Source organism: Cyanistes caeruleus, chromosome 1 (assembly GCF_971803275.1).
Source record: "Cyanistes caeruleus chromosome 1, bCyaCae1.hap1.1, whole genome shotgun sequence".
NCBI classification, from domain to species: Eukaryota; Metazoa; Chordata; class Aves; order Passeriformes; family Paridae; genus Cyanistes; species Cyanistes caeruleus.
The window spans coordinates 114,645,231-115,549,373 of NC_141701.1; the positions used below are offsets into that span (position 1 = coordinate 114,645,231).

The following is a 904,143-nucleotide window of genomic DNA, read 5'->3' on the forward strand; positions in this document are numbered from 1 at the left end:
TGTTTCAGGGTTGCTGCTTAATCTAATAGCTTCTTTTTAATTCCCCACCCCCCTGTTATTAAAAATGTTCCTGTTATAATCTCAGCATCTGACAGTGAAGGCAACAGTTAACAAGGCCCAAATCTGGCAGTGTGTCAGCTCAGGAACTCCCTCCAGCCTGCAAATACAACTCCACCCACTCACATTTTCAGAAGAGGAGCCTGGTGCCAAGGCAGCGCTGGCAAGGTGGTGGCTGGGGAAATCAGTATTTGGTTCTGGCTTCTTTGATTTCTGAAGCTGCCTATGAACAACCGTGTTCTTTCTTCCTTTTTGAGTCAAACCTCACTTTGATGGCTGGAAGGTTTCCTCATTGCCTGTTTCTAAGATTAAATCTCTGATTTACTTTTAGAAACCAAAATCAGTAACGCTAGTGTCCAACTGAAACCAGCAAACTTGCCTCATGTAAAGTTCTGACTAAGAGGAAGGGTCTGGCTCTCACTAAGAATAATTCTCGGTAGTCTTGTGGCTTAAAGGTGTTTTGAAGCAGCTCACAGGGGTGAGAATTTAATCTGTCCATCCCTCCTGGCTCCTGGCATATGGGATGCACTTCCAGCGTGTGTGAAGATACTGGGAAAGAGGAGGGGAAAAGCCTTATGGAGTACTCGCAGGCATCTTCACCCACCCCAACTGCCCAGTGGAGGTTATGGCTGTTCTAAATCCACCTGGTCCCCTGGTCTGGGAAGGGCTAAAGCCTTTACCCTAGATGTAAAGCTCTGTTCCTCTCTGCCTGTGTGGTGGTCGCCTTCTGCCCTGCCTCATAGATGTACCTCTCAGCTCACAGCTGCAGCCCACAATACAGGCACAGTCTCTGCTCAGAAGTACAGATGTGTTTTGTCCCAAGGTCTAACCGTGCTCCACAGTTTATAGGGCCCTATGAATGGCCTTGATGGATTTTAGAGATGGGAGTGGGCAGGCCAGAATTTGGATTTTTTGGAAAACATCTACCCAGTGGTACCTGAGCCGTGCCAGATTTCCCTGGCTGGGCTGCAAACTGTGCAAGCACACACTGCTGTCTCTCAGACTTTTGCTTAGGCTTTAGTGCAAGCCCACAGATGAAGTACTGCATTCTTTACTCCCACCTCCAGTGTTAAATGAATAGCTGCTTGACTCATTGTACTCTATGCAGAGTTTTAATTAATCACTTCAGTTCCAGGAGTGAGCCTCTCTCCCCAGCCTGCTTCCCTGTGTGTCAACACCCCTGTGTCCTCCCCACCCTAGTCTAATGGCTTAGACCATCTTCCATTCGTTTCCAGGGCCTGCCAGGAGTGGGAAGTCACAAAAGGACACAGTTGAAATTTTCCTATGCCTGGGGTTCATTTTCACCTCAAATGGTGTTCCTCTTGTTCCCTAATAGCCTACAGCTCTCAGCTCATATTCAGGAGAGGCCTGAAACCAATTTCTCCCTTACTCCCCCCTGCTCAGTGATTGTTGGCTCAGGTTTGTAAACAAGACAACAGCTACACTCCTCAAGTAGCTGGTTCAGTTTCTTCAGAATGTACCCTACCTCTGGAAAAGTGAGAGGAAGCTCTTGGACCTGTTCTATTCAGCTTCACTGTGTAATTGGGCTCTAACCCATGTCAGACCCAAGGGTAGATCCACAGTGATTGCCTGTTGTCTGGCAACACTGATTGGTGATGATTTCTCAGCAGAGCTTTCACTTGAAAAACTTAATTCCTTCTTAAAGTGCTCTCACGATGCTGTGTGCAAAGATGAGCTTCAGTAGCGTCCACAGCATATACACTTCTGAATGTGGCTCTCCCATCCCTCGTGCCTCATGCAAAGTTCTGCTCTTCCTCCTGCTCTACAGAGACACACTGCATCTAGAATGCAGAGATGGGGAGAACCTGCACAAAATTTTTCTGACTACAGTGCATGTGGTGCCCTCTCTCAACACTAGACTGCATTCCCTCTTCCTCTGTGACTCAGGGGCAGGTTTACAGTCTGAAAAATTCTGTTTTCTCCTTATATCCCAAGCCCTTTGAGTTAAACCATGACAAAGGAAGATACAGAGATTGCAAAGGAACAAGGGATTTTCTTGTAATTTCAGCATTTATTTCCTTCTTAAAGATGCAGTTGTATAAAATAAGTGATGTCCTGGCAAAGGCTAGTGTTATGCTGTGCCAGACAATTTTATCACCCTAGCCCATGAAGGCTCTAGTGTACAACATAAAGCTGCTTTGCTTTCCAACATGCCAGGTTTTCTTCAGTGCCAGGCCTCCCTTGGCGGCGCCAAGGAGTTTTCCTTGGGAATTAGCCCCTCTTCAGCATCCTTCCGCCCTGCCGCAGGTACCGCGGGTGCCGAGCCGGAGCCGCCCCGAGCAGAGCCGGGCAGGGCGGCACCGTCTCGGCGACAGGAGGGGGAGCTCGCAGCGCGCCGCCTTTAATCGGAGAATTCATTTAGCAACGCTGCAAAATCACCACTGCGGCTGAGATGTCCAAAGGGCCTTTCTCCACACCTCCTCCCCCACCCCCTACAAAAACAAAGAGGAAAAAAAAAAAAAAAAAGAAAAGGAATAAGGGGAGTTTATTCTGGGGTTCAGGTTAGGATGGAGAATGAAATCAAATTAAAAGGGAGGTGAGAGGCAATGCAGCTGCCAGGAAGTGATGGAGAGGATGGATCTTAATATATATTTGTGGTGCTAGCAGTGAGGAGTAAGATGCTCCCAGCAGACAGTAACACCTCTCCTCTGGCAGACCGGGAACAGAACAGTGAACCAGGTTCACTGCTGGTGTAGGCTCCTCAGTTCCACTGAGCCATCAAGAGTGGAGCCCACTTACACTGGCACTGAACACAGTTGTGTATGTGCTAGGAGACCTGTGAAGAGAGCAAAACTCATGCCAGTAGAAAAGCCTTTGTTTCCAGAAGTGAGGCAGAAAAGCATCAGCTACCAGTGTCAACATAAAACCACAAAATCTCCTCTGGAATATGAATTCAAGAAAAGGGCACTCAAGTCTGTGCTGTTACGTGGAGTAACAGGGGCAGAATTTGGGTTCATGCACAAATTTCCTGCCACACCTTTTGGCCTGACCCCAGGCTCAGCTCAAGCTAACATCAGGCTTCTCAAAGTTAGGGTGCTTTTCTGAAAAATTCCTCTCAAACTTGCAGGCACCACCGTTTACTTCTTTTGCTTTTGCTATTTTTACTCTTTTCTCCGAGAAGTCAACTGAAGGCAGAATCTGGGGGAAATTCCTCACTTGCCAAAGCACCTTCCTGAAGACATTTCTTCCCAAGAATGCAGAGGAAATTGCAGCTTGCAGAATGCATCTGTCCAGACAAACCTACCATCAGTTATTATGGATCTAAGCCCCAAGGAAAACCAAACTGTGCTGGTTTCACAGCAGCAGTGGGAGCAGGATTCCATGGTGGTAGGACCAAGCCCTGCCTGCCCTCGTGCACAGCCTGCTGGTGCAGTACGGCATCTAAAAGAGTTTTTGCAGTAGTTTTCCTACTGCAGACAGCCCTGAAGAAAGTTAATCTCTTAATATTGTAGTGCTCAATTGGAGAGAGATTTCTTTTATGGCTTCCCCTTAGTGTCTGTATAATTCTCCTGTATAAAATCCATGAAAATTCCCGAAGTTGATATCTGGCAATCTCTCATGAGATAGCTTTTTAAGGTAAAGTATCCCCCTCCTTATCTATAAGCGCATGACCCTCATTATTAGTGCAAGCTGCACTAATACGACTATGACTAGTAAAAAAGAGCTTACCTCTTGACCTAGAGGAGACAGAACCTAGAGAGATCAAACGATATAGTGCCAAATTAAATAATTTCCTGATGAGCTCTCAAAGATAGAGGGTTGCATCTTCCCTTGCTGTGGGAAAGGAGCAGGTTCTCTGCAGGCACAGAAAGCTTTCTACAGATACAGCCCTGTGATACATTTAAACAGAATGAACCTCATTCTTAAACCTATCTAAAAATGTTAGTAGAATCATGAACACTGACCTTAAAATGAAAAATGATTTGCAACCTTTGCAGAGGTGTCTTTATCATAGTGCCATATTTTAAAGTATTTTATCCACTCAGCTACACAATCTTACCATTCATTTGCAGTTGTCATTTTACCTACAAAAGAGTTCACTTAATATCCCCCAAAGCAAGAGAAATGTAACGAGTATTACAAGAGGAAAATTATTACTGGTATATTATATAGAAAGGCTGTAAAGTTCAAACAGAGGCAGTTGTGTGTGCACACTACTATTCATGCAAATTACGCTTAATAGTTTAACGCTGCATTAAATTTTGCCTTCTGAATAAAAATGCTTCTTTAGTTATTTTTCTAATAATCTATGTAACTTTGGGGAACTAATTAAGGCAAACCATTTCCAATGTGCCTGTTTAGCTGCCTCTATCAAGTGGCTTGGTTTTTAAAAGTGCTGACTACCGAAGCTATAGTAAATATTTTGCATCCCTCACCACTTGGTAATTTTTATGTAGTCATTATAAATTTAGGAGCCCAATGTCAGCTACCTATGTGATACTTTTGGTTTAATTATTTACCTGTAAGACCAGAGCTCCCAGTAAGAAAATTAAATCTAAGAAACATTTCTAGTAAGCTTACTTCTCCTTCCCTTTCCCCGCTTCTGCTCTAGTAAAAGATGCCAGCCTAGAAGACCTCCAATGTAAAGGTGTTTCTGTAGATGCAGGAAAATGCTGATATTGCTTCTTGATTGCAAGAGGAGCGTGTGACACATAATTAATCCACATATGGACAAGGATGTCTTCCAAGAGTGAAAATGGAAAACTAATCAAGAGCACATATGACACACTGGATCCAACACACATGCTTCCCTAGGACTTCTTGGCTGCTTCACATCTGGCTGGCTTGGAGTGCAGGCAGAGCAGCACACGACTGCCTGCCTGCTTTCATGGAGATGATTGCTGGTCTGAAGCCTGGCTTTGCCTGCAAGGCTTCAGTTTCATCAGCTCAGTGAGTGCTATGGCATTGTTTATCTTGCCCGGACTAGGGTTTTGAGTGCATTCATTTGCTTCCAGTCAACTAACAGTATCCAAAACAAATGTTTTGAATCCCAAGCCTTTGACTTGGTGTATATACAGGTTTTGTGCTGATGTAACTAACAAAAGTTCTAGCATAAATTTTAAAACTTTTTAATTTATTTTTTTTTAAATCTAGGGACATATCCCAGAGAAGAAAATCTCTGCTGGCATCTGACTTAAAAACTGCATATGGAGACTTTATTTTGACTTTATTTTATATTTGATACAGATGATGAATTCTCATTGACTTTAGCAGAGGATCTGCTTTAGAAAGGATGGAGGTGTCATGTTTTATAGTGCTGTGTTGGCTACTGGAAGCAGCTGTGCTTTCCAGTCACAGGGAGAATTACTGAGGTCTCAAACAGGGTGCTGAGGTTCCCATGGCTGACCACCTCTGGAAAAGTTTAGATTTGGTTTCCCAGGAACTTATATCTTTCCTCAAAATGTAGATGAACAGGAAGACAAACTAATTCTTCATTCCTGGATGCCATATGTTATATAAAGATTTACAGAGCTGTTCATAGCAAGTGCTTTGGTTATGCTGTTTACTGCTTCAGGGAGACACCAAGTAAGACTTTTATATTCCTCTCCCATAATATTTAATGAGCAATATTTATGCTTATGTCAGAGATATGCTTTGAGCCGTGATTATTGTCTGCAATTTTACACTCTAATATGATGTCCAACTTCAATACTTACTGTTATGAGTCGCCATTATGAGTCAGTGGTCCTTGTCATCTGCTCTTGCAAAACGTAGAGAGTGGTTATGGTTTAGGAAGATGAAAAGACCTGTGAATGTGAGTAGTGAATTATGAAACTGTTGAATATTTGTGTCCTGAATCTGAAGAGCTGCTAACCAAAGCAACATACCTACAATATATACATAACACACAAGTGAAAATGCACACATGCACACACACAGAAACAGTACAGGTATGGAGACAAAAATTCAACTCTGTATGTGTGTCCTGAATCACATATACTAAAATAAATCTCGACCACATTGTCTCAAGAGCATCCCATAAATAGAAAGGTGCTCAGACATGTTTGACCCTGCTAGCAGGGTACCATGTTTCAGCTGCTCTGTAATACCTCACTGAATACCTCACTCATCAGGCAGGCTGCCTCCCTTGTACAACGGGCCAAGGGGATGGGCACAGTCTCCCATCTCCTTGTAATGAAGGCAGGAGTCTGAGCTCTGTTTCTGAGGGAAAGAGATGACCCAAGGCTAATTCAATGAATATGTAAGGGACAAGATCTTGGTGTGGCCAAAATGCTGTAAAGGTATCCAAATGGAAATTTGCATCACCTCAAGACAAGGACTGATGTACTTTGAAAACCAGGAGCCTTAATGAAACAAGGCATTGTGTATCTTTGAATATCTGTTATCTGTTACAGGTCAGATTCAATCAGCACTTCGAAATGCAATTGATAGGCAAAGATTGAAAAGGTACTTCAGGCTTCCCTCAAATATTCATCTTAGTAGAACTGTGAGGCACAAAACTTTCACTGATATCTTTGCACAGAGGCTTTTAATCCTTCTCATGGCAAGATGGAAGGAAAGGAAGGCAAAGAGTGAGCAACACGCATGCACAGGTTCGTGAGAGGGGGAGGGAGGGGGGTGAGTGTCAAGGAAATTGTCAAATCCAGAAAAAAAATCTATCAAAAAGGGCTTTCACAGTAGCTCTCTTGGGGAGAGCAGTTCTTCAAGCAAGTTCTCTTGGGGCTGAATCACACAATTCATTAGAGACAATTGGTGGGTAAAATAGTAGCAATGATCTTTGCAAAAGAAAGGTCCAATTTCCACTTCCCATTTTGTCATAAACTGTCAGGAAGTGTTACACACTGCTATTAAACAGCTGTTGCTGTTCTTCTTAAAGATGGGTGATGTAATGCTGGTAGAGAGTCTTGCTCTCAGGAGATCTGTGAAACGGGATGGAAATACCTCTGACCCCCACTCCATAGTGCTGTGAAATCTTAATTGCCCCAGTTTTCCTTCTGAATTCAAGAAATTCCATTTTGTTCCCTGGGGCATTCCTGGGCTGGATTTTAACATGTTTCTTGCAGGGTTCTGTCACCAGCAACTGTCACTTTGAATGGTTCCAGGTCTGGGTGAGGAGGCAGTGGAGAAACAGGAAAAAGGATGGTGGGAGAGGAGATTATGGTCATTCAACTAATCAAAGCAAGTTTTTTAATAGCTAGTCCTAGGTACTACTTCAGCATGCTTTTTTTTGACTGATGGCAGGCAACAGTTGTGTAGTGACATCTACACTCTGTTAGGATATTTGGAAAGGAATTAAGACTGCACTTTTAACAGGGTCTCACTAACTCTTAACGACATCCTTCTGACTGACTCCAGCATAGATGAAAACAGAACCAGTCCTTAGGCTTACAAAAAGCTCACACATTACTGAATTAATATTTTTCATGTAATTAAAGCTGGCAGAGTGTTGGTGCTACCTCAGAGAGAACTGAATCAGTATCTAGTCACTTTGGTCCACGTTCCTGCTGCTCTTCAGACAGCCAAATGACAGTAAGATGGAGGAGCTGTGATGGATGTGTTGCAAAAAGCACTAGAGTACAAGATGGGGGAAGAGGAAAGCAATTCCCTGCTTCAAAGCACCACTCAGCAAAGACTTCTAACTCAGTGGTGCAGCTGAGGCTGTCAGCCCACATTTGATGGAGATGGTTTGGATGGCTACACTGATGGAGATGGTTTGGATGGCTACACTGAGCTGTTCAGTGTTCACTCCACTACATGAGCCCAGCTGATGCTGTGAGGCTTGTATACCTGTGTCACCATCCGTGCTGTCAACCCACTGCCAAAGGGTCCCAGCTGGCAGAACAGTCCTCCTGCTCAGGTTATCCTACCTGCAGCAGCTGGAGAGTGTCTTTTGCTGCAAGGCATCACTAGGCACATGAGTGTCCCACTGGAGGTGAATCTTGTGGGAAATTGCAGCAGACAGCCTTGTTCTATAACAAACTCAGCATCTCCTGGGTTTGTGTACTGAGAAGACATTTTTGTGCTTGTATGCAGATAGTAGGTGTTACTTTGCAAGGGTTTATATTTTAAGGTGTCTTAGGTTGCAATGCAAGATGTAACCAAAAGTTTGTATTCTATTACCATCTGTTAAAACCAGGTGGGGCAATGTTCTTTATCTCTTCCATGACCCATCCTCCCTCCAGAGGGTTATCTGCTGTTAATGGGTCATTGAGTCTCACTGCATGACTGATAAAATTACATCATCCCATTGGGAGATGCTCCACCCAGGAGGAGGAGCCAAGCATTCCTACCTGGATATAATCTGAGCCTTGGAACACCACAGTCACCCTTTCTGCACTGGATTCCCAGAAGAAGACTGTACCCATCTACACCACCACCGGACCTTTAGAGGAAAACCACACCCTTCTACAGGATCACTGCTTCAACAGAACTACACCTGTCACTCCAGGAGAGCTGCAGCCAGCACTTAATGATACTGCCACCAACACCCTGACCAACAGGGCGTCAAGTTGTATCCTGACTCCGTCAGTGGTTTTTCCTACTACTGCATTTTTATTTTAATTTTCCTAATGAAGAACTGTTATTCCTATTCCCATATCTTTGAGACAATATCTGAGAACCCCTTGATTTCAAAACTATAATAATTCAGAGAGGGAGGGGGTTTACATGTTTGCATTTCAAGGGAGGCTCCTGCCTTCCTTAGCAGACACTTGTCTCACAGTCATTGGTTTACATGAACTGCCAAATCAGATGCTCCTTTCATCACAAAGCTGCAAAGGAGCTATTACTGGGACATCTTTACCACTGATCCAGTACAGCAGCAGATTGTGCAAGCTGAGACCCTTAAGAGGAAAGAGCTCTTACCTTCTACTTTCACTGAAGACAATGTCTATTTCCACACTGGATCAAATGCCAGTGGGAAGAGCCAGAATTTTCAGGCTTCTCAGAGGAATATTATAAACAAAACAGAGTAAAAGCAAAGGTGTATAAAATGCCTTGACAGTGCCTTTTAAGAGAGTTGCCATGTGTTATTTTAGCCAAGTCTTTATTCTTTTCTACTTAATGTTATGTGCTAAAGTTCTCAAAACTGCTGGCAATACTCAGTGGAATAATTTTAGCGCAACCTTAATAGAATGAGCAGAATAAAGAATTGTTCAAATATATTGTAGCAAGATAGCTTTTTAATAGAACAAGTTATTCAAAACACTGATGGCTAGGGCTTGTGAATGGAAAAAATCTCCCCTGTGTTTAATTACTCCAGCCTGTCTTTATTTCCTTTGTATAATTCTAAACACTGTTCACTTGTGCTGGATGTAGTCCAGATGGAAAGTTGGTATTTGTTCAACGATGTGTCTTATTCACAGACTGGAGATCCAAACTGGATGACTACAGCCAACCATCCTATCTGACCTCCCACATAATGTAGGTTATGCCATTCCATCCTGCAAAACCTGCAGTGGAAGAAATTACTCTTTGCCACTATTCCGGATTCAGGAAAGCATTTCTATTTAGAGCAGCACTTAAGCACATACTTAATTTTAATGATATGCTTAATTCCAATTTAAATATGCAGTGAAGTGCAACTTTTGAGTCTGCACCTTTATGAGCAAACATTATGGGGTCCAGTAACTTGGTCATACTGAAAAGTGTACTTTATGATTCGCAAAGCGATGTTAAACCTGAAGAGTTTATTCAGAAAAGTCAGATGGCTCTCTCATGTGACCTCTAGAGAGGTCACTTTTGTTTGGGGATTTTCAGGCCAATGGGGCTGCAGTGGTGTTGCCATTTGCAGTATGAAGCTGCTCAGGAAATATAAGTGATATGCCTTTTCATTTTACTTAGTAGAAAGGATATATGAATCAATAATATTTCATTAATTCAGTAACAACCTCTGTTAAACCTCTCAAAAGACAAGAAAGAAGAGGAGCTGATTTTGTCTTAATTTCCAAGGTTTTTTTCACTTGCTTGGGGAATGGAGAAAATCTCTGCTGCACCATAATACCCTACCTAATTGAGCTCTTAGATTAATGTTTAAACTTCATTTGCAAGTCCATTACCAAATCTAATCAGTTACAAAGGTACCATTAAGGAAAGGATTTTTTTTTTTTCAAATCCACTTCTAATTCACATTTCCCCTCACAACTGTCCAAGGCGCTGGCAGTGGCTGCAAGAATTGTGTTATAGATATTGTACTTATACCAGGAGGGAAAAAGAAACTACAGATTATTTTCAGTGGAGATAATAATATACAAAATTACATGAAGTTCATATGCTGTTATGAGCCTAAAAGGGATTGGTTAAATCTTGAATCTACTGAAACTTTCAATTATCAAAGAAAAACAATACTAATGTTCAGCCTCTTTTAAAGTGACGATACGACCTTTGAGAAGGTGTTAGATTGATTGCACTGAAGGCTTTTCCCTAGATCCATTACCTGCAAGACATGTGCAGCATTATCCACAGCTTCTTCCCGTGAAGCTCAAATCCTGGCACAGCCCAGAAATTTCAGGTCTGCTTAATTTTCAGTGCTCATGTAGTTCTCAGCCTTGTTGCTGACAAATGTTCTTCACATTCAAAGTGAAATGTTCCTTTTGAGCTGCACATCAGAACAGGACCACCAACTTCTCAGTACTTGGGATTGCAGGCAATATAAATGCTAACACACGGCTGACCTGACCAAAGCTGAATGGGTGACTTCGAGCCAAAGACTGTCTCTCCCATTACCTAATCCCTGAGACATCCAGACTCCCATCCTCATCAGCACTTAAAAAAAAAAAAAATTTGACTTTATTTTTATAACTGTTCTCAGAAGACAAACAAAGCTAAAATTAAGATCAAGAAATGAGCATTATGATACTACACAGACACCACTGCTTTCAGGCAAATCAAAATTTTGCTGTTGTGTCTGTGTAATTGGGGAAAGCTCTGCCTACCCAGGGTGGTCGGGCTGAGCTTTGGAAGGCAGGGCTATTTAGAGGTAGCTGATAACAGTCAGGGGTTTAGTGACCTCTTCTAAATCTCCTGATGCATATATTCATTTCCTAATCCCTATGCACTCTTTGCAGCCTGCTTACCACATCAGCCTAGTAATCTCTACGGAAAGCAGTGATTGGGAAGGAGTTTTGCAGAGTGCTGAGAGAAAGTAACCTTATTGCTACAGTAAAGATAATATCGTGCTGTGATGGCTTGCCCACTAAAACAAGGTAAACTTCTGCTGGTCAAAAGTTCTCTGATTGTGGATGAGAGAGGCCTTTCCACCAGGCTTCTTGTCTTAAGAAGCACATAGCATAAAACTGGAAACTCTAAGGTCTCTCCCATGCTGTATCACCTGCTGCGTGCCCTTCGGCTTCCCTCTTAGCATCACTTCTCTGATTCGACAGAAACAGCAATGATAATTGTTGTGTTAGCACTTACCTTGGTAGAGCACTTACCTTGGAGATCTGTGGATAAAAAAAGCGCTGTGTAAGTACTTCTGCAATGATATGCTGCTGCCTTTCTGTCTCCACGTGCAGAAAAGAACAAGAGCAAAGAACAAAAAGAGAAGCAGGTAAGAATGATTAATAAATATGCAGCTTACGATGGCCTCTCTCCCCAGATAAATGTAATAGCGACAATGAATGCAGAGGAGGAGAGGGGCCAGCGCAGGGCAGGAATGAAAGTGTAGACAATGCCAGTATTATATCCACAGATCTTTGTCTCCATGGACTTCAGTCACCGCTGTATGCTTGAAGCTGGTCAGAAGAATCCCCAGCAGAGGTATCTGACTACACGCCCTTAACGCAGGATCACTCTGCCTGCTTTAAACATGAATTAAAAGGAGTGAGGAAGAGCCTCAGGGTGCAACGTCAACAAGATCCAAACTACTTGACATTCTCGTTCTGAAATGCCAGCTCTTAAATTATCAAGGCCTTTTTTCTCTCCTTCTTTTCCCCTAAGAGCTCTGTATTTCCCCATGTAACAGTGTGCAAACATTTTATCAGCAAACACCAAGGGGGTGGGGTGGGGTGTGTGTGTGTGTGTGTGTGAAAAATCGGCTATCTAGAACTGATAAAGCAATTTGGCACAGACGCAGCAGCCATCACTTTTAAATGGCTATGGGCTTTCCTAGGTTTAACAAGTTGCTGGGATGAAATTCTGGGGCCTGGCTGCTCTGAGGGTGGAGGGATGCTGTGCTAGCTCGCCCTGTGACAATCCTGCTTGCTCCAGTGCCTGTGCTGGTGGGACTGTGCCCTAATGAAAGGGGTTATGCTGCCCTGCCTATAGCAAGAGCCCGTGACACTGAGCTAACAGCATGCTTGGGACCATTACTTAAGTGATAATCTCACTGCTCCTTTGTTTTATGAGGCAATAATCTAATTCCCATGTGCATAAAACCAGGCCAAAGGGTAAATAGTTTGTTATAATGAGGGAACAACATTAAGACTGATGAAAACTAGAGGTCAGTGTTATTATTTCTGTTATGACACCCATTCATTTAATAATCCTTCTGTTCATATCCTAACAGCAGGGATCTATGTCCTGGCTTTTCAAGGCAGTATCTGTCCCCTAATAAAGGCAGATATAATCCTGCTGTCTCTCGTATCTAACTCAGCTCGCTCTCGATGTGGTTCCTCATTACAATCACATCTGAGAGACTCCCAACGTGGCTGTGTGGAGAAGGACCAGAGACACTAAAGAGACATTATCTGCATGGCCTCGAGGTACCAGTGGCAGCCTTGGGAACTCATCGCAGGTTTTCTCTTTCACGATGAGCTCCCCACTTAGAGGCTTCTCCTTCTTTACTGCTGCATCTTCCCCTCCCCTCAAAGCATCTACTCTCTGCTGACAGTTTACCATTCCCAGCTGGGAAAATATTCCCAGTATGTGTTAGAACATCAGTGAAGCATTTCTACAGATTTGTTTTGGTTTGGTTTGTTTTGCTTTTTTTAGAGAGAAAATAGTATCACAGTTGGTCTACTTAGAATGGATCTGAACATAGCAATATTACTGGGTGTACTTAATCACAGAATAAAATAAGTAGTGTCAGGCTCTCTGAATGGGAAAAGTTTCCATGTGTATGAAGTATATATAATGATATGTATAATTCTGTAAACCATCTAAATAAATAAAATATTTTTATACAGACACTTATTATAACATACAATCTGCAAGTATCCTGGATCCACCCATCTTATTCTCTTGTCACCCAGTCAGTCACTCCTGTTAGGTAAATTCCTTCTTCACCTTACTACTGTCACATATTCTTCTGTCTGTGGAGTGTATATATATATAGTTATTATTAGTATTGCTACCATCATTATTTTTATTACTTATGATGCTGTGCTGGCTAGGAGAGACAATATACTGGAATAATCTACATGGAACATATTTTTTTTTCACATCAGCTGTGGGAAAGAACATTATTACAAAAGCAGATGGGTGATAGAAAACACCAGTAGATGAATATGGGCCTTATTGTATGTTTTCTAACTCATTTAATGTACAGTATTCAGTATTAATGCCACTTACACAAAACACAAAACAAAAAAAACCCAACCAAACAAACACAAAAAACCCACAAACCAAAAAATTCTTACTGATATTAATAGTGAGAAAATTTGACTTACAGTTCCAGTGAAATCAGCAGAAGTAGAGCTGGCTCTAATGGCCCATATCCAAGATCTTTGCTTAAACATATTTTTTTCATGTGGTTCTAAAGACCAAGCTTTCAAGAGGTTTGGTGATACAGAGAGGCAGGTAAGACAGACAGAAAAGATAGTTTTAGAAAATGGCATTTTTATTATAGGAGCTAAATGGAAACTACTAGAATTAATTTCTTTCAGGTCTTCTAGAATATTGCCTCTTGGTTTTGGGGGAAATAAGGAAGTTGAAAAACAAAATTATTTGGTACTGGTATGGTAAAACCAGATTTTATAATGGAATTCAACTGTCTCTCAGTTGTGGAAAAGATACTATATCTACAGAATAATCCAAATCTTGGCAAAATATAACTTGTTGGGTGGTTTATTTTAAAAAAATAAAAATTCTTACAGAGTGCACAGTTTGAACCAATGTAGATAGGCTTCCCTGCTGTGCATCCAGATCAATGCTAACGTAGCTGAAGTCCATTCTATTGACCAGAAGTGGATACCAGACAGCTGCATAATGACTGACTGAATGTCAGTGAATCTGATAAAACTTCTACTCAAAAAACTCCATGGAGACTCCTGTTAATTTTAATGGTCTTTCGACTGGGCTTAGTATTGACTATTTGTCACAGATAATAATGGGAATCCCCAGATTATTTGTTTCATTTGCTAAGTGAATGAAGACATTTGTTTAAGCAAAAGTTGAAAGCATACATTTTGGGTTAAGAAAATAAAGAAAATCTGTTTTCCAAGCCTGTTGGTAGGAGAGAATTTAGCAATGGAAATCCTCACTCCCCAAAACTAAATTAATTTCTTGCTCTCTAATATTATTAATAAAGAGTAAAATTATAACTAAAGTAGCAATCTTCTGGATGTTAGAAGCATCCTCCACTCCTCCCTAAATGCCAAAAGCACCAGTCCATCCTTTCCCAGTTGACAATATCCTATAGTATGGGAATCCATTTGATTCACCAATGCACAGAACTTAAGGTGAAAAGGGATCATTAGACATTTGGCATAGCCTTCTCTGCATCACAGACCATTAAATGCCTTGCAGTTATGTCTGTAATGAAGCCAATAATTTGCATTTGGCAAAGGCACAGTCTGATTTGAGGATGCCATGAGACAGAGAATGACTTGTTCCTTTTGGTCATGTGTTCCAATGGTTGATCACCTTCACTACAAAAAAGCTTCACTACAAAACAAACAAACAAACAAAACCCTTACTTACTTGGTTTGAACTTGCCTGGCATTAATTTTCAGCCATTAGTCCTTACTACAGTCTTCTCCACTAGGCTGGGGAGCACTTCTATTTTCTGCCTACAACAAAGGTACTTTGTGCTATAATTCAGTGCCTTTGATATGCTTTACAACAAGCTAAAGCACTAAGCCCTTGCATCTCTTGCTGCAAAGATTTCTCTCCTTTTGGATTTCTTCCAAGTACCCTTTAAACCCATGGACACCAAAACCAGATGTTTCTTTCCAATATAACTTGCCCCAGTGTTCTACCCAGAAAATCACTCAGTCCTGCACAGTAATCATCAGTTTAGAAGTCCCACAGTAAGACTGCTCATGTTTTATCACACAATTGCCTTTGGAGTCCATGCTGAGCTGCTTTTCTGCTATAATCATTTTCAGGTCCATTCTTCTACAGGATGAAGTCTATAACTTTGGCTTGATTCCATGCTGCTAAATGAATTGCTTTACATTTCACTGCATAAACCCACATTTTGTCAGAATGATCCAGGATTGCTAAGATCTTGGTCAGTTTGTATGAGTGGTCTGTACTAATAATTGTCTTTATGTCATCTGAAAATTTTATTAGCAGTGACTTTATATTAATTTCCAGGGCATTATTTTAAAGATGTTGAATGCCCTTGATCCTAATGCTGATGCTTACAAAAACCCAATTGAAGCCCCTCAATACCATTTTATGCAGTTATTATTACTTTTTGAACTCTTAGTAGTGTTTTCCCCAGTCTACTGTAAGCTAACTCTGTGGAAATCGTATAATGTCAAATTTAAACAAAATGGCATGAAGCACTATGTCAAACAGCTGGTAAAAATAACTGCATAGCTATAACACATTCGGTTTGCTTGACCTGTTTTCCACATCTTTTGGTTGGTAATTATTATATTTTGGCCCTCTGATTCATTATAAATTGAGCCTTGTAACATAATATTCTTTTTTTCTTCCCACTGAGACCTGTACACCATGTGGTGACCCTGGAACCTTAGGGTGGCATCTGCTAATGACCAACACAACAGCTATGCAACTTATTGTCTGATATATATATGCAAGCCTAATAAAGGCCAAATCTCATGCATAAAATGTATTCATAAAACTTCTGTAAAAGCCAGCTTTGTAGCAAGTGACCTCACAGGTGCTCCTGAAGATCAGGCACAGCTTACCATATAACACCTGAGAGCACAAGGTACTGTTGCAAACGTCTGGGGAGCCAGCCAGGACTGTGGCTTGTGTGGTCTTGAGGTGCTTGGAGTTGCTAGCACAGGCCCAAGCTGCAAAACTGGGACAAACTATCCTGCATCACACCAGCACCCCTTCCAGCATCCACAACAGGCAGGACCATGGGAGCACTCGGGTAGCTCTCTCCTCCCAGTGACAAGAAGTTTTCTTCAGCTCCTCTCAGTATGTTTGGGTGGGGTTTTCTGCCTCTGTACTGCTTGACACAGTTGTGTATTAAGTACTGGCTGGCACTTTTCAGAAGGGCTAATGTGATGTTTGCTCTCTCTCTCTCATGCATTCATCCCAAAAATAAATGACACAAAAAATTAGCATTAAAAATAACAAGGTGCCCGAAGACATTAATGCCTTTATTAAACTGTATACACATCATAAGACATACAAGCAGTACTCACTGGCAATTGACAGTATCTTTTGTCCTGTCCTATCTACAAGTCATTGCAATTCTGAGTCTCAATTTCCCCAATTTGTATACACCCAATAAACAGCCATTAGCACCTGGTGTATTTTTATTCTGTGCCTGAGAACAAAAACGTAGTGATAAAAATAGAAAATCCCCACTAGGAAACAAACACTGATGCTATTTAGCATTCTGAATAAAAACAGAACTTGTTGGAACCCTACAAGTATAGATAGCTGATGTGCCAAGAGTACATAATGAGCCTTCCTGAGCTCAGTCAAGGTTTTCCTGGTTTAGCTGGATAGAGCAAAGCTTACTTTTTTTCTTATTACATGTATTTATTCAACATGAGTATCCTATTAAAATTGCCTGGATCAGGATTCTGATTTGTTTGCAGTGCCACTGGTGAAGAAGCTCTACCTTGAAATTATGCCTGAAGTGTGGTGGTAGAAACTCACCAAAGGGTAGAGCACCTCCTGAGGACATGTGTGGTAGCAGGACTGTTGTAAAATACAACATGTAGTTCCACAGATGAAAAAACAAGAAAGCCCAGTGTTTCAGATCAGGGATGATGAAGGGCCCTGTTTTACAGCTGAATGACACAGAGAGTTTATGATCCAGATGATGATGGACAGAACAGGAAATACTGAAAGACAGTACTGTAGTCATCAGCCTCGCTACCGGAGGTGCTGCGAGCTTGTTTCTCCACTGCCAGACTTTTTTGTGTTAGGCAACACAGCTTTTTGTACTTTTACAGAAAATAAAAGCAGCAATATGGTATTGCAAGGTCAGCTGCAGCCATATATGTTATCAGTGGTTATCTGGAAACACATGAGGCAGCAATGTCTTTCCTCACATCAGCTCAGAGCTGCCTTCTCGTGTAAAAATGGCTTGCACACGAGGAGCTGAGAGCGGGTTTATCTTTCTGTCCCTCCGTGCAATTCTTTCATGAATTGTTCAGCCTTATGTCTCAAAGAGTAGCTCCTGCAAAGTTGGTCTGTTCCCATGAATAGTTCTGAAAGCGATGGAAGTGAAGGTGCCACCGTGGGAAGCACCATCCCTGCACCTTCTGCAGGTTTTAAAGGAGGTGTTGGACCAACAGTTTAGAGGCCAGAGAAAGGACTGGTGATGGTTTTCTCCAGCTCTTTTGTGACTTGTCCAGCACACAGAGCAAGGAGGAAAACAAGAACATCTACCAGGCAAGATGTGGACTAGATCTGTCTGGTGTTGGTCCTAGTACAGGTTGTCTCCAAATAGCAGAAATACCCTCCTGCCTCCATTTCTCTGCCTCTGTAGGAGCTCACTCTTTGCAACAGACTAAAAAAAAAAGTTTTAAGGCAGGATAGTCGCCCTCCTTTGATGGGTGGTACAAGGAGCCTGGCAGGTGTGAGAGCTGCAGCTCCTGCTGAGCTGCATCTGTCCCCAGAGGTGAGGCAGGAGGCAGGTGCTGGAGCTGCTGGTGTGGGCAGCCCATGGTTTCTGTAGGTGTGCAGCCTGTGCAGGGACTGCTGCCACAAATTCTTTTCATGGGAGGGACAGGAAATGGTGTTTCTGTAGCGCGGTGGAAAGCAAACCATTCACTGCTGCCGGGGTTTCATCTTCTCACAAATAAGATCTTTGTTTAGAAATGTGGCTTTGTAGTTCTGTGAGAACCGGTAGAGTTCCACTTCCAGGAAGATATTAATGATTAACCATAAATAAGTAAAGAAGGATGAGACCTTTGTGGTGTCTGCTGAGAGATAGCAGTAATTTTGTCATAGCTGACAAAAATCCCAAGCCTGTGGCCTGTGAGTGCTTAGTTCAAACTTTCACTTACCCAAAATCAAGGCACATGTCACATTGTTATTCTCAAAATTTAACCAGAAAATTTCTTTCCTCCCTTCAATACATAACCCTGGGGATTCTTACCCCAAACCTCCCCTGAAGCAGATCAAGGGGTAAGGACTCAGATTTGCCCAGATTCATGAAACTTGGCTGCAAAGTTTATTAATGTTTCCAAGGTAGGAATTAATATCTGTTCTTCCTCCTTGTTCCTTCTCCACCAGCACCAGCTGCTACAATGTGTATTGCCTTATAAAACACTTTCTGCTGGATTCTGGTGCCCTCAGGTGCCCTTCTCCTCCCCCATCTTCCCAGATGAACACCTGTGAGAGGCAGATGGTACAGCTAATCCAAAATATATTTCTTGAGTCCATGTAGAGAAGCTGCCAAGCTGCTGATTTTTTGGCACCGTGCCTTGTGGCATCCATGGCTGGTGAGAGACGCAGATGCTGCCTGAAAATAGCTGAAGAGGAAATTCTCCCAGTGTCTCCGGAGGCCCAGGAAAGGCGGCGGCTGCTGCTGCTGCAGGGTTCATGGGCAGATGTCCCACTGGAATCCTTGCTGGGAATGCCTTGTGAGCAGAGCTCCTTCTCTCATGTCTTAATCATCCCTTCCTCCAGCTCCTCTCCAAGGCGCTCCATGGGCACTGCCTTTCCTTCTCACACTGAACTGTGGGAGGCCATTTCTGGTTGGACATGGCCTGGCAAAAGAAGGAAATGTGTCTGCATAAAGCTGGGAGCTGTTGTTGGGAGCTGTTGTTGGGAGCTGTTGTTTCTGCCTGCAGACTTTGTGTCCACGCACACTCAGAGACTCCAGCAACAGACATCTGTTCAACAGAAACTCTGTTCACTTGTTCTCAGAAAAGATAAGCACTGGCACATATTTATGTCTGCCAGGGGTATATAATAGTCACCCTCTTAACCACTGAGCTTTGTCAGAGTGGTTGCACACGTAAGAGAGGGAAACTCCTCAGCAGCCAGCACCCCCAGCCCTCTGAGCTGCAGTTACAGGGTCTCTGGGACAAACCACCACCAGGAGTAGTTCAGCTCCTTCCTGACAGGAGAAGTGCTTTTCCAATATGTGGTTGTGCCTGGGAAGTAGCCTGGTTGCCACATGAATAAATGAACTCTGTGGTAGGATTCATGCCCAGGCACAGCCACGGTACCCCCCTGACATTCAGATATTCATCAGGGCCCATCACAACTGAAGCTGGAGGCCAGCAGTCATCAGGAAAAGGGGCTGACACCAGTGTACCAGCACATAAGACAAATAAAAAATACCAGAGAGTCAAGATACTGTGCTCTTCCTATTATGTGGGGCTTCAGGGCAGCACAAGTCCTTGCACTACCTGCCTGGTTCTGAAAGGCACATTCTTATTGCCCAGGATCTACCAAACGCTTTGAAAGGAAAGCACAGTTCTGAAGGGGATAATGGTCATTGGCAGCAAGGAAAAGGAACAACTAAGATGAAAAAGGCATGTCAGTGTTGGAAAGGGTGTGGTTTGCTCCAGTATATTTTGAGAAACTGGAGGAAAATGATACATTTCTTTTCACTATTTATTCTTGACAAGTTCTATAGCCTTAAGACCTGTAACTCAGGGTCTAAGCTCCTTAATTTCCAGTATTCAATTCTTTTATTCACATTTTGCAGAAAAATACCTCTTGCTCCTTTCCCCCTCTTCCTCCTCCTCCAAAACCAGAGCACTACACTCAGCTCCTTAAAAACACAGGGGTACCTAACCCCTCTGGGATCAAATAGGCTTAACCTGATTTAGGTGCCTAAATACCTTTGAGGATCTAGGTGTTAATCAGCTCATTTAATGAGCTACTGTAGTCAAAATGCACAAACAAGATCTTAAAAGCCAGTGGCTCTGAGACCTGGTGCAGAACAGGCTCTCCAAATCTAGACACCAAGGCAAAGGGCCAGGGAAAATCTCAAAAAGTTGTGCTGAGATGGATGTGGGTATCTCACTTCCAAAGCACAAATGCTGTGTCTGCATTGGGTGATGCAGTAACAATCAAAAAAGAGAAGTATCTGCAGCAGACCTGCTTTCTGCATTCCCTGTAAGGCAGCAGACCTGCCTCTGTCTTCAGAAGGAACCTGCTTCCTTGCTGAAGAGCAAGCGATCCAGAAGCAGGGAGACACCACGGAGAATTGCAGCTGTGCCAGTGCAGCTTTGGGAAAATCCTTCTTCCCATTAAAGGACAAAAGTAACAAATCAACATCAGCCACAAGCAACTCAGTATAGAGGCTCAAAGGAACTCACAGCTGTGGCTGCTTCTGCTGCCTTACCACAGAATGGAAAAGAAGCTCCCTCTTAAAAATAATAATGCTATTCTCATTACCACAGGGTTTGCACACTAAACCCACTCTTGTACAGAATATAACTGCACTGGGTACTCTATGAACAGAAAACAAAATTAAAAAGAAGAAGAAAAGGTGCCTTTTGGCTGGAGAAGTTTCAAAGAAGAATAGATGGTGCTATAAGCAACAAGAGGCAGTATTGCTGCTGCAGCAGCTCAAACATCAAGAAATCTCGGCTGTGGGTTTGGTAAAGTTTCATAAGAAGAGACAGGGAGAAATTTTAGTAGGAAAATGAGATTGCTTCTTTGGCAGTTTATAGGCAGCCTTTGGGTATAAAAATGTAGATGATGAGGGCTAAATAGTGCTATGCTATGAACTGTGGCAGTGCCATCCCCAAGTCTCAGTGAGGGCTCTGCTCTCCTGAGCAGATGGTGGCTGAGCACGAAGGCACAGACATGCAAGGTAGCACCCAGCCTCTCCAGGAACCCACTTATCTTGCTCAGGAGGTCTGACACAACCATACACACATGATTCATGCTTGGGCTGCTTTGTTGAAATGCAAACAAGTGTTATAAAAATACGAGATAGTCCTCCATGCCTTTCACAGAGGATCTTGGCTTTGGTCATATAAGAAATCAAAATTTTATATTATTTTATATTATTCAGCATTTCACTGCCTCTGGATTGGCTGATGTATCTCAGGAGCCTTTTCTAACAGTCATATTGGGCTGGGGAACCATGGGCCCATGACTTAAAATAGTCCTGCACTGTGATAACAGTTTTCACTGTGAGTTCATCTAGGAAAAGCCATTTCTTGGTATTATCACATAGAAGGGTGCACTGTTATTAAGTTATGTGTGTGACCTTGGAAAATGAAGGGGTAATTTAACAACATCTAATGCAGGAGCTGATTTCCACAATAATTGAGACAGGTGACAGTAGTAATAGTTATCCATGGTGAGTCAAACTCCTGGATTTACTTTCTCAAAGAAATGTTGAATGAGCTAGAGAAAGGAACGGAAGCAAAGAATTGGCTCCACAGCTGGCAGAGATGTCTGGTGCTTCTCTGTGTTCCTCAGGAGGGACAGGGGTGTAGAGGCTGTTTAATAAGGATTGCAACATCACAGGAGGCAACAGAGAGCCCTTCTGTCTAACCACAGCACGACCCTTCAGCATTGCCTGCTGAGCCTGAAGACACCTCACTTTAACCCAGGACAGAGCACACTCCCCTGCCACAGTGGTCATCAGGCCACCATACCCATATATCCATCCAGGGTACTGCAGCAGCTTCTGCAGGATACAACAGAAGGGGCAGAGGGAGTTGGGATAGCCACAGCTTGAGAAATGGCAGCTCTTGGAGGAGCTGACGCTTCTGCGTTATTCAAGTGGCAGTTCCCAGGGCTAGGGCTGTGCTGGGTTTCGGCAGCAGGCCTCCTTCAGCTGTTTTAGAAATCCTTGCATATTTCACAGATTTCTCCCCATTCAAGTCAGCACCAGTGTCCACTCCAGCCCTTCTCTTGCTCTAAGTGATGTGAGAATGCTCAGACCAACAGATCAGAAGAGTAAATGGCAGCAAGCACCTTTCCCTGGGCACCTGGGGAAGCACCATTACACCTGACCAGGTTCCAGACCATACTCCAAGCTATTGCTCTCTGTAAAAGACCTACTCATTTCAAGACTTCTAACCCAACCCTCAACTCTTCTGACACCGCAGCTTGGATGAGAAGCACCTGTTCCTTCAGCAGCCAAATCCTGCTGGACAGCCTGATTCCCTGCTTGCTGGGGTGGCAGGATTCCTCAGGTTTGGGAGGTACCTGAAGAGCAGTTTAGCACTTCTACAAATTCTGCAAAATATTGGTGCAGGAGCAAGGCTGAACTCTTGGAATCAAGAAGAGCTGAGGACTAAGCCTGAAAAGACATCTTTAGAGGGCAGGTATATTAAAAACATGTCCCGTCTGCACTTTCAGGAAAATAGCCTCCTTTCAAGATCATCCTCCATGGTTTCTTTTTCATTCTAGCAGTGCTCAGGGTGTTAGGTAAATGTCACAGCACTTCCAGTGAAAAGAGGCATTAGTGCAAATCATAATCAGGCCTGAGAATTCAAATTCTCCCTCCAGGTGCATCGCTGTGACCCTGGCTCCAAGGCAGGGGAGCACTGCTCCAAGCATAAAATGGGGAGTTCTCTGAGGTCAATATGGATTAGAAATTCAGCTCGAGCCCCACACAGCTGCCCTGCAATCAGTATGGGAATCCCTGCTTGCATATTCACCTTTTAGGTTAGCTTTCACTGTAATTAATTTCCTTTCATAATCTCCATTTCATGTGTACCAGCACCAGATCCTGAGATGAAGTAGATCAGCAGTGATCCATTGCCATTAAGTGAGTGGCATTATTTTATAGCTGTTGAGGGGAATGGCCCCTGGCCATTAATTTTGCCTTTCTCCTCTCTCCTGACAGGAATAATCTCTTTTAGAATTTGAGACTAAATAAAATATCACCCCTTGGATAGCTGAGTGCTGTAATTCCCTCCTGGCCTCCACTTCTGCTTGCTGCCCGTGGAGATGAAGAGCGCTGAGCACCTGGCAGGATCAGCCCCTTGGGTGGCTCAGTGGCTGTGCCAGCCCCCTAATTCTGGGGTAATGATAATAATCGGGCTCGCATCAAGTGTTGACACATATTTATTAATTGCAAGGTGCGTCTGGCTCTGCACTTTGCTAAGACAAACACTGGCAGAACAATGTGCACAGAGGATGCTGGAAGCCATCCAGCCATGTGTCAGCAGCAGCTGAGAGGGGAGGAAATTGCTAACTGTCCCACACAAGGAGGCAGGGCGCTCAAAATCCGTCTGGAGATGGAAGGAACTCCTTTTCTCCGGTTCAGCTTTCCTTTTGGAGAAACCTTTCCTGCTGCACCACGAAGCCCCTGACCTCGCCGCGGCCCCAGCGGCTTGCGACACAAGACCAAGATGACACAATTGGAGCCAGGCTCTGTGCCAGGGCTGGCAGTGATTTAGTGACGTTCCTAGAGAGAGCAGGGGGAGGAAGGCCCTGGCCCACAAGCTGAAGGTTGTTTGAGCAGAGTCATATATTTAAGGTAGGAATCACATGAATCCCAGAGCGGTAGGAAGGGAAGGCAGCTTGCCTGCCTGCCTGCCTGCCTGCTTGCCTGTGGAGTGACTTATCCTACAGAGATAAAGTGCTGTGTGCTCAAGGGAGAAACCAGCAATGAGACTGGGACAGAGAGGAGCTTTCATTCTTACTTTTAATACTAAAATAACAAGTGATTACACTGAATTTATTTACTGGTCTGTAAATGGGGCCCAGTGACTCACTCCTTTTAGTGCTTTCCCTTATCAGTGATAAAGTTACTCTCTCTTGTGAGCAACTACTTTCCTTCCTTTTCCTTCAGCCTGAGGATTTACATAGAGCAATACCAGATAAGCAAAGACAGTGCAAGACAGCTCACGGAGTTTATACCTCAGCTTTGGTTGAGTTATGCCTGGCAAAACTGCAGCTAGCTTGAATGAGTCTGTGGGTTCTTCCTCACTGTGCCTCTGCCTGCTTCCCCACACAGCTGAGAGCACTTTGAAGCTGTGCTTGCACTTGTCACTTAGAGCAATTTTCAAAGTCCACTTAACTTATCTGCCCTGTCATAGCCATGACCAGCGTGGCACTAATCCGGATGTTCAAGAAATTACAGTTACTCACAGTTGTCTGAATCAGCGAAGAGGAGAAACTTCCTTTCTCATTTTAAGTAGTTTCTATACGTCTAGAGACGTGTTACAGAAACAGAAACTATACCTGATAAAGTGCCAGCATTAATCCATTTGATGTATTTAAGTGTGGCTGTTTAACAGCAACATATCAAGTTAATGTGATACTGATGGAATAAGAAATGGCATCAGAGGGTTTCAAAAGATTTCTTATCACAAGGAAAAAAAAAGGGATTTTGACTTCCCACTTCATTTCTCAGTGAATGAAAACACCTTTGCTATTTACATTATTTACTGTTTACCGTAGTAGAGTCACTACTGAAAATCAAAGTGATTTGCAGAGCCCTGCCAGTTCTTTTTATATCTCCTTTGCTGACTCAATAAACATCTGACACTCTAGTATTGTAACTAAGTGTACTGATTCTGCCCTCATTGAAAACATCTTTCTAAGAGAAAGGAATTGTTCCTCTTCTGCTTAAAAATGTGATTTGTCTGGCGAAGCATTTGTAAAAGCTTTTCCCCCCCAGTGTTGCTGTGGCAATTGTAAGCAGTTAGGCTTGTACAGTAACTTGAGAAGCTCTCTGAAATCTTCTGATATGCAAATACATTGCTGTATACATGGCAAAGAAGAGTTTTGGGCACATTTACATGAAACAGAGTTGCAGTAACAAACTATTCCCTTATATGCCACTTTGAAACAAAACTTGATCCTGAAAAATGATGCAAAGTAAATATGCCAAAAAGCCTGTGGTAGTAAGGAAACGGTTCTGAGTGCAGACCAGTTTCTCCTCATACAGCCATCCTTAAATAAAATAAAGCAGGGCTGAAGCCAAGGAGAACGAGCAAGGTGCAGCAAAAGAAGGTATCCTGGTAGCAGCTGGCAAGGACGGGCCTTTCATGTCTCACCCATCACTTGGCAGAATCAAACTGGATGGATGTCCCAATGGGAAAAGGTGGCCTTCCAGTCTGCAGAGGACACATTGCATCTGGTCCATATCTGCTCTTACATACAAATTCAGGCAGGGATAAGAGAACAGGAAACCAGAAAGAACAGTCTAATGCAACACCACTATGGTGCTCTTGGATGGCAGCCATAGGCAAGTCTTCCAGGTAAGCATGGAACACAAAGGAATTTATGAGCACATAAATCATAGGAGCTGAGGATGGGAAAGGCCACAGGAAGACTAGTCAATGCAGGCCTGTTTTCTACAGGGAATTTCCCAATTGACAGTTTTAAGAATTTCAAACAACAGGGCTTTAACTTTCCTTTGGAAACAATTCAAGGTGTTTAGGGACCTATCAGAACCTTTCATCATCTCCGTGTGTTTCATAAGACTAACACTATATATATTCCTAGCAGCTCTTCCTGCAGGCTTTTGGATTCAGATTTCTTTTTTTGCTGTTTATTGCAGGCTTATTCTACACTGAAGCAAGCCCAGAAGTGGAGGTGGTCACTTCAGATTTTCCTGCACTGCAAGTTTCCCCATATTTCCTCAGGTAAACAGAGTCAATAGGAAGCGGTGCTGTGAAAGGTCCCTGGGTGAACAACCTGGGTTACAGTGAATTGGGGAAATGTATTAAAACAATGGAACAAGAAAGCCTGCATGTAGCATCGTTGTGGGATGGCTGCAATTGTTGCAATGTAATGCAGTCTGTGCAGCAGGTCCCTAAGATTTGAGCCACTTCCACAATTTACTCCTAGGAACTAGGCTGAGTTTCAATAAGGCAGATCACATCTTCAAAAGGCTTTGCTGGTCTCCACTAGGGAGGCTGTTCATCATAAGCTACTCCACAACAGATTCCCATAGAAGAAAGAAAGGGCCCACAGAAAGATTGAGGAAACCACCTCTGCACCATCTGAGAGTAAGACTGTTAGAACAGGAACAGAGACCTACCTGCATTTAAATTCCACTTTGTGTTCTCTGTAGAGATGAATAGAGTCTGTTGGCATTTTGCAATGACTGTGAGGAATTTTAGTGGTTAATTATATCCTCTGTTTCTTGCCTTGCTATCTCTTTGCACATTTGCACAAGTCCTGAAAGGAGTTTACTGTTCAAGTGCCTAGGCTCTGGGCCAGGAGCAGTGCCTAGATAGAACGCTGTGAAACATCTCCTCGTGTGCTGTGATAAAATGCTTGGGGACATACTATAAAGAGCTATGAGTATGCCTGCAAAGTCATGGAACGTTATGTCATCGGTCCTGCGAGCGCCGCAAGGTTGTGATCTCAGAGCAGGCTCTCAGCCAGGGTGGGAGAGTAACAAATCTAGACAGCAATAAGCATTCAAGGACTGTGTCACTATTAGATGGCTGTACATTTCAACTGGCTGGGCCCAGGGTGGGACAGAGGTGGTTGGCCAGAATGTGCAGGTTAGTGCAGTAAGAGAAGTGGGGCAGTAGCACAGTGGGTGAGAAGAAGGAAAGGGTGAAAAGCAGGTGACAGCAGTGGTGGCACAGTGGCAGGACAGGGGGAGGCCCACGGAAGATTCCCAAGGCAGTGATGCACTTAACCATTTCTTCTTGCCCTGGGCTGGTTACTTGCTATTGGTGTGTGAGAGGGAAGAGAGTGGTGTGCCACTGTGGTGTGCCAGGTGAGATCAGAAAGGGAGGGAAAAAGGGGATTTGGGGTGTGATAGTTAAGCCATAACTGGAGGAAGAGGGCTTGTGATAGCCTATGATTTGTATGAATTGATCACCACCCTTCACCTTCCCTTTCACATCAGTCTCACCACCAATCTAAATTAAAATGCTAATAGAATGTAAAGGAGAACAGACACTTTCTACTGAGGTCCCTTTTCCTGGTCTGGCAGTCTGCATATCCACGCCTGTGCACAATCTCCCTCTCCACGTGACTCTCCCTCCTGTGTTACAGGGAAATCCTTGCCTACAAGCAGGGGTGCCCTTGGGGCCCAGCCTTTGAGGCTGTTCCCTGAAACCCTGGCCAGGTAAGGGGAGAAGGGCAATATAGTTAGCTGAGATAGAAAGCAGTAAACACATCCAGCACTGAAATGAAAGAAGGGATTTACCTCCTAGCTTTCTTCCGTATAGCACAATTCTCTGGCCAGCTCTCACCAGATACCCTGCCAGTCCCAAAGTATTCTGCAGTCCTGACTAACCTGAGGCAATCATAGTATAACATAGTTTAGTAGTAATGATCCGTGACAAAGCCCCCTCTCACCCATCAGAATTAGGCAGGTAGCACAAACCCTGCCAGAATCTGACTTTTTTCTTTACAAAGCACTTCACCTCCAAGCTCCTGATTGAGAGTTACAAGGTGCCCTGACATGTTCTTGCTCCAACAGTTCATTAGCCGTGTCTTTCCACAATGATTGCTGTATTGCAGTATTTCTTCAGGGCATCCTGGCTCTTCCCAGGAGACAAGGAGATGCAGGATCAGCAGTGGGGCGGTGCATCAGGCAGCGCAGTCGTGTCCACAGCGGAGCTTTGCTGCTGATTCCAGCAGATTGCAGTCAGGAGAGAGCTGCACTTGAGTGCAAGCCGGCACTGAAACACAGGCTTGGCCATCTGGCCAACCTGATTGCAAATGGATGTGCAGGTACTGATCCATTTTGGCATGACACAAAAGAGAGTGGGAGGGCAACTGGAGGCCAGTCAAAGCAGCTGAGAGGCGTTAATCCTCGCTCACAGTGCTTTATTAGTGAGCAGAGCACAGACTCCAGCGTCCAGTTTTCCAGACCCACTGGAAACTGCATTGTGTGGGTGCAGGGGATTTCTGTGAGGCTAGAGCTTGCTGGCAGTCTTGTGCCAACAGGCTCTGACAGTAACAGCAAGCGTGGGAGATAGGAAGCATGCTGTTAATTTCTGTGAGTTTCCCGAGACCGGGTCCTTCCTCTGGGTTTTTTGCCCTCCTCCCTGGTACTGGATCACAGTGACTCCTTTGGAGCAAATTCTGTCCTTTCAAATGAGTGTGAACACAGTGGCTTGAAGATCTGGTTTGGATAACCTCATCTGCACACTCAGCTATTCACAGGGAGGTCCTTCCTTGCTTACCTGTCAGCCTGTACTAATCTCTCTGCCTGATTATCTGTGTCACAGTGGCAGAGAAACATGTGATGTGGCAGGAAAGGGTTAACTTGTTGGGGGGGCGGGGGTGGATTGCAGGCAGAAGGGAGGAGCAGGGCAGTATTTCGGTATTAACATGCAGCTGGTTAATGCAGCTGAATAGCCCTGGCTCAGCTGTTACCTTTCTCAAAGCCAATGGCAAATGATGAAAAACCGTGGTAATATCTATTAAAAGTTTGTGGAAGGGGCCTGCTCAGTGGGAGCTTTTCTATCTCACATACAAGTGATGATTTAGAACAGAGAAAGATCCCCTCGAGGGGATTTTGTGAACCATGCAATGCTAATTAACTCCATTGTTGTATTTTGTTTTGAACATAAGAGTCCCTCTGGGATTGCAGCTCTCCTTCCTCCTGCAATAGATTTCCATTTTGCACCACTGTATAAAATCTTCTCCACATCCCATCAGCAAAAGGGATTAACAATAGGGAGAAGCATATGTGCATAGTTTTATGGGGTTCTAGGGAGGAATGTCTCTCCCTTCACCTCCCAGAAGCACTCACAATGAGGGTCATTCTGTACATCCTTGTTTTTGCTGTTTCTTTAACCTTGAATTAAGAACAAGTGTACATCAGGCCCCGGGTAGCATCTCCCTTTGATCTTTAGCAAATTCAAACCACTTCCGAACATGCTGTGCTAGAGTTTGTTTTAGTGGTTGGATTGTTCGGGCAGAAATGCAAAAGTTAAAAAAAAAAAAAAAAAAAAAAAAGAAAAAAAAGAAAACCAAAACCCAGCCCCACCAAAAAAAAAAAAATCAACAAAAGCCATCAACACCAAGAGTGGAAGCACTGATGAATGAATGATTTGCTCACATACAGTACATTCTGAAAGGAAAGCAAGAGATTAAAAGCTCTCATCTGTTTGAAGCCCTGACTGGCTTGTGCCAACAATGTTCAGGAGAAATTTCACTCCCTCTGTGTTGAATCAGCTCTTCATGTTCTGGACTTCTGCTGTCCCACTTCAGTTTGCCTCAGTTTGCCCCAACCCTCTTCTCTCTGCTCACTCCTTTTGTATTGAACAAAGTGGATCCTGACCGGCCCTGGTGCTCTGGCTATTAAAATTTAGCAGCAACTTCAATAAAGTCAGAACAAGAACAAGAAATACATCTTTCAAGTGAATCAAATGACTTCTTTAATTTCTCAACTTCAGTCTCTGGTCTCCCTCCACTCTGAGAAAGATGTCTTGATATTCTCTACTCTCCACTGCCTTAAGTTTCAGCTTTGTACAGCCCAAAATTTACGGAGTGTTGATTGCTGCTTTAAGCAATTCTGTTGTTTCATGGTAAGAAATATTAGCAAGCTGTCCCAGGGGATTGGCTATTAGTGCACTGGAGTCTCACTTTTGTCTTCTGGATGGTACTGGACTGCACTGGGAGCTACCTGCCACCAGCTGTAATGGAAATTTTGCATAAATTTGACTAAGAGAAGCAGAGATTTGCAAGTAAAGAGACTTTTCTGTGCACCTTATAACACCGTAAATTCTTAAGTCTTGATTTTTATTTCATCCTCAAATATATTTAATTATAATCAGGGTGATTTTTGAGTCCTCTGAATGAACAACTGGACAGATGCTTAACAGCATCTCCAGGAGTGTAAATAACATGAGACATAGAGGAGCCCAAGCACTACTGCCTTTGCACTCAGGTCCCTGAGGGCATGACTGCTGCCTCCAGACCCAGGCAGAGCTGCTGTCCATCTTAGACGCTGCAGCTCAGCAGAGACCCTTCCCTCCCATCACATCTTCAGTCGGCTAAGCACAATCCTGTGCATATTAAACAGCTTTATCAGGAATCCTGTGGGGATGTTCATTGAGGCACCACCCTTTGTGGCATTGGTATAGACTGATGAAATAAAATTTTTTGTGTAAAACTTCCTGTTCTCCCTGCAACATCCCTCGATTTACTGCCAACTCCTTTTTTGCTTTCCAAAAGGAGGGGAATAAATTAAAAATATTTATACTGCCTCTACCCCAAAACTTCCAGCAGCACCATAGACAGAGGGGTTTTCTCTTGGAGTAGTGCATTCAGTGATCCCCCTGTAGAAGGTGCTCCTGACACCCTTTTTGCTCAAATGTTATGATACTGTCTTATGCTGTAGGCTCTTGAGGATTATTACTACATCCGTTGTAGCTATCACTGTAGTGATAGAGCATTTTAGTGTGTGTAAAGCAACATACTGAAGGGACATTGAGAGTCATTCTTTCTAAAAATGCTGCCTAGTCTTTTCTGCTTGAGTGTTACAGGTCCATCTAAATATATATTTTTCTCCTTTTCTTTGTGGTCCCTTTATACAAATTGACAGAATCAAAAAGGCAAAATTCAAGGGGAGGGTCTTGCCTTGCTCTTGCCTTTGCTAAATCCTTAGCTTGCTTCAAACACACATAGTGCTTTAGTGACCTCAACTTCTTCTCACTCACATTTGTACAAAAGGTTTACCCCACCCCACATCCAGGGGAGGAATGGTAAGAGCCATCCCATTTTTGAGAAGCATTTCCATTGCTGTGGTCTCATTAGGATCTAATTTGCCAAATCCTGCTGCTTTTTTTTAACCTTCTAGTTTATATAGCTACAAAGGGAAATTTCTGTGAACAGAAAACAATCCCACAAGTCACATTTTTCTAGTCCACTCTCTAAGCAGGTCTTCCTTTATCACTTGCTGACTGCTGACTTGTAAATGAGCAGGAGGGGAGAGCAGGGAAGGCTCTGCCAGCATGCTCCTCATCCTGCCAGCCTGACATGTCTTATGGGGACACCAAATGCCATGGGAGAAACAGAGCCCTTTGTTGACTTCTGAGACCACAGCAAGCCACAGAGCAGTGAAGGTTTTCCTCAGACAGAGGGAGTGTATTTTGGCTGGAGCTACTCCTGCTCCTGGTGCCATGAAGGCATCAAACCCCCCACCCTTTCTCTCCCAGGCTAAGTACAGAAGACAGTTGAGCTCCCAGAAGTTTCCCAGGCAAGTTTCATTGCCTCTTGGAGTTTTGCAGCACAGCTCTTGATGAGTTATCACATCAGCCCAGAGAGGTCCCCACCAGCTTCTCTGGGGCTCTGCAAGAGGCTGCACATCTCCAGTGTGCAACCCACAGCACGGCCTGCCCACCTTTGGTTTCCTTCTTTCAGCACCATCATGGAAATATTTCTGTAGTTTCCACAGTACAGATGCATAATGCCAATCTCTATTTGTCCTCTGGAACATATGATTTTCCACACTCTGCTAGAATGGGTGAGCAGCAGCTCTACTGCTTGAGCAGCTTCTGTGGACTGTTAGGAAGAAGCTGGATACAGAGAAGGGAGCACAAGGAAGGTGGAAGCTTATTTCACAGCCCCTGAGCTTTCTTCCAGGTAGTTTCTGAGCTTTGCATTTGCATGTGAACATCTTCCCCTATCAGACAGGAATGAGTGGAAGGGTAGCTAACCCTGCACATCACACTGGGTACTTGCAAATGCTATTTTAACGTGTCCCTACTCTTCCCTGTCTTGCCCTAATATTTGCAGCAGATAATTTTTAAAGCCTAAATAACATAGGCTTGTGACTGAACATGCTTTTTCAGAGCTAAACTCCATCCTGTCCCTGAGTTATTCCTTAGTCCCAGTTGCCCTTGTTAAATCCTCAGGAGAACAGGGCAGAGGTTCAACCTCCAAGTCTCACAGCCTGGACACAAAGCCCAGCGGTCACTCCCACATGCCTGGGGGCTCTGGGGTCTCCTGTATCACACATAAATACAGGCCTCTGCCTTTCTCTGTCCCCATTCCACTCCACTGTCATGAATCAAGCCCAGATTTTTATTGTTTTTTCCCAGAATAGCGGTGCCCTGCCTGGTGCTGGCTGCCCCACAGAACTCCTCCAGGTCAGGTCCCTGAAGCGCCCAAAGTCTCCCACTCAGCTGCCAGCCAAGTGACAGGAGGCAGAGGAGGGTGTCATGCCAGGATGCATTTCAAAGCACAAGAGCCCTTGTTTTAAGTCTGTGCAACAACCTTTCTCCCACATGACTGGCGAAAAAGCTTTTAAAATTAATTTGCATAATTGGATCTTTAATTCTCTTTAAATGGGAACCAAAATGGCACTGTTCTCAACAAAAAAGACTTTCACAAAAGCCAAAGGATTGGTTGCAAGGTGGAGATGTGTTACTGAGCTGAAACTAAGCCCAGATAAAAGATAATTAGGCAGACTGAACAAAATTCTGCATACAGACAGAGGGGAAAGTCTGAGGTAACAGCATGGACTTCATGAAAATTACTTCACATTCATGTCAGCATAACTGAGCCTTGGTCTGCAGTAACTACTTTAATTTTTCAGTTCTGTGGTTAATTAGCACCCCTTTTCATTAATGTGTTTTTTTTTTTTAATTCAAGAATTTATTAGATTAATAAACACTGCAGACATTTTTGTAACAGCAGGGCAAAAGTTCTGTTTGTGCAAAAGACCGAGACACCATTTGAGTCAATCTGACTGTGATCATTTAATTCAGTGGAAATTTTGGCCCACTGAGATACTATTAAGAGACCTGTGCATAGAAAACCAGAAAGAGTTCAGCTAGTAAAAAGCTATTTTCATGTGCTTGTAGATGAAAAGCAACCTTTCTAATGAAGAGCAATGTATTTTATCTCTCATCCCTCCCTGAATTACATGTGCAGATTTATATGGTGTTTTTACCTTAAAAAAAAAAAAAAAAAAGGCAATTTTAGCATATATAATCTACCACACGTGTTTCTGAAGAGCTGTTTTTATTGTTAAAAATATCCAAATGGCAAGGTACAAACCTATTCCATAAAAGAGCTCAGTTTTCTCCCCCTGCTTGCAACAACCCATTCTTTAATCGGATACAAAGAAGCTCCATTGGTGTCCTCTTCTCACCGGGGCTTTTAGTTACCGGAAGCCTGAGCACCAGCTGAAGGCATATGGCCATGACTTCCTTAGCCTTTGCTTTAAAATAATAGTGAAACAGAAACAGAGGAGCTGGGACAAGCTGGAAGAATACAAATGGAAGGTCTCAGTGACTTGTCAGTCCTCCTGGGTGCTCCATCACTGCTTGTGCCATGGAAACGCAGTCCAGGCAGCAGGAGAGCTCACAGCTAAATTCTGCTCATGGGTAGCCCGGTCTAAATCCAGAGTGACACCACCAGAGCCACTGACTTAACTGGGATTTTTGTCTGGGCAACCACAATGCCTGAAGAAATAAGACATAGCTGGACTGCCAGGAATAAAGCTGAGCTGTCAAGGTTAGTTGCAAGTAAGTAATGCTGCTTCGATCAATTTTAAATAGTTTACAGCTTTCACAGATATCAGTATTGCCCTTTTTTTTTTGGGGGGGTGGTGTACTTTTAAAAAAAACATTGTAGGAATAAAAACTGTGCTGCTATAAATTAGAAAATCCTCATGAAATACAGTGAGAGCAACACATTCCACACTGTGGCACCATGGATGTGATCTGTTTTACGAAACACTTGGCTTTATGTTTAATGAAGGGAGCCTGTTGAAGGATTGCAGACCTGGAGGGCACACTAGATTTGTTGTTTTATTGGGTTCTGGATTATGTACTTCTCCTTTTGCTTTTGGATTATATACTCTCCTTTTGCAGATATGCTTTTGCTGCATATCTGACAACATGTGCCATTCCATTCAAAACTGAATGGGCTGGGGGAAGGAGGGGAGAAAAAATAATTTATGAAGTACTGGAGCACTTTATTTTCTACCTTTTGATAGTAAGTGTTAAGGAAAAAAAAAATGTTGTCGTTTTGTCTAAACTAGAAACAGAAACAAATGGAAAGAAAAATGGAATTTAAGCAGATAGAGAAGAACAATTACTCCCCACAAGCATAGGGAAGGAATTGTTAGAAGTACTTTAGTACACTCACCAACATCCAGTTCATTGAAACCATGCCATTTAGATGCAGCAAAAAATCCTCCATTACATCAGGGCGAGATCTTTAAAACACTTCCTGCAGGATGAATTGGAGGCACTTGCCATCCCACATGGGATAATTTACACTTTATGGTGTCAGAAACTGCACGGCTATGATCAGAGTGCTTACAGTCATGTGCTTGATGCTCCATCTCTGGAACCACCTGGAACTAGTGAGTAAAGGGCACTGCTGGGGCTGGCATTTGCTGCCCATCCTCATCCAGCACCACGGTAGGACTGCCAGAAGGCAGAAGAACACCTCAAAGTGTTAGAGAATTCCTCTTTAACACTGGCTGCCCGTGGGGAGGTGTCCTCACCACATTAATATTATTTTGGATTTTGTGATCTGGCAACCAGTGCTACTCCATTTCAAGTTTGCCCAGGTCCCCTTTGTCAGAAAACTGCTCTTTCTGGACATGTCCCAGCAACCTCTTGACATCAGGTTAGCAAGCTGTGCTGTTTAGCCTACCGATGTAGGAGTGAGATTTCAGGCAAAAAGTGATGAACTGGAATCTGGAGCTCAGGAACAGGAAGGGCTGGATCATCCCTTCCATCAACAGCTCACATAGGTGTAACATGAGGCCGTATGTCTAAAATGTGATTCAAAACACCCCTCAAGACATCCAGGGCCCCTGCCTGTACACTGAGGAGCTGTCAGAACGATCTCACAGAAAATACGAACAACAAAAGCGGGCTCCAAAATCCTTTCCCAGCCCCAAACTTTAGCATTGGAGGATGGCTGCAGGAAGGTTCACTTCTTGTAGTTTGTGTTTCATAATCCCAGGCTGACCCCTGGAAGACGTAGAAACCTCCTTCAGCCTTTAACATTATAACCTTCCACTTAAGACATTGATTTGAGATACACAGGGACTTGGGCTTATCTCCCTTTAAAGGAGGGACTTCTTCAAACTCCCTCAGAAAGGGGCTAGAAATTTAAGGAATAGGTGGGAGTGAGGACAGGGTATCCTTCTCTTAATAGTCTAGCACTGTGTGGCAATGAACACAAGCTCACAGAGTTGCAGCTAAGCAGAAAGGGGCATTAATCCCCATCTCCTCTCTTAGGTCACTGATTAGGACATTACAAATTGAATACAAATTGCTCTTCAGCCCTTCTTCTCAACCCCTGCCCACACCTGAGCCTGCTCACCTCTGCAGAGTATCATGGATTTTGTGCATTTGGTGGTTTGGTGCTAGCAAAGCACTTAACACTGGCAGGACTTTGCTAGTAATGGCTTTGGTTGGAGTGCTTTAAGCCTGTTGCACAATTATGGCACTCTGGTTCCATGACATCACCACCTCAGCTGGCAATTCTGCATGCTTCCTGCCCTCTCCTTGAGCCCCTTGGAGAACAACACCTTTTAAACTGTTTGGTATGAGTATTCTGCACAGGCTCCAAGATATTAGCAGTTGGATTTTCTCACTCCCCCACAGTGCAAATATCCTTTTATTAGCTGTTAGAGCTACTGGATATGCTGATGACAATGTCATAACAAAACTCCAGCACTAGTTCAATTAACAGACCCCATATTTACAGCCTTTAGTCTTGGATATATAAATAGACTAAGGCTATGGAGATCAAAGATTTTCCCCTCACTATAGCTGCCAAAGAATAATCAGTGAAGAAGTTGGCCAGGCAGAAATGTGGGGGTCTCCTCTCTGGTGGTCTAGGCTTCTCTTTGGCAGGGAATGTGTGCACCTTTCTGCAGAGATGGGTGTCCATCCCCTGGGATCACCCATAGGGGAACATCCTGCACTTTTAATGGTAGAGGCAGATTTCAGTTTTAAATCCATGCCACTTTTTTCCCCATGAGCTCAGAATAATAAGCTGTGACTCTTCAGTGAGAAAACCCAACACATTTCAACATTTCTCAGAAAACATTCAGAGAATGTCCCAGACACAGGGAGTCTTGTTTATAATTGCTGCCAGGCTGATAAATCCTGGTGACAGAGTCATCTATATATATACATTAAAAAAAAAATATTTCCAGTAGCACAGGAAAACTGTGCAATACCAAACTATCATCACCTTCCTATAGACAAAACATTTATAGTTTATTGCCAGGAGGACTCTGGCTACAAAGCCTTTCCCTGGACCAGAGTGGACTGACCTTTTGCAGTAGGCACAATAAGACAGCAAACACGGCTGAGCTGTCAGAACTTCTGCAATAACCCCAAATCCCTTTTGACAAGGGGAATCAAAAGCACACAACTCTCCACCACCTCCTAATAATGCCCATGACCTCAACAGTGCCTTACAAATTTACTACATAGTTTGAGAGTTAGGTGCAACACCTGCTTCCTGGCAGCAGCCATTTGTTTTCCTCTGGATAGGTTCTTGGGAATCTCACATCTAGCTCTCCAAGCATCAAGTAAGAGAGCTTTCATTTCCTATCATGCTGTCCTAATACAACCTGTCCAAGAAGCCTCGTGGATATGACAGCAGCGAAGAGCTTGACAACTTCCTCCTAAATAACACCCTCCCACTCTGCGTTGTGCTCTATGGTTCGTTCCTCACTGGGTATTTTAGGAATTCTGTACATGCAGCTGAAAGTGTGTAGTCTTATTTAAGAGTCAAAGCGCATGGCACTTACTCCTATCACCTTTAGAGGTACTGCTTAATAAAGAAGCAACTCAGAGAATGCTCCAAACAAACCTGAAATGGGTATAGTTGCTTTTCCCTCTGTAGTATTCGCACACATATATATATATACATACATAATAGAAATATTTAGGTTGGAAAAGACCTTAATTGAGTTCAATTGAGTTCAACCATTATCCTAGCACCAATGTGTTCACCACCAAACCATGTCCCCAAGTGCTATATTCACGTGCCTTTTGGACACTTCCAGGCTTTTTGATTCCATCACTTTCCAAGGCAGCCTATTTCAATGCCTGACCATCCTTTCAGTGAAGACATTTTCCTTAATACATATCTATATATCTATATATCTATATATCCTGCTGTATCACATTAAGGAGTTTAGCAACTGGTCCTTGCAACTATGTAGCTTACTATAAAAGCAGCAATCCGTTCAAACCTCTTGCTTGATTTGTATCAAAAAGAGACCTTTTTTTTTTTTATTTCATATAAGTTCACTAATAGGGGGAGTGAAAAAAAAAAAAAAAGATAAGGAAAAAATGGGAACAAGCCAGATATTGAATCATGTTGGGAAGACACCAGCCGTGGGTGGTGGACATGAAATGTAAGTCCACGTTTAGAACCAGGTACCATTGCCTAAGCCACAGCACATGTGTTCAGCTGTCAGCTCTAAGGGAGTTTAAAATCAAAAGGCACTTTAGGCTTTTTGGGTTTAACTGCTATTTAAATTGGTTTAAAGTGTTACGGAGATATTTGAGTTCCACAGATCCCTAAAAGTCCCTAAGTGCTCACTATGTTAGTTTGCTCAGTGTCTTCCTTACACCCAAACCCTTCCTGTGCTTCAGTCATTCCTCTGCCTATACGATGGGATCCTTTGCAAAATCATCCTGAGCTCAAATAATTTCATTAAATAACTGGATATGACTTCTCTCCTTAGAAAACAAATGCAAACTCGTTCCAAAGAGGGTAGGAGTTCTTCCATGTGTCTTTGATTCAGGCAGTGAAATCCTAAGTAGAAGGCAGCCTTCTCTGTTTCACATTTTTTGTTGGCAAAGTAGAAAATTCTCCATTCAGCACGCAGATTTTCTGCAGTTTGCTTAGACACTAAGTCTCCATCTGCTCTACCAGGGTTGTAAACCTCTTGGCTTGGGTTCTGCTAGTCCTTTACTACCCTTGCCTCCTTCCCTTATCTGAGGGCAAGAAACAAATTGTAGAATCATTTGGGTTGGAAAGGACCTCTAAGACCATTCAGTCCAACTGTAAACTCACCACTGTCAAGTCCACCACTAAACCATGCAAAATGCACATTAAGTATTCAGTTCCTGTCTGCAAAAAGAATTTCAATTAAAATAAACAAAATTGCCGAACAAAAGCGAGGATAATAGCATTTTGTTGCTGCACAGCAGGGCTATGAAGGTAAGTAAAGATTCTGATGTTGGAGTAAAGGGAGATGTATCTGTTCCCTAGATTGATGCACTCAATTTAAAAATGTAAACCCAAAAGATGACTGTGACTGTACATGTTTCCCTCCTCCACCCCAGACAATTGAATCCGTTTACCTAGGGTTTGATCAAGTTACAGCACAAAAAATCCTATTTAAAAACAAGGCACTCCTCCTTTTTACTCACATCTTAATGCTTTACAAAGCAAAACTCCAGACACTTTGTGAGTCACATATCACTACCAAATAAGTTGCAGTCATTGAATAGTGCCTCATAAAGGAGGCAGGAAACAGGAAAAGCTCAAAATAAAGCTGTTTGTAAATTAAAGAACTGAGGGAAAGAATGGATAGGAAATGAGTCCCTTATTTCTTCAAAATTATTCTGATTAATGAGGAGAAAGATCAATAGCCTATCTGCAGCTGCCATGGGGAAGACAGGGTGAAGAGTGAATCCAGATCCAAGTATCCCCGTGGTGCCAACACATCACATTCTGCACAGGCTCAATATAATGAGCTGCAGGGTGAGATCTCATGCGACTGCACTACTTTACCTGTCTGTCCATTCAGTTCCTCATTACAGCTCGATGTGCTCAGTTACAGGGTACCAAAAGGAGAGATGTATGGCATAGATTTGTGAGTAGTCAGAGAAAGGATTGCTTTCATTCCTGTAGGGCTGCTTTCCTCCTGCTGTAACAAGAGCCCCAGACACTCCAGGCTTCCTCCTGCACTGCTGCTGCATGCAGCTCGGAAAGTCATGTGTACAGCGTTTCCACAACATGGGGCAACATCTCCAGCCCCACAGCACACTGAAGACAGCAGAACATTCCCACTGACAGTTTTGGATTTTGTTTTTGAGTCAACCCCTAAACGAAACACCTCAGATATCGCTGCTTCCTTTATTAATGTTTGGTTTGGGGACTTTGTAATTATGTTTAGCAGCTTTTGTGGGCCAACAGATTCCAAGGCAAGATGACCTGGCAGGATGCTGAGGTCATTTCCACTGTTTTTGGAGTGCTGTGTAAGGAGAGAATGACTGCTTTTTGGATGGAGACCCTGGGTGAAACAAGGCAAGGCATCGTGCTCCCATCCCCTTTGGCTTACCCCAGAAAAAGGGAGAAAGTACCCAGCACTATTTCATTAAGGTTTTGGCATGGCCCTTAATGGCATTTGTGGTAGTTACAGGCACAAAGGAAGCATTTATCCCCAGTTGTTTTTCCCATCTGCAGCCATTCATTTGCAGATTTGCCCAGAGATCAATTCACACTGGCAAGAGAGATAAGAGGGACCCCTGACGCTGGATTTGAGAGATTACAGCAGCCGGGCTGCTCCAAGGACAATTACAGAGCAGCAGAAGGGTGCTGTGGTTTTGAGCATCCCCCAACACGAGCATCCCCTGACCCAGGCACCCCAGAAACGCTATCACAGTGGACCTGCTTGCTCCAGGCTCCGCAGAGAGATGCTGCACACCAGCGCCCAGATGCAGCCAGGGAGGGATTCCTCCTTTCTACAGCAACTGGGCGCAGACAAAGCAACACACGGAGAAAAGCTAGTGCCAAAAATCATTACCGATACACATTTGTAAGACAGAACTCGGTTTCCACTCCCAGCTCTCCAGAAGACATGGTCTCTCTTTTGGCATAACCCTGCTCTGAAGGGGGTGGCAATCAAAGGGCTTTTAGCAGAAACCTCTTAGCAAGGGGTGCTGCTCCCGCAGCCACAGGAGTGACTAGCAGTCAATGGGACACAGTTCTTGAAAGACCTGCCTCCTTGGCTATAAATACTTTCAACATTTAAAAATGCTTGATGTGAGTGTTTGTGAAATCAAGGGAAACAGCTATACAATGCTCATATTTAGATTCACTGAAGAAAATATTTTCATTTGGTACTTAACTGTATCCTTACACTTGGGCTTAAGCCACCCCTAAAATTGGCTCAGGCTGCCACAAAACAACAGCTTAAACCAATTTAATTGCTGTCTGCTGCAGACTTCCCACCCCTGGCTGCACATTCCCCATCTTCTTTCTTAGGCCAGCTCTCGTGCTTGTCCAGCCCTGCTCTGAGCCATTTGGGCACGCAAGCCAGACACACACCCTCGACACCCTAAAACACACCCTTCTGACTCAACCCCAGGTCAGCTGCACACCAAAGCCAAAGGTGAAAAGAAAGGCGTGGAATTGCTCACTTGAGGCAGGGTGGGAGCACGAGGTTCAGGATAGGACATCTCATCCCCGTAGTCCTGCTCCCTCCACCTCTGCCCAGGCTGTTTCATCCCATCCCGAGCTAAATTATCTCAAATTTAACCTGACCCTCCTCCCTAAGACACAGACACACACAGAGAGACACACACATGTTTCTGCAAGGTCATTAAATCCACTCAGCTCAGCAAGGGTCTTAACCAGCATGGAAATGCATGGCTGGAGGTGAGAAGGGATTCTCCCTTTCAACACTGGGGAGTCATTAGATCATCTAAGCAGCGCTGTCAAGCCCTATCCTCGGGCTTCTGCATGCATTTGAATCCCTGTTACCTTCAAATCCGGGCTAGAGAATTAGAGACAAAGCTTTAAACTGAAGAGAATCGAAGAGCAGAGCAATAACCATGCTTCCTAGGGAAGGCTCCTGCAACCTTGGCCTTGGGGCAGCTGTTCTTCCTGGTCGTTCTAATAGCCCTGTTTTAGTACAAGGATACCAAGGACTAAGTCAGACCTTTCTGGAGGAGATATAAGTCAATTTACAGGAAATTGAAAGACACCCTAAGTAGCCAGAACGTAATAAAAATAAATGCAAAGGGTAAAAAAAGAAAAAACAAACAAACAAACAAACAAAAAAAAACCCAAGAAAGAAAAAGCAAAAAAGCAAAGCCCTACAGCAAAAAGACAACCAAGATTTTTGACAGGATACCCTCCACCCAGTCTGGATTTACCAGTGTTTGTGACATAGACAGAGTCTTAAATATGAAGATAAGTGCTCATCTGTAAAGAAGTTTTCTCATATATTATGCAGCACTGTCTCTTCCACACTTCATATACATCAGTCTGTACCTATAAATAGAAATTACGTCTCATGTACATTATCATATATTACAACCTCTGACGATGTGGTAAAGGAAAGGAAATAAGCAAAGTGTGCTTCACCAGATCATGCAAACTCCACAGAGCTTTGGTTAGTCAGCTTCAGGCAAAGAGGGGCTGGAAATAGTACAAAAACATGTGGAAAAGTGAAAGGATGAGACAAAAGACAGTAATGGGTTTGTTGCATAACAAACAAAAGTAATCCTGTGGAGAGGCTAGAAGACCTAAAAGAATCCTTGCAGCTTAAAACGGGAGTATTGCACAAAGTGGCACAGCGTAAGTAGGGAGAAGAGGCCAGAGCAGATCTGCTGGGCAGCACTGGGAGGAAGAAGACAGGATCCCTGCAGTGCTGAGGCCAAATCCAGAGTCAAACCCCAACTTCCAGTCTGAAAGACAGGGCCCTGCACTGTTGATTGCTTTCCTCTTTCAGAATGTGTCACCTCTGCATTGCTGGAGGGGGTTTTTCCCCTTCAAAAAAAGAAGAAAAATTTTCATTCTCATGCATTTTTATGAACTGATGAAATATCTTCACAACTTGTTCTCATCAGTGTTTACTTGTTTAGTATTTCAGCTTGACCACTGTGCCTACGGAGCTAATGAGCCATGACTGGCAATACAATTAAAGATAGATTTGATGGCATCCTGGCAGACAAAAGTGTTTTAATTAAACTGAAAGAAAATTGTTGTTTATGGGCCAAGAGCCCATACTGAATAGACAAAAGTAAGCCTTTTGATAGGAAAAATCAGTGCCACATCTAAGGGATGGGGAAACTGAGGTTTAAATCTTGGCTCTAGCAGCCTTCCAGCACAGCCCATTACTTTGGGCCAAGGGCATGTTTTGACTTGTCTTTTGGAAAATGTGGAGAGTTCAGTCTCAGCCACCCTGGAACTTTCTGGCTATTTTCACAAGGGAGGGCTGAGCAGAGCCCAAAGGAAGCTCCGCACTGGTTAGCATCAGTGCCACTTCCTAGTCCTCCCCACATACTTCATTTAACAGTAAAACTCAGAGCTCAGCTGTTTAAAGGCCAAGCTAAATCTGAAACAGCCAGGGTTACACTGAAAACCACAAGGTTTATAAAAAGCAGTTCCCTCTCTCACCCTGTTAAGGCTCAAACAAATAGCAAAACTTGCTTTGACTTTCCTAAGAGTAATGTTGAAGCCTTCAGGTTTGCTATTTTAATCAACTTCAATTACTTCTCACTGGCTTTTGAAAATACTATAGTTTTGAGCATTGCTTGAGGAGATTTTGGAGAGAGAAAGAATGGTAATGAATCAATTTCTCTAAGGCAGAATTATCACATATAGGCATTTCAAGGCCAGGTAGTAGCTTCCCCTACTGAAGTTGTGCAATACTTTGCACTTAAATACTATATTATCACTTGCTTCACTTTGTTTTACTGCTTGGTCTGAAAGCTCTCACTGGATGCCACAAGTTAATCAAGAAGATATTTTTTCTGGTTTTATTCAAGGGGTTCCCTTTTTTTATCCTTGACAGAAAAAAACCAAAAAAAACCCCAAAAATAAAAAAATTACCAACAACCCTCCCCCCCCAAAACCAAAAAATAAACAAACAAACCTAACTAAAAAACCAAACCAAACCAAACAAAAACCCACAAAAAACCAAAAAACAAGCAAAAAAATCCACCAAAAAGGAAAAAAAAACCCCAAACCAAAACAAAAAACCCAAACAAAACCAAAAAAGAAAAGAAGGAAAAATAAACAGGGAAAAAAATGTTTAGTATTAACAGTATATACCTCCACAGGTGTAATGGTATACATTATATCTGGAGTCTGACAAGACAATGACTCTTGAAGTCTATGAAAGACATGAGAAAATGAAAGTTACAAGACTGACAGCGTAGCCCATCTGAGTTCACTGGGAATGAAACATGTACGGGCAGAAGAACATTTACACAAGAACTGAAGTTGATTCAAGGCCATCAATGCCTCCCAGTGATTATCTCGCTTTCAATTCAGATTTAAAAGCTACGGTGCTTTGCAGGTCTCTCATACTTTCTCTGGGTGTCCTTTAAGCTGCAGGTAAATCCCTCCCATTTACAGTCAGCTTTCACCTGAAACAGAAAATACATCCTACGGTTTTATCAACTGTCTTGTAAGAACTGAGGCACCTCCCTGGCTCCAGTTGCTGAAACAAAACAGCTTTTTATTCTGCAAAAGGGCTCTTACATAGAAATACTCATAGTCCTTTTTCTTTTTTCCCTCGTGTGGCACCAGAGGTCAGAAGCATTGGTACCTCCAGTCCCCAACCCCGGATGACACTGTTGCCTAAACACACATTCAGAATACATGGTTTTAGTTGAAGTCAACTCAGGAAGAACAGGAACACACTTAAGCTCAGAGAACTAGTCTATAAAAACCAAAAAGGAAACTAAAAAACATTGCAGGCCAATTTCAATAAACAGAAATGGAATCATGCCATCAAGCAGCTCTCCTTAACCTCAAGGAGGAGTCCCACTCACCCTGGCTCAGCAACCAGCTCAGTCATGGTCTATGCCTGACCTGGTCAGCACAGAAAGTCTTCAGCCCTTGCCCACTCCCCATCCTGCTTCCACCTCCAGGGCTGCCTGTGGTGGCCACCAGACCCAGAGGACAGAAGCTCTCTGGAGCTCACTCCTTCACTTCCAGATCTCCTAGAGCACCAGAGCCAGGCTGAACACAACGAGTAGTAAATCAACACCTCTCTGCTTGCGCTACTAATGACACCCCGGATTACTAGCACTTAATTGAATTTACTTTTCAGCCTGTTTTTCACATTTTGCTTTTCAATCAGCTGAGACAATAAAAATCAATTCCTGTAGGGCAATTTAATTTAGGTTTACAGGGTATTTTATATTCAGATTTTCAGTGTTGCAAATTTTTTTGTGTGGCAAATCTGTGTAGGACTGTTTCTTAAATACTTCTCTGAAATTAAAATAAATCCATACTTTAAGTGAGTGTAGCACTTTAACAAGCCAAATACTTAAAAATCAAGTAAATATGTAGGAAAAACAACATAATGGATGAAAGTTATTTGGCCAGCTGAAGCAGATTGGTTAGAGAGATCTCATACATATGCAGAAAATACAGTTACATGTATAAATATTTGGAGGATTGGTGACACAGATAAATAGTTAATAACTTTTTTCCTGATAAATTTTATATTAGATTTGTTACAAAATACTGTTGAAATTTTCCTCTCTGGGCAAAACCACCTACCACATTAAAGGTCTTGTTTGTGAACAAACACCTTCACGTGCCGAGCTTTGTGGATCAAGGATGGCTGTGCACATCCACAGGCTGTGTGTAAGTCACAGTGCATGAATTTAGCTATGGGGCAGGCTGGTTTGAGACTGTGCATGGGTCTTTGTGGTTGCCCTCCCGCTCAGGAAGGGCGGAGGAAGGGAAAAAGGGAAGTAATTTCAGCCACTACTTAGCACCCTACCACTTCCCTGGAGAACAATTGAGTCTAATATTAATTTTACTTTTCCCAAATGATTTGATGAAGACACGGAGGTGTTTTTCATCTTCTCCTAGCTGATGGGCTTTGCTGCTTTCTGGGAGCAGCTATGTTTATTTGGAGGAACAGGTATTTAAAAGACAAGTATTTAGTGTTAGGAAGTTCAGCCTGAGGAATTATTTTCCTTTAGCAGATTTAAATATTTCTATTAATTTTCTATTAATAATTTCCATTAATCATTATTATTCAACTGTGCAATAGCACATATGGATTAAGCAACTAATGTTTCAATATGTTTCTCTCTTAGTGGACAAGGCAAGTCTATAAATTTCAGGGCTGTGTACTAGGTGTCTAGTGGAAGTGTCTTGTTCCTGTTTTACCATGGTGTAGGGCAACACTAGACAGGGAAAGGTTGCTCTGTACTTTGGCATAATCATTTATGACTGGAAGATGACACTTTGATCCTTAATTCACCTATTCAGACAAGTATACTTCTGCTAGTTCTACTGCACATTTCGACTGATATTTACCCCTTTTTGAATTCCTAAGAACCATTAGTTGCTGTTAGCATTATTTTTTAAATTTCACCTTCTGCATTGATGGAAACAGCCTTGTGGGCAGCACTGAAGGTGGATGTGCTTTCACCCAACACCACATCATTTGGGGCACTTAGAGGTTTAACCAAACCCTCTTTGGTCTTGGAGGTGCCAGCATGTGTCCAGAGCAGGGATATGTATATTAAAATTGCAACAATACACACACTTATCTGCTCCTGGGGCTTGACAGGGGACAGGCAGAGGAAAGAGGAGAGGAAAGGATGTATATATATAGTTGGAGGAAATTTGTAGTGCATGAATGCAGTGTTTATTTTTCCAATTACTTTTTGTTTCTTAGTGTTTGCATCTCTTGTCCTTCTGCCTTCAGAGTTTCAGTGGCACCTCTGAAAATTAGAGTGGTTACACCTGACAGCTCCAACCAGCACATTAGCAGGGCCAGAGAGACTACTGGCATTTTTTTGTTTGCAGATTTCACTCAATCTTTTACTCAAATTGAAAGGAAGAAGTTACAAATAGGATTATGTTTTTAAGAGAAGTCTGCACGTGCCACACTGCAAAAGAAATAGTCTTCTTCTTCCACTAGAAAATTATTGATCAAAGTTATTCCAATCTGCATTTATTTTAAATAGATAAAATGGCAAATGTACATGGTAATGAAATATAATGTTTCATGATGTATATTATGAAATAGAAGAGAATGAGATTATTTCTTTAAGCCTATCAATTATTAAATTATCATTAAAATGTATGTATATAAATAATTCTATGAGACTTTCTGATTAGATTACCTTGATATGACAGAATACATATATTAAGGAAAATGTCTTTGATGCTTTGCAATAAGGATTTAAATTCTAAGTAGATTTCAAGAAGATCTTCTTTTGAAACAGCAGCAAGAGGTAATGGGTGGACAATACTTAATGAAGCAGAACAGGAAACAGGAGCGACTTTTTAATTTACTCAGTTAGTTTCCTGTGTAAAAGATGATCAAGTTACCACCACACAGATTTTTTTGGGGGAAGTTGCATTAGATTTTCAATATTCAAGGCATTTCATACAAACTGTTTTGCTACTGCTTGCAATGCTGGAAGACCAAAGGAGAGTGCTGTTGAGAACTCTGAGATCAGCAAATCTGCAGAGAGAGGATTTGTCCCTTAGTTTAAGTGCTGAGCACCAGGAAGACTACATTCTCTTCCACATAGAGGAGAATTAATCAGGTTTTCATCTCTCTTTTTGCAAAGATGGCAGCAATCTCTAGTGCTGGGGTGGATTTTCCCTTCTTCAGTGAGATGCTGGAGCACCACACTGAGACAGTGCTGGGCTGTGAGCAGCCTGGAGCAAAGGTGACTGGTGTTTGCTGGGCTAAACAAGGGGTTTGGGTGCCTGAAGCCTGAGTGAAGAAGAAGATGTAGGAAATGGGGAGCAGCAGAGAGGAGCAGGGATGAAGGCTGCATGTGGTCTAAAGGACAAAGGAAACAGGATTTTTGCAGATCCCTGGCACTGAGCACTGATTACTAGAGAATTGTTCATACAACAGAGAGCTGTCCAAGAAATGTAAATGGAAGAGTTTGAAGGTGGGCAAGGGCACAGTTCAGCTGTGCTATCTGCAAGGTGTTTCCAAAGCTGGTGAGCAAAGCACTTCCCTTGCCCTGTTTATGACAAGTGAAGAAAGGAGCAGGCCTGTATTGAAATATGTGTGGTAGGAGCCCCATTCATGTGAAGAGGCTCCATTCAGGGCCTTACAAAGGCTATGAGTCAACTGCAAAGAAAGGAGGCATTTCACAGAGACTGAAGTGTGACCCTTTGTTTTCCCTGACCCCAAGGTCCTCAGTGACACAAAAGGGGACCCCAGCACTGATTCTGCAGCAACAAATGCCTGTTGTGAGTGAGTGTATTTGAGGAGCAGTGACAAAAAAGAATGACCCGAGGTTCTTGTTTCCAGCCCTTGTTTCCCAAGGGACTGTCAAGGAGGGAGTCCTCTGTGCAGCCTGACTGAAGGTGTGCAGATGAAGGTGCTGGAAGGCTCTTCCTAGTGGATGCATTTCCCTTGAAAACCTCTCCTGAAATGCATGATCTGATCATCCACATGAACTATTAGGACACCAGGATAATGAGGTTTTTTGGACTTTGCCCTGCGAAGTCTATAGAAATTAATATTTTTTTTAGCTGTTACGTGAAGTGGGGTTTTCCTAATTTAGGACTGGCGAGGGATTAGTGTGTTTTAGTAGTCCTGCCTTTGTTTTAACCTTCCAATAGTCCGTGGCTACTTTCCTTCACAATCAAAGTAGACATAAAAGGGATGTTTTGCTTTGCTCTTTTCATTATTCCAGAGAGCTGCAAGTCCCTATTAAAGTTCACGATGGAATTAGGGTGCAGAATGATGGATTTAAAGGTATCATAAAACTCTTCCTGGTAAGTAGTAGCCCCCAAATATATTCCAGTTGTGACCTGAGAGAGGCTGCTGAAGGCATCCCAAGCAGCCATGCATTGGCTCTGCATATCCTTTGAGCTGAGGAAATTCATTTGCATATGGATACCATGCTAAGGAGGCCAGCCCGGATTTCATTACTGCTAATGATGTGTGTGGGAGAAGTGATTTAGTTTATAGCCAGTGCCAGGCGTGGCACAATGAGGAAGTACTTAATTCATACAAAGCTCCTTCTTGCTTCTAAGACCTAAAAATCAGGGGACTTCAAGCAGCTCCAGTGTTACAGACGTGATGTCTTCATGACCATGAATAGAGCTGTGACTGAGGCAAGGGAAGGAGGGAGAAGGAAACATCAAGATGATGCCATGGAGGAAAGGATAGGAGGAGAAATGAAAGGGAATGAAAAGCAGAAGAGAAGAAGGACCAATGGAGAATGAAAAAAAACCCATCAGGGAGAACTGGCTCTGCAGGAACTGTGGCTGCCAAGGCTGGATGTTTGGACTTCGGAGGTGACAGAATTTCCACTGGGTCTTTGCTACATAGATTTTACAACTCAAAATGCAGGCCTGTGGTAAGATGTCCATCTTCAGAGACAAGTTTCTGAGAACTGGAAAGGAGAAAAGGCACCCCAGGATACCACTGGAGCTGGAGCAGATAAGAGTTGCTGCACTCCTTCCTGCTCCACTGGAGCCACCTCTGCTTTCCTGTTCTAACAGACATGGGCTCAGACACGGGGGACTGGAGAGGGGCCTGGGGACAGACTCTTGGCATCTGCTTCAGGGCTTGAAGGCACTACTATGCTCAGGCAGCTTCAGGAAGAGGTATTTGAACTGGGATCAGTGTCTTGGGTGGCCTCTCAGCTGTGAGTAACAAATTCATCAAGCAGAAGAAAGGATCCAGAAAGAAGGACTGGGTGAGTGAGGGGAATAAATCAGGGGGATTAAGGCACACTGCACCAACAAATTGAAAGCATGCACTGCCCCCAGGAATTTAAAAGGTTGAGAAGGCTTCAAGGAGGAGCCCAGTTCAGGGATTTAGGGTCCCAACCCCTCTGGTGTTTTATACTCCCCTGCTATCACTGCACAGGGTAGCAGGGAGGAAGGGCTGTGAGCTGCTATCCATTGCTTGGGCACGGGATCTGCCCATACACTTGCAGCCCATAATATGAAAACCTGAACAAAGATCTTTCAAGAGGAATTACTCCTGCCTTATTCATGGCACAGCAGCTGGCTGTAATGAATTTTAACTGTTTGGCTGCAATCACCCACAATGCATGCAATCAAAAGGGTTATGGCCCTGCTCACTCCTGCAGCAGCCTGGAAATGCTATCTCCAAAAACACAGGATGGGTTTGGGAACCTTGATTTATGCATTGTCGTTCTGCAATTTTCTGAAGAGGGAAATCATCTGGTCAGTTGGACAGGGGGATGTGAACGCCACTTCAGCAATCCATGAATGGGGAATGCAGTTCAGAGAGCTCCCTGATTTCTGCTTCATCTGACTTGAACTCAAAGGCTATGGAACAGTGACATTTAGCTGGGGTTGCTGGAAATTAAACATTGTTTACTTGATATTGCAGTTGAATTCAGAACAGCTGTAAGATGTCTTTAAAGAACAAGCCCCAGCTTTAGCATTTGTGTGTCCCTGAGAAAATACTGAAGTTTGCTGAACTGATGGCCTTTGCATGTGGTTTTAGGCCAACTGTATGCTCTTGAATGTTTTAGCATGTGCAAGTCACTTGAAGATCTTCATACCCAGCTCTCTGAAAACACAGACTTCGCCAACTAGAAGAAATGAGAAAGATGGTTTATCATAAAAGAAGCAGCAGGAGTCAGCTAAATTTAAAGAGGATCTGAAGAGCAAAGGTGAGACATAACAAAGTGCAATTATTTCCTAGATCCAGGAAAAACGAAAAAAAGGAGAAAAAGAGATTATGCCAAAGCATTTTTACTGGGCCTCTATTGGCAGACTATATTGTGTTGGGGATGGCTCATTTCTCCTCAGCAACAACAGCAGGTTTTAAATAATGCTTCATATTTCCCAGGTTTAGCAGATGAAGAAAAGTAATTACTTGGGAGGCAAATAGAGCAGATTTGCAAACAGAAGAGAATGTTTTATGGCCAGACTTGCAAAGATTTGGCTCCTGCAGATGCCAGAAGACTCTGCATCTGCTTTAATCAATGTGGGTTGGTCCTTGCTCATTATTTCTTTGAGATCCTCATGGTTCCTACGGCAGTAATTTTATATTATCCAGGACAATGCGACTGACAATGCCCCTTCACAGAGTGGGCAACTTACCTGCAAATTCAAAGTGCACAGCTTTTGAAACTGTAATAATGTCTGGTTCAGAGAAGTCTGGGTTCTGTACTTTGCTTGTGTTTGAAATGCCATTGTTCTTTCATGCCTGTATTTAGGACCCATTGGCCTCAAAATGTTGTATGGCTGGGCTTGTAAACACGTGGCTTCTACAGACACCAGAAGACTCTATTTGCTTTGATCAAGAGAGTCTGATTATTTCTTTGAGATCCCTGTGGTTCTTGGGGTGGTAGTTATAAACCACCTACAACTACATCAGCGTTCAGCTTTTCTTCATGCAGAGGGCAACTCACCAGCAGATTGAAGCTGAATGTCTGCTCAGTTTATTAGCAAATGACCAAGATAGAAAAACAAAAGAGCCTGGAAATGCTGAGCAATGCAGTGGTGGGTGTAGAGGCCCTGTGGTGTCACCTTGACTGCTTTAGTTTTCATGCCGGTTGAACTGAGCTGGAGTGTGATGGGATCTGGTCTCCCTCTGTGTTTATAGCGACCCTGCAGGAATGCATCTTCTTTAAGATAAGATCTTCTTTAAACATAAGAGGCAAGGAGAGAGGGGAGAGGGCAAGCAAGCAGTGTGTATAGCATCTCTAACGTTTAATTATATGAGACAGGGATTTTCCAATATGCCTTGCAACACAAAGAACATCCAGCTATCAGCATCACAGTATATATTTTCTAAATCACAACACCCACACATTTCCTTAGCCAAGTAGAAGTTTTCCCTCCATGGCTGCATATCTAAAATTAGCCTGAAGGTCAAATCTGAATAGAAATACCCTTATCATTGAATGTGCTGGGAATGATTGGTGCAGTGGGCTCAATTTTCCCATCGAAAACCTTAATTTATTTTTTTTTTAAATAACAGTTTGCTTTTACAGTCAAAGAGCTTGGAGAAAGGCAAAATGAAGCCTGCTGTATAAAATCAACATCAATATTCTGCTTTCACTGCAAGGCTATTTTTATTGCCAACTATTTTAAATGTAACAAGATGGATCTAGTGAAGCCACAGTGTAAAAGATGCAGCAAGAGGCTTCTGAATAGCAAGGCTGAGCACAGACATGTGAAAGAAAGGTCTTGAAATTTGGAAGATGTTTGTATATGAAGAAAGACACAATGAAGAATTCCAAGTTAAGAAATGCACTGTTGGGAAGAAGTGAATAGTTCAGGTCTAAAAATAGTTTTTTAACCTGCAGTTGTATTACGTGAGGACTAAGCAGCCTGTGCTGCGTAAATGCAAAAGCACCGCCCTGCAAGAAGTGCATTTATCAGCCACAGTGTTTTATTGAGTGCTTTAATAATACAAGTGTACATCAACTGATCCACAGTCAAAAGTGGCAGGTCCCTAAGAAATTTACAAGCACTTTTTTTTTGTTGTTTTTTAAGTAAATCAAAATACATATTAATTTGTTCAATGCAATAGCCTTTCGTGTGGGAAACAGAAGGCTAGTGATAAACACAGTCTTAGTAATGCACAGTGATTCTTGATTTTAAGCTTTTATACAAAACTTGTTCCCAGTAGCATGCACCCACCATTAAAGACTTCAGTACAAAAAAATAACCCTAAACACTACATTTAAGTAGAAACGAGATATAATTCTGAATTTGCTTGTTTTCCCCAAAACCACATGAAAGAAAAAAAAAACAAAACAAACCAACCCCACACATTAATACAAAGCTTTCTGATAAAGCTCTATACTATTACAGATCCAACATTCTTTGCACTGATAACCAAAATTCCCTGTCTACATTTGAGGGAAACAACTTTCAAGTTAACAGAACAAAAAAAAAAAAAAAAACCAAAAAAACAAACCCAGAACAAATAAAAATAAAAATCAACCGAAACGAAACAAAAAAGGAAGTAAGGACAACCTTTTGTCACAAAATGGTTCAAAATTGAATAAAAAATAAGAATGAAGGGAAGGGCTATTGATGCACTTAGTGAATGTGCTTGCACAGGTCCAGCAAATCCTAGAGGAGGTTCCTATGTGGCGTATCGCTTGGTCCACTGTCTGGCCATTCTGTCGTGCTCTGCTCTGTTGGTCATGTACTGAGTGGCAATGCTTCCAACCAGGGGGTCAGCTGAAAAGGAAACACAAGCCGTGAAACACCCGTCAGCCTCGGGAGGATGAAAAAGCTATTTCAGATCCACATTTGTTCGGTTCTCTTAGGTCTCACTGCAAGAACAAGGTGCCTACGTGTACCAGCCTTGTTTTCAAAGCATGGGAGGAAGGAGATGAAGGGGGAGATGGATGGCAATTAGCTATACATGTCTCGTAAACATATAACTGAAACAATTTTTGAAAGCTCTACCTCACAAAAAAAAAAGTTCCGATAATTTTATTTTAGGCTAAAACTCACCTTCAGATGATGTAATTTATTTATGGCATTAGACTCCCACAACTATTCATATTCTCACCTAAGAAGAGGACTACCTCTAATTGTATTACCAGGTTGAATGCTGTTTTGTTTTTTTAAAAGTACTTTTAGTTTCAAAGCATAAAGCAATGTAAGCAGTTAGGGCAGCAAGTGTTTTCAAAGCAACAGAAGTTAATTCCAAATTTTGAGATTTGTTAATCTATGGGATTGAGATTTATTTAATTTATGGGATCTTTCTGAGCATTCCTATGGCCAGAATGCTGCATGATATAGTCTGGATCTATGAATGACTCCACAATTAATTAATCAAAACAAATCAATCCCCTTAAAAAAAAAAATCCAAGACAAGACATTTCTGTAAGTGACTGCATTTCATCAACATTTTTCTTTTTCTGACAACGTTTTTCTCTTCTCTATTTAAGCAGACAAAATTTATAGTTTCTCCCTTTTTTTGAGGGGAACCCATTCTCTTGGTATTTCTGCTGTAGCAGTACATGTTCTGAGATTGTACCATGCGAGTCCAGAGGCACTGATACCACACTTTTCCCCGACTTAGGACAGATGAATATGACTTCTTGTGAAAGCCAGGTAATAATCAGCTTTGTTGCTGTCTGAAGATGGTGCCATTGAACAATATGAATATCAGCTTTCTCGGTGCAGTTGTAATCTGAGTGTGGTGCTTGCACTATTAACCACCCAAATTCCCAGGAGAAGATGTCAGGCCTTCTGTCAAGCAGAGTAAATCTGGGCTTTTTTCTTTGGTTGTTGATGATAAGATAGGGGAAAAACATGTTGCCTTAGCCAAAATCGTTTGATTGGCTGACTGCCAATCTCACTGAATATCAGTGAGTAATATCTAATAAAAAAAAATTCCTTTGCTTTCCATGCATAACCTCCACTTTCAGGAAGAGCCTGTGATTTGAATGTTAAGTTTTCACCTTCTAAATTAGTAAGACAAGCTATCACTGTGACTGCAGTGCACTAAGTCCCTGTAGTCTCAGTCTTGCAAACACTTACTGCATGTGCTTGCCTTTAATATCTTAATATATCCAGAGGAGGTCACTGAGGCCTGGACTTGATTATTTTTACATGCATATGTGTGGAAGAAGTGTATCTGGTCAAAGACAGAGTTTAAAAGTTGTAGACTAGAAAGTATATCACCTTTAACTCCACAGCCAGGGAGAAAAACTGTTAGGGGATTATCAGAGGGATTTTGTCCTGTGCAAGTAGGAGATTAACAGTCTACAGGTGCTTAAGTAGCAAAAAGTTATTTGTAGCTGGAATGAGGTTTGAGAAGCCCTGCAGGGCAAGTGGGGAACCTGAGCAATAGGAAAGGGCAACATTTCTCTTTGCAAAGGATTTCTCTAAATAGCAACAGGGAAACCTTGTCGTAGTGCAGTGGTAGCCTGGGGATGAGCGTGAGAGCACTGCTGCAAATTCCCACATCCTCCTCAGACACAAGCCCCTGCCCAAAGAAACACTTCCACAGACTCGTGGAGAAATGGAGACTAAGGGTTAAAAATTTGCAGCATATCCTGGTTTTCATGCTTGTAGGGGAGGGTGGGGTTTGGCCCCTGAGGCATCTGGCTGGGAAGGGTTGCAGGAATATCACAGCATTATGATCTGGAATGCAGCAAGTTCTTATTGAGGTCTAGTGTGTATTTAAAGTGATGGCTCTGAGATCTTTATAAAACCTTGTACGAGTCAGTGAACAGTGATGTGCTGTAGTAAAGTTATCTAGTTCAAATCTGGAAGATTTTTTATGTGCAGGATGAATGTTTCTGCAACAGCATGTCTTTCACATTGAGAGCTGTAAATTGATTTCCTTGATATACTGCAAGGGTACTGAGGATCACATCATCATCTCCAAAGCTGGATGATAATTAGAATGTTTGGTTTCCTGGTGTGGGGTTTCATCTATATCTCCTTTTAGGAACAAGAAAGTATTTCAACAACATACATCTTTACAAGGCTTAGGAAGGCACAGGCTCTTCTGCTCAGCCCCTCCCAGCATGGGAGGGTTCTCCTTTCCTTTGGGGTGAGAGAATCAGTGAGAGGCACTCTTGGTAAGGTGTGGAAATCTGTTCAAGTCCACTAATGTAAAGAACTGGGCTGATTATTTATCCATATGTTCAAGCCTCTGTGGTGTTTTGTTTGGTAGTTGAAAGAGTGGAGGTGATGGCCTGCAAGATGTCTGAGGTCTACAAAGCTTTATGTTGTAGGTGTGTAAATTCCTGCTGAGTGACCTGAGAATCAACTATCAATCATCTCAGGTGTTTCCTCCAAGCCAGGGTCTGCCTCCATTGGTATCTGCCTGTATGAAGCAGGATTGTGGAAGCAAAGAGAGGTCCTTGCTTGCTGTAGCATGAGCAGGACCAGCTGCATCCACAGCCAGCTGCCAAGCAAACATTACTAAAAGGTACTTTCAGTAATTACAGCAATGACATTGGTTTTTCTCAGTGTGGCTGTGTGTTTTGTTGGTTATAACAATATTGAATAAAAACGCAAAGCCACAGTTTGGGAAAGCCACTTGCTTATTTGAGAGCAAGGAATTTATTTCAAGGAATAGAAAAATAGTTATTGACAGCGAGGCTCAGCTATTTCACATCTCTGTCAGAGAGTCTGGAGGTGTGTCACACGTAGATATTTATGAGGACTTTAAAAAGGACACTTCAATAGGTGTTTGAAGAACTGGCTTATTTTAGCAGCTGCTGTGAAGCCATAAAGCCATCAGGAGGCACAACTGCTTTGTTTGGGAAGCCAGGACAGCTGGTGAGGAGGGAAATTTAAACCTCAGACCAGAGCCACCCAAGCAGGGGCGCACTGGCCAGTTTGAAGCAGCACGCTGCATTTGTGCCACAGGATGTAAGGACAGTGTGTGTGAGCTCCAGAAACGCCACTGGCCTCTCCCTGCATCTGTGTGGGCAGCTCCAGCCAGCAGGTCCAAGGAGACACATCTCTCAACACTTTGTGAGTCACCGCTGCCACGTAATTCACCGTGACAGACCATAACACAGAGATTACAAGATAAATTGAAGCATCTTAATTAGAACAATTAAAAGATTTAACTCCCAACATGCACAAGCCTTTGTTATAGTGCCCAAGTCTTACAAAATAGCACAAAATATGAGGAAGAAATCCTACAAAATACCAAGTATGAGGAAGAAACAATGGTCTCCACTTACCCCTCTAAGCTAGGTAGCACATGGCTGAGCACCACCTGGTGCTCAGCTGGGCTGCACTGTTTAAGGATTATTGTGAAATATCCATTAGTAAGGCCAAATATGTATTTATAAAACAACCGCTGCATAATCTATCTAATTAAGAGATGAAAAGGAAAACTGGATCTCAAAATTCAAAGCAACATTTTTCTTTTGTTTCCATTTCTCACTACCAAAAAAATTTCTTATTTTCCATTTATATAGATCTGTGGTTTTGCTGTTGATGCTAAAAATTTATTTCTGTAACTAGTAAACTGCTTTAATTTTTACTTATTTTTTTCCCTTAAAGAAGTAGCATGATTCATCAATGAAGTCAGGGTTAGTTTCAGAATTTGACTCTAAACAGGACAGTGTCCAAATGACAATTATCAGGGGATAGGAGTATAAAGGTATGCCAGGAAAGTGTTACTGAAACAATCTAGTAAAAGAAATTAAACCCACAATAAATTAATAAAAAAAAAAGTGCATATCTATGCAACTCATGGCCTGGCAGGAGAAGTGTGCTCTTGGATCACCAGATGTGTGGTGGCTGGCCCGAGAGCTGGGATGGCACCCTCTGTGCACAGCTCCTTCCCTGTCCTGCGGGCAGGAATGGGCTTCCCAGCCTTGGGATGAGGCAGGCTGAGCCACGATCCCGTGTGGCACTGCATCCCTGGAGCAGGCTTGCAGGTGGCACTGGCTGTGACAGCCACACGCAGGGAGCACGGGAAATCGTGCTGTGCCTCACACCCTCAGCTCAGTGGAGGAGCTGCTGCGATTCTGTGGACACAGAAATCTTTTAGGCCTTCCAGTTCCTTCCAGTCCCAGACTCTGAACTCTTAAAAACCCAGCCTAAGATGCCTCCAAAACCTGTAGCTTGTGTAAAGGAAATTTTTCATCCCATCCTCTGATTAACTCCATGCAAAGTATTAACACACCAGGAATTACAGGATCAAATTTCACATCAGAGGACAATGCATGAATAACGAAAATATATTAAAAAGGCACCATATTATACAGGCAAGGAGAGAAGCTATGGTTCAGCAACAAGTTTACAAGGAAAATGTCAATCCAAAGAACTGGACTATGAAAAAAATCTTCTGGATGATCTACAGGAAGACTGCAGCTGCTAAATCTCACCTCACCATATGTAATCCTCATGTTTATATCAGAATTCATGAAATCGCCCCGTATTTATTTGGTTTTGAAAACTGGGTGAACTGGAGCTTGTCCCTAGCTTAAAAAGGTTGGATGCACTGCTCTACAATACCTTGTCATCTTCTTTTGCAGCCACTTAATATGACTGTATAAGGAAGAACATTTGTGTCTCATGTCTATTGTAAGGCTAATCAAATTTACAGTTCAATTCTAGGGAGTTAATGCTGTTGGGGATTTGGATGAGCTGAGGTTTGGTCATTACAAAATTTCAGCTGTGTTTAATGCTAGTTAAACTGCTTTATCATTCAGAAGACAGACTATAATTCTTCTTTAAAAGCTACTTTCCCCTCAAATAAATGAAAATATATTGCTACACTGTATTTTTCTCGGCTTGTATTTTTACAGCTATTTCTATGTCAGCAAATAGCAATTTCAGAGCAGAATTCATCTCCTGGGCTTTGCAATGCTCTTTTAAAAATACAGCAAACATACTCCAGTGAAATAAAACACGGAGATGGTGTGTTTAACAGCTTGATTTCAATGTGCCTTCCCCATCAACCACACAATATGCAATGAAATTCCAATCGGTAATGCCAACATGGTTAAAGAGACACACATTCAGACTTAAAACGTACATTACGGGTGTTTGTATGCATTTTATATATATTTTATGAGCATTTATAAAGTATAATTTTATTTCCATTGCTGTATTTTGTGGTTTTAATAGAGAAGAGCTGATGGAGCCAGTTATTTCACCACAAGTGGATTCTCAGAAAGATTTCTGGAGTACCTTAAAACCTAAAAAAACCCACAGCCCTGTAAAAATCTCAGTTTCTTCAGCCAAACATTTAGAATGTACTTTTTTTTCTTGGTCCAGGTTTAGATTCAGGTTTATATCAGGCTGTAAGGAGTTGGGCTCCAGCTGAAGAGCAGAATTAGAGTGGAAGAATTCCCAGAGGTTAGATGTAATTTGAAAGGTCTTATTCCTTCTCCTGAATGAAACAACTCCATACTCATAGCTGTGAGAGCACCCCACTGAGAGGCTCTACAGAACTATCTCTACTGAAAGAGCAGTCAGCAAAAATTAAATGTTTCCTTTGCTTTGGACAGGATGTGCAACATGAAACAAATAAGTAATTTTCTAGTTATTTTAACTTTAGTTACACATTTATAAGAGTTTTTGGTTTAGGGACTACTACTTTTTTTGTTTGTTTCTTTTAGGAGAGCCTCTCTTAGCAGATATTATGCTGTATTTGCTTTTAAATTAAAAAATGTGGAGTGCTTGAGCTTATTTTTCTAGGAAAAGTCAATGTGCTCTGTATGTCATCTACAAGATCCCTGCAGTAGAGTCATCTTTATAGAGCAGTACACGCAGGATTGGTTACCCTGAAACCAAGCCAACCCAGAATAAAAGTTCTTGTTTTCAGTAACTACATTTTGTTTGGTACTTTCATTGCAAATAGCAGTGCAGGACAGAATATATTCCCATACTGGCTTGCAGCGAAAGCCAAGATTTCTGAATCCAATTTTTATTGGTTTTAATATTGTACCAACCTTTAAGACCTAAAAGGCAAACTAAAAAAAAAAAAAAAAAAAAATCAGACTGGGGCAAGAGCAGAAACTAATACTTCACTGAAATACCAGTTTTCTTAACTGCAAATGCTGACAGTTTGAGTCACATCAGAACCACCCTTAAACTTAACTTAAAAAATCTTTAATATATAATTATCCTTTCTTACATTGTTTTCAGTGGTATCCAGGTTAGTGTTATAAAAAGACCAGTCAGTGAAAACTGCAATGGCAGTGTGAGACATACTATACTAAATATGTCACAGAACAATTTAGTACTCCAGGAGGAAGGGATTAAGAGAAGATGAATTGTTTGTGAGTAATTTTATTTATTGTGTCACTTTGCCTTGGGAAGTTTGCATAGTTAGCCACATATCACCTGTTTCAAACTCCTAGTGAACTCCTAGAAGACCATGTCAAGGACAGCGTGAGTCTTGACGTAGAAAATGAGATATGTGAAATGCATCATAGCATCCTTCAGTGATCTTAGAGCAGCAGCGTTGCTCTCTTTTGCTATCATCAATAATAATGCACAGACTAAGTAACTCTTTGGAGGCAGAGACAGGTGAAGTGGCACACCGAATTACTCCACTAACCTTTCCCCTCTGAAAAGAGTGCTCAAGCCCAGGGCACGAGTGAAAAGGAGTGCGGCAGCGCTAATCCCTGTTTGTGCAGCAATAAAACGAGCTCGCGGTTGGGAGCCTGATCAACACACGCGCACAAACTGGAACAACAGCGTGATTCAAGGCAGAACAAAGGGTGGTAGCAGGGCTCTGAATTGCTTTACACAGCCCACAAGCTGAACCACAATTTATTCCTGACTTTCACAAAATCACAATTTCAACTATCCACATAGAAGGTATTTAACCATCTGCACGGCTCTTTGAAACAATACAGAAGAATGATAAAGTGATCAATAAACAATGTATTAAAAAAGGAGAACAAATAAAATTAGTTGCTTCAGTAAAGAAAAATGGTTGTCACTAGAGCAGAAAGGAGCAAAATCTAGAAAGATCAAATGTCTACTAGGAAAAAAGTCAGTGAAGCTAATACCAATTTTAGGAGTTACAGTTCACAGTAGAAACCATATGATATGGTATATAATGAAGTCTGCTTCTCATTTCAGGAACTAGCTCTACAGATTTGTCTGGTCACTTCTCAACATTCAATAGAAACATTTTAATATATATAGAAAGAAATTCAAGTGGTGCCTTAGCTTCCCATCCATGAAGCTGGACTAAAGCTCTTCCATCACCCAGGCGAGGTATCTGGACACTTTTATAAATGTGGCTGTACAGATGTACATCACAAAAAAGACTGTTATCCATGACTTGACTCTAAATTTTGAGCTCCATAGAGTTGCCAGAAGTGCACTTGACTTGTGTTAAGTTTGCACAATGATTACAGTTACACAAATATTAAAGCATACGTGACTTGATTACGATGTCCAAACTGTTGTCTGGGGAAAGAATGTTAGCTATCTTCCAAAGTAAAAGAGCTCTGGGAATCTAGTTTAGGAAATATCCATTTACTAAAATACCCATTTTGTAAGCATGGAGGAAAAAATTCATTCCTCTCTTCAGACTTGTGTTTGATTGCTGTCAGGCTACCTACCACAGACCTGTGTGAAATATGAGGCTGCCTAAGAAAAAGATGTTTCAGAAATATGGAGTATTATCTGGCCCTATTTTATTAACGCAGCTCTTAAAGGAAAGTGTTGGCAGTGATTCACCTCTGTATCTTGCCAAGGGAAATCATTCTTGTTTAAAGAGAAAGGGTTTTTTTTTCCAGTCTTCAGATTTTAGCAGGATTTCTATAAACTTTACTGGCTGACTGGGAGTTAGCTGAGGCAATCATGGATCAGCGAGGCACAGTGTACTGATCTTGAAGAGTTGTCTTTAATTAAGGAAGAACATGCACCTATTAGAAGTGCCAGTATGCTGGAACAATTAAAATTCTGAAATAACACACTTCACTTTGATGCTTGGATGCGTCTCAATATTAAAAGCACAGATACATTAGCAATGTGTCTGTTCGTAATAACGAACTCAATTGAGAAGCAGTCGTTGCTATTAGAAAAAAAATTAATAAAAAGGTTTTAGTAACTGTAGAACTTAATTTGAAAGACATTACATGGCATGTGGTTTGATAAAATTTGAAGAAGTTACAGCAATATGCATTTACCTTGTGGAAGATGGCTGTGAGTGGATAATAAGAAAATCACAGCTCTCAGATCTCAACATGTTGTCAAGCAACCAAAATGCTAAGACCCATAATTAAACTGGCTTTTATCCATAGGGTCATAACTGTATTTTCAGAAAAGCACCGTGGATGTGATTTTTTTCATGTGTCTGAAGATTCACTAAGGGAGAGAGAACTATTCTGCAGGAATGCTCAGTGTGTTTGGCATTTCTTCTGTCTAAAGGTAATGGTACCAGTTTCCCTCTGGATTTGTCTCTCCTTATTTCCCACTAATCACCTCTTCCAGTCAAAGGACTGACCTATGGGTCTTACACATCCTGAGCAAACAGTTTAACCCCTAAGCAACTGTGGGCAAAGCTATTCTCTGTGACCATGCTTTGTGAGGGGTTACACATCCTATAATTATATGTACCAAAGGTAGATTGCTCTGCAAGAAAACCAGGAGGTCCTATAGGATCCACTTACCATGTGGATTCCCAGAGGACAGGGAGGGGAGGAGGTGTTACTGCATGGTCTGGTCTTTTAGACATGGAGAGAAAAATGTGTCCTAAAGCCATCTTCACTCTTAGAAGAGTGTTTGAATGTGAGCAATAGCAAAAAATCTTCGACTTAAACATACCCATTTTAGGTCAGAGATGCAGGAGACATTTGAATCCTGCTCTTGAATCTATCCCTTTATACCTTTGTTGCAACTCATCCTTAGAAAATAGAAAAGCCTACATATGCTATGAATGCTGCTTATTTTGGTTTAATCTGATTTTCCTCTTCTCGTCCTATAATCTCATTATTAATTTGTCAAATTTAAATTCAAAACTGCTATTAATAATCCCATAAAAATGTCAAAAGAATACAAGAGACCTTTATTTACAAAAGGCGGGGTTAGTGAAGAATTTTATCCCTTCTAAAGGACTACTAAATAAAACTCCTTCATAGCCCAGGGCCTGAAATCCCTTGGCAAGCTGAACATCCATTGGAACAGGAATAGGAATTTAGGTGTGCCTTGCATGAACACAGCTCTTACTGTTACTCAATACCACAAAAACCAGTCAGGCCTCTCCCTTCCCTATCTGTACAGGCAGCAACTGAGGAATCAGCAGGTGAGTGAGAAAATAACCCCATTTTAGCAAACAACTGGACTATCCACTTCTACACCAACTTCAGAACATGAATTATAATTATGCCTAATTATGAACAGGTTCTAATAGGACTAGAAGGAAAAAAACAGGTTAAACAAAATAAGTAGCACTCATCATGTAGGCAAGTTTTACTCCTGGATTAGTTGCAATGGCATTACATGGCAATGCTGAAAAAAGATTGAATTTGTGATATTTTACAGCAATAATTTCTTATTTAGTAACAGTTAAAGTAACTTTATTTGGAAATCTTATCTTTCCTGCCTGAGGGGTCACATTGACTCCACTGGCATGCCTGACTAAATGATAATCATTTTGCAAAATGATTTCAGGCATTGGCATAAGGAGTCCTAAGACTGAGCCGTAGAAAAAACGCTATACAAGGTAGAGATGAAAAAGACACGGAAGGTCATTAAGGAATTCCTTTTGCTACTGTAATATTATGTCTTACAGTGAGTTCTACTTTCATGCCACTTTATACAGCAATTTTGTCTAATCAATATTATAAAAACCCAAGCAACGAGGATTCCAGCCTCTGAGAATTTTCTGAAATTTAATTCATCTTGGAGCTGTAAATGCTCCACTCCATAGAAGGCCCTTTTTCTAAGCCTTATACAGATGGAAAATTCTACAGAGGATTTACTAATCTAAGTTCTACTTGTGTATCCCACATGAATTTGAAATCTTACAGTACAGCCCATCCTTAAATTTGGGACAATTTGCACTATATATTTTGGTATTTAAATAGCTGTCTACAACTCCATCTAATGCACCTGAACTTAATTTGCTGTGAAAATAGGGATTCTGAAACACACACTGCATATGATTTGTTTTAGTTGGTGCCTTTGCTAGATCTGCAAAACTGTAAAAAACAAACAACTGTTTCCTCTTCCCCTGCTAAATAATGTAGAAAATTAGCCATGCAAAATACGAGAGACATGTCTTGCAGCGGTGTAAATCATCTCTGAAGGTGGACTCTGAATGACTCAGGAATACTAATTTCTGAAATCTTATGCAAGAAAGCGAGAGACTAAATGATTTAATACCTAACATATCCAGGCTTATAAATTTTGCTTTTCAGGACTGACTCTACATTCTTATTGGGAATCTGTTAGCCAAATGTAGCAGGCTTCCTTTCAGGAGCTTAAAGAACGTGGAGCAGTGTGATTTCCATGGTGAAACGAAAATAATTGTATTTTAGGAACAGGAAGAATCAGTCTTAAAAATAGTTGTGCTAATTAGGGCCCTGAGGGTGGTTCTAAGGCAGTTAAAAACGTATGGCAAGAAATTTGAAAATCTGTCCTTGCCTTCATGCTAAAAAAGGTACACAGGGAAAAAGAAAATCAACAAACACACAAAACAAACCCCCACTTAGTAAAATGGAACAAAGTCTGAATGAAAAATCTGGAGTATAAAAGCTCAGCAGGACTGATGCCAGTTTACTCCGTCTGAGATCTGAGCTATTTATACTGACTGGGAATTATGAATATTAGATTAAATTATTGTGAAATTAACACGTGAAGTCTAAACTTACTGATTTTCTAGTTTTATATATTTTTTCCTTTAAATATATGCAGTTATATTAGTAAGAAAAATATATTCAATAGAATGGGTTAAGCCTGCAAGTGATGCATCCACTTCATACAACAAAAAAGATTCCAATGTGATTAAAGACATGTCTGTATTGGCAGACAAAATCTGCATGAAACAAAGAAAATACATTTAACGACTGTAAAATGTTAGAGTGTATTTTGAAAGGCAGTTTACTTTCAATCTTGGAACTCATTCAAATTAAGCTAGAAATCTGTATTTTATATATGAGAAATAACTAAGAGCTTTCTTTAAATACTTCACACTTGTTAAACATTTAACGTTGATGACTTATTTTGGTTTTGGTTCACACAAAGATTTATTATGTGCATGCACTAAATTACCTGTCTTCTCTCTGAGGTAATGGGCATAGGAAACCTCCACTGGTTGTATTTTAAATTACATGTTTGTTGGAAAGAAAATGAATTGCAACCTTTTGTGTTTGTAGCATCCATCACTCATGCAGTTTCTCAAGTACTTTTAATTTAATGATGGTTGAGCCTAAGCTTAAAGAAATTCTGTACAGAAACTTCTTGAGCAGAAATCAAGAAACTTTCAAAAGCCTGGTATGTGTATTTATCATATAGCTTTTATAAGTTTCATGTAAAAAAACCCCAAACCCAAAAGTCAGGTGTGTATTTTTCCAGCTCTACTTCCACTTCGTGGTAAGACTGTATTTTATATGTTCTAGAAACCTTTTCTGAGGAATAACAAAAATGAGGAACAGTAAAGTGTTGTGACAAGTCTCTTTTTTCTTATGAGTGCCAGTTACATCCCTTTACATTTATTTCTTGTCACAGATGTACAAAGCCTCTTTACTGATTTGGATTTTAGTCAATCTCTGATTTAATCAGATGCCATTTAATAAAGTGATGGTTGGGTATTATTATGTCTGAAGGTCAATTTTTCTCACATCTCCTTAAGCAAAAACAAATTAGGAGCAGAAGCATTATTGAAAAGGACAAGAAATCATTAACAGCATGGTCAAACCTTTTCCATTTAAGGAATGGTTGAAATCTAAGGTGATTTCTTTGAAAATGAGAAACCCCCACAAAATAAGATGTGACAGGTAATCTGGTAAAGAAGATTAAAAAAAAAAGTGTTCTTGTTTATCTTTTCCGTGGCAAGAAAGGCACACAAACAAAGCCCTACCACATTTAGCAAAAGTTAAAAGGAAGGAGATACTTCATACACCAAATTTTTAAGCACACAGAAAAAGTATAGTGTAGGAATACTAGAAGGTGATTTAGGAAACTCAAATAAGAATTAGAAAACTTGGCAGCCATGCACCACCTGAGCTACCACTGCAGAGGCTGCACTGCTCATGCTTCAGTGACATAATCTGATTGTTAGCTGTGGCTAGGGGGGAATTTCCTCTCCTGTGTATTTCTGTGTGAGTAAAGTGCTTTGAGGGATTTTTACACTTTTTTCTGAACCACTGAGGGATGAGCAGTTGCAGGCAATGTACCTGACTCAATGAGTTGTACTGGTCTTCTGCTAGAGTGACTGTACCCCTTCCAGTCATTATTCTTTGCAGAGTTCCAGACACATCAGAAATAAAAAAAAAAAGAACAGGGTAAGTGCGTGTGTGACTGGCATCTGGAGCTACAGCTAATGACTACATCATGCCTTGGATACCACAAAATCCAGATTTTATTTTTAAAAACTAATCTCTACCATTTGCTTTCTAAATTACATAAACCCACCAATTTTCTTATGTAAATATTTCCAGACACTTTTCAGAAAAAAAATATTTAAACAGACTGTAGACTTCTGAAACCATAACGGGGGGTTTAAAACTAAGTATTTCTAAACAATCTTACTTCTATAGTTGTGTTAATCTTTTTAATGATGTCTTGTGAGCTTTGAATAGCCTAAATCTAAACATGCTAAAAGCCTCTATGCTCACAAATAATGGTCTTCTACCCATAAGGTGCTGTCAAAGTGCAACTGAAAAGAGCAATGATTTAGGCCAACATCAATAGTAATCCTGATCCAAGCCTCCTCCCCCTGCACACATAATTAGGAGATATTCCAAGACATATTTTCCTGAGAACTACTAAAGGGATGACAGTTCACAAATGTTTTTCCTGCTGTTATAATAATCCCCACAGTCATGAGTTCATGTTGAGGGGACTTAGTCAACTGATAAGAACAAATCTTGTAACAGTTTCATTAGCTTTTCATGGCAAAGGAAATTAATTCTATTTCAATAAATATCTATATGCTATTTTCATAACGTGCTGCTGCCTTTCTTGCATTTACATCTGTTTAATTTAATGTTTACAGATCACGTCCACAGAGTTTAAGACATATAGGTGTACATATCTGCAAATATTTAAAGACCAGATGTATAGCAAAAGTCTCTTCCTGGCAGTGCTGAGAGGCTCCTAGTGAGACTTCAGATCTTTAAATCCCATGGGAAGTACTGAAAAACCTGCCAGCTGTCAGGCAGCAGCTTTAGGTGCCTAAATGCCTTTAACATATTGGTACTGTGTGTTCAGCTCAGAAAATGAGAAACTGTAAGTGATTCAAGCTATAGAATAAAAGTTAGCATTGTATACACACTACAGTATAACTGGTATAACACAGTATCTTTTAAAAGGAATAGAAAAAGAAAGCACTGATGAACTACCAAGAATTTGTAAATGTCAGCTCTGGATTCTCTGATATGATCAGTGCAGATATGTAAATTTACCTATGTACGTTCTGTAGAACACAGATTCTACAGAACAGGGAGTGGAACACACAGTATTTAGAGATACACAAGAACTTTCTTGCTAAAAGAACTTTGTTGCAATTGATGGGATCGCTTTGCTTATGTTTTTTTTTTTCCGCATGACAACCTCACCTTTGACGAAGTCATTCTGCACTCACTGAGAGCAGAACAAACCCCACCAGTTTTATGCTGCATTTTCCTTTCAAGATCCCTCAGGACAACTTACTAGGATGGCCTTTATGCCAAACACCCATTTTCTCTGCTCCCAGCCCAGCAGCACCGAGGCACCAGAGCAATTCCACACTGCCCTTTGTCTTTGCTAAGGCAGAGCCTCCTGAGCGAGCTCATTTTGTTTGGAGACAACTCACATCAGAGATGTAAAAAGAACAGAAAGATTATGTTGCACCTCAGAACAAACCAAAAAACATTACTCCCTGAACTGATTCCTGGTGGCTTAAACTTTCATTTACTCTGTGTTACTTGTTGCCATGCTTGAGTGACATGGCATAGAGTATTTTCCTGCTTCAGATACAAAGAAAGCATTTTCCATTGTGCTGGAACAGCTCAGAAACCTGCCCACTTCCTGACAGGAGTACGGTATACAAACTCTGAAGAAAAGGGAAAACATAGTTCCAAGCTAAAGAATATAAATAATCTCGGGCAACAGAGCAGTTTCATTGTTTACATGACCCTCTGCTGCCTACAAAAAGGATATATGGGCAAATGAGATTGTTTTGTTGTATGTCTGATAGTACTGTGTTGTGACATTGCACCTGGTAGCCTGTGGGTGCCAGGAAAGAATCAAAGCAGCAGGGCTTAGCCAGCCTCATAAAATCGAAAAAATTAATATTGTTTTGCCAACTTAAAAGTATTGCAGTAATTTTCCAGAATATTCATCACATTTGAAAAACCTGCTCAAATATGGATTATTAAAGAATGAGTATAATTTTGATGAGTATTTATAATGACTACTTATAATTTTCCTGTTTTATGTATATCTTGACGAAAATGTTCAAAAAGGAAACTAAATTTCACTAGAAACCACAACAGCATGTACTTGGGCACAGGAAAGCCCAAGAGTCCTTTCTGATAAACTGAACAAAGCTGCTGTTAAATGAGAAAGAAAAAAAATCCAGATTGGATTCTGAAGCAGTTTCTGATAGCAGCAAAATGTGAAGATTATGGCTTTAAGGAAAAAACAACAAGAATGAGGAAAATGAGAAGTGGCTCATCCGTTGAACTTGCTGTCATCCAGAGTTTCTAAATTCACTTCACAACTCAGGGTGAGGGGAAAAGAAGGAATGATAATTGGGAAGTCTAAAAAATTGCAGAAGGAACACCTGATGTGAACCAGCACTGACAGAAAGCAGCCTCTGCTCTGGGGATGCCCCAGATTAGGAGGAACACGGTACATGCCTCCTGCTAGATCGAGATAAATGAATAAGGGAGAGAAATGAAGATACATCCAGGCTGCTGAGTGGTGAGGAGCATGGAGCTGTTCTTCATTACCTAGGGCTGGGTAGCTATTTTAAAGTTTGAACATGGAAGCCAAATAGCAGAGCTGTGACCACAAGTCAGCCAAATTCCCACTCAGAGCCAAATGCTCCAGCATGGAACAGATTTTATTATTACAGCTATGTTACATTTTCCTTTATTAAGCTGCCTTGGATTTAATTTAAACCTTTTTTTTTTTTTTTGGACAGGCTAGCGTTTTCAAGTGTCACAGTAATTCTGAAAGTAGATCTTTTTTTATTGATACAGTGGACATCTATTAGTGTATTAAAATGCATGCTGGTATGGCTGGGGCTTTGCTGGCTGAAGAAGCAGAGCTATTCCTGTGGAACCTGATGCATTGATACACACTTGGTTTTTAGGTGGCTGTGGCAATCCTGGCTCTTGGTGCCCCTGTGCCAGACATGATCAGCCCAAAGAAGTGTCAGGAGCATGGAGTGTGTCAGTGGGCATCAAAGTCTGGTAGTGTCATCCAAGTCCTGGAGTGATGCATCTTCCTGAAAGGGTTAAAGTGAACCTACTCCCCTTTGCCTGGGGTGTGCAGAAGCCAATTCCAGGGGCATTGTATTGTACATTGGGTATTCCAGGTATTTCTGTCAATACCTTATGCAAATTGGTAGAGAAATGTGGAATTGCTACGAACAAACATCTTAAGCAGGAAGCTTAAGTTTCCCAAATACCAATACAAATTCAAAATGTGGAGGTGGTCAGAAAATTCTAGACAGCAGATCTATCCATGCAGCACTTGGAGGTATGAACCCTGGCTGGAGCAATTCCAACAGCTGGCTTTGGGGCTGGCTTCTGAGGGCAAACCTGCCACGGGACAGGGCAGTGGCATTGCAGCAGGACACCAACCTCCCTCCAAGAAGGTATAGTGCTCTCTGAAAGGGAAATGGGCTGAGAAATCGCTAATTCAGTTCCCTCCCTCGCATGTTGTCTGACTTAAATCTTCCCACCTACTCGTGTTTTGCAGAGGTTCTGGAAACAGCAGCAATTCCAGCAGCTTTGTAGCAGGGCAAATACCATTCAGGCTTTTAGGGCTTTTAAGATTATCTTGAAAACTCACTCTCCAAAGTGCTGTTTCAGATCCCATTGAGGATCAAAGATATGCATTAAATTACGCTATTGAATCCTTTTCTGTAAAAGATGACAGAACTGGGATTTTATACCCTCAGCATCAAGAGTACAGAATCTTGCACACCCCTAGGAAAACGATAAGGGAAAAAAAAGGAAAAAGAAAAAGAAAAAGAATAATGTGAAAACTGAATCCCATCTCTAAATTTTCTTAAATACCAGTACCTTCATGCAGGTGCATGTAAGGGTGTTAATATCTTTTGGCAGAAAGTTTTGGCAGACCTAAATCATGCCATACCACATGGATAACTTCTAATTGCAGCAGAAAAAGAACAATAGCATATTATCAAAAATTGCCTGTTACACCTACTCTGTGATAAAAACAAGAAGTTTCTGGGGAAGATAGAAGCAAAATATAAGGATGAGTCACAAAAATAAAGCTTAAAAGCATGTCTGGTGTCCCTTAGTGAGATACATAAAGATCCCCATAACCTTAGGATCTTTGACTTTGCTTATCTATGCTTAGATAAATGTAAATCATTAAAATGCACAGCCACATTACTTCATATGGGTTAACAAAGTATGAAACCATCTAGTAAATTCATGATTCATGGCAGTACTTGTAAAAAACAGCACGTCCACTTCTAACCAGGGTGCAATATATTTGAAGGCCACAGTGTACGCTGCAGAGGTTTTTTAACATAAATAGTCTACTTTTCAGATGTGCTGTGCAACTGCAGCTACTATAAAAACTGATGGGTCTCACAATGAAGTAATGTGGTGCTACTCATTTACATTTATTGTGAGGGCATGTATGCTTCAGCCTCAAACTATGTTCACAGCAAACTTTACATGTGACACTAAACTGCCTCACACTTTCTGGTGAGTTTAAAAGGTAACCAGACAAGCATCTTTACACTGATAATATGTTACTGAAGTACCTGAGGGCAGGGCAACCAGCTTGACTAGTGCTGGCCCCAGTGAAGTGGGTACTGCAGGCAGTTTTTTGAGCATATCCTTTGCCAGAGGTTATTGTCCTTGCTAGCAAATGCTTTTTCTTTCTTTGGCTCTTCCTTTTTTTTTTTTTTTTTTTTTTTTTTCCTTTTTTTTTTTTTTCCCTCCTTCCTTTTCCTCTTTTCCTTTCTCCATCATTTCACTCAATTGGGTTAAAAAGCAGACAAACAGTGAAAATGACAGGGCTAAGCCAGAAATAACCTTCAGTGGGGCTGCCAAGTGAGATAGGCACATCCAACAGGGAGCAGTAAATATTTCCACCCGGATGACGGTGATGATGAGCAGGTTAGTGTCTCTAGCTGTGCCTCACGCCCCAGTGAGCTCCAAGAGTCAGGCACATTCAGGAAGGATGAGTGCAGTGAGGATGGGCAGGGGAAGAGGAAGCCTCTCCTACAGAAGGAGGCTCAGGCCTGAGCAAATAAAGACAACGAGGTAAGAGGGTGGTTCTTCATTAGTACACCAGGAGTGAAAACCATAAAAAATGGTCACTTAAGGTATAGCGCAAAACTTGCTTAAAAACAAGTGGGTATAAAATTCCTGTGAGTCAGTTCAGGTTAGGAATGAGGCAGAGGTTTCTAAAGAGCAAAGCAAGTGAGGCTCTGTAGAGCCTTTCAGCAGTTACTCTGGCTGCAGCTGCCATCCAAGTGTTCAGCCTAATGTTTGTGGGAAAGCAATATCGTGGCTGGCCAGCTCTCAGTCTGCCACTCTCATCCTCTGTGTGCCCCCCTGGCACATCCCCATCGCAGAAGCTCACAGAGGGGCACGGCTGCCATGCAGGGAAGAGGGCCAGCAGCAGCAGCAAGGCATTTGCTTCCAGAATGTCAACTGAGGGATGAAATCACCGCTGACCGGGGAACGTGCACGTGGGAAAAATGGTAAGGAGCCAGAGCCAGAGGATGACACCAGAAGGGAAGAGGCTGGTGTGAGGGAGAGGTAGGCTTTGTTCTGATGTTCTAATCAAGGCTTAGCTGTGTGTTACTAAGCAGACATGATTCGATGTTAGGACTGTTCAGACATCGGGGATAATCAGGCCAGCCAAGTTCAGATTTTGAATGTGAAGAAGGAAACCATGCAAAGTGCTGCAGAGTTACAATTTATTTTCTCTGAAACATTTGCAAATGACATTTTTCCTGGGGCTCAATAACCTTTTGCAGGGCCAGGATGGCAATGATCAACTGAGAAAAATAAACATTCTAACCCAGATCAGCATCACCAACTCTGTAACCACAAAAAGTAACTTGCTTAGCACTTCAAACTCAGTAAAACACAAAATCTCAGAGGCCATCTGCACCTGAAAGCTCTTTAGATTAAAGCAGTGCAGGAATTTACACTCCCCAGGCTCTGCCTGAACACTTGAAGTATAGTTTATAGTTGACTTTTAGTTCAAGCAAGACAGGTTTTTGCAACTTAACATATTTTCAAAGTGGGGAGTGTCCACACACACAGAATTACTCTGCAATAACTGCCCACACAGGCCAGCCCTAGCAGTTAACACTGGAAGCAGGCATTTTCAGCACTTGAGCACAGAGCCTATGAACATTCACTCACTCACTCACTCACTCACTCACTCACTCACTCACATGCAGGTGGATGTTTCGTGGGGTTGCTTATGCACATGTCAAAATATTTACAGGACTGGAGCCCTGATTTGTAGAAAGGGATGTGTGCTGTGGCCTCGAGTACCACCTCAAAGAAAAATACTAATGTCTGGACTGGGCTAGTGTATCCCACCATCCCTCCCATCCCCCTGATACATTTGCCTCTCTCCCACTCCCAGATAACGCACACATGTTCAGTCATACACAAACCCTAGGACACCCCTTCCCCCCATGGAAAAGTCAGCCAGCTGTTACAAAATTCAGACCTTTCATTAACACAGTTTACTGGCTGATACTGCCAAGCAAAACAGAGACAATTAATAATAATCAGGACTGAAGGGTCTGAGACAGCTTATGAGTAAAGGATTGTATTAGTTGTTTAAAAAGGACAAACTTGCTCCTGCCTGGAGTGATAGGGAACAAAGGGCGGTGATGTATAGCCAGGGAGGAAAGAGACTCTCTCCGTGGCTTTTGTAGATTACTGTGTGAATGACAGGAGAGGCAGGAGCAAATACCTCTTTTCATTTGCTCAGCCTGCTGGAGAAGAATAGCAGTGCTTGCCAATGAAGCTGCAGCTGTGCTTCAGCACCGTTTAATCACTGTGTATGACTGAGGGTTAATTAGCTGCCATTCTTACTCCTATTTGTTGTTCTAATGAAGATTTGCATAAATGTAAGAGTAGGGGGTAACTGATACTTGATTCTTCGCTTCAGAGGCCAGGGTGGAAGACTCGCCCATCCTACGTGTTTATGTTTGTGGGAGATTCAATGTTGCCTTTCCATTTGACCTGACCTGCTTCTGGCTGATGAATGGTGAAAAAAGAGTTCAAAGTTGCTTATCAAATCGAGACCCCTGTTGTGTTTCTGCCTTCAGAAAGGGGCAGACTAGTTAGATTAAAAAAGGGATTAGAAAATTACACCCAGCTGACAAAGAGGAAAAAATAGATATGCGAGTTTCTGCAGCTACTAATGTGTATATATTTGTGACATATTTCAATGATATATGTATCAGTAACATGTCTTTCTATCCATCCATCCATCAATCCATCTGATGGCAAGTAACCAGTAATTTTTTAATGATATAATATCACAAAAAATAGTGGGACAGAGAGTACAACTGCAACATATTAGGCAATATGACAAAAAGCAAAGACTTGTGAATTTCTGCAAGCCTTCTGTTGTGCATCACTAACATTCGAAGTTCACTTTTAAATAAAAAGAATATCTAACATAAAACAGGCAGTTTCCAAGGAAGGTGAAAATTACTCAGCACTTCAAAAATACTTGCCATCAGTGCCTTGTAAGACTGGGATACAAATTAAGAAATTGTGTTGATTCATCAAAAAAAAGGTAAATTGTAACATGAAGCAGTGACAAAATCCAAAACTACTTCATAATTAAAGAGAAGATTTGAAAATGAAACATCATATTTTTTTTTTATTTACTGTGGTCAGGGTAATTTATGGCTGCTAACTGAAAGAGGCTAAATGGAAGAACTTCCCATTTTTGGTATGCTAACTTGTTGCACATGGCAATACGGTATGGATAACTGTTTTCAGTATTCCCCTTACACACTTATACTAAAACTGTTGTTTGACAGCATCTCTGAGGGTTTAAGATTGAGAAGGCAGAAGAAGTGAATTTCTAAATTTGAAATCACTGCTGGGAACTGTCCAGCTTACAAGATGACTGTATCCCTCCAAAGGGAGTTGGTCACAAGACAGCATGTATTTCCTGCCCCTTTCTCAATCCCTACACAGCTTTGTGGTGTCTCTACCTCTTTACCTGGTCTCTAAGACACAAGAGCAAATATTAATTTGGTTTTTATACACTTCTGTCATCTATCTGCCTATCTACAGACACTTCTGCATATTTTTGGCTAAACACTAACAGAAATCGATCTTTCAGAGAGGTTAGCAGAGAGCATTCAATCCACCTGTAAGAAATGTGCCTAAAATGGCAACACTCCATCACTCCACCTCTTAGCTGAAAGGAACGCCACAGGTTTCAATGTTCTATACAGCAACAAAACCACATGAAAATAAAAGCAGGCAATCACATTTTTGCGTGCTTTCACCTTCTTTTGAGTTTTGAAATATTTCAATATTCTTTTACAGCTTTCGATTCCGCCCCTGGTTATACCAGAATCTCACATTCCGCCTTTTTCAAAGTGATTTCTAGCCCTTTGGGCAAATTAAAAATAACATTGAAGTGTATAATAAAAAACAAACCAGCAACAACCCTCATGACATATAAACACATAATTTTTCTTCAATGACTCTTTAGTCATTTCTACATATTACAGTTTTCCAAGGCTACAGTCAGAACTATGCATTGGTAAATAGGGTAAGAGAAAGTGGAAATTACAGATCTAGTGGTCAAAGGCATAAAACAAATCTAAAAGAGCTGAGGGGAGAGGTTAAGTGCTACACTAGTTAATAAGAATGACAGCTTGCTTTGAATACTCATGCTGACTGTCCAAGATATTGAATAAACCTCATTTAAAGTAATTTTCATTATTTGTGGAGTCTGAGCTAGGCATCTATCATTGTCAGTGCTATTAATATTCTTTTCAGAGACCACATTATCAGCATATTTAAATGAAAGCTTTCCTTTTCAATATTTATTAACTCATTAATATTTCTTGGTGGTAATATCCTGGTTGTAATATCCAAATTAGTGCATACTAAGGTATTTTCTACTGATCAAACCTTCTGAATGAAAAAAAAAAAACTAAACTAAAAATGCACTTGAGCTTCTGAAATTCTGCTTTCTTTTTATACTATTTATATGAATGGCATTTAAAATTTACATTTCTGTGTATTTTCAGTAGGTACCAGTAAACCAGAGCACTGAGCAGGTATTAGTGAGCCGACCAAGAACGAGGACACAAAAGTTAATTCGTCTTACCTGGGTTACAGTCTGTGAGGAGGGAGCAGATGGAGAGGAGAACTTTAGAAATGGTTAACGCTGGACTCCAGTTGTCCTTTAAAATGTCCAGGCAGATGACGCCTTGGCTGTTAATGTTACAGTGGTAGATCCTTGTCCGGAACGTTACCTGGAAAGGACAGTGTGTCTCAGTACAACAGCGTTCGAGACAGTAATTAATAACTATAATTACACATTATTAAGCAATGAAAAATCATATGAACAAACATTCTGCTTTCCATGCTGAAATGACAGTACTCTGCTACTAAAGACTGGGCAAGACAAAATAAAGGAAATAAACTCTGCCTCTTGGGTCTGTGGCCAGCAGTGAAACTGGTTTGGGTAGGCTGAGAATGGGACACATTTCCTGAGATTCCTCCTGCCTTGGTCTTATCAATCTCATCATTTTGTACATCACCAAAAAAAAAGCTATTCCAGCCCATGATTTGGACAATGTTCATAACTCAGATCCACAGCTCTCCCACACTTTGAGAGAAGTCAGAACAAGACAGATTTTTCTGCTGTCTTCATCTGTTCATCATTTGACACAATAGATTAAGCTGTAAAAAAAAAATGCAGAGGCATCACAGTAGTGACTCCTGAAAAAATTGAAGTGAAATACTTTTGAGAAAGGCTGCTCAAATAAAACACTTTGATTTCCAAATTTTAGATGACATTTTTATTAGTAGAATTGTTCACAAACACCTTTTGGGGCTTTATAGCAGTTTATTTTTATGATTTCTGTATCTATTTTATATATGAAATTTTATTTTGTATTTTATTTATATATATGGTCCTCCAGGTGATCCTATAGGTAACAAACCAAGGAGATTATTTTAGCCCAGAATAATGTCCTCCTTCTTCAAGGTGAAATCACAAGCTTTTTATTTTAAAAGAGGGTCAGCTATGAAAGCTCACTTCATAGCTCAGAATGAATACTGGGGCTACTGGATAAGAAGGGACAATGCGAAAAAAATCCCACCTCTTGGAGGTCATCGAGGACTAATTTCTCCATCAGTTCTACCCAAATGGCAAGTCAAACCCAGATGGTTTCAACAACATGTTCATAAAATATAAAATTAAGATGTAGAATTTCAGACATCTACCTCACCAGCAACAGCCCTGCCAAGAGAGGGGCTGGGCAGGCAGGAGACAACAGCAGGCATAGGCAAAGTGCTCTTCACTCCCCTTGGGCAGTGCTAATGTAAGCTGGGAGTGCTTAAAACCCAGCTCTGCCCTACCACAGATAAATCCATGTCTGGAGAGGAATACAGACTGGTGACAGGCGTGCTGCTCTTCTGGTTTCCTTCCATTTCAGAGATCTCAGTGATCTGAGCAGGACTATCAGGCCGCTCAGCAAGCAGAACAGAATGCAAGTGAAATAATACAGTACCTGCTTTACTTCTATGAAAAATAATTATAGGAGTCATTCTCTAGCACACTGAAAAATTCTGTCCCTCTGGATTAAATCAAGAAGCTTTGACAAAATAATGGAAAGAGAAGATAGTTGATTTATGGTATTAAAACATTGCATTCAAAAAGAAATACTTTTTCTTGTAAGTACTTTTCCACAAAAATCTGGAAAAATGCTTTGGAGTCCTTTGTCATGTACCAGTGAGTTCTGTACCAAAGAACCCTACTAAGCAAGTTCATCAGTTTTTAAATGCTTCTATATCTAAAGGTATTGCTAGTTAATAGCGTAATTTGACAGTTTGCCACTCTATACCCTACATATTTGTAGATTCCTTCATTTTTCCCCTTCACTTATGGTTTTGCTTATTGTTTTCCAGCCTAAGTGCTTCAATTTTGGGACTTCAGAGAGAATTAAATATATTTCTGGCACTATGATCTCAAATGCTATAGACATATGATCTATTTTCTCATGCTCATTAGAAGCCCAAGCACATTCAGCATTTGGAAGGAAGTCTTCCGTGAGATAAAAAAGAAATCATTTAAATAATTATAATTTGGTGATAAAATTAAATGTCTGTTTACAAAGGGAAGATATTTCAAACAAGGAAGTTTACCAATGCACAAAAGCCATAAACTATTTTACACAAACTGCACATCAAAAGTGCTCAGAAAAGGAGCTGGTGTGGAGGAGCATGCTATGAATTGTAGGTGCTCATTAATTCCTCAGGTACATTAACTCCAAGAACTCTTATACTCCAGTTAGAAGCGACTAATCAGTGACTGCCTCCTAGCAGGATGTCCCAGGACTCAGGCAAACACCTGCTTAATTTTAAGTATTGAATGCTAACTTTTCAGTGCACTATTGAAATAAAGCTTATGCTTAAGTATTTTACCTCAATAAAGGCGCTCCCCTATACTTCCACAATGAAAAAATTTGAGGATTTCATTCAGTGGCATCTAAATACACCGAGTAGTAAGGTATGTGTGGTCTCACTGTATGTGGGGGAAACACTGAGTCCATCGCACAGATTAAATTAGACCCTCTAAAATATTTATAGACAGGTCAGTCTCAGCTTGTAACCTGCTTCAGAGAAGGTCATCAATCTGACTGTGTATTTTAAGTGTAACTGTTTTGCTGCCAGCAGACAGGAAAGACACTGCCACACGTTCCCCTGCCTCAGCTGCTTCTGAAGCACTGAAATAAGGACACTGGGAATTTGGCAGGATCCAAAGGCACTGAGGTGAACGGAGGTCGTTCATGTCTTTCACAAACTGTTCAATGCTCTGTTGCCATCTCAGCCTACCTGGTGGATAAATGTATCTGAGACTGCACCTGTTTGCAGCTGTTTTTAGAAAATGCTTAGACCTGAAATACAGCATTTTTTCACTATAAGTACATATTAAACCTGTGACATTGAGAAAGGCAAGATAAGACTCGCTGCTTACCACTGACAATGTTACCAACTCACCAAATATGCCAGTGCACTTAAAAATGCCTACGACAGAGGCATTGAACTATTTAAATAATCAACATATTAGTTATTTTCTAGTGACAATACATTATGTTTTATTAACTAATTTTAATATTGGAAATCAATTAATTAATGAAAAGAATCACAGTCTTTAGAATTGCAAAAGAAGCTGTATCAATGACAGCCTTAATATGCTGGAAACTGTGGCCTGAAGGTGGCAGGTAGCAGAGTTCTTACTCCAAGACAGCAGAGTACAAATGGGATGACACATTGCTTTACTCATCCATGTACTGCCTCAAATTGCTGATAATGTGGGAAGTGCTGACATGTAACTTTCTGCATCTTGTGCTTATCCTACCTACGTCATAAGGTTAAGCAGGGTCCTCCTATTGTACGTGTAAAGAGAAACCATGTGTTAATACCTTTCCAGGAGAACTGCATTTTCTTTATTGTGGTCATATTTTTACCTTTGATATCACTTAAATGTTTCCTTTAAATGGTGACCTCCAATTCCATTTATCCCCTAATGAAAACACCTAAACAATCCCATGCAGGGGCTCAAAGGAGTGTGTGGGTGTGCAGGCAAATTGACCTTCAGACAATTAAATGGTAGAGGAGCAATTTATGGGTTTTCTTGAATAATAAGTGTTCTCTATGGATTTATTCTCTTTCATTCTGGAATTTAAGGAGCATACCTAATTTCTGTTGAATAAAAATATGAGTCAGGAAAATGCAAATTATGTGAAATAGGGAAAATGTGACTACTACAGAAAACTGTGAGTATTACAAACAAACTTCCAAAAGATAATGATAAGGAATTTATATTCAATCAGTTTTGGAAGTAAACAATAATGAACTCATCTGTTATCTACTCCTGAATGCCAAACATGCAAAACTATGGCTGGCTGTTCACTGAGTAAGTTTTAGGACTGAAAAAAGACTGTTTATAAAACCTGGGAAGAGGAAACTAAAATGGATTTCAGTTGAATGATTGGAGGCAACTGGTTGAAGGCAAGGTAAGTAATTTCTGGATCTCAGAAGTTTTCTAGCATGATATAGTCTTAAGATAACTTACTATCTCTCTTTTGCATGGAGGTCTAAATACAACATTCACTATGGTGCCTGGTACACCATCACACTCACTTTCAGACTTTACTGAATTCAGTTGAAATCTTCAAAAACTTATCAGGAGGAAGAAATAATTCCCCACTTTTACAGATTACATGCCAGGAGTTACAGTGTGCCCTCAAGGTTTGCTTTCATCAGACTTTTTGGGTTTAAACCCTCACCTCCTGCTTCTCAGTCACTGGAGCCTGGTGACTGAGTAGGGAGAGAGGGAAGATGCCCAGAGCCATCAGGAGAATAAACAAGAACAACCTCCTTTTGCTCAGCTAACACTGGAAGCAGAGCTGAGATCCCAGGGCTCTCATTCCCACGATTTTGGAAGGTTCCTTTTAAAACCTTTCATTTCTTACAAGGGTGGAATCCTTCAATGAGGAGATGAAATTTCTGCCTTCCTCAAATATTCCCCAGGAGTTCTGCTTTAATAAAACTGCAGTGGCACTACCTGAAGTGGAAGAAGTTGTACTGCATACAGAAAAGGTTATATATATATATATAAATAAGATGCCATTTATGATGATATTTATAGAGCTCAGGACAGAATAAGTCATTCCCATCTCAGTTTGTTAGACTTTATGAGCAATACTTTTGTCCACTCAGAGAAAATAAAAACAAGATCGGGCCTACACTCTTCAGTCATATGAGAAAAATACTCTAAAACAATCTAAATGAAAAATGTATATAGCTCTGAATGACACAGTGTTCATGCAATAATCTTTAGATTAATTAGCACCCTTTAATTTCTTACAGAGTGCACTTAATTTACCTATGATCACTGAGGCTCCCTGTTCAAGACAGGGTGGACTATTTCCAGTTTGCTAGTACAGATTTGTACCATACACTTGAAAAATTGTTGAGCTATTTAATGATTTATCACAAAAAGTGTGTAAAAAATGACTGGCCATATGATGCTTACTATTTAAGAATGCATTTTAAGTTTATACCAAGAAATGAACTTCATCCAGTTCTCAAAACACTTGATTACATCTAATTTTACTTGGAAAAAAACAGATATAATTTATTTTATTGAAGGAAAATATATGGTATCTGCATTAGCAGGAAATAATAAACTGTAATTACGTTTGCTTGACCTACAGAGAAGTCTGATTTGCAAACTGTGCTGTGCTTCTTTGGCAAAATGCACCATGCAAGATATCAGTAGCCAAAAGTGGTAACAATTTAAATGGATATAATAGCACCCACATGAGTTAACCTTTAATATTACTGAAAATTAATCAGTATGCAATGTGAGTAATTATTCATTATATTCATTGTAATTATGAAGCTGAGTAACTATTCACAGTGTCTCAATGAACAGTATTGCAGGGGAAAAAATTGAATAAGCACAGCATCTATATTACACAAATACACTCATTCTGCACACAGATTTAACAGCAGGAAACATAAAAAGGGACCTTGATCATCTTTGATGTATCCAAGAGGGCAAATAAAAAAAAAATCAATCCTAAACGCTACAAAGTTTTCTGAAAACAAAGGAAAAGAAGGAGAGGACAGGGGAAATGGATTACTGTTTGGGTTAGGGATGTTCAGAACAAAAACAAGATGGTAATATGCCAAGCATCAAAAGCTTTCTCTGACAAAGTTACTGAATTTTTATAAAATGATTTTCATATAATCACCATAATCTTTCTTACAATTAGTAGCTCCATATGGAAAGTCAGCAAAAAAATTCTTTTATAGAGTGTAAGTTTATTTTAGATCTACTGGCCATTTAACTTTTATAAAATAAAACCTCCCTTTTGAAGTTTAAAGCATGCAGGCTATATTGTTCTATGTGTACACCTATCTCAGTCCACCAGAGTGCTCCTGCATGGTGCTCCAGGCATGAGACTTTACTCCTAGACTTTATTCCAAGAAACGGGCCTCTTCTTCCTCACCCAGTTCCAACAGCCTTTGGGTATTTAGGTACTCCATACATGAGAAGTCCTAGGCAGACTGACTTCAAAACTAGTAGTTTTTTGTCCTGATCACTTCAACTGCTCTCATTTTGTAGTAATAATGTGCATAAAATTCTTTCTCTCACATCTGTGTATATTTATCTGTGTGTATAAAAAAGGACAAGAAACAACATTGACATATTATGTATTTTTAGATCATGTGGATTTTGTGCAGTAGTGAAACATGCTTGATAAAGCACAATTACGTGGCTTCTGAAATTTCCAACAGACAAGTTGTCTTCTGAAAATATATTTGACAAGCAATATGAAAATCAATGCTGTGATGCAGAAGATATTCCCCATAAGACACCTCAACAGGCCCTCTTAAAGAGCTTCGTGTACTGGGTATTCACAGGAAATTGGAAGAAATGATAAACCACCTAAATCTTGGTGAAGGAAAACTGGAGGAATTTAGTTAGATAGAGCTGTTTGCATCAAGATTAAATAAATCAATAGAAACTACTGATATAAATTAGTGTATTGTAAACAGAGTGAATAAGGAGGCTATTCATTAGAAGAATCATTGGCAATTCAATTTGCCAATTACTAGAAGAATTATGAGATAAATTAATTTAAAGGAAATCTCAGAGATTTCTATGGTGTTGTCTTATCAAATACATATTTTGCATTCATTCACAATAAAACATAGCTATTGATTCCCTCCTCAATCTCACATATTTCTGCTCACATCTGTGTCCTCCACTTTAAAACTCTCATTCCATCATTTTAAGAGATATAACAGTTTCTCTAGCTGCCACCTGGGTTTGAGCTGTCCAGAGCCCTGTACCACTGCATGCTGGTTCAATGTCACCTGAAGACATCACAGACTCAGGATGGTTTGGATTGGAAGGGACCTGGAAGATCATCCAGTGTCAACCCTCCTGCCATGGGCAGGGACACCTTCCCCTAGAGCAGGCTGCTTAAAGCTCCATCCAACCTGGCCTTCAACTCTTCTAGGGCTGGGGCATCCCAGGGATGCAACCTATGGAACAAACTGCTTCACTGCAGGTGGTGCAAGCATGGGAACTGCACTCTGCAGCCACACACCTGGAAAGAGCTGCTCTGGGAAGAGCAGGATTGGGGCTGATCCTGCTGGCTCTGACAATGGCCTGCTGGTGGTAGGTTGTCCATTTCTCCCTCTCAAAAACTCCCCTGCATCTGATTTCTGCCTGTGAACACCCAAAGACTTCACTTGCTGGGAAAACCTGCCAACTCCGTTTATTGTCATGGATGAAGGATTCCCGGGCTGCTCTCAGCAAGAAGATGCAAATAGAAAGGCTGGGTGAGAAGAACAAGGAGGCACAGCAAAGGGGCCGCGGGAGGCAGCGCTGTGGGAATGCGCCGGGTGAGGCTCCGCCACACCATCAGCAGGAGGAGGAGGATGGGGAGGGCAGGAGGCAGCTGAAAAAAGCTGTGAGCAGCACAGCACGGCACTGAGAGCTAATAGGATGTGACAGAGGCTATGAGAGAAGTATGACGAGGCAAATGAATGTAAGGGATAAGGTTGACAGGAGACCATTGCATTTGAAGGCTCCCCTTATGATGGCAATATCTGGGAAGGGGGGAGAGAGGAGGGAGGTTGAAGCCCTGCCTGCATCAGGGTTGGAGAGATGGTAAAAAGGGGTCGATCAAATGGGCTGTACTTAAGGAGTTTTAGAGCTTCAAGTATAAATTGTATTAATAGTGATAAATGCAATTTAAAGTGCATGTCTGCCCTGTAAGGTTCATTTAGCAATGTAGGTTAGAAATACCAAGGAATGCTTATTTTTTTGCATCTACTCTTGTAAGCACTGTTTTTCTATTACACTGCAGATAAAAGTGTTCTTAACAGCCAATCACATATAAAACAAGTATGAACATGCAGAGCAGAAGCCAGGAACAAAAAGAATTACCCCTCAGACATGAGGCTGAACTTACAAAACAGGTCAAAATTGTCTACCACAGGAAAAGAATTCCACAAAAGGATGTTTAGCACTATACCACAATTACATATAAAAAAACCTGAAGAGGTCTTTAATATTGCCATTAAGATCAGACTCTATAGACACTGTGAATTATATTTAAAAAGGAAAAGGGCCTCCCTTGCAGTCCAACAGCTAATTTAAACCATCTAGGCTTTCAAGTGCTGAGAACAGGTTTTCAGTCAGTCGATAGGCATGGGAGATTTACATGGAGGAAATAAGAGTTTTCTGTTATTTTAATTTTGATTTAGAGGTGATTTAGTATATTGCAGCTTTCAAGTCCTGTGAACCAGTTTTTAGTCAGCTGAGATTAAAGTCCCTAGCAAGATTAATTGTAGAGTTGGGATTAAGAGATTCTATAAATCACTCAAATTCAAAAACAAAGCTAGCAGAATACTAGGATAATGATAGATATATCCATATTGTATCAGCCACAGCTAAATTGAATTGACACTGTAATAGACTGAACATAGTCAAATATGAGAGTATAAGTTATTAATAAAGATTATTCTTGATGAAAATCCAGACTCCACTGCAGTGACAATTCCTGGGAGGACAGTTCTCTTGAAGAGCATTCATTTTTCTACAAACACCTGTACAAAAGACTGGTATGGCTTCCTGATTTGTCAAAGCTTCCTGCTCCAGAGGGACAGTATGCAGGATAATGAAATTATTGCCTTTCCTTCAGTTGTGTAGTGTACACAAAGTTGCCGTGTTTGTACTGATGGCTAAATTTTGAAGGATCCCAGATGAAAACCTTGCAGACTTGCAGAATTCACTGATTTCTTATGTGGACTGAGGACAGAAACGGAGGTGAAATTCTTTCTGTCAGACCAGGCTGACTAAAAGATATGATACCCCCTATTGAAATGAACACCAACATATACATGTACAATCACACGTGCACACCCACAGATATACACACACATCCTCCCACAAGAGACACCTATGCATAGCTAGATCCCAAAGAAGAAGCTTTGGGGTATTGAATGGGATAGAGAGAGAGAGAGAGAGAGGGAGAGAGAGAGAGCTTTCCTCTGTTAAAGCCAAAGGGTGAACTGTATGAATCCATTAAGGATGAAAGGAAGATAGTTAGCAGGAAAAAGAAATCTCAAAGGTATTTCTAAAAAAGGTTGAGAGGGTCATTAAGCCACTGAAAAAAATGTAAGGTTATTTTCTTGGCAGGTTATCTAAGCATTTTTATTCATTCCTACTCTGAACAGGGCACAGCTTTGTCTTTTTTCCAGTCCCCTACACTACAAGGGATGTGCTGTATTTTTGGGCTGAAGTGAAACCTCACCTTGTGACCTAGATTGAAGCCTCAGCAGCATCTGGCCTTTAGCAGAAAGTGAGCTCATCACCACATCTATGCCTCTCTTTGTGTGTTCCACACCTTCCTTCTGTCTGGCATCTCATAAAACCAATGTGACGCTGAGGATGCCACTGAGAGAACGGTGATGGTGCAGCCTGCCTGCTTTCATGCTGACTCAGCCAACGAGGTGCTCAGCTCATTTCTGCAGTGCTACAGCAGCTTCCTCACAGTGGAGGCAAGGAAATATTTTTAATTGATTAGAGCCTCCCAGAAAGCCAAAGCTAATTTGTCAGTTCTCAGATGAGCTGTTCTGAAAATCGGAGCTAGGCTGGGCTGGCCCTCCATCACTCCTACTCAAGCTGAATTGGTCACACAGAGGTAAACTTTTTAGGGGAAGAACAACTCCCTCCTCTGCATGAGTGTGCTGCAATTGTGAGTGAAGCCAAATGCCACTGATTTATAAGGAAAGCAGAGCTGAAAAGGTCAGTGACCCCTGGCACAAAAAATTTGGAGTCCAGTTTCAAGGCATGTGACAAAGTTGAAATACTGAAACAGACTGACTTCAAAGGGGAAGAAATTAATAGTGTGAGAGAAAATTATACTCTGACTTACCACATGTGATGGTGAAGAGTAATTTAATTTGATACTATGCTTATAGTTTAACTTTGGAAAGACACTGACAGGTAAGGACAGACAAAAAGAAAACTATGGATCTTCAGGGGAAAGGCTTGTTGGTGCAGACTGGAAGGGAAACCTGATGACAGTGATGTGTTGCTATACAAAACCTGAAATGTGATTGGATCACACAGGAGAATTAACGTGAAAGATGGAGATAAAACTTGAAAATCTTAATACTGTTGGAGGCTACAAAGGTGAAAAAACAGAAGAAATACCTAAAAGGGAAAATTTGGATAGATGTTTTTCTTTGTTAAACAAAACCTGAATGAAAGAATGATTCACTTTCTTTTATGTGATAAAGGCAAAGCAGATTAACTATGTAGAAGAGCAAATGAAAATTACTTTGTACATTTGTTAAAAAGAAAAACCAAATTATAGGTCAAAATTGCATATCTTTACTTGTACCAGTATGGTCTCTGTTGTTTATTTAATTAATGTTTTCCAACATGCAACAGGATGCCCAGTGATCAGAACAGGCATCAACAGTGTTTACAGAAGTGATCTGGATCCTTCAGAAAATATGAAGGACTTTGTATAATACAAATCAAACAGTGGCTACACCATGAATAGATTTTAATGATGGTAGTAAAAATAAAAGACCCATGTCCAAAATCCATTTTCAGTGTATTTTTCTTATTTAAAAAATTATTTTACCCTCCTCAAGATCCATGTGTGACATACACATGCACGACAATGGAGTGCACAACACCTGAGAATAGGTAAGGAAAAGGGATCTTTCTGCAGATTTTAACACACTGTGGATTAGGCCCCTCAACAGTGACTACGTTTTGTGACATGGGAATTTGCCTTTGGAATCCCAGGCTGGATCAAGTAATTGCATCTGGAAAATATAGTTTCTGTTTCCTCCCAGGTTTTCTGTGGTCACATTTTTGGAAGATCAATTTTGACAGTACTTGTTTAAATATTTCCTTACTTCATAGTGAATGAGGGATGAAAATGGTCCACAGAAATCTCAGGAGTAATTTATGAATTCAATCATAGTGAAAAATGTGAATTAGACCCTTTCTGCTATGTTCTTACAGGGAGGTAATCTTGCCAACACTCAGGATACATTTTATGTCTTTCTCAGTACATTTCACAGTCTTGTACCTTATCCCTAGGTTTTTAAGACGATAGAGCCATAAGGAGTTAGAAAAATTAGAATATAATTACAAAGAAATCTAAAATGATCTATGCCTACAACCCTATAATCCATGTCTCTGAGCACAGCACAAAATATCACAAATCTTGTGGTGAAGTAGAAGAGATGCCAACACCCAGTGACACAGATAGCACTGTACCCTGAGGCCATGTGTTACGTTCCATCTACTCAGTACCTTTCTTTTGCCAGAAATCAGCTTGGGGAGAACACATTTAACTAGCCTTTCCCAGCTGCAATGCTGACTGGCAGCAGCTACCTTATGATAAGCAATGGTCTTCCCATGCTGCTTTATTCAAGGGATTTCCCTAACTATTTCACCTATGCATGAGTTTCATAAGGTCTGGAAAATAGGTGTAATGAAATAGCAACAGTTTGCGAGGTCATACAGCAGGACTGAAAATAGGGGTCATTTAGAGCTGTGGCTAAAGCGAATAAAGTGAGAATCCATGTGTATAACACATGCTTATGACACAGTTATATCTGACATGAGCCCCCCATGCACACACACTCATTTACAGATGACAATTTCCCTCATCATAAATACTGGCTCTTTAGTAATACAATATGGCATCATCAATTCTCTTATCCTTTATCAAGCAGTATATTTTCATATGATTTATATGCACACATTTCTTACAGTGACAACTGGCATCAAGATAAAGGCAGACAATAAAATCTATTACGAAGCAGGACAAGAACCACCTCTTCGCTTGACATTTCATTAATAAGCAATGCACAGCTGCATTACTCATATCTCAAAATAACACAGTTGCTGAGCACAACTGAGTGCAGATTGAAAAAGACTTTACCTTGTGGTGAAAAAGCAAACTGGACCTTCAACTTCTGTTTTAAAAGAGTGTCTATTGTATACCCTCCCTCAAGACTCAACAGACTCAACAGAAAGAATGACAAAAGACCTTCCTGTAAATTGGCTTTCAGAGCTAGTTCTCAGGTACTACTTCTCTTGAAGAGAACTTCAAACTCTATTTTATATGCAGTAAAGCCATTTTATCCTCTAATTAATACAGTTTTAATTTTTTTGGAGGGACTGAACGTAACCCTTGCATGGCAGCTATTGCAAACAGACTAAGACCAAGAAAGAAGTAAATAAATAAGGCTTGTTAAAACAGACCTTGTACAGACTGTGGGCTGGGCTGGGGGGAGGCAGGAAGAACAGGACAGGGGGAAGAACAGAACAACAGGACTGACCCTGGCTCAGCGTGCCCAGAGCTTTAACAAACTGAAGGAGACATTATAAAGTTTCAAATTCTTTCTTCACTGTGTAACAGCTGCCTAAATCTGAAACTCTGCCGTCAGCAAGGTGTACAACTCCTCCAACACCTCTCAGTGACATCAAGGCTTCTCTAAACTGGAGCACTAAAAGTGGGAAACAAACTGGCTCTAATACTGCTTCACTCACCCATCTTTAAGTTACTGGCTGGGAAAGTCCAATTTACAGAATGGTAAGTGCTCTGCATTCCCATCTCTCATTTGTTTCACAAAACTTTTCTTGATAATATCAGTGTTACTACTACTACTACTGTAAACATTACCACTGTGGTATTATAATTCTCTATATAAGCACTTTACCACTGTGGTATTATAATTCTCTATATAAGCACTTATATTTCAGTAATCTACTCAAAGTAATTGAATAGGAATTGGCTTCTCTCTCTTTTAATGCAATATCCTTTGATTATGAACCAACATGGCAGACCCGTACTTTCATAAATGGGTCAGAAACAGGGTAAATATTTTTGATCTCATAGTTCCTTCCATGGGGATCATCCAGACACACTCTCCAGAGTGGCAAGGTGAACCATGCACCTCTTTTTATTTTGTTTCATGGAAGACAGCCCCTTCAATTTATTTGATTTTATTAACAGCTCTGCAGGATAAATTTTCCCTGTATCTGTTTCTATAAGTGAACATGTGTGTTAAGATCTGTACTCAGTCCTCCAGAAAAGGTCTTCCAAGCATCTTGTACCTGACATTGGTAATTCCTTCCCACTGTAGGCCAGAGGATGCATTTTAGGAGGATGTTTGCCTTTTTCATAAATATATTAAGCACGTGGTTTGCAATAATCCTGTGGTCAAGCAATAAAGTCCCATTCTGACATCCTCCTCAGCAATTATTTCTACTGCTTACAGATGATGCTCTGTATTGCCACATTCCACCCATTTCTGTTTATGCAGTCTTCCTAACCACCAGATTTTTCATGTCTGACATTTCAAGTTGATCACGGTAACGATCTGTCACCTTCATGTTATTCGTACAGTTCTCTGTTTCTGGCTGGTATCATTATAGACAGCATCATAAAAAGAATCTCTAAGGATTTCTGTAAATCTCTGTCACTCCAGTTTCTTGATTTTGGTGCCATATTTCCACATTCTTCCAGAAAACTGATGTAAAGCAATTACTTATAATATCTTGCACCTGCAGATATTATATGGGGTAGTGAAATAAGTGCATATTTTTGTCTAGACAGCCATACAAGCCTGGTAAATTATATGGGTCAACAGGAAAGATTAAGTATCTTCAGCTACTTATAAAGGGTGCAACTCAGTTATAAGCACTTTTATGTTAGAAACAAATCCAGATTTAACAAACAGCCACTGGAAATCATGCAAGCTTTTTCTAAATAAATCCATATCCATTCACCTATACCAGCATCATGCAAGAAAATTTTAGCCAGTTATATAAATTCTTTCTATCAAAAGAGTCAAGTTTAAAAATTCAATATTGCTTTGAAAGTTTTATGTTTCATCCTAAAATGATATACCAACATACACATTAAAAAAAAATCAGGAGGAAAAGACTCCTATCAGACTTTGAATATCCTTCTACTAACCTTGGGTGGTTTAAAGGGATAGTCCGGTGAAAAGGTTATGTCAAGGAAGAAAACTCCACCTTCATATACAGACCCTGGAGGCCCCAGTATAGTTGACCTCCATTCATAAATGTTGTCTCCTTTGGGTCCAGCACTAAAATAGAAAACAAAAATATAACATAATAACCACATACAATCAAGGATATACTGCAGCAATTATACTCTACCAGTAGTACCCCTGGTTTTGCTGTAACACCAGAAACTAAAATTTGGTATCACGTACATTAAGTTAGTCCCCAAGAGAACATGCATCTGGTGTCCTAAGCTCTGTCAGAGAAGTGATATATTCAGCCAGGAAGAAGTATTAAAATCACATCATAAATTATTCAAATAAGCACAGAAAAATTCCCAACTGTCTTATCTCAAATATTTTAGTGGGCAGATGTGAAGTATTTACAGTGCAAGGAGACAGAGACTTTGCTGAGATGTCTTGTCACTGTCTTGCTTCACAAGCCATCCTATTTTCACCTACCTCCCCATCCACCTACCTCCTCAGTCAGCAGCAGTGTAATTACACACATTACACAGACTGTACTAAGCAGGGTACACCCAACCTTGCAGCTGCACTTGTTCCTAACCTAAGGTCTCCAGTTACGACCACAGAAGGCTGCCTTTTTTTTTCCCCCTCTCTTAAAAATAATATAAACAGGAACTGGCTTACGTTAATTATGTTAAAACCAACAGGAAGTGTTGGATTATCTTAATTCAAAGTCTTTGATTAAAAACACAGTACTGAAATACTATTTAAAATGTACAAAATGTAATCCTGTATGAAACAAGAAAAATCTCTCCTTTGTATGGTGAATTCCTGAAAAAGATGAAATAAAATACTAACTAATAAAAGTTCTTGGACATGACTCTTCTAAAAGCCAACACAGCCTCCTTTCATACAATATAATGCCTGTCCATACAAATATGTATTTTACTCAGGATGGCCTCTTAAAGCATATGTTGACTTTTTTCTGTTCACAGCCTGCTGATTACAGTCACTGATACAGGACCTGAATTTTAATTAGGATCAATTGTAATGGTGACTTCCAGATATCTGATTAATGTAGTTCAGAGGAAGGCAGTGCTGGTAGATATCTCAAAAAAGTGATGTGGTATTGTCTTAAGGCATTTCTTGTGAAACAATTCTTGTTATGTTTGCAGTGAAGGTTTCTGCAGCGTACAGGGGTTTGTGGAATCACTCTGTGTGTAGAACAGCTGAAAACTCTTGGCTGTGCTCCATGCCTCACAATGTACCCAAGGCATACAATTATTATATGACATCATGTCATGTTCACTGCTCAACTATTCGTTTTGTTCACTGCACGTTAATAAAACCCGCTTTCACCTGCAATTCCTTGGGCTCCCTTCATTAAAACTTCTGACTGCACGATTCCCTGACTACAGCTGCACAACTTAGTCCTGTGCAGAGCACTTCATTAGTCATGGTACCTACATCCATTTTCTACAATGGCTATTAATGCCTCTTGGCTTTCTAAACTACCTCGCCTTCTCAACAATAATGAGTTACAGAGACCATAACATTATGGAACATTCATTTTCTTTCAGCCATAGTAACAAAACTAGCAATTGTTTTAAAGATAAAATCTGGCTTTTTAAGTGGCACAATAGCAGAAGTGTTGCCATCCATATTTCACAGTGTCGATAATACATCAGGTTGCTAGCTGCCAAACAAATTTAATTTACCCAGTTCTCAGTTTGCATTAACCTTTGAATAATAAAGCACAGCTGAGACTGCTGTAAGAAACAAACCAGAGAATGAATAATTAAAACCACCTCCACTGCCTTTAGAAAGACCAATCCTGAGTCAACAGGGAAGGTTTAATTGTGACTGAACTAGGCATTAAGGGGCTAATTGAACTCTTTATAAGCCCAAACAAATGCAGTCCCACATCAGTGGTGTGGTATACAATGTTCACAGAAAATGAAACTCCTAAAAAAAAAAAAAAAAAGAAAAAAAAAAAGGTAGGCAATTATTTCAAATAGAAAAGACAAGAAGCAAGGCAAGTCTGAATCTTACACCAAAAAAAGCCCATAATATGTGAAAGGAATCCCTTCTCATTTTCTGCAGGAAAATGTTCTAACACTTAAAGAAGGAATTCCTCAGCTGATGCCAGCAGGTTAAAATGGAAGTGATATAAATGTCATTTGCAGAGAAATGGTTGGAAGTAACTAACAAAAGCTAGCCCTAGCTCTTTCAAAACTTATTTAGTCAGGAGGTTGGGCCCTTTCTGGATTTGAGTGAGGCTCACTGTTTTGATCAGAACTCGCTCTGATATTGGCAATTTCATACTGTATATTATTTTTATTTGTTTTGCCTATTTATTTAATTGCATTAACATTTGAAATGAGCAGTCATTAATTAGAATAGTTGGAAAACGCTCCATCTGCCAGTTGAACTGTTTCGGCACGTCCAGCTACAAGCCCAGCCTGATCACATTCTGAGGATGCTGATTACCATTAATTGAAGGTTTTCTTTGCAAATGAGAGATGAAGCTTTATTAAGTATTATTATTAATTTGAAGAATAGCTTAAATTGTATGGAGTGTGGGAAGACTGCTGTTATTGAGGCTGCCTGTTTGAGTGCTTGCTGGCAGCAGGGCTGCTCAGCCATGTGAAATACCAGCCCATGTGCACAGGCAACAGCTGGTATTAAGGGCAACAGCATGCACAAGCATCATGGTTTTTCATTTGTGCATTAATAACACAAAAAGTTTGACAGGTGTATCATCTTTGTTTTCCTTCTTTCTTAATTGTTAAGCCTTTTATTTATCCACATTACTGGCAACCCAACAGGCTTCACCAGAGAAAATTCCCACATGTGCAAGACCTCAGCCAGAGCCTTATTCTATAAGGTTTAAAATGCAAGAGGATTTAATTACCCTTCTCTCTACATGGATATCTGCCCAACACACTGAAGCCCAAATGTTTTACATTCAGTATGATTTATATTCCAGCTCTATTAAAGTCACTGGCAACCGAAGCACAGATCTCAAAGAAAGTGCACCAAACAGCTCAGTGCCTGAAGTTCTGTGATCTCTGGAAGGCCAGATTCAGATGTGCACCCTCCCTCTCAGCAAAAGGCAGGCTAAATCTGTCCTGAACCCAGCTGACCTGGGGCCAGAGCACACGCGTGCTGCCTGTGACAAACCTACTGCTACAGCAGTCACCTCCAAGGGAGAGAGACAACGGTGGCTGGGCAGCTCCAGGAGGAAGTGGATGAGCTATAAGGTGGTTAGGAGGACAGGTCTGCTGTCAGAGCAGCAGTGCAGCCTCCCAGTGTGAGCAGAGATGCTGACAGCCCAGGGACTCTGCAGGGTGGGGCAACCAAGGACCCAGCAGAGAGGTCGTAGTGTGGCTCTGGAACTGCTGTTCCCTTCGTTTCCAGTGTTACCTCCCAGGTGGGATATGTAACACAGAACCAGAGAGGTGCAGCTGAGCCCCTGGAGACTTGAAGTTATTAATGGCTTGCCAAGAGCCAGCTGTCTCTGCTGCTACTATTCCCCTACAGCTGATGAGACCCTCCACAGAATACTGTATTTCACCTCTGCGGAGGTTTGCTCAGTGGAAGAGCTGGAATAGGTGGACGTGGAGCCAGTTTTCTTCCAGAATGACATCCATATGAGTGCATGAAATCCAGGACAAAGGAGTGAAAACATGGAAAACGTGTTTTTCTTCTTTTTATTTCCCTCTCCTTTGCCTCTCCTGCATTTCAGTTCTGCCTTGGTTTCCCACAGATACTTGCAGGTGAAATGTATGGACATCAGTTACAGTTAATAGCAAAACACTTTAAATTCTACCAGAACTGAATTAACTTTGCTTTAAATATGCTCACCACATGGAGTATTTTCCATTCCCTCAATATGTTTTAGGCAGGCAGCCACTTGAAAGTACTGCTGCTAAAAACTGCTTGTCCAGTGCAATGCATTATAAACACCCAGCTTTCCCTGCATTTAAAACATCCTAAAATATTAAATGCAAAATAATGTATTAGGAGAGTTGTGTGAAAACAACAGGACCCATGAGATACACCAGATGTAAATCTATCTGGAGAAGCTATTAAAGTGCAGTTGATTTTTAGCTGTCATTTGTATACAAATGTACTTAATTTCCAGAGAATGATTTAAATAAGTGAAAATACAGAAGGTCAAAAAAATAAGAATATCTACCTCGATTATCTAGTAGTCATACAGAACAGATTAGTCAAAAAAAAAGTTATCATTTTTAATCTACCTTACATTTTTTGATGAGGGGGTTACACCCTTTCCCAGTGTCTATGACTAGAGGTAGCATGAACTTGTAGTGTATTTCTGGTAAGGCGGAAAATGAAGACTGTTTCAGTGTCTTCCCTTCTGTTCTTGGGCTCTGAAACCTTCTGGAATCCACCATTAAAGTGGATACTCTTTAACATGAAGGAAAGGCAAGCCTGTAGCATGAAATAGGTAGGATTTTAACTTCAGGGGTTTTCTAGATCTGATACATGAAGAATGCATGGCAGGGAACTGATCAGGCCAAATAAAATAGGCAAGCACATTTGTTGGAGTCCTTCCTATTCCTCAGGACTCAGAAAGAAATGGAAAGATTCTTGTGGAGTGTGTGAGTTTCTAACAGTGAGGAATAAAGCAGAACCAGGATATCATCCTAACACCCGTGAACTCACTTTCCATGGAACTGTTTATGGCAATTTACTCCTATTATTGCAGTATGTAATCTGCATTGCCTGGGCACGCAGAAACACACATCAGAACCAGGGTGCACTCCGTGGAGGATGCAGTCCCTTTCAACTAATTTCAGTAACTTACAACAGTTGGAGAAAGAAGGACACATGCAAGGCTCTTTCTCTTCCTTGTCTTTCACTGTGCAGAGCCTTGGCTTCAATGTTTAGGAGTTTTCCCCTCTGAGGAGAGAAGCTCATTAAAGAATGAACTCCATTTCTAAGTATTACAACCGTTTCTTGCAATCCCATTTCTTGCACATCTAACAGATACGCAGGAGCAGATCCTGCCTCCAGCTGCTTTCTGCCAATGCTTCTGGGAAGCCACTTGCCTAGAGGGCAAAGTGGGTACAAAAGTATCAGAAGATTGGCAAAATAATTTCAGAGCACAGCTGGTGTGGGGAGAGAAGATGGATGTGGCAAACCAGAAGACTGCAGATTCAGCTTTCAACGAGATACATCTCTTGAGAAGCAGATATGAAGCTTCATTAAAATAAACCCAGAATATTCTCTGCTCTCTGTTTTGAACACGATGCCAATGAATGAAACTTGTTATAAGCAAAAGTGTTGCTTTGGTCTGCACCATAGCTCAAGGATGATCCTGTGCTTGGGGACAACCATGAGATGAGCAGTGGGAATGAGATGTGCTGGGGAAGTGGTTGCTGGATCATCTCAATCTGGGAAGAAGCAAATCAGCAGCAGCTATGCTGATACCTCACCAGGTGATTCACACCCACCTCCACAACCCACCCAGCCCGATTCAACAAGTCCAGTAAGCCACTGCCATCTTTCTGTAACTTTGGAATGGATGCAGGCAGTAGTAGGATACAGATGGTGCCCGCAGTACAGGTTATCTGCTCCATTTCTTCTGCCCAGTACTCTCTCCTCTGCAGCCTGGAAGCCCACCTGACCCACCACCTCCAGAGCTTTTTACTCCCTTGTAATTTGCTATTATTCTTTGTAGTGCATGTATTTTCTAGTTTCTCCCTCACCCTCTCTCTGTATGGTGACAATTCATTGCTCCTTCATCATGGTGGAACCTTCCTCACTTCAGGCACATGCAGATCCCACTCCTCCTAACCCTGCTTCTTTTTCCCTCCTCAAAAGCCATCAACACATCCTGCTATTTTTTCACCTTTTTCCAGAAGTGAAGAGTGGGGTGAAAAATGGTACAGCGGTGTTTATTATTGCAGTACAGTAATTTTGTTTCCTTCCTTCCCTGGAAAATGAAGAGCAAGCAGAGTGGGAACTGCAGCAACAGTGGTGTAGGGACGGGAAAGGGAGTCACAGCTGCCTGCCCAGATGCTACAGTGATGTCAGGAGGTACTTTGGTAAATGTAGATAATAAACAGTTGCCACAGCAGCCAAAAGAATACACTTTTACAAAACAAAAACAAAGAGATAGCAACGAGCACTGAGACTGCCTGTGGCAATGGGCACTGTTGTGTGGTTAATAATACCTCTGCTATGAATAAAATTAGCAGGCTGGTCTCCAGGCAGTAAAATCAAAGAACAATTAAAGAATAAACCCTTCCAGTATTAGAGATAAGTGCTTACTTGGGCTATAATACTGATTACTTAAATTTTCCTCAAGAAATAAAGCCCCCACTTCTAGAATGCATTTTTTTCCCCCCTGAAAATCTGATGAAAATCTCCAAAATCTTCCTTTCCTATTAATCAATTAAATAATTTATTAAAACTATCATCATCTTAATTCCTTCATTTAGATGCTGCAAAGAAGTGCCATGATTAAAATGTTGGAAGATGCTCATTGTTTTACCAGTTATAATCTAGACCAAACCTAGAAAGTTTTCAGCATTAAATCTGAGGCTCAAGAGACTCTAAGTAGTCCAAGTAAATTAACCCTTTACTCTAAGTAAAAGGCAATACATATTCTATGAAAATATATATTTTCATATATTAATATAAAATATGAACATTTTAAAAGAGTTGTTCATTTTACTTGAAATACACTCAACAGTTAGTGAAAAATCTTGCCTTACCATGATGTAAGACTTGAATTTGGGTCTATGCTAGATCCAGTATTTTTGGTCACCCTCCAATATAAATGGGCATTTATGTCTTACATATGTTGGAATATCAATATTATTAGATGAGGTAAGTATGATTTTTGAGTAGGTATCTTTCATTAGACTTAATTATTTACAATGGGAACAGAGGTTGAAGTGATTGAGCCACTTGCCACTCAGAAAGGCTTTGGCAGAGAGAGACACATCAGACAAATCACTTGCACCACTTCGTTCCCACTGCGGTGAGAGAATTCAGCTGAAAATTTTGAATCAGACTTTCTTCCAGTTCTTTCAGTTTTCTGATTGAGACCATCTTTCATTAAGGAACATTTTTGGGTTTTTTTTTTGTTTTTAAAGTACTTTTAGGCAAGCAGCAAGGGAAGGAGGATATTATGACATTTTTCCTAAAGTCAGGCTGCAATTCTTTCAGTGGTTATATCCTGCTCTTATTATGTGATTTCTATTGAAGCCACTTACTGTTTTCATGTACACTTTGGAATCAATATGTTTGTGGTATACTTGACTGGAAGAACATATAGGAAAAGTTATCCCAGTGAGCTGCCAAAGGAACAATAATATATTACAGGGTATTGCTTGACATTGCTTCCTATGCTTATTAAGACCACTGGAATTCAGTATGGTACAGCATTTTTTAATTGTCAGTCTTCTGTAATTTTAGCAAGGTATTTCTAGATGTTTTTTTTATCATCCAAAGTGAGATGCAGTTTAACTTTAGGGCTTTCTGTCTCTTTCTTTCTTGCAGCAAACCTGCAGCGCACTGGGTCAATATGCCCAAAGTCTGTATGAAGAAAATCCTTTTACTTGTAATAATTTTTATCTGCCCTCCTGTCCCAGGAGCCATTAAAAATTATTGGCTGAAGCTGTGAAGCTGTGTTGTCTTTAAAATTAGTAAGTTTGGGCCACAGTATTAATATCAAATAGATTAAGACCAAAGGAAGTATCACTTAGTTGATTTTGTTATTTGCTTCTAAATAATATTGCTAAAAATTATTAGAAGTATCCCAGTGCTTTAGCAGACTGGTATTATTCAAAGAGTACTTTGATGCTTTTATTCTCCAAAGCCCTGTCCTCAGAGCATTCCTGAGATAGAAACCATCATGAAGAGAACTGCTTCTTAATGCACAAAATAGTTATTTATATTATACTATCTACAGCAATTTATTCACTGCAAACACCATTACACAGTGTATGATCACAGCATGCTGAGTATTCACAATGAGATTTTAAAAATGGCAATTTTGTTAAGTATTCTCTGCTTTGTTCAGCTGAAGAAAATTACATAAAACCCTTCACAGAAGGCTTGCCTTGCTCAGAGTAAGAAACAATCATTTGCCTCCTATTACATACCCATGGGCTCAATTCCCTTTTGCCACATCTTTTGTTTCTTTTCCTCTTAAAGTAATACCAGTATCTGAAGTTCCAGCTCTTTTAAACTACCAGAAATTGACTGTACAGTTTTAAAAAGATAAAATACTTTTTAGCCTCATTTGTCTCTATGGGAAATTATATCAAGAATAATTTGTAGCCCTATTTTAGTAAAAGAGAAAACCACAAGTAACTAGGAATAAAAAATGCAACAGAAGAATGAATAGGCTGTCCTGGGACCTTCTAACATGACCTCCAATCTTGCAAGTTGTCAAGTGATATTGTTTCCATGCTACTCCTAATTTGCTTTTCCTTGATTTTTTTTCTTTCCTGGGATTGTAATTTATTTTTCAAAATAGAACTACTTTTTAATTTCACAACATTTCCCTTTGCTGACAACAGTTGTAATTTACCATTATCTCTTCTCTACGTTAATCAGAATCCATGACATGCAACAGTGGGGTGGCACCACCAGGCACTGTATTTTTAAATTTTAAATCTAATTTAAAAGGATGAGGTGACTAAGAGCAGACAGATAACACAAAAACCCCAGAGCAGCTCGAAGATTTAAGAGGTGTAGTAGGGAAGAAAGCATTCTTTAAAACAGCACTGACTTTTTAGTTTCTGTGGAAACCTTACAGGCAATGCAGGAGGGAGAGGTAGACAGGACTAAAGCAGACCAGCTCAAACATACTAGAAAGACTTCTCATGAATGGGCAGAGCACACTGAAAGCTTTGGATTTGAAATGCATTTGATATGTTGATTTGATCACTAATAAAAAAATGATGGCAAATTCTCGCTTTTTATCAGAAATGATGAAAAATGACAAAAAAGCCACACACGATGTATTAGTGATGAATGGATCAACTGAACTTCAACTAACATGTCCTTCACTTTGAGATAATGGACTGCTGATTTCATGTCAAAAATGTTTTTAAGTTGTATCCAAAAAAGATTTTTACACTACTGTACTTTTAAAAATATTAGTGTAAAAATACTCAGCGGTAGTCAAACATTTCAGTAACTGAGAATTATTTAGACAGGATTATTTCTAATATATGGACACCCACACCTTCTGATTATTATGAATCCTACAAGCAAGGCAGTATATTGTTCAATGTCTGCATATTTTCTCTTCCTCAGAAAGCTGGTCTTGTAGCTGGCCCACTAGTCACTGAATCTTTCCCCAGCTCACAAATGATCTATCCAATGGTCTCTAAAGAAGTTTGATTTGTTTAAGACTGTAATCTTTAAGAGTCCTTAAGCAGTTGTCTAAATAAGAGCCTAGAAATTTTGAAACCTTACGTGACAAGATAATTTTGCAACTTTTTATTCTGAAGGGCCCGATTCAGAGATTTCCTTTTGTGACACTTTATAGAGACTTTAGTTTTTACACATAAGCTGCTTGTAAAACTGTTCCAAATTTATCTCAAGCATACAATACAGCTGTGTAACCCACAAGTCTGCTTGTGTCCATTTTGTAAACAGAGGAACAGGCTTGGATACAGGCCCCTCATTTCAGTGGGAGATTCACACATGCTTACACGTGAAATGCTTGCTTACACAAGGAAACAATTCTTTATTATGGCACAGATTAACTAACATGATGTTAAACACATTATAAAACAAGTCATTTCCTCCTGAGTAAACAAGCCTATAAAGCCAACAGGCACAGAAAAAGGAAATTTGATTCTGAAATCCATATACTTCAAAAGCAGATTCCTTTTATTTAGTCAATTTAGTTGAGAGGCTGTCTCATTTCTCCAGATCTCTGGTAAACAGAAGAAAACACACTTTGAAATTACTGGCAAATGGACACGTTTTCACAACATTTTCCCCTTAATTTGAAATTACTCTCTTACTTCAAATACCGAGACCAGCCACAGGTCCAAGGTGAAAGAAAGCTTGAAATGTCTCAACCCTTGCTTGAGACTGATTTCCCCCACTGCAGCCCACACTCTGACTTGTCAGAAGAAACCACCATTTATAGGCAATTTTCTTAGCAGCGTCCGAGGTATGAACTTTACACCACTTGAATGACCAGCCAAAATGAATGGGGACGTGCCAGAGTCAGACTGGGACCCAGGAATGTGGCTCCTTCTTAAACTATAGAATATTGTTGAGACTTTTTAATGTCTCTGGGGTGAGGGGTACATGTTATCTGGATACGTGACAGGTTAAAACAGAAAATTAAATATAAAGGAATTTCTTGTATTTTCATCAGTGTAATTTTCTCCTAGGATATTTTGGGAGAATCCTTAGGTTAGGAAGGGGCTTATGTAGGAAGTCTTCTGCTCTGAAGTGGCTGGAATCCTCTCAAAATCAGACCTGGAGCTACCAAGTGTTGCTACAATAGTCCCAAAAATGGTTATGCCACAGACTTCACTGTAAGACCAGGATTGTTCCAATGTGTTTTTCAGTAAAGGGGAGCTCACCTGGGGCAACTGAGGCTACATTCTTCTCAGTACACACACCTCCACGGTGCCCCATGGGTCAGAATTTCTGATTAGAAAACCATTCCTACAAATGGCTTTGTTTCATTCCTGCCTGTATTTAAAAGCAGGATTGAAAAAAAACAAGGTGGCTCTGAGAAGAATGATGGCAAAATCGGTTTAAGAAAAGGACACTTGCTTGTCATATAAAGGTCATGACAAGAGTATGGCTGGAAGGAGAAGTCCTCTGCCTGTATTCTCAGGACAGGAAGGCAAACAGCCAGTGTGCAGGTACCTGCTGGTAAAAGCAGTCTTCACCTTAGAGCTGGAGTTGAGGAACTCAGGGCTCTGTAAAATTCCTCTCAAGATTTCAGGTGCCACTTGCACTACTTCCAGGGCCTCACACATGATCTACATGAGAAATGACACCTTAGCTAATGATGAATCCACATAATTAGTAAGAGGGAACCAGCATGCTAATCTCTAAGTCATAATCAAAGACTCTGTTAAAGAAGAACTAAACATCACACTCTTAAGGCAGGGTTTTTTTATAACCACTGTGTATGTTCCCTACATCAAGATAAAATACCAACAACAGTTGAAATTGCCATTTTAATTTCCTTGGCAACAACTTGGAATCCTTACTCACACAGACAGTTTTTGCATAATAAAAATTACATTTGTATTGTTTTCTTTCCCATTTCCAGTTCCAGCTCATCTCTTTGGCTCAGCTGCTGGTGATACCTGCTCTCATCATTGTTTATTTACTCACAGTATTACTGGCTGTCTGCACTAAGTGACGAGCAGCTGGTCTTTGAGTCAGAGCTACCACGATGAGGAGAGCCGTGGAACACTACACTAGTCATGCAGAAATTCCCAATACAAAAATAACATGTGGCTTAACCTATGAACGCCAGAGCTGCATTACTTATCTTTATCATGTGCTACTGCTTATCTTTATTGTCCTAATCATGCTTGCTTAAATCTTGTGTATTCAAAGAAAGCAGCTGGAGCAAATGGCTGTGAACTACACAAGTGTTCATCCTGAGGTCTCTGGTTCAGTCCTGGCCTAGATGGCTCCTGCCCATGCTCTTTGTACTTGGAGACTCTTTGCTGGTCTCTATCTAATGAATAGTTTTGTTACAAATCTCTCAGACAAACACACCGAGTCCTAAGATTATCACTGCTGATTCCAGCCTTGCTGGCAATGGATGGAGGGGGAAACACTCTGGCTGAATGTGCCAGGTCTTGGTGGAGGCCCTGAGAATGCCACGGGAACACACGCCAGACAGCTGCCTGTTTTTACTGGCTGTTCACCCGTTAATTAGGGGTTATCTCTACTAATTGCTGCAACAATTGGTCAGGTACTCTTCACAAACACCATACTTGGTGTAAAAGCTTTAACACAAAAATGCCTTGGTCTCTGTTTTCTAATCCAGAGGGAAGGCATGGTGGAGAAAATTCAAGCCATATTACTGTTCAAATAACTTGGATATGATCAAAGTCACCAATGGTTCACCTGTACTGCTTGTGATAATTTAGTAGAAACCCAGCTGCCTGAGAAAGACTTGAAATTTACCACTTTACGTATTAAGAGGAAAAAGTGTTCCTCTGTCAGATCATACTGAATCCCAACAATGTGCATATGTATTCTTGTCACAGTTTCTGCACTTTTACTGGTTTTGATGCCTTCAAAATAATCTTTTTTAAAATTAATGTACTTGCCAATTGTACATTCTGGAAGGGAGAGCAGCTGTTTCCTCACAACTGTATGCATAGCCTTTTGAAGAAAATTTTGTTTATTAATAGTAAGTAATCTGTTTTTCATAGCTTTGCAATTTCTTAGATAATAGGGTAAAACACAATCTTCCTTTCATGTTCTCTGCATAGTGAAGAGACAGATGCAATTGCAACAGACTACTTATGCTGAGGGCAAAACTTAGTACTGCTTAATGTGACTTAATGACTAAAAAATGTGTATCATTTATAGATGACATCTAGTACTCTGCTAAGTTGTTATTATTATGGTCAATGAGTATTCTTCCCTGCTGGTTAGTAAAAGGCTTGGAATTAAATCTGTTTTTATTTTACTTGTTCAAGCAGACACACTGAAAGCAACTGAGCTACCCACATAAGAAATGCAAATGGGATTTAGTCTTTATTCCCAATCTTTTTCTAAACAGAAGCTCACATATAACAATATACATGTTAACTTGAAACACAGAACTGAGAGAAAGGGAAAAAAAAAACCTCAGGACTGAAGAAAGGCTATTTTACAGCTACATAGACATGTAAACACCTCCAGGAACTTTGCTTAATAAGGCCAGCTACTTTCAGCTATCACTTCACCGCCCATGACAATCTTTGCATGAAAACATTTTTTTCTCCCCCAGGCAACACTATCAAGTTAGTGCAGTTCCCTCGAAATACATAAATGCTGTATTTAAAATTAAATGTATAGCATATGGAGGGCTGGAGCTGTGCTCTGGAAAGCAACCCCTCACCCACCCAAAGGCACTCGGGTACACAGACATACATCCCGCCGTGAAACGTGGTAAATGTGACTGGGAAAATGTCAGAATACGGAAATTTCCTGTAGATTTTAACTCTCATCGAGACACACTCTGGTGTAAAAGCCACCACAGGGTCCACAGCTGATCTTGAATAACCTCAGAACATGATGTACACAAGGAAGAAGTCAACTCAGCAGTGTTTAATACATGAGCACTCTTCCCCTTATGGAATACATTACTCGGCTTTTCCTAATGATACTGAATTGATTTACATGTTAATTCACCAAACTAGGTTCATCCAATCCCAAAACAGAGAAACTGTGAGTGACACACAGCTTTCCTGGGAAATGAAGGCTCAGTTCTGTATACTCAAGTGTAGATCTGGGTTTCAGTGATACCAGGGATAAAACTCTCACTGACTTCAATACAGTTCACAAAAGAGAGCATTTACAAACCACTTATAAGAACATAAAATGTGCATGATGTAGTGCCTGAAATTTTAAAATCACCTATTTTTTATGAATCCTGTGGAAAAAAAGTCTTCTGTGTATAATTGTACATTCAAATTTATGTTGACCTACTTTAAATTGTTTTCAGTTTATCATGTTAGGAAAAATATTCTAAAACTGTAACCTCAGGTGACCAAAAAACCCCCACCCCAAACCTTCAAAATCAAAAAGCAGGGTATAGTGGTTTGGTCCCTGAAACCAATAAGCTTTGATCAAGATTTTTTTTTTTGTTGCAGCAGTATTTCAGAATCACATGAAAACATGAACCACACTTGTTGGCTGACTTCTATTCCCATCACTTTAGACAGAGTCTGTGTTTGTGCAGAATGATTTAAATACAATTCTCTGACATTCAGAACTGAAATGTCTGTTCCTGTGTGAATAAGAGAACTCATTAACTTGAGAAGTCTATTAACTTGTTTGACAAATCTAGATGTATTACATTTTCGGTGTACATTTCTTCATAAACTAATACTACCTATTTAAAGAATATTTATATTTTCATTTGCATTTTTACACTTTCAAGTAATTTTATCATTGATGGGGATTATTGTTGGGTTCAGGACTCAAATCTTACTACAATATAAAAAAATGAAACACTTTTACATGAACACTTTTCTGCAGAGGTAAAAGGTCAAACAGAGTAAGACTAGGCAGGAGAAAATGAATTAGTAAACTGAAGGAAAGATAATCGGTCTGGTTTCAAGGTTAACTTTCTTTTCTTTATTGCAGTGAGGTTTTTTTTTTCCTTCTTTTTTTTAACTTCTAAGAGCATTCCAATTCCATGTTCCAGCTTGCTGCGCTACTGCAGCAGAAACTACACAAATAGACAAAATGTCTAAGAATCACACCACCTTACAGAAACCCACCTCTGCCCTTCAGTCACTCCCTCTGAAAAAATACAGAGCAAAGAAATACCCTTTCTGTTGAAAATCAGGAAACTGAGGTCCTGGCAAATTGGCAGGTAAAGTATATTTATCTTCCCCAAAAACACATCTGTGTGGATAAGAGGTGCTCCCAAATGTGAGCAGCCAGCTGCCTCCCCGGATGTGACTGTAAATACTGTGTTCAAATACAGAATCATATTTACAAATAGAAATTACACACAGCATGTCCTTCAGAATCTCTCTGCCATTGTCTGCAGGTTTTTGTGGTAAAGAAATTAGCATAAACAGTGGGTAGTAAAAGTGGTTTAAAAATAATTTTACTTTTTGCAAATGAAGCAGTATTAGCAACAGCCATTGCTCTTGAGTTGAGAGTGCTGTCCTTTTTCATTCCTTACTTTGACTTCATAAACCAAATAAATATATTTTTTTTCACAGATTGAGGAAAATCTGAAAATATAAACTTTTTTTTTTTCACTTTGCAACCTTTGGAGAGCTTATCTAAGATGTCCCTATACCTTACTGTATGAATAACTTTATGACTGAGCTTCCATATATTTAAAAAAAATGACAGGAGAGATTTAATGTGGCAAGTGCCTCAAATACAATTTAAATTTATGTTTTTCAACTTAGGCAAATTAGGATTCCCCAACAACGTTACTTAAAAGTTTTGTATTGACATATCTCAAAAACATCATGTCCTTTTTTTCATCCCTTTTCATCTCTGTTTTCCTATAATAGCCTCAAGTATTTTTCATTTGTCAGCTATAAAACATTATAGTTATTCATTACATATGGCCTTGGCATACTTGTTATAGCTACCTAGGGTACATTTCAATACCAGAATACATTTCTCAGTTTAATACACTACTAATGAATCAAATAAAATCCAAGTGGTTTGGGGCTTCAGCTGACACTAACTTATTACCCCTGTAATCACATCATGAGCAGAAGTGTCTCTGTACCTTTTGCACCTGCAGTGAAACTCACCATAATGTTCTTGCTCTGTGGCTTACAATTACTTCCAAATCTCAAAAAATGTATTTTACATGTACATTGGAAGTTACTTTTTCAGGGGAGGTCATGTTATGCTAGCCACCACAGATGCCCAAAAATCAACACCCCCCAAAAAAAGCATATTCAAATATACATCCACAATTATTTTTCTGGCATTTTAAAGACAGTAGTTTGCTTCATTAAAATATTTCACACCAGTCCTCCTCACCAGAGACCGACCCAGAACCAGAAACTCCTGACTGAGGACTGGGGGCGGGCAGCCGTTCCCTTGCCAAATATATTTTCAAATCCTTTAACAACCCACGCCTAAGACATTCTTCATTCATTCAATAACATTTCTTACACAGGCACACGGAAGGGAAAAGAAAAAGGTTCGGAGCAATGCCTAGTCCTTTGCTGTGGGCTTCCCATACAAAGAAAAAGACCTGGACTTGAGGAGTGAAGGAATAGTTTTATGAAGCTGTTTCTCTGCAGTCACACATAGCAGAGCTGGCAGTCACTGCTCTACAACAGTTAAAACTTAATAATATGTTTCTAAGGGGTGATGCCAATGCAAATATTCACAGTACTATAAAGAGGAGTCATTAATTATCTTCATGTCATTACCAAATGTTAGGACCTAGTACTAAAAATACACATGGAGGTGAACAACAGTATTTTGTGCACATGAAGCTACTTAAGGACATAAGATGCTCACTACCCACGCTTCCAAGAAGCAGCTTACTGTTTCTGACAGTAAAGTGAAGAGTTATATTCTAGGAATTGAAATAAATTTCTTTAATAGCATTGTTTTTCAGCCAGTACACTACCAGAAGGCATTAATAAGGAAGGCTTATTTAGTTCTCAATTACCCAAGGATGGTGTATTTCAGAAGAGCCTTAAGAGTTTCATTTTGGATTTTCAGGGGTATTTTTGCTTTCTGTGGCTATGGAGCACGTGATAAGTACCCACAGCAGGCACAGAATACAAGACTTGTTATCAGCTCAGAGAAACATAATCAGGTTTTCATCTGTTCAGAAGTTGGAAACCAGGATGTCTTGTGTTGAACATTTGTACCTGCTGTACCACATGACAGTGGGAACCAGGTTTTAGAGCCTGGGGTGAAGAGACCCAAGCTTAGTGTGCTGTTGTAATTGGCTCTTTTTAACTACAGAAGTAGATTCAGCCTCACTTCAATACATCCTGCATGGAAAGGAAAATGAGAAAACTGACTGTGGTACCTCTAATGAGAAGCACACTTCAGCACATACTCAGATTCACTGTTTATAAGGAATCTATTTACTTTATTTAGGCAAGCAGAATCTCTGTCAATGGTCAGAATAAACACTATTTAGAGTGGAGCCATTTGTAACATACTTTAATTGGCAATTTTCCCTTGATGACTAATATACCATCCTTCATGTGAGGATTCTGCCGCTCTGTGATTTTCTGTCCCTGTATTAAGAGATATGAAAACCGATGCACAAAATACATTCTCTTAATAACACAGCTTAGAATAATGCATCCATTATCACAGGGATCACACTTGTTTTCTATAACCAGATGAATGCAACCAGAGCAAGAAAGTAAGGTAAAACACCACCAAAAAAAACCCCAAAAAAACAGTGTATTTGCCTCGGAACAGATGGCAACATGAAATTACATTTAATTTGATTATTTTTATTTTAAGAAGGCTTTTATTTTAATTTGTTCTTCTTCCTCAAATTGGGCAGTATCTGTCCCCCCCAAGGGTCTGTACTGGGACCAATATGATTTGGTATCTTCAGCAATGACACAGAGGTTGAAATTGATTGCAGCCTCAGCAGGTCTGTGGATGGCTGAAGGGGTGCAGTTGGTATGTTTTGAGGGAAGGGAAGTCATCCAGAGAGACCTTGACAGGCTCCTTGACAGGCAATGGTTTTAAACTGAAGGAGGTTAGATATAGATTGATATAAGGAAGAATGTTTTTTAAGAGGTGATGAGAATACCTTGTACAGGTTGTTCAGAGAAGCTGCTGATGCCCCATCCCTGAAGTATTCAAATCTTGGCTGGATGGGGCACTGAGCAACCTCATCTGACCAAAGATGGCCTTGCCCATGCACCCATTTGGACTAGATGATCTTTAAAGGGCCCTTTCAACCCAAACTATTCTGTGGTTCTATGAGCTGTATCATATTGTATCATATCTATCGTGTTATATCATATCAAAAAATCCACTGGACAATCATAATACATCATACTCTATTGAGAACACACACATTTCTATGATTTCGTTTCCACTAGAATAAATACCTACATTTCTTTATGTTCCCCAGCATGTTCTTACCAGGAAATATACTCTATCAAGAGTTTGTCAGTACCAACTAGAGCTGCTTGTAGCAGAATTAAAAAACGCCCCCCTCTTCTAACACATGCATACGTAAAAAAACTCTCATAAATTAATGGGACAAACAGTGTCATGATACAATTCAAAGCTGTACTGGCTTACTGAGGATTAAACTTGGCTGAGGAAGATCATTAGGAAAACAAAAGGCTACAGAAATAATTTTTTTTGAATCATGGAAGCAGATTGTAGAAGCTCACAATGAAGTAAAAATTAAATAGCTGAATAAAGATAATTAGACAAAAACTCTGTCCCAAGATCAGCACCGTCAGAATGTGATCCAATGTAAAGAAACACACACTCTAAGAGAAAAAAAGACTAAGATAAAAATTCTCCCAGGTTCAACGCAAAAGATGTTTTCCCCTTAGAGAAAACTGCATAAAAAGCTTCCTCTCTTCAGAAGAGGCAACAGAATGGAAGGGAATGAAAAGAGGCAGGTAAAAGCTCTGCATTTCCAAACATTATTCAAGGTTAGAAAATGAAAATGTTTCATTACAAGGAAAAAGACAAATCTGATCAAAGTCAGTCAACTCGCTTATTTATATCTCAGCAAACACCTTGGGTCTGCATTTTGTCAGTCTGTAGAAAGCAAAAGATTTTTCTGACCTCATAAATTGGCAAGAAATGGCTTGTGCACTGATCTATTCAGCTCAGCAGACACTTGGCACCATTTATCCTGGCTCTCACAAAATCAAATACATCTACCGCAAGGGTGATTGCTACAGAGTTTCTAAAAGTCAGGAGAAAAAAAGCCTCCTTTAAGCCACTGCTACATCACAGTGGTGTCATGCTTACCCTGGTCTAGCTGCCTGACACAGCTGAACAAAGTTCCACTGGACACACCGAGGGTCTCAGCCCTGGACACAGCAGAGATGGGTTACAGCGAGGCAGGACTTTGAAAATATTGTCAGTAATGTCATGCTAAAATATTATGGGGAGTTGACACCTTGTTTACTGCCTGGAAGTTTCACTCAGCTTCCCAATCATTTGGTGTGCAGATGTCACCACCAAAATTTGCAATACAGTGATGCATTGGCATAGAAACACCTAAAGAGAACATGTCTGAAGGTAAAGGAGGAACTGAATTTGATCTGTTAGCATATATTCACATTTCCCTTCTTCAGGAATAGCTTACTATATGAATAGGAAATAAAGAGTTTATTCATTAGGTTAAATGAGATTTTACAGTATCACATTCATTCACTCAGCTAAATATGAATGCTGGCAAGGTCTATGTATGGATTATATACTTGGACTAGACTGCAGACAGTATTTACTGCTTATTAAATTATGTTGGCTTCTTTAAAAATATGTATCTTTAAGAAACCTTTTCTAAAATTTTAGTTCTGAAGTTTAGAACTGTGCAGTCTCTCTCCCATAATGGGACTGGGTCACGCACTGATCCTGAAGCAAACATGTGGCTATGGAGAGAGCTTCTCCCACATATTGTTTCCAAAATCAGTACAACTATTTTGTATCTTCCATATGCATTACCTCTTCAGAGCACATCTAACCTCAGACTCCTTTTAACTTGGTTTTCTGTATCCTGATGTTTTCCTTTAAATAAATATTAGCACGGTCAATTGGCTCCACTACATTACTGCAACCTCTGGAGTGAGCAGGACCGGCCACTGAGCACATGCTGTGACAGCTACCCTTTTAAGCAAAAATAAAAGGCTGTCAGAAAAGACACACCTGGTTTTTATTTAAGATTTCAAATTACCTCTTCAATGGTTTCTGCTTGCTGACAAGCAAATGCATGACCTAGGAATCAGCAGCTAGAATTACCTATTTGCTGAAAGTGTGTATTTGCTGACTTAATGTGTTTATCATTTATCACATACACAGAGGAGTTGACAAATACAATCTTCTTGTCTTTAGTAATTTTGTGGAGCAAGAAATAACTCAGTTCATTCTTCTTCCTTACTTTACTTGTTCCTAACTATGGTACTGTGCCAAAAAACAGCTCACAGCTATTTCCCTTCTCCAACATACAAAGTCATAGTATAATTTCCAGCTGGCAAATAAAATGCAACATTGATTAGGAATGCAATATATTTGAAACATTTGACCTTTAAAGCACAAAAATCTTGCATTTGAAATATAGTTTGTCACATATCCACAAAGCCCTATCAAATCAGGAAACACAGATGTTAAAGCTGATTAATGATGACTTTGCAATTTCATGGTTTTGGTATATGTGTGTGATAGCCCTAACGTTGTGAAAAGAACACTGCAAAATTCTTGATTTACAAATATGTTCTACTTTGAAACCTCTTATGGAATTATGTCATATATATATATACCAATTATGTTTAACTAAGATCTGAGATTTTACCTTCAAACTGATGAAGTGCATCAAAGAAAACAACTGAGCTTGACACTGAAATACACTCTAAAATCTTTCCAGCTTCATGCTATCAATAATTGTGTCATCAACATCAAACTCTGAATTTCCTCGTATTATTTAGAAACTCATCCCACGACAAACTCTGGAACAACCTTAAAATTCCTTTCCCATGTCGAAACAAACTCATTTGTGGGCTCAGATGTTCTCTATCGAGTGCCTAACAATGACAAGCACAAAGATCCCAAAACACAGGATATGAGAAACCTTTAGTTATGTACCATTCCGTGACTTAAATTCAACTGATTTCCTCATTCTGCATAAATGTGTACTCAAATTCTATCCCTATGGGGAGGAAGACCCCATATTCAGACATTATGTTTCAGAGGTTACTACTGGGTGGAGTTAGCTCTACCCAGGACCTTCTGCATGGCTCTTGGCGGAAAAACAAAGGTGTGAAAAAGGGGAAGGCCCACAGATATGCACAGTTTTTCAGTTCTTCAGTTCTTCCCCTTGTGCTATAGGATATATATGAAATTATGGCTATGATAGTAAAAAATAAAGCAGAATAAAATTCTTCGTAGAAAGCGTATTATGCCAACAATAGGCTGAATATTATTCCCACTGAACACAGGAAAGTTGGTAGTAGAGGTTAACTGTACGATATTTGGAACATATTCTGGGAATCAGATTCTCCTCTTAGAAAATAAAAGCATTTACATTTCATCCCAATCCTGCTTTAACAAGACTGGAAAGAACTTTGTACTGATTCTAATAAAAAAACAAGCTCCTTCCAAATCTATTTTTGCATTTTGTTTAGTTGAAGGCATAAAACCACTCGCCAGTAGAGGGGGTATAGCTCAACCATTTCTCGTGCTAGAAGGGGCTGTCACAATATGAAGGAGAGGACAATATCAAGAAGAAGAGGTTGTGCAAATTTACATGCCTTTAGAAAGAGGAGCTGCAGTGGGAGAAGGGCTCCTGGAGTGCACCAGGAAAAAGCAATAGGAAAAGAAATATTAATTTCAAGCTTTTATCATTTTAATATAAGCCAACCAAAAGACAGAAAACATCACGAGTAACTACAACTGATTTCAGACTGAAAACCTCTTCTGCTAAGTATTGTAGCTCAACAGTGTAAATAGCCTACTTATTTTGAATACAGAAATTCTGTGTGTCAAAAAATTCCAGGAATAGACCCAAGCATCATGTAATTCAATGAGTTTCAGCATTACAGCAAAATAAGATGTTGATGTATTCTTCTTGAGAAATCATGGGCAAAGAACTTAATACCATTATGTGAATCCAATCTAGTTGAACTGGAACACTTGCACGACACTTTGCTATGTCCCCCCTGGTAACAGCAAGCCCTGGTGAGGAAAATTCCCTCCTAAAAAAGGGAACACACCCAAGGTCAGACAGGAGATGTGTTTATATGCTGCAGAATTCCTGGCTGCCACCAAACTAACTGCAACTAGCAAAAGGGGAATTTTTCAGATTTCCAAAAATATGCCTGAAGAATGCTGACAAATATATGAGCTGTCACTGACAGGCAAGCTCAGGCTCAGACTACCAAGAGGTCTGGGATTTTCAGTAACTATATTAGACATTTTTACATGAAGACCTCACAAATACCTTTGAGGCCAAGGTGTGGCTGCCCAGCACTTCCAAAATTAGACTCTCAGGTCATGATTCAAGAAACCTCTTTAACAAGTGCTCAATTACCAACCTAAATGCTCATGTGTTATTCTGAGCTTCAAAGTGGGACTCCAGAACTGGCAGCACCCAATGCAGGAAACACTTTTTGAATTTTCTCCAGCCCAGTAAGTGAAGCACACCTTGCAGAGCCTTCCCAGAAGGATCCTGGTCAGGTATGAATTCTGCTGAAGCTTTGTAACACTTCAGAGAAATACTCATCTTTTCTCAGACTTTGGCTGTACAGTAGTTTAAAATGAAAGAACAACCTTCTGGGATGTCCTAGAAAGTTAAAAGGCTTTGTTACAGACCAGAACAATTCATGTTTAAAAAGTGAAATACCCTGATGCTACATGTCAAACTATTCCTATACTTTAAAAGTGAAATAAATTCCAGAATTGAGTCTTACAGTCCATGGCTTCAAATGGATTTAAGGGGTGTAATTCAGGACAGCATTAGCTCTGTTGTCACCACTCAATTTGAATAGCTAAAACCAGTATGACATGGACAACCAATAGAACGGCACATCTGCTCTATTCATGTAAATGTAAGGGGCTTTATACACCTGAATTGTGTGCAATACAGGCATCAATCAGTTAAAGAAGAGAAGTGTATCTGTGCTACTAAGTTCACTTTATCTCTGTTAATGATATTCAGGGCACCCCCAAGAGGTGATTCTTTGTACAGGCCACACACACGTGATGATTGTCAACATGATGCAAACTTAGTAATAACTACTTAGAAATACTACTAATTATTAACTACTTAGAAGTAATTTTGCCCACAGGAGAGGCTCTTTTCCCAGAATACACTGCACAACCACTACACAGCTGAAGGCCTGTAAGTCTATTCTATCCGCAGAGAAACCAGAGGAAGAAAAAAGAGACAAAGAAAGAAACAGGAGAAAATACTGCAGTAAAGAATGGGATTATTTATTTTCTTGTACTAGGTAAAACAGACACAAGTTCTGCCTGAAAGTCTCTCTTCATCTCTCCAGTTGCTCCATTTTTCCCTTTCTCTCTTGTAATTGCAATATTCTCAGACAGTCCTTGCCTCTAGTAAATTGCACCTTGCAGCTCACATGCAGCCCAGAAGAGAGGGAAGAAAGACAAAGGCAGAAGACCCCACTTGACCCAAAAAAAGGTCAGACAATTTTCTGGATTTGAAAATGTGTACTCATTTTAAATTCTTCTCAAGTGCCAGGAGGCTAATTATATAATTAATGGAAAATCTGACATTAAATGAGTTAATTTTGTTCTCCTCAGTGTGGGTAACATCTAAATTTGAAATTTCCTCTCAAATTGTTAATTAATTTTTCTAATACAGACCATAATTCTCCCAAGTGAGGGAAACTGAAGGGAAACATATTTTGATCCCAGGAGCTCCACCGCCTAGCAAACTTACAGGGTCAACACTGAATGGAAGAACATCAATTTCGTTTGTAATTAAAGCAATAGGGAGAACCACGGCCAGTTTGCTGCAAAAGCTTTCCGTGACAGCTCCTGGAAAAAGCTGGGGGTAATTTGTTCAAAGGACATGTTGTGGCTTCAGGGTCTCTGGCTGTGTTCATAGCAGTCTGTATTGAAATCTGAGAGTTCTGGGTTCAGTTCCCGACTGTCAGAGGCTCCTGGGTCATCAAACAGGGCAGAGGAGTCAATTAATTTCATTATGTCTCATTTCCAGTTGTAACATGAAGATATAAAGCTCCTTTATGAGGAGGGGAGGAGAGGGAGAACAATCAATCACAAAATATTTAAGAATGAGTAACTGAAATCCTTCCCTATGAACAAAGTTAAAAAAAAACCCCAAAAAACCAAAAAAAGACTTTTTAATTAATTAAGAGAAAAAAAGATATCAGTGTATATATATATATATATATATATATATATATATATATATATATATTTCCATAAAGAAAAACCTAATTTATTTGAAAAAAACATTTTGAGTTAAAATGAAAAGAAATAATTAATGAATGAATGGCAAATTTCACCCATTTCTGCTAACTTAGGATTACTCACAAGTACAAGGATTTAAAAGAAATAAATCTGTAATTATACTGAGAATTTGTTTCACACACAGGCTGCAGTTTCCTGAATAACTTCACCTTATTTACCGCTGCTGAGAGCAGCAGTCCTGCCCTCCCTGTTGTCCGTGATTGTGTGCTCCAGCTCTCTTGTTTGTGCTGGCATCAGTGCTCGGGCAGCTGCGCAGCTGGACTGAAAATTAATCTGACTACAGAAAAAAGGTTGGTTTTTTTTTAGCTAAAGCAGCTCTCTGAAGCGACAAGCCGTGTGCTGATACAGAGAGAGGCAGCAGTGAATGGCTGACGGATAAAGGAGAGCGAGGGACAAACCCTTTCAGTGACCCCAGGGACTTAAATAGGCTTAAATCCATCATGAAACCACTTCCTCAGCCTTATCCCCACTGGCCAGAGGATCCTTTTCTATCTTTGGTGGGCGAGAGCATCTTTGCACAGACAGAAGGCTAAGGAGTTATTTCCCACAGATACTGCTTGCACACACACACACAGGAAATACAAAGATATTCAAGACCATTTGTCCTGGAATAAAACAAAGGTAAATGACATTTACAGATTCTGTCATCGCCAGGGCATCGCATGCGCTCGGCTTATGTCCCTTTTGTAATAAGCATTTTTATTTAGCAGAAAATACACGGTAACTCAATATAGCATGTCCCTAAATAACGCCAGGAAAAGATTTATTTGACTCAAATCAACAAAGTAAAAGGGATCACACATGTGACTTAATGAGGGAAAAAAAAAAGTGGTTTTGGTCCATGAAAAATAATTGGTCCAGGGAAACATTCTAGAAATAACAATCTAAATATTCCTACAAGGGATCCCCAGCATTACAATTATGAAACTTGTAACATTTTCTCCTTCTGTGTGTGTCTTTGACTGAGTGCTGATTTTAATACAAACATCACTTAGATAATCTCACACTTAATTCTGAAGAGGCGTACTTTCCTAAAATTCTTTTTGACAATAAATGTTTAGTCCTAGTAAATAATTTTACTTCTCTGATTCTGGTGAGAACTTAAAAAAAGGGTCCCTAGTGATACTAGCTGCATATTCCTTGCACATTTATAAAATATTTTGCAACCAAAGTGTTGTAGAAAGTAAAGTATCATTTCACTGAATGTCAAAACATAACTCAGTAATATCCTCAGCTTTAATTTTTAATGAGGCAAATACCACACTGATACTTCATCCTTGTCTTGATTACATTTCTAATACTCTTTTATGAGCAGCTTAAAAACAACAGAGTAAGAACAATGTCTTTATGTGCTTTAAAAGCACCAACAACTGAAATGAATCTTCTGTGTAGTCATGCTTAAATCAATTAAATAGATCCAGATCTAAGGAAAGTTCTATAATTATACTTCAATTACTACACAAGCTTTAAAAAAATAAAGTAAGAGAAAAAAAAAGCTAGAAGTTATCAGATGCTGCATCTTCCTTGTTATTACATTGAATATGCAATTTTAAAAGACATCCTATGTTAAAAGACACCAATAAGGAGTTCTTCATTTATGCCAAGTGAGCTGATCATTTTCTAATGATGAAAGTATTTCTCTGAGCAGGAACACTTAAATAGAAATGTTCACAATCTTCTTCTCCAGCTAATTAAAAGCACTTGGTCTGATTAAACATAAGTCTGAACAATGTTTTCCATCCCTATCCTTCCCCCTTCCATAATAAATTAGGGCTCTTGAGTGAGCCGAGGCTCTTGGTTTAAGTACTGACCCTAAACTAATTTTATTTTTATTATTTTAAGAGTTCTTAAAAAATATTAGCTCAAGTGAAAAATGAAGGCACGAAGTCTTTGCATGAAGGCCTAACAGATGCTGCCATCATAACACCTTAATGAATGGCCACTTGCACAGAATGGAACTGATAACATTTTGTGCTGAGCGGCCGCGTGGGCCGTTCAGTGATTGGAAGGGAATGAGCTGCCTCCCTCCACGAGATCTCTGCTCTTCCCCCTGCCACCTCTCTCCTTCATGTGCACCAGGCTAAGGCTGAGCTGAACGTGGTTGAATTAACATGCTACCTACACTTTTCCTGTTTTTATTAAATTAATTTACCTGGTTAACTTTTTTTAGTTGTAGAAAAATTAACCAAGCCCTGTCACAAAAAACAGCACTGCTATTTAAGCTATCAATAAACAGAGCTTTTAAAACAGTTTTGTTTCATGTAATAAGTGTTTGTAAACATATGTGAGAGCTGTCCTTCATTCTCTTAATGTAAAAATAAAAATGTTTTCAAATATATTGTCTTAATTTTTTTTAATGTTACCACTGTAAGTATTAAAGAAGCCAGAGTGAGACTCTGGTGAACCTTTTAGTACTTACAATGTTGTTAAATTTTTAGTGCTATGAAAAACCTTTTTGTTCAAAAGCTAAGAATTATGCATGCAGCATATTTTCAAAGGAAGCCCTAGACTGTATGAACAAAACACCACACCACCAATTTAGCTCTCTGCAAAAATAGATGTCTTAAGATCACAGTCCGCTAATGAAATCTTCTCTTAATTTTGCCCGTAGAGCTCCCATTCACATTATGCAGCCTGAGAGATGACTGAGACACAAGAAATATGATAATTATTACTTTTCATAAAAGGCAGAAAGCATAGCTGTGAGATTACCTTCTAAAATGCCTCCAGCTATCTGAATTCACAGTAGCACCTTAACAAGGGCAGAAGGTAACACCTCATAGTATCAGAGGCTGCAAGGGAAAGACAGGAGTTTAAAGGAAAACAGCAGCTCCTCTTTCTTGAATTTGCAGCCTAAAAAGTTTGAGGTAATTGTACCATTAACAGACCACGCTTAATCTCTGAAATTACTTCTGACAGATCAAACACAGAAGCTGTAAATTATCAGTAATGTCAGTAATACTTCCATTTAACTATCAGTGTATCAAACCACAAGCTCAGAGAACACAATAATAACTTGAAGATAGGAATCTAAGGAGACTCAGACTGTATATTTATTTGGTTCTCAAGTACATGGTTAAACTGCAAAGGACAAATATGCTTAGTTTTCTCAGCAATAACAGGGATACAAAAAGAGGTATATGAAAAAACTAGAACGCTGAGTGCCATAATAATTACATTTCCCAAACATTGCAGGTACAGAGCCAGATGCAAAAGAGCATTTTGAGCTGGAACATCCACATGAAGGGAACAACTGAGGGTTACTTCAGTGCAGCTACTGGAAAAAGGGGGAGTAGCCCAAAGGCTGATCTCACTTGTGCTCCAGTGCACTCTGCCTGGCTGATTGTGACCTTGAGGGAAGAACGGGACCATGTGCAGTATGGAGATGAGCAGTGCTGGAACACCTGGCTAAATCTTCTCTGCCTCAGAGAGCATCCACTGGTCTATTACTGGTCTTAAAACATTGGGATGCAAGCTTAATATTTTTGAAAAAGTTTTGTGGAACCATTTGTAAGCCTGGGAGTCTGCCCTGGTCAAAACCTGACAATTGCAATGAATTTACTCACATGTGCATTATTTTTGTACCAAGACATTTCTACTTGGAAAAGGCTTTATAAGGCACTAATGATAACTGTAGCAGTGTAGTTATTTCTTTTGCTAAAGCAAAAAACCCCACGAACATAAGGAACTTCGGTATCAGAATTAATGAACTACATGATGAAAACTGTTTTAAATAGATGTATGGATTTAATTAAAGTGATAACATTTTGTACTGTAAATAACACAAAAATAATCAATGATAACCAGCCACAATTTACCCTGTAACAAAAATAATAAACCAGGCAGTAAAACCATGTGCTATTTCAATTACTATGACTTTTGGTTTCCCCAATGTTGATACATACAATTGCTGCATTTTCAATGCTCAATGTTAAAGTCTATACAGGAGAATTAAGACCATACACTGATGTATTATTCTTCCTTCATTTTCTCTCCCATGAAGTCTCTTTGTGAAACAGGATTCTTTAAAATTGTTTCTTATCAATCAGAGCCCATGGTTTGCAATCCATACATCACATGCTGTGTAAGGTTGCTACTGTAACTTTAAATTTTTCACACCACACAATTGCAAAGTCTACATTACTACCTAACCGAACACCATATCCATTTTTAATGGATGGGACAACATCTGTCTTGCCTGCTTTTCTTCTTACAACAGAACAGTGCCTCATACAATCTGAAGCCAGTTTATTACTGGGTGACTGAGGATGTTTCCTGCATGTGTTTGGCATTATACATATGAAGGGATATGTGTCCAGCAATGCTGAGGGTCCTTGCTTCTCATCCAAAATACCTGGAGTCCACACCAAGCCTCTCAGGACCGGGTTAGATGCCTGAGGTCCCTGCCTGTGGGAGAACAGGATGCCTGAGAAAGGAATCCAGAGTAGACAGTAAGGTTGAGCTGGAAGCTGTTGAAACTAGCCAAGGAAAACACTAAGGGAAGGGTGTGCCTCAAATTCTTCTCCTTTTGCAGCTTAGGTACCCTCTTTTTTTATGGCCTGTAAGGCAGTGCTTATGTCAGCTAGGGTTTCAGAGCCTCAAATCTACCCTTACTTGTTCAGGTACCACAATTCCTCCATTTACAACCAAAACACAGTAGGTGCTCACATCTAAAATACTGCTGGAGGGTCAGAATACAGACAATGTGGAATTAATTCCTGCTTTAATTCCTTCTCTATCTTGACATAGTTTAAACCTACGTCTCACTTCCCAGCAGAATGTTCCAACCCGATTATGCTGGGGAAAACCCAGGGGTCGGAGAGAGGAAGGGGTCACTGGCCCCTTTCTGCCTTAATTGTGCCAGTGCTGCAATGAAAGCAATTTACTTAGTTACAGCAAAAGGTAAATTGCAGTAGTCTCTTGCTTTTCAGACTAAAGTTTGAAGTCTATATACTTCTACATTATATTATCCATTACTCTCATACTCCTATTCCCTTGCTATAGTCTCTTGGGATTCTTCACACTTCTGTTTAAATTCCAGGGACACACTGCTTAGCAGTGACATTCAATTAGTTCTCCACTTAATAAATAACCGTATATAATTGAATATTTTTGCAAGTATTAAACAGAGAACATATTCATTGTTAAAATTTAAAATCTTTAGTTATATGCTTGGAGCCAATGAATGACATTGTTCACACTGAAATTATATGAAAGGATTACAACATCGAATGCTTATGTTTAGAAACGGGTCGTTTGCAATTTCAGAAAATAGGTGATTTACAAAGTTTAAAATAAAATGCATGATTGCATTGTTCTAAGCATTGAGGGACTGAACAAAAGGCTTCCGCTTTCTTATCAGCATCAATTATGGCATGAGTGTGAATAATATGAATTATGATTGAATCATTACTAACCATTTTTGCATAATTTTCCACTTTCACTTCACCAATAGAACATTTTTGTAAAAGATGAAATTATATTTCTTCTAAGAGCCATAAAGAAAAACCACAGACTTGATCTGTAACAATTATCTAGAAGATACAGATGATCTCTCCGTCTCTAACAACAGTAGCTAACAGCAGTCCTGTATTTTATTTTATAGCCATCATGCCTCACACAAAGGTTTTCATCTCAGTTTTGATGAAGTTAGAGTTGGGAAAAAGTTTTTTTTCTGCAGTCTCTTAAGGTAGTCCTTCTTATGCCTCCCAGCCAGTCAGAATCTGGGGATTCAGTCAGGTCTGCCACACAAACTGGTTGCCAGCAATTTATTTGCTCTTTAGAGAAGCCACCGTAGTTGTGGAAGGAGAAGCTGGCTTGCTTTTGCCCTGTGTTACAGGGTTATACTCAGCTGCACAGAAAATTGGATAGCATCTGGTGGGAGGACAGAAATTGAGGCTCTATGTGTGTGAGAGACATAAGCAGGCTGGGCTCTGCAGCCTGTTAATGTAGGGGATGGGAGAAGAGTGATCAATCCTGTGTTAATTATGGAGCCAGCAGATCGTTCAGCAGCTAATATTTCTTTTGTCTGGAAGGTGACTTGAAACAGTGATGGCAAAGTATGATTACCATATAAACACTATACATTTCCATACCTTTCAAATATAAGCCTTAATTTGGACCAGGGAAAAAAATGAGATTAAAAGAAACTTGCACTTGAAGCATGTGATAATCAACCATCCAGAAAAAAAATGTTTGATTATATGTATTGTGTTACTTAAAGTGCTCTTTGAAGGCAGATGGGATGAAATGTATGTTTAAATATGTCAAACATGAACAAGGGATATTTTAAACAGCTCTTGTACAATGAGATGACTTAAGGGATGAGCTCATGGCCCTGTAGACTTGGGCCCTTCATTTCAGTGAGGAATACACTGAGATGCTGGACTTGGGCCACATAAATCACTCCACATATTCACATATAGGGACCAGGAACTATAGAACTTGCTACATTTTCAAGTGAAAATATTGTTTTTTTATAGAAGTTATTTAACACACTGAAAGAACCCACAGAATACAACAGGAGGAAATGCAACACAGTGTTTGATAAGGATTTCTCTCCTTCTTTGTACAGATATCTCTCCAAAGATTTTATTTTGTGAGGTTTTCTTTAGGAGTTCCTGGATTAGTAAAAAGGTTTTTAGTTTTTTTTGTCTTCTGATGTTCATATCAAAGGGACTAAAGATGCCTACAAATCACTAAACAAAATTTAATGAAGTACAATGCAGATGTTTGACTGTAAATACCTGCTATACATCTTTCAAGGAATCCTGGAAAGTAGGGGGCACTGATATTTATCAGGTTCTTATTTGTGGCAGCATTTTGACTTGAATGAAACTAAGTGAAGCATACAGTAAAGATCTGTGAGACCAAAAACTCTGTGTTATTAGTAGAAGAGCTTTTTCTATCGCATGAAAAATGAGTGACAGGTGTAAGCCTGTAACAAAAAAGATGAATGAAAAAGAGAGTTGGTTACTTAATCACCTTCCAAAAGACATTTTATATGAAGGCTCCAAATTTCTTTACACCACACAAGAGGATAAATAAAACAGCCTAGGTGAATGTTCATGCTTTTGGCATTCTTTGTAAACACTAACTGTGTTAAGATGAAACCAAAGCCCTGCCCAGTAATAATGCTTGAAGATACTCCATAGTTAATTCCAATATACCAAAAGAGAAAAAAAAATCAGTCTCTAAGAAACTTGCAGAAGTATGATATGTGTTCTACAGTCCTGCTTTACAACTCAACAAGGACAGTAAAAGGAATGCCTGATCATCAGAAGAACTGCATAAACAAACCCACTAATAATTAGTCAAGTTTACAGATAAATTAGCATAGCTTTCCTAGGGAATTCACTTGCTTCAAAAGCTCAAATTATGGCAGGTGGCTGTAGGATGCTCTCCTTTACAGACCTGTGCTACTAAATGTGTGGTTAAAATGAATTTACTTATTCTACACCTTTCATTTAGGTGGATCTACCCCAGGAATCAGATGGATTACCCTTGAACCTCCAAGAGGTGACACGGGGTCTTACTGGCCAGAGCACTACCCCCACGTATCTGGGCTCTGTAGTATTATTCAAAATAAAACAAACCCTTCCTAACCTTCCCCATGTTTAGTGTTTTTGTTTAGCATTTGACTCTGAGCATCACTTCCCTGTTGTCTTGCCATACTTGTGTGGTTCTGTGCAGACCTGCCCATCTGCAGAGTGGTGTTCCTGCAGAACATTTTTCATAGGCTGGGATGAATGGCTGTTACACAAATTGGAAGGCTTTTTATGAAGGACACCCCTTGTGGCGCTGCTTCCCACTACTGTCTGAGCACTCTTCTGATACCACAGCCAAGATGTGTAATTCTGTACTCAGCAACTACGTGCGAAGCTTTTTTCAGCTATAAGATGCACTCATTCCTTGAACTTGTGAGAGTATTTGTTTCTCTAAACCACATTTTTCCAAACAATTACTTAAGGCAGACTTAAGTCTTCAACTTTTGATATTGCTGATATGGCCATTATTAAACCTTTCCTTGAAGATGCCAGCAAACAGCCTCATCCCATCACCAACCCCACTAGCACGTGCAGCCAGAAATTCCTATCTTCATAAAGACACCTACAGTATCAGCAGTCCATGAAGATCTCTCCCTTCCCACGGTGCTAAGTATTGTCATCACCCTCACAGGTCTTGGGATGTGCAATGTGCCATGACACTTCATCCTCCATACTGCCAAGCAGTCCATGGGAATCCAGGCAGGCACAGCACAGGGAAGCGAGTTCATGCAGCCACTTGGTTTGTTCAGCCTGGAGAAGAGGAGACTGAGGGGAGACTTCATTGCTGTCCACAGGTTCCTCACAAAGGGAGGAGGAGGGGCAGGCACTGATCTCTTCTCTGTGCTAACAGACAGGACCTGAGGAAATGGCCTGAAGCTATGTCAGGGGAGTTTGGACTGAATATTAGGAAAAGGTTTCTCACCCAGAGGGTGGCTGGGCACTGGAACAGCTCCCCAGGGATGTGGTCACAGCATCAAACCTGACAGAGCTCAAGAAGCACATGAACAACACTCTCACACACATGGTGTGATTCTTGGAATATCTGGTGCAGGGCCAGGAGTTGGATTTAATGATGTTTGTGGGTCCATTCCTACTCAGCATATTCTACCATTCTATGAAAGGTAGTGCAAAAACCATGCCATACATACGTAGTATTTCTTTTTGAATAGCCTTAGATAATCTTGAAAACAACTGCCTGAACTTCTTCATCACTGTTTTCTTTTACAGACATCATGCCATACCGAGATGTAATGTGGGTTTTCTTGATATCCATTTTTCCCCATAAGTTTTTAACTGTAATGCTCAATAAATACCTAAAGTGCCAGCATGGAGTGGATTATTGCTAACATGTTGCAGGAAAATTGCACAGTGCTAAAGCTTGCAATAAAAATAAGCAGAACGCCTACTGTTAATAGACTGTAGTTAAGTGTATTAGCTGTTTTCAAAAGCATTAACTCCCACACAAATAGCAATGCTATTTTGTTCAATATATTATTATCAGACAGTGAAAATCAGTTGGGGACTATCTAAAGCCTCTATGCCCACATGTATTAAAATAAAATTGCTTCACAAAATTAGGAAATTGTGTGGGGACAGCACTTAAGGTTTTACCAGGTGTAAACAAAATAATTATTATTATTAATAATAATAATAATAATAAAATTATAAAATGACACACTACTTGTACAAATGACTCTTCCCTTTCCCCACCTGATATTCATAATCACTGAAAAGAAAATATCTGTTTCTCCACCTCTCATTTTTTATTGTATTTTCTATCTCATCAGCTGATAAGATTTCATAATTTTTAAGCTCTAGTACTTTTCCTTCACCAGAGTGGGAAAACCAATATTAGATAATAATGATACACAAGAAGAAGCAGTTGTTAATGATCCTAATGTGGCAGTGTAAGCTCTTCACAAATCTACTGATTATCCTTTTGTTTCTACTTCCTGTTCATCTGTCTCAGCAGTGACATCATGAAAATAATAATAATCTGCACCCAGATTCTCAAAGTGGTTTGCAAATATTAATTAATTGCAAACCTAATTATGCCTCTGAGACAGATTCTATGTTCCTATTGTGCTCTGGAGACCCACGTGCCTCTTTCCTTGAAGCATATTTCTTCTCCTCACAGGGCTATTCAAACCCTCCTGAAATTAAGGGGAAAAATAGGAAAAAAAAAATTTGGCAGTAGAGGGGAGGGAGAGAAGAGGGTAGTGGGGGAGGGAGAGAGAAAAGAGATGGAACAAAGCCCTCATATTTTACACTGTGTTCTACCTACCTGAATCAGGAAAGATTCTGTCTTTTCATGGCATTTTCTGTTAGTAGCAATATAATAAACACAACTATATTCTGTCCCGAGGTACTGCTATGTGGCAAAAAGTAAAAATATTACTGAAATGCCAAAAATCTGTGTTTCAATTTTACACGTTCTCAGATGACAACAGTGATCTGGCATCCAGCAAGCTCTGCTTCACACGTGGGTGCAGGTTTGGGTTTGGGCTGAGCTGCAGGGGTGCACAGTGTCACACCATTGGGGTGCTGCCACAGAACAGCTGTAAACCCCACTGCCACATCCCCCTTCTGGGGTCTTGCTGTCACAAGCTCATGTAACAAGTTTTCAACAACAACAGAAAAACATTTGACAGTGCATTTTGTAGGGAAGCTACTGACACATTTTCTTCCTTTTTGGGAAGCTTACTTTGGAATAAAGCTAGGATGTGTCCCCTTTGGAATAAATATTGCAAGAAATGCTCTTTTCACACCCCCTTTCACTATGGTGGTCCCATTTCTTAGAAAATCACTCATCACTCCCAGGGATAAAATACTGTGGGTTACCTTTTACCTCACTTCAGCATCATGGATAGTCAGGTAATTCTTCCCTGAAAGCACAATTCTTTTGACTTCAAAACATACATAAGAATTATATCAGCCCTAAAAAAGCTGCCATTTAAGCAGCTCATCCCCTTAGAATAAGAGCCAGTAGAAGAACAGGCCAATTAGAGCCAATGAAACAATTAGCATCAAAACTCTGTCACCAAATTATCTGTTTGCCCTAATGGAAATAGACATGCTTCCATAACACAGGTACTTTACCAAAGGAACAAAAATACTATGCAGTTCTCCAAATGCCTTACCAAAATTAAAACTTTCTCCTGTAAACAGCACACAGGCTGGTGCAGAGCAACACATCAAATAGAGCTCAAGTGATACTCAGGACATCGCAGGAGTGCATCTGGGATGACAAGTTTAAGATATTTTCTTTAAAATTAAAGAAATTAAAAGTGTTTGAAATCACCTGTCCTGACTAGCAGAATGCAAATACGTGGATGTTCTTTGAAAACCAGAATCTTACTTTTTCTTTTCTTCATCCAATAGCATTAAAGTACACTGCACAGAGGTCAAAAAGATTTACAAATAATGTATTAAATTAATTCTACCAAAATGTACACTCTAAAATGACTATCTGACTATAAAATGAAAGCAACATCTTGGAAATTTTGGTCAAATTTAGTACTTTGGTTTACTAATTTGGTTTCTGAGAAAATTGAGCAGATGACAGTGGTTTTGTTCCTCCTAGTATTTCTAAGTTTTGGAATTCAAAACTATGGATGTTTAAGAGGTGAAATTCATAGAAGAGGAAATAGCTGAGTGCTTTTAAGGAGTCAATAAAGAAGATAAAACAAAAGAACTCGTAGCTTTTTCACCCAGTCATCCCACATATCTTGAAGCCCATTTTTAGAATAAAAAACAATCTACAGACTTATAAATCAGAACGTAATTCTAAGAAATTGAAAGCCTGAGATCTGAAGATGTAGGATAGCTGCAGAAAGGGAACTGTAACATGCTGGCAATGATCTCTGGAGCAGCATATGGCCAGAGAAACTCTGTCTCTTACCTTTATTCACCATATGCCATTTGACTGATTAAACTGTGTTTATGCAGCAAAAAAATATTGTAAAACAACACACATAACCATAGCTCTTTACTGCACATCATCACACTCGTTTTTTTGGTGTTGTGGCAAACCACCTCCAAACTTCATGTATTTTTCTCCAGGTTTCCTCCTCCCTGCAGGCAGTTATTTTATGTTTCTGCACCTCTACAAAATAACACGCACTCTGACTGCCTTATGTTTTTGGCTTTTATATGTTTTTCAAATCCTGTACTGCATTAGTGTATAACTCTGAACACATAACTCATATAGGCTGTTAGTTAACTGCCTTCACATTTTGGTCAGACGTAACAATTCTTCCAGGACTGAGAACCAAGGACTCCCCTTTTGACATAAACAAAAGCGAATTGGGGTGGGTGGAGCAAACTGGGGGAATATGACTTAATTACCTGAAGCTGTAATTGGATAATTAACCCTTGATATGCAAACAGACCAAACTTATATCAGTTTGAAAAACTCGTGACCATCATCCCTCTTGGGTGTGGCCTCTGCAAGGCTTTTGCACTGCCCAAGGTGTATCTACTGAAGGCCTTTAATAAATGCCCACTTTATTCTCTTAATTCTGTCTAGCCTCTGCTCTAGGTAGCCTCTCTGAGGCATCACCCCAAATGGTTAAAACTGTGATCTTCCTATCTGGCTGAGTAAAATCAGCTGATACTAGAAGAGGAGGGAAGACCTCGGGATTGGGGCACTTATAAAGGTTTTGGTAATTCAACAGACTGCAAATTGCTCTCTCAGCAAGAACTGGTAGTGCCAGACCACTGTCTCATTTTCCTTTGAGAACAAGTCTCTTCTATTTTCCTTGATTTCATCACCACAATGACCAGTCAGGTGAGCACCAGATCAGCTTTCCATGCACCTTACACACCCTTACTCAATGGCTTTTCCTTTTCACCTGTACCCCATTCATCCTGTCCCAGCCATCCAGGACACCACAGCACATGTCAATAAGACAGGACCTGCTGAGAGTCAAGAGAGAAGCAGGTGTGTGTCACTGCTTTGTGTTGACACACAAAGTGTAGAGCACAGTGATGTGCTCTAACTTGCCTTAATCAACACGCAATCATTCATTTATCCAAACTCTGCCGAGCCCTACAGGCAGCCCAGTGCAGGCTGCTGCTTTTAAGCTTGGTCCTGGCACCTGGGCTGGGCACAGTGTCCCCTCTGGAGTTCTCTCAGGTAGGTCTTTTATTCATAAAAATGGCAATACTCTGTAAGAAAGCTGTGGATGGCCTGTAGATGGGAGTTGAAGTTCAATCTGCTTTACTCTGATCTGATTTTCTCATTTTCCCGAGCGAGGCAGGGATCATTCCCACCTTTCAGATGGAGGCTCTGGTGGTGCCAGGTACAGCCTGGAGTCAGCTGGGCCAGGCTTGGTAGGTACAAGTTAACGTGGAAAGACTCAGTGAAAACTAGAGCCCATCAGGACTAAGGCAGCGGGCCACAAGGAGTGTGAGAGTGACATCAGCTGTCCATACAGCTGGTTTTATTTAAACCAGGCAAAACCTCACTCTGAAATTAGTGAGTTAAGACCTTCCTACAAATGACAGAATCAGCAAACTGGGAATGACTAGTTCCAATGACTGCACTGATGGAGAACTCCTCGGTCTGACTCCGGTGCGGATTTACCATCTGCATCAGTTGACAACTGTAGCCCATTGTTAAAAACTGTTTCTAATAGCTTTGGGCCATTATTCTTTATCTTAATATCTTCCCAGACTGGGAATAATTCCTTCCTTCATCTACACAGTTACTCTGAAAGTATTTATAGATGATAATTAGGTACCTTCCTTCCATCCTACTGGGTTTCCTCTAGGCTGTAGGACTGACTTACCACTCGGAATATTATCCTATCCTTCAATCCTACTTCTAGTTAGAATAAAAAAGCAGCTTCAGATATAAAGAAAATCAGAACAGTTTCTGATATTGCAGCATCATTTATAAACAATGGAAATAAAGTCTAAAAAGGGAAAGTGACGTGAAGCTCTTTTTCCATATTCAAAAGATTTTCTTGATGGGATCTGTGAATATTCATTAAACAGGTTGAGATTTTTTGTTAGTTAACACCAGTAAAATATACAAAAGAAAAAATTGTAGAAGTTTTAATAACATTCAGCAATGAACACATTGAAGCTTTTGCTAGTTATTAAATCAGCCACAGACTTAAAAAGAAATAATTCCAAATCACTTAAGACATACCGTTGAAATGGTGAATCATAATGACTTGCTAAAATGTCTTCAAGGATACATATAATTTCAACTACACACACTTCTTGTTTCTGAATCCTAATGTCATTAATTCTCCTTCCTCTATGACTGTAAGTAATAAACCAGATTCTTATTTTACCTAGCTCTGGATTAAAAGTGGGGCATTATCCTTGAAAATGGCAATGCTAAAAGATGGCCTGAATAATCCTGATTAAAGTATTTCCCGTAGTACCACTTTATGGGCTTTTTTACAGATCTGGAATCAAATAAAACTTTGACACCATACATGAAGCTAACAAAAATTTAAAATAGGTGTACTAATCTGAAACAGGTACTTAAGAACTGGATGAAAATGTCCCTGGTACACAGAAATGAACACACAGTAGCAAAGCTAATTAGACTGTCTCTATAAAAACTTCCCCATTTCTGTTTAACACTGCCAATTTTCAGGCTATTCATAAACTATTTTTACCCTCCCTATTCCAACAAATGAAATTAGACCTCTTTTCATGCTGTCTATCAGTTAATTTGTTGATAAATTATTATTAACTATCTTTAAAAGTAGAAAACATTATTTTATTTGCACACATGTGGTAATGATATTCCTGGGTCTAGACAAATAAAATGAGAGTTAGACAAGATATGCTAGTGAACTGAATTCTGTGTTTACAAATAATATTAAGCTAAAACTGGAGAAAAGTGGTAATTCATTACAGTTAAAAAACCCCAAAATTCTACAAAAATATTTTTTTCAACCCTTTGGAAAGTGAAGCAGGGTTTCTTGCAAACTCTAGTGATACAATAAAATAATATCAAATTAAGCATTAAACTGAAATAACAGACCCATTCTAATTGAATTAAGGAATAAATAATGAAAAATCTGTTCTGTTACAAAAACATGGAAAAAAGCCTCATCTTTTTTTCTTAGGTTTAGCAAATACAACATTCTGCATGCAGGTTTGTTTCCCTGTCTCTGTGTTGTGAGACATGAGATTATTTCAGTGAGATTTACCCTGGACAAATCACAGATTCCCAATCCACTTAAACTATTAACTCTGTGGATTACATGTGTTAAGTGAAAAAACAAAACAAAACAAAACTGAGCCCTTTTGCACATAAATACAGTATTGTTTCTAAAAGCCTCACACAGTTTTCTATCAAGTGGGAGAAGGATAAGTCTCAGATCAGATCAGTTTTGGATATAAGGGTCTTTATCCAATATAATAATAACTATGTCAGATTAAGGCAGTATTATATGTATTCTTCTTTCTAAAAATTTTCAACTGCTTGTTTTTAAACCTCTTTTAAATCAACCAGCTATCCAGCTAAGACCTTCCTTTTAGCTTTCACAGTATGCAATCTTTATCTATTAGTTTTTGATGACCTGTACAACATTTAATTGATTTCATTATTTTATACAAACATATTACATGGCTATAACATAACATACACTCTACAGCCTACTTAACCTACGTGACTTATTTGTGAGTTCAAGAGAAATAGTACTATATTCAATGTAATTATAATGCAAATTGCCACGTTGATAACAAACTTATGTAACATCCTAACTGCACTGAAGTCAGGTAAATACTACTTAATTTCTCCTGTGACAGCAAAACCAGTGAAGACTCATCCAATATAAGTCTGTTCCCATCAGTTTCAAGTAGATCACCTGAATAAAGCCCATTTCTTAGGATTTGCAAAGGCAACAAGGATTTTATCATAATATTCTGTATTAAACTGATTATCTTTAGAAATCTCCCCAAATCCTTCCAGCTAGTTACATGAGACTGTTGTTAGGCTGTCCTTCCTCTGTGAAGAATTGCAGTAACTTTTTTCTGGGTTCACAATTTAGAAAAATCTACAGTGCTTTAGTTATTTTACTTTGCTTGTGTTGTTTTAAATAAAAAATTGCCTTAGGCTAAGGAACTTCTGTTCATGACAGCACAAGGTTACAAAAATTAGTCCAGAGAGTAGAAACCAGATTAAGCCTGTGTTAATCTAAATACCAGACCCCAGATATCCACTTTCACACATTTGTTTATGTATTTATCCCAGAGTAAACAAATTATTATCTTTATCAGTCATCTCCATTTTTCCTGGAGAACAGATGACACTCAGTGTAATCAACCCAAACTTGCTGTTCACAGAAATCCTACGAGAACAATGATAATGCTGTCCCTTCAAGTGCAGCAGAAACAGTATTATTTATCTGTCCTGAGCTGAGCTATAATCACCAGGAAAGCACAGGGAATGGTGCTGAGAAGTTTGTGTCACAGTGGAGATGAGCTCTGAGGGCAGAGCTGTAGCTTGTGTCAGGTTACTGATGAACAGGGGTCTGCAGTCACCGGATGGGGCCAGGATACAGGTATGGGAGAGGGGAGGAAGGTGCAGGGAAAACCAGGGAGGACAGCTCTTCCTCTGAAAGAAACTGGCTAGGAACCTGTGTAACGAGGATCACATAAGGCTCAAACATGTCTGGATTCAGTGAACAGGAAACAAAATGGATGAGATAAAGAAAAAAAGATAGCAGTTTATTTGTGAAATCGAAATTTCAGCAGTAAGGTTCTAGAATCATGCAACTGAAAGCTGTAAAATTAACATTCGTAAGCCAAAAATAAATTTTTTTGTAATAAACTGTATATGTTTTATGTAACTTCTGTGGAAAATTTTAATATAAGCTTTTATGTATAGCTCTACTGCTTCTCATTATTGTATTACCATGGAATGATAATTACTGGAAACCAAGTAATTAAAAACTCTGCCTGAAAAGAGTCTTATTTGCATCTCATTTTTATCCTTTTTTAGTCTATTTGTTAAGCATTTTTTCCTAGCTTATAGCCTTTATTTGTCCCCAAAATATTTAAAAATAATCTTGGACTAAACAAATAAACAATAGAAAACTACATGGGGGAAAAAAGAAAAGAGGCACATTTTAAAAAATTTAGACTCATCATCAGCTAAGATCTGAGAAATTTCAAGCATTCAACAAACATTTGCAGCAAGAGACCCATTGCTCAAGTTTGACTGAAGGCTACTCTTTGCCATCAACCACTTGATCTAGATCTCTTTTAATATTCCTGGCCTGAGTAAAGAATCTTCTCAGGAGTTTTGTTCTCAATATTTAAGTTATACAGTGTCATTTTCTTAAATGAATCAGCTTTAGTTTCTTCCTTCAACTAGTCTAAGATAAAAACTCCCACTTCTTCATGCATGAAGATGTTTGTATGCAGTACCATGGACATCAGACTAAATGAAATATTCTGCTGCCTAATGATTATCTCTCCTTAAAAGGTTAAACTATTTATTTGTACCTTCTATGATATCCTGCATTATTTTCTCCTAAAACTTTAAGATCGCCTAAAAAATAAATAATTTAAATTATTGTGCTTATTTGAATTTGTGGCACAAATATGCAACTATTTTAGAGGTAGGTATTTAAATTCCCTTTTTGGCTATTTCAGTGGTATTATAAAAATAAAAAGCAGCTGACTTCTGTATTACTGTAATTGTGCTTAAGTTCTTGTAATGCCAAGTTGCCAAACTGGTTGTGGTTAGTCTGACCTAGTGACACTGTTTCCTCCTGATGACTTTGTACTAGACTTTGTTCCAAAATGTTTGTATTTTTCTCTTTTCCTCATTCTTAATTTACACAAGTGAAAAGATAACAATTGTAATTAAATTGATCATGGTGTCTTCCATATATGTGTATTGGTATGCTAATAAGTTTTACACTCACCCAATGAGCATGAGAACTACTTAAATTTCTTTACTTATCTGAAGTGATAACATGTTTCACTCAAAAATGAAACGTGCCACTGAAGATAAATTTTCCAAACAAAACATTAGGTTACATGAAACCCTGTTTTTGCAAGTATATGGTTTATTAGCTCATGATGTCAAGACCTGAAGAATACAGAAACTGTAAAATGGTCCTGACTGCATCTCCATGTGACACGGTCAAAGAACTCAGAAGATAACTAACAAGGCTGGGTATTTAACCCATGGGACATTGGGCTAAAACATCCTTTTTTTTCCTCAAGTGGCAGCTATGCTCTTGCAAACCCTAAATCAGCACAAAGATTGAAAGATGTCAAAACTACTGACAGCTAAAACTGAAACCATATTAACTTTTGTTTTGTTTGCACTTAATTGGGCAATAATTTTGAAGTTTTAATTTTATTAAGTATCTTGGGAAATGGTCTTTATCTTCCTCTGTAATGATGGGAATATAATCAAACATAGTTTAAAAAAATACATCTAATAAATTATTTTTTTTTCTGCACTATCTAACTGCAACTGAAATACTCCTGGTGTGAGAAACCAAAGCAGTCACTAGCTTCTTCAGAGCTCTAGCTCCATGCTTCTTATTGCATTTAGCACTTCTGAGTAAATGCATTCAATTACATAAGTCAGAAACGCAGAGCTCAGTATCAATTTATTCTCTTTAAAAATGAGTTATTTCAGCCATTCTCTGTATATTTCCTGGTTGTTCTGTTAAACACATCATCTTTACTCTCCTGATAATTAAAAACTTCTTTACATGGTGATCCGTGTAAAATTAAACAGTTATATTACTGATTTTCCTGCAAAAAGAAGCCTTATTAAATGAAATTGCTTCAAAATACCAGTGTACCAGAAACTTAAAACCCTGTCTTGTGAAATTTAGACACTTGACATCATACTGATGAAGCTGGTAGCTTCCTGAAGCTTTTAGTAGTAGTTGCAATTGAAGCAGAGCTTGCAGAGCAAAGTTTTCAGGCTACTGAAGCAATAGGGCTCTTTGGTGTGGATTTTTTAAGATATTCAGGCACTGCTGGCCAAGGTAATTTCAGTAACATTCTGTAAAAATTTCAGTAACATTCTGTTAAACATATTCTGTTTTCAAAAATGACACATGCAGCAGTGAAAAAGATGTAAAAAGTGACACAAGCCCAACCTCACTGGAGGCTACAAACCTTTGCTGCTAAAATACTGTGTAAAAAAATTAGCAAGGCTAAAAACCAGCAGGACAACAGATTTTTGAAACATGATATCTTACTTCAGAGAAGAGATTACAGTATCTGAGCAGTAGAGTTCATTGTAGAAAAATGAAGAAATTGTGTAGCCACAACAAGGAACCAGACAAACAACTCCACATGCATGGATAGACCTGGAAGTAAATAACTGGGTTTAAGATGCCTAGATTTAATGCCTATGTCTCCCACACTCCTTGAAAAGTTCTTTTTATTGCTTTTTTATTTTTTTTTTCAATACTTCTTAATGAACATAGCTGTTATGGAAGTCGTAATTGTTATGTCCTTATGTATTTTTCCTTCTCACTGTAGTCAAGCACACAAAGCTACAGAGATGGGTGTCTTTGTAGTCCTTGGGCATCCTAGATTCCCTCAGCATCCAAAAGCTCTGCTGCTGAGAATGATTTTTTCTCAAGCATCCAACTAAGTAGGGTTGACTGACACCCTCACAATTCTAACTCCAAATATTTATGTGACATATATCCTCTTGCTAACACTAACTTATCACAGGGTAGTCCAATAGGTTTAGTACCTCATCTGTCCAGTAACTAGAGCTAAACACACTGATCTCACCAAATCCACAAGAGCTGCTTATTACTTTTCACGGAGCAGTGACAAGAGATGCAAATCAGAGACCAAGGTTCCTTTAGGTAATACAGTCATTGCATTTAATGAAAGCATGGTCCCAGTCCAAAAAGGTAACACAGTATTTTTATAAACAAACAAGTAGTGAATCATACTAATCTGAGTAAATCTCAGTGTAAATGAATCCAAAGAATCCAGTGCAAGTGGAGTTTCAAGGAAGAAAGTATTACAGAAACTGTATCAAATGCATTTTAAACTCTGCTTTACACATGTCCATTAAACTGATGAAGGCAACACATGATGAAGTCACAGGATTGCTCTGACAATCTTGAAGGATCTTACCCACTACACACAACATCCATAGAGGAAACACAATGATATACATATCAAAGGAACTAGTTTTTCCTAACCATATTGTATTTCTCATAAACATTAGTAATTCCTGTGCCTCCAAGGCTCCTGTTATGGTAATTTCTTCCCTTTGGTGAAGAGGCAACAGGTCCTGGCAAACAGATGAAAACATTACACTGCTACTTTAAATGAAACTATCACTTCTGATATAACTATGATCTCCTTTTCCCTATATATAACTGAAATTTAGGATCACAGGCATGGACCTTTTTCTGAAAATCTGGACAACAGGACTTTTTGTGGTTTCCCTTGACCATGTGGTGGAATTTGATTAGGCACAAACAGCTACCCCAAATTGTGTTTTTATGAGCCCATGAAACTATGAAAGTATTTCCAGCCTGCTTAATGAAACAACTTTTAACAAGCAAAAGAAGATAGCCGTCACGACACCACTGTGGTTGGAAAAATTGCTAAGTCAAAACAATAGTTTTTCTCATGAGTTTTACTCTCGGAATGAGTTCACGATCAATTGAGTTTTGCAGCAAGACTACAGTCTTTTTACCACACTTTATTCATTGGCACTGCAGCATTAGCACAGGTGTGAGAGACCAGGAGCACAACTACTATCACCTCACATTTAACAAGTAGGTGGCAACCGTCCCCCAAGATGTCTTTGAAGTAAACAACTTGAAGATGAGAGAGTGCTTTAAGGTGTTATCTTCTCTGCTACATCCCACAGAAACACTTCAGATGAAATGAGAATCTCCACAGGAAGGGTGTAGTAAATATAAGAATTGTTTATAAACTGACTACACCATTTCCTAAAAAAGTAAAATTCTCAATTTTGAATCTGGCCATTCTAATTTTAGAATACTGGTTTTTACATATTTACAAACAATACCCTTGCCTCACCCCTATTCTGCCCTTCCAAACCTTATTTTATTAGGCTATCTTCAGTTGTTTTTTTACTTTTGGCCATTGAGACAGAGTGGTAGTGTAAACCTGGCAAATGTTCAGGCTGCATGGGTAGGCTTTTAAATCTTGAGTTCTATAAATAACTCTTATAAGTTATAATGACTGAATTTTTATAAATTACATAGGATCCAATATAAGGAAAAATGACAACACAAAAAATGGAAGATAAATGCCACATTTATTTTTTACACAAGAATTAGCTTGCAGATCTGTTTTTCAGAGATCAAGGAAGTGCAATGTTTTGCAAGCTTAAAAAAGTAGATGCACAGGGAAGAAGGGAAACATGATTCATCTGATACTCTTCTGCCTTGTTTCATTCATCATTCAGTGCAAATCACGGTCCTCCCAGTACGGTTGTTTATTTGCTTTCTAAATACGCAGGATTAGATATCCAGAGTAAGTGCCCTTAAATGTTTGAGATAATACTGTGATAGAGAAGGGCTCACCAAGTTTACAAATCTAAATTATTTTCACTCAGCTTTTTGCTGTGTGGTAACATCTACAGATCAACTTGGAACTCCACCATGGCAGATGCACACAAGTAAGATGAATTGCTTCATCTTCCAGGGTTTATGGTTCATTTTGGAGTTAATTGTTGGTCTTTGTGGTCCTTATGAAAAAAGTCAAAGCTCAAAGGAAATAGGCATTAAAGTTTCAAGAGCTATGAAAATGAAAACATTCCTCCATAATATTTACTGTCATTGCTATATTATTTAAATCTTTTGTTTTTTACTCGATTGGACTTCTAAGGCTTTACTGATTCTCTCAGGGTTAAGAACTACACACATTTTCTCCCAACAGTTTGGGCTCAAAGCATTATGTTCCACCTGTCCATATGAATATTACATATCCATATGTGATTTCCTTTCCTTCACTTCTGTTTCCCTCTATCCCTTGGGGCAGATAATCTTAAATAAGTCTGAACAGAGAACTGAGAATGAATAATACTACTTCTCTTGAGTAGAGTACAACTTCCTTAAAAAAAAGCAAAACAAACTGTCCCCCAGTATTTTTCTCCTGTTGCTGTACAGAGCAGTTTGGACAAGGTCACCCTGTGATTTCTCCCTCTGCAAACTGACAGCAATAAGGTAATGACAAGCATAAGGAAAACATCAATAAAACAGCTATCCAGTTTTCTGGATTTTAGATGATCTGCCTACCCTGGCAGGATGGATCTTTCTCTTTTCTGCAGTAGCACCAATCTAAAGCAAGTGTATGAGGCATACATCTGAATATGAAAAGAGCAATTTCTGTATATGGTTGTAAAAAAAAAGCTAGCCAAATGCCTGTAAAAGCAGCAGGTGAGCCCAGTGTATTTAAAGATGATATAATATCTGCAGTTTATAGCATCCTATAATCCAGTTCTTAAACTATGAAATATTTAGTCTTCTAATAAGATCTCAAGGCCATAGTTATCTATTAATTAATCCATTTTAATATCTTGATTTGTGAGATAAAGAAAAAACCCCATTGCTTACTTGTGTCATGTGATACCACAAGCTTAATTAAAGCCGTTTAAAAATAAAATCCAATAGATGCCATAAAAGTGCCAGGTGTACAAGTCATTATCTCAGGAGAGAAAAACACATTTCACTGGCCATAAAAGCTTAATTTTTTTAATACCAGCACCAATAAACCTTTCAGTTTATCTGAAAATGCAGAGCGCTTGTAAAAGGTAAGCACAATGAAAGTATTATCTCGGACAATGTTTCTTCTAATGAACAAAAATGTAAAATAAACTGCAAGAGACCTCCCAGCACTGACTGAGCATAAACAACTGGAGAATGTGGCTACTGTGAACATCTGTACTTTGTGGAGAGTCAGTTTAAATGAGCCACCCATTTATCAGTTCTTCCAGAGCAATCTTATGCACTTAACATGTATTAAGGGAAAAATAGTGGTATACCAGCCTTTTCTGTAAAAAGCAACTTGGGATACTCAGTGAAGAATGATGGTAAGAACTCAAAGTCTGTTAGTATAGGTAATAAGTCTAAAGCAATTACTACCTGCTACGGAAACACTCCATTGATTTGGCCACTTAAGTTTGATAAATGGGTATCATATAGCAGAAACCATAAGAAGGAAGAAGCTCATAATACTGGCACTGAATCTTAATTTATTGTACGAATGTCAAAGTCAATATTAAAAAAAAAACAACAACAACCTGGTATTTGTGATAATGCAGGCTGCTTTCAAATGACACCCCATTCCCCCTAGCATGGCAAAATGTCAAAAGCATTAATGTTTCATTACAAACTGATTTTTCCATCAGAGAAGTTGCAATATACACCACACAATTGTCTGCAATGTAGAAAACAAGAAAAATACTTGTTATACTTATCAATTAAGATAATTTAAGAATCTTTCATATCATCTGCTGGCAACAGCCACATCCACATGCCATTAGTATTTTCACATCATCAGTTTATTTCTCCCTCTGTGATTTATAATATAGGATTCAGATGGCTGAAGGACTGAACCACAGAAATTACAATGGAAATGCTCTGCATGTAGTTGAAACAAGTTTCAAACTTGTTTCAAACTTTAACAGTCTATTGAAATACTCTTTCTTACTATTGGTTTAACTAGTAAATACCTGTAAAAAACATTCTAAAATGTGTATAGACAAATCACTGTTGGATACAGTTTCATTCAAATAATTTCTCCAAATTCTGTCTAGTACTTTAAGGACAGCAGTATGTAAAACTAGAATAAATAAAGAATTCCTAAACCTTTATGAGAAAAAGAGATTTATTTCCCCAAAAGGCACTAGACAGTTTCCAGCTCATCAGTCTTGTCTAGCAGACAAGCTCAGGATGAAAATTATGTGAAAGTGCACTGAAACAGAACATTTGAATGAACTGGCTAAATGTATGGGTCCCACATATGGGCAAACTTCTGGTTCAGTTGTTAATTTAACAACATCCCAAAATTTCCACCAAAAGTTTTGCACTCACATAATGGCCATGATTGAGGAGTATATACTCAAGATTTAAACAGATGGCTCCAATACTCTCTTCCAAAAATCAGTTCTAGAATAAACACTATTCAATAACTTTCATTGCCAAGCTGAAAGGTGATTCCTGATAAAACCACAGAATGCCTCAAAGGCTGGTGGAAAGTAAAATATTTAGATGAATTTGCAGTCAACAGGGCTTGTCCATAAGGTGCAGTGACAGTAAGAGAGGAACCCAAAGCTCATGAAAACCTAAGGGGAATCAGTAAGCATTCTCAGCACATTGCAGTGAATTTACAACTAAAAAAAAATCTAGAGAGCTGTAAGGAAAAAAACCAAACATAGAGTCAAGATCTGGAAAGTTGTGAAACTGCTGGATAGTGGACTCTAAGGGTAACTTATTTAGCAAATCAAAGTGCAATACGTATGCGAAAGCTAAAGACAGATGAATTAACATCAGAAATACACCATGAATTTTAAGTAGTGAAATTGATAATTCATTGGAATTAGTTCCCAGAGGAAGTGGCAGATTTTTCTGATGTCTTCCAGTCATAAAAAGATCTCTTTCTGGAGGACCAAGTGCGAGATCAATCCTGTGGTAAAGGTAAATGGGAGAAATGAGGGGCTGTGATGAACATGGGGTATGAATCTAAAAAAGTGAAAGCCAGAGAGCAACAGCATAAGATTCTCCTGTATCCTTTCATTTCATAGTTATAATTTAAGGTATTGACCCCATTTTCCTCTGGAGAGAAATGGATCAATAGAACAGGCTCACAAAAAGAAAATGGAGATTGGCTCTAAAATTGGTAACTAAATCTTCTAAAAGTAACAACCTGGATTCTGTGTTCTGACTGAGAATGTATTCTACAAGCAATTATAAAGTTTGATAAAACAGGAAGAGATATGAAACTTAGGGCCTGATATTTTTAGGTAACTTGAAACAAATTCAGAGGATTTTAAGACCTATTATTAATGCAGTGAAACTATTGCATGCAACATTTACACTGCTAGATCAGCAAAAAGAACCTAACTACAAACTGTTCATCGAGCCAGGGAATTATTTCAGAGTGGTTGTGACCCCCTTCACAAACCAGCAGTGCTTTGGTACAGGCTCCAAAGGAGGTAGATGTTTGAGCCATAGACAGGCCAAGAACTCCTCTAGGACACCCACAGAGAAACAGAGTGAGACAGTGAGAGTCCATACGAGCTTGGAACACCCATTGTGCGATCAACACATGAATAATGTGTGGCTTTTCCAAGATTCATTTGTCAAAGAACAAATAAAGACCACATGGAAGTACCACAGATCTCTGGATAAGTCTGACTGGAGTTCTCTCCATAGCAACTGGACTGCATGCCAGGTGACTCTCCTCTTGAGCTGGGACACCTTTTAAGGTATGAGACTTTTCTTTTGAGACTAAGAGATCCTTCCTTACCCAAAGCAGTGAGATATTTCATTTGGAGAGATCCTTGGTACGTGACTAATAGCATGGTGAATTAATATTAAAGGAAAGCATTTAGCTAATTCCATCAGCTATTAACTGTTGTCCAATTCTGACACTAAGACTGGAAGTAGGTGCACCCAAATTCCAGTGGGAGTTTAGAAAGCCATGGGGGCATATTCTGAACTCTGTGATTTGTTGAGAGGGTCTCCCTTACCCTTCTGTATCTCTGGTCTCCATGCAAATCATTCCAGCTCAATTCTAACTTGCTTTTCCTTTGTATGTTTCATCCATGTAAGAGAGTGAACTTTGCCATCAAACCTTGCTAAGCTGCACTTTTACAACATCATATTAAATTCACTTTCACTGTTACCTTTAATGGTGATTTTTTAAGTGATCTAAATCGCTCAGTTGTGAATATTGCCCTAAGAACTGGTAAACAAGTACTTGAGAGAGAGGAACAATGGTCAGATACAGCAGTGAGATATTTTTTTCCACTGCTAGTCAAAGGTCAGTAATTACACAGAAAATCTGTGAGCAATGTCACACAGCAGGTGAGGGAGGAAATGCAGTATGATTAAGAGCTCTGTTTAGGCACACTGTTTGAAAGGCCTGTCTGTTTGTCATTTCAGATAAAGTTGTTGAGGATATCACACTACAAAAAGGTCCTTTTAGAAAAAGATTCTTCTGATTTGCATCTAAAGATTAGTGTTCCATATGCCTGTAACTGAGAACACGATCATTAGAATTTCAGTCACGTTAATGAGTCTTGTAAACTCATCATCTTATGCATCAATTTTACTGCTGCTCTTCCACACAGATTAGCAGGAGGGAGAGCACTGCACAACAGACTTTGGATGCAAAGTGCCATTTTGACAAAGCCAGTGGCATCCACTGGGGCAGCCACCACTCTGTGACACCATGGGCCAGCCAGGAGTACATGGAACTCAAACCTATCCCGCAACAACAGTTCCATTTCATCCTAAAAGGGCACAAAACTCTGTATCAAGCTGCTTGAACAACCCTTATATATATATATATTCACAGTAAAAGCAGTCCAGGTACCTCACCCTAAAGATATGAATACTGATTTGTCTATCAGAAGTGCCGATGCTCTCCTAAAAGCACCTTATCTGGAACTGAGGGCACCAGATTAACAAAAAAATTTGATGAGACTTTTTTACTGGAGATGAATTTCCATACTCCTTTCATGACTCGAAAAAAAAAAAAATTACTTATAAAAAGACAAATCCCGCAACACCTTAATGAAATTTCTGTGAACTTTTTTTTTTACTAGCGTAACACTGAATACATTCTTCCATTAAAGTGCTTTAGTAAAGGAAAAAAAAAAATGGACTGACTTTTGCCTAAATAGTTTGTCCATATTTTCAAGTGGTTTTCCTAGCAGGCTGATCTAAGGCTCACTGAAGCTCATCAGATTCTTTCCTGTTCAGTTACAAGGCAGTGTGAATCCAGCCTTTCTCAATTTTGTTGGGTACTTCTGTCCTGTAACATTCTTAACCACAACACAAAGCATTGTTTAATTGTAATTTAGATTATTTTCTTGGTAACACTCTGCCTGTTATATTGAATATATTCTGGTATTTGGTGCAACTAATGCACTCTATGATATTTAAAGGATAGCTTTTAAAAGTGATTTCCTCATTCAGTTTCTCTTGGGATTTTTCTCTTTCTGCAGGACGAAGTAGATCATATTTCTCATCAGAATTCTTTATTTACATTCCCTACTATGTCAGCAGTAGCTTTCAAAAATTATTTTTACGTGACTTCAGCTTCTCTCTTTAAACGTATGATTTTCATTGTCAAATGGGAAAGGTGACTGAAATAACACAGGCTTACTCTCATGGCTATTATGCTGTTTTTCATGGTTGGAAGTACTGTAATGTTCAAGGGAGCAATTAAAATTGTTCCGCTGCGTAGTAATAAAGAATATGATTCTCAATTCAAGCGTCAGCCAAGAAGATTTTTTAAATTAAGAGAACACAGAATGTTTCGGTTTTAATATGCCATGCAGATATTTACTCTGAAAATAATAAACTTCATCATAGTTTTGAAATTCTAGCAAAGAAATTGAATTAATTTCAAATTAGAAGGTAAAACATTTGACCAACAAGATTAAAAACCTCTAAATATAAATAATGTTGTTTTAGAACTGATAAACATTTTCTTTCAGGAATATTTAATTTTATATCCCATGCCATAAATTATATTTGGTTTCAATGGCTTCACCAACCTCTTCTACACTGCCTTCTTCTACTTAGAGAAACAAATTTAATCCTATTTCTCCCATTATATATTAATGTTTACAAAAATATTGAACCCATGAGAGTTATATTTCTAGGATTCAATTTCAGTACTTGAAACAGCACTGATTCAAAGGCTTTTATAGAAATAATATGTGAAAGCATTTTGATGAAACATAACTGCTTTAGGTTTTCCCTTCAGTCCCTTCATGACACACTTAACAGTGTTTCTCACACTTTCAAAGACATCTGGTCTCCTAAGGAAAATATAGACAAAAACTGTAAAAATAAAGAATTTTGACAGGTATCAAAGAAAAGTGCAGTTAACACATGGCAAATGGTACCTCTTTACCACACACAAACCCTTTTGCAAGAACATGGTTAGAGGTTAATATAACTTGCAACACCATCCTTTCCTCTTCACCTTTTAATTACTCCCAAGCTCTCAATTTTATACAACTGCTAAGCAAACTGCTCTCCAGCTTGGCATTATGGGCACACCTAAGAGCAGGTATTGCAGAAAACTACTCTGGGCAGAGCCAGCAGGGCTGCAGAAGACCTTTATTCTGAACCATGCAACTCATAGACATTAAACCCCAAGTTTTTTCTAACTGCAATGTCAATGGGATGAAAGATGTCAGTGGGCACAGATAATAGGGAGGTTACGGATACAACAAAAGCTACAGTGGCATTACCTGATGTAGTGTGGTTGAGTTGCATGTGTTTCTCCAGTATTACTCTTTCTCTCTCCTGTTATACATATATTTTTACATATATGTTGCAATGACCTGCAAGTTATACTTTTTAACCATAAAACTAGAAACATGCTAAGAACACTGCTAGTGTAAGTCAGACTCGACATAAAATCTACTCAGGCTACCCAGGAACCACAGAGTCAAATAATTCACATATTACATTTTGTTCTGAAGAGATGAAGCAGCACTTTTCAGAGTTATCTCATTTAATTAAATCCTCCACCATTCTAATTTTGTCAGTTTTATAGAAGTAATTCTGTTCTTCGATGTAACTGTGTCTCAGAAGGAGCAGAGTGGGCACAGAGCACATCGACACTGGGATCCTGGATCCTTTTTCTTACGGTAGATATTCCTTCAGCAAGGCACTCAGCATATGCCTTTATATAAATAAGCAAGTCCTCCAACACATGCTGTACATCTACAGAGTTAATCTCTGCATCCTGCTCAAGGCACCCCCTGCCTGGGGCTGGCAGAGAGATCCAAATCTCAGGCACCTCCACAGAACTGCACATACTTGAACTGCTCTCTCCCACTTTGGTGACAGAGAAAAGAAGGGGACAGCCCAAGGAATGCCACCAGTTACTCTGCTCTGTTGTCTTTTAATTTGTGGAGCAAGAATCCCTTGCAGTGAGTGTGCATTAAAATATGCAAAAGGATGGAGAGGTAATTCACAGTAAAGAAAAAAACTTGAGGCAATTTTCTTTCTAGTATTTTAGTACTATTATGCTTTGGTATAATGTTACATAAACGAGGCTTTTGGAGAAGTATATTTTCATGTAAATAAGAGGTAGAATCCTTCAGGCATTAATTCCTATTCAAAATTTTAAAAATAAATGTGAGGGTATGAACAGAAGGGCCTTAAGACAGCCATAGCCATACTGACAGTATATATAAATTACTACTACAGAGTCAGCACACTGCATTGTAGCTTTGGCAGAGAGCTCAGAATTCCTGAACCCTGGCCCAGGGGATCAAAAGGTGAAGGTCTGAACATCTGGCTGATGGTGGGAGAGAAGATAGTTTAAGTTTCCATTCTCTTCAAGCTGGCTAATATGTCAAGCTGCATTTTCAGCACAGTAATTGATCTCTTGATTAAAACAAAGTGTTCCAGATTTTAAGGGAAAAAAAAGCACAAACCCCCATATATAAAAGAGAGACTATTTTTAAGAAGTTTGGAACTCTCAAGGCATTCAATTCTTCTATATTTAACCATGCTCAGTTTGAAAACTAAAATTAACTTTCCTGGTGTTGTGTGTTTTTTTGTTTAAGCATTCAAGGTAAATTTTATAGGTATTCTTTGCTTCAAACGCATTCAAGAATAGTATTATTTTTGCATACTCAAGTAGCTTTGTTTAGTGTTCATAAACGGCACAGAGCAAATTCAAACTGAATGTACAGCAGGGCAATTTCACACTATCTTTTTATCATTTTTTCAGTGGGTCAATTTAACAGTAGGGGAGCAAGTAACACCTATAATGAAAAAGTCCAATGGTAATGAAATAAATATAGTCTTTCATGTTTTCCTTTATAATATGATGCATGCGTATACAGAAAGTGTTACTCTGTAATTTGAGAAATAACTGCAAGACAGAGGTGTCAAAATAGTCACTGCCTAAAACAAAATATCTAATTTTCCTTCAAGCAAAACAGACAAGAGCAGTGTGAAATATAATATTCTATGCTGAGGATGAAGGCTAAAATGGGATGGAGAAACGAAAGCATTTAAAAATCTTTATAATAGGAATTAAAAATAGGTGAGAGTTGGCATACAATAAGATCCAAGTGCTAGACTAATCACTAAGAGCACAGCTGGAACAGCAAGGACAACTAAGATCTGTGTCTCTGACATTCTTGATAAAGAAGTGCTGTCTAAAATTTTTTATCCAAGAGTCCCATGCTTTACATGGTAAATGTAAAGATACCATTATGCAGAGGGCAACCAAAGCAGCACAAGGTCCTTTGACTTCTCTAGGGTCACATAATCAACCAGCTTAAGAAAAGAAAAAATCTGTCCCATATCTCTTCTTGCCTACTCTTGTAGTCTTGGGTTGTGTGTCATTCTACCCCACCTTTTAACTCATTTCAGTATGCTTAAACTCTTCTGTCAGGGCAGCCAGTGTAAAGTCTTTGGAGTATGGAAATCCTGAAAGTGAGCTTCAGAGCCTCAAACACACTCAAGCAGTTATAGACAACATAAGTAACACAGAAAACTGAAAACAACAAAATAAATCCTAAATAATGGGCTAGATAAGGTACTGCTGCTGGAATTTTGAGCCTTCTTGGACTCTTTCCTTACTGGCTGTTTCACAGTTGATGGAACTCTTCCAAAGTCTACATTAATTTCCCACATTTAACAAAGCCAGAGAAACACAGCAATGAGAAGAAAATGATACTCTTTCAAAAAACTGCAGCGTCCAAATGGCACAGCAAATGCAAGGGAGTTGGCTCTGCACTTCTCAGGCTCACTCAGGCTGACAGCAAGGAAGGTTTCAAACTGGGGATCAAACAGATGATTTCATCTGATCTGTGACAAAATGTAGAGAAGGGTACACCTACTGAAAGAAATGTTTTGGTTTTGTGTTCACTGTTCTGGTCTTGGGGTGTCTCTGTTTCTCTCAGGTTTTTATTTCCATTTTTTAAGCAAGTGAAGTACTTACTCAGAAAGATGTTTTCTTTCAGAGGTATTTTTTTTTTAAGGGATAACTGTGATAAGAGGACACTCTACTTTCTAGATATTACTAAGATCTCTTGGTTTGATTTATTCAGGTCTTTTATTCCAACCTTCAAATGACTTCTGCAGTCTCTTTGCACAGCCTCAATACAAGAAATGGAAAGCCTCACAAGTAAGAATAAACTGTCACAAGATGAAACTGAAAATTTGGAACTCAAGTTTCTCAGCCTGTGAATGACATGAAAACGCAGCCTTCCTTATCCTTGGAGACTCATTTATGTAGCTATAAATCACAGGAAAAATCTTTCAAGATGAAATATGAAAAATTACAGCAGAAAAGAATTGCTTAACACATGCATAAGAGTACGACCTGAGTCGTAATGCTGTGATTTTATCACATTTACCACATTTTTATTACATTTACCACCTGAATAAGAGTTTGTCTTTGAGGAAAAGATATTCTCTCAGAAGACATAGCTGTAATTACAACTTCTTTGAAATGAATGTTATACAAGTCCTTAGAAAGCGTTACACACAGCTAAACAATTTCTTCAGCTAATATACAACAGAGCCTGCAAGCCCCCTGGTAGATGCTGCATCAAAACATCAATTGCATGTTGCATATCCTCATGAATTTCTCTTAAAATTTGGTATCTCACTGGGAATGATCCTCTCTCTACTTTGTTCTTTCTACATGCATAAATACTGAAAGGGAGAGAGAAAGGTAGGTGGATATCCTTGGAGTATATGAACATTGTTATCTATAGCTTCGGTAAAACTTCTGTAGTAAATTACTTTAGTTATGTGAAAGTTTGCATCACTCTATCCTTCCTGTGCAAACATGTCTTGGTAACTGATCTTTTACTATAAACTGTTACACTTGTGTTATTTTTCATTAACTCTGAGCAGGATGCCCTCAGGAGCCACAAACTCCAGTTATAATTACAGCTACAGTTTTGAATATATCTCCTCATCTGTACGATGGCTTACACTGACCATCACACCAAAGATACAAGCTGAGATTTGCCATATGCTCCAAGAGAGCTCTGTGACCTCCACAGGGAGTGAGTCCAGAGGAGGGCCTGGAGCACCTCTCCTATGAGGACAGATCTTGAGAGAGTCAGGGCTGTTCAGACTGGAGAAGTGAAGGCTCTGGGGAGACCTTAGAGCACCTTCCAGTACCTAAAGGGATTGCAGAAGAACTGGAGATGTACTTCCCAGGGCAGGGGGTGGTAAGACAAGGGGTAATGGCTTTAAACTAGAAGATGGCAGATTTAGATATTAGGGGGAAATTGTTTACTGTGAGCATGGTGAGGCATTGGGATGGGCTGCCCAGAGAAGCTGTGGATACCTCCTCTCTGGAAATGTTCCAGGTGAGGTTGGATGGGGCTTTTCACCTGGTCTAGTGGAAGGTGTCTGTGTTCATGGCAGGGGGAAATAGACCATCTTTAAGGTCCCTTCCAACCCAAATCACTCTGGGTTCTACAAATAATCCCACCTTTATTACTGGCTTTGCTTTTTCTTTATTTGGTCCTTTCCAGCTGCGAAGAAGATGCACACCCTCACATAATCCTTGTCTGCCTTTGGGGAGTCCACCACTTTTTCTGGCCTTTCCCACTGAGTACCTACCTACTCCTTCAACAGGCAGCTGCACAGCTCTTGATTCCTGGCAATGTGGCAAGAATTCGTTTTTACATTATATAATGATCTAAAAATGTATCTTACTGGTTGCTTCAAATCAGCTGATACTTCACAAAATAAATTGTGTGGGCTATACTGTGGGGAGTCTTAAAGAAAAGAGCAGTAATTCCTGATAAATGCAGACAAGTTGAAGTACTTCAGATTTTAAAGCACTTTTTGGGATTTTCAGTCCCCTCTCCCATCACACAACTTTTTCATTATACTGTAAGTATTTTTTCAGTTCTTAAAAAATGACCACATTAAGTATGTGCACTTATATTTTACACATGGAAAAATCTTTGCTATATTGATATACAGGTCATTAACAGTGTTGTCTTATGGCACCCAGCCTATATCAAACACTGAGAGGAGAATCAGTGCTTTTTGAAAAGACACTGTGATCCAACACAGACAAACCCTTCTGACAGTCAGGATCTGCCTCTTCTCCTGCACATGGACAAAATCTCTCACATCCTTCTTTTAGCCTGGCAAGTACTCATAAAGAAACCACTCCTGTTAATGAATTACAGATAAAATGCAGAAGTGAAGCTTATAATATGTATTAAATACAAACCAATTTCAAATAAAATATTCTCAAATACAAACCAAATCCTACAATAGGTCCAAGTTCTTTACAGCATCTACACACGCTCTGCACTCTATTTTGCACCCTTCATGTGGACCACACAGAGCATTTCAATAAGAAAGTTCCTATCTGAACCACATACCTCCTCCTCTACAGATCTGGAAAAAATCAAGCCTTGGCTACACCTTCAGAGGGAGCATTCCTCATCCCCTTCAGCCCCAGTTTCTGCTGTCTCCTTATCCATGCTGTGCTGCTGAAGAAATCCCTGGGTAAGTACGATCACAGGGGGAGGAGAGCACGCGCAACAGTGAGCTGTGCAGCACCAGCCAGCGCCAATAAATCACATGCTCCAGGTGGACACAAGGATTGGCAAGACAACCTCAAAGAAGGTAGCTAATGTTCTGGCTTGCAAACCTGATTGTTCTGAGTATAAGCCCATTACTAGCTCCTACTATGTTGATTTATTTTCCTTATTTGCCTACCACAGGATTGTAGCACTTTCTTTCAGAGGGCACAGTTGTAGATTAAGGAAAATGCCCACGAAGCAGGACCCAACATGATTAATTAATTCTAATTTCATTCCCAGCTGGAGAGTGGTAATTTGATTGATTTTGGGTTAAAGTCAAAATCAGAAGTATCTCTGACCTCTGAAATGTTATATGGGCGATTTTTGCTAAATTAGGACTCAAATCTCCACGAGTTGGACACACATTTTGTGTGACAGATATGCTTCACAACTGATCCATTACTTAAAACAGTAAATGCAGTAAAAAATATGGTTAAGTATTTCAGTAAAGCTTAAATAACAACCATAAAACACCAGAAAAATACTGTAAAATACTCATAAGAGCTTGGTTCAAATAACAGAAACAAGAAATTAGGGCTGAGGCTTGGAACTATCAGAAAGTCCCCTAAACCCACATGAATTTCAGGGGATTGAAAGATGGTTTCAGGCTATACTTTGAATTTGGGGTCATCTATCATGAGGAAACATGTAATGAACAACATTTAGTATTAATTACACGTGAAGGTGTTGGATGTTTTTAGTTTAGTCACACAAACAAAACCGACCATGAGTAAATCTAATGTTTCAATTCATGAAATGCCAACTGGAAATCCCGCTTTGCTTATGCACCTGACCTTGCTATGCTCACGCTGCCTCTTTGCAAAACTGCTGAATGCTAATTTTTTAGCATGTTGTCCTTCAAGTGCTGCTCTAAGCCCCCCTGCTCCAGGAGCAGACGAAGCGAGCTGCTGACAAGCTGCAGCGCAGGAACCCACACAATGTGGTTAACAAACAGCCTTCTGTGAAACCACAAAGCCCAGCTAAGTCTCTGATTAAGTCAGGCAAAATCAGTATTGTTACGCCAGGATAACATCTATATCCAACTTAAGTTTTAGGCATCTCTATCTATTGGAACACAGATGTCTTGAAAAAAAATTGTACTCTCACTATGAAAATATTAGACAAAGCTAAGCCTGGCTTTGGAGAAAATTTGTAGAAGGGGAACAAAGCACCAATTAACCCCTAGGACTTGCACTTCCATTTTCTCTCCTTCCACTGCTGACTTTGAAAATCTTCCTGTTATTAAAGAAATGACAGCATCTTGTGGACACCAACAGGCAGACAAGAGAAGGTGCATTAAAATTAGATTTTGTTCAGGAAGGAAAAAATAGAAAAGGTGACACATAACTGCACGGAAGGGAAGCTGATACCAGATCAATTCATAATCTGAAGCTTTTAAAAATATTTCAATATGTAGCTTTACAGGACTTGGGCTTTGGTGACTTCCTGTTAACCAAGACTTCCTTCTGCAGTATTTCTTCCTTTTTCACCCCAACAAGATAAAACATATTATTTGAAATGTCTGAAAAATAATTGAGAACTATTTCTTAATATATGTTCTAATAAAGCTGATAAAGAAAGCTGTACTGAATTTTATAATCTAAATGCTATTCCAACACTTTACTGATTCAGTGTGGATCATGATGTATCTATCGATACTACATATTACTACCAGATGTGGTAGAATATTTGTAAAAATGCTGTTCATTTTCATGGCTTTATTTGATATATTTAATTGAGCTTTCTACATTGTAAAATACATTCTTATGGGACAACATCTTACAAATAATCAGATTAATGCTCTAACAATTTAATACGCTCACTAAGAGCAGTAGTTTTCGTAACAATCAACTAGCTCTTTGAATCCTCTTTGGGAAGTTAAAAAGACATTATTTCCATTCTTAAGATCTTTGCTATTACTCTCTCCAGACACAGACTTGCTCATAATATTAGCTATCATGAGATTAACATAATGTGCTAAAAAGGCTAATAAAATCTTTTACATGTTTTGTATTTATTATTTGAGACTATACTTTCTCTCTTTATCAACAGAGTGCTGTGACAAGGATTTGGAGAGAGGTTCTATGAATTGTCTTAAATTTTCAATGAAAGATTAAATGAGATCTGTATTCACTTATAATCTGACACCAAAGAATCTTCTTCTTGAGCTCCCTGTGTAGAAACAGCAATTTTCTGTGAGGCAATAAAGTTCCTGATGTCTAATGGAGGAGAGAGGGAGAGAACAAGAACTGTTCTTCTGCCCCCCAAGCTATTTTACACAAGCACAGCCCTGAAATGCCCAAGCTTCATTTCCTGCTCCAGTCAAGGAGTGATTATTTATACAAATCCAGGCAGTTCCCCAAGGACACAGCAAGAGTGCACCTCCCTGGAATATGCCACAGCACAGGAATTCCCCAGACATCTCAGGAAAAGGAAAGTGCAGATTCAAGCCTACTCAGGCCATAAAGGAAACTGCAAGAGTCCTTCCTGCATCTGGATGTATTCCTCCCTATTAAGGGATGAAAATAATGCCAGTTCTTCTTCTTACTCTTTTATACACATACTCCTTCATTTTTTGCTTTTCTTACAAATTCATGAAGGCAATTTTGAGAATGTTTGAAATTTTTAAAGAAAAAACAAAAGTAAATAAAAAGAAAATAAAAGAATCTGAAAACATGTATTTCAAGCTTCACCCCCTCTGCCTTCCCAAACTCTTCTCCAGCTAACATTTTTTGTTTGGGTGTGAAATTACAGATTCCCAGTGAAATCTCCCACTGTATGAACTTCCGCATCAAACATTTTTGAGTGGTTGCATTCTCTGCATGTCCGAGTATAAACACTACAAGCTTCATCCTAAAGTTCAAGTTTAGGACTATTTTTTGTGTAAATGACCAGATACGATTTTGTCCCTCATTTACAAGGAAACTGCATTCCATGCATTTACATTTACACAAATGTACAAAAAGTCCAAGACTACAGCTTTCTGGATGCTAATTCCAAAGCTCAGTGCTTCAGAGAATCCAAGCAGAGCACAAACAGCAGGCCTTACATGAGCCAGGAGATGAAATTCAAAAACCCATATTACCTATAGCTGGAGATACATTTCAACTACTAAGTTGGCTTTTCCATGATTTCCTTTGCAGACTAAATGCTTAAGGAAGTCTGGTTTTTCCAAGAAGAGAAGACTACTGCTCCATCAGATGCAAAGACGTCCTTGGCCACTCTCCCTGCCTTAGACATCAGGAGTCTTACAGCATCTATTGCATGATTAACAGAGCCACAGGCAATTGCTGGTTTTCAGAACTGCCGTAATTAACCCTGACTCCCCTTGCCACATCTTTTACCTTTGTGATCCACAGACCCAGCAAAACACTTCCAATTCCCTCCCACACCCTCAGAAGTATCTTTAAAAGGTGGCAGCTGCTAGGGTCATTCTCCTCAAAATAATCTAAATAGTGTCATGGGTATATGTACATTATTTGGTCTTGTGATGCCAAAAGTGTCATTACTCCAGGACTGGAATTCCCACAGAAAAATGCAGTTTTAGGAGGAAGCACTCTCAACATCTGCAGCATCTTCTGTCACCAGGACACAAAGCTGCCCAAGCTGGAGAGAACCACCTTCCTTCTCCCCAGTCTTTGCAGCAGTTGCTCAAATAGGAAAGAGCTCACAGATCTCTTCCCCCTTGTCTTTATGGAAGCACAAGAGAGGAGAAAACATTTTTTGCTCCTTGCCCACAGGTGAACAGAGAAAAAACCAGTGGCTGGATCCAAGCAGCTCAGACCCAATGCCTCCAGCAAGAATGTTGCCATTTTTCTCAACACAAGACAAGAACAAGCTGGCAGATTAATATTCAGACAATACTTATCCGGTGAAGCTACGGACCAAGGGACACTTATCTAACAACTTCTCCTCTTACATCAATAAACATCAGCAGTTGTACATCCACAGAGCAGACAGATATTTTCCATGAAAAGATTAATGTTACTAATTCAGTCACACATTTCTTCAACTTGTTAAATTCTATGAGGCACTTACACAGATGCATACAAATATGCCATTTACACATCAACAAAGGACCAAAGCAATTACAGAGCATTTTTAAGTGTTATAGTACATACTGTATTATGCAAGTGAGGAACAATATATCAGTCTCACTGTTCTCCTAGTAGAATATAAATGTAATATCTGTTTAATCCAGCCATTCATATCTCAGACAAATACTGTAATTACTTACTGTTGCTCTGCAATATCTTATAGCAGGATGGTATCCCTTACAACAAGTGGCAAACTATAAGCATTTATTAACACCAGCCCTGAGATATGTACATATAGCATGGTTTTAGGAACAATTCTTAACTTTAACTGCAGGACATGTATGAGAAGATCACCTGTCAGATTATTCCAGGGAAAAGAGCCTGGAGTACTGCAGATCATTAGATATGACATACTCATCACCACTGTGGCTGCAAAGAAGTAAGGGAACTGCCACAGGAGAAGCTACTACTCAGTAACAGTGTCCTACATAGGCAAAAGTAAACAAAAAAAGAATCACCCAGAGTTCAAAGAATCCTAATTAAGTTAAAAAATCAACTGCTTGGAAGATCATGAATGTCAGTTTTACTGTTTTCCATGCACTTGAATTTTCTACCCATTGTGCAGTTGTCTTCTGTACTGCATAAAGATAAACTACCTGTCTCATCACTGTATTTACACAAACATACGAAAGAATTATCCCAAGCACTTCTCTGTTCATATTTTCAGTGTATGGTTATGTGAATTTATTCTGTATTTACCACTAATTGACATGAATGTCTCATATTCACTGACTTAATGATAATCTAAGGACTTTTAGAGATAACGGCCACAAAGAAGCAAACATAAAAAACCACATGTACAACCCCAGAAGCATTTCTCACTTTCTATTTTCTTTTCTCTCTCGAGTGGATTGGGATTGAAGTAGAGTGAGGATTTACTAAAGACACTCACTGTTCTGCTAAGATGAATCATTTCACTTCACTCTCAAACCTAATTAGCAATATGTTAACGGGTGGAGAGAACAGATAACAGGCATCTAATCTGCCAAATGCTGCATCCACAGAGGCCCATTTATCTAACCTGTGTGGTGTTTGGTGAAAATCTGGACAGATTGCTAGGCCCTTAGAGAAGACAGCCTTTGTATCAGATGTGACCTTGCAGTTTCTGAAACACCAGGTTTTAAGGCCCAAGTAGTGAGTATCTGAGTATAAAACACTGAGCTCTGAGGTAACATACTAAACTGATTCACAGCAATGCATACTGTATCTACTAAAAAAAAAAATAAATCAACATTTAGGAGCCGTTACTACCATTACTTCACTGAAGTGACTAATCTCATCCAAAAATACCGAGTTCATAGTTTGGGACTTGCTTTATTTAATGTTTTAGGTAATGACCTCAGGATAAAAATAAAGATGCACTAATACATTTTCTTGAGGATACAACGTCAGTAGGTAGAGCCTTCCTAGAGAAAGAGGATTTGAATGTCCTGTGGGAAGAAATGCATGCTCTTGAAGGCCCCAGAAAGAGAACTGGGTTGAAAGTAATAGTCCAAAGGGCACATGGGACTAATAGCAAGAATTCCTGGTATATACTGGGAGCTCATTAGTTGGAAACAGCAGCCTATTTTAGTCGGCCAGAGGATGACTATGAGCTATTTAATTGAATCTGACCATGAAAAGGGCAAGGCAAGGTATTTTCATAAAGAACAAGGAGTATTCATACCATTGTATAGCCTGTACTGAGATCTCATCTGAAGTATTTTGTATCATTTCAGTTACCCATGTTCAAGAAAAAGACTTCAAATTTGAATTAGGTGCTGAACAGAACTATTACAGAGATCAAACATAGGCCTGTCTTATAGCATGACGCTGAAGGGGCTTGTTTTTTTCATGCTGAAAAATGCAGCCCAGGAAGAAAGATGATTGCTTGCAGCAAAAGCACTGGGGACAAAAGATTTGCTAAATCTATCAGAGAATGTTTGTGTTAGAACAAATGGATAGAAACTGGTTATCAATAAATTAATGATGGAAACTCAAAGGACTTTGTAGTCATTGTTACATGAATGTGGCCCTACAACAACATTCTGAAAAGAGAGACTGGGGTAGAAAAATCTGGGTGGAAAGGGGAGAAACCTAACCAGTCTATGAGAAAGACTATGATGTTGCACACCATGACCTCTAAAGTTACTTAAAATCCAATGCTTCTATGGGCTTAGCTGAAAGACCCTCATGTCTCTAAAGAGCTGACTGCAGATACAAGAAGCACAGCCCATACAGAGATTGAATTTATTTTAAACAGCATTTTTCATGCTGAACTATATTTATACTTCAAAACTGCCAGCTGTAAAACCTTAATGAGGCACAATTGCCCAGTCATATTTTCAGTACCCACAGCAGAATTATGGTGATGCAGTTCAAGATCACATTCGGTGTCACAAGCTATCTGTGTCTAAGGAGAACAAGTTGGAAGTGCTCCGCATCCAGCGGGCATGTTTGGCTTTTATATCTGGTATCTTGCTTGAAGCAGCCAGCCCATCTCAGGAAAGATTAGGACCATAAAAAAGAAGTCATCTTAACCTGTACAACAGAGGATGCTAATAGCTAGGACAATGACCTCTGGATATTTATTCTCTATTTAATTAGTTGCCTACTAAATAAAGCCACTAAATAAACCAAAGGTGAGAGAAAAAAGAAAGTTTCTCAGCTTGATACATGATAAAAAAATGATTCCCTATTAAATCATTATCATTCATTTACTCTTGCTTAAGCAGTTTTAGCAAGGGCACTTACCGTCTCCCATTATCCACGCTAAGCAATCCATATATAATTGAAATTTGATTAATGCAAATTTCCAGTACTATTTGGTTTTGTCTAACAAACGTAGTTTTTTGTGGTTTTCTATTGTCTTGCTATATAAAAGTTGTTCCAGATAAAAGATGATATCTCAAGATAGAAATAGTTTCACACAATTGTTGAATGGAGGAAGTTGTTGAGTTAGGAGCTATAGTATGGGAGGGAGAAAGAAGCCTCATGACCTCCTGTAACAGTAAGATTTCTAAAGGAGCATTTCCATAATATTGACTGAACCTTCTAACTAAAGATGTGAAGAGTTACCATCACAATGGTTAAAAGGCATCACTTAGTCAAGGTTCAAATTCAGACACCATTAGGAAACCACCTCATGTGGAAAAAGATTCATGGCAGCCTAAGCAATTTCTCTGCAAAAAGAGTTGTTCAAACTGTTGTGATGTCTGTAGAACACTTACATGAACACAACAGGAGAAGATAAGAACTCAATAATTTAGAGTAACAACAATATAATTCCTTCTAAAACAGCATGTTGGAAACACTCTGATTTTAACTCTATGGAAAGAGCTTGTTATCTCATTATTAAGCCCTGCCAGAATTAAGTAAATAATGACACAAAAACTAGAGTTCTTAATATTAATTCATATGTAAATTTTCAGTAAAATTAATCTCCACTGAAAGAGTAATTCCTCTTTGTTAGAAGAAGATACAGCATTTTTCATACACCACAAAACACTTGGATTCCTGTTATAAATGTGAAGTGAAGCAGTTCAGGCAAAACCACTCAGCACCTCCAGAATGTAAAGCCACACCACAGCGCTTCAGAACACAGTCTGAAGGCAGGAACATTTGGAGCTTCACCCAGAACAGAACAGCATATACACAGCCTGTGACTCTCTTACTGAGAGACTAATGTTTCCATGCATTAGAACACAGTAAAACATCACAAAACATTAAATTATCAAGCAAATATTAAAAATATAACCAAATAATATGCAATTTCTTCATAGATGAAGTCTCCAAGGACTATCTGAGCTATAGGCATGTGTCTCTTAAAAAGGAAGACAAAACATATCAGATAGTTTGTGTATACAACCCAGTGCCAAGCATAATTATTTTTATATACTTTAAGATCTGTGTACATGGTGAAGTTTCCTAATACACAGAGGGATGTAGAGAATGGCAATTCTGAAGTGTTAGTTTTACTCATACATAATGAGATCAAATTGTTACATTGGAAAAAATATTATTAACTTTGCTAGATTTTCCCAACTAAGGAAACTACAGGATTGTGTTAAATACATGCCTGCCTATAAAGAATTGAACTGTGAACTCACAGTAGTAGAGGTTCACCCTAAACTCCAAATTACTTTGCAATTGCAAGGGTCAAGTGATATCCTAGAATCATTACACTTTTGCCAAACTGTCTTGGCAACTTACTATTACAAACATTAAATACATTCACTTGACATAGTGATTGATGAAAATACTAATACTCAGTTTAATTACAAGAAAAATTACTCTGTCTCTTTAGGCAAGCCAGTTTCTTTTATGAAACTGAGTAATCTCAAAGTTGTTTTACAGGTTCCAATCTACATTAAAGGATCCCTTTACTTTTAGAACTACCCAAGTGTTATGTGAATAATGAATATAAAGAAAACTTGCCTCTTCCTGGTATGTCTTATATCCTCCAAAATTGTTGACATAATAATCTAATGTCCTGTCAGATGCAGGTGCTCTCCACAGCTGCCCTCTGCTTCAATCCAATTCTGTCAGCATCTCCTCATTAATCTTCAACCCACCCAGCTCACACCTTCCAGTTTTTGTTCAGTTTTCCTCCAAATAATTTTGGGCAGGACTGCCCAAACGTGTGCACAGATTAGCCAAAATATTGATTTGGGGCCAAATTAACTTGATTTTTTCAAGTTTGTCCTGCAGACCTTCCCTAGGCAGAAGGGTGGGGGGAAGAAGTGGTGAGAAAAGCTCATCAACAGCTCTGTCGAACTGCTGCTTTTCCTGAAACTTGAAAAACAGACTAGTGAACACAGAGGGAGTCAGAAAAAGAGCAAACATCTCATTTAATGGGAAAAACACAGTATACAGCTTACAATTATCCAGGCCAACTCAAAGAAGCAGAAGAATTTCTAAGAATGATAAGCTGTATTTATTTTCCCATTTGTGGTCAAAATTACTTAACCCTGCTAACTTAATTTACATTTATTTCTTATCTGTGCTTTTTTTTTTTTTTCTTCTCCTGCCTGAGCCTTTTTTCCCATTTTAATTTTAAAGCACAGCAGGGTTCCTGCCCTATTCCTAATAGCTTTCACTGACAAAAGAACACATGCCCATAATAAAATAGTGAAAAAATTATAAGCAGAAAGCAACCAAACCAAACCAAACCAGCACCCAAACATGCACGTATCTATCAGATGGGGAATTCTCATTGACTTCATCTGTGGCTAGCTTTTTCTTTGGCAGCTTTCTGTTCCCTCCAAAAGCACCAAGCTCATTTAAAACCTGACTAAGTATGTTCAGCGGTAATTCCACTTTCTGTTAGTTTCACATGGCTAATAACAGGATGTTTCCATAGAGATGACAGGGAACTCTGCAGTGGTCTGAGGAATGATGCTTGATTCACTTGAGGAATTGGTCCAAGAAAAGTGAAGTTGCAGACATTGGTGCTCCAGACAAATTGAGGCAAAAGGATAGTCCCTAATTATACCACAGGCAAGCAAGGCCCCTAAAAGAGCTTCTAGGTCAGCTGTGCTTCAGAAGAGACAATTTCTCTCTACAGCAAGATTCTCTGCCTCCTCTAGAAACTTTAAACCCTGGTGCTGTGTATATGCAGCACAATATAAAAACCCAAACAAACCAGAAAACACAGGGTGCAGCACAGGCTGCCATCAACCAGACCAGGGAGCAGCTCTGTGGAAAAGGGCCTGGGGCTGCTGGGGGACAAGCTCAATCCGAGTGATCATTGTGCTGCTGCAGCAGAGAACCAACAGCATGCTGGGCTGCATCTGCAAGGGCATCACCAGCAGAAACAAAGAAATTGTTATCCCACTCCACTCAGCACTTGTCAGGTCACACCTGAAATTCTGTGTTGAGTTTTGGTCCCTACTATACAAAAGCAACGTGGACAGGCTGGAAAGGGTCCAGTGAAAGGCCGCATCTGAGCAAAGGACTGGGCAGGCTGCCATGTGGTGAAAGACTGAGAGAGCTGTACTTTTTGAGGAAAGAAGGCTTTGGAGAGACCTTATCACCATGTTCCAGTATTTAAAGTGTGGCTACTGAGAAGGAGGAGACTTCCTTTTTACAAGAAGTCACTGTGAAAAGACATGGGGAGATTCCAATTATGCACAAGAGGAAAATTTTTCAAAATGAGAACAATCAGCCATTGCAATAATCTCTCCAGGGAAGAAGAGGCAAATTCCCCAACACTGGTCAATTTTAAGATGCAGGTGGACAAAGTGTTGGGACATCTTGTCTAGACTGTGCTTTTGCCAAGAAAGGTTGGACCATATGATCCTTGAGGTCCCTTTCCACTGGTGTTCTTCAATTCCATGAATACAGCTACAGTAGATCAGAGAGTAGTTTCTATATTCTGCCACCAGACTGCTGTACATCCATACTACTCAAAGAGCCAGGAAGTTTATAGTGCAGTGCTACAGACTGACACACACCCACAAAAACCACGTTTCTAAGTGAAATGTATCTACCCTTCTAACAAATTCCATGGTGCATCATCTACAGCCATTTTTCAGTCAGCCATTATAAAAACACAAATTTCCATCAACCTGAAACACCTGCACTTGAAATTTCATGTTAGCAACAATCTGATAACACAAGAGGAAAGGAATCATTTGTACTAATAAACAATGTAATGGAGGTGATACCATGTGTGGCTATTGTTCTTTCTAGTTGCTTTGCGAACAACTACATAAATTAAATGTTCCTTTTTTTATTATCAAATCTCTGAGCTTATGATGTGCTGTATTTTATTAGTTCAGCAGTCACATTCAAATAGTAGCTATCTAACACGATCCTTGCAATTAGTACCTTATGTACATTCTTGAACCAAATTCTTCCTCTGGGATTTAAAGAAAACCCAGGGTCTCAGGAGTCTCTCTTGTAATTCAGCTACACGCTGCACTTTTACAGCTATGCAAATTAGCTTCAAGGAAAGCTGTGATGTACAGCAAAGCAAGAGATCTGAAAATTAAAATCCTGTAGGAGAGAAAATATTTAAAATTTCCTTTACATTTTTCCTTTTGTTTGGCTAATCCCTAAAGGCATTAGGGCAGCGTGTTCCATCTTGAAAGTCCCTGTTGAATCATGTACCACTGAGCATAACTACAAATGTGATGCTTTGAGCAGCCAGATAATGGTTTTTAATTGGCTCATCATTGCAGATTTAGCCCAAAAGCACAAAAATGAATTTAGAACCAATATTAACAGGTGATAATTAAATTATGGGGTCTGCATGCTTAATATATTGGAATAAGGCAGATGAGGCAACAAAGACCATTAAGTTTAATAATGGAAATCAGTATCTACCTTAAGTACTATTTTATAACACATTAGCAATGGTTGATTAGTGTTAAATCATTAAGTAAATTTTCTTTTCTTATTGAAGCTTTTTCACTGCTTTTTCTCTTTACCTGTGTATTAGCCTGCATGCTAAACTAAGGATGCCCATTTAAACCATTGCAAATGAGCAATACACATAAGTAAACCAAATGAATTAATTAATTGTGTTGACTTGAGTACTTTGTTTCCTAAATAAGATGTTTACTTAAATAAGCTATTTTATACTCCTTAATATTAAAGCATACATAGACTGTATGAGTACTATGGGAAACTGTTTTGAACCAAAAAGTCCTAGTAAAAATATTCATCATTAAGTCTGCAAGGTCCATAAACCAGATTTACCATTCTCCCTTGCTGAATCAGAACTACCTGGGTGCACTGTTCTTACCACTGCAAGAAACAATGCCATGTACAGATTAACCCTGCATTTAATCAAAGCAACAAAAAAAACAACTTTGATAATGTCTGAGCATCAATTCAAAATCAGAAAATGCTGGTTTATGTGGGGTTCTTTTGGTTTTTTTAATTTTCTTCTCTGTGCCTTTACACCTCAGGAAAGAAGCAGGCTTTGAATTTTCCCATCTTTACACAGACTCCACCATACAGCTTTCTCTCTACCTCCACTCTTTTCTCCATTCAATTTATCTTATCTAATGCAGCACTATCTCTTCAATCTTGCAAAACTCTGTGTCTCCAAATTAAAGTTTTCATTCTGCTTGCATTTCTGCCGCTTGCCATTTCTGCAGCCTGTCTTGTCAACTTGTTCTTTCCCTTTACACCAGAGCGCTAGGGTTACTTTCTCTACTCCTGTGTCTGCCTCTTAGGCTTGAGCTCAGCAATCAGCTGCCCCTCTTTCTACTCCCACTCGGTGAGAGCTATCAAGTGCTTTAGGAAGAAACTCAGTTTTTCTGTGAGACTTTTCCCCATTTTTGAAGTCTCTCAATTCCACTTCTCTCTTCCTGCTTGAGCTTAGTTTTGACCAACACTTGTACCTTTCATGCTCTTGAGGATTTTTCGCATTCAGCCTCCATCTGAAATACCCTTCTTCAAAACCCAGCCATTCACTCTCTGTTACTTTCTTTTCCTGCCTTTTAACTTCTATCTTTCATCTGGATGGAAATATATGAATTCTGTTCCTCCCTATAAAAAAAACCCAACCAAATCCTCACCAAAGCCATAAAAACGGTCCATGAATCTTTAGCGTGAAGCAGCCATAAAGTTAATACAAAGTTACCCATTCCTTCTAGCTAACCCGAGAACATACACGAATTAAGCCATGAAGGAGAAATATGGAGCTGTAACCACCTGTTTAGGCAGCTCTGCATGAAGCTATTCAGGATCCTGGGTACCTGACTCTTTGAATGAAAGCACATACTGAGCTTGAAGGATTGAAATTATCTGTGGACCATGAACCACAAGGTTATCGCTTGCCCTCAGGGAATATATTCCATAACTCTTTTCAAAGGTGCATGGTTTATTAATACATACTTTTAAAATCCTAAGTACTGAAGCCAGATTTCTTGTAAAATGCAGAAGCTGGAGGTAAGAAGGTGGAAATGGCACTTCAGAATATGAAAATCAAAGACTTGGAGAAATTGCCCACAAGTCAAATGTGATCCGCAGAAATTTCACATGACATCACTGCCACCCTACTGGTGTTAACGTCAAATTCCAGTGGAGTGCCATGAAGCAATGAGATTATATAAAAGATTATATAACTGAACCAAAGAAACATTTTGTTTTTTTCTTAAACCCCTAAACCAATAAAACCTACGAAAAACCCCCAAGACACAAAGTCATTTCATACTGGAAGTCGATTTTTATATCCAAACAATAGGAAATTGTTGCGACACCTGGGATTTTCACCAAAGCCAAAGTAAAATAAATGCTTAATGTCCTTGATGAAGTTGTGGTGAAGGTTAAGGATTGAACAGACCCTCAATTAAAATTAAGTTTGTCGGTTGTATAAAAAAATGTTAGATACACACACGTGATTAGAACACATCCTCGTGGCTCCAAATTGTTACACTCACCCAACGAATTTTACAGCTAAGGTTTTACCATATATAAGCCCAGTGAATTGCTTTATTTTAATGCAAATCATCCCAAGAGAGTGCTCATAATATTCTGTTCTGTACCACATTTATCATACTTATAAAACATTTTTTGCAGACAATCTATTTTAGATCTGTTTTACAGATTTTTTACTGATAATATTTCTTATATATCTGCATGTAATGCCACTTGATTTTACTATCATGAGTTCAACTTGATTTTATCATCATGAGTTCAAATTTATAGGTCTTAAAGGAAGAATAAAATGATAAGGCATATATTTCAATAATCTATGAAAATTATTAAAATTTATTCCCTATAAGTCATGGTACTACAGTTTTAACATCCAGTAACTCACAACTTACCATGAATTGAAAGGAATGTCTTGCAATACCAGAAAACAGAATTTTCGGCTCTACTGATTAAGCTTACAGTGGCTTACAAAATATTGGCTCTTAGATCACTGAGTAAGGCAAAATAAGATGAAAGCATTTTAGATTTTGTTCTTCTAAATGCGTATGGTGCAGGAGAAAATAATATTCTATTTTGCAGGGTGATACTTCCACATAGCAGTGGAAATCAAAAATCAAAATGAATAGAGTCAAGAATGAAGATGAGGCAGGTAAACAGGCACTGCAAATGAAATTTATCTGATGGTTCCACATTCTGTCACAAAAATTCCACTGTCAAACACACAATTTATGCACAAAGTTGTGCATGAACTGAACATCCTTCAAAAACATGGTAATACTCAACAATGAGATGGCATTTGCATCCCACATACAGAGAAATAGAGCAGAGAAAATTAATTGCAAAAAAAGTATTTATGTATCTTTCAAAATGAACCAGTAAAAGATGAGAAACAATGTTAATTAAAGAACCTTCAGCTACTGCTTAAGAAATTCCTTTGAACTTCCAGCAGCACAATGGAAAGGTCTTTCAATGAAACTACTCTGCAGTCATTGTGCCATTCATAGGCAGAGTACCTTACATAGTACTGTGGTCTTTTGTGACCCAGCAAGAATTAACAGCATTATGGGCCCAGTAATACTTATGTGAAGTGACAGCAACACAGAACTCACTGAATTCTTCTGCAGCTTTCATTGGTTTTGACAGCAGTGTCATCTATGCTACTGAGGGAGAAACCTATCTAGTTGTCCCATGGCTTTTAAAATGCACTTTTATTCTGTGCAGAAGTCTTAAACACACAAAAAAATGTTGAATCAGCATTGCCAACTCCATGTACTCAAATAAAAATGATAAAGTAGTAACGTGTATCCATTTATTTAACTTCATTACTAACTTTTAGATGCACACTCTTTTGGTTTTCTCCGAAACTATAGGAATTAGACATCTTATTCTTCTCAAGCAAAGGCTGAACTTTTTAACTTGCATGCACATCTCCTAAAGCACTGCAGAAGCGCACACACACACACAAGAACAATTAGAGTCCAAAAAAAACATTAAGATTTGTCAACACTGTCTATACATGCACACATCTTCTCCAAAGGGAAACTGTATAATAAAGCTAAATATTAGTAGAACTTAAAACAAACAAACAAAAAACCCCAAAAAAGAAAAAAAAAAAACCAAAGAAAAAAAAAAAGTTTAAAAAAACCAGGCCAGGAGTTGTAGCAAGCAAGATTAAATCAGTAACAAATCAAGTGTCAAATAATGTGAAGTGTAGTCAGTTCTCAAGCCCAGCAAATGTGGTTCCTCTCAAATGCTGCAGAGCAACAGTGTCTCAGGTTGTTCACAAATTAATCTAATTGAATGCATTCTTTGGGCTTGCTATTCAGAAAATATGTTTTTAATTCAGAGTCAGATGTGGTAAACCTCCACACAGAACTCCTGCTTCTTCTGTGTCTGGAGCTCACAAAAATGGGAAGACTCAGGCAGACCTCAGCTTGCATGGAAGAACCTGTGAGCAGAGGCAACACTGGGCCACTCATGAAAACAGAATGTGGGATAACACATTTCACTTTGCAGAGGACAAGAGTGCTCCCAAAGCCCTTTAGTTTTGACCTCTCGACTGCAGACTTGGCTCCACAGGATCTTCCATGCAACACTGCAGGGAATGCAGAGATCCCAAACCTCCCGCAGAGCCCTCTGGCACTGAGTGCTGGAGCCAACAAAACCTTGGAGGGGAGAGTGAGCAACTACAAGGAGATGAAAGCAGCAGAGAGAAGAAGAGCTGAAGGATATATTTAGATAATCAGTGCAGATGAAGCCTCATAGATGAGACTTGAGGCCACGTGTCTCACTTGTTTTTTTTATTTAATGCCCAGATCTTGCTGTATACCATTTCTGTATACCATTTCATTTGCTGCAAACCATTTCCTTTGTGCTGTTATTCAGCTATTAATAATCTGAAACTCAAATTCATCTTCTATTATTGCTTAATATTACTATTATTGATTTATATGACACTGCCAGACAGTGAATTGAACAGACAGAGCTGATTTCAATAGAAGTTTTTATCAGAATGACAGTACATAATTATAAAATAAAACATAAGTTTTAATTTTAAAATATTAAACAAATGGAAAATGAAGTATTCATATTCACGAAAATAAAGAAGACTGCAGTTACTGCATCAAACCTTTAAAAATCATTACACTTATAAGTTTGGAAATGGAGAATCCCTGGCAGCAAAATGTGTGAAGACAGAATGTTTATTTATTAGTGTTATTTTTAAAAGGATGTTCCAAGTCAAACTCGACAGCTTGTTTACAGTGGGGTCCTGCCCAAGGGTGGCTTAAAAGATATTAAACAGGCACACACCGAGAATATCATGTTACTGTACAAGATACAAGTTTGCCTATGGCTTGATTTTACCGTGACTGATTTCTTACTTATTTTTCAGGAAGCACTAATCTGTTTTACCTTACACTCCCTCTTAAAAGAAAAAGAAATGCAAGGCAAAACCTTTCAGGTATACAAATATATCTAAAATATACACACTTATATTTCTAGCTGAATCAAATAGTGAGGTGATGCATAGAATCACCTCACATAGAATCATAGTCAAGTGACTGCTGATGTTTGCAGATGCTGAATTTATTAATAGAACATTAGCTATTTCATATTTCTAATAATTTTAATGGAAGCCAATAATTTTTGCAGATTTCTCAGTTTTCAGAATGGGTCTTGAAAGGTTGGTGATTTCATTACAGAACAGTGTTTCGTAGTGCCTCCTACCATAAAGTTTTGGAAAGGGGACAGCTTTGAGAAGGGATGAATTCCTGCAGGCAGTGCTCTTGATAACATCATTTAGGGGAGAGCTATCTCAGAAATACAGCAGCTGCTGCTGATGCTAGGAACATCAAGCTGGAAACTGAGAGTGGGCTAAAGAGAAACTAGAGTGACAAACCTGATTTAGTATTTACTTTAATTTATGAAAACTTGTCTTCAAGGAATATTTAACTCATCACACAAATATTTTCCTTATTTTACAAGCACAGAGTTTTCTTAAGAGTTTTAAAACTAATTCTCAGTAGGAAAAAGAAAAAAATACTTCAGAGAAGACAACCTCCTGACTACAGGGCCTCCAATCTGAAGTGGCCTCAAAGTAATGTTAGAGCTGCAAATTCTTAGCCATGTTTAGCTGAGCAGCATTTGGCTGACCAGAGCTTACTTGAGGTTGATTATTAAAACCTCAAGTGGAATGAAGTGAATACTTCATTCCAACACCAAGCCACATCTGCTTGCTGAACCTTCAGAGAGGACACAGGCAAAATACCTCCTAAAATATCAAGTTTAATATTAGTACTTTCTAACTTTTTGAGGTGTGGTTATGCGAAACCAAAATTCAATTTACGCAGATGATGTTACACGTGGCATATGCCAGGTAATTTTTGTGTGTCCATATGATACACACAGCTACAGCATTCAGACTGGTTGTCAACAGAACAGAACAAGTGGAAAGGAAATCACATATTTGAACTTCCAAACTACCACACCAGAATTTCCTCTTTTACTGATGCATGTCTGGAAATAATAGATGTGATGTGCAACATAAACTCCTACAGGACTTGAAAATAAAATATATATATATATGAAGCTACAGACGGTGCAAATTATATTAAAAGACATACAACAATGAATGCTGTGCACATAAGGAGTAAGTGGAAAGTTTTCAGACAAAATTTAGCCCTAAACTACTTTTTAATAAGCAACACTGAGATAAATGGGAATACACAGGTAAAAACTGAGGCATAAACCAGCCCCTTGTAGCTATGTTTGGGTTTTTTATTTGAAGCAGGATCTAATTTGCAATATTAAAACAGCATTATCCGTCATTTAGGTAACAAAGCAATCAATTTACCACCCCTCCCACCCCAATAATAATGTTTATCAAAGAATTACACAATCCAAGCTTAAAAAATGAGTTTTGCATTCTAGATCAATTTGTCAAGACAGTAATTTCTACTTTGACAATAATAAAGAGGTTTCCTGAATTACTGTTAATGTTGGCATTTAGATGGAGCAATCTTTTACAGTGCTCTGGAAGTTTACAGTGAAAACATGGCCTGACATGCCTCCATTTCAATGGTATGCTGGCACTGGTTCTCATGTTTTCCCTGCTTTTTTTGTTTCTGCCTCCAGTTTGCTAGTACAGGGAATTGATCTAGCTCAAAAATAACCTAATACGTTTTTTTTACCCTGTAACTTGGCTTAGGTCCCTGATCTGGTTCACTGCATGGCTGCACAAATACTTCTACCAACACAACCAAGGAGCTGTAAGGACTGTGTAGATCTGAACTGCAGCCAAAACCAATTACATGTCAAACTAGGGTCTACATTTGAGCAGACAATTTTAATGTACAAGACGTAAGGGATGTTGAGAGGTCTGTAAATGTTATGATTACCAGCTAGCCGATAACACTGATTTATGGTGGCTGCTGTGAGAAGAGTGTAACGGGTTAATTCAAGCCTTTATTTAAAGGGGTTGGGTACAACAGCTTCGTATGGGTCCACTTGAGAAAACAGATGTCACTAAGTTTTAAGTTCTACAGCTGTAAATGTTTCATATATATGAACTTCTCAAGTCTGTGTGAGTTCTAATAGGGAGCAGGTGATAAACACCCCAGGAACGAGGACTTACACAAAGACTTGGAGAATGAATAAAATTCCATGCTTCAGAGACAATATTAGGATGCTGATGGTGAACAGTTCAGCACAGGAGAAAATGATGACACCTTCCCCAGTGCTTTTTGCCTTTTTTTTCCTCCACTGATCACAGTTCCAAACTGCTCTCTCTAATGGGTGGGTAAGAAGCCAGGAAAGAAAAATAACCTTTTACTAAACTAACAAAATCAAAACCAACCATACAACCCCTCAACACCAAAATATCCACACAATTGCAAGCTTATGCCTTACTACCAGATACCAAAGAAACCGCACAAAAAGAGTTGGTTAATATCACTATTTACTCTCTTTCTGTCATTCATGTACTTCTCTGACAATAAAAAAAAAATAATTGGGAAAAAAAGAACACAAAGCAAATTACTTGTTCCTCATGATTTTTTTCTGCTGTGTACCTACTGTTGGGTCTAAAATGCTTTTAGGTCTAAATATGGAGGAGTTTAATGAAGGTTAACTTCAGTGTATAGAAACTAGCTTTCCTTTTCAATCAGGGGTTAAGGACATCAAGAGACAGAAGTAATTTCTGTGAAATTGCCTTTTGGATGTATCTTTCTTTTCATTTGTTCTAGAGAGAGACAAAAGCATAGCCTACCCAAGGAAAGTTATACACTAGTTCTACTCATCACCATGTCACCACGTGCTCTGTTGTGGAACAAATGTAGTCAGGTTAGAATCATGTCACAGTGAGCACTTAAAAATCATCTTAGAGCCCCAAAATAATTCTAGGGCCCAAAATAAGGAAAGAAATCATGGGCTCCTTCCCCTTGAACTAGAGAACAGCCTCTTCTCTGCAGAGAGAACAATGTACTGCTGCTCTGTGGATCTCAGGCGCTGAGCAAGTCCATGCAGGTGGCTGTGAGCTGAGGGTGTGAAATTGCAGCGCTTGTACAAAGCGAGGTGTCAGGAAATTTGCAAATTCACAGCCTCAGCTCTGCTGTGCCTGGGGCCCAAAGCCCAGTGAAGCCAGGAGGACACAGCACCGTGCAAGGTGTGTCACCTCTCCAGGAGCACTTGATCAGGATCTCAGGATCTGCTTGGGTCACAGCTGACACTCTTGGACTCCAGCTATTGTTAACTGCAATCGCTCTGCTGGCTGCCTATGACAGGAATGGATCTGAACAGAGTTTTTTCCTTTTATTAATTCTGTCTGTAGTGTGCTTTTGAAAGATAGTATTTCCTTAATCTGAAATGATCAGAGGTAGTACATCTCTGTTAGTTTCAAACGTGAGAGCCAAGATTCATGACACCATGGTTTAATGCTGCTCTTATCAGAAACCTGCAGAGATTAGAAACTGCAAGAAAAACATTGATGGACGTTTTCAGGCTTTCTGGATTAGTTTGGCATTAACTACCAGTGGCTTGCTTTCTTTGACAACTCCTTTATAATTGGGCACAGATGGATGAAAATACACTACAAACACAGTGAGATTTTCTTTAATCATTAATTTTCACTTAATTTGCCAGATGGCTTTGGTTTCTAGTGTACACTTTATTTGCTGTTGTGTCATTTGCAGGGTTTTACTTTTTTTTGGTTAAAGTTTTATGTCTCCTGAAGTCTTGATTTTGTTATTGTCTTTCAATCTCTTTCTAAAACTTAAAGAAGCTTAATTAGTCCATTTGATTATTTGATTTTTAATTTCTTGTAAGGACTTCAGTTTTCCCTCTCAGAAGCAGAAGACTTTTACACCAACAAAGTTTGAATACTTAAAGTTAAAATTTCCCAAGCTCATGTATAAAACGTGACTGTAGAAGTAGCCTTCCTAATGCTTGTGCACTGTTCATGAAAATGAGGTATGTTCATTCACCCTTTTGCATCACTTTTCCCACCTACTCTTCTCTCTGCCTCACCTTACACTGTAATGGTTGATTTCACACCCCTTTGAGAAGTTATATGAATGAAAAAATTAAATATTCTATTCAGAAAAAAAGTGTTTCTTAGAGCTGCACTTTAACTACAGTTAGGAGTGACTTCAGAAATAATTTGTGTTTCATGTCAATTAATTTCCGAGGCTATGTTTACTTTTCAGGTACGCCATGATTCTCTTTTATAAACTTTTCAAGTCATTCTCTTTAACCAGGATGCTGTTGTCTTTTTGGTTAAAAAAGAAGATGGCTGCTAAGTATGTGGAAAACCTTTTTCTGATGTTGAGTTAGGTGTATTGGAGTTTCTTGTCTTTTTATAGCCCAAGATTCACTCTGAGCCGTTACCATACATCCCCAAGGACAACGTTCTGTGAGAAATGCACTGGACACCAGGGAGGGCAGCATATGAAGAGCTTCTCATTATAGGCAAAACCAGCAGAATCTTTTAAGTGTCAAGTCTCTGATAAGCAAAAGGATTAAAGGGAATGCTAAATTTGAACCCGAGCATTTTCCTGCCATGGGGTTCTTTGCATTTACACAACCTTGGTTTGTTCATAGCGACTGTTCCTTCAATGAGGCACTTAGGAGACACTCTCTGAAGGTCATGTTATGCTTTCTGCTGATGCATTGGATGTAACATTATGCTGAACTGATGAATGAAATCAGAAAGAAGAATGGAGAAAGTGTTAAACGGATATGAAATGGAATATTCAGAAAACAGCCACAGGCAATCAGAACAGGGCAGGGATGAGTGAACAAAAGAACAAGGTTATCTACTCTCATATGTTAAAAATTCTCAGGGGGCTCTGTGTCAACCTTTAAAAAAACAAACCAGAACAATGAAGCAACAGAAACAAGAAAGGAAGAAAGGGAAAAAAAATAATCCCCATTTCTTTCCTGTCTGGAAATGTTACTTTATCTTCCGTTGCAGCAACGGATGCCTTTACAAGAACAAAAGGGAATGAACAGGAGGTATAATTAGACTTTCCAACACTTAAACAGTTACAAAACTCTTTCTTTCCCCCTGGAGAAAGATGATTCAAGTTTCTTAATACATGGTATTTAACTTAAATAATACAGGGAGCAATGCAACTACAGCAAAGGCTGAGAGCCAAGACTCTTTTTACATAGAACGGGTAGACAAAGTCATTTTGTAGAGCAGTTTGCCTGCTTAGGGATGCAGGCAGCTCTCAAAGTGAAGAACTAATCTGAACAATATCAAAACATAGAGTGCGCATTTCCATTGAGATTCCAAAGACTTCTACTGAAAATTCCCCCTTGATGTGCACTCAATAATAAGAAAACAAACTCTTCTCTGATGATTTAGAATTACAGCTATGAATCCAAGTTTCTACCGATTTTCACACAATTCCTATTTTTTCCATTTTCTTTTTGACAAAAAATAAAATCACACTAAGAAAACACTCTTAATATATATATATAATATATATATCATATATATCATATATATCATATATATAATATATAATATATAATATATAATATATATAATAACTGCTATTAAAATTCCACTAAAATGCTTCAGATCTTCAAATTAATGCTTCTGTAAAATTTAAATAATACATCAAAAGTTTTCAAATGCTATAAAGAAAAAAAACCAACAACAACAAAAAAACATTTGTATGTAGAATCCAAATGGTACAGGCAGCTGTATCAGCTGTACTACTCAAACCATGGCCTGCAGAAAACACACTGGATCCTGTTGAAATCAATGGAAGCTCCACATGCAGAACTGAGAAGAGGTTTTGGAATCACACTGCAGCTTATGGCAAATGTTTACATCATTTTAATCCCATCTGATACATTCGTGGCAGATACAGATTTCAAGGTAGGTATAAATCAAGAATAATGAGCACTAGGTGTGACACTTCAAAGAAGGAGATTAATACATGTAAGAAATGCACAAGTAAAATTAAATAGTTTGGCCTTTCTTTTAAATGAAGAGAAAAAATTTAAGGCTCAGCAAACTAAACAGAATTTTTATTTGACTAATATTAGCTTTAAATGGAATGTGTTGTTAGCAATGGCATTTAAGAAAAGGGAAAAAACAGAGTTAGTGAGGCTTAAAAACAGCAAGGGAGTAGAATATGTTCCAGTAAGAAAGCATATGAATCACAGAGAACTGCTTTCTGTTATAGCAACAAGATCAATTAGATCTGCAACAGCTGAAAACCATTAACTGCTGTTGGCTGCTGTTAGCATAATGGGTTTTTTTCTGCTCCTTATTCTGGTGTCAGTTTATCACTTTACTACCCAAACAGTTCTGCCTGAAGCCCTGGTAATCTTAAATATAGAATTGTTAGGAACAAAAGAAAATCTTCCAGCATACAAATTGAAGTATTAAATATTACTAACCTTTTTATAGATTAAACACAGCTTCAGCTGCCAAAATTGTTCAGTACAGTGTCAGAGATGTCTTTGTTTTATGTTTTCATTTTTTAATTTTGTGAGAGGCAGAGACAGTCACCTAATGTTAGTCAAGGTAATTAATTTCTAGCCAGCCATATAAGGGGGAAAAAAATTGGGGCAAGAAAAGCTTCCACAGAGCAGACAGCAACAGCACTTCTTTCTCCTCCTACTTCATGGAAAACAAGCAAAATTAAGTTAGTCAGTTCTTCTCATTGTCTCAGGTTTCCTGCACTCCCACATACTATGCCCTTGCTGCCCACAAAGTTCTGTACCACCTGGGCTTGGTCCTTTCCTCTTTCAAATTAGCAACACATCACCTTCTCTAAAACCATGCCAGCTTTCTATACAGTCTATCTATGGCACAATGTTCCTGATTCTGAGAAGAAAAAAATGGTATGTCTTTTACTATATTTTCATTTAAATATTTATAGCATAACACTCAAAGTGACAGGCGGTCTTCTAGATGAGGTTTGTTTTCTTCTGCTCATTAATGGCTCAACCTCAGGCAGCATTATTTCTGTAACTTGTCAACTCGGTTTTCTCAGCTCAGTGCTGTTCCCTTTCTTCATCATCTTGGAGGCTGCTTTTACAGGCTTTCAAATTGTTGAGTGGGAAATATCAGGAACACCACTGCTTACACCCTGGGCTAAATTAATGCCTCTTGTATGAGGAGCCATGTAAGCACGTGTTAGATTTTTTTTTTTGGTAGTGGGTGGTAGGGGAAATGAAATGCCAACGCTGATTTATGTTCTCAGAGTTCAACTGAGAGATAAGGCTGTCTGCTTCAAACAATGAGGTGTGGTTAAGAGATCCACAAGATACTACTGAACCAATGAAAAACATTTGCACAGGACATTCAGACACTAGGTTGATCTAGCCAGAGTCTGTGCAGTAAAACAGACCCCAGATTCCATGAGGAGTTTAATGGTCATGTCTGTTGGGACCTCACAGTTTAGATTCCTACACTGCCTGCAGCTTTAGAGTAAGACACCAGCAGTTTGCACAGACCTCACTAGTGGCCAACACTAGTGTGCTTGTATGACTTCCTGCAAAAGGGTCATATTTAACACCCCTCTCTCTGTCCTGGGCATGGTTATATCATGACCCCCACTGAGGAGATGGCAATAAAATCTTGTTTTCTTTATTATCTTAATCAAAATTCTCTTCTTCCTATTCTTGTGCTTTGGACAGGGGACCCTCTATGGCTAGGATGGGACTGAGAAGTACAAACACCTGAGCTGTGCTTTCAAACCCCTAACACTTATGTATTTAAAGCAATATCCCACAGCCTCTCCTCCACTGCATCATTTGGCTGCTTGGTATCATCAGAGGGTCTGAGCACTTGTAACTCAGCAGAAATTGTATGAAATTATAGGAGATAATATTGCCAAGAGCCACCTGTAAGCACAATGGGGAAACTGGTGATGAAAGACTCCATCTTACCCTTTTGTGAATGATTAATGGCACATAAATAAAAAAAGAAAAACTGCACTATTTCTCAATAAATTAACCCGTATTTCATTAGTTGTCCTAACTTACATTAAAACTTACAATGCTATAGTTTTACAGTTCAAAGCCATTTAGCATTTGCCTGTGTCTTAGAAAGGAAAATACTTAGAGAAAGTCCCTGTGCAGCTGAGGGAATGGGCTGGAGGGCAGACCAGCTGTAGATGGAGAATAATGCAATTATATCTACGGATCAGTTAAACAGCAAATTCTGTTTTCACCTCAGATGTACAGTTGTATTAATTATGAAGTGTACATTTACAACAGCCAGCCTGGAGTGTGAGCAATGTTACATTTTGTTTTTCTGAACGAGATGGATTTTTTTATAAAAACTGGAGAGTGCTTCAAAACTTTCAACATTTATCTCTCAGACCTTGGTGTGCAAGCCAATCTTGTGAAGAGGGATCTGTTCTTTCTCTTTCCTTCCTTTCTGTTACCAGGATCAGAATAAAAGAATGAAGAGGGCTGTGAAGATGGTGAAGAATCTCGAGGGGAAGCCATATGAGGAGCAGCTGAAGGCACTTGGTCTGTTCAGCCTGGAGGAGACTTGAGGAGAGACCTCATTGCAGTTACAACTTCCTCATGATGGGAAGAGGAGGGGCAGGCACTGATCTTTTCTCTCTGGTAACCAGTGACAGGACCTGAGGGAATGGCCTGAAGCTGTGTCAGGGCAGGTTTAGGTTGGATTTTAGGAAATGATTCTTCACACAGCGGATGGCTGGGCACTGGAACAGGCTCCCCAGGGAAGTGGTCACAGCACCAGCCTGGCAGAGTTCAAGAAGCACATGGACAACATTCTCAGGCACATGGTGTGACTCTTGGGGCTGTCTGGTGAAGGGCCAGGAGTTAGATTTTCAGTGTCCCTTGTGGGTCCCTTCCAGTTCAGGATAGTCTCTAATTCCATGTAGAACTGTATTTGGTAAAAGCCATTTTAAGTTTTATAATGGTTTAGCAAAACACTTTTCAAGTCAAATATTTTGAAAACATTGTTTGTGAAGCAGAGTGCAAGTAAGAAATAAAGCACAGGCAAACAAAAAGCATTTTCTCAGGAGAGAGTGTTCAAATTCAAGTGCTGACCTTAATCTCCCTGGCAGCTCATGGAATAATGCTGCCCACACTACAGAGTGGTGATGACTGTCGATTGCTCTCAGCACATGGAAAGGGACATTAGAATGCTGTTACGGACTTTCTACCCCCCTTCCAGCCTCAAAGAACATCCTCTGACTGACTAATCTGCTAGACTATACAACTTGATCAGATGTTCTATATGATCACTAGATTAGGGTAAAACCAGGAACTTGCAAAGTTGGAATCCTTCCATGTGTAGCCTTTCAAGGGCTGAAACTAACAACAGTGTAGCCTGGATAATAAGAAAGCATTTTGGACATGAATTTAATTTCAAGTTCATAATTAAACTTTAATGAAAGTTACTCTTCAGGGAGAAATCCAGGCTTTGGGCCACTAAAATGCTGCCCTACACCTCTATGCAAACTTTTATATTCTTAGCTTACAGTATTGATACAGGGTTTGATTATAACCTGTACTGTACATAAAAGAAAGAAATCACTTAAGGTCTTTGCTAAATGATGCTGTAACCAGCAATTTATGTTAGAAATTTGTATGTGATGCCATTAAGGGAAAATTATCTTATGTTTGCCACTTAAAAAAAATATTCCCCTAAAAGCAGACAGATTTTACTCTGAATGACATGTGAAATTTTACATTCCCATAGCAAAGAACTTACTAAAAGGCAACAGAATCCACAGTGCAAAACATAATAAAGAGATTTTTTTTCAGATGAAGGGAGAATTGGCTCATTTGATTAAAGGGAGCACCCGGGGACATGGTACTTAAATTTATCACTCTTTAGCAATGGTAATTTTGCCATCCTATCTAGAAGAGCAGTGCAAAGGATCTACACAAGTAAAATTTCTCTCCTTGCACCCAAAAGATTGTAATGTGTAAGTAAAAAGAGACAAGCTTGTTGAGGAAGGGAGAAATTATAACTTAACAAGGAGGCAGCCCACAGCTGTCACTCAGGAACCAGACTGGAAAATGTTCTGGTATATTATCGTTTTCTAAAAGGTTTATTTTTGTAAAACTGAGAATAATCTCAATGTCTAAAACACCAGATACCAATAGCAGGAATAAATGATTAAACAACAGTTAAAGCATGGGACCTAAATAAATACCATTTTCAGAAGTAAATTCACCTTGTTACGTTCATCTTCTTCTGTGTTTGAAATCTGTGATTCAGATTTAAAGGTAAATGAATTAAGCACAATGCTGAAGCCCTTCTAAGCATTTATAGGAAGGAAATACTAATCTTGGCTTTTAGCGTGTTTGTAGGATTTGAAAAAACCTGCAATCATAAAAGATTTTGTAAGCTGTACTCTGAGACAGGTGTGTGAAATAGCTTCATTCGTAACAACAAAACTTTTATTTCAAAACTTGACGGTATTATTTAGTTTTAGTACGTGCTTCATGAGGTACCTTACGCTAAAAAACCCCTGAGGACTTCACAGAATATCACCTGGCATTTCTCTCCATCTGTAAAAGAAGCACTATGCCAAGAGTGTCCTTCCGAGTTCCCTCCTTTGCCTGTTAGGCGGGCAGGAGGATTTCCTGAAGATGAGGATCTAGGGGTGTGGAGGGGGCCTGTGCTGAACACTGCCTTTCCTGTGAGATGAAGCTTTTTTAAAGAGAATGGTGTTGCAGACATTTTCTCTATCCTCGTGTAGTCAGGCATGGGTTTTTTTGCATGGAGAGTGTGTTGGTGGAGAATCTTCATCCCCACTTCTCACATGCTTTTTCTTGGATGTTGTCTGAGTAAAAATGAATAATTTCACTGTTGATCACTTTATTAAAGCTGCCATCTGAAATAAAGTATATGCATAATTGCAAGGCTACAGATTTAAAGAGAGAAAGCTGTAAGGAGAAAAAGGAAAGGGCTTGCTTGCCTTGGAGCTTACACCAGTATCTTGAATGGGATACAGCACCTCATCAGCAAGGGAACTGTTTCAAATCGTCTTAACTGCTTCCCAACCAAGAGGTTTTGCCATTGGAGCTGTGCCTGGTGGTGGCACAATATTTTCCACCTTAGGACTTAAACTATGACAGTGGCAGAACTTGAAAGCATAAATCAGCCTTAGTCCCATGAATGAGATCAAAGTAACATCTTCTTTTTTCTCCCTCCTTTTTTTTTAAAAAAAAAAAAATTAAAAAAATTGGCTCAAAGGCTTTGTTCTAATAGTAATAGTCATCAGAAAAGCAGAATAGCCTGATGATTACTGTTTTTTAACAGATGACTCATCCTTTGATGAATCTTGAGGGAAAAGAGCACTGGCTTTCCTGGAGTAGCTTCGGGCCTTTGTGAGTCAAGCTTCATGCACTGAGGAAGACAAATCTATGATGTTCACCACTGTGTTAGTAATGAGCGTACTGTGCATCAGCTAGCACACATTCCTTCTTGAGGCATGTATTTAAAACATATTACTTCAGCAAACATTAGATAATTAGCAGCTCTTAATTGTAGTTTAATTTCTTACCTTTTCCTGTAACTTTTAAAATCAGAAATAAAAGTAGTTTCAGTGCTTCAGAGTTGTTCCATATTGCATCAATGCACCAAACAGATCTGTCAAAAACCCAGTTAAAACGTTTTACAGTTTCCTCACTGGGCTACAAAAGGGTTAAAGAGCCAAGCCAAAAAGCCTTTAATGAAAATGCTACAATGACTTCACAACATTAGGTAACAATAAAGATAATAAAAATAAAAATTAATAAAATAATAAAGGAAGATATTCACAGATTTTCTGTGAAAACCTAAGTGACTAAGAGCACAACAGAAAGCTGGTCCAGGTAACAAGTTTGGTTTAAGATGGCACTTCAGTGGGCACACAGCACAGAGTACAACTGCACTGCCACTCTCTCAACCAAGCCTACACAGGCTCAGACATGGTTATTAAGTACATGGGAACCCAGCTTTTTACAGTGAGGAGCTCCTTGTAATAATGCAGCCCTGACATATGCAAGCCACTTTTGTGATTCAGTATGCTCCTTTAAAGATATGTGCTACACGCATGATCACAGCAAAACAGATGCACAAGTCGAAAAGTGAGAAAATGAGGGGAAAAAAGCTTTCTCGGTCATTTTAAGCTCCTACCATTGCAATTGATTTTTCAGCCCCAATATCTTCAAGATTCCCAAATCCTTTTTTCTATATTATGCTTTACAACAATCTACTACATTATTGAAATTTAATTACATTGAGGGCATATTTCATTTGTAGTAGAATTTTTCTACATATTTGCATGTACTAGTGACCATTAAAATCTGCTATGTTCTTGTAGAATTTTTCTTGTAGAATATTTCAGTTGCTATTTTGCTTGCTTGCCAATTCACCTCTTAAAGATGACAAATTAAAAAGTAGAAGCCACAACCATAAATCTGTGAGGATCTTATTGTTATCTAGGCTTTAAAAACCAGACAGTGAAGTATTTGAAAATGTTTTTTCAACTTGAAATATTACTGGAAGAAAATCTCTATGGCTTCCACTGTTCTAGCATCACTGCCTATGAAAAAATTCAGGAAATTTATCTTTACAACCACCCTGCAAGATAGGAAAACATACTATTTCTATTTTACATGAAACATAGTATGCCTATTTTATAGCAAATTAAAACACACCAAGACTAAGTAACAGGCCATACTATAAAAGAATGTGGAACAGAACTTTTGTCTTCCAAATCCCACACTAGCACTCAAATCACACAAACCTAATTGCTTCCTTGACTAGAGGTAAGTAGCAGGCAGCCGACCCAAAGGTGCACATTAGTGTTTAGTGTAGTAATCACATTTCACACAGATTTAACAATCCTGCAACTATGTTTCCCCATCAACTTAACTTACTCCTGACAAGTACCCAAATCTATAAAAAAAGCCAACCAAACTACCTCAACTATGACTCAAAGGTACAAACAGATCACATACTAACTCAGAAGGAGGACGTTAGCCTTTCCATATAATTTAAAACAAGGATTTTAGCCTTTCTAGATGATTGAATTGGGAGTTCAAATTCAGAAGTCGTCCTTTGCTTGTTCCCTCAAAAATGATGTAAGTATGTAAATATTACACTTGCTGACATCCAGTTTATCAGTTATCTACCTTCTTCTGTAAGAATAACCCTTGTTGGTCATTATGACTTCCCCAATCACTTGTGTGAATCATGCACAGTGCAAGTAATTTTCTTCCTATCAGCTTACTGATTAAGATGTTATGCAGTATAGAGCAAAGAACTGACTTCTACAGGAGCCCAATACAAAATGTACATGGTTTACAGGTGCATTGACATCCCTTTGTTTGCCGATTTCTAACTCAGTTGGAAAGCCAGATTGATTCTGTATCAGTATTTTTATATAAAAATGTTAGACAGTGCTATGTCAGGCCCTACAGAATTCTGTATCTCTCATAGTAACAGTATTCACTTTCAGCCAAAGTTTTAATCTAATAAAGATGCATGCACAGTTAAACAAATATTGATTGGTGTTACACCTCTCTTCTTTATTTCTGCATCAATGGAGACCTGCACTGCTTTACTTCACCTACAAATGATGTCAAGGACAGGCAATAATCACATCCATGATTTTTGTTAACTTTGCTTACAGACAAGAGTAAGATACTGAAGTATACAGTACTTAAAAAGAGTTACATTAAAAAGAGGGGGAAAAAGAGTAAGAACTTTGGTTGGCTTCTAATTTTGACCTAGTTTCCATGTTTCTCCAGGAATTTATGACATGCCTCACAAGGACAACAGGGCAACATTTTAATTGTTACCAGAGTAATTGCTGATGCTGTATTTGCCAAAATGGTGCAGGGAATTGTCTGAAGAGGGAAGAAAGCAAGAAGAAAGGGGAGGTGTACATTGGGAAGAGGGAGGCAGCAACTTCTTTTAAATCCTCTCTTGTCATGGAAGCAGAAACACCTCTAAGGTCAGGCTTCACAGGTTTTGGCTGTAGGCTGACTGGTCTTGCCATCTGTGACCTTGCAGAGCACTCCCATAGCTTTAACAGTGAAACTTTGCTGAAGTGGTGCAATTTCAAATGACTGAAACTCATGTGTGCATTTAAAGTGAATACGAAGTCTTTTTTTCTGAATCTTATTTCCTCGTCTTTTTGAACATGGTTTCTAAATCAAGATTCATGTAGGAAGCAACCCAATGCAAGTACTGTATTTTCAATGTATTTTAATTTTCCACATTCTGATATGTACAATTCCCAACTATGTTTTGGTTGCACCCAGACCATGGAAGAGAAGACCCAGCTGCATATTCTACAATAACTCTGCAGAATAATAAGGTAACACCTTGAAGAAACTTCAGACTGCCCTCAAATTGGCCACGTATGCTAAACACACAAAAGCTACAAACCCCTCTACACAGGAGAAATTATCAGGCCCAGCTGTGTCAAACAGAAGATAAAGAAAATACTTACAAGGATAAGATTATAAGGAATGTGAGCAGATTGTCGTCTTTCATTCAGAGTCTTATCACGGAAAAGAGGATATACTGGATGTAAGGTTGTATTTGGCTAGACTTAGACTGGCTGAATGAATATAAGCCACCGTTTCAGTTTATTTAATTTAAAAAGCAGGTCAAAGTGCTGCTTTCAACTACCTATTAATATTGAAAGGATCTTCTGGTTATTACAGTTATACTCCAAAACGTCTTCAAAGCAGTAAAACTATACTAAATCGTATGCCTCGCTGAACAAAAAGAATGATGACTAAACAATTTTTAAAAAACTTTAGAGTGCAAAAAGATCATTAATAACATTAGACTAAAAAATAACCAACTTATCCTTCCATGATATTTTCACCCAAATGCATCTGCAAAAACTTCTTCAGACTAATGGGAAAGAAATATGTCTTTCAGAAATAAATTCTTCCTGATCCTCTCTCTTCCCTTCTACCTTGGTTATGAACATCTTTCTCCTCCATATAGCAAGTTCTAATAAAATTATTAACCAAAGAGTAAAAAATTCTGGAAACTCAATTTAAATTGTGTTCTAACAAAAATAATGACAGCATTAAAATTAGTCATACACAATTAAAAAAACTACTTTTTTTTTTTAATTTGAGGAGAGATCAAAACAGGGAAGAACAAAAGTCAAATTCTAGCAAAATTATGTTTATATATATAACATATAAAAGTATGTTATTACACTACCTATTCTGTGTGTATTACATCACCTATATCTTGAGCTCCTGTAACTCAATTTCATTATGTTTTTCTGCCATTCATTCATTCTTTATTTACAGCAATTTTAAAATGGGTATAAAAAGGAAAAGAGGAAAGAGGCTCCGAATATAGAGGTTGATAAACACTTTTCCAAGTGTTGTAAGACAGACTCTTTAATTACAAGTTAGTATTAGGCTCCAGTTTTGAAAACTTGCACACTCTGTGAAAAGTGAAGAGGACTAAGTAGAGTGAACAAGTTAAGCCTAAGTTTTTGTATGATTACAACCTTATTACTATATCAGGTGGCTTTTGCTTATTTCTAAGGAACAGAAGGTTACTAGACGCTCAGTTTTGACTTTATCCAGACAAGTTTCACTATAATGAGATGTCCATCATGGTCCTCTTCACCACACCAAAACATGAGTTTGGGTTTTTTTTGGTTTTTTGGTTTTTTTTTTGAGAGAGAAAAAGAGAGCGAGAAAGAGAGAGAGAAGTGAGTATTGTTTCAACTAATTATTATTAGCTAATCAAAACGGAAATTCTCAGGCTATTAGTCATTTACATTATAAGCAGATTGCTTTGTGGAGAGAACAACTGACAAACATTTAATATTCTTGCAATAATACTGTAAGTATCTGTTTGATAACAGCAATAGTCTCATTTGTTCAATTTACAAATAATCAATAGCAACAATTTAATAATTTGCAGTAAGGAATTCTATTAAGAAAGCACCGTTTTGTGCAGAATGACAAAGGCTAGCTGTTCACAAATTAATGCTTTGCTTCAGGATTAAACATCAAGAGTTGTCCTCCAAACAAGGACAGATTTGATGGGGAGGCTGAGGGGAGTACAATGTAGCCCACGTGCTTTAGGCAATTCCCCCATCTGTATTACAGATGCATCTAGCCCTGTCCAACCCCAAACATTCTCTGTCTGAAAAGAAAAATTAAAACACTGAGCTAAGTGACTTCAAACTTATTTGCTTATTACAGGTGCAACAAAAACTCACAATCATTAAAGCATGTCATTCTCAGACAACAGAATGGGAAGCAAGCACCTTGCTAGACAAGAATGGAGTAAAATCCATCTAATTTAGTAACTACAGAAATGTGAAGCACTTAGAAAGGGCTTCAAAATATATATATTCACTTTTTCATCTGACTGAAAGGACTTGATTTGACATGGATTTGAGTGTTATGGTTGTGGTAGTGGGGGGTACAGGGAGGGTTCTGTGAGAAGCTGCTGGAAGCTTCCCCATATCTGACAGTGCCAATGCCAGCCAGCGCCAGGAGAGACCTGCTGCTGGCCCAGGCTCAGCACATCACAGAGGTGGTAGTGCCTCTTAAAAAGGGCTCCACGCTGAAGCAGGGGAACATTGTGAAGAGTGGTGCCCTGAAGAGGAAGGAGTGGCACAGACAATGTGTGATGAAATTAATTTGGCCCACATCCCCTGTCCCCCTGTACCACTGTGGGAAGGAGGCCGAGAAAATCAGGAGTGAAGCTGAGCTCAGGAAGAACAGAGGGGTGGGTGGAAGGTATTTTTAGTTTGTGGTTTAGTTTCTCATTGCCCTACTCTGATCTGATTGGTAATAGTCAATTAATTTCCCCAAGTTGAGTCTGTTTTGCCCATGATGGTAATTGGTGAGTGATCTGTCCCTGTTCATCATTATATTTTCTTTTCCTTGTCCAGTTGAGGAGCAAAGCGATAGAGCAGCTTGGTGGGGATCTGGCATCCACCCAGGTTCAATCCACCACAGACTGTTTATACATTGCTTCTTACAGTGGTAATTTTCAATATATCATCACAGCATGTAACAAACACAAAGAAAAACTATTTTCTTCATATATTTGGACTGACAAAACACTTAAATACATTATCCGAAGCAAGTTATTACTTAAGCATTAAACTAATGAGACAGTCAAAATACTGGAAAATTATAATCTCATCACAAATCAGATCACAATGTGTCTCAGCTAATTAGCAGAAGAAAAGCAGTAATAAATTACTTGTGTTTCTTGTTGGCCACTAAATCGGCTTTCAACATATTTTAAACAGTGCTAAGCATGAAACCACTGCTTCTTACCAACAAAGAGTTGTTAAAATACCAAATTTCTACTGGTTTTGAGTGTTTATTTTTGGAAAGCCCTATAGAAAATAACAAAGCTTCTTCTGAAGGGGAAGCAATGGATGTTTTCAGAACATATGACATTAGCAGCATTTATCTAACATACCTAAAAATATGGGCTGGTATGTAATAGCTGCAGACATAAAGACACTACAGAAAACACTTCCCAAGCACTTCAAGCCCAAACTCAAGGGCAGGTCCCCAAGGCATCATGAATATTCACTGAAAGTTCAGGTCTAGGACAAGGCTGGTAGCTTGGCTATCCCCAGAGGAGGGACTGTGTTTCTCATACCTCCCCAAACTGAGGGCTCTCAAATCAAATTACAGCTAAAACTTCTGCTCAGTCCAACATCTGGTGATAATCCAGGGAGTTCACTTTCACCAGCTGTCCTGTGTAAGTATTAGTCTCATTCTGTGGCTGTAGATCAGTGCAATGACCTGATTACCTCCTTGTTATTCCGTAATACAAATTTCCAGCCTTCCATTCTCATTGACTGCTTTTTACGTGATGGTGGAGAAAATGAGGCAGTAGTCTCTCAGGAGTTAAATAACCAGAGCAAGACTGCTGCTTTCAGTGACATTCACCCACTGAAGAACTGCACTGCCACGGATGAAAGCACTAAGTAAGCAGCACCTACCTTTTGGTGAATTCGGGGAAGGTGAATGAGTAACAGTTAATGTTAATCCTGATGCCGGGAACAAAAGTATCTAGTGGATTTTATTCACTCTACAGGGTAAATAAGCAGATCAGTGACACATACTTCTTACAGAGACAAAATATAGTTTGTTTGCAAACCAGAATGTTCAGAGGAAGGACATTTGTGTCTTAAAAAAAACACAAGTGAAAGTGGTTGTGGTAGAGAAAGAGCAAGAGAAAAATGTTATCATGCTGCATCACTGTAATTTCTTTTGCTGTTCAGCTTCACATTGCTTTTCAAGGGAGCAATTGCCACACTGAGCGGCACTCAGGAGAGTAAAGTCCCTAACCTGTGAATATCCCTGTGTCAGGACAAACTGAGACTGCTGAGAGATGATGACTATTACTTTTAAGCAAAGGGAATGGAAGCATTTTACAAGTTGAGTCAGAGCACTGACACACTTTCCAATGAAGGCATGCTCCCTCCCCCAGCACTTTCTACAGACTCACTCACAAAACAACAATAAATATGTCAAAAGCAAACACAGAAAACTGCTCAGTTATCAATTCAGAGTTGCAACTGCTTCCTGAAATTAATTAAAATAGCCAGACTTGCCAGCCTCATCCTTGTTAGTTTGGGTCTCCCTCCCCCGTACCACAGTATTCTCTTTATTTGCTTTCTTTTCAGTCACTTGTAGGCCAAGCATCCCCAAAAGTCTCCAAAGTGGGTTTATTTTCCTTCTCTTCTTGGGATAGAGCTGACAACGCCCCAGAAGACTTTATTTGCATCTAAAGCACAAAGACCCTTCCAAGGGTCAGCAGCGGATGGGGAGTGAGCGGTGGTTGGGGAACTCTGAGGAGGTGAGTGGTGCTGAAAGCAGAGAAGCCATTGGAACAGAAAATTCAACAGCATAGGAGAAAATACTTATTTTAGCCTTTTAAGCTGTGCTGGAAAGGGTCCTGTTGCCCCCTGCAAAGGAGTTCCCAGGGGAACAGCTCATTGTACTAGCAGTGGGAAACACGAAGGCAGGGGAAGTATGAGCTCAGATGCAGAGACAATGAGCACAAGGCTCCTTCCAGAGTGAGTCATCCAGCCTCTGGGACAGAGGAAACCGATCACTCCATAAATCAGCATCTTTTGCTAACTATCCAAGTAGTGGCACTTGGCAGTGGGGAAAGCAGCTGTTCAGTCCTTCTAACAGCTCATGGGATGATGCTGGGAATGGGAGTTAAATAGAGGTTCTGGGGAGATGACATTTGGTGACAAGCAGAGAAGGAAATAGTATAATAAGAGACTTAAAGGAATGTATTTTACATAAATAATAGGGAATGGGATCAGAGTATTCCAATAACACTAAAGGAGATTATTTCAGACTCGTGGGCCACTCATGATTTTTCTTGTAAGAGTTAATTTTTACATAATTTATGTGCCAGCAATACATAAATAACCCTGATATTTAATAGAAAGGAGAGAGCAGTTTGGAAAAAAACACGTTGGTTTGGGGGTTTTTTCCCCGCCACAAAGTTATTAGATTTTAGGTAGTGAAATTACATGCAAACTAATGGGGAAAAAGTTCCCAGTACATATTTTTCAGCTTTATTATTTCTTACACATTTAGTGTATTAGCACTCAAGAGTCTGCAGGGAGAAGTCCCTTTCCTGATGAGCACTGGTGTCCTGCCCTGCCCTGAAAAAACTGAAGAGCTTCTATTCTTATGGAAAGCAAGTAACACACCAGAACATGGAATTAAGTGATGCACTAATATTCCACTAGTTTCACTATTAATTAATCAGAGCCAATGGTTTGAGAGTAAGATATTTTAGTAGTACTTGCTGCTTTCAGTTCGTCTTACAGTCTAGTGTTTAGGAATGTCTCTTCTGAGCAATGTCTCTCATCCCTGCCTAGCCCCAGAAGGATTTGGGGTGGGAGAAAGAGGGGAAAAGTATTTTTTATTCTATTCTAGTTGGTTTTACTATTATCCTCTCAAAAAATATCAAGGATACAACATAAAGCAGCACACAGGTCTTCAATTACATTAACCAAACAAATGTGATGCAGACAGCTGAGCCACCCAAGCTCCCCTTCCATGATGAGAATCAGTCTGGGTGCTCCTGAGCTGACCTTCCACCTCCAGCTGCCTGTGGAGCCCTGCAGCTAAGCCACATGTGCAACAGTGTCAGGGAAAGACCAGGGCTACCAATACCTGGAGTTCACTGCTTCTCCAACCATCAGGGGGGCCCAGGTGCCAACTGGTCCTATTTGACCACCTTCTCAAGATCTCATGTTACTTGTGGGAGCTGAAGCAAAGGACAAGTCTTGGATCTTGTACTAGACAAAAGTTTTGAAAACCAGAAATCCTCTCCCTCTCAGACTCTTAGCAGGCAGCCATAAAAATAATTCAAGGAGGGAAAAAAAGAATAAAAAAGAAAAAAAAGAGAAGAGTGAGAGGTTAGTTTGCAAGCAATGTTATTCCTTAGAGAAATACATTCATCCATTCACCCAGAGGTGACTAAACATGCTGAAAACCATTTAACTGTTTATCTGTTGGAGTAAGGCAAAGCAGGATAGACAAAAGAAAAGATTACTTTGTCCTCTCCTCTCTTTTTCTCCAGGAAATACAATTTCCTTCGAAGAATTGAGATAGCCCACCAAAACCAGCCACTGGTCTTTCAGAAACAGAAGCCTATGGCTAACAATTCCAAGCCATTTCATTTTTGAATAACTGTATTTACAGATAAATAAAGAACAACTGTCTTGAAACCTTGAAAGCAAGAGAAGCACTCCTAATGTGAACACTGAAAGATCTATTATTTTTCCAGGAAAAAAAAAAAAAAATAAGACTGCCTTTTTCAAGAAAGACAGCTCATAAAATCATTGAGAAATCTTCCTTCTGCTGGATAAAATACTTCTTCAGCTTTGACAACTTGGAAGAACTCTAGCTGTTACAGTAAGCACAAAATAAAAGGAAAAAAAATAACCTTGAAACAAATAATCTTACTTTTAGCCTTTCACACATTCTCAATTTCTCCTACCAAGAGCAGAACAGCCTTGAGAGGATGAGCAGCAGTGTCTGAAACCATGGAAACTGTAGTTTGCCTGTTTTTCTTAAGAGTTGGGCAACAGGCCCTGTCTGAAATCTAGTTTCCACAAGGTTTTGCAATTAGAAAAGTCAAGTATGAATGCAGCAAGTTAGGGAACAAAAATAAGCAGCATTTCATACTTAATCCTAAGAGTTTCTAAATTATTATGAAATTGTTTTCAGAACCACCCTTTGAGACTCAGATTATTGGATGATCATCTCATTTTCTGGCCAAGAATGCTTGCATTTTAAAGAAAAGCATGATAATGGGCTGCATCAATTTGATACCGGTATTTTGCAAGACAGAATTTATATACCATCTTTTCTGGCAATTTCACAGTTCTCCCTTTACTCAGAATTTTTAAAGGATGGAACAATGTAGAGGATGTATCTTTTCATATTACATACACACTTTAGAGTCAGCTTAATAGACCTTTTGGTCCGTTGAATACATATATATATATGCAATTTAGTAAAGATGCTAAGATTCACAGCTCATCTACATTCCTTAGCTGACTAGACCTTAAGTGAAAAACCTTAAATTTTTCACTTTTACTCCCCAAAAACTTACCAGACATGGTGAAGGACATGTTTGGTTTTTATTTTCTTTTAAACAAAGCCACATCTTCAGGAGAAAAACTGTTCCCAGACTCAAAATATGAGCAAAGATCCAGGACCAACGAGAGAGACTCACATTCAAACACTGACCTACTTCCTATTATAGCTTTCCTCATGGCTGAAGAACACACAGTGCTTCCTCAGTAAAACTGAAATGGTGTGGCATATGCTTCTGTAGACAAATAAAATGCTGACAGGCAATGCAGTAAACTGAGCCACACCACTTTTTCCTCCTGTGAAAGCCCTTTAAACATCGGTATTACATTATTCACTCGAATAATGACTGACTACTTTATAAATGGGACAGAAAGTCAATTATTCTACACAATGCACCATCACAAGCAAGACTGTAAGATCGATGTGCCCATAGCCTATTTTACAAATACTTGAACAAAAAACAAACAAGAGAATTAAGTTCATAGCTTCTTAACACTTTCCAGAGCTGGTAATGTATGTACTGTAACTCACAAAGGCTATTTATAGAGGCGAGTTTCTGCACAGCATTCCTAGAAAATCGTTTCTATTAACCCTCGGATACCATGTTTGTTGAAGCCCTGAGGATGTGTTACAATTAAAAATCGGTGTGAAATTTCAATTTCAACAGTGTTTTTTATTACCCAGACATAAAATGCCGGTTGACACTTTGTGATTAAGATGAAACACTGAGCATCATTTGATTAAAACCAACAAAAGAGCAATAAAAACCATCACTCCTACACACCCCAGTTTTAAACACACACTGGGAGCCCCTGTCACTGGGATATGCAGCAGACATACTTGTTGAGAACCTGAACAGCATGGCTTTGACTTGCAAACGTGCAAATTTTAAAAATCAGAATTAATTTTATAGCAAAGCACTATAGGTTTAATATTATTTTTTTTCCCAACAGTTTGGAAATGAACAAAATTACTAGTATTCACTGCCTCGATTTTTTACAAATAAAATGTTTCGGGTGCTTTTTGTAAAGCAGAGCGTACCTCAGTTGTGCTATGAAAAATAACATAAGTTCTATGGAGATCCATTTGCTGGTTTATCCTAATTGTTACAGTAAAACATGTTTATTGTTTTGTTGCCTATATATAACATACTAAATCTACTTAGAGTTGCTAAATTTAGGATTATCCCTAGATGAGTATAGTAAGCCTGAAACTGAAATGATTCTAGAATGTGCTTTAAATCTCTTTAAATAACTGAAATGTATATTCATTAAACATGCTTTTCCAATGGATTACTCCTCTATTTTAAATAAATCAATAAATAAAAAATATGAATGGTGTTTATGGGTGCAACAACTACACCTAATTAGAGAAACCTTAGCAATAGCTTCTTCCTATGAATTCGCACCAGCCTTTAAAGTTGGACACAGCATGGTTACTTGTATTTAGCAAAGAAACACGCCAGAGGGAGGTTTTCTGTTATCCTGCTAAAAATACTCTGTGCTAACTGTTTTTGCCAGATACTTAAATTTCATTGTCTAAAACTACAGCAGAAATACTGTCTTCTATATTTAGGAAATTTCATTGAATAGTTCAATGAAATAGTTTATAAAAATCAGCAATAGCATTCTCTGCTGTACTGTGCTAAGCTTGCACTTAGTCTTGCATATTCAAAAAAAGGTAGCACTGAATCCAATTCTTCCTCAATAATTAAGGAGAGATCAACAAATGCATTTGATAACACAAAGTAATAAAAAAAAGACTAACAAATATTTGTGCAAAGTTAATTAAAATATTATTCAAATTCTTGAATAAAAAAGATAGTCCAACAACTCTGGGCATAGTGTATTTCCTCCAATATGAACACTTGTGTCTCATGGTGAGGCTACACCGAAGTTTCTTTTGCAAAGGTTACCAGAGTGGATTATTGATATATTAACTTTCTCATATGAAAGGCCAAGTAGAACCCAAGTGTGAAAATCTGTCATAAGAGCACATGAAATCCCAGACTATATTACTGATTCAATGCTCTGATACCAATAATTAAAAGTGAGAACTTGCAGAACGTACCGCTTGATCAGCACAGGTAATGAATTATAATTACAGAAGTGTACTTAAAAAGCATTGGTGACAATGACTAGGTGATTTGCATTTATACTCTTAAGAGTTTAATTAATAATGTGAACCTCAACCACATCCTCTTCAACATTCACAAGCTGCAGCCATTATGTGATCAGGTTGGGGAAGAGGAGCAGGCAATTCGCACCTGTAAATTTTAGCTCCCCTTTAGACCGCACCAACACACGTGGGAGTGAGCCTTGCTTTGCACTAGGGTTAGCCCAGAAGAAATAGCCCTGGCTTAGCTGGTTATAAACATGCAAACTGGAACCCTTAATAGGCAGGCTCAACCTTGTAATCAATGTATTTGTTGCAGTATAGTGGTATATGTAAAATATGCACCGAGACATAAATACATAAACATGAAATAGAATCTGCTTTAGAAATTCAGTGTAGTTGTACAAATCAGAAGATAAGCAGATAATTCAGCCATTACTGCATTCAAAGGCATTTCAGAAGGTGAAAATATAATCTGTTCAAGAAATACACAGTTTAGTTTAGTTTGAAAAACACCCACAGGGAAACTGATGATAAAAAGCAAGAACAAGTTATAACAGAGTAGATGTAGATTTCATCAGAGAAACAGATTCACTATCTGCAAATATTGTAGGTGGTTGAAGATTAGTATTTAGGAAATGTGCATTTTCAGGGTTTGCATTCCAAATGTTTTACATTTTTCCCACTAATCAATGTATTTGTAAAATAGATAATTTGCAATTAACTTAACATCTTATTGTTTCTTCATAACTAACAAATAATAATTGTTTTGGGACTAAAATTTGCACAGGCACACCTGGTAGTATGATTCATGGGAGAGCCAGAGAATAACTCAGAATCACTGGTATCTGTATTTACTCTTGGTGGCCCTTGTGGGTTTGGAAACCACTCAGGAAAATTTAGAATTGGGAAAGTCCATCAGCATTATGCTGTAAAAGAGCTATAATTTCGGAAAAAAAAACTGTCAGAGAGCAATTCTAAGTGGAGCAGTTCCAATCCAAAATGAGTAAGAAGTCAAGCTGCAGGTGGTGCAATTTGTGATGGCAAGAAAAACTGAATTTATGTCTAAAAACAAAAGACAACACTATGTTTACACACAGCATGACAGTATTATTTATTCAGTTTTCAGAAGTATGTAACTCTGAATTGACCCTATTCTGAAATCAGAAAAAAGAAATCTCTGCACTGATAATGAACTATTAGTAGATAGTCCTGATTCTGCAACTACCACAGTCAAGGTTACATGATTATAAATCTCAATTAAATTGTCTGACCATTTTTGTTGCTTCAAAGGAAATTAAGCAACAGTCATAAACCATGTGGAAAACCATGACTCAAAGGATAAAAGTAATGGCTCTTATTTTTATACATCAATTTTATTTTTATATATTTGGCTTGAAATACTATAGCCATGTTATAATATCTGACACCCTGTCCCATTGAAAGCACCTCTCTTTCTGAATCCTGGTGACAGGAGATGAGACAGTATCTAACAGAACTGAACGCCCCATCAGCAAAGAACTCCACTTTTACAGCTCCTGGGTTTTATGGAGCAGTAGTGAGAGCTTTTTACAAAGGTTTTAAATGTTAAGCATCAGCATCCAAAAATAAATGCTCATCTATTCAGAAACAATAACCAAAAAAAGCTTTAAGAAGAAAAATCATTTAAGGGTTTATTTTTAAACAGCTATTTTTAAAGTGAGCAGCCTTGACATCAGAACATTCTTCTGTCATCATAAGAAAAGGGAGTTTAATTTTGAGGGATCAAGCTGCTTGCTTTACTTTGAGTTCCGTAATTCTTCCTTTCTAAACTTAAGAAAAGCTACCAGAGTTTAACTGCTCAGTGGTAATTGACTTAAACATCTCGAGAAAATAACAATTAAAAAGGTACAAAGGGTTCCTCGCTGTACAAATACATTAAAGCAGGTAAATATGAATTCTGAATAAATGAATTTTTAATACATTCACTCTTTGAAAAGAACTCTTTTATTCTGTGTACACAAGTGTCACAAACTGTTTATGAAAACAACTGTTCTGAAAAGCAAATAAGACACTGGCAAAGACTGTGTTGTGTCCTACTTCTGTGGCTCATCTAATAGTCGATAATTCACTCCTGTACTTTGTGGTTTCACTGCCTCAGCTCAAGTACTGCAGTGTGTGGATTGAAGGGTGACCTTCAGAAAGACAATGTATCCCAATAACTTATTTCAGCCTTCATAATATCCTAAGTGGAAATACTGGTGCACAATAGCATGTGGTGACATGTGTCAACCATAGGAGAGAAGTTTAATAAAGCAGGACATGCCATGCCATAAGGAAATCTGGCTTCCATTTCTGGCTCTGATACAGCCTTTCTTTATGTGACAAATAATTTCATCTGCCTAAATTGCTTTTCCCACAGTTTAAATGAGATAGTATTTGTTTACTTTTCCAGATACTGTGAGAAATGATTTATTCATACTTGGGAAAGCATTTCAAATTTGTAAAAAGGGAGCCTTGACTGGACCTTAGCATAAAGCTGTCCTGTAGACTGGGAATAGTTCTTGTCAACAGCAAGCAGTCAGGCTCAGATTTGTTTACAGTAATTTGAAACCCCTTTCATGCAACTTCTGCCACAAATAAGAGAAAGTGTTTATTCCTGGTACAATGACATTAGCAGTCTTAATTATATGCCAACACACAAAACCAGTAACCAAATTAAATATATTGCATTAAATTTATGGCACCTCTGTGATCACTAGGACAAATATAACAGGTTTTTGTAACACCTAGATAATTTCCCATTCTACCACCAATCCCTACTTCACCTCTACAGTCCCAGAGGTCCTTTTTTACCTCCTTGGTAAAGACTTAAGGCTCAGATACAACTGCTCCAACAGTGTCCCATCCCCCACAATGGCCTGAGTGTAAGCTATGAGTAGTAGAATATAAAAATACACATAGCATTTTAAAACTCAGCTTATCAAGGCTAACAAGATTAAGGGGGCGGGGGGGGAAAACAAACCAACTTTTTTTTCTTTTTTTTTTTTTTTTTTTTTTTTTTTTTTTTTTTTTTTTTGGTGCATATGTGGAAAAAGAACCCGAGCCTGAATCACTGTCAGAAAAAACTGTCTCAGCACGTTCACTGGGGACTGGGCAGACCACAAAGGCTCCTTACACGCACATTCCATCAACCAAAAGGAAGATGGATTTGCTCATTAAATCACGTGTAAGTTATCAGTAACTGAGCTCTCAAAAAAGCCCACAAATTAAAATGACGACCTTTGAAACTCTGAATATGCCTGGTTTAACAGCTGCTAAAGAGTAAGAGCCATACAAAGAGGCTTACTGTCACGGCAGCAGTTTTACAGAACCTAATAGTGTGAATGGCCAAACCACTTCTCCTGATATCACAGTTAGGTGCTGCTAAGAGAGACAGTTTAATCCTAGATTAATTTTTATTCCAAATAATTGGAAGAAAGCTCTTGATAACAGTCTTGCACTCCTGGCAAGAATCCAGATGGTCTCAGGTAAAGTATTTATCATTCACATGGCACTTCCACCATCTATTTAGCAGAGAGCATGACTATTTTAATCAGCTGAGATTGTATTCCTGTATCAGCAGTATTACATTCACTTATTTAGAAGCTGAAACTAATATAAGTTGGTGTGATTTAATAAGGAACCATATGGTCTTGTAAAAATATAATCTAAATATTTATATATACAGTCTTTAAGAAAACCAACTAATTTTGAAAACAAACAAACAAATCTACCTCAAACAAAACTTAATTTTTTTCTTCTCTTCAATCAGGCGCTTCTGGAAGAATTGACATAATTCAAATCAGTTGACACATGTTTTCATCATCTTTAAAGGCCTTGCTTTTGCCAATGATTAACAGCACATACAGGGACGGATCAGTTTGTGTTCCTTATTTTTTTATCTGTCTAAATCCACAACTGAAGACTAAGGAAAAGAAATAGCTACAGTTTTAGTGTGCATGGGTTTTAGCTCAACGGTCAGGAAATATGGGTTCAAAATTGTTGCTGCAATTCACTAATCTCCCTAAAAAAAGTAAATGGCAAGAATTGTCAAAAGAACAAAGTGCTCACTGAAAAAGGGCAGCTCTGGTGCAAACCTGATGCTGTTAAATTATGGAGTGGCAGTAACGAAGCACAGATTGCCAACTCTTACAATTTTATTCTCAAAACCCAAAAACAACAATTAATTTTAAATTAAAAATGTATGTTACAGTCATTGAAGAGTTGCAAATACACACACCACTGAAAACACAAAGGAGAATATCAGCACAAGATGAGATCCTACAAGATGCTGTTGCTGCCTGAGGGGAAAAAAAATGGTGCTTCTTCAGAAAGAAACAATGGCCATGAGCAGCAGTGTCACAAGGTATATTAATTAATTAGTGTAACTGCTGAAAATTACTGAGTGACAAAAAAAAAAATAACCTTTCCATGAACTTTTAAGAGCCCCAAAAGAGATCGTGATGATGGATGTATCTATTTATCTTTTTTTCTGTCTCAAATGAAGACCAACAAATCCTGCACAGCCCTCCTTATGCTGTTCTTTGATTTGGTTAAAAAAATATTCTGAATTCTGTGTTGTACTAATGGTGACACATCTGGTAGCACAAAGTCATTTCAAATTCAGACAACCGAGGAAGTTGACCTCTGTGAGATGTCCTGCTTTGAAATATCACTAGATAAATCTAATACTCCCAAAATGAAAAGATGATTTCCCACCTAATTATCCACAGAGTACCTTTTTAATGTTTCTTTATCTTACTTAGATAAGAGTATTAAAATTCTGAAGAAAATAAATATTTGTCTGTGTATTAATTACAGAGAGTGAAGGGACAACCTTCATCTAAAGGATGATGTTGAACATCCTTCACTGTTTTGTGAAGAAGACAGCAGCAGAATAACTTACCATGTACCTTGAATTTAACCTGTACACACTGATTCCATAGGGAAATAAACCCACGGCATCCATGTAACAAGGGAGGTGACCAAGGGCCTGATCATAAAAGCTGGAGAAGATTTCGTTTAAGCAGCACACCCATTCACTCACTGTCCTTCCCTTCCATTATGTTTTCCATGGCTTTTCTCTACCACCCATCCAGGTTATTGCCAGGAAATAATAAAAACAAGGAAGGACCTGAAAATCCTGCAATTGATGTTCTCTTGCTTTGCATTCTGAACAGAGTAAGAAATTTTCATTCTAATTCACTGAAGTAGATTTTACATGAAACTTCAAACACTTAATTTAGAGTTATTTTACATCATCAAGCGCTTAACCTGCACCTATCAGAAAACATCCAAAGCACAGTCTTGGTGCTTAAAAGAAAATAGAGTAATTTAGAGAAAATACTAGAAACCTGTTACATTCTGGAAAGGATTTTTTTTTTAGGGTGTGGTAATGCTGGGTAGCAGAGATTAGCCTGAAGATTTTCCTCATTAAATCTCCTGCTTTAGAAAATTTTATCATTTACAGTGCTCTCTCACCTAGTAGCACCCTCCTTTCCCTCTCCCATCCAAAACAGTGTATGCTCAAAAGAAACTTCAGATGATTTAGATAACTTTAATTCTTTCTAAAAATTTCCAGATCCTTATCCATCCATTAATGGATAAAAATTTTTCTTGATTTTAGAGGCTGTGCACGCTGGCAATTTATGTTTTGTAACAATGATGAAAAATAAGATAACTGTGCCATCATTTTCGTGCTTTCTTTCCTAAGAGTGTATTTATCTGAAGAAGACTATATTGATGGATTTTTTTTTTCCTTGTTTCTTAATGTAAAATACATCAGCTGCTTTCTGTGAAAAAAATACTAGTACATCAGCAGCCAAACTCCTATGCACAACCTAGATGCTACAAATCCTTATAGAGGCAATAGGAGTGAACCAAAAAATCAGGGGGACATTTCAGTTTTAAGCTTTTGTTGATTACAAGAGGTGACAAGGTTTTGAATCAGTACAAAAACAGTAGCTGTGTCTTGTTTTGTTAGATCAACAAACTCCTAAACAATGATATGTTTTCTGAGTGTTTGAGCCGGTGATACCATCAGTTGAGAATCAGATGACTCAGAACACTGTCAATTTTGTTTGCCGACATAGTTAAGCTCACTACACTATGTCACAACTTCTGAGTAGTTTATCTACAGTAAGCCCAAAGAATGCAAACTTTATTATTAAACATTAATTGCTATGCAATTCCAAATATTTAGGAAGAAACGTCAAGTTTCAAACACACTGGAATATTTCTCATCATTGAAAACCAACCCTACAGCTGGCAGAAACATAAATTCACTATCTAAAGTAGAATTATTTGCATGAAAGACATCTTATGTCATACACAAAGCGGTGGGTTTGGGCTGACCTATCTGAGCAACTGCTGCCCTGTCCCAGTCACAGCTGCTCAAGAGGTTTTGCTGGCTGCAGCAGAGGGATGCGAGGGAGCCCAGCTGCTCCGCTGCCTCACGGAGCAGCGCGGCTCCCGCTGGAAACCACCGCTCACAGATGGCATGTGTCGCCCTGCAAGGAGCTGCACACCTCATTTCGGCCACACAGCCAGCATGGCAGGAGGCCAGTGCAGAATCTGGGAGCAAAAACACACTGCTCCTCTGTGGAGGAAGCCCAGTCCTCGGACAGGCTTCCTCCCTGGAGATCTGTCCCCTAAGATAAGACAAAACTGCCCAGTCACTGTGACTGAGCTGTGGACCCCTTCCTGCTTCAGGACCCCATGTTATTTCCCTGTTAACTATTGGTCATCTTATCCTGGTCTCAGACCATTGGCTCCTCCTCCAATTCTCCCCTTCCCTATAAAAACCCCGGCTTTTGCCCAGTTCTGGGTTAGATCATCACTGGCGCCCTTCACTGAAGCCTGCATTAAAGAACTCCAGTGGAATGCCATACGATCTCCCATCTCTTGTCTGCATCAGCAGGAGTAACCCCTGAAGGGAGCTGGCCAGCTGGTCTGAGCTGATCACTGCAAGAGCAGAAAACACTTCTAAAAGAGCTGTTCACTTGAAGCCGCAGCCCATGCTCCTAAAGGTTAGCCTTGGCTGGAAACTGCCTGGAGCTCCTGGACCACGGCTCCTTCCTGGGACGCCTATCTGGGATTGTTGCTGGCAGAGCTGGGGGTCAGAGAGACCCCCAGACTCAGCAGCAACACTTCTCTTTCCTAGGCAAGCCAAAGAAGAAATTATTCTACCACAGTTCATCAGAGAGCTGTGGATAAAAATGGAGATACCCTCCTCCAGCACCCCGAGTTCTGCCAGCCTCTGGGTTTCAGCAGTGTTGGCTCTGCCCTTATGGGGTAGCCCTATGGGTCGTGTCCTTGGTGTAACTTGCACTTCTTATATATTTTGTGTAAAAAGTTAGACTAAACATGGCAGAGAAAATATGTCAAAATAAATGTTGTGGTCTCTTAACCTTTCAGTAAGAGAGGTATGTTCGATTCTCAGGCTGCAAACCATAAGCATCACTGTAATATATGCTTCACTGATATATGTGATATTCTCCCTATACATCACTTTTTATTATAGCTGGGGAAGGGAAGGAAGCTAAAGAAAACCATTTAAAAAAAAAAAATTGCATATTTCTTTTAGCTGCTGATTTTCCTGACAATTACTAATGAAATACTTCACGGTCCTGTTCTTTTTATGTAAAATATACTCCCAAATACAACCTCTTTCTTCTTCAGCCTCCTCATTTATTTTATACACATGGACAATTGCACACTTACATCTTCCTGGTGCCTCACCAGTTTCTCTATCAGACCAATTTATGATGAAAAGCAAGGTTTTTGAGATGACAGGGATGGGGAAGACTGACAGACAGGTATGAATTGTCTATCTACCTTTTCACACTTGCCTTCATCTGCCCACCCCAATCTCCCTCTCCCTCTTTTTAATTTTTGTTTCTCTTAGAAAAATAAATGGCACACATTTCTTATTAGGCAGTATAAAAAGAAACTTACCTTTACACATCCACTCGTCTCAGAATACTCTCTTCCACAATGATAAACTGACAAATGATGAGCCTTACTTGTAAGGAATTTTCCTGCCCCTTTTACAAGTATAGATTTGTGTTCTGCCTTTCAACACCTCTAGCCTCCACCAGTGTCAAAAATGATTGATTAGCTGTTGAAATATTAATATTTTCATATCCTTTTCCATTTTGGTATTTTGAACTGATGCAAAATGAGATCACTGTCCAATTCTGTAGGTGACACATGACACAAACTGTCACATCTTCTGTTTTCCTACCTCTCGAATCAATTGTTCAAGCATGTAGCTTTTCCATCTGGACTCAAGAACAGGAGCCTCCCTTCAGATAGGGAGGGCACATTCTACTACTCTTTTTCTAATTAATTCCTTTCATTCTTTGCAATTTTTTTGCCAGATAAAGCCATCACCAAACATACTCAACTACCACTTCTCAAAGACCACTTAGACACCTGCCATTATTTTAGATATGCTGGATTCTCTAGATCAGATAAAAATATAACTCCATCTCTTTAAACACCTGCCAGCTCATATCTAGCAATCAGCCCTGCCTCCCTCCTCCTGCTCTCCAAGCACTATCCCCACCTTATCATTATGCAAACTGATAGTTCAAGCAATGTATTTTTATTTGGGTATCCTAGTTCTTTGTATTTGAATAATATCTAAAATGCATCCTTTGTCACTGGCCCATGACTTACATTTTCCCACCATTCATAAAGTATATTCCTATTTAGGATCATACCAAATTTCTTCATTGCACCTTCTGTTTCTCTGACCTTTTTCCATCTCATTTCTTTAACAAATAAAGTTTACCACATTCAAAACTGCTTAGAGTGCACCTGCAAGGATCAGCTTCCTAAGCACTCTGACTTAGCATATAACCCCCTTTTTAAGTTCCCCCCATTAACATCAGCTCCTCCATCTTACTTAAATACAAAATATTTGTCTTTGCTTCATGCCCTATTTCCACTTGACCATTATTCATCAGCTCTCATCTTCAACTGGCCAATATTACTTCCCTCCATCATTCACTTGTAATTCATTCATTCCAAATTGCCACTGTCTGGGGTGCTGGCCCATGCTCACATTTACCTGACACTGTGGTAAAGAATGTTAACTCTGTGGCATCCATTGAGGATTGCTATAAAGATGTAGTAGAACAGATCCCAACCTAATTTAAAATAATTTAAAAAATAAAAAAAATTGGCTGTTCCATGACCATTTCCTGGCTAGTCTGTCCAACTTCTTTTTTTCAGATCTGTCATTCCATAAAAAATCATCACCGATCATTTAAATCTTTCTTTTCTTTTGCATCATAGGCAGGTATGCTGTAATTGATTAGGTGACAGCCTGTGCTTACATGAGTATGAGTTCATTAAATCTTACTCATTCACCCACATCAACACCAGTTGCTTTTATTATGAAGCCTTTTCAACTGAAAAAAAGACAAGCTATTTTCACTTAAGAATTTGAAACTCACATTGTAATTGATAGGAAGTTTTTAAACCGCTTTTAAATCTTGCATATAACACTCCAAAACATTCTAGAGGGTTATGTTCACAGTATTTCACTATTACTGTATCTGTAGTCTATTATTTTGAAATATTTTAAAAGATTTTTCATAACAATCTGCAGTACTGCCTGCAGCAGTAACTCAAAATCCCTTCTTTCAATCTCGACTTAAATTTTCATTACAATTCCCACTCAGACTTACACCTTTGCATAAGGAAACGGTTTCAATGATCTTTTCATTTGTTACCTCCAGTCTGGACTATTTCAATTCACACAAGCAAAGGCAACAGGAGGCCTGTGTGGATAAACACTCAACTCCTGCCAAAACTGAAGCACAAAAAAGAAGTATGCGGTAAGTGGAAGCAGGGTTGAGATGACCCAGGAGAAATATGGGCCTTGCAGGAGTGGAGTTAGAAAAGCCAAAGCAACCCAGAGCTGCATTTGGTGCAGGTATGTGGAAGGTGAGCAGGGATTCTACATGAGCAGCAAAGGGAAGACAAAGGAAAATGTGCACTGCTGCGGAATGGACACAGCCCCTGGTCACACAGGATATCGGAAAAGCTGAGGTACTCAATGTCTTTTGCCTCTGTAAGGCACATAATACCTGCCTTCAGGAATCTGAAACTCCTGCAGCCAGGGGGTAAGTGTGGAGCAATGAAGATTTTCTCTCAGTGGAGAATGACGGGGTTAACACCCAGGTACATGGGACCAGACAGGACGTAACAAAGAGGGATGAGGGAGCTGGTTGATGTCCTTGCAAGGCCACTCTCAAAACTGTCTTTAAAAAATCACAGCAACAACTTAAGAGGTTCCTAATGACTGGAAGAAAGCAAGGTGAACTCAAGATCTCCAAGCTTCCAGAAGGACAAGGAGGAGGATCCAGGGAACCACAAGCAGTTCAGCCCCACCTTGATCCCAGCTGAACACGAACACTTTTCTGTTACAATGAGGGTGGTCTAACACTGTAACAGCTTGCACAGTGGCATTGTAGAGTCTCCATCTTTGGAGATACTCAACTAACTGGACACAACCTGCTCTAGCTGATCCTGCTTAGAGCAGAAAAGTTGGAGTAGATGATCTTCAGAGTCACAAATATTAAAACCGCTCTTCCAGACCAGCTTTCTATAGACTTATCCTGAACTCTGTATCTACCATGAGATGCTACTGGGCTTCATTTGTCAGGTCTTATGCCAAGTGTACTTCCTTCTAAAGCTCTCAGGGGACCTGACACTGGATTCAAAGGAATCTACTTCTACCAGAACAAAATGTGTTTGGTCCAGCCAATGCAGCACAAAACATGCCACAGCAAATGAACACGTTGACAGTGGAGGGAATCGGGAACAAACTTGCAAATCAAATCAGATTAAAAATGTCTTGTTAGCTTTAAAACATAGCAGATAATTGCTCCTCAGGCTGCATCGTTCCTAACATTATAAAGAATTTATGCAAAAGAATATTTTTACTTACAAATGTACCTCAAAAAGGCATTGAGAATTGGAAAAACACCACTCCATGAGAAAACTTGTTGGTATTCCAAAACTACTTAAACTGCAGTATGGAAGCAGCCAGCAGGTACTTCAAGGGGTTTGATGCTGCCTGCATCCAAAACAACTATCATGGTGGAAAAGAAGCCGGCATGGGAGGGCTGGCAGCTCTCCCATATCACTGATCACTGCAAGATTCTCTCTTCTTCATCAGGGCACATTTTGCCTGACACGGAAATCTGGGTTTGTTTTCAACTAAAGCATTAAAAAACGAGGGCAAAAATTTTAATCAAGAAACTTGAATCACATGGCCAAAGAATACCGTGTGGATTAATCACTTCTGTTCCCGTGCTTTTGTTGTTTCTGTCAGGGGCAGGAGAGTTAACAGCATATTTGGGCAAATGCAGTGAGCACGTGACAGTTGCGATGTTCTAAGAGACAACTCATGTATGTATGACCTTGTTTCACACTAAGAGTTAGATCCATATAGCTGATTTAACACTGCTACAATAAACAACAGGGATAATTTCCTGCTTTGTCTTAGGCAGCAGAAACTGGAAGCTATCTGCAGCATGAATCACAGGTTTTACAGCATTACAATCTGGGGGCATCACAACTGCAATGACTGAGCTTTCTTTCGCCTCTTATAAAGCCTTCAAAATTACTGTAAATATTTTTCAGTAAATAGGTAGCTAACACTATTGTAATTTAATAGGCCTGTTTTCAGACAGTTATTTTTTGGTTTGTATACCTACATTTTTCTTCAGAGTTCAATCAGATGTACAAAAGAAATCATTATTGAAATCATGTAACATAATAGAATCAACATAAAGCCAATGAGAACAGATATGGTGAGATTACACTTCAGCGGTGGACAAAATAACAGAATGATTTAGGAGTCAGAAAGGATGTAGTATTTCTTAAAAACAAAACAAACACCCCAGTTCCCTGATAGAAAAACCTATTAATATTTAATGCAATATTCTCCAGGCTTCTCTTTGGTTGAATTGCTAAACTTTAACAAAACCAAATTAGTATTTTCAGTGAAATAAATGTCATCTCCTATACTCTCCCAGACACTTAAAAAAAGTCTAAATGAAACTGACAGCTGTATAAAAAAACCTCATTTAATTTTCACAAAAGCTTTTAGGTCCTGTTGCAGTAAGAGATCAATATTACCTAGCTGACATAATGGTGAAATAGTTTGGTACAAAGCAAAAATATATAAGTGCAATCAAAGTAAATGAACTGTGATCATACCAGCAGGTCTAACAGAATTACCTTTAATACTGAGAATATTTATGAAGTGTAGGTGCAATTTTTCATGATAAACTTTCACTTACAGTTCAAGGCACACCAACACAACACTTTTTGATTGGTACACAAAACAGTTTGATTGAAATCATCTCACAACTGAACTTGCAATAGAAAGCAGATGAACTTCACAACCAAACAGAATGCTTTTGTCTAAAATTCTGGTTTCACATCCGCTTATTAGGACTGTCTCCTGAGTGAATTAATTAGCATTAAGGAACCACACACATTGTATCCAGTCCCACTAATAATATCTTTTAAAATAACCCTTCAGGTATCTTGGCAGACATGGCAAAATTAGTATTTAATATTTCTCCATTGAACTAATTAGCATGAACAAAAAGTATGAAATGCAGGATTTGTAAAAATATTTTCTTAAGAAACTGTATGTAATTATAGCTTTTTTCAGGCATGTGTGCCTTTTAAAATGGTACTTAATCTCTCTTCTCATATATGAAAAATGGGAAATAATAGCAGGACCTCTAAAGCTTTTCTCCTATCAATGAACTGCAGAAAACTCATCTGTATTTAATGCAATATTGCCTTTGCATTGTGCACGTATTAATTGTGCAGAAGTTGCAAGGAATTAGAGATTGCATAAGTATTTTCTATTCATCATTCACTACAGGTTCCACGTGCCAGTAATTTTAAGCGTTAACAAATAGTTTGTGTCTCTTAGAATCAAACTGATCTTTCTGATTCCACCTCTGACTGATTTGCAACATAACATAATCATGTTGGCTAGCTACCTTGCCATTATATTCATGTTTTAAGTAAAATTGTTTCTTTGCTTAAGACTAATGATAGGCAGTAATTCCCCAACAAAGGAAAGTGGCCATGACAGTAACAAAGTCACACCACAGCCCTGTGCATATTCTTTGATTTTTTGAGCCACCTGCCAGCAGAGCTCTCCAGTGGAGCACCTACAACCCTCAAGACTATTAGACAAGCAACCACTTTCCTCCTTTATAAATGTTCCTGAGTTCAGCAGGGACTATATAAATCCTCAGGAAAACATTTGTTGAGAACAAGATCCACTTTGAAAAAGAGATTTTGGCAGTGGAAGTAGGAAATATGCTACCATGCGCAGTAAAGAGCACCACAGGGAGTACACTGATGAGAAAAAAGACAAAATTAGGAAATATTTGGAATTTCCTTGCAAAAGGTTCTTCTTTGTGAGCAAGGTGACACATGCCTTGGAATAAGTATCTGCTAGTTATAAATGCCAGGAAAAAGAAAATGGAGTAATTAAGGTAGCCACAAGCAGAATACTGAATAAATTTGGGAAAAGAAAACATGGGTTTTTCTGGTTTTGGAAGTACATATTCTTGATGTTTGTTAACAATATTCCACCTGGAGTAAATGGAAAGTGGAGAGATACCTAACATGAAAAAGAAATGTTGCCTTACAGAGCAGAGGAGATAAAAACCTACTGCATTTGCAGAAGGTGTTGTTCTGGTGTTTATGTAATGAAATATAACTGGGAAGCAGAAAATAGGACAAAGGATGAAAATTCCAAACTCTCAAAAAATTTTGTCTCTTCTCATTACTCTTTACTGCTCTAATTTCAGTATAGCTTTTATTTAGAGAAGGTGGGGCATAGGGACGAAAACGAAGGGGGGGGGGGAAAAAAAGCAACACAGCAAAAGAATTTAACTTCCAAAAAATTGCAAAATCATCTACTTTTCATTTTTGCAACAGATTCTGTAAACCTAGCCAAATCCTGTGCTTAGTTAAAAACAGAACAAGCTAAAATAGATGCTGGAAACCAGGCAAGATAGCACAAAAGTGAAGCCAAACAATGAATTCATATAAAATCATGAGATATGCTTTATGAACTGCAGAATAACTCAGGATGATCTATTACCAAAATAAAGTTAGTCTTCCTAGAACACACTGAAAATAATGGTTACTGGTACTGAGGTGGTGGAATTGAACTTCCTCAGTGGTTATCTTCTGTGGTTAAAGGAAGATGTTCGCATGCCCTACCAGCAACTCATGCAGGCTATCAAGTACCTCATTGTACTCTGATATTCCATGACAGCAGATTTTAAACTAATCCTCATGAGTGTGCTTGATGTTAAATTTTATTACTGCTATCAACCTGACATTAACATTGCCATGAGGCTTTTTGAGATTTTGTGGACTATGCTCTGTGTAGCTAATCCAAGATGTTCCATTAAAACTTTCCAATTGTTAAGGCAATAAATTATAATAGAAATTCAATGTTCCAAGTTAGTCTAAGGTATGAAACATTTTCTGTGTTTTACTTACTCTCTCTTTTGCTATTTTTTTTTGCCTATACTAACTAATTTACAGTTTGGTTTTTTTGTTTGGTTTTTTTTTGGCAGTTATACTGAGCTTGCATCTCCAAAAAGAATGAAGAATGAAAAGCAAACCTGGGAAGACATCCCTCTTTCTACAAACTTCTGGAAGTAGTGGCAACCATAGAAGCCCCATTCACGCAGGCAGTCATGAAGAGCTCTGCCCAGCACTGTGTCATTCCATGGGGATGATGCAAACCTGCCTTGGCTGCCCTGACTGTTTGCAGGTGGTTAAGAAAGGAATTAAGAAAGAGCAATATTGAATGTACTCTCATTTCTGCCTATGAGCATACCTGAGCCAGCCTAGGCCACAATCTTATTTCTGACAGTGGCCTAAAGGGACGTGCACAGAAGAGATCACAGCAAGGTCACTATATAAAGTCTATTTTCCAGTGCTTTCCATTCTGCAACTGAAAGACCTTCTGCAGCAAAGGCAAGCATGGTTTCTACATGCATCATGGATGTAGCAAGAATTCATCTTCTGGGCACTTTTCCAGCCTCTCCTCAATTCCATGTGAAGTTTCAGCATTCACAGCAACTGTCAGAAAGGACTTCCCTAGCTTAAACATATTCTGTGAAACCCTCCTTAAATGAGTCAGCTGCTAATTTCACAAGCTTGTCTCTCTGAATTAATTTAATTCCAGAAGACAGAGAGTAACAGGCTTCTTCAATTCTGACCACAGTTCTGATTATGAAACCCACTTCAAATGGCCCTAAAACCCCATATATTAATATAAACAAATAATTTCACTTTTCTTGGGTCCTTATCTCTGATGTGGATCTGTTAAAAACAGCAGCACTTCCATGAGTTCTTTTTTTCATGTGAGGTTTATCCAAGACAAACTGAAATCTTGAAAACTTCTCAAAATACACAGTAAACCAGATATATTTCTCCTTCTGAGGAATATGAAAAACGTGAAGGAAAGTTTTAAACCTGGAGACTGACACAAAGAAAATACTATATAGGGTTAATATGTTGGTGTAGACAGCAGCCAGTGGGTGAATAGTTTTGCAAAAAGCTGAGAATACAGCCAAAGCATGAGTAATTGCATAATGGCTTTACTATTTACCTTATTCATTTATTTATTCACTCTGCACTGAAAGCCTGAATGTTGCCTAATTATTAAGAAAATAAAGAGACAAGCAGTACACAACATCAGTTGATTATATTTTATATATCCAGTTGCATTCTTTACATAAATATAAATTGCTTAATTGGCTAATTCAGTAGACCTTAATGTGCCATTGCTGCAAAGGTGATCAACAGGAACCTTCTTGGCAATTATCTGACAGAAAAACAAAACAGGCTGCAGATGAAACATTAATCACTTCAGTTTATCCTTTTGTCCTGTCTGTGTTGGAGGGAAACCACTAGGAAGTTAAATACAATGCTCTAAAGGCTTAAAAATGCCTTTCTTCAGACTAGGCTTCTAAATGTTCAGCCACATTCTTGTCAACTCCGCACAACAGCTTCTCCTACAAAGCTGCACTTACATGTGCAGAAGAGAATGTGTATTAGGGAAAAAATATTAGCAAGAGTATCTTATGTATTAAAAAAATTAATTTTAGAAAGATCCCAAACTAATAATGTTTAATGACAGCAGATGGTCTGATGACACAGCCTGGCTGCAGGCACCAAGTGTAGCAAGGGATCAAGAACTGAACACAGCAGAGAAGTTATGCACTTTCCCATCAGGGCAAAATGAGGAAGGAATTTGTCCACAAAGCAGTAGTAGACTGCCTGAATTATTTTAGCCTTGTGTTAATGGCTTTCAAAATCTCTTTGCTTATTTATCTTTATAGATGAAGGAACGGTGCAATGTTGCAGCCAACCAGGAGCGCTGAAGTTGAGAGCATATACATACCTGAACATCAAGGACACAGTATGACAGCAAAATTTTCAGAGCAAATGGAATTACTGAAACCATACAATTTATCCATTTATTTTTTCCTATTTTGATTAGTAACCTTCTGCCATGTTTGTAGTGAACCAGGATGGCTTTGCCATCTCTGAGAGACATGGATATTCTCCTTACATTTTTGCTCTTGGGAAAAGTTGGTATGGCAAAGGCATGTGCATTTGCTGAGTTATATTCATTTTTCTGCTAATATGGGGTTTGGACTCGGGCCTGAAAAATTAGATGTGCCATTTTGTGTAAATGCATGTTGTCAAGTTACCCACCTCTAACAGAGTATTGGAGGTAAATTCCTAGTGAAGATATAGCTGCCTAGCTTTAACAAATGAGCTTAGATATATTGATTTGAAAGGGCCTGAGACAAACTCACCCATAGCTATCTGACCACCTATCAGTGCCAGAGGAAAACAGGTCTGCATTTTACAGCAGAGCATCATAGTGAACAAATAATTTTTATCAAAGGGGAGCTCTCTCCCAGGTAGTAAGTGCCAGCAGAGAGATCAGAAGCATCTGGGGATGGTAACACCTTAAGCTGTTGCACTACAAGCTGCCAGAACTCATATGTCAGAGTCCAGAGGCAGCAGGAAGCTGCCGTCATCTCCCCAGATGCGGGTCAGACAAGATGTGAACAATTCCAGGGGCCTGAGGGATGCAGTGTCCTTTTCAAGGCTTTTCCCCACTCAACCTCTTGGCTTTCAATGTCAGTTGTGACTGAAAGCAAAAGTTAAAGATTAAGTCCTAGTAAAAGGGTTTCTCACAGCCAGATTCCTACCTCCACCCTTAAGATAGAAAAGAAAATCTAATGCAGTCCATAATAAGTCACTCATCTCTTCCCTCAGAGCTATTTTAATTAATTCTCATGAAGCAGAGCTGGTTTTAAGGAACCAGCTGGGAGCAAGCAGACTGCTGCCCAGCAGCAGGGCACCTCCTCCCCATCCCTGGCCCTGAGCTGGGAAAGGACCAGGCCCTCCAGCACTGCTGGAGCCCAGGAATTGCCAGGAGCCCAGGAGGGGCAGGCAGCACCAATAGAACAAGCCAGAAAACACCTACCGTCAGCTTGCAGCAGTCCATCAAACTGTCTAAAACAGCATCTTAAATGTCCCCAAACACATTGATGAAAATGTAACATAAATGTGCAAATATTTCAGAGGAACTAAAGTCAAAATCTCAGTAAATGCTCTGTTTTTTTGATTGGTTGCATACACCTTTTTTAAAAAAAATCAATACCTGTTTAGAATGCCTTGAGAAAAGCAGAGGAATTATAGGAGATTTATTGTGAGAATTCAGAGGATGTCCAGATTCAGAATGACTGTCTGTCATGCTACTGGGAAAGTAGGACAGATTTGCATCCTTATAATAAATAGAACAGTAAATTAAAACGACAGTATTTTTAATGCAACTTTTCTAAGACACACTTTAAATTATAGGGAGCATTCAGAAGTTCTATTCTGAAGTTAAACCCATGTAAGCAAAGATAAAAAAGAAGAGAACATAAAGTATTTCCACTCTGTCTTATTTTTTAAGCTATTTACCCTGTAAATCCATACCCTTAAATAAGCTGAATTTACACATTAGAGATTTAGCAAGTACTAGATGTTTAAAAGTCTGTTTCACTAGCACTGTGAGACACATAAACAGAGAGGTTCCCTGCTTTTGCTACCCTAATACCTTCATGAAAAACAGGAGGAAGCAACTGAATGACTGATCGCAGGTCTGGCAAAAATACATCATCTTTAAATTACACCACTTCACATCATTGTATTTTTTTACTTGACAAAGGGCACCTACTGCTAAAACATCATCTTCAGAGATGATTGTGGAGAGACAGTAACTGAACAAGTACCTGACAAATGATAAGAAGTTTGGTTGTTTGATGTAATAAAGCTGCCAGCTACAATTTGGTAATACAAAGGCAAAACAAAACCCCTGAAACTTGCAACAGAGAAGTTTAATATGGAAATGAATTAGCAAAGCCAAAGTTTTGCAACCAACTACAGCTAACAGCTAGAGTTAACTAGCATAGCACATACAGTAATGACTTTATTATCTATGTGCAATAAACACGCCAGGAAATCAGCTGCAGTGAGATACAGTGGATGTGTGTGTACAGATACACACATGCACACAATTATCAACCCTAAATGGACCACTGAAAGCGAGCATGCCCTTCCTGGCTCCCTGCTCCAATGGATGACTTTAATACCACCCAGAAGTGATGGCACTGCCAGCATCCAGGCTCTCTGGTACACCTGCTCATGACAGCAGAGTAGCAGCACAAAGGAACAGTTCCATAATTATTCTACATCTCTCCACCCCAAAAAACATGTCTGGAATCTAGTCTAACCTACAAGAGGGGTCAAGCCCCTGTCCTGGCCTTCCTTCTGTCCAAGCAGCTAAAATCAGAGGTCAAAAGCACTATAGATACATTTCTACCACAGGGACCAATGGGTAGAAGAGCAGCTTTATAGTCAATATGACGCCTTTTTCCTCTAAAAAGGTGGGAAGAACTTGCAGCCAGCCAAACCAAGCCATACCTTTAGTGTCGGGGCAATAGTTTTCCTTAATTAAAAAAAATAAATTAATAGGAAGAAAAATAAATGTCTGGAAAATGATGGAACCGAGAAACTTTGGTGAGAATTTGTGAAGTGTAACTGGAGGTTTAAAGGAAAAGGCCCAGTTATTTTAAATGAATTTATTACTTTTGGGATTGAAGAATGGATACAAACTCACATTTATGCAGAATGATGCATATATATCACTACAGCAGATACAGCACACAGCTACACAGGAATTGCCTTTGTTGTGCAGTGAAATTATGCAAACATACTAGCTTCATCTGAAGTCATTTTTTGTTATTTTTTCTTACTGCTTGAAGAGTGATTCCAGATAGAGTTAAAATTTGGTGTGTTACCTGACATATGTGATTGGTATCAGAAACAGTAAAATCTTCATAGATTAGTTAAGTAAGAAGCCAGCAGTCTGGAGTAGCAAATGGTATCATATTGAAGCTAAGGAAACACATGATTTATCAGTCAGCTATCTCTGTTATACTTCCAATTGAATCCAACTCCAATTTCACTTGTGAAGTACATGCAAAATTAGAAAGGCCTGCTTAAAAATCTCGAGATGTGCAATAATCCAAAAAAACTCCAACAAATTTAGGAGAGAAATGACTATGCAGGTAGCCCTTCCACAGGGCTGGATGGTTCCATGTGGGAATGAGAGAGTACAGAAAACTACACCACCAGGCTAGGTCCGTGTCTGGAGGCTCCCTAGCCCGTGTGACTCCTCTGCGTGCTGCCCTTTGTTCACATCCATTGCTTCCATGGTTCAGTCTGGTGCTGTGAAAGCTGTAGGCTTGGTGAGAAGGGGAGACAAAAGCCACTGCACTCAGAGTGCTCTTGTGCAGGGAATCTTCTTTCAGGTAAGAAAGGAGAGCTACTTTATACCAGTGTTAGGAAAATTCCTTTCCCCATCTATTATACAGAGTGGTTTGGGCTGGAAGGGATCGTAAAGATCATCCAGTTCCATCTCCCCTGCCATGCACAGGGACATCTTCTGCTAGACCAGGTTGCTGTTAAACCATTTCCAACCATGCATGGATGTGGCATCTACCACCTCTAAGGGCAACTTGCTCCAGTGCTTCACCAACAATTTCTTCCTTATCTGTAGTCTGAATCTGTGCTCTTTCAGTTTAAAGCTATTACCCCTTTAAGCCCCCTGTTCGTACTTAAAGGCCACAAGAGAATCTCCACAGAGCTTTCTCTTCTCCAGGCTAAACAACCCCAAGTCTCTCAATGCTCCACATGGGACAGGTGTTTCACCCCCCTGGACATACTCCAACAGGTCCTTGTCTTTCCCATGTGCAGCACTCCAGTACATCCTATACACATTTTTCCATTTTTTGTTACATTGTAGTAACACGTAGTGATACTGGGTAATTACAAATGACATTCCCCGCTTGTCTGCATCAGTTCTCACCAAATGAAATCAAAGTACTATTATAAATACGTAATTATGTTTTTAATATTGTCTCAGAAAGTATGACAGAATCCAATTACCTAAGTATGGCAGCAGGGGCTTTAGTCCTTTGGTAAGATCGCTTCTCTCAAAAGCACTAATTCTGCAACCCCTATTTGTTCAGGCAGTCAGTTTTCCATTCATTCATTTAGAGAATATACATACATATAGGTTGAATTCAGGCATAAAAATTGTAACACTAAACACAAAATGAAATTGCTGCATCACATTTTGAAACTAAGTGCATAAATGTGGTCTTTGACACGACATAACCATTCAGATACTCTCCATATAGAGTTTGAACAATCCTTTGCAAAACCAGCACTGCAATTTTAATGTCTACATTTGTTCCCTATTACCTTGTTTGATATTTGTGATACACTTAATTCAACACAGTCATAAAATTAATTCAACTTTACAAGGGTGCTTAAACCCCTACCTGAGACTAAGCTTAACAAGAAATGAGAAAAATAATGGTATGCTCAATAGAACAACTCCAGTTATTGATTGCAAGAGCATAGCTTTAAAAAATGGTACATTTAACACATTAACTAGGGTGCCATTAGTGTTATCTTGAAATCCAGTTGAACCATCAGCAGTATGACTTGCACAATGATTAAATTTAACACTTCACTTTTGAAACAACTGATTTTACTGTGATTAGCATATGAAAAAAAAAAAAAAAAAGTTGATGTAATAAGGAGGAACTCCAAACAAAGGCACTGCTGCATCACTTGACAAACAGATTTGTCAAGTGATGCAGCAGTTTGTTGCCTTCCACTATAATGACTATGTTCATTATTATACTCCCAAGACATCCTGGTATGATGAAAATTGGATAAAATCCTGTATGGACTGGTGGGCAAGGCATGATGTCTTTATCTGGAATGAATATAAGAGATGGTGAAGCTTCTCAAATTGAGCAATGTGAGAATAATACAAGGCACTGGCTCAACCACAGCCTGTACAAACCTGCCTAGAGATGGAGCTGCATGGGCTTTTACTCGAGGTTGAATGCTACCTTAAGGGCCCTGACATGCCTTGACATTCTTCTGGTATCGTCCTGGACAGAGAAGAATGTTGGGATGCTAAGGATATTCTGAGAAAAAAATAGATAATGTACTTCCATCATCCTTAGAACTTCTTTGCTTGCAGCAGGGACTGTGTGCTCTGGCCTTTGGCATTGATTCATCCTCTCTGGCATGTCTCCTGTTGACAGGAGCTCTATCTGATAATCCTTCAAGGAAAGACAACCTTAGGTGATGTTTCACAGATGCTTCAGCAGCCCTTAGCACATTTTCCCAGAGCTTCATCCTTCTGGACCCTGCATTTATGGCTCATCTCTTGAGATATGCACACAAAAAAGTTAAATAAATTGATATTTTGGGAACTACATGAAGCCCTCTGCCCGCATTTTAAGTAGGACAGAATATGCACAGCTCTACACATAACAGTGAAACACCCAGTTCACCACTTCCCTGCTGGTTTCACACTATTTACTAATTGAATAATTTTAAGGTTCAGAAAACACAATCCCACTCTATACAACATGTTGTTTTTTTACTTTCCTTCTCCTCTTGCTGTCAGTTTTTGTGGAGATTTGCCGTGCAGTTACAAGCACTCATCTGCAAAGAAAACATTCCTATCTGTTCCTTTCTTTTGTCCATGCTTTTTCTGCCTCCTGTTTTTTCCAAGATCTATTTTTGTAGCAGAGTCCCCTGACTAGTCTAACTGAGCAATCAATACTTGCTTTTGTTATTTCTTCTCCCCAAGGACGAAACTTGAAAAGTTGATTTGTACAAGCTAACTGACATCCTTTTGCCTACTGATAATCCATCTGAAATGGGATCAACATTTTTTAAGCTAAACTAAGGCAACTGCACCCTCCTCCAAAGCTTAGTAACAGTATCCATCACAAAAATTTATCCTGACGCTGTCCTGCAGGTTTTAGCTGAACAGAGAGGCAAAATACAGCAGGGGATGCACCCTGCACTCATAGAAATCTGTTAGTAAAAGTTGCATGCTGACCCTGAGAGGCCTGGCAACCCTCAGTACTGAGCAGAATAACAACCCTCAGGATTCCCAGCTAGAAAGTCAAAGCAGGGCAATATTGTGGGAAAAGAAGTAAGTAGAGAGAAACTTCAAATTACTGAAAAGGTTTTTTCCATTCTTGACATGTTTGTTTATAAGATTTGTAAATAAAATGGTATCCAAAAAATACGAATTTTTGCTAAAATGCATCTTGGCAACCTTGAGTACTGCTAGTAGTTTAAGCAAAAATACTTAATGATGTGATGGATAAGGGAACTCTTAACAATCAAAGTCACAAACAATACAATTTTGGTATTTAAAATGTTTAATTGAAAAAATTACTGGAATTTGGCTAAAATATATTATGTAGATGCTCTATTTGAAACACTGTAGAGGTTACTTTTTGGTTTTATTAGTGTGTCTTTCAGTGTACAAAAAGAAAATCAAATTATTAACATTTTCAGATCATTACTTAAATCTTTGTTTACTTTCTTCAGAATTTAAAATAACAGCATATAAAAACTGAGCACCATAGTTTTGAAAGTAAAATAGCTGCAATATGAAATGACATAATAACTATGTTACATACAGTAGGCTGCTTAAAATTGAACATGACTGAATATGCTCATTTAACATAAATGGTTGATTAAAATAGGATCCCACTCAAGAATTCTAGAACTCTGACCTGGGACTTCACAGATCTGCAAGTAAGCCAGCTGAGATTTGACTTAAACAGGGATACACAAAAATAACAGAAGTGATGCATACATTAGACATGCTACTGCAGTGTTAGTCCTGCTAAGTTTTAAGTCCTGCCTAGTAGTTTAAAGTCCTACTGCACTTTTTAGTCCTGCTATAGTTTTCATTCTCTTAAAGCACTTTGCTGGCATACATTTGGAACAATGACATCGATGTGACTACCCATGCCTATCACTCCCTGAGTCCTTGCATAGCTCCATCATAATGGTGGCAGCTTGCTGGATGGACACTGTTTTCAGTTGTAGAAGAACTCTCAGAAAGTCCAGCTGGTTAAGAAAAACACACAAAGAGAAGTCCTCACTCTGCCCCTAAGCATTTACAACCATCTTCTCATCCCCACCCCTCTCCTGGTGGCTGTTTATTTAGTGCCACAGCTGCAATCTTTCTGAGAAGAAGCTCTATGCCACACTAAGGGCAGAGCATCCCACCCTCTTTGAGAGTCAGCTACCCGAGTAAGCGTCCTGGCCACTCAAGGGAGGAATTAATTATTTAGCTGCGGTAAAAGGCCACCCAATTCTTGATACATTTTCCCAGGAGGGGAACAATTTAGCACCTTTTATGATAATACAAAGTAACTCCGATGTCCTTCTTGAAAAGTTAATGGATTTAGATAGCATGCCTTCACTGGCACTGCAAGCCATTTCTCTGTCCTTTTTTTAATAAAGCTTGAAGAACTCCGATTTTTTAGATGCCAGGACAGAACTCTTCTAATCTGTGGTGACATTTTTCCCAAGGACCAGTAAAAATGTGAACAGATGCACAATAGATTTTGTTCTCTCGTACATTAATAGATTTCCAGTAGTATTCTACAAAACAATTAACAGCTTCTTTATTCCAAATAAAAATCAGCATTTTAGCTTCAAGACTGCCACACTACTAAACTAAAAGTAATATTCTGTCACTCTGAAAGCAGAAACTTATTTTCACTTCTGTTCAGTGCCACAAGTTGAGGAACAATGTTTGACACAGTAACGATTGAGCCTTTGTTTCACAACTTTAATGTGGACTATATAGTATTTTTAAAAGAATATTTAAATTCTGCTACAGTGATCTGACCCAAATTATTACATTCTAGTTATTTTACAGATAGTTCATAGCAAAAGAAAAACCTTTCCTTTTGATGCAAGATCTACTCCCACAAGAAGCAGATTGTCAGTGTATCTCTAATTGTATTTGCTTCAATATTGGAGTGAAAATGCCACTTTCTTTAGAGGAGTAATGATCTATTCTACACATCTCCAGCATGCTGAGTTCACTATAACACATCTATTGATGAGAGCTGTTTGCTCCCATCCTTTGTCCTTTCATGTTCAGTTATTTTTTTCCCCTGGATCTTATACAAGAGATTACTGTTGTTTTCTCTGGCAATTAAAAGCTTTGTCGTCAGATATGAAGTTCTGCTATTTCTAAGACACTAAATAAATTGAGCCCACCATCCTACTAGAAAGTGTGTGATCTTTTATTTGGGGTTACATTTCCAGGATTTATTTGTCCTATCTTTGAGTCCCAACTCAATTGCCTAGAACAAAATTTGATGGTCCATGGCAACAAGGCTGTAAAAACCCACTCTTCTGAATAGCAGTGACAAGTGGAAAATGGTTTATAACCACTTTGTCACCTAACTCAATAATAGTTTTTATGAAAAATAATTATGTTTTGCAGCAAAAGTAGCTTCCTCCCTTTCTAGGGTAAAAATGCAATTTTCCAATTATGAACTTAATAACCAACTGTAAACCAGTAAGGCTGTATTCCCAAGCCTAAAGAAAATTCTATCTGGTTGCACAGAGGAGCAGAATGAAAATTAACTCTTTTTTTAAAATTGTGATTCTTTTCTTCAGCCATATGCCCAAACCAAAGTAGCAATAAGTATGTGAATCTCACCCTACCAGTGGAAAAAAACCAAACAGAAAAGCTTATCATGAGTAGTAGCAATGACTCATTGGAAAAAGAAAACTCAGGATAACCCAGATAACCCTGGGGAACTGTGTGAAAGACTTTTAAAATCCCTTTTTAAAGCAACAGCAGGCAGGCTGCAAAAGAAGCAAGCGATCTAATCCTAGCATTCAGCCTCACAAGCTCCAAAATACTTTGGACAGCCTGTTCCTTCCAGCTGCTAGAGGCAAGTGGAGCTTCAAATTCATAAGGTACTTGGTATTCAAAGACTGATAGAGAAGGCAAAAACCCTTTTGCAAAAATCTAAGCAGTAAGGAAGGAAAATCTTTAACTGTGCAGTTTCCTAAAATTTCTTTTTTGGTACAGGTAATGCATTATCTTTCAGTAATTTTAAGAAGTGGGCTAGTTATTAGCATACATTAAGTTCCTGCAGCAACTGAATTCACTGTTCTAACATGGACTTGGTATTTTTTTCTGATTTATCCTTGCAGATAAAGCAGGTTTGTTTTTTTTCCAGAGCAGGTGATACTCATGGGGGACATGGAGCGAAACATCTGCCAGCAAGTAGAGAACCTGATTAATCAATCTTTGCATCCCATACACCACTTTATCAAGTAGTCCTTTCAGAGAATATCTTCTTTCTTCTGCCTTACCAATAATAACCAAATCCTCATAAAAACACATTAGACTATCTGAACCCCTTCAATGAACCTTCCTGTGCTAGAAAGAGTAAGTCTAACGTGACCAAAATACCACACAGGTACTAGCTGAGGAAACTGCAAATAGCCAGGGCTATTCAACTCTATCCTGAACAAGGAAAAACATGGAAATACATATCTAGGTATAGCATTGCATAAGACTATATGAGATAAATGTCTGTACAAGGTTTGTTTGAATCACTGCTGTTATTTTTGTGGGGTATTTTTTGGTGTTGTTTCTGCTTTTGTAAATCTGGAGACTCAGTTTGATCCACAAGCCAATTTAATTAGGCCTTAAGACGTGAAATAACAAATGAGAATTGTAAATAACATATTTTCAACTAAGTACTTCATACAAGTATACCCCATAGGGCTCCCAGAACATCAGACTGGTAACAGTTTTATCTGTCATAACAGTGGCACAGAACACTTTCTGTTACATGGAAGGAAAGTAATCTGTAAAACTCTTGTCATTCAAAAGCAGTTTCAAAACACCCTAATGATCTGCAAGGCAGCCCTGGAGGTACCAGACTTAAAAAGAATGGCTGTGAAATGAAAAAAAAAAAATAAATCACAATAACAAAAGCATAACAAGAATAAAAAAAATTAAAAAAAAAAAAAAAAGTAAGTTTTTATAATCTGCTGCCTTTCTGGGCAATTGCTGCTTAAATACACACAGTCATAAATTACATGACTGCCAGATGCCAATGTCTACTGCAATGTTAGTAGCATTCTGCTTAAACATTTGCTTGCTCTCAGAAGCATTTCCTCTTCGTACCTGACATATTCATCAACTTACTATCTTTCCCACCTCCCTCCCCCTCAAGTATGCAGAAATACTGGAGAACTATCAACACTTTTGATGGTTCTTACTGCATGTTATTGAAATGACAGTATTTTTGAACTGCTCAAATGCTACTTTGATTTGTTTGAATGTATATTATTATTGACTCTCTTCCACCTCTGCTATAGTGATCAATGCTCATCTATTTTACAGGTCCCCAACAGCACTTTCCTGTATAATCACAAATACATTCAAAGTCACATCTCTTTCCTTGCTTACATTATATAAATGGAATTCTCTGTCATATACATAATGAAGTGCACACAGTTGTCACTGCCTGAGATGCTTCCATTATAAACCCAGCAAAGCAGCAGGAACATTGCAGCAATTGTAATATCTCGCTCCATTTGGAGCAAGAAGTTTGCTATTCTGGGAAAAAAAGAATTTAGATTTCTATAAAGTAATTCACATACTTCATTACGATTTTATTATTTATGATCACTTTTAATAATTTTCTCACCTAACTTCCTACCAATGATTTTATTCTGTTTTAGCAATGATCACAGAATCACAGAATGTCCTGGACTGGAAGGGACTTCAAAGATCATCTAGTTCCAAACTACCTGCTGTGGGCAGGGACGCCTCCCACTGGACCAGGTTGCTCAGAGCCCCATCCAACCTCGACTTGAAGAGACAGACATGAAACTGTGAATCTGAAGACATGTCAGACCACTGAAACATAAATAAGGATTTTTCCAAGCTGCAGACAACTGCATCATTCCCTCTTCTGCAAAGCTCACTTGTGCAGCAGCTCTTACTAGTCTGAGGCAGGAAAAAATAAAAACCCAGGACACTGAATACTCCACAAATCAGAGACTAACTCTTCCAATTATGAATTAAGCAATGTAAAAGACTATTTATAAAGAATTTTCCACTAAGTTTGAAAAAATTGTTCTGATGAGGAAATGATTGTTTAAGCACAGCTCAGTCTACTGTACCAGCTATGGGATGTCAGTCATCTAAGACTCGTAATCTGGAAGGGGAGGAGAGAAGGTCATACTCTTCCAATCTGCTTGCAATGTAAGAAATGCAGAAAATACAATGACAGGGCTTTAGGCTCAGTTGAAAAAGGAGGAGTTGAAATAGTCCAGCAGTAACCTGTAAAATCAAGTCTTGATGCTCTGTGGCTTCGTACTCATAACCTGAAGCAAACTAAATCATCACTGATGATGATTCAATTACAGCTTCAACAGAGGTGGGAGAAATGGAAAAAACACTGAACTGCCTAGGTCTAACAACCCAAATTTCTTGGTAAGATCAACACAACCAAATAGCAGCTTTGGAATATCAAGAAACACAGAGTCTTATATGCAAGACACAAAAATGCAGACAGTACACTCAGAATAACAACAAAATTTGATTTGGGAAGGAAGACTCAATAATGTGCCAGAAAAAAACAGCTGAACACAGGCTGGTGTTCACAACCTTACACAACAGTAGCCAAAACCTAAAAAGCTTACTGTAGAACAAGAATACTCCAGGAACTAGAATTATTTTGCTTTCAAATAGGAAGTTATGGAGATATACAAAGCAAGGAAAGTTAATGAAAAACACAAAGTAGCAACAGCAGAATCAGCATTTAACTACACTTAAAAAACCCCAAAAACCAACCCAGACTGCAATTTACCCAAAGGATAACTGAGACAAATAGCCAAGGACTATGCTTGTCCCCTTCATTAATTTGTTTCAATCAAAAGTCAGTCTTTTCAAGAAGACACGCTTTAGTTCAAACGAGAATGAACTCGGAAAATCTTAATGTCATGCGATAGGCAGAAGGTCACACTTGATGATCACAGTTGTCCCTTCTGACCTATTGATCTATGAATGAATGTTACATTAACATCTTTGAAGCCTGCATTTTATTTATTAATACTGAGAGTATTCTGTATTAAATAAAACTAAAGCAATGTGTCATAATATGGCATTTGACTTGAAAAGGACAAAGCACAAAACCCAACTATCATTACTTTGTCACATACACAAATGTTTAAAAATGTAGCTATGAAATACTTTCATTATTTTTTTTCTGCTTAAGTTATTGGGTCCTAAATGATTTAGTGGTCTTTGAATCCTGAAAGAAATATCTATATTTAAGATACACTCCCATTAATTACCAAAGGAGAATCTGAATATCATCAGTATTTGGCACTGGTGAAAGCAGAAAATCTGGTAAAGCACAATCCAAAAGAGATCTGAGATTGTGTGAGCAATGTGTAAGCTTCACTTCTCTTTGCATTAGTACTAGAAATAATGATAATTTTTATGGTACATTTTTTAGTTTCAAGATTAATACAGCTTATAAAAGAAGTTCAATATTACTCCCTGATGCATTACTATTCTGCCAGTGTACAGCTGCCAACAGTAGTTAAATCTGATTAAAGCCCCCTGCTGAGTTAATCAATCTGATAATGTCAGACATTATTAAGGAAGCATACATGATACGGTCACACTGTCTATTATCAGTGGCATGTACACCAGTGCCTTTGTCTTCACAGAGCACTGAAGCTATTTAAAACAGATAAGCATAAAAAGGATAAAAGGCATTATAAACTTTCAGTCTCAAGCATTTGTATGCTAATTCCTGCTAAAATACAGCTGTTTAATATAAGACACCTTTATTTATTTTATGGGTTTGGGGGAAGAACCAAAAACCTGAAAATTTTAGAGCTATGGAGTAAAGCTTAAGAACACTTTCCATCATTTTGAACAATGCAAACACATTTCTGTGTAAGTCAGTCTTTTTGTATTAGAATAAATTCATTTTACAGTAGCCGTTGTCTCAGTTTGAGCCATACTCATGCACAGGTCATCTAAACACTAAATGCTACTTGACCTACTCAGAAGTCAGCAGACATTACTTCAATGCTGCCATTACTCTAATACACCCTAATGCTGAAATCATTTGTGTTTCAAAGGGAGCTGCTTCTTTTCTGTTTACATTAGATTGAAAGGCAAAGCCACATCTATTTACATTGAGTTTTGGATTTCAGCACTATCAGCAAAAGTATCTATCATTAGCTCCAATGCTAATCAGCTCCTCAACCAATGAAGGTGTAACACCTGACCCAGCACAGCCCCTTTACAAAACACGTGAAACACTGCAGAGGACAGAAGGACACCCCATGTTGTTTCAGAACAGCACACATGAAGGGGGCCTGGGGAAAATAAGGGCAAAAGAAAGGTGGCCAATGACACACAAGTTGCAGCTCTAAGGAATCAGTAGCTATAGTTAGCATGAAAGACAGGTTGGGACAAACACCTCTCCTAGGACTGGTGGAAAAGCAATTCCTACCATGGCTCAGGATCCAAGAAATGTTGGAGGGTGATCTCAGTTCTACCTACAGATGATTTCCTAGGAACCCAGTGCTAGAGTCCCAATAAATACATGTAATGAAATCTCTTTGACTATTCCTGACTTGGTTCAGCACTGTAACATCAGTTATCCGCTTTATACTGCTCTCTCTTTTATTGACATCCCATATCCATCTCATGTTCATTCCAGAATGAAATAATCAGAAGCTTGCAGGACACCTACACCCGAGAATCAGAAATGGAAACCAGATCTACATTTTCTAGCAAAGAAACAAACTGCCTAAATCCTTGCTTGTTTTGGTGGGTGGTTTTTTTGTTTATTTTTGTTTGGGAGGTGGGGGGCAGGGGATGGACAGATACAGACTATTACACCACAAACTTGAAGACCAAATATACATAGTTTTGTAAAAATTCTACAAAGTATATTTCTACCCCTCTAGAAGCAGAAAATCTTTAAACTGTTATGCAATGTACATGCAGTGTATTGTGTATTTGGTCGACCCAAGTTCCCTGCAATTCAAATCAATAGCTTGCCTAGGAAGAAGAGCTCAGTTTTGATCCAGGGCAACAGTCTCTACAGACCACTCTGAAATGTATCCATATGTTTATGAATATGAAGCACTTCTCAGAACTGCAAATTACAAAAATAGAATTGAGCACCATAATATTTATTTTTCCAGTATTTTTTTCTTTTACAAGGTATTTGTGTCCCATGATTGTTTCCTAATATTTAGCAGCACTTTAATTGAAGTATATTTTTTTTTCTGCATTTAAAAATTAAAGAGAAATAAACCAAAATGCTGCTTAACTGATGGATTAACTCTAGTTCAAGAACTGAACAGGTATTTCCAGTTACAACTGTCAGAGAAAAGCCAAAGCATAAGATTTTTGAAAGACTACCGACTTATGTTTAGTCAAGGACATCTCATCCTTTTCACGCTGTCTTTTAAAAGAAAAGGCAGATTTAGCCCAAGTTAGTTGTTTGAAGAATAGTAACAAATTTTTTAAAACTTTCTACAATTTAAAAAGAAGCAGAAGTAAACCAGATGTTTACTTTTACAGAGAATCCTATTTTTCTCTTTCTCCCCTGCCCTCACAACCCCCAAAAACCCCAAACTGGGGATCAACTGGTAAAAACAGGAAACAAAAAAAAAAAGTGCCAGTAATCAACAGTTTATTTTGGGTTTGTGCCTTAGGGCTGAGTTCCCTTGGGGATTCTCTAATGTCTAATGTGGATTGTATTTGCATATTTATATTCCCACAGGGCAAAGGAATCTTCTTCATTAGTCATCTGACTTTCAAAAACTTCATATTAATTTACTGTCTCTGAAAACTCTTTTCTTCTGTCAACATTGGCTGAAATTTGGCCACTGAGGGTAGGGGACAGTACTGAGAAAGAAGAAGTGGCAGACAGGATTGACACATACACAGACAAACTGTACAAAAACACTAACCTAAAAGCACATCATCTGAGAAAGACAAAAAAATTCACACCTCTACACACACCAAAAGTAGGTAAAGAAATCTAGAACTGAGAAAACTCTTTAGTTTAATTCTAGCAAAACTGTCCCACTCACAACAGAGAGACTTAAATAGCAAGCATAATCTGAAATTCCAATTTCCTTAAAAATAATAAACACTTTGCTCTCTCATCTTCCTTCTCCAGAACATACCAAGCCCTACAATATAATACAGTTTTGTTTTGACTCTCTGTTCTGCCTTTAAATGTGGTCTATACTAACGTCATACAGCTGTATGACTTGTAAGGTGAATATTAACTCAACATACCTGACAGCTAAATTATCAACAACTGTAGGTTTGCACATATGCTCAGACACAGGGGAAGTATGCTATTAATTCCAGTCAAGCTTTTAGGAAAGTATGAGGATTGTGACAGAGGGCACTTTTATTTCTTTGGCTACAGCATACTAAAAGGTATGTCATTTATCTGTTGATCCAGAAAGATACTGCACTGTCTTCTTGTCAAAAAGATAGCTGAAAAACTTATGGAATGATCACAGTTCTGCAGGAATTAATACCCTCCTATCCTTTGACCAAAAAAATCTTGAATCTTGCCTGAATCAGGCACCTCACTGACAAAAGTCAACTGCTTTACCAGGAACCAGAGCTGAGACTACAGCCCCTCACAAAAGCACACCTTTTTTTAAAATTATTGCCTGCATAACAACAGCTCTATCAGATCTCTGAAGGGTGAAGTTCAAAGACAAACTCCATATCACTTAAAGAATGCCAGTCAGCTCACTGTCCTCCCACAGCACCTGGTATTTGGCAGTCTAAGGCACCGAACAAGAGAGAAAGTACCATGAGAATTGTCTGCTCTAGCTCTTTCCAAAACAGCAGATTGCTTAATACTGGAGGTACTTCCAAAACTCAGTTCCTTCTTAACACCGAACATATCCCTAAATAGGGACTTCTGCCTATCCAAAGGAAGTCGAGAAGTGTGTTTTGACCCTTTGTGCTGCTTGTGAGCTTATTCACTAGAGAAACTGTTGGATGAAATCGGCTCTCCTGTTCTCCAGACGATCCGTTGAATATGTGATGAAAGGGAACATGTTGCCCCCTGGCCACTGACACACAGAAGGAATAGCTACAAGGATTACAAGTGGGCTCTGAGCCATATGGTGTGTAGGCTTATTGTAGGAATTTAGCATTTTTTTAGACTCCTACTTTCCTGTCAAATTGGTTGAAATTAGCCACCGAGCTTCCTCTCTGAAGACTTTGGAAACAACATGATGATTGTATAATTTTTGCCATTGAAAAAGCAGATTAAAAATTACATAAAAATAACTTGAAAACTACATATCTGCTCATCATAAAGAAAAGAAGAGGAAGTAGTTATAGGAGGTGCTTTCACAAACTGGGATATTTATTGGAAGCTGTAGCTTTAATAAATGTGAGCCCAGCATTACAGAAATGAGCATATATTACAGCATACAAGCTTACTGCCATGAAGGTTTAAAATAGAGTTCAGAAGCTAAGCCAGTTTAAGTACATAGTAGTGCTCCATTATCCTTTCAGAGAATGGTACAGAGTACATATGACTGTCATACAAAAACATAATCTTATTTGCTATTTAGTTATTTCTAGAAATCCAATATTATGTTAGGATGTCTGCAAATATTACAAATGCTGTTTTGTGAATTAAACAACACATCAAGTAAAATAATATTATTGAGGTCTATACCTATAGATGATGAAAGGCTTCTAGCCTCCAGACAGTCATATGAAATGAATTTATTTTAAATGTATAATGACTGTATCTACTCTGTATGTTCATGTTTTATTGATACTCAGTCTGGAGAGGATATAAATTGTAAATCAGGCTTGTAGACAAAGCTGAATAAGCATAGACAGGTAAAGGGGCATAGGTAGAAACACAGCACAGTTCCTCATCCACCGATGCAAACAGAATACACTTGGCATTTCATTTCAGCTGAAAAAGTTTCATGCAGCAATCAGCTAAACAATATTATCTGTCCATCTGTAGTAGTATTCTGAATTTTTTTAATGGACTTTGTCTACCAAAACACAGTTCCCAGACTGTTCCCCATCAAAAGGTGAAGCTCAACCCCACAAACCCTATAATCAAGCTTGTTTTGCCTTTAACAGGGGTTTTTGCAATATGCCCTAGTACTCTGCATCACTCATGGTGAAGGGAGGTAATCAAGCCATCAGTTCATTCAGACCACTAAAAGGTATGCACAGGCTGTGCACTGACCTTCCAGCCTCTACTGGAACACACACAGGCACAAGTTTAAAGCTATCAACATGAATAATTCCTGGGGCATGCTATGGCCTTATACAATAGCTTGAAGGCTACCTTGGCAACTAAAGATTTCCTGATTAATACAGGATGTGTAACAACTCCAGCCATGTATGCACTTGTTACAGGCAGCTTATAGATACCAGGCATAAAGAATACTCTTTGAACAGAGTTTGGCCAAATGAAAAAAAAAAAGCAACAAAAAACCACAACACCAACCACAAAACAAACAGTACCCCCCCCCCGCCCCAAACCTAACAAATAAAAAAATTATAAAAAAACACCAAAAAACCGCAAAAACCCCAAACCATCCCAAAAATAAACACACAAAAGTAGAGGCATGCATCAACATGAGGGACAGCACAGAGCAACTGACATCCATTATATTATTCCCTATTATTGATAGTTGGAAGACACTCAGGAGAAAAAATGTCATACAGTGGGAAGTAAAGTGGACAGCAATTTAATATCAAGCACACAGGTAGTTTAATAATACCAGGGAAGAACATATCATGTCCAGACTTCTAAGCACCAAAGCAGCAGACCTGACTTGCCATCTGTGTGGTATCCCAGAGAGGGTTTGAGGGAAACAGGTGCCCATGCTGACAGTGGAGGAAGGGCTGGGAGAAATTAGGAAACAAGTTTTATGGGTTAAGCTGAAGCTTTGGGCTCAAAGCGCCAATCTGTATGCTCTGGAGTGTTCCTACACTGTTCCCTGGGCTACTGATGAGAGCACAGTGAAAAAACTGGTGTAGGGAAGAGCTCAAACTTTTTTTGAGAGGGATAACTTCTGGATTGAGAAGAGCTGATACTGGTACAGAAGTCATTGGGCAAGGGAGCAAGGGGGGATAATCAATCCATATGCAACCTTTTGGGATATGCAAGAAGCCAAGCATGCCATGTGTTTATGCAGCGTTTCTCTTTAATGTGGAAAAAAAATCCCTAAAAGAATGCTAGGATTCTTCTATAGACTGTGATCAAATCAGTTCCTGAAAGTAGTAGTAATATATTCTCTCTCAGAGAAAATAAAGTTTATTTGACTTACAATGACATTATATTATCACTGACTGATCTGGTTTAGGTTAGGGGAAAGGCTGGTATGGCAGAGACAATATTTACCACGTTCCAACCACACTCAATGGCTTGGTGAATCCTGAAACAAAAGTGATAAAGAAAACCAGAAATCTGCAAGGAAAAACAAGTAAGAAATACTGTGGATAGAAATGGTCTATTGCTCTGCCTAGACACATTTAAATAAAGAAACATCCAACAACATCATGATTACATCATGATACAGAAAGGTATGTCAGGAATCAAGTACACTCAATCAGAATTTCACTTAGGATTGAAGATGATGAATCATGAACTACAACTGAGGCAAAGAAGAGATAAAGGAAAAAAAATCACAACAGGCAGTTAGGCAGAATCAGCCAAAGACAGTTTTCCTTATGTCAGGAATAGACACAGAGAAGAACAAATGTTACTAGAATACCTTAATTTATTGACCACGGCTTTTAACTGCAGAGCATTCATCATAATTATCAGAGTCAAATAAGCTCTCTCTCACCACATGAAATGATTAAGTAGTTTGACTTCACAGTGGTAAATACAAGTGTAAATTTCTTTCAAAGCTGAACTACAAGAATATTAGGCTTAAAGAAATTAAAAAATTAACAAGAGATTCACACACTCTCCATGTTAGTAAGTAAATAAATAAATAAAATCAGGAACACTGACACTGGGGCTATGTAACTAGCACTGGTTATTTCAGGAACACAAAGTTTAATAATTGCCTTCTTCTTATTTTGTCCACACACAGTGAAATACGATACGCTGAGTGATGGTCAATAGCTCAAATTCAATTTTAACCTGTGGTAAAAATGTGACAAGATTGATAGCAATGTGCCATCCATTCTCATCAGTTACACTTAGTCCTCAGACTTCTATTATCCACAAATCCTGCTATACAATCAAAAAGAGAGAAGTACTGAATTATTTATTAAAACTGACACCATCAATTATGATCCCATATAAAGAGTCACCAAGCAGCCATTTAAAGAATTAGAGTGTACATTTTGGTAACTTTTGACCAGGTTAACAACTACTCTGGTTAGGGACCGGGTTGGAAGCTCTTCTTACATGTTTTATAGCTGGGAAGTTAAACTTGAAAAAGCATCACTTTCTGCCACTACGAAGTGGAGTCTTGTATGAAGTCTTGTATTTCTGGCCAACAAAACCCCCCAATAACTCCTTTTTCTTTTTTTTCTTCCCCTCCCCCATATCACCTTTTGGCATAATCTGACAGCTTGCAGAGGCATACCTAAAGCAACAGGCTTGTGTTTCCACATTGGAAGGCCAGCAACTCTGACCATCATCAATGCCAGGAGCCCCAGAAAATTAAATGGGGTACAGGTGCTATATCTTGTCAATCAGCTAGACCCATACACTTGGTACAAGCAAGGCAACCAGCAGCCTTGCTCCATTTCAGCACATGAAATCCCTTTTAATTTACACATGATTTTCATGAAATTTCTATCACCTTTTAACATCAGTGTGATTAAGTTCATGTTTTAAGAGACGTGAATAACTGTACTACTGTGGTGCAGAAATTCCAAACTACTAACACAACATTTCATTCAGAGGGTTACATTCCCAAAACATCCTGTCTAGACAATTATGCAAAACTGTGTCCCATTGAGGTATTCCCCAGTGTAACCTGGTGACTCTTGCTCTGAGTAAATACAGCCCAAACACACCTATGAAAGTCACTCCTTCCACAGCACCCAGCAGTAAGTGGGGAAACCTGGAAGCAATCTGACTGACAAATAATATATAACCCCTCAGATATATATGCCCAGAATGGAAAGCCTAGATTCACACTGTTTCTGTTTGGGATGGTGTATAAGACAAAGGCTGTACCTATAACAGTAAATTAAACATGCCAGGACTGCTGGCATTAAGGGCAGCTGGCTCAGAACAGCCTGTCCATACTCCCTTACCCTTTGAAGTATACAACTGTTGGGTGGCAATCTCCTTCAGTCTCCCTTCTCCCTAGGCACACTCAGAATTCGTTCACGAGAATACTGGTGGATGATGTGCAAAGCCTTGCCAGATGGTTCTAATAGGTCAGTAGTATCAATAACAACAGTCCAAAAACGCATTCTGGAGTTGATAATTCTACCCATAAAAACCTGAGTGGTGAGTCCAGAGGGTTCATCTCCCCTTTTTAACAAGAAGGGGAAAAACATGAACAAATAAACCAAGGGAGGTAACTGAAGTGTCTTGGACAAACCATGAAACACCACAAGGGATGGATATCTTGTTAACAAAAATATTAAATAGCTAGTTTTCGTAGTACTTAGGAAGAAAGAACAGAAGCTATCAGAGCAAGATGCTCTCAGCTTCAAGTACCCAAAATATTTTTGTTTGTCTTAATGCTATTGCAATTTTAGGTAATTACCATCACAAGGAACACTTTTCCCAAATTCTTGCTACTTACAACCCAGTAAAATCCCTTTGAATACACTCAGTTTGCTCCCTAATTTTCAACAGTTATTATCAACATTACATGGTTAATATAGCCCCTTTTTAGTTTCTGTGGTATGAAAAGGCCACTGCTATGTCACACGCTCTATTACTGGCATTTTTAATGATGAACAGGTATAACCACAAGGTATAAATAAAGTTTTGCTTAAACATATGACTATTTACAACATGAATGTTTATACAGGAACAAACTGGCTGCAAAGGTGCTCTTGTTAAATTTATCCTCTGGATTGGTTACTTAAAATTGGGTAACAATTTAAAAGCTATTTTCAAAAGGTTTTTCAGCAATATTTATTTCTTACATGAGGAATCATGTAGCTGTTTAGGAAGGGAAGTATCTCTTTTAAACAGTACTTGGATCATCATCAGCAGGACATCCCTCTCCTATTGTTACCCTTACCTAAAACAATGTTAAAGTTTCTCTGCCTGCTCTCACTGAACTGTAATTAAATAATAAAATTCCAACTTTAATAACAGAACTACTGGAGCAAACCACTCAAAGTCAGAAGGATTAATTCTTCAGGCTTCAATTTCAGAGGACCAATGCTTTACAGTATGGAATGGAACAAACTGTCCACAAATGAAATTAAAATGGTTTATAAAGTTAATGGACTGCAAGGAAAAACTGGGGGTTTTTTACATATATATATATATATATATATATGTACTTGATCAAATTGAAGCAAGAAAAAACAAAACCTACCAAAATGATGCAAAAACTGTATTCCAAATGGACCACTACACTTAGGCTTTTTTGAGATCTGAAGTTAGGTTTTGGTTTTGGGTATTTTTTTAAACAAAAAGTTCTGAAACAGAAGAACCATTGTTTAAAAAAACCCACATGCTCGTAAATTTTTAAACTTTACTCCTAAACTTTGTAAACTTTTAAAGATGTTTCAACACCAAATTACACATACATAATATTGACCCACATGCACTTATTTGACAGACTTCCAGATTATTTGTCAAGCAAAAAATCATCAAATAAATATATTTTTAATGTGGTCTATATGCTGAATTAATGTCTCCCAACCTTTTAGCTATACATTCCTCAGATAATTTCTTCATTGGTAAAAGATACTTCTATTTTCCATCTCAGAAAAGCCACTCCTGCCTCTTAAGAGCCATCGTCTGAAACTCTGTTCATTTGAAACAGTGCATGTGACATTACTGCAATGAGCCAATACAAGTCCAGACTTTTTATTAGTGCACTCAATGCTAGTTCTTTATGTAACCCACACAGTGCTCAATGTGTCATCAACAAGGCCTTTTTTTGAGGACTGAATACCACTGTACAGCAATTAAAGTTTAAGCATATAATTTACTCCCATTTTTTTTTTTTGTTGTTGATCTATTTGGTTATTGCTTTTAGAAGAAAATGAAAAGACCAGAATTTTTACTTCCCTCATATAAAAGAACATTTTGAGCAATAAGTGTGGAGGTTATTTAAACTATTTACTGCCATTCTGGCATGCCAGAGAGTGCGTGCTAGTGCAGACAGGGATCCTCCTTCATGCAGACCAGGACATCACTGCTAATAACAGAGGGTTGGCAATGCTGCAGGATGGCTCTGAGGTTAAGTGTTGATCGATCTCTTCCCGTATTTGGGGTTGGATGTGTCAGAGTATGTGAAGCAAGTTATAAGTTTAGGAAGGATTTCAGCTGTATCTATTTAGAATGCCTTAAGGTGCTGGCTGGCTCTTGGTTTTTATTCCAAAGGACATGGAATAAATCCAAAGGAGTCCAGTAACTTTCAAGTGTGTAAAAAAAAAAAAAAAACCCAACTAAATTGTAAAGAAGACTTCTTCAAGACTGTATATACAATTCAGTAACACAAGCAAATGGAAGCACTTAACAGTATTAAACTTCACTGTTATTAAAAGACAACTGTCAGCCACTTTCATTTATTAGGAGTCTGAGTATAAAACAGTGCAATCCAGGTGATAAAAATAGTTGCATGCTGCTCAAATGAAGTGGTTCTGTAAAATTTTCAGTCAAAGATTTAATTAGGGAATTTAAATGTCAGGCCAAAAATTAACTCGTTTCAAAAAGGGCAAAAGTTGTGCACATCCCTTCCATAGCTTCTCTTAAGTTCAGCCTTTAGTCAGTTATCTGCAAACACAAATCATATTCTGCTCCAAAAAAGAAACACTGCACCTGGTTTATAAAGGTATAACAAAAGTAAAATTTGCAATGACAATGTTTATACATTACATACAGGTAAACTCACAGAATGCCAGCCAACCACCACACATTGTCTGCTTTCAAACTGCATCTCACCTTCATTGCTTCGGCCCACAAAAAGGATAGAAACTGAAACTTAGGTTCTTTTAATGACCAACTCAAAAAAATGTTGGACTATTTACGCTTTTCAACAAGAAAAAGGAAACAAAGAACCCAACCCCAAAACCAACAAACAAATTACAATTTAATTATCACAGAATTCCAGAAACAGCAGAGGTTGACAAGGTGCTATGGAGTTCATTTTGCCCAAACCCCCAGCCAAAGTAGGGCCATCCCAGGACTGACTGTGTCCAGACTTCCTCTAAGTATTTCTGAGGATGGAAACTCTACAACCTCCCTAAGTGAGCTGTGGCAATGCTTGGTCAATCTCACAGTGAAAAAAGTGCTTTCTGACATTCAGAGAGAGCCTCCTGTGTTTCACTTAGTGCTAGTTGCTTCTTGACCTGTCACTGGGCACATCTGAAAAGAGCCTGGCTTCACCTTCTTTACACCTTCTTGGTAGTATTTATACTTCACTTGAAGAATTTATACTTCACTTCATAAGATCTCCGTGAATTCTCTCTTTTCTACAGAATTTCATCTTACAGAAGCTGTACAGCAGATGCCATCAAAAATGTTGTACAACATACATTTATCTTGCCTCCAAGATACCTTTATCTTTTGGGTTAAAGTAAGTTTCCTGTCTAATAAAATCAATGAAACCAATAAAATCTGAAGAGGTGGAGAAGTTAGCTACAATTAGTTGATATTTCCCCAACATACTACTTAGTTTTTGGACCTTCTGGTTTTTTGTTTTTTTCCTTTGGGAAGAAATAAGGAATAAAGAAGAAAAATGGACATTTATCTGAAGGCTTGCCTATGTATAAACCTCCACTGTTCAAGAAAAACACATAATTTAAGGCTACTTTTAGCTGAAATGCTCAAAAAGTTGGAAGAACATTTAGAAACAAGGTTTACACTGATTTGGTTTAAAAAACAATAGACTTAATACAACCCTAAATAAGACAGAAACTGAAGAATAAAAAAAAAATCTGGACACATTTTAATTAATATCAGTTTAAAACAAATTCAACTAATTTATCAGCTTCTGTAGCCTGCATATTTAGAAAAAGTTGATGATTCAAGTTGCTGTGTTAGGGGTATGAAAGAACATGTAGCAGAAGCTGGAAGAGCTTAAGTCTTGCAAGCCAACTGTTTTGCTAAAGGTTAAGTGAAATGGTGGGCAAAATTAATCTGTTAAACTCAGTGGAAATTTTAGGACTGAATGGCACTTACTTTTGAAAAACAGATGCTAATACACCGTCTCTCCACATATAAGCAGCAAATTTCCCTTTTTCTATTCAATAGAAAAGCATTTTTTGTTTCTTTTCGGCTTTATTTTTTGTTTCTAAACTTGCTTCCAACAAATTCAGGAAAGTAAGACTGAAAAGCAGTAACAGCAACCATTATGCAATTGAGTCTTCTCCCCATTACTTATCACACTGCACTGCTATTTCCAATTCCATTTTCTGTCAATCGATACACAGCCAGAAAGAATGCCTATTTTGTAGCCTTTGTAATTGCTACAATATAAATGCTGAAGTTACTTACCTATATCTTTGATAACCATCTGATTAAACATTTATTGTTCAAAAACAATTGTCTTTCTGACAGATATTTTTTCCTCTTTTCATTTTTGCATTAAGCAAGCTCTAATCAGTTTGGTAGTTTGTACAACACGTAGTATTCACCACGCTTCTACAACACATCCATTCAGCCCAGAAAAAAACCCCTTTCATGTGTATTTTTCTTAGTAACTCAGTGTAAATGGCTACTAAAATCTGACATTATCAGTGCCCTTTATGATAAGAAAAATGAAAGCATATCCTGAAGTAAATTAATAACCCAGCTAGACAGCTTCTGTAGTTGGACAGTCTCACATCACTGTGCTACTTAATAATCATGTCCGCGTGTTTTCTCTTTGAAACATTCTTCTGTTGCTGAGCTATAATAAACAAACCATGTATGGCTGATTATGCCACTGCACTAACAATTATGAGTTGGCCCTTTTCCATTTTGCTTGTTAAAATCTGCATTAGTCATGTGGAAAGCTACTAAGCCACACAGACTCTAAAAATGTTACAGGAACGTATTGAAGTATTTGGGACTGAAAACATGCCATTTAAGCACTTATGTTTCTTAGCCACAGGACTATAATGCATATGAAATAACAGAATTAACAAACAAGTGGTCTCTTGCCAGTTAAGTACTAAACTGTCCTCCTACAAAGTAATAATATGCAAACACCTTAGCCATGATTTTATGAATTGTCATGGAAAAAAATCATTCCGTTGACATAAACTGCTAAGGCAAGTTTATATTTACTTCTTAATGTTTTGAAAGTGACAATTCTATCATTTTACTGAGCTTTGTGCAAATTCTTGGCATATTTATAGTATAGTCTGTCTAGTAGAGTTACATCAGTTATTAATTTAGTCCAGAAATAGCATCAAATTAACATCCTAAATAATTTTAAAAGCCCCAAACAAACACCTACTTCACTGGAATATTAGCAACAAACAAATTGCTAAACATAGATCAGAAGTTTTCATGTGAATTAGGAAAAACTCAATGTGACAGTGCAGAAAAGAAAAGCAATGCAAGTATAAAGATATTTACTGCTGTGTCAAAAAAGTTCTCAAGGCTAGGAAACCCCTGCAACCAATAATTTTCAAATAGCACAGGAGGAAAAAACCAAATCCTCTCAAGGGGTAGCAGGTGGAATGAAGTGCATGTATTCCATTAAATTGAAATCTTTTGAAATCCACAATAAAATCTCAATCTGGAAGACCCTAGGATAAAAGGGGTTATGTAAATTGAATCAAGTCAGTCCCAGTTTTTGGGACAGCCCCATTGCTTTCTGGGACATAGAACTGCATTGCTGCATACATCCAGCTTCCTTCCTTAAAAAGCCATGAAGCTATCAAGAATACAAAAAAATCCAACCTTCCAACAAACAGCAATATTTGCATGTTTCTGCACTGTTTCTCTGGGTGCTGAGCTGCTGGCAATTCCCCAAGTGCAGAGGGAAAAAAAAAATAAAATTAAACTTATCTTTAAAACCACCATGAGATATGTGGAGCACAGAATAACCCTAAGAACTGGCAAATCCTGGTATGGATTGCAAACCCCTCAGGCTTGCCTATAAGGTCAGGTCACAGTGCATAAGCAGTCACATATAAGGTAATAGTACAACCGCTACAAGCAACCAGCAACATAAAAGAATTAGGATGCATTGACAAGAGGAACTCAACTTTGAAGTATTTCCCTTCAGCCCACACGCGGGGGGAGGAGGAACCCACTCGTGGTAAGTAAATAGCATGTTTTCACTACAAGGTCCATTAGTGGTATTTATATACAGCAATGACCTCATTCTTTAGCACGGTGAATAAACATGAGAGGAAAAAAAAAAATAAAGTATTTTGGTTGTGTATTTATCAGCGTTTGGGCTCATTTAAATACTACTTGAATAACAATTATCTTTCTCAGCTGAGCACAGCATCAGGTTGGCAGACTGTGCTTCACTTCTTCTCAAAGTGACAATTAACCTTGATATCAGTCTGCAAAGTGCTCTGTACTGGCAGCAGAATGAAATTATCATTATCATATAAATCATAAAGATTCTACTGAAACTGAGATAGCTGTCATCCCTCAGCTATTTGCATTCAGTAAGGAGCAAGCAGGTTGTTGTAGAACATCTTCAGAATGCGTCATCCTACAGCCACCACATTGTGGGCTTTTGAGGCTGCATTTGTAGCTACCTGAAAATGCAAGCCCCATATGTATGCCAAAAGACTCATGGTTTATATATATTATCAATTAAATATCACTTAGGGAGGTTTGTGATGCAGAAGGCCATTACACTTGAATCATGAATTTAAATCTGATTTACACTACAGTAATTCCAGACACAAATGAGATTTTCAAGTTGATTGTGTGATGCCTATTGGCTAGACAGTATTCCACAGCAATGACTCTTGTGATCACCTGACCTTATACTTTGAAATGTACTGTTTACAAACAAACAAACAAAAAGTAGCAACAAAAAAATCCCGAAAATTAACTTGGTTAATGCTGGATTAAAATTCAAAATAGCTCTCTTGCATTGACACTTAATCACTGTGTTGCGAGATTGTTGAGGAATGTACTTGGACAGCCAGAAGTGTAAGAGTTGTGTCCACAACAGCCCATTGAAATCCCGTATTACATAAATAAGTCCTCCCTTCTAGGCAGCCTGGACATGTAGGGAAGGAAGAAAATTGAGTCGTCTCCTCTAAAAATTTCCCACCTTCAAACATGTAATGACAAGTGACTGTGAAAATGTTTACAGCCATTTTTGATATGACACTTCATTTTTGTAATGTGCACACTGTGTGTCAAAGTGTTTTACTGTTCTTGCTGCTACCAACAGGACATTGCTGTGAATAAGACATGGCAGTGAAGCAAGCCCTCTTTTAGAAATAGTTTTATAGACTGACAGGTCTTATTTTATGTGTAACACAACACAAACAAACAAACAGCCAATTACAAGGAAGGACACCTTGGGTGTTGGGTTTTTACCCCCCTATACTAGAACCAAGTATTTTCTCTGAGCCAAACTACAGCAGGTCTCAGGACAGGGAGACAGAGAACCTGCTCTTTGTACCTGAGGCACAAAGTGACTGCAGGGATTGTTTTTGGCAGGCGGTGTGGCAGATTGTATGCAGGAGATACAAGAAGCCACGGCTGTGTTTCTGACCCAGCCAGCAATATGAGTTTTCGGAGAGGTGCAGTGCCAAGAAGTGCCCTCCCATGAAGTATTTTGAATGAGCAAAGCCAAGTGTGTGCCATGATGCCTACTGCAGAGAAAGGAACATATGCCAATGTAACACGGGGCAAGGTTAACTTTTCTCCTGTAATCAAAAGCCAGGCACTTCCGAGAAAGGTTGTTATGAATGCCCTGCTTTTCAAGCTATCCCACATAATGAAAACATAATGAAATAATGGGAAGGTCCACTTTCACACTGGAGTCTTTTTCAAAATTGCTGTGGAACGCTCAAGCCCAGCTAACTCCGGCCAACATTTTAACCTAGAACGCTTAATGAATCCCATCCACGGTTACTTCATATGCTGCTGCAAAACCTGGCACTGCGATTGCTGCAGTGATTCTGAAACCAATATTCCTACGAATCCACCCTGGCTGCAAGCCCCCAAATTCAGAAGGTTTTTTTAAATCCCTGTTTTGCAACCCTAAATGCCGCAGCTATGAGCTTAGCAATCAATTATTTATATCAACAAATCTGAAATTGCATACTAGGCAGACATCTAATTTTTCAGTCCTAAACTTCTCTGAAAATTAAATGTGTTACATTCCATCCATCTTCTCTGGAAGGGTTATAACATGCCTAATTTTGTAGGCAATACATATATTTATCCCATTTAGGCTACCTGAGATAGCAAATAATGAGATTGTACAGAATTTTATAATTCTCTGGATCCATCTATAATAAAATGAGCATACAGTTGACACCATATAGTTATCCCAAGCCCACTTTAATTATCTTTAACAAATATGTATCTATTTAACTCGGAAGTATAGAATCCTAAATACTGCCTTCTTATGTGTGAATAGACTAATCATAAACTAGTGTAATAATACACCTGAAAATAAAAGCCACTTTAGAATTAAAATATCTGAAAACGTAAAATCCACTTTGTTACCATAGGTTTTTTACATTACTCATAGAATTATAATATATGCAGAAGAAAATGCCCTGCTGTCATAGAAAGAATAAAATCTCCTTTGACAATTTTAAAGTTATAATAAAAAGGATAAAAATCTCTATTAGATTTATGATGTGAATATTCAGCGGTGTTTACTGTCAATACCTCTCAAACAAAAGTTAAATCAAACATCAGCTAATCTGGCAGAAATATCCCTCCTCCCCCAAAAACCAATGTGTACTAAAAATGAGGCAATCATTTTGAAAGAATGGGATTATTCACTGTTTCTCCACTGCATAACAACATTATTTTCTGATAAAAAAATATTTAATATGAAGTCACTACTGAATTTTATATAAAAAGACTGCCTACAGCAAGATAATCCAGAATAAATGTCTTTAAAAGCTTTAAAATTCTTAGAGGCTACACTAAGCTCCAAATTCCATAAAAGTTACAGTAAGATATAAATAATTTTTAAAAACCTCCATACAACATTAACACACAAACCAGAAAAAACCTTTAGAAATTTAAGTTGTCATCTGTGTTGTTAGTCCAAGAGTAATTGCTGTAACTGTATACAGCCTATTCTTCAAATATAACTCAATCTACTAAATTGAACAAAACCCCTTGTATTTCAGTATTACTTACAGAATCATCATTTTGGCCTCCACAATATTTACAACACTAAAAGTCTACAAGTGTCATGAAACTCACTTATCACTCACCTATAGCCCTCTCTAAGCACAGTATGTATCTCAAGTTAATAAAGGCCACATAAATATGGCTTTTGTGCCAAGCAGACAGTAAATTATGTATTTGACTACATATTTCTCCTTAAAAAAACAGAATGTTAACATTAATCAGAGGAAACTTCAGATTCTGGCATAAATTTGACTATCGCATAAAAGGTAATATTTAAAATACATAATGCCTTACCACACAAACACGAGCTGCCATATGTGAAGCACTGCTAAGCATGGTTTCTATTAAGCCAATACACAGTAACTGGCTTTTTTCCAAGCAGCATGGAAGTATTTAAAAACCCTGTTTAATCCAATTCCACAGCCTTGAAACAAAAATAAATTAAAGTGCTGCAAGAACTGTAAAAATGAAAAATTAAAGGCATGTAAATAAGTTGAAAAAAAAAAATTGTCGGAGAAAATGAAAACAAAGATTATTTCAAGTAGATATCTTAATTGTAATTAGTAACATTTGGCATGTTTATGATATGATTCAAAGCTGCAGCAAATTAGATACCCCAAAAAGCTTGTAACAAAGCTGCAAATGTGTAAGTACAGCATAAATAAGTTTTATTGCTCACCAAGAAAACAGCATCCAGATCAATTTCATAGTTTGCTTCCAAAGTATTGTAAAGCATGTTCTGTTCCTAGTTCACAACCTTTTAGTCCTAAACTCCAGCTTTTCTGCCAGATTTTAGAAAACAGTTTCATTAAAGTAAATCTATTAATTGTTAATCTGCACACATTCCATATATACCAAGAGCAAAAGAAAAATTACAGCATTGCCTTAGACTGTCATGACTATGCAAGAAAAAAATCCCAAAACAAAACCAACAACAACAAAAAACCAAAACAAACAAGCAGACAAACAATAAGCCCCCCCACCCCCCACCCTCCCCCAAAAAAATCAAATGCACTAAAAGTTAATATCTGTTAAAAAACCATACAATTGTGGTACTGGAACTGAGAAAGACTGGGGTTTTTTTTATTTTTTTACAAAGATTTCCAAAGGGAGGGCATTTAAGTATTACAGGGAAGAGCAGTATTCAAATTCTGCTCAAATGTGGTTTACTGAAGACAACAGTGTTAGGCAGTTACGAGATTGTGCCATTTATTGAAGAAAACAAATACTTCATTATACTGTCAGTCCCAACCAACAGACAAAATATCTTCCATTTCCCTCATTTATTCAATAATGAGCAAATTACTAAAGGGTAATGAGCTGCTAATAAAAGCATGTTTTTTACATGATTATCATGAAATGGCAGTGTCTGCTTGTTCAGTGCAATAGTACCTACTACAGTCACACTTTCAAATAATTCTTCTCTATCTAATTTCTGTAAAGAAATTAACCCTTACACACTTCTCATACTAGAAATTAGTCTACATTTAGGGGGGGGGGGAAGGAAAAACCCCACAAAAATAGCTAACTAAATATAAAATCTACACATTCAGGTATTTCTTTGCAAAGTCTCCTAGCAATGATGTAAAGTCTCAGACAAGGTAGTTTTGCTTCCCTTGCTGGCAAGCAATGATTATTTATTTAATGCACTTATTTTAGGGGTTGGGGGAAAGGGGTTTTTTTTGCATATGTGTGTGTGTGTATGTGTTTTATGAGGGCTTCATTGAGGAGATTACAAAAACATGCATATAAAATATTGGTTTTACAATATAAATAAAATTCTGGCCCACAGGAGAAACAAAACAAAACATATCTCCCACCCTAAACCAACACCTTTGTTTAGCTATTTAGGAGAAGGCAAAAGAAATGTCTGTGAAAGGTGGTCTGAAAAATTCTGAAGCTGAAAGCGTTGGGGACTGCTCTTGTACACTGTAGGAGACCGACTTACAAAGACCAGCTGCAAGTCAATATGAAACTGCTGGAAAAGAATTTCTCTGTTCAGAATTCCCCACATTAAAAGCATCAAAGTGTTTCGTTTTACTCTTGTTACAGTTCTTCACACCACCTTCCCCAACTTACAATTCAAGCCAGAGATTTAGTTATCTTCTACACTAAGCACATTGCAAATATCAAGGAACCCTCCCATGTCCATCACAGGCTGCTTTTTGAGCATTCTTCTGCCCTTTCCTGCTTCAAGGAACGTGTGATCTTCATGACCCCTCCTTATGCCCCGATCTCATTTCCCTGCTTCAGCTGCGCCATAGGATGCGCTCTGGCATCTCCCTGACCTTCCAAACCTGCGCTCACACGGTGCTTGCTGAAGTACCCTTGTTCTTCTCAAACACTACATTCTCTTTTCTTCTCCTGGGAGAGAAGTTGTCATCATTCAAAACCTGGGAGAACTGGCAGAAATCATGTGGAGGTATTGTTAAGCTGGGAGGTATTAATGGGTGTTGTCAGACAGTTCCTTACATCGTCATCACTGAGTGAAGTTGCCAGACCTGGCAGGCAGCCAGTGGCAGGTTCCCTTTACTGCCTTTCTTTTTTTTATTACCTCTCCTGCCTTCATGAAAGCTGCTAACATTTCAAGCCACCAATAGCCACAACACATCCTGAAGCTTTTGAGAGTTGCATGTAACCAATTCTAAAATTACCCCACAACCGCAAGCAATAATGCAATCAAGCAGATATTGAAAACTCAGTTTATTCAATTAAAAAAAAATGCAGTGCTCTCTAATAATTTTTAATATCAAACACAGATTTTCAAAGGTATCAGATTACTAAAAAAACTCAGCTGTATTTTAGAGGGCCTTCCAAGTGCACTGCATCTTGACACATGGAAGACCCATGAAAAGAAACATCTGTGTTATTTTTTAAAAACAGATGCTCTGTAAACAATATGACATTGAAAGGTCACTTTTACAGTGAAAATGAACAGATATATTGTAAGAAATGTTTTAATATAGTTATATGCTTCAGAGCTTAAAGCACAAATTATCGTTCTGCATTGTCTTAAAAGAAAGTAACTAAATGTATGAAAAGTTTACATATTAAAAAGTAACCTGACACTTTTCATCCAAGGTACTTCAAGGTAGCAAGGTAATAAAATCTAAAAATCTCATCAGTTAAATAAACCCCAGCCACCTAATTCAAGTGATAAAATACAGTATGGTTGCTATTATAAAATATAATCCCAGTGTGATTGTTAACTTGCATATCTTTGGGATATGTTTCTTGCTTCTTCTGAAGCAGAAAGGAACTCAAAACTAAAACAAAGCAGTTGCAGTGAACACTCAAAATTTTCAACCATGCCTATCCTTGAATGTTAATACATCATGGATTTAAAACCAACAGAATCCTGCACCCTAGTATAAACCACTTTCACGCTTATCTTTTTGACCAAGTTTTGCTATTTGCTGTAAATTCTAAAGAGACCAGGCTAAGGCATATACAATGTTCTGTGTCACATGTTCTCAAGAAAGTGACTAGCAGCAGATCAAAATAAGTCTATTCAGGCAGACAGTAAACTCCATGAGTAACACAATGGGAAGAGAGCCTGAATTCAGGCTGGAAATGTTTGCAAAGAAAAATGTTCAGAGAAAGCATTTCTTACCCCAGTTTTTCATCCTGCTCACACATTAGCATCACAGCCGTACGCCCGTGGCAACAGACTGATGCCTCCCCAAGTCAAACAATCAAAGTCACTGAGCACAATTGCAGGGTAGATACTGGCTGTACCTGCTGCTCCAGGTCCCTTCACTTCCCTCCCTCTGCATTTCAAAGCAAGGCTGACCATCTTCTCTCTCTCACAGTCTCTCCCTGATACTGTGTTTTCTGCTTTCTATTTTCTGCTCCTGACACTTGTGCCATCTCTTTAGCTTCAAAGGAGCACAAGGTAGGAGTTTAAATGTGGCCCTGAGAACAATAACTGAAATTGCTGGAATTCATGGAGTTGTGAAGATCTCAGCCTCAACATTTCAGCAAAACCAGAGTCTAAGCAGTACTAAACAGAAATGCTGGACTCCATAGCATCATTAATAACACAAGAGATATCCATGAGGCACACTGACCTCTCTCCCTAAGCCAAACTGAAAATTTCTGCCATTTCACTTGGCTCTTCTCAACATTATCCCAACAAGAACTCTTTTAAGTATTATCAGTGTGATTAGTTTTCAAAAGCAAAATACTAGAATAACATATGCAGGTTGCTTATCAGTTTTGCAGACAGTATAAAAAGCAAGAAATTAACATCATGATTCCAAACAAATGGAAGCGGTAAGACTACACACAGGATTTTAAGCTGATTGCTTTGGAATGAGAGTCATTCTGCCCACCAAGCTGCACAGTCCTTTTACAGCATATTTCTGAGCCTCAAGCATTAACTATATTGCTAGAGGATAAAAGAAATGAAATGTAAAAAACATAATAGAAATTGCAGTAAATACACAGAAAAGTGAAGAATGCTGAAAATTACACTAGGGAACACCACAAGAAAACGTGAAAGGGAAGACAGGTAATATTGGTGACTTAATAGGAAAATTTTGAGCGGTTGCTCCAAGTGGTGTCCACAGAGAGCTGCTATTCACTTCACACTGGCTCTCTTTGTTTCCAGCAGCTAAGTTCACATTGAAAGAAGCTAAAAATACATGAAATACTTTCTAAATATTATTTTCCCATATAAGCAATTGGTATAAGTTGACACAGAGATGGTGTCCTCTTGCCAGTGAAAAGGGAAATAGTATACAGTAAGTTGTATTCTATGAAATCTTTTGTCTTATGTACAATGCAGCCAAAAATATGTTTAAGTTTGAAAAGGCATTATTTTAGCTACAAATATTTCCAACTGTTCCCCTCTTTCAGTAAGCCAGTATAGGAAAATGACACTTAAATATGAGGATCTTAGCACCTGTGAGAAAAGCTATATTCTGCACTACTCAGGAGCATAATATGTTTGCCATTTCTAGCAATCAAGCTTTGGTATTTCAATGAGAGGAAAAGCAAGACAAGAGTGGCAAATGTCTACAATTTTGGTATACCATTTCCTGATAAACCAAAATTTCACAATGCTGCAGATTTAAAACATAAATGTATCTGCTTTGCATTCAGGACCCTCCTTGAGAGCAAATTCGGCTCAATACAAAAGTAAAATGGGGGGTGGGATGGGACAACACATACTGAAAAACATCCAGTTCTTTCTGTAAAATGTGAAGTATAACAGGCTTTTTTATGACATGCCTTCCTCCAAAAATAGCAATGATTACACTGCTCAACTCCCACAGCCCCCCTCCTCAGCTTGGCTTTTTTACATGTAGAACAATATACATTCTCAGTCCTGAGGAAGGAGCTGAAGTTTGTGGAGCCAAGAGGACTCTCTCTATTGCCCAGTACCCAAACTACAGAAAAGGAAGACAGGCAACTCTAATTTCTTATAGTATTAAATCTTCTTTTACAGCCGAAGTGACAGATTTTTTAGGAACTCTGAAACCCACAGCTTTCCACAGTTTTGGAAAGAAGCTGCAAGTCCCAGCAGTGATAATCTGCCAAGCCCAAGGCACATTTGTGAGCAAGACATTTTTTGCCTTCCCGACAAACACGGAGATTGTACAGTCTATTCTCTTCACAGGGATGAGGCGGGGGAAATGTTAAGATCACAGCTGCTGCGGCAGTGGAAGCTGCAGCTGCCTTGGAGCCTGCAGCGACTGTGTAGCCTACCATGCAATTGAGGCTGTGCTACAGATACTGCTCCGTTTGGGGCTTTCCTCATGAATGGCAGAAACCTGAAGCTTTGGCCTGCTGTAGTTAATGAAAAGTCTTGCAAATCATCTTGCAATACTCCACCTAAGTTCCAATTCAGCTCAACAGCCTTCCTATCAGAACTTCCTAAGTAGCTACTTAAGACAGCTGTATTCTTGAATAATACTTTCTTCACACTTTCTATTACATTTAGTTTTCAGAATTATCACATTCCTATTGCCCAGTCAGGATTTATTTTATACATGAAAGAGTACACACAGTAGGGCAAGATGGAATCACAACCATTTCAAGTAACCTACATCTGGAATGAACTTATCTTTTTGAAATATGGTTGGGATTTTTAATAGAAAAAGCTAACATGTCTTTTAACAATGACTTAAATTTCACTAAAACCAAGAAAGGATTTATCAGTACTTTAGGGTAAGATAAACTGTACAAGAACTCAGCTTTCCTCATTATTTTCAAGAGTCATGCCTGGCAGATGTATTTATTTTGTAATGTTTAACTATAATAGAAAATAGATGAAGTTCAAATGAAAACACTGTTTAGACTATGTCAACAAAACATAAAACTAAATGAAGTGATTCTGTATTGACTATAAAAACATATTTGCTAATAGTGAAGTTATGGTTATCTATCAAGATCACAACATGAAGTAATTCTGCATCTTAAGAACTGTGTTAAAGCAGCAGACACATGAAGTTAGATGTAATTTTGTGATTTTGCAAAACAGTATCATGGAGTGCACTTTATTGCTATTTCATCATTAGTGTAAATAATTCAACAAACCCAGGAAACCTCCAGCTCACTTGTCTTTTGTAAATTGCAAGTCACCAAAGGGCTTTCTACTAAGAAAGCCAATGCTTACTTTACACTTGGTAGCAAAAAAAAAAAAAAATCAAATATAATAGTATCTTGTATACTGAAACAACTGCTTTGTTATAAAGAGAAGGCTTCAGAAACTAGAAAAAATGATACTGCTGTAAAAACCTGTAAGCCTTTTACTCTCAGTTCAAAGACTTAAGCATTCTTTTACAACAGACTGAAGTTTCATATTCATCTCAGCAAATCAATCCACTAATAGGCATCAGTCATCAACACCGAAGTTAAATTTGCCACATGAAACAGCTTTGATGTGATTGAAGACTCACACACAGTCGTAAGCATGACAGAACAGCTTAGCTATTAAAATGTTTTATCCAGCAAAAAACCGTTCGTCCTAATTGACTGAAATACTCTTTGAATGCTATTATTGCCAGGCTACTTCACTAAGCAGTGCTTTGGTACATAGCCACTTGACTTGTATCTTGAGATCCAGCACAACCACATCAAATCTTATTAGAGTATTTTCTTACACATACTTTTGTCAAGAGACCAAAACAATAAAGCTGACTGTCACTTTTACTACCAGTTGCTTAGTTAATTCGATACTGAAACATACTGGGATTCATTGTAAAAGCTGCATGCAATCAGCCATTTCTATCAATCTTTCTTTTTAGTGCATTAACAGAATGAAACCTACTAACCACATCAGTCGACATGGGTTGGCAGGACTGGATGGAAGCTGTTCTTCTGCACTGAGCCCAGCCTCTCACCACAAGAGGTGCAGTAGCAGGGACTCCTTTAAACAGCAATGTGCAGCCCTGGCCCAGCTCCAACACTGACCATATGTCACAAGCTGACAGATAAGAAGCCTGAGACAGCCATCTGAAAACAACTGTATCCAGCCCCAGCCACCAGACAGTGAGGGTTTCAAGGTCTACCTCATCACTCATTTCAAAGACAATTTTAAGCACACCAGAAGTAAATATACCTGAAAAAAAAACCACAACCCACCCCTCCCAACCAAAGTAAACCAAACTAAACTAAACCAAACCAAACCACAACAAAATAAAAAACCCAAACCAAACAAGCACAGAGTCATTACCAGAAAGTCTATATGATGCTACACCTTAATTCAGGAAGTGTCCATCAAATATTGCAACTGATTGCCACAAACATAGTCAGAAAAGCACTAACATTTTGTGTCTATAACATTTTCTTCTCTCTATTATATTCACTGTGTATTAACAACTTGCAGGAGAAAGGAATCAAATATACCAAGCAACTGCCACCAAGACTAAATTTTACTGATTCAAACAAAATACCATTGATTTAGTATCTGAAATGAAGGGTGATTTGACATTTGCCCTGTATCTATTAATGCATCACAGAGTTCATCCATTTATGCCACTACTTTGGCTACCAGAACGTATGTCATATCAATTCCTTATCTGTAGGCAACATATTATCTATCACCTCTTATTCCAAAGTTACTAAATAATCAGCACAAAGGAATAGCTAAAATTTACCCCTATGCAATTTTCACAGCTCCATACATTTCATTTCCATATTCCAAATTAATAAAATCCATGTGAACTTACCTACAGTTCGGAGGAGGGTCTAATGTAATTTCTGCAAGTTCTTTCTGAATTCTTAAGAGAAAAAAAAAGGTATTATCAGGACTTTTTTAAAAATCTGTTTCTTTCAACTTTATGAACATTTCTACATCAATCAATAGTAACAAAATATAACTGTTAGAATTTCTGACTGAAAGCTGATCTATGTTTCATGAAACTGTGCAAGAATATGTAGAAGTAAAAAAACAATTATTTTCTGAAAAATTAACCTCCAATATGGAACAAATGCCATGAGCAGCCACCTAGAAAATCACATTTTTTCCATAGGTCAAGATTCTCAGCTCCTCTGCTCACTTACACACTTAATTACTAAATGTCTCATATATACCCTCCTTTTTTCTATTTCCGCTCGGACTATATATTTTATAGTTCTTGCCTTCCAGAATATTTAGGTTCTTAATGCATATTGTACTGGCAGGACAAAACCCCCTGACTCGAAATAAAACTGCCCAGAATAAGCCCACCCAGGACTTCACAGCCTCCTACATATTGAGGGGTTGGTTAGGGATCCCCCAAAGAGAAGTGCTCCAGCTCCCTGGTCCCTGGGGACCTGTGACCGGACTTTCTCTGATACCTGCCTTCTTTTTACTGATGGGACAAAATTGGGTAAATGCTATCCCAGATACAGTCTAATGAGAGCTGAGTAAAGGCAGATAAATCTCTTTCATCTGTCTATGGACTGTGCTTTTTTTCATGCCTCCTGGGAGGCAGCCCAGCCTTTGTCACTGCCTCACACTGAGCCTGCTGTCTGCCAAGGCCCCCACGTCCTTCTGAGCAGAGGTAATCCCCAGCATATATCTGAGCAAGGGGTAAGCCCTCCTCACGTACACGGTGTTCATTTGTCCTTGCTGAATTTCATGAGTTCTCTGTCAACCCTCTCCTGCAGCCTGGCCAGATTCCTCTGAGCCGCAGCCTCGCCCCTGTGTGTACAAACTGCTTGTCATCTGAAAACTTCTCAGTGTGCTCTGCCACATCCTCCAGGTCACCCATAAAGACATTACAGGCATCCTGCCAGAGTTCTTCCTCCAGGGAGAGCAACTTTGTTGTTAAGGATTTCTGGACATTCCCAGGCTGATGTTTCCCAGCCAAGTCCTTGAATACCTGATCTCTGCCACAGCTGGCAGTGGGGGCTCTTTTCCTTTACACCAGCATCTGCATGAGAGCCAGTATCTTCACCTCTGAAGAAGACTGTATCCTATTCTGCATACTTAGAGTTCCCAAAGACACTTGTAGGGATTTACAGCTCCCAAAAACTTCCAGAGTATTATACCATAAGCAGGACTGTGAATGCCACCTTCCCTATAAACTATGTCCAAATCTTTTTTTTATAGGCTACTTCAGTGCAAAAACATGAACGTTTAGGAAGAGGAAGGAAAAGAAAATTAAACATAGCCTCAGTATTTTCTTCTTGCCTTTTCCTTCACAAGATTTCATGCACAGAGCAGATTGCTATTCTTATTACTCCCTACACTAGAAAAGAAATAATACCACTCAAATTCCCGACTGGTGCTCAAGCCACAAGCCAAAGGTTCAGGTCTGACCTATACACTTTTTGCTAAAAATGATTGCTACTCATTTTGCATATAAATTCAGGTAAAGAAAATGGCTTATCAAAATAAGCATTCAGGTATACTGGCATATATAATATAAAAATGAGCTGTTTAATTCTTTATATAATGTTACAATCCAACACAATCTCACATGTTAAGGAGTCTCACAGCCACTATCAAAATTCCCCTTATGCCACTATGAATTGATTTTATGGCTATAATGAATAAATGAACCAACAGCAGTAGAAAAACTGGCCTGAACCAGAAACTCAAGCCTTTATCATTCACATTCTGAAGTAATTAGGACATACGTGGGCAAGATTTGTAGGCAGAGGTAATAATCATTTATTAAGACCTGATGAGATCATTGTAAAGACAAAAATACTCTTCCAGATGCTTAGGTTTTCTTCTAACTTCTATGCATATAAATTACAGGCAAGGCAAATGGCTTATCAAAATAAGCGTTCAGGTATATTGGCATATATAATATAAAATGCCCCTGAACGTACCAACTGCATGCACCCAATGTGGTGCCATCTGAAAACTTTAGAGGGCATTCTGCCATATCCCCCAGGTCACCCATAAAGACATTACAGGCATCCTGACAGAGTTTTAACTCCAGGGAGAGCGACTTTGTTGTTAAGGATTTCTGGACGCTCCCAGGCTGATGCTTTCAAGTCAAGTCCTTGAATACCTGATCTCTGCCACAGCTGGGTGTATATACCCTACATACACACAAACACACAAAGATAGTTCTGTAGAGAGGGAGAAATTTGATCTTTACTTCCTTTTTCTGCTTATGGAGATGTTTGTACTGCCAGCATACAGAATTTCTCCAATAAATATCATAACTTTCTTATAAAAATACAGGCACAGTCTGCTTAATCCAGCTCAAAATCATCGTAGAACACCGAAAGTCATCCCATTTTTTAATTAGTGAAGTTTAAGCACAAAAAAAATGTTGTTTTAGAGCAGTCAGCCCATATAAACAATCCTAACAAATCACAACTTTTAGGAGGGATCTTGTAACTTCTTCTGTATATTACAAAATTCTGCCATAATTTTGAAATTTATACTATCACAAATTCAAACTACAGAAAACCTAGGTTGCACAGAAACTTTAATTTTGTGGTTTATGAGCTGTTTTGCTTTTTCAGTCTTTTTTGAAGTTATAGAATGATGGCATTGCACTTTATTATAGTCAGAGACCATTCCTTTGTTTTACATATAGTAGTAAAAACAGTTAATATTTCTTGGCATTACAGTATGAGGCACATCAAGAATGGATTGACAACTTAACAACTTCAGTCCTAGATCAAAAACTTTACATTCTTCCTTCTAAATCCTAACCCACATTCCTCACATTCTGAAAACAAAATGGTCTCTCATTTTCTCCATCTGTTCTAGTTCAACCCAAAACTTCTAATGCCAAGAGCACTAAAATGGCCCTTTATCAAGTTATTGTATGATTGAGCAGACACGGACAAATCACCTTCCTACTTCAAAACGTAAAAATTGATCAGGTGGCACTGTCTGTGTTCAAAAGACATCATTGCTCTTGCAAACATCTAAGACAAAGAGATGTTTAATTCATGATTATTTTTATACAAACAAGATAAACATATTAAGACAGTATTGTCCATCAGTTGCTCCTCAGCAAGCTGTCCATGTTTATTCCCCTACACTATGGCGTCCCAAACTAAAATTAATTTATACACCTTGCACCTCTTTTGTTGCAACCTTAATTTACCTTGCATTCATGCTGAGAGCTCATTCATAAACAGTTTCTGTAGAACAGCTGACACGTAGCTTGTTCACATGTCACAGCATTCAAAGCTACAATTAAATCATCGGACAGCGTCCCAGAGAGCCTTGAACTGATGGAGACCTCCAGTGTGCAAGTGGCCCTTTGTCTGCACGTGCTCTGGCACTCGCTTCATATCCCCACTGAGCTGCCCTCAGAATCTGCCACAGCAGAGGACGTGCCTCATTTCCTTCGCTGACCACAGAGGATTCACCGCCAGAATACGCGGCCTCTGGCAAAACATTCTTTTCAGGGTCCTTTCTGGCATCTGTTTCTTTGGATTTTCTGCCTCAACAGTTATGTCAAAGAGGAAAAAACCCTCTAAATTAAAATCACTATATATACCCAGCTTATATTTAGACTAATGACATTATGGTTTACTACATACTGGACAATGGGGGTGATGGCAGGGGGTGAGGCCCTTGCTAGTAATCAAAGCCCTGGGCTGCACACATAAGACATTTAATTTGCAATGTCAGATCTGATATTTTGGTCTTAGAGAAGTCATTTGACTCTTCTTCCTCAAATATATATACACATATATAAAAAAAAATTCCCTCCATTTTACTAATAGAAAAGAACAAATACAGTTGCCTTCCAGTAATGGTGCAAAGGTTAATCTACTCATAAATTCAGAAGCATGAAAGTATACTGTGGATTTCAAATATTATTAATTCTCACAGACAACATATTTACTACTGTACCAAGCCAAAAGGGACTGAGTGTTGTTTCCTTCATGAAACAGTTCTCTAAAGCTAACAGAGATGAGAACATGTTAGAGAATTTCCTAACATTATTAATAGGAAAAGAAATAAAATAAAGGACTACATGACAATGATTTTTACCACATCCACTTTTCTAAACTACACGTCTCTCTACCCATAAAAGCTAGATTAATCAATACCTTATACCAAAGAATATACTACTTAAAAATACTTAAAAATGCAGTCACTGGCATCTATTTCAATACTAAATAAATTGTGACTGCAGAGGAAATTGATCTAAAGATGGTTAGGTTCCTACTAGAAGAAAAGAAATATTCTCGCCTACTTACTAAAAGACAGATAAATGACAAAGATATTTCTTGTAAGAAAAAGCACTCCATATTTTGCTGTCATATTCAACATGCTAAATACAATTTCCAGATTCTGTGATAAACTACTCATGTGAAAAAAAAGGCGGGGAGGGGGGGACAGGGAAAAATGCTCAGTTTTGTTGAATTTCAAACTAATTCAACTTATCACTTATTTGCTCCTCCTTAAGGCTGCAACTTCTTTGAATAATGAAAAGACTACAACTAAAGTTGTACAGTTCACAATTCATTGGAGGCACAGATATTTATTAAAAAAATGTCAGGATTGGACATAAAGGTTTAAAGATTTTCAACCAGCAATTTCAGGAGCCAAGCAAAACAATACATTTATTTGTTGAGCTACTATGTCAGCCAAGAATGGTTACACTTCTCTCAATCCAAAGGTCATGCTAAGATTTGCTACTTAAGAGGTAACAAGATGCCTGCTGTTTTCAAGGACAGCAATTCAATTCCATGTCTGAACTGTAATTGTGATATGCAGTGAGTTTCTCAATCTTGACATGTTGGGTAAGAAAGGTTGCTATTTAAGGTGATGCCCTCTGGGTGAGGAAAATTGAAGGACCGGTACACTGCACGACATATGCTGTAAGCTATTACACCTGTACAGCAGCTAGTCCTGAAGTATTAACAGAGAAGGACAGCATGTGATGGCATTCTGCCTTCTTGATGCTATCCACAGCAATGCTACCAGAAGAAACTCTGTATCTCAATACCAAAAATCTTACTCAAATAGAAATTTAAGTGGTTTCATAGAGCCTCTGTAATCAGATCACTTTGGAAAGCAGTTAAGCTGCACGAACAGTATATTCATACGTAAGACACAGGAGCAGTTTACTATTACACAAGCAAAAATCAGCCCACTGTTAAATCTTGATTTATATAAAACCTCATGCTACTGAAAATTCTTTAAAACTAACTGACTACATAAACATAAAAATGAAAAGCAAAACAGGGGTTTTCCAAATAGAGATGCACAAGCCTTCCTTCCTATATGGTAGGTATCATAATGCAATCCCAAAAATATTGCAGGTACAATTCCATATGCATGAAAAAGCTTTCCAAGTGAAAAAAATCTGATTTCCAAACTCAGGTTAGAGTCAAGTCTGTATTTGCTGGTGCTTGATGCTTTTAACAGAAATTAAGAATCCTGACCAAAACCACAACTGTGCCATGCTCTGTTTGAGCACTCTACTGATTTTAGCAGAGTTGACTCCTCTCCCTGTAATAAAGGTACCAGATTAAAGCCTTATTAATCCTGTACTATTTCTCATTCCTAATGAACTAAAATAACAATATTACTGTGAAGATATTTTATAGAGACCATTTCTAGAATACTTATCAGATATTGAGGACTTCAAGACATTTCTCCTGCCTTTATGCTACTCTTCTCCTTTCTAGCCTCTGCTTAAATTTCCGATTTAGCTTTCTTGAGACACTACTGATGAAAGCACACACACAAAACCTGTAAAATGAAAACCTGGCCAGATTGGAGAAGGTGCAATCCCAATTCTAAAACCATGACAAACTACTGAATTTTCAAAAACAAAAAAAAAAAGGAAAACAAATATGATGACACAAATAAAAACTCCCATTACTATAAAAACTGTTTCTGTCATCATTCCAGAAATTGTTACGACAACCAGCATTGCTAAAATACATTTCTCTTCAAAAATACTGTACAGATATCTACAGAACTATTTTAAGTCATGTCAGCTTTTAAAATGTATAATCAGATGTATATTTTAAAATGCATAATCAATATTACTACACATGTGAAACTAGCTTTAGAGTCTAACTGGCAAATGTACTGATGTCAGCAACTGATGGCATAATTAGTTTCAGCAGAACCATAAGCAGATATGATTAAACTTTAAAAGGTTTAAGTAATTTTATCGCTGTAAAATGCTTGTTGATAAAAGCTCTAAGCTTTGAAGATACAAAGCTAAGATTAATAGCCCAATTTCTGACATATCATTATTAATTTTTTAATAGGATAGTGTCCACAGGCCCTTGTCAGAATTGTAGCATCATTATACAGGCATTATACAAAGTTCAGAATACACAGACTGCTTTCTAAAGATGCTGGAAACTGTTTTTATGACCTTAAAAGTCATGACTAATCCAATATTCCTAATATTTAAAAAATAATAATAACAGGAAGCAGACGAAGGAGTAGAAGACCAGAAACCATAACGGCTGTGAGGATTAACTACATGAATAACACCATGGTTTGTAGTGAAAGATGGGTGGGGTTTCTTTCCCTTCTTTTCATAAAAGGAAACACAGGCAAGTTTTGCAGGCCATTCTGTAAGTGATAAAACCAGGTAATCTCCTAGTAGTGTCACAGTAGGAATGGGTGTCCAGAAAGTATTTCTCCAGGGAATTAAATAATGAAGAAAAACTAGTTGTAAAAAAGGTATCTCTAGCAGAAGAAAAGCATGACAGTACCTCAGTGGAAAGCCAAAAGATACTTTAGTTCAGAAAATAATTTAATTGGGGGACAGTTAAATTTAAAAGGGACAAATTAACAGAAAACAAAGGCTTGAATCCTGATAAGATGTATGCACACATTTATATACTATTATTTACAGACTCCTACTACATGCATCTGTTATAAATTATGGCAGCAGGGGCTTCATGCTTCTCCTTTACTACAGCACCACAGTGGTACAAAACTCCCGTGTTTTCTCTTGTAGTTTACACAGCCTTGGACTAGCAGAGAAACGAGATCTGGGAATTCTGCATCAGGACAATCTGCAGAATTGGTCTCTTGTCAGATTATTTTATGAGTGCTTTTTAACTTCAATCACTGTAATCCCACTTGCCTAGACTAACAACCCTACATGTACTAGCAAAGCAACACTAAGCTGTAAATTCCTTCTGTCTGGTCTGAGCAAGACAATCGTTATCTGGAGATGGACATGATAGCACAGAATAATTTAAATAGCTATTCTACAAACCAACCTTTCATCTCAATCAGAAAGAGGAGGGAAAATAAATGGGTATTAAGACAGATCACAGCATAAAGTAATGAAACCAACATACATTTGTTGTTCACTTGAGTGTTTTTGACCTGAACAGGGAAAATAAAAGGCAGTACTTCATGGCAATAGGTATTACAGTAGTCCTAACATGCCGAATTATTGAACTGTCTGAAATGTTTATGGCTAATTAACTGTAAGTTACACTGACAAGTTTCAACATCAGTCATACATACATATACAGAGATATATTTTATAAGGCTACAAAACTGTCTGAGTTTTATTAGCAATAAAAAAATGTCAGCTTTTATCATGCAAGCAACTATTAAAACCATGTGAAAGAGGCAAACTGACAAAGAAAGGAAAAAGTATACAGGTCTTACTGTTGTGATCAGTCTCAAAGGGCTATTACACTGATACAGTAGTGTTATAAGAAAACAATCAGAAAATGAATATACTGAGTCAATACACGGATCTGATGGCCAGTTGAAAGAAGAGAAAGGAAAAAAACAACCAGGAAGAACACTGTACCTTTTAGCGCTAGTTGACAATTTAGCAGCTGTTTTGCTTGATATTTTCCCCTCTTTTTTCTTGGGTTGAACTTGCTCCCTTTCTTGTTCCTGCTGAACACCTTCACGCTGATCTCCATCAGAGCTGCCTCCACTAGTGCTTGGACTATCATCCACTCTCTGCCCCTCTGTAGACATGGCAGATGCTGCACTGAACAAAGACAAGAAACTGAAGTTAGCTTTTTGAGAAGAAACTGCCTAATTGTATTTTTTACATGCTTAAGGAAAGAACACATGGTATGTATGTCTTTGTCTTAATAAAATTATGCCGGTTTCAGTAGTTCAGTAATCCTCATATGAAGAGTTTTGCCACAAGCATCTTAACAGTAATTCAGGAGCTGGCAATTTTAAACCCTGTATCATTGCCACCCCCCCAAAAATCCCCAACCAACCCACAAACAAAAAATACAAAATAAACACACAAACAAATCCCCCCACCAAACTCCTCATACATACATACATACATATATATATATATATATATATATATATGAGAACCAAAAGTAATTGAAGTGAGAAACATAATCCTGCAAGTGTAGAAGTATTCCCTGTGAATTACGTTTTTCAACCACTCAGCAATACCATGAGTTAGCTGTCCCATCATATGCCACCAGGTCAAATCTACCACAATTACTTAAAAACTGAGAGTTATTATTATCTTAGGACTCTCTGTTATCCCATATGAAATAAATCTGTGGGCTCATTCCAAGACTACAATGTGGGTTTCCACATTACAAAATCCACGTCTTGGCATGCTTGATGGAAACACAGAACTAAAAAGCTCTAACACAGGACTGTTTGTATTTATTAAAACAGTGAGTATGTTGGTAGAGGATATAAGGAAGTTTTTTCCTGACATTTCGTTCAGGCAACATGAGGCAACAAACTTGTCACAGAACATGAGCAGCAAGAAATCTCAGCATATTTCAGAAGTCAAGTTAATGCTTTATTCGCACACTTCTGATACTAGTTAGCTATTTTAATTTCTTCCTTCATTTTAAATAGCATAACAATATGCCGACAGATGAGGAATTACAAGCCCACTGCTACAGCTGTCATGATTTCTCAAACTCTCTAACTGTTCTAATGAAGGGCAGATGTCCATGAAAAACTCTTACTGAATTAGCATATGTGGTGGCACTGACTGATTAAAAAACCAAAACCAAACAAAAAACCCAAACCAACAAAACCAAAACCAAATCAAAACCAAACTGAAACTCAGGTCTTTCCTTTAACCCCAGATCTGTACCTTATATGCCTGTGTTATATATTCTTCTCTAGAGATTTTTAATAAAATGCACACAGGCCCAAATGTTACTTGCTTACATCTACACAATCCCCATATATCTGGGTGGTTTTCTGATCAAATCTGTCTGAACCAAGAATTTGCTCTTTCCTACACAAAGAGTTTCAAGTTGCTCTGAACTTTGACTTGCTTTCCCTCTTACCTATGTAGAGACATCACAATTAAGAACAGAACTATTCACCTTGACTATTATATGTTTTAAGACTCGCTCAAGGGAGAATAATGAGATTTCAGGCTCAGATTCAACCATGCTTGTTCTGTGGATTAAACAAAGTTCATCTCCCTGTACATATTTATGGAAAGAGACAGCAAAGGAAAAGTAAATTAATATCAATGCCAACAGGGTTATGTTGAAAAGGATGCTTTTTAAAAAGGCATAAGTGTTCTTGTTACAGAACAGAAATAAATTTACTCCTGTACTGAAAAACCCTTACCAATATCTAACACTACAGAGTAGAGGAAATAATCTCTTCAGGTATTATTGATACATCCAACTAACTTCAGGAGGAGTTAGGTCTTTTTCATCTATTTTGTGAAGCTATTTTATTTATTTTGTGAAAAAGAATTCTGGAAGTATGGCACCCCTACAAAATGTTTAGACATTAAAAGAAACAGCAAGCAATACCAAGTGATAGATATGTGACTAAAGTTTCCCTTGATCAGCTTCAGCTGTATTTTTTGTTTTATAACAGAAAAGAATATTTTCATATCTAAATATATATAAATACACAACACCTAGACTGCTCATTAAGGTAACTGAAATAATGCAGGGTTTCTGCCCTAAATTTTAAATACAAAAATTGTCCACTCCTAGAGAACAATTTCTCCTATAGTACAGCTACAACAATATATTTAACATAGTTTGTAAATTTGCACAGGCTGATGCTCAGATATTTAAATACTGGTTGTCAGATTTCAAGGTAAAAGCAGCAGAACACTTAGAGATAATAAACAACAAAAGTATCACATTCTGACAAGTCAAAATATGTAACTATAATGCAATTTTGGCAGTAAGTAACCATTTTCCTTGCTTCTACATAAAGTCAAAATACAACCTCATCTCTTTTTATAACACTTATGTTGGCCTTTATTTGCCCTAGATTTTACTTCTGAACTTTGCTTAATACATCTAATTTTGAAGTGGAAAATTCTCTCTTCACAATGTACATAGGCTTTAACACTGCAGGCCAGAAAGTTAAAAGCATATTTAATAATGCTTATATGCATAGGACATCTGCTATGAATAATCTTGACTATAAATATTACTATTATCCAAAAAACAACTGTATTCACTTCATAAGTTCAGGTTACTATCCAGCAGACAAACACTGTAACAGTAGCCCAGAGCATATAATTACTGTAACATGTAATGCCAGCATTTACAAGAGGAAAATGTTTAAATCTGTCATTTGATGTCTGGCTAGTTTGGGGGAGGGAAGATTGGCTTTTGGGTGGTTTTTTCTTTTCCTTTCTCCTTCTGTCCCTGTTCCCCCTTTCTACTCCCTCTCCTCACAGTATCTGCAATTTTAGGAAGTTTTGTTAAAGGGATGCTTGATAGTGCGGTAAAAATGTGTTTTAAGGGGCCTGAAATTAGACATTTCAAATGGGGTCAAACTTAAAAGGCACACAAACACATGAACAAGTAAGGGAATGGGGGAAAAAAATCATCTGAGAGGATGACACTGTGAAGAAAACATTTTGCAGCCACTAACACAGACAGAAATCCAAGACACTCCTTGAATCTGAAGAGCGGTAAGTGTGTTTGCAACTGTCTCCCAGAGCCATAGGGAAGACACACGATGTCCAGGTTCCCGGCTGCCAGGCTATTCTACATTCAGACGAGGGTTGCTAACCTCCCTGCTGTTGTGCAGAGAAAAATGAGCAGAGGGGACAGAGGAAGGAACGAAGGGGGACTTAAAAGTCTCTCCCTTAACGTGAGATGAATCAGCACAGAGACAGATTACAAGTGTAACTACAACTATCAATTCGAAGTGAAGAGTGTCCAAAATATTTTGCTTTTGTCAAATATATCCACTGGCACCTTCCCTTTCCTCCTCAAACTAAAAGCAAAACCAAAACAACAAGAACAAAAACAAACAAACCAGCAACAGAAACAAACAAACCAACAACAACAACAAAAAAAAAAAAAGACAAAAATACCCCGAACCACCAGTCATTATCACACATCACCAAAATAAAAATAAAAATTAAAAAAAAATATATATATAAAAAAAATCCACCACTCGGGGACAGCAAGATTCTGGCAATGTGTAGATGGGTCCCAAGGGCGGCAGAGCTAGCGATGATGTCTTTCTATAGCGCTCGTAATTTCATATAAGCCAAGATAAACTGAGTATTTCTGCAGGGTCCACCACGAACAGCAGTGGCAGCAGCCGCCTTACTTCATCTTCATTAGAAATCATAAAGGGCAGAAAGACCCCGGTCTGAGAGGGGCTCCCGGCAGGATGGGACGGGACAGGAGGGCAGCCCCGGGCTCGCACGCTCCCACGCGTGGGCACTCTCCCGTCGGGAAGCCCCCGCCGAACGGGAGCGGCTGGGGGCCACGAGCATCCCCAGAACCGCACACCCCCCGCACTCCCACGGCCGGCCGGGCGGCGGCCGGGCCAGGGTGAGAAGTAGGAGACAACCGAGGAGAGGAGGAGGAGGAGGAGGAGACTGCGAGAGGAAGACGTCGGGGGCACATGCGGGAAGGGAGAGGGTTGGGCTGCGGGGCTCCTCGGGGCGCGGGGGTGGGGGCGGGGGGAGTGCCTTTCCCGAGGGGTTCCAGCACGGGGTGCCCACCATTGCGGGGGGGTGTGTGTGGATAGCGCATCCCAGGAAGCTCGTGGGGGGGGCGGGGGTACCCCGGCGCCCGAGAGAGCCAGGGGCGCACAGAGTGCCGCGGGGACCATGCGGAGCAGGGCCAGAGGGGCGGTGGGGAGAGGGGGTGGTCGCTGCTCCCGCCCGCAGCAGGGCGAGCAGGACAAATGGACATGGAAGAGTTGCTGAAAGGGTGTGGGGGTGCTGAGGAGCAATGGAGGCTGGATGGAGCCTGGGGGAGCGGGGAGCGCCGGCAGAGATGCCGAGGTGGCCGGGGGCGGCGGGGGGGCGGCCGGGACGGTTGCTATGAAAGGGCACGGCCGAGGATGACAAGGGGGGGAAGGGGGTACCAGGCAGCACCAGGGACATGCGGAGAGGGGAGGGAAGAGGAAGATGAAGGATAAAGGTAGAGACCGAGGGTCGCAGATAAATGTGGGGGAGAGGGTGCTGCCGTGGGGGAGGGATGGCGAGCGACGGGGGGGTAGGAGCCCGGCGGGGGGAGGGGAGCCCGGCGGGGAGCTCAGCCGGGGCAGAGGTAGGTGTACCCCGGCGGAGACGGCGGGGAAAGCCGCTGCTACCTGCAGGCGAGCGCAGGTCTCTCTCTCTCTCGCTGGTGCCGGGCACAGGCTGCGGGACAATCCGTCGCGGTCGCCCCGACTCCGGCCGGGCGCGGGGCTGGAAAGGGGCTGCAGCCACTCACTGAGTCATGAGCCCGCTCCCCCGCGCTCCTGGCTCTCGGCTTCCTCTCCCCTTTCCCGTCTCTCCCGAGCAGCAGCGACGGCTGCTGCTGCTTCTCCCACCGCCGCCGCTCCTGCCCCCGCTGCCCGGAGAGAAGTGAAGCCGCTGCCGCGCGCGCGCGCGCACCTCCGCCGCCGCCTCCGCGCGCGCGCGCGCGCCCCCACCCGTCCGCCCGGCGCCGCGCGCGCGCGCCCGCCAGCCAGCCAGCCAATTATCCCGGGCGCTCGCGGGCCGCCGAGGGAGGAGCGGGAGGGCGGGGGCGCGCGCGCGCGATTTCGGCGAGGGAGCGGGGGGGGAAGTGACGGGATGGGGGGGGCGCGGGCGGGCGCGTGCCCGCGGGGCTGGCGGAGGCCGCGCGCCGCCGGGCAGGGGGGAGGGGCAAGAGGCGGCGGCGGGAGCGCGCGTTAAAGGGAAGCACCGGGGGCTGGGCGGGGTCAGCGGGGCAGAGGAAGAAGAAGGAGGAGGCGGGAGGGGATGGGGCGAGCGGGGACTTTCGGCCGGGGATTCTGGGGGGGCGGACGGAGGTGAGGGTACCCGGCCTTTCTCCCTGTCGCCGCCGGGCTGCCGTGGGCCCTCACGCCAAAGTCCGGGAGGTGGGAGGGGCGGGCCGGGACAGGGCAGGGGGCGGCGGAGGAGGCCGGTATCAACTTTCTTGGCTCTTCTCGTCTTTTTCGGCTCCTTTGTTCCCCTAGCCAGTCGCCCCCTCCCCGGTCCTGCCGGCCCGCCGCCCGCACCTCCCGGCGCCTTTGTCTCGGCGGAGCCGCAGGGAGCAGCCGGGGGGACGCGGGCGATGCCCCGGGCGGGGAGGGACGCGGTACCTGCGGAGGGGCGGTGCGAGGGCACGCCGCGCTCCCGCCGGCCTGCAGGCAGGGCCCAGGCCCGTGGCACTCGGTGGCCACACTTGGCGTTACCGTGGTAGTTTGGAGCGCTGCGTGGCATCAGCGCGGCTGGGTGGCACAAACCGCCCCCGGCCGCTGGCGGCACCGGGTGACGTGCAGCATCCCGGCTGGAGATAGGTCGCCTGATTGTGGCCAGGTAAACGAACCTCACCTCCCACGCAAGCAGGCATTGCCTCTGTGGAAAGCATCGCAGTCAGGAAGGGAAGAGGCCAAGGCAGAGCCGCACTTAAATGTTAGTTGTTTAGTGGGAATATTAACCTGGAACAAAACAAACCTCCAGCAGAACCGGCTGTCAGGTAACCCCGGCTGTGCTGGGCGGGTGAGACGCTTCTGTCCCTGTGCCGACCCTGCTGCTTTAATCTTTACATAATATGCTTAGCTGTGTTATGTAAACTATCACCTCAAACCTTTCTTCCTCTAACAGGGAATATATACCAGTCAAGGGTAAAGGGGTAATGCCGAGTCAAAATGTTTTTCCTCTTTTAACAGCTAAAGGGAATTAAATAAAAATAAAATGCATTCCACGTGCAAGAGGAAAAGTTTCTCCCTGGTTGAGCTGTGAAGTGTTGTATTTTTTCTGACTTACGGTTGAGGGGTAGGTGGAGTCTCTGCCACCAAACATACAGAAGTTGAGAACTTGAAGCATTACTGAGATATATAAGGATTAGAAACATTATTGATACCTTCTCTCATATTATATTCAGATAACATAAGTGCTTTTTGCAGTTTCCCTGTACATAAAAGTAATAATTTTCTTTGTTGAGAAATTGTTTTTAATTTACTTGGTTTATTTCCTTTTCCTATTTCTTTGCTAAATAATCCCAGTGATATTTTCACCTAAGTCTAAAAATACCACAGTCAGCTAGTTCTTCCTGTCCCATATGCATTTACAAGATATTTTCCTGCTTATGAGGGATAAAAGCTCCTAATGTAGGCTAGGTGGGTTTCTAACTGCTAGCATATGTTGACTTCTCCGAAGAACTAGTAATCAAGTAATTAATAGAATATGGTGTGTGAAAGTCCTTTAAAAAAATACAAATCTCCTGCAAATAATGCTTCTCATTGTGCTGAAAGGTGCATTGCACACTCTTGACATCATGGTGCTCTTTTCTAAAATCACTTAAACCGTGCTTTCTCCTTTCAGTCATTCAAAAATAGACCTCCTGAAAACCACACAGGAAGCGATAACATTCAATTCTAAATGATTCTTCTAACCGTATTTCCTTAATGTTGCTCTGACGGCTTAAAGGTGCCTTACAGGAGGCATACATTCGTCTGTGTTAACTCCTCAGCCTGTCTCAGGACTTCTCTTTGGTGACAGTTCATGGTGTTTCATTACAGACCTTTTCTGCTAGGGTTTGCAGGAAGCACGGAGAGAGAAGCTGAGTGAATAGCCTAATTGAGACAGGGGCAGGATGGGGCCATACAGTGTCCCAGAATCTGGGTCATAAATTCCCAGTGCCAGAATAATCAAGGGAGCGCTGAAGTGTTTCAGCACCGAGTGAGAGGTTTGAGTCATCACGAGTCAGGCCCTGATTGTTTCTTTTGGTGTGTAACCTCTGGCCCAGAGCCCTAAATGGTAGGGCTTAAATTAAGGACAGCTAAACTAGGCAGAAGGTTTGTACTGCCTTATGAATAGAACATACACACTGAGGTGTGCCCTGTTTTAAAAGCAGTGGTTTTGAATCAGCCCTACCTGTGCAGTGTAAAGAGAATAGGGCAGGGTAGTCAGCTGCTCCCATTTTTATCCTGACCTTTCTAAATAGTGTGTTTGGCCCTCAGGTATTAAAGGTTGAATAATACTGCTCAAAATCCTTTGGAAGACTTTCCTAAATTTGGATTATATAGGTTGAATCCTGGCCCTTTTGAAGAGAGGGGCAATACCCCAGTGTTAGATTTCACCCATGCTAGAGTGCTAAGACACAAAAGTTAGACCTTTTTTTTTTTTTTTTCTCCCCATGATTAGTTTTTTGTTGGTTTCTAAAAGCTGATGCTATTTACACCACAAATCACATCCAAAGCAGCATAATTTCTTTAAACCTACAGAGGCTTGGACCTTCCTTTTGGAGACACACTGGAGTTCATCTCACCTGGCACAGGCAGTCACGCTCTAAAACTGTTACAGTTAAGGACACTTCTGTTAAGGGCTCTTGATTTAGAGTGTCTGTTATAAGGACAGATATGTCAGTCAAAATCTATGAAGTTGCAGAAACCTGAGCATAGTTTCCATTTAGAGGTGTTTAATTTAAAGAAATAATAGACCTATTTAGATTTTTCAGGCTTTTTTACTTTTTGAGCTGTACTCAATTATGGTTTTATCCATTTCTTTTTAGTTAAAAACCAGGGAAATATTGTTCCATGTCAAAATAAGAAATTGGAAAAATGCAACTTTGATGTTTTTTTCTGCACTTCTATTTATTCACTACTGTTCATTCCCATTTAAAGGACATGTCATTTTTATATCGCTGTTACAGTCATTGAATGAACACCATTGTCAAGTTAAAGCTGGTAAAAAGGGTTTGGTTTTCTGAGGTAGAGAAAAGATGAGAAATCACCTCAGCTATGGTATAAGTGAAGACATAACTATCTCTCTTGTGATAGCATATCTCTCTTTCAAAACTTAAATATTTTATATTAAAAAGTGAGATGGTAATATTCATTTGTCCATGATGTGCCTGATTGTTATATCAATCTTTCCCAACCAAATCCTAATGAGCCAGTTTGTTTCATCCATCTGAACTATTATCAGCAGAAGGTTGGAGGAATGGGGACAAAGGCTCCTTTATTCGTTCTTTACCTGATTCCACTTTCCAGCTCCACAGGAGCTGTCATAGCCTGTGTTGTTCCCCCCATCTCTCCCCTGCTGGGAGTTGGGCCCCATGGGGCTGTTTGGAGAGTGGACAGCAGGCAGCTCTCAGCAGCAGGCCCTCTCTTTCCCAGTCTGGTCCTCTATCCTGAGCTGTGTTGGGGGCATAGAATGAGGAGTTTCTGCAGTAGCTTTATGCTGTTCCGGGATTCTTCACCCATAGCTGGTTTTCCTTATGCTACTATAATGGCATAAAGCTGTAAAGACCATCCAGAGGATCTAGCCTGTTCTCCATTTTTTTTTCCCTCTTTGGTAGTTCTTTCTCCTATTTGTAGATAGTTTATTCTCACACTGCATCTAATTATTTTTTTTTTTTTCCTACAAACTTGCTTTGCTTTTGTTGCCACTTGGATGAATCCCACTCTGTATGTTGGCAAATGTAAACTGAAATTCACAGGTACCCTGATCTCTGAAGTGCCAGTTGTGTCTGAAAATGCAGTATCTGAGTGATTCAGAGATCAGAAGTCTTCTTTTTGTTTCTCTTCTGTCAGCATGTAAAATAAAGTGGTGTAGCAAGGAAAATACCTGCAGCAGAAATTTAATTAGAGTTTTCAGTTAATTGTGTATGTCCTCATGACTTAAAAAATGACATCCTATATCAAGGAAAACATTGATTGAATCCTGAACACTAGGTAAGCTTATTATTCAACAATGCCTTGACAGAAATCTGTTTAAAGTATTTTCATGGCATTCTGAAGTGAAATGATTGTGTGAGCACAGAAGCAAGTTATTCTAGTTATAGCCTGACTTCTTTATTTGCTCTACAATACTGCAACCCCCCAAATCATTAGCATTTATTCACTCTAATATTTTCAGGCCATTAAATACAAAAGGAGTTGTAAGTTGTGTGGCAAACAGCTTTTAAGGTCTTTTTCATTCTAGGCTAAAAAACTAAGAATTTGCAGCTCCTCCTCCCCTTTGCTCAGAAGCAGAACAGCTCCCACTATCATTCAGCTGGAACCAGAACAAACAACTGGAACAATAACCATGTGGCATCAGAAATCCTGGTGGCTCTCAGCTGCTTTGCTATCCAGGATTGTAAAGCATAAAGATAAAACGTATTAGGAGTGAGTAGGAGGGAGGTAATAACTTGCTTCTGTGTCCTTAATGAAAGCCTGTATTTTTGTTTAGGATAGGGAATAAATTAACTGCATAATGTCCAGAACAGAGGTTTGTTTCTATGTGCTGGTTTAGAGCCTAACTTAGAGACTAACTGAAAGATAATTGCACAGGATAATTCTGTGATAGTTTCTACACAGACATTGCTGACAACTGAATCCTAGATTAAGCTGCTGCTTTAAAAATCTCATATTGCATGTACTGAAGAGAAAAATCTTTATTTCCAGAGCTAGTGTAATGCAGTGACCTGTAACTGGAAGAATTCCCTGCATTGCCTGTCTTAGTTCATCACCATATGTGGGAGAAAATGTTGAAAAGTGAAGATAGGTTAGAAAAGAAAATTGGGGTGTTTTAGGTATTATTTCCACACTCTCTTCAGCACCTCCGCATTCCTATTATTTTCTGTTGGTTTCATAACATCTTAATTCACAGGATCAGAGCTTGGTTTTCTGATTAAAGAAAATTCTGAGGATCTCTTGTGGTTCTGTTGGGAAAGTTACATCTTTACACAGAAAAAGAAGCCGTGGGCACTCGTGTTCCCTTTTAATAAAGTTAAGGTTCCAGAAGAATGTGGGCTAATGTTCTCTATGTTTAATGCACGATTAATGCATGACTAGGGAGTAGGCTCTTCATCCACCACAGTAAACCAAACCCCATAAGCAGGCTTGTTCAGTGCTGCAATAGAAATGACCAAATATATTTCAGGAACCCAGCAGACCACAATCAGTCGAAAGCAGACTGTCTGCCTCGTAGATGGTGGAAAATACCCACATGTTCCCTGCCCAGGATTCCCCCAGTGAAGTGGAAGTCCCCTGCATTAATAAGTCAGACTAGTCATATTTTGCACTTGTCTCCTGAAAGTCCCAGCCAAAGAGCCTGATTTGGGCTGTAATTGGAGGGGATGAAGGGGAATGTCTGTAGTTTGATAAACCTAAATTAGTCCTTCTGCTTTGTGGAATCTTATACACAACTGGTGCCGATACAGCAGCTGCCAGTCCGAGGACAAATAAAGGAAGAAAAAAAATCAAACATCTTTTGTCTCATCCTTAATGGTAACTATTGCAGGGAAGAAAAGGAATCTCTTGCCTATAGGTCTAGGCAGAACCTGGCAAACTTCTCTGTGCTCTTCCATAAGCTACATCTGTAGAACTTTAGGGAGCAGGAATCAAAACAGCATCTTCCTCAACTGCACAAAATGAAGTAAGCAGTGGGTGCAGCCACTTTGTGGCAGGGACACACTGTCTTAATCACACTAGAACTGTTCCCAAGGCTGCAAAGTCACGGAGAGGCAGCAGGGAGGACACAGGTGAGGCAAAAATTTTTTTTAGAAAGCTGGAAAGCACAACACAGGAACACGTACCTACTTCCTAAGTAAGCAGACCTTTGTCCTGAGTATCCTCTCCACAGTTCAGAGCCCTGAGCTGCACAAAAGTGGACTCTTGGACATCTTTGTCTTATCATCATGGGTATTTTAAAGAGTTTTGCTTGACTTCATAACTCAGTTGAGAGCCTCCATAGCTGTATTTATTCCTGTGTTTTAATCCAAGTGAACCCTTATTTAGGCATCTTATATAGGCATTTCTACCTCTGCAAAGTGGATGCTTCTTGCATTTTACTGTTACTTTTGGAAAAGTGGAAAGTAATTAGATAATCCAGCACACAGTTTCTCTTTGAATCATTTCTTTGTTTCCCCTGTGTTTGGCAAAGTTTTGGAACAGGAACCTATGGCATAGCTGAAGGCTAGGCCCACAGAGGCAATTTGATATCTGTTGCAGTTTCTAACTATTGATGCTGTAAAAGCTAGTGAAGTGCACAGTTCTCAGGGAAGGCCACACATTTCAAGGGAGATAGATTAGCAGAGCTGGATATTTAGACAGTGGAGGTTCACAAATATTTGGCTGAGTAGTTATCTACTTAACCTAGTCATCAGGAAGTGGCGGGGAGAGATGACAACGGCACAGAGTCTTCCACAAATATGGAATATTTGTGTAAGACTATATAACATACCTCTCATTGGGGCTTTAACTACAGGTAGATTTGCTGAATTGGTTGGGACATGGTGCCAGTATCACCAGTGAGTTCATGGTCTCCTGGTTCTAGCAGAAAACCCTTGCCTGTCCAGTCTGCTGACAGAGGCATCACTGATAATGTGGGAAGTAGAAATTTAATTCTGGCTGCTGCCTGAAAGGACAAAACCCTCACAGTTTGTAAGTCTTATAATTGTGTCCTAAACAGTACAGCATTTTGGTGCTTGGCTTATTTGTTCTCTCTCATTGTGTCTCTTCTCTCTAAAATATACCTACATCTTCCCTGGGTTGGAACTGAAAACGTGAGATGCCTAACAAACAGGCTAAAAGTCATTCTCTATCTTTTGATCTTTCACTCTTTTAATATTTAATGATCCCATTCAAAATGGAACAGCATTAGCAGGAGAGGTTAGGAAGTCCCCTGTCCCCTTCCCACACCACTACATGTTTTCAAAGTAGCAATGTGAGATTAAGAGCCCCTCCAGGAAAACAGGTGGCTTGTGCCTGTGTCTCTGGCATCCTCAGTCAAAGGTCTAACCACTTCACATTTTGAAAAGGTGCTTCTGCCCATGCTTTAGTGAAAGTGGGAATGCTTGCTCTGCTAGCATAACATCTGCAGGCAAGATTACAGGATCCTTAGCTGGTGAATCATGATTGTCAGGATCACAAATAGGTGTTAAATTGCTTGATGACATCAGGCCTGGGATTCTACTTGAGATCAAAGGTATGACTTAAACCAAGAAAACACCACAATCCACCACTAACTGGAAAAATACATTAAAATAACAAATTGTGTGTTACCAATTCAAACATGCTGTGCAACTGTGTGCTGATGCACTAGTGAGATTTTCAAGCATCCAGTTCAAACTAAGTGGGACAAACAGACCTAACATGAGGGGTCAGTGTCTGTGTGGACATTTTTGTTTGAAATTCCTTCTAATACAGTGGGCTCTGCTCTGCCCTGGACATTGGCAACCTCCCTTGGGATGAGGCTGACAGTCCTGGGGGTCTAACACAGACCCCTGGGCAGGGTGGGGGAGTCCCCAGGGGAGGCTGGACAAGAAGAATTGGGCTGGCAGGTGTCCTCAGGGCCCTGACACTATGTCAGTGAAACCACTTTCAGCAGCCATGTATTTTTGCTAAGAACATTTTATTTTGATTATGGACACACAGGGAGTATGATTCTAAGTATAACATTTCTAAATTTCCTAAGTTTAGTTTCCGTATAGTTATGTATACATAAATCCTGTTTTCCAGAGAAGAATTACTCTCTTGAAAAAAAAATAAATAAATGCTGCTGGTAAAAAGCAGAAATCAGTCACTCCCAGGAATGCCCACTAATTCAGCTAGATTATTATTATATTCTACAATCAGCCAGCCAGGGTTTATTATTCCTTTGAGACAATGGGAGATATAATTTGGTTTTGGAAGAGATTCAACAATAGCTTTTCCCTCCTGCACGCCGGCAGCTTGGATTGCGCTGTGTTACCGGACCAAAGTTCCCAGTGGCAGGGGATGCCAGCTAAATGGCTTGCTGTGCTACATCTCTCTTGAGGTGAAATGCCATGGAAGCTGGGAGCTGCACAGCTGCCTCGGCATCTGCTCACAGAGCCCACAGATCTGAAACAATGGGCCAGAAATTGGATGGCAATTTAAATATAATGGTCTGCCCATTACTGGTAATTAAAAATCCATTGGTAACAGCCCAGAAGGTAAGGGAGGCACGTGACACAGACACAGCTTTCCTCTCACCTGGATGGACTAGGATAGGCTTAGAAACCAGTGTAGTGCTTTTTTTCATGTGGACCTACTGCAAACTCCTTCGAAATAAATGGAAACATTTCCAGCAGCATTAATGGACTTTGGATAAAATCCTAATTGCCACTATAAAACCCTTTTTAGTGTTGCCATACATTATTTGCTGTGTATGTATTTTAATAAAACACTTCTGAATGTACCGTAGGGAATGTGCTCCTTAAAATCTGTCTGTGTTTTGAAACTCTGAAAAGGGCAAGCTCTCTGACAGGAGACTTTAGCTTTACTCTATTTCTGAAGGAAGGTTTAAAGTGCTCTTTAATTTTATAGGGAAAATAGAGAACTGTGCAAAAGTCTGTGGGTTTCTTTAGGGAGAACCTCACATGAGCATTTTCTTTATTCTGATTCATAACAGTTCTTTCCCTCAACTGTGGCTTTCATCTGGAACTCAAAATGCAAACCAAAACTGACTTAGAAGCATCAAAGCTTGGGTGATGTGGTTTCATTTACTTCACATAGTTTGATCACCAAAACATATCTATAGTCAAGTTTGCTCAAAACAGTATCTAGATTAATGCAAAAGTTAATGAATGGCATAGTAAGGCTTTTTCTAAAAATGAATTAAGTTTTGAACTTACAATGCAACTCTAAACTGTGTAGTTTTATGTGGCATCAGATTTTGTTACAAGTGTTGTGGAGTCAGTGTTTTATGGTAAAACATAGAATATAAAGTAAGAAGAGCTAAGATAACTAATGTAACTACACAAATGAGCAGCTTTTCCTCAGTTTCTCTCACAAAATGTATGTAATAGTCACATGAATGTTAAAAACTCAGGCTCCCCCTCTCCCCCTGATATTTGTATAGATTTATAAATCCTTCAGGTTGAGATGCCAAATATTAATAAAACTCTTGGAAGCATCAGTGAAAAAAGAGCTTTAATTTTCCACAGCATAGCAGTGAAGGCGACCTGAATACCATTTTTCACTCCAGGAACAGAAAAAATCCATGTCTGACATCTCAGGTTGCAGCTGCGTTCTTGCTAGCAACAAAAATGTACGCTTTTAACAATGATACGGGAAGACAGAGATCCCAAGCAAACTACAAATGATCATTGTCAGAGTTTCAGACTAAGCTGGAAGTTTCTTTTAGGTTGTTTTGTGGTCTTCTCCACAGTGAACTTCCTGTAAAGGTATCTGCACACAGCTAATGACAGGTGAAAGTGCAGTGGCTGAAGCAAAAGGAAGCACCCCGCACCTCTGCTGTCTTCTGTAGGCATCTACCTTGTAGTGGGGCAGACCAAATGGCTTCTGAACCTTGCAGTTCAGCATAAACCAAAATCGATGTTGGTTTACTGTAATAGGCCAAGCTGTGGTGGTTTAGAGCTGATTCATGAGCTGTCCAGTTCCCTGCTGTTAAGAGCAACCTCAGGGAGAAGTCTGGTAACCTCTGTAAGGATTCCTGGGAGAGGAGCAGCCAGCACTTCAACACCTTTTGTTTAGTTTGTCACTATTTACTGCAAGCTGTAGACCTCTACCTATCATTCTTTTAGTTGGGATCAAGATTGGGACCCACGTTACTCACTACTTGTAGCAAAGATTTAAGGCTTTTTGCCTCAGTGTTCTTTCCAGAGGGATCTCAGTTTAGATCCACATCTAGCCTTGCATTTCAGGGACATAGAAGAAATCAGCTAACTTCACTGTGAAGAAAAATACTATTAAAAATACTTACTTCAAAATTGTAATCAGTCAACAACATGTTTCATTTGCCAGGTATTTCCCTTCTCCATCATCTTTGTCCCTAGTGGGTATCTAAATTTTTCAGATGAAGCCTATTACTGTTTTCTTTTTATTACAATTTGTTAATATAAATACAGTGGGGTTTTTTTTCTCCAAACCACACTTCTGTCACAGTTTATGTTCTAAAGCCACTATTGCAAGGAGTTACGGAACCAAAAACACCCTGGGAGGGTATGTGCTTCAGCAAAACTTTCCTCTTCCTTTGCTTACAGTCTTTTTCAGATTTTCCATGTACACAAAGTACCAGGTAGCCTTCTGTCTGCTTCAGAGTATTCTTCACATGGATACCCTATGTGAAAGTGGAAAACCATAGCCCCTCTGACTCCTCTGTGCTTTCCTGTGACACTTCATACTTCAGTGTCTGAAGACAGGGATTACTTTCATAGCACGCCTTCTGTAGCCACTGTGACTGTTAGGACAATTCTGTATAACGCCTGCTTTCCACATGATGTTACCCTAAAAGGTTGTGATCCAAGGCAAAATGTGTCTTCTGTGAATAAGCTGTTTTATCCCTCCTATTCCTTCAGGGAACAGATGATAATGTGTTATAAATTTGACTTGTCTGTCAGCTTATGGCCTTATTCGTTAATTTATTTAGTAGCAAACAGGTTTTGGCATCTGGAATGAAGTCCACTTTCATTACCTTGAGATAATGAAGATGGGGATGAGTATTTTAAGCTTTGAAAATCCACAAAACTAAAGTAAGAAAAAGGCTCCTACAGCAAGTGGAGAAGAGGTGAACTAGGGAGAAAAAACTGTGGTGCACATCTCAGATTTAATTCTGTTTGAGTAAGCCTCCCATTGTCCTTTCTCTGCCTTTGTATTTGCTTTTTGCCTTTCTTTTTCACTTACCTTCTACTTTTTCCCTGCTTTTCTTCAAATAAGCCTTTCATACCTGAACAGCTTGCTATTTTCTCTCTTCCTTCATCCCTTTCCTTTTTCAACAACTCTATTTTTCCCTGTTGTCTCTTTACACACGTTCTTTTTCATGACTTTGTCCCTGGATAATCTTCTCTCCCCCGATCCAATCTGTTGTGAATTTTTTTTCCTTTTAGATGTGTGAACTTGTGTCTGAGTCCCTCACTTCCCAAACTGTAACCCGCAGACTGTTGGTTGATGACAAATCAGGAGGCTGTTAATCAGAGAGCTGTTCTCTTCCAGATACTGAGTATCAGAGCAACCTTCAAAGACAAAGCCTATCTAGTACTATTTCCTGCATAACTCTAGAAGTTGTTGTAACGTCATGAGGGTACAGGTCTATGCAGTTGTAAGTAAAAGCAGCTATTTATGCTCCCTGCATGAAATCTGCAAAGATGCCATCTACACTGAAAGTCAGAATTGCTAAAAATCAGAGGCAATAATTGAAATCTCAGCCCTCTCTATACTGGGACATATATTAATCTGGTAATGCCCCCTAACCTCTTATAATACAGCATATAATACATAGGTGATCTTCCTTTTTAGTTTGAACTCCTTATGATGCTCATACTTTATGGTGGCCTGTTTCATAGTTTTAGCATACCTGGAAAACTCTAGAATGAATTCAAATCATGGTAATAGCAGTCTCATTAAGGGATGATTTCAGAAGTGGAAAATATTTCCAGATTAGCAGCAGCTCCCAAAGATATTAGAAGTACTGTAAGGGGGAGATTTTGATTAAAATGGGAATAGTCTTGTCAGAAGAGAATCTTCTTTAACTATAATATTGTGGGATTATATAGACATAAACTATATATTAAACAATAAACTATACATTAGATCTGAGCTGTGTGGATCTGAAGGGCCAAAACTAAAGTAACTACCTTAGCCTTTCACTACTTTCTGCCCAAGAAAGGAAGGGCCCCAGCTCCAAGGAGGCTCTACTTCCTTCAGTGTACTCATCAGCAAACTGATCAGGTCAGCAGTATTAGAGCAATGACATTAACAAGGGCACTTGTCTCTTTGGGGCCTTTCTTCTGCTGCTCTCTGAACAATACTTGTGTGTTCTGCCCTGACCCAGGCTGTCATTTAACAGTTTAGCACAAATGCTTTGGTCCAAGGTGCTGTTTAAGTGACAAAAAGGAATGCTTTGATAAGTCAGTCTCAGTATAGAGGGAACCACTGGAATACTGAGAAAGAGTTTCCCTTAACTTTCAGCCATTAAAAAATTATTTCTTGGAGTCAGTTCACATGCAGAACAAAACCAATCTGACTAAACGCAAAATGCCAACCATATTTCCAGAATCAATGTCTTGGAATATTCTTTAATTAAATTTCAGTGAGATTCACAGAATAAGCATAGATCAAGAGGAGAATTGTTTGAAAAAGCTAGCCCCAAGTATCTTAATTGATTTATCACTACTCCTTCAACACACTTGCAAGGGGGGGATTCTCTCTGTTCTGTAGAAGAATTATTTTTAGATTTAAAAATTATATATACAAACAAAGGGCATAACTTATTTCAAGCTGAAATAGACCAGCTTTGGAAATGTGATATTATAGCAAGACTTAACCATGCTTGATTCAGCTGGGTAGTATGCCATTCCTTAGGGAATACTTCAAAGAATGACGCAGAGCAGCAGCAACTGGGAGGATACAGACAATTCACACAGACTGCATGCTTTCACACCCTTGTCTCAGATCAGCAATCCCAGATGGCAATCACCCAGAAGAGTCTCAATCTTTTCATATGCAATACTCTGCACAAAGTGGTTTAACACATAAACTCAGTAAACTCAGATGGGATTGACATTACCTTCAGTAGGCTGAGCACTCTTCTACATCCACTTACTGAAGGAAATTAGCCTGATCACTTCAGGGACAGTTCATACCTCTGTAATTAACTGTAGTACAAAGTGGCTACAAGGACACATTCCTAAACATTGTTGAGGGAGGGAGCTGGGCCTAGGAAAATAATACGCATCTCAGCATCTGGAAGGCTAGCAAATATAATAATTTACACCAGTGTAAACCTGTGAGGTTTATGTCATCATAGGTATGGTACTCTCAGTAAAGAAAATGGCGGAGTGATTTTGGCATCTCCTCCGCCAGAGTGAAGCACTCAGCTTTGCTCCCAGTGGGTATCAGTTATCAATATTTATTCCTTTATGCAGGTTAAGCCTCAGCTTTTTATTCCTATCTTACCTCAAACCTCTTGAGAATGTATTATGACAGCAGAAATAGATGCAAACGAGTGTCTAGTCTATTTTGTGAGATGAGTTGTGAAAGTAGTAAGAGTAGAAAGGATACTTTCTATAAAAAGAAGAAGAAGGTAATATTTCTCATTTTCTATCCCTTATATACAAACAAAAATTAAACAACTTTTTACCTGTTTAACCTGGCTTTTATAGATTTAGTCATCTATATTACTGTGTAATGTGATTCCACATGATTTTCTACCCCAGTGAAAAATGCATTTGTCTGTTTCTTATGGAGGGTAGTGTTTGCCTGGCATGGGTGATCCCACTGGTGTAGAGACTGAGTCCCCAAGCTAAAGCACTCTTTGGCAGCGGTCACCATTCACAGCACCACGATAATACGAATCTGTTCCCCACAGCTGTGGAGCCAGTGTGGCTTGCTCTACATCAAACATCTTTACACCATCCTCCACCGTGTCTTTACTTCCACTGAGAGGCCTCTGAAGCACAGTAATTCCTGATAATGGAATGCACATGTTAAACAGACTATTAATTAAAACAAATCTCATTATCAAAAAAGACTATTACTAATAAGGCACCACATTTTTCACATGAAAACACTGGAATTCCTCCACTGCTTTCTGGTCCTTCTAGACTGCCTCTTCATCCCATATCCTGCCACTTAAAAATAAATTTACAGTGAAAATACATTTTCTCTAATAACTTGTAACCTTTTATAAAATGATTCCATTTAAAATTCTATTTTAATCACTTTTTCACAGCAAAGAAGAGATACTAAACCATGTAATTCGTATTCATGACAGCAGGCATCATTGCATCCAGACAATGTTGGGAAAATTTTGTGAGACAGAGATAGGCAAATCAGTTATAATGGAACTTTTGTTTACTGGATTCTTCTTGTTGGATTTTAATGTCTGGACATATAACATGCATGTATAAGCTATTTTGGAATTATTTAAAATCATTTGTGGGGCTCATAAAAAAATAAATTAGTCTGACATCTGCACTTTTGGGATTAGATTAAGCTGTCTGCTCTGCCCCCTTTGTGAAGTTCAAAAGAGAAGACTAGCTAGAAATTAGCAGTTTAGGGAAAACCAACATATATAAGTTGTTGGCAAGATCCACTTAAAAATTTTAGCAAATGTCACAAGTGTTCTTTTATTCAGACTCTGAGAGGCTTTGGAGAAAAAAAGGAAAACAAGCATTAGGAAAAGCAGCAAGGAAAACAGAAGTAATTTCCAACTAGACCTTCCTTCTCCTCCTAGGTGCATTGGATTTGTTTTATTCCACGCGTGCAAATAGTGTTGGGATCATCAGAGCTCATATTTATATACTATAAACATTAGTTGCACTGTTTTGAAGCAAAGATCTTCAATCAGCCAGACCAGGTATAGTTACATCTGGGAACCCTGAACCGCTTATTTAAGCAGATAATTTTTTTCAATTCTTAAGACTGTATTCAGTTGTGTGTTCTGAGAGGAAGAGAATTAAAGGCAGAGATGCAAGAGATACTGGGTCAAATCAGATATCTTTACTAACTCAACATTTGGACAAACACACTTTGCCACTAGTACAGATTTGAAGATCTGGCCCATAACAATTCTTACAATAGTAGACTGTATTTTGTTCTTGGCAGAGCACCAAATCTAATTTACTCTGAGTTTCCAGGAGAAAAAAAAATACAAGTGTTCTGCCTCCCATTTGTTACAGCAGCATAATCAGCAGTGAACTGTCACTCTGACCAGCAGCTAAAGAACCAAAAGAGGAATGCTTGGCTCTCCCTGTGCTGCTGGGTGATGTCAGGAAATCGCTGCTGGGTGACGTCAGGACATCAGTCTCTTGAGGACAAACAGCCAGCAAGCAACCAGCCTTTGTTCTACTCTTTTTTCCCCCTCCCTCCTCTTCTGGCACAATAGCTTTAGCAGTCAGATAAAATGTTAACAAAACATCAATGTTTACATGTGTGACAATAGTTCCTCTTACCTAGGGCTTACAGGTAGGGAAGAATGGCTCCTTGGTCAGCACAGAAATGCAAGGAGCCAAAGCCAAAGGCAGCATAATGCTGGTGAAAATCTGCCCAGCTCTCCCATGGGGAGGCTCAGGAAGCCACTGCTTTTCCAAGCAGGAATAATTTGCATGTAGCAGCCCATGCACCTAGATATCTCTCAGGAGCAGAGGATCAGTGGCTGAATGCTGGCATAAAACTCACGGGACTGGTGTGAGAGTTCAAGCACCATAAATAATCAGATGTCCGGTGTTGAAGAGAGCGAGTCACCTTGCCTCCATTTTTTGAATAACACTGAGTGCCATTTTTGAAGGCAGATGTCTGATTTCTAAAAGACTGCCTACAGAACCTCAGCCTGGAGGCTGAATGCAGCTGATCAGCTGCCTCCAGCAAGGCAATGGCTCAAGTTTCTGCTAAATTTCTGCAGGCAGTTTGGAGCAGCCTGTTTTGATACTATGATATCATGATACCAAATACCATGGAGGTCCAGCACCCTTCCCCTTATTGAAGCACTGCCATTTCACTTTACTTTCTTTAAAAATAAAGTAAAAATCCCATAGAATTCTGCCACGTTTCTCTAGTTTTATGTCAGCATTATCAATTACAAAGTCTGGCACACCACCCTTTCACTGTTATGCTTTTTATGATGATTAAGCACATGTATTTTTAAGGTGAGGCTCTCTATTGTCTCTCCTATGATTTCCAATATTGGCTAGCATAAATCTTCCTGTATTGTATCTTGAGTCAGCTACTCATCTCCAAGGATAAATTACCAAGGAAGAAAGAAACGGTGAAGGAATGTACATCCCAAATCAACTTGAGGAGACAGAGTTTAAAAACACAGTAATGGAGAAGTTTCTTCACAGACAAAACCAATGAGGTGATGAAGGGTCTCATCATCTGTGGCTGTTCCCACAGGAGATTTCTTTAATTCTCCTCCAGACACATCAGAAAAAATCTTAAAAAAAGTCCTGGCCCACTGTTCAAATCAGGTTAGCTCAGCTGTGGTTTGGAGATTTGTGAATTTCTTTGCCATTTGTATGGGACACAGTTAGTCCAGGATAAAGGCATCTAATACAGAAGAGATGACCATCTGCTAAACCATAACAGATTTGTAATTCCCTGATGTAGAGCTCTGTTTTGCTTTTTGGCCTTGTACTATATAATTTTAACTGTGCAGATTTTTGAATCTTTATTGCTAATAAAAAGACAAGAGTTTCCACTGAAGCAACTCTGACTGTGTGTTCAGAATCTTTAAGTCTAGAGGCCTTTGAAGCACCGCATCACCTGGTTCATACTGCTTTGGGGTTCTAGGATTTGAGGTTTTCCACCCTGTTGCTGGTTTGGGTTATTTGGGGTTTTTTTGCTAAAGGCTGTGGGAAATTGATTAAGGCTAGTGCTGTTTAATATGTTTATTGATGATCTGGATGAAGGGATTGAGTGCACCTTCAGTAAGTTCACTGCTCACACTAAGCTGTGCAGGAGTGTTGATATGATATGCTGGAGTGTAGGAAGGCTCTGCGAAGGGATCTGGACAGGCTGGGAAAATAGGCTGAGGCTTCTGTGAGAGGTTCAACAAGACCAAGTGCCAAGTCCTGCACTTGGGTCACAACAACCCCAGGCAGTGCTACAGGCTTGGGGAGGAGCAGCTGAAAAGCTGCCTGGTGGAAAAGAACCTGAGGGTGCTGGTCCACAGCAGCTGAACACGAGCCAGCAGAGCCCAGGTGGCCAAGAAGGCCAATGGCATCCTGGCCTGTATCAGCAATGGTGTGGCCAGCAGGAGCAGGGCAGGGACTGTCCCCCTGTGCTCAGCACTGGTGAGGCCACACCTCAAATCCTGTGCTCAGTTCTGGGCTCCTCAGTACAAGAATGACATTGAGGGGCTGGAGCGTGTCCAGAGAAAGGAAATAGAGCTGGGGAAAGGTCTGGAGCACAAATCCTGTGAGGAATGTCTGAGGCAATTGGGGTTGTTCAGCCTGGAGAAAAGGAGGCTCAGGGTGACCTTACCACTCTCTCCAACTGCCTGAAAGGAGGCTGTAGTGAGATGGAGATCGAACTCTTCCAGGCAGGCAGTTACTGAACAAGAGGAAATGGCCTTAAGCTGTGCCAGGGGAGGTTCAGTTTGGGTATCAGGAAGAATTTTTTCACTGAAAGAGTGGTTAAGCTTTTAAATGAGCTGCCCCGGGAGCTGCTGGAGTCACCATCCCTGAAGGTGTTCAAGGAATGACATGGCTCTTAGTGCTAAGGTTTAGTTGGCAGGGTGGAGTTCAGTCAAAGGTTGGACTTGATGATCTTGCAGGTCCTTTCCAACCTTAATGATTCCATGATTCTAAATGCAGTTTTTCCTTGGCTCTCAGAGAGAACAAAAATTCTGTCTTATAAACTACCTTGATAAAGAATTCTGAGCACCTAAATTGTCCAATTTTATTCTTTAGTACTTATCGTTATCAGATGTAGACTGAATGGTTCCCACAGTTACCTTTTACTCTCACAAGGTTCTCATTTGACATTAGTTGTATATTTATATTAATGCAATCTTGCTGTGTGACTTTGTGTATCTTTGCATTTTGAAGACTTCAGATGAAATAGAAAAAAAAAAATGGCATTCACTCACTTTATTAGCACAGTAATCAGATTTTCAGAGTTTCACAATAACAGGAGAAGCTTGAAAAGTAATTAAGAGATTCTCAACACAGCAGGAGTTTTTGTTAAAGGAGAAAACTAATTCAGACTGTAGTTTGCAGATACAAGAGAAGCTGGGGCTGGAGTCCAAGCGACTCCTAATCTTCAAGGAAAGTAGCTGCCCTGAAAGCCGTGGGGAGGGAGAGGTCATTCATATACTTTCCCTTTCCTTTAAAAGGCAGCAAACTATTAGGAGCTTATCTAACAATTAAAACATCTGCTTCACAAAGGAAAAGCACATGTCAGCTTGCATTGCCTTGATTGAAAGGATGCATTTATTATATAAGAACTTGGAAATATAAAAAGTAGTACACGAATTTGTGTTTCTAAGGAACAAAGTTGATTTCTAAAGACTAATAACAGACTGTACATATGCCTTTGAGAAAGCACCCAAGCACATGAATGACTGTTTCCAAATGCACACTTATTTAGATGTAACCAGATCCTGTAAGTAATGTGTGTGTAAGTCAAACCGGAGATTTTGGTGATAAGCTTTGATATTATCATAACTTCCTGACATTTTCAAAACTGTGAAACTTCTAAACTTCATTTTTTCCCTGATGTATATATAGATGGTAATGAATGGCAACAAGTAACTAATTTGTAAATCTTTGCTATCTCCTACTGCTTCATGCCTCCCTTGTTACTGCTTTCCCTATCTCATCTGCCCTTTTCTGTGGCTAGCTGCCACCTCTCCTACTGCTTTGGTTCTGCAGTACAGGCACAGGTTTCTTTAATGCTTTTCAGCAGCTGTGCTTGACTTTAAACTTTTATTTTCTAAGAAAGTAGGAATTATGAAAAACTGCTTTAATAGGAAAAAAAAATTGGTGCTGCCTCTTGTGCTAAATAATGTACTGATACAATTCATAATGTGGTTTCATTTCTTTAAATGTAATAATTACCTTTTAAAATGTGCATGTGGCTTAATCTTTTTTATGGTATATGATAATGGAGGAGTTTTATATGACTCACAAGTGATGATAAGGATGTACCTTGTAGATTATTGCTCTATCACCATGCATTTGAAGAGAGCTCCCTCATGGCAGTAAAATAATAATAGGACTGATTGCCTTGTCCTGAAACCCCCTGGAAAGCACCATTCTGGGTTATTTTAGGACATAATGCAGAGATTTGTTCTCCTGTGAGCTTCTCTTAGGTGGTGAGGACATTCAGCTGACCTGTGGAGGGTATTGTGCTTAGCAGTTTGTCTAGGTCTCCTAACCCATACGAGAATCCTGTCACCCAAAAGCTGTGCCTTGGCTCTTACTTTCTCATGCTCTCTATGGCTGGAGGGAAGGAGAAATATATGGAAAGAAGCAGAAGATTAAAATACATCCTAGGAGGTCAGTGGGAAACCAGTGTGCACCCACTTCTACTTTCAGAGAAAACTGTTCTTCAGGCACGTGGCATTTCCTACAGGAATGTGTGTCTGAGCCAGCTCCACTGGAGTTTTATGGACTGACATATCTAGATTTGAGAGAGTTTCTTATACTGACCAAGTGCCATGGCATTTTTAACTTCCAACAGCCAAGAAGTCTGTATTGAGGAAGTACATTTTAAAATGCTAATAGAAACTGAAGAACAGGCAATGATTTTGTCAGAAACTTTTATTTTAAAAGCGGAACAAACCAGACAGTGGCTGTTGCAAAACATCTTTCAGGAGACTCTTGTTGCAGATGCTGACCCACAATAGGGATCAGTCATGAGGACTGGGACAGAAAACGTGACCAAATGTGAGTCAGCACATCAGCACTGTATTTGCATGTGTAATCCTCTTAATATCCATTTCAGTTACCACTATAAACCTGTACCCAGCCCATCTTTATCTCAACTATCTCAGCCTTCTAGTCACCTCAGTCTAGTGATATCTGTTTGAGCTGTAAATCACAAAATAAATATTTTTGGCACATATTTTCTTTCACAAAAGAAATATTTTAAATTTTTTTTAATTTAAAGATTTTTAAATTTTACCGGGTGTTCAGTTTATCCAGATTTGACACATCAAAGCTTTTCAAGCCAGAACCACAAATTGATGGAAAATGCACAAAGTGAGGACACGCAGTAGCATAATCATCCTTTGTCCCACGGGCAATGAAAAATGATGTGTGTGCTTTTCTAGGAGGTGCTGAGAGGAGCTCCAACTCTCATCAGTTCTTCTTTTCCTCTCCTGCCCACAGAAATTCCTGCCATGTTGCTCTGTTGCTGAACTGAGTTCCCTGCAGCCCCAAAAGAAGATTTCTACTGGTAATACTACAGAGACAAGCTGGAAGTCTGCATATTAATAATTTTAGTGATGTGGAATGCTCTCCTGAAATCATAATATCCAGATGTTCTGAGACCATGGGAAGAATCTCATGTTTATATAAACCATGTAAAAAGTTTCAAAAAAGTGAATCCTGTAGTTTCAAAATTCTTAGAAAAAGCACTCACCCCTCAGTGTCAGGCTTTTCAAACCAAAGGTTCTTATCTGTTCCAGTTAACCCCTAATTGCTGAGGTGATTTAGGGTGAATCCTCACTAAAGACTGTTTTACATGACCGGAGTGCTGGAGAGAGGTCAAGGTTTCATTGACATAATCCTATCTCAGGGTTTGCAAAAATCTGTCTTTGCTGGAGTTCAATCAGTATCCATGACTTTGATTTGAGGAGGCTGCTGTTCCAACACAATGATTCACACACACAAAAAAGTTCTATGAAAACCTGGAAGTCATTCCAGCCAGGAGTTTGGAATATCTTTTGAGTTCTCAGGGATCACTGTAGGTTTTCAGCTGTCTGGTTTAGAGGTTTTTACCTTTCAGATGTCCACTAGTTCTCCAGAAAGACCTAGAAGTTTTGAAATAATGCTTCTTCCATGCTGTTGAATACCACGTATCAAGGTGAGGGACTGTGATATCTTTATTCCAATTAATTTAAAAATGCACATATTTCTTACATGAAAAAGGTAGAGTCACACAAAGGATTGCTTTCAGTTGAGTGGTTTTTATTTTCTGCCTATAAATTTATGACATAGCTCAGAGATTACATAAGTAAATAGCTGGTAACACAGTTACAGACTATGGGAAGAGACCTGGCACAGGATAGTCCTGTGCTGCTGTTACACCTGGAATGAAACTACCTTGTGCAGAAATGCCTCACATGATGTGTAGGGGAGATGAGTCTTGGAGAAAAGGTGTCTATATATATCTGCATCCTACAAGTGATGGTTTGTGGAAACAGTGCAGGGGCTTTTAAAATATCCTGTTAATTGATTGTGCTCTCTGGAATTAGCGGGAACACTTGGTGCATAGTGAAGTTATAGTGGAATTGAGACTGGTAAATCTTCCTGTTCTCAACTGTTCCTTTTTTTTTACCCTGTAATTGGTTTATACATGATTGCCTTCATCTGCTGTCCTACCCCTCATGTGTGATTGGTATAGGAGGAGCCAGGGATGAGGAATTGCACTGTAGGCTTCCTGCAGGTGATAAGGGCAACAAGCACTTCACACAAACTTCTTTTGATGACATCTGAATGGTAGCCCATTTAGAGAAAATGCATATAACCTAGATTTAGGTTGGATATTAGGAAGAAATTCTGTACTGTGAGTGTGGTGAGGTACTGGAGCAGGTTGTGCAGAGAAGTTGTGGGTACCCCATCCCTGAAAGTGTTCAATGCCAGCTTGGATGAGACTTTGAGCAACCTGGTCTAGGGAAAGGTGTCTTAATTGTTTTTCTTTTTAAAAAGTATAATGAATGGCAGTATTCGAATTCATTAAGAATAAGATTTTCCCTTTTTGCTTCAACACCTTAATGCTAAACATTATTATATGCATAACAGCATGGTACATATTAAACAAAGAAGTTCATACTGAGTCAAATAATTTACATAATTATTAGCAAGTCTCTTTGCTAGTTGTACAACCTTTAAAAGAAACCAAAAAAAAAAAAAGTCTGAAGAGTGTAATCTCCTTTTTAAATGCTGCAGAGGCCATTTAATATTTCTGAGAATTGGGAAATCCCACTGTCTCTTTATGAGATATATCCAGAGATAATCTAAAACTGGAGTTAATTAGTGCAATGTTTATTCTGATGCTAATATTATTTTTCCACTCATAGTTCTTGTTCAGGTATATCTATTAAAGTGTTATGTGTTACTACACATCAGTTTAGACCTAATCCATCATGTTCTTATATATCCTTTTGCTTTCTGCATGCATGAAGCTTCTTTGGTTTAAATAGAAGTAGGCTTAATCAAGTGTTTAAGTGTTTACAGTGTACAATAAAGGTATAATACATAAATACTGTTTTTGCTAAAATGTGCCTCTAACATTGTTTCTTTTCCCCAGCTGTCAACCATATACTTGGTTTTATTATCACTTTATCTCAAATTATTTCAACATAGTTATCCCAAATATTTTACAGATCATATGTAAATAAAAACATTCTTCAAGTAACCTTCTTAAATTGTTGAGAGAACTTGTCACTAAATGGAGAACAATAAACAAATAAAAAGAAAACCCAATCAAACACACTTTTACAAAACCCAGGCAATGAACTATATCTCCAACATAGGTATAAGGTTCAATAATGAGTTGAGAAGGTGGATAATGAGGGACTGAAAGGCCTCTGTCCCTGTCTTTGTGCTTTTGAGGATAGCTTTGCCATAGTGTACCCAAGTATGTTTCACTGGGCACTGGGGAAGTTTGTAGGCACTGATTTCTCGCTAACTCTGGAAACCAGGCAGTGAGCTTTGGGTATCTGAAAGCTCTTTTGCCCAATTCCCTGCCATCTTGGTTAAAAATAACTTTTATTTACAGGGTTATATTTGCTTCTGGCCAGTCCATGATCTGGTTGACCCAGCAGCCAGACAGACCTTTGCATACCCAATTGAAACATTGCTAAAGGAACAAGAAACAAGAGTTACCTAAGATTGCATAGCTGCCAAAAGAAGTGAGCTTCAGGAACAAAATAGCATCCTTTCTACGACAGCTGTACCATGACCTTGCTCTAAACTGGCATGACAAGGGGCAAGGGGGACCCTCTCCACTTTTGTAGAGCAGGAGTAGCAAGAGGCTACTTTCACAGCTCTCTGCTGCAGCAGCAGGCTTTTCCCTGGAGAAGAGCACCTGGAAGGAGGGGAGGTTGTAGATAAGCCTTCCAGTCCTCACAGTCTCTCGAGTGACTGCCTGGGACCTGCCGCTGTGCTTGTCACATCCATGCTCGTCCCGAGGGGCTGCTGACAGGATCCTGAGAGCACTTTGTTCACACGCTATTGACATTCATGGTGCGCTTCTCGTTTCCCAAAGTTAATGATCCGGACTGTCTGCAGATGCGGGCAGACATCACTGCTCAGACCTGTGGTGCTGATGGGCTAGTTACAAAAAATCATGTTTTACCTAGAGTGACTAAATACATATAAGGTTTGTGAAAATTGACCTTTCTTGTTGGATGTGTTTCAGGAAACAATTTTTCACTTAATGACTGGCTTGAATTCAGGCCAAATTGGTAAGTCTGTAAGTCTGGACTAAGCAAGTAATTTTGAACAAATTATTTATTCAGTGAAGATAGCTGCTTTTCCTCACTAGTACATAGTTCATGGACAGACTGTGAAACTCTTTAACTTACTTGTAATTCAAAGTTATTCATACATTTCTTCACATAATAATTCTTGGTCTAAAACTATTTATGAAAAGATTATCAGTGCCTGCCATGAAGAGACATGAAGGAATGGAAATTATGTCTGGTTCAGAATCAGCTTGAAAATGTAGATGGATATGCTCTAACGTGAAGAAACTCTTCACTGTTCAGTGAATGTGGCTGGTTTTCCTCAAATCATTTATTTGACAGACCAGTTTTTCTGGCGTTTGACCAGCTCCATAATTCATAGAGAATTTCCCTCCCCCCTGCCCATCATTTTCCCAGCTCTGCTGAAAGCCTTGCAGCCAGACAGCTGTTGTGTATGAAATGTATATATGGCCTCATATTAGTTCCTAGTAAATAGGTACACTGGTGTGAAACCACACGTACTACCTTGGGGCCATCTTCGCAGAGGACAAAAGGACATGGACACTTGCCTGCCCACTTTGTAATAGAATTGGCCCCTCTGGTAGGAGCTGCAGTTAATAAACATTAGTATAGCAGCATGAACTTTCTGGTGTGAAGGGCAACACCTGTACCTGCTGTGCTGTCAGAACAAAGCTAGCTAGCATGCAGTACCTTTTAGCATCCCTTAGCTGCTCACAAAGAGAAAGGTGAGCAGGGAGACCTGCTCTTTCCATTCCTAATTCTGTCCTGCATCTGGGCAGAGCTCATTTGGGCATTGCTCACTGAATCCTTCAATTCTTCTGCAGAAAAGCTGGCACTGCCTGGGGTTTCTGCTTGGCGTCCCAGACCAGGACATTTATTTAAACCTTCAACTCCCTTTCCTCCAGTGGTAACATAATTCCTTTGGTTAACCCTTTGGTTCACCTCAAACCAAAGACACTGATTCCTTCCAACTCCATCATCTTTCCTCCCTTCACTCTCCACTATTCCTCTCCTGCAGCCCTCACCTTGTTCTTTTACCTGCTTCACTCCTTTTTTGGTTTTGTGATTCATAGCTTTCCTCTTTAGTCTTTGCTATTTCGGGGAGGAGGATGTCTTTCCTGGCCCCAGTTAGTGCTCCTTCAAAGTCTGGCTTTTCTTTATAACATATCCCACTTTTTTTCTTTATTTTATATTACAATGGAACCTCCAGCTGGTATTAATAATCACGAAAGGAGAGTTCCTACCCAAAGAATTTAGAATGCAGATGAATTAATTCCGCAGGTTAAAGAGACCCATCCTTTTATAAACATACAGTGTTCAAAAGCAGTAATTACAATTATTAAAAACCTGATTTGGTTGTATTAGGATTATAAGTATTAATATAAATACTGATTTAGGGAATAGACCATTTTAAAGATTCTTGCTTGCCTGTAGGTTGTTTTTATTCTGGCCTTGCAAGATTTTTAACCTATCTTCAGTGTTGCAGAACAGTAATAAAGTCAGCTATCCTGGATCTTATCTTTAATTTAAAATACCTTATTCTTTCTCACTTAGCTCTGCTTCTTTGGTTCTGGTAGCCCTCTGCAAAATAGAATAAGTATTTTCATTCAGTTCTGCAGGTGGTGAAAGACATAAAACATTAGAATGGGTCCTTTAAAACAGCTGTAAATTGAAATGATGCTTGTAAACTGAAATACTGCAGTTTTGTTCACCCTGAATTTTAAAATAGTTTCATGAGGTAATTGAGCCTTAAAGGATCTGGATTTTTTTAACTCTATTATGTTATTATGCAGTTGCCACAGGGGGAGCATATGCTTGCTGCCAAAAATCTAAAACTGGAATCTTGGATGTTAAACAGATAAGATTAAGTCATAGACTTCAGCTGTACTAGAAGCAAGCACAACATTCATCTGCAGCATGTGACAGCTATGTCCTGGAAAACTGTTTCTAGACAGACATTCTTGCCTGCTTACATAGACTGAAATAGGTCATTCTCATTCATTCAGTCTACTGAGTTTTAAGCACCTCTGTAGAACTCTTGCTTGAATGTTTTCCCCATTTTCCCAAAGTGTGGCATTACTTCTTTAAGGAGACTTGTAAATAAAGCCTTTCACCTAAGATTACTATTCTGTTAAGGATTTCTGCTGTTTTTATTGGTCACTAAAAACACACTGTGACATTTGGGTTTTAAGACTTATTTTTTCTTAATTGTATTAATGGGTTTGAGTCTATGTTGGACTACAGGTATCAGTTTGTGCACATTCTGTGTTAGATTTTATTGTGCCCTAAAACATGACAGGCAATGCGCTGAACAAAAGAAAGATATAATCACTTCCCTGAAGAATTTACTATCTGACTTTAGATTAAAAAGGAAGTAATAAACAGCAGGAGGAGATGGAGTGAGGAACTACCTCACACATTACAGCAGTAAGATCAAGCTGTTAAGCTGTTGGGGCTTGTAAACACCTCGATTGCTTAACTAAATGGTTTATTTAAAATAATTATGATCAGTGAGCCACTAATTGTAGGCACCACCAAAATGAACTCAAAAGGAGGGATTTGAATGAAAAGTTCAAATTCAGTGAACCAGAATCAGCACAGCATCTCACAAACCAGGCAGCATGAGACAGAAAAGCTTGCTGGAGAGGTAGGTAAGTGGGACATCAAGGCTGATGTCACTGTTAAGTGGAGACAGCAAACCTCTATACACAGAAAGCGTGCAGTTATGCGGGGCACTAAAGGTGAGAGCAGACAGTTTAAATCTAATGTGGTGGATAAAGGAGAGCTAGTGGACTGATTTAGAATGGATTTAAACGTCGGAGGTGTTCCAGCTGACTTGGCAAGGTCGGCACCAGTGTGTTAGGGAAAGCGTGGACCTGTCGGCAGGTGGAGCAGACTGACAGGAGAGGAGGCATGTAGCTTTCAGGGATAGACCCTGGCATGAGTGCTTATCCACTGGAGCAGAATAAAAGTCTGGAAGATTAGTTCCATAAGCACTGCTGAAGGTTTTTTACCTAGACCCCAGTCACTCATCCCTCATCACTGGAGTAGCCCACCTCTCTTCTTATCATTAATAGGCCCCCTGAGTCTCCTTCCTACAGTGTCTATCCTGAGATATGTATTGGAATGCTGTCCAAGGGCTATCTTCCAGGTTATATGTGGTTTGGTGGCACTAGTGCCCTTTGTACCAGGTAAATGTACATTGCAGCAGGTGCCGTGTTTCCTCAACATGAGGTCAAAGACTGCTCAAAAAGGTGGCTTAGACTGATCTTCACACAAAGGCAAGGCCCAGTGACAGAACTGCACTTGGACATCTTTGTCGTTCTTGTCCATAATCTGTATAACACTAATATGAAAATCATGCAGCACTAAAATGCAAACATGCAATTGCCCCATCTAAATAAAACCCACTTCAAACCACTTGTTAAAGAAGAAACTTGGATGTCCCAGATGACTTGGTTTTTGTGCTATTGCAAATCCCCGTCGTCTATACCTTGCTCTTTGATGGTCTCAAATGGTTAACATCAAGACTTTATTATGTTACTGAATCTTGTATGTTGTCAGGCAGCACCACATCGATTAAATCACACTCAGGAGAGAGCTAACCACAAAGCCATAAGCATTCTTGACAGGTCATTCTTGCTTGAGCCTGGTTTCTTCTGTATAAAGATTAAAAATCTTGTCACTGATGGTGAAGAATGAAGTACATGCAAAACAATGGAGCATCAATAACTCATAAAAGGCACTTAACAGAAGTGGCAGAATTTGAATGAGATGCTGTATACATTAAACAAAATAACACTAGTAGTAATGTTGAAGATTGAGTGTACTGTAAAATAATTTCACTAAATATTGAATGCAAGTACTAATTGACAGTGATTGTTCATTTTGGTGATGCATGAGTGTAAGAATTTTATTTTTATTCAGCACTGTACCAAACCCACCCAAATAAATCCTTTGCATTTTGCATTACTTTTTTCCTGAATATTCCCTGTTAATAGTATTTGAAATTCACACTCTCTGTTCTCCTGGGTCTGATTTTGCTCTGCTCTTTTAGAATAAAGCAATCCTAAAAGAGGCAGTCTACCTAGTAGATTTTTGACTTCCATTGTGGCACTTACTTTATTCCTTCATCTTGGTTACTGGTGTAGGCGCCTTGGCTTTGGAAAAAAGGCTATGACCAATATACATTTGCATTAGAGTTTGTTTCTACCTTCTGGCCTGCTCTAAGAAGCTGGTGTAAACTAGAGCTGCATTCTCAAGCAATGAGGAAGCAAATTGGCAGAGTTATGACTTGTTCAGAGACCTATCCTGGTAGCCAGGTAACCCTGGGGAAGAGAGTAGAAGCAGCCCAATACTTTTTATCTACCTTCTGTCTCTCCAGATTTCCATCAGGTGAACCTTGAACAGGGGAACCATTTGGGATCTGCATTTTTCCTCCTCCTAGTGCTTTTGATTCTGAACTCTCAGAAATGGTAGGCATTCCTGATGGTTGAAAGGCAGCATATGCTGGGGATCTACTTTGGGAAATAAATGGCAGTGTTGTAATAACAATATTATCATATCTCACATCATATGTGATGAGGAAAAAGAACCTAGGATTTTAGTGACAGCTCCTGAAGCTTTTGCTTTTAAGACATAGTCTTCAGCAGCTGGATTTGAATCAGGTGCCAAGATTGAAAAGAAGGCTGACAAACACAAGTGGCTTGAAATGGTGGTTTTTTGGGGGGAACTTTCAGTACAGAAATACCTTTGTTTTTATGAAATGCTAACGTAACTATGAAGCTGACTTAGCAAGCCTTATGTCTTTAGGTTTCAATTCATTATAGAGAGCTGTACACTTCCACAGGAAAAAAAAAGTGGAGCCACAAAATTGAAAACATTGGCCTACAGCTTCTTTATGATCTTTGTCTGAGAAGCAGGGCTGTCTCTCAAGGTATGTGGAAGAATTCTTACAAATACAAAGAGAAATGTGTTCTTTCTATAATTGAATAATCTTAATGACTAATATGGCCTTCCTGTTGATCTCCTATCTGAATGCAAACTCAACCTGTTCATAATTACCCTGTGCAAGCCAAAGAGTTCACAACCTGCAGTGGGAAGACTGCAGAACATGGTAAGAAGGAACCTAGGAAAACTGAGGCTGCTTCCCCACATTATTATTATTTAATACATTATTAAATTGCAGCAGTTTGAATGAAGATGCTCATAAGGCAGCTTGAATGAAGATGCTCATAAGGTTATGCTTTCTGTGTCCTTTTTAAATTGTCAAAGGATTCTGCAAAAAAAAATTGGGTAGAACGAAGTGTGCTATGTAAGATTTGCCACTAACACTTAGACAGCCTTGCTGTACTTCAGACAGGCCACCCCTCAGGCAAATTTGTGTAATCTACACAACACACAAATTCTGTGGGCATGAACACTTGCAGGGCAGGATTAAGGTGAAGATTTACACTGCTGGAGAGCAGACAGGCTGGTACTTCTAGGGTTTCTGGAGCTGTTTGGTGTATTCAGTATTTCTGGAGGATAGAGAAGCAGTTTTAAACTGTGTCCAGCCTAAAGTTTAGAGTAACAGGGGTTGTAAGTAGTCCCAGATGGACTCAGCACTTTGTTGCTGCAGGCAGGATGGTGATTTCAGGGAATACTCCTCATGGGCTGATGCAGGAATACAGGATGTGAAGGCATGAAGTATTCCAGTCCCTATTAGTTTGCAAGCCAGGGAAGGAAGAAGTGCTTTAGGGCCTTCAGAGGGATTTGCAGTACCTGTCTGATTTTTGTCTCATCCTTGGCAGAAGAGCACACAGACCCATACTATCATCTGATCTGCTGTGGGGTTGCTGTTCCACTGCTGCTAATTCTCCCTGCTCTGCACCCCTGGGGTTTACAGCTGCAGCAGCCATCCTCTGAGGAACACAGACAGCAAGGCTCTACCCCAAAGCTGCAGCTGCTGCTGTAGATGAGGCTGAGCAGTGAAGAGCATGAGCAGGCAAGGAGCTGCCATTGCCTTCTCTTCCTCAGGCTGCAGCAGATCCCTGGTTCCTCTTCCAGCCCAGCAGGCACAGCAATACTGCCGACCCCAGTGCAATGGGAACAACCTGTGTGCTAAATGTGGCCCAGCTGGACCAGACCCGGCTTGCTCAGCATAAATAGTGCTGGTTTGAAGCTCTAATTAAAACAAAGTGAGGATAATAACCTTCTGAAACCGTAGAGGGGAATCAAAACTTCAAACGAGCAATTTCAGTAAGAAGTAAAATTTGGTTTTCGTTTTTGTCCAAGCTTTTAGAAGGTGTTTGTTAGATCAAGAAAGCTATTGTGACCTAGTATTATGCCTTAAAATACTCATCCAAATAAATCCTTAGTGAATTTTAGGATCAGGAAGGACTTTTATGGCTATGAAGGAATAGATCAGCCCCAGTTCCTATTTCAAAGAAGTACCTTGGAATCAGAAAAGCAGTTTTCTGCCCCTTAAAGAAAAGAGTTATACTTGATATATTATCTAGGGAAGACTATTTGAGACAATCACATCTGACCCAGAGATGGGTGGGAAGAGAGGATTTGCAAACACAACTGAGTCATGTGTGTTGGGTGTTTGCACTGTACTAACAAAGAAAGAACCCAAATACCTGGTGCTCTGTCAGCTCTCCTCTGACTGGTGTGTTTGTGCATTTGGTGTTTTAGCAAGCAATAGGATGCAGAAGGATTGGCTGCAGAGGTTTGGGCAGGTGCTAGAATGAAGTGGGCCAACAGTGCAGTCTGGTTCATGGCTGTGTTGATATGCAAATAAAGCACAGCAAGTGATGAAATATATGTGTTGTTTCACACTGAGCCAGGTAAATCCAGTTTAAAAAAAGAGTCTGGTGGCATATTAGGTTGCTTATAGGAATAAAGTACCTACTTTGTAGTCTCACTTTCACACCGGTAATTAGCATAAAATTCCTGTTTTGGAAAACGGTTGGGTTCTGCTGAGGTTTTTTTGGAAACAAAATGAAAAGTTTCTGTGCTCCTGACTGCTGACTTATTTATTCTGTTGTTTGCATAGGATAGCTGGAAAAGGCTTTCTGCTGCATGCTGAATTTGGCTTAGGTTTAAATGTGCTTTTGCATATTTTCTTATCCTGTAACTGTAATTGCTTTCAGTGAGCCTTGATTACTGTCATCTACTGTCATACCCTAGTGCATCTGACCTGTTACAATTGCACAGTAAAATAGCACTTTGTGGAATTTTTATCTGTGTCTACAATTTTTATGTTGCAGTTGTATAATACCCTGATTGTACCCCTGATATTTTAATGCTTACTCCCTTAAAGTGGATCTTGAAAAGATCCACTGAGGCCCTGTTCCTTAGTATATTATCTGGAACGGATGAGCAAGTAGAGTGCATTTACAGGCCCACTTTTGTTTTCCTGCTTATGCCAAATCCACTTATTTTTTTCTTGGCCAGCTGTCTGAGACATAATTATCCAGAATTGTAACTATCAGACTTAGGTGAAGCTTTTATGTGGAGATCAAATGCCTTCTATTTCATAGGAAAGCTTATGCTACAGAACAGAAGAGCTCACTAGGAAGCTCTGAGTTACGTCTCTGCTCCCTTACAGGTGGGGTGATGCTCTCTCAGTTGCAGAGGGCCCTTTACTATTTTTCAATAATTTTTTTTTGTTCAACCTACCACTCGCTCATACCACAGTCCCCACCTCAATCACAGCTTTTAACTGTCTTGTCTCCTCCTGTGCCTGTTTCTGGATCTGTTTTGCTTTCCTCTTTGATGGTTCAGTATCCTCCCTCTCCCTCCACTATCTCCACTAGGACAACTTTGGATCCTGCACATGATTCACCACCATGATTTTCTCCTCCTCCTCCTTCCCTCCACAGAGCTGTGTCCCTGCCACTGCCATTATTCCTGACCCAGCACTCACCATCCGTTCTCCCTCTTCCCCTCTCATGGCCTCTCTGATGCCTAAAGTTTCAAAAATGTTTGTACCCTTCCAGTCTCTCCTCACGTCTTCCACACTTGAACCCTTTGGTCTCTTTTTCTATGACAACATGGTGGCTGGCCCCTTGAGGGCTTCTCACTACCTTTGCCCTATTTAGCTTTATTCCCAAGGGGAATAAAGTGAGTCAACCCATATAACGGGGTAGGTCATGTACCTAGATCAAACCTGGAGCTGCAGGTACAAATATGGGAAGATCTAGCTAGGAGGCCTGTTAATTAACAGTTTTTGTGTGGAGGTTCAAAGGAGCTCTGTGAGCTTTTATACTCAAATGAATTCTTCTCTACTGCCAGGTAAAGGATCTAATGATTTAAGGCTGGAGTATGCAGGCCAGTCCTGTTAGTAGAAGCTCAGCCAGACCAGAGAATAACCTAAAATCTGCTCTCACTGTTACTTGGTTTCACTTAGAATATGTATCTCTCTAAGTCATGCCTCTTCCTTGATGTTTCTTTTTGTTTTTCACTTTCATTTGGTTTGTCCCTCAAATTTAAAAGAAACCTTTATTGTAAAATGGTAACAACCTCTCCTTACATGTGTCTATTGATAAATGAACTACGTTATTTAATTAGCAATTGTCTCGCAAATAATTGAATTGAGTCACATAGATTTCAGTCAAAGGTGCTATTCAACTTGGTGTTAATTAAGGTGACTAATAAAAGAGATAAGAAAACATGAATAATGAAGTCAGTCTCTCTACCACGTCATCCACAACACTTACATGGCCTTGGTTACCTGGAGATGTAAGATGAAAAGCTCTTTTTCTCAGCCAAGGGAATCTCTGGTTGTGTTTTCCCTGGATCTGTATTTTAAGCTATCCAGGACACACTGACCCACGGTTACATTGTGCTACTGAGAGTAATTAGATTTACTTAGCTTTCCTTTTATTTGAGAGAAACTAGAATGCGATTGTGCAGGTTTTTTAATGTACTTTTAAGCACTATTTCAATCAAGCTTTTATGAGCAAGAGGTTTATTTTTATTTTTTTAATGTGAGAAAGAACTGCTAGTTTTTGAAATACTTTTTATGGGTTTCACATCAACTTCTAAAATTCTGCTTGTTTCAAAGGAGCTGCCAAATGCTGGAAAGCTTGCTTGTTCTTGCTTTCTAGTTATCCTGGCATAATACCAGATGTAAGTCTCAAATGCTGATTAAATCTCAAAGAGAAGAGAGATCCAGAATTAGTTGCTTGCAGGATGTCATACCTTTATAAACACCAGGGGAGAAATAAATTAACACATCTCAAGATGGATTATGGTAAAGGTCTAGAATACATAAATAATTGTTTAATGATGTGACATCTACATTTCCTGTATTAAACTGTATTAGCTGAATCATTAATGGAATAATTAGTTGAACCAATACAGAGAATAGGAAGTTGTTGCCCTGGTCAGGCAGGAACAAGATATAGAGCAATAGATCAGGCAACAGGACAAAATCTTAAGATCACTTTTCTTCCCTGTGGTAAAACTTGAAAGCTCTGCAAAAGAGGCACTGAGCCTGCTTTCAAGGATGGTCTCCATAGCAGCACTCTAGACTTTGGAGAAAGCTTTGTCAAGAGCTTATCTTGTCAGTTTTTACTCCTCTGTCACAACCTGCCTCTACCCACATCTGAAAAGTCGTATCTGAAACCAGGCCTTGCTCTCTGCTTGAATGAGCAATTTGCATGTCTGTACTGGACTCTTGGGTGAGAATATACTGCTGTGGCCATGGCACCTCTGCTTCCCAAGGCAGGGGCATGGCACAGGTTGACAATCTTCTGAGCTGCAGGTCATGCTAAGAACAGTGTGTCAGGAGACAAAACAAATTCATCAGCTTACCATGTATTTTATTCCTGAGAAGTCTAGTGCTTTGATGGCTGAAAAAGAACCAAATCCACCCCCCAAATCAAACCAACCACTTCCCCCTACCAAACCTCTTCTCACTGATAGAGGTCATGGTGTGTGGGGGGAAGGCTTTGTCACTGTTGATATTCCTCATGGAGTCTCTCAAAGCTCCTGACTGAAGTCTGATCTGCTATCTGTATTTGGGGCAGTCAGGAGCTAGAGCTTCACTGCCTGGGCAATAAAACAGAGAAGTCCATGAACACAAGCAAAGGCATTAGAAACCCCTCTGTTTGGGGTTCCCAGTATTACTGATATCTCTCCTGCAACAGTATTTCATTTTAAACAGCTCTTAATCCTGCCCAAGGGAGCAATGGGTATCTTGCTATATTAGCCTTCAGACTGGTTAAAGGCTTGTGTGCTGAGCCACTTTAGCTGGAAGTACACCAGCTCACTCGCCTCTTCAGACAAAACCACAAAAGCAAAGCTAGACACCAAAGCACCTACACTGTTTACAGCTGCCATCCTTGCTCAGCAGGTTTCCAGTGTTTCAGGTCTGGTATGAGTCCATAGCTGCCTTTAGAAATTGTCCCAGGCAGGCCTGGGAAGACCTTTTCCAGACATAGATCTGGAATGACTACAACTAATAATTTTGTTGGTCATGCCCAAAGCTTCTGAACTCTTCTGACCCCTGGCTGAAGAAATGCAGGCACCAGATTCTTCTCTGAATACTTCTTGGAGCTCCTTCTTGCCCTCCAGGACCTCCATTCTTCCAGGCCACAAAGTCCTGGTGATTTCTTCACAAGTCTGAAGAGGCTGGGGAGTTGAAGGGGTTTAGGTTGGCAGGGCTTAAGGCAGATACCCTGGTTACTCTTCAAGGTGTGGAAAAGAGAGGAATTGTGAGTCAAAATCAGCAGGCAGAGCACACTGGCCACTTGCAGATGCTTTAGTCAGGTTGAGAGCTCTCTTCTTGCTTTCTACTGTGGTGCCAACCAGCTGCAGCAGCAGGGAAAAGGGGAAGGAAGAGCTGTCACAAAGCACTGGCTCCTACAGCAGGCTGTGCTTGCCTGGCATCACTCCTGGCTCTGAGTCAGCTGATAGCTGAGTAAAATTAGGTCGCTCACCAACATGTTCTTGGCTTTTAGCATAATATTTGAGGTTAGGTAAATAGATGAGTGAGAGAAAGCTGGCTCTGAGAATAGAGTGCTCAATGGAAGAAGGTGTGGGTACCTTAATGTGGTTTTAGACAAGTCCTAATGGTCCTGAGGAAGTCCTGGCTATGATTACAGCTGCAGATTCATTCCTTTTGCTATGGGAGAAGCCCCCATGGGACTGCTGTGGACTGGAAGCTGGTACCTTGGGAAAAGCAGATATGCTGCCTCCAGGGGAGAGACTGGTGGGGCTGGGTGTTTGGTGAGCTGTCAGCCTGGCCACATGGTGGGATGCTCTGAGATGAGTGAAGTTTTCCTGATCCCATGACTTCTTAAGCCCTCCCCAACAACCAGAGAGAAAGGCTGCTTGGGGAAGCAACCTTTGTTGGTTGGTTCCCCCCACTCCCCCAGTTCTGAGCTGATGGTACAGCTGTTCTGCCAAAAGTGAATGTTTTTTCAGATAGGCACTAGCTGCTGTGTGAGGAACACAGATGAGAGATTTCAAGTAAGAAGTAGCATTTTAATTCAGAACAAATGCAGAAGACTGCAATATGTGTGGTATGTTCAGCACAGCTTTGAGGCTTTGCTGTCTTGTTTTTAATTATATCCTAATATGATAGCCTGCCACATTATTCATGTTCTTAATAATGGCTTGTATTGTTTAAGGAGATGCAAACAGAGAGACCCTGGGGATATACAAAGTGCAGACATTTTAAAACTGGTGAGATTCAACTACTTCAAGTGCTTGTTTATTTTAAAGAGGTATGTCTTTATCTGCAGCAAACCCAGCACCTCCCAGTCCAGGCCAAGAGAGATTTCAGTGGGACTGCATGATTCTTAGTTCAAAATCAAGGATCCATCACGTACTTGTTTGATGTAGGCTGCTACAAGATATTTTACAAAATGTTTCCGCATCATCTTTAAGCAGAAAACTTGCTCTCTATGAATAAAAATTATTTACCCTGGCAGGTTTGATATACTTTACTTATCAACCCTGACTGACAAATATCTGAGAAGAATATCTGGTGCTAGAATGCAATGCTCTTAATGGCATTTGGTGAGGAAGGTTTTATCTGCAAATCGCCTTTTTTTCTTTTCTCAAAATTAATTAATTATCTTTTAAACACCCTTATTTAATTTAACTCTTAACATGAATGAATTTCTGGAGTTCTAGTGTTCTAATGGCAAGCTGCATGAACAGGGCCTGCTCTGTGATGCTGGAGGATGGGGATAGGCTCACTTAACAGCATGGAAATTAATCTGAAAAAAAGATTATATTGTGCCAGGATTTAGAAAAGAATAGCAGATGAGAAAGAATTGGATTAGAAGGAAAGTCACGAAACAATTAGCTGAGCTAGATGATACAGAAAGAAATGTTCAAAAGGCGGTGAAGATAACTGGCTGAAAAAAAATCTATACTTAGTGGGAGAGGACATCCAGTAAACTGGAAAAAGAGAGGGTCAAGGGAGAATGCTATTAGTGTGTACATCCAGTGATAGCAAAATGACACATTTTCATACCTGACTGCTCTGAGCTCTTTTTAGTGACTGCATACAAAAGCCTTACCCTGTTAAGTGAGGCACAATCCAGGATCAATATTGTACTCACATCTAGAACTGTGTCCTGTTTACCTTGCTTTTCTAAATAATGACATTGTTTAAGTAGAATTTATTTGCAATATGTTAGTTAATTTTATGTATCAGTAATTCCTCTTAAGCAAGAAGACTAAATGCCAAAGAAAGAGGAGTGGGAGAATCTCAGTGGGAATTAGAACATAATATGGTATGTCTCAGTATCCAGACCCATCTTAAACCTTAAGATCTTTAATATCTCCATGCCTGAATATAGGGATTATCAATGATATCTGTTTCTTCATACAGTTTGGACAAAAGTGTTGTGCTCTGCTTAATAATGGCAGATACAGACTGGAATAACAGTGTGTATCATCTAAATCTGTCTTTAAAAGGAAATTATTTTTGTTACATTTGGCATCTTAACATAATTTCAGCATCTAGTTTCTTGAGAATCACAATAAATTACCTTAGTCAAAGTACAGAGTTGGGTTTTCTACTACTTTCCTTTACAGGAAATGGTTTTAAAATAATAAATTTACACCAAAAGTAATATGTAGTTAACAGTTGACTGTTTCTTCCCAAATCTGGATGTTAGTTTGGTTGTAAGGAATGAGATATCAGAAAATAGCCTGACAGATGACACCAGTTATCTGTAATTATTTTTCTCTATAAATTTAAACATTGAAGTACTTCATTCTACTTATAAAGGACCTATACCTGCAATGACCTAATTTTGTTGAGACAACATGCTTCTACTTTTTTTTTTTTTCATAAAGGATGCAAATGAAAATAAGCCTGTGCTTTAAAATTTTGCCTGAAATAGTATACAAGTTATTTCATCTGCTACTAATGGAAAATATTACAATGCCACCAGAGTGGCACAATACCAACACTGTATATTAGCTGCTGCTTACAGAGAACACCAAAATTCTCTCCAGCTCCTTGCAATACATCCTACAAGAGTGGAAGGGCATATCTCTTCCAGTTGGTCCTGGCATGAAACCCAAGACGAGACAAATGGGGAATGAATCACAGTTTGTGTTATAAATACGAGCCTGAAAATGACTCAACTGGAAAATTTCGGAGCTCAGTTTTATGCTGAAGGAAGAGTGAGTATTGCTGAGTAGACCGCTTGTGCTTAGTCACTTTACAGAGGGGTTGTGCTGTGATCGTGGTCTTGGCTTCAGACAGGCGGGGTCTCCAGTGTTATGAAAATGCCATTTTGCAAGGCAGGAGTTTCTAATCCTCTGGCATCATCTTCTGGAATCTGCTACAGCTTATTATTCTGCAGATACTGTTTTTTTATTTCCTCCTTGTCTTATAAGAAATATGACTTTTTCTTTGGCGTGTGGTGGGAATAAAGATCTGCTTTCCTGGAGCTACCTGTGGTTGAAGCGGGGTGAACTAGCTTTTTTTTTTTCCCCCTGTCTATTTTAGTCTAAGAAAGCTTCTGTAATTGTGTTAGAGGAGTAGGAGTTGCAGAAATGAAAATGTATGCAGGCTAAAGGGGAACTGAGGGGAGAACACCTTTGATTCAAGTGCTATTATTTTTGGTAAAATGTCAGACATTTATATTATGTAATACATCTATAGTATTTTGGGAAATAACATTTCATGTGAAGACAGGGAATGCCCTCTCCCTGGTAAATCTGCAGCCCTAACTGAATGATTAATGAAATCAGAGTCTGGGTATTTAACTATGTATAAAAATGATAATGTGCCAGCCTGTGTCTTGGGATAATGGAGACAGACTAGTCCTGACAGTCATCCAAAGGGATTTAATTTCCCAGACATTTAATCCAAGCTGTTTTGTGCCCTGGTCTGCACAACACTGTATTTCAATGCAATATTGTATAGCAAAGACATTACCATCTTAGAAGGTATATCATATGTGATAAGTTTTTCATTCAAGAGAGTCATAGGACAGCATCAAAATGCCATGTTGTAGAGTTTGGCTGTCATGATCAATTTGTAGAATGAAATGAGTATCTGTTTTATTTCTTGTAAATCAAAATCAACTGTGAAACTTATTTATTGCCATAGGGACCATATTTAAAATTCTGGAAGCTTCTCAGTTGATTAATTTGATCTGGGAAGTTTACAGACGGCTTGAATAGTAAATATCATCTTAGTTAAAAAAAAAATACAACTTTGGTAAGGATATATGATATAAAAACCTCCAACAAATCAGGATTCTGAGAGATGGTCAAAATCATATCAGTGAGAAGATGAATGAAATTAAATTAAGATCTTACACTGAAAATAACATTCCTATCTATAGTTCCTCACTGTGTCTTTCTACCTAGTTAAGGTCTCTAAATAGCACATAATTATAATATATACGTGTTTCTCTAGATTATTATTCTGTATAGCATTTGAAAGATAATGTATTCACTCATTTTTACACCCCATTCCTGTATCCAGGGGAGGCCTTCTCAGAAGCATAAGACACTCATAGTCTCCATACCAATTTATCAGCATATTAAAAATAACCCATTTTTTCTAACATAATCTAAAAAAAAGCTGTACTTTATTTTAGAATATGTCTTCTGATAAAGGAGCTTGATAATATGTAATTTCATTCTAGTAAAGTTTTACAAGAATAGATATTGTCTCTTTTAAATTATATTGCTCAAGAGAGCTGGCTGAAGCCTCCAGTAGAAGGTTACAAAATCAGCAAAGCTATGGAAAAGGCCAACAGCAGGAATCACAGTCCCATCCAAAACAGAAGTGATTTTAGCAAAGTATCAGAGCTCAGGCTTCTATTACTCATGTTTTGCTTACTTCCCTTATTTCCCATTGGGAAAGACACATACACAAATTTTTTTTCATTTGTGTGGCTTCTACCTTTTCCTTTATCCCTCAGTGAGCTGTGGAAAACAGGAAGGAGACCCTAACTTCTCCTTCTTAAAAAAAATACACCTCTTTGGTTTCCAAATACCTACCACAGCTCTGGTGGATTGACCTTGTCTGGATGCCAGATGCCCACAAAGCTTCTCTATCACTCCCCTTCTCAAGTGGACAGGATACAGAAAATATAATTAAAGATTCGTGAGCTGAGATAAGGACAGGGAGAGATCATTCACTGATTACCATCATGGGCAAATCAGACTGAATTTGGGGATATTAATTTAATTTATTACCGTCAAAACCAGAGCAGGATAATGACAGAAGTAAAACAACCCTTTAAAACAACTTCCCCCCACCCTCTATCTATCCATGCTCTACTTCTTCCCCCCCAGCAGCTCAGGGAGATGTGGAATGAGGGTTATGGTCTGTTCATCACACATTATTCCTGACACTGCTCAGGGAGAGGAACAACTTTCCCCTGCTGCACCATGGAGTCTCCCACAGGAGACAATTCCCCATGAACTTCTCCAGTGTGAGTTCATCCCACAGACAGCAGTTCTCCACAAAAAGGGCTGCAAACATGAGTCACTCTTCCACCAGCTGCAGTCCTGCAAGGACAGGCTGCTCCAGCGTGGGTTCCCACCAGGGTCACAAGTCCCACCAGGAAATCTGCTCCAGCATGGGCTCCTCTCTCCGTGGGTCTGCAGGTCCCTGCCAGGAGTCTGTTCCAGCACAGGCTTCCCACAGGGGCACAGCCTCCTCTCAGGCATCTTCCAGTGGGTCTCCCCCATGGGCCACAGGGGGATCTCTGCACTCCCACTGACCTCCGTGGGCTGCAGGGGGATGTCAGCTCTGGTGCCTGGAACACCTCCTGCCCTCTCTCTCCACTGACCTTGGTGTCTGTGTAGCTCTCCCCACTCATATTCTCACTCTGCTTGTCTCTGGATACAATTATCTTTGTGAAATAACTTTATTTTCCTCTTAAATCTATTATCACAGAGGTGCTATTGCCATCTCTGATTGGCTTAGCCTTGGCCAGAAGCACGTCCATCCTGGAGCCATCTGGCATTGGCTCTGCTGAATGTGGTGAGCAGCTTCTCACAGAAGCCATCCCTGGTAGCCAATAATGCCCCACTACCAAAACTTTGCCCTGCAAACTCAATACAGCAGCTCAACTCAGTCCTTCCCCCATCCCATCCCCTGTCATTTCCCACCTGAGGTGAGAAAATTGACTCTAAAACAACTCTTCTTTTTGCACAAGCTTTATATATAAGGGAAAAAAAAAAAAAAGGAAAAAAAAAAGGGGAAAAAAAAAAAAGCAGAGCTGTATCAGCTTTCCTTTGAAAGAAAAAGGAAAATAAAGCCAAAACCCCCAAGGGCATTCACAGCCAGTTCTTGTTCCCCTTTGGTGGGTGAGTTTGGTTTCACCCTTCCTTTTTCTGATTGAAGATGGGATGAAGGCTGCTGGCAGGCTGGTCTCTTCCCTGGGCCACAAAAGCAGGACCTCTTACTTTGTGACAGTATCACAAACTGATCTGGATAAAATTAAAGAAACTAATCTCTGAGAGCGAAAGCGAAGCAGGTGGCCAGTTTAGACTTCGTTTTCATCACAGTGGCGAGTATGGGGCTGTGTCTTGGATTTGTGCTGAAAACATTGTTGAAAATACCGAGATGTTTTTGACATTGCCCAGCAGGGCTTACACAGAGCCAAGACCTTTTCTGCTTGGCACTGCCATGCCAGCAAGGGGCTGAGGTTCTCAAGGCATTGTGAGGGGACACAGCCAAGACAGTGTTAGTCTTCTAACACTGTGTATGCATGTCTGGTTTAAGCCAAGGGAAAACCTCAAGCTACTTGTGAGTTTTATTAATTGATGTACAACCTCACTCCATCCCTTGCTCCAGATGTGTGTTACTAGCCACTAGGATTGTGTTTTCATCGCTCATCACACAGTGAGGTTCTGTAGCCACTCACAAACTCTGTGTTTAGAGCTCTTCATGCCAGAGTGGCTCAGGAGCCTTTTATGGTTTGACACAACACCAAGTGCAAGGACAACAGGGATCTTGGGTCTTGACATATTTAAAAGAAGAAACAACCCTGTCAAATATTGTTTTGTATCACAGAATAAAGGTGTGATATATAGTGTGTAAGTGTTGGAATTTTGTTTTCATATCAGATCTTTGAATTTTGGGGTACTTAGAGTCTGGAGGGGTAGGTGCCATTTTGTGAAAGCAGCTTTGATGCTGCATGTTATGAAAGCAACCCAGAATGATTTACTTTTCCCCCAATAATATTTTCCCCCATTCTCTAAAATAACTCATTCAGGGTGCAAGTATAAGTTTGCAATTTGCATACAGAAGCCTTTGTGTGCGCTATCAGGGTATTACTGAAAGGCTCGGCAGCCCAAGCTGGGAAATGTGATAATTGACATGTGTGACACAGTGACCTGCTCTGCTGGGAATTGTCCCAGAACCAGTTCAGCTGCTGGCTGAAGGGAAATCTCAGCCCTGGGAGATTGCTGTCTGAAGAAGGAGAATAAAACAATTGCTATTTACATAGGGATTAGGAAAAACAAATACTTTTCTGAGTTGGTTCATTCTTTTATTCATTTCAAAAGAAGGAAAACAGATAATTGTTCAAGAAATTAGATTCTTATTTCTGATATTTCTTGCTTTAATTACTGTGTGGAGCTAAAGCCAGCAATAAGGCTTCATTCATTTTCTCCTTTACATGGAGTCTGTGTTTTATCACTTACTTGGGTTCCCAAACACTTGTCACATTTCTTAAACTCAAGGTATGTCTATTATGTTGACAATTTAGAAACTATTACCCACTCCCCCACCAATATTTAACGTACTAGAAGATATTCCATTTGATAAGTACAATCACAATATTCTTAAAGGATCTTGATTGCTTTCCAGAATTCAGTTGTTTGGTTGTTTTGGGGTTTTCTCTTTGATTTTATTTATTTATTTGGTCTTCATGAATGGTTTTGGAAGGGGTCCAGGTAGAGGGATAAATATGGCAGTTCCATGTGCAGCTGTGTGTCCCACAGTGTGCTACGTCCTTGTCCATTTTGAAAATTAATCTGTCATCTAAATGATTATTTATCTCTGTTTATTGTAATAAATTTAGTTAAGCAACTTTTGCTCTAAAAATTAGAACATCCAGAAAGCTTCAGATTAGAGGCTGGAAATTAGAAAGAATCAAATGATGATGGAGAATTTAATGACTTGGGTGCCTTAGCTCTTACATATCTTCTAAGTCAGCATGGAAATATGATCTCAGGAAGGTTTTGAATGTCTGAAATCTGAGAGAACTGAAATTGAGATGAAAAAGACTTGATTTGGTAAACTTTTTCTTCCTTCCCCATCTTATGTAATTTTAGGTTAGAGGGTTTTTTTGTTGTTGTTATCGGGTTGTTTTTTTAGTAAGTGATGATAGAACACCAGGTCGGATTAGGGTCTCACTTAGAGGGGACACCTTGCAGACAATGTAATTTCCTTCGCCTGGGTTTCAAGGTAGCAATTAATCATAGCTATCACATTGATTTTCATGCAAGTTTCAAACACCTCAGACCAGGTTTAAAACCCAAAGGCTGCTCTGCATACTTGTATCGATCAAGCAGCCACAGGCTGCAATAAATTTCAGTAGCTGTAAGGTGGGAGTTGAACAACTTAATGATGTCATCACTTATTGTTACCAAACTCTCAACTACTCAGCCTTTCCTTCTGTTAGCTAAATAACTGAATGTCTGATTAAGCTGTTTTTACACGTAGGCTTTTCCCCCAGTAAATCTAATTTTCTTCTAAGCAAACTAAAATATGGCTCTGGTTCGCTTTTGTTCAGGGGTTCATTATATTGCAGAATATGAAAAAAACTTCAAGTGTGGAAAAAATGCTGCCTAAAAATTAATTGCATGGTACTTTTAATTATTGTAGTGTTACAGTTCTTTTTCCAGGTACTTATATACAATGGTTGTCAAATCCTAGATATCGGCAATAAACAATTGGCTGAAAATTGTTAACTGGAAATACACAGCAAATCTGAGATTGAGAGGGCTTAGTGAGAGTCAAGACTGACTAGCAAACTATTTGCTAAAAGATAAGAAGATAATCTATGTACATAGCGTAATATTTAACTGAACCATCCTACAAGAATGAGTCCAATCAGTGCATCATTTTTCTCAATGCAGTTTCTGAGTTCCTGGCTGCTTGCATTTCTGAAGAGAAGTAAATAAGTTAGTCATTTTTATTCTTTGTTATGAGGCAAGAAAGGATATTTTAAAAAAAATAAAATAACAGAAAATTTCAGACTTGAAACTTATCTCTCTTGCAAAGTCTGTAAACCTTAGTTGTGTAATTTTTTTGAAATATTGCTACATTCTCCAGTGCAGACTGCCTAGCAGTGACTGGAGAAATTTCTTTTTTATATATGTGAAATTGTCAAAAGTCAAAACCAAGTAAAGCTTCCCTCCTCATTTTTTATTCTGCAAACCAGAATACTATGTATGCTGAACAGTTTTTAAAGACTGAGCTCCTGTTTTTGTATCAGCTGTCCCCTTAAATATATACAGTCCCCTTACCAAGTGAAATAACCGAGTAAAAATAAACTCATTACTCTGAAAGCACTGATGGCTGCAGAAAGACTTTTAGCCCTTTAAATTGCAGGTTGAAGAAACATTACACTGAATCATTGGATCCTTAATTTTCTTTCTAAATTCTGGACGTCTTGCATGGAACTACCCAGCCACCGAAGGGTTCTTGATGTAAAGCATCATGGCTAGCTAATTACAACTGAGTTTGGTATGAAATAATAGCAAATCATTCCATTGAGAGAGCAGGAAGAAAATCTGACTGCAAGAAAACATTTGTGAAGTGTCTATTCTTCTGTAATTAGCAGTTTAGATTTTTTCTTCTTTGCGGGTTGTTGTACTGAATCTCTGATTTTGTACAGGCAGTGTCAGATCTGGTACATCTATAAGCACTCTTACTAAATACAATACATATTTATATGTAATTTCCTGAAGCTTCACTCACTCCATAATATTTAGTGTTCTTTGCAACACTTGTGCAACAAATCTAGGGGTCACCATAGTCAGCTGTGCCCTGAGTGGACCAGATCAGTGTTTTGGGTGGGGAAACCTCCTTGTGCTATTCAGCCAGAAGCATTAGAATAGCTTAGGAGCCAGGGATATGTCATGTAAATGAACTCAACCAGCTCTACTACCTATTATGCTCACAATTTCCTTCTATTCTGAGGGGCCTCATTTGGTCTAGGAATTAGTACAGCCCTAGGGCTTCTCTATTTGATTAACCAGAGCCTGGATTTGTTAAATGCCCAAACATGCTGCAAAGTCCTTTTTCCTCCTTGGAAGCTTTTGAGTAAGGATTCAAAGGTGAAAGGGTTGGAGGTTAAAGTTCTGACCTCCTCTCCTCCAAAGCCCTTCCCTTCAAGAAGGAAACAAAACAAATCACTTAAGCATGTGCCTATCTAACTCAGCATTGCCATCTCTCATCTGTTTTGTGTTGATTTTAAGGCTTTAGTTGTGTTAACTAGGATTCAAATCTTCAGCTTTAAATTTAAAACCAGTTTTAAACTACCCCATGACAGTAGTCTTTGTGGTTCTGGAGTACAGTTTGAAAATGAGTCCAGGGAAAAATAATATCTTTAAGAAAATACTGACCTATTACTTTGGAACATTGTGCTTTTCTCGAGACTTCCGAATACCTGCATTTGGCAATATCGCTAGCTGAAAACACGGGATTGCTTCCAGCAAAATAAATGGGACTTTACATGTGTTTTATAAACTTTAGTGAGTTGGGAGTTGAGAATGACTTAGGGATGGTTTTGCAAAAATGTGATGTACTACTTACAGTACAGTTTGCTAAGTGGAAAAAATAACAGTATTTTTGTATTGTGAGCGCAGTCCTTTCAACTATGTTCTGCTGTTGGGGGCCTAAGATTATTTGGCGACTTCATTACACAAAAGATCAAATTTCTCATTGCCTTCATGAAGCTGCTGAGTGATGGAGTGTCCCGAGGTCAGTGGTGGTCACAGGGAACGTGTCACATATTTGTTGGCTGGAAGTAAGATAGTTAACAAAACCCATCCATAGCTACCTATCTAGGGAAAGAGGTCCTGGGATGATGATTCAGAGTTAAGCTGTGGATTTTAATATTCCTCCTAGGATTTTTCTCTCTCCTCTGCCTGTGAGGAGGTGGTAGAGGATTGGGCAAGGGGGAGTAATGGATGAGTGGAGTGCTTTGTACTTGGCAGCGTTTACAGTCTGGGGCTGTATTTTTCTTTTCTTCAGCACACCCCCTAGGGAAGATGCCTGTATGCAGAGTATTCAATTATCTAAGCTGTCAGGAACATGCACATTGTCAAAATATAGGCTTGCAGCAGATTGCTGGTGATCTTTACAGATGGCCCAGGTCTCCTCATACCTTCAGCTTAAGCACTGGATTAATCATTTCAATCATTCACCCTAAGTGGGGTGACTTTTGGGTGTGTGTTAGACAGAGATAAATTACACTGGAAAGAGCCAGCTATGGTAGAGGTAGGGTTGCTTTTTTGGTTTTGGTTACTTTGGGTTTTGTCTGCCAGCTAATTAGGTACACTACAGCAAATAAACACACAAGATTGCTTATCTCATTCCAGGAGGTGCCAAAGACATTAAGGATGTAAATATCACCTTCAGAAAGAGAGAAATCAAGATATTGTGAATGAAAGAGCAGGAAATATCTTAGATATGTGGCTTTAGGAATATCATAGGAAATCTCCTGACTGAAAAAATGTCCATCTGCTCAACTTGAATTATCATTGTCAGTTTGAGACAAAGATGAACCAAGATATTCTCTAGCTTCTGAAGGAGGTCACTGGCAGGCTTTGAGAAAATATGTGATTTGAATTAGAGAGCTGTGAATGTGCTCAGCAGGGCTCTCTGGCTCACAGAAACTAGGTTACTTAGTGGTCCATTTTATTTTAGCATGAATAAAAATAAGCAATGTAAGTAATGGGGCTACCTTTGGGCAGAAGAATGGGGATTTGCTATAGTCCCTGCTTGTTTCCATCCAGAAGTTCCTATTACCAGCCTCCAGTATTCCTTGGAGGAAAAACTGAAAGAGATGGGCAGCACAGAGAGCAATTTGTTCTAAGCTTTCAGGAAAATTGGCAACACTCAAACTGCATCAGCATTCAAAACTGTGGAGCTGGGGATGACCTCTAAGAACAGAGTTCATAGCTGAGAGAGAGAGAGACAGAGAGTCTAAATTTGGCCACTTTCAGGTAGATAATACAGCAAACCGTGAACTTTGTGGAAGAATTTTTTATCTGTGTGTCAGCCTTTACTGTCCCCCATTAGACATTAAATAAGAGAGCAAATTCTTGCTTTACACTCTGACTTGGCAAAGCAGGTTACCTTGCATTGTTTTCAATTACTCCTATGCTGGAAGCTAATCTCTTGCTTAAGTGCTTTGCAGACTTGAACTTATGTATTTTTTTTTTTTTTTCATATTTCATTGTTACTTTCTTGTATTGTTTTTCAAGCCATCCATCAAGTACACAAGTAAGAAACCCTGGCTTCACAACCCACACACAAAGTGGATAATTCCACACAGTTTTTACATTGTGGGCTTGATTCCCCCTACAGGGTGAGCTTTTCTTCCTGAATTTGTGTACAGTTCTGCCTGTGACATCCCTTTCTCTCTATTCTTTCCAGGAGTAGGGCAAGGTGAAAGCCAGGATGGAGAGCCCTGGTAGGAACTCAGAGGCTTTTGACTATTAAATGCCTCCTTTTATCAGTAATGTGAAAGTATAGTAGGTACAGACATAATAATCTTTTCCCATCTTCCACACTGATTTTGGAGGCTGTTAAATATTTGGTTACGTTTGGAAAACATTTTGACATTCTTTGCAGAACGACACCATAGAGAAGCAAAGTACCCGTATTATTGCTTTATAAAGGAACCTTTAAACTAATGAGGCATTAATGAATAGACTGGTATGCTGAATCTTTCTCATGTAGGAAGGGTACAAAGTCATTTCACATAAATTGCAGCCCATTATTATAAATAGTTTGGCATGGGTTTCCCTAGAGGTGGAACTTCAAGCCAAATATACAGCAGCAGCTGTGGTGACACTTTGTGCAGAAACAATTCCAGGCATTGGAGGAGCTGGTATTGCAGGATAACAGCGCAGCAGCACATATTTAGAGCCATCTTAGAGCAGCAGTTCTGCTGGTTTATACTGAAGGTATGAAAAATATCTGTGTGTGCCTAAGATGAGCAGGATGAGTTCTGCTTCCCTCTCGTTTCCCAAAGATTTTGTACCCAGCTTAACCAACTACAATCACTGTATATAAGATTTTAATGATCGAGGAGTCTCCCTGAATTATACTTTTTCATTTTTGTTGGAAATTGTAAATTATTGCTGCAATACTCTCAGAAATACGACTTTCCTCTCCTACGTCTGACATTTAAGGTCAGTGCTAAACTGAAAGCCATACCAGGTATTATCTGATAACTGGTGTTCAAATTCATCCCCAAAGCATATAATTATATTTAGGTCCCCAGGAATTTTAAAAAGGTTACACAAATTACTACAAAACCAGGGAAAAAAAACTGTCTTTTTTCTGTGTGTATGTTTGCAGTGACCATTTACACTTACGTAGCTTAAAGCTTCCTACTCTACTTTCCCAACCAGCCAACAAATTACCAGCCTTTGTTTAGCATGCTGACAAATCCCTATAAATCAGTGTGTCATAGATTTGCCTGGTTTATACAGGTCAGTTCTCCCATCCTTTAAAAATTCCTACTGGCTTTATCCTTGAGACCAGTTCTGCTGAGCCTTGGTACTCTGCTTGTCCTCAGCAGGATTCCACTGTGCAAATTGATTTGAGTACCTTCAGATATTGGTGACTGGGAATGATGCCAATCAAATGCAGTACTGGGCCTCATCTGTCACTGGCAAGCCACTGGTATGCATTCTTCAAAGCAGAGGTTTTTTTCCTCCCTTGTTTCCAGAACTGAATCCCACAAAGCCCAAGTATGGGGAGTGTGCCTGTAGGTGTGGTGTAGCGGACTCAGGAGAGCAACAGTCAAGGTGGAGACTGTGCATCTTGTAAAGGTGAAGAAGGATATTTTCTTTCATTGTATCTTCTGCCTCATAAGAAAGGGGCTTGAGTATTCTTGGAACATCCATCCTTTTCTCTGCTTTGCAGGATAGTAGCTGTGTTTCTCCTTTCCTTCATCAACCTCCCAACACTCGTGCGTGTGTCAGTGTGAATATAAGTGTTATTTCACAAGCAGGATTTGGACAGACAGTAGAGATAATAGTTACTTTTTCTTCCAGCTCTCTAGTTTTTGGGAGTATCTGACTGAGAGCATTTGTTTGCTGGGTTTTTTTGGTGAAATTTAGTTTTACCTTTTCTCACCCCAATACTGGTTCCATATTTCTTGTTTAAGAATTGCTTAGTGCATTTTTTGCATAGTTTTTCTAATGCCTACCACAGGTAACATAAGCGTGTTAGTCATATTTGATACCACTTGATGGTAATGGGTACATCTGATTTCCAATTAACCTTAGTTTTGGTTTATATGCAGCCTTTAATTTTGTACTTTCAAAAAATACATGTCATTTTTGGGCTTTTCATTGAGTCTTGTGCTCTTAGGACTGAATTTGACTCTCAGGTGTTTTCCTGGTATTTTCTCAAAATCCACTGAAACTTTTTTTATTTGGAGATGAGTAGAAAATTCAGTCACCAGTCCCTATTAGCTTTTTTCCTTCACTCTTTTGAGGAGATTAATCTCTTTAAATTTGTTGCTTGAATAACATCTTGTGATTTCTTTGGTGAAGTGATATCACCTGTCATTACTGGAGATTAATGTTACTTTTTTTTGCTTAATCATTTTACTTTTCAATAGATAGATTTAATGTGCCAACACCATGAGTAAGTAACTACCAGCTTCGCCAGAAGAGTTTATCAGCTGCTTTCAGCCAGGACTGTCTGGGTGTCAGAGCTCTTAGACCACCACACCTGAATGTCCCTGACAAGTTCTTTGTCTCCCTTACCCTTATGTTTTTTCATGTAGGGGTAATTTCATTGACAATTAAGGGTATTGCATCAACATTACTGAAACATGATGTCAGGGAGTCTGGCATGTTGCACATAGCAATGCTTGTGTTTCCAGTGACAGATTATTATTTTTTTAGGGATGGCCCTGCAGCTTATGAGTAAGTCCTGGTGATGAAGCCTAAATTACAGTTTCCTGTAATTACCTGGGGATTTTTTTTTTTTCTCCTCAGCTTTCCATGTTCTCCTCAGATATCTGTCCTTCCAGTGATGCAGAAGTGGTTTTAAAAGTAACAGTGTGATCTAATTATCTGGAAATATGATTGCAAATCGTTTACTTGTAGTATCTTCAGCCATTTCTCGTTATTTTGAGGAAAGGAGAGGAGAGTTTATGGCTTTTTTAATGGGAATTGATCAAATGTGTAGTTGATAGAGATCTATCCTCAGAACTGTTGAATAAATTGTTTCATTTCCTCTCACTCATATAGAAAGATACTTTATGGATGGTGTTTGGTTTAGAGGTTGGAAATGGTTTTGCTTGATGTTGTCCTCTGTCTGCTTTTTTTATTCTTGGTATTTGTAGGACTTTGAACATAAGTGCTAAAGTGTGTATCACAAATCCAGGAGAGATTCCCAAACCACCTGAATGCCCAGGTTAAAACATTAGCAGGAATTCCTCCCTGCTTTCATCTTTTCTTTTAAAAGGAAAATCCTACTGTTCATCTGTGCAGCGATGAGTGCATACCTTAGAAAAATCCTGATGGTATTTGCACAAACTTCTGTGACAGCTTTTGGTTTGAGACACAAAGCAAGAGTTACACTCTGTCCACAGCTACAGAGGACAAGCTGCAGCACTGCACCTCCTGTCTGTAACCTGTTTGTACCTGTCAACACAGCAGCAGAGGGAGGCTGGATTATTTAAACATTTTTTAGTGCCTCTCTGTGCCTTTCCCAGGCTGTTTAATGTAGCTTTGGGTGTTCTTACAGAGAATTTGGCTCTGCTGACCATAGTTTCCATCGAGGTGTCTGAGAGGGCTTTCAGCCATACGACTGTGCTAGCACAAACATAATTTTGGGCTTCAGAAGGAGTGGTGTAATTATATGGGAGGAGGTTTGCAGGGGGTGAATGCCTGTGACTGATGGTAATGCTGGGTGCTGTGTGGGGTGGCCCCAACCACAGCAGTGTGCCCCAGCCCCACAGCCTCCCATGCCAGTGTGTGTGGGATAGACTTGGAAGAATAGATAAGAGATTAGGGACAAAAATGAGTGCACAGCCCTGAGGAGACTGCATCGAGTCCAGTGCTTCTGAGGTTGTTCTAGGGAGAAAGACGACTTGGAGCTGCTGTGGGCTGTGGCAGGGACAGGACCCTACATCCAGCTTCCTCCTTGTTGAACCTCCTAGCACTTGTGTTGAACATCCCTATTACCCCACAGCTCTAATGAGCTACATGCTCTGCTTGTGTGAAATAGCTTCCTTCCTTTGGCCTTGCTGCACTTATAAGCCTCAAGCTTTTATTCAAAACAAAGGTTGCCACTGCAAATAATTTGATGAGGAAGACTCATTTCTCGCCTGTCACCCTGACCATGCTCTTGTGCTGTGTTGTTGATTGGCTCTAAGATGGAGAAAATAAAGCCCTGAATTATCAGCAAAACACTCTCTGATATTTTAAGGGAAGAAAAGGCAATATGAGTTTTTGGAAAGTCGTGCTTCTGCTAGCCTTGCACCCGTGGGAAGAAGGGTTTTAGATGTTAGTCACAACAGGGGTGAGAAGGGTGGGCAGTGAGCTGCCTTTCTGGGCTATGCTCAGTGGGAGGGAGCCAGGAGGCATCCTCTGAGGCACCAGCTCAGCTGGAAGGCTGGGGAACAGAGCTGGGAACAAAGGAGCATCAGCCTGTGCAGACAGGGAGACAGCCAGCCCATCAGTAAAGGGATTGATTTTTCCCACCAAAAGGTCTTCTTTGTTTTTCTCTTTGCAAAAAAAAAAAGAAAAAAGAAAAACAAAATCCAACCTCCCCCCACTTATTTAAACATGATCTGTTTATTTTTTTACCTTATCCCATTGAAAATGTTTCATTTGTATTTTGAGGAAAAATATAGACGTTTCAGACAAAGTATTTTCTTTACGCACTTTCCTTTTGCTAAAACCATTTTCTGTAAGAAAGGATGTTTCTGTGCAAGGTGTGTGCATTTTTATGCATGTGAGGGAGCTTTATCTGCCTAATAAGTATGAAGGGCTGAGTGCTGTTCAGCTGGCTTCTCTGTCCTTCTGCAAAGTAGGTAGAAATCATCAATAAAAGGTAGGCTGGCCAGTGCTGCTCTGGGATGACATATGTATGCAATACTTATTGGAATTGCATGGTTCTGACCCTTAGATAAATTTGCTCCTATCATGAGTTTTTCAGAGTCATTTGTCCTCCTGGTTTGTTTTTGTTTGTTGTTTTTTTGGTTTGGTTTTTTTTTTTTGTGTGTGTGAGTTGTGGACCTTCCCTCCCTCCCTCCCTCCCTCCCTCCCTCCCTCCCTCCCTCCCTCCCTCCCTCCCTCCCTCCCTCCCTCCCTCCCTCCCTCCCTCCCTCCCTCCCTCCCTCCCCTCACAAAAGGAATTTCTTTTGCCTCAAACGTAACTATGGCATTTTACCTCACTGATAACAATGAAGGGTAATAAAGATACAACTGCAGCCTTCAAGAAAAAGATCGGTAAAATATCATTGCTTTGAAGAAATTGGTACTTGATGGATTGTACTGTAAGACTGCAAAGCTTTCTCATTTTACTTCCCTACACTCACACACACACATAAAGAAATCTTTTGAATTTCAGGATTTCTAAATTACTAAAGAATTAACTACTTACCTGGTCTTTATTTTCTATTTCAAGACCATATGCCATTCAAACAACCAAACAAAAATCGACTATATAGCTATATAGCTATTACAGCTATGTCAGCTCTTCCCCTTGACATGCTCCAGAAGCCCCCAAAGACTGGCTGATGTGTACATACATTTTTAGCAAAGACGTGGGTAAAAATAGAAGACAGTCAAGGCATTAACTACTGTTTCTCAGAAACAATTGGGCTAATTAATTGTAAATAAGGTGGCAAGGCACTACCTCGCTACATGAACTAAGGTTCAGCCACGGACCCTCCTACATGGAACTTGTACCAGAACACCTGAGACACTACTGAGCCAGTTCCAATGACACCCAGGCTGTGAGGAGAGAGCTTGGTGCCCCTAAAATTAGGGAAAAGTGGCTGACTGAAGCCATAGCAGCTCCTAAACAAGAGACTTGGGTGGAATCTGGATCTGTCATTTAGCCTTCCTGTGGATCAGTCTGTAAAAAGGTATGATTTGAGCTCTTAACTAGAGTTCCCTTCTCTGCTCTGCATCTCAGGATGATGCCTTGTACAAAAAGCTGCTGATCTTGTGTGATGCCTCTCATTATTACCATAATATATGAAAAAAATAGTGGAAGTGAGTTTACAACCTCAAGGTCAGCTTCTGCTGTAGTGCTCTCACCCCTTTGCACTGAAGTCTGCCAGGGTGTTACTGAACACAGGATTTGGCCTCTAAGGTTTCGGTGTACAATATGCACATCTTGTGCTGAGATTAAATATGAATATGTTTAAAAGTCTGCTTTCAATCCAAATTTTGAGGGCTTGCCAAAGTAGCAGAGATTGAGATAGGATCTTTTGTACTATTAATTGAAGGCTATGCTTTTATTTCTTTTAAATTTTTTTTAAAGCCTCCCTTCTGTGGTGGAAGATATCTTGCTGCTGCTTGGATTGGTTCCAAATACTGTTTTTCCCCTTTAGCTAGAGCTGCAGAATGTAGTCAGTTTGATTCCTTGCTAAGTACCTTTTGTTAAATACTGGGAATTCAGAGTTGCAGTTACCTTAAGGTGAAAGGGAAACCAGATCAAGATGCTATTAACTGCCACTAGAAAGAAAACATGCCATAACGTCATATGAGTTAATAACTCTAAGTAGCCTGTAAGATGCTGCTGTGGAATTAAATGCTTAACAATAATTCAAGAAGGGCTTACAGAAATTTAAGAACGTGGATCATTTAGTATAGCCAAAATTATGCTCCTGGCATATATGTATGACACATGAGAGCACTTACCTGGAAATTTATTACCCAGCTCTGAGCAAACAAAGCATGACCTACATTTGACTAAAGTCAGCTGTCTCTGGCTAATCCTATGGGCTTCTTTTTATTAATGTCACAATTGCTAATGTGGTATAACATTGTCATTACTGAATAGCACAGCGGGATAAGCTGCAGCTGTTATTTCTCTTTCTATACCTACTAACTCATTAAATTTGAGTTTTGGGGAATACAAATTGTAAAGATTATTCAAATTCTGATTGAGAAATAGGGCTACTGGGAAATTGGTGGCATATAAAGTAACACTTTGATTCAAGGATTTTGGTGCTTTTTTTTTATTAGGAAGATTGGGGTGTTCACAATATTTTTTTCTTCCTAGTATCTTGGCTTAAGGTCCAAATTTAACCAGAGGTAGAACATCAAGAAAAGTTATAGATATAGGGAAATTATTGTGCAGTGGGTACTATTCTTTCTGATGGAAAGGTAAAATTCGAAGCTTGTATAGTGAGAACACAGAACAAGTGAGTTTTATTCAAAGCCATCAGTAATACTCTAATCATCCCATTGTTATTTTAAATAGCATAATTTTCTCATTTAAAATACATTAAAAAATACTGGATTTAAAGACTTTTTACCTTTAAACAGATTTTTACAGTATTATATAGTGTATAGAGGCAGGTCCTTGGACTTTGGTATTTCCACAAAAACACACATGGCAGCAAGAACTGACTTCTTAAAGAGGGAATCCTTCCAATTTGTCTGCTTCAGGGCTGAAACATTGGTTTTCCTTTTTTCCTTTAATTGTGGTAGATTTTTCTGGGAGCCTTACCTCATGCTGACTCTCCTCACCCAAAGGTCTGCTTGAAAACTTACTTTAAAAAGAAATAATCTGTTTATTTCTTTATTTCTATCACCTGCATCACGGTGATGCCTGTCTGGGAGGAGCAGTGCAGGTCCAGGAGCCTCAGGGTGGGCAGCCAGCCTTGCTGACCCTTGTAAGGCTGGGCAGGAGCCAGGAGCGGGTAGGAGGAGGCATGGCTGGGGCTTTCCCACACCCCAGCTATTTCCTGCTTTCTACAAAGCCCATGGAAACTGTGTCAGCCAGCAGAGAGTTAGGTCAGTGCTCAGGGGTCAGGCCGCAGGGTGGATTTTAATGGAGCTAAGCTGATGGTTGCAGCTGAGGATGTGGCCATTAATTTCCACTCTATTGTTACAGTGAATAGTTTTACAAGCTAAATTCAGTGCATGATCTATTGCTCTATTTCAAGAGGTGTAAATCCCTCGACTTTCATAGGTGGAGCTGGGGAAAGGCAGTGGTGTTGAAGGATTAAATAAATGAAAGAATTGAGGCTGTGGGGAAGGTGAGCTGGAGTGCCCAAATATTGGTGTACGATCATACATACGATTGTGGTGAGAAACACATAGTAGTTGGGCTAATCTGGAAGCATGGATGGATCTGAATTCCCCAAATCAAGATTAAAACCTCCTGTGTTCTTCAGATAAATTGGAAAAAAAATAATCTCTTAGGCATTCATGCACTTAATTACTTTCTCTCCTCCTCCCTCCTCTGCCAACAGGAAAAAAAAAAAAAACCTGCAAACTTCCACATTCTTGTTTAAAGGGTGATGTCGGCTGTTAGGCTGTGGCTGACTGCTCCTGGGGATGGGTGGTCAGCCTACACTGGGGGATGCTTGACACTCAGTACAATAAGGAGATGGATACTCCAAGTGTTAATGAACCTAAAACATTGGGAAGCAGTATGGAGAGGAGGGGACTTGAGCTGGGATGTCATAGCTACGGAGGAGGGATAGTGCATTGAGCAGTCTTTGCAGATGAGGGATAGAATTTGGGAATTCTGTGGAACGTAATGTCTGTGATCGCTATGATCATTGTAAATACTGTTCTCTAGCCTCCTAAACTTTCCCTTTCTGGAACAGTGTTTCCTCTTGTCTTGCTCCTGTGTCTTGATTGAACCGTTTTCAGATTTCCCCAAAGTAAAGCCTTTTCCCCTGCCTGTATTCTTTTACAAATCTGGTCTTGTGTGAGCCCACCCTCTTCCCTTCAGAAAGCTTCGTCCCAGCTGCCTTCTTGATCTGCCTGTTGTTTGACCAGCTATGACTACGCTAACTTTTAAAAATTGATCTTTACAAGGGAGCCTGGGGATGAGGGAGGGTAGCATGGAGTGTAAGGGAGGAGATGCTGAGGGCTCTGGTGGAACAAGGTTGGCCCAGAGTGTGAGGAATGCAGTGTGCTCCTCTGTGCGTGCGTGATAGGAGGGGAGGCTGCGCAGGATGATTCATATGGGAAATATGCCATGACCACACTGAAAACAAAACAACATCAGCTCAGATTCTGGTGGGGTTTGCAGTGAGGAGAAATGCTTTTTACATTTTATTAGGTGGTTTGTGGTCTCTATGAATAGGCTTGAGGATTCAGCTTAATGCTTTGTGAGCTGGTGCCCACCACAGGCATTGTCGTTCCTGCAAAAGAAGGACTTGTGAGCTTAAGAATCCCTCCAGAGTATGACTTGGGAATGGGATAGCAAGTGGAAGTTCTCATTGCTCTTCTTCATGGTAAAATGAGGACTTCAGCAACATAAACATAGGATTTCTAATGCATAATACAAATAAGTGTACTCAAAAATTGTGTTAAATGTACTTAAAAGAAAAGTTAGTTGTTGGATACTTTTAAAACATAAAATGACACAGAATTTTTATAGATTATCCACATGGCTCTATGTGGAAATTAGCTTAAATGTTGCTTAAATGATATATGAATGTTCCTTTTTCTGTTTTGTTTTTGTTGTTATTTTAACTCACCCTGCTTCTCCCATTTCCTGCCTCATATTTTTATCGAAAATGGAGCAAGACCATTCCCATGCATCAAACAAAAGCAATTCGCTGATGGTCCTTGAATATAGAAACACACTCTGCCTCTGGAGTTCCATGTGGGTTTTAGGCTAAAGAAAATAGCCTGTACATATCAGTCATGATATGGGCAGGTCGACTGCCATCCTTTCCCCACCCGGACTATCCCTCTTAGAGCATTTTCTTCACCAAAGGAGTACTTTCAGATTAGCAGTTTGCTCCCTCTGTCTGTGAGAGCTGATAAAGCAAGGGCAGCAGAAGAACCAATTTGAAACCATTATTTATCCTTAGATGTAGTTTTAGAGCAATGTGTGGCTGCTCTTGAGTTGCAAATAAGATTAAAGTTACTAAGAACCGAAATCTCTGTAAGCTTTTCTTCATCTTCCTGAGAGCCAAAGCACTGACTGATCAACTTGTTTCTAGTTTGTGCACTTTCAGACTTGGGAAAATTTGTAGATATTTGGACAATTGTCTGAAAAAGGCATGAAGTTCAATGAGCTAAAAGCTTTTGGGGAGATTTCATTCTTTTTGAATAAACAAAGAATGAAAGTTGTTTTGTTTGGTTTTTTTTTGATAAGATTTTTCTAAGTTCTTGCTTTTTAGGGGGAGGAGGTAAGTTTAGTTCTCTTCCTTGCTGCCTGCTACCCACTGTGTTAGACTTTTATAAAGGCTGTGTGCCAAATGAGGAACCAATGGGCCAAGTGAGGAACTTTGGAAGTGGGCTATCCAGGCAATGCTGGGAAAGAGACTGGAAGCAGACAATACATACCTGCCCCCTGAAATATGGTTCTTTTGCTTCTAGCTTCCATGCAGGTATTTCAGGGAAGGTCACATTTTTTCTGCCACCTCTCCTCCCTTTTGTGTGGCCTAGCTGCTGCTGAAACAGCTCAGATGTGCATCCTCTGCTTGTTGATTTTCTCATGATCGTGCAGGGAAAACACCGGCAACAATTCACTAACATGCAAATAAAACCATGCAGAAACTAAGCTTTCCATTAAGAAAAAAACTTCTTCAAAACAAAGTCTCAGCTCTTCCCATAATCAACCAAAATATTTATTGAGAATATTCATTAAGTAATTTATGACATGAGTAGTGACTGTGTATACAAAACCCAAGTGAACTGAAAAGTGAGCAGTTTCACCAGTGCTTGTTAGAGTGTCAATGGAAAACAAATTGTGTGAGCTAATTAAGTCATGTGTTAGTAAATGGCACTGCTGTGTAAGCACAGGAATAGGAGAGGACACTGGCTTTCAGCACAGAATTAAACCTGACTGAACAGTATTCTGCAGCATGCAAAACAACTCGAAATGTTAAATGGTTGGGAAAAAGAAACGCGATTTGTAACTTCCTTGTACTGATGTACTTGGAATCATAAACCTTTTTCTTTTATACAAATACCATCTCTAATTTGCAGATACTCCTTTAAAAAAGCAGATAGATTCTCCCTTGCCTGCAGTTAAATATTAAAACCTCATTATCAATTTCTCAAGGAATAAGTCTGCATTATGTCTTGTTATTTCTAGCCTGACAAAGCAGAAGTTGTAAATTTTCAACATAATAAAATCCATTTTGCTAGATATTTCACCACAGGAAGGTCACTACTTTAATCAAGAGGCTATTTTCATTCATGTATGATTTTGGATAACTCCAAAGCTGAATGTTTGAAACAGCTGATCTATATTTGAACTTCAAACAGGTTTTTTGGTGAACTTGCAAATTAACTACATCGCGTTATGAAAATACCCGCTGGTGACTAAGAGAAATTACCGGAGTAATGCTGCCTTTCTTTTCCTTTCATTATCCTCTTGTCCCGTAGTGTATTACTGTATCTTTGGTAGATTTCATTTTATGTAAGAAGAAAAATGAGAGGGAAAACGCTGTGAGGAATAAAGACGTTCTTTGTTGCACACGGGAAAGATTAATGCTGGTGCTTGCCACATGGAGGAGCTCAAGTATCATGTTAGGAATTACCCTGAGCCTGGGGAGCTCCGGCAAAGCTGCTCTGGAAAAGTAACTCCTGGGATTACCTTGGCCCCATGTCTGCTCCTGGCTGTGTGGATAAGGTTGCTGCAACCCTGCAGCAGCAATGCATAAGAGAATAATTTGTTCTGTAGTAGTCCTAATACCCTTCCCCACTGTTTCACGAAGATCTCAAACCTACTTTAACTGGTGCAAACCCTGGCCATTGCTTTTCTGTGGTTTTCTAGATATGTTTCCTCAACTTCTTCTCCTGCTACAACATGTAGGACTAATTATGAGGGAAGAAAAAAAAAATGAGGTAAAAGTCCTTACTACCATACTATGCCACACCGCACTGTAGATTTAAATAATATAGATTCAACTCCAAAATCTGGCTGTACCAACATAAAGGGCCATTGGCCTGTAGCTATTTTTCAGTTTCTTTCTGACCTACAAGAGACTTTTCTTTTTCCTCTAGTACTTGCCAGTGGACAAGTTTATATGAACATCCCCAGACAGGTTCAGGAAAATCTGTCTGTGCTAGGTAGTACAACCAGCATCAGTCCCATGGCAGGTGGAGCCCCTGGGCTGGCAGTGGAGATCAGGGCAACTTTTTGTCTTAATGGATGGACCTGGGCTGAGGGCTGTGCATGTTCTGTCTGACCATCTTGATATGTCCTGGCTGGGCAGGGTGTCCCTCGTTTTGCTCGCCATGGTTATGTTCTTTTATGTAGGCTGGAAAGTGCATGTAAACTAAAAACATCAGCTCTGATGAACTAGAAGAATGAGGGAGATGTGCATCAGCAGGAGGGAGTGGATGAGAGGCTAGAGGCCTCCCATGCCACTCATTTCTTAAAGTCAGGTTTTCACAACCTGCTGGCTCATTAAACATGAGCCTTAAACAAGACCCTCAGTTTGAAGCACCAGTTTTAGGTGATCTGTGAGACTCTGCCTGAGGTGTGTGAGGAAGTGCCTGTGGGAGATGCTCACCTGGCTGCTTCTGGGGGACACAGCTGGCCACAGCAAGCTGCTGAGTGACAGGCAGGGATGGGAATGCAAAAACAATCCAAGGACCTCATCTTCCAAAACTGTAGTTTTGTGCTGATTATTTCCAATTAAAAAACAGGATTTCACTCCTTTCACAGCAACAAAATCACAACTCATGGCTTTTTTTCAGATTAATTCCTTTTGTTATCAGACTTATCTTTCTCTTCTGTTCTGAATTATTGTCAGGCTATGACTGCTCCTCTCCTTCCTAGGAAGCATAATCATTTTTTCTCACTGTAGTACCCGTGCTGTCGATAGGGTTAGAAGATCTAGCACCTTTACCGTGTTGTAGGCACACAGACGCTTCTGGGGAAAGGAGGAACCACCACCTCAGAGTCTGTGGTGCTGCTGAACTTCTTCATTTTCCAAAGCCTGAAGAGCTTTGGGGTTCTCTGGCTGCTATTGCTTCCTGCAGCTATCTCCTGAGGGAAACAGCAGCCTGGTATGCCTTGCAGGAGGAAGAGGTAGTTTAAAGTAGCCATTTTTGCTGCTTTCCTGTTTATTTTAAATTACTGTGCAGGTTTTTTGCTGCATGAAATGCTAAAACAACAAGTGTCAGTCTCCCAGAGCTGGTGATTAATGTGTATTCTGTAATGGCTTTATTTTCTGCCCAGGTCAGATCAATGAAAAAATATCTAAGTTTTAACTTTTTAAATAGCCCTGAAAGACTTTGTGTTATTGTGAACCATTGTTGGAAGGGTTAAGATAAATGACATTGGTTCCAACCAGCCTTAATTATACATTTTCCTTTTTACATTTGCCTCTGAAGCATGTTAAATTTCTTAACTTGTTTGACAGGGATGTCTCACCTTATTTCCTGAGATTTAAGGCACAGAAAAAAAGGGCTCATGACATTACTGTCTGAAACAATTCAGAGATGTGACACACTTGATGGCTGCAAGGGTAGCTGCTGCTGCTGCTGCAGGTACAATTGGAAGAGCTGGCAGTAGGAAACACGTCTAGAAATCCAAGATTCTCTTGTGAGCTAATACACCTTTCTGGTCACGTGTGTAAGTAAGCAAAATTCACTTGTAAACAGTTCAATATGATTCAAGTGTTTGGATTGGAACTAGGCTTTAGAAGGTGAATCCTGCAAAATCTACGTTTGTACTCTTGCCTTCTTTTTTCTTACCTGCTGCAATATTCGTAAATACATTGAATAAGTTAATTGGGTTAAAGGGGTTGTAAATGCTGTAACACAGCACAGAACTGGTTCTAAATTAGCAGTAATGGGTGATAAATAATCTGTTTCTGATTTGATGAAGGTAGAACATAAGAGTGTGCAGTACTGGCAATTATACACTGCAGTACACTTTAAAAGCAAATGGTATGGCAACTTTGCTGCTGATTCCAGTGAAATAATAAAAAAATAACAACTGTGGAAAATGTTCACCTTCTTTCAATTAAAATGCATGCTGTTTGTATTAAGTGCAGTAATACACTAAGTAATACATACTGTCCAAGACATGCAAGATGGTCCTAATTCCATAGATTTGGGGTGTTAGGAAGCTTATCTCAGGCTTGAGGTTTCCCTTACAGAAAGTGGAAGAGGTTAAAGTGCTCAGCTGAGTAAATAGAGGGCTTCACTTCACCTGGTAGGAATTTGCATTGGTGGAGTTGCATGGTGAATAGGAGAGAGGAGATTTTGGCTAGGAAAGTGCCTTTTGCTTCTTTTTCTTGGAAGTTTAATCTAATTAAAAGAAAAAAAGCTTTCCCAATACAAGTCTCCCATAAAAATGTAAGAACTTCATAAACCCCTCCTCTCCTTAGTTCGATCATTTAAGCAGCCCATAATGATGCTGAGGTTAAAGAAGGTCTTCAGTTCCATGCTGAAAGTCTTCAGCTGTGATAATTCTTGAGGGATCTTTCAGTGAGCAGAGTTGTGCTGACCCTCTTGAACAAGTCATTAATGAAACAGCTTTGTGATGAATAGTAGTGTGCTAATGACCTGCAGAGGGGGTTTATAGAGAAAGGCACTGGTCTCTTGGGGTCAGTATAGCTGGTATTGCATTTTTAGGTAGAATAAAGGTGTTAATACTTCAGTTGCGAGACACAGTCCATCTCAAGATGTTGAATCTCTACTGAAATCCCAACCACAGGGTCAATAACTTATTTTCGCTTAACTTACACCTCCTTTCTGAGTGCTGGATAGAACTGCAGCTGTGTGCAGCAGCCACTGAACTCATGGCTGTTAAAAATCATCCTTCTGCTTCTGCTGCTTCTGGAAGGATTTGCAAAGGCTTTTTCTTTTTTTTTTTTTTTTTAAAGTAATGTTTATAAAGGCTTTTTGTGCTCCTCAGAGGGGATCGTGAATTCAAGGCTTTCAGTTCTTACTGTGCCAAATCTGGAGTTTTCCTTCAGGCCTCCATTCTCTGGGAGTCAAGTAGTGCTGAAGAAGGACTGTTCTCCTGCCAGAGAGCCTGGCATACCTGCCACTGCACTGTGTCTGCAGCAGGTCTTGAACTCCAGTGGTTCCAGTGACTTTGAGAGAATTTCAGTGAAAATTTCAGCAGGTGCTGTGTGTCCATGGTACTATTTTCTAGTTTTGATCTTGGAAATAGAGCAGAGAAAAAGAGGCTCACATATGTCTTTTTCTCTTGAAGTTGGCCTTTATTCCCCCCCTTCATTTTCTGTTTTACCCCTCTTCTTCACATTCTAAAAATTAGGTGTTACCTTCTTTGCAGTCTTGAAAACCTGAATGATTGTAAATTTATACAGCCACTCTTCAAGAGTAAAGTAGATTGTTTTCCCCCCTCAATTTCCTACTCAGCTTTTCTGTTATTCTTCAGAATGCTGGCTGTAGAAACTGAAGAAATATAAGTAAGTGTCATTAGGGCTTGTCCCCTTTTTCATTTCACCTAGCAACATCTTTGTGTCTTCTATTCTCCATCTCCAGTCTAGGACATCCCCCAGCAAAGTAAAACATTTGCAAAATGTTGCTATTTCAGGTATTTCAAAGGTAAAGATCAAAATACCCACACCCTTCCCACAGGGAAAAAAATACTGGGGACTGGAGACTCTCTGCTTTTATGGCATGGCAGTGCTATGGGTAGAAACAGTTGCAAAGCTGAAATGGCTGTGAACTTGATGGACTCTTTTGGTGAAAACCAATTTTATCTCAGTAGTTAAATTCTCCTTCTTTCCCTATAATCCATTCTAAATTTCTTAATTCTAAGATTCTAAATAACTTATCTGACTCTCTTCAGAAGTGACTAGTGGTCTCTAGATCCTGTGGGCAGGAACATTTAAGACCTTTTCAAATGCACTTTTTTTTTTTTTTTTTTTTGTTTTTGTTTTTCTGATGCCCTAATCCACAAATTCAAGTGTCTGTGGACAGAGATGGAAATCCAGAAATTTAGAAGTGTTTTAAGTGCCCATTCCCTAACAGACTTGCATAAAGTGTACAGTAGAAGAATGAGAAAGATAAAGCTTCCATATCTGTAAAGCACCAGAAATGTATTTGAGGAGCTACCCCAGTATCTCCTAGGCTAGATGAGATAATGAATAATTAGAATATTTATGATCACTGGTGACAAGTAGGAATGATAATATTCACGAGCTGCAGTATTCAGCTTCCCTGCAGGCTGAAATGTGTATTAAAGTGGATGAAGTATGTGGAGTGCTAATACAATACATGTGGATCATTGTGGGGAGAAAAGGTTTTAAAATAACTTCTCAGTCTGCAGTTTTTCTCTTTGTCTGGGAACAAGATCTTGCTTTGCTCCCAGAAGCAAATCCTGTTTTAATGAAATGCCTTAGGAAAGCTACCTTTCAAGGTAGTGTCCTCTGTCTCCTTCTAGTGTTTATACATACTTAGAAGACATTGTGAAAAGTAATGCAGAGGAATTTTTAAACATTAATAAGACTCACTTGCTTTACTAATTGCTAAGTGGCTTTGCGTTAAACTTGTACTTTTCCACTTCAAATGCACAGCCTTTCTTTGAGCTGAGGGAAGGTATTTGCACTTTTCTAGCATGTGGTTGAGTTCCAGCCGCCCCTTTGAAGTGCCCTAATCCTCTGAGGGTCTGACACAAAGCTCAGCTGGAGCTGCACCAGGACGATTTGCAAGGTGGAGGCCACTGTAGCACTTTGGTTCAGTCTAGCAGAGGAATGGGAAAAGCCCCACAGATCCAGCCGGGAGCTCACAAAATGGGAAAGTTTTCAGTCTCCCAGTTTCATTCAGCCATTATCAAGAACTGGCTTTGTGGGTTTTCTTCTGCTAAATATTTTTCAAAACCTAGTCTCTTGTGCCTTTTTTTGGAATAGGAGTTTTCAAGAAAAACACTGTGTAGGCTGAGGGACATGCTGAAATTAGGCATTAACAATGCTGTATTATAGCTATTATGACTCTGCTTTTCAAATAGTTCCTGTCAGCCCTTGTTCAGTCAGGTTTAGTCTTTGTGTGATTCCAGTTTCCAGAAATCCAGCTTTGTATTCCCTAGATACTCTGTCAAAAATCTCCCCCTCTCCTGTCTTTTCCACTTGCTGCCTCTGAGGGTTTAGTCCTGCAAGATTTTGAATGTACTAGATATAATTAGAGTCCTCAAAAACTCTTGTGTGCATCGATTGTATTTCTCACACATTATTCTAATACATTTTTGTATTGCTCACACTATCTACTTATCATGTGCCAAGCACTTCACGTAAGACAGAGATGCCATTCCAGGTGTCTCTCCACACATTTAACAGTCAGTGGTACTCTTTTCATTCCTGAAATCACACACATACTTTGCAGCACGGGGATTGAAATGCTCGTCATTTTGCAGAATCACAATCTTGGAGAATATACGTGGTTTGAAGTTTGCTGTGCCTACCCAGGAAACACTTTGTGTGCCGATTATACAAAACAGAGAGCAAGCCCAGCATGTTCACAGTGGGCTGAGGGACTGCAGAGAGGCCTATGGCTGTAAGCTGTGCTGCAGCTCCCAGTTCCTGCCCTCAACAAATTACCCCCTACACTGAAAAGCAGAGCTCTGGGGATAGCCTGACTCTTCTTAGGACAGGAGCTAATGGTATAAGCAGCTATTTTTTCTGCGGAAGAAACAGGTGTGACAAACCCAATGCTTGGTAAATATGACAGACGAACAGACTTTTGCAGAGCAGCAATATATTGTGCTCTTTGATTGCTCACTGTTTGGCAGAGCTGTTCCAGGGAACCAGATGATTGCATGTGAGCTTTGCCTCACTGGCTCAAAACGGCTGTAATGCTCTTCTTTAATATATGGAATACTTTTGTTATATGCCGCTCCTTTGGATTTCCAATAGAAAATAATTTTTAGTGTTTCTGTGTCTACAACTTTTATAACAAGTGGTCCATAAATCCCCTCTCTAATATTGTGTAGCTCTGTAGTACTGGTGGTTTATCACAGGGATAATTTTATAACTTGTGTCACACGGGGGCTCAGGTTGTAAACTGTATGTTTGCTCGAAATCTTCAGCAGTTTGTTCTGATCCAGCTCACTGCTGCACCTCTAATCCCCTCCTGAGTATGCTTTAGAGTAAGTTGTGCAATGGAATTTTTGTATTTACCTTTACCGAGGAAAAATTTGTCCACTGAACAAATATATAGAGAAATACTATGCTGTGCTTTTATGATTTTGCTCCTGATAAGAATTTTATTCTTAACCATTGTTTCTGCTTATTGACACAACTAATTTTGATTAAAACACTGAGGTTTGCCTATCAAGAGTTGTATGTATTTACCCTGCAAGCCCAAGCACTTTTTTAAAAATGTTTTATTTTGTTTTTTGTTTTTTAATCAATTTTTAATTTTACAACTACACTGTTAGCTGATATAAGAAAAAATGCTTTCTGAAGAAAGCAAGCTTATCATTACACAGCTTATCAAGAATAAGAAATACTTATTTTTTTCTAAAACCATGTCATAGTGCTAGTTAGCTAAGGTACTGAATATGTATTAAGGGAAGGTTAACTAACATTTATGGCTAGTTCAGTGGATGTGGAGTCCTTTGGCTGTCTGTCTCCACACTACTCAAGCATAAAGCAGCTCCTTGTTTGCATCACATTACATTACATTAGTACAAAGTGCTAATCTTTAAGTACAGATTTGCATCCTTTCTGATAACAAAAGGAGAAGATAACTTTCCTTCCAAAGCATTTTGTATCTCTACACCAGTCAATTGCAAAGCTTCCCAAGGGACATCTCTTTTGTACTCTTAATGCACTCCTGGTACATCCCAGACTTTTGATACATAATCTTTTAAACTGCACAAAGAGCTTTGCTCTGTGATACTAAGTCTTCTACAGAGATGAGTCATATTTATTGCATTGGGCATATTTAAACTACTTATTCTACATATCTGTCTAAACTGATGTAGGTAAAATAGGCAGTTACTACAGACAGCCTGTAAATCTGGCATTCTTTCAAGGCCTGGAGCAATCAGCTATTGCTGGTGCAGAGTCATGGAATGAATTCTAAAATAATCAGTTTATGCCAAGTCTTTCTTAATGTACTTGCAGGTCTAGTAGCAACAGGAAAGAAAAAGATAGTGATAGCTCATCTGGGAATGATTCCATTATGTCGAATAATCTGCAGCTATACAGAAAAATATCCTGTGAGCGGGAGAGGTCTCTAGGGGTTTGCTGTGGTTTTTTAAATCTTGAAAGGAACAACTTTCTTGTCACTGACAAGGCTTTACATCAGAGAGTTGATTCAAAAAAGTGTGGCATTTATCTTAATTTTGCTCTTTTCAACTTCAGTGACACCATTTTGCAACTGAGTGGGAGTAAGATTAGAATAGTGCTGAACATCTTTGACAGGTATTTTCAAGGTGGCAATTTTCTGGCATTGCAAAGAACTCTACCTGCTTGGCACATAGAAATCATACCCTTCAGAGTAAGTCTTGGGTGTTTAATTCAGGCAGAGAAAAATTGAGAAAATTTGGAGCAAAGATTGCACATATGTTTCTCTTCTCCAGCTGTAGCGAAAAAAAATAAAATTGTATGTGTGCATGTGTGTGTACTCTTTAGATAAATATATACAGAGGTAGAACTTACCTGAGGTTATGGTGAGTTGAAAATTTTGGAGTATTGTTTCATTTTTTTTTCTCAGATGAAACTGAGTACATTCAGTCCTGCTTGGGGACCATTGATCTAGAACTGTTGCTTCCTCTAAATATAAAAAATTAAACCCATTCATTTAAAGACAGTGTCACTAGGCTTTTAAAAATTTTTTTTAGTAAAGCTTCCTACATCCCAACTTACGATTTAGAAGGAAGGTTGTCTTTTGACACTGGAGTACTTAGTCTGCTGTCACAGGTCATAGTATATTGGTTTTTGTTGTCTCTTTCTCAGCTGCTGCCATTTCTATCTTTCCTTTCTGTCCCTTAATTGAGATCCACAGGCCATTCAGCAGGAATGGGTCTAGATTAACATTTCTGTCAGTCTGGAAGTCCTGTGGTCTGGTCCTCTGTCCTCCACTGGGTCTGACAGTCGCTCCTGGTGCCTCCTTGCACAGGGCCTAGGGCTTCTTGGCCATGGCTATCCCTAAAGATATTTGGCAAGGTCTATGAGAAACTGATGGAACTGGAATGCTTCTCTGTTGTTTGACTTGGATGGTATGAGTAGCTAAGATCAGGTCTGACCCTTTCCCAGAGGTTTTAGGGATTTCAAGGTTGAGCAGTAAGGGAAGCATCAAGTCCTGAGTGTAGCTCTTGTTTGGGCTGTGCTGACCAACCCTCATGTTCCTGCATCTTTGCAGAAAGGGAAAAGAAGAGAAGATTCTCTGAGCATTACCCCCTTTCTCTACACCACCTGAAAATAGAACTGAGGGAAGTAGTGGGGGTTTCCTTCTATCCCTTGTGAAGGAAGGTTTTTAAAATAGAATTTCAAGGATACAGTGTTGGAAGTTTGGGGGACTGCTGATTGCTACTCCTAAGGAGAGACCTATAGAAACAAGTGAATTGGGGCAGACACTTTTCCAGGAGGAAACTAATAGGACTAATAGGAAACTTTAATAGGACTCTATGCCCACAAAGCAGGATTTTGCTCTCTTCTGTAAAAATTTTAATGTGACTGTGAGCTTATGAAAATCCCAGTACCAGACATGTTGAAAATTCAACAGTTTTGGGAGTTAGGTTCTTTAGGCAATACCTCCAACACCATCTAAATTTGTAACTGTGTTTGTATCTTTGTGTTTACTAGCAGATCATAAAAAAAACTCATCAAACAAACAAAACCCCCATCCTATAACAAACAAAAAAACCCAAACCCCACAAATTCAGAGACTGATAGGAAAAAAAAAAATTATGTGAAGGACAGGAGGGAATTCAAACTGCAATGAAGAATTGTTTAAATAATCCTGAAACTATAAAGTTTTCTGTCAGAGTAGCAGATGCTATAACATACAGCCCTTCCCCAATTTTTTAATGGAATGTGAAAGTGTTGGACACTCATTTGAAGGAGCTAGACACAGGAGTATAGATCTTTGTTTCAAGGAATTTGAGAATGTGTCAGACATCTCAGAGTATAAGGGGTCTTTGATGTATACTACTAAGCTTTGTACTTGAAAGAATTAAAGGATGCTGTATAGCTTTGTGTGAAAGAACTTCAAAGCACACTAAGAAGTAGTGAAAGATCTGCAGTTACTAAATTTACAGTAAAGAACCATAGTAAGTCTTCCTTTTCATGTATAATAGCAACATGATATTTATGGAGAAGGCACAAAAGATGGTGACTGAATGGATCAGTCAATGGGATATATAGAATTTTGTGTCACTTAGTGTTTGAAATCCATGAAATGGTGAGGAAACAGCCACGGCTGCTCGAGGTGCTGAGTTAACCCTGTTGCTGTGGTCTTACACATTAATTGGTTTCTGCTCTTAAAATTTTTGTGTATTTGTGTAGTTGGGTCTTGATTTTCTGCAATGACAGCTGTGTTTTCATGTTAAGCTATTAGAAGTCTGCTAGACTGTAGGGCACTGATCATACTACTGAGCTGCATCCTACACAAAGGTTTTTAGTGTTAAGGATACTCTTGCTATATCTCAAGAAAATTTCTCAAAAGACGGGGTGAGAGAGAGAAAAATCCAAGAGATTATGTGTTGTAGGAGGAAGCTGAGGAGTGTAAAAGAACACAGGACCTTAGGGTTCAATTTAAAGCCCTTAACTCCTCTAAGTCTGGCACAGATCACCAGTCACATGCTTGCTGCCAGCAGCATGCTACCATTTTTTGGTTTTTTTTCTCATTTTTTTGCCTTTTCTCATTTTTCTTTCTCTGTTTAGGGCCTGCATAAGGATACATGAAATGATGTTGCTTGAAGGGAACTAAGGGTTATCTTCAGTTTGGAGGACCACAGATCCTTGGAGACAGGAGCAGGTGGGAACCTTTGACTTGCTTTGGCTGAATTTGGATTCTGAAAGTTGTCTGACAGGTAGACTGGCACAAAATGAACTGGGTTGTGAATTTATAGTGTACTATCTACTCCATGTTAATTGCTTTTTTATACATTTTGGTATTTTGGGGGAAGTGACACCTTCTGGAGGGACCTTGAAGGGCTGGAGAAATGGGCCAATGAGAGCAGCATGACGTTCAACAAAGCCAGCTCCTGCACATGGGCTGGGGCAATCCCCAATATCAGTACAGTAGAGAGGGGTGAATGGACTGGGAGCAGCTGCGAGGAGAAGGATTTGGGAATATTCATGGATCCACAAACATTGGATATGAGGTGGCAGTGTGTGTTTGCAGCCCAGAATGCCAGCTGTGCCATGGGCTGCTTTGAAAGCAGTGTGATCAGCAGGGTGAGGGAGGTGAGGTGATTTCCCCCCTCTGCTCTGCTCTCATGAGGCACCACATGGAGCACTGCCTCAGCTCTGGGGCCCCCAGCTTAAAAAGGATGTGGACTTCTTGGACTGAGGGCCACAAAATATGGTCAAAGGGCTGGAGCACCTCTTCTATGCAGACAGAGAGTTGCGGCTCTTCAGCCTGGACTGGAGAAAGCTCCAGGGAGATTTTGTTGTGGCCTTTCAGTAGTTATAAAAGAGATGAAGAGAAACACTGAAAAGTGTTCCCCAGAGGAGCTGTGAATCCCTGGAAGTGTTTTGGCTTGGGCTTTGAGCAATGAGGTCTAGTGGAAGGTATCTCTGCCCATGGCAGGGGATTTGGACAAGGCAATCTCTAAAGGTCCCTTTCAACCCAAAGTGTTCTGTGACTCTCTATTCCTAGTACATATTAGGTGTCCCTAGGGTCTTTGTTTCCATTAGAAGTAGGATAATCCATGTTGCACAAAAGAATCCTTTGTTTCCATGTAAGTAGCGACTAGTGCACGCTCATTTCGTTCCCTGTATCCATGGCTTTTAGGCTATGCTTAAAAAAAGATGATGCTTGAAAGTATTTGGAATGAAATGAGTGTAGCCAGGAGAAGATGGCTGATGCAAGGACTGGATTAGGGGATGGGGCAGGTAGGGCTAACACAGCTGCCACTGGTAGAAGGCACTGACCATGATCATCAGTGACCATGATCAAGGCATCAGTGACCAGGAGCAGAGGAAAGCCGTGACTTGTGGGGGCTGTCAGCTGACCCAGGGAGAGAAATTTGCTATGCCAACTTAATATGCATTAACTTTGCCATCTAAAGAAGCCTTAAATGACTGAGGGAAAACCATGTACCCAGAGGAACTGTTTAGAGAGTCATTCTTCCAGATTATAAATTGGAAGAGCTAGTTTTATAATCTAGACTTTTGAAAAACTAAAATAAATTAAATCACCCCCATTTTTGCTACTTCTCCAAATGACAGCAGTATCTCATCAACTAAATCAATGTAAATGAGTGCTGACTCCATTTTTTTCCTCACTTAGCTATGAAAAGTATTGAATGTTTCTTCAGTGATGTTTTATTCAAAATTTATTCAAAACCAGCTGGAAAGAAGAGGGAGAAACTGTGGCTCCAGAGATTCACTGTCAGCTGTGCCATACATCTCCAGAGACTGCTATATCTTGCTTTGGGATCTTTGTTCTATACATAGCTGCTGGGAGCTGCCTACACTCTCATTATTCCACTGCCTTGATCCTTTTTTGTGTTCATGCGACGAATGAATGGCTAAGGTCAGTATTAGACTCAGGAGTTTGTCAGGTGGCACTGCTAAAACTTGGCAGAAGATCACCCTTCCTTCCTTCCTTTTTTGAAGATGAGATAATCCAGCAGTGCCAATATTCTTTAAATATAGAAAGAAAGATGAGGAGTCTGTAAGATCTTGCATTGTCTTTTCTTATATCTTGCAATAAATGCCATACCAAAACCATTAAGTGAGGCACAGCTGTAATTCGAATACACTTTTGCAGAGCAAGTACTTTCAAAAGTATCCATTGGAGGACACTAGAACACTATGAATCAAGAAAGTATAGAGATTCTACTTAAAAAAAAAAAAAGGAAAAAGGACACATTTCTCTTTTAAAAGGAAAAATTAAAGTAGAACATTTTTTGCTTACATAACACAGTCTGAAAATCCATTATTACTTGACAGTTTTTATCTGACTGTCACACCTTCTATAGCTCCATTACTTCTTTGTTTTTGTTTTTGAAAGTGGTGGCATGTACTCACTCTCTGAATGCTTGTATAATCACTTGTTCTAATTTTAAATAATTCTCAGATGGGCTTGAGTTTCTCTGTTCATTATTTTTTAATTATTTTGATTTTTAGTTTTTCCTTTTCAGCTTTTAATCATTTGCAAGTCTTACATTAGCTTTTGTACCTCATTTATATTTGAAATTATTATTATCCTCGCATCTTTTTGCTTACATCTCACAGAAAAGGTTTAATGAGTGACTTATCATTAGTAATGTAACTGAGATAAAATTCAGAAAACTTAGTGCTGGACTGAAGAACACTTTTGACTCAACATGGTTCTCTGGGAATGGAAGAAAAATCATTTACCCTCTCAATGACAGCATTCTACTCCTTTCTGCTCACTTCCATTGCATTCAAAATTGCAGCTGCTGAAATTACTTTTGTCCTCTGTCATTCAGAGGTTAGAAGATAACTGCATTGTATTTAAGGTTTTCTTTCTTTTTCTTTTTTTTTTCCCTCTCATTACTTCTAAGGTCTCTCACAGCTTTGAACTTTTCTCTAAGTTGTATTCACACCTGTGATAGTGAACTCAAATTTCTTCCCAACTTCTATGCCCAACTTCCATCCTATCCTTTTAAAGCAATATTTCCTTTCCACTTGAAACATACTGTGATGTGAAGCATCGCCTTGAGGTTTTCTTTTGGGATTGGTGTTTAAACACAAACCCCTTATTTATAACTTGCTTAATATCTGACTTCCATGTGAGGATATTTGGAAGACTAATGTAGGAATAAAAGTTCAGTGGGGGTAGTGAAAGAGGGAGGAAGAGAGACACAGGAGTTTTGGAGGGGACAGCACCTGCTTTCTGGTTCTACCACTCTGGTAACTTTGCAGTCCCTTTGCTGTCACATTTTTATGTTTCCTGTTTCCAGTATATATAAAGTAAATTTTGTTGCTTTTACAGTAGTTTCACAAAACTCTGGATAAAGTATTTATTCAGTGGCTGATAATGCATCAGTGATTTCCAAAGAGAAAAATAGTATGTTAAATGCTTTTTGCAAATAATTCAGTTGAATTTGGCTTTTCACTCCTTATTTTTGCATAGGGTCAAGCTCTAGTGGTAAGTATCTTTACACTTCGGTGACCTTTATACAATTCCAGCTTTAGTTCTCAGTTTAGTTTAAAGGACAAACTAATGCTTTGCAAAGTTCAGAAATCAGTGTATGTACACACATAAACCATGATCACACATGACATTTCCATTTTATTGCCCACAAATTTAACTGTGGATCATGAGCTTGAGTTAATATTTTGTGTTTCCCTTTCCCTGCTGCATTGCATGCAATGTTGTCTCTATGTTTGTGTGCAAAGCCCGCCCACTGTATTTAGTTATTTTAAATTTTAATACAATGGTGAAAAATAAGTACTTATGGGGGGAGTTTCTAAGAAAGTGGCTTCACAGTGATGTCTGATTAATTTATTCCTATCCCCTACTGTTACTCTCCTCAAATGACTTCCAGATGCCTACTCCAGGCATCAAAGCATGTAATAATAAATGGGATCAGATATTAAGTCAGAGTCTGCTATTATTCAGTAAGAGGGAGTATCTCTACCTTATTCTAGACAGTGTGATGCCACACCATCTTCTGCAATCTTACAGGGACAGCCTGCTAGGAAAGCTATTTGTCACAAGTCTTTCACACAGTGTTTATTGTGCAAAGGAGGAGGGTGAATGGATTGCCTTTGTGCTACTGAACCCCTCTGTGTGTAAGCAAAGCAGGGAAATCCCTAAGATTTAACCTGCAGTTCTGCCTGTAATGGGCCAGGTTGCTCCCCTGCCACTTGCATCACAGGTTGCCTTTCTGATCTGATTGCCTTGCTGGTTTCCCTGCCCTAAGCAATGTTTAACATTGCTCAGGTATATCAGCATGGCCCAACACTTCCAGTTAAGCAGTTCACATTTAAGGAGAAATGTGAACTGGATAATATTAAATTGAAGCCCCAAAAATCCTAAATGAATCATGTCTGAAGTTGTAAGTAGTCCCTAAAGTAATATGATATTTGAGATTAAAAAATTTAGCATGGTTCCAAGTTTATGTGACTGTTTTCTCTGAGGAGTTACTTAAGCTCTACCTTTGGGGACTATAATTATTATCCAAATTGCATAATGTCATAAAATTGTGGCAGCTTTTAGAGTCCTTTAACCTCTATTACGGCAGCTCCAGTTCTTGCTTATCTGCAATTCATCAGGTACAAATCTTAAGTGCGTTGAAGCTCACAGATGGAATTGAATTTTGTCTTTACGTTGATGATAAATTGCTAATGAATCCAATATAAGCAGCCTGAAGAAAAATGGTGACTGTCTCTGTCTTGCCACTTCTAGCCATGGACATTAATATTCAATATGACCAAGGACTTTTGTTAAAATTAAAGGCCATTTGGTTCTAATGAATGTTAGGAACATTTCTCTGCATTTGTGGTCAATGTTGTGATTGGTTTGAGTCCATTCTAAACTACCATACCCAAATTTCTCTTGCTTATGCATCAGGGGCTCCTGACATGGAAGTTTTTCTAAACCATATGTCATTAGATTAATATGAAGAAGCATACTGTCATTTTCAAAAGATCAGATGGATACCCAGAGCTGAACTGAATGCATCTCCAGCACTGTGGGGGTTAGCTGGCAAGAACCTGCTTACATAAGACAGGAAGTTGATTTCACTGGAATTTTTTACAGATTACAGCAGCCAAAACTTACAAAGTCCCTTGGAAAGGTGGAGTGCTCTTTTCTCCTTGCTGTTCTTTTGCTACCTCTAAAATAATGAGTGGTGTGTTTTATATAACAATCTCTTGTTTCAAAGTACAACCATATAGCCCAGGATGAGGGACTTAGAATTGTCAAGAGGATAAAACACTTCTTGATTTTCTTCAACTCAGTGGAACATTAGAAATGTTTTTGAATTCTTGAAAGAAATTCCTGTTCCATTAGCAGTTCTGCCACACAATCAGAAAGACATTGAGTTTTTCATGCTCCCTACTCTCTCTAGGAGGCTAGACACTATACTGGCTAAAGACCCACCTTCTAACTTTCATCCCATATTTATTTATAGTTGATTTCCTGCCTTCTGGTTCTTGCTCCACTTTGAACTTGAATTTGGGCACACAATTTCTCCCCTAGGGGTTTCACTACCACTGTCCTTTGGGGTAGCAATGCACTTCCTCAGTCTTTTTTGCCAGGTATTGTCTCAGAAAAAGAAAGATGGCAACTTGTACTTCTGACTGTGTGCCCCATCTGAGGAGAGAGTGCACACAGCAAAATCCCAGTCATGGTTCCTGTCAGGGAATGACCTTCTCTCTGCTGTCACCTTTGGAGCTATGATCTGTAGTGCTGGTTCTCAGAAGAAGCATTCTGCTGGGGAGTAAATGAAATGGTCCTCAGCACTACTGAGGGTTGGGCTTCTGGATATCTGTAAAGTGAAGAGTCATGAAAACTTTCTGCTGCAGACTTTGTACTGATTTTTAGGTGCAATGAACCATCATGTAACTGTTGGAAGGTGACTGAATCAAGCGTGTGGAATTTGAACCAGGCTCCATTGATACTAAATCTAGTGGAGTGTAAAAAGCTGCTTGTCAGATAAGAGAAAAGAGGAACCCAGTCTTCTGGAAAGGGGACAGGAAAAGTGTTGGATGATTGGATTGGTTGATGAAATGCTTATTATGAGAATTTTTGGATAGATTAATTCTATCCTAAGTACAAAAACACAAAAATGAAGTCCGTGGTACTCCCTTAAGGAGCAATTTTTCCACATTTTCCTGCCTTCCTCGAGTTACAGTTTAACTATACAACCTTGTCTTCATATAGACCTAATTCAGAGGAAGAGAGTGATTGGGTTCAGAGTTCTGACTGGACTTTTAGGTAACTTCAGGCATGGGCTTCTCAATTTTATTCCAAAAGGAAGGTCTGTGGTCTGGAAGTAATTATTCTGGATTCACTTATAACCTCTTTCTATGTAAGAAAGCCTTCACTGCTGTCAGATGCTTTATGCATCTGGAGTATTTGTATCTGGATAATCAATAATTCAAACTATTTTATAATTTATAATAATAATTAATTAATTAGAACCAAATCCTATTTTTTTCATGCAGTAGGGATGAAACTGGCTTAATGATTGTGAAATTTTACTATTTCTGGTCTTAAACAACTGGACAATGGAAAAGTGGAGACAGAAAGGGAGCAAATAAGCATGAGGTTTTGCTATTATCCTCAGACAGCATACTCTGATACAAGAAGACAGTGAGGAAAATGTATTTGTTGTAACATGCTGCTTACCACAAAATCTTACCAGCTGTGCTTTGGGCATTTCAGAGCCGGATTTCATAATTTTCCCTGTGTTCTGCAGTGGTTTTTGCTCTCCTGCTAGAGATATATTTCCTTCCTCCTGCTCCTCTGTTCTTTCTGCAGGAGCCAGGGGCATGAGGAAACTGATTTTCTGCCCTGCTGCTGCTAGTGAGTGAGAATGAGTTTCCCTTTTGTGACAGGCTGACAAAATCCAAAATATTGATTGTCATAGGTAACTGAAATCAAAGCTTGGTGTCTAGAGAGTTTTTTGGCTTAGCTGAGGCATGCTGGAAGGCTTTCTTTGGATAGGAATTAGTGCTTGCAAGGGACTGCACCCTATGCCACTCCATTGCCACCACCATTATCCTGAGACAGAATTTTTTCCTGCTGAGACTTGTTGCTCAACATCTCTACCTAAAGATCAATGCTCTAAACAAAAACATGATAAGTTTTAAATTGTAATTGTAAATTTTATCATAAATTTTTGGTTTTATTCTGATACTCTGTTTCTTGCTATTATTGTATTTGTCAATGACCAACATCAGCTGACACTATAAAGTCATAGTCTAACTTTGTGGATTTCCATCTTGACTGAAGAAATTTCAATTTAACCTTTCAGGCTGAATTCTCCTTCATTAGGCTGGAGTCTCTTATTAACTTACAGACTCTTTCCTCCATTCCACTTCCTTTAATTAACCTGTTTCTATTGTATGAACAAGAATAGATTTTGATTTATGGAAAGCTTTGTGCAATGAGGAGTTAATGTTCCCATTGTCCTTTCCTACCACTTGCAATCCCAGTGTGAGCCAGTGGTTAGTAAGTGAAGATGATAACCTGAATGCATTATGCTGGTAGCTTTGTGGAAGTAGTCAGGTACTGCTTAAAGTTGCTTTGAAATTATGCAAGATAGACCATAAAACTTACAGAGTTATTGTAATGCATTTAGTTAGTATTTAAAACAAGATCTACATTTGCATGCTTTCTTTTGGTATGTAAGTGCGCTCACCATCTGATAAGCTAGAATTGTGGAAGGTCATCTAGAGGAAGAATAGAATAAAATTTTCCCTGTCTGTGAAAACATCTGCAGATCTAAAATAAAAAATGGGAGGAGGGGGGAAGAGAGTGGAATGAACTAGAAATTCTAACAGGGACATGGGTTGCTTACAAATAAGTATAAAGCAGAACTGGGAACTGGATATCTGCAGATGATGATCATTGACTCAGGATAGATTCATTTGGGGATGCCAATATCTACTCTTAAATGGCAGTAAAAATATAAGATGTCAGTGCATACTTCTTTCAGACCTTCTGGCCCTGTAGAAGCCCATTTTTTCAGTCAGAGATGGTCGTGGTGGGATGGGGAATAAGTTTCAAACAGATTAATTTTGTGACTGAGTACTGTAGGAATATTTTGGCTCTAAGACAGGCTGCCAGCTCACCCTGGGTGATCTCAGTGGTGAATTATCTGACCTGGTGTTCACGCTGCCTGTGCCAGTGCAGCCTGGGATTGATGGTGCTGTAGAAAATGGGCCACACTTTGAGGCATCTTATCTGTGCTTTGTCTGGACCAGGTGGTGCAAAAAAAGTATCCTTATTTTAAGGCCCCTTTTCCTTATTGTTATTTCCTTGTTGTTATTGTCTGGGACCTCTGAAGACCATTATTAGAAGCAATGATTCTCCATGAAGCCTTGCTTGGCCATAATGCCACCCAAAAATGGAATGGGTGATGCTCTCACATTATTTCCAAATACAGCACTACTGGGAGTCTGAGACAGGGAATTTCTGTGGGTATTCTTGTGTAAACCAGTAATATGAATCCAACACCTGTTAAATTTTCTGGAGCCCAGAAAAATACCAGGAAAAGAAATCCTGTTCACTGAAGGCCCAGCAGCGATCTGTGCTGAGCATTTGCTGTTCTCCTGAGCATGAGGGTCTGCTTCTCTCAGAGACAGAAGCTGAGCTGCCACCCTCATTGGTGTTTTGCTCAGGTTTATTTTTCATTCTTGTAATTAGGACCTTCTGATCCCTTTGAGAATGCATAATTGAAAGCGTGTTAGCAGAGTATTTGTGATGGACGTGTATTTTGGCCAGCTTCCTAGATTCCTTTGTTCTTCTCATACCAGGAAGAGATGAAATACAGCCATATACTCTCACAGCATAATGCCCTTATTTTCCTCTATTTTCTGTTTTTTGTGAAGACCAGATATCAATATACACCCAGTCTAAACCTCTAAATATATTTAATGTAAGTAAATTGATAATACTTTGTTGAATAATTTGAATCAAGTAAATATGAGTACATCTATTAAAATCTTTCATGTAGATTCATATTGACCACTTTGCACTCAGTTTTTGTTTTCAGTTTACTATAACTAGATTGCATAGATTGGTTTCCTCTAAATTTGACCAAGCTAAGTGCTAGATTATATTATGGGCTTGAACTTTGCTTTCTGTAAACAGCTTGTAAAACATTTAGGAATAGTAGCATTATGGTGACGTTAAAAACAAAAATGTAGATCAGCCAATTTCATATAGGCAGCCCTCTTCATCTAATAAAAATTCATGAATAGTCATAAATTGCCTGTACCCTTGCTTTCATGGGGAAATAACAATGGTGTCTGCGTGTTTATCTCTGAAACAGCATCTGTAGCATGTTTGTCATTAATATAAAAAAATGAGAAGCAAAGCTCACGTGTATTTGCAAAGATGATGTTTTTACATTCCTGTCCTAATTCTGTTATTGACATTGGATGTCAATAGCAGAAGCTCTGTCACAGAAACAATTTTAAATGCATGTAAAGAGGCTAACATCCATCTTTCTTTAATTAACTTCATTTTGTATCCTGGAAAATATAGTAGGATATAGTAGACTAAGTGGACCCTGCCTAAGGAGACAGATGATGTGGCAGAAGTCCCTTTAACAATATCTATTTTATTAGAAATCTAATGGCATTTAAAACTGAAGACAAGTCTCCTCAGGAAAAGCACCTTTGGGACTGTAGATTATGCAGATGACCACCACCATGGGTTCCCAGCTGGCTTTTGGGCAGGGCCCACGGTGTGGTATGGCAGTGTGGTGTGCCCCAAGCCCTTCTCCTGCACCTCCCCTGCAGGCTTTGCTCCATCTGCTAGACTGAGCCTGAAAGGGTCCAGGGCCAATTGTGGCTAAGATGTGGGCAAGCATCCTGTATCCTCTCAGACCACCCTGTGGTTTCAGGAGCAGGCTGGGAGGACAATGGAGCTGACCCTTCCCAGATTGCACATGAGACTGTCAGCACCGCTGGGGCAGCGTGTCCTGCAAGGTTGCCTTGGGTAGGTGTCCTTCAGGAGATCAGCTGTGCTGCTCAAGCTCTGCAGCTTCAGTGAGAGCAGCCTTCCTCCCAACACCACATAAATCATAATGTACTGTAAAGGCTTTTTCTGGGGAGGCAAACCAGTGCATGGCGAGCTGGACCTTCAGGAAAAGTGGGCTGCTGCTTTAGATACACTGTCTAGCCTTCTCTGTCAGTCTGCTAATAATAATGCTTAAATATAAATAGGATATTTATAATAATGGCCAAATTGATGTTTTGCTTGGTGGCGTATAAAAAAAGTACATATAATTTAAAAGGGTAATTTATATATTACTATTATTATATTGTAGGATTATAGCACAGGGTTTGTTCTGGAGATCTCAGAAAATTCACTGTATTTGAACAGTTGATTTATGATATTTTGTAAAGCTGTGATGCCTAGATATACTGACAGCCACGCTGAGGGCACGGCTGCTTGCTCAGAAGACATCTTGTAAGGAGCAGACAGCCTTGGGGTTGCTGCTTCCTCTTGAGTACAAGAGACCAGAGCATTATGGAAGGCCTCTGTGGAATTTCTCTATCTATCTCTTTTGTTTCCAGATGTATCCTAAAAGGGGATTGCTATGTCCCTAGGGACTATTTTAAAGTAGTGATGTTTTCTCAGCCTTGGTGTGCCAGTACCTCCCCCACATTATCCCCTTTTATTGTATACACAAAAGTGTCAACCTTAAAGTGCTCATCTTGAGAATGTACAAAGATAGCTGTAATTTGTCAACAGTTTTAAAATCTCTAGGCAACTGCCTCCCTTTCCATCACATTCGCTGTAGATGTTGTTCTGCAGAATGACTTGAGGTTTTGCATACAGGGGTGCTGTGAATGGAATTCTTACAGTTAGTTATCCTGGCTTACTTTCTGCATGGAGTAGGAATTAATTGCTAATTGTAAAATGAAGTGTCTCTATAAGATGAAAGCATAAAAAAGAAGTAAGTTTCATTTGTTTATTGTACCAGGCTATCCCCACTCAGCTATCACTCATGTGCATTTAAGTTTACATTGGTGTGGTTGGTGGCTCTATGACACTATTAGTCTTACACTGTTTGATTCCTAAGAAGTCAGTTCAATAACCACAACGAGGATGGATTTTTTTGTTTGTGTTACAAACCTGTCAAGTAAAGGGATATAAAAAGTAGCAATTGCTCCCCAGGAGAAGCAGAAAGGCGGCAAAACGCCATTCAGTCTGACCTTGTGCTATTGAGCCAGGACAATATACTGCAGAAGAAAAGCTGTCAGCAGCCTATTGTGGCAAATCCTTGCTTGTCCTCAGGGTCTCACACCACTGAAAATCTGTGCCAAACAGATAACTGGCTTTCTAATCTCCCTGTTTGGCTTATTTTTGTCTGTGGCCTACTATAAAATATACTATGCCTGAAAAGGCTCAGAGTATATGCTCTGAGACCTGTCCATGAACCCTTCCTCCATAACACGAGCCAGACTGCAGCTCAGATAAAAGTATCTGTATGTTCTTGGTGACAGGGGCCACATTTCCCTTCCTGCTACATTGCACTGGCTGGAGATCATCTTGAGTTATTCTGGAAGGACCCTGATATGTGGTTCCAGAAGAATTTGGCCCTTTAGTGCCTGTTACTCTGGTTGTAACTTCTGCTGCTGTGAAATACCAAATTGTTAAGGGCAGCTTGATTAACTACTTGCTCTTCTGTGCTAATCTTGGGCAGAATTGTTGTTCCAAACACAAACTTCTATTATTTTGGCAGATGCTTCTGCTATGTAGCGCAGAGGAGACTTTTTCCTGTCATTTCCTCTCCTCTCTTCCTCATCCCCAGGCTTTTATGACCAAATACTGTGAGAGTTTAACTCCAGGACTTCATCCTTCCATAGCAGTGAGCTTGCTGTCTGATTAGGTGATGGGGGATTTTTTTCCTCCAAAACGAAGACTTTGGAAAATTAAACTGCTCAATACTTCATACTGAAGTTTTTCATGTGTTTGAGTGCTCTTTGGATAGATGGTTATGTTTACACTGTTCTATTTCTCATTGTGTGTGTAATTCATTATGTAGGCAATCATTTGGTAGGCAAAAAATAAATTCTGGGAAGGCAATGTACTATTTCAAGTCTATTAGAGTTCATACTAGAGTTCCTGATGTTCTGTTTAAAACCTGATGGTTATGCTTCTCTAGATAAGAATTTTTTGAGTTGTTAGCCCAGTGCAGGTTGAAGCAACTAGGAACCGTGCAAATGGCTTTTCTTTACCACACCTCCTTCACACACTGTTTACAAAATATCCTGAAGGTAATGCTGATTATCACTTCCTGTACATAAAGTTAAACGTGTTTGTGCCCTGCTGAATTAGGGATTTTAAGGCTCACAACCTGGTTTACATGAATCAGCACCACCAGCAAATAAACTTTTGAAAGAGTGCTTAGTATTTACTAGGAAAGATTGATTGGTACATTGGAAATGAGGTGAAGTAGTTGACAAAGTTACTTGGCATGAAGAAGAAAAGCTATATAAGCATATGTATGCAGAGTTTTTCTCAAATATACCTCCCTCCCAAACTCAAATCAGCCTGCTGTAGTTTCATCCCAGGGCTATGTGCATCTCTTGGTAACAGAAATTGCACATGTACCTGTGATCTGTCTCCACACAAAAGCCACAAAATGAAGTTTGTGGCTCCTGTGCCACTATTAGCCTCAGTTCTGCTGGAAAATTAGGCACATGGCTGATCACTAATTCTTTTCCTAATGCTGCTATTTTTTTCCCCTGGTCCACTTCCATGCTTTTCTTCTTATTAAAAAAGGTACATTTTATAAAGTAAGTATTTCTGTGTATTATCTCCCAAGGGAAGTCCATCTGTTTAATACGCTTTATCAAATACATTGTTCAGTACTCCTTACCACTCGAGCAGAGATGATTAGTTGGCATGTACATGAGATAAAAATCAAAGAGTTTAAGACATTAGCTATTTGAGAAACAGAGAGAAAAATGTAACATGAGGGGTTAATTTTTTTTTTCTTAATCTCAACGTTAATGAGCATTTAATGTGACTGTGTTATCTCTAAAGAGTAGGAACATAATGAGATAGTAAATTGGTGTGTCAAGAATTTTCTGAAGCAGAGCAATCTTTGTAACCAACTTGACTTCAGGCAAAATAGCCAAATTTCTGCCATTTGACAGTGTGTTCTGTATCAGCCAGTGATAGAAAATATCTTAGGCACTAGGAAATGTCTGTAAAGGACAGGTGAAAATGCAATCTTGAGTTAGGGAACAGGGAAAGAGTTGAGGGGTGTTTAGTGTTGTGCAGATCACATGCCTGGACCAAACTTAGTGTTGCCAAGTCAACATACAGCCCATTTCTGCCCCATCATTTACACTGTGGAGCTAAGAAGAAAAATCCAGACTGTACCTGCCCACAGGAGCTTGTACCAGCTCACGAGAATGGAGGAAAAGCCTGTGAGTAATTTTGTTGAAAGTTCTCCTCATAGCAAGCTTTTTAATTTTTCCTCACCTCCTCCAGGGAGGAACATATGTTGCTATTTCTGAAGTCCGTAATAGCCCCTGTTATGAAGGTCTAGGTAGAATTATTAAAGTAAAAGGTCTCAAAAAGTCACTCTGTGTGGCTACCAAAAAGAAAAAAATTACCTGATCAGTCTTCAAGCATTGATAAATCAGTAACACAAAGCAGTGACATTGATAGTGACACTTCACTTCAGCTGATTAAAGAGATTGAGTTTTAATGGTTAGGAAACAAGCCTTTTTTTTTTTTCCTTTCCCCCCCTCTAAATTAGCCAGGGGGCTACACTTATGCAAGGTGGAACTGGTTGTATGTGACTGGCATCATCAACAGCTCTGGATGGGGAGATTATGTTCCAGGCAGGAGACAAACATACCTATAACATCACCCAGGCCAGCCCAGGCTGCTGTGTTTGAGTCTAAATGGAGCCCTGGGTAGTGGGCAGGGCATGTGCAGGTGGTGGCCCCAGCTGAGGCTGCTCAGGGCAATCACAGCCTAGAGAAGCCTCAGGTGCTTGGATTTAAATTGTATTTAGTGGCAGGGAGGTTTGTACCGTGGAAAGATTCTGGTTAGAGCGCTCATTTTTTCCTGTGACTGTTACAGACGTGGGGAAATGCAGAGACTAGCTATAGTTCCCTGTGGATTTGCTCCAGTTCTCTTCAAAGGCAGAATGTGGTAGAGCCAGCCCCTTGAGTTCCTCAGGTAATAGTAATAGCCTTGTTTCTGTTTCAAGTGTAGCACTGCCTGGCAAAAACCTGTCCCTCTATGGGTCCTTGGGGACAGTGGGGAGTCAAGCTTGGGAGAGACCTTGTGAAACAGCTTTGCTTTGATAATTCCTTACCTGGCACAGAAAAGCAGCTGGAATACACGAGGGAAGATGTGCTTGATTGTACAAGCAGGTGCTTTCAAAACTCATCCAGAACTTTCACCTTGCTGAGTAGCTCCAATAAGGGCACCAAAGCAGAGCACATAAATTTCAGTGAATGTGATGTAATCAAGCTGAAAAAGTAATTTTTCTTTAAGTCAATAGTGTAATATCCAGGATTTAGCACGTGCAGATGCAGTATTAAAGTTCAGCAAAAGTAGTTACAGTGACCTTGAAAATGGGCCCTTCTCTGGTAAAGATATGAGCAGTGCTGTCTGAAATGACCTGCAGAGTCAGCAAATGTGTAGAAGCTGTTGGATACAGCTTTTACCTCTATAATGTACTTAGAAGTCTAATCAATAAGCCTGACTTTGGGAAATACAATCTTTTTCTCCTCCCTTTGCAACAATTATGATTTATATTCCCTCTCAAATCTGTCGAAAAATACCTTTCCTATTTTCTGAAACTTTGAAATGGTAGGTACAAGGCAACTATTTTCTTGTTATTCCCCTACTGAAACCTTTCAGCTGTATATTTTCAGTATAGTTACATGTGCTAATCCACCCCCCACTCCCCCCCACCCCTTTCTAAGTATTTCCTCAGGGCTTGTTTAACAAGGTGCTAAGGAAAAAAGCAAAATGAATCCCAACTCATGATGAGGTCTTGTTCAAAATCTGATGTTTGCAAACAAAGACTGAGGATAAAATACATGCCAGAGGCTAACTTCTTTAATGCTGATATAGATGAAAACAGACATAGGGAAACTTGGGCTTGCATGAGGTCTCTTAAAGGCAATGAGAGCCTCTTGGTAATTGTTTGCAGCTAGTGCATTGGAGATTAATGTGTTTCATGTTTGCTCCTCCTGATGCTTTAACAGGCTAGCTCAGGTGCTATGCAGCTTTGTAGGGATTCCTAGCCAGGAGCTGCACACAATCACAGCATTAGGAGTGACTTGGAAAGCTTTCAAGCTTTTTCAAAGCTTTCTACTAATGATTGCAATTGCATTGCATTCCTGTGGGCAAATAGGCTGTTGCACGACCCCATTGCAGGCTGATTACTACCATTCCCACTGTGTTAATTGCTGAAAAGCCTCCTGAGGTTTTAATGGGAATCCTTGCAGAGTAAAGTGCCAGCTAGGTGAAGAAAGGAGGCAGCCCTCTGGTAAGATCCATAACACTCAGGCACGGGATAGAGAAATTTAGGGTTAACTCGTGTTCTCCATATTTTTGCAAAAGGGTCACTCATGAGAGAAGGAAAAGGTGAAACAACTCACGCAGGGCTTGGGGATTTGGCAGCCCCTGGGTACTGCTGCAGTTGTTCGTGCAGTTGTCATATACTGTCTGGCCCTAGGCAGCACCCTATGTCAGTGAGTGTCAGTTATTAATATTTCATCTCAAGGAAGTTTCTTATCAGGACAATGTAATATTTTCCTCTGTTTTGAGATTATTCAGCCATTTTAACCTTAAAAAATAAAAAGAGGCAATAAACAGATCTACTAGGGAGAAAAATCTTCAAAGTGTGAAGATGAAATTTTATGTGGAAAATATTTATACCAGTCTCATTTTTTTATAGGTCTCCCTTTCATTTTTCTCTGAAAGGACATCAAAATGCTGAAGGTATTTTGTGACTATATCTGTACATTCTGCTGGTTCTTTGGATTTTTTTTCCCCCCTGAATTTACTTTTTTGGTGAGCACTTATTAGTATGTAAATTCACGTGCATAGGGATCATCAATCTCTGGCTCCTTAAAGCGATAAAATTGGCCTTTGTACCTATTTTAAACTTAAACAATTCTTGGATGTTTTCTCCTCTAATTCTTAACAAAGGAAATTATTTAATCATACCATTTTTTTCCCCTTAATATACTATAAGGGATTTTCTGTTTATTAATGCAAACATCTGGAAAATACTTCAGAGGTTATTTATGCTGATTTCCTTAACAAGGTTCATGTTTTAAGAACAAGTCGTGTGTTGTGAAACAACTTCTGAGTGAGTTTACCCATAGCACTCAGTCTGTTATCTTCTGAGTGCTTGCTGCTAGTCTCTTGGTGCTAACTGGAAAACAATGATCTTGGAAATGTCACAGTCTTGATACAGATTCCTAAGCTTTCTGGAACAGATTCTGCACTCTGTTTTAAGTGTGTCTGGAGTCATTGGATTTGTGCTAGTGTAGCAACCAGATACGACTGTCTCCGAGGGCCAGCTGGAACTTGTGTGCAGCCTGATTTATTAGAGGTCACATCAGTAGTAAACTTCATTATGGATCAAACAGTAAGATATTTCTAAACTATTTTGCACATGATTTTGTTAGTGTGCAGTTTGAATTCTCCCAGAGAGTGAGGACGTGGAGATTAGACTACAAAGTTCCAGTGTTATCATTGGAGACATTTACTTTGGCTCAGCAGCCTTAACTTCAGAGCAGCAATACAAAGCACTGCATGTGTATGTCTGAAGCTCAGGACTGGCTGTCTGCAACTTATATAAGTCCTGTTCACAGACTATTTGAAAACTTTTCAAATTCAAACTTTTTTGCTTTGATTTTTCTGTGGCAGCTTGTTTTAAATGGTAATTTTCTTTGGAGAGAAGGACTTGTTATTCCAATGTCGAGGTCAGGTTTCTGAGAGCAGTGACTCTCAGCTGTACCCTCCTCTGCTCCTCTCAAGAGCCATGTCATTTTGGTGAGTCAGGATAATGGCTCTTTTCCTTCAGGATCTAAGGAGGATGGAGTGATGCAGCACTGTGGTCCTATTTGTCTTTTGGATTTATTCCTGCATAAATGAAAGGGTTTCTATTAAGGTCTGTTAGTTCATGGCATTTATTGAATGGTCATTTGTGCACCATTTGTGGGTGTGTGGAAAGACTAACTGGTGTGTTGCAACTTTGGTACTGAAGACAGAATCTTAGGAGAGCCTGAGAGATGTGCTGCTGGAGTCTGCAGGTGTTTCATGCCATGTATAGGAGAAACATAACAAATGATTCTATGTAAATGCTGTTATTATTGTCAGAAAAACCTGGTACCTACAGCAGCCTTTTAAAATCTGTGTTCTGCAGGATTTTTTTTTTTTTCATTTTTTGGTACAATTCATGAATATGGATGGATGAACCCCAGACCTGGTAATGAGAAGCAGAGCCTTTCAGTATGAGATCATTACTTCAGAGATTTGCTTATGAAGCTAGTTATTACCTAGTGTAAGCTTTACTGCTGTGAAGGGACTTTCTTCGACACAGGTTTTCAGAAATAAGCTCCTTCTTTGGTCCTATATGGCTTTGTGTTCAAGCCACAGTTATTCATGTTTGAAAATGATGATGTGTTCAGTAGGAAATAAATCTGTCTCTGGAGATAGCCAACCTCATCATCTAATATTAGAGGCATCATAGCTGCTGGGGTCTGGAAGGCAAAAGAGGAAATGAACTTTTAATGTGAGTGGTGTTAAATTTTACAGGGGAACTTTGGCAAGTTGATTTTTAAAAAGAAAGCCAAATCTCCTTTTGGGTTTTGTTTCTTGTACATGCTGAAATATCACTGCTGAGTGGTGACCAAGTCTCATTTTACTGTGGTTTGTCAAGATTGGAATCCAAGAAAAGAATGGTAGTTATTTTAAAATCAGTACTTAAACCAAATCTGATGTACATAGCTTGCACTTTAAAAAGAAGCTACTTAAATTTCTTCCTAAAAATGTTGCTGTATTTTTACATATTATTTTTCTGTCAACAGCTCTCAGGAATTTATAAAGGAGACAAATGTCATAATTCTGTTTTGCAAATGGGGATCCCAAGGTTTGGGGAATAAAAAGTGTTTTCCTTGATGCCAATAAAGAGAGCTGTATCTAGTAGCTGTATCTATCTGTATCTCAAGGTGTGGGGAGGAAAAGAGTGTTTTCCTCAATGCCAATAAGGAGAGCTGTATCTGGTGTGATTGCAAGATCTAATTCTGTCACATCCATGTGAAATGCTTGGCTAGGATTTTGTGCTGTAAGTGTGAAAATGAGATCTTAAAATCAAGTGTGTTCCATCTATTGCAAGGTAAAAAATAAAAGTAATTCTCTTAGAGCTGAAATGTATCTCTTACCTTCTCTTGAAACCTGTATTTGTTTTTAGCAGACATTATCTCAACTGGTATTTAACAGTGCTGTAACTGTGATTACCTGCCTTACAGTACATAAGCATTCACTTAGTTTTATTGGCATCAAACATCTTGATTTATGCAAAACAGGTTTATCACAAGCTTTGGGCTAAAAGTCTGCAGTGAACTCCTCTTGTTTGAAAGTGCTTGAGGAAGGCATTGCATAACAGGTAGAAAAAGTATATATATTTTCTTATGGCTCTAAAAGGTGTCCTATCTCATCAGATCAACAGGACCATTTCCAGAAATATAGCCTAAGTTTTTTAACTCTGAAGAATCTTTACTGGCTTAGTGGTGTTTGGCAGCGTTTTCTTGACACTTGTGAATTCCAGGGTCTTACATTTTTAATAGATTTCTGAAGGTTATAGAACTGTATATTTCAAGTAGGGAGTTTTGCAGATAAATATCGTCTAAATTCCTGCACAGGAATCTTAGTGAAGACATAAAATAAGGTAAATTAACTTTGTCAATAAAATAGCCTTTGAACCTATAAATACTTCCTGGTAGATAGACTTTGGATAGGCAAATAATATTGATGATTGCTTCAGGGATCCTTGCAAGCTTATGGACTTCTTTTACAGAACTAAATTTAAAGTGGCCATGGAGGAATCTAGGAGTTGGTCTAGCCTGAGACCTGAGTCTTAGCTCTATGAATTCTGTAACCTAGAAATGCAAGGGTGTTGCTTTCAACTGAGCCAGGAAAACACCTTTGTTGCAAAGCTAGAATGAGGATGGCAGCCTGAGCCTTACCCAAGATCCAGGTATAGCTCTTGGTGTGATACTCCTGTTGTATCTGGTAGGCCAGTGTGAGGAGGCTGATGTGAATGAAGGCTGGTGTAGATCAGAAGGAATGGGAATGCTCATATTGTTTGGACCATGCCGGTAGTACACAGTGTTATAAGGAGAGGAAATCTTAAAGGCTGGTCAGCTTTGAGGTTTGACTACTGAATCAGCTTTAGCCATCAAAGCAGTGTTGTCTCTGTTTGGTGCTGGGTAGGCTCTTTAACAAGCAAACCCTGTGCAGTACAGGGTGTGAGAGCAAGATGTGAAAGGCTGGAGGTGTGCTCTTAGAGAGATTTGCTTCCTTTCAAAACAGAAGAATGGGAAACATCAACAGAAAAAGAGTTCATAACTAGGGATTTATTTCCTTGACCATGTGTGCTGTAATATATCTCTATTTGATCCACCTTTGAGACACTGAGGCATTCAGGAGTCCTCCTTTGCATGACTGCTCATTTGAATAAGTGAATAAGTGTTTAAGTACTTCGTGCTTTATTGCAAATATGGATATTAGGTCATGAAAAATAGTGACCTGCTTGTAATTTATTTACTGCCATTCATCAGAGACTTGAAACTTTTATGGCACAGAACAGTAGTTGGCCATAACACTACTGAAACTTATGTGGACAGAGGATCTGGCTCAGTGCCCCCAGCTGCCTGTGAATAAAAAATTAGATTAATATTGTCCAACCCTTTCCTTCTGCACTCTATTCAAGAGAAATACCTTGGCCTCTATTGTCAGTTAGCCAATTTGCCAAATGCTTGATTTTGGCATGGTGTCATTGGAGTATATATGAAGTTTTTGTTATCTTAATTCTTCCAAAATAGTCCATGTTATTCCACTCAGTAAAAGAAGGTTCAGTTTTCAACACTCTAGTGTTCTGTTAGTGAAAGGCCAGAAACTCCTAATTTGAACAGAAAAAGACCATAAATAGTAATCTATTTTTTGTTGAGCGTTTTGTTCTAGCAGGCCATGTAAAACTTGTTAATTTTCATGCATTGCTTTTTTGTCCAAGGTATCTAATTTCATAGTTTTGATTTCAGTAACTGAAAGACACTCAAAAATCTTATTTTAAAACCTCTGATTCTGCTGTTTTTGAGATCATTCAGAGTTCTTTAGCTTTGTGGTGGTGAGTACCCTTTAGCTGAACTCTGCTGTATGTTCTCTGCATCAAGCCACCATCACTGCTGAGCTTCCTGTCTCTTGGTCTTGTACCGCTGCCAGGCAGTAGAACACCCTCTCCCTCTGAGAGTTACTCAGGAGCTTCTCTCTGCCACTTCAGTTACTCTGGTGAAGCCTTCAGGTGCATCTGTTGCGTCTCTGCAGTAGCTGGAAACAGCAAGGAACAGCTTCCTTTTGCCTCTGTCACCACTGACTACAGCACAGGTCCCTCAGACTTTCTTGGCTGCTGTTTTGCTGTCAGATTTTACTGCATAACATGATTTTTTAAAAAAATACGCTTAAATAGTGAAAATCAGAGCAGCAAGGCAGTAAGGAAAACGGGTAAATGTGTGGAGGGTCAATGCATGCATGGGAAAGAATGATTAGATGAGTTCAGAAAAAGATGTGTTTGAATGACTAACATTTCACTGTGCTTCATGATCTCCTTTCTCATCCTGAATATGTCAAAGGGCTGACTATAATTAGAGAGAATCTCTTCCTGGGTAGCTAAGGGAGCCTTGTAAATATAGGATCACTCCTTTACTTACATGTTCCTTTCTAAGTCACTGATTAGACAGAATGATTTAATTCCAAATGAGGAAGATGTCACAGCTTTAGAAAGAAATGTTCCACCTTACTTCCTCCATTCTACAGTAGGACTGTTATCCCTTTTCTTCTTATACAGTATGTGTTAATGTAAATTAATTGTGTTGTATAGTACACAGACCTAGAGGTCAAAGTTAGGTCCGCCTAGGAAAAACTTTGTTGTTTTCTGGTGTTTAAGTCACTGGATGATTTTTATTTTTTAATTATTAAATGATATTTTAATTGATCTAATAGAGTAGATCCAGCTGGACTAGCTTACAATGTTCACATAGTCCAACTGCCTGACCATTTCAGGGCTGACTAGAAGTCAAAGTACAGTATTAAAATCATTTCCCAATGCCTGTTAAATACTGACAGGCATGGGACATCAACCACCTCTCTAGAAAACCTGTTCCAGTGTCTGACCACCCTCTCAGTAAATGACTGCTTCCTCATGTTCAGTCTGAACTTCTCCTGGTGCAGATTTGGGCCATTCCCATGCGTCCTATCAGCTACTCTCTCCCCACTTCCCCTTCTTGGGAAGCTGCAGAGCAATGAGGTTGCCTCTTAGTCTCTGACTCTCCAAACTAGACAATTCCAAAGTCTTTAGCTGCTCCTCACAGGACATTCAAGACCTGTTACCAGCTTTGTTGCCCTCCTCTGGACACATTCAAGGACCTCCACATCCTACTGAAACTGTGGGGCCCAGGACAGCAGGCAGTGTCTGTGGGGTGAGGCCACACCAATGCTGAGTGCAGTGGGATGGTCACCTCTGACTGGCTGGGGATGCTGTGTCTGATGCAGCCCAGGCTGGGCTTTGCTGCTGGGCTGACAGGGCTCCCTGCTGACCAGGACTCCCTTTCCTGCAGGGCTGCTCTCCAGCCACCCATCTCACAATTTATACTTGTGCCCTGTGCTACTCTCTCATGTGCAGAGTTCAGCATTTGCACTTATTAAATTTCATACTGTTAATGGTTGTCCAAATCTCTCTATATCCCTCTGCCAGGGACTCAACAGCACCTCCCAGTTTAGTATCACCAGCAGTCTCACCAAGTGTGCACTGTGCCATTAGTCATAATTTGGAATGCATACAGCTGAGGAAAGGAAGTGCACTTGTGACATGTAGCTATAAATGTAGCACTTGCATTTTTTTTATCGCTTCTTTTTCGTGTCCTGAATGCTGATGCAAGGTTTTGGGCTTAGTTTGGCATATTTTGAGGTTTTTTCCAGTAATTTTCCAGTAATCTAGGTTTAAGATTTTCTACTTGGAACTGGAAATACTTGAACTTTCTAAGGAATCATGGTGCACAGAGATTGACATCCTTGCTGTTTGCTGAAACTGCCAAAACATGAAGTTTACAGTCTGGTGCACAACTCCATTAATGTAGTCTGAAGCCTATAGGTAAATGTGAAGTATGATATTTCTACCTGTTGAATTCTAAAGAGGTGTCAAACATGATGGGAATAAATCTTATGCAAAGGTTTGTTTCTACAGGTGTCTCACTAGACATCACTGTGGGGAGATGGGGAGGAATAAAGTTTCTATCATCAATTCTTTGCTGGGAAATCTTGGGGTTTTTTTCATTAGGAGAAGCAGTGCATTTTTGAAAAGTGATCAGGAGAAAATCCAGTAACATTTGCATTCCTTGTTTCATTTGGAGAGTACAGGAAGCTTTTCTTTTAAATTGTGTTTTCATAATATGTTGAACAAAAGATTTTGTTTTGTATTATGTAATAATCTTCAGTTGAAGTAACTATGAGAATTAGCATACTTTCTTGACTAAAATTTTAAAAATGTTTTGGTAATTCTTCTGATTAAAAAAATATATATTTTCGTTATGTTTTTCTTGAAGAGGGATAAGTGGATTAATTGTGAATTTAGTACCTGCTATACTCAGTTTAAAACAAAGATTTCAATCAAAATTGAGGGGATTTACTGGAGTGAGAGTGGCAAAAAGAAGTGGCTCACCCAATTTGACATTATTGGTTATTGGTTTGTATAATGAATAAAAGATAATTGAAAAGCTGAACTAATCTTCTTCAGAAGCAGCATCTAACATATCTACAAGCTTGTTGCTTTGCTTTAGACAAGCTTAACAATTCCTTTTCTTATTTTTATTCATTTGCTTATGAATTAACGGATATATAAAAGATCATAGCATGTACTGAAAAAGGATTTTTAGATTACTTTGAGTTGTTTGATTTTTTTGCTATAGCTTCTAATATTTGAGGTCATGAGGAGTTTCACTGACACAGATTGACTTGTTCATTAAAGAAAGGCAGCAAAGCTGTCTGTAATGTAATTTGTACCTTGCTTTTCTAGAAGATGCTCTTCTGAATACTTTATATCTTGAGTTTAGCTATAGCTCTGTTCTGCTCCCTGAAGAGAGGAGAGAGTCCCTCCTAGGCTGCCAGTGACCTTTCTGGGACCATCTGCCAAATGTTTTCATCCTTTAATATCCTGAACTCTTACAGATTTGAGGCACAAACTGAAGGGATTGGTGACTATATTGTAAGAGGCAGGGTGTTAAAGGATAACAGAACTTTTCCCCATACATACTTAGTAGATTTGGAAAAAATGGGTTTTGTAGCACACAGTTGCTCAAGCTTAATGGCCCTTGTGCAAGGCTGCATGCTCTGCTCCTGCCAGACTGATGGCAGGTGCTTCTCCTCCCCTGGAGAAGGAATTCAGCTGAAACTCAGAGATGCAAGGTGCCTCTTAGGCTGCTCCCCCTTGACACAGGTTCATGAGAGAGTCTGACTTGACTCACCTGGAAAGGCATCCCATAAAAGCCCCTAACAGCCAGTGTTATCTGAGCCAGGGCAGAAGTGTTGGAGCTCAAAGCCTCCTGAATGGACTCTTGAAACAAGGGCTCCTTGTTTTCACTTCTTCCAATTCACTGGTGAGTTCCCTTCCCAATGGGTTATAATTTCTTCTGTGTTTTTTTCCAAGAACTAGTTTTATTTTGGAAATGTGTCACTCTCAAACCTGCAAAGGTTCTGGCAAGAGATGGATTTTTTTTTTTTTGTTTTCCCAAGATAATCTGAGCTTCATAATTTAGCTAATATTACTTCTTATTGGTTTTATTTTGGATTTCTTGTTAAAGCCAGAAAGTAGAAGTCAAAACTAGAACAATGCAGCCAGTTTTAATCCTGTCTATGCATTGCTAAACATCTTATTCCAGAAAGAAGCCACACATGTTCTTTATAGATACGTATTTGCCTAGAAGTCTTTCTCTTTTTCAGGTATTAGAGGGTAGTTCTCCTTGAGGGTGACTGCAGTTAAACTGAAGAACAGATTTGATTCTGAATATAGTGCTCAAGACATATAGATCATTTTTTGTCGTACAAGCCATTAAACATTCTAATACAGATTGAATTACAAAGAATTATTCCTAATTATTCCTAATCTGCATGCTGACAAATATCTGCTTAATTCCTTGAATGGCAATATTTTTTCCTAAATTTATCTTATAGAGTAAGCAAAGTTGCTCTTCAGAGTCCGTGCTTTACATACAGCAAATGTAGCCATTTCTTGGGAGCTGTCCTATTAATGAAGTAAAATATTTCAGATATTCTCTTGGCTACAACTGGGATTACTCTTCCTATACTTTTGATAGGAATATTTGACTAACAGTTGAAATATGCAGGAACTTAAACTGCCCAAGAGAAGTCTTCAATGTTTTCCAGTTATACTTTTTGCACGGAAGAAAAAAATAAAATCTGAATATTTGTAGTCCAAAGGTAGCCATATACTTAGGGAGGGGAAGGGAGGATTTTATTTTTTTTCCCAAAGGTAGTTTGTTCTTTGAAGACTTTAATTTCTTGTTTCTTTGATAATGCATCTCTGAAACAGTACTTTTCTAAAGTGATAGGCAGTGACTTGCCAAACTTACCTGAGGGTTTGGACAGGTTTCATGTAAATTATCAGTACTCTCAAGGACAATGAATACTTTGTAGTGATGAGAAAGTATAATGTGTTCTTTTTGTTTGTTTAACTCCTAAAAAAAAAAAGAAAAAGCTATTGTAACAGCTAATTTCTACATATGTATTTTTTTCCGCCTGAGCAACTGAAATACAGTGATGGAAACCCTTCATTATATTTAGGGAAAAAGGTACTAAGTTTATGGTTGATAAAATGCAGGAAACATTGAGATTTTAAAGGTTTTACTTTGAAAATGTGCTGCAGAAATGGTTCATTAGTGTAGAGCTTTACCACCAATTTTCCCTATACATTACCCTGAGATTACTGATTTGACATGCTTGATAGCATAAAATACTCGAATTAAGAAATATGAGAATGGAAGAAGACATCAAAGGTGTATCTATCTCACTTTAGCAGGCCAAACTTCTTGTGGATTGAAGGGCTTCCAGTTCTTGATGTTTAGGGGAAGAATATGAGAGTAGGCAGGCATAAAGTGAAGCTTTTTTCACTCCATCAATTGCTTTCAGCAATCTGTGGCTTAGGGACTCACCAAGTCAAAGGTTGTATCAATTTCTCCACATTTAATAGTTCTTGTAGGACTTTCTAACCTGAAGCTACCTAAAAGAAAAGATGCCCTAAAACTTACCCAAAGGCAAACAGCAGATAGCAACAGGCTTAAATCTTTTTTCTTCTTTTTTTAAAAGCATGATATTTCTTTTTGTTATTGGATGATTTTTGCAGCAAAAGCAGGCTTGACATTTCCTTCAAAGAGTTGCAAAACGGCATCATCCAGACCATGAAAAATGGCCAGTGTGAGATTGAGGGATGAGATGCTTTTGTTCAGACAGGCTACTGTTACTTGCAGAATAGTTTTTGCCACTAAGTGCAAGGAAATGAGTATTCTCAGACAAGGGAATTGGTGTGAAAGTGCTGCTTATTGCCTTTCTAAGGAACTTTTCATCTCTGCCTCTCTAGCTCAAGTTCATGGCAAGCTCTACTTAATCCTGTTTATAATTTTGTCCCTCTAGATTTCTGGTTATGCACATTTTCTTGAATTAGAGCTTCTTGAAGGAAATACTGTCTGTTTAATAGGCTTAATCTTTCCAATTTTCTTGACAAAAATAGCGCTCAATCAATCTTATAAACACTGTAAGGCAAGTGTGTGTAGTTGCACTCTTATCTTCTAGCGTAGGATGATGACCCTGTTAAAGGTTTTTCCAGGAAGCATATTCAAATTCCTACTGTTCAATTCAAAGTGCTTTTTATTAACAGCTGCTAACTTAAAATGCACTAAAAATATTTAATTTCAAAAAGAAAATGAAGTCAATGATGACTAAGGGGAATTAGGTATTTAGACCAACTAAAACTTAATAGGATTTAATTTGTTGAGAATTCTTAGCCCTGTTTCTTCAGATCAGTCTTAAGACTGATCCAAGAATGGGCAATATTGCCCAGAAGTGGTCCTTTTAAATGGAATTTCTCTTGATAACTTACAAGCAAGAGAGAGAAAATCTATTTTGTGAAATTCTGAAACTGCATTGCTGCCTCTTTTTCAAAACAAGTCATTGGTAAAAAAAAAAAAAATAGAAATATCCAGATGAAAGGAGTTTGTAACTATCCTAGTTTATAACCAGGGGATGATTAATCAGAAAAACCAGGAAGCCAACCCCCTGGGAAAGCAACATTGACTATGAGTACCATGCTGCAGAGTATGTGGGAAGTGCTTAGAAGTAATGTAAGTGGAGTCTCTTCTGGTTTCTTTCCCTCAAGGCCACGCTGGCCATTACGACGCTGCCTAATGCCATTTCTCCATTTACTTGATTTCCAGTCTGTGAAGTCTTTAAGACCAGATGCTCCAGGTCATGAGTTAGGAACAAAAATCTCTCTTGGTAGCTGTTCAGCAGCTTTATCCAAATCACCTCAGAGACACAATTCCATATTACCTTCTGCTTTTCCTCTCTGTTCTCTCCCTGCCCAACGCCTGGATGCTGCCGGGATTCACCACTTTTGGTCACGGTAGTGTGGCATCTGGTGATGGGCACTGCTCTTCCCCTGCCCTCTTGCAATCAAGGATCATGTCTCATTAGCTGGATGTAGGGAAACATTGTCACTCCACTAGTTTTGAAAGGACTGCTGATTTGAGTGAGGAGGATTTGATGTCCATTGCAAAAAGTACCTATAAGCAAGAAGCACAGACCTGGTGCTGCTTAATGTGCTAATGTGCACTATTTTCTTCCCCTTCGAAGTGAAAATTTTTTAAAATTGATTTTTTTTCAGAACAATTTCATACCATTGTTCTATTCTATATACACTTTCCAGTGGACTCAATGTTTTTGTAAGTTTATAATGTTTTCTCTAAGTTTATCAGATTAGTGAGTCACATAGTGTTATTACTTGCAAGATAAGGCCAACAAATTTAGTCACCAAAGGCCAATTTCCCCTTTCTTTTACTGCAAATTTCTACTACCCCCAAATGTGTAAATATGTTTGAGCAATAGCAAAAGGGAAATTTAACTTGGTTGTGGTTTTCTCCTTTTGCTTCCATCCAGTAGCACTCTTTATGCAGGGTCTCCTCTGAGTTTCTACTAAACTATCAGCAGTTCAGTCATGAGTAATTTTCTTAGCTTTCTGCACTGGAGAGAGTGTCCAGGGCAGTATTTCAGGTCAAGTGATTTATCTGATCTATTCTACCAGCAACCTTATCAGGCAGAGCTTTATCTTCTCTCAGTGCTGCCTTCAGAGTCAGATACTCAATACAGACAATGGATAGGATTTCTCAGGTTCTTATACAGAAAGTCTCACTTTTCTTTAATTTTTCTAATTAAAAACCTGCTTCAGAGAGTTTGAGTCTTAAACATGAGGCAGAGTTGAAAAAATGCCAATAGATTTAGGAAAAATTTATATAGTGATAAATCTTATAGATAATTAAACTTACAATAAAATTAAGTGCTTTGACTTATATTTGACTTATAAAATATCAAGGTGTTATTCTAGGAGAGCTGGGATTTTTTAACCCCCAAAAAAGCACTCAACTTTTGACCAATATATGGGCTGACCTAACTTAAGAAGATAGTTTTAAATGAGATACATTGTTTTTGAAAACTTAATACATAGGGAAATTATCCTAATAGTTTGCTGAAATAAAATTTCTGATTAGAGACAAAATATGCCAAGGACAGACTTTCTGAGTGAACTTAATGGCAGAATGATAATCTAACAGAGAAGATAAAACTTTTCTTTTATGAAAAGTGCTGTTCTGAAGGAATGGTTACACACACCTACAGAAATTCAGCAGCTGTATATTGGTCTTGTGACCATATAGCTAATGGAAGTGTATGGACAAACTGGAGAAATAAAACCCCAAATGGATACTATTAGCCACTGGAAAGTAGTTTTTTTGCAAATCTGATAAAAGGCAGTTTATCTTCTTTTAAATCACTCTGGTCTGCGGAAGGATTTTGTTTGCATCTTACTGTGTTGTCTTAAAACAGTCTCAGGAGGATAACTTAGCTGCTTCAGTACAGATTCCTAAAGAGAAGTAGTTGTCTCTTAATAGGTGATATTCTTGCATGACATAAAATATGGCACTTCATCTGCATGGTTGTATAATTTGATCCTTTGAAATACCAGAACATTAATTGTCATATATGCTGTATAGCACTGTATATTGGTCATTGAAATAGGTATCTTTAAAATTCTTTGCTCTCATTTTTTTTTCCTAACAAGTGTAACAACCCATGGCTTGCTTATTTCTATTGGCTTTGCTACTGCTCCATGATACCATGGGGTTCTTGGAGGCTCTTCTGGAGTCATTAGGTACTGAGTTAGAGCATGCCCAAGGGAATACTGTGAATCTGGATACAGCCCTGGCCATGTAACGAAGATTATCCCCATAAAATAACTGCTCTAGTATTTTCTAACCAATTTTAAAATGCTCTGGCTCTTTAGACACACTACAGGACTTTGTTGCCATAAGATTTTCCAAGCTTTTCAGGGAAACCTTCTGAAATAATTCCTTTGCCTTTAGGCTAAGTGCTTTGCTATCTACAGAATGGCAGGAAAGACTGTTGGTTTCATACTTTCACATCTCAAACATGCAATGTATCCATTTTTGAAACATTTATGCCTCAAATTCTGAATGCCTCTGGATATCACATACATGTGTATTAAAGCAAAAAACATTCTGGCTTCTGGGTGTGCCATGTATATGGTTTCCAGAGTGGATAAGCCCAGTTTCAATGTAATTTTTTCTAATTTGGGTCCTGATGGTCCAGACACATGTAACTATGTCACATGTTCTGTGACAAAGTTGCTTATTTCCACTTACATAGTTATGGGACTGCTAGCCAAAAGATGATTTTGGGAAATTTTACTCTGTGGAAATTCTCTAGAGTGATTACTTGGTTTCTGGGAGAAGAACCAAACAAACCTCTTAAAAACGGGGGTAGACAAATTGTTCTACCCTAACTCTGCTTTGCCTGTCTGGCTGAGCTCACAGATAAAGACAGAAAGGATGAAGTAAGAGTTTGTCGTGAGTTGTGTGAACTTTTTAAAACTGACAACATTTTAGTACCACTGCATTGCTTTATTGTCACAGAAGTTTGAAGACTGATTTAAAAAATATTTTTGGTAGTTTTAATGTGTTTTCAATTAAATCCTCCGTTTAGTATTACCTGGGGTTTTGTTGCTACTGATGTATGTAGTTTGGTTTTTTGTGTTGGTGTTTTTTGTTTTCAGAAGCAATAGGCAGCTGGGTTTTCAGGAATTTGCCTTTATACGGTCAACAGCTTTTTCCTGGGTAGAGAGATAACTGAAGAAGCGAATATCACACACACAAGGACTTCTTTGTTTGGAAACCTCATGCTAGATAACTTTGGATGTCTTTCTTTTGCTTTCTTTTCCCAAAAACAATCTTACACGTTCAGAATATTTTGGTGTTCTTGATTTTTAGTTAGTGACAGGTTCAAAGACACAATCTCTTCTACAGTAAAAGTGCCTCTTAAGTTTTTTCCTTATTTGTTCTTCTGACTCTGAGTTGGAAGGCTATTACTTGGTAGGATTAATTTGTTTTTCATCAGCCTTTATCTCTAGTTTTGTTAGTAATTTAAACTTTTCTTTTTTCTCCATTCCCACAAAAGTTTGGGAAATGTTTCTTCCCCCCTCCCCCCCTTTATTCATGTGAAGTATTTATTTCTGAAATAATAAGGTTTTGCTCTGGACTGCAGTAATTTATTAAGCCTTCATTATTGACCTCCCTTCAAACTTTTAAAATAAAATGTGGGCAACTTAAATTCATTGATCCAGTAACTGTTTCTGCTTAGTACTAGTCATGACAATTGGTCTGCTGTACTCTGTGTCGTGCTCAGTCTACTGACTGCCTTGTGTCCATGATCAGTAATTCAAGGTACAAAGCGGTAGTGTTGAAGCCAGGGTCTACAGATATCAAGTTCTGCTGGTGGGACATGATTTGGTACAAGTGCTTCAGTTCTAGTGTAATAAACAACAGCTTTCACATGTGACAATAGCACTGTGTAGTCCATTGTTGATAACAGATGCAAAATAAAACCCGAAATGGGAGGCAATTTTACATCCTTCCCCCATCTCCATCCCCCCCTCTAACTAGCAGATATCCTTTGTATTTCTGGAAAGTTTGTGACCTTGGCTTTTGGGTGCAAATGCATGGATAACCTTCTCTGCCCATTAATGGAACATTATGTCTGCTTTGCTGCTTCCATAAGTGTCACTTTATATAAACAGTGCATGTGCTTTATACCATGACTTTTTAAACCTGCCACTTGATGTATGAACTCATGATCAAAATGAAATCTTTGTCATATGTACATTGAAATTGTCCCATTTATGTAACCTTTGATCGTTATTGCATTATCTGAGTGCCAGTTCTACCAACTACCTAGAATAACCCTTTTGAATAACCCTTTTATCTAGCCTCTTTTTTTTTTGTGTCAGTTTTAGGTTTGATTTATTTGAGGGGCTTTTTGGAGGGATTTGTAGTACCTCACTTTCTTCTCTTAACCAAAATCCCTGAATTCAGTTTGGCTCTTTTTGGCTTTCAGGTTTTCTTAGTTTGTTTTTATTTTTTTAATACACTTTAAAATTGTGTATTACTGTTTAAAATGTTGAAGTGCAACCTTTTTAATAAAATATTGAGCATCTTATCTCAGCACTTTTTTGCCAGGTTCCATTAGAACAGCTAAAAGTTTGGGGGCTGTTTTGTATGTCATTCTCATTATTGTTTTCCACTTAGAAATTCTACTTTGTTTGAAATGGAGTGTGCCTGTGTTCTGCAGCCCTGACCTTGCAAATGTCACTTTTACTGACATATGCCCTGTATATTACAATATGTGCTCTACTGACGTTCTGGCCTTTAGGGCTATGTCTGGATTAATAAACTACGCTCCGTGGACAGAGCTGTCCTACTGGGAAGGGAGCACAGTTTAACTGTGTGGATGCAAGCTGCACTGAGAGACTTTTCCTCAGGTTCAGAGCAGGAGGCGTGCCATTTGGCTCACTAGAGCAGGCATAGCTTCTGTTTGCTCCCTGAAAGGGGCCACACAGATCACTCTTTTTGCAGCCTTAGTTTAGTAGTGCTTATAGTGCCCTACGTGGTGCTGCAAGTGTTTTTTTTTTCTACGTAACATGCCACTGTACAGGGCACTGGCCTTGCTGCTGTGGTCATGGAATTTAGTGTTCCTATCTGGCCTTACTCCCTACAGACCTTCCCCAGATGATAGAAAATTATCTCAGACAATGTTGTGGTTTGGAAAGGGAAAGTAAGGCTTCAAGGAGTTTCACAGAGAATTTGCGGTTTCATACCTGTTTAATGTGAAAGGCAATTGGAAATTGCTGCATGGCTGTGGGAGGTCTTGAGATGAGACACATGGAAAAAACATATATGACTGTGACAGGAGGGTCAGAAATGTTCCCTTTATTAATTCTGAAAAGAGAATTAGTCTCTGCAGAGGTAGAAACAGGAATAAAAGCAGATTTCAGCTGGTTTCTTTTTAAAGTGGATCTGACCATGTGATAAGTACCCATTTCTCTATGTGCTATGGCTTTGAGGGTTTTATGTCAAGATCTTGTTTCCATAGCATTGTACCTCTTTGGCTCAGTGGAATCATTGTAGATTAATTTTACGTATGAAGAAGTGACTAATAATCTATGAGAGCACTCTCCCTTAAGTAAGGGAGAAAAGATGCTCCATAATGCAGAAAGCTAATATTGCCATTGCTGTTTTGATACAGCATTAATGTACTGCCTTCTCTATAGTTATTAATGCCCTTAAAATAGATTCTATCCTCCTTGACATCTTCCATTCTGAATTTAATAGAGACTTTAATGAAATTTTATGGTAAAGCAACTTGCCAGAAGGTCAAGAAAGCCAAAAATAATACTGGGAATGTAAGTCATCTACATGTCCTTTTCTTTTTCATTTGTGATGATAGCACTTCAGGCTGGAAAATGAGCTAGAAGCTGATTACCAAAGAGATGGGGAAGGGAGGATAGGGAGGGTGGGGGTTAAAGATTTTGGAACATAGCATAAAGTGTTGAGAAACCAGTCTCTTTTGCTACAGTCTGTGAAGTTTCTATTCAATAGCTTGACAGTTATAAATGTTGTGCTGCCTTAAATGCTTTCAGAATGACTTACACAGAACCTTGTTATTGCTTATTACACAGTCCCTTGAATCTATGTTCTTGGCTGCTGATTTTTTTTTTTCCTACAGTACACTTTTCTTTCTTTAGAAAACAAAATTTTTAAGGGACTGTGTGAAATTCACAGCACTGAGCAGCAAACGTAGCCACTCAGCTTAGTCACAAATAGCTCTGTGTGGAAGCACCCAAATTTAGTTGGCTAATTGAGAGCTCTGCAGCATAGTTCATTTCTCGTCTTTCTCTTGAGTCTTTCCAAAATACCTAGATCTATTAAGGACTTGCTTCTGTGCTCACTGGGACATGAGGTCATGCACCATTCTTAAGCATTGGACTCTGGTTGCAGAAATGCAGTTTGTAAAGCATAAACCACCAAGATAAAGAGAATGTGATTTGTAAGACATAATTAAGACTGACAAAAATATGTACCTGTTACACTAGCCACTAAGAAGGAAAAAGTGCCCGTTTTCCTAAGGAATTATGTTGCAGGAGCAATGGACTGTTTATTAAGGGCAATATGGTGGTGTAGGCCTTTAGAAGGTGAAAGAAGGAATTGTATTCTGTAGCCTAAGTCTTTTGCATTAGCAAGGGCATGGCAGGCCCATGTGGGAGATGTGTGCCTCCAGCTGAGATTTCTTCTGCCTGTGTAGACTATCTATAGAAAATGCTGTGTAGAGGAAGACTAATCCACTTTCTTCTGATAGGTCTTGAGGGGATCAGCTATGGTGCTTGTGAAGTCAGTCTTAAACTGGAGTTCTGAATTGTTTGAAAAGTCTGTTTTTCTTGGTGTTGGCCACTACTTGGATTCAGCAGCATGTAGGAATACTTTGTCTTCAAAACCAAGCTTCAAGGGGTTGGGAAAGTAAGTAGTTGTATTCCTTGCTTACACAAGGTGAGAATCTTGGGGATACCCTGTGGTAACTTGGGGAGCACTGGTAGAGGCAAAGCAGATGGAGAAGCTGTCAGCTACCAGCAAACCTCTGTTATGGAGCAGTATAGATGTGTAATCAATTCTCTACACTCAAACCTTGCAGAACAGCCTCACACAAAAACCTCTATTGTTTTAGGACATCTACAAAGTGAAAAAGCAGAGACCAAATGATGTGATCTGCTCCTGGTCCATTATTATGGAGCCTGTTCTAAGATTTAGGTGTGAAGTTAAGTGGCCCATGGTAAACAAGACATGTGTATCTTCCAGACAGTGTCTGCATAGAGCATGTGTGTAAAGAGCTTGAGTAGTAAATGCAATGAACTAGTCTTCAACATGTTCATTAAAAAGAGCTTATATACTTTTCTATTGAATCTTAACAGCATTAGATGTTTTTTCTGTTGCTAATGCCATCTTATTTAAAAAATAAACCCAAATGATCAGTCTCTTGGACAGATGTCCATACAGTTCAATCTTTTGTAGAGACTGTTCCTCACCTGGATATAAGCTTTGCTGGCATCTGTTTATAGCTGCACACGTTTAACAAAGAGTTGCAGTGCTTGCACAGTAGGATTATCTTAAAAATAAGATTTTAAATGCCATTTACTCTGTCATTGATTTAGTAGGGGTAAGAGTGCAGTAGAAGTATTTTAGAATCACGTGATGGGAAGGCACAACATTTGAACAAGTAGTCTGGGCAGTATCCTGTTCACTATATTGCAGTGGGACCCATAAGATCCATAGTAGAGCGTCATCTAAGTGAACCATGAAATGGAATTCCTGTTAGTCTGACACAACATGTTTTTTTACAGCAATATACAAAATATACAGTGTTTGAGTGCAGGCGTGATCACAGATTAGTGGACAGAATCACAGCTGATCCAAAACATGGAACTACACAACATTTTAAAAATGGATTTCTGCTTTGGAAGGGGAAGAAATTTACAGTTTTATAAAAAATTGGTACAGCTGCAGACTTGACTAACTTGCTGTAAAATATTCTTTTACTGCCTGGAGGGAAAAATTTCAATAAGAATCTTGTTTCCAGAAAAATTCTGCTCCTCAGAGTAAGGATCTCTAACTGCAAATTAAGACAGGAAAAGAAGGATGTGTAATATAGCCTGATTTAAAAAAACGAAAGCTACAAAATGAAGCAAAAAAGCCTAGAAAGGAATATTGTACCATGAACCTTTTTGGTTGGGAGAATATAACTTAATATTGCATTGGAGAAAGAATATTTTTGAGGTCAAACACTCAGCCAAGATTTATCCCAATGCTGTTAGTCAGCTGGTAAAGCAAGTACAAAACAAAAACCCCTGACTGCTACCTCTTCCTTCTTTTTGGACTTTTAAGACTGCTCACATGCATAAGTGATTGGAGAAGCAGGCCCACTTCTTTTTTTTTTCTTTCCTACAATTATTATTAATTATTAATAAGGAATATTTTAAGAACTTGGTTTGGAAATTCTATTTTTGAGTGTGTGAAAGAAGCACTTGGCAGATGTAGGAGAATGGGATAGAACTTGTCTATTACAAATCTTCTTCACAGTGCCTGAGGAGAGGTCAGTTTTGTGATGCCCTTTGCCAAGAATTGTAGAGGAATGTTCCTGGACTGAGCCTAGGAATTAAGGACTATGGCCACTGTATATTTGTTCATGCATGTTCTGCTGTCTGGCACAAGGGTTATCCACTTTAATCCTCTTCCCTCCCAGAATTATTTTTATTCCTGGCAGCAGTAATCTGTGCTGATGGGACAGAGAAAACTGCAGCTCTGATAGTCAGAATAGTGGGTACAGAGCAGTGCAGATCATTAGGACAAGTTCATCAGGTACCAGAGTACTTGTGCTTCTGATATACTTGAAATCCTTGTGCTTCATATTTTGCAACTACGCTGAAAAAAATGCTGTAATCTATAAAATTTAATAAATGACTGATTTCTAGTAGCAGAGTGGACTGAGGTGTCTGATGGTCTTATATCTGAGGTAATGTGTCTCAAGACATCTGAAATTGTAAAAAACACATATTTTGGTCTCTTGACTGAAGGAGCAAATATTTCATTCTCCATAAATGGAGTAGGTAAAAAAAGTGCAGACAAATAAAAGTCCTGGTTTTGCTTCCAGAAAATGAATAAAGTTAATGCCTGTTTTGGTTCAAGGTAAGCATACAAAGTAAAAACCCTTGCCCAAGAAACCCTGAACCAAATGAAGCTATGCTTCATAATGAATAAAACTCAAGGAGAAATAAGGATTTCATGACTGTCATTTGATAATAAGTGAGCAACATTACAGATCCAGTGATCAGAACCACTCTCTGTATGTTGAGACATATTCAACATCTCCAGTTCCTGTCACAGAAAGCTTAATGTTGTATTACTCTGTCAAAACCATATTTATACCTTTTATTTCTGTAGCTGTAAATTATTTTAGCAGCAGTGAGCCCAGCAGAAATAGTTTGGTCCAAGAAGTGTATGTTGGGCTATGCATAATGGCAAATACAGTGAGTACCCTGCATTAATCCAACTGCATGGCACATGAGATATTACCACAGCTTTTTGTTTTTGTTTTAAACTCTCTTAAACAATAGCTGTCCATGGAAGCACCACACTTTTGAACACTTACAGGCTGTTCATACATGATACAAGTCTGCTGCTGTCAGATGCTGAGTGATGTCAACTGCATCAAATGCCCTTTTCACAATGTACTATATGGATGCTGCGTTCTGGTCTTATGTTTATTTGCAGTACATGCAATTGAAAACAACAAAGCTGACATTTTATACTCAGTCTTCCATATTTATTTAGTAAGGGAAAGCTTAAATTATGTGTCTTTGAAATACCTCTTCAGAGGCCACTCAGGAATATTAAGAATAAATTAAACAACATAAGACTGAAGATCTGTGACTTTGGCTTCCAGCAAAGTCAGCCTTTAAAGTCAGATCTGTATTCTGCATCTTTCCGTGAGGTGCACAGCTGGGCAATTCAGAAAGTCCAAGAGGGACTGAGGAACGGGGCCTTATCAGAAATTTACTTTCATCTGTTTGGCACTTCAATCTGTGAGACTGTATATACAGAAAGCAGATTGGTGTTTAAGCTCCCTATGGACCACAGAATATATTGCTCTTTCTGCTATCTTCAAGGACCTCAATAAGGAAAAGCTGCCAGTCTTTCTTTAGAATGATTCCTTGGAAAATAGTGTTTGAAAAGTGTGGAAGGATGACATTTTAATTCAAGGAAACGTTTCACTTCCACTTACCTATCTAATCAGTTGACTGTGCTGACTTTAGCACTGCAGTGTGTGCCAAGGAGAAGGGAATATTTGGTTTCTCCTTGAAGCCATAGTCTTTATAGTCTTGTACCTAAGAATTTTCTTTTCTGAAGCCCTCCAGCATGAATGCTGTGTAAGCTGTGAAGCAGTGCAACCACATGTAGGATGTGTGCTCATGTGAGGGACATTCCTAGGGACCCAGAACTGCTGCATAACTTGTAACAGTAATTAGGTTCATTTAATACACAGTTTTGGCAGTGTTGGTCCAGACTTTGTGCAACATTATGGGGACTATGGAAGGTGGTTTAGGGCAACACTGGGTTTACTTCTTCCCTGTAAGAAAACAGGGAGCAAAACTGTACAAAGCATGGGTTGTGTACCTGAGCCTTCGATTTTCTTATGAGAAACCAAAAGAAGTGTTAGGAGGGCTGGTGGCTGGTTTCATGATTGCCTCTTCTGGCCACTGTTTTTCAAAGCGCTCCAGTTAGTCCAAGAAATATGAGAAGAGCCAATTTAACAAGTAATTGACACAGCCTGTGCTACAGGAGAGTTATGGAGGATCCGCTGCAAATTCTGCCTGGAGCAGAACCTGGAGCCACACTGCATCAGCTTTTACTGCAAACAACTCTGCTCCAGGTGGCCACAGACTGCAATTATGTAATGAGTATGAGCAGCAGTGTGCCAGACTGTTTGGAGACAGTATTTTCTCAAGAAAAGTGGGCTTATTACTTAAATAAGCTTTCTGAAAATTATTCTGTAAAGATGCTTGGGCCTGGTTTGGTATTATGATGTATCTTATCTCACTGCAACACTTAGAGTGTTCAGACAAGTGGAAAGGCTTTCTGAAAGCTTGCCTTTTTCACTTTACAGCTCAGACATATTGGGGAAAGTTAGACATGTGCTCTGCCTCTTAGGACTTCCAAGTTGAGAGCATGAGACTGCTATGCAGTGAAACGTGACCTGATATGAGACTCATTCGGATTTATGGTATCCCACAATGCCATCCAAAATTTGTGCTGCACTTATTTTCTTCTAGCATTTTAAATCTTTATATCCCATTGAATTTGTGTCAGAGATATGAGGATTTTTTTTGTTTGAGGTAATTTGAGTCCTTCTTTAGAGGAAATGGTAAGTTTGAAATTGTATCCGTTTCCAAAATGCAGATGGAAGTTGCTGGATCATTAAAAGGGGAGAAATAAACCCCTCAACAGCAGTATTGGAGGATTGAAATATTAGGGAAAGGACTTTTCAGTTAGGTTTGGCTAAAGGATGTCTGAAAATGCAAGCAGGGCAGCTGTTTCAGATGTTTTCTCATCTCAGAAAGCAACACTCTGTGTCAGTAAAGAGGATTGTACCACAGAGATTCTATTTCATTGCAGTCTTTATCTCTTATATGAAATAACCATCCAAGAATTTTTAAAAAATATTATTTTTATTTCTCTGATCAGAAAGAGAAACAAAATGCTTCTGAAATCCTGCTGTGTAATTAGAAAAATGGCAAGGGAAGAGCTGTTCTATGTGTTACTGCTCATTTTCTGTGCATGAATGACTTATACAAAAACTCAGAAAAACCGTAAAAACTTTATATGAAGAGAAAGCTGACAGAAAACCCGAATCTGATATTTTTTGCTAATGATAAGTTGTACTTATGTCTATGAATTAGTATATTAGTGGATATAAAGTGTAATTTTAAGACCGTATGTGGATAAGGTAAACATGTAAGAAAGATCTTGGAAGCAACATTATTATGACGTCCATTCATCCATCCAGATCTATCTTTACAAAATCAAAATCTTTTAATACCCCATCTTTTTTGACCTCAGTATTTTCCTTTGACTGACTTGTTCATGGATTTATGTTTATGTTACTATAGTTTATGTTGGGTATATTTGATAAATTTGAAAATACAGTTCTGGAAAGGAGTGGAAAAGAGCAACAAGTGCAAAAATGTACTATTGATAGATCTTTAAAAAAAAAGAGTGAATGCAAATCTAAAAGAATACTTAGAATGCAGGGAAATACATTAACAACAGTGGGTAATGGAAGGTACTGTTCAGTATACGTAAGAGAGATGGCAGCAAAATGTAGGCTTTGAAAGACAGGCTTTGCCTAACTCCTGGGTTTAGCACATAATTCTAGAATCTGGTTCAGTTTTAGCTCAGATGAAGATGAGAATTTCCATAGCATCCTTTCAAAGGGAGAAAAACTTACTTTTGGGGGGCAAACCTAGAAATTTAATAAGCTGATGTTGATAAAAGCAGCTTAAACTTTCAAGAAAAGTTCTATTACACCAAAAAAATTGGAACACTTATTTCCAACTAAATTTTTATAAGGAGTACAATGAATTGTTTGTTATCACAATCCATGCTTGCAGCAGTGCAATCTAGTATAGTTGCCAAGACCTATTGGTAGAATGTGAAACTTCTTAACCTGTGAAACTAGCTAATGTGACATGTAACCACAGTAAAGACTATTTTGGTCTTAAAGAAAAAAAATAAAATCAGAAGTGAGGCTGGTAACATCTGTAGCCAAAATAGCTATACGAGGAGATACTGTTTCAGTTGCATAAGCTTGTGTTTTAATACTTAAGGACGTTGCTTCCTCTTTGCTTCCTCATTCTTGGTTCTCATCACCAAAGCCTGGCACCAGCCATGTCTCTGGTCTGTACCAGTTTTCTTGATTCTCTCTCCACTCTAGCTATGATGGGACATAATAGAAGTACCACAACTTCTAACAGTGCTCACTGTCTCCATGGCTTTTGGGGATTGTCCTGAGCTGTAGCAGGCTGTGTAAGTGTTCAGACTGATGCTGCTTGTACAAGTGGTGGAACCAATTGTCTGTTGTTCTGAATTTACCTCAGATAAAGCTATGCTTGGTTCTTTTGTAACATAAATTGAGTAATCTTCCAAAATACCTAAGGTTTCCACTTAAAAATCTGATTTTAGTTAAGTATCACTTTGTTAACCAAAAATAAGAAGAAAGTATTTTATATTTACCTCTCAACATGTTGAGACATATTTATTGCCCAGGTTTACTTTAGCAAGGATGGTATGAGAAGGCATGGTCCCACCTAGCTGTCCCAAGGTCCTGGTTGGCCCTCCAGTGGCCACTGCAACTTGCCTTTCTTCCTCTGAAATAAGGAGGAGGGAAGGATTCTTTTGGCACACAAGACTAAATTCAAATGCCTGCCTCTTGTGTCCAAATTTGATTAATGTAATACACATGCTGTGCACTGGACTAAACCTTTTAAATCAGCCTCAAGTTGATGAAAAATTACTTTGATACCTGTGGAGCCTGAGACTTTTCTGGATGCAATTCAAGATGCTGGGTTTTACCTACAGGTCCATGAATGTCCCTGGAACTTTTCCAGTTAGAAAGAAGATTTGGTTTTTCTTATCCTCAGTATGAGGAAGTAGATGCTCATGAGCTGGATCATACTTTGTTTAATGGTGTGAAAAGCTGTTAACCCCTTTTGTTGTGAAGGTAATTATTTGTGGAGAGTTGGGGAGAAATAGCAGGGAGAAGAGGAATGTGGTATGCCATTTTGTGATGAATTATTGCTGCTTATTTCCTGGTTTGCTGCATTCTCTTGGGTTTTTTCTGTTGCATCTTAAATGTACAGCTGTGCTCCAAAGACCAGATTAGCACCAATCTCTATGGCTTCCACATCTCTTCTGCTGCAGCTCCATGCAGTGATTTGAAATAAAATGGCATACATGCAAAGTGACACACAAGTGAAGTTTCTTTCTTTTTCCATTTCAAATTGAGGTGTCTGAAGAGCTCAGGCAGGTTTAAAATTCTATATAAATTTATATAATTCTATGTGGGGTTATAAATTACAGCAGAGAAACTGTATCTATAGTCTTGTTCATGTTACAAGTCTAACTTTTCTATGACTTTATAGGATTATGGGTGGGATAGGAAGGAAATCGTTAGGAAAACCTCAGCAGCGATGGAGGATCTAGTTAATATATTTGAACTATTTGGGGGATTCTTGTGCCCTGATCAGAGTTTTTTGATGGAAGTCAGTGATTTTACTGCTCTAAATATCTTACCAGCTGCAGGTTAATTCCTGCATGTGAGGATTTGTCTCTTCTGAGCATTATTTTAGCTGAGCTGTTGCCTTGTGGTGCATGAATGGCACTGTCACTCTACAGGTGGGTGGTCCTCTCTCCTCAGGAGCACTTTCACCAGCAGCCCAGTTCCTTGCTTAGCTGCTGATGCAGCCTTTCACGTGGAAGAAAATCAGAGTGAATTTAGCAATTCTAGTGAAATCATTTGGCAGAAGCTAGTTAGTTAATAACAGAGAGTTGTTGTCGTGAGCATCGTGTGGTTGGTGAATAGAGTTGTAATATATTAATTGACAGAACTGGACCATCTGCTTTTGAGTAATGTTGAATGATGAGCACAGTGGGTATGGGGTGAGGGGAAAGGAGAAAAAAAAAATACTGGTGCTCCAATATGTCTTTCTTCCTCACTTTTCCCAAAAAGAAAAATGAAAGAGCAGAGTGCATCTGAAACTCCAAATACAGATATCTAAATTAACTAAAATTATCTTAAAATGGCTATATAGACAATATTTGGATTTTATGGACATATTTCAGTTTCTGTGCTGAAAATGGACAGTGGCCTTACAGAAGGAAATTAACTCTATTTGTGTTGGTGGTGATATTTCTTTCCTGTAAATTGTTTCATGCACGCTGTCTTCATGTTTTTCAGAATGCTTTTCTAACGTGTGTGCACCATAGAGTTTGGAGACTCTAGTGGCAATTTATGCCCTGGAACTCAAGGCAACCTTCACTAAGGTAAGTGCATAAATTTTTTTGTTGCATGTTTTTCTCTAAGACTGCTGCCAGTCTGAGCAATTCAATCACCACTTCTGACCAGGAGCATGTTTTCCTTTTACAGACTGATGGTAGCACAGACACTTCATCACTCCTGTGTTCAGGTTTACTTATCTTACCAGTATTAAGTATGTTCAGAAAGCTTACTTGTCCAATATTTTTCTTGCTGCCTTTGCAGGTAAGTGACTCTCCATCCTCCCCCTCAGAAGTACTCTCTGAAGAATCCTTCACAGTTGTGGCAACTATGGGTTATGCCTAGTTGTACTTGCAGAAAATTATAACAGTTGAATATAAAGACTATTTCATATAATTTCTCTTGTCCCTCTCTATAAAGCATTCTTCTTATTCAACTGTTCTCTGTATCTCATGGGGTTTGTTTTGGTTTTTTGTTTGTTTGTTTTTGTTCTTAGTTATCCTATCTGATTTTTTTTTCCCTCCAAAAGGATACTGTGAGAAATGTGACCTTCATCTAAACCTTGCTTGGTACTGTACATCTTTTAACAGAAGCACCTGCTGTTGCTCTGGCCTTGCAGTGGATGCCAGATAGTTAAAGGGATGTACCCTTTATAACCATGATTTTTGCAGTACTCATCTAATCTGTATTTAAATGGAATTTAATGTGTCCTGCAGGGATTGACAGTACTTATCTCATATATTGTCATTAGCTTGAGACAGTAACCTTGAGGGAGGAGAAGCTTAATCAGGCTTTATTTGCTTCTGATTCTTGCTATGAAAATGTTAGGCTTTTTTGGGAGTGTGACATCCACTGCCTAATGGAGCAGGCACTGGTGTTGTGACTGGGGAGGTACTTCAGTCAAATTGTCCCATGCCAAGAGGTTCAGTACAGGGAATGATATAAACCTGAAGACAAAATTGAGGCAAATTAGCAACCCAATCCTCCCTAAAGCATAGAAGGGCAGCAGAAACCAGAGGGAAAAGAAAGGTGCTCCAGTGCAGGCAGCAGTTTTTCTCTCATAGTCCCTATCCCAAGTTTTCCTCTTCCTTCCTCTCCCTAATCCTAAACCTTCCTATTCATCCACAAATTAATTTTGTATTCAGCAAGCATAAATTGTTCATTTATTGTGAAATAAATTCACAAAAGTTCAAAAATTATGTTCATTCAGGAACACAAATGCACATTCACATTAAGTTTCTAAAATATAATCAAATGAAGTGCTTCTATGTAGTCTGTGGTTTTTTTGTTTTTTTTTTTTAGAGAGATTTTGGGCAGGAGACCAAAACTGGTGAACATATGCTTTTAATGCAGTATAGTAGCAGATGGGCAGAAACAGCCCATGGTCTCACTTGTTCTTTTGAAGTCAAATATGATACTAAGTAGCAGAAGTAAAGATAATGAGGTGAGCAATTTGGTTTATGACAAGCAGGGGAAGAAATTTGTTTTCAATTAGCCTACCAACATATGAGACCAAGGTTAAGGTATTTAAGGATATAGCACCATTTGGGTTTTAGTGCAGTTCAAAATCCCATTGTATTTTGCAACAAAAAAATAAAAAAAAAATTAAAGTGAGTGCTTTTAGGCTGGATTTGTAGTTGAGGATCATGGGAAGAGTTGCAGTAAGAAGCACTGATGCCAGATGAGTTACTCTGGGTTTGTAGGCTGGTCCATTATATGGTGTTGCTCCCATTGTCTTCAAAGACTGGCAAAGTGAAGCTTTCAGATGCTTTTCATATGTATTGGATAGTCACTTCTAGGAAAAAGTGGAGTTTATGCTAAGAACTATTCTATTTCCCATTATTAGACCTTATTCACATAACCTAAACTGCTCAAAAATAAAAGTACTTGAGTACCGAGTGTCCTTGTTCAGGGCAAATTTTGGGAGGAAGCCTCCAAAGGGGTCTCCTCTAAAAGGCAGATTTCAGTGGCCCCTTGACCAACTGGTTCATGAATAATATTAAACAATGGAACTCCTCGTTGTTCTGAAGAGATGGTAGATCCAGAGATCCAGAGTCCATTCTGTAGGTGTGGCTCCATCCAAGCTAAGAGCTGGAAGGGGCAGTGTCCAAAGGGTGCCTCTCCCCGCTGGAGTTTGCTGGCGTGGGCTCCCAGTGCTGCTCTTTTGGACTGGAGCAGAGCTGAACAGTTCTTCTGCAACTCTGAACAGTTCCCCTGAAGAAGCCACAGTCTAGGGAAATAAGTTTTGTCTCAGCTAATGAACTAGAAGCTAGCTTAAAAGCCCTGCTTTTCCCCACCCTTCTCCCTCTCTGTCCCTCTGGGCCTAGCTTAAAGCTACAGAACCCATTTCTGGCCAAAAAAACAATGGGGATGCCAGCATCATAAAGCCACCCTAGGATCCTGAGTTTTCCTATTTTATTGCATAGTGCATCGTGAAAGCTGGAAGAAATAAGTTGATTGAATGTTGTGCTATCTATACATGGTGTTCCAGGTACACAATTATTGTCAGAAATTGCTATACACTGCTTTTGACTTCACAGTAAAAGAAGACATCAGTCTAAGAAATAGTATGAAAACATCTATAGCACATCCCTTCATCCTTTCTAAGCCTCTGTGCAGCTATATTTTAAAATCCTCTGCAATTTTCCTTGATCCATCCAAGCGCACATCTTCTGAAACTACGTTTTTTTTGTTCCTGTTTCCCTTTGTGTGCTGTGATTGTACCGCAGGGGCATTCTTTGTGGCAAGAGCCACAGGATGAGGCTCTCTGCCCGGCTCACAGGACTGTCCTTCCCCTTGCACATTTGCAGGGGGCCCTGTGTGGGTCCCCTAGGATGAGCCCTATAACCTTCAGACATGCTTTGACTTCTTTGCCCTTCTCCAACCATTGTATTTGAAGTTGTGCATCAACCCACCTTCCTCAAATGTTTTTAGGGATGCTTAAGCAACACTGGAAAGTGTGTGTTGAGGTACCCATGATGGTTTGTTTGATGCTTGAATTTATGCTTTTATTGACACATTACTCTAATTAAGTCTTATACACTTTATACCTACAGTTTTAGAAGCTGAATTTTTATCTTTGAGTGTGTATGCACAGATGAGCCTTTATACAAACCTATTTGGCAGAACAAGATGTTTATATATTTACCAATGTGCATATTTTTGTACTTATAAACATTTCCTGGTCCTAAAAGACAATGTACAATATTAAGTGTGGAACTCCCCCTGGAATTTAGGGCTGGGGCACCATTCAACACCTGGATTGTTTGGCAACTGTCCCAATCACAAATGTTATTGTGTCAGGAAGCTGTGTGTGTTCCACCATTCACTCTAAAGTGAAATCCCAAGCCTGAGGATGTGCATGACACATATTATGTGGAGCTTACCTACAGCCCGCTTTGCCTCAAACTGTTGTGTTTTCCTTTTGAACTAACTAAATAATAATAAAAAAAATCTGGATATTCTGAGTAACACTAAATAGTGGTCTCCAGTTTTGTGTATATCTGTACACTATAGCACTTAATCTTTTAAATACAAGTTTTACTTTTCTCAGCATGTAATATTCGATCATGCAAAAATACCACTGAACTGGTGTAGGAATCCAAGGGGATAAGATCTTGCCACAGTGATCAGTTGTTTAATATCATGGAAGGTAAAAATCACAAAAAATGATTTTTACCTAGATGTTTAGGGTAGGGTATTTGAAGATTTCTTTTATTATACTGGTACTGTGCCATGTCCTTGTTATAAACCTCTGGAAGCACTGAAGAGTGATACAGGTTATCTTCTCAGGGCTTGCCTCTTGCTCCAAGGCCATTACTATTACTGGTTACAGACTCTTTCATGGAGGTTGGTTCTTCCAGACTTTAATAGCTCCACATCCACTTCCATATGAAATGCTTTCCCTGCAGTCCCTTTGTAGGACTAACAAGCCCAACAAACTTATTAAAGTTATGTAAAGGCTTTTCCTACAGTTCAATGAGTTCATATGGAAAAACTTAGCACTCCTTATGCTTATCACTCTTTTATTGGAAGATTTTAAACAAATGACTTCCCTGCCACTGCTGTATCCTTGAAAGTAAGAGTACAAGTGCAGGCATAATATGTAAGGAGGCAAATAAAACTTTAAAGCAGTTGTAAAGGGTACTGTACAGCTTGTTTCTCCATTGGTTGAAGTAGTGGTGTGATGGGATGGTAGGTCAGGCATCTTCTCCATGTGGTTTTTCATGAGATTGCCTCTGCACCTGTTTCTTCCCAGCCACATGACTGCAATTGGCTTCTAGGTCCTCAGAGAGATGTTACTAACACACATAATATCATTGTTACTTCTTCCTTCCTAGCTTGCTACTCTTACTGTTTTTTGAACCTTCTGCTGCTGCAAAAATACATGAGGTGCTCAAAACTTTGACAATGCAGTCAAGAGAATGCTTTGTTACCCTTGCAGTAGGGTTGTAAATAAGCCATTTGCTGTCACTCTTTGTGCATCCTACTCTTTTCCAAGGGTATATCCACCACAGCTTTAAAATCAGTGTTTATGTTTCTAACAGCATTTGAATACTTCTTGTATGTAAAAATATTTTGTGCCAGTGAGTTGACTTTTCTGGTAACTTGTAGCCTTAAGATGTATGAGTGACTATGGTTCAGGGAGGAGTCAGAAATAGTGTCCTCTGAAACAGAGAAAAATAATGGCAAGTGTGGTATTTTGGGCTTTTCTTTTGTATTTTATATTTGGAGAAAAGTTATTGTCTGAAGGAAAAAGTATTACCTTGCACTAGGGACATTATGCTCTTACAGGAGGAAAGCCATACTACATTTTGAATATATGCATGATGTTTACTTCAGTGATTGTCACAATAACCCCATTAAAAATAGGGCATAAAATAAACCATTAAAATAATATGATATGATTTTCTTTTGTTAATAATATATCCCCTAAGCTAAATCCTTGGAATTAAGTTACATGCTTTCTTCAGCAACATTTTACCTGTATAATGGTAAATTTTGCAAAAGTAAAATATAGAAACGTGAATTGTACTTGGTCATAAAACAATGAGTTCACTTGGTCTAGTCATAACTTAGCCATGAAAGATCTTTTCTTACATATATGCCTCCAAATGTTTAGATTTGTTCCAACATATTTCCTTTCAGTCCCATCTTATGGAACTTAGATTTTTAAAATTGTCCATAAAATGATATATTTCAAGAATTACACTTAGGATTTTGCAGTCCATTGAAGTTGCAGCTCTTTTCACATCTGAAGAATGTGCTGAGTGGACATAGTCCACTTATGCTTCCAGACAAGCCCTGTGTGGTCTCTTTCTGAGGAACTGGGTGAATCTGTGCAACTTTAAGTCCAGTCTAATAAGTTGCTTTTCACTGCAGGAGTCAAACTTGCTGCCTGTTTTGTTGTGTAGACTTAGTAATATCTACCTCTGCCTGATGCAGCTCGCTAGGATCCAGGTAAACCTTGTGTTCCGCCCTTTATTTTGTTTTATTAAACTAAGAAGGGATTAATTTGTAATCCCATGTGTGTTTGCAATATCAGTTGAATAATGAGACTGAGGGAAAGTAACAAGAGGGGAGAGTATTTTATCCTAGATATTTTTTACATATCTGAAGCAAAAGGTTCCCATATGGGGGAATGTATATGAGATGGAATTCCCCCAGTGATAACTGGGACTATTCTCCAAAATAGGAACATTTCTAGGCCTGTTGATGTGTCTGCCAGCTAATTTTGCATTATTTTTATTTACAGTGTTTTCTGCATACACTGTTTAGAAACTATATTCTTCAACTTCTAGAAACTATTCATTGTTTAGAGAACTGTTTCTTATGTACTTAATATTTTGAGATCTCTTTTGCAACAGCTAATCGAAAAAAAAAAAGATGGTGATCATTCTGAAAACAGTTTTCAAAACTCAACAGTTTTCAAAATACTCAAAAGCAAACTGGAAAGTCTGCATAATTTTAAAATTATAATTAAAAAATAGTATGCTGCTATTTAAGGCTGCTCAGCATTGCTCTCTAACAGGAACAAAGTTACTAAATGCATACTAGTGCATCTGTCTTCAAATGGTAACGCCAGTCCATCTTCTAGATCAGAGGAAATCTACCTTTCAATTGTGTTTTGTTACTTGTGTACATGATAAAATGTTTATACTAGTACGCATTCACTTATGAGAGTGCAATCAGCAGCATTTACAGCACTGAGACTTGAAGCTGATCTTCTGTCAGAGTCTCCATATTATTTTATGATAATGCAGCTCTTTTTAGTTCCAAAATTCTGCTCTTGTGGGTTTTTTTTCCACATAAGCTTTGTGCTCCTAGAGAACAAATAGGAAATTATAGTTATAAGCAAGTCCCCTGTGAGTTGAGTTCTAATGCTGTGATGGGATTAGATTAACTTTGCACAATTCTGATCCTCATTATGAGCCCTGTCAGAAAGCTGGATTCATGTTGTGCCATTTTCTATCCTCATTACCACTTTTGTCACAAAAATGAAATTTTTCATCTGTCATACAGGCTGGAAAAGACAGAAGCCGGCAACAGTAGTGTGATATCCTTTCTAGTGCTGTGCAGTTTGACAGGCTGTGCCTTTCTGCTTTGTTCTCTTTAATGGTTTCTCAGTCCATGTGAAGGAGAGATGGGATGGATATCCATCTCAAGGTACAATATATGATTAATAGTGTTGTCTGTATTCAGAGGTCTTCAACTTTCCAAACTGAGCTGGTTGCAAAATGAATGGCAAATATTAGAAACATTGGTACAGCTAACTGGGCCCTGCATTCATTTTCATGTGGTCTAAGAATTGAGATGATTCTAAAAATATTAAATAAACTGATTCATACCTGTGTTTCCAAAAATTCTTGATGCCTTCTGTGTGCTAGTTTCCATGTCCCAAATGGTAAAATTCTTCTATAAAAGAGATATGACCAACTGCCAGTGTTTTACAATATTTAAACTAAAATTTCCTTCTTTTAATTTATTTCTATTAATATAGTTTAATGCAAATTACCCTGCTCTATAAAACTTCTATCCTTCTTTACTGTTTATGTCAGTAGACCAAAGAAATATAGCTGTCTTTTCATTATTCTTCACGTGTTCTGTAATGAAAACTACAACAAAGGGGTTTTGGGTACATATCCTTCATTTTTATATCTCACATTTGTAATACCTCCTGACCTTCTCTATCTAGAAGAGAAAATAATTTATGTTTCTGTGTCTATATCCTCCCTGTGATGATATCCTGATCAAACTACCTGCATGATGAGAGTGTGACAGTACTGCTCCTGTAAGGACTAGCACAGAGATGCTAGGTTGCTGCATGCTGAAGTTAATAGATTTTTGCCTGAGTGAGAGCTGCTGAAGGGCAGATACCCAAAGGCCTCAGCTGTTATAAAATAAAACCTCAGAAGTGTTAATACACAGTGGTGTTTTGTAAGAATAGGGCAGGAACCACAACCTGTGCCTCTCGGAGACAGAATGTTTGGGAGAAATTTTGTTTGATACGCCCTTGTAAATAAATACCATCTGACCATTTCTTGCCCACGTTCCCCTTCTGAAATGTATTGACTGACCAAATGTCACAAAAGTGCTCTTCCCATCTGTAGTACCTTGTGAGAATCAAACACATCATACTGGGCGTTATGCAAAGGACACCAGGCTTCAAAAGTTCAGTATTTGTCCAACTGATTTCCGTAGCTAACTTGTCCTCAGCACAGTGGGTTCTTGGGAATAAACCCAGTTTTCTTGCATTTAAATGTAACATGTGTGCCTGCTTATTGAATAAAAATGTCTAAGAGCCATTCTACGGCAAGCATCAAAATATGGAAAAAAATCTCCGTTGTGCTAAATCCTTTCCTGTAAGGTCCTTTACAGAGACACAGGGTTTATAAAACATGTCTGTCAGAGCTTGTAAGTGTTATAGAAGTGCACCTTTACATGAAGACATCTGGAACGTAAAGTTCAACTAAATCACTGAAGATTCCATCTCAAATGCAATCTATTTCAATGTGACCTTACATCAGTGAGCACTTGAACTTTGCCTACTGGCAAGCAAGGTCTGACTCCAGCTCTTATCCTTTCACAGAGCTGCATAGCTTGCCCAAAGTGTTGTTTGGGATTTGTGTTGTTTTGGTTTTTTTTTTTCCTTTTGTGTTGTTTTGTCATAATGGAGTGCAGCTTCTTTTCCTGGCTGCCCTGAAGGTTTGCAGCATCACTTGGTCTGTCTTTGACCTTCCTCTTCCCACACAGGAAAATCGAGCTATTTCAGATTTTTTCAGTAGTTTTCTTAATTCAGTAACTTGCATTACAGTAAATGCAGGGATAAAACACCAAAAACAAGAACAGAAGTTAATAAAGAAATTTCACCCCAGCATTAAAACCAATTAACCTAATGTCACCTATGCTCAAAGGAAGCAAGCCAGACTACTACTCTTGTAATATATATTATTTACTCTTTACTGTGTCCTATTTAAATCATGAAGTTGAGGCAGAGGAATGTGCTTAAAAGAAGGAATTATTTGGACGTATTTCATTATAATGTATAACATCTCCTGAAAGCCTTATACTCTGTTTACTTCAGAGGTGCTATGTATAAAACAGGCAGTAAAAGCTGAGTCTGTGAAGTAATGAGGTTATACCAGGAATGACTTTTGATCCATTTTCCTTGTAGCTATTCTTGAACTATTAACCTTTTATTTTGTTTGATTGTTCAGTAAATGAAAAGGTCTTATGAAGGATCCTAATCTATCCTATCGAGTAGCTAAAATGACAAATCAGTTTTAAATCTATGCTTAAAATTAGGAAATATATAGCAGGTTGTGGGGTGGGAAAGCAGAGAAAGGAATGGTTGGTTACAGCTTGTTCAAGTGTCTCAGGGTGCCTGTAGAAAGAAATTTATTTATTTTTACTATCTCTCCCCCTGCAACAAAATAAAAGCTAATTCAAGTGTACAGTCTTCATTTGCATCTGACGTGCGATGTGTTGTATCTCAGACATGTCAGGACTTGAAGATTATTTCTGTTCCTTTTTCTTAGCTCCTTTGTCAGTCTGCAAAGTGCCCCTGGCATACTGAGAGGCACTGACAGCCTTGTTACCCTGATAATTTCCCTTCGGGAAGAGGCACATCTACTTGAAACAGTAACAGAAACACCATACCAAACAGAAGGGCAAAATCAAGCCAACACAGCAGAAATGGTTTAAGTGGCAAAATAAGAGAGAGCTTTGTCCTCTGGGGAAGCCAAGTAGATACATTTTAATTTTGTTTAGAGCTTATGGGGAAGATGTGTCTTACTAAGAACTTGTTTATTGATCCATTGGGAGAAAATCTTCAAGTACCTATTGTGTGTTACTGGACTACAGTTTTTGGCTTTGTTTCTTCAGTTTCCTAAGACTGTTTCTCTCCTTTACCCTATGGCAGATCTCATGATGGAGAGAACCCTTAGGTAAGAAAATGATCTTTGCAACATCCTATTTTCTGGCAGGATGAGGTTGGAATGTGGAGCCGCTTTTTTTTCCTTGTCCAGTTCCTGTTTTGCTGTGAGATCGAGTGTGTGGTGCAGACTCAGATTTCTCTAGGTTATAAAGCAAAACACAAAAAAAAGCACAACCAAACAGAAATCAAATTTAATATCTAATCTGCTCTCAATAGTGTGTGACTGTAGAAATAGCAACACTGTGCTGCTAGTCAGGCATGTTCCTGTAGTCGTCTCCTACCCTCCAGAATCATAATACCATGAAACCTCCTGCTTTTAATAAAACCATGGGTGAAAGTCTGTGGCTTGTTTTGAGAATGTTTAGGAATGCAGTTTTATAATCAGCTATGTTACTAGTAAGGGGACATGTTACTGAATTGAAAATCAGTTTTAGAAATTAATAATGTAGGTAAATGTCTATGCAGATTGAAAGGTTTTTTAAGCTATTGTATTTGACCCCAGAAATAATGTTGTTGCAGAAAAACAATTTAAAAATCACTGAACTCTTACATTATGCGGGGTTAAAATATGAGCTGGTTTTGCTTATTTGTCTCCACTGATGAGTCATTATTTAAGTGTTATGATTTGTAAGCTTTGTGTATATATTAAACAGCTGCTAAGTGCCCACATTAATGTGGTGCTTTGGTTGGTTATTTTTATTTTTTTACTTGCATGAATCTATTGTTACTGAATTAAGAGATGGGTTTTGCCTGCTGTACTTAATTCTCAAAGCCAGTAACATTGTCTAATCCAAACTTAATGGAAGAAGTTAGAGCAGAGTCAGGCCCTTGGAATATATACCTTCAGACTTTCTAACATTATCCTGCACACTATTTCAGAGATATAAGGAGCACATGGTTACTTACAGTCAGGGAATACATAATTCTCTTTGATTTGCTGTATATTATGAACCAGTAAAATATATTCTAGTTTGTGAAATATGTTTTAGCTGTGCAAGGCTCAAGATGGTGATGATGAAAGCCTCTACTGGAGCATTCATCGTCACAATTTGTGACAGTTGTTTTGGATGCTGCTGCCTGAATCTCTGCAGTGATTGATATGATGTGGGCTCTACCTTGATTAACTATTTGCCATCAGAGACTTTTGTTAGTAAACCAAGGTGTATCCATCTAAGTGGTTTTCTGTATCTGCAGTATAAGCTAACAACTTTGTTTTCCATTCCTATGAAGAACAGATTTTGAAAAGTGTATGATTTAGGTTAACAAGGAGTCAGAAAGAAATATTTTTCTAATTCCTATCCATTTAACACATAAAGGATCTGTGCTGGTTTCAGCTTAGGGAAGTCACTGCTTTTGGGAGCAGGCTGCAGTTGTTCCTTTTGGTTTCACTCCACATTCCCCAAGATGTGGGCCATTTGTTTTCCCCTTTGAAATTGTGCTAGAACAATATCGGAAACTGTTTGGTTCTTTAATTTTTGCCTTTGAGTATGAAAGTGTGCTCCTGTTATCAGTGTGTAGAGGAAAAAAGCAACAGTGTGAAGGCAGTGAACAGTATTTAACAACTTTTTAAATTATGCCAAATCTTTTCATAATTCCAAATCTTTCAGAGTAAAGATGATCTTTGGTTGGTGTAACATGATAGTTTAGATACTGCTAAAGAGCAATTGACGAAATCCATCATGGGGAAAAAGAATTTCATAGTGTAATATCTCTGGTTGTCAGAGTATATGAGCCAAGAGGTAATAATCACAGCTAAAGGATAGCCCTCATTTTTTGAGACGATTTTTTTTTTTTTTTTAATAGTAAAGAATAAACTGTTGCTTTGAGCAGAGAAATGCAGTAGTTGGAAGAGTTATCTGCTGCCTCCTGGTCAACAGACCATGGCAGTTTTGAATTAGATAAGCACTGATGGCTGAGACAGCTGCTTTTTGTTTGCTTGTTTATTGTTTAATGAGAACTCATTTTTCAAAGTTGGTAGTAGGAGCCCCGTAGTGTGTACAGAAACATACTGTGTATTACAGAGGACATGACTTCAGGTCAGTTTTCTTTAAATAAGTAATTAATGTGGTTTCAGTTGGAAGGAATCTTAAAAATCACCTGGTTTCAACCACCCTGCTGTGGCCTATGACCCCTTCCATTAGACAAGGTTGCTCAGACTCCCATCCAACCTGCCCTTGACACTTCCAGAGATGGGGCATCCACAACTTCTCTGGGGAACCTCTTCCACTGCCTCACAATAAAGAATTTCTTCCTAGAATCTAATCCAAACCTGCTTTCATTTTAAAACCATCACCCCATATCCTATCACTACATGCCCATAAAAAATATGGGCAATTAATACTGCTTCTAGTTACTAGAAGCTGGGGTGTATTTTGTTAATTTTTGTAAGAAAATGTCAAAATCCTTTTTCTGACATGTATTAGAAGTTTGGCCATTATGAACAGTGGCCAAACCACAATATCTTTCATGAAGTTAGAAAAGAAGTTGAAATTTTTGATCAATAAACATAAGTCATCACCTATCCTAGTTCTTTTTCAGAGAAAAAACATAGTCAGGAGTACCCAATATTGTAAAATGTCTCTACAATAAAAATGTCTTTTTATTGTAAACAAAACCATTCAATTATGTAAGAAAATAAAATAGCTTTTAGGAATCTAGAACTATGAAACTAATTGTAATAACCTCATTTGTTTTAAACTTTTTTGATACATGTGACTTGAGCACTTGTACAGGAGTTTGCATGCAAATGCTAGAAATTAACTTGAATTAAGAAAATACTGCTGTTTTGTGGTGTGGGAGAAGGATTCCTTGTCAGGAATGGGTTGGTCATGAGGTAAGTGCAGGATGCTCCCTGCTGCTGTATGTTCTTACCATCAATATTCATCCACGTTGCAATTTCCATTTCAATTCCAAACCTCAAAATTGCTGTGCTTTTGTATAATACACTGCTGGCACTAAATCATGCTACCTACTGATGTTTAGTGACCTGAATGAAATTGTTTCGATGTAATTGACTGACATCCTTTGTGTGTAGAAATAAGTCTGCTCAGCAAAGGCTAAATTATGTTTTTAAGCCATAAAAAAAGGGACTTGTCTACTTGAGATTTTGAAAAACATTGCAGGCCCATTGATTTCATCCACAAGAGGTAAAAAAAAAGTCCACAACCTTAAAAGCTGCTGCTCTAGAATTGCAGTTTACTGTTTCTCTCTGTTTTCATATTATATACTATATCTTTTCCTCTTGTGATAGGCTTCTCTGATCAACACTGTGCTGCTCTTGACTGGACATACAGCCTTAGCTCTCTTTTGGAAGTAGGTTAGGTACGGTTGCCAAAAGGAAATGCAGCATACAGCAATGGGAACGTGCAAAGTGGGTGGGTAAGGGTTGTGTGGTGAGTTGTTACAAGTCCCTGCTGCATGGAAGGCTTACTGCTTAGAGGTGCAACAGTACAGTATTTTAACCTTGTTTGGAAATGTTTGTTAGGTTAGGTTTAAATGTGCTCTGTGCTGTGTGTCTTCCTACTTTGCACCTGTACTCTCAGTGTCAGTGAAATGTGTTAGAGTTATCACATAATGTTTTGCCTTCATGAAAAAATAAATCGGCTGTCTGTTTTCTCAGCTTTAGGAGGGGACATGTATACTTTGGTCTGAGGGAAAAACACCAGAGTAAGGGGAGATGGTGAAGTTATGCCATGATTTTTATTGGCTTACTTGGGAACTAGCTAATAGTTCTATCTAAAATCTGCCCTTTGATAATTGTGTGAGCTCCTGCAGAAAACCTCAAAGTCAGTTCCTACTTGTTTTGCGCTCGGATTTTCATCATTGAGGAGAAGCTACAAACTGTTCTCAGACCTGGGTGTCTGTGGGTTCATTTCCCATGTGGCTAAACATTAGCTCTCCTCACCTGACCCCTTCATCTTGTTTGCCACTTAATTTTAGCAGGAAAACTTAAACAACTTGTACTGCTTGACACAGTTCAAAGACAAAATTATGTCCTCTGCATTAACTCCCTTTCATGACAAGAGAAATACCAGTCAGGTCTCTGGCCCTTTGACTCACAAAGTTCTCTGGATGAAATCACAACCTGTATGATTTCCTTTGCCTTCACTTTCCTTGCACCTTCTGGGTTGTTTTTATGTTGCTGAAAGGTTTTGATTTGGAAAATGCCAGGTGTCAAATCTGTGCTCCTAGTTGTAGGTTCAGATTTTTTTCCTGGCTAGGGTGAGAAAATAAGGCCTTAAAGATACCAACTTTCTTTCTACCCTCTACTAGCTTTGAGGATGACCTTCAGACTCTAGAAAAATCTTAACAAAGGAATGCTGTGAAAAATTAATATCAAAACTACCATGCATATGTGTTTTAAAAATTTATATGATGTATGATGATACCTATTTATGGTTATAAACCTTTCTATTAAAAGTGTGAAGATAATTCGTCCTGGGAATACCTTTGAATACCAATGGTAACTTCATGATTCCAACCCATATTATTTTAAAGAAATGTAAGCTGCATACATACACACCAGTGTGTGCGGTGCTGGGCAGTTCAGGTGGCAAAAATGTGGTAATCATCCAACTGAGGTGTGTTAAAACAAGCACAAGCATTTTGAAGAAAGGAAAGCCTTTCTGTTGCATGAGCCTTGGCTGAGGGAAGCAGCACATATTTCATGCCCTGAAGGATGGCTCCAAAGGGAGAAATCTGGCAGGAGCTCAAAGGCCCTGAGGAGCCTCTTGAGATTCAGGTTTATAACTTCTGCTCACTAAACATGAATCTTCTGGAAAATGCTGCACATTTTGGACCTGATGTTAGCAATGTTCCGTGGAGATAGCACACCTAATCAGTGAGTTGAAAGAAAGGGTAGGTCTGTAGCCTTGTAGCTGCATGGACAGCATTCATGGAGCAGAATGGGAAGGAGACACAGCCTCACACTCTGCACCGTAAATCTTCCACTCCTCCTTTGTGATTCTCCCCACTGTCCTTGGTTTGATTGAAGAAGCCCTCTTCTCTGTAGCCAGTGGAAACACCTTATGCTAAAAGAAAGCCAGAAGAGCCGCTGGATCTGCTCTGCTCTCCAGAGCTCTGCAATAAAGTGAGACATACTGCCTGCTGCAAAGAAAATGGTCAGTGCTCTGGTTTATTGACGCGTAGAGACAGGGGCTAAAATGTTGATGTGCAGTATTTTAAAGAAAGCTGATGATCTGAAAGTCTTCTGAAAGATACTTTATGTTAGATACTAATAAACTTACAACATAAGAAAACCTATTTTCTAAATATTCCTTTTTATCCTCAGTACCATTGTTCTTCTGAGGAGTACTTACAGGTTTTTCCAGGCTTTGGCTGTTACTTTGTTCTTGGAAAGTAATCTCAGTAGCTTTTGCATGCAGTTTGTACCCATTTAAATTATCCCCTTAACTTTGAATATGTACCTTGAATCACAATATATTTGTTACAATGTAGAGTAAAATATTTGTTTTGTGTTTCCTGTCAGGTTTTTGTTTATGATTACAGCATCACAGGCATGCAAAAATCCAAACACAACCTCATCATTCAGTCAGAAAATAATCTACTGGCAAGGTGATATGTAAGGCTATGGTTAGCTGAAATGAATCTGACTTAGAATAGTTTTTCTTCTTTTTCTTCCCCACCCTAAGAATAAGAGGTGTGCCTGGGTCTCCAACTTGCTAAAGTTTTGCAGACCATGAAAACCAAGGATGCTGGGTCAGTAGGCTTCTCTTTAAATATCTCATTATACTTTAATTGCTACTAAATATTGAGGGAGTTTGGTTTGTAGATTTGTGATTGTACAGTCCCTAAATGTCTATATATTCCCATCTGCTGCCTTTTAAATGGGATTGGAAGTCTGCATTTGTACAGTTTTCTCCATTTACCAAATTGTGTCTCTTATTTGTATCTCTTCTGTGACCTTTTCAGGAGGTGATTTTTTGACTTTTTTGCATGCATAAATATAGTTTACATTCTCCAGGCCTATTTATACATTGTTTTCTACAGCATTTCTACTGCTGTGCAATTATTGGCACTTTTTATTTTCCACCATTTAGAGACTATGTGAAAGAAAAAAGGTATAGATTTCCCTCGTTCCATCTTTCCTTGCCAGCTCCTACATAAATTGTTTTGTGTTGTGATTTTCCTAGACTTATTAATGTTTATTGATTTAAACCTATGATTCCTGTACCACTTGTTTTGTTTGATTGCTTTACTGCTACTTCATTGTGATTAAAGCTAAAAGTACCACCCTTGTACTGCTGAGTGAAATAGGCTTGTCTTCACAATTCTCTATTCCTGTCAATTGCAAGCACACACATCACTAAGAAATACACATGTCCCAGGGAAAGCAGGACATGCTCCTTCTTTACTGAATATAGGTTTCTAGAAAAATTTAGATTGACACTGTGTTATTTATTACTCAGGTGAAACCTTCATTTCTGTGAATGTGCATGGGTCCAGTGACCTCTTCTGTACAGGTGTTAACGGCTACATTTGATGTGCATGGCACCAGAATGCTCAAATTGCTTTCACCTATTTTCCCCCTTATTTTTAAGTTCCTTCTCTTTCTGCCTATCCCTCAAAGTAAAAGGATCATCCTTCCCTGGTAGGTCTTTAGCTGTCTTTTTTTTTGTGATTTGTGTCACCTAGACAGAGCAGTGGGTGAACATCCTGAAGTGTGGTCAATTAGGACATGGCAAAGTTCAGCTTGCCATAGCCAACAGAAAAAGTTGTTCAAAGCCATTTTTTCCCCCTAGCTCTCAGGTATGTTTTTGGTCTCTTGTACATCAAACCAAGCTGTAAGCATGATAGATTTTGTATGTTTTGTCATGTGCATCCAGCTTGTGGATGGGGACTTTAAAAAGGGACTTTATTGCTCACTTTCCTGCTGAAAGCTGCCTACAGATGGCAGGGAAACATGTCAGATGTGCAGCTTTCCCTTATTAGAAACCTGTATTTTTTCTTATTTTGGACCTTTTGCTTGTCTAGTACAAAAGCTGAGTCATAGAGACCCACTTTTGCAGTTAGTTTCTCGTCACATACCTGTAAAAATGCAAATGCTTGCTTTCACCCATAAGTTGTTCTGCTACCTTGGTTCATCAGCTTCCACATATAAGGTATTGGCAAGAAATGCACTGTAGGTTTTTCTTTTTCTGACCTATTTTCGTTTACTCTATAACTTGGATGCTATTGGAAAATATAGAACAATTACTCTCCTAAGAAAAAATGTCTTGGAATTGAGCTTACACAGAGAGGGTATAGCAGAACAGTGGAGAACCTAAAAATACATTATTGTGGGAAGCATTAAAGAGAAGTGAATAATTTATTTGAATGATCTTGAGGAAAGAATTTTTATGAAAATTAACTAAATCAAACAAAGTCCCTTTATCCCTCTTTGTAAATCGTTTTGTATGGTGGCAAGATCCTTTCCTTGTTCAAGATGACCTGTTTCTACTCAAATGGAAGTGAATGAGAAGACAGAGGAAAAAAAACCAAACTGATTATAGGCAAAAAGATTTCCAAAATGCCAGGGAAATGAGGATCACTTCAAGGCAATAATGAATGAAGATAGTTTTCTGTCTTCTAACCTTCTGCAGTTTAATCTATACCTGCATTCAGTGAAAAAAAGTAATCCTCGTAAAATGAGATACTGTGTGGTAAGAGTCATAAAAAAATATGATTTATAGGAAATAACAACCTTCTGAGTTATTACTTAACTTCTTTCCTTCCCCAAAAGCTGGGATTAAAAAGTAGGTCAACAAGCCTATTTAAATAGCTTATTCCACAGTGTGGTTTAAATTAGTGCTAGTGACAAGTGTATGAAGTGCTGTGCATTTTATTTTTATGGCATATTGGTTAAATTTAGAATTGTTCAAAGTGGCTGTTATACACAAGCCTCTAGGCAAATCCTCAGATCTTTCAGTCAGTGGGCTTTGTTCTTGCTTTTAAACCCATATAACGTGTTGTCACTGTGTTTGTAAACCAGGTGTTTTATCTGAACGTGCAGTTTGTGTAATGAGCATTAATGTTAGTCCAGTGTTAGAGCCTCTAGCACTAAGGAGCTACAATTTCAGCTCAAAGGGTGATGCTTTTGTATTCTCTGGGCACGTGATTCCTGTTCCTAGTTTTGTTCACAAGTCCTTCCAGAAGAGTGATTTTAATCTAGAGACAAGCTGAAACCGTTAAGTCTCACTGAACAGATCTGCCCTTGTAATGTTATTTAGTATTGATAGGTCAGGCAGCTTCCATCAGACAGATGGCCCGAGATGAAAGAGTGATTGTAGGCAAGGAAATGGCTTTTGCAGGAGCTCTGTTCTTGTTTCAAAAAGCCATTCTTTGGCTTGCAATCTCCCTCTCTGCTGCTTGAGAGCTGCCAGAAACAATTCTGGCCCTGAATTTCAGACGTACCTAGCGCCAAGGTGAGGAGAGAGGTTTCCAGCCCAGATAGAATTTTTTGTCTTTCTCCTGCTTTTGTTGCTTTGCAGCACAGGGTTCTCATCTGTGCCCTGACTGGGAAGATACCAGCACAGATGAGTGAATAATGAGGAAATCTACTCACTAGTGTTGTGACAATTGCTAAATGGAGTTTTGCTTAGATCATGTTTGTACTTATTTTATCAGCTATGGAGCTTTTTCTGAAAAGCTGTGGGAGTGAAGTGTTTGCTCAAAAGAATACTTGCAGGGACCTATTTCTGGACTGGATTCATGATTAATTTAATCAAAACCCATTTTTTTTTTCTCACTGTAAAAGTAGCTGATTAATGATTACGTCATAAGTGAGGAAACAGAAACAGGGAATAAATCAGTGTTAAATTCGAGCTTGTTCCCTTTCAGAGCTCTACATAATTCAGCTGCAGCAGCATGTCTTCAGCAGCTTTTTTTGTATCCTGCTCTCCCAGTAATGATACCCTTGTCAATCTCCTCCTGCCCTGCTCTTGTATGCCATTCTGTTTTAAGTGGGTTCTCATTCTGCTTTCATTGTGAGGTATATGAGCACCGTGCAAGTTTACGGTACATGAGGTGACTAGCATCTGTCCTATCTGCCTCATCCCTTCCCTGCCTGAAACACTAGAGACTCAGTAGGAGTGCTTTGTTTTGGTAAGATTGCTATCTGTTTATGGGAGGCAAGATAGACAGAAAAGGAGTGATTTGCATTTGGAGTGAGAATTGAGGCCATTTTTTAATAGTTCTTTGCCCCTATAGGAATTTGTCTCAGAGCCTTGTCTGACTGCTGGCAAAGCCCTGTGTTTTAAACCTCTAGTAGCTGATTGTTACACTTTTGTACTTGCATGCTCCAACTTTTTTGTCAAGTCTCTGTCCTCACTTTACTCCTGATTGTCCCATAATTGTCTCCTAATTGCAATGGGACTGAAGATCCTGAGAGAACAGGGTACCAAAAGAACTGCTGATGCAATGAAGTACTTTTCCACCCTTGCTGCTTTTCTTTCCTTTTATAATTTTGCAGTTGATGGAGAGACTTGTTGTGCTCTGAAAGTTGACACACTGACCAAGAGAAGGGAAATTAATAAGGCAAATTACTGCATATTTTCAAAGTAATTTATCAAGCGTTATTAACTATTTCATACTGAGCACTGTCCAGTCAAGGCAAAATACTTAAACCATAATAAACTTTGCTTGGCAATGACTTAAGTCGTGGGTAAGCTTTAGCTAACAGTCCACCTCCATTTGGGAAAGCACTTAAAGCACATATTTATGTTCCCTTGACTGCAGTGAATTGAAGAAAATGATTAATCAGGATGGATTTCCTGCATTGGACTTGTGTTGCAGAGATATATTAATAGGAGCTGTCACATAATACTTCTCTTTGCTCCTTACATGAAGAGTGAGAGGAGTTAGGTACAATACAGTGGGGTTACATCATGTCACAACTACTTACTAGCATAGAAAGTAATTTGAACATATATTTTGTGGGGTGAATTGATCTGGCAAAGCCTCATAAATTTCTGTAAGAAACTTAAAGAAGTACCTCTCTAAGGGCTATCCTTAAGTTATGATGCCATATTCAAATTCAGAGAACCCTTTAAGAGGTAGTTAAATTTTGAGTGCTTGAAAGGCTTAACAGCAGAAGGAATAAGCCTTTATTTGAAAAACTATTGATTCTAATTAAATTTGATGAATCTGAAAGATATTTCAGGAATACTTCCTATTTAGCATTGCAAGAGGAAATCTAAAGATGCTCTGAGAAGTTACTGCTACAACAATATTGACAAATCATTCTGTCTCAGCACTAATAGACTACTTATTCATGAGCTGAAGATGAATATCCTGTTTTCCTGTGCAAGGAAGCAGCAAGCAGACAGGTGAGAACGTGCAGAAATAATAGATTCCACAACATGGTGTGAAGGTTGACAAAAAACTCATACCTTCCCAGCACAGCAATGACCACATTGTCCTGACTGAAATTATGAAACTCCAACAGGAAGCTGAGTCAAAATTTTAACATATTGTTATAAATGAAAATTCAAAAGTGATTATACTTTATAGCAGTGGTAAAGCGGTATGAAGTAAATTTGCTTCAAACATAGCCCTATAGATTGTAGTTCAAATAGAGATTTTGGACAAATAATAAGACTTGATTGCAGTGTAATAAGCTTATTAATGAATTGCTGTCTCTCCCATAAATTCAGATACACTTTTGTTTATCTGATGTAATAGGACTGATGTATCACCAGGTACCATTCAGATCCACCACAGATATTTGCCATTTAAAACTTATTAGTCTTTCTATAGTAAATGAAAACATGTTCCACAGGTTAGGGAGATTTAATTTCCTATCTCTAAAAGCTTATTTACCTAAGATACACCCTAAAACCTGTTTCAATTTGAAGAACTAAAAATCTTGTGACTGGTATTAACTGAATTTGTGGGAGGTCCCATTTGTGACTAAAGGTTTCCTTGGGAAAAAAGGTCTAAATTAGGCAGCTGTTATTTTTTACAAGCTGGTTGGGTTTTTTTAGAAGTACCACAACAACCATATTTAATCGCTGTTTAACTGATGATTTTGCTTCCTTTTAATTATGTAATTTTCTGAGTTGCACAACCAAATTCCATGATGATCCCATTTGAGAGTTGTTCTTGAGAGACAATCATTAACACTTGTTCAGCTGTGTCTCGTTTCTCTAGGCACTTTTTCGTAATCTGGACACAATTTCTTGATGTTTATTTATGTGAATATAATTAATCTAGAAAACCAAATTAAGTAATGCTCAGTTCTCTGTGAACAGACTGAGTGAGCAAGGCTCAGGTAATTAAGTTTATTGGCGATGGGGCTACCATACATGATCCATATAGCTTTGAAATATTTGGATCTCTAAATTGATCTGTTGCTGTTCATTTTGCCTCTACTAGGTCAAAGCTTGCTTTTTGTCTCTCACAGTGCTCTCATGGTAAAAGGAAACAAATGCATTCATGCTTTAATAAACGATGAAGTTTTTTTCTTTTGCCATCATTATTAGTCTTTCAACAGAAGCGAGGCAAGCTGGGCCAGACAAATAATGTTTATTGCTACTTCTGCTGTACTGACGTGGCTCTAGGTAAAACACACTTTGGTTTTGTTTCAGCTGCTCTTGACATATGCTCCCTATCTTAATCTGCAGCCCTGGAAAGAGTCCAAATCTCATGGAGCTTGATTCTGGGGTAGAGGTTGCTAACAGGATAATGAGCTAACTTCTCTTGATATTTTTTTTTTTTTGTTTAATTGACTCCTCTTACTCCATTTTGATAGTAGGTAGATACAGCAAAATGATGCTGTGTAGTACCTGTCTTGGAAATCCAAGCAGCTCAGATTTTTCCTCATGCAGCAATTTCAGTTCGATATGCACAGATGTGGTTACTTTAAGATACATCCCACATGATACCTTCTCGTGTTCTGTGACTCTTGAAAAAGTACCGCTAAAACTTACAATTTTCATCTGGACAAATGGATTCTCTCACAGAATTGGCATGACATTAAATTTTGCACAAGGATTGTCCTTTTGTACTAAAACAGAGGGATAAAAAGAAGTACCCACAATTTTTGAAGCAGAGCATAATAATTAATTTCTTGGTGGCTCTCTTGAGAATCTAGGTATGATTCAGTCAATCTGAAAAATCTGGAAGATGATTCCCAAAGTCTTATTCCTAAATGTATTTTTAAATCCTGGCATTTTCCCCTAGCATTGGCTAAAACTGCCTGTTGTAAGCAGTCATCTGTGTTTTTGTGGTGATTTGGCAACTAACTGTTTATTGCCAATGCTTCCATCTCTGAGAACTAAGGTCAGTGCAGATGATGGACTCAATGCTCTTGATCCTCTGTAAAATCATGAGTCTTTTTTCTAGTGTAGCTAAGGCTGTGTCCCCCTAGAGATACAGGACTGAGCTTAGTCTAACTTATCTCAAATGGCTTCACTGTCCTAAATGGAGCTGCCTAAGCATGAGGGTAAAGTTACACCCAAATTCCCACAAGAAACTGGCTTAAGTTTGACCCAAGCCACTGACAATGTTCTGCAAGCAGCAAATTTCTTATCAATTCCCTGACTCATTATGGTTTCCTTTATTTTTATTTATTTATTTAAAGTGGAAATTGCTCTTTCTCTTGGAAATATCATTGCCGTAAAAAAAGTGTTACAAACTGACTTGATAATGAATTCTGGGAGGTTCAGCTATTGGTAAAAATCTGTAAATTAAAAGGATTGCAGCATTTCAAAATTCCTTTGTCAGACACTGTCTTTATTTTAAATTACATATTTTTTATTTTCCTAGATTATTACTGTCTGTACAAGAGTGATGGATAACAGAGAATGCAGTTCCCGTTAACTTAAGCTGTTACCCATAAATCCTCCAGAGATTTCTAATTAACATGAATGTTTACTAGTTTGGACTCATTATGAGAGTCTGCTCATGGTGCTCTGTATTTCTACCAGTGCAGTCCAGAGGTCCATAAATCTTCATTGCTCTGGGATTCCCAGTATGTCCCATTACCATGAAAAAGTGACATCTGATGCAAGAAGTGTAAATACTGTATAGAAGTTCAATAAAGTGTTTCATTCTTCACTGCTGAATTACGGTTTTATGGCCCATAAATAAAGCCAAACAAGGAAAACTAAAATATGAGGAATGGTTGTATATCACACATGTTATCTGGAATGAAATTGTTTCTGCTGTGGTGACAAATGTCTCACCTTCAATTTGCATTCATGTCTTGTGTTATGCCACTCTAAGGGCAGATGGTTGATGTTATAAATGGCCTCAAAGAGTAAAATGATAGATTCTGGTATCATCTAGCTTTTCATGGGACCAGTATTAGAGGGGCTTTAGAGACTAAGGGATAAAGTTTATCAGCCTGGTAAAGTTTGAGTAAAACCAATATTTTCTAGGGGACAAGTTTATATAGTTAAAAAAAAAAAAAATCAAGATTTTTGGACACAGTGCAACCCTTTCTCCCCAGAAAAACAGTATACACATTCTGAAATGATCTGCTTTGTTCAGCAGCAGCCCATGATGGGTTTTGTTGTAGTGGTACATGAATTCTCATAATTCAATTACTACAATAATTGCTTAGCAAAAGATGTGATGACAGAAGTGAAAAGAATTTCGTAGATCATCAAATCCAAGCTGCTTTGCTGAGCATGTTGGCATATCAACCTATTTATAAATGCACCAGCTCCACCAAAATTGGTTCAGATATCTTCTCTTACATACACGGGCAGAACATTCTGGATATGCATCTGTCTTATGGAGAGTCCACTCTGTGCTTATTTATAGTCTGGTTATATATATTGACTCTTGAGTCTGTACTGCATTCAACAGCTGTTTTCTCCCTCCACTGTTCTCAACACAGAGAATTCATATACAGCTATCCAAAGACTGCTGGCATTTCTCTCTTTCTTTTGGATTTTGTGCTTTTTATGTAAAATGACATTCATTCCTCTGGTCATCTTAGCCCTTCTCTGACCTCTAGTAGTCCAAATGCATCATAAAGCATGTAGCTGGAATTCGTAAGCTTAATTCTAAATAAGGTCTTACAGAGGTAATAATTGGTCCTTTGACCTCTACCATGTGTGCTGCCATAGCATTGCACTTGTCTTTATGTCTATATTTATGGTTCATGGTCACTGAAATCTGTGTTATCAGGCATTTCTGGCTACTGAACTCTGGGATTAACTCTGTGATCCACATCCCTTGCTAGAAAGTTTTGTTATGTGCCAAGACTTTGATGAGACCTAAAGCTGCCTTTCCTTTCCTAGCTGAAAGGAGGGCAAGCCCTAGTGGATAGGCAGGAGGAGATGCAGTGCACTTTGGTCATGTTCTTGGCTGTCACAGGCTGTAGGCTGCAGTGTCTGGAATGCCTACGCTTATTTTGTGAATTATTTTATCAATTATATTGAATTTATCTCACGTTCTCCATGTTTTTAATGTTGCCCTATTGTGTTATCAGTATAATTTCTAATGTTCACAACAGTACCAAGGTAACAATGTTACCAAGCAGCTTGGTAAGATTGAGATAGGTGGTTCCATCTTCATGAATCAGAAGTACAGGTGAAACCCTGAGTGGGGTAGTTCCCTATTATTGCTGGCTTGATATGAAATAATTTTAAATCTACCTCAGTCAGTGTGGGTTTTTTTTTTCTCTTTGTGTTTCTGGGCTCAGTTGGATTGATAGGAGATAGTACAGGTGGGATTTTTTGGAGCTGTCTGTTTACATCTGGAACAGAGATTTAGAATTAAGATTACTTCATTTGAAGAAGCTGGCTTCTTCCTTGGGCATAATATCTTCTGTGTAACTGTGGAAAGAGCTGCTCCAAATATCCAGTGTGTTAGTGGTCTTGGTTAACAGGAGATACCCTAAGTCTCACAGCTGTCTCTTCACTAAATTTACAGGTTAAATCAAGAGACAGTGCACTTGGCTTACACCAAAGATTGAGGTCAAGGCATATGTGCTCCGTTCTCGTTCCTGCCACAGATCTGCAGGATAAGTGTGAGTCAGATTCTGCCCTTTAGTTCCTTTGTCTATAAAACTTACGTACACATAATCAATTTAACACTCCCTGACAACTTACAATTTGAGTTCAGCCATGGCCTCTGCCTCAGGGGTTTCAAACTAAGTGACATATTCAGGTGTATTTGGCAATGCTGCAAAAATGTGGTAATTATTATAGTAAGTCAGTGAAAGATAAAAGAAATCAAATATATTCTGTATGTTCCTTCAAGTTCAGCAACTGAGAGTCAGTGAAAATGGGTTTTTTAAGGTTATTTGCAGAAAGCCTTATCTTGTGGCAGACACACTGGCTGTACCTGAGCTGAAAGACTAACCAGGCATCTGGGGTTTAGGAATCAGGAGGGTTGGGAGCAGGTCCATATTCCATTTTTATTGAGCATCTTATTCCTTTCTTCTTTCAAGAGTTTTTCAGCTTCCCTCTAGGACCAGGAGCACTAATGTGCTGCCTTCTCCTCATTGCTCACTGCCAGGAGGGTAACGAGGCCTGACTTGGAAATGCTGTGTGAGTGGCAAGCAGCTGAGCAGTCTGACTCAGGGTATCGCTGCATTACAGCACTGTAAATCTGGCAAACCTAATTACGCTCAGAGGGATAATGACAACTCCATATGGGATGGAAAATTGTTTGCATGTAGGTTTTGCTTCTTAACTCTTCTGGTCTTCCTGTAGTTAGTAGGCAGGCAGCAGCCTCCAAAGCTAACAGCAATGCTACTGCTTGTCCAGCTGGCACAGAAGATTCAACTTCACTCGAGCCAGCTGGCTATCTCTGCCTCTTGTCACCTAAGAGACTGAAATATGTCAGCCTTGAGATATGACCAGACTCCTGGAACTCACAGCTCTTTCAGGGAAAGAAACAGCATTATTAGTATAGGCTTTCCTTCAGAAATATACAAAATATTAAATACAGATATGTATGTATTTATATGCTTTATCCATCTCTGTTCATGCACAGATATTAAAACTAAAATGCATACTGAGGGAACTTCAAGCTTACACACAGAAATACAGAAAAAGAACCAGGAAATGAAGAAACAAGCTACTCTGTTTTCATTTTGATGTGACTGCCTTACTTACACTACCCTGTGTATGTGGTGGCCTTAATTATTGGTTGGATTGTTTAAATATGCAGCCAATATTGTTCCATGCTCAGAGTCATTGATACTAGGAGGATCGCAGTATTTTCATTTCCTGTGTTTTAGGATCTAATTTATTACTCTTCAAAACGGGACTAGTAGTTTTCACAGTTATTTTCCTTTCCCTAGTAAATACAAATAAATGGAGAAAGATAAAAATGGCTTTTTTAATATCATTGTTTTATAAGGAGCCCTGCTAGGCTTTGGAAGTCATATCTGGAACAATGAATTGAATGGGACATTACATTTACTGATGCTGCTGTTTGGCTGAATTGCAATTTTGCAGAGGCAGCAATGTATCAGACTGAACCATGAATCTTTCCCAAGAGAATGTAGGATTTAGAGATGACTGAAAGTGATAAAAACACAGAGAATTCCATCCATTTGAGTGTGATGCTAGGGCAATATTGATAATATCTCATTAAGGTACAGATGCTTCTTTTAATGTAAATTTCTCCAGCCAATCCTGACTAGCTGCTTTTTAATAGCATGAAAATTAAAAGGGCTTATTTTGCATCTCCCCTTTTGGCTGCTCAAAACTTAAGAAATGCTCAAATGCAACAATTTTAAAATTATCCTAGCTTGCAGAAATGAAATTAAAAGCGCTTTAAAAAGTTCTAATTGTGGATTCTTGTCTTGTATCTCATGAAGAGCAGATGTGGCAGAAAGCTCTATCTGTAGTCTGAGATGCCTACAATGCAGAAGTTTATTAAAAGCAGCAAAAGAAAACTTTCACCTCACAGAAGTAACAGATGCTGTTTATCCACTGAATGCCTACTCTTGGTGGCACTGAGTGACTTAGCTTATATTGGCTAAACCAAAAAGCCTGCATTCAAATAAACCTGAAAATAAGGCTAAATATTTAAAATTAAATTAAAAAAATTCGACTTTCTTCCAGGGTAATGAATGAGGAATGTGGCAATAAAAACACTGGATTGCACTTACTGAAAATTAACATAAATGAAGGAGGGATTTAGAGTAATTAAAAGAGAAGGGCTACAGATATTAGGTTATTATAGTCTGAACTAGTGAACTGCTACCTTTCTTGCTCCATCAGTTTTATTAGAGCAATGTCTACAGTGTTGCCTAATGGCTATTACTAGGTAACTACTCATGGCCATTGATCAAAGGAGGGGGGCTCTCAAAAAGGGTCTCAAAGGTTATCAGAGGCTCAAGGCTGCTCATCACACATTGCTCAGTGCTCTCGCCTCTTCTGAACATTTGTTATCTGCTCTGTCATTTGGGATCTGGCATCCATGGCTTGGAGTTCTTGGGAATTATACAACATCCCTTTTTATGGATGGCATCCAAACATGAGGCATCTTACTTAGCATCAAAGATCTAGTGTTATGAATAATATATGTTCAGGAGGCTGAAAATCAAGCAAAATAGATCACATGTAATTCCAAGAAAATGTCTCAAAAGCCATCGTATAAGACTCTTTTATAAGATGAATTTGGAAACTCTTGCCTACTTGGCCAAACCTATTTGTAGTAAATAAATAATGAAATGGCCTACTTAAGGTCTTTGCATCTTCTGCAAGTTTTAAATGCTTTCACTGGAGGCAATGCTTAAAGTTGCTTAGCCCAAATTAGTTGCAGTAGTTTTTCAGCCACAGTATCCTTCAAAGGCATCTGCAAAGACACATCCAGGAATGCATCCAACCATACCAAGCACTGGAGGTCTTTGATTCCAAGTAAGATGTCTCATGTTTGGATGCCAACCATAAGAAGGGATGCTGTGCAATTCCTAAGTCCTAAGAATTCCAAACCATGGATTGTATTGTGAAAGTTCTCTTTAAACCTTGTAAGTGAAATATGTCGTTGGAGGCGTAGTAATCCTCATCCCCTGAGGATTACTGGCAAACACCTTGTACTTATGGGGGTACCACACAATTTAGACAGCACAGTCAGGACATCTCTTTCATTCTAATTTGTCTTTGTATATTGTTTATAACATCCCCCCAAATAGCTTCTTGGTGTGCAATTCTTCATGCTTGTTCTACTCTCAGAAGTGAGGTTTTTTTTAAAGGATTTCAAAGAAGACCATTTTAGCTCCAGGTGTGCTGGCCGTGAAAAGGGATTGTTTTGACACACTTTTATGCTCTGGTTGCTCCAGAAGCATTTAAATCTGTGATGGGTAAGTCTTGGCCTCTCAGATAGGGTGTTACAAGCACTCAAAAACAACATTAAAAGGACATGAAGATGTAAAGTTAAGCGCCTGCCAAAAAAAATAGACGATGATAGAATGAACATTGATAGTGAATCTTTAATTCAGTCCTGCTCTGTGTATAGGTTATGACAATTTTGAATGGATAGGTCCTATTTTTTTCATGTATTATCTTTTTCTCTCTTGGTATTGTCTTTCCTTACTGGGTCTCTTATCACATTTGTCTTTCCAGATATAGTTTTCTCACCCAGTCATTCCTTGCTTTATCCTTCCAGACTTCTCATCCCTAACATTTCCTTGCACCACTTTCTTACTTCACCTTCACTACTGAATATCTGTCTGCTTTTTTTTTCACTCTGCTGTTGGCCAAGAAACATGAAGCTATAGGGAATGCCAATGACAAAATCCACATCATATTTTATATCTACTTATCTTAAGGTGCAGAGAACTGACTTCTGTATGAGAATATGTTTGGAAGTAAACTTTTGGAGGAGGGGCTAAGAGAAACCCTTCCAGACTGTTACCAAAGTCAAATGTCTCCCATAAGTTTGTCTTGCAGTTCCTTTTGTGATGCTGTGTGGTTTGGGATTTCCAGTGGGGTTTAGCTTCTTTATTTCAATTAAAGATGTGCTGAGTTTTTAAAGACTCTGTTAATAGGTGAAGTTAAGATGTTAGAAAGGTCTTTTGGAGGATGCTATCTAGAAAAAAAATTGGAGACAAAAAATATAGTTGGTATTCCTCACATATTTGTATTTCACCAAATACATGTGAACATGCTAAATCTGCTTGCAGATCCTCTGTGAAACTAAATATTCCTTTCACTCTTACTTGCCTTGTGTTCTCCATCCTTTCCTTCTATCTTTTAAATAAACTGACTCTTCTGTGGTCTCTTAAATTAGTTTATGCCTTTGGGAAATGTTGCTGTGTTTATGTGGCATCAACTGGAACAACTTTAAATTAAATTATTTTAACTTTAATTTAATTTGAAAACTTCCAGAGCTTTCTCACTGATACTGCAAAAATCTGACTTACGTTCCTAATTTTCTACACTGTGAGTAGATCTGGCTAATTTTTTCCCCAGCTGTTTAATTTGCAAAGGGGGCTGTCATTCTGTGTTAAATAAAACTGGAAAAGATGGGAGCCCAAGGAAGATCTGTGTAATGATGAAAGTTTGTTCCAGTTCAAAGCTGCTGTTGATATTGGGTGTGATCCAAAAACTCTTGATGCCAGATGCAGTGCTTCCATTGATGTAATCAAATTTCAAATCAGGGCTGGTGTGTTCAGCCCACTATTCCTTTAGCTACTGCTCTGGGAGGATGAGCTGTGCCAACAGCATTTAGAAAAACACCATTCCTAGTTGCCCTCTGCCTTAGTACTGTATGCAATAGGTACCCACTCCCAGCTGTATAAGTCACTCTGTTTCTCCCCCCAGGCATGTAATGTGAGATATTTTTTTTTTCTTTTTCAGTCTAGCCTTGCTTTTCATTCGTTTTCCTCAAGCCAGATGTGCATGGTTTTATATAATCTACAGGTGTTGTAGATCAGATCTGGGTGACTCTCGCTGCTCCTAAATTGGAGGTTCTGGCTCATTCAGCCAGGAACTGATTTCTGGATGGTCTCTTTGGACTCATTACCTGAGCCTGGACATGCTTGGTGGTCTCATCATTGGCGCTTTCTGTACTTCTACACAAAAAAAGAAAAAATATAAAAGGGAACGTGTTGAAAATCCAGGCAGTTGTATGAAAGATAATAGATTAATCAGGCTTTATAGTGAAACTGCTCTGGTATTATTGCATGTTAGAGACTCAAGGACCAAATCATGGTCTTGGCAAGCCCCACCAGAGAGTGGCTGGCCCTGGGGCTGAGAGAAGTTCCTGGGGGAGAGTCTGGAATTGCAAGTCTTCTGTTTGACTCCACTTGTCAGGGAAATGTGCCTCATTGGACAGTCTCACAGCTGAATTGATTTCTCAGTTGCCTTATGATTCATATTGCCCTTTGGTGTTGCTGATCATACTGTTTTCTTTTTTGCTTCATCTGCCTGTTTTTTCCTGGCTTTATCTGTCTCTGTACTGCTAAAAGTTCCCATTTTCTCTTCCAATTTACCTTTAGAGGGAGCAGTATGGAGACCCCTGTCAGATAATCTGTCTGCTGGTTAAAAAATGCTGCTGCCCTTAGCTAGTCAATGTCTTATATCAGCTTGGTGGGCAAAGACACAAGAATACTTCTCTTGCTGTCAGAAAAGAGCAAGTATTTCACTCTTTCCAATATGAAAGTTTTTCCTCTATGATTTTTAACAATTGTTGGTAACAGCTAAGCAGTTACAGTAAAATTTTGTTTTATGGACTGTGTACTATTTTGGGTGTTGTGCTGGTGGGTGAAGAATTTTGATATAAGGCACTTTTCTATTCTGAATCCCTTCTCCCACATACAAAAGGAGAATAAAAATGCTGGCTGGCTATCCGATATGCTTTGAAATCCACTGCTGAAAAATGTTACTTTGAAATTGGACATTATGATCTATAATTATAATCAAACCCATATGAGCATTATGTGTGAGAAGGCAGCCTGATAGCATATATGGTTGAGAGTGTAAAAAAACCCAGGAAATTCCTCCTACTTCTGTAGACAAGTAACAGTGGAGGCATTTTTAAGCACAGATATTAGCTGTTCATTGTGGTAGTAAGAGAACCTGGGGAGGTGTGTTGCTACTTGTTAAAATTCCTTCCTGCATTTAATTTCTCTGCCATGATTTTGCATTAGCATAATCCTTTGACCTAAATATGAAAATATCAGCAAAAGAATGAAAACTGAAATCAGGTTTCAGAGTTGACTGTCTTGCTGTACTTTGTGAATGGCATTAGTTGGTGGAGGTAGGGGGGACAGTAGGAATTATTCCCCCCAAAAATCAAATCTAGAATTGTACATTGGAACCAAACTTATTTTATGAAGCTACAACTTTTTGTTTGATGTATGCAATTTTTACTTGTATTGAAGAATTCTCTCCCGGACTGTGAGAACCTTGGAAGTACTTCTGGGCATTAAGTTACTTCAGGAAATCTTATCTAAACCATCAGCTTCTTACTGGCTTACAAAAGTGAAAAAGGTTTTGTTATCTTGAACAAATGCACATTGTTATTATTGATTTTAAAAGTATTTTTAGCTTGTGAACATGCCCAAAGCATAAAGTGTCAAATGTGAATCTTTGTTATTTTATGATTTCAGGTACCAGCATGCAATTCTGTAGATGAACAAGGTTTCAGATCTACCTCCAAAACTCCTGGTGCTCCTTTTGCTATTGTCACTTCCCTTGCTGATCTTGCCTGGACACCTCAAGACAGTCCAAGGACAAGATGCTGTCTAAGAGACCTGCATTATAAAGGCAGGTTCATCAAAATGAATCTCTTCTCCCTTACTAGATTTTTATTTTAGCATTAATTGGTTGCAATCCCTGGCATCAGTGCAGTAAATTTAAACCCCCTCAAATCTTTTGACATCATTTAATACTTGTTACAAAGAATACCCCATATGATTTTTTTTTTTCTTAAGGAAATGAAGGAATGTCTTTATTGTAACTGTAATGGCTCTAGCTCCTTTATTAAAGGAGAAATAAGGTTGCAAATTGCACAATTCATCAATCTGGAAATGCTTGTTCAACCTAGCTCTGTTCTCCTATTTGTCTGCATCATGATACTGGCTTATAGCATTTCACTGTCCTTGTACAAAAGCTCAGAACAAACCCTTGTTTGTACAAGTGAAGTAGATTACACTCAGTATAAATCAAGATTGTAAATTGAAGCTGAGACTATTTCTTTTTTCTGAACTACAATCCTTTCTCGTTACTGAGAATAATATTAATAATAATAACAATAATAGAGTGACTACAAGGTAAAACTGGCTTCTTTGACATTTGAAAGAGTTGTGACGATACTGTGTTACATACTTCTAATACACCTGAGGAAGTGTAAATTTCCCTCAAGGGGGATCAAGACTGCTGTAGTAACACAGCACAACCAGACTTGTTAAACACCTCTTTTAAATTCATTTTTTTTATTAGTATACTTGAGATGTTAATGGCAGAAAGCTATTTCCTCTATTAATTCACCTACTCTTTTGTGCAGGTCGCCCATCTGCACACAGCTGGAGCAGCAGTGAGAGACCAGCCCTGCAGTACACTTACTCAGAGTGGAAGGTCATCCTGGGCACAACTGTGTTTTCTGGCAAGGTGTTTGGAAACTCCTTTGAGGTACCTGTAATCAGGAGGTATGTGTCACAGCTGTAGTTCCTCTCTGTGTGCAGCAGCTCATTTCCTCTTTTGGCAGGGTCAGAGCAATCCCATCACTGGTTGATGGGCACATTCATCAGCCTTTTGTCTTAAATTTACCAGTTCCTGGGAGACTTTGCATGAGCTACCTTATTGCAACCTCACTTACTCTTTCTGAGGGTTTTCAGGTGGTGGTCTCTCCATCCACATGCGTAAGTAAGTCCCTTGTCCCCCTCCAGGGAGGCTGGTGCAGAGGGGTTTTGTGGCAGGAGCAGCGCTGCTGCTGAGCCATCAGCTGTTACCGAAGGAGACAGAATGTGGGTGGGAGAAAGGAAGAAATGACCCTGTTGTGTAGGTGGGGAACTGGGCTACAGCATTTTGCTGATTTGCCTCGCCCCTGGCAGGAAGCCAGCAGCAAGGCTGTGAACTGAGTCCAGGATGTCTGTGTCCTCCTGGCTCAGCCTTTCACTGTCAAGAACAACTGTCTCTGAGGTTTTCAGCTCCTGTTGCTCTTCTTGCTGTGCTGCAAGATATGCAGTTACAGCATTCTTGCTTAGCTGGATATACTGGCATTCTGAATATGGACTCCAATGCTTGAGAAAAACCTCAAAATATTTGAGACTGGGTTTCTAGGGCTTGGTTAACACACTTACTGGGACTCAGCCTGAGGTGTTTGTTCCTCTATATGAACTAGAGGCATTTCTTCTAGTCTTTGTTCCACAGATTGTGAATAGAAAAGGAGCAGCCCAAAGTAGAGATGTGTCAGGTGTCTGAGGAGAACTGCTGCCTAGAAGAGTCCATTTTCCCTGTGACTCTTCTACTCAACATATCTAAACTATTTAGAAGACAAGAAAAAAAAAATGTCTAAACACTTGTAAGAAATTATATCCAAAAGGAAGACTGAAAGGGATTAGGAGAAATTATTATTGAGGCTGTGATTCACTATAATGTGTTTTACAGGAGTCACTTTGCTTTATCAGTCCTTATCTTTCCACTGTTCCCCAGCCCAAGTGCTGAGAAGAACAGCTGACAAACCAACCCTTGTTTTTATTTCACTCTGTATATTGTTAATATCTCTTTAGACAGCACTGAAAATTGTACTTCAGTGTTGTCATGGTGTCAGGATTAGACTCTGATGAGCATCTGAGTTATGACCTGGATCAGCATTGTACCTTCATGTTAACCTTTTCCCCAGCTCTTTTGTTTCAGTCTCTGAAGGTTCATCAGCTTTTTTAGATGAAAGACTGTGTGGAAATTTCTTTTATCTTTAGGTAAATTCCATTCACTGGAATTCACTGAATCTAAAGCCCAGAAATTCCTTTAAATGCCAGTAACTTCAGTGATTTGTAGTTATTCTCCGCTGAATTGTCTTGTTTAAATATGACAGTAATTAACTAAGGTTTTGGTTGACCAAAGACCATTGAAATACACTTTGGGTTAGATCAGAATATTTTAAAAGGATAGACAGAACTGTTTCTTCAACTGTCTTTATGCTGATTAAAATAATTTAATTTGAAGTTGCTAGTCTTAAAAATATTCTTGAGACTCTCACACTCTTTTCCTGATAGACTTAGGAGTGATTATAATAATAAAAAAAAATAATCTTGTTGTTTTGGACCATACCTACGTGGAGGACATTATTCAGAACAAGAATGGATTAGATAATTAAGCTCCATGTAATTAACTGAATGAGAATCTCTCCTTGAAATACAAGGGTGGCATGACCTTTATGTTTGGTAAGTAAATGACCTATTGCTGACACTCATGGGAGGCAAATAATAAAAATGATACAGGTATCTTAGCCTGAAACAAAATTTCACATTTTGTCACTGTTCAAATTTAGTCTTACTGGTTTTGAATATGCCACTTGACGCAAATAATTCCTCTTTTTATACATGAAAACCCACTAGACTTTCTGGGAATTTAAGGAAGGGAAAATGACACCAGAACTTGGCTGGCCACAATGGATTCAGTAATGTTTTGGTTGTCAGATGAAACATGTTGGAAAACTTATGCAGATGTATTTTGGGTTAGGAAAATTGGTGTCCTCACCTAAAAGGAAAAAAGAAATCCTTCAGTCTTTGTTTTTGGAGCTTAAAATTGAGAACAAATTCCAGTCTATACTGAAAGATTTAGAAAATTTATGTCAGTTTAGAAAAAAAAGAAAATTATAACTACAGGAGAACACTGCAGTTATTTTTTTCATGTGTAATTCAATTGGGATTCATTGTTCAGGAAAGTCATATGATCAATAAAGTCTTGTTCTGTTTAATTATTATAGAACAACTTCAAAAATGTCTGAGCCAATTTCCCCACACTGCCTCAAACTTGGAATAGATAGAAAAAGAGTCAAGTTGATTTAATGCATAGCTATGGATGCTCATCCAGTGAGAAATGTGGAGAAGTTCTGTCAAAACCCTTGACCATGCAAAACAGGTAAGTATTAGACTACTTTGAAAAGCTGAGATTATTTTTAATGCTGGGACTAGATTTGCCTAAAGGTGCAATCAGTAAGAGACAAACGCCTTACCTCCTTAATCATGTATGTGTTGAAATGGATTACTGGCTGAAATTCAGGTCTGTGGAAGTCTGTGGAAGGCTGTTTTTGTACTGGGGCCCTGAGGGCACTGATAGACCTCAGTGACCAGCCTTACCTGGAACTTCCAGTATTAGTGTATGGCAGGGGAGAACTGGTCTCTAGCACAGCTGCAGGGATGCCCTTCCTGCCCGGAGATTCCCTTTTTGCAGAGCTCAACCCGTGTACTGGCAGCTTGGCTTGAGCTTGGACCTGTCTTATTGCCATGGCACTGCCCTCAGCTGGGCCTGGATCCACAGTTCAGGGTGGTGGACTCTGCCCACCTGGCCTTACAATTAATCATATTCTGTGGACTTGTCTTTCAGTCCATTGGCTTCACAGAGATGTTTGAATTAGATCTGATTCCCAGCCATTAAACAATCACTGCTAGGTGAGCAGGAGCACATGAACAGTGAAAACAGAATTTCTCATTTTTCTCTAGGATTTCACTTTTTTTTTTTTTTTTCACCTAATTTTCTCTCCTGAGTTTTGCTTGTGTCAAAGACTTTCTTGCAGGCCTCTTCTATTATAGATCTTCATTGCCCATATTCTAAAGACCAGATATGATCTCTTCATCTGTCTTGTGTGACTATTACTGGCTGCTGCAGCAAATCATCACAGCTTTAGATGGATATCTCTGTAATCTCTCCATGGGCTGGCCAGCAGAATCCCACTGCTCCAGTACACTGATCCTTCACATTCATCATGTGAATATTCAAGTGCTCAGATTTTTCTAATGGAAGTGCCCTGGAGAGAAGATAATGAGCTTCAAGCAAAGCAAACATTAATCTTTGGTTTTGAGGTACTTGCTGAAAACATTTAAAGTTGTGTATCTCTCTGATTTTAAAATTTCCAAGTTGAACTTGGAAAGTATTTGTCTATTTACATTAGTTGGAGAACATGGTCAATGAAGTAGTATAGTAAAGTACTTGTGTGAGGGAAATTCCAGTGGAAGTTAATTGCAGGTAATTAAGGAATAGACAAAGTATACAATAATGGATCTTAATGCCACAAAGTTAGTGAGAATTTTGTCATTGATTTCACAATGGACCAGACTTCATATAACACATATTTGACTTTACAGAGAGAAAAGTCAGTCTTTTACTGCTTAAGCCAGTTTCGTGTTACTAACCATTTGCTGAAATTGTTTTAGCAATTAAGAATGTATGAAAAAATAAATACCAGCCAGATATTGTGAGAATGTGATAATTGTCAGATTTGGCTTTGATCAATTCTACTTCTCCCATAACGGCTGGCAATACCAGTTAGTATCACTAGCTCTCTGTGGCTGAAAAAGTCAACCTGATTGATGTGACACAGTTCAGTCCAGAGAAAGATCTGCAGTCAAACACTAATCACAAAGTTAGTTATACAATGAGTCAGGGCACTGTGAAAATACTAAGCTTGCTTTTTGTGAGTGCAAGAAGTATATGCAAAATGTGCCTTCTCCTTAGGGAAGAAGCTGTAGATTTTGTAATGATGCTTTTCATTGTAAATGTTTGTTTCCAATCAATATATATATTAGAAATAGCAAAAATTCTATAAAGTTTTAAGGTTTAATTATTTCAAATCAATAGGGATGTAAAAATAAGCATAGCCCATTAATATTCTTTGGTTTTATTACACAAGAGAATTTTTTCTGATTTTTTCGTGGATTTGGAGTTTTTATGGTTGTGTTGTTTTTTTTTTTTTTTGTGAAATTAAGACCTTCAAATTTGTCTGAGTGTGAATCTGTGAGAATTTGATAAAGAGGGGAGATGTTACATGGCCCAAGGTGCAAATGGACTTCTCACTCTTCTTGAGTTGTCATACTTCATTTTACTCTTATTTAACAAAGCCTCTGGATTTTAAACTGTGGTTCATATCCAAGCTTGGGGTTCAGAACTTTGAATTATTATTCAGAACATAGAATTATTGGCAGTTGTATTTAAAAGTTTTGAAATTTGTAAGGCAAATTTCTGCAGATCTGAGGAGAGAGTGACCACAGGTAGACACAAGGCTGAAGAGGAAATGAAACCCATGAAAAGAGTGCGAAGAGTAGTGGATGTAAGCAGTGGTGGAGATGTGAGAGGAATGGGCTCTGAAAAGGCTGAGGTAAACCAAAAACCAAAGGGACAAACAGTAAATTCCTCAGGCAAATCAAATCACTGGGGATATTTGCATATATAAACTTTGGTCTTATGGGGTTATATTTTCATATTTCTAACACATGAGAATAACCATTATGCAAACTGAGAAAACTGCATATTCTGTGGTGGAAGAATCAGCTCCAGGCATCAGCTCAAGCAGAATTTACTTTTGCTAAATAAATAAAATCCAAATTAGCTGCCAAATAAAAATCATTATCACATGAGTTTCTATTAGGCTTGCTTAGTCTCTAGTGTATGGAGTAGATATGAGTAATTTATCTCACATAGCTCACACTGCCCAGCATGTGGCTGATAATGGCTTTAGGCTGGCACCAGGCAGGATCACAATGTGTGGCAAAGTCACATCTCTAGTCTGTGTATTGAGCCACTCTTGAAACCACACCTCAAATCCACAGCTGTCATTCAGCATCCTTCCTACAAAATCTTCTTGGTCTTCTGAATTCACTTACAGCAGTCATTTCACCCTTTGGATCTTCAGGCAATTTAATTCATAAAACAAACAAAACATACTGTAGATGCTTTTATAATTTTGTTTCTGTTTTTATGTTCTTTTCTTCCAGTTAGTCAAATTTCTTTCTTGCTGTATACAACTATCCATACAATGCAGAGCAGTACAATTGTAAGACCAGAGGGCAGCGAAAAGTCAAATTGTTCCCTTGTGTACATTTTTTTTACTTTTGCAGTTCAGATCCCCAGAGGGAGAAGTGTGCTATTTTCCTTTATCTCGTGTTTAATGCTAAATATAATCTACAATGCAGGGTGCTGCTGTTTTGGGGTACCTCTTCCAATTTATGTTGCAACTACTCAAAAATGATGTGAAAATGATGTACCAGCTGCTGGGAAACGATGCAAAACTCCCAGATTCATTCCAGAATATGAAAAGATGCCCCAAGTATTCCTCTCATTCATTTAAAAGGGCGTCCTTATTCATCTTGATTCCAACAAGACAAGAAATAAAGTTGGTTTGTGTGTGTCCTATTTCAGAGGCTGAGCAATGCTGGAGGGACTAATTTTTCTGCCTGCTGTAGCTCTCTTTCTTATTTTCTTAGCCAGATGTCAAACAGAAGACCGAGAAAAACTTTAGGTGCTCTCAAGAATGATGGTAATAAGGGGAGATGATGGAACATAACTGGATTGTACTCTTGCAGCTGAATTGCTATTGATTTTAGAGAATATAAAATCTCATTGCAAGACAGGCATCTCTGCAGCCCTTGGCCATGCTCTGCCACCTGCCTGCACAGGGCAGGGTGGTGCTCACAAACAGCTTTGCTCTTTCCAAGGAGATGGCTTGTGGCAGGCAATTCTGCCTTGTACACTGATACTTGCCTCTCTGTTTAGTCCTTCCCCTGTTACAACCATTAGTAGGCATTATGTTGACTTCAGATGTGTTGCATTAGAGCAGCATGGTGATGACTTTGTATTCAATACAGCAGTTTAGCACTTATTTTCATGTTTGAGGGTTCTGTTGTAGATAAGATACAGTCCCAATATAATAAAGTGGAAACTAATATAAGCCTAGAACATATTTCAGAAGCAGTTGAAATATAACTCAAATATATTTTTGATATGATTTTTTTTCTTTCTTACCTTTCACTTGTAGATGTTTTATTTTTCAAGGAAATTATATTTTTATTACCTAATTTCATTTTCCACATAAGGAAAGAACAAGAGAGAAAATATTTTTGCCAATGTTTTGCTTGTTTTCCCTACAGACAAAGAATTCTGAAAGAAAAAGGACTTAATTCTTTATCAAGAAGATAGAGCATATAGTTATTAATTATTGTACAAATTACAGCTTATCTGTAGTGTTCAGCTGCAGCAAATAACTGTGGCCGAGTTGCATTTTGTATGGCTTTATTACTATAAATCACATAGGCAGAAGGGAAATGATGGTGTTTCTGGTTTAGCTTTAATATGACCATGTACAAGAAATGTATGTTGTTTTAAATTGTTTCTTGGTATGAGTCCATCTCAGCAGAAGATGCTTCTGTTAAGAGATATTGTGTTGCTGGATAGCCCATAGATGTCTCATCAGCATATTCATGTCCTTCAGTCTTGAGAAAATATTTGTTTCCAGGCCGTACCAACACAAATTGTTTTTCTGTGCAGTGCATATATCTGCATAACTAAGGAAATATGTCACAAATAATTCTACAGGATGTAGCTTTCATTTTCTTCTGTAGTGATATCAAACACCAGTGTAATTATGAGGAGCACTGTGTAGGGATATCTTTAACTTGCAAAGACAAGGTGTCACATCTAATACAGAATGAATCTAATAGGGTAATACAGTATGACAGCAGAGAGTTCAGACTCTGCGTGCTCAGTTACACACTGGAATATGTGTTGGAACAAAGCAGGGGACAGAGTTCAGGAAGCAGAAGTCTTGTGAGATTTATAAAGCTATAAGTATAAAATTTATATTCTCCTGCCCTTTTGGTTTCGTATGTTAACAAAATTCTGGTGGCCCAGAATCTGAATTGTTTTACAGATATCTTATTGTTTTATTATTAAATCCCATGATATTAACAAGTAACTGGCTTTTATCTCCTACTTGTGTAGCCAGGTACTAGGTTGTATTAAATGTACAGGTTGCCTTCACCTTATCTTCACTTGTGATCAGATTTGTGATGCAAAATGCCATAAACATTGCATTCCAGGTTTCTTTTTCCTTCATGATTTCAAGTAATATCACAATAAAAATCCAGAAAATATGGGTGATCTGACTTCAAGGTGTGTTTTGGACCACTCTCAGTAAGGCTTTGCATGTGATCAGCCTGAACTGCTATCCCTGGCAGGCTCCAGGAACTCCATCATAGGTTCAAAAGGTTTCTGCTCCTGAGATAACTTCAATGATGTGCAGCTGAAAGAATACTTTATATTGTTATTAACAGATATGAATTAGGGAATGTATGATGCAGGCATTTAGGAGGATTGGAAAATACTAAGCAATGCTTGGATGCTTGAAGAGTTTGCACTGATTAAGTGCAGTGAGAGTTGATGCATCTCTGTTCAAGAGCCAATTTTATGAAGCTCAGCTTGACAGATAAACTTGAGATAAGCTATTTTTGCACAATATATACTGCTTGTTAAGGATGAAAAATTTTCTGATTTTCTCAGACATTTCATGTCTCAGAGATACCTTGTGAGTCAACGCAATTCTTCCTCGTGGATGATTTTTTATCATGCTTCTCATTAAAACATTCAGTACTAGAAGGGCAGGGAAGGTATCCCAAAAAAAGCTCATAACAAGATTTTGGGAAAACCAGTGAGTGAAAGGCTGTCTGCATGGTTACTTGTTGATAGCAACATCGGCACAAAGAGAGCAAGAAGGTAACATTAAGACATTTCAAGGCCAGTGTGCCAGTACTTTATAGCTGAGTCTAACTCCCCCTGTTCTTTTCTGCTAGAAAAGATACATGATCACCCCCTAGAGCAAATCACAAAAGCTAGTTTAGAGAAGTAAGATTCCTCAATCCACTTTCCTGTCTGCATGTCAGGAAAGAAAATTTTTCTGCCCTTGCAGAGCCGGAAACTCTGTTTTTTTCCCAAAAGACATAAATACTCCTGGAAAAGTTTGATTCAACAGCTTTTGCCTGCCAAGTGAAGCAATAGGTGTAACTAGGGGAGTACACAGGGCCTGGTTGTATGGCTGGGGCGCAGTCCAGAGTCTCGTGGGATGACTCTTCCTTAGGCATTACCTTCCAGAGTCCCTAGATGTAAATCTTGGAACTAGCACAGTGACCACAAACTCCTCAGTTGCTAAAGCTCTGTGTCCATCAGAAGCAGCTCTGTCAAAATGTTCCAGCATGCACTACATGGCAATGCTTTGTGGTCTGCAAACTGACCCATGGGCTGTGCTTCTGGAGCCCCTGCTCTGAGAAGGTGGTTTCTGCCAGAAGATGTTGCTTTCCAGAAAACTCATATGTAAGTAATTTCAGTATCCGAGGCCACTTATAAACAACAGGCTGTTTCTGGAAGTCCTTTTTGGTGTATGCTTTCTCACTCTGTTATCCTGGCCTCGTTCCCTCCTCCTTGATTTGTCACTTGAGAATCCACATAAAATGAAGAATGCAGGCCATTCAAAGGAAAGTTCCTGGAGCTGAAAAGGTACAGCTGTTCTGTCTCCGTTGTCTTTAAATCAGTTTCAGTTTGTTTTATAGTGCTGAGGAGAGCTAAGAACCTTAGAGAAAGTGCTGTTGACATCTGTGGCAGAGGGTACCACCCCCTTGCAACACAGGAGGAAGTATAAGCTCCTGAGAGCTGAAAGAACTGGGTGTTTTATCACTTTATGTTAAGCATATAGAGTATGGGCATGGAAGTAGCTTGAAGTCTTCAACCCTAATGCCTGCTCTTAGGACAATTTAGTATGAATTTTAACTTAATGAAGCCTCCTGGGTTTGCAGGACACCAATATGCTGTCTGATTTCACTGCTGGAAGATATCCTAACTGGTAAATTTGTATCACTGGTGTGTGTCTCAGAATGATTCTTTGCTGAAATAACATTTAATCTACTAGAAAACATTAAGCATTCCTCCTTGAGAAGGCCGCTTTCTTGTAAGTTTTACATACTGTACTTTTCAGAATTTTGAGAATTTTTCCCCCCTCATATCCACTAATTGGACACTGCAGCTGGATACAGCATGGAGAAATGAAAAGTGAAAAAATTCTATTTTAGCAGAGTTATTTATCATGAGCTCTGATGGCTGTGGGTTTGAACTCATTTAAAAATGAAATGTTGCTGCACTTTTTATTCATTACCATGCTGCTGCATATAGGATGAAATGCATCCCTAATCTCTCCTTTCTCTTGCCATCAAATTTGTAGACAGACAGACAAGCAGATGTACCATCTACACCTGAGAATAGCTTGTTGTGGGATTGTTTTGTGTCTTATTTTTGCACAGGAAGAAGATAAAAAGTGGAATATTGTGGGACCTGGGCATTCAAATATCTTTAGATACTTTTGGAAGACTCTGTCTGTGGGACTGCACCTTGAAGATGGAGCCCAACTGGTGGCAGGTTGGGTTGGCAGGAGCTCACTAGTTGGCATCAGTCAAATTTAAAGACCAAACCAGGAGCAAAAACTATGTGTGGTTAAGGATCCATTTGGAATGCTAGTCTTTATTTTCTTTTTTTTTTTTTTTTTTCTGTGCACTTATTTTTTTACCAAGTAGAGTTACTTTCTTTGATTAATAGAACACAGCAAGGTTATTTAGAACTGGAAATTTGATATCTCTACTGCATCAGACTTAACATTCATTTCAAAGACATCTCTTTATCAGGGAATGGCTTCTTAGGGCCAGCCTCAGGATTGCATTACAGCTCCTATCTGTGCTGAAACTGTTGTGTATCAGGAGGTCAGTGTAAATAGTAAAAGTCTGTAGCCTGGAATAATCAACCTGACACAGACAACCTAACCCCCACATTATAATTAGCATGCCAGGACTTAATTCCTTGCTAAAACACAGTGCTTCTTTCACTTGGGAATGTAAAAGTGCTTATAAATCTAATTAAAATTCCTATTTGAAAAAAGATGATCTAGGCTTGGAGTCTCTTGGGCACTTAAAATCTCAAATATGGAAGGGTCTGCTCTTATGCACAGGAAGATATTGATAATAGCAGATAGTTTGGCAACATTATCTAAAAAATCAATTTGTGAAATGATTTTACAAGACTATTTTTGTTTATCTTGGTCAGGCTTAATTTTCTGCCTTGAGAAATCAGCACTCTTTCAGCACTCTTCATGGAAAGGCCATTGCTGACCCTGCTGCTTTCTATTGAACTACCTCCCCCAAACAGTTAGCAAAGTTACATTTACCTTTTACTCAGCAGAAATTTCAAAGTTTCGGCCTGTCTCTAATTCCCAAACAATTACAAGAAAAACCAGCTAAGGAACAACACACAAGAACTAAACCCCCCCAATCATTCAAGCATTAAAAGTGGTCTTGGATGCAAATGCTAAAAGGGCAGAAAATGATATAAAAATATATAGAAAAAGATGTGGAACTTTCTGAAATGTTTGTCATTTACACTTGAAAGAGTCACAATGGAACTGCTGTTCTGCACTTACACTAGGCATTTCATCTGAAGACTGCAGGAAGTATTGGGGGAGTGAATTTAGTAGTACTGTAGTGTCCTCCTTCACCTTTAACAGTTTACAATAGCAGTAGGGGAAAAATTAGGGGTGGGCATTAACAGAATCCACAATGCCCTCTCCAATTTAAGCTGGCATTCTCTCTCCAATAAATGACTGGCTGGTGCCTGACCTTGCCAGACTAGCAGTAGCACATAGAAAATCATAGGTGCTGCAAAAACCTGATCTGGTAGAAAACATTATGAAATAGTAGAAAGTCTAAAACATTCTGTCAACTGGAGCCAGAGGTGCACAATGATGCTGAGGGGCCCTCATGCCAGAGCTCTAAAACATAAAAACCTATTTATATTATGGGATCATAATACCTGGCTACTTGTCTAGACCCCCCTGTATGCTCAAGGAATGGAACAGCCACTTTTATCTCACAGTTTCTGACCTGTTTTAGATGTTCCTTTTAGCACCATTAACTGAAATGGTTAGGTAGATGTTTAAAGTGAGGTGAAATTATCTCCCCAACAAAAGTAAGCACTTTGTGGTGTTACGGCTGGGCTGAAAAGAGAACTTTTGATTTAGGTCTTTTGGTTGCTGGGTAAAGACGCTAGTAAAAAGAGGGTATTAAAGTCATTATGAATTTAATGGAAGTTTCCTGAACTGCTGTGCTTAGTGCTGGACTGCAGGTGGTCTTTAGGCAATGGGCATGCTGTGAGTTGTCTCAAACAATGAGATCCTACAGGGACCAAAGCAGAGAAGAAGTGTCTTTATGTCTAGTGCTTGGACCACGGAAGATAAATATTCAGGTCCCTGGAGAGTCATAATTCTGAATGTGTAAGCACATTTTTATCTCTCTGGGACTGTGCAGTTAGGTGGCTGCTGGAATGTGAGTTTTTTTGTTTGCTTTGTGGACCCAGGATCACCAACAGTGCTGTTTTGTGTGACACTCGAGGAGTGTGGGTTTTTAGGTAGCTTGCTCTGTATGACACTGAAAGACTTTCTGGGAAAGCCTTAGCATACAGAAGATGGGAAGAGCTGTGTTGAATATATTTTGTAGCTGTTTCTTGCAGTCAGAGCAAGAATGAAATTGTCTGGTTGTCTCAGTATCTGGTGTGGACCAAATAGAGAAAGAAAATAGAGGGGAAATGGCCCAGTCTGGCTTCCTTCAGTTACTGAGACCTAATGAAGCTTTAGTGTTGCTCCTGCTGAGATCTATCAGCAGCTTTGAAGTAGCTGAAGAAATACCTTGTGTAGAACAGATATTCCCTAGAAATGCCTCCTAGTGGTTTGTAGACTGGAGTTTTATGACCTTTATGGGTGGTAGTCTGGAGACCAAAAACCTAACTCAAATTTATGCTGTAGTATTCAAACAGGTTAAAGGTGTGACACTTGCAACGTACTATGCTAAAAGCCTCTGTTCTTTCAATAGCTTCCTGCATTGTATTATGTAGATTTTTTTTGTGCTGTAGAGACTTCAGCCTGCACAACTTTCTCAAAAAGCTCCTAAAACACAAAATCTTGCATGCATTTGCAGAAGCAGCAGGTGCTGAGGAAGTGGCAGTTACTGTGCTGCCACCAATTTCAGTGGCACAGCAGGAATGGTCTTTAAGAGAGGAACTAGACTTACACTCCATGTTCTTGGGGAATATTCCCTGTTACAAAACAAAACTTCTTTCTTAGAAGGCTTAAGGTGAAGAAATAACTCCTTGCCAAGATAATGTCTGCTGCTCTTGGTTACTGGCCTCACTAGACCTTTCAGGAAAACCTTGGTTTAGGAATTGGTGGAATTAAGCACTTTGAAGAGAGTATTTTTTTAGGGAATGACTAAGCTGTGCCGTATTCAATTCCGGTCTTGGCAGCTTAAAACCATGCCTAAGTGAGGGATTTGGCAGCCCTCTAGGTTTACCCTCCCTTTCATGTATTTTTTCCGATGTCCTTTGACACATTTTGTCATCTTAACATCTGCAGAGAGAACTTAATATCTATGTACCATCTCCTGGGTAAGTAAATATGTATTTTGCAGCATGACAAGACAGTACTTCCACTAAAAGTGATCTATAGAGATGTGCTCAAAATCAAGGCACTATTAACAGGGTTGAAATACCTCTATTTAGTTTGTGTGCTCCATTTTCAGTTGTCACATACTTCTCCAAGGTTTAGACTTTTTTCTCTGAAAGAAGCATTTAAAATATCCTGGCACAGACAGGTTTTTTTTATTCTTTTTTGGTCAGTTATCTCCAATTAGGAGGCAGACAGAAGTGGTTTCTTGTGGAATTTAGGCAGCATTTACAACCTGATTAATGCATAAGTGGCTTACCACTTCCGTCTTTCTGTATTTTTATTGTCTATTATTATATTATCTATATTGTACTGCATCTAGAGATCACAGCTCTGTGAGGTTGGTGCTATACACACATGACCCTTTTCTACTGAGAAGATGCCTAGACCCACAAAGTAGAGAGAGCTGCAATGTTATCTTTTTTCTCTTTTCAGAGTTTTTGCATCCCTCACTGCCTCATTATTTTGGGACTGGGAGGAGACTGTCTTGGTCTGGGCTTGCTATACCAGGTCTCTTGTTCACTTTCTTTTGGAGTCCAAGTGGAAGATTCTTGTCAATGATAGTGTAATATTACTGACACTTTATGATTTTTTTTCATTGTTTCAATAAATTCATGTCTTAAAAAGAAAGCAGTGAGAGGGGTAACTGTTAGCACTGGAGCTGATGGCCTGGATGTTTTTGAAAGCTGGTGGCTGGGGTAGAGCTTTGGGGAAGCTCACACGGCTCTGACCTGGGTATCCTGATAATGATCAGTCCACTGAATATCAAACTCAGTCATAAAAGAGAGCAAGTGAATTTATATTAGAAAGTGTATTAACTGCATGATATTTTTCTGGGTCATTCTGAATGACATACTTTGAGAAAACCTTCTTTGATTTCATTTTTCAGAAACATTTGCTACAGCCCTCCGGTATCTTCCAGCAACTTACTGTTAGTGATTTCATCTTATGCTGTATGACTTTTCAGTAATATATTGGGAATTTTTTCTTTTATGATGGTTTTCTTTCTTGATTTTTTTTGTTGTTGTTGTTCTTCAGACTGAAGAATTCAGAGACTGGGCTTCCCTAGAGCTTCAGTGATATTATTCTCTTATTTTGCCATCACAGCTGCTAATTACATTTTCTGTCTTTTTGTAACAGAGGGATGAGCTGTTCTTTGTCCCACCAGAAGTCTGGTTTGTTTTGGTTAATTTAATACCTTTTCCACTTAAGAGAGTTTATCAGTTCCTTAAACATTCTGTTATGTTTTATTTGCTTTATTGTCTGTTTTGGTATTTAATAAGCCCGGTGCAGTGCCTTCCCAAACGATTTCCTTTGCCTTCCTTGCATACAATCTTTTTTAGCAATTAGAGAGAGTGTTTTTCATTGGTTTCCACTTGTTTGGGCCAATGGGTTCTTCCCTGCTTCTTGACTGGCACATTTTGATGCCAGCTTAGCCACATTTCCCCAGGCTGATTTTCTGTTTTCTTGTCATAGCCTTCCAGAGCTTCAAATATTTTGTAAGGTTTAGTCTTGAAGTTTGTCCTCTCTTCCTGTTGGCTTGCTTACAGGGATGCAAAGTGATTTTTCCCAAAAGCAAACTGAATTTTTAGCTGTCTAGCCATATATGTGCACTTATTATAAAAGCCTCGTAGCATCAAAGATGATTCAATTGTTGTAACAGGGCAATTTCAAGAGTCTCCCAGCTCTGCTGTTGTGGTTGACCAAGAAATGGGCACCGAGACAGACCAATGTCTATCATATGTGTGCCTGAGATGGGCTTAAATGTTGGAGTTTTTTGAAGTGGCACCCAGACAGCCTCCCTATGACCCTCATGGCAGCTGATCTTAGAGGATATTGAGTAATAGTGACAGACACACCTGGACACTAACCCATAGTGTTCCCCACCCCGAGGAAAGGAGCCAGTTCTATGTAGCAAAACAAGAAATTATAAGCAAGAAAACAAAAAGTTCATCAGCACTGAAATGAAGTTATATTCTTAAGGCATTTGTATGGCTGTGTTTCTCACCAGTGTGCTCCAGGGAATGAGGTTTGGGAAGCTAAAACACAGGCTTGTATGCATTCAAGCTTTTATGGTGCTCCTCTGAAATCCATAGCAGAATCATATCTCTTGAATACATAGTGTATGACTTGTGAGGTATACTGACCACTGGCTCAGATTTACCAGACTGAATCTTTCATCACTGTCATCCACATTCTGCCATAAATCATCACGATCCAGTCCTTACTTTGTGCACCTCTGCATGGAACACGACAGAATAAGTCTCAGGAAGAAGTTATGCTGTGTGGAGCTCCATCAGAATGGTCAAGTCACTAACCTTCTGCCAAGCTTTTGCAGGTTGCCTCTTGTGAGCTGGGTGTGCTGTTTGTTCCATGAGTTCATCTGTTACAAGCTCAGATTGTACAGTCAGATCAAAGTGCTGCATGTGGAGGATCAGTTTGCAGGACAGGCAGCATCTGTAAAGGCTTCCTGATCTGGGACTTTGTACTAACAAGTGAATGAATGCAGTCCCTTTGATCAGTTTATTTCTTCTTGTTCTTATAAACCCTTGCATTTATTTCTCCCCATGTCCATGTCTAAACATCTCGCTTGAATTTTTCTGCATGAAATGCCTGGGAGGTAAGGTTGTAGTTGAAACTTGGAGGATCGAAATGACTTTAACCAGTTTCCATAAGGCATTTGTGAGAGGACAGGGACGAAATTTAGGATTTTAGAGACTTGACACCACCAATGTTTTCATTCCAGTGCCCCAGTCGTTTGGGAGGGCTTTCCTTCTGGAGATTTGCTGTCTTGTAAGAACTTGCTTTGAGCTTCATTTAGTGCAGTCCCACAGTCCCCCTTCAAAAGGGGACATTTAAAGATGACTTTCAAACCACAGATTTTTTAATGGTCTTGTGAGTTTAACTCACATTTATGATAAAGAAACATAATGATTTCAGACTCAGATAATGGCTAAGGTTGGAAGGGACCTCTGAAGGTCACATTACCCAATCTCCCTGCTCAAGCAAGTTCACCTAGAACTGATTCTAGGCAATAGCTGGATGGTCTCTTAATATCTATGAATATAGAATTCCTTGGGTAACCTATGCCAGTGCTTGGTTGCCCTTACAGAGAAAAATGGTTATCAAATGTTCAAAGGGACATGAGATTTAATCTTGTGTTTTGGTTTGAGTTCATCACTTCTTGTCCTATCACTGTGCACCAGTGAAAAGAGCCTGGCTCTGTTGTCTTTGTAGTTTCCCTGCAGGTATTTATATGCTTTGATTAGATGCTCCTGAGCTTTTCTTTCTCCAGGCTGGACAGTCATATCTTCCCAGACTTTCCTCATGGTAGGGTTGTTTTAGTCCCTTCCTCATGTTCAAGCCCTTCTTTGGGCTTTCTCCAGCAGGTCTCCCTTGTATTGGGGATCCACAACAGGACCCAGAACTGCAGTTATCTCATCAAAGCTGAGTAGAAGGGAAGAATCACCTTCCTCAGTCTGCTGCCTAATGCAGCCTGGAATGGATACCATTAACCTTTGTTGTCGCAAGGGCAACCGTGTGGTCCTACTTTTAAGAAAGGTTTTGGGGTTGTATCTTCCCTCCTGAAGGCTGTTTGTAGGTCTGTGTTCTTAAATAAAATAACTGAGCATCTTTTGACAGAAATATTTTTTCAAAAATTTAGTACTATAAGAGTAATAAAACCTTTAGGAAAGTCTGGCAGAAAATACTTCCATTTTGTTTGTTAATTCTCTGCTTTTAATGATGCCTTAATTTCAACAGCTTTGGAGGCTCCACAATGTCTCAATTTTCAGTAGAAAAGGTATTAGAAAACTGCTTTTAAGGAATCTGTTTGAAAGTAAAATAAACATAATATTTTTTCTTTTGCTGAGCAACCAGAAATGCTACATAGCTGCAGACTGCCAAAGCCTCTCCCTCCAGAGAACATATGTAATGGTTTTTGACTTCTCCCTTGCTTTAGCCTGTTTGTATTTCAATTTTTTTATTGCATAGTGTTGTTTCAACAAAAATAACATATAGCTTATTAGGGGAATTGTCTTTATCTTTTGTGTGGCTGTGAAGGAGATGACAGAACAAGAAGTTTCACTGCCAGTCCCTCAACAGAAGTGAGAGGTAATGTCATCCTGATTATGTGGATCAGTATACATGTGGAGTGGTATACAGAGGTCTTCAAGAAGATTTTGAGATTGTACTTCTGTAGGGTGTGGTAGACATTAAAAATGCATATTCCTATTACATGCATGTTCCTATTACATCATGTATCTCTAAAAATGGGCTCTGCCAGACTGGGAAATGACATGGAAACTCCTCAATTTCAGTGTTCAGTCATTATGTTTGTATTGTTGGGGGAAAACATACCTATATACCTATATCAGTGTAGATAAACCTCAATGGTGCAATTCTGAGGACTGAGTCCTCCTGAAGGTGCCTTGTTAGCAAAACTTCAAGGCAATTGGCAGCTATGAATCTCCTGTGCCTGAACTTTAAATTGAGTACATCTGTGAAAATGACCAAATAGAAGATGAAAGAAATATTTGCAATGTTCTGAACTTTTTTTTTCTCAATAGCGATGCAAACAAAATATCCAAGTTGAACATGAGGACAGAAAAAAAGAACATTTGGAGGTGAAATTAGGAATGAAGCATAGTTCCTTGGAGACAGTGGAAAATCTCTGTTGAAGGAAGGCACTGCTGATTAGAAAGCGAGGTCAAAGAAGTGGGGTGTGAGAAGAAGTAAAAGATGGTTTCCAGGTGTTTGGGGGGTGGGGAAGGTGAGGGTGGCACAGAGAGCACAGTGCAAAGTGTTCCTGGGAAAAATTCCAGTTTGGTTTGGAAACACTTCTTAAAATCCAATGATACTTCAGGCCTCCTTCATCTGAATAAGCAGCAGGAAATCCCTCCCTCTGCCTTGAGCACTTGGCATTTCAGGCCACCCTTTCATCAGAAGGTCTGATGAAAGACCAAAAATCAGCAGGGCATTGTTGAATTCCTTGCAGCTAGAAAGGGTTTCATTGAGGTTTGAATGGAAACTTTAAGATTACTTCTTTCAGGTAGTGTCTACTCCTGTGTGCAACCCTGGGGCAGCATGAGCTGATGAGGATGCACCTCTGCTGAGGACCACAAACCAAAGCACAGGAAGCAGAAGACCTGTATCCTATTCTCATCTGTTTCTTATTTGTTTCTTAATTTTGAGTTACTTACATGAGTATGTCTCTAGAGCTTGACTTGTTTGTGTGATACATGATAGCTCCTCCATAAAGCTTACTTCACAGAGGGTGGTACTTGCAAAAGGATATTGCTGTATTGTGGTTGGTAGAGAGAAGTTAAGTGGCTTTAAGTAAATGACTGATTTCTATCCAGAGGTTTCATATGGGAGCTATTTATTACTTAGCTATTATACTACTGTTGAGTAGGAGCTTCACCTTATGGGGAGGCTTAGACTGATCTTTTTCTTTATTTCTTTCCTTCAATTTTATTCTGTTGTTAAAATCTTGATAGGCTAACAACAGACAAATAGCAAAAAATAACTGTGATATACAGCCCCAGAAAGACCCCTGTTTAAAAAAACACAAAATAAAAAAAAACCAAAACAGCAAACTCAAAATCTTTTATGATGCATTATTTACCACATAAGTTTTAAACAAAAGCACTGGATATTAACCTACTCCTTTTGCATTGGAATTTACATCCTTGTTTTAAAATTTCACCTTAAGCTGACAATTGCACCTAGCTGTAATAAATTTTCAATAAAAAATTAAATAGTTTTATAAAGAATAATTTTTATAAGAATAAAATAACAAAGGGTTATAAGTGCAATATGCTTTTCACATAGTTTGTAGAAATTGCCACTTTTAATCATAACCATATATCTTGCAAACTCTACTTGGTTTCAAATAATTTAGTGTTGCAAAATGGGTCATGAAAACTCCTTGACCTGAGAGTTTGCCGGTTTAGAGAATTGAAAATCAGGCCTAGGAAAGGCTGTTGAAATGGTATACCTAAGGGTATTGAAATGCTTATAATATATCAAATAAATTTTGTTAAGCTCACTAAGTGCAAATTCACAACGACATCAAGTTTATTTGTACAGCTTTGACTGGATGCTTTATGCAGGACAGGTTTGAAACAGCTTTCTGAGAGTAAATTCCAGTGATTTATTAAATTGGCTCTCATTCAGTGAAAGTGGTGAAAGTTTTTATGCATTCAAATCTGGGCATTGTAAGGAGATCTGTCATACTCTGACATTTGCAATAGTCACAATGTGTGCCTGCAATATGAAAAAAAGAGCTTGCCTTGTTCAACAAGGGTTTTGAAATCTCATTTGCATAGATTTTAAAGATTCATTTTGTATTAAACATTTACTCTGCTTTAATAAAAATCATAGCTAGACATCATGGATATCATTAGTGTATGCTCTCTTATTAAAAAAGTATCCCCACTTGGTACATAATGTGGAACAGAACTAGTGCTGTCTACAAGCTGACTCAGTTCAAGACTCACAATCTGACTACTGTTAAGCAGAGATTTGTATTTCTTAGCAGTTGGAAGATTCTCACTTCTCAAACTTAATTTCCCATTAAGTTTCACTTTCTAACAGGATTGAGGAGGAGCGATGCAGTTGTCTGGACACTTTTCAGAGGAAAAAGAATGAACTGCCCTCAGGAGAGGAAGTGTCTCATCAGTTTCTAGAGTTTCCTATTAACATGTGGTAGAAGGTGAATTTATTCCTTTAAGTCATATAGGTCAATGTCAGACTCAAGCAGGGCAGAATCTGGAAGGTTGAGAACTACTGATAGTACCAGTCCTATCTTATCCCGTCCTAAGGGATTGCCTTGATTCTTCCCATGAACGCTCTTGGGTCTAATCTTCACCGGCAGTCCAGCCTGTGCAATAATAAAGATTTGGGTCTGTTTGCCTATTGATGGCCCCAGAAAAATTCCTTGTTGCCAAACAGACTTGGGAAAAATGCAAAATGCAGATGTTCTTGCCACAGTGATACCACAAACCGGCTCCAGTTTCTAATCAAGACTTGGATTTAAACGGTGTTTGCAAGTTGCTTGCATTCTTACTTGCATGTATGTTGCTAGGGATAGCCTCAACCACAATGTGGCTTCCAGCCCCCAAATCCTCTCTCATGTTTTTGTCTCTTCATTGATTTTGGGAAGCTCATTTGTTTGCCCTTCTTCTATTTCTTAAGTGTATAAATATCTTTATGAAAGTTTCATATTCCAATGTGGGGTCTTTGGAGCACTTAGAATTTGTGTCATCTCTATTTTTGACTAATCTCTTTAATATTCTTGCCTTCATTTCAGCATCTGCTCTCAAGGCTTCGAAGGACATAGTGTTTTGCACTGCCTTTGAAATATACAGAGTAAAAAATGTACAAGTGATCTGTCATAGTTTGGATACTACTTTTTTAATACTGCATTTACCCATAACAAAGTTTGACAATGTACACAGGAAAAGGACAGTATAAAACTTTATTTACCTTTCTCCAGCCTCCTCATTTATTATTTCACTTTAATTTTTAAATATTTCATTTCATCTTGATAATAAGCTTAAAATTAAGCTTGACATGAAATGCACAACCTATATTATTAATATCCCATTATTTTATGGTTATACAAGTGTAGATTTGAATTGTCACTTTAAATCAGACTCTAAGTCAAAGCAAAGGCTCTAATAGACTGCTAGATCTGTATCTTCACTGGATTAGACAGTAATTTGGCAGTCTCTTCTGCTAAATGTAGTGAAATAGCTAGTTAGTGTGATATGCCCAGGCAAATCTGTTGTGTTGCATCGATGGAGACAATTCCCTGTGGCAACTGCGCTGGCAGTTGAGCTGATTCTTCTTGATACGGCTATTCAGCGTGCTCTTAATGCTGAGGAAAGAAAATGTGTTTTTAGAACCTCCTAATGTGGATGATAGGAATTGGGCTGAGAATCACTTTTGTTACCCAAGATAGCCTTCCCATATTCTTATGATATTTGTTCTTTGTAGTTTATTAATATGCCTTTACTATGGAAGGTACCTAATCAAAAATTATATTTAAAATGCATGGTATTGCTGAAAATTCTTAGTATTCAAAAAGAGTTTCCTGTACTTTGAAGGGAATAGACCCTATACTTTATAAGGACACCTGAGCTCCTTTATCTATCTTATCTTTATCTTTAAAAAATACTTTTTTTTTTCAGAAGTCCCACCATCAAGACTTCTGTACATCCAAAATGTAACTACAATATATGTGCTGGGAAACTGAGCATGCTCACTACAAAGCAAGTGCCCAAGTGCTTGATTTAGAGCTCTAGCAAAGTAGTCTTCCAAGGAGAAAAAGTGGTGTGTTAATAAAAGTCTATCTTATAAGTTAAGTGATGGTGTTATTAATACATTAATGGAGATGTAAATGTTCAGCCTGACTTGACTTTCTGGTTTGTTGAAGAAAAATCTCATTTTTAGGTGGTCAAATGTACTTGGACTGGAAATGTTTAAGAGTTGTTTTCCCATAAGTGTACATTCATTAAGGAATGTAAATGGTTTTTTGCAGGTGACATAAATTTATATACAGAAATATTTATTCAGATACCATTAAATGAAACAAAAGAAATAGAAATTACCTAGCTGGCCATGTATGTTCTGCTCAAAAGAGGCTGTCTTTAGTATGACTTTAGCACTTTTTACCCTTTTTTATTTGCAGTCCATGAATGTCAAAAATCTCCTCTTGGTACTGAAAGGTGAAGCTGAAACTGTTCTGTGTAAATATAAGTCACAAATGTCTTAATTTTCATGTATGTATTTTTTTTAATCAATCTAGATAAAAATGTGTATGTCTGTGTTCCTGTACTTCAGGTGACGTTCAAAATTGTTCAATGAATATTTAAATTTTATTTCAGAACTGCATTATAATTCTTCCAATAACAGAAAGAAAAGAGCATGGTGATGGTAAAAAGCAAATACCTTAAGAGTACTCATTACAGAAGACTTGTGTCTCTCCTGGGAGTAAAGCAGTTTTTACCTTGGAACATGAATTTTACTGAAAACAAAGCTTGTATTTCAAGAATTACTGATATTGGAAAGAGGATTATAAACCAATACCTAAAGCAATCATGTGTGACATGAAGAAAGATCTTACAGATAAATACACTGAAAGAACAATTTAATGTTGTGTTTCTCGTATTTCTTTTGCTACTTGTTCTTTCACTGAATGTTACCTCAGATCTCCCAGATATGATTATTATTTCAATCTTGGTGTCAAATTAAGAGGACAGCAAGGCAGGAAACAAGTATCATTGAACTGCTGCCTCTTGAAGGGGAAACAGAAGCAGCCAGATGCGTGTATTCTAGTCTCCTTTAAGCTGTCAGCTTTGGACTTAAAGACTTTTTGCTTTCTTGTAGTGTAAGTGCATCCTTTAAACCTCTTCAGACATCCTTGACTTCATCTACAGTGAAAATATTCAGCTATATTGATGTTCGATGAAAAAACACTCAGAACTTGCATTTTTAATTTTCTCTGTGTTAAGGATATTAGTGTCCCCATTTCAGCTGCCATGAAAGTATGCTTAGAAATCTCTTCTCTCAAACAAAAAACACTTTTTGTCAGTCTTTCTCTGGCACAACACCATTCTATAATTTCTGTGCCTTGTTCCATGGTAGCAGTCATCCATAAAGACACCACTTGGATTTTTCAACAAAATGTCACCTTTCTTCCCTGAGATGACATTGAGACACATATTATCATTTCACTCTTGAGGTCTTTCCTGTCCCATGCTGGTGAGATGCTTCAGAAACCTATACTGAAAAAGAAAGGGACAAAAAGAATAATGAACAAGTCCCTGCTCATGCATTCATTGTATTTATTTAATTTCAGTTTAAACACAGAACCTTGTAATTTCCTTAGAGGTTATGTCTCTGTTTCCTTCCACAGATTAAGTGTGAAAAGAACTAATTTGCAGCTGCTTTACTACCAGAAAGCACTCCAAAATTTGCTTTATTTTTTCCTTTTGGTGAAGATTTCTGGTTTCTTAAAAGTATTTTTACACTTGAGACTTTCCTAAGATTTTTTTCCAGGCTATCCACCCACCTTTGAAATGTCACTGTTTTTGCAGCTCTGTGACCCTGAGGAGCAGAGGGAAGTAGAGATAGAGAAGTTAGCAGGAGCATCAGCGCATGGGTCTCAAGAGTATAAGGGAGGCCCTTTCACGTAGAGATGGCTGACAAGAAAACCACTGTGTGTTCTTTAGGTTGGTAGGATTATTTTGAATTGCTGAAAGGATACAAAGTGAATTTTAACCAGGCTAGAGCTTTGTGGTGGATGAACTTTCCTGCTCCCTCTGAAGTACTGGTTCATCTGATGCTAAAGGAAAGGATTGGAGAATTGGATTGACTAGGGTGATATGGGGCCACATGATAACACAAGCTACATTTCTATAAGAGACTCTGCTGAGGCTGTGTCTTTAATGTATCTGTGGACCTGGAAAATGACACCTCTCTGTAACCATCTTTTATTAAATTATTAATATTTATTTATTTTATAAATAAAATTAATACTTTAAAAAATATTTAATTTATTAATTAAATACCACAGGCATTTAATTAACAGTGTTTCCATAACTGTAAAAAGGAATGAAATCTGTTTCCTTTTGATTCTGTGTTTTTTCTCTTTGATTTTGTTGTCTAAGGAAATGTAAGATTTCCCTTAATGTGAGGATTTAAGAGGAGTTGCCTTTTCAAGTGGGCATTTCCAGGGTTTCATGGAGTTATTAGGACCAGACAGGTCTTTCTGATCTCAGTCTTTCAGAGTCAGTTCAATTGAGTCAGTGTTCTCAATATTTATGGAGGGTAACCAATATGTAGGTGAGCACAAACAAGAAGCACCATCACACTGCAAAAACAGACAAAACTCTAACAGGAAATCTTGTGCAAATGGAGTAATTTTTATTAAAAGTTTCATAATGCTGAATATTTGGCTGGGGGGAGGAGAGCTGCAAGCATACTGACAAGTTTAACATAGAGTTTTGTACATATTCCAGTCAGCATTCTTAGGTGGATTCAGTGTCTTGTAGGGAATCTGTCTGATGTGTTTCTTTCATGTGAAGTGCTACTTACTAAAGTCACTCTTACTAAAGTCACTCTTACTAAAGTCACTCTTTTGCTCTTAGTAGGCAGGTGTTACCCTGCCTAAGTTAATTTAGTTTATTTATATTTATTTATAGTGTGTTAAGTGAGGCTAAGTGAGCAACCTATTGACTGCTTTCATTTTAGCTGAACACATATTGACTAATGATGGGATATTGAAGGCATTTGTACTTTTTTTATAGGACCTGCATGTAAACTCCAAATACGGGGTTTTTTTCCCTAAGTTGTTTTATAGAGTATCTAGTTTAAGTGTTTAGATATTTTTTCGAATGCAGTGGAAATCAATTACTTACATATTTTTGTGACATTGGTTTCTGTTATCTTACAAGTGTAATAACAATCAGTAATAATCCAACAACTCTGATGGCTCTCATCCTTTTTTCAACTGCAGGTATGGGAAATATGAACAGATATATGCTAACAGCAGAGGTTTTCATAAGTCTGTCTGTATACAATTTGTCAATGAAGTAGAAAATCAAATTTAATCTATGTATAATAAATTGAGCTAATATTCCCCAAACAAATCTTATTACTCAGGAGTGACAAAGCACTGGCTGTAGTAGCGACCTGGGCTCTGACTCACTGCAAAAGTGGCTCAGTGCCAGTTGCCAATTTTCATTTGCAAAGAGCCCTCAGAACCTCTTTCCTTCATTGGAATTATCGCTGTTTTGGCCTGACTCTGAGTGTGTTACAGTCTTGTTAAAGTTTCTCCTCTCTGCATGCACTATGGGAATAGCTTGAATGCAAAGTTAATGTTGTTGTGGGGTTTTTTTCCTATTTTCTTCTGTTCTCCACACATACCTCCTTTAAAATCCAGGACCAAATACTTATTGGCACCAGGGTCATACTATATTGCAGCCTTGTCTTCAGATGTACAGTGCCAGAGATTCATTGCTCTTTCAGCTAGTGTTATAAAAGGGAATGATGAGTTAAAATATAAAACTTTCTTTGTTATATTATGCATCCAAACTGTAAAAAGCCACTCCACACAGCTGCTTCTGCCATTTGCATATTAGCTAAAAGGTTGCCTTGGGGTTCAGCTACTGGATCAGAAATGTCTGTGCCTGGCTGTATTTTTATGACATGTTGGGTTTATCCTGCAGAAAAGTTCTTTAAGGGCAGTTTTTTCAGATAGTGATGTATTTGCCTTTTATTTAGTTGTCCATCATAGACTAGCAGCACTCTCAAACTCTGAAAAAATCAGCCCCGATTAAATGTAAATTACAACACTAAAAACATCAGCAGGATTTTAACTTTCTGGGGACTCAAAGTCCAGACTCCAAAGTGTTTAATGTGACTTGGAATGCTTCTGTACATCAAGTGAGTGTGAGATTTCATGGATTCATTTAGAAATAACTTTTGAAATGCTCATGACATTGTCAGCTTGTGGGAATAATCTTTTGGGAAATCGTCTCAATCTTCATAATGATTATATCCTTCAGTCATTGCGATTTTTAGTCACGACGGTCCCAACTAATCTTAATCTTCCCCCCTTCCCCCCCCACTTTTCCCCCTTTTCTCCCTTCTTTTTTCCCCTTTTTCCCCCCATTTTCCTCCCCTTTTCTCCCCCCATTTTCCTCCCCTTTTCTCCCCCCATTTTCCTCCCCTTTTCTCCCCCCTTTTTTCCCCTTTTCTGTCTTTTTCCCGCTTTCCCCTCTTCATAATACAATGAGTTTGTCTTCAGATGGCTGATCTTTAGGAGCACTCCTGAAATGATTTTTTTTGGAATAGTGTTCCCTGTAAAGACTGCACTTATCATCACAAGCCCTTGCCTCTGAGAAAGCTCATGCAAAAAAAAGCAGAGACTCATTGAAATCCTGCAGAGAGAAAATTCAAAAGGGGTTGGGTACAATCATTGTCTCCATTGTGCAATCACTGGCGGTATGAATTCAAGTTAAAATTCAAATGAACACTTGCAGTAATGTTCACCAATCTCACACATTTTATATAAATATGAGATATATGTTATTTATATACATGATGTAAATAGCATCAGTTTCTTAGCTCTTTTAAAATGGCTTGAAGAAATGAAGTAATCGCCTCAGCTGATGAGGCTTTGCAACATGTAATTTGCCATGGGCCCCATCATTTCTGAATGTGCTCAGATTATGTTTGATGTATTATTGAAAATGTGACTTCTTCATTTGAAATGCTTCTCTCAAACACTCAAACTCTCAAACAATAAGAACAGTCACAACAAAGAAAAGAGTGGTGAAAAGGAGTGAGAATGTCTGACAAAATAGCTAGAATAGCCATCTAATAAACACCCTGGTAAAGGAATATTTGGATAGGCTGAAGGTATTCTTTCTTTTTCTTACCTTTGCCTCCCTATATTTTGACTATTTTGCATTTTTGCCTTCTGCAGCACATTTCTAGAGGTTTGAAGGTATTTTATATATAATTTTACTGTTAAACTACTGGAAGGTTTTTTCTATATGGAGAGTTGTAATGGCTTTTTTTTTTCTCCCCACAGAGCTGTGGGGTATCCACAGACCAGATATCTTCTAGATACTCTTTACTACATCAGTAAATGCTGGGGAAAATGGGAAGCTCAGATGGGGAGAGGTGAGCCTCTGCTGCTTTTTTTGCCAAAGGTGATTCAGAAATGGAAGAGTAGCCTAGGTCACTTCAACTGATCACAGGAGTCAGTTTTGTTTCACTGGAAGTGTGTTAACCTTATTGTGATGAATACTTCCCTTTATCACCTCTTACCACCTTATTGAACTGGGTCAGCAATATTAAGTTACTCCTTTGATAACAGAATTAGGACAGTTGTAAGGGCTGAACTGGGATTTATATGGCTAAACAAGATATGATTAGTCTCTTAATCTCTGTGTTAGGGTTGACTGCGGATATTTAGCTGGGGAATTCCTTGTAGGAGATAAAGATTGGTACTTAGTCTGCTGCATTTGGTGGCAAAGCCTGCAAAAGCATCCCTGATCTCAGTAGCAGCATGATTTCACCTGGCAGAGAGTGCAAGTTACTTGCAGGTATTCTGTACTTGTTTCTGCTTGACTGTTTTGTCACTATTATCCCTCAGATATGAAGCTCAGTCTCCTCCCCTATGGTATAATGTAATAAATCATGACACGTAGTAGATTTTACACTGCTGTTGTAACTTATTGTATGCTGCTGTCATAAGCAACAGTAGCAAAACCTTTAAAGTAATGCTTGAAAAAGAAAAGAGCACAAATGAAGGTTCAGAAATAATTTCTTAAAGGAGCACTTGAGAAAGAGCAATTTTCTTACCAGCATCACCTCACTGACAGACCAGTAACGGCCCAAGAATTTGCAGCAGGAGTAGAGCTCTGTAAATGATTGCAACTCTTATTTTCTTTTTTCTTTTTAATCTGAATTTGCCCAAGATATGAAACCAAGAATCTTAAGGGACAAAGCCAAAGGAAAATGTATCTTTATTTTTCTTTTCCACAGAATTTAAACAAAGCCTGAATTGTAGTTTTATTTCAGACTGAGTAGAATGCTTTGCTTTAACAAAAAATCAAATACTAAATTTAATTTTCATTTGTGCTTAACTGTTTCTAAACAAGTAAAACATCAAAGCAAAACACATCAAGAAAATAGAGCAGTGTTAAAATTCTTAAAAAATTTGCTTGTTGCTCATCACAAAGTACATGATAAATTCTGGTCAAAGTCTCAAATGCTGCTTTTTTGAGGTTGTGTTTTTAAATAAATGTGATCTAGTCAGAGAGGAAATTATTTTATATTCTTCCCGTGATCAGGCAAAACCTTTTCTCTGGACAGTGTATTCCCTTTAGTTGCCTTATTTTCTTTCCCTTCTTGTTCTTCAGTTTGTTTTACATCTCTACAGGATCCTGTCTGGAAAACCGTGCTGTACATTTGTAATGCATAGAATCTAGTTAAGTTGAACCATAGCAAAATTAACAAAGGTCATAATAAATTTGAGATCTCTACCCTGCTGTATTGTTTTCCTCTTACATGATGTTGCTATTATTTGGATGTAGAATGCATCCATCTCAAGTTATAATCAGCTTTAGACAAAGAGACTTTCCCTATGGGGAAAAACTCCCCAGAAGAATTAGTGCACTGATTGGCAACCAGATAGTCTGGTTGATTTTACCTATTTCTTACCCTTTCTTCTCTGGTATACATATAGTATGCAACCATATTGTGCTTCATATGTTCCAGAAGGACTTTGAGATCTTCAGACAATCTTGTGTGCCCTCTTGCCTTTAGTTCTCTTACACAGAATGTGGTCATTTTGATATGACTGAAGTCACAGAACTGTCGATCATCCCAACAGCCAGGTTTGATTCACATCTGTATTTACCAAAATTAATGCATCAGAAGTTTCATTTTGCCCCATCATCCAACTCTTCTGAGAATACTGATGGCACACTAAGGCCATAGGAATGCTAAATTAATCCACTGCTGTTCTCTGGCATTTGTGAACAGTCTGCCATTAAAACATAAACTTATTCTGGCTGTACTTCTGTGCTTCTGTTATTTCTTTTCCACCTTCTTTCTCCCACTGGGATATGGTAATAAATGAAAAGGGAACATGGTTCTGAAAAATCCTCCGATCTCCCTTGCTTAAAAGGCCACAGAGAATGCTTATAAAATTCCAGTTTTTCTTTGTTCCTGTGAGCAAACCCATTAGTTTTATTTTCATGTTGATCACAATCAGTAAGAAATGAAACCTCTCCATGGAATATTAATTTGATCTAAATGAGTCCTATATTTATTAATATAACTGTATTTATATGGTTTTAAAAGGGACAGAAGATGGACTACTTGTAGAAGTCACACATAATAAAAAGTAAGAAAAAAAATATATATAGTAGGACAAGAGAAATTGCAATTAAACAGGATACTCTGTCAGCACTGACTTCAAGCCCACTGGGCAAATGGATGCCTATTTTTAGAAAATGCTTTCTTTAGGCCCAAATAACACATGCTTTAACATTGACATTGGCAATCAATACAAAATCCATCAAAATGTGAATTTACATCGATGTCTAGAAGCTCCTTCCTTAAGCTAAGCCATCTTGAGAAATTCACAAGAGGAGAGATGTTAGTTCAGAAGGTCTTTACTGTTTTTTCTACTCTTTAATAATTAAAATAAATATTCCCATGAAATCAAGTAGTAAGCAGCAGAAATTAGTGTTAAAAAGTGAAAAGGTTGGACTACATATGGTATCCCTTCCGTATCCTATTTTGTTCTGCTAATCCTGCAGATGCAGTAGAGTGGATTTTTATGGGGAGAAAAGGCAGTCAGGGGAGATGGGATTTCTAAAGAGGATTTGGCACCATTCTGGGTCTTAGATGAAGGTCAAATGTTCAGAAGAGGCCAGCATTAAGCAGCTCCAACCATGACACTTGCACACAGATTTCTCAAAGAAGTCAGTATCTTGTATGCAGTGCTAGTTCTGATAATCTTATTTGTTTTGGTGGCAAAGCTGAAGTTAAGCCCTTCTGAAAATCTGACTGCTGTAGCCAATTATGTTGACAGAAACCCAGCCAATGCATATTGAACTGTGATTCGGAATGGTCAGAAAAATGGAAATTTTATGTGTGATTCATACATAGATTTTGAAATGTTTATTTTGAGAGAAAACTGATCAGAGCTATGAGTTCTTTGCAAGGTTCTTGTGTAGCCCCCTGATTTTTAGTCAGTGCATTCTTGTCCCTGAAAGGTAGGGAGGAAAATGAGAAGCACTTCCCCGCTGGGTATAATTCTATTCTTTTGAAGAACCATGTATGAATTGATATATAAATAGTAGATATTTTAAGGGATGAGTGAGATCCAGCCCTGTTTATATGCTGGGTGTTTTACCATTAATCTCAGTAGAAGCAGCATTGATGCTAATTTTACAGTTAAAACAATTTAAAACAATGGAATACAAGTTCAATACTTCATCTAAACATAGTAAAGGTTATTCCCCTGCCTTTCCAAATAAATTAAAATTTCTGAAAGCAGTTAAAGATATTGTTACTTTAAAAGATATTGTTTCTCCAATCATACTTTCATCTATATAACTAATAATCTATATAACTTTGTGAAGAAGGCAGATATGTATGTGACCATGGCTAATTTTTCTATTGTTTTATTTAAACCAAAATATTACAGTATGTTGTTGTGTATGTATACGTACTTGGTAACAGTAATTGAAAGAGCTTGAGATAAAATTAATTTTTCTCTGACTTCATTGAAGAAAAATGTGAGAGATGTTCAATAGTGAATCATAATCCCAGCCTCCAGCACGTTTTCAGACCTGGCTGCCAGGCATTAATGGAATTTTTTCTTTTTTTTTTCAGAGTCATGAGATAGTTAAAAATATTTTCTAATATTGGCATTTACAAGACCAAAATTTTAGGGAAAAAATATTTTCAGCAACTCTACAGAAATGTTGAAATAAAAAAAAAAAAAGTGTGAGGATATAAACACCTGTGCATACACTTAAATTCCAGAAATGTTCTTTAAAAGACCTGCTGCTTACATTACTCTTTTAATGCTTTCTTTTCTTCGCAGCCAAGCAGAATGTTCATTGAAATGTTCAAGACTGGAATGAAGATGATGGTGGAAAAGTCAACTACACCATATAGGTAATATTATTGTCCACAGGAATGACATGAAAGAGAAATGAATATACCTGTTATTTGTTTTATGTCCTACACTGTATTTTTTTGCTCTGTGATTTTTCTACATAAGCTAAAGATTTCAGGGTATTCTTAATCTCATCTGGATATGCATAAACTCATTTGTGGTAGGCTGGTTGGAGAGGCTATAAAAGCATAAAAATATCCAACTTTTTCCTGTTATCCATAAATAGAGGCAATACTGTCCAGGCTTTATCTGAAGTTTGATGGGGCTTTTGTTGTTGCTTTGCTTTGGGGTTTTTTATTCTGTTTTACTTCCTAGTGTAAGATAAGTTTTTAATTATGGACTCAGTTATACCCCCATATATATGTAAGTGGTGTGCTGGTTTCTATCTAGCATGCACTTCCACTGTGACCTATTTTCATGCAGCAAACTCACTGGTTTGGTATTCATTTCTAGGTACAATGTGAAAACAGCAGCAATTTCAATCCTTGAGAAATGTGTGTTCAGGTGAATTGATAAACAGTAGCACGCTCCCATTTCAGCTAGTTTGTTGTCTAGAATGTAACAGCGACTGGTGATGTTGAATGTACTGGTATCACTTGAAAAATTCCATTTAGCACAGACCAAAGTGTAAGTGGTTCATTGAGCTAAAAAAAGAAAAAAAAGTGGAAAATTTTGCAGGCTACGGATAGTTTCTCTTTTTAACTGATAGAGTGGTGGGAGTTACTTGTTTCTGCATGGCTTTCTTGTGTCTTTCTCAGTAGTTTCTTTCTCTCCTTGCAAATTTTGGCTCGTAGCTAGCCTGCAAATATGAATTTCAATGCATAGATGTTGACTATGGCTTATATGGCCATATGTTTACTGTCTGCAACATACAGGAAAAGCTAAAAAGTATGCTAGAAACACATATTCTTAGCAAATAAACCTTTTTTCCCCCCCTTCTACTGCATTCACTGATTATCCCTCTTATTTTTCTCCTTTTTACTCTGCAAAGTAACCAGAAATGCTGATATTGGATGATTTTCCTGAACCTCAGCCAGTTATCTTAAGTTAATTATTATGGATTTTAGGCCTGTTTGCTTCTTCACAGGCAATTAAACAATATTAGAGAGTAGTCATTACAAAAGGCATCATACTCAGTCTGAATTGAGGCTCTTCTATTTTTCTTCATCACCAGAGACGTAGGAAAAAAGGATCCCACCTAGGCACACAGCACAAATATTTTGAGAGCCAAGATATTGTGTTTTTTCCACAATTCTTTCTCAATAACCACCAGAAGGAAAAAAGTTATAAGTAGATAAATATATTTGCCTGTGGATTGTATCTGTTCAGCTGATCATGTTTAGAGAGTTAGAAAACCCCATGAAATTAATCCTCTCTCCAGCCACCACCTTCATAAAACAACTAGGGAGCAATCTGAAAGAACAGTCATAGACTCTGAGTTTCATTTGCATATTCAGCAAGGTCCAGAATAAACATTAAGTAAGCCAATTCATAATATCAAGATTATCCTAGCTTTTCATTTACAGAAATACATTTTTCATTGTTTATTTTGTAAAGGAACCCTTCTAGAATTGAAAGGGAGGCATTGCTTCTTATTTCCTTACATTTTTTCAGGCTGTATTCTTTCCTACTTTTTAAAAACAAATCAGATACTGAAACTTTAGTTCTGTTTTCCAATAATATGTAAACTTTGATTGTACCTACCTTATTGAAATGCAGAAGCCATTTAGCAAAGAACAAAGGGAATTTTTAGTTTGAGTTCAGTATGAGAAGGAAAGAAGGCAGATTAAAAGATCTTTTAATGTTTCTGTGTAAAAGATTCAAAAATGGAGCTCTGCTACAAACTTGTGAAAATTATATCAAAGATTCAGAGCATTTTACAAAGCAAAGAAGTGTGAGATGCTTTTTAGATCCAGCAAGAAAACTGTAAACATTGCTTGACCATTATATATTTTGGGTGAAGGAAGAATGAACTGAAGACACTGTTTAAAATGTGAAAAGCATATATATTTAAAAATCCTTTAGAAGAACTAGCAGATGGACTATGAAGAAAGACATCTGGATCAATCTCCTTGCTTCTAAACATAACCCAGTCAAATACAGCTGGCTCTAACAAATTCTGATAAATATTTTAATCTCGGTAGGAAAATGAATGCAGTGTTGTGCAAAATGAGCATATGAGTATCAATAAGATTTTTATGTGTTAATGCCGTTCTTCTGGAGTAGAGTTTGGCAGTCAGGCCCAGTAAAGAGCCTGCCAGAGGTGTGCACATGGGGCACCAAGGGCTGCTGACAAAAATCAGATATTAGCACAGGTTGTGGGCAGGAAGAAAAGGGCTAAATGTTGACATAAACCCCCAAAATGTCTTTATTTGTATTTGCATTTGGAAGTGTTGGGCACTAGCTGCTGAGAGGTAAAGCTGTGACAGGCATGTGTGAGGACTGCAGTGGAGACAATCACAGCTGGAGAGCAGCAGTTATGTGAAATGCAGGCCTGGACACCGTGCTGGACTGGGCTATTTTGGAAGAAATCACAAGACTTAGGTCTGACATGGATGGATGAGTCCAGATATTATTCATAGATCTTGTTTAAAATAGGATTGAAAAGTGGAGGCTATTTTTTTTTCCCCTGTGACATATCACAAAGTGTGAAGGCAATCTGCATTTCCAAAGCAACTAAACCCAAATCCTACTTGATTTACCTCTTGCTTATGCAGATTAGGTCGAATATTGAAATGTTTTTGCATTTAATGTTATTTCACTTTCTTCACAGTCTTAAAATAAATAGGGGGGAGGGGGGATGTTGAAAAATATATATATAAAAATCATAATTGTGGTTTCTTTTCAATTATTTTAAATCCTTTTTCATTTATTTATGTATAAAAACCTAGATCTTTCTTCAGGTGCTCTTTCTTATTCAGCTTTTTATTTTTTAAAATAGTTTATTCAACACATTTTAACAAAAATGTAAGCTATTCTTTGAAATGTCTTACTTGAGTATATTAGGATATTCTAAGTTATCTGAAGCCTTTCACCTTACAAATGAAATAGTAAGTAGGGATTAAATTACACTGCAGTCATGTAGGTAAAGCAAGCTTAAACTTTAATACAAAAGAATCTCTAAACCCCTTTTGAAAACTTGAGCTATAACTGAATAAAATTTTATTTAAATTTTAGCATTTTTTAGGCAGTTTTTCTATCTATTCTTAAAATAATTATTAAATTAAACAAATGCATCTATATGTCTGCTCAATAAATGAAATAGTGTGTGAAGCATGTAAATGAGACACTTTTTTTTTACCATGTTCTTTACTTAAACATTCCTCTCCAAAGATAACTACAAAATAGGTCACAGTATAAAAATAGTATAGTAAGCAAGTTAAGGACTAGATTCTGTTTGCAAACTGAGTGGTATAAATCTGCCCTAACTCCATTGATTTCAATGGTTTAACTTAGATTAAACCGTGTTGCTTCTAATGACCGTGCATCTACTGTAAATAGGATACTAATTCCTCCAAAACCCTGACAGCAAGGATCATGATTTAGCTGGCAAAAGACAAGGAAGTAGAAGGAAATGTCTTCCCTCTTTCATTCCATCTGCAAACTCTACCTTGAACCCTATACTGCAGGGATGTCTGACCTTTCAAGCAGATGGATGAGATGCCACATCTCTCCTGGAGACACACAGGAGACACACTCAGCCTTTCTTTGCTGGGTAACAAAGAGTGTGCCCATCATGGAGCTGTGGCCATCCCCTACACCAGCACTGCCAGACAGACTCCAGATTCTGTTCCAGTGTACACACTCTCTGAGCTATGGGGGTGGATGAGCACTTACGTTAAGTGTGCCCAGGTTTCTGCAGCTGTGTTACGTAGAAGTCGGGACGTGCTCTTCAGGCTTAATGAACCCTTGGGGAAGTCAGTGATTGCTAGAGCAGTTGGCATTACTCATGCCCTGGTTTTTGATTATGTCTCAGGTGTCCCTGAGGACTAAGTCAAACAGTATATTAAATGATTATACAGAATGGTTCAAATAAAAAGACCATTGTAGGGCAACATCCTTGGACACCTTATGCCTAATATGCCTTATGCCTAAGCATAATCCTGCTGGAGAACTTATGCTTTAATCAAACGCTACTTCTTCCCTAGTAGGCCAAGAATGTAATAAAAAAATGGCTTTTAATGGCTTTTTTCTTTGTTTGCAACTGATGCCTTCTTCCAGGTTCAGTGCAAGTTTGATTACTACTGAAGTAATTTATTAAATATAAATTAAAACTAAGCCAAAGGTTTCAGTTCTACTGAAATTTGGCAGCTGGAAAAACACCAAGGCTAGCAACTGCCAAGCAGAGACAGTTCTGAATAGACATTTAAAACAAAAAATTAATCTCTGTCAACAAATCTTTCATAAATTATTTGGTTCAGGGCTGCTGAATCAAAATATTTTTCCCAATAACTTTGCCAAAATATAGTCTATTATTTGGAATTCCTTTCTCCTTAGAGAAGAATTCCAAAAACAAGAGAAAAGTTTTGATTCTTAATGCTTATTGCATTTATTTGGCCTTGAAATTAGGAAAAGAGGTCCAGTACCTAATTAAGCTAATTTTTTTCAAAAATCTGCCTGACTACAGAGGCTTGTGAGTGACTTCAGAGAGACCATAAGGCTTTCTCCCATAAGGCTTTCTCCCACCTAGAATTCATAAAACTGCAAGTTTAATTATTAATCTTCATTTCACAGGTATTCATAGTGATACAGTTTTATGCAACACCACCAGAATTTAGTGCAGTCGTATTATTACAGAACAGTTAAAAATTAAGCCCATTGTGCCCTTTTTACATCCTCTAAGTACTGCTGAAGAATCCCTCTTATAATTTGTCATTACCAGGAGCATTAATGCAAGTGGACAGGTTTGAATGAATAATCAGACCTTCCTGGTACTTATTCTGAAGTTCATGTGGAGGCAGTCAAAGCAGTAATACGGTGCATGGCAGACTAAGCAAAACATTCAGGACATGTCTAGGCAGAAAAATTAAATGATCATTGCACAAGAAATGGCCAAATGTCTGAAAGCTTTTTATGACAAGAAAGAGTACTGGAGTATGTGATAATTCAGATTATATTTTTTTTTTCCTGATAAAAATCTCCTTGGTGTCTTTTATATTTATCCTTGTATTCCACCACTGTGTGCTTTTTACAATCTCTTTGTTGCTGTAACGCTGGTTGATTGAAATTCTCAATTTGTAGGTCTCCTTGAACATGTTTATTCAGGGGATGGGACTTGCACAAGACAATACACTTGTGTGAGGCAATCCCATCACATCAGCCTTCATTATCATTTTTAGATTGTTTAACTGGAGTACTCATCAGTGTTGTAGATCCTGTGTTCTCGCAAAATGGCTTCGATTGTTGTGTGCTGACCTTAGATACTACATCAGCCTTAGCTTTAGTGTGATATCTGAATTAGACAAGAATCCAGTTGCCAAACCTTTAACTTTTCTGCACTAATACAATGAGATGTTTTGAGCACAGGAGCTGAGGTCTTCATATGCTTTGTGGTATTTTTTTCCCCCCTAATAACTCTTAGTTTTTAAAAAATTTAAATACCATCATTCCTACCTATTTTGAGATCCTAAGTTTATGCACATGATGCAGCTTACTGCATTGCTCTATTTCAAACAAGGGTGAAGAGTTCTGAGTTAGTTACATATTTTCCACAGCTGGATGATGTGTCTATCCATTCCCCTCTTTGACACATTGCATGCCTTTAAATCCATCATGAGTCATTTTTCTTATGTGGAGGCTAATTAACATCTTGGGAACAGATTGCTTGCTTTGTCTTGATATTTTTTGAAGTAACCAGATGCTGTAATTACTGTGTATACAGTGCTTTTTGCCTGTAGGTTGTCAGATAGCACTCCCCATCACTTTAATTAGCAGCATAAAGTAAATTTAAATAGCAAAAGATGAGACAAATTTGTTTAGAAGTCTTTGAATGTAATAGGAAGAAAGATTTGTCCTGAATGGTAGAAAATGGTAAAAAAAAAGGTAAAAAAATAAACCTGTTTCAAATAACTCATGTAAGAACATTAATTCCTTCCCTTTTTAGTGCTAATATTTACTTGAAATTCTCCTACTTTTAATGATATTCCTTTTCTTTAATTTTTACCATGTATATGCTAGTACTCTGCGTTGATTTGCTGTAAAATAGATCTAGATTTTCCATAATTATATTCCTGATGAAACCTGTATTTATTGGTCCTTGTTCTCTATCCCAGTGTCTACTTTGATTAGCTCATTCCTAGTGCTGCATTTCTTCTGATTTTTCTTGAGAAGCTGAACAAACTGGATTGGTACTAAGAAGAAAGATAGCTTATTGTTAATTACTTTTTAGGTGACAAGAAGAAATAAGCTTTCCGTGAGATCTGGTTTAAAAGGATCCACATAAAGAAGCAATGGGAAGGAGATAAACATGAAGACATTTATAAATGATGAGTCAAATCATATCACTCTGCTCCTAGCCATTATTGGTTGTTTCCTTCATAGCAGATTTACTTATGAGCACTGTCAGCTTGTCTGTATTTTAATTGGTTCTGTACACTGAATGTCCACTGTAGTGCAGCTCAGCACCTCTCAGATGAGAGGGGCTTGTTACATCAGACTTTCTGAGATCTCAACATGCTGTGTCATGCTTTAATCATCAGACTGCACTACAGCATGTTCCAAACACCTAAGGCAGATTTTGTCCTGAGAGGTATTAAAGAAAGGTAAGGAAGAAAGGATTCAATGGGATGTGTCATCCACTGAATTGCCAGACACATACACAATGAAAGGCCTTGAATTAAGGATGATACATCATATCCAAAAATAAGATGGCAGTCTTTCTTCATGTAAAGCCAATGCTTAATTTATGACAATTATAACAACTTATTTTTTTCCTTGTCGTAGTCTGCGGGTACTCAAAATATTTTTCCTATATCCATTAAACTACAATTACAATTATCAGTTACATGATGATGAATATCACAACCTTCTATCCCAGTCTTCAGCTCAGTAAGTTGTGTGTTGTACAGCTGTGACTATAACTATAAAGTGATAGAAAAATACTATGTCTGCAAAATACATTTTTTTTGTTGAGTTTTGTCCTGCATTTTTACTAGACATGGTGGACCACTAATAAATAAGAAGAGCAATATCAGTGACCTTTAAAGTCTATGTGAACTGTTTAGTAGTGTCCAGGGAACAACATAAAAATGATATTTCCAATAGGAAATCTTGTTTTATACCCTGCTCTCTGAAATCAAGAAGAGGTATAACATCAATGCTACACAAGAAATACAGAAAAAAATGGAATAGGAAAGGAACCAACCTAAAGAAACCGTAGAAGTCCAAGTATTATTAACAAGATGTAAAGTCACCCCAGGACACAAGACTTGGTGTGTGCCAAGAAAAAAATAAAGAATAAAAGAAAAGACAAGACCTTTATGTCTTGCTTTGGGTGTCTGGTTAGTTATTTTTCTGCATTTCAGGAAGCTTTTAAATGAAGAAGCTGAAAACATGCTTGTTCCTCTTATGTATTGTCTCTTTATAGATGAACATAATTTTTTTATGAGTAAAGTCAGTCCCTGTGATGTGCTGGCACTGTCAGGGGAATGATGAGCTGTGGGAAAGCGTGCAGTTCCAACAGCAGCCTCCACCTTGGGCATCAGTCAGCTAAAGAGAGTTAAAGGAAGGTTTTCCATATTTTTTGAGATTGCTGATGAGTGTGGTTAATTGTCAACACCAAAAGGTTCCAAAGTGCCGTTGCCAGACCACATTAGTGGTCTGTGGATTAAATCACTAGACCACACAATACTTAGGATGCCAGTTGCTAAGAGGAGTTGGTGGTGTGGGGATTAAGATATTTGTGGACAAAACAACCTTCTTATGGTTGTGCATGGGAAGAAGAAGTGGAGCAGGGCAATCATGCAGCAGGAAATAATAATCAGGTACAGAGAAGTCTGGGGAAGTAGGTGGAAAAAAGAATCAACAGGGAAATATGAGAAAGGACCACAAACCAGGTCTCAAGGCAGGGAAGATGGGGGAAGAAGTCCACAATAGGTGCAGGTTCTTCAGGCCTGGAATAATCCATTTAAGACAGAAATGAGGAAAGGAGACTGACATAAAGATCGTAAACAGTTGAAATGAGCTGTGTTGCCAAGGTGCATGGTAAAGGAGGAATTACAGAGAAAAGAACCTTCCTCCATCCCAGCTACACTTTGTCACTTACTCATGCTGAGTCATCACCGAGCTTATTTTACTAAACTGACACAGCCTTAACAGTAGCTGAAAGGCTGAATGGTTTTAATTTTACAATATCTTGTGATATCAGTGGGCAGAAACACAACTCACTCTACAGAGAATTTTTATGAGGTTCGGTTTCATTAATTTTTTTCCCTTAAAAGACGCAGGAGCTTTATATGCAGGATATGCCAGATGGAAAGCAGCCAGCTGGAGACCCTGAGTTTTGCCAAATTCCAGGTACTCTGACATGCTGCAAAAGAGCTGAGCAGGGACCATAAATGGCAAATAGGATGTGTTTGAAATCTACCTCAGCTCTGAACAAGCTTCAAACAATTCTGACAAATTAGCAATTTCCAAACAATAACAAGCAGCTTCTCAACCCCTCAAACCACACATCACATTTGAAAACAATTCTAGATCCATGCAGTTTCTCCTCAAGTTGGTATCAGTCAAAAGGCTGCTAGACTTAAATTTATTAGTGCCATTGCTGGCAGCCAATACTGGCTGAAGTGAAAACCCAAACTACTGTAATGCATTGCTCAAGTGTGTGGTCTAAAGATGATGAGATTATTTATCTTCTGCTAAACTCTAACAATTTCTCTGAGTGCAATTTGACCAATTTGGATGGTGCATCCCTCACAACCAAACCCCAATGCTTTTTATAAATACATCATGTTCTGGGTGATGACAGCCCTGTGTCTTGTTCCCTGTATTGTGTGTACTGCAGAGGTGGAGATAATTCTGTTCTGGACAAATAGAATGAAGATGTTGTTATCTAATATTGGTATTCTGAAGGGCAGAGGGATGGATGAATGAATGTCACTCTGGGACCTTATTTCTCTGCTGGTAAAGCAAACTAATATGGAAAATCTCATACTGCATTGTTTTTTCCCATATGTCTGTCTGGAGTTGTAGCCTTCTCTTTTACTGTCTCTTTTGCTGTCAGATTAAGTGATTATACATATATATTATGTACAGAAACATGAACTACAGAGAAATAAATGCTTCATAAAGTAATTAGTATTTTTTTATTGTTTAGAAACTGAAAAACAAGAAGGAATTTGGTAAAGTAGACAGAACATAGCTCATTTTTAGCCCATTATTCTTCTAAGAAAGCAGTAGCTGGAAATATTATTTTGCTGGGTTTTACACATTTTAAATAGCTGTAAAAGAAATTGCAATTTTTTTTGATTTCATGAATGAGTGGAGAAAACTGCTGTGAATGGTAGTAAGTCACAAGAACTAATTGTTCCAAACTTAACAGGAAAAGGTAGATGAACCATTTTGCTTTTTCTCAATATTATTTCTGCTTCATTCTATGGATGTACTACATCTAATACTCATATTCATACAAATTTTAAATATGTTCTCCACAGGTTTTAGAAAATAAAATGTAGAGGTGGAAACATTTCCTGTGAGTTTCCTGACACTCTCCATCCAGTCAGTATTATCTCTCTGATACCTGCCTGTGAAATGCCCCACTGCATCCCAGCTGAACACAAGATCACTCCTTTTTTTCCCAGTCTGAAGCTATCATTGCCACTCTACAGTCATAAACAGCAGGTTTTGGTCCAGCTGAGAGGCAGCTGCTTTGAGTGGTGGGTAAAGATCTTGCTGTACCAAGTTTGATTTCTCAGTGTCTGGCGGGTTTGGGGCAGAAGCCTCAAAGTGACAAGAAATGCTGTTTACTGTAACAAAGCAGTGCAGGCCTCCCTGTGGTTGATTGTGTCCTGCCTGGCTGGACTGGGGTGCAGCTTACCAGCTGCCACCACTGTTAAAGTAGTGACCTTCCAGCTTATGGTCCTCTGCCATCTGCCTCTCCGCTGTGCTGTGCCTTTTCTGGGCTTTAAAACAGTCTGCAGATAAGTTAATGTACCTGTCATCTTGCCCCCAGTGAGATTTGTGCCCGGTCTTCCAGCAATCTCTCCAGTAATGCTGCTCACATTTTATGGTTTTGATTCCCTCATATTATAGATTTAGTTTTATTTTTCTCTAGATATTCCCTGGGGCCAAAACAGAAGGAAGGGGAAATCTCTGCTGCAAAAGTCTTATATTTATGAAGCTTATGATGACAGGGAGGAGGAAGATCCTTAAAAATAACTCCCGTTCTTTTAAAATCTTTGTTCACATTTTAAAAGGATCCGTGGAACACAGATTTGCATCTATAAGACAAACAAACAAGAAAACCTTGTGATTTTATTAATAAAGCAGGTGGCTCATCATTCATTCCCATTTTAGCCAGGCAATCATTTTCAATGGAACCTGACATGTTCATTTTTGCCAAACATAGCAGCCCCCAAGGCCTGTTGGAAGTCACTTGAAAAAAGCTTTCTTAACACATCAGTTTTCTTTGCCAAAGCTGTAGCATCTCCTGTTTTTGTGAAGTTTTGTTTCTTTTACATCTGTATTAGTTGAGCAGCAAGCTGATGCTGGTGACATAGATTGACAAAGTAGGCTAGTTATACAACATCGGAGAACGATACATCCTGGAAGCCGTTTAGTTAGCACCTTTATATATTGGCAACTATACTTTCCTTTTTCCATTTATTGTAGGGAATTAATACTTGTGAATCTATTGGCATAATTGATGTCAGCTGGGGAATTGGAGCCACCCTTGCAAATGTGTTAATTATCACTGCAAATGATAGAAAGCACTGGGAGAAATCCAGACCTAGTTTGAATCCATTGACTTCTCTGAGCTCATAGAGTATTTTCCATGTTAAACACGTGATTTTGTTCAAAAACGCCTCCCAGACTCCTGGTTCTCATTTTATTAAGAGAGACTGTCTGCTAGCTGCCCATTAAGACACTCTGCCTGACAGAATGCATAAGCACTCATACTTTTTGAACAAGTGTGGCTATTTACTTATAGCAATGTGAGCAGAATAATAATGAGTTAAGAAACTTTGATGAAAGGCATTGCTTTTGTGGTCTTGCTTCCAGTACAGAATGAGAAGAGGATGTTTTTGGTTGAGCTCAGCTAAGGTTTTCTTATCTCAAAAAAAAAAAAAAAGAAAAAAGGCATGGATCTTTTCTCCTCCATAACCAGAGTCTCATTTCAGTCAGAGGGATGATCTGCAGATACTACATGCCTGTCAGCCTGACCTTGGTGTTAGGGCAGGTCATGGGGAAAATCATCTTGAATGCCACTATGAGACATGTGCAAGACAACCAGGAGATCAGGACCAGCCAGCATGGGTTTGTGGAAGACAGGTCCTGTTTAACTAACCTGATGTCCTTCTGTGGCAAGGTGACCTCTTAGTGGATGAGGACAGGGCTGTGAAGGCTGTCTACCTGGACTTTAGTAATGCCTTTGACACTGTGAAACTTTTATCTTTCCCCTGTGTGCAGTTTAAGCAGATGCTGTGTGGGATGAATACGGTGCTTGTGTCAGCAGGAGGCCGTGAACTCTTCCCCTGCTTCTTTCCAGATTTGGGGTGTGGGCATGGTTTGAAGGGCTCAGTAGAGTCATCACACAGCTCTTTTGATCTGTAGAGCATGACAACTCTTGTTAGACATAGCATCTGGATTTTTCCTCAAACTCTTGGTACTGCCAAAGTGAATTTTTTATGTATCATACATGGTGAGTGGGAGCCAACAATTTGCAGCAGTTCTCCCAGTCAACCTTTTACTTGTAAGAGATGCTTAGTGAGCCATAGGATGAATATTGATTCAACTTGTGAAAATCTTCCTCATTAGGAGTTGGTCTCAACAAAAGCTGGTTGGGTGTTGGAAATGTCATGTATTTTCCACAGACAGCAAATAATGTTCCTTTTTCAGCTACAAAATCAATGTGTCTGAGCTTTGCATATTAGGAGAGAACTATTAGGGGTAAACCCCTGAGGGATCATGTGTAGGACTTTCCACTTGACTCATATGCTGCTTCATCAAGAATAAATCTTGAAAATCACAAAGGTGCCTGCTATGTGAATTTAACACCCTAAATTGACAGAATAGCACTGAAAGCAAGAGCATCTTCAGGTACATGAGATATGAGTAGAGTGTAACATGAACTAGAAAGTAGAAAAAGTCTGGAAAGCTCTATTCTGAAAGAGAAATGAGTCTTGGTGTCTCATAGCAAGTGCTTGAATTCACAAGTCACTTCTGTACCAAATATACAGGAAAAAACACATCTTCAAAGTGGAGCTGTTTTTGCATCTGGCTTCTGAAATTCCTCATTTTGTGTCTAAACTTGGGTACTGAGTGCAGTGTGCATTGAGAATTTTCTTGCACAGTTTTCAGAATAATTATCATAATGAATTCAGTAACCCTCTCTTAATGTGGTTATCATTCTTCCCTGGTTTCAACAGGAAATTGTAAGTTAATTTGAGAAAAACTTTTTTTATATGTTAACATTATATAAGAGGTTCCATCTAAGGCTCAGTACTTGAAGATTTTTCCATAATCTGATAATACATGATGAAACAGGAATGCCCATGTTGGAAATACTTCAATTTGACAATGCAATGATAATTTTCTCCTGCATGAATTAAAATGAGCTTTTTTTTACAACATTATTTAGCTTGTGCTATGTCTGTTGGTTTTTCTGCAGACAAGTGTTGACATTCTGTTCCAATGTGCAGTGATCTTTTAGTTGGATACTTCAGCACTGTAAGAGCTACTAGCTATAGAAAAATATACATTTCAACTAGAAGAGAGCAATCCTAGACAATGTTATTTTTTTCATATTGTTTTGGTTGTCTGACCTGTTTTTCTTTTGTTTGGTTTTTTTCTGGTGCTGTTTTTCTTTAAAGTTGTTACTCAATGCCAGCAATTTTATAATGACAGACTCTCCCCTTTCCTGTTAGTTTATATTTAGTACTGAAAAATTTCCCACATACATATCTGTAAATTGTGAGAAATAGCCCTTTTCTACCAGGTATTATCTTTAAGTAAAATAACGATACTCTCTTTCAGCACTTGTGAAGCCACATCTGCAGTGCTGGATCCTCTTCTGAGTTACCCAATACAAGAGAGAGATGGAACTGCAGGAGAAAATCCATCAAAACGTCACTAAGATAATGAAGGAATTGGAGCTTCTCTCATATCACTAAAATATCGTATCACAAAACTGTGACTGTTCATCCTGGAGAGGATAAGGCTTAGGAGCATCTTATAAATGTGTGCAAATACCTGAAGGGAGGTCACAAAGACAACAGAGTCAGGTTCATTTCAGATGTGCCCAGTGACAAGAATCAATGGTCACAAAAGGAACGCAAGAGATTCCCTCTGAACACTAGAAAACACTGTGAGGATGATGGAATGTCAGCACAGGTTGCCCAGGCAGTTTTTGGAGTCTCTATCCTTGGAGGTGTTCAAAAGCTGTCTGAAGAGGGTTCTGGGTTGCCCTGCTCTAGGGCCCTGCATGAGAAGGGGGTTTGAGCAAGTTGACCTCCCCATTCCCTTTCTAACCTCAGCTGTTCTGTGGTTCTGTGAAATGCCAAACTTCACGATTTTGGGTTGAAAGCAAAAATCTCTGGTATCTCAGAAATACAGCCATGCTGACCTGAAATTTGGCATCACTGGAATGTTTCAGTCTTGTTTCTGTTACCCTCTTCTTTCTCAGGGCATATATGTATACATTGGTACTAAATTCTGGATTTTCAAACAGCTGTCTTTATATTCTTGATAATTGATGCAGAAGGATATTTTCTTCTTTTGCTTTACATGCAAATTCGTCCAAACATGATAAAGACATTTATCAGATGCTTATAGATGAGATAGATGCAGATTTACTGGGAGGTGCAGAGGCTACAGCCTTTCCTCTCTTGAGGTGCCTCTCGGTACAGGACACCTTAGCCTTTATGTGGAGATTTCTTTGCATCTCCCAAGTCCAAACCAGTTGAATCTATCACTTTACTTATGCTTAGCTACCTGAGACCTTCAGATCCCCAAAGTGCTGTCAGACACCTCCAGCTAGCTATTTATTCATTTAGGGTTATGGTTGGTAGTTGCACAAGCAAATGTAGTTCTCGTCTTAGAGGCTTTGCTGATTACAAGCCCTGCTTACTCACAGAAAGGTAATTTACTGCCTGCAGGGCAGGACTCGGATATACCCAAGCTTCCTGGACAGCTAAATGCATCATTCCATTCCAGTGCTCATTCACTTTCTGGCCTCTCTCAGACTGTTTGCAAAAGCACTTATCCTGCAGATGCTTACTCATGTAAGTTATAATACTCTAATCAGAAAGTAAGTGGGGCTTGGAGACATTAAGACTGGTTTGTTTTTTTTTTTAGTGAGTAAGCACTTTCAGGGCAAAACCCAAGGGCATCAGAAATGATGATAATTTTCTGCATAGTACATTGTCTATTTTTATCTTGAAGTCTGGATCTTTGCATAACTTTCTATTAAATTGTTTGAGATCTTCCCTTCCTAGATCAGTCGAAGCCCAGTAGACATTCTTATGCTTCAAAGCATTTTCTAATGACTCCCTATAAAACGAAATGAAACATTAGCCTGAATTATAGCTGTGATCTGCTTCAAAGTTCCTTTTTAAGCAGTAAATTATATCCTAGCAGTGACTGTGTCCTTTCTTCTGTCCCTCTGAATCTCACTTTAAGCTTTTCAAATAACTGCTTTAACGAAAGTTGGCATTGAGGTTCATGACTTGTCCTTTTAAAGTAAGATTGTTTACAAATGTCTTCCCAGCACCTAACAACTTACATGAAAGTGCACTTTTTCATCTCCAAGGATGAAGAAGAAAATGAAGATGTTCCTATGCAGGGTCAACTTTGTCTCGAAGACTGATAGTCATCAAAGCAAAAAACTCACTAATTTGATGAGTGGAGGACTGTGAGCTACCCAGGCAGACATTAACTGGTACGTATATGCTTGACTTGCTGCTGCTATTACCAGTCTTTTTAATAGTACTCTGACTGCCTTTAAAAGCAAGTTTCTTGTAAGAATGCTTTCATATCTCAAACAGTTCTGGTGATTTCACTCTACAGCTATTTTCTTCCTTCAGCAGTTAAACAGCCCTTATAAACTCGAACTCCAGAAACATTAAAGCAAAGGGTGATGTTTTGCCAAGCCATATGTTCTTAAATGGTGTATTTTATGAAGCTGATAATAAATACTTTAAGGCATAGTAGCTAAAAAATTCCAACCTAATGTAAGCAGGCACAGTGATTTCAACATTAACATTAGGAATTAATTTAACTGTCTATTTTCACCCAGGACTGGGTATAGTGTTCAAACAGTGTAGGTTTCATTGACATTGTATGTTGGTCTGGAATCTAGACTGAAATTGCATTTTTTCTACTCTACTCATTTTAAGAATTACTTTACTGTATTTCCAGCTTTATTGCTTTGCAGAAGTATTAAAATGCTGATTATTAAGTGTTCACTAGGTATAAAATCTTGCCTGGTATTCTATAATTTTCCTATCTCAACAACTTTTTTAAAGACATTGTTCACCTGCAAGCATTTTAATCCTCTTTTACATGAATAATAAACTTAAACCTCTAATACCTACACAATTCTACCTGAAAACACCAAACGTAGGCCATAAAATGACTGTTCAGTTGAATAATAAATTGCAATACCAGGTAATCCTTAAGTAAGCAAAGCTTTTAGTCTTTCTACTTGATATGCCAGGGAAATGTAGATAACCTCAGATAGTTAAAGTAGTGATGTTTCCTTTATGCTTGTAGAAATATGCTGCACAAATGTTGCTAATCCAAGCTTCGAGGAGAGAGCAGATAGCTTGGACTGCCAGGCCGAGTGCTGCTCTTACTCAGTCACGTTTTCTCCATCTAGAAAGTTGTTTTTGGAGGTGGCTCCTTCTGCCTTCTCTTTCCTTAGATGTGAAACAAGAAGGTTATGAATACTGATGGATTATAAATTGTTCAAAACTTTATTTTGTTCTCATTCCTTCACTGAACATCTAATTTCTCTCTCAGGAGGATGTCAGGAAGCTATAGAAATCTATAAACTATAATTTCATCATGGTCAGAATTGAGAGGGTATCATGGCATTTTTCTGACTTTGTTTTTGGCCTTCAGATAACCAGAAATTTCTATGTGAATTGCAACAATTAATAAAAAAATTTAAAATCCTTGTAAAACTTCAGATTTTTAATTTCCGCTCTTCCAAATGATGTCAACATGAAAGGGGAAAGATAGAAGGAAATGTCCCTTTCTGGCATTTTCCTCTTTAAAATAATGTGTTAAATGGAGTAATGTGTTAAAATGCTATAAGCAGACAAACCAAAGTCATTGATCAAAGGATAATTTTAATGACTGAAGGGAAATTTAAAGCATACCTGTCATTTTAACAGCATTAAAGAAGTTTCAGGAACTCTAAATCCTTAAGTTACTCATCTTTTTTTAAAAAAATCTATTTTCACCTTCAGATGCCTAAATAATGAGATTGTAAACATGCTGAAGAATTAATTATGAATTATCAGATATTAAACTTCATTCATTATCTCATGACTATATAATATTTTGTTTTCTTGTCTCATCACTGAATATATTTACTTGTGCTAGTGTATGCCAAGTCATTTCATGATACCATGGATTTTGATGGAGAGTTGTGGTAAATTTTGGGAAAGCAGAGATTGGCCTCAATATTGCAACTGTATCTTTTCTCTAAAACCTATTGAGAGATCCTTAAAAAATAGTTCTGGTCTAATTTTATCACTGGTGTAGAAATGAACAAGATATTAAGGAAATAATAGACTACTGATATTTATGAACAGGGAAAACCTACAGGGGAGCTGAAAATTATAAATATTGCTTATAACAGTAGCTAATGACTCCTCCTAAACTAATCAGAAACATTATTAAATTTTTGGACATTTAAAAATATTGTTCTAATTTGATTTTGTCCTTTGAATAATGAAATAGAGTTTTTCCCAATGTCATTCAGTTTTTTTAAATCCCCTGAACTATAAATCTATCAGTGCTACCTGCGTGACTCCAAAATCACACTGGTTGGAGTCAGAGAGGTTGAGAAAAGAAGTTGTGTTATAAAAAGAGACCAGAAAAGATGTAGAGAGAAAGATAAATACACTTAAAAAAAAAAAAAAAAAGTAAAAATTACTTGTAACTCTTGCAGATAAGAAAATTAATTTTTAAGAGTAAGAAAAGAATTCTGAAATGAAAATGTCACTAGCAATCAGTGCCAGCAAAATCCATCCAGGAAGGAAGAGGGACAGTAATTATTTGCCTCTAGTTTTGCCCATGTACAAATGCAATCTTGGTCCTCCTCCTTGGCAAATGGCACAAATCCCATTGACACTGATAGGGCCAATATTCTGCTCAGTGTCCTGATGCAAGCTTGACACAATAACCAACCAACTCACATTGTCCCCAGTAGGAATTTTGCCACTGACTTCACTGGCAGCAGTGCTGAACCTTTTGCCCTTGGGCCATGAGGCTGAAATCAATGAGATATCTGCTTTAAATTGGGTCATGTATTCCAGTGTTGTTTGTTTGGGTTTTTTTTCCCTACGACTACATCAGGGTCAGATCCATACTATGGCACAGAAGTGGAACAATCAACTCTCAGTGTACACATTAAGGTGTGCATAGATGTGATGCTGTGTTACAGATTCGATCAGTCTGAGCTTATTTTGGCTGTGATGCAATTTCCATTGTTCCCAGTGAAAAAAATAATAGAAACAATTCTGGCCTATTTTTTCTCTAGCAGAGCAAATATAGGATTTTGTAAATCAAAATAAAATAAAAAAGAACATTGTCTTGATGTTGCTTTTCAAATTTGCTTTTAAATAGTTCAACTACCATAGATTAGCAATCTGTAGTCAAAATTGGTGTTAATGAAGCTGAACACCTTGTTTGCTGTGTTAAATATTGAAATAAAAATGCTAGAAGTTAAAGACCATCTAGTACACAATAATGTGTAATTTACAGGAACATATTAGTTTTGTTTAGAAGTGAAAACTTCGATTTAATAGAACCTCTTTTCAAAGGAAAACTTAGCCTAAAGAATGCGGACCACACTTCATTTTAAAAGCCTAGGAGATGACTCACTGAGATTCTTACAAATTACACAGATATTTTAGAATGCGTTAATGAAAAAGTATTAAAATGTTGTAAGAAAAATGGCAACATTTCTAACTGTTATTCTTCTGTACACGTGTGTGTGTGTGAAAATAGACACAGAACTTGTGACATCGAACACAAAATTATCATTGTTTTTGCGTAATGATAAATCTATATTCGTTTCTGTAGCTGCAAGTGGAGCAATATTTTATAGAAATAAGTAGCATTTTAGTATTTCTGCTTGACTTTAAAGGCAATAATTGTCATTGCCATGGTTTTTTAAGTTGCACAGCATACGTTATCAAGTATTTAAGTGGTGTACTTTGACATTGTGTGTGAAGAGGAGAATATGTAGTCCAATATGATAATTATGGGGAAAAAAGCCAACCCAGCTAACAGTAAACATCTAATTTGTAAATGAAGACCCACTGGGAAAAGATAGACTAGATTGTGTGATTGGATTTTCATAGAAAACTTTTTTTTTTTAATTGCTTTTTATATTTATTTAGTTTGATTAGTTTATTTATTTTGATTAAACAGTCAGTGCTTGCAGATTGTTCTCCATTAGCAAGTGTAATTTTAATTTTTCTCTCTCTACTGAACTCATTTTTCCCTGGTCCTATGTTTTGTACTGCATTTGTATGACCTCTTTCACTTTTATTTTACAGGCAGTGGGAGAACAGATGAAATTATCTCCGTTTTCCATAAGGACACGTTAACCCTGAGCGCTGGAGCCTGATGCCGATCTCCTTGAATCAATGTGGGTTTGAACAGATAAAGATGCACAGTGCAGCATTTCACCAGCACACTGGCACAAAAGCTGTTTGCACAGCACTGCTGCACCGCTCTGAGCCTTGATCCAGCCTCATAAGTTGTGAGGCTGGGTCTCAAATTCCTTATTTTTCCTGGCTCATGGATGTGACACCAGCTCAGCTCTAGCTCACCTACCTGCTCCAAACATATGTAAAAAGTAGGAAGCTACCAAACCTAGATAAAATCTTGTTTCCTGTTGAATGAGACCATGTCATACATATCCTACAGCAAAATTGTCTTTGCAGAACACCGCTTGTGCTAACTTCAGTGGGCAGTATAATTAAAAACACGTTCGTGTCATATAGGCCTCATGTAAAGCTATGAACACCTTAAATCAGAGGGATTCCTCCAAATCTAGTCATAAAAGGATTCTCTTTCTGCCAGTGTATTCAAGAGAAGGTTTCTCTTTGCTGAAAAACATGCTCTGGCTTGAAGACATTGGCAAAGAGTGAAGTTGGGTGAGTTGAAGCTCCCTGAAACATCCTTGTAACCAGAAAGATTAATGTATAGCCTTATTTAAACCAAGGCTGGTTACCATATTCCAAAAGAGTCAAGAGTGTTATTGTTCAGATCACAATGTGTCTGCATTTGCTGCTCAGACACACAAATGTTTTTGACATGGTACCCACTCCAGATTTAGGAGGGAAATCTCACAACTTAGAGGTGAGAGCTTCTGGGATGCCTTGTTTCTTGGTAAGGAATATACATTCCCTGGAATCTTGGACAAAACACACCATTTGGTGATTCAGTACTAAGCCTGGTATTTGTGAAGTCGTGGAAGTGCTTAGACTGTGGAAAGTAAAGGGTATTCTAATGCAAAAGGAAACCCCAATTACTAGGCAAGAGGCATACAGAGCTCCAGCCTGGATCACAGAGAAGTGAATTAAGCTGTACAAGGCAAGATAAAGGCTAGGATAAGGAAAAGGATAGAGGTATTGCAATGAATAACATTACTGTGCAGGAATGTTAAATATTTGGTTGACACACATCATGAACCAAGAGATTGGCGAAATCCCTAGCTCTGGGCATCATACCTAGGAAGAGTGGCTAATATTGAAACATGGACTAATAACCTAAAGGCAAAAAGTGACCTTTTGCACAAAGGCCAAAGTCAGATTTGCAACCAAAGATTTATGTGAGAAGCACCATGTGAAAGTAGTCTCAGTTCCCCTGTGCAATGAGTGTCTGCACCTCAGTGAAATAAAAGGGTTTCTGAAAATGAGGGGGATTTATAAGCCACTGATTTTATCTAGATTCTTTCACCAGCTCTCCAAAGATGCTGCCAAAGGAATCCCAAACGGCATGGCATGAAAAGTAGAGAAAAGACTTTGGGAACTGAAAGGCCTGGTAAAAGTCTGCAGTTGTGAGGTTCTGTGACAATGCAGAAAATGAGCAGTTCTGGGTGCCTTTTGCATATTCCACATGAATGTATATATTGCAAAGACACCACTTTGTGTGGGTTTTCATTGTTCACAGACATGGCAGAATATACAGCCAGTGTATTTGCACACACACAAGTGAAAAAATAAAGCCCTAATTCATTCAAAAAAGGGAATTTGTTTCTTCCATGGGGATATCCAAGAATAAGAATTTTTGTAATTGACATTAGGGTCAACAGACCCTAACAACACCTATCAACAGACATGAAAGGATAAGGGAAATTCTTTTCTTTATAGCTGGAAGAAAATTTTCTTACAGCTTCTGTTTTAGGATTTCCTATTTCTACAGCTGGAGTTTGTACTGTTACTGACAGGTTGGGTCTAAGACAACAAGTGAATTAAAAAAAACCTTATGTGCTCAAGGGAAATTTATGGGGACACGTGTAAATGTAGTAATGATATTTATCTGTAGTTGACATATCAAAGATAAATGTCAACTTATCTATTTGTTAATGGATCTATTAAAAGCTGTGTTTATATTTTCTGTCTGTTTTTTTTTTTCCTCAAGCACTTGCACACAGATGGATTGTGCAAACAAATACTTCATTAGTCACAGGACTCGGAGCCAAGTGAACACTTTTGAGTCCAGAATAATGTCAATTAACCCGATTTAATTGCTTTCTTGATCCACCCCCACTTTTTAAACAGTTCTTTTTAGGTTTTTGTACAAGACCAGAGGGACGCTGAGTAATTCTATATGATTGAAGGACTCTATACATCCCATTTTGTTTAGAAAAATATAATCTGTGCTCTCAAAATGGCACAGCACCATGGAACATAAAGAACACAAACAACAAATCCAAAAGCTTAATCAGAATGAGTCACTGAGGCAAAGTTGGCACAAACAATCTAAGATTCCCAAGCTCAAGTGAGGTGATGAGGGGAAAAAATCCTTTCTAAATATGATAACCATTTTGTTTAAAGTGATTTTGAAGATACCTTTTTTCCCTGTTAAGAAACAGCTGCTTTTTCAGTATCAGCAGTTTAAAGAAATTTGTCTTTAAGTTGAAATAATGATTCATTATATGTATAGGAACAACATATACCTGTAAGTTTGCCACTTAGACACACAAAATAAATGTTTTCCTTGGAGAGCTTTCTGGAGTTATATAATACAAAGCAGAGGTTTTTTCTATGCCTGGCTGTATAACATAGAAAGAACTACTTAGCAGTTAATTATAATATGTGCAGTGCAAATGATCAACCTGCTCTTTTGAGGGGAAAACAAAAATTGTCTCAAACCAGAAGCTAAATCTGAATGCAGACAACAACTTAATGTTTTGTTATTTCTTAAAGACTAATAATAAAAATGTGAGTTTTCAATTTGATCTTGTATTTTCTATAAGTGAAAAATGGATGAGTTTAAAAAAAATGCATTTAATCTTGTATTTTTGTGAGCTATATTGCAACCATATGGTCAAATGTCTGACTTCCAGATGAAATTCTGTACAACAATTTCACAAGTTACAAGCCAGTAAAATATTGCCCATCAAAACCTAAAAAAGTAATATTTTCTCCTCTATTATCTCACTGGTATACATTTTATTAATCTTAGCAGGTAGATATGACATTTCTAATTAATTAGATGAAGAGGTTTTGCTGTACATTTGTTTCTGGCATGGTGTAGAGGGTTGGTCATGTGATGCCACAAGATTTTGCAAATTGATAACTGATTTTATTTTCCCTAGAGTGAAAAAATAAGGCACACTTTAAATAATATTTCTTGGGTATCAGTTATTGAGTCTATGAAAATGCTAAGGCTATAACCATTTTTATCAATGTTCTTAGTTTTTTTAAATGTTTCCAGATAAGAAAGAATTTTGAATAATAAAAACTTAAATCTGATGTTTTTACATCAACACCTAAGGATAATTTTTCATTTCAACTTTCTCAGACCCTCAACAACCCTCTTCCTATAAAAATCCATGTCATTTGAACAATTCCCATAACTGATAAAACCCCCAATTTGCCATTAATCAGACAGAACTTGCCTCTGCTGAAAAAAACCCATGAGAACAACATCTTCAATACATCTCTCTGAAGAAACATTTAATAGTTCAGTCCTTCTGAACAATGTTAAAATAATAACTTAAGCCTAAACTCTCATTTGGTTTTCTCATTATGCTCACTGAAGCTAATGGGACTATATGCATGCTTGAGCATGTACTCCAGGGTTTTCCTTACAGGCTGTAGTTCAGAGTGGCAAGGGGATAATATTTAATTGAGGAAGCAAGTTTTAGTTCAAACTTCCACCGTCACTGTTATGTCTAATAGTGAAGGAAATTATTTAAAAACTGCTGGCACTCCATCCTTATACAGCATGATCTCAAAACCACAGAATGGTCTATTACATTTTTCTGCTACTTGAAACTTGGAACATGAAAAGTTATGGGACTTTTCCCACAAATCCCTTGCTTGCAAGAACAAGCACTTACAGGATTGACCTGAAAATCCTGAAGTTCTTTCTGGGTTTTCTGGGAGCTGGGTAAAACCAGGGTCATAGAGTGCAGGCACCCAACTTGGCACCTGGTTTGTATCTAAACTCAGCCAGAATCCAGATCCAGTTAGTATGTCTGTTTAAAAAAAAACAAACAATTTAGCAGGATCCCTTGGGAGCATGTCTAAAGAGTAATGAAGAGGTGTCTGCCTCACAAATGTAGCTTGGGCCACTATTTTAAATTTAATTTCAAATTTTAAAAAAATAGGCTGAAAAAAGAAATTTCCCTTTTATTCCACAGCCTTTATATTGGATAACATACTTATGTAGGAAGTGGCAAACTCTGGTTCAAAATCCTTTATTGCCATCTAAGAATTAAAATTACATCCATTTTAGGAATGGATACTAACCATTGACCCTAAACACTTTCCAAGGATGGGGCATGTTTTCATGCTGAATTTCAGCTGATAGTAGGTCATACTTGTTTTAAGATATATAAATTCTTACATGATGAATAATTGACATATTTGTGTTGTAGGAAAAAAAAAAAAGCCAGCATCACTTCATTAGGAAGCCTTGTGGCAAGTTTTCTTTCTGCTACTTGCAGTATTTATCTATTTTACATTTTGGAGTCTCTAAATAGCTTTGTGAACTGCCAACTCTAATTCTTAATAGAGTTCACTTTGATCCGCCTTGAAGATCGGTCTGCCCATAGACACATAGCACCACATTATAAACATTTCAGTAGTGAAATGTTTATAATTTAGGTATTCCCTAATGTAGGTAATTGTGCTTTGTGTTTCATATGTGTTCATATGCATTAAGATTGTCTCCTTTTTCTTTACTGAGGCAAGTTTCCTGTTGACAGAGTTGGGAACAAAAATGAAATAAGGTAAGTTGAGCTTTGCTTCAAACTGAGTTTCTCTATATTTGATAGGAGATAGAAGATATTAACCCAACCCATGGGATGGAAACGTTAGCTAATATTTCACATGCCTTGGGTTTTTCATATTCCTACTAGGCGCTTTACATATATTGATCAAATGTTGAGTGAACCTCAGTATTATACTGTCCAAAATATTTTTAAAATATTCTCAAATCCTTTGGAGTCATTTGACTTTATCAGGTGCAGCATTTCACATGCCCTCTTTTTTTTTTTCCCCTCCACTGCAAATTATATAAATGTAGATCAAAATATGGTATGTTTTAGAAAATGTTTCCTTCCCTGTGGACAAGTACTTAATATTGCTGTTTAAGTGAAAGAAGTGATTGTAGTACAGGGTGCACCGAAGTCTAAGAGGATGTTGCATTGTTCTGTTGAACTGCTGCAGCTTTTAATATTCAGACCTTTTGTCTCAGGTCCCTTAGAGCAGTGCTGTACAGAGTTATTCAATAGGTCAAGAGGGACTCGAAGTATGTAGACTTGAATTATCAATATTTATTTATTTTTGTGTGGGTGTGCGTGTGCAGCAGTGCTGAAATGTTTCTTGAGTTTGATTTCTTAAAAAAAACCCTCATATAGCCTGGTTTATATACTTTACGTAATTTGTTTTGGCAAAATTAGATTTTTATTCCTGTATTTTGAGGTCTGGAGTGACCTAGAATGATCTTTTCTGCCATTATACCTAACACATGCCAGAGGTATCCCATGGGATTAAAAAAAACATGTTAAGAATGACTGTCTTAAAAAGTTTTAACTCCCTGATTACAGATAGGAATTGTTGCTTGGTTTATTAGCATAAAGCAAGGAATAACTAAAATGGAGACGATCTAAAAACTATTTAAGAAACAAGTAATGTATAGTGAATATAACTCTGTATCTATATAGGGAATGCCTCTGAGAGATACAGGACTATGAAATTCTGAAAGATACAACGTATTCCTGTTGAAAATTATGAGATAAAAATAGCAGAGGCAGATTTGAAACAGTTATGTGCATAGCCTTTCTTAGTTGTACTGTAGTAAAACAGAAAAAAAAAATAGGAAGACATGGATCATTATTACCAACTCTTATTGTGTTTTTTTGGTTTTTGAAAGTCGGGTAGTTCCATGGTGTGTATCTGATGCATCATGTATTTCCATATCCCTTAGTCTTGTGGCTATTAAACCTGGACCTGAAAAAAATGTATTGGGAACTCAAAGGGTGTCAAATATTAAATTGGTTTTTTATCTTTAGTCCATAGGAAAGGCAGAGTCTGGCTGTGACAGCCTAAAGCAATGCTGGGGAGGAGTGTTGCTTTCCTTTGGTCATGAGCAGGGCAGTGGCTCCCGGGAGCAGTGTGTTACACAGCTCAGCTTTGCACTGGGTAAATTAGAAGCTGATCCTTGTCTCTTGTCCCCCTTTCCTACATATTTTCTGTTTTCTTTTCTGTATTCATGCAGTACTGTGGAAACGTTGATTTTGACCGAGACTGAAAGATGAAATAGGTAAGGCCAAAATGTATCCATCAGAATTGTGCCTGGAGGTAAAGCCCCTGTTGCTGCAGAGGGAGCACGGAAGGAATGCCTGACAACAACTCTCATCTCACATTTCACACAGTTCTGGTCTCTGTCAGCCTTGAGATGTGCCAATCAACTAGACAGCACACGACCTGACATGCATCATAATTGTGAACATTAGCAGTATCTGCTTCTGACTCCAAGATGAGATTGTTTTTTGGATATGTGTATGAAGAAAAAAGCTTTCATAGAGAAAGGGAACACATTGGTCAGTCTCATTAGTAGAAGTAGAAGTCATTCTTCCACCTCTGAACCTTTTCTTCTGCAGGGCAAAAGAGCAAAGTTGCAAAAATTCTATTATTCTGAGCAAATAGGTTTCAAGGAGGCTAAATATTGTACTGTAATAGTTCTTTCTGTATCACATCAAAGAAGAAGGAAGCAGTGAGACAGAGGTGTCATGAAGTAATATTGCAATAACCTAGGAACTTGTCAGCATGTTCTGTTGGATGATCAGACCATCAGTGACAGTGTCCTGGAATTTTGCTACTGAACGTGACAGAGTTGTGTCCATCCCCTCAAATCTAAAAGATCCCTGGATACAGTATGAATCCAAAATTAAAAGGAATAGAGAATAGCTTCTGAACAGAAGTGGTTCCATTAGGAATGGGAATGTGCTTTGGTGCTAATGAAAGCACAAATAAACTTGAGAAATGATGAAAGCAGCTATGAACTTCAAAAGTTTATATGCTGACTACCAGGGGACTAACCAAATAGTCAAATAGTGCAAATAGTCAGGGATTTCCCATCCACCTAATTCCAAAGGAATTTCCTTTTTTTCATTCCATATTCTTCTTTGATGTTACATAGAAGCAGTGCACAGAATGTTTTGTTAAAGCAGTTTTTAAGTATGTATTAACAATTTAAATATTAACATAGCAATTCTTTGATAAATTAGGTGGGTATTGAAGTAGAGAGGGAAATACAGACTAAACTATATAATTTTGAGACACATCTTCAAGAACTGCAAATCTGTCTTACTCTGTTCTCTTTACCCAAAGCAACACTTTTGACTAAAAGCCAGGGAAAAGCCATATAGTGCAGTTGTGGTGAATTTAATGGGTGATTAGAGCTACAAAACTGTACGAGTTTGGTTACATTAACATGCTACTCAGTACGTAGCATAGGCTGTGTTTGATGCACTTTTGGCTACTGCAGTTAGGGCTCAATCCCACACATCAAATTTAAGCATCACTCACATAGAAGAGAGTGAAACCCTGAATTATGGTTAGAGAAACAAAGGACAAACAAACTATTCACAGCTGCTAGTACCATAAAACCTGGATGAGGTTTCCTGCAAGCTCCTGCAACCTGCCATATGCCGGAGGGATGCTACAGATATTGTGGCTGTTGGCAGGGAGATGCACAGCCAGGAGAGGTAATGCCTCATTCAGCATGTTCCTCTTGCAGCCCCTGGCAATAGGTTTTTTGCAGTTTCCTACAGAGCTGCAAATAGAAACTAAAGCTGTGTCTGACTCACTGAACCTTTAAGGAGACAGGTGAAAAAGAGCTTGCCTTTTATTTTTTTCTTTTTTTTTTCCCCCCCCTTTTTTTTTTTTTTTTTTCAGGGTGAGCTCTCGCTACAGGATAAAGATTTTATTCTAGTTAGGATATGAGAAGCCCATTTCTGCTCACAACTGTAAGGTCTTAATTCTTGGTTCAGGTGATTCTATTGTGATATTCAGTGATATTAAACTGAATTCCATTTCAGTTTGGAAAGAAGTGGAAAGGAAGATCTCTTTAACATTTTTTTTTAGCATAGCTATTTCTTTCTTAAATTCTGTGGTAATTAAAAGCTGAATTTAGCCTTTTATGACTGACCTTCTAATTCTTCCCTCAAAGATCCCTAGGCATAACTTTGCTCTATATTTATTTAAAATCCTATTCCTCAGGGTATCCAGAGGAGAAACCCTAGTAAATACCTGAGAGCAGTGTGTCCTCCTGGGATCCTGCCTCTTGTGCATCCTAAATATTATCTGTCTTTTGTTCCAGCTCTTTAGTAGCACTCCTGTTTCATTAGCTAACCTGAGGGATCAAGAAGCAGCCCTGCAATAATTCCATAGCTTTGAAAGCAGAAATTTCTTTGACATAAGCTTTATGTTTTAGTCACTTAAACACGTCTGACCTGAGATAGCAGTAAGTATTGAGTTTTTCTTTATAACTTTACAACTTTTATTTCATTCAGAAACTTCCCAGTTTGTGAGCTACTGAGTTGTGGTACCTGGGAATCTCTAAATGTTTTCTCATTGTATTAGTGATGTATTTGTACATGTAGCTTCCCCAGCCTCCTCTAAATTACATAGTGAAATACTGAAATACCTCATTCATCAACACTGGGATAAATGGACTTGAGATTACAAATCTTGCAGTTTTTCTGTATATTGGATGAAAAGACACAAAAACATGAAGACAAGTCTGTCCTACAACAAGAAGACTTTCAGAGACAGGACTATGATTCAAGTAAGTCACTCTGATCAGATTTGTGTAAAAGTTTGGGAAAAATTGACTTTTGGCAGGTTGTTCAATATGTAATGGGATTATTTAAAATTTGAGCTTCTAAAATAGTAGCTTAAATGCTCTAAGGTCAAAGTTGTATCCCATGGGCTTTCTAAATTTCCATATTTATCTGCCTGGTGTATCTATCCAGCACCTCCAATTCTTTGGGCAGGTCCTTGATTGCTTTTTGCAGTCAACTGGATCAAAGTCTATGCAGCATGAAACGTGTAGGTGCAGTTTATGAGTCGTATCTTCTGCATTGCCCATTGGAAATGTACCCCTTCACTTCCACTTGCTGGGAAACAACTTTTCTGGTAACACCAGAGTAATTACCAGGAGTAATAGCTAAAGCTACTGAGATGGGTAAAAAGCAGCGCAGGCAAGGGCATAGGGAACAAAAATGTTGCTTTTCAGTGTGACATTGTTTCACGGTTATCTATTTTTTCCCTAGTTTCTAGGAGTAGGAGAAACAATATTACACTTAAAATAAATGTTTTGGGACTTCAAGTGTACTTTAATTTTTGAATATGCAACCTAAAACTTCTACTTCGTAGATGCGAGGACCAATCACTCTTTCTGCTTCACCGAACATGATTTTAGTGGCTGTCTTTTTTGTCAGGCTTCTGGTACTAAGATCTGTCATCACTGCATGTTCTTTTTTTTGTTTGTTTTTTATGACTCTAGCTAGCCCTTGAAACCTATCCCCAGGTTTGTGAACTAACTATGAGCACAAGAAGCCAAAAATATGGCTTGTTTAAGATTAACCTTGAGGTCTGCCTCCATCAGGTCTGGTCAGCAGCAGTCTTACGGTTTTGGGCTGGTGGGGATCCCTGCTGCACTCTGTGCAGGCACAGTATTTTTGCTGGACCTGTGTGTGCATAGCTGCCCCTGGCACGTGGAAGAAATCACTCAGAAAGATTATACAGAAGATTTTAAGGCTGTGGTAGGGGTGGATACCTCTGTTGTCAAGGCAAGAGCCACCACAGCCCAACTCCTGCTCTGTGCCTTGTGTTGTAGCTGCAAGCAAAGACACCCTGCTGTTTTTCCAATTCCTCCAGCACTAGGAAGCACAGGAGGAGCCTACATTGGATGACCCAAAGCAATTCGTGAAAACAGCTGAGGCTGCTGTGAAAGAGCAAGTGGGGGGATGAATGCCGGTTCAGCTGCTTTGCTGCAGCTCTACACCTGCACAGAGCAGAGGAGGGAGGCTGCAGACAGGTAAGTTAGTGCAGTACAAAAATAAATAAAAAAAGAAAAAAAGCAAAAGATGTGCTGCTTGTTATTCAGCTTCTATGTGGTTTGTACAAAATCTCTTGTAATGCTTCCCAGCCTTGAGGCATCTTCTGGAGGGGCACAGATGCCCATGTGGAATATCAAATGGTGGTCTGCAAGGAATCAGTGTAATTTTGAGAACTACATTTCTATTCAACTAGCTTTTCTCTATTTGACCAGGTTAGGAGAAGTAGAAGTCATCAGAACAAAAATAACATAAAGAGAAAATTCATGATAATGGTAACTTATGAAGAAGTTGACACCGAATATTGGAAGGTGGGAAGGGACAGAGGCTTCTGGATTAGAGGTGAATTGGTACCTTGGTCTGAGCTGAAGCCTTCCTAATTTGAGGTCATATCCTCAGAGAGCCTGACAAGACAGCACGTACTGTGTAATTCCCTTTCCAAAGCAAGCAAGTATAATAATTTCAGCCCTGAGAACTGGTACTATTGGAAATGCTTCCAATAATATTCTTAGGTAATACAACAGATGCCTAAGCAAAAAAAGCAAGTATGGCAGTGCTCCTATTTGTGAAGGTCTGAATAAGTCTGTTCAGCAAAAGCAAAATTTGGAACACATATTCAAACCACCAGTCTGTTTTGTGCTTATGTGCAAAGAACATGTTAAACAGAGAGATATGACACCCAAATACTCATTTGCCAGTGGAAAAACAGCCCCAAGTTAATACATGAAAACTGTTGTGCATCTCCAGTGCTAAATGAGCAGGAAACATAAACAAGGCTAAACAAAAATTAGCTTGAAACCTACGATGCCCTGGTAAAGAAATGACAGTATGAAACACAGAGGTATCTCTTCAGTTTTATCGTTTTATTATATCTGCACCTTTTCAACAGAGGCTTCTCATATTATCAATTCCACCTTCTGCTGGCAAATGATGAAGCGGGATGATCTGTCAAATCATGGGTAGTACACTGAGCAATAATATTTAAGAAGACACCCGTCTCTTTCCCTCTTTAAAAAAAAAGAAAAAGAAAAATATTTAATGCTGATGATAGAAAAATCAATCTTTCAAGGAGGGGTTGCAAATACATTTTTTCAGCTGCAGAAGTTTCTGCAAAGTTACATCTTTTCACAGTGAAAAATCAAGTATGTAAGATTGGTATAAGTCCTATTTTTCTTTTTGATTTTTCTTTTTTTTTTTCTCACCTATTTATTAAGGCTGTTCTGGAATATTAAATCCGCAGAGTTTTCCTCCTCACTGATACTTTGCTTTATATGGAATATATTTTTACATAATTTAAAAATATTGCTCTCTACAAAACACTCTTATACTCTATTTTTCATTTGCATTCCAAATAATTGCTGTAGGGTTTTCTTATTCTTAGCAGAAGAAGATAGATCCCCAGATGTATTTTCTTTTCTTTTTCCTTATTCTTTCTCCCCTGTGTAAATACTCTTATAAAAGTAGATTTAACAAAAGACCATTCACTATAAAAAACTTCCTCAGCAGTGACATGATACACCACACACCCACTTGTGTAGTCTTTATCAATAACAACAGAAACAGTGTCAAGTGATAAAAATATATGTGACTTAAATCAGCCGTTTTGGGAGTATATTTATTCAAGACCCTTCAAGCAGAGATGAATAGCAGGTTTCTAAATGTGATGTTATGAGGGTAAGCAAATGAGTCATTATTTGTATTCTAGAGCAATAGAGTTGGGCAAGAACAACACTGCAAGAGGGAATAAGCAGTGGTATCTAACTGTTTATTCTATTACATCCATCACCACAGGGTGTATCTGTGCATGTGAGGTCAAGGTCAGCGATCCTTGTTCACATGAATCATTCTCAGTGCTAATGAAAAACACCCCTGATGCAGCGTGTTGGAACACCAACAGCTCCAGCAGGCTCCTGACGCTCCTGACTCACTTCTGTGAGCCAGAATTCACAGGTGAGGCACAGCGGCTGCGCTGGGGGACATCCAGGCCTTGGCATGGATGGGAGCTTAACAGGGGCTGTTGGTGGAGATTGGCATTGAGAAGAAGGAGGATAATCTTTAACTGGAGGACAAAACTGGGGGCCAGCTATGGCTCCTTTGTACCGTGGCTGTTTGAGTTTCAAAGCTGAAGAGTCTTTCAAAATGAAATATAAATTACAAAATCACAACCTGGATCTGAGTTAGTTTCCAGATAATTAAGTTTTAAAGATATGATAACAAATCCTAACCATCTTTCTCCACAACTTTCTTGAAGTCAAGGAAACAGAGATGGAATATAGTAGCACATGAAGAAGGGCTTATTTTTCTTCCCTTCTGCTCCTCATCTTTCAACCAGTGCAAATTCTGCATGCATTCCAGTGTCCCTATAGAAAGAAGAATACATTTTGTGGAAGTGCTGATCACACATATATATACATGTGTATGAAAAATTAAAAATCAACCATGGAATAACTTTTCAGGGCTGCTGCAGTGACTCCTATAATGTGATATGCAAGTGGATTTATTACTAAGGTCGCAAACAAAAGTTACGAGCGTTATGTTTCTTGCATGGCAGTGATCCTTCTACAGAAATTTCGGCGGCCCCTCGCCAAAGCCGGGGGAGGAACTCGACGGTCGGAGGAGTCCCCGGGACTCTAGCGAGGAAGAAGAGGGTGCTCCGCGGAGGTGAGGGAGGGAGGGAGGGAGGCTGTTGTCTCACCACACATGGTCTTGTGGGAAGTGGGAATCTCAGGTTGAGTTACTCATCGGTATGGAGTCAGGAGTGTGCACAACCAATGATTTTGATGGCAGGAGGTAACATACACATGTTTTTCAGGGAAGGTGCTGTAGGAGGACTTGCCGGCGGGCAGGAGGAGGTTTGTGCCGGGGGCTGTCATTTCCCAAGCGCGGAATTCTTCTGATCCCGGGAGCCCATCGCCGCCGCCTCCGATGCTCTCCCTCCCTACGGTACGAGCAGGGGGGACGGGCGCCGTCCCCAGGGCTGCTGCCGGCGCCCCGGCGAGCGGGGCGGGGGGCGCGGGGCGGCGCTGCCCGGCATGGGCGCTGCCCGCCCGCGCTGATTGACACCGGCCCGGGCGGAGGCGGCTCCGCGGGGACCGCGCTGCTCCCGCCCGCCGCCGCCGCCGGGCACCGCGTCCCGCGCTCCGCCGCCGCCCCCGCGCTCTCCCGCCGGGATCGCGGTGCCGCCCGCGGCATGGCCGGCGCGCTGGGCAGGGGGGCGGCGTGCTGGCGGATGCGGAGCGCGGCGGGCGGCAGGAAGGAGAAGCCGCCGGGCGCCAAGCCCCAGCCCCGGCACGGTAAGGGGGCGGCAGCGGCGGGGCTCGGAGGGGCGCCCGCCGAGGTGGGACGGGAGCCCCGAGGTCCGCGCGGGGCAGCCTCGAGGCCAACTTGGCTGCGACTTGTTTTAGCAGCTCGGCTCCTCTGGGGCAGGGGGGTCCCCTGGGCGCGGAGGGAGGGAGAGGAGCTCCCCGCTCCCAAATTCCGCCGAGCTCAGCCTTATGTCTTTTATTTGCCGAGGCGAAAGGAGAGGAACGGGGTTCGCGCGCGTTTTGGCATCTTGCTTTGATAGCGGCTTCTTTGATTGTTTTTGCAGAAAGCATTTGCAATCTGGCAAACGCCAGTGAACCTGAGAAGAGTCCCCGAAATCTCTTTTGGCTTTCACGATCTTAATGCCCGGAAAGCACTGTTGAAAATATTGCCCTGTGTGCTGTTGTCTCCTCCTCCCTTACTTGCTCGGGGAGACAGATGCTCTCTTGGAAGGCTAAACAGCACACAGACAGTTCTCCCAAATTCAGGTCCTGACTTTGAAGACGTAGAACGGAGTGGTGTTCCACGAACTATTGAAAACAAGTGTTGAGGTTCATGACCCTTGTGTGCTAAACACTGAATGCAATTTAGCCAGAGCCAAATCTGTCATGTACGGTTTCCTTACTGTACAGCATGCTCGGCTGTCACCGCTCTCTGATTTGAGGAACGAACCCAACTGTTTGTGGATCCGCTTGCAATGTCTGCAAATCTCACTAGAGTTTGTTCTAGCTGTGTGTTCCCTCTTGGGTTTTAAATCCACTGCTCGGGTAAGTGGGTTTGCAGAAGTCTCTGACCTAATCCTTCAAGGGTAAAGTAGCAGCTTAAGTTGTGCTTGAGTTCTGCGTCAATTTGTGTTTGTTTGTTGTTGGTTATGTTAGTCCCCAAAGTTACTTCGTGTCTTTTCCTGACAAACTAATTTGGCTAAAGAAGTAATTTGTACTTTTTACAAATTCTGAGATTGATGTAGCTCATTCGGTAATCTTGATGACAAGGGATGACAGGGAGCCTGGCATCTCAGGTGTTGGTGTTTTGAGAAGATGCTTGCTAAGAAAGTAATAAACTCGAATGCAGGTCTGAAAGAAAAGCAAACTCAGTGTTTCTTCCGTTGACTGTCACCTGGATGTTTCTGAGCTGGAGTGCTTTTGCAGCAACATCTCCTTTTCCATTTTGCTTCTTTGTGCCCCTTTCACAAGCCAAAAGAGGAAGGAGACTAAAAGTCGGAGCAAAGATTTTGTCAGTGGATGTCAAAAATACCCTCTAAAATAAATTCTGTGGAGGAAAAAAAGTGTCATCCATTTAGAGAAGAAAAGTGTTTTTTTAAAAATAATTGTAAATATTTATCCTATTAATTTTGAGTGTGATGCTGGTAGTAGGGACTCGCATATTGATGGGATTCCTGTAAGCTGTGTGTGGGTATTATGCAGTAGCTAGGCACATAGACCAAAATTCTGGATGCACTGAATTCAGTGGGAATTTTGCCACTGACCTAAGAAGAGCCAGAATTGAATCCACAGACTGTGTCGTGTGAGGTGTCGGGCCAAACTGAAAACAGTTGGCTGATTCAGCTGTGCAATTGTGGCAAAGTTTATAATCCTGCATATGCTGCTATGATTAATATATTATCATAATAGCTCTACCCTAAATTAGTTAAATTACGGAGTTATAAAATAACTTGGTTCTAATTTACCTTAAGAAAAGAGGTGTGGTATGCTTCAGTCTATCAGGATTGCTTCTTATGAGTGTTTTCTAAAGTATCATATGACACTGAATGCACCTTTAAGTAATTGCTGCAACAGCACAGAACACTGAATTACACCGAAGCCCATACACTTTGCATCCCAATTAGATTTCACCTGTAATTTAAAAATAAGCACTCTATTATATTGCCTTTGTAAAGTGAACTAGACTTAGTTGCCAGATCATTTACTAGCGTTTGACAGCTCCAAATGTAAAGTAAAAATGAAATTAGAGTAATTTGCATGCCCCTAATACTTATTGCCTGCTATAGGGAAATATTTGGGGTGAAAACCAAAGAAGTGATATTACTTTTGTATGCTTATAAAATTTTCAAAGTTATAGAAACACTCACTTCTCCAAGAATGGACTTCTAAGTAGATTTCAGCCTCTGTAAGCAGCATGGATCAATTCATCATGCAGGAACAGAGAATTTAATTAAAATGTTTAAGCTAAATCTTAAGAGGAGTTGTAAGTAAGATACACTGAAAAGTAAAATTGTAGTGTGTAAACTGCCAACAATTTTTAACTAGCAAACAGACTGAGAGATTTAACTCATTTATACCTGCTTGCATTCACTTATCAAAGTGAGGTGGGAACTTTTCACAAGAGAACTGTATGAAATACTTTCAATTTTGGGAAGCAGTATTTCTTCCTAATCTCTATTTTTGCTACAAAACCATTTCAATGGGCCACCGTCCTGCCTTGGTAACTCAACAGCACTGTTATGATTGACACCATCTGAAGACCATGCACAGTATTTCTGTGTATATTTGGATTAAGATATGTTTATTTGGGCATCACTTAAGGGTCTGAATTGGCAGGGTGCATATTGAATTGCAGCTGAGCAAACCTGCCATTTAACTGAGTCAAGTTACAAATATTTTCCGGCTTTGACATTCTTCTCACCTTTTACTTGAGGAACTGTGGAGACTTTTTTATAATTTTCTGATATTTAAAAATACAAATATGAAAATTTCCCTGTGATCTCCTATGTAGAAGTTCTTGTTTTACAGGTTTTGTGGTTTCGTACCATGTAAAGCAATATAAAGGAGAACTAGCATTTCCACTGATTGTGATCTATACATGAAATGAAGTCTTGTCAAGATTCCAGCAAAAAGTTCGAGATCCTGTTGAGATGATGAATATTAACAGTCTTGTGAAAAGTCTATTTTTAAATGATTTCATGTTTGGTTATCATTGGCAACTTACCTGTAAAATCTCCAAAGAACTTGGAAACTGACAGCTACAGCCAGAGTTCTATTACAGATTCTCTTTAGGCAGAAGATGTTAAGAAGTAACACAACAAAAAATACGTAGACAAAGTAATATTTTAGTGTACTGCTTAGGAAAACTGAAATATTTGGATGAGAAAACCTCCTCCCTTGAGGAGTAGATATGGAAAGATTGTGACTAAAAGCTGTGAAACAGAAATAAGTTTTAAATTACTTGGTACCACCAGAAATAATTTCTGGAGAGGAAGCAATGTTCTATAAAGCTATGTGAAAGTTAGTATAAAAACACCAGCGAAAAACAGCACAAGTAAATAGTACTGGATGTATGTATAGGAGTGTGTGTGTCCACATAGGTGAAGTTTTAGACAGAAAAAAATTCCTTTCAATCTATTTTTTTTTTAAAAGAGCTCACAAAATGTGCCACATTTAGGCTGGTGAGTGCAAGTCCTCTGTGCTTCAGCGAGCACAATTAAATCAGTTGGTTTTAGGCCAATATGTTGAATTATACCCAGGCAGGCTGGATAAATTAATATGAGCTCTAACAACACAGGCCTCTCTTTCACCTGGATCTGCTGACTAATTTTACTCTTCACCTGTATAGAGCTGTCACAGAATAAGACAAAAACTGTTGTTGTCTGTTTGGTGTAATGGAAAGGTTGTAGTGTGGGAAGGGTGGAAGTCAACATATTGTTGCTGCAGAGTCATGGTTTCTTCTAACTGTGTTGAACTGCTGGGAGAATGGTGAGAGAGGAAAAAAACCAAAACCCTACAAACCTGTTCATCATTCTCCTCTTGAATAATCTTGAATGTGCAAACATCCAGGTTGCTCCTGGGCTGGACTAATTCCACAGTTAACAGTAAGGAAATTAAATTGTGCTTGAGCTTTCCACTTTCAGATGTTCTCATCTTTGTACATTTCTTCTTGAAATATTCAAGAATGTGCTTCAGTATTTTCTGTTGGCTTTTCCTTTTCCTCCTTCTCTGTCTCCTGGGAAATAATGTTGTTGGTTGTATTGAGGTAGTCATAACCAGATCTTCTGTTTTGCTTGAGGGGTAGTTCTCTCACCTCACTTTTTACATGTGCCTTAGTGTAGCATTTCTAAAAGTAACTGTCTGAAATTAATATAGGTTTTATATATATATATATATGTATATGCTTAGTATAAAGGAATAAAGTTTTCTTGTTGAAGCAAGTAAACATTTTTTTCTGTGAACAGCTGGTATAATCTGCAGGTAGCTTTTAAATACTGAAACATTTTCCTAGCCTGTGTGTTCAGAATGTGTGAAGATTGATGTTATTTCTGCTTACATCTACTGACACTTTGATGCCTCAGCCACTTTTGGGGTCTCATTAGTGTGTTTACTGCGTAATGCAGATCTTGCTCTGAAGGCTTGGCTTTCCAAACAAATGGATTGGGTAAGAGTTTTGGTCTGGAGAACAAGAGGGATTGTTTCTGTGGTTGTTTCTGGTTTTTTTTTTTTTTTAATTGTTTCTTTTGTATTGTTTTTCAAATTAATTCACTGTAAAAAAAGTAATGTCCTAATAGATGCCTAGTTCATAGAAGAGGATATTTATAATACTGATAAAACCTAGCATTATAACTTCCTCAATTAGAGATAAGTAATCAGAGGTAAAAATCCACAGATCATTCTAAATTTTAATTTATGATAGAATGAAAAACCCACCATCTAGATCTTAAGAGCAGACTCCACATACAGTTTTATGATATTTATTTAAATCTAATTTTGGCACAGAAATGTAGTTAAGAAACCAAAGACTTCCATTTCATAACCAGATATATTTTTCTGACTTTTTTTTCCTTACAAACTATTTGAGTAGTTTTAGTGAGACAGAGTCTCAAGTCACCTTGCTGGGAAGTACATGATGTGATCAGAAAGGAAAAAAAAAATCACTTTCCTGATCATTTGGATTTTGCTGTTGAAAATTCTGAAGCTAGGTGAAATGATTGCTCTGACAGAACTATAGAAAGTATCTCATTTCAGTACATTCTAAAATATTTTATGTTTTGAGTAACCCTGGCTCCGGGGCATTTTATACTTGCTTCTGGAAGTTTCCAGTCCTAGTATTCAGTTTAACATCTCTGCCTTTGTCTTTCCATTTAGCCTTGCCATGTTAAAACAATGAATCATCTTGTCCATTAACTACAGTTGGAATGTCTGTTTATGCGCTGAATTTGTTTTGTCATGTTGCCTTAATAATTGATTGGAACTGTGGCAACTCCTGACTGCTTTCCCATATGAATTTGGGCTATTCCCAGTGCTGTTCTGAGCAGTAGAAGCATAAGCCATCCCCAGACCAGGAATGTCTTTACCCTCAAAGGATTTAACTTGTCTTTCTCATGAAACTGTAAGGCAGCATTTTCATTTTCTGTCCTCATGCATATGACATTGTGTAGAGGATGTAGTATTTCCTGTAACAGTTGAACAAGGAATATTGTTATTGTAGGTTCACTTTGATGCATTCTGTTTTGCTGATGGATTTTAAATTAGTGCTGATTAAAATATTGAAGCATTAAATCGCAAGTGAAACAAAACTATAGTGGCATTCTTTGAATAATTTAGAGAAGTGACATGGTGCAGAGGAAGGGGCTACAGGGCAGTGAGGCTGTGCCAGCAAATGCAAATTTGTACCTCTTGCTTTGTGAGTGGGCTTAAAGATAGCACTCTGATTGTTATTTAGGCACTGTTTTGAAAATAAATGCCCTTTTATTGAAAAGGCATTACACTGGTATTTCCTTGAGTCATTAAACAGCATTTGCTGTAACTGTGTAGAAGTATCATTGAGATTATTTTTCTTTATTTCTATGAAAAAAATCTTCGTTGCATTTGGAAGATAAGTACTGAAGGATCCATTTAATAAATAAGGCAAAAATATTCTGTAAAATGTGTTCTTTTTAAAATGGCTTTGTAGTCTTGTCTTGTGCACTGTGATATCTAAGAATATTTTTTGTGTGCTCTCTATGACCAATTTTCATTATGAATCATTCAAAAGTATCAAAAAGTAGAGATGAGGAGTAAGAATTAGTGGGTAGAAACTTCTCCTGAAGGCAGATTAAAGCAGATCTGTTAGTTTGTGATAATGAGCCCATGATCCTGTGGAAAACAGCAAGAAAAAGGAGTTGTTACAGTCAATGGCTGCATTTCACTTTGCTGCACAAACCATTCCAGTATTTTGTTCAGTACTTATTGCTCTGAAGCTCTGAAACTACAGAGCTGTCTAAACTGCTGGCATTTGTAGTGAGGGGGAGGAATGGGAGGTTGAGAAGAGATACTCCTTCTCCAGAAGTTGGATTGAGTAAATTCATGTAGTGTAGCCAGATGTCCTCATCAGTTTCATCTCCTTGGCTGATAGTCACTGTGGTTTCATGTGGGAGGTCATGGTTGTTGCTAGACAAGAAGTGGGTGTGAGTAAAATTTTTAGGAGGTAAGTGAGAGGAGGTTCTGTAATGAGAAGCTGTACGCAGAGAGATCAAGGGACCCCTGCATTACATTCATATCAGCAGGACTACAAAACAGATGAGATGCTGCATTCTGGGATGGGCAGAATGTTTCAAGACTTCTGCATAATTTTAAAATATAAGACATCTTCCTAATCAAGTCCTGACATCATTAATGTGTTCCTTACAATGTTCAAACCTGAATTAGAGGGAATGAGAACACAATATTCAATTTTTATTTAACTTAGAGGTAGGTGTGAATTTTTGGCTTTCTAGCTACTTGGAATTCCAAGATATATTCAAGCCTGTAAATCCATTTAAAAACTGGAAGAAAGTGGGTTTTTTTTAGATCACAATATGTGTTTAAGGGAAACACAGTCTTTTCCAGTCCTGATGATGTTGGGCTTCTGTATATTCTCTATAAAAGGACTGCTCCCAGTCCAGGTATTGATTTCAGTTAACACTGAAGTTGCCTGAGGGTTGGTCAGTTGTTTGTGTTAATGGTACTGCTGGGTGCAGCCTAAATTGCTTAGAGCATTTGGCCTACAAAGGCAAGTTCTAATGAAGCAAAAAACCAGTTTACCATTGTTTTTATTCACTGTGCAATCGTGGAGGATTTCTTGTTATTTTTCACTGAGAAGTGGTAATAGTCTGGTTAGAACAGAAGCATATATTGTTGGGGTTTTTGTTTGTGTGTGTAGTCTTCGTTTTCTTAATGTCCAGGCTGAAAAGCTAGTCCCAGCTCAATTACTTTAATTTTTGGGAGAGGACTATATTGCAAGTGTAAAGGTGGGAAAAGGATCACCTTACAGAAGCTGCAGTGATTGGAGTGAGATTCTGATCTTGGAAGGGTTTGATCTTGTGGGCTGCAACTGCTTGCTATACGCACCAGATCAGGGAGCTGATTTTTCAGGCTTTCTGAATTCTTCTGTTTTGGCACTTGTTCCAGAGAGTGAGTACACAAATGATCTCACAGAAGAGATGATTAAGTGATACCTGAGAGTTTTTCAGAGTTCTTAGAAGCATTGAACAGTTGTTCCATTGCAGGGAGGGCTAAGCCGAAGGTTCATCCTTGCCTAGCTTATTTTTCCTCTTATTCCTGCACCAACATGATGCCAGCTTGATAGCAGATGGACATTTTTAGCCCAAGGCTTTTGTATTCTGCAAACTCAAACTCTGTTTTATGATTTTCTTAGAATAAAAAGAGGAAAGTGGCAAAATTATTTATTGATGCATTTTGACAGTTGTATATGACTGGTTGGTGGGGGTTATATATACATATATTTTTTTTTTTTATTTTGTAAATTCTTTTTTTGATCTAGTTGAAATATTTAGTTTCAATAAGTTCTGATTGTATTCAGCACATCTAGTGAAAACCTGAGGAATACATAGAATGATTCAGGTTGGAAGGATCCTAAGGAGCATCTCTAGTGGTTTCCTGCTCTGTGTCAGCTGTGAGATCAGCTCAGGTTGCTCAGGGCTTTCTTCAATCCAACCTTGAAAACATCCAAAGCAGGAGTGTACAAAGTATGGAAACTGGCTACTTTTTCACATCAGAAAGCCAAAGAGGGCCTGATAATTTTGGAAAAGTAGGAGTTCTAGATAATGAGCATCTTCCTAGAAATAAGTCCAAGAGTAAGTGGCACTAAAATGATTCCACTGATGATCTGAAGTACCACATAATGAAAGCTGCCTTATTTTAGGATGTTCCAGAAAAGATGCTATGGAAAGCTAATAATTTGCTAAATCCATAGTGTTCTGAATAAAAGAGTTCTAACTATTCCTAGGCTTGCATCTCCTTATCTGAGTTCACCTAGAAACTTCGTTAACTTTTTGAGAAATGCAGGGGAGTACACCAGCTGTCTGTCCCTTCAGCTGTGTGCATAAATCAGAAGTGCAGGTAAGAGCTTGTGACAAGAATGGTCTTGGCAACCTGAGTAGCTGAAATGTTCCAGTGTCATTGTAGCCCAGAAGTCTCTGGTCATTATGGAAAAGAGTCTAAAAGACAATGCTTTACTGTTTATGTTTTTGGTTTTTTTTGTTGCTGGGGTGGGGACAGAGGTTGTGTGTGAGGTGTGTGTGTGTTTTTGCTTTGTTCTGTTTGGGTTTGTTTGTTTTGATTTCAGTTTTTTTTTTGATCCCCCACAAGGTCCCAGCTTTGGGACAGTAATGAGGCTGCTTGTTCTGATTTTTCAACTAGACACCCTGCTCACAGGGTGGGTGGATTTCTCTGGATGTCCCCTGTGTCTGGCTTAAGGAACTTGACAAAGAACCAGCAGCTCCACTGCACCTTTATGTTCTGGTATCTTCTTGTTTACAAGCCTGCAAGTAAATTACATAATTTTCCATCAGTATTCCTGTGTAAGAAATCTCCATGCAACATAGCCTGCATGCAGTAGTACAACCTTGCTGGTAATATATTTTCTTGATATAAAAGAATGTTTTTCTTTATGTTTTTCTTTAAAAAGCACAATATAACTTTCGGTATTAACTGCCATTGTCCCACATATCCTAATTAATTCAGCTATTTGGTATAATTAATTTGTTAATGCTTCTGCAGTCATGAAATAAGATACATTTTTCCACCAGCAGTCTCAAGGCACTAATTTTAAAAGATTGTTTAGAGGCTCTCTTTCTTTGCTTAATAATATTTTAATAAGACCTTTCATTGAGCTCTGTGGCCATTGGAGTTTTATTTTTCAAATTTTTCTCTTCCTTGTCTTGTCCTAAAGTGTTTGTTTTGTTTTTTTCTTTAAATCTGACATCTGATTTTATCTTTGTTCCAATGCTCTTAGCAGGTTTTGTTTTTAACAAGTAGATGGGTAAGAACTTCTGTCAGTACAGATATGATTCAGAAATCTTTGATCAATGCTTTTCCTTGAAGCCTACACTTCAGGTGTTAAAGCTAGAGGCAAAAGATGACTGAGAAACTAGTTTGGTAAATAGAAGTAATTTATAATTTTCCTGATGTAGGGAAAAAATAAGAACTCTATCTGCTACCAGAGTTGGGAAAATTTGGGAGTGAGTGACTTTGTAATGTAAGTCCCAAGATGGATTTCTCCCATTTCTAATATTTTACATGTTTCTTGAGAATTAGAATTTGTACTTCAACAGTTATGTGTCTATGTTTGAGAAAGGAAGCCAGTCCAGAAGGAGAAGGAACTGTGATGAACTAATAGCTTTTTCAGGATTATGCGTTCCCTGGTCATAACTTAGGGAACCCTGAATGTGGCACAGAAGAACGTGCAGAGTGAGGGGTGCCACGAGGAGCTGTCATTGTCAGAGCAGCACTGCACAGCGCGTGTCTGTGTTTACCACACTTTGTCATTTGTGTGTTTTGCTACAGAAGACGACAGCAATCACAGCAGGCACTACTGAGCAGCGTGGCTGGGAGCTCTGCTGCCATCTGTGTTAGCGCTGCCTGTTCCTGTTGTGTGCTTGCTTCCATATGTAGAGTTTAGCGCTTATAGTCTCTGCAGCCATCGGAGTAATACATCTGAAAACAGTTGTGATAATTAAAGTTGATGGCAAACAGTCATTTAAGAAGTTAATTAAGTTGTTTTCAATATATGCTCTCCGTTCTCATTTCTTTTTTCTTTGATATTTCCTACTCCTTCAGAAGCATTTCATGAGATACTACTGCTCAGTCCAAACTTGAACTCATCACTTTTGGCTTTGTACATTGTAATGGCCTCCACAGCAACCACTGTGATGCCATAAGCAGAGGGTTTGACTTCAGGTGAAGAATGTAGGCAGTAAAAGCAGAATAACCCATAAACGAAAATGTGGAAGGATAGGAGGACAGGGAAAGTGATTATTTTTGCCTTCTGTGTAGCGATACACCACCCACCCCCCGGAACATGTTTTTTTTAAAAAAAATCTTTACTGATAGCTGAAAGAAAATAAATTCTTTTAAGATGTCAGAGTAGAACTTCCATTTTAGACAGCATAATTGAAAATATATACAAGTAATGGAGTTTTATTCTGCATGAGGTTTCTTTTTTCTCTCTTTCCATTCATTTTTAAAAAATCACTTTAGTAAATCCACCGTGGGAGGATAGTTTTGCTGCTGTACTTTTCCCAGGATGCAGCAAATGAAATTGCATTTGCAGTTCACAGAGAATGAAATTAGACTTGCTCTGTCCTGATGATCCACTACTCCTACACCCAGCACATTTCTGGGAGAGACTCTTGCTATAAGAGACAGTGCCCTGACTGTACTTGCACCTGCTCCTGTGCATGAAGGAACAGGCACGGATTTGGGCCCACGTAGCCCCCAAATTAGAATTAGGCACTGTCTGGAGTGCCTCTGTGTGGGTCTGCCTGCTCCCTGAGGCGTTATTCGTGGAAGGGGAGAGTTCAAACATATCACTTTGTTTGCTTATAGGGGTTGAGATAACTTTCTGTTCTGTAATAGATCTGTACCTGCTCACAAATACCATGGTCTCAGAGGGCATCAGGCAGTAGAACGATGTCCATTTTCATCTTGCTTCATCTCACGTTCACAACACGGGTGCTGGACCCAATCAGTAGAAAGTAATTGGGAAATGCAAATCTCATTGTGGCATCTGGAAGAGTGGACTGTGATTTATTTATTTTTAGTTGGGTGGTATTGGGAACCACACACACTCCTTTTTCTTGCTGAGTAATAAAATCTTGCTCTTTAACCCTTCAGCCATCCATCTATTAGAGATTATGTGCATAAACCTTTATTTCTTGTCTTTTGTGTCTGGCCAGTTCTTTCTTCTGGGCCGTGGCTTCTCAAAAGCAGCTTCAGTTAGACAAACACTCAAATGGCTAAATGACCTTAGTGCTCATGTAGCAGCTTAAGTGCCTGTGTGCCAGACCTCACAGCAATAAGTACTTCCTTTTCTCACAGAGCAGAAATTGAATGCATATAGTGCCTATGGAGAAAAAAAATTCTCAAATAAGAGCAGAGAAAGCCCAAGGATCAGCAAGGATCTCAATTTAATATAATGCTGATCCTGTGCTCCACAAAGCTGGTTAAAAAAGGACTGAGGAGTCTTACACTTTATCTATCTATCTGTATCTATAGCTAGCTAGCTATCTATATCTATCTATGTGTATACATATATATATATATATATATATGTATATATGTATTCAACAATTCCAGCAGTTTTCATTTACATTTCAGAGGCAGGGAGGGACTGGGAGTACTCATGTCTGTAATTCAAATATTCCGATAGTCCCTCCATCTGGGTGGTTGTTCCTGTGAAACTGACTCTGTTCTCATCAATTTCATTTTTTTCATCTCAGATGAGCTTTTAATCTCCTGCTTGCTGATCCCTGGTTTATAATCAGATTTGACAGCGATAGGATGGCAGTAAATACATTGATACAAAAGCCTAACAAAGTAGAACTGCTGTTTCTCTCCTTACTCCTTGGTGAGGTAAAATTTTATTTGTGAAGTGTGAATAACTTTGAAGCATAAAGCTGTGTAGTTTCAGGCCATTTTCAGGTGGATCTGTTAACAAGTGAGAAGTTTATTCTTTCTTTCTTGAAAAAGACAAAAGGCTTATTAGTGACCTGCTTCTTAATATTTTTGGTAATGAACTTGGTGCCAACTTGACTAATTATTCTGTTTCCCCAGAGGCTGATGAGATACTTTTCAAAATAAGATCTAAAATAGTAGCTATTTGATGTGTGGATAATGATTTTCATTCCTAAATAAAGCCATTCCAGAATAATTTTAACACTGTTGATAAAAACCTTATAGTTAAGTGAATGAAAATATGTTTAATAATTGAATTTGGCAAAAAATCTGCTCATGGTTTGGGGTTTTTTCATTGTTTTGTATTCATTTGTTAGCTGCATAATTTCTGCATGTATTTTGCTTCCCATCAAAGTGGAAAAATCTTTTCTCTTTGCTTGTTAAGCCATCCTTTGCACAATCTTACAGGTCAAATTAACAGTAAAAATATTCAGAATAGAAAGTTGGAGATATATACAAAATGATGAGCATACCCAGCTTAAGTGCAAGCCGTGCCTGTGGAATAAAGCAATTTTCAAACTAAAGCTGTAACCAGTCACATTTTGTTTTAATAAAGTTTGTGGTTTTTTTTTTTTTCTTGAATAATTTTACCTGGTTGTGTTTCTCCTTTACTTTTTATGCTCTTATTTATAATTTTGGCATTATCCCATTGTAGCCTGTCTGCCTGTACTTAATCTTGGGAGGAAAAAGAATATAAATACACTGCCATATTTTATTTCTCTCTCTCACTCTTCTTTTCATGATACACTAATTTCCATGTCTTTACTGTTCCAAAAATTCTTCCCCCTTTATTCAGTTCCCATAACCTCAGTTAAATCCGAGCTTCACAGTCAGAGACAAGAATTTAAATGTGTTTTTTTCCCCCCTCCTTGCCTTTCCTTTTTAGAATTTGGTGTTCCTGCCACCTGTGTATTCAAATGTCCATCTGGCACACTACAGAGCTTTCTATTTTATACATGTGTATATATATATATGTGCTAAGATACAGATGTTAATTTTCTTTGCTTAAAGAAATTTATGGTGGTTTTCATGTACGTGAAATTATTCAGCTTTCTTCTTCACAATTGTAATGAGAGTCCAAATTGTCAGCCCAATGAGCTCCAAATTCCACACTTGCTTACATAATAGCACTGTAATTTTCATTTATGCTTGCTTTGCTTTCTCTTGGTTTTATGCCAATAAATTCAGGAAGATCAAACACAGTAAACTTTCTGGGTATAACTTTAGAGATGGAACTGAAGATTCTGAGGAATCCAAACTCCTAACTATATGCTTCAAACCTAAACTCCAATCACCTGATGTACAGAGAAGTGCAGGTGATGATTGTTGTCTTTGGAAGCTGCTGTTTTCCTTGATGTTGCTGTAGGAAGATGTTTTTGTTGTTTTGGGTACACATTAGTTAGAGAACTCTGGAAAGTTGCTGACAGAAAGGGAAAATCTGACATCTTTAGGATATTCCCACAGAGTTTGTGGGGAGTAGGGAAGGACTGCATTGGTTCTCATCGCTGGCAAATGGTAAGCACCTTTTTTTTTGGGTCATTGTTTCTGACAGCTTCATCCTGCTGCCTTTTCAGTTCTCTCTGGACATGCTGTTACAGAAAACTTTGAGAAACAGATTGAAAACTTGCATGCAGTAAATGAGCAGTACAAGTTCCTTATTAATGCTACTTTTCCTTTTGGCAAGCTTTTCAACTTCAGAGAGTATATTACTTCCCCAGCACTTAGAATTAATTTTGTATGCCTTGACAGCCAAATTATTTGCTGTAGGAGTAAACCACCACATCTGTCCCTCACTGAAGCTGAACACTTTGACTGAGCTGGTCCTACCAGCGTACAATAGCATCAAATGGTCCATGGGCCAGAAGAAAATCTTCTTTTAATAGGGAATTGCAATTTGTGTGGGCAAATACAAAGCTGAGGTGGACTTCAACAAATGGGGACGAGTCACAAATAATTCAACATTCAGGCAAAAGTGATAACCATCATTGTTCATGCCAGCATGTGGCATTTTAATTAGCTTGGAATTATGCTTTGCTGTTTTAGGTGAAAGACAGTAAAGATTTTGTCAGCTGAAAATTGCTTGAATTTTTTTCAGATATTATTACTGAAACCAACACAATACCTATAAAATCTTAAATTCTATATAATATATATTTTTATATATGCTATATCCATATATAAAATAAATATTGATGTATAAGAATAGAGTGCCTGTTGTGGAAAAGAATGTGCCCAACTCCATATGAGAGGGGATGCAGCATTGCCTGACTCAACCAGTTATAAGTGGTTTTCTGGCAGTGAGTGAAGAGCTGAATTTAATGATTTGAACATACAGGTACCTATAGGCAATGTCTGCAGAGTGGTTATTTGCATTTGAGAAATGGGAACAGGTATCCAAGGAATTTACTGAGGTAAGTTAATAGGTTTTTGAGTGTGCAGAAAGATATATGTGCTCTGGGGAAAGGTAGCATGTGACCAAATCTGAATGCACAGGGTTTGAATGTTGTAGGTACTTTGCAAAATTGCTTATCAATAGTTTATTGAGTAAACAATTTACTTTAGCAAGTGTGGAATATTGTTAAGTGATGAAATAAGAAATATGAAAGCAGTGATAAGGAGGGCGATAGCAAAGACTGTAATTAACAAAACAGTAGAATTAGGACAGCAAAACCTTCCATACAAGGTTTTATTTCCAGATAAGGAACATTCTACAACTGAGCCTGCATGAGGTGAGTAGTATATTTAAAGGTGAGATGTGGAAAAGAAGAAATATTTAACTGAACCAAAAAAGCAAAGAGGAGTATAATATACAGTGGTGAAGAGTAATGGTCATTCCAGTTCATCAGTTGAAAAAGGTATTTGACAAATGTCCTAATCACAGAATAAAACAGCAGAGACTATTTGAGTTTTCCCTTAATCAAAGCCAGGAAGCAAACGAGAATCCTGAACTAAAAGTCGTCGGATATCTCTGCTCTGCCTGTGGAAACTGACAGGTCTCCAAGTAGGGATATGATGATTTGCGAAAAACATAATTCATACAGTGAAACTGTTGCATGTTTGTATATTTATAGAATTTGTAAAACGTGGAGAAAACAGTGAGGACAGCTTTCCCACATAAAGCTGAAATCATTAGATTAGCTATTAGGATGACTAAATGAGCAACTTGTTTTAGTAGTATCTCTAAGAGGACAGAAAACGGTAGAAGACCTGCATCTTTCAATAGACCAATTAACACAGAACAAAGAGTGACTGTCAGTACTCATGAAAAATATATCTACTGAGCAGTCCAGACTGAAAGAGAGGTGTGTTGGTGTGTTTTTTTGTTGGCTTGTTCAATTTCTCTTGTAAATCCAGAAATAAGACTCTTGCATGGAGATTGTTGGGCTGCACCTGGAATTTTTGTATCTGTCAGAATATATCACTAAATAAGAATGTCTTTGGAATTATCCTGGCATTTGAGATGTTTCTAAAGGAGACTGAACCAGGCACTAGGGGAGCTCTTAGATGTTGATATTGTTGCTGCTAATGTTCTTGTTGCAAGGAAAGGAAAAGTCATGGAAGAGGCAGTAGAATACTGTGGTGTTGGATTGTGGCAACTCTTCCAGCATGCCAGGCAGTGCTTGTGTCTAAATCAGTGGATGAAAGGGAAGGGTAGCACTTGGGGGAAACCAAGGGAAGATCAGAGTAAATCCCAAGGGTGTCAGTTGTTCCAAAACTTTGTGGAAACAGCAGTGTTAGCTACACTGTGATACTTCTGAAATTCCTCAAAACAGGCACTGGCATGAAGACTGTACACGGTGGGGTTTGCTAGCAGAGTCCTTAGAGACACAGGCAGCTACAGCAGAGTAAAATTGGCAACAGACCTACTGAAAAGACCAGTGGTCAAGGTTAAAATGGCAGATCCCTGGCTGACAGGGTGTGACTGCTCACATTACTTGCCAGCCAGAAGTACAGCACAGGGATTGGCAGTGGGTTAGATAAACTGGATCCTTTATTGCCTCTGTGGCACTACCATACAGCAGGCAACATGTGGAAGTGATTCATTCCAATCTTTTATATGTGCGTCTCAGCCTCTTACCTGCTTTTCCTGTCAAAATTTCCTTCACCAGGTCATCCCAGGCTTATTAAGTACTTTCCATACCCCCCTGTATTTTCTTGTCCCACTCCCTGTCTGCTAAGCCACTCACATCCAGTAATCTTTGCCAGATTTGTGGGCGAAAAATATGTCTTCCTAGTCTGATTTACCCAAAAAGTCTTTAGCCACATTCGCAAAAAATTCCACCTGAGACAGACACTGAACAACAAAAAATGTCCTTGCAATCAAAGTTTGGCTAAATTCTAAGCTGATAATGGTGTTTTCCTGATTGGAAGTGATGGCAGCATTGATGTGCAGTGCTACCAGGGCTATTACAGTGCCTTGTAATTACACCTCTTCACACAGATTCTGCCTAAAAATTGTCAGAAGTTTGAAACACCAAATTATGCCTAGCGCTCACACCTCACATTAATAGGAGGCATTTGATAGAAAGGGACTTACTAAGATAGAAGGAAAGCAAAAATACACTCCTCTCTGACATTTGCCCACACTTAGTTATGGAAATCAAGCAAAATATGTCTAAAGGAACAAATGCATTACGTTTTTTTTCTCGTAAATGTATTGTGTGTTTGATAATGTTTGTGGGTTTTGTGTACATCTTGTGCAATACAATTTTTAAAAAAATTAAACTACTACATTGTGTGATTTTCACATGAACATGCATTGAATTTCCATTTTGAGCCTGTGTATATTTACTTGCAGGGAAAGTCATCATATACTTGAAGATGCCCAATTTATAGTCTGTTTTGGACCTCTGTCTTTAACTGAATTAAATAAATGTATATATATTACATTTGCCTTTTTATTTCAAAACCAAACAGGGAGTAGAACAACTTTGAGTAGAAAGTTTGTATCCAGAGTAGCTCTCCCACTTCAGGAAGTTTTGCTATCAAACCAAACGTGATAAAATTACACCTGAATTAGTTTGTTTGCGTGTCCTCTATTTCTCTTGCCATTCACCATTTTAAAGTGGGCACATGGCCGGTTTTTCCCCCTTGCTATTGAAATTCATGTGAAACTGGTGCAGCTGAAATCACACAATTTTAAAATTGCTATGCTTTTTACTTCTGTGTTGGTATCTATAGTAGGCCAGGGGGACTTAAACTCTCTTGAGAGTGACGAAATGTGTTCTGGCAATGTTAACACTGAAATGCAAAATTGTTGGCATATCTGGAAGCATGAAGGGAGGAATGCACTAAGGACTTAGGGCTGCTTCAAAGGAAACAAGCAGGCAAGGGAGCAAGCCAAGAAAGTACCAGTGTCAGAATATGTGCTGCCTTGCTGCCCATAGTTTGGTGAAGTTCAGGTCTAAAAGCAGGCTCATATGAGAAAAGCACCATGTTACCTGAAACATCTGTGTCTCAGATGCAGTAAGTTCATTGTGTCCTAAAGGCAGATTTAGGCCAAGCATCTTCTTTTCCCAGTTCTTGGTTCTAGATGTGCCACTGAAAGGAGCTTAAATGTGTCAGTTGTGCACAATCTTTTGCTCTGTTGTGCAGAAATCCTGTTAAGTTAGTGGGGTGAGTGGACATCCCTAGTCTCCGAACACAGAGGAGACCAAGCTAAGAATCTTTTTCTGTTTTAGTATTAAGGGCTGGTATATTTGGTTTCTGGATCAATGGAGAGAGAGAAGCCCACAGTGGATCAGGTTTGCTGTCAGGATTTGTGACCCTGTGGAAGGAACCCACACTGAAGCAGTTTGTGAAGAACTGCTGTGAAGAAGCCTGTGAGAAGGACTTGTGTTGGAGAAATTAATGAAGGACTGTCTCCCATGAGATGGACTGTCAGGCTGCAAGTAACAAGGGATGGGACCACGGTGCAATTTATGATAATTTATTGTTCAAATAAGCTAGATAAGGTATCAATCTTGAAGGCGTGAGATGTGGAGAGAAGCGACAACATAGCTCAAGGTAGTCATGGGTTTCTTCTTCACACAGCAGTACATAACATTTTGGTCCAATAGACAGTTAACATGAAACTTGTTTCTACTAATTAACCTCTCACCTTTGCTTAATTTTGCCACACTGCATCTGTCATTCAGCCAATAAACTGATAGGTCACGTACACACACACACACACAAACCTCTATTACAATTTCTAAATCTTTAGCCTACTCTATAAATCACCGTGTTACAGCTTAAAACTTTTCAGTATCATACTCCATATACTTACAACTATAGCAACATAAGCTTATAATTTTTCTACTTAATGTCTGTGTACAGACATTTTTATCATTACATTAACCCAGGCTCTTTCCAAGGCTGCAGATTGAAGTCTTCAGTATCTGTGGAAGTTTCTATTTTTCCATTTCCCACAATGGACCCCACCTTGGAGCAGGGAAGGAGTCCTTCCCTGTGGAGGGAGGAGTAGCAGAGATAGTGTGTAATGAATTGACTACAGCTCCCATTTAATATCCTCCTGTGGTAGAGAAAATGTGGAGTGAAATTGAGCCTGGGAAGAAGGCAGGGCTAGGTGGAAGGTGTTTTAAAAAAATTTGGGTTTATTTCTCATTTTCCTACTCTGATCTGATTGGTAATAAATTAGTTAATTTCCCTGAGCTGAATCTGTTTTGACTGTGACAGTAATTGGTGAATGATCTTTCCCTGTCCTTGTCTCAATTCATGAGCCTTCTGATGCATTTTTTTTCCCCTATCCAGCTGAGGAGGGAGTGATAGAGCAGCTTTGGTAGGGATCTGGCATCAAGCCAGGGTCAGCCCACCACAGCTGGGATAATTTACAAAAAATTGAGGCAAATGGGAACCAAGTTGAAAAGGGGCATTAGGGTGAGCTTGGCCAGCACTGTGACCACATTGGAAGTCTCTCATAAAGGCTGACTGGAGAAGAGCTGAAAATGGAAATGAAGACTCTCTCTTTTGGAAGTAAGGTTTTCCTGTTTTTCTGCTGGTCTAGCAAGATGAAATCATTCATACCATGGTCAGATATGTGCTAGAGAGGGAATGAGAATGCGTGGTTGGGACAAAAATGCAGGCTTGGCTGCCACAGTTAGACCTCCTTGGACTGATTAAGGCATACAGCATTAGGTGATGGGTCACTGTCCTGTAGCTGCAAACAGGGCAACAGCATCAGGCAATGTTTATGCCATATTTCCTTTTCCCATTGCCATAACACCTTTTTTTACTCCCTTGCAATTTAAGCCTTTTGGAGGCATGCCTCAGAGCAATGTGGTGATTGTGTTTGGAGTTGCACAATAAATACTATATCCTCTATTACCCACTGTTTCAATACAGAACATGCCAGGTACTGTGCCAGGGCTCTGTTTGAAAATGCTTTATGATCATCCAGGTGTTCAAAAGATAACACAGGAATGTCATCTGATACAAATGGGAGGAAAATATACATGGGCCATTTCTTGATGCTGGTATGGAGACTTGAACTTAAAAAATTAGTTTTCTTTAGAGTGTCTTGAAAGAGTTCAGGTTAGCAAGGCCATTATGGAGAAACGTCTTAAATAGCTGCTGCGAATCTGAAACTTTTTTTTAGGCAAACTCTTAAGGAGTGAGAAAGGGTAAAGAAGATGTGATTTTGATCTCTAGAGTAAATAGCAGGAGAAGGTCAAGAAAGTGCATTAGCTGAGGGAAATACCTTGAAAAAGGCAGGGTCATGCACGAAGGGCATGTGGAGAAACACAGAAATAACTCTTCATGAGACTGTAATGATGATGAACATTCCTAGAAAACTAAGTACTATGGGCTGTGATGAGGACAGGAGGACAATTAAAGATCACTGAACTATCACATTTGTCCTGTAGCATTTTACTGCCTAGGAGAGACTTGAGCTTTATGATTTATAATGTATTGAACTAACATATGACCAGTCAGAACTTTAAGCATGTTCTGCTACAGCCCTATTGCAATTTTATATTTTGCTGTTTATATTCAATTAAGAAACATTTCTGCTTCAAAAAAACATGGTAGGGCCATCTCTCTGCAATGCAGCTTCCTCTTAATGATATAAATTTCTGATGACTTCTTTATGTAAAGGCAGAGCATTAATTTTCTTACTTGCAGAAAGGAATACTTTTTGCTGCCTTTATACTCTAGATTCCAGCTGGGAGAATATGATGCAGCTCTGACCCAGATTCACGTGCCATCTGGAGTACCTTTTAGAAACACCCTTTCTCATTGTTTGTAGCATCAATAAAACCTCTTTAGCTTTGCCCCCAGTCCATTAACGAGGTTCTCAGATGTAACTGCACAGATTAAAGCAGAACACAGCTGATGTGTATGACAGAAACAGCTGTTGCTTACAAGCATCCAGCCTTGTCACCTCCAGTTCTCATTCAGTCTTACAAGTAACTAGCTCTCTTCATTAGGAGGGAGTGGAGCTGTGTTTGCAAAGCTCCTGGCCTAAGTGACTTCACTGCTCTCATGCTCCATGCTAATATAGGCTATTTAGCCAGGCTGTGAATGCCCTGGGGAAGACAAGACCTCATTTCTGGTTTTGGCCTCAGAAGTCCAGGGGTCAGGATAATGAAAGGTGTTAGTGTTCAAGCAAATCTGGAAATCTCATGTGATTTGATGTATCAGAGCAAAACTAGTTAGCTGCTTTTCACTTTGATATCAAATGGCAATGGCTCTGTTCAGCACAAGGTTAAGAAAGAGCTCTCCTGTTGATGGAGTATTTGAATGAAGGGATTTCCTACAGGAATGTTTTTTTTTGGTTTATGTGTTTTTGTGTTGCCACAGATGATCAAAGATCTAGAATGTTAATTTGGACAACAGATCCTTTTTTAGGTTATCAAGCCTCAAACTGTTGATGACTGCTAAAGATGGTCTATGAAAATTTGGAAAGTGTACCTCCCATAGGATTCCTTGCTGTTTTTATAACCCTTTCCTAGCTCATGAAACACAATGTAACTGCATAACAGTGAGGAACAGAAACTAATTGATTACTTAATGGCGGTCAGCAATGTAATGTGCATTGGAAAACTGGTGTATAATAGTGTGCTGATTTTAAAGAAATTTTTGTTGTAAGAAAAGGAAAAGCCTTTTACAGGTATCTGATATTTTACCTGTGTCACTGAATGTCAACACAAATGACTTATACTAATTTTGTAGGGCTTTTTTGTAATGCCTCTCAGATATGTATGCATTTATTTGACTTTGTTTTAGTAAAATTATCCTTCTAAAATTTAAATGAACACGTGGCAACTGTCTGGCTTTTATAAAAACAATAATGTATAAGTTTACTATCCTCAGCTGTCAGGAAGCTAACACCACCTTTGAGTAAAAACTAGGTAATATTTTGAATTTAAGATTAAGTGTTTTCCTTATAGAGTCAAGAATTGCGTGCTTTAATTTATGTTTTTCTTTTCCCCTAATTCTTCAGTATAATAAATTGAAAAACTATAATAATCTCCATGTGGAAAAACTTGAAAAAAAGAAAAAAAGCTAAATGTACTGCACTATCTTAGATTGTTTGACCTAATTTAGAGAGCTAAGGACTTCAACCTTTTGGATTAAATTCAATCAGAATTTGACATCTACCAAGCAGTGTGCCAATCATTATCTGTAAATATGAAACACCTATGAGCTAGAGTGAGGTCATTGAAGAGAAACCAAAGAGTTACAGGTCCAGTTCACTGTCAATTAGAACATGATTTGAATTTTAATGTAAATCTTCTGACATTAGCAATTGCCAGGGCTTTTCAGAGTCATGAGGCAGAAATCACTATTGCCTGCTTTCCTGCTGTAAATTATGAGATTCACACATTTGTGTCACAGTCTAGCTGAGAGAAAAACAAAGCTGAGACCATCTGAAATGAAATCATGTTGTGATTTGTGCCAGATGGGTGCCTGAAGTAATTACAATGTCAGTGCTTCTAAGTAGGGTAACGATATGGACCTAATTCTGGTCAGTCTGGAGAAATCTGTTTTGATGAACTTTCAACTCTATTTAGCTCAGACATATGTTGAAAAATAACCTAATGGGATGTTACTGCAATCTGTTTGTTCTTACCCAGGCTTTTGAATGCACTGCTGCCATAATTGTACCAGTGATGGTTTATACAAGTATTGAGACAAATGGGCTAAGGCCTATTATTTTTATACTTGGTGTGAAATCTAGAGAAATAAGCTCTTCACTTTGATACTGTGGTTTGTTATGAGCCAGATATTTGTGAATTGGGAACCTTTGTTGAATTTAATTTTTTATCAGTTAGGAAAAACCCATGATCATGGATTTGGGTATTGAAGGGGAAGCAAGAAGGAAGAAAGAAAGAAAGAATATAAACAATTAAGAGTCAAGTGCTTTCCTTCCCCTTCCCCAGGATCATCTTAACCAAAACACCTCTTCTAATCCCTCCCTAGTCTTGGCTTCCCTTATTCTCACTTCAGATTAGGTTCAGTGCTCCCCACTGCATTTGGGAAGGTGAAGAGAAGTGCAAGAAGTGGGGGGATCGTGTGCCATAAATGTATATTTTTGCTTCTCTTCATTTTACTGTTTTTCCCACTGTTCTCTTCGTGTCCTGCCTTAGAGAAGTGTTCACAGGCCAAAGTTCCCTTGGGGTGCAGCTACCCTGGCATGGTTTCCCCACAGCTGCAGTTCCTTGGGGGTGTTTCTGCCCCAGAATGGGTCACCCATGGCTGCAGTCCCTCCTGCCCAGTGTGTTCCCAGCCACATTTCCAGTGCTGTGTGTCTCGCCTCTTGTGGCTGGCACAGGCACTCTTAGACCTCCTTTAAACCTGCCTGAGGTTTTTGGGGGTGGTGGGCTGTTTATGCTGGTTTCAGAGGCTCCTGGGACCAGCTGTGGCCATCTCTGGGCTGCCCGCCACACAGGGCACCTCTGCAACACTCTTCTACCAAATCCCTGCTGTTGATGCCCAGAATGCAGCTGTAGTGCAGATTTTCCCAACCTTGTTCTCAAGTTTTAATCTGCAAAAGACTGTGTACAGAAGAACCTGCAGCCTTGTATTTTTTAAGGGTTTGGAGGAAATGGTTAACTTCAGGGAAGGGCTGTTTGATGAATAGCAGATAAATAAACAGGACTTAGTAAAAAATAATTTCTTAAATCCTAGTTGTGTGTCATAGTCCTTGTGTTTCATTGACATCAGAGTCATCTTTCACTCTTTAATAATGAGACAGCTGTATTTCCTCATGGACTCCTTTAATATGACTTCTACCAATAAGCAGACTGATCATTTATCTTAAACCTCAGCATGTTTCATGCCCTTCTTCTTCTTTTGCTGCATTTTAGTATATTATTTGCTGTTTGCTGAAACAGCCTTAGCTCACTGGAATGTAATGATTTTTCAGTGGGCTGAGGCAACAGAAAGCTTGAGCACCTGGGGACAGGGGCTCTCTTGTGTGTTCTCTCACACCCCTGGCAGCTGATAGTCTCTGTAACCTGGGATTTCAGCAAGGGTATGTGTCCAGTTTGCTGACCCAGGATACACAGCTCATGCTTTGTTTCCCACCTAAAGCTCTACAGAAGTGTCACAGCCATGTCATGAGCTGAAGACTCATCCGGTGATGCTGGGCTTTTTAATGTGTCTGTGTGAACTCTGTAGTGTTGGTTCTGAGCCTTCAGCTGCTGTCTGAAGGCTCAGAAGTGCAACGCCCTCTTGGTTAACACTTCATGTGGGTTTGAAATGCTTTTTGAGTTTGTTTTCTAATTGGTCATCATCTAAAACTTATCTTCACTTTAAAGAGGAAAACTGGGATTTGCTGGGATTTGAGTGTCTGTTTGGATCCGACATACTGAGTCGAATGCTTCTGGATGGCAGGTCTTGTGACCAATATATCCTATTCATTTGAACAGAGCACTCTATTTTAGAAATTTTCCAAGGCCTATTTTATTCAAAATGATCTATCATGCTGGCTTTACATAAGCTGAAGAAAATATCTTTTGCAAAGCTGACTGAAAGTCAGTAGACCAATTTATGTAAAAGGAGTTCGGTATTTCAATTTAAAATTATATTGAGGATGGAGGAGAAAAGGACCTTTTTGTGCTGAAAGTTAAGATGAGGACAAAAATAATTCCAGCATAATGGTCTTGCCCTGGAAAATGGGGTTTCATTAAAATCAGCCTTCAGCTGAGTCTATCAGAACTGTCAGTCACGAGAAGAGGTTGTTAGGCATGTAATTCTATGGAAAAATTGTAGGTGCACAGCCTGCCTGTTTATATCTTCCATGAAATAAATACCTCCACATTTTTTGATTTGAGAAATATGAGAATAGTTGATTTAGTCAGAAAAGCCAAAACACTGAATTTCTGAATTAAGATTCATGTAGAGAGGAATGTGCTACCTTAGTCTGAATTCTGTGAAGAGTTAAGATTGTTATCTATTAGTTTATATTGTTTTATGCCTTACAACTCATCTCTAGTGTTGTTGAGTTTGATTTCAGAGGTGATACATATGTGGGATGTTGAACATGGCTTAGTAAGCTTTAAGTGTTTTGGAGAATCTGTGACTTTGTCAAGTTGTTTGCTCCTATCAGGCTAGGAGGTTATCTGCACATGTAATCCCAAGAGCTTCTCAGATGGACAATGAAAAACCTTTTGAAATTCAACAAAGCAAGTGCAGAGTCCTGCATCTAGGGAGGAATAACCCCACGCACAGTAGAAGCTGAGGGCGGACCTGCTGGAAAGCAGGTCTGTGGTGGGGGGTCCTGGAGGACAACAAGCTGTCCATGAGCCAGCAGTGTGCCCTGGGGGCCAAAAAGGCCAAGGGAACCCTGGAGTGCATTAGGAAAAGCATTCCAGCAGAGCAAGGGAGGTGATCCTGCTCCTCTGCTCAGCTGGTGAGGCTGTGTCTGGAGTGCTGTGTCCAGTTCTGGGCTACTCAGTACAAGAGAGACATGGAGTTCCTGGGGCAAGGGGCTGTGATGTGCAGGGTACTGGAGCACCTCTCTTGGGAAAGTCTGAGCTGGGCCTGTTTAGCCTGGAGAAGGCTGAGAGGGGCCTCATGTATGCATCTGAAGGGAGAGTGCCAAGGAGCCAGGAACTTGGTGGTGCCAAGCAATAGGAGAAGAGGGAACAGACAGAAACTGAGACACAGAAAATTCCACCTGAACATGAGGAAGAATTTCTTTATTATGAAAGTGATGGAGCACTGGAACAGATTTTCCAGAGTTTTTGTAGTCTTCCTCACTGGAGATATTCAGGAACCATCTGGATACATTTCTACAATGTGCTGTAGACTGACCATGCTTGAGGAGGGACGTTGGACCCAATGACCCTCTGTGGTCATTTCCAGCCTTATCCATTCTGTGGGTCTGTGATCTTCAGGAAATTAATTATGAATAACTGCCAAAACACTTGTATCTATTATTGAAGTTGTATATATCCTAAGATGATATTTTAAAAAGATAAGTATCTCTCATAAAATTTTCTACAGTAATTGAATCAAAGGACTTTATGGGAGAGATCTTAATTATAGTATTAATGTAATATATAATAATTCTTTTTACTGTTTTACTACTCTTTCTAAATTGCTGGCTATGGCAATAATATCCTTATGAGTGAAGTGTTAATGAAATTGTGATTCCTATATAGAAGGAGAAAAATTACAAACTCAATTGTTGTCTGTGAGGGATATTTGCCATCTTTGATATATACAAATAAATGGCAGTTGCTGCTTAGCCACTTGATTTTATGTGACATGCTATCAAAATTGTTCTGGCTGTATGTAGCATAATTTCACAGAAGGTGGTGATACATTTTGGATTTAGCTTTGAGGGCTTAGGGATTGGATGCATTTCCTGATTTATTTTGGTCCATATATTCAAGCCATTAGAAAGCTCTCAAATTTATCTCTGTGTGATCTGAGGAGACACAACACCTTGGCAGTCTAAGGATGGCCCTCAACAAAAGCTCTTTGAGAGTAACATAACCAGTACATGTACTCTGGTTTCAAGAAACAAGCCGGTATGAGAAGTCGGTTTTGGTTTGTTTATTTATTTTCTTTCCCAAGGTATGGGAATCTAGATGATATTTAAGGTCCCTTCCACACCCAAACCTTTCTTTGACTCTGTGATATGGCTATATGCTGTTTTGCACACACAATATATTGTAGGTTACTTGGTCTTCAAATAAGATAGATCATTTCTTCAAAGTTTCCCAGCTGTTCCCTAACATCTGCAAGAGCTGTTAGTTTCCTAGTTGTTCCTCCTGCACCCTAATATCTGCAAACTCATCCTAAGGTGAAAATTTTCTTTGGACTAAGAACTGTAAGATGTCTCTCCATTTGCAGTGTTCTATGGACTCTTTTGACAATTCTGTGTGAAAATTTCAACGTGTAGTGTGCTTTATTCAGTGCATTGAATGCTGCTGTAGTGGGCAAAATCTATACATACCAGACTAAACTTACACAGGCAATGAGTAATGGACAAAATAACTCAGAAAAGGAGCATTTTCCTTAAGAAGAAAGGCCTCTAATAGTCTTGTCTTTCAAGAAAAGTGCAAAAATTCCTTTAAAAATTAACATCAGTGCTAAAAGAAAAACCTCATTAGATAAGTGCAATGGAGACACTGGTGTTATGGCAGAATATTGCCTTCCCTGAGTATCACCTCCTAAATATCAGCTGTTCTCTAGGTGCTAAATATTTATTTCTCCTGCTTGGGGAACATGTTATGAATTACTGCTTCTAGCTCTGCCAAAAGCTTTTTCTGCTCTATAGAGGTTTAGCTCCCCTTTTCTAAAATTTGTCTAGTTCTGGAACAAAGTCAGTTACATAAACACAGTGTTTTTGATTTGGTACTTAGATTCATGTTTTCTGTAGCTTTTCAAGTCCAATAAAGGCTTTGAGTGTCAAAAAGCTTTTATTTCCTCCAATACCTCTTAATGTGCTGATACAAGAAAAAATGATACTGTCTCTGCAAATGCTACTTCAGCTGTTCTTAACACACTTCTATTTCTTGTCCTTGTCTCACCTGGTCAGTAGCTGTAGTTGTAAAGGTTTTTGAAGGTTGTAAAGACAGATGAGTTAGGGAGGGATTAATTTCATCTCCTCTTGATGCAGCTAAATCTTCAGCCTGTAGGTCATAGTAGCCAACTAGGTTCCCTCTGTGGAAGAGGGAAACAAAGGCACAAGCAAAGGTAAATGGCATTCTTTTATTACCTAATTCTGCTGTAGGAAAACAGGAACAACATGGAGGAAAACTCCCAAAACTTTAACCCTGTCAGAATCCACCTGGTTTCTGTTCCCTTCAAAAATGTCTGATTCTGCAGCAGGGTTTCTGCTCAGGTCTTTGGGATAGCCAGGACCTGAGGGCTTTCCAAAACCCAAACCAGGGGAAGGCTCATTCCTCTCTAAGATATAGTTCAGATGAGTAAATGTAAGTACAGAAGAGAGGACACTAGAAAACTAATTACTCTCCAGGATTTAGGATTAGGATGCTGGTATTTGGTAATCAGAACAAAGTGCCATTAAAATAGCAATTTTACTGTCTAAATTAGTTGCACTTTACATCTGACTTTTTAATACTCTATTGCAGTGGACTTTACATACCAATATGTCTGCATTATGTGGCTGACATACAATTTTCAATGAAAAATGCTGCACTTAACCTCCACTTATTAATCTTTTGAGACTTTTTGTAGTCTTTCCAAAAGTGAATTACACTTGAATTTCTGTACTGGACTGTTTTAACTCATTTCTTCTTGGTCTGACTTCTAAATGTGGTAGTTCTCATTTTTTCTCTTTCTTAAAATAAACCAAAAGAAGATAAGCAAAAAATTCCAAACTTTACATACATTAAATTGAAATTCAGAGAGCTTTTACACATCTTGTAATATATTATTGCTGCAGACATTTTTTTTCAAATGCAGTATTCCAGGGTATCTCCAGTTTCTAATGGCAAATAAGTGAATTAAAACTCTGTTTTAATACATTTCAAAGAGACTTATATACTCTTCTCTACATGTGGTGTTTTCACCTGGAGCCTCAAGAAGACACCTGAGGAGATTAAAATTTGGATAAATTAATTTTAAAAGAAAAAGACTACACTAAAATATGTGTGCTTAAATGTACTAATGGTTATTGACATTTCTGTACTGTTTATTAACACCTGTGTGTGAATGCTGAGCTTTTAAGCTGTAAGTTTTCTAAAAAAAAAAGTGCCTTTTTTCCTGGTTATTGTTGGAATGTACTTCCTTGTAATACAAAGTAAAAAGTAAAGATGGGTAGGTAAGTAGCACCACAAAAGGAGAGAAAAAGAGACAGGCACTTAATCAAACTAGAGAAGATGTACTTTTGGAAATGCCACAAAGATTTGAGCTATTTTAGTTGTAAATTATTCAGTTTCTAGGCTTCCTTTCTTATTAATGCAAGTTCACCCATAGAATAGTAGCAAGGGGTCATAGCAATTTTAAGTACTTTTAACAAGTAAGTATTAGAAGCTCTGAGTGCTGTTAAAGTGTTGTATATTTTCTAAACATTATAGCTGAGAGACAAATCATACTGAAGTAGTTTTGAATACCTTTAAGTTTATACAATTCTCAAATAAAGAAATTAATTGTTTTGGCCTCCAAACACGCATTCTATCTGTCTATGTCCTATTCCATTTTAGCATAGTATAGAACTTATTAATGGCATGATTTGATCTGCAGATTTAGTCCCAAACAGAAATCTGTGCAATTTCTAGAGAAAGCTGCAAATTTTCTTGTATCCTTAGTAAGAGGTAGAAAAAAATTAACTGAGGAATTTGTGTATATTCTTAGCTGATCAACTTTTAAGGACCTCTGAGATTTTATTTAGCCAGATATATTTTATTTGGAAATTGACAGGATGCAAGATCAAATATTCTATTTCCTGTTACTCTAATGTTTAATATAGGGTTATTTTGTAGTGTGTCCAGCATATTTTTTTTCTCTGATTTAGAGTAATGTGTTATTTTGTTTTTGCATATTTCTTTGGAGAAACTGCTGGGGTTTTTGTTTTGGATTTGAGTTAGGAAAACCTTTTCACAAAAATGCTTGCTTATACACTTTTCTTATTTAGTGGTGTGAAATGTTACAGTTTAAATAACTTCTGTTATACTAATTCTTTTGAGGGAGGGATTTAAATCTTATTCACTCTTTCATTGAAATAAAAGGTAAATGGTTCAGATAGTCTATTACTAGTGTTAACATTTAAAGTAAATGAACTAGAAAATGATTAAACTAGAGAAACGGTGTCCATAGGCAATATAGCATGCGACTCTTGAAAATTGTTCATCTCTTTGTGTTTGTTATTTATTCACATCCCTCAGGAAGGTCAAGTACAATGAACTGTCTTTGAGTCAGTAAATGCACTGGAAAGAGCAGTACCTCTCAGTTCAACATAACTGGGCTTAAATTTATTCATATTCCACACCCTGCATAAAAGCATTTCATGATAACTGGGTAGTTGGCCATGGATTTGTTTTGGAATTGTTGATTCTGCACTCAAAGATCCAAAGCTAAAATTTTGCTTATGTATTCCTTGGCAAACTGTTGATAACATTGTCCACTGAGACAACATCAAGGCCTGTGAAGCTTTGGGTTGAAGGCCAAGGCATTTTTTGGGCTGTGCATATTATTGCTTTTATAACTTCTTGGAGAGCAAGGGTTTTGTTCATTACATTTGTAAATTAGTATTGCTTTCCTCCCTTATTATTATAAAAGTAATAATTACAAATATCTGTATAGTGATAAGATATTAATAAATGATTGGAGGAATTATTTTCTCATGGATTACAGAGGATATATCAAAGATGATCTCTTGGCACTCAAGTCAGAAATGTCAAATGGTCTCTTAAGTCCTTGCAATGAACATTGCAAGGTAGCCAGATCTAAAGATCACTGAAATCCAAAGGAAAAATACCTTTGTATAATGGGCTCTGGATGAATGCTGAAGAGACAAAGCTGGTACTAATACAGCACTTGCTCATCTTTCTTGAAATGTTTTCCAAGTCAATTAGCAGAGCAGCTTGTGCTGCCTGAGCTTCCAGTGTCTTGTAATGTCACTTGTACTCTGTTTTCCTTTCCCATTTTGTTAACATTTTGTGGAAAGCACAAAAATGAAAACATTTTGGGTAAGCACTCAAATCTGTTGTCACAGTTTAGATTAATTGCACTCAGCTATACAATGTGCCCTGGTATTAATAGCCAGGCATTAATTATTTGAGCTATTAAATCAGAGATTTTCTTATAGAACACTTGCAAGTGTTAAAGAATTTTTTTCCAAATGATATGAAAGCTGGATGATTAATTAAGCTTGCTGATATTCCTGTGGCAATACTATGGATGAAAGAGAACTGCATATGTGCCAGATTCATGGTGTAGGTAATTGTGGACCAAATGTTTATGTACACACAAACACTCAGTGTTGGCTCTCTGTGGCACATGGCCCCCTGCTAGTGTGTGACATGAACATCTCATGCTGCTTATTTTCTCTTGACATAGCACTACTCTGATATCACCACATCCCATGATATTCCAGAGGGAGAAAGAGGTTTGCCTGGTGGTTGATTTATCAAAACTTATAATTTATTATTATTACTACTACTATGTTATTTCTTCATTTTGTCTTGGAACAGTGAATATTTTTTTCGTTATTTTTATATGCGAAGAGTTCAGAAGTTGTTCTCCTTTCTCTTCTGTGGTTTGTTCTCATTCTGTCTCCTCTCAGACTGACTTCCCTGGCAGCCTCCCAGGAGAGTGAGGCTGAGCTGTGGGCTTCCAGCAGACTTTAGCTGAAATCATTGGGAAGTTGCAGCTCACTGAGGTTGCCACAGAGTTATTCATGCTGCTGTGGCCTGTAGGCTTTCTCTTCTGGACGAGATCCCTGTGTGTGCTGCTGCCAGTGGGCACATGGACATCCCCTGCTACCTGGTGTCTGTTGGTGTCTGAGAGAAGACCCCACGAGAAGGTTTTGGTCATACTGTCACTTACCACATTTGAATGAATCTGTTGATGCCATTGGGGCATGACAGTTACTGGGGAAAGAAAAAAATTACAGTATCTTTCCTTCTTTACTTTCTGAAATTTAAAATATCTTAGTAAACTTAATTTTATTCATTAACTTTGAAATACAGAAGATAATTTAAGTAAAATGTGGTGAAGCAGATAAGCAATAAACCCAAGTAATTTTCCTGGGTAAAATGTGAGACCACCTTCACTCTTCAATTCAAACTTCAGTCTCTGTGAACAAATCTGCCCTTGCAATCCTACCCAGGTGGCCTGGGATGCTCTTATTTACTCAAGAGCTGCAGTCTTGAAATTTTAGCAATCTTTAGGAAACGTGATGAAAGAGACTTTAACTAAATATTAAATATTGCAGAACTTGGGTATAGTCAAAAATTTCGTGATGCACAGCAGTTCCAGGTTCCATGAATGGGCAGACTGATGTGTACTGTAGCTTTATTTTAGCAAGTGGGAGATTTTTTGGTTTTTTGAGGGGGAAGGGTTTGCTTGTTTTGGTTTTAGTTTATAAATTGACTACAACAGAAAGGACTGTGGTTTTTTCCTTACATATTTTCAGGCAGATACAGTTAATTTTGTTTTGTGTCCAGTTTGATATTTTCATTTTGTCTTAGTATTGTTGATGCTCATTAATAAATGGCCATATTCATACCTGAAATAAGTGGAACAAGGGGTGGTTGGTGCCTGCTCTCCCACTGAAGTCACTCAAGCCTTCCCTCTTTCTTCCTGTCTTTCCTCTCAGCCCACTGGGCTTTGGGATTAATTATTATTTCACTGGGTGACACAGATAATCACACAAAGAGACTATTTGAGCTTTCACTGTCATGAACACTGTAGTTCATGTAGAGCTAACTGACACTTAAGTCATAATTTGAAGGTTTTTTCCAGTGCCAGAAGATAGAAGGTACATGTATTTATAATTATGCTGGTGGTAAACAGGGATATGTGGGCAAAAAGAAGTACTGCTATAACTTCTGTTGGCAGGCTTTGCAGATAGAGCTGTGGACAGATTTTGAGAATGCGGAAATACTAATGAAATCTTAATTAGGTGTGGAGTTGGCTGTTACTCCAGTACACACACCAATAAAGCCATATTTCCATTCTTTAGTGTAGCTGTGAGGATAACATATGGCCTCCAAGCTTTTAAGATTTTTTTTTTTTTTTCTGGAAACATTTATGCATCATTAATACTTAGCCCTTCTGGTAGGGAATAAAACAGCATTTACAAGCAGTCCCTTTTCTTTCTGTCTCAGCACGAAGCCTGTTGTTTGTTGAGGTGGGATGAAAATCAAGCCAGAGCTATTTAGAACATCTGTTTCAAATACTGGACATCCAGCCTATTATGCATTTTTCCTGATATAAAGTGTCACTTTCATTTAGGGTTTTTTTATGATTTTCTGATATACAGTTAATGGTTTGCAAATTACCCAGGCCTTTTGCAACAGTCTTGATGTGCAAATATGATTGCTTAATATTAAACAGGGTTTGCATTTTGGAATCCTGACTGGTCGGAACACATGTGTGTCTGTGCCTAAGGAAAAAGTTACTTTTTAGATGTATGCAAGTAAAGTGCTAATATCTGAATGAGTGTAATTTTATGCCTTGAACTTGAAAGTAGTATACTTTAGAAGAAATATTTTTCCTTGATAATCCTTTGCTTCCATGGATAGTTAGGAGTGAAAAAGCTGCTTTCTATTTTTTTTGTCTAAACAAGTGCTTTAATATTTGATTTCTTCACTGCAGAAACTGTGGATGACCTTACATTTGTACTCAGACATCCTTTGGTATTTGAGAGCCTCATTTGATAGGCTTGTCTTCATTCTGGGGAAGGAGTTTGTGGGGGATAGGTGAGATCCTTGGTGAGACTCTTCAGAGCAGTTGCTGCCTGTGCAGGTGCACTTGGAGCCCTGGCAGTCACACCAATAGGAGCAGACAGTAGATAACATCAGTCTGCAACCTTTCATTCAACCAGGACCTCAGTAAGATCCCTCTTTTCTGTACAGGTATTAAGTTCCTTGTTAAACTATGTTGAAATCAAGCAAATGATTGTTTTGATAATTTGATATTTCAGTTCTCTTGGTGCAGCTGAAATTTGATGAAGGGGAGCAACCTAGATCTAAGCTATGTGGCAGAATTTGGTTGTGCAGCATATTGATCATTCAAACTCTGTTGTAGCAGCTTAACTTTGTGGTTTCTCTTTTTTCTTTTTTTTCTTTTAATTAAATAAGCAAAATGAGATTGAAGGCTGGCATTAATTACATTACCTATTTTGATCTTGAATCCTATTTTTCCCCATTAGGTTTTGAGTTGAAAGTTTTTCTTTTGACAATACCTGAGGACCTAAATACTAACAGGAATAAACTTGGACCTTTTGTAAGAAAACAGTAGGGGTTTCTGGCATATATAAAATTTTGGAAACAGTTTGGGAGTGTTAGAATAAGCACTGGCTACTTCTGCAGAAATGATGGACAATTAAAGGTGCTGACATTTACATCATTATCTCTAAGTGTGAGATTTTATAAGATGCTGCAGCAATTTTTACTATGTTTCAGGCTTTTCCAAGTCTGTGTTGCCCTGTGTTACTCTGATTTTGCTTCTTTTTCTTCTTTTTATTTTTTTTTCCCCCCTTAGTGTCACCTGTACCACTCCATTAAATATTTAGAAAGATGATTTGAGGTTGTGTGGCCCTTCAGAAATGTACTCTGGGGCTTGTAGGGATGTATCCTGTAAGTTCCAGCAGGAACTTACAGTCCAGTCTGCCTGTAACTGCTGTAAGTTTAGCAATTATTAAAGGAGAAAAATAGGGCAGTAGGAGGATGCATTTTCTCTCCACAGGTGTGTTGTCCTAACCATTTGCAAGGAAGGAGTAGGGGGAAAATTGTACCTTGCTTAACAAAGGTGGTGTTCAAAGCTACGAGGCAGTAACTCCACAAAGTTCAAATTGCTGTCTGGAGGCATACTAATTGTCTTTTGTTCTCCAATTGAAATGTTCTTACAGTAGCTTAAAATAAAATAAGAAAGACTGAAATGTGTTGTAGCAATTGTTTGAACTCCAAAAAAGCAGGGGGGAGTACAGCAAAAGCCTGCTTTTTATGGCACGGTTGGATACCAAGGCTTTACTCTTATAAGTCTGTCTGGTCTTTCAGTTTGGTCAGAGAGTTAAGGTACTTGTACAGCTGTGAAATAATTTTGAAGTGTATGTATTTAAAATCTTCTCTGAGGACTAACCTCCTGAGGTGTGAAATTTGTTTTCTTGAGAGACCCAATGGGATACCAGTGATCCAGTGCTCCTTGAGCATCCTTTATCTCAACACAGTGCAGGCTGTATAATGCACTCAAGTCTCTTCTGCAGCAAAAAAGACACAGTTTTGAATGAGGACCGCATTTGGGCTACTTTACACAGCAGGGGCAGCTGTTTTCAGGATGCTGAAGCTCACTGTTTTTAGCAGAACATTTGGAAAGCTCTGCATCAAAGCCAGCCCAGGTACATTAGGTGTTTGGGGAAGTATCAGTAAGTGCCTTACCTGCTGTGGACTCTCTCAGTAAGTGCATCGTGTTTTCTGCTCTGCGGCACTAAGTGTGGGTGTCCTTGTGTTTTATGAATGCACATACTGAAATTCTAGTTGGCTGCTGTGTAATAGCACAAGATAGTAGAGAAATCTTGCATTTGCTGCTTTCCATGAACTGTTTTAATGTGTTCAGTCAGTTTGAGTTGCAGTATCTCACCAACTGTTCCAGTTTGCTTCAAAAATGTTACGTGCAGCACTCCCACAGCCTTTTTCTTTAGGAATGAAACTATTCCAGGCTAGTTTCAGAAGGCAAAGATGATGAAGCTGCTATAGCTTTCTTAAATACCATAACAGAGTTTGAAGAATTCTGGATTTGTATCTCTGTGTAACAGTACATTTTCCATGAAAAATGCGTTAATTATATTTGTACATTCTTGTTCTTTGTTACTGGACAGCGAGTCATTTATTCTGTCCTAGTAGTAAAGACTTCTGTATTTTGGTACTCAAAATTGTGATTTATTTTCCCTTAGTCACTTCTCAGGCTGTGTGTAGTTCACAGTATATTTTGATATCACATATGTGATAAAAACTAATAGACATCATTTGGATAGTACTGCATCCTTGTTTTTTTTTTTATTCCTTTTCATTTTTTTCCCCCTTTTGCTTTCAAAAGCAAAATGTAATAATTTTGTGCCTAGAGAAACACCAAAGTAATATGTGGAGTTTGCTGTTCTGATAATTTAACAGTGATTTTGAATGAAATTGTTCATTTTCCTCATGTATAAAATTGTGTATGAAACACAATTCCCAACCCTGTATATTATATCACTTGCAAGTCAATAGGTTTGTGTTCAATTATTCATGTTATTGTCACAGCTGAATACAAATATGGTGATTTTTGTTATGCTAATACTTCCTAGTATTCCTTCTTGGTTTTGTTATTTTTATTCAAGATGGAAAGGATTGTAACACCAAATTTGATAGAGTCGAGATATATTTTATAAAGATTCTCACAACAGTGCTTTGAGCCATTCAGAAACAAATGCACTTCTGACAGCACAGGAAAATTGAGGAGTGATCATATTTTAATGGGTGCAGGTTTTCCTAGTGTAAGGAGGAAAAAAACAGAGAAGAGAATGTCCTAATGGTCCAGATTTTAATACTGATGGTAACTGAAAGCAAGTTTGAGCACTAACATTTGTTCTCTTTGATAATTCGGCTCATTAAGTGGGACCTAAATGAAATCCTTTGGCTTTCTTGGGCAGGCAAGATACAGCAACTGAGCAATGTCTAATGTGTTTTATCCAATAACTGATGCAGAGGATGATAAATCTAGTTAAAATATATTTTCTGGCTGTAGGCAGAGAGGAAATAATTAAGATTTTTAATTATCATCTGAGAAAGAATTTATAACATGGTTAAAGTTAACTACAATTTTCTTTGAAAAAAACCCCTATGATAAGCAGGAAACGATTAAAGCATGGTTACTTGGAAACATTTAAGAAACAAAAAGCAAATTCTTTATTTATAGTTATCATAACTTTGATAGAATAAAAATCCTGGAGAGATAAAAAGATTTATCGTAGACAGATACTGATTACTCAAGTTTAAATTAAAAAACCCAACAAAACAAATTCCAAACTCAAAACAATTAAGCATTGCCAACCTAGCTCTGCATTGGGATCAGTCTGGGTAGAATATATTTAAAGTTTGTTATTGATAAATCTAACTTGGAAACTAGCTTGAAGCAAGTCCCATGAATGCAAAGCTAATCAGCTGAGAGCTGTTCTCTTGCTGAGTTCTACCAGGAAATTTTTTTGACACAAGCAGGAACTTTTTCCTTTTCCCTTTCTTTTCCTTATGTTTTAAGCTTCTTTATGAGCTGCATTCTATCATCTGTGGAACAAACTCAGTCTGATATCAGTACGATATCATGAGTTACTTGTCTGTGCCAATATTAGTGAGGCATTCAGCAACTTTTGGAATAGAATTTTGTAGTGGTAGGTCATCTTGCAAAAGAGGATATTAGCTAGCTGGAGGAGCATTGAGGGAAGAGTCTTTATTGAGCAAAAATGTATCAGGCCTGCTTTGTTAAATACAGCATATATTTTCAAAGATTTATTGTATAATTACCTTGATTGGATGAGGAAAAAGTGTCTAGAACTAATCAAAGAGCCACAATTCATTGGTTTTAATAATCATTATTTGCCCCCTTCTGAATTGCAGGTGCTTGGTTTGAGTGTAAGAATGGTGGTGCTTATCTTCATGAGCTTTGATTAATATCTAATTCTTTGCATCATGGAAGGAGCTAATCAGATATTCAATTTGCTAATCAGCTTCTCAATTTGATTAGTAATATACTAATCACTTAAGAAAATCAAATGTGACATATGTTTACGGTTTCTGACTGAAAGCTACAACCATCTTTGAGGGTGAGGAGATAGGAGGATCTTCTTAATCCTACCAGTTTGATGCAGGGTTAAGCATAAAGCAGCTGCAGCCTCTCCAGGAGTACCAGGGAGGGAAGAAAAGCCCAGGAGCAGATGCTGCAGTGCTTGCTGTTAGGGGCTGCACTTGAACTGGCGTCCCTGGTGCCTGCTGCTTTACCTAGTCAAGAGTAAAAGTGAGAAAGCAATATCCTGACTCCTCAGCTGATTATTTCTCTTTTCAATCTTGGAACTTCCCTTGGGGTGTCCCTTTAGTAGGAATTTTTTTTTTTTTTTTTTTTGACATGTTCTGACAGTGGAGAAAAACTATTTTTAGTATTTAGTGTTGCTTCAGGATAAGTGTCTCTGAGAACACGCTGACATGTGAAACATTGTCACCAGTGATGTGGGGCTTTTTCTTTGCACCCTTGATCGGCACTGCTACTCGGAGCAGTGGGACTGTTTCTCTTCACAGGAGAAGCCTTTTGTAGCCATTTTGTGCTTCCTTTATCTTTTGATGGTAAAATTCTCCCAATGAAGTTGTCAAAACTTGATTCATTGTAACTTTATATCTGTCTTTTTCCTGTTGAGTAGTGAGCAGTGCTTTGCCCCTTTTGTTGTACTTGTGTTGCCTCATTTATATTTGCTCATTTAGGATGTTCAGGCTGCATTGCTGAGCACAGACTATATTAAAAAGAGGAAGTGGTTCTTATAAACGTATTAGAAGATAACTCTATCTGCTTATCTGAAGGTTTATTAATTAATGATGCTTTCTCTGTGTTGCAAATCTGTAGGGATATTTCTGCTCTGTGTTCAAATCCATTTAGATAAATAAACCAAGGAGTAAGGTATGTTTTCTATGTGCTTCCCATTTACAATGCTGTATACATTACTGGAGCTAAGGTCAGATGAAGCATCTGCTGAGGACATGAGACCAAACTCTTTTTGTCAGAGAACTAGTTTAAATATAGGATTCAATGGACTTTATTACATTAATTAGTGCTTGGTTCACCTTTAAAAGCATCAAGTAACATTTTAATTATTGTTTAATCAATATTTAATTTCCACTTAAAAAACATTGTGCCTTCAGCTCTTAGATGGTTCCATCTCTTCACTTTTCTGTTGCCTGGCAGTATTTGAAATGGCAACTGGCTGAATATCAGTCCAAATAAGAATAAAGTACTTGTAGTTGGAGTCTGAAAGCATAATTGAGATGGTAATGATATCTAAATGTGAATGTGTTCTCTTTGTTTATCTAATGAGTAGGGAAGTGGATGTATCCCCATCTGCTTCAAGTAGGTTTAATATCAGCTGTAGCAAAACATGTGCTTTGAATCTGTATTTGACTAAAAACCAACACATGCTGACCATGTATTTGTAAAAATAAAAAACCTGGAAGCTGAATGATAAATATTGTGATTATTGCTTTTTGTGTGTCATTTTCTAAAAGCAAGCATGAGTATTGGCCTGTGGAAGATGGAAAACTATAATAAAAGTTAGGAACTGAAGTACTGAAGTGGTGGTAACCTTCACTTGCCTCTGCCTGAGGTAGTTCAGGTTTAAGTTTTATACTGCTTGCAAGCTTTCTCTAGGAAATGAATATGCAGAATACAAGGACACGTTTCAGTATTTGATGGCATCCTAACAATCCTAATTTTTCCCCCATTTTTTGGTAGTATGTGTCTAGATTGAACTTAGGCTCACCATTCTATCTTTAACTCGGATTCAAAACGTCTGTGAGTATTTGTATTTTGTTCTTTATTTTGGAGTCAGGTGACCCTCCTATGTTGAATAGGACAGAGAAAGGCATGGCAAAGCTATTAATGAAATTTCAGAAGGAAACTGCTCTTGTTCTGCTCTCTGACTGAGGAAGCCTTTGCTAAAGATGGTGTTCAGATTAATGAACTTTGATTACTTTTTTTGCCTCGATTTCCCATAAAGGATTGCATTCTTACATTAGAGCAAAGTTTGGATGCTTTGGTTTTAGGATAGTGTTAAGCCAAAGGGCTTTTGGGTTCATTCTGTGTCAAGATAAACCTTGGAAACGAGGAGAGAGTGGCTGCAGCTAAGCCAAGGCTGAGCCAGGGGCAGGCTGAGCACCGTTTTGCTTGCAGAAAAAGTATATCGCCAAGCACTGAAACAAATCCCCCTTTGCTATGAATCCATAAGAGGATATTTCTGTAGGAGTATTTGATTTCATGAATATTTAGTTTGCAATGTGTTTTGAATGCATTGTTACAATAGTTCCATCATAAATATGGCCACAGAAGGACATAAAAAGAGGATGGGGTTGGTTAACACAGAGGCAGGGGAGTGTGTTTCTTTATATATGCTCAATTAAGCCTTAGAAACTAGTAATTTATGGCCACATTGTGACACTTATGCTGACAGATGGAGTAGGATATTATGGAAAGATTCTGCCCAAGTGGCTGAGGCTGCAAGTATTTCCCCATGGATGGAAAGACACAGAGAGGATATTCTCAGTGTGATTCAGTAGTGCCTGCAAGTGTGTCAAGTCCTGGACCTTTTGACTGCAGTGTCACTGACCATGAAAAACAAACAGTTCTGTGGTTCAGCCTTCTTATTCCTTCAGCCTTTTCTGTCTGTCAGTGGGAGTGTACAGTGCTGATGCTTTTGGGATCTTTCCAAAGAGCAGAACAGCTGGGATTCAGACTTGTGCAGTGTCTTGTTACTCTCATTGGTATTTCTGGAAAAAAAAAAAAAAAGGAATTAAACCCCCCACAACCCTTAACACCAGATCTGGGCATGTGTCACATGGCTCTTTGGCAAACACTCAAAAGTGTAGTCTGCTTTCTGGCGTTCTCCTTGCACCAGTTGCCTACTGGTGCTCAAATGGTATGTGATAATGAATTTTCCCATAAGAGATGGGATGAATGAGAATGTCATAGCAACCTCCCTAATAGAAGGATAGCTTTTAATTATACTAATATACTCCTGGTCATCTAGAATAAGGAGGATATTTTCTATGGTGTCATGCTCAAAGAAATGTGAGACACACACTAGGTTGTAAATAAATCTGCCTGCTCCTTCTAAAGAGCCAGAGACAGCAATAATGGCATTCAAAATGATGCTGACATCAGCCCAGTAGTTCTTGCCACGAGTGAAAGAGCAAATAGTTGCGATTTAATTCTAATGCACCGAGATAGCCTGGAGCTAAATAATACATTTTTGTTAGTAATTATTTAGCACAATCCCAAGCTGCAAAATAAATTTGCATATGACTCGTCCCTTGAGGATTATCTTGCATAGAGGGTACATGGGAACACAGGAAGGCAAACGACTCCAAGTTGATGGTTTGTTTGCATTATTTCAACTGTTAAAATTATCAGAAGCCTTTAAATAAAAATGAAATCTAAATAAGTTACTGGTTTTAAACATTAAGGACTCCTGCATGCAATATTTAGCAATATTCCATCAAAGATATTACCTTTTTATGTGAAAAGGAATGTATGAATACAAAAGCACTTTCCTGGGTCTTTTTGTATGGAACCCCTGTGGTTGTTTCTATTAATGTTCAAATAATTGAATGCATGCAGTAGAGGCCATGTGAAATGCCTCCTCCTCTCATTCAGTAAATGGGAAAAAGTCAATTGATTACTTACAAATCTTTGTGGATCAATTCTGACATAGCTTTAAAGTGCAGCAATGGTTGTGCTGATTCTGGGATTAGCTCAGTTGGTTGGAGCAGAGTGTTAATAACAGTGATGTTGTGGGTTTGAACCCTGTCCAGGCCATTTACTGAGCAGTTGGACTCAATGGTCCTTGCAATCCCTTCCAACTCAGAATGTTCTGTGATTCTGTGTTGAACTCAGTGTAAAATGCAGCGCAGGTTTGTTCATAGGCAGTGATGTGAGTCTGTGTCTTTGTGCATAGCTGTGATCTTTGAACCTCCGTGCCTCTGAGTGAGCTGGATTGTGACCAGTGGGGCTCCTAAGGGCTGGAATTAGGAGCTCCTGGCTCTGTTGGAACGTCATCCCTCTTCATCTGTCCCTTGCTGGGCTATTGAGAGTGCTGTCCAATGGAAACATGCTGGAGAGCAGTATGCAATGCGTCTCTGGCAAATCCTGAAAATGACTGCAGTGATGAGTAACGAGTAACATTTATCCCCAACAACCTCCCTCACTGGAAAATGTTCCAAATTTACACCATTTTGCTCTTTCTTATTTTATTTTTATATCTCTGTGGTTTGATTGCTCCAAGGCAGCACTGGTTACACTAGAATTGCAGAGCTTCTCCTGTTATCCAAATAACCATGGATTGCTGCCACAGTGTGTATTTAACAGGATAGTACAAGGGCAATTTTGGGCACCTTTCTCAAATGTGGGACATTTTCCTGGCTAACAAGCATCTCTTCTATGAGGGCAGGCTAGGAGAACTGGGACTGTTCATCCTGGAGAAGAGAAAGCTCTGGCATATCTTGCCAATGTATATAAATACCAGAGGATGTAAGGGTAAAGCCAGACTCTTTTCAAATGTGCCCAGTGACAGGATGAGAGGCAGTGGGCACAAACTGATGCACAAAAGGCTCTAGGTCTGGATAACAGGAAACACTTCTTCACTGCAGAGGTGATGGAGCATCAGAACAGGTTGCCCAGAGACATTGTGGATTCTTCATCTTTGGATATATTCAAAAGTCATCTTGTCAGTGTCCTGGGCAACTGGCTGTACGTGGCCCTGCTTCAGAGGGAACTAGATGATGTCCAGAGATCCCTTCTAACCTCAGCCATTCTGAGATTCTGTGAAATCCTTAATCTGGTGTGTTATGGTTAGTAATTTTCATTTGTATGGCTTTCAGGCAAAAAAGAAGTATTAAACAGTATTAAAACAAATGTAACAGGTCTTGTTTAAACAGATGGACTGCACAAGGAGGGAAACAGTCCTTTGAGTCAGCTGGTCCTGAGGCTCTTAGTCCTCTGAGGGTAGTGAAGAAGTCATTGCTTTGGATGCCAAATAAGCTCATGTCCTAGTTTGTTGGATCTAAGAATACCCAGTATCTAGGAATGGTGGTTGCTGGCTGGTATTGGAGAGGCTGAACAGGGACCTCGTTCTGGGAATACGCACAGCCTGATCACAGCTGAGAGCTGCTGAAACTGCTGCAGTTGCTTGCAGTCCTTCCTCAGCACATGGATACACACTGACTGAAGATTAATGGGGGATTAATGATGCTTTTTTTGAAAGAAAGAACAAAGTTAAAAACAAAAGGCTGAGATGGTTCATCAGTGAAGAAAGATGAATGTGGAAAAATCTTCCCCTCTCCCTCTAATACTTCAGGCTTCAGTGATTACAGGTTAGGATAGAAGCAGCAGGATGCTGTGTGCTCAGATAGGCCCTCTCAAACTAATAGATAGGTAGCTATTATTGGCTATTATTAGCTAATAAATAGAGGCTGTTATTGATTTATAAAGTGCATCTTGACAGAGCTGTTGGAAAGTCTGGGAGTCTATTACACACCCCTGTCTAAAGCTGCAGGAGTTTGTGCCTGAAGCTACTTCCAGTGATAATTTCTCTCCAAATCAACTATCTTTTACTTAAACTGCAATCAGACTGATAATGGCTCTTTTGAGATGAATCAGCACTACCTTCATGGCAGTGTTACGTAGGTTATGCTGTGTCTTACTCAGGGTGCAGGCTGTAGGTCCCACCACCTCCTTCCTTACCTGCAGCATGACTGTCTGTTGCAGCTGACTTCTTGAATCTGAAGCAAGGCCAATGTTCTGCAGGCTGCTTGGTTCTAAATGAATATGAGCTTTTTTTAAAGAGAGCTCTTTTGTTCTTGCATACCTTCGTACGCACACTTGGTTGCAGAGTTTTCCATCTAGAGAAATGATGAGGATGCTTTTATCTTGCTGAGGCAATCTAATGTAGAACAGAGGAGAAGAATGGCAGCAGCTACAAACACTTCCTTTGATAAGCATTATTTTTATTGGTGATGCTTAAAATTTGCAAGTGGGATAATGTTTCTGTGACTTAGGTGTTAAGACTTTTAAAGCTGAATTTCATTAAGAGGAAATTTTATATTTGGGAGAAGAGCTTTTAATTTGCATTTGCTAATTTCCAATGAACTTCACTGTGGCATTCAAATATATTTTGTTTACAGTGACAAGTCAGTGCAAATGAAATTGTAAAGGTTGCCCATCTGAATGTTTTGGTTTTCAGTATTACCTCGGAGTGGCTCATTCTGAGGGAAGGGCATATGAGAGAGATTTTAGAATTTGAATCTAGTCCTGAATCATGATTCACAGTAATTAGATTATTAACAATTGCTGTAAAAGTATGTATGGTTGCATTCAGCTGTGTTCACCCTGAAGATGGCCCACTAGCAAGCAGACTGACCTTAGAAAACTCCTCCTGGGGTCAGGAAAGAGAGAAAATGTACTACATTTTAGTGTAGCACAGAAGAAAGTGGAAGCACAGTGCAGTTCAGACACCTGTATCATTATAATGGCAGTGGAAGGTTTCTTTTCATTGGCTAGCCTGGGGTTGAAGTGCTTTCCAAGAGAGTCATATTTGGGGAAAAAGGATGATAGATTGCCCTCAGATTGTTGCACTCAGGTTTTGACTCACAGTCAAAAGGGAAGACTTGGAGCTGTTCTCCATTTAATGGGGACAAGGCAGGCATGTAGAGAAAACCTGGGAGGATTTGAGGCCTGAAAATCCTAGACAACCTAATCTTCCCACAGAATAAGGACAAGAAAACATTCATTCTGGTTTGATCCTCTGTATTCAGGCTGCATGTTATCACTGACTTGGAAGTGTTGGTTTGCTGATGCTGTGCAATCACAGGACTGAAATAATTTGGCCTCATCTTTAGCAAAATCCAGGAAGATCTGAAAGCGGTTGCTCTTTATGATGGATAAATTATACACTGATTAATATTTTCTTGCACAAAATACTTGGGATTTATTGCTTTAGATATTTTGCCTGCTTGAGTTGTAACTATTTAATACTTGTGTTTTTCCTGAGAGATGCTATAATTCATGGGCTAATCAACTTTATTTTAAATGGCATGTTAGTGGATTGTCATCTAAGGCATGCTTCCTAAGTACATTATTTATTGAGAAGTATGTTGTTTCTAATCAATTACATGCCCTTGTGCATGCTGATAATGACCTCATAATTAGAGCAAAGTGCATTACATTTCAGCATGTAGTGAATAGTGCTGTAGCATTTCTGTTGACTTGCACCAAAGGTGTTAAACTTCTCTAAGATGTGGAAAAAAATTACTGAGATCTCGAGTGACATCCAGTAACCTGAGACACCAAATTCTGAAAATAGATCCAAGTGACAAATCTAATTATGAATTTTACTCATGATATTCTGCCAGAAGTCGAGGAGCTATCACAAAAAGAATTTTTTTTTTAGTGGCCTTCTTTCAAACCTTTCTTTTCAATAGTTTTGGTGAGTTCTCTGCATCTAGGCTGCAATGGAGAGCAACTGTATGGAAACATTTAGTGGCCAACACCTGGCCCTTGAGGTTCAGATAGGTGGCATCATTTATCACAGGCTGTATTGTGGGCCATGGTTATTTTGCACAAAGTGGTGACCCATTGCCTTCTCTGGCTAAAGAATAGAATTCCTCAAGTGCCTCTGCATGGCATACTGGACGGGGCTACCATCATCAAGCTATCTGCAGTTGGATTTATTATTCTGTGGCTTGACTGCTGGGGAAAAATTGAGGCACTGGAGTTGAGTTAAATGGCAAAAAGAAGGTGTTACTGCAAATATTATAAATGACTTTGTTTATTTTATAGGTGCTGCCAGATAGTAGGAACATGTGAAAATAGAAATGTGAGTTTTAATGCCTCTTGCATGCGTTTGCTATTCTGCATTTCTCTGCTGCTGTTACTTGAAGGCTGGTGCTAAAAGATTAGAGGAATAAAATTACTTCTTAGGCTAATTTTTTAAAAAACTTTTCTACCCCTACCAAAACTGCCCAGATTTAGCTATTAGTGTTTTAGAATAGCACAATCAAACAGCATTCTTAAACTGCACAACAAATCTACCTACCACATGAAGAAGAACTCTTCAAGCTTCTAGATCCAGAGCCTGGTTTCAGGTGGTGTCAGAGTAATTAGGGATATCTATATGAATTTGTATCACTGATAAATTCAGCAGACAAATTTACAACATACTTCTGAGTAACTACATTGGAAAATTCTGTTACCTCAGATAATTGTCTGCTCTCTTTTCTTGCCTGTGAAAATATAATCATGGTTGCATGGCAGATTTACTGTTGTTTACTTAGTTCTAAATGGAGCAAAAGAATGCATAGGCCTGATACAGTGCTTTTTCCCTGTGGAATGTTATTTTCTGGCCATGTAGCTTGATTGTGCCAAGGGGATTCAGAGGTGTCCAGGGCAGCTCACAGGATAATCTTGACAATGCTGCAACTGAGCTGGGCTCTCTCAACTCAGTGACAGGCAGTGTCAGACTGGGTGGTTTCCTCTTCCAGCCAAGGCAGGAACTTGTTAATCCAAGAACAGACCCAGTTATGTCCATGTGGGACAACTGCATGGCTCTTCTCTCTTCCTGGGCACTGCAGTGTGTCCTCTGGAGAGCCATACCAACCTGTGGAGAGGCTGAGGATGCTGGGTGCTGTTGGAGGTTTGCAGTGAGCTGTCTCAGCTCCCATGCACCTCCCAGTACCTGCCTGCAGCCTTTTGCTGGCTGTGCTCCACTGGGGCACATTGGTGCAGGAGGAAAATTTTAGAAGTCTGATGAAAACTGGAGACTGAGGATGAGAAGTGACAGATGATGTGTACCAAAGTAGCCTCTCCAGTTGTTCCTTGGAAATTGAAGAGTTTTGCCCAAATAATATGTTATTCTCAGTTCAAGGTCACCCTGAAAAATTAAGGCTGTGAGTGTTCTCAAATTATGGTTTGAAGCAATCTTTATTGTGGTAAAGATTTACTGTCTTTGGATATTTCAGCTGTTTCCTGCTCCAACACCGTCTCTGGGCAGCTGATATTTCAGTCATTTTTAAATACATTTCATCAAGATGCCTTTGGGATTCTCCCTGAGATTTCTTTGTAATTTCATTAAATAACTGCCTTTAGTTATCCCCAAATTTCATTTTGATTGACTTTATTAAACGGGCTTTGACTTTCCTGACATTTGAGTCGGAAAAGCTGTGCCTGGCATTTGCAAATGTTCGGGGTTTGTTTGGGTTTCTCTTTTTCTTGTTTTTCTTTTTTTTCCCCCCCCTTTGTTGACAACGCTTCCAATTCTTACTGTGCTTAGTTAGATATGAGTGCCTAGACCTGCTATCACTGTTTCCCTTTTCATCTCCATTATGTTATTTTTCTGTACCTAAAATTATCAATTTAGCTGTTTTGAGAGACTTTTGCAAAACCTGAGTTGTTTTTTATAGGTGTGTATAGATTCACACAATTAGATCTCTGCATCATGTCTGACCTGTAGTGTTGTTCATGAACAACTTTTCATAAATTTTGCGTTCTATTCTGATTTGGGGCTTTTAGACAACTTAAATGTCAGATTATTAGTTGTATGTTCTATAAAAGTGAAGAAAAAATGTAAATTTTATATGCCTGTTGAGAAACCTGATGTTTTTGAACACTGTTCTCAGCAGATCCCAAATTTAGTGAGGAACCATGGTGAAAGTGGCAGGCCATTGCTAATTAAGTTACCATGCTTTGGGCAAGCTGATTATGTGGGTTATTTAAATGGCCATTTGGGGGTACATATGTATTTTATTTCCCTGGTAAAATTTTGCAGTTAATAATAAAGCCTGAAGGGCCTTGATTTTTTTACCCCAAAAAATTAAGTAGAAAGAAATGAAATGAAGGTAAGTAAATACAAGTTCATTAAAAAAAGCTATGAAGAAAGAAAATGACTGCAGAGTATAATATGAAAAGAAAGTGGAGAACATATTAGGTAAGAGTGGTGGAGAAAAACAGTGATTTCTTTTTTTCCCCTCAATGCTAGATGGAATATCCTTATGCATCACAGTAGGAAAGGAAATGCATGTGGAGAAAAAAAGCATCTGACTACAATAAGAGATGATTCTGGGAAAATGAAGAGAAACTAAGGACTACGTCATAGCTACAGTTAGTGTGAAGATAAGAATTGTGGGCTACATCTTTTTAAATATAATGAGGCAAAGCAAATTATTTTTTGGGTTTTTTGGAATGTGTTTGGGGGTAATATCCATTAATTCATGTTCAGTGTTATTAAACAGAATTAAAGCTTTCTGAAATGTCAATTTGTAGTTAGAAATTCAGTCAATAGACATTTATTTGAAGCAATAGGTGTGTCTCTTTTTTTCTTTTAATAGTTAATCTGAAGAAAAATACTGTCACAGTAAAGAGGAATAAATGGGAAGAACTATAATTCCATTTTATACTACCTTCTGACTCTTGGCTCATTCTGGAAAGTAAGGAGATGAAGATTCAAGTTTACATCCAGAAAAATGTGCTTGGCCATATAGATAGTTTTATGGTTGCCTGTCTTGAAAATTGTCTGCTCAATTTTTTTTATTATTACTAATATTGCTATCTTATTATAAAATTCCATACCTTCCTGTGTTTTGTAAATCCAGGCTTGCAAATGTCCATACAGGACTTTTGAGATTTCCCAGGTTTTCAGAAAAGACAAACCTTTTATTTAATTTTGGCTTTACATTTTTTCAGCTGTTCTGATTTTTTTCATGTAGAATAGTAGTTCCCAAAGACAGATCTTCAATGCCTTGGCCTATGTACATAAGCAGTGGTATCTTTTGAAAGCAAGTCCAGAATTTTCTTATCTCTCTCTCTCTCTCTCTCATCGAAAATCTCTTTTGGAATTAAAGTGCTTCTGAAATTTATAGATATGATAAATACTTAAGAAGTCTATACCTAAAATTCAAGGTAGACTTTTAATAATTTTTAGCATTCTATCAAACAGCAGAGAAATGTTTTTGAAATGAATCAGATGGTTGCTATTCAGGCCTTTTCATCTTGAGACCTGCCTTTTGTTTGGGCAGTGAACAGAATTATATATATATTTTTCCACCCTCCTCTTCTAGGTGTTACAGTATAACAACTTTCCCTTTTCCCCTATTCAATATATTTTTGTTGTCTTTTTCAGTGCTGCTTTGAGGAAAAATGGTAAATATTAAATCAGATGAAAAGTGAGACAGTATTTTTCTCTTCGTGGTTATTTATTAAGTATTGTAATTCTGTGAATAAAAGCTAGAATTGAGAATGATGCTGGAAATTTGGAGAAAGATAGCAGTGATGAGAATAGCTTGATAAGTCTAGCAGTAGAACTTATTTTAGGAAATTGGTTTGATTGTCCATATCATAGAGATGAGTCTATATTGATTGTAGGAACAGGGTGCTTTTGGATTCCGATGTGGCCTGGGATGATCTTGGCGTCCCTTGGTTGCCTACACATTGTTTTGAGCTGCTCTTCAAGTTAAAACCTTGCTCTGCTGTCATCCTTACTCCGTTTTTCTATTTTTCATCCTTCTCCTGAAAACACCCCACTACGTCGTGCTAATTTAGCTGTTGAGAACACACAGATACAATAAGCTACAGTGCAATATTTTTAGTATTTCAGTAATATATTATTTATATATCACTGACACAAGCAGTGCATGGAAATTCTTTGCTGACAGCACCCTTTTCAGTCTTCTTATATTCATGCTGCAAGGATATTGTATATTTAGTTAGTGTCATTGGGATGTGAGTCAGAAATACTTTATGTTGCAATGCATTGTCTCTGTATGTTTTAACTTCATGCATTTTTTGAGTGCCTGTCTGCAGACACCCCCCACTTCCCTTTAATTTTTACAGAAAAATTTCTTCATTATCTCATAGAATCATTAACCATTACACTTTACAAGAAAATATCTTTGGGATATTCTTGTACTTTCTTTGTATTTTTGTACAAAACTAGTTCATTAGGGATACTGACTGCATTATTCCATGAAACTCTGGCAATAAAAGAAATAATGTATGTCTACCACGATTTAAATTTATAAAATTAAATCAAAATTTTTCACAAGAATGAGAAAAGGCACTATTTGATCTCTTATTCTATAAGAGAGTGACATGCTGTTGAATTTTCTTCCAGACGGTTCATTCTCTAGTGCTTACAAAGTATTGATTTACCAAAATATGGATATGATCTAGTATCAATATCCAAATGAGATGGACAAAAACTCTTTAACCATTTTAGGGTTAAAAAGTGTGTGTTTATTAACAGTTCTGGGCCAGTGCTGGGTCTCCCCTTAATACTCATGGCCCCGAGTACAGGTAAATACAGGTTTTTTATTTACAGAAATATTGAATACAAATGCGTATTCATAACCCAGTTGCCACCCATTCTCCGCTTCTCATGCTAATTAGGAAAAAAGCAATTAAGCATGTGTAGTTTGTTCCTTGAAATGGGTTGGTGGTCTTATTATGAGGGGTGGTCACAAAAGGGAGGAAGGGATATGGCTCTTCCTCGTTCTGACCTTTCTACCTTTTCAATGCAAAGTGACAAATGGACCCTTGGCTGGGCTCCTAGTTTCATGTCTTCCATGGGTTTCTGATTTGCAATTGTCTTATGTTCTTGAAGTTTCTTACCAAATTCTTTGTTCCTCATTATAAGCCCAGCTGAACAAACACAAAGTTGACAGACAATTAGTTATTAGCCAATGATTAACCTCTAATTTTAACAAAACCTTTCTATCTACCTTTAATTTTAATGAGGCCCATCTACTTATTTTAATCAGATTTAACACGGCTTATTTTCAATTAAGGCCTCAGCTTCTCTAAAATCTTAAATTCTTCTAAGTTTATGTCAGTATCTTGTAATTTAGGAGCTGTCTGCCCAGCACTGTTTTTTAAAAAAATCCAACACAAGGTTAGGAATTTTTAGGAATAAGTAGAAAACAGAGGGTCATGATGATGCTGAATGATTCCATGGTCTGTCTGCATGGTCAGTATTTGATTCTCTCAACATGAAGTAGAAATGGAGTGAACTCTGTAAAGGGCAGCAAATATGACCAAAGGTGAGCAATGACTTCTCTGCAAGGAGGGTCTAAATTGGCTCAGACTCTTTATCCTGAAAAAGGGAACTTATTTTAGAACTCTATAAAATCATAAGTGGCATGGAGAAAATTAATGTTCACTGTCTCATTCAAGAAAAGAACAAGAGTTCAGTGCATAAACCGAAGTTGCTGCAGGAAATTCCAAATAAAAATTGGCATGGATGTAAATTATGGTTGGAGAATTTAAAAGAAAATAAATCTTAGAAGCACTGTTTTAAAACAAAACAAAAAATCCTCCCAAACAGTGAAATGAACTAAAAAACACCCTCCAAAGGAAATCTCAGTGTTCCAGTCTCGAAAATCCACAAACTGTTGGAGTCTGAGGATATTCTAGGCATTCATGCTATATACTTGTTCTATTTTGAAGCTCTTCCATCCCTCTGACTTTTGTTTTTCTAGACATCCTAGGTGGACTTGGGTTATCTCTTACATTCATTCATGGTTTAAGCAGGTAGAAGAAATTTTTTAAAAAATATATTTTATTTTAAAATAATACTTGGTGAAGTATTCCTGTGTTATATCTACCAATTGTCTTATTCACTGTAGCTCAGGTTAAAGTAGTATGCTGGTATAGGAAGCTGGTTTCCCAAATTCTGCACTTCTAACAGTGATAAAATTCTTGCTACTCATATGAAAATATGCAGAAATCTGTTTTGAACTTTATGGCATTTTTTTTAAGGCTTTGTGATTTAATTTTCTGTATATATATATATTTGGAAGTAAAAGCTATAAATGTAATGGTGCAAAGCAGATACATTACAAAGAGTATATATATTTTTTTAAGAACACGAGTAGTTCTATATATTCCATTTGTATAATCCCTGCTTTTAAGTAACACTTGGTGAAGGAGTTGAATAGTTCCATTTTTCTTCCCCTTTTTCTGGCATGCTCTGTCACTATATATAAAGAAATCTCTTCAGTAGCACTTACATTGTTACTGGGAAAAAGAGATTTTCAGCTTCCCTCAGCAGAGTCACAGAGGCATGCAGCAAGGAAACCGTAAAGACCTCCAGAAGGTTTTTTGGGGGAGATGCTCTGAAAATAATTTTGGATATGTTGCTAATGTCCAGGTGTGAGTAATAGAACTCTTGGCATTGTTGAAACTGGCCTCTTTGCAGAGCTCTGGTGCAAAGTCTCTTTGTTAAGAAGGCAGCCCAGCAGATTGTGATAATCTCCCGGTCACCTTCCAGTGACAACAGAAGGACATAGAGGTATTCTGTACTTTTCCCATGGAAAGTATTTGGATTCTGTGTGATTTATTGAAGCAGTTTATCTACAAAAACAGCATTGCAAGTTTTTTAAAAATACAAGTATATAGTTATATTTTAAGATAAAACATTGACAGTGGGTCCTGTTTGGTGTTTTAGTTATTTATAGGTTCTCACTGAGTCCCTTGAGCTATGCATATAGAAATCATCTCTGCTATAAAAAGGAATGACTGGTTCCTTCCCAAGAGGCTGTTTTCATGGTACAAAGCAAAATAAAAAATTGCTTATAGTGCACATCTGTGATATTGTGTAACTTAAATTTCTCCTGCTGCTTGACATTTACTTACCCGGAGTGTAACTCAGAGAATGGTTTGTCATTGTGGTGACTTTTTTTTTTCTTTAATGAACATGAGTGTGTTAAATTTGAGTAACTGCATTAATGTGACATTGCTGAAATTTACACACATGGTGTGAGTAAATTTGAAACAACGACTCCCACAACGCTCATAACTTGTCCCTTTTCTCATGTGAGCTTGCAATGTTTTCTCTTACCCTCAGTAAGCTTGTGTGCCTTGTTAAAGACAGAATATTACTTCTCTGGTTGAATCACTGCCTTTCTTAGATACAGCTTTGGATTTTACTGAGTTTGTAATCATGTTATAATTTCCTCAGCAGTAGTTTGATGTCAGTGAAATAAATACAGTGGGAAAATTCAGAAATATCTTTCCTCAAATACGATTTTAGCTCAAATGAGGACAGCATCAGGGACTGAAATTGTGCAGAAGTTCTGGCCAAGGGAAGGTCAGTCATCAGCCTTTAATGCAGGCCAAGCAGAATTTTGTTTCTTTATTTCCAGGGCATGTTTTGACTTGACATTGTAAAATATCTCTGCTATGGGTATTTTGCAGCTCCGCTGTGTTAGGCTGTTGCACCGTGTTCCAGTAACAGGATTTCTGCTGGCACAGTGACACTATTTTCTTAGGTGAGATCAATTAACACAACATGCAAATGCTCTAGATTTAATTTAGCTGAATCTAAATGAACAGTTACGCCAGATTATCTGTGTTGGCAGGAGGGTATGAATCTTTTCCTGAGAAAAGCTCTATTGGAAATCTTTTCAGCCAGAGTCACTATAAAATTTTTGGATTAATAGCTTAAGTCTGAAACTTGCTTGAGAGAAAACAACAGATTGGGGAAGATAAGTATTGGCATATCCAAAACTTATTCTCAGAACAATGTGAACTCTTTGAAAATGCGAGTTAATCAGAACACTGTGAGTGACTGCAGGACCAACAGCTTTTTTTGTTTATGACTAAGTATAATACCTGCTTTTACTTATTTGTGTAAAATAAAGCAAAAAAAAATGTGTTTAGTTCAAGAAAGGTGCTTTATTATTCTCTTTTGGAATTTTTTCTTGCTTTGTTTCATAAATAAGCATCCTTCTAATTGGCAAAAGACAGAGTGTGGCTCTGTAATAAGAATGTTATTTTAAGGTCAGGCCCCTCAAGACAAAAAATCCTTTAGTGCTATTATTAGCAAGTCTTTTATGCAGTGGCAGAGGGCAGGATTGTGTCAGGCAGTCCACAGATGTCCACAGGTGGTTTCTTACAGTGGATACTCACAAACCTGATGTCAACTGTGTAGTTTAGCTCTACATCCCTGCAGTATTTAGGCTTCTCTTCCCCATCAAGGTGACATCTCTGCAGGTTTCTTTGCAGATCAGCAAGCAAAGAAGTATGTTGTTTTCCTGTTTAAACAAGGCAATTTTCATTGTTTTATAGTTTTCCTTTTCTTTCTTTTGTTTTTTTAGTATCTGTAGGTGCTGTATTTATTTACTTGAACTGAAAGTTTACTGCATTAAGCATATGTTTTGCTAATTGGTCTGGTATTCAGCCTGGCTGAGATAGAGCAAAAAACATAATGCTTCTTGTTTCACAGTGTGTATTTGGAGCTATCTGTGTGCATAGATTCATGAAAAATAACCTAATGCATAGGTGAATAGTGTACTTCACATATGCCAAAAACAAACAAAAGGTGCTTCATCAAGCATCCTCCAAGTAAATGAACTCTTAAGATAAAAATTTTTATCCTAAGAGAAATTTTCTTTTAATAATTTACAGAAGAGACTCATTTGAAAGTTCTTTCATGTTAATGACTTCTGTTGGTAGCACAAAGCTCCAGCATCATCAGCATTCTGCACCTAAACCTGCCATCTGCTGAGGAGCTGCCAGGTACCTTGACTCTTATCAACTTAACAGAGATTTGTTTTAAGAGAAGCTGCCTTCTTCATAAGAAGTTCAGATTGAGCCTTGACACTTAATCTAAATGCTGGAGCTAGAGGGATTTTCCTGGAGGTAATTTTGAGTGATTATTGGTTGATTAAAGTAGTTCTCTGTGTCAGTTTCAATCATGAATTGGCCTTCTATGTGCCAGAGACAAGGGTTTATCGTGCTGATGGACATTGGTGTGCAACTGAGTGTTTCTCACATAAATTGGAAAGAGCAGTTGCGTAATCCCCTTTTGCAAGCTGTAGCAAATCCCACAGGGTAGCTCTGCAGACATGTCCATCTAATGCAGTAGCACAAAGCAGCTGAAAGTTAAATACCCCTTTCACCTCCTGTTTTCACAAGGTAGAGTCATGTGTGTCAAATTTGTTGTGTATGATGCACGTCCATTTAAAAATAAATAGGCATTCTCAGTAATAAAATTTCAAATATGTCAAAAATGTAATATGACTGAATTGGATATTCATCTTATTGACTATAAACAGAAGAGCTGATTGTAACAAATACTTGATTGTTTTGGTTTTTTTTGTACTGAAATCAGAACATATCTCACTTTTAAGCCTATAATCACAGCAATAATGAACTCTTATGCCATGTTCCAAATACATTATGGTTTGATTTGTAGCAAAAGACAGGTATGACTATGGTTTTCTGCCAGCTTTGCAAGAAGGTACTCAGTTCAGAGGTAAATAAAATTTTTTAGTCCTCATTGTACCTTTGAAAAATTAGTAAGATTATGATGACATAACTAATTTAAATAAAAGAATAGTCTCACTTGCAAATCATGTATGAGAATTGTTTTTAGATTTCAGGTTTAGCATGAAATAAGAATTCTAATTTCTGGAATTTTCTCTTCAGGATTTTTTGCGATCAGTTGCTGTTAACTTAGAGTACAGAGAAGTGACCATGTAGTAATCACATTTCCATCTGCATTAACTTCATCAAGACTCTTACCTGACAGCTCTTGTTTAGTTAGATCTGTGGAGAGCTGCATATAATTTGGTGTGCCTATTTTGGATATTCATGAGTTTGCCTCCTTTTAATCTCGAGGAGCTGGTATTTGGAAAGGCACACGTCAGAAAAGATTTCTTTAGGATATAGTGGCACAGATATACAGCTTGCAAAAACAGTAAGTGAGGGGGCTGCTGGGGCTGTTATGTCGCTCCAGGGAGATCTGGCATTGGAAGGGGTCTTGTCCATGAATCCCTGTGTGAGGAAAGAGGGCCCATGGGGCTTGCTGGGGCCACCCACCTGGCACATTGACATTGGACTTGAGTGCATAGCCTGCTCCATGGTGTAGAGAAGGAAATTTCCAGAAAACCAGTGATGTCTACTGCCTTTTTCTGGATTTTCTGGATCATTTGGGGTTGCAGTGTATGTTTTTATTTTCACAGATATGTGTAAATTCTGATGTACGGTGTATAGAATCAGGAAAGATTGCCACCCGTCCTACTCATAACATCTTTCTTCAGGGAAACCTTGACTTTATATTATTCAAGTTATCTTTAAATAGGTCAACATTAATGCAAAATTAATACAAAATACATTAATACATTAATACAAAAGTATTTCTAAGCCCATATTTTCCCCAATTTCTTGATTTTACCTTTCATCATATTCTTATTTGGCATTTTTTTTCCCAGTTTCTGTAAATTGCAGCTGACATGGATTACTCCAGAGATACATAATTAAGATTCTGCTTATCATACAAGGGTGGAAAAGAAAATAATTTATTTCTTCCATTTTTCTTCTTGACTAATGTAAAATGCATTAAAGTATTAAAAGTTACATTAATTTTTTTTCTGTCTCTCTTCTTTGTACGTTATGTCATTTGTACTTAAATGTGGCTCTGGAGATTTTTTTTACCCTGAAGTTCCTGTGGAAGCGAGTACCAGGATTATGATTCAGATTTTTACATTTGTGTCACATAAATATTGGATATTCAGTAAATTCTGGTTTTACATTTTCATATTTTACATTTAATGTATTTATACAAGAATTAAATTGGCCAGTTTTGTTAGTGGGAGATGAAAGACCAAAATGTCTCTGCTGGAAATTTCAGAAATAACATTCCTGTTTTTGTAATTGAACCTTTTTATGTGTTTCTGAGCTATTACCAAGTAATAGCAGCTGATATGGGGAGGGAGAGGCTTAAGTGGGTGTAAAACCTTTTATCAAGCATTTTTTAATTTTTGATAATTTTCTGTACATTATTTAATAAAAATTGACAAACCGTATTCATGGTTTTTATGAAACTTCTCTATATTTTTGTGTTGAATTGTCCTCCATCACGTGTTGTAGATCTGAATCTTCTACTTGACTGAAACTTTCAACTGAATATTGGGGAAGAAGAGAAGTTAAAAATAATAATTTCTTTAAAAAATATTTAACTGTACTTTCCTTTCTGAAATGAAGCTAATATTAGCTACCTTAGAAAATTCCTTTGTATAGACAGCATAAGGAAATTTGGGGCACAGAAACACTTTTACAGGTTAAACCATAAATTTTTATGTATATACACTTCTCTTCTTCATCTCCTGTCCTCTGCATGATCTCTGCACTCGGAGTTCAAATGTGGTGCCATGAAGGAATAGTGATGTGCAGCTATGTTTTTTTTTAAAAAAAATTGTTATTGTTCTTTTTAGATAAATAAATGGTGACTCTATATGGAGAAAATGAGTATTCTTTTGCAAGAGTTGGCCTTATTTGTTGAAAAATGGTGATGGAGGCACACACGTATTTTAAAGTAGGCTGATCCAGGGACATGCCTTTGAAGCAGCTGTGCTGGTTCTGTTTCTGCCAGCATTGTGGTTGCTGACCACTGATGGGTGCCATAGTCATTCTGAATCTTTGAATTAATGAATATTTGAAATAGGATTAGGAAGAGGAAGGGAAAGGTCAAATTGAAAACTGCATCAATTTATGCAGTTTTTTTGTCTTAAAATAAGACAAATGAAGCATGAGGTCATGTTACATGTGAGGTTAATATTTACTTGTTCCTGCTCTTCTGTTCTGGTGGTGTTGCTTTTCCCTCAGAATGGTAATTTGTGGCTGCTACATGACCACATTTGGCAGTGTCCTGTGGAGAGGAGAATTGGATACAGCTTTCTGGTCAGGCATAAAGGAGGTTTCAAAATTGCCCTGAAAATTCAACCAAATTGAGTAAGTGGTTGTGTTGGTTAGACAAGTAACAATGAAGCTGCTAAAATAAACCAGAGCTTTTTATACTGCCCACAGTCCCATGGCACCTTTTAGGATAAAGAGAGTTAGTGCTATTCAGTTGGTCTGGAATGGTTACAGCTGTGAGATAATACTGTTGGCTCTGCAGTTTGTTCTCTAAGTCAGTATTGTACCTGGAGATGTGCTTTACTGCTTGTATCACTCAAGTGCTGCGAGAGAGAAGAGGGATGTAACTGATTTAGCAAGGATGCACTTTCAAATACAGCTATGTATTTCTCATTAACAATAAATGAATGAAAAAGGAAATTGCTTTTATTTTGCAATGCATCATTCTCTTTAGCATTATAAGCTTACTTTCAGGTATTCTTCTGAATGTGCAGATTTTTTCAGCAAAGCAATCTACTGGGAATTTACTCAATTCAAATAAATCTCTAGGCAGCAGGTTTTTGAGGCTTTATTTAAAATAAAACTTTAATGATTTTTTCCCTCATGATCTTAAAATGTTTGATATGATTCAATTTTATTTACTAGACTTAGATTTAGATGTTTCCATTGATTGCATTCTGAATCATAGTAGTTTATCAAAAAAATAACTTTTTCTCAACACAAGCTTTTGAATTACTGACTTGACTTGCCAAGATGTGTGTATTTTGAAAATGTTTCCATGCAGAATATCTCCTGATATTCATATGTTTTAAGATAGAAATCCTGAGCTGCTGACCAGAGGAAGAGTAAATGCCTAACGTGTTCTGTTCTTGCAATCTGTTGTGACCACCTTGCTGTGCTTCTCCCCACACCCGCCCAGGCTCTGAAGAAATGTGCAGAAATAATTACATAGATTAATCCTTCAAAGACCGAGCCTGGTTCTTGGATATATTAATTGCACCTTGTTAGAATTTAGTTGGTTTATTTTTGCACTAACATAATATTAGAACAGTGAGTGTATCGTGAACGTGGTATTGGGTGAATCTCTTGCATAGCTTTGGACATTTGTCCACCAAGCTGATGGGATTTGCCTTTTTTAAATAAAAAAACCCCAGAAACCTCCAACTTATCCAAACTCCAGAGACAATGATTTTTCTTGTATCTTTATGTATAATGCTTAGACTTTCAGATTTCATGGAATTCATAAGTAATTTGTCCTTTTTTTCTTTACTCCTTTTACTTCCATTTTTCAGTTGAAGATACATAAAGGATACCATAGATACAAATTTATTTTTTTTTAGGATAAGAGGAAATGGAACAGAGCAGTTCTGAGGCAGGTTCATGTTGCACATTAGGAAAAAGCTCTTCACCCAGAGAGCGATTTGTCACTGGAACAGAGTCACTGGAAGTGGTGATGCCTTCAAACCTGTCAGAGTTCCAGCATAAGGCAGTCAAGTGGTTTAGTTTTAGGTAGTCCTGTGAGGATCAAGGAGTTAGACTTGATTGTAGACTTGATGATTGTGATAGGTCCCTTTCAGCTTCAGATATTCTACGAATCCAGCTTGTGTAGAAATGGAGAGTGACAGTGGGCATAAACGCTCTTCTAATGATAAAATTGCAATACTTAGCATATTCTAATATAAGCCTTGCAAACTGAGAATCTAAGTACATGTGAAGCATCATATATTTTTAATAAAAAAGGGACAAACATGCTGAAGATTCATAACAAAAAAGAAATTACAGATTTCTCGCAGTAATTTTATCTGCAAACCAGTGTTTTAGTCAACAAAAACTGTTCAATATTCGCTTTTCCATAAGACGACAAGTAAAAAGCACAAATGTAAAAGAACTAAATGAAATATTTTCAATGAATGCTTCTTTGTTAATTTAATCTGAAGAGAATATTTTAGGCATTTTAATTTAAACTGATCTAGCTGCTCAGAGAAATATTTTGACAGGAATTCTATTCATGAATGTTTGTAATTTTCATTGTAGAACATCTGTCTGCCTTAAATCTAGTGAATTTGCTGGCAAAAATGTCATTGCAAATGAATTCTTGTAAATGGCTGGGATACCTGTAATTACTGTATCTAGTTTTAGTATAAATGCTTTATGTATTCCTTGTGTCTTCTGCACAGTAATGTGATTTAGTAAAATGAACCAGTATCTACAAGCAGGTTTCAAAGTACATTTTCCTCCATTTCCAAAATACTTTATTCCATAGCTGTCTTTAATGAGAGTAATTTCTCTGTGGTAAGTTCTTCATAAAACTAGAATATGTGCAGAATCAAAATTATTCTGAAATGCAGTATGGGTTTCAGTTATTTCAGTTTTAAACATTGAATATCAAACATACTGCTATGTACCTGAAATATGTTCTGCAGCTCACAGGATACCTGAGGCTGTAAGGCTCCCTCAGCCCCACCCCAGTCAGGTATTTTTCTACAGATTTTTGAGATCTCTCTTAAGCCTTCACAATTTCCTTTGCTCATTTGTGGCCACTTGTCTTACAGTTAAGTTTTGGTACCTTGTCATGTCTTTGGTAAGTGGAAATTTTGAGGGATAGTTTTGGAAGCTTTCTTATGGGATATATAATTGAAAATTAAATCCTGGATTGACAGATAACAGCATCTTCAGGTTCCTTGAAACTTAGATCAATGAACCATAACAACATGGATAAAAATACTGAAATTGTTCTAACTGAAAAAAGAAAAACAATTTGAAGGAGCTGTCTAGCTGTCTGAGGCTGAGCTTTAATCCTTTTAGTCACTTCAAGAACACTGTGTTTTTATTGTGTCCATGTGAGTGATGCTGAATGAACCATATGATAAGTCTATTTAAAATTACCAGATCAGTGGTAGATTTGTCCATTTCACATTGAGGACCATTGAATCACTCTCTATGTGAGTCAGAAAAAGTTGAAGTGAAAAATTAGGATCAATGTTTAAGAGAAAGATTTCTTAACAGTTATTTTTGAAATGATCAAATGCAGTTCATATTTGAATACCTCTTCAACAGAAGCCCACTCTCCCAAACTTAGAACTCATCCATACAGAAAGCAAAAGCAATAATAAAATGGATGTTTATTTCTTCCTTGCAAAAGGATGTGTATCTGCCTGCATTGCCAAGAATATCAGGAATAGTTTCAATGTCCCATCTTTAAAAATACTGGCAAATGTTGGGGAGTGAAAAGGGAAAAAGAAAACACATAGTGCACGATGTTGTTAAAAATTCCTTGAAAAAGGAATTGCAAAGGCTAAGTAGGAACTCTGTAGTGAGTGAGGGATTTTATTCTTGATTCTGTTTTGGATTCACTGGAGCTTCATTGAAAGTCTTAAAACTTTAGCTAGTGTGCTCAATCATGATGTCGCCTCATCCTTTTTGTAGGCACTGAAATTAGCCCTGCAGAAATGCATGAATATAGTTCTTGTCTTAGAGATTCTGTCAGCAAGCAAAATTGTAATTATAACTGTGTCCTGTAGCAAGTATATTATGAATCTCTAGATAAACCAAAATGCACACTGGCTTGTATTTTAATTTTATGGAGTTCTGTAGTACTGCTTCCTTGCACAGGTTGGTAGGATGTGTACACCTGCCAAATGTAACAGTTTTTTCAGCAGTCAGGATTTTGGTTGGTCTGTTTGTTTGGTGTTTTTTTATTATTTTTTGTTTGTTTTTCATTTTTTTGCAAATAAATTTTAGCTCACTCATTTGATCATTTTTCCAGGGATGTTTGTACATCACACATCTGATTGGAGTTGTTGCTGTCTAGAAAAACTCGTGATCAAATACCTCTGAGAGCTGGCTTTACATGAAATCTAAGTTGACTCTCAGTTGTACTGGATTCACTGCCCTGATGAGGAGTAGCTGATTTATTCATATGCTGCAGTATGTTTCTCTGTCAGATTTCCTCTGCACCCACTGCTCTGGTGGAACATAAGACCAGTGTAGCTTTGGTTCTTACTAATTGGTTTCTGTGAAAATGCATTTTATTTATGTTCTGCATAGCTCTCCTCAGATTCAGAATATGAAACAGTATTTTGAAATCTCAGGGTTTTTTATGGATTGGAAAGGAATACCATTGAAAAGTTGGTTTTGGGTAACCCAAAGCAAACCACTTTTACTTTCCCAATTTTTTCTCTTTGGCGTTAACTATGCTCACAACATCAAAACTTTTGGGCAAGTATAGAGATAATCAAAATATGACCCAGAAAATCTAGAAGTAAATTTTAAAAAAATAAATAACAAGCTAGTCATTCAGCTGTCAGTTTAAATTTAAACATAATGCCTGGTTCTTACTATCATGTTCTTTTTTTTGTTCAAGCATGGTGCTCCTGCACAGAGTGCTGTAACACACATTGGAGAAATGGGGTCTCCAGGCCTGGTGTGCAGTAGCCATGTTACCCATTACCTGTCACTCTCATGTCTGGTGGGGTTTTTTTTTGTTCTTTTTGTTTTGTTTTTTGTTGGTTGAAGTTTTGGGGTTTTTTTTAGTTTGGTGGTTTTGAGTTTCTTGTTGGTTTTTCTTTTTAATTTTATTTTGTTATTTTATTTGACCTTCCTTGTCAAATTTATCTTGTGTCATGACTCCGTTCCAGTGTAACAGTCCTAAATTAAATACAACTGTTGGGAGAGATTTAACTTCCATACATTCTGTGAATGAGTTCTTGTTTTCCAAATTCTTTCTGTTTTCAGTGCAAGGCTAAGCTCGTTTTTCACAAAACCTTAACAGGGAAATATGAAGGATTTTTTGATTGATGCTGTATATTTTTTGACTGACTGACTGCCAAAGAGAAGAGGGAGGTAAATCTATTTTGGAAATCTTGAGCCTGACATGGCCTTAATAGTAAGGTAGGAAGCCTTTATAAAACTATATGTATTCAAGATATAACCCATAATACAGTCCTAGTTCTAGTGATCTCTGGCAGAAGTTTGAAGCAAGGAGATTTAAGTGACCCTGAGCTGGAATGGAAATAGAAGAAAAAGTGCTTACACTGTGAGGAATTCCTACAAATATAGTCTCTGTCCTCAGGGAAGGGCAAAATACTCTTTCTTAGTAAACAAAAACAGAAAAAGTTTTCTTGACTGTGGTTTAGCCTTTCATCTTTGGAATTGTCTCAAATAATGTCATTCTTTTATTTAGTATGCTAATTACATGTTCAGCTTGCAAACTATTCCAGCATTTATAGTTTTTGCCCTAAAACTTCAACTTAATTCATTTTTCCTCATCTTGTATTTGTATGGGTGGTGATTAATATTCCTGTCTTATGGGATCTTCTTAACGGGACCTTTCTTCCCTGTGTCAATTTAATTTTGAATTTAATCTTTTCCTCTGATGTGCTTTCTGTCCCTTCATTCTTAATTAATCTGCCAGTTTATGCTGCATTCTATCATCCAATTGTTAATGGAACTAATGAAAAATATTGGACAGAGGGCACATCTGAATACAGGCTGTTAATACATATTTCTCATTTGGAGAAATCATTGTCAGTTACAGCTTGGTCAGTTTTCTCATAACTTAAGCACTATTCTCAGAGAAGTTTCACTTGGAGTTTTTTTTTACAAAATTTGCATGGGAAAAATAATGGAAAATTGTGTTAAATGGCTTTGAGAGTTAGTGCATGCTTTTCTTCTCTCCGTAAGGCCCTTTACACTGACAAAAGAGGACTTGAGGTGTTTTTTTATGACCTGTTTTTGACACTTTCATGTTGGGTCTTATTTATCTTCTTGATACATTTTAGGTGCAAAGGTTAATTATTTGGTATTCTTATGCTAATTGAAATTAAACTAGAGGAAAACTCCATAATTTCCTGTATTTTCCTGAATCCTAGCTTTTTGTTGGCAGACTTTGTATTTTCCCTTTCCTAGTTTTCTTAAAATTTAGCTACCCTCTTTGAATTCTCAAAGAAAACTGAAAACTCAGACTTCTGGGTTGTTTGGGGGTCTTCTGTTCATTGGCTGTTTTTTGTTTATTTCTGTTGTTGTTGTTTCATTTGTTTGGGTTTTTTAACCATTCCAGAGCTTTTCTGTCAGCAGACAGCAAACAGTCTTGTGGTGTTTGTACCCTAAGAGTGTTGCTTATGGGTCAAATTCATCCTGACTCCAATATTCTTTCCCCATTGTTATTTGTGGACATAATAGTGAAGAACGGAAATGAAACTTTAGACATCTGTTTCTTTGCAATATTTAGGCAAACAAGTTGTGGTGATAAGGAGAGCTAATGGAATACAAGCAAGTTTGTTTAGTGGAAAAGCTCAGCTCAACTTCTTCCATGGTTTTTCAGTGAGTGAAGGAACATTTTGTTGTGCTCTTGCTAAGAAGAAGTTCTCAGATTAAGTCACAGACGTGGGATTGTTGTAGTGTTATGAATATTGCTAATTATATTTTCACCGTATGAATTTTCTCTCTATAAGAGTGAGGCTGATTAAAACTTATTTGTGCTTCCTATGTGATGGTAATGCAAATCACTGTGGAGAACTCCCCACAGGTTTATTTCCTTCCTTTCAAGTCTGCTTTTGTTGTTGGTGCAGGGATGTGCTGAAGATTCTCTAGGGCCAAGGGCTGGCTTGGCTCAGACCCACAATCCTTTACAAGCATCAAGGGCTCAGAGATATGAGGGATATGAGTCTCATAAAGAGACTATTACCAGTATGTAAACTGCTTTAAATCCCCCTGCAGTGCACAATTGTTCGGTTTTGCTGTCCCTGGAGTGTCTGTCTTAGCTGGAGAAGTTTCCTTGCTTCAGACAAGCACCTGTTTCAAAATTGCTGGTTCCATCTTAGGCTTCTGAGTCTGCATTAAGGGCTTTGGGGACAAGCTCTTGTGTTTCCAGAGTCCTCATTTGAATGCCCCACTGTAAAAAGGACGTGTGAAATTTGGTTTCCTTTCTCTCCAGTTGTTAATTTTTCCCATGTGAATTAGGCCAATTATTGAAGCAAATGAGTGTAGTGTTTATTTAACTGGGGAGTTTAATTCATTGTCTGGTGCCCTAATTCTTTGTATTTTTCCTGACTATTTATGTTTTTCAAGAATGGTTTTCTTAGATTTGTAAAAAAACAAGAGTATACATTTGTGCTTAGTATTTGAACTCTTCCTTGCTGAGCAAGTTTAGAAGAAGCAGTTCTGTTTGATGAGGTACTAAGGTGACTCAAACCTCCGTGACTGATACATTTTGTTATGTACGCTGCACAAATTGCATGAATATGGGAACATACCATTGAGTGAAGTCATGAAGAATGTGGACAGCTTCAGCAAGCATCTGAGTATTTTCTACTCCAAATACTAGCTGAATCTATGAATTCTCTGCTGAAACAGATGTGGTACGCTGCTCCCTAAACATGGTGACAGGTTGAATGTTCTCTGTGTTGAAAATGTCCTTTGAACGTCTTGTTTCTGTTTTCCAGAAAACATGTATGAATGAAAAAGACCTGAAAAATAGTCAAAAATCCTTCATAAGGATCAAAAAGAAAAAAAAAAACCAAAAAAGTGGTTAAAAAAGATTAAAATCTGCCTTGTAGGAAGTTTTCTACAAAATTCTGCATGTGGATGTAGGTCCTTCATATAAAACAATAGACAATGAAACCACCATTATTAATACTAAATATTCACTTTCTTCTGTTAGATGTAATCTTGCTGATCCATTTCTTAAAAGCAGAAAATAGCAAACCCAAGTAATAACAAAATGTTGATTGTGAACATGCCTTTCATTTTCTTGTGACAAGTGGCACACATGAGAAGGTATGTGTGAAAAAAATTGTTTTGTGCAAAAATATGAATGTAAGTGTTCTTTCTCTTCATGTCTTAAACTTTGCTAAGGTCAAAAAAAGTTCCATGAGATACTGCATGAAATTTGATGAATTATCTGATTTGATTATATTACAAATTCTGGAAAGCTTGCCAACATCTCCTTGTATTTTATTACAGGGAACTCAATTTTGCCCATGTAACTTTCCCCTACAGTTCTGTTTAGAAAATTTCCACTTTCTTTTTTGCATGTGTATATTCTCAGCTTTCCTTTTTGCACCTTAATGGGTGTGAGCATTTCTCAGTGAGATGTTCTCCTTAGAACTATGACAGTACTGCATGCTGCCCATTGAGAAATCCTCCTCCACAAATTGAAATGAAGGAAACTAGGAAATTGAGGTAAATTATAATTACATTGTAATTAAGAATAGGGCTGAAAAATAAGATTTTCTTTCTGATGTAGAACCAACTAAGTATTCCTTAGAGGCACTAAGTTATTAACATGCTAATGAATTTTTTTTTTTTTTAATTCTGACCAAGTTGTAGCCAGCATGAAAATTGCCAGCATTGACATTTAAAAGAGTTTTTGAATTGCTAAGTGGAAAATTGAAGAGAAATTGATGTTTTACAGTAGAGTGGATCTTTGATTAAATGTTACATGCAATCACCAGTTTTCCCAAAAAGGTGTGGAGTGTAGCACACTTCAGGAAATACTGTCCTAGTATTTTATAATTTTATACTCCTTATGTGAATGTGTTTTATGGGAACACAGGTAATATTGTGCTTTGTGGGTCACTATTCCCATTTTAATATCGCTTCTTGTTCTTTCAAAAAGAGGAAGAATTGTGAATAAATTCCAGAAAGAGAAACAATGCAACTCAGACCTATGTCTCAGGTAACCATATTATTTTCAGTGAAATAGTAGGGAACTTGAATGAAACAACCAAATGAACTCTTGGTTGCAGGAGAACTCGTGTCCCATCTATAGCTGCAGGATTATACTGTGATATACAGTTAAATATTCCCAAAGTTTAGCAATTTTATCATATTTTTATAGCTTGCTTTTGTCACAGATTCAATGTGATTTCATTTGAATCTATAATTTGAGAGAAGAACTGTTCTTGCTTTTTTTGATTGGTTGGTAAATAATTATTAGAAATGCTTCTAAAAGGGCAGAAAAGGGCCCCTTGCTTGTTGGGATCCTTAGATCTACAATACCAAGGCAGAGGATGAAATATCTGTCCTTGAAACTTCCTGCAAGAACGCTCTTTGTGATCATGAAGATGCATAAAATAAGTGTTCTGATTGCTGTTGTTGACATAGAAGAATTGATGTTTACTAAGGTATGCTGGATGTCTTTGACATCTGAACATTATGAATTTAAATTTATTTTGTTTCTTTTTGGCAGCCAGTAGTGTGGATTTAATATGTTTTAAATCAAATTACTGGCTTCAGAGCAAGTTCATTAAGGACTTTGATAATGAAATATTAGAACAAGCGAACTGCATTTCAACATGAGTTAAGTCAAGCACAAGTTTAACTAGGTTCATGAACTGGACTGAATTTATTAGGCTTTCCTTATCTTCTCTTTTATGTTATTAATTGAAAGAATATGCAAATCAAATAAAAGTTCTGAGGATGTGAACCCATAGAAATTAAAGATAAATACATGGTGGCCCCTGAAGTCCTGAGTTTCAATTTCTGAAGAACAGTGATGTTCACCAGTTCTGGGCTTTTCCCCTGTGATCTGGTTGGAGATTTTCACCTATCCAATCAAATTTGATTACTAAATTAAAGGTGAAGAATTACATAAACTTTTGGAGATGGTGAGCTGATGATGAAATGCCTTGGTTCCTCATTCCTTGCCGATGAGCTGTATTTCTGTTATATAAAAACAAGAGTTAGGAAGCTGGCATGTCAGACTATCCACTTGCTGCTGTAAATCCATGTCCCTCTCTTCTCACCCTTTCCCAGGAGATTTGGGTTTTATGCCTGTGCTAGGAAACCTGCATGTCATCCTCTTCTGTCAAGTAACAGCGTTTGAAACAGTCTCTCTAGAAGTGAGCACAGATGCTATTTTTGCACAAGATCATGCTAAGTTCAGTGGTGGTATTGATTTATGTGGAGTTCAGACAACACACACTGGAAATACTGCATACAAATACAATTAAGATGAGCCTAATTCAACTTTACTAGAGTATGAACAACAAGAATTTGTTTATAAAAGTAACTTTATTTCTATTGAAGGCCTAATGTAATTCAGGTTGGGGAAGCTCCTGATGGTGTTGTTATCGCTGGGATATACTCTGTGTATGTGTGGGAGCATGTCTTGGTCTCTGGTAGGTGACATTGATGGCATTGCAAGAGGAGCTCAGTGCACCATGGAAAAGATGGTGAGGTCAGGGAATGAATGATTCATCCGCACTCAGCTCTGCCCAGGGCGCACTGGTGCCTGGTGGGGAAGGAATGACACGCGTGGGCGCCACAGATCGCGATTCCCGTTGTGCAGCCGGACGCCGATTTGTTCCAGCAGGAGTTCTGGTTAGTCCCTCTGTGCACTGGTTTTAGTTTTCAAATGTTAGGATTGTCCTTTTCTATAGGGCTGCCTGAGCTGACAAAATCCTGATTTTACCTTTGATTCCTGTGCAGGCCACTCTGGTTTTCTACATTCTCTGTGCTTGCCGAGATGAATACAGCTCTCCCTCAGCTGGGTTAAAGAAACGTCATAAAAATTCAGGTCATCCCAAACATGATACAATATTTTCCTGAATTTAACCAGTAAAACAAAATCCAGGGAGTCTAGAAGAAATAAATGAGCCAGTTGTAAATTTTATCCATAATTTTTATGGAAGAACATTTCCTGCCAAGCACCTGTACTTAATCTATTACTCAAATGCAGCTAACTTCTCACTTGTTGGGTAATTCTTAAATGTGTGGGAAGATACATCTACCTGCAGCCTGCAAAATCTGTTCCACACTGTTTTGGTAATAACATTCAGCTGTTTTGGAAAATATTACAACTTGAAAGCATTAAACAAATATTGGCAAATTAACTGAATAATTTAAGGAGCAAAGTATACTTTCAGCAATGCAGAAGAATGTGCTTAGCACATAATAGAGTAGCAGCACGTGGATTTCAAGTGCATTTAGCAGATTTAGACCATGCATTGTATTGCATGAATGCATTTGCATAAATGTCTTCATCTGATAATTTCACATTTTTAATGACTAGACTTCATGCCAGAAAATGGCCAACGCTCTCATGATTCTTTTTAAAAGTCCATGTGACTATTGAAACTACTTGCTTGTTTCCCTTATCTAATGATGTTTTTATGATTAAATAGTACTTTAATTATTATACAGTGATTGCTTATTTTAGAAATTGCAGAAATACCTATATAAGTTAGGCTAAAACAATCAACAGAGTATACTAATTGCATGTATGTATGAGTATATATATATCCACACACTATCTATCTCTCTCTATTATCTATATCTCCTCTCCTTTTTCAATTTTGTTTTCTTTTTCTTCACTGATGAACAATTAGTAGAGTGGGTTCTTGTTCTATATTGTGAAAACAGAAAGCTCTTGTCTACATGCTCAGAAATGTGACTGTTTATGGAGATAGGTAACATTAGCAAACGGCTTCCTTCTGGTTGTCTGCTTCCTTCATTACCCCTGCAAATTAGTCTGCTTCTTTCATTATCCCTGCAAAAAGTTCATATCTGAAGTATGAATTCTGCTAAGTCAGCATGAGAGGAAAGCTCAGGGTTGGAATTATATTTCATTATATTGCTTTATTCTAGAATTAACCATGTTTGATTGTACGTTTTGTCAAGGTTGCTGGTTTTTATCTCTGTGGTAAGCAGAAGGCTCCTGCAGGCAGAATAAAAGGCTCTTGGGGCATCATTTGTCAGCTAATCCCACTGTTGGAAAAATGCTCTCTCAGGAGAAGAAAATCCTATGCTGTCTTCACAGTTTTGAGGAAATATTGTGGCACTGTGAAACTTCCTCATACCTTGGGTGTTGGCTACCCTCTTTCATTTAATATTTCACCACTGGGATACTCATGCTTATTGTCAGCTTGCCTTCAGAGGAGACCCATCTACCTTCTGGTATCCTTTGATGGTTCATGTGACAGCAGGAAGAGTGATAGCTGCTTCGTTTCCTACCATAACATCCGTTAGTAGATGACTGTAGTCCTGGCTGTGACCCTTGGCTGTAATCAAGCATGCACCTGGTGGCTATCTCATGGCATTAGGTGTCCAGCACGTGGCAATCATGTGGCAGACATGTGGCAGGCATGTGCCTGACACATCATTCACATGCCAGTCGTGTGCCAAGCACATGACATTTGCACATCCATCATATGGCAATCATGAGCCTGACATTTTTGTACAAAACAGAATTTGAAATGCAGTGACTTAGCATTGCTTGGGCTGTAGGGCTCCGAGGCTGTTGCTCGTCTTTCTCATTAACGTTTTAGTTTGTGCAAGGAAATTTGAAAGACAATTATCTCTTAGTTTGATTAATTCTTAAGTAAATGAAGACCCCTGCAGAAATGCTTGGTATAAGAAGTATCCAGTAGAGATGATCACTGCTTTGGTTTGTGTATGAATTCTTCTTGTGATGAAAGTTTCAGAATTTGCTGAAGCAGCAAAAGATGGGTAATGTGGAATGAAATTCAGTCACAGTCACTTAATCAAGAGTGGTAAGGGTAGTGATCAATAAGTGAGTGATTTGTGAGAAGTAGTTGATGACAGTGAGTGCGTGTTGGTTCTAGATGTGTTTGCTGTAGGAGCAAGGCATGCTGAAGTGGGTAACACTGCTATGCTGCAAGGTAAGCCATTCCCATTTTCTTCCTGACAGTTAAAGGTGATTACAAATGGCATGATTTAGCTGGATTTAAATAATGTTGAGTAAAATAGTGATGATTCTGTCTAAACTAGGGAAATGAGAGGTAGAATGGAGTAGTCTCTTGTATGCAGTGGCTTAGGGGAAGGTCACTTGTTTGATTGTTTGGTTTTAGGCTGTGTTTTTGATGGCTTTCCTTACATGCAGCGTTCACTTTTCATATGCTTCTGTGGTGAACAAATTTAAGGTGGCACAAGGATTTCAAATGGATTGCCATTAAAATGAAGCAAAAGTCTATGAATGTCTATTGGGAGATGAATTTTGTTAACGTGGTTGCTCATAATTCAATAGTTTTTCTCCTGTTGAAGAAACTTTTCAGGGAAGAAACAATACATAGGTTTACAATTGAAGTAGTAATTTGATTTTGTTTGGGTATTATTACCTTATAGAGTTTCTCTGATTGGTCACACATACGTAGACTATTAGTCTAGTGAATTGTAGGTTTGTGAGTCATACACTCAACAATGAAGTTTTAGCTATTGTAATCTTCGTACTTTTTAATCATTAAAGGTTTCCCTTTTCTGATTTTTGTCATACGAATTCTTACTCATGCTGGTAATCCCATTAAAATTCTCTGAGACTGCTAGTGTGAATAGTCTGGTAATCTGGGTCTAAATTAATAAAGGAATCTCATTTCTATTCTTCTAGAGTACAGGTATATAAAACACTGAAAGTGCTTTAAGTGTTCTTTAACCCAAGCTGTAAAAGATCCTATAAATTTCAAAAGTGACGGTTTCTGTAATACATAGCAAGAACAGCAGAAATTATAGTGACTGCTGAGATGCTATGAATTTCCTTTAGTTAAAAGGAAGCTGGGGATCTGGTTCTGCTTTCCACGCACTGTTTTTATGCCAGTGTAATTCCACTGACTTCTCCTGATCAGCATCTGTGTAGTGTGTGTGTGTGTGTGTATATATATATATATATATATATATATGTATATATGTACATCTTGCCATTTCAGGGAAACTGATCAAGTTAGGTGTCTGAGCTTTAGTGGGAGAAGCACCATGTTGTAAAACTCTGTCAATAGCGAAAGATCACTACTACCATTGCGTTTAACTTTTCTCTAACTTCTTTAAAAAGTTAATTTAGATCAAATTTATGTACATGTCCAGTGACCTGCAGTGTTTTAGATTGAGGTGAATTGGAGAAGGTAATTCTTAGAAAAAAAACCCTTGAAATATCAGGCAGTTTAGTATTTGTCAAGTATTCTTACCCTTTGCCATGAAATTATTTTTCAAAATGAGTTAATCTTGAAAATTTCATGTATATTTTATCAGTGTCTTAAATGACTTTTACTGCTAACAAATATTTTAATGCAAAGTTGAGTCACCATTCTGAAAAAATAAGTAGCTGAGCAAATCCCAGGGATTTTTATAAACTTGTTCTATGTATAATAGAGTTTATAAGCTGCTTCATCAGATTCAGCATGCCTGAAGGAAGAAACTTCATAGATCTTCCAGGGCTTTGAATTCTACCATGCAGGACTTCTCAGGGCTTTTCAACATTTTCAGCCTACCCGACAGGTTGAGAGACGTTGCAGATGGCCAGCAGAGCTAGAAAGATTTTACACACTCAGCAGGGGAGTCGTTTTTGCAGATCACAGTGGCTGAGCAAAGTGCTCAGGCTTCTGAAAAGCAACAGCTCAGGGTCTGTGAGCGCTTGCTCATAGAGAAGTGCTGCCCTGAAGGTCTCCCAGAGAAGGCTGGAATGCTATTTTACTTTGTGTGTGTGTGGTGTTATTCCCATGCGTTCCATGATTCTTTTCCAGAAGTGCGTCCAAACATTGGAAGATGTTTCAGAAAGAAGCATTGATACTTTTTAATTATTAGCAATGGATGCTATATAAAGCCCAACAAAAAAATAACATGGTGGTGCAATCCTGAAGGTGGTGATCCAACACAACTTTGCATTGAAAAAAATGTATAAAAAGATACCGATTTCTGCAAAATTAGGAAAATCTGTTATGTTTTTGAAGGTTTTTTTTGTATTTTAACATTAGTGAGGCATAGTCATTGATTAATGTGTTGAGTAAGCTCCTGGGCCTCTCTGACAGGCTTTAAATTTTGTGGAAGATGCTCCTGGACTATGCCGTGCAGTCAGTATTTCAAACAGGGGCTGCACTTTTAGAAGCAAAGTGAAGCAGCAGTTCTTGCTTTGGAGGGGAGGTATAGGCTTGTGTTCTCTACTTTGTCCATGTTTTCCTGCATTTCCATACTTTTACTGTGGAACTATATATGTCCAAATTTCAAATAGCTAACGTATTTCAGAGATCTTGCATCAATAAACACAGAAATAATTTCCAACCCTCCTCTTACACTTAGCTTAAAAGCTATTTTCATACATGTGCCTGATAAAAAATATAAGCAAATTCTCCATAATATGCCCTGCCTTCATTTTCCACACAATTCAACAGAGAAGTGAGTTATATTCATGGGAAAGTAATGCAAGGAAAAAGCTAGTGCAATAAATATCTCATTGTACAGGACGTCCTCTTATGTCCTGATATTTTATGATGCATTTTCCTGAATTTACACTGGCACATATACTCACCCTCTGGGACTATAACAATCATGCCTTAAAAATATATTTACATTCACTAATAGTGAATCACCTGAATTTATCCCAAATAAAAAATAAATCATCCTACTTTCTGTATTCAGTAATTAGATTCCTTTTGCACATTTTTATTTTTGATGCCTAAGCAGTTCTATAAATGGGTTACATCTGGGTACTGTGATGAAAAGGTTATTAGAAATGTGACACAGACAGATAGTCCTTGTGTTAAAATAATTCCCCAGTGGCATAAGCGAAGCTCTACACTGGCCTTATGTGGCTGTAAGAAAAAATTTTAGTTGCTGCTCTGGGACGCTGTGTCATCCCAAGGAAACAAATAGGTCCAGGTCCCACAATTTGTCTTTCAGATTTTTTTAACAATGCATGCCCAGGATAGTCTGATTTGCTAGACATTATTTTTAGATCCCTAGTATTGATGAAGAGATTCAGATAAATGTGTAGTTGACGTGCAGAAACATTATCAGCTGTGGAGACAACAGCGAAGGTATTGTCTGTCGAGCCATGATAGAGAATATGCTTTTTAAGTTCCACACAATATGTTTATACTTCTCAGCTAAATTTGTAACAGCTACCCAAAAAACCACATGCTGTAATCTAGCAGAAAATATGTTCGTATTACCATGAATGCAGGGGTGAATGCAGTATTTAAAGAAAACACAATCTAAAGGTTCAAGAGTAAGATAAACAACAATAAGTTTCACAAGCACTTGCAAAAAACATCTGCTAACCTTTCCAAACACAACAGACTTTCACCTTGATGTGTTTGCATTGCTTGGAAATGATCTTCCCTCCATTAAATTCAACACTAAATGGCCCAGTGGGTGTAATGAAGCAATAACATAATAAAAAAAAAAAATCCCTATACTTGTAAATGCTGCCAGAGCTATCTGAATGTTTTATAATGAGCCTATAATCTGAAAAAAATGGTTCCTGCTGTGAAAGTATAAATGATGATATTCAAACATAAGACCTTTTCCTCAAGTTGTTTTTTTTTAAAGGAGGTATTTTTAGAACTGTGTTTAGAGAAAGGCAAAAGTAGAAGTTTTTGTTTGATTCAGAAATGTCTTCCAAAGGGGTAACTAATGGTAGCACTAAAATTGCTCTTTTGGTCTTCTATGGTTCCTGTGTTTTCAAGGTCTTTTGTTTAAAAATATCCACACAGCAATTCCCTAGAACAAATGTATAACAAAATGGAGATTGTCTTTTGGATGTTTTTATAGTAGGACCGTAGAAGGTTTGAAAATTCAAACCATAAAACTCTGAAAATCTTTGGAAATTATCTTTCAAATGACAAGAAATAATAATTTCTAAAAGTACTTAGATTAAAAAAAATGAAGGAAAACCCCACAATTTTTAGGCATTTCTCCTGAACTGAAAATAAAATAAAAAAAAAATCTTATTTTTAGTTATCTCTTGCTTGTAGCCTTTAATTTTCTCTTCCTCACTGTTATTACATTTAGTGCCAGTTTATTTTATTTCATGTCTAAAGGCTGCCTTTTTTGTGCATAACCAAGATTTTAGGGGTTGAACTGTCTTTCTAAAAATTATTATTCTTTATACTGCAATGTTTGGGTTTTTTGAGGAAAGTGGTGGTTGTTTATTTTTTTAAACAGAATTCCCACAGAGCTTATTCATGTGGTTTGCCTTTTCAGTTCTTTTCCTGTTTCATTTTGTAGATGCATTTTCATCAGCACATTGCCAAAATACTTATTTCTGAAATGCTTAATCACCAAAGAAAAAAATAGTGCCTGTGTATCTAAAGAGATAACCTATCAGAAAACTTGTCACAAACATTAACTGAAACTTAATTTTAAAAATTGCCTACTTGGATACAGTGGTAGTTAGTGATTGTATTGGAGTGTTAAAAATGGAACTTTCTTATCTGCAAAAATGAGTTGATCATTATGCCCAAACAACAATCCATGCTCTTGCTTTCTGCTGAGATAAAGTTTTGATTGGCTATTTAGGTACTGAGAAAACTAAAGATATTGAAGGTGGAAAATGGCACTTATAGGGTATCTGAATGACAGGTTGTTGCCTGATTTCACATATGGGAGCTGATCCAGAGAGACTGTAAAAAGTTATTTTTATCTATGAAATCAAAAGTAATATTCTTGTATCAGCAATGGTGTGGCCAGCAGGACCAGGGCAGTGACTGTCCCCCTGCACTGGTGAGGCCACACCTCAAATCCTGTGTTCAGTTTTGGGCCCCTCACTACAAGAGGGATATTAACTGCTGGAACATGTCCAGAGGATGGCAATAAAGCTGGTGAAGGGTCTGGAGCACAAGTGAGGAGGAGCACTGATGAGCGCTGGATGTGCTGATGAGTGTCTGGAAAACTGGTGAGGAGCAGCTGAGGGAGCTGGGATTTTTTAGTCTGGAGAAAAAGGGGCTCAGGACCTTATTGCTCTCTGCATATACTTGAGAGGGGGGTGTATCCAGATGGGGATTTGTCTCTTCTCCCTGGTAACAAGTGGTAGGAGATGTCTTCAAGTTGTGCTAGAGGTTTAGATTGGATTCATGGAAAAATTCCTTCAACAAAAGGGTTATCAAGCACTTGAACAGGCTGCCCAGGAAACTGATGGATTTGCCATTTCTGGGGGTATTTGAAAGACATGTGGATGTGGCTCTTGAGGACGTGGTTTACTGGTGGACATGGCACTGCTGGGTTAACAACTGGACTTGGTGATGTTAAAGATCTGTAACAACCTAAGGGATTCTATGATTATAATTCCCTATTCTATTTTTTCCCTTCCCTTTAAAACCTGTTCTGACTGCCTACTGTCTCAGAAACATTGCTAAACCCGAGGTATTGTCCAGCAGAGGCAGCCTGAATTGCAGTTGCATGTTTCTGTTCCTTCTTTTTGAGTTCAGTCAATTTGGACTAGTGTTGATAGGAGCTCCGAGGCTGTGAGAGCAATTTCCGTATGCAAAAATCTAGAATATGGAGAAAATCATGCACTTCAGGTTGCTTGACAGCAATGAATTTTCTTGGTAGGCAGAGCCTGCACAGCTTTGCGAGCTCTACCATTTGTTGTGTTAATTACTGCCTCAGGTACAAGGTCTGTACCACAATATACTGCTGGTGGAGAGGGAAGTGAGGAAACACAAACTGCACACCTTACCTGCATGGGAGGAGCATCCCTCTGGACATGGGTAACACACACATAACTGAACCTGTGTCTTTTCCTGGCCCTATTTTATGCAGAAATCTTTGTTTTCACAAGGACCATTTCTGAAAACAGATTGAATAAGCAGCAAATGAGGGAGTTTTGGTGGCTTTTAAGTCATCACAGTAGTGCTTCTCAGATTTTAGAAGCTGATGTTTGCAAATTAATTACTTGGCCTTTAAATAGTTTCAAACCACCCAAAGTGCTCCATTATGTTAGCACAGGCTTGAGAAATAGATATGTATTACTAGCTAATTGAATAACATATGGTGTTGATTAGTGCTTAGCTCTTTTTATAGAACTCAATTAAAAAACTGACTGCAGTATATTTTGAGACTATGAGATGTCTGTTGGTAGCTTCTGGCACGAGGGAACTGCTGAACCAAGAAATGATGAACTTTTTCTGTTTAGTCCATCTATAAGTTCCTTTAGGATCTCTTTAGTCCATGTGGCTGTGATGGGAGATAGGCTTTGGGTTTGTTCATTTGCTGCAGTATTGAAATGCAGCCTTTCCTGAAAGATTTAAGTGCTCTCCAGGCAATGCAAAACAAAAGCCCAGGCTTTTATTTTCTGTGCTTTTGCTTAAGGTATACAAATATACAATGAACCTATTTCAAACTGGTATCTATTGTTATAGGGAGGGTTCAGTTTGCAGAGATGCATTTCTCGGGAGGAGTCCTAGTACAGACACATGAAATAATAAAACCCTCCAACCCCAAATAACGTCAATCTCGTTTTGCCTCATTCCCTCTGAGCAAGAAGCATGTGTAGAAAACCTGCCTTTATTTCTTTTGCTTGATGCAGTTTTTGCTTAAGAGATTATTTTCCTCTTAGACTCCACAAAAACACCTGAGATGATGATCATTATGATCTTCTTATTATTCCCATAGATGATTGAAGTGGTGTAGCAGGTAGCAGCAGTGATCAGACTGGGAGGAGCTGGTAGGATGCAGAGAAGCAATAAACAAGAAAATAAGATGTTTTTCTCCCTGGTTTTTCTTGCCCCCCCTGCTAAGATGCCGCTTTTACTCTATTTTGTGTGGAATATTTAAAGAGAAAATATGGTAAATATTGGCTTCAAAGGTGATTTGATCTGAGCTGTATTAGGTACACAGCAAGAAGAGATACTGAGTTTTATCACTGATTAGTAATTTAGCTCTTGGGTGTATGACCTGACAAACTCTTCCTTAATTTTTAGAAGCAAGTAATTATTCTTGCTACTAAAACTCATAGTAGAAAAGCCTTCTTACAGTGTAAAACTATTTAAGTCATATGTTTTCAATATTTTCAAATATTGAAATTTATTATGTGCTATTTAGTATTTGAATTTAATCTGAATTTAATTTAGCTCAGAAAAAAAGGAGGTTCTGAAAAATCAATTGGTTTCTAAGAAGCATTTCAGGTCCCAGTAGATTCCTATTCCACAGTAGCTCTTCCACTGAAATTGTCTGTCCGTCCATCCATCCATCCATCCATCCATCCATCCATCCATCCATCCACCCACCCATCCATCCACCCATCCATCCCAGATGGGTCCTGCAGCATATCCCAAAGGTTACTCAGGTCATTTGGGAGGGATCTCTGTTTCACAGATGAAGTGCTTCCACCACCAGTGACCTTTCACCGCTTTTCTGATTAGTTCTTTTTGCTGTGTGTTTGTTCTGGCACAGCCATGATGTGCAAAATGGGCTGTTCATGACCAAGTCTCTCTGGGCTCTAAACCAAGAGCAGGTGCAACTGGGACCAGAACCAGAAAGCTACAGTGTTGGGATCATCCAGTGATAATGGGGGGGTGGAAGAAGCCAAGAATATTTTATTTTTGTATTCCTGATCCTTCCCTCAGGCTGCCCTGCCCCCACCCTCCATGTTTAAAATAGATGGCAATATTTTAGGCTTCTCCCAGGAATAAATTTCTAGAGCTAGCATTTTAGTCAGTGAGATCAATTAAAGGTTGCAAAGGCAAGTTAGCACTCATGGGCTTTTTGGTAAAGGCATCACAAGTACCCAGTGCAGCAGGGAGCTTGGAGGAGCATAACATAAATAGGAAAACTTCAGCACAGCCCAGTTTTGGGAAGGGTCCTGACACATAGTTTCACTCACAGCATGAAGAATAGTCTTAGAAGCCTGTAACCTATGTCAACTGGTGATGTCCTATTACCTGAAAGATATAGCAACAAATTTACGAAGATTTAAAAGATAAGAAGATTCCAGTTATTACCAGAGGTCCTTTTGTGTAGCTTGCTACTAACATCCCCCAAATGTGTGAAAACTGACAAGGTGAGAATAGTGATAAGTGATCAGTCTCTCTCTTTTTTTCCCCCCCTTTTTAATTTTTCTTTTCTTTTTTAAACTTTGCATTAACAACAGTTTCTTGAAAGCATTTGTTGTTATCTGTTGAAATATCAGAAAATCAGTATGATTAATATTACCTGCAGAAGTTCAGTCCTTTTAATGATTGGAGAGACATTATTGCAAGCAGAGCAAGATTTATCCCATCTAACTTGAGATCTACAGCATAGACATCTGCAACTGAAGAAGACTGCTTTTTTCTGACAACAAAACACATGAGTTTATGCTTTTGTCTGCTTCATAGTGAGATGACTTTCCATAGGCCTTCTTAGTGAAATATAAAGTGTCTAGGAATAGAATCTGGGAATGAGTAACTGAGATGCAAACACCTGCATCTTTGATGATTGCTACTTTAATGTCTTTCACAGTTTTGAAATGAAATATTAGAAATCCCTCAATACTGTAATTAGCGGACTTTGTCCTTAATTCCCTGTCCATCTTTTCTATCCTTCAGCTATTATGGGAATATATTTATTGTAGCAACCTCTTGGGAGGTAGACAAGGAGATGTGTTTTAAGATGCAAAGAATATAGGATGGTTTGGGTGGGAAGGGACCTTAGAGATCACTTAGTTCCAACTATCCTGCCATAAGAAGACAACCTTCCACTTGGCCAAATTATGCAAAGCTCCATCCAACTTGGCCTTGAACCCATCCAGGGATGGGGAGTCGACACTATTTCTCTGGGTAACTTGTTCCAGTGCTTCACCACACTTATGAAGAGGAATTTTATCTAATCTAAACACATCTTCCTTCACCTTGAGGCCATTTCCCCATGTCTTATCACTAGCCCTTGTGAAAAGTCCCTCTTCAGCCTTCTTGAACCCCCTTCAGGTACTGGAAGGTTTCTATAAAGTCACCCTGAAGCCTTCTCTTCTCCAGGTTGAGCTGGGTCATTTATCAGTGGCAAGAGGTCTGCATTGAATTCAACAGACTGAGGTACACAGTGGTCTCTGGAATTCATGTACTCTGTTGGCCTCTTCACTCTACACAGTGTGTTTGAGTATTACATACACAGGGCCAAAGTCATGGCCCAGGATGTAGCTACATTATCTAAGTCAGCAAACACCAAAAATTGTAGTTGTGCTGGTTTTCCATATGGGACAGTTTTCTACTTTACAAAGCTATAATGTCATGCAAAGTTCATTTTACTGGTAAGCATCATTGAGCCAAAATTGAGTTCAAAGCCCCAGGGAAAATAAATGTAAGCACTTCCCCAGAATGCTATTTAAATTGGCATGAAATTTTGGGATCTTGGTTGCCTTAGTTTATTCATTTCTAGTGCTCTACAGGCTTCATTAGGGCCCCTGAAATTGAGAAGCTACCTTTCTTTTATGGGGAAAACATAGTTCTCTGCAAAACTGATGACTTCAAAAGATATGTAACCAGTACAGTTGACATGAACTCTAATATGATGGCAGTGAAAGAGGTTTTCATTTTAAGTCTATCCACATATTATCAAGACAATAAGACACTGATAGCAATTAAAAATTGCTTTTAAAATTAAGTTTTTCTAACCATATTCCATGTAATTTTCCAATAGGATGAACTAAGCAGTCTTTCCTTACCAATTAAAATCACTGCCTAAACATTTTTACTCCAGAAAATGAAAATATGCAATGATGCATGCATGAGCTGAAGGCCTGTTGCTTCATGAGTTAGACTGCATGTGTATTGGCTTACACATTGGTGGATCTTTACAAGATTTTATGAAATTGATATTTTTTTTCCTGTTTCTTTAAAAACACCATTTGGAGTGGTAAATTGTATTGTAAAAGTAATTCACCAAATTATCCTCAAATATTTCCCTCTTCTTCACAACTTGCTATCTTTATTTACTTGTTCATTAAGAAATACTGAATAAGAATGACTCAGAATGTTTCAATCAGAAACTGTTTCTGTTCTTAAAAACATTTTTCTTCACATTTTCAATTTTTTTTTAAAATGGATAATTTTGAGTACTGCCATGTAATGCTGATTTTACAGCAAGTGATTTGCACAGGTTTGTAATATGCCACTTTAGTCCTTTAGCAGTGCCATTATATTTTCAGAAATCACAGTGTATCTGTAAGGAAAATGGTGATGGACTGTAGTGTATATATTTCTGTAGTATTGTATATATATAGTAATGTATATATTTCTGTATATATTTCTGAAGCTTCTGTTTTCCTAGTTGTTACCTAAACTTCAGTTATAAGTTATCCCTTTCCTGTGGGTTTGAGAGTGACATGGACATACACAAAAATCTATTGCAGCTCTGCTGTCACACACTTCTCTAAGGAAAACATATGGTAGATGTACAAATCACTTATTTCCAAGGTGGAATTTCCTTTTTTATTTTATTTTGCCATAACTGAGTGTGTTTTGTAATTTTGTTTTCTGGAATGAGATTATAATGCAAGACAGATTCTTTATGTCATAAGACTTTCAAGGATTAGACTGTTTTGACTAGAATATTAGAAGGATGTAATATAATTTTATTAGACTGCCAGCTTATGTGTGTAAATGTCTCAAAAGGAATGAGACATGCATGCACATAGCATACAATTTTTAATTTACTAGATTATATTTTCTTACAAAATCTTGTTTCATCTTGGTTGAAAAATCTGTTTAGTTATAGTAATCTTATGCCTATATGGCTAGCACTATAGCTCTAGATATATTGTTCTTGTAATTTTAAATTCATACTGCTCTCTAGTGGGGAATGCTTTCAGTGCAATAGATTATACATATATATATATATATTCATATATTCATGTACAACATGTATATAAACCAGGATTACTGAACTGTTGCTGATGTCTAGGCCAATTTGGTAAAACTATAGTGATAGCAATTTAATCCTTATACTGCTTTGACTAAAGACTGAATTTACTAATTTAAAGTATTTTAGACAGATGAATCTTTGGAACCAATAGTATCTCCAGCAAATTCCAGAAGGGCTGAGAGGTCTGTGCTTCTTCCTCAGGAGAAACCTCCTCCTTCTCTTAGGAGAAATATGCTACAGGTCTGCTATTGAAAATCATCAGGTTTTCTCCCAAGCTTCTACAGTCTTGTAATGTCTTTTGGGACATTTGTAATTTGTAGTTGAAAGTTCATCTCATCACTGTTGGTGTAGTAGCCTTATTATAATAAATAACTACTTTTATGATATTTTTTTTCCCTCTGTAATTTTGCTTTGGAAGGAAGTGTTTAGCCTGCTTTCTCATCTCTTGCTTTCAACAGCTGAAGTCCTAGATAAAGGTTGACTGTACACAGAAACTGAAATAATACTGACAGAACCAGTTGAGTAAGGTTTAAATCTACAGCAAGTGCAGAGGTCCTCTCAGACTTGAGTGTGTACTTTCTTAAATGAAATGGGCTTTAGTTAGCATAAAAGAGCACAATGCTAATTACATAGCAAGCAAATCTGAAAACTGAGATTGAAGCTGATTTGAGTATTGATAGACTTTAGATTTTCTTCTTTAGATAAATTTGTTTTTGTGATTTGATTTGAAGGCAGTAATTGTCTTTAAATCCTTGGGAGATCTGGCAAAAACGTTAAGCTGATGAAATTTAAGTCATTTGAAGCTATCTGAAGAACGATTTGCAGCATTTTGTTGTAATCAGACCCAAATCTGGGGGCTTGTTTAGTCTAGTTTGAGGCACTGAAACTTTTCTGGACCTGGCATTAAAGACCTATTTTCTTGTGTAGCTTCAATAATCTTTTTTTTTGTCTCTAGGTTGATTGATTTGTGAATTAGAGACCAAATAGTATCATCGTATTTAGGGCTGCAGTAATTTTGTCACTCAAAGTATAAATTAGATTTTTTGTGTAGACCTTCATTTATTCACTAAGTCTGGGTGAACAAGCACTTGAAAGATTTATATGGTATATAAAGGTCTCATCAAAATGCTAAGTTGGTATAACATTTGGCATTCCTTGAATAGTGAATTAGGTTTGCAGTGCTCAGAGCATTTCTTCACCTATACCATTTCTGCTCACTTTTAACTGCAGAAGCTCATGGTTATATTGGTTGCACTTGAAGTTCTGCAGATGGGCTTATCTTCTCCTCTCTGTACTTGTGGCTGTCTGATACTAGCTGAATCTAAGCTAACTGTCCTTCAATTGTAATCCTGGGTGATTAAGATAAGAAACTAATAATGTGTTTATTTGTCTTTGAATGACTCTAAATGAGAAAGTTATGAAATTATTAGACTTGGGCTTGAAAGCAATCACAGGAAGTGGGAAGAGGATGACTAGGGTTGCTAAATATTTAATAAACTCAAGGGTGAGGTCTGTGCAGTTAAGCTTGTTGAACTAATATATAAGGTGGGGGTGGTTCTTATGTTAATTATACCTTCTCCCCCTTTTTTTTCTATTGACTAAAGGGCTGTTTTGTCTAATTTTTTTTTCTCAGCTCCTGCAGTGTTTTTACCCTTTCTTGGATAAGTTATCACAGGAGACGCCACATCCAGATCTGATGGGCTCAGCCTTGGGCACTTGGCTGTGAAGTTAGTTGAGTTACGTAGAAGGACTGCAAAATATATGACTGTAAATATGTAAAAATATAAAATGCAAAAAATTAATTTCTGCCTTTTAGTGCTTTGCAGATGTCACTGTCTTGTCTATATTATTTTGTGTTCTTAGCAATTTTCTCTCATATTTTTTTTCTTCTCAGAAAATATGAAGAAGCCCTGGAGCCCCGATTTGCCAGTTGATAACCAGTCATACAATTCAGATTTCACACCTCTCCCAGACAGAGAAGGTGAGAAAGAATTAGCACCTGATGGCACAGAAGAAAAGAAGGAGAGAGAAAAGAAACACACCAATTTCACTTTGTGTAATGTCTGTAACATTCAGCTAAACTCTGCTGCTCAGGCACAAATCCACTACAATGGCAAATCCCATCAGAAGAGGTTGAAACAGCTCAGCAATGGAAATCTCAAAAGTGATAATGGTAAGCATTATAATATATAGATCTTTGCCGTGTTTTGATCTGAGAATTGCAACAATATGCACTGTGTTGATATATATGAATATAAACTTTGTTTCATTCAGACAAAAAATACTTTGAAGTTTCAGAAAAGGCTTTTGGTGACTTCAGAGTGCTGGAGGTCATCCCTAGCATGAGCATCTGGCAAATAGCTAAACATATACCATCTGTGTTATTACAAGAGTTTTCATTTTATATTTTATTTACATAATGATGTTGACTCAGATTCTTTCTCATTTCATTTGCATTTTGATGGTTTCCAGCATAATCAGTGATATTCTATATTTCACAGTCTACTAGAAAGGTTATCCTTGTTAGGGGCGTGCTTGCTTTTAATGAATGTAAGCTGGTTGTGAAATAAACTGGAACAAGTGCATTGTAACAGAAATACATTCCCAAACTCCTTTCACTTCAGCTTGCTTATTTGGGGTTCAGTCCACAGCTAGCATAAGTTTGTTTAAAGATCATGGCTGAAGTGAAACATAATTTCACTTAACATAATTTTGCTGGAGCAAAACTTATTATGACTTTAATTGATTTCATTGACAGCTTTGGGCAAAGCATTTTGTAGTAGACATATTCTTCAATCATCAGAGTGAATTATGATCCCCAAAGAAAAACACATTTGTGGCTTTTTGTACTAAGGCAGATTAGATAATAGAGGCAAGATAATAGCAATAGCTAAATGCAGTAGACACAAGAAAAAACGAATTACCACGTTTCAATTTTCTCAATTTAATTGCAGGTAGTACTCAACTCTGCTCTACCATGGGTAGCGTTGTACTGCACTGTTCTGTCTGCTTCTGTGTGCTATGTCAGAGAAATAATTGTCTTAATATGTTGTACTTAGGACTTTCAGGCTTTCTTTCTCCATATCACACGTGTTGCTTGCTATTTTGTGCCTTGAGTTACTTCCTGCCCCACCTACAGAAGGATACACAAAACAACAATCCTTAGACAGAAATTCGTATTACTTTTTTAATAGTCTCTGCTTTGTTCCCATATTAACAGTAGGGAATAACATCAAAATTTTGCCTAAATATGTTGGATGTGAGTGCTTTTCTGTGTATGAGGTGTTGCTCATTTCTCTAAAACACAACAATAAAACAGATAACACCCCCATAATATTCAAAAATCCAATTAACTGTAGTCTTTAAGTGGCAGGCAGGACTGCAGCATTTGACAATGTTCTGAGCTCAGGCTTAGAAGAAAATACTACTACCATTAGTAGGAGCTGTGGAAATGCATAAAGAAAGATTGATTTCCTAATTGATTAAAGGTGCAATGTGGTTATCCACAAATGCATTCTCTATAAAACCAAATAAACACAGTCTAATTTATTGCTATCTTTGGTTTAGGATGAATTGTTATTGTCATTATTAGCACAACAATTTTGCTAATGATAGAAAGATTTTTTTTTTTCTGCAGTTCATTTTTCCACTTTAATCCCTGATAATGAAAGAATTAGTAATTAAGCAATGCTGAAATTAGTATCAAAGAGCTTCAATCGTGGTTCAACATTTATATTCTGGAGAGGCTCGAACTAGCAGTATGGCAGCATATTTATTATTTCCTCCTTAAAAATATCCTATGTTGTGTGTAGCTGCATCCATTTGTAGTCAGAAAATAGCTGATTGATTATCTAGCTCTTTGTTTCAAAGTGCAATTATTTTGGGGGTTTATGTGAAATTTAAGGATTTTCAAATTTGGCAGATCTTTGAATATTATCAAAAGTAGTGCTCCACTGAGAAAATGATGTAGGGTAGGGTATAAGGAAGTGATTTTTCACATGTCACCAACTTCAGTTCTCTTCAACTGAAGGTTATAAATTAGAAAGACCAGTATAAAATATTTCTTGCTAGGAGTTAGAACTGAATTAGAACTGAATATTTGAGTATCCATCCTCCCTGCACTTTGAATTGAGACGCTGTTTGAGATGCCTTTTCTAAGATGAGTATAAATCATAACATGAGAATCCTTTTACCATAATTGGTTTTGTCATAACTTGTATGCCTGAAATATGGGCAATGTTTTTTTGACAAATGATTGTTTTGTTGATGAGACCCCAGCAAGCACAAGTCACATATGACCATGACTAAACAAATTATGACTTGACCATTGCAGTTCATCATGTACATGCAAATTGAGCTTTTTGAAGGTCATTGATATAACTATTACACATACACGTTGTTTTCTCAATGTATGTCAGAAAGATACTCTGTTGAAGAGAATGGTATTTCTTGTGTGGAAGTCTGTCACAAAAGGCAGCTGTTGTGCTTGATGTCCACATTAGTGAAATAATAATCCTAGAGACTAATTTCTGCTGTAAATTAAACATATGTAAATGTTCTGCTTTATGCATTATCCTCTAAGGTTTTGTCATTATAGTTACTCATTATGTCTGGACATATGAGTGAAGTATCTGTACTATGCACAAGGAAACTTAATTTCTAAATACATTGTTTCACGAACTGTACACTCTTATAGATGCCTTTGCAATGCTGGATACTTGCTTGGAACTAACATACATGGAAAGATTGGGAAAAAATATTGGAGTTGTGATTTCTCATTTTATTTCATCTCCAAATCATTCCCACAAAGCAGGATAAGTTTGTGTGTTCTGTATCACAAAAGGATAATAGAAAGGAAGGATTGGTTAATGTGAAACAAAAGCCCATGTCTTGTTCCAAAATAATTTTCAATGGACTGCTGAACAGAGGTAGGGTTCAGCTGTATTAGCATTTGACTGTGTAATTAGAGTTGTCATGCTATAGTCATCATCTTCCAGCTGTGTGAAGTAGCTTTTGTCTGTTGGATGTGAGTAACAAAATTTACTATACTTGAATATCTCTGCCTAATTTCATAAGGTAAGTTGCTTATGCACAAAGCCTGTTAACAACTACAAATACCTAATCAGTAAATAATGTGCGTTATGGGGTTAAAAGCAGTGTTTCTTTGCTGCTCTGATGGAATCTGGACTGTATTTGAATAACCAGATATACTCTGGTAAGTTTTGTTACTTGCTTATGTGTCTGTTTGGAAGCTTTACTGTACAATACCCATGTGGGTCCTTCCTGGGGCAGGGCAACCTCAGAACAGCATGCTGTGCAGCCACAAAAGGGATGTGAACCCAGTGTCTCTTGTGTCATTACTTGGTACAATGGTTTGTGATGACTTAACAGGACATAGTGAGACATCAGCATTTCTGTTACTGAACACTATGTGCTTGGGAGCAACACAATTTTCTGTGTACCTTCCTCCTAATAATTGGCTTTTATGTCTCTTAAAATGACTTCTCACACTTTCCTCATTACAACCCAGAAAATATTCTTCTTACTGGTGATTTTTTTTTGCCTTTCTGCTCTCATGTGTGCAGTACAAAGGTGAGAAGAAATCTCGGTGGAGATTTTGATTGTGTTTTGGGATTAAAAGAGGGCAAGATGCAGTTCCTATCTTGTCTGCTGGCATTGCACCACTTCTCATAAAACCCACCTGGACACTGTGGGAAATTGTTTATTCTAACTAGCAGGAGAAAAACTCATATTCCTACTGACAGAATGGAAAAATAACTGTGAACGCAAACATATAGCAGCACCAGTGAGAAAGCTGATGTTTCTAAAATTTTATGTAACCTAGAATTTCTTCTGTGCATTCTCTTGTGTAAATTGCTGAATCATCATGAGGGAATGAGGCATGGTTAGGACAAAAACCTAAAACTGCTTTCCTCTGCAATACTTCCTACAATATATTAGAGAACAAGTGGGAAAATAATGAAGGAGGTGAGCAATGTCACAAAATTAATATAATTCCTTACACTTTAAACAATGATTTCTGAACCATTATTCTTTTGAAACACAGGAGGCAGTGAGGCATTTGGTGGTGGTTTATTTATCTAGCGCTCTAAATTCATAACCCAGACCAAAGACTATCCAATTTAGTATGTTTTATTTACTATCTTTTAAACTAAACCAAACTACAACATTTTTTCACTAAGATTTCTTTAAAGTAAAATTTTATTTTATTGTCAACAAGGACATTGAGTACATTGAAAACAAGGAGCAAAAAATATCAGAGTTGAGTATATTTTTTTCCCCCTTGCTAATTTCAAAAAGCAAATTCCTTAATTCAACACTTAATATTACTTTAGAATGAATGATGATTTGATTGTTAGGTAAGGAGTATTATGAAATATGCACTAAAAATGAATGTTTATGTCCCACATTTTATTCTTTTTTTCAGCCTCATTCGGTAGTTAAATCTAGTTTCCTACAACAACTTTTGAGATGGCAGTTTCCTTAAATCTACACAATAAATTTTCTGCACACTGGTCAGAGAAAATGTTTAATCTTTCACAACTTTTCTTTTGCATCTCAATCCTTATTTTTTACTAATCTGCAGGTAAGAAATCCAGGTGATTTATCCAAACTGCTTGCAGAGTTTGCATCCCTGCACTTTTGAGTTGCTGCTTATTTTCTGTCTCTGCACTGCCGTTGCATTTTACACCTCTGCTGTCATGTTTTTTGTGATCATGGAAACTGATGGCTTTGGGGTAGACACATTTTTACTTTTAGATGGTAAACCACCAAGTTTGGGCTCTCAGGGAAGTCATCTGCTCTTTTCATTGTGTTAGCCCTCCTTTCAGAGGAACAGGATTGGATGGGATGTTGGAGAAAAGAGAAAGTGTTCAGGCAAAGTGTATTTTTCTTCAGAATAGGTGATTTTCCATTAGTTTGTTGGCAATAATTTTCAGATCAGCTTGAGATGTCCCTTGAAGTCACATATCTAGAAAACTTTTTTTTTTTTTTTTCTTTTTAAATGTCCTATTCTGATGCAGAACTTCATGGACAGTAAACAGTAAATCCAATATGTATTTTTCTCTGGTTTTAAGCTTCTAGTTTGTGGGTCATAGATGCCAGTATCTTGTAAAGCGTCACAGCAGGTTCCTTCTGGGTATTTCCCAGTGAATATTTCCCTGGATGTTACCCCTTCTGGGTAGTATCTTCCAAATGTCAAAGCTGTAGATTTCTGAACAAGTAGGACTGGCAAAGGACAGTGTGTTGTCACTTCCATTGCTTCCAAATGTAATTCTTCCTCATTTCAAAGCACTTGTCTGTTTTCATCATATTCCTATTTCAGTTAGTGAACTATTAACAGTTTCTGCTTTCAAGAGCACTTTGGCAAGCAAGGCATGCTTTTAAACCACCACTTGTATTTGCAGAATCTTTTTTCTTTTATTCAGAAAGGTATTATCACCATACAGGATGTCATAGTTCACTACAAAGTTTTATCACAAGGTGAATGAAAGAATCTTAAGAGCCAGCTCCCACTAGCTGCATGCATGATATTGATATTTCTTTTATAAGTATCATTACATCTACTTGGCTTTGTGAGTATACAGAAAGGATGAATGGATGGTAAATGTTGACAAACTCTTTATATGTGTGCAAATATCCATGTGGACTTGCTGCCTGCTATTAGAAATAAATGCAAATGGCCATTGCTAAATTTTAATACAGATTAGTTGTTGCTGTAGGATCTACAATGATTCACACAGACACGGCTTCCATGTGACAGGGAAAAAAACTGGTTTTATTCTTACAACTTCAGTATTTATAGATTTTCAGCAATGCCCAGGGATTGGATAGTTAGGTTAGCACCTCTCCAATCACACTGAGTTTTCAGGGTGACAATCAGTCACAGGAAAAGCTGGCACTGTAACCAGTTGTGGGAAAAGTTTATTGAGTGCACCTAGAAAAACTTCAATAACTGCATACAGACACATAGATAAAATATATTTTAGCAATTCCCAAAACATCCTTTTAGATTTGAGGGGGCAAATCCATAGGAGTTAAATAATTTTTCATGTGGCATATCTGGCAATTGGTCCACTGAATAGCATGAAAAAATTTAAAAAAATATAGAAGGCTATTTAAATGTGATTTTTAATTATGAATAATTCTTCAGAAGTTGAGTGATAAGTAGAAATTTATGTCTAAATATACTTAAAGTACTTTTGAAGCTCCTTATTGTTCATCAAGTGCACTGAAGGATGTTCTTATGTTTTTTGTTGTAGTTCTGGTCTCAGTTAGCAATATCCTTTCTTTTCGACTGTCTTAAATGACAAATGAATAAAATGTGCTGTTAGCAGCTTATTATCAATCAAACTGTTTAAGGCTGTGGAGAATCTCAACCATAAAGAACATCTGCCCAAGATCTAAATGAGCCTCTAACTGCAGAGTCAAAAAGTTACAAAGAATTGTTTTCTACCTGAATATAAGACTGCACAGAGTCTCTTTTAATGCCCCCCACTGTGTGGAGTGCCCTTCTTTTTACCATCTCATCCAAAGGACCTGCGGGTTTGTCCAAGAGAAATTCAACTGCGGCTGAAACAAGTTTAGAAGTGGGTCCTTTGCTGCCTTTTAGCACATGTGGAGAGGGTTTTTGAGAGCTATATGAAGACAGGGAGGAGGGAGTACTTAGAGGTGTCCTCAACAGCACACAAAGTCTGCTGTTATGTGCAGATTAGAGGGTGAAAATTGTCGTCAATCCTGTGCCTGCTTGCTACATTTAATCTTCCATACTCGCAGATCTTACTCTTCATATTCCAAATACTGTTTTCTCACAGTTTGCATGTCCTTTTTAGACATGTATAATGTCATGTTTCTAGGCCTTTATGTTGCTCCTAGGTGCGCAACTCTTTCTTCCATATTGAAAAATAACTGCCCTTTATGTCCTCAAATTTGTGTTTAAAATACCCTTGAAAAAAATGGGACATCTTTCTTTTTGAACTTAACATCAACATAGCCTCTTTCTAATTTTTTTTTTTTTTTTTTTTTTGAGGCTAGGACCTGCCATACAGCCTGTTTATCTGAATTACTTTTTCTCTCTCCTTAATACTGTGTTAGGCAAGTGACATTTTCATGTTTTAACTGTGGCGGGAGTATTGATAATCAATGCTAAATTAGCTGGATGAAGTTCAGTTACTCTGAAAGCAGTCTGTGTCCATCTGTGCTGTTTCTGAACTGTGTGAGGTGTTGGTCTGCCATTCTTTGCTTCTCCCTGAGTGTGGCACCATTCTCATTTCTGAGAACGCTGGCATTTGATCTTGTATGTACAGATAACAAACTGTTGAAACCTGTTCTGCAGGCTCTCCATTTAGTTCTGCTTATATCACTAGGTCCAATATAGATTATGATGACCATGGCTTCCATCCAGACCTTCTCAGTAACTTGTCTTCTTTTAATATGATGGGTTTTTTTTTCCCTGCACTGGCATCTGGTAGGCAACAGATCTTCTATGTGTCATGACAGCGCACTAAGTTTATCAACATTTCCCGGTATTAATTTCCTAAGAGCTGGCTTTTCCCATATTTAGTTGCTTTTCTTACTTCAAATATAGGTCTATACTCTTCAATTAAACCATAAAATGATAATTTTGTATGTCTCATGTAGCATTAATTTTTAAATTTTTTAGAATATCACAGAATTCATGCAGAACTTTTGACCTATATCTGAGTAGAAGAAAAAAACCAGCAGTTATCAAATGTGAGACAAATTTCACTACTGCTGACTTCTACTTATTTGTAGCTTTTATGTCCCCTCAGATTTAAAATTCTGTCATGTCACTGAAATATTTAGTCAACCTCTTCTCTTGACATATTTCTCAGTAGGGGAAAATATATCTCAAGATGGGAGATTAAAGACCAGTGACAGTGAAATTAACTTCAAAACCTGTTGATTTCAAGAGAAGGAGGCAAGTTCCTCACTCTGTTCAGGAAATCAGTGGTGGCTCAGTACAGTCTAATGGGAGTCCCCATGCAGACAGCATTATAGGTATATAGACATAATCAAGCTTTCCCCCCAGTTTTTCCATAAATATGAAATTAGAGAGCTGGAAAGATGCACTAATTTTAAGCAAAGCAGCTCAGTTGATGTTAAGTAATATTTTGTTTAGTAATACTTTGTTCTGTAATAAAAATTCAGATTTTAAAAATACTCATCTAGAAACTTTGTCAGGATAATATGTTTTTAAATGCAAGCCCTCCCTGGTGGGGATGATGTATAATTTATTATACAGAATATAACAAATTTTTCATTATAAAAGCAAGATTGAATGTCTCTCTTTTATAGGCTTTAGCAGCATAATGACTATTAGAACCAATATGCTGAGTCTCTCTCTGTGCTGAATTCTAAAATGTAGAAGAAAAAGAAAGTTAATGAAGAATAATTTTGTGAGCATACATTTTGTAATCTTTAAGCAATTTCATTCCTGGTGAAGTACAGTGAAAGAAAAACTGGAAATATAAAAATTACTCACTTTTGTATTTTGACTCCTGTTGGTTAGTAATTTTGTCAAAGATTATTCAGAAACTGAGTTTTCTTCTGTTGAACCTGTCCCATTTGGGAATACTTAACAACTCATCTGTCCCTTTTTGACCATGAGAACTCCATTCCTGCCTTTGATTAATTCTCAATCCATCCCAAAAGAAGTAACAATACTGTGTAAAAGTGAATAAAAATTTCCTCAGTTCACTTTTATTCCTATTCTCAAACCAAACAGATGTTTGAACCTTGACAATTTGCATTGTGAATGGATGTTTTTTCTACTTGGCAAATACAATAGAATTTTGGCTTTTTTTGGTCCACGGTCTTATCTATTCTGATGATGTCCTAGATTTTTTGTAGGATATTATTTTGATTTGCACCTTATTTTAAAATTATTATCATGGATTTATTTTTTTTTTTTAAAAATGAGTAGAAAACTTTTTTTTATTTTTTTTTATTTGGTCATCAAACTGAAGAAAACCATTACAAGACCATAGCTCTGACTCTGCTCGGCTCCATTTTCAACACGTTTGATACCGCAGCTTTGTGAAAATAGACTTGGGTGTCCTTGTGGACAAAAAGTTGAAGGGGATTCATGAACTGCAGATTGGGACAGTGCTGTGCCCAGTTTTGGGCCCCCAGGGCAGGAGAGCCATCTCATCTGTAAGGGAGTGGGTGTGGAAGAGCATCACCACCATGGTCAGGTTACCTGAGCATGCGACTCTCAAAGAGAGGCTGACAAGGCTGGATTTATTTACTGTGAAGAAAAGAAGGGCTCATGGGGAATCCTTTAGCAGTCTTCAGCTTCCTCGAGGGGTTTTTAGGTAGAAGATGGGGTATATGAAAGGGCAAAAGGGAAGCATCATCAAAGGAAGTTCTGGTTAGATATATGGATAGAAGCATTCAGAATTTCAGGGTAAAAGTGGGTAAGCATGGGAATAAGTTGATTGCTGAGGGTGTAGAAATTTTTCTATGGAGATTTTAAGAACTCAACCTGATCTAACCTTGAAATTATTTCTGCTTTAGGCTGGAGGTTAAGTAAATTCCAGAGATACCTTTCTACCTTAATTTTTCTAAGGTTCTATAGAAAATATTGGGAAAACTTGAGTTTTAAATGTTCAGAGGCCTACTTGCTTGATTTATATCAGGCAGGATCATGATATATATAGGCAAAGGCTTAGATTTTTCTTCATATCTGTGTGTTTAAAAAGGAAAAAATAACCAAGAAAATTCCACTCAGAATGTCAGGATGGTGATGGTATTTGGCAGAAGCAAAACAAATTCAGTAAATTCTGTAATCTTTGAAAGACTCTGAGATGTTAAAAGCTGTTAAAGCCTTTTTTACTACCTTTATTTTTTTTTGTCAAATTGCCTGTAGCATATACTGAGAATGCTGTTGATCCATGTTGCAGTCTGTCTAGACAGAGATTATAAAAATAAAATTCTTGTCCTCTAAAAGAGGAAATCTAGGAAAAAAGCTACCAGCATACATGGATCTTGGTTTTAGACCTTTATTTCTGTCATTAGCAGTGACAGAGGGAAGAATAGATGCTGCAGGGTGCAGTAAAGAACACCAGATGCCATCTTGATGTTTTGATATAGATGTGATCTTCATAGAAGGCCAATATTAATAACCTTTCAAACTTCCCTTTCCTTAAAATAAATTAGCTATAACCTAAACCATTGAAGATTTCGACAGTAGACTCTGTTATGTACTGGAGTGATCAAACAGCTCCTTAGAAAAATTATCCAGTAATTGATATTGAATTTTGGGGGTTTGTTTGTTTGTTTGTTTATTTTGTGCGGTTTATTCTCAGACCAGTCACATCTCATCATGAAATTAAATTATTCTTAATTGAAAACTAATTTTTTTTCTGTTAAGGGAAACATGCTTTTCTATTTACACAGCAGTAAAAGAGTTTTCCTAATGTTTTAAAATCTTGAAATATTTAGGAGGAAACACTGCCACAGTAATTCACTGTATTGTATTGATTTTGTCACTGACTCTTTTGAGGCCAGTGACCCTTGTCAAAACAAGGTGACATATGCTTGAGAAAGCTAAAGAGAAGATCCTGGAACTGTCAGGCTTTAAGAAGTACATATTATTCAGAATTGCAGTGTTGTCATTTAAAGACTTTTTACTGTGAAATAACTTCTTTCAAGAACAGTGGCAAGCCTCTCTGATCTTAGGAGCACTCCAAATTAAAAGACTGTGGAAACAAATAATGTTACAGCTAAAGAAAGAACAACTAAATTTGCTTATAGCTGGCCTAGACATTTCAGTACTATTCAAGAAAAAAAAATTAGTTTTACCAACTTATTAATTGTTTTGCAAGCCATAAGAGTTTATGTCAACAGATTGACTCTTAATTTTATTTCTTTGGGACTGTATGTCTGTTATAAATGACTTTTTGTCTCAGTACAGGCTAAATTTTTTAGTGTAGGTTAGTTTAATCTGTTGTATGCCTGTAAAATTTGTTGTAAGGTAAATAATCTGCTTTTTATTTGGTTTTTCCTTTGATGCTGCATACAGCCCATCCTACAAAACCACCTCAGTGAGTGTATTAGAGAGTCTGGCTAATTTTGAATATGTGTGCTTCTGAGTACAGTGATTATGTATTTATACACACACATGTACACTTTATTCTTAGTCTGCATAGGAATTTTTTAGCTCTTGGCTAGTTTGGCAGAAAATTCCAGTGCTGTGCCTTATAGGGAGTGCATTTGTGCACCATCTGCTGATTAGCCCAGAGTCCTGTATGGTGGTCAGCACTTTTTAATTTTTGGAAAGTGTAGTCACTGGTGGATTTTTGTTTGGTTGTTTTGTGGTTTTTTTGGTTATTGATTATTTTTTTCCTAAATTGTTGCAGCAATTAATTAATAATTAATTAATTATTAATTAATTAATAATTTTCCAAATTCCAAACTATTTTCCAAATAGTACCTGTTTATTTTCTCAAATCAGAAACCATATTTAAGATGATTTTAAGTGAAGCTCAGCAGGGATAGAATTTTTCTAATGGTCCAGAAAGATGAGTTATATTTCTTGTAACTCAGCTTTTATTATTTTTATTCACATGAAAATTTTATAATCTAGAAAACCTGCTCTTGCTTGGTATGAGGTAAGGTTTTTCCTTTCTTAAATGATTGTATTCATCAATTCAGTAAAGTCAAGAAAGCTCCTCACACATAGTATTCATATCATGATACAACTGATATAAATCAACCCTTAATATATATATATTAATATAAATCAACCCTTAGCAAGAATAGGCATTATTACTTCTGACAGATCTCTAGAATTGTGTTAGTTGTTGATAGGGTTAATGACACATCATATCTATATGCAAGACTTTTTTTTTCCTCTTGGAATATGGAGTGGTATAGTTACTATGCAGTGTTATTAAGATGTCCTTGCTATATTATAGTAAAATCTTGTATTCCTTTCTGTGGTCACTCTTTTTGAATTTCTTTGGAGAATAGTCTCCATAATATAGCTTTCTTCTTTTGCTAACTAACTGTGGCTATTTTTTGAAGTGTCATCACAGTAAGCTTGAGCATTCAACCATATCTGATCCCCAAAGTTACTGAGAAAGAGACTTGTCATCCTGACTTACTGTTTGTGAATATCCAAAGGATTTCTGGTTAATGTGTTCTGACAGAACCCTCCATGCTCCCAAGTTCACCTGCTACAAATGTTACGTTCAAATGTCCTGGCTGAAGCAGCATGTGCAAACACAAAATGGCAGAGCTGGTGAGTTAATAGAACAGTTTCTTCAGAAAGACAAGGAGTGGATGAAAATAAATGATATCTGCTTCGTCCTTTATATTCCTTCGATAATAAAGCATTTCACAACATTCTTGAAATCAGTGCAGACAGAAATAATGCACAAAGCACAGCAGGATTTTGAAATGTGCTCAGTTTGTTTATTTGGTGTAAAAATGAACCTAAGTCTCTTTTTCTCTTGATATTGTGTGAAGTTGAAAAACACCTACTGTGACCCAAAGCAGCCCTATGGGAAACACAGCATATTACCCACACTGAGGGCACTAATCTGGCCAACAGCAGCTTCCTGATGGACCAATTTGCTGTAACAATGCATCAGGTTAGGCTCATACTGTTTAATCTCACCGAAAACTTCAGAAAGCCTTGGCTCCTGTGGAGAAGTGCCCTCTTTGGTAGTAAAATGCCCTTCACAATACCCTGTGAATAGTGGCATGAACTCCTGAACAAGCTTTGCGTTTACGCAGGATGAAATGGAATCAATGCAGCGACATGAGGAGACTGGCTAATTAGGGGATAGTAGGATTTGCATGGGGTTGGTCAGTGCTTTTTCCTGATTTGATGAGAAAATTAGTAATGAAAATTAGTTTTTATAGGGTAGGATTAACTAGCAGAGGTAAAAACAAATACAGGAAATTATTATATAAATAAATACAGGAAATAAAATGAGTAAATGAACAACTGTGAGGATGACTATGGAATAGGGGAGGGAACTGTTTGTCTTGCATGTTGAAGTAATTGAAAACCTGGCAAAACATAGAATATATTTTGTTTCCTGACCATCTTGAAGCCATTAGGGAAATTAGCATAAATTTCCATAGAATTCATGTGTCACATTAATTTGAGTGCCTGGTGCATACATTTCCTACTCAGATGGTGGGCTCCTTGTGCCAGACGCCGGCAGGTTGGTGTAAATTATCCAGCAGAAGTTGGAATGTTCTTTCATTGCAAGCTGAGAAAGCAAAAGACATATGCACAAACCCAATACTCTCCCCAGATCTGCCACTCTCTCATTTCTCCCTCCTTCAAGGAGCCCAGGGAAAAGAGTTCATAGTCCTTGTCTGAGGAAAGCTTCAGTGAAATGCTTATCTGAGAACTGCTTGATTTTGAGCAAGTTAAAGATGCCAAAGTTCAACTGTGGCATTTCTCAACTTTCTGGATTCAATGATACTTTAATTTTCTGCTTTGTTTTTTCAAGTCCAGACTTTGAAAATAATGCTTCCATGCTACAAAACTTAAAAAATAAAAATTCTTAGTAACTGGAACTATGTTTCAAGAAAAGACACTTCTGCAGTGTATTTTTTACCCCAAGACAACACAATGCAAAACCAACCTTCCCACCCGACTCAGCACAAGAAAGATTTATCCCAATTTATTTAATATGTATTTTTAGCACTTAAGTACTGAGCAATAAATCACACATTTCCTCTGAGGAATCCAGTTCTCCTTGCACAGAAAGCCTTGGGTGAGCCTTGGAATTTTTCTCATAGGAACATAAAACATACCTCACTCTGTACTTTACTGGAAGAAAAAAAAGTCTCTTAGAGTATAAAAAGACCCATAGCATATTTGTTGTGTTGCAGTATCATCAGTTGTTCTTCCATCACCAGTTTAATTAGATCATGATGTGTATGGAATTTTTTAATACCATATGGTAACATTATATTTGCTATGTTGGCAGTCCTGGGGATGGGGATTCTGTTACCCTTATCACTATGTAAGGCAGATGGAATGTGAAGACCCTAGAATAATACTATGATTAGCACAAAGTACCGGTAGTATCAAAAGTTAAAATTAAGGTTTATTACTTTGTTGGGTTTTTTTTCCCTAAATTCACCTTGTAATCTGCAGCCATTTTTCTTCTTTGTTTTTCTTTGCTGATGAACCTTGGCATTCAGACATAACTTTCTCTCAAATTAAATTGTAAAGAAATAATTCCTTCACAAGCTCCCTTTCAGCTTCATTACAAACTCCTTGTATGAATACTGAAAGTGTTGGTAGCTTTATTTTCATGATGTTTATAGAATTGCTCAGAAGTTCACAGCATTTTTTTATACTTTTTCTTCTTTGTGGAGATCAAAGTAACAAGTTTTTATTGTTCAGCAATTGTTAACATACAGGACCTAATATTCCCGCAGGTATAGTAGATTCTAACATCCTTGACTTTTTGCAATTAGTAAAAAAAGCCCTGATGGGTATTTAATTTACCTGGCAGTGAACTGGTGTTTGAAGCTGCTGCTGGCAAATTCTGGAAGGGTTTTTTCTGAGTAAATGCTTGGGGGCTTGATCTGTGATTTTTTAAATGCCTTTGGGAGGTGAGATCAGATGCATAAGAATGTGATTGTGTTTATTTTCTACATGAATCCCACTGCTAGAATCCTTAGGGATTTGCTGTATCAAAGATATTTATGAGAATATTGCCCTTGGCTACAGTTTGAAAGGGAGCAATGTAGGACAGGGACAGATGAAGGGTAGGCAAGCTGGTGACTCTGGTCATAGAGAATGCTGAGAGCCTCCTAGATCTGGATACCCTTTCTGAAGCATAGCACTCAAGAAAAATAGCAGAGTGAGCAATATTCAGCAGTCACATTTCCACTTCAGGGGTTTGTTTGTGTATTACAGCTCCTGAATGTTCATAATTTCAGAAACAGCAAGGCCAGGATTAATCACACAGTGTATGGATTCAGTATATGCTGTTGTCTGTGTGTGGCCTCAGCAGGAGAGCAGGATCTTCAGGCATGTGACTATTATATTTAACTTTTGGTGTGTTATTTGTACACTTGAATTTCTGTATTCTTTAAGTTTTCCTGCTTTAAAGGAAGAAATAGGGCAAGAAAATAGCAATAAAATCTGGCAGGTTTGTCATAGGCAGTTCCTCAACGTGTCTACATTTAGGTTTCCCATGAGTAATAGGTAATAAAAATGATCAAGCAAGCATAAAGAGGGGAGAATTGTAAAACCAAGTTGCAGCTGAATTTATTTTACTGAGGATGTATTGTTCTAGTAACAAGAAGAAATTATTTGCCTTCAATTCAGCCAGGGATCTTGATGAATTACAGAGAATTGTTTGACTCGGTGATCTTAGAGGTCTTTACCAACTGAAATGATTTTATGAAGGAGCCAAAGTGCCATTTAAGCAAATTAAAAAATCTAACATTTATATTAATGTTGCTGACCAGAATATTCCCATAATCTGTTAGTAACATGCATCTGCTAATTTATAGAAGTATGTATACACATGCACATGTACCCACATACAGAGGGTTTTAATTATTTGCTGAGATAATGTATAAATCTGTGCCCCTTTAAATTTGCTGATTGAAAAATGAAGAATTCCTGCCCTTTAAATGTTCAGCTTTCACAGAGGTTACAGTAAATCTCTTAATCTCCCAAGCACTTATTCTCCTCTGTGTTTTTCACAGACATTTATCCACAGGACATTCATTTCCAATCTGTATTTAAACCCAGGAATAACTATGTGGGCTTTGAGCTATCTGCTTTCATCCACTCCTAATGGGCTCTACCACAGGAACTCTGGATGAGCTGGGGAGGGGGGAGAAAAAAAGAGATTCAAGCCATGTTCGGCTTCTATTTCAGCTTAAACTGAGTCTCTATTTATTTTTGGTGAAGAGAGCATTAAAGAAAGCAATTATTTGGGGGTGAAGGAAGGGCAGGAAAGATCCACAATAAAGGATTTATTTATTCTGGCTTTACGGAGAAGGCCAGTGTATCAGGTTTTCAGGCTTATAGTGGAACATAGTTGAATTTATCTGCTGAATGGGGTGTGAGGATTTGAAACATAGCCTGGGTTTTTGTCAAATACTCTTAGCACTGTTTTTCATGTTCCTTACAGAATTTGTAGTCCAGAATCTTGGTTGTAAATGGTAATAGATTCACACTGTTTTGTAAATATGCAGGAGCTCGAGTAGCGTTTTCCCATTATTCAGTAGATGCTTTGCAGTCAGTATGCTGAATGGCCCATTTCTGAAAGAGAAATGTAGTATTAAATTAATATGATGTTGTAAAAGGAAATACAGAAACATAGTGTTCTTTGAAGTAGTTACAATGAAACTGCCTCTTGACCTTTTGGCATTTTCTCTCCTGCACATCAAAGAATTTGTTTCACTTTAATTCAGAGTGTACTTAGGGAGGCAAAGTACTTAGGGAGGGAGATTGAAAGAAAATGTGCTGAGGAGACCTTTAATTCTGCATTTCCAGACTATGTAAATTAGCCCAAATTTGAAAACTATGCTAAGATATATCCTGAAAAATATGTGGTTATTACCCTTGAATATAAATCCTTTTAACTATGTTTTTTTCTTATTCTTCAGTTGTTTTCTTCCCATCCTATTTTCCTCTCCAGCATCATTTCTCTTCTCTCTCTCCATTCTGTGAGCCTTTCTCCAGAATACAAATCCTTCCCCTTTCTGTACAATGTGTTTTCTGACTGTTCTTTGCTAAACCAGCTTTGTTTTGGTGTTTTGGTATGACAATAAACATGCTATTTTATCAAAGGCAACTAAATAGCTTCTGGTCACTAATAGCTAGATGCATTTCTTCTTTCCTTCTTATAATATTAGATATACTTCCAGTATTATTAGTATAAAGATTTGGAGGAATGGTCATTATTTTCTGGTAAATGTGCTTAACTTTTGAGATGTTACCTTTGAAAATATTCTCAGAGGGTGATGATGAATCATTTGGTAGAAGATTTTTGTGTGTCTTTCTTAGTTGTGTGTTTTGGTCTCATGTGGAACTATAAGTGAAAATAAATAGGCTAATTAAACTGTAACGCTTAGTAAAATTCTTGCCAAATTTTTGACCCTCTTTCCTGGTGCTGGAAACTCAAATCAGCATTCATAGCACGAGTAAACTCCTGGATATATGGAGATTAGGAAAACATTTCAGGTCAGATCTTGTGAGATGCTACTTACCTCTTTCAGTTTGCATTAAGGAGCTCAGATCAAAGAGTACAGTGAGAGCAAACAATGGACTTGCACCAGCATCTTGGGCTCTCATGAGAGCACTAAAAGAGCACTGGAAAGGACTGCTGACAGTTTGAGGTTGGACTTCTTAATTTACTGATGTACATAACCTAAAGAACAGGTGATAATATGGTCTAATTAAGTGTTATCCAGCTACTTAGTTAATGACTGAGCAAATTTATTTAAAACACTCTGGTGTCAGGAAAAGGATAGCAATGAGTGTGAAACTTGCTTTTTATTTATGTATTTATTTTCCCTTCTTAAGGGACCAAATCTCTGCCCAACAGTTCTAAATATGTCTCTTCCTCAGTAAATTTATATATTGTGGGTTCTCTAACTCTTTTTTCCTACTGATTTAAGAGAATAAACAGTGGTTTGTTTAACCAGGAAAGTATTGCTTAAGACCACTATGCTTTTTAGGTTATTTAAACATGAAGCTGACATATCAGCCTGCCCAACAACTTGTTCTCACACTGCAAATTCCTAGCTAAAACTGAAAACAAACCAAAAAATATTCAAGGTGGAATAATGATAAAATCCAAAAAAAAAAAAAGGTGATCTAAAATCTGGATAACTTTGAAACAGGGGCTTTATAAACCTGGAAATCTGCTCTTTCATAAAGTGTTTGATGACTTCTTTTCAAACACAATGAGTTTTCGATCACCTCAGGTTCTTGTTTGCTGTAGAATGCTGCACGTTGCTGTTGAATGTCTGCTTCTTACCAATAGCATTTCTTAATAGAATTGACCATAGCAGTAAATGGAAATTGTGTGTAAATAGAAAAGAAACTTTTTTAAACTAGCATTTAACTTGCCAGTCATAGAGATTTATATTGATGAATGACCCATTTAAAAATCAGGTGGACTAGAGCCCAGATAATTCTCCTTCACAACTTGCTGAGTTTAGTCTTAGTGCCTTAGGACTCTGGATGTTACAGCTTTATATAAAGGAAATTCCTCCATTTATATATTTTTTTTTCAAAGTAAATTCAAGGAAATGAGATAGAGCCATGCTTGTAGGAATTGAAACCTTCACAAAACCTGATTTCTGTCTCGCTTATTGCAAAGCTGATAGGCTGAAACCCAAATTTCTGTTTCTCGATTAGAGACTTAAGTTTTAGTATTTAGCATTTAAGCTTAATTAATTTTCCCCAAATTTAATAACTGCATTTAAATTAGCCTTGTTTTGATGGCTAATTATCATGAATTTATGGCTGCCTTGACATTTCTAACACATCAATGATTACAGTGGAATCACTAAAAAAATTTAGTACATTTTAAGTTGTTTACTTATGAACTGTTTATTCATCTGCTTTATGGGAGAGCAGTGTGGCAGTAGGGACTGCAGGTCCTCAGTGTTCTGCTGTAAGAAGTAGTTTATAGCAGCTCTCATCTGGCAAATTATCCACTAGTCCAGCAGGCGTTTTCACCTACCTATTTGTAATACCAATGAGGAAATTAGTAAGTAGATAAAATTTCTCAGCCAGCCCAAATGCAGGTGTGGAATATGAAGCATTCACATGTCCTGACTCACTCAAAATCTTGCAATCAGTTTCTGGCAACCAGAACTTGAGTAAAGGATATATTATTCAGGTTTCAGTTGTCGTGGCTTGCCTGTATCACATTTACTCTCCAAATCTGACAGGTAATGCGCTTTTTCATTTTCAGCAGTCTTAAGTATTTTCACCAAAACCTGTGGTACTTCTCTTTCTTTATCCAGAGCTCCCTAATGAGAATCAATTAAATATTTAAGTATTTTGAAAAGCAGTGGTGTAAAACTTGGTTTTGTTCAGACTTTTATCCTTTAATAAGTTTCATCTGGTAATAATTTCTGACTGGCTTGTAATGTATATTAAACTTCTTAGCAGATCTATTGTCATAAATTTCTGAAGAGAACTCTGGTTATATTGATATGTTTCTAGGATTGCAGATGGAATAGTCAGCTACGTTTATTTTCTCAAACCTTGACACAGGAATACCTGCATGTCTGCTTAAGCTAATTTTTCTGTGAATTTAGTTTGAGGACTTTCTTATTCTTAAAACAGCGACAAAACAAACAACAACAACAACAAAAGCCCACCAAAGAAAGAAAACCAAATCACAGCCAACAAAACAAACTGATGTATCTCTTCCAACCCTGAATTGGACAATCCCCCAACTATAGTTAAGGAAATTTTTTTTAATGTGGTAAAAATGAAGCATTTTACTGCTCTTAGGACATCAGAATAACTTACAGCATAAATGCTATTTTATGCTATGTACATTGTGATAGCGATAATAACATAAAATTACAAATAATTCTGCAGAGAATAAGAATGGAAATTTGTAGCTACATCATTTCTTATAATGCTCAATTTATGAGATGTAAGGATAGGATTAAGAACTGGAATCTGCACAGGTTTTCAATACCAGCCATACCCATAAATTATTTTACTCCTCTGAAACGTGGTTGAACTCATCTGAGGCTGAAGTGTACATGCCAGAGTATCATGGTCAAATACTGAGGCTCATGCCAACGAGCTGTGGTTCCACACACTTCCATCAGCCATTCAGAGCTTTGTTCTCTGAGGATCTGCTGCTCCTGCACAGAGGCTTCTGTCACTGCAGTGACTTTTTGCTGTTGTTATCATCAGTTTTACATAGCCCTTTTAGCTGTAAGGGATGGATGGATTTTAAAACCATCTGCAGCTGCTATTAATATAATTTTTCAGTGTGTGTATTTCCACAAGCTTTTGGTAACAGCTGTTTGAGCAGAACTCTTTTTGATTTACTTCCTTTCTATTTAATTTTACAGTAACATTTCCTTTTTTGTTTCTTTTAGGTAATATTTGACTATCAGAAAATGTCAGTCATAAATTTAAAAATAGTCTTTTGCAAATGTCCAGTGAAGTATTTGAATTTTAAAAGAAAGTACTTAATGTACATTCTATGTCAGCAATTTAAAATCAACACAGCTTATTTCTGTCAAGAGCTTTACCAGAAGTTTGAGTGTTACTATAAAAGCTCCCTATTTTTACTTTAATTATATGTGTGTGTGTTCTTCTAGAAAATAAATTATTTACTGTAAAAGTTGTACTCAGCCTATATTTATTAGGAGATTTAAAAATACTCTTGCATTTTAACAGCTTTCTCAACAGTCATATAGTGTGGTTTATCCTTGATTACTGTTTAATGTGTATATCTAGGTAACAGAAATGCTTTCTAGTTAATGAAAAGATTATACAAACTTAGGAGGTATATAGGTTTTAATGATTAGAGAATATTGCTGCATTTGCACGTCCATGGAGAAATATTTTGCCTGATGTGCATGTCTCTTCTGTTCTGCAGGAAATACCTTCAGTCAATGTTGTTAAAAATTGGGAAATGCAGGAAAAATCACTTTAAAAACAGGTGGCTTAAAATAATGATGCTACATATATTTGGAACAATAGGATATATCTTCCCATTTTTGCATTCTAGAATGCCTCTTGGTAGTTTTATTTGAAGATAATGCTTTTCTAGACGTTTGTGGTACATTGATGTCAATTTTAACTCTTTAAACTAGAGGTAGGAGTCCCCAAGAGAAAAAGTAGCTTTCATTGTAGCCTTCATCACGACAGTATATAAGAAAAACAGAAATCTGGAAATTTGAATCTTTTCAGCAGCAACTTTTCTTTCACAAAAGTAATTTTTCTTGGACTGAAACAGTATTCCCATGCTCTAGTACATGTACGAGTGCTTGGTTAACATTCCAAGAAAGTGACAAAGATTTTTTTAATTCTTTTTTTCTCCTAATATTTTTAGGTAGTTTAATCAATCTATTTCCCATTTATACTGTGGTGAGGGAATAATGCAACATTTTCAATTAAAAGCCTTCATCATTTAGTGATGATTATGCCAGTTAAATTAGTTCTTGATGTTACAAGCTAAATTGATTGTAATTAAAGCACTTAGTAATAGGAAATAAATTGAAATCCATTTTTTTTTTCTCTCTGTAAGAAGGATTGGCATTTCTGCCAATAGGGTTATATTGATCCTTCTTCCTTTGTGGCTCACCACTTTGTCAGGCTGTTGTTTACATATTATTTGATGTTCTAGTAGTTTTCTTCTGGCATTAGGAATTTCTAAGTAGTTCACTGCTTTTTGAAGTTGTCTCCTGGAAAGGCAAGAAGTGTGGGAAGATCACTTCATGAACAGACTTTACATCTTATGTGCCAGAGCAGGACTGTGAATCTTCTAGACTGTGATCTAAAGAGAACCTCATGTTTGGAGACAAACTCTCTGTAGAGCAGTTGATGCTTTAAATGGAGATTCTTTTTTTTGAGACCAGAGTATAGGCTTTTCTTCCACTACCTTCAGTGTGCTGACTGGGTAATAAGTCTTAGGGATATGGCTTTACAAATGCAAAAAAACAGGACATTTCTGTGCTGTCTCTGAGTTCCAAAATTAATCCTCTGGCTGTGCATTCTGGTTAAGTAGCTGGTTTAAATGGCAGCACTACGGGCAGAGTATGGGCAAGAAGAAAATACTGTTTTACAGCCCAGCTTTTTAGGTTACAGCCATGATTATGACAGGCATTGCACGACTTCAGATGAAGAAACTCCCCTGGTTCAATTCTCAATACTGTTGGTAATAAAGTTTCTGGATTTAGTACTTATTTTATTTTTACTGCTAGCCAAAAGACAAAAGCATGCTCTTCCTTTCAAGTCATATTGTCTGTTTTCACCACAGGAAGTCTTGTATCTCTCTGAAAGCCAAACAAGTATTGTGGCAGGATAACTTGTTGAATATACCATCAGATGTTGCCACTTTTTTACCTTAATTCCTTAACTCCCAGCTATTGCTGGTGAACATCAACACTGAAGCAAGGGTTGATTGTTTTCCTAAATGTGACTTTGCAGCATTGCTTGTATTAGATGCTAACTTCTAGTGCTTCTTCTAGCCTGACCTGAATTTCTTGGGGATTTACAGATACATTATATTAAGGTACCAGCCAGACTACATTAAAATGAAATACAAGTCTAGCTTTTTTTGACAGGTGGAGTGCTTAACAGTTCTACTTTCTAGTCCTATTGTTTGAAAGGATCAAAAGAAGCTTGATATTCTACAACTTAGCACTATGTTGCTTTGAGGAGAAATCTATCTGTTTTCACATCATCTAAAGCCAAATAATCCATGACAAAACCAGAGAGAATAAGTCTTTCTTGCTGAAACGCTATTTGAAAGGCTAATAGTAGAACAGGAGATGCATTTCTGGAGTAAAAGATAACAGCTTGAAAATGCTGTCTTGGCTTTAGCTTAAGTAGCAAAAATGTTAAGCCACTCCAAAGACAACCTTTGATGACCCATATGCTAATATTTCCTGGCCAGCATTACTCCTGATCACAGAGGAATCTAACAAACTTCCTTGGCAGAGATTAGCATCTTCTCCTGCCACCAGTGGTCTGGGTGGGTGGGTTCATGGGAGTCCTGCACATTTTTGTGCTGTTCCACAAAGATCTGCCCTGTTGTGGTTTCATTCAAAGTGTGCTATTTTGGAATATGGCATTAATATTTGCCTCTCCAAGTTTCAAAGATGATGTAAGAATAAATATTGCAGTTTAAGAGCTTTATTTTGCTCACTAACAGAGACCTCTGCTCTAGGGGTTGTAGAAATGGACTCATAGATACGCAAGATGATTTCTGTCTTGAACCATACTTTAATCTTGTGACAGGACCATTCACATTTTGTAGTTTGTTATTCCTGCTGAGTTGCTGAATGCTCTCTTGTTAATATTCTTTTACTGTTGCTGTTTTAAGAAAAAGCTTTTCTGAAATAAAGGCTATACTTCTGTTTTTGCTAAGCTGTAGTTTCCCCATTAGTACATTTGGAAACTACCTTTTCAGAAGTATGCATTTAAGAACTACTTTTTTTGTGTACAGCTAACAGAGTTGTAAATGTCAAAATTCCCAGAAACAGCACGTAGTTTAAAAAATAAACACACAAAAAACCCCCACACCCAAACAACCAAAAAAAACCCCAACACTCAAACCCCCTTATCTGGGGAATTTAAACTAGTTACCTGCAATATTTCCAGAATATTTCTTCATCTATCACAGTGATTCTTACAAGATACACTACAGAAATGGGATCATGCTAAAGAATTGATCTCTGTGTCAGATTTTGAAAGGTAAGAGGAACTCCATGCTGAACTGCCTTGCCTGGTTTGTTTTTCAGAACATCTTCAATATGAGGAGCACGCGAAGGCTAGGTCATGGTTTATGAGAAGTCACTTGATACTGGCTTGCCATGGAATACTTGAAAGGTTTCTCTGCAGTATCACTTGCTCTGTATACTTGAAGGTGTTTTCAAAGTTATTTTTTATGCCACAGCATAACACTTACCTTGAATGCTTCCAGTGGGGATGAAAATGTTAATCTAGTGAGAATATGTTCTACTGAGAAATACAGTTTTAAGTAACATTTAGGGGACATTAGGGGAGCCTATTAACTCTGAAGAGTCTTACAAATTGCTTGCAGTCTCCTGATGAGTCTACTGGGTATACTTTTTTCATGACCTAAAATCCAAGTTCATTTCTCTTTCTCAACTAACTTAAGTCCAGACTGACCAGCATTTGACATAAATGTTGCTGCTCTCTTTAACTTCAAATCCAAATTTAATTAGGTGCAGATGCTGGAGTGAGTAATATCTTTAGTGCTCTGTTCCCACACAGTGAACCCCCATGTCACTTATAAGACATTTGATGTCTGATGTGGTTTCCTGTCGGCTTGTGGGAAATGTTTTCCTTTGAAATTAATGTCTTATGGAGGACCAGATGAGTTGCAATATGGGCCATAGGTTTCAATCTGTTGTCCTGTGCTAGAAATCTGATCTTTTTCTAAGTACCACCTCTGAGTAAATGCTGTAAGTGGAAGATACTTAAAAAGCAGAATGAATACCTCCTTGGGCTGTAAAACACTCTTTCTCTTTCATAATTATCTGTTTCCCCATAATCTGTAATCTTTCAAATCTAATAAGGTTTCTCTTGCAATTAATGGGGCTTCCTTAAAGGGGTTTGAAGAACTTCATATCAAAAGAATGAAAACTCACATAGGTACCGCATGTTCAGGTTTTGTACATGTGGAAATTTGTTAAACCTACAGTGCTTTCCATAATTTCATATGAACATTATTTTTGATAGATGAAAAGGAAAACTGCTATGTCTTTGAAGTGTGTTTATAGCAGAGAATTGTCTTAATATTTTTTCCAATTAATTAGATATATTTCTACTCAACATGGCTACTCTAAGTACACTTTTCTTATCTGAACTTTTGCTAGCTTTCCTGAGTTTGTTTCCAAGGATGGTTCATTTCCATGCAAAGGAGAAAGAGATCTTTTAATTGCAATTAGTGAAGCTGGTTTTGGCTCTTGAATATAGAATTACATGAAAATCTTCATTTTAACTTCTTTAGTACATTTTACTTATTTTTATAATTAACACCAGCTGTAGACGTTTTGCATTTTAATGCAGAAAACAGAATCCATGCATAGAAAGAAAATAATAATGCTTGTGCATTAGTTGTGATTTCCCTACACTGAGACAGCAAATTTTTTACTAGAATTAAAGAACTTTTCCATAGAATAGTTGTGCTTCAAATTGTTACACTTTTTAATTTGAGCTTTTTACTAGAAAGTCATAGTTAAATTTCCTTATGTCTGATTAGTTTGCAAAATATATGTTGAAAAGAAACATAAAATCAGTGTCCATAAATGAACAAGTTTAAAAGTGAGATTTACTTGCCTTGTTTTTGAGTGAGTCTGGAAGTGAAGACAATTGTCTTTCTCATTCAAACTGTGTGAGTATTGTGCTCCTTGGTCCAAAAAATTTTGCTAAATGTTGCCGTATTTCATACATTATAGGCACACAGATTTCGGTATAAATGGAATACCTCTGTATATATGTGTTACCTTGTGCCAAAATACAAAATGGAAATTAGGATATTGTATAACTGTACCTCAATTTGCATGTGCTACTCCCCAAGTGTGGCCTATGCTGTGATCAAAATATCCTGTACCTTTGCAGCTGTTCGTCCTTTTACAGGCTGCTCAAATGGCTTAAATTTAGTCAGCCAAGTCCCAGATGCTCTCTTTAACCAGTAATTAGAAGTATTTGTTATTATGTCAGAAACCTTCAGTTTCCAAAAAAATAATCTTAAAGATATTTCCAATTCTGAGTATAATGAGAGGTGCTTTAAATGCACTGCATTGAAAATATGATCCAAATGATTGGCTTGCTATTGAACAGCAGATCACTTTTTTTATACCTGCAGGGCTGCCCAGTTGTTCATGTTTTTATAATCATGCAGATCACAGGAAAAATTATCAGTTACAGGAAACTGCTTTTTCATTTGCACTTCTATTGAGGGTTTATTAATTATCTCAAGAACTGTAATAGCTGGTTCATAAAATAGTTTGTTTGATTTTCAGTGTACAAGTATGTTAGTGCTCTCCCTTTGTTTTGTTAAGTGCTTTGATACCTTTAAACTTTTTGTAGCTATATTTAGTTTTTTGTAGAAAAGAATTACTTTCAAATTCTGAACTCCTAAACAGCTGTTATTGCATTATTGCCAAACTGGAATTAAACTCTTCAATGTTTATAAAAGGTGGCCCTGCCCTGTTGATATCCTGGTGTTTTGTGACAGGTGCAACATAAGCAGTTTAGGGAAAAGGCCAAACCAGTGCTTGTCTGCTACTTTAAGTCTGCAAGTTTTTATGAAACTTTGTTATGTTCTAGGCTTACTATTAAACTTTAAATTTTCTTTAAAGGCATCAGCCTAGCTGAAATTTCTGAAAGGAAGCTTTGGCCACGAATCACTACCCCAGAACAGTTTTGGAACACTGCCTTTATCTAGAATTCTGTGATTTCAGTAATGACTGTGGATAGGAAGTTGAGCATTTACACTGATGGGTGATGTCAGATAGCAGTCAGCTGCCTTTATGAGAAATTTGCTTATCGTGGCTTTCTATCTGACCTGATGGGTCTTGGGTGCAAGGCTGTGCTCGCCCAGGTTTGGGTGTTCACTCCTTCCCCTGTGAGGTGTTTCATGTCCATGGGAGGGCACTGCAGCTTGTGGCACAGAGGTGGAGAAGCAGCATGGCTTTACAGACATAGCTGAAGGTAAATCCACTAAGTATCCTATGTTATTAAATTCCAAAATCAAGGAAAGTGACTTTTACTTCTTGAGAAATGTGACAAAGTTAAAGTATGGGGAGATTTCACAGTAATTTTATGCTAAGACACACTTTGCAAAAATTAAAAACAGAATATACAGGTTTATTATTTCCTTTTTTGTATTGCTAGACACTGAAAATATTTAGGACTATATATATATAAATAGTTTATCTTACCACGTCAAATTTGGAGTGGTGTACATTTATGGGACTGAAAGTGAAATGAATACATTAAATGCTCCACATCCAACCCCCCACTTTTTTTTTTCCTTAACTCATTGACAGGTGAATTAAAATAGTGATTTTTCACTCTTCCTGATTCTTGCTGAATAAAAGCAGTCTTAAAATCAAAAGCTGAAATTTAGACACTGTATGTTTAAAATATAGCAGCACCTGTAGAACTAGCTTTTCTATATGGGCAAATTAGACATAATATCATGTCCCCAACTCCCAAGGGGCTTCCAGAGCAGCACCTGGCACAATCAGTTTCCATACTATGGGGCTTTAAAACATTCTGCTGGGGTGCTATTGAAGCTAGTACCCAGATATTTCTTTCCTGGTGATTTCCTCTATTAGCTCTCCAGAGGATACGTTAAAGAGCTGAAGCTTTAAGGGCTTCATGTTTTCAAGAGCTGGGAGGATATCTAACATCAGAGTGTTATTTACACACCAACCCAACTGTTTCAATAACCAATTTATCACTGGGGAGCAGAAATGGATTTTTAAAATTTTAAGATAGATCAGCGCTCTTACTGTCTGAAAGAAAATTCATGATTCCATTGGGAAGGGGGTGCAGATACTGAGTGGTTACAGGATTTAACCCTACTAATATGATTTTATGAATCCTATAACTACCTGTTCTGCTGTACTCTGTAGTATAAAACAGGGATCTGTGTAAAAATACCAGTATTTGTGTTATCACTCCTATTAACTTAATGTAATAAAATTGTCTGATTCCTACCCTCAGACTCACAGTCTTTCGGCAGACTTAGTAAACTGCCACAAAATCCCAAAAAATCACATTATTGTCTCTCAAGAAGTAGAACAATGTCTGCATTTGTTGTGCATAGTGCCACTCTTGCTCTGTTCCAGCCAGTTAATTTTCTGCATGTGTTTATATTAATTTGGGCAGAGCAGGAAGTATTTAAGGTAATTGTCTGAAAAATCTGAAGTATTATGTTGCTGCCTGTCATTGCAATGGGATATTATTTTGGCATTTCTTTTGGTAAAATAACTAATTTGTATTAGCTGCAAGAAGGAAATGTATTCTTCTAAAGCTGTTTTTCTTACCCCAAGAGCTAGGAATTCACAGCCTCTTTCAAAGGCATCCAAAATATGCCAATCAGAGGAGTTTCATGCATTGTTTTGAAACTGAAATTTTATAATCCCATATGGAGCGATCAGGGCAAGATAGCTGCATTTAAAATCAGCAGTATGTCTCACAGCTGCAACCACACAGACCAAAGGGTATGAGGCTGCTTCCAGGGAGGTTCAGTCACCTTCTTGTAGATTGGAACTTCTTTCTGTCTCTTCTTTCTTAATTCTAGTTATTGACTGGTGAAGGCTGGAGTTTTCTCTGATTTTGTGGTTTGTCTATTTTGTCTTTTTGGTTTTGTTCCCTCCAAATAGATTCCCCATTTTTCTTTTGATTTCTGTGGACTGTTATTACATTGGGAATATGGAGGAACAGCTGACTGTGACTGCCTTGCTGTAAGAGCTGGATTTCTGCATAACCTGTCATATAGCTCAATTGAGGAGGGATACCCTAGAGGTGTTTTGTTAGTGCTGCTGCAGGGCTTTTGAAATTGTAATACAGTGTTCTCTAGAATGCTGATGAGTTTCAGTGGTAACTTCAGTACATCAGACAAGACATTTTCAGCTGTTCTTCTAAATGTGTTGCCTTATTCTTTGTGGAATTTCAGCATACAAAGGACTCTTTTAAAAAAGTAAAGAAGTGCCTGCAGTTCCACAATTCACAACATAAAAAAAAAATAAATTTGAAGGCTTTGTATCACTGCTTAACACATTTTAAGAAAGTAGAGAATGGCATAAGAAGCTGTCAGTTCCAGCATGTCAGTAATTATGGGAAGTGAAATAGGGTGAGTTCTTCAATGTGTGTCTAATACTTATCACAGATTGCTTTGTTGAGTGTGCCATCCAGAACGTTGTCTGCAGAGCAGCCTGTTGGCAATGCAGAGCCACGTGGCTAAGGGGCAGCTGCCAGAGAGGAGAAAATAAAAGGGGAGGGATATTTTGTGTTTATTTTAATTTTAAAAGTGAAAGGATGTAATGTCATAACTGTTTCATTCTGGTTAAAAGAAAATGGAGTGAGTGTCCCTAATGGGTCATGGGGAATTTATGGCATGGTGTTGAAACCAAGATCGTGACAAGCAGCACTTCACACTATGTCTGTGGAAGCAGTTATGTTTTCAAAAAGGATGTTATGCAGAAGGTCACATCTTTGCCTCCCATCAAGATCCTTCTACGATCCAGAATGCAATTTGTATTTTTAAAATTAGTATCAAATGATGACTGTCCTTAGAGTGGGATAGCTGCTATAAAAATCAGTACTTCAGTTCCTGTTTTAGAAACAATTTTTTCCCTAGTTGCAAAGTCCCTGAATGATGCTGCCCAGATACCAAGGATTTCATTCTTATACTTCCAGCTGTTTAAAGTGGAAATATTTTGAATTATTATACAACAGTTTTATCTCACACAAATGGTTTTGTTTACCTGTCGTGGTCTGCTTTGTACACCCTCATTTCAACCTACCTACAGTTATGAGTTGGTGCTAAAATAATTTCTGGAGTCAGTTATCACATCCAATCAGTTATTCTACATGATGAAATCGCTAATTTCTCCCAGCTAAATGGCTGTCAGGGTTTAACCCCAGCCAGCAACCAAATACCACACAGCAGCTCACTCTTCTCCACCAGTGGGAACCGGGAGGGAATTGGGAAGGTAAAAGCTGGGAAACTCATGAGTTGAGATAAAGACATTTTAACAGAGAAAGCAAAATCTGTGTGTGAATGCAAGCAAAGCAAGGAATTAATTCACTGATTCCCATGGGAAAGCAGGTGTTCAGCCATCTCCAGGAAAGCAGGGCCTCATCACATGTAACGGTGGCCTGGGATGAGAAACGTCATAATTTCAAATATCCCCCCATTTCTGCCTTCTTGCCCCACTTGATAGAGTGCGTATGATGCTGTATGGTTGAAAACATCCCTTTGGTCAGTTGGGATGACCTGTCCCAGGTGTTTCCCCTTATAAGATCACCCCCAGTCTCCTTCCCAGCATGGCAGCACAGAAAGCAGAAAAGGCCTTGTCTCTGCTTGTGCCCTGCTCATCAATAGCAAAAAAGATCTCTATGTCATCAACCCTGTGTTCAGCACAAATCTGAAACACAGCCACCTGCTACTCACCATGAGGAAAATTAACCCTATCCCAGCCCAAACCAGCACAATGGGGTCATAACAGTTTTGATGAAAGTGAAAACAAGACTAACAGTACCCTAGAGATGCAGTCATGTCTCCATGAAGCAAAATTTCACTCTAGTTATTCATATTTGAGTTCCTACACTTATGTCTAGAGTGCATAAATATGTCATTTTACGTATTCCAATCCTTTTGCTCTCCTTGGGGTTTGGGGTAGATATATAAATTCTTTACATCTTTGAAAAATAGTCTGATTTGATTTCTTGACCTTCACTGTTAGTACCAGATTCTGACCACTTTTGAGTGTCTGACACTTTGATTAAGTGGGTAAGTTTCTTCCTGTCACAAGGCTGTTGAGATCTTTCAGTTCCCAAGTCTGAATTCAGAAGATATTTTCCCATTGTAATATAATTTAGACCTTATACCACTGATGGTTACTACATAATGGACTCTATATTACTGGAAAATTAAATTAACATGCGATAATTCTTCAACTTATTTGCTCTTTCCTGTCCGATATGACATTCTTAATTTTTGTTTCAATATTCTGAAATATATTTATGTGTAGGAACAGCTCCATTTCTATGTTAAACATGTAGATTCTATATTTAGAGAAGTCTTTAAGGGTTCTTGCTGCACATCTACAGTTTACTTATAATACTAGAGCTTATCTGAGTTAATCATTTAATTAAACTTAGGGATTTCTTAGTACAACTGATAGATACTTTCCCTACTTTTGTATTCTAGTAAAATGGTTGAGGAAATATTTTCCCACAAAAATGCTGTAAAACAGGTATGTTTTTTTCCGTTCTCCCCCCTATTAAATGGCTTAAATTTAACATGGATTTCTTAAATTCAAGGAATAATTACATGCTTATGCTGAGTATAAAAGGCCCTTTGTATTCAGGTGAAATTTCCCTTCTGCTAGAAAGTGGAAGGAAGCCAAGCTGTCAGTGGTCACAAACTCTGAGTTTACCTGTAGCCCTATGTTACTGCTATTACCATCTTGATTCAGCATGGTTATGAAGTGCTGTAGGTCCCTCTTGAATTTGTCTATTTCTGTATGTGCCATGAATTGCATTTATTGTTTGATCCAGTTCTAGTCTGTTTGGTATCTCATTATATCTCTAGTTCAATACTTTGTTAGGTGTATCTGTAGTTTGCTTTTTGCTCTGCCATGTGATTTTATTCTGCACACATTGCAGTGGTACTGTTGTGCTCCTGCTCTTCTGTGGTGTTTGAAGTGCTGGCATGCTTATCTGAGATAACTGTTGGGTGTTGCTTTGGGACCACACCATTCTTTCATTCTTTTCTCAAACTCCACCCCCCCCCCCCCCCCCCCAAAACCACAACAAAAATCACAGGAACATATTTGGAGAATTTTTAAGTGTTCCCAGGCTCCTCATTAGTGTAGATGGTCCTGCAGAGCCCTGTGATTCTGTGGTAACAGCAAGCTGAAACTGCTCAGTGGGCTGGCAAAAATAAAGCCATGAGTCTGCCAGTGAAGTGCAGTGTGCTGTGAGTTCAGAGGTGCTGCCTCAACCAGTGGTGAGTCCAGCAGGTGAAGTGATAAAGAGGACCAAAGCATTGCTTCTTGCTGTGAGAGGATAGTTGAACTGATTTAGTTATGTCTCCAGCAGTTCACTCTTTCAAGAACTCTCCAGAGAATGAACATAACTTCCTAATCTCAAGCTTAACTAGATACAGAAAAAGAGTTCATTGTTTATTGCAATTTTTTTCTTTTTTTCTGGAAGGATGAAACCAAAATATTACTTGACTGTCTTTCATGTATATAGTTGCTGGTGTGTTTTTTATTATACTTTGTTCTCTCTGATTTATATGAATCTGCTTCATGGTCTTTGCATTAACATTTGCCAAGTAGAATGCATCTAGAAAGAACAGTTGTAGCCAAATATTTGATATATGAAAATAATTTAGAGTGGAACAAATCCATTTGTTTTTGTCTGTAGACAGAAACTGTTCATCCCCTTTAATCTTGTGATAATGCAATCTACTCTTAAATGGATAGCCTAATAGCCTAAAAGAAGGTGTCTCTGTGTTTGCTTCTCATATGGACTTGAATGAATTATGAATTTATATGTGTTTTTTTCTATTTGATGCTTATGCATAAGATTTTTAGTTTGAAGCTGCTTTCTTTGCTTGTAAGAATGTCAGCATTTAACTGGCTCTCCACTTACATTTAACACCAGAAATAATGATCAGTTTAAGTCAGACATAAATTCTGCAAAGTCTAACTTTTCCTTTGATTCTAGTGTTCTTTTTTAACTCCATGCATGCCTGTCCATAAACACTAATTTCAGTTTACTAATGGTATAAAAGTTTTGGAGTCAATCAGTAAACACGGAGTTAATAAATACAAAATCATGGCAATTGGTCACTTCTAAAAATATCTTCAAAATTATCACTTATATATACCTTAATTTTCATGAGTTTTAGGGATTTTTTAGAAGGGGAGGCTGCTAGAAATAAAGCAGAGAAAATGATAACTTAGAACCAGTGCTGTGACAATAGTTCTATAGTTTTACAACAATTTTGGGAATAAAAAAAGTCTACAGATTTAATAAAAACATTCAAATGCAAGTGTATGCATGATGTGTAGGAAGCAAGTTAATGCAGCCATTTGACACGCAGTAAAAATGTAGATTTGTAGTCAGTATGACCTCCTAGGTTAGCCGTAAAAGTTCATAAAACCCAGGTGTTGACAGCTTGTAGCTTGTACCTCATTGAAATGAATTGTATGACACACTTAATTTCACGAGCCTGTATTTTGTTCTGTTTTTCCATGGGGCCTTTTCCTCCTTCAGAGTAGTGCTTATATTTAAAAAGGAACTAAACTCTGAACTCTAAACTAAAACTGTTTTGACTTGATAGTATTTTTAATTAACATGCTTAGCAATATAGTTCAGGCATTTTTAAATTCCAAACTTGATGACAATACCAAGATCAAATCACATCTAGTTCTTATTTTTAACTGATTTGAACATGTATCACAGTATATTTTGTTGTGTCTGTGAGCTTACAGTAGAAATTAAATTTATGATTTATGGACTCAATTCATTGTGTTGGCTTCTGAGAAACAAATTACATTTCACTGTGGTCAATTTGCAGTGTAAATATATTAAGTAGGTTGTTGATACCAAGGGTTTCCAGCTGTTATGACAACAAAAGAAATTAAAGATGTCATGAGGAAGACAAAATGGGCTTCACTGGGCACCAGATACCCTTCTGCTGACTTCTGTAATTTTTGTTGCAATTTCTGCTTGTAATTGATAAGGCAGGGGGTGATTTATGGCTGATTTTAGTTGAGGAGCAAGTGGAAGGTACCAGTAGTAATCAGAAAGGGGTTGAGCAGGGAAAATTTTCATGTTTATAGCACCTTGTGCTGTATTTCTGTATGTCTGTAGAAACAGTCAAAAGTCCTGGAGGCCTCAATATTCCTTTCCACACATTTATGGTGAAGAAACCACAGAAAGTTGCTGAGAGCTTCTGCTCTTCCACGGGGAGATGGGTAGAGCTCAGGAGTCTTCAAGCACACTTGTGTTCATTACTGGTCTCTACTGATCTAATTTGGATGCTGCTTTTGGTCTCCATTCCTGCATTGACTACCTTCTATTCTAGGATGTCAGCCTCTATTAGTAAACTTCAATCTTCTTAAAAAAATGGGGGAATAATATTTTGGCGTTGTTAACCTCTTTCATTTTTTTTTTTCAGTGTCCTTCTCTGTCTTACATCCCTGCATTTTCTTTAAAGCATGACACTTCTGCTTTTTGATGTAGAAATAAGAGAAACAGACAGGAAGGGGACCAAAAATATTAAGGTCCAGTGCAAAATAGTAGAGTGGTTTAAAAAAAAAAAAAATCTAAAGAACTTGGAAAGGAAGGTAATGTTTAAGTTATTTCCCATGGGTAACATTTTCCACTTGGCAAGAAACAAGAAAAATGTAATTTGTATAATTAGACTGACAGTATAGCGTAAGACACTGTACTTTAGGCCTGATTATTCATGTGTCTCTATGGTTGGTCTCATTTGGAGTTTAAGGGTTAAAATTGTAGTTATATAACCAGCTATCTTATAACAGCTTAGCATGTGAACAACAGAGGCCAAAAATATAGATGATTGATTTAGTACCTTATTACATTACATTTGTTACAACTGTCCTAAAAAATAAACTCCATGCTGGCAAGAGGTGCCAGATTGACAGCCCTGGAATCTTATTTATCCATCAAAAGGGAATGTTTCTGACAGCAGGAGTTTGAAATCTCTCTTACTTCTTCAAAACTGAGCCTAGCAGGACTCAGTGCAGAATATAAGGAAGCAATTTTGTCCTCAAACCATTTAAGCCTTGTTTCTCTGCAGAGGCTGGGAAGTATTTGCACCACACAGGGAAGGACACAGCTGCATGAAAGGTGCTGAAGTTGTGAGCTAGAAGAGCCCAGGATTATTACTGTGTGTGTGATTGCTGACTGTGGAGCAGAGTTAGAGGGTGTCCAGAGCTGCACCTGCATCCCAACCCATGGTGCTTTTCCTGCAGAGAGTGGATTGTTCACTTGCAAAGGGACTCCTCACACAAGACCTTCAGGCTTTGGGGAGGGTGAGGGAGAGCAATAGGGGAAGAGAATAAAGGTGAGGGGTCTCCTATTATTTTCCTGTGTACATTGATGCTCTTGTGCTCTTAGTACTGTAGAGAAGTGGGCAAAACCCTTCTGCATATAGCTCACTGCAACCCAGCTGGACTTGGCTTGATTTTAAGAATAAGCATTTGTATTCTTATGTGTAAGACAGTGTATGTAACCCCTTCCTTAGCTAGTATGTTTCTGACATCATAGTTTCTTTATTGGCTGAAAAATGTTACAAATTTTGGCCTAGAATCCTGTCTTATGTCTTCTAGTGGTTTACTTCAGGGCTTCTTTTTCTGTTCAGACTCTTCTGCTTGAGTTTTGTGAGCACCTTTTTCACAGTACTTTCATCCTGCACAACACAACAGTGTGGTACACCGTCAATATGAGTTGCAACAGTGCAGTCTTTGATGTAGGTGCCTCCTGATCAATAAGCATTCTTGTAGAATGAAAACTGTGTCCAAAAAGTGTTGACAGATTGTCTTGACTCAGTCAGTGTCTGTGGAGCACGCAGGAGCTGTGCTTTGAGTAGTGTGTGTCTCTGCACAGCCTGCTGCTGTACTCATGGAATTAACTACTGGCTTTGAGTTTTGGATCCTGTCCAAGCAGAATAAAGCAGAAAAGTGAAGGAAGGAAATAAAATTCCACCAATGATTTTATCTGAGCAGCTGAAGTTTGAAAAAAGTTCAGAAGAGCTTTTAAGATTAAATTTTCAGACATGAATGGTTGAGATGTGTAGATAACATGGACTTCAGATAAAGCTTGGATGGACAGAAATGTATTTGGTTCTGTGATAATACTACAGGAGATTGATGGAAAATATTTAGATTTAATAAGGATTAGATAAAACTGCAAAATATATTAAGGCACAAATCTTAAATTGGCAGAATGGAATAGATGACTGCTGATGATAAGTTATTATTTATTTGATCTACATATCAAAAATGTGCAGAGAGCTTTTTAAAACCTAATTTTGCATTTTTCCAACAGGATTTTAAGTGAGTGCTCATTTTTACTGGAATAGAGTATCATCCAGTACATCCCAGAATCTTGACATTTCAACGTGAGCTTTACTAACACTGCAGTAGTGCCCAGGGTTTGTCTGTAATAGAAACTTGGTGTTTGAGGTACTGGAGAATAACCAGCAGATCTAAAGCAAGAATTTGTTTTATAATTTGACTCCAATCAAGAAAAGGAAAAAAAAAAAATAATAAAAGAAATCTTCTTTTTTTTCTTGCCTTTTTTTTTTTCCTGAAATGCTGCCTTTTCCATAAATACCGTCTGTCTCTCCCAGAGCTATGGTAACTTCAAAGGGTTTGTCATCATTAGCAAAGCTTGGATAGAAACAGCCAACAGGATGTGGAATGTTTGTTCAGCCTTTCTAATTCCACAAGGGACTAAACACATTTGCTATTTTGTACTGAAATACAAAAGATGGTGATATAAGATGAAGAGAGAGGATAACACAAAATATATTGCTCAATACTTTGCCCTGAATATGTCAAGGCCTTGCTAGCCATAATTGAAAGTAAGTGTAAGAGTGAGTTCAAGATTATTGATTAAATTCAAAGTTAAATGGAAACCAATTAGACTGGTTTTTTTTGACTTTTATTTGTAGTTTTTTAGCTTTCTTTGCATTAAAATGCAGCATATAATACAGAAATTGTTAAAAATAAATATTGCTTTTATTATATTAGAATGATTTATGCATAAATTTCACGTTGAAATTTCTTTTGTTCACTCTCCTCCTGAGGAAGAATTTTTGAACAATTTTAGGCACAAACCAGTAGAAAAAAAGACTGTTGAGACTTTAATTGCTCAGTGGTAAGAGTGTCTGTGAGGAGAAAAGTAAATTTTTTCAGAGAAAATTCTCTTGCTGTGAAGTAGCAATCTGAAGGGGCTCAATGAATAGTTTTTTTTCTCATTATATTCCACTGTTTAATTGGGATAATTATCCCTCAGAGTTAAAATGCTGCAGTTCTCAATGCAGCACTAGCTTTTGCAGTTTCACTTCGTTACATGTAAGCATAATGGCAATGGAAAGTGCCTCCAACTACCTGTGTAATCTTCAGAGTTATTTTGGAATGGTTCTTGTTTGCCTGCTCACTTTCCTACCTTTGTGCCAAGGGATTATCTGCTATTTTGAGTTTATTTGAAGAGGAGCTCACTGGTCCAGGTAAAGAGAAATAAAACCGTGGACATCTCTAGATACTCAGGCTGATAACTTCTAAGAAGGCTGATGGAGTGGAGAAGCCAGACATTACCCTTGCTTGGAGAAGAAAATCCAAGCTCCACAGGAACCTGGGACAGTAATAAGCAAAATAGGTTTCAGAAAAGTTATTTTTCTCTCTCTCAGAAAGAGTCGAAGAAAAATTTGTCTAGCATGGAGTCAAGAGTAAGATTATTCAGTGTGTGAAAAAAAACCACCAGTGTAACCTTAAAACTTACTTGGGTTTTTAAAAGGAGGAATACCATAACGAGTTTTTTACTGTAAAAGCTCATTATTTCTGGCTTCTTTTTTTAAACTTATGAAGAGGGAAAAAGAATCATTTTTTTTAAATCAAAAAAGGGAAAATGATTGCCTATTTAAAATTTGTTCCAGACATTTTCAAGGGGATGCCTTGATTGTGCAAAATATCAGTCATTTTTATCAAGTGAATGCTTGAATGCTAAATCATTTTGATTCTGGACAGTGTTTTAAGATATTGTTCAGTTATACTTTCATGGTGTTTTGTGATTTCTCCCTAAATAATGATTTCCCTGTTGAGTATGTTTCAAGTTTCTTGTGCATGTGAAAGTAAGCATATCTGGTTCAGTACATTAACTTCTTTGTTGGGATTTTAGAATGTAGTGCATCTGAGTTCTTTGCAATCCATAAATACTCAAATTACATTATATGAGTCATGGAGCAAAGGGGTATTTCCTCTTTTTTACAGGTAAAGGAATGAGGCACAAAGAAATTGAGAACTCACTGTTAAAGAAACTTCTGCATCTTTGCGTTCTCTGGGCTCTGTGGCAGTCACACTTCTAAACTCAGAGACTTTCACTGCTGGGACAGAGGCCCCTTCCCTGTGGGTGTCTCCAGTGACCCAACAGGTGCCCACTTGGCTCCCTCACACCCCACACTCACACAGTCAGACCAGGTTTCCCTCCCTGATTCAGCCCAGCTTTCCCAGAGCAGAGCCTCAGATGACTCTTTCCATAAAGCCATTTATTCTTGGTGCAGCAACACAGAAACAGCCCCAGCTGGTGACTCCAGGGAGGGCCCTCAGCAAAGGAAATGCAAGGATTTTTTACCCTCACTGTTTCTCTGTGCTCCAGTCTTGCCCTTCCTCCAAGTCTTTGGCTCCTGCCCCATTCCATGTCCATCTGCCTCACTGGTGTCACTGGTCTTCACCTACTTCGTTCTCCAAAAGATCAGCAGTTTCTGGCTGCTGCTGTATCTCTCAGTGTCCATTCATCTGAATGTATCTTCATTCCCTTTTTATTCCAAGGGGTTGGCATGGCCTCCTGTCTCAGGCTCCCACTCAGAGCTCAATCTGCATTTCAATCTGCATCCCAGTCTGCAGTTTGTGAGCTACCTGCACCAGTGTATCCTCAACATAGCTCCTCAAAGGGATCCTGCTATTTGAATCCCATCAATTTCACAGGGAGATAGGCACTTAAATATTCTTTTGAAAATGGTCATCTGATATATTGTGAGGAACTCACAAGAGGTCCATGGTAGACTACTGAGTTACAAACCTCAGTCTTCTAAATCTTGCCCTATTCTCCTGACTATTTCCTTACTTTTTTCTAGGGATGTTTTAACGTTTTTGATTTTGTCTCATATTTCTCAAAGACAAAGATAAAGGCTTTAGTGGTGTCTCTAAGATAGAAATAATTGGGGGTAGAGAGAGATTTAGGGGAAGCAGGGAGAAAAAAATTATTTCATATTCCCCTTATAAGTTAATTTTAATTCTGAACACTAGTCAAACTGGTAGTCTTCTGCAGAAGGGTATGCCTGAATACTTCCGTTCTTTTCAGAGTTCATTTGGCTTAAGTGTCAGGGCAATGCTTTGCCAGTGGTTAGTATACTTAGTATTTCTGTGACCATGAAGCAACCTGCTATAAATATGTTACAGCAGTTGTACATGGCTGTCTGAAGAAGTCTGTCTATGAAGATTTATTTGCAAATGTCCTTTCACCCTTTTCTTAACAAGCAGATTTCAAAGCCTGTTTATATTTTTGGCAGAGCTGAGAGCTTTCTCTCGGGGCTGCTCACATTTCAGAGAACAGGTGACTTGCATACTTTTTCTTTATAAATTATGAGTAAATTACATTTTGAGTCCAATATAGAGCAATCTTATTTGACCATGCTATTAAACATGCTTTGAATTTCTGGTTGTTGTTTATGAGTTGTTGGTGTTTGTTTTGTTGTTTGTTTTTGTTTGAGGGTTGGGATTTTGTGATTTGGGTTTTTTTGAATTTGTTTTGTTGGTTGGGTTTGTTCCTTTTTTTTTCACTCTGAGACCTCAGGAGTAATTTTACCATGCTTAAAATGATGTTTTCAAGCACAGCTTCTCTCTTCCTCTCTTCATATCTTTTGCTGTGTTTCTAATGTATTTTCTGAAGGGGATAATTCTCCTTTTTTACTTAAAATTATGTTCAGTAATTATTCCTTGTTACTAAAGGAGAACACACAATGTTTGCTAACAAATGCTACATGAACACACAGGAAATCACAAAGTATCTTATCAGTCCAAGAAAATGAACTTCTCATTTCTCAACTGATTGAACACTGTAAAACTGATTATTTTAGGATGGTTTTTGGATTGCATTAAGTCTTGAATTATTTGGATAGAACTTTGGGGAGGCAGTGTTAACAATCTGCCCTGTTTTGTGGCTCAGCGATGGAAAGAATTTGCCTTGTGGTGCCCATGGCTTAATTCCCTGTTGGAATCATCTGCTTGCCTTTGTTGAAATTATGCCAGTGGATAATTTGGCACCCTGATATTCCAGGAAGAAGTAAAATGGCTGCTGAAACCTGCTAATGTCACTGGACTTTAACCAAATATCTCTTAATGTGGGGGTGGGGAACGATAATACTTTTTAAAGGAGTGATATGTCTAACTCCAAGGTCAGACAGTGTCATTTTATATTTGTGCACCAGTCAAAAATTATTTCATAGAAGGATTAAGGCACATTAAGTGTCATTTTTATAACAGTAAGCATTAGAAATCAGAAGGCCAAACAACACAATTAAATAGAAATAAAAGAACAGGTCATGACACTGGAGCAAACTTGAAAAAAGACACTTTGTCACAATCACCTGGGAATTCGGATGCTTGCTGCAAGCTCCTCCAACTCCAGAACTTTTACATTTCACTTTAACTTTCCAGACATAATTTTTTTTCTTCCTTGTTCAGCCTCAGACCTCTCTCTAAAGGTATTGTGTCCATTCATACTGTGATTAACTCCACTGCTTCTGATTGCACACAGGCCACATTCTACCTAGGAAATGTGGCCCTGGCTGTGGGGAGAATGGCATCTCTGTGAGGGGCATGGGCGTCCAGGAGAAAGCCTTCCACAGTCCCTTCTTTCCAGTTTTCAGGATCCTCGGGCCTGGCATGATGGGATTCCTTGTCTCCCTTACCCTTTATTGTGATTGTTGCAACAGAAGCCAAAATAGGCAGGAACTAGTCCAGCAGGCCAGGCAGTTTGCTCTCTAGATGGCAGTGATCCTTCTCAGCTGATTTCTCTGCCTGAGAGGTTGCAGTCAACTCTCAAACCTGTTTTATTGCTCTTCTCCCTTTCTGCATTTTCAGAGGATGAGGAGCTGTGAGAATGCAAACTGCATCTGAAGTGTCAGAAGGGCACAGGGTGTTCAGGCCGTGTAAAATCATTTAGGAATATAATCCTAAAGCAGGAACAGGCATTGGTTCAGTGTATACTAGCTGTGGTATAGTCATGAGGGATCAGTATCACAGAGATCCCCAGACTAGCAGTTTGCCCAGAATTGCTTTTGTTTCTTGTTCAGAGCTAGTCTTCCTTATAACATGAGGATAATAGCTGTTATCCTGCAGTTTATATCTGCAGTAGCTCAGATACCAGTGCTTAATGGAAAACAGCATGCTGGCAACACTTTGATTTTAGATGACTGTAATGAAGTTATCAGTGTCTTCAGAAACTTGGAAAGAAAAACCCAGAATTATTTCTATGAAGAAGACTTTTTGTTTGTAGACTATCAAAATGATCAACATTTTCAGTATTCAAGTTTAGACCACATGTAACAAAAGTATTGATGAGTCTGATGGTGATACATAAGAAGTCCCTAAGCAGCCATTCAAACAGTGTGGGCATTAAGTAATGATATGTCTTGATAGCACACAAACACATATCATAGAAAGGAAAGGCTTTCAAGGTCTTCATGCACAGAAGCATGGATAAGTTGAGTTTTTAAAAGTGTGCAAGTAGTGTATGGCCTGAAAATAATAAAAAAAAGGTAATTTTCAAATATCTTTAGGCACAGTCTGATCATAATAAATAAATAAATGCATTAAGCTGGTTAATAGGTACCAAATCCTACTGCTGGAAGACAAATCCAGGTGTCACCAAATTCTGCTTTAGATTTTATTTTTACATGCGTGTTTTGGAGCCTTGTTCATTAACAGCTGCATGAAGAGGGTTAGAGTAAATCAGTAAGGCTAATGTGTTCAGTCCCGCCCCGGCTTATATGTGCCTGGTTCCTTCTGTGAAATAACCTTGGAATATGCTGTCCAAGACCATGTGCAAATGCTTTGCCTTTGACTCACAGAGGTTGAATCCAATACTTGATTGGTGAGCAAGAGCAAAACTTCTCTTCCTGACATCATAAGCAAATCTTGTATTTCTTGCATCCATGTAAAGTAACAAAACTCTGGGACCTCTCATATTATCTTGAACCTGTAACCTATCTCATATTTTTTTCCCACAGCTTGTCACATGTTTACCTATCTTTTAGGTCAGTCATTTAAACTGACAGTTCCTTGAAGTGTCCACCACCATATTTTGTTGTATGTGTATATATATTTCATTCAAAGGCTCATTGATCCAGATGGATCTGTAGGCTAAGTAGCTATTATGCGAATTTTAGCCTTTAGTATCCTTGAAGAATTGCTTTTTAGTAATATTGATTGGCAGCAGTTATCTGTGGAATAGTAGGTTTATATCCATGAAAAGGAGGGAAGTAATTTTTGAGACAAATCTTTGAAAGCACCGCACCCTTTTATTTTATGGAATACATTCAAGCAGCAAATCCAACATATTTTTGCTGAAATGCAGCAAAAACCATACCCAGATTCTTTGAATAATTTGCAATCCCTGCCTTGCTGTTTTCTTGGCCAGGGTGGGCACTCTGAAATGCTTCCAGATTTGTATGATTGTAAGGCCTACAATATTGTAGGCCTTATTTTCACCTGCAGTGTACATATAACTTAAATTAATTTGTTAAGGTTTTGGCAGATGTTTCAAAATAGAGAGGAAAGGGTCTGAATTTAACTGGAGCTTAAATATCTCCTCATTTACTCCATGTACTTCAAATCCTTTAAAAGTATGCTTTCCCCAGGTACCTGCCTGGGTCATCTTGCCTTGGCCTGTACTGAGCTCTGTTACTCTGCTGCGTAGCTTTACAGTTCAATTTTTATTTCAAAGCTTATGTGCTATATGACTGAGCTGTTGAAAAGAACAGAAGTTTTCTGAAACTGTTCAGGAGGTGAATCCAGACTGTGCCTCTTTCTGGTGACTGCTTAATTCAGCACAGTGTTTAACACAGCCTCCAAGAGTTCCCCTGAGCCTCAAATCAGCATCAAACTGAAAAGCAGCATGGTCAGGGTAATGCACTATGTCTCCCACAGTTTCCAAACACTTATTTTCTTTTCAACTTGTCCTCTAAACTATTGAGTCTCTAAATTGGCATCATGCTAGGTGACTTGCTTAGGAGGATACATCACTTAATAACATTAAATTGCTGATTTCTCTTAAAAGATATACAAAATAAAAGGGCACTAGACAAAAATTCAAAAGCTGTCTGACATTAATGGAGCCTACAGATGAGAAATGTGGAAATAACTGCTTGTACCATCATCATTAGCTTTGACTCTTTCACCTACCACCGTTCTTTGGAAGCAGTTAGAACTTGTGGTTTCTTGAGATGCTTTTTATATATTGTAGAAGCAAAAGGATAGGAATGCTCTGGGTTAAAATCCTTTAGTGCATTAATTGCATGGATACAATTTGAGTTTCATTGTCCAGTAGTTTAACATTAGGATGTGATGCTTTCTTACTCATGTACCTGAAACCCATGTTTACCTCAAGGTCATGAGGTTTCCCAGTTGCCCTTCTTGTCTTCCCAAAGGAAATAAATGGAAGATTGATTTCAGCTCCACTTCAGGTATAACAAGGTAATCTGTCACTGGAAGCTGAAATGAAGCCTTCTTCTATGAGAATTTTTCAGTCAGTGTTGGAAGAGGAATTGTAACCCACTGGAGATGGATGAAACTTGCTTGAGATAGCGTTTAAAAAGAATTTTTGTCGGAAAGACAGACTACAAGAAAATTTTGTTTAAATAACAGAAAAAATGGTGACTTAGCAGTAATTAAAAACATGTTTCTGAAACTATTTTTCCCCTGTGAGTTTTGGTGGGCTGTGGAAAAATACCCATATCAATTAGGAGCTCAGAAATTCTGGGTTCTCCTACTCCTTTGTATCTTGTACCTCTGAATATTAACTCCTAAGAATACTCCTATTAAACCAGTTATAAAATATATTTTTATGTGGTCCTTGTGTACTTCTGCATTAGTTTTTGTCATTTTGTTCATACCTGCCCGTATCTTACTGAGAATTAGTGAACTAGAGGCCTGTCTGTTTAGCCTCCCATTGTGCTTCTCTATTATATGTTTGCATTTTTCAAGACAGTAATATATTTCTCAGTTATATTTTGCTATTTTACCCATGTGATTATTTCCACTAGTCACAACACTCATACAGCAGTTTTGGTTCGTGTCCCTAGAGTTTAGATATACAAATAGCATTCATAGGGAAGTAGCAAAATTTTAATAACAGTTTCATGTGAAGCCCCTTCAAAAGGACTAAAGAAATTCTGTCTGACGTTTGTAAGCTGAAAATCTAGGATCTTTATGCTAATGTATGTATATTTGAATCATTAAATTCAAGGTAAAGCTATCAAGATGAATAATCTAAATTATGTTTTAGTATTCTTTCATTGATTTTATTAGGGTTTTTTTTCAGTTTTTTCTTTCATGGCTTTGACAAATGGTGGTACAAAGGGTTTTGTAATGATATGGGTCGATATGATTCTGCAGCATTTTCCTAATATTCCTTTTTATTTTCCCCCTAATGTTGCTCTTTTCGTCAGTCGCTTTACTTATTTTTGTGCTGTCACAATAAAGGTACTCCTTGCATTTTGAGACACAACAGAAGATGCTCTGCGTGTGGACAGCTGCTTGTACTTTTGTGAACTCAATTGCAAGTATTTCACACTGTTTTTTCCTGCTGTGTCCATTGCTGGCAATGAATTCAGTACTGAGTTAATCCAACTTCAATTGCCAAAGTGCTTAATTTTATCTTGAATCCTAATTTTAGTGTGCTTATTGCAACCATGCCAAGAAATGGATGTGGCAGCACTTGGGTTTGTCTAAATAATAAAAAGAGCCCATAAGTATTTTTATTTGGCACATTGAAGTAGAACTTTAAAATGGAAGTTGAATTGGTCCAAGCAGAAAAGATTCTTGATTCATGTTATTTTGTTAATGATTCTGTGCAGATATATAGGAGTTGGTACTTTACATGGGACTGAAGTATTGTTTGACTGAATAAAAATGGATGCATTGGAAAACACAGCAAGAGCACATACCTTTTATCCTCTGACACTTTGCAGCTCAGGGACTGTCAGAGCCAGAGCTGTTTTCTGGGTGTATAGCACCTTCAGAGGATTTTTTGCTTGTTCCCTGTTGGTCTTTTCAGTCCCCCTTTGAACCTATTAAATCTTTAAGCATCCACATCTCTTCTAGACCAAGAATTTCGACTGCTTAGCTCCATGTTGTATGAGGAGCCATTTTCTTTCATTCAGTCTTGCGGCTTGTTTCCTTTGAAAGGTCTTAATATTTGTGTTGGAAGATGTACTTAAACTTCTGGCATAATTTTTAGGAAGGACAATCTTTCCTCATTGTGTTCATAAGTTGTACCTTGGATAGCTGGGATAGGAAGAGAGATATATGCTCTAATCCTTTATAAATACAGATGTCCTTGCAACATCTATATGAATTAGTGTTTCATTAAGTAGAAGCTGAGAAAGGCTGTGTCACAGCTTTTAAGATGCCTAGAGACCCAGATAATAATAATTATAATGATAATAATGATTATTATAATGATAATAATACAATACACTTTTCCCAAAGCACACAATTATCTAATTCTCTGCTCTTCTCATTTTGGTTTTCTAAATACTGTGTCTTATTTGGCCATTGAGTATCTTGCTGAAAGTTTACTCCTGGCTCTAGGATGTCAGAGTAGCATCTGCAATAGTCGATCATCCTTTGTCTTGGGTACAGAGACAGGCTTTTTGACTTCTATAAGATACATTTCCATTTGGAGACAGAGTCCTGCCTTGGTCGTCAAGGCATTGCTTTCTCTGTATCCCCATAACTGAAGCAACATCTGTGTCCTGCAATAGATAAGGAGCACTCAGAAACAATAACCTCTTTTGAGTAGGAAAAAAAAAAAAAAAAGCTTCTATCCTTTTAATAAGAAACTTGTTCTGTGAATGGATCATCTCTTCCACTGGTCTAATTTTTTAAAATACTTTTACAGTGTCCAGGTATCTGGCCATTTTATAAAGTAATCTGATCATTAAACATGATATACTTGAAGACCTTTTTTCTAAGTTCATAAAGACAGAGATTCCTAAATTACTTGTGGCATAGATGATTGAATCCTATATTCAGCTTTTGTTATTCAAGATCATGTCTTAGTAGAAGTAACAGTAGCTGCTGTAATTAACATTGTAAGATAGTTTTAGTTGATTTACAGCTGTAGTTATCTGCTCCCCTTTCAGCGTGTACAGCTGAATTTTGTTTCTGAAGAAACATAAATAGGTGTTTTTTAAAAATCCCTACACATCTGTACAAGTCCTAGAAGAAGCTGTATATTTCTGAAAAAAAAAAAATTATTATGAGATTAAAATAGAGTTTATTGAGAATATTGTATTATAGTGACCTTGCCTGAATATTGACTGTTGTATAAATATTTGGAAAATAGTGTTGTACTAAAGAAGTTGCACACCTAAGAGCCACAAAAACAGTTGTTTTCAACTATGTAAGTAAATGGCTGCTTAAGGTAGAATGAATGCAGGCTTAACTTCTTCATGTATGCAAGGCATTTGTGACATAAAAAGGAGGTGGTACATTAAGTATTCACAAGGAAAGAATAATTAGGAAATTATTAAGTAAGATTAGTGGGTTATATAACAGGCCTAAATTTCTTATATTTTTAATTTTTTCTACTTTAGTAAAATGCTAAATTGTATCTTTTGGTTAGGTGCTGGCTGCAAATGGATTGATTCAGACTATCCTATCAAAGAGAGCAGAAACTGAGCGATTTCATGAGTTAGTATGGAGACAAGTGTTTACAAAGTTCGTGGTATTTCTAATCAGCACAGACCAGAGAAAGACAGTGAACTTGTACCCAAGGTTAAGAAAGGAGCTTTCCTTTTCTTTTCTACTTCACATTCTGCAGAAGTTGACAAATGGCAAAATGAGGGTTGTACTGGATTAAAGAGCAGTTCCAAAAGGGATAGCTGGAAGAAAGTATAATGACAAACTTGAAGAAGGAATAGTACTTGGGCTTGATACAATTATTAGAGTAGGGTCATCTTAAAGTTTCATTAATAAAAACATACACTATTCTATAGATCTACCATTATTTTATCAGAATCATTTTTAAATGGTGTGGAAATTTGTTCTGTGCTTTTGTGGCACTGCTGGCCATAGATGCTTTAAGACAAACTACAAATACATTTCCATTTCAGTCTGTCGTGAAAGGACACTGCAGTCTGCTTACTGGAATCCAAGGTTTCAAAGTAAAGGAATTTGATTCTTTATCTCCCAAAGGCTGACACTGTAGTTTTGAGGGTTGGTGAAGAGCATGAATTTTCTAAGATTAGGAAAAAAACATCTCTGAGAGATTAGAGGAAGAATACAGTAACCAGCCCTGCAGCTACAGACCACAGCAATTTAAATTTGTAGAACAAGCACTTCCTCATGCATGCGAGGATACTCTTGACGTAGAAATGAAAATGTTCATGAAATATTCCAGAGAAGGGAAAAATTAGAAAATAGTCTGAGCTAATTCCTTGTACATATTTTTTATGAAGAGAACAATCACAGTTTCTAATAAATGCTAAACCAATCAGAGAGACACTATTTAACAAGATTTTATTTTTTTAAATTTTCTTTGTGTGTGGGTAGTAATTATGTATTTGATCATGTCCTTGATCTTGGGCAGTCTAAAGCCTAAAATTTTCCTCTAACAGTTTTACCATGAGTGCTTTTCTTCTCTCCCTCCAGGGCATTTCAGCCTCGGTGGTCCTTCAAACTCAGTTTCTGTAATTTTTCAGAGTATGCTGCTAAAAGGAAATGTCAACTGTGTTCTCTGTTGAGGTTCATGACTGTCATATAATATTAATTTTTTAACAGTACATAAGGACACTACAGTTGAATTTAAAGGATAATCATTTTGATATAGCATCCTTCTGTCATAGCCAAGAAATCTTAACATATAGAAGGTCTTTTATCTTTTTATGAGGAAAAGAAGGACTTGGGCTTTCTCTGGTGAACCACCACATTAGTGTAGTATTGCCAAGGGGCACTATATTGTCTTTTAAAAGCAAGTTTTGCTTTTCAATGAATCATGTAAGTTGGAAAAGGCCTTTGAGATAATTGAGTCTGATCAGACATCCAATACTGTGAATTCCACCACTAAGCCATGTTCCTAAAGGCCACGTTCTCTTAGGTTTGCGTGACAAGGTCTTGGTAGTAGGGCGCTACAGGGGGAGCTTCCAGGAGGATTTGCTAGAGGCTTCCCCATATCTGACAGAATCATTTTTTATATTTTCTCTCCCCTGTCCAGCTCACTAGGGTAATGATAGAGAAGCTTTGGTGAGTGCCTAGCATCCAAGCAAGGTTAACTCATCATGCACACCTACATTATCTCAAAATTAATTTGTACCATTTATAGTGCATTCCATCCTAGTTTTTAGAAAATATTTAAAAAGTCAAGGTTCAAACTTCACTCATCTAAGGAGTTTCCCATCAAAAATATTGATCAAGCTGCACTGGAATATATAATTTAATTTCATTTTAGCTGCTTATGTGAAAGATCATAAAAAACTTGTCTTTAGTTGAAAATAGAATCTTAAAAATAATTTGAAACTTTGTGGGTCTTCTTAGTCTTACATTAATATTTTCCTTGACCAGAGAACAATTCTGTAGCCTGGTGGTGAGGCCACTCACTCCCATCTTTCAGTCACTAAATGTCAAAGCTGTTTAACAAGCTCATTCTAGTGGGCTGTGCTGAAAGGAGTGCCTGTCTCACAATGGACTGTAGGTAGTTCAGGGGTTGTAGCACTCTTCCATCAGTCTTGACAACGCAGCATCAGGATTTCTCTGAGCTAATGTTTCTGACATCCCTAAGTACTGCCCTAAGTGTTCTGGAGATATGTCTGAGCACCAGCTATCAGGTATGGGCATTATTTTTATTGCTCAATTTTGTGGTCATTGCCAGCTAAGCCTATGAAGCCATTCCCAAAACGTGGGAATGGTATTTCTGATAAAGTGTAAGGAATCTTAAGCATCAGATATTAATTTTTACCTTTGTATCCATCTGAATTATTTAGAAATACTATTTTGATGTAAATTGTTCATTAAATAAAAATCATGTGTCTGAAATTTTGTGCTGCAACTTTTCTAAAACCTACTTTTTTTCCAGCAGATCTATGCAGAGTTCCTAGAAACGGAGGTACCCAACACTAATAGGTCTTGAAAATAATTTCTTTCATGCTTAGTATATCTTGGAGTTCTTCATGGTGGTGGTGTATTAACAGTTCTTCATCTGTGCAGAAATATATGACACGTTAGTTTGAGGTTAAATCCTTCAGTTCAATCCTTAATTCATTCCTTGAAAAAGTAATGAATGAGGAATTTCATAAGATTTGCTGAAGTTCTATTCACCTGAGGTTTTTTCCCTCTTTTCTAAGATTCAGCAGGTTTCCAGAGAGGACTACATATTGTAGCACACTGTTGGCTCTTCAGGGAAAATATTTCTCCTGTGAACCCTGTAACACACTCTTTCCACTTTCAAATTCCCTAGTAGATATCTGATAGTACCTAAATCATGATTATCATTTTCTATGGAAGGCACTGTAAAGTCTCAGGCAATTTGTGACATCCACTGAGCAGCTCTTCAGCCCATCAAAACTAGTTTTGAAGGCTATTTTACTTTCCACATGTAATACAACCCCAATTCATGCTTGTGTATTCAATCAAATTATCATGAATCTTAGTACAGAGTAGGTTTTTGATGGCAAGCATATTAAATATCTATCATTTCACTGTCTTTGCTAGTAAGTCTTCTGGCTCTGGGATATATGCAATTCAGGCAAAATGAATTGAAGATTCCTAAACCCTGTGATTTTTCTCATTTTCCTATGTATAGCACAAGCATGCAATGCTATAGAATTATAGAATCATTTAGGTTGAGAAGACCTATAAGATCCTTGAGTCCAACTGTCATCCCACCACTAAACCACATCTCTAAGTACCACATCTACATACTTTTTAGATGCCTTCAGGAATGGGGACACTATCATTCCCTGGGCAGCCTGCTCCAGTGCTTGGCAACACCTTCTGTGAAGAAATTTTTCCCAGGAGCCAATCTAAACCTTCCCTGGTGCAACTTGAGGTTGCTTCCTGCTGTTTATCACTTATTATTGGGAGAAGAGACTGACTCACGCCTGCTCCAGCCTTCTTTCAGGCAGTTGTAGAGAGCAATCAGGTCCTCCTCAGCCTCCTTTTCTCCAGGATGAACAGTCCCAGCTCCCACAGCTACTCCTCATATGCCTCCTCCTAATTGCCTGTCTTTGGCAATTCTTCCCATACCTCAAAAGCTTCCCTGTAGTGAGTGGCCAAAAACTGAACACAGGGTTTGAGTTCAGTAGCGCTGACTGCAGGGGAACGATCACTGCCCTGGTCCTGCTGGCCACACGATTTCTGATAAAAGCCAGGATGCCACTGGCTTTCTTGGCCACCTGGACACACTGCTGGCTCATGTTCAGCCAACTGCTGACCAGCACCCCCAGAGAGACAGAGAGAGTCTATAAAGGCTTTTGAAAAAAGGAAATACATATTTATAGTGAAGTCTGATTTTTAATTTAAAACCAATTTCTAAACCTATAATGCTTGCTTGAGATTTATATATGCTTAAAAGGAGAAGGAAAAGGCAGTTTGTTCTTGTGAAGCCTTAGAAGACATTATGAAAACCAACTTTAATAGTGATGCAAATTCTAAAACTATGGCTAAGGACACAGAGAATGGCATTAGCTTTGCCATGTCATTGCTTAGATGAGATAAAATAAACTGTCATGTTTTGTGACCTATAAGTGGTATTAGGCATTTTATTATTTCCTTGCTATCCACTTGAGTTCTAGACCTTTATTAAAGATTGTTTACAGATGTTATTGAGTGCCACTGGGTTTATTTGTAAAGCACTGACAGGATGGCATTCATGTCCCTAAACATAAAAGAAAGAGATAATTTTTAAAATCGTGATCTAAATGCAGGAGGAAGTAGGATGGATATAAAACAAACTTGTACATTCTTTCTTGCCAAGAATCTTTCTATTTGCCATTACTTTAACAGCTTCTATCAGAGTAAATTGGAAAGGAAAAACATAAAAATATTCAATGCACAAAATGCTTCTTAGGAGTCACATTAGGCACTGCCTCTGAATATGATCTTTGTTCTGATGATGTGTTTAGTGCTTTGATATATGTTAAGGTTGTAAGGATGCTAAATGGGGGTGGAACATTTTTGATCATGGGCATCATTGCTCCTGATGAAACACTGTAGGTATGACTCAGGTACAGTGGTGCAGCCAATGTTTGTGATTTCCTTGTATATATAGCTCCTTTGTCTTCATGGCTTCTTCTTTTCCACTAATCTGCTCTTAATATGAATGTGGTAACTTCCCAAGAGCTTGTTCTGTCTCCTGAAACCTTTTTAATTATAGATTTTGAAAAGTATGTACAAATCAGAAATAGCCTTAGTAATCAGGAAAGGTCAGAAGCACCAAAATATGTTTCATCTTTTTAATAATCATTGAAAATTCATGCATCTTGAAAGAAGTACTTGTATTTATGGTCAGTGTGTAATTTGGGATCAGCAATCTCTATTTTGATCAGGCAAATTGAAATTAAGAGTATATTAATTTATATTAATTAACAGGTTACTGGCTGTTTGTGGCCTGGAAGAATTTGAGACTACCCATTTGAAAAATAGCTTGCATTAGATTGATCAATTTGTAACACCATTCCTCAGTCAATATTTTTAAATACTGATCTTGGAACACAATTTTTTAGGGAAGCTTTTTTTTGAAAGTTTTTCTTATCTATTTCAAGAAGATCCAGCTAAAAACTACGTGGTCCAAACTACAAATGATCCATCCTCTGCTTGACCTCAGGTAAATTACTCACTATAACTAGAGTGATACAATAATAGGTTTTCTTAAGTATGAATTCTCTTACAATTATTTTTAGCAACAAATTTTAGACTGTATCTAAACTGGAAGGTTTTGGTTTTTTTGCAGGTTTTTTTTTTTTCCATGACAGCTTCCTTGAAATTTAGTTTACTACTCTGTCATTGACTTCCTCCAAACCACGACAAATTAAGATACTTTTGTGTGACTCAGTGAAGACTCTTTTAGTCTGCCAGCTGCACAGCTGCTATGAAAATACTTGCTTAATCAAAAGATTTCTGTGCCCTTGGGTGCAATATATCTTGAGTTGAGTTTCATTACTAATTCACGCAATTTCTGGTGCTGGAACATCTGCTCCATATTTGGAGAGGTGTAGAAAAATTCACTATCCAGTAATTGGTTAATAAAGCTTCTGAGCTTGAGATAATTGCTTGCGCTAAACTCTAAATTTCTTTTGCTGCAGGCTAAATCCTCATTCAAATCCTTGACCCGTCTTTGTGATTAATTGAATCACTTTGATTTTTACCAGTACTGTGTTGCATGTTGGTAACTCTTGCTTTTATTTTAATAATTTAATAATAGCTGATGATTTGTGTTACCCTATTTATTGCTATTGTTTTCTACTTAGACATAAATCTAACCACACTTAGTTTTGTTACAAATAGCCAATCCTATTACACACTCTCAGTGCGTAGAGTAGTTCTGTTTTTTAGCAATTTTTCCCCATGAATTTTAAACAGATAGATGCCAGTTCTCCCAAATTATGTTTATTTTTCATTAAAATTTCCGTAAATTTTCAGGACAAAGAATATAAGATTAGCTTTTTTTTGCAAGCTGTGCATGAGTCAAAAAATATTTTACTGATCTTATGGAAGCTGAAATTCTTTCAGACTAACAAACTATTTAGTATCAGTGATAAAATAAGTGGTAATTAATGGACTTACTAGATATTTTCAGGAATACCAAGCAGCCTTATTGTAACTGATGAACATCATAAAACCGTGTAGTCCAAGCTCAGTTCAACAGATTGATCTTGGAGGAGGATTTGTTAATTTTTCACTAAATGGTCTGCGCTAGCAGTGATTGTTGTAGTAATATAAAGTTTGCAGTATCAAAGTTTGTTTTAAATAGACTTCAGTGTTGTTTCCTGCAGGGCTTCTGAAAAGGCTTCTGAGAAAAGGAGAAAATGAGAGCAGAGCAGTCCTGTGGGGAAGAATAAATGTTCATTAGAAAAAAGTAGACTTGCTTAGAAAGGGACTCCTTGCAGTCCACAGCAATATTATAAAATTTACTTTGTTCACTGGAATATTGAGTTGCTCTGAGCAACTTTGTCTCCATTTCTTCCTTTGGGTGTATAACTGATGTTTCTGATTTCATCAGGATTGTCCATCCTTAAATACTGCAAGACTTTCTTTTGCCAATGGTAATTCACTGACCCTTTCACTGATTCCCCTGCTTTCTCTACCAAGGCTGTTAATTATTTTAGTAACAGATGCTAGCTCAATAATATTTATTCACAAAGGTGTCCTCCTCCCTGGGAGACAACTGTTCTAAAAGCTGTCTCTGTTCTCACCTGGGGTTTAAGTGTATGAAAATTCATTCAGATCACAGTTACTTTCTTGCTATCTTTCTTGATTAAAAGTATGATGAGCTGAACAGAAATTTACAGAAGCAGTTAGCAAAAATGGCTGGCAGTCTACTTTGAAGCCACCTTGGTGTCCCCCTTGCAAGAGGCAAGCAGGAAAATGAAGCGAGAGTTTTAATTACAAGTACGCTTCAATCACATGTTCTAAATATTAGTAAGTGTCGTTGCTTTCCTTATGGTAAGGAACATGCTGCCAGAACTACTCAGTTCTGTCTTTTTTCATCTCTCAGTGGGAGGCTTTCAAACCAAGCCCAGGAGCTCTGGCATGTAGAGGATATCCCCAGTGGATGGTTATTGCTGTCACAGCCACCACGGGACATAGCTGTGGACTAAATTCGTCTTTGCTTTGAGAAATTTATGCAGAAGCGATGAAGTTACCTTAGGGAAGCTCATTGTTAATTTAAGTCTCAAAAGATAGGGAAAAGTTGAGGCTTCTCAAGGTCTGCAGATTCACTTCTCGAGAAAACCAAATGGGCTGTCTTTCAGCCATCGTTCAGGGTTGTGCATTCTGCTCAGCTAAAACTTGCAGAGACCCATGATACACAACACAGCTAATTGCAGTGGCTTATGAGGGGGACTTCAGCTGATATATTTTATTAGTTAGCATGCTTGTATTTGAATGGGAAAAAAAAAAATTGAAAATACAGAACTTCATTCTCTGGTGTGTAGCAGATCTCCTGAAATATTACTGTCACTAGCAGCTGTGTTGATTCTGGATTTAGATAATTGGAATAAAGTGTAGTAGATCCCAAAAATAATACATTGGACAGCAGGCAAGAAACTGCTTTGACTCTCTCTGAAATGACAGATTCCCAGACAATTTTGGTAGTACCAGATCATGGCAGGGGGGGTTTGGTCTAGAAGACCTTTAAAGGTCCCTCCAAACCCAAACTATTCTGAGGTTCTAAGAAGAAAGTATTGAAAGATGAATGGGAATATTATCATTGTCAATCTGTAGTCTGCATGTCTGAATAAGCTTATTTTTCTATAATAATTTTAGTATTTTAATAACATTTCCTAGGATTGCTTTAGTTTGAGAAAAATGGATGCTTGTGAAAAAATACCTAGAAGTCTACTTCGGGGCAAAATATTAAATCTATGCATGCTAAGAAGGGGCTCACTGCTGGAAACTGTTCTTTTAATAAGCTGTGCAATTAATAGTATTAAGCTGCTGATTAAAAAGCTGTGTGGACCATCCTTGGAAATGGAAGGGACCCATGGTAACAGCTGAGTACATATATTTTTAGATATCTATATTTTAGATGTCTAAAGTTAGTGAAACCTGTACCAAAATAATAATGAAAGAAAATGATATTTTATATTGCCATTTGTAAAGACAGCCTTAAGGGGGAAGTAGGAAGTTATGTAGGAAGCTACAGAGATCCACCTCACCTGTTTTGCCTTAGACTTTTTTAAAAATTTTATTTTTGTGGTATCAGCATAAACTCTTTTACTCAAGAGGATTTGAAAAAAAAACCCCAAAATTCTATTGTCAGAAGTAATGAGTGGCAGAAGTATTGCGTATCAGACCCTGGCTGGCCGTGGTAGTTGAGTTTTAGCTGACCTGGGCTTCCTATAAATGAAAGCACAAAACTTTATCCAGTGGGGTTGAATGAACAAAACTGCTTCCCCAGGCTTGACACAGAGCTTGCCTGAGTGCCTTTTCCACATGAACAAGTTTGGCTCCCTAGGTTTGGATTTGTAAGATGTGGAAAAAGCTTCTCTGGAAACATATATATTAAATTTTTTTTGTTTGTTTATTGTTACAGTACTGAAGAGCATGAACTTGGGGCTGCTTGACTTGCTCTTTATAATAATGAAAATGCTTTATTGTGAGCAAAATTAACTTGTGTCTGTATGATTTTGCCATTGCAGAGAACCTTCATATTCCTGATTTTCTTTGACTGCAGTTCTCAGCCTCTCTGTAAAATACCTTTACCCTGCTGTTATGTGTTTCTCAGGTTGCGCTCTCACAAATTTGCCTTTTTATGTACAGCATTTTTTATCAGCATCTCTGATTCTTTTTAAAGACCTCTAAAGATATGACTGTGTTGCACTTACATCTAACATTCCCAAGCGAAATACCTTTAGATTTTAAATCTCTTTAGGCATTAAACTTGTACACCCTCAGAAAAAGGCGCTTGGGTTATTTTTGGCCACAACGTGACCATGAAAGAAATATTTTTCCTGTTACAATGGAATATATAATCATGCATTATTTAAATTTCTAGCTGTGCAAGCCAGAAACCACAAATTGCATTTTTTTTAAAAAAATGATGCATTAGTCTTCTCCCCAGAGGTGTCCCTGCTGATAGGTGGTGGAAAATGTTTCACTTCCATTATTTGAGCTGTCTCTCTGCGCCTCTACTTAAGGGAAAGGATCTGTGTTGTCCTTCTATGAGTGTACTTCACATATGTTGTTTTGTGAAATGTAGAGAATTTAACATAGCTCCCCAAGGACCTTCTCAACAAGAAGCCATTCTATAGGAATAAAGGGAACAACACTTGAAAGTAGTACTCCTTAAAAGATACATTTAAGGATCAGTTTGTCGCTCAGCAGAGGAGTTGATCAAGGAACTTCCTGAACTACGGAGTTCAAGCAGTAATTTGAAAGTTGAGTATACTAGGGTGACAAAGGTGCATGTTTCTAGTTTAAAGCAGTGGATGAAGGAAAAAAAAATCACTTGATGATGTGAAGCAGGATTTTTTCCTTCATCATTAAACAGGAAATGATAATATATGAAGAGCCAAAAATGAAAAAAAAAATTAAAAATTGGTATTTAATCTGATAGCAGAAAGAGAAAGGGATAAAAAAAAGGTAGAAAATGTCTGTAAAGATCAGAAACCAGACTCAGATCTTAACATTTTATGGGGTAAAAGCAAGGCTGCTGGAGGAGACTGATGCAGCAATCAAGACTAGGGCTAGGGCTGACTATATAGTTCCTTAAACAAATTAGTTAGTTGTTCAAAGATATTAATTCAGGTTCACTAAATATGTTTATGAATTTATGTAGAATATACCATATAGCTCTGTCTGAAAAACTGAACTGTTCTGTCTTGTGATTTTAAATATGACTATCAGTTCTAAGGAGGGAATATATAATCAGGAAAGGAAAACTTTCCTCCATTGTCTACATTTAGTTACCTGAATGAAACAAACAAAAAGAAAAAAGGTTGTAACATTTTGATTTTGTATCGGATGAAATATTTAATATAACCTGAAACCATTTTATATTCATTTCAAATTTCATCCAAAAAAATTGCCTACTATACATTGACTTAAAGCAAGTTTTTTTTTTTTACTTTGAAGAGAAGATTTTTGCTCTAAGACTGAAAAATATGTCTTACAGAGGAAATATTTAATATTTAAATTATGTGTCCCTTGTTTGGGACAATTGTGACAGAAGTTAATGCTCAAGCTGATGACTAGTTTTCAGTCCTAAATTAGAAAACTAATCCAAACATTGTCCAGAAGCTCCTGAGAGCAAAATGAGCTTCTCTCTTCCCATCTCTCTGAAAACATGTTTACTACTTTCCCGGATCTGGACCTTAAATTCTTATTCTTGCCCTGGAACAATCCTAGAATTCATTTGAGTTTGGTATAGCCCATGTCCCAGTGAAGCAGTGCTTGTGTTTGGTTTTTGTGTAAATACATACATATGCTTTTTCTTCCGTCAACCACATAATGAGCACATTACATTGGGAGTCTTCAAATACTGCTTTTCATTCTAACAGATTGTTACTAACTTGAAACAGATTCAGAGTAAATTAAAGCAGTAGGTTTAACTTATGTTTGAGGTCTCAAGCATAAATTTCAGATGTGTTATTAAAAAATAAGGTTATTAACTATGGTTATAAAATAATAAGTTAATAATGAATATTATTATTTAAGGTTATTAAAATTAAGATCCAAAAGTAGAAAAATGTATTATTGAATATCAGCCAGTGAAACTGTAAAAGGCCATGAACTGTATATCTCTCACCTTACTCCAGAGCCTGCACAGGCTTTTTCTGTACAGAACTTTATCTTTCAGGAATAGCTTTATGTCATGTAGTTCAGAATTTGGTATAGGCAGAAAAGTCAGATTTTGAACAGTCCAAACACTTTTCAACTGAATTCCAACCAGGAAAATGCTTATTTTGCTCAGTTTTTAGGCAAAATTTGACAGACATTAGAAAGAATAAAAAATACTTTTAGCTTCTGTATAATGATAGGAGCTCTATATGTGAAAATGACTCACCGGGATGTAATCATTAGAATATAAACTTAACTGATATCTGCATTATAATGAGTCCAGAAGCACAGTGTTCCACAGCCAGATATCTCTACAAGTTAGACCTTCACTAGGATTGAAACGAGTGGTTGTCAGGATTTTAGTTTCTTGGCTGAGTGATGTGTTAGATGTCAAGTTGTATATCACTTTATTGACTTTTCCAGCAGAGAAATAAATCAGCAAGGGTTTTTATAGCATTTGCAATGATTGAACTTGAGTGGCTTTCAGCAAAAGAAAATATCAAGCAGATTGTAGAAGTGTTAGGATAACCTGAAATATTTTGATTGGACTGTTTGTAATACAGTACCGTTGAGAACTCAACAATCTACAATGCAAAAAACATGTTGGATTTACTTTGGATGTAGTTGGTTGAACTAAATAAATGTTTTCTCAGTATACAAACTTCAACCATTCTATATATATTGTGAAATTACACAAACTCCACTCTGTTTTACTGTGGATTTTATAGAAGACTATATGAAAGATGCATCTAATATAATGAGAATATGTTCCTCCAAGGCTAGAGCCGTGAGGAGGATGACTGCTCTGAAGTACTCTGCTTGATGATGGGATTCAAAGCTTTTTGTGATCATGAGAGTCCATTGGTTTGTTTTATAAAATACTTGAAGGTTCATATATTTGGAAAGATGAATCATGCCAGCAGTGTGAATAAATATATTTTCATTTTGTCAGCTGTTTGGAAATATGGTTGCTGTAGTGCATTGATTTTATTTCAGTTCTTCTAGAGTATTGAATATAATGTCTTTGGAAGTATAATCTGTATATTGCTTTTGCACTACAGTTTGTGCCATCTTCATCATGCAAGTTACCAGTGACTTGACTGAAAAATGATTAAAAATTGAGTCACAGACATGAGCATACATAATTACTTGCAGTTCTTTTTCTTAACATGTTTTTGACAATCATTCTACTTAAAAATGAATTGCAATAGAAGTTCCTATTGTCCTTCTCTCCCAAGCTAGGAGCCAATGAAAAATACTGACAAAACTGTATGCAAGTTAGTTTTCAAAGAATCTGACACTAATCCTCTGAGCCACTTAAAAATCAGTAAGTTTTTTTGTTGCAGTATGAGAAAAAGCTAACTAAAATAAGAGTGTGTGATTCTGTCATGGCTCCATGGTGAGGAAGGATAAAATGTGATATATAATGATGTTCTGTTTTTCTTTTGTTCCATAGATTGCACATCCAATCAAGGCAGAACAGCTTTCAGTTAAAGCTGAAAGTTAAGAAATTGAGAGCAACCTTCCTTATATCTTTTGATAGAGGGAGAGGAGATGGTCTCTTTTTCTTCTAGCAGTAATGTGAATTTATTCCTCTATTTCCTTTGCTCTTACTACAGCTGTCTAGTATGAAATGTTGTATTTCAGGTCAAATAAGTAATCGGATCTGAAACACTGATTTTCTTGCTGAAATAAAAGTTGAAAGGACTTTTGTTTTAGATTGATGTGAACTGAACCTTTCTTATTTTTGTCAGAAAACTTGAAAAGCTCCATGTACTCTGGTCAAGCCTTTATATACCAACAAATGCAATTAAAGGTGGGCTTTTTCCTTATTGAGATAAATTCTTGGACTAAGATAGTATTATCATATTGCTGGATAAATACGTGTCTGTCTGCTTGATTCTAAATGGCCAGTCCTGCCTTCCTTGTTCTGGTATTTTCTACTTCCTGGAGCACCACATCCATTTGGAGGGTTGTCAAATGAGTATTCTCCCTCGTCCTTCATTTTTTTTATTTTCTTTTCTTGTGTTAGAGTTGTGTTCGAGTGTTGTGCTTGACTTCCTCCTTTTTTTATGCCACAGACTTCTGGCATAAAATAGAAAAGAAAACCAAAAAGGCTTTGATTGGAAAAATCACTCATGGCTTTCCAGCCATGATATTTCTTGGTCTTACTTCAAATGCCTTGTTGTAAAATTTTAATTAATGTTTCTGAAATGTTTGCTCCAAATAGGTTTTACGAATAAAAGGGATGCAATAAATCTTTTTTGTTGTTCCACCACCACACTCCCCCTTCCCCAAACTAAGACTTATTTGTTTCTAAAATAGAAATACTGATGTGTTCTAGATAACTTTTCTGTGTAGAACTTTTGAAGATACTCTTTGTAAAATTCCTGCCAATACGTCACTTGAAGTTCTTGGATGAGAACAGGAGAAAGCTGACAGTGCTGAAATCTTCTGAGCTTGCAAGTCCATTTTCCAGAGGTACTCTTTTATTTTCATCGTAATACAGCACAGCTGAACAGTGTAATTAATATTCTAAAAGCAAATTAAAAAAAAAAATCACCAAGGTGGTTACAATAAAAATAATTATGATAATTTAAATGCAGGTTAATTAATTTGAAAGACACAGATAGGTATGAGTCTGTTTTTTTTCCCTGACAACACAGTCAGCAATCAACTGATACAGTTTCTACAGAAAATAAATTCTGAGTGCTGTGAAACAGATAGAAATACAAAGTTCAACTTGTCATCTAAATACACTTTTGAAAAGTAGTTCTTTAGGTTCTAATGGTTTTATTTATAATCAGAATCAGTGTCTTTGTTGACAAAGTGCTTTCTAACAGCTGAAAAAAAAGAAAAAAAAAGAAGAAAAAGAAAATGCACAAAAGAGACAGCAGCTGAGAACTGTGTATTCCATACAGGCTAATGTTTTCTTGCAGCAGGGTCTCTAACACCAGACTTCATTATTACTGCTTGATCACGCAGCGCTTGTTGTAGTCTGCCAGGTGCTCTGGCAAGGTTCGTGTCAGGATGAATGACTGAATATTAAAAGCATTTTCCTCTCTCATCTCTCAGACAAACATTTTAAACTTTTTTTTTTTATTTCTTTTTTTAGTAGGAGAGATCCTCTGTATATATATGAAGCACATATTTATATTTAATGTGTGTGTGTGTGTATCTAAGTACTTATATACATATATGTACAAATGAGAGCCATACCTTATTTATAAGAGCTAGGAAAGTCTTACCAGGTTTTTATGTGTTTTTTCAAATAGAAACCCATGCAACAAATTTGCTGTTCTCCTAATGTTTTTATCTTATGGAGAGTAAGATAGTTTTATGTCTCTTTTCTGCATGTCTTTTTTCACTGCTAAAAAATCTTGTTTTAAAGCCCAGTGATTCTTTTCTGAATGTCACACTGATAAGTCAAGTGAATGTTGTTATCAGAAAAGATTTTGATTTATTCCAGTGAAATTGAGGAAAGGCAAAAAATTTGCCATCTCCATATATGAACTGGAGCTGAGATCTATACCTGCATGCCAGCTGGAGATTCTGATCTCATTTTTACCCTCTTGAAAATCAAGGAACGCTTATTTGCCTCAACACTTAAAAAAAATTGACCTTATAGGACTAACTGCTTTCCTTGCTGGACTTGATCTGTGGGCCAACAATGATCCACAGGAAAACAATGAATAAACAGTTCTCAAGCCCCTGAAGACAGAGTAGATCTCCCTCTGGCATGCTGAAATCTGAATTTTACAAGAGAAGTGATGCCAAAAAGAGGCTCAATCAAGTCCAGAATTTTTCAAACATTAAATCATGGACTTGTATCCCAGACAATTTCCCTTTTCTGAGAGTCCTTTTTCTTTCTTGTCTGTGTTTTGAGATCATCATTTCATAATGATTCAGGACACAAAGCAATGCCAAAGCTTGGTTATAACTTTTCTAGATTTCTTGCTTTCTGGATGGCTGAGAAGTGTAACTGATACTCATGAAAGAAAGTGTGGAAAAATTTATTTCAGCCATTAGGTTTTCTTTTCTTACACTGGAGGAAGGTGTCTGGGATTTTTTTGTGTGAGGTATTGCCTGCTCCTTTGGCACTGGAGATGTAGCCAGCTGCTTTTAGCTACTTGGTGTTGGACATTGTGCTAACTGCAGTTTTGGATGGGGAGATTCTTCCTGCATAGACAGATCAATTTGTGCCCTTGCGTTTGTTCCTCACCTTTTCTCTGCAGCCCACGGACCTGGTGGACAGGTTATGTTCCTCTGCTAATTTTCTTCCATTTTTGGAACTCCTTTCAAGGCCTTGTCCAGTTGGTTGTTTAATACCCTGGTAAGTCAGAAACAAAAGTGAAGTGACAGGTGGCATTTCCTGGAGGATATCAGAAACAATCTTGTATTGTACTTCTACCCTTTGGCCATTAGCCAGGAAAAGCACTGTGCTCACAGGTGTGGAACAGGTATTTGTCTAAACTCTGTGTTCACCCCAGGTTAACTTTGTTGGACTCGTTGATTTAGAGGTCTTTTCCAACATAAGCAATGCCATGATTTTGATATTAGCATTGTGTTAGCACATGGAATAGAGAGAGATGGATGTTGATGGCAGCCCGTAGTGTAGTGTGCCAAGTACCCTGCCAAGTGCTGTGTGCTGCAAAAGAAGGGTGAGCTGTATGGGGTGAATTTCTGTCAGAAAGCTTCCATTTCAGTCACTGGTGGAGGTGTGCTCCTCTGTGTCAAACAAATCACATGAAGATCTGACGCAAGGTGTTGAGGTAGAGGCTTAAGACACTTACGCATTGGCAGAAAGACGACAGTCCATATGGAGCTTAATAATGGGTATTCTTTCATCTCAATCTTTGTCTTGCTTTCTGGATTTCCCATCTCCCTATGCACTTGCCTGATTTAAAGAAAATCCTTAACTTCTCTTTTTCCTTTTGATAGCTACTACATTAAAAACCTCTTGTCTTAGCTCGTGGTGATTGAAAAATTCAGTGTATATGTACCTTCTGTGAAAGTGTTTTACTGATGCCTCATTTGAAGAAATCTGGGCTTTCAAGTTGAAGAACATTTCCACTATCTGTTGCCACTAGACTGTGTGACAATAAGACAAAGATGAAGACTTGAATAGTAACTGCAATACCTGCATTTTACTCTTTCTTCTCGTAATATTCTTTCATCCTTCACAAAGTTTAGCCATTATAAAGTAACTGTCTTTTCAAATCATTTTCCCACTGTGATGTTCTGTCTTGTTGAATGTTTTTTGCTTACATGAGTATGTTTTATAGCATGGATAGACAGAATGGAATCTATCATGAATTATAGCTGTTATCAGTGAGAATAAATCAAAACTTGAAAAATATTTAGTGTGCTTCTGGGAACAATTAGGATGTGATTCACTGTTGAAACCTGTGGAAAACAAAGTATCATGACTGCACTGGTGACTAAACCTTTTTTAGTACAACAGAAATATTCTATTTAACATTTCTATCCCCTTTTACCTTCCACAAAGGAAGAAATACTTTCCTCTTAAAAAGAAAGACAAAAAAAACCAAACTCTGACTCACTGGAAATAGATGACATATGTTAAAGCCCAAGTTATTATTAATCTGTAGATGGCTACCTTGTTTGTATTGTGTCCAGGGAACACATTTTTAACTTGGTCTCTTCCCTCCTGTGCTTGGCTGTTACTCTCGTTTGGCCTAGAAAATCTTATATAGTCTTAGTCTTAATACATTTTTTACCCCCTAAAGTCAAAAGGTAAGATCTGGGCTGGTGCTTATCAATTTAGCTCTCCTAGAAGCAGTGGAATTAAAGCAGTTTGCAATTATGCAGGATTTGGTATAAAGGATATGATGCACTCAGTGCTGAGGTTGTAAAACAAAACCTTCTCAGGACATGACTGAACTAAAAGGCTTTGATGCTACTGAAATGATATTGGAATTCTTGCCCTATAAGGGATGTACTTAAGTATGTTCCTGAAAAAACAAAACTTTTATCGAATTCTGAGGTTTATGGGGGTTTGGTTTTGGTTTGTGGGTTTTTTTTTATTTGTTGGGATTTTTGTTTTTGTTTTATTTTTGGGGTTTTTTTTTGGCGTTAGACATGAGAACATCACAAGCTTCAATTCAGAATGGTGCATGAGCATTTTCTTAGTGCTGGAGTAGGCATTCTCAGGAAACAAATGAAATGAGCTAGAATACAGAATATAGTGATATGCCACCGACATATAAAAAACAGGAAAAAAATCCAGAGTAGGAAAGAGACATGAGATTTTTCCTTCACACTATTAATTAGAATTCATAGTGGTACTTTGGGACTCATATTTTCACCATTGTCTCTGCCTCAGTCAGGGCTTGTACTGAATTATTCTTAGATATTAATTTATTTCAGCTGGGTTTTTAACATAGTTCCATGATTTTTCTATAAAAGTCTAAAGTAAAATTAAACAAGTATTCCAATCTTAAAAAAATATTAATATTTAGAACAATTACTGTATTCTAGAAGTTTAATTTCCTATTTTGCTGATACTGCCTCAGAGAAACATTCACAATTAGTGGTGTGGAAACAATTGTAGATGTCCAATTTAAACATAAACATGTCCAAAGAGTAGTTCTTTCTATAGGAGTCTCTGTTTTCCTGGTTCATATGCCTAAATTCATTTTAGATGTTGTCATAGTAACTGTCATATGTAAATCTGTATTTTTGCTGTAAAACTGTACATTTGATGATGTACTGGTGGTGTGAATGTATATGTGGTGTGAATGTCAACACTTTGTTTAAAGTCTGTGTAGTATGATGTATTTATCATACCATATTTGGGCTATATTCATGTTCCCTAACCTTTACACACATGTACAAATCCCATATTTTATTTAAATATTTAGTAACGAATCAAACTTTTTTCCTGTAACATGTAATAAGGACAATCATGATTGTATTTCCAAGTTAAAAAAAAACCACCTGTGTGAACTTGTTCCTGTGACAACCTCGTAAAAATACCTATAGAGTTTTAAAAAAGGACAAAGCACAAAAAAAATATTAGGATATAATTGAAATTTTAACAAAAATATAATGCTATAAGTGAGGAATTCTTCGCATTATAATGACATGTCAAAATTATATGTAGTTGTTGTGGAGGAAGCATGAAAAATTGATAAGCAAAACATAAAGTCTTGCTTTCAAGAAGTCAGGCAGGGTCACAAGGAAATGTCAGCAGGTTGTTTGGTGAAGATGAATGGGCACCACAGCATTCCAGTGCTCTGGGGTCTAGCACAGTTTGTGGGAGAACAGAGACGAAAAATTCAACTGGTCCTGTCCCTAATCTTCCTGCTCTGAGCCCTGTTTTCTGTCCAAATCTTGGAAAGAGTTGACAATGACAGTTTTCACATATGTTTACTGACAAAAGAGCCATGAAATGTATTCAAGTATTTGGTCGGAAAGCCATGACTGATCCATAATTTAAGCAAAGGGCAGAGCCTTGCTCTGGGAGTCAGTGTATTTTTGCATTGAGTTGAGAGTGAGACAACTTTGGAAAGCTTTTCAGCCATCAGAAACATTAGAGTAATTTCCAAAAGGTATGGAGCAGTGGGTGGAGTTGGATGAATGACCCAATAATTCAGGATAGCTCACATTAATAAAACTGATTTGCTGTTTGTCAGAGTTGCTGTTGTGTAGCAATGTGATCACAGACATAGGGAAAATAATGTCCTCTCTAGCTGCTGAGGTCGCTGTTAGGCTTTCTTGTAAGTTTTATCTCACCTGTAAGTGTACATCAGATGAAAATGCAAAATACATTAGGAAGACTTTCAGGAGAAGTCACTGAATATATATTTGAAGGTGCACTCCTTAGAGCCCATTAGGAAGTGACAAAAAATGAGTTCTCACAGCATGTAGACTGTAATTTTATCCACAGTGAGAAGTGATCTGATCAGGCATGTTAACATGTCACAAAATGTCTTGGGCATATCTTTAGCTTGGTTTTTGAGGTGTGTGCAGTGGCAAATCTTTTGATATCAGCTGTGCTGAAGGGCTGGACTTCTGCTTATGGCTAGAGAATGGCATTTAAGATGAGGTGGCTTCCTAGAAGAATTGGGTGTTCTGTTTGCCAAAATTACTTTCTAAAGTCACATTGCTCTTGATATTCAGGAGTACTAGATTTCCTCCAGTTAAGTTATTTTCTTTCTTTTATGACTGAAAATACTTGAAACGAGATTATTTTCATTATAACCCACATCTGATCTTTTCTTATCAAATTGCTGTGTAATTACTGCAACTGTACTGATTGGAAAGTGGAGCACATACCATTTAACCCAACCCCTCAAATAGCTGATAGAGAAAAAGAATTGATAGAGTGAATTCAATGCCTTATTTATTTTTTAAAAGAGTTTGAAATTTCTAATTTCTCATAGTGGTGTGCTAGAACTCTGATAAATGTATAATGTTTCTTTAAGCTAATGTGTTTTTTGGCTGCTTATGGAGAGTATTGCATGCATTTTTATTTTTTTTTCTGTGATTCCTAATTTAAAAAGTGGTGTTAAAATCTTGCTAAAATTTATGGCCCATGTTTAGAAAATAAGGAGGAAGTGTTGAAGGAAAATAGAACAAGAAGAAAACCACAGATGAGAAATCCTTGTAAATTTCTTGTTCAGAGGAGGTTTTAGACATGAGATGATTATCTGGCAAGGTAGTTTATTCAGTTATGAAATATTCCAGCTACTGTTATACAAAACTTAAAGTAAGGCTTTCTTGCAATCATTTCAGCTTTAATGTCTCAGAATTGCAAATTATTTTGTATGCAATTCTTTTGTGCTGAAAATTAATAATACAAATGTGTTTCTGGTAAACAGGCCAGATCAGGAGTCACAATCAGCATAGTTAAGAGAATATGCCCTGGGGGGAAAAAAAAAAAGCTCACAGAGATGTGGAAAATCTGTAGATTAGATTGCATCAAAAAAAAAGGTGCTTAAAGCCACTTAGTGACAGGGCCTAATGTTTCACTTGTGGATGATGACAGCTTCAGAATTTATGGCAGTATAGAATTATAATGGTCATATTGACAATTGTATTATAAAGGCAAACCTAAGTATTATCACTGCAAATATTGCAGTCCTTTTTCATGCTGTTTTGTGGTGGGTGAAAAATGATACTTATTGTAACAAAAATGACAGATTTAATCATATACAAAAATCAATAGTTAATATATGTAGCAGTTTATGTCTTTCAAATGGTGTGAAATAATTTCCTTCAAAAATAAGGTTGGTTTACGGTCTTGTCTGAAATATTTTTAAAGATTATATGGATGTTGGAGCTTGCACAACCTCAAATCATATAGTCCATTTGAGTAATGAAAGGCAAAGGAGGTTCCCTTGTGCAGTCATAAAAAAGAAATGTATGGTGTTATTCCTTAAAAAAAAGGACAAAAGTGTACAAAGCTGCTGATAATTTAAATCCTTAATGAGCCCATATTTGGAAATGAAGTAGAATATCTGTCACTTTGGAAAAAGAGGGAGATTTTAATTTTGTCTGATGAACTGCATCTTAATGCAAAAAGAGAAATCATATGATGTACTTTCTCAGAAGAACTTCAAAAAGTTTCCTGTTTAAACTGCCTGCTTTCTTTAGGGTTCCTGGTGTAATTTACTTGGCTTTTCTCTTTAATATTATACTAGGCCTGCTTTCTTATCTCTTTTATTCTTGCACTTTGTGGAGAGTAACAGAAAGAAGACAAATTTGTTGAAAGAAGACAATTTGTTTTGCCATTGTAAAGAATTAATTAGAATTTTTAAAAGAGGCCATATGATTTTTAAGACTTTTTTTTTTCCCAATGAAAATTTATTATAGTTTAAGCATCAGCTAAACTAAAATATTTCAGCTGCAGAACTAAGTGTTCCATGAACTTCTCTCTTCTGCTGTCCACCACCTTCAATGAACGAGGAAGCAGTGCAAAACAGCCCATTAGGATGATATTATTTATAGCACAATAATTGTGAATCTATGTACAAACGCTCTTTTGCAAATAATTGAGTCATCCTCACAGCTGCAAGTGAGTACAACTGTGCCAATAGCCCACTCAAACTCAAGAAAGTATTTTTGAAAATTTAGCCTCCTCTCTTAAATGGTTTGTTCAAAGGTTGATAATTCAAACTGTGAATGAGGCACCTGACATTTATATCCCAATAAATGTTTTTAAAATAGTCAAAGGTTAGAGACATAAATACCTCCATGCAACATAAATGACACTTGAGAATTTAATTGTAACCACAGTGGTAAAAATTAGTGGTGGTTAAGTCTGACTTGTGCAACAAACCACATGGAGCAATTTGTAGTTGCATTTACTGTGCTTTTGATATACTTAGGGCTACTTGCCATAGTCCTTGCCTAAACTCAGTGCTGGCATTTACAGAAATTTGGAATCCTACGTTCTAAAATGTTTTATGGTTTTTTACAACTGCATGAAATATTTAGGGAATAAATGGGCCGCTATTCCTTTCTGAACTTTGATTTGGTATTTGTCCACATCTCCTATGGACACCTGTTCTTAAGATACTAAAGAAGAAAAAAATGAATTGTTGGAAAATAAATTATAATATTTATAAAATTTTCCTATGCAAGCTTGTTTGGTACTGAATATTTTACGTTTTTAATTGTAAGTTATAATAGTATGACAATATTTGTGTTTTAATAATGTTTATCTATATCATAATTTGTGATCATCAAGTTTTCCACACTATATGTACTGGGCTGGATAGAAAAATTAATATACTAAATTCAGTCTACCCAATGAAACTATTTTTTATTTGTTTTCTTGTTATTTAGTGTGACACACTGTTCTGAAAAGGAGGCTCAGGGGCTTATCTTTTATTTCTTTAAGTAAGTAGGTTATTTTTGTGTGGTAGAAGTTGATAAATCTCAGCTTGCTTCCTATGCTTAAGTCATAAATATCTGTTAAATATAAATATGCACCACACACACATAGACAGATCCAATTTAATATTAAAAAAAATAGGGGTGCCATGAGATAGAGATAATAACTGGGATAAAAATTACAAAGTTCCTGTTGAAAGGAAAAATCAGAATAATCAGCAAATGCATGGAATATTATTATTTACAAATGGTAGCATCCACAGTGGTCTAGCACAGTGGCACAGTGTGAAAATGTATTCACTTTATTATAAAGACATTGCACATCAAAAAGGGGATATAGAAGAAAAAGACTTTAAATTTGCTGTCCTATATGTCCTCAGCTCCAGGGCTTTTATTGTCCCCTGAGACATTGCAGTAATGCTTGATCCATCAAGTGGGATCAGGAGAAGGGAAGTTTGGAGAGGTCTGAGAGTCAAACACTCCCAGCAGTATTCTGGGACAAAATAGTAGTCCTGCACCAAATACATTGCATCCTAGGCTTGTTTTAGTAAAGAAAACACTGGCACAATTCAGGCACAAGTTAAATAGGAAATTATGACATAAATTCATTAAAGAGACATTGAAATTTTGTCCTTCTATACTCCTATACATTGATTTGAACCTAAATCATCTCTTCAACTCAGCTGCACAGAGAGAATCTATGTGCTGCTTGGAAATTTTTTTCTATTCCCTAAATATTCACTGTACTTACTTGCCTGCTTACAATGTACACTTTGAGACTATTTGACTATCTGGTTTCTGACTTTAAAGACTCTAAGTTATGGCCTTTATTTCTGTCCTTACATGCATTCCCTATTATCTTTTTATTTAATGTTGTAACCCTTTCATTTCCACTTACAAAACTAAAACCCCTTCCTTCAGCTGCTGCATGTCTTCCTCTATTTTAATCAAGAACCTGGTTTGCTGGTCTTATTCCCATTCCTGCTCTTCATCTTCATTATGGAAGTTTTTTAACAACTAGATATGCTTATCTTGTATCTGTTCTTTTCTGTTATTTGCCTACTCATTTACATAAGTTCTACTCACCTTGGATGTCTCTATCCATTTTAGACTTTCATCTGCATATAATTGCAAAAGGTGCTTCATCTTGAAACATAATCTCAGAGTTACAACATTTACTCTGATCCTCCATCTTTTTCCTTTACACCATCTGGAGTTCTGAAATGAGCTGACTACCAGGGAGATATCTAAATTTAACAGCCTGTTGGAGATAGGCAGGCTTGTTTATAAGTTTTTTTCAAAGAATAGCAGTAGAACCCTCAAACAGTTGTAAGCCACCAGAATGAAAACATATCTCTGTAACTATTCTATACAGTCAGAGTTTGGTTCTTCCCATTCCTCTGCTGTCATATTTCTGCTCTCTGTCCCTGTCTTGTTGATGCTTTGTCTCAAATTAGATAATTTTTCTTTGTTCAGGACAGAGACTGACTTTATTTACAGACTCACTCCCAAGAGACCAACAGCCTTGATTAAAGACACTGGATGATATAGCAATATAAATGGTAATTGCAATTAAAGTGAAGGTCCTGAAACAGCTTCTTAGAGGGAAAAATCTACTCCATAGCCATTCTCTTGTAGTTTTACTTTCTGCCACGGTACAGATTCAGTCCTGCAAGTGTTTGAGCTTTCTGCAGCCTATTGAACTCCTGACCAGACCTGGCAGAACTCTTCATGACATGAGAGGAGAGAGGTACCTTGTTTTTATTTTTGTTTTCAGATAAACTTGCAAGGCCTGAAAAATCATATTCTAGTAGACTTGTCATATTTAGTCATATGACATAGACAGGAGTGATTTTTACAGAGGAGGTGCTAGAATATTTGTAGCACTGATGCAGGAGAGAAGGAGAATAATGGTTGCATTTAATAAAAAAACCATAAAAATCCAAGGGAGTAATTTTAAGATGGCATATTGGCAGAGAAAATTGCAGCATTGTGCAGAGTGATAGATTACAGTGCATCTTGTTAATGTTTCAGTACTTAACCTCCGTGAATCATTTTGAATTCAAAATGGAAATAAAAAGATAAAAATCTGAAGATAATTTCATCAGATACCTGAAAGGTCGTTTGTGATGTTCTAACTAAACTGCAAATGCTTTTCCTGGTATCAGTGGCAGCAAAAACACTTTCCTGTTTGAGGAGTTGACAGATTTCATCACAAGAAGTGACTGAAGTCAGTGAGAGCTGAGCCAGAAAAGGGAGAGATATTCATTATTATTTAAGCAATAATAGTGAAGGCAATGTTGTGTAGCTAAAAGAAAGGAAGCAAGCACTTGAATTTACTATAAATTTGACTTCATGTCATGTTTTTGCCAACTTGGCAGAGAATATTAGACTCATAGTAGAAAAAATTGTAAAGATGGTGGTTTCTTAAATTTTCTTTGGGATGGCATAGTTTTAAAGTCTAGTAATGTTCTTTTTACGCAGTTGCAGAATTTTCAATTTTTCTAAATAGGATTTGCATAATCATAGCAACACAAAAAAGGAGACAACATAAAATTACACCTTTTATATATTAGCACATATGGTGGAGGAGATAAAAACACAAGATGATCTAACGCTTACATTAGTTTATAAAGTACTAGAATGCTCCTAATTTAGCTGGGAGAATTTGTCGTTTATGTTTATTGATCAAATCTTAAGAGTAACTTTTCTCCAGAATACTCAGACTTTTCCATTTACACTAAAAACTTGAAAGTTTTGTATTTTACATGCTGTGAACTCAAGTTGAGATTGAATCTGGCTGGAGGATGCAATGGGATGAATTAGATAGGCTTCCATTAGCCTTGTGGACCAGATGAGGTTATGAAACAGTACAGATGACTACTATTATAATATAATAAAAAAGACCTCTGATGTTATTCTATGTATTGTCATTGCCAGAATATGAGGTCACCTCCTTTACTGTATCCCTCTGCCCTAAAATAAATTTATTTCAGCTGTTTACTAGAGGAAAAGAAGAATTTTCCTTTTGCTATTTTGTAGGTTTTTTTGCATTTGGTCCAAATGTTACTTGTGTTCTTGTACTATGTTCTATCATATTTTCTGTTTGCATATTAGGAGCTTACCCACCTGCAGTGACTTAAAGAAAAAGTCTTTTATGCTTTTAGAGATATAAGTAAAGGTACTGCTGATGAAACGTCTGTGTACCATCTAGTTAGGGTGTGCATTACAAAGAGTTTTACTTTGGTTTGTAAACATCACAAAGTATGGGATTTTTCATGAGTATCAGAAAAGCTCACATAGAAGTAATTGATCATTCTAAATGTTTTTTGCTATATGTGCAGTGTAAGCACTGCAGTTCAATTCACATGCTAGAGCTGCCTTTCATATAATCAGATTCCCTGAAGTTCTAAAAGAGCTCTAAGATCCTCAGGTCCAGCCATTGACCCAGCACTGCCAGGTCCACACAGTGCTGGACTGAACCACATCCCTAAGTGCCACAGGCTGCAAAAGGTTTCAAGACCAAGGTGAAGACCTGAAGTGAGGTTTTTCTCCATTCTCCTTCAAAATGTTAATAACTATAATCCTGACAAACAGGTTTTATCTTGTCTAAAGGTTTTTGACTGTACCAGCAGGCCTCTTTAATATCTGCAACTATTTTAACTATGATTTTACCCAGCCACTGGCCCTGTATGCCAAATGGAGGCCTAAACAAACATACAAATTCTTCTTTAACTAACTAATGAAGCTCAAAATTATTACTGAGAGTCTATTCCTCTCATTTAACACGATGTGCAAGATATCTAGCAAAAATTTGAGAGATTTGAAAAAAGTTTTATTCTATTTCTGAGCAATGTCAGACAGTCTTACTAGATCACATTTTCACTAGAAAACTTGACAAAGCTTAAGACATAGATAAAAGTGTGTAAAGGTTGTGTTGTACCTTGTAGACACTCTGCAAAAGTGGTATTTTAAGCATATATAGCCATCATGATGAGTAGTTCCTTTTTTAAGAAACTTAGGATTTGAAAAAATTATAACCACAGCTGGTGCAAGCAAAGCTGTTATGTTGATTTCCTGTAAAAAGATTGTAAAAACAACTTTTTTTTATTTAAAACCTCAATAGTCCACTTGACTGTTTCAGTGAGTTAAAGATGTAAGTATTTAAATGTGTTTAAAAACTGTTTAATTTGATTTCAAGACACTTAACTTTTCCATAATGAACAGCATTATTCTGGACAGTCCCTAAGGCAAGCAGAACCATGTGTCACCTGGATGAAAAACAAAAATTCTATTTCATAGAAAAAAATCAGAATGTAAATGTTGAACTCCAGATTAGAATGAGAGTCCAAAATACATTCCATAGAAAATTAATGGGTATTCCAACTCTGCTTTAGCCATAATGCTTCAGCTGGAGAAGAAATTAACACAAATAACTTTGAAATTTTCTAGCATTTGATTCTTCTGTACATGTAGGTCAAAACCTTCTGTCTTCATTTTCAGTGGCTGGTAACATATAGGGTGGTTATTAAATTTTATCAATGAATTCTCTTGAGGCCTGCTAAAGCTTTCAAATTAAGATATCTGTATCAACCCATCTATGTACTGATCTGTTATAATAATCTGCTGGGTCCATCTTTTTTTCTAAGATGACACGTATTTAGGTTGAGCTGCAATTTCTAGCTTTGAATAATCAGAAAACTTTAATCTCAGACCTTTTCTCCTCATCTTATGAGGCTTCTTGGTATTTCATCTGGACTAAGTGCTCACCATGAATTTAAGCAGATGTATTTTTTGCTACTAGGATGGATGTATCTGTGTGTTGTGATATTTTGCTCCAAAGTTCTTGCACATTTGTCAGAGTTTGTGGCTCTGAGATGTAATGGATCGTGCTTGTTCTTAGTTCTGAAAGCGAAATGTCTCATAAAACCAGGATTATCTTAAAAGTAGTATGATTTATAACACTCTTCCAGTCTGGATGTTCTTCCTGTGAAATGGCATGGTTACCATGCATTTGGAAACAGTTACTACAGTGCTCTAGGTTGCTGTGGTGTTTCCTGTAAATATAGCTCAAAATGGCTTGATATGAAAATGCTCATGTTCATTTATTTCCAAATGTTAATGTTGTTTGTCACTGTATATACCAGAAACCAGCTGTAAAATCCCCAGGAGACCTGGAGTTATTAATCCATATGTTTTATCAGCTTGTTCCCTTGTAGGCATCAACATGGCATTAATAATCAGTTTCCTATCTATTTCTTCCATCATTTTGTCAAACCACCTGTCTAAAAGTTTTAATGTAAGTTTAGGATAATGTCAAATTTAACATGCTATATAAATATGTGATGTTATGTATGCTTCGGTAAAATATTTGCACCCAAGAGAGTTTGAGATTTTTGTCAAGTTTATACAACTGCCCAATACCAAAATAATATTGGTTTTAAGTCTGGTCAGTATCCACAGTCATGACAAAAACTGGCAACAGCTGACAGAATGACATTAGAGACATTCTCTCTACTAGATAGAAATAACAAGTAAATTGGTACCACATAGTCTCATATATTCTTCTAAAAATTCAGTAAGTCAACATAGTTGGACAGTTGCTTTGGGCCACCCAGGTAGCTGATTTTTAGGGTAAAGAAAATGAAAGAAAATATTTAAAAATCTTTAAGTCACTGGCAAAGTCTGCATACACTTTGGACCTGACAGAGACCTCAGATGTTTCAAAAATATGTTTCTCCATAGACTGTTTTAATTTTTCTTTTGCTTTTGTTTTCTTTTGTTTTTCTTTTTTGTTTTTTGTTCTTTTCTGTTTGCTTTTTTGTTTTCTTTTTTGCTTTTGTTAAGAGAATTGACATTAGGAGGGGTTGTGTTCTGTTTTTTCTTGTGCACTGATTATTGTGCAGACACCATGGTGGTTTTCTGGTGGTTGTCCTTTGTAACTGAGAGCCTGAACTTAGAGTTCTTCTAATGGAGTCTTCAAATATTTAAGCATGGGAGTTTTTATGTTTTGTTTTTGTTTTTTTTCCCAGTTATTTTTCCCTTTTTCATATTCTGAAGCATTTAGAATTTTGAGGAATAAGAAAGTTGGTACAGAATCATAGATAAGAACTTTAAAATTCTGAACCACAGGTCCAATCAAAGCCTTAGGAATATGTTTGTGAAATTTGCATAGTGGAGGAAAATTACATATTCACAGAGCAGTTACTGAAAAATATCCCAGAGTGATTGTGCAGATCCTTGCTCTTTGATTGGCTAATGATAGGTTTTAGGCAATCACAGTAAGGGGAATAGCACATTATGCAGTTATTTAAAAATTAACTTGTGCAAATCAGACATGTATAGTCAATCAGAATGCAAGGAAGTAGGTACAGTTTGAGGAAAGAAATAGTCAAATTATTTCAGTAAACTAACAACCCTTGTGATTGGAAGTGATTGATGTGTCTTTTCTGAAACTTGAAAAAAAAAATATCTTCTAGGAATGAGAGAGTATCAAGGATATCAATGTAAATGTTAGGCCAAAATATGCATAAGAGTTTTTGGGATTTGGTAAGAGCTATGCCATCTTTACCAGCTCCATCTACATGCCTGCTTTACCAGAAGAACAAGTTTCAGTTTTGCTGTTAATTTAGAGTATAATAAGTAAAGTGAAAGGCCTGGAAACTACATTTTGTGATGGGATGTTCTCATGGTGAAGAAACCACTTTCCTTTGTCTCTCTGTTTCTTAGCCCTTGAATTTACTTTTCCTAAAATTGTAACTGGGACAAAAAAGTCGAAATAGCAACTTGAGCTGTGCAATATGCACATATTTTAAAGATTAATTTGATATTGCTTCTTTTGCTTACTGGTCTTTTGTGTGTGTGTGTGAATAAGATCAAAGAGATGATGTGTCCTTACAGCTGCTCTACAATAGTTTCAAGTTGCTAACAACTGTGAGGACTTGGTTCATAATGTAGTTTATTGCTAGAAAGCAGGCTGCTTTTCTCAAGAGTCTTATAGATGAAAAAACATTGATTAGTAAGTGCATTCCAAGAAATGTCTAGCAAATATGCAATCTCAAGGTTAACACTTACATAGGAATTGACTCAAAACTGTTTTTATTCATACTGTGTTTTTCCCATGAAAGGTGATTTAAAATTGCAAAAGGTTGCAATTTATTATTTCCTTTAAATCTTCATTAGAGAACCAGTGCTGATTTTTAGCCAGACCTTTCTCTCTCATTTTATTATTAAAACTCTTCCTCAAAATTGATAAATATATACTGAATATAAAATGTTGACCAATGCAGCCAAAAATATTTATTTAATTAATCAATCCTCTATGAGATGTATCTTGGAAAAACAGTCTTCCAGCTCTAACTCCTGCTAAATTATTTACCTTTTAAAACAGAAGAAGCTTGTTTTCTAAGTCCCATTAACTTCCTATTTATTGGTGCCGGCTGTGAAGGGATATTTTTGTTACTTTGGATAACTTTTTTGATACTTTGGATGTTCAAAGACTATAGCACTTTTCTGATTTAATATTCCCCACCTATTTTAATTAGCTCAACATCTGGCCCTCTATGACTTTCCATTTGATGGCTGTGTTTAACTTCTTGTTTCTGGGACGTAGCTCATACTAAAAAATTCAACCCATCCCTGAATATATAAGTGATGGGTGAATAATGGAGACCTATTGGTATGTAGGCTAGAGACAGTGAATCTCACTGTGTGGGAGATTAAATGTATTTTTCCAAAAATGATTTGCACTTCTTAAAATGTAGCTGCTGGACCGAATATCCTTTCAGAGTTTTGTGTGGGACAAGGCTTCTTCAATGATTAGATTCCTGAAATGTGATTCCACTTTTAAATATAATGCCAAGGAATAGTTGTATTCCTCCTTAGTGGTGCAGAGTCTGTGCACTAACTGTATAACTGATCTGAGAGTTCAAAGATCTAAAAAGTAAATCTGAGCATGTGGTGTCACAGGCTGACAAGGATAATGGATTTTCTACATATGGATTTAAGTCAAGTAAGTTCTGCATGTTTATACTAAAATAACGTTCATAAATGTGCAAGCAAAAATTACACACAATGGCAAATTGCCCATAAGCTATTACCTTCACTATTCTACAAACATCTTGCTAAATATAGTGATTTAACCCCAGGGGGCAGCTAAGCACTTCACAGCTGCAGGAGAGGATCAGAAGAATATCAGTGAGAAAACTCCTGGGTTGAGATAAAGGCAGTTTTATAGGTAAAGAAAAGCTGCCCACACAAGCAAAGCAAACCAAGGAATTCCTTCACCAGGCTGATGTTCAGCCATCACCAAGAGAGCAGTAGTACTGTAGTGACTGCTTGGAAGATAAAAACAATTGCTCTCAATGTCCCTCCCATCCTCCTTCTTCTCCAGCTTATATATGTACTGAGCATGAAGCTGTATGGTATGGAATGTCCCTTGGGTCAGCTGGGGACAGCTGTCCTAGCTGTGTCCCCTCCCAGTTTCTCATGCATCCCAGCTGATGGGGTGGTGTGAGGAGCAGAAAAGGCCTTGATGCCAACCATGCAAGCCCTGCTTACAGTAATGAACATAATAGTAATGAAAAGCACTTAAGCTATTTTCTACTACTTTTTGTTCCTATCCTCTCTCTTTTTTCTTGCCCTCAGGGTCCTTATGGGTTCTTTCCCAAAAGCAGAACAGCTGGAGTTTAGTGTAATGATCACAGAAGGATCTAAATATTCCTGCTGCAAAGATCTGGGGGAGCAGTTCAGCCGCTAAGCCCATGGAGCTTTAGGTTTACAAGAATGAGTCCTTCTTGGAGTGTCACTGTGCTACTTTGGGGAAGCTAGCAGCCAGAATGAATTAGCTACAGGGAGAATGCACAAAAAAGCCATATGGATTAGTTTATTGTTTCACCAGGCTGTCTTCAGGACTGGGTTAAGAGACAAGTAATTCATATTTGGGTTTTTTTAAGTCCTAGTCAAAACCCTTTATTTTTCTTTTGAGCACTGTTCCATCAGGTGGAGTCGTGTTAGGACTCCTCACTCCTACTCATATGTCCCATATTATAATTATTTACACTAAAAAAGAATAAGATATAAAAGGTTCTTCATTTCTAAACCCAAACTGCATCCAAATTAAATCAAGTTCAGTGGCATGATTAGATGACTGAATTTGTATTTTTATATTTTTTTTATCTGCATTTTAGATTTGTGCAGTTTTTTTCACTTAAAAACATTTGTGGTACAATATGTTGTATATTTAATTATATTTAAAATTACAGAATAGCATGATTGACTTATTTTCTATATTCTCTCAATGTTTTTATTATCAGATGTCACCAGGGAATATGTGTTCTTGTTTCTTGTGATTGTGCATCACAAGGAGTTATGTAGAAAGTATCAGAAAGGGAATTGTGCTATTCTAGCACCAAAGAGATATGGTCACAAGTGACTTGCTTTGAACAGCTTAAGTGACTGGTATAGCTTAAATTTCTATTTTAACAGTGCAAATGTGCTGGAATCTGCTCCCTAGCACGTTCTGCTGTAGTGCAGCATAGTTCAACTTCCTTTGCAATAAGCTCTGCCACTCATGCTCTGCTATGAAGACATTAAATAATGGTTGAAACTTAATTACTATTTCACTGGCACTCAATTGGCTGTAATTTATGATGGAAGGTTTTCCTATTTGTAGTCCATTAGTTGTCATCATAAAATATTCTTGCACTAGTTGACATTTTGACCAATATTTGGGTTAGGATTAATGCTGTTTCTTGCCATAGTATTCATGTGGGCCAGACTGGTAGTTCTCTTTTTCATCTTGGCTAGCAACTAGCTAATTTCATTGCCCTTGTGTACTGGAGAAACTCATTCTTCTCTATTTCTGTGTTTTATCTTATGTAGCATAATTGACTAAAAAAATCAAAGATTCAGGAATTACATCAAACTTTGCAAGATGAGACCTATTGTAAAGAACCCTACAGAGAGACCAGTGCTAAATCAGAAAAATATCCATGCATGACCCAGTTTCTGCTCCTGCTCTTTCTCTAAATATTCATAAAACCATGGTAAAATGTGGTTTTGTGGTAAGACAGAGTGGCAGGTAAATGCACAGTCTTACTCTATACACATGTCAAAGAATGAACAGAAATGGAAATTCTGAATAGTGCCATGATTATTTGCACAGACAAATACAATTAGTGTCAACAGAAAGTATTACATGAATAGCTGAGAGCCATGCACGACAGGAGATAGACACAGGATGCGTCTAACCTAACACTAAGAAGCATTTTTAGTGTCTTTTATGATAAGTTGGGAGTAAAATATGGACTATTCTTGTCAATATAATCTTTGGTTCAAATCACATCCTGTTAGACTACAATCAAAATATATGTATCTTTGAGGAGAAAAAATAAAAATTCATGACTAGAGTAAAAGTCATTATTAACAAATTAAGACTTTCTAATAATACATAGGCTATATTGTATTCATATTCATAATTATTCATACTTTTTTTGAGTAAACAAAGCTTTTATTTCAATAAATAAAGACCTGTTATAAAGGAAGTTCTGAAGCATTGCCAATAAATGTTTAAGTTTTTTATCAAAGTTGTTATTGTATGGTTCAAAAGAATATAAGGTCCTCAATATTTCTATGCAGTAAATTATCAGAGACAAATGCTTATTCTATATATCAGGTTTTTTCATCAGCTTTCAACAGTGAATACAAGATTATGGAAAAAATAATGAAAGAAATATGGATTTACCATCATTCTTCTTGATTATTTCCTAAAGTAGTCATTAAAATCCAGTGTTGCCTACTTATTGTCAAGTTCTCCCCCTACTGTTTGTAATGGTTTTAGAAGAAAATCCTCTCTATTTTCTCATTTAAAACTCCTTTACATGTAAGTTTACCTACAGCAAAGGCAAGGAGAGTAGTTTTATTCAAATGTGCCATATTAGATGTCAGTTAGATGTTAAAGCTTGAGAAAAAGATTCCACCATTTACCACGTGGTTTCTAGATGCTAAATATGCATTTTAATGTAAAAGGAGAGAGAAGAGAGTTCTCCTGTTCTTCAGTGACACCAAACCCAGGGGCTCCAGTCTGCCGCAGCCAAACACCTCGAACGCAACATGAAAAGCTTTGGATTAACTGTATATAGATTCAGTCTTTGATGTAACAGCAGCTTGCTTGAATTAATGTCCTGTGGCAAGCCCTCCCTTGCAAACCTTTAGAAGCAAACTGTTTCTTTGTCTACATTTTAAGATTGGCTACAGCCTCTGATAGATTCTGCATTGTTTCTCACATAGTGTTTTTTGGACAAAGTCGAATCATCATCTATGAAGGACTAACTACCCAAAGGGTTTAAACCCAATTGCTAGTGGTTTATTCAGTTTTGACACATCTCAGTGTGATCCTTACTGCCTTTTGTAAAACAAGCAGACAAGGGAAAGGCTCCAGAGACTTTCTTCTGTTCATTCTGTAATAGTTTTCTTGCCACGGGAGGCTTAAGAAGATTTGTACTGCCTGCTTTCTTTTCATTAGCAGTGAGTGCAATGCTGTTGGGTAAGTTAATGTGTGAGTCTATAAAAGGAAAAGTGCAGGAATTTGGGAAAAGGGTGGTTTTTTTTTTTCATTAATACATTTTTAATGTCATTTTTCTTGATTTATTCTGTGTGGGGTACAGTGAAAAATAAGGTAATGTGTGACATTTGAGATATTTTCAGTTGTTCTCAGCCAGACAGAGAATTAGAATCTAGCTGTTTCTTGAATGCAATACTATGCTTCACTGATTTTTGGCAGCAGCATGTTAAAATTCTTGTTATTAGACTGACAAAGAAACCTGATTGAATTTTCAACACAATCATACTTCCTGTCAGGGAATGTAATAATATTTAATGATATCCTTGTAAATCTGTATGGAACAAAATGCATTAATCTGGGAGCCTTACTTTGACCACTATATTGCACTAACCTTCTATGCTTAAATTGCCATTAAATTATTTACTGTGTATTTCATTCTGAATGTTTACTCTAAAGAAAATTGAGTATGTTTGTTGAGACAACCCCAAATTTAGCAAATGGATTTATACTTTCTTTAGTATACAGTAGCTATTTGCATCAGATTAAATTTGACTCCCAGCATTTTGGTAGTTTCTTTGTGTCATGACAGTTAACGTGTAAATATTGTTACAGATACATACATAGAATTACATTTTTTAAAAAATAAGACTATACCATCCTTACTGTTATAATTTTTCAGAAAACTCTGGGCTCATAATATTTGCTATAAACACTGCAGAATAAATAGTAAATAGCAATTAGCCTTAGAGATAGCCTTTTTGCAGTTTCAGTTTGTATCTGGTGGATTGATGGATGGTAACTCATGCAGGACATATATGTTCTCATATATGAACAGGATGTTAAATGATAACAGTCATTAAAGGATTACTGTATGCTAGATCTCTGAACTTTCTAACCATTGCTGCTCGTCTTCAGCAAGTGCAGTGTACTTTAAATTTTTTGTTGGCTTATCTATTATGCACATTTCTGGTATTTTTCTTTGTCTCTAAACACATACTTCTGTTCTGGGGTGTAAGGGATACAACAGTGACTTAGGAAAAATGTTGGTAACTCAGCTGAAACAGTTCTGTAGTAATTCTCTTTTATTTTATTTTAATTTTTTTTCTTTTAGAGTGTAGGCACAACAGTTCTCCACTTGGTAGACTAATTGTTCAAGATTTCTAAAGCCATTCTTAGTGAAATGTACACAGATAGTGTGTGAGTTTTTTAAATGCCAAGTTTTATTCCTTTTTTTTTCCCCCAACAGACATTAGTATACTCTCTGACATTCTGAAATATTCAAGCAGAGATAACTGTTGATAGATGTAACTTAACACTATTTCATATTTATAGAATCACATTAGCTCCAGCCACACTTGTCAACAGCTCTGCTCTTTTGATTCCCAAGAACCATAGCTTGAAGCATTATCAGTATGTGATATAATTAATCAAGAAAACATTTATCCTCTGTTTTATTTTTATTTGCATGCCCATTACTACGAATTACCAGACACAGTTGTTCAGCCCTCAGATAGCTACAGTCACTGCTTGATAGTTTAATTGTGTTCTATTTCTAGAACTTTTATTTCTAAAACTTTGTAGCTTTTATAAGACAGAGGAGGCTAACATAGATCATAGCCTAAAAATGGCCCTTACTCAATGGAAGTTGTATAGTTTTGTCTAGAAATTATGTATTTTCCAGTACCAGATCATGCTGGTATTTTGTTTTTTGCCTACAAGAGCTTGGTGATTTCAAAAGGAGAGCTTCTTGCCAAATCTAAAAGTCTAATTGGGGTGGTACTCACAGTTGATCACATTCTGCCAGGTAGCTCCAAGACCTTGCTCCCTGGCAGAACAATCAGAACATCTCTGTATAGCATTTGTAAGCAATCATATATACAAGCAATGCATGAACACATTTTAAAAAGTTTTAATGTGATTAATTTTTTGCCCTCCTTATCAAACAGGCATTAAGGCTCTCAGAGCCATTGACTTTATTATTCCACTTCCTTGCCTTGTGTGCATAGATCTATTTTCATTAGAAGTTTTATCCCATGGTAAGCATGAGATAAAATTCTCACATGACTGAAGTCAGTATCGACATTTAGCGCTCGAATAGAGTCAATTTATCACAGTATTAGCTTCGTGTAATACACCACCTACAGTGAGGAAATTCAGAGGAAGAAGGGAAAAATTTAAACAGTGATCCCAGCTTGACCTTTTGAAGTCACACCCTGCAGTAGTGGGCAGTGACATAGAGGTGCTTATACCCAAAAGGTATTTAGCATAATTCTGATTCACTTCACCTTACTCCACATTTCAAATATTTTGAAGAGTATTTATCTTAACAAATGAAATGGGGTACCTTGAGAACACCATTTGTAAACTAATAAATATGATAGGTGTATTTCTGCTGCTGCAAGCAATAATGTGGGCCTTTCTTTTTTTCCATTTAAAGGTCCTTCCTGCATCAATTTTTTTTAGAAGACATTTTATATTAATAGAAAAACAATCTTTGACGTGACCTTTCAGCAGAGTATAACTTGTAATTATTTTTTTTTTTGTGGAGACCATTTTAACTGTCTCCAAGGGCTCTGATCAGCATTCTTTACTCAAACACCCATTGAGTTCAATTGGATTTTTCATGATTAAAAGAACCAGTAAGAAATGTTGCATAGAGATAGCTTATTCAAATGCAAGCAAACCTTTTATATTTTCATAAGGGAATTAACAACCTAGATATTACACGAAGAAGACGACTAAGCTTTTCTGCGGTGTCTGGGTGCCAAAAAGATGGCATCTACAATTTTAGAGCTATTTGTTATTTTGTCAGTGTGGCTCCAGGCTACATAGCACTGAATAAAACCTTTATTTTACATAACAAATACTGAAATATTGCTGCTTCACTGTCTCTCTTCACTTCACTCTCTCTGATTAAAAGAGATTAAATTTGCTTAGCATCACTTCACATTAACTTCTTATCCTACACATGCTATTGAATCCTACGCTTGATTTTTGAAATATGTGTATGGGATTTTTCTTCTCCCTGTAACAACACTGTCCTCAGTTGCACAATGAACTAAGAGCTAACCATCAAATGGTACCACATCATTTAAGGCAAGAAATAATCAAGAAATTGACAAGTAGCTTGGTAAAGAGTTCCTAATATTCAATTATAATTTTCACCTACAACATGAACATGCCAATACTCAGATTTAAAAATCTCTTCTATCAAGAACTACCCATCTGTTGAATCCTCTTGCGAGTGCTGCCTTTCATGACTCGCACAACTCAATTAGGGAACTGTTTTGTAAGGAAGAGAAGGTGATAAATTGCTTTGTTAATGAGGACTCTCTGTGGCTTGATGAAAGGTAGGTAGGGCACTGAAAGGGAATGCTAGCTAAGAGTACAATATATTTCCATTGTTCAGAACCATAAAATTTCCCAGGTTAAGGAAAATTGAAAACAGGAGTTTTAATGATTGTGATATGATCCATTGCCTTTGGAGGCTGTGGAAATACCAAATATATGGAAGGAACTTGCTGTATAAAGAAAAATTTCATCACAGAATAATTTTTCCAGACCATGTGAGAAAGATTTAGTGGAAACCTCTATAATTAAAGACATTACATCTGTGGTGCTTGTTGAGTCGTACAGTACTGTATTGAAGAGAAAGCTCTTTCATATATATTCATTTACTTTGGGACATTCTGCCCTTTTGTGATTAGAAGAGAATTCTGCAAAAAGCAAAATTACTCTAGGATATTATTGGGATGCTAACTTGACCTTTGAAAATAATACAGTTCTTTATACAACTTATTTTTATGTAATTTCATCTCTCCCCAACAATGGTTTCATTAGCTCCTGATCTGCATTAAGGTTTCTGTTTCAGAGCTCCTCCTGGCCTACTCTTAGCAGTAGTGTAAGACAGAGAATATTTATTGCTTTTGGGAACAGGCCTCTGCTTTCCAGGATTTGTTTTTAGCTCCAGCTGGAGACTACTCTTTCTTTATATATCCTTATTTCTTGTTGCTTCCTCCAGCATTAATTCTCTAGCCAGTTCCTGTCTTCTTTTCATTCCTCTGGTGCTGCATATTAGAGCAGCTGCTGTGTCACATTCTCCTCATGCACTGCCATGTGCTGTGGGTAGCATAAGTAACTCTGAGACATAGTTTATAGTCTTAACACTGGCAATCAGGCTCTTCTCTTATTTACCACATGACAGTGGAGTAATATGTGTTTAAACAAAAGGGAATGCTAATCAGCACCAAAATCAAAACTAAAATGTGTCTCTCATGAACTTGAGTCCTTTATATGAGATGAAAATGATGACACTTGTGTGTGTGTGTATATTATATATATTTATCTCATGTAAAGAGCATATGTGTCTCATAGGTTTCAGATACATACAGCTGCTCTTTAAGAGTAGCTGTTCTCACATGAATAAAGTTCTGTAGAGAACTTCACTTTGTAGGAAACCATTACAGTTCGATCTAACAGGTCTTGATAGTTGGTTTCATGGGGCCTGTTGAGAACTTTAATTCAAGGCACTATTATGTTGAGCTGCATTACAGCTCTAGTTGCATTCCCATATCAACAGACAGTTCTCTCACAGGCTTACTGGAAACATTCTAGCAAGGTGTTTATCTGTGATAAGTCATTATTGCTTCTGATATGGGAGGTCCTTGGTGACCAGCCAGAGAATCTTTATCTCAGTCATTTGTCCTATTCAGGAGTCTTTCACAGCTGCTCTGTTGAATTCAGCAGATTTATATTGTTCAGGCTTGATAAGTAGTTCATTGATCAGTTTTCTTTCTGTGAAGAGAGAATGCAGGAGACAAGTATAATCTAAGTTACTTCTACTTGTGCTGACTGAGAGTAATGCAAAACAATATACCCATTTTCTTGTGGAATTTCCACAGGCTAGACCTGAATAGGTACATTTTACGGTCCATTTGGCATGCTCTATATATCTGTTCGTACTAGAACTGATATCCTTTTTATCAAAGTCCATCTTTTATGTCACTGTAGTGAGTTTTATATTATGTTTTTTCCAAAGCAGAGAACTGGAATGATATCCATTAACACTAAAGATACTTCAGTGTCCCTGTCATTAGACTGACTTGGTTCTTCCATGATACAGCTGTATAAATCTTTAATCTCTATAGAAGAACCCTTTAAATCAATAACAGTAATTGAAAAAAGGATTAATGTGCTGGAATCACTTGAGAATTCTTCTGTTCATGGGGTTGATAAGTGTCTATGAACAGTCAAGCAGTTAATAAGCATCTGTGTTAATTCATGTCTTTAATAAACATACACCTAGTTTTAATAGTCTCTCTCCACTGACTTTTCAACACAAAAAAAAATTACCTGTTTCACCTGCTTCATAAGATAGCACAAATTTTTTGTATTATATTGCTGTGGGTTGACCTTTTAAAAGCTAAGTAACTCATCTGAAGAAGTCCTTAAGATGTGGGTGATAATATTCCTGTGGCTCAACTCCTTTACTGCTGGGCTTTAGTAAATGCTGGTGTATATGTTCTTACTCAAACTGTTCACTAAAATTTAACATCTCAAATAACATTCTTAAATTTGGGAAAGGAGTTTTTTATCTACCTTATTAAACACCTGTCTTCCTATTCAGCAAAATAGGTTTGAGGTAGTTAGATTCCGGGTCAGTGTCAAGGAACGGAATCCTCTTACATTTTACTTCTTGGCTTTAAATGTGACCTGTGCTACGAAAGAATTAGTTGGTTTCTATCAATTTCACTGCCCAAGATCCTTGATGCTACAGAAAATAAGGCTGATAGATTGAAGGGAGGGCTGTTACCTGCTCAGATTTCTGAGATGGATGAAGTTCAAAAATAACTTGCAGCTGTAACAAAGGTGAATAATTTCTTTGCATGTTCTGAAACTTCTTCCAAGTATTACTTGGAAGTAAAAATTAGTCTCCTGAAAACAATTATATGAGACCTTTCCTGTCTGGCAGAAGAGAAGGATGACCTTTATGTGTACATATATATATGAACAAGTGATAGGCTTACTGGGGGTGGGAATGAATGTTCTCTGAAGAAAATTATGACTACAGCTAGCTTGCTATCAGTTTCTGGCACTGTTACAGCTCTTGAATGAACCTAGTTTTATTTGCTGTTAGGTGTATTAATTAGCAATAATTTTTAATTTAATCAAGCCATTTTATTCTTCATATACCAGATATACTTTTACTACAAAGACATCTTGTTGTTATAGTCTCCTAGCAACAGAAACTTTTCTTAAGCTGGCATTTACAATCTCAAGAGTTCTGTGTCCAAATTACTTTGAATAGCCTTAATTTTCAACAGAGTTTCTAAAATTTAATCAATCTCATCCTTTGTTAGTTTTATTTTCTAACAAAAGCATTTGATTAAGTTATTTTCTGAGCCTTGATTAGAGTATCATCCCAAATGTATTTCAGATCATGGCACAAAAATTAAAATATCTCAACCATTCTCCCTACATCTTGAATTGGATATATTACTAACATACATTGTTTCTCAAGCATCCTCAGAATCCGTGATCTTGAAGAGAACTTCACGTATTCTTTTAACTCACACAAAGCCTCTGCAGGTAGTGTTAATCAAAGCTATTGATAATTGTTAACAGAATTTGTACCAGATGGTCTCACTGCCTGACATTTGCAAATGGCAATGGAAGGAAAGCAGAAATATCTGTTTGCAAACTTCTGAATACTTTCTGTGGTCATAAGGGTGCTCTGTAACACCGGTAAATGGAGAAATTAAGGGGCCAAATTTGTGACCAGAGAAGACAAAAAAATTTGTTTATGCAAACCCAGTGCATATCAGTGGAGAATGGTGACAGTAACGTATCCATCACAGTGCTTCAAGATGCCCTCTGAATATTCTGTAGATGTTGCCAGGTTTTGTGCTTGTGACTGACACCCACAAAGCTGCCTGAGATTACAAACAGACCTGAAACTGTTGGCATCATCATTCATGTGTATGCATAAAATACACATACAGTATGTAAAACAGAGTTGTCCTGCACCCCAAGGTCCTGACTGTGTGTCCTGTGGCCATGTCCAAAACTGATTTTCATGCAGAAGCAAGTTTACAGCATCAGTTTTTCAAGGGTATCTGATTTTTGGATACTCTGAACAAATGCATATTTTCAAAATATTCTAGGATTAGTATTTTAGCAAGAGCTTGAGTACAGGAAAATTTAGATGCATGTTAACCCTAGGACAGGACATTCTCATGGCAATCTCTGAGTTCACCTCAATTCATTTTGTCCAATCAAACCATTGAATGGTTGAACAAATATATTGGTTGCTTTTTTTCTGTCTGCCTCCAATTGTCTTTATGCAGTCATGAACCCTCAATTATTTCTACAAGATTTCTGTTGTGCTTGTCTCTGGCACTGCCTGTGTATTACCAAAGAGTATGTATTTCCAAATTGCAGATCTGTTAGTTCCTATCTATGAATTTATACACACATATATAAAACAGTATTTAATGTAGTACTGGATATGGAGGGGTTGTACTGCAAATAGATACAAAGATGCAAATAGATGCATTTTGATTTACTAGGGTGTAGACAGAAGTGAACTTTTTTTCTTCCCCATTCCTTCTTAAATTTCTTACTGCTTATAAAAGGAAAAAAAGAAAAAAGATTCAATTACTGGCACTTCAAAATTTTTTCAGGAAGCAGCTGCTGGCAGTAAATTATGTGGTTTCTCCTCATAGATTTGTACAAACCACGCAAGTAAGTGGATGCAATGTGTGAAGTAATATGGCAGTAGAAGTTTTTTTTCCCTTGACATACTACCTGCTTGATCTCTGTTTTTTCCTTATTTTTCAATTCAAGTGCCATATGGTCTACTGCTTCCCTGGGATTCTGACACCACTTTTGGACTACTTGGTCCTGGTTATAATCCATGCAGCTCAGTTTATTTTAAGACATGCTACAATCACAGTTACAGTCTGTTTCTTAGTTATGTGCATTGCATAAATATAAATATCACCATTTTATAAAGGAAGATGCATTTTGTTCTGTATGTAACAGGATTCTCTTAATGATCTATCACTCTGAGAATCAAAATGTTTTAAAGTAAATTAGGAGCCAGCTACCTGTGAAAATGTGAACTTGGGGGAGAGCTGCTTCTGGGAGATTGAACAATCACTAGCTTGGGGAGACTCCTCACAAGCCCTTACATAGGCCACTATGGAAGCCTGGAAAGAAATTAAGTAATTCTATAAGAATCCAGGTGGATTTCCATCCAGAGTTGTAGATAGTTTTTAGGCTGGTTTTTGTGAGATGCTTTCATTTTAACAAATTATAATTTACTGGTCGTGAAAAATTTCTGTTTTGGCATTGCTTGATTTGGCCACTCATTATCTTTGTAAAGGCTGATGTCTTCTCCTGTAGAGATCAGAAGCTCCAAGTTCTTGGCACATTCTTTTGTAATTCCAAAGTTCCGTGATGCTGAAAGCAGAAAGCCCTATTTAATAAATGTGTTTAATAAGGAAATGGCTGCTGCAGATTAAAGTAGATGAAACATTGCAGCAGATTGATCCATGAACCAACTCCCTTGGCCTGCTCCTTACTCACAGCTGTTCATTCCTCACGATTTCCTGCAGCACCTCATCTCTTGGCAGCCTCTTTCTCTCTGACCAAATGAATACTTCACAGCCTTAGCTTCCATCTCCGTACTTAAATCTGTCCTCACAGGATAAACTGAATCCCTGATAACTGTTTCAAATGTGGATAGGAGACTTACAGATCATACCTGTAATACTTAGGAGACAACTCCATGCTTCTGAGGTCAGTGCCCTTGCCTATTCTGTCTGTGGCACCTTTATATTTTTAAACTGTGTGACCACTATGGCAGCGTCTTAAAGACATTCCCAGTTATCATCAGACCTCCACTTGACTTTTGCCTCTTCAAAAAGTCTTTGGCATAAGCAGGAAGCACATATGTTAACAAAAAACTTTGCTCCATAATTGTCCAGATGCTTCTAACATTTAGAATTTATTAAATCATCATGTCTGGGATTAATAGTTTTCTTTTTTTGTGTTAATTACAGAGGATTTTGCAATACTAAACTGACCATATTTCATATGGAAAAATGATCTTTATAATACAAAGCTTTAAGGTCCATGCCTGTAGAAGTATGAAAAAAGTTACCAGGGGTGCTTGTATAAATTCAGGGGAAAAAAAATACCATAATACCTAGGTATTAAGGCTTATATTTAAATACATATTTATTAAATACATTTTGCTGTAGAAAATACATTAGATATTGGTTTCTGATCCTGATGAGTGTTTTCTTTTGTTCTTTCTTTTTGAAAGTACACTATATGTATCAGGAGTTGTCCTAAGAATAGGAATTCATAAAGGACTCTCACATTATCATCTGTGTAAGGAATAATAATGCAGTCCTTGGAATAATTAGTAATTAGCTTATTGAAAGATTATTATTCATGGAAATTAACTACTGATAAATTTATCTGACAAAATCAGCCCTCAATTCCTGAAATATGTGGATATCTCTTTATGCCTAACTTGTGGTTTTGCCATGATACCTCATTTCCTTTTGAAGCCTTATAAAACAAGACAAAAGTCCCCACCCTAATTAGTCATTTTTCGGAGAAGTCTGTTTTTCTTATGAATACTGCTTTAAAGTATGTTTTTCTGTCTCTTTTTGAACCTGCATGGTGGTACTACAGCTTAGCAGGTTAGGTGAAGTTTTGGGCACAAGTATCTAATTTCCTGTTGCACAGTTCCAAGCAGAACACTGTGCTCTATGTACCTGACCCCTTATTTACATCAGAAACTGACTGTGCAATCTGAGCTTGCCTTTAGAAGTTGTGGGATTCAATCAAGTATCCATGATTAACAAGTGGCTTTCTTTTTTAAGTACTTGCTCTTATTGTTCTTTTCAGGTGATATAGATTACAGATAGCAATGGACTCTTAGATCATTATTTAATTATTGCTGAACTTTGTACTGATGACAGACCACATCAAAGAAAGGATTTAAGGAAGGGAAGTTTAATACTACCAATAATAGCTACAATCAGTATTTCAGCGAATTTAAAACTGACTTGGCAGTGGGGTCACTTTTTATATCAAAGTTGATTATTACTAATTTTGCACGATATGTTTAGTTTTAAGAGCTCTATCTTAAACCAGTCCTCCTAAACACTGAATGCTAGAGTTTTAAGAGCTCAAGGTTAAAGTTTAAAATCAGGACTGCTCCACTTCCAGTACTTAAAATATAAGCACAGGTGCAGAACCTTGCAATTTCCCAAGCTTGTCCAAGTTCCTCTGGGTATCATTCCATCCTCCAGGTGTCCCAATGACACCACTTACATTGGTGTCATCTGGAAATTTGTTGAGGGTGCACTTGATCCCTTTATCCATGTCATTACTGAAGATATTAAATAACACTGTTCCAAATAAGGACATGTGAGGGACACCACTTGCTGCTGGTGTGCGCTGGGACTCTGAGCTCTTGGCCACTGCCCTAAGGATGTGACTGCAGCCAACTCCTTGTCCATCTAACAGACCACTCATTGAACCCATCCCTTTCCAGTTTACAGAGAAGGATGTTGTGGGAGATGATGTCAAAGACTCACTTAAGTTATTAGAAGACTTTTTACTGGGGCTGGGAGAGCAGTTGATGGTCTCAGTGAGACAGAATGTGGTATTGGCTTACATTCCTCACAGTGTGCTTGGAAGGCTTATTTTTATCCCTTAAGAAGTAAATGCCCACCCAAACACCAGAGCATGGCAAGTTTTGATTTACCCAGGTGTGGCACACTCAGAGAGGTTGTAAAATATCCTATGAAATGTACCTTCTTCATCACAGAATTGTTGACTGCATTCTGAAAACTATATTACTGTGCAAAGCAAAAATGTATTTTATTCATTGAGAACATGGCATTAGCAGGTGTTGATGGAAAATAGCATCCCAAATATTCTCCTTTTGACAATACTATAATTGGCTACAATGTGGTAAGGTTGCCCTGAATACATAAAATGTCATTATCTTCTGAATAAAATATTTAAAAATTAAGAACTCCTTGAAGTAATTGCAATGAGAACTTCCAGACCTGGAACAGTGCTGGGTTTTGTTTTTTTTTTTTTTAATATAAATGACTGATTCTTGTTTCACTTTTTGACTTGATCTGATTATGTTACCCTTTGTATTAAAATAATGCTTTTTAGCTTATAGAGATTATCCTATTGCTCAATTCAAGAGAAAAATATAACAAAATATAGAACTAAACAATACCAAGAAATGATCATAATTAAAGTTATGGAAGTTTAGGAAAATCCTCCCAAGAAACAGTGAGATTTGCGGGGTTTTTTAATTTTTTTTCTTTTCAAAATCTGTAACCTCTTCTCTTAACTAGAAAGGCACTGCTCAGGCTTACTGTAAAGAGAGTGATGCTATTAAGGCTTCAGTTTCTCTGGAATGTGACATGAAGTGTGGAAATTTCCCTGTATCCTTTTATATCTGCATGTAAAATCAAACACTTTGTCACTTCCTCTAGTATAAAAATTTTCATAATTAAGTTCCTATTGATAGATCTGCGATAGTCCTGTGTTTGTACAGTTCTTGTACCTCTGAATTACCCATATTAAAAAAAAATTAATTCACATAAAAATTCCAGTCAAATATATGAAACTATGAATGTTTGTGGAAAAAAAAAAAGTTTTTAATTTAGAGGAGATTTTGACTGAAAAAATAGATTCTCAAAATAAAATTTCTGTATTAAGTTTTGTAAAATAGGATTTTATTGGTGCCTTATCACTACTAGCACTTACCTCTGTAGAAATATTCTTCACCAGAGTAAAGGCCATTTTATGTACAAGAACACTGCCTGTCTTTCCATAGGGAAAAAATGCCTTGTGCTTCCATATTTTTATTTCATATATAAAATACAAGGTTAATACTTCTTTTGTTTTAATGGCAGGTGTATACTTTGCCAATGAAATAAAAAACGTTCTGTTTACTCCTGTGATAACATCCAAAACCTAAATAGCATTTCAAATTTGAAGGCATATGATTTGCCCTGAATTTTTTATTCTGCTGATTAAGCAGCAGACCTACAATTATCTGACAGAAGCTGCCTTCTTGACATTTTCCAGCTTATTTTTTACCCTCAAGTAGAGCTGTGTATTTTGCATAAGATTTAGATAATTGTGTAAGCTAGTTGCATCACTGGAGTATTTTTATTTCAAATTCAAATATATTGAGGGGTGCATACATGAGCTGTTTGCAAATCTGAGCTAATGTCTATCTTCATCTGATTTAAATTGTTTTTCAATAGCCTTCCTCCACCTTCCCTATCAAGGCAAAATCTATTTGAATTTAAGTATACAAAAGTATGTGAGCCATTTAAAATACATCTACAGAAATTTAGGTATTGGCATATAGGGTATAATCATACCTTTTGATTATTAATTGTTAATAATTAACCAGTTGTTAATCCATGCTTTCTTTCCTTTCCTGTAACATAACTACTTCATCCTCACTCCCATGTTGTGTTCAGCATTAGGCAGAAATATTTGGAAAAGCTCTGCTAGGGTAAAGCAACTAAACTTTTCCAAGCAGTTAATTATTTGTACAAGTTTTGAAAGATTTGTTGCCCTTGTTGGTTAGAGTTTCTGGAATAGTGTTCCCTGAAAATGCCAAATATGCTCTAAAATTACTTATAATCCTTCATAAGGGTTAATGTTAGCTGCTAGTGAATAAACCTTTTTCCTAAATTCTGGTGCAGGATCTTAGAAGCTCCTCCCCTTTTTATTATAAGACCAAAATACAGATTTACTGAACTGTCAGGTATCATAAATGCTAGCTGTATATCATTCTTAATTTGGCTCACGCCATAGCATTTGATGTGAAATCTAGTGCCATAGGTTGTGCATGCACAGAAATTGCACAGACAAGTATTTGTCTCTCTTCTTCAGCTGCCAGCCCAGATACATCATCATATATCATTATCACTTCTGGTGATGACATTGAAACATCCTGAGCAGTAGTATACCTACTGTGCACTTCTAATATATGGGAGTTACCTCCCTGGGGAGGGTTTCAAAAGTACAGGCACTTCATTTAAGGCTCAAAATAAGTTAATTCTTTCTTACATCATAAGAAAGCAAAGTTTTTGTTGGTGTTTAATATGTACTCTCCTTGTTGCGAGAATACAGCAGTGTGCTCATACTGCACTGAGAGGAAAAGCTATCCTTTATCTGTCACAGCCTTAGAAAAGGTTGTGTTAAATTAACAACAAATACCCATGGCATTTAAATTCTCACATTGTGACTATTTCATATCTTTTAACCTGTGAAAAAGAAAAGCATTTTCCAAACTGCGCATTTCTTAATTTTCTGAAAGAGTGGCAGACTTTGGTACTTTGCCAGATTTTGAAAGTTATTTGGATGCTCTAAGATCCACCTTTGAGCTAGAAAGGACAGCCAGCTGATTTGAAAAGTACAAAAGGAGCTTCTTTTAAGTTTATACCAAACTTATCTCCTTCTGTTAATAATGCAAAACATTAATCTGTATTTTGGAGCACCTATTACAATGCATTTTTAATTTTTTGCTTTGAATCTCCTCCTATGAAACCATTGTGTGACCTGCTAAAGTGTTTGAAAATTTGCTGCCTGTTGCAGTCATTGGGCTGTCAGGAAAATTGTATCCCATTTGCTGGAGACTCTTCAGCATACTCTAGCACACTCCAGTTTAATGTTCTCTGCACTTGAGCTCTTTGTGCATATGGAGGTTTGAATGAATTTCATGATTTTTGAAATGATCAGTGCTAATTGTTGATACTACAGGAAAGAGAATTTTGTAGAGCAGGTAAAGCTGGCACTGGAGGTATGAACTAATCAGTGTCCACTGGTTAATTGTTCCCAGTCACTACCAGGTGCAGAGAGTTGTGGAATTCACTTTAGAGATAATTTTGTTGCTTGTCCAACAGATTCCCAAATTAAAGCATTGAACTGATTTCCCATAAATAACTGAGCAATGGTTAAATAGCAAAGAATTTGCAATGGTAACAGTTTGTCCAACACACTGCTCTAATGGTAATTATAACAAAATTATATGTAAAAATTTAATAATAAAAAATGCACGTATGTTAATTGTAGGTCTTCAAATATTTATGAATAGCTGTAATCTTAATTTCTATTTTTTCCATATATAAAATAAAATGGGTTCTAATCTGTAAACACTTTAGTCGCCAGAGGTTTCATAATTTGTAATAAAATATGTGCTTATTTTTCCAAAATGCCCCTTTTTATCCATATAAAAGATTCTAATGACTATAAGATGATCTAAGGAGAATGAAAAGAGAACCTCATTGGAGTAAAATGTAGTTCCTTACTTATTTTCTTCATCTTTGTGTTTTTTCAGACCAAAGAAAAAAGATCAGTACCAGTAAATTAGCTTTGCAAGTATAGTTGGAAGTAAAATCATAAAGATGGTCAAGAAGAAATATTTGACTTTTAAGAAATTACATATATTTTATATGCCTACATTGAGTACGTTGCTCTTAGAATATAATATACTAAATTTACACTTTCTCAGGGATTTTTTCAAACCTTTAATTGACCTTCTGAAAATTCAGAAGGATGAAATCTTTTCCCTGCTATGGATTTTCCCTGGCAGATTTTCACAGTTGCATTAGATAATAGAAAGTAATTGTGTAAGCTCAGAAAAAAATAAAAAAACCCAATTCTTTCAATTGTTCTTCCTAAAATTATTTTCTGATGTTCTAATGCTCAGACTGACAGACTGATATAAAACTGTTCTTCATCTGTTCATGTTCCTGGGGGACAGTATGGCACATCTTTCCAAACAAAAGAGGAAAAAAAAACTTTACAGAATGAAAGGAAGTGAAAAGCACCAGAATATATCTTATGCATAATAAGCTGAAGATTTAGATATTTAATATGTTTTGACAATTTAAAATTCATGAAATTACCTTGGAGACTGAACAAGGCTTGAAAATTTAAGAGAAAAACACTTTTTTAATGGAGACTTGAGAATCACTAAAAATTAAGAGCAAAAAAGTTGCTGAAGCAATTTTTAAAGGCAGAATTTATTTTTTAGTTTTTCCTCCCATAAATCTATTTCAGATCCAAGAAAGGTGGGATAGGAAAATTAATATAAATTTTGAAAAAGGAAGCTGAGCAGTTCCATCTTTTCATTAAAACAATTTGAAATCCAAGTTCTGCAAAGACAAAGATCAGTTAGGATCAGGTGTCAACTCAAGGAGGCATTGGGAATTCACACAGAATGAAAGCAGGTAATCAGCTCTTGTGTGGAGATCTCTGCCCTTAGTTGGCTATTGATTTACAAACTTGATTGATTGAAAGAAATTTATTAAAATAAATAATTTTAATTATAAATCCAAATATGAATCAGTGAAAGTTTTTGTAAAAGACACTGCCCTTCGAAGAGGGAAATGTTTTCTGTATTATTTAATAGATATAAAGGACAGAGATTAAAGTCCAGCTGAGGGAGGTCCATGTGTTCATTTTTGAAAATAAAATATTCTGCTTTGCATGGATATCCCTGGCTTTCTCCTTCTAACTAAAGTATTTAAGCAGTATAAAATGGAAAGTAAGACTAAGATGAAATGTTTTGGAGGTTAAAATATTAGCTATAATGGCCTACTTTGAAAACAATTTTGATGGTTTTACTTGTTTTTAATAAGTACTGTAGAGTAAACTTGCAAATAACAATCTAGTACCAACAATATCCAGCAGATCTCAGAATTCTAAGTAATACTGCAAAGCAGCTGTAATGCAAGGAAATAAATCAAGTATAGGGCGGCAAGATTTATTTACTTTTCTGAGTATTCTTGTTTATGGGGTGTAGGCCTGACCTTAATGTTATTTTGGAAGAGCTACCTTGTACTTCACTGAATCCTAATGCTTAGAGATGGAAAGTGTAGTTGTTTTAATCTGCAGAGAATTTCAGGACAGATGGATGAACAGAGATCATCACTTACTTGCATTCTTTGAATGCCATCTGGTTAGCAAATACTAGTAGGACAGAAGTAGCATATGTTGTTTGGCTGGCCCTGTGTCTTGTCAGGAAACACAACAGACTGGCTTGGTCCAGGGATGGGTACATTCAGTGTTTCAGTGAAGATCTTCACAGGTGTAAGAAATTCTCACTGATAGTGGAGGCAGCTATAGGAACATTTAACAGCACTATAGAAATCCCAAGCAGATGTTGATCTTTGAAGCCCATATACATGGAACATACAGAGTACCACTTCTGAATTCATCTTGCTCACACTGACTGCATCCAGATTATTGTTCAGCTAACTGAATAGCAATTATTTTTCTGGCCTCTATGTAAAAATAAGAAGAAGACTTTGTCTGAATTAGTAGAAGAAAAAGCATGGGTTAGACTGTGGAAAGAAAGCTTTGTTCTGGGTTACTGTGGCTCTCCACATCAGAGAGTCTGGTTTCCATACAAACTAGAGCTGAAAATAGAAACAAAGACATCTCCCTGTGGGAAAGAGACCGATAAAGTTGGTGCTCCTACTGTCTGGTTCATTGCTGCTTTTTCCTTATCCTCTTAAACCTTTTTTCAAGGATCAAATCAGCATAGACATGTTGCAGCCCAGCAGCACAGACACGGCTCGCTGCCCTTGCCCGATGGCACAGAGGGGAGTGAAATCGCCCTCACTCCATCACTCCCTGCTAAATTCATGCCCAAAGGTGAACAAGCCTCAGCAAGGGTGTAGAACAAGTATGGACATCTTAAGAGCCTCACTAGCCAGTGGGAGACTGACATCAACCTTTACCAGGCACATTGGATTGCAAAGGAAAATGTGTGAGGTCAGTTCAAGCCAGCTATTTCATAAGAGTGAGATTTGATTAAGGCCAGGCTGCGACCCAGCTAGATGGGGCCAGAGATGGTCTGGACAGTTTTGCCATTAATTTAAGTGGGAGCACAGCCTTCTGCCAGCCTATAATCTTTGTCATTTATAGTTTGTGATTTCATTATTAAAGCAAGCTGTTTGCTGAAGATCAGAGGCAGAATTTTTATCGATTATTATAGAGCTAGTACTTTATTTTGGCTTCTTGTATAAATATAAGCTTGTTTATTAGCTGTCAAGCAGCCATGCACTCAAGTATATAAATAGCACTCAGAAAAAATGCATTTAACTTTTAAAAATCTAAATTCACTTCCTATGTAAAAATAAATTTGCTTTGAAAATTGTTGGTATTCAGCAGATTAATCTGTTTCATTTTTGTCAGGCTTTCACTTTACTGCTTTTTTAACAAGATAAAATATCCATTGAAAGTACAATCATAATGAAATGGCACAATATAAATAGATGGCTTTCATCATAATGCACTGTTTTTAGAAACGTTCATAATTTAAACAATTATGTTTCTTGACTTCTTGCCAATTAAGTTTAGTCATCTAGGGGTTGTGAATTTTAATGAGAAAGCTGAATGGTCTTTTACAGATAAAATCTGTTGGCAGGAACACAATCACAAGGAAAGGTATAATCTTTTCTTTTCCCCTTATTTCTCTAAGTATCATAAAAAAGATAAGAGAAAAAAATTAAGTGGCAAGAGAAACAAAACAACTGTGCAGAAAGTGCTTTATCGCTTTTATGTAGATTGAATATATTTTAAAAAATCTTTGCTTACTACCCCTTGAAATCAGCATGATGGGTTTGAAAGATGTGAGAGATGTTAAACATGCCCATGAGAAAATTAAAATGGGAAGCAAACCTTAGCCAATGGCTGTTTCACTGTGATTATTCAGACAGCTCTAATGAACCTCTTCAGAAAAATTTTGAATCCAAAATCATAAAGAAAAAAATAAATAGGAGTGACATTAGATACTTCAGATGGCAAACTGTGGTCCATGCAACTAACTTTCAATGGACACACCAGAATCCCCTGGGGATTAGAATTAGATTAGCTAAATGCCTAACAGCTGTCTCACAGGCATGAGACTAGATAAAGCAACCAAGCTGTAAATCTGTGCAAACTGCATGAAAGGCTACATAATGCAAATTGATTAGTTTAGGACTTGCATTAATGTGGCTGTGGATAAAAATAACCCACCAACAAATCCTCTCCTAATTTTAACATCTACTGAAGAGAAAAACTTAGCAGACGGATCATTATGAGGTACGAGTCTACAATGAATTTACATTGTGATCAAAGTAAAAAACAGAATTACTAATCCCCATGAAGAAAGAGTTCTAATCTCTGTGCAGAAAGGCAAATATTTGAGGTTTTAACTTGGATTAATAGGTGGCTTTCATGGAATACCAATGCCCTTCGCATTTTTTTAAAATGAAAACTGTGAACACCTACTGATTTGCATTCAAGGATGAAATATGGCATGTAATGTAGTACACATCTCAGTAGTAGATCATACACCATAGAAATGTAACCTACAGTAACTATTAGTTGATAACTGTTTATTTTTCCTATAGTTTTATAAAGCTATAGATTATAGCTTTTGGAAGTAAAAATGGTAGGAATATTGACTTAATTTCTTAAACATAAAGATTTTTTTTTTCATAATATTTCATGTCTACTTAAAGTTGTATGTCTTTTATTCAATTGAATTTTATCACAGAAAAATACCATTTAATCAGTGCTTTATTTTTAAGACATTTGTGAGCTGTAAAATTTTATGTCTTAAGTAGTCAAGAGATAATAACCATTAGCTGATTAAAATACAGTAAGATCAGTGACCTATATTCTCTTTGAATGCTCTCCCTTTGTATCATCTAACTTTTTATGTATAGACTCCTACATTAATATTAATATAGATTTTTCAGTTCCATATACTGAAAGAAAGAGAAGTTTCATAATATTATCAGGCTCTTGGTTTCAGTGAGGCTTAAAAGCAACCTTCTCTAGGAAGCATGGAGTTCTTAAAGCTCTGGGAGCCAAGTAGGATGCCTCTGTGATGTTTTTGAATGCAAATAGATGGAAAGTTGTTCTACATATTTTTAGAGTCAAACAGAAGTCACAGACCCATAGTTCTCATAGAAGTAAAGCCCAAGGTAATAAGTGAGATGTACTGAACTGAAAGGTGCTAATGGGGCACTAGAGCTTCTGGCTAGGTAGAGCACATACAGAATAAATTCATGTACAGGGTCTCTCTACACTGTTCCCTAAGTGCCCACAGCCAGAGTTATATGTTACCTCCCTCCCCTACACATGCTGGGAATTCACCACTAAGAGTTTCTCTGCTCCTACCCCTGCGAGACCTGATAGTATAATATCTTTAATGCCTTTTTAATACAGGGCACTATTGCAATAAAGCACCTGTAATACCAATTCTAAAGCAAATCTGCTATGCTTATGGTACTTAAATGCTCATTTGAGTCAAATCAGATTTCCCTCACTGATAACTGTAATCACTAGAGTGCTAGTCTCTCTGTTCCAGCAACACTGTATTAAGACAATATTTCAGTTGTTCCTGTATGAAGAAAGAGGTACAAAATTGTATTTCAACTTCCAAAATTTCTTTTAGTGATTCTGAGATATAGGAAGAATTTGGTAATTTTTGATTATAATTCCTAAATTTATCCTTAGTTATCTTTATTGAGGATAACAGTTAACGTGACTGCCCACCAAATCTTATTCTAACCTGTTATTTGTGCATTGTATTGCTTCTGAAGAAAAAAAAATGTAGTGTTCTGCTTCTTAGAGGAGTGCTTAACCCATCAGTATGCTAGGTAGAGAATGAGTATTTGAGTTCTTTGCTATATTTTGGGGAGTAACTAAACCAATTCAAGCACTCAGCACAAATTAATGAAGATAGTTAATGGCCGTAAAACTGAACTTTGGTACAAAGCTCATAGTTTGGCATTCATTGCAAAAAAAAAAAAGAAACATACTCCCCCCCCACCACAAATGCTCTTAAAACACAAAACCAAGCAAAGAGCCTCAAAATGAAATAATGGAAAATGCACAAAAATGAAATAATATGTTTTGTTCTGAAGCATAGATTGTGCATTTATTACTTCAGCACATACAACAAATAATATTAAAAGCCATAAAGCGCTGTAGCCTTTTGCAATTTTACATTACTCGACTCACTGATTTCCTGTAGCAGTGAATTACACAGGTAGATATATCTCCTTGACTATTCTTTCTGTGTCTTTCCTATGAGCCAGTGGTTTTATTTTCTGGTCACAGATGCTCACTGTATATCATCACTGCTTTTTTCCCTCTTGAGCCTTCCAATCAAGCTATAGGAAAGTAATAGGGAACTAGAGGAAACATAATCCCCTTGCAGCTCTCCATGTCCCGAGTCCATAAAGCATGAAACCTTCAGGCCATGTTACGAAGAAATTGAAAGTGGACTTACAGGGAGTTATTTCCTAAATACAAGGCCTCCTTGTACCAGTCCTTCCTTCCAGGGCATGCTAATGGAGTCCCAGCAGCAGACTGGGATTTGTAAGTGATGGGTGGTATCTCACCCCTAGCAAAGGAAACTAAGGGAAAAAGGGAAAAGTCTCATGTTACCTCCAGTTATTTCACAGGTGAATGAATGCCTTTGTGCTCTCATTAAATTGCTTGCAGAGCTGAAGTTTAATGTGACTTGGTATTGGGAAACCAATCAAGATGGACAGACAGGAGAAAAATACAGACATGTATATTCACCACTTTTTAAAGTTCTCATTTGATTAGTCCAATACTATATGAAAAAGGGTGCTTTAATGATGAGCATTTTACTGCAGATAATAAATGTGTTAGATGGCAAATGAAAAAGTAGAGATTGTCCTCTGCTGATGGTGAGGAAAGACATTCAGAAATAAAGAAAGTGTGGTGTTTCTTTACTGAAGGACATGTTTGAAGCCCTTCCTTCCTTTCTGTTCTTCTTTTTATTTTTTGTGCAGTCAGTGCCTGTCTTATACCTTGTTATTTTCACAGCATTTGGGATATTTTACACACATCATATACAAATATTTTTGTTCTCTCTGTTTTCTATTCTCTCTAGTTTTAGCCAGGTGTCAAGCTTTCATTCTTTCAATGATCCATAATTGACCAGTTGTGATTTGTGGTCAAAGGGCTTCAGTATCATCCTGTGCTTTTATTCTCTAAGTTTCTGCCTCCTGCGTGTTTGTAGGAATGTTGCTACATTTTAACCTCCTGTGCCTTGTCTGTGATATGCAGGAGGACCACAACTGTGTCTCTCTAGTTAATTCCTGGTATAATTTCTTTTTCTCCCCAGTCTTGCAGAAGTTTCTACATGCTTTATTATTCTAAAGAAAGGTGGGAAAAAACACTCCTCACAAATTTTCTGAGGGCCTTCATTTTTCTGCTTGATTGTGCATCACTCAGCTGGTAACTTGGAGCCCTCTGTTAAAGCCATTTTGAAATCTGAGTTTGTGTGGGAAGGGATTATTCAGCCATTATATTGCTGCTGTTCTTATGTGGCATCTGCCATTGCAGCAAAGTTTGGGAGAATGGTCCAACAAATGCCAGCTCTCATATCTGTCTCCTATCAGTGATATTTGAGCACTGGCTCCAAAGGCTGATGAGGAACTTACTGGACATATCCTGCTGAGCAGAAACCAAGGAGTCTTAGGGAAAGAGAGCAACATAAAAGGGCTTCCTGCTGGTTTCCTGATACATTCATTCTATATGTATTGACATTATGTTCCCTTCCCACTTAGCAAATAGCTTAATTGTCTGGAACAATCCAACAAAACAAGTCACAGCTGAGCTGACATTATTCTGCAATGAATGTTGGAATTCTTGAGTTTATGATTCTTGAGATTTTAGACAGATTAGCTCTATCTGTATTTTGCTGTACTTGCCTGTGTTTAGTTTATTCTCTTATACATATATTGCATCATGCCTATACACCCTTGATTTTCTTATTCCCAGAATTTTGCTTCATAGTAGCCAAAGAACAGACTATAAGATTAAAGGAGGTTGTGTTTTCAAGCTTCCCATTTCCTTGTGCAATAAAGTACCGCTTCAGCATTGACGTTCTTTCATAGGAGAGGACTCCCTCGAGAGACAACCTGATTGTGACAGGTTAGCATTTATTTTCATGACCTAATGATTTCACTTATATCAGAGTCTTAAGATGAGTTTTAATGAAGATCTGTTCCAGTCTTTTATATTTACAATCATAGAACTCTTTGGGTTAGAGAGTAGCATTGAAATTCACCTGGTCCAGTCCTCAGTTATGAGGATCAAAATCCAGTAGTTCTGAGCTGAGGTTATCCTCAAGTAAAAGATTGTTTATAATTGAGGATACATATAAGTGATTTACTCCCTAGTGGCTTAACACCTCTGTGGTTCTGAGCAGTCAGACATTCACCAAGTTGGCTTATTTCAGTCACTGTCTGTGCTAGGGATGTGACATTGTACAGCGTAGAGAGAACAGTAAACATCATAAATGGAATGGGAAGCAAAATGTAGCTGTGATGCATTAAAGTGTGTAAATAGAAGTATTTCAGAGTGAGAAAATCAGGAGGTCAGAGTAGCCAAAGGTAGCAGCCTTACTGTAAGCTGCTTTGTCTCTGGAATCAAAGCCAATAACACTAATGTAAATTAAACACAATATCTTGAATTGATACTGCTCTAAGCATGAAAACGTGTGCAGGAACAGAGCAAATCTGGGCCAAAACAGGAAGATATGTCTCCCTCTTCACTAAAGAATGAATTTTATCAATTTGTGGTATACCCTTCTGAGATGCTAATCATACCTGTATAATATGACACTATGTAGATTTTTTTTGAAAGTGCAAGTGGTAAAGTATAAGGTTCATAAATTTCCCAAATTCCCAAAAACTCTAGCCTGACTAAACAGCTAAGTTTTTTGGAGGGAATAGTTTGTTTTGAGACTAAAATGTTGAAAAGTTTTGTTTGGAACATGTAGATTTTGTATGGCATTGAATATAGTGATTAAAAATGCTGTCTATATCTGATATTATGAAAAAAAAAAAGTGGAAAAAAAAAAGTGTGAATAAACCCCTCTATCCTTAAATGGCATTGAACTCTCAACTTGCAATGTGTGTGGCTGTTATTTTGTATATTAGGCTGTACAATTAGACACATAAACAAGTGTGAAGAGTTTTGAATGTTAATTTTGCCACTGGAGGGAGCCCATATTCCACAGATGCTGTAGAAAAATAAAGGATTATAATTTTAAAAGGAAAAAAAAATGATGCTTCTACAATATAATACATTTTTCCTGGAGTAGACTTTGCATCTATGCAGAATTTCTGTTATACTTACTGTACTGTTCACTTTTATTTACTTCCATGTAACATGAAAATTAAAACTCAAAGGTCAGTTGCCTGCTTTGAATGTGACTTTTTCCAAAAAAAGAGATAGTTTGGAATAAAACTAATTACTGCATTAGTTTTAACACCAGGGTAAGGAAATGCACAACGGGCTGCAAGATCACTGTAGCTCCAGAACTTGCAGAGCCTTCAACTTGTTTTTAAAGTCTTTAACTATCATTAACTTTCATTTTTCATAAAAGCAATTATCTTCTAAATTAAGTGGACTTGCTAGTATGATTTTTCTCTTTGGAGACCTCTGACTTTTTAAATATGATCTTGAGTTAATATGTTCTAAAGCATGGTTCAAATGTCTAGGAAAGTTACCAATGTAGTGCTGTTTGTCATCATCTTATAATAACCAGTTGACAGGCAAGAAGCTATTAAAGCTTTCCTCTCCCTTGAGGGTTGTTTGATTTGACATTCTCCATTTTTGCAGGCTGTGTACTCAAACCAATTTGTGATAACACGATGAGAAAGCTAAATTCAGTAAAGAGTTCATGCTGACATTGTTATTCCACGTCAGAGGCCCAGCAGGGAGAGATAGTACTGTAATTCAGATAACATGATGAAATGAGATCCTGTATCACAAAGACTTTGGTGGATGAAGAAACATAAACATCTCCTCTTTTTAAAACATAAACATTTCCTCTTTTGATTTAAATTAGAAGACGTAGGGCATACTGAAATTGCATCTGCTTTATTTGCTTACCATTTTTTAAGAAAATTCAGCTGAAGTGAGGTGTAGGGAGATGGCTGAATTACAAGATCTTCTCTCAACACATATTTTAAGAATTTAGATTTACTTTGCCAGGTAGTTTTTATTTCAAATATTTGAAGTAGGTCAGGAAAAAAACATTCAACGTGCTATATTTATCACAGGAGATACTTTAAAAGTGAATTGCATAAACCTAAAAGAGTTATATGTTTCCATAATCAAATTGATATTGATTTGTTGAATATTTTAAAGAATCATTTTTTGGGAACATGGGATAGGTCAGAATATCCTTGCTTTTAGCAGCGAGATCATAAACACTAGCAAGAATTTATATTCATTTATAAGAATTTATATATTCATTTCCTCTTATTTTGCTGTGTCTTAGCAACAAATTTTGCATTTTCAATTAATTATGTAACATTTCTCATTTTGATATTTGAAATGGAATATCTCTTCTTGTTTCTTCTTCTTATTTTTAGTTTTTCTTTTGTGTGTAAATGTAATGTAGTCTTGCTAGAATTAGGGTCTGTGGCTTTGCACATGAGTATTCCACACTGGCAACGGAATTTAACATGAGTATTATACTTTTCTGAATGTGCTTCTAAAAAACCTGTATTAACAGGAAAGAAAATACAGCAAAGAAAATGTAGTAAAATGAGGGTATTGAACTGTTTCAAGGAGATTAAAGATGAATTATTATCTTGTCAAACCACATTGAATTGAGGTCATAGATATGTTTTAGATATTATCATTCTATAGTGTCAAACCTGAGATTTTTCTTGAAAAGTTTGTTCTGACAACTCATAAGCAAATGATTTCATTTGTTCTTGATAGTTTGCACTGGGATGTTTTTAATTTTAATGAAGAAATTTTAATGAAGAAAATTTTAATGAAGAAATTTTTCAAAATAAGAGATAAAGAAAAATAAATTGTATCTTAATTAAAAACAAATTAAGTTAATATAAGTACTGATATGGAGAGTTTCTGAATGCATTGTATTCAAGGTAAACAATGGCTTTAGACTGTTCCTTTTCTGTTTGCACAGTTTGAAGTTTTGCTGCTTAGAATGTGCTCTTAAACACAAAGGAATTCCATTTTCAAACAGCTTTCTGACCTCTTCTTTCTATCAGGAATATTCATCCTCAGAAGAGCTCTTCAGTGAAATTTAAAGTGAAGTAAATGGAGTGTTTGGCTTCTCTAGGGTTCTTTTGATGTAGGCATTTCAAGCAGTTCAACCAAAGAGTTTTGTTTTTCTTTTTTTCATAAGGACCAGATAGAGAAACTGAGTTGTAGAGCTGCACAAAGCCCAAATCAAAAATAGTATTTCCAGAACCCTGATTCAGCTTAATTCATAGGCTTGCATGTGTTGGTCACCAACTAATATTTTGTAGAAAATCAAAGGTAAACTTGCTTAAGGCTGCTAAGTCTTTATATCTCTAAAATCTCATTTATTTTATTGAAGTAAAGCATGGTACTCCAACTCAGTAGTGCTTTTGGTCCTCTTTCCTTAGTAGATGTATAGAAAATCAGCACTGGCAATGTTTTCTCTATTGTTTATATCCTTACTACAAAAGTATTTTATCATAACATCAGTTCCAAATTGAAAAAAGGGATGAGATCTGAAAAAGCAGACAGTGTACAAGGAATGGTAATTTTTCAGATAGGAGATACAGGAGAGGCCTCTGTGACCTTGACCCCAAACTAGATATTCCAGGAGGTGTTCCTTATTGAGCTAATGACCATGTTTTTTCCACCAGAAATTTGATCTAAATTTTTTTCCTCTATTTTCTAGAAAAACTCAGCATAGAGCAAGGAAAAGGATTACCCGTGGCAATTCAAAAGAAAGCTTACATCAAATCTTTCTTCATAATGTATGCAATGGTTAAAAAATTAAATCCTTGCTCGACTCCTCATATGGTGCCAAATTGAGCTTTCATCTTCTGAGCAGAAAAAAGAGAAAAGCAGAATGAAAAAAGAGAAAAGCAGAATGAAAAAAAACCCAAACTAAAACAGATTGAAGAAACTTCATTGAGGAAGAACAGGAATGGGGAGTACTGTGGGAAGTATATATCCTAAATACCGTGATCTCACAGTAAATACATGTTAATTAGTTGAGTCAACTGAACAGAAATATTCTTTCCAGGCTTATATCTTATCCCCCCCAAAAATTCATTTTCATATTTTTCTTTACAGTTGATACATCCTTGAGAAATTGTGATCATATTGCAAAAGACCCAGAATTTTTATCATTTTTACCTAGCAAATTTTTAGTGTTTTCTTCTGTGCCCAGATATTTTTTGCTAGTCCCAAACATTATTTGAAGATAACGGGAAGATATCCATTGCCTGTGGTCATGTTAGTTCTGTGGTATTTTTTGGGTTTTTTTTTTTCTAGTTTGCAAGTTTAGTTATAGCAGTCAAAAAAAAAATTCCAGACATTCATAATTTGAAATAAATGATTTATCATTTTTTGTAATTCCAAAAGTTTTTAAATAGATTAGCTGTTTCAGAAAATTACAAAGACACCCAGATTTTCTTATTAAAACTAAGAATCTATGCCTTACAAGTCTCATAACAACGCAGTCATTTTTGCTTCAGCACTTCACATTAAAAAAGGTTGAGCTTGGCTGCACAAGAGAAGAGGGAGGAATGCATTTTCAGAATTTCCCCACTATTTTTGCTGAAGGGACTTTATGAACCCTATACATCTGCAAGGTCTAAGTGTCTCCATTGACAAGGTGTAAGATGTTTCATTTCTGTTTTTCAGAATACGTTGTGCCTGGCATAAGATAACAAGTGCACTTGAAAGCTTTTGGTGCCTTGTGAATTGCAACACTCTGCACGTGACATAGAAGTCAGATTTGAGCCCAGTATATTTTTGAGACCTTTTCTAAACACTTGGAAGAGCTAGTTGCAGAAAAAGTATAAGTTGATTATCCCAATGAAAACATAATATGTGTATTTCTTTAAAAATTGCTTAGGCCCTTTGCTAAGGGATGTAGTGTGGCAAGCAGATCTCAAAGAGAAAATTGAAAGAGGAGAATGCAGTGGTTTGTTTGGGATCACATCTAAATGTACTGAGATTATTTAATTGAATATGCAAGTGGCAGGAAATTTTCTTGAAATTATGATGAAATAATTCTTTGGTTTTGTTGCTGGATATATCAGTGAATATAGCAGGCAGGCTATGAGGCAGGTCATATATAACCTGTGTGTTTGGGTTTTGTAAAGAAAATATCTGCCTTCTTCACAGATGAAGCTAAATTAGCATTTAGAAATGTGTTTTAACTGAACTGTTTCTAAAATAGAAAACATTAAAATAAGTTATGTGAAAATGTGGCTGCTTAAACAAGTGTTGAGAACGTGTTGATAAGTTTTTTTTAAATTTCAAGAGGGGGAGAAAGTAAACAAATTAGTAGTTATGTACCAGAAGAACAAAATGGAAACACAAATTGTGCAGCCGTCTGCAGGACATCTTTTAATGACTAACGCAAAACTATTTTAATAGAGTTTGAACCCTTTAGAGAACCAACTCTTATTTACAAGCTGACCCTATTAAATGATAAGAAATGGCTGAGTGTTTGGTATCTAGATGATTAAATGAAACAGAGTCAATGTTGCTTAGAGGTTTGGAAAGCTTTGTATGAGCTTTGTGACAATGAAGTAAGTATTGCATTAAGGAAATTGTTACGGTTTTCTATTTTAGAGAAAGAAAACAAATTAAAGTGTGAAATTAAGCTGTTAGATATCTAACTTCATGGAAATAAGCCTTCTTTAAAACAGCAATAAGAGAATAGAAACTTTTAAGCACATGGATCTCTAAAAGGATGGATGTATAAATGACAGCTCTATGGCTTGTTTGTTAGCAGACTAACAGAGCCTTTCTCTTCCTTTACAAATTATCTGCTTATTCATTTCTTTGGCACTGCAATGAAGATACATTTTAATAACAATAATTATAATAACAAACCAAAGAAAATCTGTTTCTTTAGGTCTTCACAAAGACCACTATAGAGATGCAAAAGCAGAAGAGATTTAGGTTGTCACTGCATATCCCTGCCTCTCAGGAGCTGGGGCCACCATCTCATCCTTTCAGCCACAGAGAGGAGTTTTGCACCTTGCTGTAATCTGTGCCCTTCACAGAAGGGATGCAGAAGTCAGTCTGGTCTTTTGTCCACAGGCTCACTCAAAGTATAAGTTTTCCCTTAATAGCACTTAGCTAGGTTTTTGGAATAATGAATTAGAGAGCAGAAATATGTTTTGTGGCTAAAATGTTGGTATTGCTAAATTAGAGTGCATGATTTAACCATGTGGCTATCCTAAAGCATTTATCATATTAAACCAGCAAAATAATAATAATAATAATAATAATAATAATAATAATAATAATTTGGTTTTATGACATTATTAAGATATCTTCTTAGTTTGGAAGCTTCATTTAGATTATAGCACTTGCTGATCTGGGTCCCACCAGAAAGAGATCATGACACAGAGTGCAGAAAATAGTATAAGGAAGAACTCTGCTATGGACTGAAATGGTTTGACCTTTGTTTTGCTTATCTACTTCAGCTAGGCATTGTGTACTAACATCAGGTTTGGTGCAGTCCCATGGTGAACTGGGCCAGGGAACAGGTTTGGTAAAAAATGAACAGATCTTCTGTGGTTTTAGGGTTTATAAATTTTCCATTTCATCTGGGCAAGAGATGTGATGAATGTGAGCACCAGAGCAAGGGAGGCAGTAAGGCTTAATGCTGAGAGAGAATGCTAGGAAATGGGGATGTGAGATTGCCTCATTTTACAGAAATGGAGTTTGTTGTTGAATCAATGTGATTGCTTTGCATAGAAAGGAGAGAGTAAGTGCAGGAAGTTAAAGAAAGCACATGGTGTTTCTATGGGGAAGAAACTGTTACTTTTTGTTTGGTAGCTTTTTCCCCCCTAGTGTTTATTTAAAAGAACTGAAGCAGGTAATGGTAAAGTGGGTTTATTTTCACTGTAAAAAATGGTCCATTTATAGCAGCATTAGAAAAATCTTGACCAAAATGGAAACAATATTCAAATAGACGCATCTGAGCTTTTTTCACTGCAAACAGTTCAAACTGCCGTACTTTAAAGAATCATATGATTTATTCTGCTGGAAGCACTAATATAATTTTTCTGTAGTTTCATTGTATTTTCAGGATGTCCACATGATTAAATTTTGGTGGCTTTCTGCAGAATAAGGTCCTTTTCTCAAAATTCCCCATTACTCCTTCAACCCTTTTCTAGTAAAAACACCAAGTAGAAAGTTGAGGCGTTCACAGCCAGCAATACAGTAACTGTGAGGCCCTTTGGTACCCACTGTGGGCAGGAGCTCGTAATTCCTGTGCTCCTCTGTGGGGTGATTTTGGTCCTGGAGCAGTTTAACCAACAGTGACAACAATAAGAAATCTTCAAGAAAAGTCCTACTGTGTCTTAGCCATGACTCTTGACATGTCAGGAAAATACATTTGCTGATGCATTTGCTCTACCCAAGTAGCAGCACAATAAAAAAAAAAAGAAAAAAAAAGTGAGAATTAAGAATGAAACCACAAAATGCATCATTTTTTAAAATGCGAAGGAAATGCATCTGCATTAAGAAGCATCAGTAGATTTAAAAATAATTCAATATCTTTTCCCATAGCCCGATCTTTTTCTTATGTCATTAAGCAATAAATAATGGGATTTTTTTGCAGAAAGGCATCTTATATTTTCAAATCAGTGACATAAATCTAACTGTATGGATTAGGGAGTCATCCTTATCTACTTACAGTCTAATCTGCTGATGATACAGAGTGTCTTCTGCTGGCATTTCTTTAATATTGTAGGAGATAAAGAACTCATCAGTCACTTCCAGATTACCTTCAATAAGATTTTCAAAATGTGCTTTTAATGAGGCTAATTTTTAATATAAAAATTGTGTACAATTTCCTGACATGGGTGATGAGAGTCAAATGAAGAAAAACTGCAAATTCAACTATTGTAACAAGAGTCTACTTGCTATCTATTATCCCTATCTTATTCCTCATGCCTAACCCTTACTCTTCACAAATCAGAAAAATCTAGGTCTGGAATTTCTGCAGATCTATGAAAACATGCACATCTAAATAATGAATAATTATTGATAATGAATCCAAACTACAAATGTACACAAATATTCATATTAATGTATTTGAAAGATACGAGGGCTTAAACAGCTTTAAAGTATAACTTCTTGACAATAAGTGCTGCTAATATTTTCCTAATTTTTGTTCTTGTATAATTTTTTTTTTCAATTCTTTTAAAGTGTTTATCACATGTTTTTTGATGTCTCTTGATGTTCCTGCTGCAGTTGGTTTTTCACCGATTTGTACATTTTATGCTTTTGAATCTTACCACTGCAATAGAGAACTTTGTTAATAGAGTAAATCAATAGCATGATATATTTGGGGGATTAATCCTTTATTATGGCTCTGAACAGTATGAAAACAGACCAGATAAAAGACCTGAGGAGGAGGAGGAGATTGTGTTCCTTTCTGCAATTGTTCTCAGTCATCCTCTTTGTAGGTAAAGTACATTAAGATTGTCAAATCCTCTTTTTACATGATGATTTCCATGAAGATCAGGATTAAAGACTGAGCATGAAAAGGAGTGGTTTATTAAGTTTGGTATTTTTTATTATTTTGTCACAAAGTTACTTATATAAAACAAAATTTGAAAAAAATACATAAATTTTTCTTTTATAAAGATAGACTTTTAAAAATTAAAACACTGCTGCATTACTGTAATGGCTACTGAAGGATTTTTCAATGTAAAAAGTAAAATCTGAGATCTTTATAACCAATAATTCCTACATAAAGACTATATATAATATTAACTCATTTCTGTAATGGTGTTGTGAGTAACTAGTCAAGATTCTTGAGTATTAAATAAGAATAAAAACCAGACCCCTTCTCTTTTAACTTTGTACTGTGTTAATCCATGCTTTTAACTGTAAAACTGCTATATTAACTGTGAAGGAAGCAGCAGCTGCAAAAGTAGCAGAAAGCTAGCAATATAAACACAGAGATAGCAATAAATGGATCCCTTCTGTTTTCTCATGAGAATACATTCTGTCACTGGGATAACTCTACATTCAGTCAGTAATAATTTATGAAAATTAACTATTCTGTGTCAAAAGGACTGTATTCATTTAAGTGATAGGTCTTGGCAGGCAGCAAAATGGTTGTTTTTTTCTTTTTTATGGTATCTGTGATACATTTTTTAGTCAGCTAAGGAGCAAATTATCCCATCAGATGACTGTCTTGTTAGTGTCACTTTGCATGAGCCAAATGAGAACATTTTGACATGTTTTAAAACTGATATATTTGTATGTAAAAGGAAAGAAAGTGAAAAAAAAAATCTCTCAGAAAGAATGAAAAGCTGACACCCCAGTTTTCTGAGTATATTACTATATTAATGACGTGTCTAAATGCATTGGGAGTTAAAAGTGACTGCACAGAGGCTGATTAGTTTCTTGCTCAGTTTTTACTTAAGGAGAGGTAAACAAAAGCTAGGACTTTTTAACATTGTGAGATTAGTTTTTGACCTGAGTTTTGTAAAGTACGATGGTTACCTTGCTAAGTGCAGTATTATGTTGTTTATTATGTAATTATATTTACTTTCCCCCATGTAAATAAACAAATAAATCAACATATTAGCTGATTAGAAATATCCAATCTACATGCCACTGAAGAGTTCTCTTTTATGTTTTTTTGTGTTGGGTTGGAGAGAAAGGAAAGAGGCTCAAACATACTTATATCAATAAAAGCTGCATCCTAGCCGTATCACTTTAACTCCTCTCATTTTCACTTTTCCATTCCCTGTTTGTTTGCATTCATAAAAATAAATAAGTCTTGGCAGAATACAAAAGTTTGCTACAAGTTAGATTCATTATTTACAATAAGCACATCTGTGAATAGCTATGTTAACTATGGTAGCCAGATATGGAACCTGTATGGTTTTACTGGAAGCTACTTTCCAGTATTATGTGCATTTTACTATCTCATATGCATGTGTTTGAGGCAATGAAGGAACCTCAGGAATTAAGGTATTGATATTGACCTTATGATATTTCTCTTAAGATTTTGTGATGAGGAGATAAATGGTCATGTCTTTCCTAAATCATTTGAGTATTTGCAAATTCTAAACATCTTAATTCCTTGAACTTTTCTCAGGAGATCTATTGTAGATCCCTTTTATAGATAAAGTCCATCAGTAACCAACAAAGCTGACAGATTTCATTCCAGTTGTCATGAATTCCATGTCCATTAAAAAATCCAAAAATCAGGTTTGCCTTTTTTGGAACAGTGTTGCATTACTGATTTACATTCGTATACTGCTTACTGTGAAACTGCAGTAACTACCTAGTTTTTGCCATTTGGTGCTTGTTCATTTGTCTTCTCCAGACTGACTGCTGTCCTCAAACACACTTTTGCTGAATGGCTTGCTGATTTCAGGGGACACCTTCAGCTTGATGAAACCATTTGGAATTTTGATTTTATTCTCCCTCTACCCTTTCTACAGAAGAAGTTGGATTCTCCTGTTTTGGAGCTGCTATCACTGTGAATGTATCTGTTTTTTGTTCCCCTGGTGAGGTTTCCCACTGAGAGCTGTTTTGAAACACCATTTTTATAGGCATGCTGGACACTGGTAATCAACCTTTTGGTGTAATTTCATTTTTCAGCTTTTGCTTTAGCTCATGTAAGTGTCCTCTATGCTTAATTTCCTTATTTTGACATTACTTCTGGTGGAGGATACTGAAGCCATGTCAGAGTTTCTGACCAAATGCCACAGTACTCATTCGACTGTTAACTTTTAGACTCAGAGAAGGTTGTTATCCCAAGTTAATGCTGATAAAAGTCAGTCAGTACCACTGTCTCTGCCTTCCTTGTACATATCATATGTAATCTTTAGCACATCTTGCTGATGCAGCTGTCAGGCATTCTGCTGTCAGGGCAGTGTAAAAGGTATTTTCACTGAATTAACATCTCGCAGATCAAAGCTTTAATATTAGGAGAGGTTCTTCATAATGGGCTGCAAACACTTTATACCATTAGTGGGACATCTTGAGCTCTCTCAGGATTTGCCTTGGGTTATGAATCACATCTCACTTTCAGACAGGCTTTTTCTTTGGTGGTCAGGGTGATGACTAACATGCTTATGTCCTTCAATTAGCTTTTGGCATTGGTGTTATAGTTTATTGCAGAAGAACTCTTATAGATTCATTATAAACCCAGAGAACTAAGTTTAAGGGCACTCTACATGCAGCTTTTATTAGTTTTGTTGTCTGAGGATGGAGCAATGACATTTAATTAGCACTTTAAAGAAAGTTGTTGACTTGAACCACTGTAGTAATTTCATCATATTGGCATCCAAAAATAATTTGCTAAATATTTGAAACCAGTGTTCCTTTTCATGGCACAATAAATGGACCAGACTGATGGTATATAAACTTGCACGTACTGGGGGTCAAAAGGCAGAAAAAAATAATGCTGACATATACCAAACTGCATTAATTATGGATTTTGTTTAATTGAAGTTGTAGAAAGATAAAAAATTTGAATACTGTCTTAGGTCATTGGTAGGTCAGAAGGTTGCTGGTAATGATAGGGGAATAAGATTAAGATTTACTTACTTTATTTTCTGCAGGTTTCTTTGACCAGGGAAGTGCAATAAAAGATGTGTTCACTCAATATTGAAAGAAATATATTTATTGGTTTTGGTCTGTTGTGTAATAAGTCCTTCAGCTTTTACAATATTGTGGTATACATGTTCCATGCAGGACAAATAATAGAACTGGATTTTTTTTTTTGCTTGTTTACTTTTTCTTTGCTTCTCTCTTGGCCTGTAAATATATTTTCCCCAATATTTACCAGTTGAGGGAAAAGCTACACTGCTTTTCATTGAAATTGCATCAAAATGGTTTCAGCAGCTCTCTTGATTCCCTGCCAGCTGGAGGCAGGCATCTGCCAGTTCCCCTCCCCTCCAGCTGCCTCTAGAGCTGGGCTGGGTTTAGCAGAGGTGTGGTACCGTGGTTGAGAGAGGCAATTGATGGGGATGGCTTTGCAAATGCCTTCTGTGGTTTTGGAAAGATGTACAAGAACATTTCATTCCAAGACTAGATTTTGCACCTGGAAAAATTTTGACTAAAAGAACATGTTCAGCCATTTATTGTTGTATATTTTTTCTTTTGTTTTGAATCTCATTACAGAGCTGGGTGTGACATTCAGAATGCAGGAGGGAATATAATATTAATTAACAGTAGAAATGGCTCCTCTGCAAGCTGACTTGGAGCTTTCTAAATGTGCAGTTTCTGTAAACAAACATAAAAGACAATCTGATCTCCAGCTGGAAGGAATGTTGGCCTGGTGTGGTTATGTGTTCTTTAGCATGGAACATGCATTTTGTTCTTGAGCATTTTTATTTGCTAAGTTCTATTAAAAAGAATTGTAGGCTTCTACCTTAATTAGGACTAGAATTGAGGATATAGGATCAGCAGAAAGGTACTTGTGTGACAGTATTTCAGAAAATGGGAAAGTGGAAGATAAGTGTTGTTATTTTGATGTGATTTTGGCGGGTGGGGGTGTCTCTCATTTTGAAACTGGGGGTCAGCTGAGGTTTGCTAAATGAGTCAGTGAAAGTGTTAGGGGAAGGAGACTAAGGAAATCAAGACTGGCATGGATTTTGCTGTTTATTTTTGGATAATGTCATTTGTGTGTGTGTGTGTGTGTGCAAGCTTTTCTTTTTGGTTTTATTATTGTTATAATAGCACTGTCCCTTGGATATATCCTTCCTATTTTCCGGCTGTGATGCATCAGCTCCATTCTGCTCATGAGTTGCCATTGTATAGATCTGTGATGTGATTTTTCAAAATCTCCCTTTATTCCCAGAAAGCTCATTGTCTGGAAATTTCCATACAGTCCACTGTAGCTACCTGTGCTTCCCCAGCATGTCTCTTCCTTCATCCCCATCTTCCATTCACAGTCCATCATTCGCCTCGTCTTTCCAACATTTCCTGATGTAAACATTAAATGTGGAAATAAACATAGTCTGTAAGGAATAGGAAAACTCTAATTAGGAAATAAAAACTGGCAGTGGGACATAAGTGAGTAGAAGGAGTGACTGCAGGGAACCTTCTTGCAGCTCTGCTCCTTAGCAGCTTTCACCCCAGCATCTTTTTAGTATTTCTGTGCTGGTTCATTTGGAGAAATACTGCTGAGATCTGGGTAAACAGAGGATAAAAACCCATCTGAGGTCAAAAATCACTGGCGTAAGAGGTTTGGAGCTAAGAAGGCAGCATCAAATGATGGAAATAATTGGGTAGTTTCTCTTTAGAAAATGAAGCCCTTCTCTGTGCTTAAAATTTGCAAGAGCCCTCTGCCTGAAAATATTTGTCTGGCTCTCTGGAATTTGTAGTCTGTAGTTCATTAGCTATTGAGACTGAGATGAACACTGACATTTTAGTGAAATGAATTTTAAGGGTATATTTTATTTTAATCCATTTCCTAAGCATGAAAGGGAGCGCCCTAATAAACAAATACAATAGAAGATCGATCTGTGTTCTGAATGTGTTGTGTTAAATATTAAACCAAAATTCAATCTTCAAAGTTTGAAAAAGAAATATATAAGCCTCAATGTGACCTTAAATATGACACTGCCATCAGTGCCTTTATGATAAATTGCCAAAAGCAATAATCTGTCTCTGCAATCAGATACGGCCGTAGTATCTGTGGAGTTGCATTTCTGCTTATGCAGAGGGCTCCGTTCAATTCATCAAAAAAGTGAATTTAAAAGCAAAATGTAATCTGTTAAGATGCAAGACCTGGCAAGTTTTGTGTTTCTTCAGTAGTATAAAATCAAAAATGCTTTAGTTGTGGATGGAATTAAACTTTTCCCTAGATATCTGTGATATTACGTTTTCAAGAGGCACCTAAAGCTGGCAAGCAGATGAAAGAGAAAAATGTTTTTAAATATTTTACTTTAAAGTACAAAGAGATGGTGGGGAGAGAAGTATGTTTGTGTGTTGATGTGTTAAATGGGTGCCTGCATATTGTTAACTACTGTAATCAGTGAATACTCATCTCTGTGAGTTTTATGGATTTAGCCAGGTTTTTAATCTTATGATTTAGTTATGAAAGGGATGAATGGGCATCTGCAGAGGGAACTTCAGAGCTGTCTCCGGCCTCAGTCTGGAAAGAAACCTGGGAGACATGGCTGCACCCAAGAATGTTTTTGTTTGTCTAAGGAAGAAGCCCAGAGGGGTATCCTGCTAAATAAATAAAGACAGCCACTGGGATGGTAAGAACAGTAGATAAGCTACATGGAGATGGTTCTAAAGGTGATTCAGGTGGGGCTGGTGAGGCTGGAGGTTACCCTGGCAGATCTGCTGTGTGGGAACAGATGAGCAAGAGTCAGGGTCAGTTCAAAATCTAAAAATATGCATGGTTTTAATCATATGGTTCAAATTCTATTGAAGTTAGTGTAAATAAACTAATTTTATCTTGATGGCCTTGACAGAGACAAAACCTCTGGATCAGCTTCCTTAAAATGCATGAGGTACCTCTTACTCTAGATTCCTGATCTGCTTTTCTTTTAATCACTTTTTAAGAAGACGTAGTAATTTTATTGCTGCTTTGATTTGCTACAGGGACCTAATAACAATTTGATATTGGAAGGTTTTGTACAAGTTAATCTCAGATCACACAAAACTTCAGAATCTGGATTTTTTTTTTCTTAATTCCGTGTTGTAAAGAAAAAAAAGCTAAAATCTCATAGAATAAGGAGTGCTCTTTTGTGTTGAGACTAATACTTAATATTATTAATTAGTTTATGAAGTGCAGACTGACATGAATTCTTGTTTTCCTTTGGTTTTAACATTACTCGTGATGGATAATAAAATAAGCAAACCTGTATTGCTATTGAGCATTTAAATGCTTCATTAAAGAAGTGGTTATCTCACTGTTTTGAAATTGGCAGCATGTTTATTTTAACAATATTGATTAATTAGGTTTCTGTTTAGTGATGCATATATGAGGTGGAGGATATCTGGCTGTACACAGCACAAAGTACTTATTGGAGTGAGGCTTGTGTTGAGTGCAGCAGGTCCCTGCCTATACAGCTTGAAAATGTATTTAAATCCCTCTGAGTTCTGTAAGAGTCTCACAGAAATAAAAAACAGACAGGAGAATGTTCATGTTTTGAAAGTGGGGAAATGACAGAGGCTGGCTTTTTTGCAGGCAGGCATGGTTTTAAAAAACCCACAACCATAACCCAAAGCAAGAGAGTTTTTTTAGGGTATATGTCTGAGATTGCTTTCAGCTTCTCATAGCTAATTCTATCTAACTCAAGAATAAATTACATTTCTAATCAAATTTAGAAGGCTGTCTGAATTGGCTCTCATGAGCTGAAAGGTGTGCCTACCTATTTTGTGTATGTTAAAGCAATTTCAGATTTCATGGCGCGCGAAAGTATTTGTAGGACATTGCAGTTAAGAAACCATGACATTCAAAAGCTATTTTGTGGTTGATATGTTATGAATTGTTGGAACTGATTTTAGAACAGGGCTGTTGAAGGCTGTCTGAAACTGTGTGTGTGTGCATTACTATATATTGCACTGACCCTAATCCTGGTAGAAATAGACTTACTCACAATCAGTGGTAAGTCTTTATATAAAATGGCCTAGTCTATTTCTGCTGCCTTAATCTTGTCCTTATGAGTTTGCATAAATCTGCTTCTTTCATTGTTAAGCATCACACAAAAGGTACTAAAAATATATGTTTAATTTTTCTTTTACTGCATACTGAAACAGTGATAAAAAGATCAAGAATATTTTGTTTTATATAACTCCTGCTAGGCTAATATTACTCCTTTAAAATGTCATTTTGTGTCAACACACCCAGCTAAAGCTGTAGGACCTTAAATACCGCCCACACAAATAGTCTCTGATTCCTGCAAGGAGTCATTTTCCTTAAGTATCTATCCAACAGATGGATCACAATTTCCTTGTACAACAGAAACAGTTAAAGTAGGATGGAGCCACAGGAACATTATATTACAACGTAGTTTCAATTCATATTACTTGCTATCTCCTTGTAGCATAGCAGCTTGAGACACTGGTGTTCTTCCCTTTTTAGTAGCCATAAAAATGTTCACACTGTGTTGTGTTTTTCTTTGTCTTAAATCTCTTGTCTAGCTTGGAAATTTCATATGAAGGATGTTGGTTTGAATAACCATTCTTAAGTTCAGATAAGAATGGGAAAGGGTCATGTTGCTGAACTGAATCTTTTTTTTGGCAGAGAGTTTGTGGAAAAACAGTCATGCAAGCTTCAAATTTAAATACACACACTATGATAATGGTGCACAGAAAAATGGAGAAGAGAGTTACTACTCTAACTCTGATAGCTACATGCCTGAATAGCTATTGCACCATTTGTATGGAATTTTTGGAGTAAAATTTTGTTGAATTTTTTTCCTTTTCAGGATACCACATATGCAGGCTGCCTGGACTTGCTGCATTCATTTCTCTTTTTAGCCAGCAAAACTGCAAAGTCCTGATGCTGATAATGGCTAGAATGGTCTTAAATACTAGACTGTGAAATAGGTTTTTCATGGGAGATGGGAACAAAGCTGATCTGACAAGCATTGCATCATAAATGAAAAGGAAGTCTTGCTTTCTAACCTGTCTCATGGCTCTGTAATTCCTCTGTTTTCTTGCCAAAACCAATTTATTGCTAATTTAACTCCAAAGATCTTGGCAAGCTTTTTTTTTTTTTCCCTGTTGCAAATTCACAATGTTTTGATTATAATCACTGCTGTTCATATATTGACAGTGTATATTCCTGCAGCTGCTTTGGGTATTTTAAATAAATTTCAAGTTGAAGAACATGGAAGTAGTGCATTTTAGTTAATAATCCTCCATCATATATTAACTCTGTGTTGTTAAAACAGGTTTATATTAAACATAAATTAGTCTACAGCCTGCCACTGTGGTTCTTGTAAGCTAGCATGTAATATACACATTAGAAAAAAAGACAGGAGTGAGATCCAGCTAGATCCATTATTAGTGATGTCCTCTGGTGAAAATGAGAGGAGATCTGAACTCTTGATCCTTGATTATGTAAAGGAGGCTAGATGAAATACTGTAGCATGCTCACCTTAGGGGGAAAACACAAAAAGCAGGAATACTTTACTCATACTAAATGATAATACTAATAATTTACTCACTAAATGCTGAGTTGCATGGGATCAGAGCTGAGATATGGCCAGCTGGAGAAGTGAAAAAATAGGATCAGAAAAGAAAGCAAGAAAGCTCTGGAACACATCCCTGAGACAGTAAGGATGTGGGAAGAGATTACCATGGAGAATGATCAAATGATGGGTTAAATATTGCCCCATGTGACTACAATTTGATAGATATTATTGATTAATGGGGCACATGGATGGCTGGAGCACACTGGGGGTGTGGAGTCTCTTCATGCTAATGAGGGATAATGTACACCAGGTACATTGTCATGACAGAGGTGGGGAACAAACACTTCTGAGAGTGTGCTGAGAGTACGGCTGTACTTCTGTCATCTTCGTATGGCAAAGAAGACAGGAAGATCTTTTTCTTGGTATTTAGTTGAGTGTTTTTTGTTTGGTTGTTTTTGGTGGTGTTTTCTTCTGTTATTTGTTTTCCCCCTTTCTGCAAACTCTTAAGTTTAACACCTGAACTTCAGTGCAATTACTGCCCATATGGCTGACGTGAACACTATCCATTTCTTATAGAAACGCAGGAATAACCATAATAACTCTATTGCCTCATTCTCTTTATTTTCAGTAGTGCTTGGAACAATATTTCTGCCCTATTAGGGTTTTTGGAAATATCTTTTTAATAGATTTTACCTGAAAATTAAATTTTTGAAGGAACAAATGTAAAGCAAAACTACAGGACAAGGCAAACTCTTCTTTGGGTACATAATATCATCACTCTATATTCCTTTAAGATTAGAGAACTAGGTTGAAAACCTCTTCAGTTCATAAATATCCTTGTATCATTGACACTAGGACATCTTAGGTCTCTGCTCCTAGCAGAAAAAATTATCATCATAGTTTTATTTTGCTGCTTGAAAAGGTGCTTGGGGTTGAGATCTGCTCTTCTGATGTTGGATGGCCACCACTGATATTTATAATGTGCATTTTACATACTTTTGCTTACCATTATCTCATTTTCTTTCATTGTTACTGCCTCAGTTTCCCTTGGGGAAAGGCAGAAGATGCACAGAAATTAAATGACAGTTAATCCAACTGCACCTCACAAATGGATTTCTAGGAAAAGTATGTTTGCTTTTCTGTTCTGCAATTTTGTATGGACTTTGCCATCTCCATAGCTCATGAAGTGTAACTATGCAGTGTTCCACTGTAGTGGCCATGCATAATGCATGGGTTTTGCCTTAAAAAGTTGCCTTGCATTAGAAACAATACACAGTCACAGCCTGCTTTAAGTGGCGTAACAGGGGAGTAAGGGCAAAGAGAAGAATCTGTTTGGAATAACTTCGTTTCATAAAATACTTGTTTACGGTACAAATTTTAATAATTAATGTTTGGATTAAAACATTTTGCTTATCTTCTTCTTCCAGCAGTAGGGTCAGCACCTATAGCTACAGAGAAGGAAGCCAGAAAAGCTTCCAGACGCAAAGCTGACAAACACAGTGCTTCAGCTGCAACCTCAGCATATGCTGCAAAATTACATAGATTACTGCACTAATGGGAATGTGTTCAGGTTTTTGTTTTTATTTTTTTCTGGCCAGATCACTGGTGTGCTGTTTAAGCTATTTTTTTTTTCTGAATGTCATTTTTTCCTTTTGGTATTATAGAATGTGTATGACGAAACCTTTATGTACCTTTTAATACAATAGGAATTGTTCCTGCTTCCCTTCCTTTTATAAAACTTGTTTACCTTCAGGAGTCAGATAAGCTGTTTGTGAACTAAAATCTCCTTTCTCTGTAGTATATCCCTTAGCAGCTCTGTTGTCTATGTTGGTGTTGCACTGTATTCACTCTAAAACTGTGAGCTCTCAAGTGTAGAGACTTGATACGGCTGTGGTGCTATTTTTATTATTCAAACAAATATAAATAGGAGCTGCAGGTGGGCACTGTTTTATCTTAAAAATGTTTTCCTTAAGCTCTAGGGTTTTAAATCTTTGAAATGCATAACTTTTTTTTCCTTCTTTCAGGACAGTAAAATAGGATCAGAGTCCTAGATTAACTTCTTTTATAGCTTATCGACAGGAGGAATAAACCAATGCCTCGTAAAGCATTGTAAAATTCTCATGGATGAATCTTCTAAAATTTTAAACAGACACAAAGGAGCAAGCAAATGCTTTGAAAGTATTGAGTCTTAAAATTTATATTGCTTTTTTTCTCCATTATTCACACTGATTTAAACATAAGATCATGGCAGAGTTGCTGTAAGTAGACTCCATCGATTTTGTTTGTATATCTTAACATTGAAGTGGCATGAAAACTGCTTAGAGAAATGCAGAAGGCAGATAATTAGAATAATCTATGTCCCAAGATAAAAACCTGAAAAATATTTGGCTAAAATAGAAAGGCCTAAAGGTAACTGTGGCAATGGGGAGGAATATGATTATCTCATAGGCACCTACTTCTAAGGGAAGGTTAGTTGAGAACTAGAAATACATTTAAAATTTATCAGTGCACAAAAAAATAAAAAAAAAAATATAAAAGAGCCCAAGCCCTCTCTTTCCATAAATATTTAGATAAAAGAGAATTAACATGTAATGGACACATAATAAAACAAAGAAATTACAACTTGACTTGCTGTGTTGGTAACTGAACCATGGTATTGGATTTATACCTGGAAATACTCCATTTTGAGCATCCCAAACTTCAGTAAAAGGGATTTATAAAGATGAGAGAAATGAGACATTCAGAAACAGATGAGGGACTCATTGCAAAGTATGGTTGATCCAAATAAATATAGATTTGCTGGAAATCTGATAGATTATTAAGGTAAAAATATGATAAATCCAAAAGCATATAAATAATTGAGAGACAATTTATTCAGTCTGCGGTGAAAGAAAATTCTTTCTGTTTCTGACAAGAAGCATATTTTTTTAAAAGCTAAATTTAAATGAATAGTCTTGTGTCATTATTGGGTGGACTACTGATGTGTGTGTAGGCTTGTAAATCAAGCTATTAGTATTGCTGTGCAAATTAAATAAGGACTAGTTGAACATACCTGTAGTTTAGAGAGGGCCTCTGATGATCTGTGTGCCCCAGTAAGTAAAAATATTTCTTAATAAGATTTTCATCGATACCCTTGTTTTCTCCCTCAAATCAGAAGCAACCAAATGGCACAGGGAATGAGAAAACTGCACTTGTAAGAAGCACCACTTTATGCCTGTCAAATTTCTATTCCGTCCAGTAGGTTTGTGCTCTTTTTTTGAAGGCTTATATGTAAAAATCTTTTCAGCATGTATGGATTTTTTTTATCCATTTTTATGTCTTAGGAGACAGGAAAGAGAAGGGTTGTGCAGTGCCAATAGAGTATCACCTTTACACAGAGGCATAACAGACTAAAAAATGTGTATTTCTTGCATCTGGGAGATCAGATCTTGCATCCATTTGCATAAAAATATGTCTGTGCATATGTGACCACTAACACAATATACACATAACACATCCTAACAAAACTTTGGTGTGTAGACAGTACAGATTCTGATAATTTGTGCAAAAAATATTCTAGGCAACTGTCATGCTATGATTCTGTTCAGCATTTCTAAGGGATTATCTTCACTTTGGTAATGTTATTTTCTCTTGAGGAATGCTTTTATAGCTTTCAAGCAGAAAAACTGAAATGGTAATGCTCATGTTTCAGTTGGAAAACTGCCTGCTGTCAGGATCTGATGTGGCTTTTACTTGTGCCATAATTACTCGAATTTATGACAAGATTGTGAAATCAACAGAAAATTTTAAGATTTTTTAGTGTCTGAAGCACAGAGATATTTGGATATACACAGAATAAGATACATTCAGCTACTTTTGTATTTAGATGATACTAAACCATGTTGAAATGTGTCTGGGTGAAAAAACACATATACATTTTGCACATGCCAAAAGTCACAATGCTAAATTCTTGGTCCCAGTTTTGATCTCAAAAATAGAGCTTGGGTATTCTTAGTTTTATTAAGTGTTTCAGGTTGGTGTTGTTATTGGGTTTTTTGAGAGTTTCATCATCATTTTGCACAGTGTAAAATATATCATAAAGATGACAGTGAAACATATTCAGTAGCTATGATGGACTGCAATGTTAGAGGAGAGCTTTTTTACCTTATTTCAGTACATTATAATATATTACATTTGAAAGACTTCTATAGGTTTATTGATATATACTTTCTCTAAAGGAAAAACTGTCAGCCTACTGAAGCTGAGTAATTTTCAGGTGAACAGAGGATGCAGTGCATGTTTGTAGGGATAATTAGTGGTTGCAGTTGCCACTTGCCCTCAGAAGAGATTTTAAGCACTGTCATAATTTTAAACATGGACTAATTAATCCCTGCCACACTGTTGTGAGGCAGATAAGAAATGCCATATTGTTCAACCATGGTAGAGATGATAAATTCAGGCACAAGTGTTAAGTGTAGGTAAACCAGGATTATCAGCCAGTACACTTGAATTCCAGTGAGTTGTGTGCTTGAACACTAATTTTCATCTGAACTGGGAGAATTAGCGATGAGTTTGCACCTCAGAAAAGAGGAAAAACCCCCCACACTATAAGAGAATTTCACGTTTTTCCTGTTCAGAATCTTGATATGACCAGGATGTTCTTGTGGCTTGGGTCATTCACCTTTTTCAGACATATATGCACATTAAAATGCAGTTAGAGATAGACATAAAATTGATGTGGCACACGTAGCTTTGTCCATTTAATTTTATAACAATGTGATCCCAGTACCATACAAATTTACATTGGCTTAATAAGGACTCTATCCATTAGGCAGTGGCATTTTGAGCTGGAAGAATAATTAAAAAAAAAATAGTAATAGTAAAAAAAGCCCAGAATAAAATGATAGTCCTAGTGTTAGAGACACTGTATGTGGGGCTTTTATGTCTGAGTTCATGACACATCAGAACAATTATGCTTATTATTGCCCATTACACAAGAAGGAATATCTTTGTGTAAAGAGTCTGTCAGGAGCAGCTTAAATCTCTGAACACACTTATTTTTCATCACAGGCAGCTAAATTCTGTTTGAGCTAGAGACTTTTCCAGTCGAGGAAACCCAATATCTAGAAATTCCCCCAAGTTAGCCAGAGAATAAATGTGTAGGTCTGTTTTACTGTTCAGATCAGCAAATAGGTTGCCTGAACAACCTTATTGGATTAAAGATATTTATATACTATGGGTAAATATTAACAAGTATAAAGCAAGAGCAGAAGATATACCCTTTAGGAAAAATTTTGTTAAAAGATCATCTCTTATTTAACAGTTAGAGGTATTAGTTAAAGAGGTATAGAGTTTAAAATTTTAGTTAGAACTTTTCAGGCTTTGAACAGTTTCATGGTTGTTTCAGGGTAATGTAACCTTTCAAAACAAAATTACAAATAGAATGCAACTTTTGTTGCAAAAGGTGAATGTCAAAATGGAAGGCTTGGGATTTCTGTTTTAATATCCTCATATAAAATGTATTAAAATGAAGATTTGGAAGTCTCCACCAATTTCTGCTATGCTTTTGAAAAAAAGAAATCCTCTTTCCACCAGGGAAAATGACATTGGAATAAATTACCTATTGCAACATGAAGTAGAAGATTATTTTATGATATTATTTTTTCTATATACTAAATGTACTAGCAATGAATACACCAAGAAGGTAGAGATCCTTAATTCTGACTAGGATTTTGATCTTCATAATCCACAAAAAAGGATTTAGCTTTCATAGTAGTATACTACTTTATTTTTCTCTGAAATTACCAACTGGGCTGTCATTTTTCATGATAAATTTTTGAGCAGTTATGTGGCCACTAATACAGGATCTCTCCAACGATGAATGGACCTGAGTATATCACTGCTTTCACATGATCTCTCTCCTCATTACAAAAAATTACGAAGAATCCATATATTGGAACAAAAAACCCCATAGTTTTTAACTATAGAACCTCAAATTAATCCATAGGTCATTGTTGCAAATTTTTTATGACACAGTCCCTCGGACAGTGCAACTAACACATAGGTTTTTTTATTCACTTTTGTGTTCATTGGTATATAGACTACAGTCAATATTTAAAAAAATATATATCATTCTCACCTACAGCATATTCAATGTAACAAAAATAGTAGCAGTTCCTGACTTTCTTACATCTAATTGAAGTATTTTGAAGATATTTTAATATTTCTACGTCTATACCAATCTATAGTTTTACTACTTCTCCTTTTTCAAATCATCAGGTTGAGCTCATCAAAGTGCGATAAACAGGAATTCTTACTTAGGGTTTTTTGCTTTTTTTTTTAGCTTATGAACAAATCTTCATGACTTTGTATGATAATACAGTGAAAAAAAGAGAAATCTGTTTTACTAACATGACTGGTAAACAGCTGCTTGGCAGTGGAGTAAGAGTCTTTTTTGAGCATGCAAGAATGTATAAATACACATCTACAGATACCTATATATAAATAATTCTGAACAGTGGTCAAAAAATTACAGGAAATTGCATTGGCATTTAATAAAGCTTACAGGTGTTTGAGTATTAAAATGCTCTAACACATAAATGACTTAAACAGTGATGGAGTTTCCACAGCCTTACGAACACTTATTCGTATCCTGCAGTTAAGCCTGCAAGTGATACTTCATTTTAGATAGGGATCATAGCCATGGCAAGGAAAATGTGTGAGTGATAACCAGTGTTGCTTCTTGGCTGGAAAAATAACCATATTACTCTCAGATTTACATTTGAGAATAAGCCTATTCCCCCTTTACCCAAAGTGAAGGGAAAGAATTTGTACTGCGTTTGGAAAGGACTTTATACTATTTAAAGTTGTAATGGTAAAGTCTCCATGGGAAGTACAAATAACTGGAAAGTTTTGCCCTTAAGCAAGTTCACAGCTCTGTCAAGCCAGCTATTTCCCACTACTGTTAACAAATTTATTCAGTCATGTTTTGTTTACTCTTTGAATATTAAATTTCAGATAGGGTCTCATTTCTATTGATTTTATGCATATACACACACATAAAATATCTATATGTTTGTTTAGGGACATATGTTTATAAAAAATTATGTGGCACAGGATATTATATGCTGCAGTATATTAACTAAATGTAGTAATGCCTGCACTTTTCAAAAGAGTTTTTAGAAAGGGATATGAAGATGCTGTGCTGAAAAGTGAAAACCTGATTTAATATTCCTGTTTGCTTGTGCCATTAAGCTCATTTTTGCATGCTTGATATTTAAGTTCTTGTTGCTCTGAAGTCCTTGCTACATGTCCTGCCTAATGGGACTCTCCTGGTTGGACTAAACTGGTCTTCATTTTGAGAGTTGTTTATTTTGAAGGTCTGTAATTTTCTTAGCTGTAAGCTCCACTTCACTGCAGTGGGAAGAGGACTGAGAGCCTTTGCTTTTCACTCTGGAGAGGGTGGATGTGGGGAATAAGAGGAAACAAACTCACAGCACTGGAATAAGACATCACCTGTATCAACAGCCAGAGCAAACCGAGAGCAAAACCTTCCTGATGTAGGTATTTTCCTGGGAAATCTTGACAGCAGCCTGGTGGAAAAAAAACCCCAAAAGCTGCGAAGAAAATCCTTCCTTACTACAGTGTGCACAAAAGTTTTCTTAATGAAGCTGGAAAGGAGCTAGAGAAATTATATCTTATTAGTGTCCAGATTATTACACAAATAAGAGACTTCATCTTAAAATGTTACTTAACTGTTCAATTTCCATTACTTTCCTTAAAGGTCCATTTAGGTTTTTTTTTTTGCACACACAGTATTTACTTCCTAATGAAGCATGCAAAGAAGCAAACAAACAATAAGATTCTAGCTTTTTATTCAACATGGAAAAGGTTATCTTAAAATGTTATTTATTGAAAGAATAGCTCGTTTAAATGAGCTTTTATTTTTGGAAAGTGCTTTCCCTGTGATTAGTATTGTGTTCCGTATTGCATTCTGCAATTCAAAGTGAAATTGTTTAAAAGATTTCATTTTTTGCACTCTTTATTTCTTTTTCTTTATTACTCTTTCTCCTGAATATACTCTTTCAGAAAGACACAAAAACTTTGCTTTGCATATTTTTCTGCATTAACATAATGGGTGATCTGCATCAGTCAGAAAAAAGAGCCCAAAACTCTGGCCTTAATTTCACAAATATTGAACAGTGATATATTCACCTGTTTGTGAATAATGATATTCCTGCTGTTCATTATTTTTTAAAATACATCTTTAAAAAAAAAAGATCCACAACCTTTAAAAAGATACATTATTTCATGCCCATCTGACTTCCTTTTCCTTTGAAATTGTACAAACTTGTTTGTATCCTCAGGGTTATTCTAAGAGGACTTAACTTTGCATGGTAATTATTTTATTTATGTGTAATACTGATCTAGAGTTAGTTAAATAAAATTCATCAGTTACTGAGGAGCTTTTCTGCTAAAGATCTATTTGGTGCAGCTATTCTAAAAGTAAATGTGGATATTTTTATCGCTAGCTTAGAGGAAACACAATTTCTTTGAAGCTTGAAGGCAGAAATCCCTGAATGACAGAAATGTCTTTAGAGGGAGGAGGGGGGGGAGAGGAAATACCTTCATAAAAGCTGAAAAGCACATTCCTATTCTCTGATGGTAGATGCCATAGCACAATGTTTGGCAGATTTTAGCTAAGCTGATAAGCACAGTGGAATGGGGAAAAAAAGAAGTTTGCAGCTCAAGCAAATACTGATATCAATGATTTAACCAGCACGTTTATAAGTAAATTATTTTACAGGTGTGAGTGGAATTCAAACAAGAATAAACAGTGAATGTGTTGGCTAAGTGTTGTAATGGCAGATCAACATACCTGACCTGAAGATCATTTTAACATTGAATAACTAGTTCTTTACAATCAGAAGGGCCAGACATTTAATTTGTGACGAGAACGGTGCAGAGTTTGTGTGAGAAAGTGATGACAGAACTGACTTCCAGCGTTTTTCCAAGAAAATGTATTGAAAATAAATTTGACTTTTTTTACTTGGCAAATTACACAGATTAACAGATGAAAGTTATATTATTGCAGAGAGGAAAGAGAACCATCTAGAGAGATGTCACAGGCTTTAAGAGCAAGTAAAAGAAGATATCAATGTATGCATATATATATATATATATATAAATCTTTCTATAAAGATAACATCAGTATATACGTACACACTATTAAATGAGATTGCCTGTGCCTGGTGCATAACTAGTAATTGGCTAATCAAAAAAATTCTAAGCTTCCAGTTCAGTAAAGGTTACCTGGATGATAATTACCTTTCATTCTTCTCTTGCTTTGAACAATTGAGCTTTAAATCCAAGAAAAAAAAAGGTTTTGTCTTTTTTTTCTCCATGAAATTTCCAGCCCTTCTTAATTTAGCTAGTTTATATCTGTATGTCATTAGCAAGTCAGAATATAAGAGAGAGTAATTGGGAAAAAGAATTAGTACTTTAAAAGATAAAGACTAAATGAACACTTAGGTACTGTAAAGATCATATTTAGTGCAGAATACCTAACAAATTCCTGGTTATTTAAACCAGTTTTTAAATCCCCTGCTAGGCTAATTTCTATAGAATATGGTAGAAGGACATGGGTTCTATTTTTGGGTCTGCAATCATATTTTAAATGAATCATATTGTTCCCCTGTCTCATTTTCCATATTTTTAAGCAGGGATAATAAGGTTTATCTGCCTTGGCAATACATTAAAGACAGTATAAAGTTCTAAATTATGAATTCACATTAACACATGCACACCTCAACAATGGAGATTAGTCTGTTAGTGAACTTGAAGTAAGAGTCTGGCTCAGTGTTACAGAAATAAAATCTTAGTCTTTGAAGGAAAAATAAGTTAAAAGCAAAGATTACACTTATTTGAGAAAGAGTAAATAATTTAAGATAACATTTTTCTGACACACTAAGGAAACAACACAGAAGAGGTGATAGCACAGTTCTGAGAATCTTTGCTTGGGAAATCTGACCTTTTAAGCAACTTTGTTACAGGATGAGTCCAATGGGGACAATCCAGAAACGTTTCCAATTCTTGGGTCCTCCTGTAGGCAACAGGAGCTTTCTGACCCCTCATTTACTTGAACATGGACACAGATGTGTGACACAGTCCTGTGGGCTCAACCTCAGCAGTCCATGAGCACAAGCATTAACACTTGGAGTTAACAGACAGCCTAGAAAAGTGGCACTAGGGCTACAATAATTTCCCATATTTATCTTAGTGATGAGTGTAACAACTGACAGGGGCAGTGTAATTCTGTAATATGGTTATCAACAAAGAAGTGTTTGCAATAGTGAGCAGAATTAAAGTTTTAGACTTATTTTGGATTTTTTTTCTTTTTTTTTTTAAATTGTAAAAGCTTACAGAAATAAAATAGAGGGATTACTTTGAATAGCATGTGTTTCTGTAGTGTTTTGTAATTCAACCATTTCTGTATTGTTCAAATACATGGGAACTGGAAAATGAAAAGAGGAAAGCCATTAATCAGCTTGCTGATGTGTTTTCCTTATCAGACTGAAAGAAGTGCTAAGAACAAGCAGGTAGCATACATTATGAAAAACAGATGGACTGTCAGATATGGCTTTGTGAGCTAAATCTGTGCAGTGGGAGAGATTTAGCATTACCCTTAATATAAAATTCCCAACTCTATAAATAATATGATAAGAAAATACTCTTGTGTGTGTAGAGACCTGGTATACACTTCTGAATCTAATGCATGTTTCCCAGCTGACATTAGGCAGGTACCTCAAATCTTCTGTATCATCAGTGCGTATATAGCTCAGCAGTCACCAATAATCTCACTTCTCAGCCAGTTCATTACCCATATAAAAAATACAGTATTCCATCATCCTTTCATGTGCCATGTCATCTGCCTCCAAGCAGTTGCTACTGCTTGCTGCACCCAGGCAGTTTTTGAGGCAGTCCTGAATGTTAGCACCGTGGTGTCCAGTATGAGAAACCCATTTTTCTGTGTTTTACCCACTACCTAGTCTTGTGCGGTGTCTTTAAAAACTACTGTAACAGAAATAAAAATTATAATTACTATTAATTATTAATAATTAATTATTAATAATACTTCTATCTTATTCTTTTTATTGCAGTTCCTAAAATGACAATTTTTTAGGTCAATTTAATGCTAATAGCTACTTCATATTGTTTGATAGTTTTGGGAAATGATTTTGCATTCTAGTTATCTTTAGCCTTAATTTGGAGTGCAGATAAATCTGCAGTGCAAGAAAGGCATTCTATCTCAATATAATAACATAGCTGGGAATTAACTTTTGTCATTGACTTTCCACTTCATGATTTGCACTGATGTTCAAAAAATGCCATTTGATAAGGACTGGAATGCAATTCATACAGAGCATCCTCAATTAAAATTGCACTTTTTTATTCCATGAATCATTAGGTAGTGAAACAACTAATGATTGCACAATAGAATGACAAGTTCACTCCAGGTTTGATGTACAGCTCTCTTGAGTCTATTTACATAAGTTGATTTTCAATAAAAGGAAACAACAGTGTTCCTTCCATAGGGGGCTGTCAAGACTGATTACTGTAGCAGCTTCAGGCCTTGTAGGGAAATAACCTGCTTTAGATCATGTATAGGTGTTTGTTTCATATGCATTTTGCAGTCCACTGTTTGGAAAGAAGCCATCTGTGGATTTGGAGCTTTCTGTTGTGATACCACACGTAGAATCTTCTGGTTCACTGCTGGAATATTGTTATTGACTGTGCAAACTGATCTCCTTGGGGCAGAAAATTCATCTCTGTACATCAGAACTAGGGTTGATCTCTAGAGAAGGCCAGCTGTAATAGCAAGTAAACCAAAACAAAGTGTATTCTGACAAACTCAACATGCAAAATGCAGAAATGGAGACAACAAATTAATTATTAACATTGCATAGAGATGCTTTTGCAACGGACACGTAGATGAATTGTCAGACCATTGTAATTGATCATGATGAACCTATTATGGTGGGTCTTCCACAATACCCATCTAATATGTAGGATAGGTACACTCTTGTATCTTGTTTATCTGAAAAACCTATAAGGTAAAGGAGCATTCTATCAAATAATAATACTAATAATATTAATAATACTAATACTAATGCTATTACTACTACTACTAATGTTTAATGATGATTGCCCAAGTAAGGGTCAGTTCTTTCACATGTAATAAATGAAAAGAGAGCTGGCCTTGAATAACTTTGATTGAGCACTTACCTTGATTTTTTAAGAGTTCATTAACTTGTTTCAAAGAAAATGTATATATGAGCACACCAAAGGTCTGCACAGAAAACCCAGGTCATTGTCACTTTGTTGGAAATGGTAATTGTGTTAACATTGCTTTGATCCTGTATAATCATTTTAACTGTAGTGCTGTGGGAAAGTTTCTTAGTCAATGATGTTCTTGCAAAAAAAGATACTACTTATTTTTTCTTGTGAGTTAACCTTTGCTGGTTTGTTACAAACACCAAACACAGTGATGATATGAAGCTCTTTGCAAATGTGAGTGTCCTTGGGCCAAATATTTAAACTTCCTAAAGCATTAGACATGCTTATTTAAGTACCTAAGTATTTCATTGAAACCATGCAGTGATTTTTTCAAATTATTTGCAATCTGCAGCTAATTTTCAGGTGATCTTGTAATGAGCTGGTGGAATAGTAGACTTGGTGAATGGATAGTATAATGGAAATCAGAATATGTAATCAATCTTATTCTTACCCTTACCTGTGCCCTCTATGTACTATGAATACTTGATAGGGCTGCAGGGGAGAAAGAGGCTAAATGTACTTATTTCTTCTACCTTGACCTCTTCTATAGCTCAGATGTGTTCAGGAGTGCCTTAAACATTGTCTGGGTCTGCTTCCTCGCTGCTTGGCCCCTGACATGCAGAAGAAATACGTGAATGAGTCATCATCTGCTGGGTGCCACTGTGGCATGGTGATGGGAGAAAGAGCTCTGCCAGTCTTTTATGCCTGAGGAATTTTCTTTTTTGCTGCTGCCAAAGCTATTGATGTTCTGGTTGGTGCCTTCAGCTAGAGAAGAGTAACTGTAGGCATGAGGAAAAACTTGGTCCCATGTCCAAACAAACAATTAGTTATAATCTCCACTCTTGAGTACAAGCCAGGAGAAGATGTGAAGACATGCAACAAGCGAGTCTCAGAGCTTATCCTGAGAAAGAACATGACAGTAAGCTTCCAGGTTCCCACTGATATTAACAGCTGAGCTATAAAAATGACTTTCAGTTTAAATCCAGGCTCCCCTATTGATTTCCACCTTGATTTTTGCATGAATGTTCTATCTTTCTCTTATCAGCTTCATGCAGCTCTAGTTGGTTTGGCACTTTGTGATGTTCTTGACATTGTTCAAAGAGATGTTAAGTTAAATCTGAGCAGTTTCCTTGACCTAAAGTTTAAACAAGAATTTGACAGTGCTGGAATTTTATTTAAGACCCAGAAACATGTCTTTTAAAATACATGGAGACTGTCTCCTTTATCAAGCATTTCAGAGAACTGAATGCTGGCTGTAATTATTTGGAGGCAAATATAACTGGTCAATATTTTCATAGGCACTGTTCAACTCAAGAACAAAAATAATTTATGAAGGAGATTTTTATGCCAATCTGAAGCCTTTCAAAAAAAGTGGGATGCTTTTCTTCCCCCACTACCCTAGATTTTTTTTGGTTTATTTCACAGATATGCATGAGTTGATGTGGGTGCCTTTTACACATGATGGTATGAATAAACCTGTAGGTTTCACATTCTGTCTGGATCATCAAAATTCTGACAGGTTGTATAGGGACTGGCTGGGGACATTACAGATAGCAGAGAATGATTGATAAACCTATTATTTTTAGTCATAATTGAAGTGCTTCGCTCCAGGTCACCACAGAAATGTTGCAGTCACCATTATTAGTTTGTGTCCTCATTTTGTTAAGGATTTTTGCATGTTGTTGGAGTGACAGCTAAACCTGGCCCTGAACTGAAAACTAAAAATAGGAAAATATATTGAGAAAAAGAAGATAGAAGCTTTAAGATGGTTGAAATAAGAACATAGGGGAGTTTTCTGGGCAACGGACTGAAGAAATCACTGGAAATTGGAAAGAACTAGATTGTGCTGTAATGTCTCCTTTTTCTGCAGTCACTGTTTTGAGGTGGTATTTGAATGCTCTATAGACTCCTTTCTTATCCTTTGCTCCATGGTAACTTTTTCAGTTAGGAATTTACCTTTAGGAGAATAAGAGCTTTTACTGATCTACTTTCAGGTCTTGCAAATTATTGCCTTGTGATCATATTTCCTACTGAATAGAGCTGAGGGCTTCCATATTCATGGTTGCAAGGTGTCAAATCAAAGGAAGATGTGTATTCAGTTTCATGGATTGTAAACAATGCTTTATGCATATGCAGAGACAAAAAGCTCTTGGGACCTTAATGGTGATTTATTTTTTATTTTTTATTTTATTATTTCCTTTGGAATTTAAAAGTAGATTGCCAGGATATTGAAAGAGGAGACAAGAATTACACACCTGGATTAAATGGAGAGTCTTGCTTTGATCAGCAATTTGTTCTTAATTGTCTTGCAAGAGAGCTTTCTGTGGGAGGGAGTAAGGTGTGGATAAAAGTAATGTAAGGATTACAAAACTGTTTACAGCAATTTCTCACCATGCTGAAATCAGATACTGACTGATACCAAGAAATCTGATGCTCTGTTAAAATATTGCACAATTTACAAAAAAATTTATGAGATAACTACGTGCAAATGAAGTGACCTTATCACACTAAATAAGTGCAAGCAATTTCTTGTCTGTAAACAACAGCATAATCCATTGGCACATACAAAATATAAGTGGTAAGTTTTGGTTTTTATTTATTTTAATGGGATATAATTTTTTTTCTGTAGCTGATAATATGACTATCACCGTACATAGCTGTGTGTCTGCCTACATAGCAGCAAATACTTCATCATAAGATCTTATATTCTCTTTCTATAGTAGCAGCGGTTCAGTTGTGCTTTGGAAAATTTTGTTTGTATTTGTTTGCTGATTTATAGCCGGGCACCTTAAATAAAGTACATCATTTGGGTTAATTCAAGTAACACTGGGGATAGGTAGTAGGGGATTCTTAAGTAGCTTTTATATCTTGAAAAAAGGGATCAAATGGTGCAGCTCTTGTGGCAGTTACAGTCTCCAGAGTGTCTTTGCACAAATGAGCACGCTGGATCCCTCACTGTGCAGAGAGCACGCGCAGAAAGAGTAGCACTCAGATGATCCCATTCATTGTATCCCTGTTGCTAAGCAGAGAGGCTTTTGTACCAGTTGGAACATTTTCAGGCTCTGTGGCTGCATTCCTAGATGAGTTGCAATAATTAAATGTGAAAGCAGTGACTGCCAGCATTGCTTGCCAATTCCAGTTCTATAATAAGGGGCAAAAAACATCTGATCAGCCCCAGACAGAAAGAGAACTGTTTTTGACCCGCAATTATGCGCCAAACCAATGGTGGTGTGAGTTCAAACATACAAAAATATAAACATCGTTTGAAAGTATGGACTGTCTTACTGTTCTGAGAGCAGATACTCCTTTTTGGTAGGGAGTGCTCTGGAGGAGGAAATTCCCTTTAAGTGGTTCTCTTTCTACTGGTAAGAGGTGGGTTGGTTTATTGTTCTGGTTTTCTATTTTTAAACCTGTTTCAAGGCTCCTTTAGCTTCTCATTTTGCTTGGCACTGAGTAAATTCTTTTTATGCAAAAGGTAAATCTAGGTATTATCTGTAATCAGCTGGTTTTCCAGTTCTGTTGTCTCATCAGCTTTTTCAGCCACCTCTTCTAAGGGCTGGATAACAAGAAAGACAGAACTGAAATTTTTGTTGTTGCTCAGTTGACAGCTGCAGAGATGGAGAAGTGACAATAATAAACTTTTAGAATATATGTCTAATATACTATAGGCCCAGTGAAAGGGGCCTATACAGTCATTTTCTATTTTTTGGGGTGGACTCTGTGGAAGTAACACAGGGATATTTGTTGTTAAATCTTGGAAAAAGGTCTGGTAATATAACTGATACCACCCAGAGAATAAAGGCATGTCTGTTAAAAATGTGGAGTTGCTTGCTTTTTTCTTTCTCAAATTTATCAAAAAACCCAAATATGATTCTCTGACATAAAAGGATTACCAGGAGAAAAAAGATAATTAAGTAGACTTTTTCTGTTATGAGGTTGTTACTAAAATTTTTATTTGTGTATTTTTAAGTTTATGAAATTTGACAGTTTCTACATAATTTTCCCAATCCTTTGACCTGTTCACAAGCATTTTTTTCATTATTGGATGGCCAAAAAAAAGAAGAGAGACACCCTTCCTCCTTGTTAACTCCTAATGCAGACTAAGAAGTAGTTGGGATTTAAGTTTCTCCCACCATGAAATAAGGCTTGCCTTTCTGAAACTGGTGGCTTTGCAGAAATTGCTTTTCTTCCCTCTGGAAAATAACTTCGCATTAAAATTTCCAGACAGGTTTTGTGAGTGTAGATAAGTTTTCTTCTCCTATGGATAAGACAAAAAAAGGATCAAAGTTCAAGCCAAAATTCAGTACTCACACTGGAGACTTGCCTTGAAAGAATTCTGTGTGAAAACCATGTCTTTCTCTATGCTTTCACAAGATAATAAATCACATAAAAAGTGATTTGTGAGGTCTCCAATATCCACTTTCCTTTTACAGGTCTGGTACTATAAGTTGTAGGGCAAATAGGAAAACGTGAAATAAGTCTACAGTTGTCCTTTTTCTTCTAATTTTAGCTTTACTATTTGTATAGCTAAAATCATAAGGCTCTGACAAGTAAAAGTTTTTTGGGGACTTGCACTGGGCATGGAAGTCAGGGAGCAGGCATCAAAACAATAGATAGTAACTCTGATGAAGAGTATAGAAAAAATTCCTACTTATTATTCCTTTGTTTGGTAGTAAAGAAAGCTCCTATTCAAACCTGCTATTTTGAGTTTAGCAGTAGCATTATTTCCTCTTAATAGCTAGCTAATTTTTCACCTGATTGATTTTTTGCTGAACCATTACCTTTCACTGGTAGCTGTCATTGCCACGAATTCTGCTCATTTTAATTATGGCTTATATCAAGAATTACTTTTTTATCTTAGTTCAACCTGCAAGTCACATTTTATCATGTAAACAAAACAATTAAAAATGCATAGAATAGCTGTGAATAATGTGCCTCTATAAATGGCTTACATAAGACAAAATGGTATATAATGCTGCCTCTAGATGTGCTGTCTCCCATCTTGTGCTATTGTATTACCTCACTGTAGAGTAAATGTACAATGTGTCATTAATTATTTAGTTTTCTATGCTTCTGGGCTAACATTTCCCTTACAACAATAAGTCCCATTTATTTTTGAATTTTTTCTCTTGGTGCTCATTGGTGCTGATCCTTAGGTGAGAGCAAGGGCCTGGTCAGGAAAATGCTCAGGTGCCCACTCAGTCCTGGTGCTTTAGAGGTGAGCAAAGATTGAGCTGCACTCATACATCCTGCACGTGTGTCACTGTTGGCACAACAGAGCTACTGTGTGCTGAAAGCAGTAACATTTTGCAATAGCTCCTCCATGGAGGCAGGTCCTGCTACTGCCTTAACAAGCACTGCAATACAAACAAGTCTCAAATCTGAGATATTTCATAACTTTAGTAGGAGGGGGGCTTTTGAAACTCACTCTGGGAAACAAATATTTGTGAAGAGTTGCTTCATAAATACATTAATGATGAATATTCATCTGCTGTACAGAGGAGTTTCTGACTGGGATTTGACTTGTGTGCACGTACTAGGACAAATTTTCTACTACAAGCAATTACAATAATTTAAAGCAAGACATGATGAGAATAAAGAGTAGGAAGAGCAGTTGTAGTTGCCTTAATGATTCTCTTTCATCTAAAAAATGTTTCATTTAATTTCCAAGAACATCTGCCATATTCAGTTTTAATCCATTAGACCTATCAATTTTTAAGGATAATTCAGGTTGGAAAGGACCTCAAGAGCTCTCTAGTCCAATATCTGTCTGAAAAAGAGGTTGAAAAGACAGAAAGCTGAGATCTGACTGTGTTGCTTAGAGCTTTTAGACCCTGTAAAATCTTCAAGGATGAACACAACACATTTATTTTGAATATTTGTTTTCCTTAACTAAGGAAAACATTTAATCTTATGCTGAAACTGAATGAGACATTGAGGTTATTGCAGGACGAATCTGCACCAGTTTTCAGGAGCAGAGTAGTAACTCCCAGCATGAGGTTTCATCCTGGTTTAAGTGGGAGGCAGCCTAAGTCCCAGCAGAGAGGAGAGGGTTCTCTTGCTGCTACTGCAGGCAAAAGTGTGAATTGTGGGCACCTGTCATCAAAAAAATAACTCATGTTGACAGTAGTCTATTTTGTTATGATTTCATTATATTTTTGTATCAGTTCTCTGGAGTCTCTCCCTTTATTGTTAGTAGGAGTTAAGCAGTGGAAACATATGGCAAGTGTTCATCTCAGTACAAATCTGAGTGAATTTTGTTACTTTCAGTAGTTCCACAAAGTGAGATAGTGAAAATAAAGGATTTCTGGGTAGAAAACCTCAAAATTTCTATTGAGGTTCCCTTTTATGGTGACATGGCTTTGACTGATCTATCTCAGCATCATGAAGATAAAAGTTTACTGGGGATAGATAGATATTTAGGCCAGAATGCTGCCAAAGCTTTGCAGGAAATAAATCTGATTAGATTAGACTTCAGGTCCTTTTTCCATCCCAGCTGTGCTTTCAGAGAAGTAATTATTCTGTTCAGCTATGACATGAGTCAGCAAAGTGAAAAGGCACTTTTTCTGCCTTTAAGAAAACTGTGGCATAGAGTGTTTGTGTTAACTCACAATTTTCTTGCTTAATATTAACAGAACTCTAATCACCTTCCCCTAAGTCATGCCCTGTGGTGTGCTTCCAGTCCTGTTCTGATCATCTGGTTTTACATGCTCACCACGGTCACTGTAGGAAAGCTACAGTTGTGGAAATGCACTACTCTTCCTCTGTTCCCGTTCCTACACAGGCATATTCTTCCCTAATTTATTAAATGTCATGGGAATCTCTGATCTGTGACATTCAGGGGACAGTTTTGAGTTTCACAAGGGTTAGAAATGGGAGAAAACTTGGCTATGGGCAAATGAATTGTTATTCCATTCCACTTTTCAATTATGGAGCAAGAAATCTAAATTTAAATGTGTTATCCTGCATGCATAACTTTTGTTGACTCAACCAAATTTATGTATTGTCTAGAGAAAATTGGAACTTATGCCTCCTGGACAATTAGCAAGACGTTATGCTGCACACACGTTTTTGTTCTTGAATAATTCACATGCTACCTAAGAGTTGCAGTCTCTCACACCATTGTTGCTCATTGGTTACTAGTCAATGCTTATTTCTTTGTTTTAGTTTTCCTTCCACATTTCAGCTGCATAGTTTAAAACAGAACAAGCTCCATAAGATCTAGTAGAATATGCATGGATGTGACATGACTTGAATTGACCACAGGCAAAAAGCCCTTGTGGTTACATACTGATTTTTTAATCATAAATTTTAAAGCATTGAAATGTGAGTAATAATAAATAAATTGCTAAAATGTTATCTACAATGACATTTATCTCAAGGCTGAATGATATTACTTGTGTTATTTCGTCCTTGGGTATTTAGAGTTGTGCTTAGTGTTACGAACATGAGCATTTAATATTAAAGACACAAGTGACTTTTTTAAAGAGCTTACCTGTAATATTTTCAGGCAAGAAGGTAAGAGTATGGGGTTTCCACACTGATTCAATATCTCTGTCAGGATTGCCCATGAGATACTGAGCACGCAGGGTCTGTTTTCTCAAAAACACCCTCTTGGGTGAAGAACCTTTTTCAAATATCCAATCTAAACCTCCCCTGACACAGCATCATGACATTCCCTGTCAGGGCATGGCCACCACAAAGAGATCTGTACCTGCTACTCTGCTTCCACTTGTAAGGATGCTGCAGACAGCTATTAGGTCTACCCTGAGCTTCCTCTTCAGGCTGAACAAGGCAAGTGACCTTATTCAGACATTATATGGCTTCCATGGTCTCCAAACCCTTCACCATCTTTGTAGCCTTCCCTTTGGACACTCTCTAATAGCCTTGTATCTTTCTTATATTGTGGTGCCCAAAACTGCACACAGGACTTGAGGTGCGACCACACCAATGTAGAGTAGGACAATCACCTCCTTTGATTTGGTTAAGAGAGCAGCCTTGAGAGAGAGAGATACAAGCCTAATTAATCATTATAAGCTTAAAGAAATCAAAATTAACTTTATTTTGCCTTCATGATTTAATGAGATATAGGGAGTAAGTACCAAAGCAACATATACTGAAAAATATTATATGTACTTCCATAAGAATAACTTTCCTGAGATATGGCTGTAATTCCTTGTGTTCTTTATTTGTCTGTACTGCATACAAAGCCTAATATGTTCACTGAGTCAGGCCAGACAGGATATATAAACAGTACTCCATCTCTGCCAACTGTGTAGCTTGGAGTGCTTTGCATTATTTATTTGAAAGTGTCTGTTGCTTAAACACTGTCTTTGACTGCATGATTTTAAAGTGACAGGAGGTCTACAAGTTTGAGTCCATTCAGGGAAAAGTGAAAGCTCCTTCCTATAAATTTTGAGCTGCAACAATAGAAAACAGTGTCAGAAATGGTAGAGAAGTCAAGTTCTGTATGAAAGTGGTAACTGAGTTCTCAACAAATGGTTGCATGGCTGTCTGTGCTTCCACTTCATTTCTCACCACTGTCATTTATATAGTGAGCATCTAACATGTTTATGCCATCCTTGGTTGTTTAGGCAATATAAAGAACTCATAAGGAAAGGATTGACGTCTAATATTTGTAAATTAAAACACATGATTCTGTATTCTGAATAAAATTGACTTTAATATGTAATATAGGTTATTCCATGTGTTATGTATTGAGAGGCTCCAGAAGATTATTTGAGACCCAGATTTCAAAAGCCTTGCAGATTCTGAAAGTTTGTTTTTGTGAGATTTATACTTAGATTTCTTAAGGAGCTCTGCCAGAATGTCAAGAACTGTAGAAAAATTAAAAGTCTTCAGCCAGTTCCTCTCTGGATCCTGCACTGAGTTCTCCTGACAGAAAGAGGAATGTCAGGTGGTGGTTCCCGATTATGCCTATGAATTCTACATTAGTTGAATAATAGCTGACAAAATCACTACACTAGAGTCAGAAATGTGAAATACTTCCATTAAAGGTTCCCTAAAATTCCTATGGTGTGGGTTGTATTGAAATCTCATGGCTGTTGATACCTTTTATAAACATAAAGTGTAAGAATACTTTTACTCACAAGAAGTAAATGTTTTACAATGCTCAGTATTTCACTGAGACCAATCAGAGGTAAGGTGACGATCCTTAGTTTCACAAGGTATGGACATCAGAACCTACAAGAAAAGCTCATTGTTTCCTCAGAAGAATTTCTTGATATTAGTTTGAATCAGTAAAACAGGTAATAATAGGCCTGTAAATTTAATTTAAAATAATTGTGTTTAAAAATGGTTGGAAAGCCTTACTAATTGTTTCATAATGGAAAAGCGAAATGTTTTGCTTTATAAGTGTCACAATGTTTAAGTCAAATGTAGTGATTTATTTTGTTGTTTTTAAAGTAATTTTCAGTTTTCTTTTAAAAAAGAAATGGGGTTTTGTGGGATTTTAGGGATTTATTTATTTATTTTAATATTTTGAAATGTTTTATGTCATTTACAAGTCATTCTGTGTGGAAAATAAACTCTTAATCTTAGCAAAACAGGTAGATCATTATGCTGCATAAATACGGAATACTTTGCAATACTTCCAAAGCAGAATATAAGAAAGGGACAAGTCTTTCAAATTGTACCAGTCTTTATCTTTCTTTATTTATTTTGTGTGAGCTTATGGCATAAGTATAGTTCCTCATAAAATACAGCAGAATACTTCTTTATTGATGATATTTAACACGCGTAAAAGATATAGAGCAATTTCAGTACTCCCACATCACCTAATTGAATTGCTCTTTATTAAATAAATGTAGTAAAATGCAATTTCTAGCAATGCCAAGGTGATCAGAGATGTGGGGGTAAAGAGCAAGGCTTAGGAGAAAATAATGGCATGCTAAATTAGGGATAAATAATTTCTGAGTGCAATATTGTTGAAATTTTTGGACTAAATACTTTCCAAATAGGACAGTATAAATATATAGGAGCAGTAAAGCTTGAGAATGGAGGAAAACATGATTAAAATTTTAGGTACTATTTTCTGTGTAAAGTTATCCATTTGTTATGAGTCCTGTTATGTCAGCCAAAGAAATCCTTATTACAGGATTTATACTGGAAAACTTCAGTGTTATGAGAGTGCTGACCTTAAATTACTGGCAGGGTTTCCTGGAATATCCAATCTAAATAATTATCCAATGATTATACTAGCTGTATTTCAAATTTCATTTTATCTGGAACTTGAAAATAGGATAATGAAGTTACTTTGTCCCAAATCCTTGATTTAGCATAATTCAAGTTCTCTAAGCTTCCATGACTTTTAAAACCAAGTTTTATAGTGCAGCTGTACTATGGTTACAAAATGAAGGTGCCATTGGTCTGAGTTCTGTTGGAAGTGGATATTTTATTCTGGTTACATTTTGAGATATAGGTCTACCCACTTTTACATTAACAACTTTTTTGTTTGGTTTTTTATCTTCAGTATATATGCATATGATATGTAACACTATTTGAAAATATGTGTAGCTTACTACAGAAATGAAAGACTTCGCACTGATTCAGTAGCAAAACATGCAGAATTTAGAATCTTCCCTGGGGTTCTGTCCTATTCCCATTTAGATTGACAGATACCTTCCTCTTTCTCTCTATTAAAATAGGCTCAGGGTCACAATAAAAATTTGACAATATTGAAGGGCTTTTCTCTGCTCTTTAAAATTACTTCCACAGCACCTTAAAATGTCCTTGATGTTTAAGTGATTCTTCTGTGCAGATGAGAATTGCTGCTCCTAATAGCTGATAGTTTGATAAAAAAGAACAAGTTACCATTCAGTTATAACACACCAAATACAGACAGACTTCTGTTTCTATTTTCAACATTAAGAAATACTCCATAGATATCCAAGGACAGGTAGCAAGTTAAGGATGGAGAAGGAATAAAATATAAAGAAAAATATAAAGAAACCATGGAATCTAATATCAGGATCCCAGATGTCACACACTGATGACTATTTTATGGCCTAAAAAATAGAACTATTTTTTCTCCCAACTGGATTGTAGGGTGAGTAATGTATGTACGACTTGTTATTATATCTGCTTGTTGACTTCTTTCTCTGTTTTTTTTTCTCTCTTCATTCTACTTTAAGGTAGTTTAAGCCCAAGAGATGCTTTGACTATCCCATGGAAATACTGTCTCCAGCTACCATTAGATAAAAGCAGATTTAAAACTCTGCATTCCTAACATTAACCTAAATGAAGCTCAGACAAGGTGGTCATCAAGTTAATTGATTCAATGCATACCATACCAAAATTTCCTCATACAAACCAAATTATCAGACCTGAAGACAGCAAATAATACCAACAATTAAATGTCCTTCGGTACTTTATGAAGATGTTGATTAGGAAAAAAAAAAAAGGAAAATTATTTTATGTATTAAAAGTCATCTTGGACTTGGGGTTCTCAGTGTTACTGGCTGGAAGTAGCAATTCTCCATGAAGTTGTTTTCTGTAAACCTGAGAGGGTGTATTGGCCTTGTGTGGAGAGGGTGAAGGGTAGAGGGGTTGCTTCTCTGAGAAGCTGCTAGAAGCTTACTCTGTGTCCAGTAGACCAAATTTCCCCTGGGGGAAAACTGCTCAGGAGCAGCTGTAGCCAGAGAGGGGAGTGAGAATATGTGATAAACATCTCTGCAGGCATCAAGGTCAGTGAAGAAGAAAGGGAAGGAGATGCTCCCAGGCACAGGAGCAGGGATTCACCTACATCTTGTGGTGAGGAGTGTGAGGAGCCCTCCCCCTGAGGAGGAAGGAGTGGCAGAGATAAGATGTGCTGAACTGACCACAGCTCCCTCTCTCTGTGTGCCGCTGGGCATGGAGGAGGTAGAGAAAGTTTGGAGTAAATTTAAGTCTGAGAAGGTGTTTGATGATTTGGTTTTACTTCTCATTAACCAATCCTGGTTTGATTGGTAATAAATTTAACTAATTTCCCTGACTCAAGTCTGTTTCATACTGTGAGAGTATCTGTTGAGTGATCTCTCCCTGTCCTTATCTTGTCCCACAAACCTTTCAGTGTATTTTCTCTCCCCATTTTCCTGAGGAGGGGAGTGATAGAGCAGCTTTGGTGGCATCTGGCTTCCTGCCACAGTGGGTATGCCAAGTCCTTCTGATCATGCCTTGCATCATTGTGGGGTTATTCCATACTCATCAAAGTTGGGAGTAAAGTCAAGCACAGCATGTCCAGCATTGTTATCCCTAACATACAGTTTAGGGAAGAGCAACAGGGGACATAAGGAGAGGTTAGCTGGGACAAGAAATAAATTATATTTATAACTGTGAAGAAACTGTAGAGAATCCTGTATCTCTTCCCTACTGAGCAAAGGAAGTAAAGTAATGGTGCTGCAAATACCCTCATAGCAAGTTTTTTTATATAGCATGTCTGGTTCATTTCATTTTAAAGTTATCAAAGGGTTGAAGCCACAACTGCTAGGGAAGACTTTCATCAGGGCCTGATAAATCCATCCCCAAGCTAATTCTTGCAACTTGGTGGAAAGCATATTGCCATTCCTGGGACTGAGACTCACTCTCAGGCTCTTATGGTTTGTCAGTTCACAGCGCTCTGCCTCTTGTGAAAAAACTGGATCCAGTTAATGTCACTTGTATTTGTCAGCAGAGTGGTCTTCATTTTTCACACTAATCAAGTCTTATGGGTAATAAAACCAGATACTTTGAATTCAAGCAAAGCAGAAGTTTGCAGCCTTGATTGCCAAATTTGGAAAAATCCGTTTCACAAAGAACTAAGATAATCAGGGTAGCCTTAACATTTTTTTCCTGAGGTGAAATAGTTTCCTTTGTGTTGCTTAGGATTGTTGAGGCAAGTTTTGGCCTTAGATCCAGCAGAGCAATACTGCTGGCAGACACCCCTTTGTGGGACACTAGACCTCACAGTGTGAGCCTGAAGCCACTTGTATAAGGGAGGTGCTCCCCCTGTCCCACACTGCTCTGAGCAGCAGGCATAGTAACCATTTTCCATCAATTTACAAGGGATGGGGGTTCTTCTACCTGCACCTTATGGTGCTTGTAACCTGTCTTGTGTTGCTTATCAGAGGATGCATGACCGTTCCCTTTCGCTGACTTCTCTCATGTTATTACTGTGCCTCATTCCTCCATTTCTCTGGCTTCAGTGGCTTCCCTCTTCTCAGCTTTTCAAGACTGCTATCAGTCTTCTAAAATCAATAAGAGGATCGATTGTACAACTGTTCTCTTAATTTTACAGTCTGTACCACATCCATAGCTTTCCATAGAAATCGTGCAGGGTATGAATAACCCAGGCATCAAACTTGTCATTAATTGTGCATTTAAACTCCGTAATATTTGTTAGTTGCATACCTGTATCCATTTATATCAAACACTGACTTTTCCAATGTGAGGGCCCAGTTTCTGGTGCTGTTATTCACCAGGCCTTGTGTCTCTTAATGTTGAGAGCTAACACAGTAGTTCTATTCAGAGTACCGAGTAACATGTCAGAATTTAGTTTAAAAAGAAATAGTCTATATAGATGTGATAAAATCATCGACTTTGAATTTTCATAAGTTATAATATCTAGGGAAAACTCCTTTTGAATGCCTGGAGTGCAGCAGTTTCAAGTACAGCTCACGGAGTCAGGGCAACAACTCACCTGCAGTCTGAGGATCAAAATACTCAGATTAATATTCTTCTTCAAGCTGACCCTTTCACACAGAGAGAGACTCCTTTAGCAATTAATTGATGCATTTTCTCTCTGTTCATATTTCAAATATATTCTCTAGTGGAGGATAAATTGTGACCCATATGTGCTTTATTTTTCCATTTCATAGATGTTCCTGATGTTCTTGAAGCATTGAGGTCTTTTGCTGTTTTGGGCCTGTTGTTAAATGCCAGGTAGCTTGGAAAGGCAGAAATTAAGAAAGGAGTTTGTCCAAATGCTGGAGAAGATAATACATGCTAATGCATCAAATGAAATTGTGGGTCATTACCTGTGTGCATTTGAGGATAATCACTCCTTTTTTTTCTTTAAAAAATGCAAAACTCAGTTAAAAGTTCTGCTTCTTAAAGATTCAAAAGTAATAGTACATGGAGGTTAATTTACATTTTACGGTTGTTCTAGGAGTTAATTTTAAAAATATCACTGAGTAAACAAAACTTCACTTGAAAAAAAAAAAGACAAATTGGACAATGTTCTGATAATGAATGTCAGCAAAGCATAGCATGATTCCTTGTGATAGGGATAAATATATTTGCACTAATGTGCTTAAAAGGCAACTATTAGTTTTTAATGAATGTAAGAGATTTACTTTTTTAGCAGAGCTACTAAAATAATAATCATACATAAAGGAGTACTTCACACAAGCTCAGGAAATTATATTCAGAGATTTAGCTAGGGAATTTGGTTCTGGTTTGAAAGATAACGTTCATTTCTACATGCAAAAAATTGTTTAGTTCATTAGCATACTTTTATTCTGCAGACACTGAAAAGCTTTAATGCCCCCAAAATTACTTAGATGTAACTTAGTTTTATGAGTTATCAAGCACTAAAAATATAAATAGCCTTATTATTCTCTGGTAGCTATTGCAGTACTGTTCCAGAACACCGCTATTGCACAATAGGAGGCACTTTAAATGGTGGTTTGTTCCTCACATTAGTGTACCAGATAAGCTCGATTCTGAGATGATACACTGACTGAAAGTGGACCTATGGTTTTAAGTCATCTGTTGAAGTGCAGACTTTCATATTAAAGCATTAAAATGTGTCTAATGGGCAGACACTATGTATTTTGAAATGAGACTTTTGTTTCATAATCTAATGCAGCCCCAGTGGAAGATTAGTGACATCATTTTATTGACGAAGAAAAGTGATCAGACCAAAATGTTCTACTTTCCTGTTTGATACAAATTTCACTTGCTTATATCTAAGAATAGATGAGTATGTGTATGTACGTAAAATACAGTGCCATTGTTGATGGAAAACAATGGAGTGAAGTTGTGAAAACCTGGTCGAGGAAGCAGACATTTGGGCTGTTTCCTGTAGAAACTCTGCAGGGTGTCACCAACAGGTATTAATGATAGCAGTCATATGGCTACACATGCATTGCACTTTGGAAACTTCTCATAATTAAAATCAGTCTCTTTCTATTCTCCAAAGAAACTCATGAGAAGCTGTGTAGGCTATAGCATAATATCAGACAGCAGGGATAAATGTCAGTGCATCATCTTGAGCATGGATTATTACTGTTACCACAAAGAACTCTTTGTTCTCTGCAAAGCACTGTTCTCTTCTCTCTGGTGACCAGTGACAGGACCCAAGTGAATGGCCTGAAGTCGTGTCAGGGGATGTTTAGGTTGGATATCAGGAAAATGTTGTTCACCCAGAGGGTGGCTGGGCGCTGGAACAGGCTGCCAGGGAAGTGGTCACAGCACCAGCCTGGCAGAGTTCAAGAAGCATTTGGACAATGCTCTCAGGCACATAGTGTGACTCTTGGGGATGTCCTATGCAGGCCCAGGAGCTAGACTTTGATGATCTTTGTGGGTATCTTCCAATCCAGAATATTCTGTGAAATTCATAAACTTGGCTGTATTAAGCACTAAGAATCCCATTTTTAGTTAAGTTTCTTTCCTCTTGTCTGTTGCTTGAAAATGTATATTAATCAGAGGAGTGAATCAGGTAAAAAGTAGAAACTAGAGAAACAGTGTTAAAAATAATTGCCATGCTCTGAAAAGCTGATTTAAGGGAACTCAGTGGCAACTTGAGTTGAAATTTATGCTAAGAGTGATATTTTTTTTTGTCTTCACTTAATATGATAGAAAAACCAAAATCAACCTTTCTATTCTAGAAAAATATGCTCTAAAGAACTGCTAGCTGTTAATACCCAAACTGTACTAAGTGATAATACTCTTCTGCCAGACTGATAAGCACCTGTACAAAAGATATAGATTGCCAGCTAAATTAGTCTGGTAATCCTGATAAGGCCATAGTGAGGTCTATAACATCTGCTAGGGGCAAAAATGTATTCTGTAAGACTTGCCTACCATCTATATTTTCAGTCTATGCATGTCAATCAAATTATTTCAGGAATAGCTTTAGCTTCTCAGATAGAGAAAATGGCCTTGAAAAATTCCTTCAAATCCACGTCCCTATATCTAACTTTTGTCAGGGTAAAAGATGATTCTTCCTAGGTTGTGGCTTTGAAGCTGACTGGGGCTTTCACAGTGGCCCCAGACTGGAAGTGAAATTTGAAAAGTGTTTGATCTAATCCTTCTTGTTCTTATTTTTACTCTTTCCCTCTAAAGAGAGAATGTTTGAAAGTAATGCTGGTTGTATATAAGCAACAACAGAGAAGCTGTCAGAAGTGACTCTGTCTTGCAGTGCAGCAGCCACTTTGGATTATATTCTTTAGTCATTATCACATAGCTAAAATACATTCCTAAGGCTAAAATGGTTTGCATAGTCTGGCTCAGTGACATCGTATGGGAATACAAAGGTGATTTTTAAATTCAAGATGAGTTACAGATGGGTTATACATACACAGAAACTGTATTTGTATTGAATTTTTGCACAGCTTTATGAATAGAAACAAGAGGGTTACGGATAAAGCTAATTAACTCAGTGTGAGGTCAGGTGGGCAGAATACAAGTGATCATATACTTACATGAGAAATTCCAGCACAGGAAATTTATTTATTTTTAAATAATAAATAATTTTTAAATAATAAATTTTATTTATTTTAAAATAATATTTAAATAATATTATTATTTATTTTGGTGGACACATATTTTTTCCTCAGTACTTTGTTCTGTTTGAAGAACATACACTAAATATTGTTTAAGTATGTATGAGGTAGTTGATGTGTATGAGGCATCAAATGAAACTCTGAGACTTGACTGTTGATAAGGTATGGAAACCAAGGGCTTGGCAATTCACAAGCTTCTTTGCAATCAATACTGCATTAATCATTTAGTTTCTGCTAATTTAAAATAGATATTCTTTCAGGGACTGCATCCAGCACAGTGAAATATGATGTAGCATCAGCATTATTGCTGAATTGAGAATGGGGAGTAAAACCAGGAAATTTTAATTTGACCTCCTAGAGCAAGTGTGGCATTTGTCTGAGTACAATTTATGCATGGTAAACTGAACATTTTTTGTGAGACACTTTCCCTGCGAGACACCTTTCCTCAGACAGAAGACTAAAGGCCAGAAAAAAGAGATCATTCCAACAGCCGCACATGAACACTGCAGTCCTGACTGAATCCCGTCAAATAGGTTGGGACAGAAAGCAAGCATAATAGAGAGAGGATGTTTCAATTTTTTTGTACAGTATTTCACTTGCTTGTCCCAGGCATTTTGTTTGCAGGGGTTTGGGGTTTTTATTTTTTTTTCACCTGAGCATATAACAAAAATTCACATAAATGAAATAGTTGAAGAAACAATCGTGAGCCTGAAAGGGGGGAAATAAATGAGAGTGCACTTTTCCACTATGATTCATGTTAACAGAGCATAATTTGGGAACCGAAGTCCATTGCTTTGCAATGTATTGTAAGAGAAATTATTTTATCATAGAAATGGAGGACAGCATCTTGGATGACAAATGTGTTCCTGTGTGTGACCTTCTCCCACATCCTTTTCTTCAAAGTTTAAAAGGCAAGAAGCTGTCAGTAGAGGTAGTAATTATTATAAATCTGGTCCCTGGAGGTGCTCTCATCTCTGCTTGTATTTAATAAATCGTCTTTTCTGCCTTCTCCAAAACAATATTTGAAAGTCTTTTGGGCTTGCTTTTTTTTTTCTTTTTTTTTTTTGCTCTGTGTCTTATCGCAAGGCACATCTCTGGGTTGCTCTGTTGGCTCCTCATGTTCTGCACAAGAGCAGAAGTCTGTGATGGATGTTAATCCCTCTCTGTGGTCATGACTAAACAGACATGCCATGTAATTGTTGATTTTATTGTTTGCTTTCAAGTCCTCTATGTTTGGATCCATGTATCACAGCTTATAACTGTAATTTTTTCCATATCTTTTGACCAAGTACTTCCTGGTACTAACAGCAATTTTTGAAGCTATTGAATGCATGTAGTACTTTATCAGTCTCCAGTTAATAAAATTTGTGTTTTTAGAAAATGAGGATAAAAGCCATCTATGTGAGCCTTCCTGACTAGTTTGAACAATTACTTCTGGGAACTTTGTGATTATAGATTATGCTCCATTCTTTGTGTTTTATTACATACCTTAAGTTACTTTTTGTATACTATACTCTTGGAGAGCACTTGTGAGGTAGAAGCAGAGGTCACACAATGGCATGGCTTCAGCCATGGATGTTTAAAAGGGCAGCAAGCCCAATGTTTCTCTCCTCACTCCATGAGAACATGATAAAAATGTGTACCAAATTGATGCTTTTTGGAGACATTATTGATCCAGTCACAGAGAAGGTGAATAATCACCATATGTGGCTCCCCTCTTGACAGAGTATGGCAAAAATGTTTGTACACAAAGATAATTAGAGTATAAAAACAATCCACTAGCAGGTGGTTTAACCTGGGCATTTGAGCAAGCTTAAATGAAGGGCTTGTTTGTGTAAGTTTGGCTTGAAGGATGATTTTCATGCATTGGTCCAACTCTTAATTCAAAAGATTTTGTCAGAAGCTTGTTTTTATACCCTCATTGGAACTGATGTAGTCCCTTGTGTCAACCCATCAGGAATTGTAGTAACCTGACATGAGATGACCCAACAAAAACAGCAGATGTCCTTCAGATGGTTTTCTTCCTGATCCAGACTTACAAAGCCTATTTTGCTGAAGTTGTTAAAACCACAATAACATACAGAGGGTCTGGTTGTGACTGAGAATCTGTAACTCAGTGCCATGACTATTTTCTAAATGTGTTAGTTATTCAACAGAACTGTGTTGCTTAGATGTGACAGGACACTTTGTGGGTGCCATCAGTTCCCTCTCTGCACAGAGAACAAGTAAGGAACATGGTGGACTTTGCCAAAAGTTATTTCTATGGTTATTTTCCATGGTAATTTCCATAGCAACTATTTAGGTACAAACGTTGTGCCTCAGCTGATATAAGCCTCCTGGGCATTTCTGGGGGCTGTCGACAAAACTTAAGTGGTCAAATTCTTGAAGAAAATGGGAGCTGGAGTCCTTCATGTCTTCATATGCACATACACTTAAAATTACATACCCCTGCTTATTGTTGGAAGCACTTTTAGACAGTTACCCAAAAGCAAGTCTGTAGTGCATTTCTTTACAGTATTCTGATAACAAACTCTGAAATTACTCATTTTCAAATAATAACTATTACATATCTTCTGTGAGAGGACCTAACTCAAGCAGATGAGCTAAAAGCATAATCCAGGATTTAATGTAAGTACAAAACTTCAAAAAAAATAAAGGGAAAATTTATCTTTATTTATTTGAATTTGTTTTGCTTAACTTTTTGGTTTTAATGCTGCGAAAACAAAAGACTTTTCCTTTAAATTGTTTGAAACCTGTTGAAGTGGGAGTTTTATTTTAGATTATCAAACACTTCATGAAATAAAACAGTCCCCCACAGCATAAAGAATACTTGAATGTCAATATTTGCAATGAGATCTGTTTATTAGACATACTGATATGTTTGCTCATCTGTATGCTCTACTTCTTAGGAAGCTTCCAAAACTGTCTGGCATATACTTTAGCCATTGGAAATGTAGTAGAATCCAAAATTGTGCAAAATGTGCCCTTTTTGGCCAAACCCATGTCCCTTCTTGGACATGTTTGTGCCAGAGCAGATGCAGTGTGCAGCTGAACACTATTTACTCCATGGGAACATCCAGCTGAAAAAATTACCCACACTTTGAATGCAGTAAAACTTCATTTCTGTTGCTTAGCGAGATCCACCCTGCCAGTGAATCTGACTGGGGGATTTGCTGGGGTGTTGATAGGGGAGATTTATTATCTTTAGAAAAATAGCAAAACATTAGCAGGATGCTATTACTTGCAACAACACAGTTTAAAGCCAAGCTTTGATAATGAGTGGTACTAAAAAAGACTTCTCAGGGCAATGTTTTTGTGCAGGCACACTTGATGTTTACAGGAGAGTTGGTCATGGACACTGCATGCTGGAAACAGTGCTTTACCCACTGCTAACATCAAGAGAGAATTTTATTTCCTTTCCTTTTTTTTTAAAAACTGATCTAGTTTCCTAAACTTTAGGAATTAGGATGTGAAAATCTGTCTGCCTTTATTAGGTGTATATATTTTTTTTTATTAGATTGATGAAATTCTATGCAATACTGGCTTGCAATCCTCCCCTCCTAATTAGAATTGGATTTTCATGCATTTCAAGAGTTTCATTCGAGTGCAGGTGGAAGGGAATCTTGCCTTGCCTGGCTGAAAAATGCATTCACATTTATAGATGTGTTCTGTGAAGTAAATATGGACACCATCTGGGCTCTTAGGAAATCTCTCATCTTCTGCAAAAATGATCTCCAGCACAGCCAACTCCCTCAGGCATCGGATACCCTGTTCCATTGTGCTCCATTTTCCCTGGTGCACCTGGAGGTCTTCTTTGCAGAGGTATCTGTCCCTTACACTTGTCAGCAGTCGCCTCCAGAGGCTGAGAGTTTCTTGGGTTCTCCCAATCCCCTGGTCAATGACCACATCCCGGGACAGCGATCCCAGTTGCCTGGCCTCACTTCCATCCAGGATGGTGTCGTTTGCTGCAGCGTCCCAGATGCGGAGCAGCCAGGTTAGGATGGACTCGTTCGTCTGGCGGGTGAATTCCCTCCGCAGGTCACGCAGCTCACCTAGGGATAGAGAGCGAGTGATAATCTCTGGTTCTGTCTCCTCCGCTGCGTGTGAAGGTCCTGCCTCACCCTCATCAGTCACTATGCGGACTGATTTGCTTTTTGATTTCTTTTTCTGAATGGGGGCAACTTCTACCGGTTTAGGCTGCTCTGGTTCGGTGACTGTTTGTGTGGAGGTGCTCATGGCCCTTTTGGTTCCTTTCTCCTCTGTGGTAGTCTGCGTAGACATGGACGCTGTTGCTTTGCTCTTGGTTTCTTTCTCCTCTGTGGCAGTCTGAGTGGACACGGATGCTGTTGCTTTGCTCTTGGTTTCTTTCTCCTCTGTGGCAGTCTGCGTAGACACGGACGCTGTGGCTTTGCTCTTGGTTCCTTTCTCTTCTGTGGCAGTCTGTGTGGTCATGGATGCTGTTGCTCTGCTCTTGGTTCTTTTCTCTTCCTCCTCAAGAAGACACTGTACCACACCAAACAGTGCTTTGTTTCTAAGCATGGTGTACATGGTGCAGGCCATGCAGAGAAAACAAAACAGCAAGACTAGGCTGTCCTTGGCATCCAGAGAGAACTCAATATTTTTAAAAACTGCTGTGCCTGACCTGAAAGGCTGGAAGAAACCACTCTCCACTCTTCCCACCAAGGGCAGGGTGCGATTGTTGAGAAGGTCCCAGATGTAGCAGCCCAGACTAGGACAAGCAAACAAAATTGAGTATATATTCCGAATGATATTCATTGCCTCACAGGTTATCATGCCATAAGCATAATAAACCAATAAAGCAATTCTCATACCATTCCCTGGTCTCAACAGGAGCAATACAACAGGCAAGTAGTTCTCCATGTGAGGGAAAATATAGAGAGCAAGATACAGTACTCATATAGACAAGCCAACCACCATGGTGGATAGGTTTCTGTTAATATGAAATTGCAATTCTGACTTTCTCTCAGGTTAATGCCCCACGTTGGGCGCCAAAATATGTACTAGTTTGAAATCAAACCAGTGAGAGATCGCAAGTCAGAATTATAATTTAATAGGAAAATGATAAAAAGAATAAATGCAATAATATCAAAAACACTGACAGAGTCAGAATACAGCCTGGAACTCTGTTAGGGTGATGGTAGTTGTCCAGATGAGGTGGTCTTGTTGAAGCGTGATCCTCTGGAAGAAAGGGGGTCTGGTCTTCAGCTGAAAGTCCAGCAGTAGCTCCTGTCCTCTGGAAGTCCCGTAGGTAAGGGCTGCTGTGGTGTTCGAATTCTCAGCTTATATCCAGTATGGAATGCTTGGCTCCTCCCTCGGGGAGGAGCATCTCACAATGGGATGGTGAGTCATGAGATAAGGCCTTGATGAGCCATTAACAGAAAACAGTCCAGGAGGAAGTTATCTCTGAGTCATGCAGCAAGGCAGTGGTGGGCCCATTAACAGGGGACAATACAGGGGGAAGTTATCTATGAGTCATGGGGCAGGGCATTGATGGGCCCATTAACAGAAGGTAGCCCGGGGGGGGGGGGGGGGGGGGGAGGCAGGGAGCACTGCCTCACCTGGTTTCAACAGTACATGAGGATGGTGATAGAATATACTGCAACCCAGGACAGTTTCCTAAACTTTAGGAATTAGGATGTGAAAATCTGTCTGCCTTTATTAGGTGTATATATTTTTTTTTATTAGATTGATGAAATTCTATGCAATACTGGCTTGCAATCCTCCCCTCCTAATTAGAATTGGATTTTCATGCATTTCAAGAGTTTCATTCGAGTGCAGGTGGAAGGGAATCTTGCCTTGCCTGGCTGAAAAATGCATTCACATTTATAGATGTGTTCTGTGAAGTAAATATGAGAGGGAAAAATATACTTTTATAGTGTCTGAAAATACAATTAACTCTACCATAGGCGTAAGAGTGAGAGAGAAGGGAGAATGATTGAGGATGGAAGATTGAGAAGAGAGAGAAATCAGGAGATGAGTTAAAAAGAGAGCTCCTGAAAATACTTTCAAATTCCTTACAAAATAAACAAAGCAAAGAAAAAACCACAAGAACAAAACATTTACTGAATGAGTCAAATTACAAAGTAAATGAGTCACAATATAGAAAGAAAAAGCTCCCATATGCAGATAGCAGGCAACATAACTATATTTTTGCTGAGAAAAATTATAACTAAGATAGTACTTCTATGTTCCAGTATGTGACTAAAGTACTGTGTGCAGAGGAAAAAAAAAATGTATTAGGATCCATTTCCCTATCTTACAATTGCTATAAAACAAAATATTTATGCTCTCAAAACCATGTTAATTTATTTTTTCCTTAAAGCTGTGTAAGAATACAGCCTAGCATAGTCAAGGGTTTATGGGAAATAAATAGAATGCATTATATTGAAAATAGATTCCTGAGAAAGATCAATAAATGCTATATGCAGCAGAATGAAGTTATCAAAATGTAAATATTTTAAACAAAACAGAATTTAACAATTTCCAAGATAAGCTATTCTCTCAAAGTACACTGAAGACATTTTCTAGTTTACATAATGTAATTAAATTCAAGCCTGAAGAATTCAAATTCCTCCCAAAGACATTATTGGCAAGGTGATTTAATGTGGTGATAAGGATGAAAGTATAGCATGTCTGAAGGCCACAGGAGTTTTATAAAATTGCATTTGAAAGCTGACAACAATTGTGAACAAGATTTTTTTTTTAACTCTTCAATAATGTCATAATGATTTGACCTTTACCTTTATTAGCAGCACAACCCTGTTTCTGACACAATTTGGGTCAAGTTCACCCCAATGTAACTTTGATGGTTTTACAAAATCTATATGAGGAGAAAATGCCAATTTTTGTCTGAACACAGCGTAAGGAAAATGTGAGTCAGTGTTCTCTTACAAATAATAAACCATTTTGCGTAAATTCTTTCATCATTAAGAGAGATTAGTACAGGTTTTATACACACAGTTGTTTTTTTGTTCATGTGATGGGAAATGTTGTGAGCCGAATGCTGCCGCAGAGCCAAGAACTCCAGGGATTCAGCCTTTTTTCTGTCACTAATCCCTCTTATTATATTTTAAACCCACATTTCATCTGCAAAACAGGGATATGCTATTTCCTATCTTATAAAATCAGCTTGTAGAAACTTCCACAGCTCTAGCAAAAATATTAATATTGTATCATAAATGCTAATGTCCTTAGACCCTTTTATATTATGAGTGTCTCAGGTCTGGTAAATTAGGACTTCATCAGTCAGATTACAGAAAGATTCATTCTGTGAAATGTTTCTTGGCACTGGTGGGAGGAACATCTCAAAAGATGACAATATTTTACTGGTGATGAGCGAGAGTCATTTACCTTGCTCAGTTAAAAGGGTCTCTAGCTAGGGTTAAAAAGGGAGAGAGCTGTTTGTATAGTGATGCTACCTGCTGGAGGAGGTTTACAGTCAAACTGTTCCTCTTTAAAGGATTTATTTGTTCTATAAGAATGTCATGGTGTGACCCTGGAATGACAGGGAAATGCTATTTATAGCATTTAGCCAGTCATCAGAAATGACTAATTATCCCTCTCAGAATGTACATGCTCTGATGACTCATGTAATATGCCTTTATTATCTCATAATTTGGCTTTCCTGATGCGTTCAAAAATATGTACATGTGTGTAGTGATACTACTTAACATCTGCCTTTCTTCAAGTTCTGTAAATTACATATTTTGCAATTTCTAGGTAAAAACTGTTGCAACTCCTGTGATGTCCCCCTTCCAGGTAATTGGTGCTTCTTGTTCAGTCAGTCTTGCATCTGTCATTTTAGAAAATCTCCTGGCAGGCTTGAATATATGTTAGTCAAGGAAGGAAGATCAAAGGCTAATCCACTTGTAGACTCTCAGATTTGACCTTCCCTTAGAAAATATTCAATGAAAAGTTTAATATTACTCTTTATAAAAGGGCAAAAGACTATAGCAGAGAAATTATGAAATATGTAGTATGAGTAACAGCAGGACCAAACCACCAGTTCATCTGTTTCTGAACTGGAGAATCAGATTAAGTAGTTATATAATAGGTAAAGAACAATCTGTTTCTTTGAGTTTGCTATTTGACTGTTGTTATATATTATTTTTCTTCTAAAAATACCCTAAAAGTATTAATGATAAAATATCTTGAAGCCTTGAAACTGTGCTTTTTTGTGATTATTATTACTTCAAACTTACCTGAATCTCTAATTTTCTGGATTTTATATTAAAATCTATCTAACTCCTGTGAAAAGTCAATAATTAATCATTCTTTTAAAAATATCAATATATTGTGATTCCCTTTATTGAGGCACCTAAGAATAGCTCACATTCCCATTTCATTGCTTATAGCAAAAATTTCAATTAGCAGGAAGCTGTCCATCAATTTTGTGATACATTTTCTCAGTTAAGAATTGTATTTTAATAGCTTGCATTTTTATCTCTGGGAAAAAAAAACAACAAACTAGCTAAATAAATAGCTTACATGGACACTGGGTAGAATTTTAATTGTCTTGATTCAGACCAAGGCGTTTTGCTTTGGTCTTGCCTATCTTTGGTGACACATTGAAGTGAGACAATTTTCTTGTATTATTTACTCTGGTGGAGTCTTAATTTAAAACTTTTATAGCATCAGACAGAAGTTGGTAAAACCACAAGCTTATTAAAGTACTCAGCAGGTGTCCCAATTCCTGTAGTCAATGGGCAATGATGAGAGGAAAAGCATGTACTGTGGAACTGGATCCTTGCATGAGGGGGACAAGACTTGCATAGCCTGCAGAATTTCTGGCTAGCTCTATCTGGAGCTAATCTTCCCGTCTCTCAGGTCGTTTCACTGGCCTTTATCCAGGGGATGACCATCTCAGAGGATCCTGACTAAAACCATGGTTCACTTTTATTCTTACCCTATGCATTGTTTGGGTTATTCAATGTAAATAGGTTCCTAACCTGGCCAGAACAGTTATGAGGCCCAGAAGACAGAGCAATATCCAGTCATGACATTTTTTTATGCTGAGCAGCAATGAGTGTGAACCCACTGTGACTTTACTAAGAGCAATTCCTAACACTTATCACACTGTAACAAGCTAAAATGTTCAGCATTATAATTTGACTTCCCCCTTCTAATCAAATGTCTCTGGCATATTGAATAGGAAGTAAAAAGTAACACAATAGAGTGCAAATTTTATCACTCCTAATTCTACCCTTTGATTGGCTTCATATCCAATGAGGAAAAATAAATCACCCTGTTCAGGTGGAATGAGTAAGAAAAAAAGAGAAAACTGGAATCCTAGTGTGGCTTTTGACCTGTGTAGCAAGTTAATTATACACTTGAGAAAGCATCTAGTATTTTCATGTTACACTGCATGCATTTGTGTGTGCACAAGGCTGAATATAAATATGTGTGTATATTAGCATGCATATATGCTTTATGCAACAGTGCACTACCTCGTGCTCGGTACTTCCTGAATTTGTTCTTAAAGTCATTGATTTTAAAGGATGTAAATGAAGATGGAGCATGGCCCAGTGGATTTTAATGTATAGACAGTTACTCTTTGTAAAAATAATTACTTAATTAAATGCTCTGGTGGACAGTGATTAAGGACGGAAGCAGTAGATAAGTAATGAAAAGTGTATCAGTACAAAAAGTATCAGAAACTTAGAGAACATGATAAAATATCTTTAGTGGGATAAAATAGGCACTGCAGACTTCTGCATTAAGTGGTTTTGCTGAGGCCTTCTGTTTCTTACACTATTTTCCATGAAAGCTCTTCTGCCAGTGATGCAATTTTCCATTGCACAAAACTAAACTGCCAAATCAATGCAACCCTCAGATGAACTAAAGTCACTTTTACCTTGCAGTCAACTCTGTCTGAGGAGTCAGAACATAAATGTTCACAAAACGATAATCACCTTCTTATATATAGAGAAAACAGAGGATCTGCAGGAGGAGTGAGCATAGAAGTCCAGTACACTGTCCTGCATCTTCTACTCTGCTATCTGCAGACCCTTCCTCAGGGCTGGGCAGAGATACAGATCCCTACAGCCAGATCTTCCTCCATTAACACTTCCAGGTAATAATAATAATAATAATAATAATAATAATAATAATAATAATAATAATAATATTGACATAACATGGTCTTCCTGCACAAAATGGATCCATAGACAGTCAGAACACTTGGAGCAGTCATCTCATATCATCAGAGACTAAAGAAATATGGCTGGTGCTTTGAAACCTAGCTGAAGTTGTTTGAGCTGTAATACTCTGTAGAAATACAAAGTGAAGCTATGAGATACATCTGTATCATTTGTGTTCATCTGTATTCTGTTCATCTGTATAGTGCAGAGAAGAAAAAATTCTTTGAGGACTTAGACCAGAATTTTCTGTCTCTATATACATATTTAGACACCTAGAGTAATTTGGCTTATTATAAGTGTTACCAAGCAGCAAACTAAAAATCACTGAATTATCTATAAATAGACACAACACTTTATTTAGGCTGTTGAAAATCAAAATTATTAATTTTTTAAGTATATTGGCATAAATAAATTGTGAAGTATTTGTGTTGAGATAGACACTGAAAAGTGCTTGTTAAAGATGGTATAGAAATAGGCTGCATAGGCTTTGGGATTCAGTGTTTTTGTTCAGCTGTGGGAAACAGAATTACTTACAGGCTGCTATTGTGACAGGGTGTTTTCAAATCTGATAATTTAATTCAGAGGTATGGCAGATCAAAAGGAATGTGTACAGAAAAGAGATGTAACAAGAAAGGAACAGATACAGACAGGAGTTTTTTGCTGTACATGACATTCTAAATTAGAGTGGCAGAAGTCTGTCAACAAGATCAAAAGTTGGGAACAGGGATGAGAACATTCCTTTTACTGTTAATTATTATATACCAGGTAGGATTGTATTTGAACACTATTGGCAAAATGTTAAGAAGCAGTTACACCCTCCCATTTCCCCCAGGAGAAGAGTATTGGAGAATTTGAAATTAGAAGAAATAGTTTCTGGATAATTTTAACATTTTTTTCTTTCACTGTTAACACTAAATGCGTATATCACCTCACAGTAACTTTGTTACATGCTCCCATTTTTTCCTAAAGGTAAGCATGAATAGTTCAAGTGATTAAGTTAGCTTTATTTTTAGTTAAAATACAGTTAAAATTTTAGCAGACCATGGTTATTGTTAGATGAGAGCTTGGTCATTCAAGAGCTGTACTTTCTTCTGTGCCTGACATTTTTGAGACAGCCATTTTTGATCTTTGATTTTTTTTGCACAGAGTGAAATATTGAGGCACTCTGGCATCATTTAAGAGCCCAGGAAATTTCCCCACTCACTAAGGAAGCTAATTTATAGTTAATTCCTTAGGAGATAATTCAATTCTTCTTGAATAAATTATATGCCTGTTTCACCTGCAGGTGTTTCTCCTGTTCTATTCTAAAGTGCTGTTTAGCGTTGCTGAGCGCAGTTGGTAGTTGCTGTGATGATCCCAAATGAAGCTAAATTTGAATAGGTATGGGGGTAATCTGCAGGGTCCCAGATTGTTTAGGGGATGTGGAAGCCTTGGCTGGGATTCAGGTGGCAGAGTGTGTATGTGTACATGTGTGTGTGTGTGTCTGTAGGTACCCAGGAGTGAGTTAGGTGCCTAAGCTCCCCGTTGGGTTGGTGAAACTCCAGCCAATGTAGTTCATGGAGCTTGGAGAGCTGCTTGGCCACCCAAAGCTGCTTCCTATTTCCAGTTGTGATAAGTAACTCTTCTGAGTTGACTACATCAGTTTGATCTGCTTTGACTGTGGTGGGAAATTAGATGTCCAGATTGCAGGTGGGCACCCAAATAGACACATAAAACCTGAAGTGCCTCTGTCTGAATCAAACCCCACCTACAGCAAGATATTTGTGACAGTTTGTTTCTTGCAATCTGCTGTGGAACTTGCACGTGTGGAATTACAAAATGCTTACACCTGGACAGGTCTATCAAATTCGATGCTGGTGTGAATAAATCCAATACAGATTTTTAATAACAGTCTCATAGAAAGTTGAATACTGTGCTATAACTTGCATCCTTTTATAGCCTCAAATTAGTGTCTTGCCTGCTGCCATTGTGTCTTCTTCCCTTTTTGCACAGTGCTTTCTGAGAGACTGCACATTACTCACCTATGACTTGCATTTCCTTTGATAGTTTTAGCTAAAACAGCTTTTCCTTGAATGTAAAAGAGGAATTCAAATGCAGCAATAATGTTTTCCATGAAATTAGTTTAACTGCTTCTTTACCACTGGAAATGAAATTTCTTCCTCTCAGATTATAGTTTATCATGGGATGAGTTGCCTCACGAGGCATCTGTAGCACTGCCTACTTTAGTTAAGGTGCTGTCTCTTAAGGTAGTTAAAGCAGGACATGCCTCAAACTCCTGCCTCTTCTTAATTTCCAGTGTGGTGCTGGCACCTGGCAATCACTTTGGGCGCTGCTGCAAAGTATTTCAGCTCCCCAGAGCAGGAGAGAAGTTGTAATTTTGTGCAGCTGGCAGTGTTTGTGTCCCTTCCTGGCTGTAGGTCTTCACTTCCTCCCACTGATAGTCCAGTATAAAAGTCAAACAGCTTTGCACCCATTCACATGCTGGAATTTTCCTCTTGCAGTTAAATACTTAAACCACAGCTCAGTGCCCTCATAATCACTCGGATACCTAATATCATACTTTTGTTTTTTTCCTTTTCTTCTTTGAACAGCTATATACAGTATCAAAAAATGAAGGAATGGGTTTTTTTGGGTTTGTATCTTGAAATACTTCCATTTAGGTACCTATGGGTATGGAAAAGATTTTTTTTTAATATGCTGTAGGAGCAAACAGAATTTAAATAAAATCAGTTACAGATTTTGTGTTTCAAGATATTTTATTTCTTACAGGAAAGTTAGAAGCAGAAATGTTTGGGAAAAAGAGTTAAAAAAGCCTTGGGAGGAAAATTGATGCTGTCTTAGATAACTAGAGGTCACTAGATGACTAAAAAAATTGTTTCATGTTCAAAAAATGACAAACTTTAACTAAAAGTCTTTCCTGGTTCAGCCACAAAATGAGCAGAGCAACTAGAAATTAAAATACAACTTGGAACAAAATTGCAAAAGAGGAATCAAATACTAATCAATATAAATTAGAAGTAAGAAGTATGTAAAATTTATAGGGAAAGCCGGAAACAGGAAATGAAAACTCTGTGGTTGGCAAAGCAAAGGATAATAAAAAGGTTTTAGTGTATTAATACCAGAAGTCCTAATCCTATAAGCCACTAGATGGAGATAGTAAGATTGTTACGAGTGATTTGAAAGCACCATAAGTGGTAAAAAAATATTTGTATCCTGTATCCATATTTGAAAAATGCTTGATGCAGTCTCCATATAATGAGTGTGCTCAGGCACTTTCCAAAAGGCCTGGAGGAAAGAAAGGAAGATGTAAAGCAGCAGCTGCTTGGACTAAAGACTATTTAAAATCAATATTCCTGGACAATTTTCACACAAGACTCCTAAATGATCTGTTGAGGGAATCTCCAGCTCTTTGATGCACCTTGTTGAAGGGAGAAAAAAAAACCCACCCAACAACTCAAAACCAAACAAGCAACAAAAAACCCCACCCAACAATCCACCACCCCGCCAAAAAAAAACCCCAAACAAAATCCAAACAAACATTTTCACCTTAAAACATAGGCTGATACCTGTGCAATAATTGCTCTGTTATAATTTTAAACAAAATTAGGTGATCTCTAATTAATAATGTAATAAATTGTTATTTTAATCTAACACAGTTTAAGCAGGCAGAATATATTTTACTTTATTTATTTTATTTATTTTATGTATTTATATTTTATTGTGTACTATCTGTTTTTTTACTTACGGCCTATAAGTTCATTGATAAAAATGATTATAATAAATAACAGAAGTGCATCATTGTGGCCAATTGATGGTGTAATCAGAAATACAAAATGCATACATTCCTAATGGATGCATCCTGTAAATCAGAGTGCAAAACCAAAAAAAATTCCAAGTGTGAAAACTATACACAATTTTTTTTAAACTGTGAGACTACAAAGTCTGGATCCAGTGATGAGTCTATACCTTGTTTCAAAATTTTAGAGAGCATTGGAAAGATGGACAAAGTGAAACATTGATTAATCATCCACCTCACAAGAGGTAGTGACAAATTGTCTGCTTGTGATATGCTCAAACCCCACACGTTAGAGAAATTGTACTGAAAACAATACAGAAATAAAAAGGGAAGAGGGAGAAAGGAAGGATTATGCATGTTGGACATTGTGTCAATCCATCAATTCCAGTTTTCATTTTTGAGTGAAAAAAATTACATTTTGTGTGTGGGTATGTTTGAAAATATATTTGACATGCATTCAGACAAGCTTCTCAGTCTTGTTTGCATTTAAGACCGTATTTCTATTTAAAATTGTTATTTATATACATAGTCAAAGAAGGTTCTGCACCAGTTGTGTATTCATTCACATTTATTAACTTAAATCTTGTCCCATGCTTAGGAGCAGAAGATGACAGGAGTGGGCATTTAGGGAAAGAATTAGCAGCAACGGTGCCTAAATAAAATGTGTGTTTGGTTTTATGCTGGCCACATTCTGCTTTTTTGTTTAATAACTATCCGTGTCAATGGGAAGGAAATTCAGAAGAATATGACCTTAAAATTGCTACATGTTATCTGTGCTCAAACTAAAAAAATACCAGAAGTACTAGCTTTAAGCTTAGAAAAAGAGCATATTGGTCTATTTATATTTCTTAAGCTGTGTATGTAGAAAATTCTTAAAAAGAGCAGTGCTGTAAGTATGTTACTGATTTGATAAAGTTTTCTTGGCAAAGCTTTGTAAAAGCTCTCAGAATCAAAGGTAAGCCTTGAAAATGCTTTTATAGGAGGTTCTGGTTAGCCATTTCCAATAGAGAAAGGAGCAGTTGATCAGATAGCAGCTAAACTAATGAAAAGCATCATGGAAGTGACAGGAAGATTAATTAAGTTCCTCCAGTTGTATTCACGTGTTGTGGTACAGAGTTCCTTCGGGTACTGCTGCAGTTAAATGGTATTCATGGTGACAAATATTGCACATTTCCAGAACTGACACTTCTGATTCAAGGGTAAAAAACACATTTGGTAGTTTAAGCCCGTGAAGAATGTCAAAACCAAAGATGATCCTCTGTGGTTGTTTAAAATATACAAATGTAACTTGCTCCTTCCCTTCTTATCCTTCAGTGTAACCTCAGGAGATTAGTAATGAATCACAAAATCTGCATTATTATGTAGTATATCTTAAACTGCTCCAGATGGCTTCAAAATAAAAACAAACCAAAATTCTTGCTGATGTACTTAGTATATTTGATTTGAGGCACAAAAATATGTGCACTTGGAAACATTTTCAATTACTTTTGGAGGCTTACAAAACTGTGGCTTGTTTGCTGTACTTTTTTCTACACTGTGGTCACTAATAGGAATGAAATAACTTCAATGCATGAATTTCCAATTTATGTGGAAATTCTAGACCCACTTTACTTTCAAGTATCTTTTAGTTCTGGGATGCATTTGATGAATTAATAGGCCAAGTGTGACTTGGATTGTTTCTTCCATTTTATTTTCAGAAATTAATGTTTCCACAATTTATTTTTTTTTCTTAATAGCTGTCTCTGTACAGTAGACAAAATTTATTTTAGGAAAATCTGTATGAGATCTTTTAGCTTACTGCACATGATGATAGACTTAAAATGTTTTATCACTGAGTGTATTTGTTGACTATTATGACACCTCTGCCAACAAAGAGTTCCTCAATCTGCTTCTGCATTTGCAAGAGATGATCTTTGGTCAGCCTCACTAACTGACGTTCATCAAAGCCAATTGGTAAGAGTTTGGGTATAAATCTAGTGTCACTTGCCTCCTGGAAGAGTTCAAGACTGGAAGAGGGTTTTCCAGGAATCCTAGGGAATTAAATGGGTGCATTAATATGAAATATTAATTAGTCTCTGCAACAGACTTGCCTGTGAGTGGCTTTAATACTTACTGTGGAGGCATTGTGTAAATCAGTGGATAGATAAAAATCAGTAGAAGGCACAGAACAGAGGAGCTAGATCATGAAGTGGCCCTCTGGCTCTAGACCAAGTCAGGTGTGGGGAATAATCTGTAGCTTTTCCAGGTCTGGAGGAATGTAGGGGATGTGCTGTACTCCTGGGCCATGTGTGCTATCTGTTTTTTGTCTGTTCCAAGGAGCTGATGTCCTGTGGGTTGTTCTGCATTTTGAAAATCTCCCCTTTGTGGCAAAGCTTTTACCAAGGTGAGAAAGGGCAGAAGAATCTCAAGGTGGAGATGCTATTATGAAAAAAAGAAAGAGGCTGTTGGAAAAGAGGATTTCAGGGAGTAGAAGTTGTTTCTATTATTAGAAATAAGGATAAGGGCTAGCTGGTTTAGGAGAGGGTAATTTTTTCTTCTTATGTTTATGCTATTGTTGAATCACAAGGGTTTGGGGGTTTTGTTTTTATAAGTGAACCATGCATGAAAATATGATAATTTTGCAGTTGACCAGTATCTGTAGCAAAGTTAAATGCTGGTTAGCCTGTGCCAGCTTGTTGGTGATTGGGAGTTCACACCATGGGCTGACATCATGGACTAATTTGCTCATTCATTCTGCATGATCCTGCATGCCCAGGCTGGGTCTACTCAAATCTCCAGGCACACATAAGTGTTTGCTGCTCCTGACTGTACTTCCCTACAGCTGTTTTCAGCAGAATCCTCAATGCTTGCATTAAAACACCAGCCATTTGGGATTGCAATTACTAAACTAAACCTTGCTTTCACTGACAGTGACAATATCCCACTGAGGAATAAAATCTATTTTTTGTTCCTTGCTTGAAACACTACCTCTTTTTGCAGCTTATTGGTGTTCTATGTGTGTAAGTGAAAGCAGAGTTTGTCATGGAGTATGTGAATTTGGGCTGTGAAAGCTTTTCACTTATTTTCCCTCCTACCTTGCATTTCTGTAGTTCAAATGAAATTAAAGTTCTTGTTTCAGTTTCTTTGGTTAATTTAGTTGTATACTTACTCTCAGAACACAAACAAATATAATAAGGAGAAAGGTCATCCTTGTTTTACATCCTACCAGGCAAAACAAAAGTGGAGGTAACGTTCAGAACCATGTAGTGGAGAACATGTCAGTCAGAACATGTGGCACTTTGGTGTTTACATTTGCTGAGGATCAGACACCAATAAACTGGTAGAGGTATTGTAACACAACAGCCATTTCAAGAAGGGGTATTTAAAGGCAGCATGGTGCTTGCCTGAGCACTAATCACACATCTACACAGACATGAGCCTTCTGTACCCATACCCTGAATCAGGAGGCGTATTGGCTTGGTGGAACGTTGAGACCAGAGTTCGACTACATCTTGCAGAGTTTGACTTCTGGCAGAATAACCCCAAGCCTTTTGTTCTGTGATAGGGTAAATGCAGCTTAACAGGCAAATGCTGTGCCTGGGTGCAGACTGTCTTAAAGGACGTCACGCAGTGCCTCTGCAAAAGCACTTCAGAGATGGAAATGGAGCTGAAGGATTTCACAGAGAATTGATTCTCTGAGCTTTTACCCTCTGTGAAGGGAGAGGAGGGAATGCCTGTGCTGCAGAAGGCTCCTGATAGTAGCTTATACCTACTGCTCAGAGAACATTAGAGTGTTTCAACTGAGATATTTTAAACCAGTCTTTGAGGACGGTATTTTCTCCTATAGCGAGGTGTGCTTCCCTGTACTGTAGAAGCGAATGAGCATTGTAATGATGAAATAAAGGAAAGGAATGTGCCGTGAATACCCTCTGTTACTTGCTGTCTGCACTGTGTAGTTGAAACATAGGCCATGATTTCTAGACAGCTTCTTTTTTCTTCTTTTCTCCAGGAATTTTTGGACAGCATTTCTTCACTGTGATTTAAGGTTTGCTCAACTTATGTTGTTGGTCACTTTGACCCACACAATAAGTTTTGATCTTCCTCTTCCTCCCTTGTGCACTGTGGCCTCAGAATGCACTGCTGCACTGCATGCTTTTCAGTAGTGTAGCAAACCTTATTTTGGAGTTTGTGCACCATGGATCTCTCATTTCAGGGCTTGCCTCTTCCTAGGGGCAGTTGAAATAAGGAAGGGCACTGAGAAAAGCTAGGTATCAGAAATTAATAGCCGTGGGACTGCCAGTGAGGGACAGGACTGAAACTGGTGCCCCAGTTCCCTGTCAGTGTGTAATCTCAGTAACTTTCACACAGGTAGCCTACAGAAACCTCGTGAGGGCAATGCTGCGGAGGGCTCTTGCCGAGAGATGCGTAGCGGCACTGTACACCAGGCTCTTACCTCTGCTGCCACGACTGGAGCGTTCCTTGGCTGCTGTGCTGCTGTGATAATTTGGCCCAAAGTGATTGGACCTCATGAAATAGTACTTATTGTGTGGTGGTTTTACAAATAAGAAGTGGAGCTTTAAATGAATTATACCTGTCATCCTCTTTCCTGTAGAATGAAAGCATTCATCCCATTAGATCCTATTATAATGAAATAAACGCTTCAGCATACTGTCCATTATTTTTTTACCTTTATTTAGTGTAAGTGTATTATCACTGATACATGCCAGACTGACAGCAGGAAACCAATGTCCTATTGATTCAGAGAAGAGACATATGTGCATAAATACAGACCGCATTGTCTTCACCACACTGCTGTGCTGTCGGATCCATCCCAAGGCACTACATGTACATGGTGGACAGTATTTTGGTGTTTCTTTGGTCTTTCTTCCTATGAAGCTGCTACTAGTTCATATAGCAGCAGGGACATATTTACAACAAACTTAGGACCGCTCCATTTGCCACAGAACAATAAAATACCTACCAGCTGCTAATGACTTATCAACCTGGACCAGAAAGCAACTAGAGACCTGGAGGGTGAAAGGTTGTAAACTCCATTACAGAGCCTCATTGTCATATATCTCCTGTCCTCACACTTTGTTATTCAGGTGAAGAAATTGTAGCTTAAAAAAAATCAGTTCAGCTGTATTGAAATTGAACTCTCTATTTGCCAGTTGCTTTTTAAAAATAGAAGCAGACTTGTCTTTATCCAATATTTGGATTGAAATTGTTTATTGAAGTGGTACTATTGATTTTTTTTTAAAAAAAAAGAAAGAAAAGTCTTAGGGGTACATCATCTTGCAAAGTGCCAGGCATCTTTATCTTCTATTGAAGTAGGGTTATTGAGGCACTCAAAGCTTCTCCTGGAGCCTGCCCTTCAAAGAAAAATACACTAACAATATACGCTTTGTCTTTCCCATCTATTATGTAATTGAGCACGTTATGTCACTAAACGCGTTTACTGCCAAGGGAAAAAAAAAAAAAAAAAAAAAAAAAGCCTGTACAATTTTAGAAGGGCTTACGTTTTTTTGTCCAAACCAGAGTTAGTTTAACCAGGATATAAGAGCATGTTGTTGCAAGCCCGCTAAAGAAAAGATCTGTTTGTAGTACTCTTAGTCCTGATGTCACAGGCACAGCAAGGACATCAGAAGGAGGAGTCAGATTACAGTAAGAATGGGCAGTGCAGCATGCAGCCGGAGTAAACGCTAAATCAGACAGGGATTGTATCAGGGATAAGACTGCCTGCAAAGCGCTCATCCTGAGGAGGCACACTGCTCTCTCACGCTTCTCGTGCTGGGAAATTTCCACATAATGTAGAATGAAAAAGCTCTGTTTTACATGTCAGCCCTGTGCAGGAGCTAATGCTGAATACACAGCGGTGGGATCCTGACTGCATGATTAATGAGAAACATAATGTATTTTGGTAAGTGTTAACCGTGATGTAATTCTGCTTCTGCTCACATTATCAATAGGAGTGATTATTACAGATTTCAGATTCAAGAACATTTTGTGCTGGCACGCACCTAAAACTGACAACTGGGGAATCCTGCCGGCTGTGCAGTTTGAAAGGATTCCATTGTCTGGGAAATTTTTTGTTTGAGTGGGTTACTGCGTAGTTCTAGCGGTTTGAAAAGCAAGCAATATAAGATGAACTTGTGCTAGGTTTGTTTTAAATGAACTTGTGTTTCATCTGCCAAGAGGGGATGAGAAATGCTTGTGAGGCATGGGAAGTTTTAGATGAACTTAATGTAATGGACGAGCTTCTACTGCACTGTCAGTGCTGGGGAGGCACAGTGAACCTCAGTATTTCATTCAGCTTTTAGTTTGAAGAATTCGAAGGTACAAAGGCGAAACAATGTTTAATTTGCTGCGATTGCCGAGTACTCTGCACTGTGCACATCACCAGTGTGGAACTGGCTCCTAGCATGCCACAAAATATATGTTATTTTAAGCCTTTAGGGGTCTTGGAGCTGTTAAATATTTGTGCAGAGTTTAGTTTTGTTGCTTGATGGAAATCTTCCTTCGGCTTACAGCTGAGCTGGCTGCATACCCTAAAAACATGCTGGAGTGTACAGCTATGTCTAAGCAATGTAACGCTGCAGTACTGAGCTGGGGTGTATGATTGCAATAGAATGCTGCAGGTTAGTGATGTTAAAGAGCAAAGGAAAATAAAATAGAGAATTTAGTGATAGAAAAATGCTATTCTTGACTGCTTGAAATCTCATCTAGTCTCACTGTTAATTTATAGCAGCATAATACTTAGAATGAACAGAGAGCAGGGAGTGTAAGGATTTCTGGGACATTCAGCAGCTTTCTCAGTTTCATTAAATATTGAATCAGTTCACTTCAAGCTTTAAGGGAAGAACTTTTGTAATATTCTCAGTGCTGTCAAAAAAGTACTATGCCTTGTGCCATGCTAAGCACTATCTTATTTTCATAAAATTAAAGACTGTTTGTGTATGTGAATGTGATTTGTCTTAAACAGTGAACTACATCAATTACGAAAGCCGATAGATTTAGATGTAAACTGTCCTAGCAGAAAAAAATATACAAATTGAGTTGTTAGAACTGTTCGGCATCCCTTTCAAAGATTAATTTTCAATGTCTTAGCTTTACTACGTTTTCAAAAGACTGAGGAAGAATAGGCAAGCATTATGGTTTTAGGTTTGAGTAATTTTATTAAATCTCTTCAACATTAAAAAGGCCAGTTTAATTTGCTATTTATTTCTTTCCAGTATTTTTCTACCTTTAACTTGAGCATTACAAGCTCAAGATGGGTTGATTTTTTTTAGGTTGTTTTTATTTTTTTTTTAAGAATCAGTTTTTCTTGTGTGGGATTAGAAGTTGCAGTTTCCTGAAGTTATAGAGTTAGGTTATCAGGTATATGTTAGCTGCATTGTATTTAATTTTTAAATTTTCTTCCTGTCTATAATTTTCAGAAATATGTAATGGTGATCAAACTTTTTTGGTGTTGCTTTGAAAAAATAAAAATTGCTGTATCATATGCTTATTTATTTTCTGGTGCAACACAGGTTTTTAAATGGAAAAAATCTGTATTGTGCTTTCTCTCTGCTTTGTAGGAAATTTCGCTTCTGAGAGCAGAGCTGAAAGTTTCTGCTAGGCAGGTTCTCTCTCTGCTGTATTCAGTCTGAAGTTTCATTCAATATTGAGTTCTAAATGAATGTCCCTGTCTTTTGCATAAGAAAGCATGAGCTGGGAGATAATGTTTACCTGGTGTTATTCTGGCTATTTTCTTGCTATTCTGGGTATTTTCTTGCACTGTCAGTGAGAAGCCAGAACATCTGTAATCTTACCTGTCCCTGTTACTGCACAAAGCAGTATTGCACTGAGCCAGATGAAAGGTTGACTGCGTACATTGCGCACCTACTTTGATTTCAAACTGCTACAGCCATCACATAGACAATATTGGAATTTTATTTTTTCTAAAGAAAAAAAAATATACTTTTCTTTAAATATTAATAAAGAATTCTGTAGTGTTTTTGAGGGGTTTGTTGGTTTGGTTTTTTTTTAGTCCATACATGCAACTATTGAGGCACACAACTAGAGAAAGGGGAGAAAAAAAAGCATTTCTGTATGTTTGTACGCATCTGGTTTGCTTTTCTGGGCCTTCTTATCTAATTGCTGCTGATGTAAGGTGGCATAATGGGAATGCATATGTGCAGCATTAAGGTTGAAGTAAATACTGAAAATAATTACCATGGAAAGTAAGACCTAACCCTCTGACAGTATTATTGTTACAGACCAAGTGTTAATGGGTGAAGGGAGATTTTTAACTATCCGAGAGAGAAGTTGATAAATTCAGGAATTTGTCATCATGTTTCTCTCTCTCTTTAAATCTGTAGACTTCAAGAAGATATTCTACCTTTATCTTACATCCTACTATGTATATTTTACTATTTGAGCTAAGCCTTCAAATAACTAAACTCATTGTTAACCCTTCTAAATTCATGAGCCTTTCTTTTACATTACAACTGAATTGTGATGTAGTTGTTTTAAGAACTGCTAATTTTCACTCACCGTGCTGTGCTTTTGAGTTTGTTGTTTGGTCACCGTGGATACATTTGTTACTTATTGTATTGATTTTGCATTCATTATTTCAAGCTGAATAGGAATATGGAATTGTAATAATAATAGTAATAAAAAATCCTACAAAATGAGGTAGTGTGTTTATCGAGTAAGCCAAAAGCCAATGAAAATAATAAATTTCTTTCAAGCGTTATCATACGGAGACGTTTTGCACTTAAGAACATACATGAGTACCTCAGAGCAACTTTTTGCCTGTATTTATGGCCAAGTTAATAATTTAGCAGAAGACAGAAGTCAGCTGTGACCATTCTCAGCAGTTGCGAGAGGAGGAATGGTGGGTGGCTCTCAGCGCCACAGCGCTGATGTAGCACGCTGCTGAGGGGGAGGCTTCCCTAGTCCTGCTCGATGTGAGGGCTCTGCTGTGGCTAATGGCCAGAGCTGCACCTCTACCTCAAAAGGCCCCACTGGCCACTGTCCCCTTGGCTTGGCCACCTGGCCATGACCGCGCTTTCCTGGGCCTGGCAGCGCGGGCAGCCAGGGGAGCTGGCTTGTCCTGGAGCGCAGCGGCCCCGTGGCCGCCCCTGGCACTGGGGTGGCCAGGCTGGTGATGGTAGGTGGGAATTCTCTTGGCCAGGGGAAGGGGCAGAGCTGCTGTTGGGTGTCCTGTGCCGCTCCACACTCCAGGGCCTTCGAGGCGGAGGAAACGCCGCAGTGATATTGCAGTTCTGGGACAGTGAGCACGGGTCCTGAGGGCTCGGGGACCCCAGCTGGAACCGAGAGCAGAGCGAATCTGTCACTTCCAGCACCAAGAAAAGTCACTGCCCCCATACTTTGGCCTTACTGAAAAAGCAAAACACAAAAAAATTTCTAAAATTAAAATTTACAAAGGAAAGGGGGAGAGGAAAAGGAAAATATTGTACCTTTCTTTTTTCTTTTTCTTTCCCCCTCCCTCTCTGCCTCCTCTGAACCTATTACTGTTTTAAGTAACTTCTGTTCTCAATGTTTCACATTTTACAAGAAATTAATATATTGCCATGGAAGTTACTATATAAAGCATTAAGGGAAACAAATAATTTTTGCCTAAAAATGCCATATGCCAATGCATTTCTGTTTGTGTGGTGGCTGTTTTAAATTTCAGAGAGGTTTTTTCAGTCAATGCTGCAGAATGTAGTAGTTCATCTGCATACATGCTATTATTCTGAATATCACTTTTTATTTCTGGAACACTTTCTTTAAGAGATTCATGCTGGATGAGTCATGGAATAAAAAGAATACCCCCCCCCCCCCCCCCCCAAAATCTCATCACCTCTTTAAAGAAAACACACATTGCTGAAGCAGAGTTATTTTTTGTTTTTTGGGTTTTTTTTGTTTGGTTGGTTTTAGTATTTTGTTTGTTTCAATGAAAATATTTAGTTCTTACTGGGTTTTTTTTAGGAGGTTATTTTTCCTTCTAGGTTAGACACTGGAGGCCTTTAGCACCATTTCTGTTTTCATTTAAGTCAGGATGAATCTATGTTGATAAGGTTCTTTTAAAATGTTTTCAGAACCACAGATACTGGATTGCTAACTGTGTTTATCACCAGCTATCTGCAATAAGAAAGTGTAGTTAATATATAATGGATGCTGTGTGTGACAGAAGAATTCAGCTGAGCAAGCCAATGTATAGGTTCTTGAAAACTGTGGGAGCCTGATGTTTATATGTGGAACATTACAGCCGCCTGGGCAGTGAAGTTCATATCTTGAAGCACTGAATAATCATTAATGCAAGTATACATAATAACAATAAAAAAATCCTGTATGAACTTACAGAAACTGCTCTGTGCTAGATTGCACCCTTTTAGCTTCTGTTACAGAAACTGCTCATTTGAAATGCCTCTGAATATATATCCAGTATATTGCCTTAAATAAAGGTCCTTTTGCCATTTCACAGGCAAAAAAAGTCATTCCAAGTGTAACTTTTCTTGTGGGTGACAGAATTGCTCCAAACCCAAAATTGGAATCAGTGGCTTCCTGCTTCATTAGACAAGATTAGATCACAGTTGCTTCAGCTGAAGGTCCTTTAACAAAGTGTGTGTGCTCACATGCTCATGTGAATGTGTGTCTGTGCATATTTTAACTGGGATGATTGTAGAATCTAATCCTACATTCCTTCCCAACAAATTCCTTCCTATCTTTTTTCTGTTAAGAAATTAAATTAAGAAGAAACCAGATTTGTAAAATTTTCATTGTGATATCATAAGTTTACTTTCTTTTTTTTTTTTTTCTAAAAGGCAACACATCATCTTTACAAAATATTTTAAAATAATGAGAGCCTTTGGCTGTATTATTTTAGAGTCATATGGCTGATACGTCTCTGTGCCTGTGTGCAAATATCCTTTCATGTTATTTTGATTTTCTTTCATAAGCTAGTGGCAGTTCTAGAAATTCTTGCAATTACAAAAATGTTAATCGGGTTACAGGAAACCTTTTAAAGATTTTGCCTCTCATTGCACCAAAGAAGATGGTGGTATTTGAAAAAAGGAGCAATATATTTGGACTAGGAAAGGAAATATTTCAATTTGCCATTAGATCATGAAAAGTTCTTGAAATACAATAGAGGTCACAAGGGCTTCAGTTTTTAAAAAGGACATATTACATGTAATATACTGCAAAGATTAGTTTTGAAGCTGAAATTGCATAGATGATTGGTAACATTCAGAGAAAATGCGGCAAAAGAGAGAAATACCAGAACTTGAAGTGGCTGAGATTGCACTTGAATTAAATTGCTGGGGATGAAAGTGGGAAGAAGCTTTCCTCTATTGTAGGGCTAAGTCATTATATGGCAAAACCGCATTCTGTAGGTCAGCCTGTATGCTCAGTTATTTTATCAACACTTCTTCGAGAAATCTACTTAGGGGTGAAAAATCTAATACATGAAGCTGCATTACTGACTCATATGCTTAGACCTTCTTGCTCATTTTGTTGACCACTTCCTTCAGCTCATGAGTCCCACGCTCACGAATCATGTTTCCTTAGACAATATTTTTCCTGCGTACATATGCACCATAAAGAGTTACTGCAATTTTAAGCGTGGTATGACAGCTTAAAATACTTGGCAAGGGTCTGGATCAAATGTAAAATATGAAAACACAACTGTAATTTCAGATTGGAATTATAAGGGAGGCTCTTATGAAAGTTCTACTACTATACACACTTGCCTCTTGTTAACATCTGTGATCATACAGTTCTGTCTCTTTTGATGCTTAAAATAATATCAATTTAAAATTTCTTCAGGTTTGAAAAATGGTAAGGCATCTTGAGTCCTTATCTGGTTTTCAAACAAAAATATTTTTTCTCCCTCTGCATTTTTTTTCTCCTTTTTTTCCTTATTTCCCTCCCCCCCTGCCCAATCTATTTTAAAAAGGTGGAGTTAGATCAATCTATTTATTTTTTTTCATACCTCTGCTAGCTGGCTGATCCAGTTGTTTGGAAATCATGAGAAATTCTTTCATCACTATGGGATAAGGTCCTGGCTCCTTTACCAAGCCAACTAATTTACTGTGTTTTGTAATCCCTGCAGATTTCAGAATTTAAAACCATAATGTACCACTTGCTTTTCAAGTAAAGCTTGAAAAGCTCCTGGGGTTTGATAATGTATAGTATCTTCATCTCTGAAGCAGTTACAGGAGATACAGGAATGAGATTGACTGTGAGTGTCTGCTAACTCTGGGCATGGCTGTTTGAAATTTTAGCATATGCCTAGGGTCTCAAAGGGCTTTGGCTCATACTGGTAATTTTTATACTGTGTGTTGTTTATGTGTTCTCTTCATTACAATGCAAACCAGCAGTCTCTTCTCCAATTCTCTCCATCAGAAAACAAGATTCGAACCTAAAAAGCAGGTTTATGCTAGCAAACTCCCTCTGAATATTAAAACTGCTTTCTTAAGAACAAAAGAAAAAAGCTAAGCTTAATTTTCCCTTTGAGCATTATTTCATAGTGGTTCTCTTATTTATTTACTTTTATGCTGTAATTGAAAAAGCAGATGGACAATTCATTCAAATGAAAACCATGAAAATTATCCCAGATTCTTTTGTTCTTGTTGACCTTGTTTACTCTGTTTGTTTACAATGGAGTGTAGTAAGTTATGAAGATAGCGGGAGATAATGGCTGTGTTTTCCAATATTGTTACCCATCATTACACTAAGGATCAATACTGAATTAAAAAAAAAAACAAGCTAAAAACAAAAAACCCCAGACAAACAAAAAAACCCCCACAGAAAACCAAGTCACAGAACACAGAACCTTGACCAGGTCTGCAACTGTGGGTGCAAAAGGAAGGAGCAGGTGGAGAGGAAGGCAGTCTTGGCACCGCAAGGAATATCAGTGTTCTTTTTGCTAAGCCAAGTCATTTTTCAGTGGTGACCTGAGGGTCTACTGTCTCTATAGTACAATGTTTAGCAAATTAGGTTTTGTTTGCTGGTATTTACCTGTGATAGCAAATCCACTCAGCTCCTGTCAAAACCAGCAATGTAACAGGTGCATTCAGTTTGCCAGATCTGTGACTATTATGTAGCAAGCACACTGTTTCTCTGTTTTTTCTATTATTGCTTATAAGTTGTGATGCTGTAAGCAGCCAGTTTTTCATCAGTGGAAGTTGCATGGCTCGTCTGCTTTTAGGTAGCATAGAAAAAATAACTTTGCAGACATACATAAAACTACATTATCTCCTACTCTGCAACTCCTGTGTTTGTAAAGGACAAATTCTAACAAGCCAAACAGGCCATAAAAAATTGTGTATACATATGTAAGGATATATTTAAATCCTTTTGCTTTCTGTCTCCTGACTGAGGGAGTGGCAGCCACATGAACATGGGTACTACAAAGCCACTGAACTGTATCATTTCTAGTATCCTTACATTATTTTAGTGCTCAAGACATGATGTAATCATTTACAAACATTTGTCTCGCCAATCCTGACCACAGCCTGTCTGCCTTGTAAAACTGGTTGTTTGGTCCTCCTTCCCACATGCAGTGCTAGGGCAGTTGCAACAGCCTCCTAATAATACATTTAGATTCTTAGGCTTAAATCTTAGTAGCCCTGAGTACTTGGAAATTGCATTGGTCTACATGGAATGATTTTTCTCTCCCCATTATTTCTTCATTAAGGAAGGTTTCAAAATAACAAGTCTTTTATTTTTATTTTTTTTTAATTTGGGTGAGGTAAAAATTTTCATTACATTTTTAAATTCCTAATGGTTTTCAGTTTTTTCTTTCCTTTTTTCCTCTTTTTCTCCCAATTCTTTGCTGTATTTATGTAGAACATAAAAGATATATTCTTACATAGGTGTTGCTGACAAACCTACTCAATACTAGTTAGCAGCCCATCCATATTAGCATTTATCTCTGCACACTCTAACAATGCATGTAATAGGTTACCTGCAGGTTTTCAAGGTTGAAAGAGTCAGTGGCCCTAAAGAGGGACATTAGTACACATATGCCCTCACAGATATGCTCCTTCATGTGAATGAACTCACCAAATGTAATAAACAAACATGGAAAGGCTGAAAACACACTAAAAACCATTCAAGGCAACACTGCAAACCTCTCTAGCAGTGTAGATACAATCAAAAAGTGATTGTTGAAAGACTTAGAGGGTGTGAAATGTACATAGACTCTGCAGGCAGAGAAAGGCAGGCAGCAGGTAAAGTGGGGTGGCCTGCTGGTGCTGCAGCAAAATGGAACTGGCTGCACCACCCTTCACAAGAACTCCAAGATGACCAAACAAAACTGCTCTGTTTAGCCAGTGACTAGCTTGAAGCAGGTCATCAACACACAGGGAAGAAAAAATATTTAAATAGTCTGAAATTAACACTGTGAAGACCATGAATGATGATGCTACATATCACTGTGGACGCCCAGAAAACTCCACAGATTTCAGGAAGAAAAAGATGTGTAGAAAGTTAATTTAATTTTACTTATTATCCCCTGCCCTATTTTTGAAAAAAGAAAGCTAAATGTGTCCTAAAGATTCAGTGTAGTGATGAAAAACAGAACAGAACTCTCTCAGGTAGGCAGTCTTTGATGATACTTAACATTGAAAAACATTAACAATTAATGCTCCTAAAATATTCCTCAGTTTATTCTAACAACGTTTATGTGATTTGTATAAGTTTTTTGTGCATTTCTAGTAGGAGCATTTCTTCATGGGAACATTCACAAAGATAAAAATTGCATGATACTTTATTGTAATTTTTATAGGAATGTTTTTTATGTTAAAAGCTATGCCAGCACATTTTCAGTAATACAAAACTCACTTTAGATTCATCTGCAAACAGAAATATTGTCATCTGACCTCAGTATATAGTCAAATGAATTATGAATATTTTATATCAAATATCTGTTTGAGAGACTCCAGCTGAGCTAATATCTTCCAAATCACAAAGATAAGAAGAAATAATGGTAATTATAAATTGTTAGCCCTTTCTAGATGCTCACAGCAATAGATAGTTAATACTGTCAGAGAATGTTTACCGTAATAAATAAGTTACCCTTTTAAGAAATCTTTGCAAGTGCCTGTGATGGGCAGATTTCCAGTTTTTCAAGTTTTTCTGTTTCTAGCCAGATTCTGTTCTAGTAAATAATGTAGGGAGCTGATTGTGGTAGTAAATCAGTTAAGGTAATATTGATGGTTTATCTGAAAAAAGTTGGGCAGCTTTTGAAAACTGTTGGTATAATGTAAGTATGGCAACTGCTAGCAGGTATCAAAAAAAGCTCTTGCAAGTTCAAGGATCTTTCAGAAAAAGATGAGCTTTCCCCACTGATAATGTTTTTTCTAAGTCAGATCTGTTCATAGAGAAGGAGGATGTTTCAGAAAGTAATATTATTTGAAATGAACTGTGGAAAGTGTTGGACTGTGCTAACAGATTTGCTTGAACTCAGTTTTATTCACTGGACCTTACATCCTGGGAAACTTCCATGGCCCGTAGAAAAGTCAGAGTTTCAGCTGTGCTAGAAATATTAAACTAGACCTATTCTAATTCAGGTAACTGCCAAATAATTTGTGATAGTTGTGTTTAATGTCTCCAGCCATTTCAAATGCAAATTAAATGCTCTTTAGAATCTTAAAACTGATCATCAGCAGTGTAGTCAAAATCTGGCAGCCAGTTGGGCAGCAGGTCTGGGGGTGAAGCAGCATGATGCAGTGATGGTGATGGATTTAGCTGTTTGGGCTGCAGATCCTCTTTAAATAGCTGTTCCCTGTACCTTTGCCAGAAGGGACAATGAATGTGATGGAAAGATGAGCTTGGGTGGTTGGATAATTTTAATTGCATTGGTCTCATGTGGGAAGATGCATTGCAGGGGGGCAACGTGGTGCTGCAGGTCTCGCCATGCTAGAGGAGATCTGAAAACCTGTGGGACAAGACTCCATCATTCCCTTGCCTACCTCAGCTCTGATAGAAAGGCTCAGGAGTCAACTTCAAGGCAATGAAAATTACCTTTCAAAACCAAAAACCTCTTTTCTATAAGCTTAGCATGGAGCTTTCAACTGCAAACACGTATAGTCATTATTGTTCTTATTAATTTCTGTTACCGAGTCATCTGTGCCAATAGGGGTAATATGACATTCCTAAGTCAACTGGGCTATTTAGTTCTATAGCCTCCTAGGCCCAAAACAAATCTTAGGTTTATATTTTCAAGGAATTAATCTACATGTGTAGGATGGTGGCTTGCAAGCTTTCATGTTTATGTACAAGTTATGAAGAGTATCTTTTAATTCACAATAGTCTCATTTTTATTTCAGTTTTGTTTGATTTCCTGGGGGCAACCACTCCAATGCCTTGTTGAACTCAGATGTCTTTTTTGCCTCATTAAAGCACGTTAAAAAAGATCAGGATAATTCAATGACTAGTTCAGCAGTTTGTGGATATTCTCCTCTAGTTAACAGACTAGATTAGTTAAGCAGAAGAGCAGCAATAAGAGAAGTCTGGTTTTTCTTATCTTCCCCACCCCCTCACTAGCAGAGGAGGCTTAACATTTTTCTTAGAGGATCGTCTCATACAGCTCTGTTGAAGTTTCTGACCACAAATCATATCAAGCTATGACTGCTGTGGGTTTGTAGCTCAGCCAGAAAAAGCTGCATGTGGGAGAAGTTCATTTCTAGTCTGCAGGATTTTGACATTTGCAGTTGTGTGTCTGGAGCTGCTGCATGGACATGTATTAAAATTGTATGGTTTCTAATGACAAGGAAACTGTAATTTGTAATTAGAATGTTGGTTTGGCTTTTGAATGTGTCATTTTGGAAAGGCCAAATAACATTATTCTACTGTAATATATAGCAAATTTGAAATATATAGTGAATTTTACAGGCAAAGAGATAAAATCTTGTACTAAATCATGTCCAATAAGAGGCCATTGCCCATGCTGTTAGAGCAAGAGCATGAACTTAAGAAAGTTATTATCAAAAATATATTGCCATGAAAAATATTAAAGAGTTTCTAGTCTCCTTGGGTATGTATGTGCATTTATTGCTTTACATGGGTTTTTTCAGTGTGTGATAGCTCTAAGACATAGCTCATGACAACTTTTCCTAGCTTTCAGTGAGCAGAAATAATCCTGAAATCACATGAGGTGATAAACCGAACACAAGGGGCTTTCTAGTTGTATTTTTTTAAAAAATTTTACTTTTTTATTTGGACTAAAACCAACTTGCTTACATCTGCAGAGGAAGTTGTAGGGAAACACTGAAGGGTCTTAAAAATGCAAGAAATGGATTTTTATGGGAACAAAATTCTCAGCAAGTGGTCTGCCTACTTCAGGCTGTCAGACACTGAATTACACTGATTTTTAAAGTCTTTTTTTGCTGTTCTTGGGTTTCCACCAGTCTTGGTAGTCTGACTTGACCAGTTTTGTAGCATGACCAGACCTGGTCTTGGCAATGCCCTACAAAAATGTGTTGAAAAGTGCCTGGTGTAGCAACCTAAAGATGAACTCTGCACTGTTTTATTTGGTATCCCTGCTGCAATGCTCTTCTACATGCAACTTTAAGAACTTCATAAGAGTTCTGTTAATACAGTTAGTGATTGACCTTGGACACAGAGATTTATTTTACTTTTGCAATTTTTGGAACTGTAAATACTCATGTAGCTGAACACCTGTGCCATTTGATGCTTTCTGTGAACTTAAATGGTCATTTAAGTGAGAGATAAAATGTAAATTTTTTTGCCATGTGGTAACAACAGAACTACATAGCAACATGAAACAGCTGGCTGTACTCTAGGCTTTGTCAATGTATTTTAAGTATAATTTAGCTGTCTGAAGAGTGTAATAAAGAAATCCTCTCACTCCCCATTTAAATTTATTCTATATTTAGACAAGATTACCGCATAGGTGAAACAGAAGAGCCAGAAATTCAGGTTTGGGGAGTCTTTTCTTAGATGACAAATAAAGTCTTTCTGTAAAGCAGAAACAAAGGCAATAGATTTGTGAAGCTACAGATACCCTGTGTTCAACTGTAGAGAAGCAGGAGCCATAAGGTCTCAGCCTAATGCATATATGTAGACAACAGGACTGTGCCAGCATCAGTGGTTTAAGGCTGAAGAAGTTTGTGTAGATCCTGAATTTTGTCATGGTTTGGCCAACACTGCTAAAATTTTCTCAGTGTTTCAGGTTAACATGCCCAAAACATTCTGCTGTGAATCAGGTGATTTATGTTTAGTTGCAACTCCAGATCTGTAAAATTGGCTTGAGGTTAAGCTCTGGAATGCAACCCTTATACAAGCAAGCTGCGTTTGGTTTCAGGTTTCATAGAGGCTTGCATGCAAAATTGCCTCATTACTTGAATCGATACCTCTAATTAAGCAGATTCAGTGTGCTGCAATAATTGTCCTTTCGTATTTCAGCTCAAACTAGTACCCAGTGTAACTCTCCTTAGGCCACTGGAATCATATCAGGACATAGGACTCTTCTTCTCAACACATTGTCTTTTTTTTAGTAAGATTATGGGAGTTTTCCTGTGCCATTTCTAGATACAGGAAGTATGTTCTTGTCACAGGAAGTGTGTTCTTGTCACTGGACTCACTCTGATTTTTTTTTAAACACGTCAGAAAGAAGAGAGGGACGTCTTTCATCTTTGGCAATATATTTGGGGTACCTTCATTTTCATCTGATGTTTATAGTTTCATGCATTTCTCCTTTGCATCTTGGTACTTTGTGGGTTTGTTTTGCTTTTATAGAGAACAGTACCAAATTCTGGATTATGCAAGCAAATTCTCTTGTATATAGTGATGTGGATTGAGTATTTGGGGTTTTGATTTATCCTTCAAATTCAACACCTTTGGTAAATTTTTAATTCCTTTTCAGTAGAATAGCAGATATCTTTGTTTAAAACTCATTGTTATGGAACAATTTGAATGTTTAGTCAGATGGAATCATGCAAACAAGAGATGGACTCCATTCCTGTGTGCACATCTGAATTAAAAAAATAATTAACTTTTCTTACATTATTCCAATCCACATCAGTGAAACAGTTAAATATGTGCAAAAGTATTTGTAGGACTGAGGTTTGTCTGTGGCTTAGCAAATCCTTGCATTTCTATAGCAATCTGACAATTGGTTGGCTCCCTTCACTGATTTAATAGAATTTCATTCTTGGGAATGTATTGTAAGATTACCTCTTATGGGAAGCAGATGATTACAGTACATGAGGCTCCCTTCACTCCTTAGCAGCAGAGTGGGGATGGGAGGAGGGATCTAGCTTGTCAACACATGGTTCCATTAAGGGGTCTTTGCTCTTGCATTGTCCTCCCTGCTTCTTAGGTTTTGTAAGGTTCTTCTGATCAGATTAATATCCCAAATTCATTAAAATTCAAAGGTTTAAATTTTTGTAGAGGGGGTGACTTGCTCATCTTGAGTCTATAATACCATATTGAGACATTACCTGAAACACCTGACAAAAAATTCACTTAGAAGTCTGATGACTAAATTGACTATTTTAATGTGAAAAAGTAACAAAAATATTAGAAATGGTAAATGCTGTGATGTAAAAAAGTTGAATTTGATTAGGTCTTTATCCCATGTAATTGAAACAAAGCAATGCAATGACTTAACATGGATCAGAACAAATATATATCTATATATATATATACACACACATATGGCATAGTCAATAACATGTGTAATTATAATAGATAGACTTAAAATTGTGAAGCTGCAAGATCTTCTGATCTACATGGATTATCAGAAAAGTGTGCACTGAAGTTTTTCTCCTCTTGGTATTATATTCTGTTTTATCATGGTTCCAAGGTTTGGTAGAAATGCCTTTCAAAAACCTGCATTTCCTTTAGTATCTCTCAAGTAACTGTGTAATGCAACAGAATCAGTTATTTCTTTCATTTTATTTTGCCTTTCCAACAGAGAAAGCCTTAAAAATAAAATAAAATAAAACATGTCAACTGAGACTTTTTTTTCCTGTGGAGTAAGTTTTAGTGTCTTATGCCCAAGGCTTGATTTTTTTGAACACAATAGGAAGGAGGTAGATGAGAAACAGTCTTTGACTACAACAGACTGAAATGTTTGGGGTGGGTTGTTTTTATACTAGGCCCGTTTCAATATATCTTCAGAGTTATTTAAGGAAATACTGAATTATAGAGCATTAATAACTATGAGGGCAAAATCAGTGAATACTGAATTTGATTTTTGATACGCACAAAATAAAACTTTAATATTTATGTAGGGCTAGAAGTAAATATTTTGAGTAGTGAGATTGTATGAGCAAGCATAGTTTTCTCTAAATTTAAATGTTTTATAATATATTTCTGTGTCTGGTTCCTGGAACCGGGGCTATAAAATTTTAAGATGGCTTGATAGAGGACCAGAACATAACCAGGCTGACTGGAAAGATAGTATTACTTGAGAGTTTATCCTATCTCTTTTTCTTTAGAGAGGGTTTCAGGCTGTTCTGGCCAAAGTAAAAATGCAGATGAATAGTATTTGTCTCTTCAATCATGCCTTGGTATCCCTAGCCAGCAGTGAAATCTGCACATTGGTATGCAGACCACTCCTTGCCACCTTCCATACCCCGTGGAGGGTGGTTTTTTGTGTAGAGTTTTTGTTTGGTTGGTTTGTTGGGTTTTTTTCCTTTTAGAATTTTGTCCATATCAAATGGTAACCAAGATACAGAGGATACTGGTCTGAACCTTCTGTTTACAGCTTGTCTTAGGTTGCAATGCAAGATGTAACCAGAAGTATTTATTCTACTACCACCTGTTAAAACCAGGTGAGGCAGTGTTCTTTATCACTTCCATGACCCATCCTCCCTCCAGAGGGTTATCTGCTGTTAATGGGTCATTGAGTCTCATTGCATGACTGATAAAATTACATCATCCCATTGTGAGATGCTCCACCCAGGGGGAGGAGCCAAGCATTCCTACCTGGATATAATCTGAGATATGGAACACTGCAATCAGCCTTTCCGAATTGGTATCCCAGAGGAAGACTGAGCTCATCTACACCACCACTGGACTTTCAGAAGAAAACCACACCCTTCTACAGGATCACTGCTTCAACAGAAACACATCTGTCACTCCAGGAGAGCTGCAGCCACCACTTAATGATACTGCTACCAACACCCTGACCAACAGGGCGTCAAGTTGTATTCTGACTCGGTCCGTGTTTTCCTTATGGTACTTCATTTTGTTTTAATTTTCCTGGTAAAGAACTACTATTCTTTTTCCCATATCTTTGCCTGGCAGTTCCTTAATTTCAAAATTATAATAATTGGGGGTTGGGGGGGGGGGGGGTGGGTGGTTTACATTTTTTCCATTTCTAGGGAGGCTTCTGCCCTCCTTAGCAGACACCTGTTTTTTCAAACCAAGACATAGCTATGAGCTGTGTGGTCAACTCAGGAAACCTCAGAGCAAAATATATGTCAGAACCTATAAAACTTACTTTGCTTTTCGCATGAGGAAAAAGCTCTGAATAGGGTGAATAATCACATATAGATTTTTCATGGAATAATTTTATGTCATGTGATAGTAAAACATGCTTAAGGAACATCAGGATAGGATATAGAAAAAAGTGAAAAATGAACTTCATACAGATGAAAGAAATAAGAACATATTACTAGGCTTGCATTTTTTTGGCCCATAGTTTGTGCTGTTTTACAGAAAATTCTTATGTGTACTTGTGTAAATGTAACTGGATTGTAATCAATAGAATTACCCACCAACAAGAACGATTTATATTAGCTAGGGGCAGGGATTCCCATTCATTAAATCTGTGGAGGACAAGCCTTTATCTATTTCCATAGATGCAGCCTGGAGCATCCAACATGTCATGGATTAGATAAATTGGGCTTGACATGCCTGTGTTTCTGGAAAATAGGACAAAAATTTCTTTTGTCCTTTATGTCTTGTCTGCAAAAGCAGCAGTGCTTTTCCCCCACCTATAGAGAATGACAGGAGATAATTTTACTTGCATGAAAAGCTTTTCTTTAAATTATAGGCATATTTTAGGTAGAGATTTGAAAAACAGACCTGCCAGTATTTTCACAAGTGTCAAGAGAAGGACAGTCAGCCTAATAACTGCCACATATTCCACCTCTCAGAGCATTTGCCTAAATCAGCTCCATCAGGTGTAAGCTTGCCAAAACTGAAGTTTTCATAGTCCTTTTTCATAAATAGCCAGTTTGTTAGAACTTCTCCACTCTAAAAGAATCTATTCACTTCCCCAGGAAAACACTAGCCCTGAGGTGAAGGGACTTTTGTGGGCTGCTGGAAACACAAGCTAAATTTCTCCGTGAAGTGAATACACATTTGCACTAATCTAAACTGCTCCAAAATGCTAACATTGTGCAAGTCTCCCCAGTTAGTCCACAGCCCAACTATTGGGACATTCCCCTGAGGTGCTGAGGAGTTACAGAGCAGACTTCAATATGGGCCTTTGATTAAAATATAGACCTTGATTTCTTTCAATTTTTGAAACTTTTAAAATAATTTGTTTCTACCTTATGTGTGAAAGTGTAGCTTCCATGTAGATCTGAAGAGAAGATAAATTCTGACAGAGCTTTGCAACATAGGAAAAGTTGAATTTTTGCTGTTTTCTTGTCCACAAGCAATTGCTTCTTGAAGCAAAGCATCAGCCAAATTAGCACAGAAGAACAGATTAATTATCCGTAACTCTGTAATTGCAATGCTATGTGCAAACCCACAACCTGATTCAAGGACTATTAAAACATGGTTTCAACTGGTCCTTTATGACAGGGAATAAAAAGGTTTATAAAAGTGAATTCAATATAGTCTGTTTTGTTATGTTTTCCCTGTTGCAGAAGGGTCATGGCTAGGATCAGTAAATGAAAATGAGGGTACCCTGCTTGGGCTGTGGAGTCAGTCCTTTGGAATTTGTACTTTTTGTTTGTTTGTTTGTTTTGTTGTTTTATTTTTGTTTTTTGTTTTTCATTGCAGCTATGCATGTAGAAGCACAATTCCACTTTTTTTTTTTTCATGGAAATAAAAGCATTTACTCACCAGGATATACTGGGAATTAATACCTAGTTCTCTGTTAACTGTGTTCCAGCATATCATATGACACGTTTATCTCTGTTTAAGAAAGGGGAAAAAAAATAAAATCATTTGAATTGCACAAAAGCAGCATGTGATTGCACTAAATAATGTTTGGCAAAGAGTAATTTGTAGATACAATAGAGTTACAAAATTACTACTATTTATGTATGCTATAACATGTCCTATTTAAACTTTATTAAAATTAAATCTGTGACTGGATGTAGATTTTCCAGAAGACAACAGTTTAATTGATTCTGGCCAAGGTTCAGATTTCTCCCATTGATTTCCAGCTTTCCATTCTTTTATTTCCAGTTTTGATTTGCCTTCTGCCATCTTACTTCCCCTCCTTTCTCTTCCACTTTTCCCTCTCCCAATTTGGATTGAACTCCTTGCCCTTAGCATTGTCTTCAAGGTTTTGTGCTCTATCAGCAACAGCTCTCCTTTCATGGTTCCCTTGCAGAACTAAAAGTTCTGTCCTGCAGTGAAGAATTGATTATTTGCATCCCAAGTTTTTTTCAGCCAGGTGAAGAATGGCTTAGGAGTTTATCAGGACAGCAGAAAGGTTCCTAGCAAGTCAGGAGTGTTCTGCAAATTCCTGATGAATTCCTCATCTCTTCATGCTGGAAGGCTGCTCTGTTAGTGGTCACGCTTTTGTCTTGTGTGAGTGTTCAACTTGAACCTGAAATTTTTGGCATTGGGGCAAGAGAGCAACATCTGATGGCACAGCTCCATTAAGATGTAAGCTGATCTCTGTTGCTCAATGCTGAGGGGAGTGACTCTAATATAATCTTCAAGTATTTAGCAGAAGATACAGATGTTTTTCTCTCTCCCCAGTACAAGTATTTACTTTTTTTTTTTTTTTAACTGCCTGCTGATGAAAATCCAGGGTATAGTCATAGCTGACACAGTGCATGTGTGATTTGAGATGGCATAAAATTCTGTTCTCTTAGTAAGGTTCAAACTTTAAATATTTTATCCCTCTCTTTCCTCTTCAAGGCATGCTGTCTCTGTGGGGACAACAAACTGCCAAGCACTGTCTGTCTGCTTTTTCTTTGCTTCTTAATACGAAGCATCGGTTGCCTGCTAGGAAAACTTCAGTTTTGCATCAACTTCTTTTCCCAGAAACTCTTGGTCACAGAGCCTCAGGCTCTTGCTTTTTGCACAAACAGCTGTATCTCCTGAGGACTGAACTTGTTTTGTTTCAATAAAGTATAGTGGAACTTTTATGAAAAGTAATGAGTTTGGGTTTGAAGACAATTGGGCCATGTGATCTAAGAGGCTTTTGTTCTGGCTTTACATCTTGAGAAAAAAAGATATTTGTGTTTGCTGTTTCACTTTAATTTTCTTTAAGAACTTCAGGTATTTCATTCATAATGGGAATTAAGATATTTCATTGTTAGAAAAAAGTTCCTGAGCTGAATTATTTGAAGTGTTTTTAATTTAGAAATACATATGTATAGGAAAAATGATCCTACAGTCTATAATTTATCTTAACAAGTATCTTTCAAATCACCATGAACTGAAAAGTTCTTTATGTCCAGGAGCCTGTCCTGTAAAATGAACTTCTATCTCCTGTGGCAATGGTCTCTATCCGTTAGTAACTCCTGTGCTTTTGTTGCCATTCTAATTTTTTCACTTATCCTTTTGCCTACCTATGAAAGATCATAAACCTAATAGTTTTAAACATATGTGCTAAGGGGCTTTTTATGAATCAAAACTTTTGAGACTGTGGTAGTTTCTGATGTATTGTGCTAGCATTTATGCTGTTATGCATGGGAAAGAAAAATGAAAAATGTGATTTTATTTCAATAAGTATGTATTTTTGTCACACACATACACTTGGCTGGCCTATGTATGTAACTCTCTGAGGTTTATTCAGGAGGGAATCGTGGTCCAGGCTGTGTGACACTGGCATAGGTTGACAGAGGTATTTTCATGTCCATTGTTATGTGCTACCTGTAAGACCAACAGCCAAGTGCAGCTGCAAAACCAACGACTTTCTGTCACTTTTTTTCTCAATGCACCTCTCTCCTTCCTTCCCTTCCACTCCTTCTGTGGACTAGCTTTGCTCTTTTGGCTTAGATTCTGCCATCCTTCTCCTAATTTCATCACCTTCTGAAGTCGATCTACTTGTTATTCAGTAAAGCAACAGAGGTTTGACAGCTAGCAGAAGAGTGAAATGGTACCCTGGAAACATGCAGTAACTTGTCATTAAGTTCCACTTACTTTGCACGATGCAGTTACAAATGCTTAAAAACACTTTCCAGTGAATTATTAATGCTAAATGGAATTAGTAGTTCTAAACAGTAGATGCATTGCTACACAGGACTATCTTCATAGAGTTTACTAGTGGAGTGTGTCCATTTCATGGACATAACTTTCATTACTTACATATTCGTCTCAGTCATACACTTGTTTCATTTAAAGACACCAGAAGTTAATCGTTATTTCTTCACCAAGCATGCTTTTGAAAAATGGCACTTTTAAAGCTGATAATATATTCATCATATTCAATATGTCCATAAAAATGAAAAATTTTTTGAAAATCTGTTTGCAATACAGTGTTCTTCTGATTAATAACCCCTGGAACTTTGTGCTCAATATACCATAAACATGACCTTTATAAAACCATCAGAAAAATTCAACTGCAGAATATACCAGGTCAAAGACTTTCTTAAATGTCAAAAAGTGTAAAGCTTTAAAATTATGTGATTTTTTTTTAATACTTGGCTGATGCTTGTATTTTTGCTTTACTTATTTACGGTGGGAATTTTTTGAACCTTTGTAGTTAGGATCTACTGGGACTCTGTGACCTCATGGGAGCAGACTTTGGGATGTATCTCAATGGCTTTCAGCAGTTTCTTCCTCATGTTTCAATGTTTAGGTCCAGTTAGTTTGTAACCACATTCTGCTGGACATGATCTGATAAGATCTAGTATCTCTCCAGTAGACACTACAAACCACATTCGGACCCGCTGGTTAGGAGAGATTCATGATGTGTCAGTAAATAAATGGCGCAATTAGTTCAACACTCTCACAAAATATATTTATAGGCTGAAAGGTATCCAGAGATGCTGTGCATGCAGTTTTGGGGAAATGCACATTTGTAACACTGTGCACTTCCTCTGACTTCACTGGGTTTTAGCGCTCCTCTGAAAACACCCATGCTTCCCACCTTAGCTGGAGCCTGAAAGTAAATCTTTCTGCTGCAGGCTGGAAATCACACTAGGATAGCTGCTTTATATGGGAATAATTAGCCAAGATCATCATGGAAAGAAAAGGGAAACCTGTTTTTTATACAGAATCACAGAATGAGTCAGATTAGAAGGAAGCACACTGGGGTCATCTGGTCCAATCTCCCTACTCAAGCAGGGTCATCCTAGAGCACATGACACAGGACTGCATCCAGATGGTTCTTGAGTATCTCTGGTGAGGGAGACTCCACAACCTCTGAAAAATCTGTGCCAGTGTTCAGTTATTCACACAGTAAAGAAGTTCTTCCTCTTGTTCACAGGAACTTCCTGTGCATCCGTTTCTGCCCATTGCCTCTTGTCTTTACTTGGCACCACTGAGCAGAACCCAGCTTCGTCCTATTGACACCCTACCTTCCAACATTTATTTACATTGATGAGGTCTCTTCTCAGCCATCTTTTCTGTCCTGACATTACTGCATGGCGGTACGAATGTCTCTACATTTTTAGCTCACTCTGTGCAAGGCAGGTATTTCAGTTCCTTGGATTCACTTTCTTACAAAAGAAAGTAAAAGTAGTATAAACTTGAGCAGTGTGGGAAGAAACTGTAATGTAGAGCTGAGGATACATAGTTTGCCAAAAGAAAATAGAATCATTAGTGCAGATGTAGACTCGTTGGTGAACTCCTCTTTCCTCTAGCATTTCTGGCACTGAAAGAAGAACAAGTTTTGACATTATCTGTGAGATCATTCAAGTCTAAATGAAAGCATGTTCAGTTTGCTATTAGCCTACAACCAGGAGAAGATATTACAGTGCTCAGAGCACTAAATTTGGAGACCTAGAGGTCAGGCCCTTTGTCTGCCACAGATTCCTGTGTAAGCTTTGAGAAGACTTTTGCTGTCTGTCCTAGGTTCCTAACTGAAAAATTGAGATAATCTCTTGCCAAGTAGAAGTTTCCAGAGAATTAATACTGGAATTGCATAGAGAAAAAGGTAAGGCTGATGGATATTTGATATTTGATTTTTTTTGTAAGGCTGATAGAAATTAAAAGCTTCTCCATTCTCAAGAGGGAGGAGAGCTGAGGTTCATGGGCATTCTAGTTTGTCTTCTCCAAATCTATGACTTACAGTCTTGGGTTTTCTGGTTCTCTGGTAGTTAGCATGGTTGGTACTTGGTATGGGCAGCTGTTAATAAGCATCCTGACCAAATTGGACAATTTCTAATTGTTTCCTTATGCTAGAAATAGGCAGAACTTTATAGAAAGTGGAACATTGATTTTGGATAATTTAACTTTCAGTAATCCAACAATTTCCAGTAGGGGGAAAAAAAAAAAATCCAAATATGTCTGACCAACTGCAATAAAAACCCAAAGGATTCTGAAGAGTTGAATTAGGTAGGTCATGTTGCTAAAATAAAAAGCTAAGTCTCTGCTGTTGTGCAGTTTATAATCCATATAAGATGTGGCCCATAGTGAGTTAGACAAATTCCTTGCTTGAAAGTATTAAGTACTGGAGTTCAGATCATGGCTTTTCAGTAGCTATGCAAAAACAAAGCACACCAGTATTTTCTTCAATAGAGTGTTTCCTGAGGTCCCTAGCATATTCTAGATATGGGGCAAAAGAGGTGGTATTTTGTGGGGCTAATGGGGGCTCTCACATTAATTAGCCTTGTGGCCTGAGGTGGGTAAGATCTGCACAGTGCTGAGCACTTCAACCCCATTCAGTCAGACTGGACTTCATTGTCTGTAAGGTGGGCTCACCTTCCTGTAATACAGATGATAAAGGAACAGGAGGAAAAAAAGGTAGCAAAGTGGGAGCAAAAACTTGAGCTTGCTAGCAAAGTAAAGGAAAAAATAACAGAAGATAATGGGTATCAGAGTACACATGCAAATTTGTTTCTGCATTTTCCCAGTCAAGCTTCATAATAGTAGTTTCACAGGTTTCTACATAATGAAAAGAGAAATTTACTCCTCTGTACACCTAGAGGAGTATATTTTCCAATCAAAATTATTGGGATATATGATCTTATGTGTTTCAAAATGTTTGTTTCTTATGTGTGAAAGACTTTAAAAAACACTATATAATGCATAGCTGAAGGCTTCTAAAACTAATAATAATCATAAAAAGAATTCTTTTCCTAAACTAGATCACTTTGCAGGAACCAGAGAATAAATATTTTCTCTAGAAAAAATAATACTTTGAATAGCAGCAAATGACCAGAGTTGATTCAAACTTTCCAGGTGAATAGTGTATGTACTGAAAAATGCTCTCTATAAATAAACAGTGGGTACTGATTTGTGCCAATCTGGGAAAAACAAAAAAAAAAGGAAGAGAAGAAAATATTTTTGTAATGAGTCATTTTAAGTTGTTTGGATCTGGGTGTTTGAAATCTGCCAATATTTAAATAATAAAAACAGCTAAGTATCTAAGTAAGAGCTATAGGATGTCATTTTAGGTGAAAGAAGAGTTTCAGCTGACACTGGTAGGGGCTTTCCCCCACTAATTTTCTCTATTTTTTTTTTGCTTTGGCCAGTGAACTGAAAAATCAATTACTCACAGATCTCCACAGCTGAGACAGTGTTGCATTCATCCTCTTCAAAGTGACTAGCCACTGCTAGCCTTGCTAACAGCAAAACCTGTGAAAGGAAAGCTTGTCTAGCCACACAGTGAACTTGATCCTCAGGCTGTCTCAGGGGAACCAGCAGGATCAAGGCTGGTGTGGTTGGAGTCGCATTTTGAAGGCTCTTCTTTTCGAGTGGGCTTCAAATATTTAATACAGTTGGGGTTTTTCTTTCTTTTCCGCACCTAAGAGTGATTATATGTAAAAGTAATGTGTTTAAATGTGGCTATAGTATTTTTTAATTAATTCTGTTGAGATTACTAAATAGTGAAAGTACTCCCCAAAAAGTACAGAATACAGAAGTCAAAAGCACTTTAATATTCTCATTTCTCCTTCTAAAAGAAATAAATTTTAAAAAAAGAAACAAAACGCTCAAAATTATAAAAAGCCCTTACAAGAAGCTGAGTTCTAAGACTATAAATGGTCAGAAAATAGATTTTCTGAGCAATAAATTCTCCAGAGGCATCACGTAATTTGTTTCCACCTAATCTCCTTTCCGTTCATATGTAATAATAAGTAACTTATTAAAATTGCATATTGAAAATCAAAAGTTTCTCTCTTTCTGCACATAAAAGACACAGGTTGCATGTTACCTAACTTTCTCTATGTTGAGTTCATATTTTAGTCATTTTATTACATAAAACTAATACATAATAACTACAAATAAGCAGTGTGGCCATAAAGTGAGGCTCATTTTTCCGTGCCAGGTTAGATCACTGGTACTACTTATTATGCAACTGAATGTACCTTTAAAGGATGATTCAGCAGTTTTTGAGAGAAGTATCTGTTGTAAAACTGAATATTGCCATACAGTGATGAAAGGGAGTACCCTAGTGACTATGGTCTGTGAAAAATTACATTAAACTAATTCCTAAAAACCACATGTTCATGCCATATTTTCTCTGTTAGATCCCAGAGAATTTTTGGTTTTGGATGTCTTAAAATTTCCTATTTTATCAGATTCCCTGAAAATATAAATGTGATATTTTAGACCATGAAAGAGCATTATTTACCATGGATAGCCTGCTGTTCTTGAATGCTTGTGCCTTTACTGTCTTTTTGAAAAAATCCCTGCAGATATACCTTTTCTTTGGCCCTCTTTGGCCCACTAGGCAAACTTAATTCATAGCAAATTAAAAGTTCTAGCTGATATTGAGTTGTCCAAATGTAGGCTTATTAACATTTATAAGCTAGACCATGAGCTCCCCACATATCCTTTCCCTTTTATACTTTAAAATAGCCTGAGTCAGTGTTCTTGAAAATTTTCTATGATAATTCTTGGTTTGGCTCAGGATCTCTAGGCTATGTTTTAATGCTTACTGCATGTGTATTGTTAGATATTGGGATCATATATAAAAAATATTAATGAAAGCTTTTGAAGTTATCTTTTAAAGCCTCCCAGAAGCAAACTTTTCAGTTGGAAATGGGTGGTACTTTCCCAGCTTCTCCACTGAGTCATACCATCTGAAAAGTTCTCTGAGCTTTTGCCAAGGCAGAATGTGTGCATTTTTTTGACCTCAAACAAGTTATCATGTAAATATTAAGAGAGGTGTGAGATGGGTTGTAAAACATGGAAATATCTTTATGATCCTGAAAGCCAATTCACCCTCTAGGAAGGCAGAGAAAGAGTACATCAGTTTAGTGTCTTTGCTGTACTCAAAATAGCTGAGCACATGGACAGAAGGAAAAAATTGCAAAGTAATGAAGGAATGAAAATAAAATTCTGCAGAGATTTGCTTTTTCACTCAGTGTTTATGATGGTAATAGTTAGTGATGGAAGAACTGTAAAAGGGTTAGATTAATGGGGTATTAGTTTAGAGTTTCTGCCCAGTTTACATACCTCCAAGTTTCAAATGCGTTGCAAAAAATTATCTACATTTTTGTGTCTGCAAAAGCTGAGCTAGATTCCTCCTTAGGAGAGACTATTTGATAATGCGTCTTGTGATTCTTTTTCTGGAAACTAAATCTGCAGTTAAGTTTAAACTTGAAGGATTGGGAATGAAGGTATGCATGAGGAAAGGCTATACAGAGAAAGATGTAACATAACTTCTTCTATTGCCAAGTCACAAAACATAACAATAGGTGGTTGCTAAATTGTTTGTTAGGGAGCCTGAAGAATGGGGATACTGGCCTGCTTGAAAAACATCAAGAAATCTTGCTATTTATTATTCTGTATTAAAAATCACCCTGCTTTATGATGTCTGTTTATTCTAGAGCTATTTTGTTTCTTTTCCTTTGTGCATATTCAGTTTTTGTGACTCCCTTAATCCAGATTTTAGGGTCAGTACTTACAGCTGTTTATACTCTTCACCTAACACTGGTCTGAGGAAAGTTTCAGGTGAACTGGGCACAAAAGTTTACATGGGAAACTTTCTTTCTAGTTAGTGCTATTTTGCTGAAAGCAAATTTTTTCCCCAGAATCTGTTAACTTTTTGTAAAGAATTGTCACCAAAAAAAAAATTGTTAAGATAAGATTAAAACTTTAGCACTTTTAATGACACACAGGTTTTTGTTTGTTTGTTTGTTTTTTGGTTTTTTTAAGAATGATCCTCATTTTAAAATCTATTTTTAGTTCCATAATGAAACATGGTATCTAAAGTAAAAATGGGGCACGGGGAAGCAGGAGAAAAGACTGACACCAGTATTTGTTCCCATTCATTCTCAAAACAAATAAAATGCGCTAATTCCTTATGGAATGGACAGTTTGAGGCACAATGAGCAGGAATCATCTCCTTATCTGTTTCTGTCATATTCCCTTGGTTTGGTCAGGAAAGGTCTTGGGCTGATGAAGTTCATATCACCAGTGGTTTGAGAAGGAGAACCCACTTGACTGGGCTGTGTCACCAAGAGCATGGACCTCGTGTTGTGCACCTGGCTTTGTAGCACGGGGACTGTCTGTGCCCAGAACATGGTGCTGTAGTGCAAACCAGATTACCCAGTGGTAGGGCAAGATGTCTAGTCCCTGCTGGAGACACAGAACTGCATCCCTGTGCAGTTTCAGTGTGATTTAGGAAGGGGCAAAGGTTTGTTGTAAGCTTTTCCCCAAACTTGTATGCACACACTTACTTTGGATGTATAGCATGGATGGATGGATCTATAAGTGATTGCCTTGCCTGTGATTTAAATTGTCGGAAAATTGAAGAAACAAATGATTACTTCAAACTTGGTCAAAATGCTGAGCCAATTAAGCTTTGAAGTTGTATTATTCTTGGTTTCCCTACAAAGAAAATGTGGGTAACAATATTGACGTGAATTTCTCAAATGTCGGAACATTCATCTCCCATTTAGAATCTGATTCTCCTTCTCTTTAAAAAGAGATGAGACTCTAACATCACTAGCTTGTAAGACTGGAATTAGGAAATACTTCATTATCCTGCCATTTTAAGTAATTGTAGTATGCTCCTCATAAAGACAAGGTTATCTATGTGAACTTCAGGTAATAATATTAATAATATTATTATTATTATGAGCATCAGGCACAGGCTGTGGACAAAACCTATCAGTGTTGCAGGATTTTTTCCTAGTTTTCTTGGCCAATGTTTTCCAAACCTTCCTGGTAGAAAGCTTATAGAAAGGCTGACATTGAACCTTCACCCTCATTGTTGATCAGCAGTGCTTCATCTGCTCAGGGTATGCTATGAAGGTCTTTGTGGAGAAACTCATCCGACACAACACCAAAAATGTCATAAGCAAATTTTATGGTTCTTCACTGTAATGCAACATTCTGTAACACTTGGAATTTATCTGTGTACAGTCTTCAAGAACTTTTCCCAGTGGGCTTCTACCCCTCTCCATCCCTCTGCTAATGGATTAGGTGTGAAATAGTTAACATTGCCATTCTCAAAGGTTGTCCAAGCTAAGCTGTCACAGAAATGCCTGCCATTGCTTCAGTTTTTCTGTTGCAGATTCTAGACTACAACTCTGTGCATGTTAAATGGAAAGAGGAGCTACTTTTTGCAGCTGTAAACATTAGAGAATATTTTTAAGCAAAGGCTCAGATTTCATGATGCCTCTCACATGCTCCATCATTTAGGAACACGTCTGACACTATTGAAAAAACAGAGAGCAGCTGTGCTCCTGAACATACTAATTTTCTGTGCCACTGTAGCCAGGACTGTGGTAGATTTTAAACTCTGTTCCAGAGGCTCTGAGTCCCAGCCAAGGTCCTGCAGAGCTGGCTGGATTTTTCCATTTAAAGCTCATTCTTGTCCCCAGATGGCTTTGCATCGCACTGGCAGCAGCAGGTGCGTGAGTGCCGAGTCATGCCACAGGAAAGGATCACAGAATAGAAATATTTCATCCTCCATGCCTTGGTATCTTAGATGAGTTTGGGATACCAATGATGTTGTTCTAGGTAATCTGAACCTGTGAAGCTCTTCTCTGTAGCACTGAGATAATACACCCAATGAGCTGTGTCCCCAAGCACAGGTGACATTTCTCAGTCCAGTTTACATTTACATTTGTGAGTTACAGAATGTTTGATTAGCCTCAAATTCTTTGCTGTTGCCAGGCAAATGCTCACCTTGAAATATCTGTGTAATTCTGTACCATCTCAGGTGCAATGTGTTCTTTTTTTGCTTTACTAAGAGTGACTTCTTCCTTTCATGATGTGTAAAAGTTTTATATAAGTAAAGCTAAGTATTTACAGCATGTTAAGAAGTACATTTATGGGGCTTCCCTATTTTGAGATAGTATGATTGGCATGTTCAACACTACCTTATCATCATTCTGACCTGTTAGATTTATTTGTACAGTGTTTTTTGTAATAATGTCATGGGAATGTAGCAATTGCCAAAGCAATGTCAGTCAAATACTTGATAATTCTATGCTGCTTGCACTCTTCTTTTCTGTTGCCTATATCCTCAGCCACTGCATTCAGACTTTTGATTTCTTATACACTTACATTGAGGTACAATGTAGAAACTACCCTAAAAATGGAAGTTATTCTTGGGATTAAAAACTATCACGAGATTGCAGTGACCCCTAATCCACTACCTTTAATTTACTAGTGATTTTTAGTGAAACACTTCACAGAGGAGTTGAAAGTTGGCAAAAAAATGAAGTCTTCAAAATTTGGCTCCAGCTGATTATATACCTTGAAGCACAACTTGGATGATCTTCTACAACTGGTTAATTAAGTCCTTGTTTTTAGCCCTCAATTAGATGTATAACATGACACACCTTGTTAGCAGATTTGCTGGCCAAATATAGAGAGATTTTATATATCAGTCTGACTACTTTATATTTGCGCTCTTAAAGGACGTGTGAAAGTTGTTTAATGAAATGTCTGTACATATGAAAGGGAAAAAAAGAAAGAGATTTCGGATCTCTCCCTCTGTTGATCTGTCTGCTTGTGTCTCTGTTCAGTGAGTAGGGTAAAACTCCCCTTTCATTTTTTTTCAGTGTTTCTTGGACTCTTACCAGCAGGTTTTTACAGTCTGTTGCCTGCCTCTCAGATTAGAAGAACACTGGCATATTTTAACAGTTTCCTAGGATCCAAATAGTCTTTAATTAACAGGGAATTGATGTTTTGGAGTGCAACCAAAATATAGGAGACACTGAAAGCAGAGAATGAACTTGGATCCTTCCAGCTTGTAGCTGTCTGTAGCCAGGGGCAAAGAAATAGGCAAAATAGGGTCCACTGCAAACAGGTAGTGCCTTATTGGTATGCAAGGGGATTTCTTCATTTGCATTATGTTCCCACAGAGCTGGTGGTTAGCTGGGAGGAGCTTTCTGCTGCACAGTCTGAATCAGCTCCACCCCTTGCAAAGAGCAGAAAGTGTTCATCGGCACCTTCCCATAAACAGAATTTCAGTGGCTCCTGAAACTGTTATTTTTAGATTTGTATTGATCAACTGTTGAGGCAGCAAGGTATGTTGTGTTTGTGTGGTTTAGGTTGAAGCGGAAGCTGTTGGCTCCGTGAGCGAGCATTTAATTTAAAAAAATCAAAAATACGCAAATAACATGACTTTTGCTGAGCTAAACAGCAAGTTGTTCTTTATCTTTTTGAGTAACCTGCCTTTGTAGGGTTGAGCAACAGGGTAGGGATGAAGCGCTGAAATTATTAGAGAATGAGACTAGCTGAAGCTCTCAGGGGAAGTTAGACATATGGTGAATGATTGTTCCAGATTATCCATGGAAATAAATGGTTTATAAGGTAATTCTAATCATGACAGACTAAAACCTGAAGCAATTGCTGGCAAAGAATTATAACCAACTCAGTCACTGAGTCAGCTGTGCTTTTGTTTTTTTTTTCAGTAACGCAACAATTTTTGGACAAATCAAAATGTATTTGTTTGATCCAATGTAGTCTTTTTATTGTTCCTTTTTGTGTGCGTGTGTGTGCTAGCTTTTATCCCCACCCTGCTAATCTTGCTGAGTGCTCTCTGTGTCTTTGTACATGCAGGTGGTACATGTCAGAGCCCTGCTCTTCCAGCCCTTGTGCGTCCTCCTGCACCGCCCTTGCAGCCATCGCTGGATATTAAGCCGTTCCTCCCGTTTCCTCTGGACACTGCCGCAGCAGTGAATCTCTTCCCCAACTTCAATGCAGTAAGTACACTCCCAGCAGTTACACTGAGCCACAGCTTCCATGGAAGGCTCGAGAGGGCACAAAGCAGTGTTTTATGTACTCCATTAAACCTGGAATATCCTCTCCCTTACTGAGGGCCGAATAGCTCTTTCAGACACTCTGATAGGCCATAAATTGATGCCTACCTGAGTGTTAGTCAGAGGAAATGCAGAAGGGAAAAATGGAATGTTTCTGAGTGACATGCAATAAAGTTTCAGGCCATGTTCAGTCCCAGGGCTTGTGGATTTCCCACAGTAATTTAGGACGTGCAGAGCTTCACTAACTTACAGTTCACTGCAACCCTCAGGGAGGGAAAGTTTCAGAGCAATGGAATGCTATGTCCCATCTCCAAGAAATTTCCTAAGAAATACTAAACATTTGCAGAGCCTAAAGAAGAAAGCTCTGTTGAGGCAAATCAAGTGAGAATGAAAGCAGTGTTAGGTGCTGTATGAACTATTCAATGGCAAACAATCCAGGGTATTTTTTTCATGTTAAGATGTGTTATTTCTCATGTCTTAGGTTTAAGCTAGGATAGATTTCTCCCTTTTTTGTTTTACTTAGTCATACTATGTATGATTATAGAAATCCCATTTCTTCTTTAGTATTTTGATTATTTTACTGGCATATGTCATCAATGTTCCAATTTTCCTGAGATAATTAATGCTCAAAAAAAAAAAAAAAAGAGGGTCTACATTGGTTTTATGTTAATTTTGACTTCACAGAATTATACCCCTTTTCAATTACTTTTGGAAGCTCTTTCCCTTATTTACATATACTCGATATACAAAAAAACCCTCTTAAGAACATGTGTGCTTTCCTACTTTGAGAGACACAGAAGGGGTGGAATTTTCCATTCTGAACCAATTCTAATTGACATGAAAAAATCTTAATTAAAATAATTGAGTAGTAAAAGAACATGAGAATTCTAGAACAATTTGTAGCAATCAGTAGCAAATTTCTGTAAGAAATGTTTATTTTTTTTACCTTTCATAGGTGTTAATTTTGCTTTAAAGTAATTAAAATAAGCTAATTGTCAAAATTATTTATACAATCTTAAATTCAAGAAATTCACAGCATTAACAAAGAAACTACAATCTGCAAGTCTTAAAATGCACAGAAACAATGTCAGTGAACTACTACTATGGCAAGTAAACTTTAAATTTAAAGAGTGTTAGTATGCTGCAAGGTTTTAAGGTGTGCTGGGTTTAACCAAGTTACTGATAACCCATACTGAAATGGATACAACTTTAGACTTGTTTAGTGTGCTTTAGAGTTGAGGTCTTTCAACCAGTTGTACCTTGTGATCACTGTTTGTCTTTACCACAATAAGCCAGCTGAATTTTTAAAAGATATCTATTAGAATTTCTAGTATTTTTCTTCCTCAAGATTTTCCATGGTTCAGAGTCTCTTCAGACTGTTTTGCTAATTGTTTGATTACATAACTGATATAGAATTTTAATGATTAATGTTAATAATTGTTAATCTTGTAAGAAACTTTCAGTTTCTTTCTTCTTACATAGACTGCTTTGCTACTATAATTATTTTTAGGGATATGTCATGCTTATATTAATTTGGAAGTAAGAAAGCAAAAATAGACCATGTTATATCAAAACCATGTTATTCCTAAACATTATCTTAGTAGCATATAATTTGGTAAGAGCGCTCGTAAAGTGAGCCTAGTTTTCAGGAGTGAGACTTGAAGCCCTTTTTAACAGCACTCTGAAGTGTGTTCTCATGCAAAATACTACTTCCTGTGATGTGTGGCCATCTGCCAAGTCCACCTTTGGCAGATATGTCAGTCCTGAGTGTGAGGATGCTGTCATCAGAGCTGCTGTCACCTGCTTTGCTGCTCATAGTTTATGCCTTGCAAAGTGACCTTTGCTTTCTCATCATGTGTGCTGACATGCCGCATCATCCTCCGTGTTCCCATTTTCTTTGTGAACAGCACATTATTGAACGCAGCTATGTTTAGCTCATATGCCAGGGATGGTTAGCAGCAACCTCCAAATGTATAGACTAGCTGAGTAGTTTTGCAGAGTTCCAGAAATTCTCTCCAAGCTGACAAAACTTTTGGGGACACATCAGCCGCTGACCGTTGTCAGCCCAAGGAGGTAACCCACACATCATGTTAGACTTTAAACAGAACTGCTGACAGGGGCTTCAGTGTGTGAATGTCAGGCAGAAAAAAAGTGTTCAATCAAAAAATTATCTATGTCAGGCAGAAAAAAAGTGTTTAATCAAAAAATGATCTTTGTAAATATGTCTCTTCATGACCGACTGCAGCTGTTGATGATGCTTCATCTTCATAGGCTTCACTGACAATCCGACACAGTGTCAGTGGAGAATCATTTATGCTCTGTGGCTAAACCCAGGTCAAGCAAGTGGTCCATAACAGAACACCTGAATTGGATATTCTCTCTTGTGTTATCAATAAATTAGCATTTCCCTTGACTTTGAGAATATCAGGGTCATAAACTGAGTCACAGAAAATGGATTTCTAAAGACCTCTTGACCCTCACGCAGTTCCTCAGGAACAAATGAGTTTGGCAGCATGTCTGGGCTACTTCCCAAAAGGCTAGAGGGAAGTCCAGAATTTTGGTCATTTATTGGCCACTTTTCAACAGCCTTCACTTGAGAACAGCATGACCAAGAAGAAACTTGAATAAAAGTCCAGACATGTTTCAGAGAAAATAAGTCATCTCTGGCAATCCTAATTAGTGTGAGAGTTTGGTTGTGATGGACATAGGCATCTGAGCTAATCAGCCTAAGCTTCTTCACAAAATATAATGGAGAAAAATCAGCAATTTCTCCAAGCTTTGCATGGATACAAATGAACAAAAGTAGGCAGGCTATATGTCTGCTTCGGCATGAAGTGAAGTGAACCCTGAAAGTTCTCATCCATCAATTCAGATTATAATGAGGGACTGGCTCAGCTGTATCTACATTTAGATGAATCCCACATTATGGGACAGGTCATAAGCTATTCACAGCTCATGTATTAAATTCCACTCAGAAATCAGATGGCAGAAGTGCTGACATTGTATTGTATATTTACAGAGGAATGCTCCCATTTATTAAGCAGTTATGCTTCTAATTTTATCTAAAGACAAACTTCAGGGAATTTGAGGATTCAGATGTACTGGATAGAAATATTAGGAGAGGTGAAAGCAAAAGTAACTTACCAGTGGGGAAAGTCAGACATATGCATAAGAATGGATTAAGCCAAATACTAACCTTAAGTATTGCAAATAATCCTAATAAGGTGTATTTTATACAGTCTATTCAACCATTATTTATTTTATTCAGTTTATTACAAACATAAGATTTCTTTATTTGTTACTGATGACTTTGCTATAAATCAAACTCAGTTTTTGCTGGCTGCCTCTGAACAAAACATTCAGCACTGATTTCCACAAAGGCAAAAGCTTTCATTGAAGCAGAGACTAGACTAGAACATGGCATATGCAAACCTTTATCTGTCATATCCCTGGACAGAGGGTAGAGGGAAAAGTAAAAACTGAGTAACCTGAGAAAAGTTAGGAAGATAATGTTTGAACCTTTGAACCATTCAGTTTCAGGAGGAACATTTTATACAAGGAAGCATAAAGCAAAGGTAGCAATTAACAATCTGTTTACCTGAACATTTGTAGGTGTTATGCTCTTGATTGTGAAGCAAATGGTTACCCTCAAGTCACACGTAAAAGGAAATTGTACCAGCACAGCTGTTTAAACTGGAAAAAGCCCACTGGAACAGACCCTGAAGAATCCCAGGTTCACTGCAAGTTTATCTGATCTAAAAAGATGAATGACTAAATTTTATTTAATGAGAAAAACTATGGCTATAAATAATGCTTATGTAGCTTTCTAAAATAGTATTTGAAAATATTCAGAGGAATAGAAAACTAATTAAATTGTTCTGAAAATAGTTTGAGATTATTTTGCAAACATTTGCTAGGTTTCTGCATTTTCATCTGCAGAGAGAGAAGCCATAAGTCTGTGTACTTCTAAGAATTAGTTGTTAGAAATGCAAAGTTTCATCAGTTGTATTAAACATGCCTTGTTTAATGTGAACATGTGAATGTGCATGTTCTATTCAGGAGCCAATGGTTTGTTACAGAGAAATTTCATAGAGCATCTAAGTCTAGAAGGTCACTTGTAGAAAAATATTGATGGATCTCTGGCCTAAGAGGAGATGCTTAGTTTTGCAAGACATCAGCATCAGCCCTATGCTGATGGACCCTATGACAGAAAAAAAATCTCATGTAGACCTTTTTTGTAGTCTCCAAAGCACAGGTGTATCAGAAACTAGGCTTTGCCTGTTTCCAAAGCTCTCAGAATTATATACTTCAGCCTCCTGAGCAGGAGACAGAATTTTACATATGCAGGACATTTGCCATTACAAGGTAGAAAATCAGAGAGTGCATTGCACTCCTTGTTTGTTTATTCCTTGAAGGATATGCTGACCATTTTTATTAAATTTAAAAAAAAATTATTTTATTACGCTTTGGAGTATGAGCACAATCTGTAATGGAAGAACACAGGGTCGAAAATCTGAGTAAATGCTTGAAAACAGGAAGAGTGATGTTGCTTAAAAAGCTCCATCCCTAACTCCAAATGAAAGCCTTGTTGCTAATAGAGGTTTTCCGAAGAAGTGTTCTTTGGAAAGAAACATAACTACAGTTTTGACTAGAAATGTATGACTTGGAAGAGCAGTGGTAGTATCAGGGTTGTACTAAACATGGATGGAAAATAAATTGTTACTCTACAGACACGTTTCTCATGATCCACATGTAATAATCCTTGTTCAGTTCCCTGATTTTCCTGTTTGCTTGTTCTATGCCAATAGCCCCAGGTCCATTTCTAAGAGCTTCCTATTTCACCTTCCCCTGGTTATGGGATAGGAGGAAGAGCAGGTAACAGTGTCCATTGACCATAGGTAGGAGCTCCAGTGGCGGCTTGGGTTAGAGTGCCAATGTGGTGCTCCTTGCTTCCTGAAAACCACCCTGTGCAACAACCTAGCAGCTTCCAGGGCAGCACAAGGGCTGCACTCTCTATTTATAGAGGTGAAGCTTGTGTTAGTAGGTACAGTCTTCTCCTATTGTGTCCTGATGGCTGATAGAAATGGACAGTGTAGAAAACTTGCTTGCTGAGAAGTATTTCTGGGAAGGGTTATGCCAGGAAATAGGGAGAAAACCTGTCAGAAAGCTGTCAGAAGAGATTTAAGAAATCTTTTCCTTAGGCTCTTGTCCTGGATAGTTATTTTATCTAGAAGAGAGATATGTGCTGCAGAAATGATGTGCCAATTTTCTAGATGTTATGAATAAGAAGTAGTGTTTTGATAGTGAAGACTGGAGGAGGAGTCTGAAATACATGTTAGCTTTTTTTAAACACTATCAGCCTGAAATATACAAAATAAAGTCAATTTTTATGTATGCCACTACATAATGGTTTTGTTTTATGCTTCCTGACTTAATTGAGCAGAGTAGCATAACAAGACTATTTTTCCTCATCATATAAAATCCTTTTAAGTTCAGTAGTGATGACATGTTGTCAGAATGCTTTGTTTCCAGAAGAGAATAATCAGGCAACAACACAATGGCCTAAGTCTGCTGTGAATCAAAATGGAATATTGCCTATATAGAAGAACTTGGCAGTAAAAATATATTTTGTGCTGATTTTTAATGTTATTTCCATGAGAAGGTCCTTTATCAGGTGGAGAACTGTAGTGCACAAAATTTTGTGTTTGTCAGACTGAGGGGATTATTGCTTCTGGGGCCAAGCTTTGAGTAATTGCTCATTTACAGGTATCTAGAAACTGAGGGTTTGACTTTCTCATTTCCTTACATAGCACTGCAGTTGAGCTGTAAGGTGGCTATACTCTTCTTTACAGTTTATATTGCTGTTTAGCTGAGTGTTATTGAAAATAGGGAACAATACAAAAATAATGCCTGGGTTCAGGAGTTCTTTATTGTAATAACGCTTTCATCGCTGCCCAGAGTATTTACTTAAGTCTGCAGGAGAAGTAGAGGAAACAAGAAATGAGCAAACATAAGAAAATCCTGGCAACTCAGATGTTTTATTTGATGTTTGCAAAACAGGAACAAATCAACACCAGTATGATATATTCAGTCATTTGAATTGGACAGATTTATTTGCCATACACTTAAATTCTTAAGCTAGGTTCTGTTTGAAATACCACTAAAACACTGATTTCCTGATGCAGAGGAGAGATTTACAGCTCAGGAGACATCATGAAATTAAGATTTTTGTCTTTTTTGAGTTTTGAGTCAGATTAGGCTGTATCCAGATCTCTAGGAATACTCTGCCTGTTCCTATGTATGGTCTGTGCTCTATGTCATGCACAGAGTTTATATTCTGACTTAGTACAAAAGAGTGTTCCTGAAACATGGTCACATGTGATTGCATGGATGCTATTTCTACTGGTAGTGTCTCAGATCCCTACGAACTGTCTCCAGAGTCATTGCTGTTATGTGCTTTGAAATTGATGCACTGTTAAGAGAAACCTTAGTCCCTTTGCAACCTTCTTTAAATATTTTTTTCCTCTGTTTGTAACTTGTAGTTGGGCCTTCTGCAAGTTTAAACCGAGACAACAACAACTTTTTTCTTATCTTTCTCTTAGAATTATCTTATGTTTTGGCAGCACTCCTGGTCTGCATTTGAGATTGCTTTCATTGGGCCTGTGTGAAGCTCATGACGTCCAAGTCCAGGGCAAGAACCAAGGCCAGGCCCTGCAGCTCAGTCAGAGCTGTCCCTACTATCAGTGCAGACTGGGGGCTCCAAGGGTTGAGAGCAACCCAATGGAGAAGGACTTTGGGGTATTGATGCACGAAAAATTGATCATGACCTGGCAATGTGTGCTTGCAGCCCAGAAGGACAGCTGTAGCTGGGGCTACTTCAAAAGCAGTGTGGCCATTAAATCAAGAGAGGTTATTCTTCTACTCTATTCTATTCTTGTACAACCCCACCTGGAGTACAGCATCCTGTTCTAAGGTCCCCAGTGAAAGACAGCAATATATTAAAGCAGGTTATGAGGAGGGTCAGGAAAATTATCAGGGTGGTGGAACACCTCTCCTATGAGGAAAGACTTGAGAGTTGGGATTGCTGGAGAAGAAAAAGCTCTGGGGTGACCTTATTGTGGCCCAGACTACTTAAAGGCACTTACAGGAAAGATGAGGAGAGAGTTTTTATTGGGGCCTGTAGTGATAGGACAAGGAGAAATGTTTTTAAAAAGAAGGAGGTTACCTTTACGTTGGAAGAAGTTGTTTACTATGAGAGTGGTGACATGTTGGAACAATTTATCCAGAGAAGTTCATAGAATCATATGATAATAGAATTAATTGGGCTGGAAGGAGACCTTAAAGATCATCTAGTTCTAACCCTCCTGCTGTGGGCAGGGACACCTTCAACTAGACCAGGTTGCTCAGAGCCTCATCAAACTTGTCCTTGAATAACTCCCATGTGGCAATCTGTTCCATTGCCTCACCACCCTTACAGTAAATAACTTTTTCCTAATATAAAATCTAAACTTACTCTCTTTCATTTTGAGCCCATTCCTTCCTGTCCTGTTACTACATGCTCTTGTAAATTGTCTTGTCTGATCTTTCCTGAAGATCCCTTCAAGTATGGGAAGGCCACATTAAGTCACCCTGAAGCCTTCTCTTTCCCAGGTTGAATAATCCAGATTCTCTCAGCCTCTCCTCTCAGGAGAGATGCTTCATCCCTCTGATCAACTTGGTGTCCCTCCTCTGGACTCACTCCAAGAGGTCCTCCGTCTGTTGGGGACACCAGAGCTGGATGCAGTGCTCCAGGTGGGGTTTCCAGAGGGGCAGAATCCCTGTCTGGCCAAGCTGCTTTGGATGCGGCCCAAGATAGGATTGGATCTCAGGGCTTTGAGTGCACACAGTTGGGCCATGTCCAGCTTCTTGTCAACCATCACCCACAAGTCCTTGTCAACACTGCTGCTCTCAATCTGTTCATCCCCAGCCTGATACCGGGGGTTGCCCTGACCCAGCTGCAACACCTTGTTCTTGGTTTTGTTAAACCCCATGAGATTCCCATAGGCCCACTTCTCCAGCCTGTCCAGATCCCTCTGGATGGCATCCTGTCCTTCAGGTGTGTCAACAGTACCACTCAGCTTGGTGTCACCCGCCAACTTGCTGAGGGTACACTCAATCCCTCTGTTGATATCACTAATGAAGATCTTAAAGACATTAAGATGTATTACATTATATTAAGATATTAAAGATATTAAGTTGAATATTCTTGTTGCAAGTGTTCAAGGTCAGGTTTGGTGGGACTTTGAACAACCTGATCAGGTGAAGGATGTCCTTGCCAAAGGCAGGGGATTTGACCTGATGGTCTTTACAGGTTCCTTTCAACACAATCCATTCTCTGATTTACCACAACTTACTGTAATGGTTTTATGATTATGTTCCAATTAGGGAATCAGCAGTCTCCTGTGCTTATGATGAGCACCTGTCACCTCCCATTGCACAGAATACAGCAGCCTTGAGACCTTCAAGGAGTTTGTTGAGTACAAATTGGTAGATACCATAAAAATATCAATTAAAAAGTTTTATTTTTATTTAAGTTAAATTTGTATCAAGGGTGCTCTGACCTTCCATGATTTCTTTCTGAAGAAATTCAGGTTTCTAGGGTGTGTGTTCTCCTGGGAAACAAATCTTAAGGTTATCTTAAGATAGCCTATGTTTTTGTCATTTCACCTTGCTGAGCATTTGAATACCTATCCTTGAATTCATCCCTGTAACTGCAGTGTGGATGCAAATAAAATACCCATTTCCTGGTTGCTGTCCAGTTTTTGGAGTGTAGTGTGTGTCTCTGGTTTATGTGCTTTGATTTATCTGAAATATTTATTTTGTGTAAGTATGTGTGAAATAGAATTGCCTGTGTTTGGCCTTCTGCTCCTACCATGTCTCTCTGTTCTGTTCCATGGCCTCATTCAACCTTACAGATACCTCAGTGCTGGTGGTCATTTGGCTACCTGCAGAGTGTATATACCTTTTGGGTGTAGGTAAGATGTTGCTCTTTGTGGAAGCTGGTCTTGCAGAATATGCACTTTGATCCTCTGTTTGACAGCTCAGTTTTTTCAGGCGTTGTCAGGCACTGTATCACTCTCCAGTGACTCAGCACCTCGTCTCTGAGGAAGAGATGTTTGTGCTGCTCCTTCTTGTCACGTGAGAATGAGTGAACTTCCAGCTGTTCTCCACCAGTTCTCATGTCCATAATTAAACAGGTCTGAGCCACAAAAACCCTGTTTGCACAATCTCATAACTCCACTATTGTATAAATGCCCACACAGTAGGCCATGGAGTATAAACTTGAAGACATTTTCGTAAGCAGTGTTGCAGGCTGGAAGCGATCTCTGGGAAAATGACTATGCATACCTAAAAATGGCATACAACATGCCTTCTTTTCAGTGTATTTTTTAAACTTACTTAAGTGGTTTCTTGTTCCTAAAGCAATCAATAGGATCTAAATACCTCACATACTTGTTTGTTAAACTGGTGATTAGTAAGAGGGAAAGAATAAGCTTTCTGAGTCATCTTGTCCTGCCTTACATGTTTGCTGGAGGGCACTGCACTGTGAGAGCCAGCTTGCTGTTGGGAAGTAATGGTACTCAAGGCAAAGCAACAGAACAGATCTTTACGGGGACTGAGGGTCCCTCAGGCTTTTGCTCTGAGTGCAAAACATTTTCATAAAGAAAATGAAATGAAGTACTCTTCAGATTTGTCAAGTCTCGATGAGTGAAATGACTTAAAACTAAATTTTATCATGCATTTTGTAAAACATTTTAAATAATGTTTTAATTAGTTGATGTTTACACCCTTTGCCTTAATAGCACTCAGATGAAAAAGATCAATGATTATTTTATTCTGCAAAGACTATAAAAATTTAATGGTTCGCATAATAAGCATAACTCATAAAATCTACAGTTTAAATATGGATGATTATTAACCTGTTTTTAAAAAGCTGCAATTAAAGTGAAAAAGAATTACTTAAAGCAATGATTTTATTACTGTAGTCTGAGGATGAAAAAAGTGATAAAATTCTAAAATCACTGTTATTTCTGTTGATGAGACAGACATTTGGAAGGAATTAAAGTAAGGCATGAATTTTTTCTAACCTCTGGTGCACTTGGTGTTTCTAACATAGATGAATAACTATTTGCAGATTTTTTATTTTATTTTTTTTAACAACCTGCAATTTGTTCTTAAGAATTTTAAAGATATCTTGAAAAAAGCATGAGTTTACCTGACAGATAATTTCACACAGAGAAAATACATTCCTAAGCACAATTACTTCATTGATTATTTATTCAGATCAGGCAGTAACAGTACTTCTACTATTTAGGAATATGCCTTAAAACACGTGCATACTCTTATCCTTTATGATAATGGAAAAATTGTGACTCTTTTCTACTCTTTTTACTCACAGTAGTTTGTGCTGGTAAATGGCACATGCTGAAGAACTCATGTGGAGTCTTTGCATGTTTCACGCTCCAATGAGTTATTTCTTGAGTCCTATTTCTTTAATGTCCATGTCCTGTCTAACTATTTTATCCTAATATTTTTTGATAAGGGAAGAAAGGGTCATGTGTTGGACTTGTACAGTAAAATTGGATATAGAATTCCAGATTCTCATGTAACTACTGTTTTTCCTGGCATCTTTCCTTTTGGCTCTAGTGAATGCTTAAAGTAATCCTATGCTAATATTCATATAGATTAAATTATTAATCAAAACAATTCATTAAAGAGTAATACAAAACCTTGTATTTCCCAGGAAATCAGTGTTTATCTTTTAAATGCATTGGTTTATATAAAACAGATGAGTATCAAATTCTTACTGTTTCAGAGAATACAAATCAGAGTTTTTCTAGCAAATATTATATTTTCTCCAGAATTAAATGTTTTGTGATTTTACAAGTTAAAAGTTTTAGATGATTCTTTACATTTACTTATTTTTTATTAGAAAGTATAAGAAAAAAATTAAATAGATTGTGTAGCTTCTTTACACAATAAATAAAAATTATGTTTAGAACTAAATGTAAAAGCTGTCTTAATGACTGACACCAGAAGACTAAAGAGTCTACAAGTAAAGGAAAATGACAGCGAAAAAAATAAATTTATATAGGAAAGAGACGTTCTTAATTACAGTTAGAGAAGGTGTAAAGCCTGCTGCAAATCTGTCCAGGAGAAGTTTTTTATTCAGTAATTTGCTACTGTGAAACTACCAGGATATTTGAATGTCAGAGAAACCAATTCTAATGAATGGAGACCACAGAAAGAATTCCTGAAGTTGAACATAATAGGCCTGTGAAAGGTTTACTTTCAGAAAATTTTAGGGGAGCAGTATTTATTTACTTCTTGAACATTTGTCAAGAAAACAGAAAAGGTCTAAATCTGCAGCCTTTACTTTTTTTATTTAGGTCCAGTTTTCATAAAACTTATCTGTAGCCCACCATGTCCACACTTTGTTAAAGATTAAAATGCCGGGACCAAGCCAAGCATTATCTGTGCCTGCTCTGACAAGTTACAGAAGACCAGAAGAGCTGAGGACACAAGTAGCAGTGCTTGCCAGACTGTGCCTTTGGTGAGGTATATTTTAGGAAGTTCTTGAGCCAAATGTGTTGCCTTGGCATGTGCTAGCCCCCCATGAGGTAACATACTTAACTGGATGGAATCAGTAGGAGAGTTTGTTTATTTTAACTGCTAATGTGGTAATTTGAGTTTTCTCATTCTCTTCCCCAGACAGAGCCTAATATATCCAAGCAGAGAGATACACAGGAAAATTTCCTTGGGTAACTTAAGTAGTAGGAAGAGATGAGAACATATGAACTTTGACTTGCTATAAACAGGAGAAGTCTAGGTACTATTTTTAAGGTGCTATCCTCATGGGAGCTGGAAGTGGATGAAGACAAAAAAAATGTACATCACCTTACTCATATTTTGTGTTTGTAATGGACTGATTTGCTAATGGATCTAACCCATTACATTATTGGTGTTGCTAGGACTCAGATGACCAAGATAAATCACAGGGGTGATGTCTGAGTTAATTATAGCAGTGCCCTCCCAAACAGCACTATCAGCTCTGGGAAGCAGCAAAAGCTATTGTTGGTGTTAGGAAGTAACATGAGAGAGTGGTGCCTGGGAGAGGAGAGGCAGTGAGGAGACTGCCATTTCCAAAGGATTGGAAAATACTGGCTCTGTGGTGTTTGGGAAGGAAGAGAGGTGAGAAGATCAGCAGAAGGTTTTCAAGAAAAGAGAAATATCTCACAACAGGTATTTGAAAGATGCATTTGCTTAGCGCACACACACACCCATAAAAGTACTGGTGGAAACACTATGAAGAAAGTTAAAATACCCAGTTTCCACTTAAAGAGTCCTTCTGTCCTTGTTCCTGGCAGGAACAGGTCCTTTCCTTTTTACTTACAATCTTTTCCTAGGAATTTATTATCTCCTGAAAGTTTTTGAGGCAAGTTTGTTATCTCTGAATCTCTTTTTTGTTTTTAGGGAAGCTATTTGAAACATAATTATGTTTTTCTCCTAAATTTGAATGAAAAGAGAGAAATTACCTTGGTACTTAGTGAAAATATGTCTCAAACTGAACTATAAACAAGCACTTAATTAGAAAGATTCTATGTGTCTGAAGTCAGAGAAAATCCTTCTTTAAGAACAAGCCCTTAGATATTCTAAAATGTCAGAGCAGCACAGCTGTTCACTCTCTGTTCTTCAGTAAGGATTCCTTGATAAAGGGGGATTTTTCATAAATTTCTGTGCATAGAGAGGATAGTATATATTTTGTGTCTGAACTGTGTCTGAACTTCATTTTCCATTAAAAAAATAAATAAAGGTGAATGCTACTTCAGCAAGCAATGTGTATTCAAATCTCCTATTTAATGTTGTAAAAACAATATCTGCTATTCTCTTCAAACTGGCTGGGTTTCTAGAATCTGAAGAACTGTCAGTTTCAGATTACACTGAATTGCAGAAAAACTATGGGTCTGAAGATTAGTTTGTATTTTCTTTCATTTAGTAGAACCCAAACATTCCCCATTCAGTTGATGGGGAAAAGTTTTATTTAATTTAGAATTATCTCCTTTAGTTGTTCCCTCACAAACCACTGCAACATTTTAAAAAGACCTATTTTTTTTAGAAGCTGTTGTGATATGGCACATACATGGATGCAGACCCTGAAGGTAAAGGGTTCTCTCTGTGAGATCCTAAATTTAGAATCCCTTGAATAGCTCAGGTGAAAGTACAAAAAACAAAATTCTGTGGTTAATGGCACTTATATTAATAGAAGAAATAATTAACTCCATTATATTAATAGAATAAATACTTAAATAATTAAATAATTCACAATCAAGGAATTGTGAATTTTGTTAAAATTAAAACTTTCTTGTATTTTAGTTCAATGAGAACAAGGTAGAACATAACCAACTCAGTACTCAAAAACACAGAACATGCAATGTATAAAATGTGTTAGGATTCTCATCCTTACTTACTCATTTGGTGATTTATATCTCTGCTTAATACTAGTTTGACTCCAAATAAAACACTCCCAATAAATATTTTATTTGTGTTTCTTAAAATATCATTTCTGCAGACCAAAACACAACAGGAGAAAGGTTGTGAAGACCACCTTCAAGCTCAGTAGTTAAACATCTAAAACATTTGTTACGTTCTTCACTAAGACACAAGATTAATCACTAGAGCAAAAAGCCACTTAATACTGCAATAATGTATTATTTAGCCTACAGCTTCTTTTAAATAAGATGAGGATTAACTATCATCTGCTTTGATCTTTAGCTGTCATTGACAACACTTAAGTCTTTAACCTATGCAGGATTTTAAGATGATTATATAATCAGCAGATTTTTTAGATGGCTACAGCTGGTGATAAGTGTGCATTATTTCAGGCTTCTGAGCTATGCTAAGGACTTACTCTCTTTCTAGGCTTTTGTCATGTGATGGTATAAAAAAAAAATCTTTGCTTTCCATTAGTTGTTTCTGGTCATCCAAAGCATAGAATGAGAGAGAAACACTAAGTCTTAGACAAAGTTTTGTTGAAGAAGAACAGTGTGGCTGATAGGGATGATTGGCCATTTTATTGGATAGACAGTGCAAACCTTTCAGATAGCAGCAGTCAGGTGGTTTTTGAACTTGAAGAAATTCTCTGTGGTAACAGGAGCTTGTGGGGACTTATTCCAAGCTTGAGAATTAATTTGAATGTTGTTTGTAGCCAGCTCCAACTCTAGATGACAAGATAGCCACATATTTTTTTGATTTCTTCTCCTCAAGATTTCTGAGCCTGAAGTAGCCTGTTTGATGTATTTCTTCCTTAAGCCAGCAATACTGAAACATGTTGAACAAACGAAAATCTGTCCGAGTTAGTCTAATGGGTTTCAACCTAAAGGTTCAAGTTGACACTATAGTCTTTTAAAACACATCCTTAGGCTTTGTTTTATTTAATCTCATTTATCAGTCATTAATTTTGCACAAAAGTTGTCAACCCTGAGTAACTTAAATTTGTCTTTATATACATCTTTTATCTTGCAATGTAATTACTATCAGTCCCTGTTTTACAGATTACTGAGAAGTTGTATGACAATTGGTCATTTCCTCAATTTTCAGTTGATTCCCTCATCTGGAGCAAGTTCAGAAAGCATCTGCACTCTTTGGTGTGAACAGTCTAAGCAGGCTGGCAGAGATCAGTAACTTCAGCAAAATGCTTCTTGACTGGTTCTGCAGATTGTTCATCCCCGTTAGCTAATGACAATTCCTAGGGCTTGGTTAAGCTTTTTCTTACTTTCAGAAAGTAATTTCTCCCTTTTAGTGCTCTGATTTACATGCCATTTCTCTAACAGGGAGTGATAGTGCATTCATGCCCTTAAGGCTCTGTTTTCATGCTCTGGTTGTGTTTTGAAAACAAGGCAAATATTCACAGAAGGCTTGGAAAACAAAATGTGCCTGAAGAGTCTGAAAGTGATAAAGGTTTATAGATATCTACCATATAAAAGTTTTTATGTTTCTATCCTATGTGGATATATTTGCTACTCCCTTACCTGTTCCCCCTAAATGCTACAAAATGTTTATCAGTATTGGGTAGTCAGGGTTTGACAGTGATGACTGCTTGATACCATCACCTAATTTTTGTTTTCATGAGAACATCTCTCACAGCTATGCTTAAGGTGAAATTAATGCCTTAATGCCTAAAGGCATTTTTTTGGTTGCTCTATCCAGATTAAAGAAAAAAATAAAATTAGAGGTAAATCCCTTTTTTGTTGTTTAATCTGTTACATAGCCTCACAGATCTATCTTTGGATAAACACATGAAAATAATTCATAAAAGTAAGCATTTTTAGGTTTTTAAGAAGTCTGTGTGTAATTGATTTACTAAAGAAATCTACAGGTCTTTATAGTGATATTGAATAGCTCTCCTTCCCTACAATTTTTGCCTGGCATTTACTTAGAAAAAAATAGAGATACTGTTTTGGTTCAGCGTGAAAAAAATAATGTTGAAATAAATTACCAATATTTTCTTTACTTTCAGCTAGAAATTTACTGGCATTAAATAAAATTATTCTCCAAAATTATAATGCCACTTAAAAAATCTGTGCTGCACATTAGTATATTTAACTATTTTAGTAAGGTTTGAGATATTTAACTTGAGACCATTCCAGTATAAAGACAAAAAAGAAGTCTGGTTTAGTTCTTTCATCTCTACATACTCGAAAATTCAAGCATGTGTCAAAGTATGCTACTAAACCCCTAGCACAGGAGGATATAAACAAATCATTCTGTGACCTTTCAGAAATTTAAGTTAGAGTGAATGATGCATATCTAACCAAAATTGATATCTAAAAGCAAAGTGCCCAATCTGAATCAGCCATTCAGCTCTTTCCAGAGTAATGCAGAAAGATGGGTAGCTACAGAAACCAACTTATCCCATCTGAGATGCTTACCAGGCATGGCATTAATCATTTGCAGGAGATACTTATCTTCAATAAATTCTTTACCAACTGTGCTGTCTTAAAATGCTAAACTCGAAGTAGCCAGTTGATGTGGGAAATTCTGGTTATAACTTAGGAAAATTTTTTTTCACAGTGAGGGTGTTCAAGTACCATACTGGTTTTCCTCTGTAGGCTCTCCGTCCCAGAAGACACTCAAGACCTCAGTGGCCAAAACCTGGTGTGAGGGCCTGGACATGCTGCTGGTTAGCACTGCTTTGAGAACAAAGGAGGTGGAATGGATGTCACCCAGAAATGTTCCCTCAAACTAAACCCTCTTGTGAATTCTAAAGGCCTTACAGCAAAGCAGAGTCCAAGACTATTGTGTGTAGAGGAGATAAGGAACCATGAAAGGGAGGTGACAAAGAAACAAAGCCAGAAGGATTTTGTCCAGCCTGAAATGCTGCTGAATGTTTGGCTCAAGCAATGCAAGGCTGATAGATAGGGAGAAGTAATATTCTGTGTTATAACAAGATTGAAGTGCCCCCCTCTCCTTTTCCCCTCCTTCATCTTCTCATTCCACCCCCTTCCCCCCCCCACCTTCAACATTCAGTTCTGGCTGGAACACAGGGATCAAACAAAAAGAGTTAAGGATGAGATTAGACTTAAGGAAGGTTTGTAAAAAATGCATTGTTCTAAGGTGGATCTTGGTTTAAGACATGCTCTTCCTAAGTTTGTAATTATTTCTTTACTGCTATTTTACTTCAGAGAGCTAAAATCTGATTTCCAGTGCTCATAGTCTTGGTTCATCTTTGGCTAAAATTTTATAAACACGTGAAGGAGGATGGAGAGTAGGAGCAAAAAAATATATCAGTCATATGGGTTGAACTGCCTCCTGTCCTAAGGATGACTTTCAAGTAAAATTATGAATCTTAGGACTGAGATCTAGGAACGCTGACTAGAACCTGTCTAAACTTGGATGTATGAGTGGCTTAATTTAAAACCTGTTAGTGTCTCTGTATAGTGATAGAACAGGAAATGCAGTAAAGTAGGGATGAAAATTTGTAGTCTGTATTAAACTGTGATGTCATTCCCTGCTGGATATTTACAAATTGTTTTTTCATCCATAAAAGACTGCTTCTTAGTAATTGAAGTAACATTCTGGCATTAAATTAAGGAACAGTTGTTTCCTAGGGTTTGGTACCTTGAAAGCAAAAGAAATTAATGCTGCCTATATACAGTATTTTAACATTCACATGGTTGCTTGAGAAGAATGTATGCTGGTTGAATGCTTCAATTAGACAGCGAGATGTTCAGTTTGGAAAATTCACACTGTGAGGCAGAAGCTCACAATTAGAACTGAGAGTTCAGTCTGCATTCTGCTTGCCAAAACATCTGACGCAAAATGATGTCTTCTTTTGACATTGCGTGAAATTGAATTCCTTTGATTAACTTATTTATGCAGTTAATTAACATTACTATTAAAATTCTGGAGGTTTGTCTTTTATGTATTGGTATGGGTGTGCATTCCTGTTATTTTCCTTCATAGTAAGACTGAGTTGTGTTGTCCTAATCACTGGTAGAATATTCCCTTATGATGCTGTTACTATTCATTGCAAAGGGTTGCTGTGTCTGTAATGTGCCAACCCTATCAGTCCTCTTAGCACTCAACAGTGGGTTGTTTAAAAACTAATGCACAAGGGTAGGGAGTAGAGTCTGCAGTGGGTGATGCAGATACCCTCCTCTTTTAGATATCCAACCACAGAGAAAACTTAAATTTATCATAGTGTGAGTTTAGCATGGTCATGTAAATTCAAGCAACAAATCGTGTTCTCTTTTTCTGTAGACTTGCAGTCAAGAAATTTACTTGTCTTTTTATTCCTAAATACAATGGCAGAAATAGTCAGAGCACAGGACAATCCATTCTTGTAATGTATTTTTCTGCAAAGAGGTGGAGATAAACCTCTCCATGCTGCTCTGCAAAACTTGTTGCTAGTTCTAGTTTCTGAACTTCTCAGCCTTCAACGATTATATACTTCAGCACCCTGTGTATGTCATCTTCTCTTTGATGGCTTAATTGAGGTGGAAAGACATTGGCATTTACTTCATGTCCTGCAGGAGATAAGTGTTTGAGCAGGAGATTGACCTGAATTCCTCTAGACTGTGTGGTATCTGCTTACTCCAGGCATTTTTCTGCAGTGGGATGAGGTAGCTGCCATTTCCTTTCAAACACAAGACTATGATGTGAAGTGGACATCCCAAAATGGGTCACTGCCAGTCCCTCAAGTGTAGAATATTTTAAAGTGATTTAAATCAATTGTCTCCACTGCTCAGAGATACCAAATATTCTTGCATAGTCTGGACATGACCTAAAGGTTTAGATTCACAAACTGTGTCTTTCTTAGTAATTATAAGTAGTAATGTTGGCTGTAACTAATTCTGTTATCTCTAATGTATTTTTAGTTTTAAAAGTTTAGCGGAGTCTGTCAAAAAATAGTATATTTTTTGAGTACCTGTGGGCAGAGGACAAATGAGGATATGGTATTATATTTAACTGTACATATTTTTACTATATAGTGGTTAAAATGTTACAGGTTTGTATCTGTGTCCATTGTAACTTTCTCGTATTGCGCCAGACTTAAATAGATAGAAGTCATACATCTTTTCTGGAACAAGGATTTGTTAAAAGCTATTAATGGCTGTGCCAAGTAAAGAAAATTAAATGAAAACAATGAAATAGATAATCAAACAAATTTTTTGCTGAATAAATAGTGAATTGACAGCAAATAAGTTCTGTAGGAACTAGTTCACACTTCTCAATCCAGAATATTACTGGAGTTCAAGTTTAGGGTTTCATAAGCTAGCCACATTCTAGCTGGGTCCCAAATTAAACTGTTTTGGTAGAGCACTATTTTTTAGAAGAAAATTCTTTCACTAAGAAAGACTTTGTATAGAAATTATGATATAGGCATTTTAACTGTATCATTCTGAAGTGAAACTTACAGCAAACTGTATTTTGTGTTTGAATTACCATCATGCATTTGATTTAGCATGCTAGTCCTTGAAGCAAGTATCGTATCATCTGCTTTGTTACATGAAATGGCTAAACACATTTACTGTTCTTAGAGAGCATGAGTTGGGGCATAAGGATATCAGTCAAAAAAATTTTGATGGCATCTTCTTCTTAAGTCAAATGTATTGTCCAAGAGCACATATGGAATGAATTTTGATCTAATATTAGTGTATCTTGATTTATTTTATACCCGCTTTGCTTTTCTATTAAAAAAGTGTCCCTTGGTCTGTATTAAAATAAATGCAGGCATTGCTGTATGACAAAACAGCATGGGAATTATGTAAGCACTGAGTTTCCCCTCCCTAATCAGGTCACTTAAGTGAGAAAGGATGGAGTAAAACGTATCTCTTAAATTTTTCATTAGGAGTAAACTAGACAAGGTGATTGTGATAAAAGCCTGTTTGGAAAAGGAGTGCATTGCAAGAAACTGTATAGAGAGCAGTAGACAGAAGAATGAAGGAACAGACAGTTCTGACCCTAAGGCAATTTTTCCTCTTCCTCCAAGAAGAGTAAAATGAAATCTTGAGAGTTTTCTGTCAATCTGCGCATTTGGTGCATTTGTGCATATGAGGTGCTGTACCTCTGAGCTACTGGTTTCCTATGTTTTTCTGTCATAGTTAAGCTCTAGTATTATGCCTTCCTCCTTCTGAATCTCACAGAATGCCCATTTTCCTTCTAACTAACTTCATTAATATGTCATCATATGGCACCCTTCAATTCCTCATCTTCAAAATGAGTTCCTCGTCTACAAGGTCCTCCTCCAGACTCCACTTCATCAGTACCAGTGATGTGCCACTGTCCAACCCTTTCTGTAATTAAAACTCTGTGTCTAGTAGGAACAAGCTCAGAGTGTGCAAAGCCCCCTGAATTCTGGGTGATTTTTGTATCATAGTTTACAAACAGGAGGAAGAGAGATAGGCTAGATATTCGAATTATTACAGGTGATGAGTCAGAAGGGATAGGGAGAATTCCACATCTCTCAAAATGGAATCATGTGTTTGTACTCACACACCCTTGGATCTCTTCAGTCATATTTTTCCTGTAAAGCTATGAGCTAAAGTGTTACCTGCTGTTGAAAAATAGAAAGTCTTATTTCAATGTTTATAGGAATGATTTGTCTCCCACAGAAGCAAAAGTGGACTTCTGTCATTCAACAGTGTAAACACTGGATGGCAAAAAAGAGCAACTGTCAGCAGAAAATGTGACTAAAACAGATTTAAACACATGATACAGTATGTTGGTGCCACTTCTTCCAAGTAACCCTTCAGTAATATAGTAGCATTGGAAAATTGTTTGATCTGTTGTCACTTAAACGTGGTTATGAACTCTTCCCAGTTTATGAAAAATGCTTAAGAAAAAAAAAAAAAAAATAGGAAGACAGAAAGGCACCAGAAATCAATTACAGGTGCTTTGGAACAGGAAATTTTATATAAGGCTGTGGAGAAGCAATGTTATTTTGTATGAATATTATATTTAGGATTACCTGCTTGGTATTATTCTGGCTGCTCAATAATGAAATCAAATGAGGCTTCAAGGGAGGAATAGGTATTGAGGAAAACAATGAAGGATATACACTTTATCTCCAGAAAGTATATTGAGGCCCCTGACAGAAAAAATGATGAGCTTGTCACCAGAAAATATTGATGTTCCTGTTGCCATCTCAGTTAACAAGCTTGTCTTGTTACAGGCTAGAGTCTAAGAGCAAAAAAATATTTAAGACATAAAAAATCCTACTTAGAGAGAAAAGGTGAGGGAACAGAGAACAAATACTTTGACACATTGTTGGGGAAAGTTTAGGACGAAAAGAGTAGGAGGAAAAAACTTTTCTCTCCTGGCTCAGTGACCTGGTTTCAGCTGTGATACAGCTAATTTTCTTCCTCATGCTACAGTGCTGTATTTTGGATTTAGAATGAGAAAAATGTTGATGACACACTGATGTTTTGGTTGTTGCAGAGCAGTGCTGACACTAAGTCAGAGATTTTTCATTTTCTCACATCATTTTGTCAACAGGGGGGCTGGGGATGCATGAGAAGTTAGTAAGGGGACACAGCTGGGACAGCTGACACAGCTGGCCTAAAGGATATTCCATACCATATGGCATCATGCTGAAAAACAAAACTGGGAGGAGTTGTCTGGAGCATGGCAGCTCGCTTCCTGGGGGCAGGCTGGGCATCAGTCAGCTGGTGGTGAGCAGATGAATTGTGCTTCATTAATTCTGTGTATTCTTTTACCTTTATTATTAGTTTGCCTTCCTTGTCTGTCCTATTAAACTGTACTTACCTCTGCCCCTCTGTGATATCTTTTTTTGATTCTTTCTCCCATCTCACTGGGGGAAAGTAAGCAAACATCTGTGTGGTGTTTAGCTGCCTGCCAGGTTATACCTGGGGTTAAGTGTTGCTTCCAAACAGGTAACTGAATTCTCTAAGAAGCACCAAGGTAAACCCGTAAGTCAAATCTGCAGACCTTGGGTAGGCTGAATGGTTCTCTTTACTTGTGTGAACCTTTCGGCAAAAGATGTCCCTTTGCTGCTGAGGAACTGTTTGAGGCCTCTTGCCAGCTTCTGTCAGGGCACCTGGAAGGACTTTGGTGAGCAGGTCAGCACCCATAGGTGTAGTGAAACAGCAATGGCAGCAGCGAGATTCAGTTTGCTTGTTTGAGTCACTGGCATCCACCCAAAGAAAAGTGAAAACCAAGGTGCTTGTCACCTCACAGGTGCATTTGTGAGTCACTATAACTGTCCCCAAGGAACATATATTGTGGAAATAATTTTTTTAGACTGATTTTCAAAGAGGCAAACTTAAATGAGAAGATGCAAAGCATGACAGCTTCCCTGATTTGTTAAAGACTAACACAGAGCTCAGTACAAGAATAAGTAGTAGATGCATAAGCAGTAGTCTGAGATGAAACCTCTTTTATATCCTGAGGAATTTTTTCCTTTACAGGACTTCTTTTGGGCTTATTGACCGTAAGGAGTTTTACACCCATCCATCCCAGTGCCTTGAGCTACCTTGAGCTACCATCCTAACATAATAAAATTGCTTAATTTAGCAGATTCATTACTGTATTATGAAATCAGAATTTTTTCACTCCTGCAATTACGTCTATGTTTTTGTACCATAATACAATGAACTTTTATAATTTATTTTGGCAAATGCAGATTAGCCAGAAAACATCCATCTACCACCATATGTAATGCAAACTGGTAATGCCTTACTTCATTCTGAAGATTATTAAGTTTAAAAATTAGATGTTCATAACAACACTTGTAGAACTGGGAAACCTTTGGAAGTGCAATACTCTGTTTCACATTGGTTGAAACAGTGTGGCAACTATGTGGCAATGTAGGTAAAAACGACGAAGACTCTTTCTAGCTAAAAACTTGCTTTTCACACTGAATGTATTGAATGAGCTCCACTTGGTCCAGCTCTTGGTAGAGTTCTCTCAAAGACAGCATTCAGATAAAGCACCAAAGGACAGGATGTTAAATTGCTGAGGATCCAGTATGGACTTTACACCTTAAGTCTTCAAAGTATTTAAGCATGAATTTGCACATCAAAGGTATGCACAATGACCTGCTACCCAGCAGCTTCTGGTGAATTAGCACATTTCATTATAGATGACTGAAAGACAGAACTCCACTGTCAGAACAGTCAGTCCAGCTCTATTGCTAACATAATATTCGCTATTAAAAGCAAATAACTAAAGAGATTGAACCATATTATCATGTAATTGTCTTACTTATCTTCCTCTTGCATTACAAAAATATTTGTCTTTGACATGGTGTTTGAAGATACTTTTACATGATGTTTCCATTTGCTTTGATTTTAGGTCAATAAGTACTCCCCTAGAAAAGAGCTTCATTTCCTTTCAATAAAGTTCAGAGCAAAAGCATATAATTCAATATGTTAATAAATTCCTAAACAAAGAGGTTACAGTGGGGAAACCTGCCAAAACCTCCAGTATAGAGAAGCCCCTGAATAACATGCCTAATGCACTAGCATAGAGAGCACCAGAGAAAAGCTTTAAAGTGTTTGGTGGTGGCTTGTTTTGTGGTTTTGGTTTTTCTTAATCTGAATATGCTTTGTAACCAAAAGCATTAAAATAATTTTTTTGAAAGCATTGATTTGAATAGACATTATATGTTGTATTTTTAGTTATATTGCAAATGTGCCAGCCAGTATAATGAAAACATTGGACACCTACTTTATCATTTACTGCAATGCAGTCAGATCCATCCTGATGGGATTTATGTATTATCTCATTCAATTCCCTGAGAAAAAAAAAGAAATTATATATTTCTCTTTGTGCTCTTGGAGCAGCAAATTCACTAGGTCTGTTTTATATTTCGATACTGGGTTTATAGACTTTTCCTTCTTTTCCCTGCAAGCTTATCAACTTTTGTGAATCAGTACTTTATTCTAACAAACTTTTCTACCTAAAGTTCTATGGTCCAGACAGACAGTTTGGTATTTTGGGGGGATTGTAGTGGAGTGACAAAGGAAGGAGAGGCTATATAGAAGAGAGAAAATGCTAGAGTTCTCAGTGCTTATTCCTATAGCACTAGAATGGAATTCTTACCAGTGTACATTATAATTTTGATAGCAGTATAATTATGGTTCTTGAGAATTCAGGGTTTTTTTCCCCATGTAATAAATTGCACTAAGTATTTGTGAACTAATTTAATTCTTATCTGATATCTATCTACAGTACGTTCAAAGTAGCTGTTCATGTAAGTTCTGAAGTTAGGATGTTTGTTATCACTGGGATCTTACTAAGTTATAATAAAATGCAAATATCCTAAGTGTTGCTTTACAACCTCAATTTGAAGGCAGTAAATTGTGGTTAGTGCGAATCGTCATTCTGGTATTATAAACTCAAGATTCATCATGATTGACGTAGGAAATAAGTATGAAACTGAAAGAATACCATTATTACATAATGAATCTCACTTATATAAATACCAGTAATATTATTTTTGCCATTTTTGGTAGTAATAGCTTGTCGTAGTTATATACCATTTTTGGTCAGGGTCTGGGAAGATTAAAATCAGCCTAACTCAATGATGTTTACTTGGAATAATACTGTTACTAGGGATTTGAAGGATTAACTGTAAGCTGGATTTTTGTAAGTATAAATTCAGAATGATTAACATGTTTGTTTTCGTCCTGTAAGTAAACCTAAATATCTTGATATTCCTTTAAATCCACTAACTACTACTGCCTTTAGTTTAGCAAATACTTTTCAGATGCAACAGTCAACAGTCACCATTAGATTTTTATTTTGATTCTACCACCCAATTCTGTATCTTCCTTTTCCTAGGGGCATTTTTGCAGGTGGTGGGGGGATGAGTATTTCAAGGGGTTTGGCTGTTTTTCTGTTGGTATCCTCTGGGGGCTTTTAAGTTGTTTTGTTTTAAAAAAAAAGAGGAGGCATATAATAACCTCTGGAGCCTTTGGTATTCACTGTAAGATTTATTCTCTACTATTAGTTCCTGCTATGTGAAATGATGGTGCATAGGTTCATAGGCAAAGAGATAAGGAGGATTTCAAAAGTGACCCTAAAAAGTTATGCAGTGCTTTTTGTGTCATAAAGTCAGGAATACCAGGGAGCTACAATAAGATTGTGGCAAAGGTTTTACAGAAACACTTTTAAAGCTAATGCAAGTACTGAATGCATAAAATCAGTAATCAAGCTGGGAGCAGCAAATGTGCTATGTTATCTACAAAGATAACACACAGTGCTCATTTTTCTTAGTAGCTAATTTAACTACCAAGCTTTTATTGCTGCTTCTGCTCAGTCCTTCCGTTATTAGCTGAAGTTGAGATTTCTCACAAAAGTTCATCCTTGGCAGTAATAATTTGCTGTAATATAAAATAAATTACTTTACATAAAAGATTTTACTGATTGCAGTGCCAGTTGGCACTTTCTTGTTCTCTGTTGAAATGAGCACAACACATTGTCTATTACAGCTGCACAGCTACCCTGTGACCACTCTGTGCTGCAAGTTTTAACATTATTGCTTCTGTATGTATTTTTCCTCCCATAAATTATTCTTTGCAGAAGAATGTTAATTAGTAACTGATAGATATAAAAATTGCCAGGGACAGCCCATTAATTCCATTTACCTTAATGGCACTTAGATCATAGCTTGCAGTACAGCTGTATTCAGACTGGATTATAAATGTAATTTTTTGCATCATTAACTACCCTGATTAATCTTAGACAGCAAAAGCATAATTATAGAAACACAGGACCTACAATGTGGCAGTTTAAAGTTGTAGCTTTTTTCTTTTATATTTACATCGGTGTAAACAACATAGGTTTTGAAAATATAGACTGAAACAATTTTTCTCCATTTCTTAATAATTAACTTTTGCCTTGTACTAGTCATTTCTCATTTCTAGTTTTACTTGGGGTTTCTTAGGTTTTATTTTGTTTGTGGTTTCCTGAGGTTTTTTTTAAAGTGCCTTTTGTAGCATGCTTTGTTTTTGGCTGGTGCAATTACTGGATATTTGCATAGTAATTGACCACCATTAGCGAGGTGTTGGTTCCGATGAAAGCATATTAAGGAAAGCACATGTATTTTCTGTCTGGTTTCTGTGGAGGCCAGAAGATGTCATTCTGATTTTCACATTAAAGTCATTGGGCCAAAGAAAAGTACAAATTCAGATACTAGTCTCAGACAGAAGCAGATTTGTTGAGTTGCTGGTTTTGCAGACAGCAGCCAGGAAATAGCACGTTCTACTTGAGTCCAGGTCTAGTGTTAATAGTTGGGAAACCTGACCAGCCTATCATAAAAATTTTTGCCACACGGGCATTTTTGACTTATCTTTGTATTTGATCAGCAAAAGGTGATATAACCCTGTGTTGAGTGTGTACCTTTGGTGTAGTATTGTCTTATCTGTATAAAACTGATGTGACAAATCCCTACCCTGATAAGTGCAAAATGCTTCTTAAGTTGTTAAACTCCCAGTTGCAGTTAATAATGAAAAAGACAAGAACTGACAGAGAGAAAATTTGCACTGGTAATACCATTTCAATAATCATAAATCTGAAAGGAAAACTAAAAGCAGTCCCTTGAATGACAATGGTTCAGAAATAACATTTGTAAACATGATGATTCTCATACTGGATGAAAAACATACTGGATTTTTGGATCAGATGACACTGCTGCATGTTGCAAATGTGCTGTCTCTCTCCTCATGTGGAGTGTGAACTGAAGATTTGTATACGGGGAAAGAAGAACAAAACCTTTCCAGTCATTAATTGAAATAGGTGATTGCATTTATGCCTTTTATAATAGCATGGATTTTGTGTGTGTGAAAGGAAAAACAGACACAAGTCCATTTCAATGTATCAATCAACATTTGGTTTTAATTCTGTATTTGAATCTTCTGCTTTCCGCTTCCTTCAAGCAATAGGCACAACCACTGCAGAGGCAATCTGCTATGCAAATTACAAGGAGATAACAAAAAGTAGAGTTTTCTCAGTTGTGCCCAAAAAGGCAGCAGCACTTCTTAAGAGGACACAGGAAAAGAAGAAGGATTGGAGCACTGTAGTTTGCAGCTGCTTCTGAAGTACTCTTTTAGTTATCCTATCCCATAGCAGAACTGTTTGTGCTTACAGCTGTTCCAGAGAGCTGCTGGGGTAAAAGTCGGACTGTCTTTTGAAACAAGAACCAAAAGACACAAGGTGTGGTGAGGGTTGGCCAAGAATGCTGCTCTGAGCTAGTAAGAAGGAGCTGGTGGAAGAGGTGATGGTTTTAACTCTGCATTCAGGCACAGCCCTCCACAGTGACCTTGAACCATTACTCTCCGTTGCTACGTGTAAGATGAAGATAATATTTCCTTGTCTCTAAAGTGTGTCACAAAGATCCTGATCATTAATGATTAATCCTGGTCCAGAAATGTGTGCAGTGTGTATTAAGATCTAATCATAATTGTCAAAGCTGAGATCCAGGGTCAAGGCTTGGTTTGCACTTGTTCCATCAGAGTGTCAAGAGAAGCAGGAGTAAGTCATGGGGGACAGGGTTCATCTCTAATATTACATCAGTATAAAAACTTGACAGTAGCAGGAGGAATGAATGTTTTCACTGGTGATGTTGTTTTTATAATCACAGATAATTAATTGAGTAGAAAACAGGACCAGCTACAGGGTTTAGAGCCCTGAAGCCATCTAAGATGACAGGATCAAACCCTGCGGGGATTTGCACTGCACTTTTTCTGTCTTCTTCATTTTTTCAGAGCTCTTCCATTAGTTGTTGTTATCTTATCAGGTCCCTCATACCTATTCTATGGTCTAGATATCTCCAGGACAGAACTTTTACTATAAAAGTGGAGACAATGCACTCTTATGATATCCATAGACCTTAAAAAATGCAAAAAAAAGTGAAACCTTCAAAATAACTGAAGCTGGGCTGTTTGTGCATCATGGAGTTTCTTTTCTGAAAAGATATGCTAGCAGCACAGATGTCTTTAAGTACTTGACTTGCAGACAACAACTGCACAGTTCACAGGCAATAAAATTGCCTTCCTTCACATCCATAGGTACTTTTGAGAGGTACTCCAGACATGGATGGTCTTGAATCAATTATGCCTGTGTTGCCTAGTTCAAAGTCATAAGAACAAGTGGATTTGCTGAAAGTACAGCTCAGTTTTCATGTTAATTACCTGTCTGTAAATGGTCCTGGTAGAGGGAAATACTCAGATGAGACTTCCTATTGTGTTTAAGTTCATAATATACACAAAAAACCTTTTCAGTCTCACTAGTTCTAAAGACTCAGTGGACACCATAGTTTCACTTAATGTGAAGTGATTCTGTCCTGCTGGCAGGGGTCAGCTGAGGAGATGGAAGAACTGTCAGAGCTGCTTGCCTGAAGCAGCCCAGTGTCTAGCTGCTTCATCCATTCATGTTTGCCTAAATTATGGTTCCCATCTGCATGTATTAGTTCATCTGGGATTCCAGCCTGGAGGGACACAGAACATCCCTTCTTACACACTGGACTGCAGCCCACATTCCTCACCTGGTCAATGAACTTCTGTTCACCTTCTGTGTGTCACCAGTGTAGTCAGAGCTGATTTGGGAATCCAGCTGGAGTTTAAAATCATATAAAGATCAAAATCAACATGAAGCAACTTTAAACATTCAGACTCCAAGAAAAGGCATCCAAACCAATACACTCTGCCATGACAGTAAATTAGTGACTGTGTTCCCCCTTGTGACAGCATCCTTTCACAAAAGAAAAAGTTACCAAGAAAATTGTGCCAGAAATTAAAGGCTCTAATTAACTCTACATTTTGGTCTTTGCAGTTACATTAATATTTATTTTACGGTAGTAGACTCTTGAAAGGAAGGGAGGTTGTCACTTTAATCCTGTTTTAAGGTATCTTGAACTTGTAGACAGGAATTTCTCTATGCACACATGTAAATACAGTTTTCTTTCCTTCCTTTGTTTCATTTAGGTCTGTTTTGATCTACAAAAACTCAGAACTCAGGGTCAGACTGGTACTTTCCTGGCAATACCTTTTTCTAAATTTTAATTCTGATATATCACTCAGATAAAACTTCAAAGATGAAATTGCATGGAAAAGTACACTGTTAACGTTTCATCTTTTTCCAAATGATATAAAAACATGCTGAGAATTATTTAATGCATCACATTTCAGAGATGGGTAGGAAGGGATTAAAGCACTTCAAGTAGTGAATGAGCCATAACTATATTCTCCACAGCTGTTCAGTGCACTCAGGATTGCACTAATGATTTAGTCACTAAGACTGACAGGAGACTTGGAATGAATCTCAGTAGTAATCTGTAGAGAATTACTGGAAAAGTACAGTCACAATGTGGGTACCCAGTGAAGGCATAAGTGTGTTCTTTTCATCAAAATGGAAGGTAGTCCTGTTTTTTTTACTGTGAAGAAAATTAGACATTGCAACTGGTAGTGAGTTGGGCTAGTAATATAACAATCTCCATTTATTTCTAAATTCTTTCTTTTCTATCTTTTCCTGTTTTCTGCCTCCTCGAGATTCTGAAGAAGAAATCAGGTTGATGTTAATTTTTCAGTTAGAAATACTTTATTAAAATGCAAATCACCTTTGACCACCTATTTCCCTTGTCTTCTTGGGATCTTGCTCACCTTAGTACCAAATTCTAATTTTGTTTATGCATACATGGTTACTAAGAAGTGCAAGGTCTGTTTATTTTATTATGTAAGCTCTTAAACTATATCAAAAAATTGCAATTTTTTTTTCCATTTTCCAATTTCATATTCCTCTCTCTCTTAGTGGAAGTGAGTATCCTGAACACTCAGACTTATCCTGGTTAAAAAATCAGGGAGGCTTTAGAGCTAATCATGTTACGGAGGGAGTAAGCAGGTTAATTACTTCTCCTGTGGTCCATAATCCATGATCTGAGCAAAGTTTAAGTATTATTTGCATGCAAGGAGATATAATGCTCTTAAGTGATCTGTCTGAGGGCTATGAATATCCCCATGCACATAATTTACCCTCATACTTAACCATTACCTGTTATAAAGGTGTATTCAGCTGCATGTGCAAGCTGTAGCCCTCCAGTTTCCATTTGTGGAGAGCGTGGAGCATTATTCTTCTGTATTGAGTGCTGGTGGTGCAATTAATTTAAATAAAATTGTCTTGAATCTCCAGATGTGAGGCACAACGATGACAGTAGGTCACATGGTTTTATATCTTGGAACTTTCATAAAAAGTGTATGACTTCCTTTCAAGAGAAGGAAGTGGGGGAAAAAAGAAAACAAACCAGAGGCACACCTGTAGTCAAATAATTATACTAGCAAATATCTCTGGTTCCACCTGAAGTGAAGTACTTGTACCAGGTTTTGAAGAAAGACTGACAACTATTAAAAGCCAAGAGAAAAATGCAGTAATTTTCTAATTACTCTATTGTAAGGGATTGTCAGAATTACCATGGCAAAACAAGCAGAGCAACTTCATAAAATGTTTCAATTGAAATATTGAAGTGTTTTACACTTGAAACAATTATAAAATCAGAATCTGGAAAATATCTTTCTCTCCAACGTTCAACTGCTATATTTTAGCTTTTGATTCCTGAAAATACTTGCACACTCAAGTATTACCTGCCAGAACCTGGGATAAAATTATTCTGTTGGCATAACATTTTTTTCCTTTTATGATGGGATCGTGGACTAAATTATGTGTTGAAATCCTTTTTAGTTTGTTATTTTCTGATTCTACGTGTATGCCTTAAATATTGTAACTTCTTCCAGTGCTAAATCTTAGCAAACTAAGATTTTGAAATGTGTTGAAACACTATAAAATTATAGATTTGATACAGTATTTTAATAATGTCTGAAGCATACCATGATTTTTTTTAAATTAAGAATATATGTCTTTAAACATTCCAGTTATAGAACAGAATAAAAATGGTAAATAAGAAGAATTGTTTAAATAGGCTAAAAGAACATAGTAGCATGAACAGGAACTTTGCATTGCAGAATTATCTTCTCAGTCCTAAAACACATACATATGCAGTCATTTCTCTGAAAAACATGTAGTAATTTTCAGATACCACTTTGCACCCTAATACTTGTAAGCAATTCACTTGTAAGAGTGAATCAAGTGCCTCTTTGCCAGTTCTCTGTCTGGCACACATCCTGCTTTTATTGTTGTTGTGATTAGAAAGACTCACTATTATTAAATACCATTTATAACACTTGTAATAGTTTTCTGAGATACATCCACATATGAATGATGCTGTTGGGAATTTGTTATGCAACCCTCATTAGGCCTGCCAACCTTTTGTTCCAAACTCTTAAGCACAAACATGAAAATGCCCTTAACTTTTTTTAACGTATTCTTTTTCTTATGAAGTAATTTTTGCTTTGCTCTTGGTGAGTCTCAGAAAACAAATGGTGTTTGTGAACCTTAGGTTTTTATCTTTATTGCTATCTTTAGAGATATCTTTAGGGACAGTATAACATTTATTTCTTTTTGTTTTAAGCAATTGTTTTGGGCTTAATCATATTTTTACCATCTGCTGCTGCTCACTTAAGTGAGCAGATAAAAGAAGCAATCCACACTTTCTTCACACACCACTTTGTTAATGCCTGCTAGAAGTGGAATGAGTAATTCTCTCACTTTCAAGGTGATCTCTTTCATGTTGTTCTGTTCTTATGCTGCAATTGTTGTATTGAGTGTTGTCCACTAGATAATTGAGCAGTATGACAAACACACCACATTTGGTTGCCTTTCATCTTCTCTTCTTTGGAAGAATCTTACAGGTCTGGTAGCATTTTCCTTTGGGTAAGCACTGAGAATCAATCATGAAGATTATTATCAATACTATTTTTACTCTGTTTGTTGCATAAAGTATGTTTTGAATGAGATAGGACTAAAGGAATGGTTATCCCATTTTAGAAAATCAGTTGAATGCCTCTCCAGAGTTGTTCTCAGAGACGTTAGGCAAGTCACTTAACTCAAACATTTCCCAGACATCTTTATGGATTGTAAGTCCAGCTTGCAGTTGTAAAGCTCTGTTTAGTCTGTGTAGCCCCTTCACAAATGAATCTGGAATCAGGGACTGTGTGGGGAGCGTAGGAAAAGCAGTATAATAGTAAGTACCATCAGGTATAATAAGTTGAGTAACTAGAACTTGTGTACAATTTTTGTTCTTTATTTCTGAGAAAATACCATCTCTTACCTAAAAAAGAGGCTTTCAAAAAAAGTTAATTATATTTGTGAACTACTCACATCCAGTGAAGACTTTAGGAGAGCCAATGAATTGGCTGATGATTCATATTGGGAGTGAGGTTTCAGCTTTATATTGTCAATGAGGTTTAGGGTTATTCATTGAACCTCTTGGACAAAGCACAACATTGAACAATTGCTCATTAGGTGAACATTGTCCATCTTCTAAGCAGAATAAAGTCAAAACCTTTTTGGGAAAAGATGTCAACATATTTCAAAAAAATATAAAAGTGTCGAGGCTTATAGGGATTTCATGTTTTTAAGGGCTTGATCTGCAACCTTAATGTTCTCTTAGTACTGTGTGTTTCTGTATTTAGCATACATACACAGATTTGTTCCAGTTTGACAGTCCTTCACATGTTTTTTAGTGTGTTTGATTAGCATAATCACTGTGTGATTATTTCTCACTAGCCTTAGCATATGCAAATTCTTGTCTTTTGACTGACAACCATTATTAGACAATCAGAGGATAAGGATTTGCATAATCTCTCTGTGGTTACAGTATTTGTGTGCAGTACCACTGTGAATGCAAATCCTTTTGCTCTGACTGGTTTCTGTATATTCAAGCAGCCTGCCAGAAATACTGCTGCTGCTTCAGCATCTCATTTGCAAGTGGAAAAATCTACAAGAAAAAAAAAAAAAAAAAAGAAGAGGAGAAATAGTAGGGTCACATCAGCAAAGTGACTAGACAACTGCTACAATTAAATAGCTCCTTCAAGAAAAAAAAAAAAAAAAGAAAGAAAGAAACACTTACAGGAATTCAACACAAGAATGAAAAGTTTACTTTGGGTATTCATTCTGAGGTCCTATTCAAGTTACCCTTTGCATTTTTTGGGAAGTGACAGCAATTTTCTTTTTAATAGATACCACTTTTTAAAAGAAAAGTAATTATTCTGTAAATATTGCACATTATTGTAGTTGGTGAAGATATTTTATATGGAATATGCTATATTTAACAAGGATGAGCAACATATCTACTTATGTACATGGAAAGCATCAGCTTAGTTCTGCCCTCTTTCATGGATAAGAACAGAAATGGTAGTCACTAAGATAAGGTGGGTAGTGCTGAGTTCAACTCTACATAATTATTCACCATAATTACTAGGGCAATACTGAATAAATTAACTATAAAAGGATAAGTCATGCATGGTAGCACATCTAGAACGTGTATTCTAACTGTTTGACATTGTTTTATTCACGCACAAAACCAAAATATTGTTGAACATCCATTTTTTGGTGTGTGTTTAATTATGCTTACTAAGCTTTTCCCATCATTGCTTTTGAATTGTGTTCTTTAGTTAGTTTATAGGATTCTTATTCACAGATTAATGTGGTTTTGGAAAAAAAACAGCCCTCAAGTGCCAACTGTAACAATGGAACTTATTTTTTATGGAAATGTAGAATGCCAAATATACTTAGGATCAAATCACTGAGCTGTTGTTGAGCTGTTCTGTTTCTGACATGGTCACCAGGATATTAGTGTGTGTCAGGTAGGTTGTAAGTTATAGGTCTGACAGTTCTGGAAAGCATCATGTTCTGCATGGAGATTTTTTTTTTTTAATGTGCATAGTTAATAAATACTCTAAGGAGTGCTGGGAATGCTGTGCACACAGAGAAATGAACAGCAATGTGTGACACACAGTACTTCACGTTTTTCCTGGAAGTTTTAGACCTGTTGCACAGGTTTTGTGCTGCTTCAAAATGCAACTGCAGTAGATGCCAAGCATCTCTTGGAGAAGGAGTAGCTCTCACTCAGCTGCACAATGCCCATGACATGGGCAGTCTATACAGCCCATGTAAGTCTGAAAGTCTAAGAGTTCTCCAAAATATCTAACTTTCTGCATAAGTAATAATATTACAATGTAGTGAATCTAATATAATATTGCTGCACCTCTACAACTGACCAGCATGATTACACAGGAAATGTCTGTGAATTCTTGATCCAACTTAGATAGCTGAAGAACTGCTCAGTTTTCAATTCAAAATAGTCAAATTATGCTCTGAAAAAATTGCTGGCTCTAAGCATCCTGAGCTATAAATAACAGTGGCTTTGCACCAGTGAGGAGCATTCTTACAGCTTAACTTTTCTGTGTTTAAGTATGGCACAATAATAGTGGTCAGCAGTTTTATGTTTGAACTGGTTGGCTTCAAAACTGTTTTATCTATCGTGCAACTTTAAAAATGGGTCAGGTTAAACAATAAGTATAATGTGGAGAATGTGATATTTTGTGATTTTTGCCTGGTAATGGCAAAGATTGATGCAGGATTTAAAATGTTTCCAATGCTCTTATTAGTTTCACTGTCTATTGGAACGTAAGAGGATGAATGAAAGGAGCCCACACTGAGTTACCTTTATTTCTTTCCAATGTTATAACCCTAACATAGTGCAATGTTACAATCAAAATAACATTAAGGGAATTATATTTTGAGTAATTGTATATAATGATTATAATTATATGTATATAATTATATATGTATGACTACGGTTTCTTGCCATTGGTCTGGATTTCTACAAACATAGGTATTAGTAAGTACAAAATGAGGCCAAATATTATTATCAAATATGTTAGGATCTGGATTTTAAGAGGTTCTGGGAGGTGGTGGTGCCTGTGTCACTAAATTCACTTGGCTGTTCAAGTAATGGAAGTCAGTCTTTTGGTGGGTAATTTTTTTTTTTAAAATTACTTCTGAAATGGTCTACAGCAATCTTTTCCTGAGAGCTTCAATGACCTGACATGTTTTTCTGCTCACATAGTGATCTGAGTCAATCTTTTTCAGCTAATTTCTTTGGTCTTGAGGTAAAAATACTTTCTTACTTATTTTGATTGCTTTAGGCCTACCATATGCTCTGAACAGGCTCTAGGCATCCACATCATCTTATCCTTTGACCTGGATGCTTTTATTCATAGACATCAGTGAATTTCAATTAATTTACTGCAAACCTTAAGCATTTGAAATGCTCATATTGTGCCTTTAGTTTTAATACAAAATTAAAAAACAAACCCCTTTGGTTTATATCCCTTATGTCCCTTTTGAGCCTTTGTGCATCAAATTTGCATGCTTTCCTTTGTTCTTGCTTTGTTGTTGTTTTTAACTTAGGCGTATTCTTATGCCTCTGGGATTAGGAGTCACAGAAAAGAAACTAGTAAAAATTATATATATTAAAAATTTCTTGAAATACAGGAAGACACTGAAATTTCTTGAAATTCGGTGTTTGAATTTCAGCTTCAGCATAAAACAATTCTTCACAGACTCACACTCGCATGTGCGAAAACACTTAAAAATTATTTGTGAAAAATATATAAGATATACTTCCCAAAGGATCAGAGTTCTCTATATGTAAAATATACTATCCCAGGTTCTGCATTGCATGGATATTTACTGAAAATTTAATGAGGTGAAGATTTGGCTACAGAAAGCCTTCAAGGATAGCAGCTATGGTGATTCTGGAAAAGTGTCTCAGCAGGTAGGATAATGATGGATCTCCTGGGTCAACTTCTTGGTGATTTTGTGGTAGATATTCCTCCAGAAAAGCTCATGCATCAGCCACTATTTTCGTCTTCAGTCCACAAAATAAAGAGTATTTTCATGCTTTATAGTAAGCACAAGAATAAGGAATACAGCTAATATCATAGGTCTGCCAAGACTGAATTTAAAACAAGCAAAACCAAATTATAGGGATAGGGTCAAAGCCAAGAACATGAAGTAAGGGACCAAGTTCTATCATGCCCTTTGTTTAAGTCTGGATTTTCCTAAAGTATGGTAAGTTCATGAAGATTTTGGGAAGGGAGTACAGTATTTGATCAAAGAAGGTGCATCATATCATCTTGTATCACAAATTTCAGCCTTAATAATTAAAACACAGACTATGTTATTGTTGTGCATGTATTGAAACCGAAAATTAATCAAATTAACTTAAATATTTATCTTCATTGCTCAATCTATAGTCATCTTGTGGTTTGCAGTAAGCCTTGAACACTGTGCTATCCCTAGACTGAGCACATGGAAAAGTGGGACATAAAGAAAATCCCTGGTGCTGGAGAGTAGAAAGGTAAAAAAATGATGGACAAGTCAAACACAGAGCAGCTCGCAGAGCAAACTCTTTTTGTGTTGTAACTTACAGTGAAAATATATTGTCAAGAGGAAGTAAAGGGACTAGCCTTGGTCTTCTGCACAGCTTTGATATCTGAATGGTAATCTTTCATGTGAATTGCAGATTTCTCTGTCCATCACTTTAAATGAGAATAAATTAAAAGACTTTTGTCTATTTTTTGTCTAAATTTTAGCATTTTAAAATATTCAAAATTTAGAATATTGTCTAAAATACTTCTTATTTTTATAAGAAATAAAATCCAGAATTGTAAAATAGCAATAGTGATGAGTAAAAATCAGATTTTATCAAACTTTATAATGATAATCTTTATTTTGAAAGTGCATACAACTAACATAAGTTGAAATAAAATTTTTCTGTGTAATTAGCAATGTTCAGTAAATCTTGAAGTGCCTGGAGATGCTTTAAAGTATCTCACACTTGCTGATTATCTCAGCTATATGATATTACTTCCCTCTTTACATTTACCTGCAATTCTTGCTCTCTATTTTCTGCAATCAGCTAGCTCTATTCCTCTGACTCTCAGCAGGTCTCCTCTCTGTCTTGCAGTATCTGTGAGATCTGAGTCCTTATCATGCTGCACCTAAGTATCCTGTTGCCTCTCAGATTTCCTGCATAAAACTTGTGGAGGTTTATCTGATGCTTTTGGATGTTTATTTGGAATTTATGGATTGGTGATATTTCCCAAATGAAATCTCCAGGGAAAAATAGTAATGTTAAATACCCCTTATTCTGTCCCAACTTTATTAGAATCCAGTGCTAATTTTTTAAGTTTAACTGTGCTTTGCAGTATCAAAGAACAATTCTCCCATCCTTGGAAGTGTTCAAGGCCAGGCTGGATGGGGCTTTGAGCAACCTGGTCTAGTGAAATATGTCCCCTGCCATGGCAGGGGGTTGTAAATAGATGATCTATGAGGTGCTTTCCAACACAAACAATTCTGTGATTCTGTGAACTGGCAGAGAAGGTGTTCTAATTTTGAAGAAGTTTTTCTTAATTAATTTGAAAACTATTCAGAACACTTCTTCATTTAGAGCCACAAGTACGAATCATCCTATTCACAGTAATGCCATGTAGCTGTAAACCTAGAAGTATACATCTTTAAAAACTCAGTGGGAAGAGTGCCAATGTATTTCTGTATCAGCAGATAAACAAGAGAACATCTGTGGTCTTATTAGGAAAAAAACCACACATTTTTTACATGAGACCAAATTAAACTTAAGTATAACATAGAGGAACTATTCTACACATTCATGATCTTTTTAATGCTAAAAGATATTTTGTCCCATTCTTGGTATGAAAGCATCAGTTGCCCCAGAAATCCAACCTCACCTGGAGCTAGAATATACTAGAATATACTAGAATATACTCTGGAGATGGGTAAATCCAGTTAAAAAAAACCCAAAAAAACATTCATTTTTCCATCTTGTGAACCATGGGAGCAACTTTTATTTAACCCTTAGAGCACTTCTTTGTTGGCTTTCTCAAGTCATTGTGAGATAATTGTGCAATAGTGTGAAAGATGAACATGGTAACACTGAAGGCCACTATCTCACATTATCTGACCAGTGCCATAACTTAAGGAAGTGAACAAAGAAGCTCTCTGAAGAATCTCACAGCTGTGGTTAATGTGAACCCAAACAGTTACACTGGAAATTTCTTGTTACCTTCTGCTGACTTATCCATATATCTGAACTTCAGTTTTCCCTAATTGCTTTAGACCTGCAGTGGCAAAAGGAATAGAATTTCTCCAAACTTAAACAGCACAGAATTAGCATCAGTTAAGAACATGTCATGCTTTAGTGTTAAAAATAGCAAGATACATACAGGTCTATTGATTCTGCTGGCATAAGAATTCATCTCTCAGTGTAAGAGTCATAAAAGAAGAACTGCTACAATTTATTTACTTTCCTATGTAGTGGTGTCATTTTTGTTCTATATAATTGTATTTTTTGGGTTATGGGCTTTTTTAAGATCATGTTACTCAGTAAAATGAGTGCTCCTAGAGCATGGTTTGATCACTGCAGAGTCTTACACAGCTCGTTGTTGTCTTTCAGAGCTTTCTGTATTCTGCCCTTAGTCATCAGTGTTACTTTGGGTTATGTTAAAGTGGCATGCCTCGTTTTTAGGGGGGATTGGTGCTCCTTTTATGCTGGTCAGTACACAAATGTATGAAGTGTTTCACATCAAATTGAAGATGCTCAAACTGAGAATTATTTCCAGACTGTTCTTCTGTTCTATAAAGCTCTGATGTCTTTCTTGGTTTCTTTGGTGGGTTTGTGTGTATCTGAATGTTTAATTTTTTTTTTTTTAACCAATCTTATTTTCTTTTCAACAGTAATTAATTTAAAGACCTATTTCATATTTGACACTGAACAGCTGTCATGTGATGCAAAAATTCTGTAGTGATCTGTTCTGGATTCACTGCAACAGAGGCCATGACTGTCTACCATTACAGCTTTCATGAATAATTGATTACTCTAAGGAGAAGCTCTGATTCTTTATTTATCAAATATCCCTTTGCCAACAGACTAGAAAATAATGAATCACAGAAACATGGGCATGGAGAAATATGGGGTCTTTTTCATGACATAGGCAGATTATGCTCTGTAAATACTGGTTATCAGAATTAGTTAAAATATGTGATTTTTTTTTTAACAATTTAAAGATAAATAATATCAGTGGCTTAACTAAGTGTAGCTGCAAAGCTATTACCAGATTTTAAAAGTATCTGTCAAAGGTTTTTTTGTGAAAAAGAAATAAGAAGTATTTATTCAATGAATTTGGGAAAAGTTATTTCAATCCTTCAAGTAAAAAAGTCCCTTGAGTAGTTTTTGTGATGTTCTCTGACAAAATAGTATATTTTTTTAAAAGGGATCCTGATTTACAGACACTATCAGATTAGTGTTCTGGTAGAAGTTAGCTCAGAATAATCCTTTTCGTAAAAGTCCAAATTCATCCTTAAAGTAGAATTTATTCAAAATAGTTTCCTCCAAACGACTGTGAAAATAATCTTTGAAGGATTTGTATCTTTCCTAAGTTGTATAGATGTTTCAAGGAAGAGATTCATTGGTTCATGGGATATTATTATTTTTATTTGATAATACTGAGGTATTTTGTGCTGTTCTGAAATTATATGTACATAATAATATTTCACATTTTCATTAATCCTTTTTAAAATAACTTTATTTAAAATATCCTAATTTTATTTATTTAATTTTATTTTAGCTCAATAAGCTAGCTTTTCTCTGATATAAAAATCACAAATTGGTGTTTGGATAGGTAAACCTGTTCAGCATTTATAGCTTATACCTTTCTTCAGTAAAGGGAGATTCAAGCATACAAAATTGAACTAAAGATAATGTGTTTCAAGAAAGCTAATGACAGTTTTCTTTGCTTCTTTTTGCATAACCTTTTTGTATAACTGCATGAAGAAGAAATATTCATTTTCAAAGAAAAATAGTAGGTTTCTGTATATCATGGTATGGCATGATGCAGAATTTGTTTTGAGATTTTAGATAACATAGCATAGAGTGGAACAGCAAAAGCTTTTTATTTTTCTTCTTCTCTCTTCACAGATGGACCCAATTCAAAAAGCTGTAATAAATCATACATTTGGAGTTCCTCTTCCTCATCGAAGAAAGCAAATCATATCATGCAACATTTGCCAGCTGAGATTCAATTCTGATGTAAGTTGATCATTTTCTATCAGATTAGAAATATGTACTTATCTTCTAAGATGTGCTATAATTTTCAGAAATTGAACCTAAATGAAACGTTGTGATTTCAGTTTGTCGCTCAGCAGATGAAAAGGCTGTAGGATGTTTCAAATAAACACATAGGCTTTGTAGTGTTTATACACCCAGCCAGATTTTCCCTGCCAATATATCCCTGTAAGCTCATCAGCTTCAGTTGTGCTGCACACTGGGTGTGTAAACAGGAAAAATTGACCGATCCATTACTGCTAATAATGCTGGTATATTTGCTGGATCCTAATTCTTCTACCAGTTCTGGTTATGTTTTCCTTCAGTTGGCTCCTACCTTGCATCCTCTCACTCCTCCAGCAATGAAACAGAACAAGCTGAACTGGAGATGGTCTCTAATCCACCAAGGAAACCTGTCTCCCATAATTACCCAAGGGAGCTGTGCTGTGGTGCTCCTTGCCAAGTAATTCCTGTTGTGTCACAGAAAAGCCTCTTAGGTTTTAGCTCTTCTATTTCCTTCTCGGAATCACTGTGTGTGCACACCAAACCAGACATAGTACAATGTATTTTTTTTCTGCTATTCTAGGCTCTTCAGGAAGTTTATTTACATGGGCATTTCTAGTGGGAGCTAGTCTTCCCCTGTCTTTAATTCACTGTGTAGTTTAAATATGGAAGTTACTCCAGTCAGAATAAAAATATTTTAACTTACAGTGAGGTCAAGCCCAAAAGTGTCTATGAGGTTCCTTCCTAATTCTAGTCATAGGAAGAAGTGAAATAATTCTTTTGTACTCCTGCCTCTTTAAAGGCACCTATTTATATACAGTTTGTACTGTTTTTAGTTTATTGATTACTTATCAAATCCATGAGCTTGTCAAAACGTAATATGAACCCTGAAGCCTAATTTTAGGGATTTCCCATCTGGGAGTGAAAACACTAGCTCTTTTCATTCCCCTCAGCTTTTTACCCCTTAGAAATTTCAAAAATATTGCAATCATAATTTCTGGACCAGAATCACATATTTAATTTTACTGATGACTCCAGGTTATATAGTTCATTTACCAAATGAATTTACCTTTTCTCATAACACTGACATAAGTCTCAAAGAGTGGTGCAAGGAAGGGCAATACACTCTCTGGAACTGTCATGTCCCTCACAGATAAAAATAGAAGAGTCAAATTAGGCTCTTCCATCTAGAAGACAGATGCCAATATTAGGACTGTGTATACTGAGTCATTCATGAGGAGGGGATGATGGAGACTTCTGGGCCACAGCGGATCTTACCAACTGAGCAGCCCAGTTTATCACCCAAAATTTTCAGCTTTTTCAGCTTTGTCTCAGGAAAAAGCATGTCACACTGAACCAGACACAGTATGAAAGAGAGATCAAATACTTCAGTGTTACACATCAGAGTGAAACACCACCTTTCAAAGAGGATATACATTTGTTTATCTGCAAAAAGATCTAGACAAAAGACAAGATGAACATATCAATAAAGTTTTTTAGTCATTAGCAGTTACACCACTTGGATTGATATGTGGAGAGGAAAATTTTCCAGCTGAGAAGATCTAGGTATTTTCCAGAATAAAATGTTCGAAGTAAAAATAAATATGTTAATAAATATGTTTAATAAATATGTTTATTAAAAATAAAATGTTCGACAGAAAGAAACAAAGCATCAGTGGACACTGACACTTTTCACTCAGAGGATTACTGTGCTCCCACACTGCTCCTTTTTTGCTGCCCTTAGTAAGGATTCTGAAGAAGAGAGAGAGGGAGGAAGCAGAGGCCACATTCAGAGCTACCTACAGTGTCAAAAAAACTGATTTCAGAAGACATCTATTAATTTAAGCTGTTCACAGAAAACTCTTGGAAGACTAAAAGATATTTATCTGTCCCTTCAGACCTTCAGGTGGTAGAGGCTTGAACTCAAATAGCCAACACTGTTCAGAAGGTTGTTTTAATGCTCCCCTCTCTCTAATAGATCAATATTATCTCTACAGAATGGGGAGACCTTCTTGATGGTATGTTTCATTTTCCACTTTTAATATTCGCCCAAGATTTTTAAAGCAACCGCAGTGTTGATTGATGGAGAGATTACGATCCAAAATCTACCCATTGATTAACCAGGAATGATATCTCTTGCCCTTTTCACTACCACACAGAGGCTATTTGTGGATATCTTTATGATGGTGTCTTCTCATTCCAGTGCTTATAGTTATTACTGCTGAAAATCACAAAGTGCTCTGCTAAGGTGTTCAAGAAATAATTTGTTGTCAGAGTTCCACTGCAGTTTAGGAATGTTTTTCTGCAACGTGAGGGGAATAGGCAGAGCTATTTCCTCCATTGCTTAGGTAATTTTGAAATGTCCACCTGTGTTTGAAGCAAAAATGTGGTAAACTTAAGATTTAATATTGGGATTCAAAGAAAAAAGTGCTTTGAAGAAAAAGAGCTGTTAGCTGTCGTTTTTTGATAAGTCTACTGTGAATGGCAAGCACACACATAGTAATTCTTTCTGCTATTATCATGAAAAAGTTTTCGTTTACTCAATATTCCTAGCTTTCATTTTCATCATATTTTGTTGAACACGATTTAAATCCATAACAATAATAAATAACTTTTCTGTCTAGGAACCTAGGCTTTGTGTCTATTCTATCAATATATCTCTATTTTTAGATGCGGGAGATAGGTTTTATCAGAGAGTAATGAATAGAAATTCCATTTGCCTGCTACACAACAATATTATGAAAATGTTTACAATAAAACTGGTCTGTGGGATTTTTCTTTTTTGCATAGAATACACAATTTACTCCCTTTAGAGATTTCTTTAAGAGCAGAAGAGCTGGTTTTTTTTTCTGGTTACATGGTATAAAAAACACATTTAGAAAAGATGAGAAAAGGCAGTACAATAGTCTAAAATAATTTAGCTTCTTTGTAAAGGAGTTATCTATAAATCTTCATGGCAGCTGTGTGTTCAGTATTTCTTTTTAAAATAAATCTCATACAAGGGAAGGGTGCAAATAACCAGAGCCTCTCCATGCTGAGCAAAAAACATTAGAACAGCAAAGGTATGTTTTGCAGAGTCCATTTCAAGCAAATTTTTTTTCTCGGAGAAATCTAGATATGTCACTTAGACTCACATTGTGCATTCAATCTAGGGTGATACATTTAAATATATGCTTAGCTGCAAGTGCCTATGTTGCCACTTAGATGTTGGCAGCTGCTGAGAGCTATTGCACCAGTAAATGCTTGCTTTGTAGCAAACATTAAATCTGTTTCTCTAAGATCTAAAAGTATCTGTAAAATGTAGTCCAGCCAACTTTGGTAGGATAATTCAGGTGCCTATAGGAATAAATTTCTGCTTATAGTCTGGTAAAAAAGAAAAAAAAAAAAAAGGCTTACTGAATTTTCCTGTTTTGCCTATTTGATCTTCCTTTGCTCATGAGATTATTTGATGAAGTTATAGTTCTCAGTGTCTGTCAACAAGGTCAAGTTTTTGCAAAGGGATTACCTTTTTCTTCCCTCTCATTTAACGAGATGGCTGAGTGATGACCCAGTTTGCCTTTAAAGAGAGGTTGGGCAGAATTCTGATGCGTTCACAAGATTTGAATTCCGTTATGATACACTTTTAAAATATTTCCAATTATATGAGCCAGAAATTATTGTTTGACTTAAATAGCAACAGCAGTAATATTTCCCTGCATATCAGGGATGCTCATCAGTCCTTATTTGTTTTTTTTTTTTTTACCTTATTTTTCTCCATCTCTATGAAACAAAGGTACCACTGAATTGATCTATTGTTCCACTGTATGAATTTGTCAGGATTCAATCCTTCACATTAAAACAACTGTGAAGGATTTTTTTGAGGATAAGGATAACTCTCCAGTATTTTACTATGGTTCTAACTTTTGTGGGAAGGAGCAGAAAGAAGCAGGACCAGAGGACAAATATCTTATTTAGGCTATGCTTGATATCTAGAACAAAAGATTAATGTATCAATGTGCAAGGGCCTAAGGTATAATAAAGTGATAATAAACAGTCAACATGAATTTGTCAAGAAAAATCACGTCAAATGAATCTAATTTTTTCCTTTGACAGGGTAATTGTCCTAATGGATAATAGGGAATAAATAGATGTGACAATTTTGGATTTAACAAGCATTTATACAGTCCTGTGTGACAGTCCTGTAAAGTAAGTAGGGGAATATGGTCCAGGTGAAATCATTAAAAGTTGGTTTCACAACTGCAGTGAGAGTAGCTGCTCATGGTTTCAAAACAAAAAGGTCGCAACACGTCAGGATCTGCAAGAGTTTCTTCCATGCTTACTGCTACTCTGATTTTTCATTAGCAATGTGCCTGACAGAATAGAGTGTACGTATGCCAGTTTTGTGGATGACATCTAGATGAAGGGTGGGATGGCAGCCTTTTGATGGATGGTGCTAAGTTCCAGATCTCGGTCCAAAAGTATCTCCAGCTGGAGAAAACAGTCTGGAATTCTGACAAGTGCAGTAAATAAAAGCATGAACTGTTGTGCTTAGACTGGAAAAAGTAAATGCACAAGTACTAAAACGAGTAAGTGTTTGGCTTAATGGCATTATGAATCATAATCCAAATACGATGGCTAGTGCAGAAAAAAAAATAAAAAATAAAAACTTACCCAAGTAATCCTATGATAATTTTTTTCCCTCGAATATGAGATTTATCAATGAGTAAGTATTCCACAGCAAATATTCAAGAACAGCCCTACCAGAGAAGGACTTGGGATGAGAGGCTGGACATAGCCCAATGATATGCACCTGTGGCCCAGAAAGCCAAACAAGTCTTGGGCTGCATCCAAAGTGGCAGCAGGGCAAGGAAGGGGATTCTCCTCTGCTCCACTCTTGTGAGACCCTACCTTGAGGACTGTGTCCAGCACTGGAGTCCTCAGCACAGGAAAGACATGGATCTATTGGAGCATGTCCAGAGGAGGGACACTGAGATGATCAGTGGGCTTGAGTACCTCCTCTGTGAGCAAAAGCTGAGAGAGTTGGAGTTATTCAGCCTGGAAAAGGGAATTCAGTAGGGACCACTGTGGCCTTCCAGAAATTAGAAGAAAGATGGGAACAACCTTTTGGACAAGGGGTAATGGTTTTAAACTGGAGGAGAGTCAATTAGATCAAACATAAGAAATAAGTTAATTAAAATGAGGGTGATAGAACACTAGGATGGGCTTCCCAAAGAGGTGGATGTCCCATGCCTGGAAATATCTAGGAGCAGGTTGAACTGACCTCTGAGCAACCTGATCTAGTTCAAGATATCCCTGCTTCTTTCAGAGGTGCTAAACTAGATGACCTTTAAAGGGTCCCTTTAATTCAAACTGTTCTATGACTCTATAAGTAAAAATTGGCAATGCCTCAGGTGAAGAATTATTTATAACAGTGGTCATCACACTCCAACGAAAGCATAATTAGTTGCAAATTTTAGAACACATCCACTAGTATGACAAGTTGTTAAAAAAATCCACTCAGCCAGGGAGAGCAGAAAGAACTGGATAGATGTACAGCAAAAATAACCAGGAAAATATAGGTGGCTTTCCATATCTGAAAGGGAGTTTAGTGACCAATCGATCTTTGTGTTCCTTCATTTTTGATAGATAAATAAATTTGACTAATTCAATTTGATTTAAGAGAATTTTTGTTGGACTGCTTCATGAAACAATTTTAACTGTGATGGTAGTGAAGTTCTGGAAGGAAATGTAGTGACAGCTGAGGAGTGCCTGTTGGCAAGGGAGTATTCACAAATTAGGCACCTGTTTCTTAGGCTGGACAAGAGATGGTGAATGTAATCCCACACCTGAGAGAGAGATTATATGGCATCTTGCTTGACTAATTTAGAAATCTCTCTCTGTAGTCTGGAAGGTGAATAGTAGAGATCTCCTCATCCATGCCCAATGACACCTGGCCTGTGGCCTCCGTTTTGCAAAGAGAGGGGAACTTTAAAATATTGGTCCATTACAAAACAGGAAAGTCTGGTACAGTTAAATGCTAGAAGTTATTTAGTGTTTCACCCTTCTGATGAGAAATTTGGTTTTGGTCAATTTGCAGAAATAGCCTTAAATGGTATTTAAAGCAATCCATGTGCTATTTGCCTCAATCAATGTTCTGTTTGTGGCTATAACCACAGGGTCTTATTCTTTGCATGTTTTATTTTACTTCCAGTTATGGGTTAGATTCAGATTTACAATTAAGCTAAAGATTTAGAATCCTGGTTTGGTATAAACCAAGTAATTTCTGCTTGAATTGTAGTGCTCAGCTTTTTTTAAGCAAAGTCACTTTTGGCAGGTATTATCAGCCATCAAGCACTTTTACTGATTGATTAATTGATTGATTATCTTGGGATATTTTATTTTTTGTCTTTCCAAACCAATGTGTCTGCGTTGTATGAATATATCAGCCTGGTTCTTTAAGGAAAATTCTTTTGTGTAAATATTTACAGATGCTCAGAATCCCCTTAAAATCAGTATTATTATTTGAGGGTACAGTACTACAGGAGTTGTACCTGAACATAGATAAAAGTTCACCCAGATTTAACTTATTCATGTATATATATAATCTATATATTTCTGTAACTGTCTCTCTGTATATATACTACTTCTTTCTAATAATGCACCATCTTTTTTGTACTATGGAGTTAAAGTAAGGAAAAACAAATACCAATTCCAGTTACAGAACTGCACATGCTATTTATTTGAAATCAGAATATAAGTCAGAATGGAAATACACTCAAAGTGGATATTTTTCTAGAGGTATTGGTCAGTGGTATTCACTGTAAAAAGTATCAAGTAATCACAGAAAATCATCAGTGTGGAGATTTCTATGGGGTACCTGGCATTTGCATCAATACAATATAAAAACCGTAAAGGATTGTTAACAAAGTATTTAATTACTTGATTTTTTGGCATTCCAGTAGTCTAATCAAATAGCACTGAATATTTTGTATTTACATTGCTTACATGAAAAAATTTGGAAACAACCTGGTATATCCTCTGCCCAGTATGACATTCAGTGGAGTCTGTTTTTATAGGCTTAGTCTGCATATTTTAGGAGCATTACCTCCTCTCCTTCTCTTTCCTAGACCACAGTTTTAAAGATTGTAATATGAATTGCAGTCAGATCCTGTGCAACTCTAGTTGTTTCCATACTAGAGCTTTCAAACTTTTTTATTATTTTTATTTTCCTTTTTTTAATACTTATTTTGGAAAAAAAAATCTTAATTTGCTTATATATAACCTTTTTCATGTAAGAAATAAGTAACTTAATTTATAGTTTATGAAATCCAGAATAATCTTTTAAGAGTAGTAATAAATTTTCACATAATCTCCATTTTCTTAAAGCATTTCTAAAATGCTTAAGTAGAAAGTACAGAAATTTTCCTTTTGTTGTGTAAAGTACTTTTACCATAATTTTCACTTTCTATACAGTACTTTTATGAATCTATGCAACCTAGAAGCAGAAATGATTAGTATCTCACAGAGTACCTTGTTTAGCTTTGAAGTACTTTTGATTATTGAGCTCCAGAGTACTTTGGGAGTACTTTTGGTGTTAAACTGAGTCCTCTGACTGACATCATAATATTGTGACTATTTCTCTGCCTCTTAAGCACTGGCAGCAATCTAAATTTTCTGTGTGCCCATCAGTAACTGCTGTGAGTGGTGTCTGTGTGGTGTGCAAGCTGTGGAGTTAGCTAGACAAACTCACTACACAAACTCTTGATAATCCTTGAACTTATCTCCTCTCTTTTAATGAAAGTAACCTATTTTGTCTAGAAAATCTGTACTGCCGTAGAACATGGAGCAGCCTGGGGGTATCAGGCCCACAGGGACATTGCCTGAGGTCGAGAAGGCAGTTAGGAAAGAGGAAGGTGACTGAAATTTAAGAAAGAATATTTTTGATGTCAGCTGTTTTCTTAGGCTGATGCTGGTGGGAAGAGGTGGAGTGCCTTGGTGTCCACTGTATTCATGTTACAAGACTTATACTTTCCTCTCAAAATTCACTCTAGCCACATTCAGCAGTGGTGGTAGAAGAGGGAGTGGCTAAATGAAGCACTGAAACAGGCTCCCAAGGGAAGTGGTTGGGTCACCATCCTTCAAGTTGTATGAGGGACTTGGCAATGCTGGGTTAACAGTTGGACTTGACAATCTTAAAGGACTTTTCTAATCTAAACTATTTTATATATCCAGGAGAAAGGAAAATCTAATACTTTCACCTGGTCCCTGAGCAAGCAGGGTTGAGGACAAATGTCTAATGTCTAGGTCAGCCGAATATCAGTCACTATAGAAACATGATCCTGGAGAGATTAAAACATTCAGCTGATCATCAGGTGTTGCTGTGTAGGATTTAGATTATGTCAAAATTTTTTTTATTTTCATTTGGCAGCTCTTGCTTCCTACATCTGCTCATCCTATTAGGTTTTTTCATTTTTGAAGCTCTCACTTATTTTGATAAAACAAGTCAATTGTGCAGAAGGCTTGACATCTCTTTTAAACCACTAGAGTTTGCCAAAAATGATATGTGAATAGGCAATTGCTCTCTCTGAAAGTCCTGTTTATAAGTTGCAAAAGATTAATGACCAGTATTCTGACTGTGGAATATGAAGACAAATTAGTTTAAAAGGTTTCTGCTTGTGGCACTGAAGAGAACGGTTGCAGTATTTGCCCTTTTGGAGCCAACTTTTTTACTTTAGGTGGGCGTGAATTTCAGAACTGCAAAGAGCTGAAGGAAGGGCAGAGGTGATAGCAGTTAATAAGACAGAAAGTCTGAAATAAAAGCAACCTCCCTGCACATCTGTGTGTATTACTGTCAGAAATTTCCTTTCTCTCAGAAATGATGAAATTAATATACAAGAATGCATCCGTAAACATTATACTGGGAGGCAGCATGCAGGCCTAAATGGTCTCATAGGTCCTAGATCTTCCAAAATCTGCTTTCAGTGGATTATCTGTTACTCACTGATATGCCTTGCAGGCAAATTACAAATGTGTTTCCAGTTGTTTTAATGGATTTAGTCCTGTAACTACATTCTTTGGGTTACAACAGTTTCAGAAAGATTTTGTGCTTGGAGGAGGGCAGAGGAATATGTGAATCAAATTCAAGTTCTAAAGTTGGGCAGGTAGAGGCTAACAAGAGCTTCTTTGCAGTTTTTGGCTGGAACTGTGGGAAAGAAGACTATGCTTAATATTTTTTTTTTAACTCTACATTAAAAAATGCCATTTTATACATGAGGGAATTGGTATAGGCAGGGGAAAATATATAAAAAAGAGGGGCAAGGAAGTCTCTCTTGCAGTTCTATATTGTGACATTCATGGGAAAATCTGCCTAAGATTAAGCTGCAAGGAGAGAAATCTCCCAACTTTTTGCCCTACACTTGTGTTTGGGGCAGGTTTTTTCCTGTCAGCTTCTTCAGTTAATGTGCAGAGTCAGTCAACTCTAACAAGCAATTGAAATTTAAATATAAATTTGCTGGGGAGTCTTGACAGAAACCACCTTCCATAACAAGTCCTCACTTCAAAGGAAAGAAAAATTTTAAACTCCTTGTTGTGCAACCTTCATCCAGCATTTCTTTGGTCTGTTTTAAGTTCTTACATTCACATTTACCATTAAAAATAAGAATTCATACAGTAGAGAATCTGAGATTCTGGGTTATTAATAGTAGGTACAGAGAACAGATTTCACTGTAAAAGTGGCAAAACATTGTCTCTTCCAGTTACCAAGCAGTGACTCCTGGTTCACTTTCTCAGGCACTGATAAGGACATAAAAAAGAACCAAAGACAAACAGACAGGGATATATGCTAGTCTGGGTTACAGAAAGAGTAAGTGAAGAAAATGTGCAGCAAATTGTATTTTTTATCAATTCCACCTCCCCACCCCCCCATAATTTCTTCTTAAAATGCTTTAAGCATAAAGTAGTGCTTACACTTGCCTTTGATTGATGATACTCTCTTCCAACACCCATAAAATCTGTCCAGGTAATGTTACACAGACTCTGGACACCATTTTTTTTCTCTTTTTGGTCAGTAAATTTGCATTCCCTTAGGCAGCTGTAATATATTCTTCTCCACTGTCTCTCTGCATCCTCTTCTTGGAGCAAATGCAATATTTCCTTTTGAAAGAATTGCCATTAAACACAACTGCCCCTGATGTAAATAAATTCCACTTCAAAACCTCCAGGCCTGACTTTTTCCGCTCCTGAGTTCTTTTATCACTCCTCTCATGTCTTTTACAGTCTCTGGAGATATTGCTTTTCTGTGTACTTACTTACATCACAGCTAACAGCTGGGAGCCTTATCCTCTGAAGGAGTGGAAGTGCAACCCAATACTTCCTTTTAAAAGCTTTATGTTGTAAGAAAAAAGCACACATTCGAACTATACTTTTGAGGGCATGTTGCCCACACTTGTGCTTTTTTTTTTTTTTAGCTCCATTGAAAGTGAAGTCTTTCAAAGTTTTAAATGGTTAAAAGGGACTGACTTCTTTTCAGCAAAGAATTCGATATGGCACTTACACCTAACTCCTCCCTCATGGACTTTAAAATCTGAATTATGAATTTAAATCATGTATTTAAACTGAGGTAATGGTCTACTGGTAGACCATACAGGTACTTTAATATATATAATTGTTTGATGAGGTGATCAAAGTGTGATTTTAAAAATACCAGGATTTGGTCTGTTTGGTATTTAGATAGGTCTCATTGTGTTGTGGTGGGATAACTTTAGATACAAATGCATAGCGAATGTACTGAATTAATTTATGTTAGCGATTTTTGGATGGGTATATATTTTTCTTTTTATCCCTGCAAAAGGAGATTTTATAAGGTAGTCTGTGAACAGGTTTTATCCTTTCCCCAGCATAGCCTATTTTCTCTGCATCAGCAGACTTGTCATGATAATCAACTTTTTTGTCCCAACCATCAATCACTCCTGATTACAGCTGGGGAGAAGTTCTGTTCTGTTGATCAGCCCATCAGTGCACATAATGTTACACCTGGAGACAAGTGAAAATCATCCCTTGGTGGGAGAATCACTTGCCTTCAAGCCTTTTGTCTGAAGTATTTTAATTTACATTTAGAGTATTGAAATTGTCAGTGCTTGCTTTGATTTCTTTATTTCTTTGACAAAAATTATAAGTTCAGTTGATCTTTCCCTACACGATAGATGAAGAATGTTTTTGTATTTCAAATATCTTTTATTCTTTTTCACTTTATTGCACAAATATTGCAATAATTATAAGTATTTAAATTAAAAATAGAATTGTTACGTGGTACTCCATTAGTAAAAATTTAGTATTCTTATATACTAGCCCAGAATTTAAAAAAAAAAACTATTTTGCTGGCTTTTAATCAGATATTTGGTTAGGCTAATATTTATCTTCAGTATTCATTTTATATGAAGGTGGTATAGCAAATTTGATAACAATTAAATAATTAAAATCTAAAGCCATAATTCCTTTCTTTAATGAACTCTTCTCATATTGTGGTCATTACTGAATAACATTTTTTTCCTTTTAATAAAGTGGTTTTCAGATGTCACAAGAAAGATGAAATTTCAGCTTGAGGAATCACCTTATGTTTTGCTAGTAACTTAAATATGAGTTTTAATTAGCTATCAGAATGACCAGATGTGGTTTAACTGTACCATTCTTTTTTCATCTATGGTTACTTTTTTATTTTGGATATCTTCTCTAAATAATCATTGTCACAAGTTAATCCTTTCTCATGTCAAAAAACCACAGCCTATAAAACAACTGTAAAGCTGTAATACTCAAAGGATTACAGGGTGAAGTGTGAATGAAGAAGAAAGAATGTGACAGTGTGGGGTAATAAAGATTTGATTAGCAATCGTGTTTTTACATAAAAGGTTTAATTAGCAATAGCTCATTTTCCTATTCCTCCTGGTCATTTTCAGGACAGTGATATATTGCTTTTTTGCAGTGAGCCATGCCACCCAATAGAAGGTGTTATGTTTTCATTAGCTGCAGACACTTCAGCATTATTATCTCTCACCTTAGTCTACACACCAATACAAAACATGTCTAAATCTCATCATTCAATAAGCAGTAATTTTAAAATTGTGGGATATTTTCTCAGATGTTTTGTTTCTTTTTAAATTGATGATAAAGGCACTAAATTGCAAATCAAATAATCACTAAACCTCAGTCCTTATATTCTGTCTGCTTGAATACCTTCTTTGCCAAAAACAGAATTTCATCACTTGCATAGATGTTGTTCTTCCAAAATGACAATCTGTTTATTTTTATGGTTTAGTAATTAATCTGAGCATATGGCATAATTTTTATTTTACAGGTGCATCAATCTGCATTACCTTTTCAAAGACTCTTATCACTTGTTTTAATGACAGGACAGATAATTATTTTTTTGTTATTGAATAGAGATTTCACTATCACAATTCTAGCCAAATAGTCCATCATAAGTTATCTGTCATTCTTCAATTTATTCTCTTGCATGTTTTTCATACCAGAGTCATATGAAGGGATAAACAGTTGTAATAAAGTAAATTTGTAATGTAAACGTTCTGAGGAGCAGCAATAAATGAGTTGGAATGTCTGAAGATGTCAGATAACGTGGACTATATGGAAACCATTATGGACACTGAGGGAATGAAGATTTTTTATGCATTTAACAGTACTTTCTTTTGTTTAAATCTCAGGGGCAAGGAATTTTTATTCCAGAATTATTTGACATGCCTAATCTGTATCTCTTCAGGGCTTGAAAAGGCTGTAAAAATGAAACTTCCTTCACAGGGGAGCTAAGAAAATGTGCATCATTTATATGCAAAAATGGTGCAGAAATATATTGGCTATTTTTCTAGAGTCCTGATTATTAAGAGAGGCTTTACTAGTATGATAAACCAGCGAGGCACTAGACACAGGGACAAGCCTGGGATATTTGTAGGATCATTTGTTTCTCCTGTGCTAAATTAGTGCTGTTGGAGGTGGTATTGCCACCAAAAAAAATGGCAAGAAATAAGGAGAGGACACACATTCAGAAGAAGAAAGCAGCAGATGCAGTGGCATTCAGCAGCAGGGATCATGAGGAGAAAGGACTGCAGTAAGAAAACAAAGACTCTGGTCCACACACTGAGGTGTGTTGTTCTAAGGTATGCAAGAGGGAGAAGGAGCTGCATAGGAGAAGAAACAAGTAAACAATATTGAGTAATGGGCACAATGCTGCAGAGTAGGATATCAATATGTGGAAAAAGATGATATTCTGTCATAGTTCATGATTAACATTTGGGATATAGTGACAGAAAGAGGTGATTTGAGAAATGGAAAGTTTCAGGTGGCAAAGTAAACAGTAGGAGAACACTTAGAGCCATCCAGGATGCATGATCAAAAAGATATTGGTTGAAACCTGAGAAAAAGTTACCCCAAGGAAGGCATGTCCAAGTCCTGAGGGTAGGAAGGCTTGAAAACAGAATCTTGAAATACATGACTAGGGCAAGTCTTTTTCCTTTTTATGAACTGGGAAGGGGTTTGTCATCCATTGTCAAGCATTCATTCTTCAGCTGGGGTTACTTAGGATTCAGACCTTCTCCAAAGTCATACTTAATAAATTTTATTTTTTTTTTTCTCACTCACTAGTAAAACCTTTACAAAAGTTACGGTAGCTGAATTCTATCCGCCTTTTTATCGTATTTTTAGTAAGGAATAATGAGAGAAGCAGTTCTGGAATAGTTTAAATGGGTAACTGATTTAAACCTGGATTTTCAAAATTAGCAAGGATTATGTATCATCATTCTCAGGAAGTCTACATGTATTCAAAATATGTCAATTTTTGTATTTCCTGAATAGGAAAGTGAAGGCCAAAAATATTTACCTTCCTTCCCCCCACCCCTACTGATGTCCTCATATTGGTGGTTTCTTATGGCTGTTCCTGACATAAATAGTAGGAGATCAATTCTCTGTGAGGAGGTATAGCAACTTAGAGTAATTGGACTATGAATTTTAATTCATGTATTGAATCTGCTTGTTGCAATCGTATGAATCTGTGTATTTTGCAGGCATGATTCCTTTTTTCTGTAAAAATAGGTCCCACCAATTCTAAATATGCATTTTTAATTGAGTATCTATATTGGTTAATATTATCTATAATAACAATAAACTGAGGGGTTTGAACTGTGGTTATGAAGCAGGATTTTCCTTGGCTGAGTGGGTAACAGCAGCTCATTTCATTTCAGTATGCTGTTAATAGAACATGAATTACATTTAGGGCAAAGCAGGAGCTTCTGGTGTTTCACTGCAAGCTTTTTTGGTGTGTGCAAAGTTGCATTTTGATAAGTGATGATAACTTGTAGCTGATAAGTGATGGGTTGGCCCTGGAGCACCTTTGGCTGGGGAGAAGCATAATTCTCTTTTATCAACACCAAAGGATAAGTAAACAGAATGATGATTTTATCATTAACATCAAGTCATTTTCTGAAATTCTTGTGCTGTAAATAACCACACATTCAGACATATTATCACAGAACCCTAGAATCATTAAAGCTAGAAAGGACCTCAGAGGTCATCAAGCCCAACTAAACCGTGCCCCCAAGTGCCAAATCTGCATGTTTTCTGAAAACAAAGAGTTTTCAATTCTGTTGCTATCTCCTGTGGTAATATGCTTGGCAAATGATTTGGTCTGTCTGATGAGATAAAGAAGGTAGAGGCTCTCTCCTATAAAATATCAGAGGGGGTTATACCCATATTCCTGAACTTGTAAAAGTCATAGACCTGTTCGACTGGTGGAAAAATGTTCACACATGACTGAATAAACACTCTGGCTATAGATTTAATCCATCATTAGCAGGTAACTTCTTCTCTTCCTACCATATTTTGATTAGTCAGCACTTTGGATTAGCCAGAAAACTCCCAATTATATTCCTGGCCTAAATTAACCTGTTAGATTTATCTTCCATTAGTCTGAAGGTGCTAATGCATCTTAAACCTCTCAGTTGGAAGTAATATCTAGCTGGTATTTGAAATGCAAAACACAAAAAGAAAGCCTACAGAGTGGAAAGAAGGACAGGTAGCCTGCAAGGAATATAGAAAAACTGGGATAGTGGTGGATGAGGAACTCAGCATGTTAATGTGCACTTGTAGCCTAGAACTGAATCCCTGGAGCTGTATCAAAAGCAGGTTGGGCAGCAGGTCAAGATGCTGCCCCTCTGTCCACTCTGGTAAGACCCCACCTGGAGTGCTGTGTCCAGGCCTGGGACCCTCATCAGGAGGAGGATGTGGACTTGCTGGTGCGAGTGAGTCCAGAGGAAGGCCGTGAAAGTGATCAAAAGGCTGGGCCATCTCCCCTGTGAAGACAGGCTGAGAGAGTTGGGGCTGTTCAGTCTGGAGAAGACTCTGAAAAGACCTTACTGCAGTCTTCCAGTGCCTAAAGGGGGCCTACAAGAGAGCTGGAAAGGGATATTTGCAAGGGTGTGTGGTGACAAGACAAGGAAGGATGGCTTGAAACTGAGACAACCCACGTTTAAATCAGATATTAGAGAGAAATCCTTTACTGTGAGGTTGATGAGGCACTTGAACAGAGAAGCTGTGGATGGCCCATCCCTGGAAGTGTTCAAGGCCAGTCTGGATGGGAATCTGCATAATCTGGTGTAGTGGAAGATGTCCCAGGGCATGTCAGGGCTGTTGGAAATAGAAGATCTTTCAAATCCCATACAACCCAGCCACTGCAATTCTGTGATGTGGCTGGCAGAGTAGGTGGCACACAGAAGCATAGCATCCAGAGCTGGGAGTGGAGGCCTCACAAGGCTCTGAGGAGACTGAAATGCACAGGGATGGCATGGTTCCAGCCATTAGGGCTACCCTGAACTCTGAAAAGCCTGGAAATGCTGACTTGTCTCAGGCAAGTTAATTTGCCTCAGGCAGATTTACATAACTTGCTGGCAATATTTTTAATAATTTGGTAGATCATAGGAACCTACACCTGCAAGTCATTTCTTTTACAGTCACAATGTTTGCTGTCTGCTGTTACCCTTCCAAATCCATGGTCTGAACTCACACCCTTAAGGTCTTTTCAAGGTAGGGCCCTTGTTTTCTCAGTCTATCTAAGGGTCATTTGTGTTGGAATAACAGTCATTCTTAAAATTAATTATACTATAAAGCACAGTCTTTGGGAGACAAATTGAGTTATTCTATTTATTTTTATTATATTTTGTTTGTGTTTTTATTATGAGATGGACTCAGATGTAATCTAGCTCTGGGATCAAAAGTAAAAAATTATCTCAAATAGACAAATAGTCTCACAAGTTCACTTGAGATTGAGAGTTCTAGCAATTATCTGCCTTCTTCTGATGTTATACTCCCTAGATATCATTATGTGATCCTTCTGATTTGCATTGTGTCTCTAAATTTCTCCATAAACTACTGCACAAATTATTTGCAACTGACTAGAAAAAGGACAACAGATTATATTTCTCTGACAAAATTGTGAGTCTCTTACAGCTCGCTGTTTGCTGGAGATATATATATATATATATATATATATATTTATATATATATATGTATCTCAAGTGTACTCCACACTGGAAAGCTTTCCATCTAATTTTATATTTCTGGTGAGATGGCAGCTTTCCCATGCTGTGTGTCTAACTATATAAACATATATAAATATACACACACACAATTGTTTTCCTCAAACAGGTTTTCTAGAATATAAAAGAAATTGGAAAATATTTCAATTATGGTGGTGGTCTCTAGCAATGTTAAGTTAAACCTAGTAAAAAAGAACAGAAAAACAAACCAAGTCATTTCCATTTGAGCCAAATTGTTCTGATATTCTTAATTTTTATTTTTCCCTATTTTGTAGTACGCGTTTATGCATGAGATACCAATAGCATCTGATTATTAGTATATAGTGCCAACCAAGATGGTTCAGTTACTCAAAAAAAAGCCATAGAGGGCAAGTGTTTAGCATATTCCAAGTTGCTTTTGACACATTTTTTTGTGAAAAGACAAGGATTTTTTCTCAGCTGATGTGTTTCAGTGATGTATAGTCGGTTTTGTTTGCTTAGTCAAAGACTGTCCACCAATCTTTAAATTCTTCACACTGTGTCCAGATGGAGTATTGCACTTTCTTTCAATTGCCAGTCCAGGGTGAAATAAATGTCAACATTACTGTTGACTGAAGTGGTGCCAGGATTTCACCCACACAATCTAAACTTAATATGTTTACTTTCTATTTTGGTATTATTTTTCTCTCTTTCACAACGAGGAAGTCCTTGCCATTTCCAAAGGGCAAGGAAAATATCATGGTTCATTGTTTCTAGATTTTGGTGTTTAATGATTTCATAAGCATGAATGTTGAAACAGTCATAAAACTTGTGCCCAAATATTGTTTTGTTACAGGAAATGTAATGAAGCATATTAGGTCCGTTCAAATAATAACTTTTGGATCAATATGATGGATAACATGTATGTTAGGAAGGTAATAGAACATAGGGACTTGAATAAATGAACTAAAGTCCTACTTTTGCAACAGAGCTTCTACAGTAATTTGCTAACTTCCTAACACGAGTGATTTCAACATAGATTTCAAAGGAGGTTGGAATATTGAAGCAAATAGCTCATTCTTGAAGATCTTTTGTTTTTTTAACACATTGAATTAGCTCATTACAGCTGAATATGAAGAGGAAAATAGCATCTGTTTACACTGCAGAATTATAAAAATTACTTATCAGTAACAGAATAAGGAGCAATTTGCAAAAGCTAATCATATTTGTGCACTTATTTGCAAAAAGTAAGTCATTAATACATACCCAAGGGAAAAAGAACTTACCGGTTTATGCAATTTAATATTAGTGTTAAACAACATACTAAAGAAAATTTTTTAGGGATCAGTTTTAAAAGTTATAAAGCTATTAATGTAAAAACATGTCTGTCTCATATTGTTCCTTCACCTGTACTCAGTGGTGGTTGAACTCCAGAAAGCATCCTGAAGCTCACTGAGCCCAAATCACCATACACCCATATGTACACCACCATCTTTGGAACCTGCAAGATTTCCTTACTGAGAGTTCTGTTTTTATTTAGATAGAAGTTTTCAGTACGATGTGCTCCATCGTATTAATTTGGAGTGCTGTAATGCACACTGAGGCATACTAATTATCCCAGCATATCACAAATGTAAAATGAGAGCTAGTCACAGTTTCAGTTCATCATTGGAGGTGAATTTAAAGATTCCTATTTCCATTTTATTCAAAGAAGATGGAGAAATCTCTTTAGCTTTTTACTAAAGAAATCAGTTTTCCAAAAGTAATGTTTTAGGGACTAGGGAAGACATGCTATCTTTTCCTTAGCCCTGCCATAACAAAAGGAAGAGCAAACACAAGAAGGAACAAATAAATAAGTATAAATTTGTTAATTTTGTGAATAGACATGAAGAGATTTGCCTGCTCCAAAGACTTTGGAGTCTCAGCATTAAATTTCTGTACCATCTGGAAATTTCACTCTTTAAATAATCTCTGCCCAAACAAATTTCTCAGGTTTTAAAATCAGAAAAGGCTTTTATACCCCTCTAGTTTAACCTTTTTTACATTATACACCTTATGGTTTCATATAGCTGTTCCAGTTTTGAACTTGTGCTTGACTAGAGGAGATCAGAAACATTAAAGCCAATGCAGAAATATAGAGCATCTCTGAGATACTTCTCCTATAACACTTCAACATCTAAAATGTCCTGTTGTCTTCAGAGAGACTGTTCATAGCAGTAACATTTGTAGGACTGCAGCCAGTTTCTTTTAGCTTCAGTAAGTATTTGGTTTTGTTCAATGGAAAAAAACTCAGATTTTTAGGTTTCAGTGTAACATCAGACAAGTAGAAGGATTTATAGGAAGGAGACAAAATGTAACTGCAATGTAAACAGTGAGGTCAGAACATCTCATTAAGTTTTTTATACTATTTGATATCCCTAACTCTGGCTTCCTACATGGAACCTAACAGCTTAAAGGAGTAAAAGATTCTGACCTGTCAGCTTTGTACTGGAAGGTATCATTGCCATTTCTGCATTGATGGTAGTACAACAACCTACACGTCTCATTAAATAAACCCCAGTTTTCAGCCTTCACTACTTTTGGAACAACTTGATCTATCCACATATATGTATTACTTTAAGAACCAACATATTAATTGATTTAATGACTAACTTCAATGGCAGCTTTAATGACTCCCTAACAAGCAGGTCTGTATGCTCTAGGCATATGTTAAGGTAATGATTCAAAGCACTAAGGCTCTGATGCTGTGAAAGTATGTAGAAGTGCACTGGCAAACCTTGTAGATACATACAGTATCTTGTGGACTTCACTAAAGCCCTGAATGTGTCCACAGAATCACCCAAGAATGATTGAAAGCAAGGCAAAACAAATTAAAATATGTAAATGAATAAATATAATTGTATTGTAGACTGACTGATCTTCAAGTTCCTATGCCTTATAAACCTTTGTTCCCTTTAGATATTTGGATTATTTTCCTCAAAATATTTTCTCCCTGGCTAGTTGTTTAGATAAAACTAGTTTTTAATGCAAATTTACTTCCATGCTATAGCACTAGCAAATAAAACAATTTACTTTTGTTTCTAGCAGGTAACAACATTTATTAATTTTACTTCTTTTCCCTTTCGTTTTGATGCAATGTGTATTTCTGCCCAGAGAAAGAAGTCCTATGGATACACCTACAGAGAGACTTTTTAACCAAATTACTGGCATAGGACTCTTTTAGACATACAGAATGTGTCTAAATAAGCAAACAACTAGTGGGCTGAGAGTTGTTTTATTCCAAGGGAACATATTGCCTCTCAATGGATGTTTCTGCACATGGAAAGCTCAGATTCCTTTCAAGATATAAAGAGAATAGAAGAATCTATATACTCTTTCATCCTTGAATTATCTGTCTTTGTGCATCTGTGCAAACTTTTCACAGAGGAAAAGTTCACGTGATATTTTATGTATAAAATTTCGTGTTCTAAAAGAAGACCAGAGATTTAGCCTGGGAACCTACAGTCAAGCTCACGTAATATAAGTCATAATCAGGAAATTTGAGCATTTATATTTCTTATTGTGGGTTTTGAATTTCTGCTTATGGGTAGGAGCTGATTTAAAGGACATTGGAAATATTTACATTAAAATAATTCTTAAAATGTACATTGAAAATCCAAAATGAAAAATAAGTGTAACTGTATATTTTAATGAAAGAATCAGAAAGTTGAATCAATATTTTTCTAAACACAAAACTCAAACTTGAAAAGCTTCAAATAATTATAGTATTATAAACAGTGATTCCAATAAAAGTATTAAGACTGTTTAGGAGCAGTTACAATAACTCTGTGGACTCTCTTTTATGGTTTTGTATATAGAAGTCATATTAACTTGTTTGTAATTTCAAATATAAAGTTCAAATCATAAAAAATTAATAATTAAACAAGCCCTTTTTGAGCTTTTCCTGTTTTCCATTAAATTTCTTTTAGTATATTTGTGTCTGATCTTACTTTTCCATGATGCTTTGCTTCAGTCAAAAAATATCAGAAACTCAGAATTCAATGAAATTATTATTGTGAATGTAAACAGTCAGAAATAGTTTCCTTGGCAACAGAAAGCAGGTGAAAACACTCAGACAAGGTACTCTCAACCCACCTACTCAACTTTCTAGTTATAACTTCACATGTCTGCTGAGGGAATCAAGTGGGTTTTGTTCAAACAGTGAAAAGTTTCTAAATTAAATGAGTGTCTGGGCAGGTAAGTATATGTGTAGACCCTTGACTCCAATTAGATGTTGTGAACAAACTCAGATTCAAACAGGTGCTGCCTCCATACCAGCACTGTCATTCTTTTGATGACACCAGAAAAAACTGAACTTTTCAACACTATTCAGAAAATCGATGTTAAGTTCAACAGCATCCGTTGTTTTGAAGTAAACATCATTTGTGTGCAACCTGAATATTGACTACTAATGTAAACTATATTCACATTATTAATACAATGTATAAAAAATATATGATGGTGTGCACTGCTAGCACAGGGAAGCTGGGGCACATTTCTACAAAATAACAGTAGCATATGTCATTTGTTCAAGCTCTCCATTTAGAATATGTCAGTTCTAGATTCAAAACTTGATTATTTTATATATATATACATATATATATATATACACATATATATATTATATTTACTAAGCTGAATTAATACATGTTTTATTTTCTGATATGCATAGCTCATAGAAGTGTATATAGATTAACTTTTTTTTTTGCATTGCATTCTAATATAAATCTGAGATTTATCACTTGGTTAATCTAAATGAAAAAAATACCAAATGAGTTTAATATTCTCTTGAAACTCTAACTACAATAAGATTTGCTATGGGGAAAATAAATGATGCTACCAATGAATACAGTAAAAATGAGATTAAATGTTAAATTTATTGATGATAGCAGTTTTCAAAAGACCATGTTTCGTCTCCCCATCAAAAAGGCACCCCCTTAAACAACTGTATTACAGAATATATAAAATTCCAGATTCTAAAACTTGATAACATTGTCAAAATAAGCTTAAAACTGCATTCTCTTAAGAATAATAAGGATAAAATAGATGGCAAAACAAACGGCCTGCTTATTGTATTTCAAGATGTAACAAAATTTTGTTGTGCCACATGAAGTACTGGTGTCCTTAAAAGAAAAATGCCAGGTATGTGTACTGGTCAATTACTTGAATTATATTCCCTACAGTATATATATTTTGACACAGTGTATGTTGCCTCAGAGTGCAGTGTGTTATATTCAGGCAGATTTTTGTATCTTGCCTAAATTATTTCAGGTAATGAAACTCAGTGGTAGTTTATAGTACAAGCAGATGCATGGCCATAAAAATACTGTCTTATGGAACAAGTGAATTTAAGTTGGAAATTTTGACCTTCTTCTTCTGCCAAAGATAAAACAAATTTTGCTCTCCATAATGAAAATATTATATTCCTTTTCATAATGAAAATGAAATTGATTTTACTATACTATGGATGGTTTTACCATAAGAATGGTGTCAATGCCAATCTCTCACAGCGTGATGCAGGCTCTTGAAAGGTGCAATCTCACACCATTACAGAAATGACTCTGGAAAGAGCCCAAGAACAGGGAGTGGGGTAGAGCAGGTTAATTATGCAAGGGTGTTAGTGAGCTCAGGAAGCACTCATTCCCCCTGGTCAGGGAGTCTCAAGCTACACTCATGAGTATACTGAATAAATGCTTTAGGAAGGAGTAGAGGGAGTTTTCTTTCCATAGAAAGATAAATACCTGGGGAATAACATTTTGAGACATTTTATTCTGCTGTAATAATGGAGAATTGTTTAGGGTTTTTTTCTACAGGAAAGATCTTTGTGGTTCTTGACCTGTTATTGTATATTTAATTCTAGGAAAAGGGCTGACTTAATCAATCATTGTTTAAGGGGCAAAAGCCTTCTCTCAGAACATATCCGAAAGAAGTCATATTACACATATCCTTGGTGTTTAGTACCACAATTACATCTGAGTGAATAAGGTAATTAGATTACAGAGTTGTGTTGTGATAGACTGCACAAAAAAATTAAGTGGCACAACTCAGAAGATAAAGGTAAACTTAGCAGAAGGTAGAAATAATGATAGGCAATGTTTATCTGCACCATAATTGACTGCAGATTGAATTTGTATTTATCAGGCAGAAATTAAGATATTTGTTCAATATGAAATATGTCATCATGTTGACATCATCTTTAAAAATTACATTACATGTTTTCACTTAATCTCCTATTCTGCAAAGGCTTGCACAGGTAATTAGTTGTTTCATGTACAGTGTCTGTGAAACTGCTAAAGTCTGGGGAGATTTTTGTTTTCCAGTGGGTAAGCACAGGACTTTTGTGTAATCTGAATTTCCCATGTGCACTCACTGGGCAAACAAAATAGAGGGCCTTGTAAGAAAGTATTTTTTAAAATTTAATATAGCCTCAAGTAAAAGCCTACTCATTAAATAGAGTAACTACATCTCTATGAAAAAGACTGCACAGTCCTCTACAAATTTTTTTAGCTGTTTCTCACTGTTAGAGCCCTGCTTTAGGCTGAGGCAAGTGCTGGGCATCTCAGGGCTGCTAGACTTTCTCCCTGTCAACTTCTCCAGTTTACTTACTGGAGAAGTTCCGTAGACACCATCTCTGGTTATGTAAGTGGCACATAACTGGTAGGATCCAGATGTCTCAGCTGCATTCTGCAACCTTCCCTGGGCAATGCTGTCACCACTGGCTGGCCAGGCTTTGCAGTCACTAGAAAAAAATTGACACGCTTGTTCCAAAAATAAAAAGGTCATTTGAATCTTATCACTTTCTACTGTGCTTAGGACATAAGTAAAATAATTTTTGAAATACTTATTGACAGCCCAACTATAGAAAAATATTTCTACTCAGAGATTATGGTAATGTATGACAGACACCTCATAAGCAATTTCCCTGACTTCATCAGAGACAGAAGCCTTCTTGGCTTATGCAGTTATGTATTATTGCTTTCCATGTCCAGCTCACTGACAGCATTAGTTTGATCTGGGAATCTATATTTCTTTTTCTTGTTGTTTCAGAGCTTTTTGTTCTGGAGAATCCTGACACCATTTGCAGATGTATTAGCCAAAATTACTACTTTTGTATTGTGAATAATAGCAGAGGTGAGGGTAGCATCCAGTAGCTGGTGGTAAAAAAAAAACACAAAACAAAACAAAAAAAAAAAAACAAACATGGACTGCTGAAGTCCCAGACAGACAGAATAGACTGTCCAGCACTCTCAGTACTCTCAGTTTTGTGCTTTCTTGGGGTGCAGACAACTGCAGCCTTGCTAATAGTTAGCCAAATAAAAGCATGGAGGAGAGCACTCTGCACAATAAACATCTTTCAAAATGCATTGTGAAATGAGAAAGACATAATGCAAGATAGTTGGATTTAATTTTGCAAGGAAGAATCAGTGGAACATATTCAGTACACCTTTTGCAAAAGGTTTCTTTTTATTTGAGCTGGCTTTCATTATGAAGGCGTTGCCCAGAGGGAGTGATTAAGGCAGGAAAACAATCTGTAAGAAGAATGGTAATATGAGGTGGATCAGGAGGGATATGAAGAAGATGCAGTGCTGCAAAAACTCTCTGAGAATAGGATGAGACCTGTTTTTTGTCTCAAAGCAAAAACTAAGCACAATGTTTTTGTTGGACCACTGCCTAAATAACAGAAGTGAGAAGACATATAATCCAGTGAAGTACATTAGTCAGGCAGAAAAACTTATTTTGAAGGCTGCCATGTAGATACATTGACTGTAATTGTAAGAGAATACTGTCTGGATTGTTTAAAATAGTTCATCTTTCTCAGTGTATTTTACACATTTCAGTTTGCTTGGTGATATGATGTCCTGATGGTGATTGTGGTACAAGACTGCGTTTAAGCAAAGAAAATAGAGCAGAGTTTTTATACTATGGCTCTGTTTTATAACTGTTCACATCTGCATACAGAATTTTTTATTATTTTATAGTATGCTTGTGTGGTTATAACATAAATATACAGAAATTTTATAGACAAATCCTTTTTTATATTTGAGCAACTTGTCAAGGTTAGAAAATGTAAGGGTTAGAAAGGTCCCTAATTATTCAACACTGGTACATGGAACCAGAGGAAAATATTAGGAGATGCTTAAATTGACTTGTACTTCTCAAATAAGCAAGAAGTCATTACAAATAACATTGAAAAGTGATTTGTTAGCAGAGATCTTGCCACTTCATTGAAGTAGTTCCCACAGACCAAAATTTGTCTACATGTAATTTGCAGGATCAGGTCCTCAAAATGTATTTAAGGATCCTTGAGTTTTCAATTTAGATGCAAAGTAGTAATAAAAATTATTATAACTACATTATATATTGATATAATTATATTAGTTATATAATTTATTACTACATTTCATATTATTTATATATTAAATAACTACATATTATAATAATAAATAATAAAAATATTATTATGAATATTAAATAATGACTTTTTTTACTTTCATGTTGGACATCTTATTCAAGAATGGATATAGTTCCCTAAAGTTCTTTATATCATGACACCAGCAGTATTTCACATATTTCTCATGCTTCATCACTGACATTAGCTGACAGTGACTTGTCTCTGCAGTGCTAGGATTAATTTTGTGTATGAAACATGGAAACTGATGAAGGAAGAAAGTAAGCTCTTTCCTAAAGTATTCTTCTAATATATTCTTTTGTAAAAGGGTTCCAGAAGGAGACCCTTCTCACCTTTCTGAAAGGGTACAGCCTCTTCACTCAGTTAAGCATCATGGTTAGCAGCAAAAACTAGTACTAACTTGTTTTTCACTCTTCTGCTCTCTCCTATTATTGCATAATTTGGCATGAAAGCTGGGAATAATTATATTTTATGATCTATCTTGTTTTTTATTCATCCTACAAGTAAATACTCTTTAAGCAAAGGATTTTATAGGCTACAAGTAAAAGCCATTTAGCAGTAAGCATGAATTCAGTCCTCTTATAGCTGCAAGAAATGATTCAGTGAGGTATCATCTTTTATGTTGCTTTGCTGAAAAATACATTTATGGATATTTTTGCATCTCCTACATCTTACTCCTGCAAGGAAAGATAATGACAGATCTCTTTTTTATTTTCCTTTTTTTTTTTTTTTTCTTTTCTTCTTTTTTCTTTTTTTTTTTTGTTGTTGTTTTAATTAGGGTTCCAGTTCAGTTGTAAAAGTTCAGCATAATCTAATTTGGAGCTGGTTAAATGCTTAGGAGCAATCTGTTTGCTCTCACATAGAACTCCCGTTAACATGCCAGCTACAGTTATATTGAAACAAGCTCAGATGGTTTAATGTCCCCGCAGAGGAAGGAGATTTAAACTTCGAAATAAAAAGACTTGAAGATCTTATTTAAGTAGAGGCTGGGCAAACTGGCAGCACTCTGTGGGCATGAGTTATGGACAACTCTGCCTAACAGCCATCGTACCTGTAAATTTGAGCAATATGTTTCTACTTTAGAGCAATTTCATTCATATATTTCAGAGCAGTGAAAAGGTCACAATTTCTACATTCATTATATATTCCTTCAGTATCCAATATACAACTTGAGATTAGGTTTCTGGAACTATAGCTGTGAGAATTTGGAGAGAGCTGTGGATGCAGATGAATTAAACTTGGGGTTCTCTGCCAACAATTCTGTGAAGAAAGTCAAGATTTGTGTCCAACTAATATCAGCATTCATAATTCAGTATTAAGGACCATGTTATGAATATGTTCCAGATGTTTGACTAGAGACAGTGTTAGTTAAGGAAAAAAAGTGCAGTCAGAGTCTGAAGCTGACTGATGATTAAATTTGACTAGAAACTCTAGAAATAGTTGACATGACAGCAACACAAAGGTGTACAGTATTATGTCATTTTTAATGCGTCATTGTAATTTAACACTGGTCTTTTGGTTTGATTATAATTGACATCTTCTGACTGTTTGTACTTGGCTTACAGTATGTCTCAATGTTATGTGTTGAGAATTGTTAAAGGTGCATGATTGTGCTGTTTCTGTTCAAGTTGTTTCTAATTAAAAACTTCACTGTCCAGTGTTCTTTCAATAAGGGTACCTAATACAATATTTACATTATTTTAGCTATAGAGAAAAAGGCGTTTCAACCAAACTGAATGATGCATCATATCCAGGAGAGTATGTGTGTGTGTGTGTGTGTGTATCTATGCATGCATACACTTACACATATATTGTTAATTGATTTTAGACAAGGTCTTCCACTCACCTTATGCTTTTCAAATCTCAGGCATCTGGAAGGAATCAAGACTTTTCATGTAAGCTAAAAGTCATAGGTCCCCCTATGCATCCTTGGAGTGATAGTTAGTCACCAGAACTCCTCTCTCCAAAATTCAGCACAATAAATAGCATTAAATAACATTAGACTAATAAATTCCAGATAACACAGGATTCTTCTACCTGCATGAGCAACTTAGTTATTGGAATGACTGTGTCGTTTTATAACATTTGATACTTCAGGTTTGTAGCCACTAAATTCCATATATATGTTTTAATTCTTTTGATTCCACAATAGAAAGCATTTATCTTTCTTTTATGTTCTAAGTATCTTCTATTGTTTCATGTTTTCTAAAAAGAAAATGCTGACCTTTATGGGTCCTTGAGCTGAACTAGAATTGTTGCTTTTTGTTTATTTCAATGCTGTCATAGCTAAATTTTGACTACATTTCTGAAGTCTTAACTTCTCTTTCAAGTAATAAGGGACCTACTTTCCATAAAGTTTGGAGTTCAAAAGGAAAGATATAAGCAATTTTTCATATTGTCAACTTATCAACTGAAAGACTGTCTTTCTTATAAAGCTTTAAATAATTAGTGAAGAAATAAACTCCCAATATTAATCCAAATTCCAGTGATTTTTGTATAAGGTTTAATCTAATAGTTCAAATACTATTCCTAAAATATATTTTCACATATATTTCACATATATTCATATTATTAAATTAATAAATTTGATAATAACTCCTGAAATAATAAAGTTATTTGCAATGTAATGCATGAATTTTAATAGCAGAACATATACAAATCTATTTTAGATTAACAATATGAAGTAACCAAAGTATATTTGGGGCTGTGACAGGATTTGTGGGAGCTTTATCCTTTGAAAGGACGCTCCTGGCTTTGAATTTCAAACACTACCTTTTGTAGCAGGTGAACAAAAGTAATCCTCTTTTTTTTTTTAAAAAAAAAAAGCCATATAATTACACATCTGCCTCACATTCAGTTAAGTCTATGGTGATGGGCTTTGAAGGGTGTGTTTTATATTTTGCTTTCTTTTGTTTGGGCTTTAGTTTTGGGCTGGGGTATTTTTGATTTGTATTTTTACAGTCAGTCTTTGCTGAGAAGTTGCTGATACCACTATTACTAGTAAACTGTTCTTTGGAAAGGAAGCTTTGACAAAAAATCTAGTTTGAAATAGAAACAGGGAAAGTACAAAGCTACCAGGAGGAGAGCACAATCCTCCCCGTTGCCTGAGAATTATTTTTTTTCATGTGAAAGCAACATAAATCTCACTATATAAACTAATGGTAGCAAGGTAGACTAAAACAACCTAGTTTTGGCCTGAAAGTAATCTACTGTTATACAGTAATATACTGTATTTATTGAATTTGCGTTGCTCTAGTACTTTTCCCATTGTTTTCCAAGCATCATTCTCAATTATAATTTCCTGTTTGGTCACAACTTGGATAATGTAAGTGGTACCCATTATTGAAAGGTAGTCTGTATTTGTACTAATACAGAGAATGCCAGTTTAGAAATGAGCCTGATTGCATGGTTCATTTTGTTCTCCTTTGTAGAGCCAGGCTGCGGCCCACTACAAAGGCACTAAACATGCCAAGAAGCTCAAAGCACTGGAAGCCATGAAAAATAAGCAGAAATCTGTTACTACCAAGGACAGCGCAAAGACTACCTTCACTTCCATCACTACCAATACCATCAATACCAGCTCTGACAAAACAGGTTAAGCGACAATCTTTGTTGGTTTCGTTTGGTTTAGTTTTGGTTTGGTTTGTTTTTTTGGTTTTGGTTTTTTTTCCTTGTTTAATTCCATGTCTGTTTGGTTATGTGCTAGCCACATTGATTCATGCTCGATCCATCTTTCTGTGTGATATTGATTTCTTTAAGTCCTTTCAGTAGGCTGGTGAGAGTCTGATAGTCATGTAGCTGATTTCTCTTAGTGAAAAGAGGCTTGACATTTTTTTTAACAATGGAATGCAATACTCATTACTTGATTAACATATCAACTGACCTAAACCTCCTGGTCTGTTTGCACTATCTCTCTACCAATAATTATTTATGGCACATTTCTTTTAACCACAATGTAACAAATTGCTCTATTTTTGTCTAGAAGCCTCTTAAAAAACATTATCAGTAAAACCTAATTTTCATAAATTTCAAACATTGCATTATTTTTTTAAAATGGCTATTGCATGGTTTTGAAATGGAAAAGAGCTGTATAACCTCTCTTCCACACAATCAGGTAAGTGCTATTGATGCCAATTATTCTGCTTAAAAGAGTCCTCATACTGAAATAATAGTGTTTAAATTATTGTGTTGGTAAAAGTTATTCCTTTGGACATAAAATCTACATATTTGTAAAGTCAACAGGTTTTGTTTGACATTGCATTTTAAATATGCACCTATTGTTGGAAATTTCAGAGGAAGATTGTAAGGTCACTGAGAGGTAGTCTAGTGTCTCAAAAGTATGACTGCTCTTGGGTATAAAGGGATACATTTTGCATATTTAGACATAACCCATCCCCCTCCCCAAGCAAAGCAAAAATAACCAAGGGGAAAAAAAACAAACCAAAGCTGTGAAACATCAAAGACATACCTACTGATGCTGAAAACTGCTCATTTGGAACTACTTCTGATCCAGTAAGTTCAGCATTGTAAAAGGATGTGCAGTAACCAGCTATACTACAACAGAGAAGTACTTTGCAGGCATGTGTAGTACTTTCTTGAATATACATCTTCACTATATTTGTTATAGACAGCTATCTCTACGTCTACTTCTCTATAAATATGTTTTTCTTAGTTATAACTCACTATTATAGACAGCATATGTTTCTTTATGGAGATTTATACCCTAATTATAATGGGATGATTTTAAGAAATATTGTTGCTACATTGTTTTTGTCTTTGTTCACAAGAAAAGAAAAGAAAATATTCTGAGAGGTTTTGTGTGATGAAAGAAATTAAGTTTGGGAGAACAGGAACAATGTCAAGTATTTTGGGAATATATGCACTTCTAAATATACAAATAATTTTAAAAGTTTCTTATGCTGTTACTTGTTGATATATTCAGAACAGGAAGGAGGATGAATAGACTTACTGTTTACCAAATATGATCTAGTGGTTGAAGAAAACTGAAGAAAAGAAAGGTCTTTAAAAGCTTTAAGCTGTATTATTCAAAACCTTTTGTCTTATGCTGTGTATGTTTGAAAGATTTTCTAAAGCATCTTAAAACCAATCTGAGATTTTCTATCAAATTTTGAATTAGATTCCTGACAAGATATATGAACTGACCTGTATCCATGATCAGTAGTCCAAATCAGTTTTACATCAGCATAAGTAAGAAAATATCAGAAATCCAGCTGCACATGTAAGCAATGGCCTGTGCTGGAGTTTCTTTAGCTTTACACAGTGGCTGCTAATTCCTGGATTCATTTCATAGAATGTATGTACATGTATGTATGTACGTGTATATGTGTATGTATAAATATACACGTATGCATATATTTATTCTGTGTTAGAAACCCTGGCCTTAATGGGGTTCTAAAAGACATATATTGATGTTGACAAAAACCCAAAAACCTTTACATTTCTTAAAATATGGGGTGCCATATTCAACTTCTGACAAGAGCCCTATCCAACCAGTAGCTTCAACGAAAGGCAGGTAGTTCTATCCAGATGCAATTATTACATGTCAGAATCGATGTGACTGGCAACAGAATAAGATCCTTGCTGTAAATTATCCTTTGTCAAGCATGTATACACAGTGAGGGGGAAAAAAAATTGAGTAGCCAAAAGGATGAAATTTTCTGTCTACTATAACAAGTCAAAATTTTCATAATTTTTTTTTTTTTTTCTTTCGGGTTGTTCTTATGTCCTGTTTTGCTTGATAGAACTTTTAAGTCCATAAAATACTGCACTGTGTGAGTTTCTACATTTGGAAATTATCACTGTAAAAGTCAAACATCATGATAGTAATATGCAGTTCTCAGGGAATGGTTGTACTAATGAATATAATTAAAAAAATTATCTTTCACAACTAGATGAGAGTTACTAAGTCCATGTACTTGTGATCATTTTGCGCAAAAGATTTTTCTATGTTTTAAACCTGTCTGCTGAAGATTAATAGTTGATCCCAAATCCACTGAGGATGGGGTCATGTACATATCACTTCTTATATATCATCTACAGCAGTGGTTAAATGCTGAATTGCATGTCAGTCACAGCACATTGGTCAGGACTTCAGATCACTGGTTCTGTGTACCCTTAGCAGCTACAGTAAACAAAATGTTAACAGGAAATCTGTGCTGCTTGCAATAAGGAGTGTGAAAAAAATCACATAGTATACAAAATGATTCACGTGCTAAAGCAGTAATTTATGTTTCTTATTCTGGAACTCTTTTGTTAGATGTGGTACCAGCATTTGTTATTGACACTGTGCAGCTCACAATATAATCTAACTCCTTAAAATCTCTTTTTGGTGTTTAAATTATATGTTAAAGAGAAAACATAAAATATGAGGTTATTTTGCTCATTCTGTGAATGTCATTATTTTTTTTATTCCCTTTTAACCAACTTTTCAAATTATTAGAAGGCTTGAACTCGGGAAGTCTTTGGAGCAGTAAACCATCATGAAGAGTTATGTTGCCAGTCATATAATGGCAATGCCATTCTCAAGATGTGAGAACTTTTTTATCATTTCTGCTATTTAACACACTTCTTTCATCTGTATTTACCAATTTTTATGTTACATGGGTAGTCAGGACAGAAAAACAGAAAGTGTGAGCATTACAAGGAGAAGCTTATGTTATGGCATTATACAAACCAGATTTTAATATTTCTAGGTTCTCCAATTCAAGTGTGGAAATAAAACATGAATATTTTTGTTATATATCAACACACATGCATACATATTCCCTGACAGTAAATTGTTAAACATCTTTGATAGCTTTACAAATTTTTCCTCCTTTCTGAGAAGGTATAATTTTTTCAAAAAGCTGCTTCATATCTTTGGCTGTAAAGACTGATACTTTAGAGCACTTGTCAAAATATATTGAGATAGAGTGCATTCTATCACCTTAATTAAAATGCATGTCCATTAAAGAAATTTTCCTGCACTTAGATTTTTGGAAAACAGATTGAATTGCCAATATTATAAGCAAATTTATGTCCTTCTAGTTGTTGCATATGCCTAAATATTAATCTTTTCCAAAGTTACGTGATGTTAAGCAGGACACTCCATGACCACATTGTCACAAATTAAGCCTTGAAGATTTGGGCTGTTTTTATTTATTTGTTTGTTTGTTTGTTTGTTTATTCAGTAGGGAATTCTGTATGAGTTAGATCACTTGGTATCAGTGGAAAAGAAGGAATAGACCTTTCAAAGCAGAAAAAAAACCATGTCATTAGGAACCATCAGTATGACAAAGTCTATAATGCTGCTTTTGAATGTTATACACTGCACCTTGAATCCTATGTACTTAAATGCAGTGAACAGCTCTTAAAAACAGACAGAAAATGTGATGAGCAGAAAAAGTGTGTATCTGGGCCAGGGCACAGACAAGATCATCTATCACTAGTAGTACAGCCTTAACAGCTAAGAGACCCCTGTGCTGTCAGAGAACAAAATACTGGTGCCTGTGCTAAAAAGCTTACAGTTTCACATAAGATGAGAAACAACTTAAGGAATAGACACAGTAAATGTAACAGGCAGGTGTTTAAAGGAGTGGTAACATAAACGTATTCAAGTGATAAAGGCATCACAAGAAATGAAAACACTGAGGGATGGAGTAGAAGGAAAAGGAAGAGGGTTGGGTTTTTTTCAGATACTGAATGTGTGTGGGTAACAGCATTGGCAAAGGCATAATATCTCTTTGTTTTTTCTTCATTGACTCAATGAAAATTATTCTGTGTAAAAAAATTTAGTTTTGTTACCCCTTTACAATTTTTTTTTTTTCTTCTTCTTTTTGTCTAAGTGGTAGGATATTTCTGGTCAGCAGATGAAACTCAGTCCTGAAATAGCAATTCAGGTCCAACTGGGATTATTATGAAATTGAGAGCAGTTGGAGTGGGAGAGAGCAATCATTTAGGCCAGGTCTTGGACATAAAAGTGAAGGCAGGGGGGAGAATGCAATTGGAAATTATGTGGTAATTCCGGGAAAACTTTGGAGGAGGAAGGAAGGTAGATGGAATGGAAATGTTTAGAAAGATATGTAGGAGTTTGGCAGCAAAAATACCGGAGGATCACAGAATTTTTGAGGTTCTGTGGACAGACATCTTTATGGATGTCTGAAGATTCACAAGGCCACGCCTACAGGTCGTGTTGGCAGTGTTAGGCAGTGTTAGCCTAAGCAGGATGCTGAGTATTTTTTTCAGTTGAGTTCGAGTAGCTAAAAAACTTGTTTTGTTGGGCAACCCATTCTATGGTTTGACCATTCTTAAAGAGCAAAGAAGCTTTTCTTGTGTTTCAGTCCAGTGTCCTGTATTTCAGTTTCTGGCTGTTGTGCCTTTTCCTGTCACTGGGCACCAATTAAAAGAGTCTCTGTATTTTATATTCCCTGACATCACCAGGTGTTTATTTATATACACTGCTGGTTTATTTTCCAAGTGGTGCCCTCCAGGGTTCCAAGTCCTTCTTTACAAAGCTGCTTCCCAGATGCTTAGACTCCAGCCCGGACTGATGTGTAGGGTTATGGCTTTTCAGCTGTGTGACTTTCGTGCTTTCCTTCATTGGACTTCAAGGGACTTCTGTTGTGCGATTTCTCCAGTCAGTCCAGGTCCCTCTGAATGGCAGCCCATCCATCTGGTGTGTCAGGCCCTCCTCCCAATTTTTAATCATCAGCAAACTTGCTGAAGGTGCACTCTGCCCCATTATCTGGGTCAGGAATGAAGGCTTTAAAAATATTGGTTAATATTGGTCACCTGCACAGAAAAATAGTTCTTCCTCACATTTAGATGGAACTTCCTGTGCATCATGTTCTGCTCATTTCTTTTTTTTCTATTGCTTGGCATCACCAAGAGGAGCCTGGCTCCATTCTCATGGTACCCTCCCTTCAGATAGACAAAGATTTGATGAGGTCCTCTCTCAGTCTTTTCTCAAGGCTGAGCAGCTCTTTCAGCTGTTCCTCATAAGGGAGATGCTCCAGTCCCTTGTATCATCTTTGCTGCCCTCCTCTGGACTCTCTCTAGGAGCTCCGTGTCTCTCTTGTACTGAGGAGCCCAGAACTGGACACATCACTTCATATGTGGCTTCACCATGACTGAGTAGAGGGGCAGGATCACGTCCCTTGCTCTGCTGGCAACTCTCTTTGTGATGTGCCCCAGGACACCATTGGTGTCCTTGGTCCCCAGGATGCACTGTTGGCTCATGGACAGCTTTTTGTACACCACGAGCCTCAGGTCCATCTTTGCAGTGCTGCATTTCAGCCTGTGCTGGTGTGTTGGGTTATTCCTCAGATGCAGGACCTGCATTTGACTTTGTTGAATTTCAGAATGTTCTTCTCTGCTCACCTCTCCCAACTGCTGAAGTTCTTCTGAAGGGCTGCACAGGCCTCTGAGGTATTGGCCACATCTACCATCTTTGTACCATCAGTGATCTTGCTGGGGATGCATCTGCCCCTTCATCCAAGTCATTGATGAACAACATCAATGTTAAACAACACTGGGCCCAGTATTGAACCTTGGGAACACCAGTAGTGTCAGGCCTCCACTGATCTCTGTCCCACTGACTATGACCCTCTGGTTCAGCCAGTTCTCAATTGCCATCACTGTTGACTTGTCCAGTCCACACTTCCTGAGTTTGCCTGAGGATATTGTGAGAAACAGTGTCAAAAGCCTTGCTGAAGTCAAGGTAGACAACACCCACTGCTCTCCCCTCATCCACCCAGGTGGTTCTTTCTCTATAGAAGACAGTCAGATTGGCCAAGCATGATTTACCTTCAGTGAATCCATACTGACTATTCCTGATCAGCTTCTTGTCATCCATGTGGATAGAGATGGCCTCCAAAATGAGGCTCCATCACTTTCCCAGGGACTGAGGTGAAGGTGACTGGCCGGTAGTTGCCTGGGTCCTCCTTCTTGTCCTTTTTGAATACCAGGGTGACATTTACTTTCATCCAGCCTTCAGGCACCTCTCCTTTTCTCTGTGACCTTTCAGAGATTGTAAGCAGCCTAGCTGTGGTGTCTGCCAGCTCTCTCAGCACTCATGGATGCATCCTGCCAGGGCCCATGGGCTTGTGGATGTGAAATTTTTTCAGGTGTTCTCTGACCCAAACCTCCTTTGACCAAGGAAAAGTCCTCCTTCCAGTACTCCTTTATCCAGGTCTCCTAGGCCAGAGATTCTTGATTTTGGTTTGTTTGTTTGTAAAGTGAGTGAGCATGTCCTTATGAGACCACTGTGTCTCTTTCAGGTCTCTAGTAAGGAGCCAAGTGGCTCTTTGGTATTAGTAGGTACTGCTTTATTTAAGATTCAGAATTTTTGTTCTTAATTGTAAGAATACATTTTCAAACACAGTGCTTAAATGAAAACTTTCTTGTGTAAATATTTATAGATGGACAACTTATAATTGACTAGTACTACTATTTACATTAATGTTTCTGCATGTTGGATTACAGTATTTTCCCTTCTCTGACCTGGTGTTGTTTCCTCCAACACCATGCATTAGCACATCTTGCTTGTTTTCTTTTATCTTTTAATGTGTTGCATTAGTTCTGTACACAGAAGCATCTGTGCAGTTCCTGGTTCTGCTCCAGAACCTGTAATATAAAGGAAGTGCCATTTAAAAATGAAAATAATTTTCCTCATATCTCTGCTTTCCTTTTATTTTCCATTTAATTTTATCTCCATTAAATTCAGCTATTTATAAAATCATACATTTTGGAAATGGCTGGGGTTTCATGTTTATGATTGTTTCAATATATAATGAATTTCTGGATTATTTCTGGTATTGCTTGGTGTACCTACCCTATTTTATTATTATATTTATTATTTTTGCTTTTCAAGTTACTTCTTTAATCCTTTGTTCCTAATGCCAAACTACCCTAACTTTTCCTTTCTTAAGGAAAGCTTAAGAAGATGTACTGCTTTATTTATAATATTAACATTGTCTATTTATTAGCATTTTTATAGGCAGCAGATGTGCTTGTAATCTTTTCTAACTAAAAGAAATTCTATTTTAACAATAATACTTATGTCAACTGTATTTAAAATTCAAAATACTATTCCAAATCTGCTGGTGTATGCAGAAACAATTTACTGTATGATCCCAGTGTGCAATTTGCTTTTACAGCTTAGGCTGCGTGTACCCTTTTATATGTAATTATTATATTAAGAATGTTTAATCTAGGAATACAATTCAGTGCAGTCTGTTTAACTTAGCTGTTTTGTTTCCATATGCTTTATTTTATCGTAAAGAATGCTTTTGTTTTGGCAAGTGATTTCTTCAGATCATTTCAGCATTGCTTAGGGCACAGCAAAATTACCAGGCTAACTCTGGGTTCAGGCTTCTGAGATGCCAGATGTAAATTGCTTTTCTTTACAAGTCAATGTTTAAGTACGTATCAAGACAGGAAAATGACCTTGAAGTTTGAAATTATGAGGGTTTTTACTTCATATTTACTTGTTTATGATATTTTTGCATGGAACATTCAAAAGTTGCAAATGCTTGTTGACTAGCAGAACAGATGAATTTCAAAGCAAGCTATAGATCTTCATGGATCACTTCCCAGTCATCCAATTCCTTAAGGTGGACAGCTTCTTTTTAAATTTTTTTTAGTGAAAAATCCTTATAAGAAGCTGTAGTCTGAAAGAAATGTTCTTATTTTTGAATTCTCATGTGATTTACTTGGAAATTAGGAATTGCAATTTCACAACTATCAATTGTCTTTACCACAAGCCTAGAAAATTCAACCCAAACCAGCAAAATTTAACTGTGCAATGCCATCTTTCACTTTAAATCATCTATGCTTTGACTTTTCCATACTTCAGACAATCTGTAGCTAACTGCAGCACTAAATGTTATCAGCATTCTACAGACTGTTGTACCAATTTTGTATTAGGGCTTGATGGCAATTTGGAAGACAATAGCTTCCCTTTTGATCTCTGTGTAGAACTAGAGCTTTTTCTTTCTTTCAGAGTGTAGCTAAATGACGTTATAAAAATTACAGTAATTTATGTGTGCCTCAATTGATCATGAATGTGAAATAAAATCCTTCTTTGCTTGCATCTATGTACGCTGAGAGCTTCGTCATATGAACACCATGTGTTTTCTGTGGACCCAGCTGCTTTTGATTGTGATTGCCTTCACAGCAATTTTATGCTTGAATAATCCTGCTGTTGGAAACTGCTGTCAGTCACAACATCTGTATCAGCCTATTGAATCCGTATCAAAGTCCAATGCTGACAATGGTATTGTTCAGAGGCCTGAAAAGACTTTTCTATTGAAATATTAAGGAGAGTCTTTCATTCTGTCTAAGGGAAAAGTCAGCTTGACTGCTGCATGCCCAAAGTGGTAACAATTGGAAATCTTGGGAGTAATCTTCTGTTTGTTAGGTGTCTGATTATAAGTTATTCATCAGTACTGCTGCAAATCAAGCACTGTAGCACATATCTGCTGGATGGCAGGTTCTGCATGGTGTGTTTTGCTGTTATGTTGGGAAGGGCATTGACACCATCTAGGAGGATGGGTCTGAAGACACCTCAGTTCAAGCTGTCGGGATTTTAAAAAAATCATTGCAGATTTCCTTTCAAGTTTTTATTTCAAAACATCAGTTTCAGAAGCCTGTTACAATTGAGTATTTGTTTATGGACTAATTTGAAATGGAGTAGAAACTTCTTGATCCAATGCTCTCAGATAGGTGGTGAGTATTTGCAAGTATGGAGTTTTTCAAATAAGAAAAACAAAAGGCAGGTCTTCATTCAAATGATCCATCTTGTTTCAAGATGACATCATACTGGCTGGACACAGCAAAATTAGGAGGTAGTTTGTTATCTGTTGAGGACTAGATTTGTGTGGGGAGGGATGTTTTTAAGGCAAGAACAACCAAATCTCCAAAGGTGCTTTACAGCTTGCTTAGATTATTTTGTTTTGTGATTCATGTTGTGTTCTAGCCGTGCTTGAACCAAGCAAGCTGCAAAGTGTGGTTAAGGATATGAGTAAATGTACTGTGCTAAATGCTGTAGCCATTGCTGTATGATCCCCTCATAGCACCATTCAGAGGGATCTGAAGACAGCCATAGCTGCAAGATTTCTGTTCATAAATGTAGGGGAATCTGCTTTACTCAGTCATTGGCATTTCATTTGCCATTCATGTGACAAGAACTCAGCACAGCAGCAATCATTATTTCTAGAAACAGATTATTCTATGTACATACAGTAGGTGTTTTCAGAAAAGGCCATAAGTGAGTAGTATTAAAATTTATTGTAAGAATGGGAAGAAAAATTTAATTTATTCTGTCTTCCATTTGGTACTGGACAACTTTGAAGAATGTGTTTAATGTCTGTGCAAATCAGTGATTTCTTTCCTCAGCCAGAGAACTCTTATAGGTGAAATTCCTCCCTACTGTGTCATCCTTCTGCTAAAATATACCTTCCACTCTGCTGTATTAGTGGAGTTAGACATCATAAATATGCATTTTATATTTGGTACCAGTCAAACAAAATCTGACAGGACCAAAGACTTTCTGTCTTCCTGCCATTTTCCCCCTTATCCCCAAAGGAAAAAAAAATTATTGTGTTTTGAATTCGTGAATATATGGAAAAATACACAAATTCGCCTAACTTCTAGTTGTTTTCAGGTTTTCTACCACTGCATTTGCAACTCATCTAAATAATCCGAAAATAAGACTAATCTTTAGTAAGGTATCTTCAGCACCAGCAAATATCAAGTTATCTTGAGACAAAGCATAGTGACTATATATATCTATATCTATATCTATCTATCTATCTATCTATCTATCTATCTATCTATCGTATGACTAAATATATATATATATATAATGACTATAATACCTGTTTGAGGAGGAAAATAAACATGCAGTTTGTCTTCATGCACCTGAAGTCTCTTAGACTTTAATGTAGCTTTCCATACACTGAGTGGTTTGCTTACAAGTTAAAGTTCGGGCAGGTCACACCTATAACTTCAGAATAAGTACATTCAGAGTCTTTTATTGTCAAGAGTCATATAGGGTTTCAAACATTTTGAAGAATTATTCTGTGTTTCTCATTTAATCTTTGTGACTTCTGTACTCCACTGTGCTATATCTAATCACAGTCTCAGTATTAAAGCTCTTGTTTTATGTCATGCCCATGACTGAATTAGAATTAAAGGTGCTAGAAAAAACTATGTAAATTGAAATTAAGAACAACAGAATAGAATTATAGGAAAAAATGGATACAAGAATAAATACAGACTCATCAAAGGAAACAGAAAGGCACTTTTAAGAGTAACAGGACCAAGGAACTGTGTCTTAGATAAAATTTGAGAGGCGAAAAAAACAGTTCATTCATGTAAACTTGATGGTAATGTTGATGTTTAAATTCTTTCCATACTGACAGTAAGATTTAGTATATTTAACCAGGAGTATTAAATTAGACAATGGATCAGGAAAGCTCGCATATGGTTTTAAAAGAAGCAGATAAAGAGCACTCTAGATAAGCTGTTATGTTTTCTGTTCATTGTAAACACTGTAGAAAATCCAATCCAAAGGACTAGAAGAAAGCTAATGTTGTGTCAATATTCATAAAAGGTAAACAGGATGAATCAAGTACTTATAGGTCTATCAGCCTGACATTAATCTTGTGAAAAATAAAGCAGCAGCTGGCAGGGAACTACAGTACTAAAGTAAATGAGATCAATTATATAATGACAATGAATATGAATTGAGAGAAAGTTATACTTTCCTACCTAAAATTGTTTTTATGAGATTACATATTTGATTGATAAAAGGTAAGGGGTACTTTGTGTTTGCATGGCTCTAGAAAGTGCAGAAGTTAAAAAATTTTAAGATACTGGAATGCTACAGAATGAATATGGAACATATTAAGTGGATTTAAGCCTACTAATTATGGGCCTTGGAATGTAATCTTGAAATACAAATTGGTGTAGAAATATTCCAGTGAAATCCTTTTGGAATAAAGTCTTGACTATAATATGATCTTACATCATCTGTTACCTGCAGGCAATTATAAAGTCTTTACAAATGGCACAAAAACTGGAATTTTGGGCAAGTAATTAAGATGAGCTGTAGATTCAGTGCATCAAATGCTTTTAATACAGTAAAGAACCATATGGACTTTATTGAAAAGCTGGGGGAACTAAATGTAAAGATGAGGTTGACTTGGGAGTACACAGCTAAATATCTGCTACACTGGAACCACTGGTGTGTCGATGTTTCCAGTGAGTCTTGTGGAATAAATACTTTTTTTGAGCATGATGGAGGGATGTAAAGATCTTAGTTTATCTTATTACTGTAAATTAAATATATATATATATATATATATATATTTTCCCAAAGAATGGCATCAAATAGAATGGAAATTTGAGAAAGATCTAATGCAAATACTTAAGAATGGTTTAATAGTGAAAGACCTAATGAGGTAGATGCATTCAACTTGAGTATGTATCAAACAGAATGTAAGGAATATTTTGATTACAGTCTGTAAAAACTATCATGAAGAAACAAATTTTATAGTAAAGCAACCCCTATTATTTAGGAGATGTGACAGCATCCAGAAATTGCAAGTGGGAAATAGTTACCCTTATTCCACAATCAAAATAAAAGTTGTATAATCCTCAAAAAGGTTTTAGGATATACAAAATTCGATGTGGAATTCTGGTATTCATTTGAATGATGCTACTAGGTTTAACTCAGGAATCAATAATGAAAGTTCTCTGGAAAATATCCTGGTTTATGTCATAGTAAACTGTGGATTTAAGTATTTCAGGTTTCAAGTGATTTTTTTTTTTTCCTTATGACACAGAAAAAAGGATTTTCCTGATTAGAGGCTGCAGATCTTGTGTGTTACACATTTGAGACCTTCTGTAATGAAGTCCTCCAAGTGGCAGAAATTATAGTAATTAAACTTAAATTGAAATATGAGACAAATTTATTTGACTTCAGTCAATCAGCATGCATTTTGAAAGCTCAAGAACTGATTCCTAAAGTAAGACCTGCTAAGGTCATACAATTTTATCTTTCTATGTTTTGTACAGGACTGGACAAATGAATAGCACTTGATTAAGTAAAACCATAGAAAATCATAGCAACTCATCATAGTAGAACTATTAATAGACTATTTGTATTTATTTAAAAAGAAAAGGCTTCATGGAGCAAAGCTGACTGTATCCTGTCTCAGTGTCCTTAATTATGTCACAAAAATGAGTCCAGATAGTTGAAGATGTTTTATTTCTCTGCAAGATTAATTTCTTTGTATTAGTACCCCTACTTTAGTATTTTATTTTAATGTTATTTCTAGATTTTTAATTGAGAATGAAAATTTGTGTTTTAATTCCAAAGTTGTATACTCTTTATACTTTGGTATACAGGCATTCTTACTACTTCTTTCAGTCAGAATTTAGTACTGCTTCTACTTGTTCTACATCCTTGTTCCACCTCTGATTTCTTTTAAGACCTCTAATAAGCATTTTAGGAGATTCAGAAGGATTTACTTATTTAAGCCAGTAGATCTGCACTGATCAAAGCACAGACAGTTATATTATTTTGAGTAACCCATGTTTCCAGCTAAGTATTAGAGAGAAAGCAAATTTAAGAAATCAGATGTTTTTATCATAATTTTCAAATTATCTCATTTCTGCTTGAAAATAACAATTTTCTTAAATTAGAGCACTCAAAAGAATTCTTTAGTTCATTTGCCTTATCAGAGGATTCCTGAGACTCTGCCATGCAGTTTTAATCCCTTCCTTTGCTATACTTTACTTTTTACTATTTCTGGTTGATTTTCTGTTCTGATTTAATAGCTGCAACTTTCTAACACTGTCTTAGCAGATCCTTCTGAATGTTGCATCAACAGATTACCCACTATGACTATCCAGTTGAATTTACTTGAAGTAGCTGCCCTTAATAAAACCGATATTTCCCAGCAGGGAAAGATGCCTCACTTCTTTCCTGCTTTCACATATCAGAAAATATCAGCAGCTATTGATGACAACACATAGGGAGCTTGAAATACGTGACAGATCTTGCCGAACAGACTTGTTATGCTTTCCCTGCACGTGCTTTGTGGCTGCTACTTCTTGTTATAACACCAGACACAGGGCAAGGGCAATGGCTTGGAGGAGGTTTAGTGTGTTATCTCCCTCACAGAGTATGGCTGCTGTGAGTGAACTTCAGCAGCACGAGTTAATGGATCGGTCGTGGGGACGTTTCTGGTGTGTGTGCGCATAGGGCTGGCAATGCTCACAGCCCGGGGAGCGTGCTGCCCGGGCAAAGCTTCTGTACAAATCAATAGTATGCCTGGCAGGATCTCATAATATCAATCAGCTCTTTTATTTCAAACTGCTAAGATCTGGGAAATTTTAGCGATAACAATTGGCTTTGTTACTGCAAGCTTATGACTGACACTTCCCTCATGAAAATTCGTACACAGTAATCTACAAGATCCATCTACAAGATGGATCCTTCACAAGTCAGGTAGATGTTTTTGTTTAAGTGTAGGTAAATTCAGGCATGATACCTGGGTTGTCAGATATTTATTTATGAAGATGAAGATGGGAAATAACAAGGCTTTCATTCCTGCTGCTTTTTGCTCACTTTAGTTTGCCTGCCTTAGGTGTGTGTTGTGTACTGGGTCCTGCAGTTCCTGCTTCAGGTATCACCAGTGAGAGTGGTAACTGTGTGGAGAAAGTGAATTATACCCATGATGAACACAAGAACAGTATGGAAACTAATGAATGAGAAGTAAAGGTCATACAGAGAAAACTGCTACCAGATTTGGGGGAGGCATCATCTACTTGCACAAGGGCTCCTTCTTTTTTTCAAGTTTTTTGCAGATATCTGAATGCCTTCTTGATTCAAATTCAGAGGACCTATTTAAGGCTATATGAAGTGTTTAAAAGACAAACAGCCATCTAAATGAATATTCACACTACAAAATTAGTTATATGTATTTATTAACTGGTGTGTTTGAGTAAATTTAAAGGAAGCTTACCCAGCCCGCTACTGGAAATTTAAACCTTTAGTTGTCACTCTTTTATTGTTGAAAATTTTTCAGTTTTAATATTTGTTTCACTGCACAAAATTTGAGATTCTCATCCTGTTTTTCCTGTGCCAGGGGATTCTTCAAGCTGTCCACTGTGATGGTTGTTCACAAATGCCAAGTTGTTACTGTACTGCCTTTTAATTATCCAATTTTTTGTCTAGTTCCAAAGCAAGGTCCCTGGTTGTCTTCTTTCACAACTGTGAAGCTTGCTTCATGACTGTCATCCACTGTCATTTTGGTTTAAGCTTTTCACAATTCCTAGCTCACTTTAAACAAAGGAAGAGAATTAATGGAATATTGAATTAGCCCACTCCTACTAATTGGCACTAACAGTGTGCTTGTCAACTGCTACATTTTTGTCGATCAGTAATGGTCTCGAAGAACCATCTGTAACTGGAAATCTGTCTCATTGTTTCCTTCAGGTAACAGTCTTTATAGTACTTTAAAGAGATTTTTAAAAATGCAAAACTTCACTTTCCAGGACACTTCAAAGTAAACCTTTGAAATGACGATACTCAGGGGAAAAAAAAAAATCCAAGTGTTGTGGATATTAATCTGGTTCATGCAGAGCAGGTCATTATATTTTGCATTATCTTCAGCCTCTGCCTGTGTTACTTTAATTGAGTTTGTTACTGACTGCTGTTTATGAGAAGAAAAAAAGAAAAAAAAAAGGCAACCAACCAAGCAACTGCCAATCTCAACAAACAAGCTCAAACAAACCCAACAGCCAAACCAGAAAGTTGGAAAGAGCAGTTTCTCTTTTCCTGCACTTACATCCAGCTGTGCTACTTAGTGTTTTCCTCGTATGCTGTGGACAGGACTCTGAACGAGTCAAGATACCTGTCATTATGGAACTCATGAGATATATTGCTAGCATTTCTAGCATTACATATTTGGGAGTTCATTTATCTTCCTTTAGCAGTGTGTCACCATGCTCTGAGCAGCAGCTCCCATGAGCACACATGCTCTGTGGTTGGGAGTGCTTTCTAGTGCCTGAGCTCACCTTTTACCTACCCCCTCCTTCAGTACAACTTTCAAGAACATGCTTCACTTAATTCTCAAGGTCATTACTATATACTTAGGCAGCATCTGCATCAAGAGATAAGATTTTATATCCTACCAGAGGAAGGAAGTTTTGTGGTACATGTGATGTGGGTGGTTTTTTTGGTTTTAATTCTTCTTTAGGTTTTGTTTTTTTAATGTATCTCTGATTATGTGAACTGAGCCAAGACATTTATTTTTAGTATTAGTAGTTAACCTAATATATTACTAACTGCTTCATCTCCTTTTCTGATGAATTCATTATTTTTGTTTTATTTTAATGGATTTTTTGGGGCATCTGACCTGAATAGCTGAAGTACTTAAATGTAGTACTTGAACTATTGGCAACAAAGTTCATAAATTGAGCAGAAGAAGCGTTGGGAGACTTAAGTATTCATTTCACAGACAGTTTAAGAATTTCCTTAGTTTAATTTAACTTCAGTGTGATCATCCCCCAAAAGGCTTACAGAGGCTGAGTTTGGTTTGAAGTTGTACAGTGTGGATGGGGAAAGAAGATATTTCTCTGTGGTGCTGAATGGTTGACTGGTGTCAGAATAATGAAACTAATACCCAAATTCTTCATTCAGATATGAACAATTGTGCTTTTGTAAAAGAACTGTTCTTCACCAACCTATTGTTTTTTTTTTTTTACTTAGAAAAAAACTTTATATGAGAAATAATAGCCCATGGTAGTGGGGTTGGAACTGGAGGATCTTTAAGGTCATCCATTCTATGATTCTATAAGTCAGATAACATTTATTATTTGGAACATATCTTTACCCTATCTTAGCTACAGACTAGTGATGCAACAGTGTGATCTAGAGAAGATTCCTCTTTTGGGTCTCTTAGGAAATGAACAATTCTGATAAAGTAACACAGGACTTCATTAGCAATGCAGTCATGTACAACTTTTTTTTTGTTTGCCCTCTTCATTTATAGTAAAAGCTCGCCTGTCTTCTAGATCAGACATACTTATGATGTCAAACATACAGCTTTAAAAAAGAAGCTCTGAAACTCATCATAGTAGAATTATTAATAGACTATTTGTGAAGTTTTGTAAATGTAAAGAGCATGTACCCCGAAGAAGAATCCTTAAAGATTTAAAGTATTAAAGATAAATACTGGGAAAGCTGGGACACTTTCACACATGCAAAAGTGTAAAGAAAACCCATTGGAATTGAGGGAGGAATTTCTGAAGTTCCAGTTATGAGCTGGGAGGTTGTAACATCACATATTTGGTAGCTGTGTTGTTGAGTGCCCCAGAAACCACCAAAGGGAAACTATGAAGATCTTCAGGATTTAGCTGAAGTACAGTAACTGCCTGTCTGGTATTTGTATTTCTCTTTTTTGTGTACATCCCAACAGATTTAAGTCAAAAATGGATTTGGGGTGCTTGTTCTGTGCCATATCTTCTGCCAAACTGTGCACATTTCTGTCTCCAAGAGGAAGGGACTGTGGCCTCTCTGAGGAGGGTTTACCTGCCCTCACAAATCCCAACAATGGCAACTTTTATATGAAGAAAATAACTAATGTAGCATGGCATAGCAAAGTGAATTATCTGCTTTAAAATGGTGCAACAAAACATTCTTGTTTTCCTCTGTTCAGACTCTACGCATAAGTTTTCATGAGGTTGTCAACGTGCTTTGCTGTGCACAATGAACTTATTAATTCTACAACAGGAATATGTTCTGCATTTCAAACATTGGACTGTAGGTAGTCAAACAGATTTATTGCTTCAATTAATTATCTGTTTGATATCAGAAGTATTGATATCAGATATCAATATATCCATTGATATCAGCAATTTCCCTGAATATTTGTTGCATAGATGAGTTGGGGTTTGGGTTTTTAGAAAGCAGAGTCTTAAACTATGCCTCTATTTATAAATTAACATGGCAAATATTTATCTGGACAACTCTGACACCTCAGACTATTAAAATATATCATACTAATGTCTTAGAAAGCAAGATATTGAGAGTTGATTCTGGTGTTCTTGGTGTCAATTTTTGGCAATTCTGACTGAGGACAAAGTAGACTCATAGCAATTATAGCAAAAAACATTGGTAGCATTATTCTACAACTACTTGTTTTTTAGTGTTCTGAATGAATTAATGAACATATTTATGAAGCTGAGCTGTGATTATGATATAATTTCTTATAAATGCTGAATTGTAGATTCTACTGTGTTTTATTAGGGTGCTGTGTTTTTTGTGGTTTTCTTTGAATGAGTATCTTTGCAGTATGACCTTACAGACTAATATGATTTTATATATATATATATATATATATATACATGTTGCAATATTTGAATGTCTCTTGTGTTCATTCAATATGTGAATGTCTCTTACATTACTTATGTAATTGCTGAAACTTCAGACTATTTCTCTAGTCAAACCTTGTAACAACTGTGTAAAGCAGTGGAAAACCTGGCAGCCAGTTTCATTCTACTTTATGCTAGTTAACATTCTGACTGTTGTCTTAGGTTACATATGGATAAGGAACTGTCATGAGCAAGTCATCTCCTAAGGAGGAAAGAATTGCTTACTCTAATATAAAACAGAGATTACAACCCTCCCAAAACCAAAACATCATAGCGATTTTTGTGCTTTAAAATTTCTGAAAGGGCTGAATTGGTTCAGTTTTTCATGTGGTCTAGCAGTCCAAGTTGAGCTTAGGAATGATTCTGACTGATGTACAGTTATCAAAACTTGCATTGCCAAAAAGGTTGGAAGAAGAGAGAAGGTAAATTCAAATAAAAAAAGAATCTTTGTATTTAAGTAACAGAAATTATCAGAAGTTCTGCTTGTATTAATATTGTCTGAGCACATTATAAAGCATTTGTCATAGCTAATGCATTCCTGTCAAATCAAGCAATATTAGAAGAGGACTTATATAATGAATATTAATATAAGAGACAGCCATAAGTGAAGTAAATTATAGAGGCATACAAATTTAGTATTAACTGCTACAGCAAATAGTCTTCCACTGTAAATCAATTTCTTTTTCTAATGTTAATACAAAATTAGGCCACTTGGTAGTCATCTGAAAGTTGCTGAGCATTGATACGGCTTTTCAAGTACTTTGCTCATGTGTCTAACTAAATTAAAAGTCATATTCAGGAAAATGAGTTTACAGTCTTTGCACTCATCAATTGTGCTGTTTCTGCTCTGTTCTCACATTCTGTTCACACATCAGAACACCTCTCTGCTGTTCAACCATCTATGACAGTTCAGGCAAGTTAAGGAATAACTGCAAGAATTACCCCTCTACATCAGAAATAAAATGAATGAATTTAAATTTTGGCTGTCTGTTTTGGTACAGGTTGTGAAAATTCCAGGTTTTGTTCATTGTTGGTGTGCTTTTTAAATTCAAGATTCTTTGCTTTTAACTGTCATTGTAAAAATATGCATCTGGATTTGCGTTAGGATTTTTTTCCTTTATCTCAATTTTGATGTGTCCTGGTTTGAATTAGGAAGTGAAAGAAAGACTTCAGCGTATTAAGTATTATGTGCATGAGGCTGGACTTCACAATTTTACCAATATTTTGGTTTTGGTTTGGATTTCTCTGGGAGTTGGTTGGGTTGGGGGGAGGGGTGTTGCTTTTGGTTAGCATTAATTAGCTACTAACATCAAAACAACAACCTTACAGGAAAATTCTTTTCAAGGAAATTGTGACTTTCTGTGTAGATATTACTTGGAACTTTTTTTCTCAGTGCCAAAAAACTCCTTTAGAATTTTAGTAAGTACATAATAGCTACAAAGATTGTTTCCAGTAAGGTATAATGATGCTAAAATCTTATTTTTTAGTAGTTTAAGTTGAAAAACAAATGTATTTTTCATATGTGCTTTTGATAGGTGATGACAGTCACACTTTTGGAGTTTTGAAAGAAATTACCATATGGCTTTTTTGTTGTTGTTATCATTGTCATAGTGCTTTGATGGCTAATGATTCATCTTCTATAATAAAAGCAAAAATTGGCAAATGTCTATTTAGAATAACTGTCATTAATAAGCTTTAAATGGGTGGATTATTTTGATTCTGTGTAGGGATATGCCTGAATAGAAACAAATCTGTAAACTGTTTTTCAAATGAGCAAGTGTGCAGGAAATGAATGATGGAATTTGATAATATAATTATTTCTAGTGACAGGTCTTAGAAATTGGAAGTGTGGAATTTAAGGACCTAAGTCTGAACTTAACCATTTTCAAAGCTTTTTTTCATCTTTTATCTCTATTTCAGAGACACCTCAATTTTCAGCATTTAAGTTCCTCACAGTGACATACCAGAATCACCTTTTCCCTTTCTTGTGTTTCACAGAATTAAACAATTAAGGATTCATCAGACCTCTTGTAACTGATGCTGATAATATGCTATTATATTTTCATCTTTTTGTTTTATACTTTCATTCATCATTTTATACTTTTATTCATCATCATCTGTTTTATACTTTCATCTGATTTTTAGCTTATGTAAGGATTCACATGTAATCATGTCAAATGGTTTTCTTGGAAGTAAGTTAATTACTGTTTATGACTGTGCAGCTGTTTCAATTTATCTACAATTACAATCCCAGTATGATTTTCAAGTTGCCTACTTTTCAAGATTACCTTGGTCCATATACCATTACCTTTCAAATATGAAATATGTATTCAAAAGCTGAGCAAAGCTTGAAAATATAGTGGTTTTACAACAAGTTGCTTGCGTTTTTCAGTTCTTCATCAGTAGATAGATCTCCCACAATCAGGGACACAAAAATGGCAGTTCATTTAGAAAATATAAGTGAGGTGAGGAAGCTATAACATGGTTTATATTTTTCATGAAGTTATGGTCAGTATGGAAATAGCTGTGCCTACAGAGAATTATTAATGAGAATAATATATTAATTTCATAATATCTATTTGAAGTAAGCTGAAAACCTTAATTTAAAAATGTTCTATTCCTGTAGAAATTCTAATTGATTTCACTGAAATCAGGTTTTCATGCTTCTTACTGTGTTTTATTCAGATTTCTAGATTTTTAAATTTTAAAGGGAAGTTAACAGAAGAATGGGAATTCAGCCTTCAAGGTATGTAGTAATGGTTGTTGGAAATATTGCTTTAGAATAATTTTCAAAGGTTTTTATAGAAGAGAATGTAGAAGAGGGAGAAGAGATATGTCAAGATTTTAACAGTGTAGGTGTGTGTCTGTTATTTTTCTTATTGCTCTGAGGAATACTAAGCACAAAAAGTTTTGAAAAAGGAGTTTAGAATTTTCTAGGTAAGATTCTACTCTTTCTCAACTTTTTATTATCTAACACTATTGAAAGGTAAAACTATTGTTTACAGGAAATTCATGAGCTTCACTAGCAATGCAAGAAACTATCATCAGATCTTTTGGATGTTTTTGAAGTATATTGCATTGACTGTATTTTTCCTGAGAAGAGAATAATTTCTGTTAAAATGCTCTTTGCCCAGCATGTCTACAAGTAGTTAGTGAATTTTCACTGAAAGTGATTTCACTAGTCCTTTAAATCATAACAGTTGAAAATGCTATTTGTTTCCAAATGGAGCTTATAGTTTGAGAAAGATATACACTTATATTTATAATCTTCCTAAAGAGTAACTATATAAATTGGATTTTATGTTTTGAAGTGGGAGGAGGGAGGAAGAGAAAACAGTGGCCAAGTGACAATGGTTGACATTTTTGTTTCTAAGGGTCCATTGCAATTTACATATTTGATGTTCCATTCAATCCATGTAACAGTTCAAGTCCCTACTTTTCCAAAACAAATGATTGAAGAAAAAAAATAATTAATACACAAATAAGTCAAGTAAATCTCATACTTGGGTTTGAATTCATCTCACCCAATATGAGACTATTTGAGTTTTTTTTATGGGAACAATTTGTGTAGTCAATTGAATAAAATCATCTTTTCTAGAGAGCATTTGATCTCATTGTAATGTAATTCCTCAAATTAGTTCACATAATTCTGCTATCTCCTTCCATCTCCAGAGGCGGAATATTCAGGTGCAGGCATTTGGTGATGGACAAGGTGTTCATGGACAACATATTCAGTTGTGCCTTTTGTTGTTCCTTGGTTTTTTGGGTTTTTGGGTTTTTTGGTTAGTTGATTTGTTTGGGTTTTTGTCTTCTTTTTAACTTTAGTGAACATTTCATTACATTGAAACACTCTTATCTGCTAGTTTAAATAAACCCTACACTATAACTGTAGCATTAATAACCACATTACTTTAATCTTAGGTATGAGCGAGAATCAAATTTGAGCTGCTGTTTTCGTGGTGTCTGCCTCTTTCTTACTCCTGAAATACAAAATTCATTTCAGATGCCTACACCCTCTACCTTCTACTAGCTTTGGTGATGAAAGCACACTGCTTTTGGAATGCCAGCCAAGACACCAGGTTCAGGGGCTGCTATTCCTCTCATGCTTCACAGCTGTTACAGGCTATTTTCAGCTTATTATGTAGTATATTTTACTGTAAAATGGTTTCTAAGCATGTTTTATTAACCCTGGGTGGGCTAATGTTTGCCTTAAGTGAATCACCAAACAAGTTAGTCCTTACCTGACCTCTGTTTCTTTCTGACTAGAGATAGTAAAAGTAATATAATGGCTATGTTTTAATAGTGTATTTCCCATCTGCACTCTCAATGCTTCAGAGAGACCAATTTAAAGCATCTGTTTCCTTCCCAAGCTCCTCGTATACATATGCAACCTTTTCATCTATTATCTTTAGCTTGACATAAGAAGTACAGGGAGCTCTCAGCTAAGCCAAAAGCAACAGTTTTTCTTGCAGACTCTGAAGAAGAGTAATCTTTGAATAGCTGCAGGAACTTTCTTAATCATATTCATAAGGTTCCTGTTTACCATTTGGTGGCTTAAAATGTTAAAAGTAGAAAGATATAATTTTGTATTTGCTAAGAACTTTAAATGCTTAGGGCCAAGAGATTATGATTTTTACTATACATCTTTTTACAAGAAAAAAATATCACAGAAGAATGAGACAAAAACATGCAGGTAGAATGTTCAATCTGGTTTTAAGTCTCTGTATCTAGTTTGTCACTTTGAGTGTGGACATATACAAATAAAGGTGCCAATTCCTTGAAAACTCCTATTAACTTAGTTGACTTCATGAAAACTTACTAGTTTTTTATTATCTAGTGCATTAGTTAGACTTACTCTCATGTTATCAAAATGTTTATGGATGCTCACTCTTCACTGCATAATCTTTTTGATGATGGGGGAGAACAAAGTAGCTACTATAACATATTTTTCAACAATAGAAAATAATTTTTTACTGTGAGATATATAAATTAGGACTCCTGAACCCAGTCTCCTTTCTTCTCCCCTCTATTTTTTACTTTTGGAGTGGTTCCATGGGAACTATCATTGTTCTAACACTTCTGAATTAAAGATATTCCCCTCAGTTCTTGGTCATTCTTATATAGAATTATTTTTTAGTTATTGTTGATACTGATTTTAATTTTCTTAGGGTGGGGGATTTTTTTGTTTTGGTTCAGGTTCAGATATTACTGATTTACTTCCGTGAAAGTGGAATTGTTCTGAACAAAATGCTCTCAGGGGAATGAAGGTGAATTTCATTCATGAGGGCTTCCTCCTTACAAACAGCAACAAAGTGAGAAACCTCTACTGACTTTTGTCCTTCTATTGTTAGAAAATAAGTTGTCCAGTCTGGTCCAAGATCTCAGACTTTTGCTGTTACAAATGTATTCATCAGTGCTATCCAAGTTACTGCTTACAGCTTTGATATTAATTGAATTAGTTTACTGTTGTTTCTGACTATTGTCAGTGTATTCTTAACCAACGTATTTATTTTTCCCTGTATGAGTTTTCAAAACCATAAAATGTTCCATATTTCACCAAAGACATTCCAGAACCAAGGTTGCTCCATTTAAATATTCTTCTGTAATCCAATACAGTAAGAAAAGCTATTTTAGAAAATATCAAGAGAAATCAAATAATAAATGGAAAATTATGAAAGGTCCTTAAAAATTAAAATTTTAATGAATTGCTTAATTACCAATATATTGACATAAAACTGTTTTCCACAGGGTAGTTACTGAGATGTCATATTTACATTTTATCCAAAGTGCAAAGCAAGACTGCAGTATCTTAACACCCTCCTGCCTGCCAGCTCCCATCAAATACTGAGATTTCCATGGGTCATTGCTGCAAATTATCAGTTTATCTAAGAGGCTCAACGAGCTTAAATTGTGTGGGCTAAGAAAGACAACAAACTTTTGTTTGTTGACATATGTGTGAAATTAATGCTGGTTTCTGCTCCTTTTCTGTCTCTTTTGCTCCTTTTGCAGAGAAGTGTTTTGGCCATGATTTCCTCAGCTAGCTTTGAGTACCTCTTCACTTAAATTCAGAAATCATCCTGTGTTAGTGCAGTCAGGTACAAGAAGGCTGCCATTATTACTATCCAGATGTAGAATTTATATGCACAGTAAGTGTAAAGGAAATTAAACAAATATAGAAATAGGGATTTATCCATTTCACCTTTCACCTGTCTGAAGACATTTGGAAATGGAAATGTTGACATTTTAACAAATATATTTTTTACTCCAATATTCTTGTTCTGGAGTTCTCTAAAGGAAGCAAAAGCATCTACTATTGATGTGTAGCCTTTTTAGTTTGTTTTTCTCCTCAAGATCCATTAACACGGTATCATTTTCATTCAATTTGAAATTTATTTCATCTAACTGTGTATATTGGCTTTAACATTCTAAACTATTAGTGCTCATTCAAAGAACAGCACAATTTAAAATGTCATCAGTAATGGCTGGTTATGACATTCATAATGATATCTTCTTAAAATGGCCAAAAATGACTTGACAAATTGAATGCATTCTCTCCGTGCATTTGCATTTGGTAAATATAGCAGTTAGAATATGGTCAAGTAATGATTCAGCTTCAATCTCCTAGACAAAGGAGAAAGAATATTCCTAGCAAGTGCTAATTGATTATTCTTCTCTCCCTATGACTTTTATGCTGAAAATTTCCTGGCAGACTATGTAAATATTGCTAAGGATAAGTTATTTCCAGAACCATTCTACCAGGACTAAGGAGTCTGAGGGGAAAATAAGCCATGTAGATTTTAGGCCATGGGAGGAAAATTCTTCTAACATTAATTAAATCTCTTGATGTTTATACTTCTATGGTGAAAAAGGCATGAAAAGAGCCAACAGCAGTTCTTGGTAGGTCTCTAGACTGTTTAGATGATTATGCATTAAAGATCAATAGAGAGTATGAAAATACACATTTTGTAAAGAGGTTATCCAGGGAAGTTCTAATGACCCACCATCTGGAGAGGAAAAAAGCACAAAACCACAAACCAAACAAACCCAAAGCAGCTGTACTAGGAGTAAGTTTTTTGCCAAAGGAATATTATTGGGAGCGTGGTAAAAGATATTAAGGTTCCAATTGAAATTTGTGGTTTCACATCTCTTACGCCTCTCACTTGATACTCTGTCTAAGGTGAGAATAGGATTCCTTAAAAAAAAATAAAAAGGAAAAAAATTACATTTCTTTTTTTACTAAATATTCATGTAGAGGACCTAGAATAGCTGCTTTTCTCCTTAGAATGACAGAAAAATAAATCACTGCATTCTGAATTTAAATCTGCACAAAAAAATAGAAATTCTTGAACAGAGGTGCACCTAGTAACATTTTTAGATTTTGTCTTTTTTATTAATAACTGTCTTTAGAAGTCAGAATTCTGGGCCATACTTTACACTGTATTTGTTGACACTATGGTCACTACTATCTCCTAAGATAACTCGTTTAAAAGCGAATATTTATTTCACTGGCACACAACGGACACTAGTCCTTGGATGTTTATTAGGGAACACTGCAGATTTAGAAGTTGTTGACAACATGTCATGTCAAATTGACAAGTCACTGGAGAGCAAAGGTCCTAAAAGAGTACAAATCTGATATCCTTTTCCATTCTCTGTCAAGTAATTTGAGTTGATAGTCTTAATTTGACTATATGCCACACATGGTATAGACCCCAAAGAGCGAGTCAGGTCTTAGTAATTATTTTTGAAAGGGACAAATCTTTAAAAAAGGAGTAGTATGGATTCCTCTAATTTATCGGCATCTGAAAGAAGTGTTCCATCAACAAAAGGGACACATACACTCAGGACCATGTTTCAGTCCTTCCTCTGAGCAGCAGTTCTGGGGTACAGAGAGAACTCAAAGGCTGCTCAGACCTTCCTGCTCTTACACTTGCTTTTTTCCCTTTTATCTGAACACATGATGTTTCTTATGGTTTCATATGCACCCTGGTAACATCACTAGCTGTCACTATTGAAAATCCTTTTTGGAGAAGGATACCAATGTTGATGGCTAACTGTGGATGCATTTATCTTAGCTATCACACTTTTTAAAAGTGTCTGTGAACACTGCTTCTCTCTCCTACTTTTAAAGGTGGCTTTGGTCAGAGGTGTCAAAGAAAGGCTACAGGAAACATTTCTATCAGAGTCTTTTTCCATTGTGCTCTCATGCACCTTTGCTACACCCTATCCCCCTATTGCATTGTCTGCTGCAGCTCTTTCCACTGTCATGCCCTATTCCTGTCCTCAACTTGTCAGTCAGAGATAGATCTCTTCAGACTGCAACACAATATTAACTCTGTACACTTAAAAATGAAATTTTATAAAGCTGAATAGAGAAAGTATGAAAAATTATTTATCAGTCATAAATTAAAATCCAGTACAGTTTTCTGTAAGCCCCTAGAAACCTGTTTCCAGGTGCAAAATTAGAGCTATATATTTTCATTTAATTTTATTTGTTTCATGGTGTGTTACCAGTTCTGACAACTCCTGGTTTCATATTTATATTTCCAAGAAAATCAAAATAAGAATGAAATTACCCACATTTTTAGTTATGAAGAAGAAAGTATTTGTACTTATGCAAGATGAATAGATTAGCTAATATTATATTTCCTTTTTTCATAGGAAACTTCTAGGGTTTTGTGATTTACTCTGTGCTTTCATGAAAAAAAACAGGTAAATCTTTTAGCCTAGCATTAGGCAATGTTTGTCATTCATGATTTTTCAACAATTGTGATTAAACGAAACAAATAATTAAAATGAAGGCTTGTATCATGGAATGAATTTATTCTAATAAACATTGCTAGTGTCTTGCACAATAGTCTTTTAAAGTACCAGAATTTTAATTCCCCAGATGAAATAGGCTTATTTATGTTTCATATGTCATCATCACAAAAATTAAATCCCATCCCAGCTTTGAAGACTAATCTGTCATTTCTGTGTTCCTCTTCTGCCTTTGTAAGTGCAAAATTGCATGATTTGCTATACTTTTGGAAAAAAAACAACAAACCAAACAGCAAAAAGCTCCAACTTTTTCTCTGAGCCGTCATTGTATTGATTGATTGAGCTTAATGCATTTGTTTGTCCAAATGCTAGGTCACACACAGAGCTTATAATAATTTTTAGCAGTGTGAGGAAGATGGTTGTTAGCTTAGTTGTACACCAAAATAATAACTTTTTAATTTGCACCATGATGCAACATGCAAATAATACAAAACAAGTAGTTATGGCCAACCCTATAAATCAAAGAAAGTCTTCCTTTAAAAAAAAAAAAAAAAAAAAAAAAAAAAAAAGTCAATTATGTCAGGGCCTTAATATAGAAGAATTAATTTTGAAGAATCATTTGATTATGAAACTTTAGTGGGGAAATTTAATCTGTATCTTCAAGCAGGTCATTGTGGAAGAGTGGAGCAGTAGATTTAGAACAGCGAGGATATGCGCTAGCAGGCGCATCCTGCCAAGCACAGATGAGTAATATCTGCATGTGACAGTAAACAATCAAGGAATCAACCTCACTGTTGCACATAAGTGAAGATAAAAAAAACAAACAGAACACTGTTAGTGTTAAAGAGGAGGATAGAGTGCAGTGCAGGAAAAATTATTTGAATGCTCCAAGGGACTTTTAAGATTGTGTTTGGACAGCTGTTTGCAATTTTGAGCACATGTATAATCAGAGGCCTTAAAAAGACAGAGAGGTTTAAAAGGTTCACAAAAAGCCAAACTGGAATGACTCACGTTCAGAGGAGTCACATATGCAGAAAGCCTGGCAAAACTAAGATTAAACTAAGAAACCTGCTTATTTTTCAGATTTCTAAGGTCCTGTAGGTGGTGAGAATAAAGACACTTCAAATCTTATGATAGGGTTGTGATAAAATCGCTAGATACCAGATGATAAGTGTTAAAATGTAATGCCTGGTCATCTAGTGCCATCGGAATATTATATATAGTGGTAAATATGGCTTGATTTGGTTTTTAAGTTACTTGATGCAGAATATTCCAACTACAATTCTGCATTAATTATGTTCATTTTTGCTTTAAACAGTCTGGAAAAAACCTGGTTTGTAAAAATCCTCAGAAATTGCACAACTTCTTGTATATATGTCTGTGTATATAAATATCTTATTATTTATGCTTTCCATAAAAAGCTAAAGACCGGTTGAGATGATCACCCATCATTTTTCAGTGGATTAAGCATGGGCTGCTCACACAGTCAGACAGAGTCACCATTGTGAGAAGCTTATAGAAAATACAGTCTGCATTGCTAATTTATGCAGGTACAGCTGTATATTTAACAGATGTGTGTGGGAGACGGTGTTGAGCTGATGTAGCTAATTTCCTTCAGGAAATGTGGATGGGATCTGGGGACCTGTGCTGCTGCTCTCAAAGGGACTGTCAGGTAGAGGCCTCATACCGGTTTTGGCTGGGGTGTTGGGGTGTGTGAAGCTTGCTCTGAGAATGTACCCCTGATCAGACTCTCAGACTGAGTATTTTGCGATGGAAATGGATAATAGGCAACCCCAACTTGGCGCGTGCAATACCACAACTTCATTTACCTAAATAGTTCTAGCAATCAAGTTCAAGTCTGTTAGAAAAAGCTATGATTTTTATCATGTGCTTGCTTTCATGCCCAAACTGCAGCTGAATTATTATTTCAGTGGTCAGACCCCACTGATGTATCATTTTATACTCCAAATTCTCACCCTTTCCTCAGAAACATCCATGGTGTGAAATCAGGGAATGCAAATGGAGCCAGGAACTCAAGGAACAAATCTGTTCTGGAATCAGAAGAGGTGGACATCCAGTAAATCCATTACTGTTCAGTCTGTACAACCCAATAAAATTTTAGGGAGTTGATGGTAAATGCCCTTACATTAGGATGCGATGGAACGTAACATCCACAGCTGAAATAAGAGGTAAGGAAATAAGAAGTGAAAGTAGGGAAGATTTCTTTCATTGTTTGTCAGTTTTTAGTTACTATTTTGACATACAAAGAGATTTTCCCATTCCAGACAGTGTCATTCTTGTTTCTGTTAGCTGACAATACTCACCTTTCCTTGCTCCTTGCAAGTTCTCTATTGCTCCCTATGCACCCTGGAATTATAACATTCTGCCAATGCCTCATTTCTCACTGGGATAAGACTGGTTTAAAAACCATGCTGCTTCTGGAGGCTGTCCTCCTTAATAGAATTTTGTTGCCTTGCTGATGGTGTCACATAGGATTACTTGCTCTATTTTCTCTCTGTGATCCTAAATGAAAGTACTGTGTTAAAGAATGAAGCAATTTCTGTCTGGCACTGACTAGTTTAAAGCTACAGTCTTGAGTTTAGCTTGTTTGAGTTTTTTATTTGATTATATATAATATAATATATATATATATTATTTTTAGCAAAGTTTTTAAATATTTATGCGGGCAAATATTTTTTTTTGTTTATAGAACTGGCTGTACCTCAGAGAACTGAGTTAAAAATGGTGGGGCTAGACCTAAGACTTGTTTGAAGGTTTAAAAAAAGCATGTCTGATGTGTTAAAAACTATTGCCTAACAATTTAGCTAGATTTAAAGCAAAATCTCCCTCTCCTTTTGGACAGCTCTGAACATAAACCAGCTTCTAGGCACAATATCATGACCTCCATTCCAAAATGTTGATAGCCATAGGTTCTTGTTTAGTTTTGATTTGGTCTTTTTATTTGGTTTTGCTTTCAAGCTGAAAGTGTCATCTACTGCTGAATATAGAACATTAACCTAGGTGGACCACAGGTTCCATTCAAGTGGTGTGAAACTCCTGTTTATAGCACAGTAGTAATGCGAGGATGTTTTTTTGAATGCATTATTGCTTGACTTTCCTTAATTTTAGACTGGGTATTTTTGTGGAGAAATTTCATTATTTCACATTTTAAATAATGGAATTAGATATCCCTGGCTGTGGTTCTTTGGGGATTATTTTGGCAAACCATTGCTCTTTGGAGATCTGAAGAGATTTAAATAGTATATACAGATCTGGGTGAGAGAGATAAGCAGACAGAGAAAGGCATGAGACGATCAAAAGTGCAGGAAAAATGTCTGGTTTTGAAATTTATTAGACAGGCTCTGTTCATGTGATGGTCTTTATATTGACTGGAAAACCAACAAAATGCTTAAATTGCAGGACTATCCTTCCTCTGCAAACTTTGTTGCAATTAGCTTACATGTTTTCTCAGAGGCAATTTCCTGTTTATTTGAGTTACTATATTTCTTGCTTATTATGAGGGTCATATGAGCCATGGGATTTTTAATTTCAAAATTTATCTAATCTGAATGTGTAGAACATCTCAGCTCTTAGTTTTTGAATTCCAGAAAAAATGTTTGGAAACTCTACATACAGTGCAATCAAAATATTAAAAAGTCTATTTTTGTTTCTGTTCTTATTGAATGACCTTTTTATCAACTTTTTACTCTTTCACATTTGTATGCTTGAGTCTACACGTTTAATATTTACTGGGCAAATGTAATTTACTGTTTCCTCTTATTTTATAAGCATTTTTCTGAGTGTCTTCTGACATTTCAAGTAAATGCCGACGTTGCTCGGTGTAAAGTTTTGCTAAGCATATCATTTTATTTAAGTTTTAATCAGAAACTAAAAATTTGAGAAATAACCAGACTCAAGGAAGGCACAATTATCCATCAGAAAGTGTCTTTGCTATATTGTTGAAAACAATCTAATTATACTAATATTGGGAGGGAGTAAATATGTTTCAGTTTTGTTCACCAGAAGTGAAGCAATCATATAAATGTCTCAAAAACCCCAGTGATTCATCAGTCAAAAAATGTTTAAAATGTCATTTTTGTAGGATGATCATGATAAGAAAATAAAGGATGGCTTTGCAAAATTATAAATGTCAAAGACAAAAAAAAATGAAAATTTAATTAGTATTTAAGAGATGTTCGCCAGGCCTCTCTTCTATCAAATAGGATGTCTTGTGGAGTGCCATTTCTTCTCCATTTAAAAAAATGCACTGAGAAATTACTGCTGCATGGCAGACCTGCTACCTGCTGTAAGCGTTTGTATGTTTCTTATGGACAACCTCCAAAAAAAGGATTAATTTTTATGTTAATGACTGAGTTGTTTAAAATGCTAAAGGACTCGTTTGCCTTACCAAGCTAACTCCTAAGTAGTTCAGCTAGACAGACACCAGAAAAAAGGAAATTCCACAGGAATTTGTCAAGAAAAGGTTTTTGTACTGACCAGTTTTTGCTCCCTCCCTCTTTGAAACTACATCAATATTGACATTACCTTTCATTTGCCCGGTTTGAATAAAGAGCAAATTTCACATACATAAAGTAAATCTTTAACCATGTGTAAAATGAAGGAGCAGCATGTATCTCAGTTGTTCTAATTTTGTAGGCAGTAGGGCTGTTTGCCAGTACAGCTGAGCAGTGTGCAACCAGCAAATTAGAATTCATCAAAATATGTCTTCCTCAGAGATGTCTGAAGGCTATCTCACCTTGGAGCAGGTTTTTTTGATTGTGGGAGAGAAATAATATAATAGATGTGATTTTGACAAAATGATAGGTGACTGCACAGGGAAAAGTTCATGAAAATTAATGCCAAGTCTTCCATAAAATTATCCAACAGAAATAAGGTAAAACATTTGTTCAGTGTGCTTCTCCTATTATTTCAGACTCTTGAAAATTCTGATACAGGATTTAATTATCTATATACAGGTATACAGATAATAATTCTTATTTTATTTCAAAATTTGTTTTATTTTAACTATATACTTTTAATATGCTCAGTGATCACACTTCCTTGCAGCAAAATAAGATAAATATTTGAATAATATTATTTCCACTAAGAATTTATACTTTTTAACCTTATTATTTATTTGTACTATTATTTCTCATCCCAGACCCCAAAAATTTAATGATCTCATGAAAAAAGTCACAGAACCTTAATTCCAGACTGGTCCTCCAGCTGTGATTCAACTCCCACTGGGAATATGAGATAACCAGAATTAGAGCCATGTAAATCTTTCAGGCTACACAGGTTACCTTAAAAATTTTAAAATATAGTTTAGATTTGATATGCTTGCTGAGACAGTCTCATTTTAGTCTAGAAAAGATATTGTAGTCTCTTTACAATGAAGAGATGGTGCTTTGTTTTAAAATGACAGGAACAGTTATGCAATATTATTTGTATTATAGGAACGGGTATACTATGGACGGGTAATAAAACAAATACTCCATTCCACAAGCTTCAGTTGAAAACTGCCAGATTTTTCAGAAATGTATTTTTAATAAGAAATTACTTTGATTCTTAGAAATTTTTGTTGTTACATCAGTTTATATGGGTTTATATTTCCATCACTTGTGTTAGCATGTAAGACCTATATATATATAAACCATCTTACCTTCTGAGTTTCAGCTTCCTCGGTCATGATTGATTGCTGGAATTTACAATGTTCAATCAAACACTTCCAGGCTGAGAATATGGCTACTTTATCTGGGCCAGACTGACATTTTGATTCCTATATCCACCATCAAAAGCCTGGGCCCAGCAAGCCAGATTGTAACACTTAGGTAGGAGTTAAATACATTTTTTATTTTAAACTGAGCCAATTTGGTTTTTAAGACCTGCTGACAGTTCTTGCAGTTCAGTGTAATATCTGACCACTCTCTCTGTCCAAAGTGCACTGGCTTAATTAATGACTTTGCATCTCTGTGAGTGATTGAAGTACCCATGTGTGGATAACGTGGGCAAAGTAATATTCCACACAGTGCTGAGTCCAGATGAGAGTGGCATTTTAATGTCAGACTTAGCTTGGTCACTTCATGCAAGCAGGAATACAGATAGAAATGAAACCTTGTTAGCTGCTTCTGAAGTTAAAATCGTTTTGCCAGGAGATGAAAGTAACTGGTAAATCCTTCTGGTATAAAAGAAAATACTCTATCCTCGTCAAACCGTATTGTCTGCAGTAAAAGCATGCACTCCAAGTATATATTAGGCATGTTCTTTATTAGTAGTATGCTCTAAATCTCTTTAATGCTGATTAGTTTATGCTCTCTTGTCCAGATGTTTGTAAGACCATAATGAACCTCAAAGTATGATTTACGTAAATGCATTGGACTGAAAATACTACTTTTCACAGGACTTTAGACTATATTCAAGAAGAAGTGAGTCAACATGTGCAAGTCATTATTTATAGTGTTCTCGAGCGATCCATGAAATCCCTTCACAGGATTTGTAGGAGAAGCATGGTCACTGTCTTAAGACTTGCAGTCTATGGAGAAGAGTTTGACATCTGCTATCCATTAAAGTGGAAGTGGAGAGGGCATCTGGAGCTCCATGCATGATAAGGGGTAAAGATTTCATTTGAACTACACTCATAAAAAGGATACTGGAATATCAGCTTCCAAGGGGCAAAAACAAGCCCCTAAACCAAACCCAGTTTTACCCAGCTGTTACTGTTAATAGCCACACCTGTTTGAAAACTTCCTGCACATTTTTTCTTACTTTCTACTTTCTGTTTAAAGGCTTAGTGGCATCTATCCATAGGTGTGACAAAAATCATCCAATTAAACAAGAAAGAATAATGAAAGATCATGTGCAATATACAGTCCTATATTAGTAAAATTTCATTGGAATTTTTGGGGGTCACAATTTTTCCAGTCACTTTAGTCCTTCCTTTTCCTAGATAAACATAATTTATTTACTAAATTAAAAGACCTCCTGAATATCCTTGTCAGAATGATACTATGAGTCTTACTCAAATGTATGTCCTTTTTATACACTAAAATATATTGCAGTATTTGGATAACCCTTGCATCGGTAAATTCCCCATACTCCTTGTACTTGAGTAGATTTAATTTTCACTGAATTTCAAAATGGACTAGCTTAAATAAAGAAATAGACATTTCTCTAGGCTGCCAAATTCTATATGGATGAGTAAATTAGCAAAATTTATCAGCAGCTTTCACTTCTTAAAATAACTAGGATTTGTAATTATGTGCATAATTTCATCTTTGCAGTTTTCTGCAATTAAGATGCTATTTAAATATTTTGGATCTCATTTTAAAATGTTTAATTTTTATTTTTTTTTTACTCACCAAGGAGTAATTTTCTCTATTTTCTGGCATTAAATCTGTGTCAATAAGTCCACTAGGCTGTTTCTTGGGTAACAAAGGAGTAAGTTTTTCACTTTCCTAAACAAAGTAAAATCAATGCTTGAGAAAAGAGCTGGTGATTAAGCCAAATTTGCTGCCTAGATAGAATCATTGATGTGTTCAGTAAGGAAGAAGTACAATCTCAAGGAAAATTTTTTCAGAGTGTTGCTACCATGAAAGAACTTCTGTTTTTTTTATGGTCCATTAATGACTGCTTTTTATTTGAGCTTCACACACCTGAGAAATGTATTTATAGACCATTAAACCATTTGTGATTCTTTTAAAACTCTGAGAGATTAATTTCAAATTCCCCTTACAGCATTTTTTTTATTTTGTAGAAAATGTTTTACTCAGTTATTGCTTGAAGCATCTGTTATTTTGTCTTTATAAGTCATTTAAATGATCAGCTGAGAGTTTAATTAAAAAAAATAAAAAAAATAGGTGTTCCAAAATGGTGGCATATTTCTGCACAAATTTTTAAGGAAATATGTACCTTATCTTTGGGAAAGAAAACTATCATGCTGCACCTGATATTCAATGTCAAATACCTCCAACTTCTTTATATGATGCATGAAAGTGCTTTAAAGAAAAAATTCTGTGTATTCAGAGGTGAAGACTGTTAATGACATTGATGTCTTCTTGGTCAGGCAAGTCATTCTGGCATTACATGAAATACACGTTGATATAGAATCATCCAACAATACAGTCACTACAGTGTCTGAGTAATAATCAAAACAGAAGTGACAATTTGATTTAAGATAACTTTTGTGTTTGAAGCACATGAACATATATGAAAGATTTGGAGGAGGGTTTTTACTTTTTTCTCTTAATGGCAATGTTAATGTTTTCTTGAAGTGTAGCTTCTGTATTTTACATTTTTCTGTGGACACAATAGTAAGCAGCATTTTTGACTCTGCCACTCTGCCATATTCCTTCCCTGAACAGTGAAGATAAACATATGATGCAGTGTCATATAAATGACATATCTCCTGTCATACAATTGTATATATTTTTTAAGTCTGTGATCAAAAGTTTTCCATCAAAAATATAAAATTATTCTTCAGTCTTTGTTTTCTTTCTAGGATATTCCTTTTTCTTGTTCCATGCCATTTTGGTGTCGGTGTTCTTATATATTTTTTTCTTATTTAACTTTGGTTCTAGAAACAGCTGTCTCTTCTTATGCTAGATAACCCTCATATCCTTTGCCTCTTAAAAGCTCTCCATAAAGCCTGCTTCCCTTAAATAGCCTTCCAGATATTTTTCCTCTGTACTCCTCACAACACACCTACTTATTTTCTAAATATTCTCAGGGGGCAGCATAAATCCTACAAAGGCACGTAAGCAAGCTTGATGATACAGACTAAGTTGTGTGAATGAAGATCTAAGCCTGTTGGAACAATGATTTCTTTTTCCATGTTGCTGCAGATACATGCATATGAGGTATCAGTATTTTAATAGTTCTGCTGGTATCATGCATACATGCAAGAAAATTCAATATAAAGGATGTCTTTACTTAGCTTTAGATGTGTTTATTCAGACTTCATACACTTTGTGTATAGGTACCTAATCACAGAACCCAGATTTTGTACTTCAATCATGAGAAACCCCCCTATTGGCCACCAACTCTCAACAGCCAAAAAAATGAAACCCTACAGAAAGTAGGTTTGATGTAACTTTGTCAAAAAACTTAAAGTCCAAAAAGTCTAGTGAGTATGTCCCTTAAAATGAGCTGGGGGATCCCTTTGTCATCGAGAGCTGAAGTGATCCACCACTGATGGAGCACTGGGACGAAAAATAAACAATGAACTCACTTTCTTCAACAGCTGGTTCAGAAAGGGGCTGACACTATACCCATGGTAGTTTTGTTTACAGTTGCAGTATCATAGTCAATACCTCATTCTAAAAAAATTAGGAAATAAATATTGTGGGTATTACTACTTCTGCTTTTATAGCAGTTTGAAACTTTTTCCTGAATGTGGTTAATAGGTCACAGGTATTCAAGTATAGAAGAGTTAATTCCTGCTATCACGCATGTGGTTAAGAGTGCTCAAAGTAAAACAGTGAGTTGGAGAGGAAAACCGGCAAGAGAATCCATTAATATAGATGCAGACAAAAATATGGCTATTTAAAATAACAACAAGTGGTGTTTTCTTCATGCAGGTAAACAATTTAATATTTCACAGGCCAGGCAGTGAGGTGTGACCTTAACAGACAGACTCACAAGTGGAGCTGCTGTATACAACTTGCTATCATGTTTTTTACAGAGGGTTTAGCATCAACGCAGTACATGTTCAAAATGCTAAAAGTGGAGGTGAAAATCACTCTCAGTTGTTCAAAACTGTTCTCCTTGCAGAACAAACTGCACTGGGGAGGCTGTAATATTTCCTGTAGTATTAAAACATGTGTGGGCATGCACATGTCTGTGCTTAACTGTGTATAAAGTAATGTGGCATCCTAGATTGTGCAGCTGGAGTGGGCACTCTTAAAACAAATGGCTTGATGCAAAGGACCAATAGAGCTCTTTGTCATTACTAGGGATTTAGTAAAGTGAATTTGTAGCTAAATAATTTTTCTGTGAACTATTCTGAAAGATTTATGGTCAGAACTCATAGTAGTAATTGCAAACCAAACCTGAGGCTTTTCACCTTGAGTTTCATAGCATTGATTTGGTCTGGCAGATCTGGATTTCAATCCAGTCATGTTTAAAGGGAGAGCAAACTGAGAAAATGATGAAGGATTTTCGGCTTTCAGTCACCTCTGGAGCAATGGTACACAAGAAGAACATACTCGGTTACTTGATTTAAGAGTGATTACACAATTCTTCTTACCATGTTGGTGAAAAAATCTCGGACTCAAAGCATCACTTGTATTCCTATAATACTATTACTGTAGAGTTCTATTCCAAATATGTAAGAGACCTCATGTAACAGATGGAAATAGTTTCCAGAATATCTGTTTGACTCTCTAGACATTCAAGTCCAGAGTAGATGTTGCATTAAAACCCATCAGTTTTCACTGAAATTCCGTAAGCACGATCTACAAGATTTTATTATTGTTATCTGATCTACAGTATTGAAAGATTTTTCATAGAAATTACAATAATGCTCATGTAAGCCAATTTGTGTTCCGCATGTTAAAAGTGCTAAAATTATTTCTGAGACAGATAAGTGTATTTCACAGTAATGAATGAATTTGTAAGATATCTGCACAATAAGTTGAACTGCTGGCATTCCAGTTTGATATTCCAAATACAAAGCTGTCTACTTCATACAGGAGCCAATGGTTTAGGCAACACAGTACATAAAGCATCAACCCAGAATTTTCCTCTGTTCCCTTTTTCCTAGTGGAGAGACAGTTGGCTTTGCAGGATCATCTGTGCATGAAGTTCCAGCCACTGGTCCCAACAGAACCCTTGTGTAAACAGCATGAACAGACACATGGACAAAAAAAGTGCAAGTCTGGAATTCAGGGTAAATTGAGTGAGAGTTTTGCAAATTTGACAGGTGATTTAGCAGCAGCTGCTGATACTGGTGATAGAAGCCAGTGCAGTGCAAGGCTTTGGTCATAAAGCAGCAGCCAGAGAATTACTGTGAGCCATTACGACTGGAGAAAAATAGAGATTCTGAAAAGAAAAAAGCATTAAAGGCCTTAAAGTTCAAAGGGGAAAGAAGCCGTGTATATCTAGACAAGAGTAATGGAATTTTTTTAAAGGCTGAGTAGATAAACTTTTGAGCTAAATATATTTCAATTTTATAAGAACATTGCTGAGATATTTTTCATTATTTCCAAACTCATTAGATTTACTGTATCTTCTGCAAATATTACCTCTTGGAGCTTGAAACAGCAAAAGAATATATACCATTTGTTCCCTTCCATCATGCATGCAGATTGATTTTTTTTTTATTGTCTAGATGCTGGCATTATTTATTTTCCTTTTTTAGAAAATAACATTGTTGAATGTATTGTTGAAGTATTTGTTTTGGAAAAAAACTCCACATATAAAGAACTACATGGAGTATGATAACAGGTATGAGAAATTATATTTAAGAAGAGACTGGTTACAATTTAGGCCTAAGGCTATTGTCATACGCTCCTAAATTCAACTAGTTAGTTCCAGTAATTATAATCTGACATAAAAAACTACATGAAAAGATAAAAATACACTATTTATGTGGAAGGAATTTATGGCAAAATGCCATTTTTGAGACTTTTTCATAGATCTGTTGTTGCAAGAACAATTTATCTTCTTCCATTTTTTGGTGCTACTTACAGAAAAGTTCTCTTTGGTGGTCTTAACCTGCGTTTAAACAAGCAGCAGAATAACCAGAACTCTATACTTCAATCACAGTCTGTAGTGATTGGGGAGTGCAAGCACTCCTGGAGATACTTTGGAGAGAAATTGATTAGGTCTTAGACCAGTGTTGCCAGTGGCAAACATAGCAGAATCCCTGCAGCAACATATCATGCTACATGAGCAAAAGTGAGATCATAAAAAAATATTTGCCTAGTTTTGGTGATTAGAATTCAGGAATGGCTTAGGTCGTGAAATGCGTTCAGAGGATAGCTTGGCAGCCAGAGGTATGGTGTAATCAGCTCACAAAAGAATTTCACCTATGCAATGAAACGAGAAGCCTGGGTCTTTTTGTTTGTAAACTATGACTTTGAGAGAAATATTCTAGGTGGGTGTTCTCTGCATAGCATAGAAAGTTAATTTCAAAGATATTTTTTAAAAACACCAATTATCTGAATATTTTGCTAAAACTTGCTCTTCCTGGGATGTCAATTGTGAAGTGACATTTTTCAGTATCCCTATAGATAGAGGATTGCTTTATCAGACTCATCTTACTTGGCACTGTGGCAGCTGCATATTTGGACTGATTAAAAGTATTAATAAATTTAGATGAAAGAATTGTTAAACAGCTATCCATCTGCAGATTTCTTGGCATTAGGCACAGATAGGTTAGATCTGCAATTCCCCTGTCCACATTGTCTATCCTTTTTAATTCTGCCCTATCTGCTGACATTTGAAACAGCTGTTACAGCCCAAAGTCACAAAAACAAAAATGTTACCAAACATGGATGGTTTCCAGTCCAATAATATTTATTTTTGTGGAATTAGTGGAAAACTTAAATCTGCAGAGAGATCATTGATCAGTTGACAAAGCTGTGATTAACATGTTAGAAAAACCTGCTTGGTAGCTCTCAAGTCCGTGCACTAAATGATTTAAAGCAATGACTCTTTCCTCAGAGGGAATAGTTCCATTCACAATCTTGCAATGAAGCTGGAAATGTAAGCTGTGATGCAAACTATTTAATAGAAGAAGTTGGAAGGCTGAAATCAGTATTCACAATTTTCCCAAGGCTGAGCAAGTAACAGGCTAATGAAGACAGTGGGGAAGATTACTTATTGAAATAGACAGTAAATGAACTTTAAGTGTTTGCTTGCTTGCTTATGGTATGAAGATTTTTTTATTTGGATTCCCGTAAGTAGAAAAGTAGTCAGACAAGACATAAAAGGGCACATAAAAATGTATAAAAAGTTTTTGGGAAAGAAAACCCAACCCCTAGAATTTATTTCCCTTAAGACAACAAATATTAAAATTACAGCTAGAAGGAAAGGTAGCCATGCTGGTTATTTGCATTAATGGCTCTATTTTGACTTTTCTACCCTTCCTTAGTTTCAAGCTGCCTGTGCAAGTGCTACAGGTGGTTAGCAACTTATAACTGGCCCTTAGGCCTTCACCTTTTTAGGCTATATTTTTAAATATTTTTTTTACCTTTGTGGTCTGCTTGTATTAAAAAGGACTGAATGTTTTGCTCTCACAGCTAATGGCAGCTCTACTCTTCCTCAATGACATTTTAACCTAGCATGTAAAATTGGGAAATCTAATCTTTGTACTGTTTTTCTAAGGATTCTTGTAAAATTTCAAAGCTGCATCTTGCAGCATTTGAAGCGTTGAAATACAATCTTTACTTTCCTTTGCAAACATGTGCAAACTAAGGATAGAAGGAGTGAAGGGATTTGGGGTTTTTTTGATGGGAATTGGGTCTAGATTGCCACATTGTTTACCTGCTGAATCTTCACCTAAATTCCTTATGAAAAAATGTCTGAAAGCAGGTTTATAAAAACATAGTTTTGGAGCACTGCTTGTCACCTCTGAGTTATTATGTTTATGATTGACTTATGGACTCTATTCCTTCAGAATTTTATTGATGATACAAAACACACTTTCCCCACAGAACAGAAGAGATCTTCATCTCTTTTTTCACCACAATTCATTTTAGGAGTAATGAATATTAAAGTGTTTGTCCAGAGTTATTTCCTGCCATGGGGTTGACCGGTAGAGGTGTTTTCTGTTCTATATGTTTGTGAACAATGCACATCCTTTAAAAATCTTGGTTTCACTATTACCTGGACAGCAAGGTATCAGATATCTGTGTATCTGTACAATAAACAGACTTGGGAAGCACAGTAAAGAAACTTTCTGGGAAAACTGATGGAAGGCTTATTTTGAAGCCAAATGGTCTAATCACTTAAATTTTCCAAAATACTGGTAAAGCTTTTGTTTTAATTCTGTATAGTGTAAATATAATGTAAATACACTGATTTGGGTTGCACTGGTATGATTATACTTTGTGAGGGAGAGGAGACAATTCTTCCTTTTGGAGAAGAGCCAGGCCACAAGGTTTTTGCTAATGATTGGTAGTGGAAGCCTGGAGCTTGGAACAAATGCTTTGAGTATTTTCCCACCTTCTCGTTTTCCATTTCACAAAAATCTTACAGCTGTACAAGCACATGCATTTTTCTCATGGTCATGGGTTAAGGGATGTGTTGATCTATAAATGCACTTGGTCTACAGCTCAGAGTCTGAGAGGGAGGAACCAGTATTCTCTTTCCTGATCAACTTACAGTCTTTCTCTCCACTCACCAAAAAAATAAAATAAATTCTAAGTCTGTATACCCGTATCTCCTAAGGCTGTAGGTGAATTGCCACTATAATCAATTGGCTTAAAGGATCACAAAAGATGCAGGTTCTTTGAAGAAGAGGTAAGTAAGCTCCTCTACCTGCTGGCCAAATGATTAATGCACAAGCACTATGTAAGGAAACTTGCTGTGCAAGTGTTGGCCAAATTCTTTGCATTGAAAATTAATCATTTCTAGTTTTCATAAATTAAAATACTGGAATTGTCTCAAAGGTTGAAACCTCCATTGCATACTGAATATTGAAATTTCAGAGACCAGCATCTCTGAATTTTTGTTTCAGAAAAGCGGTTATCTTTCATAACCTCTGCTAAGGTTTTAAGAATGATGTGTGATGCAAAGTGATCCTAAGTAAATCTATTTGTAATTTTGTCTGTATGGAATGGTAGCAACCTTAAGAGCTCAAGAATACACCTAATATAGTGTATCAGTGCTAAAGAGATGCTTAAATGTCCTCGTATTGGATATTGCAGAAGCTGAAGGGTGTTCAGAAGTTTGCTGTTGCAGCTGCTGTTGTTCTACTAATGCAGCCATACTGCAACTTTTAACCAAGGTTTTTGAAAGCTAATACAAAAAACTAAGCCCTTAATTCCCTATTTTTCATCCAAATCACTTTTTTGTTTTAAGTGCAGCTGGTTTCCTCTGAAAAATTTAAAAATCTTATTGCATTTTTTTTATTTGCTACATACTAAGTAGGAGTAAGCAAGAGGTGATAAAATGCACTCTACATCATAAAAAAAGCATCTTTCTGGTAATCCCTCAAACCTTAAAATTATTCTGGGTTATTGTTTTTAATTATATTATCCACTTGCTAATATTTTCCCCCATTCTCTGTATAGTCTGCTCTTCAGTAGGGCTTTCTTGAACTGGATTTCTTGATGCAAGAACTGATGTCATAATAGAAATGCTAAAAATACTACTTTTTATGAAGGAAAACTGGGTTTTAAAGAAAAGTCACAGTGCTGAACTGACTGAAGGTGTGGTTGTGATGATACTTGCAGTGGTGTAATCCTTCAGACTTACATGCTCATTAACAAATATTTATATGCCTAAAGGTTGTTGAGGCAGACGGATTGCACCTATGCACCTAGACACTGTGTAAATATGAATAGGAAAAATACATACACTTCTTCATAAAATAGCTACAAATCAGGGCAATTTTCAAATATCTGGGCTTGTATTGGTGCTTTCATGGACTCTAAGTCATACATTTTTTCTCCATTATATTGTACATGGGAGAGAGATGTGATAATGAAAAATAAGGAACTAGCACAATAGTATAGTACCCTGATATTACCTTCTATTTTCTCTTTTTGTCTTTTTCTCTTCTCTAACAGATAATGCTGGGTCTGAATGATGTCAGATCTAGTAATATTTGAATAACTATCATGCACAGGCAAGGAAAAAAAATTAACAGAGGGAGTTGGGGTATGATCTTGTGAGTGGTGTAGTATTTACAGCCACGTTTAGAAGGGAACCTGAAACCTTTTTTGTTGCAACAGTGTTATGTTGTTAGGGAAAGAACTGAATACAAAGAAAAATGTGGCACATGAAGAGAATGACAATTTGGGTTTACCAAAGAAATTACTCAGAACTGTAATTATGGTCATTAATACCCTTTCCTGCTTGGGAAAAAAAAAAAAAAATAGAACAGAACTAGAAGTGTTGGCAATTATTATCAGTTCTGCTCCTGTTGCTTAAGATTGTTTTCTTTAAATATGCCTCCATGATATTTGTTCGGAACAGATTGGAGTTCTCACTTTGTCTATGACTTATTGCCTAAGAACCACACCTTTACAGTGTAGTTACCTTCACTCAACATGAGAGAACTTCTGTCTTTGCAAGTATTGGACCAAACTTTCCAACTAATTCACTGTCATTATGAGTATTAATGTATATCACTTATAGTTTTCCAGATAACATAAACATTTAATGTCAGCCTTACAAGAGGATATATAAGAAAAGGCCAAAGCAGAGCAAGAACCTTCAAATGTTTGCAATAGCTAGTCATGTGTTGCCATTTTGATACTAATTTCCATTAATATGCAGCTACTTCTACTGTCACAGAAAACTAAGATCAGTCATTTCCTTTAAAGCCTATTCTTCAAGCTTTGTGTTCTAAAATACAAACACATTTGTGTTTTGTGTGTAATTGATTAAATCAAATAATATATTTAATTCTATAAGCTTTGAAAGTAGGAATGATATCTATGAATGGTGCCACAAGGAAATACTTTTTGATTTTTACTGTTCTCTTGAGTGCAGAAGGCTTTATATAATTCATGAGAATAGCTTTGGGCTAGGAAAATATCACTTCTTGCATTTTGCTTCTGTGGAGAGCTTGCCTGATAAAAAATATTGTATTGACTTTATAAACACCCCAAACAGCAAAGCACTAATAACCTCTCTGCTGGATATGTGTGTATGGTGTCAGAGAGCACTACTGGAAGAGACAAACAGGGTTGATTCAGTCCCTTCTGACAAAGGCAATGTTTGATGAAAGGGAAGTCATTAAATTGTCAAAGTAGACAGGTTTCTGTTGGTCTTTGCCTTATCCCAGGACCATTTATCCAGCCTTACTGTGGCTTACTAAATATGTTTCTTCTGCCAGCTAATGTAATTAGACTAATAGTTCAGTTGGTAGCAGTCTGCCTGAAGGCAGAGGAAAGACTGACACATGAGAGCCAGCATAGATGGCTCATGTTGCACAAAATAATTGTTTTATTAAAAAAGTAAGAAAAAGCAACCCAAACCCTGTAAATAATACCAATAACTGTGATGACAATGAGTTATTTAGAAATTGTGGTCTGTATTGTCTGTGAAACCCTCTGAAAACATCATTCAATGTTTTTAACAGTAATGATGACACAGGATGTTTCATAAACTCTGTTTCAGTCCTAGCCCTGAAGTGACTTGTGGTGGGTTGGAGAAGGGAAGGAGCAGAGGTCATGCAGGCAATAGTAAAATAATTTATTTTAGATTATGGACCCTGGTGGAGATGTAAGAACAAGTTAAATAGATGGTCATAGTAACTGCAGCTGTGAATTGTAAAAGATCCATCTAGAGACTCTGAAGATTGCAAAAGGTTTTCTTTTCCCTGGAATTCAACTGGATGCTACTCTTGTAGCAAGAGTACTCTTGTCAATTTACAAAATATGCTATTAATCATATATGATCAGTCAAGGGAAAAATTCCTTGTAAAAACATTGGACTGAAAAAGACTAATAAAAATCTAAATGGGATACCAGGAAAATCAAAACAATTATTTACTCCAAAGATTTAGGAATAGTAATAATATTACCATCTCCTGTACTGTCCTCTCCTCAACTCCTTGTGAAATTTGTTCTTCTAAATGTGGGCATTTGGTATCTCAGCTACTTAAGGAAGAGCAGGTGTTTTGTAATGAAAGTCATTGCTGATCAGTCCCTGGAACACATCCCCTACAGGCTCTACTTATGATGCACTACAAGACAGATGTCTGAAAGAATGCCTACTCACTGCTCTCCCTGCCTTCTCTCCACTGAGAAAAGTTATACAATTGTGATGCTGGTACCACAAGTGACAGGTCCTATGTTAGACACAACTTCAGTTCTTGCCAAAATCAGATTTACTAGTTCAGTACTCTCCAGTAAAGGAAGTAAACTGCTGTAAAAGGAATAGCTTTAATTATTCCTGGATTCAAGACAGGGGAATGCCATGGGGTATTACACTTACAAGAGCAGTCAGAAGTCAGACTTTTCAGAAATTCTGAGTTATATTCCAGTTTCTTTAATTTACTTCTAGGGATTCTATGACTATGAATCTGTTTTGAAACTTAGCATTTAGATGGAGCTTTTAAAGAAGACATTCAGCTCGCTTAAAATGCAAAAAAGAAATCAACTACCTGCTTAAAATGGAGAGCAATCCTTTGTAGTCTGTAGTGCTATTCATTTATTCTTTCCTTGTTCCATTTGATTAATGAAAGCAATGTATTTTCTCTTCTTCTGCTGGTGATTAATACTTCTCCGTGCTTCTTTGTTTTTGGTGGCAGATTGCTGGGGAGAGATTCCACTGTAAATTGTTTTTGATATCAAGTTTTAAATAGACTTTGCCAACCTACTTGTTTAGTGAAAAATACTTCTGAGTTTCCAGCAGTGTATAGCCCAGGCTGTGCCTTCTCTGTCTCCTTTAACGAGGAGTCTGGGAGAGGCCCTTTCAAAGCTCACTTCCATCACTACTTTGCTGTCAGCGCAAAGTGAAAGAGAGCAGCTTGTGTGCTGCTTCCTTCCCCAGCTCTTCATGGTAGTTGTGTGGGGCAGCAGGAGCAGCAGTCAGGAACTAAATCATAGTTGCTTCCTGACCTTGGTAAGAGCAGTATCTTGTCCTGGGTACATGGTGTGAGTTAAAGCTCCAATGAGTTTTTTGGGTAGTAAAGTAATACTTTGAAGCCATTGCTGTTAGTGACACAGAGAAAAGTTTCTCCCTGAATTCTCCTTGGGGAAATACTGTCTCCAGTAATGACTGGATATAACTCATGCCACCTGGACTTTGGCATTGATGCAGGTCCTATTTTTAAATATTATTTTGGACTACTGTCTGTGCTAGTGCTTCACAGGGTGCCAAGGATGTTCCTGGACACAGGAATGCAATCACCCCTTTCCACTGTTGTAGCTGTCTCTGGATGACTTCTGGATGAAGCTGCATCACCCATCTGTGTCCCTGGGCAGTCTGGAGCTCAGTACAAGGCAAGGAGCAAGAGGCAGTTCATGTGCAGCTGACCTGCTCTGGAGGAACAGAGAAGATGATATTACAGATGGGTACTGCTGTGCACATGTTGGCCTCCAGAAAGAGGCATTTAAGGCAAATTGATTTTACTGTAGGATATCTTACAATACCTTTCCTTGTTGGGCTTTAAGCTTTTTCAGTTTTTCCAGTTCTTTGGTTTTTACTGGTAATAAACTCAACTGATGCTCAGTTTTCACTCATACACTAAGATTAGCTGTGAGTATATTTTTTATTATGTTTGCTTTTACTTAAAAGTTGGGAAATGCATACTGAGATGCATGCAGATGTAAAACTGATGGCAGTTTGTCAGCATAGCCTCAAGCACGCAAAAACACTCTTTGCATTTGAGTGTGAGCTCTACCTCTTAAGCAAACATTTTGTCCTGGTTTCAAATCAAATTTTCACTACAGAGTTCTCATTAATTAAACTATAAGAGTAATTTCAGCCAGCAGCTCTGTGTATGGGGACCTTTTCACTCATAGCTGGTGAAAGGTGATCTGCCTGGCTGAGCAAAAATCTATGCAGTCACAAGGACAGCTCAGTGTCCAAACTCAGTCATCACCAAGTGTCCCTTAAATGACCTGAAAAATAAATGGTTTCTCCTTACCATTTCCTTACCTTCCAGTCATGTTTTTCTCAGCTAAATTTGCCTAAGAACCCAAAACTCAGACATGGCGTGACATTTCCCTACCTGCCTCCTTTGCTTTCCACAGACCTTTCACACCCCAGCTGTTGCTGTTGCTGCCAGCTCTGTTCAATTAACCTCAACAGGAATGCTGCTGTCCCTCTGTGGTTCATCCTGTTCAAGATTAATGAACTGTGCTTTAAACCAAAAGAATTGCTAGTAAAAATTAGGTATGAATTCATTAGAAAATTTTGTATTCCTAATTAATGAAGGAGGTCATCTGAGGACTTGACAGAATTGAGTTTAACTGGAGGAAAATATCCAAAGATCAAATATATGAAGTTTGCTACTTCCTTTTCATCATTATCTCTCTCTGTGGACACCTTTTGCCACCAAACTTGCTGTTTTCTGTCTCCCTGCCATCAAATCACCACCAAGGCATGTCGCTGGGAAGCATGGAGTAGAGGCAGCAGTAAAACGAAGTCACTTGTGTAGCCAGTTGTTTCTTCATCTCCTGTTTCTGAGTGATAAACACTGTGTACAATATGATTTATTTAAGTGTTAAAAAGCAGGGACCGGTCAAAATACTGAGGTCATTGCTTCTCCAGTTACAATCCAAGAAAATTCCTGGTGTTTGCCTTTCATGCTTGTTCTGGGAAAATTTGCAGTCCTTGAGCTTCTCAGTAATGCTTGTTTGGTACATTTGAAAAAAAGCTTGGGCAAGACCTTAGACATGTTCAGAATCTCACTTTCTGGATATTAAAAGTAATTTTGATAGACACCTAGACAAAAGAAAGCTAAAAAAGAACTTGTCCAAGAAAGTACTGACAAGCCAGGGTAGTTACAAGGAAAGGGACACAAAACAAGTAAACATCTGTTTAAAAAACAAACTTAAAAAAAAAATAAGTTCAAACAAGACAGCTCATCAAAATTTTTCAAATGCTGCTCCTGGTTGGTCACAGCTTTGTTTATTACTTCAGAGCTCTTCCATTATGGCATAGTAATTAGTTTCCATCCTGTAGAAGATCAGGTGAACACCATGGTTTCCAATATTTTATATTGTGCCACTGACGGTGACCATAAAGTGATGAATTGCACAACTGTCAATAAGATAGTTTGGCCTTTCATGCAAAAAAAAAAACCCTGTGGTGTTGGTACTTATATCTCTAAATCAGGGTCTAATTTTTTTTTTTTAGAGAAAATTTATATGTGTCCTTCTAAGTTCTAAAAATATACTTCTATCTCTCCAAGTAAACATATCCATTATGGAAAGGATATACCTATAATAAATAGATTGGATCCAGGTTCTGAATGTAAAACTAAGTCTAATGACTATATTTTTGATAATATGATACCAAAACAATTTTTTGTACAATATATTGTAAAGACCAGATATCCATTGGCCACAAAATATGCAAGTTTGTATTCTGCACATATAAAGGATAAGAAGTTGATATGTTTGAGACAAAGTTCCTCACAGTGTTGTTTAAATGCTGGAGCCAGATGTGCTAGCACACATGCTTATGTTTCAGCATATGACAACAGAAAATGAGCCAAGCACAAAAATATCTGTCAACCATCATTTTTGGGGGGATGCTACTTTGGTTTTGGTTTACTCCACTATTATATTTATAGATTCTAAAGAAATTAAGCCTTATCTTCAAATGTAATTACCACAGAAGTAGTGGAAAGTGAGATTTTCAAAGGAGACCAAGGAAATTGAGGACACAGTTCTTAGCAGTCAGGAAAATAATATACCAAGTCCCAGTCCCAGCCTCGAACATCAAGGATCTGTATGGGAGCATTGACATGGGTTTGTAATAAGCTACCCAGCTGATGATGTTTCTGCAGTGCTAAGTAGTCTTATATAATGAAATATTTCATATCAAGTTCAGTTTGTCATGAGAAAGAACATGGTTTTTACCTTCTGCAGGGGCGCAGTTGTTGGGTTTTTTTGGGTTGTCTTATTGTTTATTTTTTTTCCTGAACAGCATTATGGGCCAAATGCTCAATCCTTTTATGTCAAAGGCGAAATTTTATTTGAAGGAGATGAGAATGCATGGGTATGTGCTAAATCAGGTATTTTCAAATGTGTGCCACTTGAGATTGCGGAAGAAAAAACATGCTCATAATATATTTGTGATTTGTTTGAAGTCAGAGTACATTTCCCTCTGTGGGTCTATTTATAGCTTCAGGATAAGAAATTCTTAGGCTTAGAAGCAGGAGCTGATGAGTGAGACTTTCACATACCCAGAAGAAAAACATGAGTTGTAATTTTCTGTTTCTTCAGACTAAAGAAAATTCATGAGCCTTGTAGCTGGGATATAAAATTAATCCTGCTTGCTTAGGAGATCCTTAATCACAATGCAGTTTTCCACTTGAACCACGGTATCTGTACTACTCAAAGAAGTCAGTTCCTGCAGAATATTTTTTCATCTCTCTTTGTCTCTTGTCTCAAATAGACCTTTGATTTTGCCAGTGACCAATATTAGATTGCAATGTAGTATTTTTATATTTTTAGTTTTTATTCTGTTGCTATATTAAGACCAGGAACACAAATGGATTCATGTGCATCCTGAAGTGTTCCCTTTTTTTTTTTTTTTTTTTGCTGGGGTCCAGTTGCATACAATATCAGCAATCAACTTTTATACCAAAGCCAAGCAGTGACAGTAGCAATAATGAATATTTGCTGTGGGCCACTGGTATGAAAATAGCACAGTGCTGCAAGCCTGCGTCACCAGAAACAAATCTTCCTTTGACTGTGGCTGAATTTCCAGCTCAATTTTAGAACATTTGTAATTGAAATAGCTCTTAAAGCACTGTCATAATGTAGTGTTAAGAAATGCTGATTCAGTCTACAAGGCATGAACTCAAATGCCTTCCTACATCTTTTTGGTGTTGTTTTTCCTTGTTTTTTTTTAATCCTTTATACCTTTAATGCTGTACCCTGTATTTAGGGCACTGAACTGTGGACAGGCAGCAGCACTATAATATATTCAAAGGGACTCATGCTGGTTAAGTTAGAAGTTCTTGTGAGAAAAGGAATTGAATTGCCTCTTTGTAAGCTTACTTGACAGCTTTCAGAATGTTTTATCCTTAATCTCTGCTGAAAATTCTAAACTTTATATGAGGATGAGCAGCTTTGCATCTTTAAATGTGTCATGGCTTTTACATGGTGAACTTCAATGGCTTTCTGTTTTTTAATGTCATTAATACATTTGCATTAGTAGAACATAAAGTGTATTCATATAGGGCAACTCTTAAAAATGCAGAGTATATGTACTGAACTTTGATTATTTTGTGAGATGAGGAATATGCTGATGACATTTACCATGTTTAACTTCTATATACTATGCTGCTTTCATTCATGCATCTCAAAATATCCTCAAAATATACAAAACAGCTAGCATAATTGATTTTATTTTCTTTTTGCTTTAAAATAATTACATGGTGAAATATTAGATCAGCATAGATACAGAAGGTCAGATACTTGAAGCAGAATAAAATGTGCTGTTATTTAAGCTTTTTTTTTTTTTTTTCATTCATTGCCTCAGGTTTTCCTATGGAAAGTAAAGAAATTATGGTCTATATTTTGCTTAGGGCTAAATACTGACCCTTACACTGCAAAAGTAGCAATGGTGATTGATGTACATATCTAATTTCCTGCAAGATTAGAATGAACACTAACTTTGTCACCAATCCTGAAAGAATGTTAATATCCTTTTCCCCTCCCTGGGCCACCTGCCCTTTTGCCTTCCATGTCAAGGACAATGTGCTCCAAGTGAGTACATTGGCTAAGCCTACCACTGTACAGTAGTATCAGGATACAGAAAATGATGTTTTAAAAGTAGTATTAATGCTCATAAAGCAACAGGGTTTGGGCTGGGATTGGGCTTTTGAGGAAAATGGTTTTACAGCAGCAATTTTTAACTTAAGAGGAGCAAGCATTCAATAGATTCGATAGATGGAAGGGGAAAGGAGTGACTAGTTAATGCTATGATTTTGTAGACAGATCTTCAAAGGCTTTATTTCATCAGTTTCTCAACAAAAGGCGTAATATTTCAAAATATTATATTCTTTTGAAACATTATTTAAAAAAAAAAAATCACAAATAGAAAGAGACTATTCAGCAAGGTAGCACCATTCCTTCTGCACTGATATTTGACCTCCCCAGTACCTTCAGGTTATGACCTTCAGGCTCTCTTTCAAGTAAAAGAAAACCAAACTGTGATTTGACCTTGAGTGGGACTTTATTTTTTGTTACATGCTTTAATGCCTGTCAATACCTGGAATATTCACATGAAAAACTCTGCTTTCTTGGGTTTATGAATGATAATTTTTAAAATCCCTGTGGGAGAGTAAGTAGAAACATTAAAAGCTACACAATGTACAAGCATAATAGAGCTTAAAGGGTTGCATTCTCACTGACTGAAAGGGAATCGTATTTGTGTAGATATTTGTTCAGCCAGCTTCAATCTCCCGGTAGGAAATATTTCTGGGTCTGTGTAGGTAGGCTATTCCCAGGCTTCGTAAACTTTAATATTAGAAAGAATTTCCTCACATCTAATCTAAGTCTCTCTTGGTGTAATCCAATAGTCCTTGTTCTACTAGGAGAGATGAGGGTATATTCTCTTACTTTTAGCTACCTTCTACAGATATGAAAAACATTGTCAATGCTTCCTTTCTTTCTTGCATATTCACAGTTCATGTTTTCTAAACCGCTAATTTATTTTGGCTCCCTCCATCACAAATCCTCTCTTGTTGCTTTGCATTTGCTTTGCTGCTGGATTAACAGCAAAGTAATTTGGGGTTTTTTTGACATTACTGTCCCCAGGCTGGACACAGGGCCTCCAGATCAGAGGAGGATAAAAATACCTCCTAAATCTTTTGCTTTGCACTTTCAGTGTGGCGGGGACCTGCTTTTATAGCACAGTGATAGAAAAGGTCTGTGCTCATCATGTCTGCTACTGAAATATTTTTCTGAAAACCAAGGAAATCAACAAAGAAAGCAATCAAAATGAAATAAACAGTAAAACTTCCCCAAATGCAGTACTGGGGTTGTTATTCATCGTTTTGTGTTAATTGATCAGGTTAAATCTACTGAGTCTGGATTCCTGCAAGTCTCTTTACTGAAAAGCATCTAATTTTCTAAACTGTTTCTTCAATGCATTAAAATTGTTTTGAATCAGGTTTCTCAGTGTGGAAGCAATTTCTTGCTTCCAGTTTGATATTGCCTGCTAAGCTGTTAGGAATGTTCTCCACTAGCGAAGTTTTGGAACACTACTAGTCTGCAGCACACCACTGTGGTATCAGTTTGTTGTGTCCCTTCTGCATTGGAGCATGTACTTAGCTCTCTAAGTGAAAGAATTGCTATTTTGTCTATTCCAATGGGAGGCAATAAATAAAGTACAGTACAGGTAAAGCATCACTAGCAGCAGGGGACGTATGAAACCAAAATGAGCTATGCTGGAAAGTTCCCAAATCCAGGCATATCTCAGTAAGGTATCTAAGTTTGGTTTTTGTTTGTTTGTTTGTTTGTTTGTTTTTTGTTTTTTTTTTTAAAGCTACTACTCAGTCAGCCTAATATGATAAAATACAACACTGCAAAGGCAGAGATATCCTGTGTTTTGTCTCCTTCTCATGTCCCCCACCTACCATCTTCTTCACTGCCTTCACTGCTGGATTTTGCTGTCCTCCACCCTGCTAAGTACTTAACAACCACATGATACTGCCCTATCCAAACACCATGTATTCAAACTCAAATATTGTTGTGTATTTCCTCTCTCCTTGATTTAAGAACTAAATGAAAAGCACAAGTTTTTAGGTGCAAGAACGAGGTTTCCAGATTTAGGTATATATCTTGCTTGTAGTCTTTCCAAAAATACTACTGATAGGCAGAGTGAAAATCTTATTAGTGTTTGTTTAGGTCTCAGATATGTACTGTTGTATATTTAATTGCTGTTATTAGTATGTATCATTATTATGTAATAATGGATAAAAATGTGTACTGTGTATTAATAATTACCTTAATTCTTCTAGTGTTGGTGTCAGGAAAAATCAAGTGAAGCATAATTTATTTTTTTTTTTTTTCACAGATATAAAGGACATTTTTTTCATTTTAGTTTTGTTACTACAAGATGCTAAAAGCTTGGCTACCCAGTCATCATTGGCTGTTTATGCATCTGAAGTTGTGTGTATAAATTTTAACTGCCTGTTGTGCTGTTCATTTACATGACTTCTTTTATTGCATTTTTCTTCTGTTGTACAGTACAGTCTTAATGACCTTTTTGTTCATTTTATGAGTTCTGTGTGAGCAGACTGCAGGAGACAACAAATGATTTTTCAATACATGAGAGTACTGTTTTTTGTAACCACACGAAATACAAAGAAAAAGGTCAGGTTTAGTTCATTACCATTAGTCAAACCACCACCAGAACAATCTGCCTCTCTGTGTCATCACAGATTGGGATGTCAACAAGCAAACACCAAAGGTCACATGATTTTTTTGTTAGCCTGTTTTAATTTCTTTCCATCTCCTGTCTTTGCCCACAGACGCTAACACAGGGACACCAGCAATATCAACGACGACAACCGTGGAAATCCGGAAGAGCAGTGTTATGACAACTGAGATCACCTCTAAAGTGGAGAAAATCCCCACAACAGCCACTAGCAGCAGCACTTGCCCTTCTGTTGAGACTGAGGAAGAAAAAGCAAAAAGACTGCTGTACTGTTCACTATGCAAAGTCGCTGTCAACTCTGCCTCACAGCTGGAGGCGCACAACAGTGGTGAGATGGAGCACTGCTCACTTGCTTCCTTTTTTTTTTTCTCTTCTGTCTCAAGAGCATTGCAATTATCTTCCTCTGAATAGATTAGATCTCTTACAGCAGGGGACAAAGAGGTGGCAGAAAACTGGCAATTACATGGAATTCATTAACTATTAAAGTATAAAAATGACAGGCAAAAGAGGTTTTTAAAAAAGGGAAAGAGAGGAATTTATTGCAAGTTGCACATTTTCTTACACTTTAGCTTTTGCAGCTTCAAAACCTTATTGAGTTAAATGACAGCTCTACTTCATTACCTTTAATGTTCAGAGTTTGCATGGTTTTGCTTGTGCCAACTAGCAAACTGAGTATGAATGCCATTAGCTTTGTCTGAAATCTAACAAATTAAGGCTGAAAGAGGGAGCATCAGTCAGTCAGAGTTCAATGATGGGAGTTAGAGTTCTTAGCTCCATATTGTCTGTTAATAAATAACTTGTTAAAATTATGTGTATTTTCCCTTTGTTTTCATCAACTGATAGCAGCTGCTGCATGAGAGTTGAATGGGTAATTGTCTACCTCCATCTTTCTCAGTTTTTAAACTTTTTCTTGTCATTAGAGCTAGTAGCATCAGCAAATTCCAGTAGTAGAGAGCCACCATTCACAGTCACTATTTTAAGCATGTTACTGATTGGCTCTGTGGTGGATGGGGTTAAAAGATCTAGGATTTGATATGGTGGCAGTGACCATCTAAAGCCATCTTACAGAAAATTCCTGATTTTGGGTGTCAGGGGCTACCTCTTATCAAGGGTAAGTAGGGTTAAGAGATAGAAAGAGAACCTTAAGTTTGAAATGTAGAGACAGTGATAATATACCTACAGCAAAGTGATCAATGGTTTTATGATGCAATTAAAAAAGAAATAGCTTTGGCCTAGCTATAGAACTCAGAATAGAAATTATAACTTCTTGGCATTCATGAGAAATAAAATTCCATCAGTTTTGAATGCTGTTTACTATATGCCAGATCTTCAGCTGGTGAAAGTTCAACTTCAAGCTGTACCCTTTTAAACTATTTAACTTCATTTGAGAGTTAGACTCTAAATATTCTGATCAGGCAGAGAGCCAAAACACTGTTCTGAATATTTAAACACAACCTTCCAAGTTTTTTCTGCCTGAGACGATAAACTGTGTGTGTGTGCTCACACACATGCATTTTTTTTACAAGTCTCTGTGGATACATACAGCAATTAGCAGTGGAGCAGTGGTTCTGTACTGTTAGTTGGCTCTGTAGTTAGTTCATTATCTTCACAGACTACCTTTGTGGGAGTCAACAGTCTAAGAAATTGTTCAGGCTGAATAAAGGTGAAGCAACAGAACACCAGTGTTCTCTATCCAGCCTTTATTTACAAAGAAAAAAAAAAAGAAAAAGCAAGTGCATTTTTCTCTCATAAATGTTTCTCACATGTTTTGGTTTCTGTCCAGGATTTTAATGATCTATAGGTTGATCCCAGGAAGCTCTGCCCCTTTCTGGTTTGGAGAGTAATTAGTTAATTACAGATTTAATTGTAAGCTACTTAGATATACTGTTTATCAATCTGTTCAGGAAGACTACAAATCAAAGCCAACTACATCTTTAATAGCTAAATTACTTTTCTTTTGCAACTACAATTCAGGTCTTATTAGCAGCAGGAGTTAATGAGAAAAGTCACACACACTTAACTTCGCATCAGGGTATCCGATTGTGCCGCTACTTTCTGGTGTGGCTGCTTTGTTCTAGTGCATTACCTATAGGTATGTAATTTAATACCTAAGTACCAGGTGTGAAATACTGTTACATTAATATGACTCTGATACAGACCAACACAGTTCCATTCCAAGGTTAGCACATGGCACCAAGCTGAGTCTCATATGATTATACTTTTAAAAGAAAATAGAACAATGAATGCAACCCAATTGCCAAAGTTGTTTCTGTTTCCCATTTCTATTGTCTCCAGGGACTAAGCACAAAACTATGCTGGAAGCTCGGAATGGAAGTGGAACCATAAAAGCCTTTCCCCGGGCAGGCGTAAAAGGCAAAGGACCTGTGAATAAAGGAAACACAGGCCTTCAGAACAAAACATTTCACTGTGAAATATGTGATGTGCACGTCAACTCTGAGACACAACTGAAACAGGTACTCAGCCAGCTTGTAGAGTGAGAATCTTCGGCTGATCTTTGTTTTCATGGTGGTTCAGTACCAACACAGTCAGTGCATGTCAATATAAGAGTGTCCAAATGGAACTCACAGTTTTGTCCATCATACTTGGCTGCCATGGTTCATGTTTTGTTTTGATTACGGTCTCCCCTTGCACGGAATATATCTTCTCAAAAGCTCTCAATTATACGCACTTGGTAAAGAGTTACAGAAGGTGTAACTTTAGACTGTTAGAATTGTCCTGAGCTAATAAACTCTGCCATTTCATGTACTGCATGATATTTACCCTGACAAAGATGTGAAGGGGTGCAGACAGCACTTTCACAGAACACTGAGTAACCAGCCTAGAAATGTGGTATGGTAATATTTTTTGTGAATGTTTCTCTCTAACTGAGAAGCATGACCTCTAAATTGCCATTACACTAAGTTATGTTCAGTCATTCTTCAGATGATCAAAGCTTTCTGAGAAGCACTTAGTTTAATTCCATATGCCTATTGGAATTAAATACTTGTTAAGGAACTATACAAGAATGAAGATAAATTCAGTAATGGACAACAGCAATATCCATTCTTCTGGTTTCAGGGGGAAAAAAAAGTCCAGTTCTAAGTCTTTTTATTGTGATAATTCTCTTGAAAATGAAAATCCAAGTAAAAATACAATTCTGAAAAAGGTCCCTTACTTCTAATACGGCAAAATAATCTCTGTAGAAAGATACTTTAAAAATCTCATAGATCTTATGAGGAAGGATTTCACACATTTTTCTTCACTGTCACTTAGTTTGATATATAACCATCTCAGAAGGATCTCCAGGCACCTTAGGGATTTAAACAATTTTATGACCTTATATTCTTCCCCAAACAGGGGACACTTTACTATCTAATATTCGTTAAAAACTTTCTATCAGCAGTGGATTGAATTTGATGGGTGCTTTATAGAGTTAGGGAGGAGTTTTTCAAAGACTTCTGTCTTTAACCTGACTCAAATCCTGCTGAAGTTAGAAAAGGTGGGAAAATATTTAACTGTAGTGGAAGCAGAGGTGAACTTGGGACTGATGAAAATTACAGTCCCAATATGTGGTGCCAAAGGATGCTTCAAGTTTCAAGAGAGCCAATTCACTTTCATTACTGAATTAGACAAAGTAATGCTGTTTTGCAGTAAAAGCCTTTAGTATTAGAGCACTAATTTTGTGTAAAGCAGAACCTGAAGTGATCTGTTGTGGAACTATCACCCTTTGTTTTCTTTCTCCCTCTCCCTAAAATATATTTTAACAGCACATAAGCAGTAGAAGGCACAAAGACAGAGCTGCTGGGAAGCCACCTAAACCTAAATACAGCCCTTACAACAAACTCCAGAAGGGAACACATCCTCTAGGGGTAAGCCAATCACCCTTTTTATTTGACTTTTATTTTAATCCTGATGAATAGGTTTTCAGAAAATATAATTAGAAAAATGTTTAGAAGTAGAGTGATAGTGTTAGCCATTGGAGTACGAAGTACATGAAGGAGCCAGTGGAAGCCCAAAAGGGGGTTTTTTATTTACTTTAAGGGATGTTTATTACAGTGGACCCTTGCTTTTGTAGCTATTCTGAATAATCTAAGAAACAAAGCTTGTTGCAAGGGTCATTAGAGAGCAAGAGACGGAAAAAACCTCCAGATGTCAAACAGGATTTTTCCAGTTTTTACCAAGGACAATAGTGATGAAATAACTAAATAAAACTCTACAAAATAGAAACCATTCATTCCATCCTTATTTAGAGAATTGTTGAGATAACAAGTGAAACGATTAAAAAACCCTGTCTCTTCTTTCATTCAACTGTTTCAGGATGTTTCTGATCATATTTTCAACTGCCAGGATAAACTATCTGAAACACAATTCTTGCTAGCTGTAAAAGCTGAGGAAAAGGTTAACTTTTTAATAAAAAAACCCTCTAGGTAAGAGCCAGCTTATATTGCGGGTGGGTTAGAGAAACATCTGACGTTTATCTTCTCCATCAGTTAAACAGCATGAATGCTGTATCTGCTGCTTTGTAAGGGTTTATAAATGGTTCTGGCAGAGGGAGAATGTTGATTTATTGTCCTCATAGAGATTAGCTCCTTATGCCTTGACTATCTCTGATGAAGGTACAATATGGAACTTTTTTTTTTTTCTTTCTCTTTTTAAAGAGAAAAACCTAATTCTCTTCACATTGAGTTAAAGCTCTCGGCAGTAGAAACTGTGTCCTTGTTGGGGCAGCCATCATGGGTGGCATATTCATGCAGGATTCAGTGGTAGAATAAAGCAGAGCACCTTTCCAATAGACCTACTGGTAGGGAAATAGCCCCATAGGGTTTCTCAGTAATCCACAAGAAACATCAAGGTCTCCAATGCAAACTATACTGAAAGGAATAGGAAATATGTAACGGGGTAAGCAGGATATGGAATCAGGAAAGCCTTACTGACAGGATTATTATTCCTTTAGGAAATTTATTATTTTTCAGGGGATAAAAACAACTATTACATTGCTGCTGTTGTTGTTGTTGTGCACAGTTCTGTACCACTTTACGTAATGATGATTTCTGAGAACTCCAGGCAAGGTTTGAGACAAATAACAGCAGTGTGTCCTTTTCCTACTCCCTCAATCCCAATTGCTCACAATGTACAGGTCAGGCTAGAGGGCATCAAAGAGGCAAAAGGGATTTAAGAACGAGCTATGAATAAATGAAGAGATATATGTAGTAGAGTTGTGGCTTCAATAAGAAAGGATAGACCAGTTCTCCGTTTAGTCTTTTTGGTTTTGAATATAAGAACTGCAGGAATTGATGCCACCTGAAGTGCAGAATGGCACAGCGACAAGACAGAGATTTTCCAATTTCACCTTTAATTCAATGCTCTTTCTTTACTTTTTCTTTACTCCCTCTCTCTAGCTGAAAACAGGATGCTCCCTATTAATATTTCAAGTTATTTGTCCATTAGTTTATTTCTTTGGAAATGAAAAAAAAGTCTACTTTAATCCTAATGTTGACCTGTGATTTAATTAGAGGTTAGAAATGAAGGTGCAAGGTACTGTATATGTTAAATATTACTAGTTTTGCAGCTACCTTGAAATCAGAATCATCTTGAAAAGTTAACTGAAAAGCTATGTAACTACATTAGAAGTACCTGATTCCTCCAAGAATGGCAAGAAAGCCTTAGCCTTTTAATAGAAACAGCCACATGAGACCTTTGTTCTTCATGACACAAAATCTATGGGCATTTCTCTACAGAAATTAAAAAAAGAACATGCTACATGTTCATGGCTTTTCTTGACCAAAAGAAACTTTACCATTACCATGTTTTCAATATAATTTATAATTTATAATTTAATATAATGTACTTCTCTCTCTGTTCTAGATTTACATGCTTTAGAGATAGAAGTTTTATAAATTCCCACAGTAATATTTCAGAGTTTAAGAAGTCTTGTAGTGTTGGGACTTCCTTGGTATTTCTTCAAGCTACAACTGTCCAGCATGAATAAAATACTGCACTGGGGAGAAAAAGGTTATCAAGCATTTGATAGTCCGAACCTTCTGCAATAAAATAACTGTTACAAAAAACATCCTTTACTGGGAACTGTAGACCAAAGTGCACTTTGTACTCAGGGTTACTTTTTTTTAATTTTCCTCAGGGTTGTTTTGAGTTGTTTTTGTTGCTGTTGGGTTTTTTTTGGCTTTTTTTCGTTTGAGTGGGAGTTTCTTGTTTTGTGTTTTGGGGTTTTTCTGTTATAAATAAGGCTGTAGAAGGTACTTATTAAAAAGTGTAAGGAGGGAGGAAAACTTCATATGTTCAGCAAAGGAAGAAGACAGCTTGGATAAGTGAGCACAACACTGATCAAGGAAAAGATCAGATCATTGCTTTTCATAGGCATCATATGGAATTTTTTATCTAGCATCTATTATATACTTTGTTAAGAGAATTAAAGAATTTGATTTAATCTGAGTATTTCTCCCAGAGGTCTAAAGGACCTGGAAGCCAGCAGTGCTGCCAATAGGTATTGGGAAAAATAAAAATCCTCTATCCATCTGGCCAGTAAAGAACCAGCAGACCTTTTGGGATATGGTGATAGTGCAATGATGAAACTCAGTCATGATTCATGCCAGAGTACTCCTGTCCTTATTTTCTGATGATTCACTCATTAGGGCTCTGTTGAGTTGAAAATGTTGGAGTGATATTGTACAAGTTAATTACTTGAAAATCCCTTTCAAGTCAAGAATGAGAAATTGTGTTTCCTTGTAAGTAAAAAGTACCCTTACACTGGGCTGTGCCACAGCATGGTACTTATACTCTGTGTCTTCAATATCATGTATTCAGGTTTATGCCCTTTGCAGAAGGCCTCAGGTCATGCTAGGACACAGACTCACCAAAAGCCCATCAGGGACAATGGGACTTTGTCAGTAAATGCAGTTTCTAATCTTATCTCAGAATTATAAAAACAGGACTGCAAAGGTACTCAGAAACTTGAAATTCCACTGGAAACTACAGTAATCTATAGAGAGTTCTCTGATTGTCATTTGTATGTATCCAAAATGTAAATTTTCTTAAATATGACTGGACCTCTTGTGAGTACTTTCAGTCTTGGAGAAACATCAGGGTTGGGGTTTTTTTTCCTGTTTTAGGAAACCCTAATGAAGGGTTTTCTGATTTGTATTTGGTAGTTCACAAGATTTAAAAACATGTCATGATTTAAAATGTTTTTTTAAGAAGACACCTCAGTGACAGGAACAGAAACATCATAGTCTGGCAGAATGCTACTTTAAAATATCTGCCAGGTTTTCGCAATCCTTGTAAGAATGAGCACTGTCTTAGTGGAAAACAGTTGAAGACATTGAAGACAAAGAAAAATTATATGGGGCAGCACCCATTTAAACACATGAAACAAGACATTTTCATAACTCATGAAAGATAAGATTGCTTTATTTGCTTTTTATTAGAAGCACAAGTAAATGAAGAGGAGTTATATGGAGATCTTCATTTTAAGTAGAACTTGCATCCTAATGATTAAAACACAAGTATCTTGTAAGACCAGGGATTAGGATATGTTTTCATTCTGCTCTGGTCTCTACATTAAGCTGTTCAGATGGAGATCTATTAATTGATATCTAATTTTTCCTTGTTTAATTGTTGCAGGGTACATGCAGCTTTACTTTGGCGCAGATTCCCCAGTCCCATTTTAAATTTGCTTTGATTTCTAATCTCCTATTAAATTATGAGTGTTGGCAATAAGATGTGAACACTGGAACTCTGTCCCCAACCAAATCATTTTGCCTTGTCCAGTGGGTGAGGTTGTATGCTGTTATAAGTCCGTAGCTCACAGAGTCTGTAGCCACCACAAGGCTTCTCTTGCTTGATTTTTCACATTTAGTCTTAAATTAAGATCCCTCTTGTGTAGGTAATATGGACAAATTATGTATTATCTCTGTTTGTTTGTTTTCTCTTCTTCCCCACAGGTAAAGTTAGTATTTTCAAAGGAACCTTCAAAGCCGATGGCCCCACGAATCTTACCAAATCCGCTGGCAGCTGCAGCAGCAGCTGCTGCTGTGGCTGTGAATTCCCCCTTCAGTCTTCGCACAGCCCCAGCAGCCACCCTTTTCCAGACTTCAGCACTTCCTCCAGCACTCCTACGACCAGCTCCCGGGCCTATACGGACCACCCACACTCCTGTGCTGTTTGCTCCTTACTGAACTCCAAACAGGAATTAATTGTACTGCAATAATTTTTCAAATCAAAGCAAACAAAAAAAAAAAAGAAAATCAAGAACATTGAACTATGCAGTGTTTATTTATAGTTTAAAGTATATATGAAGAGCCAGAACTTTTGATAGAGAACTGAACAAATTCTGAAAGGGGGAATGGGCAGTATTTTCTCCAGATGAGAACATTTCTCTTGAGCATTGATCGTTTTAGAACTGATCTCCAGCATTGACTTGTAGTGACATATAAAGCCTTTTGACTGTGCATTTTGGCACATATTTCCCTGCAATGTCTTTCCTGCTTTATGAAACAACTTACAAATTTGTCTAAAGGGCATTAACTGGTTCCAATGTATATAAAATACTTTATTCTGTAGATTAAAGAAGAAGGAAAAAAAAAAAAAAAAAAAGAAACACTGTGAATAGCAGTACCCTTACCAATCCTCCTGCCAAATCAGCAGTTACTGGGTATTTATCTGAACAAAAGTAGATACAATAGATGTCTTGTAAAACAGTAGTATTGTGTCTCTATCTATGCCACTAGGTTTCTAACTGAATTGCAAAAGATAAAATGAACAAAATTATGTCACTTTGGTAAGTAGTCAAAAATTATTACAATAACATGGAACTGTTTCTGGTGAGCAAAGTTTTCCTCACTCACAGATGAATGGAAATAATCCAGGTTAAGGCAAAGAAAGTGATTAGGAAGATCTAGTGGGGGAAAAATAATTCAGATACTATACACAGAATGGGTCAAATGTTTCTTTAACTGAGAATGTATGTGTACACTGCGTGTTTATTCAAAAAGTGTAATACATACAGGATAGATCAATTCTTAGGACATGACAGTGAAGAACAAAAAATATGCTCTTGTCATGAAACAGGCCTGACACTTCAGTGCTGAGCAGAGGGAATACACAAATCAGTTATGCAGAGTCAAAATTGACAAATGAAGACCAGGAGAAAAGTCCTGGTCTCATTTAAGTCAGTTTAAAGTTCCTTCTGATTGCAGTGTAGCCAGAATTTCATCCCAAGTACGGCACATATTCATTTTATATCACACCAGTGGGAGTGTCTGTAGATACAGGTAATATTTTTTGCAATAGGCTTAGTCTTAGCAACAGGCTTATTCTCTTGTTTTATTTCCTACTGATGTGATATAAAATGTCTTAATACACGTATAAAATGTAAACAGTGACACGTGAGATACATATTACGAGATAACTGCACATCATGGGTTTGGAACAAATACAACTTTTAGGATCTCAAGGGACCCTTGAATTCTGTAGCTGACCATTATGGACGGACAGCTTAAAGCCTTATATATTTACTGTGAGGCTTAAAGGGGTTGACTGTGTCCCTTTAAAGTAAGATTTATCAGGGGTATATATAGATATATTGTATATATGTTAGAGTAAGAAAAATAACTTATAAACAGAAAATCTACTATATAAAATAATTATATAACCATTGATTTCACATGTGGGTCATTAAGTGGTAAGTAACAAACAACAGAGAAAAAAATAGACTTCTTGAATCTGATCCTTGCTGCCTGCTTTTTCCCATAGAGAGCTGAAAAGTATCTATTAATATTATGGAGTGTGCTGCTGAGTCACATGCAACCACTCTGATGTGTAGCTAAGTGAAATGCCTACCGTACATTTAGGCAGAATAAAATTTAAAAGCATAATTTAAGTTTAGGTGGGGAAATTATTAGAAAGATTTTATTAAAAGGCAGTAATGCAAAATATTGACCATGTGGTTGCTATATAATGCTGCCTGTGGTTAATGCAGACAGGTAGGAGATACAGAGGATGGGAATATACAGCACTTTTGACTTGCAGTTCATCAGTGAGCCTTCCACATGCATTCGTATTTGCCATTTTTTAAACCTCTCCGCATTTAGATTTTATAAAAGATATATAAAGAGAGAGAAAGAAGAGGTTCCATGGATATCTGTGTCCAAAGAATTCCAAAGAGATGCATTTATTTATCTAGAAATATTAAAATAAGTTCTATATTGTGTATTTGTATTTCATCCAGTTTATTTGCAAACGTTTGTGCCTTGAAATGAGATGAGCTTTTGTTTATATTTAATTCACACCTATGTAGCCATGAAAAAGACATGATGGTGATTCCAGGGTTAATTACCAGCTGGATTGCTTTGGCCTAATTTTCAAAACAACAGTATGAGTAAGTTCCTGAAGCCAAGTTTAGACATCTAAATAACTAGGGGCTGACATTTAAAAGGGCTCTCTACTCTACAGCTCCCAGTAAAGAGGCAGTAAATAAGCCAGCCTTCAAAACCTGCTCCTCACACTCAATTTAGAAAATGTTTCATTTTATTTGGGTACATGAGATAGTAAGATTCAGTGGACTTGGTCTTTTAAGCCTGCTTTCAACCTTCCATCTGTTCGCAGAAGCTGTAGTGCCATTGCCAGCTGTGTTCAGATTCCTCCTTGAAAAGGGCAGCAGCTTTCAAGCTGTGCTCCATGAACCACCACTTGTTTCCAGAGCCTTTTGTAAGAGCCTGTATAAGATCTTGATAAAGGAGCTGAGGAATACTCACATTTTGGGAAGGTAGAAGATCTGGGCAGGCTATCTTTTCCCCATGAGGAAGCAGGCAGATGGGAAAATGGGAGATAGACAAATATGCTGAAGGCTCTTATGCACAGCCTTCTGGTGCATGGACACCTGCTGTACATCCTGCCATGTTGTTGTGATGCCATCAAAATCAACAGGCTGATCCTTGCCAGAACGTGGCCTGTGGCATGTATGGAGGCACAGTACTAAGGGCAGAGTTCATACAAATTTTGCTAGATTTAAGAGAGTGTCATTCCAACTACTTACATCAGCTAATTTGCAATGGCACCTTCAGTTTTCTTGGACCTCTTTTGTCACAGTGCTCTATGGAACAAGTTTTTGTTCACAAAAGTCTCTTTTAAAGTTCAGCTGTAAACAACAAACTCAGTTCTTTTTGTCTCTTACTCACTACCTAATAAAGGATAAAGCCTAAATGTTAGAATGTATAGTGGATTTTCTGTGCCTTGCTGCTCCACCCCCTCTTGGTCAATAACAAGACTATGTACCCAGGACATCAGCACAACAGTTTCATTTTATATATATTTACATATAAATATATATATATACATATACACATCTATATCTGTCAAGGAAAATACTGACACAGCAATCTGATGGTGCAAAGAGAACTTCTGATTAAGGGTATGTCCACAGCAGATGACAGAGGAAGTAGCAGACAGAAGACACTTTACACCTACTAGCCAATACATCCAGTGGGGAGAGCACTATTAAAGAAAAAAATGTCATCAAATTTCATATTACCATAACACTCCAGGGCCAAGAGGAAGCCTAAAGCACAAGGAAGCAGATAATTTCATTGAAGACACAGTCACTCACTGGAATGAGAGTGTGAAATCAGCCTGCAGGGAAGTGGCTGGGTGATGAACTCAGAAAAACAATCAGGTTCAGAGATGTTTTCTTAAGTTCTATTCAAAGTGTTAAAGAATAACTATTCTGTTCTGACCCGAAGAGATGGTATTTTTGTGGGAGGTATATATATATATATATATATATATATATTTATATTTTTATGCTATCTGCATTTTTCCAAATATCTATGGCTTCAAACCTTCGTTCTGAAGGATTGTCATTGCTCTGAACCATGAAATTAGTTACCTTCTTAAAAACTGCTGTAAAAGCTGATGTGAGAGGTCAGTAAGTAAATGGTATAAATATGATGATCTAAAATGAAAAAAAAAGGACTGACCATGTCAAGAAATATTGTATTTGAAGAGTATTCATCTTTATTTTAAGATAAATTATATAAAATTATATAAAATTAAGAATAGCTAAATAAAGTTAATATAACTAGAAGAATTACATCTGTCATTTTAGTACTGAAATATTACAATTAGCTCTACATTTTAAAAGTTTAAAAGACTTCTAGATGCCGAATCAATGCAAGGATGCTGTTGGTAAATTTAATGTCTCACTTCATTATCTTCCATTTTCACAAGGAATACCATAACTGAAAGGACCTGCCTTTAGTCACTTCTCTTTTAATTGCCAAACATCCAGTAGCGTATGGCTCCATGCTTCCTGAAAAGTGAAATTGTGCTGCTTAGGAGCCCCTGTTTCTGCTTTTTACTCTCAGTAAACAAATAGTTTTTGGAGTCTTTTCAAAGCATCCTGGGGAATTTCTAACTTGATATCTTTTTTCAGCAAAAATAAACGACATTTTATGAACATTAGACCAACAGTGAAGAGCAAGATCTAAAAAGATTTTCAAAACGGTAACATTATTTTGGGTAGATATGAAGCACAGACAAATTATTTGGTTGCACAAATCATTTTGAAAACACATGAAGTCAGAACCTAGACAACTTTATAAGTGTCCTGGCTTTGGGGTTAACTCTCAGCCATAAGAAATGTCTTCTTTCTACTAACAGGTGTCTGAATTTTCATTTCTAAAGCTGACTTCAGCACAGTTCAGGCTTCAAGACTCTAAACTCCCTAAGCTCCCAAGAAAATAAGAGTGGGCTTGTTTGTCAAGATGCATATGAAAGTGTGAGCCTATACTATGTAAAATGTTAAGTATTTTTTTGACATCACATCTTCTCCTGTTCTCATTGTTTATCTCTAAGTGCCATTCCTTCAGTGCCAATGAATCATACAGAAGCTGCTCTGCTGGAATTCAGTACGTGACTAAAACAGTAATACTGATAAATCCTATCTTAAGCTAGCTGAAATCTCAAACACAGTGAAGGGTTTAGCCAAGAATGAGAGCTTTATGGCCTCTCACTTCTACAGGTTTATTAAAATTCAGGACCATTTAGTAAATGTAACTATCTGGAAGATGATTATTACATAGCCTGACCTGAAATGTCAGTGGCTGAAAGAGTCTGTACTCCAGACTGAAATTTACATTGGTATGAAAACCATAATGCTCTGAACCTTGGGACTCCTGATAGCAGTTGCAAAAATCTTTGATTTCAATAGAGGCAATTTTTTGCTCTTAGTGGATGAGGCTTTTTGCAGTCGTGCTGTGTACTGCAATTAGATGTCATTCAACTCTGATTCAGTATTGATACTTTGATAAAGAAACTTGGCTGAGCATGAAACGTGATTAGTGGCTGCCTGGTTTGTGTGGTCAGCTTCATGCTGGGACGATGCTTGGGTGGTGAATTAAGAAGAATTGAAAGAGTCAATGTAAAGAAATTGGTGGACTAATTTGACCTTTTTCCTTGTGCAATGTTCTTAAATGGAACTTCTGAGGTATGAAAAAGCTGGGACATTGAAGAGATCCTGGATAAAAAAGGTAGGGACCTTGAAGATTCTGAAATCTTAACTTTAAAGTTTGATGAAAAAGAATTCAGAAGACATTCTTTGGATTAGATACCACAGTGATTTTGTAGCAAAAAGGCACACTGTCAATACACTGACATTTTTCCTGTTCACAGCAGAAATCAAGGATTTGACACCCATGATTAGAAACAAGCATAGTTAATAATATTCATTGCATAGGTATTGGACACTCAATTGAAGGACACAATAATTTTCCTTGGGACTCCATGTCTTCAGGTGTTCATGAACTTCAGGTTCATACCAGCCAAGATACCACTGCATTTGGTCAACACCTGGTTCTCCAGAAAGGATGTCCATACTTTGTTTTTATTACACTTTGATTTTTCTTCTATGTTTTTTTATTCGTTGTCTTGTCTCTCATATGAATGAATAGAATCCATAAAATTAAATATGCATTTAAGAAGTATGTAATCATTAATGCCCCTGTTGGGCCATTTTTATCATAGTCAATAAATTGTATAAAGAATTTAAAGCAGCAGAGCCATAGTAATGGTGAAATATTGTGAAGAGAGAGCATCTATGCTACAGTGCTCTTTACCTAATCTAGAGTTTTATGACACAGACAGCTCTTTTTTTCTTCCATACTTTCCTGAAATATTCATCTTTTGGGATCCTTCAAAGGTTTAATCAAATTTAAATGTTATTTCTTATGTTCAGTAAAAACATCTATGTATTTCTGAGTGAAAAAGCAATATCAAAAGGGATAAAACCCACAGACCATTTTCTCACTACAAATGCCTGCAGCATTTGTTAACAATGTTAGCCCTTTCTCTGCTTGCAGCTCATGGTTGGCATTTACCACGGGAACTGATCTCATTGAGACATGTATCAGGTGAAAACTGTGAGTTCAAAACACGATCTGTCAAGTGCAGACATTCATTTGGGGCACAGCAAAGTGGGAGATGAGAGAATATAGGCAAAACTATGCCTTTGTAACAGCCTGCTTGAACTCTCTCAAAACTGCCTGGTGGCATGATGGGGAGAGGCAGAGGTTCTTAATGGGGTCATTCTGTTGTATTTATAACACATAGGATGTAAATTTGAAAAAAGCCTTGATTTGAGGATTTTTAACCAGTGCTTCAGTGTGGGGGATGATTCCCCACCTCTACCCACCCAAAAGTGTAATCTTTCCTGCAGACATATTTTCAATGTAGACTTGCCATGATATTGTTGCCAATCAAACTGCTGCCTGAATCTGATTTTTCCATTGGAATAAAACTATTCATGTCAGTTTTGGTACAAAAAAGGGGAACCCAGGAATTAAAAATGAAAATGTAATGAGCCTCAAGTTGGGTCACTTTTTTTTTATTCCTGCGTTGCTCAAGTCCTACCAGTTTGTTGAAATCTACACATCAATCAAAGAGAAAATGCCTGTTTCTTTCTTCTTTTTTTACTGTTTCTATAGTTTTAGACAGGAGACGGAAACAGCTGTATCTCTTTATCCAATGGTTCACACTAAAGCCACCATGTAGTCAACAAATGCCTGCACATGTATTGCCTCTCTGCATACACACAGATTTATTCCCTCCAATCCTTCTGCTGAATCACATTTTGTGACTCCCTCCACGGCATAGGATACTGCAAGGAGCATTTAAGAGGAAAAGAAAAAACAAAACACCCACTTATGGTCTGTATAATGTGGGTGTATAGTACAGCACTTCTTTATCCCCTCCAGTGGCATAATCAAACCACCTGACTGGAGTCCTGCATTAAGCCCCTCATTACAGTGTTGGCTGCTTTAAATGGTGAGCACTGAAGCCAGTTTTGTTGGCTGTGCTATAATTAAACCTTTTCCCTAACTGTGTGAGGGTCTCTGTTCTCCACTGGGGGATTTTCCATGGCAAGTGAATTCCTGGAGTAAAACCTAGAGCTTTTTTCACCTCCTTATACAGCTGTGAAAAGCAATAGGAAAAAAAAAAAAGTAAATTAGCCTTTCATGTTTTATTGATACCCATGTTCTATCTGGCTGTCAGGAACTTCATAGTGGCAGCAAATACTTCAGAAACTCTTCAGTTCTGCTCTTTGAGAAGGGATGCAATGGATCACTATCCCATGCAACAAATATTTAATCCACAGCAGTATGTAAGTCATCTAGTCTTTGCCACCAATTCATTAAACTCTAAATTTGGATAACAAAACCTAGCAGGACCCAGTGACAGCACTGGAGATAAAGAGCATACACATTACATGATGTGTCAAAGATCCTTCAGAAGTTAGTTCCAACAGCAAGTGCCAGAGAGGGTAATAGTTCTGGAAATTAAATGCAGGGAGGATCTTTCTGAGCCCAAGTGTGAGAACAAGTTTAGCCCTGCCAAATACACTGCAACTCTTGAGAACAGGAGAAGTTTGTTGCTATTCTTGAACAATGTTCTTCCAGCTATGGAAAATCTCCAACATTGCAGTGAAAGATTTCAAACCTGAGACCAAGTAATTTATCAGATTAATGAAATATTCTTCCTAGAGCTTACAGATAACCAGCATAAGCTCTTCATTTAGTTATGCAAGGCATAGTTAAATTCTGGGTACTAGTTTACTGTCAGTAGTACCAACAAGTACTGACACTTTTATAAAAACTGGCCTTGGTACATTCACCCTTCCAAAACACTGTAAATTTAGATGACATTTTTATAAGTCCAAGAGTAAAATTTAATGGTCTGGTAGTTTGTAATAATAGTTTTGACTGATAAATAGTCAATATAATATCTCTAATTAAAAAAGGGTGGTGGGAGGTGACTGGGGCAATTATTTCGTACTATTTAAAACACCTGATAGCTGCCTGAGGGCTTTTTAAAGGTCAGACTTACCAACCACGTGGAAAAAAGGCAGTGGGCTAGAAGACAGCTGAGTCTTTATGAAGGTAAGTTAGGTTAAACAAAATTATAAAAATTCTAGTAATTTCTTCGTTGGGTAAGTGTAGATTAATTGCTCTAGATTTGCTTAGGTATTTGAGACTGTGATCCATAAAAATTATTAATTTAATTAATTGTAATTAGACAATTCAAGTAATTTTGAAAGAAACCAACTGAAGTCTGTATGGGTTATGGTGCAAGGTGAAGTGTTAGGCTGGAGAGAGAAAGTAGAAGGCAATTTTAAGTTGCATCTGGCTTTACTGGTGATTTTGCACACAGAAATAAAGCATGTGCTCTTGAAATTTTTTGATGACACACATTAGGAGCTATCATCAATCAAGAAAGGAACATGATATTTACCAGAAAGAATAGAGTGATACTTGAGAACTGATATAATAGAAAGGCATTGTAACTCAATAGGAAAGAAAAGGACAATCATGTATTTAGAAGCTAATAATGGTTAGCTCTAAGAACTCAGTAGCTGTAAACCACTAAAGAGCACAATGTACAGTTATCACTATTTGTGCCAATGAGTTACAAATTTGATATAGCTGTTAAAAACAAAATCAAAAATATTAATTGAGCTATATTTTGCATTATCCCATTACAGAATAAAAACTTTATCTTTCGATAACATCATTGATTCATAATGAAGAGTAATTAAATCCTTTCAGAAAAGACATGAGGGATGAGAAAATAATATAAAATTTTTATGGTTATAATAAGGATGGAAGTCTAAGCATGATTTGCAATTGCTCCCTCTATGATGGGATGGAAATGGTGGTAACCAACAGGAAGAGAAGAAAGCTACCTATGGTAAGAAGCTCTTCAAGCATAAATTCTCGAACTGATGTCTATAAATTTACCAGTGAAAATTCTCTGGAAATTAAAAGATACTTGTAAGTGCTAAAACACAGAAAAGGAGTTGAGCAGGCAAAGACTGAGGTGATCCTCAGGTGGGCTCTGTCTTGGTTATGAATGTGGCTCTGTGCTGTATTTGCTGTGGCAGCAGCTAACTGGGTACAGTGTGCTAGTCAGCAAAACTGTTCACTTTTCTGTCTGAGCATACTTTATTGTGTTGCTCCAAAATATGTTAATGACTTTGCTCAAGACTTGATAAGTCAGGGAGAGAAATATACAAATTATGGCAGCTGACATGTCATAGGAAAAAGATTTTTGAATCTTCCCCAGGGTCTATTTAATCTATGTATTCACATAATAATAGTAGGAAAATCTGAGCATAAGTATAAATGTTTGGTGGTGGTTTTTTGGACCATGTCAACTGGAAGAGTCTGTCATATTCTTGCTGAAATAGGATTCAGTCTAGTTTTCCTAGACAATCTCATGTCAAAATACATCTGTCACGATCAGTTGCTAAGCATAGGTCACGCTTTTAAAACAGACAGATAAGTGAAAATATTTAACAGTGCTGGAAGCAGAAAGTAAGACTAGTTCATGAAAACATGCAGAGATTAGCAACTATTTAAGACTTGGTCATCTTTTATTTTGACTTGGGACATTTGGGCAGAGCATCCCATAGGGAGACAGATACTTGTTACCAAGTCCCTGCAACAGAACAAGGGGATGAAATCAAAATAAAGGCCTCTCAGTTCTTCTAATTTCAGACTCCTTCCTGAGGCTGCTGAATCCTGTGAATTGTGTTCCTAAGTGTGGGAGTGTCTAGATGTTTTATGACTACACTAGGTGGGTAAGAAGCCATTCCGTTGAGCTGTGGAGTTCCAAAGCTCAACAATAAAATACAGACCTTCATGAAATTACTGCACCAGTCTGTCATGTCTGACTCTTAACACTTAGCATTCAGTTCAGACTTTAGCTAATAATTAGGTAAATAAATTGCCACTTGACACCTGCCTGTGTTTTTCAAACCTTCCTCTGCCAAGAAGTCAAAGATTGCACCTTTCAAGGAAGAACTGGATATAAATGTCATGCTGTGGCACACTGCAGATACGTTTTTACTCTCTGCTCAATCCTGTATTTTGCAATCAACCAAAAAACCTCAAACTAAACCACAACAACCAAACAATCTCTTCCAGCCAAAAAAAACCCAACAACCTGTGAGTCAACACTCAGCAATATGTTCATTATGTTATTAGTTGATTTAGAATAGTCTTCCAAATGAAGCATGTTCAAAATATTTTATAGAACTAAAAGCTTTGTGTGACTGCAGTACAAAAACATAATCCAAAATGCTTTGGCTAAAAAAGGGAAGCCTTCTGTTTTCCTTACAACTGAGGCCAAACCAATTTTAATTTCTGACATCTTAATTAAATACAATTTAGACTGAGTTTCTCATAAAAAAAAATACTCAACATCTGTAGATTTCCAGTTTAGTCCACTGTTTTATCCTTAATTTGACCATCTTAAGTATAAGAAGAGTTAAATTCCAAGTCTTCATAGATTATGCCATCTGTTAATGGAAATCTATATTTCAGAGCTATGCAGAGCATATTTAATAATTTGGCCATTTTACAAATTGGTCATTTTACAGCCTGGCCATTTCTTATTTATTTCTGCAGCATTGGTGTCTAAAGGTTCTCTGCGCTCATAAAACAAGAATTTCATTTTATGGCAGAAGACAATTCTTAAAAGTTATTTTCATTACATCCCAGCATAGCTTGAGAAGCTTTTGCAGTTTTTAATGATTAAGAAAGGAAGAGACTGTCCATCTGAGATATGAGATTCAAGTTCATCTGACACTGTCTGGAGACTTGAGCTTGTGCTGGGACCTTGGTAAAGCTGTTAGGCACTAAAGCAGTTCCCCAGCCTCTGGTTTAGTGGTAGGTGAATTGATTCCTTCATTACTATACACAGTAGTGTATAGTAAGTGTACTACAGGATGAGATGACTTGTGCACTGGAAGTGCTTATTTTCCTCACAGACTGCAAAGGAAATATTAGATGATAAATGAGAGGTAGACATCTGTGCTGTACATGTCTGAAATTCATTAAAAAGTTAAGCAAATGTTGTATGTCATGAATTAATCCTGTGTAAACAAGTTTCTCTTTAGTTCAGGGTGGAGGACAACCAACATGAAGTCCAGGATGTGGTAGAGCAGTTATGGAACTGAGTCTTCCATTTGCAAGATGAGTGGGGAAAAAAACCTAAATATCCTTATTAGTAAGTTTAGTTTGTCTTAAAATGGAATAATTTTTTTTTGCAGTGAAGTTGGCACATTGTAAAGACTAGGAAAGATTATATAGACTCCAGAAATTACATAGTAAAAGGCTATCAAAAGGCAGGGAAAGAAATTGAGGTGCTGAGCTTTACATACAATTGCAAAGAATGATGGAGCAAAGGAGGTTGAATCCTTTTCCTCCTACCCAACATTTCAGTGAAACACCAGTATTGGCAGCATGGGATCATCAGGCTAAAATAAAAAACAGATGAGTGAAGCAAACACAGGGTTTGTTGGAGACAGCAGCAGTAAATCTTAATAATAAATTATATTTGGCTTATAAAAGTTTTCTAAGAATGGTATGCCTTCCTTACTTCTAGCACCACTCCTAGGTAAGAGAGTTTATCCTATCTGTTAGCATCTCAAAAGCTTACTGATTTGAGAAACCACAATTGTCTAAAACTTTATCAGAAGTCAGGTGTTTTCTTCCACTGAACAGAGCTGTTGGATGGAAATACCGTTTTCAGTTTTTGTAAGGGGCTTTTGCAGCCTTTTCTAAAGCCAGAGGCTGATTGGAAAGCTCAAAGCTAGACTCTTAGTTGTTATAAATAAGCATAGCCTCATTATTTTTCTAGGCCTATAGCGATTTTTAGTGGCTGAGATCTGGCCACGAAAAGTTTAGAATAATAGTGTTATTTTCAAATCATATTCAGAGAGATGACCCCTGTTAAAAATACTCGTATTCTGCTGTAAATATCTCCTGTCTTACCAGAGAGAGAGTGATTGAAATTTCCTGAAAACTGCTGTTTCTGCTTTTCTCTGCTTTAGCGTCAAGCTCCTATAGATTAATTCATTTCCTCATTCAAAAAACTCTTATTTTCTAAACTATCTAGCTATTGACTGTTTTGTGTCATTCTGAAAGAAATGATAATAACATAATATTATTTTATGGAATCAGGATCTACCAATTGTCTTGAGCTTTTGCTTGGGTGAGGTGTGTTGAATAAAGCTTCCTTATTTGGCCTAAATATCTTGGTGTGACCAAAGCACAAACTCCTGTGTCCCAGTACTGCTTTTGGTAGCATGAACATCTTGTAGCTATCAAAGGGTTAAATTTCTGTGTCAGTGTGTGTTTACCTTCACCTTGTTCCAGTCTGTTACTCTTGGTGGTAGGTTAAGGTGGAGAAATCCTTGTCTAGTGAAGGCACCATACAGATCCAGCTTTGTATGTTGACAGTTCCTGATGCTGGGGAATTTCTCAAGGTGGTTCTGCTGCTAAAAATGAGCTCTAGGAAGTGCTGTGGAGAATAGGATCCTATTTAGTGATGGGACTGTCATGAAACTGGTGAGCAACCACCAGTTACTGGGTTTAAGTATTACACTGACTAGCAGGCTCAGTCGGCTATAAATAATCAAATACTTCCATTTGGTAGTATTGCCCAAATAATATTTTCCATAAAAATAACATGAAAGAAAATGTTTACATTCATAATCACGTAACTCCCTGTCCACTGAAGAATTAATCCCAGTTTTCTGACTGCCCCTAGAACTCCTCACCCATCTTCCTAAAACAGATTTCCCTGGTTTGTGTTTGTGTCTTTCTTTACCCTCTCCCAAAATCATAGAGCTAAAGAATCCATGCTGGTGACAGCCCTTCTTAGGATAAATTCCTTTGCTGGTATTGTCCTGGAAATCATTCAAGCCAGTAGGAGGAAAAATTTCTTTGTGGGATAGACAGTGTTTTATTAAGAGCCTGCCCCAAGAAAAATGGCTAAAAATGCAGCATCTCTGCTCCTAGCAAGATGTCATTTGGGGTACAATTATTGATTACCGAGAGAGACACTAGGCTGTGTGTAGTATTTGTGTTAGGAAGTGCTGAGTTAGCCAGCATATGGATACAGCTTCTTCCTGCTTTGACTTTGATATTTTATGCCTTATTGAACTTATATTTCTTATAATTTGCATTCTGAAATCAGGGAAAGCATTAGACTTATATTAGCACAGGACTATGCATGAACATTGTCAATACACCTGTTATGGCCAGGATACCCTGCAGGAGGGAACGCACACACTTGTATCATTCAAGTGCTTGCCAAGCTAGAGAGAAGGAATTTTGGGGATCATACATGTTTGTTTAAGGGTTGCCAAAATTCTGCTCAAATCTCCTCCTAAATCTTTAGTTCCTTTTCTTGGATCCCACTATTATGGTCTAGCTGCTAAAATCTCCAGAGGCTTTGACAGTGTTATATGTTCTACTCTACAAGTAGTATTAGAGAGCAGAGGGGGTGACCAGAGTGTCAGAGATCATAGATCTTCTTCCCAGGAGTATTCAAAAATGAGCCTAGAGGGACTGGCATGTGTGGATGTGTAATCCATCTGTGTGTGTGCACAGGGGCAGAGAAAATATTGGGGAACTCTTGCTTTTATCCCACTTGGCTCACAAATCACTAAACTCTTGGCAACATGGAGATTTAAAACACAGATAAGCAAGGCGGCAAATGATTTAATATGGATTAAAAAAACTAGTGAAAGTGCATGTCCAGTATCTGTGGAAAGTTATTCTGATTTCCCCATTTATTTAAAAGCATGTGCTTCTGCCCAATATTGACCTATCTTAACCGCATCAGACTTTGGTGGTGGTTGCCCTGGAATTAATATATTTCCTTAGTTTCCTTTCCTCATTATTTATTTTTCTCTGTTCATTCTATGTTCCCTGGTTTAGCTGTGTTACCAGAAGCTTGCCTATTTCCACTTGTTTCTGCAAACTGCAGTTAGTCCATCACTAAAAACATGCCAGCACTGACTGACTTGGCGAAATCTCAGGGATGAGAAAGGTATTTGGGTATGTAGTCATGTATCTGGTCTGTAGATCAGTCATGTATTTCCTCTTTTAAATGCTGGTGTGCAATTTGTAAGATGTAAGGGTAATTTTGAGATAAACATGAAGTATTTAGCCACTTAGAGATTAGAAACCTGATTTTTTCCTCATCATCTTACAGGTGTCTCAGACTACTGCAGTGGTTTCCACAGCAGATGTACAAAGCAGCACAACTGCAGTAATCCCTTAAGGTTTTGGAAACTGAAACTCGGGTCCCAAGAGGATCACATAGTTATGTTTTTCCCCCCATACGTGCACAATCACTGGAAACTAAAATCCCTTTTCAACTGTTGCTTAACTCTAAAGATGCCAATGGCCTATCTATGCCGCAGTTGCCAATATTCAACCATGAAATTATAGAATTCTTGAGTTTGGATCATGGTAGGTCATCAAGTCCAACTGAAAGCCAGGCTATCTTCAAAGTCACATCAGGTTGTTTGGAGCTGTGTCCAGCTGTGTTTTAAAAGTCTCCAGCATTGGAAACTCCACAGTATCTCTAGGCAACCTGGTTCAGAGCTCAATCATTGTGAGATTTTGGTTTTTTTTTTTTTTCTGAAGACTATTTAAAATATCTTATTGTCAGTATACACTGCCTCTTGACATTTTACTATGCATTTCTGGAAAGAGCATCTTGTGTCTAAGTAGCCAGTACTCAGTACCCCCCCATTATGCTTTTCTAGCAAGCAAAGCAAATTTCCTCTCTTTTGTGTCATGTTCTCTACACTCTACACCAAATTCCTTGTGGTGTGCTCATATTTGTCATTGGTGGAGACCCAAACTGGATGAAGCATTCCAGGCATGGCTGCACAAGTGGTAAATAAAGGAAGAAAATCACTTTCCTAGATATTTTCTCTTTTCAGCTTTTCTCTTGTCAGCGACCAGCCCTGGCTCTTATAATGGTGTGCTGCTGACTTTTATTTAATTTGACTTTTACTGGAACCTCAAATACTTTCACAGAATTATTATCTAGTCAATTTTCCCCAAACTTATACAGTGCAGGGGATATTATCTCTTGGGTATTATATCTTCATACCTGCATGACTGTATTTGGTTCTGTTGAACTTCATGTGGCAGCTGTCAGCCCACTTCTTCTTTCTCTTAAAGTCCCTTAGTGGGACAGCCTTGTCCTTCAGTTGATCAGTCATTGTCCTTTTTTCCAACTTGTAAGGTCCATGAAATTGCTTTAAGTGCAATTATCCATGTCATTGATGAGATGATAAATTGTATTGGTCTCAGTATAGATCCTTAAGGAATGTCATTCCTTGTAGGCAGTTGATTAGATTAGGGTTTTGAGATAACAGTTCAGCCAAGTTTTCACCTACCTTGTAATTTGCCTCTAAACTCTACTACTGAGCTAGGAGATCTGCAAGGCATGAAGGCACCTCAAGCTTTTATGTGGCATTTTTCACTTTCCCATGTCCCTTGTCTTTTTCAGCAATGGAACATGGTTTTCCCTGTTTTGGTTTTTTTGGGTTTTGTTTAGGGGTGTTTTTTGTTTTGGTTGGTTTGTTTTCCCTGCGGAAACACTTCACCTTGTACTCACTTCTCTTTCCAGTTTCATCTCCAACTCTGAGCTTCCTGATTTTCCCCCCTCACTCATTGCCTCATTGCTCAGGCAATGTCTTTGTGACTCAGAAAACCAGAATCATGGAATTGTTTGGGTTGCAAGACACCCAAACAAATGATCAGCTGATCCAACTCTTAAATCAGCACTGCCAAGACCAACATTAAACCTGTCCCTGTGTGCCAGTTCTGATTTTTTGAATGCTTCCAGGAATGGTGATTCTACCACTTCATTGAGCAACATGTATCAATGACTGATACCCCTTTCAGTGAGGAAATTTTTTCCTAAAATCTAGTTTAAACCTACCCTGGTGCAAGTTGAGGCTGTTTCCCCTTGTCCTTTTACTGGTTGCCTGGGAGAAGAGATTGACTCCAATCCTGACTACAGCCTTGTTCAGGTAGTTGTAAAGAATAATAAAGTCTCCTTCACGATCCTCCTTTTCTTCAGGCTAAACAACCCGTTTCCTCAGCTGCTCCTCATAAGACTTGTACCAGCACCAGCTCATTGCCCTTCTCTAGATTCACTCCTGCACCTCAGGGTGTGCCTTGTAGTGAGGGCCCCAGAACTGAACACAGGATTGGAGATTCAGCCCCACTGGTGCCAAGTACAAGGGGCTGAGTGCTGGCCACGCTGTTGCTGATACAGGCCAGGATGCACCTGGCTTTCTTGGCCACCTGGGCACATGCTGGCCCAAGTTCAGGTGGCTGTCCACTTGTCATCCCCCCCCTCCCCAAGTCGTCTTCTGCCAAGCAGCTCTCTAGTCATTCTTTCTTCAGCCTGCAGTGCTGCTGGGGTTGTTGTGACCCAAGGGCAGGACCTGGAACCTCACATTACTGAACCTGATGAAACTGGTCCATGGATGCAGCCTGTCCAGATCCCTCTGCACTGCCTTCCTACCCTCCAGCAGATCAACACTCCCTCCCCTTGGTGTTGTCTGCAAACTGACTGACAGTGCACTAGATACCCTCATTCAGACATTGCATTGGTAAAATAATCAGAACATGTCCCAGTACTGATCTCTGAGGGACACTTGTCACCAGATGCCAACTGGATGTAATTCAGTAATTCCATTCACAACCACTCTCTGAGTTCAGCCAGCCACCAGTATTTTACCCAGCAAAAGGTATGCATCTCCAAGGCCTGAGAAGCCAGGCTCTTCAGGAGAATTTTGTGGGAAAGAGTGCCAAAGCCTTTCTAGATTCCAGGTAGACATCTACCTCTGCTTCCATTTCTTCCATTTCTTCACAGCCCTTCTTTTTCTTTTTTTTTTTTTTTTTTTTTTTATTCAATCCTTTTTTCCTCTGCTGAGCATAACTTACTGCACATCGTTCAAACAGCTGGTGGAACTCTGCTTTGAAATTATGGAAATTAATTACCATTATCTCCTCCCAAACTATAAAGGGATTACTTTGTCATCTCTATTGTCCACTTAGAAATTCTGGTGGTTTTTGGTTTGTTTTTGACTTCTGTAATATTGCTGCTTTGAGAAGAAACCATGTCAGAAATGTGTAGAGGTATTAAAGAACTTTTCTCAATACTTTGGGAATTCATCTATGGCAGCATATAAAGATTTTGTCTTTGTTGACATAACTTCTATGACTAAAATGTATCAGAATAAGATTTGTCTGATTAGCAGTGTCACCCTGGGAAGAGCTGACATCATTTAATTGTAGGATTTTAATATATAAAATGATTGCTTTTAAATGTTTAGTCTGGAGCAGATTTTGGAGAATGTACTGGAAGGTGCTTCACGGTCTATGACATGTCACAACCATGCTATGAAATAAAAGTATGCAATGGTGAGCAGCATGAACCCGAGATTACGGTTATTATGTCACTAATGTGGCCATTAAGTTTTCATGTTAAGATTTATTATGCTGTCATTACAGCACTTTTGTTTTTGATGTATCAAACCACTACTACAGTACATATTTGTTGACATCTCATCTGTTTTAGAAAGGCAAATGATTACAAGTTACCAAGGAAACTAATAAGCAGTATGCAAGAAATAGGCTGCACAATTTGTTTTGCTGGATAGCAAGTCACTGCTGTTTTAATGTCAATTAAATTACTCCTACTTCTCACTCTGATAAAATAAAAACAAACCATGTAACATATTTTTAAAAAAAACATAGCTATATCCATTTAGTAACTGGAAATGAGCTTATATTGTAGCTTATACAGATGGAAGATAAAGAGCGATGCAATTTGTTAAAGGTTTTGTGTACTTTATATACAAAGTTCTTTATTTTATGACTATAGAAAATCTTTCATTAAGTCCATTAGGCTACATGATCACAGATCTCAGAACTTGAAAGAGTTTTTAAGACTGGTAGATGCAAATTTGCTTCCTTACTTCTAATTGCCTGGACAGTTTAATAAAAGGGAATTTCATTCAGATCTGCGGTTGAGCTGTATTGTGAAAAGAGAAGTTTGGAGTAAATCAGATCAGTGGAATTGAAATTGATTTAGGCTGGTGACTCAGCTAAAACAGGTCACCTGCCCAAATTCCTGAGGAGCTGTACAATGCTAGGAATGAAAATCAAATAGTTTAATTCTTTTGAAAGCAAGAGGGGATCCTCAGGGGACTGTACATTTTGAAGCCATAATAGCTGTTGTTAAGCACTGTTATGTCTATTTTCTGTGGAAGAAATATTAAGGACTCTGTGTAGCCCTAGAGAGCATTTATTCATGGTTCTGACCTTTGAGAGGAGGACCATGAATTTTTAAAATAACGTTGGGTATTCTTTGTTATTTTTTTCTGCCCTGTTCTCCTGAACCTTATGTATTCTAGATAGTTTGGCTCAATGAGTTGTACCACATCCCCTTTTCCATATTTGTAGGCTTTCACTCTCGGTAAGTTCCCCATGATATTTGCAAGGCAGATCAAATGTAAAGCAAATGCTGCTGCTGCCTACTTGCTGCTTAAATTGATTGTCAGTGGTCATGGAAGGCCAGGAGGGTGTGCGAGCTGAGTCCCAGGGGAGACAGGCAGCTGAGCAGGACATGCCTACCTACAGTGGAAGGAACAGAAGGCGGGAAAAGGTCAGCATTTTGAAGATATAATATTGTGGGGCATTGCTACCACAATGAATTTGTCAGATGGATTTATTTTCTCTCTTGTTGGATTTGCCCTCAGTGACAGTATCACTGTCTTCACTGTAACACTTGCTCATTACAGTTTATGCAGAACAGATCCATGTCTGCTATAACCAGGACTAGACCATCTCATATTATTTGCTTTGTGTACACCTTAAAATAACTGGTTTTTTCTCATTACATAAGTAATACTGAAATGAAAATAAACATGAGTGCTATTTGATACTGAAAATTTTCAAAAACATTGTATTATCTGTGTAATATATCTTAATGTCTTAAATAGCTAGGAAAGGTGGTGTGCCTGACCCTTTGGCTTTGAAATTCCTGAAGCCGTGGGAGATGTGAGAACATCAGCTGAAAGCGGTTTTAGCTGCTTTCTGTTTGGATAGCATTTCTTCAAAAGTATTTTTGATGGTGGGATTGGTGGGTGTTGACCAGTTCTAAAATGAAATCCAATAATTTCCTGTGGCAAAATTAGATCAGTGAGCTGCCTAAACTGCAGGTGCTGGTATTAGTGAGGCAGTGTGCATGAACAGCAGGGGATAGCTGGATAGGGAATAAAAGAAGTGGATATGAATGAATTGGTGGAAAGAAATAGATAGGAATGGTATGTATCTAGAAAACTAGAATAACGTAATTATTTCTGGGTTTTCTGAACTTCTAGTTCTTCTTTCCATACCATATGTTGAAAGTAGTATTTGCACTGGTCCTGTCAATAGACCTTGTCCCTCTCAGGTTTGACTTGAATATCTGGGGATGCTTTTGCAAAAGTCCTCGTGGAAAATAGTGAGGAGATAGCTTCATGGCTACTTTTTTAACATTCTTCCACAAAAGATGTGAAGTTGCTGAAACTTGACTGTGCAGAAAAGTTAGAAAATCTCTTTGTGAAGTATTAGATGCAACAGTGTTTATTTTACTGGGTATATGAATATGAAGCTTTCATTTTGTTTTGCCCTGTTTGCAAAGACTGAGAATCTAAATATGAGATTATTTACCAAATATTCCTTGAATTTGGAAGGTAGATTAAAGGTATGCAAATGGACTAGGTGTGTGAAAGTACACACTGCAAAATTTACAAAGATGGAGTATAAAATTCAGAGAAAAGTTTCCTGCAGAGGTAAATGTCAACATAAATGAGAGACTGTTGCAACAAATGCAGCTGTTGAGTGTTTAAGGAATAGAAGTTGAACAGAATGAGACTGGAAAAAAATAGTCATTCTGTGGCATCTTGTAAAAAGTAACCAGAATTAAAATTAACACACAGTATAATCAGAAAAAAATTATGAAAAGACAAAATGGAAATACATTCAATAATGGTATTAATCAAAGACAATAATTATGGGATGATTTTAAACTTGTCAATCAAACTTTAAACAAAAGAAGAAAGTGGAGTAAAGTTTAGATTCAAATAAAGGAATTAAATTATATATAACTCAGACAACTGTTTCTAGATTTATATAAGTAGAAGCCAGTCCATAATTTTCCCCTGTGGAATAAAGATGAGAATTTCAAAGGATTACTCCTGGCTAAATGCATTTTACATAAATGCATAATGCAAAAGTATAAGCTGCAGGGAGAAACATTCTGGTTATATACAAAGTTAAAATTATGTGACATTTGAAGTATAGCTCAGAATATACATATATGGAACACTGAGTGTTTATTTCTTGGACTCAGATCAACAACAAATTGCTTTCATGGCAGCTGCTTTCACAAAAATCCCTTAAGGGTCAAGAGGTTTGGGTTTGTGGAGGGGTCTTCCCTAGCAGAACTGAACTGTTCTTTAGCTGACAAGAGCACAAGCCAGTCAAATGTGGAGGGGTGGGGGCAAAAGGAAAGCAAAATAGAAAAACATGTTGGGGCAACTAAATGAATTGTTTTTGAAGGCATGAATTTCTTCAGTGTGCTAAGGGAAAGGGAATGACAATCACTAAGATGTGGCTGGTTTGGGCAGCACTTGGAGCAGAAATGGTGTGAGCTTCCACACCAGTTTCTAATGTACTTTCAGTAAAGTGAAAAGGGCATGCTGAGGAGAATAAATGAAATATTCATGTTTTCCTAATGAGCATCAAGGGTCCCTCAATTTTCTGTTTGATATTACTCTGTCCAGACAACTTGAAATTAGATCACAGGTGGGAAAGCTGCAGGGAATAACATGGGATCACAGAATATTCCGAGCTGGAAGGGACCCACAAGGATCATAAAGTCCAGTTCTTTAAGTGAATGGTCCAAATGGGGATGGAATGTGTGACCTTGGCATTAATAGCACCATGCTCTCACCAACTGAGATAATGCTTCAATCTATCACAATGATGATGAGGTGATAGCAGAGACTGGCAGGAACCTGTGGGAAACAGCAGGGAGGCTATGGACTGGCAGGCTGGCTCCTAGCAGCTGACCATGTTTACTCACCAATGGCTGTTTACTTGTCACAGACATAGGAGCTAAAGAGATTTTTGAATTTGAAAATTCCAATTCTAGGGGAAAGCCTGAGGGGATTTTAGAAATTGTTGTGGTGGTGCTGGGAGACGGCAGAATTAGAGATGCTAAAGGATGGAGAGTAAATGACAGAAATGAAGTCTGTTTCTTACTCATAAGAAGGGGTGATTTACTCTCATTGAAAACATTACCATTGAGGAAAATAAATCTTATTTTAGGCACTTGGGGCTGAACCTTTCAAAGGTGCAGCTACACTGAACTGGAAAATTCCCTGGCAATCTTGCAAAGCCACTTTTGAGACAGCAGAGGCTCACATGAAGTACTCCAGGCTCCTGAAACAAGTTCCTGCATACCACTTTACATCTATTTGGAAGGTGGAAGGGCAGGAGCAAACACCCTCTAAAGCTAAGGAAGTAAAACTGTAGTCCCACTGCTCTAGGCTCAGGCTTGCATAAGCCTTCCATAATTACTCTGAATGTGCAAGAGAAGAGACCTTTGAAAATGTTTAACTAAAATGTAAGTGCTAAGGTTATTTATGTAGGCAAGGAAAGGGAAATGCTCTGTGATTCTGCATTAGGCAAATGCACTGAGATAGTTTCTACTTTATTTGCTATAGGTGTGGGATATTTGTTAGAGACAGGGCTCTTTCCTCTTGTGCTGTTGAGTAGTCACTAACTTCCGTGGACACATGAACTATCTCTGTGGCTTCAGTTCTTTGAATAATTAACTTTTCTGGGTAGCTTCTAGTTTTGGAACATGTAATAAGGAAATCCAAAGGTGCCTTGATCAGCCATTTTGCATTTGTTTTTGAGAGAGGGAGCATACTACCAGCCTTCAAATTTGGTTTGTGAAAACCAGTATGCAAAGTCTAGTTTTATGGTCTAACCTGGTAAAACAAGATCATTTTGAAGGCAGAGGTCAAGGTTTTACCTCCCTGTGAAGGCAAATTTAGCAGTCTTAACAACTGTTCTGGTTTGGCACAGATTTGTGAGGAAAGTCCTGAATAGGGTCCCTCTAGAAAGTAAATTCAAGGAGCCCATTCCCCCACTGGTTTGGGAGACATAAATCTCCTTCAAGAAAAATGGAAAAACACCTGTTTATTTAACAAGCAAATTCCTCACAAACATGAAAAAATAAGGTTGAACAAAAAAATCTCTCGCTGTTGTGTTCACAACATGAAAACATGAAGATGAGAGATGGCAAATTCAGAGAGAGCTTCTTGTGGACTGGCTCAGTCTCTCATCAGTCCTTCTTGCACTGGAAAACCACGTCCCTAGCCCCAGTGGGCCACAGGCGTGAGCTCCCAGTGCTTTTCTGGGTTTGCAGTCCAGGACTGGGCTGAATAGTCCCAAGAACTAGTCTGGGGAACTCCTCTGCCTTGGCTAGCTAAAAAAAACTAACTAAAAAGCAAAGGAGAGCTCTCTCCCACCGTCTGTGCTGCAAACACGCACTGAGAGAGTGAGAGCTGAAGCTCTTACCCCTGTTTTTGAATACAGTTGTGAAAAAAATTCCACTGCTTTTCCTTCTTCTCGTCTTCAATCTCAAATCTAATTTTAAAGGTGCAGGGCAAAATATCCAGTGTAAACAGAACAATCAGGGATAAAAGCATTGTAAAGTCACCCTAAGATACCAATACAATTACATTTTGCATTGCAAGTGAACTTCATAAGAAGAATTTGTTGGATGATACAGGAAGCAAAGGATAAACCCAAATGCTACTTTCAAGGAATTTTAGATATTAGTTATGGTCTTGGACATGGAAAAAAAGAGTAGACTGAAACTTGAAAAACACTTTGATAGGGTCTATAAGAGTAGACACAACAAGATTTTAGCAAACTTTCCTAATTACCTGCTATTTATATCAAGGTAAAAGCACTTTCACAGTTAAAAACATGTACTGAAACAAGAATCCTACAGAATCAACTGCTGCTCTGCAATAAAAATGACTGGAACAAAATCCTTTAATATTATCCTGTCGTAAAGTCACACTTTATTTTTTTGAAGCACTGCTAGTTGTACATGCTGTCTTACAGAGTCAAGTCTTTCACTCAAATTCATTGCCATGCATTTGGGTGGGAAACTATTTTTAAATAATGAAACACCAGAGATAAATCACTATCATTAGTGCAGAAGGCAAGGTCTAGAGTGGGACCATGCACTTCATCCACCCTCGGTACAAAGTTAATAATCTCCCTTAAAGTTTTCTATATTTCACTTCATTAATCTAGACAAGGTGGCAGAATGAATAATTTGAATTCAAATCCCTGAAACTGAAGGAAAAGGATCAGTGCACTAGCTGGCTCTTGTTCACCTTTGCAGAAATATATTATTTTAAAAATACGCTTTGGTTTGAATTTCAGTGCTTGTAAAAGGTTGAGATATACAGATTGAGACACTGACCTTTCCTTTTCCTCTTTGGACTAAATAGATCACAAGCAAGGCCATGCAATCATCCAGAGACAAGAAAAAAGGAGGTGAAGCATACAAGTGTTTTGGTGCTGTAAGGATAAAAGTCACTCTTGCAATTCTCCAAGGAGAGAAGAGGTCATGTGTGGAACTGTGGTGAAAGCACCCTGGGAATTTTCTAAAAGGCCCTGAATTACTCTTTTTGACAAAGCAATTAAAATATAAAAAACAGAGGAAGTCACCCACTACATACAAAAATTTATAGAGAATGGAAGGTACTTTTATCCTGTCAGTATGATTGAGAGCTGAGCAAAGTCCTCACAAAAAGGACTTGCAGCAGAAAGGACGGCAGAGTTCAGATCAGCATTTAATGAGGCGAGACAACACAGAGCAGCACAAGTCCAGTGTTTGGACATCAAGTTGTGATTGCAGTGCTGGCAGCATGACCACAACCCAGGACCATCCAAATTTGCTACTCTAACCCATGTTACCAATACTGCCTTTCTCTGTTCCACGTGATCTTGTGCCAAGGTGCAAGGAAGGTCCATGGACACTTAACTTCATATTGAGGTACTTTGTACTTCATTAGCCTGGAGATCTGCCTGCACTCTTCTGTCTAGTGAAAGAAAGGTAAACTGTTACAAAATATCATAGTGAGAAATTATAAACCCAGGTGTATTATACAGATTATTGTGACCTCTGTCCATACTGGAGTTAACATTTGACCATGTCAGCTTGCATCAAATTCCACCTGAAAATGTTTCCTGAATCAAGCAGAAGAAGAATGCAGGTTCTAGACTCAGATTCAGGTTGTGAGGGGTGAGCAATTGCAAATGGCTTGGAGAGAGGCTGTATGCATGCTGTATGTTGTACAACAGAGCTCTGTCTCTGGAGAGCCTCTGGAGCAGGTCAGGATCTCTGTGGGAAAAGGACAGCTGAATGATGACTGTTTAGGCATCAGACCACACACGTTTGCCCAAATCCAATTTCAGAACAGCTGAATGGCTGATGTAGATGATCTAATAGCTTTTTAATAGACGTAGGTTTGTGTGTCGATTTACGACCTTCTCGGTCATAATTGGATATGACCAGCCAAGCCCTTCCAGGGCTTTTTCACATGGTGCCTTTAAGACCTGAGAACATATGGGGTTACAACTATGTTTACAAAAATTATATATGCATATTGACTGGTGATTTTATCACCCAAGGGCTACGTGTAAAAAATGTATTCTCTCTGGCCTCGTAAATAGCAGTGTGCAGTATTGACTAGTAGAGAGGGGTTGTCTCACTCATTTTTGGCCAGCACCAAAACATTCAGTGTTTCAAATACTGTTAAATTTTTATTTTAAATATTTGTTATTAAATAAATTTAATAAACAGCAGACTGCTGTCTGGGAGCAGCATGGCAGACTGTCCTGCAAAGGGAAGGGAATGGGAAGCCAAGCACAATTCTGCAAGCCTGGGAATGACTTCCAGGCTCAGCTAAGTGACCATGCTGCAATGACAAGTCAGGCCTATGGCTAGGCTGGGGGGCTGGTCCATAGGTCAAGGACTAGGATTAGATGGAAACCACACCGTGGCTCAGGGAGGATCTGAGTGTGAGAAAACCTTCATTTACAACTGGCTCCCAAGAAAGTTGCAGAGGGGCATCCTGTTCTGGGGCTGTCTCCTGCTTTTCTCATTACAGCTTCCTGAAGTCAACCGGCGGTGTGGTTTGGATGCTGGCCCCAAACCCACACAGCTGAATCCCTGGGTGTAGAGGATGGCTGGTGTCCTGCTCACCTCCTCACTGCAGTAAAAGTAGATGAGAGGCTCCTGCCCACACACTCCATTTCTAGTCACATGAGACAGGCTCTTTGAAAACTTGAAAAGTATAATTTGTCGAGGTTTGTTTTCTTTTCTTCTCCTGAGCCTAGTTTTCTGCCTGAAGAAAATGCAGTGTTAGCAGGTCTGAGTGCACATGCAGGACAAATGATGTGGCTGGAGACTTAGGTACTATTGGTTGTAAGTTCTACCAGGAGTGACTTCAGAACTCCAAAATGCCCATGTATCCACACAGCCTGTGGATACCTGTTGCTATACAGACACCATCAGCTCTGCCAAACACCAAACCATAGGATAGGTCAGGTTGAAAGGGACCCACGTTGAGGCATCTGCTTCAACCTCCCTGCTCACGGAGGTCATAAAACAGGAGCCCATCCAGATGCTTCTTGAATATCTCCAGTGAAAGAGACTCCACCACCCCTCTGGGAAATCTGTTCCAGTGCATGGTCACGTGGACAGTCATGAAATTGTCCCTCTTTGGTGCACAGGGTGGGTTCAAACAGAGAGAGAGACTCAGTGAGACAGCCCTGCAGGATCACCTTTTGGGTCCTGTTGGGCTCTGGGCAATAAGATGCATTTCTGTATTGGTTTTTGGATTTTTCATGGCAAAATCTTCTATAAATTGAAGAATTTATAGAATTGTGACCACAACACAATAACACTAGGTGAAGTAACTCAGTGTCAATGAACCTGATACAGTATCTGAAATCAACATTTTTATTCAAGCATTTGGCTAGCTTATGATGGGACAGGCACAACTGGAATAGATTTAGATGCATATGCTGAGGTTTCCCATAATTACATAAATAAGATTTTGTGATACTCTTTTATCCCATTTGGTTTGTGGTAAGTTATGTAAGTCCAGAGATGAGTGAGTACTGCCACTGGTCAACAGAACTGGATCTACCTTTGTACCACTAGACTTTTTAGAATTGTGGGCATTTGTGGTCCTCTTGACAGTCAGCAAGAGAGGGCAAGTTCAGTTGTGAGACCATCCTGACAAGGGTTTTCCTGACAAATGATTCCCTCATGAGAGTTTTGACATGTAATTCAAACCATACTTATGGCATGTATACTGCCCCCTGATGTGCTGTATCCTCGTGAGCAGGTTTGGAAAAAGAGACAGCTGCTGGAGGAAGAGCAGGTGGCATTCCCATAGCACAGATAAAAATGAAGAGAAGCGAAATCTGTATGAACAATAAGATATAATGGCTTACATGCTTTCATTAAAGAAGAAGGACAGGAAAATCCTGCTTAAATCAGTCACATGCAAGTACTCATCTCAAAATGGGGGTTGAAAAAAAGGCTTTTTAAGCTACATTTCTGGTGGAAAGTCTTCAGTATGTGAACAAGAAAGTGTGTTTCTATGAGGTTTGCAAAGAGCCCTGGTTACTGAAAATAGAGCATGACAATCCCTTGTTAGATAGAGGGTTTGTGAGGATCTCAACATGATCCTGAGTACTGTTGTTTATCATATCTGAGTGTTGCTATTCTGTACACTGGGGGAGTTAGACTGGGCACCTGAGTGTGACAGAGGTATATGCTTAGGATGTTCGGGACTGCATCAGTCAGGACCAGCCTGTGTTTTATTCAGCATTTTAAAACAGGCAAAAAAGACCTGAAGGATACCTCTGTCAGATGCTCTGAGCGACTCTGAATACCCTAAGAACATGCCAAGAAGTATATAAATGTCTGCCTTTTCTGCCAATTTCTTCCTTGATAATGAATTTATTACAGTAATCCTTTTTTTGGGATTCACCCCAAAACCAAAAAGCTCAAACAGCTGATCTATCCCAGAAAACCAGAGGAATAAAATGAGGAGAAAGGGATTTACTTATATATTTCAAATAGTATCCAATGTGTGTTATATAAGTTTTATATGCCAGGAAGGCCTTGCACATCTTATACGTGCCTTAAAATCCCTAGCATGGCTACAATTCAATAGGGACACACTTGTGTTAATCCAAAGCATGTCATGGTGCCTTAATTAGAAAAAAAAATAAAATCTGATGACTGGGAGTAGTAGTAAGCATACTTCAGAAACCAAACTCATCCCCTCTCCAATATATGCCTTTGTTGTGTTTCTAGATATGCACTCTGCCTTAGTCACTTGTTATGCTGAGTCCAGCCTGAGGACTTTGCTCTGGATCTCACCAAGCTGTTCTTGTGTTCATACACTTGGACACAAACAGATGGCTTCAAGAGTTGTGTCATAAGTGATGGCAAGGCTGCATTTCCCCAGACTGTGCCCTTTGGGTATTCCTTAACATCTCAGTAGGAGCTTCTGCCATTTTTGTGTTTTTGTCTAAGGTACGGTTTGTCATTTATTTACCTATTTACTGGTAAACTTGTGAACATAAAAATAAGGCACCTTTTTTGTTCATTAAAAAAATAAATAAAAATATAAGCTTGGGCACAAATATAGTACACTTAACCCTTTTGATATTATGTTAATGTTTCATTGCTTTTATATTTCCTGCTGTTTCATAAGAAAGTAAACATAAAAATATTAATAATAATCCTCCATAGTGGTTCATTGGGTTTTTTATAATACCAGATGTTGAGAGCTTAATCTTTACTTTTTGAGTGATATTTTTTTTTCCTATGAGGACAATTTTAGAAAAGGTGAGGAATCGAGCAATGAGCACAGACGGGAGCCAGATACTGAGGGCAACTTAGTGCAGGGACTTGCCAAGTTTCCTACTTCCCCACTGGGAAGCACTGCACTTTCCAAGTCTCAGATATCCAGAGGGGAATTTTCTGGCTCTTTGGAGCAAGTATAAAGATGATACAGTGTCTTTTTATCCCAATTTCTCCTTCATCAAAACTGCAAATGAAACCAGCCTGTGACTTTCTATGAAGCTGTTAAGATTGCATTAAAAACTCAGATAAAGAATTTAGAACAAACCTATGCAAAAGAAATGCCGGTGACTGCAAAGCAGCAAACCAAACAAGAAAACAAAACTTGTCTAGTTGTATCCTACAGCTCTGAACATATTTTGCCTAAAATTAAAGGTTTTAAGTACCCTAAACCTGCAAATTATAGTGTATAATGTTGCTTGGTTTGCTCGTGTCTCTAGACATGCACCTGAATCATTCAGAAATTAGTGCTTCTCCAAAACCTCTTTTTTTGTTGTTTTTGTTTTTCTTTTTTTTTTCCCAGACATTTACTATCTTCTGTCAGGTATAGAGATTTCTTAAGTTGATAACATGGTGGAAGTTATCCTGTTCTTTTGAATTTCACTGAATTTCATTAATAACAAATGACAAGCACTGTTCACATTAGTTCTATTCAAGAGAAAAAAAAAAATTAAAGAAGAGCTGGTGAAAAATTGTGCTTCTTATCAAATGTTTGAGAATCCCTGAAGATTGATTTATGAAGAGCTGTAGTGAAATGTGTCAGATAAGTGAAGGATAATGGAAAATGATCCATTCCTTTGAGCATATTGTGGCAAGGACCTTGGGGAGCACTTTAGAGCAAAACATAACCAATAGACTAATCCATGTATTTTCTCTGTGGAATTTTTTATGGACATTGCTATCAATATCCATTGATATTTGTGTGTTTATTTTATACATGTACAGAATAGCAGGTCACATTTGTAACAATGAATCTGAATTCTATATTTATACACATCTATATATATATATGTATATATGTAGCAGGAAGAGAATCTGAGTTCCTTCTCTGCTTTGCATATTGAGCTGAGCTGGTAAAAGCAATGTCTCTGAGAAAATCTATTAGGAGACAGGCAGACCTGCTAGTTTTACCTTTCTTATGTGGAGCTTCAGTTCTATGAACTCTCAGCACAGGAGGAGCACCTCAAGTATTAGTTGTTTCCTCCTTATCCCTATTTAACTATTGGAGCAATAGTGTGGCCAGGAGCTTCTGCAGTCTGTGGAATCATAACTAAAATACAGGAAAATTATGAGCTTCTGATATCAAGAACTTATTGTCCCTACATGTTGTGACAAGAGTGGGAGGAGAGGAAAGACTTGGTGTGGAAATGTAGAAAGAAAGAAAGGGGCTGAGCTTTGAGGTCCAATCTGAAAAGGCAGAAAATTGTGATGCTGGAGAGCTTGTGCTGAGGATCAAGGGCAGGAGAAATCATCTTATGTTTATAAACAAAAAAAATGGAAAAAAAAATTCACATTCTCTGGCACAGTTTAAGGAAGAAAGAAACAAAGATGCAATGCACTCTGCAGCAGATTCAGATCACAAGGGGCATGTGATAGCTTGTGGTTTGTGAGCTGCTCTCATGTGGGCTTTATTCTCACAGATGCTCACCAGCAGAAGGATGAAAAGGTAGTATCCCTGAAGCAATCTCTGTTATGTCTCATCTCACAAATCATTGCAAAGCTGGATGAATGGGAAAAGCTAGTAGATTATTTCAGTACAACCCCATGAAAAGGTTTCTCAAGGAGGAGTCATATAATAAAGCAAACTGTTAGTGGTCAATAGAATTTGGAAACTGAAAGTAGATTAGCAGGGAAGCCCAGATAAACTCAAAAATATTAAATAGTTGTTCAGAAAAATTACACAGGCTGTTGATGGGCTTTATTAATTGCATTCAGTGGGGTTGTTAAAAATAGAAGTGAGAAAAGGACTAAGACTGATGCCAGCAAGTATTTAGACCTAAACTTACAGCATAAAAAAATAAAACCAAATTAAAAGCGATGTTGCCATAATGGCTGGATAATTAAACAGATGTTCTTGCAAGTAGAAGCCGCAGACTTTTTCAATGTTTGGAAAACTGAAACACAGGGAAAAGATCTGCAATGAGTCCTGATGGTGTTATCAAACAGAGGATGTAGAAATAACATCTTGAACTTTGCTGATCAGGTGGATAGATCATATTTGTGCAATTGCATGATTTACTAAAGGCACAACTAATAAGTTCTCCTTGCTTTTAATTTTGCTCTTTCATGTAGCTTGAAAAATCTTTTTTGATAAAAGTTTTTTTTCAGTTTATGCTGCCTTTTTCAGATCTTTGTTCCTGTCAATATGTGAGGCAAGAGAAAGTATTTGTGGCACCTAAAAATTTAGAAATTGGGAGATATTATTGTTAATATTGTTTTTCTTTTAAAATTTTAATTTCTTTTTATAATCAATGGTACTAAAATGTTGGGGTGGAACCAGCAGAATAAGCTACAAGCGGTACAGTGGTCTGCAGAAATCACTGACATTGTTTAGGATTATGGTCTATCCACAGTATATTTCAAGTATAAAGATTCCTTTAGATATATGTTTTATACACTCTTTCTTTAACAGAATCATAGCCTCATTTTGAGCACCTTGACTTATTAAGAAATATAATAATAAATAACATATTTGATTTCCCAGCATTTTCATGGAGATGTAGTAATAGTGTATGTTGTGAATGGTCAAATTGTTACCAAAAGCAAACCATGATTACTACAGACATCTAATAGCTCTGAGGAGTAATTACTGAGAACAAAATGATTGCTTTTCAGAAAGGAAAAAAGCTTTGATAACTCTAAATTAAAACCAAATAAAAGCACTGTTTTCCTGCAGATGTCAGGCAGGCATAATTCCCCTTGAACGGATGAGAAATAATGAAGTCATGAGTCCAAAATGATCTCTCCATTCATATCTTCAGCCAGTTTTAAATATGAGGGAAATTGTTCACACAATCAGATCTCAGTATCTGCAAAAACAAGAAACACTATTAACCACCTCAGATTGAGCAGGTTTGGACTGGGCTTCTGGCTGACTCCTGGCCACATGCTTTGTGGTAGCCCTTTCTCCCAGACCAGATTCTGTTGAACCTGTAGCCTTTGAAAGATACTTTCAACTGTCTTTTTTAGTTCTGACCATTATCTATGACTAAAAAAAAAAATCTTAGGTTATATTCTCTCTCCCAGTGTCATCATTAAAGCATGACATACAGACTTAAAGTTCAATCCCAAGCTACAGAAACAGAAATCTGTAGTAAGTTGATCATGGAAAAGAAATCACTGCTTTGTTCATGGTGAATTTAGGGTTGAAAGATAGCTAGAGATAACTCTAGTATATAGATGGAAAAAAGGACAAAAGAATTTTTATTTATTTGTTATGGCTCAGGCTATTAATCGCTGTTTAAAAGTAATCAATATTTGTGCAAGCATTGGAGGAGGCATCTTTAAACATAGAAAGGCAAAATTTTCAGAAGTATATACATATATCTCCTCCTTAGCCAAGGGGAAGCCTGGGAGTATCATGAAGATGTTATAGAAGAAATTGGAGCACAAATTTTGGGGGAATAGAAGAGAGGCATGTGGAAAAATACAAAGGGACAGTGACATAATCCAATCACAATTTTTATAATCCAAAATTACCTCTTGACATTCAGTCAAAATTTATTCAAGACACACATTTAGACTCTGGATCTTTTGGGACATGCAGAATTGGTATGGCTAGTGTGATTCTTCCATTTACAAATATTCTCTATGGAAGAGTCAGAACAGAACAGCAGAGGGTCAGTTTCAAGGCCTATCAGAGAAGTGATGTTTAGGCCATCATTTTGAACAAGTATGGACAGAGTAATAGAGAAACAGATGTTTCAGCTATTATAGCAGAGCTTAAATGTGGAAAGAGAGGAAAAAGACCCATTGTCTTGGTGATATTTGGTAGAACATGGATGAGAGAACATAAGGAAAAAACTGACTTGATGGTGATTTTCATTGTATAGACCTGAAGAAATTATTAGGTAGGGGAAGCTGTCAAGAACAAACTAAAAAAAAGACACAAAAAAAGGCAAGGCAGAAGAAGAGAAAAATGAAGAAAAATGAAGGCTATAGTAGGTGAGGAAGAAAAATGTAAAAACATCTCAGAACTTTCAAGCTTGTTGTGTCAGGATAAAATTTCCCCTTGGTGGAATTTGCTCCAGAACACAGCCAGGTCTTCAGCATTTATCAGAAAGATCCAGGCAAGTAGTCTTTATGATTTCTTTCAATTCTCCCTCTTAATTTCAGTGTGGTTGGCCAGTGAACAAAGTTAGCCTGTGAGGTTGACACCACCGTATATAATGGACTATAATTGGGTTTGTAATTGTTTTATCTATCCATTGTGTTTTTTTCCCAGATATGTTTTAAGTATATTTTGTAAAACAAGAAGAAATTATTTATGAACAAGGATGTGTACTATTCCAGCTGTGTTGGAAGAGGCAAGAATAGGGAGGAAATTAGATTAATAGGAAGGTTTATAAAACATTCTTCAGCAATATTAGCTGGCAGGATTTCTTTAAAGTCTGTGACAAACCTGGGAATAGAACAGTGATACCAAAAATAAGGTTCAGCTTTAAATATTTCTTCTAATACATTTTCAGTCTCTTTTTTTTTTCTTTAATACCTTTTGCTCCTTTTAATTGAGACCTCAAGGGAAGGAAGAATATTGTAATTTATGGTAATGAATTTCAGTCCCTGGCCTTGTTTTCCCTCTGCTGGTGTCATAGTACCAAGACTTTGCTGGGTTATGAAGAAGGGGAAAAGATCTACTAAAAGTGCTGTGCCAGGAAGAAACTGAAAAAAAAGAAGAAAAAATACAGAAAAAAAATTTTGCAGGTAAAATGTATCATGAAATAGTCAATGGTTTCCATATGCCTAAGGCCCTTGCAGCATTTCAGAGTTTATCTGGGGAGCCAGGATTCTTTAAAGCATTTGAAAGTGAAGATTATGGGTCACTAGGTGGAAATTCCCTGCAAAGTGCCCCCTAAATCTGTTCTTCCAAAGATCTGGTATGAGGGTGCCATGAGACCAGATCCTATTTGAATGAAGAGGACATAGGCAGCACCCACATGTAGAAATTTGTGTCCCATGGGAATATTCTTCAGTCTGGACTAGGGATCGCAGCCCTGGCTTGACTAGTGGAGGATCAGTTTCAAGGCAAGGGCAGCAGTCAGGCTTGACCCTTTAACATTAGAGAAACTATGGCAGGTCCCATTATCTCCTCTTTTTTTGGACCAGAAATGTAACTGATGAATTAGGAAGTCTTTCCTGATTCAGTTATTGCTGAGCTGGATGTAGCTCCTGAGGCAAAAGGGCAGCTGGTCTTGATAGACCATTTGTGAGTACAAATGAACATTTTATTAATTGAAAAAAAAGTCTTTATTTCCCCTGATACTTGTGGATTTGAAGGCATATTTATGTAGATTTCTTCGTTTTAATCTGGCCGCAGTGACGGCATTAAATTATTTTAATTCCTACTGCTCTATATTCAGAAGTGTTTTTCGGTGTGCAGCTCACACAGCCTTGAATATCCACAGGTTATTTTTGAGTGTGCTGTGAAAGGTAAACTAAGAACAACAAAATGACTCTCAGAATTATGGAAATTCTATATTCACTATGCAAATTCTGTCCCCTCTTAAAATCTTTTTAAGTGCCTACTAACTAAAAACATAAAAGCTTATTTGGGGAAGAACAAGAGTAAATATCAGTTCAAGCTTCTTGGCTTTTAATTTTTTTTGCTTTAAAATTTTACCATCATACAGGAAGGGAGCAATAACTTATTGCTAGACAGTGATGTATTATAATAATTCAAGGTTAAAGCTTTCTGGCACATAAAACAATAATTTGCCTGCATTACAATTTAGTGTTACAGTCAGGACAAAAAGCTATATCATGATTGAACAGAAGGATTGTGCAGATCTTTCATTTATGTAAAAAGATTAGGAAAAAGTGTTAATTTCTTGTGGGTGTAGTTTCCATAAAAAAAAATTTAATTTCCTTTTGACCCTTTATTGAAAATCGCTTTGAGCTTTTTACACACCACGCAAATGTCAGTAAAAGACTACTATGAATTTCCTGGCTGAATTAAAGATTCTGTTAATGCTCAGTATCCTAGTTCTGATTCAGTTCTGAAAACAGACTTGTGCCATGTGCACTCAGTTACAGAGGTAAAGACTTTTAACTTTTGCAATATATTTAGAGCGGGAACTGACTCCCTTTGTGTTCTCTGTAGGCATGAGTTCATGGTCAGTGAAATATAAATAAAATTTGCAAACCTCTTATCTGTGATTTTAAATATGCCTGTTTCAGTTCTTTAATAAAGGCAATTCAGGAATTCATTCACTTAGTGAATGTGTTTTTATGTTTTTAATTTTTGATTTTTATTAGGTTCCTAACAGTTTCTTTGTCCAGCACCATACAAAAAGGTGTGGTCTTGATCTAATTTGTATGATGGTTTTTGTTTTCATATTCCAAAGCCATTAAACTAATTTTAATATTTAATTTTAAAAAAAGCAAACAAAAAACGCATCAAGTCAACTGATTATTAAGTAGATGTGCTTATGCTAGTATCAGTTTTGACCACATTATGCCAACGAGCTGCTTTAATTGTGGCTGCTTCTTTTTTCAGAAGTAGCAAAGTTGAGTTGCTTACCTTAGATCTGGCTATGGCTGATGAAAATTACATAGCTTCAACAAGAATATTTTTTGTGAAAAAGTACATACAGTGAATACCTGCTTTTCTATCTTACATTTGCTGCTGCTGTCCATGAAGAAGAGATCAGTTTAAATCCCTGGTTCATTTTAAATAAATGCATATGAATGTTTATAATATCACACAAATAAATTTATATAAATCTCTCCTTGTAAATGCCTTTGCTTCCAGCTGTTGGCTCCATGACTGTTGTGACTTGACTTTTTGTCAATTTCAAGCAGCGGTATTTAAGCTCACTGCAGGCAAGTAAACACCAGAGCCAGGATCTGCAGAGCTGTTTCCCAGTCCCTGGCAGCATGATCCAGCTCTGTTGGGTGCACTGATAGCTGCATTACATCCCGAGGAAGTCTAAGGCTTGATGTTCTGTGAAGCTATACATGTCCTTATCTGGTTTTATTTTCCTTTTTCTTTTTTTTTCTTGGCAAAATGTGGGTCTTGCCTGTTTTGACATCATGGGTAATGTAGGTCCCTGAAAACCTGCAGTAATTTTTGGGTGGGTGCTTTTAGAAAATGTATTTAAAGCTGTGACAATCCAATTTCTGTAAATATTTTAGGGTATTATAAAAGCTGTAATGGCTGATATAGATTTAATTCCTATAGTTAGTTTAAGATTAGAAGGTAAAATCATTCTGAACTGGATGCTCAGGAGCAGAGGGGTTTGCTAATTAGATTAAATTTTGTCAGCCTGCAGTGCTTGATAAAATTCAAATCAAACACTTTGCTGACATGACGAGCTTTGTAAAGCAGTGCCAAAATGTAAAGAAAATAAAAAAGAAACAGATACTTGTGTTCTGGCTGGAGGTACTGTCTGCCCAGCACTAACCTACCTCATGACAGGATTTTATTCTCTGTCTTTATCTCCATTGTTACACCCTCATTTGACTCCAGGTTTCTTCACAGTGGCTTCTGTTGCTGTTTTGTGTGCTCATTTCAAAGAAGGTGACAATTCTGCTGGAAACAATGTCCCTGGCTGTGTATGGTTGGAATCAGGTTAATGAAAGATCCAGGGATGGAGAGACACTGTGACAGGAGAAGTGTGCCTGAAGCAGGCAGGTATTTGAGATGGAGACGGCAGATACTAAGGACTGTTAGGAACAGAAGTGATTTATTTTTTTTTTTTGTTAAAAAAATTAAAAATAGCTTGATAGTTTGGATGGCCTCAGGCAGATAAAATAGTTTGAAATAGAGATGCACAGAGGCTGGCGAGAAGAGGAAGGAAGTCTGGAGTGATGAAGTAAATTGATAGTGAGATAGAAAGTATTCTGCATATCAATGCAGAACACTACAAAAAAAAAGAACTACAAAACACCAGTGTTCCAGTGTAACACTGATGGAGATCAGCCTGCTGGAGAGAGGTGAGATAATGTGAAGAGTCCAAGGAATGTTGAATTACCTGTCTGACAAAGTATATAAATGCGGTGTTCATAAATATTCTAGTGCATTACCCAAGCAGGTGCTAAACTATGTCTGCTTGAGGAAGAGGATGAATTGTCTTTACCTGATAGGATTTCCTACCTAGAAAATTATGCTGACTCCTTTGCTGAGATCATATCTATTAATTAGCAGTTTCTCCTTCATACAAGTTGTCTGTGCTGAGTCCTGAGCCAGGCTACCAGAGAGCTGAGATGTACCTTTGACTGCTGTGAACATGAAGCATGGCTTGGTGCACTTCAAATATCTGTGATTCTTTTTCACTTCCTCAGTCTCTTCCAAAAATACCCAAGAGCACAGGTGATCCTCCTTTGTTTCTAGGGACTCTGGCACTTTGTTCATGAGCCAGGGCTTTGAAGCTCTACTGTGTTTAACACAGGTTACTTTTTCTTTCTTTTTCACAGGCTTTGGTTAAGAAGTTACAGGATTTTGTGTAAAGGCATATGATTGACATGTCTTTCTCATCCCTCTAAGGATAAAAAGTTGTTGGGCACCCACAAAAGAGGTTGTACAGTGGATAGGAAAGTTCCAGAGGAGTACTGGAGATGGATGGCTCTGACAGTCTGAGTTACTATGACTTCACCAGATCTCCTGTGTCGCAGTGACCGACTGCGTACATGTCCTTGTCCACCAGGGACAGACAGCAAGACAAAATATTTTATCTTCTTCCAGCATAATAATGCTGTTGTATGTCTAAGCCGCTTGCTCTTTTTCAATTATAGATTTGTTTTTTCCTAATAAAATATTACATAGTGTCCTGATGGACTGAATACTCTATAAATGAACCACCCTTTCCACTGCCCTGTTCATCAGTGAAATTACTCTCAGCAAAAATATTTAGTATTTATGCCTTGGCAAGTTGTGACTTAGAATTGTGGAGAGCACAGTGCAGGTTATTGTCAGGAGAGGGGACCCCCATTCCAAGGTGTGATGTTTGTAATTTATAGAAGCAGTTAAGGGGCAGCCCATGAACTAATAACAATTTAATTATAGCTCAAAACTTTTCTAGGTTTCTTTGCCAAACTGCACGCCATATTGCTGTGGCTAAATTGTTCTTAGTGCTGGACCTGGCTGATGGAAATCTGCTTCACTATTGTGAGATTTAAACATACTACTGGTTTCCTGGAACTTTCTATATGCCCACCTCTCTTTTTAGAGAATGCATGTAAAATTTTAAGTCCTTTATGTGCTTTGAAAAAAATCTACTCGTAATCTCAGTGCTGAGAAACTGTGAGTGGAAAGATGCTTATGAGGTTACATTGGGTAAAGCCTTTGGCACTGTTCACTGCAACCATAAAAACTCAATGAGGAAATGATGAAATTGTGTCAGAGGAAATTGTTCCAGCAGGGAACTCGAAACTATAAAAATAAAT

The 904,143-nt window shown here is 37.7% G+C and overlaps 3 protein-coding genes and 3 long non-coding RNA genes across 24 annotated transcripts; 5 read left to right on the forward strand and 1 right to left on the reverse strand.

Annotated features, from left to right (window-relative positions):
• Positions 1-48,114: 48,114 nt before the first annotated feature.
• On the forward strand, positions 48,115-52,231 carry LOC147655840 (uncharacterized). The gene is made up of 2 exons (XR_015276718.1): positions 48,115-48,830; positions 49,641-52,231. It is a non-coding gene; the product is annotated as an uncharacterized LOC147655840 (long non-coding RNA).
• On the reverse strand, positions 51,494-253,776 carry UBE2E2 (ubiquitin conjugating enzyme E2 E2). Of its 5 annotated transcripts, XM_086851685.1 has the most exons (7): positions 253,619-253,776; positions 249,424-249,525; positions 247,899-248,087; positions 239,904-239,954; positions 88,235-88,367; positions 74,287-74,434; positions 51,494-52,311 (listed from the first exon to the last, which is right to left on the reverse strand). In XM_086851685.1, the coding sequence occupies exons 3-7, from the start codon at positions 248,072-248,074 to the stop codon at positions 52,214-52,216; spliced, it is 606 nt and encodes a 201-aa protein (XP_086707811.1). In that variant the 5' UTR covers positions 248,075-248,087; positions 249,424-249,525; positions 253,619-253,776; the 3' UTR covers positions 51,494-52,213. The 5 variants fall into 5 exon arrangements, with proteins under 5 accessions (XP_086707811.1, XP_086707799.1, XP_086707795.1 ...); XM_086851673.1 differs by lacking the exon at positions 249,424-249,525; XM_086851669.1 differs by lacking the exon at positions 249,424-249,525 and having other exon boundaries at positions 247,899-248,082; positions 253,619-253,717.
• An 81,463-nt stretch (positions 253,777-335,239) lies between these two features.
• On the forward strand, positions 335,240-446,366 carry LOC111923950 (uncharacterized). 9 transcript variants are annotated; one of them, XM_086851736.1, is made up of 10 exons: positions 335,240-335,408; positions 362,724-362,809; positions 362,913-363,026; positions 393,722-393,878; positions 394,618-394,759; positions 421,238-421,329; positions 425,276-425,349; positions 438,545-439,791; positions 440,277-440,447; positions 444,304-446,366. In XM_086851736.1, exons 3-7 carry the CDS (start codon positions 362,979-362,981, stop codon positions 425,293-425,295), a joined length of 459 nt encoding a protein of 152 aa, XP_086707862.1. In that variant the 5' UTR covers positions 335,240-335,408; positions 362,724-362,809; positions 362,913-362,978; the 3' UTR covers positions 425,296-425,349; positions 438,545-439,791; positions 440,277-440,447; positions 444,304-446,366. The 9 variants fall into 9 exon arrangements, with proteins under 9 accessions (XP_086707862.1, XP_086707826.1, XP_086707857.1 ...); XM_086851700.1 differs by lacking the exons at positions 438,545-439,791; positions 440,277-440,447; positions 444,304-446,366 and adding exons at positions 337,144-337,187; positions 368,145-368,222; positions 425,804-426,296; XM_086851731.1 differs by having other exon boundaries at positions 438,545-440,447.
• An 11,066-nt stretch (positions 446,367-457,432) lies between these two features.
• Positions 457,433-869,346, forward strand: ZNF385D (zinc finger protein 385D). Of its 6 annotated transcripts, none has more exons than XM_086851775.1 (9): positions 457,433-457,496; positions 539,811-540,089; positions 736,906-737,048; positions 776,560-776,670; positions 805,098-805,260; positions 858,212-858,445; positions 860,413-860,591; positions 861,885-861,986; positions 866,076-869,346. In XM_086851775.1, the coding sequence occupies exons 2-9, from the start codon at positions 539,816-539,818 to the stop codon at positions 866,307-866,309; spliced, it is 1,440 nt and encodes a 479-aa protein (XP_086707901.1). In that variant the 5' UTR covers positions 457,433-457,496; positions 539,811-539,815; the 3' UTR covers positions 866,310-869,346. The 6 variants fall into 6 exon arrangements, with proteins under 6 accessions (XP_086707901.1, XP_086707898.1, XP_086707905.1 ...); XM_086851772.1 differs by lacking the exon at positions 457,433-457,496 and adding an exon at positions 457,712-457,846; XM_086851779.1 differs by lacking the exon at positions 457,433-457,496 and adding an exon at positions 458,607-458,623.
• On the forward strand, positions 703,529-706,282 carry LOC111923473 (uncharacterized). 2 transcript variants are annotated; one of them, XR_002861101.2, is made up of 3 exons: positions 703,529-703,581; positions 703,945-704,011; positions 705,976-706,282. It is a non-coding gene; the product is annotated as an uncharacterized LOC111923473 (long non-coding RNA). The 2 variants fall into 2 exon arrangements; XR_015276747.1 differs by lacking the exons at positions 703,529-703,581; positions 703,945-704,011 and adding an exon at positions 705,563-705,652.
• Positions 869,347-874,485: 5,139 nt separating the features above from the next.
• Positions 874,486-890,722, forward strand: LOC111923471 (uncharacterized). Its single transcript, XR_002861100.2, has 3 exons — positions 874,486-874,562; positions 875,281-875,370; positions 890,099-890,722. It is a non-coding gene; the product is annotated as an uncharacterized LOC111923471 (long non-coding RNA).
• Positions 890,723-904,143: the final 13,421 nt, after the last annotated feature.

Coding starts and splice junctions, on each gene's coding strand:
- UBE2E2 (XM_086851673.1), bottom strand. CDS start 248,074: ATGTCTACAGAGGGGCAGAGAGTGGATGATAGTCCAAGCACTAGTGGA. Junction 88,368..239,903: donor GACCCTCCTCCGAACTGTAG/GTAAGTTCACAT, acceptor TTTCTATTTTAG/TGCTGGACCCAAAGGAGACA. Junction 74,435..88,234: donor ATCCCTTTAAACCACCCAAG/GTTAGTAGAAGG, acceptor TGTCCTTTCCAG/GTAACGTTCCGGACAAGGAT.
- LOC111923950 (XM_086851700.1), top strand. CDS start 362,979: ATGTTCAGAAAGCTTACTTGTCCAATATTTTTCTTGCTGCCTTTGCAG. Junction 394,760..421,237: donor GAGGTACCTGTAATCAGGAG/GTATGTGTCACA, acceptor TTCTCCCCACAG/AGCTGTGGGGTATCCACAGA. Junction 421,330..425,275: donor GGAAGCTCAGATGGGGAGAG/GTGAGCCTCTGC, acceptor TTTTCTTCGCAG/CCAAGCAGAATGTTCATTGA.
- ZNF385D (XM_086851772.1), top strand. CDS start 457,744: ATGGCCGGCGCGCTGGGCAGGGGGGCGGCGTGCTGGCGGATGCGGAGC. Junction 776,671..805,097: donor AGCTGAGATTCAATTCTGAT/GTAAGTTGATCA, acceptor TCTCCTTTGTAG/AGCCAGGCTGCGGCCCACTA. Junction 805,261..858,211: donor TACCAGCTCTGACAAAACAG/GTTAAGCGACAA, acceptor CTTTGCCCACAG/ACGCTAACACAGGGACACCA.